General features: G+C 47.8%; 4 protein-coding genes and 1 pseudogene across 14 annotated transcripts; 3 read left to right on the forward strand and 2 right to left on the reverse strand.

The window, feature by feature from the left end:
* The first annotated feature begins 413 nt into the window (after positions 1 to 413).
* On the forward strand, positions 414 to 63,052 carry ASB18 (ankyrin repeat and SOCS box containing 18). Of its 2 annotated transcripts, XM_082630208.1 has the most exons (6): positions 414 to 638; positions 22,535 to 22,657; positions 26,370 to 26,637; positions 46,437 to 46,941; positions 61,987 to 62,100; positions 62,850 to 63,052. In XM_082630208.1, exons 1-6 carry the CDS (start codon positions 434 to 436, stop codon positions 63,033 to 63,035), a joined length of 1,401 nt encoding a protein of 466 aa, XP_082486334.1. In that variant the 5' UTR covers positions 414 to 433; the 3' UTR covers positions 63,036 to 63,052. The 2 variants fall into 2 exon arrangements, with proteins under 2 accessions (XP_082486334.1, XP_082486335.1); XM_082630209.1 differs by lacking the exon at positions 22,535 to 22,657.
* A 17,438-nt stretch (positions 63,053 to 80,490) lies between these two features.
* On the forward strand, positions 80,491 to 83,632 carry GBX2 (gastrulation brain homeobox 2). Of its 2 annotated transcripts, none has more exons than XM_082630210.1 (2): positions 80,491 to 81,402; positions 82,447 to 83,632. In XM_082630210.1, the coding sequence occupies exons 1-2, from the start codon at positions 80,880 to 80,882 to the stop codon at positions 82,968 to 82,970; spliced, it is 1,047 nt and encodes a 348-aa protein (XP_082486336.1). In that variant the 5' UTR covers positions 80,491 to 80,879; the 3' UTR covers positions 82,971 to 83,632. The 2 variants fall into 2 exon arrangements, with proteins under 2 accessions (XP_082486336.1, XP_082486337.1); XM_082630211.1 differs by having other exon boundaries at positions 80,491 to 81,457; positions 82,447 to 82,635.
* A 26,691-nt stretch (positions 83,633 to 110,323) lies between these two features.
* On the reverse strand, positions 110,324 to 684,619 carry AGAP1 (ArfGAP with GTPase domain, ankyrin repeat and PH domain 1). 6 transcript variants are annotated; one of them, XM_082631238.1, is made up of 19 exons: positions 684,411 to 684,619; positions 491,746 to 491,804; positions 484,514 to 484,601; positions 461,202 to 461,287; positions 456,662 to 456,803; positions 451,509 to 451,643; positions 408,071 to 408,198; positions 406,244 to 406,399; positions 398,823 to 398,915; positions 323,555 to 323,659; positions 300,109 to 300,277; positions 278,367 to 278,525; positions 244,070 to 244,231; positions 203,612 to 203,686; positions 188,961 to 189,115; positions 185,916 to 186,006; positions 182,027 to 182,249; positions 120,771 to 121,026; positions 110,324 to 118,270 (listed from the first exon to the last, which is right to left on the reverse strand). In XM_082631238.1, exons 1-19 carry the CDS (start codon positions 684,571 to 684,573, stop codon positions 118,067 to 118,069), a joined length of 2,649 nt encoding a protein of 882 aa, XP_082487364.1. In that variant the 5' UTR covers positions 684,574 to 684,619; the 3' UTR covers positions 110,324 to 118,066. The 6 variants fall into 6 exon arrangements, with proteins under 6 accessions (XP_082487364.1, XP_082487366.1, XP_082487365.1 ...); XM_082631240.1 differs by lacking the exon at positions 278,367 to 278,525; XM_082631239.1 differs by lacking the exon at positions 203,612 to 203,686.
* Positions 532,843 to 533,359, forward strand: LOC309809443 (large ribosomal subunit protein eL21-like; annotated as a pseudogene). Its single transcript has one exon. The product of its transcript is annotated as a large ribosomal subunit protein eL21-like (transcript).
* A 362,609-nt stretch (positions 684,620 to 1,047,228) lies between the features above and the next one.
* On the reverse strand, positions 1,047,229 to 1,142,024 carry SH3BP4 (SH3 domain binding protein 4). 3 transcript variants are annotated; one of them, XM_082629897.1, is made up of 6 exons: positions 1,141,632 to 1,142,020; positions 1,085,156 to 1,085,234; positions 1,068,028 to 1,068,275; positions 1,060,598 to 1,062,957; positions 1,050,332 to 1,050,520; positions 1,047,229 to 1,049,290 (listed from the first exon to the last, which is right to left on the reverse strand). In XM_082629897.1, the coding sequence occupies exons 3-6, from the start codon at positions 1,068,143 to 1,068,145 to the stop codon at positions 1,049,066 to 1,049,068; spliced, it is 2,892 nt and encodes a 963-aa protein (XP_082486023.1). In that variant the 5' UTR covers positions 1,068,146 to 1,068,275; positions 1,085,156 to 1,085,234; positions 1,141,632 to 1,142,020; the 3' UTR covers positions 1,047,229 to 1,049,065. The 3 variants fall into 3 exon arrangements, with proteins under 3 accessions (XP_082486023.1, XP_082486022.1, XP_082486024.1); XM_082629896.1 differs by lacking the exon at positions 1,085,156 to 1,085,234; XM_082629898.1 differs by lacking the exons at positions 1,047,229 to 1,049,290; positions 1,050,332 to 1,050,520; positions 1,085,156 to 1,085,234 and adding an exon at positions 1,054,947 to 1,055,737 and having other exon boundaries at positions 1,141,632 to 1,142,024.
* Between the last annotated feature and the right edge of the window lie 11,409 nt (positions 1,142,025 to 1,153,433).

The raw sequence follows: 1,153,433 nt of genomic DNA on the forward strand, positions 1-1,153,433 counted from the left end.
AGGAGGAATACGTGGTGTAGAACGTTACAGTATGTTCCTTTCAACAGAACAGAGGTTGCAAGCCCAGGCTCCGGAAAAGGATTTTAAAGTTTCAGGACACAGTCACACTTTGATAAAAGAAGATGTTGATCAGCAGTGCCGACAAGAGATTTTTTTAAAAAAAACGCTGTCCCCTCGGCTTCTCCCACTCACAAACAGGTCTACTGCCCCCGTCTCTAGAATGATCCTTAAGTGAGGCCTTGGGGAGATTAATTCCCATCTCCCTGTGAGGAAGGGGGTGGGGAGGACAGCTGGCGGGCGGCCGTTCCCAGGGCTGTAACTGGAGCCACGTTTCTTCTATTTATAGACACGCCCGCAGCCCTCTCCGCCAGCTGCTGACTTTGGACTCAGTTAGGAAGAAGAGCAGTTTGGTCAACACACAAACGACATCACAATGTCCATCTCTGACTGCCTTCCCGATTACCCGGTCAACTCGGATTTCGTAAATAGATTGAAGCCAGCCCTGGAAGCCAGGGATGAGGTGAGAGTGAGGGATTTGATCTGCACTGAAGTTCGGCACGTGGACGCCCTGATAGAACTGGCCAACGACGACTGGATGAAGGACCCCTCGGCCCAGCTGCCCCCCGGGGTGCTCCTAGGTAACTGCGATGAATCCGCTGCTTTCCCATCGTGTGCACGGGGTCGGGGTGGGGAACATTCGGGGGTGGAAGGGCAAATGGTTGAAAAAGGCGAAAGATACGTGCCCAGCTGTATGATTCTTATTTATATACATACGCACATGCTGCATTTACTGTATATATACATGTACCTATTATATATCCATATATGGATACATAGTATATGTCATAGTATATATATATCATAGCATATACATATACACATATTTACTGTATTTACTATACAGTACATAGTAAATATATATATATACTATGTAAATATATACACAGTAAATATGTATATATATACTATGATATATAGATCTATACTATGATATACACTATATGTCTATATATATACACATACACACACGTATATATACACACAGTATGTTACATAGGCAACAATTAAAGTACAATACAAACAATTTAAAAAGAGAAAAATTAAACCGTGGCACCACCATCCGGGCCCAGCACCTCTTTTCATTTCTCCACTTTTCTCCCAGCTAGTCTATTTGCATGTGTAAATTTCCTCTACTTCTAACCGTGTGGTAGATAATAAGTTTGCGTTCTGTTCTGTTGAGTTAATACACCTAAAGTACTTACCATATTGCTACATGTCTTCTTACTTTCAGTCACCTATTGAGGTGATTAACGACACAATACTTAAACCCAATGCCTACAAGAGGGGGCCATGTGTTGACATGTTTACTGCTATCAGTAATGGTATAATTAGGGTCTTTATTAGCATTCATATACTTTGTTCTTATTCAGGGTTCTGTCCTTAGGATAAATTCTTAGGAGCTGTATTACTGGGACAAGGATAACAAATTTTCCAAATTGTTTTCTGAAAGGATTTCTATTCCTCCTGTAGTGAGTGTGTGTCACGTCACACCCTGAACATTATGGGTGGTTAATATTCATATTTAAATCTCCAATTTAGTAAGTGCGCTCTGGTCATTCTCCACTGCCTGCTCGCCCATCCTTTTATGTTTGTTTTTTAACATCTTGATTGGAATATAATTGCTTTACAATGGTGTGTTAGTTTCTGCTGTATAACAAAGTGAATCAGTTATACATATACATATGTCCCCCTATCCCCTCCCTCTTGCGTCTCCCTCCCACCCTCCCTATCCCACCCCTCTAGGTGATCACAAAGCACCAAGCCGATCTCCCTGTGCTATGCAGCTGCTTCCCACTAGCCATCCATTTTACATTTGGTAGTGTGTATATGTCCATGCCTCTCTCTCACTTCTTCCCAGCTTCCCCTTCCCCCCATCGTTTCTTTACTGCTCAGAACCAAGTCTTATCTGTAGGGTTTGGGTTTTCTTTGTAGACCTTTTTACGTGTGGATCCTTGTCTAGTCAGGTCCTTGGGCAATATCTCCTCATTTCTTCATACCTTTTTGGTCATTTTTTAGGTCTCCTTCACATAACATGTATATAATCCCGTCGTCATATTTGCTGAAAATGATTTCCCTGACCAGAGCTTAACTTTTCATTGCATCGTGCTAATTCTAGCTTGTCAGATGTGCCCTCCACAACGTTAGTCTTGACTCCTAAAGCATGTTCAGGGCTCCCCTCCCCCCACTAGACAGACTCCTTCCCAACACATGTGAGTGCATGCACACACGTGTTCCATTGCACACACAAGGCACAAACACACACGTGCACAAACACATGCTCACACATCCAGGAAGGACACCAAAAGGGAACGTGCCTGGGACATCGGTGCTGGCGAGTGGAGCTTTAATGTGATGGAGGCACAGACCAGAGACTGGGACTTCTAAGGGGGTGACCACCCCTCTAGTCCCCCGTGATGTGGGTGCACGCCCGGCGCTGCCTCTCACTGGTGGTGTAAACAAGCTGCAGAAGGCTTGAGGGAGAAACCAGCTCCTGCTTCTTCTTTTCCTTGGTTTTCCTAATATCTGGGGCCCCCATCAGGGTGACGGCCCAGGAGGCATGAGCCCAGAGAGCACCACACCTCTCTTCAGACCTTAGCCCTGCCTGGATGGGCGGGGGTCCTCACCAAGACAGCACCTGGTACACGCAACAATCCAGGAGCCTGCCCTGGGGTGCAGAGGGGACTTTGAAATCCTAAACTGCGCTTTGGCCAGGAGTGTTGAACTCTACATTTTGCATGTGCACTCCAGACCCACCCTGCCCCCTGCCCCCTGCCCAGTGCCTGCCCATGAGGTGCTCTTACGAACCACATCATCCTGGCCCATGCTCTCTGACCCCCACTGGGTGTAGCTAACACAAGGTGCTGCAAGGAGCGGGGAGGGGAGGGTATTTGCTCTGGGGACCCCTCCCTGCCAGATCATCGCTGTGATTTGGCTTCACCATTGGGCTGAAGGCTCAGCTCCTGGGTGGCACCTCCTACCTCCCTCCTTGCCCCTTCAGACACAGGGAGGGGGGCTCCCACGGTGGTCCTGGGGACCCCAGCTGGCTCCCCTAGCCCTCCCCGCCTTTGCTACGCCCTGGAGTTGCACCGTCTGCTTTCTGCTGGGATTCTGACTGGAGCAAGTGCCCGCTTATCACAGCCCCTTTTACAGACCCTTCCCAGCAGGTTGGGGATTTGTGTATTTGGAGCCCCTGAGTTAAAATATCATTTCTTGTCCTTTAACAACAGCCCTAATCTGTTCTTTAGATTCATTTATTAAATAGCATAAGTGTTTTCACAGTAGGACACGTCATCAGTGCTACACATTAATATAAATTACAGGTAACATCTTACTATTTTAAATGAACTACATGAAAAGCTAATGATGAGATAGTATTTTTCTTTCAGTATTAATAACATATTTTTTATTAATCCAAGATAAAAATCTAGTCTTTCCAACAAAAAATAAAATATCATTTCTTTTCACATTACTAATTGCCCTGCACCATCTTTACTGTCCCCACCACTTTACTAAACACTTGAAACCAGTGAAATCTGTGTTAAGAGTGTCCCGTTCCCTCCCACGAAGAACCTGTATGTTCTAAATCACATCCGTATCTACTTCTCCCTGTCGAATGGCGCAATTCAGAAGGGCAAGAACAGGTCAATGCTGCTGACATCTTGTCAGGACTTGGGCTTGTTCGGGTCGTTTTTGTTTCAGGATGATGGTAACTGAATGATTAAGCCTGTGACCTTAGGGCACATACTGTTACCAATGATTTTATTGCGGGAGAAGCAGGCTGGGCTTGAAACCGGGGTAGAGATGCAGCGCGCTCACACCTGCATTTGGGGGGGGCGCCTCTCTGGCTAACGTGAGAGTAGGATTTGAAGGAAACAAGAAAGGTTAGGAAACAAGATCTAGTTAGGAGGTGATTGAAAGCAGTCACCCAAGTGAGAGATGACAGGGTCTAAACCAAGAGAGTGGGGTAGACACAGAGATAAAGGCGAGAAATGACAAAGCTGAGAAATGCTGGGAAGGGGTTGGGGGTGAGTGGAGGACGGTGCCACCAATCCAGACAGAAATCAGGGGGCTCTGTGATTGTGACAGTGTTTGCGCCTTTGCTGTGAGCCTGGCAGTAACGAGGGGAGACTAGAAACAGGAATAACACACAGGACTGCCTCCCAGGAGTTCAGAGTCCAGCCTGTGTCATCACAGGTAGGCTATCAGGTGCCTCAAGTAGCCTTGGAGTGAGACACTCCAGAGGGAAGCTTGGACTCTGCCACCAATGAGCTGTGTGACCTCAGGGAAGTCACTTTCCCCTCTCTGAGCCAGTGCCTTTACTTATTAACTAGTTCATGAGATTCCATTAGTGATTCCCAAGCAGAGGTCCCTGAGCAAAGCTCCACGGGAGAGGTCCCTGGAGAACCACGCTGTCAGAGAATACGCAAGGGCAGGTTAAAGGCTCGCTATGGCTTCACCACCACCAGGGGGTCGGGTGGTTTGCAGATGCGCCTTGGGCAATGCTGGCTCAGATCATTGTTGACGTCCCTTCCATCTCCAGGCTTCTCTGAGGCCATGATCCCAAAGTCTCACTGTCTCAGCCTAAAATGGAGCGAGGCTTCCTTTTTCCTGAGTATGAGAGTGAATGGGCTCTTTCTCGAGGGGTAATTGTGAGTCATGGGGGAACAGCCCTGAGAGGAGCAAGAGCTGTTTGCATTCAGACATACACGTGGGGTCTTTAGAATGCGTGCAGAGGGGTCAGAACTTGTAGCAGCCCCTTGAAGGGAAGCCCACATTGGGAATGGATACTGGAATTTCAGTCCTCCTGAGGAGGAGGGTGAAGATGACAGGATGATGATGACCAAGGAGACCGGGCCGGGCCCGAGGGGCAGGGGCTGCAGGTGCCCACCCCGGCCAGGAGGAGGCAAGGCCAAAGGTCAGGCTGGAAAGGCTTTTCCGGGAAAGGGGAGGAAAAGTTGTCCATCCCAAGGGCAACGCTTGTTCAAAGAACGCTGAGCATTGTTCACAAGATGACAATTTGCAAAAATAAGAAGAAGAAAAGTAACAATTCTTTCTGCTTGTCAACATAAATATACAAGGACGTTGCTTCTCTCAGCGAGATCCCCGTGCTTGTGTGCGAGCTTATTACCCCCACCAAATAGGCAGAAAAAATAAGTATTATTTATTTCTGTGCAGCCTTGTCACATCACAATAAAAACATAGGGGAAAGAGGTACCAGCCAAGAAAATGGCAGGAATGACTTGCTCTGGAGAACCCCTCGGGTATACACGGGTCGCCTTAAGGAGGGCAGAGGGCAAAGGAACTGAAAAGTTCAGCCTCAGCAGATAATGGGTCAAAGTGCAGAATGTACCCTCCCTGCCTGGCCACGAGGCAGAAGAGTGGTCCTCAATCAGGATTCCCCTAAAGACGCAACTCACTTGTGCCTTTGTGAAGCCACCTGCTCTCCTGCAAAGGAGGCCTGGGACTGGGGCACAGCAATCTCTTTCATTCTCTCCCTGTGTGTGTGTGTGTGTGTGTGTGTGTAATGAGGGGAACAGAGCTGAGGCCCCAGCTCATCCACAATCTGCTCCCCCATCTTTCCCACCTACCCCCTCCCAACAAGAACCTTCCTGCCAGGAAGGTTATGCCCAAATCCCAGGGCGTGTCAGGACCTCCCCTGCCTCCTCGGTTCACCTAGGCCATGCCCTCCTTCCAGACCCCACACAAGAGGGCCCCCCTGCACACCCGACCCACAGACCCACAACCACTTCCCTCCACAAGAGCACAAAGCCCTCAGTCTCCATCAGTTTCCAAAACACACAGCCTCGCTGGGCTAATTTTTTTGCTTGATTTTTTGTTTGTTTTTGCGGTACGCGGGCCTCTCACTGTTGTGGCCTCTCCCGTTGCAGAGCACAGGCTCCGGACGCGCAGGCTCAGCGGCCATGGATCACAGGCCCAGCCGCTCTGCGGCATGTGGGATCTTCCCAGACCGGGGCACGAACCCATGTTCCCCGCATCGGCAGGCAGACTCTCAACCACTGTGCCACCAGGGAAGCCCCCTCACTGGGCTAATTTTTATACCCACTGAATATTTCATTCTCAAATATGGCCTCATCGAGATCAAGACCCTTGCCTGGTATCCGGAGCCTGGCTCAGGGGCTTAGCCCTGATAAGGGCTCAAACTCTGGGTGCCCTGGCTGCATGGGTTGGCCAAGCTCTTTTGCTAACATTCCCCCCAGGTGGACACAGACTGCGTTTCCACAGACATGACTCAGATGAGTCTTTCTGAAAAGAAAGATTCAATTCTACTTTCTGCTAAAGGCAAGTCTCTATTGTTGAATATTAGCAAGAGCGGCATTATTCATCCCCTCCTCTTCACAATGCCTGTCAGCCCACTAACCAGTGAGCACCCAGCAAGGGAGAAAGGATGGAGGGGGAAGGGTGGGGGGGTTGGTGAGATCCCGCTTGCCCCCCAAATGCATCAACTGTACAATTTGGTAACTGGCGTAATCAAACTACTTAAGAAACAACTGATTACTAATTGCTATTATTAAGGATGTCAGCATTCCATGATTTGGCTGCTGATATATTATATACAAGTCAAGATGCTACTTGAATTCTTGATTGAAATAGAAAACCAGAGGCATTGTGGTGTGTTTGGGGTAGTGGTATTTAAGCATCTGGAAGCAAGTTAAAGAAATACTAATTGGGTTTTTATTAAGAGATCTCACCCAGCAGCAAGTATAGGTGGGGAACGAGTGTGGGTGATCGTGGGATGGACATAGATAGACCCAGTGGGTCCGTTGGCAGAATTTAACCATTCATTCAACCAGCTTGACGCTGAGCGTGCTGTGCCATCCAAGGTGCACCTACTCCCTTCGTCCCTGTGTGCGGAGGGGAACATCACCCACGGAAAACCCAACAGCTGAATGTCGGTTAAGTAAGCACAACCCCTGCCTTGGAGCACTCACATTTGAACCAACGACAAGTGTGTGTACGTTGCTGGTGTAATGGATACAGCAAAAGATTAACGGTGAGGTGACCCTGGCTCTCCCACAGACCGAGTGGTCTTGAACCTTGAACCTGTGTGGTCAGTCCATCTCTATGAACCCTAATTTCCTCATTTAAAAATATGGGGGCTTCCCTGGTGGCGCAGCGGTTGAGGGTCCGCCTGCCAATGCGGGGGACGCGGGTTCGTGCCCCGGTCCGCGAGGGTCCCGCGTGCCATGGAGCAGCTGGGCCCGTGAGCCATGGCTGCTGAGCTTGCGCATCCGGAGCCTGTGCTCCACAACGGGAGAGGCCACAACAGTGAGAGGCCTGCGTACTGCAAAAAAAATAAAAAATAAAAAAATAAAAATATGGGATCAGTGGGGTCATCTCTCAGCGTGTTTCCAAAAGGGACGAACTAGGGTTGTAAGAACAACGACTTGTGTTTATGGAGATTAACAAAACCCCGTTGCCACAACACCTTCAGGTGTCGTGCACCCTGGCAGAGGCCTGTGTAGACTGGGTCCCAACCTCAAAGGAACGACTGGCTCCAGGCCAGATGGGCAGGGAGGGTATCGCCTGGTGGGAGGCTGGTTTCCGAGCTCGAATCACCAAAGACCAGCCGCCTTGCACAGGGCCAGCCTTGTTCTGATTGTTAGGAGACTAAGTCCACAGACCAGAGCTTGTTAGCACTGGAGCCAACCGCAAGTCGGGGCGAAGATGGAGGAATCACATGCAGTGAGCACTTCTCTTAGGTATGCGTTTCCCAAGGGCTATTGTCTTTCCCACTTTCCCGGCTGAGGAAAATGAGGCTCAGAGAGGGTGAGTTCCACACCTCAGATGCCACAGCCAGAGGAGGTAGAAATCCAGAACTCTTCCTGGTACTCCTTAATGCCTGTCATTGTCTTATGGCTGCATTTTACAGATGGGGACACCAAGGCTCACATGTGTTCCCTTACTGGGCAACAGCCAGTTAGGAGCAGCACACAAACCGGGTATGTTTTCTGACTTGTAGTCAAGGGTTCTTGACACATACCCACCCAGAGACGTGTGGCAGGAAGATCCATGAAAAATGTCCCTATTGAGGCTGTGACAACCGTTCGACTTTACATCAGACACACACACACACACACACAGACACACACACACACACACACCGTCAATAGCATGGAGTCCATCGCTTCAAATCATTCAAATAAGAGTATTAAGAAAAAACATGGATGAATGAACGGGGCACTCGGCTGCAGAATAAAAACAAAAATGGGGAGCAGGAGGTCGGTGATGACAGGGAAGGATGGGGAGGCAAGAGCTCTGCCGTCTCGGCTGCAGCCCTGATCAGAGCACGTGGGGGCAGGGAGACCCTGCTCGAAGCAAAATGAAATTAAACCTTTCTAAGTACTTATAAATCAGCACCTAATGACACCATCCCACCACCAGCCGGAGCATTGCTCTTATTACTTTGATTCACAAGCCAGGAAAAGATCCGGAATTATGCACAAATTATTGTCCCATCTTCTTAATTAACGCTGATTGCAAAATTCTTGCTAAAGTCCTTGCTAACAGACTCAATTATGCACTGCCTGAATTGATTCACCCAGATCAAGTGGAGTTTATTAGAAATACACTTTCCTACAATAACATCAGATTATCTTTGAATATAGTTAAATTATTTAGGAATAAAATGGCTCCAGCAGCAGCCTTGTTTTAGCTTCAGAAAAATATCTCCCACCACCTAGAATGAAGTTATTCCTTTGCTTTCTGCCAGACACACACCCTAGGCTCTTTTTCCCCAGGAGCAGGTTGAATTGCTGTGGTGAGATGAGATATATGCCTTCAAGCTAATGGTCCAGCTTCAAAGCATATGGACAGGAAGAAAAATCCAACAGGGTCAAGTCTCAGCTCCCCCAGTATGAACCGTCACTGCCTGAGGAACACAGTGAAATTGCAATTAGGCTAAATCAGGATATTTTCAGAATCAAAATTGAGAAACAGGCTAATAAAGACATAATGTATGCTGATGACATACTTCTATTAGCATCGCTCCCCAGCACACCGGAGAGTTTCAAAAGAACAAAAAGAAATGAGGATAAGAGGGAAGAGGCTTTTCTACCTTTCAAGGATGACGGTGGTTCCTGCAATGGTGCACTCTGCTGAGGATAAACATTCCAAAGAAACGAATTGGAAATGGCAAATGCACTACCTATAGCCTGGTACCAAATACCAAATTCAACAGCTGGATATTGAACAGGGTCTGGGCTTGTCCTAATCACCACACCCTGGCACATAGTAGGTGTGTAATAAATATTAACAGATCAAATAACATATGGAGGACACAAAATCTCCTCGGTTGGCCCTTGAAAGACGAACGTGTTCTTGACAGGCTGGGATGGAAAGGAAGTTATTCCAAACTGAGGGAGCAAAGGGAGCAGATGTGGAGCACACAGTCTGCACTCAGGGAAGTCGGACCTGGCTGGAAATAGGGTGTGTTAGTCAGGGGAGAGGGAGGAATATCTGGGCAAGTACTTTGAGACTGTACTGTATTGTGTGAGGCCACAAATCCTAGACATAGGCATTTACACTTATATGCAAAGGCAGTGAGAAGCCACTCAGCAATGGAATGAGATCATCTAATTTGGAAAAAAAATGAAAAACTCCTACATATGTAGGAAGGATAGAGGTGGAGAGACTGGTGCCAGGAGTCATGGCTAGCTGCACACACCCACTCCCCCTCCTCCTTTACCAATAAAGTCCCTATGACAACACCATGTGCCCAGCTGGAGAAAAAACAACATTTCCCCACCTCCCCTGAGGCCAGGGCTGGCCTTGTTCAAGTCAATAATGGACTGAACAGCAGATCAAAGATGATGGGAGAAAGAGTCAGTGAATTTGAAAACAGATCAATAGAGAGTATCCAGCCTGAAGAACAGAAAGTAAAACGATTGAAAATAAAATGAACAGGGACTGTGGGACAATATAGAAGTTCTGACACATTCAACTAATGTCCAAGAAAGAGGATGGAGCAGAAAAAATATTTAAAGAAATAATTACCAAACATTTCCCAAATTGGATGAAAGATATAAACTTACAGATTCAAGAAGTTTAGCAAACCCAAAGCAGGATAGGCATCACAGGAGAGAAATGTGTGCCTGGTATCTGGACACTGTTGGCTGCTGTTCAGTCAAAGTTGCCTTGAAAATAAAGAGCACGTTTCATTGCAGTGAAGGGAGGGGAAAAGGTATGCAGAGAAAAAGATGCAATAACAGTTTCCTATTTGGGGGTGCATGTAACTCTCCTTTTCACAAGCCTGCAGTCGTTCCCTACTGCCTACAGCAAAGGTCGGCAAACTATGACCCTAGGGCCGGCTACCTGTTTTTATAAATAAAGTTTTACTGGAACAGGGCCCTGCTCATTCATTTACAGTGTCCATAGCTGCTGTCATGCTACAATGGCAGAGCTGAGTAGTTGCCACAAAGACCATATAACATACAAAACGTAAAATATCTATCTGGCACTTTACAAAAAGGCTTGGCAACCCCTGTCCAACAATGTACAGTTCCAATTTCATAGCAGGTGTCCAAGAGTCCAAAAGATGTGCTGTGAACTAACCCACCCCACCATCTCTCCCACATCCTTCACCCACCCTGTACTCCAGGGACTCTGATCAATAAAGATGCTACTCATAGCTCAGTGGGGAGTAGGGGTTGCTCTGCAAAGTGTTTGCCATGAAAATTGACAGTAAACATTTAGAAACGTTGACAGAAATTTGACAATTAATATAATACCCACGTGTGTGATTACTGGACTTATAATTATGCCTTTTTTTCCATTTTATTCTTTCTTGTAATTAATTGTATTTTGAAAGAGAATCACTCTGTGACAAATTGGGACCAAAAAAAAAAAAAATCCTTGGTCCTTCACCTGATGTGGTTGAGAAACCCTGGTCCGAACCAGGCCTCAGTGACACCCCCAAGCCCTCTCTCTCCTCTTGGCCTTGGGGCAGGCCATCTCTGATCTCCTGTCTTCACGTGCCCACCCATCCTTCCAGGTGGCCCAGGAGCCTCGGGGTTCACAGTTGGGTGCCGTTTGCCTTGCAGGGTATTTGCTGGGGATGCACACCTTCGAGGGGGAGGGGAGAAAGAGGGATTGACCAGTGACCCAGGCCCCGCCATGCCTCGGCCAGCCCCAAGGGGAGCTTTGGAGCTTGATCCACGTATCACGGTTTTCCCACATGGGGTCACAGTGGCAGGACCTGTCTACCGGTACCCATCAGTCACTGGATCTGTCACTTCGAGAAGCGTATTCTGCAGTGAGACGCCTCTCTACCCAGAAGGAGCAGACAGCGGGGGCAACAAGTCCTCCCTAACAGTGGGGTCTGGGCAGCACACCTCTGTGTCCACCAAAGGTCTTGGGCTGCCGTGCACCTTGGCTCTGATCCCTCAGACCTGCTCTCTGCATCCTCCCCAGATCCCCGCTCTGCCTGCCTGATCGCTGCCTGGTCTCCCGAGCACCCACCTTCCAGACTGCACCCTGGGCCCCACCAACACAGCCCTGAGGCCAGGGACGCCTGCCTGCCTCTTGCTCAGCCCAGAATAATGGGACACTCATCCCCCACCACAGGCCAAGAGGAGGAGACATACACCCTCAGGGGTCAGGAGCCATCTTTTCCTTCAGTTCCCTGTGTGCTTAGCTCAGATGCCACCTTCGGAGAAAGCCTGTCCCACCCCTACTTCCTGTCACTCTGATACCTTACCTGATGCGTTCTCACCTTCACACCTGGAACCCTATCGATCAGTGATCTCACTCCACTTGTCAGCTAACAACTGCCTTGTCTGTCTCTCCCACAAAGTGTAACCCTCTTTAAAGGCAAGGATTTCTACTCTGAATCTCCATAGCCCTCTAGTACCTGAAAAATACCCCTTATGTGTACACTCCATACAGAATAATTCCAAATGGTATAGAAATTTACCCTTCCACCTGCAAACTCTGAAAATATCAGTTTCACTAAACACTTCCAAAACTTGATTTTTAAAAAATCTTTCACAATTGGATAGGCAAAAAAGATGTCTTCTTTTAACTTGCATTTCTAATGAGTAAAAATGGATGTTGTGTATATGTTTAGTGGTCATTTTTATTTCTTATCATGCCCTTTTCCTATTTTTCTGTTGGAAATTCAAAGTTCTCATTCTTTGCAAACCGAAACATAAGGACAATGAACTTTAAATGCATCAGACATCACTGGGCTCGCTGTGCTCTGTGCAGACTTGCAAAGTAACCAAAGGACTCCACCAGGAGCAACCCCCCTCCTCAACTACAGGACCAGTAAACTTCTCATTTCTAGAAGGGAAGTAAAGGATGATAGGGCATAACCATCGGACCAAACCAACTTCAGGAGAGAAGTATTTTGCTCCCTGTGTGAGATTCATAAAAAACAATCAGTCTGAACAGGCAATTTGTCTCAAGTGGCAGGAGCTGCAATTTTATCATGTAATTAAATCCCCATGACAGTTGTAAAGAAACTTCGTCACTTTATCAGGGAGAACTTCAATAAGATGCTTTCCAGCTCCATCACCAGAGTCTATAAGTGTCCTTCCAGGGCTGTTTACTCGTGGCTGTGCCTGCCGAGGTCCGGGCTGCCCCATCTCCCGCTCAGCCACAGAGGATGGCAGTGCTCAAGGGCACCTTTGCTTATGAGCTCCCGGAAAAGCCCTCCTGGGCCCTGATGAAAGCAGCACTTGACCTTTGGATGAGATGGCATTCGTAATGAGAAGTGACCGTGTTGCTTTGCAGGATCTGCACCAGGCTGGGTAGCGCTGTCAGGAAAATAAGTTAGCGAGGTGTTTTCCCAAGTATTGTACTCTTCCACATGATGGGAATGAGATTTCTCAATAATGTGAAATGAGTACAGACAATTTAATTCATTATTAATAGATACACTTGATCTGAGGAAGTAAAATGTTTTAATGTTTTGTTAAATGAGGTGTGCTGTGCTAACATTGTTATTTGGAGAGAAGGTTAGGATACGTTAATATTTTTGGATGTTAATGTCTGTGTGACTGACTCTGGTGAATGGGTGGGTGGGTGTGTCCTGGGCTCTTAAAAGCAGAGCCTTACATGCCAGTTCAGCTTATTATTTTTAAAAAATGTTTTAATTTTTTTGTGTGAATTGCTTCTTTCACTTATGTAGTATTTTCTTTTTTTTATTGAAGTATAGTTGATTTACAATGTTGTGTTAGTTTCAGGTGTACAGCACAGTGATTCAGTTATACATGTATATACATATTCTTTTTCAGATTCTTTTCCCATATAGGTTATTACAAAATATTGAGTATACATAGTTCCCTGTGCTATACAGTAGGTCCTTAGTGTTTATCAATTTTGTATGTAATAGTGTGTATATGTTAAGATTAAATTCCTCATTTATCCCTCACCCCACCTTTCCCCTTTGGTAACCGTAAGTTTGAAAAACTGTTGTAATTTTAAAAAACTACAGGGAGTAGGGATGAAGGAGGAGTGGGCTTTAGAAATTAAATAAGGAGAGTGAGGGTCAAAAAAGGTGTGAAAGTAAATCCGCGGTAAGACCTGGGGGCAGTGCCAGGCGGCGGGAACGTTGAATTTAGTCCGTCGGATTTAGTCCATGGCCATTTACAGAAACAATTCGGGTAGGAAGCAGAATATTGATCTGGATAACAGGATGCATTAGTTTGTTTGAGAAAGTAATCAGAATCTCATCATGTCCCCAAGGGGAATGACTTCCTGCCCTAGTGCGCCCATTTACTTGGACGCCTGACCCCAGAAGGAAGCTAGACATTTGCCCAATGGCCTAGGAAAGAATCCGCACAGTTGCCCTTTCCCAAAAGCACAAGGAAACTCTACCTCGTGGCCCAAACACATGGGCAGTCACGGCCCTGCATAACCAGCCTGACCCTGTGACAAACACACCAGCCCCACATTTCAGGCCCTGCTGGATTGTTCCAAAGAACATCACCAGAGCACATCCTCAGATGCTTCTGAGGAAAAGGAAATCATTCAATTCAATGGCAAGATGCAAAGATCCTGATATCACATGAAAATAATAATTACCATTTGAACATTACCATTTGTATATCTCATTATCATTTGAAGGTGGATTTTTTTTTTTTTTGCAAAAATTCCCTCTTGTTAGCTACCAACGCTATAAGACTTGGTATGGATAACCAGTTTTTGTTTCCCATGGGCAAAACATTATGCTTATAAGTCCCCAAAATATTCTTTACAAAAGTATATTCAGGACTTGAGGACACGGGAAGGGGGAAGGGTAAGCTGGGACGAAGTGAGAGAGTGGCATGGACATATGTACACTACCAAATGTAAAATAGAGAGCTAGTGGGAAGCAGCCGCATAGCACAGGGAGATCAACTCGGTGCTTTGTGACCACCTAGAGGGGTGGGACGGGGGGTGGGTGGGAGGGGAGACGCAAGAGGGAGGGGATATGGGGATATATGTATATGTATAACTGATTCACTTTGTTATACAGCAGCAACTAACACACCATTGTAAAGCAATTATACTCCAATAAAGATGTTAAAAAAAAAAAGTATATTCACATCCAGTGGACTACCTAGCAAGCTAGATAGAGAGATTTAGTCTGTTCACTGAATCATCCAGATAAAAGTTGGGTATCCTCTTCTGCTTGCATTTTTGTCTTCTCCGAAGTTCACTCCACATTCTGCAATAAAAGGCCTCAGCAATTAAATTTCTTTACAAATGAGGTTCCTCCATCAAATAGGTACCATCTGAAACTTCATCTGAAACACTAAAAGTATTAAACATATTGATGTGGAGAAAATTTTATTCATCAGAACCCCTCTCTTTCAAGAAGGGCACTGTATTTGTTCAGAAGAATTTCCTTGACCAGCTCCCTGAAGCTGAAGCTGAAACTAGCAAGGCCTGAGAATGTGTGGAGCCGCACTGAAAGGGAGAACAGGGAGGAAGATTTCAGCGTTTGCACCAGAGAGAGGGGAAGCAGAGATGGAGGAGATTCGTGGGACAAGCCTGTACAAACTGTGATAGACCCCTTCACATCCTCAGTATACTTACCAAACTCGCTAAGTAATATTGTTGGTTGGCTAACTTGAAAGCAAACCAACCAACCAAAAAAAAAAAAAAATTAAATGAGCTAACTTTGTGCCACAGGCAGGACAGAACACACACATTCGAGCAGACACAGAAGTGGGGAAACATGAGGAGGCAAAGCACAGGGGTGTTCAGGGTTCCAGGGAGGACTCGGGGTTACACAAAACCAAGGGTCCCAGTGAGTAAGGGAACTCAAACTGGCACAAGTTACTCTATACAGGCATGCTTTGCGGGTTTTAAAATAATGTCAAATAATTTGCTGCCCTTAGGCCACCTAAAGTTAGGTATAAACATCACCACATCCATAGCACGGCTACCTCTGAGCTTAAAAACAAGAAAGAGAAAATTCGGGGCTTCCCTGGTGGCACAGTGGTTGGGAGTCCGCCTGTCAATGTAGGGGACACGGGTTCAATCCCTGGTCTGGGAAGATCCCACGTGCCTCAGAGAAATGAAGCCCGTGCACCACAACTACTGAGCCTGCACTCTAGAGCTCTCGAGCCACAACTACTGAGCCCAAGTGCCTAGAGCCCATGCTCCGCAACAAGAGAAGCCACCACAATGAGAAGCCTGTGCACCACAACAAAAAGGAGACTCCTCTCGCCACAACTAGAGAAAGGCCCACGTGCAGCAACGAAGACCCAGCGCTGCCATAAATAAATAAATAAATAAATAAAATTTTTAAAAAAGAAAGAGAAACCTCTAGTGCCAGAAACGAGGGGACCCACGGCAGTGAGTGGCAATTTCAACCAAGTGATTCACGAGGACAACAGGATCCTATGGACCTGGGATGTTGGTTTCACCCACCAATTTGATACCCACTTGTCCACATGTTCACTCAAATCATCAGTAAGCATATTATACAGTATCAGGCTGGAAACAGATTCTGGTCTTCCCTTGTGAGCAATGGTTCTCAACCTTGGCTGCGTGTTAGAAGCACCTGGAAAGTTTCTAACCATCCTGATGCCCACGCTGTCCCCTCCAGCCCATTACATCAGAATCTCTCAGGCTGGGATCCAGGCATCAATGTTTTTAAAGCTCCTCAGTGATTCCACTCTACAGCCACTGCTTTATAGGCACCATGTATATTATTTCTCCAGTTCAAGCTTTTTAGCAATATTTTCCTAAACAAAGACCCATATTTTTCCATCTTCTCTAAAAGGTTTTCAACCTTCGATTATAGGTTGAAATATTCATACCTATGCCTACATCTCCTTGCATATTAATGAGATAACCAGGACACAAAAGAAAATTCTTTGAGTCCACCCTCACTTCTTCCTAGTAACCCACAGAGCTCCAAGTGCCCCCACTTCCTTTTCTACATATTCCCAACCAATCCTTTTCATGATCCATTTAGTCATCTTGCCCAGAACTGATGTCAATTCAGACTTGAAGAATCAAGTTCTTTTCCTATTTGAAAATAAAACTAGTCTTCTGGTCCTTCTTCTGTTTTGTCTCAGTTTCTCAAAGATTTTGACAATTGCGGAGCAACTTCATACACAAATTCACCCTTGGAAGAAACTGAGTTTTCATATGAACTGAAGTAGGCAGAGAAGATAAGACTTGAGTTACATCTTGAAGGCTATGCATTGCCTTTTAAACAAGCTGAGAAGGATGAGGATGATAAAAATGAGATACAAATGGCTTGATCCAAGCAAGGTTTTGATGGGCAGAATTGGTGTGCAGCAGGAAAGGAGGAGCCCAACCAAGAGAGCTGGGTGAGGAAACAGTGTTACTCACGTAACTAAAGGACATCGTTCAGCTGGTGGGAAGGAAGATAAAGAACTCCTGTGTGTTGGGGTCCTATGGTCACTGCTTTTTTCCGTGTGATCTTTTTTTATTGAGTTATGATTAACACACAATATTACATTAGTTTCAGGTGTATAACAGTGATTCGGTATCTTTATACATTATGAAATGTTCACCACAATAAGACCAGTTACCATGTGTCACCATAAAAAGTTGTTACAATATTATTGGCTATATTCCCTGTGTGTATTATTACATTCCCTTGACGTATTTATCATTTAGCTGGAAGTTTGTACCTCTTAGTCTCCCTTAGCTATTTTACCTGTCCCCTCAACCTCTCTCCCCTTTGGCAACCACCAGCTTATTCTCTGTATCTATGAGGCTGTTTCTGTTTTGTTTTGTTTTGTTTTTGGATTCCACATGTAAGTGAGATATTACAATATGTGTCTTTCTCTGTCTGACTTCTTTCACTTGGCATAATAGCCTCCAGGCCATCCAAGTTGCCACAAATAGCAAGATTTCATTCTTTTAATGGCTGACTAATATTCCATTGTATATACATACCACATCTTCTTTATCCATTCATCTCTGGATGAACACTTAAGTTCCTTCCATATCTTGACTGTTGTAAATAGTGCAGCAACGAACATAGAGGTACATATATCTTTTCTAATTAATGTGTTTTTTTTTCCTTCAGATAAATACCTAGAAGTGGAATTGCTGGATCATATGGTAGTTCTATTTTTAGCTCCATACAGTTTTCCATAGTGGCTGCACCAGTTTACATTCCCACCAACAGTGCATGAGGGTTCCCTTTTCTCCATGTACTCATTAACATTTGTTATTTGTGATCATTTTTGGTGATAGCCATTCTCACAAGTGTGAAGTGGTATCTCATGGTGGTTTTGATTTGAATTTCCCTGATGATTAATGATGTTGAGCATCTTTTCATGTGTCTGTTGGCCATCAGTATGTCTTCTTTGGAAAAATACCTGTTCAGGTCCCCTGCCCATATTTTAATTGGATTTTTGTTTTCTTGATATTGAGTTGTATGCATTTTTAATATATTTTGGATGTTAACTTCTTGCCAGACATATCATTGGCAAATATCTTCTTCCATTTAGTAGGTTGCCTTTTTGTTTTGTTGATGGTTTTTTTCACTGTGCAAAAGTTTTGTAGTTTGAATTGGTCCCATTTGTTTGTTTTTGCTTTTGTTACTCTTGCCTTAGGAGACATATCCAAAAAAAATATTGCTAAGACTGATGTCAAAGAGGTTACTGCCTATGTCTTCTTTTAGAAGTTTTATGGCTTCAAGTCATATTTAAGTCTTTAATCAATTTTGAGTTTATTTTTGCATATGGTGTAAGAGAGTGGTCCAGTTTCATTCTTCTCCATGTAGCTGTCCAGTTTTCCCAACATCATATATTGAAGAGATGTTTCTCCGTCATATATTCTTGCATCCTTTGTTGTAGATTCATTGACCATATGTGTTTGTTTCTGGGGTCTCTATTCTGTTCCACTGATCTATGTGTCTATTTTTGTGCCAGTACCATACTGTTTTAATTACTATAGTTTTGTAGTATAGTTTCAAGTCTGAGAGTGTGATATCTCCAGCTTTGTTCTCCTTCCTCAAGATTGCTTTGGCAGTTTGAGGTCTTTTGTGGTTCCATACAAATTTTAAGATTATTTTTTCTAGTTCTGTGGAAAATGTCATTGTTATTTTCATGTGGTTTGCATTGAATCTATAGATTGCTTTGGGTAGTAGAACATTTCAATGATATTGATTCTTCTAATCCATGAGCACCAAATGTCTCTCCATTTGTTTGTGTAACCTTCAATTCCTTTCCTCAATGCCTTACAGTTTTCTGAGTACAGGTCTTTTACCTCCTGAGGTAAGTTTATTCTTCCTGATGCGAATATTTTAATGGGATTGTTTTCTTCATTTCTCTTTCTGATAGTTCATTATTAGTGAATAGAGATGCAACAGATTTCTATATATTAATTTTGTATCCTGCAACTTTAGTGAATGCTTTTATTAGTTCTAGTATTTTTTTGGAAGAGTCTTTGGGCTTTCCTGTATATAGTATCATGTCATTTGCAAATAGTGACAGTTTTACTTCTTCCTTTCCAATTTGAATGCCTTTTATTTCTTTTCCTTGCTTAATTGCTGTGGCCAGAACTCTATGTGTTCCCTGAGAGTAAATGTGTTATATTTTTTGTCTCTGAATCCCCCAAACCTAATAGCACACCCTAGAACATAATATTACACAAATGATTATTGAATAAATAGGTGAATGAATGGGTTGATTTTCAGCCATTTGTGGGGGTTTTCTTGGTTTTGTTTTTATTTTGCTTGGCTTTTTTTTTAATGTAAGAGTCACACATACAGCTCTTCTTGTTCTTTAAAACAACAACTCTGCCATGCTGCCGTGTAGAACTAATCTTCATGTCCTACTCATGAAACCAATTCTGTCTACCGTAAGCTATTTTTAAAGCTCTCACAAAGAACCAAGTCTGTTTCTGGACTACTACCCCTACCCACTGAAATCAAGCTTGAGTATTTAGGGTGCTGTTGACAAATATAACACTTGGAAAGCTAAATTTAGCATAGAACACAGGGTGGAATGGCTCTTATCCCTGGACTCACCTCCAGGGTCCCACCCCTTTTAAAAATAGCCCATGACAACATGTATCAGGTACAAAAGAATGCTCCAGTTTAAAGTACAGGCTCCAGTTGGATCCTGGATTATAGTTGCATATGAAAAGTCTTCCAGAAATGTATCTAATTACAAGCTATCAGTCTGAGAAAATAACAGGGCAGAAAGGCTATGTTTAAAGAAATGAAATACCCAAAGAATTAATACTGTTACTGAAATGAATAGAGCAATGACAAAATATGGAAATGAAGAGGCAAGAGTAGATGACTTTATTCTAGTGGACGTTCCAGAAAGGAAATGGTCTCCGTAGTGTTGCTGTTTGTCATTCTCCGTATGCTCTTGTCTCTTGTGTCTGATAAAGGCTGCATGCTCCTTGCACACATGGTCTGCATAATCTTTACCACTGCATTTTCCATAGCACTCAGCAGTGTTCTGGGACACCCCCAGCCCCTAGACTGTCTTCACCAACGTGAGCCCTTCAGCCTTTGAGGCACTCTCAACACCACTTATCCGCTTGCACAAAGCATCACAGATGAGCAGAGGCTACACCTCTCCCATCCCAGCACCCTGCAGCTCCCTTCAGTAGAGAAGATGTGGGTTTTACCATTTGGGGGAAGCTCCAGACCTTGGGTCAGCCCGTGTAATACAGTTATGCCTGCAAATCAAGTCTATGATAAGGGTAAAGCATCTTTATTAAATCATAAGTGCATCCAATCTCCCCTCCACTCTTTACTGCAAGCCTTGCTAAGAAAGGTCAAGGGTATTCTGCTGGGTCCCCCTTTTGTGGAAAATCTCAATGAAAAGGGCAACCCAGGGGCCAGATTACTCTGAGAGATCCTGCTCAGGATTTAGAGGGACTTAGAGATAGGCATGGGGTGGTCAGGGGTCAGCTTTGGGCAGTGAATGAGAGTGAGAGAGAGGGACATGGGAAAAGAGGGTGCTTTCGAAGTCCAGCTCTGACTAAAGAGGTGCTGCCTCGTGAGCCCTAACCCCTGACATCAGGTCTTTTCTCCTGTTGTCTCTATGCTGTTTGAATGCAACACCACATAGCAATGGATCCCATGATCCCTGGGCTACCCGCTGGCACTGAGAGGATGGTGGCTACTGATATTCACACCTCCCTCCCCTGGAGCCTCTGTGCCTACCTCTCCTGGGCACATGCTCCACTCCCTTTGCTGGTCCAGGCAGGCAGTGCCCTCCCAACTCTCCTTCCTCCCTCTAGCCTCTGGTCACATTTTTTATTGTAAGTCACATAGACGTGGCACAGGATCCTGTTGGCCAACTGCACTGGCCCATCCCAGCTTCCTAGCAGGGGAAAAACAAGAATTGGAAAAAATATATGAGAATTGTGTTTTATCTATGTTATAAGGAAGAAGTGACCTTATTAATTTTTTAAAAAACTTTCCATTGAAGTATAGTTGATTTACAATGATTCAGGTATACAGCAAATTGACTCAGTTATATATATATATATATATATATATATATATATATATATGAATATATATATATTATTTTTCAGATTCTTTTCCATTATAGGTTATTACAAGATATTGAACATAGTTCCCCGTACTATAGTAGGTCCTTGTTGTTTATCTATTTTATATATAGTAGTGTGTATCTATTAATCCCAAATTCGCAATTTATCCCTCCCTCCCCCGCTTTCCCTTTTGGTAACCATAAGTTTATTTTCTATGTGTGTGAGTCTATTTCTGTTCTGTAAATAAGTTCATCTTTATCATTTTTTTAGATTCTACATATAAGTGATATCATATTTGTCTTTCTCTGTCTGACTTACTTCAGTATGATAATCTCTAGATCCATCTATGTTGCTGCAAATGACATTATTTCATTCTTTTTTATGGCTGAGTGATAGTCCATGATAGATAGATAGGTAGATAGATAGATAGACAGATAGATAGATAGATAGATAGATAGATAGATAGATAGATGATAGCTAGATCACATCTTCTTTATCCATTCATCTGTCGATGGACGTTTAGGTTGTTTCCATGTCTTGGCTATTGTAAATAGTGCTGCTATGAACATAGGGGTGCATGTATCTTTTCAAATTGGAGTTTTCATCTTTTCTGGATATACGCCCAGGAGTGAGATTGCTGGATCATATGGTAACTCTATTTTTAGACTTTATTAATTTTTAGACAATAAAATAAAGCCCTAGACTACAGTGTAGCAAGTAACTAGTAAGTTACTAATAAAGAACTGTTACCATCCGTTAAAAAAAAAAATTGTGGCATCTCTCATCTTCAGCAAGGGATGAGCATTTTTGGGATCATTTCTCAACAACTGGAAGAAACTCACAGGCCACCTGGGGCCCCAGATGATGCCTTTGGGAATCCCTGGTGTGTCCTACTATGGAGCCTCCCACCCGGGGACACTTGTGCAGAGCCTGGTCATTTGCAGTGTTCAGCTGGTCCTCCCTCACACAGCCTCGGGGCTGACACAGCCCTCAGAACACGCATCCATTCACCACTGGCCACAGCAGCTAAGAAAGTGGACGGGATGAAAACAAGAAGACACACTACAGAGCAGGAAAGAGAAGCCCTGCCTATTTTAGGTTGTCTGCCCTTGTCATGCGGAGAGCTGTTTGGAAGATATACAGATGTGCCTGTCTCTAGAGTTTACATCTATATAATCACAAGGGGGTGGCTGAGCTCTTTGGCATATTAGTGGTCACATGATGCTGGCCATATCAAGTAACCATTATCACATCAGAGCCCACAGGAGTTAAAAATACACCACCACCCGAGCCCCAGCTGGATGACAATTGAGTAATAACAATAGAAATAGCTCACACTCCATAAGACCATCTTTCCACTTCCTGGAGAACTTTTCTGAGATCATCGGCATTGCAATGAAGAGACAGCCAGAGCCAGTTAGAGGGAAACTTCAGATCTTTCAGAAGATGGGAAAAGAGCCTCAAGCAAGAGCTGGGTGGCCGGTGCTCGAGTACCATGCTGCCTTGGTCACAGGAGACCTGGACCGTCTTAAGCTCCTCATGGACCAGTTCTTCCAGGATGCCAACCTGGTGTTTGAGATCAAGAAGGATGAGATGGAGTGGCAGGTGAAATCCACGGCCACGTTTGGACCATCAGGTACCTTTGCTCCTTTAAAGCCCGGTTATTTATTTTTTTAAGGAGCTAACACACCTCTGAACATATAGCTTCAGTGTGTAGACTGCTCACACGGGTGCTGCATTTAACATACTCGAGCAAAAGACATCTAGAAGCCAAACTTTGCGTGCATGATTTTTAAGATGTAGTTTTTGTTTTGGTTTGGTTTGGTTTGGTTTTTTGCGGTACGCGGGCCTCTCACTGTTGTGGCCTCTCCCGTTGTGGAGCACAGGCTCCGGACGTGCAGCCTCAGTGGCCATGGCTCACGGGCCCAGCCGCTCCGCGGCATGTGGGATCTTCCCGGAACGGGGCACGAACCCGCGTCCCCTGCATCAGCAGGCGGACTCTCAACCACTGCGCCACCAGGGAAGCCCTAAGATGTAGTTTTTAGGTGAGAGAGGAGAGAGATCAAATTGGAAAGGCCAAGCTGTTGGTGAGAAGTGCCCTTCCCATGCAGGAGGTGCTTCTTGTCTTTAAAAAGAGCTTTGGTTTGAATGCTGATCTGCCAGAGCCTGGATCTGGCAGCCAGGGAGGCAGGAGATAAAGTATGCCTCTCTTTTGAGTGCGCCCGGAGCGGGCCCCTGGTGAGCAGCACTGGGCAAGTTTCCTCTGTGAATCCGTGAACACCATGGTTCCAGAGGGGAAGCTGGGACCCAGCCAGCATCGTGGAGGCAGAGCCCTCGGGAGACGCCCCTCCTGGAACCCAGAGGAGCCTGGGAAGGGGGAGGAGGGGGAGAAGCCAGAGGTCCTTAAGTTGTATATGTCTGCATTCTTGTTGCCTGGACACTGTCGCTTTGTGCCGGGCAGGCAAACATACCCCCAGGTAGAGAGAAGCCCCCTCGCCCCATCTGGGATGAACAGACTTTCTGACCATCAGGCTGCAGTGTGGCCCCCTTGGCTGGCACTCTGCATTGGGCACCCTTCCTCCAGTGCATCCCGATGCCACACGTTTACCAAGAGGGTTCATGTGTTGGAATCTGTGAGGATTTCAGACTCTGTGGTCAGTGGGCCAATGGCCAGTGCCCCGTGCCTCTGACTCGTGATCTCTGGCAGGCCAAGAATGAGGAACGGTGGTTGCCAAAGCACTGACCCAGTCTGTGTACACCTCACACAGGGAGAAGGGAATAAACCCAAACCCTGCCAAAGGGCTAAGCAGCTCAGAGCCACCAGCGAGGCGGCAGAGGCTGTGGGAAAGGCACACGCAGGTCTAGTCTGGGCCAAAACCCCTCCCAGCCAAAGGCATCCCAGAGCCTTTTTGGGTCTCCTCTCCCACACCTGTCCCAGATAGGGCACACATCTTCCTCCAGAGGGCTGTGTGACCATTCAACCAAGAATGCCAACTGCTTGAATGTTCGATTAACGTTTTTTTTAATCACATGCCTCACATCCCTGGACACACACACACTCAAATGTTGCATTGATAGATATTAATGTCAGTTCATGGTCTGAATCAAAGCCTCCTTCCTGTTTTCCCCCTCAATCTTTCCACCCCTCAGTTTGCTGTTTTTCTATGGCACATCTGTACGACAGGAGATTAGAGCATTGTGGCAGTGAAGGGACCTGAGATATTACCGAGCAAAAGGGCAGCCCTGGGAGTTAGTGCTGGCCTGAGGCCTTGGTGCAGGCTGGGAAGAGAGGATGGACACTTCTGGACTCTGTGCTCTTTCAGCTCAGCCACCTGAATTCTCCCAGCTGGTCCAGTAGCAGAAATGACCAAACCCGGGCTGAGAACAGTGGCCCCGCCACTGCCCTCGCTCATATGAGGACTTCCTGGTGGCCAATTCAGCTCCTCCTGAAGGGAGCCATGGGGAAGGGGATACACAGGTTCATAGTGGCTGGCTCCTGGGTACCACATCCACGATGGAGTGCTGGCCCCATCAAGCTCGCAGTGCCAGGAAAGCATTAGCATGGAAGAGCGGGTGTTTAGAGGGAGGTATCACATGGGGAGAAGCCTGTTTCTGTGTTCTTCCTGGTGGCAGACCCTGGACCAAGGGTGGGATTTACAGGAAGCTGATTGATGATTCAGGTTTACTGAATGAGAGAGCTGCCTTAGAATGGGATTCTCTGGAAGGCCTGATAGAAGCTCATCACCATCTCCAGGGACCTGGAGAAGGGGGCTGGCCCTAAGCTATGGCTGAGCTAAATGCCCAGCCAAGGCCCCTTCCCATCACTCCAGGGGAAGACTTGGGAATCTTGGGTGAGTGAACAGAGCTGCTGATGGTGGGAATTTAGCATGCCCCAGAAAATGGAGTACCCCCTTCCTTGACCCTCAGTAAGTAAACTTCCTATCTCAGGAAAATGAGTAGAATCACCAACCAGGAGCTGCCCCTACAAGAATGTAGGTCACTGTTATGGTCAAGGACCATATCCATCATCCCCCTCAAATCAGACCCAGTCTTCACTGGGCAGGGCAGCTCAAACCCATGCAGGCCCATGTCCGCAGGGCCTCCGGCCACCATCACCCACCACCAGGACGACAGGCCCCCTCTTCCCCCACCAAGCGTGCACGACCTCCAGGCTGGGCCTTGGGGACGCGGGGCGGGCTGGAACCGTGCGCTGCATGGAGGTACGTAATTACGAGTGGTCTTTCAAACTGCTCAGCATGGGTCCCGGGAAGGAGGTGGCCTGTGAAAAGGGTCTCCTCCACAGCTCATTACAGCCACAGTATCGATTCTTCCATCATTATCAGAAGGCATCCCTGCCATGTGAAATCCTGTCCCTTGAAGTGTATTCACCAGGGACAGCTTTCCCCCATTTCCAGGAGTGCACATGGCTGCTAACAACCTTCCACAGGCCTTTTGAAAGCCCAAAGTTTTCAGAGAAGTGAAATGTATAGTTCCTGCTCCATTCATCCCTCAAGAAAGAGCAACCCTACACACACACACACACACACACACACACACACACACACACACAAACCCTAAAGAGCGTAAAGGAACAAACCAGAATTGTGCTCAATGCAGACCACCACATCAAAAGGTGCTTCTGAAACCCGGCCACTTCCAAGACAACTAAACTTTCCGAGTCCTTTTCTCGAGCAACCTTGGTGATGGGGGTCAGTTTGTTTTGTCTGTTGTCTTCTCCTCTTAATGATAAAGGGGTAAATTTGGGGCTCGAAAAGAGAGGCCTTGGATTCCAGAAAAATCCACAGCTCACTTTCCTCCCTCAAGCCGCCCCTAATTCAGAGTCTGGAAAATGTGAATTCCTCACGTAAATTCTCCCACTGTCCACCCTGCTTGTTCAGCGTTTAACTCCTCAAATCTTACCCAAGCTACCCTCATATTTGGCAAAACCCTCGTGCTTCTCAATAACCGCCCACCCCAATCTCTCCTCTGTATTTCTTCTCTCCCTGCTTCTCCATCTCTGTCTTTCCAGTGTGTCTCTGCCCCGTGTGCTGTTACTCTCGTTCTCCCCTCTTCCTTCACTTCTTCCCCTTGCTACCTCTCTGCCCCTCTCTGTCAGGGCCCTTTCACCTCTACCCCCAGGCCTCCCTCCATCCCTCACCCGTGATCCAGTTGCGCCTCACTGGGTCTCTCTGTCCCGAACTCTGAGCATCTCTGTGTATCTCCCTACATGCCCACCTGGTACCTACTTCTAAGAGATGGTTTCACCCTATTTCAGTCTTAATGGACGCCGCTCCCCACCAGCGTCCCCCGACTCACCTGACCTCTCCCCACCTCCCCTCCACCCCCAGGCCTCTGGACCTTGGAGTACAAGCGCGAGCTCACTACGCCCCTGTGCATCGCCGCGGCCCGGGGCCACACGGCCTGCGTGCGCCACCTGCTCGGCCGCGGCGCGGACCCCGACGCCAGCCCCGGCGGCCGCGGCGCCCTGCACGAGGCCTGCCTGGGGGGCCACACGGCCTGCGCCCAGCTGCTGCTGCAGCACCGCGCCGACCCCGACCTGCTCAGCGCCGACGGCCTGGCGCCCCTGCACCTCTGCCGCACGGCAGCCTCGCTGGGGTAAGGAGCCGGGGCCCGGGCCACCCAACCGACCCTCGACCCCCGACCCCTGACCCTGCCCCCGGACGCCCTCAGCGCCCCGACCCCACTCAGACCCCGGACCAGGCCTGCGTCACCGCTCCAGGCCCCGCCCCCAAGCCCACCCCCCTCAGGCCCCGCCCCCAGACCCTCGGCCTCGGCCCCGCCCGCCGCCTGACCCCGCCCGGACCCGGACCCGGACCCAGACCCGGGAGCTCTCGGCCACGTCCGTCAGAGCCCCTCGGAGGCCGCCGGGCCCCCCGCCCCGGCCTCGGCCCCAGCCCGGGCCCCGCGCCGGTTTAATTAGCGCCTGATTGCGAGCGCGGGGGGGGCAGGCGCCACACGGAGGTAATGAGCCGGTGATCACCGGCCCGCAGACGCCGGCGCTGGAGAATGCTAAAAGGCCACTGGCGGGGTTGGAGGCTGAAAAATTAGGGTTTTTAATGATAATTTTATGCAGAATAATTGTCACAGTGTGACATAAATGGTTAGCTCCTCGGGCGGGGCTTCGGCGTCCCACAAGCCAGCCGAGCTGCGCCCGCATTTTCGGGGCCCACCCCCTCCCAGGTGCCGGGGTTCTGGAAGCTCTGCTGATGCCGGGTCCAGCCTCGCGGCTGTCCTTGCGGAGGGTCTGTCCCCTCGGGGTCCAGTAGGTCCTGGGAGAGACGGCGGGGGCCCACCGTGTCATTGCATAGGATTTCTGTTCCGGGGGCCCAGCTTGCGTTGTGTCATCTTGACATTTCTTTTAGTCCCTGTTCTTGGGATTAAAATTTCTTGGCCTTCTGTCTCTATGATGACGATTAAATAAAATCACCATGTCAAGCGCAGGCAGGCAGGACTACTGGGCTCTCAGGGACCAAGGCGGAGAGGCACCGCCTACCAATGTCACGTGGAGCAGGGACTCAGAAAGGCACGTGGACCACCAGGAGTCTTGAAGGAAAGTGACTGAAAACAATATATTTTTCAAAAGCAGCTTTACTGCGTTGTAATTGCATATAGTAAACTGCGCATGCTCAAAGTATACAATCTGATAAATTTGGACACAGGCGTGCACTCATGAAACCACCCCTATAATCAAGAGAGTGAACCCAGCCATCACCAGCAAAAGGTTCCCTTGCCCCATTGTAATCTCTCCCTCCCCCTCCTCCAATTTCCCACTGATCGGCTTTTGGTCACTATAGTTTAGTCTGAATTTACTAGAATTTTATGTGAATGGAATGTAATCTCTTTTGTCTGGCTTCTTTCATGCAGCAATATTACTTTAAGATTTGCTTTGAAGCATATATTATATTTTTTATTTTCATTTTATATTGGAGCGTAGTCGATTAACTGTGTGTGTTAGTTTCACGGGTACAGCAAAGTGATTCAGTTCAACATATACACGTATCTATTCTTTTTTTCAAATTCTTTTCCCATTTAGGTTATTACAGAATATTGAGCAGAGTTCCCTGTGCTATACAGTAGGTCCTTGTTGGTTATCTATTTTAAATATAACAGTGTGTACATGTCAATCCCAATACTTTGAGAGCTGTCATACTGTTGTGTGTATCCATAATTCACTCCTTTTCATTGCTGAGTGATATTCCAGGGTAGAGGATAACACAATGTATCTATCCACTCATATGTTGAAAGACACTTGATTGTTTCAGGCTTGGGGCTGTTACAAATAAAGTTGCTATGAACATTTGTGTACCAGCCTTTTTCTGGGTATATGCTTTCGTTTCTCCTGGATAAATATCTAGGCAGAGCTGTGTCACATGATATGATTAAATGATAATCTTTTAGGAAATGACCTTCCAAATTGGATCTACCATTTTACATTCCCACCAGCAATATATGAATGTCCTAGATGCTTCCCATCCTCACCAATACTTGGTATGGTCACTCTTTAGCTGTAGACATTCTTTAGGTACTTAGGAATATTCCATTGTAGTTTTGATTTGCATCTCCCTGATGACAAGTGATGTTGGTCATCTTCTCATGTACTTATTTGCCATCCATTTATCTTCTTTGGTGAAGTGCCTGTTCAAATCTTGTGCCCTTTTAAAATATTGGGTTTTTAAAAGGGCACAAGATATTGTTTTCTTCTTAAATTTTGAGATTTCTTTATATATTCTGGATACAAGTCCCTTGTCAGGCATGCGATTTATAAATATTATCTCTCAGTTTCTGGGTTATATTTTCTTTCCTTAAAAGTGTCTTTTGGAGAACAGAAGTTCTTGCTTTTGGTGGCATCCAGCTGATCATTTTTTTCTTTTAGGGATTGTGTTGGGTTATTTTATCTTAAAAAAAAAAAATCTTTGCCCAACCATGGCCACAAACATTTCCTCCTATGTTTTCCTCTAAAATTTTTAAAATAATTTTATATGTTACATTTAAGTCTGTGACCCATTTTGAGTTAATATCTGAATATGGTGTGAGGTATGGATTGAAGCTTTTTTTTCTCTGCATGTGGATATCCAGTTGTTCCAGCACCATTTGTCAAAAAGCCTTTCCTTTCTCCATGGATTTGCCTTTGCACTTCTGTTGAAAATCAACTGACTACATATGTATGGGTTTATTTCTGGCTCTCTTGTCAAGTACACACAAGACAGGGCAAGGCCTGACTGATTCAACTGGTAAAGATCCACAGAGCCACTCCTAGATTCGGACTTTTAACGCTTACATAAACAGTGAAAAGATGAATAGCCAGAAGTACCAATTCTGCACGGTCCTTGTCCCACACACCACAAAGGACAACACCCAAACAAAAGGGGCCAGAAAATGGCAATGTGAGTTGCAGGATACCCTGTTACAGAACACCCGAATCTAGACTTCAGGTGAGCGGTTTTACAGTCTGCAGCTCTATTCTGAGGGGGGCAAGACAGGAAGTCCCAAACCTCATCAGAACCCAGGAGGTGATGAGAAACGTCTCAGGACGGCCTCCCAGGGGCCGTAGGGAGGTGAGTGGACGATGGTCTTGTAGCAACTCCTTACAAGACTTTCATTCTGGAGGATCACAAGGCGCTCTGCCAAGACTTAGGTCAGCAGTGGTTCAAACTTTTGTTTGCATGGCCTGTGTGGATACATGCAAGTCGCGGGGGCTCCATGGCAGAGCCGTGGTTCTGTGTCTCTACTCTATTACATTGCTCTGTTGGTTTTTTTTTTTTTTTTTTTTTTTTGCGGTACGCGGGCCTCTCACTGCTGTGGCCTCTCCCGTTGCGGAGCACAGGCTCCAGACGTGCAGGCTCAGCGGCCATGGCTCACGGGCCCAGCTGCTCCGCAGCATGTGGGATCTTCCTGGACCGGGGCCCCCTGCATCGGCAGGCGGACTCTCAACCACTGCACCACCAGGGAAGCCCCTCTGTTGGTCTTTTTTGACACCAGTACCACATTGTATTGAATATTGTAACTCTGTAAGAAATCTTCAAGTCAGGTAGTATAAGTTCTCCAGCATCATTCTTCATTTTCGAAGTTGATTTGGCTGTTCTAGCCTCTTCGCATTTCCACATAAATTTTAAAATCAGTTTGTCAATTTCTACAAAAAGTGCTGCTGGGTTTTGACTGAGGTTAATGTAAATCTATAGATCAGTTTGGGGAGACTTGACTTAAAAATATTGAATCTTTCAACCCATGAATCCAATAAATCTCTCCATTTATTTAGATCTTTAGTTTCTTTCAGCTTTGTTTTATAGTTTTTAGTGTGCGGGGCTTGCACATATTTTGTCAGATATATCCCTAAGTATTTCATATTTTTGATGCTTTTGAAATGATATTTTTATTTAAATCTCTGTTGTGGTAGCTACTATATAAATTGATAAGAAGTTATTTTTGTATGTTAATTTGAAACCTGCAACCTTGCTAAGCTTACTAACTGTTCTAGCAGCCTATCATAAATTCCATAAGATTTCTATGTAGACAATCATGTCATCTGCAAATAAACAGAGTTTTACTTCTTTTCCAATCTGGATGCCTTGTAGTACTTTTTCTTGCTTTATTGCACTAGATAGAGCCTCCAGTGCAATGTTGAATAGAAGTAATGAGAGCAGACAACTTTCCTTATTTGTAATCTTAGAGGAATTAAATCTTTCACCATTAAGTATGATATTAGATGTAGATGACATTTTTTGGATTGAAAGAGTGCCTTTCTATCCCTACTCTGCTGAGAGTTTCTACTATGAATGGATATTGAATTTTCTAAATGCTTTTTCTGCATATATTGAGTTGATCATATGGTGTATTTTTTAGTCTGTTAATATAATTATTTACACTGATTGATTTTCAAATGTTAAACCAACCTTGCATTCTTCAGACCACAGTTTATAAATTGCTAGGTTTGATTTGCTGAAATTTTTTCAATCTGCATCTATGTTCATGAAAGGTATTGATTTGTAGTTTTTTCTTGTAATGTTTTTGTCTGGTTTTGATATATGAGTAATGCTGGCCTCAAAAATGAGTTGAGAAGTGTCCTCTTCTTGTCTATTTTCTGGAAGAGCTTGTGTAAAATTGTTATTATTTCTTCCTTAAATGTTTGGTAGAATTCATCTGTGAAGCTATCTTGGCCTGGAGTTTTCTTTATGAAAAGGTTTTTGGCTATGAATTCAATTTCTTTAATGGCTATAGTGCTATTCAGGATATTTCTCTCTTTTTGAGTGAGCTTTGATAGCTTGTATCTTTCAAGACATTTATCTCTTTCATTTAAGTTGTTAACTTTATTGTCATAAAGTTGTTCCCTATTATCCATTTAATAGCTGCAGAATCTGTAGAATCACCACTCTCATTCATGATACTGGAATTTGTGACTTTTATTCTTTTTTCCCTGTTCAGTCTTGTTTTGGGTTTTACTGATTTTCATTTTTGTTTTACTGTTTTATTTTTCATTGATTCTTTTTTTTTTTTTTTGTGGTACGCGGGCCTCTCACTGTTGTGGCCTCTCCCATTGTGGAGCACAGGCTCCAGACGCGCAGGCTCAGCGGCCATGGCTCACGGGCCCAGCCGCTCCGCGGCATGTGGGATCTTCCCGGACCGGGGCATGAACCCGTGTCCCCTGCATCGGCAGGTAGACTCTCAACCACTGTGCCACCAGGGAAGCCCCTTTCATTGATTCTTGATAGGATCTTTATTGTCCTCCTTTCTTTACTTACACTGAGTTTTATTTGTTCTTGTTCTTCTATTTTTTAAGATGGAAGCTGATGTCTTTGATGATTTTTATTTTCTAATATAGGCAGGCTTTCAGTATTATACATGTATCCTCTATGTACTACTTTAGCTGAATCCCACAAGTTTTAATATGTTAAAATTTCACTTTCAATCAGTTTTAAATATTTTCTAATTTCCCTTTAAATGTTTTCCTTTTGATTTTTTTCTTTGAAACATAGGCTGTATAAAAACGTGTTATTTAGTTTCCAAATATTTGGGTATTTTCCAGATATCTTTCTATTATTTATTTCTAATTTAATTCCATTATAGTGAGGGAACTTACTTTGTATCACTTTACTCCTTTGAAATTTATTGAGTCTAGTTTTATGATCCAAAATATATTCTATCTTGGTAAAATTTCCATGCACACCAGAAAAGAATGCATATTCTGCAGTTGTTGGGTGGTGTGTTCTATAAATGTCAATTAAGTCAAGTTGCTTAATAATGTTGGGTAAAACTCCTATATCCTTACTGATTTTCTGCCTACTTGTTTTACAGGTTATTTAAAGAGGAGTGTTGAAATCCTTGACTATAATCATGGATTTGTCTATTTCTCTTTGCAGTTCTATCAGTTTTGTTTCAAATATTTTGAAGCTCTATTATTAGTTACATAGATGTTTAGCATTGTTATTGCCTCTTGAAGAACTGACATCATTATTAAAAGATATTCTTTATCTCTGGTAATATTCTTTGCTCTAAAGTCTCCTTTGTCTGATATTAAAATATCCAGTCTGACATTAATATAGATTTCCTTTGATTAGTTAGCGTAGTATACCCTCTTCCATCTTCATTAGTTATCTGTTGCTGTGTAACAAATTACCACAAACTTAGAGACTTACTAAAACACCCATTTATTGTCTCATGGTTTCTGTGGGTAGAGCTTGGGTGTGGTTTCACTGGGTCCTCTACTGCAGAGTCTCTCATATGACTGCAATCAAGGTGTCAACAAGGGCTAGGGTCTCACCTGAAGGGTCACCTGGGGAAGAATCTGCTACAAAATTCATAGAGTTATAGGCAGAATTCAGTTCTTTGGGGCTGTTGGACTGAAGGTCTCAGTTCCTTGCTGACTATTGATTGAAGGCCATGCTCAGTTTGTGTCTTTATTTTTAAAGTGGATTTCTTGTAGGCAGGTTATAATTGAGTCTTTTTTAATCCAATCTGGTAGTATTTGCCTTTTAGTTGGGTGTTTAGATCATTTACATTTAATGAGATTTTTATATGATTATGTTCAAATCCAACATCCTGTTATTTCTTTCTATTCATCTCATCCATTCTTTGTTCCCTTTTCTTCTTTTTCTACTTTCTTCTATACTGAGTATTTTTCATGATTCAACTTAATCTCCCTTTTTGACTTATTATATATAACTTTTGGTTCTGTTATTTTAGTAGTTGCTTTAGGGTTTATAGTATACATCTTTACCACAGTCTGCCCTCAAGTTGTATTATACTACTTCATGTATAATATAAAAACCATATGACACTATACTTCCATTTCTCTCCTCCTGACCTTTGCACTATTGGTATCATAGATTTTACTTCTGTATATAAGTCCCACAATGCATTGTTATTATTTTTGTTCAAAGTCAATTATCTTTTAAATATATTGAAATAATAAGAAAAAAAAAGTTTTTATGTTTACCCATGTAGTTCCTATTTCCAATGCCCTTCATTCCTTTGTATAGACTGAAGATTCCATCTGGGATCATCTTCCTTCTGCTTGGAGAACTTTCTTTAATATTTCTTATAGTGAAGGTCTGCTGGGGATGAATCCTTTTGGAGTTTGTATGTTTGAAAAATTATTTATTTCACCTGAGTGTTTGAAAGGTACTTTTGTTGGGTAGAGAATTCTAGGTTGACAGGTTCTTTTTTTCCTTCGGTGTTTTACACTCATGGCTCCACTGTCATCTAACTTGAATTTTTATTTCTTTTTTTTAATAAATTTATTTATTTATTTTTATTTTTGACTGTGTTGGGTCTTCGTTTCTGTGCGAGGGCTTTCTCCAGTTGCAGCGAGTGGGGGCCACTCTTCATCGCGGTGCGCAGGCCTCTCACTGTCACGGCTTCTCCCGTTGTGGAGTGCAGGCTCCAGACATGCAGGCTCAGTAGTTGTGGCTCACGGGCTTAGTTGCTCCGCGGCATGTGGGATCTTCCCAGACCAGGGCTCGAACCCATGTCCCCTGCATTAGCAGGCAGATTCTTAACCACTGTGCCACCAGGGAAGCCCTAATTTGAATTTTTAATCTTTAAATCTTCTATCTATCTGATCTTTGTTCTTTTGTATATAGTGTCCTTTTTTTCTGGCTTTAATATTTTCTCCATATCACTGGTTTTAAGCAATTTGATCATGACGTGCTTTGATGTAGTTTTCTTCATGTTTCTTGTCCTTGAGATTTACTGACTTCTTGGATCTGTGGGTTTATACTTTCCATCAAATTTGGAAAATTGTAGGCAATTATCCCTTCACATATTTTCTGTATGATCCCCTCCTCTGCCTCAGGGACTCCAATTGCATATATGTTACACCACTTGAAGTTGTCCCACAGTTCACTAATGCTCTGGGTTTTTTTTTTTTTTTTTGCATTTTTTTCTTATGTAATTGAGTTACCTTTTGTTCTGAAATCCCTGATCTGCCATTAATCCCATCCAGTCTATTTTTCATCTCAGACATTATAATTTTCAACTTTAGAAGCCCAATCTTAGGTCTTTTTAAAATATCTTTCATGTCTTAACATGTTCAATCTTTCCTCTAGCTTCTCAGATATATGGAATACAGTTCTAATAACTATTTTAATGTTTCTATCAATTCTATCATCTGAGTATGAAGAACATTTTCTTTATTTTAACTTTGTTCATTTTGTAAATTTCAGATTCACATAAGGCATAGTTGTGAGAGATAAGATATGTAGATATAAGATTCAAAGTAGAAATGCTTATGAATATACTTCTCAATGATTTTTTAAAGCTGTAAATAAATAGCTATTCTGCATGGATACTAAATAAAGATTAACTTCTACTTCATTTTAACTTACAATTTCTATCCTTGAGTCATTTGGTAGATGATTTGCTGGTGTACAAAGTTGCCATCTGGTGACAAAATTATAGAAACCCCATCTATTTTTGAAAAGCACAGCTCTAAGTTCATCCAATAATGATTCCTTCCCTACAAGCATTCAATCGCAAGTTGTTCAACTCTACAAGGTGCTGGGGCTGCGCTGTGTTATACACAGTCTATCCCCACAAGATGCTTTTGGTTTCAAAGGAGAGGAAGGTAATTTACAGCAGTGTGCTAGACACTGAGCCAAGAATATGTAGAATCCACTATGTGCACGGAAGTTGAGAGTGTGGGCTGGTAAATTTCTACTGGAAATTTTCTAGGAGAGAAAGAGGCACCAGCTCTATTAAAGGACATAAGCCAATCAAATCAAAGCAAATGTCTTTCTATATACTAAGAAAACGGGCACAATTATTATTGATTGCACTCAGTTTTCATCACATTTTTATACCCTACAATTTTATATGTTACAAGTACATAGTTTGCTACATCTGAGGTCTGGGTTGGATCCCAATTCCAACACTTACTAGCTGTGCAAGCTTGGGTAAGTTATTTCATTTTTCTGTGTCTCGCTGTAATACTTGAGCCTACTATGTAGGGTGGTTATTATGAGAATTAAATTAGCTAATATAGGGCTTCCCTAGTGGCACAGTGGTTGAGCATCCACCTGCCAATGCAGGGGACACGTGTTCGTGCCCCGGTCCGGGAAGATCCCACATGCTGCGGAGCGGCTGGGCCCGTGAGCCATGGCCACTGAGCCTGTGCGTCCGGAGCCTGTGGTCCACTACGGGAGAGGCCACAACAGTGAGAGGCCCGCGTACCACAAAAAAAAAAAAAAAAAAAAAAAATTAGCTAATGTAGGAAAAATGTTTAGAAGAGCACCTTGCATATAGTTAAGAATTATGTAGGTGCTGACTGCAATTCCTGAGGCCTCTTGTGTAATCATTGTGTCTATCTTACGAGAATTGAAAAAACATTTCACTATTTTTAATTAATATGGGGTTTTTGGTTTCTTTTATCTCCATATTTGTTGGTCATCTATCATTTATTCCCAGTAATATCTCTAGTCAAGAACATACTCCCAATTATAACATATTCCTATGGAAAATATAACCCATTTGATGATATTGCATGTCTAGGAACACACCATGCTTCCCACCTGCCCAAGAAGGCATGTCTATATTTACTTTTCTCTTGTTCAAAATTAAGTTCTCTAAATGCAGTATGGTATCCTGGATTGGATCCTGGAACAGAACATGAACATTAGTGGGAAAAGTGGTGAAAGTCAAACAAAGTCAGTTAATAGTTTTGGACTGATGTTAATTTCTTAATGTGGGCAAAGGTACCATAATAATATAAGATGTGAACTTTAGAGGGAGCTGGATGAAGAGCATTTGGGAACTCTCCGCACTATCTTTGCAACTCTTCTGTAAATCTAAAATAATTTTAAAATAGAAGGAGTTTTAAAAACCAAGTTTTCTTCATACCTTGGGCTCCAATCTTCCACCTTAAAGTATTAGAAAAATATTGTTCTTTACTAAATGAGAATGTATCACCTACTCAGAACACAAAATATTGTGAAACCTGACAACAGCCCTTAAGACAAACCAACAAGCTTACATTTGGAGCTGAGGCATATGCAGACCATTCAAGCTACTCGGCTTATACACTGTGTGATAAAAACTAATTTCCTGGCTTCAGCTGGTTTTTCAGAAATCATTAATATCTAGCATATTGTTTAATAAAGAAAGACTTTTTAAATGTCTTTGTATTAAGATGGGGCTTTTACAATCTCTTTTCTTTTGTCTTTCTCTTCCTCCTTGTTCTTTTTCTTCTCATTTTCTCTTCTGCCTCCTTACGTCTCTCTACATGACTCTTTCTCCCTGGTGATTTCATCTGACAGTCTTGACTTATTTAAATCCAGGTTATTGGGGAAAAGTTTAAGATAAGCGATGAACACACCAGAAGTTCAGGCAGAACTATGCAACAGCTGACTTAGAATATCAATGATTTGATGGAAGATGCTGGCGGGTCCCCTTGAACACCTCTACAATAACATAGCCAACTACCTTGAAGGATAAAAGTTAACAGATGTCAGAGAGGGCCTGAGGTTTAGACTACGGCTTTTCAGCTCTGAAGAGTCCCCCTAAAGTTAGACTCCGAGGAGGTCTGGCTTCAAGTAGTATAAACATTATCACTTTGACAGGAAAGAGCTACTTTCTCCAGAATCTTTTATACATAGTAGATTTTAGGTCATCCTTAATTTTTTTACCTTACAGTAGAGAGGGGGTCGTTGACCTACATACAGAGCCACTTCATTTTCTTACTCTTGATGACAATGGTCTCCACACCTAGGGACCCAGTTCTGCTGCATCCCCTTTTAGTCAGCAATTCTCCATGGGTGCAGGACTTTAAAACCTTTGAGTCTCTGAGTTCCTGGGATTTAAAAAAAAAATTATCTGTGCTTCCTTCCAACCAGCAAGCTTCAGAATTCAGAATTCAACACACAAAAAGGGATATCGGAGCTTTAATCTAGGAGCCTTTTGAAGAGATTTTCCCAAAAAGAAAAGTTCCAGTAAAGTTACTTTCTTCACGTTAGTAGCCTGCATGCCAGCCTCGCCCTATTTATTATCAGATTCCTCTCCTTGACCTTTTTAAAATTCTGAGATAATTAAAATGAGAAAAGAATTAATAGAGTCCTGATTTTTTTTCTCATCTAAAGCTGTCTTGATTTAAACAAAAGTGAGGAGGATTTGCTTCCTTCACAAACATATTAGTTAAAAAGCATGCAAGTTTACTTCTTGGTCCCAGTTGTGTCAATTCAACTAAATAAAAATTCATTCGTAAGCCAGAATTGGACTTGTGGAAGCAGCTAATTATCTTGGGAGGAAAAAATTATTGAAGAAAATCATTGGACAATTCTTTTCTAACTCAGACCTGGCACATTGAAATCTGGGCAGAGAGAAATGAAGTATGACTCTTCCTGAGGAAAGAAAGGCACTCTCTGGTCAGGATTTGAACAGGGACAACTATTCTGAGTCCTCGCCCCAACCCCAAAAGCCTTTGCCTAATAACAGGAGGTTTGCTTGCATGAGGTTCCAGCTCATGAGCATCGATGTATATTCCACTAAATGGCCCACTCTCCACATCCCAGATGAGTGACTGATTGTTGTTCAAGTGGAGGGAAGAAAACATGGTCTGGTTCAACAGGACTTTGAGGCATCTCAAGGAATATTAAAGAACAAGGTGTCAGTTAGGGGCTACTCCCACTGGATGATTTGATATTTGTAGAAGAACTTCACTTTTTCTTTGTTTTTTTTCCTTTTCTGCCATGCGGCACATGGGATCTTAGTTCCCTGACCAGGGATCGAACTCGCATCCCTGCAGTGGAAGCACGGAGTCTTAACCACTGGACCACCAGGGAAGTCCAGAACTTCACATTCTGAGCACTTGCAAGTGTCTTATGTGCTATGATCCTCCCCGCAGGCCTTCAAGGCATGGTTATCCCCAGTTTACAGGTTAGAAACCTGAGGCTCACCAAGAGCTCATGTTTTGCCGTTAAAGTGGCACCCAGTGTAAACGGTCAGAGCCAAGTTAGAAAGCCAAGCGCCATAAGAGAGACGGATGTTGAAAGATAGCTTCTCCCTTGTTAACCTAATTTTTTCAAAAACTGCCAATAGTCAGAAAGTAGCTCTGCTCATCTCTAATCCCGACCTTTCAAACATGTTCTATCGTAGGTTTATCCTCCTTCCTCGCCACTTCTGGCATCTCAGGCAGATTACTCAGTTTTCTGGTCACTTGCCAAGTTCTATTGGAATACAGACAACTCGCTGTCAGGAATTAAAAGAGGTAATCCAGGCCAAATCAAACCTTCACCCTCTGGGCAAAATCCTTGATCAGACACCTCAGGAAAGATATACAAATGGCCAATAAGCAAATGGAAAGGTGCTCAACATCATTCGTCATCAGGGAAATGCAAATTAAAACCATGAGGAAATATGCTTTACGTTACACCCATTAGGGTGGCTAAAGTCAAGAAGACTGACAACACCAAACATGGGCAGGAATGTGGAGCAACTGAAACGTCATACACTGTTGTTAGGAGTGTATAATGATGTAATCACCTTGGAACACTGTCTGGCAGTTTCTTTTAATGCTGAATATACACCTACCAGCAATTCCACTTCTAGATATTTATCCAAAAGAAATGAGAACATATGTCCACAAGAAGACTTACATAAAAATGTTCATAGCAGCTTTATTCATAATAGCCAAAAAATGGAAACACCCAAATGCCCATCAGTATCAAAAGGAGAATGAATTTTTTCATTATGGTAAGTCCATACAATTAAATATGACTCAGAAATAAACCAGAATGAGTTACTCATGCATGCAACAATGCGAATGAGCGTCAAAGACATTCTGTTGAGCTAAAGAAGCCACACACAAAAAAGTAGAAAAGACAAAACATGGTGAGAGAACTCAGAACCATGGTTGCCTGTGGGAGTGATGACTGGCTGGTAGCAAACACAAAGGAAATTCTTGGAGAGATGAAAATATGCTACGTCTTGACTGGGATGTTGGTTACAAACATGTATTGCTTTGCCAATTTCTGCAGCTATACTTCTCAGACCTGTGCATTTCTCTGTAAATTTACCTGACTTAAAAAATACATAAATACATGCATATAAAACTGTTCTCTCATACGACTCCCAGCTCCCCCCAACCTTACCCTCATCCCTGCCTTAAAAGAGAGTCTTTTTTTTTTTAATTTATTTTTGGCTGTGTTGGGTCTTCGTTTCTGTGCGAGGGCTTTCTCTAGTTGTGGCGAGCGGGGGCCACTCTTCATCATGGTACATGGGCCTCTCACTATCGCGGCCTCTCTTGTTTTGGAGCACAGGCTCCAGACGCGCAGGCTCAGTAGCTGTGGCGCACGGGCTTAGTTGCTCCGTGGCATGTGGAATCTTCCAAGACCAGGGCTCGAACCTGTGTCCCCTGCATTGGCAGGCAGATTCTCAACCACTGCGCCACCAGGGAAGCCCAAGAATAGGGTCTTTTATTTCACTTTTCCTCCTCCTTCTCTTCCCCTCACTCTGATGCCTCTGGGTCTCCCTCTTCATCCAGTGTGCTGGGGCCAGGGGAGGAGAGAAAGGTTGCCCATTTCTTGTTGAGAAGGGGACACTAGTGAAGCTTCCAGAAAGTCAGACACTCCTTCAAGGGCAAGTGAAGCAAACAGTGGAGCTATAACTTCTCTAAGTTTGCTCCCTAAATCAGTCCTCCGTCCCCCAAAAGGCAGAATTTCACTCGCTGTCTGGGGAGAATTTGCCGAAAATATCATCAGCAGCCACAGCCATTCAACACTTCCGAAGCAAATTAAATGGCAGCTCTTGCTCCAAGGGAAAACGTAAGGATGGAAATGACCAGCAAATTTCTCTCTCCATCTCCCCACTACCTTTAAGGATTTGTCCATTCACATCAGACGTTTCAATTGTAAACATTTATGCTTGATCGTCTCACAGCTTAGCATCCCGGGAGAAAGGGAGGGAGAAGAAAATAGCAGAAAGGGGCAGGTGGCAGGTCCCCAAAGGAGAGGCTCAGCAGAAGGTCCAGGGAAACCAAGTGGAGCCGCTCCTCCATCAAAGTCAGGGCAGCGGCTTCCCCACCCTTCATTTGGAGCCAGCTGGGGAGTCAATCCACAGAGGGAGCCCCCTTTCAATGGAAAGCACAGCTGTGTTTTCCTCCCAGGTCTCTCCCCTCTGTCCCCTGCCTCCCCCCATTCCTGCCTTGCCCAGCATCCAGCCGATCTGCCTGCCCCCACCAGCGGACCCAGGCTTTGGGCTCCAGCCACCCCGCCCCGGGGACACGTCTCCAGCCCATCTGCCTCTGTGTCAACCCCGAGGAGGAAGAGCAGCATATAAATGGTGATTCAACAAGACTGGTTCATGACACCCATTACTTTCGCTGAGCACACTGCCTAGCGTGAAGCCCCTCCCGTCTGTCAGAAGGGATTCGGGCAGCAACCACGGGAAGAGGACAGTGAAGCGCAGTCGGGATTGTCCAAGGACTCTGGCGACTTCCAGCCATTGAAACCATTGCTCAGGAGACAGATGCTGAACACACCTGACAAAGGGCTTAGAAGCAATGTCTGTTTTCCCTCGAAAAAATTTAAGTAATCTTTGTGAATTTCGCCTTACGTGGAATAGTTCTTTGTCATTGTTGTCTTTCAGTACCATCGTTAGGTCGCTGACTTATTCTCTTAGCCAGCGGTAGCTGGGGTTCACATCCCAAGCAGCATGTTCTGGCCCTGGCATCACCGTCACATCCCAGGTCCCCGCCCTTGAGATCACTGCTGAACCCTCAAACACCACCTCTTCACTGAAAACCAGGGAGAATGAAATCTGTGGCGCAGAGTTGCCCACAGGACTGGACGAGCAGCAGGTTCCTGTTGTTTGTTGTTGTATAGCACGAGGTCCACGGGCCAGGCGACCTCCTTGGCCTTCTGCGGCCTTCAGTGTTCTATCAGTGAGTCTGTCCAGGAATCCTGTGGAGTGCTCAGAGAAGAGACCCTCCCCCTCGCCTTGACAGGCTGCTGGCGTACAGAGCATGGAGGAAATTCTCTACTTATGGAATGAGCCGATGAATGAAAAGTTTAGAGAGAACTTAGGGGAAATGCCTAGTACCATGCCTGGCTCATAGAAGGTGCTTAACAAATAGTACCAACGGGAAGAGCAGCTGGGCGGGTAGGGTGACTGAGGAGTAAGCCAGACAGAGCAGCCAGGGCCTCTGTTCTGCCACCTCTGGGCTGGATGGCCCTACGCAAATCACTGGTCTTCTTCTAAGCCTCAATTTCCCCCCCTGCAAACTCCACCTACAACACAGAGGTGTTGCAAGGACTAAAGATAACATTCTGCTAAAAATAAATAAAAAGACCATGTGCTGGGGAATGCACTGACCACCCAGCTCAGAACCAGAGGCTGTGAAATACCACTTTGGAGGGCTTTCTGCAACTAGACGGATGGTGAGGAGGGAAGCCGGAGAAGGAAAGCCTGGAGCTGGCTCTGTTTCATGGGGTGCAGGGCGGCTTGGCAGGTGGTGTGAAAGGGTAAGGAAGAGGTGAGCAGTGAGGAAGCCCGGGCTGAGGCACTCGGCACCTTTCTGCACCTGCGAGGCGAGTGGGAAAGCCAGCGCTTCGGGAAGATGCTGGAGGTGGCTGGGAGCGGTGTGCGGGACGTCGGCTCAGAGTCCCACTTCCTTCTTTAGAAATAAGTTAAAATGACATTCATTCAACAGCCCTTGATGGGTTCATCTCTATTAACTCCTGCCTTTTGGCTCAAGCTACTTTTTCTGTGGGCTGTCAACCTTGGGCCCCATAACAGCTTGTCACCTCGATCATTATCAAAGACGGGGATGAGGGATGGTGGTGGGGTGGGGAGTGTTTGCCCAAGTTGCTTCATATCTGAGGTTGTTCAGACAACACAGCATCTCCTTAATCTCGTAAGACAGAGACAAGTCATTCTGACATCGTCAGATGGGAACTTACCCTTGGTTCCCGATAGCGACTGTCCTACGCTGGCTCCAGGCCTTCCTTCTTGTGTCTATCAGGATAGCAGGAAACCTGATCGCAAAATCTCCCCTGGGAGGAAAGGGCTTGGCCAAAGCTGGATTTCCCACACAGTCCTGCAAAGCCTTGGGTGGTACTTTCCCCGCTGGGCCATCTCTTCCTTGACTGGAGACACTGACCCATACGAGGTCAGATCTTGCAGGTCCCCAAGACTTATCACTGCTCTGCTTAGCACTGAGGACCTTCCCCCACCCCCGCCCGCTCCTCTCGACTCACCTTCTCAGAGGCACTGCCATACGCGCTTTCCCAGATCGTTGCTTACGCCTGGACAGATCAATGGAAAATTTGAGAGCATTCTGGAAACCTGGAAAGCTGAGCTGACATTCTCAGAATCCAAGAGCTGCTGCTGTGGCAGTGGGGGATGGTTTTGTTATTAATAAGTAACCTCTGTTGTCCCTCCGTCAAATTGCGACTCTGATCCATTTTGGAAAATGGATTTGAAAATACAGACAGGCAAAAAGGAAATAAAAGCACCATCACCCCATCATCCAGAGGCAAACATGCTGGCTTGTGTATTTCTAGGCTTTCTTCATATGCATATACATACCTGCTCTTTTTTTTTAAATGGGAGTGTTCGATGCTGTTTTGTAACCCGATCTTCTCACAGGACCACTGCAAATAGTTTTCCATGTCATTAAACAGGTTCCCACAACTTCATTTTTAATGACTGCCCAGTGTGTGCCAGCAGCTATGTGCCCCAGTCAATTTGTTGTGTTGTTGTTTTCTCATGCCTGTGGTCTGCAACTTACATCATTATCTGCTCTAAGGAAGTGCCAAGGTTTAGCCCATTAGAAGCTCTCCATTAAAAATGAAAAGGGCATCTGCAGCCCTCCAGAGGGTGGGCCAGTGTCATTCTTCTGAAAGGTATCTTTGTTGCAAAGAGCAACCTGGCCATCAGCCTGTTAGGCTGTGGACGTGGAAAAGAGACCCACTTATATTTCCCAGTGGGCTTCTTCAGAGAGGTTGGGCTGCTTTAAAAAAAAAAAAAAAAAAGAGCAGAAGAAAATGTTTTGTAATTGTTGGTGAGTGCACACAGGCTCAGTGGCAAAATGAGACGGAACCCTTGATTTCTAACCTCCTGCTGCACTGTTCAAAATTCCTCCCAGAGAGGCAAGGAGGAAGCAGATCTGAAGCACTCTGATTGTCAAATTTGCATCCTCTCTTAGCTGGTTATTGTCCCAAAGGACATTTCACATCAAATTGTACTTGTTTGTAAAGATCTTTCACCCAAGACAGACCACTTCCCAAGACACTGCTGATATGGAGGCTAGAGAAATACAGAGAGAGGATTTAAAATATTGAGAGTCCCTGGGTAGAAATGTAAACAGATTTAAGAGCAGCAGCTTCCGGCCTGGAAACCCCCAAAGGATCCCGTTCAGAGCCCCACTCAGGCAAAGCACAGGACAAACAGCAGCTACACGAAGGAAAAATGGAGGCTGTTCATTAACGAAATGCATTTGTTCAACACGCTCCTAGGGAATACCAACAGTGGGCTAGCCCTGCCCTCGGCGCGGAGAAGCAGAGATAAATAAACCCCCATTTCTACACACCCAAGGCGCCAACCGTCTAAGAGAGGAATCAAACGTGCCAGCGAACATTTGAAACACAGTGTGATAAAGGCTGCGCCCAGACACTTAGGCACGAGGAACATGACAACACAGAAGTGGGACCCAGAGGAAGAGGAAGGAAAGATAGGATACGTCCTAAGAACCACACCTGGTCAGGTAGGATTGAAGCACAGGATGGAGCATCAGGAGCTGAAACTGGTGAGGCCCACAGAAGCTGGATCACGCGGTGTCCTGTGTCCCGGGGAAAGGAGCCTGGGCTTTCTTCAGCCGCCAGGAGGAGCCTTTGGGTTTTCAGCGGGCACAGGTCTTATGATTCGCACTGGAAAGGCTCTTTCTGGGTAGTATGGAGCTTGTTAGACTGGCACAGGGAACAAATGAAGAGACTGTCCTTAGCTTCAGGCAAAAAAGGATTGGGGGCCTCAAAAAAGGACAGGGACAACGGGATGGAGGGAGGAAGCAGTTCAAGTGATTATTCAAGAGATGGAATCGGCAGGGCTGAGTGGCCCACTGAAGAGGCGGTGGGGGACAGGGTGAAAGCGAAGAGTAAGTAACGCACAGAGCAAGACCCCCAAGGAAGCAGAAGAGGACTACACCTGGGACAAGAGGGTCAAGAGGGATCCCTTTCCTCAGACCTATGGAAGTAGGAGAGGGCAGTCATGTAGACGCAGATTCTAACAGGTACGGGGGCTGACTCAGTGGCACAAGGCGGGAAGGACGGCAGCTCCTGGGAGAACGTGCACGCTGCGTGAAGTAGGGGTAGATTGCTGAGAAGGAGGAGGGTAGAAATAGGATCTCTTGGGGACAGCGGTCAACATTTGGAACAGCCAGTAAAGGGCGAGGAAGGAGAAGCTGGTGCTCAGCCCTGGGAAGTATAAGCCAAAGGGCACTGAGGACCAGCTGAGCCCAGAGGCCAATCTCCATGAATGGTGTTCCCTCCAGCAGCACTCTGCAGCCAAGGGGGGAAGAGCGGGTGGGTGATGATTGGATTCCCAACTGAAAATGCGGCCAACAGACGCACGGGATGGCCACGTCCCCTCAACTCAAGGGAACTGAGGACGCCGAGAAGAGAGAGTGGAGGGCTGCCCAGGGAAGGAAGTGAAGCCAGGAAGGGCTGAGAAAGCCAGGGGCCGATGACCCAAGTCTCAACAGAGCAGCGATGAGGAGAGTACCAACAGGAGGGCTAGCTAGACGGACCAGAGCCTTACGCTGTGAAGTCAGCATGGTGGCGCGTCAGACTCCAAACGTGGAGTAAACACACTGATGGCAACGTCCAGGAGGTGACCCGGGAGTGGGGGGTTGAAGTGGGGCTGGTGTTCTGGCGGTGCCCATGAAGGACAAGGGCCAGCAGAATGGAGGAGGGTGGTGGGAGGGTCTATGAGACGGTCCTACTTTCAGGCTGGTCCAGGCTGAGTTCCCCACCAGTGTCTGAGGCCCCATTTCCAGCATGGGCCTGACCAGTCAGCAACGGCCACCTGGGCTTGGATTGAGGTGCCTGGAGTTCTCCCAGGTGGGGAAGAGGCTCTGAGGAAACTGCTCTCCTGGGAGAGGACAGTCTTGGGATCCACCTGATGGACCTGGAAGCAGCAGGAGACACCCACCTCTGGGGGAGACCACAGTGTCCCAAGGGAGCCTACAAACCCCAGGACACCACTGTGGGATTTAGCAACAGCCAAAATCCACAGTCTGTTCAAGGAGAGCTTGGCTGAAACCAAGATAGTCCCAGTTCGGCATGGTTGTGGGTTTCGCCCACGCATCCAGTCCTGTCTGAGGACACCCCAGTGCCATTCTGTGTCAGTGTCTTGAGGAATGATGGATAGATTCCATCCCAGGGAGTAAGGCAAGCCTTGCCTCACACCGTTGCCAAAGCGCAGGTACCTGCCGGCTGATAAAGAGCCCGACGGCCTAAGGGGCCCTCCTTAGAACCCTGACTCCCAGACCCTTCAACTGCCACCTGTGACAAAGAGCCCAGGAAATTCGTGTTTCCAGCACCGTCACCTGCAGCACATTACCTTCCAGCGTAGCACCAAGTAGTTACAAATTACAAGGTAAATGTTAACGCTGCTCGTGGGTTCTTAGGAAACGTTCCTAGCTGTTGCCACCATTTAGTAACCTGTACCCCCAGGTTTGCCTGAATCTCTTTTTTTGTTTTGTTTTTCCAGCTCAGTTTGAACTCCTATAGCCTGGGCACGGGAGATCTGGATTCCTGTCCTGGCTGTTTTAGGAGCCAACACCCCCGGTGGGGAGGGCGGGCGTCCGAAGCCCCGGAACCCGCAGGCAGGGCGTGCCGGGCTGGGGGAAACAGGGCGCCGGTGCCGGGGCGTCCGCCGGGCCCACCCGGTGACTGACCTTGGCCTCCCCGCAGGTGCGCACAAGCGTTGCTGCAGCACGGTGCCTCGGTGCAGCGCGCGGGCGGCGCGGGCCTGGACACGCCCCTGCACGTGGCGGCTCAGCACTGCTTGGACGAGCACGCGCGCCTCTACCTGGGCCGCGGGGCGCGCGCGGACGCGAGGAACGCCCGCGGCGAGACGGCCCTGAGCGCGGCGTGCGGCGCTGCGCGGCGGCCCGACGAGCACGCGCGCTGCCTGCGCCTGTGCGCGCTGCTGCTGCGGTGCGGCGCGGCGGCGGACGCGCGCGACGAGGACGAGCGCAGCCCGCTGCACAAGGCCTGCGGCCACGCGCACCACGGCTTGGCGCGCCTCCTGCTGCGGCACGGCGCCGACGCGGGCGCGCTGGACTACGGGGGTGCGTCGCCGCTGGCCCGAGTGCTGCACACGGCCGCCTGCGCCCCCGAGGCCGCGCCGCAGCGCACGCTGCAGGCGCTGCTCAACCACGGCTCCCCCACCGTGTGGCCCGACGCCTTCCCCAAGGTAAGAGGGGGTCGGGGACAGGCCACGAGGACTTTGCAGCGCAGGGACCCGGCCTGCCGCCGGGGGGCATGCAGCGCTTCTCAGGCTTTCAGGGGCCCGGAACCCCCCTGGAGACTGGTCCAGATGCAGATTCTGATCCCGCAGGAGGGGTGGCAGAGTCTGCATTTCTAGCAAGACTAGAGATGAGGGTGAGGTCTTGGAACCACACTTTGAGGAGCCAGGGCTGGGCAGCCCTTTCTAGAGTCACGAGAAAATGAAAAGGTTGGGGGGCCAACAAGCATACTCGAGTGAGACCTTGCAGAGTTGTCACCTGGGGACGCTAGGCACTTGTTTCTATGATGCCGTCACGGCTCAAAATATTTTGGCAGATTATCTTTTGGTTTAATTGGTGAACAATGAAATCAGTCTCTTGTCGCATCTGGTATTTGGCTTGAAATGAAATACCCAATGTGACCATCCACCTTATGAATAGGATTAGTGATAGCACTTCACAGATTTCTCTCACTCAGTCCTCACCACATGCCTGTGAAATACACCAGGCTCCTGGCATTCCCTTACCTGGATTTCAGTCAGCTGAAGTGCCCTGTTCAGGGTCAAGGCTGTGTTGGGACCTCAACCCCACTTTGCAGACTTGGCTCTGAGCTGCTTGTCGCCTTTCCACGTATCAGATCTACACTGAAATGATAAAGATGAAGAATAAACATTTCTTATCAGAGAAAATAAAGACAGAAAATGTTTCCAAAAGGAAAGTTTCCAAAATACTAGTTAAAATAAGCGATTGTCCTCCCCCGAAAGATTTCATTGAAGGGAGGGCATTCTATTCGATGTAAAATTGGCTGTGCTTAATTTAAAAATTATCCCAGATTCACCAGTCATATGCCAGAGACGTGTTTGGCCTGATAAGCTTTACACAAATAGCCTAAAAGCTGTTATCCTAAAAGGACAACAGCTAGATGGTCTAGATGGTCTGAAATAGTGAGATTCACACATTTCTTTCAAATGCTAACTTTGCATCCCAGATGCGTACAGAATAAAACTCTTGTCTCTCAAAACACAGGTGAGAAATGGAAAATCCACCCAGACAATTCCCTGGGTGTTTCCTTACTTGACAAACTTTATGACAAGTTTCTTATGCCAAGTCTGGCACCATCTTCGAGTCATCCTCTTGAGGCATTCTACTAATGCAGTGATTTCCATACCATGCGTGGACTCTTGAAAGGGAAGAAACGCCAGCCTTTTTGTATTCTATAACACTTCCCTTTTATATTCATGATTTACATTTAGACGTTTCCCAATATTAGCAGGCTTAGTTCATCTACTGATAAAATGGAAACCTACCACCCCTCCAATTCACACTGTGTGTGCCTTAAACCAAGATGCATCCTTCAACCCTTATGGTGTGAAACTGCATAAAGAATGAACAAGAAACAACAAAACAACAAAGAAAGAAACAAGACTTTACATGACGCCCAACAGTGAAAAACACCTGGGACAAATTCTTTTAAAGAAAAAAAAAAGTCAGTATATTTCAGTGGTGACCAGTAATAATCCTTTGTTAGCCTCGAAGACATTCGATTTTTAGAGATCTCTGTCCAGGTTTCAATGTCCGAGGTGCAGCCCCACAGGCATCATCCCGGGGGAAAGGACTTCTAGCACCTGAACTCTGTCTCCAAGGCTGTGGAATCACCCCACCTTGACCTAGAGATGCAGGGCAAAGCCCGGTGCCTCCCCTTTGGGCCTCCAGGGGCCCCATCCTGGGATATCCTCACGACATCCTTTGTCAGCCACACAGGAATGGAGCAGGTCAGTGGGGTGCGGGGTGGCTGTGGATTTGGGTCTTGGGACAGTTAGTTACAACGGGGACCAAGAGGCCACGAGAGGTGCTTGGCTTCTGAAGGTGATCATCAATCTCCCAGCAGTTCCACACCATTGCGGAAAGAACCGGAGTTTCTCTGAGAAATCTTAATACTTTGAGGCTTTCACAGAGCACAGTGCAGGGGACCTTCAGTCAAAGTTTGTTGAATGAGAGAAGGGGATTCCAGCAACCCCAGGGCACGGCGCTGCAGTTAAAATCTTTGGAAACAGGCCTCCAACGTCTTTGCGCTGAGGCCTGCCCACACCTCGGGGCGGGGGAGGTCCGCAGCCCCCTGCCCCCCGGCGCCCCCGGCTAGGAGCAGGTTGCGGGCAAGAGCGCGTTTACTACCAACCTGGACATCCTCCAAGCCAACGTACAGGTGCCTGTGAGGCTCTGGCCTCGCCCCAGGACAACCAGGGTGAACACTCTGGAAATGTGGCGTCAGCATCCAGGCCCCCTGCATGTGCTCCACCGGGAAAGGGGTCTAATCAGCACGCGGGACATCAAAGGGCAGACCCGACTCGCTCAGCAGCCCCCGTGGAGCGCGCAGCAAACACGCTGAAACGAGCCACAAAGATGCTCTGCAGGCAAGACTCAGCGCCATGGCGAGGCGTACACAGAGGCACCGGGGAATGTCACAGAGCACGCCGGCCGTGGGCAGCAGCCGTGCTTTAAATAGATGTAAAGAGACACCCACGGAGCTCAGAATTACTGAGGCAAAAGGTTTCGCAGCGAGCTTATGACATAAATCACAGTTCCCCGGTGCCCAGACAAAGGCACCAGCGCCGCAGCAGGCGGACTCAGAAGCATCCGTCGGAGCCGCGCGCACTGCGCTGCCGCGAACATCAAAGCGGTGTCACGGCTGGGAAAGCAAGCATGTGGACAATGCCAGGCCTTTCTACCCGGCTGACCGCTGCTTAACACCAGAGTCAGGTGGGGACGCGAGGGCAGGTGCAGGTGTGGTGTCAGGATGCAGCCAGGTTTGAATTCTGGAAGTTGCCGGGACGCAGGGGGCCGGCCTAGAGGAGAGCGGGCAGGAGGGCAGAGAAACGCACACACGAGGGTGGATCCAGACTAGCTGCCGCAAGTTGACTTTGTGGGTTGGATGCTTGGTCTGGGGTAAAGGCCTTTGCTCACGTTCCTCTCTCCTTCTGCCCGTCACCTGGGCAGTCATAAATAATTCACGCTTAGATTTGCCCAGGAGTTGGGGAAGTGCCAGGCCAACACCGGTGATGAAAGCTCTCCCCCACAGGCATCCCTTAAGCACTTATTCATTCAACAAACGTTTCTAGGGAGCGGCTGTGCTCCCGTGCTGGTGGTACAGTGTTGAACCGGAGCATGGGTATTTCCTGCCCTCATGGAGCTGCCAGTCAGGTGGGTGAGATGGCCTTGACTCAGATAACCACACACACCACTGTGAAATTGCTGTGATGTGAAAAGCTGCAAAGCCAAGGCCCTCCAGACCTTGAAGGTACCAAACGAGGGGCTAGACCTGGCTGAGCAGGGAGTCCGAGGCTCCCTCGAGGGCTTATAGAGTGATTCTGGATCTGAAGGCTGGAGACTTAGCTGTGTGAAGAGGGGAGGGGAAATCATTCCAGGCAGAAGGAACAGCAGGTGCAAAGGTCTTGGGGCAGGGCTTCCCTGGTGGCGCAGTGGTTGAGAGTCCGCCTGCCGATGCAGGGGACGCGGGTTCATGCCCCGGTCCGGGAAGATCCCACATGCCGCGGAGCGGCTGGGCCCGTGAGCCATGGCCGTTGAGCCTGCACGTCCGGAGCCTGTGCTCCACAATGGGAGAGGCCACAGCAGTGAGAGGCCCGCGTACCGCAAAAAAAAAAAAAAAAAAAAAAAAAAAGTCTTGGGGCAGAAGGAACTCTGCAATATGTTCAGGGGTTGGTGGGGGGAGAATGACACAGTAGCTGGAGGGGAAACAGCAAGAGCCGGGACCCCAGGCAGGGCCCTCGTTAAGAGTTTGCGCCTTTGTCTTAAGAACAATAGGAATCTATTACATCATCTTAAGCAGGACAGGTGACATAATCCAGTGAGAATTGGAGGGTGATTTCTCTGCTCAGGGGTAGAGAACATGCTCTCTTGGGGGCTGCTGGGAAGCCCCCGGCTGTCGTGCGGTCCAGGTGAGGGATGCAGGTAGCTGGAGCAAGGGGAAATGGGAGGTGGAGGGCGAGAATGACAGATTCTAGAAACATCTGCAAACCTCTGGTCTTGCCTCTCCTTCTGGGCATTGACCACGCTGCACATATGGACCTGAAGTTTTTGTTTTCTTTTTACCGAATTACGGAATTAGGTAACGTGACTTCACACTCCAATTTCCTAGGGTTTTCCGTGGGGGGAGCCTGGGGTAGCAGTCGTCAAAACCCAGGGCTCCCTTCCCTGCCTTTACACAGCAGTGCCTGCACGCTGCCCCATGGGAGGGGGGAGGTGAGCTATCAGCCGTAGCGCGCCTCCATTTTCCTTGCTTCTGTTTTATTTCTCCATCTACGTAGAAAGCGGTGTGCCCGTGTGATTCTTCCCCTTAATTTTCCTTCTGCCGCCTCATTAGCTGAAGAGAGTGTGCGCGGACCCTAATGCCATCAGTGTGTCAGAGTAACGTGGCAGCCGCTTCTCCACAGACAGCAAGGAGGCAGCGGAGATTTTTAAACTGTGTTGGCGTAAAAATAATGAAGGCAGCCAGCTGCCTGGCAAACATGAGGGGGGCACAGCGCGGAGGGGTTGGGAAGGGCCCGGGAGCCCCAGAGAGGTGGAACAGAGAAGAGACAGGAAATGAATTCCCAGAGACAGGCAATAAGACTTTGTCACAGTCCATGACCCAGGGAGGAGGGGCCTGCGGAAGGGGGAGCTCTTACTGAGGGAGGGCAGCTGTTCCTGGGGGCTAGGGCTTGAGGGGAGGGATGGGGATGTCCAGGTAGCATGCAGTCACTGGGAACCATTGAATATTTTGCAGACAAGTGAGAGGGCCAGTGGGAGGGTAGCTGGAGGGTCCAGGTTGGCCTGAGGAAAGTCTGAAGATGGAGGAATTGCCTAGGATACCATGTAAAGACAGACAAGACTAGATCTGGAGGAATCCACTGTGAACTGCTCTTTTCAATGGCATGGTTTCCTCCCAACACAGAAAAGGGGCCGATGGAATTCACTGTGCTCCCGGAAATGGCATGTTATTGGTGGCTGGTGTAAGCCAGAAATACCAGCATGTCAAGAGCACACGGTGGGGTGCGAGGCTGGGCTGGGAAGATGCACGCCTGCCTGGCTCTCCCTCTGCAGCTCAGCCTGCTGTGTTCATTCTCTCCTTCTCTAAAGCCCACTTAAGCCGGAGCTTGTGACAGTAATGGATTAGGGAAAAAACAAAATTGGGGTAGGGAGGGGACCAGAGATGATAAGAGTAATATGATCACCCATTTAAATGGGCAGCTGCTCCTGTCTCATGTTAAAATATCTGTGAAGGCATAGACAGGAGGAAGGAAGGATGGAAGGAAGAGGGGGAGGGGGAGAAAGCAAATCCACGGCACCAACAGGAAGAGCTCATGTCTGAGTCAGGAAGGGCTGATGCAGCTCTGCTGCACGGCCCTCAGTTTTCAGGCAATCAGGCAGACATTACAGACAAATAGTTCAAGTCCACCAGGCAGTAGGGGATGCTTGTGGAGGTGCAGTGCATCATGGGAGATGCAGTAAAGTGCAGAGGTGGAAACTGAGGAACCTGAGTTCCATAGCAACCTGCTACTTTGCTGGGGGGAGGGTGGGAGGAAGAGGCCTCCTGGTGGAGTACAGGTCACCAGGCTGGGCATCGCCCTCGCCAGCCTTCCTCCACTCTGCCCCTCCACCATCTCACAAGTGAACAGAGAATGGGACCATGGACTTCCCCTGCATGTTGACAGACCTCGTGTCTGGATCTCACCTTAATCAGAGATGAATACAGAAAACAATGAATGGATTCATTGTGGGGAAGGGCAGAAGAGAAAAATGAGATGGCATCCTGAGAGGAGAGACGAAATCCGTACCTCTCATCAAAAGATCCAGAAGAAAATCTGAAAACGTGTGTGCCCTGTGTGCCATCCTTTATGGGATGCAAGAAGATCTAGTCTTTAAATGCATAAAACCAGACAGGTTAAGCTGAGGAGTCAATAGAATGGCATGAAAAGGAAGATGGAGATAAATTTATACCAAGAAAGCAAGAGCACAGTGGTGGGTCAGATTACACATTAAAGGAAGTAAAAGGCAGAACTGATTCATTAAACAAATCAATGATGTAAGGGAGGGTGCTGTGCTGTTTGCATGTGCGCCCCCAGATCCAGTCCCTGCCGTCTCTGTGTTCTGCTCTGCGTCCTGATAGGGTACAGAGCCCCTTCAAGCTAACACAGAGCCCCATATCAGCTGGCTTCTGACTGGGTTCAGCCAAGGGAGGCACCATGGGAAATTGGAGGGAGAGGGGGGGAAAGCCAATGTATTTCTCCCCCTCTTCCTCCACCTTAGGTAGCTTCTACAGCAGCACATGCATCTCCATGGCTCCAATACCCCCAGGCGGCTCCTTCTCATAGTCACAGCCCCACCAGGCAGCCCCTGCCTGACTTGGTTCCAGCCTCCCTTGTATCTCTCACAACAAGAAGCACAGGCTTCAGGATTGGTGGTTTCTGAGTCTCAGTGACATCATCAAAGAACCCTTTTAAGTCAGCCTTGCCCTCAAAAATGGTCCTTCTCTTGGTCCCTAAATGGCTTCCAGCAACTGGGCCAACCAGCCTCCTATTCAGATCCAGCTGTTTTCTCTAGAAGCCCTGAGGAAGTCTTTCTTTGTGTTTTATTGGCCCCAATTGGCTTAAACCTGCCCTTCCCCAAACCATTAAATGCCACAGAGCAACTAAGCCCATGCGCCACAACTACTGAGCCTGTGCTGTAGAGCCCCCAAGCCACAACTACTAAGCCTGTGTGCCACACGACTGAAGCCCGCGTGCCTAGAGCCCATGCTCCCAACAAGAGAAGCCACCACAATGAGAAGCCTGCACACTGCAACGAAGAGTAGCCCCCACTTGCGGCAACTAGAGAAAGCCCACGCGCAGCAACAAAGACCCAACGCAGCCAAAAATAAAAATAAATAAAATAAATTTATTTAAAAAAAAGAACTTCTTAAGTGCAAAAGAAAAAACAAAGCCAAGAAACTAAAAAACAAATTGATGGTCGTAAAGGACAAAGAGCAGAGAGCCAATTCACAGATAAGTGATATTATTGAAGAACATACAACAATGGGTCCGAAATAATAAAGACATAATAGAAGAGAACTTAGCTGCACTAAAAAATCTTAACATAGAGAAGTTGAATGGATATTCTCTGCAAATCAGTGATGGGAGACACATACCTATATACATTCTAAAAAAAAATGTTCTAAAAAGGCTTGCAAAGTATCCAAGCAGAAAACAGGTTATTCATAAGGGAATAAAAATCAGGCTGGACTCAGATTTCTCTGCTGCAGTGTTATTGTAAGGCAATGAAATATCATCTACAGATTTTTAAAGAAAATGTTTGGATGCTAGAATTCTATTTTCAGCCAAGATAGCTTTCATTTTGATGGCAAAAGAAAGACACTTTTAGATATCAAGGACTCCTAAGACATGCCTTCCTAAATGCATTTTTTTAAAAGAAAAAAATACTTCCATTTACTGCATTATTCAACAAATATTTATTGAGCACCAGCACCAGCCATTTGCCAACAACATACTAGATGCTTAGGATACCTAATGAGTGAATAAATCAGGGGGAAAAAGTATTGCTTCCCTCATGGAGCTTACATTCTAATGGGGAAGACAGACGTTAAACCACAACCATAATAAATGAGCCAATAAAATGATAAGGGCTAGGGGAGAAGAAGCAAGACGGGAGACAGTGCGTTTTAAAGAGGGTAGTTAGGATGGGTGGTTTTTGAGTAGACTTGAGAGAGGTGAGGGAATCAGCTAAGCAGATGTCTAGGCAAAGAGCAGCCCAGCAGACAAGCCAAGAGTCTGTGGCCCCAAGGCTGGAGTGAGCCTGATCCACGTGGGGAACAATAAAGGAAGCAGTGTGGCTGAAGGTGGAGAGAACCAGTAGGACAGTAGCAGGAGATGAGGTGGGAGAGGTGGGGGAGGGACACACCCTGGGGGGGTCTCATAGGACATTGCAGTGACTTTGGCCATTGGAGTGGTTTGAGAAGAGGAGGGGTATGGCCTGACTAACATTTTATGAAGCTCCTTGTGGTCTCCATGTTGAGAACATACTTTAGGAGGAGCAGAATAGAAGTGGAGAGATGACTTAGGAGGTTGTGACCATAATCCACCTGAGGGATAACGGTGGCATGGACAAGGGAGGTGGTCTGGTTCTGGATATATTTTGAAGGTGGAGCCAACAGGATTTCTTGACAGATTGGCTGTGGGATATGAGAGAAGAGGGGTCAAAGATGACTCCAAGGCTTTTAGCCTGAGAGACTGAAGGGTGAGATGTGCCATCAACTGATATGGGGAAGCTTATGGGGAACGTAAGTCCCGGGCTGCGGGGGGGAGACTTGGGATTTATGTTTCCAATACGTTAGGTGTGAGATGGAGCCAGCCACAAGGAGATATCAAGTAAGCAGTTGGATATTCAAGCCTGGAATTTGGGAGGGAGGTTTCACTGACCTGGAGATATGCTTTTGAGGGCCGGTGGCATATGGATGGTATTTAAAGCCAGGAAGCTGAATGAGATCACAGGGAGGGAGAGTAAATAGAGAAGAGGAATGAGGACTAAATCCAAGGCCATTCCAGCAGGGAGAAGATGCAGAGATGAGAAAGTAGCAGAGGAAACTGAGAAGGAGCAGCAGTGAGGGAAGTGAAGGAGTAGAAGTGTGGCTTCCTGGAAGCCAAGAGAAGATCCTGTCACGTGGAGGACGTGATCAGCTGTGTCAGAAGTGTGGACACACTGCACAAGGCGAGGCAGGCCGGGACCACCGGATGCAGCCTGCTCATGGGCGCTCTTGGCAAGGGCGGATTGGGTGGAGTAGTGGAAACAAAAGGCCAGATGGGATGGGAGTACCCAGCTGACCAAGAGGTGATGGGAAAGACTGTCTCCGGAATGGGAAGCTCAATCTGCAGATTGTCTCAGGTCGACCTCTTAAATGTCTCTCAAAATCTTTCTTCTCTTTCCATCCTGGCTGCCACCAGCTGAGGTTAGGCCACCACCGTCTCTCCGCTAGATTGCAAAAATATCCTCGTAACTGGGCTGTCTGCCTCCAGTATGGCCCCATGAAACTCTTCTCAACACTGGAGCCATGGTGACATTTCTAAAATTAAAACCTGACCCTGTCACTCCTCCACTCATCATCCTTCAAGGCCTCCTGGGTGCCCTCAAAATAAGTCTAGCCTCCCTATCATGGCAGACAATGGTCTTCTAGATCTGACCCTGCTTTCCTCTCCAGTCCCAGTTCTCACTACTCCCCGTGTCAAACTCCATGCCACAGCCAATATTTTTTGTTCCTTTTCACCTCCCACGTTTGGTAAATGTTTTCTCCACCTAGAACATTTTGGACCTCAGAACTCTCCACACCTTTTGTAACTCCTACTCCATGTCTTAGCTTGAATGTCACTTCCTCCAGAAATCTTTCCTCGACCAACTCACCACCCCATGCAAATCTAGGTCTGAGTTAGTTGTCATTTTGAGCACCTGGTGATTCTCTCACCACAGTACTATGGCGCCTATACATTTATTTTTATTATTACTATTTACTACTACTTCTACTACTATTATATGAGACTGTATCATCTGGGACTGTAAAATTCTGTGAAGCCAAGGCTTGCCTTTGTTAGCACACAAACATAACACAATCTTTAATCTTTATATCTGAAAATATCTGTGGAATGAATGGCTTAAACAATCCAGTTGAAATAGAGACAACTTACATAATTGTCAGGCAGGTGGTAAAACTAAATGCAACTACCAAAAATTATTTCCCAAGGAGATAGATAGCATAAAATAAGATCTTGTACTAATTATAATCTGGAACATAAACTTCAGATGTTACTAAGGAGGGAGAAGAATTGGTTAAGAGAGGTGAGAGAAGGGATAATGGTAGATCTAGAGCACAAAAGATACTATTTTGATGTTTAGAGAATATAGGTTAATATTTTTTTATTCTGAAGGTAACCACTAGTAAAATTTTAAATAAGATATAGACTTCGAAAATATAAAAGATAGGGACTTCCCTGGTGGCACAGTGGTTAAGAATCCACCTGCCAGTGCAGGGGACATGGGTTCGATCCCTGGTCTGGGAAGATCCCCCATGCTGCAGAACAACTAAGCCCATGCACCACAACTACTGAGCCTGCACTCTAGAGCCCACGAGCCACAACTACTGAAGCCTGAGCGCCTAGAGCCTGTGCTCTGCAACAAGAGAAGCCACTGCAATGAGAAGCCCACGCAAGGCAACAAAGACCCAATGCAGCCCCCCCCAAAAAAATCTTTTTAAAATATATAGAAGATAGGGCTTCCCTGGTGGCGCAGTGGTTGCGAGTCCGCCTGCCGATGCAGGGGACACGGGTTCGTGCCCCGGTCTGGGAAGATCCCACATGCCGCGGAGCGGCTGGGCCCATGAGCCATGGTCACTGAGCCTGCGCATCCGGAGCCTGTGCTCCGCAACAGGAGAGGCCATAACAATGAGAGGCCACTGTACCGCAAAAATAAATAAAATAAAATAAAATAAAATATATAGAAGATAAATACAAAGAAAATACAAACCTGTATAATAGAAATCAGACAACAAAGGAAACAAGAAGCATAAAAAATCGTAAAGAATAAAATGATAGAAGTAAAACCAGATAGATTGTCTATAACAATAAATACAAATTTCTTAGGTTACCCTATTACCAGTAGAGACTCTCAAACACTTTAAAACAATGTGAAACAAAAGGTTAGAATTAAAGAGTGGGCAGAAGTAATTCTAGCAAAAACAAACTGAAAATAAAATGAGGGACTGATATCAATATGCAGTGTAGGAGAATCCCAGGGAAATACACAAAATGAGAAGAAAAGATTCACTTGACATTGATGAAGGATACAGTCCATAGTGAAGAGATAACCATTAAGAACCTTACATGCCAAAAAGAAATTATGTTAACATGGAGAAAGTAACTGAAAAATAATAATTCTAGATGATTTTAAATTCATATCTCAGTCTTTCCCATAGATAAAGTAGGGAAAAAAATTGTAGAAGCTTCAGATCATAAATGTGACATATACATGTTGAACTTTGAACCGTCAAACAGAATACAACTTCTAGTGCTTCAAAATCAGACATTATTTAAAGCCAGAATACAATACTCCAGAAAATTAATAGGAAAAGTTAATTTTTAAAAATAATTTATGGAGTTCCTTGGTGGCCTAGTGGTTAGGATTCCAGGCTTTCACTGCCGTGACCCGAGTTCAATCCTTGGTTGGGAAACTGAGATCCCGCAAGCTGCAAGGCGCAGTGTGGCCAAAAAAATTTTTTTAATTAACTTTTTGAAAATTTCATCGCACACTCCCAAATGAATACTGTGTCAGTAGTTATTTAATTGCAGACTGTTTAAGAAAGAAAGACAGTGACAACATTGTGCGTCAAAACTTATGGCTCTGACCACACCTCTGTTCAAAGGAAGATCCATAGCACTTGAAAAATTGCTTTATTGTGACTCAAGGGAAAACATATTGTCAAGTTAACTGAGCAGTCAATCCAAGGAGCTGAAAAGAGAAATGGAGAAAGGGATTAATAACGATAAAGGTAAAAAGTAATGGATTGGAATATTTTTAAAGAGAACTGATCAATGTAATCCGATAGCTGGTTTCCTGAGGAAAAAAAATTAAAATAGACAAAATTCCAGCAAGACTAAACATGAAAAAAAATTGCAAATACAATCATAGTGAATCTCAAATGAGACAGGGTGCTTATTCCTATATACAGTGGAGATACGCCCCCATCCAAATTTGTTCTCCACCTGCATGGACACATCTGCAAGGCTCCTGGCCCTTGCTTCCTGGGTTTCACCAGTGCAGTGTCCCAGAAGTGGGGGAGGAAGGAGAGTGTGGTCAGAGGATGTATCCACTTGCCGCCCTCTCAGCTTCAGGCTGGTTGTGTGTCCCCAGCCAAAGATCACCCACCCCATTCTCTCACCCTGCAGACCCAGGAGTGGAAATAGCTCTGCTGCCAGCTCTATATCAATGCACTGTTCCCTGTGGTTCCCCTGGCTAAATAAGCCCTGTATCAATAAACCCTCCTGGAATAATCCTGTATCGAGTATGCCATCTATTTCCTGTTAGAACTCTGACTGATACATATGAAATGCTAAATTTCTTTTCTTTTTCCAGGAAAATATAGGTGAACAAAATTGAGCCAAGAAGAAATCAAAACAAAATATGCCAGTAACCATGAAAGAAATTGAAAATATTAAATTATCACCTACAACTAAAGGCTAGGCTTAAAAGCTTCAAATGAAAGGTCCATCATGCTTTCTTATTTCCAATAATTATCTACTTTTCAAAATTTACCAGAGTATTAAAAAGATAGTTTTCTCAGATGGTTTTACTAAGTTAACATTAAGTGATATTAAAACCTGACAATAATAGCTCAAAAAGCTGAAACTGTAAACCAGATTTAGTTATCAAGAGAGCTGCAAAAATCTTAGCAAATTGAATCTGCCATTCTATTTGGAAGAATAGCCAAATAGAGTCTGTTTTATGAAGGCAAAAATGGGTTAATATTGGAAAAACTTTTTGTATCAACTTGGTTAGAAAAAGGCAAAAAAAAAATTAAATCCTAAAATTTGTAGTAACCTAGGAATGCAAAGATATTTCCTTAACTTAGAGTATTTATGTGAAACTAATACCCGAGATTATGATGAAATGTTAGAGACAATCCTATTAAAATTAGGACTAAGACGATGATGCCTGCTATCAGTTTTGCTATTTAACATAGAATTTTAACAGTCTAGCCAATGTAATAGGACAAGAAAAATAAGAAATATTAATATTGAGGAGGAGAAAATACCATTCTTTGCAAAAATGATTCCCTACCTGAAAAATAACCTCAATAAATAAAGTGTACTTATAAATCAATAGAAAAAATGAACACACTGTAGAAAAAATGAGCAAACGACATAATTTAGCAATTCACAAAAGAAGAAAGGCAAATGGTCAGCCCAAAGTAAACATTCCATATTGTACCTATCAGATTTAAATAATTAATGAGATGGTCTGGGTAGGAAGAAAGAGGCACTCTCATACTCAGTTCTTCAAAAAGTGTAACAACTTACTTATAATTTGACAGTATGTTTTAAAAGCCTTAAAACATACACACCCTTCGACCCTGCAGTTCTCCTTCCAGCAATGCAGTATGAGCAATCTAAATAACTATGGCTGGGGGCAGAAAGAGGGAGAATTGTGTTCACAGATGTTCATTGTTTATAATATCAAAAAATACTGAGGCAACTTATAGTAGTTAATTCATTGAATTCATTATGATGTGTTCATACACTATTTTATGGCCACTAAAAATGATGTTTAAATGCTCATCTATAATTTTTGAATTGTTCACAATCTATTTTGATAAAAAATAAATTTTCAAAATAATGTGCAAAGCACTAGCTCATTTTTGTTATATATATTAATTCCTTGTCTAAATGCATATAACCTTAGTATATACAAAATGTTGACAGTGGTTATCTCTGAACAAAGAAATGTGCAATTTTTAAATTTTGCTTTCCCGTGTCTTAAAGGGATGTTCAATCTGAAAGAAGCTAGGTAAGCTGTAAAGGGAGCAACCATATTGGGTGTGTTCAAGGAGCACCGGTGAGCATGATGCAGGCCAGGCTTGCCATTGGCTCTGACTGTTGTCCACTGTAGATATTTGGTGCCTGACCTTAGAAAAATTGCTTAACCTCAGTTTTCTCAACCAAGAAATAAAAAGAACAATTCTACAACACTTGGTAAATCCTAAACCTCACAAACAGAGAATAATGAAGTTGCCCTGCCCCTCCCCAAAATCAAATCTGAATTTGATCAAGCTTCTGAATCCAACTACTAATTTACAGAAAGCAGAGAAAGAGCGGCATCCCACAGGGATACAATCAGCAAAATCCCAACAGTGAGAAACTCTACAGGACAAATAACCTAGTTTCTTCAACAAATATATCAACATGAAACAAAAAAGAGAGACCTGAAAATATATCATATCAACCAATGTAAAGGTGTTGGTCTTATTTGAATTCTTATTCAAACAAACAAATGACTGTTTTTGATATAATGGCATTTAAGAGAAATTTGTGAATTTAAACATTGACTATATATTAGATGATACTAGGAAACTATTGTTAATTTCTCAGCTGTTACGGTGACACTGTGTTTGCATTTCTTCTAAACTTCCTTTAAGAGAAACACGAATATTTACGGATGAAATGATGATACACGGAATTTGCTTTAAAATAACATTAGAGAGGGGATCTGGAGGTATGGTTAGGGCAGGATTGGCCATGAACTGATGTGGGTACATGAGGGTTTACCCTACTATTCAGTCTACTTTGTGTACTTTCAAACTTCTTCACAACAACAACAAAAAAGTTTATTTTTTAAAAAGCAAGTACTGTTTCCATCTTTATAGTGAAGCTGATGGACTTGAACTGTAGACTTTGCAAATTAGAAAATAAACATTCTTTGCCAGTGGGGACTCTGAAAATAAAACGGAAAGGCCAAGTGGAGAAGAAATGCAACAGCAAAACAATTCTTCTCCCCCAGTTTCCCAACACATTAGAAAATCGAAGTAAGAAACTGGGAACACCATCCTTGGGCCAAATTCCCTCCCAGCAGAGCTTATTTCCTTTTCTCTGAGCAGCTCTCCAGAGCCAAAGGAGCCTGCCCAGCCATCAGCATATTCCTCCTGGGAACTTGAATGCATACCGCTTGGCCCAGACTTTTCATGATGATAAGACAGCGCCTTACAGAGCTCTGCCCTGTGCTTACCTGTGCACTAATACCTGGGGCCCTACAACGACCCTATTGTACTGTTACTGGGATTGCTACTGTTCCCTGGGAGGACAGGGAGGTCACACAGCCAGGAAGAGGCAGCAGTGGGATCCAAGCACACCCTCCTGTCTCCCCACCCTTTCCCACCTGGACCCAAAACCCAGCCCACCCAAGCTGTGCCTCCCACCATTTCCAACCAGGTGCTGAAGACCTGCGCGCCAGCCCCCGCTGTCCTCGAGGTTCTTTTCAACTCCTACCCTCAGCTCCGCGTGTCAGAGTCCTGGAAGGAGGTGATCCCTGAAGAAGTGTTTCAGGTGAGGAAGCTGCTCCTTCTTCCCCCGTTAGTACAAGACTGTTGTCTGTTTCTGTTCACCCACGTGTGGAGTTTTGCGCTAATACCCAGGTAAGTAGAAAACGTCTGGAGAAGGGAAGAGAAAGGCAAATTGGGGGCCTATCTGAGCGTGTCTGTTTTTCTTCTGGAGGCTCAGTAATCACACAGCCTGTGGTTTCTGATAGGGGTCCTGTGGGCTGCAAGGAACAGAAAACTGACCCACACGGGCTTAAGAAGCTCAGGGCTCCAGTAACCACTGTCCAGAGGAGGATGGGCCGTGGAGGTCCTGGACCCTGTGTGTCAGTTTCTTTCTCTGACAGCTTAAGATATGACCGAGTCAGCTGCTGGCACTGCATCCACACACAACAAAGTCCACAGGTGACTGTCAATTAAGACAGAACTTTTTTTTCTAGAAGCCTCTAGAAAATGTCTCCTCATGTTTCATTGACTTGAGTCCTGTGCAGATGACTGAACAACAAAGTGTGCTCTACAAAGGGGGTGGGCAGAGGGGAATTCTAGGAGGTTACCCATAGTATCTGAAATCACCCAAAGCAGACTTCCCTCTGACTGGGCAGGAGCTGCACTTTAGAAAAGTATCCCGACCCTCTCGGGGAGGGTTGTCCCGCACGAGTAGCCATGCGAGGATCACCTGTGCCGTCAGGGCTCTGTCTGGGAGAGAGACGTGTGTCGGTTCCATGTGCCCAGACTGACGTTCCCCCGCCTTCCTTTCAGATGCACCAGCCTTTCTACCAGTCCCTCTTTGCCTTGGCCTGCACCCCACGCTGTCTGCAGCATCTCTGCCGCTGTGCCATTCGGAAACTGTTCGGCAGAAAGTGCTTTTACCTCGTGCCCCAGTTGCCCTTGCCGAAGTCCCTGCAAAATTACCTTCTTCTGGAGCCAGAGGGGGTTTTGCACTGAAACCCAGAGATTTGGACCAAGACACTTGTGCTCTTCTGTGGAGGCTCCAGGGTTAGGAGGGGCCCTGGATGGGACTTGGCACCCACCCTGTGCACAGACCCCACCCAGCTTCAGGTTCACCTGGGCATGGAATGGGCAATAAAGGCCCTTTCTGCCTCTCAGCGTTGCTTGTAAGGACTGAAACTGTGAATATTATAGTACTTGTATCAGAAAGTACCTTTCAACGGAGGTTGAACTAAAAGGTATGCGTATTTTTCCAAGGTCTGTCTCCTGCCCACAATGCGTTGGCAGCATTCGAGCGGCACCCCGCCCCCCCAGCCTTCAGACCCTCTGCCCAAGGGGAACATCCTACCTTTCCTAGCGCTCAGCCCCTTGTAAAGACTGTCCCCCAAACATGACAGACGTACACGCTGAGAGAGGACACTTGCTTCCGTAACGAGAGCCCCCGCCCAGGAGCCCACTGGTGCTTCCCAGCGCATCACAGTCCAGAACCCCTAGAAGGACATCAGAGGGGTGGTGAGCCAGACATTCTGACCCTATGTGAGTCTTCTGTGCAACAGCCTTACCAAACGCCAGTGGATCCAGCTGTGGGGAACAGTCCAGGAAGCCAGATGCCAGGGACAGACACAGTTTCATGGAGGTTGCCATCAGCTCAGCCCGAGCATCCAGAATAGGAGATGCGTTCTTAAAGGTCTAGGGCTGTATTAACTGTGTCTTTTATTTTCTATATTCTGGCGCTTCGGCATCTGGGGCCTTTCGGACCCTGGAGGGACTGCCCCTCCCAGGGTTGGCCAACTCCTAGAGATTGTAAACAACATGCCCCCAGGCACCCTTTTCAAATACAACTTGACCAACCCAGAGTTCACTCCGTACCACCTCCCTGGAGCTCCAGCCACTGCCCCTCCAGAGCCAGTGACACACAACCAAGGCCAGCCCCTCTGCCCTGGAGCCCCCTGCAGTCATTCAGACTAGCCAGCCCTACGCCTGTGTATCCTGCCTCGCCTGTCCTTTCCATGGAAACCACAATAAAGGCTCCTGCCCATGTCCCCTCCCCCCACTTCCCGATCAACCCTGGTGCTTCCCCGTGTGGTGTGACCCTTCTCTTGGGAATGGTGACTAATAAACTATCTCTTCATTGATAACTGTCTCCCAATCTGTTCGCCTTACTAGACCTCACATTTTCTATCAAAAACCGTCTTTTAAAACAAGGACTCTTTATTTTCATCCTCTGAGGATAAGCAGTGGCCCCACTTTTTCCAGTTTGAGCCAGTGCAAGGTGCAGCTGGGACGAACCTCAGGAGGGCAGGCACGCCATCCCACTGTTTGCAGTGTGGAAGGGGGGGGTTCCACACCCCAGTAGATAACTGCCGTCTAAGGTGGGATGTTGTGTCTGTGAGTGAAGCCCACTGTGGAGGTGAAAAGAATGAGGGTGGGCGTCACGAAAGGAGTAGACCGGCTGAGCCTTGGATGGTCAGGTTTCAACACAGCGGGTCAGGCCGAGGGGGGGATAGGACAGCATTCTCCTTCAGCTGACCCACCCACATCCTGCCCTTTGAGACCTGCATCTCACCCAAACGACTCTGTAAACATGGTTCAAGATTCCACACACCCTCACCGCAGGCAGATGGCTCTCCCCAAGCCCCTCCCACGTAGACATTCTGGAGCTGACCCTGGATCAAAAGGAAAACTTGAACAAAGGCAGGGGTGCAGGGAAGTGCACACACCATGGAGGAACAGTGATTCGTCCGCCTGGAGGGGAGGGTCCCTATGCTTTGGCCACTGGAAGGAGGCCAGTCGGGAGGGTCTTGGCTTCCAGATCAAGGATTCTGAACTTCATTGCACAGGCCGTGGGGAGCCACAGAGCAGGTGAGCAGAGGTGACCCCAGTGAGACTCTAGGAAGTTCCTTCGTCCTGGAAAGGGATGCAGCACACCAGAGGGCGGGTAGGAACCCATGGTGACACCCCAGAGGTGGGGCTTCAGATCCAGGCTGCTGCACTGAGCAAGGAGAACAGTTACAGTTATCTAACCAATCGGCTGCAGTTTGCTCAGCTGGGAAGTGAAAGCGTGCGTACCTCTCTCACCGGGCTGGGACTCAGTGAGATAATTCGTGAGGGCAGCAGACTTCTCCAGTCTGAAGGGGTCTTGTTGAAATGCAGATTCTGACACTGGCGTCTGGGGCGGGGCCCCAGATTCTGTGGGTTGGCCAACTTTAACGTTGCTGACGAGCTTGGGTGACGCCCCTGCCCCTGGTTGGTCCTCTTGAGAGCAGAGTGCAAAGCCCTAGGCCCAGAGGCGGCCCAGAGAAGGAAAGCAATACATGGTTCCTTCTCTTATTATGATTGTTTGATTATTAGGAGAAGAAAATTGCTTAATATTGGGATAAAGATGGCAAAAATGGAAAAGCAAAGCAATGTTATTTATGAGATAAATGAGAAAGGCGGAAACAGTAAGAAATACAACCCCAGGGCTTCCCTGGTGGCGCAGTGGTTGAGAGTCCGCCTGACGATGCAGGGGACGCGGGTTCGTGCCCCGGTACGGGAGGATCCCGCATGCCGTGGAGCGGCTGGGCCCGTGAGCCTTGGCCGCTGAGCCTGCACATCCGGAGCCTGTGCTCCGCAACGGGAGAGGCCACAGCAGTGAGAGGCCCGCGTACCGCAAAAAAATAAAAAAATAAAAATAAATAAATAAATAAAAGAAATACAACCCCAGCAGCTACTAGGGAGCCCTGTCCTCACGGGATTTTGCAAATGAGAATCTGAGTGAGCCTGCTGCCTGACACAGCCTGTTCTTCAGCCTCCCCTCTCCGCCCCCCTCCTCCTTAGAAAACAGGTTGTATTTCTGAATGCACTAAATTTTAAATATGTTTTGGAGTCCCGGAACAAAGTAGAATTCTTTTAAAACACATTGACTTTAAATTTCTAAAAATCTGATGAATAATGACCAATTATTACATTTTCAAAAACATGTTTTTCCCCGAATTACAGCTTAAAAACAACAACATGATTCTCAGAGTGAGCCCCAGACATCTCCCCATAGCTGCCGAAATTCCACCACTGTGGAATTCTTATTCATTATTTCACCACCCCCCCAAGAATTTTCTTTTAAAAATCAGATGCTCCCAGGTAGAGCTAATCCATGAAGTTCCTTGGGGATAAACCATTCACTCATCCATTCAGTCATTTGTTCATTCCTTTAACCAACCCTGCCTGAGCCTGCTGGGGGTGGAGCCCAGGGCTTAGGGCTCAGGACCCACCAACAAGACAGGTTTCTAGTGGAGCTCACAGCCAAGCCAAGAAGGCCAACTTGTCAGCAAGGCTGTTGGAGAGGCTTGGGCACATCAGGGGAGGTGTGGAGAGAAAGGGCCACTTTCTCCACTTTCTCTCTGGCTTCACCTCTGCATCGAATGAGGGCCCCTGTTCCCAAGGCAGGTGACAGTGTGGGCACTTTGCAGCTTCCCTCACCAACACACTCATTAGGCAGTCACGTGACATCCCCGATGAGCACCCACTCCGCCCTCCCCTGCCGGCCAATACCATATGCAGTGGGTCCAGTACCTCCAGTATAGTAGCGCTCTTGGTCAACATGGACCCACGTGCAACAGAAACAGAGCAATGAACAGGGCCTCTAAAGATGTCAGGAAGTCCTTTACCCTGCCCCCAACTCAGGTACGTGACTGCTGCACAGAAAAATAGGAAATAAACTGGCACAAGAAATTAGTTCTGAATCAGCCGGATTCTAGAGGCTCCAGATGTGCTGAAAACGATTCCTGATGTATGATCATGAGTGCATGGGACAAAAATGGCAAGTGTGGTCGTTTGGGGGTTATATTAACCATCAAATGGGATGGAATTCATTCCTAGTTTTTCAGAATTTAATTACTGCTAGCAATTTGCTTTGTTAAGCAAAAAATAAAATAACTGAAAAAATTTGTAGTATTGATGACTGTCTAGCTCTGCCCTATGGGTCATGTGGCAGGAAGTTCTAAAATGAAAGGGACTTGCATAATTCCACATAGAAAAGAAAGAGGAGGAGGGGAGGAGAAGGACAAGACTAAGAGAAGGAGAGAGGAAGGAGGGAGCAAAGTAAGTTAGCTGAGAAAAACATCCAAAACCACATTCTGCTTTGCAGCTAGAGTTACCTTGTCTGTCTTCTTTTCCAGCGAACAAAACATACCCTGGTATTTCTTTTATTAAAGGGTAAAAGTGTTTTCCATTCTTAAACAGTTCATATTAAACATCATTATTTTTCTCTCTGAGTATATTACATAAACTCAATTCCATAAGACCTAAACTTTTTAAATTTTAAATTTAGTGTTGAATGATGCATTCACATGGTTCAAAATTCAGAAGGTAATAAAAGAGTAGATGATGTTTCTACTAAAAAGAAAAAAGATAGCAGAGGAATATTTTCCCTCAAACTTTGAGTATCTTTGACTATACAACTGTCATCTGACTACAGAAAATTCAAAAATACACACATGAGGTTCTCTGCCAACAATGGTCCTGAGAAGTTTCACCCCTTTCCATCCCGACCATACCCTGGACAGGATGAGATGTCCACAGCACAGCTAGATGGCCAGACACAACCCACAGCCCACAGGCAGGCAGGGCACGGACATGGCACGGTGTGATGTGTCATGTTTAAAATTCTGAAGGCGGCATTGGGCTTCTCTTATTAGTGTACTTAAAATCCATATAATTTTAAGTTACATGACAATCATCCATTCCACATGTTTTGAAGAAAATCAAAACCACTGACTGACTCTTTAGGAAGCATTTGCTAATCCCAGTAACTGTTTCAGTCTCCGAAATAACCCTTACGTTTTCATGTTGATGGGGCAGGCTGTTGAACTTTTGCAAAGAACACTTAACCCTCTACAAAAACGGTATAAAATACAGGCTTGGAGAATGAGCAGGTCTGCTCCAGTGACGGGTCCTGACGCGGACATCTGAGAGAGAGCTTAATCACTGCAATTGCGGATGTTATTAGTTTGCCAAGTGCTTTCCATCTTTTAAGGGCTGCCCAAGGACCAAGTGATAAACCAAGAATATTGCATCTTTTATTCCATTATTTCAAGAATAAATTATTCCTTAGTCAAATTTTCTATGTGCACTTGGGATATTCAGGAGTCCCAAAGTTTCAACTAGGATCAAGGTCGCGTCTTATTTTTCGCTTTCAGTCGGCTTTTCAAACTTTAGGGTTTGTCTTGAAATTGTCAGTACCGTTCTGATTTAAAACAAAAATTAATTTCATTAAATTGCTAAAAAATAAGCCTGAGTGAGGTCAATTCCTAGAGCCCAGCGGGAGGATTCCAGCGTTGAAACTTATTTTCATGGAGTCCTGCAGGTGGCGCCATAAGCAAATGGTCTTACCCGGCCCACCAACCGGCTCTCCCCAGAATCAGAAGACAACAAGATTTTAGCTCACATGCTAAAGGGGAAGAGAGTATAGGAAAACTATAGAATCGTGACATATCATATAGAATTATGTTGCTATAATTTTAAAAATCCGTAATTAAAATATTGATTATGGGTTTGCCTACTTCCTTTGTATTAAGTATGCGCGTTTTATAGGCAATGTGTTTATAAATAAATATAATTTTAAGTTGACTCTTTTACGATGCCATAATGACAGCCCAATCCTCATTTATGTGTTCAACGTGTTCTTTAACAAAATTATACATTCACCATTGCAATGTAACTAGCTGGGTTTTCAGCCTTCATCTAATCTTCCAGAATGGTATTTCTGCAGTCCTAACACTCTGCTTAATCACTCCAATAAAAAGAGTAGATTTCTTTGTAATGCAATTTGTAAGCAATAAACATGATTGAGAATGCAGTGTTTGCTGTCGACTATGTTTACTGCAGGGTTTTAATTCGGTGTGTAATTATTCATTTGGTAGGCACTTTTCCCATTCACGTATCTTTTCCCTGCTCTGAAAAAAGTTGGTAAGTTGGGAAAACATTGGGGAAACAGGATTTTCTAGTACTTTGTGCAAGCCGGAGTTTGATGCAGATGTCATGGAAAAAGAACATTTTTTTATCTGCTAAAAACAGGAGGTCGCATTAACTCCTAGTACAGACACATAAAAATGTGATTATGGGTTCTAAACAGAACGCAGTGGGCCCCTAGTTACCAACGAGATTTCTAGGAAGTGATGCATAAATTCTTCAAAAATGACACATTTCTCACGTTTCATTCCAATTAAATTACTGAGGCAGCTAACAGCGAGGAGCACAAAGTATGGGGGTAAAATGAGGGTTTTCTTCTTGTAACTGTATCTCTGCGAAAGTATATTTTTATGAGAAGCAGTTAATATTACGCTATTATTTTTCAACTGCGCCGGAAGGGATATCTTGAGGCTTTCTTGTCGAGAGCTCTCCCCGGAAGAGTCTGCTCCTTTGTTTCCTGGGTTTACTAATAAGAAGGGAGAATTGCTCCGCAGGCTACGGCCCCAACCCGGGTCTCTGGAGTGAAAGAGCCCAGCCTGAAAGGGGTTCCGGGTGTCAGTCCGCAGGGTCCCAGGGTCGGGCCCAGTAGCTGCCCACAGGCCTACGGCCGCGTCACTCAAATACGCCCGGAGCTCCACTTACAAACTGCGGCGCGGAGCCGGGGGTAAGGGATTGGGGGTCCGCACCCACCCGCGATCCGCTAACACACGGGGCGGGTCCTCCAGCGCCCGGCCCAGGTCTCCGGATCCTGAGTGCCCCGCGGCCGCGCGGGGGAGTTTCTCCGGGTGGGCCGAGAGGGGGATCTAATGGGGGGGGAAGACCTGCTAGGCCGTGACCCCCCTCCGGGCGAGCCTGGGGCCGTGAGGGTCCAGCCCAGCTCCCAGGGCGACGGGGCTCAGGGCTGCTCCTCCGCAAAGGAGGCCAGAGGAGCGCAAGGCCTCCCGGGGGGAGGCGGGAGGGGGCGTCGGAAGACAAAAGGATGTGAAGCTTTAAATTCAAAAAGATGTTTTTGAAAGCCTCGTCCTGGGGTTTGAAAGGCGCACCGAGGACAGCAGCAGAGCGATCCCAATCACAAATGCGATTTGAAGTCCTAATGAACTTGATTGCGTGAACATTTATAATCCCCCACGGCCCTAAATGAAATCAGATATAATCAGAAGATACAGGGAAGGGAGTGTTTACAGCCGACGCCGGGCGGCTGCGGGACGGGGAGATGCGGCCCCGGTATTGATGTCGAAAATGATGGATAACGCGGGAATGGCAAATATACTATTTGTCTAATGGCTCGGCAATTAAATTCCCCTGTAAATGACCCATGCCTCATTTCATCCTAATCTATGGAATTTTGATTGAATTCGTCAGCTCTAATTGAAAAATACTGCACTTTAATGTCTGCATTGCAGTTTCAGGACGAGAGTGGTTTTAATGAGACAGTGCCCCCCTGACCCGGGAATATTTGAGACTTTTACTCGGAATTTAAAGCCAGAAGATTGCTCAACTGAGCGCTGCGATATCCGCCCCTGTATCCACGTTCATCTATCTCCAGATGCGATTTAATACACGCACTTGGGGATAAATGCGCCCCCGACCCTCGCGCCCACGTGACAACCAAGGGGCGCCCCCTCCCGGAGATAAGAGTGGAGGGGGCTCGGGGCGGTGCAGTGGCGGGCCAGGGGAGGGGGCCTGTCCCCTTCCTCGCCCCGGTGCCCCGCCCCCGCCCCGCCGGCTCCAGGCCCTATCGCTGACCACTGCCTGCGACTTCCCGGGCCAAACTCAGGCATCCCCGCCCCCCAGGAGGCGGCCCAGCTGCCTGCGACCGGTGCACGGGAAGATGGGGCCGACTTCCGACGCGCTTTATATGCAAACGACGAGGCGAAGACATCCCTAAGAAATTAGCTACTTGCCGAAGCATATTTACTAGATTGAAATGAATTAAAAAGAGAGACATTTTAAGTCGTGCCAACGAGATAATTGGGCCACATTAAAACTGGAGATGTTTGCCCCTTTCCATAAAAAAAGCAAGCCGGGGGTGCGGTAAAAATCGCCCCCCACACCTGAAACGAGATCAGGCCCGGCTGCTCAGAGAACGGAAGTCTGGGAGTGCGAGGGAATAGTCCCGGCGGGGACCTTGACGCGGCGACCCTCCAGCCCGGCTCCCCAGCTCCGAGGGGCCGATCCCGACAGAGGCCCGCAGGGGGCGCCGTCGAGCCAGGGTCCTGCAGCGAGAGAGCGGAGTGCTGCCGAGCGGAGAGGGCGGGTCAGCCCTTGGTCCTTGGCTGGCAGCTCGCGTCCCGCCTCCCAGCTTCGTCCACCCGCAGCGTCTCCACGAAGTTCGAAACTCCAGCGCTGGGATCGGGATGGGGGCCCTGGGGAGATGGAGTCTGGGGGGAAGCAAGACGCCAAAGTGTTCAGGTTGCCCACCCCCTCCCCAAAGAGGAATGTATTTGAGCTTTGTTCGTTTAGCACATGAACACAGTTTACGGATATTTTATTTAAAGTAAAATAATCTGAAGTGACAGAGAAGTCATCTCCCTGGGCAGGCAGTGCCTAGCGCCCTTCTAATGCCAAACTTGGTGATGAGGGCCGACTGCAGAGGGACGCTCCGGGGCCGGCGACTGTCGGCGCCTCGGCCTCCGTTTGTGCAAAGAGAATGAAGCTGTGCCGACGCGGGGGTGGCGCTTCGGGACCTCTCTCCTCCCGGGGGAGGCCTCGTGTGTCGTTAAATACTGTACCGCATCCTGATCCATTGGTGGCCTGTGCTTTGTTTTCAGTGCTCAAGAGTCTTGAGATCAGAGGCTGCCTCAAATTGATACTCTCGCTCTGAGCGCACAGGCTTGCCGCCCTGGCTGCCCCGCGCCCACCCAGCGCCTGCAGCGCTCCGGGGCTGGCGGGCTTGCTTGCAATTTAGAGACCCTCCCGAGCATTCGCTCCGGGCCAGGCGCCCTGCCACCGCGTGCTACGCGATCTAGTTCAGACCACCCATGACATAAGCAATCTGTTAATTATCTGCGTTTTAGGGATACAGTCGGGCCGCTGGTGAGACACAGCCGGCATTCCCGCCCATTACGCGGATGGAAAAACTGAGGCCGCGGTGAGCTCAGCGGTGCACCCAGGCCCCTCAGGCCCAGGTGTCAGAGGGTTTCTTAATCCTTTCCACTTCTAGGCCCTGTTCAGGAGGAATCAAAGAACTAGGAGAACCTTACATGGATTTTAAAGAGAGACAATGTGGGTTTTCTATGATCACGTCCAAAATCTGATCGGATATCTTAAGGCCTTGCGCAATCATGCAAGTCTGATTTTTACCCCCTCATTTGTGACAAAGCCTTCTCTTGTAGCCTAGACGTTTAAAATAAGAAATTGGGACTTTTTCTTGTGCAGTTGTAGACATGAAAAAGGTAGACTCCCCGGCCCGTCTAATTCCGCGGAAGGGGAGCCCGCTTCCGTCCCCTTGGAACCGCAGAGCCGAAACAGGCCCTAAAGCCGATGCCATTATCCACATGACCCATAGGCGGCACTCTAGATCGCCGAGCGCTCCACACACCCAAGGTGCTTTCCACGCTAATAGTTTTGAAATTTCAGTCTTAAATAAAACTGTTTCCTGCCATTCTCTCATTAATTTATTAATAGATAATACTTTTTGACTTCTGTTTACAGATATTAAATAACCTTGTTAGATTATTAAAGTTAAAATGTCAATGTGAAATTTGCTTCCACAATAAATTATCCATTTCTTTACATGTTAAAGTATAAGTTTCCAAATAACTTACAATATACTGAACGAACTGAATTTTAAGGGTTTTGGGGGTAAGAATGAAGTTGAACTTTAAGAAGTGTCTCATCTCTTAAGTCTTCCTGGGTTTTCTTGTTTCGTTTTGTTTGCAGTTTAAGTGGGTCTGAGAGAAACTTGAGGACAGAGGGAAAATTATAACAACCAAGAGATGAGGTAGCCTCATATGCTCAGGAGGAGAGCTGAGGGGCAGACGGCCTGAAGGAGCCCACTCACTGAGCCTTCGCCTCTGCCCTGCTATGGAGTCTGTGACTGTCCTCAAGGGCTGCTCTGCTGTGGCCTGGTCAGAGCAGGCAAGGGACACCCAAGGGAGCCTTCAGAAGCAGCCTTGGAGCCCCTCTGCTGGGGTCAGTGGCAATGTCCCCTGCAGGTGGAAACCACCTCAGTACGGCTCTCCTCAGTACATGGGTGTGAAGGAGCTACGAGAATAACCTCCCCTCCCAGGGGCATCATCGTGCAGAATAAATACTACGTAGCGAGATATGAGCAGCCTTTCTTTAATGCTCTCTGCTCATCGTCCAGAAACAAAACACTCTTTCAACAAACCCACACACACAAGGGGCAACATGGTCCGTGCAAAATATTTTCATTTCCTACAAAACCCAGAAATGTCCCCTAGGGAGGTGTGGGGACAGCATTCTAAAGTTTTCTGGGTTTTTCCCACTGTGTCTCAAAGAACTGCACTCCTCATTCCCTCATTTTCCTGTCTGGTTATGTATGCTCAAGCAGGTTGGTCCCTAAATGAAAACACATGGGGAGGGGCAGTATTAAGGTCTGCTCTCTATCCTGGTTCTTGGTTCCTTCTTTCTCTAAAGTTTGGGGACTTCAGGCTGCACCCACAAGGGAGATACAATTGTTGGTAGCAAACTTATGCAAATTGAGCCTTCTGTATATTTTCAGATGATAAATGGAGGAAATTCAAAGAAATTCTTTTGCTTCGGAGGCCTAGGAGATCAGCATTTCCAATTATTTCTGCCATCACCACCAAGGAGGGGTTGTATATTGGGGGACACGAGGCGGCAGGTTTTAGAGGTTTGCTTAAAGACCTAAAAACAAGGATTCCCTCCTCCTGGTTCGATTCCAACCTTCTCAGGCAGTGACAGGAGCAATGAGGACGGTGGGTGTGTACGATCGAACCAGGGAACAGTGTGGATTGTCCCAGCTTGGCAAACACATACGCCCAGAAAGCTGGCTCACCCCCTTGTGGCCCATGACTTACACCCACCCTCAGGTCAGTGAGCAAAGGAGCCTGGGGAGGTGAGGGCTCAAAGAGTCTGAGTGTCGAGGAAGGGGGAATTGAATCCTGTGGCCAGCCTCTACTGACTGTCCTTTTCATGGGCTCTGGTTCTTGGTGGCTTTCAAGCCCCTCAAACAAGAGTCAAAGATCTACACAGGAATTTCCCTCCAATGTGGAATGGGTCCACCCCAGGGGTTTGGGGGTAAGCACTCTTCTCTTCCATGCTTCTGTAAGTTGGGGGCCCTATTATAAGTGAAGTGTTCCTGATTCCCTTTTCAAGTGGCTTCCACATCTACAGTTAGTTCCATTTAATGGTTGATTATAACAGAATGGTTCTCTCCCCACCTCCATCAGCCCACACGGTCTCCTGTCCTCCCATGGGAAACATCTGTCATTTAAGTCAATCCTCCCCCGAGAGTCAGAGCTGTCCTCTGGGAAAACCTCGTGGAACTGGGTTGGTCAGTTACAGGCATACCTACCCTTGAGGTTCCCAGGTTCGCTTATTGAGAAGCGAACTTTTTACAATGACCTTTCCCCCAGAAATCCACGGGAGGGATTCGTTAGGAGGAACAGAGGCCACCCCAATTCTCCCTCCACATTTAGCCAACATCTCTCCCCTCTGTTTACACCCAGTGCCCTGCCCTATCCGGTGACATCCTTTCTGGGTCACAGTTTCTTAATCGGAGGGGGCAGTAACCAGAGGAAATCCAGGCTCTGCTTTGCAAGCATCTCTGGAGAAAGGAGAAACGCAGTTCCGCCTGGGAGCACCTCTGCTTTTTATTCGGTCCCTGTAGAACTTGAAGTCGGAGCAGCGCCCTTGATTGCGGTGGCATTTGATCCGAACACACTCTTGCTCCCTCAAGTGTGGTTTCCAAAGGGTTAAATGGATGAACTCTAGGTAAACCTCGTCCTCTTTAACAGACAACACCCCGGCAGGGGGTCGGGGCCATCGAGGGGTGGCTGCTCGGCCGTGGTTTGCGAGGGCCCAGAGGCTCCAGTCTGAGTCCCTTGGCGGGCTCTCCCGGGCCACGCGGTCTCCTCCCGAGAGCTGGAAGCGGGGAGGGAGCACTGCTGAGCCCCGGCCATCGGTCACTTCCTACTTCCGCAACCACTGGACGCCGGCTGTGTCCGGCCCAGGACCGTCACAGTGTGTCCGGCGCCTTCCGGATAAGGCGGGCGGGATGGGACGGGAGGGGGACAGTAGCTGACCCGGGCATTCCAGGAGGGCTGCCAGTACGGCGGTTCCCAAGGCCCCCGGCTCAGGCTGGCGCACCCCCTCACCCCTCGGTGCCCTCTGCCCGCCTCCCGGGCCGCCGTTTACGCGGCCCCGGGATTAGCATCTCTGTGAAGTCCCGCAAACAATGCCCGCTGTGCGGGGAGATGAAAGTCGGGCGCCGGGTAGCGGGGCGCGTTTGAAGTCCCCGAAAGGTGGGGCCGCGGGAATCCGAGGGGGCAGATGCGTAGAGATAAAGGCAGGTGAGAAGTGCCGCGCGGCCCGCGCCTCCCTCCCCGGCGCTCCCGGGCCTGGGGTTAGTGAACTCGCGCGGCCTCCCAGACGCGCGGCCCGAGCCAGCCCCGCGGGAAGGATGCGGACGCTACTCCCCCGGCAGCCAGGCCCTCGCCCGAGGCCTCGGCCCCGCAACTACAGCCCTCGGGCCGGCTCCCGGCCTGGCCTCCGCCCGATGCTTCTTCCCCCCAGCTTGGGAGCTCCGGGGTGGACGGGCTCAGTCCCCGCTGAGGATCCGCTTTGCAGGGTCTGGGTGCTCCCGGGGCGATGCGTGGTGAGCGCGGGCGCGGGGCTTCCAGGACGAAGGTGTCAGGCGATCCAGTACCCCCAGTGGTCACGAACTCCCCACTCCAAGCTCCGGGGCTATTCTGAAAAGGAACTAGGACCCCTGCCTGCGCCCTTGGACGCCTGGACCCCGGCTCTGGAGCCGAGGCCCGCGTGGGGTGCGGGGGAACCTCGAGCTCCACGCGCTCGCAGCTGGCGTCTGGGTGCGCCGTCGGCGCGTCCGCGCCCGCAGTCTCGCGGCTCCCGGGAGGTGTAGGACCTCCCCGCCCTGGTCCCCAGATCCCACCAGGGCTCGGCTCGAGGGCCACGCGGCCGTGGCTCCACCCGTTCCTCCGCGCTGGGGTGGGGAGGGCAGCGCAGGTGTGAGGGTCACGTTTCCCCGACTGCAGTCCTGCGGGGAACAATTTCCAACTCCTCCGAGGAAATGCAAAAAAAAAAAAAATCTCTTCACGCTTCTGGTTTGCGGTTTTGTTTCTGCTATTTTGAGGGTGGGGGACAAAAAGCAAAACTTTCTACAGAAGAATGTCGCAGTACAGACGGTGCTGCGAAGTGTTTCTTCTTCAGGGCGCTTTAGAAAACCCCCTGGTCCTGCTTTCTGCACGGCCAAGGAGCAGAATAATGAAACCAAAGACTTTCATTTTATAAACCACTTGATCTTTGCTTGGGAAACTCTATTAATTGAATGGGTTTGCCTTTTTTGCCAGTCCCCTTTATCATTATTTATGGGCTTTAAATTGTTTAAAGTTCCCTTGACGTTCAATTTACAAGTTTGGGGACTTTTTTTGTTCTGCCTTTTGTCCTGGAGAAAGACATCGTGTTGGAAGTGCTTTGAAAAGCCAAACATGAGAGGTTGGCAATGAAAGGGAAGCGGGCGAGATCCCTTTTAATTCCGTTCTGTTGGTGAATGGCTCTTTTACATAATTGCAGGAGCTATTTCAAAGCCAGCCAAGGGCTGCCTTCACTTAGAACCACATGGAGTCTATTTTGGGCTTTCAGATTTAAAAAAAAAAAAATGGCTGAATAAAATAGTTAAAAAAGATGAGGCTTCAATGCTTTCTGCTACTTGCAAATTGGTGTGTCTGATGGGGAATTTTACACAAGCACCCCTTTGTAAGTGCATCTTGGGCTTGGGAGGGACTGCTCTGGGTTAGCTGGGTGTGAATCCCAATTGCCCTTCCATAAATAAAACCCATCCCAAGCTATTTCCCAACTATTGCCAGGAGCAAGAGCTGAGGCAATGACCTAATGATCAGGCCACTCAAAGTCCCTATAAATAAAAACAACATGGTTGCCCGAGAAACCGGCCTGTAGCCTGGGACTGGGCGGCGGGCCGGAACACCCGGGCTGCTAAGCCCGCGGGTTTCTCCGCACCCACGGAGACCTGGGGCTCCCACACGACCTTCTCTCCACGACCACCCGGGACCTCGAGCCTGGCGGCATCGTGGAAGCGCGCGGTTCGCGGTGCATCCTTCTCCGGGCTGGACTCGACAGGGCAACACAAGTTTGCTGCATGAATATTCATTTACTTGTGCATTGAGCATTTTACACTCAGCCTCCATACACCTGCGTGCAAAAGCTGACTCGGACAGCCCCGAAGCGTGGCGACAACTTAATTACCATCACATTTACTGACGTCTGATGTTTTAAGTGGCCTAATACGGTCATGACACCAGCTTGGCACCGGCCGAGGAAAGTGTCCAGGGGCTGGGCCAACTTCATCCCAACTGGAGTTTCCCCGGAAAAAAAAAAGTTCGCAGAAGTTAACTGGAGTTGGAGGACGCAAGATCTCCCTTCGGGTGCATCCTTCGCTCTTCCTCCTCGGAGGGAGGGGACAGGGGACACCTAAGGCAAAGTTGCAAAGGTCTGTGCCGGCTGGTTTTCCCGCGCAGCCTGGGCCGAGCTGAAACACCGAGAGCTCTACAGTTGGAGGGAGTTCCGAGCTAGGCAGGTCGGAATCCGAAGGATGGATAAGCGGTGTACCTGTCTCTCGCTGCCCAGAAATCTCTCCGAGGAGCAGTGGAAAAACTCTAAAGGCTTTTATTATCCACGGTCCCCTCGCTCTGAGTGCTTTGTAGGTAGCTCAGGTGCCCGAATGAATCTTGTTAATCACGGCGAAACACAAGGATCCTTTTATGAGGCGAACAGTCGTTTTCTAAGCAGTTAAGCATTAGATGAGAAAATATGACTGCACTGCACTTGAGAAAAAGCACACTAGTAAATAAAATTCATATTGATGAGAATTCTCTTAACTCCTTAACTAATAAAAGGAGATTCGTACTATAACCCCTGTAGTCAATACTTTCCACGGCAGTTTATGGGTGCAAATAATATGCCATCAAATTATTTCAAGTGTACCTATAATTCAGTGGACCTCAATCTCCTTGCTGAACTTTAAATGTGGAATTATCACCGAAATAATCAAAGGAACCTCTGTCCCTTGGAGGGTAATCAGGGGACGGAAGTCCCTAGAACAACATTTTTATGCCAAAATAGCAAAGTGGATGGCAAATCTGCTTAGGTAAAATGAGTAACAGCTTACACAGACATGCCACTGTCAAGCAGCGAAGGGACCCGGCTGTATCAACGTAAATCAAGCAGTCGAGCGTTTTTTTTTTCTTTAGTATTCAAAAAACAAGGTAACCCTGCCCAAGACGGTGTGACTGTAACTATCTCATAATGAGAGGGAGTATTTATTACACTCATAAAGAAACCAGACTTCTGCCCTGGGCTTCGATTTTTTTTTCTTTTCCTTTTCTTCTTGTGCTTCTTTTGCAGGAGTGGAGAAAGAGGGGTAGCGCTTACAGAGCCCACAGACGTCTCCTTCCCCGTGGATCCCAACGGGAATTTATTTCCCCTCACGCCGCCTAAGCCACCTCGGGGTCTGGGCGTGAAGGGAGTGGAGGCAATACAGGCAGCGTCCTAATGAATTCCTTTCAAACCGCCTGCGGCCGGAGCCATCTATTACTGCGGCCTGGAGTGGGGAAACGCGCTGGAGACGTCTTTGTCCTGGTGGGGGGGCGGGGGGAGGAGGCGAGGAGAGGGAGGGCGGCTGGCGGCGGAGACAGCGAGTTTTCTCAGCCCTCCGGGGCGCCGAGGATGCACCCTCCCCTCGCTCCTCCGGGGCCCGTTGGGTGGGCAGGGGGTCCCTGGCCAGACTCCTGGCTGAGGAGGTGGTCCGGGATTAAGACGTCCCCCAGGGGGCCTTCGGGTTAAAGCCAGAGAAAGAAGAAGAGCGAGAAAGAAGAGCTTCAAAGAATCAGGTCGATAAATTCATAAAGATCGATTTATCTTTATCTCCCAATTAAATGTGCTTGTAAGTGATACATAGCACACGTCCAACACGGGCCAACTCCCCAACCACTAGCTCCTTGGCGTGAGCTGATTTTTAATGACCGGCGTAACAGTGCTCCTCTCTCCTTTCCTCCCGAGTCCGGTGCTTGTCGGCCGTTCCGAGCGAACGTCTAGACCCGGGAAGTTGGAGCCGAGGTCCTGGAGGCGCGTGGGAGCCCCGCGCGCGCTGGCGCGCTTTGCACGGTCTGCCCTTGCCACGAAAGGATTCCATTTTAAAAGGGAATACAAGAGCTGAAAGTTTTGTTTTTATCATGGTGAAGGGGATAAGAACATTCCTAACACTCACCCCATCCCCGCCAATTCCCTTACTCCCAAATTCTGGGTTTTTACTATTGTCGAGACAGGGGAAACATCTTGAGGGAATCGGCTCCATCCTGCAGTAGGCAAAGGGGAACCGCGCACCCTCGAGTCCTCGCGCTGGAAACCTGGCGGCGGCGCCGGGGTGAGCGCTCCCTCCGTTCCCAACGTGCTTAATTAGCGCCTATTTACAAAACGCAGCTTTTATTTGCGCAAACATCATAAAGCTTTCATCAGGATAATCTCACGTTATACAAACTGGAGACACAGCAACTCCCCCCTTCCTCCCCGAGGATGGAGCAGATAAAGGACTCGCTTTATTATCATAATTATCGTGGCTGTTATTTTGGTGCGCAGGCAAAGTGTGTAAATAGGTGCGATGATTAAGAATGTCATGAAAAATGAGAAGGGATCGCTCACTGGAGGGCCCAGCTCGGGATGGGGACATCAGCAGCCTCCCCGCGGCGCCGGGAACGCGGGGGCGCCTCGAGCAACCCGGCGGGTTCCCTGCGGCGGGCAGGGGCTGCTAGCTCCCGGCCGGCGCCCTAGGGGCGGATCTGGAGGGGCAGGACCTTGCCCCCAACTCCGGGAACCTCTCCCGGACCCCGGGAGCAGCAGCAGCCCCCAGCAGGTTTGTTCCAAAGCATATACCAAAGAAATAAAACGCCCGCGGTTTAGACGCGGCCGTCGCTAGCCCCGAAAGCCGCCCTTGGAGGCGGCCTCGTTGAGGCTGCCGAGCCCCGAGTTTCGAGCCTAGGAGGTGCCAATGGCCCCTTTCAAGTTTTTGCGGCGCGGGCCAGGGGCACAAGCTCCGGCTCTCCGGGCCGCGCGCTGCGCTCGCGGCGTCCACAGCCTGCTCTCGGCCAGCCCTGGTGGAAGGGGCGGAGCCCCACTTTCGCCCCGCCCACTCCTGGCGCAGCCAATAAGCGGCGGCTCCCGGCCCCACGTGAGGGGAGCCCGGCCCGGCCGCAGGCAAAATGTGAATGAGAAAGAGGAGCGCGATTTAAAGGTGCTGGCGGCGCCCGCCGAAGACAAGTGCGCCAGCTTCGCGCGCTCCCCTGCGGCCCGCAGGAGGCGACCGACAGCCAGACAGACAGACGGACGCGCAGACGGCTGCGAGCCCGGGCCGAGGGCCGCGGAAGCGACGCGCGCGGGCTCCGACGGGCAAACGGCGGGCGGTAGCTCCGGAGAGCCCGCGGGGCCCGGGCGCCCGCGCCGCTCCGGGGCGCACGGCCTCACCCGCCCACCGCCCGCACCCGCTCCCGCCAGGCATGCAGCGGGCCCAGGACTGAGGGGGTATCTGCTCTCCGGGTCCCGCTCGGCCCCTGCCCGGTGCACCAAGCTGTGCTCCCGGCGCCTGGCGGGCTTCCCGGTGGCGGCGCGGCGCGGGGACTTTTCGCCTTTCGCGGGCCTCTCCCGAGCGCGTCTATGAGCGCAGCGTTCCCGCCGTCGCTGATGATGATGCAGCGCCCGCTGGGGAGTAGTACCGCCTTCAGCATAGACTCGCTGATCGGCAGCCCGCCGCAGCCCAGCCCCGGCCATTTCGTCTACACTGGCTACCCTATGTTCATGCCCTACCGGCCGGTGGTGCTGCCGCCGCCGCCGCCGCCGCCGCCCGCGCTGCCCCAGGCCGCGCTGCAGCCGGCGCTGCCGCCCGCGCACCCTCACCACCAGATCCCCAGCCTGCCCACCAGCTTCTGCTCCAGCTTGGCGCAGGGCATGGCGCTCACCTCCACGCTCATGGCCACGCTGCCCGGCGGCTTCTCCGCGTCTCCCCAGCACCAGGAGGCGGCGGCTGCCCGGAAGTTCGCGCCGCAGCCGCTGCCTGGCGGTGGCAACTTCGACAAGGCGGAGGCGCTGCAAGCCGACGCGGAGGATGGCAAAGGCTTCTTGGCCAAGGAGGGCTCGCTGCTTGCCTTCTCCGCGGCCGAGGCTGTGCAGGCGTCGCTCGGTGAGTCGGCGGCGCGCGCGACCCGGGCGGGAGGGCGCGGGGGCGCGCCAGCTCCGTGTTCCCGCGGGGACCGAGGGGGTGAGGCCGAGCCCCCGCTCGCCCCCCGCTCCGGATCCCCCGGCCTGAGGAGCCGGAGGATGCAGAGGAGCTGCGCGGCGGGGCCTCCGGAGGGCATTTAGAGCCACGCAACAAGCGCGGGGGCGGGGGGGCGGGGTGCGCATTCAGGGCCCCAGGCCAGCTGCTGCTCTAAGCGGCGAATTTAGCTGCTGGCGAGTTTGGCCGAGTCTTGCACTCCCCCATCTCCGGCGCTGTGACTTGGGATCCCGGGTAGGTTTCAGCCTTTAGGGGAGGGGGGTTGGGCTGCGCGTCTTTGCAGGGAGGGTGCCGAAGGGCGTCCAGACCTATTAAACCCTTTTACCGGGCTTGCTGCTTGCCTGGGAGAATCGGATTCCTAGGAGGCTGTGCGTCCGCATGTGTGTGCTGGGGTGTCCGGTGGGAACTTCTTCTAAAGCTACAAAACTTCCCTTTGACCAACATCATCTGTCTCAAAAACCGACATGGTCTGGGGTCTGCACCTCCCTGTGCACTCACCCTGGCTGCGATGAAATTGAAGTTCACAGAATTTTGGCGGCGGCGGCGGCGGCGGCGGTGGGGAGGGAGGTGGGCGGGCAGGATGAATCGTGAACTCCCCCTCAGTCCTCACCCAGCCCCCACCCCGGGGACAAAGAGGACGCTCTCTTGGGCCTCGGGCCTCCTGTTACTTCTGCCTTAAGCTGCGGGAGGCTGGGAGGTTGCAGAGGAGGCCTGGTGGCCCCTTGAGTGATGGTTCTGGGCAAAGGGCCGTCGCCTGTACTGTCTCCTCCTCTCCCTTGAGCTTTCTCACGCCCCCCCCCTCTCTACCCCTCAAAGGCCAGGAAATCACAATGTGTTAATGTCACAGAAAGACAATCCGCCAAGGGGGGAAAATGCCCGAGTGACGGTGGGAAAGGGAAAGGAAGGCCAGTGTGCGAAATGTAATAAAACGCCGTTTGGTTTTGCTTTCAGTCGGGGCTGTCAGAGGGCAAGGGAAAGACGAGTCAAAGGTGGAAGACGACCCGAAGGGCAAGGAGGAGAGTTTCTCGCTGGAGAGCGATCTGGACTACAGCTCGGATGACAATCTGACTGGCCAGGCGGCTCACAAGGAGGAAGACCCCGGCCACGCGTTGGAGGAGACCCCGCCGAGCGGCGGCGGCGCGGGCAGCACCACGTCCACGGGCAAGAACCGGCGGCGGCGGACTGCCTTCACCAGCGAGCAGCTCCTCGAGCTAGAGAAGGAGTTCCACTGCAAAAAGTACCTCTCGCTGACCGAGCGCTCACAGATCGCTCACGCCCTCAAACTCAGCGAGGTGCAGGTGAAAATCTGGTTCCAGAACCGCCGGGCCAAGTGGAAACGGGTGAAAGCCGGCAATGCCAATTCCAAGACAGGGGAGCCCTCCAGGAACCCCAAGATCGTTGTCCCCATCCCCGTCCACGTCAGCAGGTTCGCCATTAGAAGTCAGCATCAGCAGCTGGAGCAGGCCCGCCCCTGAGGGCCCAGGGAGGGCTAGGGCCTGGACCACCGTGGAGAAGCCACAGTGCCCGAGGGAACCCATAGTGGACTCCACCGTGTTTGAGGCAAAACTCAAAGTCACCCCCCAACTTTGGACATCCCAAGCAAATTGAGAGTATATTCATGAAACAGGCTTGAAAGACTGCTTTTGAAGGGGCTACAGCTACACCTGAAGACACACTAAATATTTATTATACTATCCTACTTTGTACATTAGATGTCTATATAGACTGGATCTCAGCTGCTGTATTTTGAAAGTTATAGGACCCAACTACCCAGTAATGTCCTCCAGCCACATTCCAGAAGAGAACAAAACCTCTGCTGTAACCTGCCACGCATAGCAGCCACTTTTCCATACTTTTCCAAAGGTAAACATCACATGCAGGAACAAACACTGGGGTCTCCGTTTATTTTTGTTTCTATTCTGGCTTTTTTAGTTGACTGAAATGCAGACATTTTGGGGCAGCCTGGAAATTTGCTTTGCTTTGATTTTGCCTGGCTTTCTTTCCTGGGGTTGCATATCCTATGAGCCATGTCTGAAGCACGTCTCCGTTGTGTTTAATTTATTTCAATGTAGCTTATTTTCGTATAAGTTATGACATTAAAACAATCTCAGTCTTGTGAATAATAAAAAGGAGAGAGAGAGGGAAAAGACCAATTCTTGGGTCTCATAAGTTTGTCCAGATTTGACTGTTTAGAGGGAACCGCCTGCCGGCCGGCGTGTGACCAGGCAGCTGGTCTGAGACCAGTACTGGATGAACACCCCGTGTCCAGGGCCTCCTCAAGCCGGCCGGACATGAGCCGCACAGCACCTCACCAGGTTTGAAATAGGCCAGCAAGAGCTCCAACTGGGTTATCAATTTGAGCAAACCTAATTTTCACCTTAGAAATCTAACATCTTCCCCTCTGCTCAGCCTAACCAGTACCTAGGAGGCTGGCAAACTTTGGCCAGAGGAGGTGGGCGCCGGAAGAGGGAAAGTGAGTGTGGGTATGGGTGGCTTTGCACAAACTCCTGATTCTCTAAATCGACGACAGCCGGGGAGGGAACGCGTTTCCTTACAAACATCCCGGACCCGAAAATAAGCGGTGCTCGCTCGCGGGGCAGGGCCGAGCACTCATAAATCAGCCTCCGGGCGTGATCTTCCGACGGGAGCAGAAACCCAACCAGCCGAGCTGGGCTTCCCGGCAGCGCTCAGCTCGGAGGCGGAGGCGGGCTGTGAACGCCCGCGGGCCGGGCACCTCCCTCTCCGGGCGGGGTCGGAGCGGGGCGGGACCGACCACCGCCCCACCCCGAGGAAAGCCGGCCAGTTGGGGGGCCGGTCCGCGGGGCTGGGGGTGAGAGCTGGGCACCTCCCCCTCCTGGGGTGGGGGGCGCGGCCAGCAGGGCGCGGGAGGGGCGTGTCCGGATTCCTAATCCCGCTCCCCGACCACTGCGGACCGCGTCCCCCGAGCCCGGCCAGTTCCGCGCGCTGCTCCTTTCCCGACACGAAGCGCCCGGCCGGACGCGAGCGGCCAGGCCTTCCGGAGATTGCCGCGGACAGGCCGCGGGTGACCCAGGGGCGCGGTGCCAGAGCCCTCGCGGCCACCAAACCAGCAGCCCGAAGAGCGAAGAGAAGCCGGCGGCTTCGCCAGCCTCAGTCTTCAGAATGGAGGCCGGGGAACGGATTGCGAAGTAGCCGCGCGCCTCACTCACCGCGCTTCTCGGTCCAAGAAGGCGAAATCCATCGCCGTGGGTCAATACTAATATTGACTTAATTTATACGGCTTACGACCCGTCACCTCTGCGCGGAGGAGGGGCATTGAGGACCGAGGTTTCAGCCCGAACTTAAGGCGCAAAGTGAGGGCCGGGCGCGACAGAGACACCGATTTCCGCCGCGTTCCCAAGATTTCCAAGGACAGAAGATGGCCCGGGCTTGGGTTTTGAGCACAGTGATACTGAGTGGCCGTTCCTCCGAGGGCCTCGGTCCGCTCTGCGGGGAGCGGAGAGCTGTGGAGGCTCCTTGCTGCCCCCCACCCAGCGCCCTGGGGCCTGAGGTGGGAGGTGCGCCCGGGCCGCTCCCTGCCCGGCGCACGGTCCCCAAGGCCCCGCCGCTCCGGCCGATGCCGCCGGTAGCCCGCCAGTGATCGCGCCCGGGTCGCCTGTTGGCGTCATCCGCTCGCGGCAGGTCCGCCCTGGCCACTGGCCGCCGCCGCCGCAGCAATGGAGGCCCGTGGAGACGCCGTCCCCGCCCCCCATACCCGGGCCTGTCCATCCCCAGGCCGGATATGTGCCCCTGGCAGAACGGCGGCCGGTGGCGCAGAGTCCGGGCCTGAGGATCTGGGGGGCTGCGGCCTCCGCGGCGGGGACGCCCCCACCTGGCGCTCCGGGTCTGGGGAAGGAACCCCGGGTGTTGAGAGCAGGGCACTCCCCGCAGATCCTGGCGTGCCCCCCATCCCATGTACCCTTGCACCATAACAGGTGTAACCCCTACCCACCTTCCCCAAAAGCCCATGGTAGGGATGGGAGACACAGAGTGGAGGGGCCCAAAGCCTTGGCTTCAAAAACCTTGGGGGGAAAGTGAAGCTCCCTAGGAAGGAGGGGGGTGCCTTCAGGGAGCCTCATGGTGGGGCTCAAGCTCCCAGGCCCACCCCAGCTGCGCTGGTCCTTGGCCTTTGGATGCAGGAGGAGTACAGGGCCTGGGGCTACCCTAGCCTGGTGGACACCGCGGCGCCGGCCACCGCTGGGCCCCCCTGCCCTCTCTGGGCTCCGTCTCCCTCCTCCCCAACCTCCGAACACCGGGCGGCCCTGAGAGCCCAGCGCGGAGGCCCAGGCCCGAGAGACAGGCCGAGGGGAGGAAGATAAACAAGCGGCGCTTGATGGCCGCTGTCATCATGGCCGTCATCATGGCTTTCATTTGGCTGCCTAATGAGTCACATCACAGGCAGAGAGAAAAATTGTCAATCGCCCGGGCCCTAATGAATTTTTTTGCAAATTGTAATCAAGCCAGGCCGTCTCAGCTGGCTGATTAATGAGACCCACGAGGCTCGGCCAGCACCTCAGCTTTTTATTCCATCCCGTCCTCTCTGCACTAAATTAACAGCAACTTGTCTGAGCTTCAAATTAACTCCCAATGATTAATTCTGATGGGGGGGCCTGAAGAATAGCTTGTTCTAATAGGCTCTGGCCTGAGATGCTGTTGGAAATTAATACACTTCCCCTTTGGCTGCCGGCTTTAATCCAAGGTTGGGTTTTGACATCACTATATTTGTTGTTACAATAAATCCCACTTACATCTGCAGATCAAATAATTACGCTTGGGAGCGCTGCGGACCTGCACCCACCCCCTCCCTGCGCTAGGGCTCTTGGAGCCTGTCTGCACCCTGCATCCACCAACCAGGGTAGGGATCCTGGGGGCCGGGGGTGGGGGGCGCGGAGGAATAGTCACCCAGCCCCAGCCCTAGCCCCTAGCCTCAGGGAGCTGGGTGCCCCTGGCCTTTGCAGAACTGAGGGTACTTTGAAAACCTGCAGCCACGTCTCCACGTTCTGGGGGCAGGGCCTTCTTAGATTGGTCTTGGGCCTTAAACAACCTCCTGCCCCTGCTCCCCGCTGGGGCTGGGAGAACCCCTCGGAGCACCAGGGCTTGGACTTTCCCACCCCAGCCCCGTGCTGGAATTTTTGAGACTCGGCACATGCTTCTGCACCCAGTTTTTGCCGCCCAGTCCTCATCCCCAGGGTGGTATTTCGCAGGGACTTTTCAGCTAAAGGGGGTGGGGTGAGGGGAGGTGGGGTGGCCCTCTAGGCCTCTCAAGACCGGGTTTGCCTGGCGGAACCATCCCGATTCTCCAGCTGTCTGCGCGCCGGCCAGCCCGTGCTAGGTGTGTAGCTGGCCGGAGCACCTGCATTCCACCCTTTCTCTCAGGGTCAGTGCCCGCTCAGTCTTGCGTCTGTTTGTTCGAGCTTAATTGGCTTAATCATTTCAGCTGTGTCTGGCAAGCCTAGAACAGGGCCTCCGGGCCGCTCCCTCCGGCCCCGGGCCTGTCCCAAGCAGAGCGGCGCTCCGTCCCCCTTGGCAGAGGGTTCTGCTGGGTGCACAGGAAGCTGGGAGGGACACTCTGGCGGCCTCAGGATCTGACCCACCGCCTGATTCTCGCCTCGGGGCCTTCTCAGCTCCCTGTGGCGGTCCCGAGTAGGGGTCTCTAGTGGTTAGAGCGCCGCGCATTCCGTGGCCTTGGCCGCAGAGTCGGTTGCCTTCTCTTGTCACCTGCAGGAGGCTTGGGTGACCACACGGCCTAGTGGCGTGCCCGTGCTCAGCCTCCCTGGCGAGGACGCTTTTGTGTATGTGCCCCTATTTCCGTCCCGGGAGACCCCAGGCCTCTGCCCAGGCATGCACAGCAGGAACAGGTGGTCCGCTTGGACCCTCTGATGTGCCAGGGCTTCCCACACAGCCAGGGCCCAGCGGGGCCTCTTTCTGCCAAAGCTGGGTGCCGGGCTCTGAGGTCTAGAGGGGAGCCGAGGTCTGGGGTCTACCGGAAAGGAGTTGCCGGGCAAAGGGAGGCAGTGTTAATCTTCATTTCGGCCCCTTATGGTGTAAACAGGAGAAATACGATCTTGGTAACCGAACATGAATGCAAATCACACTGTCAGAGTAATAAAGCACCTGAAACCCCGACACACAAAAGCAACACCATATGTATGAAGACAACCTGCATAAATTATAAATTACATCATAAAAATTGATTGCCGATTTGAACAGTTCAGAAGTGAGAGACCGAAGCTGACTTCCACCATCTCTGGCTTTGGGGAAAGGTCTGGGAGCACATTCCCTTCGATGGGCATCGGACCAGGGTAACTGGGCCCAGGGTCTCCTGCCAGCACTCTGGACCGATCTGCTTGCATCGGAGGTGGGGCGCGCACCGCCGGCTCTGCCCTGGGAGGAGAGGACAGGCCCGAAGCTCTGGAAGCCCTACGAAGTTCCGTGCAGGTGGGGCGAGAGGCGCCACAGGCACCGGGGCTGCTGCGCAACAAGGCCGGGTCTGGATTCCAAACACCGCCCCACCAGACCAAGGAATGCCGCCCCTCGACCCCAACCCTTCCAGCCGGCGCTCAGATGTCTAGCTCTGAGCCAAGGTTCCCTGCGAAGGTGTCCCTCCGCGCGGAGTCGGCTGTGTGATGAGCAAGGGTGTGTGTGTGGGTGGGTGTGTGAGCGCGCGGAGAGTCCTAGCATGTGTGTAGTTGTGCGATTCCCCTCTCACGTCTAAGCCCGCTTTGCCGAGTTTCTCGGAATTCCTGGATCGCGGAGAGCCGAGTCCGACCCCGCTGGAGGAGCCGAGACCCCGCTGGAGGAGCCGTTCGGGGGCGCGCACTGCACCTTCCCCCGCGGGAAGCCGGGCCTGCGCCTCGGAGCTTTACCTCCACTCCTGTCCCACCGCGTGGAGGCCCCCGGGTCTGGTCTCCGGCCTCCACCCCCCACCCTCTAGCGCACTCCGTCCCCTTTGACCTCTGAGCTCTCCGCACACACCCCTAACCTTTCTGATCTCTGGGATGACATCCTCCCCCCACCCCACCCCGGCCTTGGGGCTCTCCCGGGTCTGGACTCTGGGCTGCTCCCCTCCCCGCCCCGAGGTCCACCCCGCCTCCTCCTCTAGGAGCTCCCCCAGCACACACAGCTGGGGGGCCGGATCTACCGCCTCCTGCCGAGCAGACCCGGCCCGGAGCCGGGGCCACACACCGGACCAGGGAGAGGAAAATGAGGCCGGCGCAGCTCCGGCCAAAGCGCGGGGAGACCCTAGTTCTGCCCGAACCGTCGGCGAAACCCTAGGCCTCGAGGGAGAGAGGAAGGAGGTCGCGATCGGACCCCGCGGTTCCGAGGAGGCAGGGAGGCCGTTGGCCCGCGTGCGGCTCCCGGCCCCGCGCGACCTTGCCGGGGACAGGCTCCCGGGCCCGGAGTCCCAAGCTGGGGGCCCATTCAAAGGCGCGCCCGCGGCCGGAGAGCTGCCTAGGGCCCGGGTAGAAGCCCGGGGCAGAGCCCGGCCTGGGGGGCAGACGTCACGCTGGGAGCTCCACCCCCAGCCTTCATCTCTTTATTTCCCGCCACTGCATCCCGCGCCTTTGTCATGCCTGTCCCGCTCTGGTGTGGCCGCGCGTCCTCTTAAAGGGCTCGGCCCCCCAGCTCGGGCTCCTCGGCCGCCCGAATGACAAAAGCTGAAATGAGATTACACCGACCAGATCCCATTAAGTCGGCCCCCCGGCCCGCGCTCGGGCCGACTCAGATCCCTCAGCCCACCCGTCCCCCCTCTCCGCGCCCCCAGCCCGACTTCCGCAGACGCACCTGGCTCGGCGGCGGGGACCCTGCAGCAAGCTGAGCGCCTTGGGGGTTTGCAAGTGGCCGCCTGACCCCAGGGAGGGAGCGCGGCCCGGTCTCTGAATGACAAAAGCCCAGCCCGGCCACAGCACGGAAGGAAACCGAGAGGGGCTGCCCCCAGCCCAGCTTGGACTGGGCCTCCCTGGAGGCAGAGGCGGGGTGCAGCCCAGGCTGTCAGAACCCAGGCCGGGTTGTTCTGTATGGAAGTTTCTAGGGTGCCTCGCCCATAGGGCCAGCCAGGTAGCTGGGGCCTAAGGTGCACGTAGGAACAGGAAAGACACCACCACCCTGTACCCAGTGCTTTACCTGCCCACCCATCTCACAGTTACTGGGAACACAGCGGGAGGCTCCCTGTCTGCAGGTATAGCAGCCAGACTGAGGGAAGTGGCTCCAGTCAGGGTGTCGCTTGCAGTGGGTCCTGGATCACTCCAAAATCTGATCGCTCCATCCAAAAGCTTTGGGTGCTGAGGCCAAGGCCATTGGCACACACAGCAGCCCCCTGAGTCGGGGGCCAGGACTCAGGTACTGGCCTTTTGGGGCAAGGCTGGTGGTGGGGAAGGGCTGGTGAGTCAGAGCTTCGAGCACCCTTGTTGCTGCATATGGGATGGTAGGATGGGGCTGGAGATGCCTGGCCCTGTTTGAAGTTTCCCTTTTTCTTCAAATAAAGAGTCTGTCATCTTTAGATGAAATTCCAGAGACGGGGCGCAGAGCAGTGCAAAGACCACTGGAGGGACGTCACATCCGAATAGGAGCTCCCCTTAGCTAACCTTGACCAAACCACTTCCCCCATCTAAACCATTCTTCCTTCACATGATGACCTGGCACGAGGTTCCAAACTCCAAGATGTCTTGGTTTCTGGGGAGGTTTATGATGAAACACAGATGAAGTGCACGGTAACATCAGGGCCACAGCAGCAGCCCGTTTAGGGCCTCGGTGCACAGTTTTGAATGCAGACCACCCGGGTTCCCACGCTTGGGGGTTTCACTCTCCAACCAAAGCTGATGTGGGCAAAGGGCACTGGGCAGAGCAGGGGCACACAGGGAGCCAGGATTAGCCAATGTTTCCATTTGTATCCGAACAGAGGCAGGTTCCCCAGCTGAAGGCTGGACAGAAACAAGGGCTGCATGGACACTTCTGCCTCTGCAGGTCGTCCTCTGGGTTGGGGTCTGCTGTGTGACCTCAAGCTCCTCGGTGACAGCCCTTCCACCTGCCCAACCCAGGTTTGTCCTGACACAGCTGAGGCCATTGTTCAACCCTGTCCTTTGTGGAGATGGCCTGGAGTCCGCAGCACCCTCTTCGCTCACTTGGTAAACAGGCTTCAAGTCCTGCACCGGCACCTTCTGTCTTCAAGGGGCCCGAAGTCTGTGGGGAGGAGACAGCTGAATGGGCTGGGGACCACTGCAGCAGGAGACACCTCTTCAACCCATGAAGACTGTCGCAACTCGATTTTTCTCCGTGACACCAAATGACTTCAGTGATCCACATGTGCTGTCTGATCGGATCTGCTGTGACGTCTTAGCCCTGGAGTCGGGGGTCCCTGAGGCTGGCCTGGGGTGGAGGCAGGACTCCAGCTCTAACTTGTTCTTCTGCAGACAACCCGACAGAGGAGGTCTCAATGAATGTGTAAATTACAGATAACGACGTGAAGTCTCTTTTCAGAAGGGCCTGAATCATTCCTCATATTCGCAGAGTTCCTTCTTGGTACGGACACCCATCTCCCTCCAGAGGAGCCTGGTGGGATTATTTAGAAAACTGGCAAGAGCACGAGCACTGTGAAAACTAAGATAAGCATTTTAAATGCATTGTTGTCGCTGTGCTTAGGCAAAGAATCTCTGAGTTGGGTGAAATCTCGTCAGACTCGTCATTTGGTTTTCCAGTAACTTGGGGCACAGTGCCACCCACATGCAGAATGACCACAGACCTTCATGCGATCATTCAGAATATTTGTGTTACCAAAGCAACTATTTAACATACATGTATGTGATGATTACTTTGGGGCTTTAAACTATTGATCATTGAAAAACGTTTATCAATAGTTTTGAAGTGCATTTCCATTTTCCATGACTACGGCTGGAATTTTTCCCCACAATAATTTTCCTATTTCAGGATTTTGAAAGCTATAAATTGCCAGAAAAGAATGATAATTGCCCATCTTTAAATGAGAAATTGTTAATTTGGGATTTACAAAGGACTTTCCTTCATGAGTAAGTGAAGACAAATTTGTCTTTCTGCCTCATCTCTGGAGGCTGCCGTCTCCTTACAGCGCCACCTATAGGCAGGGCGTCTCTACTTGGTGTTTTTGGCATCGCTGGCAGGACAATTCTTTGGTATGGGGCTGTCCCGTGAATGTCAGAGATATGACCCAGTTAAATGACAGCCAAAAGTGCCCTCAAGGAGAACGCAGCTGTCTCCAGCTGAGAACACTTCTGCTAGGCATGGGGACCCGATGGGCACCTGGGTGCAATGCACATCTTTGGGCACTCGGTGCCAAAGGGGAAGACAGCTTCTTCCAGTGTGGGGAGACCAGTGTGCCCTGAAGCTCATGGCAAGACCCTCATCCCCAGCCAGCTTGGGCAAGAAAGGCGCACAGGGCAGAGGCTCCCGCGGTGAGGCTACCGGATGAACAGGCATTTATCAGGGTCTCTCCCCACACCCCAGTGACCACAGTGGGGCTGCTCCGGGCACCCAGGGCCACCAGTCAACAGAGCAGTGTTTGCATGACCAACTGCCTACAGCTCAGCACCCTGAGGGCTCACCTGGCTCCTCTGTTGAGATGCTCCCCGGGCTCTAGGGTTCCTGCTCCCCTCTAAGCCTCGTCCTGCTTCTGAAGCTGTGGGAGCGATCCTGCCCATTCGAGCTCAGTAGTCACAGCCAACCACAGCTGGCTCAGCTGCATGGGATCTCAGCACTCCGGGCACCCTGGCTGAGAGCTGACAATGAACACGGGCAGTTCCACCCCGTGGGAGTTCTCCCTTCCCAGGGCACTTCCCTTCTGCAGAGGTTGCCCAGCACTTACGTGGTTCAACATCCCATCCCTTGGGCTCAGGACCGGAATGGCCTCCAGTGTGTCTCAGGGGCACGAAGGCCTTCACAGGGGTCCACACTGGCAGCCTGGAGCTCTTGAGGGGACTCTGCTGACCTCACTCTCCACCTGGGCCTTTCGAATGTTTTCTCAAAATGAATGAATGAGAACAATAAATAATAATAATAATAGTTCTTCCCCCCTTACTACCCAGCCCCAGCCACTGGACTGCCAAAGAAATCGAGGGGTTTATAGACGAATTTGGAGATATTTAGCCAAGTCCCTGATGAGATCAGAGACCACAATTTTCAAGTAATTCAGTCCATTAAGTCTGTAGCCTGCCAGCATTCCAGAGCTTCCACTGCTTCAGCTGGAGGAATTCGATGATACTTTCAGGAAATGTTCTCAGTGACATTACTTCTTGGCAAGTCCACCTTGGTCTTGAAATAATGATTTAGTAATATGAGCTCATATCCCCTCCAGCCCCTCCAGCCCCTCCAGCCCAGACTAGGAGAGTTCCTCCTCCCCCCTTTCTCTCCTCTTCTCCCTTTAGCTCTGCTCAGACATGTCAGAGGGGACTGGAGTCCATGGGAGACCAGCGCGTGGTAGGGGGAGAGGACAGGGGTGGTAAGGATGTCCATGCTCCCCGAATTAACTGCTAACATCAAGGCAATCTCAATCAGAATTCCAGAAGAATAGTCTGAAATTTGACCAAACGATGCTAGAGTACATCTGGAAGATGGATGAACAGATGGATGTAGCTGGGGAATTTTTGTTTTGTAGTTTTATTCATTTATTTATTGAAATATAATGGATTTACAATATTGTGTTAGTTTCAGATGTACAGCAAAGTGATTTCGTTATATATATTTTTTCAGATCCTTTTCCTTTCTAGGTTATTACCAGATATTGAATATAGTTCCCTGTCCTATACGGTAGGTCCTTGTTGTTTATTTGTTTTTATATAGAGGAAAGTGTATCTGTTAATCCCATACTCCTAATTTATCCCCCCCTTTCCTCTTTGGTAACCATAAGTTTGTTTTCTATGTCTGTGAGTCTGTTTCTGTTTTGTAAATAAATTCATTTGTGTTACTTTTTAGGTTCCACATATAAATGATATCATATATTTGTCTTTCTCTGTCCGACTTACTTCACTCAGTATGATAGTCTCTAGGTCTATCCATGTTACTGCAAATGGCATTATTTCATTCCTTTTCTATGGCTGAGTAACATTCCATTACAGACACACACACACACACCACATCTTCTTTACCCATTTATGTCGATGGACATTTAGGTTGCTTTCATGTCTTGGCTATTGTAAATAGTGCTGAATTGAACACTGGGGTGCATGTAGCTTTTCAAATTAGAGTTTTCATCTTTTCCAGATATATGTCCAGGAGTGGGATTGCTGGATCACATGGTAACTCTACTTTTAGTTTTATAAGGAACATCCATACTGATAGCCATTCTGACCGGAGTGAGGTGATACCTCATGTAGTCTTTTTTTTTTTTTAAAGAGTTTCCACTTTATTTATTTATTTATCTATTTATTTATTCATTTATTTATTTTCAGCTGCACTGGGTCTTCGTTGCTATGCGCGGGCTTTCTCTAGTTGCGTCGAGCGGGGTCCACTCTTGTTGCCGTGCGTGGGCTTCTCACTGCCGTGGCTTCTCTTGCTGTGGAGCACGGGCTCTAGGTGTGCAGACTTCAGTAGTTGTGGCACACGGGCTCCGTAGTTGTGTGTTACGGGCTTAGTTGCTCCACGGCATGTGGGATCGTCCCGGACCAGGGTTCGAACCTGTGTCCCCTGCATTGGCAGGTGTATTCTTAACCACTGCGCCCCCAGGGAAATCCCCTCATTGTAGACTTGATTTGCATTTCTCTAATAATTAGCGAAGTTGAGCATCTTTTCCTGTGCCTCTTGGTACACGTGTGTCATCTTTGGAGAAATGTCTGTTTAGGTCTTCTGTAGCTGGGGAATTTTTAAAGAAAAGTGTAATGATGAGGGGCACTTCTTTGATAAGAACGCACATCTAATGTCCGTGGGTGATGGGCCCTCTTCTGAGCCCTATAGTCATTAATTAGTTGAATCCTCACAACAACCCTAAGAGCTAGGTATTGCATTTTACCATACTAAACTGTTGGTATTTGCTAGCATTTTTTTACCTACAAAGTGGCAATTTTGTATTATTGCCATCCACATTTTGCAGATGAGAAAACCAGGGCACAGAGAGGTTAAGTACTGTCCCAAGGTCACACAGCTAGCAACTGGTAGGTCCAGGATTTATACCCAGACAGGCTGTCTGCAGGAATATTGCTCATAAAATGATATGATGTGACTGATAGGTTACTCAGAATTAGACTCTAGAATATATGAAAATATAATCTATGATAAAGAAAGCTCCACAAATTTGTGGAAAAGGAAGAATAGTCGCATACATGGTATTTGGAAAAACTGGCTAATTAGGGGAAGAGACAACAGATCTTCACCTGCCACCTTTACCGCAGATCAATTACAGATGGATTAAAGAGTTCAATGCATAAAAGGAAACCTCTAAAACCTAGAAAAGAGGATTAGCTGAATAATTATCTGCCGAGTGGAGAGGACACAAGGAAAGAATAGCAAAGCTGTCTACATAAAAAAACCTGGAGCTCTTGTTCATTAAAAAGATCATAAAACAATTAAAAATACAAGGAACAACAGGGAAAAACACTTGTCAGAAACATGACAAGATGGATTAATACATTTCCATATAAAGAACTAGAATAAAAGGGAAAGGAAACTGAGAAAGAGCATAGATGGACAATTCATGGAAAGTGAAAAGCAAACTCATTGATTCCACAAACATTTATGGGGTACTTATTACTTGCCAGACACTGTTCTGGTCTTGAGAAGGAGCTTGCCTTCTATGCGGTGAGACGGGCATGAAATAAACCAATAATGCCAGGTGTTGTGAAGACAGGTAAGTGATAGGAAGGAGAATAAGCAGAGTAAGTAGACAGGGAGTGGGAGGTGCTGTTTTAGATGGAGGGTTGGGGACAACCTTGCTGATAAAGTGAGAGCTGGGTAGCTCCCTGAAAGAAGTAAAGGGCAAGAAATGCACAGGTCTGGGGGCAGAGCATCCCAGGCAGAGGGACAGCAATGAGACTAATGTTACCGGAGCAAACTGGCAAGGGGGAGAGTGATGGGATGATGGGGCCACAGAGGTAGCCACGCACTTGACCATGGAAAGCTTTGGAGGCTCTGGGAAGAACTTGGATTTTATTTTAACTGATACAGGAAGCCACAGAAAGTGTCAGAGTACAGGAGTGCATACTTTTTTCTTTAATTGCTAATAAACATATAAAACTGTTCAAAGAGATACAAATTAAAACCAAAATGAAGTACCAAGGTAATTCTTCAAATTAGCAAAGTTTATAATATAAAAATAATATAAGAATTTATAATATTAAAAAATTTGTAAAACCGGACAGTGATATGGTTCAGGGAGGTGGACACTCATCCATGGCTTGAGGAAGAACATCCATTCAATAAATAGTGATTGAAAAGGCACCATGATTCCAAAATGAAAAGACAACCTACAGAATGGGAGAAAATATTTGCAAACAATGTAACCAACAAGGGGTTAATTTCCAAAAACAGCTCATATAGCTGAATATTAAAAAAACAAACCAAACTGAATGAAAAAAAATGCAGAAGATCGAAAGAGACACGTCTCCAAAGAAGACATGCAGACAGCCAACAGGCACATGAAAAAATGCTCAACATCACTAATTATTGGAGAAATGCAAATCAAAACTACAATGAGGTATCACCTCACTCCGGTCAGAATGGCCATCATCAAAAAGTCTACAAATAATAAATGCTAGAGAGGGTGTGGAGAAAAGGGTACCCTCCTACACTTTTGGTAAGAATGTAAATTGGTGGAGCCACTAAGGAAAACAGTATGGAAGTTTCTTAAAAAACTAAAAATAGAATTGCCATATGATCCAGGCATCCCACTCCTTGGCATATATTTGGAGAAAACTAATTCAAAAAGATACATGCGGGGACTTCCCTGGTGGTCCAGTGGGTAAGCCTCTGTGCTCACAATGCAGGGGCCCTGAGTTTGATTCCTGATCAGGGTGCTAGATCCCACATGCATGCCTCAACTAAGAGTTTGAATGCCACAACTAAGACCTGGCGCAGGCAAAATAAATAAATAATAAATAAATAAGTAAATACTAAAAAAAAGGTACATGCACCCCAGTGTTCATAGCGGCACTATTTACAATAGCCAAGACATGGAAACAACCTAAATGTCCATCAACAGATGAATGGTAAAGAAGATGTTTTATGTATATATACACTCACACACACACACATGCACACACACACAATGGAATACTACTCAGCCATTAAAAAGAATGAAATAATGCCATTTGCAGCAACATGGATGGACCTAGAGATTATCTTACTAAGTGAAATAAGCCAGACAAAGACAAATATCATATGATCACTTATATGTGGAATCTTAAATATGATACAAATGAACTTATCTACGAATCAGAAATTGACCCACAGACATAGAAAACAAACTTATGGTTACCAAAGGTGAAAGCAGGGGGTGGGATAAATTAGGAGGTTGGGATTAACAGATACACACTGCTATATATAAAATAGATAAACATCAAGGACCTACTGTATGGCACAGGGAACTATACTCAATATTTTGTAATAAACTATAATGGAAAAGAGTGGGGAAAAGAATAGATATATATGTATATGTATAACTGAATCACTGTGCTGTACACCTGAAACTAATACAACATTGTAAATGAACTATACTTCAATTAATAACAAAAGAAAAGAAAACCACAAGCCAGATAGTCTTTGAGGGGCTGCAGAGGGGTAGCAAACAAGAGAAACAAGGGATCCATGCTCAGGAAGTAGGGCAAAATTTTCTCTCAGCCTATTTTAAATTTGTTAAACAATAAGCAATAACCATCATTATAGAAAACAAATAGGAAAACCATTATTACTACTTTTATTCAGCATTGTAACTAGTGGTCCTAACCAAAGCAATGAAATGAGAAAAACAAATAAAAGCCATAAGGATGAGAGGGGGAAACTAAAATCAAATTCATGAGAGACACATTTAAAAAAAACAAAATATAAGGTACTCAGGAAAAATTATAACATTTTCTTGAGAGACATTAAAGAACATCAGAATAAACAGAGAGAGTAACCACAGCTATGGATGAAAAGATTCAATGTCATAAATATGTCAGTTACTCCCAAATTGGGTTAGAAGATTCAGTGTATATAGAAAACAAACTTATGGTTATCAAAGGGGAAAGGGGGTCGGGGAGGGATAGATTAGGAGTTTGGGATTAGCAGATACAAACTACTATATATAAAGTAGATAATCAACAAGGTCCTACAGTATAGCACAGGGAATTATATTCAATATCTTGTTGTAAACCGTAATGGAAAAGAATATGAAAAATATATACACATAAAGAATATATATATATATATATATATATATTTGAATCACTTTGCTGTAAACCATAAACTAACATAACATTGTAAATCAACTGTACTTCAATTAAAAAAAAAGAAGTTTCAATGTGATTCTAATAAAAAACCAGGAGGGCTTTTGAAGAGCTTGAGTTAAGAATAATGATGGGGCTTCCCTGGTGGCGCAGTGGTTGAGAATCTGCCTGCCAGTGCAGGGGACACGGGTGCGAGCCCTGGTCTGGGAAGATCCCACATGCCGCAGAGCAGCTGGGCCCGTGAGCCACAACTACTGAGCCTGCGTGTCTGGAGCCTGTGCTCCGCAACAACAGAGGCCACGATAGTGAAAGGCCTGCACACCGTGATGAAGAGTGGCCCCCATTTGCCACAACTAGAGAAAGTCCACGCACAGAAACGAAGACCCAACACAGCCATAAATAAATAAATAAATAAATAAATAAATAAATAAATAAATAAATAAAAGAATAATGATGACGTACATGAAGAAGGAGATATGGTGAGAGGACATATCCTACAAGATATCAAGCCTTTTAAGGTTCCGGTTATTAGGGAAGTATAGTGTTGCCATGGGAATAGATAAATTGAACAGTGAAACAATTGAAAGCCTAGTACATATACCCCATGCATATATGGAAACTTGATTTATCACAGAGCTTTCAGTAAATAGTGCTGAAGCAATTAATGATCTCCAGAAAAAAAAGAAACTGGATGCTTCTCTCACATTACACACACACACACACAAGTTAATTATAAATAGATTAAAGATGTTGATGTAAAAGACAAAAATTTTAAATTCTTAGAAGCAAACATTCAAGTATTCTTTCTAAGGGAAAGGATTTCTTCAACAAGTTGCAAAATGCACTGTTCATCAAATGAGAGCATTTTTAAAAAGCCACAAACTAGAAGAAAATCTTTGCAAGGAATTTGTATAAAGAACAATAAAAAAATTGTTATGAATGAAAAAGAAACAGATTAATCAGTAAAAAAATAATAGAAAAAATATGAACAGGCATTTTGTAGATGAGCAACATGATTAACAAGTAAATTTAGGAGTAGGTGCTCAGGCTCACTGGTAATCAGAGGAATTTAATTAAGGCCTAAATGAAATACTATTCTACATCCATCAAATTGGCAAAAACTTAAAAATCTGACAATACCAAGTGGTAGCAAAGTTGTAGAGTACCTTAAACTCTCATACATAGTTGGGGGGAATGTAAATTTCTACAACTATGTTGGAAAACAATTTGCCTGTTACACTGTGAAGTCAAACACATGCATAGCCACATGGCAATGTTACTTTTAGGTATTGAAAAAGGGAATGACTAATGATCATCTAATAAACCTTTTGCAAGCACAGGCTCTGGACGCGCAGGCTCAGCGGCCATGGCTCACGGGCCCAGCTGCTCCACGGCATGTGGGATCTTCCCGGACCGGGGCATGAACCCACGTCCCCTGCATCGGCAGGCGGACTCTCAACCACTGCGCCACCAGGGAAGCCCAAATCTCCAGTTTTATAAAGCTCAGAAACAAAAACTAATGTGGTATGTACCTAAACTATTTTTTTGAAAAGCAAGGGAAAAATTGGCACAAAATTCAACATAATGGTTACCTCTGGGTGTAGAAACATCCAGGGAGCAGAATTACCCAGGGGGCATTGATGATTTTCTAGTTCTTAAAATGGGGTAGTGAGTTGCTTTATTATTCACTTTTATAGCTTACATATATGCCATCCTACTGTCACAGCTTAACCAATTAACCAATTAAAAATGTTCAATTTTTGTTTTGAAAATTTTCAAACATATGGAAAACAGCATCCAATATCCAGTTCATATTTGGATTTCCTCAATTGTTCAATTTGGTAGCTTTTTAAAAGACTAACATCCAGTCAAGAGTCATAAATTGCATTTGATTTTTATTAATTTTAGTCTCTCTTATTCTAGAATAATTCATTCTCTTTTTATGACATTGACTTTTTGAAGGCTTCAGGCGAACACTCTTATAGACTGTCCTCCTGTCTAGTTTTGTCAGAGTATTTTTTCCTATCCTCTTAATTCCTCTTGGTGATTAACCTGCTGGGGGTTGGGGGGTACTTCTAAGAAAAGAAAAACAGTGCATTTTATTATATAATGGTGTCACTTTTTTTTTTTTTTTTTTGTGGTACGCAGGCCTCTCACTGTTGTGGCCTCTCCCGTTGCGGAGCACAGGCTCCGGACGCGCAGGCTCAGCGGCCATGGCTCACGGGCCCAGCCGCTCCACGGCATGTGGGATCCTTCTGGACCGGGGCACGAACCTGCGTCTCCTGCATCGGCAGGCAGACCCCCAACCACTGCACCACCAGGGAAGCCCGGTGTCATATTTTTATGTAGTCAAATCTGTCCATTTTTTTAAACTTTGGGTTTTTTATCTTAATGAGGCAACCTTTTTCTAGCCCAAGATTATTAAACTATTCCATATTTTTCTAGTAGTTTTGTTTTTACATTTTGCTTAATTTAATTTAATTTAATTTAATTTAATTTGGCTGCATTGTGTCTTAGTTGCGGCATGCAGGCTCTTGATTGCAGCACAGGCTTCTCTCTACTTGTGGCAGCACGTAGGCTTCTCTCTAGTTTTGGAGTGAGGGTTTTTCTCTTTTGTTGTGGCACGTTGGCTCAGTAGTTATGGCACAGAGGCTTAGTTGCCCTGCGGCATGTGGGATCTTAGTTCCCCAACCAGGGATTGAACCCACGTCCCCTGCATTGGAAGGTGGATTCTTTACAACTGGACCACCAGGGAAGTCCCTACATTTTGCTTTAATCTATTTGGAATTTATTTTTGCATACGGTGGGGTAAGAGTCAAAGTATACTTGCCCCTGTTGTCTCCCCTGTTTATTAAATAGACTTTTCGCATTGATGTGACGTGCTACTTTTATCATATTCTAAATTCCCATACATCTATGATCCATTTTCTAGAACTTAGCTATAACTCTGATCTATTTGTTACTTTCTGCTCCAACACTGTATCACTTTAATTTCTGTAGTTATTTTGATATCTTTTATGGTAAGTTCTTCCTCATTGTGCTTCATTTTCAATTTTTTCTTAGCCAGTGTGTCACATTTTCTTTTCCAGAAGAATTTCAGAATCATCTCTCCAAGTTACTTTGAAAAATTCATTTGGAATTTAGATGGCAAATGCACTAAATTTATAGGATAAAGGGGTAACATCTTTACAATATTGAGTCTTATCATGTAGGATCATGACCTGCTTCTCTTGTTATTCAGATCTCTGCTGTCCTTTGGTAAAGATTTAGAATTTTCTTCATATAGGCTTCATGTATACCTTACATACGTTTATTCTTAGCTATTTAAAAATATTAGTTGCTATTATAAATGGGAACCTCTTTTTCTTTTTACATGAAAAATTGCTAGTTTGTTAATGGTGATGGTATTAGAATGCAATTGACTTTTTATGTGGGTTTTGCCTCTCCTTTTCAATACTTATACACCCTTTTTTTTCTTGTCTTATTGCACTGGCTCCACCCTCCACTCCAATATAATAATGAATAGTAGTGGCGATGATGTGCATATTCCATTTCTCCCTGATTTTAATGGAAATGCTTCCCTTTGTTTTTTTCTCTATCTCTGTGTCAGGTTCCAATTTAGCCTGTGTGCCTGTGCACACCCCCAAAAGCAGAGCTTAGATTACTCACTTTGGGCTGTAGTCGATCACATTTCAAGGGTGCTCAGGCCTTGGGTCAAACTCCAGCTTTGCCTCTTCACACAGTTGTATGGCCTCTGGCAGGTTCCCAACCTCTCTGGGACCCATTCTGCTCTCCTGTAAGAGGGAGACACTGATGTCTCTCTCTAGCAGGACAATTACAAAGCTCTCAGTGAGGGGAACGCTTATCCCATGCCAGCACCCACTCCCCTTCATGGCTACGCTCCCCTGGGGCAAGGACTGCACTTGAGATCATGGCAGCAAGCTCCTTGGGCCCTGTGGAGGGAGGCCTACTTGGAAAAGAAACATTTACAAAAAATAATCATAATGCGGGTTTCAATGCTGTCAGACAGGCCAGGTTTTTCTGGCTCCACTTTTCCTTGATGACCAGCTCCTCTTTCTCGCCCCTCAGATTCAGAAGTGTCCTGGGCAAACACATTGGCAGCTGAATCCACCATCATTGTTCATGATAAAAAATGTGACTAAATATATCATTAAAGTTGGTAACTCAAGAAGGTATGTTTCCCCTGGTGTGTCCCTAAGAATAGCAGTAACAAAGGGTGCATCACATGAAAATTAACTTGTTAAATTCAGTCTCCTTACTCAACCTCTTCTGGAAGCCTTCACTCTGCCCATGGGAGGCCTAGGCTCCAAAGTGGTGCAGGGTCCCTTATTCAGCATTTTCCATGCATATGTGACCACAGAGCAGACACTTTCTTTCAGGTGTGCGGTAAGTGCTTAGCAGTCGGGGGGAAAAAAAACCTCTGCTGTATAGTGTTTGCCAATTTCCTTGGTGTAAACACTCCAACCATGGCCAGTTTCAAGCTACCTATGGGATGTCACTGAGTACGGAGCTGGGAAGGGAGGCTCACAGTCAGCTCTCCGGAGCTGGGAAAAGCTGCTTCCAGCTCATCACTGCTCAGGGAGTGGAAATCCAACAGGCTCTCTGATCTTTAAGGGGGGGAATGGTGATGCACTTCCCTATGCCCAACAGGGGTCCCAGTTTTTTGTGTTCCCTTCCAGAAATTGTTTCTATGTGTGCATCAGTATATATAAATGGATAAAACAGTATGGAATCATATGTAGAATCACATTATTCTGCACCTTGTATTTTTTCACTTAATGTATTGTGGCCAGTTTTCCATAATCAGAACATATGAAAGGGCATGGATCTTGTCATCAGCTGCTCCACAGTCTCTTTAACCAGCTCCCCACTGCTGGACATTCCAGGGGTTTGCAGGCCTCTCCTGGAATGATGTTGTTCTCTGCAAGCACACATTTCCTAAGCCTCCCTCAAAGGACCTTGGGCAGCCTGGCCCAGCCCTGCCTGCTCTTCCATTGCAGACACCTGCTGAGTGGCTGAGAACTAACCCTCTTTTGGTATTAATGGCTAATAATAAACTAATCAGTGCCCTTCCTTGAGCACTGGGTACCTTCCCTCTTGCCCAGAGCTACAGACTTGCAAATGCATTCATCAAAGACAACCACCTGGTGCAATTGAGATGGAGGAAGACGTGGACACTCTTGGCATCTTGGAGCAGGAGGGGATCTCAGGGGCTGCCAACAGCTTTGTGGAATCCATCCCCATCTCTGGATTCCGCGTCCTTGGTGGAGCAGCCTGTCCTGAATCAGAGTGGCCAGCACAACTGTTTGCAGGCTCATGAGTACATCAGAACCTGTTCCAGGCTGGCCTCGACTGAGGCCTTTGAGCAGGGGACCAGGCACAGGAGGGCGGGCATCCCCATTGCCCCCTCTGTAGGGGCAGACAGTGCTTCTCGGTGCTTTTTGTTTGGACTGAACTGAAAGGGTGGCTGGAGTGGTGGGGAGAGGCCCCAACCTCAGGGCTGAACTAGTATGCCTCTGTCACCAGGGGGCCCAGGCCTGACATCTGCATTCCTGCATGGCTGTCCCTGTCAACTCTGGAAGACCAGGGTAGACATGTGGTCTAGACAGGCCCAGGTTTTCTGAGGGTGCCAGCCAAGGCCACGTGCCAGGAGCCAGTTCCATGGGGCTCAGAAGGGAATAAGTCTGAAAGCCAAGGAGACCCCCCCCGCCCCCTTAGGATGCCAAGGACCAATGCCCGGGGCTGCTGGGCAGAGTGGGAGATTAGTGGGGAGGGCACGGCGGCTGCTTTCAGCAGAGCTGGGGGTTCAGTGAGGAGGACTTCACGTGCATGCATAGCTGTCATGCAGGGGAGAAAAGTCAGGGGGACGGGTGATGGGGGTGGGGGTAGGTGGGAGCAAGGAAAGGTCTAGGGTTTTCCTTCTTGGCATGCCATGACGCCTCTGTGTTTCACTGAATGAATGAGGGACAGATGGGCCGTGTTCTGCTCTGGACCTGAGCTCTGGGGTGTGACTTGCTCAGAGCCTGGTGGTGCCAGATAAGCTGCCTGAGTCCGGGGGAAGGACATCTCTGTAAACACACACATACACACATGGGACATTTGGTTTGGGGGTCACATGCTACGTGTCTATGCACTGATCTGCAACTTGACTTTTTATTAACAGTATATCATGGACACCTTCTCCCATCAGTACCTATAGGTCTACTCTATTCTTTTTAATGGCTACTATTATTCTATTATATGGATATTCCATAATTTATGCATCATATGTTAAAAAGGACTTCCATCCTATTGTTTAATACATGGAATTGGTATGATTAGCTAGCCATTTGGAAGAAATAAAATTTTCACAAATGCAAGATGGATGAAAGGTTTAAATAAAGTACTGTAAAATAATAGAAGTGTACTAGAAGAGAAATTGAGTTTTGTGTAATTTGGGTGAGGAAGGACTTTCTAAGCATCACACAATGGGCAAGAATCATAAAAGTAAAGACTATTTGAGGACATAAATCTTAAAATTCTGTACATTAAAAAAAATCATAAAATTGGAAAGGAAATGAAACAATGAGAAAATTTTTTATATGTGTTATATAAAGGGTTAATATCCTCTAAGTTTACACATCATTAAGAAAAATGTAAATGCTCAGAAAGAAAAGTGAGCAAAGTATATTCAAGGGTAACAGCAACAAAATACAAATTGTTATTAAGCAAAAAATTTCAACCCCAATAGTGTTAAAATGCAGATAGACTAAGGGATCCTATTTTTTTGCCTTTCTCATTGGAAAAGAAAATGTTAGCACCATATCGGTAAAGTGCTGGGGACCAGGCAGCCACATTCCTGAGTGAGTGTTTAAATCATATGAGCCAATTTTTTTTTTTGACATGAAAAGTTGTTCATGCTCATTTAAGTTTAAAGAAGTAAGTTATCATGACAATTAAGGGCGCCGAGTGATTATTGATTGGATCTTGAATGAGAGGAAAATCAGCTATAGACATTATTGGGACAATTGAGGAGATTTGAATATGGGCTGCATATTATATCATATCAATGGAATTATCTTGGGAGTGATAATTGTCTTGTAGTTACGACAGAGAAAGTCCTTGTGCTTATTTATTTAAGGGTGAAAAATCATGATGTTGGTAATTTACTTTCAAATGGTTCAGCATCGTGTGTGTGTACATTATCATCTTTCTATTACCTATTTATCTATCGTCTATCTATCTAGCAACTATCTATCATCTATCATCTTTCTAATCTCTATATCTATCATCTATCTGATATCTATTATCTATCTATCTAACCTATTATCTATCTATCATCTATATAGAAATCACCAATGTGTTAAAATGTTAACAGTTGGTGAATACAAATGAGGTATCTCTGATGTTCAATGAAATATTTCTTCAACTTTTCTGTAGGCTTGAAAAATTTCAAAACAAACATCTGCAGGGAAGAGCGGCTGCAAAATAGTTTGAAGAATGTTATTTTTTAAAAGAAAAGTACATTTGTATTTTTTAGAAGGCTGAAAGGACATGCATTCAAATGCTAAGAGTGCCCATCTCTGAGGTGTTGGTAGTTGTTTATTTCACTTTCTTTCCTTATTTTAAAAACAGTTATAGTAGTAATAAATGTTCAGATGAATCAGAAAATTCGAATAAGCAGAGAACAAGTTAAAATCATGAATAATCTGAGAGCGAACTCCTGTTAAGATTTGCTGCATCATCTTCTGGAGCGTTTCTATACATATATACATATATGTAATTCTATGTATTTTTTCCCAGCCAAAATAGAACTCATGGTATACACACTGATAACTTGCTTTTTGCAAACTCTTACTCTGTGTTATAAACATCTTCTCATCTCCTGCAAACTGTTTATTGCTTGCATATGGATTAGAGGGGATTTTAATATTTGTATGGTGTTGCTTAATTTGATGTTCCAAATTTTCTGTGATATTAATGATGGTGATGATTTTTAATACTTACTATGCACTCATTAAGCACTGTTCTAAGAAATGTATTAACTTATTTAGCCTTCACAACCCTCCAATGTGAGTATTACCATTACACCCATTATACAGATGAGCACTCAGACTGTAATAGGGAAGAACTTTTGTATCTATTACAAGGTTGTTTTTTTTTTTTTTTTTGGCCACGCCGCACAGCTAGCGGGATCTTAGCTCCCCAACCAGAGATCGAACCTGGGCCCCAGCAGTGAAAGTGCCGAGTCCTAACCACTGGACCACCAGGGAATTCCCTCTATTACAAGTTCATCACTACAGGGACGTTGCCTAGAAGCTTGAATGATATATAATGGCCCATCTCTGGGAACCCTGCCTCCCAGGTAATGAGCATTAAGCTAAAATGCCTTTGTTTAGCTCACAGGAAACATGCTGACCAGGCCCACCTGTGAATGACTGCAGGAAGGAGGAAATGAACACATCCCCTCCAGAGTCTGCCTGGAACCAGGAGATGTTTGACTTTACTCCCTTCCCTTTAGTGTAAAAGAAGCCTGAATTCTAACTCAGGAAAGATCGTTCTTTGGGACACGAGTCCACCGTCTTCTCGGTCTGCTGGCTTTCCGAATAAAGTCTCTATTTCTTGCCCCAGCAACTCATCTCTCGATTTATTGGCCTGTCGTGTGGCGAGCAGTAAGAGCTTGGACTTGGTAACAAGAGGATCTAGGAAGCCCAGGCTGTCTGGTTGTACAGCCCACATCTTAATCCAATACACTGCTTTGGCAAGGAGCATGACAGTTTGTTGCTAAAAGGCAATATTTCATTTTCATACCAAACAGCTCAGGCACTGGGAGAAGCTGCAGCCAAGCTCTCTGAGAACTTGGCATCCAGGCCAACACCTTCTGTTCAAGGAAGTCATTTCCCTGAGTGTGGTTTGGCAAAGCCAAGATGAATGGGATGGAGCAACAGTGACCAAATTGCGGTGCATTTCGAAAGTCCACACAACCAGGGCACAGGTCCTGGGCTACTCTGTCCTCCCAGCCTCTCTCCAGCCTGCCTGGTGCAGAGTCACCTGGACAGATGGCACAGGAGTGGGCAGCCACTGGGGTGCCCGATCTGTTGAGCATTTAGCAAGAGAGGACCCTGCACACAAATGATCACTGGATCCTCAGCCAGGAGCAGTGCAGTGCCAAGTTCTCATCATTCCTGTTCGTGTGTGTGTGTGTGTGTGTGTGTGTGCACGTGTGGTATGTGTGGTGTGTGTGTGTGGTGTGTTATGTATGTGTGTGTGTGGTGTGTGTCATGCATGTGTGTGTGGTGTGTGTATGTGTGGGTCGTGTACCCTCCACAGTGCAGTAAACCAGGTTCTTTCTCTCCAGCTTGGAGCGCAGACAGACCTTGAGGCTGGAGCAGCGCTTGGTCAATACCACATGCAAATAAATAAGTGCTAATTGCCTGCAGTGTCTTTGGGTGTCAGGTGCGGTTATCGGACTGCGTTTATGGGCCAATTAGGCTCCTTACGGGACTCGATGGTGATAAATCGTGGCTTAGCGTCTCCGGGAATGTGCTAGGGCCGGCGGGGCGGTGGCACCCCATGCGGGCTTCTGGTTGTCCCTGCACGAGCGTGCTGGGACCCGTGGGGGGGCGCCCAGAAAGCCCCGCACATCAATGACCAACCCTGGCCCGGGACCACGGGCCAGGCTGAGGCTCCACCGAAGTGCCTGGGGACCTCTGGGGGGACCCGAACGCCTGGCGAAAGGGGCGAGGTGCTGAACGCCCAGCTGCGGGCCTCCCTCCGGACCCTTCCCCCTTCAGCCCGCTCAGAGTGACAACGAGGCTTGGTTTGCCGAAAAGCAGAACCCCCCAAAGAAAATGGTGCAGGGGAGAGGGATGAACTGGGAGTATGGGATTAACAGAACACACACTACCATATATAAAATAGATAAACAACACGGTCCTACGGTACAGCATGGCAACAGTATTCAATATCTTGTAATAAACCATAATAGAGAAGAATTATCAAAAAGAATATATGTATACTTTGCTGTACACCTAAAACTAACACAATATTGTAAATCAACTATACTTCAATAAAAACCCTTAGACTTTGTGTTTGTTCCCCGTATTTTGTTATTATAAAAACTGTAGCCATGAACATCTTTTACACAAATGTCGAAGTGCTCACATTACTCATTGGCCAGATTCCTAGACATTGAATTTATTCATGTAATTAACACATTTATGGAGCCCCCCACTGTGATGAAGGCTTGTCTAGGCCCTGGATTCCTGGGCCAGAGGGAAGATTTTCAGTGTCTTTGAACACAATTCCGTATCGCTGTGCAGAAATGCTGTTTTACTTCGTTTCCACCAACAGTGTGTTAGGGACAGTCCCACTGTAGCCTGGCCAGCACTGCATACGATCACTTAAAAAATCTTGGCTGTGGGCTTCCCTGGTGGCGCAGTGGTTGGGAGTCCGCCTGCCGATGCAGGGGACACGGGCTCGTGCCCCGGTCTGGGAGGATCCCACATGCCGCAGAGCGACTGGGACCGTGAGCCATGGCCGCTGAGCCTGTGTGTCTGGAGCCTGTGCTCCGCAATGGGAGAGGCCACACCACTGAGAGGCCCGCGTACCGCCAAGAAAAAAAAAAAAAATCTTGGCTGTAAAATAGGCACTCAGTCTCACTTTAGATACCTCACTGAGGCCACAGAACTTTCCGTGGCCTGGAAAGGTGAGTGATTCAGTTCCCCACCCTGGAGGCCGAGAAGCTGTGATCTCCCAGGAGGGAGATGGATGCTCTGACACTGAGTCAAGAGCGCTGGAGGGAAGGTGGGAGCGGTCAGGACGGGGTAGACCGGGACAGGCCAGGAGCCGCTGAGTAGCGGTGAGGCCGGGCCAACCCGCCGACCGGGCAGCTCTCTGGGGAGTCTGGGTGTTGACCGAAGGGTGTGTTTGGATGTTGGGGAAACTTACGGGCGGAGGGGCAGAGACCGAGGGCCGCCCACTCAACACCTGCTCCCCGCTCTTCCTTACCACCAGACCCCGCACCACTGCGCCCCCCTTGCAGCCCTGAATGACGCCACCTGGTCTGGCCAGCCGTGTGGCAGTGGTCACGAGCGGGGCTTCGAGGACAAAAGGGCCGTCTCGGCGGCCCTGCCCTTCTCCCCACCTGGAAAGCAGGCGCTGGATGTGGAACAGCCCTCTGCGGGGGCCAGGAGGTGATGGTTGACCAGGTGGCCGGGAGGAGGCTAGGTCCAGATGGCCTTCTGGAATTGTCCATGCAGCCCTGGTCTGCCTACCTCCAGGTGTCATCCCTTACTTAAAAGAACTGTTTTGTAAATCTCTTACCAAATAGATAACTAATATGCATGTGAATGCAACTGATTCCTCCAAAAAGCAATTTTCTTGGTCCTTTTTTGGCTTATTTACTAGAAGACAGGTCACCTTTTTTTTTTTTTTTTTGCGGTACGTGGGCCTCTCACTGTTGTGGCCTCTCCCATTGCAGAGCACAGGCTCCGGACGCACAGGCTCCGCGGCCATGGCTCACGGGCCCAGCCGCTCCGCGGCATGTGGGATCTTCCCGGACCGGGGCACGAACCCGTGTCCCCTGCATCGGCAGGCGGACTCTCAACCACTGAGCCACCAGGGAAGCCCATAGCAAAGATTTTTTTTTTTTTTTGACAGGTCACCTTTGTCATGGTTTGAATTTGGCCTGCTGGGGGTCATGTGACTGTGTGGCTGGGTGGCACGCTCCCTTCTGTGTTGCATGATTCACCAGACACTCTGTGGTACTGTAGGCTTCCCCACGCCACGGGGAAATCTCAACAGAAACTGTCAATACTAGCATGTCCTGTGATCACGCGGCTCTATCTTTACTGACATGGAAGACTGGGGGGTTGGAAAGCCATCCGTCTGTCTGTAGAGAGAAGAGTCTGGAAGGTGCTCCAATGACTAACTGTGGTGACGTCCGGGTGGTGGCATTTTGGGTCTTACCTTCTTTATACTTTTCTGAATTGGGGGATAAAGATAGAATGTTATTTTGCATGAGAACATTTTAATAATATTAGTAATAACACCGTCCTGGAATGGGTTTATTTTCTAGCCACTGCTGAGTCCTCATCACATATCTGGGGCACTGTGGGTCCAGTGCAAAGATACATCTGAAGCATCTGATGTATCAGAACTTCCGGGCCCAGGTGATCCCTGGCTGGAGGAACGAGGGCCTCTTGGAATTTCTTGTAAATAGGTCAGAAGAGCTGCTCCTTGTTTTTTTCCCTCTTGCCATGACTGTAGCACCTTGGGCCAGTGTGCTCATGCACGGGGCTGCCCGGGCCTAGCAGAATCCCTTCCGTAAGCACTGACCTGGGAATAGAAACCCAATTAATCATGACAAAAAATGCCTTCCCCTTCCCCCCAAAAAAAACCCAAGAAAAACCTCCACGGAAGCGGTGTAGACATATTTCCATTTCTTTATTAGAAAGAGGCCTCTACACTATAGCCACCTCTCTCCATTACTTTACACATTTTTCTTTTTCTTTGTCCCCTTAGAATACTGTACAGCTGACACAAAAAAATCCCAAGGCAGGAAAATACAAACTGGCATATTTAATCAAAACAAGATCATATGAAATAACAAGCCAAGTGAAATGTCTGTCAATGGTTTTAATTACAGTACAAACAATATAAATAAAGCATCATTGAGTCATTGTGAAACAAACTTGCTGAATGAGGTAATATAAAAACAACCAAAAAAAAAAAAAAAACCCCACCTCTGGATAAACCCCAGGCTACTCTTCCATCTTCTATACATGGCTATTTACAGAACAGAGAAATGTGCTAAAATGTGCCGAGGCGCGGCCTTCCCTATGCCCTCCTAGAAATGCCTCTCAGTCATCACCTTTGACCTGCTCAGGCTTCCCTTTCAGAAACACACCCAGTGGCAAGATGAGAACCCAGTTCCAAGTCAGGGACAGGAAGCCACACCCTCGGACTCACGTGGCGATGCCTGTGGCTGGTGCGGCCGAATTCTAGCCCTTCTCTGGGCCGCCAGCCCGGTCCTTCCGGGGCTTGGCAGAGCGCCTCTGATCAAGTGCACACGGCAGCCCCAGCACACGGGCACTCAAGCCAGGGCAGGGGCAGCAGCCCCAAGAATTTGATATATTTTAGACACAAAACTCAGTCGGAGGAGAGAAACCGTGCTGCTTTTGAAGGTTTGGAGAAGGCGTTATTTCTAAGACCAAGATGCGTGAACAGCCACAGAGCAGTTTCTAAGGGTACCTACCCGCTGCCTATCCACCACAGAACAGCTCTGACCCGCACTCAGGTCCACCAGTGCACTTGTAATCGTCCTGGTGAGAAAACTGCCGGGACCCAGTGGGTGGGACTGGGGGGCTGAGAGGTGCGTGTTGGGCTCACATGAGCAGTAAGAGCTAACTCCCTGGCTTGTCCCCAGCTCACGGCACCCTGGGTCCAGCCTCTGTCCTCCCCAGCGGGATGTACCTCTTCCCCAGGCGGCTCAGTCAGGTGCAGAGCTGAGTGCAGTGTCCCCAGCTGGGCTGCTCACCAAGGTCTTTGCACAAAGCCAGGCACTCTGGGTTTCTAACACAGGCATCGTTACAGGGGTGGGGAGACCTGGGACGTCCTTCACCCAGCCCGACACACCTTTAATTTCCAGGAGCCAGTTCTGAGTATGAGCTTCTAGGGGATGGGCAGAGTCTCCTTATTACAAGAGTATCTGAACCAGCTCAGGCATTAGCTTCCGGGCCGGTGTGGATGCCGTCCAGCACTAGGGAGACAGGGGCATAATCTGATTTAGGGGCAACTGTTCCCGACCTTGGGTGTGTTAAGGGGGTCTGCTCCATTCCAAAGCCTCTCCAGCCCTCTCACATCTTGTTTGGTTCCTTTCTTTCATCTGCATCTCAAAAGCTGAAGGTCATGGACCGCTCACCGGCACTGAAATCTGGATGAGTCCTAATTGCACTCGGACAGGCGAGAACCTCTCTTACGCCTTGATCACGACCCTCGGGGGTCCTTGCCACAGCCAGGCCCAACACAAGACAAGCCTCAAGCCCACCTCTCACTCATGCAGCCACCTTGCCTCTCCTTGCGCACAGCCAGCAACTGCTGGGAGCCGGGTGTCCCGCGGTGGCTGGAAGCCAGTGATCCTGTCCTTTTAATGGGGCAGGCTCATGCTGGTACACCTGCAGCCTTTAGAGCCACCTTGGGTCTCTGCTGGGCACGCCTGCCCCAACCCTGCCCTCTCCCCGGCACCGAAGGCCTTTTTCTGGATGGCTTGAGGGCCTCAGATAAGGACACTTTTACCAAAAAGGCGCAAACCCCCAAACCAAATGCTGTCAACAAAAACAACCCCTCATAAGTGAAATGCCTTAAGGAGAGGTTTTCAAGTTCATGGTCACTGCACCCTTGCTTTGGGGAGGGTGCTTGCTACACTGGTGAAACAGAAATACTTCTAAAATCTGGGCTTTAAAATAAAAAATCACAGATTAAAAACAGACTTTTTCGTTTTACAGAATCCCCTGCTGATGAAATGTCCTCTAATTTCAACTCAGACCCAAACTGAAAAAGCCAACTGGAAAAAAGTGTCAATCTATGTTTAAAAAGCAGCAGACATCCAAAATGAGACAGGGAATTTATTCATATTTTGTAAAAAAAATCTATTTTAGGACAGCATTTCTTTTCTAAGGGGGAGAAAATCTGTGGTTTGGGGATGATCACGTCTTAGGTGGTTGAACGTCCAACATGGAGGTGCTGACCCTCTGTGGCAACATTTCTGTCTCAGATGTCACAGCACCTTGGGTTCCAGTGACTACTTCCTGGCAGTGATGGAACTGAAAGTCTGAGCAGTGTTTCATCTACCCCAAGTGATTAGCCCAGCCGGCTTCTCTCGTCTGCATAACCGGAAGGAATCTGATGTCTTGACTGAAGCTGATTTAGAAACTTGACTGAACAAGGACTTGTCAGCATAGGGCACAGAGCAGGGCAGGAGCAGACCCTGCCTCAGCAGGCCAGGTGTGTATCCGGGCCCCTGCCCACACCTGGGGGCCCCGGCCTGGCCAGGGTGGAGCCCACCCCAAAGACCCACTGACCACAGGGCTTCCTGAGGACAGCCACTTGGGGAATCCAAAAAAGAAACACGTCTAAACCATGGCTAAAAGAGAAAAATGCAAGTCTCGACGCCAAAGGCCCTTATTTAGCTTTTTGGTGAAGGATGGGGGTGAAAATCACTCCAAGACACGACTTCACAGCGTGTGAAACCCACGTGTAAAGAGGCAGTTAGAAATAAATTATATTTCCTGGGAAGGAAAGATGTGTATCTTCAGCACGTTTCTATCTGAGTTCCTTCCTGATGGCTTTTCAGTTTGTTGGCTTGAAGGACATAAATACGGTCCAGGGGAGCTCCAGAAAAGTCGCAATGACCTTGCAGGGCACGTGACAGAGAGGATGTGAGCGGGTGGAAGCAGCCCGTCCACAGGTGACGGATTTGCTTTCCAATTATCTGTGCCATCTGAGCAGTTTTTGAGACCTGACCCTACTTTACTCACCGAGGACCTACATGGTGGCAAGGCTTCCGAGCCCCCCCGGTGGGAATGTGGATTGCCCCCCCCTTGCTTCCAGAACATTCTAAATGCAAAGAGAAAGGACTGGCGGGGTTGGAGCCACTGGGGCCCACGTCACCCGTGAGCACAGCTGAGGCCAGGGATTGGGCAGGAGCCAATGGCCACTCCCGAGGGGGAAGCTGGTACCACCAAGGGCAGGCCCAGGACAAGGTCACTGACCAGCCACAGCAGCTCAGTGAGGGACAGAGAGAGAGAGAGAGAGAGAGAGAAGGAGGCCCTGGAGCCTCAAGCCACACCCTGCCAGCCCAGGGTGCCTGCAAGAAGCTCTGGTTTTAAAGAGGAAGCAGGATAAGGACACTGAACGGGCCCCAAATACGAGCGTGCCCAGCGGCCTCTCAGTGCTGGAGGAGGCGTCCGAAGGACAGAGGCCTTGGGATCGACAACACAGCAGAGGGTGTGGGAGAGAGAAGGGTGGTCTCGGCCAGAAGCAGCGGGAGTGAAGGGCCTGAGGGGGACACTCACCCTTCCGTCCTCTAGAAAATCAAACTCAGACTCAGGCTGGAGGGCGCATGGCGGTGAGTGATGGGGAGGGGGCAGTGAGGGCTCATCCCCGGGGGAGGGGCTGCCCGGGAGGAGGGGTCCTCGGAGAGCCTCACTCCCACGGACGACAACGACGACGACGACGACGACGACGGGCTTAGCAGAGACAGAGGAGGGTCAGAACCTCGACGGGAGGGGCCGGCAAGCTGGCCGCCACTGACCCCCCAGGGCACTGGCTCGGGGCAGGTTTCCTGACTGGTGCTCTTGGCCCCGTCCTATCCACGTTCTGCTCTCCTGAGCATCCCATCCCTGGCTGGGCATCGGGCTGGCATTTATCACACTGGTCCAAACGTCACCACACCCTGCAAGGCCACAGGGTTTCACAGCTGAGGAAGGACCCTGGGCAGCTGGATGGGACGGCAAGGCCAGGTGAACCCAGGTCTGCTCGGCCCCAGGGCTGCCCATCTCGTTGGACTATTGTTCCCTAATGAAGTAGTGACAGCTCCTTTGCAAATGTGGGGAATGAGCCTGAATGTGTTCAGGTGGCACCAAACTGGGAGGCCCGGAGCTGATGCTGGAGGCCGAGGCTGGGTCTAAGAGGACCGCACCAGGCGGCACAAACCTCAGAGGAGGGGGCATAAGTGCACGGCCCTGCGCCGGTGCTACAAGGGCCATAGCCTGGGCCCGTGGCCCTGCAGGAAAGGTGCTGCTTTAAGGATTCCGGGCCAGAGTAATTCAGGAAGAGCTGCTCTCTCCTGCACCCGACAGCCCAGCGGTCAGCAAGCACCCGCTGCCCTCACCTGCTTTCTGGGATGATTCCACATAGGGTGGGCTTCCCGGGGGACAGGAAACTGTACCTGCTTATGGGACCAAAGACTCATGGCAGTAACGTCACTCACTCACCCTCGACTGCTCATCTCCTGGGAAGACCGGAGACAGAAGGCACCTGGGACCCTGGCTTGGTGAACCATCTGTCTGTCCACCTCAGTACTCGAGGTCCACCCATGCACTGTCAGAATCAAGGCTCCTTTCTCCGCAGGGTTCTCTTGGCCACAAGAGAAATCCAGAGAGGTCTGCAGTACACCAGCTCACCTGTGCAGGTGCCCTCACAAGTGGCTGCCTTATCACATGGCTTCCCCAGCCAGTGGGTTTCTCGTCAAGGAAAAATTTGAATTCTGAATAGAAAAGGTTACGTGGGTTCTGCAGTGGTGGCTTCCTGTGTCACTGTCATGTCCCTGAACTTACATGGAAATAAACTATGAAAACCAGACCCCCTTCCTCAACTGGTTATTTCTAACACTGGCCCCGGGTCCTTGCTTCTCTGGCCTTGGTGTTAGTAAGGCTTTAAGATGGGAATGAGAGCGTTGTCAGCAAAGAAAGGACTTCTAGTTTGACACTGACATACAAACAGACGAGCCACCGGTCACCTTTATTTTAAAAGAAAACCCTTAAAACCCACTACCGCCTTTTCTCTGTTGCCAAAACTCAGGGCTCGAGAAAGCAGGCTGCCCCCTGCAGCAGATCAATATCGCTAAAAATAGCAGGAGAGGGGTCGAGTTTTCTAAGAAGGAATCAATGAAGTCCCAGCGCTGGAGGGAGGGAAGGGAAGAAACCAGTCTAGCATTCAGGTCGTGAAGGGCTAAGTGAAAAAAGAAGTCATCTGGGAAAATATTATATTATAAACACGTATAATAATCTGTACACACCCATATACATCCCAAAGAGAAGCCTTACAAGGAACTCCGTTTCTTTTCAAAAGAAGGCTTCACTGTGATAAAGCATTCCTACAGTGGGAATTAACTACAATGAAATAATTTAAGAATTTCGTTTATACTCTATCTGCGTTCACTACATAATGTCTATGCTAACGGGGAGGCCAATGCGCGTGGCTGGATTAGAACAGTAATGCGTTCTTCAAAAACAGGAAGGACTTCCTTTTTTCCTCTATTCACATTTTAAGTAACCACACAGCGATGAAACAGAATTAAAAATCGGGTGGAGGGATTATGGACCTGTTGTCAAGGCTCCCAGGCTGGAGGCTTCCGCACCTGTTATCCTGGGAAACCGCCGAGTTCCACTGAGCTGCGTCAAGGTTAGAAATGCCCATGAAACACTGACCCAGGTAGAAACTGCGTAAAGCTTTATTTTTTCCCCACCTACTTTAATTTTTTTTAAAAAAGTGAAAGAAGAGGAAAAACTCTTACAAAATAGAAGGTTTAATATATGAGAGCAAGGAACTTCCCGGAGGCGGCAGAGTGAACGTGGTCCTATGTTTCTGTGCTACATCAGTCCCATGCCGTCCTTCAAGGTGACGCCCTCTCCCCCGTCATACTGCCAAAGGGCTCAAGGCACAGTTGCCCCCTCTCCTTTTTCACCTAAGGTGTCACGATCTGGTTTACTATGCTTGGCCACCACGTTGAAGGTGGCCGAAGTCTGAAGCAGCCAGAAACCATGACGACGGCCAATCGGGTGATGTACTAAAATGACGGGCCTGGCCGCCAGGCAAAAAAAAAAAAAAAAGTCTCAGGGCGTTTCATGAGTCAGTCTGTGCTCCCAAATTGGCAGCGGCGGTCAGGATGGACCTCTGCAAAGTGCCCGGGTCTGGGATTTGGAAAGTCAACCCAAGCGTTGCCACAGCCTGTTCCTCTGGGTGGGCAAAAGTAGGGTCAGAAGGAATCACACGCCTCTTTCCCCCTCTAATATGCTTTTATCCCCCCCTTTCTTGATTTTAATAAGCAAATTGTACCACCATCTTATTCTGATATGCTCCTTTTTAGAAGCTGTATATCACATTAATGGAAGTGTTTACTGCTGGGAATATTTCCCGTGTACAATGATCTGTAACCCTCTTATCTCAACTAGTTGCATATTATTAGTTCACATCCAGTTCAATTTATAAATTAACAGAGGTGCCATTTGTCTGTACAAAAATCAATGCATATTTATGAACTTCTTTTATTCAAATAGATTTTCAACACATCTCATCTAAAGACAGAATACAGAAGCCTGTGTGACTTGGGCAACGTGGCCCCAGAGTGACTGAGACCCAAGACACCCACCTCGGCAAAAAGACACAGACTATCTCTCAGGTTTGGGCAAAAATAGCCTTTTACGCATTTACTTAGTTCACTAAATGTGCTCAAAATGCTGCTGTTAGCTGAATTCGTGATTTCCTTTTGAACTTCCAAGTCACTCTTATTTATTTTTTCCATTTTGTTTTTGCGCCAAGGAGACTGCCGTCAAATAATACTCGGCAACTGATTTCCTCTCTTTGGACTGAAAAATTAAACAGATACTAAATTATGACAGTGAATTTAGAAAGGAGGGCTCCAAGGGCTTGAAAGAACATGTCTGGGATAATATGATGCTTCTAAGAGTATTGGAATCACATCGTGGCAATCATCAGAGCGTGCTGTGTAACTACCTCCTTGGCTAATATGCTTTCTCCTCGGTGATGACTAATCATGTTCTATTAAACAGCGGTAATGCTGGAAGAACTCAACTATACGAGTGTAATGAAGCCAGTATTCTCCCTGGACAGATTAGCTACAACTGATTTGACACATACCATCATAGGGGCTTCAAACCTGACAAACTTGGCTTGCTTCTGATTTATGCCGTCAAGCTCCTCGGAGAAGAGATGAAACCCAAGTGTTCCGTCTGGTGGAGGTGAAATGTACTGATGTGCTGACCTGCGCGTTAAGGGGAGCCGCCCCTTCTCCTGGCTAAGCGCCTCCCCTCACCCACGTCCCGTCCCTTGTGCCACCCTCTGTCTCCCGGCCACCGGAGGGACCAGGGTCCGGCGCCGTGTGCTACCATCAACAAACCCAGGCCCGCCAGTCGCTCCTGTGTGTTGATCAGGGGAGTTTATGCAAAGGAATCAATGCTCCAGCCTCCGGGCCTCCTCTTCGCCCCTTGAAGACCATCCAGGTTTTGTGATTTCGCTTGGCGTGAGGGGGTGGGGGGTGGAGGCGTGGGGGGTTGGCTGGGGACCACCAGGAGGAGTGAGGGGACGCGACGGGACTCACGTGGCGTGATCCCTGAGGGCACGTGGGAGGCTGCGGGCACCGCCGGTCCTCAGATGATGGTGGGCACCCTCCCGCCGCTGTTGTTCCGGTTATTGTTCTTCCTGGACAGGTTGGGGGTGGCCATGAGCACGAAGCGCTCGTCGGGGCAGCCGTACTGCAGCAGGACGTCGGTGCACTCCTGGCTGGAGGCCTGCCGCGCGTAGGCCAGCGCCGTGTTCCCGTGCGCGTCGCGGGCCATCACGTCCACCCCGTACTGCGGAGGCAACAGAACCGCGTTAGGGTCACGGGAGGGAGGGGACAGGGCGCTTTGTTCAACACCGCAGGCAGCTGGGGCAGATGCGGACCCCGGGACGCGCTACCAGGAACCCGCGGGGGACACCAGCATCCAGTGTCCCTGCCCCTGTCCCCCCTACCCCCGCCAGGTGTATTCTTTTCAGAAAAGAATGTGCTTTTTGCATCGAAAAGCCCCTCCCCTGTGCGACAGAAACGGACCAAGGATACCTCTAGTTTTGCTATTTCTATTTTGACTTTCCAATTATAAACACAAAAAACGATCACTCTTTCGATCTCAGAGGCGATTCATTTTCATTGTAGGAAATACATAGGTAATATATAAGAGCACAAGAAGAAAAAATCACGTATAATCTCGCTATTCAGAGATAATCTTGGTTAATCTTTTAGCGGATTTCCTTCTAATGGTTTTTCTTTGAATCTAAACGCATATATGAATAACTGAGATAAAACTTGCACAAATAATGTGTATCTTTTTTTTTTTTTTACTGAACTTGGTGCTCTGATAATTTTCTCAGATCATTAAAAGTTATTCAAAAGCATGACATATAACAGCCATATAATATTCCTCCGTATGAACATAACTCAGTTACTCTGTCCTCGGTAGCTACACATTGTTTTATTTTTTTTTAATTATTTTTTAAAATTTATTTATTTATTTATTTTGGCTGTGCCGGGTCTTCATTGTGGCATTCAGGATCTTTTTTTTTTTTTTTTTTTTTGGTTGTGGCATGAATGTGGGGATCGAATCCTGACCAGGGATTGAACTCAGGTCCCCTGCATTGGGAACGCAGAGTCTCACCCACTGGACCACCAGGAAGTCCCTACACTAGTGTTTTAAAGTTGTCATTGGTCTAAATAGTGCTGTGATGTACATCCTCATATTGAATCTTTCTCAGGATCTCTGATTGTCAGAGTGATGACTAGAAGGGGTAATATGAGATTAAATTACACAAATATTTTTAAGCTTCTGGATCTTGAGAAAGGGTGGACTGATGTCCACTTCTTCCACCACCATGGATGGGAGTCTCATCTCTCGTCTTCAGGAAGCATTAGCATTAAAGGAACTCTTGGCCAATTTGAGGGGGAAAGATGGCATGCAATTTGTTAATGGAACTAACTGTGTTCCCCCAGACTTTATATGTTGAAGTCCCAACATAGGAACTGTATTTGGAGGTAGGGCCTCTAAAGAGGTAACTAAGGTTAACTGAGGTCATATGGGTGGGGCCCTAATCGAATACGACCTGTGTCCTTATAAGAAGAGAAAAAGACAGCAGAGATGCATGTGCACACAGAGGAAAGGCCCTGTGAGGACACAGAGAGAAGTCTGCAAGCCGAGAGAGGCCTCAGGGAAAAAAGACCCTGTCCTCACCTTGACCTTGGACTTGGACTTCTGGCCTCCAGAACTGTGAGAAAATAAATTTCTGTTGTTTAACCCCCCGAGTCTGTAGTGTTTTGTCAGGGCAGCCCCAGCAGACTCATATGCAACTGCTAACATGAAGCTGAACACTGAGTGATTCTGATATCTGTGTATCTAATTCTCCCATCACACCCATCCCAAGAGTCAGGTAAAAATATGTAGAAACTGGCATCATTCTCAGCTGTGCTGGACAGACCCATCGCCTGCCCCTGGGGTTGGGAACAGAAGAGCCCCCAGCAGGTGAGCCACCTCTGGACAGTGTCCCCCTACTGGTGAGCACACACCTCCCCTCCCTACCCAGGACCCTCTCAATGGGCAGCTTTCTGCCACCCTTCGAATGGGGACCTGCCGTGGCCAAGGACCCCAAAGGCATGCAGGCAGCAGCCAGGCAGGGGGTGTGGGCTTCTCAGAAGCAGCTCCTGGTGGCACAGTCATTTTCTCCCTTTCTTCTCCCCATTCAAGCTGCATGGCAAATGCTTTAATAGAGATTAAAAAGATAACTTTCCCCAGTGGAAATTAATCGGAAGAGTCCAGAAGAAGCCCTTTGACAAACTCCGACCACATCAAAGCTCAAAGTCTAGGGTCCAGCATTTTTGTGTTATGTGAACGAAAAATCCAAAGGTGAGGCAACGGGAAAACCACATAAACCGTTCAGTTTATATCCTCTCTCTCCACCCCTTCCCCACCAAACGATGATGGGAGTCTTTTGTAAAAGCAACAAGAGGAACATCACCAACTATGCTTGACCCAAGGCAGGGGTCATCCCAAAGATGAACTTGGCAGAAATGCTAGCAAATGCTGTGCAAAGTGGACCACTGTGCCTGCGTAAGGAGACTTCATTCCTCCCTTTTAAACTGGTGCTCTGTGTGTGCCCTCACACAGGTGGGCTGAAAGGGAGCCCCCCACCCCAAATCCTAAATTCCCTATTACTAATGCTTCCCACTTCCAGGCGGGCAACAATAGCCTTCTCCCAGAATGATGCCCACGGAGCTAAGTGCCTGCCGCGACTCGGCTCCCCACCGAGGGCACATGGGTGACCTACCCAGATGAGGAGCTGGGCCAGGACCACATTGCCCTTCCGGCAGGCCAGGTGCAGTGCCGTGCGGCCGTCCCCCTCCCCGCAGGTCTCGTTCACTTCGTCCCGGGAGCCATGCGCCAGCAGCAAGATGACCATCCGCAGGTCCTCGTCGGCGGTGGCCCGCAGCAGGTGCTGGCCCAGGGACAGCTCCGTGCACGTCAGCGGGGCCAGGAAGAGCTTCTGCTCGTACTTGGCCCGGATCCACCTCTCCTTCTCTTCCCTGCAAGAGTCACCAGACAGGCGAGGTCACGATCGCGAGGGAGAACCGAGGCTGGCGCCCTCTGCCCAGCCACCACGTGTGTGTGGTGTGTGGTCCGGAGGTGTCCAGGAGGCGGTGACAAGTGCCTTCACCCGGCACCAGGAAGCCCCCCTCCGGGGAAAGGCTTCCCTACAGTGTACAAAGTGGGTCCCCACCAGGAGCACCACCTGGGCACCTGTTAGAGATGCAGGTTCTCAGGCCCCGTCCCAGCCCCCATAATCAGAACCCCTGGGATGTGTTTTAACCAGCCTTGCAGGGGATTCTGACACCCTAAGGTGTGAGAACCAGGGATCGGCCTTGAGCTCTCATGTGATTTCTTTTGCTTTTTGTGGCCCCAGAAGAATCACCCTGCTGCCCGGGGTCCCGCCCAACGCAGGATGGATGCCACAGGCCCGATCCACTTTAAGCAGCCACAGTCAGAGCCAGGATTACAGACCACTTGGCTGGAGTCCAAGGGGCAGGGTGGCCAGCGGGTTCTGCCACCTGGGGGCACCTCGAGGGCTTAGTCCTCAACCTCATTGGCCGGGGAGGGGGTGTGTGAGCTCGGGGGTCTTATACACACTCCTGTAGAAGAAAATGTTGCTACAGACCACATATGAAAAGGCAGCGAATCCAATGGGGAAAAGAGATGTAAGCGAAGCTCGTGACCCTGCTCGGCTTTGTTAGCTCTCGGGATACCTGGGGGAGCCTCGGTGAGGGTGTCAACAACTCCTTCAAGACAAAGAGCAGCCGGGTGGGTTTTCGAGGGGAAGTGGGCTGGGGCCCAGCCTAGGAGGCCAGGCAGGTGGCCCCCTGAGGCCAGAGCTGAGTTAGGGTGCAGAGGGCAGGAGGACATGGGAAGGGAAGGTGTGAGTCACTACGAGCATGGCAGCTGGTGCCCCTCCCCCAAGAGTGTAACACCAGGGGGTGGGGGTGATAACAGGCCCCCTCTCTGGGACCCAAAGAGGACAGGATGTTGCCTGAGACATCTGGAAGGAGGGCTGGGGAAGGGAGGGGGGGGCAGGATGGGAAGAGGAGCTGAAGAAAGAGAGAAGAAACCAACAGCAAGGGGTGTTTATATTGACCGGAAGGAGAAGACCCCGGGCCGTCTACTCGTGCACTTGGGCCGCTAATGGTGGACTGGGGTGTTGCCTCTTCTAATAAAGGTGAAAACCACTGAAAACAACTCAGTAATCCTCAAGGCTGCAGCACTGCTAGGGGGAAAAAAAGTGGGGGGGAAATGCAGAAGACAGAAGTGAGACTTCACATGTAGCTCTTGAAATGAGAGAGTCTGGGAACAGAATGGGGCCGGGGCCGGGAGGGGGGTAGGGGGAGTGGGGTGGGGGACCTTAGGCTGGACAGATGCTTTTTTTTTTTTTTTTTTTGATGTGGACAATTTTTTTAAAGTCTTCATTGAATTTGTTACAATATTGCTTCTGTTTTATGGCCGCGAGGCATGTGGGATCCTAGCTCCGTGACCAGGGATTGAACCTGCACCCCCTGCAGTGGAAGGCTAAGTCTTAACCACTGGACCGCCAGGGAAGTCGCCGGACGGATGCTCTTTGATGAGGCTGATGAAAGAAGAAACAGAAGCCCTAGAGATAAGAAGTGACTGTAATTACCCACAGAGACATACATATACACTGATCCACAATTGCCCTCTCCTAAAACTCAGCATTTTCTCCGGGGGAGTCAGGAGGGTACATAGCTACAAACCACACAGAGGAATCACCTGGGGCCTCCACTAGACTGGAGAAAGAAAACTCGTTACCCGTGACATTTTTCCTTTCCAAGTACAGAATAAAGGCCCTGTTTACACCTTTTACCCGTGTTTACATTGCTCCTAGTGATGTAGTGTCGGGTTAGCCCTAATCTGTTTCTAAATACTTAGGCAAACATTTTCTTCCAGGAGTAAATCTGGATTAGTTTTGCTTCACTTCCTGGTCCATACGAGGGACCCCCGAGTGACCCCCCGACCCTTTTCATTAGGCGATTTCCAGGACGAGCACGTGGCTGCAGCTGAGAACTCACACCAGCACCCGCAGCTCGGAGGCCGGCTGCACACCATCCCTTACTTGGGCCAAAATCCAAGCACAAAAGTGCCGGCAACACCTTGGAAATACCGGAAGAGGTGAAAGACAAAAAAAACCCAGGCCGGGCTGTGCTTTTCGTGCTATTTTAAAACCTTTTTTAAAATGTATTAAACATATGTTGATGCATTTCATAAATTGCCGAACAGCAAAACGTGAATTAAATGAAAAGGGACAGTAGTGGGGGAGATACAGCCAGATTTTCAAGTTCCAATCTGCTAATTCTCATTTCTTGGTGGGCATTAAAATCAGACCTCTTTTACTCTGCTCTGGTTGATTTTAATACTCACTGCCAAGTCATTCAGGGATAAACCAGAGGATGGAACATGGTAGCTATAGTCCTAACTGCAATTATTCCGTTTTCTTTTTAATATTCGAAGACCCCAGCCAAAGAACGAGGTCAGACCCCCCGAGCTTCTAGCTCCTCTGCCGTGGTCCTCTGCTGTGGTCTCTTGGGGAATGCCCCACCCCAAGCTCACCTGAATTCACTGAACTCGACATGTGTCTGAATGACGAGTGCATTTAAGCTGTTCTTTGCTTTTAAAAATCAGTGTCGTTCGCAATACGTAATAAAGGCAGGTCCAGGTTTCGTGGGGCTGAAAATACATACCATTTGGGGAGCCTTCTGTAAGAGGAAGACTCTGAGATTATGTATGTGAAATGAGCAACAGGGAGGTGGGCCCGGGGCTTGGGCTTCCTTGGCTTGGACCGGGGTGATGATTATTTGTAAGGGTTTCAGAACCTCCAACAACTCAAATACAGAAAACAGGTTTGATACTGGGAACCGTCCCCAAGCGATGCTGCAAGGAGACAAAAGCAGTGAAAGCCTCTAGGCAGCCTTCTCGCTGGGGTCCACCTTTCCCAGCCCCACGTCCACATGGCCCCTCACCTCCACCAAGGGCGCCCCCAGATCTGTTCAATGCATGGTTTTTATTATCTGACAGGACCACGGCTCTTCACCAAAACTTCTTGTGTTATTTAAAAATAAGCATTCGATGCTGGCTTCTGGGTCCTGCAGGACGGTGATGTTTCAGTGTTTTTTTTTTTTTTTTTTTTTTTTTCCAGACACCAGGAGGCCGGAGAGCAAAGGAAGGCAGACCACTGGGCCTCGAGTCTGTGTCCGACGTGCTGCTTCTCCACAGCTGAAATCCAACTGAAAGGAACAGGGGATTCAGGAATGTTTCCGTTTTGTGGGAGCTAATTCAGCAGCCCCCATGCGTGCATCAGCACTTAATATTAGTTACAGCCTATGTCCTGTGGTCATTGTCCACGCTAACAAACTCGGAGGAAAGCTTAATTCTGCATGCTTCCTGCAGTGGCCAGAGGGAGGGAAAAGAGAATCCACACTGAGCTCAAAGGCTGCGGTTTTCGGCCTTGGAGAGGCTGGCGTTTATGTGCTTGCTTTGTTCTTCTTTGTGGTGCAGACTTTTCCAACTTCAGTCACTTCCTGGGCCCTCGTTTCCTCACCTGGAAAACGGGCACAGTGACGTCTACAGCAGGCAAGGTGGTTTTGGAATTTGAAGTCACGTGTCCGGAGGATGTGCTGGCTGTACACAGTGGTCACCTGACAAAGGGCAGCCGTGGGTGTCGTGATGCTTGAAGAGAATAACACCTCTCAAGATTCGCACTGCGATCGCGCACACAAGCGCTCCCTATGGGGGTGTTGCGGGTGATGAGGTGGTGTTGGGGGCAGGGAGGTGGGGCCTGACACTCCCACTGGGTGGGCGAGGGGACCCTGGCCAGAGGCCTTGACAAATCCATGGGTGTCCTGTGGGGCTCCCCCTCCAGGGTGCAGAAGGACCTGAGACACTGGGGTGAGGACTGCTCAGCAAATTCAAACGACCCCATAGCTGTCAGGACCTCTGGGGCCAAGTCTGGTTGGATGGACCTCTGCCTGTGGCCTTGAGGCATCTAAAGCCTTCCTGGATGTTATGGACTGAACTGTGTCCCCCCCAGACTCATGTGCTGAAGCCCTACCCCACCCAATGTGTCTGTATTTGAAGACAGAGCATTTAGGAAGTAATCGAGCTTGACTGAGGTCACGGTCCTGCTCCGTATAAGAAGGGGAAGAGACAGCTGGGGGCTCTTTCTCCTCGTGCACAGAGGAGAGGACACAGCCGGTAGGTGGGTCTGCGGGCCAGGAAGAGGCCTCAACAGAAACCAACCCTGCCGACACCCTGACCTTGGACTTTCAGCCTCCGGAGCTGTGAGAAAATAAACTTCTATTATTTAACCCCTCCGTCTCCTCTACCCCCGTCTATGGTATTTTGTTATGGCAGCTGGTCTGATTAATACACTGGACAGCCACATGGCCCATTGTTTCCACTTGGCTTCCGTGCCGACAGTTACCATGTGAAAGATGGATACTCTGACAATGATTCCTCTTCTGCGAGAATATTCTGTCTAAAACCATTCACCCCAAGAAACCATCACGCCAAAGCACAGATACCCTAATGGTGACTCTGACGTCCCAATCTTGCTTCTGGGATTCCCGGCTTGTCTCGGCCCAGCCTTTCTTTTTCCCCGAGGAAGGCCAGTTCAAGAGCAGTGTAGCTGGCAGTAGATCACCTCACCTCATTCCAGTCCCCTGGAGGCCCGCTGCTCACAGCCTCCGTTAGCTAATGAGCTAAAAAATGAATTATTGGCACGGCCGGCCATCAGCAGAAAGGAGGAGGCCCCGCTCCTCATTTGAGCCCTGTGGTGATACACCTTTAAATAAATCAGCTGCACGGGACCAGGGAAAATGAGAGAACGGGCCACTAATCAGAAGAAAGACACCAACCCAATCCCCCCAAAGAGAAAGGCAAGATACAATCGAAGGCACAATAGTAAATATTTTCTCTCCTTCTCGCCTAAGATGAAACCCTTTCTAGGTAGCCTTCTATGCCCTCCGGGCCCAGGAAACTGCCTGATGTGTGAGCGTGGGGCCCAGGTCTCAGAAGCCGTGAGTCCAGGGTCCTGTGGGGTCTGCCAGGCTCAGCTGGTCTGCTAGGCCTGCAGCCTGACAGACGAGGCTTTGCCACACTTGACCTTGAGGGGTGTTGACTCGGCCAAGGCTCCACCAAAGGTGATCCCTGGGGCACACCTCACCTGCAACCCGCAGATTTAGTGTCTGCCAAATGGAATCAACTGCCAGCACCAGTAAATACTGCGAGGCCCCACTGAGGAGGTGCCGTCTCCAAGCCGCAGGAGCGTTTACTGTGATGGTGCTGCTGGTGACGGTGACGATGGTGACAACGGTGACCGGCTTTGTTGACGATTCCTGACCCCGGAACACCCGCCGTGTTCTTACAAGTGACCTACATGTCGAATGCTGAACAGCATGCATGTGTGATAGCAGAATTGTGGCCATATTTGGGGAAATCATGACATGAAGGAAAGGCTTCAGGAGAAGAGATGGGTCATTTTTGCGGCAAGCTTCAGAAGACGGGGAAAAAAAGGATGGAGTCTGGAATTGACGGACACGGCTTTTCCTTTTTTGAATTAGGACGGCCGGATGCCAAGACCTGAGGAATCCCACACCATCCAGGCCGATGGGGCTGTGGACGGACGCAGCCCCAGCTGGGGACTTGGGATCAGGCTCCCAGACGGCGCTGGGCTTCAAGACTGGCCTGTGGACCGGCTACAGCTCCTTTCTGGAGAAGGATGGATGTTGAGCTCTCCCAGCCCGTGGGGACCAGACGGAGAGGGCAGGAGGGCTTTCTAGTCCACGCGTGCCTGAATGTGAGTGAGGCTGGCTCTGGTCCCCTCCTGTCCACTGTGGTGCCAGCAACACCCGGGGCCTCTTAATATAAACCAGGTGATGCTCACACGTCAAGGACGGCTAACTCAGACCACAACAGCATCAAGGTTAGTGTCGAGAAGAGAAGATGAGGGGTCAGAAGTGAGCATTTACGTTTGCAGAAGAAAACGTGGGAGTTCAGGGCTGTGGGGAAGCAGAGCTTTATTCCCATCTCTGTGGCCACGACCCACATGTGGGCTGGACTGGGTTCCATCATGAGTCCCGAGGGCCAGTCCTGGGGCGAGGGCCGCTGTGCCAGGCGCTGGAAGACCACTGTGGTGCTCAGCTCTGGGGAAACACGGGGGTCAATGGCGAGCCAGGTGAGGTCTGCAGGCATCCAGCAGCCAAGGATGCCACTGGGGCAAAAAGACCAGCCACATGACAGCGCTGTACCAGATTACAGTGGGGACAAAGACAGCAGCCCGTTGTGAGGGTTTATCTGCCCTCAAGTAACTGAAGGGTGTCCCGGGAAGGGTTGGGTGTCCCTAGTACTTCAGCCTGCCTGCTATGGGGACCAGTGACTTCTTAGCCCAGTGAGCAGAAAAGCCGCAGCGGGATGCCTTGGCCATGTGAATCGACTAGGATGTTGTCCTCAACAATGTCTGCTGTTTTTTTGGAGGGGGATTTTTAGGTATTTTTTTGTTTTGTTTTTGTTTTTTAAATTTTTATTGGAGTCTAGCTGATTTACAATGTTGTGTTAGTTTCAGGTATACAGCACAGTGAATCCATTATGCATATACCCATATCCACTCTTTTTTCGATTCTTATCCCATATAGGTCATTACAGAGTACTGAGTGGAGTTCCCTGTGCTGTACAGCAGGTCCTTATTAGTTATCTGTTTTATATATAGCACTGTGTATATGTTAATCTTTGTTTGCAGTTTTATAGTAAACTTTAAGCCTTTCTCATCCTTCCTTGACCTTTATTTACCATTCGGCATGAGCCAGGCAACGGGCATGGAGTGATCAACCATGGACAGGTCACTGTTAAAATAGCTGGACTCTGTTACACACAGTAGGAAAAGCCCCACTTAAGAAAAGTGTTTCTTAAGTACTTCTGACGTGTTAGCCGCTGGGCTGAGTAATTATCTGGTTTCGTTCTGACAACACCTGGTGGGGTAGGTCCTTCCATCATTCCCCCACATCTCAGAAGGTGAAGACGGGCTTGCTGGGTCCCCGACCTGTGATGGCCAAGCGGCTGTCCCCGGTGGTCACCGCCTGAGCTCCTCCTCCGGGCTCTGCCACATCCCAAATAAGGAAACTTGATGCCATCTGGAAGGGCATCGCCTGGGTTGTGGGATTCCAGCTGAGTCCCCAGCACTCCGCCCGCCCGTTCTCTTCAATCACCTCACCACGTGGTGATGGGGCAAGTGTGAGTCACTTTGGAGAATCTAGAGCTGTACCACCCCGGGGGCAGCGTGAGCCACGCACAGGTGTTTAAGTTAATCCAGATAAAACAACAAGTCCCGCTACTCTAGGTAAAGTACTCAGTGGCGCCAGGGCTGGCGGCTGCCGTCTCGGGCAGTGCAGATGATCTAGTGAGTCTCTATGACTGGATGTAGAACTTCTCCATCCTGGCAGAGGATAGTGCTCACCTAGACGACCTGTCTAGACCAGCACTAGGGAGGGTTTTTCTCTCCCATAGTTTTTCTTACCAAAATTATTGGGGAATAACCATAAATGCAGAATGAAGAGAAAGGAAATCACCCACGTGTGTGTGGGAGACGGAGTGGAACGGAAGCCAATACAGATGCCAGCACTCAGGACAGCAGCCGGGTCCCGGGGGGCACCTGTCACCGCTGGTGGCCATGACGTCACTGGAGCACCACAAATGCGTGCTGTCAGTGAGGGGCTAAGGGCAGGGCGGGTCTCAAAGACCCTTTGGGAAAGCTGAGGCTGAGTTAGAGCCGCACACGACCCGGGCCACCCCCCTTAGAGAAACGCCGTCCTGATGTGGTCGGGGGCCCCTCCTCTGTCCACTGGAGGGCTGCAAGGATGCAGCCACACTCAGCTGCCACCAGCTGTGTTTGGGGTCTGGCAGGGAGGGCCCAGCAGGCGGCCAAGGGTAGCAAGGTTAATGCGCTGGATTCCCAGCAAAGACCATTTTAGCAAATAACCACAGAGCTTCTGATTGGCTTCCAGCACCGTTTTGTGGTCCCCAGGAGCAGACACGGGAGCCGTGGCCAGACGTTCCCTGGGTCCTCAAGGGGCCCATCATGGAGGCAGAATGGACAGTGTTTTGGGGTGACGTGTGGAGTGGTCAGCCTTCCCATCTCCACAGACGAGGCTTTCTCTGGCTCAGACCCTGGGCAGGCATGGCCTTTCCCCAAAGCCCCCTCAGTGTCAAGTCAAATGTGTCCATTTTGATGGGAGATCCTCCTCCCAAATGTTAGAAGGCCAAGAACTTTCGGGGTGCTTATCACCCTGCTCCTTCCAGGAACATCTTTTTTCTTTCCCCCTCACGGGGTGGGAAAGGATTTTTCCATAGTGACTTTATTTATTTATTTGGCCGCCCCGCGCGGCATGTGGGCTCTTACTTCCCTGACCAGGGATCGAACCCGCGCCCCCTGCACTGGAAGCATGGAGCCTTAACCACTGGACCACCAGGGAAGTCTCTCGACAGTGATTTGAAAGGAGATTTTGTAGCAAAGTGTACCGGAGTGGAGGAATGTCCTTTGGGGTGAGGAGAAACTGGAGGAGACCTGCACGGCTTTAAATGGTGACCCAAGAGGCCAGGAAGAGGAAAGAAAGCACTAGCTAGCAGCAAGGAATTTCCCAAGTGTCTTTCGGCCTCAAGCAAAACAGGAACTGGAAGGGGAGGCATGGTAGAGGGGGCTGGAACAATATGTTAGGAAAACAGAGGGGCTTCCTCTCTCTGCAGGGGAAGACCCCGGCCCACTGCGAGCCCCGGCACGCATGCTTTCTCCCCCGGCTGCGTTGCCAAGGGGGCCGGCCTCGGGATGGGGGAGGGCAGCCAACAAAGACTGATGGCCATTTATTCCTTAATTACCAGAAGCTTTTAAGAAACTGGCCACTGTAAATCCCACATGCAGAGAGCAGAAGGCAATGGACAAGGATTTATGCTCACGGGGCAAAGACAAAATAAATATCCTGCCTGACTTCGGATCAATATTATGAGTGTTTTTGCCAACCTGCAGGGTGCTTTATGAGCTCGGAGGAACAGAACAGGATCATTATTAATTAAATAAAGTCAACTGCATTAGGCTTATTACTTCGGAGAGTCACAGTTAAGTGTGCCAGGCAGCAGGGGTTGGGGGCGGGTGGGCAGATTTCAGTCCCGGCAGCCCAGGAGTGAGAGTCTGTGCTCAGGTGTAGGTCCCGCGCGAGCAGGCTCAGCCCGGCGCCGTCCCAGAAGGTGAGGGTAAGGGCTCTAGTCTCCCCCCAACACCTTAGTCCAAGGTCCAGGTGGAGGCCTGGGGCCCTCGTGGCTTTGTTGTCATGAGCACCAGGCATCTCCCAGCACCTGCCTGTTTGGAACCTGAGCGGGCTGAGTGGGAATATATCCCAGGATACAAGCAGTGACGCAAATGCAACATCATCCCTCTAAAGGTTTGAGGCACCCTAGGAGGATTCTGCTTCGGAACCTCAAAGCAGGAATAAAGGAGATGTCAGGCTGGGTCAGCGGCTCGCGCCGGCCTGGAAGTGAGGAGGCAGTAGATGAATTAATGCACAAAACCTGGCTCAAGTTCCACAACCTGTTAGGTGTCTGTGATGTGCTGGTGCTCGCAGGGAAAAAGAGACCTGGGCCTTTCGGGGAGCGTGGCTGCACTCATCCTCTCCACGACCTCGGTTTCCCCTCTGGAGAGGCTGGCTCTGAAGTTCAAGGCCCCCAGGAGCATCCGCTTGGGAGGTAAATGATGGATGGAAGGTGCTCGCTGGCCCCCCTGGGACTGGGTGAGCCCCGCACAGTCGGGCCAGACATCCCCCCCGCTTACCGGGTCTGTGCAACGGAATGCCTCCGCTGAGCTTTCCGTTTGGACAAAGAAAGCTGTGTATCACGCAGCACCCAGGGCAGCCACCCACTCATAGCTTTCAACCACCTTGTTTGGGAGCAGCTCCACCTCGGGCCACTCCCAGACGAGGCAGCGATGCAGCCGAGGGGCCTCTGCAGTGGATGCTGTCCTGCTGCGACCAGCACCGTGACCCACAGAGGTGGAATCACTGCCCCGGCAAGCGGCCCAGAGAGTCTCCCTCACCCACTGGCCTGCTGCAAGCGACCTGCACTGCTTTCTCAGGCCCCACTCATGGGAAATTCATTCCAGAATGAAAGAACCTGCTGCATTTATTTGCTGGTCCCTGGAATCGCAGCCCCCAGAGCCCACCCACGTCAACCCTGTAACTGTTCGCTCAGGAGGCGACCAGGTTAGAAAAGGTGGGTATGGGTCAAGGGAAGGCAGGGCGGGGGTGGAGGGCTGTCTTCCAGGTGCAATGGACAGAGCTGGGGGCAGTGGACAGGGAGCCCAGAGGCGGGTGCAAGCGGCAGGTGGAGTGGGGAGGAAGCAGAGTGGGGACACTGAGAGCCATTTCGAGAAAGTCTAACTCTTAAGGGAATCATTTTCAGAAGCAGGTTATGCCAGTAGAAAAAGGCAGAACATCAGATTGTTCCAGAAGCAGCTGAAATAGTTTCAACATTTTTTTCAATTTTTAAAATTTTCAATGTTTTTTATTTTCAATATTTTTATTGAAAATATTTTTTATTTTTAAGTTTTCACTATTTCCCCCTATTTTTCTAATCTATCGTAAAATAAGACAACAAGACATAGGAAGTTAAGGGGAAACATGGCCATAGCACTCCTCCCTCCACTCTCAGACTCTCTTCTTGTCTCTGCTTCCTTCTTGTCATTTCCACTCACAGACACAGCTCATCTCGTTGGAATGTTAGCACAGACACCTTTATTGTTATGTGCAAAGCTAGTCTGATAAACTAAGTTCGTGAGTTACTTTGCAAATTGAGTGTGTGTTTTTAAATAGTAACCCTAGCTAAGCTGCAGGAGCCACACACACACTGGATGTTTCTGTAGTTCAACATTAGAAAAAAGGCGGACAACTGTTTTAAAGCATAAATCCCGATAAATCTGTGCCAAGTGAGAGGCAGCCTGAGCCAGTCGAGTGAGCGGTCCTAGATTCTGCGTAATGTGGCATGAAACGGGACGCACCTCGGCGGCACGCGCGGCGGCCCTGTTGGTAGGACCCCCATCACAGAGAATTAAGTTCACCATAACAGTGGCTGATGGGATCGGCTTTGGAACATATCACATCATAAACAGATAAGGGAAGAGAAATGGCCCTTTTCCTCCACTTGGAATACTGTAAAATGGATATAAGCCTTTGCTGGGTGTGCACCAGTGCCCTTTAAACACCAGGGAGCAAAAACTCCACGGCTCTTCTTAAAAGAAAAATCGAGCGACAGGATGGAGTGGGGCAGAGGGCCAAGCATGACCTGGTGGCTGCTGGGTAAGTGGTCATTAAACACAGAGAGAGAGAGAGGGAGAGAGGGAGAGGGGGAGAGAGGGGAGAGAGGGAGAGAGGGAGAGAGGGAGAGAGGGAGAGGGGGAGAGAGGGGAGAGAGGGAGAGAGGGAGAGAGGGAGAGAGGGAGAGGGGGAGAGAGGGGAGAGAGGGGAGAGAGGGGAGAGAGGGGAGAGAGGGAGAGAGAGGGAGAGAGGGAGAGAGGGAGAGAGGGAGAGGGGGAGAGAGGGGAGAGAGGGGAGAGAGGGGAGAGAGGGGAGAGAGGGAGAGAGAGGGAGAGAGGGAGAGAGGGAGAGAGGGAGAGGGGGAGAGAGGGGAGAGAGGGGAGAGAGGGGAGAGAGGGAGAGAGAGGGAGACAGAGACAGAGAGAGAGACAGAGACACAGACAGAGAGAGAGAGAGACAGAGAGAGACAGATAGAGAGACAGAGAGAGGCTGTAGGTTATGGAGTGGTGACACATTTGGAAAGCAATGGAGAGTTCTGAGTAGGTTTCTAGTAAAAACTGCCAAGTGGCTTTAAGAACTACAGTCTTGGGTAATATTATTATTTTTTAAGACACAAGATGATTGATTTTAAACAATAAAGAATCATCTTAATGTAGATTTCCTCTTAATTTTTTCTGGGGGTGGGTGCACAGAGGGGATGGGAAGAATCACATGATTCCTCAATGGCAAAACGAACAAAACAATAAGCACAACAACAAAGCAGATTTTAAAAGAGGAAAAGCCTTCCAGAGGGTTTGCAAATGGGTAAGGGCATTTAAAACAAATTTGTTGCATGAGGGAAGGGATGTGGGAACAGATGTATATGTATGACTGATTCACTCTGTTATAAAGCAGAAACTAATTAAAAATAAATAAATAAATAAATAAAGATTGTGGCAGCCACAGGAAAAAATAAATAAAATAAAACAAATTTGCATGCTATCTTTTTTCAAAACATGAAAACACAGAAACATGCTGAAAGACGCTAATATGATTAGGGTCAGCTGGACCGACACATTCCTTACAGTGGGGATGACTTGCCAGCAGCCAGTCACACGGGCCAAGATGAATTCCATTCCAATGTAATGACAACTGAAGTTTTATTAGAGACCCTCTTAGAGAAAACCCAACAAGTGAAGAATGCTAGTTTTTCATTCTCAACTAATCTTAAATGTTAAAAATATTAGACCCAAATCTACACATCCACTAGGTAGTGTTTTTTTCTAAATTTGGTTGTGAAGGGGTGGGGCTGATCACAAGAATGATTCATCAGGAGTGTATACGTGAATTCTCTGGAGGAAGGAAAGCATTTACTATGAAAGAAGCTAAAGCTAAATTTTTTCCTTAAAATCACCAAACTTCTATCTAACGGGATCAGAAGGCAGAAACTGGTCAGATGTTTTATTTTCCACAATTGACACAGAGTTTAACTTGCCCAATGCCATTGTCTTTGATATTAAGACATTAAAACATTAATGGTGACACTCGAGTCTATCTGCACAGCTTTTTCCTGGAGAGGGAATCTTAGCACAGTGGCCTGAAGAAGACCTCAGGGGTTCACCAGCCCTATGCCGGCTTCATCTGGGTGCAAGCTCTGCAGCTGGACCCTGAGCTCAGAAGGGGCCTGTGCTTGGTATAATGGTCTAAGGGTGCTGTCTTGAAATTCCTGATAATTACTGGACAAGGGCTGCACAGTTTCATTCTCTACTGAGCCCCATAAATTCTCTAGCTGGCCCAGGACAGGCCAGTTGCTTTCAAGTATCAGTTGGTGGCAAAGCTGTCGCCAATCCACTGTAGTGAGGTTTCCATAAAGCTAGACTTTAAAAATTTTAAGGCAGGCCTTTTTCTGATGCTACATTCTTTCTGCCTTCTGGATGCTAACATGTCCTTTCACAAAATCATGGTGATAGTAAATGATTTATTTAATTTCCTAACTTGGCAAAGTTAAGAACCAGCTACTACCACATCTATCCCCTAAATATATTTTACAACCTGACGTAACTGGGAAGCTCCATCAGCCCAGTCCCTTTCTGCGGATGGTTTTGTCCAAGGCGGGACCACTCGCTGGGGCAGCCAGGAGACCAGGGCAAGTCTCTGCTCTCAAGCCCATGCTCTGGGCTTTCCAATCTGTCCTTGTGCATGAGGATGTTTGAGAGACTTTAAAAAGGCTTTTAGAAAAAAAAGCATTTCATCGAGACAGCCAACACTCCATTTTATATGTGTCAGAAATCCAGACCCTGGGAAAATAGTATGGAGGCGCCTCAAAAAACTAAACAGAATTACTGCAGGATCCAGCAATTCCAATTCTGGGTTTATAGCCAGAAGAACTAAAAGGGATATTTGCACACCTGTGTTCACGGCACTACTCACAATAGCCAAGAGATGCCACTCAAAGGTTCATCGACAGATGAACAAAATGTAGTCTATCTATGCAGTGGAATATTATTCAGCCTTAAAAATGAAGGGAATTCTGATACTGGCTGCAACATTTATGGACCTTGAGGACATGATGCTAAGTGAAATAAGTCAGTTGCACGTAAAAAAATATTGTATGATTCCTCTTACATGAGGCCCCGAGAGTAGTCAAATTCATAGCAGCGGAAGTTGGAAGGGTGGCTTTCAAGGACTCGGGGAGAGGGGATGGGAGTTCCTGTTTAACTGGGACAGAGTTTCAGTTTGGGGAGATGAAAAAGTTCTGGAGAGAATATGGTGCTGATGGCTGCATGACAATGTGAATGTACTCAATGCCACTGGACTGTACACTTAACATTGACGAAAACGGTACATTTGATGTTATATGTATTTTACTACAATTAAAGATAAAATCCAGAATCTGAATGCTCTCTTGTTCTCTCACACAGATACCACTGTGTGAGACTCTGACATCTCATGCCTGCCTTTTGATGGCTCATACTATTATACTCCAGGACCTCAAAAATAATATAACATTATTATTGCTAATATGTGGTCTGTGTTTGGTTTTCCCCAAATGATCCCCAAATGTCCTCTAGAGTTGAATTTTTCTTCCAATTCAGAAGTCAGTCAATGAGGATGTGATGCACTTGGTCACCCCATTTCTTTCATCTCCTCGAATCTAACACACAGTTCCCTCCCATTTTTGGTCTTTCATTATATTGACTGTTTCAAGGACTCCAAGCTATTTCTACGGTAGAAGGTCCCCCACTCTGTTTTGTCTGATTTGATTCAGGTCACATATCTCTGTTGCGAATACTACACAGGTGGCACGTTCTCCTCTGTCACATCAGGAGGTACAGACTGGGGGGTGGTCCCAAGGCCATGTCTGAGCACAGGGTTAAAGCAGGGCCCCTGGCCCTGTCCTCTCTCTGGAACCTTCTTCCTCTTAAAACTAACAAGTGATCTGGGGGCGGATACCTCGAGCTGGTGAATCTCCTGTTCCTCTAAGACCTTTTCCCCACAGGTGCTGTGGCATCACTTGATGATCGTTGATCAATTATTACATTCTCAGTTACAAGGCAGAGCTTTTCCAATTCTCTCATTCTTTCTGTTTATTAGTTGGCATCTTCTATAAAGAAGAGGTACCCCCCTGCCCCTTTCTGGAGTATCACTGTAGATTCTTAGACTTTAAAAAACTAAGTGTGTCATATAAACTATTATCAACATTATGCTTTTTGATTCTTAAATTGTTCCAGTTTGGCCAGTGGGAGCCCCTGTGCGCTGCCTGCTATTCTATCTGACGTGTCACCCTTACTCCCTGTCGGTCTCTTGCTTTCTGGCACAGCAGGATGTCCTAGGTCCATCCTACTTTCTCAGATCTGGAATAAGCCGTTTCCTTAAGGAGTCCTGATTCTTTTTTACGGAAGCCACCATTGATTTTGCTTTGTTTTTATAACTTAAAATTTGAGATAATTGTAGATTCACATGTAGTTAGAAGAAATACCAAGAGATCCCATGCACCCCTTACCTAGTGTCCCCCAATGGTAGCATACTGAAAAACTACAGCACAATATAACAATCAAGATATCTTGCTATCGATACAATCCAGGCATCGTGTTCAGATTTCCCATTTTACTTGCAGTTCATATTCGTGTGTATGGATTTAGTTCTATGCAATCTCATTAAAGGTAAGTTTCCGTATCTACCTCCACAGTCAAGGTAAGGAGCATCTCCCTTACAAGGGTCCCTCTGGTTGCCCTTTTATAACCATACCCACCTCCCTCCTGCCCATCCTCTGCATCTCTAACCCCCTGGCAACCACTCGTCTGTTCCGTTTCTATAATTTTGCCATTTCGAGAATGTTTTGTAAATGGAATCATGTGGCCTGTAGTCTTTGGGGATGGGCTTTATTCACTCAAAGTAATTCTCTGATGACCCATCCAAGCTGTCGTGTGTATCACTGCTCACTCCTTTGCATTGCTGAGTACCATTCCATGGCACGGATGTGTCCCAGCTGGCTTAACCGGACCACCCACTGAAGGACGTCTCCTATTCTGGGCTGTTACAAATAAAACTGTGCGAACATTCGTTAAAAGGTCTTTGTGTGGGCTTCCCTGGTGGCGCAGTGGTTGGGAGTCTGCCTGCCGATGCAGGGGACACGGGTTCATGCCCCAGTCTAGGAAGATCCCACATGCCGCGGAGCGGCTGGGCCCGTGAGCCATGGCCGCTGAGCCTGCGCGTCCGGAGCCTGTGCTCTGCAACAGGAGAGGCCACAACAGTGAGAGGCCCATGTACCACAAAAAAAAAAAAAAAAAAAAAAAGGTCTTTGTGTGAACATAAGCCTTCTTTCTCTGGGATGAATGCCATGGGGTACAGCTGCTGCCAGGTCATGTGGGACTTGTGTGTTTCGTTCTAGAAGAAATTGCCCACCTGTTTTCCAGAGTAGAAGAAATCAATTTTTCAAAACAAGAATTGATAAAAAGCAATTCCTTTATGAAAAAGGCACTGTGAGGGCCCTTATGATTTATTTTTAAAATTTTTTAGTTTTTTTGTGGTACGTGGGCCTCTAGCTGGTGTGGCCTCTCCCGTTGTGGAACACAGGCTCCGGACGCGCAGGCTCAGCAGCCGTGGCTCACGGGCCCAGCCGCTCCGCGGCATGTGGGATCTTTCCGGACCGGGATGCGAACTCGTGTCCCCTGCATCGGCAGGCAGACTCTCAACCACTGCGCCACCAGGGAAGCCCGGCCCTTATGATTTAGAGGGACGTGATATCCCTGCATCAGAACACGGTACCCTGGGGGCCCGGGGCCACTGCAGCCTCTGCCTTCATCCCCTCTGACACTCCTGGGCAGACTGAGGGGCACAGATTATCTTCAGGAATTTGATGGGACAGAAAACTGAGTAGAGACACGCCAATGTGGAGGGGGGTGTGTGTGGGTAGAAAGCACGGCTGAAGAGGTGGCACGCAGGGATCAAAAAGGGGGTTCACACGTACATCGACAAGCGAGGACTGAGTTTACACGGTGGTCAGTGAGAAAATGTGCAGCCCCGTCTCTGCTAGTTTCCAGTAGAAAAAAAGGGATGAAGACAACACAAGTCTGAACAACCGAGAGCACACTGCAGACGCGCCTCCTGCACACCGCCGTCCCCCGTGCTTGGCTCCAACGGGGGCCTCTGGCTCGCCTGGGAAAGCCGTGTCCACGTTTCCACACCTCTCTCCCGCCCCTTCCCAGTCTCTCCGGGGCACATTTGGAAATTATTTTAAAAGATAAAATGCCTCTAATCTGTTACCCATTAGAAGAAACATGTGAATATTATTTTCTAATTTGTGACTCCTGAGTGTGTGTCTCAAACACCAGAGAGAAGTAATTGAAATAATTATGTCTGATCCTGCATATTTCTATTATGCTCCCGAAATAAGAGGGTGTCCTCTTTGCGTGATACGCCCGGGGGTTGAAAGTATCCCTGAGAACATCAAAGCGCTGGACAAGAACGGCCACAAAACTGCAATTTCTACCCAGCCCGGCGGTGGCCTGAGCAGCTGGGGCCCTGGGGCAGGCGACGGCTGAGTGGAGAAGTGGGGGGCAGTGGGGCTTCCCGGTAAATACGGGCTCTTCCCTGCAACCCACTTGCCCCAAACTCCCCTACCCAAGTGACTCATTTGCTGCTGGAGACCTGCAGTGTGAGGCATATGCCTGATTTATAACATGAGCGGCGTGGATTTTTTTTCTTTTTAAACCCAGTTATAGTGCGACTTGAGTGACTAACTCCTGAAAATTGGTAATTTCTTGGTGGTTAACAGCAGAAGGTCCACCAATGAGAGGCGAGGCCCGCTAATAAATTTATAGGGCATTATATGCCAATTAGACCTCGTCAGCCATTCAAAAGGCAGGGACGCCAATCAGGTTATCATTCCACAAATGCACCCTTTATCACCGACACTCTTGCAATTCAATCCCCCTTTATATGTTTGAAAAGCAGCATATTAATGCTGACTGTACAGGAATCTGTAATTTTCAGACGGCCTTTCTGGTTATACCACCTCCCTTTTCTTCTATACTAACTCCTCTTTGTTCTCCAGCGGAAAACAAGGACTTGACATGAGCATGAAATCTACATGGAACAAGATTCATTCCAGACTCTGGGTTTCCCTACCAGACACGGGCCCTCAGGGGAACCTCAGGGTTTACTGGTATCACTATGTTATTATTTAGTCAGGCGCCACCTAGTCATATGCTAGCACACCCAAGGCCTAGTGGGCATTCGTCTCCACCTCGTGGTCACTGGACAGTACATCTGCTGGAACGCAGTCCTGGCAACTGGGGGACCAGGAGGCACAGAGGTAAATATGCTCTTTTCAGAACAGTGAGGAAACATGTAGACCTGCCCAGGGAAACAGCATGGAAGTTTGCTCTTTGCATTAAAGCAGGTGACTGGACTGACTTTAATTTTGTATGTTTTCTTTGAAGGAACAAAAAAATTCACAGAAGTGCACGCTCTCTGAGAAAAAGCCAGCTGTGTAGAAATGTACAAAGTGGACTTGGCTGCTGCTGCCCACATCACTGGTCTGCCTTGCACCCTCTCCTCCTGGACATTTCCTGCTCTGCACAGCACCCCAAGTACGGTCTCCACCCCTTCTTTTTCCATTCCCTCAAGTGATGAATGTCAGCTCCCTTCCACCTCTATACTTTGAAACATAGACTCCTTCCTCCCCTTACTTGAAGTGAGTTTTTTGAATCTGATTTGATTACCACTAACATCTAATGCCCTACGAAGCATCCATTCTTTCAAGAAATGTCAATCGAGCACTCACTAGGAGTGAGGTACCACACTATGTCAGGTTCTGGGCTACAGGTGAGTAGAGGCAGACAGATAAATAAATACATCACAACGGGAAAAGAACTACCTTTGTGGTATAGGCTGTGGTACGTGATTCACAGGAGCCAACACACTGCATAAGAGAGAGAATCAATGCGCTCTTCGTTTTCAACTACATGGCCAGCCCTGGATTTTTTTTTTTTTTTTTTTTTTTGCGGTACGAGGGCCTCTCACTGCTGCGGCCTCTCCCGTTGCGGAGCACAGCCTCCGGACACGCAGGCTCAGTGGCCGTGGCTCATGGGCCCAGCCGCTCTGCGGCATGTGGGATCTTCCCGGACCGGGGCACGAACCCGTGTCCCCTGCATCGGCAGGCGGACTCTCAACCACTGCGCCACCAGGGAAGCCCCAGCCCTGGATTTAGTTTACTAAATTTAAAGTGTAGCTAAACCCAGATGCAAAAGGAACCCTATTTCCTGCAGCTTAAGAACACAAAATGCATCAGTAAATATGAGAGCATCTACAATTGGTGGGCAGCCTGTCAATCACTCAAACAAATACTTAAGTTCACAGAGGCACCAAACTCACGATACACCTACCATCCACTAACCCAAGAGTAAAGGCAGCCTCTCGGGACACGCCAGCCCACTAACGTGTGTATCAGAAGCGGCTGGTGTTTCAAGGTGGTGTCACAGACAGTGGCGACACCAGGCCCAGACTCCACATGTGTCCTTGCTTAATGGGCCTTTTGGTTTTCCAGCAGAGCTGGAGTCAGAGACTCCTTCACAGCACTGTCCAAATAGACCTAATTCCCTGTATAGGAGATCAAAATATGCCGCTCAGGCAGAAGGCTTATTTTGAACTGAAGATATGTGAGAGTCAACAAATGCAGGAAAAGGCTTTCTCTGAGCTACCTGTATCTGCCTACAAACAGATCCTCCATAAAAAAGAGCTCAATGGCTGTAAATTCCCTCCCTGGGAGTTTCATCGACCAGGGAGGAGGGACTCTTACCCCAGGAGCAATGAGAAGTTGGCACCACACCCATACAAACTTTGTCACAAGCTATCACGGTTCTCATCTAGTCTCCTAAGGGCCCAGTGATCTTTCCTAGAAGTTGTTTGTTTTCTCATAAGCGGCTTTTCTCCTCTTCCCTTTCTGTTATGAAGACAGTTAGTATATAAGCTCTCAAATGTCACCATCCTTCTTTCTTGGATGCCCCCACACGTGTAAAATTAAAAATTAATAAATTTGTATGCCTTTTCTCTTGTCATTCTGTCTGTTGTCAATTTAATTCACAGGCCCCCAGGTACTGAACCTAAGAGGGTAGAGGAAATGTGTTATCTCCCCTGACAACACCTCCCCCCCACCCCCAACTGCTTGCAGAGGGTGACCAACATGGGTGAAGTCCAAAATGAAAGGACACTGGAGTAGCTTCCCACCTTTCTGGAAATGACAGTTAATGGAGGCTGAGGGTCTCTCTTGCTCCAGCGGGGAATCCTGCCCCATCAGAACATCAACAAACTGGACAACCAGCCCTTTCTGACCCGTCCCTCAGGCCAGGGGACATGGAGCGTGTCTCACGTGCCTTCTCTAACCCCGGCCAGGGCTTGGTGCTGATGTTTTATCTGACTTGCCATGAACAGTCTCTTGCCTTCTGTGAAGGCTGACCAGCCCTCGAGGTCTCTGCACACCTTCAAGCTTCTAGAAGGGGGATCTCCACCACACAAATGCCCCCTCCCCACAAAGATAGCTGGCCCCCACCTCCGGCCAGAGCCCATTCTGTCGTCCTGGATAATGGTTAATCAGTCTGGGTTCACTGAAGCCCACCTCCTCCCCTGATTTGGTCCTTCCTGGACAAAGAGGACGGCTATGTCTCTGTTGTCACCTAACAGAAGATGCCCCATAACTGCCTTAACAGACTCCCCACTGCACCACAGGTTCACAGAAGAAAGCCTTTACAGATGCCAGGTGACCATGCTCTCACGCCTGGGAGGATCCCTGTCCAGAACCTCAAACTGGTCCTGTCCCTACTGCCCACCCCCGGCCCCCATTTCAGCAGGAACCGTGGGGGGCAGGGCAGGCTCCGGGGAAGACGTGGGGTGGATTCCCGAGCAACGCCCAGGAGGATGTGTCGCCAGGTGAAAGGGCGACGCTCCAGAAGGGTGCCCTTCGCTCTCCGGGTGGTCTTCCTTGGAGGCGGTGTCGGGGTGCAGACTGACACTCCCACCTGGGCTCCCTCACACTCCCACTTCGCCCCTAAACAGCAACGAACGCCCCGTCCCCTGATGGGCTCCATAATGAGAAGCGCTGTCAATCACAGCTCCATTAGCCGGCACAGACTTTCACTTCCTGAAACAATTTATTGGATTCCCAGAAGCAAACGGGCCGTCTTCCTTTTCAGCTCTGTTTTTAGGGAGCTATTCAGAGGTGGGGGGGTGTCCCTTCTGGTCCTGCTGGGAGCCTTTGTTTCCTTCATTTACTCATGAAGACAGTTTCCTGAGTTTACCTACCTCCTCTGTCCTGGGTTTCCCGAGTATTTGCCAAAACTTTTCCCCCCACTGGTTCAGTGGCTACACAAAACCCACCAGCTGTTTCCAGCTACTGAACCAGGGAGGGAGCCATGAATTTTATTTGCAGATTTTTGGAGGGGGCAGGGCAGGGGGTGGGGGAGGGGAGAGGGGAGGCACATACTTGAAGAAATTAAACTCGGGCAAAGAAATAAAGAAACGAGGCTAAAGAATGGAAGGCAGGCGATGCGCCTAAGCTAGAACTCTGGGGTCCCGGCCCTCCCTCACTCCCTCATTTCCGACGAAGAATTCTATAAAGAATAAAGATGCCTTGAGCTGAAATTGTACCTTAAGAAGATTTACAATTTTTGGACCACGTTCACATGTACAAGATCTATGTTACGAGTGACAGAGTCTTACTGTGATAGAATTGCCAACTGTTTAAAAAACCTACATGACCTACAAGAAAAGTGCTGCCCAAAGGGTTTTGAAGGTCAGTGTCTCTCCCAGTTATGAGCAGAAAGAGAGGATTCAAAATTACATAAAATAATATTTTTCTTCTACTGCTCTTCTTAAAGAATTATATACACCTTGCAACTGCACTTGAGCCGGGAGGCCCTATCCTTGAAGCATAAATCAGTTAAACTTTTAACCTGGGAAAACAGGCTGAAGGAAGCAGTTATGTCTTGCCTCTGAGAATTGCACGTCAATAGTAAATCGGGGGGCGCGTGAGTGCCACTGAGATCCGATCAGGGTAGAATTATGCAGCCACGTAAGAAATAATATCTATTAGGCTAATGTAATCACTGAATATTTTACAGATGAATTAGAATTTAGAATCCAATTATTTCCAACATTTGGACTGTCAGAGCCTGTTTCTAAGCAGGAGGAAGAAAAAAAGGGCAGAGGGAGATGAGGGCAGGTTTTAAAGATGCAGTAACTGGGATGGACCCTCTCCTGCTCCAAGGCTGCCAGAAGAGCAGAGACATGACAACTGTGATCAGGGTTTTGGCCATCACCCCGCCCCACTGAGCCCAGTGAACCCAAGGCCAGGATTCGGGATTTGTTATCCCTGACGGACAGCCATTGTCCCTGCCGGGATCCCTCCTCCCAGGCTGGCACGCTTTCACAAAGGAAGCTGGCCGGGCCACATCCTGGGGTGGCCCCTGGAGCAGGACTGTTCTCCAGGCCTGGAAAACCACAGGGTGCCCTCGGGGGCCACTGCAGGGGCCTGGCCACGCCCAGGCCTGCCTACCCCTCTTCCAGCAGCATCCCCCCACCCCCCGCTCTCTTTAGAGCTGGGTTTCTTTTTATGGATGGTCAGGGAATGAGGCAGAGAGAAATGAGGAAAAGGAAGCAGCTCGAGTGAGCTCTGGGATCTACGTGAGCTGGTACGACCACCTGGGACAGGGTCTGTGGTTCCAGGTGTGGGGAAACAGGGGATGGGTGGAAACTGAGGCTCGGCTGTGAGGTCAGCACTAGAGCGGCAGCGATGGAAATGAGCAAACAAAATTCTTAAAATTGATATTGGAGTGATGAACCGATTTGTCTCAGAGATCAGAGTTGTTTTTTTGAATTCAGAGTTTTTAATTACTTAGATCCAAACAGAGGTTTCTCTAGAGGGAAATGACTGAAAAATAAATTTCTTTTTTTCTTTTGCCTGCTACTTTTTTTTTTTTAGGACAGAAATATGCAGGAGCCCTTTGCATCATAGCTGTTTGCATCATGGCTGTTTTGCAATGCTCAAGAATCTCCCATAGTCTCATAACAGAGTGGGAATGTTAGGGAAAAAAACCTCCACTTAGAATTCATTCCGGAATGATCCTTACAGTGTGAAATGAATGAACGGGCTGTGCATTTAAATTTTAATATGCCAGCGGGTCACGGGGCTGGCTGTCCAGACTGAATACGCTTGTTTAGGTTTATGGCAGCTGGTCAGACACCTCCTCTTCAGGAAGACACAACTAAAGCAAGTTACAGCCATTACCTGCTGGGACCTCCCAGTTGTACACCCCCGACGGGAGGGAAGTTTGGTGTTTACAGGCCACGGGCTTTTATGACGGGGGTGCTTCCTGCCCGGCTCAACAGACAGACAGGTCCAACCTACAGACTTTGTGAGTCCTGCACATTTTCTTCCACCTGGCATACAATGCATCCTTATTATCCCTTGAATTGCTGAGCTGGACCCCCCTGCTCCCTCTCAACTAGAACCTTTGTGTGCGTGCACGTGTGTGTGTGCATGCACACACACACACACATTTATCTCTGATTCATTTAATTGAGGGCAGGGCATTGGATAGGATCTCAGGCCTCAGAAGAGGCCTTCCTTGTTCTAGGATGATTTATTACAGCTCTTGAAAACACCTGTTCATCAGTTTATCCTTTTGTACAAGATCAGACTTAATATCCAGTTTCTTTAAAGTACTTATAAAAATCTTCCTATGTAATACATTAAGTTAAAAAACCCCCCACAAAATTATAAGAAAAGAAACTCTATTTCTCTGTTTAAGAGTAATTGTAAGAAAGCGTCCCAAACTGGGGTGATTATATCTCTATGTACGCATGCACACACACATACACACAATTATACGGAATTCCGGTGATTTCTTAGTAATGGGTATTCTCTGCTCAGCAAAGGTAAGCTGGTAATTGCTGAAAATAGTTTCTTCAAGGCAAAGCGTGTCTTCTTCTCTTCAAAGGAGAATCACCTGAAGCACTCAGGCATCCTTTGATGGGTGCAGACCAAAAAAGTCACTTCCTCATGACCAAACGAAAACAATCCTTTAACCTTTCCCTTAGGACAAAAGTCAGCCTCCAACGTCACACTATCAATGTGATAGGCCTAAACTCAGCTCCGCACACGTTATGGGGAATACACAGGCTGACTGAAAACCCAAGACGGAAGGCTCCCTGTCAGTCACCGCTTCCCGTAAATTCACCGAGTTGGCCGGTCTAGAAGGTGAGGCCTCCTTGCTTCTTTATTTACTTATTTAAAAATTTTTTATTTTATATTGGAGTATAGTTGATTAACAATGTTGGGTTAGTTTCAGGTGTATAGCAAAGTGATTCAGTTATACGTATACGTGTATCTATTCTTTTTCAAGTTCTTTTCCCGTTTAGGTTACTACAGAATATTGAGCAGAGTTCCCTGTGCTATACAGTAGGTCCTTGTTCGTTATCTATTTTAAATACAGCCGTGTGTACATGTCAATCCCAAACTCTCCCAATCTTTCCCCCCCCCCACACACCTGAACTTTACCATAAGTTCGTTCTCTGTGAGTCTGTTTCTGTTTTGTAAATAAGTTCATTTGTATCACTTATTTTAGATTCCCCAAGCGATGTCATAGGATATTTGTCTTTCTCTGTCTGACTTACTTCACTTAGTATGATAATTTCTAGGTCCACCCATTCTTGCTTCTTTAAACTTGGTAAGTCTCCTAATCCAATCACCACTGCAGGTAAGTTGTTTGCCCCTGATGGGCCTGGGGGGAATCATCTTCCTTTCTGGAGGGGATGGAGCAATGCTCCCCCAGCCCTCATCCACCTGGGTGCTTGGGAAAAGCTCTCCCTCCCTGAGAGATCACATGGGCAGCAGCCTCGAAGCAGGACCTGGTCTGTGAGCTACTGCAGCCGCATGCCTAATTAATGACCCTGCTGGTCGCAGCTGGAAGAGCTGAGCTGGGGGTGATTAATTAAATTAGCTGGCAGAGGAAATTACAGTGGAAAAGCCAAAGTTTGATTGCTCCATAATTAACCGCAGTGCAAATAATATCTGCATCTATAACTTCCAGCGATGAGATCAGAAGCCAATTGAATTTGGCACTGATTGAGGCTGGAAATATCCTGTGGTGAAAAATGATGGGTTTGTTCTAGAGGGAAAACTTACAGAAATGGACATCTAGCAAATGTGATCGGGGAAAAGGGCACCAGGGGAAACTGCAGGAAGGAAGCCTTACCTTTCAAGCTGCCTTTTTCCAACATTAAAACAACTCTTCTTTTTTCATATTTCTTTTGGATTAGTGACTAGGCGTGATAGCCTATATACCCTGTCTCTACATTTCAGATTTGATTCCCATGCCTGGAACCTATGTTAGGGTTCCATTTCCCTTCCTCGTTCCAGGGATTAAAACGCAATTCTCAAATAATTTCATAGACTGATATGAGGGGATCACTTTCATCTCCCCTAGAGAAGGAATACTCTATTTAGACCATCAAATGTGTGAGCTATTGCTGCTTTTCTGGATAACGACATTTTTTTCTTCTTTGTAACAATTTCATGTTCAAAATATGGTTTCATTAGCGATAGGATTCTACTTAAAAGAAAAAAAAAGTATTTTATACAGATAATTGCCCTGCAAAAAACTGCAGAACTTTAAGCAGACGGAAACATTACATCTTCCGCCATCCACATATTTTCACTAGCAAGTCGTTTCAAAGCAAAAGTCATGCATTTCTACAGGAAAAGCTCTCGCTAATGACTTGGTGGCTTTGGACTAGGAGGTGTGGCGTCTGCCTGGCAAGTGGTCAACATTTTACCCCAGTCTTGACACACAGAGAAGCTCTCAGTCAAATGGAGGGGACACTAGAGCTATAAAAATGTGACATACAGGGAGTTTGGGATTAGCGGATGCAAACTATTATATATAGGATGGATAAGCAACAAGGTTGCTACTGTATAGCACAGGGAAATATATTCAATATCCTGTGATAAATCATAATGGGAAGAGTATGGAAAAGAATATATATGTGTGTGTGTGTATATATATATATATATATATATATATATATATATCTGAGTCACTTTGCTGTGCACCTGAAACTAACACAACATTGTAAATCAACTATACTCCAATAAAATACATTTTAAAAATGTGACAGAATAGCAACGCCTTAAACGTCGTGTATGGTTCAGAAACGTATCCCTAGGAATTTCTCATTTGAGCTGCACAACAATCTAGTCGGTAGACAGGGCAAGTATTGTTATTCTCAGTTTTTTATTTAAGTGAGAAAGTTGAGGCTCTGGGTGGTCATTGATATGGCAGAGTTTGACCCAGCCTTCCTGCCCACAGCCCTCATTCTAGCCTAGGATCCCCCCTCCACCTCCTGACTGTACATGGTCTTCCTGCCAAGAGATGGCTCCATCCTCACCCCAGGTTGGGATGTGCCCACAAGCACCACACCTGGATGGAGAAAACCATGTAGGCAGGGCCAGGATTCGGGTGGGGGGTCGATGATGGGGCCACAATCTCTAAAGAGAAAAGGATAATGAGGAAGACAGATAAAAGCTCCCCAAAGCTGTCCATGTTCTAAGACCTGGAACCGGTGACTCTGGGACCCCACTGTGGCCGTATCACTGGGGGGCTGGAGTCAGAGAAGATGTGATGGCAGATGCAGAGGTCACAGTGATGCAGAGCTACGAGCCAGGGTAAGAGGGTAGCTTCCAGAAGCTGGAAAACGCAAGCAGATGGGCTCCCGTGGAGCCTCTAGAAGGAATGCAGACGTCTCCACCCATTTTGGACTTCTGACCCCCAGAACTGTAAGATAAGGAATTTGTATGACTTTAAGCCACTGAATTTGTGGTTGTTTGTTACAGGAGTGGTAGAAATCTAACATCCACACTGTCAGCAAGAGGACTGGGTGAAAGATGCACGAGGGGCCGCCGGCTGGTGTCCCGGCTGAGCTGGAGGGGGCCTGGCAGACAGAGGGCCCATCACACTGGACGCCCGGCAACCACGGCCCCTCGTGGCCACAGGGTCTCCAGGAAATCTTCTCTGCCGTCACAAACTGCTTTCCTATTTCCTCCCCAGCTGCCCCTCTGAGCCTGAGTCAGGAAGGTTCTGGACTCTCCAGATTCGAGGCTGGAGACTCGAGGGAAGGGGCCGTCTGCCCTGTCTTCCTTCCTCTCGCTGGGAAACGATTCTTCCTTGGTCTCTTGCATCTGCACGGCTTTCCAGCAGAGGCTCAACTGCCTCTGTGTTCGATTATCTTTCCAGGAGTGCCTGCAGGGCAAGCAGCCCTGGACCAGAGAGGCGGCCGTCACTTTCTGCTTTCTGCCCGTCACTGAAGTTTCGGGTTCCCTGAGTGTGGGGCTCCTCTACTGTCATGTAGCCCGCTGCGTGTGCGTATGTCACCTGGCCTCAACCGCATCACCCTGGAAACTGAGGGCCCTGCTACTGCTGCAGGTAAGAGCTTTTCTTTGTTTCTGACCCAGGAATCACATCATGAACCAGCTCCAAGGAACTGTGGCGGGCTAACTTGCCCATCAGGGAAAATTTCAGACCCATCAGTTTCACTCCCTGCTAATTCCAGCCTCGAATGTTGGTCTTCAGCAGCAGTGAAACACATGGTAGCGTGTCGTGGTGGGTCCCTCTTCCATGCCTCTGCACAGGCCGTCCCTCTCTCCATGGCATCCCTCTCCCTGGCCCGCCAACTTCCTGCCTGGTGCTCCCTTCTCTCCTTGATGAAGCCTCCCTTGGTTTCTCTGTTCCCCTCTTCTTGCGGCCGTCTGGCATGTATGACATTAACCAGCAGTTTTCAGCGTGTCTGTCTCCCCTCTAGGCAGTGAGACTCCGGAGGGCAGGCATGGTGTCCCCAGGCCAGGGTATGGGTTGGTGCTCTGTCTGGTGTCATCCCTCACGAGGACAGGACTGGAACCTCACTGCTCAAGCCCTGGGATCACCGTATTTGTCCAGACCTTCTGCTGGGACGAAGGCACAGCGGGTGGCGAGGAAAGGCAGGCAGTGGGTGTGGTCACTCATTTAACCACATGGGATGAGGGCTGCTCCGGGTGGAGAGAAAGGCATAAGCGAGGTCAACGACATGGTACAGGGCAGGAGCCTTTGTGGGGTGACCAGTCTGGCTCAAGTATAGGATTCCTATAGGGAGAAGGGGGCTGGAGGGCGGACTGGGTCCGGTGTGTGAAAGTACCAAGTCACAGGAGGCAGGTAGGGGACCGAAAATGTGAGGCCCATGTGATGTCAGGAAATACTGAAGGTGTTCAAGACGCCATTTGGTAGTAATACTTATCCAGGGAGACTATCCCTTAAAAGGCAAAGGGACCCAATAAAATGCAGCCTCCTCCCCCCGCCCCTGCCTGCAAGGACAGACAGCTGGTGGCTTCTGCTGGGATGAATTCTCCTGGCAATTGGAGCCAAGGCAGGTATGATGGCCAGTATCATGTGTCCACTTGTCCAGGCTGTGAAGCCCAGTGATTTAATCAAACACGTGTCTAGGTGTTGCTGTGAACGGTTAACATCATCTACAATCTGTTGCCTTTTTTTTAAACATCTTTATTGGAGTATAATTGCTTTACAATGGTGTGTTAGTTTCTGCTTTATAACAAAGTGAATCAGCTATACATATACATATATCCCCATATCTCCTCCCTCTTGCGACTCCCTCCCACCCTCCCTATCCCACCCCTCTAGGTGGTCACAAAGCACCGAGCTGATCTCCCTGTGCTATGCGGCTGCTTCCCACTAGCTATCTACCTTACGTTTGGTAGTGTATATATGTCCATGCCTCTCTCTCACTTCGTCCCAGCTTCCCCTTCCCCCTCCCCATGTCCTCAAGTCCATTCTCTGGTAGGTCTGCGTTGCTTTCAAGTGACGATTGCACTCAACAATGTGGGTGGACCACACCCAATCAGCTGAATGTCTTAGGAGGAGAAACCTGAGGTTTCCTGGAGGTATTCTGCCTCAAGACTGCGGTGCTGACTTCCATCTGAGTCTCCAGCCTCGGGCCTGCCCTACAGATTTCAGAGTTGCCAGCCCTCACTATCACATGAGCCAGTTCCTTACAATAAATCTTTCTCCCTGTACATGTGTCTGTGTGTGCGCACATGCGCGCACACACACACACGCACACACACGCAAAGTTGGTTCTGCTTCTCAGGAGAAACCTGGCTGATAGAGCAGGTTTCTGAGGAGAAAAGTGACCTGATCAAAGCAGTGCCATAGAATCATGAGCCTGGACTCAAGGACTGGCTTCAGGGGAGTGAGGAGGATGCGGTGAAGGATGGAGAGAAAGGCAGGATGCTTGGGGGGGAGGGGCGGGCAGAGGGCACCACTGTTCTGGAGAGCATTGAATTGACATTGACATGAATTAAATTCCTCAAAAAGTCTATAACGTTTGATCTAGTTAGGCTCCTTCTGGGGACCCAGCCTTAGAAAAGCATGAGTCATAAGTCCCTCAAAGATGTACACACAAAGATGCTCACTCCAGCCTTCTTTCACTATTTCATTACGAATGTTCCCTAAGTCCAAAGGTGAAGGACCAAATGATGGCTCAACTGTCAGATGAATTACTGTGACTCCGTTAAGAATGATGCTCTAAAAGAAATATGTAACGATGGATAGAGGATCATGATATACTGCTAGTATGGCGGTTCCTTAAAAAACTAAAAATAAAACTACTGTACGATCCTGCAAATCCCACTCCTGGGCATATATCTGGAGAAAACCATAATTTGAAAAGATACATGCACCCCAGTGTTCACTGCAGCACTATTTACAATAGCCAGGACATGGAAGCAACCTAAATTTCCATCGACAGAGGAATGGATGAAGGAATGGTATACATTTGGATATATACCAAGGTATACATGGTACACATATACAATGGAATATTACTCAGCCATGAAAAAGAATGAAATGCCATTTGCAGCAACATGGATGGACCTAGAGATTATTATACTAAGTGAAATAAGTCAGACACAGAAAGACAATTATCATATGATATAGCTTATATGTGGAATCTAAAAAGATGATACAAATGAACTTATTTACAAAATGGAAATGGACTCACAGACTTCGAAAAGAAACTGATGGTTACCAAAGGGGAAAGCGGGGCGGGTAGGGATACATTAGGAGTTTGGGATTAACATATACACACTACTATATATAAAATAGATAACCAACAAGGACCTACTATATAACAAAGGGAACTCTACTAAATATTCTGTAATAACTTATATGAGAGAAGAATCTGAAAAAGAATGGATATATGTATATGTATAACTGAACCATTTTGCTGTACACCTGAAACTAACACAACATTGCAAATCAGCTATACCCCGATATAAAATAAAAATTAAATAAGCTAAAAAGAAAAGAAAATATGTAACCACAGAAAGAGAATCATGATATGCTAGTGGTAGCCTAAAAAAGGCTTTACATTGTTTTTTTTTTTTTTGCGGTACGCGGGCCTCTCACTGTTGCGTCCTCTCCCGTTGCGGAGAACAGGCTCTGGACGTGCAGGCCCAGCGGCCATGGCTCACGGGCCCAGCCGCTCCGTGGCACGTGGGATTCTCCCGGACCGGGGCACGAACCCGTGTCTCCTGCATCGGCAGGTGGACTCTCAACCACCGCGCCACCAGGGAAGCCCTAAAATTGTTTTTTAAAGCATTGTTTCTTTTCAAAAATTTTGTATGGAAAGACTATATGTAATATATCAAACACTAACTGGGGGTGAAATCACAGATGTGTATACATAGATGCAAGTATAGTGTATGTATATATATATGCATATGTACATATTTTCAGTTCTCCGTGGGAGAGCTTCCCAAAATGTGGCCCTTGACCTTTAGAAGGTATTTCTTTGGGAAGGTTCTGTTAAGTAAGCCTGGGAAGCACTGCCCTTGCTCAGATGCCCACAGCACAGAGCCTGCACTCCTCACTGGAAGAAGCCACTGTTTGTTTACTTTGGTTCTCAAACACACCTCTGTTTCCAGAAACACCTGTCACCACTTGCTGGAATTAAAATTCACAGGAGTACGCTCTGGCTTTGACACAGCATCCTGGTTCCTACGCTGAGAAGGTTTGGCTGGCTTGTAGCCCATGTTTAATGGGCTCAGGAAAGAGATGTTCTCAAGACTTAAAAAACCCCACATAATAGTCTCCGGTTGCTGAAAACAATCTTCTGTTCATCTCCAGACCTTATTGAGAAGTACGTGTGAAGAAGCCCGTGACGGGATGGGAGGGTCCCAGTGGAGATCCAAGTCGCCCCATGGCTCCCGGAGGTCCGTGTGTGATGTCCCAGTACCGCCTGTGACCAACCTGCCCCTACTAGGCCTCCTTGGCCCCATGGCTGCTGCCGACCTGTTCTCACTGAGGCTTCCTCTGAATGGGTTTCTTCTCCAAATACATTTCGGATTCTGAACCGCTTGCCCTGGCACAGGATTTCAAATCTAAAACCACTGGTGGCATCTTCATGACATGCCAGGCCATTGGCACGGCTGTCCTCACTGTCAGAGGCCCCTCTTGGAACCTGTGGCACGTTGGACCATCTTGGAGTCTCGGGAGGAGTGATGAGGTTCCTCTGGGGCCCACAGGGGGACCTCAGGCCACCTCTGGTACCTGGAAGCCCCAGCAGGTTCCCTATTTACCAGAAAGGCTTTGGAAACCAAGGACTAGAGACAGCCCAGATTCCCTGGCCCTCATCCCAAGCTGGAATACCGTTCCCTCCGACAACTGGATCAGGAGACCCTTGGTGGCTTTGTGGGCCCCACTGATGTCGCCTCTTTTTCGTCCTATGTTTTCTTTAGCTTTCTTAATAAACTGGGAGCCCCCTGGGGTGGGGGAGGGCAGTACTAAGTCTTTTTTTTCCCCTAACAGCTTTACTGTGGTATAATTTACATACCATAGAATTCACCTATTTAAGCATACATTTCAACAATTTTTAGTAAACCTACAGAGCTTTGCAGCCATCACCACAATTCGGTGTTAGAACATTTTTATCGCCCACCAAAGCTTCCTCACATCCATTTACAATGAATCCCCATTCCACATCCAGGCCACCACGAATCTGCTTTCTTTCTCTACAGATCTGCCTTTTCTGTCTGGCTCTTTTCACTGAGGACTCCAGTCCTTATGTCCATTCCATAGATGACTGTTAAGTACACGAAAACAGGAATGGCAAATAAAAGACACATCTGAGAGAGGGCTTTGTGTTGAAGAAGTGTCTGGTCACTGTTCAACTAATTCAATGCATGTTTCATACCATTTCTACACGTCTGTTTTGGTTTGGAAAAACCTACTGTATTTAGGTGCTGGGTTTTATGTAGACTATTAGTAAGTACAAACGGACTCTTCTGATGTTTAAGATGAAATTGCTGAGTTTAAACCCTGAAAAGGAAGAACAGCGTACGCCATGCCAGATAAAAACTGATCATGAACTTCCCAGAGTCCACGATGTGAATTCGCCCTCAGTATCTTTATACATTAACCCGATGATGAAGTTGCCCATTCTGAAGAGACCGTTAGGGTGATTAAATGGAGGATGGGAGAAGTCTCTTTATAAGACGTCTTTATCTACACTCAGTCTAACTCACACCAAAGAAATGTCGAAACCTTTTGTGTGGATCGTAAGTGCGGAGGGAGAGGAGAGTCACAGACGGGGCTCCCTGGCGGACCTCTGCTCAACATCTCTTTGCAGAGGACACGGATGTTAGGATAAGTGACCTGCCCTGACATGGGGCTCAAACGGGTCAAGAACCTACAGTTTCTACTATGTTGAGCTGCTGACTCTCACGGTCGGCTGGTGCGCAAACACCAGTTTGGAAAGGACTAACGTGGTACCAGGGATGTCGGGACAGACGTCTAATGAAAACTGTCATTGGACCTTTAATGAGAAGGAGGGTCGGCTACTCTGAAGACTGTCTGAGGTCAAAAGTCAGGGGCTAGGGCTTCCCTGGTGGCGCAGTGGTTGAGAGTCCGCCTGCTGATGCAGGCGACACGGGTTCATGCCCCGGTCCAGGAAGATCCCACAAGCCGCGGAGCGGCTGGGCCCATGAGCCATGGCTGCTGAGCCTGTGCGTCCGGAGCCTGTGCTCCGCAACGGGAGAGGCCACAACAGTGAGAGGCCCGTGTACCGGAAAAAAAAAAAAAAAGTCAGGGGCTGTCTGCTCCTGGAGAAGGTCACAGCCTCCCCCACAGCCTCCTGCCCTCACCGAGTACAGCCCCGAGTTAGTTCTGGAAGCTGGCAGCTCTGATTCGTCTGGAAATGAGTCTGCGGATACGTGCACCCCCTGGCCAGTCTTGGGGCTGCAGGTCAGCGTTTGAGGAAAGGACTGGGGCATGAAGCAGATGGTGGTCGGGGGCAACCCGGCCAAAGGAGGAAAGCTCTGCCGGGCAGGAGAGGTGAAGCCACACAACTTCAAGTTCAGGCAGGTGGCCTTGACATACAAGGTCTCATTTTAGCCTGAGACACAGACTATGCTCACAAGGCTTGGGGATGGGCCGTTCACGCCTAAAGATCCCGCTGGAGGGTCCAGGGAACCAGTCCAGGTCCAGGGGGTGAGAGAGGACCCTAGGCCTTGGGAAGATGTTCAAGATGTAAGACATTTTGCCAAAACAAGGATGAGGGAGAAATCCAGGGGTATTTGGGCACAGCAAGACGAGATGCTGCACATCATTTACTGACCGGGCTGGGGGGCTGTCCCTGGAGAGGCTTTACACACTTCTGGAGCTCAGGTCAGACACACGAAGCACACATTCTCGCCTCCAGGGTACGGGCAAGGACACCAAGGTCCCGAGAGGCTGAAGGACTTGCCCAAAGTTGCACAGCTGGCGAGTGTGGGGGAGCCAGGCAGACTTCTCCGTAACACGGCACTGGACTGCTGCGACCGACAAAAGCAAGTGGCAAAGCCCGGGAGGACCCGATGGGGACAAGCAGAGAAACCAGAGCCAGTCTCTAAGCTTTGTTCTCTCATCTTTACCCGCTTGGCCTGCTCGCCAAGGTGCAGGCCGAATTCTCTCCCGAGGCCCCAAAAGGCCCATCTCCACAGGGTTCCAGGCACTTCCTCGCTGTTTCTTGGCCAGGTGTGGCCTTGTGAGTCACGTGCGCAGCTTCCTTCTGGCCGTGGACTCTTTGCTCCCCCCACCACCACCCTGAATCGGTGGGTGTCAGCCAGAGCTTCTGCACCCTGCTCCGTGCTCCAGCCACTCGGGGGACTTCTGAAATGCCTCTAAGCCCAACCTCACCTGCATCCAATCGTGAGCTCTGGGGGCAGGCTGGCGCCGGCGGTTTTAAGTGGCTCTAAGGAACAGCGGATGCTGAGGCGGTCCCAGAGCAGCAGCCCCGGCCTCACCTGGGAGCTTGTCAGGATTCCCCTGGCCTATCACAGGCCCCTCGAGTCAGAAACTCGGGGGCTGGGGCCCAGCCATCTGGGCTCTAACAAGCGCTGCAGGTGATGCCGATGCCTGCCCAGCCTGAGAACCACTGCTTTAGGGAGAGTTCCTTAACTCTGGCACAATGACATCTGGGTCTGGACACTTCTTCGCTGTGAGGGCTGTCTGTGCAGCAGCATCCCTGGCCTCTACCCACTGGACGCCAGTGACATCCCCCCACCCCAGGTTAAGACAACCTCAAATGTCTCCAGACGTTGCTAAATGTCCCCCGGGACTTGAGGACACGGGGAGGGGGAAGGGGAAGCTGGGACGAAGTGAGAGAGAGGCATGGACATATATACACTACCAAACGTAAGGTAGATAGATAGTGGGAAGCAGCCGCATAGCACAGGGAGATCAGCTCAGTGCTTTGTGTCCACCTAGAGGGGTGGGATAGGGAGGGTGGGAGACGCAAGAGGGAGGGGATATGGGGATATATGTATACGTACAGCTGATTCACTTTGTTATACAGCAGAAAATAACACACCATTGTAAAGCAATTATACTCCAATTAAAGATGTTTAAAAAAAATAAATAAATGTATGTCCCCCTGAGGGGCAGAATCAGCCCCAGGTGAGAGCCTCGCTCTAGGTAAGGCCCCAGCACACAGAGCAGGGGTTCCTGACCTGCGACACACAGTTTAACACCTGGGAGGAGCGGGTGGGGCTTTATAAGATGCCAGTGTCCAGGCTTGACTGGCAGAGTCTGGTTCCAGGGGCCTGGAGAGAGGCCGCAGACCCCCAGCGGATCTCACGTGTAGTCGGGGCCATGAAAAGGCCTGCAGGTGATTGTGAGGGAAAGCCACGTTTGTGGCCCAGATAAAAAAAGCATGATCTGCTCCACCTGCTGATGAAGAAAGACAAGTTCCAAAAGACGAAGTGCCTTCCTTGCTGTGACGGACCCTGGAATTGAGACCTGTTACTTAATAACCATTCCCAGGTTATTTTGTAAGTAAGACATTTACATGTGAGTATCCCTGTAAGGTCTTTGCAGGAGACTAACTTATAAAACCAAGAGCGTCATAATCTGACATCCCACCCCATCGCTGTTTTACAAGTCTAGAGGGCAAACACCACCTCTGTTCTGATGAGCTGTCCAGACCCATAAGCTTGAAAATGGTGGCCACTGGCCACATAGGACCACAGGACGCCTGAATTGGGCAAGTCTGAACGAAGGTGGGCTGTGTGAAACAAGAGACCAGGTTTCAAAGTCTTAGTATCAAAGAAGAATGTATCTATCTCATTAATACTTTTTTTTTTTTTTTTTGCAGTACACGGGCCTCTCACTGTTGTGGCCTCTCCCATTGTGGAGCACAGGCTCCAGACGCGCAGGCTCAGCGGCCATGGCTCACGGGCCCAGCCGCTCCGCGGCATGTGGGATCTTCCCGGACCAGGGCACGAACCCGCGTCCCCTGTATCGGCAGGCGGACTCTCAACCACTGCACCACCAGGGAAGCCCTCATTAATACTTTTAGATATTGATTACGATGTTGAAATAACAATTTAGAGATAATGGGTGAATTCATCGTATCTTTAAAATTACTTCCCAGGCTCTTTTGACTCTTTAAGATGCGGCTAATAGAATGTTTTTTTTTAAAACATCTTGGGAACTTTTAAATTATTTTGTTTGTTTTTGGCTGCGGTGCACAGCTTGTGTGATCTCAGTTCCCCCACCTGGGATTGAACCCGTGCCCTTGGCAGTGAAAGCATGGAGTCCTAACCACTGGATCGCCAGGGAATTCCCTAGAAAGTTTAAAATGATATACGTGGACCACATTATACTTCTGGACAGTGCTGGTGTAGACAGCGGTGAGGATGGGTGGGAAATTTGAGGAGAAAATGTGAGACTGCTCTCAAAGAGAAGAAGCTGTTTTCTGAGCAATGCAAGAGAAAAGGCCAGGTTAGGTGAGGTTCCTCTCTCCTGCAGGTCTGTGTTCAATGTGCTCCTGGAGGTGGGCAGGGACAGCCGTTTGAAGGAGAACCACTGTGACCATGAGCACTGGCACCTGTGGACAATTCTCAACCACTGGATAATTCCAAAATGCGGCTTGGCTTTTAAAGCTGAGAGAAACTCCCCCTTGGTGTGGCAGCCATGCACAGCTGGAGCATCCCAACCTGCTCTGCAGAGGAGGCTGCCAAGGGTTTTGAGAGGCCTCTGGAAAAGGAGGGGCAGCACAGAGACTCCAAGGCAAAGTTAGGAAACAACCCCTCCCCCCTGCATTCCTCGTCACCTTTTTCTTCTTTTATTAAAACTCTCACCTTTAATTAATCTCTTCCAGAGAAATAAGCCCAATCGGCCTCACTAAGCTGTTAAAAGTCAATGATCTTAGCATGGCACAGGGAGATCAGCTCGGTGCTTTGCGACCACCTAGAGAGGTGGGATAAGGAGGGTGGGAGGGAGAGGCAAGAGGGAGAGGATATGGGGATATACGTATGCATATAGCTGATTCACTCTGTTATACAGCAGAAGCTAGCACAACACCGTAAAGCAATTATACTCCAGTATAGGATGCTGGTCCTAACTACCAGGCCCACCGCCTCCCCTGGCAATCCAGCCTCAGGGAAGAAAAAGAGAACCACCAGGTCCTCTTACAAAAGAGGAAACTGAGGCCTGGGGAGGGCTTGTTTTAAGGCTGTGCGGCTCAAGTCCGAGTACTATGCCTCCTCCAACTTCAGTGCTTTTAGCACAGGGCCACAGGCAGCGGGTACCAGGGTGCAGACAAGGGTGCCCTTCGGGTGGCACCATCCGCCAGTCTCACTCTGTGTGAAAAGCACAGTCACGTGCATGCCATTCACACCAAGAACACAACCTGCTCCTTTAAAGGTTTCAATCTCATAGACATTGTATAAAAAATCTAACCACGATTTTAAAATGGTAGAAAATTAGAAAGTAAAGATAAGCAATAAGTAAGTCAAAACCCTATCCCCCAGAAAATAAAAAATAACAATTTGGGGTACATTCTAATTTATAAGATGCTTTTAACTTAATATACTGTAACCCCCTCTCTGGGTTACTGCGTTTTCAGCTGCATCATTTTTAGAGGTTTCAAAATATTTCAATGTATATACTATATACTGTAATCACCTATACATTTAATATTTTGTAAATAGATACATTATTCATATACTAAAGAAAATACGATTTATTTGATCATCTATTTTGGATTGATGCTTTATTTAAAAATTTTTGACTATTATGAACAACAATTCAGTGAGTGCTTTTTGCAATGAAATCTTTTCACACAGCCTTCAGTTTTTTTTTGTTTTTTGAGGTACACAGGCCTCTCCCTGTTGTGGCCTCTCCCGTTGCGGAGCACAGGCTCCGGACGCTCAGGCTCAGCGGCCATGGCTCATGGGCCCAGCTGCTCCGCGGCATGTGGGATCCTCCCGGACCGGTGCACGAACCCATGTCCCCTGCATCGGCAGGCGGACTCTCAACCACTGCGCCACCAGGGAAGCCCAGCCTTCAGTTTTTTTTTTTTTTTTTTTTTTTTGCTGTACGCGGGCCTCTCACTGTTGTGGCCTCTCCCGTTGCGGAGCACAGGCTCCGGACGCACAGGCCCAGCGGCCATGGCTCACGGGCCCAGCCGCTCCGCGGCATATGGGATCCTCCCAGACCGGGGCACGAACCCGTATCCCCTGCATCGGCAGGCGGACTCTCAACCACTGCGCCACCAGGGAGGCCCAGCCTTCAGTTTTTAAGGATAACTGTTAGGAGAAGAACTGCTGGGTCAAAAAGCATGTCCTCTCAGCTTCACATGTGAATTCTACCAAACATTCAAAGAAGACTTAATGCCTATTCTTTTCAAACTCTTCCAAAATATTGAAGAGAATGCTTCCTAACTCATTTTAGGAGGCCAATATTACCTGATACCAAAACCAGACAAAAACAATACACAAAAAGAAAATTACAGGCCAATATCTCTGATAAGTATAGGTGCAAAATCCTCAACAATCAGTGTGATGTGCCACATTAACAAAATGAAGGATAGAAATCCTATGATCCTCTCAATAGATGCAGAAAAACATGTGACAAAACTCAACACCGTTTTATGATAAAGTAAGTATAGAAGGAATGTACCGCAACATAAGAAAGCCCATGTATGACAAATCCACAGCTAACATCATACTCAATGGTGAAAAACTCAAAGCTATCTCTCTAAGATCAGGAACAAGACAAGGATGTCCATTCTCACCATTCTTTTTTTTCTTTTTTTTTGCGGTACGCGGGCCTCTCACTGTTGTGGCCTCTCCTGTTGCGGAGCACAGGCTCCGGACGCGCAGGCTCAGCGGCCAGGGCTCACGGGCCTAGCTTCTCTGTGGCATGTGGGATCTTCCTGGACCGGGGCACGAACCCGTGTCCCCTGCATTGGCAGGCAGACTCTCAACCACTGCACCACCAGGGAAGCCCTTTTCTCACCATTCTTATTCAAGTTAGTATTGGAAGTCCTAGCCAGAGCAATTAGGCAAGAAAAAGAAATAAAAGGCATTCAAAACAGAAAGGAAGAAATGAAACTGTCACTATTTGGGGATGACATGATTTTATATATAGAAAGCCCTAAAGACTCCACAAAAAAAAAACTATGAGAAATAATAAATGAATACAGTAAGTTGCAGGGTACAAAATCAATATACAAAAATATCTGCATTTCTATACACTAACAATGAACTAGCAGAAAGAGAAATTTAGAAAACAATCCTATTTACAATTGTAACAAAAATAATAAAATACCTAGGAATAAATTTAACCAAGGAGGTGAAAACATGTACACTGAAAACTGTAAGACACTGTTGAAAGAAACTAAAGAAAGCACAAAGAAATGGAAAGATATTCCGTGCTCATGGATTGGAAGAATTAATATTGTTAGCGTCCATATTACTTAAAGCAATCTAAAGACAATGCAATCTCTATCAAAATCCCAATGACATTTTTCACAGAATTAGAACAAAGAATCCTAAAACTTACATGGAACCACAAAAGACCCCAAATAGCCAAAGCAATACTGAGAAAAGAGGACAGAACTGGAGGTATCACACTCCCTGATTTCAAATTATATTACACAGCCATAGTAATCAATAGCATGGTATTGGCAGAAATAAGACACACAGATCAATGGAAAAGAATTGAGAGCCCAGAAATAAACCTAAACTTATATGGACAATTAATTTACGAAAAGGAACAAAGAACATACAGTGGAGGAAGGATATTCTCTTCAATAAATGGTGTTGAGAAAACTGGACAGCCAGATGCAAAAGAATTAAACTAGACCACTATCTCACACCATATACAAAAATCAATGCAAAATGGATTGAAGACTTGAACGTAAGACCTGAAACCATAAAATTCCTGGAAGAAAACATGGGTAGTATATTCTTTGACATCAGTCTTAGCGATATCTTTCTGGATATGTCTCCCCAGGCAAGGGAAACAAAAGCAAAAATAAACAAATGGGACCACATCAAACTAAAAACCTGCTCAGGGGCTTCCCTGGTGGCGCAGTGGTTGAGAATCTGCCTGCCAATGCAGGGGACATGGGTTCGAGCCCTGGTCTGGGAAGATCCCACAGGCCGCGGAGCAACTAGGCCCGTGAGCCACAACTACTGAGCCTGCGCGTCTGGAGCCTGTGCTCTGCAACAAGAGAGTCTGCGACAGTGAGAGGCCCGCGCACCGCGATGAGGAGTTGGCCCCCGCTCACCGCAACTAGAGAAAGCCCTCGCACAGAAACAAAGACCCAACACAGCCATAAATTAAATAAATAAATAAATAAATAATAAAAAAATAAAAACCTGCTCAGCAAAGGAAACCATCCACAAAACAAGACAACTTACCAAATGGGAGAAGATATTTGCAAATCATATAGCTGATAAGGGGTTAATACCCCAAATATATAAAGAAATCATACAACTCAACAACAACAACAAAACCGAACAACCTGATTTTAAAAAGGGCACAGGAGCTGAATAGACATTTTTCCAAAGAAGACACGCAGTTGGCCAACAGGTATATGAAAAAAATGTTCAACATCACTAATGACTAGGTAAACGCAAATCAAAACCATAGTAAGCTATCACCTCACACCTGTTAGAATGGCTATCATGAAACAGGCAAGAAATAACAAGTATTGTGGAGAAAAGGGAACCCTCATACACAGTTGGTGGGAATGTAAACTGGTATAGCCACTCTGGAAAACAGTATGGAGACTCCTCAAAAAACTAAGAATAGAACTACCATATGATTCAGCTATTCTACTGAATACTTCTGGGTATTTATACAAAGAATACAAAAATACTAATTCGAAAAGATATATGTACCCCTATGTTCACTGCAGCATTATTTACCATAGCCAAGGTATGGAAGCAACCTAAGTGCCCGCTGATGAATAAATGGATAAAGAAGATGTTATAAATACACACACACACAAACACACACACACAATGGATTATGACTTCGCCATAAAAAAGATGAAATCTTTCCACCTGAAACAACATGAATGGACCTTGAGGGTACTATGCTAAGTGAAATAAATCAGATTGAGAAAGACAAATACTACAGGATTTCACTCACATGTGGAATATATAAAGGAAAAGAAGAAACCAAACCAACCAAACCAAGCCAAACATGTAGATACAGAGAACAGAGTAATGGTTACCAGAGGGGAAGAAGCGGGAGGAGGTGAAACAGGTAAAGGGAGTCAACTGTTTGGTGATGGATGGAAACTTTCAGTGTCAAACACGCTGTAGTGTGCACAGAATTCAAAATATAATGTCAGATAAATTACGAGTTTGGGATTAACAGATACATATTACTATATATGAAATAAATAAATGACCTACTGTATAGCACAGGGAACTATATTCAATATCTTGTAATAACCTACAATGGAAAAGAATCTGAAAAAGTGTATATAAAAAAACAGAATCACTCTGCTGTACACCTGAAACTAGCACAACATTGTAAATTAACTATATTTCAATAAAAAATGGTTAAGAAAAATGAAATACAATGTGCTATACTTGAAACTTATATAATGTTATAAGCCAGTGGTACCTCAATTAAAAAAAAAAAAAGCTGTCCTTTTAAAGATGTCGTTTTTCATGCCATGTTCTTTCCAGGAAGGTTTTCCCAATATTTACTCTTACTGGCAGTGTTGGCAGGGGGAGGGAGGGGCTGAGGGCACACTTCCACGAAACCCTGGCCAACACGAAGCATCACTATTTTCGGAAACATAACTATCTTTTTTACCCATCAGATGTTGCACACTGATTGGCAGCTAACTATCTGACGCCAGTAAGAGTCACTCCATTTTATAGGAACGTACACGACATGCCCTTCTCTTTGCCAGACCAGCTAGCAGAAGACCGATGGCTGACCTTGAAAGTCCAGTGGCTGTGACTCGGAACACGGTGTAAAATACCCCAGGGATGGTCAATGTTCTTTGGCTTCTGTGACCACACATGAAAACCACTTGGGATTCCTGAGTCTTGCTTTGTATGTACAAAACATGAAGGTTGTAAAGGATGCAAAAGATGTCTAAGAGATAAGCCTGCTTGCCCAGAATCAAAGGAGAAATATCACTTCATTTTCTTCTTCAGATATGTGTCACTCATAGTCTTGGCCACAGAATTTAGCCCATAGTAACGTATATTATTTTACACTACATCGTAAGAAAATAATTGAATTGTCTTTCCAGAAACATCCTTCCTGTTTGTCCCAAAGGGGTTGGCACAGTACAAGTATTACTATAGATACTGATGACATTCTCTGATCACTCATTTGATTTAGGACCTTGTAGTCAATATGATGTGTGTACACTGTAATTTTTACATGAGCTTGTTGAACTTGACCCTAAAGTACGTGAACTTGTAGAAATTTTTCCCCGTTAAATGCTCGGTGATTTTTCCTTAGAAAAACTATAGATGACATTTATCTAGAACTCAGACCTTTATTTAGAAGATTAGGTACTCAGTATGGTGCCACACATACTGCTCATTCAATCCTCAAAATCATGCTACGAGGCAGGTACTACAATTATCCCTACTTCGCAGATGGGGTAACTGAGGTCAAACACAGAGGTCAAACAGCCCAGGATACACAGCAAGTCAGTGGCAAACTAAGATTTGACCCTGGTCAGTTGAACCTGAGCCTGAACTTGAATCTCAGCTTCGGAACCAGACCCACCTGGACACGTACGAAGCTTGATACATGCATCTGACATGGTACTGCGCTCTTAGTGATTAAAAAATTAAAAAAAAATTAAAAACCACCATTGATGAGAAACTATATTTCAGATATGCCTTTGAAAGAATAAAGCGTGCAAAAAAAAAATAACACTGATAGAACCCCAATCCTTTTCAATACATTTTTTGAGGGATAGATGTCAGCCACAAAAACAGTACATACCCCATAATGCTATTTATATAAATTTCTAGAAAAGGCAAAACTAATCTTGTCCTGATAGAGAGCAAATCCATGACCATTGCTTAACAGAGAGATTAACTGGAAGGGGTACGAGGCCACCTCCTGGGGTAAGAGAAATACACCAACAGGGGTGTGGGTTACACACGTGCACGTGGTTGTCAAAGCTGCTAGAACTCTTGGCTCCCTCAGATGTGCAATGCACTGTACGCAGAATACACCTTGATATAAATATTTTAAAATGACCCCTCCCGCCTTACTAAACCATCCAATAATTGTGAGATTTCATGCTTCATCTCAACAATCTCAAAAGGACACTTTGAATGAGTCTTTTGTCCATACTTGGACTGAGAATAAGATATTCAAGTGACTGGTATGGGCCTTGCACATTCAGGGCGTCCTGCAAGCCAAAGTATCCTGCAGTCTGTGCTTTAGTAAACGGATCTGCAAAGTGAGTGGCCTTTCCTGAGCTTGGGAAGGGTGGCCCTGTGATGACAGGGAAAGACAGTGTGGACCAGGAGTCAGGCCAGGGGAGCAGGGTTTTGCAGGATGCACGGGCAAGTCACACTGGGAAGCACAGTCACCAAGGTCACGAGCAGTGACGCTGACATCACTGGACACACACCGACGTGGGGTCATCCCGACCACGAGATAGCTACTCCATCAAATATCAGCAGAAGCACCCTGGGGAAAAGCCACGGTGACCCACAAGTTTGCCTTCGGTGACCAAAGGAGTGTCCCAGCAGATGAGGAGTTTGATGGACAGCACTAGGGCTGGGGAAGGCCACACTAAAGCCAGTGCTGGAACGTTGGTCCTCGGTCCCTCATTAAACAACCGCCCAGCTGGCCATCACAGGACTCTGGGACTCAGCATGTGGCAACTGTCAAAAGATCCCCCTTTTTAAAAGGACCAGGGAGATGGGCTGTTCCGGCAACAACTGGACCCCACTCCCTAGCCTTGGGAAACAGGATTTCACTGTAAATATGCACATGAAAAGTGTTGTTCCTGTTTTACGTACTCTGGCCCCCGTGGGGCTCCTTTCGATAATCACCCAAGTGTTGGCGGGCTGGCCAAACACCATCCCTGTTCTGCAGAGAGCCCGACAGAGTGTTAGCAACATGTCAGCAAAGCTTTCCAGGCTGCCTGTGAACAGATCGTTTAGGGGACCATCCTTTGATGACTGCTTCACAGCCAGATGAAACCCAGCGGCAGGGGGGAGTGTGTTTCAGAAATAAGGCTCGACCGGTGGGTGCAGGGGACCGAGCAGGCGCGACAATGGGGTGAGCGACACACAGGGAACCGCAGGCTCCTAGCTCAAAGCCAGTGGCTGTGTTCCTTGCCCTTGAATAAGTCATTCAGCCTCCCCCTGCACCACAATTTCCAAACCACGTGTGCAAACATCAGGGACAGAGTCCTTTTCAAACCTGTGTTGAAACCAGGGAGATTTTAGGAAGCCATGATAAAGTCGGATGTTCACGTCCGTCTCACCGGAGTGCATCCACCTCCAGGAGATGAACCGCCTGATTTCTGTCTGTAGAAAATCAGACTTGAGAAGCTGCTGCTGAGGCAAGGCCGCCCGCTGGGTTCCCCTTCTTCCCTCCACCTGCTCTGTGGCCAGGGGAGGATCTAAGTCCCTTGCCACCTCCCTGGGGCTTGACTCTCTGCCCACAGTCCTTGTTTCCTACATCACGTTCTTTGCCCACTTAGAGGGATGCACTGGATGAACACGGCTGGCTTTATCTGGCTTAGTAGGTTTAAGGTGAGGGTACTAGTCAGTGTCTGGAGGGACCTTGGTAGGTTTGGGAAGCTGCATAGTAGCATTTATAGAGGAGGGCAGGCGAGGCCCAGAGGTCAGGTTCCGTGCCAGCACAGTGGCAAGGACAGCTGTGCCGTCCGGTGGCCGCAGACCACACCCCTTAGCACCCGGTGCAGCACCACCTGCTCCCCAATGCCCTGGGGAGAGCGTCCTGGCAGCCCCCCAGCCAGCAGCCTCCTCATCTGCATGTGCCCCTCCCACGGCTCTGCACGGCCCCAGGCTACCTCCCCGGAGAGTCTCAGGGAGAAGGGCAGGGAGTTAATCCTGGGTGACCGTCAGACCTTGAGACTCATCTCTTAGCAGATGTGGCTCATTTGACAACGTGGCTGCAGGTTAAAGAGGGCAGAAAATGACTCTGGAGCGAGGCTTGGCTTTCACCTTGTCCTAGAACAACCCTCCTCTACCGGCTCCATCCACACCTGGGCCCTCGTGCCTCCCCTCGAGCTCGGACGATGACTTGGGAGCCACCACCCGTCCCGGTCCCGCTCTGCCCCCGTCGGGCGCTGCGGGGCAGGTGAGAGTTGCTGCTGGGCCACCGGAGGGGCCCACCTTCCCCAGGCCCCACCTCCCAATGCCTCCACCCTGCCCGGTGTGTGGGGAGACAGGGTCCAAGAGTGCTCCGGACAATGAGGTGGACTAGACTCACACCCGGGGGAAAGTAGGACACACCTTCCATCTTCCAAGTGACCAGGTCAGAGGCTGGAGTCAGGAGCAAGGCACGCAGAGAAGCGGGGCTGGAAGGACGGAGGAAGGCGCCTGGTCGGCCCTCATCTCGGCCTCCGCCCCTGCTGCAGCAGGAAGATGAGTCAGCGCCTCTGTGGGCTTCCCTTGCATCTTCTCATCTGAACGCGCAAGCATCTCAGGAAGCAGGCACTACTGCTCCCAGTTTACAGATGACAAGACTGAGGCCTGGCCATGGTCTGCTAACTTGCTGCTGGGGGCAGAGCGAAGACCAGAACCCAGCTTGGGCCATTTCCAGAGCTCCTGCCTTTGTCCTCTCCCGAGAGCTGCTGTCTGAAGCGTCCACCACAGACGGACGACGGACAAGAAAAGTCATTATGCTTATCTTGGTTTATCTTTAAAATAAACTTCCGAAAGCACCTTTCCTGACCTCCAGATACTTTAGGAGACTAACCTGATTAGGAATGGGTGTTCCTTAAGTGACAGCAACAGTACTGCTTGGGGCCTGGGAGTTTGCTCATCATCTTCCAGGAGCCTCTCCAGGATCATGAACCAGCCTCCGGGCTTTCTCTCTGCCTGTCTCCCTGCCTCTGTCCAGCGGGCTCGCTCCCAAGTCACCTGCTCACCAGGAGATTTTTTCCAAGTAAGGAGGCTGCTGTCAGGAAGAAAACCTTCCGCGCCTGGGTTACAAGCCTAAGCGAGATCAATATCTCCAGTAAGCACCACAAAATGCCTCCCTTTCCGGCTCTTTCCTCATACCAAGTGCTCAGAGGACTCTCCTCTCCCAAAACAGACATGGAGTCCAAGGCACAGGCAGGCTACAAACCTGACAAAGCCGACTAGTGATTCCTCACCTCGAGGAGGAAGGTGGGTATGACCAACACGCATCTGGGGAAATCAGAACTCAGTGTATCAAGATGGAGATTAAGGAGACTGACCAGTGGTCCCTCGGTGTTTGCTGAGCCTGAACAATAAACTAAAAATGTTGGCTGTCGTGTTTCTGGCCACCATTCTCCACCATGTTCAGAGGGCATCACGGTCCCCAAGCAGCTGAAAGAGGACAACGTGCCACATGGCAGGGGGTGGGCGTGGGAGAGGGTGAGGCCCCGCCCCAAGCTGATATGGATGGGAGGTGGCGGGGGGGGGAGGGGGGACAGGCACAGACACGCTGCCACCTAGTCATCCTGCATCCTGCTGAGCCCGATGGCAGCTGTACTGTGTCTCACTGTTGTCCAGTGTCACATGCAGTTCCCTTTGGTCATCGACCCCACAACAGCCCAGCAGCAAAGCACCGAGGCTCAGAGTGTGGGCTTCGGGGACAAACTCCCTGTCACCAAGTACCTGCTGTGTGACCTCTGTGTCCTCAGCTATAACACGGGGACAACAACTGCAGCTTTCCAAGGGGCTCCTGGAGACTTGGATGCCGCGTAAGAACCCAGCGGCTGCGCTCGGGGCCGTTAGGATGCCACGGGCTGCTATAATTCATGTGTGGGCCAGCGCTGGAGGGGCCGGCCGGCCCGCCCCCGGTGCTGCCAGAAGCAGGCAGGCAGCGGATGAGCTGGCACATTTGGTCTCTGCAGCACCGAGGGGCCACGTCCATCCTGGAGCTTGTGCTTTGCAGGGAGCATGGAGAACACCAGCCTCTTCCCATCTGCTAGGGATGCGCTCCTGCCACCCCGGGCGTTGGGGGCTCAGCTTGTCTCTGGCCTTGATGGCTTTAGTGTGATGGGTGTGAGAGGCCAAGGTCACCTTGCTTTGGGCCATAAGATCTCTAGCTGGAAAGGCCTCTCATAAGCCCCATGACCACGTAAGAGGCAGCGGCCTGCGCGGATCACCACGCATTTATGGTCATCACCGAACACGTGGGCCCAACTGGGGGCGTTTTAACTCTTCTGACCGCAGGACCTCACAGGTGTCACAGAGCATCCCAGGAGCTCCTGCATCGGACGTGTCTCTCCTTACCGCTTCTTGGCTCTTGGCCATCCTGGAAATAGGTTCCTAAACATAACGAGGATTGCATTCTAATCCTTCACCACTACCTCCCCATCACAGAGACTCATCTCCCCTCCACACTGACTTCACGCGGAAAGGGCACTCCGCTCTGTGACGTCAGAGTCTAGGGATAAACGCGTCCTCTCCTGATAGGGTGGAGGTCTCCTCTGTCAGGACTGCTGATGAAATTAAGTCCAGGTGCTGCCCCCCCTCACGTGGCACGGACACTGGTTCTTGTTCCACTGTGGAGAACGGGGTTGATCCCAGGGGATTAAAAACATCTCACACATGCTTTGTCAAGAAGAAACCTGGTCATTAGAAACCAAAACTGGCCACAGACACAACTGTAACAGAAGGATTGAGAATTTTAAAATCACAGGTAATTTTCTGCTGTCCCCACTGGATCAGAGCAGCCTCGATGGGATCGGAATCCTACTTTTACCTCCTCTGTCCCAGGGACACTGCTTCTGTAAACAGTGCTAGGACGCCCTACGCCAGACAGTTCTCCAGACGGTCTTCGGCCTGTTAAGTGAGTCTGGGTTGCACACAGCCGTACGGAGCTGTGCGTCCATCTTTTAACTGTGATGTCGTGTCATAATCTCTAAGTACTGACGTCAGCTCTGTTTTGTGTGTGGAGTCGTCCACTGGACAGACACTGCACGGAACCTTTGGCTGGCCACTTACTTTCACTTCCCTTTTATCTGCCATGCGGCATAGCCCCAACATTAGTTTCGGGAAACAAATAATTAAAAATACAAGCTCTCAGGCTTCCCTGGTGGTGCAGTGGTTGAGAGTCCGCCTGCCGATGCAGCGGATGCGGGTTCGTGCCCCGGTCCGGGAAGATCCCACATGCCGCGGAGCGGCTGGGCCCGTGAGCCATGGCCGCTGAGCCTGCGCATCTGGAGCCTGTGCTCCACAGCAGGAGAGGCCACAACAGTGAGAGGCCCGCGTACCGCAAAAAACAAACAAACAAACAAACAAACAAGCTCTCAAGTATTTATTGAGCCTCTATTACGGTTCCTCTGAAACTCTACAAATAGGTCATTATTCTTATTTTCATTTAACGCATCTGGAAAGGTGGAGTCTGACATTCTAGAATGAGAACGTATTCATCTTCCTTGATTTATCCATTCCACACCCCCAGGAGAAAACTCCGGGGAAAGTGACTGGATTCTTAGAGGCCTTTGCACAAGTTCTTTAAAAGACGCTAATGATCTCAGGAGGTGAGGGCTGTTTTGGGTCGTCTCTTCCTTGCTCCGTAGCAGGGGTGCTACTGGCATTCTGGGCAAAGCAATTCTCCCTTTTGTAGGACTGTCTGGGGCTTCAGGATCTCAGGCCCCTAGGACTAAATGAGAGTTATACCCTGCCCCCACCTTGGTCACTTCCAAATGCTTCCTGGGCTGAAAACCACCAGAGGGTTGAGAAGGGCTGGCACAAGGACCGTGGTCATTTGCGGACAGAATTCCAGGCTCACAAGCCATGCAGTCGACTTCTCTTTGGTGCCTCCAGGTGACCCGTGTGAGCTAAGTTCAGCCTGCTCTCAGGCACTGTGTGAGATTATAGGAGGCACCTTCCCTGTCTGGGGTCCTCTTCTCTGATCTAAAACACAGACGTCTCCTAATTTCACTAAGATCGTGAGGACCAGTGTGAAAACACATGGGGCAGCACGTGGAGGTCCTTGAGGAGAAAGTCACAGCTAAGTCACCATGGTTATGTGTTCGTCCTCAAGGGTCATTTGTATAAGACCGCGCACATTAGAGATGCTTTTCATGTGAGTCCCTAAGACTGAGTGATGTGCACTCCAGGTAATGTTTATCTTCCGGACCCCAGGTGGATGAAATTTTGTATCAGTTACAAATGACATTTAATTATTTGAAGCTTTAGTCCTGCCGCCACTGCTGTTCCCACGCTCCAGGGCCTCAAGCAATTTCTTGGAGAAATCGGGACTCTGAAGCTGGGAGAAGCTTGCTTTGTCCTGCTGGCTTGGGAGAGTACGCCCTGAAGCCCAGAGACCCTGCTCCAAAGCCACGACTGGACAGGCAAGGCTGGGCCTCGGCCATGCTTGACCACCTCCTCAAAGCCACAGAGCATAAACGGGTGCAATGTCCACCTTTATTAACACGAAATCAAACTGCCAGGATTTTACAGCTGAAATTACCTTTTGTTTGTTCTGCCTGTCATTTAAAGGCCTCGCCATCCACCCACTGGCCCAAGAAAGAAAACTAAGTATCCCCTTGGATGCCTGTCCTTCCCCAGGCCCCCAGCTGGGGTGAGCCCTGATGATGTTATGTCCCTGAGATCCCTTTGCTCCAAATGCCTCCTGAGGAAGGGCTGTGCAGCTGGCAGGACCCGGGTTGGATTCTGGTTCCTGCATTCACAGGCTGAGCTTCTCAGGCCAGTTTCCTTGTCTATTAAAGGGGGGAAAGACATCGGTTTGTCCTGTGGATTCCAGGAGCCAATGGCTGTGACATGCCTGGCCTCTCAAGGCTCTGGAAGGCCCTCATATCACTGATTATCACTGATTCCAACTCACCAATTCACCTGGACATGAGGCACCTCTTTCTATCTGGCCTCACCGTCCTTTGGTCTGCCCCCACAAGTGCAGGGGGTTTTGGCAGCAGTGCAAATCCTGCTCAGAGTCCTATGCTGGACGACCCCCTCCTGCAGCTCCCCCAGCCAGATGAGGGGCAGACATGCTGGCCAGGCCGACCTTCCCCCACCATCCGGGCTTCAGCCACCCTCGTGTGTTTCTGCCTCTTTGCCCAGAATGTTCCCTCTTTGTGGAATGCCCTGCCCCATCTGTGCTCCTTGGAAATTCCTTCTTCTTTTAAAAAAATTGACACAATTCATATACTTTTTCACATTTCCTACAATTCATGCTGTAAATGTGTATGCTTTGGTGGACTTTTAGTTTATTTACAAGATTGTAGAGCCATCGTCATCATGGAAATGCAGACAATTTTCATTACCTCCCCCCAAAAAAACTTGTACCCTTTAAGCAGTCACTGCCTGGACACCACTGCCCCTCATCCCCCAGCCCCTGGCAATCACTAATCTACCTTCCATCTCTACGGATGTGCCTACTCTGGCCACTCCATAGAGATGGAATAATACAATACGTGGTCTTCTGTGTCTGGCCTCTTTCACTTAGTGTAATGTTTGCAAGGTTCATCCAAGTTGCAGCATATATGGTACTTTATTGTGTTTTGTATCTGAATAACATTCCATTGTATGGATGTACCATCTTTTGTTTACCCATTCATCATTAAAATTTTTAATTTTATTTTATTGAAGCATAGTTGGTGTATATCCATCATTTGATGGACATTTGGTTTGTTTTCACTTTTTGGCTATTATGAATAATGCTGCTGTGAACACTCATGTACAAGTTTTGGCATGGACATGAGTTTTCATTTCTCTTAGGTATATACATAGAAGAGGAATTGCTTGGTCATACGGTGAGTCTATGTTTAACTTCTGGAGGAACTGCTAGACTGTTTTCCAAAGTGGCTGCATCAGTTAACATTCCCACCAGCAGTACATGAGGGTTCATATTTCTGTACATTCCCACCAACACCTGCCACCGACCTTCTTTTTTATTGTGGCCATTTAGTGAATGTGCAGTAGTATCTCAGTGTGGTTTGACTTGCATTTCCCTAATCAGTCATGATGTCTGGCATCTTTTCATGTGCTTATTGGGTATCTGTATATCTTCTTTAGAGAAATGTCTATTCCAATTCTTTGCGCGTTTTAAAACTGAGTTACTTGTCTTCTGTTGCTGAACTGTACACGTTCTTTATACATTCTGCATATTAGGCTCTTATTCGATATATGGTTTTCAAATATTTTCACTCATTCTCTGTTTTCAATTTCTTGATATTGTCCTTTGAAGCACTAAAATTTTTAATTTTGATGAAATCCAATTTATCTATTTTATCTATTTTCTTCTAAAAGTTTTATAGTTTTAGTTTTTACACTTAGGTCTTTGACTCATTTGGAGTTAGTTTTTGTATACGGCAGGAGACGGGGTCTAAGCTTCATTCTTTTGTATGTGGATATCTAGTTGTCTCAGCGCCACCTGTTGAAAGACTATTCTTTCCCCAATGAATTGTTGAAAATCAATTAACCACAGAGGGACGAGCTTATTTCAAGACTTTCAATTCTATACCACCAATCTATATGTCTATTCTTATGCCAATATCACAATCTTGGATTATTGTAGTTTTGTAGTAAGTTCTGAAATCAGGATATACGAGTGCTCCAGCTTTGTTATTCCTTTTCAAGATTGTTTTGCCTATCTGAAGGTCTTGTGAATTTCCATATAAACTGTAGGATCAGCTTGTCCATATATGCAAAAAAAAGCATCTGTAATTCTGAAAGGGATTGTGTTGAATCTATACATCATTTGGGGAGTGCTATCTTAGCAATATTAAGTCTTCTAATCCATGAACATGGATGTCTGGCCAATTATTCAGGTCTTCTTTAATTTCTCTCAAAGATGCTTTGTAGTTTTCAGTATATAGGTTGACTTTATTCTTGAGTATATTAATATTGTAAATGGAATTGTCCACTTCTCACGTATAGAAGTACAACTGAATTTTGTATATCCCTGAGGTCCTTTATTAGCTCTAATAGTTTACTTTGAATTCCTTTAGATTTTCTACATATAAGATCACATCATCTGCAAATATAATTTCACCTTCTTCCTTTCTAATCTGAATGCCTTTGGTTTCTTTCTCTTGCCTAATTCTCTGGCTCGAACTTCAATGATGAAGAAAAGTGGTGACAGTGGCTGTCCTTGTCTTGTTCCTGATCTTAAGTGGGGAGCTTTCAGTACTTTATCATTCAGTTTGATGTTAGCTGTGGGTTTTTCATAGACACCCTTTATTAGGTTGAGGAAGTGTCTTTTTATTCCTACTTTGCTATGTGTTTGTATCATGAAGGGGTATTGAATTCTGTCAAATGCGTTTTCTGCATCTCTTGAAATGAGTGTGTAGCATTTGTCCTTTATTCTATTAATGTGGTATATTACTTTGACAGATTTTTGTGGGTTGAACTAACCTTGCATTCCTGGGGAAAATGACATTTGATCACAGTATATAATCTTCTTGTAATGGGGGCAGACACAGAGATTGTTCTCTGTGTGTTGTAGCACCTTTGAGATGGCATATTGGATGTAGAGTACGGTAAAGAAAGAGGACAGACACCTGGGTCTTAAGAAATGAGGAATAAAGTCCAGGGACTTGGGCTAAGACAGGGAGAGGGACTCCAGGCGGGTTGTGGGCATTTGTGTATACTGCTTGGTGTAGACCACTGCTTCTCAAACTTTAATATGCGTAAGAATCACCTAGAGAGTTAAAACACATCGTTGGGCCCCACCACAGGGATACACTTGGAATGGAGTCCAAGAAGGTGCCTTGCTGATGCTGCAATAAACCACTCTACAAAGCAAAAATAAACCCGGGCCACATATGCCACATCAGCAGACCCTCCCCAGCACCTGAGAGCACACAGGCCACTTGCCTCTCTCACCGCCAGCATGCAGGACCCAGGCACAAAGCTGATTGAGTTTTCCAGATAAAGAGCCCAGGAAACTTCATAAATAGTATTTTCTTTTAGCATTAAATCTACATGATTAAGTGGGTGGACTAATGACTAGTTTCATCTTACAAATGAGAAAATGCCCTGGTTTTTAAAAATCAAAATCACAGAAGATGCTGGCTATGAAACCAGGACTAGAAATCCTCTGGCCTGCCTCCATATTTCATCATGCAGATAATAAATACGATTGTGAAGCTTTTGGAAATACAAACTAAATGTTTTCAACAGACAGTGTTGGGTCAGGGACGTGAACAGAAGGAGGTTCGGGCAGGAGAAGGATGTGGTTACGTGAAAAGCTGGGGCTCGAACCGTGTGATTACGTTGGCTGATCTGTATATTTAGGTCTCAGCACTGTTTTCCAGAGAAGCTCTAAGGATTAGCACTGACTGCAGAAAATTAAGACTTTAGAATCATGACTGATCATGATCAGGCTTGCTGTATAAATGCAAACTAAAATGAACGATGCTTTATTATCTTTAAGTTACCATGAACGAGGCTACTAGATTTTATAAGTGGAAAGACATTGTAGTTATGCTATTATACATAATAAATTCACACTAATAATATATAAACACCGACACACTAATGGCTGGTAGGAGTATGAGCTGGGGCCAAGGGGAGGAGAGGGAATGTATACTGGTAAACACAGTGGTACCTCTAGATGCCACAACTGACCATGGGATGTGGCCATAGGACGCTGAGCGGAAAAAGGACGGGAGCAGCAGAAGGACCAGGGCAGAGTGTCAGGAGTCAGGTCCTGGGTTCAAGTGATCCGCCCCTTAGTCCCGGGCAAACCTCGACAGGTGACTCCAGGACCCTGACCTCACGATCTTCTCACATGGGAAACGGGGGTCATCCCATGTTGCAGGATGGCTCCGTCCTAAGAAAAAGCACCCAGTACACTGTGAGCTCTGGACCCAGGTTGGTTCGCTTCTGCCTCGTCTTCATTGTTAGGAAGAAGAAAGCAGGACCCTCCTCAGAAGAGAGAAGGTTTCTGGTGCAAAATGATCAAAAGACCACTGAGAGAAATGACCTCCTGGAAAATGCTCTACTTTTGGAGGAATCAAAACAGAGGCAGTTGTTTTAGAGTATTTATAGGCCCCTGTTTAGAAGGGCTCCCATGATCTAGAATTCAAGTCTAACCGTTCGCCTCCACATTACATTGCTTCATCTACGGACGCAGCCTCAGAAGTGGTCAGGGCACCTACGAGAAACTGACGGGCAGATGACTCGCATTTTCAGCTGCCAATGATAATAAAAATTCTTAACAATAAAAAATTCCTTGATTGTCTCCATGGCTACATTTCAGAGAGTAAATGAGAGGGGTTTTCAACCCAAGACAGCTCTCTGGTCGCAAAGCTGGCTCCCACATTTGGTTTCCTGCAGGATCAAATAAAAGACAGGTTTGTGTGTGGCAGGAAGACGTAATAAACCAACAGCACTATTTCATCCGTCTTCTTCAAAGGCAACTGGAAGGAACAGTTATGCTGCAAAACGCGGATTGCATTTTACTTAACCTTACGGAGAATCTTGTTAGATCCGCCTTCTTATCATTAGGGCTAGTCTATCCTGAGAGCTTCATCGGAGAGTACTGCCGATGCACGGATTCCCTCCACGCTCCCTGCCTGCAGTGTACCAGGGGAACTGCTCTATCTGTTGTCAACCGTAATCTACAGGTATCATTTCTGAGGCAGTGTTAATGCACGGCTCATTTGTACATTTCCCTAACTGACTTAATATTGATAGTGGAATATTTCTGATCTGGGTGCAGAGCTCGGGTAAACCCAAGCATATTTAGCAACGTGCTAACGAGGACCATCCGGTCAAGGAAGGTGGCTGAGTTATGGCTCTCGGGGTCTGATTCCAGGTCGGCCTACTCCGAGAAGTCCCTAAAATATCTTAAGTCAAATCCGAGGTCCCCGAGCCGCTGCTGGGTTTGCAGAGCCGCGGCCGTGTGAACTTTATTGGCAGTAAATGTCGCTCCTGCACGCGGACGGCGTGCCTGCAAACCCAGGGCTCCTCGGAGCCTGCCACTGTCCCCGCTCACTCAGGACGCTGCCCCCGCCTGGACCCGAGGCCGGGAGGGTGGGCCCCGCTCTGGCGGCTGGGGCCAGGGCATGCCCGCTGACAGGCGCGCCACGATGACAGAAATGCACTCTGAGTTGCAATTAGTGGCAATGTCATTTTCGGGGGCTCCTGCCAATTAATTAAGCCTGTCAAACAGAAAAACCACAGCGCTCACATGATAATTTATATTGGAAGAGACGAGCCTCATGGAGCACGGCGGCTCCCTCTGCAAACAGAATTCTCCCTCCGAGCGTGGAAATACGTAAGAGAAAATAAATAAAATAAAACAACAACCACCACACAAAAGGGTGGATGGAGGGGAGGTGGAGACGGGGTCCTGCACGGGGAAGAAGAAAGTGAGGCTGTCCTTGTTATAACTGTTAACTCTGATCGCCAGAGTCGAAGACAGGCTGATTAAAACTCCAAACGAGCCCCCAGCTCCCTGAACCCTCTGCGTCCATCCGGGATGATAGAACCAGGAGTTTATTCATACCATTAAGCCCCAGAGAACTTAATTGAAAGAAGAGCACAGCCCGGACCTTGACAAGCGGGAGGTCACAGTAATTGCTGCCGGCCATATTTAACATTAAGATAATCAGGCCATTAATTACCCTTTGGATCATTAAATCAGCCAGTTGCAAAATGAAATTTCTGCCTCTATTACTCACTTGAGAGACCACAGGGGTGGCCTTTAATTTATCAGTGAGCTTGAGATACAAAGGCTGGGGCTGGGGGAGGGCAGGTGGGGAGGGGGCCAAGCGGTGGCAGAAGCAGCAGCGGCAGGGCATCAATCCGCCATGCTCGGTGATCCTGGCAAATTAACTAGGTAAGATAACCTCCGCTTCCAAAGGCAGAAGCTGGGGGTATGTAAATAGATGAGGGCAGACAGGGAGATCAGAGTCTGCACACCACTTAGCAGGATAATAAAGGAAATCATCCTTGATTATCAGTGCTAATTTGGACACTGCCGGTAGCTTGTTATGCGTGTTCTGAGTAGCATTTAATTAATTCAATTGCTTGTTAATGAGGGAAGTGACATGTGGGGAGCAGATGCCACCCAACTACAGATGGGTTCTGGTCATCACGGCAAAGTCCTTTTTTTTTTTTCCCCCTGCCCATTTTTTCTTTTTTTTTAAGGAAAGAAAATAGGAAAAGGTGTCAAGCATAGAGGAACACTCAAAAGAGACAAAACACTGACCTCAGCAGGGCCAAGAACTGTTGAAAAATAATAAGATGAGACAATCCTGGGACCGCGTGGGCCCTCATGTTCCCTGAGGCCACATTTGGATCACTGCATCTTTATGCCAGAAATTTGAGCCTGAGATTACTATATTGTGATCTTATGATCAAACCTAACGAGACAGAGACGTGGCCAAGTGGTGCTGCTTTTAATATCTCAGAGTTAGCGGTGGGGATCCAATTATTTTCAGTTTGGATACATTTCCCCTTTATCAATATCTCCATGTGCATAAATAAGATGAAAGTGGTGCTCGGAAATCAAAAGGACACGGAACTTGGATCACCGGGCAGACTCGCTCCGCCTGGAAGTGAGCAGCCCGTCTCTCCCACGCAGATTTCTGACGTCCGGCCCCCAATCTTCCTCCTGAAGTGACATCTTTTTAGAGGTTAAACACAAGAGGGGAGTTTAGGGGCACAGGTGAACTGACAAATAACGAAACCCAGAGAAAGGATGCTAAGAGAGGGAAGGGAACATACGCTAAATCAGCAAACTCGGTCCCCTTCCATGTGGGATCAAAGAGGTGACGGGTGATCTCAGTTGGGCCTAGAGCTTCTCCCAAGGGCTCTTTCATGGAATGGAGAACACAGCTCTCTACTTCCAGGTTCCTTTGATTTCCTAGACCAAACCAGCACGCCCCAAACCACCTTGTAAACAGGATACCTGCCCTGAAATGCAAATAGCAACTGGTCCCTGGGTCCCTAGCCTTCGACTCGGAGACACAAAGGTGGGACATGAAGAGAGAAAGCCGCACAGCCCAGCTGAGTTCGGCCTCTGCTAGGAGGAATGCGGTTCCAGAGAGCTCTGATCGGTCCTGGTGGGAAATTATTTTCCCTGCAGTCAATCGAAAAAGCTTCTGAGCGAAAGGGGGATGAGAATCAAGAAGAAGGACCTGCCTTAAGGGATGCAGACTGGCCCCGAAAACACCAGTGCGGGGCCGAGCGTGAGAGGATGCACAGAGAGGTCTGTTTGAGATGGCTTCACCGTGTGCTGGGAATTTCACTCACAAACACACGGGGAGTTCTGAGGCCCTGAGGATGCAACACCCCCCGACACGTGTATTCCAAGCCGACCAGTTTCCTCTTTCCCTCATTCACCCATTCGTTCACGCACTCCGGAAACATGCACCTGACTGTTTTAACATCTCTACCTCCGAGCTGTGTCCTGACGCTGGAACCAGAGCCCTGCCTGGTGGCTCCAGGCCCCGCATCCAACTCCACAGGACAACGTACTCTAAGATGCAACACGCCAGCTCACATGCTGACCGTCCTGCTGACAGCAAACTGCGCCTCCTTAAGGCCCTAACACCTAGTGCATTCTGTTACCGCTTCTCCCCTACTTCAGCAGCCCCATTTACAATCAATATTTTAAGTGTGTGCTTAAATGGTATCAATAGCAATTAGAGGGGGATTCTGATTCCACCCCAGAGGTAGTTAATTGTTATAGCATCGATCTTCTCTACCGGCTCCTTTCTCCAAATTAAACCTCCATTACAGAGGGGGATGAAGGGCATCCTCTCCCCTCCTGAGACAATAAATTTAATATCGAATGCACTGGAAAAAACTGGCATTGGTTGCAGCATCCATCCAAAAAGATTTTTTTTTTTCTTCCTGGGAGAAATTAAAAGAGGCTTTTCTTGACTAATGATTCCCCGGTTTAGGAATGGGAAGTCAATACGGCTTTGCCGCCGTCAGCTTCGATTGATCTCAAAGCTGTTCAAGTTTGAACGGCAGTTCTCAGGGCAGCTGAGAATCGCTGGAACCAATTACGTGCCGTCCAAAGCTGCCCTAATCAGGGGTGAAGGCCCAGCAGGCAGTTAGGGCAGACGGCTGGTCAGAGGAGCCTGTTTGGGTGACACCAATGCGAGGTGGCTTCAGTTGTTTCTTTGGAGAAGGATCTGTTGTGTTCTACTTCTCCATGGTCCTGAGTGCGTGTGTGTGTGTGTCTGTGTGCTGGGGGAGATATGGCACATTTCTAATTATATTCCATTGTCAGAATGAATCTTCTGAACAAGACAGAATGGATGGAGCTTCTCGGGAAAACAGCTGGGCCCTTTTTCAAAGAATTAGACTGGATATATTGCACTTGGCTTTTCCTCAGATAGAGATAAAATTTTATTAAAATATTTCTTTTTAGTATTACCTGAGGGCCACATTAGAGAACCGTCCAGCTCTCTGTGCTAGCGATCCCAGGTCCTGCAGAGAGAGTGAGGCAGGCTGGGTGGAGGGCGTGTCTTTCCTTGTCTTGGAGAGCCAGGAACCAGACTAGATATCCATTCTCACACTGCAGACTGAATTCCATGTGGACATTCCAGCCCAAACTTTGGGATTTTAATTCTGTTTGAGGAAACTGCAGGAGGTAGTGAAGGAGGTGGGGATCTGGATTGTTGTTTTACAATTGCACTGAGTGGTCTTTGAGTGTACCTGGGGCTTTGCCCACGTTCCACCAGGACCACAGCCTTCCAACTGACCTCCCTGCCTGTCTCTCCATCCTTTCCTAGGATGCTGCTGGCTGCCTCTAGCCCTCCTGGGAACAGGTGGAACGTATACGAACACAGAAAGAGATCCAACAACCCACCCTCTGCCCAGCCCCGAGAGTCGCTGTTAAAACAGCAGCCCGGCTCACCAGGCCTTTGCTCTGTTGTGGCCTTGCCCTTCCCCACTTCTCACTGTGCTCAGGGGTCCAGCTCCCCACGGGCCCTGAGGCGTCCACGTCCCCGTTTATGTGTAGGTCCCTCCCATCCTCCAGCACACACACTCCCCACGCCCCTAGGCCTCCACAGCACAGTTTAAAGTCAGCTCAGAGGACATTTCTCTTGGGCCTCCTGGAGCATCCCAAACCCCTCCCGTCTATGAACGCCACCGAGTCCTGGCATCCTCGGCTGCCCGAGAACATTCACCCATCACCGCAGACGTATGGTCACCACCTAGCAACCACTTCTTTTCTACGAGGAGGCACTCAATGAATATCTGCTGAATTTAATTAAAAATAAAACTCCCTGGGAGAATTACTAAAGCACAAAGGTATATTCAATTCTCAAACATGTTTATCTTCTTAGAGATGGACAGAACTTAGAAACCCCAAAGTTACCACTGGAAAGACGACGTAACCACATCACCCCACTGTGGGGATGTCACAGCAGTGACTCCGCTTGTGAGAAAGAGAGACTCAGATGTCTCTAAAGTGTAAAGATACGACGTGTATAACCCTACACAGAAGAGGAGGTTACATACTCAACAGCTTAATTCAAATGTACGAGTTAGAAGGATAAAATACCCTTACATACACCATCTTCACTTATGAAGATGAAATTATTATATAATATTTCCCAGTTAAAAAATTAACCTACGTCTTTGTTTGTAATCATTCTAAATGGTTTCTAATTGTGATAGATGGGAAAAGAACCAAACTTTTCTAATTCATGTATTAACAATAGTATACATGGTCCTTTTACACACAAACAGTAAAATGTATAAAGTTAATTTTTTCCCAACTTATTTTAATGTTTTCTGCATTCGCACGTTAAACTCAATCCGATTTCCAATCATTTTTCTTTTTCAGATCTAAATACCCTCAAGGAAACTATATGTATGAAAAAATAGACATTAAAACATGAATTAATCTTTTAAGAATGCTCCTAGTGGGCAACGCTGCGGATTTCTATATTAGGGTTAAACCAAAATTAAAACACTGTAGGAGTGTATCATTTCTTCACTCTGTAAGACAGCTGCCTGCATGTATATTACACAGCATAACTTATATACATATAAGTTTTATATATATATATAACATACATATATATAAGAGCTCACAGCGCCAACCTGCTCGATTTTAAACAGATGTACTTTGTGCACATTTCTTGCACCCCCGCCCCCATCCCCTCCCCACAGAGCACCTAATAGGAAGGGCAGGGTTAATGACACCAGCTTCATTCTCTCAAGTGAACCGAAGGGGGCACCACAAATCAGTTTTTAGTGTTGATGAAATGAAGCCCACCGAGTTTCCATGGTATTGGCGGTAGAAACCAACTTCTTACCCCTCGCATGTGGCCCGACCACAGACGGACACCTGGGTTTCCTTGTTGTCTGAGCCCCAGCAAAACAGACCCGTGCTGATGCTGGGAGACCTCTCCTCCCCCTTCACCTCTGCACACACCTGAGAAGCGAAGGCTGAGCCCATCCCGTGCCCCTGCTTCAGAGGCTGGGATGCCCCCCAGCTCCCCGAACAGCCGTGGAGACAGGACGGTCCATCCTGCCTCTGTGAAAGAGGCTTTCTCAGAAAACGTGCCATTTTACCACCTCTTAGGTACATTAAATATGCATGTGTACTAAAAAATGGCTTATAATTGCTGTAAATGAAAAATGAGAAACGGAATGGACTCAAAATAAATGCGTTTTTTACACTGGGTAACAATTAACATTAATGAGAAGCCACCATAAGTTACGCCACACTTGGCTGATTAAATGTGTTAGAAATACATTTCAGAAAATAAAATATATTTGGTTACTATCAACTCACTTAGTGGGGGTCGGGGCGAGAGGGGAACCAATGGAATAGATGCTTATTAAAGACATAAGAATAACAAAATTAAAGAATCCAAAATTCATAATTAGTGTTAACAGCCTAGCTTATGCCTATTAGGAGTGTATTAATTAAAGTGATCTATTCATAAGGTTAGAAGCTTAATACATTTCTAAGAGAGGGAGAGGAATCCCCAAAGTGTAAAAACAAGCGTAAAAAATTAAGGAGTTTGAATTATCCGTGTCTGAGGAAGAGCAATTTTTAATACCAATGTTTCTGTCCGGGGTGATCAGCTTCCCACTGGTTGCTGGGGCAGTTCCAGTGGTGGCTGTCATTAAGGTCATTTCTGATTGTTGAACTGCCTGCGGAATGCCCCGTAACCACACGCCTTCCCACATCCCTACCTCGTGGAGTCCAGCGAGGGCTTCGTCCGCCCCTGCGTGCTCTCCTCCCAGATGCTGTTGGCCAGCTCATTCCCAATGGACGACATCACCTTGATAAGCTCAATGGGCCAGTCATCAAGGTCCAGAGATCGGACTCGAGAAAGGTGGGTGCCAAGATTCCGGTGGATCCCTGAGCACTCAATGCACATGAGGGCTCCCAAGTTCAAACTGGCCCAGTTGGGATCTGTGGGAAGAGGAAAAGGGCGCCATATGCAATCAGACCGTCATTACTCATCCCAACTGTTCTTAGGCCTCAGGAACAAAATGGTTAATCAGACTTCCCACGCAACAGTCCCTCCTTAGAATCACATGGCTTGAAAATGCTCCCTGGCCGGTACTTGGAACTGTCTTAGGCATCTCAAAAGATGTGACGTGTTGGCGGCAACTTTCAAACAACTGGCTTTAACCATAGCCTTGGAAACAACTGAAAACATTGGTTTGGATAGAAAGATGCACTTTTGGATACTTCCACAGTGGCACTCCCCTTGAGCAGGCAGACATACATGGAAACAAAATCAGGCATGACTTGGCGCCTACTGTGGATGGCAGCTGATAGTGGGAAAGAGAAGGCGTGCTGAGGGACAGCTGGGTCATTCCCAAAGCTACCAGGTCCCACGTGACCACCTCTGCAACCACGGGCACATCGAAGTTTTTAGTGGCATGATGCGCACATTTGCAAATTTCAAAGATGAAAGAAAGGCACACTACAATGAAAAAGTGTGACTTTCAGTGATCTTATTTAAGGGCAACCACCAAAGCAACTCCCGTTTCTCCATCCTTCACTGCTGGCAAGATGGCGGACATGGTCCTTTGGTTAGGTTACTACCCAGGATGATCGACCCTGATTCTCTGAATAAATGGTAATGGGCTTTGGGCTGTGACACTGCACCAAGGGCACTGAATGAGTCCAGAGAACAGCACTGGGACCCCTGAGTGGGATCACTCCCTGTGTGAAACTGGCTGACATAGTCAGAAGACTGAGGATTCGGACCCAGGGCTGGCTTCATGCTAGAATCACCAGCTGATTTGCAAAGACGGGGCTGACCTTGACAGTCAATGGCTTTTACCACCGACAGAAGCAAATAAGGCTTACATCATCCAAGAATAATCAATATTTACCCCAGGTACACTTGAAGAGTCAACAAAAAACTAGGTAGCTGACATCATATTTATTTGGAATCACTCTGGAAATGGCCCATGACCAGGAGTGGCCTTATGCTCATTCAGCAGAAATCAGCCAGTCATTTACTTAATATCTAATACAAAGGCAGGAAGGTGGTGATAGAGACCATGATGGGGGGCACACAGGAAGAGGGGGTCTGTGACCTCAGAGGCCATCTGGTTGGGAAGAGGAAACAGATGCCCCAAATAATAATAACACATAAAAAACAAAACACCTTTGCCAATGTGTCATCTCTCATGTCCTTGACCTCAGCCCCTCGACCTTTCCCTTGTCCTCTGAGAAAACACAGCAGGGCAGCCAAAGGCTTAGTTTGAATCCTGCTACACAACTGGCTCTTATGATGACCTGGGATATATAACTTGACCCTTCAGACTCTTCATGTCACCCTATAAGTGGGACACACGGTAGCAACAACTATTACAGTGACAAGAATGGAAAGAGACAGTGCATGGTGGGACTGGGCACAGACCTGACAGATAACGTGCTTAGGAATGGGAGCTGAAGACCTCTTTTCTCTCCAGATCTGTCACACTTTGTCCCTGGATTCCTACTCAGGTGGCCACACTCTAAGCAAACTGGCCCCAGAGCCTCCCCCAACCTCCCTCTTCCACCTGCCCTCCCCACCTGGGCACTCGCCCACGCAACCCGGCTCTCAGAATGTTCTCTCGACCTCCAATTGGCCACGCACCACGAAGCTCAGGAGCCATGGAATCTTCCCATGAAAACAATCTTGTAGATGATGGTGGAAACCATTGCAGACGTTTCTCCTAATGGAGGTTCCGATATGTCTCCGATTTTGTGCTTTTAAAGATCTTACTTTAAAGGTTCCTGATAAAAACACACTTCAAACAACGACTTCTCTCTTATAACTTCATGTCATGACACATATTGAAAGTAACATTTAAAAATTCAAACAAAAGAAGATGCTTTAAAGAAGTCCCTCAAGAGCTTCCCTGGTGGTGTAATGGTTAAGAATCCACCTGCCAATGCACGGGACACAGGTTCCACCCCTGGTCTGGGAAGATCCCACATGCTGTGGAGCAACTAAGCCTGTGCGCCACAACTACTGAGCCTGTGCTCTAAAGCCTGAGAGCCACAACTACTGAGCCTGCACTCTGGAGCCCAAGAGCCACAACTACTGAAGCCCATGCGCCTAAAGCCCATGCTCCGCAACAAGAGAAGCCAACGCAATGAGAAGCCCGTGCACTGCAACGAAGAGCAGCCCCCACTCGCCGCAACCAGAGAAAGCCCGTGCGCAATGAAGACCCAACACAACCAACAATAAATAAATATAAAAAAAACGAAAAAAAAGTCCCTCAAGATACCTGAAGAGGAGACCCCTTCTTTCACCTGGAGGCCGCAGACATGGCCTTGCTGTCCTGCCCTTACCTGACCTGCCAACCAGTGGTCTCTCCCAGGTGGCTCTCCCCTTTTATCTGTGACAATCCTGAGTTCTTCCTGTTAGGCCACACAAATCCTACCTGGCCAGCTTCCTACCTGAGCAGCAGCTGCTCTTTTCCTGAACAAACCAGACCCATTCAGCTGTGCGTCCTGCTGCTTCCCTGACTCACAATGACTCCCTCCCCACCTGCTCCAATCCTGCCCATTTCCTGCACGAGGCCTGCTCTGAGTTGCTGTGTGCCCCTAACGGCCTTTCTCCATGGTCCCGGGCTTTGTGGCCACTGGGTCCAGGCTTCGCCCACTGGGCTCCAGGTTCGGGATGCCAGGGCCACCTTACACCCTAGCCTGGTGCTGGCATCTTTTATTTTGTTTCAACTGGACTCTAACAACAGCAAAAATATATGATTGGAAAAACTTTACAGAATGGGCCCAGCACTGTGCCAGGGCTGGAAGGTGAAGAATGGGAAGTCAGTCCTTAACTTCAAGGATATGAACTACAAAAGGACTTTCTCAAAGGGAACGTGGCATTATTCCCTGGACAACGGAAAGCATGGAGGAAAACTGGGTTGCTCCAAGGCACAAAGCATAATTATGAAGTCTGTCAGTTCAATCAAATGCTTTTAGTGTGTAGTGAATTCAAGATAAAATAAAAAGATACCATTTGATAGAAAAATCTAGAACATATGATTTTGAAATAAAGAAAACAAACCCCAGAAATCTCTGGGCAGGATTTAACCAACTGTACTCTATTTTTATGGAAAAAGCAAACAAACATATGATCGTTGATTAAGCCAAAGGCTGATTCCTGGATGTGGCACAGAATCTGGGCAGGTGGCCTAATCCCTGGCATCTGTGGTGTGACTGTGGCTCATGGGGATGCCTGAGGCATAAGCAAGACTTGTGATGAACCAGAATGGAAAAGAATACGAAGAAGAATATACACGGGTCTAGCTGAATCACTTTTCTGTATGGCAGAAATTAACACAACGTTGTAAATCAACTACAGTTTAATAAAATTAAAAAAAATCAAACAAACAAAAAAGAATTACAGTGCCATCAGAGAGGCATTTGTGTGAAGGGCACTGTGTTAAAGTCCAAACAAAAATATTTCAATTCCTTAAAAGCCATTAAATCATGTTATAAACCTTACATGCCAGATGACAGATGTGGGTTTGCTGCAACGCATGCTGTGTCAGACCACCCCATCTCCCTCTGCCGCGGGCCAAGCCCCCCCGCCACCCCCCCACCGTCCTGGCTCACACTTACTTTGGGTCTCGCAGTCCACACAGTGGGAGTTCCCTCGGATGTTCCGTATCGACTGCAAGGCCATGGCCTCACTCTGGCTGGTCAGTCGGGACTGGGCATACAGGGAGACATACAAATGCAAGAAATGAGAACTCCGAGAAAAAGGTATATACCTGCTAATAAAGCCTGGGAAACACCAAACAGATGGTGAGCGAACATAACACGAGGGCAATTTCAACAAGGGACTTCTCTTTAGATGTCTTTAGGATGGAGCCTAGCGGATGGAGAACGGATCGGCACCACCTGTTAAGACGCGTCAGATGAGAGACTCATGCCCTAAGACACATCTCGTGATTCCTCGTCAGGAGACCACACGTGTGTGTGGCTGGGGGTGTTTATGCTTCAATGTACACTTACTTGTCTTCTCTAAGCAAGTGAGAACAACACAAAGAAGGGAAAAGAGGAACATAAAAATGATAAACTATCGTGGTTAAGTTTTATTAACATTGTGATATCTATTCTTCTAGCCTTTTTTAAAAAAGCACATGTATACAGATAGATGTGCTTTAAAAAAAAAAAGCCAGTAGGGTGTACGTTGCTTCGGCATCTGCCTTTTTAGCCTAATGACATAGTGTCACCTCTCAATGCCATCACATAGTCCCTGGCATTATTTTATTTAATTTATTTCTGTTGTGATAGATATTCAGAAGTTTTGTTTTTCTATATGTTTAAATTTGATTTTGGAAGGTAGCTATTACCTATGCTACTGATTTTCAGTCTTTCAGCACCAAGACTCCTTAGGAACAGGGTCAGAGCAACTCTGGCATCATTTTACATGGCTGCATAATATTCCATTTGTAACTTAGTTACAAAGTTGTCTTTGATGGACAGTTAGACTGTTTCCAATTTTTATCTGCTATCAACAGTGCCGTGAATATGCTTATTGCCAACTCTTTGCACAAATGCGTGATTGTTGACTAAGGATGAATTCTTCAAAACAGGAGCACCAGATAAAAGGATGTACATGGTTTTAAGGCTTATGATGCATACATTTAATATAATGGCTACAGCCAAATAAATCCCAGAGGGCACTTAGAATAAGCTTGATTTTTGTGTAAAAATTATTCACAAATGGAACCATCTTATGTCAAATTGTTTGCTGTGAAACAATTGCTTACTACTTAATCACAAACTATAATTTATTAATTGCTACTGTCTGATTAGCATAATGCATCATTGGGGTTTTATTCCCTTTGGTTAGATGCCCAAATATTCAAAGTGTGTTTAACAATTTCTATTGGCATCTGGAGTGTGTGTGTGCACATACAGAGATGTGTCTGTCTGCCTCTGTCTACCTCTATAATCTCTAGGGCATATGTACGTATATGTATGTCTACTATTGCTCCCAATTCTGAATTATCCACGGGCAGCTAGAACACCTTACAGCCCATTCTCAACTGAGGCTGTATTTTCCCCTTCAGCTATTCCTTGTGGATATTATTTCCATGCTGTACACCGTCACACCTGTTCACCAAGCGCCCAAAGTGCCCAGTGAGTCCTTCTCTCACGGAGAACTCTGGCCTTTGATAGCACACATCTATCGAGAGAAAAGGGGCAGCATTTTAAGGCTGGTGTTTGCATCAGGCTAAGGTGACGCTGTCTGTTTTCACAGAGTAGAGAGCTGGGAGGCATCTGGCAAGGGCGTGAAACAGAAAAGGCCAGGGCCGTCCCCCACCTTCCTGAATCCGATGACCCGGCATACATTCAGGGTCTGACTTGGATATTGTGATTTTACGCAAAATTTGGAGATGCGTTTGTCTGTTCAGCCATACATGCCCTCCCAATGCCTGTTCTGAAACCGAGTTCCTGAGCTATGTGGGTGAAAGGTGTCCTCAGTCCCCATCGACAGGAGATGCGGAAGCATCCTGAGTTTGCTTCAGAAGCCACATCTGCAGCCATGACTCAGTAAAGCCAAGGTGCTCAGAAATGAAAGGCCCTGATTCTCCCCACTGTGAGTATAAAACATCTTTAAAAAAGAGAGGCAAATTACATTGTAATAATAATGACTGTGGTCTGGTTTACCCTGGCTAAAGAGGGTAATAAAATAAGACACTCCATCTTTTTGAAAGACAGACTCCCTTCTTAATGACAAAGCTGAACATAAATCATTGGCAGAAATTTCTTTAAATGGTTACAAATGAAATTGCAGGTTGGAAGGCAATGTCCTTTCTCCTGGTTTCTAGTTGTTCACAGTTTGAAAAATCAAAATGCTCTCCAAGACTTTAAAGTGTTCCAGAGAAGGGGTTAAAAATATCCAAGCATTAAAATAATGATTTTTGAAGGAATCCCTGATGGGAAAAGGGAAATGAGAAAAATGACCTTTGTATAAGGAATATCATTGGGCAGTAATTCAGAAAATGCAGGTTAAAGTCTGCTTTTCCTGGCTAAACAAATGCAGAAGAATTAACTCTAATTGAATAAACCCCATACCAGGCTTTATCAACAGAATTTAGAAAATGGACATTTCATCTTCCCTAAGTTCTTTGCATGCTCATATACGTGCATGCACTTTTCATCGAAGCCTGTACTAAGGGTCAGTTTTCTAACTTGACGTGGATTTGAATTTGAGACATTTATGAGAACGGAACAGTGCCTCCTCTTAAGTCTGCACTTCTTTTCCTGAGTGTATTCAGCCTAAAGCAAAAATCAATGCGGACAAAGAAGCCACAAGGGTCCAAAAGAGTCTATGATCTCCAATAAAAGGTCAATACTTTACATTTGGGATGAGTTGATAGAGCAAAGATTTAAAATGGGATATTCTGCCATCCGAACCTGGTTAAGCTAGGCTACTAATCTATGATACAGGACACATATCGACACAGTGGTTTTTTTTTATCTTTGCAATTATTTTGCTTTTTGCTCAGAAACATTTAAGAGTCTTGCCAATTGCACGTCTCCCCCGATGCTCTCCCCTCCCCCACCCAGTTCCGTTTCAGGATCAGCCGCTCTTGATTTTGGTGGTGGGGCCTTGTGGGGGGGGGCGCGGTAGGCTGCTCCGGATCTTACCTTATTCTTGCTGCTCTCGCACGACTGTAAGCTGGCGAGGATCTGGCTCTCGATGGCCTGGACCCACGCGTCTCGCTCCTCGTAGGTGGTGGCTTCAAAGTGCCACGTCTGGCCAGTGAGGGACACAATGATAAACTCAAAGTTTTCTTCTTGTTCTGAAACACAGAGTGGTGGGGATGAAGAGTTTAGCTTTCATGAGATCACGGCCCCTCTGCCAGCCCTCGGTCATGAAAGTGCCTTTGGGTTCAATCGCGCCTGCATGGGGCCGAGGCACACACAGGACCGGCCGCCCCGCAGCGGAGATCTGAATCTGCAGACCTCCAAACACTCCAGATTTGGTTCCTAAAGCCAGCATGGCTTAGCTAGGTTTCAATCAATGCTCAGGGGATGAGGAAAAATGAAAATCAGCGTGTGATGTCAGTGTCCCTGTGCTGGGCACAGATGAAGCAACTTAGGGACGTAATATTGTAACTCGTGGCCGGCTGCTGAAATTGACAGTGGGATGAAAATCAAGGGAATGCTGCTCATCTCAGGGTACAATTTAATTTCTTTATAAGCACCTGTGTGCCAATCCACAGATATACCGCGGCAGAGAGGGAGGCCTGAGGACGTCTGTCCTTTTAGGGCAGAAGACCAGCTACAGCGGGGAAGGTTTTCGTCTGGAGGAGCGAGTGAAATTCCAGGCGATTTGAAGGGGCCACTGTGTACCAGGAAGAGGGGTCCTTACGTTCAAATCCTGCTCCGCCACTTGGCATGTTGGAGTCTGGACAAGTTCTCAACCCGTGCTGGGTTCATTTCCTCACCCTTCAAATGGGAGGGGGAAAGCTGCGTTCTTCACTGGGTTTTCCACTGGCTAAATGATGAGCACTAGCTCAGGCCCACGCTGGGCGTGGGCCACGGAACACCCTCCGTGAGCGCTGGTGTTTGTCCTCTGTTCTGATCTACCCTCCTGCCTCTGCCACAGAATGAAAGGCAGAGGAGGGGCCACGTGCAGACAGCATAACCAGCCACAGGTAACCATGAAGACGTCTGGAGCTGACTTCTAGGCACCACCACGTCTCACGTGATCGGTAGTTTCCCATCACTTGTTGCTGAGCCGGCTGCATCATGAGCCCCTGGCGGGCAACTGTTACTAATAATGCGAATAACCTACTGCCCACCCAGCTGACCTCTGCGTTCGTCAATTACTTGTCACCCACGCTCGGCTTGCTCGCATCTGCACAAACCTCCACCTTGCACACTCTTGGGTCCTCCAGCCTGTGTCCCCAGCACTTCTCATGGCCCCTGACCTCTGGCCCCTGACCTCTGCAAGGCTCCGTGCTGCCGGGTGGGCCCCGCCCCTTCTCAAGGCCCTGCCTTACTGGGAGCCCTCGGCCTCCGATACAAGGATGCTCCCTCAGTCTCTGAAGCAACTGCAATCACCTCCAGATGCCCCCTCCTCCTCCCCTTTCGCCTCAGAAGAGAAGCAGCTCCCACTACTGTGGCTGAGAACCCCTCCCACCTGACCCCACTGATCTGGGCAGGTGGGGACAGGATGCTTGTCTTTGTCAAGCACACCCAGATCTGGGGAGCTGCTCCAACACCGACTGCCACAGACACAGGGCCATGCCACCTTCATGAAATCTTTATGTACCCTGACAACAACAGTATATCATGTTCGAGGTGACATGAGCATCGCTGCTGTTTTAGAATTCAACCTGCTGGCGGGCTGGGCCTCAATCTGTGGAACCTGTTCTCAACAGCACGTGAAGGAAGGTCAGGGACTCTCCTATCAGCGTGCCCAGCCTCACGGGGGGTAACGTTTCTCCAACAAGAGGGTCCACGGCCCCCATCAGCTTCTCAAAGCTCTGTGACTCTCCCTGCAGCTGTTAAAAGCTCCTGGGACGGGGGTGCATCGTGGGGCTGTGGAAAAGCAGGCGTGCAGCGCAGGCCCACCCCCCAAAAGGGGCCAAGCAGGGCGTCACGTGGAGCGGACCCGGGACAGCTCAGGGAAGGGGCTGAACGAGACGGTCCCGGTCCCCGAACGGGGAGAGGAGAAGGGCAGCTGAGATGCAACCGACACACGGAGACAGGAAATCTCTCTTTCAAGGACCAGAGTGGAATAAAGATATTTTCATATAAAAACCTGAAAGAATCAAGAGCCCTTCCCTAAAGGAACTGGTAAAAGACACACTTCAGAAGATTCTACAAAGGTTTGAACCAGATGGGTTAGGGAGCAAATGGATAAATATGTAAATACACCTAAATAAAAATTATATCAAACACTACCTTTCTTATCACGTCTAATCTGGGGAAGGTGCAAAATACTAGAGAAATGAAAGTGGACATGGCGACCCAGGAGTTAAAAAGCCCTAGGACTTTGCATTGTTCCATAGGGAGTTAAGAGCTAACTTTAGACTTTGGTAACCTAGGTACACAGGAGAAAATACCAGGGTTAACCTCTAAGAGAAAAGAAGTAGAATGTACAACTCCCTGACAAAGAAGAAGGAAAATTTAATTAAAAATATGATTAAAATCTTTTATCAAACTAGGAATAGAAGGGAATCCTCTTTCCATGGACAAAGAGTACGTATCCGAACCCATAGAACCATTCTTCTTAAGGATGAAATGTTAGAAGCAATCGTTTCACACCAGTTCAAGGGCTCTCAAGGCCAAAATGTTCGTGGTACCAGCCCTTGTTCAGCCCCGCTGGCCTGCGCAGTGAAACAAAACAGGGAAGTGACAGATCCGGAGATTGGAAAGATAAAAGACACCAAACGGTCATTCACAGATTACAAGATTGCTTACATAGGAAACCCCAAGGAATCTACAAATGTCGAGAAATAATAGTAGCAGTTGGTAAATGGGCAAGATTTAAGACCAATACAATAAAACGTTAATTGCATTTCTGTAATGAGGATCTAACAGAAATCACGTTTAAAATATAAATTCAGGGCTTCCCTGGTGGCGCAGTGGTTGAGAGTCCGCCTGCCGATGCAGGGGACACGGGTTCGTGCCCCGGTCCAGGAAGATCCCACATGCCGCGGAGCAGCTGGGCCCGTGAGCCATGGCCGTTGGGCCTGCGCGTCTGGAGCCTGTGCTCCTCAACGGGAGAGGCCACAACAGTGAGAGGCCCACGTACCGCAAAAACAAAACAAAACAAAACAAAACAAAACATATATATATATATATATATATATATATATATATAAATTCATTTCTCTCCATCTGTGAGGTAGGGAAAGAGAGATGCCAAGAAACGTGAGTAAGCCAAATAATTCCCTAAAAGTAACAACACAGAGGATGACTCGGAACCTGTAGTCTCTGGTAACAGGTGGTAAAGAGAAGACTCCACACTGCGTTCGACATGATGGATTAACCCAAGCACGTGAGTGGCCAGAGAGGTTTCATGCTTGTCTCTGGAAGATGAAACCCTGGCTGATCCACTAACGATAATGAAACACCAATAAGGCTCAAAAGAGCAAAAAGATGCAGGACATCCTGTGCCCCCAGCCTGGTGGAGAGCAGCTCATGAGAAAAGGTTGGGATTGGAAAGGCGAGCCCCGTGAACACAACTGGATGACCCTGGAAAGCACAGCCATGTTTCACATCCTAATTAAGAACCAACTGTGCAAGCACTCCATACTTGCTTCATCTGAGACAGTTTCCTTTTGAGAGGGGGAGGCCAGTGGGGTGACTGTCAATCTGGAAAGGCACACAATTATACGAATAATGAAGAGGGGAATCAGAACCTACAGTCCCAATACTTCGGTGACCAAGTCAGCTGCATCAATAAGCAGTGATGGCCGTGACCGTCTGTGTACGAGTTGTCTGCTTCTAAGGGCTTTGAAGCGTGCACATGTACTCAGGTACGTGTCAGGACTTGTGGTCAAGGCTCTTCTCGCTATAGTAGCTCACTATGCAGTGAAACACTGACTGAGTGTTCTTTTGCGAAATATTTATTGTTTTAACCGAAGGGCTTGGCCTAACCCTGGAGAGGCAGGAGATGCTCCTCTCCAGTCCTGTCCACGCAGGGTCCGGCAACAGCTCCCAAATAGAAAGGCCTCTGGTGGTGCCTTTGTTTCTGGGCTGGCCTCTCCCAGGTGCGCCACACTGAGGGGCTCCTTGCTGAACTGTGGATGCGAACCTCAGGGCTACCTGGAGGACAGGCGCCCAGCTCACCATGGAGCAGACAGGGAGGAGGAGGGGATGGAACCGCCCCCTAACACCATTTCAGTACAGAGGCAGCCCCACAGGGGTGCTACTCCAAGCCTTCGTTTGGATTTCAGGCCCCGATGAAGATGTCTTTATATGAAGCCGGTTAGCTAGGATTTCCCATTTCCTGAGTAAGGGATTAAAAGCTGGGCATGGAGTTTAGTTGTAATCACTCTATACCACCAGCATCAGTGGAATCCTGATGTTGATGCTTAAGTTTTCGTGTGATTCCCAGGGTACTGTCTGTATGTGGCTTTTTTTTTTTTTCTTTTTGAGGGAGGGTAACGTGTTAACACTTACAGATACAGTTAGAGTTTCAGAACGAAATTATACCTGCCTTATGACTTTCCTCTGCCTCCTAAGATCAAAAAAAAAAACAAAAAAACAAGGATTATAGAGAAGTTGCATTTTTAATCATGTTACATATGACTTCCATGAAGGACTACTTGTTTCTTTGTAATGAATCTACTGCATGGAATAATACAAATAAAAAAGAATACTACTGGGCTCCAAGTTCGTGTCAGAAAAAATGCTAAGGACTTCATAGGCATCATCTCATTTAGTTTGATTATTTTCCTCTCTTAAGGTGGCCAGCAGTGCTTTCTTTGTTTCTCAAAAATAAAACAGTAAAAAAAAAAGTTCTCCTAGGGTGTCCAGCAGGAGATGGATGGGTCTCCCCACTTCCCAGTGACTTTTTCTGTTCTTTTCCCTCACTCCTGATGTCAGAAGAGCAAGCTGGCAGGGTCTTTTAAAGGTAATTTCCCCAGAAATCCCTAACCAGCTTGTTACTAATGTCATATTTCTTTTTAACTGGTCACGTCTGGAGAATGCTAGGGGACATGATGCCATGCATGTGGCAGTCTAAGCTGGGGACATTCCAGCTTCCAGCTTCCTGCGTATCTGGCTCTGTGGCCAGTGGCTGGTCTGCACGGGAAGGAAGAATGGACCCAGCTACACCAGGACAATCAGAGCATGGGAGGCTCTTGGCCACTGATCTGTCCTAGTGGGGGGCACATCATCCAAACGTCCTACTCCAGGTTTTCTTATCTGAGCTGGGGTCGCAGAGCGCCCTCCCTCTTATCTTGGGACTGAACAAAACACAGCTCACAAGTTATCCACGGGAAGGAAAACCTCTGCTATCTAGGCCACTACCTGTGGACAGGTGAGAACACTGCTGACCAGCAGAGAGAAGCAGGGATGGGATGGACCCGATACCTGCCAGGTTCCTGGGTCCCTGCAGCCAGCCCAGCTGCCTGTCCTACAGTTGGATTGGATAAATGAACCCATTCTCCCTCCTTTTTTTTTTAACCTAAATCCCTTTACATTTCTATCACTTCCAAATCCAGTTCTAACTAATCCAGTGGAGAAAAGATCTATCCCTGATGGGAGCCTCCAAGCTGCTGCCTGGTCATCTTCTTGAATCAACACCTGGCAAATCTCTAGATTTAATCCTGGCTTATATTTCTGTATCATGGCACTAACTATGAACACTCATTAAGTAAATAGTACATCTGGGGACCTAAATATTACCCCTTCTTCTGTGTGGACACAACATTCACAAGCTCCTCCTCATGTTCAAACAAGAATTTCTATCAGATGATACAGCCCTATTCAAACCACCGGTGGACCAGAAGGATCCCATCACATTCTGAAGTGACACTGTGACGCTATTTTAGTATCAGCAACTAGATGAAAAAGTGATAAAAATAATAATTGGCAGTGGGGGGCCAATCAGTCAGAAAGACAGACGGGGCATTACTCTCCAATGTTACCCTCACTTGAAATGTGAAGAATGAGAGCTCAGAAGGTGAGGACGAACAGTGGCTACGTTTCAAGTGGTTTCGGTTCACTGACACAAACCGACTCTTTGTGACAATTACAGCAACTTATATTTAATTCATTCTGTAAAAAGAGAATTCAGGCTGTAGAAATTCCTGATGACATCTACGGTACAGGACGTTTCTTAGTTTTAGATACACAGGTGATCATCAAAATTCAATCCCCCAGATTCCCCCCATCATAAAAAATCAAAGCCCGCCACACCCAGAGCCCGAAAAGAAAGAACCGTGTTGTTTCCCAGTGTGACATTGCAGGGCTTAGGGGTTTAATAAAGTTCTGTGACTGGGCTCATAGGGATTTAAACAGTTTTCCGTGTTTAACGGTTGGCTGTGGAAAGGTCCACTATAATAGTATTTTAGCACCATGAACCTGTCGAAATCAACCTGCCCAATTATTCCAAACGACATTAATAACACCGGATATTACACTAATTGCGTCCAGTTTCTATGCAGACGAGGCCCCGTGGGGCTAATTTCGCCTCCTTAGGGGCAAGCAACTCAGCCATCAGACTGATTTCACAAGGAATCCCTCCTCATTACACAAGTCCGGGCTGTCAAACTTTTTTTTTTTTAAAGGTTAATGGGCCAATCAGTCATCAATTATTTTTGCGGAATCCTAGCAGGCAAAGGGTTAAAGGGCTAAACACAGCTGCAACTGATTTACATTGGGAGGTTGTTTTCAACAGGAGACATCTGATAAGGATGTCTTTTGGGGGACCGGGTGGAAGGGGAGAAAGACGGACAGATGCGTACCTCTGTCTTGAGGGGCAGGAGGTTTGGGACCAGAACCATTCGCCCTGTACCTCTGCAAAGGCCGAGGATCCGGACCCTTGTGCCCATGTGATGCACAACGGCTCAAAAATGCCTGCGAGATGCAGGGGTACTGTGTATGGTGATGCTGAAATTTGTTTCTCTTCTGAATTTACAAGAACCCAAAGTGTCTGCAGAGGTCACTCATCCCACTTTCTTCGTTGGCGGGACGAGGAATCTGGGTCCGCGTTCCTGGGCTCCCCTGCAAACCTGGAACCCAGACCCTGATGCCTGTTTCTGTCCATGAGGCTAAGTGTCCTTCCCGACACATTTAATGACAAACACATGATGAAAACCTGTTATTTAAATGGTGTGGACATGACAGTGTCCAGCAGGGAGGGGCCACATGCCCACTGGCAGAGGTGGCCAAAGGGTCCACCAAGCCCAGAGGCTTCTAGATGGTCATCATTTAAAAATGATCTGACCATCAAATAGCCAAGGCTCGCAGGGAAATCGCTGTCCTCTCCACCTGTGACTTCTGTTGTCACAGAATTGGGACTTTTGGTTTAGGGTACAGCACAGCACCCTGATGATGATTAACAGCAACTCAAACCACTGGTCAAGGGGCTTTTCCTCACTAACGAGTATTTGCAATGGGTTTCTCCCTGTTTCTGCCTGAATCTCCACATTCTCTTTTCTTCGTGTCCTTGGGGTCTTGGGCTCCCATTTTTGGGGTCCTCACTCTCGCTTTTGGGGCCCTTCCCACTCTGCTATCTACTAACTGGGGCTGAGCTGCCCATTTCACCCGGCTGGTCTCAGCTCTGTGGTCCATGGAGGCGTCAGCATGGACTGGGATGACAAAGGCATGCTGTCCCTCCCTTGCTTTCGCCAGGGAAGACCTTCATCACTGACCCCCCCCCCAAAGAGCCTGAGCAAGCCTCAGAATCCTTCCTAGCCCAGTTCTCCAGGTAGCCACTACCAGTTCATCTAAGTTGGAAACCGAGATGGGATGTGTTTGCTATTTTGCCCCCTCCCCAGGTCCCCCACTATCTACACCCTTCGAAATTAGCCAGCCTTGGTCAAACACAGCCCCAGGCTTTTATGCTAATTCTGAAGAGTCCTACAACTTGTAAAATACTTCAATATTTCTGCTTTCAAAGCATATATTAAATAAGCATGTGGTTTAGATATTTTGCCCAATTATGATGAAAACGACACACGTTTAAGATTTCAGCCCCAAACCCACCACAATATTGAAAGTCAGTTTTTATTCATTTTCGATTTTTCCTCCCATTTTTGTAAGAAAAGATAAATGTGAAGGATTTGCTCCAGGACCGTGCAGAACCAAGATCTATGGCAAAAAAATAAGTTAAAAAAATGCCCTCTTCCACTGGAGTTGTTCATTTTTAACAAAAAGAAAAAGAAATCATTATTTTTTGGTCTTTATAAACACACACAGGTCATGGTTCTTGGGTAAATATTTTTGCAAGCTCTCAACTTGGTAAATATCTTTGTTTAGCCCAGAGTCCAACGGAGGTGTTGTACTGGGGTTTAATTTAGGACAAGAGTAGAATTAATTTTGTGAAGAAGCAAGACCCAAGAGGGAGGTCACGAGTTAGGACTGTTTACTGCTAAATGTTATCACAGGAAGATCCTCATGAAAAACAAAGGAAGTTTTGATTTTCCAAACACATTAGACAGAGGTGGGAGGGCAGCTGGAGAACCAGGCAACACGAAAGCTGCTGCTTCCAGGACCATAGGGGGCCACGTGTTCCCTTAAATTAAGGAGAGTGTCTAAAATAAAACTCCTGAAAAAAATAAATGATTGGATCCCAAACTGAAAACCTCAGGAGGCAGAAGACGGATGTGTTAACGTGTTTTCTGGCACCCGCTCAGGCCCAGGCACCCCGGGAAAGCTCAAAGCCCAAGCTTTCGGTTCAGAAAGAGAAAAACTGGAGGCCCCTGTTGTAATTTACTTGGTTGCTCTATATGCTTACCATTTGTTACTCATTCTAACTTACATTCATCACTTTTCAGAGGTCCCCTGCTTTCCTAATCACAGGGACATGGGGCCCAGGGCCCTTCCTCTGCTCAGAGCCTGGGGTGGGAATGGGGAGACTTGGACTGGCAGGCTCCAGAGCCTTCCACGCTGCCTCCACCCCCAGCTCTTCTCTCTCGGTTGCGGCTCAGCACGTGGATGATTGTCAATCTCATCATTCTTTTAAAAGTTGAGGGCTGGAAATATCAGCAATCTTGCATCTCTCCCCAGAAAGTCACTCCTGGAGCTAGTGCTCAAAGGGTCTCTTTCCTAAATCTGAATTTATCTGCATGAGATCTTAACCTGTGCCAGTCATGGTTGACGAGTGCTGGCTTTGGCCGATCTTGCCCTGCCTGCATGGACACATTCCACAGGCCTAAAACCTGTGTGCTCCATGCACTGTGTTCTTGGAGATGGTTTTCCATGACGTAAGCACTTTTGACAGTTTCACAGCAACCACTGTGGTCACCCTCGCCGTGTGCCCAGCTCCCTGGTAAGGGCTTCGTCCGCTTCTCTCTCAATTTCTTCTTCAACTGTCATTCGAGGTAGGTTTTACGGTCTCTGTTTTGGAGAAAGAAAACTAAGCAGGGGAGGAGAGACCCAGCAACCCCAGTAATTCACACAGCTCGGCAGTGGCAGAGCTGGGATCGGATACAGGCACACTGGACTCAAAAACCCAATTTCTACATCTGACGGTTCTTTGGAGGATGAGAGCAAATGCAACTGGAAAGGGTAGTGAAAAATGTCTGGGAAAAAAGAAGTTTGATTTTTAAATCCCGTCTTGCATTTTCAGGGGCAACGTTTCCTGCCGAATCTCTGCTCCTCAGTACGTAAATGACACTCAAGCATCTGCATCTTCTTTGCCATAGAGACTCTCTGGCACTCCTGACAGCAGGAGCAGTGGTAGTGGCGACTGTGGGCACCGTGTTACCTGCCTCTGGAAAGATGGCCTCACTGACTGTCCCCAGTTTACAGATGGAGAGACTGAGGTAGAGAGCGGGCACAGGAATGACCTCAAGGGTAGAGCTAAGAAGCGGGGACGTGAGAACCAGACCAGTACCATCTGCTCAAGTCTGGGCTTGAAACCACTGTGCACACCGCTGCTCACAAACCCAAGGTTGCACAGCTTCTGATCAGGAACCAGGGTTTGACTGCAAGTATGTGAATGACTTAGGGTGAAGAAGAGCCCAGCCCGAGCGTGGAAGGCGGCCTCAGATGGTGGCCCCGCACAGGCTTGCAGGCACACGGGGCTTGGGGAAAGCTGCTGGGGTCTGGGGTGGGCACTGCCTTCGGACACTGCAGAGTCCTTCAGACGGACAGCGTGACTCGTCACACCAGCTCAGGCCTTCTTCCTCCACTGCGGTGACAGCCCTCTGCTGGGCGTCATGGTCCCGACGGGGATGTGTGCTCCACGCTCATTGCCAAGCCCTCATCCGGGCTTCAGTGGCAGCTCTGACCCGGACACTGAGCCCACATGCCACGGTCTCCACGTGCCAGTGTGCCTTCCCGGGGCTCCCGACTGCCCCCTCTGTGCCTTGGTTTCTCCTTTTGTAAAAGATCAAGGACACGACCTCTCTTAGGGGTTAAGTGGGGATCCACACGACAGGATGCCAGAAGTCTGAGTACTCAGCCCTGCAGCCCGTCATGACTCCGAGAGCCCTGAATCCAATGTAGTCTCGCACTCCACTAAACCCACAGGGCACCCAGGGCCTCGCTGGAACTCCCCCCTCACTCTGCATCAGGATCTCTGCCTGACCCCCCTGGGCTGGCTGTCAGCCCGTCCCCTCTATCTGCCTGGGGCCCAGCACTGGGTACCCACACTGTGGCAGGAACCCAAGACCTGGGCAGGCTTGCCACCGCCTCAGGGGGGATGGTGTGAGCGTCACCTGTAATTTAACTGGACTGGAATGAGGTGGACGCCTCCGATCTGTGACTGTGGACACCGGGGGGTGGAGAGAGCATCACGGAGCTAGGCCGGCCATGGGAAAGGCCTGCTCTCATTTGCTCATACAGAAGGGATGGTCTTGGCCATCTGGTGGAGGAAGGGGGTGCCAGCCCTGACCTGGGCCCGAGGGACGAACCATGCCCACCACGTGCGTGCTCCAAAAGGAGACTCGGGTTTCTCCATGGTGCGGCCGATTTGGCAACACTGTGTCCGGCACCTCTGAGTTCATCCATCTGGGCCACCACGCTGTGGCAGGGGACCCCAAACAGGCTTCACAGGCCTGTCTCTGGGGCAAGTTCCAGATCCAGGGACATGGACTCTATGAGCAGGGCTGAGTCGGGCCTCTGGGCCATACTGAACCCGGCTGGTACTTGGGTGACGCAGCCTGTTGGATGCATACAACGTGGGTGGGCCTGACACCCCAGGAAATGCCCCTCGTTCCCCAATACATCTCTTCTTTACCCATTTACGCTTCATCACATGCCTTCTTCTGCAGGAGCCAAGGAGAGCTGGAACACCCCGAAGAGTCCACTGTTGGCCCACCTCACAGTGGGTGATGGTCCACCTTGCCCCCAGCAGTGCAGGAGAGGAGAGGCCTGAGGACACGGCACTGAGTCTGTGGGATCCTTCCTGGGTGCTGCTGCTCACAGACCACCGGCCAGCCGCCCTGCCACGCGTCCTTCTACACGACATCCACCTTCTGCTCGGGTCTGAGAAAAATGTTTCCAACGGAGTTGAACATTCCCAAGTCCAGCCTCATCCACCCGATTTGATATACATTTTCCTCGTGGCTTAGGAGGCAGCTATGAATTGGAGAATCACAGCATAAATAAACTTTCCATGCAGTCTGCAGGCTTCCGAGATGGAAAAGTTAAAGCTGCATTCTTGTGGAAGGGACTTAAATTTCACCAACCCTGGAAAGAGCTGAATTGTTACAAAGTAACAAAGATTTTAAAATTAGGGCAGTACAATACATACAAATGAGGTTTCCAGCTTGGTTTCAGAGAAAATTAGCCCTAATGGACAAAAAAAAAGGGGAAGAGAAACATATTTTTGTTTGTTTTCTAATCCTGTCTATGTGCTTCCCTAATTAGTTCGGTTTAATTTGTTTTTATCACTCCTGACGCTCATCTTTGACCATTTCCATGAGCCCCCAGGAGTGGGTCCTGGAGCTGAGAGATCTGGGCATATGTCCTGCCTCCAGAAGATGCCAGCTACTCGTCCTGCAGAATATCGCTTGACTTGTTGAAACTCCAACTTCTCATCTGTAACGAAGTACCTACCTGGCAGTGAAGATTCAGTGAGATAGTGTAGCGCAGGGGCCAGAACGCTGAACATAAGAATAAAAGGGCTTTGGAGCAAGACCGTCAGGTCCATTTCTTGGTCCTACCTGTCTTTCACCAGCCTGAATCCTCGGGTGAGTCCCGTAACGTCTGGGCTGTTCTCTCTAGATCTGGACTGAGGGGCGTGGACACGCTTCTCGGACAGGGCCTGGCGCACAGCGGGCACCCTCCCCTCTCCTCCTCAAGTTCTAACTTCCTCTATAAGAAACTTTGGTGTCAACAATATTTTGTGGGTACCTCTGAACAGATTACTCAAGTGGACCAGTTTAAAAACTAGTCCATTTGGGGATGGGTATATTTAGTGGAACACTCAAGGTCTCAGGTTACGATAAAAGAATGTTCGGGATATGAATTTTCATAAAGGATGATTTTACAGACAGAGAAGATGTGATGACATCATATAGCAAAAGACCGGAAATCAGAAAGGCATTCTGATAATTTATTTTATATAATTATATGAATTCAGTACTATTATACTGAAAGCTGTATGAAATGAGACTGGATGCAAACAGACAATAATCTTGAAAGAAACCTAAAGTAAATGAAGAATGGTCATGTCGCTTAATTGAAGATTCATAAATGTAATTGAATGCCGAAGAGAAATGAAAGAAAATGTGAAGGAGACTAGTCATTATTTACTCCAATATCCTCAGGACTGCCTTGCGTACCTATTGGCCATTGACTAGGGACCCTGAGTGGGTAGTGTTATCCGTATTTACAGATTTCAGAGGGCAGAGAGCATCATGGTCCCTCCCCACCCAGGAGTGCTGGGCAGGGCAGTGTTGCAGGTTACCTGGTTGGTCAAGGCTGAGAAGTTTCCACTTCTGCAAACTGTCACACCTGTCGTGAGACACCTCCCTGCCAGCGTCTCCAGGAAGACTCCCATCAGCAAGTCTCAGGGGGGCTGTCTGCCTGCCTCCTCCTGCCCCCCCAGCTTTGTATATAACCACAGGTAAAACCAGACCTCACAAATATTTTTTAAAGGCCGAAAGTCAATAAACACATTTGTTGTGATAAATGTACACACATACAAAAGAAAAACATATCTGATAAGGACACAGGGAAGAGAAATGATTATGCACTAAGTTGAAACACTAACATTAAAAAATAGTGAATGAGAATATTTAACACCCTTTAAAAGACAACAAGACATAATACTGCATGTGACTGTTTCTAAAATTCTGTTCTTTTTCTGTCTCATTTTGTCTGTCTTGAACGAATGCTTTGAAAGAAAATACCAGGGGGTCAAGTTCCATTGGTACCTTAACAGACGACAGTTTCCTCTTGAGGAATGAAAAAAACAAATTATGATTAAAAACAGGTCTTTAACAAGCCATCGTGAAAATGTAGTTTTGTTTTCCGGATTCATTTTTTTTTTCTTCTGGCTGAGAGCAGGGCTTTCAGTGGCAAGACAGGAGTAATTGTGAAAGGAAGGAAAAAAGGATGGTGATATAAATCAGCAAAGGTTAATGACTGGGATGTGAAGGGGGGACTTGTTTACAGAAATAGTGTGCAATTTAAAATTTACAAGAGATTTAATGCCACTGCTTGGCAATTGCTAAAACCAACAGCCCAGAAAACAGTGACATTAAGAAAAATATTACAGTTATAATCATCCCCAAATAAGTCAATTAGTGTTAGGGCACGAGCTTGCGATTACTTGACCCATTTGGCTTGCACTTAAGTGAAAAAAAATGTCCCCCTATTATGCCGAGATCACTGGATTGTGACCTATTTTGCATCACACGTATTGTACGCCAGCCTCCCTCACAAGGGCTTGGGCTGATGGGGGTGGTTTTCCTTTGCTTGGCATCAAAATAATTCTGACCCTTGACATTTGTAATCATAAAAAAAAAAGGGCAATTTATAATTGTGTTGTTTCAAATGAAGGCAGGGGGGGAAAAATTCAATCTGCTATTACACAAAAGCAATGACGGCTGTCTTCGGTGAAAAAAGCAACGCAAGTCAATTTGTGAACTTTGGCACCAGACGACCTTTAGAAACACAACAATACACTGAATTTACAAGCAATAGCAGGCCATGCAAATGACCCGGGCCTGGCTGCCTCTGTATTAGAGCTGCAGAGAGCATTATGGAGACTGTTTCCACAAAACAAATTAAGACTGTTACTTAAATGTCACGGCACACTCTTGTATTTGGCTACAGATCATTACACCTGATACTAACACTTTTAAAAACTGTAATAACTTGGGAAATATTACATTGAGTGCCCACATGTATAAAGGAAAAGAAAAAGGAGAAGAAAATAGGTTTGTGGAGTAATTTAAACATCACTACTCTACGACTGCGAGGGAAAGGTCAAAATTTAAGTAAGCTGAAAGGAACATGAATGGCAAAATAAAACACACAAACAAAAAGATGGAAAGACCACGGGAATGACTGTGCAAACACAAGCAGGGTGCACGCGGCTTTGGGCGAATCGCATTTCCAGTTCCGTGCTGGAGCGGCGGGGAGGCGGGGAGGCGGGGAGGCGGGAGGCGGGAGGACCCGGCGTGGGGGGGGTGGCCGGGGGGCGGCGTTACCTTCGGTGTTGGCGCCGCTGTTGTGGATATTTCGCAGGCTACCAACACGGTTTAGTTTCCAGGCTTTGCGTTTGGCTGCATCCCGAGAGCAGATAGGGGAGAGGGGGAACAAGAGAGAAAACAAAAAGGAAAAGAAACAGATGAAAAGGGGAGAAAAGAAATGTCCAAGTAGCACGTGACGTCACCTCCGGCCTCCCGGCCGGGCCTCACCACCCCAAAGCGCAGAGGAACTCAGGAAGGGCAGAGGAAGGCCAAAAACGCATCCTTAGCTTTGCTCAGAACCAACAAACGCCCAGGCGAGGAAGCCCATGCACCCCTTTCGCCCTGCTGGGTTCCACACGTGGCTACTCAAGCCAGTGCAAAGCTCGTCTTTTCCCTGGGGCCTGGTAGCATCCTTTGAAGGAGCTACGAGGCCGGTCGCCATAAGCCCTCTGATTTGGCAAAACACTGGCAGCCTGTCAAGTCAAAAGGGACTCTAGTGATTAGCCGTTCCTGTGTATGCTACAGACGGCAGGTGTGCAACGCCCAGAGCTGTTAAAAAATGAAGCATTTTCTCCCCAGACGTATTTTGACCTGGACAGGAACCTACACTAGCAAAAGTCGACTACCGTCTTGCTGTGGTTGAAGGGTGGTCCATTCTCCTTCCTATGGGGAGGAGGCTGGAGGCTCGGAATGGAGGAACCCAAAGAGCACGTGCCTCCTTAAGCTCTCAGCTCACTGGAGACAGCGTCCGAGAGAAAAAGACAAATACCAAGTTACCCACAGAGCAGCCCTGGGTTCAGAAGTGAAGTGCGGGACAAGTTTAACACGGGCATGACACGCCCACGGCTGACACGGCGTGCTGTGACTAACAGGGGTGAGATGCCCCCTTCCCACCTCCACAGACCCTCTTCTTCACAGACACATCCTCACCACCTCCACCCTCCCAACCCCCGACTCAGGAATGCAGACACCTGTGGCCAAGAGGCTGCCTCCTGCCAGCCCTTCAGAGGAGACACATTGTAAAAAGCAGAGTTAAACAGGGTTTTGAGGAGCAAGTCTTCAGGCTAATGTGGCTAAAGATCCAGCCACAGATCCAAGGGCTGGACGGACAGCGTGGTCGGTGACGGCCACAGTCACCCACGCTCCCGAAGGGGCATGATTGGAGCATCTGTCTCTTCTGACTTCCACAGCCAGGAAGAGAAACTCGTCAAACCTTGCGCGCGGCTTTCGTTGGATAACCACTTGTTTAATGCAGGTAAGAAGCGCTCACCTGGCAAGGCAGGTGTGTGCATTTCCGCAGGTGTGTCTGAAGCTCACCGCAGAAAGCTAGGCTGACCCACTCGGTCACAGGCTGACCAAAAAACGAGGCATGCGCTGGCCAGTGGCCAGCTCTCTCACCCCGAAGCATTCCTGGCTTAGGACAGATTGGCTGTTCTTGCCTTTGGTAGCATTAAGGCCAAAAGACTCAATCTCAACTAGTACGGTGGAGGCTCTGGGGGGTGCCAAGGTCTGGGGGCCACAGAATGACTGGGGTGAGGACCAGGGCTTCACAAGGGGTTCTGCTGCTGGGGCGAATCTCAAGCACTTTGGTGCACACTGGATCGCTTTGGGGTGACAATATAAGATATACGCGAGAAATAGGAACACTGAAGGGAACCAACGCAATTCCGAAACCGTACTGTATAATCAGTACCGTTATTTTATGTTAATAAGAGTACAAACCAGCTGCGAGTTAGCCGTCACCTGATTCGAAATGAGAAAAAGTGAAGCTATAACTAAACAACTAACAATGACCTTGTGGCTTGAAAACCCAAATAATTTAATAAAAAATGTCTTGGGAATTTGGGGTTAGCAGATGCAAACTATTATATATAGCATAGATAAACAACGGGTCCTACTGTATAGCACAGGGAACTATATTCAGTAACCTGTGATAAACCATAATGGAAAAGAATATGAAAAAGAATGTATATATATGTGTAACTGAATCACTTTGCTGTACAGCAGAAATTAACGCAACATTGTTAAGTCAACTATATTTCAATAGAATAAATTAAAAAAAAAAAAGAAATGTCATCTCTAACCTAGTAAGGTTGGTGACTGAGACCCTTCGACAGTATACGCGTCTAAATTTAGTTTTCCATCAGTGGAGAAGTTTCCCTTATCTCTGTCTACATCCTTAAGGTATCTTATCTGTAAGGCTTCATCCCAGCTAACACCACACGTGGCAACGGGGGAGTTTCAGGTACACCCACTATTACAAATGTCATTCAAGACAAAGGAAACCGGTCACAGTTTTCGAGTCTTTACTTTGGAAATGTTCAGTGGATATTTACCGGGTTCCTCGTATAACTGAGACATTCACAGAATTAAGCGTGTGCTTAATTATTTCAATAGCCCGAGCTCTGGCGTCTCGGCCCATGTTTCACAAGTTCCAGAAAGTCGTAGCCACAGAGGCTGCACTCCTCAGTGGAAAAACTTACCTCTTTCTAAAGCATTTACATATAAATAGGCAGAATCTGGGCTGGGCACCTCTGTACAAGGGAGGGGAGCTCTGGTGCAGAAAACCTCTTTCCTGCCTGCTTTCCGCCTTGCATTTTTCATACCCCAGTCTCCCATTACCATATGGATATATAAGCAGGAAGTGAACTTGCAGCCAGGTTTTCTATTAACCTATTGATGAAATAATCAATTTTAATGTGTAAAATGTCACGCCTTTTTCTTCCTCTTAAACAAATGGACTTTTTCTGGCTGATACCAAGGTCCTGAGACGTGCATTTGTCTCCTGGGGCATTGATTGCTCTAAGTCCACTTGTTTAGAAGCTTCTCAATGGGAAAATACAATCATATTATCATCAATAAAATCTCTGGTTATGTGCAATGCTGCTGCCTGGATGCACCACTAAAGGAAATGAAGACACCGCACCAAACGGGCAGACCCAGGAATTACCCCACCTGCTGCCGCGGGCTGGATGCCTAGCTCCACTGACCAGCACACACCACGGCCGTCATGCTAGCAGCACCCCGTGACCGCAGGCCTTTGGAATAGACGGTGATTCTCTTTTTAAAAAATAAACTTTATTGTTTAGAGAAGTTTTAGGTTCACAGCAAAGGTGGATGAAAAGTACTGAGTTGCCATGTACCTGCTATCCACTCCCTACTCACCCCACACACAACCTCTCCCAATATCAACATCCCACACCAGAGTGGTACATTTCTTAGAATAAATGAACCTACACCGACGCATCATTATTTCCCAAAGTCCACAGTTTACATGAGGGTTTCCTGTTGGTGTTACTCTTTCTGTGGATTTGAACAAATGTATAGTGACATGTATCCACCATTATAGTATCATACAGAAGAGTTTCACTGCCCTAAAAATCTTCTGTGGTCTGGCAACCACTGATGTTTTCATCAGTTTTGCCTTTTCCAGAATGTCATATGGTTGGAATCATACAGTATGCAGCCTTTTCAGATTGGTTTTCTTCGCTTAGTCATAGGCATTTAACTTTCCTCCGTGTCTTTTTAATGGCTTGATAGCTCATTTCTTTTAGGCGCTGTATAACACTGCCCAAACTTGGAAGCAACCGAGACGTCCTTCAGTAGGTGAATGGATAAATAAACTGTGGTAATCTGGACGGTGATTCTTGAGGACTTCGTGTGGACTAGCTCAAATGACGAAATTTTCTGGATAATTTTTATTTTGATTAAAAAGTTTTGTTTTAAAAAATATTTCAGGAATATAGTTTCTTTCTTTTAAACAGAGATTAACTTACTTTGCTTTTCTCACTCATGTTATTTCTCATGAAACATTACTTCAATACAAGAATCTCCCCTGGTTTTGGACAAAAAGGCAGCAGACTGTGGGCATTCCATCAGTGTTTTCCATTCTGCTGTTCTGCTGATTGGATAAACAAGAGTCTCTTCTGTGAGCAAGTTGCCACGATGCCTTATATATAACTATTCAAATGGCATCATGTCTCAGCATCTTGTCCAGTGTTTGAGAACATGCATACACCTCTCAATGGACACAGAACCCCACAGCACGTAATCCCAGATCTAGTGCAAACTAACTGTCATTCCCAATGCAGATGGTGAGATGGGCCACTTCTCCCTGCAGCCTGCAAATTAAATGGAACTTTCTGAACCCCAGTCTGGGTTGGCAGAAACGTCTGCACACCCAAAAAAGGGAGCCTTTAGCAGGACAGTGTAGCATCCTCCCCATAATGGTGCCAAAACATGAACCGTGAACTTGGGTTAAACACCAGACTACTACATGAATATCACAGCAAGAGGCGGTACACGGGACACACAGCTGATGGTTGAGAATTAAAAACAGAGGAGGAGGTGAAACTCGTCATTAGGTTACTTGGAAGATATTTTCTTGGGATTAAAATTTCGCAAAAGGCAGGTGAAGACAGTACAGAGACTCATGCCCCACATGATAAGAAAACACAAAGTTTACCGCCCTATGGTAACAGTGGTATTGTCACTTCCCCTTAAAATTAATAAAGAGCCCTCTTGCATATGAACACTGAAGGTGTTATTAAAACCGAAATTTTAAGGCGATCTTTGAATTACAAAGGGAGGAAAAAGAGAGGTGACTTTGGTACTAACGGTGACCAGTATAGGAGCGTGTGCACTGGGGGATGTCACGTGACACTGTCCCCTCCTGAGCGCAGCCCTGAGGTCTACATTCTGCACTGATTAATTTTCTGGGGTAGTGGGCTACCAGATTGGCAGGTGGGTGGCTGTGACCCAGCTCATGCAGGTCCCAACTGCTGCCCGTCCTGAGTCGTACATCTAAAGAAGAAAAGCTGATATAAAGCTGAATTCACAGAACATTTCTCTAAGGTGTCTGGGAGTTATAAATGATGATTTTTGTGCTCGGATGACTGTATGAGGTATGGCACCATACACTCAACTCCTTGAAATTACTAACAGACAGTCACCATCTTTTCAAAGGAAACAGAGAGAAAGGGAAAATGTGCAAATTATGGCTTTTCTACTAAGAGTAGCTGGAATCATTTAGAGTTAACGACTCCCAATTATTACACACCGATTTATTTCTGGAAGCTACAGCTTTTCATACAAGTTCCTGTGATGATCATAAGGCATGTAAAATTTTATTTTAAAGGAAAATTCATTTTGCTTCTCTAAACAGCAACAACAAAATTTTAACTATGGCAAATGAATGTCTGAGAACTAATCACACAGAAGAACTCCAACATGAGAATCCTTTGACTAGCTCTTTATCAGTGGAATAAAAATATTCTGCAGTCTGTTGGCATGCTCAAACGAGCAGGGTTTTATCCTAAACTCTTCCTCCATCCTAGTACCAGGAGACCACAGACTTGTATTAATGCCCCCTCTGGTCTCCTTCTGACAGCGCTCTTTGTTGATTAGATAAATATTCCTCAGATAGCTGATTAAAAAATGATGCAGCCAGGAGCTGTGTGTCCGAGCCTTGTCAGCCATGTTGGATGCTCAAGTGCGCATGAATTGCATCCCTGGTGTGAACCGAGCAGGGCTGGCGAAATGCACGCTGCAGCCCTCAGAATCAATTACGAGAACTAATCGGACCTTTCTACCTAGGCAGAAGAAGGGGCTGGGTTGACGAGGGTGTGCCACTCATTTCTAAGACTGTCTTGTCTCAGCACGAAACAAATAACCCTCTCCATTCCTACCAGCGAGTGTAAACTTGTACCTCTTGGAGGAGTCACATGATAACCTCGTTTGATAGCACTGTTCCCTGTCCACATCGGATGTGTATTTATTTATTTGCAGAGATGCCATCAGTATAAATGCCACTTGTGCAGGGGGGACTGCATGGGCTCCTTGGAGCATTGCAGCCGGACTGTGGCACCAGGATGCTGGATAAAGACAGTCCCCCAGGAACCTCTGCAGGCAGGGTCGGATTCTGCTGTGGTTTTGTGTCCCTTCCACTTTAGTGCGCCTGGTGTCCCGCGATCTTTTGTCGGTGCAATTTCATTGTGAGGTTAGAGATTGGAGATTTCTTTTGTGCCGGCCATCTGAACATTCATGTGCTCAACAAGACTGGGTAAATGTTCTGTTCTTTTATAAAAAGGCAGTGGGTTTTTTTTTTTTCTTTTTTTTCCCATAAGATGCAACCCCGAAGATTCTTCCACTATGTGAACTCACTACTTTAGCTGTGAAGGGGCTTGACATAATGGTCGCTTCCTAGAGGCTACCACACAGAGAGGTAGTCATGTTGAAACGTCCATTAAAAGGGCCTTTGAGAGGATTAAACAAAACCTGAGGCCAAGCAAAATAGGACAAATGTGCAGGAAGCAAAATAACTTCATCCTTCCCCGTTTCCAGCAAGACGAGTGTTCTTTTCGTAATTTGAAGTCATAGGACACAAGACAAAATACCAAACCAAACAGAACTCCGAAATAAGGAATCGACCCTAATTAGACAATTTTAATTCCATTTCCAATAACTCATAACTGCTTTCTTAACAGCCAATACAATTTCTGTATCGGGGGCTTCTTTACAGCTCTTAGGATTTGAAAATTGCCGAGGGCTTCCACACAGTGGGCTAATGTAGACGCGCGCAGAAAACACCATTAACCCTGGAAAACATGGAAAATAAAAACGAAACAAAAACTCCAGGATACGCCATAAAACCAGAAGTTCCAATTAGGTGGAGCGTTAGTTTCCCTTTCGGCCTAGAAACATACTGAGTTGCAGAGCAAGGGTTCAAGTGTACCCAAAATTAACTGGGTATTTCAGTTTGACACCGAGAGTATAACTTTCAATAGGGACTGAAATAAAAAAAGTGACTTCAAGTAGAATATCCCCATTTTAGCTTTGGCACAATTCTCAGATGGAGATGAGAAATACATCAGTACATGATGGAAACTTCTTTCCATGTCTTCAGGGAGTAGCTACTCATTTTGAGAAGGGGAGGCTTTCGTGGGGCAGGGGGTGGCTTGTTAGGATGTTGAAATCGGGGCTCCCTGGCCTCTCGGCATCACTCTCTCTTGGGATGTGATAAGGGTGTGAGAACAGAGCCCACTCGTGACTGTTGGGTCCCCAGCATCACGAGGAACACTGCTTTTTTTTTTAGGCCTGGTTTCTTAGCGAACAGGGTAATGTATACCCTAATCCTTCCGTAGTATAGGGCTGAACACGTGGCATTCAAAATAGAAACAAAGGGCTTCCCTGGTGGCGCAGTGGTTGAGAGTCCGCCTGCCGATGCAGGGGACACAGGTTCGTGCCCCGGTCCGGGAAGATCCCACATGCCGCGGAACGGCTGGGCCCGTGAGCCATGGCCGCTGAGCCTGCGCATCCGGAGCCTGTGCTCCGCAACGGGAGAGGCCACAACAGTGAGAGGCCTCCGTACAGCAAAAAGAAAAAAAAAAAAAAAAAAAAAGAAAGAAACAAAAAGTAAATCAAATTCTCACGTAAGCAAAAAAAGTGAGGTTCAAATCAGTTTGTTCAAGCTGGATGATGTGTGTGAAGATCATCTTTTGTAAGATCTGTGAGCAACTGTGCTCACCCAGGCAAGCAGGGGCAGCGTCTGGGAGAGGTGGAGGGTCTCCCGACCTGTCCCCCTCTCGTGCCCTCTCTCTGAGGGCCGGCTGCTCTGAGAAGTGGTAGGCAGGCCCAAGGCTGGCAGTGCTGGGAGGGGAGGGCCGGCACACGGGGACCACCTTAGGCTTTCTGAGACTGAAATGAGTGATAATGGGAAACATTCGTCTTTTCTTTTTTCCTCTTTCCTTCCTTTTTCTTTTTCTTCTTCTCATTCTCCTCCAATAGAATACATGGCAGGCCTTTTTTCGATTTTTTTTTTAAAAAACACAACATCTTTCTCAGCAATTCTAGAAAAAAGTTTTTTAATAAAACTTCAAATTGCGCTATCACATTTCAAAGGCAATGACCAGTTAGAGTAACTAATCAAAGGCATAATGATTTAATGACTGCTGCTCGTGCTCCCTGGAAGGGCTGTAATTGAGGGGCTGTGATCACTGGACCACCAGCTTCAACAATGGCAGACATTGCATTTGATCTGCCATCTCTGTAGTTGACTTCCTACAACCACCAAGTGAAATGATACCCTTTGGGGTTATTCAGTCCATCATGTTCCCCCTGTGGCCATCTGAATCTGAGAAGACTGGTGAAAATATCTTCTAGAAAACATTTTTAACATTTTGCATTTAAAGAAGGACTTCACCGGAAATTCTCAATAGCATTCTGATTTGTGGCTTGAGAAATTCTGGAAGCCATAAGATCCTTGGTACTTACTGAGTCAATCAAGTACAAAGATCAGAGTAGGAAAACAAAAGAAGAATTCGAAACTTTTGATTCTTCTTGTTATTATGGAAATACATTCCTTTAAACACTAACAGATTTCTTCCCCCTAAAACTGCTTGACTATAACTTCACAACTTCTTAGTGTGCTCCTTGGTTATTGTGAATGATTAAACAATGTCGTATTATCCAAGGAGGGGCTGGAAAAGTACTGCAGTGCTGACACAACAAAATAACAAATGCCTCATTTCTTTCATTTAAAAATAATTTAAATACATTAACTTTATTCAGCTTCCAGCAGGAACACGTTAGATTACTTGAATATTATTGCAGAAGCAAAATTAATTTCATAGCAGTATAATATTAAGAATAAACCATGACTAATCTAACTACGCCTTCCATTTTCCTTTTAAATTTCTTATCCATATACATATGTAATTATCACACTTGTAAGTATAGCTCTGACAGACCTGTACTACTTTTGTATGTAAGGTGTTACAGTTACCAGAGTTTTCAAAACTATCCCTTTTAACAGTTGCATTGTGGAGTTAAAATATATCACAGTTGTAGCCATTCCTTACTGTTAAACATTTAGTGATTTCCAATTTTATGCTATTAAAGATACTATAATCTGTTTCACTTAATATAGGTACAGATAATTACATATAGAAATATTTATATATATGTGTATATACATGCTAGAATACACACATGTATTTCTTCTCTTTGCTAAGTCTGCTGAGAAGACCAAGAAGAAATGACATCTCAGTAGCAACAAGCATACCTAGACCCCAGATCTTGGTTTCTTATACCATTCTCCAATAAACAGAACCAGGGGTCCTTTGGAGAAATGGCTAATTCTAGGACTGAGACAGGAAACATGCAAGATGAGCCTGAAGCATCTTGTAGTTCTAGAAAGTAAAGAAGTGCTAAGACAAACAGGTAAACAAAACCCACCTTGATGGGGGTAAGGACAAGAGGGCACGGGAGCTAAGGGAAAGAGCTCCCGAGGGCTGGAGCTGGAACAATTTGAGCATGAAGAAAAACAAAGCAGTACTGGATTATAACCTCAAGTATAAAATAAATAGAGTCCATGCTCATATAAATGACTGAATAAATTAATAAATGGGGAGAAGAGGCAAAGCTTCCATGCAGAAAGAATTTCAAAGAGTTTACATAGGTGTCCCACCTAAAGGAGGTGGTACATAACTCTCCACTGCTTAACTGAAGGCTGTGCAGAGAGACCTCCCCGCAAAGCGGAGAGTGTGGAAGTGGGGATGGGGAAGGGAGAAACCCACAGTGGAGGAAACTGACAAACACAACCTCAAGCTAGGCGATCAAGGTCAACACTGACAGTCACAAGTCACGTTGATAGTGTGTACCCTCAATATGATGTGATGAAAAGGGCACTTTATCTCTGTGGTCTTCCTTCACCAAACCTATAACTCCAGACTGATCCTGAGAAAAATATCAGACACATCCCAACAGAGAGGCATGCTACCATATGCCTGACCAGTACTCCTCAGAATTGTCCAAGTCATCAAAGACAAGGGAAGCCTGAGAAAATGTCCCAGCCAAGGGCAGCCTAAGGAGATGTGAGGATTGCATGTCATGAGGCATCCAGGATGGGATCAGGATGGAACAGAGAGACGCATTAGGTAAAAACTAAGGAAATCTGAATAAAGTACAGACTTTAGTTAACATTTATATATCAGTATTGGTTCATTAATTGTAAGAAAGATATCATACTAATAAGTTCATTAATTATAAGAAATATATCATACTAATAAAAGATGTAAATAGGGAAAATTGTACGTGTGTGTGTGTGTGTGTGTGTGTGTGTATCTGTACTATCTCCTCAAATTTTCTGTACCTCTTACATTTTTCTAGAAAATAAAGTCTATTAAAAATACTATAATCAGCATCTTTGGGCAGGAATTTTTTGCCTCCCAATTATTATTTTTTTATTTTATTTTATTTTTTTTTTGGTATGCGGGCCTCTCACTGTTGTGGCCTCTCCCATTGTGGAGCACAGGCTCCAGATGCGCAGGCTCAGTGGCCATGGCTCACAGGCCCAGCCGCTCCGCGGCATGTGGGATCTTCCCGGACCGGGGCACTAACCCATGTCCCCTGCATCAGCAGGCGGACTCTCAACCACTGTGCCACCAGGGAAGCCCTCCCAATTATTTTAATTGTTTCCTTAGAATAAAATGCCAGGAGTAATATTACCAAATGAAGGGAATATTTTCTAACTTGGAATATGTACGGAGAGAACTATCTCATCACAATATATCATTTATTCTACTCACTAAATCCACTTTTACAAGCTAAAGACAATTTGAAATCTTAGTGTGGCATCAATATTACATGTCACATGTGCCACTGAAGCTCTTAACAACTTGAACGCCTACCCCAACTGGCAGTTGTGTGAAAAGATGTGCTATTTGATTTATGATTGTGAAGGTAGGTTTCAGAGTATGTTTGCTAACTAATATTCTTTAGAAGCAATAATATACCAATGCTGGTTCTTTGGGTTACTGTGCTGTCTCCTTGTATTTCATTTAGAATTGTTGACCTTTCAATTTTTTTCCCCTTTAGTGGATTACAATGTATATTTAATAAAAATGTACCACGTTTGAACAAGTTTCCAGCTAACTTCCAGGATTAGCTTTTAACAATTAAAAAATGAGCTTTGATCCACTGAGAAAAAAGTGTTTGTGCTCACGTTGAATTTAGATCTCAGCCTCTAATCAGCACATAAAATCGTCTTTTAAATAAATGTGACAGGGTTTAATAAAATTAAAGAGGAGAGTCATGCTAAGCTGGCTTCCTGAGATTCATCTGTGGTGACTTACCTATTCCGGGAAGGTCTGAACTTAAGAACGGCCTTAAGACTTTTGTCAGGAGACAAAATTAGCATCTTTTAAACGGGGATAAACAGTGATAGTTATATACGAAAAACAAGTTTCTAATCACTAGTGCATCCAGAAAATACGGTCCAAAATACATATGTTTTACTAGGACACTCGATATGAGGTGCTCTTCTCACCAATGCCCATTTCGTATATAAAAACCCCAAATAAACTGCAAGAAAAAGAAATACTAAACTGACTATGTCACAGAAGTACCGAGTTCAAGGCCTGATGGTTTTAAGGTTTTCAACCATCACTTTCATGAATGGATAGGGAACATATAAATCTGTACCATATATGTACGGTATTATATTATAGTATTATTTAGGTTAAAAAAAATCCCGTATTATTTAAACTTCTCTAATTCTTTGGGGGAGACAGTGATGTTTTACAGAGTGGGCAGGACATGTAAACTGCCAAGAAAAAAGCATCAGGACAACAATGCACCGCTCCCTTCAGGGAGGAGAACTGGCTGCAGGGTGTGTGTCTGGTCTCAGTGGGTTAATGACTGAATTTGATCAGTGTGGCGTCTACACTGCTTCCTTCCAGAAGTGCCAGGTGTGAGGTACGATGAACAGGTGGGGAGTGGGGTAGGAAAAGCTGGTGCTCAGGACTCTTGCCGCCCTAGCCGGCAGCAGTGCAGGGTGGTCGTGGGGTGACTGGGGCTCTGTGACAGGTCCCCTTGGCATCAGCTCCATCCCAGAGCTGCCATGAGGAGTAAAGCAGACAACACACCAAGAGGGGCAGAAAGTCTGTGGGCTCAAGACCACTCTACGTACACAGATGCATGGACAGAAAGTCTCAAACAGAAGGACACGAGGGAAGGCAACTCCGGTTGACCCTGTTATTTGACTGATTTTCTAATGAACTTCTGCATGAGTTCTGTGGACCTCCAACTCTCCTCTTTTTTTTTTTCAGTGAGCAAAGTAAAAGAAGGGCTGGAAATAGAGCAGGTGTCTTGAGGGTGTGCTTCCAATCCAGCCACTCTGCCCCTCCTACTCATACAGATTTCATTCTTAGGAAGCACAGTCATTAAAAAAACAATCTGAGGACATGCTGAACTCAAGGCAAGAAATAGTATAAATGGAGTGAAATGTGTTAATGAAATAGCTTTCCATAACTTTTGGTAAAGTTCAATAATTTTATGAAGTCCAGCCATGCAGCATGGCTCCTATGGCATCATCCATCTCCCTCTTTTTAATGTTTAAATGCCCCATCCAAGAGGTACAGAAGGATGCAATGGGTTCCATCCTTCAAAGGCCAAGAACCTCCAACGAAGAAAAACAGATGAAAGGCTTTCTTACCAAAAAAACTCTGTAACAACAGCTGATGACCCCGCCATAGGGGGTGCTGGTGACGCTATTTGTGAACATATTCTTTTCACATCTCTTTTGTCATAAAACTAGAATTTGAAGCAGTTTATGAAACATACAGTAGCTCTCTCACACACACAGGAGGGTTGGAGAGAGGAACTTCAACAGAAGACACTACTAGAATTAAAAGACCAGAACCTTTCATTTGAATGGACTTAGAAATTTTCAGATATCAAGAAGACAGGTTTTTTTACTACGTATCCTGGAGATGGCAATGGAGTAGCTGGAGCAGCTTAGAAGGTCTCAAAATGACATCTTCTTAAACAATAAACCAAACATTTTAACAGGCATCAATATATAATCAACCACTAACCATACAGTATCTGGACACAGGTGCTATGGGAATTGAAGGTGCAAGATATGGCCACAGCTCTCAAAAAAATGTACGACAGAGAAGAAAAAATACAGATGATTAATCTTAAGATAGTACAGAGATATTTCTGAAAGTTGTAGAAATACAGTTCAGAATGATTTCTGGAATTATAATATTTTATAAGTCCTTCATTAAGGCACTATGCATGTTGCTATGTACACACACACACACACACACACACACACACAAGCACACACTTCTCCATTGCTGGCCACGTAACACTCTACTAGAATCATCAAATAAGACCCCAGTGATATATAAATTCAGTGATGTTTCTCTTCTACTTTTAACTAGTGGTAGAACTATATTTTCTGATAAACTCAACTTGGGTGAAAAGGTAACAACAAATTGGCAGAGATCAACCTCTCCCAGCGGTCCCCAATTTTTTAAAAATATGCACTCCCTTCTGGATGACAATGATTCAGCGACATTCTAAAATGATTTTGCTTCCTGTCAATCACAATGTCAGTACACATACACTTCTGTCTATACAGAGGACACCTGGACTCAAGACCCCTGGCATCTCCAGAGGTCCTTTATCCGCAGGCTGGGAGCTATGGCTCCATCCTCTTTCCTCCCTCCAGATAAACTGGGTTTGATGACCAACAGGAAGTCCCAAAGGGGCAGCCGGAGAGTCGGCAGGGCTTGGCTCTCCAGCTCATGCTTCCATCCCTGACTTAGGGGCACGCAGGAGCAACATCACCTCTCTAATCAAGACGGTTGGCATTTAAAGGGCAAATAAAATTAAATAAAAGGCAGGGTGGGAGGTCAAAGAAAAATGCCCACCCAATGACTAGAAACCATGTCAAAGCGTAACTTTAAAAATCAGAAGACATACACCAGACACTTTACTGCTCTCCCTTCGTCAAGCTGCCATGACTGGCGAGTCTGGCAACCTTCCCGGGGAGAGCTGGGCATCAAAGGTGTCCTCACCTCCCGTGCAGATGCCGGGTGCCCGCTCAGCCAGCAGAAGCTCTGAGTGGTTAAATACGGATGAGTGAATGACAATGGCTGCTACTAATCGTTTATTGAATAATGAAACTGACACAACTGATAAAAGGTTTCAATCTGGAGAAAAATGATTGATCGTTTTTCAGTTTACTGGCACTGCCATTTGTGTGACAAACGGTTGGAAAGCCCCCAGTTAATCTCCGCACACCTCCAGCCTGAAAAGGCAGGTCCAGCCTGAGCATCAGGTAATCAGGAACAGCTAATACCACGGCTGTGCTGAGCCAGTGAGGGCTAAATACTGGTGTTTTATCAAGGCTGATCTCCGAATCAATTTGCACAATGGATTTTTCTTTTTCTTTTTTTTTTTGGCGATGGGTGAGGGAGAGAAGAGACAGAGAAAAGAAAGAGGTACAACAAGAAAGAAAGATAAGGCACAGCTAGAGAGAGCACGGTCCTAACACGGAGAAATGGAATTGTCAGTAGGATCAAAGCATAAATGACTTTGGATCGTCTCTGGATGGCAGATAGATTTTCTCCATGGCAAAGTCTGATCTGCGGCATCAAAGCGCCCTGTCAAGGTTGTTTGTCACCTGAGAGTGCAGGGCTGCTGTGCGCAGAATGTTCCTTCCACCCATGAGGAACAGAGGCTGTTTATTCTTTAGGTATATTTTGTTCTGTTTTTCTATGGGTGGGTTGCAAGTGGGGGGCAGTGTGGTTTTAAGGACATTAAAGATTTTATTTATATACAACACTCAGAAAAACACACTTATTTCTATGGTATTACATGTTGCGTCTTATTCTAATTTTGGTAAAAATCAAATCAATTCAACAGGCTCTTCCCCTGAGAAACTGACATAACGTGAAAACCAGAACAGCTTGGCGTTTTGAGCCCTCTTCTGCTGCTTGGTGCCTGTGTCATCAGACTGGGGGGAAAGTAATTAAATAAGATAATGCACAGTGTAATTAGTATAGAGTTGGCAGAGAATAAACAGTAAATATTAGCTATGATGGTGATGATGATGATCTACTTCTCAACTTTCAAAACAGAAAGGAACAAGCCTCTACTTATACTATTGTCATATCAATCGGTAAATTTAAGATGTACATAAGTGCAAGCACGACAAGATTTCAGTTACAGGAACAGAAATGAATTTGAGGTCCATCTTATAAATTACATCATCTCTATCGGCTATTCTACAGCATGAAAAAGTTGGGAAAGACTTCTAAATGTAACCAGGAATTTCAGGAATGCATAAAAACACAGGCAGGAAAAAAATGCTAAATGCAGTGGATTTCAAAGATAGGCATTCTCTAAGATGACCGTGTTTGCTGAGATGAGAAAATGAAACTAAAGGGTTATTAATTAGGACACATATGGAAAGTGTGTTATATAACTTCAGGTGATAGATAAAGGGTATTTTAACCCAAGCACCGAGTCCTGGAGGAATTAGAGGCTGTGGATCGACGTCTAGATGGAGACGCTGGGGAAGGCGTCTGTACTAGAAGCACCGCCTTGAGGGCCATGATAACCTTCCTTCCAAGGTTAAATAAGTTAAAGGAGGTGGGGGTTCTTTTCCTTTTTTTAAAATGGAGGGCTTCTCAGAGCCCTCAAGTTGCTAATGTACATCTAAAACTCCAAGACGGGGCTAGACTAAACAACACTCTGCAAACTTTTGTCTTTTAGAGCATCTTGTTGGATTCATGTTCCATAACACAAACTTTTGGAAAACACTGGTTTATATCACATAAAACCATCCTTATCCAAAAGAAATACTTCGGAAACCAATTAGTACCTCCAAGTGGGCCCTTCAAGGTGCTCTTCTTTTTCTACCTGGTGGGCGAGCATCCATGAGGTACACACCACGGACGTGCAAGGTGCTGGGCTTTCTGGGGACACGAGCACATAGGAGGTGTGTCTCCTGCCTTCTCGGGCTTTCCGTCTAGTGGAAGGGGCAAGACTAGCCCATGTGAAATGTTTCAAACCAAACATGTCACGGACACAATACAAGGCTGCCCTGTGGCAGAAAGTAATTGTCAACCGAACTGCGTACAGCAACATGAGTTGAGGAAAAGGTCATTGTGCCCCCTGCCCTCCCCCTTCCCCCCTCCTCCACCAAGGGTCAGCCTTTTTAGCTGTACAACCGTGAACTGTGGGCATTTTATACATCTTGCTGTCAGTGCCAAGGGAAAGAAACTCCACGTAGGAACTAGAGTGTCTAAGATGCAGAGTCTTTGGTAAAGTTTCATTTTCAGGCCATACACATGAAAATCCATGTCTTAAAATTAGGAAGTTTTTCTTCACCTTTAACAGTAACTTTTGCCACTATTTTACCAGGGACCTTCCATGACCTCGTCATGATGGTGGTCATGACAGTGCAGACATTTCTAGGTTTGCCTCTGTGGCCGGACAGGCTCCCCAGCCCTGGACGAACTGGAGGCAGACGGAGCATGGTTCACCCAGGAGATCCACCAGAAGGGGCCGGAAGAGCCCAATGAGTGGGACCCACTTCTGCGTGGCAACAGCTCTTACCCACCCCAAAGTGCACGGGGAGTGTGTACTCTCCCTGGTGCCCACCTGTGCTCACGGACCCACAGGTGGGTAGGACATTAGCGGGCGGGGTACTCTGGGTGAGCAGAAGAATCAGCTTAAAAATTTCATCCGTGCTACTTAATGGAATAACCTCTAGTGGTTACTGTCTACAACCTTCGAAAGAAAGACAAATATCGTATGCTATCACCTATATGTGGAATCTAAAAAAATGGCGCAAATGAACCTATTTACAAAACAGAAATAGAGTCACAGATGTAGAAAACAAACTTATGGTACCAAGGGGGAAAGGGGAGGGGAGGATAAATTGGGAGATTGGGATTAACATATACACACTACTATATATAAAATAGACAATCGACAAGGATCTACTGTATAGCACACGGAACTCAACTCAATACTCTGTAATGACCTATATGGGAAAAGGATCTAAAAAAGAGCAGATAGGGCTTCCCTGGTGGCGCAGTGGTTGAGGGTCCGCCTGCCGATGCAGGGGACACGGGTTCGTGCCCCGGTCTGGGGGGATCCCACATGCTGCGGAGCGGCTGGGTCCGTGGGCCATGGCCGCTGAGCCTGCGCGTCCAGAGCCTGTGCCCTGCAGCGGGAGAGGCCACAACAGTGAGAGGCCCGTGTACCGCGAAAAAAAAAAAATAATAATAAAAAAAATAAAAAAATAAAAAAAGAGCAGATATATGTATATGTATAACTGATTCACTTTGCTGTACAGCAGAAACTAACACAACATTGTAAATCAACTAGACTCCAATAAAAATTAAAAAAAAAACAATCACTGTGCTGTACACCTGAAACTAACACATTGTAAATTAACTATACTCCAATAAAATTTAAAAAATAGAAAAAATGAAACTTTGATTCATATGCTTAAAAACAAAAACAAACAAACAAAAAAAAGAAGAAAAGCACAATTTAATGAGTGATCCCTTAAGTCAAACCCAGTGTCCCTGGGCCTTTGTTAGGTGAGCCAGTATAATCTCCAAATTTACTGCGAGGAACTGGGTTCCCAAGAGTAATATTTTAATATGTATGAACTGAATCCCAAGACAGGAATTCGGGGCAGGCTCTGTCCTCCACATGCGCTCACGGACCCCTGACACAGTCCTAGGTGGCTCACTGTCCCAGCTTATGGCTGAGAGCTCCGGGGCAGGAAGGCACGAGGACCCGGCCCAGGCCATCGCCCCAGTAAGAGGTGGAGCTGGAATTCAACCCAAGATGGCCTGAGTTCCTGACCATCCCCCCAGCTGCCTGGGATCCTCACCTTCACCATCACAACCCCTTTTGGTGCTTGGCCGCCTGCCTGCCTGGATTGGCCATACACTGTGGGAAGAAACACACCAGGAGAGCAGAGTCTCACTGATAATTGAGGAAGAACAGGGCATCTGGGCACTCACAATGCTGGCTGTTTCGCTTTCATGGACAGCGAGATTCTAAGCATTTTTTAAAAGTTTGAATCTGTAGAGAATCTTTATACTTTTTTTCCCCGTGACTCACAATTCAAGAAGATATTAGAGGAGACCATCAGAGGTAAAAGGAACATTTTCCAAAGTCGGAGCAATGAGTAGAAATAAAACCCTTGCAAGAAATATTTCGGCAAAAGAGAAATTTCTTCTTCTTCATTAGAGTAAGGAATTGCAGAGTGAAATGCCTTAATTACCCATGAAGCAAGACAGCCTTATGTGATTGCCTTCGCTTTGAAAGCACTAGAAAGAATACCCGGTATTAGATGCTTGAGTCTTTTTCCAACGGTTAGAAAACTCCCAGTGCCATTCGCCAACCTCTGAAAGTAATCCTATGCAGAATAAAACTATTTAAAAACTTTAAAATATTTAATCTACTTTATCTTAAACTGTAAAAGTGACGTACGTAAAAAGGGATCCATTTTTCTTGAGCATCCCTCTGTATTTGGTGGTTCTCTGGACCACTTTTAAAAACAGTATGATTTTCTGATTCATAGTGCTGCTTGGAAAGAATAAATCCTGTAAATATGGGAATATAATTGTATGTGGGGAAAAAGCTAGAAGATATTGAAATTAAAGACTGGAGAAATAAGGAACGTATAACAATTCTTTTTTTTTTTTTGGCCATGCTGTGTGGCTTGTGGGATCTTAATTCCCCTACGAGGGACTGAACCGGGGCCCCGGTAGTTGAAAGAGCCGAGTCCCAACCACTGGACCGCCAGGGAATTCCCAACAATTCTTAAAATAAATAAAATATTTCCCCAGTTATTTTACCAGCAATTCCAACGTTGAGATCGAAGTAAAAGTCAGCTTGTTTAAAATGGTATGGTAGCACGTAAACATGCATACAAATCACTATATTGACTAGAGACAAGTGCTGAGTTTAATGAGGCCCCCGTAACTAGAGCGAGATCATGATTCCTTCGCCAGGAACACGCGGACCCCAGAGGGCCACCTGCCGCCAGCCTCGCCCCTGCGGGCTCTCTGCTCCCAGTCTCCTCGGGAGCCTTCCGGGCCCCTGTCCCCGAGAAAATAACCTGGTGGACCTGAGTCTTCTTCCTCTGTCTCATCTCATTCTACTGCTTGATCACAACCGGACGTATCATATATTTATTTACTCTCTGGGACGCATTTTCCACAATGGCAACAGCAGTATGGGGGTTCACAGGCTTTTCTAGAATCTTGCCACATTCCAGCAGGAGTGTGCCTGGAACCAGGACTTCGTGTTTCCCAGAGATGGACAGCGTGCGTCCTCCGAGGCGAGGACACAGGAGGAAACGTGGCTCCTGCAATGCTGGCCCACCGTGCTGGGAGGAGGCCTGGCCACGTGGAGGGGTCCCGTGGAGGTGTCTCGGCCGACGGCCAAGGTCCCCAGAGGCAGCACCGACAGTCTGACACGTGGTGACCGGCACTCCAGACGTTTCCAGCCCTGGATTTAGAGTCTTCTAGGGGAGGTCCCAGGCGCCGCAGAGCAGAGACAAGCCTTCCCGGCTGTTTCTGTCCTAACTCCTGAGCCACAGACGGCGGAGAAGCGTCTTAGGGGTTGCTGTGCTCCAGAGGGTGGACATTCCACCTGTCTGTCTACGTGGCCGGCTGCAGCAGTAGGTCATGTAGAGAGGGAGGGGCGGTGCTTTTCAAGGGGCAGGACTTGCCTTGAAAACAGCAGCTCCGATACGAATTCTGGTGTCTTGTTTCAGAAAACAGATAACGATATTTGAGCTTGTGTGTGTTTGAACTTTGGTTTAAACCAATAAAATTAGGAAAAATATAAAACCAGTATAACAGACGAGGGGTTCTAATGGTAGAGTGCCCGGGGCAGGATGATGACGTCAAGTCGCAAGAACGTCTCCTGGGGGCTGCCAGGCCCTGGCGCGTGACCCGCACTCTGCTGGGTCTGAACCTTTTGCTCGTGTTCATCCATGACACGATCCTAGCTGACCTTCACCTGGACCTCCGGTTCTCACTCCTGGCGCCCAGGCTCCCCGCAGGCCAGCTGAACCCAAGTCTCGGTTTCCAATCAGTGATGTAAACATTGTCCAGGGAGCTGGCTGGCCGGTGGCCCCTCCTCACGCTTTCCTCCTCCCCTGGACCACAGCGATCCTGTGGCTCTGCCACCCCTGGTGTTACCTCCGGAGACTTCCACTCTTGCAGGCCTTTCCTGCAGGGGCTGCCTGGCCTGCCAGCATCTTCATTCCTTCTCCCCATGACAGGGTCCTCCAGCGCCCCTGGCCTCTTGGTCTCCTGCACGCCCTCCTTTCTTCAGCTGCGACCCTCAGGCAGGCACACCCCTAACTGTCCTGCTCCAGTCCCTGACCCCCACGGCCTGCAGCTTCTGCACAGTCCACGCAGGGCCTCCTCGTCCTCGCACCGCCGTGCACAGGACCCTTTTCCAGGCCTTCTTCCCTGAACAACGCTCCCCCAGCCGAGCACATCCTCCCCTGACGGCCCACCTCTCCGTTACATGCGTCACTGCCGAGCTACCAGTGACCCTCCTGCTGTCATCACCCCCTCTTATCGTCTTCCCCTTCCCGCCACAGCAGCTGGGATGTCGTTTCAGAAATCGGGGCCTTAGAAAGTCCCCGGGGGGCCAAGGAGCTGGGGAAGCTGGCCTCGGGGAGGACCGCATACACATCATTCCCCCTCCTTCTGGACCACAAGCTCTCAGTCGGCAGGGCTGCCCCTAGCTGGTCTCTGGGTCTCAGAAGCAGCATGTAACAGCGTCCTCCGGGTAGCAAATGGCCAGTAAGTGTCTGTTATTAATCTGAATTAAAGATACTTAAATTCCAAGATCAAAGGAGGTTACTAGAGGTAACACATTATGAAGATCTGGTATTGCCTAAGTCTTGAGGCCAGTTTTTACTATTAAATATAACGATGATAATCTCACAACTTTATCTGAAGGATAAAGGAGCGGAGGCCTGAGGGGATTAAATTCTGAAGGACAGAAAAACCAAAAAACTCTACAACTGTAGAGGGAAACATGAAAACATGGCATTTGAAGTGATCTGACGCTTTCCTTAACAGACCGAAACCAAAGTTTGTAACAACATAAAATCAAAGAGGCACAAGAACTAGAGAATCATCACCACTCAGCCTGAAGTGGCCTTAAAAAAACTGAGATTAACCCACGCACATATGGTCACCTTATCTTTGATAAAGGAGGCAGGAATGTACAGTGGAGAAAGGACAGTCTCTTCAATAAGTGGTGCTGGGAAAACTGGACAGGGACATGTAAAAGTATGAGATTAGATCACTCCCTAACACCATACACAAAAATAAGCTCAAAATGGATTAAAGACCTAAATGTAAGGCCGGACACTATCAAACTCTTAGAGGAAAACATAGGCAGAACACTCTATGACATAAATCACAGCAAGATCCTTTTGGACCCACCTCCTAGAGAAATGGAAATAAAAACAAAGATAAACAAATGGGACCTAATGAAACTTCAAAGCTTTTGCACAGCAAAGGAAACCATAAACAAGACCAAAAGACAACCCTCAGAATGGGAGAAAATATTTGCAAATGACACAACTGACAAAGGATTAATCTCCAAAATTTATAAGCAGCTCATGCAGCTCAATAGCAAAAAAACAAACAACCCAATCCAAAAATGGGCAGAAGGCTTAAATAGGCATTTCTCCAAAGAAGATATACAGACTGCCAACAAACACATGAAAGAATGCTCAACATCATTAATCATTAGAGAAATGCAAATCAAAACTACAATGAGATATCATCTCACACCAGTCAGAATGGCCATCATCAAGAAATCTAGAAACAATAAATGCTGGAGAGGGTGTGGAGAAAAGGGAACACTCTTGCACTGCTGGTGGGAATGTGAATTGGTACAGCCGCTATGGAGAACGGTATGGAGGTTCCTTAAAAAACTACAAATAGAACTACCATATGACCCAGCAATCCCACTACTGGGCATATACCCTGAGAAAACCATAATTCAAAAAGAGACATGTACCAAAATGTTCATTGCAGCTCTATTCACAATAGCCCGGAGCTGGAAACAACCTAAGTGTCCATCATCGGATGAATGGATAAAGAAGATGTGGCACATATATACAATGGAATATTACTCAGCCATAAAAAGAAACGAAACTGAGCTATTTGTAATGAGGTGGATAGACCTAGAGTCTGTCATACAGAGTGAAGTAAGTCAGAAAGAGAAAGACAAATACCGTATGCTAACACATATATATGGAATTTAAGAAAAAAAAAAGTCATGAAGAACCTAGGGGTAAAACAGGAATAAAGACACAGACCTACTTGAGAATAGACTTGAGGATATGGGGAGGGGGAAGGGTAAGCTGTGACAAAGCGAAAGAGAGGCATGGACATATATACAGTACCAAACGTAAGGTAGATAGATAGTGGGAAGCAGCCGCATAGCACAGGGAGATCAGCTCGGTGCTTTGTGACCGCCTGGAGGGGTGGGATAGGGAGGGTGGGAGGGAGGGAGACGCAAGAGGGAAGGGATGTGGGAACAGATGTATATGTATGACTGATTCACTTTGTTATAAAGCAGAAACTAATAAAAAAAAAAACTGAGATTAGTACCAGGTATCTGAAATTGTCTGTTGGAAAATCCCCTGAATGGTGAGCATCACAGTGGTGACAGTGACATCCGATCTAGGGAATAAATACGCAATGACCACAGAGAAATGAGGGGCGACCAAAGGGGAGTGAATGCTAAGTCACCAATTCTGCAGCGAAACAGAGAAGCTAATTATGGCCCAAGGGAGGCTGGCGGAAAAAGAAAGAATAGTCTCTGGTCTTGAAGATTCCATTTGCCCACTGGGCCGCCCATTACTGGGAAGTTATAGAAAAAAATGCAAGTGTCCTAGAGATGATGGAAAAGCTGACCTCTGCAGGCAAACTGAAACAGGAGAGATGCCCGTGTGCCTCGACTACGTAACTACTGCTGCTCGGTAGAGAAGCCAGGCTGTCCAGAGAACACTGACCCTCGAGATTAGAGACCGGCTCCCAGTGGGGGAGAGCACGGCATGATGGGAAATTCCAGAGTACCTTAGGGAGTCTGCGACTGATCCATGGGGGCAGGGAAGGGGACCAACCGTCACTCACGTGCCAATGAAAGGAAGTCTTAACTCAAGGTACTTAGGATTTTTCAAAAAGAAGAACAGGAATGATTTAAAAACACATAAAAGTCATAGATTTCTGCAATTAAGAGGGAGCCAAAAAGTGGATTCACTCAATTGTAGGAGATTCTTCCACATCCTATTTTAGAGGAGGGAAAAAGGGAAGTCAGACATCAGTGTAAGAAGAGAAGAAACTTGGCAGTTCTTCAAAAAGCTACACAGACTCCTAGGTGTAGGTAGAAAAAAACCTGAAAAGAGACTCAAACAGATATTTGCATGCCAGTGTTCACTGCAGCATCACACAACAGCTGAAAGGCGTCCATCAGTACCTGAAGGGATACACAAAATGTGGTCTATCCACACACTGCAGTATTATCTGGCAATACAAAGGAATGACGGGCTTGCACAGGCTACAACGTGGATGAACCTTGAAAACATGACGCTAAGTGAAAGAAACCAGATGCAAAAGGACAAATATCATATGATTCCATTTACATGAAATGTCCAGAACAGGCAAGTCCACAGAGAGAGAAAGTAGATTAGTGGTTACCAGGGGCTACGGGAGGAGACAGGGAGTTATTGCTTAGTGGTTGTGGGGTTTCTATTTGGGGGGATGATAAAATTTTGGAACTAGCTATAGTGGCCATGGTTGCAGAGTACTGTGAATGTAATCAATGTGAATGACTTGTATGCTCAAAAATGGCAAGTTTTATGCCATATATTTCCCCCACACAAAAAAGTTCCAAAATAAAAAAAAGTAAGGAAAGAGAATAAGAAAGTAAGGGAGGAAAAAGACGACGACAGTGTGGATGGGAAAAGAGGAAATAAGAGAAGGGAGAAAAAAGCGAGAAAACTCTTGGATGGAGGAAGGAGAAAGAAAGAGAAAGAGTGAACTGAGGAAAGAGAAGCAAGAATGAGGGAAATGAGGGCTTCCCTGGTGGCGCAGTGGTTGAGAGTCCGCCTGTCGATGCAGGGGACACGGGTTCGTGCCCCGGTCCGGGAAGATCCCACATGCCGCGGAGCGGCTGGGCCCGTGAGCCATGGCTGCTGAGCCTGCGCGTCCGGAGCCTGTGCTCCGCAACGGGAGAGGCCACAACCGTGAGGGGCCCGCGTACCGCACAAAACAAAACAAAACAAAACAAAACAAAAGAATGAGGGAAATGAGAGGGGAGGGCAGCCCTGGAGGAGGAGCTGGAAGCAGAGGATGGGCCCCAGGGAAAGGTCCTGGAGTAGCCCTGCCCGACGGCCCCTCCTGATACCAGTCCAGAGTCCCCTGCAGTAGCCCCGGTCCTTCCTCGACACCTGAGCCTCTGCTCAGCTCCCACCTGCCTGTCCCCTGGGGTCACACCCGGCCCCGGCGTCCCAAGAGACCCGAGCCTCTGCCGGGGCGGCCTTCCCTTCCCAGCTTCCTCTGTGCAGACCACCTGATGGCCCTGCAGTGGCCAGCACCTCAACACGGACTACAGCACTATGGGATGTGCCCTCACATGTCACAGTGGGCTCGTCCACCTTTATTGTGTGGAGGAGTAATTCGAAAGACTTTAGGGGTTAGAAAAAAAATGACACCAAGAACTAGATTTGGCCCATAAATTAATGGTTTTCAGATCCTACCTTAGAATTCTTCAAGCAAAGAAACTTGGAAAAACATAGCTCTCCTGAGCGAACTAAGCTGATTTGTTGTGATCAGAAATAGAAGGTAGCAAGTTATTGATGATAACAACATATTCACCTCCAAAAGAAAACCAATGACCCTCCATGGACATTCTGGAACCACTCCTGGTTTGGAGGACGTGGTGGCCCAGGGGTGGCTCTGTTCTCCTCCATGAGGGCCTGTGATGGGGGTGTTTCTATGCTGTTCAAAGACAAACGGGGCCAAACCATGTCTGCATCCCTTGCCGGAGAGTAGAACAGGAGGGAGGCTGCGAACACCCGTCTCCGTGCTCGTGGAGAGACAACGATGATACAGGCTTCATTCACTGTTTACCAGCCGTTCAAGAAAAGGTCCCAGGCCACCCGCCACAATGGTGGCTCTTAACACAGGCATATCAATAGGTGACCATGGGCAGGTGAGTTCTCTCCCTCCATCAGGTCACGGCGGGCAGGTGAGTTCCCTCCCCGCTTCTCACTTCTGCTGTAGGAGTCTGATCCCACAGTGAGGCAAAAACTAACATTTGGGGAAGCGGTGGAAGAATTCAAGAAAGTAGCTGACTTAAATTGTTTACATTCTTTAATTAATCGGCCTTTTCAGGGTAATTACATGGTAATGACAGCACGTATTCTGCACTCAGTGATGAAACTGTATTTTCGAGTTACTGACTCTTTCTCTTTAAATGTGAGCACTGGACTCATCTGTTCAGGTAAAAGCACCAGGCTGTGAACAGGTCATCATAGTGGATGCCAGCTTTCTAAAATTCCTACCTTAAAACTTGAACCATTTGCTAACTGTGAATTTGATATTTTCCAACTGCCATAAAAATACATTTTGTCAGTCTATTGAAACATTGCCAGGGGTAAAACGACAAAAAATTTTAATGGCTTGAATATTAACTTACTATAATTAAGAAATATCCTTTTTGACAGCCTCTTGTACAATTCTTTGTTTTATATAAATTTAATCCTTAGGGAAAGTCCTAGATAAGCCAACATCTGAAGTGAGGGAGACCATTGAAAAGACACATATGAACTTTCAAAGGGAGGGGTGGTCGCTGTGGAGACTCAAGCAGGAGGTTCCTGTGAGGGTCACGAGAGGACACCCAGGGAGCGTTTAATTGCAGTGGTGATGTGTAGCAAGGGGTCAATAATTGGGCGCAATGATTGTTGCTAATAGATGGTCAACCTTGGTTTTCTGTTTTGTGATTTTCTCTTTTAAAGAAACATCACTAAATCTAAATTTTGATAGAAGATATTTTATTTTCATGACATCGAGAACAAAGAAATCCTCTGTGTGTGCGTGCGTGTGTGTGTGTGTGCATGCGTGTGTGTGTACACGTGCAGAACATGAAGTTAAGGATTCTGGTAGGTTCTCCTAGGGCTATTTAGTAACCATGCCTACAGTACACCTCGATTTTGCAGAAAGTCAACTGAAGTGGAAATCATTCCCTCCTGCAGAAAGCGACACCAATCCAAATGAAAACCAAGTCAAAGAACAAAGCTACCTACTTATTCAACTAAGAAGAGTCAAATCAGGTTATCGAGGTGCCCAGTGTGCAATGCGAGGGTTCCGTCCCCTACGTCCCCCCAATGACTGAGGCCACGGGGAGCACGAAACCCTTGGTGGATTCAAGATAGATTTCTGAAAACATCCCACACCCGATCGCTTACTTGGGCGTGGCCAATTCCTCACCTCGTACACAAAGCAGTAGAAAGAACGTTCACATTTTCCTAGCTGAAGACTCTGAGACAATCTACACACCAAGAACCTGAATTAAGAGTATGACATATGAGGAAGAAAAATCTTGGTTTACAACAGTTTTCTGCATATTATCATGTGCCTAACTGAGTGAGTTAGCTTCATAATGGGCAATGTCAGCGATCACGCTGGCAGGAAACAATCCCACCCTTTCAAGTATCACTAGTCTTCGAGACCAATAAGGGGAGGTACACAACCGGGGAAACGACGTGGTGACAATCCTTTGGGCACAGACAGCAGAGTTCACAAAACCCAGCCATGTCGACGTGCACTCCCCACAATTACTGAAGACAAGCCCGTCGCCTGCGGGAAGAATTCATTACCTCTTTTTTTTTTTTTTTTTTTTTTTTGTGGGCCTCTCACTGTTGTGGCCTCTCCCGTTGCAGAGCACAGGCTCCGGACGCGCAGGCTCAGCGGCCATGGCTCACAGGCCCAGCCGCTCAGCGGCATGTGGGATCTTCCCGGACCGGGGCACGAACCCGTGTCCCCTGCATCGGCAGGCGGACTCTCAACCACTGCGCCACCAGGGAAGCCCTCATTACCTCTTTTAACGCTTTTTGCCGAGACGGAAGCTAACCGACAGAGATCTTATCTCCCCGAAGCTCGAAGCCTCCTTAGGTGAATCCGGGAACCTGAACGCAGTGGCCCTGTAACTGAATCTGTCCTCCATGCTCAACACGTGTGCTCGGCGGCCAGTGCCGTGAAATACCTTCAATATTCTCAAACATGCTATCATTAAACAGAAATCAGACGGAAACAAGGGAAGCCTAAAAACTGACTAGGAGTTCGGATGCTCTACATGGCTAATACGTCCATTTTTCGCCTGAAACCCTCTCCAAATGCAGTTTTGCTATTAGGCAAAACCCAAAGAAAGGTAATCAATTCCAACTAAAAAGCACTTATCCTGGGAGGATGGCGTGCACAGCACTTCAAATCCCTGGCTGCCTGCCAAAATCCAGACAAGAGCCATCTATGTTTCTGACTAGGCGAGGAGCACAGGGGCCATGCATAATTGACTAGAAGATGGGCTAGAACTGTGGCCAATCAGTGTGTGATCAAAAACGCGTGGAATATTCAGCACCACTTGATTACATGGAGGCTCGTCCTCTCACTCTCCTCATGAAATCTCTTCAAGGTCCAGAGTACTGTAATAAGATCATTACTGTCAAGCGGTATGAATCGCAGGCAATGAGTCTTGGGATAGGAAGTCATACTTCACAAGCTCCCCTGGTCTCTCTCTCTCTCTCTCTTTTTTTTTTTTTTTGTATTTTACTGCATGCAGAGGCAGCAAGGCAACGAGGTGGCAGATAATGATCACATCACTGTGTGGCAACTAGAAAGGCACTTTTAAGAAAAAGCAGAGAGACATCAGCTTAAGAGAAACTAAAACATTTTCCCTTTGCTTTTTTCCCCCTTAAAAAAAATTAAATAGAATTAAACTGTGTGCGGTAGTTGCTTTCATGAACTCTGAGATAATGTCATTGAATTTAACCATTTGAGAGATTTTCATACAGCAGCAAAGCCCATTACCCCACAGACAAATGGCCAATTTTCTCCATGTCCCAAGTACAAAAGAAGCCTCGTTAGGTTGTGTGTGTATCTCAGTGGCGATGCCTGAAGTTTGCACCGTACCTGCTTCTTTCGTTGGTGATGACACCCTGGGTTTAATACCTGGGGCCTGTTATATGTCTGAGATGAGAAAGGGGTGGAGTTGAAAGGCAGGGGCGCATTAGCAAAGATTCCTAAATAAACGCACCAAGTTGATCTCGAGCCACACCCACTCTAGAGCGTCAATCATGCATCGCAGTAAAATGAGAGCACGCGCGGTGATCACACCTGGCAACAAGGTGCGGCAGACATCTGATCATATACTTAAATCAGCAAAGCAGGATTCCGGTGAATGACGGGGAGCTTAATCAAGAGCTCCCCTCCTCTCTCCAACTGTCCTGAAAAATACTCACTCCCCTTGTCCAAAAACCCACAAAGGATATCATCCTCACAACGAACTTAAAAGCTGGGCTCACTGCATCTGAGTTAAGGGCTCACTGCATCTGAGTTAAACATCCCTAAGTTCAAAAAAGTTAAGTGATGTTCCCCGCCTGTTCTCTAATCCTGCATTTTCTAATTGTCTGCAGAGTAGCTGAAGCAGTGATCCTCATCCTTTGTGGAATGTACAACACACACACACACACACACACACACACACACACACACATATGAGAAAAGCAATATTGTTTGTAAAGAAGCCACGTCACAACAAGGGTCCCGAGAAAAGAGGCTGAGATCAAAACTAGTAAAGGAATCACTGCTTCCAAGTTCTTAAGGGCAATGGTGGGGGGTGATGGGCACGCAGCCCCCCACCAGCTGTGACAAGGAAAAGCAGCACCAGGAGCCACAGGGCTGAACTGCGACCTGCAGAAGAGGTTCCTCTTCACACCCAAGCCGCTGACGGCCTTTCCAGGTGGACAGCACAGGTACAAGGCAAGCCACGCAGACTTCCAAGTCCTAGAGGCCTGATGTAGACCCCAAATTCACACTCACTTGCCCATCTCTGGCAAATTACTTAACGTCACCGAACTTTTGTCCTCATTTGTGAAAACAGAGATAACACCACCTCCCTGCCGGACACTATGGGTTGTATGAAGGATGTAATGAGGTAACACCTGTCTAAGAGCAGGCACTGAATCCTGGCTTCCTTCTTTGATACTTAAAGACCTATTCTAACAAGGGAGGCAAGACCCCGGGGAGGGAGGGGGCAGTGAACAGAACAGGCGTGATCTGCAGTGACCACATCCATGAAGCCCACAGATAGGAATAGAAAGTTATAAGCCTTTGTGAACCGAATGTTTGTGTCCTCCCAAAGTTCATCTGTTGAAGCCCTAACCCCCATGTGATGACACCTGGAGATGAGGACTTTGGGAGATAATTAGGGTTGGATGAAGTTGTGAGGGTGGGGCCCATAGGATGTGGTTAGTGGCCTTATAAGACAGACAGAGAGAGAGAGAGAGAGAGAGAGAGAGAGAGAGAGAGAGAGAGAGAGCTCTTTGTGCACTGAGGCCCCTCCTGGACCTTGGTCTGAGCAGATCACATCACACCCTGGGTCTCAGTTTCACAGCTCAATGAAGTGCCATCCAAAGACTCTGACAGCTCCACCATTTTGAGAACATCAAGAAAATGACTTTGAGAGATTATCTTGGAATCCCCTAAAAGTCAGCTGACTTGGGGTCTCCCCCGCCAGGCAGAATTCCAACCCCAGGATGCCTGGGGAGAAATGCCTGTCCTGAGTCCTCCTGATGGACATTGGAGGCTGTGGGTGGTTCATGCAGAAAAAGCAGCTCTAAGTTTAGGGCCAATAAAAGGAACTGGGGTCAGCCGCAGATCTCTACTTGTAGACAGCAAGCTTGAGAGCAGTTTGCATCTTTCAAAGGCGAGTCCACTCTTACGTACAGAAGGAGGCTGAGTATGTCTTGTTGCATCAGAAGTGTCTGCAGGGCCCTGGAGCTCCAAGCCACCTTATACCAAGATTTATCATGTGTTCACTTTTCATATTTTTTCCCTTTTTTGGAATAGCAGATATTTCATTCTGGAGCCTCCAACACCCAGGGTGCTGGGTCAAGGTCCCTTGGGCTCCCTGCACAGGCTGCTCAGGTGGCCACGGCTTATTTAGAGATCTGCTTTCTCCACCAGACAGTGGGCATGCTGAAGGCAGGGGCCACGTCAGTCACTTTTCCATCCAGTCCCAGGCATAGCTCTTGGCCTGCAGTAGGTGATTAACGCACTTTCATGGAACTGAATCTAACTCTTTAGTTTGCGTGTACTTAAAAAAAGGGACCAAAAAATCCTTCTCTTGTTGTCAGCTCATCATGATGGGAATCCTCTGTTCTGGCTTCTCCTACTGTGATCAACTCATCTTTGTTTATTTCCGACCCACAGACTTCCACAAAGGATCTGTGAGCACTGACAGCTTGTGTGTGTTTGTGTCAGAAGGACTGTACCCTGCAGGATGGCTTTTGAGTCAACTGTGCCCCGTCTAGGATGTCAATGTCTAGAGTAAACCCAGATCTACTCAATTTTAGCAAGTTCATTCTTGTGGAAGCTGGAGTTACAACCTGAGAACTCTCTTTGGAAAAATGATCTGGTTTGTGGGGAGTAGGCAAGTCCATCAGAATATCCAGTGTCTCCTATCACTTCCGCCTCAAGGGCGAAGAAACCCAGCCAACCTGGCTCCTCATCAAAGTTGCTGCATTTTAGGAATATCATCCAGGAAGATGTTCTAGTTCTTGGTTTTTCCCATTTGCTCTAATTAACTGCTCAGCTTATTGATTTAGAGGCACGTACCAACTAGTGTACTAACAAGGAAGTTCAATTAAGAAGTCCTTACTGTTAGAAGAAATTACTGTTGATTATGGAATTTTGATGGAATGGATGATGGAGACTTCTGATTTTCTTTCCTTTCACTGAAGGTAGCTGCCAAAATTGTAACAAGGGGTAGATAAGGAGTGCTGCTGAAATGTTCACAAATAGGAGATCCAAGAGTGACCCACAAGAGTCACACCTGACAGCTTTCATAATCTCCCCTAGCTTTCCCCTCTAGACACCTCCAAATAATACAAAATCACACGAATCACACGAGAAAGCCCCTGTGGACAAGAAGCAAGCCATGGTGGTAGCTCCTTGGCCATCATGGGTTTCTTGCCAGTCATGTGTGCACCATCCCATTTAACATGGAGTAACCAGCATGTTAACTGTGCCCAAAGAGAGAGGAAAGGTGAGAACATCCTGGTGATAAGACACTTAAATAACAAAACTGCCCTCCCAATCGTGCTGTGCAAAATCCCCAAATTACCACTGATGCCCCAAACTGCCCAACCCTCAACATGACTCAATGGTCACAGATGAACCCGAGCTTTGATACACCTGTAGACTGCTTTCTTGTAAAAATGAGTACGCAGGGGGCTTCCCTGGTGGCACAGTGGTTGAGAATCCACCAGCCAATGCAGGGGACACGGGTTTGAGCCCTGGTCCAGGAAGATCCCACATGCCGTGGAGCAACTAAGCCCGTGCGCCACAACTACTGAGCCTGTGCTCCAGAGCCCACGAGCCACAACTACTGAGCCCGCGTGCTGCAACTACTGAAGCCTGCGCTCCTAGAGCCTGTGCTCTGCAACAAGAGAAGCCACCACAATGAGAAGCTCGCGAACCACAAGGAAGAGTAGCCCCTGCTCGCCGCAATTAGAGAAAGCCGACGTGCAGCAACGAAGACCCAACTCAGACAAAAATAAATAAATAAATTTATTAAAAAAAAAAAAAAAGAGTATGCAGGGAAAATGTTATACAATGCTCCTGCGTAATAACTCTTCATTTCCTCTCCAAAGTCTTCCAAAATATCAACTAATTAATAAAATTTTTTTCAGAAGATAAAAGGTAACTGATCAATTAAAGCAACATCTGTTTTCTTAGCATCTAAGTGAAAACAAAACTTTGTTTTGTGACTAATTCAATCACTACCACTGGTGTTTCAGGTTGTTGTAAACAGAAGACATTTAATGAAAGAGTGATGCTTTTTGTGGCATTTTATTAAATAAGATAACCATTACGTATTAAATCTGCAGAATCTACAATTAAGTTCTACAACATGTTAGCTTTCCCTAACTTTTACAACTCAATGCTGTGCTGTCTTTCTTCTGGACCACCCATGCCTCTCTTAAATATTCTGCCTGAAATCCTAGGTACAGTCTCTGGTGCAAGTCTTATTCCCATATTAAGGCTATGAATGCCTTGGGGTGAGAGAGAAACTGAGTTTTATTTCTCTTGTCTCCCATGGAGCCAAACACACAGTGCTTCCTCTGTGCTTGTTGCTTAATATTTGATGAAAGAATAAAATGATTCACAAGGTCAGGTTCTTCTCTGAAAGAACGAAGGAAAACTAAGTCCTGTCTGGCCTCTGCAACTTGAAGTTAATGAAATTTGTAAACATGTTGGAGACCTCACCTCTGATGGTTTAGTGGGTACAGCTGTGATGGGCAATTTTTCTACTGTAATGGACAGAGGCCAGTTGTGACTTTTTCTCTACAGGATAGTATTTCAATATCTATCCAGGATCAACCATACAATGAGTCTATAAAGACCCAGAATGAACAACGAGGGCGTGGAGATGGGAAGGATAAAATAAATTTCCTTCTGAGACCTTTAGTAAAAAGCACCATGAACCCAAGGGGACCAAAAAAAAAAAAAACCTCACAAAAAACAAACAAGAAATACCCAACAACAACAACAGGATTTCTGCATACCCTCTTGTATAATCAGACTGGGTAAATCCAGACTGGCCCTGCATTTTTTTTTTTTTTTTTTTTTTTTTTTTTTTTTGCTGTACGCGGGCCTCTCACTTTTGTGGCCTCTCCCGTTGCGGAGCACAGGCTCCGGACGCACAGGCTCAGCGGCCATGGCTCACGGGCCCAGCCGCTCCGCGGCATATGGGATCCTCCCAGACCGGGGCACGAACCCGTATCCCCTGCATCGGCAGGCGGACTCTCAACCACTGCGCCACCAGGGAGGCCCCTGGCCCTGCATTTTTAAAGAAAGATCTTTGCTATACAACTTCTAGATGTGATGATCCATATAAAAGTCAGTGTCTTTACATGGAATCTGAGAAATATCAAGGAAGCCACTCTGCCTGCCCCACTCCTATATTCAAAAGCCGCTCCACACACCTCAAAGACTTGCTTTTTGCCTGGTGGAAAGAGTTTGAGGCAGAGAATCAAGAGACCGTTCTGTCACCTACCAGCAACCTGACCCTGGACAAGAAAGCCACTTAACCTCTCTCTACTTCTGCCTTCTCACTGGGGAAACAGGAAAATTAACACTTGATGCAAACTTGCATGAATGTTATAAAACTAACGAGAACCACCAGATTGGGGAACCACAGAACTGGGACCGCAGAGACCACGGGTACATTTCAGCCACAATCATCTCACTCCTGAACCCTGGATAAGAAGATACCCAGAAAGGAGGGTGATTCAAAGGCAATGCCAAAAGACAGCAAGTCATTAAAGATCTGCAAAATCCCCACTACTCAAGAGCTTTCCAGGCACACACCCTTCAGCTTGGCTCTGGCCATGAACCCAGGGCCCCTGGGGCTAGCATCCTTCTAGAACCCGGATTCCGCTACAGTGGTCCAACCAGTGCTGGACTTGCTACAGGGGACCAGGAACCTTGCCTCTCAGGGCAGCCCCAGCTCTTACAAAGTTTTCCTTTTAGTATCTGAACCAAAATCCACCTCCTTGAAACTTCCACCCATTGGTCCCAATGAAACCCATGAGGGCCACCCAGGATGATTTGGGACTCTCTTTCCATGGTTTGAACACAGTTAGGACGCCCCCATGCCTCTTGTGCTGTGTCACCATCTTCCTTACCGACACGTGGACTGACTTCTGTTGATCTACAATCATCACAGAGATCAGCACCCAGATCTGAACATACCCATTTTCTTAAATATAACTAATAATTCTGAGCAAATCAAATCCAATTTAAAATCAAGACTGTCACTGATATTTTAATATCCATTGTTCCCAACGGTCTATTAAATAAGAATACAAGTAGTATTCGGGATACAGAAGTTTTGTTAAAAAAGGTTAATACCACCTTCACATTTTTAATGGTAAGGCTGGAGGATGCTGGTTTCTAAGAAGCTTACCCTCAAAGTTAAACTCAACGGTGAAGTGCCCTATTTCTGACGTTCTTAATGAACAGTCGTTTACCCAGATAAAAACATCACAGAGGTGCATATCATTACAAACAGGGCCACAGAATTTGAAAAACTCTCACATATTTTTAGAGACTGTATGTATGGAAAGAACAGATCTAAACCTGGGGGAGCCTCCAGGTAGGTAGATAGGGGGCCAGATGCCCAGTGATGCAGAATGTGCTGGAGAAGTACATAGGGTCCTCCAGCAGTTAGCATGGCAGCCCTTCACCTGCCCGAAGACACACCTCAGGTCTCAGTCCTGGGCTAGGCACACACCCACCTGTCTGAGGCACTTCTGCTTTAAATGACATACGTCACCCACACTAGCTTGTACCTCTCAATTCTTCCACACCTACCTAAGGAGGGGGCTGGAATACTTTACAATACTGACTCTTTAAATGATAGTAATACTTATATATGAGCCCAGTGACCATGTTGGAACTCAAAATACTCATAAAGAAATTCTTCAGTTATAGTTTCTACTCCTATAATTCACTAGACTCATTCCATTCATTTTAATTTTTTAATTTATTTTTTTATACAGCAGGTTCTTATTAGTCATCCATTTTATACCCATCAGTATATACATGTCAATCCCAATCTCGCAATTCATCCCACCACCACCAAACCCTGCCCCCCCGTGGCTTTCCCCCCTTGGTGTCCATACGTTTGTTCTCTACATCTGTGTCTCAGTTTCTGCCCTGCAAACCGGTTCATCTGTACCATTTTTCTAGGTTCCACATATATAAGTTAACATACGATATTTGTTTTTCTCTTTTTGACTTACTTCACTCTGTATGACAGTCTCTAGATCCATCCATGTCTCAACAAATGACCCAATTTCATTCCCTCTTATGGCTGAGTAATATTCCATCGTATATATGTACCACATCTTTTTTTTATCCATTCTTCTGTCGATGGACACTTAGGTTGCTTCCATGACCTGGCTATTGTAAACAGTGGTGCCATGAACGTTGGGGTGCATGTGTCTTTTTGAATTATGGTTTTCTCTGGGTATATGCCCAGTAGTGGGATTGCCGGGTCATATAGTAATTCTATTTTTAGATTTTTAAGGAATCTCCATACTGTTCTCCATAGTGGCTGTTTCAATTTACATTCCTACCAACAGTGCAAGAGGGTTCCCTTTTCTCCACACCCTCTCCAGCATTCGTTGTTTGTAGATTTTCTGATGATGCCCATTCTAACTGGTGTGAAGTGATACCTCATTGTAGTTTTGAGTTGCATTTCTCTAATAATTAGCGATGTTGAGCAGCTTTTCATGTACTTCTTGGCCATCTGTATGTCTTCTTTGGAGAAATGTCTATTTAGGTCTTCTGCCCATTTTTGGATTGGTTTTTTTGTTTTTTTAATATTGAGCTGCATGAGCTGTTTATATATTTTGGAGATTAATCCTTTGTCCGTTGATTCATTTGTAAATAATGTCTCCCACTCTGAGAGAGTTGTCTTTTCATCTTGTTTATGGTTTCCTTTGCTGTGCAAAAGTTTTGAAGTTTCATTAGGTCCCATTTGTTTATTTTTGTTTTTATTTCCATTACTCTAGGAGGTGGATCAAAAAAGATCTTGCTGTGATTTATGTCAAAGAGTGTTCTTCCTATGTTTTCCTCTAAGAGTTTTATAGTGTCCAGTCTTTAGGTCTCTAATCCATTTTGAGTTTATTTTTGTGTATGGTGTTAGGGAGTGTTCTAATTTCATTCTTTTACATGTAGCTGTCCAGTTTTCCCAGCACCACTTATTGAAGAGATTGTCTTTTCTCCATTGTATATCCTTGCCTCCTTTGTCATAGATTAGTTGACCAGAGGTGCATGGGTTTATCTCTGGGCTTTCTATCTTGTTCCATTGATCTATGTTTCTGTTTTTGTGCCAGTACCATATTGTCTTGATTACTGTAGCTTTTTAGTATAGTCTGAAGTCAGGAAGTCTGATTCCTCCAGCTCTGTTTTTTTCCCTCAAGACTGCTTTGGCTATTCAGGGTCTTTTGTGTCTCCATGTTTTTTGTGTCTCCAAATTTTAAGATTTTTTTGTTCTAGTTCCATAAAAAATGCCATTGGTAATTTGATAGGGATTGCATTGAATCTGTAGATTGCTTTGGGTAGTATAGTCCTTTTCACAATATTGATTCTTCCAATCCAAGAACATGGTATATCTCTCCACGTGTTTGTATCATCTTTAATTTCTTTCATCAGTGTCATAGTTTTCTGCATACAGGTTTTTTGTCCATTCATTTTAAATTGTAAGTATAAGAAAATGATTGTTCTTAATTTAGCTGACAGCATTTTCTTTTTTAAAAAATTTATTTATTTATTTATTTATTTATTTATGGCTGCGTTGGGTCTTCGTTGCTGCACATGGGCTCTCTCTAGTTGTGGAGGCTACTCTTTGTTGTGGTGCACGGGCTTCTCATTGTGGTGGCTTCTCTTGTTTCAGAGCACAGGCTCTAGGCACACGGGCTTCAGTAGTTGTGGCTCGCGGGCTCTAGAGTGCAGGCTCGGTAGTTGTGGTGCACAGGCTTAGTTGTTCTGCCGCATGTGGGATCTTCCTGGACCAGGGATCGAACCTGTGTCCCCTGCGTTGGCAGGCAGATTCTTAACCTCTGCGCTACCAGGGAAGTCCCAAGGGGACAGCATTTTCTACCATTCTGTGTAGAACTACTGTTCTTCTGCAGAAAAGAACTACTAAAATCGAGTCTGATGAGGGCCAGGGCAGCGAGAAATTCATGGAAGGAAGATCCTTATTTCCATCAGGAGCATCAAGTATCCCCAGGTGGACAGAGAGTTTCTGGCTTTTCAGGCAGCATAAATACTGATGATACACTTTAGCCTTTAGTTTCTGAACAAAGATGCCACAAAGGTAAGGAATATCCAGTGCTAGAACCTCTGCGCTCAGCTAAGAGCCTGGGAGGGGCGTGGGGGCTCCCTTTCGGACTTGGCTGGGGGACGGCTCAGAAGTGCATCTGGGGAGCTCCGACCCCTCCCTCGGCGGGGTTCAGGCCAGGCCCTCGGGGGCCACGGTGGACAGAGGCTTCCGGTCTACTGTGCTGATGAAAGACCAGTGGACAGACGTGCCCAGGGGCTTGTGAGAGGCACCGTGAAAGGTGTGGGCAGCACACGGCTTCCGCCGGCTCACCTCCACCTGCCCTCCAACGCCCTCAGAGGCAGGCCTGGGTGGCGGCAGCAGTAGCTCTCACAGCCTTTGGCTTCTGGTCTGGTCAAGGAGGTGGCGGCACGAGACCAGAGACAGGGAGGAGAGTGAGGTTAGGCGCTTCCCCTGCGCTCCCTCATGCCCTGGGTCACTGGGGTGGCACATGTCCCTCGGTTGAAGGACACAGCTCCTGATGGAGACCTCCCCCAGACACCGCCCTCTCTGGGTCCTCATAACCGGCCCCTCCTTTCCCCGTCACCCCACTGGGAGTCTGCACCATCCCTATAGCTCCTCCCACACCCTGCCCACCCCTCTGCAGATAGTCCCTGTGGAAAATTCCCATCAACGACCCGGTTGAGGGTGCCATGTTTTTCCCAGGACCCTGACTGAAGTAGCTGAATTTTATTTTTCTTATACTCTAAAGAGATTTGAGTCTAGTCATCTGTTCCAGTGGGGTATGTCAAAAACTACACAATTCACCTACTTTATGGACACCATCTAGAGAACTTTTTGCATCTGCAATTGTGACTTTCCAGCACGAGGTCAAGCAAAAGAGAATACACTGGTAATAACAAGTCATAGTGCTTTGCAGGAAAGAGAAATATTTTTCTACAATTAAAGTTAAACAACCCTCTAAAAATATTCAATTAGCTTTCATTTCAAGAACAGAAGGCTTAGTTTTGATGGTTCCCACAGTACACTTTGATTAATAAGAGTTGCTAAGAGTACTAAAAAATATTGTATATCATTGAATCGAAAATGATCTCAATTGAACGATGCATTCTGACTTCAGAGATGCGAAAATGTGAAGAAAAAAAAATAGTGTGCCTTGGATACAATGCAATACAGCCTGTCTCCGAAAAATGACTCATTTATAGGTCGGTAGGTAACCTTTCCTCGGGAAAAATGATACGTTTTCTTTTTACAGAGAACTTGTCTTATTTTCTGTTGGAAAGACGTCACACTGTGGCATCACAGAGACAGTCCTCTTAACTACAAAGTGAGGCCCGGCTTCCTCTCTAATCATTAGCGTTGCACTTCTGAACCCACACAACCATCACTCATCGTTCACGCCTGAGATGCTGTTGTGGTTTCTAATTTGGGTGCTTCTTTGGTGGCCGGGAGTCTGTCTTTCTGTCTGCATCACTGCCTCAGCAGTAAGGCCCTTTAATGAAAGGGTCTGTGGTTGGTTTGGGGTTGAGGATCTGACTCAGCCTTGTCATAGGCTATTGCTTGGAGCACACAGTACAACCTCAGTAACTCAGGCGGTGGAAGACGGAAACATCTCAGGCGTCCAACAAGCTTACAGTCACTTGGCAAATTTTCTGCAAACTCACTGGATGACCGGGACGCTGATTTGAAACCGCAGCCCGATTAAACACGCAACCACTACTAATTTACTTTCAGGCTGTATCTTATTCACACAGCTTTCACTATGTCAGTAGGTGGGTGGGATGATTAGAATGTGTAAAATGTGTGTAATGTAGTGACTGGTGGACTTGATCACCAGTTTCTACCAAGTGGCAGACACTTCTGAAAAAAGTCATTGGTGGGAAACACATGACAGACACGGTAAGATATTTATCCGTGAAATGGGCATGAGGCCTTTCCATAGAGCAAATCTTACTCTTACCCTGGGTATGTGGGGCACAGGTTCCCCACCCTGCTGAGAGGCCATGCATCTTCCTGGCTTTACCTCAGTCCTTGTGTTGGTGGGGTGTGGCCATCTGTGCATGGCTAGGGGCTTTTTGCTGAAGTTGTTGGAAGGTGTCTCATCAATGCTCAGCATCTGTGGCTGATTTCTTTTCCAAAGGGGAAGGTCAGTGGTGTCTGGGTGGGTGCTTTGATCCATAATCATTATTTTTCACCACTGCTGATATAACAGAATCATCCTCATTTATCATAACAGGAGAGAATTGGTTTTTATTGGCTAAACTTGTTAGCAGGAAGCTACGGGAAGCAAACTGGTAAGAAATGTGGTGAAGAAGGGCTTTGAGACTCCTCCCTGCTGCCGTGAGAGCCCCAGCAGGTTCCCTGATGCTCTGAACCCCGGTCTCCTCATTATAAATGAAAATACCACCAACCAACTCACAGGATTACGGTAAATGACACAGAGCATAGGTACTGTAAACTCTGTTCCTTTCCTGCTAACATACACGTTGTAGGTCTACAGGCTCATCTTTGGATATTAGGAGGAAACAGGCACTTTCTTTAACACTGAAACTTACAGTCTGAACAAAAGAGTATTCAGAAACAGTGCGGCAGAAATAGAGAAAAAGGATATCAGTTATGAGGGTATTTCCAGCGTATATGGAATCTTTGTTGAAACCAGATTCTTTTACTACTATTGGTCTCACCAATAATTATTCATGTTATACCACCATGTTTTGGAATTTTAATTTTCCTCTGAAGTATCTGTTTAACTTGTTTATTGAAATTACATTAATTTCACCTCCCATAATGTGTGTGTACGTGTGCATGCGTGTGTATCTCCACTTGCATGCACGGAATAAAAAAACATAAGTCCATCAGAAGGGGCCGCTTCTGAAAGATCACATCGGGCCATCGCTGAGAATAAAACCTGACTTCAACAAGTCAAAGGAGAAGCAAGACAAACCGTGTCAGCGGGAATACTAATGCAGCTCACAAAACAAAAAGACTGACGGACACTAATAGAAGGGGCGTTTATCATCACATGTCGCTGAAAGTCAGAATCGGAGTGGCTGTCGTACTAGAGTGAAGTCTACCGGTGTCAGGGAAGATTCCTAAATTAGGAGGCGCCGATCTTTTTTTGGAGGAAGACAACATGGCACAGCTCGGTTGGAGGAGACACTTTTACCCCAGGTTGCCGGGGTCAGGGAAGACCAAACAACCTGACCACCTGTTATGAAGGGGACACCAGCGGTACCATCGACCAGGCAACAGTTGCCAGGAGGTAAGACTGCTGCTGTGGTTGAACAGTCTTGAGAATCAGTGAGCAAAGAGAGGGTCCCCTAGCACCACCTAGTTAACAAAAAGCACACGCACTGACCTGAGTTATTGTGCATTTGTGGTTCTGAGGATAAATGATTCCACACATGAGACAAAATCAAAATTAATTTTCAGAAACGCGGACTCTGGCCCTGAAGTCCCGGGAGGCCTTACCGTCAGCAGTGCCCGAGAGGCCATCGGCTTTGACGTTGCTGGTGCTTTTCTTCCTCCGATGCTTCTTTCTGTTGGCGTGAGGGGAGGGGGGCGGGTCGAGCTTGGGGCTGGCGGTGCTGGAGATGCTTGGGCTGGAGCACACGGAGTCACCGAGCCCCGTGTCTGCCACCGGACCGGAAAAGGCAAAAGAACGTAAAAGTCAACACTTAAGAAGGAGACTTCGCCAAAGTACTACAGCAACGCTCCTCCAGTGCCATATCAAGCTCTGCAAATAACACCTGGACTGGAGGCCCAGAGCATCCCGTGTTAAAGGCCATAGCGCCCCTGCAATTCAAAAGCAGGCTCTCCTTTTGGCATCATCCTTATGCTCCGGAGAATTTAAAGTTCTCTCTCTCTTTTTAGGCCAGTGCTTCTCCAACCTTTTTTTTAAAAATTTTTATTGGAGTCTAATTGATTTAAAATGTTGTTAGTTTCTGCTGTACAGCAAAGTGAATCAGTTATACACACACATATATACACTCTTTTTTAGATTCTTTTCCCATACAGGTCATTACAGAGTATTGAGTAGAGTTCCCTGTGCTAGACAGTAGGTCCTTATTAGTTATCTATTTTATATACAGTACTGTGTATATGTCAATCCCAATCTCCCAATTTATCCCTCCTCCCTTCCCCCCCCGATAACCATAGTTTGTTTTCTACATCTGTGACCCTATTTCTGTTTTGTAAATAAGCTCATTCGTACCATTTCTTTTTGATTCCACATATAAGCAGTATAAGCAGTATATTACGATACTTCTTTCTCTGTCTTACTTATAAAGTTCTCTATTTTGCATAATTGGAGTTCTGGAAAAGGAAAGCGGGAGGTGGGAAGCTTTTTGCTTATTTTCCTCTTCCCATAATTACTGTGATATATTGGGAATGAAGTAAAGACTCTTAGGAATACATATGAAAGTGTCATCTTAAATGGGGTTGATTCCATGTGTGCACAAGATAAAGGTATTCCTGATTCTCTGTCCTCTACCCCCAGCATTAAGTATGGCTGTATGTTAGTTTATTAGTAGTGAAAATCAGCATGCCACCTCCCTCTCTCACTGATGTCCAGCAATAGGGTTGGAAGTCCACAGTAGACCTGCCAATTTTTGATTCACAGAAGCTACTTACAAAATTTTAAAACCAGTGCACAAATGTGATCATTCACTGGAAGTGAAACTCTCAATTTATTATGTCTGTTTTTACTTTATCAGAGAGAACAGAATGCCATTCAAACACCTGAAACGAACATGGAATTCAACAGAACGGAAAAGTACCCAGAGAAAGTGATGGGGGAACACCATCCAAACGCCTCCAAAGTTCTAAGAATTCTGTATTTCATGATTCAGCATCTTTGTAACTCAAAAGACAGAACGTTCTGGGCGATATATTTCATTCATTCAACAAATATTTTTTGAGCACCTACTGTGGGCCAGCCACCTTTCCAGATGTATGGGATCCATCACCGAGAAAGACAGATAAAGGTTCCCGTCTGAGTGGCACCGACACAGTAGTGGGGCCACAACCCAGAGCTCATTATGAGGTGGTGAGAGCTGGAGAGGGAAAAGGAGGGCGCGAAGGGTGGACGCTGGGGAGGCTGCAACGTGGCGAGGGGGAGTTGCCATTTTAAGTGACAGGGTGGGTCTCACTGAGAAGGTGACACGTGAAGCAATAGTTGAAGATGGTAAAGGCGTGAGAAGGTGAATGTGCACCTGGGGGAGGAGGAAGTTGCCAGAACCTGGCCCGAAGACCAGGTGTGTGCACCTGGTGTGTTCCAGAAGCAGAGGGGGGTGCGAGTGGCCGGGGCCAGTGAGGATGGGAGACTCACAGCAAATGGCACTGGAGAGAGGAAGGGGCTGGGCCACTGTCTAGAACCCTGGCTTTTACTCTGGGGGAAATGGGGAGCCTGGCAGGATTTTGAACAGAAGGATGACATGATTTCAAATATAAAGATACTCGAAATCAAAATGAATTTAAAATCTTTTCATTTTCTGATGTTCTAGGACATTTTATCATGGACTGAGAACTGTCAAAGGACACAGCATCTTTTTAGTTACAAATATGGTTCCAGGAATGCCCTAGGATGCAACTTCCTGGTATCCTAAGACCAGCGATCCCTTCCCATCTCTGCACGGTCGGAAGGGTCAACCTTCTTTCCATATCCTCGTCACCTGTGGAGCAAAGGCCTCTGGGAGCCTGTCCTGGGAGGGGGGTGAAGGGTCAACCCACGGCTCCTGCAGGAGAACCTGCCTCAAGGAGTCCGGGGCTCCAGGTTGCATCTTTATCCACAAAGTGGCAGTTTCTTCTGCATTCTCTTTCTAACTTCCCACCTGCTCTCCACCGAAGCCACACTCACCCTGGGTCCGATCCTTACCCCCCAGGCCTGGACAGTACAGCTAACTGCAGGAGGGCTCTCTCCTGCTGGCTTGCCACCTTTTAAGTTGTCCCAGTCTTCCGCAATACGAATCTTCTAAAAGCGGCCATTCTTACATACATTTTTTTTTTTAAATACTAGATCCTACTGAATATCAGATGAAAGCTGTAGGCATCCCAGAAAAAGAAAAAAAAAAGACTAGTCTAGTTAATACTTGTGTGCAATTTCAGAAGGCCCAGAAGCTGCCTGATGTTGCTAAGGGGTCCAGGGACCCCAAGATCACTGGCTGATCCTAAAGCAACCCTTTCACATGTTAGTCAATGCTCAAACCTTACAGTGAATATTTTTGTACATTTCAAGTATTTGCGGCCCAGGTTTCAAAAATCTTCACCCTCTGACTGCATCCCCTCTGACTCTGAAGTGTTAAGAACCCATCCTGTGCCGGGTGTGGTGAAAGGCCACGGGGAAACAATGGTCCCAATGACCCTCCAATCGCGGAGGCAGATGAGGGGCGCAGGCAGAGACAGCTGCCCTCTGCTGCAGCAGGGCTGGCGTTTCATTATTTCACTCTGTCCCTCAGGTGTCCCCTCAATTCAATCACTATGTTCATTCCCAACTACGCCTCTTAATCCTTATGTCACAATCTCTCCCGAACTAACATTTCTCATCTCTGAACCCCTACCGATCCTAAAGCTGGGGCTTCCTGCCCTTGGCTGTCTGTCCATTATCTGGATGTAGCTGGCATGGTTGTTTCCCAGGGCAGCTAAGGGTGCTCACCCCCATACTGAGCCACCCGATGCTGGGCACGCAGTGGGTGCAGCATTATAACAGGGACACCTGGGTCCCTTCCATTATCCAGCAGTTCTTTAAGGTGGGTACCAATATCTCTTTTTAAGATGCTCAGAATATATACATAAGCTATACGGTCATATAACAGGCTTCCAGATATGTGAGGTGGCTCTATTTCTGGGTTTTCTATTCTTCTCCAATAATCTTTTCATCTACCTGTGTTCTATTAGCACATGGTCCTGGACGCTATGGCGCTTTAGTCACCTTCGTACCTCATAAGGTAGGGCAAGTCCCCACACTTTCTTATTCTTCACAAGTGTCTTGGCTCTTGTTGGCTGTTTTGAGCATACAACTTTGTGTATTCATCCAAATCAATGGAAAAGATATTCAACAAGGTGAGGTCAAGACAGAGCCTTGAATCTTCACTCACCAATCCACAACCAGAAGCTTTGTTGGGTGATCACTAAGTAGGACCTGGAGACATCATACTGTCTGTGCATCCAGCTCTGACACCTTTGAACTTGCCTATAAAGAATCTATGGAACAGCCTTGTCAAACACTTTGTTGAAAGCTAGGTGGGTCCCCAACTTACAGATATGTCTGCCAATTTAAAAACAAGAAAGGGAAATCCATTTAATACTTCTTTTCCTTAATGAACTATCTCTGTTCAATTAAATCACTGTTTCCTTTTCTATACGCACACAAAGCGCAGAAGTATTACCAATCTAATTCAGAATCCTACCTGGGCTGGATTTTAAACTCACTGGTTTAGGGCTCAGCATTCAGCATTTTGGAAACCAAAATGACAGGCGCCTGTTTCTAGGCATCTCCCCTCACCCCTTCCAACTGTAGGAAACGTGCCGCAAAGTAACTGACAGGGACACGGCAATCTCATTTCCAAGGTTTCTGAGTATCTTAGAATACGTGTAATTGAGGGGGAGATTCCTGACTCGCTTGAAGAAAGTAGCTAAGTGCCAATCTCAAGAAGGAACTACTTGCAAGTGATGACACCCACCTTCCCCTAAGGGACCGTCAGAGCCAAGCTCATCAGCATCCTTTACAGCCTTCCTTTTTGGGAGGGCATCCTCAACACCAGTGGTTCTATCCCCACATGGCTCCATATTTCCAGTAACCCTCTGGCTCACCACTGGGAACCCTCACCCAGCGACATCTGGCAACGTCTGGAGACATTCTTGGTTATCAGACCGAGCAGGGTCGGGGTGCCATAGGCATCGAGTGGGCACGAGCCTGAGATGCTGAAAAACACCCTACAACACACAGGACAGCCCTGCCGCAGAAAACCGTCCTGCCCCAAACGTCAGTAGTGAGAAACCTGTGGACTCGGAAGGGCTCTTCTATTCTTCTTCAACCTCTCAGACTCCTCCTCCAGAATCCCGTTCTGTGAGGGCTGGGGGCAATGTCCCTCACACCAGCGACCCTCCGGAAGGCTCCCTTTCCCTGGAGCTACCCTGGCTCTCCCCCGGGACACGTCTCCCCCTGCACCACAAAGCACGCAGGTGGGCGGGGCATCCTCCCAGCCCTGCACTGCTGCTCCAGACCACTCTTCCTCCCCGCCGAGTCCTGGCCCTTCTGAAGCCTGTGCCCTGGGATCCCGCTCGCTCCCCAAGACCCCAGGTCCCACCCCTTCACTGACCGTTTCAGGAGCAGCTCACCCACTGTGACCTGTGACCACGTCCGGCGCCTCCTGGGCACCCCCTCCAGCATCCTGGCCTCTGGGCCCCTCCCAGGTGACCTCGTGAAGCTCTTTCCTCCCCTCTGCTGCTGCACCCGCTGCTCTCCTGGTCTGGACCCGGGCCCGCCTGCTGCAGGAACCGGCCCCTCTGGGTTCTGTTCCGCGCCCCCCCCGCCCCCCATGCCCAATCTGCCCAGCTCACCTACACCGGGGCCACAGGTCCCATCTACCGGCCTCATCGGTCTTCACCGACTAACATCCGCCTCACGTTCCATTTCTCTCCCTCCCCGCGGGACGACATCACAGGCACTGCTCCTGCAGATTTCAGCCTCGACGCCCCCTGCCTCCACCTCTCCTGGCCAGAGCCCCCAGCATGATTGATGATTTCCACCCCTACCTGTGCCGCACCAGGACTCAGGCCCGGGATGGAAGAGAACAGCACCATGCCAACTGCTTCCTCTACTGTGTGGCCCCTTTATGGTGGTGGGGTAGGACAGGGGCCCAACCTCTGGCCTGTGCTTCAATCCACTGCATTCTGGGAGTAAATCCATCCCTCCTCCTCCAAGAGGCTCTATCACCCCTTCTCCACTCCCCTCAGACACCCTGCTCTCCATCCCATCCCCCTCGAGGACCCCCATTTTCATTTCACTGCAGGCAAAAAAACGAAACAATAAAAGCAGCAACCAGAAGAGGGCAGCCTCCTTCCTGTCCCCGGTCCCCATGGACTCCGGGCCTCCCTCGCCCCGCCCTGCTGCCAAGGCCGCCCCTCCCCCGTGAACTGGCTTCCACCCGGCAATTCGCACCCTCTCCTGCCTGCATTAAACGTGCTGCATCGCTGTATCATCTCAGTTCCTAACGAAACCCTCCCTTGACTCCAGGCCCTCACCCAGCCACCACCTGATTTCTGCTCCTCCTTAAAGCAAAGCCCCTGAGAGCTGTCCTCCTCCTGGCTGCCTGTACAAGGTGTCGCCTGCCCGCGTCTGACCCGCCAGCCCGACACGACCCTGCTGAGGCCCGGGTATCCCCACAGCCTCGTCCGTGGGCAGGTCCCAGTGGGATGGCGCCCGTCTCAGCAGCGCCCCACGTGGTTCCTGGCTCCCTCCCTGGCTGGGAAGCCGCAGCGAGGCCTTACAGTAGTTGGGTGGGAGGGAAACTAGGAAGCTGTGGGTCCTGGGATCCAAAGGAGGATGGCTGGGAGAGGCCCCCATCTGGCCGTCGCCCTCGGTCGCCTCCTGTCAACCCCTCCCCGCCTCCTTGGTGAGGTGGCCCTCACCACACGGTACACCCTGTCACCCGTGCCTTTGTCTTTTCGTTAACTGGACACCTTCTGAAGGCAGGAACGTCCTTCAAACCTCTTCACCAAGACAGAGACTGAAACGTCCTGGGGATGAATGATGCGGGTTCCAGGCATGTCTGTGGAACTGCGTTTTATAAAGAGTTGATTCTCTCTTGCAGAGGCTTTAACACAGGTGGATGGCACTGCTTTGGGTGTGTAACAGAGAATCACGTTTGCAACTTAGTTTTAAAAGTAGCCCCAAGCATGCTTCTGTGTCAAACCGCAGTCAGTTGGATAAGTTTCCAGCAGTCTGGAACCTACTTTCAGGTGAGCAACTAAGATGGTGAATAAAGTCTATTTACGCTGCCAAAGCATCTCCCTTAATAGACCCCTGCATTGACCACGCCCACCTCGTGGGCCCTCTGGGCTCTGGGGGCCAGCTCTGCCTAGACACCTGGGTCACGTCAGAGACTAGAGGGTGAAAATCACTGTCCCCGAGTTCATTCCAATGACTGAGAGGATGCCTATCTGACCAGAGGATGAAACGGGGGAATCAGATCTATGGCGAGCACACCAACTGCATGGATTTAAACGTATGTAAACAGAAGTGCCACCTGCACGCAGAGAGAAGTAAGGTGAGGAATCATCCTCATGTCCACTGTCACCAAGGTGAGCACAGGCAAGTTGGCCCCATGGCCTCCCTTGAGAAATAGGAATATGACTCTGGGACCGCTGCTCGGGCCACTAGGACTCAGAGTGAGAGTGAGAGAGCCAAGGTCAGGGGAGGGCCCAGGAGCGGGGCAGGGGGAGGGAGAACAGGAGAACATGAGTCCTGCCCTGGCCCCTGGAGGAAGGGAGGGAGGAGGGAGGTGAGCTTTCAGGACGACACGGGTTGCCATCTAGTAATAGAGCAATAATGATAATGATGAAATCAGGAAGCAGGACCCGCACTGCTAAGCCCCACAAATTCTTTCGCAGGCAAGGAGGAGCGTGAATAAAGTAAGGGATATGCACCAGTCCCTGGGAGACCAAGAAGCGTTTCCCGTCCATGGCCTGGTTTGCCGCTCACAGGGTCAAGGTACCGCCAAGAAAACCATCACTGATAGCTAGTGGGAAGCAGCCGCATAGCACAGGGAGATCAGATCGGTGCTTTGTGACCATCTAGAGGGGTGGGATAGGGAGGGTGGGAGGGAGACGCAAGAGGGAAGAGATATAGGAACATATGCATATGTATAACTGATTCACTTTGTTACAAAGCAGAAACTAACACACCATTGTGAAGCAATTATAATCCAATAAAGTTGTAAAAAAAAAAAAAAAAGAAAAGAAAACCATCATTGCCCGGATTCAGAGACTTTCCAGGTCCTCCTGCAGGTGAGGGAGGCTGGAGCCCTGAGCTCCTCCCTGCCTGTGTCAGTGCTCCACCACTGTGGACCGGGCCCTGGACACGTGCTCCTAACGTTTTCACTGGAGGAGGGAAAGTAGCCGCTATGAGGTCAGGCGTCCAGGTGGCCGGGCTAAGGGGATGGGCACAGAAGTCCCTGGAAAAACCAGATGCTCTGGGGTGGGGACAGTGGGAGCAGGCACAGTTCAGGGCTGGTCAGCTGGGCGAGGAAAGGCAGCTGCCCATGAACCAGGAGCACCCACTATGTGAGGGGACCTGCACCAGGGCCCAGAGGAGGAGGTCGGAGTGTGAGTCATGACAGAGGCCAGGGAGGGGCAGGGCCACGCGTGGTCAGGGAGGCCTGGAGGAGAGAGGGGCCCAGGCAGACCGTTCTCGAGGATGGGGGTCACGTCGAGGAAGCTCTTGTTTCTAGCTAACTGGGTCCTGAGTCCCAGTGCCGGTATATGAATGCCCGGCTGCTAGATCTGGAGAACTCCCTTCCAAGAGGAGTCATTTAAAATTTCCCTGGTTTAGGGTTTCCCTGGTGGCGCAGTGGTTGAGAGTCTGCCTGCCGATACAGGGGACGCAGGTTCGTGCCCCGATCCGGGAAGATCCCACATGCCGCGGAGCGGCTGGGCCCGTGAGCCATGGCTGTTGAGCCTGCGCGTCCAGAGCCTGTGCTCCGCAACGGGAGAGGCCACAACAGTGAGAGGCCCGCGTACCGCCAAAAAAAAAAAATTCCCCAGGTTTAAAATATGAGCAATCAAAACTCACTAGGCATCTATGCTGTGCTTTTCCATTTCCAACAGACTCCGCTTGCCTGACAAGGTATCCTTCAAACTGAAGAGGCCCCAAAAGCCCAGCCCCAGACACTGAAAACGAGCCCACAGAACGCAGTACAAATAACGCATCTTATTCTGTATCAACTACTGGGCATCGGGACAGACAGTACCGTCGACAGCCTTAAATACGGGAGGGCGCATGCAGAGAGCAGAGGGCGGGGGGACGCCGAAAGAAGAAAGCCAAGCCAAATTAAAAAAGGCAAGCGCCTCATGACGCCACCTCTAAACCGGCTTTGACGGAGGGACCGGAGCCCCAGAGACGAGACGCCGAGCCGGGATAGGCCGGTCCACTGCCGTCCCAAGCGCTCAATGCTGGCCATTAGTTCTTCCCAATCGGGCATCAATGTTCAACGCACACCCCAAAAAATATATAATACAAGCAATAATGATAACAATCTGCAGTCTCTCCGAGCTTCAGTACGTGAAGTATGAGTCAAAGAAGCAGTTTCACTTTTCACTCGGAGAGCTGACAAGCATGACTAGAGGGGGAATAAAATAACATTCCGTTCGCATAAATATCAAGCAGCCTGCTTGAGACTGATGGGCCAGGAATGTATTCTTAGCCATCATTCCGGCAGACAGGCCCAAGGACACTCATAACTTATTTTACAATCATTTAGTTTCAGCTCAAGTGGAAAACGTGACAACTTATCTCTGCTGACAAGATGCCATATCAAACCTTACAATTAACTCTCGTCCGATTATCTGCCCAACCGATCATTAGCTGGGCCATTTTTTGATGAACTGTTGCAGAGAGCATGCCTCGGTGATGGCCGTCAGTGCCAGGTGTGTGGATAGGTCTTCTGCTATCCCGGCTGATATTCAAACAGACCGGGCTCCATGCCTGTGATACCCATGGCCCTGCTTCTCCCAAGGGTCTCCAAATGTGTACGCCGGGGGAGGTGTCCTCCTGCACCTCGCTGGGAACGAGCGGGGCTTCCCTGCGACCGTATGACCGCAACAACTACGGGCGTTCCTACCGCCACTGCACGTCCAACGCACTTCCCCGATCCCCACTCTGGAGTTCGTTTCAGGGAGCTGTGGACCCTCTGGAGGGAGGTCTCCCTCCACTCTTCCATACTGGGCTTCATTTGGAGAGTGGACACCAAGAATTTGCTGCAGGGAGCCCGCCACACTATCTGGAGGAGCTGCCAGGGGTTCTGAGGGCAGGCTGGCTGTTATTTCCTGTGTGTTGATGAAAGATAGGAATTGCTTTAAAAATGCATGTTCACAAGAAGCCTGAATCTCTATTTAAAAAAAAAAAGGAAAAAAGGACCGACCATGAATGCATATTAGCTCTCCTCTCTCTCACTTTCACATAGTCCCTAAGTTACTCATCGGGCAGAATCAGGAACAATATATTACTAAAAATCTTTGTTTTTTGGTATTACAAGAATTCAAAATGATCAAAGGCAGGGCTATTTGTCGGTGCCGGGTTGGAGCGGAGGGAATCAATTGAGGGTTAAAACCTTCCAAAAACTCAAGATGAAGTCACTGTAGGAGCTAGTTAATTAAAACCTATTCCCTACAAGACAAAGCCGACAATATAAAGCTAATTTGGATCTTCACTAAGGGCTCTGTTCTTTCTGAAGCTCAGAGAGATGTGCGGGCTGGTAAATAAAGAACAGGCCACCTCTGCCATCCAAGGAAATCACAACATCCCGGCTGCTGTTAAAAGGTGAGTGTGAAGTGAAGTTCAAAACCTCACCCCTTCTCACAGTCCTTTTGACGGGAGCTTTCAACAGGAGGAGGTTTACTTGAATCCCCATCTCTGAAGATGTTTCAGAGCCCGGCATATTGTCCGGTTCCCTTTGCAGCTAGCGGCGCTCACACAGAGGTACACGGTGTCAGAGGAAGGGGCAGCGGGGACACTGCGGGGGGCCCAGGAAGATGACAGGTGTCGGGGAAAAGGGAGAGACAACACAGTGTTAGACTGAGTTACAAAAGTGGGAGGAAAGGAATACAATAGGAGGGGCCAGAATGGAGAGGAAACAGAGGGAGAAGTATTTCCTACCCGGGCTGCGTTCAGTTACATCCAGAGGTCTCTGTAAACGATGCTGAATACGTTGGAATTGGTCTTCATTTACATGAAGCCCTTACTTACTGAAACATGTTTCTAGGACAGCCTTAAAGAAAAAAAAAAAACAAACCCACAAATTCTGATCGCTAATTAGGGTACGGGGTTTCATTTTGAGGCAATGAAAAATGTTCTATGATTGACTGTGGCGATGGTTGCACATTTCTGTGAATATACTAAAAGTACTGAATTGTAGACTTTAAATGGATGAAGTTTATGTGCTGTGAGTTTTAGCTCAGTAAAGCTATTTTAAAACAAAAGAAAAGGGCGGAGGTCCATTGTGTTAAATGCTACAACGCAACCAAACAGGGAAGACAAAAGAAGGTAATGGAAGGTACTAGCAAGATGCAGGTTTGGTGTCAGAGCAGGGGGTCCAGGGGGACCTGAGGACACTCAGAAACTTAAGCTAAGGCCGTTCACAAGACTTAGGTCACAAAGTTGAGTGTGGGGACTGGATGTGGCTGCCTGGGCCTCCAGACAGCCACCAGGACCTGGTTCCAGGTCTCAGATAAAAGGTGGACCCTGGGATGTTCCGTCCTCCTCTGAGGGAGCCATCCCGGCCTCCCCCTTGTCCTGTGCAGTGAGCACACGTCCAAGGGCGGAGCAGCCCCACTGCTCTCAAGTTTCCTCACATCCTCCCCCTCCCTGAGCTATATCCGCCTCCCCTCTGGCCTCCTGGTGCGTGCCGTTTCCTTGCACCCAGAATCACCTTGTCACCCGTCCCTTCTTGCCCACTACGGCAGCCTCTGTAAGCATATCCTTGAGTCCCTTTAGTTTTGCCTCATGCTGGATGGTCAGCCTGTATTCATACCATCACCCGATCTGGGGACTGCGAGTCAGGATTTCATATTTCAGGGTCAAAAAATTAAATTGTTCTCTAGTTGATATTTAGCTGAATCAAGCGCACAAAGTTTAAATTAATCCAGTGTACTCTGAAAAAGTGTAAAGGCACTCTGAGCAGTACCGTTCGGTGGAAATAAAATCACTTCAAGGGATTCCTGCATCTCGTTTTACATAATCAGCCATAACCATTTCTCAAGTGGGGCGCTTACGGCTGCTAAATGACAAAGAGATTCTCTTTCACATGGGAGGCTCCACTGGCTGAGCAGGTTGGGGAAGGGCTGAGATGTCTAGAAGAAAACTCAATTAGATAGAGAAGTTAATTAAATGCATGATCCCTCTTTGCTAACGTAAATTTCCCATCTTTAGAAACTTAGCTGTTTCTATGAAAAGTCACCTGGAATCAAATTCCCAACTCCTGCACACGAAATGGTCCTGTCTAAGGCAGGAAAGGCCAGCTTCGGTTCTGCAAGTCCCCAGCGGGCTCTGTCCAGGGTCCTGAATATGTTCACTTGGTTCCTTCTTCCCAAGGTACAGAAATACAACAAAACAAGGCTGTTTCTTCATGACCCATCCCTGCTCTTAATCTACTGATATCATGTGGTTTGAAAAAGTAGAGCGATGGTGTCCCCAGATTTAAGAAAACCTGATATACGGATGCCCAGACTAAAACAGGAGGTCATTTGGTTGTGATATACCATCCCATTGCTCCAGGATCACATGTCAAAAAGGTAAATAATCTAAAGAGTAGAGTGTGCTTGAGTGTGCTTAACTATTTGCCTAATGCTTAATGGATTGAAAAATTCTGACCATAAATCAATACTTTTCATATATTTTCCATATTCGGAATTATTGCATAAGGGCAGTTTTCAAGGGATGGGCCCAAGGAAATGAGTATCTGTGGGGCTCTGGATACCTGATGCTAAACTGCTCCCAGAAGCTTTGTGCTCCCCCCACGGCAGTGTGCGAAGGCATCCAAACCATCAAGTCCCTGAAGCCGAGGAGCTGATTCACATTTCAGCTCCTACCCTGACCATTTCCTGATGAAGAAGTCCATGGTCCTCAAAATGGACAATATCAAGTGGCCCAAGAGGGATGCAGATGGGGGGCAGGGAGAGAACCCCAGGACGAGTTCCAGAGAAGGAACTAGCATAGCTGTGGAATCACAAAAGCAGTTCAAAATCCCACCTGGCTATGTGACTGGGTAGTTCATCTCTTTTGGCCTCAGTATCTCCACATGTAAAATGGGCAAAACAGCACTCCTGAACGCCTGCCCTTGGCCTGCCACACCCCGACCTCTCCTTCTCCATCCTGGCCAACACCAACTCCACCCTCCAGGTGTGCAGGCCAACGGCCCGGGTCCATCCTGACTCTTCTCCTCCTCTCACGTCCCACACCAATCCAAGAGGACACACCACCACACAGGGCTTGGACCCTGTGCTCAGTGTGGTACTGACCAACTGCCAGACAAATGGGTGGACAGACAGACCCACGCACCCCGTCAGGCTCTCTTCTAGAGCTGTTAACAATGGAAGTAAATAAGACAAAGCTCCTGTCCTAGATAGCTGATGTCCTAGTGAGGGGATATTATCAATAAACACACACTAGACACAGACTCACACATTAGAGGGATGATGACAGATGCTGAGTGGACGGGTAACCTAGGTGGGCGTGGAGGGTCACTGACATGCTTTTTGCCTCCTTTAATCCTGAAAACCATGTAAACATGGCCACAAAGGGCAATCAAGTTTTTTAAAACAATAGTCGTCCACAAATAACAACTGTTGGTGAGGACGTGGAGAAAAGGGAACCCTTCTACACTGTTGGTGGGCATGTAAATTGGTGCAGCCATTATGGAGGTTTCTCAAAAAACTAAAAATAGAACTACCATAGGAGCCAGCAATTCTAATCCTGGGTAGAATTTATTTAAAAAAAATAAACAAACAAAAGCCACTAATTCAAAAAGATACATGCATCCCAATGTTTACAGCAGCATTATTTACAATTGCCAAGATATGGAAGCAACCTAAGTGTCCATCAACAGATGAATGGATAAAGAAGGTGTGAGATATCTATCTACCTCTATCTATACATCTAGATTACCCACACAATGGAATACTACTCAGTCATAAAAAAGAATGAAAATTTGCCATCTGCAACAACATGGATGGCCTTGGAGGGTATTAGTGAAATAAGTCAGACAGAGAAAAACAAATACTGGTATCACTTATATGTGGAGTCTAAAAAAACTAACTAGTGAAGATAGTAAAAAAGAAACAGACTCACAGATATAGAGAACAAACTAGTGGTTACCAGTGGGGAGAGGAAAGGGGGGAGGGCAAGACAGGGGTAGGGGATTAAGAGGAACAAACCACTATGTATAAAATAAACTACAAGGGGGCTTCCCTGGTGGCGCAGTGGTTGAGAGTCCGCCTGCCGATGCAGGGGACACGGGTTCGTGCCCCGGTCCGGGAAGATCCCACATGCCGCGGAGCGGCTGGGCCCGTGAGCCATGGCCGCTGAGCCTGCGCGTCCGGAGCCTGTGTTCCGCAATGGGAGAGGCCACAACAGTGAGAGGCCCGCGTACCGCAAAAAATAAAAAATAAAAAAAATAAACTACAAGGGTATATTGTACAGCACAGGGAACACTGCCAATAGTCTGTAATAATTATAAATGAAATAAAACCGTTAAAAATTGTGAATCACTATGTTGTATACCTGAATCTTACCTAACATTGGACGTCAACTACACGTCAATTAAAAAAAAAGAAAAAATAATAATCATCCAATAAGTTGAAACTAAGGAATCTGAACACAGAACTGCAACACAAAAAACATACATTACTGGTACCAAAAGAAGATTATACATTTAGGGGGAAAAGTTCTGATAACTTTTTTTTTTTTGCGGTACGCGGGCCTCTCACTGTTGTGGCCTCTCCCGTTGCAGAGCACAGGCTCCGGACGCACAGGTTCAGCGGCCACGGCTCACGGGCCCAGCTGCTCCGCGGCATGTGGGATCTTCCCGGACCGGGGCACGAACCCGTGTCCCCTGCATCAGCAGGCGGACTCTCAACCACTGCGCCACCAGGGAAGCCCTCTGATAACTATTAGAGAGGACCTGGGATGTTCACTCTTAGACATCCCAAGATTAAAGCTGGACGAAGTTCACTGCCGCCAGCAGACAGCTCACGGATTCCTGCCGGGGTGGGAGCCCAGGGCCAGACGACCCTCCTCGTGAAGTCCTCCTGGCCCCTCTTCCCAGCTCCCACACAACACTGCACCCCTTTCATTGCCTTCTGAGTGCCGTGATTTGGTTCTGGGGGATGCTTCCCTTATTTGGTGGTGTCCCTCTGAGTTTTAACTTCTTTATGTATGCTTAGCAGCCAGTAGGCACCAAACACCAAAAACGGATGCTCAGTAAAAAGTCTTTCAAAAAAAAGAATTGCCAAAACACAAACTGCAGCGCACACACACAAACAAAAAAACAAAAAAATCCACAACAAACAAACAAAAAACCCATACATTTAAGGAAAGTCTTTGAATGCTGGAAGAAACAAAAATCCGTATATCTATCATTGTATATCTATGACCTAGAGGTTTTAGATATTATTTAAATGCCAGCTGAAAAATGTGCATTAAATATCCTCACAGTTTTGAACCCTTTGTAGAATAAATGATTACCCTATGGAGATGATAAATTGTATCTTCTTTTTAAAAAGATCTAGATTTCCCTTGGGCATCATCACGTGTAACACTATGTTATGTTTCAACTCAACGGATGTTTTTTTTTATTTTGGATGAAATCAAATGGTAATTTGCAAAGTCATAGAAATAGTATCTTCTCAACATTTAAAATGATACTTGAAAAACTTCTTGTTCTATGTCATCTCACTACTGTCTCCTAAACCGTGGGACAGGAGGTTTGATTGAGGTTCCCAAGCCTTTGTTGATGCTGGGTGGCACGCCAGTGAGAGATGGTATCAGGTGCCTCAAACGTCGGGCCGCTTGAAAGAGAGGCCCCACAAGTCTCAGAAACTCTATTCCTTTCCGTCACACCTGGGCCCTAACAATCGCCCCAGTCAGTGGATTGGAGGCTACTGAGCCGGACTCCCTCCCACCTTGAGCCACTAAGCCCACGGCGGAGCTTTGAAGGGTTGGGTTCCATTGGTAATCCCCCTTCAGCGGTCTTGCACAGAAAGCCCTGGAGCTGGAGCCGGGCAACTGGCAACCACTGGGGACCAAAGGTGACAAAGCTCCCCACTTGGACAAGCATGACCTTGACTACATATTCAGAGAGCGTTTGCACGTGTGCACACAGACACCAGCCCACAAATAACTACCCAACACCCGCTTTGTGGGAAGCACTGTTTTAGGTCCTGGGAAAATAGCTGGAAGATACTATGTGTTTAAAAAACCAGATACAATTAACAGTGCAAAAAACAAACAAATCCAATTGTAATTCTATACTGGATGTGTGGATGCAAGAGATACTCAGAATACATTTACCTAAATTTGCATCATGAGCTGCCTTGGTCACCTGTTTCATACCTGTATACCCTTCTAACAGCATAAACGTTTTTCATAAAAATCAGGGACAACAACTCCATAGTTAAATGTGAGGATTTGTCCTATGAAAATTTTTTTTGGAAAAGTGTGAGATGATTTAACTGCCACCGAAAAGAGGATATTTCTCTTTGCTGCTGTTTTAGAATTTTGCTAACCTGCTGCTGCTGGCTAATGACTGTGCTACATATTTTATGTAGATTCCAAGGCTGGGGTTAACCTCTAACTTCCTCTGCCTGAACACTAGATGTATTCAACTCACTCATGCCTCCAACTAGCGGCAGTTGAGGGCTGGGGCTGAATTCATTTGAATAAAGAACTTGAGACATTCAGGTCGTCTGTACTTTGAATTCTTGAATCAGTCTCGTGTGGTATTAAGAAGATGAGGCCAATGACCTTTCACTTCTGATTACACTATTAAAACAACTGTATTTAAAATACTGACCAGGTCACAAATACATATTAGGTAGGATGATAAAAGGTTCCCCAAGCCAGAGGGCAACTGAGTAGATCAGAGTGGGCTGTTTTGTTTCCACGCCAAACCTGTAGTTAAGATTTCTCCTTCTTTCGAAGGAGCCTGAGTGAGAGCTTCCTACATTTGGCAAGTTCTACATTCTGATGGTGCCCAAACTGCCCAGTCCATGCAGGGAGTGGCAGGCTAGCATGGTGCCATGCACCTGAAGCCCAAGATTCTGATCACCTAGGTTACAAGGATACTGCTGATTTTGTACTGGAATAAAATGAGTAACTCTCATGGACAGTACCCATGAGGAACCAAGGCTGCACATAATGGTCCTCAGATGAGCCACCTTGACTAGGGTGACAATCACCCTGCTTTGCCTGGTACAATCCCAGGTTATGCCTGTTTCCCAGCATAATTAGTAACATATGGTCACCACAACCTTAATCCCACTCTGCCATCATTTCTGAAAATGACAAAAAGAACCAAGTTCAAAGGAAATCTAATAATTATGGTTATTAAGCTTTGGGCAAGTAAGGTTTCCTGAAAGTCAAAAAGCCCCTCTAAAAACCTACCCTAAATTTGTGTGCTCTTTGCTATTGAATCTCATGATGATTTCATGTCAATCTCAAGTCAAAAAACCAAAACAAACAAACAAACAAACAAAAAACATGCCTGGGACTTGTAAATGCTGGAGAAGTTTGTTATGTGACAGATAATCATCTTAACTTGCCAGAAAATCTGTCGAATATTATACTTGGGATAGTTTTCCCTACCAATAACCCCACGGATGAAGACACCATGAATAATATCTCCATTCAAAACCACAGACCAAAAATCATTTCATTTCTGAAGTGGTGTTTAAAGTACAGCCTTTTTCAGCAGTTTAATAATACTGGCCCTTTTTCAATGGTTTAATAATATTGGCCAAATGAGTGACTCTTATTTTGTCTCTTCCATAAAAATGAGAAATCGGAGTGTAACCTCTAAAATTAACGACGGTGTTTAAAAACTAAGATTAAATTACTTCTGACGAAAAGTGATGAATAATTTAGCCTTCACTCCAGAACATTCTTTTTAAAAAAGAACTGACTTCATTTGTACTACTCTAATTTTATCCTTTTAACTTCTAGCACTGTCTTGGAATTTGGGCTTTGTCCTGGCAAAAGTAAAATAAAACGCAATAAAGTACAATAAAAAAGAAAGTGTTTGGAGATCCTGAGTTGGATCTACTTTGAGTTCAAAGCATTTTCCTTATCGTGGCTAAAAATTGTGTCAATATAGTTCAATCAGATACTAGGGTGGACCTTTGGGGAAACTGCTGTAAAATAAAATGAGAGATAAGATTGTGTTCCCAAACATAATAACTGACATTTTCCTCTTCTTCCTTGAGCAGAAACCCAGCCCCCCTGCGGCCGGCACCAGGGTCGGGGAAGGATGCGGCGCCCCAGCCGAGGAGTGGAATCGGCCACCTGCTATGCATCCAAGGACCGCTCATCCCCATTCTTCCCATTGCTGCCTCTTATCCCCTGGGGTGAGGTTAGAAGCAGTGACGCCCCACCAGCCTCCCCAACCAGGATGAGGCCTCCTTGCTGCCTCGGTGCCCCTGCCCCATTCCTCAGGAATACACGTCTTTGCCTCTTCTCTCCGTCCTTGCAGAAGGTTTCCGTCCATCCACAATTTTCTCTCGAACACACTCTCGCCAACTGTTCTTGCCCACACAGCCGGTGACGAGCACAGCCGAGGCTGGGACCGGGTGGCTTCTCCTGCTCTTCACTGGGATTCTGTCACTTGCGAGGGTGGAGGAAACTCCGGGAATCCGAGGGGGGAGGGATTTTAGGGTCCCCTGAGCACGAGACTGGAAAGGCCTTCCTCCACGTTCATCTAGGTCCCCTGGGGCTATAACCCCAGGGTCACCCCGTTTCCCGCAGCCTCAGACTGCAGCGCAGATGCGTCCCGACCCTGAGCAGCTTTAACTAGCCATCACCTCACTCTCTATATCCCAGCAGTGAAGGGCTCTTGGGAGCAGTTTTGTTGCTGTTTTTAGTGTCTTCTCTGATTTCCTGGCTCTGGCTCAGAAAAGGAAAAAAATAGGCGTTACGTATTTTCTTCCATGAAATTCAAGTTCGTTTTCTAATTCTGGATCTCAGGACACTTTTTCACAGGTGATGGCGTCTCTTCTGTCTTTTCCAGAGGAACCGAGTCTGACCTTTAGAACTACAGTTGCCTGAGTTCCTAGAACATCCCGCAGGCCGCGGGGTGCGGCTAGGGGGTGGGGTGCAGCATGGCCGGGCTCGCTCGGTTCTGCCAGGGTGTTTAGGTAGCTAGGACAGCTCAACGTGTTTTTGCCCTTATTTCATGAGGGTCAGTGGAAAATGGAGAAAAGAAGATGTTGATATTCGTGAAAAGAGCTCGGCACTTATAGGCTTTATATGCAAAATGGGCACAAGAATGGGATTCAGGAGGCACGCTCCAAGTGGCAAATCTATATAGCCTTGGATACTCAGGGGGTTTGAGCAGATCTGTTCTATTGTGAAGAAAGAGAACAAAATGATGACATGGAGACACAGTGCAGAAAACTAGGCTGAGATGAGGCATAATTAGGAATTGCACAGCATCTTCTAGCTCTTTCGCAAAGCTCAGCCCTGCCACCACTCTCTTCTGAAGTGTTACAGCCATTGTTCTTACAAATTCAACTTTTTTTTGGCTGTGCCGTGCCGTGCGGCTTGCAGGATCTTAGTTCCCTGACCGGGGATCGAACCCATGCCCCCTGCCAAGGGAAGTGCGGAGTCCTAACCACTGGACTACCAGGGAATTCCCACAAATTCAACTTTTTTTTTTTTTTTTTTTTTGCGGTACGCGGGCCTCTCACTGCTGTGGCCTCTCCCGTTGCGGAGCACAGGCTCCGGACGCGCAGGCTCAGTGGCCATGGCTCACGGGCCCAGCCGCTCCGCAGCATGTGGGATCCTCCTGGACCGGGGCACGAACCCGCGTCCCCTGCATCGGCAGGCGGATTCCCAACCACTGCGCCACCAGGGAAGCCCTCAACTTTAATACATGAAAGAAAATCAGTAACAAAATTATATACTTAAGTATCTGACTATATCTGACTTCACATCTGGAAAGTCTCAGGAAGAAGCCTATTTGTTCAAGCCGTGCTTGTGTGGGCAGGAGAAGGGGCCGGGCAGGACCGGGATTCAGAGCCTTGTTCTAGGTCCACGCAGATGAGAACATTCACTGACTATTAAACATTGCAATTTGCTCAATGCAACAAAATGAAATGCAATGAAACTGTGATTCATCCTACCATGGACACGTCATGCGTGTGAATAATTCCACTTACTGCCGGTACAACGTCTGCTTTCCGGGAGACAGGACAGGCTCTGCACAGCTTCCCCATGACTCTACCCAGTTGCTCTGAATTGAACTGGGTCTCCTGGTATCTCTGTAACTGTCTCCCCTGTGTGGCAAGCGGCAGCATGGGGGCAGGGACTCAGGCATCCTGACCTTGGCCTCTGTTTGCCCCACCAAGTCCCAGCTCCCCTCCTGCTCCCTGCCCCCAAAGCCTCAAATGCCCCCTCTCCTGCCTGCTCTGTTCTCCTTGGCTTTGCCAGTGCCGGTCAAGGACCACGCTCTTCTGATCAACTAAAGTTGCACACTGAATTATATTTGCTACTAACAAAGTGCACGTGGAAAGTCTCAAATGTTCATGGCTTCATTTGTGTTTTGTCTAACTACAGAATTCATACTTGAAATAACTTTAAGAAATTTTACATAAATAATAGGTATTCATTTCTGAAGGCTGAAAAGAGAACAAGGGAAAACAGTTAAGATCTCGTATAACTCCCTCACCCCACACTCCTTCCACCCAGGAGCCCTTGACACACACCCTGCCCAGCCCATCTACGCATAAAACACGTGATCCTGCCAGCTGTGTGACCTGGGGCCAGTTATTCAGACCCTCTAAGACTCAGTTTTCTCATTTAAAATGAGGATGAGAGCACTGCTACTCAGAACTGTAATAGATTTAATGAGCAATGTGTCTAAAGCACTAATCCAGGGCTACCGCAGGGCGAATAACATCGGTACATTATATAAGCCTGAGGGAAAGCTCACTGGGCACCCCGTTCTCAGCCCTGGGAACAGACAGGTGAACTAGATGGAGTCCTCGCCCTTAAGAAGCGTACATTCTAGTGGGGAAGATGACAGATGATAAAATCAACGAGTGAATTACGAAGGTTGGAAGGTGAGAGTGGTACGGAGGCAGCAAAGCAGGGAAGAGGGCTGTGGGCAATTTTAAGTTGGGAGACACAGAGGCCTCACGGACAAGGCGGTATCTGATGGGACATGAGGGCAGGGAGGCCATGAGTGCATGGGGAGAGGTTCCCCAGCTCGGCCCCAGAGTGGGTGGGACCACATGAGAGTGATGCTGAAGCCGGTTCACAGCACGGTGACACCTACTGTTTACATGAGTATCTTTCCAAGTTACTACACGGAAGGCAACATTTTCAGGGCTATGTGGCATCCCTTTGTGGGGCTTTACCGTAATTCATTTAACCAGCCCTCTGCTGCTCGTCACAGAGATGCTTTCCTATGCCTGAACTATTTTTAGATAGAGTAGAGAAACTTAACACATCTATAATTAAGGCCAGTTACGATGTAATCCAACTTTTGGAAATAAGTAAGAACACAGACATGTGCACTGGAAGGGGACACATCCCCCAAACTAAAAGATTAGGGTAGGAGTTTTTTTGTTTTAACAGCAAAAAGCTTCTCTGCATTTTAAATTTTTCTAAAATGTAACGTTTTATAATTAGGGAAAATGCAAAGTTATTACTGCAAAAAATGAAAGAAGGGATAAGGTAGTTAACCCACTTGCTAGAAGGAGGAAGAAAGGCTTCCTAGAGTAGGTTGAAGTATGCATAACTGCCACCAGTGGGATACTCTGTGTTTTAGCCCCATGACGGACGGATGTCACATCCATTGACTGGTGTCACTTTTTACACGAGTACATCTATCACCCAGGCTTCTAGAAATCAAAGGATTTAAAAAGTGAAAAACAGAGCATAATGAACACAGTGCTAAGGGAAAAAAATGAATATTGTTTGAAAGGACAAATAATTTCTTTAAAAAAAATTAACTGTCCAGGAACTCGTATTCACGTGATTTGATGGCTAACACTTTGGTTTACAGTTTTGCCAGCGCCCTGGGAAGACAGACGTGAATAAAAACCAGGTGTTGGGGCTTCCCTGGTGGCACAGTGGTTGACAGTCTGCCTGCCGATGCGGGGGACACGGGTTCGTGCCCCGGTCCGGGAAGATCCCACATGCCGCGGAGCGGCTGGGCCCGTGAGCCGTGGCTGCTGAGCCTGCATGTCCGGAGCCTATGCTCCGCAACGGGAGAGGCCACGACAGTGAGAGGCCCGCGTACCGCAAAAAAAAAAAAAACCAAAAAAAACACCAGGTGCTGGTTCAGGCACTAACCCGAACCTTGACTGCTTTAGATGGTATCATAGGATGATAATTCTTCCAGAATGGGTGGCCCGGATGGATGCTGCTGGCTTACAAATCTCATCTGGGGGCCTGAACTGCATGTCTTGCTGGCGCTACCCCTGCCTTCTGATTGATGGGGGCCTGATGGGCCCCCAGACTTCAATTTCCCTCTGTGCCCTCACCATAAAGGCGCCTTTGAAGGGAGACGGGGAGGTGGTGCTTCTGGGACATTTTGACATAGAAGGAAAACAGCCCTCAGACAGAGGATTTCTGAGGGCCGTTTTGGGGAGTGGAGATGCTTATTTCACTTTTTGCATCAGTGCAAAGCTTGATATGAAATGAACCGAGAGCCAACAGCTGGTTGCAAGGTGAGTTTTCCAATCTCGTAAAATTAAGCTTAAAATTTCAAAGTACATTTTTCTGTTTTCTAATTACGTGATACATAGAAAACATTTCCAAAGTAGCAATGCTTTATAATTTCAGAGTTCAGCTAGGGACTATACGCTTATAAACACTCTGAAATACAGAATGCCCATGTGAAAAGGTAACTGGTATATGGTTGCGATCTTGGCTAAATGCTGCAGAGAGCAACTCACATCAGAGCTGAGATCCTGAACTGCAATCAGATGGAGAGATCAGGTGTGGGAATTGTGTAACGTATTTATCAATAATATCAGGCTCCCCAATACTATATTTTAAATGTAATTATAATTATTTCCTTGTAAATAAGTACACATTTTAAGAGATTCTGACACAGACAAACATTTCCCTGCAAATGTAGTAAGATTTTAAAAATCCCACTGCAGAAATAATGTAGCAATTAAAATAGCATTTATAACAAAATATGTTTAAAATGTTTCTTCCTATAAAAGAGTAAAATTTTAAGTCATTTAAAATAACCATCTGTTTCCTCATGACATAAAATTTTTAGTATCATGTAATTAATATTAATATCACTTTCTGTTAATAACCTTATCTGTCAGATAATAAAGCAAAGATGTAAGGAAAGATATACTTATGGAAATAAGTTTAAGAATGCAAAACCAAAGTAATGTACAAGTACTAAAGGAGTAAATACACAGAGGGTTTGATGATGACCCTGATCTGTACAAAGCTACCTGTCAGCTGTATCTATCAATCATCTCTCACCCTACCTACCTACCTACCTACCTACCTATCTTATCCATCCATCCATCCATCCAACCACCCACCCCAATCTATCTCCCTATTTTTATCTCTATCTATCTATCTATCACCTATTACCCTATCTACCTACCTAATCGTATCTGTCCATTGGTCCATCCATCCATCCATCCACCCACAATCTCTCTCTATCCCTATCTATCTTTATCTATCTATGTCTATTAACTATCTATCTATCTATCATCTATCCACCTACGTATCTCCTTCTAACCATATTACAACCAATTGTATTTTTATAACCACTCCTCTGCTACCTTTACTTCCACTCCTTTCTTTCTTATCAGTATCTAAAAAATTTTAAGCCCTTTAGGTCTTTCCCTCTTTGTATGCGTTTGTAAATAATAGGAAGCAAGGGAAGGATGGAAAAAGATCTGACCAAAGTTTATTCTAATGACTGAAAAAGTCACCAGGGAGACAATATCACTGAAGTTCCTGAAGCTACTTGATTCCTAGGTTGAGGACTTGAGCAAAGCAGAGGAATAAAAAATGAATATTTTCCTGGCCCAAAAGTGATATAAAATCACAAGAAAAAGTCCTATATTGCTTAAAAATATACAACGTTATAAAATCAGATGGTTTACTGCTGCAAATACAAAAGCTCACTGAAAGTTTTCTTTCCAGTTGGAGAAGTGGCATATACATTTGATGAATCTTTTTATGCTACTCCACCTATAAGTCATTGGATGCGGGGCAGTAAATGATGCTTTCTATCTGTTAAAAATAATTACCCTAAAATTGAAAGTTTGCAACTAAAACTGCTGGGACCAAAAAACAACCAAACAAAAAAACTAAGTAACTGTAAAATTTTAGACTTCTGTATTTTAGGAAGCGTTAACAATTTACATTAATAACACGTTGTTGCACTGAGACCAATGAGAAATGATGTTACTAAAAATACCAGTGGGATGGGAAATGCAGGTTTCAGCGACAACTCTACTGGAGACTTCTAGGCTTCCAGGAGAATCAGGGGTTGCTGGGCTTGGACTACCTCCCTTTCTCCTAACCCACTTCTGCCTGGTCTTTACACACCAGATGATAACCCATTCTGACTCAGGAGTTGGCTTGTAAAAGTCACAATCACTGCTCCCTGAAATCATGATGGGGGCACTTGACTGCCCAGACTCAAGTCCAGACCTTTTGTGGATCCTTTTTCTCATCACCCTTCCTACCTTCATGCCTTGTCTCCAGCTAAGTCCCTTCATTACCCACCCCACGAAGCTCCCCAGACACATGCCCTTCCCAGCCTTCACACACACTCTTCCCTTCTCTGTCGTCAGAGAAGCCAAGAGAAGAGAGAGTTTCCAGCACGATGGAGCGGTCACTGGCCTCCCCATCGCTAAGAAGGAGATGGCGAAGGGAACCATGCTGTACCTGGGGTGGACAGCGTGGGTGGCCGGGCACTGGATGAGAGCAGTTGTCCGGGCAGTGCGGGAAGGGAGGACAGATCGGGACGGATCAAAGAGAAGAGGCACCTGGTGAGTAGCTGGAGACGCTGAGTGTAGACAGGAGTCCCAGGAGGGTGTATGGAGAAGAAGGCTGAGAAGGGGCTGGAAGGGCAGAGGGCCACGGAGCCAGGATGGGAGATGCCGGAGCAGGTCTGTCTGCTGAACGGAGGGACCCAACACCCGGGAGAATCTGACGGTACAGGAAGCAGACAGGGTAAGTGCAGAGGCAGAGTCCTTTGGAAGTGAGAGGTGATGGGTCCAGAGGTGGAAGGAGCGACACTGCACAAGGGCAGGGACCCCCCATCCCCTGGCCAGCAGGAAGCAGAGCAGAGGCTGCAGCTCCAGGTGCAGCTGGGGCGTGGGGTTGGGAAGGTGAGTATGCGCCTTCCCCTGTTTCACTGGTGAGACCTAAAGAGGGTCATCAGGTGCGGGAGAAAGTGAAAGATTCAAGAGGAAAATTTCTGAAAGAGTCATTTTGAATAATTATGCTATATCATATTACTTTATGCTACTTTGTGTCAAAATTGTCCCAATTCCTGTGCTATGCGGTAGGTCCTTATTAGTTATCCATTTTATATACAGTAGTGTGTATATGTCTACCCAATACTCTGTAATGACCTATATGGGAAAACAATCTAAAAAAAAGTGGATATGTGTATATGTAGAACTGATTCACTTCGCTGTACAGCAGGAAATAACACAACATTATACACCAACTACACTTCAATAAAGGTTAAAAAAAAATTGTCGGGCTTCCCTGGTGGCGCAGTGGTTGAGAGTCCGCCTGCCGATGCAGGGGACGTGGGTTCGTGCCCTGGTCCGGGAAGATCCCACATGCCGCGGAGCGGCTGGGCCCGTGAGCCATGGCCGCTGAGCCTGCACGTCTGGAGCCTGTGCTCTGCAACGGGAGAGGCCACAACAGAGAGAGGCCCGCGTACCGCAAAAAAAAAAAAAAAAAAAAAATTGTCACAATTCTTTCCTGTAACTTTGACCCACTGTTCTGAGTTCAATTCCCTGGACGTACACAGGGTAAGGCTCCTATTTGTTACCTTGACCGCCATTTGCACACAGTGTTCAACCCCGACCTCAGCTCCAGAAGAGTGGATCTCAATCCCAGCTTCACCTAACAAGCCCCCGGGGAACACCTGGTGCGCAAGCTCCACCCCAGGGCCAAAGAAGCCCATCTCCAGCTCTTGGCCCCAGGAGCTAGTACTTTTGAAAAGCACCCTCCAGAGCAGGACCAGGGATGCCCCTGCCCCAGAGGCCCCTCCCACTCCCAATTCCTCCATCCCTATCTCTGATGTGGGTTCCAGAGCCTTCTCTACATCCCCATCCACTGCTGTGAACAATCCCCATTTGCCAGTGTCCTTCTGGAAATGTGGTCCCACAAAAGAGACCTCTCCTTCTCTTAGGGCAGAGTAAGTCTCGATGGCATTTCGGCAGATGAGCTACACCCAGGTCAGCCTCGTCGAGGTAGGGTTCCCCATTCTACTCGTGCACAATTGGTTGGCTGAATCTGAATGCAGGATATTTATCTTAGTTTCACTTTGTTAGCCCTGACTCATTCTGTGGTCTCTGAATAGGGAGGATGCTGAGATTACGCCCGCCAATGTGTGTCGTTCGCGGGTCCTCAACACAGGCCGACGGTCAAGGCCACCCCGGGTCTCCCTCAGGCAGAGTTCTTGGGGCAGCTGAGCGTGGTGGTTCGAAGTACAGCACAGTGGAGGCTGAGACGCAGCCTGAGATGGAATCCAGCCTTGGCCATCAGCCTGCTGCTACCTGTTTCCTCATCTAAAATGGGGATGGCACTAGCCCTCCTCTTCCGGGTCCTCGTGCCTGACAGGCAGGGAGTGCTGGATGGATGTCATGTGACATCATCACTGGTAGTAGCAGCAGAACTGCCATGGGGCTGGTACAACCCCCGCCTTCTGCCTTGGGGGACCGTCTGGGAAGCTGAGTTGAAAGTCTCGCTGCGGACAAGGCACTGCTTGGGTTGGCTGTAGTCATTCTCTCATGAAAGCAAACAGCCTCCCTTTTCTTTGGGAAGGATTATCATTTAATTCACGGTGGAACACAGTAACGGTGGCTGCTAGGGTCCGTAAAACCCAAGTCTTCATTGTCCAGACCAGGGTTCCTGGACCTCTGCACTACTGACTTTGGACCAGATGGTCCTCTGTCGTGCGGAGCTGCCCTGTGCGCTGCAGGGGGTTCACAAGCTTCTCTGGCTTCACCCACTCGATTCCAGTAGCAAACCCCTCCAACCCCCTCGACTATGACAACTTAAACTGTCTCCAAACATTGCCAAATGTCCCCAGGGGAGGGACACACAAAATCACCCCTGGTTGAGAACCACTGGTCTAGATGAAGATACCGAGGGCCAGAGAGACCAAAAGAAATGGTCCAGGTACCAGAGCAACTGGCAACAGTATCCTGCTCTAACATCTGTTTAAAATGATTTCTAGGCATTTGCCAGGCAACAAGAGAATTGCTGGCCTGCAGGTATGCAATCTCCTGCTCCCGGTCTGATATTGGGGCAGCATTTCCCCTAGTCAGCACCTGCTGCTAGAAATAGCTGTTAGGAAGGAACTGAGGAGGCAAAGTACAAAGTAACAACGTTCTGATTGGGAGGAAAAAAATACACCTTTTACCCCCTGCGGCCAGATACCCTAGGAAGCTTCTGCTTTCTCCTTGGTCCCATGCAGAGAAAGGGAAGCAGGTTCTGCCTGCAGAAGGGAACTGGGGTCATCCCTTTAATTAGGCCGACGAGCCTGGTGGGGGGAACAGACCGCAGCGGCCGAGACCGGGCGTGCCCAGCTTTGAGATGAGAGCCCACGGGTCCTTTAATACTGAGCTTAGCTGAAGGTTGATGACAACCCCCAGGGAATGGTTTCTGAATGCCAGCCAAGATTTGGGAGAAGCAGGTGAGAAGGGCAAAGTGCAGCAGAAGTGAGAGAAGGGAAAATGTCTACCTTCCCTTAAAAAGCAAGCTCTATGAAAAGATAAACAATTTTTATGATACGTTGTTTTAATACTAAGAATTCATTTCTCCTTTAAAAAAAATAGCAGAGGGGAAAACTATAAGCTTTGGAATCAGAAAGACCTGGGTTTGAATTCTGGCTTTTAAGAGAGTGGTCTTAAGATTCTCGACCTTTTGGAACCTCACTTATGAAACAGGGATAATGATTCTCAGGAACTGGGCATTAGATGTCAAAGCTCCTGACACAGAGACGCAGCTGTACAAATTCAGACTCTAGGTAAGATGGCCAAACAGGCACATGAAAAGATGCTCAACATCGCTAATTATTAGAGAAATGCAAATCAAAACTACAATGAGGTATTAACCCACACGTCAGAATGCCCATCATCAAAAAATCTACAAACAATAAATGCTGGAGAGGGTGTGGAGAAAAGGGAACCCTCCTCCACTGCTGGTGGGAATGTAAATTGGTGCAGCCACTATGGGGAACAGTATGGAGATTCCTTAAAAAACTAAAAATACAGCTACCATACGGTAGCTGTATACGGTATGATCCTGCAATCCCACTCCTGGGCATATATCCAGAGAAAACTCTAATTTGAAAAGATAAATGCACCCCCAATGTTCATAGCAGCACTATTTACAATAGCCAAGACATGGAAGCAACCTAAATGTCCATTGACAGATGAATGGATAAAGATGTGGTATACATATAAATGGAATATTACTCAGTTATAAGAATGAAATAATACCATTTGAAAAAACATGGATGGACCTAGAAAATATCATACTAAGTGAAGTAAGTCAGATAAAGACAAATATCGTATGATATAACTTACAGGTGGAATCTGAAAAAATGCTACGACTGAATTTATTTAGAAAACAGACAGACTCACGGACATAGGAAACAAACTTATGGTTACCAAACAGGAAACAGGGGGTATAAATTAGGAATTTGGGATTAACAGATACATACTACTGTACATAAAATAGGTAACCAACAAGGACCTACTGTATAGCACGGGAAACTACATTCAGTATCTCGTAATAACCTATAATGGAAAACAATCCAAAAAATAATAGATATATATGTATAACTGAATCACTCTGCTGTACACCTGAAACTAACACAGTATTGTAAATCAACTATACTTGAATTAAAAAGGAAAAAAAAAAAAGGTGAGAGCTGCAGTGTCACACTACCGCCACCTGCTGGTCACATGATAAAATTGTTAGCATAGAATCCAAGAAGAGGAAAAAATGGTGCTCAAGCTGTAAAAATTAAAATTAATGAACTGACAGTAAACCTTCCCAGAACCCAAAGTTACAGCATGCTCTCTGTAATCTCAAATGCAGGCTGCCTGCCCCTCCTGGGGCTGGCTCTATGAGAAAGGAGAAACCAAAGGAAGTGCAGGACACAACGACCAGAGCTGAAACCTGTGTTTCTAACTTCTACCGTTAAAACAAGCCTTGTAAAAAAATGTCCATGATGACAAAAAATATTTAAAAGTTAGCAAAAATGCAAGTGCTTCAGATTCAAGATTGGCTGTCTAATAACCATAGATTCTGGTGGGAAGATCTGTGGTTAAATGGTTAGAAGGAAATTGGCACACACACACCTTCCATGTGGAAGAGTGAAAGATAGGTATGGTTTTTATACTTGAGGCTGACAAGGCTGGACGGTGGCCTGATGGGAGGCAGGTGGAAGTGAAATGTTCAAGAGTCATCTGAAGCAGTGCAGTACTGCTGGTGATGGACAGCCAGGGTGGCAGAAGATTAACTCTTGGAATGAAGCCATCAGAGATGGGGTGGAGCCATCAGAACAACCTGACAGTCAAGAGGAGCGGGGAGTTTGGCTGCCACAGCAACGGCCACCACTGAGACCCTCAGCCCACAGCTGCAAGTGGCAGGAGATGGTGTGGCAGGCTGCCAGGCTTGCCGAGACACGCAGGACCCCTCGCAGACAGATGCACAGGGTTCACGGCATTGGCTCGGGCCCTCATCACAGGTGGGATGCGCCCGAAAATGCATTTTGCCTCGGAGCAAGGTATGACAACCAAGCATACTACAAATGACCCCCCCAGGGGTCCCCTGCCACCCACAGTCATAGTAACTCTTGGCTAGCACTTTTAGAGAAAATTACCTATAGAGAAATGATTAATCAAAAAAAAAAAAAAATCACAGGCTCCCAATGAGATTGCAGAGAATTCTCAGCCAATAGTTGTTGAAGAGATAATTGTTCTGAATCTATCAATAAAGCTGAGCTGCCCCTTCATTGACTGCAAACACCAATTGCTTTCACCCAGGATTATAAGTTGGTGTTCACAGGCTCACCCTGCCATTACCGTGATAAACAGTTTAAACCACAACAGGGTCTGACATGTAGATCAATTCTGGGTCCATAAAGAATCTACACAAGAGGTTCCAGGACAGGAATTTACAGCCACCAGTTTTTATTCTCTCTTGCTGCAAAAATTACTTCTGTCAAACACTTAGGAGAGTGAGGAAAAATGTAAAAAAATTAATTTTTCATGTACTACTGGAACAGCCTTTTTCAACGCAGAAGCTCAAGATGAATATGTTTCTGCATTTAAAAAATTACGCTGAGCAGCACGTGGTGCTTAGTCGGAGTGGGACCCAATCCTCTGTGCTGCAAGCCGGCAGACAGCAATCTGAAACCCTGAGCTGAGCTGTCTGCATTTCCTCTAAGGGCAGATGCGGGTCTCACGTTAGCAACGCCAAATTATATTAGACATTTAATTTTAAACCTCAGGTACTTAAATGTAAAAGCTTACAGCAGTAATAGTCATAAAGCAGTGGGGCATTGCATTTCACAGAATGGATTCTTCTTTTTTCCCCCCTTAATTTAACCAGAACCTCCTGTTTTGTAGTTTCACACACCACAAAGTCATCTATCTAATTAGGAGTTGCTCACAGATGCTTAAAAGACAGAAACCCCCAGGGTACCTGTGCGTCTAAAGGGGAAGACTTTACAGAGTTCTCTGGAGCCAAAGTCTTAATTTAGTGTGGACAAGGGGGCAGAGAAAAATGGAAACCCAATGTTATGTATTATCATGTACAATAAAAATGTGGGACAATGGGAAGGCATATTCACCAACACATGGGCATTTGGATTCAAAAGCTGCTTACTTCTCCCTGTCCCTGCTGCTAGCACAGTGTAAGCTTTTTTATGACTCTGACATCCAAACCAGAGACTGGGGTGAGGGAGAGAAAATGATTTAAAAAAAAAAAAAAAAAAAAGAGGGTGGAGTTTGTATTTCACTGCGACGTAAAGAGAAAAAGCACGACAGAGAGCCCTTAATCATTGTTTGTTTCTTTGGTGATTATTTTCCAAGCATGGCAGGGAACGTGGATGCCCAAGTTGAGGTCTTGAAATCCATTCACAAATGTGTTTTCTTGAAGTCAGCCGTCAGATCCTGTGCCCTGATTTTATTAACAACTGCTCGGCGTCTGGCAGGATGGTACTAACGGGAGGAAAGCCAGGACATTACTCCAGCCTCAGGCAGACAGGGCTACTCCACATCCAGGTGGACCCGAATGGCCCAGGATTCTTGACAACGTGCACTATGATCCAGGAAGTCTTGCTGGAGCCTGGGACTATGCATTTCTAGGCAACTTGGCCCAGGGGCTGTCAGATACCAGTCAGTCTGTGGACCACACTGAGAAGCAAGGATTTCGAGCAATGGTTCTCAAACTTCAGCATGCAGCATCATTCCATGGAGGGTTTGCTGGCACAGAGGTTGCTGGGTCCCACCCCTGAGTTTCAGGTTCAGTGGGTCTGGGATGGGACTTACGAATCTGCATTTCTAACCAGTTCCCAGGGGACGCTGCTGCCATAGGTCTGGGAAGCATATCTTGAGAAGTGCTGACGTAGACTCTAAGGCCTAGAATCAGGCCACCTGGGTTCACATCCCAGCCTTACCAGGACGTGACTCTGGACAAGCAATATTGAACCCTTCTGTACCAGAGTCTCCCCACCTGAAAATGGAGCTAAGAGCAGTATCCACTCCACAGGGATCAAATGTGATGATCCATATGAAGCCCTCAATAAATATTAGCTCTTATTATCATTACTAGTGTTTCTCTTTTCAATCGTATCTTGGGTGTGACATACCATCCATCCTTAGAAAATAGAGGCATGAAGGAAGATCCCTGAGAAGCTATAGGAATCTTACTTCTGTACAACATTCTGTTGTCTCTCTGGATCTTTGCTATTTAAAATGTCAGCTGTAAGCCTTAAAATAAGATGCTAATTAATTTTGCAATTCTGACCCCTTAATACTCATCTCTCTTCTTCCTCTCTGTCCTCACTTTCCCGCATTCCAACTAATACCTTGCACTTCCTTGTGGCCCCTCGGCTGTTCCATGTTGCCCTTTCCTCCTCTTCAAGTCTCTGTCCAAACTGCCTTCGTGTTTAGAAAAACTTCCTCCTGTGGTTTTGCACACACACAATCCACCTGGTTCTTGAAATGTTGCTCAAGTTTCAGTCTCTTTGGGAAGTTTTCCTTGATTAACTCTCTACATCCTTAAACTACCTGCCCAATTTCACCCCGGGCTTTCTCCATCCACATCCCGCAGTAGGCTCGTACCAGGGCACAGACTGGTTTCTCATCTCCTGTGTTCACGGTTCAAGCTCTGAGGCACCAGGAAGCCTAGCTAGTCTTTCACAAACACACAGTGTCATAGAACAATGGACACCCGGGGCGTTGGCATGTGAGAAATCACTTTGTAAATTTAAAAACAGCGTTCACCCGTAGGCAACCTCAGTCGTACAGGTACTTTATAAATATGCCCGTACGGACCAATACGATCACCTTCCATGGGAAGAGGCTTCTCACCAAATCAAGGGTCTGGCGCTCACAAAGTCTCTGATGTGACGGTATGGAGGTGCCTTGGCCTACACACACATGACCAGATGCAAAGAGCTCTTGGGTAGAGGGAAAGTTAGCTAGGGAGTCTTTATCAAAGACATAATTATGCAGATGGAATATCTGTAGAGAGTGGATTTTAGGTTAATAGGCTGCTTCCATTGCTTTTTCTGGAGAAATATTCTGAGTGTGCGGAGGCAAAGACGTGGGGTGAGACTCTTGCTTAGGGACTTGTTCTTCTAACCCCCTCCCCAAATATAACCCCTATGGCACATAAGGAACAGAAGCTAGAGACCGCCGCCCTAATCAGGCTGTGGTGGTGACTCAGCAGTTCTCACTCACAGGAGGAAAGCTTTAGAAAGGGTGCTTCTGGGCAAGGCAGTGTGTGCACCAGGCCGGGAAGAGCCAGCTGATGACTCCTGCCCCCCTCAAACGTGGGAGCGCACCTTCTCAGAGGGTGCCAGAATGAACCCACTCAGACAGTAAGGGTAATGCTCGTCGAAAAACGGCTGCATTTCCAAGTATTTGATAATGCAATTAAGCATGTGAACTGCTTGCCCCCCTAAAAAGAAGTAACCATGGCAACCACAGCAGATGCTCAGTGACAGAAGCCACAGATGGACACTGCCCTACATACCTACTGACCACGCAAGGGAGAGAAGAACACACCCATTTAAGATTAGAACACAGAGGCCTGCAGAGGTAAGGCCGCCTGCCAAGGCCACCTGCTCGGCAGGTCGGGGGCCTCTGCCTGGAGCACGGACGTGTCTCCTGAGAAGGCCCGCACCAGGCCTGCCGGGGCACCTGATGACTATGAAGCACAGCTGTCGCGTTACAAGGGAATAAACTGTACGCGGTTAATTTATAATGACTTTAGCCTCTTCATTGAGCGTCTTAAGGTGCTGTCATGATTTCAGACGAAAGGTGGAACGCCCAGTCCCTGAAGAGGCTGGAGGTAGACGTTCGTTCTCTACCAAAGCATCCTGTTTTGTCTGAGGAAGGAGCCAGGAGCGTGCTGGGCACAGGGCAATGCCGTCCATATGCCCCAGGCCCGCGCCGCTATGGCACCCGCTGGAGCTGCCTTTCGAGACCTCACTCCTCCTCCTTGGTTTGGAGATGCCTTTTCTTTAAGGCCTCTGCTCGGCGGCGTCTGATGGGGGAGCATGGAGTAACTAGAAATAAGGATGATGTTTATCCAAAGCACACGTCCTGCTGCAGCAGCTGCTGGGTCTACAGGGAAGACCTGATGCTGAATCTTTTAATTAGGACAAATTATGCTAATATTACTCTAAAACCCTGTCTGAGAGATGACACACTACAGTGGGAATTCCTTTAAATACCGGTGAACAGGCCATAGACAAAATGCCACAGGCAAAGCATGTTGTGGTAAAGTGCAGCCTCAACGCTGCATAATTCACGCACTCACACATATGTCAAGATAGTTTCCAGTGTGCACATTTGTTTCCCTAGAAGCTGCCCATACTTTAAAAAAAAAAAAAAAAGGCAAGAGGGAAGACTCTCCCAAACTTAGATGATATACCAGGAATCTTGGAAAACGGATAAGGAGAATGAATTATGTGTTTTCCTTTGATGCAAAAACACCACAAAGCCTAACCACATAAAATGCACACTAATGATGGAAAGTGTAGGCCACATCATGTAGGGAAGTGTGATCAGGGGCATACCACCTGCAGTCGGGTCTCAGCCCTGCCTGCGGTCTCAGTTTCCAAATCTGTCAAGTGGGAATGAACATCTACCGCTCCCTGCACCAAAGAAGGACACGAGATGCTGTGGGTGAGACAGCCGATCAAGGCTAAAGCGCTCCACGGGTGGAAGGCGGGCCAGGCATCGTCGACAGGGTGGCCGCCCTCAGAGCAGAGCTCGGGGCGTCATGTCCAGCCCCTGGTTTACAACCGAGGACCGCGAGGTGGCCGCAGGTCCGTGGGGCTGTGCCCTCTCTTACCACTGCTGATGGCTGAGTTTGCAATGACCGTAGCCTCGCTCCACTGGTCGGCACTGGAGACAGAGTAGGACCGTTGCTGCATGCCGTCCGGTCGGCTGTTGAAGGAGCCCAGGCTGACGCCGCTCACCATCTGAGACCCAGGCGCACTAGTGACATTCCCTAGGAATAAACAAGTCAGGTGAACACCAGCGCGCACTGCACACCCGAACCGGCTCGAGTTAGTCTAGGGGCTTACGCGCCTGCACACTGTGGACCTGACACCGAGAGCAGCCGGCGTCCCGATACAGGGCAAGTGGAAGCATCACACGAAACAAGGTTCCAGAGGAAAACAGGCTGAAGCAGGTCTTATGGTGCTTGACAAAGGAACCCGATGCTTCAGATGGCTACACCCACCACAATCCAAGACAAAGATGCACACCACCACCGCCGCCATCTCTAGATGGAGTAGCGGTGAAGACAAAAGACCCACTTTTGGGAGAAGCGATATTCCTGGCAGGCCAGCGAGCCGGGCACTGAAGGAGCCCTGCTGCACCCACACATCAATGGAAATGAAATGATCACCAGTCGGGGGTCAACTGTCTGATGCCAAAGGACTACTTTCGCGGGGAAGATATACTTTATGATCAACACAAATCAAAGTTGCCAGATGCGACATAGGTGGAAACACAGACTCTTAAACCAGGTAAGTTGACTCTTAACCTTGAGAAGACTACACAGAGGAAAAATAACCTTAGCAACTTCACAGCACGCACATAGACTGCGATGAAAAATGGTTCCATTGTATACTTAATGATTTGAATCAGTTGCTCAACATCAAAATGAATTACGATCTGGTCACACCAATTTTAGACTCAAAAACATAATTAAGTGCCTTTCTCTAAAGCTCCGCCAATCATACCTTGCTGCCAGTGAGTTCGTTTGTTAGATCTGTAGGCAGATCTTCAAAGGTATTAAAGGTATTAGGTTTCTTTTTTTAAACGTTCCTCCCATTGTTTTAGTTTGGAACCAATTAAGTTCAAAATTGTTTTCATAGAAGGTTTTCATAGCACAAGATTTTAAATACACAGACCCTATTAGTAGTTCCCAAATCTGGCCAATTACCAGAATTACCCGTGGAGCTTTTTAAAAATAGAGGCTTCAAGAAATTCACATTTCGATTCAGGAGGTCTGGGGATAGAGCTTGAGGGGATACGCATTTTCAAAAGGACTTCGGTGATGCTGGTGAGCAGCCAGAGCTAGGAACCAGGGCTCTACCACAAACAAGGTCCTCACTGTAATCGCACAGAGCATCCGGAACTGACAAAATCGTCAAGGAAACACAAACGTGAGCAAATAGGACAAACAAGCGGTTAATGAAGAGGAAGAATTTTGCTTTGAAAAATATATTTCTACCTTAAAGAATGATGCCGATTTTATGCTGTTGTGGGAACTGGGTACATTTTGAATGTCGTAAAAGTAAGTATTCCTAGGCAGGTTTACCGGATTCCAGAAACAAAGCCAAAAGTACCACCTAAGAAAGGAAGAATGGGAGCAGATATATCTTCCTAAGTGCGGGCCTCATAGCAGAAGCAGCTGCACCGCCTAGGAGCATCTTCGAAATGCAGGCTCCCTGGCCTCACCCTCGCCCCTGCTTTTTAATAAGAGCCCCAGGTGACATGTGCACACGTGAAAATATGAGTGGGCTTGCAGGAGAGCTCCGATTGATTTAAAAACCAAACACTTAAACCAGAAAATAACCATGGACATGAAACAAAAACTACAACGAAAGCTCTTCCCTGCCGTGGACCACTGAGATCAAAGATGCTCCCAGGAAGTGCACTGGCCCTGGCTCCTCGGCTGAGCTGCAGAGGGTCTTGAGCCAGTTTCCCATCTCCCTCCTCACTCTGATGTTCTGATTTTAGGACCTGTCCGAGCCCTAAAAACGCGGAAACTCGTGCATCCTGAATGGCAGCGTCAGCCAGAGCTGGCGCCCGCTCCAGCACCGGCCCTCAGCAGCCTGGGTAGCAGGGCTAGGTGCGTAGCATCTCACAGGTACAGAGTAGCCAAGGCACAGACAGGCAGCACTAAGGAACACACCATACGCTCCTCCGGGTTTTCTCCAAGCGTCATCCATCATTTAGGGCGCCCTGGAGCTGTCTTCTGGGTGCGCTTCTCCTCGGCCAGATCCCTGTACAATAGGGCGCTGTAACAGCCGGACAGCATGCCCAGCAGCTGACCAGGCGTACCTGTTGGTCAGCATGGCAGGGTCTCCTCCTGACCCTGTGCTGACACCCGCGTCTGCCACCACCTTCTCCCCACACCTTCTATGCCCTGCTCCCTTCTGAGGAGGGCGCCTGTTGGGTTACCTCTGGCTCCTAGCTGGGCTGAACGAGGGGGAAGCACAGGAGTGTGAAGTGGAGATGTGCATCCCTGGCCTCCCTCCCTGAGCGGGCGCCCTGGGCTAGCTGTCCCTTCGCTGGAGGCTCGCCTGGGCCACCCCCGCCCTCCTTTCCCTTCGGGTCCGTGGTGGTCCTGGTGCCACTGTGCCAGCCCTGGTGCCTGTACTACCTCCCGGCTTCTCTCTGCCCACACCTCTGACCCTGTGCAAAGAAACCCTTCTGAGCAGGAGGGCGTGGGCCTCTGCCTTCCCTTCCCTGTGGGGACCCTGGTCCCGCACGCCCACCATTTAAGAGGGGTTCACAACTCCTCCTGAGGCTCTGAGGCCCCTTCCACTTTCACCACGTGAATTCATAAAAACGCTAACGTTAAGGGACTTCCCTGGTTGCGCAGGGGTTAAGAATCTACCTGCCAATGCAGGGGACACGGGTTCAAGCCCTGGTCCGGGAAGATCCCACATGCCACGGAGAAACTAAGCCTGTGTGCCACCACCACCGAGCCTGTGTGCCTAGAGCCCGTGAGCCACAACTACTGAGCCCGCGTGCCACAACTACTGAGCCTGTGCGCCTAGAGCCCGTGCTCTGCAACAAGAGAAGCCACCGCAATGAGAAGCACACGTACCGGAACTAAGAGTAGCCCCTGCTCGCCGCAACTAGAGAAAGCCCACGTGCAGCAACAGAGACCCAACGCAGCCAAAAATAAGTAAATAAATAAAGAAATAGATAAAAACTAATGTATAAAAAAAAGAGCTTTATTTTTTAAAAAAGCTAATATTTTTATGGTGGGTGGAAGGAAAAGGAAGCGATGGAAAGAGAATAGGAGAAAAAGCACAACGAGAAGCTGCATGTGGGCTGCGACCCCACTCTGAGCCGGGCCCCCTGAGCCCCCCTGCCCACGGGGACACCTACTGTTTGGTGAGCATGTCAGGGGGATGATTCCTCCCTCCCTTCAGCGCTCATCTGTACCCCTGACAAGTCATTATCAAGGATGGGATTTGTCCACAAAACCTCATTTCATACCACCTGTAGGCACACAAGGCCAAAACACCTGAAAAACCAAAAGTAAATTCACCATCCATCCGTCTTTGGGCAGATGAGTCCAGCAGTGCCCCTTTCCTTGTTCATTCTGTCTGGGGTGTGGCTCCGAGGACGACCAGCCCCAGACCCTCCTGACATACTCCAGTCAAAAGGTAGAGAGAATTATCTTAGTGCATCTAGCACTGACTACTTGGTGCCAAAGTCCGGGAATAAGTAGCCACAGGCACTCAGGACAGCCAAGTCCATCTGAACTCTGGGTCAGGGACGCAGGAAACATTCAAACAGAGACATCGGATAAAGAGGTAGTCTTAGGATGACAAGTTCTTCATCTTAAGGCCAAACGTCTACCAGGGAAAGAGTAGATTCCTTCAAATGTACAAGCTAATGAAAAACTATGTGATGATGCTGATCATACATCTGGTTTTTAAACTTCCAGCTGTTTGTCGAATGGAATTTTCAGCACATTAAGCTGCTGGTGGATTCACTCTGGGGTTTAGCTCCTGAGGGGCCCCCAAGGAACCAAACTGGGATCTCTGGGGTGAAGAAACTCCTGTCAAGGCTGTGTGGTCCTGGTGTCTGATTGCAGAATCCGTACAAGACCCAAAACAGCTGCATGGAATCATTCAGAAAGCCCACCCTGAGGGCCCTCCAGCTGGCGAGGGTCTTCTTATCCCAACCACACCCAATTCCCAATTGTCAGACTAAACAGAGACACCATGACACCATGACTGAATTTTGGCCAAATGAATGTGTGTACATGGACACATGGTTATAGAAGTAAAATTTTAAAACAGATCCATAATCTTGGGGCCTGGCGTCTGGGGTGAGCTCATAGATGTGTTTTTGCTTAGAGGGCAATGATTTCTTTTTTAAGTAGAATTAAGTTGGGAGTGTGCATCTAGAAGTCTGTGGTTTCTCACATTGCTTGAAAAATAAGAAGATGCGGCAGCCATGGGCCTATGTTTATGCTCAGAAACAGTTGGATGACTCCATGCCTTGAATCTGTCTGGCATGTCTTGAATTGTCTGAATCTACACCGCAAGAAGCCAGGGCCCACACCAGCCCTCCTGCCCCCACAACTTCACTCAATTACCTGCCTGCCTAGTTCCGATCTTTGGTGACCACGAGTTACAAAATCTTCCAAAAATATACAGAGGACGATTCTCATTTCAGAAGGAAAACATTCCTCATTTTCTCTCAAGAGAGTAAATCTCTTTTTTATACATGCCCATTTACTTTAATTTCAGTTAAAATGTTTCTGAAAATCAAATAATAAAACATCAACTAATTGTGACATAAGGAAACAAAAAAAATTATGAAGGGTAAGAAATATTGTTTCTGCCCTAAATATATATACACAAACAGGTGCTTGCCTGTAAATGTAAATGCATAAAGACACATGTTCCAACTCTGAAGCAAATCAGTGGTCCACAGACTTGGTCCTGACACTGTGAAAGTAGCCTTGCTGGCTTAATGTGGCTCATGACACATCTTGTCCCAAGCATGAGCAGTCTTGAGCCAGTGGTCATATTTTGAGGCCTTTCTACTTAACTTTGAGTAAATCCTTCAGTCAAAGCAAACAACTACCCTCCAACTGTTTCATGAATATCTTTAGTAACTATACAGAGTTAAAATCTAATGATAGTATTTTATGTCATAATTTCTGATGCTTATTTTCAAGGGCATGCACGCACACACACACCCAACAGAGGCTAGTGCGTAAGTTCATTTCTGTTCCTGAATGAACCGAACTAACTGGTCAAGTAATACTGACCTGTCCCTGCCCTACGTGTTAGCACTCAGGGAGTGTTAGCCACTTTTGAAAACAGCTCTAAGCATATAAGGAGGTGCTAAGTTTCAAATCACTTTCTCTCCTCTCAAAGTACTCAAGGGTGACCTCTCTCATCGAACAGCAATTCATTTCACACCAATAAGTTATTAATTAAGGCTGTGGATCTGGAGTTCTCACTTGTGACTTATCTGATTCCCTGAGAGCGAAGGGTCTTAAAATGAAGACCACCTGCGACCGAGTGATGCCTAAACACTGTTCTAAGGGCAGTCAGGGTCAGCCTGAAGTGAGGCAGAGGCCTCGGGGCCCGGTGATCAAGAGAAGAGCTGGGGATCTAAAGCCCACATGGCCCACAACGATCCACAGAAACACCTGGCTCGGGGCGGGGCGGCTGCCGTGTTGATTAGCTAATCACCGCAGGGGCACACGGTCTGAGAGGAGCCCTGCCCAACCAGGGCCCTGGTGATGCCCAGGGGAGAAAGACTGCTTCCTCTCCCAGCCAGCTGACCACCTAAACCGTATCTGTTTGCTGCAGAATTTCAAGAAAACAAGACAAGAGGCTGGGGTCTCTCCAACAGGGGGGACTCAGAACAGGGCTGGAACTTGCTATCTTTCAGGCATGTCTGTGTTTCTCTAGAGAGAAGAGATTCCACAAGCCAGACTGGGACGTCCCCTCCCCTGGAGCACAGGGGGCAGGTATAACAACTGGTTCTAGATCACTGAGCTCCGAGCAGACACAAGGCCTTAACAGGAGGCGGGTGGATGCTCGTCTCCCCGAGATGCGCACCAGGGCTGTGCCTGCCTGTGGGTGGGAAGGGCACTTTTCATCTTTCCTTCCCTTCTCTCCCCTCATATCCCCGTCTTCCACCCTCCCTGGGCCCGAGTTCTCCCAGGAGACCCCCTTCCTGCTGGGAGACAGGTCCACGGGTCCCTCATGGCACGGCACAGGGGGGTGGCAACTTTTTGTTCTGATGACCTTTTCAGGAATGTCTGTGCAGTGAACAGACTTGGATGATGGAGAGACCGTCTTCCTCCACAGGAGGGCAGATTTGTGTGTTGTCGGGATGATAACGTCACGTTCCAGGGCAAAGGCTGGGCAGGCGTGCCTGTACCCCATTATACAAGACTGGGGTTTCCTCAGCTCGGGGTTCCTCTCCTGTAATGGGATGCACTGTGTATGCTGGTGTCACCTGGCCCCGAGGGAACTGGTGCATGACACTGCTGAGACTCTGGCCACTGCTACTGCTGTGAGTAACAAGCTGTCATTTGTCCTAACCCAGGGGTCTCACCATCCAGGAAACAGGCAGGCTGGCTGAACTTGCAGGGAGGGTCAAATCGGACCCTGCACAGTCCTGGCCACCAGTTCTAACACCGACCTACTACATTTCCTTGTCTCACTGCATGGAACCCCTGCTGTGCCAGGCACGATGAGGAAGACAGTGCCTGGACAAGCCACCGTCTGGTCCAGAAGAAGGTCTGACAAGCCCACGAGTGGCCAAAATGCAGGGCAAGGAACACAAGAGCTGTGAGAAGGTCAAAGAGGCAGGATATCATGCCTGCTGGAAGCTTCAGGAGAAACTTCATGGAACACTGTGGATTTATTTTAGACTTTGGAATTGGCCCATCTCTGTAAATAATAATACGGAAAGAGGGGACACTACCTACCACTATCCCCCGACAACCCAAGCCTGATGTAAAGCTTTCACAGAACAGCCCAATTCGGTTTTTGTCTCTTAAAAGATTCCTCTTTTTTCTTTCACATCTCTCTGGATTAAAATCACACCAACATAAACAGATGAATGGATAAAGAAAATGTGGTGCACACACACACACACACACACACACACACACACACACACTGGAATATTACTCAGCCATACAAAAGAATCACATTTTGCCATTTGCAGCAACATGGATGGACTTGGAGGTCACTATGCTAGGTGAAATAAGTCAGACAGAGAAAGACAAACGCTATATGATATCACTCAATGTGGAATCTAAAAAATACAACAAATTAGTGAATACAACAAAAAAAAGAAGCAGACACACAGATATAGAGAACGAAGTAGCTGTCACCAGTGGGGAGAGGGGAGTAAGTGGTACAAACTATTAGGTATAAAATAAGCTACAAGAATATACTGTACAACACAGGGAATATAGCCAATATTTTATAGTAACCCTAAATGGAGTATAACCTTTAAGAATTGTGACTCACTATATTGTACACCTGTAACTTATACAATATTGTACAGCAACTATACTGCAATAAAAAAAATTAAAAATAAAAAAGGACAAAAAAATCATACAGACATGCAGAAACAATCCACCAGAACACATGTACAAGAATGTTCATGGCAGAATTATTGAGAATGGCTGAAACGTCCATCCATCCACCATGGGTATCTCATGGTAGATCCACACCAATAAGAATGAATGGCCTCTGACACGGGCCACAACAGGACAGACACCACAGACAGGATGTGGATCCGAAGAAGACAAACACGAGGGCTCCACTTGTCCTGGTCCCATACAACCATACGATGGGTCAAACCCAACAGGCAAAGCCCATCTATGGAGTGGGAAATGAGACGATGCTCACCCCCGTGTGTGTGTAGGGGAAGATGTGAACAGTGATGGGATGGGGCCCGGGGGCTTCCTGGGCTGCCGGCCACCTGCTGCGATTTGACTTATGTGCTGGTCACCCGTACACTTAGCTAGAACTTAGGATTTTGCACTTTGTAAGTGTATGTTAATCAATAAAATTTACCCCCCAACTCCCAAAAAACTCATTTGAATGATTTGTGAATGCAGAGGTCAGATCAGGAAGTATGAGAAGAAGTCACCAAGGAGCAAGGAGACAGTTTCACCGGTGTTACATCCCAAAGAGTGGCCCAGCCCTACGAAGCGTGGGATGCTGGCATCCAGAGGAAGCGAGGCACAAAAGGACCCATTTGCTATTGTCTCAGTATTTTTTTTTCCCAAACAGTATCTGCGTTATGATGACATACGTGGTCGACTTCCTGGCCCATTCTGAACACAGGAGAGTGTGTCCTCAAAGATCCCCTCTACTGATCAGCTGGCTGCTGGCCTTGCTGAGCAGGGGCGGGTGCATTAGGATGCTAATCCATGGAGCCCCACACCAGTGCCTTGATATGGAGATGTGTGTGCTCACTGGGCCAGCTGATTAGTGCAAGCTTCCATGTGTCAAAAGCGCCAGATTCTTCCCAAAGAATAATTTTAGCTTTGCTTACATCCCTAAAGTGTAAGAGTTGATTTGAAAAGGTACTTACCTCCACCATATGCTATTTTTCTTTAAACAATTTGCATTTCAAAGTGAATATGGCATTTATAGCTGCCTGATCTCACACGAGCATGAAAAAGATGCTGGTTTTCTATTGAAAGAGAATGTTTTCATCCACCAAATGACATCAAAGGGAGAATTCCTCTTTTAAGCTATAGGCTTATTACATTAAAAATAGCCTGTTCTGATTTTTTAAAACATACCCTGAAATAAGGCTTTTCATAGCATTTAAATAGAGATTCATCAACAATCTTTTTTTTTTTTTCTTAATACAGAATTCTGCTCACTGCACATCCTGATTTTGGTCTACCTTCAATAATGAGACTTGACCCTACCAAGGCTTCAACTAGGAAAACAATACTTGGCATTTGACTTATTGGTGAAACAGCCTGGAAAAGGGCAGAAATGCTTGGTGATGGTGATAATGAAGTTTTTCGTATACTGAGAGTGGAGGAGAGAAACCCAAAGAAGATGCTATGAGCACGTGAGTGTGAAAGAGACATTTACGTCCATTGTGGGACTTTGTAATTTTTTAAAAAAATCATAATTACAGAAATAGAATTGATAGGAACTGACTCTTCCCCTTGAAGGCCTCACCCTCTGAAATAGCGATTGCTCTTATAGGCCCTTTTTCATTCCTATGTGGCTTCAAATGTTATAAAAACTCAGAGTGCAAGGCTACCGTGCAAACCAACAACTACACCATGCCCTATCCCGAGTGCGGGGGGGAAAACCAGGTCTGCTGGAATCAGGACTGGACGACCGAGGCTCTTCTAATGGCCACATCACTTCAAACTAGGCCTTCGCCATCTGTTCCATCCTCTAATTATAAACCCAAAAATAATATAATTCACAACACTACCATAAAAAGTGAGATACAAATGATTTAAGTGCCTGTGAGGAGGGCCCATTCGCCGCAGTATTTGCATTGGAAATCTGCCCTCCTTTTGGCAACCAGGATTTCAGGCTAAGAGGATTTTTTTTTCCAAGGACACCTTCGGTAGCTTTTCTTAAAGATGCAGGCATTCAGGACTCCACATTATGTGATACTTGTTTTGTAAAAGCGTGCAATTCAACACATCTACTATTGAGATAGGAATCTTGTGTTTCTCAGAATGCTATGCATTTTTTTTTTTTGGTTATATGTTTTCTGCAGTATGCTTACCAGAGAAAAAAGGATGTACAGAGTCCAGACCCAGTGGTAATGACAAATGTAATTACAGTAAATGCAACACGGTGGCCATGCCCAGAATTGAAAATCCTGGAACTAGATAGTTCATGGTTATCTCCTAAACTGTAGAAATAGCTCATTTTATTCTGATTTCTCCCTGTTCTAATGATGATGTCATAGGGAAAAAATGGGAGTATGTTTTGTTCTATAAATTACTGAAACTTATTTTGCAAGGTTGTGCAGATACACAAATAATGTAAAATAGAAGTCTACCAAAATCCCATCTAATAGATCAACTCATTATTGAACATATACATATATTTTTCTTAATTATAACAATAGAAAAGATGTATTATTCTATAACACTTCTGTATTATGACTTCCCAGCCATTTCCCCATGTTGTTCCAAAACCTTCAAATAATTTCAGACAGGGCTTCCCTGGTGGTGCAGTGGTTGAGAGTCCGCCTGCCGATGCAGGGGACACGGGTTCGTGCCCCGGTCTGGGAAGATCCCACATGCCGCAGAGCGGCTGGGCCCGTGAGCCATGGCCGCTGAGCCCGTGCGTCTGGAGCCTGTGTTCCGCAACAGGAGAGGCCACAACAGTGAGAGGCCCGCATACCACAAAAATAAATAAATAATAAAAAAAAATAATAATAATTTCAGACATATAACATCTTACAGATTTAATGTAGATAACTTACACTGCCATTTTCCTACATCTGGATAGTTTTGATTGCTTGCAATTTCTCATCATTATAAACAATACTGCAAAGGACATCTTCTACTTTTAGACTTTTCCTTAGGCTGACATCCCAGAAGAGTTATTATTGGGTTAAACAGCATTAACATCTTTCTGACTCGTCATATATGTTATTAATTAATTTTCTTAATGACCCGTGGGCTAAAAGAAGATGGAACCTGGGCATCCTGAAAACAAGTCAGTTCAGAATTTGTAAAATGGATAGAACAGTAACAATGATGATAAAATGGAGATAATAATGATGATGATCATAATATGCCCCCTGTGGTTAATACAAGGACCAAATTACATAAAGCACTTCGTATACTGCAAAGCCTCTGAAGACAGTCGATGTCATTAATTTTGCCAACAGTGAGTTGTCCTTTTCTCTACAGTTTAATTTTTTAGCAAAAATGGTGATACTGCTAATTTTGTTTGACTTTAAGATCTAAGAAGTCTGGATATTTTACTCCTGTGTCTCTCGTGGCGGTGTCTCTTCGTGTGTAAACTGCTCGGACTGTTTGCCTCCTATCTGTGTTTTGGTGTCCTAGCCATTCATCACTTCACATGAGCCCAAACACTCATTCACCGATGGTGTTTCTTGAACACCTACTCCTGTATATGGACCAGTACAGCATTTAGCATTGGGACAACTTGGCGACAGTCTTCCCACTTTTAGTCTCCCCAAATTCCAAAGGTAATGCCAAAGTCATCAGAAGTAGAGTTCATAAAAGGAAAGACAGAAAGGAAAGAAATCATGTGCTTGGGACATAAGGCAAGCAATGGATGAATGAGATTACCTGACGGGCAAGGACAGGTGAGTTACAGTATCCATGGTCCTGCTTACATCCCATCTCTGGGATGCTGCTCCACCTTGGGGATGGATAGAATTTGGTGTTTGGTATAAATTAAGAAGAAAATATTAAGCACAATCAGAAGGTAAGTTCTGATATTTGGAAAGAGTTCAAATATTTATTGCAATGACAAAATCTGCTTTTTCCAGTTGGGTGGCCCAGCATTCATCACTGCAAAACGACACCTGCACTTCTCATCCTGCCCATTTATATCTATCTGCCTGAGGAACACTTGCTACTACGGATTCTAAAGCTGTCTATGGAGAGTGTCACCATAATGCTTACTTATGCTTATGCACATGATGCTTACACAATGCTTACTTACCTACAAGCCATTTCTTGGTACGGGTAACATGAACAAATTTATATGCAATACAGTTATAATGAGGTATGGTGACATTACACAAAAGGAGGCTAAAACTAAGGATTTTTTTAAGCGATAAAATATGAATATAGCACTCAAGTAATAATGTTTTCTAAAACAGAAAGTCCAAGATGCTCATATCATCTTCTCTCCTAGTTTCTTATTTGGTTCTATGCCCCCAACAACTTAATTCAATAGTTCAGGGCTTCCCTGGTGGCGCAGTGGTTGAGAGTCTGCCAGACGCAGGTTCGTGCCCTGGTCCGGGAAGATCCCACATGCCGCGGAGCGGCTGGGCCTGTGAGCCATGGCCACTGAGCCTGCGCATCCGGAGCCTGTGCTCCGCAGCGGGAGAGGCCACAACAGTGAGAGGCCCGCGTACCGCAAAAAAAAAAAAAAAAAAAAAAAAGTTCAGTTTCCTCCTTTGCCATGCATAATAGTCCTGTCTTTAAACTATTCTTTCTCCTCCATCTGATACCTCCAGTAGGTGTGTTTCGCACAAACTTCAGTGCGACTTGACAGCACCGCCTTGAGGGAGGTCTCCCCTGGCTCTCACGGAATTTTATAAGCCCTTTCAGGGAGGAGGCCACACAGCCCCACCCCCAGAAGTGCTCACTTGGACTTCTTCCTCCCCCATCCCGGCTTCATAGAACCATCTCTTAGGACTGAACAGAGAGAGCCTGTAGGGGGTGAGGGCACTGAGGAACTCCATGCTTGCAACTCTTAATGACGTGAAGGGGAGTGCTTGTTTGTGGGCCAGGATGTTCTGGGGTTTAACCACTCACTTGGAATATTCCAGAGGGAGAAGCGCAGTCTCTGTATGCGTGGTTTCTCCAAATGCCAGGCCACAAGGTTTGGAGCTGGTAAAACATCATGACGACTTGGAAAAGTTCTCCTCTGCCAATGTGGGAATGATTATGGAGCAAGTGGGCCAACCACAGACTTGACTCTAGCACAGAAAGGCTCTAACCCAAGGCCCTGGTCCCAGCCGAGGCCCCGGCCACCTACCTTGTTGAAGGCCTTTGGGTCAGTGAAAGCTGCCCTCTTTCCTAGAGCTTTCCCAATGCTGACCGTTTTCCCAATCTTGAAAGCATCATGTCAACAGCTGAAACGCTATCCTTCACTGAACACACACATTTTTGAGATGGGGGAAGAGTTTCTAAAGCAACTTTTATTTACTTATCGGGATATCTGTTCCCATAGAGATGTATGGCTCAGTATCTCCATCATCTTTCTATGTTTTTAACGGAAACCATCAAGGATTAACTTGCTTTTGTCAGTTCTTACAGAAAAGAACACTCCATTTAGAGTTCAAATGATTGAAGACAGTTTCCTTAAACTGGAAGGTATGGCTTTGATTTATATGTGAACTGTACCCCAATGATCTTGACCACGGAATGTTGAAATGGAGGAACTGTTATCTGAAAGCAAACAATACTTACTCTCAATATTTATCACTTACATCTCACATGATGGGCGATACTCAGGAATATTTACTTAATGCAAAAATAATTGCTAGGTCACGAAGCTAGGAGAGGATAACAAAGGAAGAGAAATAATGATCTACGCCTCAAAGAGTTTACAATTTAATGATGGAAACAATGTAGCACACATTTGCCTAAATCTCAGTGGGAGAAACATCTAAACACAGAAAAAACTAACAGTAAGAAGGCATTTCTCCTAAAAGCAGATGACAAAACTTATAAAGAATCAAATAATAACTTTAGAACCATTTCATTTCAGATGTCACCAACTTCTTCAAATTTTAGTCTTAGAGAAACCCCACAAAACGTTTTTAACCTAAAAATAATGAATTATTAATTAGCCATCAAAACCTACTCCAATAAAGCCTGGTTTATGGAAGCAGACATCATCACGTGATACTGGTTTTGGGGAGTATTCTCCAGCAAATTGATTCTCAACCAAGAAGGCGACCATCTGCAAGTGCTCCACCAAAGCTGCTAGAAGGGTGTTTGGCCAAAGCATCCAATTTATGTACCGGCGGATTCATGCTGTAAACAGAATCCAAAATGTGGGAAATAATCGGGTGACCAAGGGCTCTGATGTCCTAATGAGCCTGCAGCTCGACCCACCAGGAGGAGACTACTCATCTGGTGCACAGAACAGGTTCTACAGACTCCAGGGTTATGAAGATGTCTTCTAGACCATTTGAAACTAAACAAAGAAAAACTTTGTTTCTACAAGACAACCACGGATCTAGTTTTGATGCTGCATGTTGCGTTATTATTATTATTTTTTTAAATAGCTATTACCGCTGTAGCAGCAGCTTAGCGACTCAGCGTCTGCAGTGTGAGCAGTTTTGATAAACAGCCTCTGCGGGCCACACAACGGGGATAATGTATCCTTAAGTACCGCCAATGAGCTGCCATTCTGCACAGCCAATTACTTCTGTGCGTCTGTCACTCAAAGGAAAAATGACTGAGCCCATTAGATCAAACCTTTGTCACTGTTCCTAATGCACTCTTAGGCCTCATTAATCTCCGGGAGCAGCAACAGAGCTGCCGGGGTCTCATTGCCTCCCCCGACCAGGCCCACGTGAAGCCTCTCATCTCTCCCCCAAGTGTTCCGCGTTAATCAAGCTCTCCTTATTACCCCAGTCCCTGTCACGGCGGAGAGCGCGCTCCCTCTTAAATGCTCTCATTATGACCCATCTTTAGAGCCGGCTAAGTGGAAAAAAAAAAAAGAGAGAGGGAGAGAGGGAGAAAGAGGATGGGAGAGAAAGAGGAGAGGAAAAAGCAAGTCCGATCACATTAATATTCATGACACTAATTACTATTCTAGGTCACTGAATATTCATGCTATTAGTTGGGGTTTTTATGGGTTTGCTGGATGCCCTGATTACTGAAGTGTGGAGGGACACAGCATGGCTGAGACTTTCGATGTCCGCAGCGGTTCAATACTCAAAACACATTGTGATCCCTGCCCCCACCCCTGGAAAATCAGCCTCAACCCTCCAGACGGCTTTCATATTTTGAAACCGCTGGGGGCCTGAGTGGGGGGAGGTGGAGGACGACGCAGAAAGGTCTCCCCGTCTCACAGGTCTCAGCATCCATCTGGTTATAGGATAAAAACACACCCACAGCTGCAAATACCCAACAAAGACACACGTTAGGGATGAGAAGATAGCTGTCATCTAGGAAGCAAACGTCGCAACCAGGAGTTAGGGCGAACACAGGAATAAAGAGAGGATGGACACACAGACCCGGAGCAGAGCCCCCCACGGAGACCCAGGGAAGTCCTGAAGGGCGTTTCTCTGGCTGCCCAGCTCACTGCCGTCACGGGGGGAGCTGTGGGTTGCGGGGCATGGGTTTAATTGATTCTGACCCACTATGTCTACTCAAAGGCTAAATAAACACTTCACGGCATTTACCAAAATTAATTCAAAAACATCATTTCTCAACCCTCTTCCTTTCTTTTCTTCGCTAGTGACGAGCGCAACTATTATGATGCATTCCTGATACAGTTCTGAAGAGTCACCCCGGGTCAGGCTTTGGGGAGGCATGCAGTGTGTTATCCTTTCAAGGATGGGGGTAGGCACTGTTTTCCCATTTTCAAGATGAGGAAGCTGGGGTTTAGGTCCTAAGATGGGGAAGATGGGATTCAGTTTGGTGTTTCTGACTCCAAAGCCCCTACTGTTGGCCATTATGTTTTCCTGCTTTCTACTGAAATGTCAAAATACCTGTCAGAGCTGAACCAATCCTATATTCTGTCATATATGAATGTTATTCTACCAACCCAGCCAAAAACTTGTGTCAGAAAATATTTTTGGACATTTGACCCCCTTCTCTGGAAGCATCCCTGAAATGACAGTTGGGCAGACTCTAAAATGTGGTTTCCGACGGGTTCCCATTAGAATGGCAATGTAGGTTCCATGCTGAAAGAATGCAAATGGCAGATACTGCCCTGGGCATCTTCAGCAAGTGACCTTGGAGGAGGGGGAAGATGTGATGGGGAAAGTGGAATTTAACCAGGTCTGAATAAGGAAATACCTTCTGGATTCTTCTCCTCCTTCTCCTTCTTCTTCCTGAAGTAGATGCTTAAGTAATTTTTTCAGAAATCCATTGCGAGGGAAATGTTCTATATCCCTGCAAGTGATCTAAAAATATCTTCACACTTGATTGATAATAGTTTGGCTCTACATAAGCTTGTAGATTCAAAATTATTTGTTCTTGTAACAGATACAAGGTATTACTCCTGAGAAGGTCAAGGACTATCAGAGTTTTCTTCCTTGATAGGTAACCTCAGTCTTTCCTTATCTTGGATGCTTTTGGGGATTTGTCCATGTTTACAGAGCTTCCTCTCCCATCCAGTTTGATACTTGACTCTTCAGATGGGAAGACACTGGCATTTCCTTTGTCACCTCTAGCATATTTTCTTCTGTTATATTGCCAACAGTATCTTTTTTTTTTTTTTTTTTTTTTTTTTTTTTTTTTTTTTTTTTTTTTTTTTTTGCTGTACGCGGGCCTCTCACTGCTGTGGCCTCTCCCGTTGCGGAGCACAGGCTCCGGACACACAGGCTCCGCGGCCATGGCTCGCGGGCCCAGCCGCTCCGCGGCATGTGGGATCTTCCGGGATCGGGGCACGAACCCGTGTCCCCTGCATCGGCAGGCGGACTCTCAACCACTGCGCCACCAGGGAAGCCCGCCAACAGTATCTTTAAGCCAAGTTCTTTATAGTATGTAATCCATCTACTGAAATTTTTAGTTTTGCAAACTTTCTCCTTAATTTCCAAGAACTCTTTCTCCCCAGGTTTTTCATGTCATCTTTTGTTTGTTTGTTTCATTTTGGAATACAATAACCAACCTCTTAAATCTTCCTGATGATACTAGTTGTAATTTCCTCTTAAGTTCTCTTTCCCCAAATTATCACTCTCTTTCTTTCAAGATCAGTTGTCCTTTTGCTTATGTTGGTCTTTCGTATTTTGACTGTTGGTTTCCACAAACGTCTTGGTTGTCCACTCATGTTTATGAATAAGAGCAGGGCTGAACAGACTATGCAGCCCTGGGGCACGTGTGTGGCACGTGCGTGGCACGTGCTGACTGGTGGGCTCGTCTCTGACCAACAATACAAGCTCATGCGCGGGCTGGCACACCTCCATGACATGTCCCTCATGGTCAGAGCTGCCCTTCCTTGCCATTCATTTATGTTTCCCCGAGACTAGGCAGAGGTCTGAGTTTTCCAACCTGCTTCCTTCTCTTGCAAGCATGAGCATCCACATCAGGGTATCCTCCCCAGGCACGCTGCTTACTTTTCCAGTGGGGTTGGTGGTGGGGATGCCACTGGTCAACTCTTCCTGAACGTGTCCCTCAGCCTGCAGTGCCTGCGTCCCACAGGCGCCCAATGGAGCTGGTAGCCACCCCATCTTCACTGCAGCTCTTCTGCTCTGGCTAACTCGTGAGCCACAAAATGAGACCCAGGCTGGGTTATCAGTATGCAGGTATGCAGTATCAGGCACGACAATGTGTTTTTCCTCCTCTTCCCCAAGTTCCTGGCGAAACTCGGTATTAGGATCATCACATTTCTAGCAGTTTAATGTTTGAAAGGTAGTCAGCATTCCGATACTGGGAAACCACCCCCGATACTAGGAATAACATAAGACCACCATCTCCTGCAAGTAATTTTCTATCCAACTGCCCCTTTTAGACCCTTTAGCAATTATCACCAGCTTCAGTGGGCTTGCTTGTGTGTTTATCTTCTGATTCTTCCACCCCTCATTGGAGTGTAAGCCCTTGGAGGGAGGGCCCCCTGAATCTCCAGAGCATCATCAGGGCATGCAGCAGACTCAATAATGATGGTAAGTGAATGGTACAGGAGGCAAAGCAATAAGGTATCCAAATCATTAAACTGGTTGGGAGAAACTAAAAGTCAACATTGACATACAGTTAGGCATCATAATGTTTGAAACATGGAATGCATTATGACTGCACACTAGAAAACTAAGAGAAACATCTGGATAATTATTCCAACTAAGGAAGAGTTCAGTAAGATGGCTGGATATAAAAAATACAAAAATTAGGATCTTTCTTATTTCTTACCAATTAGATGATAGAATAGACAACCCCTTGCCCCACCAAATATCAGCTTCACATTTCACCAAAAATTATAAAGTAATAGAATGGATTAATAAGACACATACAGGATCTAAATGGAAAAAAGTGTTAAAACTTTACTGAGGGGTATATAATAAGTTTGAATAAACTGGGAAAGAATTGTGTTCTATGATAAACTCAATATAGTTAAGATGTCAGTTCCTCCACAATTAATTCATAGATTAACAGCAATGCCAGTTAGAGTCACAATGAGATTATTTTTAGGGGGGAAGAGAAAGGTTTCAAGTTATTCTGAAGTTTACTGGAAAAAATAAATGGTGGCAATAACCAAGAAACACTATAAAATAAAAGAGTAATATGAAACCATGTTATATGTTACATTACCAGATATAAATTGAGCCATGAATCTAAGACAATGTGGTAAATCCACACAATGCGGAGAAAGTAGGTCAATGGAATAAATTTTCAAGCCCAGAAACATAGCTAATTTGATTAAATGAGTTAGTTGTGCAAGAAAGGTGACACATAGAATCAACAGGAAAAGGAAATAACAAAGAGAGAAAGAACAATTAGTTATATATTTGAATAAAAAGTTTAACTAGATTTCCTATTATATATAATAGACCCAAACAAATTAAAGGTGGATTAGAGGTTAATTATAAAAAAGGGGAAAAGGAACAACAATAAAATTATAAAACTCTGAAATACATATATATGAATTATGATCTTATTTCAGAATTATTAAAGGCTTTCTAAGTATCTAAAGTAGAAACTACAGCAGTACAAGTCTTATGATTTGATTACATACTAAAGAGGGGGAAACTGTATGTAAATAAGACTATAAAATTCAAAAAGCAAATAGCAAACTGGAGAAATAGCTGCAAAATATATTACAAAGTGTTGTCATCCTTAATATACAAAGAGTTCTTACATGTCGATAAGCAAAAGACAAGCACCTAGTGCAACAATGGACAAAGGATACATCTACACAATTACAACACAAGAAATACACAAAACCCATAAATACACGAGCTGTTCAACCTCACTACTAACTGAAGAAATCCAAATAAACCAAACACGAGATATTTTTATTGCTTATAACACTAGTATAGGTTCTAAAAATGTGTAGAGGTGAAATGAGCACTCACTTTATGGACGGAAGGGTATTTTTATATAAAACCTTTCTAGAAATGAATTTGGAAATATGTATGGAGAATTTTGTAAGTGTTTATATCCATTGGCTGAGTCACTTTGCCTATGGACTTTTATGCTAAGACATTAATAAGTTACACACAAAGATTTCAGTACAAGTGTGTATCAGGTCTATGTGAATGAAAAAATGACTAGAAGGGAAGGCACATAACATTGATCTAATTCGAACGTGGAGACAGAAAACGAATAAAAAAGAAAAAAGCTAACAAGAAACAAAAGACGCCCAGTTAATCCAGAGGTCTAAAACAAAATGGCAGAATTCAAATGAGTTGAGAATGAAAAGATGAGGTTAAGTAGTGTGTTAAGTTCTTCAGCAAGTTAGCTCTAAAATAACTAATACCTATCTTTAGCTAAAAGTCCATCACTTAAAAGTAGCATCCAGTTACTTCAAATTAAATTTGCTGGGTTGGAATTCTTCATGTGAGAGAGTTCTATGAACAACAGGGTAGAGCTCTGGGTGATACCAGCCAAGGACGTTGCCCACAGGCTTAGCTGAGGGCACCACATCCCTGAGCACTGCTGTGACCATGAGGGACTTTCTTCCCCCCAGGTGGTGCTGTGCTCCTGCGGACATCGTATTCCCACTTCCAAGTCCCTACTTGTGATCCAAAGAAGATGAAACATCTACCAGGCTCCTTGAATGGGGATTTACCTAGCTTAGGGTTGAAAGGATGTGCTGTAATAAACCGACCATGGGTGTGACCATGGAAAAGGGATTTCCATCGTGACCCAAATCTTCCCATTCACCCAACAGCAAGAATCTTAAAGAGAAAGCAACCGGGCATTGAAAACTCAATCCCTAGCCGAGGCCCATGACATAACCTCCTCTGGGGATATGATAAAGTTCATATGGCATTTTGTATTTTCTATTTGTTAACAAACATTACATTTTCCCTTAGGACAGTAAGTGGCAGTTAAGCCCCAAAGAACACAAATCTCAAGATGACATTTCAAACTCCAAATCTTACATAGCCGACACTTCTTCCAATCATCAGGACTCTTCCCTCATCTTATGTGCCTGGCAAGTTCCCATCCTTTCTTCACACCCCACACAGGCATCCCTGAAGCCCTGAAGCCTTGCCCCACCTCATCACCCCTGGGCCTTCACACCTCTGAGCTGCTGCAGTGCGCTGGCTCTTCTGCTCATCTTTCCCACCTCCCAGAGGGTGAGATTCCAGAGGGTAGGGATTATGCCTCATTTTTCTGTACCCCCAGAGCTCAGGACAGTGACCGGCACACATTAGAAACGTCATACATGCTTGCTGACTTGAACAAATAAATGGATAGATGTGTCACAATGGTTAGAAGGGGAAGTGGAGGGTTGGTTATAGGGTGACTGCCTCGCATAGAAGTTCTGGAGGTCAGAGATTCTGGATCCACAGAACGCACAATTCCTGGCACAGAACAGGTGCTCAGCAAGTACTTTTTGAACAAATAAATACATTAATGAAGACATTAGCTTTTTATGCAGTATAGAAAAATATTTTTTTCTTGAGCACTTTTCTCTCTTCCCATCCCATGGAGTTAGCACACCATCTAGAAAAGGAAAACTCATGTATCACTTGGAAGGAAGGTCAGCAGGTCATGAGCCACATAAAGTAACCGTATCACCTTTCTAGAATGAACTAATGTCTCTGTTATCAGAAAAGGCCAGTTTTATTTTGATTAGTCACAACAGCTGATGTTTGTATTGTGCTTCATGAGTTTCCACAGCACCTGCCGTCACACCTCTGTGATGGGGGCAGGGCCAGGCAAGATCAGCCCAACGTAAAACATGGTTCAGTTACCTGCTCAACACCATGCAGCACCGGGCAGTAGAACCCAGGCTGCTGGACCCCAAATTCTGTCCCCTTTTTCTTACCCTCCTTTTGCCAAACAATGTCATTCACGCCATGGCACTGTGGGGTCAGCATCATTCCTCTTTAAAAACATTTAACATTTCAGAAAGGAAAAAAGGCAGAGCATCTTTAAGAAGCAGAGACATATGCTAGGAATGACTGCAGAACAGAAATCTATTTTGAGACGATCAGATGTAGGTTGGAGACCGGAAAGGAAACAACTGAAATCTGTGAAGGGATTTCATATGTTGGAGGAGTCTGAGTTTGTTGGTGGAAGACTTAAAGTGGTTCTTATCACCTCTTCTCTGATAATCGACCACGGGAAGGTAAAAGCCACAGCACAGTTTGCCACGACTCTTAAACGAAAACAAACCACGACACTCTGAATGGTTTGCATTGCACACCGAAGCCAGGAATTTCTCAACACATCTATTCTGAGAAAACACTAACTTTCTCTGATCCTGAACAAAAAACAAATTCTCCCTTAAAAGAGAATAAAGAAAAGCAAAATTGTGTGAAAGAATCACATAACAGTTACAAGAGAAAACTGAGAGAATGTGAACTTTATACAGGTCCAGGGGTTTCCTTTAAATCTTGCTCCAAATGGCTTTTACATTTTTCTAAACACAATCACTACAAATTAGTTAATACTAATCCTTGACACCTTAACAATGAGTTCATGTTTTTTTTAGAAGGCCCTTAAACCTCCATCATGTGTAAAACGTGACTTTCAACCGCCCAGCTCTGGGAAAGCCTAATGGTTTGTGCAGCTGTGACTCAAAGTGCCACAGTTTGCTTGTTGGCAGTCCAGGAACCCAAGGGTGTAGCGGAAACAATCATCCACAGAAGAGATGAGACTTGTAAACCTTGGTCTACAACCTTAATGGTCAAAATCTCCACTTACTCCAAAACCCTCAGCCCTGTCCTCCAGCCAGGACCACCCGTTGCTGCCATCGTGCTGGATTTCTTCAGCGTGTCAGCTGTCAGCTTACCTGAATTTGGTGAGATGTGCAAGCTGCTCATGTCCTTGGACAGACCGTTGGTTTTCGGGCTGGAGATGGGCGCGCAGGCTGATGTGGCTCGGGGGGGCCTCTTCCCTGGGACTTTCACAGTGGTTCTCAGAAGATCAATCTCTTTGCCATGAACATTCTGCATGTAATCCTGTTCAAAATGTTAAACATCCAAGAGAGATTAAAAGAAAGACCTTTTACAATCTAGGACAAGAGGTTCTATCAGACCTCCTGAGTTGTAATCCTATGACCCTTCCACGGGGGCAAGCGCTTAAACATAAGGCTTTGACCTGTCTTGTGCTGACGGCATCATCATTACACTGAAATCAGCTCTGCCTGTGTCCTGAACGCACCCAGGCCCTGGGAATACAGGACACACAGCCGATGCCTTCTGTCCAGGAGGAGGAGACAGCAGTACAGACCTGAAATCCTAGTTTGTGAGCTGCTGCATATCAGATGGTACATTAGGAACCTGGGCTCCTCCTGTCAGCTTTGGGGAAAATTCCATGGGGTAGGAGCTATTTTGTAACAGCCTTTTTGTCTCCGAGGGCAATATCATTAGACATCTAGGTAAGACTGAAGTTGTCTGGTGGGAACTCAGGTGAAAACTCTAAGGAAGAGGTCAAGCATTTTGTTCAGGAAGATGTCTGAGGGGGTCGGTGGTACGGTGCTGAAAAAACATGGAGGTCACAAGAGCGGGATGCTAAAAAAGAAAGCACGTTATTTGTACTCAAGCCTTATGTTTCTCCAAGTGATTCACTGTACTCAGAAAAAGTATCTTGCTTTTGTCTACACTTTGGAGGTGAATGACTAGCAGTTATCATGGAACTAAAGGGAAGTCTAGGTACACCGGGAATGCTTTGTGCCGTCACCTAATTCAATATGGAGGAAAACAATCCTTAAGAATCGGCTGTTGGGTGGGGAAAGAGAAGACAACTGAGAGCCAGAGTGAGGGGCCTCTTGACAAATTAGAGGAGTTATTGACCCTTTCATACATTTTTGGGGGGCAATGAATCCCCCTGTCTCTGCAGACATATCATTAAGCCAACATCACACATGAAGAAAGGATATAGTCTATCTAAATCACTCTTGGGTAAATAATATTTCAAGTGTTTTAAGACTAACCAGGAAATGAAATAAACAGATTCCTTCCTTGGCAGAACCTTGGTGGATTCCTTTTAGGATATAAAGGGAAAAAACCAATAAATTTGTATTGATTATAAACAATAAAGTTCACCTCAATCTAATTTTAGAAGAACTGCCAAACAATCTGGTGTGAGGCTGCAAGGGACCCAGGGAGTTTGGAGAAGCGAGCTGTTTCCTTGTAATTGCCAATCAACAGAGTCAACAGATACAGAGAGAGAACTAGATGAAGGTCTAGCAGCAAAGTGCACGGGTCAGAGGCCTCAGCCTGCAGGACGAGGAAAGTCAGTCCAGGTGTATGGCAGAAGCTTCAGAGGGCCCAGAAGGTGCTAGGGAAGCCAAGAGAAGGACTCTAGTGGCTTCTTTTAATTGCAAGACAATGTCCATATTCCATAAGGTGAAGGGGTTGAGAAGCAGTCACTGGTTTATCCACAAGTAGGAAGTTTGCTGATAGAAGTTATGGCACAAAAAAGAACTCAAAGTACTAGATTCCAACCCAGGGGGAAGAACCCACATATGGGTGGCTGGGACCGTATGGGACAGAGAGAACTGTCCTCTCTCCAGCATCTGTAGGAGGGAGGGCCAGCTCTGAGTGTCAGACCTCACCTGAAACCCAAGCAGTTGGACTTGTGGCCGCATGGGAGCCACCCCAGACTCAGGAAAGGGAGTGGGAGAATTCTCAACAGAGGAGGAAGGGCTGGAAGAGAAACTCCGTAACGTGAAGGCGGGCCTTGTGATGGAGATTACAGAACCCTGGAAGGTTCACCAAGCACCAGCCCAGGAGATGATAATGTAGCGTCCAGGGTGACTTCCTAAGGGCAGACCTCAAATGGCCAATTCTTAGCGCAGCGCTAAAGCTCAAAAAGCTGAGGCTAGAATCAGGAGGAACGTGGGACTGAAGACAAACAAAGGATCAGAAGCTGCACCAAGTAGGGGCAAATTCAGACCAGCTCCTCCAGGGAGGGGCGAGGCTGGGTCTTCCTCAGCAATGATAAACCTTCCAGAGAGAAGCACCTGCACCGGCACGTACGCTGTCAGCCGGGGAAGCCAGGATCAGAGGTGCTGATGCACCCTGGGCTGCCCAGCTGTGCATTTCACCTCCCAGGGCAGCTCAGGGAGGGACATCTGCCGGCGTCGGCCACGGGCATCTAGGAGGAGGGTCATCACAGGTTTGGAGAAGGGGGGAGCTGTGTCCAGCTGGGAACAGACTAAAGACTCCACTTGAAAGGCAAGATGCTTCGACGACCCCCACCCACCCCCTGCCGCAAATATAATCTACTATGAAAAAAGTTGTGGTTTTGAAAGGATGAGGACAAAGGATGGAAAGAAAGTTATTATCATTAAATTAGGCTAAAGGATAAAGCGGACTGAAAGAAATGTAGAAGTCTCATGACCAAGCTCATCACGAGGATGGCCAACAAAAAGCACACGGAAGAAGGAAGTGGCTTTTGGTTAGTACAGGACCAAGGGTCAAGGTTATTAAAAAAAAAAAAGGTTGTTCTTGAGCATCTTTCATTTACTTCCATTAACATTTACTCCAAATAGGCAAATCCAAGTTTCAAAACCAAAGTTAATGCTTGTAAATAATGAATTCCTTCTTGCGTAGTTACTCCTTTAAAAATATCAACTTGCTACAACTTTCTTCTTTAATGCCAATTCTTAACAAATTAAAATACAATAACAGGAGTGTAATTGAGCATTTATGGCTTATGGGCTCTAAAATGAGGCTAATCAGAGAGTGACTAAGCCTCAGCGTGGTCTCTTTTTTAATAGGCATGTTTTAACATACAATAACCAGGATATTTTATTTAAAATTATTACAGAAATGTACCAAGTGTTGGCTGTCTGGATTTGAACGCGGAGACAGAACCCATTTATCTTTGGCTCAGCATGGGCTGGGGGAATCTGTTTTCCTGCCTGAGTTAGGCATTGAAAGTGCAGAAGAACCAGTTCTTAAGAAAATCGGAATATAAGTCTGGCAATTCTTAAATTTCAAGCCACTAAAATTTATAAAAATGTTACAAGATCCATTTCCTAATCCATAAAAGTCTTTCAGAAACAGTTGGATACGTGAGTCTGAGGCTTCTAGCTTCTCCCAAGAGAAACAACGCTGAGTTTTCCATTTTTGAAAGAACTACCCTTTTCATCTCTCCCCAGCTTGGCACTTGAGGAATTAAAGCTACAACCACTAAACAATGTCGCCTCCTCAGAAGTGGGACGCGCAGCCTGATGGTCCGAGGTAGGGACCGTGCAGGGGGAAATAAAGCCAGCGAGCTTGATTTTGATATGCAAACGTTACAGATACAACCCCTCTCCGTGTTCCTTGCAGAAAATGCTGATCGAGGATAAAAGGGGAAAAAACCCTTTAACAAGGCATGAGGGTAATTCAAAGCCAAGTACTTTTAAACAGCACTTAACAAGTCCCCGGGGCCCACTCAAGAGCCAGGCCCCCCAGAGGTGCTATCTCCTGCCCCTCAACAGCTTGAAAAAGTAGTAATTGCAAACCCATTTGCATTTTTCTTCTCAAGTTGTCCGTGCTCATCTCGTGGATTATTTTTTGCAAGCAGGCGCCAGAGCAGAGGGACCCGTCCCCAGCCGCGTGGATGAAGCTCCATAACCGAGCACAGCGTCCCCCTGCCACCCCGCTCCTGCACCTTTGCCATCCCTTGTTTTTTACATTTTCCTCCTAATTATGTTGCATCTATTGCCGTACACTTAATTAGCTGCATTAATGTGATTTCTTTTCACATAGTCAAGCAATTAAGAGCTATGATTGAGTTTCATTCAATTAGCCTCAACAAACATGCTAATTGATGTCCCAGATGCAAATGAGGTGCAGTGAGAGGAACCTGCTAGCAATTGAGAGCCATGTCAGGGACCCACAGCTTTCAGCTTGCTGACGGAAGCACAGCTCAGTGTGGCTCCCACCATCGGCGGGGCTGCCTTGGGAGAGGGCGTGGAGTCCTGAGTGCCTCGGTGGGTGTACCAGATCCCTCCAGACTCGAGAATTAATGGGTTGGCTGCTGTAACAGTGTTGTCCTAAAATCTCACAGTTACCCATTACCAGGACTGGGAGGTCATCACTGGATGACACTCAGCTCCGGCAATTAGAGTGGTACCAAGTCCTCATCAAAATACCGCACGAAGCTCCTAAAAACACCCCCCCCGGAGTTCTCCCCAGACGGCCAAGGGAACGACGTGTGCGTCTCGTCTTGCCCATCCCAGAGCCCTCCGTGTGCGTGACGGCCTACAGTTCCCAGTAAATGGTGAGTTCATCTTAGTCAGCTCTGGGGCATTTGGCACTTGAAGTTAAGCTCAAAATACAGCAATCCATCAACAGTCCCTAAAAATACTCTTACTATATTGATTCTCACTGCCTCCCATCCCTTTGTTACCTTTGGCTGTCTGGTGAAAGATGGTTTGCTTCGTGTGTTCATAGGGTACCAAAAAGCAGTTAACAAGATCTTAAAGCTAAACCCAAAAGCATCAATGATGTGATTGGCATCTCAAGATTAGATCCTCAGAATAAAACACACAGCTTTGAAATGCAGTCAACATTGCTCCAGTTTTAGCATATACTTTTTTTTTTTTTTTTTTTTTCCTTTTTGCGGTATGCGGGCCTCTCACTGCTGTGGCCTCTCCTGTTGCGGAGCACAGGCTCCGGACACGCAGGCCCAGCGGCCGTGGCTCACGGGCCCAGCCGCTCCGCGGCATATGGGATCCTCCCAGACTGGGGCACGAACCAGCATCCCCTGCATCGGCAGGCGGACTCTCAACCACTGCGCCACCAGGGAGGCCCTAGCATATACTTTTTAAAGGTATTAAGATTCTTCATTCCCATAATTAAATGATGGAAAAGTTATAGAAATCTTTGTTCCAATTAGGTTTTCTCAATAAGCTCTGGTTTCTAACTGTACAAAAATGTTGAGAAATTTATTATTTTCTATTACTATCTAATATTTTGTCTAAGTGAGGTAACTGTTAGGACGTACTGATGCTTGCTTTGGTCTTTTTGTCACGGCTAATATAGTCACGTGTTTTCTCTTTGCATAATCTAAGTTCTGCAGTCCTCAAAGTGTGGTCCTCAGCGCCCTATCAGGGGCTTCATGAGTTCGACGCTATTTTCAAAACAATCCCAAGACATAGTTTGCTTTTTCCCTGTGTTGACATTTGCTTCGATGGTGCAAAAGCGATGTGGGTAATAAATACTGCTGACTCTTCAGCACGAATCAAGGCAATGGTAACCACGCTGTACTTTGTACACTGTCATTATTTTACTGATCGTCACGCTCTCTAAATACAAACAAAAAACCAAAAAAGTTTCACCTAAGGATGTTTTCTTTTTTTTGTTGTATTTCCTTTGTTTTTATTGGTCTGAACTTATTTTACATGAACACGTCAACATTTTAGTTTCCCGTAACTGTAAAGAAGAAAACAGAGGAACTGAAGAGAAAACTGAACCAGAGCTGGTGCTAAAAGAGCACTCACATCTCTTGCTGACCGAAGTATATTCACTGTTAAACCAAGAGCCTGAAAAAATGGCCACATTTTTTTCCCCAGGAATTTCCCTTCTAGGTAATAATTCTAAGGTTCAAAGATACGACAAAATTTAGTTCAAGAATTTTCACTGAAGTTATATAATGGTAAGACTAAGCAAGCGCCTAAATGCCCATTACAAATATTTTGAATTATGTGATAATGTACAGCCATTCAAAATCATATTTTGAAGAATACTGGCTAACTTTAGATAACAAAGTATGTTCTTAATAAATCAAGAAAAAAACCCCCCAAAAAACCTACTGATTTAAAAAATTCTAACCTTTGAGCTTTTAAATTTCCCAGGTGATGCCACGGCAAGTATACTTAAGTGTTTCTGCTGTGCCGTGAGGGCTGACCATCCTGCACAGGAAAGCCCTTCTCTGAGTGTTTCATTCACAAGCTGAATTCGCCACCTGTTTGCTGGGACAACACTTCTACTTGAAAGAATGACTATGTCAGACATTAACTATGGTTATTCGGTCTTGGGTATGTGGCAGATATTTTCTTGAAAAAGAACAAGTACTTTTCTTGTATTTGTACTGTAAGGAAAGCGGCAGACAGTATTTGTGGCCAGTGATAGAATCTGAGCTTTCCAGCAACAATGAGAATTTTGAAAACTTGTGTCTCTCACCATGACACCTTCCAAATACCTGGAGACTTTTCTGACAAGACTGGTGGTGATATTAAGGAATGTGATTTTGGGGTATTACTTGATGAGAAGTATCACCATTTGGAAATCTGCATACCTCAGTTAAGCTTTTTGAAATGACTGACACATGGTATGTCACATGCATGGATAAAAGATCATTCAAAGTGCAAGACAGGTCATTGGATTTAACGTAGCAGAGAAGGAAAATTTCACTGAATTCCTAAGCTTTAATAAACTGTCACATGTCAAGTTTTAGTGTAGTATCCAAGAAGAACATGCACAATGATCTGAAATGGCTATTAAAATACTCCTCAACCCTTTTCCACTGTTGGTGGAAATGTAAACTGGTGCTACCACTATGGTAAACAGTTCGGAGGTTCCTCCAAAAACTAAAAATAGAGTTGTCATATGATCCAGCAATCCCACTCCTAGGCATATATCCAGAAAAGACAAAAACTCTAATTCAAAAAGATACATGTACCTCAATGTTCACTGCAGCATTATTTACAATAGCCAAGACACAGAAGCAACCTAAATGTCCATCGACAGATGAATGGATAAAGAAGATGTGGTACATATATACAATGGAATACTACTCAGCCATAAAAAAGAATGAAATAATGCCATTTGCAGCCACACAGATGGACAGAGAAATTATCATAAGTGAAGTAAGTCAGACAGAGAAAGACAAATACCATATGATATCACTTATATGTGGAATCTAAAGTATGACACAAATGAACTTATCTACAAAACAGAAACAGACTCACAGACATAGAGAACGGACTTGTGGCTGCCAAGGGGGAGGGATGGATTGGGATTTGGGGGTTAGCAGATGCAAACCATTACATATAGGATGGATAAACAACAAGGTCATACTGTACAGCACAGGGAACTATATTCAATATCCTATAATAAACCATAAGGGAAAAGAATATGAAAAAGAATGTGTATGTATGTATAACTGAATCACTTTGCTGTACAGCAGAAAGTAACATAACATTGCAAATCAGCTATACTTCAATAAAATAAATTTTCAGAAAAGCACACTTAAAATAAAAAATACTCCTTCCTCTTCCAGCTAAATACCTCTGTGGGAGCTTCTTCACATACTTTAACCAAAACGACACGTCTCAACAGACTGAAGACAGAAGTAGAAATGATGGTCTAACTTTCTGAACTGAAATCAAAGAGCTTTGAAAAAATGGAGAACAATGCTACCCTGCTTATGATTTCCTGTTTTGGAAAGTATCTTTTTCATTAAAAAATGTTATTTATGGAATAATATGTAAAGGATAGGTTATTATTTTAAATGAATTATATGAATATTAAACGTTTTCTCAGTAATTTCTCCCATGATAAACATCAATAGATAGAATCCACAGAAACAAAAGCTCTTTCAGATTCTTCAGTTTTTAGGAAGGTAAAAGGGCCCTAAGGCCAAAAGGTTTGACACCCACTAGTCTAGCCTGATGTTCACAAAACAGCCAAGGGCTCTGTGTGTGTGATTTTATGCACACAGCTGGGGGAGGAGCATCACAGCCTGACCTGTGCAGATATTAGAAATGGTCTGCAGATATGTTTGTCTTCTCCTGGAGGAGAGGAAGAACTCAGTCTTCCCTATTTTCACTACACTTCATGAATGTGTCCAGGTTCAAGTGGAACAGTAGTTTATATAAATTCTGTTTTTAAAAACCCTTACTTCTGGGCTCAAAAAAAGGATGTAAGAGAAGCCATTGTCAGATGCACTGCTATTCCCAAACTCCACTTAATACTGTTTTCAAAGGAAACTCATCTATAAAGACATACATAATACCATCCCTTCAAAGAGACCAAGCAAACGCTTAAGTCCGACATGTATGAATAATAAACAATAGCCTCATATATAGTCACAGGCAGAGAGGAAAGTAATACCCTAAAAATACTATGAAAATAGTATCGTAAAACTATGAGAAATCTCCCGGCCACATCCTTTCCGATCACATCCCTCAAAGAAGACAATTTCTCCTTCTCTCCAAAGGATCACAGTTACAATAGCAAAGGCAGCAGGCAGCTTCAAAGAGAAAAACCTTATGAGAATCAGTTTGGTTTCCCAAAGACAGCCAACAGAATTCCACTGTTTCACTTCTGGAGCTGCTTCGGAAAGACCACTTGACCAGCGGATGTCAACGTGATCTGTGGCCACCGCAGGAAGCAGATACCTGGCAAATTGGATGTCAAATGGCGTCTGAGGCAAAGGCAACGCTTAGGACACCTGATTCTGAACCAAGGCTTTATTGGGCCTGGGTAACTACCTAAGAGGTGGTAACGGAAAAGGTTGGTGAAGCGTCATAAGGGATCCGAGGTGGCATCCTTCGCTTCCACAGGGAGCTCAACACCACCGAAGCAGGGCAAACCTCTCCAGTGCATGTGCTAAAAGCGCTGGCACCCAACACATGTGGGCTCAAGTCCAACATTAGCCCAGGGGGACTAGGTTAATATAATATAAATCAAAGTAGCAGAAAATTCTACGTTGAATTATGAATATACCTTTTGCTTCTTGATTGTATCTGTCTTGACTGACATAGTATATTGAGCTTTACACTGCAAGAAAGATTCTTCTTATTTTAGGTTAAATTGAGTATTACCCAGTTGTAACCCATGCGTGCTCAGACCTAGCCTATATGAAAGGAGTGTGTTGGATATGTATGCAGGTCTCTCCCAGAGGCAAGTATGAGTGAGAGTTCACAGCAATAAACTACAAGGAGCCATAGCCCCTTTCCTTGGCTCCACGACTCTTTTAATAATTGAATATGGCTTGAAACAACTGGACCAGTAGTTAGATCTTGGAAATTCTGAGTTATGTAGGAATGTTCACCATAATGATAATTAGCTCTATCTGAACCTCTTTAAAACTTCAGATTTCTTGGGATGAATTTGCTAGAACATGAAGCACTTAAAGAAACAGACTTTTAAAAAATGTTTATTTGTATATTTATTTAGTATCTGTGAGCTCTGTGAGGGCAGGGACAGTATCCCCAGCACCAAGCATCTGACACACAGTGACTTTTTTTTTTTTTTTTTTTTTTTTTTTGCGGTACGCAGGCCTCTCACTGTTGTGGCCTCTCCCGTTACGGAGCACAGGCTCCGGACGCGCAGGCTCAGCGGCCATGGCTCATGGGCCCAGCCGCTCCGCGGCATGTGGGATCTTCCCGGACCAGGGCACGAACCTGTGTCCCCTGCATCGGCAGGCGGACTCTCAACCACTGCGCCACCAGGGAAGCCCCACACAGTGACTTTTTACTGAAGAAATGAAGAAGTAGGATTTACACACTCGGGAAAGCAACTCAGACACTGCAAAGGAATGGGAAGGAGTAAAAGCATAGGGACCCCACTTAAAGGAGTGTCAGAAGGAAGGGATGGCGACAAGAGATTTCCCAGAGGGAAGAAACAGATTTTTAAGACAGAAGAATAGCACACACGTCTGTCTTCAGAGGACACTAATGATCGCTAAGCCTCTTCTTCTACCATTTGGCCCAACATAGGACAGAAAAATTCCCACTTCAGTTTTTGCCCATCACAAAATTCAGGTACTTCTTCTAATTTCAAAACTTTCACTAGGCCTGTCTGGAAGTCTCATTGTTTATTTTTTTTCCTGATGCATTGCTTTTTTAGGAGTGATTCTGTTTTCCTAACGCTACTTACTGCCCGCCAAGGTGGTTTACAGTAGTACGATCGGATTCATTTCAAATGAATAGCCGTCAGTTCACTGATTAACACAGTTTTCTGGTTTCCTAAACCAAGGATGGATGTCCACAGAAAACAAAGTTAGCCTCCTCCGGGCCAGAGGATGGCCTCAGAGTGAGAGTGCCTGGGAGCCTCTGCCTGTTAGGAGTTGTGGGCTTGGGCCATGCTATTTAACCAGTCTGGGTCCCGATTTCCAAATCTTGAAAAATAAGGGTGTTAATAGTTCTTGCCTCATGAGATTGTCATCCCGATGAACTGAGACAATACACAAAGAGCTTGAAAGAATGCCAAAGCCCTTAAGAAATGTTGGCTGTTACTGCTCTTGTCCAATAAAAATACTGAAATACTTGCCCTCTGATTTTATGTGGGCATTTCCCAAAGTGCGGGCAGCATCCCCACTGGGGGTGGCCATTCTGACAGGATAAGCCACGGGGGTGACCTGCAAAGCTAGTTTTCACTTCACAGCATAGGAAAAACAAAAAACAAAAAACAGTCCTCTGCAAAAGCGTGACATTTTCTACATTTTTCTTCTTCTTTTTCTCCCCCCTCCTCCTTTTTCTTTTCTTTTTCTTTTTCTTTTTTTTTGGTGGGGGAGGCATGTACAGGGTAGGCAGACATTTTTATTGCAAAATGCCGTCTGGAAAAGATGCAAAACAAAATTGCTAAAATGCAAGGGAGAAAAATAAGGGAGAAAAACAAAAGGCCCCCTTCCCTTTGCTTATTGAGTCCAAAGGCATAACAGGCAGCATCCTGCAGCAAATGGGAAACTACACTAATTTTAAAGCCATAAAACGCTATCAAGTTCCCTGCGGGGCAGGACTACACTGAAGCTCGTGGCACCTAAATAAGATATGGTTCATTTACTTCGCAGCTTAGCCTAATGTAATCATCAGCGGAGTTTTAGCCTAGAGTTGTAACAGGCAAACAGCCGCTGCGGCAGAGACGGTACTCCCAGCCATCGGCGGGGCCGCGGCTACATGGCTGTTGATTAGAAGATTTTTCAGTTTTGACAAGCACTTAATGAACATCAATCGCACCTTGATTGGTTTCCATCTGGGGCCACAGGCACACCTGAGAAGAAGCAGGTCTCTCCATCTCCACCTCTCCTTCCTTCCCAACACTGTAGCAACCAGCCGGCAACCAGGTTAGAACCGGAGAAGCACACACTTACAAAGTCGAATAATGAAATTCCATTTCTTGGCAGCAGGGAAAAAGAACACTCCCGCACTGTCCCCCACGTCCGATCTCTCCCACTGAGAGTTCTCCGGAGCGACTTGCCGTCAGTGAAGAAAACGGACGGGTTTGATTTATTTACCTTTCACAAGAATTTCCGGCCACAATTAGTAACCCTCAAAAGGCCCGAAATGGAAAACCAAGTGATACAGATTGGGTACAAGGATGAAGCATCATGCTGCGTACTGATAAGACAATATTCCAAGGACTCCTCTGGAAGTTTTACTCAGATCCACAGCTACATGGTTAACTCTGTACAGTTATAAAAACATATATATACTTTTTTTTTTTTGGAAAAGCAAGAAGGCAGAAGAATTTTTCAATGTAGAAAAAAATTTAAGTTAGGTAGGGTCTAGGCTACCTGGTCGTTTAATTTCTATACAGATATGAAGACTTTATTTGTCTGATCTCACCCTACTTATGGTCACTCTGTTCTCAACATCAAGACGTGTACTACGGTGAGCCTGCATTTTGGGCATTTTAACCATCAATCTAAACACTTTCAAAGCCCAAGGGCTATCTAAAATAAACAAGGAATTCCTCAGGGCAGAAAGAAGAGTTTGATAAAGATTCTAACATTTTTGTGTACGTGTAATAAGTATGAGTTTTTCAGTAGTCATTTTTTTCTAACAAAAGTTGTAGCTATTCCCTGAAAATATTTATACTACTGTGGCGGTATCATTCCATGGGTTTGAAATCATTGATATACGGGAGAAATAATTTATCATGCTATCTGAAACTCGTTGGATGAATGCCAAAAATATTTCCCAGGTCACCTAAAGAGCAGAGAGGGACAGCCTCCCTCACCTTTGGAGGGCACTTGGCAAACACAGAGAGAGCCCATGGCCCATGTGGGCAGGGCTGGGTGGGTGTTTGCATGCCACATGGGTTCCAGACCATCATTCAGGTTATTAAACCTCCAGAACCCACCATGTTCATGACTGGGCCTAGCGAATTTCTCTGTGGTATCTCTCATCCAGGGCCCTCGTTAATGCTAGGCATCTTTAAATTTAGCCATTCTCAGTAGTTCTCCCACACTGTAGTTTTCACATTAAAACCTTAAGCTCCAAAGAGGTATTTGTACACCTATGTTCACAGCAGCATCATTCACAATAGTTAAGAGGAGGAAACAGCCCAAGTGTCCATCCAACAAATGGATACACAGAATATGGTATGTATACCTGGAACTGGTACCAGGACCCCGATGGACATCAAAACCCACAGATGCTCGAGTCCCTTATATAAGATGGCACAGTATTTGCATATAACCTACACATATCCTCCTGTATACTTTGAATCAGCTCTAGATTGCTTATAATGCCCAATACGATGTAAATGCTATATAAACAGCTGCTGGCATGCGATAAATTCAAATTTTGTTTTTTTGGAACTCTCTGGAATTTTTTTCCCGAATATTTTCGATCTGCAGTTGGTTGAATCCCTGGACTGTATATATCCAATGGTATTGTATGTATATACAATAGAATATTATTCAGCCTTAAAAAGGAAGGAAATGCTACAACACAGATGAACCTTCAAGACAGGATGCTAAGTGAAATAAGCCAGTCACAGGAAGATAAATACTACATGATTCCACTCCTGTGAGGTACTCAGAATAGTCAAATTCATAGAAACAGAAGGTAGAAGGGTGGCTGCCAGGGGCTGGAGGAGCAGGAATTCAGATTTAGTGTTTAATGGGGACAGAGTTTCAGTTTTGCAAAATGAAAAAGTATCGGAAACAGATGGTGGTGATGGTTGCACAACACTGAATGGCCTTATCACTCCTGAACTATCTGCTTAAAAATGGTGAAGATGGGGCTTCCCTGGTGGCGCAGTGGTTGAGAGTCCACCTGCCGATGCAGGGGACACGGGTTAGTGCCCCGGTCCGGGAAGATCCCACATGCCGCGGAGCAGCTGGGCCCGAGAGCCATGGCCGCTGAGCCTGCACGTCTGGAGCCTGTGCTCCGCAACAGGAGAGGCCACAAGAGTGAGAGGCCTGCGTACCCGCATCCCCTCCCCGCAAAAAAAGGTGAAGATGGCAAATTTTATGTGATGTGTGTTTTACTACAAATAGAACAAAACAAAACCAAAAAAAAAAATCTCAAACTCCTGTCCAACCTCGGTGACCTTTTCTTTATTCTGCAGAAATGGAGCCTGGAAGTGACTGTGACACTTTTCTGTGGCTTAAAAACATCACATGGCGGCTTCCTTTCCCACAGTTTCAGAACTGCAGGCCTACAGATGTGAGGACAGGCCACGCGTACGGCTGATCGTGCCAGCATTCTTCCATTCCTTTGACAAAACAGTACTGGCTCAATGTGAAGGAAACACTGGCAACAGGACCCAAGATGTCTCTGGCTCTGAGGAGCTCCCAGTTTTGGGGGAGAATCGGGGCCATGAAATAAGGCAAGAGAACAGGGAAATGAGCCAGAGGGTAAGGTGCGGGCACACAGCAGCGGTGCCCACACAGGCCTAGCAGGGGAGGAGGCTTCCGGGAGGAAGTGACATGTAAGACACCACCAGTAGGGGGCAGGAAAGAATACTGCTGGTGGCAGCGACTGCATCTGTTAGGACCTGGAGCCCCCAGAACACGGCCAATGCCAGGAACTAAAAGAAAACCAGAGATGTGGAGGAGGGATGGCGGGAGACTGAGGGAGCAGGTGAGGCCCGGAGGGGCCTGCTAGGGAGCAAGGACACCGGCTGAAGTGAAGCAGGAATCCTCTCCGCACAGAACGTCTAAAAGACACACATGCAGGGACGGAAATCAACGTGTGACGTGAATTACAAGTGACGGATCATGGGGAGACTTGCTCTTCTCTGCACTGTGCGTGGACAGGTTTCGGGAAACGCGATGGGCAGGTACACTCTAGGAGAACCGAGCAGACGTGCAGTTCTGAAAGTTCAGGACAGGTAGGGGTTGGGAAGTCGTCTCTCTAGCTGTGACCTCTGAGGTCTTCCTGATGAATTCCCAGGGACTGCGGTGGAGAAAGAGAGGCCAGCAGAGCAATCACCTTGAAAGGGGCTTCCTGATTCCAGGGAGCCACCCAGTCCCAGGTCTCCACAGGGGCACCTCCAGGCTGCCACGGCAGGGATGGGGCCATGCCAGGAGCCGAAACCACAAATAAGGGGGCCCGGTCCATGGCTGCTTCTGTCCACCTGCAACCAGAAGGTATCGACTCGTTGTGGGGGAAGCTGATGGAACGCCTCGGAAATCAAGGAAGGAAGGAACTGTAAGACGGAAGGAGGTAATGAAGTTTGGGAGGCCACAGAGATGCAACACACCTTGATCTCATTCTGTAGATAAAACACACTGAATGAAGTTCCGCCCAGAGCCATGTGTGTATAAACATAAGAGCCTACGCTCCTACGCTGACTACAGAGGGGTGTATTCAGAATACACTCTCCCATCAAGCGCCTGCTGTAAGCTGCCTTGGTTCCTGCCCTGGAAAAGGCAGAGCATTCAGTACGCCTTGAGGTGGACAAATCAACACCTCCAGATCCTTGAGGTGATTCCCGCAACACTGGCTTGAAAGGCCAGGTCTGCCCTGAAACTGATCCATTTGGATAAAGGGCCTGTGGTTGCTTCTGGGGAAGCAGAGAACGCTGGAGACTGAAGGACGTGAGCCTCTGGCCCATCCTTGACAAAGCGCCGCACACAGGGCTTATCCCTTCAGGCCCCGAAGCAGGAGACACACTTGGGATTTTCGGTGCTTCTCGGAGCTGACTCCTGCCATCTGAGAAATTTGCAGAAACACCTGTCACAGTCTAATGTACTTGTTGCGGTCCGATGTACCGTTTACAAACCCTTTCCCACTTGTCTGAAACAGGCAGTGAGACTAGAGAACAGAAGTGCTCATTTGTTGCCATAAAGCCCCAGACCTTTGCTCCCTGATACCTACATATTTTCCTAACCTACCTTTACATGGATTGTTCTGGGTACCAGTACTGTTCTAAGATTTTATGGCATCCGTATAATGCCGCTTGTGTGTGTGTTCTCTTCCGACCCCGACGTAAGCTAATGTATTCTTAGGGAGGCCTAGTTGTGCAATGTGGGTGGCTTTCTCCATCCCAGTCTCACCAGAAGTTTTAAAGCAGAGCCAGGATCGCCAAGGACAGGTTTGGAGCCCAGGGCGCCTAGGAGCAAAGACTTGACATGAAGCTCCAGAGCAGCCGTGCTCCCTGCCATGTGGCCCCTACATACGGGCCTGTGTGCTGAGCCCATGCTAGCCCTGGGCAGACGGGACACTGGGCACGGTCCTTGCCCTTGGTGAGGCTACACTAGACGAAGCGGTACAGACGCGAGAGGCGCCAGGACAGGTGGGCAGCCTGGGAACCAGGTGCCTCCCGTGGACAAAGGGCATGAAGGTCCACCTGCATGACGAGCATCCGACCAGAAACACAAGAAGCCAGGCTGGAGAGGAACGTACAGACCGAGGACAGCTTCCGGCACCGCGGCTTATACAGGGGTAGCAAGATCCCGTAATCATTCATCACAGAATGATGCAGGTTGACTGCCGCGGTGTGACACAGCCAGGACATGCCAGACAGCATCTTCTCAGAAAGAAAGGGAGGCCTGACTTCTCTCTCAGGGTTATCAGTCATTCCATGACTCAAAGCTTCTACATCTGGAAATCTGGGCTTGGAATCTGTCTGTCTAGCCCTGTAGCCTGGCTTCTGCAATGTTCCGGGGAAAACAAGGGAGAGGTTTTCTGAGTGTAACTCAATTCACCACCTCAAGAGATGGGGGTCTCCCTTCACAGGTGTGCAGCAGGCAGAAGGGACTGATTCTTAGTGAATCTTCAATCCTCAAGTAAAACTTACCCATTTTATGTGAGGATTGTGTTATTTTATTTTTTACTTTTTTTTATTTTTGGCTGCACCTTGCAGCTTGTGGGATCATAGTTCCCTGACCAGGGATTGAACACGGGCCTTCGGCAGTGAAAGCGGAAGAGTCCTAACAACTGGACTGCCAGGGAATTCCCAGGATTGTTACTTTAAATGACAGTTACCAGCAGTGGGTACAGGCAAGAGTTGTTCTTACAACAAAAGTTATCTTCCTTTTTATCTTTAACTATTTCTTTTGAGAAGCATACTTACTTAGGAAAGCATCTCACATCTTTTTGTTATTTTGGCATCAGTATCAGTAAACAAGTGGATTTTTCTGCCTGATTTTGAAACTAGAAACATACTGAAATCAGCATTCTGATGACAATTCAGAGTTCAAGTCCATGGGGAAAAAACAAGGAAATGTCAGCAACCTGCAGAATCCAAGGCTTTGTGGAGCTGGAGGGTCTAAGGCACTTGATTAGGAATGAATGTCCTGTAAGAAGGAAAAGTCCAGTTCTGCAGGGCAGGGAGAAATGATACCACCCCAGCTGCTGCTATAACTCAGGCAACATACAGAATGGGAAAGAAATCCAGGAGGGAGGATTTCGAAAGTGTAAGCAACTCAAGCACATGTCAGCCAGGTGGGCTGTCCACACCTGCCACGTGTGCTCAGGAGGAAGCTGGGAGAACCTTCCTGGTCCGGGCACCATAAAGTCCTTGGCTTGACCTGCAGCCAAGAGAGAACTCTTACAAGTCCACTTAGGAATCCCCCCCCCCCAACCTTTCTCAGCAGGAATTTCAGCTGCGCCCTCGACGGCAGCTCCTTCGACACAGAAGATGAATGGGTGGCGATGCTGAACTGTGCGGCCCCGAGGTCCAAGTTCTTTCTCATTATCCTCTCCATTTTTCTATCAAGGTGCTCTCACATTCAAGTCCATAGAAAGGGAATCCAAGGCTCTCGGAACAGGCTGCGTTTCACCCACCCAGACTAGGAACCAGCAAAGTGTCACAAAACCTCGGGACACTAAGACGTGTCTCCCCCCAAAAAGTTAAGCAGGTAGGGCTTTTTAAAGGTCTTACAGGTGTACAATTTTCTCCGAGGATCAAAAAAATATAGACCACGGAGCAGCAGCAGCAGAAGTCAACAGCTTGCTTTTCATTTATTTATTTATTTTTAAAATGTGTTTATTTTTATTTATCTATTTTTGGCTGTGTTGGGTCTTCGTCGCTGCACGCAGGCTTTTCTCTAGTTGCGGCGAGTGGGGGCTACTCTTCTTTGCGGTGCGTGTGCTTTTCATGGCAGTGGCTTCTCTTGTTGTGGAGCACAGGCTCTAGAGCGCAGGGTCAGTAGTTGTGGCACGTGGGTTCAGTTGCTCCGCGGCATGTGGGATCTTCCTGGACCAGGACTGGAACCTGTGTCCCCTGCACTGGCAGGTGAATTCTTAACAACTGTGCCACCAGGGAAGCCCAACAGCTTGCTTTTTACTATTTCAGTCTTATTTACATATTTAGGGCTGTCTTTGCAAAATGCCACGTGGAGATGAAAGAGCAGTTAAGCTGGTCAGTCCTGAAGCATGGGTGACCAACTTCTCCCAGTTGCGTGGGACTTCCCAGGTTTTAGCACTGGACGTCCTGCATCCTAGGAAAACCAGGGCAGTCGGATACTCTACAAAGCCAAAGCAGCTTCGTTATCTTGGTTGAGTTTTCCATGTGTTATCTAAACTGCGTTCTAGGTTTTATTTAATTTAATAACAGCATCTTGAGAAAGAAAGGCGAATCAAATCAACTGGCTTGTCTTCTGAGCCCGGGTCTTCATCTTACCATGAAACTGACTCCACCCAGCAACTCCAAACTTGGAATGGGGGGTGTCCTTAGAAGTCCAACTGACTCTGTGAGCCTCCATTTGCTAGGGGTTCCTGGTGACAATTTCAGACGCACACACTCTTAAGAGTCTGAAGTGAACTTGAGAAGACAATAACACCAAGCATCCCCTTGCAGTTAAAGGATTCCTTCTCTGGATTTCCAGAGCAGACGCTGTGCAGCCAGTTTCTCGATGTCTACCTTAAAATGCACACTGAGAAGGAATGAAGCCTGACTGTATGCAGAAGGGTAGGATGTGTGAGCTGAAGCTTCACAGGCGAGTTCCACCTTCTGAAAAGGCGGCGGCCCAGGTCCACCACAGACCAGGCGCTGATGCACTCAGTTACAGAGACAATGCCCTGGACCTGTGGGTTCCTTCAGTCTTCCCCCGCCGGCTGCTCTGCTCAGCTCTTCTGGCCCTGCCATCAGACCCCATGGCTATCCTTCCCCAGTGCGAGAACCACCAATCTTTAGGTTGAAATCCACCATCACTTCTTCCTCCTGTGCCTGCATCTCCTCCTCTCTACCTACAATGAAGGAGGGAGGGGGGCCCCATGAGCCCAAGCCAGCCACTGCCGACAGCCCCTGAGCCTCTGGGGAAGAGCGGAAGGAAGCAGGCCAGGAGGGGTAGCAGTGGGCGAAGGGTGGGGTTGAGACTTCACGGACCACAGCGTGAGTAAATCTGGGGTCCAGAGGCATCGCTGACATCAACTTGTAGGGAACTTTCTCCGTCTAGGGGGGATCAATGTTTGGCCCACTTTCTCTCTGATTTCCAGACGATCACTTCCTACGATCTGGCCACACACAGGCGATTCTATTCCACTGCCTGGAGAGGGCCTCTCCTCCCTAAGAGAACTGTTTAAGGTTTTCAACAACAGGGAACATGCCTAGGGTGAAAAAGCTTCCTTCAATGATGTCTATCTGCGGTACAGGGAAGGCTTAGGGACACCTGTGCTACAGAAATGGCAGAATGAAGCCAAGCCGTGTGTCAGGGGGACCGAGGGTTTTGGGCTCCTAAACAATCTGTGGAGGAGCTGAGATGAGGCTTGGGGTGAAAAACAGAAAGACACATCCGGGATGATGCCATCGAACTGCGCCGACTTTGAAGGCCTGGGAAGAAGATGTGGCTGTGAAAGGATGTGCCAGAAGGAAAGGGAAATCTGAAGCTCTGGTGATCAGTGGGAAGTGATGTCCTGGGGACACCACCCAAGGTCCCTTTCTATTAATCTTGTGCATGTGAGCTCTGAGGGGGACAGGCCATCCAGGGGGACCAGCGTCAGATTCCCTGGCAGCGGACCCATTCCAAGCACTCAGTGAACTTGGTCTCACACCAACCCCACTGCCGGCTGCAAAGCTGAGGCCCCCCAGTTTCATGACTGACAGCCTGTTTCTGAAGCCACAGTTTCTGACAAGCCAGAGCATGTCATCCTGCTAGGATTCCACAAGCTGGGCACACAGCTGGGGCCACACACTGACTGTTTATTTTGTCCAAAAGGCTGGGTCTGTTTTCTACCCCACCAACGCGTGCGAGACATCTGCTGGGATTGAAACTTGTGGTTCGGGTCCAAAGGATGATCTTTACATAAACACTGCCACAGACACCTATGTAATAAGGAAACCGGATCTGTTTCCCTGAAGAATAGAAATGACTTCTTCTGGGAGATCTTTTTTTAAAGAGCATCCAACGAAGACAAAAAAATACAAGAGTCGTGTGGGTATTTTTTTTTTTTTTTAAAGGAAGTGGTCAGTCTCCTGCTTCCACAGCGCCCAAAGTAAGTTAAAGGTAGAGCCCAGTGCTGCTGGAGCATCCTGTCCAAGAAAACATCTGAGAAAACCAGCATCGTTGGCAGCCCAGGGGAGCTGAGGGGGTGATACGGCAAGGCTGGGGAAGGAGAGGCTTGTGGGGCAGCTCTGTCCAGCAGCATATTCTGTACCTTCTCATAAACTCTTGGCCTTGCCTGCCTGTCGGTCCAGGAGCACTGGTCAGGGTGGTCATCTGGGAGTTTAAATTGGCTAGCTCACAAAGGAGCTGTCTAGATTAGCCCCTGCAAAGGGGGCCCAGCCTTACAGACCACGTTCTCTGATGCAGGCAACACTCTGAAGGTGACACACTTTGACTGCAATAGAACAATTCAGGGCCCTCACCACGCTGGCCTATTTCCCCACGAGCTTGATTCAGTCGTTTACTCTTGCTCCAGTCCTCCTTGTGTGCGAGACCCCGCCAAGATACTTGGGTTCAACAGGACACCACGTCGAAGGTGACTCGTGATAGAGTCAGGGTCCAGCTTGATGGAGTCTGTGTGCCGTGCATGTGTGCACAGGAAATAAATGCCCGTCCCACCAAGAGGAGAGCCACATGGCAACAGGTAAATGCTGGTTTTGAAGGGGCCGCTGAATGATACACATCTGATGCAACTCAAGCCTACTGCTCTCAGATGCCCAACCCCACCCCCTTACAGGCGCATGACCTTACTGGAATCCCACCCTCCAAAAAGCATGCCAGTTTCCTTTTTGGTAAATAAATTACCTCATCGTCAAAAGTTACGAGGATACACAGGAGCTGGCACAGTTATTCCACGAAGGACAAACACCATCTTTGTAGAAAACTATCTGAAAATGTCAGACTGTTTAGCCAAGTCCTTTTCCTTGGCTCCCTGGAGAGGAACAGGCTGTAGGCGCTGCTACTTGACATCAGTGCAGGTCCCCTGCTCCATGGCCAGTATGAGGGTGATGACCGACAGTACTGAAACCCAAAGCCACCAACCTGGGCAAGATTTCCCCAACATTTAACCACTTAGGTCCTCAGCACAAGTGGCCAATGAGCTTAGCGGTCTCTCTGCCATAATACATCTTGGAGATAACCCAGGGAGTGAGTGATACAGCGTGACCAGTGTTTGAGACCATTTGGTTCTATCACCTTTTGAAATTTTCCAGACTCAAATAATGGGGCCATTCTCCATGATGCAGAACTCTGGGACTTGAGTTAGCAACACATCTGCATGCTCTCAAATTTCTTATTAAGGGAAGTCAGGATTCTGCCCTTGGACGTCCCCTTGAATACCTCCTCCCATCTGGAACCAAAGAATGCCAGTCTAACTCACCTGCTGGGGCTCTGTAGCTCCCAATAACGTCGACTAGAACAGATCCATTCCAGGCACCTGCCAGAGAATATACCTGAAACTCACTGCCCTCTAAACCTTCACCCAAAGCTCAGCTGTACAGACAAAATCAGTGAAGGATTACAAGGAAGGTCATGCCATCCCGTCATGCTCTAGTAATTCAAATCCACTTCTAGATTAAGCCACCCCCTTACGGAACTGTGTACCTGCATCAATAATTCCAGTTCCCAAGAGACTGGCATTAACTGAAATGCACTTTAAAATGACATTGGCTCTTGCTTGCCCTACAATTACATAACAAAGCCCCACTGTGCTCCTTTTCTGGATTCCAATAATATCCATGCATACATAGGAAAAAAAAAAAAAGATGGCATTGAGGACCATCACAAGAAGCAGACCGTGTGGGAGAATGTTTGAAGAACCGATGGTGATTATATCACCAAGCGGTTGAGATGAAAAGTAAGTGGGCATCAGCCCTCCTACAGGAATGTTCCAGTACCATCTTTTGTTGTTATCATCTTTCCCCCTTGCCAAGAAGGAGCAAATGCCCCTCTGACGGCACCTGAACTTAGCAGGTGAGCGTAAGGTGACTTAAGATGCATCGTCAATCAGATATGACTTTTTTTTACTTCCCAGCAAGAAGATGGTGACTGCACGTCTCCCTCTAAGTAACATAAAGCAAATGGGTCAATAATGAGGCTTTGCTGTCTGATGGGGTCTTTGGAAGAACTACGCCAGGGAAAAGGGGCAGCCTCCTTGTTGATGGAGCAGCTTTGTGGAGAGAACCCCAAAGACCTGGAGGGGGACAGGACTGTCACAGGCAGGTCTCATGGGATGGTATTAAGTCTCTGATTTGGAGGTCACTGGAGAAGCAGCCTGACTCCACTCCCCAAATAACCCCAAATAAATCAAGCACAAAGGAATTTCCTCTGTAAAAGAAGGAGTGTATATCACAAAAGTCTACTTAATGGTGAAGCATGAGAAGCATTCCATCAACAGGAGAAACACACCAGAGACACCTAAAGAAACACATGCTTTTTAACACGGTTCAGAAAGGTGAAGCCACTGCTGTAAGGCAAGAGGGAAAAGGGCAATTCACCCCAGCAAGCAAATTACACAGCGAGGGTACCATTTGTTACCCATCCTACTGGAAAGGTTTTTTAAAAAGGGAAATGTTCCTGAGAGTGCAGGGGAAAAAGCCACAGGAGATGAACTGATACCGTCTTTCCAGGAATGTGGCACTACATGCCCAAAGCCCATAAAAGCATACACTGTTCAACTCAGGAAGGCTATGGCTAGGAATCTGCGGGAAATGGATGAGGACACCGAAGTGTCAAAAGAGGACACTGATTAGAGTTACTGACAACAGCAAAAATCATTCAAAATGTAAATTTACTTGCCAAATGTCTGTTCTGGAGATACTGTTAAGTCAGTTAGGGCACATGTGCAGAATGAATGTTATGTAACTATTTATAATGGTGGTATACATTTGCTGACATGGGAAGGTGCCTATGATCTTGCATCGTCTAGGAGAGCAGGCCACATGCCATGTGCACAGGGGGACTGCATGCTTGTGGAAGGAAAAAGCACAGAGTGTAGAAATGGCTGGGAATATACACCCCAAAATGTGAGCAGTCACGTTTTCCAGTGGGTATTTGGGGATTTTCATCTTCTTCAGTATGTTTATTTCTAACTTCTTGCCAATCACTGTGCAATTTTTTTAAAGTCTTTAAAATGAAAAGCTTAACACTGTGATATAATCAAACAACCAGCTAATACTATATATTCTAATCTACGCATTTGTCTACAACAAGGCAGATAAACATCACGCAGGATTCATGGAATGCGTTGTTCTGGAATAGTCATTACACCCCGTCTTCAGGTTTTACCAAAGCTTTCTAAAAGAGCTCACCGTGGGTGGAATGTCTACATTTCCCCCAGTGATGAAATTAATTGCCTTTTAATCTATCTTATAAAAATCACCAGCATAAGAGATTTTATTACACAGAGAAAACGAACTTGCCTCGCAAACTGGTATGTGTTCTTATCGGACAATAAAAACTGACTCATGAATTGCATTTAATTCTTGTTTTTGTTCTCAGCTGCTCGAGCTGACCCTGGGTTCCCTAGTCTAGATTTTCAGACAGATCTCTTTTTCTCCTCCTTTCTCTTTTACTACTTGCTCCTGTCTTTTTACTCTCACTTAAAATTTTTACTCTCATTTAAATACTACTTTAACCTCTAACAGAGCTGAAAGGCTTGACTGTGCTGGGACCCCCTCTGCCCCTCACAGCCCAACACCTGCTAATTTCTCTGAAGGAGCAATACTCACATGTAAACTTGGATGATAGGTCAGCACACCATTGTCACACAGGGTGACGTATTTCTTTTTCCATTCTTTGTTCAGTGATTTGCCACTTCGCTTCAGCAGCATGCCCTGTAAGGAAAAAGGAGGCAGGCAGAAATTAATAAATATAAATTATAAAGTCCTGTGTCCATTTTTTAAAAAAAGAGTAGGCACAGAGGTAATTTTTAAATTGTTAAACTTTCATTTTCTCTATGCCATCTTAAAATGGAAATGACACATTTTTAGCTTGGTAATTTGATTTTCTCCTTTCTTTTTCATACAACGTATTTATATCAACCAATTTCCTTTCGTGTATGTGTGTGTAGAACTTAACTTTATGACATTAATGAGTGCTAAGATATGCCATTGGTTCAATAAATATAATACAAGCCATCCTGATGTGCTACATTCATACCTTTTCTTATAACTAAGTTATAAGCACATGGAGCCCCTAAAGGTATTAAAAAGGAACCTACATTTCCTTTTCTAAAAATAAGACGGTAATCGGGCTTCCCTGGTGGCGCAGTGGTTGAGAGTCTGCCTGCCGATGCAGGGGACAAGGGTTCGTGCCCCGGTCCAGGAAGATCCCACATGCCGCGGAGCGGCTAGGCCCGTGAGCCATGGCCGCTGAGCCTGCGCGTCCGGAGCCTGTGCTCCGCAACGGGAGAGGCCACAACAGTGAGAGGCCTGCGTACCGCAAAAAAAAAAAAAAAAAAAAAAAAAAAGACAGTAATCATATTTTTACCTTATGATATTTACAAATAAGAACATTTTTTATAGTTTTTCATTTCAGATCTTTATTTATTAAAAATGAAATTCCAGGGCTTCCCTGGTGGCGCAGTGGTTGAGAGTCCGCCTGCTGATGCAGGGGGCGCGGGTTCGTGCCCCGGTCCAGGAAGATCCCACATGCCACGGAGCGGCTGGGCCCGTGAGCCATGGCCGCTGAGCCTGTGCGTCTGGAGCCTGTGCCCCGCGATGGGAGAGGCCACCACCGCAGGGAGAGGCCCGCGTACCGCAAAAAAAAAAAAAAAAGAAATTCCATTTGCAAACTTAGCAACGGCATTTAATAGAGGAACTGTGTATAATTTACTTTAACCTATTTTTAATGAAATCACATTACGGCTTCTTGAAAACCATTCAAAACTTGAAACCAACACACTTCTGAAGTATATTTAATCCAGTCTTCCTTAGATGACTGAGGAGAATTTATTCTTGTTTTAACTACCAATTCCCAGCAAACCTTCTGCCTTGTTTGTAGGTTCTCCTGAGTTAAGAAAACCGAAGGCAGCCCTGAGCTCTGCCAGGCCCAACACCTTGACTTTGCACTTTCTCTTTCCCTTTTGGGGCTTCGCGCCTTCCTTACTCAGTCAATTTCAACTTGAGCTTTCATATCTGGATTCGTCTAACTCCTGTTCACAGAAAAGAAGGAAAACAGAAGAACCTCCTTCCTTGCTCTTCCTCTTGCTGCCCATTTATAAACCTACATGATGATAATTATGACTGAGAAAGCATAAGACTAATGCTAGTGAATTCACCCAGATCGAGGCAGAAAGAAAGTTGTAAGTTTGAAATAGAATCCGACACCTCAAAGAAGCAGAGGCATCCTGAGTCCCCTTGGGAATTTTTACCAGCCTCCATCCGCCTCCTGATTCTATTGATCAGGAACCAAAATACAAGAAAAAAATCAAGTAAGCATTTTTTATGCAATAGAATTAAGTTCCAATTAATTACCAATATTGTGACATTATTTTTACACCAAATGTTACACATATAATGGATTATGAACCAACTCGGAACTCTGACCACAAATGTTTATTGTCGCTGAAAGAAAATATTTCAAAGTTTGAGGCAACCCACAAAGTAAACCTTTGGAAAAGCATTTCTTTCCAAGTTCTTCAAGAAAGCATGTGACATAAAGCTGCAGACCTTGATTTCTCGGAATCTCAACCAATATAAACCAAACATGGCACTGAAACCAACAAAGGGAAGCAGGCCCAGAGGAAAATTTTACTTACATACCAAGGCGACACAAGTTCCAGGACATCGTAAGAACCAGTGGGAGAGGGGTGGTCGCCATTGGTGACAATGAATTAGTGACAATGAAAAAGCAACACTTAAAATCATGAAATGTCCCTCCCTGGTGGGATTTCTAAGATATTAAAACTTAGCCTAACAGAATGTGACACAAGTTCTCCTGCAGGCTCACATTTTCCCACCACCATCCATTTTAGCTGGAATTCCAACAATACCAGGGTTTGGGGTTACTATGTGTCACTGGTGGCTGAGAGCCGCCCTGGGCCTCAGAAAGCTTTTCCTCCAGCCTCAAACGAAATGCAGGCCGCAGGTCACACCCCAGGGCTCCGTGCAGATGGACATACAGAAGTCTTTCAGCTAGCACGTGGGCACTTTCAAGAGCAAATCCTACAATCCCCGGTGAAAGGTATAAAGACTTATTTCTTAAGGGAATAAAGGGAAAACTTATCAGGAGGCCACGTGAAGAGACGACGTCATAGTTTTCTGGGAAATTAAATTAGGCCAATTTGTTTGGTCGTAGGAAAACGTAATGTCTTGTTGGAAAAAAAAAATCCAAATCTTGACAATCTTAAGTAAATTCCGTGGTTCACCTCGCAGGATTATCTCTGATTACATTACTATTCAAATGCTGCAACATTCAGCAGACCTGAACACCCTGGTGGCCTAGGAGCCATATTTCTGCCCTTCAGCCTTGGCCCCACCTGGGTTTATTATCCCACCCCTCACAGAGCCCACCCCACCAAGACTGCAGTAGAGACTGAACCGATTGGCTGCCTGGCTCCCTACGTCACGCTGCATGCAAGATGGGGTCGCCCAGCTGCTGGTCTGGGCAGAGCAGGACCAGGGAAGGTGCACTTTTCTTTCAGTGGCTTGAGCGCTAGCAGGTGCTGATGCGTTTCTAAGTGTCGTCATTTTTCTCTCTCTCACTCGCTCCCCGTAAGCAGCAGGGCAGGGGTAGCAGAGTTATGACGGCTCCCTCGTTACAGACGTGTACTCTGACCAGAGGTAAGGGAGTTCGTTAGTGATGGGAAGTGACAGGACCAGCCACCGTGCCCTCTTCATTCCTGCCATTATACTGGGCTGCTGAGTTCTGGCCTGTGGGCAATGACCACAATGGTCAAACCGACCAGTGTCCCCACCACTGCCTGGCCTACAGCCTCGAAGCACCAGCTCCCTCCTCCCAGAGCACAAAACCCAAACGTGGGGAGCGGCGGGTCACCCAGGATCCTGGAGGCACCTCCAGTCTGGTTCCTCTCTTGAGAGGGCACTGAGAATCCAGGATTGCAAGGGAATATAAAATACCAGTAGCATTTGGTCTGGTATTTTACATTCACGCAGTGAAAGAACAGATAAGCACCATTCTAACATGAACAAATTCAAATCTGTTCCTGAAAATACACTGTATACGGATCCAGAGGAAGGGGTTTCTGTTTGCTAAATCTTAAGAGTACGCTGAAAATGCCCTAAACTCTGAGTGTCCTGGAGAGAGGGGAGACCAGGATGAGGATTTATGGAAGCAAATCTCCAGCTTACTAAAAGATTCCAGGAAGCTGGGGGTCAGGCTGTTGCAAGTGGAGAAGGCCAGACCTCTTGATGGGGTGGAGAAGGTCAATGAGGCACAGAGGAGCCAACGGTCCAGGAATGGCGCCCCGGACTGAGCAGGGAACGCAGGGTCCGCATCTGCGTTTCCAGATTTCCTGATGACCCAAGAGAAGAAGAAAAACTGGAGCTTTATGTGACGGCTCCTTACTTTAGAATGTCAGCAACAGATTACACACCATCTGTGCGTAATTCAGGCCAAACCCAACACGTCTGCAGGCCAGACGCAGGCACCTCTGTGTCTGTGACCTCCGGCTAAGAGTTAGCAGAAGGCGGTAGCGGGGTCCGGAACAAGGTGCTGGACCTCCCACGGCTGGGCCACATGGGACCTCCATCCTATCACCCAGACAACAGCCATCCACAGGCTTGCATTTCCTGGAAGGGGAGTCCCAGGAAAGCCCAGGGCTGTGGATTAATGCCCACAGCTCTGGATGTCAGGGTCCACTTCTGCACTTACGTGTGTGGACCTTTAGAAAAGGTCAGCCAAAACACTAGGAGAAACCAGCAAACTGTGTGGTCTCTCCATAAATAATAAAAAGAGCCCCATCCTGAAAAACATGATGAAACACGAGGTCTTTGGTGAGTCAAGGGCGTGGGAGGCAGCAAAGCAGGATGAACTTTTGTAATCAGAGGTTCAACTGAACTTCAAATGAGGAGACTCAGGAAACAGCTTCTGTGGATTAAAGATGTGTTTCCTTTTGCTTTCTTTCTATTTTTTTTCTTAAATTAATTCTGAACCCTGATTTTTATTTTTTTTTGCGGTACGCGGGCCTCTCACTGTTGTGACCTCTCCCGTTGCGGAGCACAGGCTCCGGACGCGCAGGCTCAGTGGCCATGGCTCACGGGCCCAGCCGCTCCGCGGCATGTGGGATCTTCCCGGACCAGGGCACGAACCCGTGTCCCCCGCATCGGCAGGTGGACTCTCAACCACTGCGCCACCAGGGAAGTCCCCTGAACCCTGATTTTTAGAGAGTATTTGCATCAAGTGGGAATCACAGAATTTCAGAATCCCAAGAGACTCTGGAAGTCAAACCATTCCATCCTGAATCTGCTAGACCAATATTTATGGTTGATCCCTGCCCGGGGTCACCCTGCTCAAGAATCCCTGGGGGTACAGTGAACCCATGGGCCTGGACCCCTAGAGCTGCCTGAGCAGGGCTCCGCTGCCCTCCGGGAGGCAAGCCTGGTCTGTAACTCAGGAGTGCAGCCTGCCCCCAGCATGCCCTTCTTTTGAGGGACCAAGGACAGTTGCCACAAAGGCCCAATGAGATGTCACAGAGCTACGTAGCCAAGCCCCTTCTTAGCCCCAGACTCCTCCCAAAGCGAAAGGTTCCAACGCTCTGACACAGTGGGACTCTCCTCTTGAGCACAGGCAGTGTCCCGCAAAGTGCTGAAGGGAGAGCACCCACCACCTCCCGTTAGGACAAACGTCTACCGATGAAGCAGGATGCTCTAACATGCTAGCAACCCCTCACTGCAGGCTGAGCCCCTACACTGGATCCCCCATGCTTCTGCCATCCCAGACTTACACCATTTCTACTCTAACTACCAGGAAAATGGAAAACCCTAAAAATAGTTCATTTTAAACGTTTGAAGGACACGAAGCCCTGATCCCACAAGCTAGAAGATGACAGAGGCCGGAGGCGCTCTGCCAGAGACTCACGGGCGGGCAGCTCCCATCAGCGAGTGTAAATGGCCCTTCTGATTCTAAGTCTCTTTGATTCTGTGTGACCCAGGGCAAGAGCGCGTGGCAGAATGTCAAAATGTATACTTGGTCTATCTTTCAGATGCCACTTTTGTACATGTAAAAACGATTTCCTGCTTAAGATGGTTTCTTGTGGACCAGCTATCCCAGTGTAGACGTCAATTACAGTTAATGCTTTATTTGAACTTCGTATGGCTTATGCATCTGTCTTAAATATTTTTTATTTCAAAACAGTATCGGGCTCATTGTGAGCCAGACGCTGCTCTAAGGGCCTTACAAGTAAGGATTAACTCACTGAAAGCTTGTGACGACCTGACGGTAATTACTATGACTATCCCCATTTTACAGATGAGGCCACTGAGGCACAGAGCGGCTATGTAACTTGCCCAACTCACACAGCCAGCTTGGTCGCTGGTTTCAAGACAGCTTCCAATGCACCAGGCTTCGTGGCATTTGTGTCCCTGTGTAAATCACCCCACACTGACTCAGGGGTGCCTGAGACTCACTTTAACCAACAGCAGCAGCTGCAGTGATGGTACCCACACGGGGTTTAAACCTTGAGAAATCCTGGCAGCTTCCGCTCTGGGGAGCTCCGGCCAAGAGGCCGTGCTGTGCTCTGTCCACAGTCCTGAACCACAGGCTTCTGAGCAATAATAATAGCTTTTTTCAAATCATTAGGGTTTGGGGTAGAGTATTAGGCAAAAATAGACTAGAAAAGCAGAACTAGCATCCTGCGTTGCTGTAACAAAAATCAAAAACACATGTAACTGGCTTGGAACCAGGCAGCTGGCTGAGGCTGGCAGGGACTGAACAGCTGGAAGGACCGTGCTCCCTGAGGTTGGAGAAAGGGATCCGACTTGTGTGCTGGCAGGACGGACAGTTAGCAGACCTGCTCCCTGTGGGAACATGCAGCACAGCCAGGATGCGCAGTGAACCCCTGGATGGACGTGGCTAAGATTTCCTAGCGGAATGCCAAACAGGCTAACTGCTCTGATGAGTCTGGGAGGAGGGAGAGGAGATCAAGGTAGTTTTCAAGCAGAATTAGAAAAAATATTTCTGATTTAAAAACCTTACTGGACCAGACCACGAGAAAAACTGTTTCTCAATCCCAGCTTCGCCTGCAGTAGAAAACTCTGAGAGTAAGAACTGGCCTCAGAACAAAGATCGAATCCAGGGAATGGCAGGAGATGTGATCTCAGACCCCACCAAGAGTGTGGCAGTCAGACCCCCTTCTTGAGAACTCAGAAAGATTTAAGCTACCCCCTTCCCATTATCAGAAGACGTGTGGATCAGAGACAGGAACCTGTGGACTGGCTTTTGCCTAATGGACAAAACTTGTAATTTGATACAAAGGACACTCACAAGGTTTTTAAAGGAATTACACCACTTTGGACTAAAAAGCACAGAGGGGACTTCCCTGGTGGCGCAGTGGTTAAGAATCTGCCTGCCAATGCAGGTGACTCGGGTTCAAACCCTGGTCCGGGAAGATCCCACATGCCACAGAGCAACTAAGCCCGCGCTCCACAACTACTGAGCCTGCGCTCTAGAGCCCGTGAGCCACAACTACTGAGCCCGCGTGCCACAACTACTGAAGCCCGTGCACCTAGAGCCTGTGCTCCGCAACAAAGAGAAGCCACGGCAATGAGAAACCCGAGCACCGCAACCAAGAGTAGCCCCTGCTCGCCGCAACTACAGAAAGCCCAGGCACAGCAACGAAGACCCAACACAGCCATTAAATAAATAAATAAATAAATAAACTCATTAAAAAATAAAATAAAATAAAATAAAAAGCACAGAGAAGTTTCAAAATGAAAAGAGGCCCTGGGCTTTCAACCCAAGTACAGGCTGAGAAAGCTACATAGCTGTGAACACAGGCCATTTCTTATGGAGAAGGAAGGGTGACTCAGACGGCAGAGCCCAGGGCCAAGGAGGAGGCCCCTGGGAGCAGAACACACCTGTGCTGTGGACCAGTAACATCTACAGCTGTCCTGTCCCGCTCCTCCTGTCTGGAATAAGGAACCTGCTGTGGCTCTCCTGTGCTGGTGTCAGCGCCGAGTGCGTGCGTGCGTGCGTGCATGTTTATGTGTATGATAACTGGTCCCTTGAGTACCTGGTCTTCAGAGGGAAAGGTCACATCCCAGGAGCCTCATCTACATGTGCACCTGATGTAGATGACAGCCTGAGCCAGATGCCATGATAGAATGAGACTTGGTGAACCTGGGGACAGGGTGAAGGTATTTTGCACGTGGGCGGGCAGATTGAAGTAGCTAGTCTCCGAAGATGACCCTCAAACACTCAGCTCACTGTCATCCCAGGCCCTCAGACTCAATTTAACTAATAGAATGTGGTGGGAATGATGCTATTGTTCTGGCCGAAGTCTTAAGAAGGCCTGGAAGCTCCTGTTTTTGTGCCCTTGGGCGCCCTAGCATCCTTGTAAGAAATTGGACCACTTTTCTAGGGAGACAGTGAGAAGGGAGAGACCCTGAGACTACATGGAGGAGAATCGGGGTCTCGGATACACGATGGTCGTCGACCTGCTGGCATCAACCCCCAGCCGTAGGAGCCACGTCTGCTGAGGCACCAGATGTGACTGAAGAAATCATCTTGTATGCCCCAGCCCTAGAAGGCATTTTGTGGAGCAGAAACGAGCTGTCCCCAACATCCCTGCTCCAAATTCCTGACCCATAGAGCCATGAGCAATAATAAAATGGTTACTGTTTTAAACCACTATGATTTGGGTTAATTACCAGCAACATATAACCAATGCAGTGGGGCGAGCCGGGAGCGATAGTCTATACTCATAACCAGAAGCTACACCACCTTCCTGTGAAGCATTTCACCCTCCAGACCAATTCAAAGCTTTAACATCTTTTACTAGTTTGCATAGTAAGAAATGTAAGGGCTTTGTGACATCTCAAATATTCCTCTTCTCTTACTTAGAAATGGCAAACGTTGATCTAATTGCCACCACCTCATTCATTTACTGATGCATCAGAAAGACTGATTTTTAATGCTCTACAACCAAAACATCAGATTCTAGGCAGGCATTTCTTGCTTTTTTGGCTCAGGGAACTTTTTCTATGGTGGAGCAAAGAGTAGAATTGTCTTTTGGCTGCAATCTCTTTATTAGTCATGTGTATACTCTGCGTAGTCCCAAGCGGTCATTGAAAGCCAAAAGCAATGTTAAGTGTACAAGCTTTAAATAACTTACAAAGTTAATGTAATGAATGTAAGTGCTATCTGAAATCCATCACTCAGTGCCCGCTGCAGCCCCAAGCTGTGATAAAACACCACTCATAAATTTATATTAAAACTCTGTTCGATAGCAATTATTTACCAACAAAGATTTACTGATTGCATTAGAGGCTGGGGGTCTAAAGCAGGCAAATCAGTCTTTGTTTTGAGTTGCAGGGACCATTGGCGTTGGCGTCTGTGAGCACAGAGATCATCACGACACCGGAGGAACATTTAACAGCCAGGGTCCTACGAGGCAACGGAGGACCAGCCAGCTGCAGGCTGCGCCACGGAAAGATCAGACCATCGACAGACACATCCACGAAGCACTGATCTTTGCTCTGAGGCAGCATTTCTCATCTGCTTTAACAGCCACTGGAGGCCATGCATGCATCTGACTGAAAGCAAGGGAGAGGCCATGTGTGATTCAGCAGTGATATAAATTGAATTATCCTGCTGCACTTGAGGGGGTGCCAATAGCTTCCTAATTACCAAGTTTAAAAAGACGATAGTTTTTCCAGGGTTTGAAATCATCCACACAAGTTCAGAAATGTTTAGTATTTCTGCTTCTAAAAAAGAAGTGTGGTTTGAGTCCTTCTTTGGTTCTACAATGAACACTTGTTAAGGGTGCCTCGGGGACTTTATGATTCGCATTCTTAGTAATTTTGAGTAGATTCTCATGATAGCAGTTAAAGGTTTTCTATGGAATTTCTAAAATGTCGCAGAGAAAAGCTGGCATCTTTACCTGAGATCCAAAGAGTAAGATCACCAATCATTCAATTTTCACACTTGCATTTAGTACTTTTATTCCCATCAAGATTTTTCCTGTAACATGTATTATACTTGTGGTTTACTTATATTTTGTTGACTTAAAGAAAAAAAATAAACTAGGAAAGGGCATTTGGGTGAGTGGTACATTTCATCATTAGAAATTGGGGAAGCACAGGAGTCGAACGACCATACAAGGGACAGGGACATTCTTCTCCCCTGTCAGGGGCTCCTGCAGAAGCCCCTCCAGCTGGGCATCACTCCCTGCTGTGTCTCCCCCGATAGCCCACTCTTCCAGAACGGAACTTCTCTCTCCATCCTATTCCTGCTCTCTCATTAGGCTAAGCTGTCCCTTGCAGATAACAAATATACACTTTACCAAGAGCATGCCTGGACCCAAAGGAGTGGAAATTCATGCACAGAAGTGTCTGTTGCAGGAGGTGAAGTCTGTGCCCGCCTCCCCTCACATCCTTCCATCACTTACACGTGGGACCGAGACGACATCAGCAAACTCCCCATTAGGAGCGTTGGACGTATAATCCTGAGCGCTGGGCTCATCCCCATTTTAACAGGAATCTCAACGCCAGTGCACCCTACAGAGACTGTGAGCGCTGGGAATCCTGCAGCACTGGGGCTGGCAAAGTCTGGCCTGTGGGCCGAATCCGATCTTCTGCCTCTTTTTGTAAATAAAATTTCATTGGAACGCAGCCATGTCCATTCTTACATAGGGCTGCTTTCACCCAGTACAGCTCAAGAGTTGCAGGAAAGACCGTGTGACTTGCAAAGCGTAAAATACTAGCTATATGGACCTTAAAAGGAGAAGGTTGCTGAGCCCTGCTATAGGATATGGAACCATGAAGAAGCAATTGGCAGCCACTGACTTAATTTACTTTATTTTTTAAAATAAATTTATTTATTTTATTTATTTATTTTTGGCTGCGTTGGGTCTTCATTGCTGCACGCGGGCTTTCTCTAGTTGTGGTGAGCGGGGGCTACTCTTCGTCGTGGTGTGTGGGCTTCTCACTGCGGTGGCTTCTTTCGTTGAGGAGCACGGGCTCTAGGCACACAGGCTCAGTAGCTGTGGCTCACTGGCTCTACAGCGCGGGCTCAGTAGTTGTGGCTCGCGGGCTCTAGAGCGCAGGCTCAGTAGTTGTGGTGCGCGGGCTTAGTTGCTCCACGGCATGTGGGATCTTCCTGGACCAGGGCTCAAACCTGTGTCCCCTGCACTGGCAGGTGGATTCTTAACCACTTCACCACCAGGGAAGTCCCAACTGACTTAATTTAAAGTTGGCAAATTCTGCTCTTTTCCCCCAAGTTCCCATCTTGCATCCTCCCCTTACTCCTGCTGAAGACCCTCTTACACTCTAGCACTCTATGGAAGCTGGGCTCTGGGCTTCCATAACCTCTGCTGAAACAAGCATCACCTGGACCCTTAGAATAATGGTTGTTCTGGGCTGAATTATATTCCCCCTAAATTTTTATTGTGAAGTCCTAATCCCCAGGACCTCAGAATGTGACTGCATTTGGAGATACAGGGCCTTTAAAGAACCTATGGCTAATGAGGCCTTTAGGATGGGCCCTAACCCAGAATGACTGATGTCCTTATAGGAAGAGATTCAGACACAGACACACATGAAGGGAAGATGATGTGAAGACACAGGGAGAAGATGGCCAACCACAAACCAAGGCACGAGGCCTCCAAAGAAGGACATCACCTTGATCTCAGACTTCCAGGCTTCAGGACTGTGAGAAAATAAATGCCTGGGTTTTTTTTGTTTTGTTTTGTTTTTTAGCGGTACGCGGGCCTCTCACTGTTGTGGCCTCTCCCGTTGTGGAGCACAGGCTCTGGACGCGCAGGCTCAGTGGCCATGGCTCACGGGCCCAGCCGCTCCGTGGCATGTGGGATCTTCCCGGACCGGGGCACGAACCCGTGTCCCCTGCATCGGCAGGCAGACTCTCAACCACTGCGCCACCAGGGAAGCCCTAACTGCCTGTTTTTAAGGCTCCCAGTCTGTGGAACTGTAACCGAGCAGGACCCTATGGGGCCTTCCCGGGACAGATGCCCTCCCGCCCCACATGTCCTCCACCTGTCCCTTGTCTGTAGAAAAACTTTAATAAAAGTTTTGAATAAATTTAATCAGAGAAGTGAGAAAATGCAGGAAGAAAACAGTCAAGCAAGACAAAGTAATAGTTTAGCCATTAAACAAAGTCAAGGACCTTTAGTTCCTCCTCAAAGGCTACAGATAATATTCTAAGTCTTATCCCTTGAGCTGTTTTGCAGATACTGAAACCCACACCAGGTGGGAGAAGTTAACTGAATGCTGCCTACCAGCACACAGACCCCAGACGGGCTGGAACCAGAAGGTCAACGATGTTGACTCCCGATGACCTCACCACCAACCAATCAGAAGAGTGTCCGTGAGCTGATCACACACCCTCCAACCCCCCTCCCTCACCCCGTCTTTAAAAACCTGTCCCTGGAAGCCAACGGGGAAGTCAGGCCGTTTGAGCACGAGCTGCCTGGACCCCGTGCTTGGTGCCCTGCAATAAACACTGCCCTTCCGTTCACCACAACCCGGCGCCAGGAGACTGGCTTGACTGCGGGCAAGGGGACCCAAGTTTGGTTCTGGAACAGTACTTTGTTACGGCAGCCCTGAAAGACTAGTTCAATGGTGCACAAACAGGTTGTAAGCTGCTGTAGGACAGAGAAATGGTCTCATCCACTGGCACCCAGCACAGCAGGTAGTACAGCCCGGACCTCACCACGAATGCCCTGCAGGTCCCCACGTCACACAGCATCTTCAGCTCTCAACTCCCTGCTCGCTCGAGTCTCACTTTTCCTCCCCAGTAGGACGTGTTCCCTGAGTATCCATCAGGCACCTCAAATACAGCACACCCCAACAGACTGGGAATTCTGGGGCGCCAGCTCTGTCGGAGCTGGCATGCGGCGAGTCCTAAATAATCACCCCAATTTACAGATGTGCCTGGTTCTAAACTATCTCCCCAAATCCGGAATGTCTCCAAATAGCAGAGCAATCCATCGAAAACCTAAAACCAAAAACAAAAAAGCAGGGAGGGTGTAACGACCCGCCCCTCAATTACAAGGCCATCGAATCACATCGGGATGAGGGACCCACCTATTATAGGTTTAACAGGAAAAAGCAAGTGGGACAAAAATGACAAGACTATACACCGTGGATCAAAACAGCTTGTGGTTCTAGACGTAGAAAAATACTCTTAAGTAAAAGAAGAAAGTCAGTATAACAACCGTTCATTATATGCAAGAAGATAATTTTTATTAAATGGTCTCCCCAGATGCTCCTCAAACAGAAAAATACTAGCAAATTCATACACGTGAGGCTTGGCTGTCAGTGTTGGTAAAAGGAGACGGACCAATTCGACCAGGACCTGCAAGCTCTGCCACGACTCCACCATTTTAACTTTCCACCTAGTTTAGAGTGTTTCCATAGAAACAGCAGGAAGCCCCTCTTAGCTGAGCTCTTTTTTTGGAATAGTAATATCTGCATCCCTAGCCCCCCATCCAGAGGATCTATTACACCACAAATGGAAGCTTCGCTCCAGCCTGTGGAGGGAGTTGGGGGACGAGGCCAAGGGACCAGTGAGGATTCTGGATCTCTAAGCAGCTTTCTGTCATTCTGCCAGGTTGTAGGGTACAAAGGGTTCCACTTTAATTGAGCTGTCAGCATCTCCGGCAATCCTATAAAGCCTCGATTATGCACGGCGGGGTTAGTGACACACTTGTTATTGTGGTTGCCCTATTTGCGAAACCCAAGCCTGCACCACGCGCGGGTCAGCTCACCCGCGCGACCTTCCTGTCATTAGCCGCGTCGATTTCTACCTCACCGCTGAGAAAATCACAGGGCGCGGCTTCAAAGCGCCGGCCGGGACTGGATTCGACCAGGAGCTAATCACCCACAAATCCAGCTCAAATGGCAATAATTGGCTAAACTGCTCCCCTCTCCAGAGCTCAGCAGTAATTTGGGATAATAAAGAAAAGAATTATTCAGCCAACTGCCCCGGAATGGATGCTTTGTGACCGACACACTTCACATTTTAATAATGATGGACACGGAATCCAATTTAATTTCATGTCAACTGAATAACGAGACGGAGAACAATGATGGGGAAGGGAAAAAAGTTTGTTGGTTTTTTTCCCCCTTTTTAGAAAAGCACGTTAACCCTGAGGAACGCTGAAGAGATGTGAACTTCCCGTTAGGTCTGGCTGAATTATGAAGTCCCAACAAGAACCAAATGAATTCTAAACAGGGGTGGAAAAACAAAACAATGAGGCTGCTATATATTGGGATAATTTAGAACAACAACCAAAAACACTCCCCTCATCGAACGAAAAGAAAGGAAATGAAGAAGAAACCATTCCCACCAGGATGGACAGATCCTTCTTGATTTTTCTAGTTAATATCATCTCTTGATCACTTCGTTTGTCTTCCCTCTTACCTTGCCTCTTTCTGCCACCAGGGTTGCGGCAGCTGGGATGAGAGCTCTGCCCTAACGGCAGCCTGGTGACACGGCTGCGGTCACCCCGCAACACTGACTGCCGTCCGGGGGCCCAGCGGGCGCGCGGCGGAGCAGGGCTGCTCCATCATCATCCCAGTCCTGACCTGTCCTCCCACCCAGACCGCCCCTGGAGGCGAGAACCACAAACAAAACCTGCGGGCTGGAGATGGACTCCACTCGCTCGGAGCCGGTGAGACTTCTTTTACTAAAGAAAATCAAACTGAATTCAATCCCCCGCCTCGGAAGCCAGGACACCCCGGCGTCCAGCCGGGTGACAGCGTGAGGCCGAGGATGGAGGGGCCCCTTTGTGCGATGGGGGGCATTGCCCCAAGTACAAACTGTGGGGCGACACATGCGAACGTGTGTGTGCAAACGTGGCAGAGAGGAATTCCTGGACAAGCAACAATAAAAAACCTGCGGCTGCTTCTTTATTCAAGCAAATGATCCCTAAATCCAGTCATCAGCCCCCATACGATACCCACCAGGGCGACTGTTAGCATGCGTGTGAGCAGGGTATGTGTGGGACATGGAGGTTACCTGGTGTGAGACATCAGGTGAGCTATGAGTAGATTTTACATCTCCACCAGCTAAGTATTAGTCTTCTGCAGGGGAGATGCGTCTTTTCTCCCCTAACCGACACTTCTAAACGTGTCCTCCTTGGGATACACTCATTTCTCGCTTCCTTCTCGTTTCTCTCCTACCTGTCTGCCAACTGCCCGCCCACCTGCTTCAGATGCTGCCCCCACTGAGACCTGGTTTCTTTCCAGGTTACACTCTGCCCCTAGAAAGTCACCCGCAGCTGTGGACAGCTCTCCCAGGGCCCCCCAGGTAGCTCCTTCCCACCGTGTTCAGGCTCCCCGTCACGCCCAGACCGGGCAGCACTGCCAAACTGGTGAGAGTTGTCACCAACCGTGGCACCCCTGCCCCCGCCTCTCTCACCTCCTCAGCTGGCGTCTCCTAGTCAGCTTAAGTCCCCCCAGCTCTGGGCCTGCTATGCCCAGCGGAGTCACCACGAGCCCCAGGTGACAAGTGAGGACTCCACCTGTCCTCAGCTCTGAGGCTTGCTGTAGGTGTAAACCAAAACCACACACCAGATTTTGAAGGCTTAGCAGGAAAAAAGGGCAACTTTTTAAATTGGTTACATGCTGACATGATTTAAATTGGGATAGACTCAGTTAAACAAATCATTATTAAATTTCATTTCACTTTGTTCTTATTTACTCTTTCTAATATGAATACCAAAAGAGGGGTGCGACTGTATCTGTGGTTCACATTCTGTTTCTATCTGACACTGCTGCCTACCCAGATCACATCTGATCCCCCGTCGGGCTCGTGGGCTTCTGTAGCAGCAGCTTAACCAGGGGAGAGACCATTCTCATCTTGCTCATTTTTGTTTCCTATAGCCTGGCACACAACAAGTGCCCAAAAAAATGCTGTTGGACAAATGAACACATAACTGTATGACATAACCATCGCCGTGAATGGTAAAAGGTTTCATGGAGATTAAATAATTGTGCAAGGTAATATGGCCAGTGAGGAGGAAAACCCAAACTTGCATCCACATTGTCTGTAGGGCTCCAATCCTCTTATGGTAACCATGTGCCTTGCACTACACAGCAAAGGTGATTAGAAATAGCACGCTCGTAAGGAGATCTCATCAGACACCAAATCAGCACAAATCGTCCTCCTGTACACATGGTAAGTGTGAACTGCTACTTTGGATACAGGGATGCATAAAGAAGAACACCACGCGGGGCCTGCCCCTCTGGATTCTTCTATTTTGGAAATTAAGATGTGGGCACACGCAGAGGAAGGCAATTCAAACCTGGATTAGAGTTTCTACTGGAGAAATCAAAGGAGGGAAGGATTACTCACTTTGCTCCTGGTTAAGAAAGGAAGAAGGTTTGTGCAAACAGCCATGTTTCGCTTTTAAGCCGAGACTTAAACCAGGGGTGGCAGCCACTTGGCGGGCGGGCTCCCACGTCGCCACCCTCTACGGCACTTGTAAGGGCGAGCCTTGAGCTTTCTCAACACAGCCCTCCAGGCAGGCTCTACTGTGGATGAGAACCAGCACAGAACAGGAATCCACAGCCGTCCCGCCCCTGATACTGCTAAGCTCTGGTCTCCAGAAACATTCGACATGCGATCTTTTTATGAGCAGCACAACTGTTTCCTTCCATGACTATCTTCTATCCCAACGATGAGGATGATTGCTACGACCACTGTTACTACTACTTAATTTCTTGGAAACTGAATACTGTTGTGAACTGATTAGAAAATAAAAGAGACAAAGACAGAGACAGAGAGAGAGAGACAGAGAGAGACTGCGTTTCTGGAAAACCAAAGTGAATCTAGTCAGTGCCATGTCCTGGGGCTGTGTGTCTACTCAGAGTTATCACTGAGCGCCCAGGACGGCAGGGTCTCTATAAGCTAGTGGGTTAGTTTCCATTTCAGACCATTACCTGCCAGGTGCTCAGTTACTAGGTTAGTCTGGCTGAAGGGGGCACCCCTGCTCTCAGTCTTTGCCTAAAGGAGTGAGTTCAAACAAAGATACCCAAGACTCCCAGGACAGGGTGCAAAATGATTCTCTTCCACCCAAATGGTCTTGTTGTCTTACATCTAAGATGCCAGGTGGAACTTTTCTACAGATTCCAGTGTCTTCCCCATCAGTTTCATTGGAGGAAATGTCAGATTGCTGAAAACTGTCATCGAACGGATATATGTGCTTACAAGTGTAAATACGCATAAAGAAGGTAAAGGGCCATCCCTAGAACTACTCCCTTGGTGAGCAGGAACTAGCAGGCCCACCCATCCACCAGCCGCCCACCAGGGTCACCAGTGGGTCCTTTCGCAGACAGCAGTCAGCTCACGTGTCTGAACACACCTGGAACCAAGGGGAGGGAAGACAGCCGTCAGCGTGCAGAGCCCCGAATTGCAGGCAGGGGCTACCCTGCTGAATACACACAATGCATGTGGGTGACAGAGGTGATGGTGACTGCGGGGCAGCTCGGATGTGCTTCTTTTCTACCAAACAGCCTCTACCAACGTGTTCTGTGCTCCAGCTTAGAGGCTGTTGCCGTCAACGAGAAACGTGCTCCCTAATTATGGAGTAAAATCGAGTGGCGTCCGTCACACCTTACTGATATAAAAATTCTGGATAAAATTCTCAGCAGTCATGAAAAATGTGCTTAAGGAAATGTCCACATAAAAAAGACTAGACCTTATTTCACGCCAAAGTCCTCAAATACCAAAATTTAAAACATAAAAGAGGATGAAGTCATGTTCAACCAATCCTCTGATGCATCACATTAGAAAAAAAATGACTCCAATGGTCTCACTCTAGAAGTTGATTGTTAATCAGGACAATTTAATGATGAAACACTGCAAGTATTGTGTCAGCAAGTTAAAAATGGCCTTGTTTCAATACAAGAATCACTCGGTATATACTATATATAAAGTGTTGTATTTCATGCCCCATTTACTGTAACACATTAGTGGGTTCAATCATCAAGTAACAACTGTTTCCTTGCCGGGCTCAGATATTGGGATGGGGGGTGGTGGTCTGTAGTGGGAGAAGAGCCCCTGTAGGCTCGGAGGGCTGTAGGCACGTAGAGAGATTTGGTTCTGTTCATTTTATGGGCCCTTCAACAATATTAAATAATTGCACATCTAGATTTTAGCAAATAATACAGTCTTAGTGAATGCTTATTTTTTTAAACGCCAACTAACTGAAACACTATTTGACATGTTGTTCTTCACTGAATTATTTAAGATTACTCAGAAAGAAGACTAGATAGCAGAGCCTTCCTGCAATGATTTGATTGATTCACTTCACTATTAAAATGTCAGAGAGAAAAAACAGACTGCAAGAACTCTCTGCAAAGCAAAAAGCTGTAGAATCTTTAAATATGAACTGTTTGCAAACTCCAGTCACTTCTTATGTTAAAAAAAATCCAAAATTGAGACTAAGACAGGATATTTCACAAATTGGATTCTCTTTGGTTTAACACTGTCCTAGATACTATTCCTATTTATCTATGATGTGAGAGTAGAAGGTATATGGGGAGACAGTGGCGACTGGAAACCTATGTGATCAGAAAAGCTCACTCGTATATTGAATCCATAAACTATCTCCTTGGGGGAAAAAAAAAAAGAACAGCCACCATGGTTTCAGGTCGGTTAAGAGGTTTACAGGAAATGCCGGGCATTCACATAATGACTTTCAACAGAGCACAGATCTGTATTTTCCTTTTTACCTTGACTGCCAGGATGCTCAGAGATGTTACATTTTTCTGAGTAGGTTTTCTGGTAAGTGCCTTTTCCTTTGGTGCCTGGCACTTAACTTTTTATAGTTTTCACAAGGGTCTGCGTTTCTTTTAGTGTAAGATAAAGTTGAAAGAAGGAGAAGAAGAAAAACACTTGAGAGGAAGGTTTAGCCCCCAAACTCAGGCCATAAGAAAGCAGTTAAGAGACTGGTTTGGGAGGGAAAGGGAGCCCGTGTGGTTGGTGATCGCAGCCTAATTCTCCTTCAAGAGGCACCCAGTGGCAGTCACACAACCTCTGCTCGGTGGTGTACGCCTGGGCCCCCAGGCAGGACCCGAGCTGCCCTCGAACCTGAGCTGTTTGTTACTTCCTGCTGCCGAACAGAGGCTCGGAGCCAGGGCTGAGGCATCTCGGTCTGTGAACAGCTTTCAGTGCTGTGAGGGGCAGGCCAACGGCTCTCCAGACAATAGTTCAGAACGTGTTCAGCAAAGCTTGATTGTTTGCCTTCAAAGGCTGAAATTTGTTCTACAGATAAAAGTAATGCCTTCAGGGAAAATAACTCTAAGGCATTCCTGACAAATTCAAGTCCCTCTGAGCATCAGGCTACTATTGTGCTAAGGTACAGTCAGCTATGAAATACAGTTAGAAAAGGAAAGCCAGAACTTAAAAAAAAAAAAAAAAAAAAAAAACTGCCCAGGAAAAACAAGGAAGTAGAAGGCGTGATGCTACTTGGTTGTTTCTATCTGAAAGCTGGCAGACCCAAGAACGTACACATTGATAGAGGTAACATGCTCCCATGTTGAAAGGGGAGGGAACAAAAAAAAAGAGATGTTTGTAGATTTTAAGATGCGGGCTCTAATAGGACAAGTAAGAGCTATTCTTCCTCAAGGACAGAGAATGGTTCTCTAGCCTTGGCAAGTATTTCCTCCCATTTAACTTCTTTTAAAACTTCTCATGGGTGGAGAGGGAGTTAATAAAAGAAACAATATGTATAAGAAAATGCAAGGTGCCCAGACTACGGCTAATAGAATTTGATGCTGGCTTTAATTTTAATGAAGAAAGTTGCCAGTAGCAACAAAACTGTCAGCAGCCGCCGAGGACCATTAATAAAGACAGAGATGACATTAGTGCCCGGCATCAGTACAAAAGGTTCCCCTCGCTCCATGCTGTGCTAAATTGGCTGCCCAATTTTTCTTAAGTGTCCATTCTATTTAGAAGACAATTTATTAATTTTTGCCATTTATTGTCAGTTGACAGGCCATCATTTTGTAGCCCGAATTTTAGATGAAAACTAATTGAAAAGACTGGCAGTATTTATGAGGGGCATTATTTGTCAATTACAGCGGCAAATACTCCTTGCTACCACCGATTTTGATGCCCCAGCTCCCTCGGTGTGAGGACTGGTATGGCTGGCATTAAAATATGAGGGAGTCTCTCCCAGCTCATCAGCTCATCAATTTCACAGGCACGGAGGGAAACCACCTTCATGTTATAGGGACCTTTCATGGTAGATGGATATGTTATAACTTTTGACAAAGGGGAAGTACACAGCAAGTACTGAGAACAGATAATTGTGCACACAAAATGTAATTCACTGCGAAATAATTCATATTCATTACTTTTTATCATCTCTGGGTAAGAGTCATCATAACGACTTAAACAGTCTGCTTTATTAATTTTATACATTTTAAAATAATTTCCTCTAAGTTACTATATTTCAAACAAATCCAAGTAGATGTATTTGCTCTGCCTGTCGATTTTCCAACTTGAAGGCTCAAATGTCTTTTTTTTTCAAAAAACACTAAGCCTTATCCTCCTTTATAAGGAAAACTGCTTTTACTCAGTCAAAACCCCTCCAGAACCTTGCAGCTAAAATGTTTGATAAATATCTATCTCTGAAGATGTTATGTTCCTATGCTACAGTATTATCTTTTCATGTTTTAACTAATGTTTCCAAAACCCTGGATACAATGTGAAGAAGCACTGAACAGTAATTTGCTTACCAACTAAAGAAAAGTTAAATGAGTTTTAATTTTATGTGCCCAACTTAAGTTTCTTTTCTGTAGTAATGTTGATGGTGGAATTTGTTAAAGATTGCTATATTGCCTGAATTGTGTTCCATTTGAATTTATACAAAGTTAAAGGTTTTAGCAATTAAGCTAAGCATTTTCCCCAAACGGCAATACTAAATTAAATGACGTACATGGTGCCTTGCCAATTACCCAGTCCTCTGCCAGAAAAACGAAAATTCCCTGGGATCACCCAGGCAGCCACACGGAGGGTAGCTATGCTCACCTAAAACATTCAAACGCTTAAACAAAAAACATGGCACAGATCAAAAGAGATATTTCAGGATGAACTTCAGTAAACTTCTGGGTCCTTCAGTGCTTCTAACTGGAAAACCTTTCTTTGTACCCAATAAATTCCCAAGTGACTTCTGTGCTGAATTCTTGGAAATCAGTTACAGGCATACATAGAAAATGCTTGTATCGGTCTTTCCTTATCAGTAACTGACTGTGTATTTGCTGCCATCCCAAAGCTGACCAGCGGGCAGAGGGGAGCTCGTCTGTCACTCAGGTATGGTGCACACATGCAAAGAGGGACGACACGTGTGTGACACGCAAGCCATGTTTTCGTGCGCATCCACTTTTGTAGTTTCTGGTTTTAAAGTAATGGCTGTGGGACTTCCCTGGTGGCGCAGCGGTTAAGAATCCACCTGCCAGTGCAGGGGACATGGGTTCCAGCCCTGGTCCGTGAAGATCCCACATGCTGCGGAGCAACCTGTGTGCCACAAGTGCTGAGCCTGTGCTCTAGAGCCCGCGAGCCAGAGCTACTGCTTCCCGTGCACCTAGAGCCCGTGCTCCGCAAGTGAAGCCATCGCAACGAGAAGCCCGCGCACTGCAATGAAAGAGTAGCTCCCGCTCGCCACAGCTAGAGAAAGCCCGCATGCAGCAGCAAAGATCCAGCATAGCCATAAATAAATAAGTAAGTAAGTAAGTATATATATATATATATATATGTGAAAAAAGTAATGTCTGCGACCAGGGTGGTGTGTTCCTCAATGGACGTGCCATGAGCAACCCAGGAGGGTCGGGGACGGGAGAGGGGAGGGACCACGTCTGAGGTCCCCTTGTGATGCTCAGGGAAGGCTCCGAAGACCAGCATCCCAGGGAGGCAGTGCCTCTGCACTGAGCTGTTGACTGCTGATGCAGCATCTGAGTGGGCTCCAATGAGGGCGCTCTCTGGAGGGCTCGTTCCCACGCAAGCAACTCTGGGCCCATTACGCGGGGTGTGATTTGAGTCTGTGTGTCTCTCTGCGTGTCTACAGCAGGGTGCCCTCGAACACCGATGATGGCCAACCAGGCTACACTGTCGGGACCAAGCGGCTTCCCAGATACCACACGGCATCAGCCGACCCTTACTTAGGAGACGTCTTTGGGGTTTAGCCTCAAACAGGCAGCAATGTCTGAAGTAGTTTATCTTCTGGTTTCATTGAGAAATAATGGACATACGTCACTGTGTAAGTTTAAGACGTACAGCATCGTGGTTTAATTTATATATATTGTGAAATGATTCCCACAGTAGGTTCAGCTAACATCCGTCTTCTCATATACATACAATAAAAAGAAAAGGACAAAAAGAAGGAAAGGGGGGGGAAGAAAGCTTTTCTTTGTGATGAGCGCTCTTAGGGTCACTCTCTTCACCTTCCTATACACCACAGAGCAGTGGTGACTGCAGCCATCATGCTGTTCCTTACAACCCTAGTACTTGCTTATCCTGTTAACTTATTAACTGGAAGTTTGTACCTTTTGACCACCTCCCTCCAGCTCCCCGAGCCCCTACTGTTCCCCTTTGGTAACCACAAATCTGATCTCCTTTTGTATGAGTCTGGTTTTTTGTTTTGTTTTGTGTTCTTTAGATTCCACATATAGAGACGTGTTGGAATTTAATGGCAACCCTGGCAGGGATACTTATTGGTGACCCTCCTGCACTCACCCCTATTCTCATTTCGGCCGGTGTACGTGGGGTGCCCTTGGTCAGGGTCACTGCCTTGCTGGTGCACACTGTGTCCCTGACTCATGGGGGCTGGGTCAGAATTGGACTGGCATCTGGTCCACGTGAGCAGCACCTGGGGGGTCTTCTGTTTGAGGCTACTGCTGGCTTAGACGTGGTATCCACAGGAGGGCCCGGGCTTCAGCACACGGAGCACGAGAACGCGCAGGGCCTGAACCCAAAGAGGTCAGAGCCGGGAGATGCTCCCTGGTGCCATAGTTTGGGGTTGCCCCTCTGCTTCCTGGCTGGCACCAGGTGAGGTGACTTTTCTCACACACACACCCCAAATCATTGTGGGTGAGCCACCAAGGATGGGGACAAACCTAAGGGAAAGAGCCACAGCCTCAGCAACGCTAGATTAAGATGCAAATTTTAAATATCTTCAGTACTTCTGAGACAAGACTGGTCTTCTGGGAATGCAGCAGCCTCTGTGCCTCCAGAGGAGGCCAGAGGGACCCCGAAGTGTCCCTCCTCCCTACCCAGATGCCTGGTCCTCCACGTACGAACAGGCCTCCCAGTTTCCAGCATCGTGGAGGCAAGAGAAGGAGGTCTGGGTTGATGTGTCCAGACAATATAAAATCTCAAAAGCTCAGGGAATGAGTCTAAAGGACAAGAAGACAGATACTCTATTGCTATTTAAACCTGGAATCACTCCATTTTGAATTTAGTATAAGTCAACTTTTAAAACTTCAGAAATATATCCAAGATAAAATAAGCTTAGAGTTAGGGTTTAATAAACCTGAACAATGATAAACCTGTAACTGACTTAATAACTAGATCTAGAAATTTTGATGATGTTTAAATAAAGGAGAGCAAAGAGAACTTAAGATTCCAGGTGGCATTTCCTTTTGAATAAACATACTAGTGATTTTGAAATGCCTTCCACACTACCACAAACCCCCTGATCCAGCCTCATCACCATTTTCCATAGACTTTTGCTGACAGTCACCCCTCTGGCCAGACTTTCCTTTCCATTCCAGCCCTAACGCACAGCAGCTCACGTGTCAGCAGGGCCAGAGTCTACGTGATACACCTGAGAATATGGTTTGTTGAACATCACAAAAGAAGGACTTCATCTTTTCTTCCTTTCAACTTTTTCTGCTTTTCTTTTCTTTCACAAAACTAGGTAAAGATCCATTAGTCATCCTAGTTTAAAATAAATGATGTTGAAATTTCAGAAGTAACAGAGAGAGAAGAACTGAAAGCTTTCCCTCTGAAGCATCCTCTCGAGATGAACAGGATACCGGCTCCAAAACCAAGGAAGACTAAACAACTGTTTCTCGTAATTTGCTCTATTAACTTCTTTGCAAAAAAAAAAAATAATAATAATAAAGTAAAGCGGGGGAGAGGGGTATTAGCCATTTTTGAAACCCTACATCGAGACTATCTGCCATGCACCCACTCAGGGGGACAACCCACAGCTTAACGGATGACGCAAGTAAAGCTTAGGCAGGTTAAGAAACTTCCTCAAATCATGACTAACAGGTGGAAGTGTAGGCACTAGGTGATGGGTTGGCCTGGACTCAAAGCCCCTGTGCCCTCCACCTCTCCAGGCCCTGAGCTAACTCCCCGCCTGGGGAGTCTGTCTGTGGCTACGACTGACCGCATCTCAATGAGCTGTTGGAACAGCAGTTGAGGTCGGGCTGAGGAACCGCTTGGCTCTTCCTCTCTGAGGAAGGGCAGGGTAAGGGGGCGGGGGAACAGGGGGAGGACGCACTCGCCCTCTCTGCCTCTGGCCACGTGGTCTGCCGACGGGGCCGGGATGCACGCTTCAGCTGGAAGCCGAGAAGGAACGTTGTCTCCTCCATGCAATGTTTTCCGTCTGTTGACCTTGATCAAGAACTGGGCCTGAACTGTCTCAGCTGTGACAGAAGGTGACAGAAGGCTTGATCATAGGATCATACGGATTTTTGTGGGTTTCATACTCGGTTTGTTGCACGTGACCCCAGGAATTCTGGAAGGGAAGGGAAGGCTGGCTGGGTGGAGCGTCTGCTCCACAGGGCACTTCCACTTCCTCCAGCTGAGTAATCTGGATTTCACAACTGGGTCTCAATCGTCCTATGAACCTATGCATACGATTCCTTTTTTCTGCCCCCAAAGAAAGCCCAGAACTGGAATATTTACCATACGTACTTGCTTCATGAAAAAAACTGGAGTCATTAGGTACGGCTCAATTACAGCATCTAGTATTTCTGTACTGGAAGGTGATGAAGATAATCAGCATTTACTAGGAATTTTTGTTAATAACGTCATTTCCCAAATTGATTCTGAGAGCAGTCGATGTTTATTTCTAACCTAACCCAAAGCAAACATTGTCTCTCCCATCACAATACACCAGACTGTGGGTTTCTCATTTTACTCCCCCCGAAATGAACTCGTTTGTTCTATAAATTTCCGCACTTGTAAATGCACTTATCATACTTTACTCCCTACATGAGGTTGAATAATATATATGGTCTGATTAACTTTTCATTAACATTCAAAATCATTATTCAGTCCTATTGCCTGGTAAAACATTCTGGCTTTTGAGGCCCCCAAATAATTACCAGAGGGTCTTGGAAAGTGATACCTAGTCTTGCTAACAAAGGAAAACAAAATCGTCTCCTAGACTACCTAAAATAGATAGCAACTGCAGATGGAAAGAAAGATCACATCCTCTTATTCACCATATCCCTGGGGTACTGAGAGATTTATCTGTACCTGCCTGGGGCTTAATTAGAAAAAAAACAACTAACATCACAAGGAAGTTGACATTACAAGTCCAGGATTTTTCTAATTCAGTATCGGAAGCAGTAAGAAAGGCACAACCTTGTTCCTTAAAAAACTCCTCCGCTAACTCACGCGGATCACAAGATTTCTAATCTTTAAACAGAGAAGGGGCAAGGTTTCCCCCCCATACAGTCTGTAAAATGCAGACTTGACACAATCTTTGATTTTAATGCCTTACATTTGCACTGTTTATTGCTTGTCCTCCGAACATGTAAAGCTCCAATAAATGGAGGGAGAAATGAAGAAGCAGCAAGGTGCTCAAGGAAAGAGGAAACGCTCATTGATTTCCCTCCTTTGTGGAGCGAATCGCCCGGCTGTAGAAATTAAGGGGTATTGTGTAAGATGCCCAACTTTCTGGAGGAGCGATCCATCTCCCCACCTCTACCTTCTGTAACCTCTTTGTTGGAAGATGTCAAAGGTCTATCAGAGATGCACTGAAGTCGGGACCCACAGAAGCAGCCTGGGAGCTATCAGGCCGATCTGGAGTCCACCTCTGTGTTCACTCCCACCGCTAATTCATCATGGCCCGGACAGCTGGGCTGATTGCGGGCCTCCTAGCACAAAGCAGGGCCGGCTGACCACCCCTGGGCCCTGGCCGGGCAAGGGGAGGGCTGCTGGCTCGGGCTCCAGCGGCCCTAGATAAGTGCTGGCTGTCAGTGCAAGGACAAAGAAGGGCAGGCCCTGGGGAGAGAAAAGAGATAAAAAAAAAATTCCTCACAACTGCTTTATCTGATGAGGGTTATGGCTAATTAATTATAAACTCAATTACCTAACCCTTACTTCAGCAGTCTCTATTCATTAAGAGATAAAACTTGACTGACGGCTAACTGTCCCTCGCACACATACCCACATGGCAGGCTTGCTTTCATTTATATTCGCCAACACCCCACTTCCTAGAAAGATCTCCGAAGGCAGCTATACCCGTCAGGTGCCTGTCACGAGCTGGCCCGGTTCGGGTCCCCCCGCTTTCCAGCCCTGGCCCCCTCTGCCGCTCTCCTCTCCCATGCTGGGCCCCGCACTGAGCGGAAACACCCAGACCCCAGACAACAGACATTATGGGCACGCGCCTGTCTCTGCTGCATTTGACGGGGTCCTTTAATTTGGGTGTAAAACTGGGGAATGGGCTGCAGGGCGGTTTTTCCTCTTTCCGAGTAAACCTCCCCAGCCAGGAAAAGGGAAGCGAGGGCCAGGCAGGCGCTTCATATTTTTACATGTCAATTTCCACTCCCCCCCGAAATTCTGGACAGGCCTGACCTTCTTTTCAGCAGCTCACACCTCATTTCAGAGCCCGCAGCGGCTCACAGGCCCGCTTCATCAATAGGCTCTATTCAGCGAAGGTTGTTAATCTCTTTCACCCTCTCCGCTTTGCCCACTTTAATGTATTTTCATGTCTATAAGTTCTTTTAATAAGCTGGGAGGGTCTGGGAGAGAAATACTTCAGGTTTCCTTACTGCTTGTCGCCAAAATTACCTCCGGTGCTCCGCGGACGAGATGAGTGAGTCGCGCATCCAAACACCAGGCTCTCTTTCTTTTCTTCGCAGGAGGCGACCGGAACCCCCAGCTTTCAGGCTGGTGAGCGGTCAGGACGCGCTTCCCATCCCCCTCTTCCTCATTCACATGCTCCTGCACTTGGACCTTCCGGCGGCCTCCTGGGTGTTCACGGTGACCACGGGTGACACGTGGCTGCAGAGCCCCACGCCCTGCCCTGGGCAGCCTGGCCTCGGCTGCAAGTGCTCCGAGGTGGGGAGACCGAGGGCTGCTGCTGGCAGGGCAACGCCACGTGCAGACAGCGCACCCCGCCTGAAAAGTCCCCCCAGCCAGCGTGGTCCCCTCACACCCCGCCACGGCCCCTCCTGGTGCATGGGGCGAGAGTAGAGTTTACGGGAAGGCGCGGAGCTTCCTCTGCCTTCCCCTCGAGCAGGCCCTGCCTCGGGTGTTCACCTCTGCGTGTCCTCCAAGCCCAAACTGCAAGCTCACGGAGCCTCTCCTCCTCTCGCCGTGAGAGCAGGGGAGCCCCGGTGGAGGCTCACACACGGTCAGGACCGACGGGCTGATGGGCGCTGAGCGCCGCTGGCGCCAGCATTCCAGGCTGGGCTGGAGCTCAGAGATCCCAGGGAGGCCGGCTGGTGGGCCCAAGGCTGACCAGCCGGGAGGACACGTAGAGGCCGGGTCTCCTGGACGCGGGAGGGCCCTGTGAAGGCCGACACAGCGCACACTCTGCCCGGGAGCCCCCCATCGGGTGCGGCGGGGAGGGAGCACTGTGCATGGAGACGGAGGCTGTACCGAGCGGGGAGACCCGGAGTCAGGGACATCCCGGGCAGGGCCCCTGCCCACAGCAGGCAATGGTCCCCGCAGACGGACACAGACCTGCAAGCTCACAGATCCCCTGGGATGGGCTTGGCGGGAGTGGGCTGTGGGGCAGCCATGGAGCTCCCCGACCTCGCTGTACAGCTGTCACCTCTCCAGGTCCACGACGGTACAACACCCATCGCGCAGAGACAGCGAGAACACAAAGGGTGATCGTGAACACGAATGCTCTTTGCGAAGCAGATATTTTTTTCAGGAATACACAGCAGCTATTCCAAGTCGCCCCAAAGTGTTTCTCGTCAAAGGCCTCCCTGCCAGCAGCCTCAGGTAAAGGAACGCCTCACCATCACTTTCCAGCATGGGCTCTGAACGAAAGCTGCTAGAATAATGTCACTGCAGCGAGCGAGTGCTGATCTGTGACCTCGAGGTCACAGGGGCCGGCGCCCGAGGAAGCCGGGTGATTATTTTTAGAGCTTGAGAAACGTCATGAACTTTTAAAGTAAGATAGGAAGAGGGACGGCAGTTAATAACTGTGGCTATTGACAGCTCCATCGTATTTAAATAAAGCAGAACTTCCCACGGCTGTGTTTGAATTCTGTCTCTACAGCGTGGAACGTGTGGTTCTTTCTCCGTGAGTCTCCACTCCTCTGGCTCCTGTGCAGCATCTGTTTTCTTCTTGGTCACACTATTCACCCGCCCAGGCTTGCTGCCATCTCTGCATTGTAAAGAGCTGCTGCTGCCGGCAGTGGCCCAGGGGCCAGGATGGGGGGGTGGGCGGGAGAGGAGGCAGGTGTATGGGCCCTGCGGGTGAGGGCTGGGATGCGGCGAAGCCTGGGTCTTCTCAGAGCATTCGCACGTCTTACTTCCTTTCCAGTCCGCATCCTCGGGGATCCTTCCTTTCCGTTAGCATCCTCCCTGCATGCTAACGGGGAAGAGCAGCAAAGGAGACCGAGGTGGAGAAGCCAAGGGGGCGGGGCAAGACAGGTGAGCCTGGAAAGGTAGAGGTTGCATCTCAAGGAGAGAGACGGCCCGTGTGCCACGTGCAAGAGGGATACGGGCACATCGGGTGCCAAGAACACATCTTCCCACCCAGGAGCAGAGGGTGTGGGGCGTGAACCAAGAAGTATGGAAAAACCCTGTGTCCTGGGGAAAGGTGAGGCGAGGGGCCAGGTGGGGCCGGAAACTCCAAGCCCGATAGGTTGTTACGGGGCACCTGCATGGGGCGGCTCCCCCACCCCGGCATCCTCAGAGCAGGAGGACGTCCTCAGGATGCACTCGGGAAACCTCTCCCAGCCACACGCTGTGAAGCTGCTACCCGCCTGGGACGTGATGCAAACCCACACCATGGACCAGCACGAGAGGAAAGACCACTGATGGAAAACTCAGTGTCCGCATGTTTACGTCACCACCACCACGCCAACAGAGGAATCACTCTGAAATGTGGTGATGATGAATACTTGGAGAGACGTTCAAAAAAACCAGTGAATTACAGTCATATGTGTAGTCATAATTGGGCCTTGTTGGCCAATAGAAGGAAGACATTTGCAACTTTTCCCAGGAAATTATATTCTAAATCCTTCACGAGGTGGACCTCATCCTTTTTTTCTGAGAAAACTTCATGGCGGTCTTTAGTATTCACTGGCGTAATTAGGACTGCAGTTAATTTCATTAAATTCTCTTGCTGCTAAATGAAGCAGATTATGAGACATCTTTTATTGCAAGGCGTGAAATTACAGCCTGTCAGCTGCCAATGGTGGGGTGAAACTAATGAATTACAGGGTAAATAACACCAGAATTAACCAGCCAATTTAACATAGCGCCACACAGCAAAGTCATTTTACTCAGAGCTTTAAGAAGTAACATGGCCAGGACACCTCTGAAGCACACGTATGAACAGGGAGCCTGCCCATTCGGACCCCAAACACTAAGAGGGCAGTGAGGGGCAAAGAGAAAGTAGCCATGGATATGACTCTCAAACAGTGGAAAAGTATTAAGAGCCCAAATGGGAGAAACTCTCCCGAATATTCATGAGCTGGGGAAAAAGTTAAAGAAAAGAATTATCGAGGTGCAACTGTGTGTTTCTCACTCACTCTATTTATTAAAAGGATCAGGAAAACTTCATCTGTGTACTGTGTGGAATGGTTACGTTTGGACACACCAAACAGGAGATTTGGGAAATACTTAGGAACTTTGAAACGATCAATAGTACCTGATACATGAATTACATGATCGGTATTAGTCTTGTGACTAACGATCTCATCGTGAACATCACAATTAATGGATTATTATGTTCATCATGAATTATTTCCCCTTTTGCTAGGTCCAAATATTTGTTGAGATAATATTTTTTTTCCTTTTTTTAAAAAGAAACCCAACATCTGATATGGCAAGGGCAGTATAACAGCTCCCAGTATTAGAAGGAAGCTGTCTGCCTAAGAGTATGACTGTATCCACAACTGATGCACCAAGTGAAGACTCTGTCTCGGGTGTTGTTCTGAGAGGAGAGGGGTGGCAAGCAATATGGTGACAGGGCTGTTCCCGGAAGAGCTCAATGCCGCTGGGCAATTCTGATAGGTGAGCAGTCACATGCAGGTCTTAGAGGAAGGACCAGAAATTGATGTTAAAGGTTTTAAAGCCCCCGCCCTGATGTACTGACCAGGCTATGAAACTATAGGACCTTATAATCCTGGAGTGGAAAGTAACTTTAAAGGCCACCTGGTAAAGTCCAATTTCTCATTTTGATGATGTAAAATGTTTGTTATGTTGGGAACGAGATAACTTCATGGGGATTCTGCCCTCCTCAGGAGAAGAGACAGAAAGTAGAGCCCTGGGGAGGCACGGCTCAGGCTGCAGCTTCAGACGAGACACAGAGGTCAGGTGCAGCGGTGTGTGACGGTCCCTGTCTCAGCAAACGAACCCAGAAAGGCACGTGTCAGGATCTAGGAACATCACTGGAAGGGTAGGGACCATCTCTTTGGGGATGCTGAACACACTGCTTAAGTTAAGACTACTCAAAAAGAGTGCAAGTTTTTGTTTGATAAAAGGACCGGTTAAATGAGTTCAGTTAGAACAGTTTGACTCACTTCAACGCTGTTCTACCTTTTCAAAGATGTAAGTTTCTATGCAGAATGAACTTCAAGCTAAATAATCTATGAAGAGGTTCACTTTACTTATGAATTTAACCCAGAGTATGTAGATTGTGCAACAAAAATCATTATTTTCACTGGGAATCGTTTTTCTTTTGGACAAAATAAAAAGCAAGAGTGATGTGAATGGAAACAGGATTCGGAATCTGAGGAGGGTGTGTACAAGGCCAGAATGGCCACACTCCAGAGGAAAAGAAGATGATCCAGGGTTTTTCAGTGCCAGTTTCCTTTCTAAAGCATTGCTTTTTTTTTTTTTTTAATGGAATTATCTTTTCTTCCTCAGTTTCCGATGCTGTTAACAAACCACCGTCCTTACAGGCTCCTATTCTCAAAACCTAAAGTCTCACGAGACGCTCCCTTCCACGCTAGACTGGAGACTCCACTGGGCCCTGGGCGCTGGTCAGGCTGTGTGTCCCACCCCCTCCCCAGCACCCCCTGCCTTTGCATCAGCCTCCAACCGTCTTGTTCAACATGTTCAACCTGGGACGTGTCAACCCCTCTGCAGTTTTTAACTTCGTGGGATGAGGAGAGGGGAAGGCCACAGCCCTTCTGAGAACCGCGGCACCTCTTCTGAGAAGGCGCTCTTACAAACTCTTCCATCCCACTCGGTTTCCAGGGGTCTATGCATTTACCAACGGCTTTCTTCAAAATCTCTTTGTCCTCTGAGTCCTAGATCTAAATTCCCAACTCTCCAGTACACCGTTTAACAGGATGCCTCTTAAACTCACCAACTTCTGCAAAGAAACACACCTACACACATAATCTCAATAAAACATGGCGATGGAAAGTAGCTTTGAGCGAATAGTGAAATGAAAATTTATAGAAAAGAGGAGGTGGAATTTAGCTTGACAGACTCAGGGTGCCAGGGGTCCCCCCAAGCCACCTCCTGGCTTACGACTCATTACGAAGACTCATTTCTTACAGCAAAAGGACACAAATCACAATCAGCAAAGGGAAAAGGCCCCTGGGGTGAAGTCCAGGGGAGACCAGGCCTGCAAGGGGCCCCTCCCAGCACAGCCACACAGGACACACTCAGTTCCTGCCCCCGTGTTGTGACAACATGTGTGAAGTGCTGTCCACCAGGGACGCTCATCGGAGGCTCAGCACTCAGGGCTGGTCCTGCAGGCACCCTCTGCCTGGCACAGACCCAGATTCCAGACTCCCTGGAGAGAGCAGGGGCTCGGCACAAACCATCCTGGTTGCACAGAGAGTGCAGGCGCACAGAGCTGCTCTCATCGGTCCAGGGAATGCGGGCACCCGCCCCCCGAAATCCAAGTTCCCAGACCAGCCAAGGGCCACCCCGTCAGCCATCAGGCCTGCACGGGATCTCTCTCCTGCACAGCCGGCCGGGAGAACGGCAGGTGGGCAGGCGAGGGCATTCTGGTGGCGGGAGGCCTGGGTACAGGAGCACCAGGGCCGAGCCAAGGCCACGGGGCAGGCTCCTGAGGGGGCACAGACCGGACATTTGACAAGACCAGGCAGAGTCCCCGGATCCTGACTCGGGGGACTCTGCAAATGTCACTGAGATAGACATGCACACACAGGTGCTCAGGAAAGGAGGAAAGAGAGGAAGATCCCTTGTAGATTAGCAGGACCGGAGGTAGCCAGCAGGGGCCTGACAAGAGGCCCGAGGAAGCCCAGGCCCGGGGCTGACCAGCCCCTGAGCTGGCCCCACGTGCCGTTCTTCTTTTAAGGAGTGTCGGGCACGGCAGGAATTTCTGCATCGTCGTCTGTAACCACCTGCATTCACGGAAGCGGCACAGTGTCTCACTTGCCTCTGGTGCCCCTGAAGTCATCATAAAGGTGGTCTGACTCAGGAGGCGGCTGGGGGTCTGGGGGTCGCCCTGCACTCCCTTGACCCCTTCTGAGATGCTGGGGCATCCCAGCTGTTGGTCACCCCTGAGGCTCTTGGGACTGAGCTTTGGTCCAGGGCACGTTTCTGTTCCCGTTTAGGTGGCCCACCTGGCCTAACGCAGGGCCCGTGACCTGGAAGCTGCCTTTTCAGCTATTGAAAAACAGAGCCCAGTGGGCAGGCTGTGTCCTGCTAGGTCCTGGGGACCCCCTCTGACAGTAAGTTGTAACTGCTGAATCACTGTCTGGGGGGGGGGGGGCGTGGAAAAGACATAATCCATCATCAGTACCCAGTGTGACAAGCACCACGATGCTCCTGTGCAGAAGGCCGTGGGAAGAAAGCCAAGAAGGCTTCTGAGGGCTGGCGGCGCTGACACCAGACTTGGGCCAGCAGGATGAGCCAGGTGGAGGCGCGATGGCCGATAAACGCTGTGTGCAAAGGCACAGCAGTCAGGTGGCACCTATGCCTGGGGACACGGGTGGTGGGCATGGCTCAGATGGACAGAAGCTGGAACGGGAGGACAGAGACGGGCCGAGCCGGACCTGTAACACTGCCGAGATGGCTGAGCTTCTAGGGAAGCCTGGGAGAGGGTCTGAAGGAGAGACCCACCCTGGCGGCTTAGGGGGCCATTTCCAGCCTACAGATACCTTCACATCAGCCCCTGTGAGTGCGTAATGTTTTCTGAAATAAGTTGCCAGCATTTAAGAATGACAAGATTTGATACGCAAACCCAGATCCCTGGCTTCCTTTAAAAACTAGGGCCATCTGGGAACATGGGGGCCACAGAGTAAGAGGGACGTGGATGTGAGTGCCGGCTGCCCCGTGGTGGGAGCTGCTTTCATGTGAATCAAACTCAACCAGCTCCCCGTCCCAGGATGCACTCATCACAGGTGCCCGCTTGGCCACTGTGATGCACTGGTGTTTGTAATTCCTGCACTAAGCATTTTTATTCATTTGGCCACAGGCAACCCAAGTCCACACCAACCACTGACATCCTGGGGTCAGGCGGAAAGGTCCCACCAGGAGCTGGATTTATGAGACCAAACAGATCCCAAGGGGTACAGATCCTGGGAGAGGGGGGAGATCTCTAAAAATAGAGATCTCTGATTCAGGGCAGAGTGCCAAGAGCTGGAAGCCCAAGAGGATGCTATTTACGGGGTAAGACAAAGCGGGAGGAGATGCCGCAGAGACAGGACACCCAGAGGTTCCGAGAGGAGGGAAGCGAGGCATGGGAACCCCAGAGAAGAGAGTGTCACGTGGGAAGGAGCTCCGACAGCATCACTCCCTGGAGAGAAGTCAGGGCATTGCTTCTGTGGACATGGGAATGTCACTCACTGGCCCCGGGAAATACAGTCCCACTAGGAGAGGGGCCCGATCCAGAAGCACCGAGCAGGTAAGCAGAGGAGGCTGAAGCGCTGGTGGGGCACAGGAGCAACCCTAAAACGTCTTTTAGGAGAGGAAGGGAGAGCGTCCAGTGGGGGTGGGGAAGTGTGGATGCAGGACTGATCCCAACAAGGAGCGGGGAGCTGACTGGTGCCGGGAGCCCGGGGTGGTGGTGGTGGGGGGTGGTGGTGGGGAAGAGCCTGGGGCATCACCAGAGACCAGACAGGTTCACGCGGCCTTGAAGGGAGAGCAGGACAACAAGCCTTTTCACTCCGTTTTGAAGACCCATGTCCTTAATTTTACATAAAATTTTACATGAGATAAAAACACATTCCATTTACAGAACTGGTTGGGTAGGAAAACATGAATCCCCAGGGAGGCTTGCTGGGGGTGGGTCCCTCTGGGCATTTCCTGGAGGATCCTTTCTAAGAAAAATGTCTTTCAATTCATAGGAATACAAAAGATTGTAGAATACAAAATATTTTGATCACTGCCAACTAAACTGAAAGGCAGTGATCAAAATATTTTTAAAACGTCTACGGTAGATAAAGTAAACAACGTGTCTCTTTGTTAGCACTTTAAGATCTAGCAGGAGAGCTGGTACCCACCATACTTCCAAAGAGCGGGAGTGTAAGCCACTCATCACATTATCTGTGACAACTGCCACGTGAGGTGTAACAGCCACAGTGTCTGTGGGTGACAGAGTCCGGGCTCCGCTATCGCTACTGTGGGTTGGTGTCTTGACTCACGTTTCCGGGAAATGCCAAATCTCGGTGGACGTTAGTAGAAATAAAGATGAATTTTCCCCACCCACATTCTTGGATCCTCGAATTCTACCTGCAGAGCCCGTTAAGAACTCTTGCTGGAGAGCGTCTACTCTGGGCTCGGGAACTAAGCCGTGACTCTGGACCAAGCCACTTGCTGGCTGCAGTGGCTCGTGCGTTGGCATGACCTCCTCGATCTGGAACGTGTGGTCCTTGTTCTTGATCTAAGACATGGAGGATGGGAGGGAGGCCCACACCAGGAGAACATGGAGGGGGGAACTTCGGGGGGAGCGCACGCCACACGGCAGCGCCTCGTACAAGGCGGGAAGGCAGGACTGTCATCTTGGAGTGGCGACCACAGATTTCTTTTCTTTTTTTTCTTTTTTTTTTGCGGTATGCGGGCCTCTCACTGTTGTGGCGTCTCCCATTGTGGAGCACAGGCTCCGGACGCGCAGGCTCAGCGGCCATGGCTCACAGGCCCAGCCACTCTGCGGCATGTGGGATCTTCCCAGACCGGGGCACGAACCCGTATCCCCTGCATTGGCAGGCGGACTCTCAACCACTGCGCCACCAGGGAAGCCCTTATTTTCTTTTTTTTGCGGTACGCGGGCCTCTCACTGTTGTGGCCTCTCCCATTGTGGAGCACAGGCTCCGGACGCACAGGCTCAGCGGCCATGGCTCACGGGCCTAGCCGCTCTGCGGCATGTGGGATCTTCCCAGACCGGGGCACGAACCCGTGTCTCCTGCATCGGCAGGTGGACTCTCAACCACTGCGCCACCAGGGAAGCCCCACAGATTTCTTTTAAATATGGGGACGTCTGCTAATTCAGTGCCTGAAGTTCTTTAACTCCCTGATGAGTATAGGTTAAGACTCCACAAGTAATAATGGAAGTGGCACCCAGAGCTTTTGAGGGAGAGAGTGGTGGGCATATGGGTGAGGAAACAGGAAATCGTGGGAAAACGACACCAGGATGAGGCTGTGAGGAAGATGCATGCTTGAAATAATTTCTTCTTTCAGCAAAAGCAGAAGGGAACAGAATCTCAGAACCACCTGGAAGGAACTGGCCATCAGGAAGGTCAATGCGTTCATAACGCAAAGCCAAATCACCACGCCTGGCACGTGGCAAGTGCTGGATGAACACTGGGAATTGTTTGTAAGTTGCGAAATGATAAGCAAGTAACTATTTTTAAAATAAATGTATGTCTAGTCAAAAGTTTCCTAAGAAGTGAGACTGCTGGTAACTTCTGAACAGGAACTCACAGCAGTACGTTATTCCATCTTTACTGTTACACATTAATCAGTAACTTAGACCTAGTTTCCTCCTTTCCATCATGGTCAGGCTTGCTGAAGTGTTGTCTACACTCGCTGTCCCCCAAACGGAAGGATACTTTTTAGTCCATTTCCTATTTGATCTCCTTTAAAAAGCCACACCCTCTTCTCCCTCGGACGGCGCAGTCTCCTAGTTCTTCTCCTGTTGCTCTGGTCCTGTTTCTCAGTTTTCTCCATGGGCTTGTCTTCATGTGCCCGTTCTTGTAACATTCATGTTCCTCAGAGGCCACCCCAGCCCCTCGATCCCATTCTGTGCAATTCATTGATCTCATGCACTCTTCTGTCTTCAATTGCCATTTCTGTATTAATGATCCCCAAATATACATCTTCCACCCAGGTTTCCCTGATCTAGGGAAACATCCACCAGTTGGCTTGCTTTGGGTAGTCCACAGGCTCCTCAAACCCAGGGCGTCCAAAATGACACTCACTGTGTTCTGTGGTCCATCCTCCTGTTCTGCTTCTCACCTTGTGAGCGGACCAACTTGTATGAAGTTGACCAAGCCAGAAATCTCAGCATCATTCCTTCTTCCTCTGTCTCTCTCATCCTCTACATCTAGCCAACCAATCAGCACTGCCCATTCTACTTCCATAAAATCTCCCAGACACATCCTTTTCTCCCCATTCCTGTAGCCACAACCTGCCTGAGCCCACCCGGCTCTCGCTCGGATCACTGCTCTACCCACCTTCTGTCAGAGCCCCTGGTCCCTCCGATCAGCCTCCATTTCTGCAGCTAGAATGACAATGCTGTAAGTACATACTTGAATACCACTAGTAAAACCTGGACCAATGGATGTGGAGTTTTAACCCATCACATGGCAAAGCTTCCAAAGGGGGTATTTAGAAAGGAAGACAGAGAAAGAGGCCTAAAGACAGGATGGTTCCAACTCTTTCTGGGCACAGGTGAAAACACGGCAGGGAACGCAGTGTTTTCTCTCTACACATGTCACTGTGCTAAGTCTCGAAGCCACTGCTTTCCTTAAATAGCATCACAATGGTTGAAGCCATCAGAACCAGTGCCACTGGACAGTGGCTGATTGTCCTGAAAGACGGACCGTCAACAGGTGTGTGGCCTCTGAGGAATCCACTCGGTGCTTACCCTATGGTAGGCCCAGGAGCAGAAAAACTACAGCCTTGGGCTGCAAGGAGATGGTGAGTTCCCCAAAGATCACAGTATGATCTGATTAGGAACATTCCTCTCAAACGTTTCGAGTAAACAGCTAATATACTCTTAGCTGGAAAATTATTTTGCTCATCAATTATTTCAGATTTTAATTTTCCCCTTTTCTGGTTATATTGCCTCCCCTCATTGACTTTCTCATTTTAAAAAGAAGTTCATAATTCTTTCTAAGTTCCTCTCATCCTGTGCTGGTGACATCTATTTCTGAGTGGAAATCAAGCTACAAGAATGTCTTTCAAATGACGATCATCTGCAAATAAGGAACCATTTCATGTGTGAAAAAAGCACAACAACCCCTTTCCTAGGACTCCGGGACAGGAGGCGGCAGCGGCCTCCTTCGTCTTTGCCTTGGGTTTCCCTAGAGTAGTGGTTCTTCATGGGGTGGAAGCGAAATCGCTGGGAAAACTGGTTTGAAACAAACCTCCCTTCCCCGGGAGCCCATTCACAAGGCCTAGGGTCTGGCTCCTCCGACACGGTTTTGCTGGGTTTGTGTAAAAGCCTTCCAGGTGACTCTGATGAACAATCTTTGAGAATCACCTAGAGAATATCACCAGACTCAACCCAGACCAAATGAATCTGGATCTCCGCGGAAGGAGTGTACGTGAGCATCTATATGTGTGCAGAGACGTGAACAGATGTACCTGCGAGACTGAAAACCACTGGTGCAGGGGCTTTTTTGGAGTCCCTTATGCAATATGTAAGTGGAAAAGAAGTGCCTTGTGTTCTCATTCGACACTTTATTTCAAACCCCTCCTTTTGTTTGTAAGCTTTTTCTACAAAAGATTGCTTCAAACTAAATGCAGACAAGTTCCTGGGGAGAGAAAAACCATGTTCCTGTCTTCTGATGTCTAGACCTTGGTCACATTAAATACCCAACATGGTTAATTTGCTAAATACGGAAACATCAACAGTGTGTCTCAAATAAATACCTTGTTCATCGAGGGTAGCTTAAAGAATGGCTTTATATCTTAAACAATTCCTGATTGGCAAAATTTAACCGCAAGTCTTAGAAATTTTCACTTTAAGTCCAAAAAAATTGCGTTCACTTCTAATTTGTGCTTAAAAAAAAGTCTTCAATCAGTTAGATTCCAAAAAAGCCTTCCTGTTCACTAAATATCATCTATGGGAAACACAAGATGAGGATGCAGTAGATAAAATGTTCCCTTCTGGTCCCCTGGCCCTCCGTGCCACGGCACCCAGCAGAGTGTGGTACATCCGGGACCTCCTGAGATAATCCTGGCTCTCCTGCTGGGGGTAAGTCCCCAGAGTATAGACTGTCTCTCGTTCAAATCACTTTCCTTTTTATAACTAATGATGGTGGCCAACATGTACATGGGTTAGCAAAGGCCACCTGAGATGATCTGTAGTCAATTTGATCATTTCCTAATATTCTGGAGCAAACTATCTTGAATTCATTACGTTTTCTAAACACTTATTCATGGGCAAAATTGCAAGAAAGAATGAATACTTCAGAAAGCCCAGCTCCTATTCTTCCTCCTACTATACAAAGGGTTAGAGCAAAGAACGTCATTTTTTAATGCAAATAATATCTTTTTCATTTTTTCTTTCTTTTTTTTTTTTTGTGGTACGCAGGCCTCTCACCGTTGTGGCCTCTCCCGTTGAGGAGCACAGGCTCCGGACGCGCAGGCTCAGCGGCCATGGCTCACAGGCCCAGCCGCTCTGCGGCATGCGGGATCCTCCCAGACCGGGGCACGAACCCGTGTCCTCTGCATCGGCAGGTGGACCCTCAACCACTGCGCCACCAGGGAAGCCCTATCTTTTTCATTTTTAGTAAAATTATTTTGAAGGGCAAATATTCACCAATGGCAGGCTGGTTACGATCAACAGTGCCGTTTAACGACATCTGTCGGATGGTTCAGCTGTCGATTAAACGCGCTCAACAAACATTACAGGTTTGTGAGATAACTGTCACTCCATCCTGACACTTATGCTTGGACCCTCCACCTACCATGTTTATGTTCGTTTCACCTTTTTCCCTTTATCTGAAATTACGAGCAATAAACTTATTGATGAGAAAGGAGAATCTCCTCCCATATGTAATTACCATGGTCTAATAAAGCTGAATAGATGGTGTCTCCATATATATTTACTTTTACGTGAATGCAGACGTGGCGATGGCAGTCACGGTACTTCCTGAGCTGTTGATTAGGTGCTGCCTGCTTTACAGAGGCCATCTAGTGTCCTCTTCATCCACCCAGCAACTCTGGAAGAGGGTTGTTCTACCAACCCTATTCTACAGGTGAGGTTACCTGAGGTTCGGAGAGAGGGTTGGGTGTTTGCCTGAGGTGCACAGCTGGTAAGTAGGGTTTCATTCCAAAGCTGGGATCTTTGCACCTTCCAGAAGGTCCTGTCCCTGAACATCTGTGTCACAGCTCGTGCCAACGTTGTGCATTGTGATACTTGATATTAAATGTTCCATCTCAGTATCTAACACTTACTAGTACATTTTTATTTTAATGTAAGGCTGTTATCATATTTAACCTGAGCTATTCTCAAAACCCTTGAACACACTACCCCTCTGCCTGCCCAATCCACGACCTCCAGTTTATACCAGCATCTGAGATCTGGGCAGAGGAAACCACGAAAACCAACGTTCGCTGGTGCAACACTTCTCTTCCCTTCTTTTTGTGCTCATGTTGCTCTCGGCTTGGTTCCATTTCTCTGTCCCTTAGCTCTAACCACGGAGGCCGCGTTAGAGAAAACCACAAGGGAGCTGTTAGGATGCAAACAGGCCCGTCTTATCAGCGAGGCAGGGGGCTGCCTTCATCATCTCTCTGCAAAGTCAATGAGCCCTGAGCTTCTGGAATCACCCATCTTAACCCGTTAATTTTAAATGCGTGCTCTTAAAAACAGGATGCACATCACCATGGTTTGAAATCTGAGACTCCCAGAGGAGAGAAAGTGTGATGGACAACAGGTTTCGTCTCTCTGGCCAAGGCCTTGCTGTATGCTGGCTGGAACTGAAGCATGACCTAAGGGCCAGAGTTTTGTGGCAGCCCCGGTATTCCCACAGGGACTGGACGTGGTCCCCACAGGACCACTTCTTTGGCTCTTCTCCCCAGTCAGGTCCCTAACCACTTCCTCGGGTCACCATCACAGCACTCTGGGCCGCCTGCTGCAGGGCTCTAATTTGACTATTACTCTTTGGATATGGCTTTTGATCACCGTACCTTTACTAAAGAATTAAGGTAACAGGAAATTTACGACAATATTTATGGCATCAAAAGTTTGCTTCATTCAGAAACCAGCTGAAGGGCTTTAGCTGCTTGCTGTTCAGTTTACTCTTTTGATTGCTTTGCTACTATGTAAATCAATTTGTTAATGTTCCTTACAAAATGCATGAGCCAGTTATACTGACAAACACACAAAGCTCATTCGTAATTAGCAGTTAATTAGTAAGAAGGAACAGATGCTGTTAGAGTTTCAGCAGGCGAACAGGTTCTGTAAACAATGCTTATAAATCTAAATGAATTTATTAACCACAATGCAACTGTCAACATTTTGTTGGCAACCATACAAAATATGGCGGAATCCCCAAAATGTCTTTGCAATGTATTAATAATCACGGTGACAGCCAGGGCCTTTCCAGCCACCGGCTGGCTGTTCTCAGCCACCTCCTTTGTCTTCCTGAGACACGGTGGCTTAGTCATTCCTTCTTACCTTAATCTTCTATACATACTGGTTAGTAACAACGTTTAATGTGATGCAAACTTTCTACAACTGTGGCCTGGTTTGGACGCTCCAGCAGGGCTAGAAGTCAAGGGACTCAGAATCCTCCGGGAACTCAACGACCATCGGGAGAGCCACATATGCACTACTCCCCACTCCCACAAGAAGAAGCTGATATGATGTGCCAGGCAATTTAATAAAGGGCCATGGGGGTGGGCAGAGGTGGGCCTGGGATAAATATGGAAGGTTTCAAAAGAGAGGGGCTGCCTGGGCAGCATCTTAAGGATGAGAAGTTTAAAAACCAGATAAGGTTGGGGCTTCCCTGGTGGCGCAGTGGTTGAGAGTCCGCCTGCCGATGCAGGGGACGCGGGTTCATGCCCCGGTCCGGGAAGATCCCACATGCCGCGGAGCAGCTGGGCCCGGGAGCCATGGCCGCTGAGCCTGTGCGTCCGGAGCCTGTGCTCCGTAACGGGAGAGGCCACAACACTGAGAGGCCCGTGTACCGCAAAGAAAACAAAACAAAACAAAACAAAAAACAGATAAGGTTGGTAAAAGAGCAAACAGGCTACAGGCTGAAGAACCTCCCTGTGGAACATGGGGAGACGCCAGACATGCTATATTTGGAAACCCGCAAAAGTTTATGGGGTGGTGGGAGCTCCGGGGAGGCTGTAGGAAACCAGATCGGCACCGGGTGGTAGAGGAGGGCTCCTGCCCTGCCACGGGCTTTGGCCATCTTGGTACAGGCAGTGGGGAGCCATGGAAGATTCTAAGCTAAGTGGTGACAGAATCTAATTGGCATTGTCTGAAAGCAACCTTTGGCCTCAGTGTAGGTCAGGGATGGACGGGGAACAGGCTGGGGTGGGCACTGGCATGCAATCCAGGAGAGCAGGGGAGGGCGGGGCAAGGAGGTGGGGTGGGCGTGAGAAGCAGGCAGGGGTGACACCAGCTTTTTAGGCAGTCTCTTGCCCGCCTAGTTTCTGAAAGTCATCACCATTCACCGTAATTAACGAATCACATGTTCCCGTGATATTACACACACGATGCTGGAAGGGCTGCGACTCTGCCCCGCTTGCCTGGAGCAATCCCGACGGGCTCCCGCACGGTGGTCCCTGCAGCCAACCCTCCGCATCCTGCCCAGGTCCCGGGGATGGAGCCTCCCCTCCCACCAGCCTTCTCGCCAGCTGCCCATCTGCTTCAGAGCTGTTCTGTCTTGGGTGACCTTTTATTTAAATGGCATTTTCCCGTCCTCTCGTGGGGACCTCCTTCATAATAGTCTGCTAAATGAATAACTGGCGAGCACAAATGAGAACTCCAGCAGACAGGGCCCCCCCGCCCCCCTCGCTTGACATTCCAGATAAAACATTTTCTCAAGGCAGACACAGAATGTGTGAACTAAGAGCTGGAACGACGGGCTCGGCCTCGGAGACATGTGGGAACTCTGCCCTCCTGGTGCTCGTGGATGCGGCAGCACTAAGCAAGGTCACACCCTCCACGGCTAGTCTGCAGCTGCTCCAACGGGGCCGAGGCAGAAGTCAGGGCAGGACTGGCCTTGACGTGCAAATACCTCCCTGGACCGGCCGGGGCCCTTCACACTGACAGGCCAACACTGGCCAAGGGGCCGATGCTACCAGGATGGTGTCTTGAAAAAATGTGTGTCATGTCAAGCAGCAGGTCAGGAAATCACTGTAATGGGTTGTAACCGCACGTGTCAAAAAAACAGGACAGAAGGGAGTAGGCTGGAGTGCAATGCACTTAATAAGTATTACTTCACAGAACTCAGATTTCAGTTAGGCATATATATGCACATACACACACACACTGCATCCCAGGGTGAGATACATTTCCTACTCTGTGAATTCTGAAACATGTCGCAACAGCTGGTAAAAGGTCTGTGGTGACTTTTGCAGCAATCACAACATATAAATGTGGCCAAAGTGAGCTTATGTAGTCAATTGCTCTAATTATATTCTGGAGAGTTAAATGCACATGAATGTGTAACGTGAGGAACAAGTGCCGCTGAGGCCTCGGACAGGAACTCGCGTGAAAAAGCAAAGGGACGAGTTTAAAAACCAGCCCCTCCAAAGCCTTAACCTGCAGGCATCAGCAGGGTCTTGCTCCCCTGGCCCCTGGGCTGGGCCTTCACGGGACCTGCAGGGCATAGGCTGCTGCCTTCCTAGATAAGGCCGCTCTCTCCTCTGCCTGGACACCCCTGAGAGCTCAGCCACCAGCCTCTGGAGACCAGGTTTTCAGGGCCTCTACCCAAACACGATCCTTTCAGCTGAGCTTCAGAGACCCCAGAAGGCCACAGTCATAGGGACTGGGTCCCGGCCATGACCCAGAGTAACCAGTGACCAGAAGACCCTGTGGTCAGATCATGCCCCAGCTTCACACAGCCCTGTCCTCCTGGCCACTCCCACAGTGTGAGCTGGCAGGGATGGCCCCTGGGCACCCTTGTGGCAAGTGACATCACCTCTGTGCAGACCCCTCGAGTTTCTCTCCAACTCAGGACTCTGCAAGGACCACACAACAATCTAAGTAAATTGGCAACAGCGCCCAGCCCATAGCAGGCTCTCCACAACCATCGGCTATTAAATCTAGTAGTGTCTTACGTTCTCCATGGAACGTTCTCACCCCAAGAGAAACCAACAGCCTTCCCTGACAGCTGGCGCCTCCAACCCATCCCTTCGGGACAGAAGGAAGGATGGAGCAGCACAAGCTTTACTCCCCAGAGCCACGCGCAAACCATTCCTCTCCACCGTCTATAAGAGCCCCTCCTTCTGAAGGAGCTCTCCTGCCTGACCTTAAAGCTCAGTTCGAAACCCGCAGAAAGGGACTTGATGGGGTGCAGCACGGACAGATCCCGTCCTGAGACACTGAAGTTTGCCTAATTTGGTAACGGTGGCGTTCAGATCAGTAGAGAACAGATAAGCTCAACTGACGAAAGAGCTTAACTACCTGGAAGAATCAAATAGCAAAACAGTTTAAGGACGAAGTTGTAGGAGGGCCTGGGAGGAGAGAAGACCTTTAAAGCATAATTAACAAAGGAGGCAACACAAGATGAATAAGACTCTACACCAGAATTTTTAGAAATCTTCTCAAGGTCAAAAATTACTGCAAATAAAGCTGAAGTCAAAAGATAAATAAGGAACACACGTATATAACATAACGTATATAAAAGCAAAGGGCTTGGGCTTCCCTGGTGGCGCAGTGGTTGAGAGTCCGCCTGCTGATGCAGGGGACACGGGTTCGTGCCCCGGTCCGGGAAGATCCCACATGCCGCGGAGCGGCTGGGCCCGTGAGCCATGGCCGCTGAGCCTGTGCGTCCGGAGCCTGTGCTCCGCAATGGGAGAGGCCACGGCAGTGAGAGGCCCACGTACCGCAAAAAAAAAAAAAAAAAGCAAAGGGCTAACATGCTTAATAAATAATGAGGATTAACAGGCCAATGCTGAAGATACCAACAGAAAAACGAGCCAACACTTAAACAGGTCCTTCACACAAAACAAGTAGCCAATAAATGTGTTTTTAAAAACTGGTAATAAATAAAGACAATAAATAAAGACTGTTTTTAAAACAGTAGGGTGCAATTCTAACACAGAAAACTCATTAAGATTAAGAAACACACATATATATGTATGTGTACACACACACACACAAATACCCAAATGCAGATGAAAGTATGTAGAAATAGAACTTGTAAAAGAGTGAATTCATGTATTTTTTCTACAGAAAACTTCGGAAATATCTATCTAAAGCCTTAAAATTCCTATGCCCTTTGACTAAGCAAATGTTAGAAACATACACTAGGGAAGTCAGGAAGAATCGGCATAAAGGAGATCTGGCTCCCTGGCTGTCACTGCAACCCTTCCGTCCTCCAATAATAGGAGGCAGGGGTTCAAATGGATCCACTCAGACTGCCTCAAAGATGCCTCCGAGGCTCAAAGCCTGGAACCCAGACCAGGTTCCAAATGCCTTCCCTATACAGTGTGATGTACACTCAAAGACACATTGTTACTGTTTCATTCATTCATTCAAGAAACATTTATTGAGCACCTATTATGATATTAACTGTAACCAAGAGTCACGACTTCTTCTGTCGTGGAACCCAAGGCAGGTGAGGCCAACCTGCTCCAGGGAGGACCAGGGTGACAGGGATGGAAGCAAGGGGGACCTCAGGGAGGGGGGTGGGCAGCTTAGAAGAGGGCTCCACACATAGTGAACCTGAACCGGAGTCTGAAAAAATGTGGGTTACCACATGGGTCACGGCACCACGGGTGACTTTTCTCCTTGTCCTCGTATATTTTCTAATTTTACTACAACGAGCATGTGTTACTTTACTTTTGTTCTGTAGTTTACAAAACAATTCCACCCAGGCGCCATCCTGCCCCCACCCCTGTCTGGCCACCTGTGGCTTCTCCCCGTCCCCAGGCATCCTGGGCTTCCTTTCAGCTGCAGCTCTGCCAGGCAACCACCCATGTCCCAGCGCCTCCTTCCTGGCTTCCCCCTACCCTTCAAGCCTCACGCTCCACTCCTGCCCACCCCCTGGCCTGGGCTGCAGGCTGAGGGTCCTCCTGCAGCACTGCTCCAGTCCACAATTCCTCCACCCAACAGCCTGCTTGCTGACCACCCTTGGGTCCTGCAGCAAGCCTTCTACCTCCCTCCAAGGACACCTGCTGTCTGGCTTCCTTGTTCTCTTCTGCTGCATCCGCCAGCCCATCAGCCCTTCCAGCCTCCCTTCCTTGTGAGTCTGTGCCTCAGGAGTCAGATGTGACGTGGTGTCGGAGCAAAGGAAACCCTGCCTTGTGGGGAGGAGGAGGTTCCCATTCTATGACCACAAAGGAGGTGGGAGAGCCAGCTTCTTCCTGGCAACTGATCAACACCATTAGCTGGCCGCCCACCTACCCCTTTATCCAGGGGGTAGATATCCTCCCTCAAGGCTCAGTGGGTCCACACCCGGTTACTCCAGGCAATAAACACAGAAGCCAACAGGCAATTGATTACTCCCCCAGCTGTTAATTACAGATGTTGACACTGACACAGGACAGGGAGAATTATTACACTGTCCTGAATGCTTATTATTCTTATTAATTGGAATTAAGTTTAGAATGTCTACACTATATAACTTAAAAAATGTTTCACCCATTCTAAATTTAATACGGTGTATAAAGTACTTGGAAAAATTATATATGCTCCTGAGCAATTATGTAATCAAGAGTTGATGATTTTGAGGATGCATTACATTCAGTGTATAATGGTTGAAAAGTAAGCAATAATTCTACTAAACTGCAAAGAAAATGCTAATCAAACACTGCAGGCAAACCAAACAAGCCCAAGATTGAAATGAAAGGGCACATCAATAATGACGGCAGGGAAGACTAAAGGATAATTATTAGAAGTGGAAGGAGGAACGATCAAGAGAATGAGAAGGCAAGACATAGACTGGGAAAAATTAATTTTGAAAGACATATCTGATAAAGGAATGTTATCCAAAACGTACAAAGGACTCTTAAACATCAACAATGATAAACAAACGACCCAACTGAAATATGAGAAGATCTGAACAGACACTTCACCAAAGATCTACAAATGGCCAATAAGCACATGAAAAGATGCTCAGCATCACAGGCCATTGAGGAATAGCAAATTAAAACAACGACATACCACGAACACACCTACTAGAAGAGCCAAAATCAGAAACACCGACATCATCAAAAGCTGGCAAGGATGTGAAGCAACGGGAACTCACATTCACTGCTGGTGGCAATGCAAAATGATACATCTGCTTTGGAAAACAGTCTGTCATTTTCTCATGAAACTAAAAATATTCTTACCATACAATCTAGCAATCCCACTCCTTGGCATTTACACGAGTAGAAAACTTGTGTCCATACCAAAATCTGCACACAAAATGTTTACAGCAGCTTTGTTCAAAATGCCAAAACTTGGGCTTCCCTGGTGGCGCAGCGGTTGAGAGTCCGCCCACCGATGCAGGGGACACGGGTTCGTGCCCCGGTCCGGGAAGATCCCACATGCCGCGGAGCAGCTGGGCTCGTGGGCCATGGCTGCTGAACCTGCACGTCCGGAGCCTGTGCTCTGCAACGGGAGAGGCCACAACAGTGAGAGGCCCACGTACCGCAAAAAAAAAAAAAAAAAAAAAAAAAAAAAAGCCAAAACTTGAAAGTAACCAAGGCGTCCTTCAATTGATGAAAGGACAAACTGTGTTACATCCAGACAATGCAATACTATTCAGTACTAAAAAGAAATGCGCTAACAAACAATGAAAAGACATGGAGAAACCTTAGATGCATATTACTAAGTGAAAGTAGCAAATCTAAGAAGACCAGATACTGCATGATTCCAACTATACGACGTTCTGGAAAAGGCAAAAGTATAGAGACAATAAAAAATTCAATGGTTGCCAGTGGTGGGGGGAAGGAGGGATGAACAGGCAGAGCACAGAGGATTTTTAGGGCAGGGAACCTATATGCCGTGATACTGTAATAATGGATACGTGTCAGTGAATATCTGCCCAAACCCAGGGGATGTGCAACCTCCAGAGTGAAGGGTAACGGTAAACCATGGACTCTGGGTGGTAATGGTGTGCCGGTGCAGGTGTACTGGTTAGAGCCAATGCACCGCTGTGGTTCGGGCTGTCGTGAAGGAGGCTGTGCACGTGTGGGTAGAGGTTATGGTGGAACTTTCTGCTTAATTTTGCTGGGAACCAAAAACTGCCCTAAAAAGTTAAATCTACTAATGAAGAAGAAGAGGAAGAGGAGGAGGAGGTGAAGGAAGAGGAGAAGAAGAATGAAATGCTCATGACCACTCAAATGAAAGTCCCGGGTGTGGATCACCGACAGCTCTAACCTCCAGGGAGAGCACCCAGGAGGTGCCAGCGCAGCCCTGAGTCCCACAGGCCATGCTCCTTCCACGGGGCATCCTGTAAATGCATGAAATGCCAGCCTCCCAGAACTGCTCCAGAACTCACCCATGGGGATGCAACTCCCATGGGCGTCCCATCAAGAGTCCCCGTGCCTACTTAGTTGTGGACAACTGACAATTGAGCTTTTACTGGTTAACCGCTGGACTCACCGAAGGGTGTAACTGAGACGACTGTGACTGTGAATAGCATCCGGTGTAAGATAAATGATTTTTAAAATTCCAAGGAAGAAACGTGTTGTAAACACCTTTTCCAACCTGCTGCCAGGTAAGTCGTCTGGGAGCGGCTTGTTAGCGCTGCGGCTTCGCACGCTTGGGGCCAGCAGACCTTCCCGGGCTGGCCTGGGCACCTCTGCCCCCTTACAGCACAGCTTCTCCCCAAAATGAACCCTGACTCCCTCTGACTCCCAAGGTATCTGACAAAGAATGTCCAGCATGCAACGGCTATCCTGAGGGAATTACATTCTTCTTCTTTTTTTTTTTAATTTTTATTTATTTTTTGGCCGCACCTCATGGCTTGTGGGATCTTAGTTGCCCGACCAGGGATTGAACCCGGGCCCGTGGCAGTGAAAGTGCCAAGTCTTTACCACTGGGCCACCAGGGAATTCCCTTTTTAAAAATTGAAGTATAGTTGCTTTACAATGTTGTGTTAGTTTCAGCTGTACAGCAAAGCAATTCAGTGATATATATATACTCTTTTTCAGCTTCCTTTCCCTTATAGATTATTACAAGATAGTGAATATAGTTCCCTGTGCTATACAGCAGGTCCTTGTTAGTTATCTGTTTCATACTTAGTAGTGTGTATATGTTAATCTTTACCAGCGGCTTTCTGAATTCTCCAATGTTCATCGAAATGAACACCTTGAGGGAGAAACATTGAGTAGATCTGACCACTTGGATGCCCTTACAATTAGAACACTCCCTGGGCTTCCCTGCCCTGGAGGGAAGGCAACTGCAATGCTCACTGGTGATGAACAGCACGGCTTTCCTCACAAAATTTCCAAAGTGCAAAGAAAAATGCAATCTACTAAATAATTAAGTAGCCTTGTTCAACACAACTAATTCACTGAGCACACCGATCCTCCATGGCCACAAGACGGCCGACGGCAGTCCCGTCTCCTGGTGTCATGGAGGAATTCCCCGGAGCCCAGTCCCCCCTCGTCCACACCTTCCTCCTGTGGGCCTCCTCCTCTGTCCTCACCCTCTTTCCTGGGTCGCATCACAACGGCCTTGCACTGGGAACTACTCCTCAGGCCCCCTGCCTCTGTCAAGATGGAAAGCAGCGCAGCTGCCATCGGGCTCTGCTGTCCATGGTCCTGACCCCAAGCTTCTTCCTACTGTTTCCAGAGGAAGTATCCAGGTACCTGTCACCACAGACTGCTGGTCGTTTCCTGAACCCCCTCCTCCCCCCCACCCCACCCCAACCATTCCCCGTGCTCCCGCTGCCCTCGCCGGTTCCTGCAGAGGGATGTGTCACCTCGCTCCTCCTGGGAGAGCGTGTCTGGCTTTGTCAGCACTTGCCACACACTCAAGCTTTCTGCCCACCACCCTGCAAACGCCTCAGGGCCCCAAGGGAGCCTCTTGTCCACCTGCACAGCCCAGTGCAGAGGGTACCCACCAACTCCAGGACGGATGTCGCCATCACGACAGAGGCAGACCAAACCCTCGTGCAGTTGGAAGGATTTCCCGCAACGAAAAAGATGCAGAAATATAGATAGCATGAAAAATGAAAAAGCATTTATCATCAACATTAAGAAAAAAATTGTGTGGCCCAGCATGTCCTCAAATGGTCACCCAGTGATACCCAGTGACCTCCAAGGAACGCATGGACAGTCTTGGAACACACCCTGGGAAACGGTAGGCAAGGCGAGCTCCCAGAATTCTCTCCTTGACCTTCTAGTCTTGGGGAACAGGCTCTCAAAGTGAACATGTGCCCGAATTCTCCCCCAGACTGTCCTTTAGACTTCCGACCCCAAAAGCTTATATTCTAAGGTTATACACACTCCACCCCATGGGGCAACTCCTCATTGGCTCTCACAGGTTCTTCCAGAACAAACACGACCCTAGGGAAGCCCCACAGAAAGTTTAAGTCTCAGTGTTCACCATTCCCAAGCTGTGTGACACTGAACATGGGACTTAACTTCTCTGAGCATTTATTCTGTCTAAAATGGGGATTACTCTGTTATCCCCACAATAAGACTGTAAGAATTGAACTTTTTCATTCAATAGATATTTATTGAGAGCTTACTTGCTCTAGGGGCTTGGGACAGACCAGTGGCCAAAGAGGTTATTTAAAAAAAAATGTCCTGGGCTTCCTTGGTGGCGCAGTGGTTGAGGATCCGCCTGCCGATGCAGGGGACATGGGTTCGTGCCCTGGTCCAGAAAGATCCCACATGCCGTGGAGCGGCTGGGCCCGTGAGCCATGGCCGCTGAGCCTGTGCGTCCGGAGCCTGTGCTCCGCAACAGGAGAGGCCACAACAGTGAGAGGCCCGCGTACGGGGGGAAAAAAAATGTCCTAACCTCAAGGCATTTACTTCTATGGGCTGACACCCGGGGTGGGGGTTGGGGTAAGTCTGGCACACAGTGACACCCAGCCTGGGCTAGCTCTTATTTCACTAATCTCAAAATATTTCCCCTTCTGGCAAATCTTGTGCCAAGAACGTCCCTGCCCACTATTTCCTAGAAACCTGACAACAGACGAGAAAACACTTGTTCCCAGAAATGTAAAATTTGCTATCCATACTCACCTTTCTTTGGGATACTTATCCTAATTCTGTCAAAACACACCATCTTTCTGTGTAAATACAGCCTTGGGTGATCAGTACCCAAGGTGGCCTGGGTAAGCCTCAGGCACTGGGAGGTCTCCTGCACGGAGCAGGAATCCTGCAAGACTACTTGCTCCAAAACTCTGGCATTTTCTTTCTTTCTTTTTTTTTTTTTAACATCTTTATTGGAGTATAATTGCTTTACAATGGTGTGTTAGTTTCTGCTTTATAACAAAGTGAATCAGTTATACATATACATATGTTCCCATATTCCTTCCTTCTTGCGTCTCCCTCCCTCCCACCCTCCCTATCCCAGCCCTCTAGGTGGTCACAAAGCACTGAGCTGATCTCCCTGTGCTAAAGGACTGCTTCCCACTAGCTATCTATTTTACGTTTGGTAGTGTATATATGTCCATGGCACTCTCTCACTTCGTCCCAGCTTACCCTTCCCCCTCCCCATATCCTCAAGTCCATTGTCTAGTAGGTCTGCATCTTTATTACCATCTTGCCCTTAGGTTCTTCATGACCCTTTTTTTTCCTTTCCTTAGATTCCATATGTATGTGTTAGCATACGGTATTTGTTTTTCTCTTTCTGACTTACTTCACTCTGCATGACAGACTCTAGGTCCATCCACCTCACTACAAATAACTCAATTTCGTTTCTTTTTATGGCTGAATAATATTCCATTGTACATATGTGCCACATATTCTTTATCCATTCATCTGTCAGTAGACACTTAGGTTGCTTCCATGTCCTGGCTATTGTAAATAGAGCTTCAGTGAACATTGTGGTACATGACTCTTTTTCAATTACGGTTTTCTCAGGGTATATACCCAGTAGTGGGGTTGCTGGGTCATGTGGTAGTTCTATTTTTAGTTTTTAAAGGAACCTCCATACTGTTTTCCATAGTGGCTGTATCAATTTACATTCCGATCAACAGTGCAAGAAGATTCCCTTTTCTCCACACCCTCTCCAGCATTTATTGTTTGTAGATTTTATTGATGATGGCCATTCTGACTGGTGTGAGATGATATCTCATTGTAGTTTTGATTTGCATTTCTCTAATGATTAATGATGTCGAGCATTCTTTCATGTGTAATCTCCAAAATTTACAAGCAGCTCATGCAGCTCAATAACAAAAAAACAAACAACCCAATCCAAAAATGGGCAGAAGACCTAAACAGACATTTCTCCAAAGAAGATATATAGATTGCCTCTGGCATTTTCAATTTCTGGAAGCTTCTATGGGGGGGCCTCAACCCCCGTAGATACTAGCAACACCCCCAGCTGGGCCTCTGCATTTGGCGTGGGATACAGCCCCCCTGCCATCTGCGAGGATTACCCTGACAGATCTTTGAATGCAAACAAACAATTTTTAAGGGGAATCCTCCATGGCAAACGTTGGAAGTGCAATCCAACCCCTCTCACGTGATTTAGTGATGAATCTTGTTCTCAGAGCCGGCAGCCGGCACTCACTTCGCAGCTCACAGGCAGTGGGGGGAGGGGTCAGGGAGGGGCTCAGCACTCCAGCCACACCACTCTCCCCCTTCCTTCAGGGGCCACTGCAAATTATCCTGGCAGCCCACAGAACTTTTAAACATCATTGATAAGGCTCATTAATGTATCAAAATGTCACCTACTCAATGTGAACCATTAAAAAGTATGCACACAAGTATTAGTAGAAATAGTCATGGAAGTGCAGAAACATCATGGAGAAATTATTCATCACCTTGGAGCTTCAGTGCCAGCACTGACTGCCTGCTCCAGAGCCCTGAGCCTGGTATGGCAGGGGATGCACCCTACGCTCTCAACCCAAGGCCCTCGGATCAGAGCCCTGGTAAACCCCTGGGTTTGCAAAGCCTTGACGTACATTTGAAACCACGGCACGAGGAAGGTCAGCCCTTGGTGGAAAACCAATTTCATTCAAACACTTGGGAGACACAAAATCAACAACTTAACTGATAAATAATAGAAAACATTCAAACACAAGATATGTTTATGGAGCAGAAGGTAAAAGTCACATACATTTTTCAAATAAAATGTTTACAGCTGTGTCCTTCTAATCCCTCAGGGGGAGGTGTTTTCTCTTCTCCGCATTGTGGGGAGAAACACAAGCCAAGACTGCAGACCTGCCCAGGGCTGTAAACTTCCTCTCCTCCCAAAACCGCCTCAGGGTCGGTGATGGGATTTGGTTCTAAATTCTCCAGCAAGGAAACCACCGTGCAGGTCATCTGAAAACTGAAGGCAGATTGATCTAACTCAATCAACGTTAGTAGTAATGATGGAGGGGGCTATAAAACCATTGCTTCTGGGGTTGTTAAGCTAAATGTTGGTGTTTTTGAATCAATCCATAGAGAAAAGCGATGGGTCCCCTCCAAAAGAACTTTTGTGAAGTACCTTTCAGGAGAGCTAGTTCTGTGAGAAAACACTTTAAGGTATGAGGAATGGAGAAATGGAGATGGAATCAGAAATGATACAACCCAAGTGCATGACGATGAGGCTTGAACCCAAGCTTTCCTGTATCCTTGGTCAGATTCCACATCTGCCCAAGAACTATCTCTGAGCAGGCCAGAGGCTGGGCCTTATCGGATCCCTGCTAAACCATATTAATGAGGAAAATGCCAGCAATCCCATCTGGGGGTAGCTAGAAGGAATCTATCAGCGTGAAGAGCACACAGAGTGTCCCTTCTCTGCATACTGCAGCCAAAACTAGCCAGGCAGCTGTTTCACCCAGGGGCTGGGTACCATGTGAGCCTAAGTTAGCTCGCGTGCCTCCTCTGTTCCTTGTGCACCCAAAGTCGGGATGGCTTTGAAAAGCCTGATTAAACGTTACTTTTTACTGTATATACTGACCAACATGCAAACATCGTTAGATTGGTAAGTGAGTAATTGTGCCAAACTTGTAAAGAATTTGTTCTAGCCAGAACTTTATACTTTTCAATAGATGCAATGCTAAGTGCAAACATCTTCTGCTTTTCCTAACTGAAAATAAAATATTACATTTTTAAGAGTAGGCATTGAAATAAACACCAACTGCCCTAAACTAGGCAAAGCATAATGACATTTATACGTGTAGGTGATCGTAGGGGAGGGCAAAAGAAGAAAATAACCTAAAATTAATGTAATGATATATATTTTTTAAAAAGTCTTTTATGTTACTTTTCAGGCCATAAGCACAGCCAGCAAGATGTAAAAATCATATTCTTGGGCTTCCCTGGTGGCGCAGTGGTTAAGAATCCACCTGCCAATGCAGGGGACACAAGTTCGAGCCCTGGTCCGGGAAGATCCCACATGCTGTGGATTAACTAAGCCCGTGTGCCACACCTACTGAGCCTGCGCTCTAGAGCCCACGAGCCACAACTACTGAGCCCACGTGCCACAACTACTGAAGCCCGTGCACCTAGAGCCTGTGCTCCGCAACAAGAGAAGCCACTGCAATGAGAAGCCGGTGCACCGCGACGAAGAGTAGCCCCCGCTTGTCACAACTAGAGAAAGCCTGTGCGCAGTGACAAAGACCCAACACAGCCAAAAATAAATAAATAAAATAAATAAATTTATATATATATATATAAAATAAGTATTCTTTGCAATGAAGCTGAGGCCTCCGTGCTGGCAGCTGTCCAAAGGGCAGTCAGTGCTTCTTTCAAAAATCCAAAAGGACAACAGTTCTTGCCCCCTTCACAGAAGCAGCACAAATATATACATCAATCCCAATGTCGCTCCCAGTCTGTCAACAAGCAGGCAGGGAGGAGGCCACCACAGCAAGGGAAGCCAGACCCCAGAGAGGCTCCCTCTGCCAACCTAGGTTCACGGTGCTCTTCTCAGATCCACGCTCAATTTCAACGCAGAGAAACAGGTCTCATTTTCTTCCAATATCATTTCTAGGAGCAATTTGCACTTGTCTACAAATGGTGTTTTGTATGGTTATTCTTGCTGAATTGCAAACAATAAGGAAAGACTTTCATAAATCAAGTCTGCTGACTCTCTTCCTCTCTTGATAATAAAAAGAGGGTTTCCATTAGGAGAAAAAAAAAAATCAGGGAAGCCTCCCTCCAACACGGGACACAAAAACATGCTTCTCTTTTGCTGAGATGATCCAGTCCCATGAACGCCCGGGTTACTGTGATGAGTAGACATCAAAAAACAATATGCCTGTTGCGTTGAAGGCAGTTTCTTTTTGTTGTTGTTGTTCTGCAAATATGAATGTGGGCAGTCTGATGTAAGGACATATCTGATCTAACTGAGAAAAATATTTTTATTGCTCTGAGAATAGTCACTATTAAGTGAATGCAACAACAAAAAGAGGGAAAAAAAAAAAGCATGCAGACCCGAGGGAATTACCAAATCAATTAACAAGTAATTCAGGAACTAATTTCTATATTGCCTCTTAGCACAAAATTGTATCTTTAATTTCTCCTGCAATAAGCGTCTCTAGGATGATCCTAACGTACACTGCCGCTGTCAATGAGTTTACAAGGATCTCTTTTTGATTGGCTCTACATTATTTCTTCACAGTTCAATGCTACTGTAGCCAAGTGCTCTGAAATATTTAATTATACTGGTAGCTACCAGTTACCAATTTGCAAGACCCACAGTGAGTACAGTACATTTTAAAGAACTAGTAATCAACTAATTAAAACCACAGTGAATTCCAGATACTCCAATTACAAACAACTGCTGTGGAATACACTTAGAGGCTGAAGGGGAAGGAGATCTTGCAGAAGGTCTGGCTGTACCGTGGAGCGCGAGCAGCACTGGGGCTATTAGGAAAACACATCTGCACTAGTCCCTGGGTGTTGTCCTGGGCCTGGGTTTTTAATATCACATGGGAAGCCCAGTGGCAGATGAGGGCATTCAGTGTGAAGACCACAGGTTTTGGAAAGAGGCAGATTTGGGTTTGAACCTTGTCTCTGCCTCTTACTGGTTTTATGAACCTATGTACGCTGAGCCTTGGCTTTCTCATCTGTAAAATGTAAAGAGTAACAGCACACAGCCTCCCAGGGCTGCTGGGAGATCAGTGAGCCTGCTGAATAAATGCATTAAAAAAAAGCTTCGCGGGCGGAGACTGCGGGTGGCGGAGGGGGAAAGCTTCGGGCCGCGAAGGAGAGCGCAGCAACGGGGGTGCGGAGGGCAAAGCGGAGAGATTCCCGCACAGAAGATCAGTGCCGACCGGCACTCACCAGCCCGAGAGGCTCGTCTGCTCACCCGCCGGGGCGGGCGGGGCTGGGAGCTGAGGCTCGGGCTTCGGTCAGAGCGCAGGGAGAGGACTGGGGTTGGCGGCGTGAACACAGCCTACAGGGGGTTAGTGCACCACGGCTGGCCGGGAGGGAGTCCGGGGAAATGTCTGGACTTGCCAAAGAGGCAAGAGACTTTTTCTTCCCTCTTTGTTTCCTGGTGCGCGAGAAGAGGGGATTAAGAGCGCCACTTAAAGGAGCTCCAGAGACGAGCGCGAGCCGCGGCTAACAGCACGGACCCCAGAGACGGGCATGAGACGCTAAGGCTGCTGCTGCTGCCACCAAGAAGCCCGTATGCGAGCACAGGTCACTGTCCACACCTACCCTCCCAGGAGCCTGTGCAGCCCGCCACTGCCAGGGTCCCGGGATCCAGGGACAACTTCCCCGGGAGAGCGCACGGCGCGCCTCGGGCTGGTGCAACGTCACGCCGTCCTCTGCCGCCGCAGGATCGCCCCGCACTCCGTACCCCTCCCTCCCCCCGGCCTGAGTGAGCCAGAGCCCCTGAAATAGCTGCTCCTTTAACCCCGTCCTGTCTGAGCGAAGAACAAACGCCCTCAGGCAACCTACACGCAGAGGCGGGGCCGAATCCAAAGCTGAGCCCCGGGAGCTGTGCGAACAAAGAAGAGAAAAGGGAATCTCTCCCAGCAGCCTCGGGAGCAGCGGATTAAATCTCCACAATCAACTTGATGTACCTGCATCTGTAGAATACCTGAATAGACAATGAATCTGCCCAAATTGAGGAGGTGGACTTTGGGAGCAAGATTTATTATTTTTTCCCCTTTTCCTCTTTTTGTGACTGTGTATGTGTATGCTTCTGTGTGAGATTTTGTCTGTATAGCTTTGCTTTCAGCATTTGTCCTAGGGTTCTATCCGTCCGTTTTTTGTTTTTGTTCTTTTTTTGCTTTTTAAAAAAATTTTCTTAATTATTTTTTTATTTTAATAACTTTATTTTACCTTACTTTATTTTATTTTCTTTTATCCTCTTTTTCTTCCTTTCTCTTTCTTTTTCTTTTCTTTGTTACTGTCTTCCTTTGTTCCTTTCTTCCTTCCTTTCTTTCTTTCTTTCTTTCTTCCTTTCTTTCTACTTTTTCTCCCTTTTATTCTGAGCTGTGTGAATGAAAGGCTCTTGGTGCTGCAGCCAGGAGTCAGTGCTGTGCCTCTGAGGTGGGAGAGCCAACTTCAGGACACTGGTCCACAAGAGACCTCCCAGCTCCACGTAATATTCAATGGCGAAAATCTCCCAGAGATCTCCATCTCAACACCAGCACCCAGCTTCATTCAACGACCAGCAAGCTACAATGCTGGACACCCTATGCTAAACAACTAGCAAAACAGGAACACAACCACACTCATTAGCAGAGAGGCTGCCTAAAATCATAGTAAGTCCACAGACACCCCAAAACACACCACCAGACGTGGACCTGCCCACCAGAAAGACAAGATCCAGTCTCATCCACCAGAACACAGGCACTAGTCCCCTCCACCAGGAAGCCTACACAACCCACTGAACCAACTTTAGCCACTGGGGACAGACACCAAAAACAACGGGAACTACGAACCTGCAGCGTGAGAAAAGGAGACCCCAAACACAGTAAGATAAGCAAAATGAGAAGACAGAAAAACACACAGCAGATGAAGGAGCGAGGTAAAAACCCACCAGACCTAACAAATGAAGAGGAAATAGGCAGTCTACCTGAAAAACAATTCAGAATGATAGTAAAGATAATCCAAAATCTTGGAAATAGAATGGAGAAAATGCAAGAAACAGTTAACAAGGACCTAGAAGAACTAAAAATGAAACAAGCAACTATGAACAACACAATAAATGAAATTAAAAATACTCTAGAAGGGATCAGTAGCAGAATAACTGAGGCAGAAGAACGGATAAGTGACTGGGAAAATAAAATAGTGGAAATAACTACTGCAGAGCAGCATAAAGAAAAAAGAATGAAAAGAACTGAGGACAGTCTCAGAGACCTCTGGGACAACATCAAACTCACCAACATTCAAATTATAGGGGTCCCAGAAGAAGAAGAGAAAAAGAAAGGGACTGAGAAAATATTTGAAGAGATTATAATTGAAAACTTCCCTAATATGGGAAAGGAAATAGTTAATCAAGTCCAGGAAGCACAGAGAGTCCCATACAGGATAAATCCAAGGATAAACACACCACGACACATACTAATCAAACTTTCAAAAATTAAATACAAAGAAAACATATTAAAAGCAGCAAGGGAAAAACAACAAATAACACACAAGGGAATCCCCATAAGGTTAACAGCTGATCTTTCAGCAGAAACTCTGCAAGCCAGAAGGGACTGGCAGGAAATACTTAAAAGTGATGAAGGAGAAAAACCTGCAACCAAGATTACTCTACCCAGCAAGGATCTCATTCAGATTTGATGGAGAAATTAAAACCTTTACAGACAAGCAAAAGCTGAGAGAGTTCAGCACCAACAAACCAGCTTTACAACAAATGCTAAAGGAACTTCTCTAGGCAAGAAACACAACAGAAGGAAAAGACCTACAATAACGAATCCAAAACAATTAAGAAAATGGTAATAGGAACATACATATTGATAATTACCTTAAATGTAAATAGACTAAATGCTCCCACCAAAAGACACAGATTGGCTGAATGGATACAAAAACAAGACCCATATATATGCTGTCTACAAGAGACCCACTTCAGACCTAGAGACACATACAGACTGAAAGTAAGGAGATGGAAAAAGATATTCCATGCAAATAGAAATCAAAAGAAAGCTGGAGTAGCAATTCTCATATCAGACAAAATAGACTTTAAAATAAAGACTATTAGAAGAGACAAAGAAGGACACTACATAATGATCAAGGGATCGATCCAAGAAGAAGATATAACAATTGTAAATATTTATGTACCCAACATAGGAGCACCTCAATACATAAGGCAAATACTAACAGCCATAAAAGGGGAAATTGACAGTAACACATTCACAGTAGGGGAATTTAACACCCCACTTTCACCAATGGACAGATCATCCAAAATGAAAATAAATAAGGAAACACAAGCTTTAAATGATACATTAAACAAGATGGACTTAATTGATACTTATAGGGCATTCCATCCAAAAACAACAGAATAAACATTTTTCTCAAGTGCTCATGGAACATTCTCCAGGATAGATCATATCTTGGGTCACAAATCAAGCCTTGGTAAATTTAAGAAAATTGAAATTGTATCAAGTATCTTTTCCGACCACAATGCTATGAGACTAGATATCAATTACAGGAAAAGAGCTGTAAAAAATACAAACACATGGAGGCTAAACAATACACTACATAATAACGAAGTGATCACTGAAGAAATCAAAGAGGAAATCAAAAAATATCTAGAAACAAATGACAATGGAGACACGATGACCCCAAACCTATGGGATGCAGCAAAAGCAGTTCTAAGAGGGAAGTTTATAGCAATACAATCCTACCTTAAGAAACAGGAAACATCTCGAGTAAACAACCTAACCTTGCATCTAAAGCAATTAGAGAAAGAAGAACAAAAAACCCCCAAGTTAGCAGAAGGAAAGAAATCATAAAGATCAGATCAGAAATAAATGAAAAAGAAATGAAGGAAGTTATAGCAAAGATCAGTAAAACTAAAAGCTGGTTCTTTGAGAAGATAAACAAAATTGATAAATCATTAGCCAGACTCATCAAGAAAAAAAGGGAGAAGACTCAAATCAATAGAATTAGAAATGAAAAAGGAGAAGTAACAACTGACACTGCAGAAATATAAAAGATCATGAGAGATTACTACAAGCAACTCTATGACAATAAAATGGACAACCTGGAAGAAATGGACAAATTCTTAGAAATGCACCACATGCCAAGACTGAATCAGGAAGAAACAGAAAATATGAACAGATGAATCACAAGCACTGAAATTGAAAATGTGATTTAAAACCTTCTAACAAACAAAAGCCCAGGACCAGACGGATTCACAGGCGAATTCTATCAAACATTTAGAGAAGAGCTAACACCTATCCTTCTCAAACTCTTCCAAAATATAGCAGAGGGAGGAACACTCCCAAAATCATTCTACAAGGCCACCATCACCCTGTTACCAAAACCAGACAAGGATGTCACAAAGAAAGAAAACTACAGGCCAATATCACTGATGAACGTAGCTGCAAAAATCCTCAACAAAATGCTAGCAAACAGAATCCAACAGCACATTAAAAGGATCATACACCATGATCAAGTGGGGTTTATTCCAGGAATGCAAGGATTCTTCAATATACGCAAATCAATCAATGTGAAACACCATATTAACAAATTGAAGGAGAAAAGCCATATGGTCATCTCAATAGATGCAGAGAAAGCTTTCAACAAAATTCAACACCCGTTTATGATAAAAACCCTCCAGAAAGTAGGCATAGAGGGAACTTTCCTCAACATAATAAAGGCCATGTATGACAAACCCACAGTCAACATTGTCCTCAGTGGTGAAAAACTGAAAGCATTTCCACTAACATCAGGAACAAGACAAGGTTGCCCACTCTCAACACTCTTATTCAACATAGTTTTGGAAGTTTTAGCCACAGCAATCAGAGAAGAAAAGGAAATAAAAGGAATCGAAATAGAAAAAGAAGTAAAGCTGTCACTGCTGGCAGATGACATGATACTATACATAGAGAATCCTAAAGATGCTACCAGAAGACTACTAGACCTAATCAATGAATTTGGTAAAGTAGCAGGATACAAAATTAATGCACAGAAATCTCTTGCATTCCTATACACTAATGATGAAACGTCTGAAAGTGAAATCAATAAAACACTCCCATTTATCACTGCAACAAAAAGAATAAAATATCTAGGAACAAACCTACCTAAGGAGACAAAAGACCTGTATGCAGAAAATTATAAGACACTTACGAAAGAAATTAAGGATGATACAAATAGATGGAAAGATATACCATGTTCCTGGATTGGAAGAATCAACATTGTGAAAATGACTCTACTACCCAGAGCAATCTACAGATTCAATGCAATCCCTATCAAACTACCACTGGCATTTTTCACAGAGATAGAACAAAACATTTCACAATTTGTATGGAAACACAAAAGACCCCGAATAGCCAAAGCAATCTTGAGAACGAAAAACGGAGCTGGAGGAATCAGGCTCCCAGACTTCAGACTATACTACAAAGCTACAGTAATCAAGACAGTATGGTACTGGCACAAAAACAGAAAGATAGATCAATGGAACAGGATAGAAAGCCCAGAGATAAACCCACGCACATATGGTCACCTTATCTTTGATAAAGGAGGCAGGAATGTACAGTGGAGAAAAGACAGCCTCTTCAATAAGCGGTGCTGGGAAAATTGGACAGGTACATGTAAAAGTATGAGATTAGATCACTCCCTAACACCATACACAAAAATAAGCTCAAAATGGATTAAAGACCTAAATGTACGGCCAGAAACTATCAAACTTTTAGAGGAAAACATAGGCAGAACACTCTATGACATAAATCACAGCAAGATCCTTTTTGAACCACCTCCTAGAGAAATGGAAATAAAAACAAAAATAAACAAATGGGACTTAATGAAACTTCAAAGCTTTTGCACAGCAAAGGAAACCATAAACAAGACCAAAAGATAACCCTCAGAATGGGAGAAAATATTTGCAAATGAAGCAACTGACAAAGGATTAATCTCCAAAATTTACAAGCAGCTCATGCAGCTCAATAACAAAAAAACAAACAACCCAATCCAAAAATGGGCAGAAGACCTAAATAGACATTTCTCCAAAGAAGATATACAGACTGCCAACAAACACATGAAAGAATGCTCAACATCATTAATCATTAGAGAAATGCAAATCAAAACTACAATGAGATATCATCTCACACCAGTCAGAATGGCCATCATCCAAAAATCTAGAAACAATAAATGCTGCAGAGGATGTGGAGAAAAGGGAATCCTCTTGCACTGCTGGTGGGAATGTGAATTGGTACAGCCACTATGGAGAACGGTATGGAGGTTCCTTAAAAGACTAAAAATAGAACTACCATATGACCCAGCAATCCCACTACTGGGCGTATACCTTGAGAAAACCATAATTCAAAAAGAGTCATGTACCAAAATGTTCATTGCAGCTCTATTTACAATAGCCAGGAGATGGAAACAACCTAAGTGTCCATCATCGGATGAATGGATAAAGATGATGTGGCACATATATACAATGGAATATTACTCAGCCATAAAAAGAAATGAAATTGAGCTATTTGTAATGAGGTGGATGGACCTAGAGTCTGTCATACAAAGTAAGTCAGAAAGAGAAAGACAAATACCGTATGCTAACACATATATATGGAATTTAAGAAAAAAAAATGTCATGAAGAACCTAGGGGTAAGACAGGAATAAAGACACAGAGCTACTAGAGAATGGACTTGAGGATATGGGGAGGGGGAAGGGTAAGCTGTGACAAAGTGAGAGAGTGGCATGGACATATGTACAGTACCAAACGTAAAATAGATAGCTAGTGGGAAGCAGCCGCATAGCCCAGGGAGATCAGCTCGGTGCTTTGTGACCACCTAGAGGGGTGGGATAGGGAGCGTGGGAGGGAGGGAGACGCAAGAGGGAAGAGATATGGGAACATATGTATATGTGTAACTGATTCACTTTGTTATAAAGCAGAAACTAACACACCATTGTAAAGCAATATACTCCAGTAAAGATTAAAAAATATATATATATATATATATATTGGGTTGGCCAAAAAGTTCGTTCGATTAGTGAATACGTTGTTCAATAAAGTTCCTAGTGAAAATGAAAAAATAACCAAAAAAAGTTAAACATTTTAAAGTTCTCGGGCTTCCCTGGTGGCACAGTGGTTGAGAGTCCGCCTGCTGATGCAGGGGACACGGGCTCGTGCCCTGGTCAGGGAAAATCCCACATGCCGCGGAGCGGCTGGGCCCGTGAGCCATGGCCGCTGAGCCTGCGCGTCCGGAGCCTGTGCTCCGCAACGGGAGAGGCCACAACAGTGAGAGGCCCGCGTACCGCAAAAAAATAAATAAATAAATAAAATATAAAAAAATTTTAAACTTCCCCTTTAATCCCACACCAATTTACTTGTTTGTGTTCCTATTTGTCCACTTTGAAACCGAATGTACATATATTTTCATGTGCTTATTATAAATAGTTTCATGCTTTCACTTAGTATTTTCTAACACTTCTCACAGCTCTAAAGAGCCTTCAAATTGACCATTTTAGAGGCTTTATATCCTACTACTGGTTAGTTGATAATCACTAATTTAATTTCTTGGTTGTTGGACATGTGTAGTTCCTGGAATTTTAGTATTATAAATAAACTTGCTATGAACATTTTTGTACACTTAAGATATTGTCCCTTTCTCCGAGTAAATTATCCCCTTGAGATGAATTTCTAGGAGAAAGGGAGAAAGATTACTGGGACAAAGTGAATATGTTTTTTTATGTCCTTTATATACTGCTAGATTATCCTCCAAGAGGGCCGGGCCAATTTTTAGTAACACAGCAATGCATTTCTAAAACTCTGTTTTTCCCTAATTTTTGCTAAGAGTAGGATTTTATCATGTTTTATTATTAATAATTATAAACCTAAGTATAAAATTATTTCTCATTGTTTTAAATTTCTAACAGTTTAGGTATGAGCAAAGAAAACCCAAATGTCCATCCATGTTTATTTCCTTCTTGTGTTTCTTCATTTCCAAATCATCCCTTGTATGTTACTCATATCCCCAGTAGTTTGTTAGTGTAGTTGGCATATTTATATATTTCCATAAAATTCTTTTTTATGCATATTAAAAACAATATAAATTATTTTTCTGCAGAAAAACTTCTTAATGATAAACATATTCTTCTTTGGGGGACAAATTACAATCACAAAGGCTATGGTTGATGTAGGTTGAATAATGGGGTAAAAATCTGGCAATTATGAAAACAGTCAAGTGTTACTAAAATTTGCTGGTTTGACATGAAACAATTTTTATAAACAAAATTACATAATGAAGACACCTATTTAGGGACTTCCCTGGTGGGACAGTGGCTAAGAATCCACCTGCCAATGCAGGGGACATGGGTTCAAGCCCTGGTCTGGGAAGATCCCACATGCTGCGAAGCAACTAAGCCCGTGCGCCACAAACTACTGAGCCTACGTGCCACAACTACTGAAGCTCGCATGCCTAGAGCCCGTGCTCCGCAACAAGAGAAGCCACGACAATGAAAAGCCCGTGCACCGCAACGAAGAGCAGGCCCCGCTCGCCGCAACTAGAGAAAGCCCGCGCGCAGCAAAGAAGACCCAACACAGCCAAAAATAAATAAAATAAAATAAATTAATTAAAAATAAGAAAACTATTTAGACGCAATTTCTTCTGTAGTAAAGAAGTTTTAGAAGAAACTACTTTTCTAAAATCATTTTGGTCATTGACAAAGGTTTTACTCTTTGAGGATTAAAAGATGTACCTCTTGTGTTTCACCTAAATAGAGTATTCTATGTACACAAATCAGACTTCAGAGAATGTTGGATTAAAAATTATTCTGGGGCCTCCCTGGTGGCGCAGTGGTTGAGAGTCTGTCTGCCAATGCAGGGGACACGGGTTCGTGCCCTGGTCCGGGAAGATCCCACATGCCACGGAGCGGCTGGGCCTGTGAGCCATGGCCGCTGAGCCTGCGCGTCCGGAGCCTGTGCTCCGCAACGGGAGAGGTCACAACAGTGAGAGGCCCTCGTACCGCAAAAAAAAAAAAAAAAAAAAAAAAAAAATTATTCGTATCATAAAACATAACAACGTAGAGTATGACTTCTCCAATGTAACATATTCTTTAAAAGAAACATAATATTGTTTTGGGGGAAAGAAAAACATTTCACACTATTGACCTATTCCATCTACCATATATACTTGCCTACCTACTCGCCCTGCCCTGTGGACACTCCGGAGAGACACACTGTCCAAAGAGGCAACGCCCCTCCCCTCCCCACCCTCCCCCCAAAGCACGTGGGAGTGGAGGGCATGAAGGATGCACGTATCCATGCATCTGGGAAGACGGAGGCAAGATCCCAAGGCCTGATGAGGTGTCAGGGGAGGGTGGCGAGAAGACAGCACATCTCCTTGGGGACAAGGTACGCTTTCCTGGAACAGAAGGCACGTGACATGGGCCCTGAGGACAGGAAGACTGTGACAAACACAGACTACAGGGACCAACCGAAGCTGGGAGCCCTGTGTGCGCGAGGAGGGAAGGGAAGGAGCCCGGAGGCAGGGGCCCCTGACCCCCGGGCCATGGACGGGCACCAGCCCACAGCCTGTTAGGAACCGGACCGCAAAGCAGGAGGTGAGCGACGGGCGAGCAGGTGAGGCTTCATCTGCCGCTCCCCATCGCTCGCATGACCGCCTGTACCACCTCCCTCATTCCCGTCCGTGGGAAAACTGTCTTCCACGAAACCGCTCCCTGGTGCCGAAAAGGTTGGGGACCGCTGTCCTAGAGGACTGCCGGGTGTGAATTCCAGTGCTGCCACTTACAGCTGTGTAACCTGGTCTGTGTGACCTGACCTTCCTAAGCCTCGGGCTCCTCATCGGTCGCCGGCAGTAAGTTGTGTCTGAGGCTGGTGGAGAATTAAGTGAGGTCATGTGACTAAAGCACCTAATATAGTAACCGATGCACAACAAGCACCCAGGGGGATTGCCTGCGTTCTTACAATAAACTGAACACAACAGCCATCTGGTCAACTGTGATGACTTTCTAAGTAGATGGAAATGTCACGAGCACACATAGTGGGGTGCGGGTCTGAGGAACTTGGGAAGGTGCTAAGTTGTTGAAAGTATTTTTTAAAATTGAAGTAGAGTTGCTTTACTATGTTGGGTTAGTTTCAGGAGCACAGCAGTGATTCAGTTACACACACACACACACACACACAGAATATGTAATATATATAGATATTCTCGTGCTGATTCTTTTCCCTTACAGGGTTATTCCACAATATTGAGTATAATTCCCTGTGCTAATAAGTAGGTCCTTGTCGGTTATCTCTTTTATATATAATAGTATCTGTTAATCCCAACCTCCTAATTTATCCCTCCCCCTGCTTTCCCCTTTTGTAACCAAAGGTTTGTTTTCTATGTCTGGGGGTCTGCTTCTGTTTTGTGAATAAGTTCATTTGTATCTTTTTTTGTTTTGGGGGGGTCAGATTCCATATATAGGTGATATTTTTAAATGTTTCTATTTCACCAGTCTATAAACATAACTATAATCTTAAGTGCTTTATAGAAAATGTTTAACTGCGAACAGATTTCTTAAACCTACAAATCCTTCCACGCCTGTTTTATAATATTTCAGCAAATTTCAACGTATTTCATTACGGCTGTCAGCTTTGGTACCAAGGGTTTGAAAACGTGGCCATCGGTACCTCCATTAAAAAATAAATTCCCTGGGGCTTCCCTGGTGGCACAGTGGTTGGGAATCCGCCTGCCTATGCAGGGGACACGGGTTCGTGCCCCGGTCCGGGAAGATCCCACATGCCACGGAGCAGCTAGGCCCGTGAGTCATGGCCGCTGAGCCTGCGCGTCTGGAGCCTGTGCTCCGCAGCGGGAGAGGCCGTGACGGTGAGAGGCCCATGCAAAAAAAATTAAAAAAAAAAAAATCCCTGAGTGAGATGCAGGAAGGCAAATATGTTTTTGCTGCTCACATCTAGCAGATAAAATGTTGCTGTCTGATGACCTTCCTGAGAAGGGGACGGTGAGGACATCTGAGGACGTATCCTTCTTCACAATTTCTGGGGCCAAAGACTCTGGAGTGAGCAACCGGTGGAGCCAAGTCATGAGAAGGGAGCCTGAGTGAGAAGCCAGGGCCCCGTGCTGAGCTGGGCCCCCTCCTCCAGTTTTTGGAAAAGTGTCCAGTCAAGTAGCCAAATGTCTCCATGTCCACTATTGCTGTTTTTACACAAAACATGACATTTAAAAAAAACTGAAGTATAGTTGATTTACAGTGTTTCAGGTATATAGCAAAGTGATTCAGTTATATATATATATGTATTTTTTTTCGTTTTCACATTCTTTTACATTATTACAAGATACTGAATATACTTCCCTGTGCTATACAGTAGGTCTTTGTTGGTTATCTGTTTTATATATAGTAGTGTGTATCTGTTAATCCCAAACTGCTAATTTATCCCTTCCCCCTCTTTCCCCTTTGGTAACCATAAGTTTGTTTTCTGTGTCTGTGAGTCTATTTCTGTTTTGTAAGTAAGTTCATTTGTATCATTTTTTTTTTAGATTCCACATATAAGTGATATCATGATATTTGTCTCTCTCTTTCTGACTTACTTCGCTTAGTACGATAACCTCTAGGTCCATCCATGTTGCTGCAAATGGCATTATTTCATTCTTTTTTTCAGGCTGAATAGTATTCTATTGTACACACATACCACATCTTCTTTATCCACTCATCAGTTGATGGACGCAAAACATGACATTCTGACAGCCCATATGATTCTTCCTTCCAGAAAGTGAGGTGCTCACTTCTTTCAAACTTTATATTCACAAAGAACGAAATCCAAGCTAGCCTTAACAGTCATAAAATGCACTGCCTAGAGAGGGAGCTACAGGCTTAGTAGAAGGAAGTATTCCTACAACAGTCTTACTTCAAATGATAAGTTTACTGCAACTTAGGAGAATTTAAGTTCAAATGCTTAAATCAGAATATTTCATATACCACGTGTTTCCTAACTAGTACATGGAGGCTCCTAAAAAAGGTTCTTCCGATTCTCAGACGTACGGACAGGAATAAAGTGGCCTCACCTTGTAATCTTAGGGAGGCCTAAGGCAGAAGAACGTGTAGATGGAGAGATCGTTTCAGATGGCTCCTAGGGTCACACAGACTGGAGCTGTCCCAGTACTGCTACTAACTAGCTGTGTGCTACGGGCTGAACTGTGTCTCCCCAAAATTCACAGGGTGAAGCTATAAGCCCCAGTATGACCTTATTTAAAGATAGGGACTTTAAAGAGGTTATTATTAACTGTGGTCATAAGGGTGGGGCCCAAATCCAATACGACTGGTGTCCTTATAAGACGTGGAAGACTCAGCAGGCCAGGAAGAGAGTCCTCACCAGAAATCAATTGTGCTGGCACCTTGATCTTGGACTTCTGGTCTCCAGAGCTGTGAGAAATAAACTTCTGTGGTTTAAGCCCCCCAGGCTGTGGCACTTTGTGATGGCAGCCCTAGCAGACGTACACAGTGTGATGCCAGGCAGGTTACTGAGCCTCACCTTTCTCATCTGTGAAATGGGCGCCATCATATTTACTACTTCATGGTTCAAAGGGATGACACTGTGAAGCTCTGGCACAGTTCCTGGCACTCAGCAAACAGCCAGTCAGCGTCGTTCACCACTAGTACTCTGACGGATTATAATCGCCCAGTGTCATAAACACTATGGGGATAGAGCAGCAAGGGGGAGGAAACCCTCTGATCAGGAAGAACAGCAGCCACAGGCCCTCTGAGAAGTAAAGGCTGCTCTGGCCGGCCCTCAGGGACACAGCCTGCAGGCGCTCTGCCCCGGGGGAGCCTGGAGCCCTGAGCTCCACGCACTCAGGAGTCTCCCACCCTCATGCTGCCACTCCGTGGGGACGAGTCATGACTCCCCACAGCCGAGGCAGAGAAACTGATACCAACACCCCTCCGCAGGGCAGTCAGAGCCCTCGGCAACGGGACACCCCGGCCGTTCCAGCTTCCCCTCCTCACACCCCCTCCTCCTCTCTGCTCTGCTCATATCCTGCCCCCGCTGCCTCTGACGACTGCCTGCTCATACCTCCAAGTCCAGAGGGATTGACCCCTCTGGTCCTCACCCTCACCTTCCCAGCCCAGTGGAATCCACCGTTCCTCCAGGGGTACAGGGCCCTTTCAACACACCTCCACTGCAACGCCCACCCACCAGTACTGGAGGGCAGGGGTAGGGGCCTCCCTGAAAGTCTGAGGCCAGCCTGGGTGGCAGGCATCTATCTTCTGTCTCCCCAAGCCCCTGACAGAGTCCCCAGGGTGTGTCCACACAGGATGAGTGTATGACAGTTACAAGCCAACTGAGTCTGGTAAGAAATAATGCCAAAACCAAGTATCTTATTGATTCATCCACAAGCTTGGAGAAAATTAGCTTTGAGCAACTTCCCTCTATTTGTATGTGAGTTTATCTTTCTGAGCCCAAAGGGAATTGGGTTTTCATCACCACTGTTGAACTTCAGGTGAAATGACTCACTAAATCAGGTATCACCCCAGCTCCTGGATTATGGATACACAGAGGACACACTCAGTCGTAAAACTAACTTCCACTCTTGGAAATAACATTATGTTTGCAGGCTAGTTTACAGTGTATAAAGTGCTTCATTGTATATTACTTTGTCAGTCGTAAAACGAACTTCCACTCTTGGAAATAACATTATGTTCGCAGGCTAGTTTGCAGTGTATAACGTGCTTCATTGTATATTACTTTGTATCACCCTCCTGCAGCCCTCCTGACCAAGGGAAGGATTAGGTTAAATTGCTCTGCAGATTTATATTTAAATTATGGATTTTGTATTTCAGTCATGTCATTTATTTCAGCATTTGGAGCATTTTGTACAGACCATACTGCCATCCACCTACATTGGCCAAAGTGTCAGGGGGTCTGCCCTACTTATCAAAGACGGATGATGGTAAATTCCAACGCAGGCGTCCAGATATTCCAAAGTGTGCCAAGAGTGCCAATGACACTATGGTATCTGGAGTCAAATGAAACGCGTGTATGCCCCCACCTGACCTATTAAATTAATAATCGTAATTGGCTGAGTCTGGCGTGAACCAGGTCGAATGCAATCCTCGTAGGGCCCTGTGCACCCAAGTGAGGTAAATTAGCTTTCAGAGCACCGGGTCTGTGTCAGTAAATTACCTGCTTCTGGGGAGCTTGCTGGGCCCCCGTGGGTGCCGCACAGAGCTGATTTGCCACATGGGTGAGCAGAGCCTTCTCAGAATGCTGGTGCTCACGGGCCCCTCTGTGGTCACGGAGTAAACAGGATCCCTTGTGGACACGGAGCCATGGGGTGAGCTCTCCCCGCATCCTGGGACGAGGGCACAGCCGTCCCTTTCTCTCCCTGCCAGTCCTTCTAAAGTTTCGGCCTGGTCACCAATCTTGTTTCCTCCAGGAAAGCAGACGATGGCTGGGTGGCCGACCACCCGGCTGTGAACAGTGTCAAACTTTCCGGAGATGCTGAGTGAGCAGCATCGGGCGGCTTTTTTCCTGCGGATGCCACACCATCCACCCACCTCCCCACTCCCGGGTCGACCCCAGGTACCAGACCACGCAGGTCAGCGCCTGCAACAGACTGGCCGAGGGGATTCACTGCAGAGGATCCTTTCACTTAACTGACAATTGCTGCTTTCTACTCAACTGAGAATCCAACACATGTATGGCTTCAAAACGGCTCACAGGTGACGGCAGAGTGCTGGGGACAGTGCCACCCAGGCCGCTCTGCCTCTGATGCCCTGGGAGGGGCTTTCCTGTGGCTTCAGTGGCTGCAGAAAAGGCCCTGCTGTCACGGGCTGGCTGTCTGCCCCAGAGGTGGCCAAAGTCCACCAGGGTTCAAGGTCAAAGTTAAGACCTTAAAAAAAGTCACATGAAACCAACAAGACCCTACTGTATAGCACAGGGAATTCTACTCAACACTCTGTGATGACCTACAGGAGAAAAGAATCTAAAAAAGAATGAATATATGTATATGTATAACTGAATCCCTTTGCTGTCCACCCGACATGAACACAACACTGTAAATCAACTCGACTCCAATAAAATTTAAAAAATAAAATCAATAAAATAAAATGCTTCCAACCACTCAGGTGAAAAAATAAAAAAGTCACACGAAGACACTTTGTGTTTGGTGTTTCCCTGGAGCATCCCAGAATTAAACAGCTGAGCCGGGTCTACAGCAGCACCTCAGGCCCAAGTTCCGAGAAGGTGTGCATGGGCTGGACCAGGCAGAGGAAGAGCCAAACGGAACGGGTGGCCCCTGAGTGCCCGTCACAGCTCGGGTCCCCGCACACACCTCTCTGCCTGCGTTTCTTCAAGGTCAACGGAGACTTGTGTCTCTCAAAATAGCAACCAGTGGACGAAATACATAGAAAACTTCTGAAATCAGGAAGCAAGCGGATGCAGTGCTTTGCCCGTGAATCTCTAAAAGCTGGCTGTGAGTCCTGCCAGCACTGAAATCTTTAAGAAACAAGCCACCAGCCAAGCGGCACCCCAGCCGTGCCTGACAGGCCCGTGCGGGCCCTGCTGAGGGGGTCCACGGGGACAGTGAGGGGTCTTCGTTGCGGCCGGATTTACAGGCAGGCCCTCATGCTCTTCTGGAATCTCCCCTGCTGCCTAACCGGGAATGCCCACCCCTTAGGGCCCAGCCGTGAACGTGGGATGGGTGTTAACAGCCGGATAAACACCATCAGTCTGTCTGAAGGGGGGAAGACCCCCAGACAGAAGCATAATAAAGCAGACAGTAGTTTTCACTCTTTTTCATTCTTGGAAATCCCACGAAACAACATTTAGGGAGGCGTTTGCTTGTTTCTTGTTTGTCCTCACAAATAAAATATACATACAGGTATTTTCAATTGTGTAAGGAAGACAAGATAAACTGACCAAGATTTAAAAATTTCAAACGTTAACACTCTAGTGTCAGTTACTAGGTGTGAGGCGAGGAGGCCCTGAGGTCTGTTTTCCCGGTGGCGTGAACGCCAGGGGCAGGACAAGGCCGGGAAGGGAGAGGCCAGGCTGAGGCTGAGTATCTGGACCATAATATAGAGATGAAAAAATGCGGAAGGGAAAGAAAAAAGGAAGAGCACACAGCTGCCGTCCCCCAAACAGACCTCCCATCTGCCACCCACGATTTGCATGTCACCTTCTCCGGGCTCATTTGTACTTCATTAACTGCCAGTGACTTAACAAGATTTATGCAAATGACACCATAGGAGCTCCCCAACTCCCACCGCCATCAAGCGATTATGCATGTGCAACTCTCCACAGCAGTGAAAAATTAATACGTGACAAGCCCACTCGCTGCCGAGCCGGGCCTCTGGCCTTTTCTTTTTCTTGCTTTGCTTTTTAATTTTTATTCGAACAGACCTTTTGAGGAGGAGGAGGAGGAGGAGGAAGGAGATGGAGATGCAGCAGCAGAAGCAGAATTCTTTGAACCCAATCTGCACTAAGACCTCAGAAGGGACGAAAAGGCAAGGTGGGCCCAGGTCCACCTCAGGAAATGAAGTTACTTTGCAGAAAATAAGTCATATCCTTGACGAGGAGGCTTTCGCTGGGGAAGGAGGGAAGAGATGACCACTGCCCGCCGTGCACGGGCAGCTCCCACGCTGGGGGAAGAAGCCTCTGTCTCACAACGAACGGACGAGCTGTAACGCGTGAGGCAAACAAGGTTAAAATAACCCACCGGCACGTTTGATCTGTAAACACACGAGTCAGGCGCAGAGCGTGTTGCAGACGGCCTCACCCGTGCCCTAAACCGCCCCAGACAAGACTCCTGTGCGGAGGGGAAGACAGACCCTGTGATGATCACAAATCCTGGACCGTCCCAAAGCCACCCCCAGCCCAGCCCCACCGGGGGTCCCTGAGGTTCAGGGCAACTTCTCTGTTGTTAGGCAAAGGGCCCATGAGCTGGGGTTCAGGGCCCCCACACACAGACCAAGTCCTGAACGCGGGCTGAGTGTGGAGACGAGTGCTCGGATGCTGGTGGGAAGGGGGGGCTATCGGGACAGGATGAAGGGACCCCGTGCAGCCCCGGACAGATGCGCGAGGACCCGTGTCCCTGGAGAAGCGCGTTGCCGCAGGCCCATCTCAGAAGGTTCCTCTCCACAAGCAGGAGGTATTTCTGTCTGAGGTCAGGGGTCACATGTTTAACTTAAAACACGTAACTCTGCTTCTTAAGCTTTCTGAAGGCTTTTCGCCAACAGGCAGTGTATGGCACACGGGCGTGGGGATACGGAGGCTGGGGTCCAAATCCTGGACCCTCGGCTTCTGAAGATGCCTGGTCTGGAAAGCCTGCCCTACGTGGGTTTAATTTAAAAATAAGGATAACACAGCTACCTGAACCGCGCAATGTTGAGGGTTCAGTGATATGCTAGATGAAAACAGCATAACGAATACTAAGCAGTCACTTAGTTGTTCCAGTTCTGCAGTGTCTAGAACATTCCGGCAGGTGCTTCTCCACTGGGTTCCGTCCTCTGTAATCCTCTTGCTTCATCTCTACCGGTTGAAGTCATCACTGGGAGGGTTAGGAATTTAGACATCCTCTAATGGTCTCGGTTCCTTTATAAAAATACAGATAAATCTGTATGGCAGCGTGCAAACCCACATCAGTGCGTGTGACCCACAGCAAGGCTCCGACGACAGTGTCCTGAGCAAGACTGATCTGAAAATCCGGTTTTGTGGGAATCTAAAAATTCTCTCTGGCATCTCCACATCCCAGTGTCCCAAGGGACTTGGTATCGTCCAAAGCCCATTTCACAGATGAGGAGTCTGAGGCCGGGCGCAGAGTCCAGGGGACTCGGACAGGCCAGGTGAGGTCTCCGGGAGGCGTCTGCTCTGTGGCCACATGTTTGGGGCAGCTATGAGGGACACAAGCTACGTGAACTGCCTGTGTCACGATTCTCCAGAAAACCAGACCGTGATGTAGAGTTTGACTGGATTATTTGGAACATACACAACCGATAGCTTCCAAGGAGTGGATAATACAAACTTTACGCTGCACGGTCGAGCCCCATCGGCATCCATACTGAAAGCCTCGCCTGTAAGGCGAGCGCCTCCGCAGAGGAGCCTGGGGGTCTGCCCGGCTGGCGTGGAGGCCAATGCTCCCACCTGAACCCACAGGACACGTGACTTAAGGCAACAACAGTCTAGTACTGAGTTCTAATATTCCCAAAAGGAAATGTCCCAGGACCAATATTTTAAGTGAGAGGAAAAGAGTTGAATGCTTTTTCTAATTCTAGTTGAAACAGCATCAACAGAATGAAAACTACACATTAAAATTACCTTATGTGGAGAGTTAGGTTTATAAATAAATGCACAAAGAATAAGCAACTGTGTGCTTGCATCTCTACAGCAAAGAAGTTGTTTAAGAGCCTTCAAAAACACACTCACAGACATAGAGAACAGACTTGTGGTTGCCATGGGGGACGGGGATGGGAGAGGGATGGATTGGGAGTTTGGGGTCAGCAGATGCCAACTATTATATATAGGATGGATAAACAACAACAACAGGTCCTACTGTATAGCACAGGGAACAATACTCAAAATCCTGTGATAAACCATAATGGAAAAGAATATGAAAGAGAATACATATAGGTATAACTGAATCACTGTGCTGTACAGCAGAAATTAAACACAGCATTGTAAGTCAACTATACTTCAATAAAAAATTTTTTTTAAATGCAAAAGTCAAAAAAAAAAAAAAGGGGGAGAACAGCAAAGAGGAGGCAAGAGGACTTTCCTTGGTGGGTCTCCATGCCAGCCCACACACTGGCTGCTCAGTGTCTGAACAGGTCTTATGAAAACCTCGTGGACTTCCTGCTCTGGTCTCGCCTGTGACGCTGGGGCCTGATCCACCCTGTCCCTCCCCACACGTCCGTGCAGAAATTGCCCGGCCCCCAGCTAAAGCTGTATTCCTACTGTTTCAAACGGATTAAACTAAACTGTGGATAGACTCCAGCCCTTTTCAAGGGTGGTCAGTGCCAACACGAGTTCCTACAGGATTGGTGAAACTATCTAAGTACCCGGAGAAGAGGCAAAGCTGTTATCCTGCCCACAGATTCCTCCTCCTCTGAAGCAGAATGCACTCTAAATCAACTGGCCTTCTTTAACAAACTAAAAGATGGCATTTCCAGAAGCCATGGTGCCGGGCTGAACACTTATTTTTATTTTCCTGGGAACTACCGCAGCCAAATAGGTCCGATGAATTCCCGTTTTACTTGAGACATAAAGTAATTTGGTACCCGGCTTCTGGGCTAATGAAAAACGATTCCAGGCTAGCAGCATAGGCCAAAACAAATGCCTGCATTCGAGTCCTGTTGTGTAATGAGGAAGTTTAATTAAGGCCCCGCATTACAGCTGTAAATGTTCCCTTATATAATAAGGTCTAAATGAAACTGAACCTAATCAAAGTTACAATTCCTTCATTAGCAAATTACAAACAAGAGCGCACAGCTGACACACCGGCTATGATTATCACAACTAATTGCCTCGTTGTTACAAACCAGCCTGAAACAGTGTTCAGATGTCCGTCTGCGACCGCAAATTAGGGCCACGTCGGGCTACTCCTGTGATCACAAGGGGCTCTTGTATGGCGATCTGATTTACCCCAGTCGACTGGCGGCCAGCGGCCCAATCAAAGCCGAGCTACAAAGGCAGCCTTTGAAGCCAGTGCAGCCTCCAAACACACTCCATATGCAGGCGGGCAGACTGCACTTCATTAGATCTGTTGTCACATTTCCCTCTTCTTATTCTAATGATCCTATTTTAATACACACAGGAACCTCTTCTAATCGATGTCAAGTGAGTGACTTCTACATTCATCAACAGAGCACATCAAACAAACCTTGGCGCACGAACCAGCATCACAGCGAGCAGAGAGCCGGGGTGTGTCCCCGGCTACAGGGACAGGAAGGGGGAAGCAGCTTACCTGTTTAATTGGGATGGCTCGACCGCTCCCGATGCTGTCCGCCCGGCTCTCCAGGCCTTTTTTCTCTTTGTCTGGGTCACTCCCTTTCCGAGACTGCAAAGTAAAAATAAAGTTAGCATTTGGGGAAGGGCTGCGGTTCACAGATCGTGGAGGTGAGCCCCCACCTGCACGGTTTCTGCAAAACACACGCCCAGAAGCCCTGGATGAGCCATGTGTGTACCCACGTGCGCACACACAACCCAGGAGCAGCCCGCTGGGGCGTCCATCTCCACCGAGCCATGACGTTACAGGGAGTTTTCTAAACTTTTCTTCCTACTTTTCCACTGCAAAATTATCTTTTAATTCTTTTGTAAAGAGTTCAAAATTCAATTACTAGAAACCAACGGACCATACAGGAAAGTAACGCCCAACGGGAAAACACATTCTAAAGCTGCAGTTAATCCAGCTGATGAGGAGAGGATTCCTCGCTGCTTGTTTGGGAAACCTATGACATAAATGTATATATTTAATTAACATCTGAAGGATTTAAAAAATTCTATTAACGTTTCAGCTGTGCAATTCAAAGGGACACCCTTAATTTGTATCAAGGTGCCATTAATGTTCCTTTTGATTGCTTCTGGATAGCTAGAAAAGAGCAAATTCAAAGTTAAAACTAGTTTGAGATACCACAAAAAATAACAAAGGGAAAAAAGTTGAAAATACCTTTTGGGGCAAAACATCAGTACTCTGGGGAAAAATGAGTGGCTTTGTTTGCCAAGTTCCTGAACAGTTTCCCTGGCCGTACTGCTGATGTACGTGCGCTGCCCGGGAGCGGGCAATCGGCAGGGACGGCGGCAGTGGTCACCCCAGTTCGGAAGCCACAACTCCAGCACACGGTGACTTGGGGACGCTGAAGGAGCACCACAGCTAAGTCTCCATCTCTTGGTGGCGTGAGGAAGTGTGAGCACAATGATTTTCTGACAGATTTATTTTATTATGAGAGAAAGATCTGAGATTCGTCCTCCTTAATAACCGTGCTGACAAGTGACAACTCCACTCCATTACTTTTCAATGGGAACATTACTCACGCAATATTGAAAATGGAGAAACATTTTCATGTGCTTTTCAAATCTGGGATGATATATGAAATGAACAGCCTTTGTGGTGTCCAGGGCGGCAGTGAGAAGCTAATGAAATCCAGTTTTAAAGGGTGTGAGATGGAGTCGCTGATTTTTTTTTTTTTTTTTTAATATTAAAGGGAGCGATGTCGTAGGGCATAAGGGAGAAAAGTCCCCATGACGTAAACCGGGATCTGGGACTGCAAGGGGCACAAGGACTCCTTAGAAGACAGGCTTCTTCGATGATGCTAAGAAGCCGACATTTATTTACTGAACACCTACTAAGTGCCAGGCCCCGTGTGCTTTTTTTCTTCAGGATGCTAGAAGCCTGGAATGAAGTACCAGGAAACGAAACAGGCAACCAATAGAAAGTTGCAGAAGAACATAAAACATGACGTTTAACCTTTGGGCTAGGAAAGAAATAGAGATCTATCAATTCCTTGTCGTGAGTTTTAAGAGTTGCGGGCTCACTTTTCTCTTTAATTAATAATCTGTGGTAAGAGGTACGTAACAGCCTTAAATTCCCTTTTCCCTACATCTCAGTTCACAAGAAAGCTGGAATTTGAGGTTACTATTTGTAAAATGAGATTCAAAGCTCATGGCGATGACTTTTAAAATTGTTTTAAATCAACAGAGACCATTAATGGTACTTTCAGAATTCTATGAATGCTAAATTTCTAAATCTGGAAATCTATCTTCATTATTCTCTATTAACCAGAATAATTAACAAAACAAACATTAAAAAAATTAACATCTTCCTCAAGGCAGCACATCTGTCCTCACAGCCACTCTGTCGTCAGAGCAGAATTTCCAGATTCCACACGAAGCAGGATTATGAACTAATAAGCTCCATGTTTGATCACACTCCCTGAGATGAAGGAGGCTGAAACTGATGTAAGACTTCACTGCCAAAATGCAACAGAAATTCCCTACGGCTCCAACACGTTGGTGGAGAGAGTCATAAAACTAAAATTTCAAGACAGACCAGTGGTTATTTGTTAGACAAAAGGGTTTGCTGTATCGCTGTCTTACAGTGACTTTTGGTACGACAGGCTGTGATATACATCATAAAACTGAAATCCAACAACGAAACTAAAACAAACCCATTGGACATAAGACACTGCAGCATGTACAAATTCCCAGTAAGGTCTCCTGATGTTCCTGCCAACTCCGAGACTACATCACCCACGTCCTTACGTTCCAGCTGAAATGGCTCCGTGAAATCATCAGAGCCGAAGTCTCTCTGGGTACCGCTGCCTGGGTCAGGAGTGAGTGTGCAACGCATCCAGCCTGACACACAACCAGAAGCCTAACGGGAGTTTATCACACCCATCACAGAAGGTCGGGGGGAGCCAGAAGTGGGACCGCGTAGCCTCTGCAAACAGCGAACGCAGAGGAAAGAAAGGCTAGGATAACTCTCATTACCATCTCCTTCTTTAGAGGAATGGTTAACTTTCCCCCAGGTGATAAAAGCAGCCGTGAAGGGGCACCCCATCAGCTGCCTGCTTCCAAGGACAGGTCGCATTGCTGACAGGAGCCCTCACGATTAAACAGAAACCTGCTTTCCCCTTTTTAACTGATGAGTAAGTCGAAGGCTGCTGGAACACGTATAATAGGATCCACGCTCCCCTTCTCTACAGAAGACAAAATACCATTCAAACAGGTCTATTTAGACTATCAATTTTGCTGCCTTATTTTTACAGAGCGTCTCTATGAGCTGGGCTATGCCTTTTTCACAATCTTAGGTTACTGGGTATGCTTGGCTCTGTTTCGGGGTGTCGGCATTATATGGTAAGCTTTAAAAAATACCATGTAAGGGACACCAGGATTATAAGGCTTGAAAACAGGCAAAGCAACGTACAATTGTGGACACGTACTAGAATGAGTTTAAGACACGGATACAGATAATAGACACCAAATCCAAGTGAATGCCGATCCCTGGACCAGGGGTCAGGGGGATGTATTCTGGAGGGGCACAGTTTACCTGTGACTGTGTTATTTCTAGAAGAAGTAACCGCTGCAGTGGCAGAAAAATGCTCGTATTTGCTGAGTTGCACGGTGAGTACATGCATGTTTTTTTTTTAAATTCCTATAGGCTTGAAAATATTTCCTAATAAAACATTTGAACCCCATGTAAATTAGGGCCATGATTACTAAACTAATCATCCTAAGTGCCAATATTACAGAACCAGGAAGTGAATGGAGATAGCCTTTGAATATTTCTTTTCTCAAAACAATGATTTTTTTCTCAAAGAAATAAGCAAGATAGGATATAACTTAGCTTTTTTATCAGTGAAGTACCGTTCCTACCGCCAATATAACACATAATTTGCTACTACAGGAGAGACTTTTTAAAGTCTGTACTATTTTGTAAAAGGTGCGTGTGATTTATTTTTGCTTAAGATTTTTGCTTATTTCTGCACATGTGTATATGCCAACAGAAACATCTGGGACTGAAGAATGTTAGCCCAGAGTGGTACGTTTACAGGTCATCAGATCCGAAGTTTATACAATTCATAAGCACGTTATTTGAAAAATGGTGTGTGTACTACTTAATTAACTCTGGCCTCTTTATGAGGGTCTAATAAACAAGGAGGACAATGCTCCCTCATCTGGGCTTTACTGTCCCAGCCTGCGTGGATTTTTATTCACTAGGATTGTTTGGCATATGGTACTGCTGTCCTCCTAATACACGCTTTTCAATAAACACACTTTTGCCAATTTAAGCCAGTAGCTACCAATAATTGCCAGGGATGAAGAGTCTATGAAATTTTACATATTTAAGAATAGATGCAAACCGGTAACAAGGAGAATTTAGTTTCCTAAGTGGCTACAATTTCAAAATTAATTTGCTTCTTGTCATTCCTTGGATGACACTGACATCTAGTGGAGTTGACACTTCTAAGATCTTCAACCTACAACAACCACCCGGCACCACCACCATCACCATCATCGTCTTGTTCAATGTCAAACCCAGTCATGACGAAGATACAGGATCTCAGCCGTCTTTTCCTTGAACGCCGTGATGCAAACCCACCATGAGGTTAGCTTCTTCCATGACCTGATTCCTGTTCCCGCTCATGACAGCCGAGCAGCCGGATTCGATTTCTAAAAGGGTGTATTTACTCTCAGACCATTTTCCAGCACTTAAAGAGATCAAGCACTGATCCTGCACAGGGTCACAGGCAGGCCCCCGCATCACTAGCTATGTTAATTATGACATAACAAATGAGGATTTTCCGCCATCACAAGGATGAATTCTTATTGGCTCCGGCACTGCCCCACCCGGCCTGGACAGCTGCTCCCCTGGCCTCTGCCCAGGTGCTTGGACGCGGCAGTGGTGCGTACGTGTGCGCCGCTCCAGCAGCGGGGAGAGTGCCCCCTCGCTCCAGTCTCCGCTCTCCTCCTGGAAGGCAGAGCCCCCTGATCTCTAATCCGCTTCCTCTTGAACGTGGGTTAGCTCCCATAACACTATCCCTGATAGAAAACAGAACCCAGCGGCGCAGACAGCAGAGGGGAAGGGAACGTTTATTATCCGAGTTACCGTTCCTTTGCTTCTTCCTGCCTTAAACTTGTCTCCTTTGTCAGTTACCCAGTGGGCAGGGTCCGGGACACTATTTTCCGGCACATTCCAGCCCCAGGGCTGCCCTTATAAAGGGTGGGGATGGGCACGGGTCAGAGCAGCCCCATTTTAAAGAGACTTCCTGGTTCTCACCTCTCACCTTGAACAGAAACCAAAGCCAGTGACCAGGAAAGGTGACCCTTGGAAGGTGTCGTGAGCCTGGGTGTTCCCTCTTCCTGCCACACCCTAGAAGGAGCAGCAAAGATACAGAAGGTACTCTGGTCCACGTTCAAGAGCCCCCGCCCCTCCCCGCTACGCTGGTGTCCTGCTCACGGCCCAGTCTCTCTGCATCTTCGGCAATGGGCTTCTCAGGTCCACTGACCCACGAGTCAGTGCACAGCCTGTTCTGTGAGGTGACACTTTCTCAACTGACAGACCCCACCTGGGCGTACAGAAGTGTTACAGGTGTTGGATAAGCCAGAAGTGCTGCTTAGGTGACTGCTGTTATTCTCGGTATGTTTGAAGAAATGCCACAGTAAAGCATCTTATTCATGTACAGATTTACGCATATCAGATATTCACCTGTATTTCGCAGGCACCTAATTACCTCCCTCCCAATCTATTACACAGCCCTACAACTACTTTCTTTTTTTTTTTTTAAATTTATTTATTTTTGGCTGTGTTGGGTCTTCATTGCCACGCGCGGGCTGTCTCTAGTTGCGGCGAGCGGGGGCTACTCTTTGTTGCGGTGCGCGAGCTTCTCATCGTGGTGGCTTCTCTTGTTGCGGAGCACGGGCTCTTGGTGGGCGGGCTTCAGCAGTTGTGGCTCACAGGCTCTCGAGCACAGGCTCAGCAGCTGTGGCGCACGGGCTTAGCTGCTCCACGGCATGTGGGATCTTCCCGGACCAGGGCTCAAACCCGTGTTCCCTGCATTGGCATGCGGGTTCTTACCCACTGCACCACCAGGGAAGCCCTCTACAGCTACTTTTGCTTATGCATTAAGAGAAATCATTCCATAACATTAGTGGTGGTGAGATAAAAATGAAAGCCAGGCCACAAAGGCTCTTCGCCCCTACAGGGAATCTTCTTAGCAGCCTCACCACAACGACTGTTGTTTCCAGCTCAGAGAGATTAAGTAAGTTGCCCAAGGTCAAACAGCTGCTGGCAGAGTGCAGGACAGGGTCTGAGCCTGTCTGATCCTCACTCTGGCCCTCCAATAGCAGCATCTGCCAGAACTCACAGGGCACAGGGCAAAGAGCAAAGGGAAGGGGAGAGTTGTGAGGAGGGGGTGTTCGCTGTTGGCAATAGACCTTGGCACTACAGACTTATCTGATGGGAAAACTGTTATGAACGTGGTGGGAAAGGGACAGGGGATCTATCGTACTTGGTAGCCTCGTTCACCATCAAGAACGCCATCTTCAGGGAATCCCCTGGCAGTCCAGTGGTTAGGACTCAATGCTTTCACTGCCGAGGGCCCGGGTTCAGTCCCTGGTTGGGGAGCTAAGATCCCACAAGCCTCGCAGTGCCGCCAAGGGGAAAAAAAAAAAGAAAAAGGAAGAAAGAACGCCATCTCCAAGCAAGGGCAGTGGGTCAGATAAGAGACTTGCGGCCACCCCTGCAGAATCTTCCTTCAGTTTAAGCCAGGAAATACTGAACTTCTTTGCCTCTAAGTCAGCAATAATCAACCAAGAGGAGAAGTCAAATGGTTTACAACAGGGCACCCTGACACTGGTGGCCGGAGACCTCTTTGTCGTGGGGCTGGCCTGTGCATCGCAGGATGTTTAGCAGCTCCATGGTTGCTACGCAGACTAGATGTCTGCAGGACCACACCCACTCCCACCCCCGAGCTGAGACAATTCAAACTTTCTCCAGAAATGGCCGAATTTCTGGGAGTGCAAAACCGCCTGGTTGAGAACCCCTGCCTTGAAAGCATACACTTGTAATGCACAGACCTAGTCCCAGGAGGGAAAGTGTTCTTCTCAAATCAAATGACTCCAGTCACACGGCAGTAGCAGCTCTGCCTGGAGCTCTGTGGCCCCGAGTTCTGGGCTCCACTGCAAAGCCTTCCATGATTGATTGGTAATGTCTGCTGCGTGTAAGGGAAGGGACAAGGCAACAGCACTTTTGTGTCCTCTGTAGTTCAGCGGTTCTCTGCATCCCAACTGCCCAGGGAACTTCTAAAGACTACACACGCCTGGGCCCCACACACAGATTCTGAGTTCGTAAACCTGAGCCCTGAGAGCTGATGTAGAGTTTTCAAATGCTCTGCAGATGGTTCTCAAGAAAAGTCCAAGTGGACTGGCTTCTGTCTGTGAGCTGCTAAAGACCCTGAGATAAGTCCTCGGTGCTCCAGCCTGAGGAGAAGGGGGTCTGTGCACTGACATGGCTTTAGACACCTCATCTGAAAGGCCTGATGCACACGTTTGGGGAATGCTGGCAGAGTCTGTCACCTCCATGTATCTCATGTGACAAGTCTTTAGCTAGAGACCAAGAAAGTCACAGGATAACAGAGACCTTTACACAAACCCCTTGCTCTTCATTTCTGACACATGTCAGGACTCCCTGCAACTGAGAAACTTTGCTCAACATCTGCATCTTGGCATCCTATAATTTTCTGAGACTTCCACAGAACTCAGCACTCTTCTCGTTCATTTGGTTTGGATGCTACACCTGTCGCTGAGCCACCTGGCGGCCAGAGGACCGCTAGGTGAGCAGGAACCATGCTCCGATTCCCCACCCTCGCCCCCCGGGGGGACACTCACGGTGAAGAGGTTGGACCGGCGCTTGGACTGCTTGCGGACGGGCGTGGGCGTGTTGGCCGCGGGCGGTACGTCGATACGCAGCTCCTTTTGGCTGGTGCTCGGCGTGGACGGGACAGAGGAGGAATAGTCGCTCAGACTCCCGCCTCCGTTACTTGTCTGTAATGATTGAAAGCCAAGGTTTTGTTAGGACACGCTCCAGGAGCCTAACCCGCCACCTGCGTGGGGTCATAACCCACAAGCCAGCAAGTTGCATGGAGGTGCGGCCCGGCCAGTGGCATCAGCATCAAGCAGGCACAGTTTCATCCTAGAACAGACCGATCAGCTCAGCATCATTTTGTCTAAGAAAAGTGACTTAAGACAGAGTGAAGTCTCTTTCGTTTCATCTTATACACTACCAAATATAAAATAGATAGCTAGTGGGAAGCAGCTGCATAGCACAGGGAGATCAGCTCAGTGCTTTGTGACCACCTACAGGGGTGGGATAGGGAGGGTGGGAGGGAGACGCAAGAGGGAGGAGATACGGGGATATATGTATATGTATAGCTGATTCACTTTGTTATAAAGCAGAAACTAATACACCATTGTAAAGCAATTATACTCCAATAAAGATATTAAAAAATCTGAGCGTTAAAATGTCATTATTTTCTACTTCCTCTGAAAAGGGAAGGGGTTGGTTGAACTAAGTGGTTTCTACAGTCCCTTCACTGCTCCAGATTAGAAGGAGAAAGAGTGCGATTTTGCCCAGTAGAACCAAAACTCACATTTTGAAAACGACCTTTTGAAGGGATAAATTGGGAGAATGGGACTGACATATACACACTACTATATATAAAAATAGATAACTAATACGAACCTACTGTCTAGCACAGGGAACTCTTCTCAGTATTCTGTAATGACCTATATGGGAAAAGAATCTAAAAAAGAGTGGATATATGTATATGTGTAACTGATTCACTTTACTGTACACCTGAAACTAACACAACATTGTAAATCAACTAGACTCCAATAAAAATTCATTTAAAAAAATAAAAAGAAGAAGAAAATGACCTCTTGGAAATGTGAAAGCTTCTGGAAGATACTTCAAGATTCAGAGAGAATTACAGATGCCTAGAGTGGGATTTAACATCCTTGAGCGTGCCTTCACAGGACCCCACTGTAAACGCACTTCCTGACTCTTCAAGCTACCAAAAGCACGATACCAAACCTTCTCGCTCCATCTCTTTAAAGAGTGTCAGTATAACACCCGCCTAAGAAATGTTAACCGAAGACACACGGTCAGGCAAAAATAAGCCAACAGTTCCTTACTGGGTTTTTGGTTAGGTTCTTCAAAGTGACAATTATATTGTTTATTCCCAAGTAAACAGCAAAATGTTGCAATGGAAAGATACTAGTTTCCATAGGGCCTAAGGGAGACGGGAATTATAACTGAGGGCTGCTACCATATTGAAGCATATTGTAGGATTAGCCACTGAGATTCACCCACAGCTGCCCAACCTACAAGCAGACATGAATGAGGACCACCGTGGGGTCATTTAAATCAACAGCAGAGATGGTAGTGCACACCCCGCACCTCAACTCCAGCCAGCATGCCTCATAACACAGGCAGCGTGAAGATGGGGAATATTAAAGAATGATTCCCATAAAAACCACTTGGCCACAGCAGTTTCTGAAGGAGATGTTAAGTCAATTACCAACATGCTGTTATTTATAAAGTTGAAAAGAAAAAAAAAAAATCACCTTGGAGCCGGCTGAGAACACTATTGGGCAGGTGTGTCCTCCTGGGTTCTGACCCGCTTTGCAGTCCAACCTCTCACGGGCCCAACATACCTGGCTGATGTGCACAGCAGACACCTGTGCCGAACAGACAGATGAGTGGCTCGGAGAGTTGGGGAGGGACTTGCAGGGCCCGATGGACAGCTGCTGCTTCTTCCTCGTGGCAACAATCTTCTGGGCAACTAGTGGACAGGAAGACAGAAGAAGTCTACGTGAGGCTGGTTTCCAAACAGAGAGAATGTGGCAGAGACCGAGGGCTGTCTCCGGCATCCACTATTCCTTTCATCCGCGGTAACAGAATTCCTGAGTTTTAGTTGGGCACAGGACTACCAGAATAGATATGACATTTCCTGGAGCTTCCTCCGGTCCATCCCCTTGCACCCCAGCTAAATGTGGCCATGCAAGCAAGCTCTGGCCAATGGGATGGCAGCAGGAGGGTCACATGGCGGCATCCAGGAAACATCCTTGAGAGAGCTGCCCCGGCCCATTTCTTCCTTATGTCTTTTTCCTTCTTGCTGTGTAAAAAGCACATATGTTGGCTGTAGCTCTGGAAGCGATCTTGCAGAAGGAAGCCACACTTGGTGGGACACAAGCCCCTTCTAGGGGCTAGGCCTCTGGCTCGGCAGCCTTGTGCAAACCTCAGACGCTTTATATGTAAAACACAAAAATACACACCTATCCTGTTTAAATTATTCTAATAATAGGACTTTCCCCCCAGTTACTTGCAGCAGAAATAATCCTAAATAAGACAGGGTAATTTAAACCAAACCCTTTGGAAAATCAAAAATCTGTTTTTTTGCATAGCCTAAAGAATTACTCTTAACTCTACAGGCTACTGCACAGAATTATATTCAAGGACATGTAATTATGTCAAAGACTTTTTTTATTTAAATATATGGCTATACACATTGGGAGTTTATCTTAATCAATACAAATCTAAATTCAACCAGCCATAACTTCTCTTGGCAAATAGGCTGGCTGATAAAGCATATTGGATTTAACTGGAAAGGAAGTCAACGATTAGAAAACTCTTCCTACACCAATAGGTGTCACTACAGGAGAATAACTACAGCTTTTATTTGAATAGATGCGTGCCTCTGGGGAATAGCTGTAATTAAGTTCAGTGATATTCAATCCTTATGTTTGTCCAGATAGGTTGCTGATTTAAAAAATACCCACGCAAAGGAAACACACCACTGTCCCCAGCAACAGCTTATGTTATAGAAGGAGCACACACAGTGTCCTCAGATAATTTCTTTTCCAAATGAACATAATTTTTATAAGGAACTGGTTTGTCCACAGCTTATGGCTTTCATGTAAATGAATGATAGTATAAATATGATTAAGTGAAAATGCAATATATAAAAAATGGCTCACAGAGATGAAGAAGCAGCTTCATTAGTTACATCCCACCTCCGATAGGCCTCTTATCATCCTGAAAGGATGATATCAATTAATTTATCTTCCCGTAGTGTATTGATCATAAGCTTCATCAGCTAATCACGTTTAAATTACAGAGGAATATCGCAACACTTTGTCATTTCAAAACCATTGGCGTATCGATCTGGGGTCTTTGAAGACGCACATTAGAATATTTTAAAAATCATTATGTGAACTCAAAACTAAAACCTAAGATCAGATTCCAACAGCCGCAAAACGTGTGTCTTACAGGTGAACTGAAATCCCCAAACCAAAAGCAAATTAACTTAAAATCATGATTGTTTGGGGGACTGCCAATTTACTTCTATTTTTTTCTTTTTTTTTTTTCTGAAAAAGAGCAAAAAGTTGTTTTTGTGTTCAACTACTCCTGGCCTCAGAGTCACTATTCAGTTGGATGACCATACTGACTTTCACCTTAAATCTCATAGAAAAAACAAATGTCAGAATTAAACAGGGCAAAGCTGCTGGGAGAACTTCATAGACATTTTCTATAAGTGTTTTCTACTCTAAGGGGAAATTTGAGAAACTTTCTAAGACAAGTCAAATATGTTATTAAAATCCTCATTTTATGAAACTCCAAATGCAAATCAATGTTCCCTCCTTCCCACGTGGAGGCTAGAAAGAGCAAGTTCATGGGCAGAGAGAACCTTTTCCCAATAAACCCTCTCACAGAACAGGGCTGTGCAAAGCGTGAACCACACGTTAAGTACTACGGTTCTTCTGTCCACTGAATTATTGCTTGGCCACATTTATTTTTAAAAAAAACGAAGTCACAACTGCTAATAACTGGTAGCATGCTTTTAAATTTAACTAGAACCTTCAACCCTATTTTCTGTATTTCTCCATAATTTTTATGTCTACACACACATGGAAGAAAGGAAATGAGTTACAAATATTTTGTTCTGAAATACATAGACTGCTTTAGGAGTTACAGGCTCACCCATAAAAGTGGGGGACACTTAATAAAGAACAACGGAAGTATCTGACTTAAGAAGGAAAAGGAGGGGCTTCCCTGGTGGCGCAGTGGTTGAGAGTCCGCCTGCCGATGCAGGGGACACAGGTTCATGCCCCGGTCCGGGAAGATCCCACGTGCCGCGGAGCGGCTGGGCCCGTGAGCCATGGCCGCTGAGCCTGCGCGTCCGGAGCCTGTGCTCAACAACGGGAGAGGCCACAACAGTGAGAGGCCCGCGTACCGCAAAATAAATAAATAAATAACTTAAAAAAAAAAAAGAAGGAAAAGGAGATAAGGGGACTGTTTTGTAAGGCTGGGCCACCATCTCCTCCACAGTGAAAAGCCCCCGGCCCACTGCGGGCCACAGGGCTGGGCTGAGCTGTGTGAGTGGAAGGGCCCCCCGCCCCAATAACAACTCAAGGGAAACGGGATGCCAGGGGCAGGGAGGCACTGTTCTCTTATAACTATAATCATCAACTTTTCCTGATATTTGGAACATTTAAATGTCAGGAGACTTAGAACATGAATATTACTTACACGCCAGATTACACTGGCTGGGAAATTTTTATAATCACTGAGTTTTTGTCTGCATTGGATCATTCCACAAATGAATACATCACGTATTTTATATAAATACATGCAATGCACGAATGAGAAAACAGAAACACAATCACTTGAGATTACTTAAAAGAATCTGGACTCTTTATCATCGAGGTGTGATGTTTTTCCTATTTTGGTGACTTGCTTTCCTATAAAGTTGCCCGAGGCGCTAAGCCTAAGTCTGAAACGCTGTCGTTGGCAGAGACGGAAAATGTCTGCTCTTTTACCAGACACCCCACCAATTTCATTAACCTGATATGGCAATACTAGTACTTGGTGTCATTTTAAAAGTCACTTCCTAGATGTAACGTGCACGATAAATGCACAATAGTTAACACAGCTGTAGGTTATACATGGAAGTTGTTAGGGGCATAAACCCTAGGAGTTCTCATCAAAGGTAAAGAACTTCTATTTCTTTAATTTTGTATCTATTTTACATAGATATTTTATTATATCTCAGTAAAACTGGAAGGCAAAAAATGTTCAAATACCTTCAAGTATAAATGAATGAATAATGTATATCACTCCCTCCACAAGTTTGAAATTTTATTTGGGTAATAGATAAAACATACCCTTTAAGGAGCCCCTTCAACCATATCTATAATTACACTGTAGAAACTTCAAAACCAAGCAAGCAAATTGCTGGTGTCTGGGAGAGGCACGAGGGGCTCCTGGGGGCTGGCAGTGGCCCCTTCCTGACCTGGGTGATGACTCTGAGATCATTCTTTTTTAGCCGTACCCTTAAGTATACTTTCATAAACGTATTTCCATTCTTCAACTAGAAAGAAGTTTATTTACAAACTTAAGCAACAAGAAAAGCGAGTTATACATTCACTTTCCCCACAGATTTTAAATTCTCTATTGGATACACGATAAATGGCACCTTTTAATTAGTGTGTGAAAATAAGACTCTCAGACAGCTCACAAATAAGACCTCATTAAATCCTGGCCTAATGCCCGATTGCTGCTTCTGCTTTCTTTCTCCAATCTTTGCACTAAAGGAGGAGCAGAAAGAACGAATCTGGTCACACCAAGGGAGTCAGGCCCACCTCTCACCAGGTAACTAGGGGCATCCTCCTCCCCTCCCTCTCCCCACTCTTCTTTGTCCCTTACATCTGAACGATGGGCCAGCGGTCTGCACTTCCTGTCTACTGAGTCATTTAATCCTCGCGGTTGAGGAAAACAAGGCAGAGGGGGGACCGGCGGCAGAACAGGGGTTCAGACACTCCGTGGGCCCCGTGATGGCTCCAAACACTGCTGCCTGGCAAGGAAGCACCCCCCACACCAGACTCTACGGCTCCCAGGACAGGGACTGTGTACCCTTTGGCCCTGTCCCGTCACAGACTCTCCCTTGCTCTGCTGACCACTGCAACCCGGCTTCCGCCTCCATCCCCTTGGCTGGACCTGCCATTGCCAAGGTCGCTGGTGACCAACTGGAGGCCAGGCCGCATCCTTCTTGGCCTCTGGGCTGCCCTAGGCACCGCGGATGGTTCCTCCTCCCAGGACGCTGACTCTCCTGGGTGTCCTGCCCCGGCTGGAACCTCTTTCTCAGCCTCCTTCACCGGTTCTCTGAATGTGGGTGCTTCTAGGCTTCCTTCTTTGGCCCTTTTCTCTCCATGCCTATGGCTCCCAAATCTATATGCAGCCTTGCTCTGTGCCCTTCCTGCTTCTAGAACCATGTATCCAATAACCGACGCCACACCTGCCCTTGGATGCACCTCAGTGTCCACGTGGCCCAACCTGGGCCTCGCCTCTAACTCTGTACAGAGGAGCCAGAATAGATCGATTCTGCCACCAGAACTTCTCTTCAGTTCACCCTCACTGCCAGTGCCCTGACCCAAACCTCATCTGCCCGTGGCTGGTTTCTGAAGCAGCTTCCAAAGCTGTCCTCTCCTCACTGCCACCCAAGGGACACACTGCAGGGCGACCTCCGCAAAGGTGACTCTCACGGGCCTTGTCCCGCTCAAAGTTCTGCAAACGCTCCCGTCACCAGACAGATGTCAGAACCAAAATTTCTCAGCAAAATGGGGCTCTTTCACGCTTGGGAGGGGTGGATTCTCCACTCCTGTTGTTACTTCCCTTGGATCCCGGCTCCCATGACCCAGACACTCCTGGCCTCTTCCCAAGCCCTGCAGTGAAGGTCCAACCCACTGACAAGTCACTTAGGTGATGGCCGGCTGTCCTTTCTCCATCCCTTCGGTCTGGGGCTCCCGCGCTGCCTGGAACCATATGGGCAAGTCTGTCTGATTCTGGTTCCCACAGAAGGAAGCCCAGATAAGCTTCATTTCCCAGGACAACTTTACCAATAAAAACTAGTCATCCGATCTTCCAGGGTCTTATTCCTTAACTGGTTCCGGACCCCAGGGAGGACAAGGGTCCCTGCCCAACAGGACACGGCCCCCCTCCAGCCTCGTTGCCGGCCCCCGGGCTCACTGCCCACTTCCGAGCCGGACAGAACCCACTGCAGGTGCCAGAACGTGTGCTCTCTGAATCCTGTTACACAAGTTGCCACCACGGCCCAGACACGCTTCCCCTTCTCTTCACGGCCAATTCCTTCTCAGAGTCCGTATCTCGAGCATCACTTCTCCTAGGCAAGCCTTCCTCTCTAACCATCAGCTTCCTCTGTGGAGACCCTGCAGCCCAACTACCAAAGTGCTAACACAACCAGCTCCGTGTTTCACCCAGGCCTTGACTGAGAACCACTGCACATTTACACACACACATACGCACACACGCACACATATGTGCACAGTCAGGGCCGGGCTGAAGAGCTGCAATTCTACTTTTCAGCCCTGAATCCCTAGTGCCTGGTGCATAGGCATTGTGCAATAAGCGATTATGTAACAATCCCAAACCAGACACGTCATCATTCACATCAGGTCCTGGCCTCCTGATCTCTACTTACAGGACGAGGCCCCAGGAAGGGGGTGTCTATGACACTCCTCTTGCGTGGTACCACCTGGCATCGGTAACGTCCACAATTAAGCACTTAAATTAAGCTTTTTAAAATTTCATGAACGATTATGACATTCTTGGTAAAGTCCAATGAGTGTTAGTAATTTAATCAGCACGCTATCTTCTCTGGTTTAAATGATTTACTTGAATTAAGTCAATTAACAGAAACGTCTGAAGAGCCACCTATGGGCCCAGAGAAGGAAGGGGAGGCAGGGGAGGAGGCATGTGACCTGGTCTCTAGCCTCACACAGCTCCCAAGCCAGGAGCAAGGCCCGCTGCGTCCCACATCCATAGCTCCAAGGTCTCACCAGAGACGGGACCACCGAGAGCTGCTCAAGTGCTCCGCTGGGTGGTCCCTGCAGCCCCATCCTTTCTTCACGCCTTAGTTACTCGGCTCCTACGACCCCACCTTCTCCCTGTGCAGGTCCTGGAGGAGCAGAGGCTTCTCCATCAGGCAGCAAACTGGCTGCCCTTTCACGTCCCTCCCTTTTGCCCCAGTTCACTGAGGCAGAGGAGGCTCAACCCATCAACCAGCTTTGTAATGATCTGCTTTTGAACGTTCCGCATCATGACGCCCCATACAACATCAGCTTCCGCTACGTGAGCCCTGCTGTATGAGCAGCACGGCCCCTTCTGGAAGGAGCAGAGCTGAGCCCCACGTCCTCGGGCTGCGCTGGAGAGCGGGTGACTCTGGGGCCTGGGGAGAAGTGGGGTCCGCAGCTCAGGATGGCACTGTGGAGGCATGCACACTTGACTGACGCCGTAGGGTCCCAGCTAGATGCCAAATAGAAACCTGGTGTGAATCAAGCCAAATCTGAGGAAGAGGATGATCCTTCAGCTACTAGGAAAAGCTGTATGTAGCCCATTGGGGCCAATATGGGGTGGGAGTTCTGCGTAAACAATGTTAGATAGGAATTTAAGTATGAATGATACATCTATTACAGTAATGTTTTAAATGTTCATAATAGACACACTTAATGAAAATCAACTAGCATGAGGCACTAAGTTGCTCCACAAAAATAGTTTACAAGCACAATCTGAGGGTGGGGGGGTTCATGCCATTGTTCTATTTCTAGTTTAGGTGCTACCACCCCAATGTAACATCAACTGTCTTTGCATCTTTGCATTGACAGGCTCTTCCATTAGAACCTTGGAGGGCTTACCAGGCAAATCCCCATAAAAAACGAAAACCACCAGGGATTGTAAATTTTCCAGTAACAAATAAAAGGTCCCCTAATGTCTCAACTCAGTTTTAAATTACAGTTGAGTGATCCTTAAACTACCTTGTTAATTAAGTAGAAATTAATTACCAAATTATCTATGTAGTTCTGAATTTGTGACTTAGGAATGAAAAAAAGTTTGAAGTGGAATTTTTCTCAAAGTTAATGAACGTTAGAGGGGGTGTAGTCTGTGTTGTTGGTAATCCTATACCCACCTCCTAGATTTGTTTTCAAATGACGTTTTGGGAATAGAGGAAGCTATGCCAGAAAAACCATTAAAATGAAAAAGAGAGAGGGAGGCGGGGAGTGGGGAGAGGGGTCTTCTCGAAGGCCTCTTGGGTTGTGTGATGCTTAGTGACAGTTAGTGAACCACAGGGACCCCCACCCCTGCCTGGCCCACACACCTGTGGAGATCCTGCCAAACTGAGCCGCCAATTGGAAAATACAGTCAGCTCACGTTCCAAGACAATGGGCCAATTCCACGGACCTCCACGTGACTCTGGAAATGCTAGACAGGATGCTTCATTTACCTTCCTAGGGTCAACATGTAGTTGACATTCAACCAGCACTCACCAAGTGGGTCAATGAATGAACAGACGGATCAACAATGGGGACGGGGTAAGGACATGAGGAGAAGCAGGAGTGGAGAAGCAGCTGGATACACATGTTTAAGGATCCCATAGGCAAAGTGTGGATCGTATCCTTAAGGCAACAGGGAGTCGTCAAAGCTATTCACGGGCCAGTGACGAGCTCCAGGCGTTGGAAGGACACCTGGTCTGTGTGGTTTGCAAGATGCAGGTGATCTCTACCTGGACAGTGGAAAAAGCAAGCATGGGGGGCGGGGGGGTGGGGGGTGTGTGCAGTGGGGGGGGGGATTTGGGGGACTGTGACGGAGCGGCCGTAGTCTATACGCAGGACCCCGGCTCTCTGATATTCTGTTTTGAGACCCTCGTGTCTCAGACTGCTGCTACTCTACCCTTACACATGATTAATATTTTCAAGGGGTATAGAACTCTAGGCTGATTACACGTCATTTGACGATTCAAAGCTACCAAAAGGAGTTATTCTAAGGGTATATGAGCTCACTGATGTAGTGTTAGCTAAACCCCCATAGTTTAAAAACTTTCAAAGCAGATTTGGACGTTTAACCTGTTCTAAGTTACAGTTCCAAAATCTGAGCATGCAGATCTTCCTCAGAAAGACAGGCCGCGCCTCTTCTTTAACGTGCGTTAGATCTTCCTGTCGGCACGGTGACCCGCAAGGAGAAACTCATCATCTTTGTTCTGGCAAAGCTTTCATCTTTTTTGCCACTACCTTTAAAATCACCCAACTGCTCTCTCCCAAGCCGACTTGTCCCCTTCCAAACCATCCTTCGCATGGACACGTTTATCGTTCTAAAAACAGGCCTGGCTTGACCACTTCCACGTTTCATCAAGACAAACTATAAACCATCAGAATAGTTTCCTAATTATAACAAATATTATTAAGGAAAGAAACACACCCTGTAACTGAACAGGTCATAAAATGAATTTAGGGGTGCATGAAAAGGAAACACTCTCCCATGCATTTGTTTTTTGGTTCCTTGTCAGTGAAAACCTAATGAGAAGCTCTGCCAAAACCCCTGTGCCCTTACCTTGTGTACCTGAGCACAAAATATGACATTTCTATTATATTTTTTAAAAAACCCTCTAGGTCAAGACAGGCCATGGTTAAAAAGCCAAATTCTCTTTAATTTCTTCTAGCGAAGCTTTCCAGTTTTCCATGAAGTAGTGAAATCCGAATTCTTAATCTGGGATCCCGTTCTTGCCTGTATTCTTTTTATCTCATTGTATTAAAACAAATTTATCTTCATTTATGTCGCAATTACCTATTAGGGTTGTTAATTTGCTGGAAATGAAGCTATTGTTTAATTGCTCCTATTAATTGGGGGATTTAAATGCCGACTGTAATAAACAGTTACCTTCAGGATGGAGCAAAGTCACGGCTGCTGACATTAATTTCACAATGAGTGGAAATTTCTCCCATGTCCCAGGCAGCTGGATTTCCCTTTTCCTCCCAGAGAAAGTACAAGAGTTTTTAAACATAAAATGTTTAAAACTCATGCTGAAATAAACACAGTCTATTCAATGTGTTTTATACGTGTACCTAATTCTGATGTAAAGTTATTCTTTGTGGCAGGAGAACATCAAATCATCCTGCCAGAAACCCACATCCCTTTTTCATGCGTTTCTTCACAGCACAATTTTCTCTTAAAACCAAGTCCCAAAGTGGAGTTGCCAACGGGAAGCTCTGGGTCCCAGCGGCCCCAGATGGTTGGGCTGGCGGGCACCAGGCACTAGGACACTAACCACCTGCTGGGGTTCTAGGCCTCCGAAGGACACAGGGTTCCTGCGTCCACACCCAGAGGATTTTGGACATTCACTGCTCTCAAAATAAATAAGTTTCAACGTATCCCGACACCATATTGTCAAAGGTCCTTCAGCTGGTTTTGCCTGCGGCCTGTCTGGACGTGACATTTCTAGGGCTGGATTCTGCTTCAGTCAGCATTTCTCCGCTAGAAGGGAGGGAGGCATTCCAATCAGCACTGCCTGGAGTGCCCTCAGGGATGGCATCGCAGGCTCCAGTGGCCCTGTGCACCATCAGGACGCCCAGCAGATGGTCAGTTCCAGACCTTCTGATGTTACCTGCAGACACTGAGGGATCCTCCAGCCCCTCTCCCCTCCCTCCCCTCGTGCCGCCTGGTCCTCCCTCAGCACCGCCCACATTGCTGTGCCTTCTCCAGCCTGCTGACCCCACCAGCACCCTCATCTAAGACCTTCACCACATCATCTCTCCATCACCGTGCAGACTCCAGGTTTTCCTCTCTGAGTGTAGAGGAAAGAACATGATACTACCCAGCATCTGGCACAAATCCGATGCCTGGTGGACGCCTGGAGAATCAGGGCCCCACTCAGGGATGGGCTCATTCTCCGGACAAGTCTGAGGCACCGAGCGCACACTTGTGCCAGTGCTGCTTGGATCCAGGGGGGCCTCCAGGGTCTCCAAACGGAAATGAGCACCACAGACCTGAGCGGTGACTCTCAGAAGGGCTAATGGGGGGGAAGAGACATGTGGGCTCCGCCCCTCCTTCCCCTGCCTCCCCTTGGGCACAGGTGAGACCAGGATGACACCTGCCAGGCGTGCATGAGCCAGAGGGTGCAGCATTGATGCCAGTGACCCAGGCTGGTCCCAGGACACTCTCAGTCCTGCCACGAGTCTGCCCTCTTAAGTTTAATACGTGGAGTCGGCTTTTCCCTTCCATGGGTCAGGGGCAGCATCTTCCCTCTGCTCTCTGGCATCCCTCACTCACGATCTATTCCTTCATCACAGCTTGGAGCAGCTAGTATGTGCCAGGCAACTTGTCAGATGCAAGAGACGGTGGGGTCCACACCGGCCTGCCGGCCACACCACTGAGGAACCAGGGACCAGGAGGCCTTACACGCTTGCGGTGAGAGCCCTCTTCAGAAGAGATGGTCACGCAGCCTCCATGACTTCTTTTTTTTTTTTTTTTTTGTGGTACGCGGGCCTCTCACTGTTGTGGCCTCTCCCGTTGCGGAGCACAGGCTCCGGACGCGCAGGCTCAGCGGCCATGGCTCACAGGCCCAGCCGCTCCGCGGCATGTGGGACCTTCCCGGACCGGGGCACGAACCCATGTCCCCTGCATCGGTGGGCGGACTCTCAACCACTGTGCCACCAGGGAATCCCATAACTTCTTTTACTAAGGTCTCAAGAAGCAGCACTTGGCAATCTTAGCGGAGAACCCACAAACCTCTCACTCCACGCCAGTGTTTCAGGTTCAGCACCTGCCTCCTTCCTCAACAAGTGTGTCAGGTACAGGACCAGATGCGGGGCTTTAACAGCGCCCTGAAGAGAGGTGTGTATTTGTGACATCAAAGTGGGGATAATTTTCAAGAGGGAAATATTGATGAATTGTGAATATACTACATAGACACTGAGGAATCATTAAAAGCAAGAAAAATTTGGGGAAAGGGGGATTGGGGAGGGATAAATTAGGAGTTTGGGATTAATAGATACACACTCCTATATAACAGATAACCAACAAGGACCTACTGTATATACAGCACAGGGAACTCTACTTGATATTTTGTAATAACATACAAGGACAGAGCATCTGAAGAAGACTATATATGCATAACTGAATTGCTGTGCTGTATACCTGAAACTAACACTATATTGTAAATCAACTATATTTCAATTTTTTTTTTTAATTTTAAAAAAGCAGGAAAAATTTGGAAGCATGACCAGGAGCACAAAGCACATCAAAGTGTCCTGCCTGAGGAACCGGCAGTGATCAGCACTGGATATGGGCAGGCCCTGATGAAAACCGTGGTGTGTACGCAGCCGCAGAAGCAGCAGCAAAGGGTGCACGTGTGCCCGCTGGCTCAGTCCTGAGCCAGGAGAAGATGAGGAGTCTGAGAATGTACAAGTCAGGAGCAGTGAGGGGGCTGCTGCTGGCCGTGGGCTCTGACCATCAGCAAAGGGAGATTCCAGGAGGCGGGAGCTGGTACCTCTGACAGGTGCGGAGACCTGGACAGGGGCTGGAATGCCACTGGTCACCCTGACCCTAGAGCTTTACTCTGATGTGCTGCATAAGATTACAAGACTGAGTACCACCTACTCAATGCTCACTGAGCATTCATTACTATGACTCCGCTCAATGAATAATCAATTAATACAAGTCAGCAGGGTTTAAAAGCAGGGGACGTAGCTTAGGTTAATTGCAAATGTAGAAAGATGTGCCGAAAGCATAAATTAAAGATCTTTCAAAGAGCGAAGCTTTCCGGACTGGGGCACTGTGATATTCTCACCAAAACCCAGGTGAACACAGAGCTGCACCTAGACTTGGACTAGAAAACATTCCAAATGCTACAATTAAACCCAGTGCAAATCTGTTTGAGGCCAAGAGATGATTAACTTTCTCTCTCCCTTATTCTCAAGTTGGATGCAAATCAGTGTCTTTCAAGACAAGGCAAGTGAAGATCCCAATAAATTGGCAATACAATTTAGATGGCAGACAAGGATCTAAAAGATAAATGGCTTAAACAAAGAGGGGGAAAAAATGAACCTGTCACTTCTTCTCAACTCATCATGCTGTCTCGCGGAGAAAGTTGATGATTTCGGAGCAGAGATGTTTCTGACACCCACTGATGGTGCCGGCGCACCCTGGATGCTTTCATCTGAAGCTCGTCACCATTTTTTCTGCACCAGGAAGGCTACAGGGCTCACCTTTTAGATCCCCTATTTTTTTTAAAAGGCCAAATTCCTGGTCACAAAATAGACTAACACAGTTACGAGTCAAGTGAAAGAAACACCCAGGATAAATGCAGATAAATGTAGTGATACCGGAAGAACACAATCCATGACAAAGACAGAAGTGACGCAGGAAAAAGGTGACTGCGATAAGGATTTTAACACACGATAAAAGAGAAGATACCAAAAGAAATGATAAAATCACAAAATGATTATTCAAGCTAAAGAAATTGCATGAAAATTTAAGATGAGGAGATGAAGATAAACGAGGAACAGGAGATGAAAAGGGTCCAAAATAAGAAAATATATGAGACAGAAAGGCCATAAGTAGATTTTTAAATCGGGAACCTTGAGACAAATACAGTTAAGTACAATCATTGGTTTTCTCTTTAATAAATTAATATAGTTTGGTTAATATTGCCTTAACCAAATCTGGAAGGTCTACTTTGCTTCCTATGTTAAGAGACACACGCTCACAGAAAAAAAAAGGGAGTTTTAGAAACTTCTTTCATCTCCCCATTTGTCACAAACACATTCTCCTACAGATATCTTTTAACTTTCAAGAAAAATGGACTTCTCTATCACAACTGAAGCTGTTTTCCTATTTCCGGGAATAATTATCCTTACAACAATCTCCATTAAAAAAGACATTTTCTTCTTAAAGTGGGGAAGAAGACGTCTTGGTTGGAACCTGAGAAAATTATTCCTCTCTCCCCGGCTCTGTTAATAACAAGCCAGCCGCCGTGCTCCTTTCATGAAATGCCTTGGAGGAAGTGACAGTGACACACAGGTTGAATTATACAATGTATTGTGATGCAATTAGAAAGAAGGATGAGGCGACAAAACAGATTTCCACTTGGTCTTCAACAGGGCTGTGCGCACTGAGTCACTTGAGGCTCTGCCCACCAACCATCAATTATTATCACTTACCCAGCACCACCACCCAGAAGCCTACCCTCTCCAATACACACAATTCCTGTGGGTAAGTCTGGCCTTTTGTGATACTTCAGCGATATGAGGCATTTAAATTATATGAATTCGAGGGCCCAAGTAAAGAAATGATATATGATTCCATAGAATTAATATAGCGCCCTAAATAGATAACTAATAGACCCTACTGTACAGCACAGGGAACTCTACTCAATACTCTGTAACAGCCTTTATGGGAAAAGAATCTAAAAAAGAGTGAAGATATGTGTATGTATCACTGATTCACTTTGCTGTACACCTGAAACTAATACAACGTTGTAAATCAACTAGACTCCAATAAAATTTTTTTTAATTTAAGAAATTTAAAAAACAGCATCCTAGATCATTCTTTTCCATAGATCATGGTTACTGAAGAGTTAAGTACACAGTGTAGAGCAACTTTTGGCAAGTTTTTTTTCTTCAACAAAAAATTAAGTGTATCAATTGCCACTGTAATTACTCACGGCACCACAGGTAATTAAAAGGGCTCTAAATCTAATTTTATTTACATTTAGAAGACCTGAGGTCATCGCCATCAAGATTTCACTTTTGTGACTAATCATGTTTAAGTATTAATTAGAGTTCGGCAGAGGATATTGACTGATTTCTGAATTTGTAATCTGCTGTGATTCAGAAACTGTGAGGAAGTCAAACTATCCCTACCTGTTACTGCCAGTTTCTAGGAATTATTGAAATTCTTGCAAGAATCATGCATGCATTTTAATTCTGGAAAGCCTCATTTCAAAAAAAAAAAAAAAAAAAGAGCTCACAGTAATACTGCACATTCTCCCTGTGAGAAAGTACTTCACATTAAATTCAGTGCATCTGGACCCATCTTACTGCAAAATACCGACAACGGTATTTTAAATGAAATAACAATTGTTTTTCTTTCCCCCTAAATTTTATAACGCAAATTTATAACCGTGGACAAAAAATGGAAAGAAACGTAGCATGCACACCCATGTCCATACCACCTAGATTTTATAATTGTAGATGTTGCTCTACTTGGCTTATTACATACGCACCATCCATCCATCTTATTTTTTGATGCATTTCAAATATGGGGCAGACATCAGTGCTCTTTACCGCTACACTCTTCAGCATGTGCATAATTAACTGTCATGTATTAACCGTTTAAGGTTCCTTTTCTTGAGATTGAAGGTACATACTGTGAAATGCAAACATCTCAGCTGTACCATCCCATGAAATGACAAAAGTCACGTGACTCAAATCACTGTGAAGCTTCAGAAGGTTTGTGCCCCTTCCCCAAACCCACTCCCACCAGCCCCTCTCACTCTCAAAACCACTCTTCTGATTTTTTTAACTGCAGATTAGTTTTGCCTGTTGTAGACCTTCATATAAAAGAAATCATTCATTTACTATGAATGCCTCTGTTCACTCGATATCCTGTTTTGTGGATACATCCATAATAACAAGTTTTCAAACTAACTTCATCACTGCCACACTGAATACCAGAATCCTCATTACAAAGTCTTCATCTCCTCCCAGTGAAACACAGCAGGTCCCCACGAGAAGATGGCGATCTCCTACCGTAAAGAAAGTAACACCTAATTACCATGAACTTCTCTGTTCCTGCCAAGAATGAAAAAGGAACAAACTGTCCATATTTTTTGAACATACTTCTAAATTTATCTGACCTGGGGTATATGTGTCAGCTGTAGGTAAGAGGTCATAATGACTCTTTAGACCATAAGTTCAAAACTCTTTCTACACATGGGAGTCTTCCTTTAATCCACCCTAAGAAAATATCCCTCATTAACAAAAACTGAGGAATGTTATCCTTGGTGACATCACAGTTCAAACTCACTGAGAAAAATGGCATTAAAAAACAAAATCCACAGTGGACACTTTGAAAACAAGTCACAGAATCTCAGACTAGATTCTCACACCTCCACCTACACACAGCAGCAGGTCACAGAAAGTTATCATCTGTATTCGAACAGTTTAAAAACTCAACAACAACATAAAAACATCAGTTCACAGCACTTACAGCTGAAGACAGTGGCCTCTTACCCGATGCCTATTCCATTGCTGCAGGATGCCCAGCGACTCTTAAGAACATGGGCAAAAATCACAGTGCAACTTCAACACGTTATCTTAACACGTTATCTTAATGTCGGAAACTGTAAAAATGAAACACACAATCATGCTACTTCAGCACCCTTCCAGGGTGATACTTACAAAGAAAGAAGAAACTGATTGTGAGTTTTATGAAGTTATTCAAAGAAAGAAGATTATTCTTCCACTGATACTGCTACATGTGACATTTTATCTACTAACGATATGTATGTTTACATATCAATATAAACTTTTCTAATAAAGCTTCTGGGAATTCATCTTCAGAAAAAGAAACCCAACATGAATACATGAAAAGGACTCAAATGTGTGCTAATTAATAACCCAAATCATTATCTATCACAAGAATTAGAGAAAGTAATTTGAAACGAACGCTCTCTCTTCACTGCCGACACCCCAAATCCATCTGTGGCTGAGACACAGGAGTAAAAGGCAAATGACAGCCCAGGAAATTTAACATACTAACTAAGGACATTGTCAAAAAAAGTTCAGAAAACACAGGGGGGCTTCCCTGGTGGCGCAGTGGTTAAGAATCTGCCTACCAATGCAAGGGACACGGGTTCGAGCCCTGGCCCGGGAAGATCCCACATGCTGCGGAGCAACTAAGCCCGTGCGCCGCAACTACTGAGCCTGAGCTCTAGAGCCCGCAAGCCACAACTATTGAGCTCACGTGCCACAACTTCTGAAGCCTGTGCGCCTAGAGCCCGTGCTCCGAAACAAGAGAAGCCACGACAATGAGAAGCCCACTCGCTGCAACAAAGAGTAGCTCCCGCTCGCCGCAACTAGAGAAAACCCGCGCGCAGCAACAAAGACCCAACACAGCCAAAAATAAATAAATAAATAAATAAATTTATATATATATATAAAAAAGAAGAAAATGCGGGGATTTATTTTCTTCCTCCAAACAAAAATTATATAAATGCTACAAGATGATAAAGATATCTGTCTTTAAAACAGATTTCTCTTTTGATGGGCAAATATACAAACATGAGGGAGATAAAATGTATCGGAGCTAAAGTTCTCCTTCAAGTGTATTACCAATCCACCCAACAATGGCTGGGACTTCAGGCCCATGTAGGAGAAGACGATGCCTTCCATGCTCTACACCTTGAACTGCAGCCTCTGCCCCGGGTGGGGTGGGGCACCCTGCCCATCTCCGTCCTTGCTTCTCCCTGGCTGAGGCTGGCCCCTCAGTGAAGAGCTAGTCCTGCTATCCGGTCAGAGGCCTTAAACCAAATCCACAAACACCAGCGGGCAAACAGTGGATAGTCAGAGGAATCCCACTGTGTCACTGGGTCTACAGGGTAAGAAGAGTGTCACAGCTGCCAGGAGTCACGGCTTTAAGCCTCTGGATCCCACAAAAGGAATTCAGGAACTCCTTACAAACTAGAGGCATTCCACCAGAGAAAAAGACATCTGATGAGAAGACTCGTTTACATCCCCCAAAGCAAACCGGTAATGGGAAGACTCCCGTGTGTATTTTCCCAAACAGCTTCAGCTGGCTGTGCAGCAGCTCAGAGGCACACTGGGTCCTACCTGGGTACGACAGCTTCCTGGCACCTGAAGACTGTTAACAAGACAGGAATTCACAAGTGTCCCCTGAAAAGATGTCTGGGCTCGGAAAGCCTGATTTAGCCTCCAATAAAGACTCGACTCTTCATTTGTGACTTTCTGGCCTTTATTAAGCATTTAACTGTCATAACGTCTATAGTTCAGCATAGAAAAGGCATCATAGGGCGTTTATTATAAATCCTGCAAAACATATAAGGCCCCTTTGCACTTTAATCATTTGCTAACAGTTACAATAAGATTGTATTAAAAATTTAAACTGCCCTACTTAAGCCATTTACCTTCAAACGTCCATTTCCAGGGAATGAATCCAAGGGATATGAATGTCGAACCCTAGCTCAGATTTATTGCACCAAAGAATATTTCTACTGATACAGCTCTGATGAGTGAAGTCTAATGATTGTAGTTTTATTACTTTTTAAGCACTTAATGGGAAAATTTAGACATTTTCACGAGACTGAGCTTCAACAAGAATGGTACATTTAAAAAGTGACAGGCTGGGAAAGGTCTATGAGATTACTTTAGACATACCCAGATGAAACACAATCGGTGGGAATTTTAAGGCAGCATCTAATGTCACAGGCTTGCCTCTGACATTATTGGTTTGGTTCTCCCCATCAACATCTTAAATAGTCCAGGGAATATTTAGCCAAGAGTAAACATAGAGAATTTTATTATTCTACACATAAACTTCTAAGGCCATTTAAAAAACTCCACAGTATTTAATATTTTCCCCCACACTTACAACCACTTACCATAGGGAGGTTACAGAACAAATACCATAATTATCTCCATGTAATTACCCAAGCCCCGGTAAGGAGCAACTGTTTCCATCACCAACCAGACTGTCAGCGGGAAAAATTATCTTTAAAATGTTCAGAAGCAAATCAGAAAGTTTCCTTTTACTTGAAGTGATCCCCCCCACCCCATTTAAACCCACAGCTGTGATTCCCTCAGCTTTCAATTAATGCCAAGGCAGTAATCCTATCAATCACCAAGGACTATAAATTTCTTATCTTTCTCATTAGCTACACCAAGGCACAGCTTAAATATAAACATACCTTGCCACCAGACTGTAAATCACTCGGCACCAGCGACTCTACCCACGGTCAGAAGGCGCAGGATTGACTGCAGCAAATCCGTCGTGCACCCGCTACACTGAAGCTGATTTACACTTCTCCAAAAAAACAGAAAACTACCGAGATTCACACCGACACCACCTCTCTTTGAGTTTGCTTATTTGGCTTAAAACTGGTAATGACCTGTCTTTATTAGTATTACTAAGTTTTATGCACAAAATCCAATTTTCTGTGGAAATATATTTTTTGCTGCATGTGCCAGTAATATCTTGTGTGGTTACCTGTAGCTATTAATTTTTCCAGCTCTAAATTCTTCAACTTATTTTTAAAGCTGTAAAAAAAAAAAATCAACCATCTTCTTGAAATAAAAGTGGGAACAACTATATCTAGAGGAGTGGCAGGCCCAGGGTGGGGCAGCCCCTCCAGAAGACTCGCCACCTCCTTTTTCAGGTAACTTTTGGGGTTGACATGTTGATACCAATATTCTGAGCCTCATGTGAACAGTTTTATCAGATGTTCTCTAGTGAAACTATGCGGTCCAGTCCCTTAACAAAAATTCAGGCTACCTAAGTATTTTTCCACCAGGTGTAAACTTTATAAACTGTGTCCACTCGGTGGACCTGGTGGCGATTTCGCCCACTGGTGTCACAAAGCTGCGCAAGGACTCGGAACCTTGGGCTGCGCTGTTTCAGGAGCTGACCGTGCTTCGGCCGTGAGCTTCCAGTTTCCCATCACATCCACTTTATGCCTAATTTAATTAATTGTATCTTTCAAATTAAAATGGATGGGGCACATTAACTCACCACCTTCAGTCTGCAAAGCGCAGAGGTTGATTATCTCCTCTGAAGGAAACCGCGGACAGGCGGCTCTGGCCGTGGCAGTACTGCCATCTAGCGGCCCCTGCTGTCATTGACCCGACCTTCCAGAGCGGCTTGGGCTCTGGGGCTGAAAATATTTCTGAGCATCTCAGGAACTGCTGGGTTCTGACATATGCTAGGGCACCCAAATACGCTATTTAAAGAGCTTCTGGAGAATAAACTGTGATGAGAAATACTTACTTCATAGGGTACGGCAAGTAGACGCCATTAGTCACAAATGGCTTTCAGATTACAAACATCTAAGACTTGAAGCAAAAAGCCCAAACCTCAAAATCAAAAATAAACAGGTAACTTTGACGGTTTTGAAAGGTATCTCAGTAAAGCTGTTACTTAAAGGAAAAAACAACTCATCAATGCTTCTATTAGGATTTCATTTTTCAAGTCCTCTAATGAGGATTTCTCAAGTTCCTGAGGATTCTTTGCTTCTTTGCTCATGACTCCATTGAGATTTTTGGTACATACTTATCGATCAAATTACAAAGGCAGTAAGTGCAACAGGGAGGACTGTGGGTGATGGAGCTGGACTGCCTGGGCTCCCATCTCAGCTCTGCAACTGATGACCCAGATCACCGGCAGGTGACCTGGCCATCCTGTGCCTGCTTCCGTCTCTGTATACGCCTCATGGGAGGGGGGTTTGAGGAATAAGTCATTTGATGAACAGGAAGCACAGGAAACGTGCCAGCCTCGTGCAGAGGGACCACAGGGTGTGGGTGATGTTGAAGAGGGGCTGGGACGCTGACTGGTCTGGGCGCCGCCTCTGCTCTCTTGGGAGTTTACAGTCCAGGTGAGGGGCACGGCTGTCAGACAGACCATCACCATTAAGCCTGTGGAGCCCTTATTCTTTGTCAGGACCTGATCTGATCATTGCACCATGACTGACTCACAGCAGACAACTGTCACCTGTTCACTGAGAGACCTGGCACCTTGCCCCAGGTACGGGGGCAGCAGAGAGGCAGCCGCCTGACTTCAGGGCTCCGATCTGAAGACTGAACTTGGGAGGAGAGAGGGACTTTGAGGACAAAGAAGCAAGGAGGGCATCTGGTGGAAGAGACAGGAGCACGGGGCAGGTAGGGGGAGGGTGTGGGTGCTGAGAGGTGCAGGGGGTGAGGGGGACACAGGAGTCAGGAGGGTCTCAGGACTCACAGACTGGGGCGGGTCCACCCCAAGCAGAGCGGGGAGTCTCGGAAAGGGATTAGGAGGTGCTGCTAAGACCTGAATTTAAAAATCACAGGCAGAAGGACCGGAGGGGGAAAGGGGGGACTTTGGAGCCTACGAAGTGGAAAGCGCAGAGAGGGGCCCAGTGGAAAGGGCAGGGGCTTGGGCCAGGGCACTGCTGGTGGTGATCACACAAGGTAAGTGACCAGAGAACCAGCCAGTGACACCAACAGAACCTGGTGAAGCACACATGGAAAGGAAAGCAGAGAGGGGGATCAGAATGGCCCCAGCTGTCCAGCCCCTGTAACAGGATAGATGCGCTGGGACTCCAGGATCAAAGGGGTAGGTGCGGAGCCTGCGTGCCCCTCCATACCCAAGAGGAGCTGTCCCGCAGACAGCTGACGGGGACAGCTCTCAGAGAAGGGCTCTCCGCTGGCAGAGAGCTGAACTCTGCTTAAGCAAGCAGAGATCTCAGGTCAGAGGGGACAGGGCGAGGAGGAAAAGCAAGGCCAGCACAGAGCCAGGAGGGTCACCGAATGAGCCCCCAACCCTCAGCAAAAAAAAAAAAAAAAAAAAAATCCATTTTATTAAGAACATGTTCATGCGGAAGCATACTGAAAAGTATACTGAATAGTACAAGCAACACCTTGTAAACCCACTGCCTACGTGCAACAAATGCAAACATTTTACTCTATTTGTCTTATTTCTGTGTTCATTAGCTGAACCAATTAAGTAGCAGATTATCATTTCCCTTCAGCCCTAAATACTTAGAACACGTTCCTTGTTGAACAAGGACATTTTCCCACACAGCCATCGGAGACCCACAGGAGAGTGTGAGTCTGTGTCCGTGTGCAGGGGGCTTGGGGACGCTCAGATGACTTGCTGAAGAACATCAGTCCCCAGGATCAGGGGGATGAGACGTGCCTGGAGGTGGGTGCAGGGGCAGGGGCATCATCCTTTGCACTAACAGAGGGCAAAGAGCTCAAACAACCAGGGCACCGGGGAGGCTGCAGGTGGACAGAGGGAGCTCCCATTTGTCTCCAAGACAAATAGGAAAACAGACAACGGGACGGGGGACAGAACTCTTCAGCACTGTACTTTTCTCACGTTTGTCCCACTCTTGCTCATTGCATCCCTCCAGCTCGCAAGAGCCCAGTGAATCTCTTCTGTCTTGACTTCGTTTCTCTACAGGATCCAGCCCGTCCTCCCCAGTGAGCAGACCCCCATAGGATATGTGACACCCATAGGCTCACACAGGTGAGCCGAGAGCTCACCTAGGCTGGGGCCCAGGCTCGGCAAATGGGCGCAGAGACAAGCAGAGCCGCATCTCCTCCTGCTCTGACACTGCTCCCCGCTCGAGGCAGAAGGCAGAGAGGGGGGCGAGGAGAGGGGCTACGAGCTGGGTGTCCACGTCTGAGGGACCAGAGGACTCTGCTCAGTGGAGGGCATTCCAGGCCAGGGCAAGGGCGTGGCAGCTCAGCGTACCTGGGCCACAGGTGTGCAAAGGGAGGGACGGGACAGGAGGTGGGTGTCTGTCAGCCCCGAGGGAGGGTCCTCTGCTTCTCACTCCTGCCGAACTCCCACCCGGGGGGGTGGCTGGGGGGGGCACACGGGGCGCCCTTCATAACCCACAGGGAGCTGCTGCCTGAGTGAATGCAGGTCAGCAGCGGCAGGAGGTGCTGGGCCAGCAGTCAGGGATCTGGGCCGCCCTCACTGCCATCCACCCTGCCCGCTGGTCTTCAGGCTGGGAAACGCCTCCTGAGAGGGGCTCAAAGCCACAACCAAGTTTGGAAACCTCCGTGGTAGTTGCCAGGGAGCCATCAAAGGCTTCTGAGCAGAAAAGAATCACGTCTGAGCTCCATTCTAGGCAAGGGCATGGAAGACAGTGCAACACAGAGGCTGAGAGCAGGCTCACTGTCTGGCTTCAGAAAGGAGGATGCTGGCCAGCAGTGTGGGTGACGGCGGGACCTCTGAGAGGGCAGGTGGGGAGAGGCCGGAGGGCTGGACGCAAGGCCATGCCCGCCTGGCGTTCACATCCAGCCCCCTTAGTCATTCAAGCACAATTATGGGAAGTCACTGTACGCTGGACACTGTGACCACCGTGTTGACTCAGATCCACTTCCTGTCCTCGTAGAACTTAAGGTAAAATCATTTCTAAAGAGGGTCTCACATCTAGTACGTGTTCAGAACAAAACAAAACAAAGCACAGTCTCCTCAGCTGTACGATGCCCCGTGTCTATGCTTTCCTATGAAACAGAAAACACTGTAGGAGAACCATTCACGGATAGAAATCAGCAGATGCACAGGGTGGTCCCAGGCGCGGGGAAACGTACAAGCTTAAAGGAGCCAGCAGGCTGCCTCCACGTTACATGGTTCCTTGAAAAACTCGTCACAAATTCTTAAAACTCGTTTCCAACATTTTTCTGTCTCTGAAATACTTCCAGGAGACTAATTGCTTGATTAATTTCATGGACATAGAACTTAAGACAAAGTAAAGGCTCTCCCCCCACCCCAAGAGCCCAGAGCAAACTCAGAACAGCAAAGTACGGGCAGCAAGTTAGAGCATGAGCAGGAACACGCTGGGCAAACCCTTGTCTCGGGGGAAGGACTGCGACACTTCTCAGCCTCACAGAACAGTAAGCACTGACTGTAAGCTGATGGGGAACCCAGGCTGCTGACGGAGGAATACACAGGTCTGTTAAGGTTCCATGGAGACTCGCCGTGAAGATGCTTTTTTTTTTTTTTTTTTTTTTTTTTTGCGGTACACGGGCCTCTCACTGTCGTGGCCTCTCCCGTTGCGGAGCACAGGCTCCAGACACGCAGGCTCAGCAGCCATGGCTCATGGACCCAGCCGCTCCGCGGCATGTGGGATCTTCCTGGACCGGGGCACGAACCCGCGTCCCCTGCATCGGCAGGCAGACTCTCAACCACTGCACCACCAGGGAAGCCCTGCTCTTCTTGTTTCAATGGGAAGAATGCCATTACATCCATGACTGCGGAGAACAGCTTTGATTTTTCTCCTGGTAAAATCTTATCTCTGCTGGTATAAAATGCTCTCAAGGCAGTTATTTCAGCCATTGGGGCTCAAATGAAGGCAACATCAATGCAAATCTTCTCCCACTGAGGGCAACCCTCCCCACTACTTGGTGCCCCACGGTGGGCGATTACAGTTTGGGAGCTGGCCCATCTCTGTCATCACTGGTCCGTGCGCGGACACCGGGCATGGCTTGGGGCTTCCACAGCACGCTCTGACCCTCTTCCTTTGCCCCACGAGGCTGCTGGCCGACTACACAGCCTCCAACGCCCTGTCCAGCACTGCATTCTACCTGCCGTCTTATGTTTATCACAACTACTCGAACTTCCCCTTGACTGTTCCCAGAATTGACAGGAAGGGAATCCTTTCCAGGAAAAATCGAATTCGAATCTCAGAAGGAAATTCTAAATCTTCCCTACTGACGTGTACATTTGAACGGTACCCTTATCAAGGTGCAGGTGGCCTTGTTTTTGTGGCCCAGGGACAAGCCCAGGGCACCTGAGCGAATGGAGGGATGAATGGACCAGCCCTCGATTCAGAGCATCTCATTAGGGTTTCCCTCCCGCTGCCCACGCCTCTCTCTCATCTTCTCTTTCCCAAGATGAAAAACGGTAATTACTTTAGAACCATCTGTTTCCTGAGACTTCACCGAAAATACCAAAATAAGTTCATTCGAAAGCTCTGATTGGAACCCAAGCACCGCCATAAAGATAAAGCTTGCTGGAGCAAAGGTAATTGGGAGGCACCTGACAACTATTTTAATTACTGCATTTACACCGGGCTCCACTTCCAGCCCTGGCGTTATTTCCACTTTAAATGCTACATTTCTCAATCGCTGCTCGCTTTATGATCAGCAATTTTTTAGGCTGTGCACACGAAGGTGGTGATTTTTTATTCGCATTTTCCCATCGCCTACTCGTCATGCCCAAATCCACGCTGATGTGGGAGAGTTTTGAGGCGATGTTTTGAGGGGAGCACGAGGTCCTGCAGACACTGTCCTTTCTGAAAACAGGAGAGACGTGTGTCCACGTCTCAGCCGTACCATTTACACTTCAGTTACAGGCCCTCCGTCTGCAGACACCTGTCTCCTCATCCAAAAAAGGAGGTAACGGTACCAAGGATCCTTAAAAACAGTTGTGGATGTGGTGTTGTTTCGTGGATTTTCCAGCCATGGGTTCTTAATTAGACATATGCCACATTCAGGGGCGGGGGATGTCTGTAACATCCTGACAAAAGGTATCTATTATTTGAATTTTCTTTTCAAAACTTAACACAAAGAAGCTCAAAGGTCTGGATGTTTAATTGCAGAATATATCAGAATGGGCAAGACTAAGAAATTTAGTTTTTGTTCAGGTAGTAACTAGTGACTATGTACTATCTCTTGATGCCATTTTTGCTAAGGATCCTAGAAAAAAAGAGAGATTGGCAGAAATGACCAGCAGGTGGGACAAAGAGGGAGTCATCTTAAGCAGAAAGAAAGAACTCTGCAGTGAATTTCGGTAATATTTTCAAGAAGGAATTCATTTTTTTAGGTGTGAGGACAAGAAAGGCAACCAGGGGGACTCAGTTAATTAGTAGATACACTGTGGTTACCCAGAGAGACGCCCCTCCCCCTGCCACCACACCCCTTTAATAGGGGAGAATGTGACTAACCAAACAATTCACTTAACAGGTCCTCAAGAACCGTTCTTTAATGAATGAGTCGGTGTTATTTAAAAGAACTAAAATTTATGGTGAGTTAATGTGTGTCCAGAACACAGAAGGGGAGAGGTTGTTACAGGAGACGCAGTGCATTTTGGCTTACATCCAGATGGAACTGGACAAAGCTGTCTCAACACCTTTCCTGGACGGGTGAGGCACAAGCGCCAACCCCAGAAGGGCTTTGAGACCTCCCTGAGGGCAGAGAGGGACCAGCTCGCATCTCTGGGAGGCCTTCCGCTACTTCTACGTTAGGTAGATATTCTTTTTCAAAATCCTCCGAGCTAGCCACAGATACATTTCAGTTATTTTGGTCGCCCCCTACAGGGAAGCAATAATGGGAATAATGTCCCCACTCCACAGGTGGGTAAGTTGAGGAAGTGAGATGCTGAATTGTCATGTACGGCGGGAAGATGAAGATGGAGCCCAGAGTTCTGTGGTCCAGCCCAGCATCCATCCCCGGGCCACCCAGGGGTGATGGTTTCTTGGTAATTGACTCAGGAACATCTGAGATTATGATTCACTATCTGTCGAATTCCCAAGCCTATCGGCAGGTAGCGATTCAATATAGCTGTCTTTACGGGATTAAGCAGGAAGTTCGTCGAGAGCAGTCGGAGTTTCTCAGTGTCTCATGTCATTAGCCATGGCTCAGCCTGTCTCATCATTAGCAAAGTTATAAGAAACATCTGGGCTTTTAGATGTTCCATTTACTTCACACACCTTCTAAATAGAATAGTCCAGTAATTCCACCGGAGTTCTGTGGTGTTTTCTAAACCCTGGATGAATTGCTTTAATTCTCATCACACTTATTTTGAAACAGGTAGAAGGGCTGCTGAACAATAAAATACAAAATGTAATAAAGCTAAAAAAGGAAAATATTCTGAACCCTGGACTCACACTCATACTTTTCTAATCGTCTAAGAACTCCCAAATCAGCTGCACAGTTCTAAGCATGCCTTTTCCTGTTCTGAAAAGGCTAGTTGGGACATACCAACTGCTAGGCACTGCTAAGGCTGAACGTGTAGCATCTGGCTAGGACCCACTGTGGCTGGTCAGTGTCACGTGGACCTGAGGTTACTGTGCCACCTCCAGGCGACGGACAAGAATCCAGTGTCACGCAGTGAGCGTGCTGATGTACACACACTGCACTCAATAAACGCTGATGGAGGTCAACAGGGACCAATGCCAATGGTGGGTCTCGGCACCATTTCTCACAGCCGCCTGGCAGAAGTACCAATGCAGCTTCTTGTGCATCGACTCCATCAGCTGAATCAATGGAATGCATTTGGGCTGTGGACTGAACAGAGAGAAGATGCAGGGGCCGAGGACGGGATCTCAGTACATTCCCTCGACGAAAGAGGCTGGGGAGAGGTGGAGGGAGGGTCGCTGCTCCAGGAGGGGTGGCAGGTGTCACAGAAGGGAAGGTCAACAGGTGAGGGAGGGATGAGCACTGGAAGTGGCCACTGGATTTAGGCAAGAAGGTCACTAGCGAGTCGGTGAGAGACGGAAGGGTGGAGTGGGGTAAGGAGTGGGAAGCGAGAATTAAGGAAAGCAGCCCTGATCTCGGGGGCCGGAACTGCTGGAAAACGCCAGCAGCCTGACCACCCGGCCCCGGCCTGAGCCTGCTCAGACCCCTGCAGGCTGGGATCACTCCCCTGGGAAGACCAGACAGCAAACCAGAGCTCTCTGCTGCCTCTGGTCACCGGTGAGCACACGGTCACCCGCTCCACCCATCAGAGTCCCGCCTTCTCGTCCTCAACCCCACTTAAAGCCACTCCTGTCCTCGCACACTGTTCACAGCCCCACGTCCTCCTGGCTGTAGAAGGCCGTGTCGCATGCACAGGCTTCTGGTGGTGCCTCTGCTTCTGGGTGTGCACGTGCCCGGTGGGTGTCTGAGCCCCGGGCATCTCCCTCAGGCCCCTTTCCCAGGCTCCTGCATCACCACGGCAGGCACAGCTGAGACAAGGACTTTCCTCCTGCCTTCTCGAGTCACCCGGCCCCTTTCTGTCTGCAGAGCTTCCTAGGGCTTGCCCTAGCACATCCCCACAGAACAGACGGCTTGGAATCGGCAGAAACATGTTCTCTCACAGTTCTGGAGGCCAAGAGTCCAACATCTGTATTGCTTGGCTGAAATCAAGGTGCTGGCAGGGCTGTGCTCTCTCCAGAGGCTCCAGGGAGAACCTGTTTCTTGCTTCCCCAGCTACTGGTGGCCGCTGGCGTTCCTTGGCTTGTGGCTGCATCACTCCGCCTTCAACGCCCTCCGCTCCATCCTCACGTGTCACCTCCCCTGCACATGCACTCAAATCCATGCCTCCCCCTTACAAGGATAAATGCAACTGCTTTCAGGGCCCAACCAGAACATCCACGAGCCCCATCTGAAGATACTTAACCACACCTGTAAAACCCTTTTTGCCTCTTAAGGTATATCTACAGGTTCCAGGGATTAGTACGTGCAAATCTTCGGGGGGACCATTCTTCCGCCAACCACACCATCTCAGGCTGTGACTCAGAGATTCCTCAGCTTTGGAACCTGTCACTTCAAGCGCCATTTTCCTAACACTGATGAGGGAAGTCCACCAAAGGCATACTTTTTCCCCACATCCACCAGCTTTTCTAATTAGTTTTAATAAAATTCTGAAATGACCACTTGTCCTTCAATTTAAGCTTTTTATTTTTTTTTAAGAAAGATTTGTATTTGGAAAAATGAATACATGAGATTTAGGAATGGATCTTTATAAAATGTGGCATAGTTTTGGTCATTTGCCAGAAAGAAAGGGGTCCATAAAATAAGCCTATCTGGTCCTTTATAATTTTTGTCCAATGTATTTAATGGTATTGATTCCTTTATTTCCCAAGAGGAATCTACACACCAAAGAGACAGACTCTCTTCGTCCAGTCTACCTACCTGGAGGCCCATTTGTAACCACAGTTCACTGGTGATCAGAGATGCAGGAGGGGGGCCCTGACAGGCTAATGTCTCGTGCACACAGGCTGTGGGAGATTCAGCTGCCCACCCGGACCTCCCTCCCGCCCCCGCAATCACCTCTCCTAGGCAGGGCTGGGAATGTCACAGATGATGGTGCCTGATCTAAATGGTCAGAACCTAAGATGCTGTGAGCAGGAGGGGGGCACTCGAGATATTTAGGGAAAGGATCTAGAGAAGGTGAGTCTCCAGACCAGCCTTCTGTCTCCAGGGTTGGTGAATCCAGGCTGGCAGATGCCAGCATAGAAAGGAATGCTGTGAGGTCATAAAGACACAGTGGAAATTAAACAACGTAGAAACTATTCCCAGGTCATTTAAAAGCAGGTTATTAACAAGGATATAGAATAAAATGCCAATTTTGTTTTAAAAGTACTGAACGACTAGACTGACTAGGTGGACATACAATAAAATGTTTATCACGAGGCGGTGGTATCACAGGTGATTTTAATTGGCTTCGTTAACAGTTTTCTGTGTTTTCACAAACAAGTGTTATCCTAATTGGAACAACACGAACGTTTAAATATACAGAAACGGGTAACACATGAAATGTACATGTGTATTTTCTAGGAAACGGATGTGAACCAGGACTCTGAAAAGCAAAACTCCATGGAAAGGGTGCAGCCGAGGGACACATGCCCGCCCCCAGTGCAGGACTCACTCAGGGAGCCTGGGCTTCGTGCACCCTGACCATCAGCAAAACTAAGAACAATGAGCTCCACTTCCCCACTGTTACCTGGCTAGGTGGGCGGGGGCAGCTGCACCTGAGCCCTACTCATGGGATGACTGGCTCTTTTCCACTCTCCCTCCTTATTTTAAAAGCCATCATATTTATAGCAAGTTAATGACGTTATTACGCTGAATGATTTCCTCTATCATCTCATTTCTTCAACGGCCTCCTAACTGTCCCTGTAGCACACAATAGTGTGACCTGCCTAACTAACTGCATTTCTCTAGGGACCATTTAGGGAGAAAGGGCAGGAGACAAAGGAGGGAGACGCCCTTGCACAACCAAGGACGCGTACTCCCAAAGGGTCCCGAGGAGGGAGACGCCCGGGAAAGCAAGGTGTCCAGGAAAGGAGCCCCTGCTCAGTTTCGGATCTGATTTTACGGGCATTTTCACCCACATTTATCTTGAATTACTTGATTCATCAGGATATTAGTTGAGGATATTCCGTCATCAGGGATGTATTTATGAGATCACTGTTCTTCAAACTGTCCTCTAGCAGCGGCTTTTCTTCTTCCAGAAGAACTTCATCAGGCAACGCCAAGGTAAGATTCAGCCGGCTGCTCTGGCTGAGCTGGAGCCTGGCCCCCTGTAGCCCCCGCTCAGAATACGAGGGTTCCCAGGACACTGTCAACCGCCCGCCGACCCTCGAGCGTGTGTGCATCCCCAGCTCACTACGGAGCCAGGCTCACTTTGTGCAGGGCCTGTGGACCCACCCTGGTGCCTTGTGAGTGGTTTAATGCAGAAAGTGTGTACTGAATTCAGTGGAAATACCTGCAACTTGGGCCACTGCCCCACCTCCACACGCCCTCCCTCGAATGCTCTCATTTGCAGGGGCTGGTAAAACAGTCTCTGGCTCTAAAAGAAAGTCTGTGAAAGCTGCCCTCCCGGGGCTTCCCTGGTGGTGCAGTGGTTGAGAGTCTGCCCGCTAATGCAGGGGACACGGGTTCGAGCCCTGGTCTGGGAGGATCCCACATGCCGCGGAGCAACTAAGCCCGTGAGCCGCAACTACTGAGCCTGCGCGTCTGGAGCCTGTGCTCCGCAACGGGAGAGGCCACGATAGTGAGAGGCCCGTGCACTGCGATGAAGAGTGGCCCCCACTTGCCACAACTAGAGAAAGCCCTCGCACAGAAACGAAGACCCAACACGGCCATAAATAAATAAATAAATTTTTTAAAAAAAAGCTGCCCTCCCAGAGGGGGCTCTTATGCCTCATTTGGATGAATTTACCCCACTTCTACCTAACTTCTCTTCTTGCTCAAAATATTCTGCCCTGTTCCCACTATTCCAAGGACTGAAAATTGTAGAACTCTCCAAATTATATTTTCTTATAAATTCTAAACACTCCATTAGTAAATAACCTATAAAAAATCTATATAGAAGACGCTGTGGCTTGATATACTTCTCACTGGAAGTACCAAACGTGTAATTAGTCCCATTTTCCAAATAAAGAAGTTGAAATTTTTCTGAGCTGAGATGCTACAGTGTCTAATGGAAATTATGCAGTAGGATAAAATAAAGGGTGAAAGCAAAATACAAATAAATGGAAAATAAAAGGGAGAAGCTATCCACCTTAGGGGGAAAAGAACTAACAGAACAAGACAAAACAAAAGAAAACAAAACACCACCATCTCAAGAAACTAAAAGATGCGCCCAAGGCAAATGCAGTCTCTATCAGAGACTCTTTTCTCTCCTGCGTGCCCCCAGCCCACTGCTGGTCCACAGAAGAGGCAACAACTGCCAGTTCTCCGGAAGGGTCCTCAACACTTCAGGTGCCTATAAACCAACCATTCGGCACCTGACCACTCTCGGTAATGGTGCTCACCTGTGCAGAAAAGAACATCTGTGTTTCCCCAAACTGATCCACCCTGTCCCTTCTGCCCGGGAATGTCAGTCTGACTGTCGTCTGTCTCATCACTAACTACCGGGCAGCATGAAGAGCCCACAGTCTCCCCCAAACAGGGAGAGGCAACAGCTGGGCAGGGAAGCTGATGGCTGGGGCTCCACCACAGACACCTGCTTGGCCCAGGAGCTGGTGAGAGAGCGGCCTGTGCTCCACCTGCCTTCCCATCAAGGGTGCAGACCCTAAAGTGGGGAGCCTGGGCTGTCACTCAGGCCGACAGAACTCTTGGTGGCTTCTGTTGAAAGAGAATGGCAGACTAAATAAATCCATTTATTATACTGTATTAAAAAATAAGCATATCGTTTGCCAAACGTTCGTTGATTCTCCTCTAAAGTTACACGAGAGGCAAAATTAGGAAAAGGGGATCTGGGTCCCTTTAACCACAGACTACATCATTTCATCTTTTAAAATTTTATTCTCCTCCCCATTCCAATGAGTGAATGAAACTTTACTTCTGCATTCGTGCACTGCTGATCCAGTAACTTCACACACTTTATGGAGTGTATCTTATTACAGGTCTAAATGGCCTCTTAAACCAGTGTGTTAGTTTTATTGCGTCTGTATTCCGCACAGTGACAGCAAAAGTTAAAAATATGTGAGAATCATCCTTACGAGCGCTTCCGATGCCCCCTAGTGGCATCTTACTAAATTACAAAATTGAGTACTTTCCTTTTGCTACATTTTCATTGAATCTCAGAGATCCTGTCACAGATCTCATTCTATTACCCACATATTCTATCACATAAAGAAAACTGTCTGTGTGAACGTGTTTTTATTAGACAGCTTATCTGAAATATTATAATTTATAATTACAGCACTGCATCTAAGCCAAGATCCCTCACTGGTGAAATGGCCTACACTGTATTGAAAATAATGACCGCTTAAAGGAGCATTTCCGTTCACTACCAGGTTTAAAATGTAATGAGTATAACATTTTCAGGACAGAAGTAGAACTGTGCAGGCAAGAGACGCAGATCAAACTTCCAGCTTCTGCTTTGCTACTAAGCTTCCTCCCTGGCGGAACCGGCCCCAGGGGCCCTGCCTGCTCGTCGGTAAAGCGAGCGGTTGAGCGGGACAGCGTCTCAGGTCCTTCTGGACGTGAAATTCTACAAGCCCGCAGGTCAGGCAAGAAATGAATTTAAATGCAGAAGACACCTGGGCATTTCATTTAATATTGAAATCCTGGTGCGTGGATGGGAGTTCTCCCTAACATCTAGGCGACTGCACTGGCGCTCAGTATTCTTTCCTTTGGTTTACACACCAAGTTAAATATGAGGGAGTTTCCCGAAGTGCCAAAGTCCGCAGACAAAACATTCCTCCTTGAACTATGGCTGCACGTGGAGCACAGCTGGCCAGGGTCGGGTGGCAGCGCCCCCTGCAGACAGAGACACGCACAAGGGAAAGAGCCGCACAGCCCTCTAAGGGGGTGGCACCTGGGGCCGGGTGACACGGTAGCTGGCCAGACGACTCCCGATGAGCACACCTTAGGTTCTCTTTTCTTTTAGGGCTGACTGCTGTTTAGTAATCACATATTTAAGTACAGGCTTGCAGGTCCCTCGTGCGCCCACTGAAGGGCGTGTGACTGAACACGGCAGCAGCTGGGGGACCTGCAGAGACAGAAAATCAGGCAGCACCACCCTTGCTGCCGGCGGCTGACACAGGTGCCCAGGACACGGTGTGGAAAGAGCACATGCTTACCTTTGCTCTCTTCCGTGTTCACAGCAGTGACTCGTGTGGGTTCGCAAACGTGGACATTTCAGACACTTGATAAGGAAATAAGAGTTTTCTGTTCCCCCAAAGGGAGGATGTGCGTCGAGCATCTGGGAAACATGGGTCGAGATGAAGTTCCAAGCCCAACCCCAGGAGGAGGACCCAAAACGGTAGCCCAGGGACCTGCCCCGCGGCTGCCCTGCTCTGAAGCCCCGTCCCTGGAAGGAAATGAGGGGCAGGTCCAAACCCAAGGACCTGGGTGTTCCCTCTGCTTCCCTCAGAAGTCACTCCACACCGGGGGTCTGTCTCCATGGTGACAAAGGCAGCGCTGGTGAGAAAGTTTGAGGGAGCACTGCACTTCCGACCTCCAGCTGCTGAAGTCACAGCTCTGCACGGGTCTGGGGACCGGGCTCTGGGCCCGGCTGCCCTCTGGGGAGCTGGGCGCTCAGAGAACCCACCTGGTACACCTGAGAGGGCATGTCTGTGAGAACAGCAAGGACCCCCTGCTCCCCACGTGTCATCCCAGCCAAGAAACTGGCTGCTACCTCCTAACAAATAAGCTTCTTCTTCTTATTATTATTAAGGGACAGACCTACTGAAAGTAATATTTGGAAAAAACTAGAAGTTATGATTATTTTGTCTATAAACAATAAGCGCTTTTAAAATGAAAATATCCACGGTGGCCAGAGTGCAGAAAAAGGACACCTGACGGAGGAAACCTGAGTTGATACAGACTCCCCAGAAGGTTAAGGCTATCAAACCACAAGGACCAAAAGCTTTAAAGCTATGCAAGTCGCCGACCAGCAGTCTCAAGTCTGGAGGTGTGTCCTAAAGAAATGATAAAGGATGGAGATGCAGCTTTAGGCAAAGAGCCAACCACTGAAGCATTAATTCTAAAACAATAAATAAATGGAGGGAGGGGGTCACAAAATGTCTAATAGAGGACTGGGTCAAAAAGTTGTCACAGTCACTCAACGAATGCAGTGCAAAAATTAGAAACTATTTTGTAGAAAAAGTACTTTTGTGAAAAAGGTTGTAAAACATCAGAATGCCCGAGCATCCATTTTTTCAAACATGTGGGCATCCATGTACACCTCCCTTCCCAGGCCTTAATGATAATAGCCAGTGGGTGGTGGTCTTCCTGGTGGTATTTATTTCCATATTTCATAACCTTTAAAAATCATCTCTCTCTTTTCTTTGGCAAGTCTCACAAAACCCAACTTACTCATCAAAGTTTTTACATCCGTGTCTCTTGTAGACAAATTTACAATCCACTTTTCACAGTTTACTTTTCCCCAAATCAGGGATGATCACTGATAGAGGTGTTAATGCATCATTCTCCTCTTCACAAAACTTCCAGTGGCTCTGCACTAAATACACAAACTAGCTCCAGGCTCCAGAGCCCGGTCTTTGGGGGGGCCACCATCTGCTCCAAGCCTGGCTCCCCCACTCACTCTTGGAGCCAGTGTCTGGCCAGGTTCACCTGGCAAGCAGCATGTAAAAAACACCCAAGTCCAGGGACTTCCCTGGCGGCACAGTGGTTAAGAATCCGCCTGCTAATGCAGGGGACATGGGTTCGAGCCCTGGTCCGGGAAGATCCCACATGCTGTGGAGCAACTAAGCCTGTGCACCACAACTGCTGAGCCTGCGTGCCACAACTACTGAAGCCCATATGCCTAGAGCCTGTGCTCAGCAACGAGAGGCCACCACGATGAGAAGCCCATGCACCACAACAAAGAGTAACCCCTGCTCGCCATAGAGAAAGCCCATGCATAGCAACGAAGACCCAATGCAGCCAAAAAAATAGATTAAATAAAATAAATAAATTAAAAAAAAAAAAAAAAAAAAAAACACCCAAGTCCACAGAGAGAAGCTATGCTTTCTCGTATCAAAGCATCTCACAACTAACTAAAAGTCAACCTCCTTTGAGGATTACTTTTGTCTTTCACGAACTGAACCAATTTGGTGCTGCTAACCTAGTGGGTAGTGGGCAGTTCCTCAATGAGTATAGGTTACTCAAAATCTGGCTATGTCAGAAAACAGACTTGTGGTTGCCAAGGGGGAGGGCAGTGGGGGGAGGGACAGAGTGGGAAGTTGGGATTAGCAGATGTGAGCTATTATATACAGAATCGATAAACAGCAAGGTCCTTCTGTATAGCACAGGGAACTATATTCAATATCCTGTGATAAACCATAATGGAAAAGAATATAAAGAAAAGTGTGTGTGTGTATACATATACATATAACTGAATATATATATATATATAACTGAATACATATATAACTGAATATATATATAACTGAATCACTTTGCAGAAATTAAACAACACTGTAAATCAGCTATACTTCAATAAAAAAAAAATCTGGCTATGTCCATGCTCTATAAGGGAAAAAATGTTATAAAATAAATAGAAGACTTCAAAATAACTTGGAAACATCAGCTACAGATCGTAACAACTTCTGACTATCCTAGTTAAGTGACATCTTCATATTCTTTTGATCAGAGATTCTGTGGAGGGTTAAATAGGTCAAAAAATACATCACCGTTTAATCATCTTAAAAACATTAGAAAGAGCAGAATGCCGTGGCATTATGAACTGATTAGGAACAAAAATAAAAGCCATCTGTATGCATTAATGATACATCAAGCTAATTCAAGCTGGCTAAAGTCATTAAGAGGAATCCTGGGGCAAAACACAGCTCTGATGCCACAGTGCGGCAAAGTATTAAAAGAACCATTTTCTATGGCATTGATAAAATTAATTCTCTGAGCAAAAGATAGGCTCTTAACATGAAAATCAAAACACAGCACATATACTAATAGTGTGTTTAATGGCCTCGTGTTGGTAGTGTGAGAGTTAACTCAGGCATTTCTGTGCACGTACACGAACACTGGGACCCACTCAATGCTCCCAAGAGAAGCACAGCATGACAAGTCCAGACTCAGGGTAAGAAACTGCCAGAAAAGACCCAAGCCTCTATCAACACAACATTCCACGGCACCATGAGATAAAAGATGGCTTACTGTCTCTCGCTGTTTATAATAGCATCAACCTTGATAAAGATTTTCAGATGACTTCTATGTTATTTTTTAAAAGAATTAAAATGCCTCTCCTTGTAATGGTTCCTTCTACTCATATCAGAAACTAGTTTAAGAATTATCATTTCACACCTGATTCCGTATTGTTAAGGCCAGTAGCTGCAGTCTGTGGAGTATGAACCACACTGATAATTTAGAAATTCCCCCCTACCTAAAAATTGTCCTTTTGGATAAGTGATTTTAAGCAAATCAGTCAATGTTCCAAGGAGATAATTCCTCTTTAAAAGGAATTATCAGTGGACCTCTGGGTCCACTGAACATGATGGGAGATAAATTCTTAAAAAGGGCAACTTCTAGGCAAAGAGACTCCAAATAAGGAACGAGCTGATTTCATACCGGTGACAATAATCACGTTTTAAAACACTTGAGTTATTCAAGGGTCATCACCTCTTAGCCCCGGACTGCTCGGTGCAGCCCAGTCACCGGTCCCACCTTGATACATTCCCTACCTGTTCACCGTGTTTGGAAGATCTGGTTAGAGATCACGTGCCAGACGCACCGGGCTCACCTGGAACACATGTGTGGAAAACTTCCCACCCCTAAGAACTTTTGAGCTCAAAGATTTTTTTCTAAGAACAGTAAAGTAACTCAAAAGTTCTTCTGTTTTTCTTTTGTTTTTGTTACCTCTGGGAATACAGTTTACTATACCAAGTGTTGCTATTTTACTTCTGGCATTCATTCATTACTTCGATGTGTGATTTAACCCTGTTACAGAGAAAGCTTCCCTGGTTAAGAAATTCACTGCATTTGAAAATGCATATATAAGCGGTACTGACAATGTCATGTTTCATAAAAATAGTTACTATAAATCATTTACACACTTTCTCACCCAAACGTACATGAGGGTTACAGCGCAAGGAAAACCACCTCCCCGAGCCTACATATCCTTAATCACTCCACACCCCCTCCACTCACAGGCTCAATCAAAAGTCTACTTAGTGCTCGGGATATTTTCAGTTTGGTGAGAGATGATCCACGACGGGCCAGGTACGGCTCTTTTGGAAACAACTTGCAGATTCTGATTTCCAGGGAATGAGACCATGTTAAAAGCTACCAGGCAGTGACAGCCAAAGACACCTGCGGTTAACGATGACATCAGGGCAGCCGCAAAACCAGGGTCAAGACCGCCTTGTAAGACTTAACCAGTTAACTTGAGAGGAACCTGATGACTGTTTTCCTTCGCTTTTGACCCCCACCTTAGCATCACCACGTGAGTGCTACGTAAGACTTAGGGAGGTAACTTTTTTCACGTCATCCCTCTTCTAGGGAAGTTTTAAACTAGTAAACCCCTTTAAAAAGTGTTATTTAAGCAGCTGAACCTTTTTTGCCCCATCCTAATACACACTAACCAACCATCTGTCCCAGGAAGTCCTGCACATACAACTTTCCACTGCAAAGAGGGCAGTGAGAGTGGGTGGGGTAGGTGTGGGCACAGTGACAGTGATGGGCACAGAGGTGAAGTGAAAACAAAATGGACACGCGGGCCTGACACCAGCCATACGATGTGACTTCAGGAAGCCAACCCCTCAGAGAATGTGCCTCCCAACTACAAATCAGGCCTCGTAAGATCTACTGCCTTACATCATAAGCCTTTAAACTGCAATATAAACATTAGCCATTATTACAAATGATAAAAAAGTACATATTGGGCTTCCCTGGTGGCGCAGTGGTTGAGAGTCCGCCTGCTGATGCGGGGGACACGGGTTCGTGTCCCAGTCTGGGAAGATCCCACATGCCACGGAGCAGCTGGGCCTGTGAGCCATGGCCGCTGAGCCTGCGCGTCCGGAGCCTGTGCTCCGCAACGGGAGAGGCCACAACAGTGAGAGGCCCGTGTACCGCAAAAAAAAAAAAAAAAAAAAAAAAAAAAGTACATATTAACAGATACTTAATGACACTTAATGACTTAATTAGTTCACCTTTTCGATATATATTAAATGCCAGATGGACACACATGGCTTGCTTTTGAACATGAAAAATCTTATTTTTGAAAGTACTCTTTTGGAAAAGAAAACATATATATATATATATATATATATATACACATATATATAAAAAACAGTAAATTGGCTCCAATCTAATCTCTAACATAATAAAAAAAAGGAGAAAAACAACACTACAAATAACAAAATAGGCCACGCTGTCGGTGAAAATTAAGCTGGTTCCAGGAAAGAATGGAATAGGCCCGACACATCCGTCAACAGGAAGAACAGAAGACTGTGATGTAAGAAAGACAAAACGGTGCCAGATGATGCCACACTGGGGAGAAAAGCCCAGAAGATTGCTTACACTTACTGATGCCCTAACACATGCAATTAGGTTGCACAAACTGGGCTCATTAATACAGCTACCCTTGTACTGGACACTCCTGTAATTAGGGCCAAGCAGCTGCAGACGTTTCATGTGAAAGGGGATTCTCTGTACATCAGGGTTTCAGTCTTTGGAAGCAAAGGCTGGAAAGCAAACTGAGGCCGTGTGCGGTACCACAGGACCCTGGGCAGGTCTGCAATCTCTCGGGGCTCAGGCCTCGGCAGGAGGGAGCTGACCCCCCGCAGGCGTGAAACCCAAGTAGAACAGCTTCTACAAAAGCGCTTTCCAGAATGTTGACTGCAGCACAAATCTGAAGAGCTGGGGTGGGATGAATTGGGAGATTGGGATTGACATATATACACGACCATCTGTGTAAAACAGACAGCTAAGGGGAGCCTACTGTATAGCACAGGGAACTCAGCTGGGTGCTCTGTGGTGACCCAGATGGGTGGGATGGGGAGGCGGGGTGGGGGGGAGGGAGGTCCAAGAGGGAGGGGATATAGGGATGTATGTATACATATAGCTGATTCACTTCATTGTACAGCAGAAACTAACATAACACTGTAAAGCAACTATACCCCAATTAAAAAGAAAAAAAAAAGAAAGAAAGAGCTGGGTGATGGTGTCAAAAGACTGACATGAATCTTCCTAGGATGGGGACTGCTATAGATAAACGTCCACCCCCAGGACAACTGGAGGAGAAGCCTCAGTAAGCAGAAGGTCTAGCAATAGGCAGACAGAGACCTTCAGATGCTATTATTGCCCAGCTTTTCCAACCACATGTACCTAAAACTAAATTGTTTCTTTTAATATAAATAAAGCAGATCCATCCTAGAACAAAAGGTCTCCCACATGAGATGACTGAACTATCCTTGACAAACAACCCAGTGACAAAATCCAGCAGCCTTGGGGAGAATTAAGCAGGATGGCAATCTGCAATTTATCTACATCTTGGTCTATATGGATCTTGAGCGGGTCCACCAATTATTCTCAGAGCAAAATTTTGCAGGTAGGTTTCCTACTGTTCAATGAATACAAGCTTAAGAAGTTAAACCTTTAGTGGGGAGTATGCCTTAATGTGTATAATAAGATGCTTTGAATTAGGATTTAACAAATGACTACAACTTCAGAATGTATGAGCAAGAATATTAAATTCTGCGTACAACTGATGCTGGGAGGAATAACAGAACATCCTATATATAAGACAATACTGTTTACGATTCATATAAATCTACATCAACTCATTCTGGGGGCAGGGGAGGGAGCGAGGGGGGAGGGAAGGAGGGAGGGGAAGGGCATCAAGCAGCTTAGATAAGGGAAAGACAAAACGGTGTTCTGTACCACCAGCTGGTTCTACTTCGCATTCTGTATAAAGGGAAGCCACTCTTCTTTAAGTATCAGAGATCTTGAAAATATGCAAGCCAGATGCCATGATTTAAAAATTATAAAATATACCGCCCAAACCTTAGAGGTCCATCAGCTCTCTTCCACAAAACGCCAAAACAAACAAAAAAACGGATCCTCCCTCATCCCTAGGCTAAGATAACTGTTCTGTGACACAAATCACTATGCTTATCACATGTCCATTACACACCACTGTCACGCTCGGCAAGACAAGCTACAAACACGGACACCCGATATAAGATGAGATATTTAAAAGCATTCAAAGAGTGACTAAAATCCACAATTTCCAAAACCCAACTGCAGGAAACTAAAATCATGGCTGCTCTATCGTGAAGATTTTCTTGCTCCCAAGATGGCGCGTCCTCCAAGGGGCACTTTCACTACCCACACCAATGACTTTTCACTACCTTTAAGCCCTGCTTGGTCTTCTGAGGGAAGAATTCACTTTTGTCGTTAAGTGGTGTTTATTTTAGGTTATCACTGAACGTCTCGCTTGAAAACTCCCACCAGCAACACCACCTTCCTTTACCTGCCCAGAGGCTGAACTAGAACGCCATGAAAGACATGCTCACTGCAAGGGCTCTGGCCACTCAGACCTGGTTCCCTTTATAGAAAGTGACACTTTTCTTTTTTAAAAAAAAGAAAAAAAATTACAGCACCAGAGAAACGATACCTGCCGAGAATGAACTTTATTTGCTGCAATCCTGTTTCTGCATGTATCCAGGCCCTAATCTGGACAAATGACCAGGGACTTTCAAAAATTGAATGCCAAACACAGAAATCACTGTAATATTAAAAAATACAACAGCCTGCAGTTCCTCTCCCAGACATGGCCAGGGGCAAACAAAGCAGCACAGAATGGGACTGAGAGACATGGGGTGGGCCCCGTAGGGCCCTTCTGGGAATCCAGACAAACAGATGGGTAACCAGGCCCCAAGCCAGATTCAGCTGCCCAGATTAAGTAAAAAGCAATGAGTGTATTAATTCTCAAAAGGTGAATCTGACTTACAGGAACCCCCTGTGCAGGCCAGATCATTCTGCTCCACAAGCTACACAAACTAAGAAGCAGAGAGTGACCCCAGGCTGTCGAGCAGGGGCGACGGAAAGCACCCTAGTCCGGCACGACCTCTTCTCCACCCCCAGGCAAGATGTCGCCTGCATTTCTGGGTGACTGTTCTAAGTTTATCTTCCCTGCTGGACTTTCACTTCACCAAGACAGGGGCCCTGACTGTGCTTCCAGGCATGAGGAAGACTGGTGCTCAACTAAGGGAATGAATGAACAAACGCAACAACCAACCTACTTCGCTTCCTCCTGATACCGAGAAGCTAACAGAGAACCTCCCTCCTGAATCACCTTCCAGGAGATATGTGACTACACCAGCAAAACCATCCTGTTTGTCCATTATTTTCACATTCTGTCTTCTGTTTTAGGACAGTTAAAGAAGCAAAGACTAAGGTCCCTGGTCTCTTACAAAGTAGAGCTGGGCAGACAGCTGATCGGGAGCTCGGCCTGCAAGAGCAGGTGGAGGTCGGAGCTGGGGTAACACACCAGGTCTGGATGCTTCTTTGATCGATAAGCTAATGGTTACACAGAAGTCACAGGCTTTTTAAAAAATTTTTCTACCATGCAAAGATATAAAAAGTACACAAATAAAAGTAAGCCCTAGGGCATAGAGAAAGCCCTGAAGTCAACATAGAAATCCAGATAAACTGAGTCCGTGAGTGGGCAGTGAACCTGTGCAGTGAAAGTGTACCCTGCCCGCAGCCTGCCCCGGGTATGTGGGCAGGACCCAGATGCTCTGTTTTAATGACAAAATGGTTAAGGCTCTAGGCTCCCCGCTCCCAAGACTGGGGTCCAATCCACGCGAGTACCTTTGGTCAAGGTACGTGACTTTTCTGAGCCATGAGTTCTTTAGCTATAAACCTTCCAAGTTTTTTTGTTTTTTTTTTCTTTTCTTCCCTTGAAGATTAAAATGGATGGTTATTGCTAATGATTTCCAAGTACTGAGTACCTTCCCCATTCGGTTAACCACTACTTTTACCACTAACAATTCAAGAGTTTACGATTAACACATAAAAATGTTTACCATCTAATTACCACATGAAATATACAGAGTAACCACAATTTTATTTTAGAAACTTAACCTTCATGTAAATAAAAATATTTTAAGAATAAAATCACAACAGTCACAGAAGTTGCGGGATCATGGATGTTATTCCCTTTGCAGACTTTGTACAATCCAAACGCTCAACGGGAATGGATCGCTTCTAAAATAATAACAAAATGTTCTGGAAATCTCACAAGCCTGTGAAAACTCACACTTCAAGTGTAATATGGTCCACCAGTGGAATCACTGAGGAGTTGTCACAGCAAGGAAACGCTGGTATTTTAACCAATGACTTTGGAAAGGCCCTTCCTCAGGGTCCCCTTGCCAGCTTCCAGCTTGAGGATGACAGAGAAGTGCCCCCAGCACACTGGCGCCTGCCTCGGATCCTCTGGATGCTGGGCAGGGAAGCTCCATAACTTGTCATCCCTGAGTACTAGTTAGTTTACTATGTATAAGAGGAGTTCATTTATTTATGGGAAGTTCACATTTGCAAACCTCCAACGTACAAGGAAAGCAATCACTGTGGAGAAGAAACTCATCCATGCAACTAAATGCCGATCCTCTACGTCAGGGATGGGCAGACTTTCTGTAAAAGGCCACAGCGTATCTCAGGCTTTCTTGGCCAAAAGGTCCCGCTGGAACCACTCAACTCTGCGGCAACACCCAAGAGCAGCCCAGCCCACCCCTCGCGCAGCCTGTAAACAGAAAAGTCTGTTTATAGAAACAGGCTGTTGGCCAGATTTGGCCCCTGGGCCCTAGTTTGGAGACCTTTCATCTGTTAATACTCCACTTTAACCATCACCGGGGTTTCCACTATTCGGAGCAAACGGCGACCTCGCCCACTGGAGCCCACCCCTCGGGAGAGCCCCACAGGCTTCCTTGCGTCATTCTTCACAGTGTCACTAACGTGCAAGGAGCTGCAGATACTGCACGGCTTTCCGGTGGGGTCTGCTCCCCAGCACGGGTGGGCAGGGCCCAAGGAGGCCCACGTAAATGTGCGGTAAAGGACAAAGGGGACGCAGAGCCCTGGGGGCTGGGGGCTGTTCTCGGTAGACTCCTAAGCTGGGAGAGGTGGTAAGGAATGTGACATATAGGGACTAAATAGGATAAATGTGATGAAAAATAGAAAAGGCTGATAATTATCTGGGAGGCGGATAAGAGGAAAGAGACAGCAAGCTTAGAAAAGGAACTGGCTGCTAAGGAAAGTGGAAGAAAATGCAAAGTTAAAAAATGGACACAATCTTTTAAATTTAATAAAATGGTGAGAGTGTGGAATTCCTATAATTTCCTCTGAAAGCTCGTTTGGACATTTAAAAAAAAAAGCATAACCTGCCCCGTTTGGGGAAGTGCTGGGAGCACCCCATCATTACTACTCTTCCTGGCATTAACAGTCTACCCAGGGCAAGGCCTCCACGACCCCAGGAGCAAGGGCAGTCTCCAAGGAGACCAAGCCTGGCTGCCCGGCTCAGCCCCCAACAAGCCCCCGCACAGAGCTGGGGATGCAGAGGTAGGTCTAAACCAGATTAACCCAGAAGAGGAGGGGGCCTAGGATTTATTCCCCATGACTCCGATCAGAAACAGAACCCTCTGCCGGGAGCATCCTTCTCCCGGGTCTTTGACGCTAACCTACCCCAGACCCTCCCCGACCCCGCTAGACCAGAGACCACCTTCCCTGCTACAGACCCTCCCCCCACCTCCCGCTCATCCCCACCTGCTCTGTCCCCCGCCCTCCCGGCCTGAGGTCTGCCACCACAGCTGTGTACGGGGGGGGGGGGGGGGGGGGGGTAACCTCTGCTCCGCCAGGAGAATTTCCCGCCTGAGGGGTGGCTGTCCTGGAGGTGAGGGGTCAAGAAGGAGGCAAAGACACAATTCCCAAATGCTGGCGCTCACTCCCAGCCACCGGTCCTCAGGCGTAGTTACTTCTGGCCAAACGTGACTCTCTCTCCTTTCTGCTTACTCTCCTCCAAACCTAACATGAAATATTTAAACCTTTTTTTTTAAAATGAGGCTGAATAAAGAATGAGCATCTACAGTGAAGCAGAAATGATGCGTGTGTCTGTCTGACACGTCCTGTGCGTAAATAACCATTTGAGAAATGCTTCATCCTGTGCACAAAGAGGTCACCAATGGTACACACAGGACTGTTTGTTTTAGGGTGGATGCTCAGTGCATCCCCTGAACACGACCCGGGTCCGAGGGCCCCCTCCTTGTAGGGAGCGCTCAGGGTCACGTCATCCGCGTGGACCAGTGACTGGTGTGAGGTGAATGGATGCTGCATGCACAGCATGAGTATTTACCGTCCTGGAAGACCCTCTCCACATTCAGCCCGTACGTGGCGCACGTCTCGTAGTACGTGCACCTCTTGAGGTCGCTGGAGAGCTTCCGCGCCCTGGCGTCGTCGATGACCCGCGGGTTGGTGGAGCTGATGGCATCTGCAACAGACAGACAAGAAGCGGCGACATGGTGACCACGAGTGGCCTGGGGACGTCCCGCCACTCACGGCCCCCAGGAGCTCAACACCTGCCCCACGCTCAGCACCGCTGGGATTCGTTTCAGGACCTGGAGTTTTCACAACATCGTTCATCCCCAAAACCATCATCCCAGACGCCACAATGATCAGGTGCTTCAGAGGGTCCTGCTTCTGAATATGAAATTAAAAAGAATGTCCCCAAAGACCAGAAGGAAAGGGTAAGAGTGAAATGTGGCTCCAGAGGAAAATGCTTTAACAAGGAAAACCACACGGTTGCTATGTGCGGTGACCTTCTCGGCACACGGCACCCGGTAAACGCACGCCCTCCATCTGCCCGCTGGACACAGGCTCACGGAGCCCTGTTGGGTGCCTGGCCCAGTTCTAGGCACAGGGATGCCCCCCCAGGAAACAAGAGGGACGAAAATCTGTGCTCCCACAGAGGGGACATTAGGTCAGCTGGGGAGGGAGGCAGAAAATAAGTAAGACAGAAATGAGGAAGGATGATGGGTGTAGGATGGGATGTAGGGTAGGAGCTGGGTCACAGGGCAGGCTTCGGAGAAGCCACACCTGCAGCAGGTGGCGGGTGGGGGAGGGTGCCTGGGGCAGGGGCCGGCAGAGCGCCTAGCGTTTAAGGGGGACCCAAGGCCGAGGCAGGAGTGGGAGGGGGCCTGGGGCACAGGAGGGGGTGTCGCAGACTAGTGTGTGAACCACGTTGGCTCTTAACAGGTGGCTCGGGTCGGGGACCTCCCTGGTGGTCCAGTGGTTAAGACTTCGCCTTCCAAGGCACGGGGTGTGGGTTCGATCCCTGGTTGGGGAGCTGAGATCCCACATGCTTCGGGGCCAAAAAAACCCAGAACATAAAATAGAAGCAATATTGTAACAAATTCAATAGAGACTTTAAAAGTGGTCCACATCAAAAAAAAACAAAAGATGACTCAGCTGGGAGACACCCCTCACTTCCTTCACGACCTGTGTACAGATGGGGGCATCTGAGCTGCGAAACACATGTCAGGCACAAGCCACTAGTCTCCTAATAAAAAGAAACGCAGCCCTTTTTTTTCAGCTCGGCATCCACGAGGCCCCCTCCTCCTCCCCATTTATTCTGTTACTACTGAGTAACTGGGGGACAGCCACACGCCCCGCACACAGGACCAGAGGACGGGCTGAGACGTTCGGCCGGCGTGCTACCCTGTGACAACACACACTTTACAGGGCTGCTCCTGAGGTGGAATTTTCCCCGAGGGCATGCAAGCTCCTGAGTTACAGGAAACACTCAACATCTCTTTAACTAAAAACCTGCCAATGGGATTTTCTGTACTAGTTCAGGGAAAAGCAGTAGAAGTCACACAAGACAGTGACAACCTTTTAAATGTTTGCTGTTGCACAGGAAGTGCCTGAGGCACTCAAATTTCTGGAAGTAGTAAACAAAAGGGACATCTTGAGGGAATAATTTATTGATTTTTTTCCCCTCTTTCTCTTTTCCTTACTCCCTATTTTTTCTTTTTTTCCTAGTCCCATGGAATAGGTTTAACCTATAGTTCTGAATTACTCCTAGAGAAACTAACTATGATTCAGGACCCTTCCCCCGACAATGACTGGAGCCACCTCAAATAGATGTTCCAGAACATTCCCTGGAAGGGCCTGTTAGAGGGATTTCTTCAAACAGTATCTCGTCCTGTCTTCTTATCTTACAGAATAAAAAATTTGACTTGGATTTCATAATATTTAAGGAAAAGAAGTTTTTTTTTAAGGTGTAAACATCTTTTAAGAAAATAATAGAAAAAAAGTTAGAAACCCAGAATTTTCCAGTGCTTTGGTATAAACTAGAAAATACATGCCAGAGCATGAATCCAGCTTCAGATTTATCCTGACCCCGTAATCCCCCAGGCCCTCCTTCTCATCTCAGCTTCCTTCCAAGATACGTTGTCACGTGTCAGAAACAGACCCTACACTTGAATGCTCTTCTAGTCTTATTTTTCATTCCTCTTGTGACTCTGCATCTTTTTAAAGCTCGGGCTTCGCTCTCCAATCAATGTGGTCTTCAAGTCTTTAAAACAGATGTTTAAGAGACATCACACCATCACCTTGTCCTCTTAGGAACATCCTCCAGCTCCCCGTTGGTACCCGGGAGAGAACACGTCCTCCCACCTCTGGGTAAGGCCCCACACCCCACGTACCCTTCAGGAATTATCTTAATTCTTGTTTATCTTCTCCATCCCAGAATCTCCTACCTCGAGGCCACCAGCCCCGACCAGCTGGGAGGGAAATCTGAGATCCCCTCAGCCATTGTCTCTGGCACGCCACGCAGCCTGTACAGCAGCAGAATAAGCGTGGCTTCACAGAAAGTGAAACGAGCTAATGGTACCTAAGGGTGGAACCTTCCAGAAGCCCACACTCACTCCACCTTCCTGCCATGGGGGCTTCTAGGGTGCTCTGGGAATTAGAGGTCTGGTTGATGACTAAGAGGAGCCCTCAGGTGAGGACCGTCCCTAATTGATAACATTCCTGTCCTGCTCCTTTGGGACATGGCTTTGCTGAAGTCCAAACAGGTCTCACAAATGAATATGAGGGGACAGTGAACAAGCCCTCCATCAGTGTTCCCAGGGGCTTGCTGGGTGCAAGCTCCCAGGTGTACCTTGCAGGTACATGGCCCCCAGTCGACAGACGCTTATAAAACTAGAGGGAGTAAAAGGGGGTCGGTTCCTGCACATCAGGGCTTCCCCCAGAGCCTCTGTGGAGCCATCCCCAGGCCTCCCTGAGACACAGACCATCCACCATCCTGGTGGGAGGTGAAGATGTGCCTTCCTTCAGCCGGGGCGGGAGACACAGAGGCTGCACTTATCTCCAAGGTCAGGAGCAGGGAGAGATATGCATCTGCAATCCCAGCAGGACCTCAGGAAAGCTGGCCACATGTGGAAATATCAGGAACAAAAGCAACCACGCACTTGACACTGGTGTGTCCACGGATGCCCCCGCTGCCTTACGGGATTTCCTCCCTTCAAGGCCTGGTAGCGTCAAGGTCAACAGCAGCCTGGACGGAGTGATGCGGGGTTTGCACAGCCCCGTGCAGGGACCCCAGACTCGCCACCCCTACTACCCAAAACACTGCTGTGTAGGAAAGACAACAAACTGATCAAATTACCTTTCTGGCCTGGATTGAAAACCTACCTGCCCTTTATCCCGGTGAGTCCACCGCAGAAAGGCATTCTGCACCCTGAACACAGATCCCCTGAACCCAGGCGGCTGGTAAGGAGCCACCCATACAGACCCTGCTTTGGCTCAGAAATGCCCTCGGTAGGCCTGCAGGAAGAGGCGCTTACTGGAAATTAACTGGCTCGATGTCGATTTCAAGGCAGCTTGAAGCGAGGTCTGCTTTAGACGAGCTGCCCACTATAAAATATGACGTATTAAGAATTTTCAGGAGGCCAACTCAAATATGCCAATTCTGTACGTCCTAACAAGAACCAAGGGCTTTTTACTGGCGTGCCTTGTCTCCAAGTGACCACTAGAGGGTGCTTTGGGCATAAAAAACCTCTCACGTCCCATGTTGGTCTAAATCCACCTCTGCTCTGAAGGTTTCAGGTTTGTGAGACTGCTGGCCACGACATATATGCTATAAGAAAAAAAAAAAAAAAGAAAAAAGAAGAGGGATTTCCCTGGTGGCACAGTGGTTAAAAATCCACCTGCCAACGCAAGGGACACGGGTTCGAGCCCTGGGCCGGGAAGACCCCACATGCTGCAGAGCAACTTAAGCCCATGCATCATAACTACTGAGCCTGCGCTCTAGAGCCCACAAGCCACAACTACTGAGCCCATGCGCCTAGAGCCTGTGATCCACAACAAGAGAAGCCACCACACCGCAACGAAGAGTAGCCCCAGCTCACTGCAACTAGAGAAAGCCCGCGCACAGAAACAAAGACCCGATGCAGCCAAAAAAAAAGGGGTGTGGGGATTGGCAATGAAGTTCTCGCCATGAAAACCCAACCCTCACATTTTACATCTAGCACCCTGAGCAGATGACTTTAGTTTATTCCACACTTTTTTCTCCCAGCACACATACCCACTCCACGATTCAGGCTTATCCTGCCAAGGCAGCAGATTACCCCGCCAGAGCTCTCAGTTTTATTAGATCTGGTGCCACGCACACAGCTAATTGTTCTTGCTTGTTTGACACAGCTGGTTTCTTATTTGGAAAAGTCTTACATCAGGGCATGCAAGGGCAGACCAGATGTGCTCACTCTAAAGGAATTAACAAAAACAGAACCTGCACCAAAAAATGAAAGGAAAATCCAGTATTTCTTGACATGATTATATTTTTTAAGTTCCCCATTTTTCTGACAAAGCAGTTTTAAAGTTAACCTTCATCTGACTTTTAAAAACATTCCGAACGACCCCTTAGTTAAGTCCCCAATGGCAGGTACCAGCACATCAATGAATCTATGATCAAGGGCATAGTAAGTGATGTCGTTTTACTAAAAGACCAAGTTTTAAGTGACCTAGAAAAAAAACACAAAACCTACCCACATGGTAAGATTCTATGCTTTCTAAGGGATCTGCTACAAATGAGATACAGATCATAAGACATTAAGAAATAGAGCAGAATAAAACAAAACTCTGCATTATACCAGAAATCAGTATTAAAGGTGCAAAGGTTAACATAAATAACCTTTTAGGGCACTTATATATTCTTTTGTAACAGAGAGAATTAAGATATCCTAATATAGAAATTCAAGCACTTGGGGGTGTAGGGGGGGTGTTTTGTTTTGAAGTTGCCAAGTGATTTCTCCACTGAATCAAATCAGGAAGCGTGACAGTTTCAATTTCATGGATGCTCACTGTAAAAAGGGAGCCTTCAGTAGGAAATTACTGCTTCTTTAAACCGTTTCCAAACCCCTCCACTCTGAAAACACAGGCCAGGAATCACTTACTGCTCAACTGCTGGAGCCACAGAAGCACAACCTGCCCTCGGGCACCACTCACCCTGGGTTCCCACCAGGACCAGCGGAATCTCACTCGTGTTCCGGTAGTTGGCCATCCGGCTGTAGTAGTGGTAGACCGTCTGGAAACTTATCTCATCCTCCAAGCTGAAGACAAATATAACAGCGTCCACCCACATGGCAAACTGCGGAGAAAAGAAAGGCAGGTGAGCAGGAGGAATAGAGCGAGGAGCTCACAGAGAGAAAGGGAAGGAGCAGCAGCAGGTCACCTTCATGAACACAGGACGAAAGGCCGGCAGACACCCCCCGCCCCCAGCCGGGCCACGTCCGATGTCTGCTGTAGCGTGCCGCTGGGGCATCACGAACGCCCTTCTCATCCTCGCACAACACGCCTGTGATGGCCCTCAGCCCCTTTCCACCCGGGCCACGCTGTCTCCAAAGTAAAACCAGACATTCTTCCCCAAGGGAGTGTCTACCCTCTGGCCCGACTCGGCCAATGGAAGGCAAACCCCGCGCACAGCAGAGCCGACCTGGAGACAGGCACGGAGGGCGACCCTGCAGCTTCCTGTTTCACCCTAAACGCCCCACAGAGGCTGCCTAGGAAGCCGTGCTGGACCCCTGAGATGGGGCTCTTCCTCTGGGTGCCCAAGGCTCGGAAATCCTCCACCTCCAGGGCCAACTACTCCGTCAACACGAGAGGCCTTCGTATTGTAAAGATCAGCCCTCACTGATTAATTCCAGCACCCTTCGAGGAAATTACGACTCACTGCCGGAGAAATTAACAAAACCAATGAACAAAATGAGCAAAACTTAGGGGAAAAAAATTAAAACCCCACAAAGGCCTGACTCTTGTCATTTTATTCTCACTTTACTTGCATCCAGCTGAACTCACATCAGATCTTCTCTCTGGCAAATAACCACACCCTCAAGCACACGTTATCTCGTGGAACACCCATAACCATCTTGTAAAGCTGGAGCCAAGAGAGGAGAGGGTCCTGGAAGCTCAGGAGCTTCCCAGGGCCCCCAGGGTCACAGAGGTGGCGCTGAGGAAGAGACTAGCGCCACAGACCCTTCTCTTTGATGAAAGACCCAAGTGAAAATGGAAAAAAAAAAAAAATGTCCCACATGCTTTCTCTAAAAGAACCTGCAGCTCCCATGAAAGTTCTGATGGTCAAGGGATCAGCTCTAATATGTTCGGTGAAATTTTTAGTTGGTTAAGCTCTGACTTCCACATATAAATGAAAAGTGTATTCAGTTACAAATGGAGATTTTAGGCAACAAAATGTAAATAAACCTGAAGTTCAAACGATAAATATGAAATTAAATGAGAAAGAGAACTTGGGGCCAGTAGCCTTGGGACTGACTGGCTGATGCCTCCTGAGGGCCCAGGACTCAGGCTGACACGGCATCTCCTTCTCCCCTTCTCTGCCTTGAGATGTGTTTTCCTTTCTCTTCCCAAGAATCGGGGAGAAGTCAGCTTCCCCACGCCCACGAGCACCTTATGAATGCTTGTGGTCCCTGGGACCAGCCCGCACCTCCCAAGACTGACAACCAGCTGACCCTCCGTGCAGAGGAAATGCAAACCAGGCCACATCCTCTCAAGGGTGCATCCTGAGAGCCCCAGGGCCTAGTGAGCAGTGGGCACCCCACAGATGTCCCCCATCCACCCCAGTGGCTTCTCCACCAACTGCAAAAAAAAAAAAAAAAACCCAAAAAACCAGTTAACTGGCAGTTTTTTCACACCACCTAATAGGACACTAGTAGCCACAAAATCCTGCAACTTCACTCATGAAGGTGTCATTACCTTCGTAGACTATATGACATGATCTGCAATAGTGGAAACAAACATCATGCTCACACGTGCCTAGGAGTGGTGCCTTGAAAACAGTTCTTTTCCTTGAATGTCTGAGTATACTCGGCCTAGTTTTGAAAGGCTCCATTTGACATCCCCTCAAAGCAGGAATCTGCACTTTAACCAGGGTAAGCTTCTAGCCTAATGATGCTTCTGCGGGAAGTATGTGCTAGAATAAGGGACTGGTCCCCAGGGAAATTCACGGCCAGAGGCCAAGACAGAGACTTCCTGGGAGCCTAGTTCTCCCCCAGCGGGGCGGGGGTGTGGGCCGGCCACCTCAGCCCGTGCCCTGATGTCATGAGATCTCAGGGCGTCAGCATCCTTGGTGACGGGAACGCTCAGAGCATCGTCCCCCAGGGTCATCTCGAGGATTAAGTGAGCTGCATCACTCAGGGAAGGTGGCGGGGCAGGGGGCTCACCCAATGTTACCGATTCACAATATGTGTGCTTTTCAGACACGAGAAGAAACTCACAAGACGGGTTGCATTATTGCTCACAGCCCTTCAGTTTTTTTGTTTTATTCTTAAAAGCAATTCTTTAATTAATCAGGGACTAAAAGGAAGGAAAATGTTTCTGCATCGAATGACATCACATGTCCTAAGCATCTGAGGCTACGGAAAAGATGTATTCCATAGGAATACATGCTTTCTAGAGGAAAGATGTTTCTCAGAGGATACATACCACTGGAGAGGAAAACCCCTGGGATTTTTAATGTCACCGTCTGGGGATGTGGGGAACACTGGGCCTGAGCTTCGTAATAAGACAACCACCCCCCCAAGATACTTTCATTAAAAAGTCAACCCCAACAGCAATCATGGCTGATAAAAACTTCAGGGTGGGGCAGTGCTCCGAGCCCCTAATTCCTCGGGCTGGAGTTCCCTCTCCAGTGTGGGCCTGGGGCTCCTTGGGAGACTGGTCTCACTGTGGTTAAACTCTGGCCCAGGGCAGCCTGCTCAGTGCTCCACGACTGGCGTCAGGGGAAGCGCCGTGTCTCTGCAGCCCTGCGCCCCCCAGCATCCATCCCTGGCAGCATCCCTGGACAGCAGCGCCTCTGAAGCCACTACACCAGCTCCAACATGCGCTTCTGTACTTCTCTCAACTTTCTTCTTAGATTCTTTATGTCAGAGCTAAGATGTGCTCTTTAAGTGTGAGATTGTCCCTGGTCACTCCAAAACATTTACGAGCTAGAAAAGCGGAAAATCGCCCCCAGGTGACACCCACACTTTACCTACTTCATTCTCCTATTTCCAGCTGCCTCGGAGGGAACCCTTGTGATAGCAGGACAGACATCCCACGGGCAAAGGACAACTTAGAAAAAGTGATTTAGCTTTTAGCACCATCATGAACCTCCTAGGACAGTGTCAGACGTCACACCCTGTGCTGCTTAAGTATAAAGTAACAGACGTGCGCTGAACCCGAGCTCTCACAGCTACGTAACCTACTTTTTTTCATGTTTAACATGTCTTCAGTGTTTCCTTACTCTCATCATCGACTATGCCGTTTTAGCAAAGCTAAAAAAAATCTTTTCCACACTTTAACTAACGTCTTTGCTATCAGAACATACCTTATGGACTGCTTTGTTTCACAGTTTGACAGCACTTTTCTTTTAAATACTGGTATAGCTTATAATCAGTGGCATTTTAGACTCACTGAAACATGGTAAATCCACGCCATTTTTCTGTAGAGCTGCATACACCTACCTCAGTGTATGGAGTTCTAGAACTTTAACAACCTCCATATTCAACATCGTTCACTTAAATCACCAATAATCCTGTGTCGCACTTCACCAAAGGGTAAGTTCAAGGAAGAACGCCGGAGAAAATTTTTAATATTAAGTTCGCATTAATGGGTCTTGACTATGACTAGCTCTTGGTTCCTTCAAAGTGTTCAGCTAGTAAATTATATAAGTACAGTAATAAACTGGAGAGTAAGTAAACCAAAGAAAAAGGTTTTCCATACTCATGCTGTTTTTTTTTTTCTCCACAACACCCATTTTTCAAGGAACTTTCAAAGAAATCACACCGTGCTGCATCCTGGTTTGTGGTGGAGAATGATCCGGGCTGAGAAGCCTGGTGGGCAGCCTGGCAGTAGTGCTCAGATTTCCAAATCCCATCCGACTTTCTAAATGACTGTACTGCTCTAGAGATCAAACACTTACAGGATAAAAGGAGAAAAAAAGGGCTATAGACACTTCCAGATGTCAATTCAGCTGAGCTGACAAATCAGTGAAGATTCTGCTCTTCCTTCCTTCTTAAAAAACGCAAAGTGGGGCTTCCCTGGTGGCGCAGCGGTTGAGGGTCCGCCTGCATCCGCCTGCACAAACACGGGTTCGTGCCCCGGTCCAGGAAGATCCCACATGCCGCGGAGCGGCTGGGCCCGTGAGCCATGGCCACTGAGCCTGCGCGTCCGGAGCCTGTGCTCCGCAACAGGAGAGGCCACAGCAGTGAGAGGCCCGCGTACCGCAAAAAAAAAAAACAAAAAACAAAACAAAACGCAAAGTGAAAATCAGCCACACAGTCCAAACTTCCCTCTATGTTTCTGTCTGAAGGAACAACAGAATTAGTCCCTCATGGATGAGAAAAACCTCAGTCACAGAAAGCATTTTCCCGGGGCCTCTCTCTCACCTTTTCTTGTATGCACCTGACCGACTTCTTAGAAACACCTGTGGAGTCAGACCCTGACCAAGGAGGCACAGGTGAAAGCTGGTCACCAGTGTGCGTGCAGTACTCACCTGGGCCTCTGGAGGGCCCCCTTCATCTCTGATGAGCAGCAGATAGCTCTGTCCGTCAACAACAATCTCTTTCTTGAATCTGCCACCTGCCACACACACAAAAGATCTTGTTACCCGGGAAAGACAGAGCGAGGGGAGGGCAAACAGACGTGGGCTTCGCTTGTGGAAAAATACACCCTAGGCTGTGGCCCTGGGGGCAGCCCTGAGTGTTTAGTAGGAGGGGGCTGCGGCTCCGCCTCCAGGGACCCCTGGACTTTAAAAGAACTACTGAACTCAGATTCAAATCTCCATCCTTAAGAACCCGTGTTCCTTTCTAGTTAGAATACACAGCCTCCATGCAATGCCAGGATCACTCGTGGCTGAGAAGCGTGGGATTTTAATGCAGGCTTTGTGTGTAAATTCAGGAATTCTCTCTCCCTGGGAACACGCTGATACCGAGTCCAGAAACAGAGAGCACGGAAATTGTTCTCTCGTTGGGTTCGCAAAACCGAAACGAATTGTATCTGCTGAACAGGGGCCTGGTCGCCAGCACGTTGACAAATTCAAGGGCTGAGAATCTGTATTCTCCTCAAGAGAAACCCAGTTCTTGGAAGGAAAACATAGAACAGCATGGGGATGGTGTTTCCGTGGTCACAGTTCACAGGGAAGGGAAGGGTGCTCAACTACTACACACGGGTTAGACACAAACTACTGGATGGCAGCTCCGCACAGGTGGAGACACAGCAGAGCAGCTGGCGGACGGAGAGCGTTAGAGACCACGCTGGGTTAGCGAGAGACCACCAGGGGCCCCGCCGGAACGCTGGGGGCACGGCGGTGGCCACGTGAAGGCGGCAGGGGCTGACCCCTCCCACGCCCAGGTGCCTCAAGCATCTCCCCTCAGCGCCCCGGATCGGACTGCCAGGCCTCCCCTGGGCAGCGGGAAATACTTCCACTTCTGGGTCCCTCTGCCACGCCCTCTGCCACCTCCGGAGACAAACGACCTTCCCACGCTCTGGGCTCTGGGCCTGCCGCAGTCACCCCTCACTGGGCTTCGGAACTCGTGGTCTCGAGAGGAACACGCCAGCACCGGCGCTCATTTCAGCTCCTCGGCACAGAGGCCTTCCAGAGTCACCAGCTAACCCCCGAATAACTGAAAGCCAGCGAACCTCGCTGGTGAAGCTTCCCCACCGGCCCCAGAGGCTGGGTGCCGGCCCCCTGCCCCCCGAAGTCACACCTAGCTCTCCGCCACAGTGGCCCCCCGACGACGCGGACCTTCCCTCCGAGAGTCCGGGGTTTGGGCCATCCCAGCGCCCGAGAAGCAGAAACTAGACTCCCCGTCCCAAACCACCCCACCTCACCACACCCCTAATAAGTGTCTGCAAGTGGGCTTCTGCCACGTGAGGCTGGGGCGGCCCGCGGGGAGGTCGCCTCTGCAAGCGAGCACGCATGCGCACGTGGCCGCTCCCGCCCCGCATTCGCCCCCACCCCCACCCCGCCCCGGGCACCCCGTCACAGGCAAGATGCACGTGCTTAAAGAGCACAACTTCAAAAACCGAAGAAAACTTTCCAACTTTAAAACGGAGGAACTCTCATTTTGACCCACCTCATCGCCGACACCGAAAAAGGAGGGCAGAGTCCGTGGAGAACGGACGGAAGGAAACACATCTGATGGCCGGGGGGGGGTGGGGGACAGAGCGCATGCGCGCTGGACCAGACGTGCTGAGGCCCGCTCTGCACCTGCGCATCTGGCTGTAGGAGGACCCGCAGTGATTCACGGTCCCTGTGCCCCGCAGCTCCCCAAACGAGCCCTGACCCCCAGCATCTGAGCGTACGGAGGCCAGCCCTGGTCTGATGAACTCAGGTTCGACCTCCACGAGCCTTCACAGCTGCCCTGGGCACGCTGGTCTCACACGGCCAATTCCTCACTAGTCCGCGTGGTCTCCAGAGCAGGAGGGGAGCTCCCGCAGTACCAGCACCCCTCCGCTGCCAGCCGCCTCCCCCCATCTCCCTGGGGAGCAGGCACCCGGTGGGCGTCACCATCCAGCTCTCCGTGGATGACGCCCGCTGATGGCCCTGCTCCTCCCCTGGGTCTCTATGCCCTCGTGTGTCTCACAGGGTACGCGCTTGTTGGATGCATTTCACATCTATTCGTTCATTCACTTTCTTTCACATCTTTTTGTACAGTCACGATCCCAAGTTACGTGTCCAGATAGTTGAATCACAATATTCAAGTTAAGAAAGGTTTGCAGAGTTCTTTCTGCTCCTCTGCCTTGACAGGCAGAGGCCTCTGGACCTAATTTTCATCAGCTCTAAAAGGAGGGGTGATTCTCTCCTCCATCCTTAAGGCCCCTTCCAATTCTAAAATCACTTTTCATTTCCCCCCTAAGATATGTAATCAGTATGTCTCTTCAATGTTTTACAATTGCAAATATTAGACACTTGCAATGACTTCTGTGTTTTCTCTGGTGTTATACATACATCAGGAAACAAAAATGAAACACTCAAATGTATTTGCCATGAACCCAAAGGTTTGATTAGATAAAATTCAGCCCGGTGTTTTAAGCACCCAGATTGTGAAAAAGTAAGACTATGATTAATAAAGTTATATATAAAAAATAAACTCCTACTGCAGATAGATTGTCAGCAGGCTCAACGGGAACACAGACCACTGGGCACTGGAGAAACACAGCCCAGCAGGTAAATAAAATTAGACTTTAAAATCCGTTTTCTGGGCTTCCCTGGTGGCGCAGTGGTTGAGAGTCCGCCCGCCGACGCAGGGGACACGGGTTCGTGCCCCGGTCCGGGAGGATCCCACATGCCGTGGAGCAGCTGGGCCCGTAAGCCAAGGCCGCTGAGCCTGCGCGTCCGGAGCCTGTGCTCCGCAATGGGAGAGGCCACAACAGTGAGAGGCCCAAGTACCGCAAAAAAGAAAAAAAAAAAAAAAATCCATTTTCTACAGTTCACTTTAGAGACACAAAGGGAAAAAGCCTTGGGATGAAGGTGGGGGTGGTACCAAGCTGGTCTATACTCACCAGGGGCCACCTCTCTCATTATCTGAAATTCAAAACTGCCATCCATCCCAGCCATTAGATCTTTTCCTACCGAAATATTAGAGCATACTACCAAACTCTACATCCAACTTCATTTCTCATGCACATTTTTAAATGCCTATTTATAATCCTATTTCCAATTACAGTCATCCCTCACACTCCACAGGAGACTAGTTCCAAAATCCCTTATATAAAATGGTGCAGTATTTTCACATAACCTACACACATCCTCCCGTATACTTTAAATCATCTCCAGATTACTTATAATATCTCGTACAGTGTAAATATCACATAAATAGCTATACGTTCGACATAACTGTTACATAAATAGCTGCCAGCATGAGACAAATTCAAGTTTTGTTTTTTGAAACTTCCTGTAATTTTTTTTTTTTTTTTGAGTGTTTCAGATCCATGGCTGAACAAATCTGTGGATACAGAGGGCTAGCAGGTCTGTTTAACCGAGCTTTGTATTCCTAGCATTTAATGCACAGCCTGGCCTGCGGCCCACGCTATAAACTTGTTACATGAATAATCGTCAACCATCTCTGACTGCCAAATACTATTACATAACATTAAATTACCTGAGGGGTAGGTTTTACTTTTAGAAAGTGTACCCAAATCTGACCCCTGTACTGGGAACCATCAACATGCCCTTGGCTCAGCCCACCTGTGCATATGTGTGCAGTGTCCCCCACACAGCTGCCTACCCACCGAGTACACAGGGGTACAAGGGCTCTGTACCTGTGATGACATCTCCATGAGAAGGGAAAACGGAGGTCCCTCCTGCACTTAAGTCTGTTCCTTCCAAAGATGCCGTGAGGTCAGCAGAGGTAGACAGCACCACATTAAGTATGCAGCAAACAGGTAGAGATAGGTGAGCAGAACCAAGTTCATCTCTGGGCTTTGATGTTCTTAACTGAGTTTCGCTGGACAGTAGAAGAAGTGTTTGCATCTCATTTGAGCACACAGAGGGGACATTCTTCTTGTCTGAACTCAACCTCACATGCAATTTATTAAATTTCTGGTTCACCCAAAGCCTAGTTTTCAGAGTTTCCAGAAAACTGCCCTGGGAAACTCTGTTTGCCCTTGAGCTTGCCTTCTTAAGCGAGTCAAGGTCTTAATTTCTTCCAAAAATGAGTAAAAGATGGACCTGAATATACCTATCAAGAACAGGGATGCTGGATGTATTGTGAATAGCACACCAGGAAGAAAAGGTCAGTTGTTTTGTTCCTTTAATATCTTGAAAAAAGAATCAAGGGGGCCCCTTATAATCAACTGGTAACCAATCACTATCAAGGTTTCAAGGTTACTCCCCTGAGTCCTGATCTCATGCTGGGGGAACCAGTTTTGAATTTGGGATGCTGGCATAGGTAAAAATAACTGGGTTCCCTCTACTCTTTAAACTCAAGCTAGGTAGGATGGACCTACAATGGAGCCCTATTAAATATAAGGGCTGTCTACACTGAAGGAGGTATAACCATCTCATCTGGGTTGGCATTTCTGCTTTAAGGGGGAAAAAAAGAAAATCAAATTTTCCTTTTCTCAAAAAAAAAAAAAATCTTGTTGGGAGTAAACACTGCAACAGATGTTTGACATTTCTGTCTTTTTGGCTAATTGGACTAAAAGATATTAACATATCATTAACAGCTCTCCAGGCAACAGCAAGCCTTATATTACTTTACAAAGCACTTCTCTTCCCACATCATGTCCATTATTCCTCACAGCATCTTATGATGCAAATATCATCATCAACATCCACATCTAACTGGGGTGGAAAAGAAGTTCAGACACTAACCAAACTCCCCCCAGCCAGCAGGCATGAGACCCAATCCCAGAAGTGCTGACTGATTCTCACCTCTGCCCTCTTCCCTGTGGATTTCTGCTGAGACAGTTCATGGCACACAGTGTCCACAAACGAGCTTGGAATCTTTCGTGTAATTTCCTAGTACCCACAGGGCGACACCAAGAATGCAGGGCAGTGGGGCTGAGGATGTCTTTTCCTAACTCCACTCACAGCTCTGGAAGGGAACTATCTTCAGTTCCAAATGATAATCATCCCTGTGCTTAGGAAACTAAAAAGAAATAGACCTGCCTACCACTTTGTGTAATAGGGAAGAACCTTTTGTATTGTATTACAAGTTAATCATTAAAGGGATGTTGCCTATAAGCTTAAATGATACATAATGGCCCATCTCTGGGAACCCTGCCTCCCAGGTAACGTTTGTTTAGTTCACAGGAAACATCCTGACCAGGCCCACCTGTGAATGGCTGCAGGAAAGGAAGAAATGAACACATCCCCTCCGGAGGCTGATGGGAACCAGTAAGTGTTTGACTTTACTCCCTCCCCTTCTAGTATAAAAGGAGCCTGAATTCTAACTCAGGCAAGATGGTTCTTTGGGACCCGAGTCCAGCATCTTCTCGGTTTGCTGGCTTTCTGAATAAAGTCGCTCTTCCTTGCCCCAGCAACTCATCTCTCGATTATTGGCCTGTTGTGTGGTGAGCGGTACGAGCTTGGACTCGGTAACATGTTTCATTTTTTTTTCCTGCTGATTTCCATCTTTACTTTTCCACGCATAAGCAAAGGATGAATATCATTCTTGAGTTTAAAACTGCATTTGTGGAGCACGCTATTTCCCTTTTCCATAAGAAAGAGGAGGGGGGGGCATTATTCCAGCATCTGATCAGACAAAGTCAAGCCGCTAAGACCCTCCCCACAGCTGCAAGCTGGCCTCACATCTTATCACCCTCATGAGGCCCCAGCTCAGGAGCACCTGATTTTCCCGGAGGAATGGTTTAGAGATTCTTGTCATTTGTACCATTTGCCTAAAATTTTCTTCTTACTTAGCCCCAGAACAAATGTCTGTAAATGTTGTTGTTCCCTAATTATTTAGGACTGGCGGGATGACAGGAATACACTGGAGACAACTATGAATATTTTCATTTCTCCCGGGACAATATGAAAAATCTGATCATGCATGTGCCAGAAAGGCTTTAAACTTAATTTTGCTTTTTTAACTTTGATCAAAATACTAAAGTCAGGTACCTATTACTGAGGTTTTGGAGAAGTTTCATATCATGACATTTAAAAGGGATTTTGGATCCCATATTATTTTTACACTGGGGAAGAAAAGTTTTATTGGTTACATATCTGTTTACAAAATTTAACCAAATCAGACTTAATTTCCCCTGCCAAGTTTTAAAAGACTTACACTGTTTAAAAAAGGGGAGGGCAGGGACTACTATAAAAATGTACTAACACTAAGGATCTAATTAATGCCTGGCGATTGGTAAGTTCACGGGTGAAATGCTCATGCTTATGACTTGAGGTGAAATGGGATTTAACGCACAGGCCACAGTCTTTAACAACTTCATTTCACCCAGACCTGAGTAAAACAAAGAAGGAAGACTGAGATAGAAGTCAAAGTTCCAGGGTAAGACGAAAGACTTGAACTTTGCTATAACCAAATTTCCTTTCTTCCATATCTAATAAAATCGGGGGGGGGGGGGAGTAAAAGCCAGATAAAAAGTTCACCATCCACCAAGAAAAGAAGCAAAGCTTTACATAACCAACCTCGAAAACACTGGCCTTAAGAATAAAAAGGAGGACTCCAGAGCTGGGTGGAGAGCGGCTCCTGATCCCCAAGGGAGGAGGGATGCTCAGGAAGGGGCAGCATGGCCTTTGTGCCCTGTCCCCTGACGGTTAGGAGGTTCCCAAATGAGCAGCCGCCAGGGCTCTCTGCAGGCAAAGTGCCTGCGATACCCAGACTTTAAGGAGGGGCCCCTGCAGGGAGTGACAGTATAACACAACCCCCTCCCAGCCCCCGCAGAGGCAGGGGACCTGACGCAAGGCATCCAGCAAATTCCTACGGAGTGCAGCTCACCTCTGTCTGGAGGAGATGCCCTCAGAGGACAAAGGGACTCGTTACAGTGCGATTCTCAGGGAAAGTAACATCCAGCCTCAGCCTTCTGTGCCCAGCGCTTCCCTGCAGGGGACCGGGGGTGTGACGGAAGTCTGGGAAATGGGAACTCGGGCAGACTGGGCCATCCCTCTGGGCCAGGGATGTCTCCTCTAGCCTGTGTCCTGCCACAGGAAACCAGATGGCAGGGGGCTCCCCACACCCCATACCTGACCCAGGATGAGTGGCCAGCCTATGTGAACGGCCTGAGCAGTGCATGTATCCCTGCACTTGACTACAGTCAAGACAGCGCCAATCTCAGCAAAGGGGAGGATAAAGCTAAAGAAATGGTAAGACTATCATGCAAAGATAGGGCAAGGGGAAAAAAGCAGGGAGGGATTGCGGGAGTTCCCTGGTGGCCTAGTGGTTAGGACTCCGGGCTTTCACTGCCACGGCCCGGGGTTCAGTTCCTGGTTGGAGAAATGAAACCCTGAAAGCCGTGCAGTGCAGCCAAAATAAAAGGGGAGGCGGGTTGCAAGGGAGCCTGCAAAATCCAAAGAGCCGACGGAGGAGAAAACAAAACTCAAAAAGCAGAAGGAAATCCCTTCTTAACACTTCCCTCCCTAATGCCACTTAACAAGACAAGACATTTAACAAGACAAGAACTCCAGGGAGAAGAAACCGAAACAATGAGGGAAGAAATGGAAACCTCTAGAACTGAGGACCAAACCAACATTTTGGAACTAACGAATACAATGTGAAAAAGTAAGGGAGAGAAGAAACACCGCTCAAAGCTGAAATTCTGACATGGAGGAATGGCTTGAAATAAACTCTGTCAAGATGAAAAAGACAGAAGTTAATTGACAGGAAGACAAATGAAACTAACAAAAGGATAAATGGCACCTCTGACAATGAATCCCCAACAAAAGGGCTCAAAGACTATTCAGAGATAAAATACAGAGGCATTTTCTTGAAATGCAAGATATGAACTTGCAGATCAAAACAGCACATGATCTTCCAAGAGAAACAGACAGCCTCGCAATGTCACTTTAAGGATGGGGCAACCAAGGCCCTCGTGAAAAGCTGCCATGCCAGCCAAGATGGGGGCTCTTACCCCACAGCAGGGTTCAAGGTGCACCCCCAGGAGCACTCTCCAGAGCCACTTCAGGGGTTTGGAAAATGGCCAATGTAATAAGCATTTTTTACATATGTACAACTGGTTTTGAAACGGTTGTCACAATGACAACCAACCTGCACTGGGAAGTATGTTACACACTCACCCAGAGACCAAGATGGTGGCTCTGGCTGCATCAGGTAACCTGGGCAGAGGCAGAACCCACCTGCTGGGATACTGGGAAAGTCGCAGCCTCGCCCTGGCCTTTTAAAAATCTCATCCTGCATCTGTTTGCGCCTGAAAATCATGAAGACTGCACAAGCAAGCAACCTGCTTTGGGACATGTCCCACCTTCCGTGAAGGACAAGCCGGGCACACATGCGGTGACCGTTTTTTGTGTGATGCAAGTAATTTAAGCAACAACAAGGAAACAGTTAACCAGCTGGCTCTTGGCGGTGTCACAGTGCGTTCAGTGCTGACCATGGCCCAGGGGGGCTCCTACCTGAACACTTCTATGGAATGAGAGTCACTGCTTTCATTGATTCAACCTGGAATTTCAAGAGTCCTACTATTCCTACTACTTCAACACTTCTGGATGTATTTAATGGGAGAGTACCTTGAAATGGCGAATAAGGTGAATATATATATATATACATTTATATATATATATATATTTAAGTGTCACCTGTGTAGCTCAGGTTTTCTTGACATCAAGCAAATAAAATCAAAAATTAATTGGATGAAAAGGCAGATATAAAACTGAAACAGGAGCCCCTTAAGCCCTATTCTGTGATCATAAAATAGCTTTATTGCTGTCTCTGATAAGCAATGAGTCAGAAATTTATAAACTAGAACTTGTACAAGTTTTATTAACAGAACACCATGATGTATCAGAGATCTACTTAAAACATTTTGTAAAGATGGTATTGCTGCTCAAAAAAGAAACTGGAAAATTAATGTTTGGGGAAGTGGTTTGTTGCCCAATAGTTAAATTCAATTTCCTTACATCTTAACTTCCAAGAACTTTGAGAAAAAGGTAAATCAGCAGCTTAACACATGAAACCCATTAAGAGTTCTCTCTTCCAAGTGCTCTCTTCTCGCGACTAAAATAAACACAGAAACCCTGGGAAGGTGGAGGCTGGTTGACCTGGACCAATCTCCAATCATCAACGTCCAGGGACAGGCCCAATTCCACTTTCATAAAGTTTTATTAGCTTTTCCCCTGCAAAAAAACACTAAAAATGGCTGTAAAATAGGATTAACCCAACAAAATGTTCTCTGTAATCACAGCAGCAGAACCTCAGATACTGCAAAGAATAAAACATGCCCTGCGATATCAGCAACCCCAGAAGGCACGCAGGTCCTGGAGCCCAAAGCATTCTTTTTCTTGTGAAGATGTCCACGGGCTCTGTGGTGGACAGGGAAGCCTGGACGTCGCTGTCCTCAGCTCACACTCTAGGTGTGATGCAGCTCACGCTCCAGGTATGATGCTGGCGCCTGGGCCCGCAGCCTGTTCCCTTGGGCTCAGAGCCCCAGGCCCATTCAGGCTGCCCTGGCTCCACACACTCAGACTTTCCTGCAAAGCTGTCTTTGAAAGTTAGGACCTACCCTGCCCCCCACCCTCAAAGTTCACATACTGTCCTCCACTGAACTCAGTACTTTCCCCAATAACTCAGCAGCTGTTCCAAGGGACAGGCAGCCTGCAGGGGCCGGCACGGCCCAGCACGCAGGAGACCTGGTGACCCGAGGTCCCGCTGAGGCCCCTGAACGTGGATGCTGAGCCGTCAGGTGGGCTGTGGCCCTTTCAGGACAGCAGAGTGTGTGTATCCAGGCAGGGGGAGTGCAGTGCAGAGGAACGGGCTTGAAGCCACCCGCCAAGGGTCTGCCTCTGAGCTGGGCGACCCTGTGAGGCTTCAGTAGCGGCTGGTGCCTCAGCTCCCTTGTGTGAAAACTCAACGGACACCACCACCTGCCTCTGTAGCCACAGCAAAGGTGAGCGGGAGCTGATCTGTGTCAGCTGTCAGGCTCCCGAAACACTACCTGTGTCCCCTGAACACCAACTAAGCTCTGCTATGTTACACTGGCGACTTTGTCTGGGGACTTGCACATTGAGGGAGAGTCTCAGAGTGAAATTCAAGGACAAGGAAGGGGCTTCCCTGGTGGCGCAGTGGTTGAGAGTCCGCCCGCCAATGCAGGGGACACGGGTTCATGCCCCGGTCCGGGAAGATCCCACATGCCGCGGAGCAGCTGGGCCCGTGAGCCATGGCCGCTGAGCCTGCGCATCCGGAGCCTGTGCTCTGCAACGGGAGAGGCCACAACAGTGAGAGGCCCGCGTACCGCCAAAAACAAAAAAACAAAAAAACGACAAGGAAGAATCAAGACCACAGTAAGCAGAGAATGAAAGAAAGGTGTGTGTCTCACGCTCAAATTCCCATATGAAAACCAGGATTCTCCTTAACACTCTGCCACAATTCCAGGTACTCTGGGAGACCCAGGGTAATAATTATTTTTCCCAAGTCTAAAGAGCTCACGAGATAGCAAGTTCTGGATGGTGCTACTCATACTGCCCCAGGGAGAAGATTTTATGAGTCCCAGTAACCGTCTCAATATTTATCCAAGTGTACGGTGTGTTTCTAATCTCAGATGGGGACTTCCATGCAAGCAGTAGAGGAACACAGGGGAATATATCTGATTTACACTCCACCTGTGACACAGTTTGGCTCTTACTAGTATGTGGCAAGGGTTCTCCCCCTGTGTTTGCCGTTCTCCATTTCTCTGTTAGCTCCCTACACTGGGGCAATAAAACCCTGGTCTTCAGAAGCACCACTCAGCAAGCATTTAGCAAAGCCCATTATGGCGAATAATAAGCACAGTGCTGGTGCCAGGAACAGAGTGAACAGGACAGAATCTCTAACTGTCAAGGGCAGCGGGAGGAAATGGGAACTGACCAGGAGAGCCAGCTGGGTGGGGTATGGGAGGGGATCAGGCACCAGGTACAGACACAGCCTGTGCCCCCTGGAACCCACTGGGAACCCACTGAGCGGATGGGGTGGGGGGGCATGGTTTTCAGTCAGCCCCCTGAAGGAGGAAATAGCCACATAATGATGGGCCCCACCCTATAAAATCTAATATACGGGTCCACCTTGGAGCTACTGTGGGTTCAGTTCCAGACCACCGCAATAAAGCAGGTATCACAATAAAACGAGTCACGGGAATGTTGGGGATTCCCAGTGCATGTAAGTTATGTTTATACTCTACTGTAGTAGTCTGTTAAGCAGCATTATGTCTAAAAAACATACATACCTTAATTTCAAAATACTGCTAAAAAGTGCTGACCATCATCTGAGCCTTCATCAAGTCACAACCTTTCTGCTGGTAGAGAGTTTGAAATATTTCAAGCATTATCCAAATGTAACACAGAGACGTGAGGTGAGCAAGTGCTGTTGGGAAAAATGGCGCCGACAGACTCACTCGATACGGGGTTGCCACAAACCTTCCATTTGTTTAAAAAAACAAACAAACTGCAATATCTGGGAAGTGCCAATAAAATGAGGTATGCCTGTGTGACCAAAGAAGTAAGCTGTTTGTTGGAAATGTTCCAATACCCACTGTGGTGGCTGTACGTGAACATTCCAGCATCTACTGCCGTCTCTGAAATAGTTTGGTGGTAAATGGAATATTAGTCGTGCACATACTTGTTTCCCTGGGGGGAAATGTACTTAAGGTTATTTGTTTGTTTTATTTTTAGTATTCTGCACATTTATTTTAAGCATAAAAAGGGATGAATTACAAAAAGTACTGCAGATTCAGGAGAAAGAGCCCAGCTGCTCACCTGGCGTCTTTAAATGAGGCCAAATCCCACCAGCCAGGGCCTGGGACGAGTCCAGGGGCAGTAGCCTCAGAAAAGTGGGTGTGGAGGCGAGCTGGCCAGCACCCGACAGCACCTTGGTGGGTTGCTCAGCTACCAGCACACGGGCAGATGGTCTCGTAGTCCCTCAGATTTCACTGCTCTCAACTCGTGTTCCCCATGTGAAAATAACTTGTTATTAAAAAAAATGGTCGTGTCAACTCTGTTTTTGAATATGCAGTTCTAGAACTGGACATGTAAAAGTACTGGCTTTAGAACTGTCTGTTCACACACAATTCTCTGAATATAAATCAGGTGTTTGTTTCAAGAAACTACAACAGGATGGTGGTTGTGAGGTTAGACCCTATGGAGAAAGCCAGAAATCCTCCGCATTTTAATACCTGATGTGTTGACACTGCAGGGCAGGGTCACAAACCATCACGGCGAAGGGCCACCAGACAGTGGCCTTGCGGGCAGTAGCCTTGTTTCGGGGTCGGGGGGGAGGGGTTGTTTTTGTTTATTTATTTTTACAGATCTTTAAAAATGCAACAATCCTTCTCAGCTCACGAGCAGCAACAGCACAGGGAGGGGGTGACGGCTGTGGGAGAGCCATCTTCCCTTTGATATTTCTTCTGGGGACACGTCACTTTTTTTTTTTTAATTTATTTTATTTTTATTTTTGGCTGCGTTGGATCTTCGTTGCTGCGCGCAGGCTTTCTCTAGTTGTGGCGAGCGGGGGCTACTCTTCGTTGCGGTGCGCGGGCTTCTCATTGCGGTGGCTTCTCTTGTTGCGGAGCACGGGCTCTAGGCGCGTGGGCTTCAGTAGTTGTGGCTCGCGGGCTCTGAGCGCAGGCTCAGTAGCTGTGACACACGGGCTTAGTTGCTCCACGGCATGTGGGATCTTCCTGGACCAGGGCTCGAACCTGTGTCCCCTGCATTGGCAGGCGGATTCTCAACCACTGCGCCCCCAGGGAAGTTGGGGACACATCACTTATGGTTTGGACTGTCCTCTTCCATTTCCGGGGGTGGGGGGAGAGGTGGAGGATCACTCTCTGTAACTGTCTCATTCCCATGGAAACAGTGTCAGGACTTTAACAGCAGGACTCCAGGGGGCTCTGTCTCCAGGTCACTGTGCCCATCCTAGAGGGTGATCTGGTCTCTGAGAAGAACAGCACCCTGTGAGCTGGACACCACCAAGACCTGGAGCAAAGCCCACCATCCAGGGCTGGCAGGAGACAGACTGCCCTGGGGTGGGGTGTGAGTATGTGTGAGCGTGTGTGTTTGTGTGTGTGTGTGTGTGTTTGTCTCCCTCTCAGGCAGATTCGGAACCTGCCCAGCCCAGGAAGCCCCTGCATCTGCATCTTGGAACACACTTAGCTTACACCTGTACTGCCAGGCTCCTGCCCGAACGGAAGGCGGGCCAGGGCACATCCTACAGCCAGTGCTTCGTGGGACTAATAAGCTGCCGCCCCTCCTGAAGGGGCAGCAGAGGGTCCAGTGGTAAGTGGTCCCCGCGGCTCATTCCCACCGTTATGTGTTAGCCCCAAGGTCCAGAGGTTGTGTGAGGACTCCTTCCATCTGCCCTGCTGTGTCCCTCTCCAAAGCCAGCGCCTGTGTAATGACTGCTGGGAGCCCAGGGGCCCGGCCCCCAACTCCCTTCAGAATCCTTCTACGCACGAGGGCAATGGGAGATGCACACGCTGGCAGCCTGGTCCACCTGGAGATCAGGCGGTCACACCCCGTGTAACTGACAGTCCCTGCACACAACCTCCCTCTTGGTTCAGCCTCACCCGCTCCCCTCCGCTGCATGGAAGGAGTTGAGGACACACTGCCACCTGGTTTCTGTCACCAAGCCCCGCCCCCTCCACACACACCCTTCACACTTTCAACATACTTGTCCCACCCAAGTTGCCCTCAAAGAGCAAGGCTGCTCTCTTCTTTTGTTTGTGGTGTTGCCATTTTGTAAAAGAAGCAAAACGGTAAGAAATAGGACTCAGAAAAGGATGGCGTGCTGGCCACACATGCTGCCCCTTGGGCCACATGGACAGAACCGAGCAGCTTCCAGACACAAGACAGGGGTGACCATCTGCTACACTCAGAATCCTTCCTGAACCAAGATCCTCCCAACACAGGACACCCAGGAAGCCACTACGATGGGTAAAAGACTACACTGTGAGTTGCATGTGGTTTCCACTTCTGGCCTGGGTCAATCATCAAAGAATTGATTCAGTCAAACCATTTCAGTCACGTTGAACTGTCACCTTCTGTAGATAATCGGCAGCTGTACATGGCATGCACGCAGGTGCGCGCGCACATACGCACACGGGGGCCTGTCCCAGCCCCTCAGGTCTTGGGCCCACGATGCCCCAGCTCTCAGGCTGGGGGTCCCTGAGTCCTGCATGAAGAGGTGACGTGGAGGGGAGAGTCTGCCTTCATCACACTACACACCCTCCTCATGTAATTCTTTTTTTTGGCACTTGGCCTATTTTGCTCCTGGTATTTTGCCTTCTGCTGCCTTATCTCCACGTCCTGGCCCAGGGAGTTGACCATGGCCCCAGTGAAAATCTGCCCTTAGAGTTCTAACATCCAGCAAGCGTGATCTACCAGCGTCATCCTACAGGAGGTACGTCGTCTTTACACGGCAATCCTGTCTCGCAGCAGCCGTGACTGGAAGGTGGGCTCCACGCTGTCACATCCGTCCCCGTCCCCCTCTGGAACGTAAGCCTGTCCCCCTGACCCGCTGCCCCGCATCTGATGGTGCTGCCTGCCCCCCTTTCTTTCTCCTCTGCCCGCCCCGAGGCTGGCCTCAGCCAGCATTTCTTCCTTTCTGTACAAACTTCCACAGAGAACCTCTCAACCTGTGGTCAGACTCCCTCGGTCAAGGACCGGTTATGAGTCTCTGATCTCGCCCTTCCCTGGGACCAATAAAATGGGGTGGGAGGGTGGGAGAGAAGTGAGCTTGTAAAAGGCAGAGATTTGCGAAAGGAAGCACAGAGGTGAGAGCAAGCAGGACCTGGCCCTTCTGGTCTCCGGGGCACCCTGTTCCCACTGGGCAAACTGAGTGGAAAAGGTCTGTTCATCAGGGAAGAGATCTGCATTACAAAGCCTCCCACTGGTTAAAACTTAAGAGTCTGCGACCCAAGCAATGCCATTCAGAGGTGTCTCTAAGTCTTCCCTTGGAGCTATTGAGAAAAACATCCAACTCTGCCTCCCCATGAGATGTGACTTTTGAAGACCATGCAGTCCTGAGGCCACCAGAACTGCCTGCCGCCAAGTGGGGAGACCCAAGCAATGGGAGAGGCAGGTTCCTCCCTAGCTCACGTGGATCAGGTGATCAGGGGCTTTCTCAAGCTACACACCTATCCCCGGAGCTGCTCCAGGTACATAAGTTAATGAATTCCCCCTTTCTACTGAAGCTCAGTGAAGCTGGTCATCTCTCCCTTGCAAACAAGGGATTCGACACTACGACAATGAACATGAACCAGATCAGAGCAGGCAGCTGCCTGGGTGAATGATGGACTGGTTGGCGGCCACTTGGTTCCCTGGATCCAGAGCCGCTGCCAGCAAGACGACAAAGTCAAGGCCCAAGGTCATGGGCAGGTGTAGCAACGGACCAAGGAGAAAACACCTGGTGGCAATTCAGCTTTGACAGATCCAAGGACTATTTTCTAATGTGCAATTAAGTCATGCACTTAAAGGTCTAAAAAACCATCTTGGGGCTTAAAATTTCTCTAGAAAAAATAACTTCTAATTTCAAAGGTGAAAAACTTTCTAGACCCCAGTCTCCTTTTTCCTATTAAAGAAATGGTTCTGTCCTGAGGCGTCTTAGGAAAGACGCGGTTGTGTTCCCAGCATGCACGCTACTATTTTGGGGTCTCTGTCAGTCAAGTGACATGAAGAAAGATATGTGGGCTACCCTGGGGGCCCGGGGACACTTCCCGGCAGAAGCCAGCATGCAAAGCTGCTCAGCTGACCAGGTGTAAATCACCACCGTGAATTACAGTTATTCATCCAGAAGCTTCTTTTCCCCTCTGGAACACACACACTGACCACAGGTGCCATGTCCAGCCCTCAGTAGGCCCTCAGTTTCCCGGTGAATTAATTAGAAACATACGGGACAGTGTGTTCTGAGGCCCAAACAACCAATTCAAAAATACATTTTGTCCTGCCAATTTTGTCAATGCCAAAAACATAAGCTCCTTACTCTAATTTTACAGCTCTCTTTTTCTTATTTAAAATGAAGTAGAACATCCTTCTCTTTAATGATTTCTTTGAAGTTCTAGTGATTATTTTAGTATCCTTTGCCTATTTTAAAGGCACTATATCACCTGATCCCTCAATATGGCCTTCCATGTGAGGGAACAGAGTTGGCAGACGGTTACACAGATCAAGACGAGGACAAGAATCGATGATATTTCTATAGTTAGAGACTGAGTTGTTAGCATCTGAAATAATTAAAGAAGATGGCTGAACTGATCTCTGCTTTATCTATTAAGCCAAGCTACCAGTGGGCTCCTAATTTTAAGGCTTCAGATAATCCTCATTAAAAACTTACCATGTCCTTATAATCGCTTGGTTGCAAGTAACATGGTAAAGTTACGTTGAAACATTTAACTGGCTAGAGTTCAGAACTACTCAAACTTTATTAGTGTTTACATATTTTGTTCATTGGAACACTAAACAGCACCCAAGAACGTGTTTAGAAATAAGCCGAACATCTGCTGAGCAGGGGTAGCTCACAAAAATGTTTTTTAAGTTTATTTGATTTGGAAAGGGTTTGTGGAGCTGACAGTTGAAATGCATTTCACATGTGCCAGAAAATAAGGCTGGTATTTACCACATGGCTTGTTTCTAAGAAACGAAGTAAACATTCATTTTTAAAAAATGACTTCAGATACCCATGCTCCTGAGGAGGCTTTTAACTGCCCTGACGATAGACACATCTGCTGGGAAACAAGTCCAGGCGCAGTCCTCAAGGGAAGCAGCAAGATGACCAGAGGGATGTCCAGCTCACAGTGACCTGATGGCCAGCAGCCCCCGCTCCTGGAGGAAGTGACCACTAGAACTGCAGCCGGTGTGCGACGTCCCGGCCAGGAACGGGCAGGGCACAGTGGTAACCCCAGCGCCAGTCACCCTCGGGGGGCCCCCTCGGATCGGAAACTCCGGAGACAAGGCTAAGATGGGGCTGTCTCGTCCATCACAGCGGCCACCGTGCTCTGAGGCCACGTCCAACCAGAGAAGCTCGTGACCCTGCACCGCAGCCCAGACAGAGTCCCCACCGCCCGGGTGCAAGAAAGACCTCACAGAACTCGGCCCCATCCTAGAAGCCCTGTGGGGATGGTGGGCCAGGTTAAAGTCCATCCTTCTTTCTAGTTTCCAAGGGGCCCGAGTAGGTCCCAGGCATCTCATACAGCGCTCTACTGTCGTGACCTGAGCTGTGCTTAGAGCTGTGCTTAAAGCTGTTAGAATAACCGCACTGGTGAGGAGAGACAGTGCCTCAGGCATCTTCGAGCCAGGCCTGAGCTGGTCAAGGAACAGGACGCCTGGGGCACGAGCAGCCGGGATCGTGACCTCGAGCCTGGTGGACACGAAGTCCTGAAGCCACACCTGTGAGAACAGCCCAGGAGGCAGGGCTGCCCACCTGAAGCAGAAGATGCAGGAACAAAGGGGCGGGACCCTTATTTACAAGGTACGCGTCCCTGAGCCCTCTCTCCGTGCCAGGGGCTAACGCAGCCTTCTGCACGCTTACACTCATATTCAGTCCCTACAATGACTGGGGAGCAGGGAGCAGTAAGCTGAAATCCAGGAGGATGGGTAACTCGCCCAAGGCCACAACGACAGTAAGTGGCTATGCCAGGCTGGGAACCCGGGTTTCAACCACAGGCAAGTGCGGGCCTGACGCGCGGGTGAGGCGGTGCCGTCGCAGCCCTCGTGCTGGCACGTCCCCCATTACCAGGCTCGTGGCCGGAACCTGCTGGCTGCCGGCCTAGATTCGGGGCTGCCATGGCCTCGGAGCTTTTTTACCCAAAAATGTGAATTGGTGAAGAACCTACAGGAAGCTGGAGTCATTCACTGAAGGAATGAGCCTCTGATGGATTCAGCTCCTGAGGACCTGGGAACGACAGGGTCAGCCGCCCCCGAGTCACACCAGGCTGAGGCCCCGCTCTGCAGCAGGTGGCGAACCCACCTGTGTCACACCTGGATGAGCACTTACTCCAGATTCCAACAAAGGGAAGCTCTCAGACAGCGTGACAACAACCCGGCACTTTCCACCCATTTGGTGGCCCTAAGTCCTTGAAAAATTAGCCAAGAGCAGTCAACTTTATCATCACAGGAAGGTCGGTCTCTGGACGTCCTTAAAGTTGTTTCCACCAACCTTAACACCAGCTACTTAGCCTGCTGGGCGCTTTAGTGCGTCTTAGGGCTAGAGGCTCCTTCCCCTCCTCACCGCCAGGAGAGCAGCTGCTGGGCAGCAGCCTTTCTGGGCCCCAGGTCCCCTGCGTGGCCCACGGTGGGAGGCACAAGGGGAGGGGCACAGAGGGAGATGTAGCGGGGCAAGGGCTCAGCAACGGCTCAGCTCTGAAGCTCAGAGCTCTCGGGGACACCACCGTGTCCTGGTCTGCAAGGGAACGTGTCTCAGGTGGCTCACGTTTCCAGCAAATTCCTACATAATACTGGGCAGCCCTGGTTTTCTTTCCTTTTCTTTCTTATTTTGAAGGAAGAGAGCGAAAAACTGCGGCAGGCCCATGGTGTCTGTGCGGGGGAAGGCAGGGTGCACAGCAGACATCAAGCACACAAACGCATGAGATGGAAACTCAAATTACACGCCCAGATCCTCACTCACTGTCCTAATTAGCAGCCACTAATAGGGCGCTGAGTGGCAGAGGAATAATTTCCTCCCCATTCTTTCCAACAGAAGTGAGTGACAGCTGTGAAATTCCATCAGAGGTGTGAAGGTCACATGTACACTAACCTAATCTTTGTGACATTCTGGGAGACCAGCCATGAGCATGGCCAGTGAGGTCTGGGGCAGCTAATCGCCCTTCTTGTCAGCAAGAAGTAACGGGGCAACTTCAACAGGTCTGAGTGCAGCTTCTGTTTCAACACCAGATGTGTAATATACACATACTATTACGGGTTAAATTCTGTTCCCTAAAAATGTGTTCCCGTCTGAACCCCCAGTACCTGTGGGCCTAAATCCAGAGACGAGTGTCTTCATGAGATGAGGGAAACCTGGACACAGACACAGGGAGAAGGCCCTGTGACGACACGGCAGAGACTGGAATGATGCGTAAGCCCAGGAACACCAAGGGCTGCCGGTCACCAGGAACGTGGATTCTCCCACATTCCCTCCGGAAGGAGCCAACCTGTCAGCAACTTGATCTCAGACTCCTGGCCTCTGGAGCCGTGAGAATACATCTCCATTGTTTCAAGCCACCCAGTTTGTGGTAATATGTCATGCAGCCCTAGGACTCGGATACACACGTGTATCTCACGCACACGCACAATTAAAAGGGCATTTGCCTGCACAAAAATTTTACTCTTTGGATTATTTTCATGGACTTACAGGCTCCCTATTGGGTTACCCACTTTTGCACTGTTAATCCACTAATTAAAAAACACACATAATATTTAAATCCATTCCCTCATTTCAGTTGTATCTTTAAAATAATCTAAATTGTACGAGTCAGCTGCCTTTGCCACAAGGATAAAGTACCAACCCAAATGTTCCACACACTTAAAGTACAACAGGTGTCGTCCTCTGAGAGGTGATGAAACCTGCACTCTGGCAAAGGTTGGGGACCTGAAAACAGAAGGCCCTGACCACCTTCACCCTCCCAGCAATCTAAAGATCTCCACCACAGGTCAGAGTAACACTAAAGGATATTTACACATTAATTAAAGCAAAAGAAGAGCCTGTGCAGACGGGAGAAGGGCAGGGAAGCTCCAAAGAGCTGTGTGCACAGACAGAGCCCCCAGGAACACGCCTCCCGTGTAAAGCCGCGGCCCTGTATGGGGAAGGCAGTGGATCACTCCAGCCACTGTAAGAGGAAAGGGGAATAAGGCTGCAGGTAATAGTAACAGCAAGAAAATGGAGAGGTCTCACAGCTCACCCGGAGTCCAAACCTCTCGGCCGGGCGACCATGACATACACCTTCAGCTGTGTCCTACCCTGACCCTTGGCTACGAAAGTAGCTGCAGGTGGTACTGAGCTGTAATCGGCTTCATCAACCTCCCGCACACCCCAGAGAGGATCCCCTTTGCTCTGATGGTCTCCATAAACCTGGGTGATGACACAGAACGCTGCAGCTCCAGAACATTCTCTGTGGAAAGCTTCTCAGTGGAGCAAGCAAGGGTAATCGACGGATGTTAATGCCGCCGGCAAGGACTGAAATCACTTTGCAGCTACAGGCTCTGTGACCGGGGGCAGGGACTTCTGTGTGCCGAGACGATGAGAAAGCAAGGCTTTTCTCATTCATTTCCTTTTGGAAACAACAAGTTATGGTTCCCTCCTGCTGCCACGTGGGACTCGCTCCAGTACGTGGACAGACCGTGGGAAGCGAAGACACGGCCACCTGCCTGGTTCCAGGGAAACAGGGAGTCATGGGGACTGAAGGCTTCCAGGCACCAGGCGGCACCTGCTCACCATTCTTCCAGGTCCTGGAGGACCTGACGCACGTCCCCTGGGGGGACCTCTCTACGCTCCTGGCAACGTCAAGGAACAATCCGCTGACCTCTCAAACGGTGAGAGGACAGGTGGCCAGGTGGCAGGGCCAGCTCCTGAAGGGCGCGAGCAAAGATCTTGGACAATCTTTCCCCTGACCCAGGAGCCCTTGGGCACAGACCCCACTGAGGGGTGAGATGTTTCCACTTTGCAGATGAAAGAAGGGACGTCCCGTTAGCGAACTCGAGAAGGCATCCACCCTGTAAAATAATGTATTCTGGGGGGCTTCCCTGGTGGCGCAGTGGTTGAGAGTCTGCCTGCTAATGCAGGGGACACGGGTTCGAGCCCTGGTCTGGAAAGATCCCACATGCCACGGAGCGGCTGGGCCCGTGAGCCACAACTACTGAGCCTGCGCGTCTGGAGCCTGTGCTCCGCAACAAGAGGGGCCGCGACAGTGAGAGGCCCGCGCACCGCGATGAAGAGTGGTCCCTGCTTGCCACAACTAGAGAAAGCCCTCGCGCAGAAACAAAGACCCAATACAGCAAAAATAAATTAATTAAATTAATAAACTCCTACCCCCAACATCTTCTTTAAAAAATAATAATAATAATAATAATGTATTCTGAAAATCGTATGATACCATGAAACTCACGGAGTAAAATGGGTTACCTGAAAAGTGGAAGAAGTCGGGCTCTTACAGATCACATTTAGGTCTCCCCACTGGGTACAGTTTTTACCTTTGATGTGCAAACGTTCAAGAGAAAGGCTTTTGTGTTCATCAAAATATAAGGGCCCGCTACAAAGAAATCACAGTCAGGGCCAGATGCGATGGCATAAACTGAGCGCCCAAAGGGAAATGGCAAAAGCCACAATAAGAACAAAACAGCACCACACGGGGAAGGGGAAGGCGGCCCCAGGCGGGAGAACCGGGGACCCGCACCAACCACGCCAGACGTCGAACGGAGCACAGGAGAATCCAGCTTGTGGCAGCAAAACCAGGGCCCAGACCACGAAACCTCCAGGGACCCCCGACCAAGGGGTCCCCTCAACTGAAATCCTGAGCGTTCCAGGGGCACACAGGCAGATTTACTTGAGGAGGTGATCCTCTCACTTGCAGTCCAGCTAATTAGTCCATCAGCAGCTGGTGTCATCAATCTACACAATTGCTAGACCCGAGGAATAAGTAGAACCTCCAAGAAAAAGGCTCTAAAAACCTCTCGGGGGGCTTCCCTGGTGGCGCAGTGGTTGCGAGTCCGCCTGCCGATGCAGGGGACACGGGTTCGTGCCCCGGTCCGGGAAGATCCCACACGCCGCGGAGCGGCTAGGCCCGTGAGCCATGGCCACTGAGCCTGCACATCCGGAGCCTGTGCTCCGCAACGGGAGAGGCCACAGCAGTGAGAGGCCCGCGTACCGCAAAAAAAAAAAACAAAACCTCTCGGATATAATCAAAATGACTATGGCTAAAACCCACAGTCAGACACAAAGGCACAAATACACAAGTACAACCCAGGTACGGATTCCAGGAAAGAAGACGGCCAACTTTCTCACCTCTCTAAAGCACGCGATTTTCTAGCATCTGTATCCATTTTTCCCACATCTGAGCCTTCACTTCTAATCTCCCTTAAACCATCATTTCAATACAGATAACGAAAAAAGTAGGCCTTTCCCTCATGTGACCACCACGAGACTTTTATGGTGGGATTGCAAAATTCTGCAAAGTCATGGCAGAGCCCCAAGCACAGAATGCCACAGAATTCCATCTCCCACACTTTACTGAACGGTTACACAGTATCCAGGACAAGAGTTAAATACTAGAACAGGTGTTACAGGAAACATGTGAAGCTACTGAGGACTACTGCTAAAAAGACAACTAAGGGACAAAACAGGGCGAAATGTTTAACTTAAAATAAAAGAAAAGGAATAAATGAAACAAAATAGGATGATACACAGGACGAGGAGGGAAGGGAAGACTACAGTACAGAGTTGTGTCTCTCCTCGCTCTTCAAACAAGACAAGCGCTGCCATGAAGAAAATGTATAGTTACCTGCATCCATATCTGCAAAGAATGGAACAGCCAGTAAGAAAAAGAAGGAACCAGAAATTCAGTGTCTCAGAGTTGGATTTTAAAAGGTTACATGGAGAGAAAATATAATTTAGAAAACTGTGTGTGTACACTCTACCTGGATTTGGGGACACGGGAGCTAAGTGGTTTCCTAGCATTACTACCATCATTTTATTTAAAGCAAAAAACAAAATATGGATATGTTAACTGAAGAAGTAAAAGCCTCATGGCAAAAGAAATAGCTTATTCTCGTGCAACGTGATTATTAAATGTTTAGAATACAATACAAGGGGGAAAACATACTCAAACATATGGTGGTGGTCATCTGAAAGGCTCGGATCTATGACTAAGGAACAGTACACACAAATTAGGTATAAACTCAAGATCCAGATCAGAGAAACGTCCAAGCAGTAATAGTTAAAGGAGTGACACTGGATTCACATTTGAAGGGGCGGAACTATTCGGTACGAAATACATCCAACAGCATTTCGTGGTTTGACTCTATTTGCTCCAAATGCCGAGATGGTTAGCGAAAAATACTACAGAAGAAGCAACATGCCTACGGATTTTTACTGCTTGGTATGTTATTATTACTTTTCTTAACATGGGATACATCACAGTAATGATTTAGAATATGCTAACAAAAAATTCAGAAAACTAAGCTCTCTAGAGGTGGAGACTGTGTGACACACAGCATACCTTCGGGAGACTCCTCCTGGACGTATGTGCCGGTCAGATAGCGATGCACCAGGGCCGACTTGCCACTGGCCAAATTACCCACGATGCCCTGAAACACAGAAATGGACAGTCACTAAGGAGTAGTCAGTATATCATGCTATTCAGCAACCTGCAAATAGAGAGGTTAATAAAATGGACAGCAGTCCTAAACACCATCATGACCAAACATCAGCGGGATGGCTGAAAATGGGCTAGTTAAATCCTTCTGCTGGAGAAGAAGGGATTCCAACACCTTCAGTTAAGATGTCACGTTTTATCAGCCTCTACAGCCTGAAGAATCAACATGGTTGGAACACACGCTGAATCCCATGAGTGCTGGTTACATCGGGAAGGTGTACAGTGAGTCAGCCACCAACATGTATTGTGGACCCTCGCAACACGCAACAAGGGGCTTCCCTGGTGGCGCAGAGGTTGAGAGTCCGCCTGCCGATGCAGGGGACACGGGTTCGTGCCCCGGTCCGGGAAGAGCCCACATGCCGCGGAGCGGCTGGGCCCATGAGCCATGGCCGCTGAACCTGCGCGTCCGGAGCCTGTGCTCCGCAACGGGAGAGGCCACAGCAGTGAGAGGCCCGCGTACCACACACACACACACAAAAAAACCGCTCAACAAGGTACGAGGTTAAATGGGGCACAGTGGCAGTACAGAGCCACAAGGGGATTAGGAGGACGTTCTGGTGCATTCCGTCACGACTCTGGGGTAGGATTTGGAGCCGGGTGAGACTAGCTGAAAAAGAGCCACACCAGAAAAGCACAGTGCCGGGGAAGGACCCGAGGGGAGAAAACTGGACCAAGGCGGGGAAGAGGAGGAGAGCCGGCCTGCATCTCTGGACACGGGGTCCACACTGCAGGACAGGGCAGGGACCCACGGTCAAGGCGGCAAAGGTGTTCATGCTGGATGGAAACCAGGTCAGCATGATGTGAGGGCCACTGTACCAGCAAGCAGGAACTCACAGTCACCAGCGGGCAAGGCTGGCTTCACCCTGCCTTCTTCAGAGAAAGCTCCCTTGTTAACACAGCTGACACACATGGACTCAGGTGGCTGTCCCTGGGGAGGTGGCTGTCCCTGGGGAGGCCCTCCCTCTGCTCGGGATCTCACTCCCCCACCCTCTACCTTCTATGCAAAGACTCTTCTGCATTTTAATCTTTTCCTCCCCCGCTAGAACTTTCCCCTCTGCATTTAAGCATGATCCAATCAATTGTCTCTTGAGGAAAAGCAGGAAGAGAGACCCGCCCTGGACACAGGTCCCGGCCTACGAAGAGCCTGCCTCCCTCTCGCCCACTCTCTGACCCTCCCCACCCCCAGCCTGCTGTTTTTTTTTTTTTTTTTTTTTTTTTTTTTTTTTTTTTTTTTTTGCTGTACGCGGGCCTCTCACTGCTGTGGCCTCTCCCGTTGCGGAGCACAGGCTCCGGACACACAGGCTCCGTGGCCATGGCTCGCGGGCCCAGCCGCTCCGCGGCATGTGGGATCTTCCGGGATCGGGGCACGAACCCGTGTCCCCTGCATCGGCAGGCGGACTCTCAACCACTGCGCCACCAGGGAAGCCCCAGCCTGCTGTTTTGACCCTATGGCTACAAGGACACTGCTCGAGGTCACCGAGGACTTCTGTTTCTAAATCCCCTGGCCCTCCCCTTGCTGCATCACCGGAAGCTGTAGAGGAGATTCTCTTTCTTCAAACTTCCCGCTCTGGGCTTCCTCTTCAAATTACCCCCAGCCCACGCTGGCTCCTTCCCTAGACCTCCTAGATTCCCTAGATCCTGGATTCTAAGTACCACCCCCCCTCCAACCAAGGGAGCCAGGCTACATCCCACCTACTCCCAGTAAGCTACGGATACCCACTCTCATTCTCCAGCCCCACCCCCTCTCCAGGTAAACCCATACACACCTACACTGGTACTGAAACCTCAGCATGTCCAGACCTTACTGTTTTCTCCCCAGTCCGCTCGTCCTGTGATCACATCACCACCGAGACTCGCAAGCCAGACACCTGGACGCCGTCTCCAATTCCCACCCCGCCCAGATGTGCTTTTGAGGGTCTCCACACACACACACACACACCCGCCACGGGGCAGGCTGTGCGTCCGTCCACTGGATCCTGGGAGAGCCTTTAGCTTATCTCCCTGCCTGAGAGCTCCCCATCTTCGCCCAGAGAATACCAGAGATTCTTTAAAATTGACACTGCAAAGATGAGACTCCCTCATTTCACAACTCCCGGGAAGCCTCCCACTGCCTGCAGGCCAGAGTCCAAGTATTTCACGAACAGACAACAAAGTGTCTCCCTCCAAATCCTCACGATCAATTCTGCTGTAGGCACCCAGGTCCGGCAGGGACCACACGGACATATCACTCACCTGGGCACCCCTCCCTTCACCTGAAGAGAGTTTTGGGTGGTTTCCCTGCTTCTCTACACACCCAGAACACTTTCCACTGTGACTGCTGATGCTCTTGACACCACCCCCCGGTACGCTCAGGTCCCCGAAGACCCAGAACTATGTCTCTGATGCTGGCAAGGACACCTCTCTGAATGCCTAGACTCGGCACTGTCTCCGGCCCCAGTAAAGTGCCGGTAAATATGGGATGGATGGATGGATGGAATGGGGGGTGGGGGGTGTGCTTGGTTGGCTGGATAAATGGGTAATGGTGCCACTAATGAGAAGAACAAACATAAACGCAAACAAATTTGCCACGAGATTGTGGAAAGTAAGTTAAAACCTGATCTAAAACCCTGAACCATCCTGTCCCTCCCACCATCACGGTCCTTTCGTCCTCAGCTTCCCACTCCCTGCTTCGTCCCCAATATGCCAGGGACCAAACACCATCCTAGCAGGCCTTGCAGACTCCAGACGCCTAGATCGTTCCACATCAATCGCTGCCCGAAATAATACTCCTACTCATGGGTCAGCAATCAGTTCAGATGTCACCTCCTCTGAGAAGCCTTCCTAATGCCACAGCCTCAACCAGTGCCTCTCCCCAAAGCTCCCTTAGTCCTCTCCTCCTAACGCTACCTTGCCACTTAGCCCTTTGTTTCCCCAACATCGGTATGTGGGTCTGACTCTCTCCAGTGCTGACAAGGGACTGGATCTCGTTTCTGTCTGGTTCTCTACCCACAGCACTGCCCACGGCGGACTCCTAGCAACACTGGGTGAATGAATGAATGAATGACACTAACGCCAGCGGGTAGAAACGAGATGCTTCATTACTACAGCTCCAAGCCCCAGACTATGTGGACGGATCCTAAATAAAATGGTTTCCCTTCCTGATTTGACTTATGTCTTCCCTTTGCTTTGGGCCTCTATAATCTGAGAATTTCTACCTGTTAATTATTCTTTTGCTCAAGGGCACCTGCTGTTTGTCAGCTTCACACTGAGAAAATCCGAAACAGTATGCCGCAGAATTGAATTTTTAATTAAGATTAGGCTTTTTCTTTCCCAAGGAGGAAAATGTTCAAAATCACTGTTCAGTCTGTGCTTTCTGTGTGCGGCAATATTCCTTCCTTCTTACATGTCAATGATTTGCTAAGAATTAACTCACCCCTTATAAGGATCCAGTCACTCGATCCCAGGGGTTGGGGGGGGGAGGTGTTTTATTTGGATTGAATAGCCATCTCATACACCTTCTTATGTTTGCACACTGTGGGCTTATTTTAATTTGAAACGCTGGCAGAAACTAACAGCCAGCTGTGAGGAGGAAATACAGTAAGGGATGAAAATGCTCTTTAAGCTGTAAAGCTGCACTGGGATCCATGAACTGCTACTGGATACAAACTAGAGAGAATGGAATCAGGCCACTCTGGGTCTACAGGCTCGGGGAAAAGCAAGGTAACACGGGAAAAGGTGTCCTGAACATTACAGATCTGTGTATTTTGGTGGAGACACGTCAGCACACGGGCCCGGCATCCTCTGGGCAGTGCTGTGAACAGTCACATCACACGAAGTGTATTTCTAAACTGAGTTCTCTACTGTCCCACACTTCACCACTTACCAGCTATACACGTGGTTTGCTGAAAATAAAATCGAGGCTTTTGGTAAAAATCCCAGTTGAGAATTCAATGAAAACGCACAAATAGGATGTGACAGGTTGCTGACAGACGCCCACCTCTACAGGCCAGAGATCTATGGCGTGGTTTCCTTTCCGCCCAGAGGTAAGTGGTCAGCACGTGCTGCCTGGCACACGTCTGCAGGGACCCGAGTGTGGACCCAAAGCAACTGGCCCCCATCACACAACCTCAGGAAGCATATAGCATGGCACTGCCACTCTTGAAAAGAACGCAAACATTGGGGAATTCCCTGGAGGTCCAGTGGTTAGGACTCCTTGCTTTCACTGCCGAGGGGCCGGGTTCAATCCCTGGTCAGGGAACTAAGATCCCACAAGCCATGTGGTGGGCCAAAAAAAAAAAAAAAAAAAGAAAGAAAAGAAAGCAAACATTGACATTTTTTCTCTGACAGATTCCAGATGGTTTATGGCCCAACATTACATAAAGAGTCCATTTGAGGCTTGCTATTATGTCACTGAATTGCGTTTCTGAAAGAGTCAGGGGTTCCGAGGGTGCTGACCTAAGGGACCACCTGTCCCGGTTGCTGTACCCAGGCAGGACACAATCGCAGCCCTGTGGATACACAGAGGCTGCCCCGAACAAAGGAGCATTTCTGTAGACGCTGGGAACGCCTTAGCACATAAGGGATCTGCTGAGGAGGCCACGCTGCCTGCTGCACCACCCCCAGCAGGAGGATGCCCGGCCCAGAGCAGAGCTGGCCGTCCTGCTGGGGTCTGGGCCGACCCCACACGGGTCGGGAGCAGGGCGCCTCCCCCAGAAGAACTGCAGAATCCTCCCCGTTTACCTATCCGTGAGATGGAGTCCACCCCTTCTGTGAATTCAAGCCAACTTTATGCGAGTTCTGCTTTAGGATCATAAATCCACACCACCGGTTAACACAAGCACCCCTTCACCTCCAAGCATTGATTCCAGAAAACTCCATGCTTTTGAAATACCAGCAGAGAACAGGTTTTGGTAGCAGGCGTCCTCAGTCATGGGCTGCTATGCAGGCTCTGGTAGAACCCTCACCACCTGTAACTCCCCAGACTGGGTCTAAACCATGGGCCTTGACACCCTTCAACTTTAAACTTCAGTGCCTCGGGCTTCCCTGGTGGCGCAGTGGTTGAGAGTCCGCCTGCCGATGCAGGGGACACGGGTTCGTGCCCCGGTCCGGGAAGATCCCACATGCCGCGGAGCGGCTGGGCCCGTGAGCCATGGCCGCTGAGCCTGCGTGTCCGGAGCCTGTGCTCCGCAACGGGAGAGGCCACAGCAGTGAGAGGCCCGCATGCCACAAAAAATAAATTAATTAATTTAAAAACTTCAGCTCCTCCCTTGCACTGGCCACACTTCAGATGCTCTACAGCCACACAGGGCCCATGGGTGCCACCCTGAAGACAGAGAACACTTCCACGTTGCAGAAAGTTCTGCCGGCAGAGCTGATGCGGAAGCAAACTCCAGGTTCAAATCCCGGCTCCCGTCTCACTAACCAGGGCTCCTGGGGCACGTTCTTAACACCTGAGGCTCTGCCCCTGATGCCTGTGGAGTGGGGACAACGGCACGACCGGCTCAGGACTCAAGGTGGTGACGCCATCCAGGAGGTACCCCACGTCATCATCAGAACGCTGTTCCCCTTGCTTTACTCCGACGGCAGGACCCCAACCTTTGGCTGGCTCGAGAGGCTGCCTCGGAAACTGGGAAACCTCCCTGGAAACCTCCAAGCAGCATCCTTGGCCACGCGGCCGCCACCGCTGATGTCGCTTCCTGACCGTGTCCCGCGGGATTCGCTCTGTTCCGGGGACGGCGTCAGAGAGCACAGGGGACAGAGTGGCACTGTCCCGGGGCTGGGCTTGCAGAACCCGCGCTTCTGGAACAGCCCCGGAACCGTGGGCCCCTTTGCCTCCCCCCGAGGGGCGGAGGAGCCACCGAGAAAGGTCAGACCCGGTGGGAGGAAGAAGCGGGGATGAGAGGGCAGGGGGCCTGGCCTGGACACCTGGCAGTGGCAGCGGGGACACATATCAGATGCTCTCGGGCCTGGGGGGATGTCAGAGGACCTGCCCACGAACCCTCTCTTCAGGCCTTCAGTTTCAAAACCTGTTCTTCCCGGTGACACTGGAAGTCACAGACACTCTTGTCCTTGCTCCATCTCCTTGTCTCGGAGCGGAGAGGCCAGAAGGGGCCTGTCCCCCGCCGGGTCCACCCGCGAAGCACCGCAGGTGGCTGGGGCCCCGGGAAGGGCATCCGAGGGCCTCTGGGGTCACCGGGCAGACAGGCTGGAACTGCTAACAAACCCTGGGGTGTCAGAGAAGGGGCACATGGGGGGACAACGTGCCGAGGCTGAGGGGCCAGGTGGGCCGAGCAGAGCAGGTCCAGGGCCTGGACAGGATGAGCTGATCTGCTATCACCACGGTCAGAGTCTGTCACGTGAGAAGTTTAAGACACACACACACACACACACACACACACACACACGTCCTCCAGACACCGCGTATTTCATAACAATGTGATTATCTAACAGTTCTAGCTGTCCTTTCTTCCACCCCCAAGTGCGGGGGGCGGGTGAAGTGGGGAGAGGCTCAGAGGTGTGGCTGTAACGGATCCAAGTCATTTTTTATTTAAGTCAATTTAAATAGTGTCACTGAAAGAGTACTTGAAGTTCACAATAAAAACAAAACTTTAAATTTTACGCTACTCCTCTGTAACACAGTACACAGTCACATTTTCTCTGTGATGAATTATAATTACATCTTGATGACTCGCTACAGAGACTTTCCATGACATCCTGCAAAAGACTAATAAGCTGTGTGCGTGTGTGCACGTGTGCGCGTGTGCGCGAGACAGAGTCTCTCTCTCACACACTCAGATACGAGAGACAGTGGCGGGTGGACCCAGCCCTGCACACAAGGCCACCTGCCTGGCCGTCTGTCATGACCGTCACAGGTGCCCTCCAGACTCCAGCCCTAACCTCAGCCTCCCCTGGCCCCTCCCCAGGACACAGCAGAACACGGCCCACCTCTGGGCCCCAGGGAATGAGACCCCTCACGCCCACCGGGATGCGGGCTTGGGGCGCTCACAGGTCACACCTCGCCTCTTCCTGAGCCCCCCTCCAAGCCCCCCTCCTGCAGGTGAGGAATGACCACGCCCAAGGCCAGAGCAAACACTCACCACTTTGAGCTCTGGGACAGATCGACTTAATGTCCATTCCTGGCTGTTCACAAAGGCATCTGTAAAACAGGAGGGTAAAAGGAAGTGAGATGCTGCAACTTATCAAAGTGCAAGGTCAAGATGCCCCCAAGGTGCCAGTTTTCAAACGGGAAGGACACCGAAGACGGTCCAGCCCACCCCTAGCATCACTTCCACCCAGAGAAGCTGAGATGTGCCTGGTTCACACGGCTGTTCCGATTCCAGTTGGTCTCCTGCCTCCGCTCCAACAACTCCAAAGTCCTGCTCCAGCCCCGTAGGCCCCACCCTGCCCACAGGCGTTAAGACCCTCCAGATCCCGAATGTGGGCAAGTGTGAGGATGAAGGAAGCTCCTGGCTGTCCTGGAAATGACCCTGTAGCCAGTGAACTCTGGGCCTTTTGGTTTTTCACTAAAATACTCACTTGCCTGAACCCCCCCCCCACCCCGCCCAGTAAAGTTATGGTAGGTGATGGTTGGAAAATCCAAGTGTTTACGACACTATGGTTTTGAAGAAGACTTTCGAGCTGGAGTTTTGATCCTCAGAAACATATTAGACACTGAAGATCCAGTCAGAACACCTTGGGATGTGTCAGAAAGTCAAGGGGGAGGACTTCCCTGGTGGCGCAGTGGTTAAGAATCTGCCTGCCAATGCAGGGGACACAGGTTCAAGCCCTGGTCCGGGAAGATCCCACATGCTGTGGAGCAACTAAGCCTGTGCGCCACAACTAACGAGCCTGCACTCTACAGCCCGTGAGCCACAACTACTGAGCCCACGTGCCACAACTACTGAGCCTGTGCTCTAGAGCAAGCCACAACTACTGAGCCCACGTGCCACAACTACTGAGCCTGTGCTCGAGAGCTGCGAGCTACAACTACTGAAGCCCATGCACCTAGAACCCGTGCTCCGCAACAAGAGAAGCCACCGCAATGAGAAGCCCGCGCACCGCGACGAAGAGTAGCCCCCGCTTGCCGCAACTAGAGAACGCCCGCGCACAGCAACGAAGACCCAACACAGCCAATAAATAAATAAATAAACAAACAAAGTTATTTTTTAAAAAAAGAAAGCGCACTGTTGCTGTGCTTGTAACAACCCAAGGCTGGTTACGTACATTTGGATACGTCCACATAATGAAGGCTAAGTCGCCAACAAAATGTTTAAAGCCCCAACGTACCAAAGTGCAGCCATCCCAAAGCTACAGGGTTGTGTGTGTGTGTGTGTAAAATACACACACAAGCTTGTCCATGCTGAGAACACTTCTGGCAGGATAAAAAACTTCACAGCTGCTGATCTAGGGTTAGGGAACCAGGCGGCCTGGGGACAAGGTAATGAAGAGATTTTCTTCTCATTGTCACCTTTTGGTAACTTCCACATTCTCTACCATCTGGCATGAAAAAAAGAATTCAATAATATAGTTTTTAATAACCTTAATAGGAAAACAAAGAGAGTCAAGTGGGAATTAAAATGAGCTCCATTCACTAATGCACAGCTGATATTTAAGCACATACCACCAAAGATTATGTTTCTCACAACAAGTATCACATATTCATTATAAATTAAGCAGGGGTCCATTAAAGAAAGACGTGTAATTATATAAACACTGCAACCATGCGTGTGGTGCCTTTTTACTTGTAAACATATCTTCCCTCGAATGGAATAAATTTGTTTGTGGCAACTAGCTTAATAAAATCAATGCCTGATCTACCTGACCAGATTAATAAAATTAATGCTTGACTTAACTGACCAGAAAAACACATCTTCAATTTTAAAAGATTTACTTTAAAAATGTTCGTCGCCTCCATCATTGCCCGGTCAGGACTGAATTCTGCCTCCCAAGAAGCTAAATGAAAAATAACAAAAGATGCAGCAGAAGTCGTACACACCAGATACTCCTTCACGCTACTCCTCTATGGATCGGGACCCTTCTGTGGGCTGGACTCCCTAAGTGGGAGTTACAGGGATGACAGTGCAGCCCCTCTGGAAGAGTTCATCGCGGGGTGAGCAGGGTGGGGACCATGGCGACCAGACCAGCCGGCTGCCCTATTTAAGTCCCACGGTGCAGCAATCCTTAAAGGATAAACACCCATGCGTCGGGGGCACACACCCAGCAGCCTGTGCGTGTGTGCGTGTATGGGAACGCGTGTATGGGAAAGCGTGTGCACGTGCACATGTGTTCTCAGAGCAGCTAGAACCAAAAGTCACGGAAGATGTGTCTCATTTCAGAAGAGGCCATTCTGCGCTCCACTCAATTCCCCCACTTAAGAGTAGAATAATCTTAAGAAAACACATTCCCATGCGCTTTTGAAATGCTACTGGACTTGAATTTAGAATAAAACACACCCGGTGACCGCTGACTGACTGCTTTAAGCCTGTCGGGGACATTGAAGCCCCTTGAGCTGTCGTCCCTGGGGGCCAGCATGCTGGGCGTCCTCTGTAATGACCCAATAGAGTTTAGGAAAAGAAGCCGTTAATCATTTCTTATCATTAACATGGCTCCACTTCAGATTACATTTTATCTTTTCAATTTAAATCATAATAGTGAAAAGAAATTCTCAAAGAACACCAAGATTAGGGAACCTGAAGTAACAGGGAACTTTTATCAGGAGTGAAAAACCCAGACTATTAGCTTCTTCAGAAAAGAAATCTGAAGGCAGTTGGAGAAAGAAAGTGACCACCCTCCCCCCCCCACCCCCCCACAAAAAGCAGACTCAGGGACGGGGCCTAAGGACACAAGGAGAAGTTATCAGGACAGAGCAGGAAACCAAAACTGCTCAGCACTCGGGGGGAACTGTTATGAATTTTAAGCAGAAATTCTCAGCCTAGTTATTCTGAGTTGACGACCGACCAAAACGTGAAATTAAAGGAAAAGACACCAACCCCCCGCTGTCTCACTGGTGTGCCCACAGGTCACACGCATGGCGTATTATTTTAGGACTTAAGAAAGGGAATTCTAAATAGTTAAATGTGGATGCCAGTAGAATTCATTCCTAGCTTAGCCCTATATTAAGATAAAGTCCAGCGAAGCTCAGAACGTGAAAATGCACTGTATCCCCACACAATGCACACTTTTTAAAAATAAATTTATTTTATTTATTTTTATTTTTGGCTGCGTTGGGTCTTTGTTGCTGTGCACAGTATTTCTCTAGTTGTGGCACACAGGCTTCTCGTTGCTGTGGCTTCTCCTGTCATGGAGCACAGGCTCTAGGCGCACAGGCTTCAGTAGTTGCAGCACGCGGGCTCAGTAGTTGTGGCTCGTGGGCTCTGGAGCACAGGCTCAGTAATTGTGGCACACGGGCTTAGTTGCTCCGCAGCATGTGGGATCTTCCCGGACCAGGGCTCGAACCCGTGACCCCTGCATTGGCAGGCGGATTCTTAACCACTGTGCCACCAGGGAAGCCCACAATGCACACTCTTATGATGCTGAGCAAAGAGGAAGCTGCCAGACCTACACTTTCAAAGGCAAAGGTGCTTGGGGTTTGGACAATTCGTGCTGAGCCCCAAGAAAAATGAAATTCAAACCATCTGGGTCATCCATTTATGGCGTCCTCAGCAGTTTCTTTGCTTTTACGATTCTGGTGAGTGATGACGGGGCAGGCTGTGCACGTGGCGGGGGGGGGGGGGGCGGGCAGGGGGATAAGGGGAATCTCTGTACCTCCCTCTCAATTTTGTTATAAACCTAAACTATTCTGAAAAAATAAGGTCTCAAAAAATGTAAACAAATATATGTGTATATATACAAACACACGCATATATTTAATATACATGCACATACACACAGACACACAATGAAATAAAGTGCCGAGTCCGGACCCCACCCTGCAGTGACGAGTAAAGCGGAAGACAGCTGAGACAATGTATTTACAACACCACACCGTATTTATTCCTGTCTTGGTCCTAACACTGCTGACCACGCGGGTCACTGAGTGATAAACGTGTTTACACACAGCAGTGTTGGAGAGCCAGCTCCTGGTGCTGCCCGGCCCAGGGGAGCCCTGAGAGCTGCGGGCAGCCCGGGGAAGAGGGCTGGACTCCTGCAGATTCCACCCAGCCTCCACCCAGCGGCCGTCTTGACAAAAGGAACCACACACCGTGCACCTGGACCACCAGGGTGTGGTCAGCTCTCCTTAGCATCCCGGAGACACCCCCCCCCCACCCCACTCTTACTCCAAGCGGAGGGTGTGACTCGGGGCTTTCTTAGGAAATCTGAAAGCGTGATGCCAGGCGGAAAGCAGCGATTATACAAACACCAGGAGAAACCCTTCTTTGGGCCAGTTCCGCCCCCTCCAAGTAGACCTCCTTCCTCGTCCCCACTGGCTGCTGTTTGTTTCCCATGCCCACGGGGCACCCCTGCACCCGCATCAATCTGGTTTCGTCCTACTGAGGAGCAGGGTTGGCCCAGCTGGGCCTGCTGACCTGCAGGGTGAGGGCAAGCGGACAGCCTTCCACGGAGGGGCGCAGACAACCTGGAGCTGGAAATAAAAGCCACATGGCAGAGGAAGGAGCCTGGACCTTGCAGCGGCCCCCGATCCTGGCCGGCCTAGGGGCCCCTCACCGCACCCCATACACCCCAACACACTGGCGTGCACCCTGCTGTCCCTGAAACAGCCTGAACCCTCTTCCAGAGGACACACACAGATCAACCCTTGACGGGGCTCAGGAAAGCATCTTAAGTTGCTTGCCTCCAGAATCCCAAAGTCCTTTCCCGGTTCTTTTGAAGGAGACACAGTTACAAAGGATGCGGGCTTATTTCAGAGAACAGCCTCTCTCCCCAGCAGCAAAGCTGCTTTTCTGAGCCACTGGAGAGAAGCAAAGACGCAGCGAGGCCTTCTTTCCGGAACCTCCCTTTCCAGGACCACCTTCAGCCCCACCCTGGCTGCTCTCGGTGACAGGAACAAGACCCTGGACCCCAAAGAATGCAAACAGCTCCTGACACCGACAGATAGGAGAACAGGCCTAAGACCATCGGGGCAGGAGCTGCAGAAACAAACAAAACACAAATCCAATAACAAAGCTACTCGGCTGTTTATTTTTATTTTCACTCCCAGGAGAACTGTGTCCTTTCCCTTGCCCGGACTTTCTTAAAATTCATCCTGACTACAAACTCCCTTCAATCTCCGCTTGCTAAGAACACTGAGGGACTCAGCTCTGGTCTGTTTTCAAAATTATTCATATGCAGAACCACACATTTAACCAGGAAATGTAAGGCCCTCATTTTACTGCACACACAATAGGCGCTCTGACTCGAAAGGCTTACTCGAAAGCCCTTGAAAGCCCTAATCGCTCCCTTTTTTAACAACCCCCTCAGACAAGAGAGAGAACAAATGGGGTGGGGGTGGGGGAGGGCAGGGACCTGATTCCCAGCTGCTTAATTAGCAACTTGCTGCCCATGGGGGATCACGGACAAATCACCTAATTCCTAAATGCTAGGAACACAGGTGAAGAAATGGTCCAGCGAATAGACAAAATCATAGTGATTTTACACTGGGTACAAAGCCCCCCCTGTTTTCCCCTTGGTGCTACTGTATTATTTTGTGAAAGCACCAACTCTTCCACTCTCTTGACTTGATGTATCAAAAGCCAAAAATTCAAGTCTTAAAACTGATAGGATTTTGCAAAGTAGCCAAAAAAAAAAAAAAAAAGTACTTCTTGTCCTTCAGCGTTTTCCTCCAATACCTCGGAGTTTATTTAATTGCAGGGCATGAAGATGGCTACAGACTACATTAACCTCTGGGTTCCAGCAATAACCAGGAACCCTGGGTTAAGATCTACCAGGGAAATTACCCCTTCATTACGTCCATTTCCACTGAGCCTGGACCAAGCAGTTACACTCTGACATTCAGAAAAGCATCAAAGCTGTGGCTGGACTTCCTTCTTGTGCACTTCATGTCAAAAATGAGCAACATGTGAGAATAAACACAGCAATCTCCTGGCGTAATAGTACACCTCGATGAAAATCATTGATTATGAAGGACAATCTTAGCAGCCTATCTGGTAGGGGGACTAAAATCCTAATAAAAAGGGATGTGTTTTATTTTCTCCTTGTCTTCCTGCCCTGAACAAGAGAGTGAAAGACTTTTCAGGAGCACGGAAATCAGAATGAATAAAAAGCATAAGTCTTCTTTACAAAATCAAAACAAATCTCTTTTGCAATACAGGCAAACGATGCCATTTTCCCATCACAATTAATTTGGTTTGGAGACAAATGATTTCAGTAATTACAAACAAACACACACCTCAGAAGGAAAACTGCCCTCAGTACGCATGACTTTACCAATGTCTATGCAAAGAGGATCAACCCTGCACAGGCCCGGATGAATGAAGCGCAGAGAGAAAACAGAAGAGAGAGGCTCAGCGACATTTATGACTGAGCTTGTGATACTGATGACCATCCCCTGAGCACTGCTGTGACCCAGGCTCACTTGATGCCACAGCAGCGTGGGGACAGGCTCTCACTGCTGCGGGCTGCCCGGTGCTGCTGGAGAGGGGCGGTCCCTTGTGAAAGGTCAGGCCAGCAAATCCCTCCCTCTTCACCTGCTGTGTCCCCCCCCCCACCGCCCCACCTTGCCCCAGACTCACCTGGGACACCTGGCAAAGCTGGTAACAGGTGAATGTCAGCCGGGACCCATCCTACCCGAACTTCAGAGTCTGTATCGCTAACCAGCTCTCTCTGGATTTCTTTACTCCCTCCGCTTTCCAAACTTTGCTAAGCAGATGTGGCCAATGTAAAATTCCAACGTCAGGGATTCACACCGTGGACTGTGGGAGCCCTGCTTCTCCCACCTGGCCCCAGCTGTCCTCATGTCCAGGACCCCAGGGGAGCACAGGGAGCTCGGCATGGGAAGCCTGAAGCCACAGGCTGACGGTGGCCTCCACCTTCTTGGGTGACCTTCCGAGTCTCTCTGACACTGCGTTTCCTCACCGGTAGAGTGGAAGTCCTTCCCCTCCACTCGAAGACATGATGTAACCCCTCTGCTAGCAAAGGGCCCAATCCCCACAGTGGAAGCCCTCCTACGGCCTTTGGGGGTGTGATCAAGGAGCAAAGCTGCTGGCACCCCACTGCCTGGGTCCCGCAGCCTCTGGGGGGGACACAGGCCACCTAAGTGCGCCACCACCTGTGCTGGGACCACAGCTGAGCCTGAAATAGCACGGGGGCCGAAAAGGCCTCATCAAGCCATCAAGCCACCAGTTATTAGCTATCGGCATTCAAAGCAAGCCATGAACTCTAAAGTGAGTAAAACCCGCTAAAAGGTGCTGCCGGTTAGTTTCGATCCCAGGCCAATTTATATTACATCGAACCTCCTGGAATTGTCATTTTGTCGGTCAAAAGTGGCTGAGTAGCAATTTCATGTGGTTCACGCTATAGCACGTGAGAATGCGAGAGGAAAAAAAATGTATCCATGTGGCAGGATGACTCATATATAGCAGAAATTCTGCAGGGCTCTGAAAGAATCCTGAATTCACTGTCTCTCAGCAAAAAACAAAAGAATCAAAGGAACGCAACAAGGGGGCAATGGTAAACCAAGAGATCTCTCAATGCACTTGAACTGAGACCATAAAGCCCCACGTCCTGGGCCCCCATCTTGGCAGCAGGAGAACCTGGCTAAGGACCAGGGAAGGGCCAGCGTCGCTCCTGCTGAGGCCCCCGTCTCCACAGCTGTGTCCTTCCTCGGGGTCTTTCGCGATCGGCTCCCAGCGCTCCTCGCTAGACAAGGGCCCTCGTCTTCAAGTACACTAACCCAGCCCCCCTCTGGCTCCTGGGCTCACTCCCCAGCAGAGCTACGGGCTCATTTCTTCCTCCAAATTCTCACGCAGAAGCACAGCACGTGGCCACGATTAGACCGTTACGGTCTCTCCTTCCCCCACAATCCCGTTTGGATCCAGTGGCCACGGATACAGGTTCCAAACAAACCTCCCGAAATTATATTTAAGGGTTAAAAAAAGGACCCTGAGGGCTTCCTGGTGGCTCAGTGGTTGAGACTCTGCCTGCCCATGCAGGGGACACGGGTTCGTGCCCCGGTCCGGGAAGATCCCACGTGCCGCGGAGCGCCTGGGCCCGTGAGCCATGGCCGCTGAGCCTGCGCGTCCGGAGCCTGTGCTCCGCAATGGGAGAGGCCACAACAGTGAGAGGCCCGCGTACCGCTAAAAAAACAAAAGACCCTGAAATCGCAGGTGACTTTTTAAAACCACATATTATCTCCGGGATTGAGATGTTTGTTTGAAACCTTAAATTTCACAAGAAGGTTTTTTTAATATTCTTTTTAGCAACAGAAAAGTGAAATAGCATTTATTTTTACTTTAAAGCATTCAGGATCCCAAAATATAAAGGGAAACAACAATGGGAAAAAGGAAGCACAGCCACCGAGAACAGAAGCACTGGAGGAGACCAGGGCTCCCATTCGGCCTCGTTGCCGTGCTGAGACCGGAAACGCATGTCCCTAATAAAATAAGATATCCATTTCGACGCAGCAGGAAAGAGCCACACTGCAAACTGGTTAATACATTAATACACTGATGACTCTCAAATGGAGGGTTTAACAGAAGCTCACTGGCACAGTTTTCCATGGGATGGTTTAATTTCTTATTTGAAAATCCCTGAGTCTCTCTAAGAAATGGAATAAACCATAAACCCTTGGGATACAAGATTCCTTCCAGGCTTCCCTGGAAGTTCAGGTTGCTTTCCAGTGACCTCAAAGACCCAGAAACCAGTCTCCCACCCACACGTTCCCTGACAGCATCCAACCCCTACTCCTAAGGTCCTCCCAGGGCAGGGTGACGCACGCCAGGCCACCAAGACGCCACCATCACAGACACGACCAAGGGCTTGCGATCCCAAGCATCTTCCTTCCCCTGAGCCCTGATGTGACTCAGAATCCTTCTCCAGGAGACCAGCCTCTAAGGGGATGAACGCCCAAGGCAAACGATGCCTGCGCCCAGATGAGGTCCAGGGGAGGTGCGAGCTTCTAACTTCTCAGAGGATGGCTGATTCCCTTCCCGGCATCTCCCCCAATGGCGTTCCTACATGCTTCATAAAGCACCTTGTTCCAGAGCTCTCTGAGAACACCACTGCTGTGCTGGGTGTGTGAAAAACGGCTTGAAAGATTCGTGTCTGAGGATAAGGAGAGTAGAGGGTGTGAGGATTTGAGAATGGAGAGGAAGAAAACGCTCCTTTCCTCCTTCAAATATGAAAACTGATGCCTCTCTACAGCCCAGAGGGGGAGCAGGACCACCTATAAAGGACCCTTCTGTGCAGCCCTGACAGCTCTGTGTTTTGTATTTCCTTCAGAAGGACGAGCATTTCATTAGCTGACGCCGCTCCAGAGTATTTTATTCACAAACAACACAACAATCCAAAAAGCTGCGCAACCTGATTCCATCTGATTTCTGTTCCACTGTCATAAATCCAGGGCGATAGTGGGTTTCGCGGCAGATGTCTTTCTAGAGCAGGCTTTGGATCCCCGAGCAGGATAACCCTATGGTCCTCACTCTGGTTAACGCAAGAGACATCATGTAAGCATTTCCACGCAAACAGACAACAGGCTGGTGTCCAAGCTCAAGTTAGGGGTCTTCTATCAACACCAAAGTCCCTAAAAGAACCACTATCGGGGGAATGTAAATTGGTGCAGCCACTTTGGAGAAAAGTACGGAGGTTCCTCAAAAAACTAAAAATAGCATTACCACAGGACCCAGCAATCCCACTCCTGGGCGTATACCCAGACAAAACTATAATTCGAGACGACACATGCGCCCCTATGATCATAGCAATGCTAATATGTACAATAGCCAAGACAGGAAGACAGTCTAAGTGTCCGTCAACAGGTGAGTGGGTAAAGACGATGTGGTGTGTGTGTATGTAAACACACACACACACAATGGAATACTACTCAGCCATCAAAAAGAATGCCGTTGGCAGCAACATGCATGGGCCTAGACATCATACTAAGCAAAGTGCCAATAAGTCAGAAAGAGAAAGACCAATACCATATGATATCATTTATAAGTGGAATCTAAAATATGACACAAATGAACGTATCTATGAAACAGAAACAGACTCACAGACAGAGAACAGACTGCGGTTGATGGGCGGGGGGATGGTTGCAGGCGGAAGGAATGGGAGTTTGGGATTAGCAGATGCACACTATTATACACATGTGTAGGATGGATAAACAACAACGTCCTACTGTAGAGCACAGGAAACTCTATTCAATATTCTGTGACAAACCATATGGAAAAGAATATGAAAAAGAATATATATACCACATAGGAAATGTTCCACCTGGACTTTATGAGGACTTACAGCTGAGCCCTGGGTAAGAGCTTCTGTAAGTGGGAAGATTAACAAGAAGTTTTAAGTGATGGCTGGTGTGATTAATAACTGTGAAACAGTAACACTGGCTCCCACACTAGGGTCCTGAGACAAGGACCCTCAGAACATATGGAGCCCCACCACTAAAATGTCCCCTCATGGCCAAGGACACACAGCCTCCTGGCACATCTAAGCAGCGGCAAAAATGTTGTCATTTCAGACCAAAGTCAGAATCCTACATTTTTAAAAGATTTTAAATTGTAAACAGACTTTAAGGAGTCTTTAAAACATTTTAACGCCTACAATGAAACTGCCGAGTCTTCGAAAATGAAAATGTTTAAATAAGGACGTTTTATGAAAAGGTATGAGTCAGAAATTGCCAGAAAAAATAAAATCAGCACGTTAAATTCACAGCCATTTTTATGAGATAGGTTACAACTGTTTTTCTTATTGAAGTTTGAGTCAACACATGAATTAAAAGGTAATTTAAAAAAATATATTTATTATTTATTTTGGCCGCACTGCATCTTCGTTGCGGCATGCGGCATCTAGCTCCCTGACGAGGGATCGAACCCGGGGCCCCTGCATTGGGAGCGCGCAGTCTCACCCACTGGGCCGCCAGGGACGCCCCAAAAGGTAATCATTACTATGCAGCTTAGATGCCGCTGGTGGGCAACAACAACTTTATGTGTGAAAGTTAAGACAAAGCTGAAAGAAGAAATGTTTCCTGGTTAAAATAAATCCTGGAAAAAACCAGAGATGGCTTAGATATTGACAATTCATAGGCTGCACTTCTGTCGGTCCTGTGCTGGATATAACTGAGCCCAACAGTTTTAATTTCATAAAGAATTGCAAACTGTCAGTAATATTTTTTACTTCTTGGTGCAATCAATGTTTATAATAAGGGATGGCTTGGTAACAGATGACAATGAATCCAGAAGATGACTACAGAATGAGCAGGCAGAATTAACTCTTTCCCTACTGCCCCTGAATTTTGTCTAAAAAGCCTGTAAGGTTGGTGGACGACTGGAGGCCGCGTGGCCAGCGAGGCCCAGGACCACACAAGCCCCGCAGCAGGGGCAAAAGGCACAGAGCCCGCTCTGCGTCGGTTATCACGGCCTGCCCATCGCAGGCAGAGAATCAGCATTCCATGCAGGACGGCAGGCCTCACAGGGGTGCGTGGCATGGATGTGCTCAGCCACTTCTGAGCTGCTTCATGAGGACTAACCGCGTGGGACGGGAGACAGTAACCAGCACTCCTCCAGCTGGAGGAGGGAACCCCTGCTTCCAGGAAGCAAGTCAGTTAGCCTCTTCGGGCCCCCATCCCTTCCCCTGTAAGACACGAGGGCTGCATCTGGTCCCTTTGGCCCTCACGTCCTAGAATCTTCTCTTCCAGGAACTCCTTCCACGCAGACCCACAGCGGGCTGGTGCTTAGGGCAGGCCCAGCCTCTCTCAATTTAATGGGCCTGCGCTGACCAAAAGGGAGGTTTCAGAGACCCTGGTTTCACGACATGGCCTCATAATGGCCTTCGGCTAATATAACCCTTGACTTAACATCGCTAAAAGCAAATCAAAACAAAAAGAGCTGGGATATTTCTCTTTATAAGGTGGAAACAGGGCTCATCTTGAGTTAACATGAATGATTTTTCCCACAAATAGGTCTGCAGCCCTTGCACAGGAAATGGGTGGTGATTTCACGGTGCCACTACCAATTCTGTGGCTGCGTTACAAGATTAAAATAAATACTGCCCATTAGGTTGTAATGTCCAGCAAATCTAATCACGATCTTGGTAGAAGGTCCGTTGAGTCAGCGGACAAACACAGATCGATGTCTCCTCCCTGGGGGCCCGGTCCAGGGCCTCCTGTCTGAGAGACGAGGATGCAGACTGCCGAGTGCAGAGATGAAGGCCCACCTCCATCATCACACCTGTGTGTCCACCGTGCACTTGAGGACCTGCACGGCGTCTGGGCCCCTCTGTCACTGACATTGAGGGTCAGTCATGAGCAGTGGATGAAAAATTGGAAAACAGAGCAAGTGTGCCAACTCCCTCTGCACTGGTCAGGGCAGTGCCCGTGGCTGTACTGTGGATCCTGGCAACCCCGCCCCACACGCATGCACCATCTCGGCCCTCCTCTGTTCTCAGCACAGAAGAATTTACAGTGGTTACACAGAAAAGGATCAAAACCTGAAGTCCACGATAGAGGGGCTGGCGACGGTCACACCCGTCATCTGCACCCGGCCTGACAATGCTGCCCAGCATCTGTGCAAGACCTACCTCAGTCCCCTGCTTGAGAAGCTCCTTGGGAAGACAGCCACCACCCTGCTCCTCTCCTCTGCTTCCCGGGCTGGGTGCCCAGCGGTCCTGTCACACACGTGCACCTGTGGGGCTCGCCACCCACTCTTATCTCTCTCCCCAGCAAGGCGCCCCACTGCACCTCACCCTGCGCCCTGATCAGCTCCAATTCACACGGAACAGGCACGGCTGTAACGGTATGTAGGCTCGGGTGCAGACTGCACAAAACACAAAATCTGCCTTTGCGTGGAAAAGCCCCAGGGCAGATGACGTGCGATACGCTGAGCACAGAGACGGGGTCACGGGACGTGTCACCTCAGCCCGCAGTTGGGCACCAGGTAATTAATGAGTGAGCTCGGCAGCACAAAAACAACCGCAAGGAAGGTTGTCTGGAATGACGGCCGCTGCTGTGAGGTCAGTTGCGTTATCTCTAGGAGGAAGAGGCAGGGGGATCTTTCCTCTTTTACTGATTTTGGTCCTGTTTTAATTCTTCACCATGGGCAGGTATTAGCTTTGTAATGAGAAAAGGTAGTAGAGGTACTTTCCTCATAAAGGACTGGTTCCTTTTTACGCTTCTAACAACCAGAGGAGCATGAGGTGAGTCACCCACGTGGTCATCCAGGTAGCACAGGAGGAAGCCTTTAAAGGTCAGCCTCACTATCTAAGCATCGAACTAGGGAGGAAACACAAGGAGATGTTCCCCATTATTTCCAGACTTCTCAGTCCTCAGACTGTGACTGTCAGAGATCCTTAGGTGGTTCTGAAGTTACGAGGTCCATTCAGTAGTAAAAGAATGGACATGGAATTCTACGTGTATGTATGTATATTCATTCCCCAACTCTGGGGGGGCTGCCCGTCATCCCCGCCCATCACACCGTGCAAAGCCATGGTGGAAGCTCAGCCTGCACGGGGAGGCCTGTGTCAACGCCACACAGGTTAAATGGGCAGGAAGGAATCTGAGTCCTCACGCATCCCGGCCGTTCATCCTCTACATCTGAGCTGTGTTTGCTTTCTAATTACACACGGCCTCTCGGGAGGGAAGGAGTCCCATGTGGACACAAACAAGGCAGATGTGCAGTCACAGCAGGACACCTCGCCAGAGGGCCGGAGAAGATGCTGAGCAAGGTGAAGAGGAACAAACGCCCCTGTGAAGCCAGAAGATGCACAGAAAGGAGCTTCCGGATACTTCTATTCCTTATTCTTTACGTCACTAAACTTAAAGCTAAGCAGATGGTTGCCTTCTAGAATCAGACATGATTTCTGTTACTTTCTATGAAACATTCATGATACGTTCTGCAAAATTAGTAGGCATCCAAACTGTCTTGTTTTCCAAATAGAAAAGCCATTACTTCCCAACTGCTGGGGAGCAACTCACAGGATCTACTACTACTTCACAGGGATCTAGATTATTTCTGGCAGAGACAGAATTTTCTGCGTGTGAAGAAAAGCTAAAGTAAGATCAGTTCTCAGTTCACTCTTCTATTTAATTTCTACATCCTCCTTTAAGACAGCAAGTACAACTGATTCTGATGTCTTTTTCTTTTTTTAATTTTTGGCTGCATTGGGTCTTTGTTGCTACGTGTGGGTTTTCTCTAGTTGCGGTGGGCGGGGGCTACTCTTCATTGCAGTGCGCGGGCTTCTCATTGCGGTGGCTTCTCTTGTTGCAGAGCAGGGGCTCTAGGCGCGCGGGCTTCAGTAGTTGTGGCACATGGGCTCAGTAGTTGTGGCTCACAGGCTCTAGGGTGCAGGCTCAGCAGTTGTGGCGCACGGGCTCAGTAGTTGTGGCTCAAGGGCTCTAGAGCGCAGGCTTACTAGTTGTGGCGCACGGGCTTAGTTGCTCCGCGGCATGTGGGATCTTCCCGGACCAGGGCTCGAACCCGTGTCCCTTGCATTGGCAGGAGGATTCTTAACCACTGCACCACCAGGGAAGTCCTCTGATGCCCTTTTAACAAGCGTTTCTGACAAAACCTTTACGTGACCATGGAGGGCGGGCCCGGCCCTCCCTCCAGCCCCGGGGTCTTGGCCATGGGGAGTGTTGGTGGCTGACTGCCTCCTGATCCTGATGCAGTGGCTGAAGAGAGCAGCGTAACCCAAGTACCCAGCCCCTGGACGGCTGACCATGGACGGGTACCAGGCATAAAGGCCTGGCCCGCTTACCTGACTTGGACAACTCTGGGAACTGTCCCAGCTCCAAAGTCCCTGCCCTGCCCACCTCCTCAGGGTGCCCGAACCCCGTGGGGGGACTGCTCTGCAGCTGGACCTCCCCCACGGTGGGCGCCAAGAGCACACAGGCCTCAGGGGATGCTGATGCTGCCCGTCTTCTGGAGGCTGCTTCCCTGAGGAGCTGGCCTCCAGCAAGGGCCTTACGCAACAGCAACGGCCGCAGAGCGTGACGGAGTGCCCACCAGGAAGGCCCCCAGATCATGGAGCCAGACCTGGGGAGCATTTTCTGACGCTCCGCCGACCGTGCTGGGTCACAGGTGCCTCTCTGCTCGTGGCGCCCCGCCAGTCCCGACCCGGCCGCCCACTCCGGGGCATACCGTGCACTCATCTCGGGAGCCGGGCAGCACCAAGGACCGGGGAGTGCCCACGACCAACTCCAACCTGACCCCGCCCTCAGAAAGCCTCGGTCTAGGGCAGAAGACCAATGAGCCCACAGACAGGTCTGGAAGGCCAGCCCGTGATGCCAGCAGGATGTACAGGGACCCAGGAAAGGGACGGAGGGGAGGAGGTCCGAGGCAGGCAGTCAGGAAGGGGGCTCGGAGGTGCTGGCATTTAAGCCTGGGGCCTGGAGGGCAGGGAGCAGCCAGGGGAAGAGCAGGCGGGCGGGGGAGGGGGGACGCCTGAGGAAGGGGAGGGGGTGCGGAAGCAGGACGGAGAGCGGCTCGATCCTGGGGTGGAGGACAGAGTGCGGGTCTTCTCCTCGTGGGAGAGAAGTCGCCTGGCCTCTAAGGGTGCGAAGATGATACAGGAGTCATCCTTTCTGGCTGGTGTGAGGCCCGCTGGGAAGGGCTGGCGGCCAGGCCCCTCCTGCTCTCTGCGGGCCCAGGCGGTGGAGGTCTGGGAGGAGGACAGCAGACGAGCGGGGAGAGGAGGGGGGAAGGGGAGGACGAGGTAGTGCTCCCAGGACCGCGGAGGGACCAGACGCGGGAGGGGAAGGACAGGTGCCCGGCTGGAGGGGAGGAGGGAAGGTGGGGGCCACGTGCTGAGGTGGGAGAGGGGCCGGGGGCACCTCCGTGGAGACGTCCACACCTACTGCGCACGAGGGGCCCATTCCAGGTGGGTGCCTGCCAGGAAGCCCCTTCTGTGTGTGGCTCTGGCTACATAAAACATCTTCTACAGATATTCAAGATCCAACTCACTGTGCATGTTTGGGGTCTGAACTTAATTCTGTTTGAGTTACATCCTCTCAAGACAGCTGTATAATTTTTGCAAAGGGATCTATCTTGCAACTAGCTAACCAACTAGCTATCGTGATGGTGCTCATTTCTTTGAAAGGCTTCACGATGCACCGCGTAGTTGGCTCCTAGGAAATTTACTTTTGCATCCCTGCCTTGCCTTCCAGCGCCTTGGACGTCATCAGCCACTATTTCCAAGCTTGGCCAGCGTTGCATCCCAGCGGTGGAGGGGGCCGCATGATGGAGGCCACACTGAGGAGGAAGGCAGAGGCAGGTCCCCAGAGCATGAAGCCCCCCCAGGCTCTCTGCCCCTGGGGCCCCTGCAGATGTGAACCCACAGCAAGAGGTAAATTTCACTGAGGGTTCTCCTGGCGTCTGCTTTGCAGTACTCGCCAACACGTGACCTTACTGTGGTCACATCCACAAGTAACAGCGGTTATGTGATCATTTTCGACCCAGCGCTGCTCTGTGGCGAGGGAAGGCACAGAAGGAGGTGAATCAAAGCCAGTCACAGACTCGCTAGAGCCCCACCTGGATGCTGGCACGTCTCAAGTCATTACCTTGAGGCCATAAGCAGACTCCGAAGATGTGTCAAATTTACTTTTGCTTATTGCAGTGGAAACGTGTACAGTTTCCCACCTCTGGGAGTACGTCACTGGCAAGCACAGGCTTTCAAAAGGCCCAACCTCTCCCCTCCCTTGATGAGCAGTGGCCGCCCGCAGAGACACTGGCCTTGCCCACAAAAAACAGGACACCCAGCACCTAGCACCCAGAGCCCAGGTCCCTCAGAAGGGGGCAGACATCCCTGGGCCCTGCCTGACCTAGGGAACAGAATCTGGAGGGAGGGGTAGAACCTTCCAGTAAACAGCTCCCACCCCAGCGCTCTGGCACTCTCACCGGAGAGCTCTGAGATCCCCAGCTCACCGCTTAATCAGAGAAAACCCGTCAGTGGGCGGCTTCCAAGAAGACTCCTGGCGTATTTTAAATAGCCACAAATCCACGCTAAACCCTAGGCCCAGACTCCAAGTGTTTACACGGCTGGATTTAGAACTCTGAAAATAAAACCATTGATTTGGACTTCTCAAAACCAATCCTCAAACTGGACTGGAGGGGGAAAAAAATCATGAGCAAAGAAAAAACACAACGACTTCATCCAAAGATACAGCAAGAGCAAGCAAAATCCAAGACCAGCGCACCCACCCAAGCTGACCTGGGTCCACCTCATGGGGAGGCCGTGTCTCTGCCAGAGGAGCCCCAGCATCTGGTTGCCACCAAGCATGGCCCCTGGAGCAGCAGGGCCGTGTCAGTCTCAGCATCTGCAAAGGCTGAGGTGCTCACCCTGCCCGTCCTTCTAGTCAAGGGATGAAGAATAAACTGTGCCTGGGGACTTACTTCCCTGGCGGTCCAGTGGTTAGGACTCCGCGCTTCCACTGCAGGGGGCAATCAATCCCTGGTCAAGGAACTAAGATCCCCCAAGCTGCATGGCACGGCCAAAAAAAAATAAAAAATAAGAAAGTAAGAACAAACCACGTCCCTTCCTGGTTATCACTTTTCTTCTGAACTAAAACCTGTGCCGAAACGTTTCAAACGCTCCAGTTGGAGGTCTGCCTCTCTGCAGCTAGATGTGACCTAGAGCGCCAGGCCTCCGGGCAGAGGGGGAGGGAGGCTGGGGTGTCTGAAGCCTCAGGAGCCCACCTGGGCCTGTCCTTTCAACAGCCAGGGCTTTCACCTTTAGAAGGGTGGGGTGGAGCCGGGGTCAGAGTCCCTGCAGCTCTAACTTTCCAGGGTCCTTTGTTTCAGAAATGTGTACTGAAGTCCTCTGAGCAGTAAATGGGAAGCCACTGCACTGGCCCCAAGCAAGGGGCAGGAAGTAAGTCCCCCTCCTTGTCCAAGGAAGAGATAAGAGGCGCACCTTTGGACCCATCGGTGACTGGAAAAAAGGGACACTACTGCGTAGTGAGACCCGGGGCTCGTGGTCCCTGTGCGCTAACTACAGTCTCACTTCATCAGACATACGTATGCAGCTGTTAGATACCTCTACCATCAGATAAAATCGGTCCAGGGAAAACAGTAAATAGAGGAAACATTGTTTAAAACATTGTCAGCACCACTAAACATCCTCAAGGGCTTAACACAGCCTGGAAAGCAAACTCTCCAGCCTGAGTGCACTCCCAGCCTGGGGTGCAAGCCACGAGCTCACTGCCCACAGGCGTGGACACAATCAGCCTCAGCCCGGCCAGCCAAGACTTCACAGGTGTGAACACACACATACACACACACTTGCAAGCAAATCTACCACCATCCCAGCTCTGAAAGGCAGAAACCGCAGGGGAATCCAGGGAAACATTCCTGACCTTTCATGACTTGGGTTGAGATGCAGGAGGCAAGGTAGGGAAGATCCCCGTTCCAGGCCTGCCAGATGGAGGCCGGCCAGAAATCACATCTTGGAAATAAATGACAATGAAAGCGGGGAGGCCAGGAGAACAACAGCCCTGAGACCATGGGAACCTGCAGAGGCCAAGACCGCAGCCCCACGCCATCCCTGCCCCATGGCTGACAGACCTGCACACGTGCTCTGCCTGCCCCTCTCTGCGTGGTCCCCAAACGTAAGCTCTGGGGCTGCACGGAGCCCCACTGCAGTCGCTAAACCCCGCCCGTTAACGAAGTCGCCCGGTACTGTGTCAGCGTCTCTCTAAGAGCCTAAGAATGTGACAAGCTCTGGCCCTGCCACCCATGGGGCGCGCGCAGTGACAGCGAGGACACGGCAGCCTCACTTTTCCCACCACTCCCATTCCAGCTCCCACAGCCCCCAGGCCATCTCCTGGCGGCAGGGATGTTAGAGGTAAGAGCAGGTCGCAAGTGGACCAACTGACAGCGGGAGTCTGGGAGCCCCGGACCGACAGGGGGTCTCGGGCTCCTCCTCAACCTCCCCATCCATCTCTGTAGGCAGCTCCGCAGAGGTCTCTCCATAGATAATCCATCAGCCCTACTGTTGTGCGGTTTCTGGAACAAGCCGAGCACTCCCAACAGGGCCCAGCCTGGAAAACATTACGTAGGTGTGGCTGTCACTCTTAATTGCCTTATTGTGACAACAAAACAGCCTAAAAATAAGCATAATCGGTCTGTTCCTCAAAGAGCACAGTCTGGTGGCAGGAGCTCCAGACTGCGGGGCAGGGAGGGGATCTAGGATGGACCCGCTGTCCCCCTCGCTGCTCCCGAGACCCCAAAGCTCGGTCCCCTCCACTGCCAGATGCCAGGCACCACTGGACGGCCCCGCCCCTTGAAATAAATCACGGTTTCTATTTCAGCCGCAGCTACCCCTGTCCTGGCCATAAAACGGGCACGGGCCGTCACACACAGGCAGGACAGAAACCTCAACGTAAGGAGAAATTCCAATTCACCCGAAACCAGAAACAACACAACAGACCCTTGCAGGGCCCGGGGGCGTAAGGTGATGCGAGCTGATCCTCCTGAGCGCAGCCTGCATCTTCAGGGCACGCTGAGGGCCCAGGGAGCGGCAGAAAAGTCCAGATCCAGATGTGTGTTTGAAGCAGAGGGTCCGGCGATGTGAAAGACAACTGAGCTGTTGGGCCCTCGCTGACCCCTAGAGCTGGAGAATGAAGGGACGCCTCTGGGACAGGCAAAGCGCTCCCCCCGCCGCACACCCAGGACCTCACACAGCAACAGGCACTCTGCGACCCGACACCTGAAACCTCCTACAGACACCGCGACCAGCCACAGACCCGGAGGACGGGACACAGCCCACAACTGACTGTCCCAGGACACAGGTCAGAGGAGAGATCCAGGGGACATCCTACCACAGAGAGCCTAAACTCTTGGGCATGTGAGCTTCCCCTGAAGAGATGCTGAATGCCGAAATCCTCCTGCCTTCCCTCAAATCTGTTAATATCCCAGATGAATCTCTGGCCATGCCCTGGGAAGGAAGGGAACATTCCCGTTTATTTTGGAAACAGAAGAACTGAAGAGCTGACAGGTCACCTAAACAAACAATTTGAGTTTCAAAGGCTGATTGCCACATATAAAGGGATTTTATCTGCAAGTTTTATCGAATTGTAACTGACATGCACCAAGTACATCTAACTTTGGAAACTCACCTGAAATGGAGTGTCAGCTGGTATCTAAGGTGAAGGACCTTTCTAGGATTTGCTTGGCATTAGACGCACAAATCATATTACCATCCCAAAGGCACGCCTGCTACAAATAAAATCCAGGCTTCAGAGGCCACCGGGGAGGAAATTCCTGGGCATAAAAGGTGCTGGTTAACACCTGCCACCCAGGAAGCCCAGACTGAAAGGGCGACCTGGCCTGATGGAACCTGAGGCTTTAATCTCCTTCCCAGGGATGGATATCTCTCTAAAGACTTTAAAGAAAAGGAAAAATGCCACAAAAATCTCCTGCCGTGTGGAAAACTAACTGCCTCAGAAATGCACACTTGTTTGATAGCAAATACCTGGATTCCTCTGCTGAGAACAGTGTGCACTTTCAGAGCTGGGGTTCATCCCTTCCCTGCTTCCCTGGACAGAGGCTGTTACAGCCCCCATCTACCTGACCTTTAACCTGCAGGTCTTAGGGACAACCCCATAAATAATAATGTCGTGGGATTCATCAGGATGGACGGGACGGGGAACTGGGGAAGGAGGTTATTTGGGAAGCTTTCCTCTGAGCCGGAATTTGGAAGTGGCATTTGAAGCTGTCCGTCAGGGGCTGTGTCCAAACCTCCTGTAGGTGTTGTACGTACGCAGGCATCCTCCGCAAAGGGGTATAAGTGGAGTGCAGGCCTCAGCGTGGGCATCTCTCAATCCCAGCTTCTTGGCCTACCTAATACGTTACTTGTTAATTTCAAAAATTTTTTAACTAATTTAAATATTAAATACTAAATGTATTATTTTGTAATTTATAAAACGTATATTTGTATAATGTATGAATATTAAACAAAGTAAATATGAAATTTTAACCAACATTTAAAAAATATGTATTTCGGAGAGATGAAAGAGGCAAGTACATTTCAAACCAAACAAAACGAAACAAAAACAATCAATGGAACCCCAAATCGTATCCTCTTTCACCCCAAATCCTATCCTCTTTCCAAGGGGTCATTATTTTTTACCCATGCCACCTTAAACAGAAGAAATTATTTTTCATTTTAAAGGAGAGTAAGATTTCTCACATACACAGCACCCAGCTCTCCCCACTGGCCAGCGTGGCAGCGCGTCCTTCGGAACAGTTCCTGTCATTGGGGGAGGGGGCGCGGGGCACCACCAAGCAGGCAGCAGCTGCCAAGGGGGTGGGGGATACACATGGTGCCCTGCTGCCCTGAGCCTACAGGGTGGCACACACTCACTCTCGCCCCTCACCACCAGCCCAGGTCCAGTGCTGTTATCAATCCCTATCTTCCAGACGAGGAAACCGAGGTACAGAGAGCTTAGAGAACACGCTCAAGGACACACAGCCAGAAAACGGCAAAACCAGGCGTCTGGCTCCAGAGGCCTCGTTCTCAGCCAACAAGCCGCACGTGCCCCGTGACCAGTTTGAAAGGGCCTCACAACACACCTATTACTATCCCGGTACGAAAACACAAGCAAACAAAAAATAGCCGAGTAGCATCACAGTATAAAGTACGCACAGTCTCAGACCCTCTGCCAGACGCAACGTGATGTATACGTCGGTGGAAAACAACACATTTCCCCAATACTCTAATTCTGAACCGATTCCTCTGTTAATGATCTACTCCTAAAAGTCAATAACCCACCAGAGCTGTAGGGCGTGGTATTCTTTAGGCGCTGGTCGATATTAACGGCAGATGTAAAAATTACGGTAACTGTATTACATTTCTAGGTGCTACATAGAATTCAACATTTCCTCCTGTCTCATAAACCTGAGATCTCAGTTTAAGGATGGGCGGGGGCAAAGCTAAAAGCCCTGTACAAAGACAAGCTCCCTCCCAAGTGGCTCTGCGTGTGTCTGGCTGTCTTGGGAAAAGTGGATGCACAAGGCAGTTAGCTCAAGTGGGGCGGAACTGAGCTGAGGACAAAAGCACCAGGCTTGAAATAACTCCCTTCCACTGCCATGCACGCATGCTACTCCCGGGGAGGGACACAGGACAGTCGTGGTGGGTGAAAAAGGGGCGAAAATTCTCAAAGAGGTGAGCATCTTGACCAGGTGAAACGGGATGGGACAGCAGCCCCCGGGCACGAGTCATCTCATCTGGTGCCCGCGGCCCGGCGTCAGCCCAGGCGCACAGATGGGAAAGCCCGCCCGGAGCAGTCCAGCAGGTGCTAGGGGGGTAATTCCGAGCAGAGCCTCCGGGGGCCCACAGTCGCTCTTCCCACCGGGCCATGAGCTTTTCCTGATGCGGCCTGAACAGGACAATCTGCAGAAGAACTGTCAGAGCAAACATTCCAGCCAGGGTGAAGCTCCGGCCACGGGGACTCGGACTGGGATGCTACTTGAAGATGCGCTGCACGCGTCGGAAGCAAGCCAAATGGATGTCACCTGCTCCCGGGCAGAGACAAGGCCCCGGGAAAGGCCAGGCTTCCCACCTCAGGAGGCCACCTGGGTCCCTTTCACTGGCACGCAGAGAGCCAGAGGACAGGCCTGGGGGCGTCACACATCAAGGGCCACATGGACATCCCGGAGGGTGCATCCCAGGTCGCAGCTTCCAGAAAGGGCTACCATGCCCTTGACCCTCGAGACACCTGTACCCGTGCAGACCCTCACTCCACCCCACCTTCACTGGGTTCAGGCCCAACGCGCCTCCCACCGCTAGATCAGAGCCTCACAGCCCGCCCAAAGCCGCTCAGTTTCTTCACATCTGAGCCTCTTTCCAACAACAGAGCAGACTTTCTCAATCTCCCATGAGCATACACTGAATTAGCACTCTTCAGTCTTGGGGCGGGGTGGGGGTGGGGGGCGTCCCAAGAGGAAGCCCCATCATGGGCCCAGCTCCCTGCACTCTGACCTGTCCCATGTGAACCCCAAGTGCCTCTCACCAGGGTTACCTGCTGGCACGAATGATGAACAGCTTTTATGACATGATCTTATACTGTCGAGCCTCAGTGCTTTCATCCAAAGCAGTAGTACTTGATGTACAAAAGAGTGGAAATACCAGCCTGACAGCAACACAGGTCCAAAGACACCATCTGTATCATGGTGTTAAGAAAACTTGAGTATTTGAAGATAATATGGAATGCTCCAAATGATCTTGATTACACTCCACCCCACTGAACAAACAATATGTTGTATCAGTGCTCATTACTCTGAAGGCTGTAAGTCATTGCCAAGAGGAGGATCAATCACTGTTTAGTAAAATAGGAAGACGGGGGCTTCCCTGGTGGCACAGTGGTTGGGAGTCCGCCTGCCGATGCAGGGGACACGGGTTCGTGCCCTGATCTGGGAAGATCCCACATGCCGCGGAGCGGCTGGGCCCATGAGCTATGGCCGCTGAGCCTGCGCGTCCGGAGCCTGTGCTCTGCGACGGGAGAGGCCACAGCAGTGAGAGGCTAGTGTACCGCAAAAAAAAAAAAAAAAAAAAATAGGAAGACGGCTTCTTCTAGGGATGCAGACAACTCTGGTTTCCAGGCAACACGCTCTCCAGGAGGAAAGCACAAGCAGGGATCTCGAAAGGCAGGTTGAGGACGCAGCACTCGGAATAGCTCTCGGAAATAAACACATATTTGGCTCGGATCAGGAATGAAATGAATCCACGTGCTACTAATGGAGTTAACTCTTCTGGTTACAGGAATCAAGAGGGGAAAAAAGATTAAGCCCAAGGGGGAATAAAAAAAAAAAAAGACCACCGTGCTCTCCCACTTATAAACTGAAGGTACAATGGTCAACAATTTAAAAAGAGGTAGTTAACTGGGAGATAACTAGAAAATACAGGGTGAAGTAGTGAAAACAAAATACAAGGTTAATTCATACTTGTGGCTTTGGAAATGCATTTGCCCCACCTGGGCCAGCTTACATGTGAGAGCAACCGTAAATCCAAGCACATCCACATATTTCATATGTTCTATCTTTGGGTCTTTTGTAAAACATACTACAGGCAATCATTCTAAAGCAAAGCTATTCATTCTGGCCTTCCTGAGAAACAGCCACTGGGATTCTAAACACCTACTTAAATAACGAGGCAGATGGGGCTCAGGGCAGTGAAATGACTTCTCTGGGCACCTTGCGCCCAAGTTTGCGGCCAAGACGAAACCTATTCCACTGACTCTGGACGCCGCGCCTTCTCCACGTGGCAAGTTAAAAAAGTCTCCCACGATAAACAGAACATTCCTTCCTGCCACCATCATCGACTTACTCACATACCTGAAATCAGTTTTCAAGGCAAGAACGCTGAGAGAAAGCAAAAAAGAAAGAAGCACAGGCTGCGAGAGAATCAGATTAAGATCACGCTGGGACATCACCCACCACCTTGAAGGCAGAAGGACAAGCGGCTTCAGTACCATGAGGGGCTTGATGGCCCGACATGAGCCCAGGAAGCACAAGCTGCGGCGGCAGCTGCAGAGTGGCCATGGGGCAGGGGGGACGGGACAGATCATTTCCCCTAAGTCTCAGGTGAGCCAGCTGAATAAAGCAGCAGTCACAGTACAGCCAGGTTTGGGGGGCCAGGGGGAGCCGTGGAGCAGGTAGGAGATCAGTACAAGAAAATTACAGACAAATATACCTCTCTTCCTGTAAGTTTGGGAGAAAGCTGCTTCTTGAGAGACCAGGTACAAAAATCACCAAAATCCTAGATCCTGAAAGGACTCTTGACCTTAAAAACTAATATGGGACTTGAAGACCACCAATTCTAAGCCCCAGACAACGAACACGGCACCCCTTCCAACATTCCCTGACTAGCCTGTGCTTGGAAGCCTCCTGTGACCGGGAACACTTCACACAGGGAAGCGGCCCACCCCTCAGGTGAGAGCTGGCTTGTGAGAAGCGCCTGCCTACCTAGTTCTGAGCCAACCTCGTCCTAACGCATTGCACTCTCCGTGCTGACTACTGCGTCCTTCTTATGGCTGCTCCTCAAAACCAGGAGACAAGTCTCCACGCTTCCAGGCTTCCCTTGCAAATTAAAATTCCCCAAGTGTCTTCAAATGAACTTGGCTTCCAGAGACTTCCAGGAGCCAGATCAGGCAAATAGATTAGGCGTCTTCTGTTAAATGCAAGAGAGGCCAGATTCTCAGAAGGTTGGCATTCTAGTCTGGCAAGTAAAACAACCAGAAAAAATAAGATATTCAGGTATCTGGGAGTTATGGATGAGCGGTGGGCGCCACGGAGACAGCCTGCCTTGCTGCGTCCAGCCCTCCACCAGTGACCAGGCCAGGGTCTAAGGGAGCGGGACTTAAGTTGCAGGAAAGCAAGTTACAGGTGTGCATCCCTAAGTCCCAAATCTTGTTACACACAGTTCACAGATCAACTGGTTTTTCCATTGTTTTAGAGCCCTTGCTAATTGGAGCAGGAAGGTACAAGATGGATCAACACGCACTGTCCCGACCCCAACCCCATCAACTGAAAAAGTGACATCTGAGTAATTCTGGTCTGTGTGAGAACGAGGGAGGGCAGGAGCTGCATCAGAGAGCCTGGGGGCATTGTTTCCCGGGTCAATTCTCAAGTGTCTGTCTGACGGTCAGCAGCACGGCTGAAAGAAGTCCTTGCGATGACAGGCACAGGGGCCACAGGGAACACAACTGCCCTTTGACAAGCATCTCAAACAGAAGAATATCCACGCACACATGCATTTGTATTCCACTGGTACCCAAAGGCAGCCCTCGAAATAAAGGGAGTGGTCCTAAGTGCCAACCAAATGAAGGTCACGCTAAGTCAGGCAAAACCTTGCACCTGACAAACACACCTGACACAGACCCAGTGCTTCGTAACTATCCTCAACAAAGGACAATATAAGAAAGTAAGCTGGGCTTCCCTGGTGGTGCAGTGGTTGGGGGTCTGCCTGCCGATGCAGGAGACGCAGGTTCGTGCCCCGGTCCAGAAGGATCCCACATGCCGTGGAGCGGCTGGGCCCGTGAGCCATGGCCGCTGAGCCTGCGCGTCCAGAGCCTGTGCTCCACAACGGGAGAGGCCACAACAGTGAGAGGCCCGCGTACCACAAAAAAAAAAAAAAAAGAAAGCAAGTAACCCTCTTTTTCCCTTTCACTCCCCCAAGTGAAGTGTGCCTCTTCAAATTATCTTCATTTGTTAGATAAGGAGAAGCCAAATGATCCCTTCCCAAGCCTCTGACTGGTACGCCCTGGTAATGAAGGAGGGAACAGAGTCCCATCCTCCAACCTATGGAGCTTATTTCTTTGTAAGCTTTCTGAATCTTCAGATCCATGAGTGATGTTAGAATTGAAAACAAACGTGAAAATGAAATGAACAAGAGATTATGAGAAAACAAAGGGTCAAGATGCATCTTTGAATTTAAACCAGCCAAATAAATAGATGTGTGCTAAGATTTTTTAAATTACAGAAGCACCTACAGGTTTCTCTTAAGTAAATGAATGGGAGAAAAGAAAACTAACAAATGTGAATGCCTTCATCAATGGAAATGTATGAGAAACAGAACGCCTAAGGCTGTAACCTACAAACAAGTAAATATCATCACCACACCACACTGGACTCTAATCTGAGCTGAACAAAACCTAGACCAAAACGATGGTGGGCAGATGGTACTTTCTCTCAAAATGATGCAAAGACAATAATCGCCCTTCTTTTTGCTAATCTGTTGACCTTAATACCAATTCTGTTCATGACCTGGGGATATAACTGCAGCTTGCAGCTGTACATGCTTTATCTCAATGGTTGCCCTAATAAAAACCTTTTCTTTTGCATTATTTTACTCATTGTCAGCATTTCAAATAAATATAATTTTTCAAATAATTACAGAAAATAACAATAGCCTAAAGGCAATTTCCCATCATAAACAAAAACCTCATGCCAAAAAAAGAAAAGAAAAGGAAAAAAAAAACCTCCTGAAAACCATAACATCCTTTTTAATGGCTGACAGTGGCATTAGTCATATAGATCTGGTGAACACGAATAATTTTTTTAGGAGTTAACTCTGAAAATCCCAACCAACTTGCTGGTGGAGAATCTCCTCTTTTCTACCTGGTAAACTCCACTGATCCTGCAAGACCCAAATCATTTTCTCTCTCTGTGAGGCCTTCATTCACGCCTTCCCCTCTTCAAGGACATTTGCTGCCCTTTTTGTGCCCCCCCCCGCAGTCATCTCAATTCCTCCCACAAACACCTATTGCAAGTCTATGTGCCAAGCACAGTGCTCTTAATTCTACAAAAGGAAGAGGAAGAGGACGCCCAGGAGGGACTCACTGTCTATTAGAACTGGCAGACACGCAAACAAGGTTACTGTTACACTTTAGGATTAGTGCTCCGATGGAGAAATAGTCATACCTTCCCCTAAGTATCCCATGAAGTTGTGACTCACGGGAACCTCTCCATCTCCCCCCACAGGCTACTGACCTTGGGAGTCAGGTGCCCTAGTAAGCCCTAGCTCTCCGCTCCACCGCAGATTACGCCACAGAAACGCAAACGTTTGTGAATGCAACAGAACAACAAAAAGACTGAAAATACAAACAGTGGTGCCAGTGCTTTACAGTTGGGTCTTATTCTTCCCAACAGAAGTACTTGATTGAATAACCGACCAGATGGCTGCAGTGGACCTATGTTAAAACTGAAGGATTTCTTTAGCAGATGTACTTTTGAACATCCCTTTGGGGGCAGGATATTCCAAGCCCAGGCAAGCCCAGATCACGAAAGATGCTAATAGGTGACTATGCTGTAACGTGGGCTCCAACTCAAGAAAATAAATGTGGCAAGACACAGCCTAAGCCTCCCGTGCCTGCTTCGAGGGTCTCTGGCTAACCAGCGCAGCTCTGTCTGTACCCCAAGTGGGCTGCTCCGTCTCCAGGAAAACAATTCAACCTTACGACTAAAACGATGCGGATTTTCCTAAATTGCTACCTAGAGTCATTTATTAAAAAACAAAAACAAAACAAATGAAAAAAAACAACATACACAAGTGAACTTCAAAACACTGAGTATGTAATTGGTTCAAAATGTCTCAGGGCTTCCCTAGGGCTTCCCTGGTGGCACAGTGGTTGAGAGTCCGCCTGCCGATGCAGGGGACACGGGTTCGTGCCCCGGTCCGGGAGGATCCCACATGCCGTGGAGCGGCTGGGCCCGTGAGCCATGGCCGCTGAGCCTGCGCGTCCGGAGCCTGTGCTCCACAACGGGAGAGGCCACAACAGTGAGAGGCCCGCGTACCGCAAAAAAAAAAAAAAGTCTCAAATGAAAAACTTTAAGTTACATCCTTTCTTTAAAACCCTGTATGTCCTTCTCAGCAACAAATCAAGTTCAAAAATAAAAATGCATCAAGTTATTTCAGTCATTTCATTTCACTGTTGCTTCCCCTCTTACTGAAAGTTTTTTTTTTTTTTTTTTACTATAAACAGTCTATCACCCTACACAAATTGAGTGATACAAATCAACGGAATCAAAAATTAAAGAACAAAGCCACTCATCAAAATGTGCCGTCAAAAATCAGCTGTAAATCAGTAATTTAAAGAGCTAACCTCAGTCTGGGCTATCAATGAATTTATTGCTGTAATCAGTCCTCCCAGACAGCAACAGAACACCCTGAAAACACGTGCGGCCCTAGACTGGCACTGCCGGCAGCTGGTTCCAAGGATGCCGGCAGCTGGTTCCATCCATCAGCAGGCTGGCCAGGATGCAGAGGGCCCTCGCCAGAGAGTGACACCCTACAGTGTCATAAATCATTTATTATGTGATCTTTCGCTGTATTACATGATAGTTGTGTCAACAGACTCTGCCCTAATACACGCGTATCAGATGACAGGAAACTGCCCTTGATCTGACATATGGACTCTCTGAAATGTTCTAGGGCTTCCGCGATATTGATAGTTACAAAGCTGACAGAGAGCAGCCACCCTGGAAGCTGGGAGGCAACTGTTACACATCACGGTGGGGGGAGAAAGCGGAAGAGCCTCAACAGACCAATAGGGATTAAAAAGTACGAGAGAATCATCCAACAACAACAGGAGCTTTTAATTCTTTCATCCTAATGCCTTGAATTAAGATTATAAGAAAACCATAGCTATGTGATGTGTGAGCCTGTGTGCGTTCTTAAAATAAGACTCTAACCATCTTGCAAAGGTACCTTGCCTAAGCAAATTAACTCTAAGAGGCCAAGTAAATAATAATAATTAATTCGGTAGTCTTTTAAAGTTATTTTCCTATAGTCAGTTCAAACTTTTAACAGCTGAAGGAGTGTAACAAAAGGAAAATTTGCCTGATGACAAATCTCCTCTAAGGTCCTTTATACCTGAAAGGATGTCAAATTTTGATACAAAGTGGCTGAGATTTAAAACTAGTGACTGCTCCTCCTAATATATATAGATCACATTACAGGTCTGCAACGGCTAACCTGTAACTCTGAAATCCAAACAGGTCTGAAAATGGAAGCTTTGTTCACAAATGTTTAGCAGCCTCCTGGTGACAGGGCATATGTATCATACCGAGTGTGAATATCTCCGGCTTTGCTGCATTTTGCTAGTGTCTGATTACAGGGTGTTGCCTGACCTCATGGCCCGTGTGCAGCCACACACACCACTTTACCTTCCTAAAATCCAAATTTTCTAAGTCCTGAAAATCCACCTGGCCCCATGGTTTAAGGCTCTGGGGACCTTCGCTCTATGGACATTCGCAGGGAGATTGAGCCTGGGTTCCACTGTATCTGAATGTTACCTGAGAGAATTTTACCCTAAATTCAAAACTTCATTTAAATAGCACGTAAAGGGCCTCCCTGGTGGCGCAGTGGTTGAGAGTCCGCCTGCCGATGCAGGGGATACGGGTTCGTGCCCCGGTCTGGGAGGATCCCATGTGCCGCGGAGCGGCTGGGCCCGTGAGCCATGGCCGCTGGGCCTGCGCGTCCGGAGCCTGTGCTCCGCAGCGGGAGAGGCCACAACAGTGAGAGGCCCGCATACCGCAAAAAAAAAAGAAAAAATAAAAAAATAAATAGCACGTAAAATTTGCATAATCTGTGTCATAGGAAGCAGATATATAAAAAGTAGAAAAGTATGATAAAAATGAGAAGACCCAAAAGCTGTGGGGTGCACCTTTTACTTGCAATAGATACAGGCCTTACAAAAATCCTGAGAACGCTGACATTTCAGGTATTTTAGCCAAAGGCAGGTGAAGGAGGTAGTTTTGTGAGTACCTAGAACTTTGAAGTAAGGCCCCAGAGTTCCAACTGTGTATGCTGTAACCTAGTTCGCTAACATTTGGTTTTTCTACACAACCCACAGTGCTGTTATTCTCAGATGAAGGTAATTCCACCCAGAAAAGGAATGGCCACAGGGACAAAGCAACCAAGCAGTATTTTAATTATTACTCTTGTTATTATCTTGTACTGCCCTAGAGGGAAAAATTCCCATACACTTCACACCTTTACTACTCCAAATCTACTATCAATCCATTTGACAGGAAAGAAAACACCCAAACCCCAAAGCTTTTAACTTGTATCAATAGCCACCACAATGAAACACATTCTAAGTGCTGTCTGGGCCGGCTCCCTCCCCCTCCCGCTGAGGTCCCCCTCCCCCTCCCCCTCCCGCTGAGGTGTACCTGCCTGGAACCCAGGCAGCTAATGACTATTTTCTACAAAGCCCCTGAGAACAAAGATGCAAGCCTGCCATTAGAGGAAGAACCAGCTGCCTGCATGTCTGAACTTCCAGCGAACACAAGCGATGGCAGTGGTAGCTCCATACAAACCAAGTGTCTCAACAAAATAACTCACATCATTTTTTAGTATTTTAAGGGCACGTGGGAAGGGGTTGAGATAATGGTTGGAGTCAAACACGGTGCTTTCTACAGTATTCCAAGGCAGGTTAAAACAAAAGATGTGTGCAGCAAGTTAAACTAATGCAAGCCGGACAACAGGTAACTTGATGCTGCTATACAGCCTCCCTAATCAAAAAATTCAGATTTTAACAGTACTTGCACGTCTGACTGCTTGGTTTCAAATATTTTCTATCATATCCTGAGGCTCAAAGGGAGTGTATTAGAACATGACATCATCTGTCTTCAGTTTACCTTAAAAGTAACTTCAGTGAGGGCAGTGGTTTCTTTGTATTGGCTGGTTTTAATATACGCCCTCGGCAGTCAGCTAACCTGTGAAGCTCACTAAGGAGGAATACGCTCTCTGGGGCTGGTGGGTTAGCAGTTGAAAAGCTCTGATGAAAAGCCCACATTGCAGTGCTTCAACTGTCTCCATCCCGATCAGAAGCAGGGTTCTGGTAATTAGCAGAAGGGACGTTACTAACGATTTTTCTGTGGTGAAATGCCCAGGGGACAATATACTTAGGCATCCCCCTCACACCCCTCCCCACAAGAAGGACGCAACAATCTAGCCTAACCCCCTGCCCCCAGCCTCTTTAGGGCGATGCCCAGGCAGCACGTAGAGAGTTGTGCTGTTTCTGGAGGATTCTGACCCCCAAACAACTACCAGAAGGTCAGCTGATACTTGCAAGAGAATATTACCACATCTGCCTCCAGAACCTTCCCTGTTGGAGGTCCAGAGAACTGAGCAGAGAGTAGAGAACGGAGATTTCAGGATCAGCTGCGGGGCTGTGGTTTTCCCTGCCCGTGTGCTGTAATACGTTCCTAGGAAACAAGTCCTGGCCCAGACGAGCTCTCACCATAGGATGCCACTTGGCAGGGAGGCTGTGGGCACAGACCCAGCTCTGACCACTGGAGTGAACCCTCTCTACCAAAGGGTGAGAGCTGCCAAAGCAGCGAGGCCACATCACAGCACTCACAGATGGTAGTGCCTACAGGGAGACCAGGCTTGGGGGCGGAAGTAGAAATTAACCAAGATGAACACCGCCTCTCCTGGCCACGCAGCACCACCTGCGTGGCAGCTTCCGGGACCAAGCCCCAGCTCCCTGCTGCATCCCACAGGTATCCCAGCCGGCAAGCGCGCGGTGCAGCACGAGCTCACGGGCCCGCTTATGGAGAACTGGCTGCGCCAGCATCTGTGGGAGAAAGGCACCGCTTGGCAAGGTGATGTCTCCCTAGACGGGCTCACAGTGGCTAAAGTGACAGACCCTGAAAGGCACCAGCACACGCAGCTGGGAGCAGGGGCAGTCCAGAACTTCCAGAGCTGCGGTATGACTGGGGAAAAACCGCAGTACCGGAGTTCAATTCCAGCACGGCCACTCGCCGGCTGCTGACCTGGGAGGGCAGGTCCTTTAGCCGTTCCCAAGTCCCGGAGTGTTCTGCCAGGCAGGCCGCTGCGGGGCCCCCGGCCGGTTCCCACCACTGCCCTCCCCTGCCCGGCCGCGCTGCCCACCTCTGCGCGGGGACCCGTCGATGCTCTCGGCGCTGGACGAGTGCGCGTCGGCCGGGGCCCGCCGCAGGCTGCTGAAGTAGCCGCGCGGCCGCGAGGCGCCGCTCCGCGGGGAGGGACCACCGCCGGTCGCGCCGTCCCTGCGCGCGAAGATGCCACTGAAGAAGCGCAGCAGCCGGTGCTCCAACGCCGCGCCGGAGCCCGCGGCCGCCGCCCGCGCGCGCTCCAGCCGCTGCAGGTCGCTGTTGTCCAGCGTGCGGTTCTTGCTCTTGCTGCGCTCCCAGCGCTCCAGGTCCGAGAGCGCGTCGTTCTTGCTGAGCACCTCGCCCACGTCCAGGGTGTTGCGCTTCTCCGAGGCGGGCTGCCCGGAGGCCGCGGGCTCCAGGGCGGCCCCGGGGTCGGCCACGGCCTCGCCGCCCGGAGCCCAGGCCAGGCTCCCGGAGCTGCTGTGGCGCCTCCCGCGGCCCAGGGCCCGGCCCCGCGGCGCCTCGGGCCCGCTCCAGTGCCTGAAGCTGAGGCTGCGCCGCAAGGGCGCGGCTCGAGCCCCCTCCACGTCGGGACTGCCGGGAGCGGGCGAGCCGGTCCCCTCCTCCACTGCCGGGGGGCTGCCGGCGAGGGCCGTGGGCTCCGGGCCGCGTGCGCACGGCCGGAGCCGCCCGAGCTCCAGCTGCCCAGTGCTGCGGGTGCGGAAGGTGCGGAAGTCCCAGGCGCGAGGCCGGCGGCCCTCGGGGTCCTCAGCGCACGCCACCTCCTCCGCCTCCTCCACTAGCCGCCCGGGCGCGTCCGGGGAGCGCGCGGGCCGGGGCCTCCGGGCCGGGCGCGGGTCGGGGCCGCCGGGGCCCGGCGCGCCTAGCTGCTCCTTCCTGACCATGGTCACGGAGATGCGGTAGACGGTCTTCTTGGGGGGCGTCCCGCGCGGCATCGCGTCCGCGGGCGGAGACGCGGGTTCGCCGCTGTCGTCCAGCAGGTACATGTCTCCCGGGACCGCGGCCGCCGCGCCGCCCGCCGGGGCTCCGCCGCATCCAGCGCGCCGCGGGCCGGGCCGCACGGTCGGGGCGGTCGCCGCGCGCGGTGGCGGGGAGGGCGGGCGCGCCCGGACAGGGTCCACGCCCCCCGCTCGCCGCGAGGGCCGCGCTCAAGCTGCGGGAACGGCGCCCCTGGCGCCCGCCGGCCCGTGCACCGCGCGGCCCGAGTGCGGGGGTCCGGGACCGGGGCGCCGAGCCATGGGCCGGCGGGGCCGGGCGGGCGGGCGGTCAGGCGTGGGGACTGTGTCGCCGGCAGGTGCGGTCGCGGCGCGCAAGGCCCGGGGCGGGCGGCGGCGCCCGCGGCTTCATTGTCTACGGCGCGGGGCCCGCTCTCATCCTCGGGCCTTTTCTACACAGTTCGGCGGCTCCGCAGCCTCTGCCACTCCGTGGGTTCGGGACACGCGGGCAGCTGCGCCGGCCACGGGCGAGGGTCTGGCGGGCGGCGGTTTAAAATGGAAATGCGCGCCGGAGCGGGGCGGGGCGGGCAGGGGCAGACGGGCAGGGACCGCGGGCCGCGCGCCCAGCCCGGCTGCCGAGTCCCGGGAGCGCGGCGGCGGTGGCGGCGGGCGCGCGGCTCGGCGGCCAGGCCTAAGCGCCGGGATGGATCGCCGCCGCCGCGCGGACCGGAGCCTCCGGGGGATTGGCGGGGCGTAGTGGGGGAGGAGCAGGGGGGGCCTTGCGCCTGCCTGAACCGACACTCCGGGGCTTGGCTTGCAAAAGCAAACAGAATATGGAGCATCTCTCACCTGCTGAGGGTTTATAGGAAGAAGCTCTCCTAATCAAGGAGCTTTTAAGGAGCGACTCAAAAGGCTTGTTTTCAAAAGCAAGGTATCTTAGGTACTTGTTGCCCTAACTACGGAGGAGCAAGTGCACCCCCAGGAAGGAGAGAAAAAAGAAGGGCCCAGGAAGGCAGCATCCGGCGATGGGGGTGCGGTTCACACCAGTGCCCTCCAAGTGAAGGACCGCGCAGTTTCACTCCTAGAATAATATTTTGGAGTCTTTTTCCACCGGGTGGGGAAAAACTCCTGACAGGCAGGCATTTGCTGTCTTGGATAACAGGCCAGAGAATACAGTGGCTAAGAGCAGAAGAAAGAAGGCTGCCTGTCCCAGCCCTGCTTGTCCATTTCCTTCCTAGAGGGCTCAGTTTTTACACCTGTCAAGTGGGGATGGAAAAGAAATACAAAAACAAAAACCCAGTACCTAAACTCTGAGCATTCTTGGGAGGAATGAATTAGCTGAGACTATGTGCAGGCATTCTGTGTAAGTGCTAAATACTTACCATTAGTATTTTTTTTTAATCAACAGGTTGTTTTTGTTTTTAAATATTGATTTATTTATTTTGGCTGCACTGGGTCTTAGTTGCAGCATGCAGGATCTTTTAGATGCGCATGTGGGATCTAGTTCCCCAACCAGGGATCGAAGCTGGGCCCCCTGCACTGGGAGCGCAGAGTCTTGGCCGCTGGACCACCAGGGAAGTTTACCATTAATATTTAGTGTTGATTTTTCTCCCATCATTTTCCCACCAGCTACACCTTGGCACTGTAGATACTGGTTCTTCATGTTATCTGACGCAGCACTATATTCACAGGTACTTGATCAACACATTAGTTCTTCATGCTGTCCTGAACATAGATCTCTCTGTTTAAAAGCTTCAGAAGGAAAATGTGGTAAAGACAACGTCCACTCATCAAACCGGATGCTTTTACACAGCCTTCTCTAGGCCTGGAAATGCCAAAGACTGAGAGGCTGTTGCTAGGAAAAGTGCTCGAGGCCAGGCCAGGTGTGACTCTGGGATTAGACAGCTGTTCGCAAGTGCTGATTTCCCTTCTTTAATCTCTTAACAAGTAATTATGGGGCAACTACTGTGTTTATGGCACTGAAAAGGATAGAAGATGAATCGCGAGGTCTCTTACAAAGGAGGTTATAACCTAGGAAATCTGGATTTTACCTCAGAGTGAAATGAAACATTTGGATTTGATGAAATAAACCTAAAGTTGGTTGAGTTTATTTTTATTTTTTATTTTTTTTTTGCTGTACGCGGGCCTCTCACTGCTGTGGCCTCTCCCCTTGCGGAGCACAGGCTCCGGACGTGCAGGCTCAGCGGCCATGGCTCACGAGCCCAGCCGCTCCGCGGCATGTGGGATCTTCCCAGACCGGGGCACGAACCCGTATCCCCTGCATCGGCAGGCGGACTCTCAACCACTGCGCCACCAGGGAGGCCCGAGTTTATTTTTAAAAAGATGCTTTGTGGCATAGAGGATTTTTAGGGCAGTGAAAATGCCCTGTATGATATAATAATGATGGATACGTGTCACTACACATTTGTCCAAACCTATAGAATGTGCAGCACTAAACGTGAACCCTAATGCAAATGATGGACTTCGGGTGAGGGTGACGCGTCAGTGTAGGTTCATCAGTTGTAACAAATGTACCACTCTGGCGGGGTATGTTGATGGTCCGGGATGCTCTGCATGGACTGGGGGGTGGGGCGGGGGGGAGGATGTGGGAATTCTCTGTACCTTCTTTTCAGTATTGCTATGAACTAAAAACTACTCTAAAAAATAAGGATTATTTATTTTATTTTATTTATTTTTTTTTTTTTGCGGTACGCAGGCCTCTCACTGCTGTGGCCTCTCCCGTTGCGGAGCACAGGCTCCGGACACACAGGCTCAGCAGCCATGGCTCACGGGCCCAGCCGCTCCGCGGCATGTGGGATCTTCCTGGACTGGGGCACGAATCCACGTCCCCTGCACCAGCAAGCAGACTCTCAACCACTGCGCCACCAGGGAAGCCCAGGATTATTTTTTTTTAAGTACTTTAAAACACATTTGACCACCCTCAGTGGCTCTACCTGGACACAAAATTGCCACTGTCACAGGCTCACAAGCTCCATCCACCTGCCCTTGGCGCTAAAGGATTCAGGAATGTGTCTCTCACATGTCCTCACTGCAAAGATGGGGACCCCAGGACAGATCAGTCTTACCTTTTGAGTTTCAATAAAAAGCCCCCTTTGATAAGACACACAGATCACCAAATTCTAGAGCTAGAGCCAGGCAGTAATCATCTATCAGAATGAGGTTTCTAGAACCCATAGGTTAGGGGAATGTGAAGGCTCAGAGAGGGTGTGTGCTTTCCCCAAGGCTATATACAGCTCATGGCTGAGAGCTAAACCTGGGGTCACACTGCCTGTGCCCATTTCCATGCTTCAACGTCATTTCTTTTGTCAGCGTTCTGCTTTGTGGACATCAGAGAGAGAAACAAATGTGTGACTATTACTGCATTTGACACTAATTGAACACAAATGATATCTCAGCAAGTTTTCACTTATTCATTTTTCCATTTGTTCATTTATTCGTCAAATATATATATTGAGCATCTACTGTGGCACTCAGCAGTGAGAAGGCAGAGTCTCTCTGTCCTCTGAGAATTCACAAACCTGTGAAAGACGCTGCAGTTCTCAAGGCCAAGTGACGTAACATACAAAGACAGGAGGATGAAAGGGTGGTACAGGGCAGTGCCCAGCATGGTCTGACGGACGAGCACCCAAAGAGACAGTAAAAAGCCTCCAATTTTACAGCTGTAGAGACTTGAAGGTCCACCAGGTCTATAAGCAGATCAGCAATGCAGAGAGGCCAGGATCTCTGTTAGGACCAGAATCCAAGGCCCTATAACTTAGCCTGGCATCCATTCTCACTAGTAGTTGAGACCATGGCAACTTCCAAACACTGAGATGAATTTTAATATGAAATCAACTGCCCCATAAGATATAAAATAGATCTTGTTATCGTGGGCATTCACAGAGCCCAAGGCGGGGAAACAGCATTTCTTTAGAACTCAAATATTGAACTGTTAGGGTCCTTCCAATCACTCCGCGGCTGTCTGGAATCCAGCCCGGGTTTTGCACTTTGCCGCCTGAGGATGCAGGCTGCAGAGTAGACGATTCCATTCTATCCACCTTAGAGAACTTGGAATCTTAGATGACACTGAACGAGGAGACCTCTTTCTGCTATAGCCGGTGTTGCTCACTATCTTTCAGCGCTTTCTGCCTCACAAGTAGCACCCATTTTCCATACCAATTGTAACGATTCCGTGTGAGGCCTGATCATCTGCACTGAAAAACCTGGGAGAATGGCCTCTCCCTACTGCCCTGGATACATGGGCTCTTCCGATGCAAAGAAGACAGAGAGAGGCTCAGACAGAACCTGCCCCTCCAAAATAGAAATCCTTTCTCACAGCCAGACCTGCCTTTGAAAAATAAAAATAATCATACTATATGTGTTCAGGTGGGTATGACCGCTTTATCTTACTGTTGCTTTTTAAATTAGCCCTGCTAGACCATTACTTCTTGAATTCTTCCATGCCATGGAGTATATCTGTATCACCATTTTAGCTTTAAAAGAAAAAAAAAAGAACGGAAGACTGTAGTCGATCTCACTGCCACATCAAAACCGAGCAGCCGGCAGGCAAGCAGGCAAAGCCTTGGCACTGCAGAGATGCCAATGTCAGAAAGGGAAGGACCACATGGGGGGTCCAGGAGAGGGGGCCAGCCCTACCTACGCCCCCATTCATCACCTCGGCAGCTGGCTTCCCTCCCCCAGTCCCAAGTTTATGAGATCCTTTGGCCACCCTCCCACGATTTCCCTGTCCCGGGCCATTTCTAGCTGCCCATAAATTAAACATCCTGCGTAAAAATACTACTTTGCAAGCTTTCCTAGAGCTGATCAGCCTTGTTTAAAGGAAACCCCTGGTAGTCAGCAGAGCCATCTGTTCCGCAAGCTGACTTTCCAACCAGCAGAACTTGCCAGCCAGTCCTCACATTTACAGTATCCTGGCAGAACCACATCTGTGGGCAACACAAACCTGCAACCCGCTGACCGTGCCCTGGCCTCTGCACGCACCCCAGGAGCCATCAAAGGATCCCTCCCCCTGTCACGGGACACGTGACAGCCTCTTTTCTGGCAGCAGGTTGACTGACAGATACAAATAGGAAGCAAAGAAAGACATGTATGTTTTCCTAACAATTTCATGTTTTACCTTTTGGCAGAAGACTCCAGTCAGATCCTTGCAGGAGGAAGGGTTTCTGATCTAAGATCTACTGTGATGCTCAGCTTCTGCAATTACCCTGCCTGGGCTGAACTCATTAGGGGCCCCATTTTCCCTTATTTTATAAACTGCAGGTTCAAGTGGAACTCAAGTGAGAGGCCCTTGAGTCACAGAAGGACAAGGCACGTGATCAGTCCCTGGGGCAAGGGCATTCAGCAGAAGAAAGACCACAGGGGGCCTCTGAGCACCTACATCTTACCGGCATTCTTCCTCGAGGACCGACAGCAATGCATTCACTGCCAGCCTAACAACGGGACCGCGTGATGTGTACGAATGCACAGACATCACAAGGCAGCGCCTGTGCTCCACACACTTCGGTTTTAACAGGAAGCCCCAAGGTGCAGCCTCAACAGGCAAGACAGCCACACTCCAGGCGTGAGAGTGGGGAAACCAGGTCAGCGACTACTGATCACAACTGAACTTGGTGTGACCTTAGAAGAAAGGGTTTTCTCAATCCATTGCCCGTCCGAAGGCATCCTCAGATCTGAGAATCAGGCAGTTTTGTCCCCATGGAAGCCAGACAGCTGGGTGCCCCTACAGGTGGGCCGGGGCAGAGGAGGGGCCGGAGACCCACGCAAGCACCCTAGGCGGTAGCTCAAGTCCAGCTCAGTATCCTGCCAGCAAAGGTTTCTGTGGGGGGCCCTCCTGCGGATTCCAGGTGACAGGTGATCGATACAAGATGCTGGCGCTCGGCACCACACCTGCGCAGGGCAGCAGCGTGGGCACTCACACTTGACTTGCAGACTATTTCACGTCGAAGGTGAATCAGGAACAAACACCCTGACAGTCCGTGGACCTCTGACAGCGGGGGTTGACAAGTGTCACAAATAATCACCAACCAGAAGAAAGTGTTACATGTGATAAGAAGAAGGCAGGGAAGAGGAAGGCAGAAGATTATTATTTCTACCTGAAACACTCAAAAAAAAAATAGGTTTCCGAAAGGGAAGCGGTATCTGGCCTTCATCCAGAGCAGGGTGTGTCCACCGCAGCACTCTGGGCGTTCTGGGCTGGACCATTCTTGGTGGGGCGCCGTCTGTGCATCATAGAGTGTTCAGTTAGCAGCATCGCTGGCCTCTGCCCACTAGATGCTTGGAGCACCCCTCCCCGCCGTCGGCAGATACTGGCAAATGTCTCCTGAAGGCAAAATGCCTCGGGCGGGTCCAAAGGCACAGGCGAGACACACCCACGTGAAAAGGGGACTAGGGGTTCCCGTCTTCCCAGCTTTTCATTTTACCATTTTATTAATTCAGCCAGTCCTGCCTGACTCTGTTTGTAGTAATGGAAAGCTCCAGACACTCTAAAAAAAGAGAAACAATGATTTCCTGTAGCCCTTCCCAAAATCCAAAGAATAGCAGGAGTTACAGGAGGCCACTACTGGTCCTCACTCTGTGACAGACACGTCATCAGTTACAATTAGTTTAAATGAATAAGTATCATGGATGTGATTAAAACGCTGGAAAGGAAAAAAGTGAAGTTTTGCCTACCTTAATTATTTAAAATCCAAAGCAATGTTTTATTATTTTTAATCAGAAAATGTCCTAAGCAAGATGCTTGGAGGCTTGGACCCAGGAGTGCCTTCCAGCACTGCCCAGGTGTGGACAGAGTACCTGAGGGCACGTGGGATCTCAGCTCCCGCCACGAGCCCCTGCAGGGACTTGTGCACAGGCCTGACGGGCCACAGACCAAGGGCTGGAGGTACTCTGTCACACGGTCCGCTCCTGCACTAGCTCAGGGTGACATCACTCCATCCTTTGCAAATGGGAACCGCTGTTTAAATTACAGCAAGCTAGAGCTGGAAGAAATTTTCATTTGACCCATTTCACAGATACAGCAGCTGACTCCACGGGAAGCCACCTGCCCAAGGCCAAAGGGGGGGGCAGAGGAGAGGGCCCTCCACACAGCTGGATCAGGAGCCCCTAGGAAACCTCAGAGCCACTTCAGCAGCCCAGTGAGGAGCAGTCTTGATTTCAAAAGTATGCCCCCTGTCAGTTACGAATAGATTCTCACTCCCAAATACAGGAATGTGTCAGAAACATCTTCGTGGTCTTCCTTGCTAAGTGTCAGGCAAAAGTGACTTAAGATGCTGATAGAATGAAAGACAAGCCTACTCCCTGTCACTTTATGGAAACAAATGCCGACACCCCATGGGGTGACAACCAGAGCAGCTCCCACCCTACGGTCACCCTTGCGATGCCAGACGCTGCGCTGCAGCCGGGGCTCCCCGCAAGGATGCTCCCCTTTTCCGGCCTCCAGTTCTCTGTGGCAGTTCAGCTGATGAGTCAGAAGGATTTAATCAAGGGCAACACACAACTTTGCACCTGTCCCCTGAACAGCTGCAAAGAAGCTCTGGAATTTGTGTGGAGAAAACCCAAGAAACTCCTACAGATTACCTAATCCTCCCAGCCTTCGAGTGCATGAGGGGCCGAGGGGCCGGGCTGATCTGGTAACGTTTTCCTCTGCAGGATCCACCAGAAGGGATTCCCCTAACAGTAACATCTGCCCGATCGTCGACAATCAAAACCCAGGGAAGAGCCTTTCGGCCGGAACTGCCATCGGAACTGCCATCTTCCAGTAATTCGCCAAAATGACCAACACAAAGGGAAAGAGGAGGGGCACCGGCTACATGTTCTCTAGGCCTTTTAGAAAACATGGATTTGTTCCTTTGGCCACATACATGCGAATCTACAAGAAAGGTGATGTTGTAGCTATCGAGGGAACGGGCACTGTTCAGAAAGGAATGCTCCACAAATGTTACCGTGGCAAAACTGGGAGAGTCTACAGTATTACCCAGCATGCTGTTGGCATCACTGTAAACAAACAAGGGCAAGATTCTTGCCAAGAGAATTAATGTGCATATCGAGCATATTAAACACTCTAAGAGCCAAGACAGCTTCCTGAAACGGGTGAAGGAAAATGATCAGGAAAAGAAGGAAGCCAAAGAGAAAGGTCCTTGGGTTCAACTGAAGCGCCAGCCTGCTCCACCCAGAGAAGCACACTTCATGAGAACCAATGGAAAAGAGCCTGAACTGTTGGAGCCCATTCCCTATGAATTCATGGCATGATGGGTGTAAAGAAAATAAAAGACCTGGACTATTAAAAAAAAAAAAAAAAAAAAAAAAAAACAACACAGGGAAGAGTCTGATACGGACCCTCCTAATAGCCTCTGGAGTAAAAACAAAATACCAGGAGCTGTCAAAGAGCAGCCACCTAAGTGTGTGTGACAACAGCTGGACGTTTACCAGGCTGGTCTTTAGATCCACGACCCCAAAGATTCGTAAAATCCAGAACTTCTGTGGAACTAAAACTCGAGGACACAAATAATGCCATGGGAATTATTATCCGCACTGTTAACATAGCTCACCATCAAGAAAAACCTGTTTGAACAAGAGTTATCACGACTACATCCTGTGTGGGATCTGGCTGCAGAGATATCTGGAAATCTTTCATCTGTGCCCAGGGGACTTGAAGGTTTGATATATTTTTCTCTAAGTGCTGAAAACAGCATGTGAAGATGCCTGTCCGAAGCCCAAATCCCCGCTCTGCCCCAAATCCGCAGTGGGAGACATGTGACCAGCCTCCTGCCTTCGTTAGCCAATGTGTCACCAGCTCCGTGGTCCCCAGGCTCGGAGGATAAACGCTCCACGGCGGCTGATGGCAGCAGCCAGCCCCTTGGTGGTTACAATTTGCATTAGAGCTCTGGGGACAGAAGACAAGTGGGTCGCCGGGATGAGTTCTGACACAATAAGATGGAATAGAACATCTATGTCTTCTCCTCATCTGCTTGCCACACACTGGTCATCAGCACCCAGTGCCCAATGAGTAGGGGCGAGGGGTGAGGGGTTCCTGGAGCAGGAAGGTGGGAGGGCAGGGGGGCGCAGGGGAAAGGCAAGGCTGGGTCTCTAGCCCAGACAACTAGGGCAGCTCTGAGCTTCTTCACCTCGTTATGATGTTGTCCTACGCTTGCCTCCTTTCAAAGATCACCACCAGGACTTCCCTGGTGGCGCAGTAGTTGGGAGTCCGCCTGCCGATGCAGGGGACGCGGGTTCGTGCCCCGGTCCGGGAAGATCCCACATGCCGCGGAGCGGCTGGGCCCGTGAGCCATGGCCGCTGAGCCTGCGCGTCCGGAGCCTGTGCTCCGCAACAGGAGAAGCCACGACAGTGAGAGGCCCGCGTACCGCAAAAAAAAAAAAAAAAAAAAAATCACCACCAACCCCAGGACCTTCCATGAAAAAAGATGGACTGAGGGGGGAATGATACATAAATCAGCCACGGCCAAACAATCCACAGGACTCAAAATCTTCACTGACTCTCCCCTCCAGCGTCATCGCTGTCCCCCAGGGAGTGTTGCTAGCACTTCTGTGATCTGCCTGGCAGTGAACCAGCACAAGACTTTCCAAATTTGGAAAAGGAGGTGCATGACGCCTAACCTGCCAGCTCTGGGCGCCACTGTGGGTGTATCTAGGGCAGCCTGAAAAGCCTCTAAACTACAAAGTCATATAAACCACCTAAGACATGACTAGTTGGCTCCGCAACAAGTGACGTGCAGAGCTGGGATTCAGGTGCCATCCCTGCGTCCCTCTTCTCCTGTCACTGTCATAGCCACTCCACCCCAAGGGGGGCGGCCGGGAGAACCAGGTCACACACACCTGCCTCCTCAGCCCCAGTGGCCTTGTCCTTCTCTGGCTTCCAGAGGCTCCTCCCACAGCCACGCCCAGAGCTAGCGCTGTCCTACCATCCTCGTCTCCAACAGCCGTTCTCTGCCCACAGCCCTCCATGCCGGCCAGCCTCTCCTTCCAGAACTGCACCAAAGCGGTTATTTTAATGGGTCCTCTCCTTCCCAATCCTTCAGATCCTTCTGTATCCGGCAAAGGCCAAGAGACATCTCATTGTCTACACCAGCCACGACCCTCCCAGTCCCTGGTGCCTCGGAGACCCCTGCTCCTGCGCTCCCCACAAAGGTGCGTCCGTCCAAACTCCACCCCACTGGACCGACGCTGCTCACAACGTGTCCACGGCCCAGCAGCACGTGGCACCCACCCAACCCTCTGCATCTCCTGGAGGCTCTCGTGCAAGCTCAAGCATGGAGGCACCGGGCCCACTGCAGATGCTCGCACAGCAGGAAGGGCTAGGTGCCAGCATCCTGCAGCCCTGGGCTCCCACCCACCCTCCCCATTCCAACTTTCCGGGCTGACCGCCTTCCCTGAGAACGCCAGGGCACCAGGCCCTCTTAGGAAGACTTCAGGCCAGCGTTCAGAGCAGCCTCACTCTCGAGCCTCACAACCACACCCACGTCTCCCGCTCAGAGTTGGCAAACGGACCCTGTACCATCCATCACAATCGTGTCCTCTCCTTCGGCCAGGCCAGCCCATGAAAATGCTTAATTATCTCCCAGTTAATAAGAAACAGAAACAAGAGCCTCTCCTCCATCTGCGTGCCCTTGGCCTCTGCCAATGTCCTCCCAACTCTCCTTCCTCCCTCCATTTCCCCATCCTCTTCATCCTCCACCGGATTCCCAGAGCAGGCGGGCCTGGCTGCCCCACGGCCCGGCTCAGCCCACTCTCGGGCAACCATCCTTTCTGCTGTGATCGGACTTTTAGGGCACAATTCCGCTGAGACCCCCAGAGACTCGTGTCACCTGCAGAGGAAGTTGCCCACTCCTGCACTGGTGCCCCAGGCCCCAGACAGCCCCCACTCGCCCCTGCAGTATACAGCCACCGGGGTGCCGGACTCCAAGGCCAGAATGGTGCAAACCACGTGTGACTTCGGGCAAGTGACCTAGAGTCTCTGCACCCAGTCTCACTTATGCAGTAAGGTGATAACCACAGGGCAGATGTGACAACCAAATGTTATGACGTCTGTGAAGCACCGGCCCCGGTGCTTAGAGCAAATGTGTGTCGTCTGCATCCCAAGAGTCTTCCCTGTAACCCATCAAACTGCTTCCTAGTCCTGACTCGCCCCCCAACCCAGTCTCACCACTGCCTCCTGCTGGGGCTACAGGATCAGCTAACTCCTCTCATCACTGGGGTCCGGGCTCAGGTGTCTGTGTGTGGCCTCCCCGTCACACACACCTGTGCACACCCCTTCTGGGTATCGATCACCCTGCTCTGACCTGACATTTGCCATTTACATAACCACCTCCCCCAGAAGATGAGGGTTCTTGACACGGGGCCACCAACTTTACCTCTAAACCCCAGCCCTTATCAGCATTCTGCTTAAGAAATGCTGCCTAACGGTTCACTTGATCAACCCAGGCGGCTGATCCAAGCTGAGTCCCGGAGGGGAGCAGTAGTGCCTTGGTCGGTCATCTTACAGATAACGGCAGAGGTCAGCTGACTTGCTGGCCCCGCCCCCCTCTGGGATGCCCCAGTTTATACCGCTACACCGCAGGGCCACCCAACCCCCTCAGAGTTTATCTACAAAGTCTCCAGCGGTTAGGGAAAGACACGGCGAAGACGGTGATTCATTTCTTCCCCTGGCCACAGAAAGCCTCAGCTGCAGCTGATCTTGGGTGGCTGCCCCCTGAGCAAAGGTGCCTCTCCCTTGGTGGAAAACAGGCAAACATGATGGGGGGGGCGAGTTCCCAGAGCCTGATTGCCTGAGGGGAGTCCCCCGCCCAGCAGAAGCTTCATTTTAGGGAGGGGAGTGCTGGTCAGAGGGCAGACAGTCTGGAGCCTCGAGAAGGGCTTCCCTGGAGGGATCCCCTGGTAGGGCTGCTCCTTCCCCACCCACCCCTCGGGCCTGGGCCACACCCACTATGCAAAAGGAGGCGGGTGGGGATTCGCCCAGGGGTCCCCAGCCATCGCAGGATGGGGGTGGTCAGCGGGGATTCAGCATACAGGGGCTACCTGCGGAGCACTGGGCCCTTCCTGAGATAGAAGGAAATGCAGGCTATTGAGCCAGGTGCTTAGAACACCCTCGAAGAAATACAACACCTGAAATAACTTAGAACTCTTTAAAGGGAGGCTACTAATGGGACCTCCCCCAGAGTTAATGCAAGGATCCAAAGGCTCTGAGCACCTGGCGCTTCAGAAGTTCTCAAAGTAACAGTTTTCCGGCTTCCCTGGTGGCGCAGTGGTTGAGAGTCCGCCTGCCGATGCAGGGGACACGGGTTCGTGCCCTGGTCCGGGAAGATCCCACATGCCGCGGAGCGGCTGGGCCCGTGAGCCTTGGGCGCTGAGCCTGCGCGTCCGAAGCCTGTGCTCCGCGACGGGAGAGGCCACAGCAGTGAGAGGCCCGTGTACCGAAAAAAAAAAATAATAATAATGGTTTTCCTCACTTTTCAGAGGGCACATTCAGGGAAGCCGTCAGGAGCTGTGGAGGACCCACAGGGATGGCCACTCTGCAAATACCACATCGCTGCACCCAAACCGTCCGAGAATCTCCAGAGACGCGACAGCCGTCACTGGAAATCTCTGGGCACAAATAACGGTGACCTCGGCAGCAGAATGTTCATGCAAAAGGCCTCTTTCCCAGGAAGACTACTCTATGGAATTACAAGTTCACACCCAAGGAAATTCAATACTTGAGATGGCCATCCACGAAAACCACCAGCACACACCCCTCCCCTGGAACTTGCCAGCGTTCACAGGCTGTCATCAAGCAAAGGGATGAACCTGGTCCTGCAGCCTGCTCACGCCACCTCCCCCAGGCTGTCGTGCAGGGGCCTGGCGCACTTCCTGCGGCCAGGCCAGGGCCGGGTCTCACTCGTGGCCAAGAAGGAAGGGCCGCGGTGTGGCCATTCTTTGCAAGCCACGCACGCAACACACTTCCAGTTTACCCACTCCCTTCCAGACAAGATGTAAAAAGGTATTTTACATCGATCGAAGATTCCCAGTTCCAAAGCCTAGTGTGTGCGGCTCCGTCCTCCCAGAGGTTTAACCTTTGAGGCTTCGAAGACACCAGGCCACCAGCAGGGCAGGCAGGGCGGGCAGGCCCACCCCCAAGGAGCCCGCTCCCCATCACCCTCCTGCAGCCCAGGCCTCCCCTCGGGGGGCCTGCAGTCTCAGCCAGAGCAGCCCTGGGCTCCTCTTGCCCAAGTGGCCAAGGCCAAGGCTGGAGGAGGGCAGGCCACGGCCAGGCTCAGCCAGAGGCCCTTCACAGACGCTTTGACACAGTTCATCCATTTTATTCCCCCAATGCCCCGATGAGGTAGGCACTGTTCTTATCCCTAATTTTACAGACTTGGAAAGTAACTCGCAGAGAGGTTGAAAAGGTGCCCTGGATCTCATTCCAGGTGTGCCCTGACCCGACACCCTCCCCAAAGCACCGACGGCACCCAAGGGGCGAGGCCGAGCCCACAGAGGGAGGCTGGACTGGAAGTCAGGGTGGGGAGACAGGGTGAGAGCGCTTTGTGGAAGAGAGTCAGGGAACTTCATCTGGCTGTTGCGGGTGGTGCTGGGTAAAGAGGTAACAGACTTCGGAAGCAGGTAGGCAGAGGAAGTGATACACACACACACAGACACACCCCTCACCCAGCTCCATGCATGGGAAACTGAGAGTTCAAGGCAGCCTGGGGTAAAACAGGCTCCCATTTCACTTGAATCTCTAGGGACAAGGTACCAGTCCAGGGATCAAGATTATCCCCAGATCCCTCCCTCAGGGCTGAGCAAAGCCCTAGGCTCCCTCCTCTTCCCCATACAAGCTTTGAGAGGGCTTCAGCCTCCAGCCAGATTCCAGGGCAACCCTCCCAGGAAAACCTAATGGCCCCAAGTCACCAACCCACTGCCCAGTCTACCTGCTGAGCCCACCTCCTCCTGGAGAGCCCCCTCCGGCCCCCCTGAAACCTGCCCCCTGCCCCCCGCCCTGTGTGCCCCCAGGGCCCTGTCACCCCTCATCCTGGCCCCTGACCTCGACCCTGGAAGGCAGCAAGGAAGTCTGTCAATTGCAGTCCTCCCTTCCCGAAAGAGGAAGTACTCACTTACGAAGCCATAAAATCTTAGCATCAGACATACTCCGCATACAATTAGATCAGGACCACGGCGTGGGCATCAGGAAAACTGCCCATCCCCCAGGGGATCCAGACCTTTCGTGGTTCTGTCAACACAGCTCTTCCAAGGGTTGTATTAGCAGTGTTATTTCTAAAGCAAAATCTCATCATTTCTAGTAACAGAAGAGATTTATTTTGCTAATAGAAAACGGTGTGCACAGAGAAGCAGAAAGGCTTTCCAAAAGGGTTAAAAGTGTAAAGGAAAATGTCCATAAATGATTAATTGCCTACCAAGGTTTTAATGACCTTGATGACCAAGACCAACAGTCTAACGTTCATAATGGCGTCTGAAACATCACTGCACTTGTCTGCTTGGGCCTCTGTCACAAAGTATCACAGACTCAGGGGCTTAAACCGCAGGAATCGTGTCTTCTCGCAGCTCTGGAGGTTAAGAGTCTAAAGTCAAGGTGTCGGCAGGACTGAGTTCCCCCTCCATGGCTTGTAGGTGGTGTTTTCTCCCTGGGTCTCCACTTCCGCTTCTCTCTGTGCCTGTGTCCCTATCTCCTCTTGTAACACAGGACACCCATCTTATCAGATGAGGGTCCATCTTAGTTCCCTTATTTTAACTTAATAACCTCTTTAAAGGCCCTGTCTCCAAATTCAGTCATATTCTGAGGTACTGGGGGTTAGGGCTTCACAGCTCATGGCATCATCCAGATGGCATCATGGTTTAACCAATAACAACAACAATTCTTAAAGGAAGGGGTGCATTCAATATCTAATAGTCCCACTGGATTTACAAAAGGCATTTTTTGCAGTAAAAACTCAAAGCAAGACCGACATCAACAAGGTGCTGCCGTGCTCAGCTCAGCTCCCAAGCTCCCCAGGCCCCAACGGGAGTAACAGTCACTAGCTGGTGAAACTCAGGACAGAGAGAAACAGCTTTTTCCGGAGGAAGCCGAGTCTCACCCCCACACCCCCAGGCTCACTGCCATCCTCTCGGGGAAACTAGGAAAATTCATAGCACACGTGTGGGCTGGGATCCGTCCTGACTCTCGTTTCTACCTTGTCATGGACGTTACTGGATTTCATTTAAAACCAGGCGTGTCTTGCTCAAATATTAAACCAAAACCCATGTGTACGGTCAGCAGTTTCAACTAAAGACCCCTGGCACAGAGCAGAATGCAATGCTTCTCCCTTTCCTTTGTAGCTCTTATGTTCAAGACTGCGTTGTCCACTAGGCATAAAGCAAGATTTTAGGCTTAAAAGTCAGTTCTTCCTTTATTTTATGTTATTTTTTTTTTGCAGTACGCGGGCCCCTCACTGCTGTGGCCTCTCCCGTTGCGGAGCACAGGCTCCGGACGCGCAGGCCCAGCGGCCATGGCTCACGGGCCCAGCCGCTCCGCGGCACGTGGGATCCCCCCGGACAGGGGCACGAACCCGTGTCCGCTGCATCGGCAGGCGGACTCTCAACCACTGCGCCACCAGGGGAGCCCTCAGTTCTTTCTTTTTTTAAAGGAGCCCTAAGAACAAGCACATGAGGACTGTCCGGCCAAAAAGGTGTGTCACGTTCAAACCTGAGCCTCTGCAGTGGTAGTAAGGCACCAGGATAAATGAGAGCAATATTCTCTCCCGCCTGGTGTCCCCATCAGCCATCAGCAGCAGGCATGACCTACCCCCAAGGCCAGTGGGAATGGGCTGTGGTCTGGCGGTAAATGACGACTCCTGTGTCCTCACAGGGAAGGGGACATGCAGTGGACGGCCTTCCCAGACAAGACACTTTCTTCCCTTGTCTGATTGAGCCTGTGCAGCCCTGCTAGTTACTTACTGGAAGGCTGAGAGCCCCAACTGCCTTGCCTCTCTCTGCACTGCCCGCTCTGATCCAACAGAGGTTCGCCCACAGCATGCAGGACAGAGTCTCACTGGGGGGATAAAAAGGAGCCTGGAAATCTCCACTGAACAAATTCAAACATGAATAAATCATACTTTCTGGAAAAAAAAAATATATATATGGTTAAGTTAGATTAGTTCCCACAGAGTAAGGAATTCTGCTCCAAGGCGACCCATAGAGCACCAGGGGAACCACCTGCTTCTCTCCAAGGTAACTGCTCCACTCAGGGTGCGGCTCACACACAGCCTGGCTTGAGAAACACTTTGTTATTAGTTGATCCGATAAAAGCACTCAGCAGGGTCTGCTCTCTCCATCTGCTTTCACTTTGGAAGTTGAGGGTAGGGAGCGTAACACTGGTGAAATAAAGGGATGAGGATCAAAAGTAAAGTGAGGTGAGCCTGGGATGCTTCTGGACACCTAATTAATTCCATGTTCTCAATTCCAGCATGAATTAATTTTTAAAGCATATGTATGTCTGCTTTTAAATCTATGCTGAGCTTGGGTGGAATGCACAAATGTTTCTGTTATCACAGAATTCAAAAAACAAACAAACAAACAAAAACAACCTGGGGATCACCCTGGGTACAGTAATTAATATTCTTTACGCATGAAAGAGCTCTGTTTGAATATATGATTCAATCAGAAAGTCATTTTCTTTCCAAGTTTGCTGGGTTTCCTGTATGAATGCAAATCATAGTGACAAAGACACAACATAAAGACTGAAAACTGCACTGCCTGCTCCTTATAATGTTTAAATTTGGTCCAGATAGAGCCATGAGAAGCAACTCAGAGAATCTGACAGAGTACGTTGGATATTCTTATTCTCATTTTCTTGAGACTATTTGCCTTCATGAAAATAACGCAGAGACCCATGATGGAGCCTTTTCAGTTGAAATTACCATCAAGCACTGTCACGTGGGACGAGAAGAGACAGTCTAAAAAGTCCTGCGGGTTAGGACTGGAGCACGTCAACTTTAGGGCTGGCCAAGGGGGACCACTGACTACCAATATCTAGTTCCTGTCACTTGAAATGTGTCACTGTCCTGGGATCACTTCATCTCCACTAAACCCATACGTGGACGTCTGTGGATGACCTTGGACTGGGTGAACCACTCTTTACTCTGGTCTCTACCTTCGGACAGTGATGCTGTGCCCATTAGATTTTCTCTGGTCATCATTCAACAGCACTATCCGTGATGCAGAATATTGTGCCCTTTTTTGATCTGTCATATATCAAAATATTCAATTGGAAAGTCTGTTTCCTTCATCTTGCTATTGTTGTTACATAGCTAAGCAGCCCCAGCTGTCCAGGAAATACCACCGCAATGAACACATTTTTGGGCAAAGAAGAATGAACGGAGGTTCTTGACAACCATTCCCCCGGCTACAAAGAGGCCAGGAAAACAAGAGCCCACGTTACATGAAATACACAGTTATGAATAAAATCTCTCTGCTGCCTTTTATCACCTCATCACAGGCCAGACTGAAATAAGCAGCTGGAGAACACTGATCACAATCTCCTCTCAGTACCGGTAAGATGTTTCTTCTGGTTCTTTATCTGTATTTTCTAAACTTGACATGTATTGCTTTTAATAAGAAAGGCTATTTTTAATGTTTAAACTTGGACCGAGGCTGGCTTTCAATAATTTTGTCTATGCTCTGAGCAAGACAATGACTTTAAAACCTACCTTTACGTCTCTCTCCTCAAGCCGACCACCTTTAAATCCTGAATGTTTCCCCTTTAGTACTTAATCCATCCGATAATAAACAAAGTTGGGACAAATCAGGCAGAAGAGAGCAGTGAACCTATGCCACTATTCTGTACGTAGCAAAGCAAGAGGGGGCCCCCGCACAATGGCTGGGTACCATTTCCGCCTTTCAAGAGGAGGAAACAGGCTTTGGGAGGTCAAGGACTTGCCCCAGGCCAGACAGCTAAGGAGGGATGACGGTTAAGGGATTCCTGGCGAGGTCAGCTGGCTACAAAGCCAGGACCTTTTCCCTCCTGGTGCTGTGCTGCCTGCCCACCCTGGCTGATCACTGGAAGAACAGGTATTGCTATCTTTTACACTTTTGTTTATCCCCAGCGCTGAGCCCTCTTCCCCAAGGTTTCAGCAATGTCTGTGCAATAAAGTTTTGAAATCTCCTGTGTTCACAGGCATAGCCCTCCTCCAGCTGTCCCCTTAAGGTGTAATCAATGTCGTCACCCCACAGACATGTGACCAGGGAATTTGCTTAGGGCAGTTCCTCAAGGGTGAGTGAACCAACAGGGAGAGGGTAGGAGAAGAGTCTCCAGAAGTAGGAACCCAGCAGGTGGGTGGGCAGAACCTCAGTGGGTGGTGGACAGAGGCTGGAGCGCGACCAGGTGGCCTCGGTGGGGTCCCCTGATACACCTGGAAGCCAGGCCCAGCCACCCGGGGTCGGGTCGCCTGCTCCAGAGGGGCACACTTGCAGCATCCCTCCCTACGCCTTCGGAAAGGCTGTCAGCTAGTCTCCTGCCCGGTCCACGTGTGTCTTCAAATGAAGGCAGGCCGACCCTTCTGGTATGATCCACGGTTGGCGTCATCCTGTATTTCTCCCTCAGTAAAAGAACCATTACAAAACTGAGTTCAAAAACCAGAAAGGTGCCCCAAACCCTAAGCATTTCCTACTAGAAGACACTTTGTGTAATGTAAGGCTAATTTGCATCAAGAGAAGACATTACTTGCCTTACCCCTTCCATCCCTGTAGGCTACTTTATATCCTTTTTGGAACACGACAGGGTAGAAATACATATTACTCCATCAATTGTTGTGAAAATCTCTTAATTTCTTTAGCTTAGATTCCTAGAAGCATAAGTCCTGGGTCAAAGTGTACAAACCATTTATCCATTCACATTTCCAAACTGCTTTCTAGAAAGGGTAAATTATTTCGACTGCCCCGTCATTATTTGGGGGTCTCAGTGTTGCCCTCTCCCTACCCACCCGACAGACAGGCTTCTTTGGGCCACCGTCCAGCCCATCCCCACAACACGGCCACAGGACTGGATACCTCTGTGTCACTGTCACCACTGGTTTTAATCTTCACTTGTTTGCTCAAACAATGGCATCTCAGATTAACTGGGTTTCGTTCTTTTACCTACAGGAATCTTCATGTTCATCTGTGTGAGCTCTTTAAACACCAGGAACAGCCACTTGTCTGTAACATTCAGCGCAAGTATGTTTTCCGTAACGTGTCAAAATGGAGATCAGAGTACATCAAAAAAGATTTTCAACAATACTGCTACGCAGACATCAGAGCATAGTTTTCTCGATGGTGCCAGATCTCCCCCCCCCCGTTGGCACTGCCCACAGAGTGGCAGCCCATCTTGTCTCTATATTGGCTGGTCTTAAGGCTGCCAACAGTCACAGAGACTGGGGTTCTTCTGAGGAGCTAGCTCTTCCCACAAAACATCCCTTGATAAGTCTTTCTAGACTTTTAGCCACAGTTGAAGCTAAACTCACAGGTCTGTAATTTGCAGAAACCACATTTTTGTTTTCTACTCTGAAAACGGGTACCTTTTTCACGTTGAATTTTCTGTGCCCTATTTGCCAGGTATTCTTCAGAACAGCAGGGTGGTAGGGGGAGGGTAATCTCACTTACAAGAATCCCCCGGACCTCAGAAGTTATGCAAGCCGTAGCACAAGTGTCCAGTTTTACGTCCTTTCTTCTCTGCTGTGTCCCCAGTGCCTAGAACTGCCATGGAGAACAACTAACGCATAACGGATGGAGGGAGTGGGGGAGGGGAGTGAATGAATAAACCCACAAACCCACCCAGCTCCCAGAGCAGCAAGGGGCTCTCTCACACTCTCTTCACTCCTCCTAGGTCTGATCAATGCTTACTTTCATCTTCTCCATCCAAAGCTCACTCTCCAATCAAAAACACATTTTTCTGATTGTCCACCAACAATGGTCATCGAGTTTGATTTACTGAATTCTGTTGCCTCGGCAACTCCATATAGTAACTCGAGCTAGAAATTAAAAAGCCACTACTTTGATGTAAAAGGCACTCCAGCGTAAATGATAACAGAAGCCAGCTCCTGATCTAAACAAAGAGCTGAAGTGCTTCTAATTGATTTCACCTCCATCAACCTCATGACACCTAGGCACAGCCCAGATCCTTAAATTAGTGACACCTGATACACTGCATATTCCATCGCGCCCTTTAAAATCCAATGCTCCCTGCTTGGCGTGTGGTCCCCGGACCAGCAGCGTCGACAGAGAATGTGGCACAAGTGTTTAGAAATGCAGACTCTCAGGCCTCACCCCAGACCTTCTAAATCAGAATCTCTGGGGGTGGAGCCCAGGAATCTGTCTCAAGAAGATTGCTTCTTAAGCATCTCTAGTCAAGTGTGCAACGCGCTGCTCCAGGACACAGAGGGCTGATGTCCTTTCTGACATTTCTGATGTAACAGCCCATTTTAGATAAACACTTTAGCAAATGTCTTAAAACGACTGATTTAGTAAAACGCCAGATGTTCTATTTCCCCACCCTTTCTTATTTCCCCTGAATTCTGGAAGAACGGTACGACATGGAAGGATCATTAAAGTAACACATTTTAAAAAGACATATAACAAGCATGAAAGGCTTTTAAAGCATGACAAAGTCAATGATGGAATAATGGAAAACTTAAAAATCTCCTGGAAGTAGAGGCAGAACTGCACCCAAAATGTCTCTAGGACTTATTCTGTAATAGGAAAATAAACATCTCCTGTAGCCCCACTCCCTACTTTAGAGGAAACTGCCCGTCCCCTCCGCCCGACAAAGTCCTCTGGGTCCTGGAGCTCTCTGCCCAGTGACCACACCCACCTCCCTCCTGGGGCCTGCCTCCTCCAGGGAGCCCCCTGCCCATCCCTAAACAGCAGCACAACTAAATTCCAGTGCATGTCAACGGTTTTTAAATGAGCTTTCTGGAAATGTCTAACCACCCTCCTTTGGGACCCTCACGAAGTCACACCGTTCTGAGTCCTCCAAGATCCAGTCAGAGGAGCCACTGTCCTGACGGCACCAGCAGGGTGACCACGGTTGGACCAACGATAACCCTGATGAAAGTTAACGTGCAGGCGCTCAAAGCACCACGGGCACCTGGGCGTGCGCATTTTAGATCTGATCACTGCCCCCATCAACTTCTGGAGGTGGATACCATTATCCCTCTCCTTTTTCTAAATAAAGGGCTAGAGACTTGGAGGGGAATCAGTCACACAGCAAGCAGTGTGCAGGAAGGGAAGGCGCAGAAATCTGAACCCAGTTCAATCTGATTCCAAAACGCTTGCTCCTGATTTCAGAGGTGGGGAAACAGTAGGAGGGGCGGAGGGCGTTCTGCGGGGAGCTGCCTGGACCAACCCATCCTTCCCCACTATGGCTCTAGCGCAGGGTGCGGGAGGGGTGCCCTGCTTCTCACATCCTGGGAACCGAGCCCCACAGCTGCAGTTCTGCGGTGGCCTCTGGTCCTGTCTTCATATGGCGTTAACTTTATGGCAACAGCAACTACAACATGGCATCACCCTGAAGAGGAGGAACGGTTTTTCAGGCTGTGTCTGGATGCACCGCGGACACGGAAACCCTCTCTCCAGGGAGAGAACCACGCAGGCGGGGTACCCTTGCTGCTGACCTCCTGGAACCTCTGACTTCAGGCACTTTAACTGAGGCAAGTTGGACATTGTCGCCTGCAGACTCCTCATGGGTTCTCATTACACAGTTCTCCATATGAAGTGGGATGGAGCTGGCCCGTCCGTGGCCCATCAGAGGCCCAGATGCAGGGCCAGTGCGTCGTCACAATTTCACGACCCACCCTCAACCTACGGGCTGAAGGTCAAAAAAGAAACCAAAGCTCACTGCCCTGGGGGGCACAGGAGGCAGAGGCGCAGGAGGCCGGGGGCAACCAGGCAGCTGCGGGAAGACAGAAAGAAGAGATGGAGGTGGCACTGTGCCCCCCGGATGGACACACCACCCATGGCCAAAGCTTCTCAACACAGGACCACAACCGTGCAGGGCTTTCTAAGAATAAAGGGGGGTGAGGTTCAAGAGAAGAAGGCGCTTGTGCTAATCTCAGTCACCCCAGTACTCTTGACCTTCTTGTATGGTTGTGTTTGGGGGTGGGGATGGGGAGGCTGCATTAACTAAAGGATTTAATTTTTCTGAATGGCAACCATCTGCTCTAATCCAAACTGATGGGGAAGCAGTGGCTGTGTGGTCCATGATGCAGACAAGGAGGGGGAACTCCCAGGTCCCACCTGGGCCCCCCTGAACTGGTCAGCCATGAGCCTGGACCATAAAGTGATGATGAGACTAAAACTTTCATGCAAGTTCATTCCAGACGTCAAATTCTACCATTTTTTAAAAAACTTTATTGAAATAGAGTTTATTTACAGTGTTCTGTTAATTTCTGCTGTAAAGTGATTCAGTTATACATATATACACATTCCTTTTTAATATTCTTTTCCATTATGTTTTATCACAGGATATTGAATATAGTTCCCTGTGCTATACAGTAGGCCTTCGTTTTTATCTCTTCTATATATACTAGTTTGCATCTGCTAACCCCAAACTCCCAATCTTTCCCTCCCCCAAATTCTACCAGGTTAACATCAGGATTCCTTTCGTAGGCCACTACAAGTGATTCCTCAGCTGAAAACCTCGATAAAGTTCACAGGCCTCTGTCTGATCTGAAATATTCAGGTTACTCAGGTGCCCTCAGGTAAACATTTTTCTCCCTCCTGCTCAGCAAATCACTGAAATACGCTAAGGGTAGACCCGTGATCAATTGTCAAGATGATAAACTCATCTGCGTGCAGTTGTGACCTAACATTTAACTAGCATCTTAAAAAGCAAACAGAAAGCCACCCTCTGTGTCACTGGGCACTCTTCACTGTCAGGACACAGACCCCCGAGTCGACTTTCCAAAACGAGGATGACCTTGCTCCCCTGACCTCCTTCACGCTGGCTACATCTACCTTCCTGAGCAACTCCAGCCCACCTTTTCTTTTATGTACAGTTGATTGTTTTTCTGCTTTAATGCTACTTTCTTGCCCTAGGGCAGTACACAGGTCTAAGATCAGGAGCCCCCAATCTGGATGGTGTTGCCCCCTTTACACTTAAATGTGTTCTACAAAAGCCATTCTTAAAAGAGAGCAAAGCTGATGAACTACCAGAACTATTTCTGTGTACAAGTCAGCACATCAAGCACTGGGCTCTCCATCAAGAGCTCACGGTGTACCAGGGGACAGGACTCCAGCCAGCGGGCCTCACGGCCACAGTCCACTGTGCTGTATTTCGGTCATGTCTCAAATCCCAGAGCCTGTTTAGCCAACTTCTCAGAGATTGTCTCCTGGTCTGAGTGCCTGACTCCGCTTTGCCTCGTGCTTATTCAATGTGGACTTTTGAATGATTCCCTCCACATGCAGAGGCTATTGTTGATCTCCCGCCCAGGGGATTAAGAGTCTGCAAGTGAACTGTTTATCCCAGGGCAGAGAATAAGGACGAGCTACTCTCAGGTAAACGGGGCCTCGGACTTCGCTGGTGGCGCAGTGGTTAAGAATCCGCCTGCCAATGCAGGGGACACGGGTTTGAGCCCTGGTCTGGGAAGATCCCACATGCTGCGGAGCAACTAAGCCCATGCGCTACAAATACTGAGCCTGCACTCTAGAGCCCGTGAGCCACAACTACTGAGCCCGCATGCCACAACTACTGAAGCCCGTGTGCCTAGAGCCTGTGAGCCACAACTACTGAGCCTGCATGCCACAACTACTGAAGCCCACGCGCCTAGAGCCCGTCCTCCGCAACAGGAGAAGCCACCACAGTGAGGAGCCCGCGCACCGCAACGAAGAGTAGCCCCTGCTCGCCACAAGTAGAGGAAGCCCACGTGCAGCAACGAAGACCCAACGCAGCCAAAACAAAAAAAGGGGGGGCCTCCCCTGTGGTTTCACGGGGTCGACTCCCTGGAAACGCCTGTGTGAGCACCAGCAAGTACAAGAGAGAAACATCAACAAGAATGCTCCCAGGGAGTCCCCAGGGGCGGACGGACACGGACACACACACACACACACACACACACACACACAGTGAACACGCCATGTGACAGTGACGGGACAGAGAGAGGAGGCGCTGCCATCGGGCTGTGCTCCCCTCCGGCTCCTCCTCCAGATTATCTAACGAGGAAGAAATCTGACTGCTCTTCCAGACTTTCTTCTCCCAGCCTCCCATCCTGCTTCCAAGGAGGCCATCCAGGGCTTCTCAACCACCTGCAGCGGAAACAGCGCGGAGAATCCCAAGACGTCTGCAAGGCTGACTTTGCATGGTCAGAAAGCTGCCCGTTTCCAGAACGGGAAGGCTGCCCTGAAATCTGGCAGCCCGCTTTGTGGCTCGGGGAGCCCCCTTCCCGCTGGTCCCAGGCCTCCTCCACCACGGGGGCACCAGACAAGGGCAACACACACCACGGGGCTCTGTCACCTGCTTCCTTTGATTAGATCATCCGTTTCTCTCCGAGGAAGATCCCAGGATGTGCAAGACCCAAATGCACGTGCTGGCTCAGATACTGGGGACCCCATAAAGAGACGGCATGATTGGGGCGGGGCGGGAACGAGTCGTTCTTGACAGAGTCTATTTCTGAGTTATGTTCCAACAGCGAACTTGTCAACTGCTGGCTTCCTATCCAAAGAAAAGGAAATAGAATTGTGCTCAGACCAATACGCAAGATAATGTGATCTCCAGGGCCCCGCAGATGGATAAGGTAAAATTGCTAAGCGCTCCCCAGAGGAGATGCTGTGGGTCTTACTGGGCAACGCTGAACAAGGAGACATCCATCTGTGTCACACAGAGAGGGTTTCCAGTTCCTTCCACTCCCCCGTTCACTACGATCACTCCCCCCTGACAAACACAATTAAAAGAAACGTTAAAGGTCATGAAAGGGGAAAGCCCTTCCAAGAAAGCATGTATTCCCCGGCCTCCCCCTCCCCAGCAGGGCGGCAACAGGAGGAAGATGGCTGTTGCTATGGTCCAGTACAACTCTGTGTCTTTCCCAATCCTCCTGAGGCAATCTGCTGCGAAAACGGATCCCAAGTCACTTTTTCTCCATCTAAAAGCAAGAATTAGCCTGCACTTCCTCCTTAACAGAGCCTTCTGCCACCACGTGACTTCCTGAGCCCAAAGGAGCCTGTGGCCGGAGGCCCGCTTCACCTCACCTCCCAGCCTACCGCCTTCGCGGGTGGGTCTGTCTTTGGACAGCTGTTAGGACACAGGGAGGGAGCAGGGAGGGGGCCTGCGGGGACCGTCCCTGCAGAGAAGTGCAGAAGGCCCCTTGCCACCTCTGGTCCAGGCCATCAATGCCTGCGGCCATAGCCCGAGGGCCCAGGAACGTTGGGGGGTGGGGGAGCGTGCAGAAGCCTCCAGCCTCACGTTTCTTTGGAAATGCTCCCCACTGAACGCCCCAGACCTCAGTGATGAAAGAAATGCACACTTGAGCATCAATCCCGTTGTACATGCAACGAGCCAGTGGGACTTCGGAGATGAACCCTTGGTAGGAGGAAGGCTGAGCTGAGCGGGTGAAGGGCACACAAACTGAGGATGGGGGCCCTTTGGGGCGACCCCCTGGGAATTATCGGAAAACCACAGGACCACGTGTCACCTCAGCCCCAGGAAGCCACGTGGGGACTTCAGGCTGAGCAGAGACTCAGGGTGCCAGGAGATGACGGAAGAAATAGCTGATCAATAGCAAACAACCTAATGCTCACTGAAAAGGGATCAAGACAAACAGATACATAGACAGACAGATGAAGGCATGTTTGAGAGAATCTTGTGCCACTGTCGAAAGGTTAACGGTAAAGGCCGAGCAGCACTGTAGAAAAGCTGGTGACCATTTCTACGCAGCGTTATCCTAAGGTCTTCTCTGCACACAGAAGAACAAGGATGGAGGAGGACATGGGAAAATGAACACAGGTCACCTGTTGGGTTGGTGACCTCAGACCGGGGCAATTGTCCTTTTAATGATTATCTCCTACAGTGCAGTAACAACATCGCTTGCGTGTTCTTTACGTTTAGAGACGATGTCACTGAAAGTCGGGGGAGAGAAGCAACGCTCTGGACGGAGACAAAGTAGCAGGTTTTGAGCAGGACCAGCCGGCAGCCACGTGGGCAAGAAAGGAACCCACGGCGCCCTGTGGTGCCCAGAGGAACAGGGTGCGACCAGCTCCGAGGCTCCAACTCCTTGACATTTACCAAAGTGCCGCTTGAATCGCAGCCTTGGAATGCACAGGCAGGCCTTCGACATGCACACAACACAAAAGGCATTTCTTTTCTAATTACAAGTTTCCCTAAAACACAACCAAGACCTATTTAAAAAAAAGAATTCCACATTCTGGGGACATTCACATATTTCTGTAGAGTTGTATTTGCCTGAACTGTATCTGTAAGATTAAAGAGTATTTTTTTAAAGTTCAAAACTCCCATTATACATTATTTCTGGGATTGTGTAGGTCTGCACATGTGTAACTGGCTGGTGAGCAAGGACACGATTTGCATGATTGATGGGAAATACCCTCCAATCATAACCTGATTTTTTTCCGGGGGGGCCCATTGTCAGCTCAGGCGTCAGGCTGGTCATTACAAAAAGGCCGAGTTGGAGACATCGTTCTGGGGCAAGAAAACACTCAGAAGTATAGCCTATTCCTAACCCACCTCAATCTAGCTCAACAGATCAGGATTCTTCTCTCCCATTTTTCCAGTCCACCAAACATCTGACAGCTCTCCTTCAAGGGGAAAGAACAGACCTGCCTCCCTGCCCGGTCAGGCAGGCTTCCCAAGGTGCTGTTCAAAGGGTTTGCCCGCCACTGTTCTTTAGAATTTGCCCCCAAGACATTCTTAAAAGATGACAGGGGAGTAAAAATGGTGGCAGGTAAGAGAACATACCAATGAGTTAAAGATGCTGGCCTGTCCCATTCATGGCTTCTGCTGCATGCATTCCCAATCAGACAGTTTAATTACAGACCTTAGCTGTTTATGGACCAGAAGTGTCAGGAAACAACCAGGAAATGCAACTCTGTACTGGTCTCTCATTAAGCTGAGCCTGTCTGTCTACCAGCGGGGGAAATGGTTCTTTGGAGTTTTAGGATTTCTTTGCTTCTGAGTTCTGAGATGGGAACACGTGATTTGGGAGGTAATGCACAGTTCATTCTTTTTCTGGAAGATAATGCTTCTGCCCTGTGTCAGGCTGGCCTCTCTTGACCCTTGATCTCTTGAGGGGAGGGACAGCACCTTCCCTCCTGGTCTGGGGCCAAAATGGCCACTAGGGATCATTTTTAACTGCATGATAAACCAGCCAGAATCCTGGGAGATGGGCCAGCTTGAATCTTAAACAGAGGCAGGAAATGTTACAGCATCTTTGGCTCTCAGAGCACTATGTCTCTGTCCACCTGGGAATCCAGTCCCTGACTGACGAGGCTCTCCACATCCAATCACCTCCGGGTCGGGGGATGATCTCTGCAGTGAATGATGCTGTGAGTACCCCTCAGGAGGGAAGGGGTTAAGTGCCTGTGAATTAGGCTGCCCTGGGCGCTGACAACCACCTCCCAAGGGGACACCAAAAACCCAGTGGAGATCCTCACATCAAGGAAAAGTAGAAGTCTTTTTGAGCAACTGTGGATCTCTGAACCCTGTGACGGACAAATCACAACTAGAAAGATGCCAATTTCCCCAAAGGAAAACTGTCTATTCCTGACGACACTATCAACTCCTGGGTCCCTTAAGACCTCAAAAATAATCCTAAAAGGAAGTTCCAGAACAGTTTCACTGGCCCTTAAAGTGTTTTTCACAGCTCTGAGAAGCAGAACTGGATGGCACAGACACACGGGGTGGAACACGCTGCTTTTGGTTTGACAGACAAGGGTGCAGCAAGCCACAGCTCCCTTTCATATCCTTCCGCAAACAAAATGCACCTCCTGTGTGCCCAGAAACACAGCAGATTGCCCCGCCAGTAAAGGCCGGGGGAGTATGGAGAGGATACAAGGGGAAGCCCCGCCCCCCTGAGGTCATCCCTGATGTTTCTGCATCTGCCCTGAGCTTCCCCTCACCCCCCAGCAGCTGCTGAGCAACAGCTCCGGCTGGAGAAATAAACTGGCCTCTCAGCCTCCTCCTCTTCTGCCCACCCCGGAAACCCTGGGATTCCCCAGGTTTCTCTCCCAGGCCACACAGTCACCCTGGATGAGTTCATCCGCCCCCGTGGCCTGCTCTCCACCTCTGGATGACCTTCAGATGGATGCGCCCTGCTCAGATCAGAGTTTGAGGGTCGTTGGCCCTGCAGCCTTTCCTACAAGCCCACTCAACTGTTCCATAGAAGCTTCACACGCACCAACGGCGTGGCCACCACGGAACTCATCCCATCCCTCCCCCAAACTCAGAGACACAGTGATCCACCCAAGCCCCCAAGCCCCACGCCCACCCTCAGCCTTGCCTCTGCCAAATCCAGTCAAGCATCAAGTCCTGGTCAGGCTCCTCTGGGGTCTCTCCCGACTCTCCCTTTCCCTCCGTCCCCACCGCCGTCTCTGGGCCAGTGGTTCTCAGCGGGCAGTTTCCTCCACAAGGAGCGTCTGCTTAGGCCTGTCTGGAGACGGTTCTGGTTGTCACAGCTGGAAAGGGGAGCCACTGGCCTCTAACGGGTGGAGGGCCCAGGGAGGCTGCTGCCCATCCCACAATGCACAGGACGGCCCCCGCTCAAGGCGTCAGTACGGCTGAAGGTGAAAGTCCCGGTCGTAGGTCCACACCACCCCTCTCCTGGATTCTACCAGCTTCCCCACTGGACTCCCCTCTTCCAGTCCCTGCTTTCCCAGCCCATGCGCCACAGGGAAGCCAGAGCAATCTCTCTCTCCGGGACACACATGACCACAGCCGTATGCTCCCCCAATCCTGGAAAGCAAAGCCAATGACTTGGAATCTCCCCACTCACAGACAGCTGCCATTAACACCATGGTGTTTTTCTTTCTGGTCATTTATCTGGGCATATTATATAGATTTTTTTAAATCAAAAAAATATACATTTTTTTGTTTTACAAAACTGAGATAGTATTCAACCTACTATTTTGTAACAGTTTTTAACTTAATGACATTTCCCCACGTCATTTTGATGTTTATCTTTAATTTGACCATTCACAACTTTGTCGTGGAACACACTCCAGCTTTCTTCACTCTGTGAGTCAAATGTTACGAGACACCTCAGGTGCAGTGCACGGGGTAAGACGAAGACATGGCGCCTCCAGGGGCTCCCACTCCCAGAGCTGCCGCCGTGACAGTGCCACGCTCGCCTTTCACGGTCACATCTTGGGGCCAAACAACATCATCAGGTCTAACTTCCTATTTTACAGCCAAGAACACTGTAGCCCAGTGACGCAGGGGGGTCGGCCCCCAGGCCGTGGAGCTGGTCTGTGACACACCAACCAGCATCCTGGCTGCCCATCCATGGCACTTCCTCTTCCTTCTGGAAAGGGCTGAAACGCACTGCTCTCTGGCCTGGAGGGTCTGTCGCCACGTTCCTCCCAAAGATAATTACAGTTTGAGATCCCATGAGATGCTGGGAAACTTATGACCCTACAAGGCAGGTCTTACCTTCGTTTTACAGATAAAGAAACCAAGATCAAGAGCAAATGGCCCACACCACGTGCTGAATCACACAGTGAGTTGGTGGTATTTTAGTTTCCTAGTGCTGCTGTGTTGAAGCTATTAGGCTGGGTGCCTTAAGCAACAGAAATGTGTGGTCGCACAGTCCTGGGGGCTAGAAGTCCAACAAAGTATCTGCAGGGAAGGTTTCTTCTGAGGCCGTGAGGGAGAACCTGACCCAGGCCTCTCCCCTGTTTCTGGGGTTTGCCGGCCGTCACTGGTGCTCCTTGGCTTGTGGATCTCTGCCTTCCTCTTCCCAGGGTATGGTACACATTCATCTCCCAATTCCCCATTTTTTATAAGGACACTAGGCATATTGGATTAGGACCCACCCTATCCCACTATGACCTCATCGTAACCAATTACATCTGCAATGATCTCATTTCCAAATAAGACCATATTCTGAGGCGCTGGGGCGGGGGGGGGTACTTCAACACATGGATTCTGGAGGGGACACAATTCAACCCCTAACAAGTGGTGATACAAGGATTCAGTCAGGCTGACTCACCTCCAAGCCAGTGGGGTCCTGGGAAAGCTGGCGTGGAGGGTCCCAGAGGACGGGCCGTCTAGGGGTGGGCGCTCCAGACTCTGGAAGGGGAAGGCTTGGTTCTGGACAAAGCCTCTTCCACCGCCAGCACTGACCCAGAGGGCTGGACACCCGCATCCCTTCGCAAAGTCATGACTATTCCCCAAATTGGAGAGCTTGACCCTCACGTTCCTTCTCTGAGTCCAGCAACCATAGAAACTCAGCAGGGGTGTGTTTATTCTTTAGAACGGTCACCCCCAAAAAGCACAGTGCACAGGATGCCCCGCTGTATCACTGCACATGGCCAAAGCCCTGGAAAGGCGCCCCAAGGTAAAAAGACCCAAAGAACTTGCTTGAAGAAAAGGACAACTGAGCTGGATGAAAATTCAGGGTCCCCGCATTCTCCAGAACCCTTTTCTCGGTAAGATGGGATCTCAAAGCACTGAAAGGAAAACACCAGTCCTACACAGGACAATGCTGTTCGCCCCACACCTCCTGGGATGCTGCTCCCTGGGGCGTGGCTTTGGCGATGGGGGTGGGAAAGCTCTGGAAAAGGCCTCACGGATAGCACTGACACTGACTCTAGAAAAGTCACTCATCTAACTGATTCTTCCTAAAATGAAAGCAAAGCGCATCCCTGCTTCTGTGTTCTTATTTCTCAGAGACTGAACCCACTGTTGCCAAACCATTTAAAATAATCTCAGGAAGTGGAAGTTTCTGAATGATGGGTGAAAGAATTAATCCATTTTCCATACCTAGAGATTCTACCAAGCTTTCAGAGTAAGCTGAATACCAGAAAGATGAAGGGCAAAACCTATCAGACAGAGAAAAGGGGGAAACGGAGGAAACACCTGCATCTCAGGGGGCTTGGCAGTGAGCACAGCATGGTAACAGAGCTCACCTCCTTCCCCATATGACCTTGCATGGGTTTCTCATTCCCATTTCCAGAGGGGGCAGCGGAGGCTCAGAAAGGTTGGAGGCCTTACCCACCGCCATGCAGCCAGGCTATAGGGTTAGGATTCAAACTCAGGACACCTGCTGCGTATACCACAGGTGCTTCCTGACCACAGGTCCCGGGGCAGAAGCCCGTGCAAGATTCCTCATCAGGGAAGAAACGTTCACGCTGTCTGAGGGGAAGCTGGTCCTGGACTTGAGGTCCCAGAAAATCCACGCAGACCTGACAACATAGAGCCAGCCATCGTGTCGACACTTCAGAGGGATTCAGGGGAGGGGGTGGGGCGGACAGGGGACCACTTCTCCATCCACTCGTCATCCCACGAAAGGTATGGTGCCCCCAACCACGAGCCAAAAGAGAGCCTCCCTCTGAAAATTCAATGCTCTTTTCAACACACTGAAAAGATTTTATTTTGACCAAAATAAAAACCAGTGTTCTCAGGTTCAACAGCACAATTAAAGTGAGAACGGGGAGAAATCTGATGAAGAAACAGCCACAAAAACACAGGATCAAGCCTCGCTGGTACTGGGATGCTGACAACTGCAAATGCAGCAGAGAAGGTTCCGTGAAGCCCCTGGAAGGCTCAGCCTTTCCTTGACCGTCCTCCGTGTCTTGGACACACAGCTGGCCCACAGCACAAGTGGTGGAACTGATTAGAGACGGGTTTAATTCACGGCTTGAGCGACTCGGTTTTGACACAAGAAATAACTTTCTGATGGACAGTTTCTCGGCTCCAGTTCCCGTGAGAAGCTGTAAACAAGCGTCTTCTGGTGGCATGAGTCCTGTCTGAGGGATGCCCGAGGGGACCTTCCAAAGCCAGGGCTCTCCGCTGTTTTACACAGTGCCACACACAGGGGCTGTAATTATTACAAAGACCCTGCTGCTGCTTGCATGGAAGACTGCTAAGGACGTGCAAACGAAATGTAAGCATACATCAGTGCTACCTTGTGTACACACAGAGCTCTCAAAAGCACAAGTTTCATCTAGCGATGTGCCAGTGCGAACTCATACCGTAAGTTACTCCCAGGACCCCAAGGAGAACTTCAAGAGAGAGACACAATTGTGGAAAAATCAAGTGAAAAGCCCCAGCCTTTGTCTTAAAGCCGCAGCTGCTTTTTTCAGCCCCAGTAGTGTTCAGCCCCTGTGCACAGGTCCCCCATCCAAGGCCTGGAGAAAATCGGGGCACCCAGCTGCAGCTTTTGTGGGAGAGGCTCAAGCAAAGCAGAACTCAGAAGCCCACCAAACCCGCCCAGAGGGAGGGGTAAGACTGCCCACTGGGCTTCTGACTTTTTTTTTTTTTTTTTTTTTTTTGTAGTACGTGGGCCTCTCCCGTTGTGGAGCACAAGCTCCAGACGCGCAGGCTCAGCGGCCATGGCTCATGGGCCCAGCCGCTCCGCGGCATGTGGGATCTTCCCGGACCGGGGCACGAACCCGTGTCCCCTGCATCGGCAGGCGGACTCTCAACCACTGCGCCACCAGGGAAGCGCTGGGCTTCTGATTTTTAAGGAAACAGAGATACCCTCCTACACATTAGTTAGGCAGGTCTGCCAACACAACTGTCTGTGTTTTCCAGCAACTAAACTCCTGCACCTTACTCTAAAACAATGATGCCTGTCCAAACAGGAAAATCAAAGCGACAGCACGTGTTATAAACCTCCAGTGACGTGCCATCGGGCACCCCGAAAGGAAGGCTGAGCAGATGAACAGGCAACAGCTGGCTATTGTGCCTCGTGATTAAAGCGGTGGGCGCTGTTTTTCAGCAGACACATGACCACCTAAACAGCAGGAGAGAAGACAGAGCCTTGATCCCCAGACAAGCCAGGTGGAACCAGAAAAACAGAAGCATCCGGAGGTTCCCGTTCGCAGCCGAGACCTGCACAGGCCTGCTGATTTCAGCTCAGAAAACCAGCCGTGTAGAACTCAGCCATCAACAGATGGTCACCGGACAGCCCCAGGTGTATCTCGGATCTGAGAGCTCACCAAAGCCTGTACCGTGGCTGCAATTGTCGTGGAGATGGCAAAGCAAAGGGTCCCTGGAGGGGAACAATTCGCCCAGCCATGCAGCGGCCTGTGGGGACTCGGCCACAGCCAGGCAGTCTCCTGGGACCTCTACTCAGGAGGGGAGCGCTGAAGTCAGAAAGACCGCTTGTAAATTCACCTTGAGACACTGAATTGCTGGAGCAGGTAACCTCTTGGGTCTCGCAGACAACACATTCTCACCTTGTGTATTAATTAGGATCATGTGGCCACATATGACTGAAAACCCCAATAACAGCGGCTTAAAGCAGACAGAAGGGTAGGCCCCTCGCATATTAATGAGGTGTCCAGGTGGGCGGTCCCAGGTGCGGCTGGGGGGCCCCATAAACCTGGACCCCTTCCAATTCCAACATGGCCGTCATCCCTCCTCCTTGGGATGATCAGAGAGGAAGGGGCAACGGGACCCGCCCTTGTAAGGAGGGCATCCAGAAGCTGTCACACAACGCCCCCAGCTGCATCTCAGGGGAGTAGCCATCCCCAACAGCAAGAGGGGCCGCGTGGGTCTTCATTCTGGGCAGCCAGAGGAGGACCAGTACCAACGACCAGATGCACTGAATTAGCATTTCCCACCTGCCACAGCTCTTTCTAAGCATTTTTCCACGCATCCCTCATTGAATTTTCACTGGCAACCATGTTGCATAGATATCACTACCCCCCTTTTTCAAGGCACACAGGGGCTCTAACTTCTTACACGGAAGTCCAGCCCATGGAAGCTGGCTCTGGAAGGCTTACGGTGCACCCTGGGAAGAAGCAGAATGGTCAAGAAAAGTCCTTTAGGAGGGGTGGTCCGTGAGCCCAGGGAACTCTGGCAGGAAGGCAGGCCAGTCGCAGCAGGTACACCATGGTTTGGTCCTTGGGCACATGGCCCCTCTCGATCAACGGTGCCTGGCCAGCCAGGGCAGCCTGCCCCACCCCCCTTACCCGGCACCTCCCTGGCGACTGCCCGAGCCCGGCTGGTCACAGGTGGCCAATCCATCATCCTTCCCTGCGTCAACCCCACGCTCCATGCGTGGTTTTTTCAGTTCAACCCTCCTAAAGCACCCTTTCCAAGTGTCCTGGGGACACCCTTTCATTGCCTTCCAGGATCTGACAGCATCAGAATCAAGTTGGCTAGGATTTCCCTGGTGGCGCAGTGGTTAAGAATCCGCCTGCCAATGCAGGGGACGTGGGTTCAAGCCCTGGTCCGGGAAGATCCCACGTGCCGCGGAGCAACTAAGCCCGTGCGCCATAACTACTGAGCCTGCGCTCTAGAGCCCACGTGCCACAACTACTAAACCCGCGTGCCTAGAGCCACGGCCCGCAACGAGAAGTCACCGCAGTGAGAAGCCCGCGCACGGCGACGAAGAGTAGCCCCCGCTCGCCGCAACTAGAGAAAGTCGCAGGCAGCCACAAAAGGCCCGACACAGCCCAAAATAAATAAATAAATAAACAAATGTATTTATTAAAAAAAAAAAGAATCAAGTTGGCTATTTACACATTAGACCAAAAACAGAGCCTTCTCAGCGAGGAACCCCGATGACATCGACAGCGCCCCCTCTGAGGATTCCCCCTTGGGAGTCGCCCTGGGATCCAGGCGTTGCCAACACATTTGCATGAGAAGGAGCTAGACGGTGGGCCCTGTCAAAATATTTCGTGACGGGCCAGAGACGAGTTTGATGACACGATGCGCAGTTACCAGGGAATGTGTTCACAACATGTCTCCACAATCTGCCGGCTCTCAGAGGCGGGCTCTTTGTTTTGATGGGGCTGCGCGCGGGCTGTCACTCAGGTTCGTACATTATGCAAGCCCGGCGGCAAGCTGGGGCAGCACGCAGGCCTGGGTTCAAATAATTAGGAGGAGGACCAAGCGTGGAGGAGGCAGGGCTGAGTGTTGCCATGGCGACGGCAGGGACCGCAGCCATGTTCTGATGAAGCACAGATGCCTCCACCAGAGCTGCTGGGTTGTCAGACAGCATCAATGCCGTGAAGAAGCAGAATCACTTAACAGTGAAAACCGAAGCCTGATGCAGCCCACTGCTCCCCCCAGACATGCACCTCATTCTCTGACAGGCACAGTGTACACAGAACACGGATGTGCTGTGCTAGGACACGACATGGGAGATGCTTAGGCTGTAAGGCTCCAAAATCCCATCTCAAACATCTCATGAAAAAGAACGTACAGAAAAACGTTTAGCAGAAATTCCACCAAAACATTAACAATGATGTGTAACAGATTTTCAAAACAATAACTTTCCTTTCAATGTGTTTTGTTTGGCATAAAATCTTCCTACATTGCTCTACTTTGAAGTTCTGTATCCATGTATGACTATTCTAATAGAAAACAATGCAATATTCCATATACAGTGATGAAATGGTTAATATCTGCTTCAGAAGTACTTTTGACTAATAAGGCTTCATAAAAATCCCAAGTAATAGTCATTTCCTGCCTTCAGTGAAGTCTGTTCACATCAGGTTATCAGTGGTGGTCCCTACGCTGGACGTTTGGTCCCCATCCTGGAGATGCTCCTCCCATGTGTCTGTCCTGTTCTTCTCCTGGTCTCGAGTGTCTGGCTATGGCCACAGCATCCTAACCGGCCCGCCTTCATCCCGCTCCCGGAGCCTGATGAGGCCACATCTCACTGAAGAAGCCCTTCAGGGCCTGCCCACCTTCCCAGCACACCTGATCTCCATCTTCCCCGCTCTTCCAGGCCTCTGGGCACGTGTACCTGGCTCACCCACCCCTCTGCCCAGACCACACCTCCAGGCTTCCCTTCTGCCAAGCCCATCCCCAGAAACCCAGCAAAGAGCTCCTCCTTTCCAGCCCCACCTCATCCCCGGGGGCTTCCCGCCCGGTGTCCCTGTCCAGTCCCCGGGCTCCTCCACGGGGACACCAGGCACAAGGTCACAGCCATGGTCTGTCTTCATGTCTTCTGCTCCAAAAGCAACTCCGCTACAGTGAAAGGCTCAGAAGTGACACCTCGGCAATGCCCAGTGGGTGCTTTCCTCCATCTGCTCTGAATGACCTTCCCCAGAGCAGTCCGAGCCCCTGACTCACCGGGGGTCTTACGCTCCCCTCTCCTCCCACCAGACTTGCTCTGGAGGACACTCGCCCGGCAAGTGAGTGGGACTTTGGCCGTCTTCCCCTGTGGGTCAAGGACACGGTGCCCACTCGGGTCACCCCTCCCTTCTTTTCCAGCAAACATGTCCTCCCTTTCCTAAGTTCACCTTTCCTCCCCCAATCAAGAACATTCCAGGACATGTTTTCTAGTTCTGACTCCATCCTCATCACCCTTTGGCCAGAGCTCAAAATTAACATTCAAACCACTGAGAAAAATCGCCCCCTTTCAGACAATCAGACCCACCATTCTCCCCACCGGTAACACACCTTTCTCCCGAATATAGAGCCGGCCCTGACCCCAGCCACACAGACTCCTGTGATCCCCTCCCGCTGCCTCAGCTGGGCTCTCCAGTGCCCGAGGCTTGCCTGCATCATACCTTGTCCAAGGAGCCATGGCACAACTCACCCCATGCTCACTGCCGCTACAGAGGCGTCATCTCAGAGCCCGAGATGTGATTCTCTGTAGGGCATCCTGAAGCAGTTCAGGTCTGGGAAGAGTTTACTGCCACAGATGCAGGTGTCAAGGTTATGGAGCACAAGAGAGCCACACCCCAAGTCCCAACCCAGCACGTGCAGCAAGTCTGGAGAGCCCTCCCGTGAAACGCTCACCCCCACCACGAGCTGAGAGGCCGTGGCTGAACTCCCCTGGCAGGATCTGAATCCCCTCAGCCTTACACACACACACACACACGTGCGTGCAACTCACTTTTCAGCTCACACACAGAAAAAAATTTTTCGTATTTAAAAATGTTTAAGTTTAAAGAAATATGCAAACATTTAACTATGAAACAATAAATTCTAAATGGAATATTCTACAGCAGGTAAAATGAAAGAACCAGAACGATATGTATGAACACACTTCTTTTTCATGCACACGGCAGAAGGATACCTTCAGCGTGTGTTACCCTGTGGGTTCTTACACACACGGCACACCACTTACTAAGGACACATGCTCAAGTCACAGTCAAAAGAGACGTAAACGGGACTTCCCTGGCGGTCCAGTGGTTAGGACTCCGTGCCTTCACTGCCAAGGGCCCGGGTTCAATCCCTGGTCACGGAACTAAGATCCCACAAGCCGAGTGGCGCAGCCGAAAAATATTTTACAAATTAAATAAAGAGATGTGGATGGAAAGACACAAACCACGTCAACACAGTCAAGGAGGTGGTGCTGGTGCGCCTCCCAACTGTGTTTTGTTTCACACACACACAAATAAACACACAACCACACCCCACATAAAAAAAGCACACGTTAGATTTTTAACGCAAGGAGGTATATAATCACATCCACCAAGGTCTTCCCTGTGGATTTCAGAATTTGAACCATTTAATACTTTCAATGATTAGGGTACAAGGTTCTTTCAACCATTATGAAGTTTCTTTTCAGCAAAGAGTCACTTGGGACGGCGGCTGCAGAGCTGGTATCTGGCCACCAGCTCCAGAGCAGTTGGCCACGGTTCCGTGTTCTTCTGTAATTAGCAGTGACAGATTCCCCTTGAGGCCCCACTTCTGGACACACTGGTGTGATCTAACTCATCCATGAGGCAAGCTCACACTGGAATTATCTTTAAAACGGAAATATTCCTCTTGGGTACTATACATTATTAAATCTGACCTTTTTTCATATTACAAATACTAAGTGCTTCATAAAAACTGAAAACACTACAATACCCAAGAAAAATCTGAGGTAGAAAGTAATAACCTGGGGTGGCAGAGAGCAGGAGCGTGTCATTCATTCAGAGAAAAATGGCTAAAGTAAGGGGAGGGGTGAAGAGCGAAAAGTCAAGGAATACACCCCAAATGTGTCACTGGGAGGCTTCCAGAAGTGCATGTTCGGCACGGGCCTCCAGCACCCTAACCTGTCACTCACGCCCAGCCTTGCTGGAAGAACCACAGAACCTGCAGCTGGCCTGGAGCACAAGGCTGGGGACGCACCGGCACAGGGGAGGGAACAGGAAAGATACTGAGACAAGGTCCTGACCCAGGACGGCTCAGGTCACCCTGAACCCTTGAAGCAGCAACTCTCAAAGCCACCATGTGCAGAACAAGTGAAGTCTGATAACCCGCTATTTCCAAATGAACTAATTTTCTGTTCCCAAAACATGTTTTGCTAATGTTTACCCGAGTTGGCATGAAGCAACGCAAATTTGGCTGTGTAGGCTGCCGCCCATAGATTTCTGTGCTGTGCGCAGCATTCCACATCAACAAGCAGAGGTCAGCCTACAGAACACAGATAAATCCCCAAAACAGTCCGTCAATTCGGATGCACTGTTTTTGCAGCTGCATTTAAAGTTCCAAAGGAAAGGAAAGGCCCATTTATGTAAAAATTTCGTAGCTGTGGCAGCCTGGAGAACATCAGGCAATCAACAGGAAAATGAGCTCAACCCTAGAATATACTTGGATGCAAACTGATGAGCACTGCAGTTGACCCCCTATTCTATTCCTCTCCCCACTCCCTCCAGGGTGCAGGTGGGTCCGAGGGTGCGAGATGCCTTGAAAGCCAGGGGGAGGTTTTGGCCAGAGAGGGTCACATCTGACTTGGGTTTGAGGGCTCCCCTAGGCTGCTATGAGAAGGAACATTCCAGCGCTAACTAGAAGGCCGCAGCAGTGACCCACCAAGTGATGCTGCTGCCCAGGAGGGACCAGGGTGCCAGCAGCTGACACCCAGAAGGTGAGGAATCTCAGCACGGGGCACGGGAGGGCTTCAGGTGTGCCCAGGAAGGTCTCCAGGGAGCCAAGGGCAGGTGCCGCAAAGGCCCGCCGGGGGATAAGCCACTACTGTGAAAACAACCTGGTTCTCCTCCAGACGTGTAGCCAAAGGCAACCAGCCCAGCTGATGCCGAGGCTCAGGAAAACCGAGTCCTGCACAGATGCAGGCTGCACATCCTGGACAAAGCGCACAGCAAGGCAGACGGGGGCCCTCCGCACGATGCAGCAGGAACCACCCGCGTGTCGGAGCGCTGAAAGCAGTGGACATGTCAGCCAAGGGCACAGTGAGCAAAGTCCCAGGAATAAGTCCCTACATTCAGTGTCTTGTTTCTTATTGCCGCTGTAACGAATTCACCACAACTTAGTGGCTTAAAACAATACCTATTCCGTATCTCACGGCCAAAATCAAAATCAAGGTGTCGGCAGAGCTGGGCTCTTTCTGGAGGCCCTTTGCCCTTTCCCACTTCTAGAGACGGCCCTTAGTTTTTGGATCACGTCTCCATGGGTCCAACTCCTGTATCTGTCTTCACCTCGTCTTCACCTCTTCTGTGACTCTGACCCTCCTGCCCCCTCTTGCAAAAACCCTTGTAATTACATTGGGTCCACCTGGATAATCCAAGATAATCTCCCATTGACTGGACCTTAATTTAATCACTCCTGCAAAAGCCCTTTTACCATGGAGAGTCACATATCCACAGGATTCAGGGATTAGGAGGTAAACACCTTTGGGGGCCATTATTCCATCTCCCAGATTTACTTTCCCAGATTTTCTGTTGTTTTTTGTTTTTGTTTTTTGGGCGAGGATTAGATGAGATTACATACGCTAGTTAACCAAAGCTTGATAAAAATTTAAATATTACTATCAAAAGCTTACTAATAATAGTAACACTATTAAAATTAAAAACCTTCTAATTTTAAGCTTTTATTGTCCATTGTCTAAATACAAGCTTCATGATGGATCTTATTAATGAAAAAAAGATAAGGCCTTGTTCGTCTGTAAATCCCTACTTCGAAGCTTGTTCATTTGTGCTTGAATTGTGTCTGAAAACTTCTGTATTAATGTAAAATGGGTCTGTAGAAAAGGAGAAGCTAGAAAAGAAACAAACTGCAGGAAGCCAATTAAACCAGACAGATCAGGGCTGAAATGGCAAGAAGAGAAACCAGGTGCCCAATTACAGATTGCACTGGCTGGGCAGGGTAAGTGTGGAGCCCACAAAAGCCAAATGCTCCTGAAAATCACACACAGAAACGTACTGGAGGGCTTCCCTGGTGGCGCAGTGGTTGAGAGTCCGCCTGCCGATGCAGGGGACACGGGTTCGTGCCCCGATCCCGGAAGATCCCACATGCCGCAGAGCGGCTGGGCCCGCGAGCCATGGCCGCGGAGCCTGTGTGTCCGGAGCCTGTGCTCCGCAACGGGAGAGGCCACAGCAGTGAGAGGCCCGCGTACAGCAAAAAAAAAAAAAAAAAAAAAAAAAAAAAAAAAAAAAAGAAACGTACTGGAATTTTTCAGCCCCTGTGGTTCAGTAATGACGAGGGAGAAATTATTAGCATCTCATGAACTTGGAGCTCTGGGTCCCAAGCAGAGCACAGTCAAAAGTCACAGTTATGGAGGTGCCTTCAAGATGTCGGAGGAGTGAGACGTGGAGATCACCTTCCTCCCCACAGATACATTAGAAATACATCTACATGTGGAACTCCTACAGAACACCCACTGAACGCTGGCAGAAGACCTCAGACCTCCCAAAAGGCAAGAAACTCCCCACGTACCTGGGTAGGGCAAAAGAAAAAAGAATAAACAGAGACAAAAGGATAGGGCCGGGGCCTGCACCAGTGGGAGGGAACCGTGAAGGAGGAAAGGTTTCCACACACTAGGAGCCCCTTCGTGGGCGGAGACTGCGGGGGGCGGAGGGGGGAAGCTTCGGAGCGGCGGAGGAGAGCACAGCCACAGGGGTGCGGAGGGCAAAGCGGAGAGATTCCCGCACAGAGGATCAGTGCCGACCGCCACTCACCAGCCCGAGAGGCGTGTCTGCTCACCCGCCGGGGCGGGCGGGGCTGGGAGCTGAGGCTCAGGCTTCGGTTGGACTGGGGTTGGACTGGGGTTGGCGGCGTGAACACAGCCTGCAGGGGGTTACTGCGCCACAGCTGGCCGGGAGGGAGTCCGGGAAAAGTCTGGAGCTGCCGAAGAGGCAAGAGACCATTGTTTCAGGGTGCATGAGGAGAGGGGATTCAGAGCGCCGCCTAAACGAGCTCCAGAGATGGGAACGAGCCGCGGCCATCAGTGCAGACTCCAGAGACGGGCATGAGACGCTAAGGCCGCTGCTGCCGCCACCAAGAAGCCTGTGTGCGAGCGCAGGTCACTCTCCACACCTCCCCTCCCGGGAGCCTGTGCTGCCCGCCACTGCCACGGTCCCGGGCTCCACGGACCACGTCCCCGGGAGAACGCACGGGCGCGCCTCGTGCTGACGCAACGTCACGCCGGCCTCCGCCCGACGCACGCTCGCCCCGCCTCCGTGCCCCTCCCTCCCCCAGCCTGAGTGAGCCAGAGCCCCCGAATCAGCGGCTCCTTTAACCCCGTCCTGTCTGAGCGAAGAACAGACGTCCTCCGGCGACCTACACGCAGAGACGGGGCCAAATCCAAAGCTGAACCCCGGGATCTGTGAGAATAAAGAAGAGAAAGGGAAGTCTCTCCCAGCAGCCTCAGAGGCAGCGGATTAAATCTCCACAATCAACGTCATGTGCCCTGCATCTGTGGAATACCTGAATAGACAACGAATCAGCCCAAAATTGAGGCGGTGGACTTTGGGAGCAACTGTAGACTTGGGGTTTGCTTTCTGCAACTCATTTGTTTCTGATTTTATGTATATCTTAGTTTAGTATTTAGAGCTTATTATCATTGGTAGATTTGTTTATTGATTTGGTTGCTCTCTTCCTTTTTTTAAATCTATATATACATATATTTTTTTCTTTTTCTCTTTTTGTGAGTGTGTATGTGTATGCTTCTTTGTGTGAATTTGTCTGTATAGCTTTGCTTTTGCCATTTGTCCTACGGTTCTGTCTGTCTGTTCTTTTTTTTTTTTTTTCTTTTAGTATAGTTTTTAGCACCTGTTATCATTGGTGGATTGGTTTTTTGGTTCGGTTGCTTTCTTCTCTCTCTCTCTTTTTTTATTATTTTTTATTTTTTTATTTTAATAACTTTATTTCTTTACTTACTTATTTTTCTTTCTTTATTCTATCTTTTTCTTCCTCCCTTTTCTTCCAAGCCATGAGGCTTACACCGTCTTGGTGCTCTGGCCAGGTGTCAGGCATTGAGTCTCTGACGTGGGAGACCTCAGTTCAGGACACTGGCCCACCAGAGACCTCCCAGCCCCACGTAATATCAAATGGAGAAAGTCCTCCCAGAGATCTCCATCTCAACGCTAAGACCCAGCTCCACTCGACGACCAACAAGCTGCAGTGCTGGACACCCCATGCCAAACAACTAGCAAGACAGGAACACAACCCCACCCATTAGCAGAAAGGCTGCCTAAAATCATAATAAGGTCATAGACACCCCAAAACACACCACCGGATGCAGTCCTGCCCACCAGAAAGACAAGACCCAGCCTCATCCACCAGAACACAGGCACCAGTCCTGTCCACCAGTTAGGCTACACAACTCACTGAACCAACCCTAGCCACTGGGGGCAGACACCAAAAACAATGGGAAGTACGAACCTGCAGCCTGCGAAAAGGAGACCCCAAACACAGTAAAAGCAAAATGAGAGGAGAGAAATACGCAGCAGATGAAGGAGCAAGGAAAAAACCCACCAAACCAAACAAGTGAAGAGGAAATACTCAGTCTACCTGAAAAAGAATTCAGAGTAATGCTAGTAAAGATGATCCAAAATCTTGGAAACAGAATGGAGAAAATACAAGAAACGTTTAACAAGGACCTAGAAGAACTAAAGAACAAACAAACAATGATGAACAACACAATAAATGAAATTAAAAATTCTTTACAAGGAATCAATAGTAGAATAACAGAGGCAGAAGAACAGATAAGTGAGCTGGAAGATAAAATAGTGGAAATAAGTACCGCAGAGCAGAATAAAGAAAAAAGAATGGAGGACAGTCTCAGGAGACCTCTGGGACAACATTAAATGGACCAACATTCAAATGATAGGGGCCCCAGAAGAAGAATAGAAAAAGAAAGGGACTGAGAAAATATTTGTGTGGATTATAGTTGAAAACTTCCCTAATATGGGAAAGGAAGTAGTCAGTCAAGTCCAGGAAGCACAGAGTGTCCAATACAGGATAAATCCAAAGAGAAACATGACAAGACTCATATTAATCAGACTATCAAAAATTAAATACAAAGAAAAAATATTGAAAGCAGCAAGGGAAAAGCAACAAATAACATACAAGGGAATCCCCGTAAGGTTAATAGCTGATCTTTCAGCAGAAACTCTGCAAGCCAGAAGGGAGTGGCAGGACATATTTAAAGTGATGAAAGGGAAAAACCAACAACGAGGATTACTCTACCCAGCAAGGATCACATTTAGATACGATGGAGAAACCTTTACAAACAAGCAAAAGCTAAGAGAATTCAGCACCGCCAAACCAGCTTTACAACAAATGCTAAAGGAACTTCTCTAGGCAGGAAGCATGAGAGAAGGAAAAGACCTACAATAACAAACCCAAAACAATTAAGAAAATGGTAATAGGACCATACATATCGATAATTACCTTAAATGTAAATGGATTAAATGCTCCAACCAAAAGACACAGACTGGATGAATGGATACAAAAAGAATGCCCTACAAGTGGGTCCCCTGTAGACAGTATACATGCCATCTACAAGAGACCCACTTCAGACATAGGGACACATACAGACTGAAAGTGAGGGGATGGAAAAAGATATTCCATGAAAATGGAAATCAAAAGAAAGCTGGAGTAGCAATTCCCATATGAGACAAAATAGACTTTAAAATACAGACTATTAGAAGAGACAAAGAAGGAGTCTACATAATGATCACGGGATCAATCCAAGAAGAAGACAAAACAATTGTAAATATTTATGCACCCAACACAGAAGCACCTCAATACATAAGGCAAATGCTAACAGCCATAAAAGGGGAAATCGACAGAAAAACAATAATAGTAGGGGAGTTTAACACCCCTCTTTCCCCAATGGACAGATCATCCAAAATGAAAATAAATAAGGAAACACAAGCTTTAAATGACACATTAAACAAGATGGACTTAATTGATATTTATAGGACATTCCATCCAAAAACAACAGAATACACTTTCTTCTCAAGTGCTCATGGAACGTTCTCCAGGATAGATCATATCTGGGGTCACAAATCAAGCCTTGCTAAATTTAAGAAAACTGAAATTGTATCAGGTATCTTTTCCAACCACAACGCTATGAGGCTACATGTCAATTATAAGGAAAAATCTGTAAAAAATACAAACACATGTAGGCTGAACAATACACTACTAAATAACCAAAAGATCGCTGATGATTTCAAAGAGGAAATCAAAAAATACCTAGAAACGAATGACAATGAAAACACAATGACCCAAAACCTATGGGATGCAGCAAAAGCAGTTCTAAGAGGGAAGTTTATAGCAATGCCATCCTGCCCCAAGAAACATCTCAAATAAACAACCTAAACATACACCTAAAGCAATTAGAGAAAAAAGAACAAAAAACCCCCAAAGTTAGCAGAAGGAAAGAAATCATAAAGATCAAATCAGAAATAAAAAGAAATGAAGGAAACGACAGCAAAGGTCAATAAAACTAAAGGCTGGTTCTTTGAGAAGATAAACAAAACTGATAAACCATTAGCTAGACTCATCAAGAAAAAAAGGGAGAAGACTCAAATCAATAGAATTAGAAATGAAAAAGGAGAAGTAACAACTGACACTGCAGAAATACAAAGGATCATGAGAGATTACTACAAGCAACTATATGCCAATAAAATGGACAACCTGGAAGAAATGGACAAATTCTTAGAAAAGCACAACCTTCTGAGTCTGAACCAGGAAGAAATAGAAGATATAAACAGACCAATCACAAGCACTGAAATTGAAACTGTAATTTAAGATCTTCCAACAAACAAAAGCCCAGGACCAGATGGCTTCACGGGTGAATTCTATCAAACATTTAGAGAAGACCTAACACCTATCCTTCTCAAACTCTTCCAAAATATAGCAGAGGTAGGAACACTCCCAAACTCATTCTACGAGGCCACCATCACCCTGATACCAAAACCAGACAAAGATGTCACAAAGAAAGAAAACTACAGACCAATATCACTGATGAACATAGAGGCAAAAATCCTCAACAAAATACTAGCAAACAGAATCCAACAGCACATTTAAAGGATCATACACCATGACCAAGTGGGGTTTATCCCAGAAATGCAAGGATTCTTCAATATATGCAAATCAATCAATGTGATAAACCACATTAACAAACTGAAGGATAAAAACCATATGATCATCTCAACAGATGCACAAAAAGCTTTCGACAAAATTCAACACCCATTTATGATAAAAACTCTCCAGAAAGTAGGCATAGAGAGGACTTACCTCAACATAATAAAGGCCATATATGACAAACCCACAGCCAACATCGTCCTCAATGGTGAAAAACTGAAACCATTTCCACTAAGATCAGGAGCAAGACAAAGTTGCCCACTCTCACTACTATTATTCAACATAGTTTTGGAAGTTTTAGCCACAGAATCAGAGAAGAAAAAGAAATAAAAGGAATCCAAATCGGAAAAGAAGAAGTAAGGCTGTCACTGTTTGCAGATGACATGATACTATACATAGAGAATCCTAAAGATGCCACCAGAAAACTACTAGAGCTAATCAATGAATCTTGTAAAGTAGCAGGATACAAAATTAATGCACAGAAATATCTTGCATTCCTATACATTAATGATGAAAAATCTGAAAGAGAAATTGAAGAAACACTCCCATTTTCCACTGCAACAAAAAGAATAAAATACCTAGGAATAAACCTACCTAAGGAGACAAAAGACCTGTATGCAGAAAACTATAAGACACTGATGAAAGAAATTAAAGATGATACGAACAGATGGAGAGATATACCATGTTCTTGGACTGGAAGAATCAACACTGTAAAAATGACTATACTACCCAAAGCAATCTACAGATTCAATGCAATCCCTATCAAACTACCAATGGCATTTTTCACAGAACTAGAACAAAAAATTTCACAATTTGTATGGAAACACAAAAGACCCTGACTAGCCAAAGCAATCTTGAGAACGAAAAATGGAGCTGGAGGAATCAGGCTCCCTGACTTCAGACTATACTACAAAGCTACAGTAATCAAGACAGTATGGTACTGGCACAAAAGCAGAAATATAGATCAATGGAACAGGATAGAAAGCCCAGAGATAAACCCATGCACATATGGTCACCTTATCTTTGATAAAGAAGACAAGACTATACAATGGAGAAAAGCCAGCCTCTTTAATAAGTGGTGCTGGGAAAACTGGACAGCTACATGTAAAAGAATGAAATTAGAACACTTCCTAACACCATACACAAAAATAAACTCAAAATGAATTAAAGACCTAAATGTAAGGCCAGACACTATAAAATTCCTAGAGGAAAACACAGGCAGAACACTCCATGACATAAATCACAGCAAGATCCTTTTTGACCCACCTCCTAGAAAAATGGAAATAAAAACAAAAATAAACAAATGTGACCTAATGAAACTTAAAAGCTTTTGCATAGCAAAGGAAACCATAAACAAAGACGAAAAGATAACCCTCAGAATGGGAGAAAATTTTTGCAAATGAAGCAACTGACAAAGGATTAATCTCTAGAATATACAAGCAACTCAGTATCAAAAAAACAAACAACCCAATCCAAAAATGGGCAGAAGACGTAAATAGACATTTCTCCAAAGAAGATACACAGATTGCCAACAAACACATGAAAGGATGCTCAACGTCACTAATCATTAGAGAAATGCAAATCAAAACTACAATGAGGTATCACCTCACACCAGTCAGAATGGCCATCATCAAAAAATCTACAAACAATAAATGCTGGAGAGGGTGTGGAGAAAAGGGAACCCTCTTGCACTGTCGGTGGGAATGTAAATTGATACAGCCACTATGGAGAACAGTATGGAGGTTCCTTAAAAAACTAAAAATAGAACTACCATACGACCCAGCAATCCCACTACTGGGCATGTACCCTAAGAAAACCATAATTCAAAAGGAGTCATGTACCACAATGTTCACTGAAGCTCTATTTACAATAGCCAGGATGTGGAAGCAACCTAAGTGTCCATCGACAGATGAATGGGTAAAGAAGATGTGGCACATATATACAACGGAATATTACTCAGCCATAAAAAGAAATGAAATTGAGTTATTTGTAGTGAGGTGGGTGGGCCCAGAGTCTGTCATACAGAGTGAAGTAAGTCAGAAAGAGAAAAACAAATACTGTATGCTAACACATATATATGGAATCTAAATATATATATATATATATATGTGTGTGTATGTATATATATATATATATGGTTCTGAAAAACCTAGGGGCAGGACAGGAATAAAGACGCTGACATAGAGAATGGACTTGAGGACACGGGGAGGGGGAAGGGTAAGCTGTGACAAAGCGAGAGAGCGGCATGGACATATATACACTACCAAATGTAAAATAGATAGCTAGTGGGAAGCAGCCACATAGCACAGGGAGATCAGCTAGGTGCTTTGCTCCCACCTGGAGGGGTGGGATAGGGAGGGTGGAAGGGAGACGCAAGAGGGAGGGGATATGGGGAATATGTATATGTATAGCTGATTCACTTTGTTATACAGCAGAAACTAATACACCATTGTAAAGCAATTATACTCCAATAAAGGTGTTAAAAAAATTCAAGGAAAGAAAAGTCAGTTACTAATGGACATAACGGGTTACAAATCACAACCACAGTAATGGTAAAAAGGGAGTAGAAACTGCGTGCATCAAAAACTGAATTTTGCAACCCCACAAAAGGTGTACGTGTGCTTAGAGACATGAATCTTCCCAATGCTGATTTTCTCAAAATTAGACGAGTCACATGCACTCGGGTGATTCTTCATGAAATGTTGGTTACTTAACTCATTTAAGTCTCCCTGCTCCCAACCCACATCACCACAAAGACTCCGGTTCTCAAATCACTGTCTTAGTGTTTAAATTTAAAAGTGAGTTTATGCATAGCCTAAAATTAGTCACTGTATTCACTTACTTAGTAAAACAAATCTGATTTCAGGAAGTTTAAAAAAAAAGCAGCTCGAAGGTAAAATATGTTTCTACCCAATCCTTTACCCAGGTCCCAGATTAGAGATTATAACTCAAAAGTAAACGTTCTTCACAACATCAAAAGCAGTAGCAGCAGAAGCCACACTCCTGATTTGGGGTTTAATTATTTTAACCACTATCCTACCTTCCTCTTAAACCCTAGCCTTTCAAAAATGTTTGCACGTAAAGAGTAACTTTCTGTGTTTTGGGGAGAGCAAAGTCTAATTCTCTGGACATTTTAACCTAGTTTTTAAAAATTATTATTTTGATATCTCTTTCTCATCTCTTCACATATATTTGGTCTGTGTTTCAAGAATGTTTTTTCCTATATTACAATTAATCCTTAAAATTATAAAGTTACAGTCCCTGGCAAGGCCACTGCAGCATGCCAAAAATGAAAGCAAATGTTTCCCTTCTTTACTGCAAATTCATAAAATGTGAGCCCTGCCCAATCCCTGGGGAACTGGTATGACTTTGACTTTTTAACTCATCTGAAGTTAAAAAAAAAAAAAATTAAAGATTCACATTCATTCGTTTTACAAGCATCTCTAGGGAAGTTAATAATGGCATTTAAAAATTACACAATATATCCCCCTCACTTCAAAGATGCAACAAAAAAGGCATCTTTCCCAAGCTTTTATTAAGCTGAAAAGTGTTTTTTTTAATTATTATGTTCAGAATTTTTTTTTTACTATTCATTTTTGTAAATTTTTTCAGGGAAAAAAACATTTATTAAAGGTCCACTCCATGCAAGGCACCCAGTGACGTCAAGTTGACCACAGCTGGGCAGGGTGAGACCCCAAGTGCGGCCAGAAGCCATAAACCTGTGAGGTTTTCCATACACTCACATGAGTGCTTCATTTACTGGGCCAAACTGGCAGAAAGGTTAAGGGTTGTTAGGCAGAGTGGAATTGCTAGGTCAAAGGCCACATACCTTTTTAAGGCTTTTATTACGTTTTGTCACATTTTTTTTTCCCCAAAGGGCTATCCCAATTTACATTCCTTCCTCTCATGTCGAATGGAAATACTATGGGTCTGAAGTCCCCCTCGAAATTCATAGGTTGAAGTCTACCCCCCACCAAGGTGATGGTATCAGGAGGTGGGGCCTTTGGAAGGTGATTGGTCATGAGGGTGGAGCCCTCATGAATGGGATTAGTGCTCTTTTAAGAGAGATCCCAGAGAGCTACCCTGTCCCCTCCAGCCACATGAGGATATAGCGAGAATTCAGGGACCTGTTAGAAGGCCTTCACCTGACCATGCTGGCACCCTGATCTCAGACTTCCACCCTCCAGAAATATGAGCTATAAATTTCTCTTGTTTATAAGCCACCCAGTGCGGGGTAGTTTGTTACAGCAGCTGGAACGGACTAAGGCAGGACCCGATTTCCATACACCTTTGCTAATATGGGGTCTTTGTTTTCAATACTCTACTTAACTAGGTGAAAAAGTCAACTCATCATTTTAATTGTTCTTTAATTAACAAAGCTAAATGTGTTTACTATTATTTGCCCCTTCATTTCTTTTTATGAACCTGTGTCTGCTTCTTTTGTTGGGGAATTTCCTGTTCTTTTTGTTTTATAATATTCTTTACATATGGAAGATAATCCTTTGCCATACATTGTGAATATTTTCCCAGTTTTTTATTTGCCTTCATATTTGCTTAAAGTGTTTGTGATGTTCAGAAGTTGTTCACTTGTTGTTCAGATGTTGTCAAGGCAAATCTCTTTTTTTTATTTTCTGCCTTTGATGGCCATCCCAAGAATAAATGACTTTCAAGATTTGTTTTGGAGGAAAGGATTCTGTCTTTGGAATGGCTATAGGCAAAAAGAGAAAAACAGTAATTTGACCTAGTTTCATAATAACCCAGCTCCCCAAGAGGGACAGAATGCATAGTTACACTGTGAAGTCAGGAGACCAGAAGAGAGCTGACCCCACTGCCTTAAAATACTTGCTCTTGGCATAAAAAGTAGGCTACAATGGAGAGGAGAGTAATGCCAAACTTACATCTGACCCACGCTTACAGATAAATTCAGGCAAAATGTAATAAATTCTCTGCCTAGAAACACTAGAGAGATAATGCTTTGAAAAAATATCTCGGGCTGTGAGTAAAGAATGGGATCGTTCCAATTTTAGGTCATTTTAGATCATTCCAATTTTAACAATATTGGCAAACTCCTCAGTGGGGCCAGTTAGGAGAGTATGAGGCACAGTGGAAAGATGGATGCTGTGCTCAGATGTCCTGTGAAGTCTGGTTCTCTGACTCCCAGTCACTTGACTCTGGGTGATGAAGCAAAGCCAGGGACATGGCTCTCCACGGCCCGGACCCTGGAGGTGACAACGCCCACCTCTGACCACATGAGGAAGCAGAGGGCATCACCCTCTTGCACTCTTCACCGAAGAGCTACCTACCCTCACTTTCATTTTATGAGCAGAAAAACGATCCAACAGAGAAAGCACTCGGCTGGCATAGAACCTTCTGTGGGCACACGACCCACAGGCAGAGGTTCGTTGGCTGCGGGTGTTTGGAAGAACTGAAAGCCTTGTAAGAACATCACATATGGCACGTGCTCCAAGCAGAGAGCATGTCTGAGCTAAACAATTAAGAGTATTCCCAAGAGGCAAAGAAAATGGGAAAAGACAGCACCCAACGTCTGGTTCTATTTCACACAAAGTCCTCACAGTACATACGTACCGCGGGAGCTGCTCCAGCCTCTTCCCAAACCACGTGGCCACTGGTGTCTGGCCCTCTGCCTGGCACATCCCACACCCCACACCAGGTTGCAGGGGGGTGGAGGGTGGGGTCTGGGGAGGACATTGCTAGGGACCCTCAATGCTCCCAATGTAAGTGAAACTGCCAAAGATTTTACACCAGAAACCTCTGACGACTTCCCAGGCTTTATAAAGAACAACCCCCTAACCCTGCCCCACGCATCCTGCATTCCCTCACCACTGAGCCACAAGAGCCTTCTTCCATGTATTCCTCAAATACGCCCCTCCCGCACAGGGCCTTTGCACACGCTGTCTCCCTCCTCCTGAAAGAAGTGCACTCCCGTCCCCACTGAGACTGAAGAGGAGCGGCAGCTCATTAAGCTGGGTCACCGCCCTCCTCAGAGGCCCTCCTCTGACCCCGCTGCTGGCCTGTGTGCCCCAGCACTGCCCCCCTCTCCGAGCAGCACTGACCTCACTGAACTGTATGGTTATGGGGGTGACCCTGGCCAACCTCACCTTCCCTTCTAGGCTCCAAGTGCCGGAGGCCAAAGACCATGCTTGCCTTGGCTCACCGGCACCAACAGGAGGCCAAGCACACTCACAGATGCTCAATAAATATTTGACGAATGAATAAAATGGACAGACACGAATGCAGAAAATTTAGGGGCTTCCGTGATCATTTAGCAGAACATACATGTGTGTCCGTGTATGTGTGTGCATATATTAAATATATATACATATATTTTTAATTGTAAGAAGAAAATCATACCAAAGATTCTGACACATCCCTACATTCTGAAATGACAGAGAAGTCTTCCAGGCCACTGCTGGCCAGGTGTCACCCCCATTCCCTACGCAGCAGATGGGTGAGGACGCCCCGTGGCCCACGCTGCGTTGCAATATGCTAATTCGCAGTTAATTACAGCCTCTGCTAGGAACTGTAGGTGGAGTGGCAGGTTCTACAGGGAGGGCTGCACCAATTAGGCGCGCTCACAAAGGAATATTTTAAAATAATTACCAGTTTATTTTAAAGGCTTCCTTTAATTTATCAGATCACCTGGAGTAAAAAGCAATAAAGTGGTTCTATTTACCTGTGATATAGTTTCCCCTTTTTTCCTTTTCCTTACAATTTCTAGCAGCTTTTTTCCCCTGCCAAAGGGAACACCCATGGGTAAGAACAGTGTGGAGCTAAAAATTCTCTCCCTAACCTTTATCTTTTTCAAGGGAATAGAGTGTTCTCTTAGTTCCTGAATCCACGGTTTCTATTCAAATAGATGTAATACTTGTCACTAACAGAAGCTGAAAGGTTTGGGGGACAGGGCTTCTGACACATGCATTACATGTAAACCAGTTTAGATGACAAGACAGAACCTGTTTTATTGTAAAATAAGTTGCCAAATTAAGGTACTTATATCCCTAAGGCCATCTGCCTCAAAACCGCATGTGAAGAGTATTAAATGTAAAATTATTCCAGTGTAACTTATATTTATTTGCTCCCCTTGGGCAACAGAGTGTCCATGGACCTGCCCATCAGTAAGAACACCCCCAGCCACCAGGAGAGAGCAGGACACCTGAGAGACGAAAGGGCACCAAGACAACCAAGCTAAGAGTCTCGCATGGAGGCAGAAGCTAGAATCTCGGGAGGCTGGCATCCACGCCCACAAGAGCACAGCACTGGCCTGCAGGACGGGCAGCCACAGGCATACCTGGGGGAGAATCACCCAGCCTGGCTCTCTGGTCATCGCACAGAGAACGGCCACCACACCCCCAACAACCCTGGATGCGCTGCTGAGGCGCCCGATCTCTGTCCCACCTGAACATGACCCTTCTTACACTAACTTCGTGGATTCGTAGGTTCTCAAGGGTCAGAGCAAAACCCACACAAGGCCTTGCTCCTTTCCCTCGGCACCTGAGTACGACCGGCTATTAAGTGTGTTATTTGTCAGTCTGAATAAGCACAGAGGCAAAGACCAATCCATAAATCATCTGGAGGGGTCTGGGCACTCATGGCATTGCCCCTGAGATCTCATTACTGAGGGCAGGAGCCCCGGCTGGCTTCAATTATTTCCTGCAGCTATGGCCCTTTGATTATGCCCGTGAGTTATATGCAGTGAAGGTGCATCTGGGCCTCGCTTTAAACAGGCTCTGTCCAGAGGCACCAGCTCGCGGCAAGTGAAGGGTGCAATCAATTAACAAGCGCTCTGAAGCCTCACCAGATGAGAGGAAATAAATGCCGGGATTCAATCTGTATAGCCCTCCCTGCCAGCAACAAATCCGCCCCACAGGCACTCAAGCAGCAGACTACAGGCTTCACTGAGAAAAGGGAAAGTCTCAAACAATAAGCAATTGGGAAAACAAAATCCTGAAACAGCGCTCGAATTATGATTACAATTAGAAAATAAAGCATGTCTGATTGTTCTCCAGTGAGACCGCAGGCTGCAGACCAGAATAATTTTACATAATTATCAACATCACCATTGACAGAGGACTTTCCAGAAAGGAGTCATGCTGTGCCTGGGTCCCTGACCAGTGGCCTAAGATGTGGTTTCAGTCCCAGAACGACGTACCCAGTGACCACGTGGTCTGAAACTGGGACAGAAGATGGAAGCACTTCTTTGTCTGAAATGTAAACATATTTATGTGGAAACTCCTACAAAGGTATAAAATTCTGACCATATTTACAATTGATGAATGCTCTTTAAAGAAATGAAGACCTTTACGGCAAACCTAAATTTTAGCAGAAACTCAAGACTGTATTTTTTTTTTTTTTTTTTTTTTTTTTTTTGGCAGTACGCGGGCCTCTCACTGTTGTGGCCTCTCCCGTTGCGGAACACAGGCTCCGGACGCGCAGGCTCAGCGGCCATGGCTCACGGGCCCAGCCGCTCCGCGGCACGTGGGATCTTCCCAGACCGGGGCACGAACCCGAGTCCCCTGCATCGGCAGGCGGACTCTCAACCACTGCGCCACCAGGGAAGCCCCTCAAGACTGTACTTTTTACTCTACCTGGAATGGACATACCCAGCTGTTCTTTACAACTGGCTCGATCTCCTGCTTATCAACGAGGAGACCCAACCCAACAGACTCGGACTCCTGTTCAAAGACACACAAGAGAGGGATTCTCTGATTACACCTGAGTCCGTATCTGAGGGCTGAGCATCCCAGTTATCTACACGGTGTTATCACCCAGGTGTGCAGCTCCTGGCAAACAAAAAGGAAGGCGCTCTCAGCACGCAGGCAAAGCATGTCCATGACTGGTTTTCATAATCTGGAAGAATATCATGTCGGAGGAAGACAGGCCTCCTGACTCTCAAGCAGTGTCAGGTAACAGTGGGGTGTGATACTGCCAGCCGGCTTCAAGCTGAAACCCTTCCTCTTGCTGAGGTCAGCACCGCGACAAACCTGAAGAGCTGATGGCCCACGTCGCCACGAGAGTCTGCATGCATAGAAAGCCCTAGATTCACGGTTCAAAAGCACTCACCCTCCTGTTAACAGTGCTCACACTGGCCCGCAGGAAGGAGATGCTCAGTTATCCTAAGGTGGTCAGCCAGTCACCTCCTGTCCCAGCCCAATGACTGGACCTCGAGCAACCAGCCGGCGGGTCTCCACTTACCCATCTGTGAGGCAAGAAGCCTGGAGCCGCACCTCCAACCCTGCTGCAGCAAACACTTCCACCCCTCCCAAGGCACTTCCCAGCCCCCTTGCGGTTGTGGGACCACCTACCAATCCTGGCCAGTGAGCTGGGAGCAAAAGTGACCTGTGCAACTTCTGAGCATCTAACTGCAAAGGCGAGACCCTCCGCCAGAGCTCTCTTCCCCAGCACAGAACCAGGAATGTTCCAAACGTGAACCGCTCCATCAGCCTGGGACCCCGAGGGACCAGATGCACAGAAGCCCCTCTGGCTGGCCTCGGCGCACACGCAGATCCGGGGTGAGAGCGGGAAGCAGCCCTGGGCTGCCAGAAGCTCAGCTGAGGCTGCGTGGTACCACCGCACAGCCCAGCCCCACCCTACCGACACCCCTCCCATGCGCCTTTCCTCCACTGCCCTTACCAGCCCCTAGCCTCTATTTATTCTGATTTCTCTAAATCTCAAATAACGTTATCCCAGCCAGCCCCCTTGGGCTTCGGGCTCCCTCCCCAGCGCTCCCTCCCCCGCTGTCTTCATTCCCCCACCCCCAACACCTCTAGGTTCCCTTCTCCCACTGGGGACACAACTCCACTGCTTTCTCCCAAGCACCACTGGTCACTCCAACTCCACCCTTTTCTTTTCCTCTCCTATGTTCCCACAGCTTGTCTTACTAAAATCAGGGCCCCAGAAAAAGTGCTCAGAGAGCTGCATCACAGCACCTGGCCGCAAACTCTCCCCACACAGCAAGACAGAAAACCACCAAAAATAAGACCAAAAACAGGAGGAAAGGAAACCACAAAGCCCTTGGTAATAAGCATCCTTCAAAATGACAAAGCTCTGTGCAAAATTATTTCTATGCAGAACTTAACCACTGCTTCCCCTTTCTATGGTCTCTTAAGTTTGCTCTTTTATTTCTATTATTCCATCTTTATTACTATTATTATTACCACCTGCTGCCTCCAGGGGGCCCAGGGCCTGGCCGCCCCCCACTCTGAGCATCCCCAGTGCCCTGGCCTGAGACGGCTCCACCTTCCAAGGACCACACCCCACAGGATCCTTGCCAAGGCCTCTCAGCTGGGAACTCTGACCAGCAGGGCTCTTTCCAGAGCCAGATTACAAGGGGGAAAAAAACACACGCCTTGGAATTTTACAGAAGACAGCCAGCCAGCTCTGATTCCAGCAGTCTGCAGTGCTGCGGGCCAGAGCTCCTTCTCTGTGAGAATAAGAAGGGACCACGACGGGGACCAGGCAGAGGAGTAACCCCGAGACTCAACGAGGGGCCGTTCCAGGGAAGTCAGCTGTGAAGCCAAAAATCCCAGCAAGCAAAACTAAGAGCTCCACAGTCTTCACTCAGGAGACTAAACCTCCACTCCCCCCGCCCACCCTCTAAACGGGGCATCCTGCAAAGTACAGGGCCCACAGGTCATCGGCTGCCCTGCGGCTGGGACACAGCGGGCACTCGCGGATGCGTTTCTAAGTCGGGCTCAACAGATCTGGCTGCATTTTTTTGTCTAACATATTTTCAAAAGAACAATATTTGTTTTGGTGGAACCCAACATCTAGATATTATCTCTCTTTTAAAAATTCTAAAACACTCACAAAACCTCGAAGAATGTTCCCACCACAGTGTCAGGGCTGGGAATCCAAGCCTCCAGCAGCCAGCAGCCTCCTCTCTGCCACCCCGTCACCAGGAAGATGACCGGAGCTGCAGCTTCACAGACCTCCAGGGAGATGCCAGTCCATCCCCCGCAGTGGGAAGGGGGCCTCACAAGGTTCAGGGTCCAGCCCCTTCAGGTGACAGGCAAAGCAAAGGCTAAGAGAGGGGCCCCGAGTCACACTCGATCCGCCCAATAGGGAAAAGCCAGGCTTGCGGGCTGCCAGCCAGTCCCCCCAAGGCCCAGAATGCCTTCCTCCTGCCCTGGGCTCCGTGTGTCCTCTTATTCCTGCAGAGAGCACTGAAGGGAGACCAATACAATTCCATTTAACAGTAGCTAAATTTCCAAATAATTAGCTGGATTTCATTAGCATAAACCACGCTTTGGTCCTTCTATAAAACCTCCCGTTTCCCACCTAGGATCCTCCCCTGCATGGTTTGGGGACAGCCTGGGGTCGGGGAGAGATGGCTCTGGCCTTAGAGACATGGGAACTCACTTTGGTCCCAACTCTGTTACTTGGGAACCTGGGAAAAGTCCCTTATCCACCTGACCTTGTTTTCCCATCCAGAGGATGTAAACAAGAACTAAATACCCTAACCTTTCCACCTCCCTGCCTCGCTGGGCAAATGAGACAATGTGTGTGAAATGGGTTTATAAACAACGATAATTTATAAGAAATGCTGCTGCTTGCTTTGAAACTCCATGGCATCAGTAAGTGCTTCTGCCTTTATTCTCCTAGAATTGGTTTGTGATTCCTTCGGCCATATGCAAGATTCGCCGTGATGCCCAATTATCTTTTCCAGGAAAAGGCTCATTATGGGTGTGATACTGGAGATTCAGAACACAAGCCCTGCTGACGGTTTAATCGAAGCAGGACTTGGTCTCTGAATTGCGGAGAGCTACCTTCCCATCAGTCATGCTGTCTTACCACCCCTCCCCAAATCCACTAGAGGATGGATGGCCCAAGGGTGAATTACGTTCATCTTGTGCAAACCAGTTTTGCTTTCATTAAAAACTGACACATCGGGGGGCTTCCCTGGTGGTCCAATGGTTAAGGCTCCGCACTCCTACTGCAGGGGGCAGGGGTTCGATCCCTGTTTGGGGAACTAAGGTCCCGCATACTGAGTGGGGTGCAGTCAAAAAAAATTTTTCTTTTCAATAAATAAATAAACTGACACATCAGTTCTCAGCAATCTAGCTCGGACTGTGACAGAGAACACAGTTCTCTCTCGCCTGCCCCCTGCAGCAGATTCACCAAGAGGTTGAAAAAGGCCATTCGTGGGGCAGCTGCACACACATCTGGACAGTTAATGCCAAGCGTGACAGACGCCAAGTAAGTGACTGGCGCTTCACACCTACGAGAGGCCTGGAAAACACCCGATCTTGGTAATCAATGATCAATATTTACTAGTGTCCAAAGACGACTTCTCTGCAGACATACAAGCATAGCTGCTTTACTGTTTTCATTATAAAATGCATGCTTATCAGAGGAAGTCTAGAAAATCCTTAAAAGTGGGAAGAAAAAAAATCGGAGTTCCAGCAGGCAAGTACCTCTTCGTGCCTGCAGTGTTTTGGTGGAGCTCCATAAACCACCAGACTGAAGCTTCAGGAGGTCGGGGAGGTGGCCGTTACCATGGTAACACAAGGCCGTGGACGGTGGGTGTGGCTTCCTGTGCACTCCTCAGGTCTGTGGCTGCAACGCTATAGAGTCATTGACTAATTGCTGGTTGAGAAGAAATGTTACACAACAAAAATGTGCTGACTGGGCACAGCCGGCAATTTTTAGAAAGCAGCATCTTCGGAGGCTCCCAATTTCTGATGCAGGATAAGTCTAAAAATTTTTAATTTTTGTAAATGTGCTTACATTTCTTAAATGCTGCCTTTCTTATGTCTTCCCTTAGGGTGTCTTCATTTCTAGTATTTCACCTGTTACACATCCACACTGCACTTGGCAACACAGCAAAGAGAAAATAACTAACAGTGATAAAAACAATTATGATGCCAAAGATGTAGTGCTAAGTGATAAGCATAAAAAGTTTCCAACCAGACGCTAGAATTAGATCGCAAGTGGCAAATACCATCAGGTATTAGCTGTACAGCCCTGGGACTTTGCCCGTCGGTAAAATGAGGATAATAGTAATGATATTAATGAAGATGATGGACATGAAATGCACAGCACAGGACACAGAAAGCACTCAATGTTAGCCTCACTTATTCACTTTTATTATGACTATTATTGAATATTATTGGCCAGAAAAGAAATATGCATGTGCAAGCTGAAACCAAAAAAATGATGGCATAAAGTGTAAAGTGACAAGCAATATTCCCTTTATATGTGCCCGTTGGAGAAGGAATGATAAATGTGAACTAAAAACATGTTTTTAATTCTATTCCTGATGCCAAGTTATAGCTGGAGGTTGCCTCAATTCTGAGGGCAATGATCGTATTTATCTTAAAAGAAAAACAAAATGAACAAATGAATTGCATGGCCAGAGAGCTCTTAACAAGATCTCCCTGTTATGCAACAATTTTCTTCATCTAAATTCTGAGGTAAGGGATCTATTCATAGTAAGCTTTCCAAAAGCAACAGAAAATTCAACATGGGGAATGAGCACTGACAAAGGGCCTTCACCTCCTGAGTGCCAGGACACGGGAGGGCCAGAGCGTGTGTGCAGACGTGTGGGGCTACACAAAGCCATCTCTGACCTACAGTGGGAAACCTGCTCGATGTGCCCCTTTCTGATGCAGTGGGATAAAAGTAAACTAATTCACTAACTATTGAGATTTCTAGTGAAATATTTCCCCACAAAATATTTCATCCCCAAAACATTTACAAGCAGGGCTTTGCAGATAAGGGAAAATACTTCACACACGTGGTAAGACAGATATTTTTTACTTCTTCTTAAAAAAAAAAAGAAATTGCTGAAAGTTTCATACTCACAGAACCTAACATGTTTTGCTTTGGTTTTTTTGCGGTACGCGGGCCTCTCACTGTTGTGGCCTCTCCCGTTGTGGAGCACAGGCTCTGGACGCGCAGGCTCAGCGGCCATGGCTCACGGGCCCAGCCGCTCCGCGGCATGTGGGATCTTCCCGGACCGGGGCACGAACCCGTGTCCCCTGCATCGGCAGGCGGACTCTCAACCACTGCACCATCAGGGAAGACCAACATGTTTTTTTATACACAGGAGAAGAGGTATCTAACAAAAACTTACATACCTCCCACCGAGCACCAAAATTGCAAATATTTATTCTACATCAAGTCTTTCAACCAATACGGACCGAACACTACAACGACTCCTTTCTCATCTTAGTGTTCGGGCCCACAGAGACAAAGACCCCAGTCCTCGGGAACTCGAGTCCAGTGGCGGTGGGACACACGAGAAACAAGCATGACGAGAGCACCGGACAGTGACCGTGCAGGACAACAGAAGAGGGGGGGCTGCGGGCAGGAGGGAAGCCCAGCGCTGAACCGCTGGGAGGCTGAGGTCTCAGCAAGGGCTTGAAGGGCTTGAAGGGCTTGAAGTGAAAAACCCACAAGGAAGGGCCCTCCCGGCAGAGGCATGGCCACAGCCCTGAGGTCAGCGCATGGGAGGAAGAGGGTGGCCTGGCTGGAGCCGAGGGAGCCAGGAGGTCGGGGAAGAGCGGAGGCCGGAGCAGGGCTGGCAAACCTCTCCTGCCAGGCACCGGAGAGTAAACAGTTTAGGTTTTTCGGGCCAGGAGATTATCGAGGGTGTCACAAAGGTCTGTGTCTCGAGGACTCAACTTTGCCGACATCTGAAGGCAGCCGCGGAAGGTGTGTAAGCAAACTGGTGTGGCTGGGAGTTAGACGCGGAAATGTCAATTTCATAGGCCTTTCACAGGTCGCAAAGTATTTACCTTTTGATTTCCCCCCCCAAGCACTTTATAACCATCAAAACCATTCTTAGCTTAAGAGCAGGCGCAGGACGGACTGGCTCCTGGGACTTGGCAAAGGGCCACTCTGCAAGTGCAAAGCTCTGCAGTAACATGACCGACTTGGGTTTTAACAGTCACCTAGAAGCTCTTGGGAACGGCCCCCTGCAGGAGGGGCAAAAGCGAGGGGACCAGCGCATGGGCAGTGTGACAACCCTGGAGTGAGGGAGTGGCAGGACTCCTCCCGTGCCCAGGGTGCAACCGGGGATCCCAGCTTGACCGGAAATGGGGGATGGTGAGAAGAAGAGAGGCACTGTGGATTATCCTGGGTTTGGGGCCTGAACAACTCACTGGGATAATGAAGTGACCACCAGCTGAGATGGGCCAGGCTGCAGACGGGACACAGGACAAGGGGCCAGGGAGGGGGAGCTTCAGACCCGGGGGAGAGGAAGCCAACGCACCTTCCCTATTAGGAGCAGCCCATGGTCCAGCACTGGGAGACGTCAGTATTCACAACCGGGGGTAAAGAGAGGCTGTGAGTCGCCTCACGTTAGGTCACCAAGTCTGGCTTTGCTGCCAAATGAGTTACAGAGTGTTTCCATTCTCGTGGCTTTCTGATACGAGACAAAGGACTTGAACCTTTATTTGCTGAATAAATACCTAAATGACTACAAAGGCGGGTGAGGGGGGCTCCCTGAAGGCTATTTATATGCCTCTGAAGTTGGCAACCTGAGGTTTACTGTGGCTGCAATTTGTGCCTATTCGTCCTTAAAGTCTGGAAGAATTTTCAAACCTCTGCTAGAAACAGGAACTGGCCTGAATCAGTTACACAGACTGAATTCCTCATGTCCGTGCCCCATCGTGACCTCTGCTGCTTCCGTGTCCTGGATCCAGGCACTGCCTGCCCCCACCCCCAGCCCCCGGAATATCCTAGAGAGCCAGGCAGACCATTCTCATCTGGGGGGAAAAGCCCCTCACCGGTCTGCGCCAAGCCTGCCCAGCCAGTGGGTGGCCACGTGGAACAAGTGACGTCCAAAAGGGATCCCATGAGAGTGATGCTTGCAAGAGGCCCTCTAGTTTCTCTCTTTTTCTGCCCAGCTTTATTGAGATATAATTGACAGATAACATACGTAAGTTTAGTGTTTACAACAGGGTGATTTGATACACATATATACTGTAGAACCATGACCACAGGAGGTGTTGACACCCCCCATCACATACTTACCTTTTTTGTGCAGTGGGAACATTTGAGATCTGCTCTCAACAACTTTCAAGCACGTAATACAGTACTGTTCAGTCACCATACCACACATCAGACCCCAGAACTTACTCAGCTAATCACTAGCAGTCTGGACCCTTTCACCAACATCTCCCCATCCCGCCCCGGGCAACCACCAGTCCGTTCTGTTTCCACGAGTTTGCCTTTTTTTGATTCCACATGTAAGTGAGACCATACAGTATTTGTCTTTGGTTTATTTCAATTAGCACAATGCCCTCAAGGTTCATCCATGTTTTCACAAAAGGCAGGATTTCCTTCTTTTTATGGCTGAATAATATATTCTATTGTGTATATACCACATCTTCTTTACCCATTCATCCATCCATGGACACTTACGGTGTTTCCACGTCCCGGCTCTTGTGAATAATGCTGCAATGAATGTCGGGGTGTAGCTATCTCTTCTAGACACTGTTTTCATTTCCTTTGGATATATGCCCAGAAATGGGATTGTCAGATCACATGATGTTTCTATTTGTAATTTTTTCAGGAGTCTCTATATTGTTTTCTGTAGTCGCTGTACCAATTCTCACCCCCACCGACAGTGCAGCACGAGCCTGACCTTTTCTCCACATCCTCTCCAACCTCATTTTGGTAAGAAGCCATTCGAACAGGTGGAGATAACATCTCATTGTGGTTTCCCTGATGATCAGTGATGTTGAGCATCTTTTCATGTGCCTCTTGGCCATTGGTATGTCTTCTTTGGAAAAAGTCTATTCAAGTCCTTCGCCCATTTTGTAATCAGATTGCTTGTTTTTTTTGCAGGTTTCTGGTTTAGGACTGGTGAAGGGGCTCTCAGAACCATTTCCAGAAGGCTCCGTGGGCACGTGAGCAGTGGCGGAAGCCTTGAAGTCATGTGCAGTTTTCCAAAGCTGAGTAAGCACTTTGTGCACATCCTGACTTGGTGGGGAATTTCTTTTTCAATTTATTTTTGTAGCCATGGAATAAAGCCTCACGTGACCTTGTCATTTCCCACACGTGGAGAAAGCGTCACCAATCACCACCCTTCACGCCTGGCTGATTAATTACAGCACACACCCCCAAGGTCCTCTACAGTTCACTCTGCACTGCCCGCTTCCCTGCCCTCCCCCGAGTACGGGGCCCCAGGAAAAAGGCAGAGACTGCCTCCCCAGCGTCCTCACCCTCAGCTCCACCTTCTCTGTCATCTGATTCCTCCTGGGCAAAACTGGGGCAGGAAGAACGAAAACACACAGCCACAGCCTGTCACACACAGTGTGACGCACTCCAGCTCGCACTCCCCTGGTGGCTAAAGATACACACCTGCAAGGCTCTCTCGGCACCCAAGGAAGGGACCAGCTGCAGTAAATTGGAGTGCCCTCTGGGAGCAGCCAGCAGTTCCCATTCTGGCTTCAAGTAAGTCCTCCAGGAGTAAAAACAGGGGAAGCATGTCACACTGACTTGGTAGACCACCCAAAGGCCTCCGGGGAAACGCATTTCACCTGCTGCGAAGAAAACAAAGGGCTCATCTGTGTGCACCACCAGGCAGGGATGGATTGACCAAAGGAAACCGGCCACTCTCAGCACCAACCAAATACTTAAAGCAGCTGAGCTCCTCCACAGCCCTGAGCACTTACATCAGTGACTGAAGACTTCGTTTTTTCACAGGCTTTTTTTTTTTTTTTTTTGCGGTACGCGGGCCTCTCACTGTTGTGGCCTCTCCCGTTGCGGAGCACAGGCTCCGGAGGCGCAGGCTCAGCGGCCATGGCTCACGGGCCCACCCGCTGCAATGCATGTGGGATCTTCCCGGACAGGGGCACGAACTCGTGTCCCCTGCATCGGCAGGCGGACTCTCAACCACTGCGCCACCAGGGAAGCCCTCACAGGCTTTTTAAATAAAGGTATTACTCCAGTGCCCACAGCAAGTTAAGAAGGAAATGGGGCCCCAGCTCACCTCTCTGCCCACAAACGAGACATAAGCAACCCGCCCCCCGCCTCCCTGGGGACTTGAGGGTCCTCCGGCGAGTCTCGCGCTGGACCACCAGCCCTGCCTGCCTTAAGCATCCCACAATTCCACAGCTCTCTGCTCCCTGACGTGAGGCAGAGGGCTCCAATGTCACCTCTGCCATGGTGACCCCCTCCCAAGGCCCCCACCATCCTGCCTGGGCTTCTGACGTCACTAGTCAGGGTTTCACCTGTGTCAGGTACTAGGTGTTCACACACAAGGCCTCTCTGACTGCCAAATCCACATTTCCTATAACTTTAAAACGCAATGCCCTCGTGATGCCTTGCTGGACCTTAACAGGTGATGCATAGAGAGTGGAGGCTGATTAATCAACACTGGACAGCACCTGGACAGGGTTTCCCCAAAGGTCATCAGCAGGCTTGGTCCCGGCAACTTGCAGGGGTTATGCGTTTTGATTCAAGTATTGAAAAATTATCTTAAAAAACTAAAGACTTTGGGGCTTCCCTGGTGGCGCAGTGGTTGAGAGTCCGCCTGCCGCTGCAGGGGACGTGGGTTTGTGCCCCGGTCCGGGAAGATCCCACAGGCCGCGGAGCGGCTGGGACCATGAGCCATGGCCGCTGAGCCTGCGCGTCCGGCGCCTGTGCTCCGCAACGGGAGAGGCCACAACAGTGACAGGCCCGCGTACCGCAAAAAGAAAAAAACAAAAAAAAAAACTAAAGACTGCCGTGAGTCCAACAGAGGTAGCTGGGGAACCAGGATGTCCCCCAGCCTAAGGAGGGCCATACAGCAAATGCACGGAACCTGTGCCACCCCGGTGATTGCAAAAGTCACACCAGGGGGGCGAGTGATTTACAGCAGAAGTGCCCCATCTGTAACAGACTCACAGATAGACAGAACCAACTGGTGGTTACCAATGGGGGGATGGAGGGGGAGGGGCAGGATAGGAGTGGGCGATTAAGAGGTACAGACTACTAGGTAATAAAATAAATAAGCTACAAGGATATATTGTACAGCACAGGAAAATACAGCCATTATTGTATAACAACTTTAAATGGAGTATAATCTATCTGTTGATTCACTATGTTGTACACCTGAAACTAAGTCAACTATACCTCAATAAAAAAATAAAATATTAAGTATGTTCATACAAAAAAGCACCCCAACTGATTCATTAAGAGGTTCCTTCTCATGTCAGTCACTGCATTTGATTTAGAAATTTTGAACTTACAGTTGGATTATCCAGGAGTGATGAGAACAAGAAGGTAAAAACTATTAGTTTTGCGTACATTGTAAAGTAACCATAAAGAAACGGCACGAGCCAGCTGTGGGCTGTGAAGCACGGGAATATTTCCTTTGCTGTCGTGCATGATTCAGAGCTGAGACACTGCTCAGGGTTCGGGGCTCTGGTCCCAGGAGACACAATAACCATCCCACAAGAAGGAAAGGAAGAGGGAACAGCAGCGAGCCAATGGGTGCCGGCTGGGTGGCTGAGGTGTGCCCTGGTGTCTCCTCTTAATAAGGAAACAAATCCCATCACCTCAAAGGCCAGCACAGTGGAGATTAGGGCTTCCACATGGGGGGGGGAGCACAAGTCTGTCCCTAGCACTGACCTTAGATAACATTAGTTCTCTGGTCTCCAGGGCTGGGGTGGATGAGGAGGAAGGGTTAGAGTTGATCTCCAAGGCTTCCCGGAGATCTAAAATTCTGCTGATTCTCAAAATTGATTTAACAATCAATATCCACTTACACAGTCCCATCACATACAGCCCCACAAGACACAGCACCCCTGAGAGCCAGGACCCTCAGAGTCTTCCCAGCCTCACTTGCCTCCCCGAGACCAGCAGAGGTGCTGCGGAAATGAGAGGAAAGGCTGTGTTTCTGGGTAGTTTCCATGGAATCACGGCATCACTCTCCTGTCGAGAGCACTGCAAGCTATCAGGACAACCACTGTATTTACACAAGCACATCCAAGAACATAACCTGCTACAGGCATGAGAAACGCCTGACACGCAGTGTATGGCGTATGCAAAGCAGCATGCCCTTGTTTCCTTCTGGAGAGAGAACATTCTGACCCTGTGGTTCTCTATAATGTTGTAATAACCCACGCTAGTTTATGTTGATTTATTCTTAAATGGCTCTTAGTAAGGCAAATTAATGCACACATTTTTCTTACTTTCCAAAGACAGAGACGTTCTAAAATAGACTTCCCCACTTCATGCTGCTTTCAATAGCTAGTTCTTGTTCATTTCATGTAAACCATCAACTATAAATACCTCAGCTGTATCTGCAGGGGATTTATTAGTGAGCTCGGTTTAGCGAGGGATTTACACCAACAGGAAGTGGCAGGACGGTCACTCCCCTCTGTTTACACGTCTCACTCCCTCCATCTACCGGTGGCTGCTGAAAATGAGTCCTAAAAAAGTCCAGGCTTCAATGTTTCAATAATGGACACTAACAAATCTGTATAGCCTTGCTCCACCTGACTTATAAAGAACAGCATGATTTCAGGCGCTCTACTTAGTTGACAAAATTGAAACCATATGAGCAGGCGAATTACGGCAAGCGTGGACCAGTATGTAATTAAGTAAGGTGAATTCTAGACTTCAGGGACACGGACGTTATGAGACTGTACCTCAGTGTTTCGGTTGGATTTGGGGTGCCCGGGGTTGCTATCACCGTTTCTGGCCGACCAGAGGCCACGCTTCCCCGGGAAGCCTGCTTTTCTAAGGGTCAGCTCTAAGAAGCAGTGATGGGCCCCAGCAGCTGTTTTTACGGCATCCTAACCATGTCGGCTGGCTCCCCAACAGATCCTTGGTTTTCCAGCCACTTCCCCTGGATGCTGGGCTTCACTTTTCACTCCTTGACTGGGGCACTTATGCAAGGCTGCCTCCACACTCTCTGAGACCCCTTTTCTGGGGAAATGTGAGCGAGTTCTTTAGGCGTGAAATAGACCCCTCTGGGCCCCACACCTGTCCCATCTGGCCCATCCCCACATCCCAGGCTCTCAGACAAACAGACAGCCCTCTTCCTCCTCATCAGTGCCAACTGGGGGGTCCCGACTCCAGCCACCTCCTCTGGATAGGCTGAGATTAAATTTCCTTAAAAATTATTTCAATGTCTTTGTAACTGTGTTGATATCATTAAAAAAAAAAAAAAGTCTGGAAAACTACATATCCTATTCCCAGTCCTTTAAAATAACAAGACTGCTCATGGAATGCCGATTGTGGTGCCCAGCACACAGACGTGCTCCACATGAAGGAAGGACAGGACAAAGTAAGCTGGACAGGATCATATAATCATTTTAAAAGCTGGAACAGCAGAGAGACCAGAAAGCTACTCCTGTGTTTATGAAGCAGAAGGACAGGCGAAAGAGACCACTGCTGATTCCAGTTTTCTTTTTCAGGTTTAATAATAAAAATACTATTTAAATAGAAAACAAATCAAAATGCAATTTTGCTACGAAGAACAGACAGTATTAGAATGCATTTAATCACCAGAAGGGGGCAGTGTCTTCAAGACTACGTAAGTCCTTACCTTGCCTCAAGTCAGCTCAAACACTGAAAGCCCACGAGACTAAAAATACACCAGGTTTCCGTTTAAATATCTCACTCTCCACTTCCTTTATATCACTTAAAAAAAAAAATTATTACATGTGAACCTACAATTAAAATAAAATTTTAATTAACATAACATAGTTATGATATATTATAAATTAATGCAGATATTGGTTCATCCTTTTCCTTTCATAGCTGTGGTGCTCTCTTACATTACATGAATACACATCTTTTGAAAATCTCAAAGCCACAGCTAATTCTGATGTACCCTGCAATCTGAGGGTGGCTGACATCAATAATCAGGACGGAACTACGGACCCACAACTTGTCCACCGTCATTTCCCGCCATCTCACACATGGCCAGATAAAGAGGGCCTTAAGCAGGATGGCGTCACCTCAGGCTTGTTCCAGAAGCTCAGCCGGCCCTTGAGGCCACCCTCCTGGCCATAGTCCCAACACCCACCATCTGATCATCACTGACTGCAGCGCTCAGACACCCTCTCTTTACGTGGAGCCAAAACGTCTATTCCTGGGATCCCGACATTCGTGGGAGCCTTGCAAGGAGCAGTTACACCCACCCCGCCTTCTATTTCCCAATGCCTCCTCTTGTCTCCAGGAAAAGAGGAGCTTCAACCCTGAGAGGGCATGGCTTTCCCGCCACTACCACCCTGAACAACCTCAGCCAGACTCCATGTTCCACGCACGTGTGGCCCACAGTGGACGCTCTGGCTTCCCTCTGTCTCAACTCTGCTACGATAACTGGTGTCAAGTCCGTCCCAGGCGTGTCCCACTGTGAACAAGGAGGCCTGCTTGGAATTACTGATCACACCTGCAGGGAGGAGGGCCTGAGACGTTCCCTGGAGCACCCTCTGCCAGTCTGTGCCACCAGCCACGAATCTCCCCGTGGTCCTAGTTCCAAAACTGCCAGCCTGGAAGCAGCTTCTTCTGGAGCCCAGCCCCCAGAACACTGCAAGACGGGGTCTCGTCCAAAGGAAAGGTCCCCTAACTCGGTCATCACTGGGCTCCTTCTATACGCCCTGGTTTGTCTCCTGGTCCTCAAGAGCATGGTGTCCAGAGCAAAGCCCACGTCCCAGCGGTCTGAGCTGTCGGGGACAAACACCTCCTCCATCTGGGGGGGGGATGACAGGCACAGATCCCGGCCGCCTCACCAACCCCACTGGACATAGCTCCCCGTCCAGCTGGGCCTGGACCTCTCAGAATCGGAGCTGCCTCAATTTCCTCCCATCTCAGACTTGAGGGAAACATACACAGCAAATGGGGCACACTAGCTCTTTGGGGACCACATCCCACTAAGAAAAAGAGTGACTGACTCTCTGAACCCAAACCCATCGGCCTTTAGGACACATCCCACCAAGGGCTGCCGGGTTCCAGACTCAACGCCAAGACGTCACGTTATTTCCTGCTCAATTCCATCGCATCGAATCAATTCATTCCTATCGCTGTGTATGGAATTTTTAAAAATGTCTCTGATCCCATCAGATTCGATGGGCAGGTTTCTTTACCCTTGGATTCGATGGACTGGCTGTGGCTGAGGGTGCCATCGGGGACTTTGCTGGGCGTGACCTTAGGGGAAGCCCACCTCTGCTTGATCACTGTCCCAGCATCGCCTCCCAGTGAGCCAGGAGGCCGTGCGGGGCGGGGAGCACTCTGCCACGCTAGCATCCACTGGCGGCCCCTTGCAGAGGGCCTGCCCCTTTCTTTGCATCTCATTCCCAAAATAACAGGTAAGGTCCTTCTTCTAAGATCCTTTTGTATTCTTGGCTGGGCTCAGCTTTTCTGACACTCCTCTCCCAGCTCATCCCTCGTGCTTATCCACCACCAACCTCATGCCCATCTTCACACCCAACCTGGACGCCAGGCAGCTTGGCCTCCGTGCCCATCATTAGTATGTGCAAACACCCATACCCCTGGGAGACGTGGCATCGGACAGAGCAGGAAGGATGTGCACCGAAGGGTTAATGATATTCATCTTTGTGGAGAGAAATTATGGTTGCTTTCTATTCATGTTTTTATAATAAGAAAAATTAGAACTACTTTTTAAAATCCAAACCTTAAAAAAGTTCCCACTGAGTAAAAATTGGGATAGATGGTAACAGTGACAGAAAAGGAAAGATACTTCCTAATCCTTCCCAAACCTTCTCCTAAGGGATCTCGCCTCTTCCTCTCTCTGGACTCTTTGGAATTCTGTGTCCCTTTACCCGGACCGTCCCCACCTGTGCCCTCCTTCTCCCTCCTGGCAACACGTGACGACACAAACCCTAAGATGACCATCACTTCCTCTGATCATCTTCACTCCAGAATAATTTAAAATATAAAGACAGTCATCCCAAAGAGAAAATGACACCTGTAGCTGGCAAGGCCCTCCTTCCCCGTTGAAGAACCAGGAGTTACATGTGAAAAGTTCAGGTGGAGGGAAAATTCAAAAATCAGACACCGAAAGAAAGATATCTCTCAAAGCATAAGGGTACCTGGCAACCTTTCTTGAGGGCTGGACCCAAGCAGGACCAGGGAAGGGCATTTCCAGAACTCCTGGAGAGAGGAGTGCTTGGAAACTGTGGCAGAGTTATTACTACAGACTGAATGTCTGTGTCCCCCCCAAATTCATATGTTGAAACCTAACCCCTAAGGTGATAGTATTTGGAGGCAGGACCTTTGGGAGGCCATTAGGTCATGAGGGTGGAGCCCTCATGAAAGGGATTAGTGCCCTTATAAAAGGGACCCCAGAGGCTCCCTGGCCCCTTCTGCCACATGAGGACACAGTGAGCACACAGCCATCTATGAACAAGGAAGCAGACCCTCACCGACACCAAATCGACACCAAATCTGCTGGTGCCTTGATCTTGGACTTTCAGCCTCCAGGAGTCTGAGAAATGGTTGTTTGCTGCTTAAGCCCCCCCCAGTGTATGGCCCTTTTGTTACAGCGGTCTTGACTGACTAATGCAGGTATATTCCAAGTAAAGGAAACACAGGTGTATTTCAATATGGAAACAAATAAGTAAGCACAAGCATGAAGAACAGCAGAAATCCAAACTGCTGATAACCTTAGGGGCCAGTTAAAATTCTGAAGTAAGCTCGGAAAACAAGCCATTTGAGACCCTCCTCTGCTGGAAGAGTCTTTAAGGAGTCCCATCCGTAACAACAATCTCCAGTATATTCTATAAAGGGAGCCCACCTGTAGTCACAGAGCCTAGGGATAAATTTTAGTCATGACATTTACGGCATTCTCTATCTGTAATTTACACTAATAATCTCCAAGTAAAGAAGGATTTAAAAGGAACAGAAAAAGTAATCACTTGTGTGTCTCTGTGAACTTAAGGAAATCCAAAAATCTTCCCAAAAAGGAACTCAGGAGTGTGAATGAATAGAGTATAACTTCTTAACAACCGTCTCTGGGAGACTGTTAATAGCTCTACTAAAAGCCAAGTATTACTTTAAATCAGGATTTTACTATGTGGAGGGGTTAAGTGTTGGAGGCCACACCTGACCAGGTGTGTCAGCAGTAGTGAGTCAGGGGTTCTAAAGAGGTTTGCCCATCTCAGCACCGAGGACAAGCGCCAGGGTGAGGGGTGGAACTGACTTTAAATATAGAAGAGGGGGAGTGGGAGGGAGGTTGATTGTAGAGTCCTGGAAGAAGGAGAAGGAACCATAGTTTTCCCTTCATTCTAAGGTACTTTATCCATAACGAATTCTGAGAACTACCCTTCCCTGTGACAATTTTCATTGAGCAGTGGTTGAACAAAATCCTCCAAGTAAACTGAAAGTTCCTAATACCCAGCAAATGACGGAGCTTCAGTTCCTGGGAGGCTGTGGGAGAGCAGCAGGACTTGGTGTTTACCCCTGGCTCCCCACCTCCAGGGTGGCAGCTCCACTCACCACCACCCCTGCCTCAAGCACCCCTCCAGTAAAACAGACTCTTGGGCAACAAAGGAAACAGTATCTTTCCAATCCTTCCAATTACGTCAGGCTCCCACTGAGCTCAGAAGTCAAGTCACACCTACGATTATTAGAGGGAAAATGCAGAACTCAAAGAAAGGTGTCTTCTCCAATTTTCTTTCACTCTCCAGCTGTCTGTAGCTCCATCCGCTTTTTAAAAGACAAGACTCAGTCCTCCTTTGATCAGAAACTCTTTTCTACTTTTCCACCTGCTGGTCCCTAGTAGAAAGCTCTCCACGTAAGGAGGAGATAAGAGGTATCTGTGTTATTAACAAGTGAAATACAAGTGATTCGATTATTGCAGCCATGTTTATATCTGGGTAAGACCTCCTCCCTATAAATGGTTCAAAAATTATTCAATTCAAGGCTTTGACTGGTCCATTCAACTAAGGATTTAGCGAGCAGTTCATCATTAACCTGCAAAAGAATGAACTAACAACAGAGTCAGTGAAACTGTCTGTCTGCATGGGACTGAAAACCGCCACCCTGGTAATTTTTTTTTCTTTTTTTTGCGGTACGCAGGCCCCTCACTGTTGTGGCCTCTCCCTTTGCGGAGCACAGGCTCCGGACGCACAGGCCCAGCGGCCATGGCTCACGGGCCCAGCCACTCCACGGCATGTGGGATCTTCCCGGACCGGGGCACGAACCCGTTTCCCCTGCATCGGCAGGCGGACTCTCAACCACTGCACCATCAGGGAAGCCCCCTGGTAATTTTTTGAGTCTTGATAGGGTTGCCAGTTACACGCGTGAGTTCTCCTGGTGGAAAGTCTCAAGCTCAATTACACTCCAGTGAAACGTGCCCAAGAAAGCCGCCACGTGTGCACCATCCCCTGACCCACTGTCCAGCACCCAGAGTCCAGCACCCAGCGTATCCTGCTGTACCCAAAACACCCTTCCGAAGTGAGTCTGCAAGAGGTAAGCATGGGTGGTCCGCCAGTGGTGAGTGCAGTGGCTCCTGTCTCTCCCAGATTATATACCCTGCGGGCAGCCTGAGGGCTCAGCCACCCCAACTCGTGGGTGTGTGTGTGTGTGTGTGTGTGTGAGTGTGCACGTGCGCGCGTACACATGAGTGAACCCACACCATAGTGTTGAGTCACACTGAGTCGACTAAAGTCCTTATACCTACTGTTTATCTAGGAGGCGTTTCTTTTCAGCCACGCTTCCCCCACCTGTACCTGACTAGCTGATCAGCCAAACTCCTGCACCTCTTCCTTGCCCCTGCCCACATCTAATCCACAGTCAGAACCTGTCTCAACACGCCCCTCGGTGCCAGCTGCAAGCTTAAAGGATTCCTCCAGCTGGTTTTGGTTTGCATAAATCCGGGCTGCAAGCGGCCCCAGCTCTTAACCACTCCCCCTGCCGTCTCAAGATACGCTCCAACTAAACAGAAACGACCAGACTGGCTTTATTTGGGGGTCTGCACAAAACAAGGAGCTGACCCCACAGCAGAAATTAAGACGATGGTGGATGCCAATGGGTGAAAACCTGGTGTGCGACAGATCTGAATGTACCTGTTGCTTTTAACTTCTAGTTTTTAGGAAGGAAAAAATATATTTAGTTAAAATGGACTCACACTTCTGTGGGATTCTTTTTTTTTTTGGCCGCACTGTGAGGTATGTGGGATCTCTTAGTTCCCTGACGTGGGATGGAACCCGTGCCCCCAGCAGTGGAAGCACACAGTTTTAACCACTGGAAGTCCCTGTGGGATCTTTTTAAGCCTCTCCTCCAAACCTCCCATTCACCCCGAGCCTCCACGGGATGGCTGGTGCCACCTCCCTCCTTCCACAGACTGGACGTCAGCATGACCCCGCTCTGCCCTTTTCTTGGCAGACAACTACTGGCCTGAGATAAAGTCACAGGTCCAAAGACATTCCTTTGGCAAGATGGCCATGGCTGTGGTCTTCTAACAGTGATGCCCAGTCTGAGGTGGCCTGCCTGAACTTGTCCCTTTCAAAGCTGCCCCAGGGGCTTCCCTGGTGGTGCAGTGGTTGAGAGTCCACCTGCCGATGCAGGGGACATGGGTTCGTGCCCCAGTCCGGAAAGATCCCACATGCCACGGAGCGTCTGGGCCCGTGAGCCATGGCCGCTGAGCCTGAGCGTCCAGAGCCTGTGCTCCGCAATGGGAGAGGACGCAACAGTGAGAGGCCCGCGTAGAGCTAAATAAATAAATAATTTTTAAAAGCTGCCCCAGGACCTTGGCTTTGGCCTTTCACCTCTACGAATCAGGGAGAAATGAGGATTATTCTGGAAAATGCACATGTGGGTCTGGAGATGGCCAGTTAACTAGGGAATCATTTCAACCTTAAAACACAGGGGCACCCGGCAGGTTCAGAGCCAAATCCTACCAACAGTTTTAAATGAATGGAAAGCTCTTTTAAACATTTTCCCCAATTCCAGAAACACATTTCATCAAAAAAGTTCTGTAAATTCTCGCCAAAGCTGCTGCCCGGGGTCATTAGTGTTAGAAAGGAAAGTCAGGACCCGGCACAGTACGCTGTGATTCCCGGGAAGCTGGGAGCAAGGGCGCTGACCCCAAACTCTGGTGATGGCGAGACGGGCTGAGGCCCCAGGCTCCCAAGTTCTGACGGATTCTGGGCTCCCCTGGGCCATGACCCCAGCTGCAGAATCCTTGAAGCCCGATCCATGCTTTTGTTATAAATCACAGCTGAGAAACATTTACACATCCTTCGAAAAGGGTACTGCTCTTCAATGTGAGAAGCCCAAATTTTGGCGTCCCTTTGATCTCAAGGTTGCCACTGGAACCTGACCCCGTGATTATGCGCACGACCCGGTGACCCAACAGCAGAGGGCCCTGTCAGTGCAGTGAGGGGCCCCCACTTCTAAGGGGACACCGTGTGGTTCTCAATGGTTCGCCACTGGCATTTGGGGGCGAGACAGTTCTACACAGGGCAGGCCTGTCCAGCACACTGGGAATGAGTAGCAGTCCTGGCCTTAGGGCACTAAAGGCCATGGTGTGATCATCAAAACTGCCACCACACATTGTCACACTGCCGCTGGGAGCAGCACCGCCCAGCTGAGAGTGGAAAGGCCAGCATATTCATAGGTCTGCCAAGGTCAGGCCCAACCTGGGGCCAGAATGGGTTGAAACCACAAACAGGAACCCCAGGGCCACATCTGGGGGCCAGATGTCTCTTCTCCTACGGGGCTGGTACCCCCACGACATCCCCTCTTGACTCCGCAAGCCTTTCTCCAGCATCACTCCCATCACAATCGTGTGCTGTCTGCTGCAGTAACATCTTCCCTGGATGGGACAAAGAGCTCACATCCCTTAAAGGCTGCTGTAATCCGTCAGGTTCTTTCTTGAAGGCCTTAAAGATCTCCCTGGGGGCTTCCCTGGTGGCGCCATGGTTGAGAGTCCGCCTGCCGATGCAGGGGACACGGGTTCGTGCCCCGGTCCGGGAAGATCCCACATGCCGCGGAGCGGCTAGGCCCGTGAGCCATGGCTGCTGAGCCTGCGCGTCCAGAGCCTGTGCTCCGCAACAGGAGAGGCCACAACAGTGAGAGGCCCGCGTACCCCCCCCCAAAAAAAAGATCTCCCTGGGTAAACACGCAACAATAAAACCTTCCTGCTTGCTATTCAAATAACCACATTCCACAGTTTTCTTCTTACACATTTCAAGCTTTGCCATCAACCGTTGTCATTTTTCAGGATGTCCCTGTGTTTGTAGGATATCCATGGTAACATCACTAAGTTTTCTTTTTTCCTTTTAAATAGCTTCCATTAATATTTCCATCAGTTTCACACTCAGTCCATTAAAAACAGAATATAGACAATCATCCTACTTTATGATCAAATTCTGTATAAATCTGGGGTCACAAAACAAGCTTTAAGACTCAGCATCTTGACACACAGTGTATAACTTCCAAGTGCCAATCTCTTTGAGCATCAGTTTCTTTTTTTTGTTTGTTTTTCATTTGTCAATTATTTTATACCTACAGAAAGGCATGCCAAGTACACGTATAATCTCTTCAAAACTTAATAATATATGAAGGGAAAAAAGATAACCAAGGGCTATCATGATATATAACCACCCTCCTCCAAATATATACACTGATTTAATGAAATGATGCCTGGAACATAGGCACAAAATAGACAATAAGTATGTATAGAATACCTTGAAGAAAATGTCACAACACTGTAAATCAACTATCCTCCAATAAAAAATTTTTTAAAAAGAAATAAAAATAACCCTGCTCACAAAACTAAAAAAAAAAAAATTTTAAATAAAGAACCATTAGGATGGAAGGTGAGCATTTCATTATATGCATCAGTTTCTTGCTAAGAAAACCTCACTCCATACCTCACGCAGTTATAATAAGGACCAGATAATGTAACAAGCTCTGCAAAAGTGTTGGGAAGTCATAAGGCAAGGGCAGCGGTTAGTACTTGTTATTCCCCATCATCATGGCGGGGCTGCATCATTACTGGATAAAATCTAGAGCATCTTATACCCACTGCTCAGAAGCAGAGAAAGCACCTCTCACACAGAGCCTGATTCAAAGGTTCTCACTTGATTTTTTTTTTCTTCCACCAGGTAGCTGAGCTGTCACTGTTGGGTATTTATCGAAGTGCCACAGTTAAAATACAAGGGGCCAAAGAAGCGAAAACAAAGTAAACACAAAATGATAGCTATCATCAATTAATTAACTGATCCTAGATAACGACTCTGGAACGATTCCTGTACTTGAGGATGCCCTAAACTCAGGCACACAAGAACCTCTTCTTTAGAGCAAGTGTCACTTATTCCAGGAGTGAAGGCACCCTTGGGATCACTTGGTGCTGCCTCGAGGGAACTCCCAGAAAGTGGGAAAGTACACCTGCCAACCCCCCTCTGCCCAGCACCTACAGAGAAGTCACTGCCACCTAGAGGGAGATGAAAGAAAATAAGGAAGCACCCTAGGATGGTTAATTTTATGTGTCACCGTCTCTGAGCCACAGCGCTCAGCTATCTGATCAGACATTCTTCTGGATATTTCTATGAAGGTGCTTTTTGGATGAGAAACATTTAAATTGGTAGACACTGAGTAGAACAGACTGCCCACTATAGTGGGGATGGGCCTCATTCCATCAGTTGAAGGCCTTCAGAAAAAAAGACGGACATCCTCCAAATAAGAAGAATTCTGCCAACAGATGGCCTTTAGACTTGAGATGGAACATCAACTGTCCCCTTCATATTTTGGGCTTATACCTCCATAATTATGGAAGTCAATTCCCTAACATAAATCTCTACCTCAGTTAAAAAATAAAAAAAAATTTTTTAAAAAGGAGGAAACAGGCAAGCGGCCAGCATTTCCACATTCTCAACAGTAATAAGAAACACAATGGGGGAAAGTTTAGAGGTTCCTCAAAAAGTTGAACACAGAATGACCATATGACCCAACAAGGCAGTTTCTAAGTGCATCTCCCAAAGAAATGAAAACCAGTAACTTGAGTAAATACATATACACACATGTACTAGAAGCAGCACCCTTCACAAGAGCCGAAGGTGGGGACAGCCCAAGTGTCCGCCAACCGATGAGTGGACAGACTGTGGTTAGAGTCCAGCAAAGCAATACCATTACCCAGCTTTTAAAAAGACTGCTGGGGCCTCCCTGGTGGCGCAGTGGTTGAGAGTCCGCCTGCCGATGCAGGGGATACGGGTTCGTGCCCCGGTCTGGGAGGATCCCATATGCCGCGGAGTGGCTGGGCCCGTGAGCCATGGCCGCTGGGCCTGCGCATCCGGAGCCTGTGCTCCGCAACGGGAGAGGCCACAACAGTGAGAGGCCCGCGTACCGCAAAAAAAAAAAAAAAAAAAAAAAAAAAAAAAAAAGACTGCTGACACGGTACCTCAGGGATGGACCTCAAGAACATCTGAGCGCAAGAAGGCAGACATGGAAGTCCGCAGTGTCCAACTCCATTTATTTGAAATGTCCAGAATAGGTAAATCCACAGAGACAGAAGCCGACTGGTGGTTGCCAAGGACCTGGTGGGGGGCAGGGGGGCGGATGGGGAGTGACTGCTAAGGGGACAGGGTTCCCTCCTGGGGCAATGCAACTGTTTTGGAACTAGACTGAGGTGGCGGTCGCACAACACTGAGAAGGTACTGAATGCCACTGAAGTGTTCATGTTAAAATGGTTAATTTTTCATTACGGGTGTGTTACATCCCTCAATCACTAAAAGCAAGGACCACAAAAATGGCAACAACAAAAGGGCCGGGCCGGTTCACCCGCTGGGAGCCTGACCCAAGGCTGTACTGAGTCCCAAGAAGACTCTTGTGCCCGAGGAAGATGCCTGTAAAAGGAAAAGGTCTGAGACCACAGGGCACAGGGAGATGAAGGTCATCTGACCAGGAAGCAAAGGGATCGCCTGGAAACCTTCAAGTACTGACCAGGGCTCCTTCAGGACAGCAGCCTGACGGCCCCAAAATGCTCCCTGTCTGACCTCACGGTGAGACCATCAGGGGCTCCCAAGATGCCTCCCACAAGGAGAAAAGGGGCCCGGCTCCCAGAAGCCGGCTGGTCATAGCAGAGGAAACCTTTCGCTTCTGATCTCCTAGCTGGACAGACTCTGCCCCAGTGCACCCTTACCTAAAAGTTGTAATTTGGCCAAAAAGCCGTGAAAATGGGCACCCACTGTAACAAGAGTTAAGGAAACGATCATTTTGTTTCCTGATTTTCTTTCCAAGATTACTAAACTGGGTACCTTTTAACTTTAGCCAGTGATAATGAAACCCTCAATTCTTCTAAGACTTAGACTATCAAAGAAAAGGAAACAATTTTAAGATATAGGTTTGTATATCTAGATAGATACAGATGCCTAATATGCATGATTTATATGATAGACAGGTAGACAGGAATACACTAGAGATGTATAATTTTGACCCTAAAAACTGAAAAACTATCAAGCTTTAACACAAATATTTAAATAGTGCACTGATTTTTTTTTAATTCTGGTGAAAATATACACATAACATAAAATTCACCATCCTACACATGTTTAACCACGGAATTCAGTGGCGTTAGGAACATTCACTATCACTTTAAAGGTCTCCATCACGTCCCTGGCTTCTCACAAAGATACCCTGGAGTAGTAAGGCAAGCAGGTCCCTGGGCCCCAGGCCCAGCTCCAGACTCCACTGCCATCACACTCGGGCCCTGGGAGCCCAGTCCAGACGCAGGTGACCTGCCTCTCAGCAGGGGCGGTCCTGATGGAGTCACCACCGCAGCCGGCCCCTGGGATGGTCTCTGTGAACACCGTCCCGCCTAGGCAACAGCCCTGTTCACACCAGGCCCGGCTTGGGTTTTTTCAATCAGCACAAAAGGCAATCTATCAGGTCAGAGCCCACAGACATGAGGCTTTTGTGCAGCGCTGACAGAGGGTGACATTTCAGGAACGGCCAGCCCGCCCTCCCTCCCAGAGGAGGGGCAGACGAGACCGTGTTGAAGGCACTTTTTGTTTATGGCTCAATCAGCTGAGCCATCATAGGGTGACGACACACACTCGCTGCTCGGGGGACACTCAGGATGCTCGGAGAGAATGGTCACATAAATAACCGGGACCGGGGCCGGGGCCACACAGCAGTGCTCTGGGCCGCACGGAATCTGGGCCACCACTGACCCTGGGCCACCACTGACCCCAGCAAGCGACACGAGAGCATCTGATGACTTCCAAACACACAAAGGACTCAGTTCCACGCAGGCACTCAGCTAGAGGCAGCGTCCATTCCAGCCAAGGCTCTGGGCAGAGGGTCAAGACGCCGGATTAAATCAAAACTGGCCAGGGGAGGCCACCAGACACACGCAGCTACCGAGCACTTGAAATGAGGCTGGTCCAACTGAGATGCGCCAATGGGTGAACAACGCGCCGCAATCCAAAGGCTTACAACCAAAAAGGATGATATCTACCCCCCTAATAAATCCGATATATTGCAGATGGGAAGGACGGGACTTTGGATGTGCTGGATTAGACACAATGTGTTAATGTCTCAGTAAAATGAATTCCACCTGCTCCTTTTTCCTTTTTTTTAATGTGGCTACTTGAGAATTTTTAAGGACTCGTGGCTCACATTCTATTTCTACTGGACAGAGCTGCTAAGGGACCTCAAGAAAGACCCAGATTTCATGACAATATAAATTCTTCCCTTGGGGAAGATGCAGAAGTGGAGTTTGGCATGCAGGGTACGGGTGGGAGATGCAGATCTGTGGAAGGAAGGGAGAAGCAGGACCCGCGGGGAGCCCTGCAGCATGTGCAGCCTGTCGGTATCATCAGGATGGGCCCAAACGGCCAGACCATCAGGCCAGGCAGACCACTGGAAGAGGGCCCAGAGGGATGTGCCCTTACGTGGGCCTCTCCTTCTGCAGGGGCTACAGCCGGTGATGCTCCCTGCAGCTGGGCAGCAGTCCCCCCCAGGAGGGGCCCCCAGCACCCAGCATCCATCTCCTCTGTCCTCCACCTGCCCGTCTGCAGTACTCACGCCAGCCGCCACCACACAGCATGACCACCGGTGAACATGGCAAAGATGAACACCACGAAGTTCCTCAAAGCAGATGCTGGGTCAGCTCATTAAAATCAGGCAACGCTTCCAGGTCACGCAGAGACCAAATGCTCACTGAGCACTCAGGGTACCACCTCCCAGCTCCCAGACAGCAGCTTCATAAGAAAAGCCTGGAGAATGAAATGAGTATGGTGCTTGATGGACTGCACAGACTCACGGCACAGAGGTGAATGGACAAAGCCCAAACCCTCCTTCTGCCCTTTGTCTGTGGGGAACCTGAGGCCCTATGTCACGCAATATACTGAGTGTCAGCAGCACCGTGACCCTGGCCTCTGGGTCTCCAGCCTGGTGCTCTGCCTGCAGGTCCCCAGATGTTTTGTTCTTGCCACCTGATGCCAACTGCTATTCCCAAAGCAGCTTTCCAGCTCAACTCCTGGGTGGCAAGCTTGTCACTTGAATGTCTCAAGTCACTGTTCCTCCACAAGGGCCCCAGAGGCAAGATCATGCTGCACCCCCCAATTCCAGGTCAGACTCTTGGGATGGCGCTGCTGCAGGAAGAACTCAGTATTTCCAGATAAGATGGGTCTTGGTCAGCTCTGGCTGCTGTAACAACACGCCACAGACTGGGTGGCTTAAACAAGAGATGCTTATTTTCACAGTTCTTTTTTTTTGATGTGGACCATTTTTAAAGTCTTTGTTGAATTTGTTACAATACTGCTTCTGTTTTATGTTTTGGTCTTTTGGCCACAAGGCATGTGGAATCTTAGCTCCCCGACCAGGGATTGAACCCACACCCCCTGCCTTGGAAGGCGAAGTCTTAACCACTGGACTGCCAGGGAAGTCCCCTATTTTCACAGTTCTTGAGGTTGGGAAGCCCTAGATCAAGGCACCAGGCAATCTGGTTTCTGATGAGAGCTGCTTCCTAGCTTGTGGAAGGATGTTTTCATGCTGTGTCCTCAAAAGATGGAGAGAGAGGTCTCTCTGGTATCTCTTCTTATAAGGGCACTAATCCCATCATGGGGGCCCCACCCTCATGACCCCATCTAAACCTAATCACCTCCCAAGACCCCACCTCCTAATACCATCACACTGGGGTTTGGGGCTTCAACATGTGGATTTGGGGAGGACACAGTCCATAGCAGGGTACACCAAAACTTTGTCATTAGTTGACCTTCATGGCTACAGAAGAAGAGAAACTTCTCTTCTGCTAAATCCTCAAATTTCCTCTACCTGGCTCAAAATCATGTTTGGTTCTTCTAGCCAGGATCTGTCAGTTGAAAGTGGCAGGTGAGTGTCAGGAAACTGGCCATGGACATTCACACCCATCTCTCTGCCTCCTCAAGCTACATCCTCACTGAGGGCCGAGTGGACCGCCTCCACCACTCTGCACCCTCAGCCCCACAGGTCCCTCTGCCTGCAGATTGCTGAGCGCAGCCATCCCCTGGTCCCATGCCGCAGCCTGGCCCGTCTGCGCCTGTTTCCCTGGGTGCTCGGTTGGAACTTCTACCTCTGGTGGACAATGAGCTTGGGATTAACAGATACACACTACTATACATAAAATAGATAACCAAGAAGGCCTTACTGTATAGCACAGGGAATTACACTCAATATTTTGTAATAACGTATAAGGGAGAAGAATCTAAACAAGAATATATAACTGAATCACTCTGCTAAACGCCAGAAACTAACACAACATTGTAAAGCAACTGCACTTCAATTTAAAAAAAAAAAAAAAACCCTATATATTCAGTGTGATCACAACAATGTACAAAAAAAAAATCTGTGGGGACTTCCCTGGTGGCACAGTGGTTAAGAATCCGCCTGCCAATGCAGGGGACACGGGTTCAAGCCCTGGTCCAGGAAGATCCCACATGCCGCGGAGCACCTGGGCCCTTGCTCCACAACTACTGAGCCTGTGGTCTAGAGCCCGTGCACCACAACTACTGAGCCTGTGTGCCACAACTACTGAGCCTGCATGCCTAGAGCCCGTGCTCCACAACAAAGAAGCCACCGCAATGAGGAGCCCACGCACCACAACAAAGAGTAGCCCCCGCTCGCCACATCTAGAGAAATGCTGTGTGCATCAACGAAGACCCAACGCAGCCAAAAATAAATAAATAAATAAAATTTATTTTTTTTAAAAAATCTGTGAATGAAAAAAAGAAAAATATTCTTTTCAGGGAACACTGTTTTACAAGACTGGAAATCAAGAAGGAAAATGATGTGGCTTCAGCTTTATGAGACGCTTTAGAGAACACCCCTCCTGTACCAATAGGAACAAAGTGGACAGTCACCTAAGATGCGGGGTTAAATGGCATCCCCAAATCTAGAAAGGAGGACAGATCCACATATACTGCGTTCTCCTGGACTGGTCAAGGTGTCAAGGAATTTACAGGAAGCCATCCCTTAATTTATTGACGCTATTAAATAATAAATACACACATATGTAAAATGTATTGAAAACCTTCTGAAATTCAAACTGCCACATGAGCACCATTTGACCCTGTTGACCTTACTCACGTGCCCTGTTTCTTTCCTACGTTACATGTAGGACGCCGGGAAATGAGTTTGCTGCCACCACGAAGATGGCATGTGAGCCAGCAGGGGCACTGCAGCTGGCTGGGAGCAGGGGCAGGCTGTGTGGCCCGGACCAGTCATCCAGCTGCTGGGGGTCAGCCTCTCTGCTGCCAAGCATGGGGGTGAGTCTCCCCAGGGTCCCGTGACTCTAACAGGAGGGTTTCACCGGACCCAGGGGTCAGACGGAGGCACAAACCTGATGTGCTGATTCTGAGTCTGTGGCTCGTTCTGCTCTGGGACCTTTGGTATCATTAACTGAGACGTCTGCCATCCACACAACAGTTCTGACCCCAAACGTGCGGGGTTTTTCCACACCAACACTGATTCTCCAATTCCTCGGACAGCACTTGGCGTCCCGAGATTCAAGTGAGTTCTGACGCCACCCAGAATTAGCGTCAGACCCCACAGGTTAAGGGGCTGGTCCCACAAGGTCGCCCCCACCTCAGGTGCCGACGAGAATCAATCAGATGCCTCCTATCCTTCTGAACGACCAGCTATAAACTGGGGATTCCCACCTCCCCTCCTTAGGTGTGATAATTTGCTAAAATGGTTCACAGAACTTCGGAACAGTTTACTTAACAGTTTATTATAAACAGCCAGACAGAAGACATGTGTCAGCAAGTCATGGGGAAGGGTGCAGGGGCTTCCGTGCCCTCCCCAAGGGCGCCACCCTCCCAGTACCTGGAGGTGTTTGTTCCCTGTTCAGGAGTTCTTACAGAGATTAATCCCCAGCTTCTCTTCCCTTCCCGGAGGTCGGGGACGGGGCGGGGGGGGGGGGGATGAAAGCTCCACCTCTATTTACTTGGTCTGTCTGGTGACCACCCCATCCCGAGGCTATGCAGGGCCTCACACTGTGAGCAGAGCAAGGGGGGAGGATGCCGGGAGTCCAGAGGGCGGGGGAGCCCCAGCTGGGGCAGGGTGGTGCTGCCCAGGGGCGGGACCCCAACTGCCCGGAGAACCAGCCCGGCCTGCAGGAACCAGGGACTCAGGCCCTAGGGTCTGATCACACTTCCTCACAGCAGATGGTGCGACAGCGGCCGGACACCTGCAGGGGAGGCCTCGGGTCAAGGTCCCCGTAGGAGCTCCAGGACAGCAGCCGTGGGGGGGCGGGGGGGGGGCAGGCACTCAGTGCAATTCCAGTGAATGTCCTGGAATTGTGCACGTGTAAGAAGCTGGGTCACACCGCACGGTCTCAGGAGCAGGCGGCTGAAGGGCCAGCTGACCCAGAGAGGATAAGGCAGACCGCGGAGGAGCTCTCAGCAATGCTAAGAGGTTGTTAATGCCTCTTCACTGCAGTTGTCCAGCAAAATGCAGTGAAGTTCAGGGCTTCCCTGGTGGTGCAGTGGTTGGGAGTCCGCCTGCCGATGCAGGGGACGCGGGTTCGTGCCCCGGTCCGGGAAGATCCCACATGCCGCGGAGCGGATGGGCCCGTGAGCCATGGCCGCTGGGCCTGCGCGTCCGGAGCCTGTGCTCCGCAACGGGAGAGGCCACAGCAGTGAGAGGCCCGCGTACCGCAAAAAAAAAAAAAAAAAATGCAGTGAAGCCCAGACCCAAATAGAGGCTGAGTCCAGGCCAGTGCCAGAGCAGACAGCAGACCATGGACTGGGACTCCAGGACTGGGGGGGGCGGGGGGGTCACTTTCCCTGACTGAGCACCTACTCCACTGTCGGGCCCTGTTGGCCTCTCTCCTTAAGCCAATCTATCCTTCTGTCTTCCGGAAGAGCTGTCTTTAAAACAAAGATTCACAATTTCCCTATCAAACAAAAGGGTTTTCCAAGTAAAATACATATCGGAAAAGGGCCTGGGAAATGCGTTTCTATACAAGGAGGCACAGATGGCCAACATTTTAACCATCACCACAGGCAGTGGACCACAGTGATGGAAATGTCCCTCATCTGCATGGTCCAGCATGGGAGCCGCCAGCAACACGTGGCCACTGGACACTAAAAACGTGACTAATGCGACTGAGGAACTGAAATTCTCATTTAAATTTAAATAGTCACTTGTGGCTCACAGCTATCACACTGGAGGGTACAGAGCTAGATAATACAGACATTATATTTAAAGTATTTTATCGTGAATAGGAAGACACCTGAGGTTCCCTGAGTAATACTACTTCCTAGACACTGTCCTAACCTACATGCATCATCATGTCCTACATGCATCATCACACTTAATCCTGATAAAAGTGTTATCAGAGGGTTGCCATCATCCCCACTTTACAGATGAAGAAACAGTCTCAATGAAGCTGGACTCTACAATAAATAATCTTTGGACTTAAAAGAATCATGGGGGCTTCCCTGGTGGCACAGTGGTTGAGAGTCCGCCTGCCGATGCAGGGGACGCGGGTTCGTGCCCCGGTCCGGGAAGATCCCACATGCCGCGGAGCGGCTGGGCCCATGAGCCATGGCCGCTGGGCCTGCGCGTCCAGAGCCTGTGCTCCGCAGCGGGAGAGGCCACAACAGTGAGAGGCCCGCGTACCGCAAAAAAAAAAAAAAAAAAAAAAAACTAGTGTCTAATACATTGGCCGAACATCAGCACTTAATATTCAGTGGCCATAAAACCACCACCAAACTCACCTAGAAAGGAGTCAAAACATTTTCAATTAGTGACTCACTTCTTTCTCAAAGTCTTTGAAAAGCAAGACAGGAATGAGAGGGTGTGCGTACACATTATGTGCTTCCCATGTTAAAAGGGTCCCAAGTTTATTTGTAAGTCTTCATCCCCTTTTTAAGAAGGGACTTTTTTTCTTTTTTAAATTTTTTTTATTTATTTATTTTTGGCTGCGTTGGGTCTTCGTTGCTGCACACAGGCTTTTCTCTAGTGTGGCGAGCGGGGGCTACTCTTCATTGCAGGGTGCAGGCTTCTCATTGCGGGGGCTTCTCTTGTTGCGGAGCACAGACTCTAGGTGTGTGGGCTTCAGTAGTTGTGGTGCACGGGCTCAGTAGTTGTGGCTCATGGGCTCTAGAGCGCAGGCTCAGTAGTTGTGGCACACGGGCCTAGTTGCTCTGTGGCATGTGGGATCTTCCCGGACCAGGAATTGAACCCATGTCCCCTGCGTTGGCAGGCAGATTCTTAACCACTAAGCCCAAGGGAAGCCCCAAGAAGGGAGTCTCTTATACACTGTAAGATAAAGATCTGGCTTTGACATTCCTTTTGGCCAGCAGGAAGGAAACCAGCCTTAACAAAGCTGCTCTTGCCTCTGAAGGAAGGTCTCATCCCCTCCCAAGCCCCAGACACACAGGGCTTCCCAACGGGGTTGGTACGTGGTGACAGCTGCCCGCAGGAGGCTGGTGTGCTTCCCCACCAGCGCGAGCGGCCCCGGTCCTGCTCCAGGAAGAATACACACATCATAGTCACTGCTCGTCAGGCTCAGCCCAGCAAGTAAAGCAAAGGCTGGTGGAAGGACAGCCTGGAGCTCATCCTGGACAAAGTGAAAAGTAGTTCCCTCCTTAAAAAGCAAAACACTGAAAGAAACAGAGAGGAGGGAAAGCGGAAAAGCACCAAGAAAGGCAGGCGTAAAAGAGACACGTTCTCTAATATTTTTAATCGTGGGCCACTCACCCTATTTCTTCACTTAGATTTTCAATGCTGGTTATAATGTTTAATTCCATAAACATTCTAAACTTATACCTTGTTTTTTATTAAGGAGGTAAAGAGAGCACCAATCTGAGAAACGACAGCTTCCACTTCTGGGTACTGATTAGCAATGGGAATTTCGGGCCCAGGTGGGATGAGGAATAAATACGACACATGGGTCAGTCTCTGAACAAACAGGCTCCAAGACGAGACCCCACTTCCCAGGTCCAGTGAGGCCGAGAAGGGCCGAGCCAAGGTGAGACCACAGACACTCCCGCTACGTGGGCCCAAGCCCTCGGCTGCCCCCCATTTCCTGAATTACCTGAATCTGAGCACCGGGTTTGCTCACAGACTGTTCTCACCTGTGTGCGGGCAGAACCCTGGGCTCAGAAGCATCAGGGTCTCTTTCCATTTCGCCCTTTACTGCATGGGGCCCCTCAACATTTGAGCCTGTTCCCCCATCTGTCAAACTGAATAACAAAGCCCACTCTGGACGGTCGCTGTGCGGGTTGAATGAGAATACACGTAAAGGGCTGCTTGGCCCCAGACAGGCATCCACAAGTGGTCATGTCACTGCACTAAGATCCCTTCTGATGGTGTGCGGTGGACTCAGTTAGCAGGCCCACAAAGACGTCCACTTCCTAGTGCCCTGAATCTGTGGATACGTCGCCTCACAGGGCAAAGGGGACTTTGCAGCTGTGATGAAGTATCTTGAGCGTAGCCCGGATTAGGCACTGGGCTCAGGGCGGTCACAGGGTCCTTATACGAGGGAAGCAAGCGAGTAGAGTCAGACAGGGCAATGGGACGACGGAGCAGCGGGACAAAGAAAGAGACGGGACGATGCCCGGCTGGCTCCGATGTCAGAGGAAGGGGCCAGGAGCCAAGGAAAGCGGGCCAACATCCACCCCACACACACTTACTGGTGCCACCACATCTCAGGGCTGGGAGCTTTAGGATGTGCCTTGACCTTCCCGATAAACCTCAGCTTCCGCCTCAGAAAAAAACAAGGCGAACTCTGTTCCGATGGGTTGTGCATCTACTCAACAAGAGAACAAGCGTAAATGCTTAGCAGAGCCCGGGGCAGTGCAGACAGCCAGCCAACAGCAGCTCTGGATTCATAAACATGGAACTCTGCTTCCATCTGTAAGCACCCTGCTGCCCTCAGACTAGCTGGCAGGACTTCTCAAGACCCAGTCAGGGACGAATTCCACATTGGCCTCAGTCTGACAGCTTCTGCCTGCGGGTAGCCCCTTTCAGGATGCCATGCAGGGGTCCTGATGGCACCAGAGCCATCACAAAGTCAACAGGCAATCCCCACAGAGGGCACCAGAGATGGAAGGGCACCAGCAATATCACCCACCCAACACTCTCTGGGACAACCGCCCTGAGGGCATCCACCCAGCAAGTGGCTAGCTCCACAGCTACCTTCTGGAAATTTCTCAGCTGTGACCCACAGCTTCCTATCCCCACCCCTGATCTCTAGGTGAGCGTTTAGACAGGTAGCAGCCCCACCAAATGGTACCTGCTGGGAAGAAGGTTGGTGATGTACCTCTGCAAGCACGGCGCTGAGAGCTCCCAGCTGTTGCCCGGCAGACCCCTGACCTGCAGACACACGGCTCAGGTACAGCGAGCATGGTCCCCGCCAGCGGAGAGGCCCGGGCAGAGAAGGGACACAGGAGGAGAGCACAGTCCCAGCAAAGGTGCGGACGTGGCAAGAGGATGAGACCCCTCACAGGGTCAGGCGGCTGGAGGGAGGGCAGGAGGAGGGCAGGGCTTGGAGATAAAGACGAAAATGCCAACAGGCAGATGGTCAGCCTCAGCAGTGCCCAGTGCCGGCCTCTCAGCCGGGGAGAGGGTCGCTGGGCTTGAGAAGGGATCACTGGGGAGGGAGGCCATGGCTCGGGCTTCTCTTGGGACAGACAGGTTCTCTCCCAGAAAACAGACTGTTTCCCGGCCTTTTCTCAGGATCTCCACTTCCAAATGTCCTTCCAGCTCAACTGTGACAAGAAAGAAGAGAGGGGGGGCTTCCCTGGTGGCGCAGTGGTTGAGAGTCCGCCTGCCGAGGCAGGGGACACGGGTTCCTGCCCCGGTCCGGGAAGATCCCCACATGCCGCGGAGCGGCTGGGCCCGTGAGCCATGGCCGCTGAGCCTGCACGTCCGGAGCCTGTGCTCCGCAACGGGAGAGGCCACAACAGTGAAAGGCCCGCGTACCGCAAAAAAATAAAAAATAAATTAAAAAAAGAAAGAAGAGAGGCCGGGGACTTCCCTGGTGGTCCAGTGGTTAAGACTCTGATCTTCCAATGCAGGGGGTGTGAGTTCGTTCCCTGGTGTTGGTTCCCTGGTTCCCACATGCCTCCCCGCCAGAAAACCAAAACATAAAAAAAAAAAAAACAGAAGCAATATTGTAACAAATTCAATAAAGACTTTAAAAAAAAAGAAAGAAAGAAGAGAGGCCAAGATGCCAGCCCACACATCAAGCTCTGCCTACAGCTGCCCGCTGGCCTGGGGTGGGAGTGGGCCCCTCCTTAGGGGGATGGACCAGGGCAAGAGGCCCACGTGGCCCCTGAAGCCAGGCTCGGGCCTGTACTGGGCTGAAGAACGCCCCTCCAATTCACACACACCCGGAAGACACACACAGGGAAGGAGGTCGTGTGATGACAGAGGCAGAGACCCGAGTGATGCAGTTACAAGCCAGGGGCCGCTAAGGACTGCCAGCAGACCCAGAAGCTGGAAGAGGCAGGAAGGACCCTCCCCCAGGGTCCCTGGAGGGAGCACGGTCCTCTGACACCTGACTTTAGACTCTGGCTCTCAGAATTCTGAGAACAGATTTCTGTTGCTTTAAGCCACCCAGGTTGTGGTCCTTCATTCTGGCAGCCACAGGAAGCTAACACAGAGCCCGTCAGGCAGGGACTTCTAGGTCCACACACACTGGACCCAAAACGCTTCCTGCCTCATCTGTGTCCACTCATGTCTCCCTCCAACAGACTCTCCCGCGTGCCGGCTGGGTCCAGTTGGACCCCATAAATATGAGACACGGAGACGAAGCACCTTCTCTCACACTTAGAACCTGCCCTCCACTTCATACAGTGAAGAGGTCGTCCAAAGTCATCGAATGGCACCCTCGCGAATGTGCATTTCCTTGTTTATAAATGTTTATCTCAAAAGAAAAGACAACTGGAAACCAATCTCAAACTTGAGTTAATAACAGAGGATATGCATGTAGCAGCAGTTAGAGGGAGATGTACTGAAGTCTGCAATTGACTCTGAAACGCCTCCGACAAACGAAACAATGGAGGATGGACAAATGTGATCAAGCAAGCACAGCTACATGCTAACTGCAGAATCCAAGTCGTGGGTATACAACTACTCACTGTCAAATCCTTTCCGCCCTTCTATACATTTGAAATTTTTCATAATAAAATACTGTAAGAAAGAGTACAGTGGCAAGACATCCTTTGAAACTTTCTGGAAATCAGTGACATGAGAAGCTTTGCATAGATACACTTCACAATGGCCTTTTAGGAACCTTTTCATCACAAATAACAAAGCAAAGTGCATCTTCCTAACAGCACTGGAATACATGAACATCTGGTGGGTTCCTCCCACATGTCACATGGTCAGTCAAGTAGCTGCTACACTGTGAAAGAGGGCACTAAAAAGATGAACCTTTGAAAAGCACCCCCTTAATGCCCTTAAAACAGATACCGCAAAGCTAAGCGGGGCTCCTCCACATTGGTTTACGATGCCGGCAAGGGGCCCAGAGCTCCACGGGGAGGGAGCTAGTGCCAGGACCCGGGTGATGAGGATCCAGACTGACACCTGGCCCCAGGTCTGGCTCACAGCCAGCAGGCCCTCGATGTGTTAAATGGATGAGTGATGCCAAAACCCAATGTTTAGGAGAAGCACCTGAAGGCATCCTCACAGGCACCGATACTTCCGCAGAACGTGCAGAAAGCTGGTCTCGGGTATTTGGCCTGAGAAACCGGATTAAAATCCTTCCCCCATGTGAGGACACCGGGAGGCCTCCTTGGCCCACTGCACGGCAGACAAGATCGATGTCTGTGGAAGGTCATGCTCAGCCACAGTAGCAGCACCCCCCCTCCCCCACCCCCCACCCCCAGAGTCTGACTGCTCGAAAGCAAGGCTCAAGCCTGCAATTTACACCTGGTTCCCCAGTCCAAGGAAAGCATTCTATGATGTCACGTCTTGGTCGTTAGTAGCTTGACCACTTTAAGATTCGATGGATAGAGGCCAGGGTCATGATCATAAAAAGGTTTTAAAAGGTTATGTGGGGACTTCCCTGGTGGCGCAGTGGTTGAGAATCCGCCTGTCAGTGCAGGGGACACGGGTTCGAGCCCTGGTGCGGGAAGATCCTACATGCCGCGGAGCAGCTAAGCCCATGAGCCACAACTACTGAAGCCCGTGCACCTAGAGCCCGTGCTCCGCAATGAGAGAAGCCACCGCAATGAGAAGCCCCTGCACCGCAACGAAGAGTAGCCCCCACTCGCCGCAACTAGAGAAAGCCCGCGTGTAGCAACGAAGACCCAACGCAGCCAAAAATAAATAAATTAAATTAAATTAAAATTAAAAAAAAAAAAGGTTACGTGGGCTGAGAAAATGTGCAGGATGAAAGGTAAGTGCCAAGAGGAGGCCCTTCTGACTTCTCCGGAGACCACTTCCCCCAGTGGAGATGCAGAGACCAGCAGCAGCAACACACCACCTTCTATCCGTGGAGAGGGTCCTGGGGCCACACAGAGCCTGGGTTTGGGAACCAGAGACCCATACGGACCAACTTCTCATTACGGTCACGTGACCTGTAGCAAGCTTCCCCACCTGCCCAGCCTCAGTTTCCTTATCTGTAACAGACGGATGATACCACCCACTTCATAGGGATTTCGACAAGAATTAAATCAAATAACACTCTTGAGAAGCTGGCACAGAGCCTACCACCTCTGAGACACTCAAGAAATGCTAGTTTCCTTCTCTCTCTCTTGCAGGGGCCCCTTCCCAAGCCCCAGCAAAGTTAATTAGGATCAAGAAAATACGTCAAGTTCCTAGAATTTACCCAGAAATCAAAGAAAATCACCCTACCAAGAAAAGGATGATAATTTATTATAACAATCCAAGTCCCCCAGGGCTGTAATCTATAAAGAGAGAGTTCTAAAACTACAACTTCCTGTCCGATTGTAAAAATAGAACAGTGTTTGTCAAAGATCCTGGCTCCAATTAATGCATTCATTTTCTCCACAGAAGGAATCAAAGCCTCTCAGTGTGTACCCAGGCAGAGGAAACTGGGGACCGACAAGGAGGCTCGGGAAGCTTCTCGGGGCCACTGCCATCGTCTGGGTAAGAGTGAAAGCAGGGTGACTGAAGCCACAGCCCCATGGATGAGGGTCCCAAGGCAGAGTCCAGAGGATGGGTGGGGCAAGACACCCCCAGAACCAGAAGAGAAGGGGCAGGACGGACAGAAAGACTCGCCATCCCTAGGGGCTGGGGACACGGAACGGGCCTAGAGCCTAGAAGTGTGATCAAGGCCAGGTGTGGTCTGGGGGCACAGCTGAGGGCTGGGAGGAGACCCTACAGCATATCCAGTCCCACACCAGGCACGGGGTGCAGACGCCTTCTGTAACCTGCACGGCACCCCAGGACGTAAAGACGTGCACCGCAGCCCCCCACGTTACAGATAAAGAAGCAGGGTAGCTGACTTACCCAAGGTCACCCATGTCAAAGGGGCAGGGCCAGGACTACAGCCGGGGCAGCCTGCTAGTTTTACAACAGAAGCTACAGGGCAGGAGGGTTTCCAGAAAAAGACCAAAAGAGAACCCCTGGGTCTGGCAATTAGAAGGCCACTGGAAAGCTCCAGGCACAGGGAGAGAAGTCCACGGCCAGGGATTCAGGAGGGAATTGGGGACTTGGGGGCTCAGGGGGTGGAGGGGTCATGGGGCCAATGCCACTCAAGAACACACACTCCACCACATGCCGCGGAGCGGCTGGGCCCGTGAGCCATAGCCGCTGAGCCTGCGCGTACGGGAGGGGTCACAGCAGTGAGCGGCCCACATACTGCAAAAAAAAAAAAAAAAAGAACACACACTCCAAAACGCACAGGAGAGGCCACGTCCTCGGCCGTCCCCATGGTCAGGGTTCGGCACTGCCCTAAAAGACCTGCATCTCTTCCTCATTCCTCAACCCCACAGTGGCAAATACGCACCCATACCCTATAATCACTTGATTACAGACATAATATGTTATGATTTGACTACACTGCCGGATTATTACAGTGTGAGAAAATACAGAAACTCGGGCTTCCCTGGTGGCGCAGTGGTTGAGAGTCCGCCTACCGATGCAGGGGACGTGGGTTCGTGCCCCAGTCCGGGAAGATCCCACATGCCACGAAGCGGCTGGGCCCGTGAGCCATGGCCGCTGAGCCTGTGCGTCCAGGGCCTGTGCTCCACAACGGGAGAGGCCACAGCAGTAAGAGGCCCGCATACCTCAAAAAAAAAAAAAAAAAAGAAAATACAGGAACTGTTTCCATTATGCCTAACGTAACAGATGAATAAAGGGATCACTTTCAATCATGGTGAATGGCCTCAAAAGCTGATTTCCTTTAAGATTGTTTGAGATCGTCTCTGATGTGCAAAAACATTAAAACTAACACAAACCAATCTCTAAGCTCACAGATTTTGTCACCATTTGTTGGGAGTTTTGTGTGTCTGCTCATCACAACAATGTCACAGAACTAGCTAGTTTGTTTGGACAAAAACCACAAGCTGGTCCATGGAAGAGCCATATGTGTGAAAATTTAAAGCCTTGGTGGTGCAGTGGTTAAGAATCCACCTGCCAGTGCAGGCGACACGGCTTCGATCCCTGGTCCAGGAAGATCCCACATTTCACAGAGTAACTAAGCCCATGCGCCACAACTACTGAGCCCGCGCGGCACAACTACTGAAGCCCACAGGCCTAGAGCCCGTGCTCCGCAACAAGAGATGACACCGCAATGAGAAGCCCGTACACCACAACGAAGAGTAGTCCCCGCTCACCACAGCTAGAGAAAGTCCGCGTGCAGCAACAAAGACCCAATGCAGCCAAAAATAAATTAAGAAAAAAGAAAAAGTTTAAAGCCTTGTGTTTTATGAAATAGGATAAAAGTCAAGCTCAGAGGACATAAAAGAAGTTGCATTTCAGCCTGGACTGGCAGGCAGCCCCTTCCTCTGCAAACAGAAGCAGCTTAGGTTCAAACCTGTCAACAGTTTTTAAATCAAAGGCCTTAGTTTCTGCCTAATCACTAAGTCAATTACAGTTCTAATCTGAAAAAGGCATTTAATGGGCCTTTATTTAAGTTCACAGATATTTTCCCCAAATACTGAATTAGCAATTTAATCCTCTTATATCCTCACCAGACAGGCAGATGGCAAGAGCCTCAGGAACACTGCCCGGGGCCGGGACAAGGGTCAAGGTTGGCCTAGGAGGGACCAGACCCTCTGCTCGCACTCCCAGGTCAGCAGCCAGAGGAAACACCAGATAAGGGGGTACCCGGCTGCACACCTGGATCAATTGCTGGGAGTTGAGAACAGCCCTAACATGTCAGGGAAACCCTCTAGCTATCCCCCCACCCCAAATCAGGGGAAGAGGATCTGTAAGCCCTCCCATTCTTCCCCCCTCCATACCCCGGCAGCCTCCCAACCTCCAGGGTTTCTCAAAGTCACTTGTTTGTTGATAGTTTTGAATTCAAGACACAAAGAAGTAACATTGGAAATGGTGGCTAGGTCCCCAGCCAGCTTACGAGGCCTCTCTGGCTAGAAAGGAAGATGAAATACGTTGTCCACACAAAGAAAACTGACCAGAAAGCAGAGCCAGGGTAAGACGATGACCTGACAACACAAGGGCTCCACATGTGGACGGGCCGTCCTGCAGTGTCCAGTCCCGGGACAGCCCACCTTGGTCGCCTCTCCCCTCCAGGGGCTTCTCCACAGAGTCCAGATATCACACTTGGAGGAGGCACTCAAGTCCTTTGTGCTGAGTCTGATCAATATTTTTTATGACTTTTCCAACAAAACAGGAGGAACTCTGACAGGGCACTGCAGGGGCAGGGGGCATGCATCCAGCAGTGACCTGAGCTTCCTGGAACATCACTTGGTCCAGCAGAGCAGGGGTCCCCAACCCCCAGGCCATGGACCGATACCAGTCCGCGGTCTGTTAGGAACTGGCTCGCACAGCAGGAGGTGAGCGGCAGGCCAGCGAGCGAAGCTTCATCTGTATTTACAGCCGCTCCCCATCGCTCGCATTACCTCCTGAGCACCGCCTCCTGTCAGCATTATGAGTTGTATAATTATTTCACTATATATTACAATGTAATAATAATAGAAATAAAGTGTGCAATAAACGTAATGCACTTGAATCATCCCAAAACCATCCCCCCTTCCCCAGTCCATGGAAAAACTGCCTTCCACGAAACCGGTCCCTGGTACCAGAAAGGCTGGGGACCACTGCAGTAGAGAATGTAACACCTAAAGTTTACAACCTCTGAAAAGGTAAGTTTATTCATTTCCTGTTGCTACTGCAAGTAACTGTCACAAACATTAAAGGACTTCCCTGGTGGCGCAGTGGTTAAGAACCCGCCTGCTGATGCAGGGGACACGAGTTCGAGCCCTCGTCCAGAAAGATCCGACATGCCGCAGAGCAACTAAGCCCGTGCGCCACAACTACTGAGCCCGTGCTCTAGAGCCCGTGAACCATAACTACTGAGCCCGCAAGCCACAACTACTGAGCCTGTGTGCCACAATTACTGAAACCCACACGCCTAGAGCCCATGCTCTACGAGGAGCCAATGCAATGAGAAGCCCACGCACCGCAACGAAGAGTAGCCCCCCGCTCACCACAACTAGGGAGAAGCCCACGCTGTGCAGCAACGAAGACCCAATGCAGCCAAAAGTAAAAAATAAATAAATAAATGAATAGATTTAAAACAACAGTAATTGACTACCTTACCGTTCTGGAGGTCACAGTCTGACCTGGGTCTCACGGGGCTAAAATCAAGGCCCCAGGGAAGAATCCCCTCCTTGCCTTTTCCAGAAGCTTTCAGAATCCACCCTCATTCTTTGGCTCGTGGTCCCTTCTCCCGCATCAGAGCCAGAGACGATGTGACCCTTCTGTCATGGTCACACCTCCCTCTATGACTCTCCTCCTCTGCCTCCCTCTTTTACTTTTAAGTACCCCTGTGATTATGTTGGGTCTACCAGGTAATCCAGAATAAGCCCCCATCTCAAAGTTGTTAATCAAGCCTACAAAGTCCCTTTTGCCATATAAGGTAATATAATCACAGGTTCTGGGGATCATGGCACAGATATCTCTGGGGGTCATTTTCCTGCCTACCACAGTGGGGGGAAAGATGAAAGGAGAAAGCACATTAATTCTTATGCTTAACAAGCTTCTCAACACACGTTCCAGAGTGGTCCCTGGAGCACTGCTTGTAACTGGGGACAATGGGGAACACACCAAGAAGCGCCGAACGGGGGTCTAGTTAAATGAGTGATGGCGCAAAGCCATTCCATGGAACATAGAGGTCCAAACACGCTGATGTGGAGAGATGTCCAAATATACCGTGAAGGGGAAAAAAAGCAAACTGCAGGACAGTATTTAGGGGATTCCATTTTTCTTTGAAACAATGAAGCATTAGCACAAAAATTAACTCAAAATAGATCAAAGACCAACATGTAAGAGTCAGAGCCATACAACTCCTGGAGGAAAACACAGGAGTAAATATTCATGGCCTTCGATTAGATTAGGCAGCTATTTCTTAAATATGACACCAAAGCCCCGCACGAGGTGCGCTCTCTGCAGCGCCTCACCACCTGCCAGAGAGATGGCCACCAAGACCCAAGACCACCAGCACTCAGCTCCCTGGACAATTTCCAAACAGTCTCAGGACACTCAAATCACCCCCATCGTCATATCCTCATAAATTCTAAGCTGGCAAATACTTTATTTTTTTTTAAAAGCCTTCTATGAAATGTGTAATGAACTCTTTTCCCCTAATTACAAACAGACCTGTCTGAGGCTATGGTAATGCATTCACAGAGCTCAATTCTGCGTACGCTGTACTTCACCCCCCAGTACCTTGGGGCTCCTCGTAAAATCAATCTGGAAAGTTATCTTTCTGGCTGAGAGTGTAATCATACTATTATAAACTACAGCACTTGACAGTTGCTGCATCTTTCTAATCAAACCTTCCGACGCTGCGTCCTTTGTGAGGAATGGGGCCCTGATCCCATCATAACATTGTTCCTCTGGGAAATGCAGACAAGGCTTCCTGGAACTCAGGGTGAGGGAAAGCGGACTGGACTCTCTGGGGCCCTTCTGCTTCTGACCGCTAGGACTGGAGGGTAGCTGGGATCAAGTAGAGAGAAAGGAAGTGGATGGAGATGGGAAAACATTCTGGAAGGGCTCTGAGTATTTTCTAGGACTTGAGAGGTCAGATTTCAACACATCTGGTTTTCCTGGTCACACGCTATTCTTAGAATCCATCACATGCATCAGAGGTACCAGGAGACAGGGCCACCGAGATGCAGACACACAGAGAGGCCCCCAAGGGGCAAAAGCCAGTCAGACATGGACAACGGCAGACACGAGGAGAAGGTGCCAGAAAGGATTTTCAGAGGAGGGAAGTGGCTCAAAATACAGGGGAAACAGGTGACTAATGTCATTTGAGGGAAATATGCGACGAGGACAACAGAGAGTTAAATAAGAAATAAATCATGAGGGCTTCCCTGGTGGCACAGTGGTTGAGAGTCCGCCTGCCGATGCAGGGGACGCGGGTTTGTGCCCCGGTCCGGGAGGATCCCACATGCTGCGGAGCGGCTGGGCCCGTGAGCTATGGTCGCTGAGCCTGCACGTCCGGAGCCTGTGCTCCGCAACGGGAGAGGCCACAGCAGCGAGAGGCCCGCGTACCGCAAAGAATAAAAAAGAAATAAATCATGAAATGGGGGAGACAAGGCAACCTGCGTCCAAAAGAGCCAAACACTCGGGGCTCCCCACCCAGGGGAGGAGACTGTGGGCAGTCCTATGGCATCAGTGCACACACACACTCACACAGAGACACATGCATAGAGGGAGACAGAGACACACAGACAAGCATGCATGTACACACACAACAGACAGACACACAGGCACACATACACAGACAACAGACACACAGAGGCATGCATGCACACACAGGCTCACACACACAGGTGTGCACTTGCACACAAAGACACAGACACACAGGCTCACACAAACACAAAGACACACACAGAGACAGAGACACACAGACACAGACAAGCATGCATGCGCACAAAGAGACAGACACACAACACAGAGACACACATACTTAGACACAGGCGTGCACACACACACACACAAACAGACACATACACAGACACACAGGCACGTGCGCACACACAGGCATGCACTTGCACACAAAGACACAGACACACATAGACACATAGGCTCACAGGCACACAGGCACACACAGGCTCACACACACACAGGCCCATGAGGATCTGAACAATGTCCATGAAGGTGCATGCTTACCTTGTCCCCCACCCCACCCCGAGTACAGAGCGACACCCTTTCTCAGGCAGGGGGACCTCATCCCTGCACAAGGCAGCCCTGGTGGATGGTACTCCTCCCACTTACAGACGGGGCCTGAGGCTCCGGTGGGCTGAACACCAGGGCCCGGGTCAGAAAAAGAGGAGAAGCTGGAACTCAGCCCGGGCACATCCTCCTCTACACCCGCTACAGCCCCTGCTCTCAGTCCAAACCTACCACTTTATGAACAGGTGAGCGAACCTGTCCAGAACCAAAACGCCACCCACATGAGGCAGGGCTGGAGGAAGCACCGGTGTGGACCTCAAGTGTGCAAGAGTTCAGTGCAACTCACACACGCCTCCGCAGCAGAGCTAAGCGGTCGCTGTCATGCATGGGACGAGACACACAGGCGGGAGCCGCTCCGGGCTCAGGTGCTCTGGGTGGGCTCTGGTCCCACCAACGGCACTGTGGCCCAGGACAAGGTCAGGGAACCTCTGTGCTTCCCCTTCTCGTCTGAACAGCAAAGCAAGTTCTAGTTACAGGATGGTGGAAGGATTAAGTGGGTTCCTTTGGCTTAAGCACTCAAGAGCTCTTGGCACAGAGAAAAAGGCAACGAAAGTTCATCCACATCACTGCCACCAGCATCATCAACTCTCGTTTTCCACGGCTCATTAATTCTCAAAAGCCAGCATCTTTGGAGCTTCCCTGGTGGCACGGTGGTTAAGAATCTGCCTGCCAATGCAGGGGACACGGGTTCGAGCCCTGGTCCGGGAAGATCCCACGTGCCGCGGAGCAACGAAGCCCGTGCACCACAACTACTGAGCCTGGGCTCTAGAGCCCGCGAGCCATAACTGAAACCCACGCGCCTAGAGGCCGTGCTCCACAACAAGAGAAGCCACTGTAATGAGAAGCCCGCGCACCGCAACGAAGAGTAGCCCCCGCTCGCCACAACTAGAGAAAGCCCGCGCGCAGCAATGACGCCCCAACGGAGCCAAAATAAGTTAAATAAATAAATAAATTGTTTTATTTATTTATTTATTTTTTAAAGCCAGCTCTTTGGAGTGAGTTCAGACTCCACTCCTTTCACCAAATCAAAATCACCCCAAGCCTCTGCCCAGCGCCGCTGTCTTGCTGCGTTGTTTGCCAGCACCCGTAGCACTGATCCTCCCGAGGGGAGGAACCGAGCAAGGCTTTCCAGCCCTAAAAGAACATCAGCACACTGCAAGGAACAGCTCTGAAGAGCAAAGACGTTTGTGAACCACAGGGAAGGAGTGAGGGCCTGGGAGGCTTCGGGCAAACCCGTGGTGGCTGGCTCGGTTGCCCACCCTTCCCTCCCATCCCCGGTCTCTCTCCGGCACCCACTGTGAAAGCCTGCAGGAAGCAGACCCGGTTGGCAAGGCAACAGACCCACAGTCTCCAGCATCCTTCCCAGACCACACCACAGACCCCGGGTCCCTGCCGGTTGGGAAACCTGGGATGGCCCTTTGGGCTTCCACCCCCAATCTCCAGAAAGCCCTGGGGCCACAACGGTACCTGCTAAATACTTGAGTCCTCGGAAAACAATCAAGCCCGGCTCCAAAATAATACAACATAGTTCAAACCTGACTTCTACATTCCCCCGGAAAAAAGCAAAAGATCGCCTGTGCCTGTGTCCAAAACAAACGTACACACACACAGTCCCATGGGGTAAGTGCACATGGACACTGGTCTCCCTCTCACAATGAGGCCACCGCTCAATACACAACCAAAAGGATTTCTACACTCCTGACCTCACACCTTGGTAGAGAAAAAGTTAAATGCAGCTTACGGCACTTTCTAAGGCAGCTGGGTAGATGAACACACGTTGGTTTGGATGGATGTACACATATTAGTTTATTCCCATGTGCACACGCGGAGGCAGGGGACACACACAGAGAACAGAGTTCCCACTGCAGTCTGCAGGAGGCTCCAGACGCCCTCCCTGCCCAGCTGCGGGTCACTCACGGGCCCTGACACCCGGGCCACTCTGAGCACCGTAAGGGTGAAGGTTCAGGCATTCGTGGCATCTCCACTGACACTCTTCTTCAGGCTGTGCACCCCAGATTCCCACGTGGCTCACCTACGGGACGGGGAGGGCTGGGGGCTGCCCCCGGGCATCATTCCATCCTGGAAGGCCTTGGTGTGGGCAGCTGGGACAAGCCTGGCTTGGGCCATGGGGCAGGGTCCTCCTATCTTGTCTGTGGCCACCGGAGCAATGGCTGAGTCCTAGAAGGCAGGTGCAGGCCAAGGACAAAGGGCCTTGGGGGGGTCACAGGTCTGTTCCTGAAATGGGGCCAGTGGGCAGTAGAAGCCATGACACCAAGCTCACCAGGAGGCAGCTCCAAGCAACCGGGGGCCACCTCCGCTGCTGGTCAGGCGACAGGCACGGCCAGGCTGGTGACCACCGTGTACACACCCCCTTCCGGCTCAGTGCCGCCGTGCCTCCTCCCTGAGCGAGGCTGCAGCCGTCCCCCGCTCTCCCCGGAGGCTCCTCCAAGGAGCAGCTCCCGCTCACAGCCCGCAGAGCAACTCAAGGACAGCGGCAGGCAGGCCTGGGAGGCCTGCTTTCCAGTCTGAGTGGCCCAGCCTAGCCAGACACGGCCCAGAGGAGGTGTCCCAAAACCCCAAGCAACCTCCTGGCCAAACCCGCAGCGGTCACTGGCCGGCCTCAGACCAACGGCATGCCACCCACCACGTAGCTTTTAACCTCAGTGACTCGGATACGGGCAGCGACCCCCAGGCCTCTTCTGCTGAGCACCTCGGCCAAGCACGGCCTCCACTAAGGTGTGAATCACACAGCGAGGCCGCCTAGAGCAAAGCCGAGTTCACATGTGTGCTCTGGGGCAACGTCCTCCTATCTTACCGAAAGCAACCTGACGAAAGGACACGAGGGCTGAACCACCGGTGAACACGGCGGCCTCTTCCTGTTGTGTACTTGGTGGGCGTGAGGGGCTGCTCCCTGCACAAGTTTCCTTTGCTTGCAGCAGCGAGGTCCAAGCCCCCGCCAGCCCCGGATGCTGCCCTAACACACGTGCACCCTCCTGACAGGTGCAGGACGTCTACAGATGAGCATCTCCCTGTGCCCGCGGCTGGCCGGGCATCAGACACTGCGCTGGGGATGGGCTTCACTCAGAGACTGGAAATGGAGAACAATGGGACGGGCACAAGTGAACAGGGAGCCCCCTCCTTGGTTCTCAGCTGAGCAGGCCCACCACACTTGCAGGACGGCCCACGGAGCAGGACCGCAGGCTCTCCGCATCACAGAGGGACGGGGACGGCTAGAAGGGTGGCATTGCAGAGCAGGCAAACCTCCGGCATCTTTAAGAAGCAACACTTTCCTCACTAACCCAGATTCCTAAGAAAATGATCCATCTGGAGAGAAGACCCACAGAGCCGCAGTAGCTCTGCCTAGAGGTACCAGGACCCTGGGGCCCTCCATCCCATCCTACCTCGCCAGGGCTGCCCAGGGTTCCAGGATGCTGAGAACCCAACTGCTCACACCCATGCCAGGAAACCACCGTCCCACACCTCTGTACGATTCTATTGGCTGGAGAGAAAGACTGTTTGACAGACTCAAAAAACATTTCCAAATGGCATCAAGGCTCTCACAAGGCCCTCCAACTTACAGGTGTGTAAATGGAAGTCTCTTCCCTCCCTGACCAAAGCTGGAGGCCGCCCTGGTGATGCCCCAAGCAGTCCGGGCGCAGGAGGCCCAGGGTCAGGCAGGGCCTCTGGTTAAAAGGCTACGGGAAGGGCAGCTGGGTCCTGGTCTTCGTTTCTTACCAGGAAAGCTCCAAGTGCTCCCCAGGTCCCCTAGAGATGGTGGCCAGCTCCCAGCTAGGGCTGGAACCCAGAGCCCTGGTCCCAGGCAAACTTCCCACATGAGAAATCCAAATAAATCATGAGGCGCAGCTAAGCAGGCCACGCGCTCTGCTACAGCACAGACTCCACCGGGCAGAGCCAGGCTAATTAAAACAAGATGCTCAAGATCAGGGCTCCCAATTACCTGCCACATTAACGCGCTGCCTTATAGACTCCCTCCTCCTCGTCCCCAAAGCCTACCTTCAATAAATCTTTCTATTTCTGAAGATCACGCTCCCCGGAGCCCTGCCACAAGTCTCCTGCAGAGACTCCAACTCCACCTTCATTACAAATAAGCTCCCCTGCATTTCCGGGCAGAGGTGACTTGGTGGAGGAAACTCTTTGAACACCCAGTAACAGGCCCTGGAGCTGTGACCGCAGCTCGGGGCCCCACCAGCTGGGGTGGGGAGTGGAGGACACAGCGGCTCTCGGATCCCTAAGCTGAGGTTCTTTCACACGTCAGTCAAAGCTCAGTTAAGCCACTTTCAAGGGGAACTACCACTTCCACTGCAGAGGACAAAGAGTGCCACTCAGGAATGTCACACGTGCTTACGGGCGCCCTGAGTGGCTCCCACCCACACCTGCCAGAGGCCCTGCCCTTCTTGGCTCAGTCCAAACCCAAGGCCCCGCGAGGTGGCTGCCCAACCGCCCTGCTGTGGCTCCAGATGGAAACTGTTAACTGGCGTCTTCGGGGACCAGGCACCAATTCACACACAGACTCACTGCCACCAAATGCCAACCAACAGGGCAGGGAGATGTGCTGAAACACCAAGACTCAACCTGCCCTCTTCATACAGACGATGATGACGGTGACAATGACTGGAGTAGCAGCGACCTCTTACTAAGCACTAACCATGTGCCGGTGTCCTGGAATCTGTTTTTGTTAACTCATCCTAACAACAATGCAAGACAGGCATTAATGCTACCTGTGGAGAAAATAGAACCGGGGCACAACTAGGAGGTCATCAGACTCACACCCAGATACAGACTGTGTGCGTGTCTGTGTGTGTGCGCACACGTGTGCATCAGAGGTTAGGACCAAGGTAGGCACGGCCTCTCTGCACTAGCTGGGCCCACGGCCAAGGCCCCCACTGCTCAGGTGAGAGGATACAGCTTATCACACTCACCCGCGGACACTAGAGTCTGCAGCTGGGTTCCTGAAACTCAGCTCTCTGGACGGCAGACGCTGCTCTCACCTGGTTCTTCCACACCTCTATGAACCCTCCGATCTCTGAATTTGACCCTCTCTGCATCCACAGCAGCCCTGCATACTTCGGCCACACCTGTCTGCGGACCTCCGACAGGTGCGTGCACCTGCCCACCACCCCCCGCAGGTGGAGGAGCTACGCCCACCGTCGTGTCCCCACTTCCCGGCGAGTGGGAGCTGCTCCTCTGACATCTTCAGGGAGTGAAGGAGAGATGGAAGAATTCCACCCCTTCCGGAAAGTCCAGTCCCCGGGGTTCTGGACTTTCTCCAAACAGCCAATGCTTCTACTTGACCAAGCAACTCAGCTGGTCTTCCTGGCCTCCACCAAGGCAGGAGTTAAACCTGCACTGAAATCCCACGTGCACCGTAAGCACACCAGGGAAGCGTTCCAAACCTGGTTTCCTTCACTATTTTCACTTATAATAAAATGTCCCTTGATAGAATTTCTTGGCGCCAACTTCCCTCTCCTCCCTGCAGTAACTGTGTTTCTCGATGCCAGCAATGTGCAGAATTGAAAGTGTGTCTGAGGAGACCCCTCCAGGTGAACGTGGCAGAGGGGAGATCGAACGGCATCGAGACGATGCTCAAACTCATCCGTTTAACGCTTCTCCCAAGTCCTGCTGAAGGGGCTGGCGGGGACCCGACTGAAACCATCTGTATCTTAACTCCACACCAGAGGTCTTCAAGGGACTCTGCGAACTTCCTCTGTCTTCTTTAGAGAGTTTGGAGAGACGTGACAGAAGCCCCGCCCCCCAGCCTCCTCCTCCGTCAGGCTCCTCCCCCTTCACCCTGAGCCGAAGGGCGGCAGCGGGTGCAGCGGTGGGCACCGCCGGAAGTGTGGCGGCATCGCCGGAAGTATGGCGGCATCGCCGGAAGTGTGGCGGCACACCGCTCTCTGCTCTCCTGCACAGAGCACACCCCGCTTCACCTCCCAGACCTGCCAGGCCGGGGAAGGACAGAAGTCAGCCCCTTTGCACGTCCCAGAGAAGACTTCCGGCTTGTCCCTCTTTCTTTAAAGGTGCCCCACTCACAAACCCTCAGCACACGCCGGCCAAGTACATGCCTGGGAAAGAAAACGATTCAACCGGTCTCATAAAGGGGCCTGAGAATCTGCCCAGGTCCTCCCTCCTCACCTGCTCAGAATCAACTCGGAAGATCCAGGGGCCTGGAAATCCCATTCCCAGAAGACAGACAAGCAGGCAAAAGGGAATCGACCATAGCCTGAGAGTGAGACACAAAGACAGGGCCGACCTTTCCCAGGTGATCTCACCTGTGTGGAGGTGGGTCTCACGTGATGCTTCCTTGCTCCCTCCCTTCCCCACAGACCAAGCATCAGCTGCCGCATCCCGTCCCGCTGAGCCCCCCACCTCTCTCCTCTGAGGTCAATTCACTTTTTTTTTTCTTTTTTTCCGGTACGCGGGCCTCTCACTGCTGTGGCCTCTCCCGTTGCGGAGCACAGGCTCCGGACGCGCAGGATCAGAGGCCATGGCTCACGGGCCCAGCCGCTCCGCGGCATGTGGGATCTTCCCGGACCGGGGCACGAACCCGCGTCCCCTGCATCGGCAGGCGGACTCTCAACCACTGCGCCACCAGGGAAGCCCCAGTTCTCGCTTGAGAGACGCTGTTTTATCAGCAGACCACGAGCTCACTCTTCAGCCGCAGGAAGGATGGAGGCTCCCACCACCCTGGGCTCGGCAGCTGCAGGGCCCGCTTCTTGGGTTGAGGACGTAAGAGGCTCCGACCCGAGTCCCCGCCGACCGTCAACACCACCAAGGCAAACACCTGCCCACGGCGGCCAGACGGGAGCCCGTGGCACTTCCTGGGTCAGCAGGTCGGGGGCTCCGAGAACTGGCATTCCTGGCAGCTGCTGGTGGCGTCAGTGCTGTCAAGGATCGGCACTTGGGGCGAAGAAGGAAGGGCTGGACCACGAACTGAGGAGCCCCCCTGCCCGCAGAGCTGGCCTCTGTGGGAGGAATGGCCGGGAGAAGCCCCCCCACCCCCCCACCCCCGAGCAGCAAAGGGTTTCAATTTTATAAAGAGCTCCTCAGGCGAAGGCGGGGAAAGGATCCCGGAGGAGAGTCCAGCTGCGGGGCTGGAACTGGGGACAGGCCCCCAAGTGCCCAGGGCCGCCGCCTGCAGCCCCGTGAGCAGTAAAGCCTCGGGCCACCTGTGGGTTCAGAGTCTGCGGTCCCGATGCGGGCCCTGCCCATCCCCTCTCAGCACTCTACCCCGGACGGGGACGTGCACCACATCTCTAAAGCACCAACCCTACCAGCCCTCCCTAAAATCCACCCAGCCTCATAAGGACAAATACTAGGACGTGTATCATTTTAAACAGCGGCGACCACCAAAGAGCGAGCTGAGTCCACAGACCCGAGGACCAACCCTCGCGGAGGCCCAGACACCTGACCTGCGGCCACCAGAGGACCCAGGGCCTCTCCTTGCCCTCCCCCTGGGACGCACCTGTCCCCAACTCTCTCCAGCAGCTCTTCCTCCATGACAGCTGGGGGCCACCGAGTGGCCACAGGAACATCTCAGGTGAGCACTGCCTGCAGCGGGCAAGCCTGAAAGCTGGGTAACGAGAGGCAGGGGTGCCATCACCACCAGATCAGGGTGACTTTCTGGCAACCGAGCCCATCACAGACCTGTAACATCAGGTGTCTGGCAAGTCACTCTGCACAAAGGCTGCTGGAGTGGCTCCAGGACAAGCCCAGGAGGGACCCTGGGAGGGTGACTGTCCCTCTTGCTGGTGGCGGCTCCCAGCGGCCAGGAATCCCTGTGAGGAGGCCCCAGGCCGTGCAGAAGGAGCTACTGGCTCCTGGGCCCACAACGGCCTCCCTGGGGCGGTGCCCGCTGGTACAGGTGACACCACACCCGCGGGGTGATGGCACCAAGAACCAGAGGGCACAGCAGGGCTGCACTGCCCACCTTCCTGTCTCCTTCCACATCCACAAAACAGAAGGATGACCGATGAGCGGGGCTGACCAGAGCCCCCTAAACTGTAATGTGTCCCTGTCACGCGGGGATCCAAATGCACGTACGACTCGGGTACATGCCTGGACTTCTGACGTGCTCCCGGGGGACGCTGTCTTCCAGTCACTCAGCGATGTGCCGCCCATACTTCCTGCCTTGCGTCTCGAATTAACAATTCTTAGTGGTTTAAACGGTTCTCCTCTATAGACCGAAACCGCCATGGGCACTCATAAAACACATGGGTGCTCAGATATATCAATACTCTTCATGTTATTCACCAGGTGCTAAAATGCAAACACTATTACCCTCATTTTAAAAAATTAGATTGCGGGGCTTCCCTGGTGGCGCAGTGGTTGAGAGTCCGCCTGCTGATGCAGGGGACACGGGTTCGTGCCCCGGTCTGGGAAGATCCCACATGCCGCAGAGCCCGTGTCTTCTGGGCCCGTGAGCCATGGCTGTTGAGCCTGCGCGTCCGGAGCCTGTGCTCCGCAACAGGAGAGGCCACAACAGTGAGAGGCCCGCGTACCGCAAAAAAAAAAATTAGATTGTGGAAAAGGGCTTAAAAAAAAAAAAAAAAACTAACTAATCCAAGGGAACAAAAGTGGACCATGAGGCCCACGGAAGATTAACAGGCAAGTACAACTTGAAAGAAGAAAGCTAGGACAGGTGGGCCGAGCTAAAAATAGCAGCTGGATGCAGAGCGGTGCTCTCTGCTGGTGAGGGTCCTGCATCTCCTCCAAACGCCCACGCAGCTCTCCAAACACAGGGGTCCTCCGAGAGCGGCAGGCTGGTGCAGTCTGCAAACCTGGACTCCGTCCTTCCAGAGGGAGGCAATGCGATGTCAACCCCTGGGACATACCGGGGGCTGCCCTCACTGACTCTCCCTGTTCCTCCCAGCTCGATTACCTACGGGAGCCTCTTCTAGTCCGCATTCCATACATTCTAAGGGTCTGGAGAACCCCACTGATCTAGCACCCCATCCTCCAAAACTGTGAGGGACACGATACCAGAGGAAAAGGAAGCCTGAAGCTATTTAGTCACCTGCGTGAGCTCCCAGGACTAGGGGCTGCTTCTCCAGAGCGAGCAGGTCACCGTTCCTGCACAAGCCCCAGTGCCTGGACCCTGGACCACCACCCAAGCAGGACATTTCTCGCCAGGGCAGGGTGGAGGCACGTCTGTAAAAGGCCAGATGCAAAAGCAGCCAGAGGCAAGGCACAAACAGAAGACTGTGGCTGTTCCAATAAAACTTTATTAACAAAAACAGGGGGCGGTGGCCTGGATTTGGCCCTCGGGCTACAGTTTTCTGACCCCTGTTCCAGACCTCCCCCACCTTTCATCAAACACATGGATAATTCCATAGTGAAGTGCAAGCACCTTCACGTGCACGGACACATACATAAAGAACACAAGCAGCGTCCCCGTTGAACAGCTCAGGCTTTGCTGCCAAATGAGCATCGCAGACCTAGGAGCTTCTGGATTTCCCAATTCCAGGTAAGGGGCTGTGGGCCTTTATGTACCCCAGTGTTTCTGGAAGTAAGTTGGGGGGAGGTGAGAGAGGATGAAACAAAAAGGAGAAAATGAGCCCACGACGTGCCATCTTTCAGCGCATCTCAGCACACGGATCCCACTACTGGAACATCCTCACGGATTTGGGAAGACTGCACATCCCAGGGCCCCGGGCACACCAGGTTAGCGTGTCACCTTCCCTCGAAGGCAAACCGCAGTCCATCGGCTGAGTACTGAATTAATGCCTGAAGCGCTGGACTTCGCTCTGGAACTAACAGGAACCTTAGAGCAATCGCTCTGATTGTCTTCTTGCTCTAAAACAGACATAACTATTTCTCATGACACCTGGGCAGGACTGGCAGCCAGAGGCTAACCTCCCGAGGCTTGGATCACAAGTATTAACTGCACCTGTTACCACTGCACACGCATTTTCACAAGACCACCGTCCGCCGGAATTTCACTGGGCTCTTCTCTTGTCGACGCGCAGACACTGAGCACCTGCCGGCTGTCTCCACTCCCAAGTTCACCGCCACCCCCGCAAGTCCAGCCTCTCACAGGGACAAGGTGAATGAAATAAGGCCACCCCACAGTCTAAAGGACTCACACAAGCTAGGATGCGGTTATCTGGGAGGTGGACGTCATGGGGACTTGAGTGTTTCCTGGAAGAGACGTACTCCTTTCCACGTGGAACACGCGAGATGCATGTCCATCGTGACGTCACTCCACACAAGCCCCAGGCTGAATCTGGGAGGCTGGTGGGGAAGGGGAGAGAGGCGTGAATCACATGAAGGCAGGCCACAGGGACGCCAGCAAACAGGAACACTGAAGGCCCACTCCCCCTCCCATCAGACGTGCTCCCCTAGGGCTTGCTAATCTCTGTGTTAATGGATTTCATGGCACCCACGGGTTTGGCCCGTGCCAGGCTGGAAGTGTGGCCTCTAACGCCTTGTGGTCTCATTCATCTCCGTGTAGTTTTCCTAGGGTGGCAGATGGAACATGTTGCAAGAATGTGACTTGTGTCTCTTATTATGTTAGAGATGTTCTGAGCAGTAAAGCAGTGTTCATATACCCACGACCAGGAGGGGCAAGGGAGCTCAAGGCTGCTCTGTCAAGCTATGGGAGTTTGGAAAGCCACGAGAAGAATCAATACGGCAACATGTTACTACTGCCTGGAGCTTTGTTCAGGCGTTGGGAAGCAAAAGATACATAAGATATGAGGGCAAAGGTTTGCTGAAAGATTTCTCAAAGCCTTCTGAATCACAAGAGGAGCGTGTAACTCTGGCAGCGGGGGTACCACGTGGCTAAGCCACGTGCTTGGGGCCCGATCTCCACGGGCACCACTGCCATCACCGCTGCGCTCTGAGGAGAAGCGCAGCATCTCTCTGAGGTGCATCTTACACCACCATCCTCAAACCTGTGTCTTCTGTTACACAGTCAAAGGTGTCTTTTTTTGCTGACGCGGCTCACCTCTGCACAGCTCTCTGGGCAACAGAGCAGGTCCATACGGACCATGCGTCGAGTACCACAGATAGCCTGCTTCCTCGCCCTGCTTCCACAAACTGCTTGCGTCTCGTCAACCTTCTTTAATCTGATTCAAGATTCACAGCAGCATATAAATAAAATCTTTTCACTCTGTCACAGAAGCAACTGAAGACCACAGAGGTAAAGCCGCATTCAAGGCACGGAGGAGCACGTGAGGTCTCGGACCAGCAGTTCCTTGTCCGGGTCCACACAAGGGCACCCACGTGTGCTGGACTGAAGGACTGGTGGTGAAATCAGACAAGCCATCGCCGGCACCCCCAAGGACCCCCCCCATCACCCCCAATACCCACCCCTAAGCCCCCACCCCATCTTTGGCATCATCACCATCAGCTGGGAAATAACCTGATTCTTGGCTGGGAACCAGAGTCATCTTGGAAGGAGTCCAGCCCTGTTTCTCAACAGAGATCCGGGGCAGATGCGCTGATCCCAGGCATGGTTCTGGAGCCAGAATTCCTTCTCTTGCTAGGCTGCCAGGAAGCACCAGGAGTTCCAACCTGGCTAATTTACAACCAGGCTCCTTCTAGACTGCAACCTCCACGTTTCTTGTCTCCTCTGCCCCTGAAAATCAAGACCCTGAAGAAGCAGGATGATCCCACTGGGGGTGGAGGGCCTGCTGGGCACTCAGCCGTGGGCTTCCCTGCAGCTCCACTCTCGGCTCAGATGAGGGACATTCACATACGAGGCAAAAAACCGCCTGAGCTCTAGGGGCACAGCCCAGATTGGTCTGGCCTGCTGTGGTGACGGCTGTTCCCATGTCCCTGAAATTCTGCCCTCTGACCCCCTCCATCGCAGACAGACCATTACAGTCCAGTGTGGAAAACTGCTCCCCATGTAAGGCAAAGCCTGGGCCAAATCTTGCAGAATGAGGAGGTCCCAGCCAAGGCCTTGGGGGTGGGGAGGTAGACAGTCCAGCAGAGAGGACCCCGTGCACAAGGGCCTGCAGGTGAGAATCTCATGTGGTACAGAGAGCTTCTTAATTCAGTTTTCAGTATTACCTGTCCTAAAACACCTTTCTAGATTTTTTTTTTCCCTAATCGCTCTCCCCCATGAAACTTCAATAGCAGAGGTATACCATACACCTGTTTACATCCTGTGGCCCACCAAAACCACCGTCATATCTAGGATTTTTTTTTTCTCCTCTCAAGAACCAATTTTCACCACCACTGAGAATGCACTGTATAAAGGGATTACAAGCGGCTTGGGCTGTTGAAGAAACAAGCACGGATCCTGCTCTGCCAGCGGGTGGATGCCTACCATCTGTGGCCCACCCTGTCCCCCAGGGCCGGGGCGTCCCCTTCTGGGCCCTGCCTGCCCCACCTGTATTGGAGCCTCGACCGCTCTCACGCTCTGTATCCAACAAGTACTCAGTAAGCGCCAACCAACACTTGGTGCTTCGGCAGGTAACAGGGTGTGTAAAAGGTGGTTCTGGTCCCTAGCGCCGTGAGGGCCAGGAGAGGTACACAGGGTCCAGTCTACCCATCACAAAGCAACATCCAACGGGGCCAGAATAAGAGGGTGTCACTACTGAAGACAGAAGAGCTGGAGCCACCGGGCATAGCTCCCTGGAGGGGCACCGGAGCTGCTGTGTGTTGGGTTCCACAAGCAGAATCTGCAGGGGACAACTCCAGCTAACCACAGTGACACGGCCTCCCCACAGCCAACGAGCCGAACGTCTGCAGGACGTAAATGGCTTCAGGAGGCAGTTACTGAGGTCGACCAAATCTGACCATGAGTTAGAAGCAGAAAATTCCACCTACTATTTCCCCCGCTTCATCAGCGGCAATTGCAAGACACCCAGGTAGGTTTCAGCTCAGTCTCAGATTTCCTCCAAGTAAACCTCGTTTCCTTCACTGGCCCTCCAGAACTGTAGCTGGGACGGATGCATGGTTTCCTTGAAACGCACAACCTTTGAATAATCACCCCTTCCTTTCAAAAGCAAAATGCTCACGCTCAGCTGTTCGGGTATATTGAGTTGTGTCTCACCAACAGCATTCTGGAACACTTACACTACTTTCAACAGGACAAGGGAGTGAGAGTCAAGATGATTTTCACCAACAGCCCTATTATTAACAAGCCCTTTGAACCTAGGTGGGTCATTCGGATCAGCTTTTGGGAGTGTCCACGTTGCTGAGAACACAGCGTCTCATTTTCCCCGGCAGAGGATGATCTAAACAACAAAATGGCGAAAACCAGGGTAAGGGAGAGGAGACTGAGAAAACAGGCTGTGAAAGACACATCCGTATGTTGGAATGACTGCTCATCTCACTAGAATATGTGTTTAACTCAAGCCAAAATTTTAAAACTATCAAAAACCTCCACCCACAGACTACAGGACCACTGAGAAGAAGGTAACGTGACCCTGGGCCAGTCTTAATGAGGAAGAAACAAAGGAATTCTGAAACCTGACACAAAAGGTTCCCGAGAGTCAACATTCCAGCAGGAAGGCTTTTCCTGGTTAATCAACTAGAAATTCGAGTTTGACAGCTATGGGGACGGGTGTCCAGCAGGCTTCTGCACTTCCAACCGGCCAGGCACACACTGTCCCACCCTGAGGGTGTCAGGTCGCCAGGCACACACTGTCCCACCCTGAGGGTGTCAGGCAACAGACCCTCGCACATCTGGGTTACTTCGCTGTAACTAACAGGGGAAGAGGCTCAGGTGATCGGCCCCCATGCTTTGAGAGCCTGACTTGCGGTGAATGAGGCCTGTTTTCAGCCCCACTGACTGTGAGAAGGATCCTGTTTCTACCTCAGAAAGGCTGGTCACGCCCCAGAGAGCATTCTTCTTTCTAAAACTTATGTAACAGAAACTAAACACACACCCATCCAGAGGGGGAAAGCCAATCCCTGTGACTCGGGGACCTTGTAAGCGATTCCAGGGGGCACAAATCTCCCACTGTTCTTGCAGAGCTTTCACAAAGGCAAACTGCAGCATCCTCTGTGTCTCTGCTGGCTTTGCTCTCTCCTGCCCCAACGCCTGACGGACCACTGCTTGGACCACTGGATGGGAGATCTCTTGCCACTCACTTCCATCAAGTTCCTGAAACCAGTGAAACTCACATCTGAGTGATCAGTCATCACTCATCAAGATGGCCACTCACATGTTTTGTGAAGCATCTGTGCACCTTCAAGGTTAGCCTTATAAAACTGTCTCCCCCCTGGGTCACTCTGTATTCAAACATGCCTCCTAGAAGGGAGGGAGAGAGAGGTGGCGGAACAGCCAGCACCCGAGGACCAGGGCATGGCCTAAGCCAGCCGAATTCAGGCCACGGCAGTGCCAGGGTGCGGGCGGCACATGTAGGCGCCGCTGTAAAAAAGGCTGCCAAGCCCCCGGCGGGATGTCGTCTTAGATGCGGCCTGTGATTTCCCCCGAGGTCATGCATTCAGAGGGCACATGCTACCACTGGACGCCGCAAAGAACACCTGCTGGGCCAGGCAGGGCTCCGAGCGGCCGAGGCTCCTGCACACGTGTAAGGCCAAGCTCACCACGGGGCTCTCGGCTGTGGTCACGGCCGCGATTATTCTGTAGCTGCACGAGGGACTGGAAGAGCCCAAGAGGCTCTTGTCATAGGATCACTCTCCGCTCTCAAGGGCAGAGCCATGAAGCTTCCACGAAGAAAGTTCCTGCTCTTCCCAGGAGTGTCTACCCTCCTGAAGAGTGCTCAAGAAGCTGCTAGAAAAAGGTGCAGAAAATGGAATCACTACCTTCTTTTGCTCAATCCATTCAGAAACAGCATGTCAAATTTACCATCTAGGGCTTCCCTGGTGGCGCAGTGGTTGAGAGTCCACCTGCCGATGCAGGGGACATGGGTTCGTGCCCCGGTCTGGGAGGATCCCACATGCCGCGGACCGGCTGGGCCAGTGAGCCATGGCCACTGAGCCTGCGCGTCCGGAGCCTGTGCTCCGCAACGGGAGAGACCACAACAGTGAGAGGCCCGCGTACCGCAAAAAAAAAAAAAAAAATTTACCATCTAACCCCACCAAGGAGAAAGCCGCACCCCTGAGGGAGTCAGGGTACCTGCCGTAGAAGAAGGTGCTGGCGCTCCGACCCCAACGCCCGGTCAGAGGCTGGCCCTGCCTTCCTTCCGGGTGACCATGTCTGGGTTCTTCCCTGTCGTGACAGGGTCTGCACCCTCTGGAGGTGGTCACAGTTAACAGACATACTTTGTTTTTAGACCAGGGAAAATGACCTTTCCAAGCACCAATGCTCCAGGCAAGGCAAAGCTGGGGGGCACTGCAGACTTGAAGGATGAAGAGATCTTTGCGGGAGAGGTTAAACTTCAAAGGGAAAGCAACAGGGCAGCCCAGGGTCAGGCTTCCTGCTGCAGAGTATGGTTTCATCCCAGCCCCCCAGCCTGCAGGGCATAGTTGCAGGCCAGACAGCCCCCTGCCCTGGAGCTCAGTCCAGCAGCATCCTTCCTCCAGCCTCTCCCCTGGATGCTCTGACAGTCTCCCAGTGAAGAGGCAAAGCTAGTAATTCCTACCATACAAAATGACGGACCACCTACCAAAATTCCAGACTCGAATTTAACAATCTCCCACTAAGCATGCTCCGCAGGACTGGAAACTTCATAGCAATGAAGCAGATACCTTGTGTCCTGAAGACTGGCTACATCCTAACCGGAGGTACTTCTTCCTGATGCTTCAGCACTTGCCCCTACTCGGTCCCATCCCCAATCAGAACCTTCCAGTGACACTGAGCTCCTTTAGGTGGAGCCACAGCCAGCCTTCCTCCTCAGGGCCCAGCCTGTCCCTGAGAGCTGCCTGGGGAAGGTGACTGATCCAGCCCATCACACTGGGTGGCAGCCACATTGCCCAGGGAAGGACAGTGCCTCGACTTGCCCAATGGGTCCTGAAGAAGAGCCAGCACATGGGTGTACAGGGAGCACTCGATCAGAACACGCCCAAGTCCTGAAAATGAGCGACAAAATCCCAGCTGCAATTTGGTCCTCCTGGCAGTTCAGTTCATGCAGGTGAAAGTAAAATGCAGACAATTTTCTTAAAAGCCCCTGGGAGATGAGTGGGCAAGTGAGGGTTGTGAATAAGGCCAGCACAGGAGACTGGCACTGGGTTAATGTCCTATGGTCAGTGGATACTGAGGAGGTACAAGTGGCAGTATCTGATGCTGAAGTGTCAGGACGCCTGCAATGCAGTTGCAGGAAAACAAAAACAAAACAAAACACAAAACAAAACCAAAAAAAAAAATTTATGTATACATAAGTAAAGCAAATGTGGCAAACTTTTTAAAAAGTCTCAGAGAAATCCAACTTTCTTTTTAAGATCATCTACATGTAAAATATATATAGTTTCATAAGCACTTTTTAAAAATCTGAGTGGACACATCAAACTCATGTATTAGTATCAGATGGGTGATGAGAATTTATGGAATTTTTTCCTGGTAGTGTTTTGTTTTGTTTTTTTAAACAGAGAACGGGTATTATCAGAAAGAAAATGAGATTTTATTTTTTGGTGATGGAGGCTGGGAGTTGATGGGCTCTTTTGATCTGATAGAGAAAGTGCTGCCTGAAACCACAGGAGGAAACAAACTCCACTGATTGCTTCCTTTTCATCTCAGGAGTCACTTCCACTCCCACGTGTGCAGACAAGGAAAGGCTCCCTGAGGCCAAGGTCGAGACCCCAACCCTGGCCCTGGCCCTTGTGCTCAGGATGGGTCCCTGCTCTTGGGCTTCTAACACCAGACCTCCGGCTTTTGGCAGTCAGCCTACAGGAACCCACTCTTTGAACTGCGCTTTGCTCCCTGGGTCCTTGCTCTAAAGATTTGTTGCAATAAATGAAAGTGAAAGATACACAAACAGTTCCAGCCTGAAGAGCAACACCCCTGCTTCCACAAAGAGTATCAGCTTCACTCCTGAAACAGTGATCATTCACCATCTGGGCCCTTATCCATTTAAAAAAATGTCACATGACATTCAGTGTCAGCAGGACAAAATGATGCAGCCATTAGAAAGAATAAGACAGAACCACAATGGTGGCCACACCTTGTAATTCTTCATAGGAATTCTATACAGCAGTGAAAATGAAAGCACCAGAGCTATGTGAGTTATCATGACTCAGTAACCAAAATCACGTGTAGCCAAGAAAAGCAAGTCAGAGAATCACATACAGGTAAATTATATTTACATAAGGTTGACAAAAACAGGCAAAACCAAGCAATACGTATTTTAGGGAGAGATATATTAAATGACAAAACCATAAGTGAAAGAAATGGAACAACAAAAAGAAAATTTAGGATAGTAGTTACCTGGGGAGAGGGGGAGGGGAACACGGGGGTCTGCAAAGGTTTTTGTAAAATGGTTCTTCAGCTGGATAGAGAATGCAGGCATTCATCTTATTGTTCCCTAACCTGTACCTACTGCTTGTGTTCACTGTCGTTTGTGTGAGACAAATCCACGTGACCTGCTGCAAGACTGTGTCCAACAGTAATTTGTCAGATAAAATAAATGTGCTTCACTGTTACAGAGCAAGATATCCATACTTATGTAAGACGAGAAAGCTTCTTGAATAGTGCAAAGAAATTAACCACAATTACTTTTGATATTTATACTCCTTTTTCCCCCCACTGTGAGCAAGTATTACTTTATTTTTATTTATTTGTTTGTTTATTTTTGGCTGCGCTGGGTCTTCATTGCTGTGTACAGGCTTTCTCTAGTTGCGGCGAGCGGGGGCTACTCTTCGTTGCGGTGCGCGGGCTTCTCACTGCGGTGGCTTCTCTTGCTGCGGAACGCGCGCTCTAGGCACACGGGCTTCAATAGTTGTGACGCAGAGGCCTCAGCAGTTGTGGCTCAGGAGCTCTAGAGCGCAGGCTCAGTAGTTGTGGCTCATGGGCTCTAGAGCACAGGCTCAATAGTTGTGGCACACGGGCTTAGTTGCTCCGCGGCATGTGGGATCTTCCCAAACCAGGGCTCGAACCCGTGTCCCCTGCATTGGCAGGTGGATTCTTAACCACTGCGCCACCAGGGAAGTCCTACAAGTACTACTTTATTAAGAAATAAATTCTCTTCAAGTCTAGGTCTATCTAGCCTTTGCTCAAGCAACTGAGCGACCAAATAGAGAACCATGCTGGGTAGAAATTAGCTACAAACATCCTTCCAAATCCGCAACTTGTGTATTCTATGCCCCAAGGATCGGAAGCCCTTTTCTCCCATAAGGCTGTGCACCGGCCCTGAGGGCCTCCTCCTGTCTTTTACACTGTGAGGCCCGAACTGGATAAACACGCGACCTTTGCAGGTAACGCCATATCCTCCTGTGCTTTTTTCCCTTCATCATGGTCTCCTCTTCAAAGATCTGTTCACTCTCCTTCTCAGACACCTGTGAGGTTCTGCAGAGATTTTCTCCAGTCTCTTCCCCTCCAAAGAAAGCACACCCAGGAGGGTAAGTACAGGGGTTCCCCGGTCCTTAAAAGCATCGTTTCTTGTACTTTTCTGATAACCAGGCTCTTTCTTCTTTTTGATCTTACTCAATGAAAACGACATTCTCTCAAAAAGGATAGAGAAAAGGGTTGAAAAGGAGGCCAATGGGAAGTGTCCTCACCTGCGTCCATTCGTCCCCTGCCTGCTCCTCTCTCCAGGGACCCTTGGGGAGGAAGCAGGATACGGGTGGCTCTCTGGGCAGCACTGGTGTCCACAGTCCCCTGGGCCTGACTCAAGACCAGGAGGACCAAAGTGGATCTCCAGTGCAGGCACGAGGTGCTTCCTTGGCCCAGACTGAAAGTTCTTAACTTCTTACGCCCAAAACCCTAGTGGGTCAGAAGTCTACATTTCCCTGTCTGCCCCGCAGTCTTTGTTCATATGTGCTCCCATACGCCCCCCATGGGCACCCAGCACTCACACGCTCCCCACGCGGACGCTGCTGCAATCACGCGCTGAAACACCTTTCATCGAAGCTTCTCTTCTCAGAGACAAATGACCAGGGGGAGGAGGACTCAACATGAGACAGACCTCAGTGGCCTTTGCCCCACAGTGTGGTACCTCCAACAGGGCCACCTCACACCTCCGTCTCCCCCCTCCCACCTGATGGGGAAAACGGGACGGAGGGTGGACAGGAAAATTACAAAAGTAGGTTCGACACAAAAAATAACCACTCAGGCTTCCCTGATGGCTCAGTGGTTAAGAATCCGCCTGCCGATGCAGGGGACGCGGGTTTGATCCCTGGTCCAGGAAGATCCCACATGCTGTGGAGCAACTAAGCCCGTGCGCCACAACTGCTGAGCCTGCGCTCTAGAGCCTGCAAGCCACAACTACTGAAGCCCGCGCGCCTAGAGCCCGTGCTCCGCAACAAGAGAAGCCACCGCAATGAGAAGCCCGCGCACCGCAACGAAGAGTAGCCCGTGCTCACCGCAACTAGGAAAGCCCGCGCGCAGCAACGAAGACCCAACACAGCCAAAAATAAATAAAATAAAATAAATTAATTAAATTTTAAAAAGGCCACTCATCGTCAAGGACCAAGCATGGCATCCTGAGAAGGACCGAGAGTCGGAGGCAGGAGACCAGCGTCCTTCAATTTAATTGAGCCAGAAACCCCTCCCCAGGTAGCCCTGGGCAGGGACAAGAGCCATCCTCACATCTCAGGAGTGTGGGGTTACTTTAGAAAAGCCCCCAATAGATCAGCTACCCGGCACATTTTAAGACTCCAAAGCATTGTCTGTGCCCTGCAGTCTCCGCGCTAGCCTCTTTAAGCAGAAACAACACAATGCATCATAAAATTTCAGCCCCAGAAGAAACATCCCTAACACTTTCTCCAAGGAGAAGCTGTGCAAAGCCTAAGTTATTAAATGCGCTTGGAAGTTTGCACACCAACTGCTGCAGTGCTGCATGGGGTCTTCCAGACCAAGGGAGGTCAGGACTTTCGATCAGGAAAAGGCAAGCGTACGTGCCGGTTCACTGTGCTTTTTCATACTATCTGAAAGCTTGCACATAAGAAAGTAGCTGCTGCTTCTCTGTGAACAATAAATAAATGATTAAAAACTCACACTTTGGGACTTCCCTGGTGGCTCATTAGTTAAGAATCCGCCTGCCAATGCAGGTGACACGGGTTCGAGCCCTGGTCCGGGAAGATCCCACATGTTGCGGAGCAACTAAACTAAGCCCGTGTGCCACAACTACTGAGCCTGTGCACCTAGGGCCCGTGCTCTGCAACAAGAGAAGCCACTGCCATGAGAAGCCCGCACACCGTAATGAAGAGTAGCCCCCGCTCGCCACAACTAGAGAAAGCCCACACGCAGCAACGAAGACCCAATGCAGCCAAAATTTTTTAAATTAAATTAAGAAAAAAAAAGGGTAAGGCTCTTTGAAAAAATTTTAAAAAATAAAACTCACACTTCAGAAAGTGGTTGATGAGACCCAACCAAGTTTTTCTTTCTGCCTCCCACCAGGAAAAAAAAAAAAGGTTTAAAACGCTATAATAAAATAACAGCAGGTTCAAAAATCAGTTTCCAGTGACTTTAAATGGCGTTAAAATGCTATAATAAAGTAAGTTGAAAAAACATCTTTCCTCTTATTTTTTCTTTATGGTAATCTGACTCTCCCCCACTGGTATTCCTTGTTCTGCTCTGGAATACTAAATCCTACCTTGGAAAACACACTTCAAAAGTGTCCTCCACAAGGCAAACTCATCCAAAGGAGGGAACGCTGATGAGAAGGTGGGAAAGGAAGCCCTACGCGGAGGGCTGATGGCCTGAGATGCTTCAGTCTGGACCAAGGAGGCAGAGGGTAGCTCCCGCTGAAGGAGGGACCACCAGGTGATAATCTGCTCCAGGCACTCCACAGGGACCCAGCAAGGGGCACAGAAACCTGTGCAGAGAGAACTTTCCAGAGAACGGGACCCCTGGGCTCAGGAGCAATGCCCCAGCCTCTGTGCAGCAGTGAGCAAGTGTACACACCAATCTGGTCCCTGCGCTGGAAATTCAGATTTTACATCGTAAGTCAGGAACACCCAGTCTGCGCCACCATAAACACTCAAAGGCTCCAAAGAAGCCTATAACCCTGTTTTCTTTTCAACAACATCAAAATATGGGTTAGGCTTTATAGTTTTCTCTGAATTTCTCCTGGGAGGCAGGGTATAAGCTGAGATTTAGCTTTTATCTCGAATGTGCAACAATTTGGACTATCGGGCGTATTAGCAGCTGCAGAAAATATGAATTAAGAGCTAACCTGAAGCCACTTAGTGTGGCTGGTGTAATATATTAGAAAAAGTCTTCAAGCCTGCTCTTCAGGGGAAAGCATGCTGGTTTTTCCGATGACAGATGCACAAAATTTTTAATGTGGCTGACTTAATGCCACGCAGGAAAAAAAGGAGGGCAAGAGAAAAACAACAAAAAAAAAGTGATTTCCAGCAGCAAGTCCCCGGATCACTCGGTGACTTTGGCCTTAAAACATCCATGAGCCGCAGTCAATGGTATCTCAATTGCTGAGATAATTATTGGACTGGATTCAGAATTCAATAATATGGACGTGAAAGCTCCTACAGGCCAGCACTGTTCACACTAGAGGTGATAATTACACTCAACGTGGCAGTGTCCGCATGGAAAGCTGCGGGCTCCTCGGATTTCTCCTACTTCACCCGCGGCCGGCAGTGGGGGAGCAGACACTCAAACCTAGGCTGTGCGGTCACGGCACTGCTACCCTCTCCCTGGGGCCCAGCAGCTGCCAGAGTCCATCCTCTCCCTGCTACCGCTCGGCCCACACAGGGCCCCCTTCGTCTGGTCCGCGTTGCTTCTCTGAGCTCTCAGCCCTCTCCCCTGCCTCCCTCTGTTCCTAAAGCCTCAGGGCCCCTCCCAGCTCAGGGCTCCGCCCAGAAGCTCAGTCCGTCCCACCCGGACCTCTCCATCCACGCGTGCGCCCTGATCCAGGGCTGCGGGCAGCTGCCCCTCTCGGCCAGGCCTTCCACGAGGCCACTACGCTTTCAACACCCCCCATCCCACATACACACACTCACACCCCTTCCGTGCTGTATGCTTTTCCTTGTCCTAATTACTGGCTGTACATTTTACTAGTACTTTATGGAGCTTTGTTTGTTTGTATGCTCCATCCACCCCAAAAATATTAGCTCCAGGAAGGTGAGTTCGCACCTGTTTGTTCACTGTTGATGCCCCAACGCCTGCAACTGGACACAGTTTAAACACTTCGGTGTGAGACTCCAGTGAGAGCCCTCCTCTCCGGGGGACCTGGTTCCCACACACGGGGTGCCGGGCCCTGCACGCAATAAGCACCAAGGTACTCAGGGTGGGGACAGGCAGGACTGGACACAGTGTCCTGTCTGAGGGATGTGCGCCCACACCCGTACACACTCTCATGTGCACACATGTGCGTGCACATACACCGGGCTCCGTGTGTCTGTGCTGTAAGCAAACGAGAAGGGGCCACAAAGAAGGCAGACATCCCCTCCCCGTAAGGAGGAAAGGGAGATGGTTTTCATGGGAAACTGAACAGCTGATCTGTCCTTGATGTGTTATTAAGCTTTCCACTAATGGAAATAGAGATTATTCTTAATGGAAAAAAAAAAAAGTCAAAGCCAGGGGAAATGCAAGGCGCTGTTAGCATTACAAGAGTTAAAATTAAAAGGTGGGGCTCATTGGAAGACAAGTGAGTAACAGGGAGGAAGCAAAGGTCTGAGTCCTACAGGACAAGCCAGAAAGGCCTCTGCGGCCAAACCCTGGAGAGCTCAAGGTAGCGCAGCCAGGGTCCTGGGCTCCAAACGCGTGCTGCCCCCGTGGAGGAGGTTCCAGAAAGCCAACCTCTGGCCGGCAGGGATGTGCAGAGCCAGGCACCACATGTCCTCCCAGCAAACCTGCCTCCAGACCCAACCCTCTGAGCTCACCAGGGGCACACTGGCTCACTTACACACTTAGGCGTGAACATGCAAGCTTGTTCAAGGCTGCCAAAAACCTTTTCTTCTGGAACGAAAGAGCCAGCCCGGAAGAGCCGGGCACGTGAAAGGGCCGCAGCTCCGAGCCAGAGAGGACGCACAGCCCGGCCCGGGGTCCTTAAGGACACTTTCACCACGACTTCCTACCCGCCGCGGAGAACACAGAGACGGGAGGATAAAGAGAAGAGGCGGCGTTTCAAGTGTTCAAGGTGCTGTTTCCATCCAAGATGCTATTCTGAGATCCACTCATCCCGCAGGGGAGGGGCAGTCAAGTTCTCATTTCAGTTGCAGTGAGGACATAAGGAGGGTGGACAGTGGCGACCTCCGCACCCTCTTCAATGAACTTGCTCGGCACACACAGCCCTTCCTTTCGGAGGCTGGCACGCGCGTGTGCGCACGGACCATCCGGGCAGCGCTGGAGGCACCGGACCCTCCCCACACTCCTGCCAGCGCCGGCCCGGCTCTCCTGGAAAACCCTTGGCAGAAAGCCGTTCCTGTCAACAGCTGGTCTCTTGACATGCAAGCCCGAATTCCAGCACAGGAGAACCAGGCACTGGGCCGAAGGCATTTGCAGGATAAAGCACCCCTGGGCGACAGCTGCGGGCTGGCGTTGGCTCCCTGCTGTCACGTTCCTGGGCTTCGCTGCCCTTATTTTGTAGAAAAGGTCAATACTATAACGGAGAACTCATCTAAGGAACCGCAAACAGGGCAGAATGAGCTTAAAACAAGATGCTTTGGCAATCTGAGAGAGAAAGAGACGAAGACAGCAGCCTGCCACCATCCCTGGGCATTGATGTGTGCAGGGGGCTGCTGGGAGCACTTCCACCAATCACTGTACTTGAATTTCCAGACGCTGCTCTAAGGAGGTACCACCGCTACCCCTGGTGTTTCGAGATGAGGAAACCGAGGCACAGGGCATCCCTGAGGTTTAAGGAAACAATCTGCAGAGGGCATGTGTTATGATTAAATGGAATAACATAATGCACACAGGAATGTGTGTATATCAATAAGCTTCTCGTTTGATTACATTTCGAACATTCATCAAAAAAGGTAAATAAATGGCCCTGAGGCTGACATGGGTTATGGAGACAAAAACAGTACAATCAAGAGCCATTAAAAAAAAATTTTTTTTTTTAAAGAGCCAATGGGAGAGGGCTGCGGGGCAGATCAGTCCCCACACTAGAGAAAAATCCCAAAGCTGACTTTGTGCCAGCCTCCCAGTGCCATTCTCCCAGCATTCCTTTTCATTAAAGCAAAAGACAGAAGAACAAAGACCAAAAAAATATAATAAAGCCTACCTGATGATTTTAAAAACTGGAGCAGGATGCCTGCCATGTGTTTAATCTCAGCCAGAGCGTAATTTTGCTCAGCATTCCAAGCAAAATCTCTGTTGTGATGCTTAGCACAAAGTGCCACCTTGGGCTTCCCTGGTGGCGCAGTGGTTGAGAGTCCGCCTGCCGATGCAGGGGACACGGGTTCGTGCCCCAGTCCGGGAAGATCTCACGTGCCGCAGAGCGGCTGGGCCCGTGAGCCATGGCCGCTGAGCCTGCGCGTCCAGAGCCTGTGCTCTGCAACGGGAGAGGCCACAGCAGTGAGAGGTTCGCGTACCGCAAAAAAATAAAAAAATAAAAAAAAATAAAAAATGCCACCTAGTTTCTAATTATCTGACATGCTTCTATACAATGGTAATAACAATGAGTAACGGATGTACACACTTCCCTAAGACCGTTCTCCACTTGTCTGATCCAGAAAAATTAGTTGTTAAGATTTCTTACATAATTTCCTATTAAAATCCACTTGATTTCCTGCCTGCCACAAACATTTGGATCTTCATTAGTTCTAAAAGGAAGAAAGTCAAAACCTCTCTCATCAGAATGCGACTGACTGTGGTTTTTAACGAACTTGATCGTTTCTGATATTTAATGGACTATACTAGATTGAAAAGTAATTCTTTCAAAGCAAAGACATCCAAAGTAGGGCTGTAACTCCCCGCTTCTGATGCTCATTAACTGCGCATGGTGTGTCCCATCTCCCTTCACTCTCCTTACACTGGCGCCTCACAAACAGTTTTTGTCTGGCTTTGTTCTCCTTTCCACCGTCAGTAGCCACAGATGGCTCCCTTCTTTTCTCTTTCCTCCCGTCACCACCATGACGAGTGCGAAGCACTGATGATACAACTACATCACGGAAAGCAACACCCGTGTCTGCCAACGTACAGAAGCGGCTCTGAATGGAGGGGAGACCCCGCCATCCACAGTTCACGCTGAGGACCACGGCCCCCCGTCCACTCACCAGCACCAGGAGGGAGCAGGCCGGCACACGCCCCGCCACCCGCAGACAGGCAGGGGACGGGGGTCAACTGCGGCAGGGGCTCTGGGGTTTCTTTTCATCTGTTTTAAATTAATTTTTGTCAGTTTTTAGTTGATGCACTCAAAAAGGTTTTGGTTTTTTTTTTGTTTTTTTTTTTGCGGTACGCGGGCCTCTCACTGCCGTGGCCTCTCCCATTGCGGAGCACAGGCTCCGGACGTGCAGGCTCAGCGGCCATGGCTCACGGGCCCAGCCGCTCCGCGGCATGTGGGATCTTCCCAGACCGGGGCACGAACCCGTGTCCACTGCATCGGCAGGCGGACTCCCAACCACTGCGCCACCAGGGAAGCCCTTTTTTTTTTTTTTTAAATCTACTTTGGGATGAGTCAATTCCAATACATCCACATACTTAAATATCATGCAGCCATGAAAAAGATCGCTGATGAAAAGGCGAGGACACGGGAAAAGTGTCATTGTAACAAAGACTCAGCAGGAAAACACTGGACACACCATTGCTTAGGTGACACTTACCAACCCTCATAAAACACCAAGGTGGGAAAAAGAGAAAACCTCCCCAGAGTAACAGCAGTTGCCTCCAGATGGAACAATCACAGGCAATTTTTCTTCTTCTTTATCGTTTCCACATTCTCTACATTGAGCATATAACCTGTTCATAATCAGAAAAAGGGTTGATTCATTCCCTGCAAATTCTCCTCTTTGTGATCAACTCTACCTTTTCTGTTTTCTCTTTTTCCTGTTGGAAAGTCTAAAACCCAGACAAGCATCCGTCGGGTGAACAATCTAATGAAGGTATCACTTCTCAGGGTCGGGGCTCCTGCTTACCTAGAGGTAAAGGTGGGCAGAGAACCAGGGCCTCCCAGTAACCTTGTCCCACCACGAGGACCCATGCACAATTCATTACGCATCTCAAGGCAGAAACTGGCAGGTGACGTGAAGAGGGTCAGTCACAAGCTATGGGACTTGAGAAGAGAAGACCGTCTAGGAGATGAGGACACACAGCCCCTGGCGAGGCTACAAGGATAACTGGTGTTCCTGCAGGAGTGGAGGAGGGAACAGGAGCAGGTCCAGCCACAAGGAAGCTGTGGAGAGGCGAGCAAGAAGGCCTCTTCACGGGCTTCCCTGGTGGCGCAGTGGCTGAGAGCCCACCTGCTGATGCAGGGGACACGGGTTCGTGCCCCGGTCCGGGAAGATCCCACATGCCGCGGAGCGGCTGGGCCCGTGAGCCATGGCCGCTGAGCCTGCGCATCCGGAGCCTGTGATCCGCAACAGGAGAGGCCACAGCGGTGAGAGGCCCTCGTACAGCAAAAAAAAAAAAAACAAGAAGGCCTCTTCACGCCGCCAAGCAGGAGGCGAGGCCACCTGCAAGAGGAACACTGCCTCCCCAGCAAAAAGGGGAAACCCCAGTTGGTGCAGGACAGCCAGAGGCGTCAGTCTGGACAACGAGGGTAAGCTGGGACTCCAAAATCAGCCTCTTCGTGCTGAGTCTAGGTTTGTGGTACACGTGCGTTCACAGGTCGCGACGGTTGCCCAGAATCGGTACTCGTTTGCTAACTGTACTTCCTAAACTGAAGTGGAAGTCGGGAGAGAGAGCCAGAAAGCCTGACATTCCACAGTGCCCTCCCGTCCTCCCCCCGCCACCCCGTGTGAACAGCGGAGCCCAGTGATGACAGGTGTGGCTCGTCTGCATGGCAGGAGAAGAACTGCCTGCAGGAACGTTGGCCCTGATGAGAAACAGACCCAGGGGACTGCGGTGGGCAGAAACGTGCCTCCGCCCAAAGATGCCCACATCCTAATCCTCAAATCCTGAGACTATGTCACCTTACATGGCAAAAGGGACTTTGCAGATGTGATTACGTTAAGGTTCTTAAAATAGGGGAACTGGGCTTCCCTGGTGGTGCAGTGGTTGGGAGTCCGCCTGCCGATGCAGGGGACACGGGTTCGTGCCCCGGTCCGGGAGGATCCCACATGCTGCGGAGCGGCTGGGCCCGTGAGCCATGGCCGCTGAGCCTGCGCGTCCGGAGCCTGTGCTCCGCAACGGGAGAGGTCACAGCAGTGAGGGGCCCGTGTACCGCAAAAAAAAAAAAAAGAAAAATAGGGGAACTATTTTGGATTATACAGATGAGCCCAATATCATCATCAGGGTCCTGAGAATTCGGAAGAGGGAAGCACAAGAAAGAGAAAACAAGATGTGAGGATGGACGGAGCGATCAGAGAGAGATTTGAAGATTTTACACAGCTGGCTTCGAGGACGGAGGAATGGACCACCAGCCAAAGAGTGCACGGAGCCCGCAGAAGCTGGAAAAGGCCAGGGGATGAATTCTTCCCTAGAGCCTCCAGAAGGAGCACGGCCCTGCCAACACCTTAATTTTAGGACTTCTGACCTCTGGAACTATAAGAGAATAAATCTATGTTGATTTAAGCCACTAAGTTTGGGGTGACTTGTTACAGCAGCGACAGGAAACTAATACCGGACCAAGGTCACAAGGGACCCTGTGAAAGTCCTTGCAACTACTTGCTACACGGAGTAAAGCACAATCTACGGGGATATTACGTTTGTCTTACAGCAAAGCAGTAGCATGTGGAAGACCTCAGTAATGAAGCCTGAGACACCGACGCTGAGAACTGGCCGCACTCACTCCAGACAGCTTAGTAACCTGGCAACAATTTGACCCCTAATGGCATCTTCTGGATGTAACTGCATCTTCTAGATGTAACTGCATCTTTTGGACCCCCCTGGTAGGGGGTAGCACGACAGTGGGGAATCACAGGCACTTTATAACTCACATCCTTTCTTCGACACAATCTTCAAGGCTTCCAGCTCTGTCCACTTCAGAGATAAATGGTGAACGTCTTGACAAAGACAAGACGCATGAGACGGCAGGCTGCCCGGCCTCCTCTTCTTGGTACTTGGGGGCTGATGCTCACCTCCCCAGCCCTACTTGACTCCAACACCACACACCTTAGAGTAAGGATGCAACACACCTCACCCTAACCTTCCGAGTCCTAGAGAACAGGGATTCTTGAAACCCATCTCATTACCCAACGAGGCGCACACAGCCTCCACCCAGCCCAGTCACTGCCCCATCGCAGCTCCGGGCCCTCCTCCAACTGCTCAGGTGGGCAGCCAGGGGCCAGAGATCCGCCTGCCCAGCTTCCCTTCTCTCCCCCACTGCTCAACCTCTACTCTGGATACTGCTGACAGCCCTGACTCACAGGTCAGGCTGAGGGGATGAAATGCATGGCGGTCCTGAAGAAGATTCATGTGCCAACGTGTGCACCTCACACAGGGGATCCCAGGTGGGGACAGGTTAGTACAATGATGAGAATAACCTGAATGCAGAGGTTCATTGCTCCCTTCCGGCTCTCAGACATGGCGAGCTGAACTCTTTTGGCCCGCGCTCTCAAGCATTTTGTACCAGCTCCCTGGAGCTGCCCAGTCTGATGCCAGCTGTGCATGTCTGTCCCGTGTCCCACGGATACCATGTGCAATGGATACCATGGGCTCTGGAGTCAGGCACACCTGGATACCAAGCCTGATTTCTCCATTGACCACCTGTAGGACCTTACATGACATTCATATTCTCTGAGTCTCTTAATCCCTACCTGCCACAATAACAGGGATTTTGTAGATTATTATAACAGGTAGCCAATGCACATAAAATTCTTGACATGCAGTTGATGCCCACTAAATTGTAGGTATTACAACCACCAGCCCAGAGCAAGCTCCAGCACACGGTACAGAAATCAGAGTTCCCTGGAGAGGACTTACAACAATTGCTTCCCACAACATAAAAGGACCAGGGCTCTAACTATGACAAGGCAGCAAAGGGGCTTTCTCACAGTGCAGCAGAAATCTGACCAGGCAGCAGAGCGAGGGCCTGGAGCCACTCCCCACACAGAGTTACAGTCCCAAGAGAGGGGACTTGGAAACCATCGGCACTGCAGACAAGGAAGGAACGAGAAAAACACAGTAGAACAATCAAGTAACCGACAGCCAAACTGTGATCAAAACTATTCATCGCACACAAGGATGCGTGCACACACCGAAGCTCACAAAGGATGGAAACACGTGTTCTTCCAAAGTTCCTGCAAGAAGTAAGCTGGGCAAAGACACTTTGTTGAGAAGCCAATCTTTCACCGACCACATGACAATGACAGTCTCAGCCGTCTCTCCCTAGGCAACTCCCACACACTTTGCTTTTACTTTCCCCAGAGTTTTGGGAACTTCTCCATCCCACTCTCTAGTTCCAGACCTGAAATGAAAAGTCCATAATCAATATCCTTATGAAGCCTAAGGAGTCACAAATAGCGGTGGAAGGTGGGGATGACCCGTGTGTGCAGGCGGCAGTCTGTCCCAAGGGCCTGCTGGGTGAAAGGACAGACTTGGTCCTGCAGCTGGGCTAGGAAAGGCCACCCCATTCCACCCCTTCCCTCTGGAGTGCGATGCCCAAGTGTGGGGTGGGGAAGGGAGGGTCCATTCTCCTCATGGGAGGATAAACGGGAACAAACTTTCTGGAATCAGTGCAATAATACATTACTTTTATTTGGGGAAAAAAAACAACTTTGATAGAACAATTACCCATCTAGGATGACATCACAAAGAAATAATGCTCAGTGCTGTTATTATGAAAACATCCTTTACTGCATTGTTTAGAACAGCAAAAACTCAGAAGCACCTTAAATGCCCAACAGAGTGTGGCTAATTCTGAAACATCCATTCACTTGCAAGAACAATACACATGCAATTTGGTAGAGATGCTCTAGTTATATCACCAGATATTAAAAACAGGGTGTGAGGATCTGAGCACCATAAGAGCCTCTGTTCTAAGATGTGAGAGGAAGCAAGCAAAGACCATCTGAAACTCATATGAAAAAACCTAAACACTACATCTTTTTTTTTTTTTTTTTTTTTCTTTTTGCGGTATGCGGGCCTCTCACTGTTGTGGCCTCTCCCGTTGCGGAGCACAGGCTCCGGACGCGCAGGCTCAGCGGCCATGGCTCACGGGCCCAGCCGCTCCGCGGCATATGGGATCCTCCCAGACCGGGGCACGAACCCGTATCCCCTGCATCGGCAGGCGGACTCTCAACCACTGCGCCACCAGGGAGGCCAACACTACATCTTGAAATGCTCGGTTATGGGCTTTTTTTTCCCCATCTCTACTTTGAATAATCCTACAATGAACACAAATGACAAATGTTTAAGCAGTCTGTTTAATAGTCTGTTTAAAAATAACTGGATGGGACTTTCCCTGGTGGCGTAGTGGTTAAGAATCCGCCTGCCAATGCAGGGGACACAGGTTCGATCCCTGGTCCGGGAAGATCCCACATGCCGAAGAGCAACTAAGCCTGTGCGCCACGACTACTGAGCCTGCGCTCTAGAGCCTGCGAGCCACAGCTACTGAGCCCACGTGCCACAACTACCGAAGCCCACACATCTAGAGCCCTGCTCTGCAACAAGAGAAACCACTGCAATAAGGGAAGCCACCGCAATGAGAAGCCCGGGCACTGGAATGAAGAGTAGCCCCCGCAAGCCACAACTAGAGAAAGCCTGTGTACAGCAATGAAGACCCAACACAGCCAAAAATAAATAAATAAATAAATAAATTTTCATAAATTATATTAAAAAAACGGGATGCCTGTTTTTCAGGCATTCTCCCCACTTATTAATAATTTCTTGACTTGGGTCAGTTTAAATACATCCCAGGCCACACCTCCACACTGAGAATCACGTCTAGCCAGTGGCTTGACAACATGGATTCTCCTCCTAAAATCACACATCACCCCCCATTTCTGGTTTCCTGGGGATTTTGCAATCTCCCATTCCATACGGATTCCTACTGATCACTGTTGCCATGAACAAAACACTAAGTTGATACAGAAGAATTACTACTTTACTTTCGCTTGATACAGTTTCATGGAAGACTCGAAGCCTGACAGTATTTCCATTTCAGAAGAAAAACAAGACTACCACCACCATCCCAAAAGTACGGAGAGAAATGCTTCCCAAAACAATCCACTCTATCAGTTCCACAGTTTCATTCCCTCAGTAGAAGTTTGCCTGTACAGTTTTGGGATAAATGCTACAAGAATTCACCCACATTCACTTACAATTTGCAAGGAAACGTGTTCCACTAATTTTTAGGTTTATTACACATCATCACTATTCTCAACCTAAAGAAGCAACAAGTGCCTCCAATTTCCAACCTCAGGATGGTGGTGAACTTTCTCACACAGTCCCTGTAGTTCACGTCCTCATCTGCATCTCCTTTTGATTTTAATTTATGCACAACAATCTTGTCAAGCTCCTACTCCTTCTAAATGTATGCTTTGTTAAGGTTTTTCTTTTCGTCTCCAAATAATTCATTCCTTGTTACCATAACTTATTCACAGGAGGCTCTTTTTTTTTTTTAATGTAAATCGTTTTCTATCACAGGATTACAAGGGTGATATTCCACATTTTCAAATGATTTTCTTGCTGCAAAAATAAAAATCTAACTCATGGTCTCCAAGTAAACAGAGATGAATCATAAGGCAACAGCCATGCCCAAGCCTTCCCCTGGGAGGAGACAGGCCAGGACATCTGTGTTACACCGAAGGTCTTCCCACGGGGCTGCACTGTGGACGCCTGTCACAGCTGGTCCTCAGGTTTGCATCGACCGGGACAACCCAGCTATGCCTCTGGATCCATGTGGCTAAGTGGCCTTGACTTTGAAAAACAGCCATCGGACAGAACTCCCACGCAGCTTGCCCACTTTATAAACTAGTCTTCTCTCTTGCAATGGAGACATTTGCCGAAGACCACATCAATACCTCCAGTTTCAAAGGGGACCCTGACATAAAATAGAAATTTAACATTCAACAGTGACCACCCCAAAAAAGGGGGTAAAGTCCATTAAAGTGATCAATCTCAATGTTCTCTGATAAATTTCATACCTGCCTTATCTCATCACCTTAAGAAATTTAACCCTGAAACTTTAAAATGACATTCACATTGTGCAGATTCAGGAGGAATACCTGATACATTTTCAAGCTTTCTTTCTTTTTTTTTTTAATGGAAACTCCTATTTTGCAATGGAGACATTTTACCTAGAATTTGTACACAGAATTAGTTTATCTGGAATTTAATACATAGTTAGCCAGCAATATCCAAGAATCAATCCAAAGAGATGCAGGATCCCTAGAGCTCCTCCCTCGATCATCCTGGAGCCCAGATGTGCCCAGTGAGGTCGATAAGGGTGGTATGTTGCCCACCATCTGCTTCTCTTGGATGTACACCCCCCACACCAAACCCCCCAGTCAGTGAGCAGGGCCTTGTTGGGCAGGCTCTCCAGTACAACCTTCTGTTTCCCCGCTTTGTGTGATAAGAACATTTCCTGGAAGGGAGGGGTGAGGGCTGTACAGCCAGCTCGTCCTTTGGGGGAAGGCCCCGGGCATATGGCGGGAGGATGGGGGTCACACTGACTCGCGGGCAGGACCACGGAGGCCCCGTCCTCTGACAAGAGATTGCGGGCAGCCGTCCACCTGCATCCTCTCCTCTCCAGATCCTCAGCTCAAAGCCTCCAGACCTGCCTCCACCCCTTTCCACCACCCCTGGAGCCCGCATACAAAGTATACCGGAGTTGCTAAGCCACCCTGTACCGTTAAGGTTACATCTTGGGCCTGAGCCATCCCCCGCCTCACCCTGGCGTGACACGCTCACTCCCTCTGAGCAGGACTTCTAATCAGAACCAACATCCGTGGGTGTCGTTGGGATCAGGGTCGGCCCCCCTAGCCACGGGGAGCCAAGTTCAGCCAGCTGTCACGTGACAGTGGTGCCCCCCCCGCCCCGCCCACTGTCATGACCATTTTACGGTTGTAACTAGGAACACAGATTAAGCAGCATCTACACCATCCCAGGCGCTGTGCTCAGCGCTGGCGTGAATCAACCCTTTGGACACTCAGCACAGAACTCAGAGGAAATGGGCAGCATCGTCCCCACTGGACACCGGTGGCGTGGAGCTCAATGCCACCAGCTGCCGAGGTCACAGGGAGGTCCAAGCGGCGCTCAGACCAAGGCTGTCTGGCCACTGGCCAGCCCCTCCCCATCCACCCACACGGTTCCTCCTCCATAAGCATCCAGTCTGGCCAGCTCTGCCCCTGGGTACACACTTGCTGTTTCATCCCTGGACGCCATAAAACACTTCTCACAGCTTATCTTGGTGAAGGTGACCAGGGCTGGGGCAGGTGCTCGGCAGATGGCTCCCACCCTTGAGTGGAAACCAGGACCCCGCTCCCAGGAGCCAGCGCCCAGCGAGGCGCCATCCACACCAGCCTGGGTCTCGTCCTAGGTACTGAGGAACCCGGCGTGGAGGAAACCGCTGCCTTCCCCTGAAATGTACCAGCAATCGCCATGCCCCAGAGGCAGGCAGAGACTAGACCTGCACCGGAAAAGAAACGCTTCCTTCCGAAGAGCTTTGCAACAACCTGGAAAGAATGAATGACAAAATCACAAGATCTGGGCTTCCCTGGTGGCGCAGTGGTTGAGAGTCCGCCTGCCGATGCAGGGGACACGGGTTCGCGCCCTGGTCCGGGAAGATCCCACATGCCGCGGAGCGCCTGAGCCCGTGAGCCATGGCCACTGAGCCTGCATGTCCAGAGCCTGTGCTCCGCAACGGGAGAGGCCACAACAGTGAGAGGCCCACGTACCGCAAAAAAAAAAAAAAAAAAATCACAAGATCTCCATTTTGCAACCTCTTAGCATAAACAGATCCGGAAGATGACGATTAGGCACTGCTCACATCAAAGAAAGACAACTCAAAGGTCCATCCCATGATGAAGCCCGGCCTCCACCCAGGAAGTCGTCTGGCCAAACAAAACCAGAACTGGAGTCAACACAAGCCTCCACAACCACTAATTTACAGGAAAACACAGAGGCGGCATGTTAAATAATTCTAAGGGGATGTGGTCCCAAAAAATCCAGACCAAGAAGTGCCACAGGGCGCACCAGTTCTGTTAACAAATCTATTCCACAGGAAGCGAAGGAAGACGGCTGTGGAACCCATACGTTGGAGGGGACTCAGGGGAAGCATCAACCCCCTGCACAGCGTGGGCATTATTTGGATCCCGGTTCAAACAAACTGAAAAAAATAAAATTACGATACTCCTGAGACAACTGGAAATTTGGACACCAACTGTGTATGTGACGATATTAAGAAATGGTTCATTTTTTAAGTATGATAATGGTGATGTGGTCACGTGCACTTTTTTTTTTTTAAGAGTTCTCTTTTGGAGATGGACACTGAAATATTTATGGATGAAATGACAGGATGTCTTGGACTTGCTTCAAAATAATACCGGTGGGTGGCAGGGTGTCTAAAGGAAGTAAGATCAGCCACGGGTTGGTAGTTACTGAAGCTGGCTGATGGGTATCTGGGAGGTGATTATGCTATTCTATATACATATTCTATATGCTATTCTATATACATTTTACGTGTTTGAATTGCTCTGTTTGAGAAAGCAATACTTAACTCAAAAAGTTCAAGCCTGGACTTTTCTTCTACCTTCACTGACTATGCACACCCAACATATATACACATGAAAACACACACACGTACACACAATTCTCTACTTTCTATGCATACATTAGACCTTCTCCTTAAGGAGGGAAATGAATGATCATTCCACTCTGAGTCTCAAGTTTCCACATCTGTAAGTCGAGAATTACATCTACGTCTCAGAGTCACTTGAGGATTAAACCGATTAATAAATATAAGCTGATTGACATAATTCACGTCACACAGCCTGCAAACTGCTATCGCTAACAGTACCAGTTTCAAACGTGCCAAGGTGGTTTGCTCTGACAATTCTCCTGGCGGGGGCCTTCTGTCGCTATGACTTCAAGGAGGATCAAGGGCAGAGGGGCAAGACGCACTAAGGGAGCGATGTCAGCGTCACCGGCCTGGAAATGAGGTGACCTAAGGATCACGTTACTGATGGCTATGCCCCCGTCCCTCTGGTTTAAGACGCAGAAAATCATATTACCTTGAGGATTTAAAAGTGAATAACCATTCTTTTTTCCCTCGTCTCTCTGGCCTACAGCAGGGGACACCAGCTGCAGCTCCGCTCCGCGCCACTCCCCAAGGCTACTGCGCACAGCTGACAAGCACTGGCCTGCAACTGCCGGCCTGGCTCCCATGTCAGGACACCGGGGGATCAAAGTCAATTCCAGGAAGCCAACGCGGGGAGGAGCGTAACACAAAACATCTTGAAAGACACCACTTAGGGGGTATGGGGTTTGGGCTGACAGCCAATTTTATTTCTGTCACCTTTAAAATTCTTTACCAAAACCCTTTCTTAAAAGCATTCAAAGACAACAGATGAAAGAATCATCGAAGTCGTGAGACTGTCCGAAGCTGGGTTCGGAGACGCATGGTATGACTCGATGCGTCGTTGTTCTTGCTTGGACTGAGTGCCGGAGCTACAGAAAGAACTGAACGTGGCAGGAGGGAAGCGGCAGGACCGTGGTCTTCAGGCAAAGGGAAGAGAGTCGGCCTCTCGCTCTCTTCTGGACAACGTTTCTGGGCCAAGCTCGTGGGACGGGCTGCTGGGCTCATTCCTGCTCTGCGCCCCTGGGGGCCCAGGCCTGGCTGGGCTTGGATCCTCTCACCTGCCCCTGGGGCAATAACCCAAACGGGGGGAGGCATCCCTGCACTGAAGTCTCACTGCGAACAATCACTTCTGCTTTTCATTACGCTTCTTTCTTTAAACAAATTTTTATTTTTTTATCATCTGTTTTATATTTTTAAAAAACTGCTTGCATCTAAACATACTCTTCTACATTTTTTATAAAACAGTAACCTCATGGCTATTATTTTTTTCCCGTACAAATTAGTCTCTGCAACCGCAATTAAGATAAAAGTATAATAAACATATAAAATACAGATATGCTAAATATAATTAAATATAATGTAAATAAAAATATTAATAAAGACGTAAAGATATTATACGTTATAATAAAGACAAAAAATAAATAGTTCATCTCAGGTTCAGAAAGTCACTGTTCCCTGGTTCCATTCACTTTGGAAGTCAAGGGCGGGCTGCCCCCCATACCTGCAGTAGCGGAGACGGCTGTGCAGTCAGAGCCCTCATCTGAGTGGGTGATGAAGAAATGCTCAGGTACCACATACGGGTGATATGGGGGAGGCCGGGGAAGGGAACGACCCTGTTATGGACTGAACCACATCCCTCCACCCCCCAAATTCCTATGTTGAAGCCCTAACCCCCAATGCGGCTGTAAACAGGGCCTTTAAGGAGGTAAATAAGGTCAAATGAGGTCCTAAGGGTGGGGCCCTAATCCAATAGGACTGGTGTCCTTACAAGAAAAGAGACCCCAGAGATGTGCACACAGAAAGGCCACATGAGGACACAGGGAAAAGGTGTCCATCCGCAAGCCAAGGAGAGAGGCCGCAGGAGAAACCAACCCTGACCACACCTTGATCTCGCACTCCAGCCTCACAACTGTGAGAGAATAAATGTCTGTTTCTTAAGCTCCCTGGTCTGTGACAGTCTGTTACCCTGCAGACGGACACAGACACCAAGCCCTTCCAATAGGCCACCATGTCCCCAGCCAGTCAGATCTTACCCTGCAGGACCAAGGATGCTTCTGCCGGCAACATTAAGGAGGGTGAATCCCACTGTGGAGACCCAGCTGGGGGAGGACCACCCTCCACACAGTGTACCCTCCCAAGCTGAGCATCCACCCGCCGACCCTCAGGACATGGAGAAGATCTGAAGTCTCCTGAGAAGGGCGAATGAATGTACATCCACTCAAGAGACCTCGGGCTGAGCAGAGGGTGGGGAGGGGAGAGTCAGCGGGAAGAGCAGCCAAGGGTACCAGGTGCTGACACTCACTTCCTCCAAGTAAAGCAGGAGGAAACTGAGGGTCAGAATCCAAACGGCTTCCCCAAAAGCACACAGCTAGGAAGAGCAGGACCAGACATCATTCAGACACTCTCCTTAGACACTACAGTATATGCCCCACAATCAATAGTTACTATGATGGAGTAAAAGCAGAAAATGCCAGGAGGGAGGCTCAAATAAAATGTGCCCGGGTATGAGAGAAGGCAAGGGCACAGCATTTCCGTTTTATTCCCAGGCTCGGTGAGCAGAGTAGAACAGTCAGGAAAGGCATTCCTCTCTCGAGCAGAGCGTTCTGGGGTGTTTATTGCTGCCAGGCATGCGTGCAGCTGGGGTGCCTGTGCCCCGAGGGACGAAGGCCGGGAGAGGAAGGAAGCCCAGGCCAGGCGAGTATGTGCCTACGGGAACCACCTGGTCTGCGGGAGGAGTGGCAAAGTCCTGGGGCAAGAGGGAGGGGGGGAGCTGGAGCCGGAGCACTGAGGAAGCCCAGCCATCTGTCACCATCCGAAGCCCACAGGCAGCCCAGCGACTTCTCCCTGCACCTAGCAGGCCCTCGAGCCACATGGCTCAGCTACCCCGGCTCTGAAAACTATCTCACTTCAGTGAACACTTAAAAGGCAGCGCTGTCCTCTGGCATTTTCCCAGCTCCCTGGATGTTTAATGTCCAGCCTTTACATTTGCAAGGAGGAATTTAGAATGTCTGAAGCTGCTTACCAGTTGACACATGGTGTTTGCACATCTTAAAGAAAACTCACCAATGAACCCATCCCATTCTCTTTGAAATACTGCAAAATATCCAACCATAACCAGACTTTTTCATGAAGAATCATAAGGACGCAGTGGACTTGGGCAGATGCAGGAAATCATGCTCCAGACTCAGGATGAGCATCTCACTGCTGACGGGACAGCCCACGGGTCTTCCCCACCACGATGCACCGGCGCTGGACCTGCCAGCTGGGCATCCATGCCCCCAGCTTTTGGAGACAGCTCCTCCACTAGCCTTTGAGGACCTGCCCCTCTTCTTCTCTACCACCCTCCTGGCACCATCAATCAAGGTGGCCAAGAGGTGGCTGATTCCCTCTGGCAACAGGAAGCCCAAGTGGTGGCCCAAGAAAGAAGTGCGGTTCCCCAAAGACACAGGGGTCTTGGACCCCTCAGCGGCCCTGGTTCAGCCCATCGCCAGGCCTGGTTCTCAGACTGGCCTCCCATGCTCAGGACAGCCCCCCACATCCTTCTGGTAAATTCATCCGCTGGAATTTGCTAGAATGGGATTCCGATGTTTTCAACCATGGACCCAAACAGACCAATTTATCATGCTCCCCAGCTTAAAAGGTAAGCAAGTTCTGGCTATTCTAAGAGGCAAAGGCCACTTGCTGAGGGCAAAGATTGCCTGAATTTAGGAACTTTTTTTAGTGCCCTAAGTTCTGAAGGCCATTCCCAAAATGGCAGCCACAGTAACCTCAAAGTCCTGGGTACCCGGCCTCACGGACCGGTTACTATAGCCTCGGGCCTCTTCTCTGGGTATTTCAGTCCTTGGGTCTGTGTTCATCAGGTGTGTTCCCTGTCGCTACATACATACGGCCTCATTCCAGGGAAGATGCCTTCAGGAGCTTGGTCCTCCCCTCTCACGCGGTCAAGCTCCATGGAGCTCTCACCACACAGTGGGTCCTGCGTGGGATCCTGGGGTCTGGTCCCACGACCACAGTCCCTAAGCACCTGGAGCCTGAGCCTGCACTTGGGAGAGACTGGGGGGCTGGGGGTGGGGACACAATCAGAGCTGGGGGCACAGGCTGCCCGCCTGGCGTCTCAGCCATGAGACGTCTGTATGACCTCCAGGGAGCAGTGACACTTGAGCTGAGTAGTGAGGACGTCAGCTGGGTTAAGAAAAGAGGGGCACGCCTGCCTGGGGGCAGGAGCTGGACCACCAGAGGCCTTGGTGGAGCCCGAGGTGACAGGTGACCCCCAGGGAGCTGTCTGCAGAGGAGGCGCCTGCAGGGAGGGGCAAGACCACGCAGGCCCATTGCCAAGGGCCCTGGATGCTAAGAGAAGCAATTCCATTTTCATTTCTTTATTTACCCCATGACTTGTTCTAAAAAGGCTAAGGGGGTGAGGCCAGGAATTTCGACTTCACTCTGAAAGCCCTGGTGAGCCATTAAAGGCTTTTAAGCAGGGCAAGGCCTGGCCAGATTTGTTTTGGAATCTATTTATGGGTTAGCTAAGCTGTCAAACACGAATTACCACATCAACGTCCTCGGACATCTGAGCGCAGAAGCAGAGACGTGCCTGCACACACCGAGGGAGGCTGGTGAGGATCGCCGGTGCCTGATCACGTAAATATAAATACGTGTTTATTACACACTCAACCAAAGATGCGGGGACACCACACAACCTGTGAAGCTGATCATAAAACATCTCAGCGGCATCCTACGGGTGATCACACTGTGAAAACTTGAAAAGCTATAAAATCTTTATTTATATGAAGAGCTCAGCAATTCTCAAGCAGGTTTGATGTGGGGGATTGCATGTTGCTAGGCCTCCTGGCTTTTTAACTAAGAAAGGCCTGTGAAAGGGGGCAAGCTCACGGGCATCCCGTGACAGCAAACCACACCACCGATGCTTCCTGAGCCCGCTGGGTAGGACGCTGGGTCCTCCACCCACCAACGAGGCACGTGCCCACAGGGCCTGTCCACATTCCAGATTCAGGTCACTCACCGCTCCTCACGTTGTGACACCAGGATTGGGAGACCTGGAGCAGTGGTCCCCGAAGTCCAGTGCCCCACCCAGCAGCAGCAGGGGCAGCCCCTGGGAACCTGTCAGGGAGGCGGCACCCAGGCCCCGCCCCGGACCTCCTGGCTCAGAGCCTCTGGGGCGCACCCGGTGCTCACACGCTGTCCGGGTGACTCTGAGAACCTCTGCTCTACAGCCAGGCCCACGGGTGGGCCCGCCAGCCTGGACAGGTGTATGGGAAGGGAAGCCACGCCTTACAAACCCGCGGTGACAACACAGCAGCTCTCGAACGGAGTGATGGGGACACAGGCGGAAGAAAACAACACACGCTATGCCGTCAGATTTCGTGATCTCAACCCTTTACAACAGTTTGGTATCAAAGAGAAGCTAGGGAAGCCACGTTTGAACTAGAAAAGCATAAACAGGCCTAAGAAAACTGCAAAACAGACTTGAAGGGAAGTGACCTGACAGGGCCTGACCTGAGGAATGACCTTGAGGAATGACCCTGAGTGGACCAGGAGGGCCTGACTCCAAGCACCACTGTGGACAAGAACCCCAACTCTGCAGAGGGGACCGGACCAGCCAGGAACCCCTCGCTCTTATGAACACACAGTGCACTTTTTATAACATCCCAAGCACTAATATTTCACGAATAATATATTCGTGAACGTTAATGTCCTGGCAAGGGAGACAAAGGGCAGATTCTCTGACTGGTGCAGAAGTCAGTTGGCCCTCGAGGGGACACCGGGGCTGCTGAGCAGTGGCAGGACCCCAGAGAGGTCAGGGTCTACTTCCAGTTCAGAGGTCAAGGTCTGCTTTCAGTTCAGAGGTCAGGGTCTACTTCCAGTTCAGAGGTCAAGGTCTGCTTTCAGCTCAGAGGTCAGGGTCTACTTCTAGTTCAGAGGTCTCCAACCAGCAGTGGGCACACAGCACGTCCTTCCTAACAGAGAAAGTGAGGCAGGAATGGGGAAGGAAATAGAGGGGTTATTTTTTTAGTCCTGTGTCAAAAAAAAACAGTGTTTCCCATCCTTGCTATTATCCCCCAAAAGCAAAAAAAAAAAAAAAAAAAAAAAAAAGAATAAATAAGCGAACTCCCAAGCAGATAAAAGTCAGCTGTGCAGTACTTTGCTGATGTGGCAAGAAGTGACAGCTGACGTGGACAAGGGCTGTCATCTCCCCGACACACACTGAGCCCCACCATGAACACGTCTGTGAAAAGCTTTGTAGGAGCAAAATCCGTGATTTGAGGCAAGTACACAAGAGTTTTCTCCCCACCCTGTAAGTAAAAGAACTGCCAAGGGAATGCTCCAGAATGTGGAGTTGTCAAAAAGATTTAAGTATGAAAGTTTCCAGGAGGTTTACTCTTGGCCAGAGAACAAGTGAGTAATTTCCCTGAGCCAAGCAAAGGTTAATAATCAAAGAAGTTCGTTAAGACAGCCCTGAGCTCACGCAGTTAGCCGTAAAGCGCTGGGTGGAATTTGCCGACTCAAGCAATTGGAGGAGGGACAGGAGAGAAAGTCACATCCTCACCCAGGAGCCAGTTTCCTAGAAGCCTTAGAGGAGAAGGTGCTGGCTGAGTCTCACACAGCCCCCGCCCACCTTGAGACGCTGGGTCGGACCCAGGCGACAAGGCCAGCCTCCCTCACTGAGAAGTGCTTGATCCCTGAGAACACATGGGTCCATTACCCAACAGGTAATGCCACTGGTTCCCACCTGAAAAAGCAACGTGTGCCAGGCCTACCCTTGGTCAGCGCAGAGCTCTGCACTGCAGATCAGAGGCTGGCAGGGTCCACGGAAGTCCGGCTGGCGGTCTTCAGCCCAGCACTGTTGTGATTCTGGGCCACCCTGTGCAACATCCCTGGTCCCCACTCACCAGATGCCACCAACACCTGCCTCCCCAAAGCTGGGACAACCAAAACTTTCTCTAGACACTGCCAAATGTCCTCTGGGGGCAAAATGTGCCCCCTCTCTTTGTTAAGAACCACAGATCTTAGCCAAACACCTGGATTGACAAGGAGCGAAAATGACGTCAGGGGGGTCACAAAGTGCAAGATACCTGCCAACCCATGAGACAAAGATGGCAAATCCTCTCTTTCAAGGACAGGTGCTGTCCTCAAACAGCCTGCTGAACTTACGCGCAGAGCAAAGACGCTCAGACTCCTGGTGGGAGGGAAAAATCCAACAACCAATCTGGAAAACAGTTTGGCAGTTTTCTAAAAAGTTGACTATACACCCACCACATCTCCCAGCCACTCCTTACTAGATATTTACTCAAGAGAAACAAAAGCGCGTGCCGATAGGAAGAACAGTACGTGAGTGTTCACAGCAGATTATTTGTAAAAGCCAAACCCTGGAAATGAGTCAATCCATATCCAACAACAGGATAAGCTGTGGGGAGCACATACAATGGAATACGACTCAGCGGTAAAAAAGAGCAAGCGACTGATACACACAACGACTTGTGTGAATCTCAAAATCCTGACACTGAGCAAATGAAGCCAGATGAAGAAAGGGTCCATTACTACGTGATTCCGCTTCTGTTAAATTCTAGTAAATGCAAACTAATCCACAGGGACAGGAGATCAGTGCGAGCGGATGGGGGTGAGGGGATGGGTCACAGGGGGCAACGCCTGAAGAGATGAACACGTCCGACAGCGTGATTGTGGTTTCGGGGTGGCCCATCAAAACTCATCAAACTGTAAAGTTTCAATGTGTGCAGTTTCTCTTGCAGAAATTATAAGTCTATAAAGTGGTAGAATAAAATAAAGTAAGTGCAGAAAGGGCACGGCAGCTGTAAAATTCACCGAGAATAACTGTTCCGTCCCATGGGGGGTGGGGGGCCGTCACACGACCTTACAGGTAAGTCCTGCCTAAGCAGGTGGGGACTGCTCAGGTGGGAACTCTCGGCTAGCAGCGCTGCACCCCCTCCCCCAACACTGCTACGATGGATGCCGGGGGATGGGCGCACAGCCACCACCTACACTTCCCACTCCTTCCCCATCACCCAGGGGCCCATCGCCCCTCCCCGGCCTGGGGCAGGTACAGCGGTCGGCCCCCTGCACAGATGGGGACTAAGCCCCGCCTAAAGGCGAGTCCGGTCTGGCACAGAACAAGAAAGCAGACCCTCACCAAATGCCCTTGGCAGGAATGTTGTGGACAGAGCGCTAGACGGGCATCAGAGAACTGCCAGCCTGACAAAGCCAACTACAGGACAAGCCTGGGTGAGCCTCACCCCTCTCCGTCCCCAGAGCCACCCTCTGAAAGAGGGACGGTGCCGTCTGAGCCGCCCGAACACCCCTGCGGTGGAAAGCAAACCCTGCGCTGAGCCCCACGCGGAAGTCCGGCCCTGCTCCCCCATGAAGCCAGCATCGGAGCCGAGCACAGGACTCGGCCACTGCCGGCCCTGGCACCTGGCTCGGCATGACCTCACGTCAATCATGTTGACTTTCAGGGCAGCAATTTCTCTATAATGTGCTAATTATAGCTCAGAGGAAAAGTAACTTCTATTTATACGTGTCTCAAATGAACTGCTTGCCAGCATCTTTATTATTAAGATGTCACATAGGGGCTTCCCTGGTAGCGCAGTGGTTGAGAGTCCGCCTGCCGATGCAGGGGACACGGGTTCGTGCCCCGGTCCGGGAAGATCCCACATGCCGAGGAGTGGCTGGGCCCGTGAGCCATGGCCGCTGAGCCTGCGCATCCGGAGCCTGCGCTCTGCAACGGGAGAGGTCGCGACAGTGAGAGGCCTGTGCACTGCGATGAAGAGTGGCCCCCGCTCGCCGCAACTGGAGAAAGCCCTCGCGCAGAAACGAAGACCCAACACAGCCATCCATCCATCCATAAATAAATAAATTAATTAATTAAATTTTTTTAAAAAAGATGTCACATAATTCGAGTGCCTTAAATTTCATAGCTATAGTTTCAACCGCCTGGAATAAAGGTGTCACAGATGTTCTGAACTCAGGTGAATTTTCAAAGCCACGCTGTCTGGAATCTCTCCCTCCTCCCAGACTGGGAACCTGTCACCGCAGGCCACCAGCTTGTGCCACGTGTCCTTGCCGTGCAGTCAAAACCGCCAGCCAGCATCCCGACGCCACCAATCACAGCAACGGAGGAAAAGCAAGCTAGCAGCTGTGATTTTCCTGGTGACCACGGTGAGTAAAAGACACCTACAGGAGGAGCACAGAGCACAGAGAACTCCTCATCCCCTCTGCAGACCCTGGGAGGATCTGAGAGGTCTCCTTTCTGGATCATTAAAAATGTCATGAAGAACCCAGGGGTAAGACGGGAATAAAGACACAGACCTACCAGAGAATGGACTTGAGGATACGGGGAGAGGGAAGGGTAAGCTGGGACCAAGTGAGAGAGTGGCATGGACATATATACACTACCAAATGTAAGATAGATAGCTAGTGGGAAGCAGCCGCATAGCACAGGGAGATCAGCTCAGTGCTTTGTGTCCACCTAGAGGGGTGGGATAAGGTGGGAGGGAGGGAGACGCAAGAGGAAGGGGAGATGGGGATATATGTATATGTATAGCTGATTCACTTTGTTATAAAGTAGAAACTAACACACCACTGTAAGGCAATTATATTCCAATAAAGACGTAAAAAAATAAATAAGTAAATAATTTTTTAAAATTTTTTTAAAATGCAGAAAGGTAGGTGGGAGGGGGAGGAAGGGGGGTTAGTGTGTGAGTCCTGAGTTCGAATCCAGACTCAGCCACCTCCAGGTGTGGGCAGATTTGGGCAAAGCTCTCAACGCTAGGCCTCAAGCTCCCGGCCCGCAAAAGGAGGGTTCTACCACCTCTGTCCTGGGGTGACCAAGTAAAATGACACAAAGCATGCTAAGCCCTTAACACAGGGCGGGGTCCCCCACGCAATAAACAGTTGGTGCTATTACGGATTTTATTAAGGGAGGAAAAGGGAAGAAACCAGGAGTGTGTTCATGAAATGTTTAATAGAAATTTCTGGAATCTGGAGCAGGAACAGCTGTCAGGGATGCCTCCAAGCGACGGTGTCACTTACAAGGCAAACCCGCGCCCGGCGGCCGCTGGGGCAGAGCTGCACCCCAGGTCCATAGGCCGAGCCAGACTCCTCTGCCAGGGCACCCGGCCACTCACCCACTGCCTCGTGCTGGCCTCCCCCCACCGTCCTCGCGGTGCAGGGCATTTTTAAGTGGCTACTCATGTCCTCTGTTCCCCCAAACTAATTCACAACTGAAGTCTGAAAGGGAACCACTGCGGGAGGCAGAGGCTGGGACTCCTTAGCCAGCTGGCCTGGGAGCGAGCCTGGCCCACGGGACCAGCCGTCACCAGCCAGCGGCTCCCACGTGACAGGTCCCGAACAGCTGCCTCGCTCGGGGCTTTCCAGGTACAGAAGCTCGGCACAGAGAAAGGTCCACACGTGATGGCAAAATAATCCCCCGATGAAAGAGCAGGAAGTTCTGAAGCAGGGCTCGGCTCCAAAGGGTGGGCCCAGAGCAAGTGTGGCCTGGCTGCTGGGGGGCTTTAGGGAGAAGAATCAGCAAGATGCTGCTGCAGCTCCAGCTCCCTTCAAGCTCATAAAAAAAGACTGGAACCTAAAGAGTAGAGATCGTAACGCACAGAGAAAAGAGCAAGAAAACGTACTGGGCAGATGGCTGCGGTCTCTGTCCACTGTGCCTTGTCCACTCGGTCCCTTGTCCACCACCAGGCCCCATGTCCCCCCTCTTTGCAGTGTCGGTAGAGGACAGAAGGCAGCATGGATCCGGGTGGAGGAAAACACGAGTCAGTGCTGGGCCTTCACTGCTGGCTTCAGGTCTCGGTGGTCCTGCTCGTGTGGACACAGCTTCTCACAGCGCCTTACCAAGAACGGTCTCGGTGACATCACATTTTGAAACCAAGAGAGAAACTCTTGGCCAAATAAACTCAAGTTTCTGATTAAAATTTTTGTTTTTGTGTCCAGAAAGCCCCAAAAAGGCAATCTCAAAGTCATCACTCTTTAAGTCATGTTTTATTTCAATACTGGAACCCAGGCTTAACAAACTCCAGGAGCTGAATCTAACAGGAGTTATGTAACGACAGCCAAGGTAACAGGAGCCATGGAAAGTGGATATTCCACACACAAGTTACTGGAAAAGTTCACTGCAATTAGCTTTGCACAGTATCTTCCTACAGAATTCTCAGACAGGAGTTGTTTAAGAATCAACACACGGTTGCAGCAGGATGGAGGCTCCTGTCCCCTATGGCTACAAGACTCGAACCCCAACCAAGACAGTCCATGCATCTCTCCATCCCTCACCTGCTAACGAGTATTGTCAAGGCTGACGGGACAGCTCTAGGGATAAAACAGAACAAGACAACGTGCTCCCGCCCTCTCGGGAAAAGACACCCTAACACATCCACGCCAACATCCACGTTCACAAGTGTCATTATAAATCGCATTACATTTCCATGAGAGAGACAGCAGGGGATGGGGGGACACCAACAGGGAGCCCGGCTCCAGGGGTGACCGAGGTGACTTCCCTGGGTCCCTGGGGTGTAAGGTAAGGCCCCAAGAACAAGTGGCTTTTTGATACTTAAAGAGAGTCAAGGGGGACTTCCCTGGCGGTCCAGTGGTTAGGACTCCGAGCTTCCACTTCAGGGGACACGGGTTCAGTCCCTGGCTGGGGAATTAAGATCCCACATGCCTTGCGGCCATTAAAAAAAAATAAAGAAAGAAAAGAGAGTCAAGCCTTAAGGAGAATTTTGGTTGCCTGTTGTTGAGATAGACAAGCAAGACATCTGAAATCCTTCCACCATGAAAACGCACGGAGGCTGGGGCATTCCTTTTTTTTGTTTTTTAATTTATTTTATTAAAGTATAGTTGATTTACAATGTTGTGTTAATTTCTACTGCAGAGCAAAGTGATTCAGTTACACATATATACATTCTTTTTCATATTCTTTTCCATTATGGTTTATCATAGGATACTGAGTATAATTCTTTGTGCTATACACTAGGACCTTGTTGTTTATCCATCCTATATATAACAGTTTGCATCTGCTAACCCCAAACTCCCAATCCATCCCTCCCCTGCCCCTGCCAGGCAACGACAAGTCTGTTCCCTATGTCTGTGAGTCTGTTTCATAGATAAGTTCATTCGTGTAAGTGATAGCATTATGGTATTTGTCTTTCTCTGTCTGACTTACTTCACTTAGTATGATTATCTCTAAGTCCATCCATGTTGCTGCAAATGGTATTATTTCATTCCTTTTTTATGGTTGAGTAGTATTCCACTGTGTATATGTACCACATCTTCTTTATCCATTCACCTGTTGATATACATTTGGGTTTGTTCCCATGTCTCGGCTACTGTAAATAATGCTGCTGTGAACATTGGGTATCTTTTCAAATTATAGTTCTGTCCAGATAGGAGTGGGACTGCTGGATCATGTGGCAACTCTATTTGTAGTTTTCTGAGGAACCTCCATACTGTTCTCCATAGTGCTGCACCAATTTACATTCCCACCAACAGTGGAGGAGGGTTCCCTTTTCCGGCAGCATTCTTTTTTAACTAAACTGTTAGAACGAGAGAATCCCTGTCCCATCAGCAGGTGACATGTTCGAAAGTTAAGCTTTCCCCACTTTGTGGGGAGAGGTGGTCACTGTAAGCAAGATAGAGGAGAGCATGGGAGGAAGGGATGGACACTCAGAGCCGCCCAGAAGCTCAATCCCTAGTCGAGTGACAAGAGGTGACAACTGAAATGTATTTTGCCATAAGTGCCCCTCAGCTAAAAGCCAGCCTGGACTTTGAAGAGATAATCATGACGAAGTGGAAGTTAAAACCCAGGGCTCGGGCTTCCCTGGTGGCGCAGTGGTTGGGAGTCCGTCCGCCGATGCAGGGGAGGCAGGTTCGTGCCCCGGTCCGGGAGGATCCCACATGCCGCGGAGCGGCTGGGCCCGTGAGCCATGGCCGCTGAGCCTGCGCGTCCGGAGCCTGTGCTCCGCAACGGGAGAGGCCACAGCAGTGAGAGGCCCGCGTACCGCAAAAACAAACAAAAAAAAAAACAGGGCTCTGGCTGGATATTTTAGACTCACAGGCTCACCAAATGGAAATTTGGTTCAGAAGCAAAGGCAGGGCTGTGAGCTAAGATGGCTTGAAGGCTCGAGTCCGGGGAGAAAAAAGTCTGACCTGCCAGCATAACCTGGGTGCAGCCCGGAGACGCACCCTGTGACGTGCAGACAACAGCTCGGAGCCGTGGAGAAGACACTGAGAGACCATACAGGGGAAGGAATCTGCTGATTCAGTCCCCCTGAAAAGCTGCATGGTCAAAGGCCAGCTCTGGGCAGGATGTGGAGGGAGCTGCAGGGGGTCGATTGAGGAGGAGGCTGCGGACTAATAGCCCTTTGTGAAATCACTGCTGGCTCAAGGACAACCCAGAAGACATGCCCCATATGGGCCCAGTCTGGGGAACAGGAATTTGGGCCTAATCAGGTTCTGTAATTAACACTGTAGTTAACGCTGCTGAGACAGGAATCACACTATAATTTGGCTCCCAGTTCAGCCCAGGATGCTCCCTAAACTCATCAACTGGAGAGGTGAATGAGAGCTGACCTAGACACCTAGCATATAGGCCATACACACACACGGGCTCGATAACCACACCTGCAGCATTTACCATGTGCTCACCGCGATGACAATGATACAGCACCGCCAGGATTACAGAGTTCCACATCTGTTTTTCCTATCTCTGGCTAAGTCTGGGGAACCAGGGCATAGTGGAGATGTTGGAGATTATTATCACGGACAGGGTTCCTTCTGCAGACCCCTGCACACTCTCAGATGTCATAACAAGGCCTTCAACGTGTGTGCACCTGTTACACAAGGCACACGAGGGCTAGATCATCCACGTACTACATGGATTACATACACACATACAATATGTTTTCTTCCCTTTTTGGCTATTACTCTACTGAGTGAAATTTCACTCTTGGGTTTGTTGAGGGAAAGAAGACTGTGGGTGGAAGAACTGAACACAATGCCCTGGGACAATCTGGCTTCCTCTGACCAAGTCTTCTCCTGCCCACCCTCCCCATCCCCTCCTCCACCACTACCAGACCAGGTCGGTTCAGGGACTGAGGGGCAATGGATGGGACAGTGGCAGTCACTTTGGAGACTGGAGGAACCTTGAGCTCAATCAAAGTTCAACACCATGGATTCTAGACTCTGAAACTGAGGCCGAAAGGGGCATAATGTGTTTCCCAAGGGTTCCATAGCAAGTCACTGAGGCAGGGGCCTGTCTTGGCTCCCCCAGCTAGGGTTGCCTGTCCCCCTACAAGTCACATAGAGTCATCAGATCCTCCACGACATCATTCTGCTTCCAGGAAGTGATCATGGTGTAAACATGATCCAACAAGGAAATGCCTGTGCTCCATATCAATACATGGATTATTCCTAAAACCAAAGTCCTGGACAAAGAGGATGGCATGCCACCCCATCAACCAAAACCACCAAGGCCCAAAGTAGGGTTGCCCTCCCAAACACACACATGCTCAGCCATAGAATTCAAGTCAGAGCTCAATTCAAAGTGTCCCTTTGGGTTCAAGGTTGAACTGTATCGAGATTAACAACACACACTACTATATATAAAATAGATAATCAACAAGGACCTACCGTATAGCACAGAGAACTCTACTCAATATTTTGTAATAACCTATGAGGGAAAAGAATCTGAAAAAGAATATATATATTCAGTTATATATAATACACATATATTCAGTTATATATATATATAACTGAATCACTTTGCTGTCCACCTGAAACTAACGCAACATTGTAAATCAACTATGCTTCAATAAAATAAAATACAAAAATAAATTTTTAATTTTTTAAAATTTTATTGAAGCATAGTTGATTTTACAAATTTTTTTTGAAAAAGATTAACAACAAAAACTGTCCTTCTGAAGCACAAGTTAAACCAACTTCCCCTGCAGCAGGAGACACTTCACATTCAATCAACACTTAATAAGCACCCTGTCCCTGCTGTGCCTGCACTGCACCTGGAATCTGACACCATGACACCCAGATGGTATGGTTTCCAGAAATCCTTTGGATTCCATGTCAACATGGAGCCAGCCTGGGAAAACCCTGCATTCTATTAAAAATGCCTGCTGAATTATCATCCTCTGGATGGAGAGATATACAAAACATTAACTAGCGGAGAAGCAAAGCAATGGGTATACAAGAGTTCACTCTGAACGTTCTTTCAACTCTTCCATCTTTGAAATTTTTCATCACAATATGTTGAGTAAAAGAGATTCTCCTCAACCTGTAGACAATGTTCATCTCTTTTAATTGCAAAATATCTTGCTCACACAAATCCCAGACCCTAGGCTGTGGGACACAGAGACCCAGAGGGGGTGCCTGCACTCCACCCAGGGGGGGTGAGGGCTCCGTGGACTCAGGTGAGGGGTCTCCCTTGCCACGCCCCACACTACACAAAGCGCCCAGATGTCTATACCAAAGAGTGGAGCGGGGTCCCGTCTTCCCGGATGAGGAAGACTGCACCGCGCTGAGATTCTTTTATGTCCAAGCAGGTGACCTGGAAACTGAAAATCCCAGAAGTGCACCCCTTCAACCTGCATCCCCTCAGAAGTTGAAGCTGGGATTCTAGAAGAAACACAGGCTCTGGCGTCTGAGTCTGGAATTCTGAGCCACTTCAGAAAAAGCAACACTGCCACAAAGTCCAGACCCAGCTCGCCATCCGGGCAGGGTCCCCGAGACGCACAGACAGAAGCACAAGAGCCAACTGCCCATGATCTGAGCGCCTACCACTCCCCCCCACCCCACAATTCTCCTGCCAAGCAAGGAGTTGAGGGAAAGAGTTTGGAGCTTCGGAGGTTTTTTTGCGGGGCGGGGGAGAACTCTAGATTTAAAGATCAAGCAGGAAGAGATAGATATATAATTTTTTTATGCCCCAGCATAAGATGACCAGAAGAGCAAGCCCAAATTGAGAAACCTGGGTAAAACTGAAATTATTCAAGTGAAAAAAAAAAAAATAGAAACACACTTCTTTGTGTGAAGACAGTGAGATTTCTTTGGGCAGAGATGAGAGTTTTCAAAGGCTTCCTTCGGAAGCGAGATGTCAAGATGCCCAGTCAGCGATCCCCTGCCCCAAATGGCATTAGCTCCCCATCTTCTGGGGCTCAAACAGCTCTTCCTGCAGGAGCTCCTGGGCTCCCCAGGGCACCCCCTCCAGCCCTCCCAGCCCACTGCACCCCTGGCCCGAAGCCTGTGCCTGCGCTGACCTACACAAGCAAGCAGCCTGTTTGCCTCTGCGTTCCCAGCATGTGGCTCTACAAGTCTACGGATTAAAAACATAAAGTGAAAAATTAAGTACACACCTAATAGACAGATACGGCATAGCTACAGAGACAGAGACAGAGAGGGAGGCTCAGACACAGAAGAGATTTAGGCACCAGTCCAGCACCATGGGACACGTGCTCTGGGGCAGGCACAGGTGGCCAGGAGACGACCCGGCTGGATGAGCAGAACCGCAGGGCCACCAAAGTCCAGGCTCAATCATACACGTCCCCCTGCGGACTGATTCAGCTCCTGGACAGCAATGCACGCTAGCTTCACTCTTAAGAGGTTGCCGTGCCCCTCAGACACCCAGTTAAGTTTCTGCAGGGGAGGAAGTGGTTGCCGTACATCCCAGATGCCTGCCCCTCAGCCTGGATGACAGACAGGGGTGACTCGTGAATCTATACATCCGAGCCCACCCTGCAGGGGCAGGGTCCTCCCACCACAAATCCCAGGTAACCGCCCTGCTGTGGCTGAGCACCCCTCCAGCCCAAACCTGAGGGCTTCCAGGGCATCTAGAGGTGGAATCCCCCCACACGGCCCCACTCCTGCATTCCCTGGGTCAAACTTCGCTCCTTCCTCCTGCCCCCTCCACCTGAGACTCACAGGCAACGTCAGGCCTGCACCTGCACCCTTGGGGGCCCATCTCTGTTCCCCTGCTCCCTTGCCCAGGCCCCCACCTCCCCTTGCAACAGCCCAGTTTTGTGGGGTTTTTAAATTTTTTTAAATTAATTTATTTATTTATGGCTGTGTTGGTCTTCGTTGCTGCACGCAGACCTTCTCTAGTTGCAGCGAGCGGGGGCTACTCTTCATCGTCATGGGGCATGGGCTTCTCACTGCAGTAGCTTCTCTTGTTGCAGGGCACTGGCTCTAGGCATGCGGGCTTCAGTAGTTGCAGTGCATGGGCTCAGTAGTTGTGGTTCGCAGGCTCTAGAGCACTGGCTCAGTAGTTGTGGCATGTGGGCTCAGGAGTTGTGGCTCGTGGGTTCCGTAGTTGTGGCTCACAGGCTCTAGAGCACAGGCTCAGTAGTTGTGGCACGCGAGCTCAGTAGTTGCGGCTCATGGGCTCTAGAGTGCAGGCTCAGTAGTTGTGGCTCGTGGGCTCTAAGCACGTGGGCTTCAGTAGTTGTGGCACACAGGCTCTAGAGCGTAGGCTCAGTAGTTGTGGCATGCGAGCTCAGTAGTTGTGGCTCATGGGCTCTAGAGTGCAGGCTCAGTAGTTGTGGCTCGTGGGCTCTAGGCACGTGGGCTTCAGTAGTTGTGGCACACGGGCTCTAGAGCGCAGGCTCAGTAGTTGTGGTGCACGGGCTTAGTTGCTCTGCGGCATGTGGGATCTTCCTGGACCAGGGCTCGAACCCGTGTCCCCTGCACTGGCAGGCGGATTCTTAACCACTGCGCCACCAGGGAAGCCCGACAGCCCAGTTATGAACCCTCCCTGCCACTCCCCACCACCACCGGCCGCCACCACCATTTCTATCCTGCCTGGTAACAGCTGAGCATCATGGCACAACCTTTTCCAAATGGAAATCCATAATCTGTCATTTCCACGGCCCAATAATAAAAGCGCTCCAGCATGCTCTCTGGGGCTCACCGGGCTCTTCTCCATCCTCTGGCCTCTCCTCCCCAGGTCCCCGCAGGCTGCAGAGAATGGGTTCTGGATGCTCCACTCCTATTACCCGCCGGCCCGGAAAGCCTCCACTGCCTGATTCCCACCCAGCTTCCAAGTCCAGTTAATCCCACTCCCCTCCCCTGCATCACACCACCTGCTTATCCCAGTCTGGACCAGTGTGGCCTCCTGGGCTAGGTCCGACTGCGCTGGGAGAGAGGCTCCAAGCCCACACGTCTGCCTGTACCCCCAGATGCAAAGAGAGTGCTTTGCCCACTGTCGGTGCTCGATAAAATCTGGTAGATTCTCACGCTGGCCACTTCCCATACTAAACAAAGTGAGGGTAAACCCGGCCGTCCCAACCCCCATCCCTCGAAATAAATATTTGCGTTTGTACAGCCACTGTTCACACAGGCACACACCCCTCTCTCTCTCAGGCCCTCGGGTCCTTACCAGCTTCCCGGGTTTGGCCTCGTGAGCGTGGCCTTTGTGGAGGGGGATGGGCGGCTCCCAGGACACAGCGGGAGGAACAAAGAAAATAACCCCTTGAGAGTAACAGAGAGTTAGCAACACTTCGCTGATCTTTTTCCCTTTTGTGTCTCCGCATAATTGCTACGAACAACAGAGACTGAAGAGCGCTAATATGTAACCATTAAGACCACGGATCAGTTTGGACGAGGAGTACAGAAGGAGTTTGCCTTCCGGTGCCAACAGAGACGCACAGGTCACCTAACACCGGGCGCCGAGGTGTGAGATAGACTCGGGGCTGGTCTGGGCTCAGCCAGGAGGACCCCCACTGACCACGGATGTCGGGCAGGAGCCAGGGAGAGCCGTGGGGACCCCGTTCCAGTCCCGGGGGAATCGCGCCATCCACAGTTTCGAGGAAGACACTTCCTGGTGAAGGATTTCACTCTCACAGCTCCACTTACAAAGCTATACTTATTCCACTAACAGGGAATGAAGAGCCTATAGAATATCCAAAGCTAAAAACCTAATGTCTACGACAGTGCCGGAAGCGTATTAAGCACTTGACTGTTTGTTTCTGGACCAACAGCTGGAAGGAAGGAGAAGCGGAGGACGGAGGCAGCAAGCAGCCCCCATCCTGAGTGTCTGCAATGAACCCTGAACAGCAAGGAAAGGTCTCCAGACGGGGGCCACCGACGGAGCGGGTTCCGGAGCAGCCGCGCTGACCTGCGAGAAGGGCTAACGGGACGCAGCGCTCGGCTCCCCGGCGTGCACCCCCCAACAGGAACGGGGACACGTGGGCACCAAAGGCACGGCAGCCCTATTCCCAGCAGCCCCGAACGTGAAACCACCCAAATGCCCGTCGTCGGCAGAACAGGTAAGTAAACAGAGGCAACCACCTCCAACCACATGCAACACAGAAGATGAGTCTCGCCCGGCGCTAGCCAACTCAGGTTTTTTGATCTGGATGCTGGATGTACCCATGTGGTCAGTGTGCGAAAACGCCCTCCCTTATGACCTGGGCATCCCTGTGGATCTATGCTTTATGCCAAAAAAAAAAAAGAGCTCAAAAAAAACTAGGGCGTTTGAAGTGGTCTCAATCCCAAACTCCTAATAGTAACATATGGAAAATCAGAGATCCAGGCTTGATCGTCGAAGCTAAAACTGAAACAACTGTTTGTCTGTCTGAAATCAGGTTCACCGGCCTGACCTGACAGGAGCGGTGTCAGGACAGAAGACTGAGTCACTGCTCACAGCAGCACCCAGGTCTTTGGAAACCACAGCAAAGGGTAGGCAGGCAGGCCCACAGAAGTCCCCTCCCTGGAAAACACACCGGTTCTCCCCTCTCAGATAAGGACAACTGGAAACACAAACAGCAGGCTCTCAGGGCAATCCACTCTCTCCAGATCCACTTCTATTTCATGACAAAAGGGAGCCAGTAGCTACCACCTCTGTAAGACCCAATCTTGCTGACGGCCACCATCTGCCCTCACACAGAGACTATGAAGGAATAAAAACTCTTTCAGGAAACTAAGGTGGGTCTTGTTTTGCTGTAGGTACTCACGAAAAAAATTTTTTCTGTCGTATGCTCAGTACTGCTGGTAGACTATGTCCATATCACCTAAAACTCACTGAATGAAAACTAAATTCACTGCCTGAAGATACTGTTCCCTCTTGAAGACTATCATCTGAGGATCCGGTGATAGTAGCTTCGTGTGCTAAGCTGGAAAGGGACACGGTTCCCTCTGCAAGAGCCTGCTGGATGTTGACGTTTCTAAGACCAAGCATAAATGGTTTGTGAACATGGCCGGTAATTATTTGGAATTCTTCTCCCAGAACCATGAAAAGTGTTTCCCACCCTTTAAAAAAAAAAAAAAAAAAAAGCAGCTTCTAACCAGGATGCTAATGACAACCAGACGGCATAGGCAGTTCTTGAAGATTACACAGTCGTTTGTGTAGAAACACTGCACAAATACTCCCAACACTGCAGCCCAAAACAAGACAGTCCGCATCAAACAGCGGGAGAAGTGTGAAATTTGCAAAGGAGCCCCTGGTTAAACAAAAACACCAGTCTGTTCGCAGAGCTCAGGGTGGCCACCTGTTCAGGGCCGGTGGCGAGTTCTGATTAGCAGAGTGGGAGAAACAGTATCAGAGCGATGACAGCCCCTGCTCGGGCCCTGGGCCCAACCCTCCAGCCTATATTTAGTCTGCTCTTTGTGGAAGTGTCCCAACCTCGCACACAGACAAGCTCTTTGGCTGGTTGCTCAAAGGGTCCAGTAACAAATCTCTTCTGCTGGGGCAGGTACCTTCTCTCCTTCCCTCCCTGGCCGCCACATGCAACCAAGGCAGCCCCTCCCGCCTGGGTCAGTTGTGAGCAGAGAGCACAGGGAGGTGAAGGGATGGGGCCCACTGCGAAGCCAGCCCTGCCCCCGGATGGGTCATCACCGCGACCCGGTGCGCCCGCTTCCCACACCACAGGATGGGAGTCAACGTCCCCCTCAGCCTCAGAGGCCCGCGGCTCCCGGAAGGACGGGGCTCAGGGCAGCACACACCGGGCCTGGTGCTCAGAACCCAAGGAAAATCACAGATGCTGCAGAGATGAGAGATGAACATCTGCAGAGTACATTTTCCTTCTCAGAGAAAGGTACTTAACAAAGGGTAGGAATTATGTGGCTAAGCACCAGATCAGAACCCCCAACCCTGGATTTTAAAAATAACTAAGCCTGATCCGCTTTGCCAAACTCAATCACTTAGGCAAAGGCCTCAAAGAATCTGGAGTGTTGGGCGGGGGGGCGGGGGGGGGGTGACACGGGTTTGCTGGAACGCGAAGAAACAAGAGACGGGACCAAATCGGTAGTTCAAACAAGCCAGAGCCAGACGCACCAACTGTAAACACCTGCAGGGTACACAGGAAAAAAAGGATGCAAAGTAAGAGATTTTAGTCTTAACAAAATAAAAAGTCAGTTTGAGACCAAAAAAAAAAAAAAAAACCACCACCACCAGAGATGGTAGTAACAGGGCTCCAGGTTCTGCTGTGAAGGTTCCTGGAGCTGCCGGGGCTGCTTCTCCCTTCCGGGTCACTTCCACCAGGCTCCCCACACAGCCTTGTTAAGCTGCTAATAACATACAGCTCTCCTGTTTAGAAACGCTCTTTTAGCTGCACAACAAAAACAAAACGTATCACCTGCCAAATTATCATAACAAGTGAATACCGAAGAACCCCACTTAAACACACAGGAGACTATGCTAAAGATCAACAACCGCGGAGACACAGGAAGGGAAGTCCACAGAACCCTGGACTGGGATTTACAGTCTCCCTCCCTAAGGGATGCCCTTGGCAACGTCCACCACCCACCAGCCACGCTCCTTGCAGGGCACTCAGCATCAGCACCATGGAAGCCCATTCAAACCTGGGCTTCAGGGCCTCCTGCACTGTGTTTAAGCTGTGTCACCAGAAGCAATGCCCTGGGCTCTTGGCCCCCGCCTGTCACCCACAGGGAAGGACAAGAGGACGCCCCTCCGCTGACGGAAAGCACTGCACAGAGCCCTGACCCAGGGAAGATAGATGCCCAGTCCACCGCCGGAGCTCCCTCCCCTCTCGGGCCATGCTTCTCAAAGTGCCATCCCTGGACTGACAACACCAGCGTCCTCTGGAAACTTGTCGAAGGCACATTCTCAGGCCTGCTCCAAACCTACAGAACTAGAAACTCTGGGGCAGGGCCAGCACCCTGTTTTCCCAAGCCCTCCATGTGATTCCACTGCGCGCTTAACTTGGAGGACCAAGGCTCTCAACGTTCCACTGAAGATACTACGTTACGTCAGCCACCCCGCCTGTCACTCATCCATCCCTATCAATGGAATCGATTCTGGGTCTGAAATTCACTTCCACCCAGAAGGAAGAAACACACCACCCTTTTGCCAAGAGCCAGGTTGAAAAAGTGGCTAGGATTAAGCAAGCACATCTTTTTCTTCCCCCACATGCACTAAAGAAAACTTCATTTCCACCCAAACACCACACGGCATTTGGTTTCCACCCAGGCTAATCCACCAGACCCAAGAAATACCCCGGCCCTGACACCCGTGCTCTGGTGACAACTATCAAAACACCATCACTTCTGCCAGAGGCTCAACATTGTTCAGATCACCAGCGAGGAACAAGAGGACCCAAACGCCAGAGAAAACACGAGCCCCCCTGACAAGCCACCCGCTCCACAAACAATTCCCGGGAGTCCTCCAAGGGCCAGACGCGACGCTCTGCATCACCGCAGAGATAGAACACAAGCACGGCCCGATTTTCCTCGGAGGGCCCCCAGTCCTTGCTGGGAGCTGGGGCCTGGGACAGACAGGGAAGATGCTGACTTCAAAGGGACGCCCAGGATCTGCAAGGGTCGGAGACCGTTAAGGTATGAAATTTAACCTGGAAGTGACGCACCGCCCCCCGAGAATTATTTTGAAGGAGGAGACTGTGACACTCATATCAATAACGAAAAGGCCCCATATTTACAACTTGTATTAAGCCTGAAAGATTACGAACATAGTCAAGCGTGTCCAGGAAGGGTTGTGCTCCTTCCCGGCAGGAAGGGATTTGTTCCTTAAACACACACACCTGCCCCAACCAGATTAAATAAATTCTTACAGGCAAACAAACTCTTACAGAAGTTTTGCCGAGCTAAGCAACCACACAGAGAACGTAGGACTTTCAGTAAGTGGTAGCACCCGCAACCCCTTCCTGTCTTGGGTTAAGGAGACACATGCTTGGGATGGTTTGTACACCCAGCCTGTGGGAACTATGAATAACCAAGAGCTTCATTCCTAGCTCAGAAAGGGCTAGAGCGACAGCGATGAGGCTGACCAGCCCAGCCCATCTCTTTCCAGCAAGTTTCCTACCCTTTCTGGGCCTCCAAGGTGGCATCTGTGTCATGGGATCATCACAGGATGGACTGAGATGATGCAGGTCAAGCACTTGGCACTCTGCTGTACACAGGGGCTCAACAGAGCTGCTGCATCGTGGGATGAAAGGGGCTCCCTGCCCCATCTTCCCAGGTTCCCCAAATGCTGGGGCTCAGCCCTTCAATGCCCCTGTGTAAGTGCCCTGACCAGGGGTGGCAGGCAGAGTTCTCTTGCCGAGGACTGGGCCACTGTGACCTCTCCAAGCCCTCCCAGGAAGCCACGCAAACCACCGGCGGGGCCAGTGGGGAACTCGGTTCCCCGCTCCCCGAGCAGCTGCTTGGTGAGTGTGGAGGCATGAATGCTGCTTAGGGGCTCGACCACGGCCCGGCTGAGTGAGCTGGCCGGCTTATCATTTGCATCACGGTTCTGCGGCAGGCAAGCTGAATTACAAGGTGCAATGGCTAACAGAGGCTTTACCTGTACTAGAAGAACAAACTTTATTTAACAGGAAAGGCAGCTGACTCATTCACCTCAACCCCATCAACCCCAGGTGGGCTTTTTAAAGGAGAACTGGAGGGGGGACCCTAGGCAAGATGCTTGCTCACCCAGGAGGCAGGCTGGTCCCGTTCATTTCCAGGCATGGAGAACACCCAGGGTGCTGGCCACACCCCTGGGGGACAGCCCAGAAATCTGACCAGGTCAATCTGAAAACAACAGGCAATGCTTCCTTAAACTCCAGAGATTGGAGGAAAAAAATAAATCTCTCAAAGTCCGAAGTAAAGATATGAAAAAAACACTTTTCTTTTTTTTTTTTTTTTTTTTTTTTTGGCAAGGTGATGTTTTAAACAGGACTGAGAACTAAATCACATTCCCCATGCCTTCAAACAGGTTCACAGACCCATTCAGATTTGGGGATCTTGGTGAGCTCTTTCAACTAAAATATATACAATTCGGCCCATCGTTAAGAGATTTTCCAGTCCAGACCCTCTTAGAATCACTTTGAAATAAGCATTAGCCGAAACATCCTCCCCTTTGACAAGCCCACTCCTCACTCCAACAGCCAACAGTTCTTGAAAGACTCTGGAAAACAGGGAAACTTTAAGTACATTATGGCACAAATGCTGGAATATTACGCCGATGTGAAAAATCGTATCTTTGAAATTGTTTCATAACGTTGAAAAGTGCTCACTTTATGCTAATCAGGTAGTTTTGTAAGTAGGACTCCAACTTTGCTTAGGTACACACAGAGGCAGGAAAAAAGCCTAGCTGCATCTCCTCTAAAATGCAGGCATTTTCTGTTTGTTGAGACAAGCGATGTTTAAACCATTTGTTATGACATGCATATACTTTCCTGATTTGAAACGGTCTTGTTTTAAAATTCAGAGAGGTTTACATTTTGCTACCGTACCACCCTCACCTGAAAGGTTCACAGGCAGGGGCAGGTCTGCGTGCGTTTCTCAGAGGTACTGTGATCCTCTGGGCGCACACTCAGCTACAGCGCGGAGTTAAATGCGTCTGTGGTCTCCGTACCCCACGGCAATGCTCTCCTGCTCGGTGTGAGTGAAGAACCCATATCCTACACAATTGCACAAAGCTGCTTCTGCATGCTTCTCTCCTCACAGGAAAAATGTCATCCTGCCACAATTGAGCAATCTTCTCAATTTCCAAAATATCAATGATGTAGATATAAATCACAACCGTATCTTAAAACTGGTAGTGTGTGAGAACATTTCATTATAACAAATGAACTTATATTTCCTTAGGAGGGGCAGTGGAAGGTGCTTTGGGGGGCTGCAGACCTAGGTTCAAAGGATCCTTTGGTTCAGACCCGACTTTGACCTCAGTCAGACGTTCAGGAGGTCATGATCCTTCCCTGAATGAAGCTGGCCCACATTCTCTCACAGGGTTGGTACAGCCCCACATCAAGCTTATGAATGCAAGAGCATGCTTGCTAAAGTTCTATACGAGTAAAAAGGGGTATCGTTGTTAATAATAATGCAAAGAACAGAATCATATTTGAATGGTTCTTAAGCCTCATTAAATTAACCACAGCCCTGACACAATATAAACATTCCTTTTTCTAACAAAAAAATAATAGCATTGCCCAAGTCCCAAGCAGGATTCATCACTGATTCTGTGTCTTATTAATGATAACAAGATTTCCAGCCAAGAAGGGGCCTAAAGTCTGACATAGTACAGGTAGACAGCAAGCTACCAGAAACCACCATCCAGGAACCACACAATGTTTGGGGTTTTTTAGAAAAGAAAAGAAAAATGAAACCACATCCTCTTGCTAGAAAGTCAAAATGCTTTGCGGGGGGTGCCCGAGACCCCAGAACTGGGCTTCGCGATGGGGAATGAAAACGAGGCGGCATGAATCACACTCAGCTAGAGGTCTCTGCACAGAGACTAGGTGCCCTCAGCCAGGTGCTTTCAGTGCTAGTCACCAGCTTTCAAAGTGTTTCATCAGACTCCTATGGATGCTGCCAGAGAGCTGCGGAGAGACAGCGGAAACAGGCACAGGAGCCCTTCACTTGGGTGGCCACGGAGCCAGAGCCCCGGCTCTGGAGGGACGTTTCTGCAAGCTCACCCAGCATCAGCAGCTGTGTGCCGGTCCCGCGGCCTCCCGCGAGTCTTGTCAGAGCCACACTGCAGCCTCTGCCTCTCGAGGAATCTGGAAGCATCTTAAATTGCCAACAGGGCGGCCAGGTGCTCTGAGAGCCAGGCCCACATAAGGCTGGAGCACTGTTCAGATCCTCCCCGGAATTAGCAAGTCCCCTATGGAAACAGGCGGCCAATCAGCAGCCTGGCTGGGATGCTGTTCAAGTCCATAGGGCTGCCAAATGCCAAAAGGAGCAGCACCACCACATCCACCTTCACCTAACCGGTCAAGCGTCAAACCAAGACACTCTGGGGTGCGCAGTTCAGGCCGCACGCACGGGGCCAAAGCAACGCTCTCCTGAGGCCAGTGCCCCCTCACCTGCAGATGGAAGGGAGCCGGGCGACGCCTGCGGCTAGCCGACACACTCCTGCCAGGCCTTAGAACCTTCTCAGTGTTCCTCAACTGTGGCCAGAGTGGCTTTTGGTTAGGACAGTTCTATATTATGGACAACCCACCCGTCAGTTCTTTTACCATCATTGACCAATGGCAGTGAGGAGGGAAGCAAGGGAACAAACCGGAAGCCGAAGAGCAGAGAAATAAGAGCCATGGTAAACCCGAGAAAACACAGGCCCAGGAGAGGCAAAATTCGCCTGAACGGCTCCGGAGGATCACTGCCTCGCCTGACTCGCAGGACGGTTGGTGGCCTCCAGTTCCAGGTGTGTGAAAGTGAGACACCCCCCCACCAGGGAGGGTTCTTCTGATGCGACCCAGGACTTCTGGTAGAAAACACGCCATAGAGGAAGCCAGCTTCTGCACAGGGGCAGGTGGACCAGCACCGGGAAACGATGCAGCCTGCTGCGGGGGCTGGCTCTCCGCTCCGGCTAAGGTCAGCTCTCTCCACTGTGCCCCCGAAATGGCCAAAGACACCAAAGGGGTTGGCCCTGCCCGCCTAAGCACGCCAGAGCCTCGCCCCCAGCAGCAACACTTCTCAAAAGACCTCTTCAACGTCCAGCAAGACGCTCGGCCCCAGCCTGGTAACCTGTCGCGGTCCGGTGGCGCCAACCCCTCCGGCTGCCCCGGGGCTTGGGCTGGGCCGGGTCACTCGGGCGGCCCAGGACGCGGCCACACGGAGCCACTTTCTCACCGGAGACTCTACTGCCCATTAGCACATTATCGCCGGCGATCCATCTTCCCTGGCAGAGCTGGCGCGCGCTCGCCCGGCCCTCAGCCTCCCCCTCCGCTCTCGCCCGGCCTTGCGGAGTGAGACGCACCGCAGTGACCACTCGGCGGGGCAGCCGCGTGCCACGGCCCGGCGCGTGTGTACACACGCACGCACACACACGCGCGCGCCCCGCGCCTTCCACAAGCCCCGCGGCGGCCCGGCCCTCACCTTCGATGGCGATGACGTGCTCCCGGATCTGATTCTGCAGCACCGGCTCCTCCACGCGCTCCAGCAGCTCGTAGATGGAGTAGATGTTGGGGTGGACCGACTCGAAGCGCTGGATCTCGGCCCGGATGGCAGCCGAGTTGGCCAGCTGCTGCTGGTAGTTCATGGTGCAGGCACCGCGCCCGGAGCCGCGCGCCCCCCGCCGCCGCCGCCGCCCCGCGCCCCGGGGCCCGCGGGCCGCCGAGCCCGGGGCGCCGCAGCCCCCGGGGAGCCGGGCCCGCCGGCGGCGGGCGGAGGAGGCGCGAGAAGAAAGGAGCGGGCGGAGCAGGCGCGGGGCCGGCCCGCCGACTCAGTTCATGGCCGGGACGCGCGGCCGGCAGGCGGGCGAGCGAGAGGGCCCCGGCACCCCGGGTCAGCGGGCCCCCATGGAGCGCCGCGGCGGGCGCGGCCGGCCCCGGAGGAGGCTCGCTCGGGCGCCTTCCTGCGCCGCAGCCGCCTTCCACCCCTAGGCGCTGCCCCGCCGAGCAGCCATTAAAGCCCAGGCAGCCGCCGCGCTCTGAGCGCCGGGGCCGAGGGCCGGCCCCCGGGCAGCGGCCGCGCCGCTCGGGGAGCCCGGCCGCGGCGTGGGTCCGCGCGCTGCGTGCTGCGCCGCCCGGCGCGCCGGGGCCCCCGCGCCGAGCCCGCCGTGCGCCGCCCGCCGAGCCGGGACCGAGCCGCAGGCGCCTTGCAAGCCCCGGAGCCCGCGCCGAGCGCAACCCGCCGCCTGCCCGGCCAGCCCCCTCCCTGGCACGCAGGGCTCCGGCCCACGTCGGCCCCGCCTCCGCCCTCGCCCCGCCCCGCCCGCCCGCCCGCGCCCTTGCCGCTCGCCGCTCGCGGCCCGCCGCCCGCCGCCGCTGCGTCCTCCCCGGCGCTTCCCAGCGCGCCGGATCCCGGTGAATTGCGCCAGGCTCCGCCCCGCGCCTGCCCCTAGGCTTCCTGGGACTTGTAGTCCGCGCCGCGCCGCGTCGGCGCCCCGCCGGGACCGCGGGGAGGAGGCGCGCATGACCCCCGGGGCCCGCGTGCGGCCGGGGCCCCGAGGGCGAGGGGCCGGGCTGACAGGCTCGCAGACCCGCGACGCGGCCGGGTCCCTGCCCCAGCCTCTCCACGAGTCTTTGCGCTGCCCCGCGGCTGTCCCGCCGTCTCGGGACCCGGGAGGCGGTGCGCGACCCCGCCCGCGTTTTTGTTTGTTTCTGAGCGGCTGCTTAGAGGAGCCTCTGCGACTCGCCGTGTCCCCCGACCGCACTTTGTTGCCTCCCCTCCCCCCAGCCCCAGTTTTCACTTGCTGTCTCCTTTTGCGAAAGTGACACGAGTGCTTACTCTAAATAAACTAAATTTCTTCCCGAAGGCGAAGAGTCTCCTTAGCCGTGGTGGCGTGTGTATTCACACTCCAGGAGTGAAGTTTAGACGGGGACACGAGGTGCTGTGAAATACCACGGAGGCTCCCTAGGCATCTTTTTCCTTTAAAATTTAAAAAAAAAAAAAAAAGCAAACTGAGATGTGGGTCCCCAGCCTGTTCACCCACCTCAGTCCCCGCGTAAGCTCAGCGCCCGGGACCCCGCGGAGCCTGACCGCACTGCTGCAGTGGGCCCAGCGCGCGCAGAAGGCTAATCCCGCAGGTTCGAGGCAAACCGGATAGTTGCAGATGTGCTGAGCACCGGCGCCAAGTTTGTGCGCACTGGCCTGGTCCCTGCCCCCGGCCATCCAAGTGACCTTTTGGAAACGCGGGTCCGCTGCCCTGGCATCCCTGATCAAAGCCAGCTGAGCCTTCACCTGGTTCATGTGCAGCCTGCGTGTGGCTTACTCACCCTGGTATCCAGCCTCCTTGGCTTACACTCTTTGGGCTCACAGTTCCCCCAGACAAATGTGCCCACCACCTCAGCACTCGGAGCCCTTGCTCATGCCTTCCTCCCTATCCCCAATCCCAGCAGGGTCCCTGATGCCTGAGGTAGAGTTCGAGGCTCCTCTGTGATATGCCTCTGGCTTTGCTCTCATCCTACCTAAGTGGAGTAACTGAGATGCCGACAATGTGCCCTCATCTTACTTAACGTCTCAGCAGTCCTTGGTCGCTCCCCTCCTTGAACCCTTCTCCTGGCTGCTGGGATAACATGATCTCCAGGCTTTCCCACTACCTTCCCGGCTTCTCAGTCCCGTTTGTGATCCCCTCTTACTCCTTTAACCTTTAAATATGGAGAGCCGCTGGGGCTCATCTCCGGGTCTCTTTTCTATAAGCAGGGAATCTCTGTCTTTTGGGTGTGAATATCATATACAGGTGAATGAACCTCAAATTCATATCTCTAGCCCAGACCCCAACCCTAAATCGCAAATTCATATCCAACCACTTCCTCAGCATCTCTTGGATGCCCGCTGACAACTGAAATCTAACGTCTCAAACTGAACTCTTGTTATGCCCTCCTTCTGCTCCTCCTGAAATCTTCTCTGTTCCAGTTACGGGCAACTTCAGGCCTCCCTTTGCTCAGGTCAACAGCCATCCTTGATGCCTCTCTCCCCCGTACCCCAGACAGTGTCACCTCTACCTCCCCAAGATCCAGAATCTCCCAGCTTCTCACCACCTCACTGCCACCAACCTGCTAAATTCGTGATCATCTTGCCTCTGGGTTATTGCTAGGAAACTGATCTAGCAATTGATCTCCTTGCTTCTTATCTTGTGCCCTTACAGTCTGTTCTCAGGAAGGCAGCCCTGGTGACCCTTATAAAACCCAAGTTAGGTCATGTTAAGCCTCTGCTCAAAACCCTCCCATGACTCCTGTCCCATTCAGAGTAAAATCCAGCTCTTTACTGTGGTCTCTAAAGCCATACTAGAGCCTATCAAGAGCTGTGCGGGGTGTGATGGTTCCCCCTACTTGTAAACTAACAAGGTAGCCTCCCAAAGACACGAGACTCCTGGGTCAGAAACAAAGGACTTTATTATTCATAGCAATAGTAGCTGGTAGTTAAAGGAGCCCCAGTTCCCAGAGGGCCAAGAGGTCAAGATGCACATATAGTGGACTGACCTATAGGAGAGGAACCCTGAGCTTAGAGAACCCCAATCTTTTATATGGGCAGTAAGCATTCTGCCCTATAACTGTGACAGGAAACCCTATCTTCATCTTCCAAGGCTGATGGCTCTACAAAAGTTCTTGAAAAGAAAGTTCAGAAGAAAGGCGGTCAAAGCCACAACTACTGAGCCCGTGTGCCACAACTACTGAAGCCCGTGCACTCTAGGGCCTGCGTGCCGCGACTACTGAGCCCACATACTGCAACTACTGAAGCCCGCATGCCTAGAGCCCATGCTCCGCAACAAGAGAAGCCACCGCAATGAGAAGCCCGTGCACTGCAACAAAGAGTAGCCCCTGCTCGCTGCAACTAGAGAAAGCCCGTGAGCAGCAATGAAGACCCAACACAGCCAAAAAAAAATTTTTTAAAGAACAAAGGCAGTCCCTGCCTCTTCACTCAGACATGCAGAAGTGCAAGAGACCTAGGGAGGGTTATCTCCCCCAGCTCCTTGGTACACCTCCCACCACAGCATCTGTCTTTCTGCCCCATTCTCCCTTCTTTAGCCACGCTGCCTGGCCTCCTTGCTGTTCCTTAAATATACCCGGCACACACCCGACTCATGTATTTGCACATGGTGTTTCCTCCGTCAGGAATGCTCTTCCCCCAGCAATTTCAGCAGCTCCATCATTTCCTTCACACATTACTCCAAAGCCACCTTCTCCGTGAGGCCTCTTCTGACATCCTGTCTAAAATGGCATCCCTCCTCACCAACACTTCACTTCCTTCCTTGCTGTGGCAGGAGAAATCACGGCCCCCAAACATGCCCACATCCTAATCCCTGAAACCTATAACTATATTATCTTACATGGCAAAGGGGCTTTGCAGATGCAATGAAGTCAATGTTGTTGAGATGAGATTATCCTGGACTCTCTGGATGGGTCCAATGTAATCACAAGGGGTCTTATAAGAGGGGAGGCATCAGGGTCAGAGTCAGAGAAGGAGCTATGAGGATAGATGCAGGGATGAGAGGGAGAGAGAGAAGTTGGAAGATGCTACACCGCTGGCTTTGAAGATAGACGGATGGGACCATGAGCCAAAGAGAACAGGTGGCCTTTAGAAGCTGGAAAAGGCAAGAAAATGGATTCTCTCCTAAAGGTTCCAGAAGGAATCCAGTCCTATCAACTCATTTCTGATTTGTGACCTCCAGAACTATAAGATAATAAATTTGTGTTGTTTACACCACTATGTTTGTGCTAATTTGTTACAACAACAATAGGAAGTTAATATACTTGCTTAAGTTTTTTCTTAGCACTCATCCCCATCTTATACAGTACATACTTTACTTAGTTATCTTGGGTGTTTTCTGTGTCCCAACCAGAATATAAACTCTATGAGGGCCAGGATTTCCGTCTGCTTTATTCCTTGTTCTAGCTCCAGCACCTATAAGTGCCTGACACATAGTAGGTGCCCAATAAATGCTTATCAAATTAATGGCTTCCCCCATTAAATTGTAATTTCCATGAAGACAAGGACCATCTCTCTTCTGCACAGTCCTTGGTCACTGTAGGGGCAATGAATATACAACAAGTTAACTGATGAAAAATAGTAAATATCTCTCCTAAGGTAAGGGCTCCCCTCCCATCATACCAGGCACATAGTAGGTGTTCAATAAATATTAGCTGAATTGAAATGAAAGTTAGTTTTTCTAGTGACATGAGACCCAGTGGCATTTACAAGGAGGTTACTGGAGATTCATCTTATATGAATACAGCCAAGAATTCGGGCCAATTTTGATATGATAGTCCTTCCAGGGACTTTAATTTGTGAGTGAAAACTACTATGAGAGCAAGCTGGCTCTCAAAGTAGTGAATTTCTCCTGTCACCAGAAGTATCAAGGAAAAGCCTGATAACCATCCTGTTCATTCATTTGTTCATTGTCTCATTTATTCATTCAACAGACCTTCTTTGATCACCTACTGTGTCCTAGACAGGGTGCTACATTCTAGAAATAGAAAGACGAAAAAGATGATGCCTGCCGTTAGAGAGCCTCCATTCCAGGGGACTATCGGTGGAAGAGGCATTGCTTTTGGGGTTCAGTTTCTGAATCCAACTCAGAGATTGTGAACAGAGAGTGAGAATAGTTATAAATGAAGGTGGCCGTGAAGCTCCCCTCCCCAACACACACACACATATGAACACAGGGTTTACACACTCAAACATTCAGGGACTGAGTTACAGTTGGATGAATAATTCTGGTCATGTCTAAGTAAATGCGTAAATTTAGGGCATTTCTGCTAGTGCCTAACCATATACCTTTACGTTCTCCTGAAATGAAGCAGTGTGAGTTGTGTCCTCCAGAGGAAAAACTTTACTGTCATAACTTTAAACATCAAAATGCTCCCCATCCCCCAAACGTGCACAGGTGCCCTTACACATAGCTACATAGCTCTTCCACCTAAATTATCTCTAAGAAGTGATTTAGAAAATTTATAAAACATTCTGTGTCTCTGGATTCCTATGTGCTTTACCTATTTACCTGAGCTTGAATTGATTTCATTAGATTACTTTGCACGCTTGGTTGGGAAGCTCTGAGATTTTTATTTGACATGTGTGTAGACTGTAATATGACAGAGGTTGCCTCATCTCGTGGGGTCATCTGAAGAGAGCAGAGGGTCATTGTGGGGAACTAGCATCTCACAAAGGCTTTGGGCTCCAGATGGAGGTGGGGAGGGGCCACATGGGGCAGGAGAGGAGAGCAGAGACCAGGAAGAGGGGTAATTCAGAAAGGGCCAAGATAAAATTGCCTTATCTTGCATTTTGCTCTCTGGGGAAATGACTCTGGGGTGAGGACCAGAACACACACAAAGTGTGTTGGCATTTTTGCAGTTTGAGCTCTAGGCTGATCCAGATTGGGCTCTGGGGGGCCACGCCTCTCTACTCCATGTAGCTCTCATTCCCCTCCTGGCACCACAAGACTTCAGGAGCCACGTGCGTCTCTTAGTGATTGGGAAAGTCCAGGAGAACAAGCCCCATTGGGCAAGCTCATTTCAAACCTCTGCACTCTTCACATTTGCTGACATCCCCATGGCCAAAGCAGGTCACAGGACTGTGCCCAGAATCAGGGGAGGGAAGAACACCCCACCCACCATGAGAGGACCCTGCAGAGTTATGTGGCCAAGGTGTGGCTGTATAATCCGACTGCTGGAAGGTAGTGCAGAGCTGGCTATTAGTCCAGTGGAACACGCCATCCTTGGCCATGTAATCGAGCCCTTTAGCTGAAATTGTGTTCTTCATTCAGTTGTTTGGCCCAGGGAAGAAAGCAGTGACATCTCACAGGGCAGTTGTGAACATCTGAATAAGGTATGTGGGCAAACGCTTTGTCAACTGCAGGTATTATCCCAGCAATGGAACAGGAGTTCTATAAGCCTCAGTTTACTTTTCTGTAAAAGATAGATTATAACACCTAAAACATTGGATGATTATTGCTATCAGAGCTATAGTCAACTTTCCCAAGTTCACAAGGCCATAGTAAGCAAATAATCCAGATCTGATTTACTCCACTTCTCTAGGGGAAGAAATAGAGGGACAGCTTCCACCTTTTCTGTACGTGTAACTTTCCCAGCCATCGAGTGCAGCAGAAGCAGTGATGCAGGATTTCTGAGGATGGTTCATATAAAGCAATATACCTCCTACTGGTCTTATCTTTCTCACTCCTCCTCCACTCTTTTCACTGGCCCTTGGCCACCATGTTGTGAGGAAGCCCAAGCCACATGGAGAGGCTACAAGATCGTGTGAATACAAGATCCTTCAGATGATTCCAGCTCCCAAGCTTCAAGTCTTCCAGCTGAGGCCCATGTAAGGTAACGTGAGACAACCTGTTCTCTCCGGGCCTTGTCTGAATTCTGGACTCATCGAAACTCTGAGAGATAATAAACGATTCTCGTTGTTTTAAGCCTCTAAATTTGAGAGTGACTTGTTCTACAGGAATAGACACTAATGGAGAGGGGATCCTTGAACCTGTGAAAATGTATGAGAGAATCATGATTCGTATGTGAGAATATATGACATTTTTGTTTCTTGGTTCATCATTTGTTGACATTTGCCCTGAATAAGGGCCCCCTTGAGAGAGAATCCAGTTCCCACACCAGCTCTGCTTGTCCTCTCCAGGCAGCCCTTATCGGGTGCCCATGGCTCACTTTCTGAAACAGAGTCATTGGGTTTCTGCTGCTACCATCAACAACACAAATGTGTTATCCTGTAGTTCTATAGGTCAGAAGTCTGACACGGGTCTCATCAGGCTAAAATCAAGGCATCAACATCACGGTCCTTTCTGTAAGCTCTGCAGAGCATCTGTCTCCTTGTCTTTTCCAGCTTCTTGAGGCTGCCTTCACTCCCTGGCCTGTGGCCCCCTCCTCCATCAATTTCATGGCCAGCAAAGGTGAGTTGAGTTGTTCTCATGTCACATCACTCCGACCCCCTCCTTTGCCTCCTCCCACTTGTCAGAACCTTTGTGATTCTATTGATCCCACGTGATAATCCAGGCTCACTTCCCCATTTCAAGATCATATGATTAATAACTTTAATTCCAGCTGCAACCTTAATTCCCCTTTGCCATGTAAGGTAACATATCCACAGGTTCCAGGCATTAGGACCTAGACATCATTCTGGTGTGGAGGGGGGACATTATTCTGCCTATAACACATTAACAGATGCTGCCAGTGTTCAGTAGGCACTTGTTGTTTACTATTTGGGGTTGTCAAGTGTAATAGTAGTTGCATTTGAACCTACCTATGCGTAACTAGAAGGGTTTTCAAAAGAAATGTTGGGTTCCCAGAATCAGCCTTGGACCCACCCACACTCATACCCCTCAGTACCAGGTAGCCTTTGAAACTCATGAGATTTGTGTATCCTGATAAGTCACCTGCTACTAACACGCTCAGAATCCCCCCGTAGGCCCCCACAGCTCCTGAGGAAAAGGGATGGAAAGCAGAAACACAGATGAACACAGTCTTTAAAGGCTTCATTTCTTTTGCACTTACATTTTTAGGTCAGTCAGTGCTTATTTGCAGGATTAAAAGAATATCTTCCTAATATGCAGAGTAAACAAAATGAGCAGAAGTACTATTTAGCTCAAGGTGATTTAAAAAAGATTTTCATGGGACTTCCCTGGTGGCACAGTGGTTAAGAATCCGCCTGCCAATGCAGGGGACACGGGTTCGAGCCCTGGTCTGGGAAAATCCCACATGCCGTGGAGCAACTAAGCCCGAGCACCACAACTACTGAGCCTGCACTCTAGAGCCCACGAGCCACAGCTACTGAGCCCACGTGCTACAACTACTGAAGCCCACACACCTAGAGCCCGTGCTCCACAACAAGAAAAGCCACCACAATGAGAAACCCGCGCACCGCAAGGAAGAGTAGCCCCCGCTCACCACAACTAGAGAAAGCCCGCGCGCAGCAACGGAGACCCAAGTAGCCAAAAATAAATAAGTAAATTTATTTTAAAAAAAAGATTTCCATGTTTCTGGGCTATCCTTAAAATTAATAATGGATGCTATATGATTTTATCAAGATTTTCAAAATCCCACTGAAAATGCAAAATGTCTCCTGTATGAAATCCAAGTTTTATTTCTCCAACTGTCACTAAAATGGGAGTGCGGTTCTTGAGGGCTCTTAGAAAGCTTGGAGCAACAGAAAGTGGGACGGGGTAAGTCAGAGTTCAGGGCAGATGGGAGCAAATTGAAGCTGAACCCTGAATGCTACTTTTCTGGAAAGTGTCTTGGTTCTGCCATGTGGAGCTCTCACTCCTGACCTTTCCCCTCGAACCCCCCTTTCTCTGGAGGCCAGTTGCTCCTCTCTTCACAGTCCCAGTTGTCCTGAATCACCAGGAAGGAATTCGCCCCAAACCACGACACTTTATGAGACTGACTTTACTCCTTTGGATAAAGGTCTGGGGACACACACACACACACACACACAATCACCATATTTTCCTAAATTAAGGAGAAATTGTTATTCAGAGATGCATTCTATGGGTCATGATTCTTCAAGAGGTTGCGAAACCAATCTTACCAACAAATAGAATAGAATAGAACAGAATAGAACAAATAGAATAGAATATCAGTGCATTATAGGTAGTGGGGGTGAGTGCTGTCTAAAGGTAACAGTTGTTCTGTGAAACTTTTGTTGTTTTTGTGAAGACAGCAAGGAAGTACTACTTCTCAAAGGACAAACATATAAGCAAACCTCTCACCACCCCCACCCCTGCCTTCTCTCTGGGTGTCTTTGCTAAGCATAACTCTTTTGCAATTTCCACGTTGTATCTGATTCCCATGGCTCCTGCAACAAATTACCACAAACTTACTGGCTGAAAACAACACCTATTTATTATCTCAGTTCTGGAAGACAGAAGCCTGAAATGGGTCTCATGCGGCTAAAATCAAGGTGTCCATAGGCCTGCACTCCTTTTGGAGGCTCCAGGGGAGAATCTGTTTGCGTGGCTTTTCTAGCATCTGGAGGCTGCCTACAGTCCTCGGTGCATGGCCACCTCTTCCATCTTCAAAGCCAGCATCATAGCATCTTCAAATTTCTCTCCCACCCTCCTGCCTCCCTCTTTAAAGGACCTTGTGATTACTTTGAGTCCACTGATGATCCAGGACAATCTCTCCATCTCAAGATCTTTATTTTAATCACATCTGCAAAATCCCTTTTGCCATGTAAGGTAGCGTTTTCACAGATTCCAGCGTTAGGACACAGACATCTTTGGGGGCCTTGATTCTGCCTTCCACTGATGCTGACAGTACGATGGAAACAGACACGGGCTTTGCATATTTCAGTGAAATGTATCATGGGCTGTCCCTCGGATATATCCACATCAACACATGCTTAGTGACCAGCCTCCCAAAAAAACAAAAACAAAGAACCCAGCCTCTCTGTGGGAAATTAAAGCACTGAGCGCTCTTCTCATTTTTATCTAAAATTTAATTTAATATTCTAAAAGTCATTCAATAAAATACATAGGACTTTGAAGGAAACCAGTTATACTGAATTAGAATTATCAAGGTAGTTAACAGTTTATGATATAGGCATATATGTGCTTCTTTATTAATATATTAATTAACAAGATGTAGCAGCCAGTCTACTAATAGAACTTTGAACTGCTGATAAACCTAAACAATATTTTAAGGAATTTGTAACATTTGTGATAGGAAAGAATCTGATTTCTCTCAGTGACAAAGTCTCAGATACTGCTGATACTTCTGTGATTTATTATTTATATCTATAGTGGAAGGAAATACCACATTTTAATTAAAGCTTAGTGGAATTAAAGATGTAAATGCTTCCTCATCCAAGCTCACAGACCCCTCTGTTTAAGGCCAGGACAAAGTGGGCAAGACAAGGTCCCCAGCCTAGGCAGAGGCTTGGGGTCTCCTAAGGCAAGTCTTTTTTTTTTTTTTTTCATTGTGGTAAAATACACATAACATAAAAATGTACCTTGGTACCAATTTTAAGTACACAATTCAGTAGTGCTAAGTATATTCACATTGTTATGTATTCACTCTCCGGAACTCTTTTCAAATTGCTAAACTGAAACAATATATCCATTAAACAACAACTTCCCCTCCCCCCTTCCCCCCAGCCCCTGACAACTACCATTCTACCCTTTGTCTCTGTGAATCTGACTATTCTAGGTGTCTCCTATAAGTGGGATAGTGCAGTTCTTTATCTTTCTGTGACTGGCTTATTGCACTTAGCATAATGTTTTCAAAGCTTATCCATGTTGCAACATGTGTCAGAATTTCCTTCCTTTTTAAGGCAGAATGATATGCATGTATGTGTGTATGTGTGTATATATGTGTATGTGTGTATGTTTCTTTATCCATTCATCCACTGACTGACGTTTGGGTTGCTTCCATCTTTTGGTTATTGTGAATAGTGTTGTTATGAACATGGGTGTGCAAATATCTCTTGGAGACCCTGCTTTCCATTCTTCGGGGTATATACCCAGATGTGGGATTGTTGGACAGGGCAAGTCCTTTTGATGGCTGTCAGAGGGAAACAACTCTACCAGGATCAGTCTTCTTCCAGACCAGGGTTCCCGCTCCTAAGATTTGTGCTGGAGAGAAGTAGTTAGAAATCTGGTCTCAGGTTGTCACAGAATCAACACTCCGGAAGAGACCTCAGAGTCCGTTTCGTGTACCAGTGAAAAAACTGAGGCCCCGGGCTTCCCTGGTGGCGCAGCGGTTGAGAGTCCACCTGCTGATGCAGGGGACACGGGTTCCTGCCCCAGTCCGGGAGGATCCCACATGCCGCGGAGCGGCTGGGCTCGTGAGCCATGGCCGCTGAGCCTGCGCGTCCGGAGCCTGTGCTCCGCAGTGGGAGAGGCCACAACAGTGAGAGGCCCACGTACCGCAAAAAAAAAAAAACAAAAAACAAAAAACAAAAAACTGAGGCCCCCGTGGGTGCAGTTACTTCCTGTACTACTTGTTAAAAACCAACTCAGGAGTGGAACTGACCCTGTGAAAGTTACCAATTCCTGAGCCCACAAAGGGTGGGTATCAGCATGGCTAAGCCTCAGGCAGCCAGAGCAGAGGGAGGTGCCGGCTCCAGCACAGAAATTCCACTGCTTTAGTGGAAATGCCCTTCCCCTTGCCTGATAGGAATACAGCCACACAAGGACTGTTTCCCTAGAATTTCCCCATGGAGCCAGCCACTGTTTCTTTTTCTCTTTTCCAAATGAGGACAAAAGGCAAAGATGCCTTATTCTCCTAGCAACCTGCTCAAGCCCTCTTCTGCGTGTGCCATGAAAACTCTGTTCCGAGTTCACGTCAGCTCCTGGGGGTGTGAAAATGCAGCACACCAACCTTGGATTTGCAGCAGTTTTTAAAGTGGATGTTTAGAGAGACACAAGCTAACACAATTCTGTAAATCATTCCTCCTTGTATCAAGTGCAAAATGCATAATAATTCTGAATGTACGAATCCTTCTCTCATATAATGGAAGATTAATTTCCTTCTACACATCCTGTGAGCTGATTAAAAAGCTGGTTTTATACATATAGTTTTGGCTGATGAACAAATTAGACATTGAGAAATCAGATGCAAATGAGTAGTTTACAGACACTTTTGAAATTATATAATCTTCTCCCAGATCATATGAAAACCAAGTAACTGACTTAGAAAGGATCTGTTGAGGTGTCTGAAAGGAGGGTTTCTGTAACGTTTACCAACTATTTTTTTCTAATCATAATTGCCATATATTTTTGCAAACATCTTTGCACCTGTGCTTTGTATCTGTTTGTTTTATAGATTATTTGTTACAAAACTTTCGGGGGGGAGGTTATTAAACTTTAGGATTTAATACCTTTGGTAAACTTCCTTTTGCTGCACCCTCTGAAAGTACACAAAACAACAGCACCCCAAAAGGACTGCTTTTCTGTTCTTCAATTTTCACTTGGTGTCCAAATACAGATTCAATTTAAATATTTATAGAAAGGTCGCTAAATCCTTGGCTGGGCACCTGTTGACACCATCTTATTTAACCTTCTAAGACATCACAGGGCAGCTAATGCTGTGTACCCAAGAGGCCCGAGGGTCAGGGAGGAGGTGACGGGCCCAAGGCTACAACCAGACTCGACACACCCAGAGGGTAAAGCCCAGTTTTCTGAGTGTGAGCACACCTGTTTCCCTTCTAACCACAGTGAATCTCTAATTTTAAAAACACAAGGGAGGAATTCCCTGGCGGTCCAGTGGTTAGGTCTCCACGCTTTCACTGCCGAGGGCCTGTGTTCGATCCCTGATTGGGGACCTAAGATCCCACAAGCCATGCGGTGCGGCCAAATTAAAAAACAAAAACAAACAAAGAAAACCCACAAGGGAATGTGTGATCACAGAGGCATTTTCTGTGATATGGAAGATGAGCTTATTACCAAACAGATCTAGATCAGTGTGCATGGTTTCTGTGGAATGGAAGAGCATTTTCCCTGCCTTAACTTCAGTCTCTCCTGTTCTCACCAGGCTCTGTGTTTTGACTGTCATTCGATGCTTTGCTAAGCTGGGACCCACATGTTGCCTGACAATAATCCCTTCCTGTGTGTCACACTCTGCCCAGGGTGTGAGTCTGCCCTGTAGAGGAGGCCCTGGCATGTGCCCGGCTGGGATCCAGGGCACACTTGGCATCCAGCATGCTGGCCAGCTTTCTGCATGTATCCCAGGAATGTAAGACTGCCTTTGGAAAAGGAACAGCAGCGGTGTTAGGACTTGCCTCCTCTTCTTAGGATGGTGGTCATCCGATTGTGCTCCATGGAACCCCCTAAGGAAGCCGGCTCGCTGTGAGGTTGGGATGTGAGGGCATGGGGTTCTCCCTCACCCCCAACACTGGCTCCCTTTACATAAAGCTTCACTTTTATCTTATTAACATGCAAGTTTCCCCATTAGATTCACTTTGGGGCAGGGGTGTTATTTAAGAAACAAGACACATCAGTACAAGATGTCCAAAAACTTTCTAGGTACTTAAATACTTCCTAGACCCATGACATTTCTGCATGATCATCTGTAGGCCTTATCTACTTGGGGTGTTTTTGTTCTACAGGACATGGAAGACGGGGCACAGGGATGATGTGGGCAGAGGGGAAATTTGCTTTCCTGCCCAAAACCCCCCTCCGGTTCTATTATATTTTCCTTCCCTCCTTCCCTTCACCAAGAGTGGAGAGCCGGTGACGGAACACCAGGTTAGGGGTTGGCAAAAGAGAACCAGCAGGCCAGATGGCCTATGAGGTAAGAACCATTGTCACATTTTATTTAAAAAGTCAAAAGAAGACTATTTTTATAACATTTGGAAGTAAATAAAATTCACTTTCACACCACAGAGTTGAGTCGTTAGGACAGAGACCTGAGGCCTGCAAAGCCTAAAACACTTACTGTTGGGCCCATTGCAGAAAGAGTTTGCTGACCCCTGCGCAAGTTTCAGAGGGTCCTGCCTGGTTTTAGGGGGGCTTCCGAAAGGTGTTGCCTTAACAGCAGACTTTTTTTTTTCCTAATCGAAAAAACATTTTAATCATCTGATCTCACTGACCTTTCTCATGCTTGAAGAAAATCTGAAAAAATGTTGTTTGCACAACTACCTTCTAACCTACGCAGATGAGTCAACAGCAGACCTCTAGGCGTAACAGAGCAGGGGAAATCCTGGGGAAAAGTCAGAGAGCCCTTAATCTGGACTCCCTTGTAGCTACAGCTCTTCTGTGGGCGACCTCTGAATACATAATGGAGGAGTAGCACAGTGAATACAGAGCCTTTCTTTTGACGCCCATGGGACCGAGTGCATAGGGACTTTATGAATATGCAAAGAGTACACACCAAGCTTTGGAAACTCTTCTCTCAATTTCACTGGTTATGTTTTACCAACCAAGTCTTTGAAGCAGTTATGAAACCAAGACACACCTTACTGAGTATCACACAAAGCTGGACAGAGCTTGGTGGGTGGCCTGGAAGGAGAATAATTTGGTGCCTATCAAACCAATATTCACTGAGTATCTAATGTACATAGATGTGAAGCTAGGCTGTTCTAGGAATGTAAAGAGAAAGGTGTCTTGGGGCAGCTCAAGCCAGCCCTGGTCCCCGTTCTCCACGGCAGTTCAGCTCTGCCCCAAACCTGCATCACTCATTCACAGAACCAAAGTTCTGGAGGAAACCACCCTCCCTACAGTGCGGTGTGGTGATCATCTTTGGGCTTCTCATCTCAGTCCAGTTGGATTGCTTCAGAAGCAGACTCTGAGAGGATTCAAGGGCAAGGAGCTGATCTGGGAGGTGATCCCAGGAATCCCCAGAAGGGGTGCTGGGAAGTAAGATAAGGAAAGGGAGGAAGCCAGCTTAGGGTGTGCTCCTGAGAAGGGTGTTGCTGTAGGGCAATGGGGGCTCCTTTTCCCAGGTCCTCTAGAAGACTGCATGGGGTCACCCCAAAGTGGTCCTTGTTCCCCACAGGTGAGGAAGCCAAGGTATTTACCCACCAATTCATTCATGAAGGGCTGTCTTCTGAGGCATCAGTTCCCTGACATTTCAAACCTAGCACATTCTGTGGTCAAAGAGATCTCAGGTTCCCACAGGGAAAATCCACGTGTGGGTTTGGGAGGCAAGCCTCGGGCATAGGGAAAGGTACAAGCCGTGGTCCCCACATCCTTCTCCACACACTGTGCACTCCCTGAGAGCATTCTGGGAGGCGTGCATCCTCCAGCTCTTCTCTCTTGCAGGGGTGCTTTGTGTCCCTGGCTGTCTGCTGCTCTAAGGGGCCACACAGCTGGCCCATCCTCCATCCATCTCTGGGGCAAGGGGATGGAGAAGAGAGTCTCATAACTGGGGGGCGGGGGGCGCTGGGGAAGAGGAAGGAATAGGGATGAGCCTCTGCTGGGCATGGGGGCTGTGGGGCTTCCCTGTCACAGCCCCCCATCTTCCTGTCACCTGGAGTAAAAGACTTCCTCTCCTGGGCTTCCGCTTCCTTGCTTGAAAAATATCAGATGGACCAGAGGACCTGTAGGCCGGCACTTCTCAAACTTCAATATACACACAAATCACCTGGGGTCTTATTAAAACTGCAGGTCCTGATTCAGCAGATCTTAGGTAAAGCCTGAGATTCTGCATTTACAAGTTCCAGGTGGAGCTGTTGGTCTCATCTGCTGGTCTCATAAGGTATAGTCAGGATATATTATACCTGGTCCATCAAAAATCTCTGGTTAACCAGGATGGTATGGGAATGGGGTCTTACAATTTCATAGCTGTTAATGGAAACATTTTTTGTGGTTGCTCTTCTGATCCTTGCTATTAAACTTCTCTCTAAAATATTTTAGATCACAGACCTGTTTAAGGAAGCCCATACTATTTGTAAAAACCAAGCAGTTTCTAGAAGTTTCTTAGAAATGAATGCAATCCCTTTGTATTTCCCTCAAAAAGCTAATTTCCCTGGGACTCCAAACGGCCTGCTTGTGCCGTTATCCCACTTATCAACCACCTGGTTATTAGAAGCACAAAGTCACCGCCAGGCTTATAGGATGAAATATCCTAAGTGGGGTGTGGTAGGTGTTCTATCCAATTCTTTCCCCCAGACCTAGAGTAGAATCTCACAGTCTTTGGCTTCTGGCAGCAATTCTGGCACCAGGCAATTCACCCACCTGTGCCTTGCCGGCAGTCTGGACCACGTGCGGGCTCACTCTCTTCCTGGAAGTGATGACCAGCCTTGTGCTTGTGATGTCACCATGCCAGAACCATGCACAGCACCTCCAGATGGCTCTTCATTATGGATGAGAAAACAGAGGCTTAAAGCTAGTCTCAAGTCACCCAGAAAACAATGGCAGATGAAGCAGTAGGAGAAAATATCTGGTCCAGAGCCCTCTCTCAGAACCACTCAATCTAAGCACAGATAGAACGTGCATACACCAGTCCACTTAATTCAAATTCTGGCTACTGTTAACTAAATGACTTAGGTGAATTCATTACCATATTTGGGTCTTAGTTTTCTCATCTATAAAATGGAGCCACTAAAACACCTACTGCACACGGTATTATGATTATGTTTCTGGGAATCTTATTAGTAACACCTGCAATCTTATTAGTAACATCAGTTACTAATGTAATTTACACACATGCAATTATAATGTTTAATGCCCTTTTACATTTCTTCTCAAACTCAAAGTATGTCTAACTGACTTAGGTTAAATGTGCCCTCTAAAATCTTATTTTATTTTTTAAAATATATCCATGCATAGGCTATATTGGGGTTAGCATAAAATGGGACCAGTCAACCAGCCAATAAATGTTTACAGAACACCTACTCTGTGCAAGGCGGTCAGCGTAATGGAGATTTGGGACACCATGGTAAATAAAAGAGACTCACTTCCTTCTCAGAGCTGTCAGTGTAGATGGAGGTAAGCAAATACTTTCTCATCACTAATTAACTAATTCCAAGTGTGTGCTCCAGAGGACTTGAGGTGAGTTGCTCTTTACATCAGCTTCAGTGACTTCTTCAGCCCAGGTATCTAGGCCAGATTTCATTTTCTTTTCCCTCAGGTTTATGTGTTGATTACCCTGTAGCACCTGAACTTCCCTTTGACCTTGACCTTCTGGAGAAAGATGACCTGAAGGTCTAGTCATGAGGAGCAGAATCTGCTCAAGTTTTGGCGAATGACTGGGTTGTTTGTTTTGAAGAAAGGAAGTAAATGTTTGCAGAAGAATAGAGTTGAAAAGCGTTGGATGATAGAAGGTGATTCCAGGCTCTGTGGGAAGAGATGGGGAGAGTGAGAGGCTCAGCAATAGGTACACTGGTCTAAAACCTAGAGAGAAAATTAACATGACTAATGCGGAAACTGCATTAAGTTTTACTATATGACATGCATTTTTTCCCCCTATGTGGCATTCTTTCCTTTCCATGGAAATCAGTAAATTCTGCATTACTTGCACATGTGTTGGATCCAGATGTGGATTTCTTTTGGATGGAGGGGGTGTTGAGACTGGGTGGGGGAGCATGCAGCATCACTCAGGGTTCTCCCACAGGTACAGGTGTGTGTGGAGGGGTAGGAGCAAGGGTCCTAGTGTTGCACTGAAATTAGCTCATACAGCCTCATGCAGCAGTTCTGGGTTGGGGGGCAGAAGAACCCCTATGGCCAAAATGTTGATCCCCAAGGGGTTGTCCAGGGCTGACTGGCCAGGAGGTATGGAGGGTCCCGCAGAGGACAATATGAGGCAAAGGGCACGTTTGCAGCACACTTTTCCATCTTGCCTGGAAAGGAACAACCCAGCTTGTGTGATATGTTTTATCGTGGTGATGGAGGGGAGGGGATGGGGACTGAACTGGGCGGAGTCTGGAAAAGCTGATGCAACATGAACTAATCTTTGTGAAGCTGACTCCTTTGAGTTCAGCCTGAGCTCTTGTATCACCTGTCTCCAAGATGCTGGAGCTGTCTGGGGGCCAAAAATGCTTTTAGAGATCCTCTAACCAAATAAACCTGTCTTCATGATGCTATCCCAGGATCCCATGGAAGCCGGGAAGGTCCTGGTGGTGGTATCAGATCAACCTAAAGTCCGAAAAGATTGGAGATGGGAGAACCTGAGAGCGGATTGCTGAGTGTCAGGTTCAGTCTGGAATGTAGAAACCTCATTCCCAATTCGCTTCAGCTGAGCTCATATCCAGTGCTCATCTATCACAAACAAAGCAGGTTGGAATCAGTTTCCAGGTTTCAGTATGGAAATCTAGCCTTCCCTGTCCCTCTGTTTTGTTGACTGTCCCCAAAACTCTGTTAAAGGTGCAGAGCTCTTGTTTTCTTCTCACACATGACACTCGGGATTTTCTCCAGAGAAAGGGTTGGTGTGGTCATGTATCCTCAGATGGAGCTGGGCTCAAATGGTCCAGGAATTTCCCTAGTGGGCAAGGCTGATGCTACAGACCGAATTGTGTCACCCAAAATTTATGTGTTGAAGCCCTAACCCCCAGTGTGACTGTATTTGTAGATAGGATTTTTAGGAGGCTTAAGGTTGAATGAAGTCATAAGGGTGGGATCCTAATCCGATAGGATTGGTGGTCTTATAAGAAGAGGGAGGGAGCTCTGTATCTCCACTATGTGAGGACAGAAAAAAGTGGCCATCAACAAGCCAAGAAAAGAGCTCTCACTGGAACTCAATTGTGCTGGCACTCTGATCTTGGACTTCCAGCCTCTAAAACTGTGAGAAATGAGTTTCTATTTTTTAGGCCACCCAGTCTATGGTATTTTGTTATAGGAGCCCCAGCTGACTAAGACAGCTACTGTGTTCCTGGCTTTGTGGCTCCATCCCTGTCTAGCAACTTATAGGCACTGAATACTGTTATATCCCATCTGGAAAGCAATGTGGCAACACGTTGCAAAATGTTATGTCTTTGGTCTTATCATTTCAGTCCTGAGTATTTTTAGGAAGTAATTTAACAGGAGGAAAAAACTGTATACATTGAAGGGGTTCATTGGAGTGGTGTCTTTCAGGTTATCAAATCAAAGTATCCCACAATGTGGACTAGGCAACAATAGAACAGGGTGTCAACTTGGGCAACATAGATGTAGAAGATACATTTTATATTATATGGTTTAAAAAGGAAAAATGATACATTTTGTGTAGGTTTTAATTAGAAATGTGAAACATATGTGTCTATGTGAAGGAAGAGAGAAAGGGAATATGTCAACATCGAATGAGTTAATTTAGGGCAGTGGGATGTTAGGGAATTTGAAAAATTTAGACATTTTCCCTTATTGACGTTTCATTTTTTCTACAGAGAACAAAACAAGGCTTATACTTATCAGCTTCCACCCTCGGCACTGCCTCCCCCCAGCCTGCTTGTCCCCTCGAGACTGAGTTTCCAGAACCACAGGAGGCCTTCCATGCCATTCCCGGGGCTCTGTTTTATAATAGAACACCCACTTGTCACAGGAACTGTGTCCTCCTCTCTGTGTAAACTGTCACCGCCGTCCCCGACAGCCTCCTTTGCATCTTGCCATTAACCTCACACCTGGGCTCACCTCTGGTTAATCGAAAAACCTCCGTGAAGCCAGAAGCCAAGACCAACTTCACTTTTCCACAGCTTTACAATGGCCGGCCGTTTCTCTCACTGGGATGTCACATGATTTGCCCTTGATGACAAAATCCCCTGGAACCAGATCCTTCTCTGAGTCAGAGCTGGATCCTCTTGCTGAGTATCTGGTAGCTTGAGTCAGGTGATACCTAGCCTGGCGTTTTGACACTGAGCCCTCAGGACCGGGTGCTCCTGCTTTCAATGTGCGCTGGGGCTGAGTTTCATCTTGCAGCCCCCAAACTCGCCCTAGTCCCTTTGTCTACGTGACTTGGGTAACTATGGTCCTTTTGGAATTGAATTTAGGTAGGAAGTGATGAGTATTTTCCACTTATCAATTTTTCCACCTTTATCAATTTTTGAAACTATTTCCTTTCTAATGTAAACAAATGAATGCAAATGGTAAAACAAAACAGACAGCCACAAAAAGGTCAAAAGAGAAAAATAAAACTATGCCCCATCTGCTAGTTCCGCTCTTTGGGAGTAATTATTAGCAGATTCTTGTGTACCCTATGTCTATGCATATTTGCATATATGCAGCATCTATATGTATACTCTGCATATCGTAAAAAAAACAAAACAAAACAAAATCAGGATCGTACCATGCACTGTCCTAGTGTTACATTTTCACTTAATTATACTGACATATCTTGGCATCTTTATCAGCACATTTAATAGGCCATTTGATAGATATTGAGGTTGTTTGTTTTGCTGTAATAAATAATGCTGCAAGTAACCATTTTGTGCACATAACTTTGTGCACATTTTCAAGTTTATTTGTAGGGTACATTCTTAATGATGGAAATACTGGGTCAAAGGTAATGTGCATTTTAAATTTAGATTTCTACTGACAAACTGCCTCCAAAGAGGTTGCTCTAGTTTATTCTTCTACCGACAATGTATGAACCCACTAGATTTTTCCACACTCTAGCTCATGATATGCACACAAACTTTTAAATTTTTGCCAATTAATAGTTGAAAAGTGGCCTCTTCCATTATTTAATGATGGTATCATCATTATTTAATTTGCATTTCTTTCATTATGAGTGAGGTTAAACATATTTTCATATATTTATTGACCATTTATATCTTCGGTTCTATAAGATGCCTGGCCCCTGGCATATTTTTCTGTTGGGTATTTGTCATTCTCTTATTATTTTATTAAGCAAATTAGCTCTTTATCTGCTTATGGGTTATAAACCTTTCCCTAATTTTTCGCTAATGTTGGTTATGGGATTATTTTTCATACAGAAAACATTTAAAATTTTTTCTTAGCGATTGGAGCCACTTTTCTCTGGTCTCCAGGTTTTGGGGTTGTTTTTAGATAACTCTTCTTCTTCCTTTTTTTTTGGCTGCACTGTGCAGCATGTGAGATATTAGTTCCCCAACCAGGGATTGAACCCTTGCCCCCTGCATTGGAAATGCGGAGACTTAACCACTGGACTGCCAGGGAATTTCCTGATTTCAAGATTATAAAACTTGTGTTTATTTTTCTTCTAGTGCTTTAATAGGTTTACATTTAAACACTTGAACCATTTAGAGCAGCCTTGTTCAACAGAACTTTCTAGGATGATTAATATGGTCTGTGTTGTCCAATGGTAGTCACTAACCCCATAGGGTTCTTCAGCGCTTGGAATGTGGCTAATATGATCAAATAAATGAGTATTTACTCTTATTTAATTTTAATTAACTTATATTTAAATAGCCACACATGGCCAGTGGCTACTGTATTGCAAACCACATACCCAGAATTTATTTTGGTGTTAAGATTGCAGGAAGGATCACTTCCCCTCACCTCCTGGATGCCTAACCAGGTGTCCCAATGTCATCTGCTGAACCTATGTTTTCCCCTTGATTTAAAATGTCACCGTTATCATATGCTCAATTCCTGTGTGCACTTGCACCTATTTTTGGACACTCTGCTTGGCTCCATTGATTACACAGAACCTTTATATCTGCAAAGAGCTTTTAGAAAGCTTCTCTAGTTACAGTATCTCAGAGCATCAGGATTACTTAACAGAAGCATCTATTCGTTAGCCTTTGCATAGAAGATGGCAATTCATTCCCACATTTTTCAGTCCCATTCTATTTTTGACTATAATACTTAACATTTAATGTCTAAACTAACAGTGATGGTGGAGAACAGGGGAAAAGTAGTCAAAGGATTGACATGTGAGATTTTAAGAACTAAAATGCACATGCACATGAACACACACACACACACACACACACATTTTCCAAAGATTTTTGGGGAGCCAGCTCAAGGCAAATGAGGATGTAGGTGAGCGTTGGCTTCAGCACCTTTAGCTATACATTTCTGGTCCCTCTCATCCCAAACAGCAGTTATTCCTTGTCCATCCTGAGCCTCTCACAAAGCTCTTGGTCATGACAGTTGTCCAAACATTGGCTCTTTTGTCGCACTCGAGGTATCAGCTCTTTGGACAGGCTGTTCCCTGATTGACTTATTGCAAGTTTCCTCAGCTCCTTCCCCAGGGGTCCACCCCACAGCCTCTTACAGTCAAGGTTCCCTTGACCTTGAAGGTCACCCTCTTGGGTGGGTTCCCATAAAGTCAGTTCTATCAGGCTATCTTTTCAGCATCCCCTTGGCCCAGAGGAAACTCATGCATTTTTACCACATCCGTGTTGGGGTCTGTGCTATTGTATGACTGCCCTCTCTCCCAGGGGGTCCAGTCAGGTCCCCACCCTTGGAGCCTCCAGTGGGGAGCGGGCTCCAGTGTTCCCAAGTGCCCCCCTCCCTCTAAGCTTCAGCTCAGGCAGCAGGATGGCAGTGAGTTTCTGCATCTCAGCTGCCATTCAGGTGGGAGAAAGACACGGGCACCAACAGTCTCTAAGGAGGGGTCTCTTGGAGCCTTTGGGGGTTGGAGGGGAGTCATGGGAAACACCTTAGCCCCTCCCCCACCCCACGGGCTGGCTCTGCTCTGTTGCCACCCATGATCTCCGATAAGCTCTAGTTTGTGCTGAGATAGCCTGCCAGTAGAGCCTGCTTGGTCAACTCAGGATTAAGTCCCGTGCGGATGTGTCTTGAGGCTCTATATTAGAACCTGAAGTTATTTACTGCCTACTGTCCTCGGGAATGGGACCTTCCCCGAAATTCTAAGACAGCACAGAAAGAAACATCATATGTATGGCGCGTAGCCCCTCTTGCCACTGCTTTGAACCTTCTCTAATTTCCTTTCCCCTCTCCCTCTCAACTTTTTTTTTTTTTTTTTTTCTTTTTTTTCTTTTTGCGGTATGCGGGCCTCTCACTGTTGTGGCCTCTCCCGTTGCGGAGCACAGGCTCCGGACGCGCAGGCCCAGCGGCCATGGCTCACGGGCCCAGCCGCTCCGCGGCATATGGGATCCTCCCAGACCGGGGCACGAACCCGCATCCCCTGCATCGGCAGGCGGACTCTCAACCACTGCACCACCAGGGAGGCCCCCTCTCAACCTTTTAACACACCCTAAGTCTTTTCTCAGAGCTCCTAAGATTATTTTATTTTTAATTTAAAAAATGTTAATACAATTTTTAAAGGTTGCTTTTCATTTTCAGTTATTACAAAATATTGGCTATATTCCCCATGTTGTACAATACATCCTGGAGCCCAACTTACACCTAATAGTTTGTACCTCCCACTCCCCCATCCCTATACCCCCCCAAGATGGTAACCGCTAGATTGTTCTCTATATCTGTGAGTCTGCTTCTTTTCTGTTGCCTTCACTAGTTTGTTGTAGCTTTTAGATTCCACATATAAGTGCCATCATACAGTATGTGTCTTAAGATTATTTTAGAACAAAGTACCAGGACAATGGTAAAATAAAAAGAGAAATTAAAAAGGGTTGGGGACTTTCCTGGTGACCCAGGGGTTAGGAATCTGCCTGCCAATGCAGGGGACATGGGTTTGAGCCCTGGTCTGGGAAGATCCCATATGTTGCGGAGCAAATAAGCCTGCGAGCCACAACTACTGAGCTCGTGCGCCACAACTACTGAAGTCGGTGTGCCTAGAGCCCATGCTCCACAACAAGAGAAGCCACTGCAACAAGAAGCCCGCACACCACAATAAAGAGTAGCCCCCGCTCTCTGCAACTAGAGAAAGCCCGCGTGCAGCAACAAAGACCCAATGCAACCAGAAATAAATAAATAAATACATACATACATACACACATACATACATGTTAAAAAAATAAAAAAAGTTGGCAGGCACTAATATCTATTATAAAGTCCTTTTGCTTAGTATGATAATCTCTAGCTGCATCCATGTTGCTGCAAATGGCATTATTTTGTTCTTTTTTACGGCTGAGTAGTAGTCCATTGTATATATGTACCACATCTTCTTTATCCATTCATCGGTTGATGGACATTTAGGTTGTTTCCACATCTTGGCTATTGTGAATAGTGCTGCCGTGAACATAGGGGCGCATGTGTCTTTTTGAATTAGAGTTTTGTCTGGATATATACCCAGGAGTGGGATTGCTGGATCATATAGTAATTCTATTTTTAGTTTTCTAAGGAACCTCCCATACTGTTTTCCATAGTGGCTATACCAACTTGCATTCCCACCAACACTTTGGTGTACAGCAGAATTAACACAACATTGTAAATCAACTATACTTCAATTAAAAAATAAATAAATAAAGTTCTTTCATTTTTTGGTGTTACTGGGGAGCCTTTCTCCCTCTCTGGCAGAATTATCCTCCATTCCAGTTCCCCAGCGAGCACATGACAGCAGGCATCCTACCAGGCTGGAGCTGCAGCTGGGTGGGGGCCAACCCAGGGAATCAGGTACAGCAGAGATGCCCGGCAGCACTTAGCACAGCTACAGGGGCTCCCCATGGGAACAGGCAGAAATTATGCTGTGTTCAGTTAAGAGGACTCTAATTAATAAGAAATTTAAAGAAGACCAATTTGTGCTCCACAGTGCACAAATTCCGCAGACCCGTGGCTATTTAGGGACCACACAGCCATAATGGGCCTAATTGTCCTTTATTGAAGAACAGCAGAGCACAGTTAAGAGGCAGAAAAGGGGCTTTGGGAAATAGGTATCATCGGGTTCCACATTCATTTTCTTCAATTGCTTCTGAGCAGAGAGATTTTCCTCACCAATGAAAAGCAAAGGCTTATTTTCCTCTGTGCCAATACTGAATTTTGGAAATCAGGTTGGAGGGCTTTTGGTCTTGGGTTTAAGTACCAGTCATCTATAGCCGAAGGCTGATGGCTTCGTCAATGCTGGAACACCAGAGCGTGGCTGCATTTGTATTCAGTTCTCTAAATCCATGTGTTTCAGGAATTTCTCTCAAGTGGAGCAATTGTTTTGTATTGATAACAATCTCCCAACTGAGCAGAGGCAGGAGGACAGAAGCAGGTCAGGAGATGTGGATTCTAATCCTGGTTCTGGGCGCACCTCTGAACCCCTTCGTGTTAGTTTCCTGGGGCTGCTGAAACACGGCACCACACACTGGGTGGCTTGAGGCGACAGAAATTCATTCTCTCATAGCTCTGGAGGTAGAAGTCCCAAATCAAAGGTTTCAGCAGTGTTGGTCCCTTCTGGAGGCTCAGAGGTCAGCTCTGTGCCTCTCTCTTAGCTCTGCCAGCATCCGTGGCATTGCTTGTTTTGTGGCGTTGTCACTCCATCTCTGCCTCAGTCGACACATGGCCTTCTCCTTGTGTGTGTGTCTGTGTCTCTTGCCCGCTTCTTATGAGGACTCCAGTCATATCGGATTAAGGGTCTACCCTACTCTAGGATAACCTCAACTTAGCTTACATCTTAATTACATCTGCAAAGACCTTATTTCAAAATAAAGTCACATTCATGGGTACCTGGGGTTAGGACTTCAGCCTATTTTTTGAGAGGGCACAATTAAACCCACAGCACCCTCTAACCCCGGCTTCCACTGTTTGAATATTTGCTTCCTCTGTCATGAGGCAGATCTCTGGTGCTAGGTGTGGCTCGGCCATCTTTCCTGGTCACAAACAGCTAGGCTGTGCCCAACTAGGTCTTCCGCAGGGCTCCTGAGGAGCATTCCTGGGCCCCCCAGGGACTGTGATCAGGGTTATTCATTTGGTTGCAAAAACCCCAAGCTGATGCATACAAAACAAATGCAGAATGTCACAATTAGTAATTGAAACCAGTAAGATCTTTTTTTAATCTCTTCTCCACAAATCTCAAATTCTTTCCGCCGCTGCTCTCTGGTCCAGTGGAGTTATGGTACTTGTTCCCTTGACATGTTTCTTTCCTTCTGAGATCTGCGATGAACTTCCCTGAAAGCACACGCTTGCCAGGTTTCTTCTGCATTCTGGCCCCTTTAATTCTGGGGCTTTGTCACCAACACCTGCTGTTTCCGGTGCTAACAGGCCAACGGTTTTGCTCTTATCTTTGCTCCCCGGCAGTGTGTCTCTCTCTGGGCTGTGTCCCTAGATACGGTGTAATTTTCACCAGTGTTTATGGAACATTCCGTCTATCCTATCTCCTCTGTCTGGCTTTCATCGTGTTCAGTTTGGGAACTTCCGATTGGCCAGTTTGTGGTCAGGGCGGCAGATGTGACCCAAGAGCCACACAAAGGCCAATAACTTGTCCTCCATGGTCACTTCTTCACTCCTTTTGCAAAACTGGCTCCCACTCTTCTGACCTTGTCAACTTCCTCCGATGGCTGGGCTGTGTATATAGTTGGGAATTCCTGATGTTGATATCCTTGTTGGCCTTTTCCAGAGGACATGCTGCTGCTAGCATCCTGCCTGGAGTTGTTGGAAGAAAGGGGTCTCAGCATCCATGAGGCAAACACATGCTTAACCTCCCTGTCTTCGGTGGAGGGCCCTGCCCTCGATGGAGCCTGGCACCCTGTCCAGAGGCCATTGCCTTCCCTCTCTCCAGAGGGTCTACTTCCAGGCTTTGCAGGGGGTGGGAAGGGGCATTTCTTCTGCTGAGAGGAGGGGTTACCTGAACTCTCGCTCAGCTCTGCCTGGTTTAGCTCTACGCCACCCCTCACTAACCCCAATTCCTAGACTTTGGGGGGACTCTGTTCCTTGGTTCTTAGCATCCTCAGTGTCTGCTTAAGGTTCTTAGCTGCCAGGTTATTTGTACTCTTTGCTCTGCTTGCCGAATTTCAGACCTCATTGCTGTTGTTTACTCTCCCATTTTTCTTATCTGTATGTCTTTAAAAAAAGCCATTGAGGGGCCTCCCTGGTGGCGCAGTGGTTGAGAGTCCGCCTGCCGATGCAGGGGATACGGGTTCGTGCCCCGGTCTGGGAGGATCCCATATGCCGCGGAGCGGCTGGGCCCGTGAGCCATGGCCGCTGGGCCTGCGCGTCCGGAGCCTGTGCTCCGCAACGGGAGAGGCCACGACAGTGAGAGGCCCGCATACCGCAAAAAAAAAAAAAAAAAAAAAAAAAAAAAAAAAAGCCATTGACTGTTATATGACTCTATTGTAATATACTTAATTAGTCAACTATTGTTTTGGATATTCATATCGTTTCCATTTTCTGTTATTATAAAGAAGCTGCGTTGAACAGCCTTATGCATATCTGTTTATACAGCACATAATAAATTCTTATAAGAGAAATTGCTGGATACATACACATATACACACACATTTACTATATATGGCACATATGTATCAAGACTTGTGAGTACATATACTCATATACATCATACTCACATATATATACTCATATATACACTCATGAACTTATATGTGAATGTATGTTTGTATAGACTCATGCATACTTAATGAGTTTATCATGTTCATATGTATTTTATATGCATAATATATTGTCAACATGGTTTTGTCCACATGTGCTTTTCATTTATATATATATATGTATTTATTTTATTTTTTTTTGAAGTATAGTTGATTCACAATGTGGTGTTAGTTTCAGGTGTACAGCAAAGTGATTCTTTTCAGATTCTTTTCCACTACAGGTTATTATAAGATACTGAATACAGTTCCCGGCGCTATACAGTAAGTCCTTGTTGTTTATCTATTTTATATGCAGTAATATGTATCTGTTAATCTCATATTCCTGTTTTATCCCTCCCCCCACCTTTCCCCTTTGGTAACAGTAAGTCCCATTTGCTTTTCTTTCATTGACTTCAGGGTTTTGGGGTCAAATTGCTTGGGCTCAAGTCTCACCTCTCCCGTTGCTGGTCAGCCTCTCTGTGCCTCTATGCGTGAAGATAGAGCGTCTCCTCCCTGAGGCTGTACACTCAGTACAACAATACCGAATATTCCTGTAATGTCCTGGCGCAGAGCCTGGTGCCCAGCCAGCCCTCAGGAAGGGTCAGCAATGTTTGCTTTCAGGGTCAACAAGCGGCACTCCCCTCCCACCCGATTTCGGAATAATAATAAACTAAGACAAAACAATCAGCAGATAGAGACCTCGATAGCACCTTTGTCACTGACAAGACCAGGCTCAGGAATGGCCTGCTGGCTCCCAGCCTGCAGGGAGCAAGTGTGCAGCTGACAGGCCTCGCCCTGTCCCGCCTCGAGCTGGGCTGGGTGGGGGGATGGGAAGACAGACTCTCAAGGGCATAGAAGACGTCAGGCAAGTTGCTTCAGGGTGGCTCCTGGCACTGAGGGCTGGTGCATCGCCAGGCCGGCCTTGCTCCCCTGCTGGGTATGTGGGGCGGTGGGAGGTCTGGTGGGTTCTGGGAAAGCCCCTCCTCTAGAGAGCCAGAGGGGTTCTCCCAGGTGACTGTGCTCTTTAGCTGCCCAGCTCACCTGTTGGGCCAATGGACTACCGAGGCCAAGCCCCATCTCAGGGGAGGGGACCAGCAGTCTGTCAGGGCAGGTCAGCTCCCACCCTCGCAGGATGCTCCTCCTACACCAGGCACTGGTCTTTCATGGATCCTCTTAGGAACTTAGATGGCAGTACAGACTCCGCCCCCGAATAGCTCAGAAATCAGCTGAGTTAAATCAACTCAAGGTCACTTTTCTCCCAAGGCCACACAGTCAGATCTAGCCCTGTGTTCAACATCGCCTATCAGAGGTCCTGCACTGGGATCAGATGACATCCTAAAGATACTCCAAAAGTTAACAGGTGGTAATAAGTTACCCCCTATGTAAATATAGACCCTCTCTTCATTAAGAAGTTCCTGGGGATAAAATAAAGCCAGAAGACTAAATCCTCTTACAAGCTCAACTTCAAAGAAGTAGAAGTCCAATGGAATCAAAGTTGGAATTAAATATTTTGCCCTTGTGAGTTAAAAATCAAAGACATTAAAGACCAAAAATCAAGCTCCCAGCTTCTAATTCCTCCTTCTCAGCCAGGGACATTCTTGCCGGGATGATGGGCAGACCCCCAGACAGGCAGCTGGGGGTCTCTTCCATTGGAAAGGCCAGTGTTGCCAGCCTGGCCACATAGGATGGTCAACTGGTGCATTCATTTCCTGGGGCTGCTGTAACCAAGTGCCACAAATTGAGGGGCTTAAAACAGCAGGCCTTTATTCTCTCACAGCTTTGGTGGCTAGAACCTCGAAATCAAGATGCTGTCAGGGTTGGTTCCTTCTGGAGGCTCTGAGGGAGAAACCATCCCATGCTTTCTGCCAGCTTCTGGTGGCTGCTGGAAATCCTTGTCATTCCTCAGCTGTGGGTTCATCCCTCCAACCTCTGCTTCTGTCTTCACAGCGACTTCTCTGCATTTCTATGTGCCCTTTCTGTCTCTTATACAAAGACACTCTCATTGGATGTAATGCCCCCCGACCCCATGCAATCCAGTGTGCTCCCATCTTGATTGCAAACTAATTACATCTGCAAAGACCCTAGTTCCAGATGAGGCCACATGCTGAGGTTCTGGCTAGACCTGTAGAGTGTGTACAACCCACAGCGCCCAGGCCGAATCCCACAGCTGTTACCTCAGGGCCTCTGGGGTGGAGCCAGGCGCCAGTCCTTCATCAAGGCTCCCCAGGTCATTCTGATGTGCAGCCAGGGCTGAGACTCACTGAGGTCTAAAGAAGTAGAGGGAGTCTCTTTTAAAGAGGCCAAGTGTTAAGAGAGCATGCATGTCACACTCACCACCTTAGCAAGGCAGGCCAGTGCTTAGCCTTGCAGGGACCCGGGGCACGTGAACAAAGGGTGGGGATGGAGAGAGCCTTGTTCTCACCGCACCCCTCACCCAGGCTCCTTGACCTCTGAGTTACACTCAACTGAAAGAAATCTGCCGTCCAGACATTATTTATTATTTATTTGAAGTCTAGTTGATTTACAGTGTTGTGTTAGTTTCTGGTGTACAGCAAAGTGATTCAGTTATACATATATATATTATCTGCAGACTTTTTCGTGTTTTTTTGTTTTTTTTGTGGTATGCGGACCTCTCACTGCCATGGCCTCTCCCGCTGTGGAGCACAGGCTCCGGACACGCAGGCTCAGCGGCCATGGCTCATGGGCCCAGCCGCTCCGCGACATGTGGGATCTTCCCGGACCGGGGCACGAATCCGTGTCCCCTGCATCGGCAGGCGGACTCTCAACCACTGCGCCACCAGGGAGGCCCGCCCCTGCAGACTTTTTGATGATGGCCATTCTGACCGGTGTGAGGTGATACCTCATTGTAGTTTTGAGTTGCATTTCTCTAATGATTAGCGTTGCTGAGCATCTTTCACGCACCCGTTAACCATCTGTACGCATCGAGACATTGTGACGGTGTGTGTTCATCTCATCTGGGGACAACGTCCCTGTATACGTTAGACAGGGCCGCCTTCTTGCAGAGCTTTGCCATTTACAGTTTAAGGCCCATTCCTGGGTCTTGTTTGCAGTCTCTTCCCCATTCTGCATGAGGAAACCTCTGGTTCTGGTACCTTGGTTCTTCGAGCGCTTGCTTTGCTGCTCCACTGAGAACGCCCCCTTTGTGGGCCGGCCCCCCAGTGGGTTTCCCTCCGCGGTCCTCTTCCTCCTGAGGCCCCCTTGAGTTTCCAGCAGCTGAAGCTACTTTCTGAACGGCTCCCTCTCCTGTCCCACACACTTTTGGTTAGAACCATATCCCAATCTGAGTGCCTTCTCTCCTAATTCCTCGTGGCTTTTGTACTAAGATATTTCTCCACCCTCTGCCTTGTGAGACTACCGAGTGAGCCAAAGGAAATAAGAAGGTTCTAGGTCTGCGACAACTATCCACTGTTCAAAGAGTTCTCATCTCCTTATGACTCCGTTCCTGAGTGGGTCATTCCACCCGGGAGGACATCCTTCCCTGAGGACGAGTATTTCAGCCAGGCTGGACTTGGTCTAATTACTGTCCTCCTGGCTCAGGGCATCTTGGCTGTACCTTTTCACAGAACTCTTGTTCCTGAGCTTGTTCTCACAGGGCAGGATGCACTGGTCCCACCTCGACTGTGTCACCTTGAAATGTGTCTAAGGAGGCTGCTTCGAGGGTTTCATGCTGGTCTGGGTGACCTTCTCTAGAATCTGTTCAGATTTTCTGTAACCACTTGGAATATCCATCCAACGTTAATTGTAGTTTGCAGTTGCTCTCACCACAGACACTGACGCTCTGGATGCCTCAGAAGGAGGTCCTCCCAGCAGAAGTCCTGAGATGGCAGAGCTGTCAGATTTTATTGGACTCCACTGTTTCTGACCTGTTAACAACCAAGATCACATTAACAACATCCCCCTATTATTTCCCTGTTAGACCTGGGGTGCATCTCCTTTCCTGTTTATAATGTCTTTCCTGGCCCTGAGATCTCAGTTATTCCTCCTGTACTGTTTTGGGTGTTGCTAAAATCCCACCCTTTCTCCTGTCTCTTAAAGAAATCTCTCTCTCTCCAGTTGAATCCTCCCCGTCTGCCTTATTTTATTTTTACTTTTCCTGTTCTGACTCTAAGCCTAAAACATTTTTGTTTGTTTAACGTCACTCTGATTTCGCCTCGATTTTCTGAGCAAATGTGATTCTTAGAGGCGTGGGTCTTTCTAGATTTTGGATTTGCAACAATTTCATTGAGTTGATTCTCTGCCTTCACCAAAAATGACAGCATTTGTTTCAGAAGAGATCCTTCTTTCTTTTTATTTACTACTGAAAAATCTACCACCTCCTGAAGGTGAGTCAGTTTGGTCCTCTGAAGTCAAAAGCCAGGGTCAGAACTTTCATAATGAACATGTCTAGAGCCAGCTTGAGAGCCTATGGGGACCCCTGTGCTTAAAGCTTAGTTCCTCCAGCCTTTTCCTTGGCCGTGTGTGCAGAACGAAATCTGGTGGCCAGTCTATTGCTGTCTGTCTCCCCAGGTTTAGCACCCACGTTCTAGAGGTACAACTAACTCTCTGCCAAAAATGCAGAGCTCAGCTGCCTTCCAGTTTAAAAGCAGACCATGTTCTGCCCACCAAGGTCAAGGTCAAGGTCAAGGAGGGTCTCCTTCAGCCTCAGCCTCACCTGGGGTACTGGTGCGCATATTTAAATGTCAGCTGTGTCTGCACAGGTCAAGGTCAAGCCGTGGCAGCTGGCACGCCACGGCCACCCACACAGCTCATATTTGGCTAAAGCATCTGCTTGGTTCCCAGCAGCACACGCCGTCGCTAAGGCCTGGGCTCTGTGTCCTCCATTTACTGCCCGGGATGGCTATGGCCGTCCCAGGCTGGGAGCATCTGCTAAGGTGTGGGTAGCCTGGGCGGGGTCAAGGTCAGGGCTGCTGCTCTTCCTTTTGAAAAACAGAAGTGTCCAAAGCTGCAGTGGCTCAGCAAGGACAAATCTCACTTGAAACAGTCTTAAATCTGCTTGAAATTGTCAATATCCAAAAACTCTTCGAGTCCTGTCTTCACAAAAGCTTCATCTACCCTGTGTCTTGGAAAACCTCCTCAGGTCTGATTCTGGACTGGGAAAGCTTGGGGCCGGGAGGAGTAAACCAGAACGTCTACTCTCTGATGGCATGAGGAGTATGGGCTGGCCGAACACGCCTGCTCTCTTTCCCCGACTGTCCAATCAGGTCACTGACCCCAGCTCCCTCGGGAAAAGTAAGAGGTAGGACAAGGAACCAGAGTGTTTACGGAAAATTCCTCTTGTGGAAACGAGCGTAAATGCTATTATTATCCTATTAGTAAGTAGGAGGAACCCCCTACCTTTTGGAGTATTAGCACTATTTGGGTGTCATCACCAAGAAGTCTTTGGTTAGCTTGAATAATACAGTAGGCCTCACATCACATGGCCACGTAAACCCTGGGATTTCAGTCACTCTTACTGAAGTGTTTACCAAACTATATGCGACTCTTCCACCTGAAATGCAATTAGTTGCTGTGGACTAGTACAGCTCCAAAGTCAGTAAGTGTAATTTTAGAAATAAAATGCAGCATAATACATGAATCTTAATTTATCTGAATCTTGGCCAGTCATAACATTTGGAGGACTGACAATTGTAATTCGATCACTTTAATTCTCTTCCGTACCCTTGGCTTTATGATCAAAACACATGACAAAGGTGATTTACTTATTCCCATTGGAGCCTGAGGCCCTACATCTATTTTAAGTTATGGCACTAGAGGAGAAGCTTAAATGATATGAACCCCTGAGGGGTGTCTATGAGACCCCAGGGCTACAGGATGGACCAGAGGTTTCTGGAGGATTGGTCTTGCTTTCATTTCCATGATTCAGGTAGCCTTGCCCACGTTTTTACCTAGAAAAGGCTAAAATGAACACTGTGGTGTTGAATTGGGATCAGAGGTATCAGTATAAACTCATGATTTTATAGAGACAAAGAAATACCGATGTGTGTATCAGATGGGTTACTAGGCATATACATATACATACATGTCTTAGTTTTGTCTCTGAGGAGCCTAGAAGCAATGATACCCCAGTAACAACGAGCACACCTGCTGCCCGGATCCTGGTTTCTAAACAGCATTCTCCAGAAATAGGAATCAGGGGAAACTGGTTGATCCAGTGCCGGGGCAGGAAAAATACAAGATGAAACTTGTGGTGACAAAATAAAAAAATAAGGAAATGCTCAGGTAAAGGTGGCAGCTTATCAAAGCAATACAAAAGTCAACATGAAGGAAGCCCACGTGGCCAAAGCTGAAACATTTGATCAACAAAATAGGTGATGATAGTGTTGAATTTTAACATATAGCATAAAATTAAAAGCCATAATGAGTTCAGACTGGTCTAAATAAATAACTGAATAAACAAGTAAGTAATAGGGGAGAAGAGACAGCTCTTTCTCAAAATAGAATTTCAATTGCTAAGTAAACACAAAAAGAGAGAAATAGAGAATAATCATTAAGCAAACACCTCAGTAATAATTGTCGCAGACTAGATCCACCAATGCTAAAATTAGTGGGAGAAAGTTTGAGAAGTAGGGTTTGCATAGTCCCAAAGTATCTGTCTCAAGATTCTTATCCACTACTGAGAAAAGAAAGCGTGACTTTACAATGGAGAAACCCAGCAGACACCAACTTAACCAAATTATTGAGGTAAGTGTCACAGTTAACAACACGTCTTGACATCATGAACCTCTTGATAAGATGCACTGAAAGGATATGATGTCATTTTTGCCATATTCTTGCTCCAATCATGAATAAACATTGGCCAAACCTTAACTGAGGAACAGCCTACAAAATAACCAATCACTGTTCTCCCAAGCGTCAAGGTAATGAAAGATGGGGAAAGACTAAGGATCTGTCATAGACTGGAAGAAACTAGTGAGACCCAACAACGAAATGCAATGTGGGATCCTGGACAGGAGTTGGGAACAGAAAAAGGATGTTCGAGGAAAAATCGCCAGATTCTGATAAGGTCTGCAGTTCAGTTAATAATATCATGGCAATGTTAATTTCCTGTTCTTGATTAAACTGTGGTTGTGTTACCATGAGCTGGAAGCAGGGTATACTACTTCTACAACGTTTTTTATGTCTAATGTTAATTCAAAATATAGAGTTTAAAGAGAGACGTTTTCTTGCCCCATGATTTTACGCAGGGATAGATCCAGATTTTGTGGATCTGAAGCTTGTACAATTTGTGCCCGAAGCTTGTACAATTTTGGAGGGCCTCATGAAGAAGAATACAAAATTATGAATATAAAGTTAGGCACAAAATTAGTATTTATTTATAAAGAGTAAAGAAAGTGCAGTAGGCTTTTGATTACACATAATTTGGTAATTGAGTTGCTCTCATGCTACAAATTACAGAAAAATATTTTTGATGAGAACCTTGTTGGCTTAGGCCGTTTTACTGATACATGGCAATTTTGCATGTCGTTTCGTCTAGAACCCTCAGACTTTGTAAGGACAAAAGGTGTCAGATATGGGAACACAAGATCCAAAATTTGGGGTGGGTAAAATACGTATTTTTATACACAGAAATGCTTACCGTTTGTATTACTGCTGCAGGTTAAGACAACTTTCATAGAAAGGTCTAAGTTCTATTTACACAATTCCCATGGATAAAGAGAAAAATACAGTCTATTTATAGCTGTATGTGCAGGATTATAGGTATATTCCTGTTGGGAGAGAACTTCTGCTTTAGTTGGGCATCGATAAGAACTGAATCCTCAGCTTATAATTTTATATATGTAATGATTGGAAGGATTTCCCACAGTCTAGATACTGGCTTCTTACTTTAAACTTATTTTTGTTCCTCTCTGCACATACTTGTGATGCTGGGAACCGAAGGATACCTTCATGTCACAGAGGGGCCAGCAACACATCAGAGCATCCTGGAGCGGGTGATAGCGTTATCCCTGGCAGCCATTCCTATGCTGAGTTGGCTGGAAATACCGTAAACTATGTACAGATAAATATATCCATTAAGCCCCCACTGAATGTTATCACCAAGGCAACTTCCTCTCAGTCAGATCCCCAAACTGCCCAGTCCACTCCAGTGCCATGGATGTGAGAAACTGACAGAGAAGAACAAGAGTGGAGAAAGAGAGAGAGATCGTAACAAACTGCTGTTAAAACATCTTACTTTTGCAGCTTTCAAAAACATATATGACTGTGTCCATGCATTACGCGGCCCCTCCCAGCACCTTGGAAGGGCTCCTGCAAGCCAATGGCTCCAAAGTGTAGAGCTCACTGGCTTCACACTGAGTCAGCCTCTGGCTACCCTTCTCAGGGGAAAACTGAACATTTCCTGAAGCTATGGCTTTCTCCCACTTTGTATTACTGATTTCCAAACTAGCCCCTTGCAGGCATTTGTCCAGCAAGCCTTTCCTGTCTCTGTTTCCCATGTTCCTCCTTTCTAGTCCAACATAATGGGGTCGCCTTTGACTTTTTCACATCCTGTTCTCCTCTTTAAGACGCCACAAACAAGAATCTCTTCCCGGAGGAAGCTGGAGAGATGGGGAAGATGAGCACGATCCTGCGCTATGATCACTTGTCTCTGTTTTGCACTGACAGTTGGGTTTCTATTATAACCATCATTTATTAATGGCGGCTAGGTTGCATGCAGTACCAGGTGATTCCTGTGCATTATCTCACAAGACTCCATGACTCCAGGAGGTGGGCTGGGCAGTTTGGGGATCTGACTGAGAGGAAGTTGCCTTGGTGATAACATTCAGTGGGGGCTTAATGGATATATTTATCTGTACATAGTTTACGGTATTTCCAGCCAACTCAGCATAGGAATGGCTGCCAGGGATAACGCTATCACCCGCTGCAGGACTCTCTGATGTGTTGCTGGCCCCTCTGTGACATGAAGGTATCCTTCGGTTCCCAGCATCACAAGTATGTGCAGAGTGGAGCAAGATACTCCAATTCCTCAGCTGTGGTAGGGCATGAACAATGATCATCAAAAGTGGACTTGGTCACAGGGATAAAGCAGGGTCCCAGAGGCATAAGCCCTTTAGTTGAGGGGGAATTTGGGGAGAGTCCTGGGGGAGGGGTGGGAAGAGTTGACATGGAGAGGGTTCAGGCAAAGAGATGAGGACAGTGGCGATTCACCAGCTGGTACAGGACTAGGTCAGCATTTTATGGCCCTCCTGGTTCCAATAGCTGAATACCAGCCCTGGCGGTAGGAAATGATATTGTCCTTATTTTGCTGAGGAGAGAAAGAGGTTGAGAGAGGTCGAGTAACCTGCTCAAGCTCACACAGTGGTAGCTGGTGGAGGAAGGAGTCCATACCTGGTCTCTTAACCAATGGCTTCAGAGCCTCTAAATGAAGGGTCTCCATCCTCTGGTCACTGTCATTTAGTCTATCGCTTCATGTTGCTGTATGTGGACCTACGTGCAGCCAGAATGGTTAAGTCCACATCTTAAAGGAGCTGAAAGACACTGAGAGTCTCCCACTGGGAACCACCTGGGCCCAGGAGCTGGCGTGTGGCACCTGGGAGGGTCTTTCTCACCAGAGGGATGCGCCCCACAACCCCTCAACCTCTGGGTCACTGAAGTCCAAACTGGACTTTGAAAAATTGTTAAAAAGAAAAAAAAAAACAAGAAACAGGTCTTCCCTCGTGGCGCAGTGGTTAAGAATCTGCCTGCAAATGCAGGGGACGCGGGTTTGAGCCCTGGTCCGGGAAGATCCCACATGCCGCGGAGCAACTAAGCCCGTGCGCCACAACTACTGAGCCTGCGCTCTAGAGCTCGCGTGCCACGACTACTGAGCCCACGTGCTGCAGCTACTGAAGCCCACCCATGTAGAGCCTGTGCTCTGCAACAAGAGAAGCCATAGGAACAAGAAGCCCACGCACTGCAATGAAGTGTAGCCCCTGCTCGCCGCAACTAGAGAAAGCCCGCGTGCAGCAACAAAGACCCAACACAGCCAGTAAATAAATAAATATGTTAAAAAAAAACAAACAAGAAAAAACAAGAAACAAACTGTAGATATGTCAAGAAGAGCCTGACAAAATGAGCAAGGGAGCCTCTTACACATGCTGCCACTTAGTAGGAGAACGTCTTCCCCCAAAGCCTCATCAACACTGGTAATCTTCTAACCATTCAGTCTCTGGCAATCAGGGCCGTGGGAGATGGAACCACATTGTTGTTGTTGTTTTTTCCTGCAATGTTGTTTTGAGTTGCATTTGTTTGGGAGTGAGGTTGAATACTTTTAGAGTAAATGTTTAGGAAGACAATTTGTTTATCAAAACTCTAAATGTCTGTACTCTTTTACACGTGAATTTTACTTACAGAAATGTATGGTTTATTCTTGCAAAGGTTTCTAATAATAATATTCAATAATTACTGAGTGTTTATAACATGCCAGGCACTGTTCTAACTGCTTTCCATTATTACCTCTTTTCATCATTACAACAACCTCTTGGGAAGTAGAATTTTTATTCCCATTATACAAATGAAAAGATTGAGATAGAGTTGAATGATCCTGCCCACAAGAAACAAAGTTAACTTTGGGTGAAGTAGAAAAGAGTAGCTTTATTGCTTTGCCAGGTAAAGGGAACCACAGCAGACTGATGCCCTCAGAACTGTATGTCACACCCAGCCTGTGAGGAGTCTTGTCGTCCAGGGGTGGGTTGCTAATAAGGATCAGGGTGCCCTGCAGGGCCCGCATCCCTTCAATCCAGAGATCCTCTGGTATCAGGTGATGATGGGCAAATTGACCTTCTCTGGAATGAAGAGAGCTTCATCAAGTAGTTAACATCTTCCGTTTGGTGGGGTTTTAGTTCTGGTTTCCGGACTCAATGAAGCTCAGGCTCTTGATGTCTTATCGCAGAAAGAATTCAGTGAGAGACAAAGTGATAGGTAAGAAGTGGATTTATTTAGAGAGAAACACACTCCACAGACAGAGTGTGGGCCATCTCAGAAGGTGAGAAAAGGCTCACAAAGCTAACTTATCACAACACTGTATGTAACTGTAACATCTAGAAATAACTCATATAGCTATCAATTTGGGAACCAGCTACATAAATTGTAGAACAGCCATTCAGTGGAATACTGAACAGCTGCTTGGAAGAACACCATAGATGCTTACTTGTTTACTGATAAGGGAAGATGTCTAAGATCTATGTCTATATCTACATCTATCTATATATATGGTAAAAAATCAAGTGGCAAAATAGTATCAGCCCACTTAGATAGAAAAAAAAAGTATCTATTATAAATGTATTCATGTATGGGTCTGCTTCTCTACGTACAGACATTATCTGTAAGGATGTGTAAGAAACCTCTACAAGATAATTAACCTACTTATGGTTTCTTATGGAGCCTAAGTGCTGGGAGGGAGGGTGGAAGCCTTATTTTTAACTTTATCCATTTCTATAGAGTTTGATTTAAAAAAACAAAAACCATGGGTATGCATTACTTTAGAAATTTAAAAAAACAATAAAATTATGTTTTAAATGGGTATAGTGGGCTTTCTCTCATAGTGCTGTTTTAAGAATGAAATAGGATGACAGTGAAAGAGCCCAGCTGTGCGAGCTTAAAGGTGGGGCTCGGTGAACATTCATTCTGAATCTAATCCAACACCTGGCACAGGGCACATGGGATGTCATTCTTGCTTGAAGAGTGGGATTCACAGGCCAGCCTTGAATGGAAAGGCTCAGTGCTGTGCTTTGAGCAAGGACCCGGATTGCTTGAAACCTAAGTTTCTTCTTAGTGAGAATAACATGAGAAAAGTAACATCTGGCTGGTATAAGTCAGGACTGTTACAAGGATAAGCATGTTACAGAGAAAATAACCATGGGAATTGGCCTCGAGAGCTGGGTTAGCATCTGAGCGCTGCCCCGCACAGGTGTGAGCCTGTGCAGACTATGGGAGTCTCGGGTTGCTGTGAAGATCGATTAGATAAGGCATCAAGGGAAAGGCTTTTATAAACTGTAAAACACTATTCATACACTTTGTTTCATGTATGTAAAAGTAGTGTGAGAAACAAACCCTTCAACCCCCAAATATTAGTCATCAAGAACAAAACAAAATGAAATAAATTCAGAGGGAGCCCACAGAATGTAGTCAATTTAATCCTTTAAAAAAAACCTCTTTAGAGCTTCCCTGGTGGCGCAGTGGTTGAGAGTCTGCCTGCCAATGCGGGGGACACGGGTTCGAGCCTTGGTCTGGGAGGATCCCTCATGCCGTGGAGCAACTGGGCCTGTGAGCCACAACTACTGAGCCTGCGCATCTGGAGCCTGGGTCCCGCAACAAGAGATCCCGCGATAGTGAGAGGCCCGCGCACCGCGATGGAGAGTGGCCCCCGCTTGCCGCAACTAGAGAAAGCCCTCGCACAGAAATGAAGACCCAACACAGCCTAAATAAATAAATTTAAAAAAAATCCTTCCTTCTATTTTAAAAGCAAAAAACAAACAAAAAACTTCTTTATTCTTTTTAAAAAAGGAATAAAGGTGGGGGGAGGTCCAGGTTCTGTTTATGATGTAGAAACGTGGGAAGAGCCGTGCTCCCCCAGCAAGAAAGAAGAACATCCAGCCTGAAGTCTAGGGAAAGACACGGGGCTCCAGGAAGGCACGGGACCAGAGCACCTGTTCTGGTCCGAGCAGGGAGAGGATGGGCCGACCCACAGCAGGGGGAAAGACGGCAACCCAAAGTTTCACCTCATTGTCAAAGACTCCACGTGGGCCCTTCTGAGCGTGGAATCCCGGAGCTGCGGACACAAGGGGAGCCACACCTGCTCATGGTCTTTCTGCACGGACCTGGCTGATGGGAAAGATGGGAGGGGGCGGGAGGGAGGAGGAACCTCCGCTGGTGTCAGGGAGGGGCAGCCCGTCAGGACCTTCTCACACAGGAAGCCGGAGCCCAAGCTTTTCGGGGAAACAAACCCGTTGCCCTGCAGAGCTCAGGTCAACATATATATATATGTATATATATATATATATATATATTTTTTTTTTTTTTTTGCGGTACGCGGGCCTCTCACTGTTGTGGCCTCTCCCGTTGCGGAGCACAGGCTCCGGACGCGCAGGCTCAGCGGCCACGGCTCAGGGGTCCAGCCGCTCCGCGGCATGTGGGATCTTCCCGGCCCGGGGCACGAACCCGTGTCCCCTGCATCGGCAGGCGGACTCTCAACCACTGCGCCACCAGGGAAGCCCAACACCTATTTTGTTGGAGGAAGGGAACAGAAAAGAAACCATCCTGGACCCAGAACATAAGATATCTTCTCCAGGGAGAGGTAGGGAGGATCAGAACCCAGGGAGTCAGGCCTGCCGGAGACTGAGGATGAACCACGACACCCGAGGACAATGCCTCTCCCTCCCAGGCTCGAAAGCATGATGAACAAAGAACAGGGTCTCCACTGGCGGGTGGGGTCCGGGGCACTGGAAAAAGGAGAGATCTTCCCAACTCGTTTTTAAAATACAGATAGGTGCTACATTTATATCGAACCGTTTAAATACTGTCCTCTTTCACTTCTAGAATTCTGGTGTGGTAAATCATGTTTTACTTTTAATTAAGCATTGGTAATGGAGTATCTGGTCATAGTAGGAAATCATTCTGTAATTGAGTTTTGTACTCAGTGCATATGGATCATTCCTCACCTGTAATGTGCTCCAAATGCAGCTTCCTTTTCCAGATACCTTGATGCAGAATAAAGTGTTTCATCATTAGATGTAAAAACAGGGCTTCCCTGGTGGCGCAGTGGGCTTCCCTGGTGGCGCAGTGGTTGAGAGTCCGCCTGCCGATGCAGGGGACACGGGTTCGTGCCCCGATCCCGGAGGATCCCACATGCCGCGGGGCGGCTGGGCCCGCGAGCCATGGCCGCGGAGCCTGTGTGTCCGGAGCCTGTGCTCCGCAACGGGAGAGGCCACAGCAGTGAGAGGCCCGCGTACAGCAAAAAACAAACAAACAAACAAACAAACAAACAAACAAACAAAACCCCTCTCGGTTGGCAGGAAAAGCTCAATGTTGAGATTCGAACAGGAACCCAGAAAGACACTCTGGCGACCCAGGGTTTGGGGTCTGGGAGGAGGGGTGGAGGAAAGCAACCTGGGTCTTTGCTTATCTGGTGCTGCTGTGGTCCAGCCTGGGCTGCCATGTGCATCCTCCTGTCGGCTCTCCCGGGCACAGGTGAGTGTTTGGCTGTAGGCCACTCGCTTCTCAGTTCTCAAGGCTCCTGCTTGCCCTCTTCCAGCCCCGATTCTGCCCTGGGCCACATGCTCACAGCCTCCTCTGTGGGGCCTCCTCTCCTGACAGGCAGCCCTCTCCGGTGGGACCCTTGCTGCCAGATAGGATGAACAGAAATAATTTAACTGAACTTTTAAGTATTTTTAGAATATTACTTTATTCTTACAGAAATGTTTGTGTCTCCCAATTTTTCATAAAACTGATTTGCTTTTCTCCCTAAATATGAAAGCAATCAATGTACATTGTCAGAAATGTGGAAAGTCTGGAAAGGAGAGAAGGGGAAAGTTCAGACCCAAACTTCTTAGTCTAAGAGCTCATGTCTAGCATTTTGGCTTCAGTCTGCACTTCCCACTTTCTGTTGCTGCCTCTGCAACCAGCCAGGGGCTGCCTTCCGCGTCAAACACACCTCTGTGCCTGTGCTGATGCTAAGCCCTCCCTACCAAAGGGCTTTAAACTTGCCACCAAAATACAGCAAGCATTCCGGTTTACACTTTCTCCAAACTCTAACGTCTGTCTCTCTCTACATATATATGCTTATGTAACTCGAATGTACTATTTTGACTAAAGCTTTTGATAGAAAAGCTCAGCCAAGCATCCCTTTCCCAACAGGAATAGAGGCGACAGACTTTGATATTTCAAACCCCTCCGGGAAGAAAGAGGATGGCAGTGCCAGCGTCAAACCGCATGTCGGAAGTGAAACAGCTTTCTGCAAACAGAATTTCTTTGTGGAAATTAGAACAGGGGTCCAATGACTTTGAACCTTAGTTTCTTTCTTCCTTCCTTCCTTCCTTCCTTCCAATGTTTATTTATGTATTTATTTTGGCTGCACTGGGTCTTAGTAGTGGCACAAGAGACCTTCCCTGTGGCATGTGGGATCCTTTTTTAGTTGCGGCATGGGGGATCTAGTTCCCCGACCAGGGATCGAACCTGGGCCCCCTGCATTGGGAGCGAGGAATCCTACCCACTGGACCACCAGGGAAGTCCCTTTTTTCTTTTTTAAATGACAAGTTGGAAGGGAAAAGACCTTTGCTAGGCTTCTTTCTCTTTTTTACCTTCTGCCATCATTATGTCACTCAGGGCTTGGCCACCTGTGCCAGGAGGGCCACATGGTATGAAAGGTGACTCTAGTGGGCTCTGAGGATGGGCACAGATGGGTTTGAAGCACAGCCCAGGCTACTGGGCACAAAGCTCATTCTCCACCTTAGCTGCTGCCTGAGCCTGAAAAAAAGAGAGAGAATGAGATTTCCCAACAGGTCAGACGTGCTCTACCTTCAAAGGAGACAGGTTTCTTTCTCCCTCCTGCTTGTTTGTACCTGGGGGGTCAGACTTTCTTTCCTCTCTTCATTTTCCCCTTACCTTGAAACCTAAAGACTTAAAAAAAGTTTACTGTTATTATTATTTAAATAACACTGGATCCTTCCTGACCACCTAACAGAGGTCGTGAACAGCTCTTATTGTTTTTTCTTTACTTTTACAAGTCAGTTCTTTTCAAAAAGAAAAGTTAACATAGAGTTTTCCAGGTAATAGGGCTACAAGGAAATAGATGTCAGTGCTAATTTCTAACCTATACATTGAAACATTTCCCAAATTCTGTTCTATAGAACACTGGCAGGTGTTCATGGCTATTCCATGGTCAGAGCATCCTGTGATTTAAAATATGTGATAAAAGGATTTATGAATATTGGTGATTCACGTAGAATAGATATTAGCATTTTAAAGCCTTCTTTAAGTTTTGCCATAAAGAAGTCTGTTTAAAATTACTAAACCTAGAGTTTTTAAAGCTTATTTGACTCTGGAAAAATTTTCTTTAAGAATTCTCAATCAATTTGAAAAAATCTGAATTGTATTGAATAAGTAAAAATAATACTGGACTTCCCTGGTGGCGCATTGGTTAAGAATCAGCCTGCCAATGCTGGGGACATGGGTTTGAGTGCTGGTCCGGGAAGATCCCACATGCCACGGAGCAACTAAGCCTGTGAGCCACAACTACTGAGCCTGCGCTCTAGAGCCCATGAGCCACAACTACTGAAGCCTGTGTGCCTAGAGCCCGTGCTCCGCAACAAGAGAAGCCCTGCAATGAGAAGCCCGTGCACTGCAACGAAGAGTAGCCCCCGCTGGCTACAATGGGAAAAAAGCACGTGTGCACCAACGAAGACCCAATGCAGCCAAAAATAAATAAATAAAAAAATAAAAATAATATTATTTTTAACTGGGCCTCCTGCTTCACAAGCAGTATAAACGTAAACTTGAGTTCTTGCTGCAAGAAGAAATTCCGAGCTTCTATTCAAAATCTTCCTAATGGCTTCCCTCTTCTAATGTGCCATTTGTCTTTTGGACCCTAGATAGCTCGTTTCTTTGTTCATTCATTCATTCATTCATTCATCAATGTGATTGTACTTAGGGAATCCAAAATATTTTCCCTTAGGGTCTCTGCTTTTATGAACCTATAATCTAGAGATGAAGGACATGACCAATGGCTCCACTGAAGGACAGAGTAATATGAATAATATTGATTAATCAATTAATTAACCTAATAATTAAATAGATATTTACTGAGTGCCTACGATGGACACTCAACACACAGATGGAGGCACTGGAGGAACATCTGTGAACAAATAAAATCCTTGCTCGGGGAACTAGTACTCTCTTTGGGGAGACACACAGTAAACAAACGCTGGCATGTCAGATGGTGACAGGTGTTACAGAGGTAAGGTAGGCAAGGGACAGGGAGTCCCAGGTGGGGAGGGTGTGAGGCTTGGGGTGGTCAGAAAAGGCTTCACTGAGAGGTGACATTTTGATCAAAGATGCAAAAGGAGGTGAGGAAGGAGTTTTTTGCTTTCCTGGGGAAGAACATGCAGGCAAAAGAAAGAGCTGGTGCAATGGTGGGGCAGGAGAAGCCCTGGGTAAGCAATTTCTTTTCATTGATTAGAATTCTGTCTTTAAGAATAGTCATGCAAGTGTTTAAAGAGAGTTATTCTGTCCTTTCCTGGTTCCTTACAAGTTCTCACAGTCATTTTCCATTCGAATGAGGCTTCACCCATCCCAGATTATACTTCCCTAAGAAACACTCCTGGTTCTTTCAGTGTCTCCTTTCAAACCTCTTTCCTAGAACTGGGATGGATGTGGTCTGACCACACCAAACACTGTTACCTGCCTTGATATGACACAGTACTCCAGTTTTTATAGCCCAAGATGATACTTGGATACAAGGCAGCCATGTCCTTGAGTTTGTGGTCAACTTCTCCAACATGAGTTGCTAAATCACATTCATCCATCTTCTACCCATGCAGATGACTTTAAAACTCACAGCTGGACATAGCTGATGACACAGATCTGAGAAGGATAATTTGATCGACTGATTAGAGATTCAATGTTATCCCAATAAGCTAGAATAATGGGTGAAACTAACAGAGATAAATCTAAGAGAGATTAAAATCCCATGTTAAGGTCAAAGCAGATCTTCTGGTTCCTGATTAAAACACTGTGTTTCAATGAGTCGATTTACTCTACTTGGACGTCTTGAATCTTCTGTTCTAATTGCATGTGCAGCCTGAAGAAAATGCCATAGCACTAGGTCTTTGGTTAAGGATTGTTTCCCTTCCTACCATGACAAAAATAGTGATTGACCGTGGACTTTGCACATGTATTTGTGTGTGTGTGTGTGTTTGTAGACTAAGGCATCTTTTATCAGGGCTTTTCCATTCCTAATGTTCCAATGGAAAGACTCAACAGAAGGACAATAACTTCACCAGATCCCAGCTGTCGGTGCCTCATGTTGGCCAGGAGTGCATATTAGTTATCAATTGCATCATAACAAGTTATCACAAACTGAGTGGCTTAAAACGACCCACATTTATTAACTCACAGCTTCTGTGGGTCAGGAATTCTGGCATGACTTGGGAAGGAGGTTCTCTGCTTAGATTCTCACAGGCTGCAATCAACATGTCAGCTGGGCTGTGTTTTCATCTGAAGACTTGACTGGTGAAGAACCCACTTCCAAGCTCATTCGAGTTGTTGGCATAATTCATTTCTTGTGGTTGTAGGACTGAGGGCCCTGGCCTTTTGCTGTCAGCTTGAGGCTGTGCTCAACTCCTAGAGACCACGTGAAGTTCCCTACAATGTGGGTTTTCACAGTGTGGCCAACCCCTAATCAGAGCTTCTAGCTCTGGTTTGCTTATGGAGTCTTATATAATGTAATATAATCATGGGGTAACATCCCATCACCTTTACCACATCCTGTTGGTTAGAAGTAGGTCACAGATGCTACCCACAGTCAATCAGAAGAAGCTACATGAAGGTGCCACACCAGGAAGCTGAGGTCATGGAGGTCATCTTAGGGTCAGTCCACCACAGGGCATATCCCCCGGAGGCCAGCTCACACGGGATGTTGAGAAACTCATGTCTCTGAAACAGCCCACCCAAGTATATGGAGAATCTCTCTCCTATAAACTTACTGAGAACAGGGACCCATGCTCTATACACTTCTGTATCTCCAAGTTTCAGCTTAGCACCAGACATGTAGTTTGTACTCAATAAAATGTTTATGGAAGTGAATTATACAGAATAAAGTTGACTTGCATTGCAGAGTATTGAAATAACTGGCAAAGGTGAACTGCTCTGACAAACCCTGGCGGTGATGATGAAAATCAGGTGTGTGCCTGAGGACCCAAGAGGGTACAAAATAACATTTGAAATGGAAAGAGAAGCGATATATGATTATAGAAAATTTAGTGTGCTTCCTGAAAAATTTAAGATCGTATTAAAGAGTTATTTGTGAGGCAGTCATTAGCAGCCAGCAGGCATCCACTTCACAGGTCATGGTGTTCTCACAACAAGCCTTTTGCTGGTAGGGGGATTGGAGGAGCAGCTGGGTAGGTCGTGGAATCCAGGGTCGTCTCCGGGAGGTTCCTAAAATCTTCATAATATCACTGGGGTGAGAAGCTCACGATGTGTTCTGGATTACGATTCATACATACAGCTGTTGAAAAACTATACCCACAGGATGTTGATGAATTGACCAATGTCAACATAAAGAATGGTTTCCTAGGGCTTCCCTGGTGGTGCAGTGGTTGAGAATCTGCCTGCCAATGCAGGGGACATGGGTTCGAGCCCTGGTCTGGGAAGATCCCACATGCCGCGGAGCAGCTAGCCCCGTGAGCCACAATTACTGAGCCTGCGTGTCTGGAGCCTGTGCTCCGCAACAGGAGAGGCCGCGATAGTGAGAGGCCCGCGCACCGCGATGAGGAATGGCCCCCACTTGCTGCAACTAGAGAAAGCCCTCGCACAGAGACGAAGACCCAACACAGCCATAAATAAATAAATAAATTTTTAAAAAAAGCAAAAGAAATCTGAATGAAGTATGGTCTTAAAAAAAAAAAAAGAATAAATAGCCTTTAAAAAAAAAAAAAAAAGAATGGTTTCCTATAAGTGCTTCACCTCATCTTGGTCAACAGTTAAAAAGCCCGAAGCCCCTTACTCATTTGCAGTGATCTACTCCTCTTTGGGGACTTTTGTCCTAGACACAGTCCTTAGCTCAGATTAGCCATGGAACTGGCTTTGCATACTGTTCCCTTCTTGGCCATCATGAATGCCAAGGTGGCCTGTCTCCCAAGTTGCATCATGTCCACAGCACTCATGGGCTCTTCCTTGTTGCTCAGCCTGTTATTAGCCAGTTCTTCTTATAACCTTGGCTGCCTTCTTAGTAAGGAACTTGTTATTAAAGCTAGCTAAGGTGTTTTCCAATCCCACTCTGGGCATATATCCAGACAAATCTATAATTCGAAAAGATACATGCACCCTTATGTTCATAGCAGCACTATTCACAATAGCCAAGATGTGGAAAGAACCTAAATGTCCATCGACAGATTAATCAATAAAGAAGACACAATAAATATAAATATATATATATATGTATCTACATACACACACGCATGCATGTGTGCACACAATGGAATATTACTCAGCCATAAAAAAGAATGAAATAATGCCATTTGCAGCAACATGGATGGATCTAGAGATTAACATACAAAGTGAAGTAAGTCAGAAAGAGAAAGACAAATACCATATGATATCACTTATATGTGGAGTCTAAAATATGGCACAAATGAACTTATCTATGAAACAGAGACAGACTCACAGACATAGAGAACAGACTTGTGGTTGCCAAGGGGGAGAGGGAGTAGGGGAGGGATGGATTGGGAGTTTGGGGTTAGCAGATGCAAACTATTACATATAGAATGGATAAACAACAAGGTCCTCCTGTATAGCACAGGGAACTATATTCAATGTAGTGTGATAGACCATAATGGAAAAGAATATGAAAAAGAATGTATATATATGTACAACTGAATCACTTTGCTGTACAGCAGAAATTAACACAACTTTGTAAATCAACTATACTTCAATAAAATAAATTTTAAAATAGCTAAGATGTTTTCAGAGACTCTGCTTTTAGCCATCCAGTGGACACCAAGGTCTTCCATATGTTTCACACCACAGTTTGCTTTCATAACAGATTCTTTGATGTGGGGTGATTTAGGTGTAGGGTGGAATCACATACCTCCTCTGAAAGGCCACACTTCCTCTCAATTAGGATGGCTCCCGGGTGTGTTTCTGCTGCCTGGGTCAGTCTTCTCCTTCACTCCTTCCTTCCCCAGATTAGTTTCCCCTCCTCTGTAGGTACATCTCAGGGGTCCCAATTCTGCCTAATTTAGCCAACAGGGTTAAATGAAAGCTCAGCTCCCCTTGGGATAGAAAATGAGAATTCTTAATTAAATCTTGGAATATTTAGGTCTGAACCTCAACCTTTTTTAACAATTCCAAAATTATTTCCCCTGTAACATTTAAACCTGCAAAAAGGTCATGAATGTACAAGGAAGCATTTTAAAGTCACACTGGACATTATGTTCTGAGCCATGATTTAGATTTTCTTTTAAAAATAAATTTACTTATTTATTTATTTTTGGCTGCGTTGGGTCTTCGTTGCTGCATGTGTTGCTGCGCATGGGCTTTCTCTAGTTGCGGCGAGCAGGGGCTCCTCCTCGTTGCGGTGCATGGGCTTCTCATTGCGGTGGCCTCTCTTGTTGCGGAACATGGGCTCTAGGCATGTGGGCTTCAGTAACTGTGGCACGTGGTCTCAGTAGTTGTGGCTCGCGGGTTCTAGAGCCCAGGCTCAGTAGTTGTGGTGCTCGGGCTTAGTTGCTCCACGGCATGTGGGGTGTTCCCAGACCAGGGCTCCAACCCATGTCCCCTGCATTGGTAGGCGGATTCTTAACTACAGCACCCACCACCAGGGAAGTCCCCATGATTTGGATTTTAATTAGGAGTAGGATACACAGTTAAGGAATGTCCCTTCTAACTTTGGAAGTTATGTTTATATGTCTCAGGAAAGTCTTTGGGAGTGGTGGGCAGGTTGTACTTTTCTCAGTTGTGTTCTCTACCAGGGGAGAGAGCCTGCCTCTTTGGGTCCAGCCCCATCCTGTGAAGTCGGAGTGTTTTTCTTGGCAAAGACCAGCTTCTGTGCCCCTAACCACGTGGTCTTTCCCTTGGGCCCCTTCCAACAGGATGGAGTGGGCACATGGTGCCAGAAGACCCAGAAACAGGCGGCAAGCTGAGTGCAGAGTGGAAAACTACCTTACATCCTGACATCCACCAGACAGCTGCCCTCCACGCAGTGGGCCTGAGCAACGCACAGGAAGAAAACCTGCTCACGTTCCCATCACGGAACAGGGTGGGTTCGTTCTCACACTTGCGTTGTCTATATTTAGGCTTTTCCTTCATTGAGGGAAACACCTGCAGGTCACCCACACTCTATCTCAAGGTGCTGATCGTTTTTCCTCCAAAAATCAACGTCTAGGGGTTGATATGCTACAATGACGCAAAAAGAGTCCAATACTTGCAACCACTGAAATATGTTAAAGGAGGATCCTGGAGGAGTCGTGCTTGGGAGTTGGCAGGTGAGCACATTATTTCTTACTGAATATAAGCTTGTTTTGAAAATTTTGTATTTATCATATAAGTAATATATGTTCATTGCTGAGCTATCAGAAGATACAGATACACCAGAAGAGAAAGTGAGAAAAATACTTGTAACCCCAGAGGTAACCACACTTAAGGATTTGTTGTGCACCCTTTCAGAATGTTCTCTATGCTTAGTATGAATCAATCATACATAGTATTTTGTAACCTGCTTTTTTACTTATTATACAACATGAATAACTTTCCACATCGATGAATTAATTTCTGCAACTACAGTTCTGGTTTCAGTTCCAATGTGTGTATTCCCCCCCTCCCCACATACATCCAAGCAATTCTGGGATACGGGGTGGAGGGTCCTACAGTTTAACTCAATTCTGACTATTTACCTGGAGATAACGTCAGATCCCATAGGTTGAGGGCTCCATCCCACAAGGCTGCCCCCCTCCCCCTACTTCAGATGCCAATCATAAGTCCAGGTTGATAGTTACCTGTGCTTCTGGCCTGCTGGCTATAGAGCAGAGGTTCAATTAATTTGCAGGAGCAGCTCACAGAATTCAGGGTAACATTCTACTTACTAGATGACTGGTTTATTATAAAAGGATATAACTCAGGAACAGCCAGATGGAAGAGATGCATAGGACAAGGTATGGGGAAAGGACACAGAGTTTCTGTGCTTTCTGAATAAGCCACTCTCCCCAGAATCCATGTGTTTACCAACACGGAAGCTCTCTGAACCCTGTCTGTTGGTTTTTGTGAGAGCTTCCATTACACAGGCATGATGGATTAAATCATTGGCTATTGGTGACTAATCTCAAACCCCTCTCTCCCTGTCCTGGAGGTTAGGAAGTGGGGCTGAAAGTTCCAACCCTCTAATCACATGGTTGGCTCCCCTGGCAACCAGCCCCCATCCTTAGGAGACTTAGGGGTTTTCTCAAAGTCACTCATTAACATAACACAAAAGGCACCTTTAATACGCTCCTTACAGGAAATTCCAAGAGTTTCAGGTGCTCTGTGCCAGGAACAGGACCCAAGTCCAAATATATATATTTCTTATTATAAATCACAATATCACACTGCAGTATAATTTTTAATGGTTGCATATTACTTTATCAAATGAATATACTATAATTTTTTGATTGGTCCCTTAATTCTTTAATAGCTAAGTAGCTTCTAGTCTCTCACAACTATTCCTGTAACAAAAGTTGTGTACGTTCATCGTTTTTAGTTTGTTTTGTATCTTGGTGCACAGAACTGGATCGTGCATTACCTCCAGCTCAGGACACTCTATCTTCATTCATCCACAAAAATATTTCATATTATTTTATTTTCTTCTTCACCCAAGTCTCACTCCATTTTTTTCCCTTATAGATTCTACTTTTGAATATTTTATGTGTGTCCTTCTGATCTATTTTCTAGACTTCGATTTATACATATATGTAATTTGGTGAAGCATTTATTGCTTTATGTGTTTTAAAGTTGGCACTTCTTAATTTTCATTCAGCATTACATATTGAGCTTTTCTTTCCTTGATGTAGGTAGCTTCTGTTCCTCCTTTTCCCAGGTAGAGAGTACTCAGTCATGGGCATCCACTGTTATGTATCTGTTCATCCCTGATGCTGGACTTTTAGGTTATTCCCAACTCTATGCCGTTATAAACAACACTGCATATGTGTCTTTTAGTGAAAGTTTCTCTCAAGTATATGTCCTGGAGTGGGACTTCTGGGGTGATATCATATGCAGAGTAATTTTCACTAAATATTTTCAACTTATTCTGCCAAAGAGCTTTGCCAGTTTATACTTCTACTAATGGTGTGTGAGGATTCTCATCTCCCCCAGTATTATCTCCTTTTAAAATTTGGGCCAGTCTGGTAGATGCAAATGACAATTTTTATTGATTGAATTATGATTATTAACAAGGCTATTTCAGTCTATGTTTTTTAGCTGTTTGATTTTTTCCCCCAATATGAGAATAAGCTATTCATAGCATTTTCTATTTTTCCATATATATACATATATATTTCCATATACATATTTCCTTAATATAAAAACTTAGAGTTTTTTTGGATTACATATGCTGAAGTATCATCTTCCAGTCAGTTATTTGCTGATTAACTTTATCTCTGAATTGAAATCTTTGCCTTTCAATTGGCTTTAAACCATTAATTTTCCCTTTTATGGCTTTATCTTTCAGAATCTTAAGTAAGAAATCATTTCTTACCTCAATATAACAAAGAAATCATTTCTCACCCCTTCTTAATTAACTATTTCCTTAGGGTATATTATTTAGAAATGGTATTTTTGGGATAATGAATGTACATCATACATCAGAACTCTTTGGTTATAAGTGAAAGAAATTTAGCTCAAATCAGCACAATGCAAAAAAAAAAAAAAAAAAGGAAATAAATTGGCTCATTTAACTGAGAAGTCAAAGTTGTGGGGGTGGTTTCAGGAACAGCTGGATCCAAGGCTTCAAATAATATAATCAGGGCACTGACTTTGGCTCTTTTTATTGTTGCCCTGCTTTGCCCTGTCTGGGCTTGATTTTCAAGTGAGAATTCCCAGTGTGGTGTCAAAAAGGAATAATGTCCACTCTTGGCTAATAATGTCCATAGAGACTGCAACTGTGTCTTCCCTGATAGTCCTGGGAAAAGTTCTGAGGGAGGCTTTGCATTGTGGCTTGAGTCTCATACCATCCTTGCGAGTGAGGAGAAATGACTTTGATTTGAAGTCCCATGAAAGTCCCCCAGAGAAGAATAGTGGTTTCCCAGAAAAGGACCTGCTGGACAGCTAAACATGTGTTCATATTTTTAATTTTTATATTTTGATAGTACTGATTCCAGAATGGTTGCTACTTCCCCCAGCAGATAAGCTGGCCCCACGGCAGAGTCCCCTCAGCCTCAGGCAACTGAACGTATCCTCCCAGCTCCCTCCATTTGTCTAGGTCAGTCTTCCTGGGCATCAGGGTCCATCAGGGAAGGTCCATCTCTCCTGTCTTTGCAGGAGATTCATGGTGGTGGCTGCTCTTTCTTGCGCCGGCAGCTTCTCCCTTCCACACACCCTGCCCCTCTGCGTCACACAGAGAAAGGGGGGCTGCTTTTGTGCCAAGTCAGCTGCCCCCAATCACCTAAGGTGGTGTCTAGGCAGCCGGGCTCCCCAGACCACTGTGCTCTCCCCTGGTCCAACCCTCTTTGTTCAGGAATCCCTTGGAACTAACAGAAATCCAGACATGGTGGAGGAGGGTGCCTCCATCCAGGGTCCTGGGGGAGCTGGACAGGACCAGTCATCACCCAGGAGTTCTGGGCTCAGCCCTGCTGATCTGTGCTGTGACTTAGGGTTGGTTTAGCTTCCGGGTCATACGGCCAATTCTGGGGGAGTAAGCTGAAGGTTCTGGGGGCAAAGGCGGGGGCAGACTGTAAACGTAGCTTGATGGATCACTTGTAAGTATTTAGGCCTGTGGTTTGGGGCCCTCCATTTCCACATGTGCGTTCACTCCTGGGTACAAGAGATGCCTGATTTTCCACCTCCCCCCAATCCCCTGTCTCTGTCTGACTGGACAGACTTGAGACACCAGCTCCAGCCTCCATTGTGGTCTGTAGGTTATCATGTGCGAAGAGAGAAAACATGGGCAGGGGCCAGCCCTGTGGCTGTCTGAGGGCCTGGACTGTAACTTCTGGGTGGAGAAACAGGAGGGCAGAGGTGCCTGGGAGAGAGCACCCGCTGGAGACCTGGTCCATCCTCCTCCTTGGGGCAGAGAAGATGGCCTTCAGGTGAGACAGAAAATGGGCGCCCACCAGGTTACCTAAGGTCAGGTCACGAGCTGGGTGATGGGTATCTGGAATGGACTTGAGATGCCTGAAGAGACCTCACAGAAAACCATTTGCTTGCTCTGCTGGGTGAGAGACAGGCGAGGCACAGGGAGAGATCAAGGTTGCCACCATCGTGGAGGCGGACCAGATGTGAGTCCTCTGTGTGGTCCTGATGTGGAAGGAAGCGTGGGTACCACAGTGATTCTCAAAGGATGCTTTGTGAACCCTGGCTGCTGAGGTCCCCTACTGGGCCTCACATGGATGCCCAGAGGCAGGTTACTTTTTCTATCTTGTGGACTGAGGTGCACAATAACCAAGGACTTGCATGTTACTTATGACCCAGGGCTGTTACTAATAGTTATCAACAGCTTCTAAAATGGAGTACTTCATAAACTACAATTGATGTGTTATTAGCATGTGCCAAGATTCATTTAGTTGGCTTCTGGGAAAACTGGCTGCTGTGGGGAGTTAGACATTTCCACCAAGCCTGTGTACATGTGCATTATCAAGATTCTTATTTGGGGGCAGGTTGTTTCATTTTTTTTTTCCTTTTTATCAGTTATCTGATTTTCATGTTATCTTCAATTTAGGTGTAGTGATTAATCTTAGCGATTAAAAATCGACTTTATTAAGGTGTAATTTACATACATACTTTATTAATGTGTAATTTGCATCCATTTTCAGTGTGCAAGTTGATGAATTTTGACATGTATTACCCATAAAACCACCATCCCAAACAACATATAGAATATTTCCAGCACTCCAGAAAGTTCCATTGTACCCTTTGCAGTCATTATCCACCCTCACCCCTCCAGGTAATTGCTCATCTGATGTCCATCACCACTGATTAGTTTTAGCTGCTCTAGATTTCAGATAAATGGAAACAGCCAGCATGTATTCTGATGTATCTGACTTTCTCTCAGCATACCTGTGATATGATTTGTGTTGCTTATTAGAATTTTATCCTTTCTCATTGCAGTTATAGCTATTCTCACTTTCTAATTATACATTCCAGCTATTTGACCTTTCTCCTAATACATTTAGAAAGTTGTGGGCTGTTCGGCTGTTCGGTTATTCCTTCTGTGTAGTGGTATATATTTCCTCAGGAATTCTTTTTCAGCCTGGAAGCGTTTCAATCATTTTAAACAGGCATGCATTCTAATACATGTGAATTATCCCTACCCCCATTGCTAAGCTGGATGTGGTAATATACGGTGAGTATTCACAAATTTGTGATGTTTCAATACTTTGCACTTACTCACAAGGTATGTGTACTAAAATCTCTCGGTTGGTTTTAGTTCATAGACCATTATTTTATAATGGAAAGTCATGCGTAAAAGCACGTATTCTTCTCTTGTTTGTTAACGATAGTGACTCACTCTCCTCTTTCACTTTTCCTATACAGGTGGAAACCCTGGAGGAATAGCTGTCACTCTCCATTTGAGCACTGCACCCTTTCTGAGCCATCAAGAGCCTACACATGGTGAGAGCTGAGTGTGGCCTGAGCCCCTGTCACACCAACATCCCCCCAACCTTCCCCTCCCTGTGGCCTCTGATCATTTGTTCTCTTACCTCAGAAGGCACCTGGTACCTAGAGGTGTGGTTTTCATATTAAGGGTCATGACCCTCTGGGAGTCAAGTGATCAATTTGAAGGGTTTTAATTTGCATTTAAAAAATGAGATAGAATAGAGAAAATTACATAGTGCATTGTACTAAGTAAGAGCAACATTTTATGAAACTCTTGTTTCATTTGTGTATGTTCGTGTGTGTGTTTGTGTGTACATAGGTGTGTAAGTGTGTGTTTGTATATGTGTGAATGTGTGTACATAATGGGTCACCATGGAAAATGTATTTTTTATTGCATGGACAAAAATGATGTTTGAGAAGCACTCGTCTGTAAGAGACCCAGAATCTCTACCTTCCTCTTGTGCTGAGGTGACTGTGGCTGCAGAGGTGGGTGTCGATGTGTCTGCAGGAGAGCTCCCTGAGGTCACTCTGCCCCTCCTTCGGGATGTTCCGGCTGCCCCTCCCTGCTCCTCAGGACAGCGGCAGGCAGGCTGGTTGCCACCTATCCTGCTCTGGTGGGTCCAGTCCGTTTTAAGCCTGCTGCACCCACTTTGACCCAGACCCCATCACCACAGCCCTTCCCCCAAGGATACAGCCACAGCTCTTCTTCCAAGACTCTGTGGTCTCCACTCTTGGTTGGCGGCTGCCACAGCTTCTCTCGTTCAGCTCCAGCTGGCTGCTCTGGGTTGCTGCTGATTCTGGTGAGCTCAATCCAGCTGAGCATTTTTAGAGGTTGGGGACCCTGGGGCCTGGACCAGATTGGGTGAGAGCTACGCAGTGGTGGCCCAGGTGGTACCCCTGCAGGGACCACTGACTGAGGAGGGAAGGCACCAGGAGTGGGATTAGGCAGGGAGGGGGCAAGGCTCAGATGGGACGAGTCGCCAGGTTGACTTTGGGAGAGTTTAGTGTAAGTTTGGTGTGACAGCAAGTCAGCTCAGGACGGACAAAGATGGACTCTGTGAATGGGCGGGGGGTGTCAGGGGACAGCCCCAGGGACCAGGTAATCTGGCCGCTGCCCCAAATCCTCCTCCACTCAAAGTCAGTCCGCTTGTTTCTCCAAGTGTCCTACCCAGGCCTTGCTGGGAGGTGCCAGTCTCCTGCTGGTTGTTCAGACTTGGAGTATTTTTTTTTCTTTTCCATTATGGTTTACCACGGAATACTGCATATATTTCCCTGTGCTATACAGTAGGACCTTGATGTTTATCCAGGCTGTATATAATAGTTTGCATCTGCTGACCCCAAACTCCCAGTCCCTCCCTCCCCCACCCCCTCCCCCTTGGCAACCACAAGTCTGTTCTCTATGTCTGTGAGTCTGTTTCTGTTTTGTATATAGGTTCATTTGTGTCATATTTTAGATTCCACATATAAGTGATATCATATAATATTTGTCTTATTCTAACTTCACTTAGTATGGTAATCTCTAGGTCCATCCATGCTGTTGCAAATGGCATTATTTCATTCCTTTTTATGGCTGAGTAGTATCCCATTGTATATATGTACCACATCTTTATCCATTCACCTGTCAATGGACATTTAGGTTGTTTCCATGTCTTGGCTATTGTGAATATTGCTGCAATGAAAATAGGAATGCATGTACCTTTTCTTTCTTTCCTTTTTTCCTCCTTCCTTCCTTTCTTTTTTTTTTTTTTTTTTTTTTTTTTTGCGGTACGCAGGCCTCTCACTCTTGTGGCCTCTCCCCTTGCGGAGCACAGGCTCCAGACGCGCAGGCTCAGCGGCCATGGCTCACGGGCCTAGCTGGTCCGCGGCATGTGGGATCTTCCCGGACCGGGACATGAACCCGTATCCCCTGCATCGGCAGGCAGACTCTCAACCACTGAGCCACCAGGGAAGCCCTTTCTTTCTTTCTTTCTTTCTTTCTTTCTTTCTTTCTTTATTGGTAGAGATGTCTCTTAAGTCCCTTTTAATCTATAGGATCCTCCTCCATATTTTTTTCTTTTTCTCTTTCTTCTTTATTGTGGTAAAATTCACATAATATCAAATTTACTATTTTAAACATTTTAAAGTGTACAATTCAGAGAGGCATTTAATACATTCAAAAAGTTGTGCAACCATCACCACTAAAAAGTTCCAGGACATTTCATCGCCCCAAAAGGAAATCCTTACCCATTAAGCAGTCACTCCTATCCCCCTACTCCCCAGGTCTTGGCAAACACTAATCTGTTTTGTGTCTTTCTGAAGATGCCTTTTCTGGATATATCCTATTAATGAAATCAAACAACATGTGGTCTTTTGTGTCTGGCTGTATCTTTTCAAATTATAGTTTTGTCCGGATATATGCCCAGGAGTGGGATTGCTGGATCATATGGCAACTCTATTTTTAGTTTTTGAGGAACCTCCATACTGTTTTCCAGACTGGCTGTACCAATTTACACTCCCACCAATAGCGTAGGAGGGCTCCCCTTTCAGACTTGGAGTATCTTAACCTAAATTCAGGTGTTAAATCAAATTAATGCAGGTGTTAAATTAAATTTAACTGGAGCTCCAAATTCTTCTTGAAGACCCTCTGCATGCAACTTAGGGCTCCCTATGCAAATGTGGCTTCAGGACATCCCAGAGCCCCCAGATCGGACCCCAAAGGAGAGCCCCAACTTTTACCCAAACCATGACTGAGCATTCAGTGGGAGGCCCTGCACACAGGCCAGCACTGGTGCACAGATTTTGTGTTCTAGGGGTTCAGGGCCCCATCCTGCTCTGCAGACCTGGAACTCCATCCTGCAGGTGAAACATGGGCTCTGCCACGGGTCTGCAGGAGAATCCTTCCTGCCTTCCACTAATAAATGCACTTTATTTGGATACATGCTTTCTTCCTCTTCAAAACCATATGCCCTTTTGAGGCTAGAGATAACATATCTTCATTTTTTATTGCTCATCACAGCCGGGGACTTGCACACAGTAGGTGCTGGTTGAGTACTTGTTCACTGGAGCTGGAAAGCCCAAGTAAAATGTTCTCCCTTCCCACAAAGGACTGACTGTTCCTTTCTCTTTATGAATCTCCATCAAGAGCTACACCATACTCTTCCCCACGAAGCACGAGTCTGTGTCAGCTCTGGATCTTCTGATGCAGCAAAAGCATTTTCTCTCTCTCTCTCTCTCTCTCTTTTTTTTTTTTTTTTTAAATAACTGCACCTCCTGTTCTGATACTTGCCTTCTTAATGGGAAAGAGCTCCCATGTGTACATGAATTCCTTGCTGGAGAGGTGGGTGTGGGTATTGGGTGGAGCAGGGGGAGGGATGAGGTGTTAAAACACCACATGGTCGAGAAAAATGGTACACAGGAACCGGTTTGCAGGGCAGAAATAGAGACACAGACGTAGAGAGCAAACGTATGGACACCGAGGGGGGAAGTGCGGGGATGGTGGAGGTGGGATGAATTGGGAGATTGGGATTGACATATACACACTAACATAAATAAAATAGATAACTAACAAGAACCTGCTGTATAAAAAAAATAAATAAAATAAAATCCAAAAAACCACAAAACACCATAGAAACAGGCTGTATTGAAATAATTGAAGGGCAAGGGTGGCAGCTGTGTCTTCCCATTTAATTAAGTGACTAGGACACTTATTGGCTAAACAGAGCTTCGTGCAGTGGATGCCCCAGCTGGGCCAGCTACAGTCGAAAGTACAAGAAGCATGAGCGCTGGAACACTGAGGGCAGCCTGGTTGTGCCTGACCACTGCCACTCTCCTGTGCCCTGTGATGCAGGGGACGGTGCAAGTGGCCAGGAGGCCACTGGGGGTGGGGGAAGGGCAATAGCCTGGAATTCAGGGGACCAGGTGGTACCCCTCACCCCAGCTTAGCCTCTAACTTGCTCAGTGACCTCGGCAGGTCACGTCACATCTTTGCAATTCAACATCTTCACCTATAAATGGGTTGAAGGAGTGACCCCAGAGGTTCATTTCCTCGCTGACATTTTGGGTCTGTGATTTCCTTTGGGCTCTAGCTTGCTCTGGTTGAGAGGGCAGAACAGCGAAGGAACAAGACAGACTCTGAAGTTAGGCACGGTTGGTGGAGGCTTGGGCGTGACTGAGGTCAGCGGGCATTAGTGACACTGTCTTGACACAGCATGTATGTGCAAGTGCAGGTCTGGCCGGTCCCCCAGTGCTCTAAAATTCTCAAGCCATCAGGGTGCTTAATTATATCGTTTTTCCAGTTTTCCACTAACGTAGCTATTGAGGACATTTATGAAAATCTCCTCCTGTGCAAGTAATTAGGCCAAAGGCTTTTCTATTGAGGTTCAGTATTGCACATCTCACATACAAGCACATCTCCTAAAAGCAACTGCGCCTTGGAAAAGTCACATGTAAACTCTGTGTGGCCTGATGAAGTTGCTTGCTATCAAAGTGGAGCCAAACAATAATGTAGGTTCAATGTGGGCAAATAATGTCATTCACACTCAGACAATATGTAGGGCCTGTGGGAAAAGATTTTGCATCTATAGCCTCAAAGAGGACGCTTAGATCCACCATCCTCTTTCCCACCTAATGTTTAAATTTTCTTTACAAGGAGTGGTCTAAGCTGGTGTTCAGCTCAACATTTCTTGGACTTGCTGGGCAGCAAACAGACTCACCAGGGAAACATTTCTTTAAGACACTCAAAAAATTATACTGCTTGGAAAAATACACGTCCCCAATTAGAAAATCATATAATATTTTTAAAAATAAATTTATTTATTTAATTTATTTATTTTTGGCTGTGTTGTGTCTTCATTGCGCGCGTGGGCTTTCTCTAGTTGCGGTGAGCGGGGGCTACTCTTCGTTGTGGTGCACGGGCTTCTCACTGCAGTGGCTTGTCTCATTGCGGAGCACGGGCTCTAGGCGCGCGGGCTTCAGTAGTTGTGGCACGTGGGCTCAGTAGTTGTGGCTTCCGGGCTCTAGAGCGCAGGCTCAGTAGTTGTTGGGCTTCGTTGCTCTGCAGCATGTGGGATCTTCCTGGACCAGGGATCAAACCCATGTCCCCTGCACTGGCAGGCAGATTCTTAACCACTGTGCCACCAGGGAAGTCCCCAAAATCAATCTAATATTTTGGATGTTAGTTTGAAGTTGAAAAATAACAAAAGGAAGACTACTGAATGTTGCAGTATTCTTCCATGTAAATAAGGACAAGCACAGTGCTTCACACAGAATAAGAGCTTGAAAACGTGCTAGAGGGCATGTGTTTTCCCTAGAAAGTTAGAGGACCTGGGAGGCTCCAGAAGCAAGGAGTTAATTGTGAAAATGTGAAATTAATTCACTGAGTACTGTGGTCGCAGAAGTCTCTACCATACGGTACATGGGTTTCTTCGAAAATAACTGACAAAAGCTGATAAAGTATTTATAAAGAGAAATAGGTTGGGTTTTTTTTGTTTTGTTTTTTGTTTTTTACACAACTGCAATGACTTTCTTCAAGAGTAATGCCAAGAAGTTAATACTTTTGTGTATATCTTGTCTTAGCCTGGGCTACCATCACAGAATACCATAGACTGAGTGGTTTTAAACAACAGAAATGTATTTTCTTACAGTTCTGGAGGCTGGAAGTCCAAGGTCAAGGTGCCAGCAAGGTAAGTTTCCAAATACCATCCCGTTGCGGGGTGGGGTGGGGGGTGTTAGGGCTTCAACATATGAATTTGGGAGGGGGACCCAAGCATTCAGTTTATAACACTTATTATATATATGTACTCTTGTATACTTATTTACTCAAAAGATATACACCTTTTAGACTGTTGCCCTGAGGGCCAGCAGCCAGGAAAGTCAGGGATACCCAGCCAGCGCCGGGGCTGCCCAAGAGGAGATGAGTGGCACCAAAGGGACACAGAGCCCAGTAGGGAGCCTGCCCTGGCTTGGGCGTGCATATTGGTGGGCCCTGCTCCATGACCAGCTCTGTGGGGACTCAGCCTTACCCCCCAGCCCTGCTCAGCACACCTGGGGTGGGAGGGGGGGTCGGTGGTATTGGTTAGAAAGTGCTCTTTCCGTGTGTCCATGAGTTGACTGCAGATGAGAAAAGTCACACAAACCGTGAGAGGGTCGTGGGGAAGGCTGGTGCAGCCATCTAGGAGGTCTCTGACAATCACATTTAACCAAACAAAGCCACAGATGGTGGAGTAGCAGGAATTCCGAGAGGCTGTTTCTCACCACTGGATATCCTGCTCCTTTCCATGTGGATTCTGCTAAGTTTTACTCGCCTCCCAGCCCCCAGATACTTGGCAAGCTTAGGCCCGGCTCACGTGTCAATTTCTCTTTGGGGAAAAGTGATCCCCACCCCATCCCCACCTTTAACCATCCGAATCTCCATCCTTGGCTCAGGGACCAACTTCTCCATGACCACACAGCACACAGTCCCTGTGCCGTCTGAAACATCGCGCAGATTCCTCGGGTATCAACACAGAGATTTTGAGGTCTCTAAGGTTGGGGAAAATACAATCAGATCCTTCTTTGAACTTGCCCAGCTGCTGAGAACCAGGCTAGGAGGAGGTGCAGGAATGTTTGCTGATTGCATCAGGCCCTCAGATCTTAGCTCTTGCCAAAAAACAGAGCAAAGGCAGTTGGAAAGTTCTTCCCTAGACCTGGGGGGCATTTTGTCATCGTCATGAAACATCAGTTATGAAATTCATGACGACGTGCAACTGAGAAACTGTCCCCAGTCAAGTATCAGGAGAAAGAGAAAGGGACCAAAGTTTATTAAGTGACAACCGAGTGACAGCAGGTCCTTTTTTTTTTTTTTTTTTTTTTTGGCTGCATTGGGTCTCTGCTGCTGTGCGCAGTCTTTCTCTAGTTGTGGCAAGCGGGGGCTACTCTGCATTGCGATACGCAGGCCTGTCATTGCGGTGGCTTCTCTTGTTGTAGAGCATGGGCTCTAGGCATGCGGGCTTCAGTAGTTGTGGCACACGGGCCCAGTTGCTCTGTGGCATGTGGGATCTGCCCGGACCAGGGATTGAACCTGTGTCCCCTGCATTGGCAGGTGGACGCTTATCCACTGCGCCACCAGGGAAGTCCCAGATTCTTTTCATATTATTGAATTTAATTTTCACGATAAGCCTATGAATTAGGTATTTGTGTTCCAGTAGTACAGATGAGGAAGCTGAGCCTTGTGGAGATTATGTAATCTGCCCAAAGCCACACAATTAACAAGTGATAGCATAGGGAATAAAATTTGGGTTTGTCTGATTTCTAAGTCTATGCTTTTTCCTATATCAAGGAACCTTCCAAAACATTGTGCATATATAAGTATATTGGTCATGGTAAATTTCAGATGAAAACATCCTCTTTAATATCAGGGATTAGGGACTTCCCTGGTGGTCCAGTGGTTAAGACTCCGTACTTCCACTGCAGGGGTCACGGGTTCGATCCCTGGTCGGGGAACTAAGATCCCTGCATGCTGCACTGTGTGGCCAAAAAAAACCAAACAAACAAAAAGTCAGGGTTAAATACATTCATGGGTCCTCAGAGCTTCTCCCTTTGACAATGTAGGGGGTCTTTGCCCAGCTCGACAGCTGTGACCAACACCTATGTCCTTTCTGGATCTGGCAATATTTTACCTGTTTACCTGAATCTGAAGTGATATCCCTCACCTCCTTCATGTCCCTTCTTAGGTCAAGAAGTCAGGCATTTATTGAGCTGTGAGGAGGAATTTTAAAAAAGAAAGAGGGCTTCCCTGGTGGCGCAGTGGTTGAGAGTCCGCCTGCCCATGCAGGGGACACGGGTTCGTGCCCCGGTCCGGGAAGATCCCACATGCCGTGGAGCGGCTGGGCCCGTGAGCCATGGCCGCTGGGCCTGTGCGTCTGGAGCCTGTGCTCCGCAACGGGAGAGGCCACAACAGTGAGAGGCCCGCGTACCGCCAAAAAAAAAAAAAAAAAGGAAAGAAAGAGCACATGAAACAATGCTCACTGGCATAAATCATCAGGGAAGTAAAAAAAACCCACAATGAGATAGCACTTCATACTCAGTAGAATAGCTATAATCAAAGGTAGAAAATAGTAAGTGCTGGCAAGTACATGGAGAAATTAGAACCATATATTCTATGGTTGGTGGGAATGTAAAATAGTGCATCCACTTTGGAAAATAGTCAGGCAGTTTCTGAAAATGTTAGACAAGAGGAACTGTATGACCCAGCAATTCATAGATACATACCCAAGAGAAATAAAAACACATGTCCACACCAACACTTGTATGTGAGTGTTCATAGAAATATTAGAAATATTATTCATAATAGCCCCAAAGTGAAAATAACCTAAATGTCCATCAATGGATGAATGGATAAACAAATGTGGTTTATTCATACAGTGGAATATCATTTAACATAAAAAGGAATGAGAACAGCTTCAGGCTACAACATGGGTGAACTCGGAAAACATTATGCTAAGTGAAACAAGCTAGTCTTAAGAGACCACATACTGTATAATATTATTTATATGAAAAGTCCAAAATAGGCAAACAGGCAGGCAGTAGATTAGTGGTTTCCAGGGACTGGAAAGGAGGAGGAGGGAGAGACTGCTAGTGAATACAGAATGTCTTCTTGAGGTGACGGAATATTTAAAAATTACATAATGGGGATGGTTGTCAACATTGTGAATGTACTAAAAACCATTGAATTGTACACTTAAATAGGTGAATTATATGGTATGTGGATTATATTTCAATAAATCTGTTATTAAACAAACAAGAAGGATGGTAGGAAGGAAGGAAGAAAGAAAAAGAAAGAAAGAGAGAAAGAAAGAAAGAAAGAAAGAGAGAGAGAGAGAAAGGTATTTACTTCCTGTCCTGATAGGACGTGGGGTCTGGTTCGTTCAGGGACCCTGCCTCCTCGAAGTGTTTTGAATCCTTCGAGGGCCTTCCTAACAGCACGCCTTTATTCCTCCTTCTCCCCTTCCTGGAATGCCCCTCCCTCTCCTGTCTGCTGGGCAGACCTACTATTCCACCATCAGGGCCCGCTTCCCCACATGCACTCTTCCCTGTGGTTTTCCCAGATCAGCTGGCAGCTTGCCTTACCCTTTTCTCTGTGCCCAAAGACTGTGCTCCTTTTGGACGTGTCACGTGGTATCGTGGTTCCTGGCTACCCATCCATCTTCCTGGTGACCCTGATGACCCTCCTGGGGGGCCAAGACACTGTCCTATCTCTCTATGAGTACCCAGCAGCTGGCACAGGGCCTGGCAGACAGCAGGGGTGAGGTAGATGCTTGTGGAGTGAAGAGCACATGCCCACACAAACACCTTCCAGAAACACACATCCCTGGGGAAAAGCCAAGGCAAAGTTCCCTGAATTTCTCTTCAGCCAATTTCCTCCTTCCTGTGAAATTTCAGGCACGTGATCAGGTGTATGTGTTCTCACTGTGGTTAAAAAAACAACAAGCCAGGTTTGAAATTTAGGAAACTGGAGGCTCCGCTACTTAGGGCTGAGAAAGACTGGCAGATTCTCTAGAATTTCAGAGTGCCAAAAAGTTAAAGGCAATTACCTTAAAAATAGCAACTTACGTTGTGCTACCAACATATTTTGCCATGTATACAATAAACCAAATTGATTTAATTTAATAATTTGTTTGCCAATTCTGAGAAAGCTTGGTCAGAATAGTAAATAATTTCAAGGAAGATAAATAATTGCTGCTTAGCTGCCAAATGAATCTGTTCAAAATTTAGATGAATTCTTTATAGGTTCTTGAAAATATTGATAGAAAGTTCTGGTTCCTAACTGATCAATGCTGGTCTTTCTCAATTACAGCTTGTATTACTTAGGAATTTTGGTTGCAAAGCCCAGAAAGGCATGTGAGCTGCTTAAATAAGAAGGGAAATTCATCTTAAAGGCATAGGGAGCCTCTGTGAACCCAAAGCCTGGAGGCTACTGAGTTTCAGGATGGAATGGAACCAGGCCCGAGAGCTCGTTGGGACCCTCAGGGAGACCACTCCCAAGGGCTCTGTTTTCTTTGTCCCTTGGTTTCTTTGAAGGGCCATCTCAGCGTCCTATTCAACACAGGTCAAAATGACGCCCCAACAGCTCCATGTTGGCCTTGGCTCCACTCAACACAAGAGTCAGGCTGACCTGGAAAGTCTCACTTCCAAATTATATATACATTAGATGTAATCTCGGTAAATTTCAGATTAAAAGCATCGCCTTTAATACCAGGAGTTCAGTACGCTAATGGGTTCTCAGAGTCTTCTCCCCACACAAAGATCTCTTTCTTGGCTTGGGTCAGCTCCCCAGCGTCATGATGTATGAACCCGGATGCTCCCGGGGGGCCATGCAGATGGGCAAAGTCGGGGAAAGCTGGTCCCAGCAGAGGAAGGGGCTGCTGAGCAATCAGTAGGGTCCTCAGCACAACCCACAACCACACTGGAATTTGCCTAAATTTTGCCCTTTTCCACTCAGTTCTGTTTCCTTAAGAATGCCATTTAGTTTCCCTAACACTTTATAAATTTTTGCATTGCAATATGGATTATTTTATAGGCAACCCTTGGACGAGTTGAGTTTCCATGAAGATAATTTGGAGGCACGGGGCTCTCCCTAGTGGTGGGAAACAGTGGGCGGGGCTCAGGGAATGAGGAAGGGGTGTTGGACCTCAGACCTCCTGACGACATCCAAAGTTGGCCTGCATTCCCCGCGGTGGATTGATGTTGGAATCAGAAGTCTGGTGGGATATCTTGTCAACAAGACAGGAGACGGAAGAGCTTTGACTGCTTCCGTGCATGTCTAGGGCTGGTTCCCTGCAACCCGGGGCTTAAGCGGTCATGAGACACAGACCACACCCGTGAGGGATCACGAACCCTGTTATCCTGCTGGGCGGAGCCTGAGGGAGGTAAGACTTTGCTACCTAGAGATTGAGGATGGAAGACTGATGGGCCAGGGAGTCCAGGCCCCCGGCCTTCAGCTGGTCCAGAAATGACAGTCATGGCAGGATGGGGGGCTGGATGGGGGGCGGTGTTGCATAAGAGGAGCGGACTGACAAATCTTTACAGCCTTTTAGGTCCCGAAGCCAATGGGATCCCGAGATAGGCCTGGGACTCAGCAGGGAACTTGCATCTGAATCAGGACAGCTGGGTGAGTTTCTGCTTAGTCATGGCTGAAGCGGGTGGGCAGGGGTACCCTGAGAGAGTAAAGAACAACCCTGGTCCCTTCCCACTGGTAGAGCTGAGGCTCCTTTTTTCCCTACCAGGATTGGCTCAGAGCTGGGGGTGTGCGGTGGGGCTGGGCTGGCAGTGACAAGGTGATTGGGGAGGGGGTCCCACTTGGAGTGGCAGGAACACTCAGATCCAGGGTCTGAAGACCTGAGGTCTCACAAGAGCTCTTTCCTTGGCAGCCGCTGATCTCGAGGAGTTACCCACCTCTGAGCGTGCTTCCTTGCCTTTAAAATGGGAAGAATGGCAACTCCCTGTGAGACTTACATAAGATCACATACCTCAAGCCCCTGGCACCTAGCACTTGGCATGTGGTACAAGCTTAATCAGCATGGATGCCTTGCCCTTTGGCTTCTTTGTGATGCTGAGCAAACTATCCATCTCCTTGTCTCATAAAAGGGGATAACAACATCTTCCCTTTTACTTCACTGGGACAGTAGCCGGTACACATTCAGGTCCCTGGGCTGTGACTGTTAGTGATTATCCAACATTCCTCTTCTCTACCATTCCCAGTCCCCTTTGAAGTTAGGTTGTGACTGGGTTCCAGCTCACAGCACGTGGATAGAAGTTGTGTGAGCCACTTCCAAGCCTGACTGTAAGAATATCCTCCCAGATTCTCCAGTTCTCTCTTCCCCTGCCACAATGACCTTGGAAGCCGGAGAAGTAAGTGGGCTCCCCAGTCTACACTGTGAGAAATCAACCTTGATTGAGGGCTTCTTTGTTCTTGCAGCATAGCTGAGACTATCCTGACAAATTCAGGCACTGTGGAATTCCTCAAGTTTTATCTACTGCTACCCCCACCCAGCCCCCTTCCCCCCAAATAAGACATTATCGACAAAAAAATGAAGACTTTAAACCCTTCATATAACATTTCATTGACATGACCTTGAAGTGCTGATGGCCAATATCAAAAGGGTCAGTTTTCATTGTACGGTCAGCTTGGCCTTCAGACAATGCTGAAGTGGCTTCTTGCTTACCGAGTAAATGTGTCATATACATTTGTGCAGCATCCTAACTTTCAGTGGGTATGTTTTCTACAATTTAATGTTCCAGGCTAGAGAGTTGCTTTATACTACTCTTTATATTATAAAATTAATACCTGCTTATAGTAAAAAAGAAATTCAGAGCACAGACAGGCATCACCTGAAAAGTAGAAGTTACTTTCCCCTCTTAAACACAGTCCTGTCCCTGAGCTAGTTTTTCTCATAGGACTTCTCTTTAAGTATAAGCACTTAAAAACAATCACAATCAGAATTCTCCTACATATGTTCTTCAACAATTTGCCTTTTAAGTTTGAAAGTAGATTTTGAACATCTTTACATGAAGCTCTATCTTAATAAATGACAACATAATATTCCATCATGTGAATATACTGTAATTTATTTGAACATTGATATGGTTTTCAGAATATTTCAGTTGCAAATCAGGCATCCATGTTTACATTTTTGCACATTTGTGGGAGCTTCTCTGCAGGATAAATTTCTGGAAGGAGAATTTCTGAGTCAAAGGGTATGTGCTTTAGAAATGCTAAGAGATTTTGCTGAATTGTGCTTCTAGAATGCAACACCAATTTACACTCCCAAGAAGGGTACATCAGTGCAATTTTTGTATTCATTCATGCATGCATGCACTCAGTCAATCAACCAATTAATCAATCACTCAGTCAACAAAATATTTATTGAGTTGTCTTTTACGTGTCAGGTGGTCTGTGGGTACCATGTTGAGAGAAACAGAGGCGACCCCTGCTCTAATGGGGGTGACAGTGTCATGGGGAGATAGATGTAAATTATTTCATTTGCTTGGGTAAATGTGATAAGAATAAGGTGTGGGGACCATGAAAGCACAGAGAAGCTGGAAACCTCTATTTTGTGGGCGTCAACTTACACTGCTTGCAAGAATGACCATCTGGCACATGATATTTAAACCTCTCAAAAGCTAACCAAAAAAACCTCTCTGTGGTCTGTGTTTCTTCCTGTTTTGCTGTGGTTCGTATTATTTCCCTCTGTTCTGTATCACTAGGCAAAATTTAGCCTTCCATTTTTCTATATATCTTTTATTAAATGGGACTAACTGTTGATAAATTGTATTCCCTTTTTTTGTAAATCATTGTGCCTTTATCTTTGTATAATGTTTAGACTTTGGCTTTTTTTCAAAAGATTTAACAGATTTTAATAGTAGTAAAACGTACAGAACATTAAATGTACCATCTGAAACATTTTTAAGTGTACAGTTCAGTAATGTTAAATATATTCACATAGATTTCCAGAACTCTTTCATCTTCCCAAACTGAACCTCTGTACCCATTAACCAACAGCATTCCACTCCCTTTCCCCCAGCTCCTGGCCCGGGCCATTCTACTTTCTGTCTTTGAATTTAACTCCTCTATTGCCTCATATAAGTGGAATCATACAGTATTTGCTTTTTGTGACTGGCTTTTACCACTTAGCAGAACGTACTCAAGGTTCATCCATGTTGTAGCCTGTGACAGGGTTTCTGTACTCTTCAAGGCTTCATAATATTCCATTGTATTGATATACTACCTTTTGTTTACCTATTCATTGTTAGTGGACACTGGGTTGTTTCTACCTTCTGGCTATTGTGAATAATGCTGTTGTGAACATGGGTGTACAAATATCACTCAGAGACCCTGCTTTCAGTTCTTTTGGGTGTATACCCAGAATTGGGTTTCCTGGATCATACAGTAAATTCTGTTAATTTTTTGAGGAAACACCATGCTCTTTTCCACAGTGGCTGTACCATTGTACATTCCCACCAACAGAGCACAAGGGTTCCACTTTCACCACATCCTCACCAACATTTGCTCTTTTTTCTGTTTTTCTTTGATAGTAGCCATCCTGATGGGTGTGAGCGGGTAGCTCATGGTGGCTTTGATTTGCATTTCCCTACTGATTGGTGATGTTCAGCGTCTTTTCACGTGTTTCTTGGCCATTAGTATATCTTCTTTGGAGAAAGGTCTATTCAAGACTTTTATCCATTTAAAAAAGCTGGTTGTCTTTTGTTTTTCTTCCATTTTACGATAAGAACATGCAAAAGTGAGTAAGGTGACTTTTGAAAGATGCCTTTGAAGCTTCTATTCTGAAATGATAGTCTCAACTCCTGGCCCCGGGCAACATTCTCAAACTAAGGAACAGTCATTTCTTCTCTTCAAAGTTCCAGGAGTTCAACACCCACAGAGTTGTTTGCAGTGCACCTGCCTTAGGCCAGAAGGGCCTTGTGTTTCTCCAAGAACTATATGGACGGCACCTCCTGCACTGTCTCTTCCTGGTGGGGAGGGGACTCCTGACGAAATGCTCTCCAATCTTGGGTCTCAACAGAGCCCCTCACAACCCGGCTCCCCAGGGTCACCTGGCGGCCTCTGATGGACCTTGACCTGCACCTGCTCCTCTCCACATCCCCTTTCCTGTTTTTCTTCCCCTCCGTCTCTCCACAGCTGTGTTTGTCCTCGTGGGTCCTTGGAGGAGACTTCAGGTCCTTCAGATTCTATAGACTGAGATATTTGCAAGGCAAACAACCCTTCTTCATATAGATACTGGTCGACTGTCAGAGCATAACTTTAAGTCAGTGAGTTATAGGCCAACAAGGTTTCTGTTCTTAAGAAAGTGGTCTTCGCAGTGTTAAAAAGCCAAATCCAGGGGCTTCCTTGGTGGCGCAGTGGTTGAGAGTCCGCCTGCCGATGCGGGGCACACGGGTTCGAGCCCCGGTCTGGGAAGATCCCACATGCCGCGGAGCGGCTGGGCCCGTGAGTCGTGGCTGCTGAGCCTGCGCGTCCGGAGCCTGTGCTCCGCAACGGGAGAGGCCACAGCAGTGAGAGGCCCGCGTACCGCAAAAAAGGAAAAAAAAAAGCCAAATCCAGCTGAGTAAATTTGAAGGTCTAATCGGCCTTATTAGGTGATTCATGAATCAGCCAGCCTCCCATCTAGCAACTCTTGTAGAAGGGCACTCCCAGGGGTGGTATAAAGTGGAAGGTTTTTATAGGAAGAAGGATGGGGCAAGGGAGGATTAGCAAAGAAAAGAAAGGACTGGTTTTAGGCCAGGATGTCTTCTTTTTGGGGGGAAAGGAACGCAAGGGTTTTATCATGCAGGTTGCCTGTTCTTCCAGGGGGTGAGGGCGGGGTTGGGGTGGGATGTGGAGAGTCAAAGAGAAGGCCCAAGTGACAGGTGACTTCTTTGGTGCTGAGCAGAAAATTCCAGGCTGGTTGATTAAGATCCCATTTCTGATGATCTTCCAATTTACTTGGTTGGATTTTTTTTTTTTAATCACTGGAATAGATTAGGTATTAAATCTATGTTTGATATCATGGGCTTTAGCACAAGGGATGCCATTTTAGGTCTGTGCTTTTTCTCTCTAATACCAGGAAGGCGGGTTGGGAAGGGGCTCCCACATAAGATTTCATTTAAAGGAAGTGCTCCACTGGTTTAAAAAAGGAAAGAAGGAAGAGAAAGAAGGAGAGCGAGAGAGGAAGAAAGGGAGGGAAGGACAGACGCAATAAGAAGGGATGTTTGAAAACCATCCCTCTAGGTCAGTATCAGGGGTCCAGCTAGGAGGGTGGTGACTCAGGACCACTTGTGGGGAGGCTAGTGTTTGCTGCATTTGGGGGCACTGCTTTTTCCTTCTGGAGACTGGGATAAATAATTTGTGCAACATTTCAAGTCTCTCATCTAGGCTCTTCCTTCCTGGCAGTGATGAGCTCTGCGTGTTTAGGAGTCCAACACTGGTGTCCACACAGTTTCAGCAGAAACACACTGTTGTGTTTCGGGCCCAGGGAGGATGCACTAGCCGCCCCAGCTCTGCCCCCCAGAGAGTAATGAGTCACCAGCCCATCCTGCTTCTGGTCACATGAAACCCCCCCCATGTGCATCGAGGACCATGGCTCCGTCTCACGCTGCCATGACTTGCAGAAAAGGCAACAAAACCCAGAGAGTTTGTGCGAAGTTGTGTGTGATTTCATATCCACACTTCAGCCCCCTCGAACATGAGGGCAGTTAGAAGAGGCCTTTTAGCAGGCCTCTCAGATAAGGAATTCTGCATATTACTTTAAAATGTTTAGAGTTGGTAATAAACATCTGGTTATTAAGAGTCATAAGATAATTTGGGGGTGGGTAAGAGGGGAGAACTGGAAAAGATTTCTATTTTTGGTTAATATCTATCTGTATTCTTTACTACCTGAAATTTTTATAATAAGCATATACAGAGTATTTCTTTTTTAATATGAAACCACATGTGAATAAAGCCTTAAACACGATATAGGTATTTGGAAGATTATTTTCATCTAGAGAAGGAATCTACAATTTCAGGACTGTAATGCATGTTGGAAACAGTGAAATTGAATGTCTTAAGTCATGAGTTGATAACCCGTTCTGGCTGTGCTGGGGGCAGGCTGCAGAGTAAATACTGCTTCCTCTCTGCTCTTCTCATAATAATACATTATATTTAAACTGTGCTTTCGAGACTCACCGGACTTAATATACTTCAAATGAACCCCGTGACTTCGGGAGGAACAGATTTTTTCCCCTCATTTTATAGGTGAGGGAACTGAAGTCCAAAGAGATCCAGTGACTTGCGAGCCCCAAGATATAAAATGGATGTCAGAGTCGGGAGCTGAGATGTAAAAATGCTATTTATCCTCTTCCATACCAGGGATTGACAAACTCTTCCACCTGCTCCAACAAGAGCAGGCCTGCTTTCATTAACTTTGTATATTAGAATCTGTACTTTGTCTAAACATTTGTTTCTCAGGCCACTTCTTTGCCTCTGCTCTTCCCTTGGGGCCCTTCATAGTATTGAACTCTGGGCAAATGGTACCCTAAGTGTGCAGTTTATTTTTATTTTTATTTTAAAGGCAAAGTTTTTTTATTTTATTTTATTTTATTTTATTTTATTTCAGGCTGCACTGGGTCTTTGTTGCTGCGCACAGGCTTTCTCTAGTTGCAGTGAGCAGGGGCTACTCTTTGTTGCGGTGCGTGGGCTTCTCATTGCGGTGGCTTCTCTCGTTGTGGAGCACGGGCTCTAGGCATGTGGGCTTCAGTAGTTGTGGTGCACGGGCTTAGTTGCTCTGCGGCATGTGGGATCTTCCCGGACCAGGGCTCGAAACTGTGTCCCCTGAATTGGCAGGTGGGTTGCTAACCACTGCACCACCAGGGAAGCCCGAGTGTGCAGTTTACAATCACAGGGCTGCCTCTCCCGCAGGGCATTTGCGCTGAGGAGAGTTTCGATATAGTTAGCAATACACCCTATCGTATATTTAAAATTGTCTAAGGGGGTAAATCTTATGCTAAGTGTCTAATAATAAGTAATAACACTAATAATAATAGTGTCCCCTCCCCCACAACTAATGTGCACTGCAACCTGCAAATGTGACCTTATTTGCAAGTAGGGTCTTGTAGATGTGATCAAGCTATAAAATGAGGTTATCTTGGATTAGGATGGACCCCAAATCCACTATGACTGTTATCCTTATAAGAAGAGGAAAATTTGGACACAAACAGGAGACAAAGCCACATAAAGACAGGGATTGGAGTGACACAGCTACAGGCCAGGAAACAGAAGAGGCAAGGAAGGATTTTCCCCAAGAGCCTTTGGAGAGAGCCTGGCCCTGCTGACACCTTGATCTTGGACTTCCATCCTCCAGAGCTGCGAGTGAATAAATTTCTGTTGTTGTAAGTCACTTGGTTTGTGGTAATTTGTTACAGCAGGCACAGGAAACGAATTTACAAACTGTCTTTTTTTTTAATGAAAAATTGCCAAGTGGGTAATTTGAAGGGGGACTTGTAGCTGTTCCTAATGACAAAATGCTCCTTGAAGGTTTTGAGATTGGTACATTCTTTTAGTATATTTTATATTTTTATATATCTACCCACCGCCCTTGCAAATGCTCTCAGGGACCACAGCATGCATTTCATTTTGTGTAATATTATTTGTTTACTTGTCCCTTCTTCTCAATCTTGGAATCTTCAAAGTCTAGCAAAGAGTTTGATCAAGAATTTATTCTTTTTTCTTTTTTTTTCTTTTAGCATGATCCATGGTTTATGAACACATTACTCTCACACGTCTGGGTGACAAGTTTGACCCAAGAATTCATTCTTAATAACATTTCTTGAATGAATGAATGAATGAATGAATATAGGAATGTAGCCTTTTTCTTTCTTGTGAGAAATCTCTGATAATTTATGCATTATTTCAATCGTGTCTATATCCATATAGGATAAATAACCTCTAATACTGACTTATTTCAGATATGGAGAATGGCAGTTAGGACGCTTAGCTTTTCTAAAGATAGAGGCCAGACCCCAAAACATATACACTTCCCCAGTGCTAATTAATATGACATTCTGCCAGATCAGACCTCTCCCAGTTAGAAAGAGAACAGCTCTGGAGTGTTTTAGGGTGTACATGGGGTCGATATAACTTATTTTTCTTTCCAACTTTAATTACATACGGTTAAACCCTCACTCAGGTTTGAAAAGCAGCTTTGCTGTGTTCAGGTATAGAAGATTCCAGCTCATCTTTTTTTGTGAGGTAGCTTCTGAGTAACCACATTATCTTTGTCCTTTACATTAGTTCATTTCAGCCTTTATACCTGACACTATCACACAGTTTATTGGATCGGGCAAACTTCCTCAGATTCTTTCAACCTAGTCTGTGCTTTCCTGAGTCTCATTCTGACCTATTCTCACTGAATAAAATTTCTAGTGGATAGAAAGTTGAAATTCAGGGGAAAGGGAATGTTTATTGCATAGGAAAGAAAGGAGAACAACTACAAACCAACCTAGAATGCAAGCATTCTGGTAGTAAGTACCTTACTTAAAAATAAGGGAAGTCACTTTCTAGTTTTGACACCGAAAAATACTTTTGTTACTTATAGTCCCTGAAAGTAACTTAGACTCTGTTTAAAAACAGCAAGAACAACAACAACAGACCAACCTTCTTTAATAATGTTTGTTGAGAGATTTTCCTTGGAGGGGGTGGGTTGGGGCCTGGGGAGTCGTGCCAGCTGGGAATTTTTATTTTCATATCTGTATATTGCTTGAGTTTTCTAAAGCAAGTTTGTATGACTTTTGTGATCAGAAAAAGCAATAAAGAGAAATTATTTCCTTGAGGGTAGAACTGTTGGGAAGGAATGAGGACTTTAAAAAACAATTTCTGGAAAGCCTTATACAATTTCAGGTAAGCTTCTGTTGCTAGGGAGTTGCTAAGGAATGTCAAGACTCTAATGGAAATCTACTAGCAGTGATCAATGGGAGAAAGGAAATGCCCTATTCCTCTGATGGGTAGGAGAGCATTCTTTTCTGCTGATTAGAAGAGATCCAGGCTCAGTTCATTGTTACCGTACCAGGAGAGAATGTCTACTTTGCCTTCTGGAGAGCCAGTGAGAGGGGTTAGTGCTGATGGAGATGGGAAGTAAACCAGGAGCCACATGGGGACACCTGTGACACAGAACTTGGCCCGATACAGACACTCAGGTATTGTTAAGTCTCACCACCAAAATGGAAAAACTGTTGGGGGATGACTTTCGATAAAAATGGCAAAGGAGGGCTTCCCTGGTGGCGCAGTGGTTGAGAGTCCGCCTGCCGATGCAGGGGATACGGGTTTGTGCCCCGGTCCGGGAAGATCCCACGTGCCGCGGAGCGGCTGGGCCTGTGAGCCATGGCCGCTGAGCCTGCGTGTCCGGAGCCTGTGCTCCGCAACGGGAGAGGCCACAACAGTGAGAGGCCCGCGTACCGCAAAAAAAAAAAAAAAAAAAAAAATAAGAGTGTAGACTTCAGCATGAGATCAGGGTCATAAGAAAGTCAGGGTGAATGCCATGATCATCTTAGCGTGCCCACAGCTTTTCTTTTTTGGCTGGTGCCTACTGCCTGTTGAGATGAGCAGATTTAATGGGAAAATACAAGGAGGGCATGCTTCCAGTGGTCCTTAATCTGGACTCTTGGACTGGCTTCATGGAAAGACTCCGTGGGAACCTCCTAAAATTGTTTGCAATATTTTGTAGATGTATCCATTGTATTTTTTTCCTGTTCTCCTCTGGCCTCCACCTCCTGGTTGTTACTCCCGTGAGATCTTGTACATGCCAAGGCAGTAGCCTCCAAATGCCTCAAAGCTAAGTTTCTTCGTGTGTCAAGAGTGGAACTGCGTTCAAGACAAAGGTGAGAAGAGGGGCCTTTTCCCCAGTTCAGTGCCACACTTTGTCACGTGGTCCCTCAATGCTCTATTGTGTCCAGAGGCTCATGTGTTTCTTTTATAAAAGCAATTCCACTAGCTCCCAGCCCAAGCTCTCTAAATATAGAGCCTCCAACCTAGTTCAAGGCACAGGGGTTGCAGAAGAGAACAGAAGCACTATTATTCTTCCTTCTCTTTTATCTGCTCTGTTGACCCTTCTCCCCAATCCAAAGTCTTCCCAATTACCGTATAGTGATAACTCTGTGGATTAGTTTCCTATTGCTGCTGTAACAAATGATCACAAACTCAGTGGCTTAAAGCAACATACACTTTTTTATCTTACAGTTCTAGAGGTCAGAGGTCCAAAATAGGTTTCACTGGGGGACGTCCCTCATTGTCCATTGGTTAAGACTTTGCTTTTCCAATGCAGGGGTGTGGGTTCCATCCCTGGTCAGGGAGCTAAGATCCCACATGCCTTGTAGCTAAAAAACCAAAACACAAAACAGAAGCAATATTGTAACAAATTCAATAAAGACTTTAAAAATGGTCCACATCAAAAAACAAACAAACAAACAAAAAACCAAACTCTCAAAATGGGTCTCACAGGCTAAATTCAAAGCGTTGGCAGGACTGCGTTCCTTCTGAAGGTTCTAGGGGAAAATCTGTTTTCTTGCCTTTTCCGGTTCTTGGAGGCAGCTGGCATTCCTTGCCTTGTGTCCTCTTCCATACTCAAAGCCAGTGATGTCCAATGGCATACTTCTCACTTCACATCACTTCACATCACATCACTCTGACCCTGACTCTAGGGCCTCCCTCTTTCACAGTTATGGGTCCTTGTGATTACATTGGACCTACTCAGATAATCCAGGATAATCTCCCTACTCGAAGGTCAGCTGAAGAACAATCTTAACTCACCTTTGCCAGGTAGCATACAGTATTCCCAGATTCCTAGGGAGATGTTATTCTGCACAAGTCTAGATGCAAGTAATCCAGGTGGAATGCCCTATTGTCTACACTAGGAATTTGGTCTCCCCTTACTCAACCAATGTTCCCTGTTATGGTCATAGCTGTTCCTGTTATTATTATATAACATGTGTGCTTGTAGGGGACACCTATCATTTTGTCCGTCTGCCTCTCTCCGGGTGACAGCACTTCCCTTCCAGCATCGAGTGGGGCTCAGTCTCTAGATCCAGAGGTCAGGGCCAAGAGCTAACAAGCACTGACTTGAAGACTGAGTCTCGTATGAGAGCCTGACCCAAGCCAGGCCATTCAGCATCCCTCCCTAGACTCTTCTCCCCACACCCAAGGAAATCTGTCTCTGACAGTGGGAGACCTAAGATGTCAAACCCGATAGGTGCTGGCCACCATCTTTCCAGCCACGTGGGGAGAGCAGCCTGGGGTGGGTGTGGGTGGGAATGAGGCTGGGAGGCAGAGAGGGGCTGAGACGAGAGAAGAGTGGGAAAGACAGACAGCATCTGAGTCCTGTTTCCGTGGTTTCAGCTGCACCCCGACTTTTCCAGGCTTGGGTTGGCCAACCCCTCCTGCCATTACCCAAGCTATCAGTCTTCCCGTATTTCTCCCTTTTGCCTAAGCTAGTAGGTTTTTGTAGCTAACAAGTGAAATAATCTTCAGTAATACCATTTATATGTAGAAATAAAGACTAAGTGTGTAAAAAGAACTATAGTTGATAAATAAGATGTCTGGTAAAGGGAGGAGGAAAAAAACTGCAATGGAGAAGACATTTTGTGTGTGAAAAAACAAAAGAATAAGGAAGACATGAAGAATCCAAGCAGAGGCAGTGCTTGGATGGGTAAGTGAGTGCCTGCCTTTCCAGGTCTTTGAGCAGAGGCTCAGGGAGAGACCATTTTGTACCTCTGGCAAAGTTGGACTATGATGTTTCAGGTCATTTGTGTATCTGAGATTCTGACAAAGATACTCTAATAATGTAGTTTTCTGTCTCTCTCTACTACGAGTTTCACCCTCCAGCTTGCAATTTATGTAGATGGATTCCAAACCTAGATGAAAATCACAAAACAGAGGGGAAGAAAACTGCATTAGATAGCAATGATCTACTGGGTTGTCCTTAATGTGACTTCAGAAGATCCTTATTCTGGGACCTGTCCCCCAAATTGAGAAAGGTTTTGGAAGATGAAGCTGTCCCGTGTGAGAGTAGATACCAAGAGTTTTGTTATCTCAATGGCCGTCTTCAGAATCATACAGCTGGAGAGGAGAGAGTTAAAGTCCCCAAATGAGAGAAATCAAGTAATTCATTGAACAGCACGGTAGGATGGGGGTTGGGTGTAGGCGAGCTTAGCGAAGGCTCAGAGTTTTTATTACAGGGCTGGAAGGGAGGAGCAGGAGGCTGGTGACCACAGGAAGGATGGACTCAGGAGTTTTACCCCAGCTTGAAGCAGGGCTGGTAGAGATGGGGCAGGAGGGGATCCCTTCCAGGTTTTGCATTCACATGGTCCTCTAGCTAGTGGAGTTCATTGGCCAAGACTTTGTGGAAGTCTTCAATACCTTATCAAGTGACCTTCAGGTTCCCCTGCAAAGAATGGACTTTTCCTAAGTCCATTACTGGTTAGTGTCTGACCTCACAAGGGTGCTTTGTGGTGGGAAGGTGTGGGAGTGGAGGTTGGGTTGGTGGGTGAGGCAGTGCTCTAGGTGACAGTGTGACAGGACAAAGCGGTGTGAAGATCTGGCTGAGGGACAGGGTAGCAAACCATATAGCTACAAACACCTTGCCTGAAAGCAGTCTGGCAGAGAACAACTCGGTCAGCATGACCGCTGGGCTGCGACAACAGTTTTGTCAAATACAAGTCCACAATAGTTTGAGTGTTGGTAGTTTTGGGGCACCACAAAGATGGTTTTGCAAGTTTTAGGTCAATTTTCCCCCCAGATTTCTTTCATCATTCTGTTGACTTAACATTTCGAATTTATTTCCGGAAGATTTTTCTTAACCAGGTTAACTGGAGTTGAGGAACACAGGTGCCCTAGACCTTTTGCTCCAAGGAGTGGTCGCTTCTGAAACCAGGGAGAGGATGTGGTCAAATTCCAGAGTTAGGACAGGAGTGGGAGTCTGAGAGCTAGAAAAAGAGGATGGAGTGAGGATGTTGGAATGGGAGTGGACACAGAGGGGGCCATCAGAACCTGAAACTAATGACCAAGAGAAACCTCAGAGCAGAGGCCATCACAGACTTGGTCCAAAGGTTATAGGGTCATGGTGAAATATTTCCAAAACCATGGTTTTTGGAGGCCATAAATTCCTTCCCATGGGGGTGTCCCTGAGTAATAAGATGGTGGAGAGAGTGCCTGACAATATCCAAATCCCGGGCTGGTGCAGGCTCCCAGAGATGGCATCTACCCTCTTTCCACTTCTTGGAAGAAAGTCAGGGGCTGATGGGAGGCCTTGAAACCAAAGAGAATCTACCAGCAGAAATGTCATGCAGATAGGAGGAGCTGGCAGTGGCCACGCTGCCCATAATGACATCCTCTCCTGCAAGAGAAACATCCATCCTCCCACTTAACTAACGGCTTGCAGGACCTTCCGCTCTGGAGATCAGCTACTGCTATAGCCTAAGCCATCTGAGAGCCTGTCGGCGCACTTGGAGATGGCCCTTCTTCGGATGTTTTATAGCCTTTTGATTTTATTTAATATGATTCTATGAATTCTAAGTAAACTCGTTCATCACGCCTTCTCTGGGTTTTGTGATCTGTGCAAACACATCACAGATCCTCTGCAAATACCTTCTCATTGAAACCTGAGGACCAGAGCTTGTAGAATAGTGAACGTCTCACAAGAGTGTTTTTTTGTTTTTGTTTTTTTTGGCTGTGTTGGGTCTTTGTTGCTGCATGCGGGCTTTCTCTAGTTGCGGCGAGTGGCGGCTACTCTTCGTTGTGGTGCATGGGCTTCTCATTGCGGTGGCTTCTCTTGCTGTGGAGCTCTAGGCACGTGAGCTTCAGTAGTTGTGGCACGCAGGCTTAGTTGCTCCGTGGCATGTGGGATCATCCCAGACCAAGGCTTGAACCCATGTCCCCTGCATTGGCAGGCGGATTCTTAACCACTGAGCCACCAGGGAAGCCCACAAGAGTGTTTTTTAATTAAAAAAGTAAAACACACACATCACAAATGTAGACAGCGCTAAAGGAGAGAAAACAAAGCTAAAATTCTTCATCCTACCCCAGGAGTTCAATTTTCCTTCCCAGCAGGGCTCCTGTCATTTCCCAGGGGGATATACCATTGCATTCCAGAAATTTCCATGCATGTACCCACTTTTGAATCAACAGCCAACCTTTTTTTTTTAACATCTTTATTGGAGTATAATTGCTTTGCAATGGTGTGTTAGTTTCTGTTTTATAACAAAGTGAATCAGCTATACATCTACATATATCCCTATATCTCCTCCGTCTTGCATCTCCTTCCCACCCTCCCTATCCCACCCCTCTAGGTGGTCACAAAGCACCGAGCTGATCTCCCTGTGCTATGCGGCTGCTTCCCACTAGCTATCTATTTTACATTTGGTAGTGTATATATAAGTCCATGCCACTCTCTCACTTCGTCCCAGCTTACCCTTCCCCCTCCCCGTGTCATCAAATCCATTCTCTATGCCTGCATCTTTATTCCTGTCCTGCTCCTAGGTTCTTCAGAACCATTTTTTTTTTTTTTTTTAGATTCCGTATATATGTGTTAGCATACGGTATTTGTTTTTCTCTTTCTGACTTACTTCACTCTGTATGACAGACTCTAGGTCCATCCACCTCGCTACAAATAACTCAATTTCGTTTCTTTTTATGGCTGAGTAATATTCCATTGTATATATGTGCCATATCTTCTTTATCCATTCATCTGTTGACGGACAGTTAGGTTCAACGGCCAACATTTTTCAATCAGTTATTATTATTTTTCTCCAGTGACTCGACCTCGGAACCTGGCCGTGGCACCAAGGGAGGGGTGAAGACCTCCCTGCTCAGTGACAAGAAGGAAATGTCCCAGTGGCATGAGTCCAGAAGGTGACCACTAGCCAGGGCAGCAGCTCTGAGCCAAGGGCCCAGGGGTTCACAACTGAGAACGTCATCCAACAGTAGAAAGCTGGCATCGGTGACGCTCTCCAAGAGCATCACTGTATTTATCTTTCTTGCCGATGGCTGTCTCTTTCTGTTCAAAGGTATTATTAGATTATCCTCCAGATTGAAATAGTGTTATGCTGGGGACCGTCGGATTCCTCCACTGCCATCTCTGGGACACGACCAGGGCGGCTTCGTTTCATAACCTCTCCCCGGCGAGGCACGGGGGGAATACTAACCCAGTCCTTATTCTTTGCAAACCTCCTCCTCGAGTGCACATTGGTAACTGTCTCATCAGTGAATTTATAGATTGTAAGGAGAGAAGGCTTTCGTGAGGGCACAGCTTACTTCATGAAGCGTCGCTATTTCTATGACAGCTGTCCACGGAAAGATGAAAATCCTGAGGACGTTTGAACAGTCGTACCCCGTCACCAACCCATCAAAGAAATCAGGCCAGACCAAATGCCACAATGTGCTCTGATCTGTTGATTTTCTTCTTAACTCTGTGGATATCCACTTTGAATTATGTGTACCAAGGGAAACCCGGTTGATATATTTATACTTAGGGGTGCCTAGAAAGCCTCATCTTCACAGTATTTCATATATTTACAGAAAACAAACATATGGCGTCGTGGTGTGTTGGATATAAATTATATATATATATATATTTCTATTTTTTATGTCTATATCTCAAACCATAGCTGATTAAAGTTGAAATAGATGATAGAGATCATCCTTTAACTCATAGATTTCGGTTCTACGGTTCATTTTAAGGTGAGAAAAACAAAGACGTGGAGAAAGTAAATGTCTTGCTCAAAGACGCAGAGCTATTTGGTGACAGAGCCAGGCCAGAAACAGGACGGCTGGTTAGCCTTGGTTCCCTGCCCTGCCCCCACCCCAGCAGGGTCCATTCTCTGCTTTTCTCTTCTCTCTTTGTCCCTGGAGACTAACCCCCATAGTTGCATTTCCTGAGCTCCCTTGCCAGCTGGCTTCTGTTTGGATTTGACCATTGGGCGGCACTGGCATTAGATGAGGGGGCAGAGAGAGAGAGAAGCTGGGGTATTCCTCCCACCCGCTCCCTGTTTTGACATCTTGTCTCTGGTTGTAGCTCTGACCCATCACGATGACAGCTCCCTCCTGTATGGTTCCAGCTGCCACCTGTGTGCAGTCACCCCTTTGGCCCTAGGGATGGCATGCTGTCCTCTGTGGCAAGTCTCTGGCTTCCCCAGCATCGCTTGTGTGGTCCCCCAGCCCTGCCCACACCAGAGTCTTTCCATTTGAACTGTGTTTCCTGCCAGGTCCCTGATGGACACACCAGGTGTCCTGGACCCCCATCCAGGTTTTTCTTACTTCCCCATGTTGACTTGTGTGGGTATCTCTGCAATAAACTCCTATTACAGTGCTTGGCACACTAGTCTTAGCAAACATTTGTGGGAGGGTTGAACGAATGCACGCACACACTTTAATCAATGCCTGTGAAAAAATTAGAAATTCTGACAGATGGAATGTTGTCTAATATTTGAGCAAAATGTATTCATTTTGAAGTTTCCCTAAAACTGGAAACTAATGTTGATGAGCAAAAGCGTTGACATATGCGTGCACCAAGAAAGCATAAATTTTGTCCAAGGAAAAACACTATGACTTAAGAGAGACGTAACCTGATTGGGGCACTAAGCTAGGGAAGCACGGCTGGCAGGTGGCGTGTATATGTGAAGCAAATCAGAAACTGCCGTCTGAGCAGGGCTTCCCATAAGCCACAGCGGGAGGTAGTCCATGAGGGTTTTAGAAATCTTCTCAGGCAGATCCCCGAACTGGAAAACGCAAGGAAGCGGATGCTTTTGTGAAGACTCCAGAAGGATCGCCGCCCTGCTGAGCCCTTGATTTTAGCCTTGGCCCTCCAGAACTGCGAGATAGTAAATGTGTGTTGCCTAAAGCCACCGAGTTTGTAGTAACTTGTTACAGCAATGCTGTGAACCAAATGGCATCCCCACCCAAATTCACATCTTGAAGCCCTAACCCCCAGTGCGACTGTATTTGGAGACAGAATCTTTGGGAGGTAATTTAGGTTAAATGAGATCACAAGGGTGGGGCCCTGGTCCAGTAGGATGTGCCATTATGAGAAAAGACACCAGATTGTGCACGCTTTCTCTCTCTCCTTGCACCCTCAGAGGAAAGGCTTTTTGAAGAACGTGGCCATGTGCAAATCAGGAAGAGGGCTCTCACCAGGAATCCAACCCTGCTGGACCTTAATCTGGGATTTCCAGCCTCTAGAACTACGAGAAATACATTTCTGTTATTTAAGCCACCCAACCTGTTGTATTTTATTACAGCAGCCCTAGCAAACTAATGCAGTTATACAGTATAGGTCAGAAAAGCCGAGGTCTTTCCCAAGTTCTGTGGATCACTCATGGGCTATGGGATCATGGGTGGTCACATATCACCTCTGCACCTCAGTTTGTTCACCTTTAGGTGTATGTGTGTGTGTGCACGCGTGTGTGTTTTTAATTAAAGAAATTATTTTTGGCCGCGCCGTGCGGCTTGCAGGATCTTAGTTCCCCGACCAGGGATTGAACCTGCACCCTCGGCAGTGAGAGCATGGAGTCCTAACCACTGGGCCACCAGGGAATTCCTTCTCCACCTTTAAAATGGAGTTAACACTATGGACACTTGAACACTTCATCAGAAAGTTCTAAGGTTCTAATGCAATAAGTAAGCACTCTTTTAAAATTGTACAGTGTTAGATAGCGGTAGAGGGCAATATTTTTATAAGCTAGAGGCTTGAGAGGTGGTGTGTTATACTGAACATGGGGACACCCAAGACCCCAGGTAGATGGAGGGCATGGATGTTTGTGATGATGAAACCAGAGCTGCCATCTCTAGACACCAATCTTAAAGTCATGCTTTATAGAAGTCCTTAAAAAATGACTTTGGAACCTGGCTATCTGAAGGGAGATTTGGCTTTTTAAGACAATTAGTGCAGTCAAAGGACCCTGATTAGGAGAGCATTAACCATAAATCACAGTAGTTTTGCCTTGGCTTATGGGGTAACTAGAAAATTGAAGGGCAACACAATGGTCAAAGTCCTACAGGAACTCCAAAGCAGGTAATGATAGAGGCACAGGTCAAGAAGAGAAGAAGCTCTCCAGGGATCAGAGGATTGCACCTTTAAGGTTGAGAGAGTCTTCTATGAGGATGGGGCCCTAGGACCTTCATAAGAGGCCTGGCTGGTTAAAACAGTGTGGAATTGGTGTGAAAACAGACAAATAGACTAAAGGAACAGAATGGACTGAAGGAAAGAAATAAAGAGCTCAGAGACAGGTGTAGGTATATGTGCAAACCTAATATACGATAAAGGTGGCATCATAAATCACTGGGGAAAGACGGGCTGCTTTGTAAATGATGTTGGGGAAACTGGCCAACTAAATGGAGAAAAATGAAATCAGATTACCACCCAGCATCACATACAAAGGTGGAAACCACTTGGACCTAAATGTGAAAGGAAAATTAAAATGTTAATTGAGTGGTGTGTGTGTGTGTGTGTGTGTCCATCCTTGTGACTCAGGGAGGGGAAGGACTTCTTAAACAAACTTCTTCAATATCGCAAGCCATAAGGCAAAACAAAACAAAGCAAACTTGATGTGATTATATCAAACTAAGGATTTTATCTTTCATTGTTCAGAAAGTACAGTGAACTCTTACCAGTCAATAATAAAAAGATAATTAGCCTAATTGAAAAATGGACAAAGGATCTGAATAGACATTTCTTCAGAGAAGATATACAAGTGACTGATAAGCACCTGAAAAGATGCTGAACATCATTAGCAATTAAGGAAATGCAAATCAAATCACAATGAGCTACTACTCCATCCCCCTGAGGACGGCTGTAATCAAAAGACGGTTGTAACAAGTGTGGGTGAGAATGTGGGGAAACGGGAATCATCATGTGTTGCTGGTGGGAATGTAAAATGGTGCAGCCCCTTTGGAAAACAGTTAAATGTTTTCCTGAAAATGTGAAACATAGAATTACCATATGACCCCACTCTTAGGTATATTCCCAAGAGAAATCAAAACACACGTCCACACAAAAATTGGTATACATCAATGTTTGTAGTAGCCAATAAGTAAAAACAACCCAAATGTCCATCACCCAATGAATGGATAAACGAAATATGGTATATCCATACCACAGAATGCTACTCTGTAGTAAAGGGTGAATCACTAATACGTACTGCAACACAAATGAACCTTGAAAACATTAGGCCAAGTGAAAGAAGCCAGTCCCTAAAGACCACGTAGCGTATGACTCCACTTACATGAAATGTCCAGAAGAAGCAGATCTACTCAGACAGAAAGAGATCAGTGGTTGCTTAGAGCTGGTGTGCTTGGAGGGGTAGGTAGTGAGGAGGGACTGCCTGCAGGTGGGTATGCGGCTTCTTTTGGGGACAACAGAAATGTAATTAAATTGACTGTGGTGGGGCTCCCCTGGTGGCGCAGTGGTTAAAAATCCACCTGCCAATTCAGGGGACATGGGTTTGAGCCCTGGTCCAGGAAGATCCCACATGCCACGGAGCAACTAAGCCCGTGTGCCACAGCTACTGAGCCTGTGCTCTAGAGTCCACGAGCCACAACTACTGGGCCAAGTGCCGCAAGTACTGAGGCCTGTGCGCCTAGAGCCCATGCTCTGCAACAAGAGAAGCCACCGCAATGAGAAACCCGTGTACCACAACGAAGAGTAGCCCCGGCTCAACACAACTAGAGAAAGCCCGCGTGCAGCAATGAAGACCCAATGCAGCCCAAAATAAAATTAATTAATTAAAAAAAATTTGACTGTGGTGATGGTTGCTCAACTGTGTGAATGTCCTGAAAACCAGTGAACTGTACACCTTAATTGGTGAATTGCACTGTATGTGATTTATATCTCAGTTAAGTTGTTTTAAAAGTATACCATCAAGTTAATAAAAATATATAAACATGAAAGAAGACACATCTGTAATAACTAAAACTGAATAGGAAATGATATTTAGGATAAATGAGGAAATACTGCAAATCAGTAAGAAGAAGATATGAATGGGCAATTTACAGAAGAGGAAACTCAAAGAGTAACCATCATACGAAGAGACACTCGGACTCCTTCGTAAAAAGAGAAATGCAGGGCTTCCCTGGTGGCACAGTGGTTGAGAGTCCGCCTGCCGATGCAGGTGACACGGGTTCGTGCCCCGGTCCGGGAAGATCCCACATGCCGTGGAGCGGCTGGGCCCGTGAGCCATGGCCACTGAGCCTGCGCGTCCGGAACCTGTGCTCCGCAATGGGAGAGGCCACAACAGTGAGAGGCCCGCGTAACACACAAAAAAAGAGAAATGCAAATTAAAACCACAGTGAGACCTTACTTTAAATCTATTAGACTGGCAAAAATCAGAATATTAGAAGCTGGCTATTGCTAATGCTGGGAGGGGTATGGGATGTGGGAACTCTTGTGCACTGGTGGAGGGAGTGGAGGTGAGTATGTGCATTGGGGGAGCCACATCTGGCAGAGTTCAACTGATGAGCACAACGGTCTTCATCAATCACTGCTGCTGGGTACCACTCCCCACACCCCTTGGCTATGTCCTTATGGACAAGCAGGAGATCGGTGGCAGTGCGTGTGGGGCAGGGGGAGATGAAGCCAACTGCAATGCCCATCACTGGGAGTGGAGAGGTGGAATGTGGCACACACACACGCCATGGAGGTCTGTGCAGGACTTAAAAATGATGGAGGAGATGCTTGCTCAGCAGCATGGATGCATCTTAAGCACAGTGAAAAATTTAAGAAGCAGCTATGCAAGGCAACCTTATTTACAGAAGTCAAAAATACAGGCACACACCAAGAAATAGGCTCTTTTTTAAAGGATTCATCTAAATTAAACAATGTCTACACCTACCCATTGGCATGGGAGCCTTATGGGGGTGGTTGAAACAGGAGTGTAAAATGCAACAAAGTCAATAAATAAAATGAGGGGAGGGAGATAAGCTTAAAAATAATTTATGAGCTTCTGTTCTCCCCACTTCCCAGAAAAAGCAACCTGCGAACTTGTTCTGACCCTGTGTAGACTCTAATTTTAATGGACTCAAGTGGCCCCTCTGGAACTCTTTTCACAGTGCAGGTTCCTGGGCCAGAGCTTCAGGGCTTCCTTTTTGATTGGTTTGGGGTGGGAACCAGGATTCTGAATGAACAGCCTCACTCTGTGATTCTGACAGAGGTGGCCTGTGGTCCGCTTGAGGAACCGGGCAGGATAGATCTCACCTCCCCTGGCTCGGATGATTCCTCTCCTTGCCAAGTGCTGTGGGGTTTGGCCTCCGTTGGGCCTGTGGATTCTCAGTCACTCTTGCCCCACTGGGATCTGCCATCTGCTCTGTGCCGATCACATAGCTGGCCTGGTCCTCGCTCTGGCTTTGCCCAGTGGATGTGGCTCTGGCCCCCGATGGATTGCCTCATGGGCTTTCATGATGGCTATCACCCCAGCTTAGTAGCCACAGCTCCTGTGGCCCCATCCCCAGGAGCCAAGACAGGGTGACACTTCTGGTCTCCATTGCAGGTGAGGACACGTCATGTGGGCCTGGCGTGAGAGCCACCATGGGCCCAGAGAGCTCTAGGAGCCCCTCTGCCCACAGCAGACACTGTGCGGTTTGCATGGCCAGTGGGGGAAAGTACAGACGGGGGCTCTTCCGTCCGGGTGGCACATACCATCCTGGCAGAAAAGCAACGGCCATCATGTGGTCAGACAGCCACAGAGCCATTAAGAGGGCAGAAGGGAACTCACAGAGCAGAAATGAAATGTTCCTTCTCAGAGCTGCCAGGCCAGATGACGTGCCCTTAACAGTCACCACTGTCTTTTTGAGGATCGGAGCTGCATCATCACGTCCCGGAACCCGGCCCCATCACCCACAGAAACAGAGGCCTTTTCTTTCACAGGCTGGTGACTTCATTACACATTCCAGGACTGTGGGGGGCACGGGAAGGCTCTCTTCCGCCAGGCCTGGGACAAAGGCTGGGAAAGCAGGGGAAGGCGCACGGGGCTGGCTCCGGCTGAGATGAGACAAGAAGAGCGGGTGGGAGAGGGTGAGCCCACGTCCAGAGCCCTGACGGCCACACAAAACCCCCTCTGTGTGTGGGTATCAGCAGAGCGGGGGTCGGTTTCCTCTCACACCTCCCTAGGGAGGAGGTGGAGCCAGCAAAGGGCAGGTAGTGAGGGGTGAGAGCAGAGGCCCAGGAGTCGGCAGCGCGGGGTGTGCCCTGGTGGGGGCCAGAGTGTACATGGATGCGTCCCCGAAGCTCCCGGGGACGCTTCTACTGTAACTGGAGACCGCGATGTTCACCTCCTAGGACGACTATAGCATCCAATTATAAAGTAAAAGTTAAGAGTCAGCAAACTCTTCCAGAACACTCTACCATGGGTCAGACAATTAGATCTTTTTAAAAAAAATTTTACTGAAGTATAGTTGATTTACAATGTTGTGTTAATTTCTGCTGTACAGCAAAGTGATTCAGTTATGCATATATATTCTTTTTCATATTCTTTTCTATTATGGTTTATCACAGGATATTGAATATAGTTCCCTGTGCTATACAGTAGGATTTTGTTGTTTATCCATCCTGTATATAATAGTTTGCATCTGCTAATCCCAAACTGCCAGTGCTTCCTTCCCTGCCCGCTCCCCCTCCCCTGGCAACCACAAGTCTCTTCTCTATGTCTGTGACAGACAATTAGATCCTAACATTGGTGAATACAGTGCCACAACAGTTTACACAGCAAGTGTTCGGATTTCATTCTGACAACCATGATGTGGGTACCATCAGCCCATTTTACAGATGAAGAAATCGAAACCCACATAGTTCAGGTAACATGTTCACAAAGTCGCATTACTTGGCAGATCCTTTATCTCCAAATTTAATGATCCTTCCCCTGCGTCAACAATGACCCTTCTCTGTTCTATGTCCCAACTGTTTACCCAGCTGGAAATTCCGCCCCTTCCGGAGAACTCCATCTAGCCCTGGCCCCAACATGAAAGCAATTCCTTCTCAGATCACTGTCTGGTGACAGCCCAACCCTCAGCCTGGCGTGGCCTCCTCCTCCCTCCCTCTCCCCGGGGCAGACAGTCACCTTTCTTCCTGGCTGTGGTTCCTCTTTGTGACCTGTCACTCCACAGAGGGCCTGATTTGAAATGGTCTGAATGTCCTATGATGTAGACCCAGCGCCGTCCCACCCATGTTCAGCAGGTGTCCAACCCTGGCTGTGGGATTCAACCAGCAGCTGTGCCTTCGTGCAGCCTGCATCCTCAGAGGACAAATGCTAGCCTGTCCTCACCCTGGGGGCGCCTCAGGGACTTTCCCTGGCACGTGGCAGGATGTGGGTTTCGGGACAGCAACTCTGGGCTCCTGGCCTTCTTTCTGACTTCAACAGGATGTGTCTTGCAGAGATCCACGTGGTAGAGTTCCAGCCCCTCATCAAGAGTTGGGGCCCTTTTCTTTATTAACTAAATAGCTGAGTGTATGTTGGTCACTGTGGAACAGGGATTGACCGACAGAAGGACATCACAGACACAGTCAATAGAAGAGGACACGGGAGCCAGGTATCGACGTAAGACAGGAGATAACCTGGTATGTGTTATCCAGAAGCCCAGAGTTGCATGCACTGAGCTGGGCACCGGGCTGACCCCACCCACGAGGAGTGAGGGTTCTGCCAGGTGTGAGAAGCCACCGGCACCTGGAGCACATCAGAGCAACTCCACGTGTGGGGTAGCTTTTGTCATTAAAGAACTTTACATTCTCTCCCTGGGTCTGTTGGCACCTTTAGCCCATCATCTTCAGTCATCATCTTACATCAGTCATTGGCCACAGCAAGGTAAAGGAGGGGACGAGGGAGTGTCAGCAGCATGGCGCGGTAACCAAGCATGGAGGTGGAGTCCATGATGCATCAGAGGAGATCTGGTGAATCCTGGTCCTGATACATCCGGTGTGAACTTCGTCCAGTTCACTTTGTTTCTCTAGACAACAGATCTCTTATTGTGAATGAGTGTATTCACTTCCTACTGCTCCTTGTATCAGTCAGGGTTCTCCAGATACACAGATCAAGAGGATGTATGTTGTGTATGTGTATGCATGTGTGTGTGTGTGTGTATGCAAGTGTGCATGCATGTATTGTATGTATAAACATATGCAAAGAGATTTATCATAAGAAATCGGCTCACATCATTGTGGAGGCTGACAAGTCCCCAAATCTGCCATGGGCAGGCTGGAGACCTAGAGCTGATAGTGTGGTTCTAGTCTCAAGCCTGACATTCTTGAGACCCATGAAAAGCCAGTGTTTCAGTTTGAGTTCAAAGGCAGGAAAAAAACCCAATGTCCCATCTCAAAGGCAGTCAGGCAGCAGGAATCTCCCCTTACTCATGGAGGGGTCAGACTTTTTGCTCTGCTCAGACCTTTAACTGATTGCATGGGATTCACCCACATTAAAGATGGCAGTTGCTTTACTCACTTTACTGATTCGAATGTTAATCTCATCCAGAAACAGAGACACACTCAGAATGTTTGACCAGATGTTTGGGACCTTTGGCACATCACAGTGACTTTACCTAAGAAATATGCTTTATACTGCAATTACACTCATCAGCTTTCTAGCAAGTTATGAATATCACACAAAAGTCAAAGACTGAAACCCTAGGTTTGTTTTTGGTCCTAAGATAACTCAGTACAGGTTTCTAGAACAGATGGATTTGAGAAAATATTTGACTCCAGAGTGCTTCTCCTGTGTTAACCATCCAAGACCTTATTCTGACGTGAAAGTTAAGGGTGGGATGGATATTGGAAACTCCAAATTTCTAACGTGGAGAGCAGGAGCCAAATGGGAGAAAATGGGCAGAAATTCTGCCCATAGTTATGAGAAAACAAACATTGTAGTCAACCAAACAACATACCAACCAACCAACCACTTACCAACCACTAACCTATCAACCAGCCACCTACCAACCAACCACCAACCAACCAACTTACCACCTACCAACCACCACCGATCAACCAACCACTGGCCAACCAACCAACCAACCACTGGCCAACCAACCAACCAACCAACCGCCAACCAATCAACCAACCAACCAACAAACCAGCATAACCAAAGCTGTTGCTTGATCCCCTAATCAATAATCTGTTTTATTCTTTTTCAAATTGTGTTCTACAGACTATATAATTCTCAAGCATTTGGGAAGTTTGCTAAAGACAAAGAATGCTCAGCCCCACCTCATCCCTGTTGAATCATAATTGCTGAGTGTGGTGCCTAGGAATTTGGATTTTTAGTAAGTTTCCCAAGTGATTCTGATAAATGCTAGCTTGAGAACTCTTGCCTAGTGTATGCTGAGTATACCTAGAGCTTTGATGTACTACAGGCATGAGATTTTTTTTGGACCTTGACCTTCACATTTTGAAATTAGTGGATTCACTTTTATATCACAAAAAAAAGACTTAGTCCTCTCTTCCCACTTCATTATTCACTAACTCAAAGAGGAAACTGGGACAAAAAGAGATGCATTTGAGTGGCTGCCATGATTTCTCCCAAGAACATGTTGGCAGGTGTAAAATTCCAGAATGAATCAATCCTACATATGGGTTGTATCTCTGGCTAGTTTTGATTAACTACATGTCTGAGTGCTGCTCTGTTTAGACTCTTCAACATTCTGGTTATATTTTATTCCTTAGAATCAAGATGCTGTCAAGATATTGATTTGGGTATTTGGGGGGCATAAGCTTTATTTTATGTTGTCAAGGACCCCAACCCCTGGGTGATGGAAGAATATTATGAAAATATTTATTCTTTCACATACTTTAAAATCTTCATATTTATTTTGAAAAAAAATTTGAAAATTTTAGAAATATTTACTCAGTTTTTTACTACCTAGAATTGACAACTGTTAATATTTTGACACAACTTTCCCCCTGATTTTTAATTTAAAAATGAAACCATTACAGATGTAGCTAATGTCCTTGAACCTGTCAGGTTGGTCCTCTTGCCACTTTAATTCTATATCCTTCTCATTCTCCCCAAAGCCAACTCCTCTCATGAGCTTGGTACATATTCCTGTGTTCCATTTAAGAATAATGTAAATATATATGTGTATATAAATAATGTAAATATATATGTGTATATATGTTTGTGTGTTTTAAAACACTTTACACATAAATGGCACATCTTATCATTCTGTATCTTGTCTTTTTCACTCGATTTTAAGTTTTTGAATCTATGCATATTGCCATATATGAATTTAGTGCATCTCTTTTTTTTTTTTTGTGATACGCGGGCCTCTCACTGTTGTGGCCTCTCCCGTTGCGGAACACAGGCTCCGGACGCGCAGGCTCAGCGGCCATGGCTCACGGGCCCAGCCACTCCACGGCATGTGGGATCCTCCCGGACCGGGGCACAAACCCGTGTCCCCTGCATCGGCAGGCAGACTCTCAACCACTGCGCCACCAGGGAAGCCCTATAATACTTTTTGATGAGTAACTCAAAGCCCATGCCTATAGATTAGAGACAATTTATAAGATGAATAGTTTAGACTTGTTAAGAGAGTATTTCGGTATAAAGTGATGGATCCTCACCAGTAAAAATATTCAAACTCTACAGATTGGGATGAAGTAAAAAGTAAAAACCTCCATGCTCTTCAACCCATTCCTATAGCTCATGGACCATGTGATTTATCATCTATAAAGGGACACTCAAGAGAGGGAAAGTATCACATCTCAGGATAAGTGCTAGGGGCCACTGCCCCGGGGCAGCTGCTGGGAATAAAGTGTGGGATGTGTGCATTATCCCAGGCTTCTTCTGTGTCGAGCTCATAACTGTGTTCTGAAACTTAACAACATATTAAGGACATCTTTCCATGCCAGCATATAATGATTTACTTCATTTTTTCTTCATTATTTTGTACTTTGAAAAATTTCGAGCTTACAGAAAAATGATAAAAATAAGGCAATGCGTTTCTATATTCCCATTACACAGTTTGCCAACATTTTGTTAACATTTTGCCATATTTGCTCCGTCTCTGTATCTCTCTCTATGTATGTAATGATTGGTATTATTGCAGAGACATTTGGGAGTGAGCAGGGGACATCATCATCTTTACCACTAAATTCTTCAGGTGTATCTCTGGAGAACAAGGACATTCCCTTACCCATGTAATGTACACATCATTCTCAGGGAATTTAACATCCATATAATACCACTGTCTAATATACAGTCCGTATTCAAATTCCACCAGTTGCCCTCATCATGTCCTTAATTGCAATTTATTTTTTTCTGATTCAGGATCCTACAGAGGGTCACACATTTCGTTTGCTTGTCACGTCTCTAAATTTTTAAATCTGCAAATGTAGCTCATCCTTCTCCGTTTTTCATGACACTGAGATGAAACATATAGGCTGGTTGTTTGTAGAATGTCCCTCAATTTGAGTTTGTCTGATCGTTCCTCATTATTATGGTCAGGTCACTCACTTTTGGAAGAAACACTGGGAAAGTGATGCTGTGTTCTACTCTGTGCATCCCACCAGGAAGCTCCTGATGTTAGCTTCTTTCAGCCTCATTCCTTTTAACAACTGCATGATAATTACATTCCATCGTGTGGATGGAATGTAATTACTCCAACCCTCCCTCTATGGATGAGCTTTTAGGTTGTTCTGGTGTTTGGCTAATGAAAGGAATGCTGCAAAGAACTTGACAAGGAGTGTTTTAAATGTTAGAATAATTAGAGTGAATGTGATCAAGAAGAGAGAGAAGAAAGAACAATGGAGGACAGTGTTTTAATTTGAGTAGATCTAGGTATGAAGCTTGAAGGAAGGACGGTTTGGCTCATGTAGGGAGCGGGATGTGATGGTAAAAGACAAGGTCACTTTGGTTGCAGGAGAGAGAGGATGTGTTGGAGGGGCAGGGCGATAACTTCAGAGTCTGTTCAAATAGCCCAGGGAGGGCTTCCCCGGTGGCGCAGTGGTTGAGAGTCCGCCTGCTGATGCAGGGGACACGGGTTCGTGCCCCTGTCCGGGAGGATCCCACGTGCCATGGAGCGGCTGGGCCCGTGAGCCATGGCCACTGAGCCTGCGTGTCCGGAGCCTGTGCTCTGCAACGGGAGAGGCCACAACAGTGAGCGGCCCGCATACCGCAAAAAAAAAAAAAAAAAAAAAAAAAACCTTCAGGACACAGGATTCAATTGACATTGTGAAGTGGCGGGGGAGAGGGAGAACTGGCTGTCTTTCAGATTTCTGGTTCAGGCACCTGGGTGGAAGGTGATACCCTTAACTGAAATAAGGTTTTCAAGAAAAAGAACAGCTCAGAATGGGAGAAAATGATGTGTTCAGATTTTTAAAAAGCTATTTATATGGTAAAATATCAAATATATACAAACTCACAGAGTAGGGTAATGAACCCCAGTGTACCCATTACCCAACTACAACAATGACCAGTTATGGCCAGTATAGCATCATCTGTAGCCCCATCCACCTCCCACTCCCATATTATTTTGAAATAAATCCCAGACATCATATCCCATCATTCATTAGTAGTTCAGGATGCCTCTCTATAAGATAAAGAATTAAAAAAATTCAACATACCATTATTACAACAAAAAAATTAACAAGAATTTCTTAATATGATCAGTCAGCCAGTGATCAAATTTCTAATTGTCTCCTAATTTTTTCTTCTTGTTTCTTAGAATCAGGACCAACATAAGATCCAATTATTATGATTGAATACTGTGTCTCTCAGATCTGTTTTTATTTATATGTTCTCTCTCTGTCCTTCCTAATTTCCATGTTGGAAAATTAGGTTTTGTCACATAGTCTCCTGTGGTCTGGATTGTGCTGACTGCTTCCTTATGGTATCTTTTACATGTTCTTCTATCCTCTGTATTTCCCATAAATTAATTGGTAGTTGGGTCAAGATTTGACCAAATCTGAGTTCAATTTTTTTTTTTTTGCTGTACGCGGGCCTCTCACTGTTGTGGCCTCTCCCATTGCGGAGCACAGGCTCTGGACGTGCAGGCTCCGGACGCGCAGGCTCAGCGGCCGTGGCTCATGGGCCCAGCCGCTCCACAGCATGTGTGATCCTCCCGGACCAGGGCACGAACCCACGTCCCCTGCATCGGCAGGCAGACTCTCAACCACTGTGCCACCAGGGAAGCCCTGAGTTCAATTTTTTTTGGCAAGAATACTTTATAGGTGATGGTGTGGTCTTCCATCAGGAGACATATAATGCCCAATTGCCTTTGTGTGTGTGTGTGTGTGTGTGTGATGTTAATAGCTGTTACTGATCAATGTCTAGTTAACCCAGACAACCTGCTTCCAAATTCCTGACCCTCTGAAACTATGTGAGAAAATACATGTTCGTTGTTATTCTAAGCCATTCAGTTTTGGGAGGATTTGTTATGCAGTGACAGAAAACAAATACAGAAATGTTGAATCAATATTAGGAGACCCATTAGTATAATTCACCACACGAATAGAGATAAGGATAAAAACTTAAAAAGTCGTCTCCAAAGATACAAAAAAACCCAAAAAAGAAAGCATTTGTCAAAAGACAATACTCATTCAATAAAATAAGACCTGATGAATACTTTCTTATTATGCTAATTTATATATATATATATACATATATACACATACATATATATTTTATGCCTCCAAACTAGCACTTTACTTAATCAGGAAACACTTGAGGATTTCCCAATAAATGGAGCAAGTATGCCCACTATTTTCACTATGATTTAAGAATGTGCCGGAATTATGAACCCCTGCATTTGACAAGGGAACGCAATAAAAAGCATTAGTACTGGAAGGAAAAACTAAAACTACCTTTATTTGTAAGTGATATGCTCATGTATCTGGAAAACCCAAGTAAATGATGAAAAAGCTATTAAAAAATAGAACTTAGAGAAGTTTCCAGTTATGAAGTTAATGTATAAAATAAAGGGAAATAATAAAATATCTAGAATAAACTCAAGAAATGCCTTACACCTGCTTAAAGAAAGCTATGAAACCCTCTTGAGAAACACAGAAGTAGAACTTAAATACATGGAAAGACGTATATGTGTTTGGATAGAAACCTCAACAACTTAAAGATGAAAATTTTACATATTAATTTACACATGTAATGTAATCCTAATAAAAATATCCACACATTTTCCCACCTGGAATTAGACTAGTTGATTATAAAGTTCATTGGGAAGAACAATCAAACAAAAATAGTTAAGAAAACCCTGAGCATGATTATTTCATCTTAGTGATGTTTTTCTTAAGTGTCTGTGGATTTGAGAAGCCAGGTAGAAATGTGCAGCTGGGAATTTGATATGCAAGGCTGAGCAAGGAAGTCCCCGATGACCTGTACGGGTAGGATAAAACCAGGAGGGCGCCTGGCCTTTCTCTGGAGAGAGTGGATGGGCTTTTCCAGGAAGGGCATATGGAATGGGTTGAGGACCCAGGAAAACTAGAATTTGAGGCGGCTGTAGGTGAGTGGGCCCGTGATGAGGGCGAGGTCGGGGAGAGGGAGAGTGAAGCAAGGGAGGAAACACCAGGGATGAAGGAAGAGGACCACGGACGAAGATGCCGCAGAAACCAAGAGTGTGCAGAGCTCCCACGAGGAGGCAATGAGGCCAAGCAGCTGAGATCCTGGAAACAACTGAACATTCCATCTGGGTCTGACAGGCAGGAATCCATTCGTGACTGGTATGCACCAAGTGGAGGTGTGACTGAGATCACCAGCCATAATGACTTCCAGTCGATCTCGGAGAGACAGCCGTCAGCGGTCCTGAAGAGAGGTCTTCGTTCTCTGCCTAGCAATTGAACCTGGGTAGCCTGGATGAAAACCAGGAATCCTAGCCCCTACACTACCAGGGGCTAAAGGCTAGGAACAAAGTGGCCCTGGCTCTTTCCCCCTGTTTGAAAGCAAGAATGTTTCAAGGAGGCAAAAACTGTAAGAACAGGTACAAAATTTTTTATTAGAGACTCTGCACAGCAAGTGGAAGAGCACACAGAGAAACAGTTTATTTATTTAAGTCAGAAGCTGGGCAGAAAAACACACCCGGAGAGGAGGGTGGGCGTCCTGAATGAGCGCAATAAAGAGGCGATTTAAATCCCTTATACAGGACAGTTCTTCCGGGTCTTTGTTTACATTTGACCAATCATCTGGTTTCTTTTTTCACACCTGACCTGTCCTAGGACCCTGCCCAACATGTGTGTACAAATTTTGCTAAGATGGATTCCACCGCAGAGGCCTGTGGGTATGTCTGCACTTATTATGGGGTGTAGCCCCCTCCCTTTTTGACCCCCAAGAAGACTTCCTGCGCATGTGCAGAGAGAGAAGTTTTCTTTGACCTCAGGAGGGGTCCTCTTATCTCTTTACTTCAGCAGAACTCAGCTTCTGCCACTAGCTTTGTCCTTGGAGTGTCTGGGTGAGAACAAAGCGTCAGTGTTATTCCACTTGACAAACACCAGCTGTCCGGCCCAGGGGCCCATCTATCTCCTACCTCACAACGTCTTGGTGACTTTTCTCCTGGACCTTGCCCTGTGGCTGCGCGCATGTAGCGTCTAGGTACATAATTGCAAATAAAGGTCTTTGTACTAAGCTTAGTGTTCTGTAATCTTTTTCCACTCCGCAGTGTATTGTGAAAGTCATCTTTCGAAGTTTGACAATAAAAACTTGGTGGAAGTGGACGAAATCCGACAGATTCATTCATTCATTTAAATATTTAATGAATGCCTCCCATATGTCAGGCATTAATCTGGATGCTTGGGACATAACGGTGAACAAAACATTCAAAGATCCCTCTCTTATGGAGCTTCCATTCTGGACAGACAATAAACCGTAAACATAATGAATAGGTAAATATGTAGAAGGCGGTAAGTGCTATATGGAATAAAGAGTAGGCAGGGGAAGGGGGATTGGGAGAGAGGGGCTGGATGAGCGGGTGGCAGTTGGCAGTTTTAGGAGCAGTGATGGCCGGGACTCATGAAAAGTTGGGATGTGAGCAGAGCCTGGAAGGCAGTGGGGCGCAGGGTGGTGCAATTCACAGAGAAAGGTAATTCACATGGGCAGTTTACATGGAGGCAGGTGGGACAGGGGAGGGCTGGGGCATAAAATGATAATATTTCTACATGTGGAGTCCAGGTACCCGGTAGACATCAGAAAAGGAGATATCCTACAGGGAGTTCAGTGTGTGGGTCTAGAGCTCACAAGAGATGTTGATCTTGAGGAAATGTTTGGGAAATTTTGATGAGGATGTGTAGAGCGATGGCTTCCAAACTTGAGCAGGCTTGGCTCCAGCTCCAGAATTTCCGATTCAGTAGGTGTGGGGTGGGGCCTGAGGAACGGCAAGCCCCCAGTTGATGCTGCCGGTCCAGGGAGCACACTATGAGAACAACTGAGGTAGAACAAAGGAAGCTGAGCTTGGAATTCTTAGAAAAAAAGGGAAATGGGTGAAGAGGGCCTTCAAAGAGGAATAGTAGGGGCAGGGGGTAAAGCAGCAAGAGCAGGTCCCCAAATCCAAGTGGGGAGATCTCCAGGAAATGGGAGGGGGCGGCGGAGTTCAATACCCTGACAGATGGAGCAGAGACGTGTTGGCTAAATACGGTCATCAGAGACCTTCATGAAAGCTCTTTTAGTGGTTTGGGATTTGCAAATGGAAAGGAATGAATTCTCATTTAAGGAGTGAAGGAGAGGCTGCTCCCATAACTGGGGGCATGAGGTTAGATATGAAACAAGAACTCTTTCTATATTTCATTATATTTTCTTGGTTACTGCTTTGACCTGAATGGTGAGGAAACTTTTGCAAGACATCATTACAGAAGGAAAAAAAGATGTCTACTACACGCTGATTGACGTAAGCATGTGTTCTTTTTTTTTTTTTTTTTTTTTTTTGTGCGGTACGCGGGCCTCTCACTGTTGTGGCCTCTCCCGTTGTGGAGCACAGGCTCCGGACGCGCAGGCTCAGCGGCCATGGCGCACGGGCCCAGCCTCTCTGCGGCATGTGGGATCCTCCCGGACCGGGGCTCGAACCCGTGTGCCCTGCATTGGCAGGCGGACTCCCAACCACTGCGCCACCAGGGAAGCCCCGTGTGTTCTTTTTTTTTTTTTTTTTTCTTTTTGCTGTATGCGGGCCTCTCACTGTTGTGGCCTCTCCCGTTGCGGAGCACAGGCTCCGGACGCGCAGGCCCAGCGGCCATGGCTCACGGGACCAGCCGCTCCGCGGCATATGGGATCCTCCCAGACCGGGGCACGAACCCGTATCCCCTGCATCGGCAGGCGGACTCTCAACCACTGCGCCACCAGGGAGGCCCCCCGTGTGTTCTTTAATGGTAATTGTTGTAGTTGTTACAGGCGACATTTGATTTGAACCTATCCGTAAAGTAGGAGAAAGTTTCTCATATTTGTAGGATGATTCCTGTGAGCAACTATTGCTTCTTACATAGTGACAAAAAATTTATTGCACTAAAAATGGCTCTTTAAGAGTAGATTCAATCAGTATTTCATTATGATATATACTGAGAGAACATAAAATATAGGACAACATAGCAGAAGCTGTTAAATACACATCAGTTTAAAATATCGTTTAGTAATGAGATACTGTCATCCAAAGCAGAAATCATAAAGCAAAATATTAGTAGCTTTTACTTAGCAAAAGAAGACGTTAGAATCCCCAAACACACCACACTGAAAAATAAAAGATGAACAACAATTAAAAGAATTTTAAATATATATTGCATATATGTACTGAAAAGTCAGTATCTTTATAATATTAAAATTATTCGAAATCAGTTTCTTTTACAAACACTGCAATAGACAAATGATCAAAAGACAAGAAAAAATTTCAAATGAAGAATGAAAAATTGCCAATAAATATTTTAAAAAGGACCTCTTCGTTAATATTCTTAGGAATAGAAATGAAAGCAATAATCAAATTTTCACCTTTCAAAAGGACACAGGTTAAGAAAAGAAAATGTTAAATCCCAGTATTCTCACTGGGCAGTTGTATGTTGTGGAATTTTCCTGAGCAGAATATTATTTTTAATTCTGCAAGATTGCAATATGTTTAGAATAGGAAAAAATCAGGAGCAACCGAAATGTGTAACAATAGGAGGTGGATTTTATAACTTGTGGAGTAGACTGTAACCCTGAAAAATGATGGTATAGGAGAAAATCACTTGGCTTGGTAAGTGACCCCTCTCTTTATCTGTTGGTTTAGTTTGTCCAGGACGCAGCTCTACAGGACGTGTGGCAGCCCCCTTGGACTTCCAGGCAGGTAGCCTCTCCTTTGCTGAGCTCCGATGGAACTTTGGTGATCATTTCAATGGAGACCTGTTCACTGTGTATGGCAATGATTTATGCATATTTCTGTCATTTGTAATTGACAAGGAGCTCTTCCATTGCAAGGATTGGGTCTTAGTAATTTCTCATTAATTCCCTCCCTCACCCCCACCACACCGAGCACAGCACCCAGCCCACGGAAGGTACTCAGGACATGCTGAAGAAAAGAGGACAGTGGTGATACTGCAGTTTTCTAGCAAGGCCAGAGGGCACAGAGCAGGGAAGCCAGGATCCGTAGGATGGCCAGTGTTCAGACTTGACTGAGATCAGAATCAGCTGGGATGCTTCCAAAAGAAATGATTCCCCGGTTTCAAGTCATGCAACATATGAGTTTGGAAATCAGCATTTTAAACTCCTTTGCAGGTGAGGACGCCACTGCTGCACCAGTTCAGGGACCAGAGCTGCCTCTGGGAAGCCCTGGGCAGAGCAGGGGCTGCGTGGAGCTGGCTGGAGATGCAGGAGGCCAAAGGAAGAACGTGCAGGTGTGTCGGGTGCAGGAGGGGGTTCAGGTGAGCTGTTTGATCCCTGTGACTCTGGGAAGAGGGTTTTGAGAGAGGCAGGAGTGTGGAAGCCAGATTGGATTTCTGCTAGAGACGATAAGTTGAGGGGGCATCCATCCATCCTGGTGGAGAAGTGTGGGTGAGACAGAGGAAACTGCTTTGTCAACAAGTTTGGAAGCGACAGGACCCAGAGTCGGGGCCACAGACGGGGTGAGCAGGGCCAAGAGGACCTGCCTGGTGGCACTGACATCATACCCACGTCTCATACCTCCCGGAGACCAGCTGTCCCTACCACGCCATGCTCTGGGACTGCTTTTTGCCTCTGGGTTTCATGTAAGCACCAATTATAAGGATAGCAATTGCATACTTACTGCCGTTGCAACAGAATCTCTGAATAATTATCTTTACTTTACGTGATTATGTTGATCCAGTGCCACAGGTGCATCGAATATAATCTAACAATTTGCTGTTGTGGAAGGTGAGTCACTTACGGTGGTATCGGTCCCCGTCCTAGGGGCGGCGCCACCTTGCAGGACATCTGTGGCTGGGGCACCCGCTTTTGCGGAAGTGCAGTGACTGGGGAGGGTGAGGGCCCATAGCTTTCACTGAGTCTGAGGGATTTGTTGAACTCTTGAAATATGGTGTGTTTACAGTCTTGGGAGGAGAGAGGCCATTTCTGTTCATTTGGGCTCATGTCAAAGAAACAGCCCTGTGCCCCTGAGCTGGGGTCAGGCTGAGCCCAGAGTGTGGCAAGGACACCCATGCCAGAAGGTGGGTTTTTTCTGGCGTCCTGGGGTCTCCCTCTCTGGGGAGAGCAGTACTGTGACACTCAGACAGCAGTCTCCAGGAGGACAAGGTCTTTTGACCCTGAATCAAGTTCAAGTTCTACAGTGCGCCATTAAAATTGTATCTGCTCTGGTGAAAGTTTGCTCTAGACGCCCTCCTTTTCTCTTTGTTCTGCTCCTTGCCCTACCCAGGAGCCAGGCCGGACAACAGCTGCTCCCTGACTGTGCTCTTCCTCCCCTGACTCTATCCTGCCCACGCAGGTCCTTGCGAGCCACTCCTTATTTCCGACATTCACGGTCCTTCACCGCCCAAGCCAAATGTCATCATCTCCTTCAAGTCAACTTCCTGCATCCCAGTCACTGAATGGAACCTTCGCTTCCCTTCCTCCAAGCCCTATTGCATCCTGTCTGTTCCTCTTTCACATCTCACCCCATTCTGCCAGGAGTAGCGGGGCTGCCCTGGTTTGGGGTGACCTCTCCTGCCATAGGGATGTTACCTTCCTCTTTGGGGGCAGCACCTCTTCTACAGTGGCTGGTGCATACAGTAGGGGCCTGTGGATGTTTGCCCAAGACCTGATGGGAAAAGAAACTGCCATTGTAAGATGCCAGCATAGGGCAATGAAGAGGAAGGAGGAGATGTGGCCTTGCGTAAGACTGTCTTCTCTAAAGGAAAGTTTGGAAAAGCTCCCTATTTTTACCAGGCTAATTACGAGCCCTCATGGACTTGGTTCCAGGTCTCCTGCCCTTGAGCACTGCCTACTTGTGAAAGGAGCTAGATTTTATTTCCCTTTTTTATTTAAACTTGAGTACAGAGGCAAGTAGTTCATTTTAAACGATTCACACTTATATCGGCCTCCCTCTGCTTCCCAATGGTGATGACTCTTGAAAATGTGATAATTTGTTTTGCTTGGAGCCCACATTTTGAGCTCGGGGTGTGTTTAAACCGCGATTTTGGTGCCCTTCACAGTAACACTGTCTTCCTTGCTGGTGAAATGAGCAAGGACCTATGTTGGTGAAATTCATTTTCTCTTGCTTCAATGAAAATTCTTACAGATTGAGTTTGCTGCTCCTTTTCTTTGCAAAAACTGAAACCTACAGCTGATGACGAAGCCTTAAAAATAAACCTACTACAGAGCTTCGAAAATTGATACAGTACTTGCCGACTTACCCGTGGCTATTGACACATGTTCTTCCCTGTGGTGCTAGCTAGCTTTTTCCCGAGGTGTTTTCTCTGACGTGTGATAAACATGATTTCCTCATTTACTCTCCTTACTCCAAGCCACTTCATAAACAGTAAATGCATAAGAATTCCAGCCCATTATCAACACAACAGCCCTCTTGGCCCACCTCACCTTCCGGCAGAGGTACAAAGAGGCCAGTGGTCCCCAGGGGACCTGCTTCTTTCCTCTCTGACCACATCCTTGCTGAGACACCTCGGTGGCTTTTATGACAACAGCCAGCACCCACGTGCCTCCACGCTTGTTGTGGTCCTGTTACCAGCACTTCAAGCTGAGATGCAGACGTCTTTAGGTCCCTCTGTAATCTCCTCCTCTGCCCACGTCCCCCACCCCGACACCGTAGGAAGAGCAGAACGTAGGCATGGGATGCTAAGCTTCAGCGTTTTCAGAGCTAACATAGGCCAAAGCCTTTTTATAGGTGAGGAGACTCAAATGTGATGCTTTTGAGCATTAAAGCACATGATCTAGTTTAAGTTGAAAAGAGATTGCAGGGGAGAGAGCAGAGAGAGAGCACCGCTGGGCATGTGCTGGCCTGGGACAGGTAACGGAGCTTTGGGCTGTTATGTTGGCGGTAGGGATGAGGGTGGTTGTATTCTGGATATATTCTGAGGGTGGAGCCAACACGATTTGCTGATGGATTGAATGAGAGGAGTGAGAGAAGGGAGGAGAGTCAAGAAGGAGGTCATTGCTTTGGCCTGCTCAGTACTGGATGGGTTTGCCCCTCACTGCTCGGGGCTGTGCTGATGGGGGATGGGCTCTGTGCGAACAGAGCCCAAAGAAAAGTGCCGCTTGCACGCTTCTGTCTGAGGCGCTTATAAGGCATCCAAGTAGAGATGAGGAGTAGGCCACCCAGGGATGAGACGGGGGCAGGACGAAGGCATTTAGGGGTCACTTGGCCTTTGGCAATGGTAGGTCATTGGTGACCTTGACTAGGTGGATTTGATGGAATGGAGTGAGGAGTGAATGGAGGATGAGGACCTGAAGGTACCTGTGTGGACAAGTCTTTTCAAGAGCTTTGCTACCAAGAGCAATGAAGTAATTGGGCGTGTTTGGACAATTTTTGAGATCTTGGTTTCTGCCCCTGCCTGGCCGGCTGCCCGTTTCCTCCGGTGACCCATATGGCACACGCCCATGGAAACCTGACCCAGGGCAGGTGTTCATGTGCATCCTTGGACTTAAATGAGTGCCTCGTTAAAGCTGACACAGCGGCGGTAATGATGCCCCGTGTCACGATTCAAAACCCCTGACTAAAAATAACAACACTGCGAGCCCTTACCCAGCACTTTGCCAGCTAATTAGCTCATCCGTGCCCCTTAGTGTTTGATTTATGTATCTCCTCCCTCAGCGAGGCAAGATCCCAGGTGAGGAAACGCTGCGGTGCTGGTAAAGTGCACAGGGCGGGCAGAGCCCTGGGTCTGCGGAGCCAGGTCCAGCCCTCCGCCCCCTACCTGCTATCCCTGTGCTGTTCCTGGCTGGGTGGTCGGGAAGCTGTCCTTACAGGGGGAGCAAGAAGGTGCCCGGACAGGAGCGAGGGTGTAGCCGGAGCAGAAGAGGCATGAGGAAGGCCGGTTCGGGGGAGCCCAGGTGGATGCCTGCGTGGGAGCGTGCGTGGCTCCCCCAGCCCCGCCCCCGGTCCTTCCCCACGCCAGCCATCACTCTCCAGGGAGACCAAATGGTCTCCCCGCTTCGTGCCTTCAGTCTCTCTTCCATCCTGTTCCAAAACAAGGTGTTCTGAAGGACGTTTTGGGTGGATCCTCCAGGACCGGGCTGGGAAGGGGGCAGCTGTGAATGCTGGGTGCACCGGAGGGGAGGTGGTGGTGACCCCAAGTGCTCAGGGTCAACCTCCGCTCGAGCAGCCTGGCCAATTCCCGGCCCACGGGGCTGTGATTTAAGAGGAAAATGCTGCTGCTTCCGTTTAGCCAAGACCCTACTGCTCTCACTGGACAGGTCGATGGCTGATGGACAGCAAGAAAAGAGGACATTTGTGGAAGAAAGTGGCCATGGTCCCACCCTTCTGCAGGAACTCTTCCCTGAGTTAGAGGGAACTTCACTATTATTATCTGCCCAGGTACGTAATTAACACTAAATAATTACAGTCCTACTCGCCTTGAAGATAAAGTTGAGAAATCCTCCTGTTGCAAGGGAAGAGGGACCTCTGCCTCTCCTTGTGTTGTTCAGGAGTCTTGGGGTTCCTTTGCTGAGCAGCCAGCTCTGCTTTGAAAGCTTCTTGGGGAGGGAAGCGGGCGAATCTCAGCTGTCTGAGCCGACCCTGGTTTTGGCTGCCAGCGCTGGACCTGGTGTCACAGACCCCTGCCCAGTTCGTAGGTCCAGTGTGCTTTACTGTACCCTCCTGGGCTCCGCCTCGGGCTGGGGTGGGGCATCTCCCAGCATCGCTCTTCCCTGCCAGGCAACCTTCCCTCCTGGACCCCTTCCCCACAGTGACACACCCCTCGCCGGTCCCTTGGATCCTTTTCCCGACCATGAGCCTCAGGTGGTACTAACAGAGGCCCTTAGGAGACCCCTGGAGTATACAATTTCACCTTCCAGTGGGACAAATGAGCCTAACAGATCAGGAACACTGCTCCTGAGCAAGTAATGTCAAGCTTGCTGCGCTTTTTCAGATTATGTGCTGTAGATCCTAACTGAGGTCAGATAAGTACATCCCAGAAATAGGTGCTTCAAGGAGGAAAATTTATTTAGACATCCTGCTTTCCTCCCTCTCCGCCTCCCCTCCCCCACTGCCTTTCTTTTTTCTTTTTATATGGATGTTTCCATGGACAGGTTATGAAGAAACTTATCTTTTGCATCCCGAAGAGGGAAGAAGGAAGTGAAAACTAGACTTTTACTATGGTTTTGTGACTTCCGTTCCAGGATGTGGATAGAGAACTTCAGAACCTCCTCCGCCCGTGGGCTGGAAGGGACCCTCGTGATCCCCGCAGGCCTCACTGAGTGGTGACCCCTGCGGCTCTCTGGGACATCCTCTGGGTCTCAGGCCGCTCCAGCGTTGAAGGTCTCCATCTTCAGGGAGAGGTCAGGGTGGTGTGGCAGCTTCTGGACCGAGCGTGAAGTTGCACTTGACAGGAGATGGCGGGCAGAGAAAATCCTTTACGTGGCTTCTGTCTGTGGTGTCCAAAAGGTCTGTTTCACTGAAATCAGCACCGTCAATGTGATTGGGGCTCCAGAGAGGGGGCGGCTCCTGGTCGTGCAGATGCTGTGACAGGCGACTGTCCAGTGTGTCAGGGAGAAAAGGCTCAGGTCTCAGGACCTTTCAAACCACCAGAGAGGGTCCTGCCGCCCCTTGCCCAAGGCCCTGGCTAGTTAATGACAGTATTTCCATGGTATAAGGGAGGCCACTCAAGTGATTCTTCCCAAGACAGTGAAGTCACTCCCAGGTGGCCCAGGTGGCTGCTGTCCCCAAGTCAGAGAAGCAGCTGGCGGTGCTAACGGCAGACCGCTTGCTGATCATTGTAAAATCCCCTCCCCCAACCAGCCCCCCACCCCCCCAAAAAAGAAAGACAGTGGAGAGCGGAATACTGTTAGACCCTACAGCTGGCTGACGATGTGGCAGAGACAAACCATTCAAACGGCAGATCCTTGGCCTCTAAAGACAAAGAGTTTTTTACTAAATAGTGGAAATACAATTGCAAGCTCTGTGACCACATAGGTGGGTGTTTTCCAACGTGTAGTATTTAATGCTTATTACGCTCTCTCGCTCCCAAGGTAATTTTCTTGCCTGTGAAAAACAGTCTGTGATTAAGACACGAAGGTGATTCAGTCGGTGACTGATGAGATTGCTGCCCGTCCTGCTCTCATCAACCCTTCCCCAGACATTAACTCCGATCTTGAGGGTTACTGACCCGGAAAGGGAGCCGGCCTTCTCCTCGGCTGCTTCCCACGCCTTGGAAATTCTGCACGTGGCTTTCACACTGCATCTTGGCTGCTAAGTGATTGTGTTCTCTGTATGTTGGCAAAGCACTTCTCAAAGTAGGTCTTGTGGAACACTGATTCTGTAGGTGTTCACGAACAGAATGGAAAAATACTATTATTTGGGAAATGCTGGGTTAGACAGGTCTTCTCATTACATGACCAGGGTCCTTAACTATGTGTAAATGTGTGTCTTCGAAGGAGGGAGGACGCTTATTTGACTAAGGAACTCTTTTGGTGGAGAACACCCCCTGGGACTCATATTCTTAGGAACATATTTGTGGAAATGGTGCCATAAAAGGAATTATTAACACTTAGCTATCCTCCAGACCAGTGTTGTCCAATACCCGGTAATATGAGCCACGTTTGTCATTTTAATTTTCCAGTAGCCACATTAAAAACTAAAAGCAAACAGGCAGGGACTTCCCTTGTGGTACAGTAGTTAAGAATCCGCCTGCCAATACAGGAGACACGGGTTTGAGCCCTGGTCCGGGAAGATCCCACACGCCACAGAGCAACTAAGCCCATGAGCCACAACTACTGAGCCCACGCGCCACAACTACTGAAGCCCACATGCCTAGAGCCCGTGCTCCACAACAAGAGAAGCCACCTCAATGAGAAGCCCACACACCTCAACGAAGAGTAGCTCCCTCTCGCCACAACTAGAGAAAGCCCGCGTGCAGCAATGAAGACCCTATGCAGCCAAAATTAAATAAATAAATGTATATTTTTAAAAAAGTAAACAGGCGACATTCTGCTATTGATTCCTTCCAGTGTATTTTTCATTCGGTTATTGTGTTGTTCACCTCTGTTTGTTTGCTCTTTAGTGTTTCTAGGTCTTTGTTAAACATTTCTTGTTATCTTCTCGATCTGTGCCTCCATTTCTTTTTCTGAGATCTTGGATCCTCTTTACTATCATTAATCTGAATTCTTTTTCAGGGAGATTAAACAGAGGAAATTAATTTTAATACTGTATTACATAAATTATATTAAGTAGTATATTCTATTAAGTATTATAAAATATATGTAATACACGTACAATTATATGTTACATATGTCACTTGTATCAAAAATATGATTATTTCAAAGGTGATCAATATAAGAGTATAAATACTTACATTCTTTTTTTCCTACCAAGTCATTGAAATCTGGTATGTATTAGACACTTGCAGCACACCTCAGAGTGGCCACCCACAGGGTTATTGGCTGCCATATTGGTCAGAGCATCTCCAGCCCAACCCTTGCCCTGTGCACCCCATTCAACAGCCTATCAAAGAGCATGCAGACTTGGTGAGACCCCTTTAGAGGTACAGGGATGGGGATTCGTTGCCAGTAGGGCTTAGGTTATGTTGGTTTTCAGCACATTCTTCACCCGTCTGCCTAACGCCCCACTAGGATCTGGGAAATCTGCCACGAGGAAACATTTTTCTTTTTCTTTTTTTTAGAGCAGGTTTCTGCTCAGAATCTGATCTCCTATCCCAGCTGGGGAGGGCGATCAGATAAGCCAGAAGGAAACCTCGGTATAAATGTCCCCTTGACATTGGGGTCTGGAGTCTGGAGCTTCCAACCCTCGGTGACATTCCCCCTTAGCCGCTTGTTCACTGCATCTCCCTCCAGAGACAAGGCCCCCCAGAGTCTCAGCCCCTCCCTCCTCACTTGTTGAGTCCATCATGAGAGAAGAGTAAGGTCAACATGATCCATGTCCTTCAGCTACCAGGAGGCCTTATCCTGGTTCTGTGATCCTGGAAGTGTGTCTCCCTCTGACCTCACCTGAACCTTCCACTTCTGTGTCTGCTTTTGATGTTCTCAACGGCAGACAAGCCTCTCTGAGGAGGTTGGAACAGAACTTGGGGGCCCAGTGTGTTACTTGTAGGACACCTCCTTCTACCTTTCAGTTCTTATTGAACCCAAGTTGCTTCTTGGTGGATAACTTGCCTCTATTCACCGTGTCTTAGGTGCCCAATAGCATGCTAAGTGCCCAACAGGAATTAATTTAATTTAGTCTACAACAAAGTTTGGAGGTAAATGCTACTGCTCCTCTCGAGTTGCGGATAAAGTCACTAAGACTTAGAGAGAGGCCGAGGATGTGGGCCAGGCTGCCAGCTGGGCAGTGGGGGAGAGGTGCAGTCCCGTTGTCTGACTCTGGATGCCAAGCTGAATCCACTCTCCCCTCTAACTGCTCCCAGCATCTCTTTATCTTATCTCAGCCTCAGGGGCACATGGGCTGGGGCTCAGGCCTCTTGCAAAAGGCAAGCCTTTGAGTGCTTGAAACCCACCAACAGGCTTTTCCTCTCCTGCACAGTAGTTTTCACCTCTTTATTTGGGGAGAGGAAAATAACACGAAGAACAGACTGTGGACAACTGATTTCCCCTGCCCATAATTTCTTTAAAACTGACATCTATAGCCACTGTGTCTAGAACCTCGTTCTACACAGAAGCCCTTTCCTTTCCATGCTGTGGTGAGCACTTCTCTCGCTTCTGGCCCCAAGGCAGCTGTGGTGTCCCCTGGATGGAAGTGTGTGTCTTGAGCAGGTGCCTAGGCAAGCGGCTGGCACTGTACACTCATTCTCTGGTAGAGGTGACTGAGGACTCATTACTCTCAAGGGCACAAATGTCTTGACCCAAGATGCAGGGGAATAGCCATCTTGTCTCCACAAAGAGTCTTGTACTGGAGCCAGAGTCAAGAGTCATCCAAATATCTCCTATGCTGGCCAAGAACAACTCCCAAAGGGCAGCAGAAAGGGTTGCCTATGTTCCCAGCCAGGGGGTCCTGGGTCAGGCAGTTGCATCAGCAGACCTGTCCTTCTGACCCCTTTGTCCAAGCAGCTGAGGCTTTGGGAGAACAAGAATCTCATCTCACTTAAAATAATGGTAGCAAATGCACCTGGTTTTACATAATCATTTTTCCTCATCATTACCTTTGACATTTCCCTAAAGCAGCAGTTCTGAATATGTCCCTGGACCGGCACCATCAGCATCACCTGGGAGCTGGATAGATATTCATGTTCTCAGACCCCACCCCAGACCCACCAAACCAGAAACTCTGGGGGTGGGACCAGTAACTGTGTCTGAACGAGCCTTCAACAATGGCGCTGTCCCTTGTGGCAGCCTCTTGTGTCACAGCGTTCATCAACACTTCAAATGTGGCTGGTAAGATGCACTTTGATTTTGCAACCTGATATGAAAAAAAAAGTATGCCAAATACTACATTACTTTTTTTATATTAATGGCTTATTGAAATTATAATATTTTGGATATGAGTTAACTAAAATACATTGTGGAAATTAATCTCACCTGCTTCCTTTTCCTTTTTTTAGTGTCATCCTAAAAAATTTAAAATCACCTAAGTGGGTGGCTCTGACCCACACTGAAGTAAGAGAATGGTTGTCCTCAAGCTTAGGGCTTAGAGGAACTTTAGAGATACCAGGCATCGTTCATAGCAGAGGACAGACACGTGCCACAGGCCAGGGAAATGAAATGGACTTGGTTACCTATTAGGAATAGTGGTAGAGGGGATGGGAACCTGAACTTTTGACTTTATATCCTTTGGTATTTGCTTTTTGTTATTATACTCTTTTTTTTTTTTCTTTTTGTGATACGCGGGCCTCTCACTGCTGTGGCCTCTCCCGTTGCAGAGCACAGGCTCCGGACGCGCAGGCTCAGCGGCCATGGCTCACGGGCCCAGACGCTCCGCGGCATGTGGGATCTTCCCGGACCGGGCACGAACCCGTGTCCCCTGCATCAGCAGGCGGACTCTCAACCACTGCACCACCAGGGAAGCCCCTATTATACTCTTACAAAACTAAACAAAACTAACCCAAACTAAACAAATACCCACCTCCTCAACACCAAATAGACAAACAAAATGCCCCCAAAACCTAGTTAACAAAAAAACCCAAGAAGAATTGAGGCAAAAGATTGGAGATGTGGGGACGGGGATTTGTAGTACTTTATTGAAAGCGGGGAGGAGGGAAAGAAACATAGTCTTATCACCGCTGATGCAAAGGGCGGATGCTATAGATTCCACAGACACAGATGCCTGCAGATGCAAATAGGACACTCCAGCTATGCAAATTGGTCCTATTTCTTAAAATAAACGTCTTTGGTCCCTACATGAAAACAATGCAACTTTGGATGGTCTGATCCTTCCTTTCAAGCACAGTAGCCCTGAGCATCTTCATTGCAGAATCTTATAAAACGGCTTCCCCAGGAAGCAGAAGTTAGGATGAGTAGGAGAGGAAGGGTCTCGTAGGTTTTCGGGCTGCAGACTCGTGGCATTTGGTTGTCGTTTCAGCTGAGCTCACGCCAGGGGATGACTATTAGCTGAAAAGCCGTGGCAGAGCTGAGCGGCCTGGTTGACTGTGTTGACGGCAGAGCACGTGGTGAAGGTCTTGTGCTGCCCCTGCATCTCCAGGGTCTGGTGGTCGACAAAGCAGGTTCAGATCGTAGGAACGGGAGGGTCACAGGAAGGAGCTCTCTGTTACAAAGCTTAAAAGAAGTTTTTATTGTTTTGTGCTTTTAAATTTTTTTGCAGTTTTGCTTGAAGTAAATGAGAAGGAGGGTTAACTGAGTGCATGCACGCTTAAGGGCAGAAAGTACTGTCAGGCACGATTTGGGAATAAGGAAATGGGTGGGATCCTGATGCAGAAGGAAGCAGTACATAACTGAGGTGGTCGTTCCACTGCTAGCTGATTTTCTCTTTCAGAGCCACAGATTTCAAGAGCGAGCCCTTCAAGCTTTGGAAGGAAAAAAATCCAGACTTCTCATATCCGTGAACGTGCTTGGTGTACACATCCACCCAAGTTCTGAATGGAGATGCTGAAGACCACACAGTCCAGGGACAGCCTGATTTTCTCTTGACTGTTGCCTTTTAGAATTCATTTTTAAAAAACCTACGGCAATATTATGTTTTCAAAGAAGAGCAGCTAACACTAACACAACATTGTAAAACAATTATAGTCCAACAAAGATGTTAAAAAAAAAAGAAAAGAAAAACAGATGGGCTGAAACAGTAACAGTAAGTCAGATCCTTTTAGGTTTGAGGTTTTGTCTCTCCTAAGCCTGGTAGTGGGACAGCTAAGCTGAGCCTGTAATACTGAAGGGTCTTCTATATTTGTGTTGTCCAAAACCATATGTATTAGTCAGGGTTTTCCAGAAAAGCAGAACCAATAGGATGTGTACATACAGAGAGAATTATTTTAAGGAATTGACTCATGGATTATGGAGGCTAAGTCCAAAATCTACAGGGCGGGCCATCAGGCTAAAGACCCAGAAGAGAGCTGATGTCGTAGTTCAAGTTCAGAGGTCGTCTGCTGCAGAATTCCCTCTTGCTCCAGAGAGATTGGTCTTTTTGTTCTATTCAGGCCTTCAACTGATTGGACGAGGCCCACCCACATGGGGACGGCAATCTGTGCTACTCAAGGTCCACCAGCTTAAATGTAAATATCACCCCACAACCCCTTATAGAAACATCCACTTATCTGGGCACCCCACGGCCCAGCCAAGTTGACACATAGAATCAAACATCACATCGTATAACCTGGTCTGTCACAAGAGGGGCTTTGCACACAATGTCTTATTTAATCCCTTTATGTTTGAGGAAAGGGAGTCTTGGAACATTTAAGTCATTTGCCCAAGTGCCCTCAGCCTGGACCCCCCAAGGCCAGTGCCCTCTCCACCTGGGGTGGTGGCCTCTAGTGCCTAGCCCAGTTCTCCTGGCAGATGTGGCACGTCTGTGGAGGAGGTTCCCAGCTTTGCTTCTGAGCAGGGCTGAGGGCTTGCACTGCAGAAGGAAACTCCTGGGAGTCTTCTCCCCCTTTTCAGAAAGCATGACGTCAAAGGATCGTGCTTTTCCAGCTGTAAGCCTTTTTATACGTTAGGTTAGTTAAAGCTTGGTGCCTGCCTCTGCTTTTCTGTGGGTGGGTGCTAATGGGCTGTGTAGCCCATCCCACAGAAGTGAGCCTGCCATGGCAGCAGATGGAACCAGAAAGCCTCCTCTTCTGGAGCTGGACGGAACCCCTGTCCACTGCCTCCTGGGCAAGTACCTCATTCTCCTCACCCCAAAAAATCCCCCCTTCAGAGGGCTGTCGGGAAGAGTCTGTGCCTCACTCTACATGTTCCCAGCTCGGTCTGGGTCCCATCCACGTCCACACCTGCCTCGCTTTCTGGCCCGGGGGCCCACACTGGCTAACGGTTGGGAGCCAGGTGATAAGAAACTCCTGCAGCCACCAGTCATCCTGGTTCCTCGTGCTGTGCAGCAGGCAAGACCTGACACTCCTCTCCCTGTGTCCGTGCCACCAGCTGCTGGCCTCCCAGCCCTGGGCTCTCCTGTTGCCACTGAGGTGCAAGACCCCACAGGACCTGAGATATGCCCAGGCCAGCACGACCTGGTGAAAGCCTAGAGCTGAGGAATGGGGCAGAAAGTTGCCGGAGGTGGGGGTATTAGGATGGGTTTCCTACCTAGGATCCGAGTGTGGAGGTGACTCTGAGAGAATCCTTCAGAGCTGGCTTCTAGCAGGAATGGAGTCCTGGGCACTTAACCAGCAGAGATGAGTGAAGGTAAACTCAGTGATGGTTATTGTGGTCAGCGGGAGGCGCTGAGCCTCGGGGATCTGTTGATGATGACTAGATGGATGATGCTTTTCTCGGGGGAGAATGAGATGGACAGCCAACTAGGGTGTTGCTTGATTTCTATGATCAAAAGCTGTGGGTTGACATGTGTCCCCCAGAAAGCTACATGGAAATCCGAACTCCCTGTGTGGTCATCTTTGAAAGTGATCTTCTTGGAAATAGGGTCTTTGCACAGATAATGAAGTTAAGATGAATCTGTACTGGATCAGGGTGGACCCTAAATGCAATGACTGGTGTCGTTATAAGAAGAGGAGATTTAGACACAGGGGTGACATGCTCACAGGGAAGAAGCCCATCTCACAACCGAGCCAGAGATTGGAGGGATGCAGCCACAAGTCAAGGCCCACCAACAACCACCAGAAGCTAGGGCGAAGCAGGAAAGGTTCTCCCTTAGGGCCTGCGGAGGGACCGTGGCCCTGCTGATATCTTGATTTTGAACTTCATAGCTTTGAGAGAACACGTTTCTGTTGTTTTGAGCCACCCGGCTTGTGGGGATGGTCCCAGCGGACCTGGGAGCTGATATGAGACTTAAGAACCAGTGAGCAGGAGGCTGCTGTCTGCAGCCACGGAGGAAAAGTGTGCCCCTTGTGTAGTTTCCAAATCTGAGTGAGCTCATGGTGAGCTCACCCTGTTGTTGTTTCCCCACCCCTGATGTATAACCGGGCTTTGGAGCCGGCAGACCTCACACCCATTTCCTAGACATGGAGTAAAAGTCATGGTGGTAGAAGGGGTCTCGGGGAAGCAGCTAGGAGTCAGCTGATGTGCCCCTGCAGTGTGGGCAAGCTGCAGTACTCGGGGGAGGTCGCTGCCAGCCTGGCCGAGGGGCCTGCTGTGGTGGCCATTTAGGTCCCTCGTGCCACTGGCAGGTAAGACTCCCCAGCGCTTGCCTTTTTCCTGCATCACTGGCCTCTTTCTTCTTCTCCTGCGTTGTGGCCATGTGCACAATGCCACAGGCCACTCAACCCCACATGTGTGCAACGGGATGTGCAGGGGAGGGGTTGCCCCGGGCAAATCCCTCCATGGGAAGTGGGGTCCGTAGAGACACTGTCCTCTCGTCCCCAACCTGGACAGGCCTTGTTTTGGGAAAGCCTCAAACCACATGGAATGAACTTGGGAAAGGCCTTGGCCTGAGGTAGCCTGGGGTCAGCTCCCTTCCCCACTACATCCTTGCTTTGACTCTGTGCAGATTGCCTGACCCCTCTGAGTCTCATGGCTGTAATTTCCTGACAGTGCCACCCCACAGGGTGGTAGAGGGGACCATCTGGGAGGCTTACAAGGTCTGCACGTAATGGGCACAAACGTGATTCTTTTTCTTTTCCCTCAGGAATTCCCCAGTCTACCAAACAGGAAATGTTGAGTCCCCTTGTCACTTCCCTTGCTGACATATTATTAGCCCTTTAAGGCAATACCACAGAAAAATATTACATTAAAATAAATTTGTCCCATGTATTTGGAATTAGGACTCTTATTAGCAAAGTTTCAGTCTTTTAAACACCCCTTTGTACCACCTGTGACCAGTGAGAGAGCCCTGGTCAATCTTTTTACCATCTTGATGTCCTGCTGTTTTCCTGGGTCTGAGTCAGACCTGCCTCGTATAAGGTGTAGTGGAAAGGGGTCAATGACTCATTGAGTCAGAGATACAAGTTTGAATGAAGAAGCTTCTGGTAGCTGACTGCATGCTCTCAGTGGGCTGGATCTCTCCAGCATATACTCTCCCACTCTGTATCTCGGGTGGTGTTGCAAAAACCTGAATGATGTTGAAGGAGACTACATGTAGGACCTCGCTACAGCTTCTCTGTAAGAGAGACCCTAACTTTTGGAAAACAAATGTCATGGAAGATAAGCTTGTAATAGGGAAAGACAAATCTGACTCCATATTAGATCTGCTTCTTTTACTTTAACCTTTGTATTCTGTGTTGCCTACAGCCTGAAATATACAGGAGAGCCCATTCGCAAGGCTCTGACCTTTAAGGGTATAACACTCTTCCATTCATAGAGAGACAAAACTTGCAGAACAGAGAATAACATTTGTCTTGGAGGTTTACAGGAACAATGTGACCTGACCTACGTGGACAGCTGCAAGAACAAAGGATGCTGACACCAAGAAGTCCGCAACAACCAACAATGCCCATCCTTCACCTTGAATTTAAAAACACTTTGCTGAAACCCTTTGGGGAGTTCGGGATTTTTTTGGGCATGAGCCACCCTTTCTCCTTGCATGGCCCTGCAGTAAACCTTTCTCTGCTCCAAACTGCAGCATTTCTGTTTGGCCTCACTGTGTGTCGGGCATACAAACTTGTATTCGGTAACAAATTCATTATATAAAGCTTACTGGAGACATGGCACTGCTACCAAAGACACCAAAGGAAATCATTTCCTTTTGTGTCTCTACTCATGTGACTTTCTATGGCTGGCAAAATCAAGAGACAAAAACCTAACACACACAACCCACAAACCTTTAAAAAAGTCCTCAAACCACCAGCCTGCGGTGTAACCCTTAGTGTCTGAACCATGGGCCTGAGCTGCTGAAATGGCAGCAAGAGGAACGGAGCAGAAATAATTTCCACAATCAAAGGCTCGCTTAATGTTTTACTATATTATTTACAGCTTGAGAAGACAGGAGCCTTCACAAAGAGCTACCCTTTGACCATATAAGGCAGTTTGAATGTAAAAATCACCTCTGACTTTATATCTGTTTTAATTTAGATTTCCATTTATTAAGGAAGTAATAACACACTCCAAAAAATTAAGCTTGACATCTGATTAAAATGTCCAACCAATTTCTTTACCCATTAGTCTGTGTAAGATGTGAGGCTAAATTTTTAGGAATCCTTGAAAGAATTTCATTGGTCAGCTTTCATTACCTTTTTCCTTTTAATACCCTCCAGGTACCAATCTCAGAAAGTCTTTGTGTTCTGGTAGCAGAATCATTTCTAGTTCCAACACTAGAGGAGATGATGAGGAAGCTGATGAGGTAGACGTTCTGTATAAAAATTTAGTGCAGTCGTGAGGCTAGGTTAAAAAAACCCTGCCTAAGGTTGGCCAGCCTCTCATTTATTCCCTCACAGTAACCTCTGCTTTTCCAATGTCATAGCATCAGGATAGAAGGGAAGAGAATACAGGTAAGTAATGCTGCCGACTACACCTTCAGCAAATATAGTATTGTTTGAATTTTTCCCCAGGGATAGCGAAGGATTTGCCTTTTTTCTCCATACATCCGGCTTCATCTCTTTGGACCAAAGTTTCTCACCTTCAGCACTATTGACATTTTGGGCTGAGTCCTTCTTTGCTGGGGGGCTGTCCCATGCATTGTGGGAGGTTTAGCGACATCCCTGGCCTCTACCCGCCCACTAGGTGCACCCACGAGTAGCACTCCCTAGGCCCAGTGGAGATAATAGAAAATGTCTCCAGACGCTGCCACATGTGTCAAGTGTTCTTAGTGGGGCCAGGGGAATTCAGACCTCATACTTTGTCTGTAAGGCTCGCAGTGCGCTTGGAGGACACCCTCCCTTACTTTTCCCTGAGAGTGAGTAGGTTTCAAGGTCAATTAGGCCAATCCAATTGTTCCCTTTTTGCAGGATTTACAACAGAGAAGTGGGGGAAAGAAGGAACAAGGACAAAAGGAGGGTGTGCCTAATTCTCCTTTCTGCTGCATTGGAAGGGGTAATAAGGGATTGCTGGAACTCTTCTCAGAGAAGCAGTCCTCAATCTTCCTGGGCTAAAAGGTCAGAGTAAAGCCAGGGGTGGAGAGGGAGTTGGGGGGAAGAAGAAAAAGGGGGCTGTGTTTTATCTCATGTCTGTAGCCCTCACACAGTGCCTGGCACTCGGTGGGTACGCAGAGATTGGTCCATCCACAGAGCCTGAGCATAAATTCCATCCCGAGCTCTTCACACTCAGCAGCAGTGGTGTCTGTCCTGACCACTCATAGTGGTGTCCATCCTCATTCACAAGCAGAGAGACTCAAGAATTTCCAGTCCTGGGCAAAAACCACCCAGCGAGTATCATGTCTTTTTGTATAACTTGATAGGTATGTTCCATTTTTACCACATTCCTTCCCACTTACTGACATTTTTGTAATTCTATTTAGTATTAATCACTAACTGGCCGATAGATTTCTTCTGAAGTTATCTTTTGTGATGTCAATAATTGGCTGGCTGGCTAAAATTGTAATAAGAAAGAACAAATCTGACTTCATACTGGATCTGTTTCTTTTACTTTAACCTTCGTATTCTATTGCTTTTTCTACAAGTTAAGAATGTTGCCTAGAGACAGAAATATACAGAATAGTCCATTCTCAAGGCTCTGACCTTTAAGGGTATAACACTTTTCCATTCATATAGAGATAAAAAGCAGAACAGAGAATAACATTTGTCTTGTTGGAGGTTTATAGGAACATCATGACCTGACCTATGTGGGCAGCTGTAAGAACAAAGGATTCCGACACCAAGAAGTTTGCAATAACCAACCACACTCCTCCCCTTTTAGTATAAAAGAAGCCTGAATTCTAACTTGGGTGAGAGGTTCTTTGGGACACTGGTCCACCACATTCTTGGTTTGCTGGCTTTCTGAATAAAGTCGCTATTTCTTGCCCCAGCAACTCGTCTCTCAATTTATTGACCTGTCATGTGGTGAGCAGTATGAGCTTGGGTTCTGTAACAAAATGAAGAACTTGCTTGTCCGTCCCCAGGGCCTCACTGAGTACAGACTGGGCACTTTTCCTTGTGGTACCACAGCTCTGGATATCGATTGGACATGCAAATTTAGGTGAGTAGACTGTAACGGCCACTTCTGTAGTGAGGTGATGCTCTGAGCATTTAAAACATTTGACATAGTGCCTAATTGTTTTTTGTACATATGTGGCAATACCCGACTCAAAGAGGATGAAAATCCCAGAGCACAACATGTTCGAATGTACTATGTTGTGAGTAAATAGAATATATCCACATAACAGGGCTCAGAATGCAGCTTCCTGCTCTAGGCCAGCTGTGAGTGTGTTGAGGTTTATCCTGAAGCTGAGAGTCTTGAATTTACATCTTCAGTCCTGACCTCTCTCTGGAATTCCAGACTTCCAACTTGACTTTCCCACTTGGATGCCCAACAGAGTTTCCAACCTATTATGTTTAAAACTGACTTCCTGATGCATGCGGTCCCCTGACCTGCCTGCCAGCATCCTTCCGTCTCTGGTGACGGCAATTTCAGGCTTCCAGTAACTCCTGCCAGAAAATTTGGAAACCTTCTTCATTCCTCTCTTTCTGTTTTTCCCCACATCAAAACCACAAAGAAGTCTTATTAGCACTGGACTGGCTTTGGAATTTATCCAGAGACTGATCACCTACCAGCACCCCTTTGCTACAGCCCAGTTTTACATTACTGTTATCGTTCCCCTGTTACTGAGCTGGCCTCCCTGTTCCCATTCCTGTGCCCTGTCTCCTCTCTGACCCCAATCTTTTCTCAACACAGGGTGATCCTTTTAAAATTAAATTAAATCAGGTCACTCCTCTGCTCAAAACTAATCGCACAGAGATGTTTTCCCTTCTCATTATAATAGAAACCATAACTCTCACGATGGCCTCAGGCCAACATATGTGCCCCCTCCTGCTTTCCATTACCTCCTGGCCTCATCAGCCACCATCCTCCCCATCACTCATGGCCACCTGGGGTGCCTTACTATTCCTCGGCCATGCCAGGTCCTTTCATCCCAGGGCTCTGTGCTTGTTCCCTCTGCCTGGGATGCTCACACCCAAATAACCCCATGTTAGGACCCTCCCTGCCATTCTTTGCTCAAAGAGCATCTTTTCAGTTTGGTCCACTCTGGCCACCCTATTGACACCTGAACCTTCCCCCCTCATTCCGAGACCTCCAATCCCTTACCTGCCTCACTTCCCCCTTTTTCTGTAGCACTCACTCCCTGTCTCCTCACTGGCCATAGCCTCGATTCATGGTCTGCTGCTCCAGCTGGAATGTGATCTTCATCTCTTTTGCCCCCTGATGCATATGACAGCACCCAGCACAGGGTCTGGTACCCAACAGGCTCTCAAAGGGTATTGGTTACATGAATGTACATGATGGAATTAATCTCTCATTTCTTCAGTTCCCATGTTATCTTCTTCTTTATAGTTTTGGAAGCAGTCTCCCATCTGCTCTATTGGGCTACTGTTTGCTTTTTGCAACTTACCATCTACTGTTGACTGTCACTGGTAAGTGAAAATCTTCTGACCATGAAGGTCTCCTTTTGATTCGAGGTGGCTCAAGACAGCTTTGATTGTAAGGGTGTAAAGTCTTTCCAAATCACACTGAGAATATAGTAGAGTTTTAAAAAAATTGTTCTACTTGCAGCAACTCTTTTACTGGACTTAACTTTGATTGACTTGATCGTCCCTTTGGAACTGGCCAGTCTCTTAATATGCTCAGTGATTGTTTTCTCTCTATTGACACTTGTTGGGGATTACTGGATGAGATGGGCCCCATCAGAAACTGTTCAGGTCACTGCTTTCATCTTTTAGTCACTGTCAAGAGGGAAAGGGACTGGTTGTATTTCACCTTGACTGTTTAAACAACCCAGCATTTTTTCTAAGGGAAGGGCAGCTCTACTGCTGGGAGTCTGCCCTCCCAGCCGGCTGAGGCTTGCCTCCCCCAGCAGCGCTTGGTGGGGTCCCCTCTGCTGTGTCTCTGCTCTCTTCCGAGGGTCACCCCTACCTCTTGCAGCCGGGGAGCAGGCTCTCAGGTTAGCTATGGGGCTGAATCAATGGGTCCTCCGTTTGCCATCTTTTCACCTTCAACCATCCATCCATCCTTATTCCGCCCTACTCAGGTCCAAATGATTTGTGTGGTTTTCTTTTTTTTTAATTTTTTTTTTTTTGCGGTACACGGGCCTCTCACTGTTGTGGCTTCTCCTGTTGCGGAGCACAGGCTCCGGACGCGCAAGCTCAGTGGCCATGGCTCACGGGCCCAGCCGCTCCGTGGCATGTGGAATCCTCCCGGACCGGGGCACGAACCCGTGTCCCCTGCATCGGCAGGCGGACTCTCAACCACTGCGCCACCAGGGAAGCCCGATTTGTGTGGTTTTCTAGGATAACCGTGTGTGTGTGTGTGTGTGTGTGTGTGTGTGTGAGAGAGAGAGAGACCTCCTGCAGACTCCCTCACCCCACGTTTTGCACAAAGGCAGGTGAGTGTCCTCCCCCTGCCCCGCCCATCCCCCACCCCCTCGCCCTTCCTCATTCACTCTCAGGTGTGCTGTGAGCTGCACAATCTTCTCGACTTTCCGGGGAAGCATTTGCGAGCCCTTTGCATTCCCAGCAGTGTGGTGGTCTGCCTTCTGTTATGCTGGTGGGTGGGAGAAGATAAGTGAGAGGGTGATGACTTCTTGATCCTGCATCTCACGTTGCTCAGTAACCTCCCTGCGTACGTTGTGTGACATGCGTTGCAGGGTGGTCAGGAGAGTAACACTGTCTCTACACTTGGAAACCTCGATCAGGTTGGCACAGAAGGTAGGTCTTGCTGAAGTTGTCAGCCGTGTTCAGGTCCCATCCTCTCAGCTCCTTCCCTGGCAATTGACTGAGTTTCCTGGCCCCTCTTCTTGACATCATCCCTTCCCGTTGCCCCTGTGACAATGTGTAGCCTTGTCATCTCCAACTGCTTGGACTATCGCATGCTTCCTAAGCATTTGTGTCCCCATAGTCCCATCCTTAATCCTCTGTGCTCTCTCTTTATTCCCTTCCCTGGACCCTTCATTCACCTTTGTGTTTCTACCATCACTGGAGTCCACATCCATCAGTGGATTCCGTGCGAAGGGGAATGGTTTTTCTACCTTCTTATTCTACAATTCCCTCTGCGTGGTGCCCTTCCACCCCAAATCTTTAAAACCTAAAGGGCTCAGCTCATCCCCCTTCTACCTCTCTGCCATTTCCCTTTAGTTCCATGTCTTCTCGAATCCCTTTCCATTGGTACATCCTTCCCTCCTTTTTGATCTTCCTGCTGTGGCTGTGGTTTAGATGCTCAGTGCTTCTCTCCTGGGCAATTACATTTTTTTTTAACCCACCTAACTGCCCGTGCTCTGGCCACCCTCCACTGTAACCTACACACCAAGACTTCAGTTTGATCTCCCTAAACCACAGCTCGGATCATGTCATTTTCTCTGCTTAAAAATTTCTTGCTGGGAAAATGAAATTCAGGTTTCCTGGCTCAATAGGGGTACCCTGAGGGTTTGTCCTTTCACGCCCACTGAGGGTGTCCTGCTCCACACACATTGTCTCCTGACAAACTGGGAGTTAGCAGTTCATGGATGTGCTCAGCACATCTCCACACTGCTCAGCATCCCCTCTGTCTGGGATGCCTGATGCCCTAACTTTGCATGTCTCCATCCTGTGTCCCCATACCTGTACCCAAATTGCCCGGCTGCAGTGGTCTCTACCGCTTCTCAATTCACCTAGGGCTTCTTAACACTTACCCCACGCTTCCTTTGTTCCAGGTATTTATATACACGCCTTTCTGCCCCAAAGCCTGCTTCTTCACTGGTTGTATTTATGTACAAAGTGCATTACACAGTGCAGGACGCATAGAAATATTTATCCGATGAACAATGGTCAAATAACTGCTACGGGGCACCCCCCTTGACATTCGTGGGGATAGTGTCTTGAGACCTTCGAGTGGTTAAGAGCTGTAGTTACAAGCACGGAGTTTACAGTGAGGCAGGTTTGGGTTTAGGTACCAGTTGTGTCTCTAGCTATGTGGTCCTGCAAGAGTTACTTAACCTCTCTGAGAGTCAGCTCCCTAAAAATAACAACCCACACAGACCTTTTGAGAGATGAGGTGCGCAGGCCCTCAGCCCAGCATTTGGCATGTAACAAGTGCTCAGTAAATGCCAACTGTCAATATTACTGTCTTTTGCTTCCATCCAAACACAAAACCAGTAAAAGGCAGGTGACCCTTCAGACCTGCATCCAGTGATGGACAGAGAAAGAGGTGGAGCTGAGAAGCCAGTGCTGGGCAGGTGGCCAGGTTTCCACACATGCTTTTCAGGGTGTCCCTGTCCTCCCCTGTATGACCAATTATTCACAAACTTTGGACTTTTGCAGCCCCACAGGAGTATCTGAAATTGGGTAGAAATTAGGTCCAGGCTGTGCATGAATGGCAGTGTCTCCCTGGGGAGCAAAGCAACTTCTTTTTTAAAAAAGAAATTCTTTTTTTAAAAAAAAATTCTTCTTTTTAAAAAAAATTTCTTCTTTTTTAAAAAAAGAAGAATGTTTTAAAAAAATGTTTAATGTTTAAATGTTTAATGTTTAAATGTTTTTAAAAAAATTCTTTTTAAAAGAAATTTTTATTGAAGTATAGTTGATTTACAATTTTGCATTAATTTCTGCTTATAGCAAAGTGACTCAGATATATATATATATATATATATATATTCTTTTCCATTATGGTTTATCCCAGGATATTGGATATAGTTCCCTGTGCTATACAGTAACACCTTGTTTATTCATTCTATATATAATAGTTTGCATCTGCTAACCCCAAACTCCCAATCCATCCCTCCCCACCTCCTTGACAGCCACAAGTCTGTTCTCTATGTCTGTGAGTCTATTGCTGTTTTGTAGATAGGTTCATTTGTTTCATATTTTAGACTCCATGTATAAGTGGTATCATATGGTATTTGTCTTTCTCTTTCTGACTTACTTCACTTAGTGTGATAATCTCTAGTTGCATCCATGTTCTCAGCACCCATTCTGATCTCCCTGAGAGCCCTGCCAGGCTGGAGCTGCTAACACATGCCACATGACTTCAAGCTCACGTCTAACTTGTTTGGTTTAGCGGTCTTCTGATGACCTACACTAGATCACTAGGGGCCGAGGCCAGCTCTGGAGACTTCTTTCTCTTCTGCATTTATCTACCATACAACAGTCTCTTCATAGGTGTCACCCTTCTAAGAAAAAGGAGAAACATTGCTCTCCTAGGACGAGGCATTGTTTTATCAATAATATCACAATAAATCATAGTAGGCTTCGGTCATGGCACTAAAGCAAGAAATGTGTGTTCTTTGATCTTATTTTTAGATGCTCATAAATGCAGCTCCATCCCTAATAAAAAGAGAGACATTTCCTTTAAATCAAGTTCATAATGACTGTTTAGAATCAGTAAAACACTATTAGCTGAAATGACCAATCTCTTTCTCAAACCCTAATGCATCTCTTTTCTTGTTCTTGGGCAAGCCATGCAGAGTCCATTGATGAGATTGGTTTTTTTCTTATTTGTATTTCACACAGTGTTTTAGCTGGTCCTTTGGAAGCTGAATGACAGTCACTTTGGAGCTCCCTGGCTGGGGTCTCTGAGTCACAGAACCTGGTCAAGTATGAAAGAGTGGGGACTCGTTACCCTCAAGGACACAACATGTATCAGGTTTTTGAAAAATCAATGGAAGAGTGAGGATTTGTTGGAGAGAGACTGAAACTTGGTGACAAAGTCTAGGGTTAGGGAGACAGCTAGAAGGTTGGGGGCTGGCCTTAAGTTCCGAGGGGACATTTCGACATTGGTCACTGTCCTGTAGGTTACTTGTGAAGAGTTCTGTGTGAGCGTGGAAGTGCCGTGGTTGGGAAGCTGCAGTGCAGATGCAGAAATATCACTGCTCCTGCTCCAGCCGGTGGCCCTGGCGATGACAAACACCCTGGAGAGGGTTACCAGTAAGACCATGTCCTTGATGGGGAGCCAGGAGGTGGGAGGAGTATTCTGAGAGGGTATGGAGATGTTGGGGTATAGGTTTTCAAAGGAATGAAGGTTCCAGAAGGCAGAGCAGAAAGGTCCTGAAGGAGGAGGATGGCTGGGGGAGCGAGAGCAGAGAAGAAAGGGAATGGGGACTCTGGGGCAGAGCTGGCTGGAGATGCTGGCATTGGGATGATAGCAGCCAATGTGAGAGGTGTTGTGTGACAAGCTGCCTTGAGGATTAACAGGGTACAGGCATGAATTGGTTCATTGAGCATGTTTTTTCCTGAAACTTGGATGAAATGAAAATTTAAAGGTGGGGAAATGAAAGAGGCGGTGTTGTATGACCTGGGTGTATCCGTTAGTCCTGACAAGGCAGAGATGGTGCATGCAGGTTGGGTCATTCAAGGAGACTTTGATAAGGGGCTACTTGCAAAGGTGAGAGAAAGATGTAGGGAAAGTGCCAGGGGCAGTGCACCATCCTGGGGCTGGTGCCAGTTGGGTGTTCTCTCTCCCACGCCTGAGGGACAGGACAGCAGTGGGCCTGGACTGCTTCTCTAAGCTCCAATCTTGGGTCATCGAAGGTAGGCAGCCTGCCAATGGTGATTCCATCCAAGGGAGCAGGGGGAATGCCCTCACCTCACTCTGTTCCTCCTCCCCACCTCCTGCCTGGTCTCCCCATGGCTCAGCCCGCCAAAGTCCAGAAGCCAGGAGGGGGTCCACACTGGCCAGCCTCCTGGGGCAGAGGGTGGCTCAAGGAAAGGTGGAGAATGGATCGGGGGGAGCAAACTGGGGCTGAGGTGGTCGAAGTAGATGCTGGGCTATTTTGGGATGACCATCATGGACCCTCCTGGGCCACTTCCTTGGATATTTTGCCCAGGGACAGCTCTGCTTTTTCTTTCTTGGAGGAGCCCCAGATAAACAGGTGGCCATCAACCCTGCTTACACTTGCGTGCTCTCCATCGCTCTGCCTGGCGGGGAAGCTGGAGTGACATGACACTCAAAGTGAAGCGTGATGCCCACCTGCCCCCCGTCCCATGGCACCGCCTTCCACCCTCTGCTGTCAGCAGAGTTAGCAAAGGGCCTGCTGCCCGCAGGATATGGAGCGCATCCATTTCTCCATTCCTGGACTTTCCTTCACAAAGGTCTTCTAAACGTGGGCCTCAGGAGACACATCCAACAGGAAAACCAAAGCTTGTTTGGAAAAGAGAAATTCTGCACTTGCCCTTTGACCCACAGGAAGGTCCGTGGGAAGAGAACGTCTGATGTTCACAGCTGCCTCGACGTGGCCCAGTTGGGAGATTCCTCCCCGGAAAGGAGAGGAGCTTCTCACTGGGAAGGGAGCTCTTCTGACATTTCAAAACCTGGTGCATTTATAGAAATTGATGGGAAATTTTGAACTTTAATCTGCCCTTAACCGTATTCGCTGATGTTGCTCAGAAGTGTATTGATTGGATAATTTCTATTTCCAGAAAAGAAAAACTCACCTTTGAGTTAGGTCTGAGCTGTGAAAATGACCTTCAGAAGGAATACTTGAAAACCATGGGAAAACCTGGCCAATATGGTGTTAGGGAGACATTTGATTCTCAGCCATTGTTCTGCTTCCCTGGATGCTGTTGACTTCATGTGTAACACACACAACACGAACACACAACCACACACATGCACACACCTCACCACTAGCAGTCCACGTACAACACACCCACAGTACCCCACGTACGCACATGCCATCTGCCTCACACACAACCCACAACGCATACATCCATGACGCACACACACTGCGCAGCACGTACAGCCACCCCCGCCCCCCGCCTCCCTCTTCTCCCTGAAATCAGGCCGCCCGACAGGAAATTAGAGTTTCAACATCTTTTCTCCTAGAGAAAAGACGATGGCGGAGGAAGCTGTCTGAGCTACCAAAGATCATAAACCCACAGGCGCTTTGTGCTGCCCTAACGAGATGCTCCGTTTTGACAGCTCACGTATGAATCGGTGCTGCCTATGCTGAAGTTCAGGGGTGCCTCTGACCCTCACGCCTTCCTCGGGTTCAGCAGCTGAGTGTGTGTCGGGGTGCGAGTGTGAGTTTGTGAGTGAAAGGGTGTGAATGTGTGGGCATGAGAGTGTGTGCACGCCTGCTTGTGTGAGTGTGTGTGTTTGTGTGAGTGTGTGGCTGGATGAAGGGGGCGGCAGAAACAGGAATCACACGTGTGGGAACACAGTTGAGTTCAGTCAGCTTCATGAATGATTTAGGTAAACTCTGGTTTCCAGGAATATGATTGAGTCAATTGCCGCAATCCACTTTCCCTTTGACAGTCTGGGTTTAAAAGCTCAGAAGCACTGTGATATCAAATTTCCAGATTTAGAATCTCCCTGCACCCTCCAGCCCAAACCAAGCTCTTTCCTGTGCAGACTCTTCGTTGCTGTATCCTGCGAGTGGAAACCACAAAGCCCCAGCTATAAATCGTCTGGTAGATACGGGTATCTGGCAACTCTGGAAACTTCCAGTCACTGAGGCTGGGAGCTTTCAGTGGGAAGAGCAGGGAGGTTACTGCCCACTCCCCCCCACGGCCCCCCCAGGAGGCTCTTTCTTCCCCTGGTGTGATGGGCTTAAGAGATGGCTCCTCCAGTCATCCTGGCTCATAGGAGCAGGGTGGTACCCAGGAGAAACATAGAGGAAGCTTCTTATCAGTGATTCCCAAACTGGGTTAGCTTCAGCATCATCTGAGAGCTTATTTACAAAGCACATTGCCTGAGCCACTTCCAAGATGTGCTAACTCAGAATTTCCAGAAGTGGGCCCCAGCAAGGGTATTTCCAAACCGCTCCCCAAGAGAGAGCAAGACAAACACTAATCTCTCTTGAGTGTTCTCTGTGGTTTAACCCAGCTTACCAAGAGAGGAAAGCAGGGGTTTTGGAGCAGGAACTCCATCTTGAAAGATGGGCTTTGCCTGGCTTATGCCTTGTTACATCGTTTTTGGTGTGAGATGCTTCCTTCCACTCTTTGTCTAGTCACTCCTGCCCATTCTTTAGGTCTCAGTTTTTACTTTGCCACCTTCTCTCATCCCACAACCTGGATCAGGTGTCCCTTCTGTTTGGTCCCATGGCAGTCTGCCATTTTTTTTGGGGGGGTGCGGTTTGCAGTACGCAGGCCTCTCACTGTTGTGGCCTCTCCCGTTGTGGAGCACAGGCTCTGGACGCGCAGGCTGAGTGGCCATGGCTCACGGGCCCAGCCGCTCCATGGCATGTGGGATCTTCCCGGACCGGGGCACGAACCCATGTCCCCTGCATCGGCAGGTGGACTCTCAACCACTGTGCCACCAGAGAAGCCTTTTTTAAAAATCATAGTTTCTAACCCTCTGAGTTGTTATTTCTTGTTAAGTTATCCATGGCTGTCATCAGACAATAAGAGGGTAAGGATAATATTTTGTTTGCATTATTTGCTTAGACCTGGCAGAGAGGTGCTCAATGAAGATTTTCCTGGGGGGGGGCGTGTAAATCTCCAAGTACAGAGCACTAGAAAGGAGGTGGATGCATAGGCACAAGGCAGGACAGGAAACATGATTGACACCTGAAAGGCTTCCCTCATTTCCAGGCTTTGACCAACAATAGCATCATTGCAACCTGTATCAGTCAGCTATTTCCATAATAATGCTGTGTCATAAACCATCCAGAACCCACACGCTTAGAGCAATAACCATTTACTCTCACCCTCAAGGGTTCACTGCAATGCGGCTGGGCTTCTTTTCAAGCTGAACTCAGGTCATGGCTGCCTGGGGCATGTTCTTCTCCTGGCAGAGATCAGAAGATTCCAGAGACCAAGCCAGACTATGGAAGGATGTTCACAACTTCTGCTTGCACATCCACTAAAATTTCACTGGCCAAAGGAAATCACATGACCAAGCTCAATATCAATGAGACAGGGTGGTATATTCTATCCACAGCATGAAGGGAAAGAATGAACATTTTCTGAACAACAATTCAAACTATCAAATAACTTAATTCTACTATCTTCAGATTTTGATCATTTCTTGCTAAGGAGGGATAACAATAACAATATTTAACATTTGTTGAGTCCTTATTAAATGTCAGCCATAGTTCTGTAGACACTTTCTCATATAATGCCCATAAAAATCCCACGTAGTATGTACAATGTGTGTGCGACCTGCCTGAATCACACAGCTGGAAGAAGCAGGGTATGAACTAGGCACTTCCAGTGTCCAACTCATAACACTACTTGAGTCTTCCGCCTCTTTCATTTTCAAGCCTGAGTTTGGGTAAATGTTTAATTTGTTGCCAGTGCTTTAACCTTGGTACAAATAATCTAAGTGAGATTATGGAGGGAAAGATGGAGAAAGCGGTTCTGAGGTGGAAGCTGGGGGAGTTGCAGAAGCACAGACAAAGCTCAAAGCCAAAGCCAAGTTCTCCCATTACATTACCTGGTCTTGAGCTAACCCAGAATTAACATGCATATTTTCAAAACAACTGGTGGCCAATTACTGAGAACATAGGATGTGACAGATGGCAGGTACCAGGACGTTTATTCCAACCTCCTTGTTTTACAGATGAGGAATTGGAGCCTGAGTGAGGGGAAGTAACTTGCCCAGGACATATGGCTCGTAAATGACAGATCTAGATAAAAACTAGATTTGTGATTCCAAGTGGAGTGCCCCGTTTTCCTGCTTGCTCTGTGGGAGCCATGAAGGTGGTGTTGGGTACCGCTGGCCTGGGTGGGTTTTCTGATTAACTGATCCTGACAGAACATGCAACTGATTCTACAGAAGCAGTCAAAGCATTTGCATAGTGACGTCCAACAAAGCAAATAGACTGAAGTTTTCAATGTACAGCTACTTGCTTGGCATCCTGTAGGCACTGCCTGGATGAGTTTTACTCAACAGGCAGCCACCTGGCACTTGTACATTCTCACAAATGATTTAGTGGCAGTGATGTAAATATTAACTGTCAGTTGATGTGTTTTATTTTATTTAACTGTAAAGAAATGCAAAACGAATTGAATGATAAGTTTAGAGAGGCAAAATTGCCTAGAAATTGGGTTTAGTGTCAATATTTTTACATATTTAATATTTGTTCTTCTCAACAGCCAACTAAGAGTGAGATTGTTGGGTTGGCTGTAGTTGTGGTTAATAATGGCAGAGGGGGATCAGGGCAAGTAAAGGGAAGAAGTATGCAAAGTTCTACACACTTGTACCATTCACTTCCATACCTCAGGGGTAGAGGGTTTTTATTTTTACCCCCTTCTAGCCCTCAGTGGTTCTTCTCTTGTGCTCTGTAGGAGATAGGGCTTACTGTCCTTCTCCCAGAGGTTCAAGACTTTTGTTCCCAGTGGCATAGGGTCCAAGTGGGGCTACGCGTCTTTCCTGCATCTGTACCTGCTCCCTTCCTCCAGGCCTGTACCACTGAGGAAGCTATTTTCTGTCTCCTCCCCAACCCATGACCATTCTTGTAAGCATTTGCAGAAGTCTGTGGAAAAGAGCCTCCAAGTGGGTGCAAACTCCCCTGGTGTCTGCTGAGGTTCTACGCTCTTGTGCAAGCCCAGTTTTCAACATTTTGTAGTTCCTTAGAATTGTAGCTGAATTCTTCTTACCTACGTATATGATCTCAGCATCTCCTCCTCTCATGCTGTGCTACAGGTGAGCAGATGTCTGCACCTTGCCTTGGAGCTACCTTCATTTCTTTGGACTTCAGGATACTTCATTGCCCTGCACCCCCAGGTCGCTGATAGATCAAACTATGTTATGAGTTTGTAATGTATCCGCTTTCTCTCATCATTTCGGTAGGAATAATGTTTTTTCCAGCTTTCTACATCCCAGATGAAAGCGGAACACCACATTTTCCCCTTTGTTCAACTTTAGTCTTCCTTTGGGATTTTCTTCTAAATATTTCTGAAAAAAAAAAATCTTGATTTCTTCCCAAATTTGATGCTGGCATTTATGGAGCTGCCAGAAGCAGCTTCTGTTTTACAAGTCCTCTGAGTCTCTGTGCTGAAGAGAAGGCTTAGTAATTGGATTTAATTTTAATTTTTAAATTTATAGCACATTCAACCTTGTGATTAAAGGCTTCAGAATGATCCTAAATTTCTTTGAAGCCCATCGACTTGACCTATTTTATCGCCTCATTGTGATGAGGTCTGTTTAACAAGCATCTGAAATTGTCCTCCTCCGGGCCATTCCCCATATCATCCAAAACAGCCCTTCTTTTCTTTTCTAAATATGTTCCGGAAATACAGATATTCAGGGAAACCTAGACCAAAATGAACTGCCCAGAAATCGCCATCCAGTGAGGCCTCGTCGACCTGGCTGTTCCTGAATTCCAAAGCTATGGCTCATGTTCTTTAAGAGGAAATTGCTTCTCCTTGCAATTTTCTCTGTGTGATGTTTTCTCTGTTGTTACAGCACAGGTTACTTCACTGCATCTTCAGCTGGCTGTCAAGAGGGGAACAGTGCCCGGCTGCTCTTGTGTGCTTACGGCAGGCTCACATCCTCTGATCCTCTCATTAACAGAACCTTTTATGTGTCTCAATAAAGTCTCAATTGAATGGCCACAGGAGTCATTTCCAGGACTGACTCTTTAGGGTGGCAATTAATTTATGGTTAATTAACTTTGGTGTTAAGCTTAGTCTTGGCAACGATGCTTGAAGTTTAAAGAGGGAAAGAAAGGGAGAGAAGGAGGCCCAACTTGGGCAAATAACAATAACAGAGCTGGAGGACTCACAAAGGTAAATAAGAAGAATTCATGCAGGTGTATTTTGTATCACGACTTCTTCGTGAGGATGCTTCATTTAGATTAATGCCCACAGTTAGAATAAAGTGGCAAAACAAGCTTCTTTTGTTTGACTAAGGGTATTGCCTTTAATTAGCAGTTTTTTAAGAGCCAAGCAGAGCTCTTCATCAGGGAGGGAGACTCATTAATAACACCATTCATTATCCTAGGGTTTCCTCCCCGAAGGTGGCGGTGGGCTTTGCCGTATAAGAATTCTCATTGGAATGGCTGGCTCGTGCAGACCCCACAATGGTCTAGTAGTTCTGGACCTGGGATGCGGTACAGGGCACAGAGGAGAATCTGCAGATCTCACCTCCAGCTCTAGCAGGGTACAGAGGGAATGAAGCCAGCCGAGGAGTTGATGGACGACAGCTAAGCCAATGAAGACTTGGAAGTCCCCAGACTGCAATGTCCCTTCACTCCCTCATCTGACATTAGTGGTAAATGAGGAGCTCACAGTATGAATGTCTTAGGTATAGGTTGGAAAACTATAGCCAGGGGCCAAATCTGGCCCACCACCAGATTTTATAAATAAAGTTTTATTGGAACACAGCTATGCCCATTTGCTTAGTGTTGTTTACGGCTACTGTCATGCTGTGATGGCAGAGTTGAGTTATCATGACAGAGACTGTACAGCCTGCAAAGAAAAAGTCTGCCAGTTCCTGTCCTCCGTCACTGAAGTGCCAAAACATGGTGATGCTCTGAGGTGGAGATCCACCCAGAATGCACTGCATATGTTACCTCTGTCTTTAAGATGAGAATACAAGGACAATAATTTGACTTTGCAATAAAATGGCAGCCACTGGCCATTCAGTGTAGGGAAGCATCTTCACCCCACCTGGAGTCCAGGGGATATCATTGTGTGCTGTTTCCAATGATAATCTTAAGCCCTCAAGAGAATGATTTTGTCTTTTTTGCCTTGTTTTAGTATTTTTTTCTTACTGTCAGCTATGAGCATTGATTCTCATAGCTGTCATTTACAGCTGCCTATAAATGTCCTAACCTTTCTGTTAGGTGGTAAATCTGATACTGCTGACCACAGAGCTTGAAAAAAATAAAGAAAATGAGCCTATGGGAATCATGTCCAAAGTAAGTGGGAAGTGGCTGCTTCTAATTTATGTATGCTGGGGTCCCCAGGGAGGGCTGATCTGTCAGTTCTCTCACTGGCTGGTATTGATGGAGGGAGACTCTGCTTTTGTCTCTGTTCTCACTGTCTAGTGTGGGAGCTGGTCACTTACCTGTCCCCCCGAAGAGTGTTTGCCTGCAGACTCTGGAGCAGGCTCTGACAGAGTGGAGCCCGGGTCCTACCTGAGCATGTGACTGGGGCACCTGACCTCACTGGGAAGGCTTCCGTGGGGAAGGAGGAAGTGCCCTGAGGAGGAGGCTGGGGTCGACCTGGGGAGACATCTGCGAGGTCCTGAGGGGGAGAGGGCATGGCGGCCGCATGGCTGGGACTGCAGTGAGAGCCCCAGGAGGCGAGGGGGGGTCCTGTAGACCGTGGAGGGGAGTTGGAAACCCTTGAATGATCTTGAGGTGGTGGGCAGGGAGAATGATAAGATTCAATTTGCCTTTCTCCAGGAAGGGCCAGGCGTAGGAAGGAGCCCAGATAGGACCCCGAAGTTTCGGGGAGAGCACTTAGATTCTCGAAGGCCCCGAGACCAGGTCTGTGGCGGGGGAGGCACCTCCCTGGTCACATGACCTTTCTCACCAGCACCCAGAGGCCAGAGAAGCCGCTGGGAAAGTATTGAGCCTCCATTCTGGTCCCAAATGGGTAAAACAAAAAAGTACCAAATGTCTGAGACACACCCCTGCCCCTCCCCCCATCCCCATCCCCAGAACTCCTTTGACTAGGAGACTCTCATGCTGGACCAGCTACGTGAGCGCTAGGCAGGACTCAAGTAGGGGCCCAGATGTCCAGAGGGACCTAATTCCTCCCAGGGACCTAATTCCTCCCAGTCCACAGACACAGCCCCTCCCCATTAGCTTCCTTCAGGCCCGACGGAATTTTTAAATCATTTCTGCTTTTGAAAAGCAAACAGTCACCATCTCTAGATTGCATTAGTTTTGTTGCCTTTCCAAGAACATAGGCGATAAGATAGCAGAGTACTTGAGCATCGCCGTCTGGCCACCTGGACAGCCCCATAAATGGCCCAATCTTGGCTCATTTACTAACGTCCTGGGTCTGGCTTTCAATTTTGCATCGTCACAAACTCTATTTTGTCAGTGTCCCAAGGCTGAGGTTTCCCTTAGGCTGCAGATCTGCCTGTCTCTCCAAGGCTGGTGCCCGTGTCTACCTGGAGCTGTAGTCACTGGGCACAGATGCTTGTAGGTGTGCTCACTGATGTGATGTACACACGCATGGAACACGTCTGCCAGATTTCAGAGAAATGTGCCTGTGAAGTAAATGCTGGAGCCAGCCTGACCTCAAGAAAAGTCACGGAAAAGGTGGTTTCCTGGGAGCCCAGAGTCAGTACAAAGGAAGCTGTTTGATATCAGGAAGGTGGCTTGAGTCACTGCCACTCAGAGGTGACCTTGCCAGACGAGTTATTATGGTCTGAGCTAGTGCAAGCTTAGCCTCTGCAGTGATAGTGTTTTGCTCAGTCTGCTGTAAAAAAAGTACTACAGATCCAGGGGCTCACACAACCAACATTTATTTTCTCACGATTCTGGAGGCTGGAAGTCCAAGATAAAGGTATCAGCAGGGTTGGTTTCTTCTGAGGTCTCTCTCCTTGGCTTGTAGATGGCTGTCTTCTCCCTGTGTTTTCACATGGCCTTTCTTTTGTGCGTGTCTGTGTCCTAATCTCCTCTTCTTAGAAGGACGCCAGTCATCTTGGACTAGGTCCCACCCTAATGACCTCATTTTAACTTAATTTCCTGCTTAAAGACCCCATCTCCATATACTCATTCTGAGATACTGGGGGTTAGGACTTCAACATAGGAGTTTTGAGGGGGCAAAATTTAGCCCATAACATGGTCAAATCTAGGACACCAACAAAGTTTGCTTCTAAGAGTCTCTATTTTTTTTTTTTTTTTTTTGCGGTACGCGGGCCTCTCACTGTTGTGGCCTCTCCCATTGTGGAGCACAGGCTCCGGACGCGCAGGCTCAGCGGCCATGGCTCACGGGCCCAGCCGCTCTGCGGCACGTGGGATCCTCCCGGAACGGGGCACAAACTCGTGTCCCCTGCATCGGCAGGCAGACTCTCAACCACTGCACCGCCAGGGAAGCCCTAAGAGTCTCTATTTTTAAAAAAATGTTGATTGCCATGACCGACCCACCGTTACAGGCTATGATACACTTGAGCATATTTCTGCTCATGACATGCCAATTACAACGACCCCCTGCCTTCCTGGGGTTTCTCTTGGTTGGTCTTTTGAACGTCCTCAGACTTTTCTGTCCCACATTAGCAACCTGTCAGTTGGTTCCCACAGATGGCTACTCACACCCATTAGGTGAGAGCTTTACTCCTTAAGCTGGGAGAGAGGCTTTAAGCACAGGTTCTCTGTGGGTACCTTTCTCCCCTCCCGTAGCCACCCACCACACACTGCTAACAGGTGTGACTATATTACCAGTAAATAAGACAAAAAATGTAAAGAATGATTGGACTAGGGCCATGGAAACCACAGGGAGAGAAGTCTGAACAAAGAAAACATCTCCTTCTGTGGATGACACAGTGTTGGAAGAAATCCAAAAATATCTTGACAGCCTGGAGCAATGCACTGAGTCTAATGAGATGAAGTCTCAGTTGGGATAATTGTGCAGTCTGGTACTTGCATTAAGACAATTCAGCTGTAACACAAAAGGTGGAGGAGAGGGGGCATCACAGCAGGGACATGATGCAGAGACTTTGGTTGACAGTGAGTTTGCTCTGTGCCTCAGCTCCCAGAGCCAGTGCGAGCTTAGCCCCTGTGATGATTCTGTTTTCTTTAAATGAGGGAGGAAATAGTCTCATTTTTCTTGGAAGAGGTCAGATTACTCCATGGTCAATTCTTTTAGATGTGACCACCATGCTTTAAAGGGGTGACAGCAAAATAGAATAATGGTTCTTGAAACTGAGTCCTGGGGAAAGGATGAGGAGACAGACGGTGTTAAAGAGAGAGGACCTGGGACAGGACGAGCACGCTGGACAGATTAGAGTATTTGCAAGGCGGCCAGATCCAAGGTAGATGGGACTCACTCTGTGTGGATTCAACATGAAGACCACTGGGTAGAAATTCACGGGGAATTTTGTTATTTACCAGTATAGTATCTAACAGATACATCAGAGTTTGGAGATATTTAAGCAGAAACTGGGCTTGGAGAGAAACTTGGAAGAGCTGTGGTAGAAGAGATTCAATTATTGAGAATAAGAGCAAAAGCATAGTTAAAAAAATAGAAAACAATGTGGACAAAATAAATCCAAAGTATGTCAATAATTACAACAAATATGAATGCATGAGTGCAACCATTAGAAGATGTATAATCCAAATTGTATCTGGTTTACAAGAGTAAAACATAAGCCGACACAAAAAGTTTGAAATTAAAGAGGTAGAAAAAGATATACCACATGAGGCCTTCCCTGGTGGCGCAGTGGTTGAGAGTCTGCCTGCCGACGCAGGGGACGTGGGTTCGTGCCCCGGTCCGGGAAGATCCCACATGCCGCGGAGCGTCTGGGCCCGTGAGCCATGGCCACTGAGCCTGCGCATCCGGAGCCTGTGCTCTGCAGTGGGAGAGGCCACAACAGTGAGAGGCCCACATACCGCAAAAAAAAAAAAAAAGAGATATACCAGATAAAATTAACGGAAAGAAAGCTAGTTGCTTGCAGCTAGAAAGTAGCAATATTAATATAAACAAATATGTACAGTTCAAGGTTACATTTATTTCTCTATTTCAATTCTCTTTATGGCCTTTGTCATTACCTGCTATTTTCTCTCCCCCTCCACTCCATGCTAGACTGTAAATTCCATGAGAACAGGGACCGTGTTTATTCTGTTCATTGCATCTTGAACATTTCTTGGACCACGGAAATACTCAATGCAGGTTTGTCGAATGAAATAATGACTCCAAAGACTTTTCTTTTTCTCTTTCGAGTACTGACATTCCAGGTGGAAGGCATGTGAATGGGCCTTCGTTCTGTCTGGTTAACTATTGCTGCAGCCAAACTATCTCAACACTTAGTGGCTTAAAACACCAACTTATTATCTACCGTGGTTCTGTGGATTGGCTGGGCTCACCTGAGCAGTTCTTTCTTTTTTTCTTTTTTTTTTTTTTTGCAGTACGCGGGCCTCTCACTGTTGTGGCCTCTCCCGTTGCGGAGCACAGGCTCCGGATGCGCAGGCTCAGCGGCCATGGCCCATGGGCCCAGCCACTCCGCGGCATATGGGATCTTCCCGGACCGGGGCACAAAACCGTGTCCCCCGCATCGGCAGGCAGACTCTCAACCACTGCACCACCAGGGAAGCCCACCTGAGCAGCTCTTGTATGGGTTCTTTCACGCAGCTGTGGTCTGCATGGCTGGGGATGGAATTATTTAAAGGCTCAACTTATACCAGACATCCAAGATGGTGCACTCGCATGCCTGGCGGTGGATGCAGGTTCTCAGCTGGGAGTTCATTTGGGGCTGTTGACCAGAGCCTCCATGTACAGCCTCTTCCTGTGGCTTGGGCTTCTCACAGCCAGGTGGCTGGAATCCATCAGCAAGTGTTGTAAGAGACGGGAAGTGGAGGATGCCAGTCTCTTAAGGCCTGAGCCCAGAGAATGACACAGTGCCACTTTGTCACAATCTATTGGGCAAACAGTCATGGAGCCCACTTAGATGTAAAAGTAGGGACATAGATCTCCTTTTCATTCCCCTTGTCAATGGGAGAAGTGTCCAAAAATTTGTGGTCATCTCTAATCTACCACAGACCTTCAAACGAGGGAAACTGTTCTATCTCTACAAATGACAGTACTTGACAGATATGATTTGCTGAGTCTGAGGCATCTCTTTTCCCAGGGAGGGAAAATTCCATCATGGAAAGAGAAGAGTCCTGTTCTGGAATCTCTGCAGCATGTGTGGGTTGGACCCAAGACCCTTTTCCAGTGCCAGCATTCTTGGATGGAAACCTCAGTGACAGACCAGGGGGAAGTCATCATGTTTCAGTTAAACCTCAGAGGGTTGTGGGTTTCATGGAGGGAAAGAAATTGAGGTCTGCCACTAAGAATTACTCACTTCCTCCTTTCCCACTTCACACCAGCTAAGCACTTTTGTCTAGAGCTGTGCGTCTGGAACTGGAGGCCAGGAACAGTGCTCTAAGCAACACAACATCCGTCTTGGAGACTGTAATACCTCAGAGAGGTGTGAATGCGTTGTGTGAACACTGACACTGATTTGGTAAAATGTAACAATGGGCTTTCAATGTTTCTGTTTATGATTCATTTTTAGATATTGGACCCATTTTAGAAATTGCTGCTCAATTTCTCTTGCTTTCTTACCTCCCCTCAGAATTACTAGCAACGTGTCCTTAGGCAAGTTACTTGACATCTTTGTGCCTTATTCTCTCATCTGAAAAGAAAAGACTAATACTCATGTATACTTCATAGGGTCATCGTGGGGATTAAATGAGCTGATACAACATGCTGGGCTCTCCTTTAAGACTTTACAAGACAGGGCTCAATAAATTCTAACTATTGTAATTTTTCTTTTATCACAAAATTTAATGACTGCATAATAATCCACTTTACAAATGTTCTATAAATTATTTTACCCATCTATGAATTTTGTGCTTGTTTCTTTGCCACTGTAAAAATGACATTATGAATATCTTTATGGGTAAATCTTTGTGCCTACCACTTAGATAACATTCCTAGAAGTGGAATTTTTGGAGCACATTTTTTTTTAACTGAATAATGCAGCTAAATAAAGTTCAAATAGTCAAGTGAGTGGGTGTTTGAGTTCTATAGGATTTTGGCATCTCAGTGTTCACAGAACCATATATTCATCACTATCTACAAAACAGAACCATACTGTGATTCCCAGTGATACCCAGATCCACCCTGGACACCCACGGCCCCTCTAACTCTGCAGGGAATCATCAGACTTTCTCACTTCCTATTTTCCAAAATAAGTATTTTTTTTTTCTGTATTCAGTTCCTTTTCCAAGCAGCCCTTTACTCCATTCATCCACAACGTAGCCTGGCATTGAAATTACACCAAATTAATTGATTGATCAACCGAACACAATGTTAGTATTTTTAAATGGTCTTTAAATGTAATGAATTTTTCATTCTGATGGGGAAGAAGAGCTGTATGTATCAGTTATAAATGGGAGAAGAGTACATGTTCTTCACAGAATCAATCCCTACGATGTCTCACATAATCAGCGTATGTAAGATTTCACACAGATCTCCTTGATTTCACATTTGTTGAGCAGTTTCCATGATCTGGCTCCGGAAGTAGTCTGGCCCCTTACGTGATCTCCTCCCACCTAAGGCAATACCACTTGCCTCTTTATCCATCTATAAGGATTTCCTTTCTCTATCTGGAGATCTCTCCTCCTCATGGCCTTTTTAAAAAAATTGTTTTACTTTTTATTTTTTGGCTGCTTAGGGTCTTCGTTGCTGCGTGTGGGCTCTCTCTAGTTGTGGCGAGCAGGGGCTACTCTTTGTTGCAGCATGCCGGCTTCTCACTGAGGTGGCTTCTCTTGTTGCAGAGCATGGATTCTAGGGTGCACGGGCTTCAGTAGTTGTGGCGCATGGGCTCAGTAGTTGTGGCGCATGGGCCCAGTTGTTCCATGACATGTGGGATCTTCCTGGACCAGGGCTTGAACCCCTGTCCCCTGAATTGGCAGGCGGATTCTTAACCACTGTGCCACCAAGGAAGTCCTCCTCATGACCTTTTCATTCACTGTTTTCTCTGCTTGGAATGGGCTCTCTAGTTCTTCCATACCCAGCTCATTCTCGTCTTTCTGGATTCAGCCCAAATGTCACCTCCTCAGAGAGGCCCTCCCTGACTACTCCCTATAGCAGCCCCTCCACAGCCCCTGTGGGGTCACTCTGCTTCTCATAAAGTATATGAAGGAAATAATCTGAAACTATCTTGTTTTATGTCATCTTCTCCAATAGGTTGTAGGCTCACAATGGCAGGGATGCGTCTGTCTTTTTTATGGCTGTCTCCCATGGGAATGAGCATTGATGGAGTGAATGGATGTGTACAGGTGAGTTGCTGTGGAATATGGTGCTGTAAAGATACCTATGCTAGTTTCCTATGGCTGCTGTAACAAGTTACAGCAAACGGCGTGGCTTCAAACAACACAAATTTATTATTCTATAACGCTGGAGATCAGAAGTCTGAAAACGGGTCTTATGGCAGAGTTGTGTTCTGTCTGGGGGCTGAAGGATGGAATCCTCTCCTCTTCCAGCTCATGGCCCGCTTCCAGCAGGAGCATCACTGGACCTGCGTCTGTTGTCACCCTAACATGAAATCCACAATACGGTTAGTTCTTTCACGTCTATCGCTCTTCTTTCCCCACCTCTCATCCTAATCAGGCTTTTCCTTCTGTGGGGAGTGGAGAGAGGCTGGGTTATTGTGCAGAAATGTCAGTGGTCTCTATTAAGTCCCCGCTGTCCCCAGCAGCTATTCTCTGCTGACTTTCCACAATGCCAAATACATTTTCCCTGGAAGCCAGCTAGCTGTGGATTTTCCTTTCCAGAGATCCAGCGGTCCTCTGAGCAGGGGAGCAGCCATCTGGGCTTTCAATCAGTTTTCAGGCTTCGTTGATGCCTCCACTTGCCTGGGATTGTTGATCAATGGGAACCCCAGGGGAAGGCTAGGCAGTGGGGTTACCTGCCCAGCCTGATGGAGTTCCTTCTTCTCCACTGCCTTAACTCGGGATGGCTGTCCCAGGCTGAGCTGCCCATCTCTATGTGCGTGATTTAAACAGCAACAAGAAAGAAAGATTACCATATGCCTAGGTTACAGTTTATGTCACAAATGACAAAATATATCATTGATAGCTTTGAGGACATGAAGCCCAACAAGAAAAGCAGTAGAAAAATGTGCTTGTTTATGGAAAAGTTACAATAACAAAGAGCTGGTAATGGTTGCCTTGCCAAGTACAGCGGGTTGAAGGGCCAATATTTCTATTTCTTTTCTTCATAAACTTTACCACTTTCAACATACAATGTAATTTACTTCTTTTTTTCTTCCCCTCCTCCCCTCTCCTCCCCCTCCCCCTCTCCTCCCCCTCCCCCTCCCCTTCCCCTTCCCTTTCCTCTTCCTCTCCTTCTCCTTCTACTATCATAAATGCAAGCTCCCTAAAGCCAGGGATTTCTCCCTCAAGGATTTATCCCAAGCACTTAGAGGAGTGGATGGTATATGGTGGTTACTCAGTAAATATTTGTGGAATGAATAAATGTTGGTGGGTGAGTTTCTCAGAAACCATCACGTGACATTGATTCAAAGGCAATGAAGCCCTTACTGCCTTTCTGATCCTATAAAGGTGTGGCTTGTTCCAGAATGAAGTGAGACAGGAATACAAGGAAATAAATCTGCAGAGGAGTCCTCATTAAGAAATTACATCAAACACAACTTTATACAATTAGTTACTCTATTGCACGGATCAACTGATCTATCTTCTTATAAAGAAGGTCTTCTACTGTGCAGTGGGCAATATGCAATCTATAGTTCCTCAGATTTGGCATTCAGGGTTCCTTTCTACATAGTTATCATTGTTCTCATAGGAAGAATCCTTTAGTTACTGTAATAGTTTTTCAGTGATAAAATCAGACAGCACCTAACTTTGACATCTTATAATTGGCTCAGAAGTGAAACTCTTCTGTTGGGTCTAATCTTAACTCTTCCATGGAGTTTTGACTTTCAATAACAATATTTAAAAATTCTAGTAGTTGATTTCTCTTTTCAAGCCTATCCTTTTTTATTTCTAATCTTTTGCTCTTTTCCTATGATTTCGACTCCTCTTGCTGTTTGTAGGTTCTGTTGTCTGATGTGGGATATTTAATGCTCATCTCCTGAGCTTCCATCAAAGTCTAGTGCTTTATTATTTTTTTGATTTCAAGTTCATTTCCAGTGTTTTTTCTTTTTTTTTTCCTCAGTTGAATCCGTGGGATTTTCTGTTTAACTCTACCAGTGCCTCAGCTGCGTTATTGCCCCTGTATGATATTTTTTGTTTTTTCCCACTATCTTCTCAGCTTGGAGGGTCCTCTAACTAGGGAATCAAATGGCAAAGCCGCAGCAGGCAAAGGAAGGTGTTTTTCCCACCCAGAGTCCAGTGAGTTATCTACTTCTTGTCTTTTCCTTGGGCTGGCTGGCACATTTTTTTCCAGCCACCACATTAAAAGCTGTGACTTTAGACGTGGATCTCAGTCTCCTGAGATTTTACTCCTGCAAAACTTGTCCTTAGCTTCCTTTGTGTTACCCCACACTCTGGCTCCTGTGTGGGGCAGCCCACACGCCTACATGGCTTCTAGCTTATGCATCATCATTTTTCATTTTAGTTATATTTCCCCATATTTCTAGTGGAAGGGTTTTCACATTCGTTTTGTCAACAGTCTTACAAGAAACTAAAATCCCTTTAGTTTACTTCCCACCACCATCTCCCTCTCTCTGAACGCAGTAAAACCGGGGAAGGTGAGGTGTGGGTCTTAACGGAATCTTTTTTCTTATTGTTGATGCTGTTGTAGTGTCTGAAGCCTTGACCTTCTTGTTTTGTGGTCACATACTCTTGTCTACAGCAGTGATCCTCAGCTGGGGCTTCTTTTGCCCCCCTCCTGCAGGGGACAATTGGCAATGTCTGCAGACCTTTTTCGTACAATGACTGGAGGCTGCTCCTGGCATCTAGTGAGTAGAGTCCAGGGAGGCTGCTAAACATCGTATGATGCCCAGGACTGCCCTCACAACAAAGAGGGATCTGACCCCAAAGGCTAACAGTGTTGTGGTGGAGAGCCCCTGTCCTATAGGGATGGCACTTTCTTAATTAAATATCAGTGATCACTGCGTGGTTATTCTCTGCTCCATCCCTCCCTGCCCATTCTACAACCTTCTCTGCTCTGTGACCAGGAAGCTTGCTCCTCGAGTCTGCACTGTCTGTCTACCTTGTCCGCTGGTTTCCCACTGGCTTTGGCGTTTGGGAAGCAGTAGCTGACAGTTGGAGCAGAGAGAGGGATCTGGGTAGATCTTTGCCTCTCTGCCTTTCTCTGTCAGCAGCTGTATCCCTGCATGATTCCTCTTCCTTGCAGGCAGCCGTCTCCATGGCTGTCACTCTTACTGGGATCTTGTTGGGCCATTTCCACACCTTTGACCTTGGGTGGTGACGGCAATGGCAATGCCCACCCCTGCTGGGCTCTGGGAGCCTCAGCATCCTCTGTGTGTCTGCTTACCCTGCCCACAGCTCTTCATTCATTACTCTTAAACCATCTGACTTGGATACTGTGTCCTGCCAGGATGCTGGCTGGTACAGCCGCTGTGATTTCCTTAACTGTCGGGCATGATGACCTCATTCAATGCACCAGATTGTCTTTCATCTCTATCCTGCATCCCTGCTCCATTAGGTCTGTGTGGGCCCATCACCTATACGGTGACCGCTGTCTCCTTACAATGTAGTGATATAGTGGCATCTCTCAGCCAAGAGGCCTTGAGCAGGGTTCTATTTATATGACAAGCTAGGGAGATGGAGCTGAAAGCAAACATGATTTGACTCTTCGGGGTTGGCGGCCAGATGCTGAGTTAGGGATGCCTTCCTTTACTTGATTCTAAATCATATATAATTAGATATGTACACTGCTCCATGCAGGTGTTTCCCATGTTATGTTCTCCCTTTTCTTCTCGTTCCTTTCTGGGAATCCTGCTTCCTTCTAAAGGCTTGAGCTTTTTTTTTTTTTTTTTTGCAGTACGCGGGCCTCTCATGCTGTGGCCTCTCCTGTTGCAGAGTACAGGCCCCGGGTGCTCTGGCTCAGCGGCCATGGCTCACGGGTCCAGCCGCTCCGTGGCATGTGGGATCTTCCCAGACCGGGGCACGAACCCGTGTCCCCTGCATCGGTAGGCGGACTCTCAACCACTGTGCCACCAGGGAAGCCCAAGGCTTGGGCTTTATACGCTGCCCCTCTGTGAGCGTGACTGAGCTTTCAAAATCTACCTCTCCTGGAAGCCTGACATTCAGCTAGAGAAGAGCCGCGCTCTTATCCCAAATTTCTCTTGGAGGGTAGTTTTGTATTTCTTTGACTCAGAGCTTTTTGGGACCTCATGAGTGTAGCCCTGAGCTACAAATTCAGAAGAATTTGAAACCAGAAGGCTGGGCAATTTCCGTATTCTGAAAGGTTCATGCTGATTTTTTTTTAAAACATCTTTATTGGAGTATAATTGCTTTACAATGGTGTGTTAGTTTCTGCTTTATAACAAACTGAATCAGCTATACATATACATATAGCCTCATATCTCCTCCCGTTTGTGTCCCCCTCCCACCCTCCCTATCCCACCCCTCTAGGTGGTCACAAAGCACTGAGCTGATCTCCCTGTGCTATGCGGCTCCTTCCCACTAGCTCTCTATTTTACATTAGGTAGTGTATATATGTCCATGCCACTCTCTCACTTCGTCCCAGCTTACCCCTCTCCCTCCCCGTGTCCTCAAGTCCATTCTCTACATCTGTGTCTTTATTCCTGTCCTGCCCCTAGGTTTTTCAGAACCAATTTTTTTTTTTTTAGATTCCATATATATGTGTTAGCGTATTTGTATTTGTTTTTCTCTTTCTGACTTACTTCACTCTGTATGACAGACTCTAGGTCCATCCGCCTCACTACAAATAACTCAATTTCATTTCCTTTTATGGCTGAGTAATATTCCATTGTATATATATGTCACATCTTCTTTATCCATTCTTCTGTCGATGGACACTTAGGTTGCTTCCATGTCCTGGCTATTGTAAATAGAGCTGCAGTGAACATTGTGGTACGTGACTCTTTTTGAATTATGGTTTTCTCAGGGTATATGCCCAGTAGTGGGATTGCTGGGTCATATGGTAGTTCTATTTTTAGTTTTGTTAGGAACCTCCATACTGTTCTCCATAGTGGCTGTATCAATTTACATTCCCACCGACAGTGCAAGAGGGTTCCCTTTTCTCCATACCCTCTCCAGCATTTATTGTTTGTAGATATTTTGATGATGGCCATTCTGACTGGTGTGAGGTGATACCTCATTGTAGTTTTCATCTGCATTTCTCTAATGATTAGTGAAGTTGAGCATCCTTTCATGTGTTTGCTGGCAATCTGTGTATCTCCTTTGGAGAAATGTCTATTTAGGTCTTCTGCCCATTTTTGGATTGGGTTGTTTGTTTTTTTACTGAGCTGCATGAGCTGCTTGTAAATTTTGGAGATTAATCCTTTGTCAGTTTCTTCATTTGCAAAAATTTTCTCCCATTCTGAGGGCTGTCTTTTCATCTTGTTTATGGTTTCCTTTGCTGTGCAAAAGCTTTTAAGTTTCATTAGGTCCCATTTGTTTATTTTTGTTTTTATTTCCATTCCTCTAGGAGGTGGGTCAAAAAGGATCTTGCTGTGATTTATGTCATAAAGTGTTCTGCCTATGTTTTCCTCTATGAATTTTATAGTGTCTGGCTTACATTTAGGTCTTTAATCCATTTTGAGTTTATTTTTGTGTATCGTGTTAGGGAGTGTTCTAATTTCATTCTTTTACATGTAGCTGTCCAGTTTTCCCAGCACCACTTATTGAAGAGGCTGTCTTTTCTCCATTGTATATTCTTGCCTCCTTTATTAAAAATAAGGTGACCATATGTGTGTGGGTTTATCTCTGGGCTTTCTAACCTTTTCCATTGATCTATATTTCTGTTTTTCTGCCAGTACCATACTGTCTTGATTACTGTAGCTTTGTAGTATAGTCTGATACTATACTACAAAGTATATTGGAAGCCTGATTCCTCCAGCTCCGTTTTTCTTTCTCAAATTTGCTTTGGCTAGTCGAGGTCTTTTGTGTTTCCATACAAATTGTGCAATTTTTTGTCCTAGTTCTGTGAAAAATACCATTGGTAGTTTGATAGGGATTGCATTGAATCTGTAGATTGCTTTGGGTAGTATAGTCATTTTCACAATGTTGATTCTCCCAATCCAAGAACATGGTATATCTCTCCATCTGGTCGTATTATCTTTAATTTCTTTCATCAGTGTCTTATAGTTTTCTGCATACAGGCCTTTTGTCTCCTTAGGTAGGTTTATTCCTAGGTATTTTATTCTTTTTGTTGCAATGGTAAATGGGAGTGTTTCCTTAATTTCTCTTTCAGATTTTTCATCATTAGTGTATAGGAATGCAAGAGATTTCTATGCGTTAATTTTGTATCCTGCTAGTCTACCAGATTCATTGATTAGCTCTAGTAGTTTTCTGGTAGCATCTTTAGGATTCTCTATGTATAGTATCATGTCATCTGCAAACACTGACAGCTTTACTTCTTCTTTTCCTATTCGGATTCCTTTTATTTCTTTTTCTTCTGTGATTGCTGTGGCTAAAACTTCTGAAACTATGTTGAATAATAGTAGTGAGAGTGGGCAACCTTGTCTTGCTCCTGATCTTAGTGGAAATGGTTTCAATTTTTCACCATTGAGAGCAATGTTGGCTGTGGGTTTGTCATATATGGCCTTTATTATGTTGAGGTACGTTTCCCTATCCCTACTTTCTGGAGAGTTTTTATCATAAATAGGTGTTGAATTTTGTCAAAAGCTTTTTGTGCATCTATTGAGATGATCATATGGTTTTTATCCTTCAATTTGTTAATGTGATTTATCACATTGATTTGCGTATATTGAAGAATCCTTGCATTCCTGGGATAAACCCCACTTGGTCATGGTGTATGATCCTTTTAATGTGCTTTTGGATTCTGTTTGCTAGTATTTTGTTGAGGATTTTTGCGTCTATGCTCATCAGTGATATTCGCCTGTAGTTTTCTTTTTGTATGACATTTTGTCTGCTTTTGGTATCAGGGTGATGGTGGCCTTGTAGAATGAGTTTGGGAGTGTTCCTCCCTCTGCTATATTTTGGAAGAGTTTGAGAAGGATGGGTGTTAGCTCTTCTCTAAATGTTTGATAGAATTCACCTGTGAAGCCATCTGGTCCTGGGCTTTTGTTTGTTGGAAGACTTTTAATCACAGTCTCAATTTCAGTGCTTGTGATTGGTCTGTTCATATTTTCTATTTCTTCCTGATTCAGTCTTGGCAGGTTGTGCATTTCTAAGAATTTGTCCATTTCTTCCAGGTTGTCCATTTTATTGGCATAGAGTAGCTTGTAGTAATCTCTCATGATCTTTTGTATTTCTGCAGTGTCAGTTGTTACTTCTCCTGTTTCATTTCTAATTCTATTGATTTGAGCCTTCTGCTTTTTTTTCTTGATGAGTCTGGCTAATGGTTTATCAACTTTGTTTATCTTCTCAAAGAACCAGCTTTTAGTTTTATTGATCTTTGCTATTGTTCCCTTCATTTCTTTTTCATTTATTTCTGATCTGATTTTTATGATCTCTTTCCTTCTGCTAACGTTAGGGCTTTTTTATTCTTCTTTCTCTAATTGCTTTAGGTGTAAGGTTAGGTTGTTTATCTGAGATTTTTTTTGTTTCTTGAGGTAGGATTGTATTGCTATAAACTTCCCTCTTAGAACTGCTTTTGCTGCATCACATAGGTTTGGGTCATCGTGTTTTCATTGTCATTTCTTTCTAGGTATATCTTTATTTCCTCTTTTATTTCTTCAGTGATCTCTTGGTTATTTAGTAGTGTATTGTTTAGCCTACATGTGTTTGTATTTTTTACAGATTTTTTCCTGTAATTGATATGTAGTCTCATAGTGTTGTGGTCAGAAAAAATACTTGATACAATTTCAATTTTCTGAAATTTACCAAGCCTTGATCTGTGACCCAAGATATGAACTATCCCAGAGAATGTCCCATGAGCACTTTAAAAGAAAGTGTATTCTGTTTTTTTTGGAAGGAATGTCATATAAATATCAATTAAGTCCATCTTGTTTAATATGTCATTTAAAGCTTGTGTTTCCTTATTCATTTTCATTTTGGATGATCTGTCCATTGGTGAAAGTGGGGTGTTAAAGTCCCCTACTATTATTGTGTTACTGTCTACTTCCTCTTTTATGGCTGTTACCATTTGCCTTTTGTATGGAGGTGCTCCTATGTTGGGTGCATAAATATTTACAATTGTTATATCTTCTTCTTGGATTTATCCCTTGATCATTATGTAGTGTCCTTATTGTCTCTTGTAATAGTCTTCATTTTAAAGTCTCTTTTGTCTGATATGAGAATTGCTACTCCAGCTTTCTTTGATTTCCTTTGCATGGAGTATCATTTTCCATCCCCTCACTTTCAGTCTGTATGTGTCCCTAGGTCTGAAGTGGGTCTCTTGTTGACAGTATATATATGGGTCTTGTTTTTGTATCCATTCAGCCAGTCTATGTCTTTTGGTGGGAGCACTGAATCCATTTACATTTAAGGTAGTTATTGATATGTATGTTACTATTACCATTTTCTTAATTGTTTGGGGATTGCTATCGAAGGTCTTTTCCTTCTCTTGTTTTTCCTGCCTAGAGAAGTTCCTTTAGCATTTGTTGTAAAGCTGGTGTGGTGGTGCTGAATTCACTTAGCTTTTTCTTGTCTGTAAAGGTTTTAATTTCTCCATCAAATCTGAATGAGATCCTTGCTGGGTAGAGTAATCTTGGTTGTAGCTTTTTCCCTTTCATCACTTTAAATATGTTCTGCCACTCCCTTCTGGCTTGCAGAGTTTCTGCTGAAAGATCAGCTGTTAACCTTATGGGGATTCTCTTGTATGTTATTTGTTTTTCCCTTGCTGCTTTTAATATTTTTTCTTTGTGTTTAATTTTTGATAATTTGATTAATATGTGTCTTGGTGTGTTTCTCCTTGGATTTATCCTGTATCTGACTCTCTGTGCTTCCTGGACTTGATTGACTATTTCCTTTCCCATATTAGGGAAGTTTTCAACTACAGTCTCTTCAAATATTTTCTCAGTCCTTTTCTTTTTCTCTTCTTCTTCTGGGACCCCTATAATTCGAATGTTGGTGCATTTAATGTTGTCCCAGAGGTCTCTGAGACTGTCCTTAATTCTTTTCATTCTTTTTTCTTTATTCTGCTCTACAGTAGTTATTTCCCCTATTTTATTTTCCAGGTCACTTGTCTGTTCTTCTGCCTCAGTTATTCTGCTATTGATTCCTTCTAGAGAATGTTTAATTTCATTTCTTGTGTTGTTCATCATTGTTTGTTTGTTCTTTAGTTCTTCTAGGTCCTTGCTAAACTTTTGTTGTATTTTCTCCATTCTATTTTGAAGATTTTGGATCATCTTTACTCTCATTACTCTGAATTCTTTTTTAGGTAGACTGCCTATTTCCTCTCCATTTATTTGGTCTGGTGGATTTTTACCTTGCTCCTTCATCTGCTCTGTGTTTCTCTGTCTTCTCATTTTGCTTAACTTACTGTGTTTGGGGTCTCCTTTTCCCAGGCTGCAGGTTTGTAGTTCCTGTTGTTTTTGGTGTTTGCCTCCAGTGGCTAAGGTTTGTTCAGTGGGTTGTGTAGGCTTCTTGGTGGTGGGGACTTGTGCCTGTGTTCTGGTGGATGAGGCTGGATCTTGTCTTTTTGGTGGGAAGGACCGCATCTGGTGGTGTGTTTTGGGGTGTTTGTGACCTTATTATGATTTTAGGTGGCCTCTCTGCTAATGAGTGAGGTTGTGTTCCTGTCTTGCTAGTTGTATGGCATAGGGTGTCCAGCACTGTAGCTTGCTGGTCGTTGAGTGGAGCTGGGTCTTAACGTTGAGATGGAGATCTCTGGGAGAGCTTTTGCCATTTGATATTACATGTGGCAGGAGGTCTCTTGTTGACCAGTGTCCTGAACGTGGTTCTCCCACCTCAGAGGAACAGGCCTGACACCTGGCCAGAGCACCAAGATTGTGTCAGCCACATGGCTCAGAAGAAAAGGGAGAAAAAGGGAAAGAAAGAAAAGAAAAGGAAGTTATTAAAATAAAAAATTTTAAAAATTATTAAAAATAAAAAAATTAAAAAGTGATAAAGAAAAAAAAGAAAGAAAGAAAGAAAGAAGAGAGCAACAAAATGAAAAACAAATCCACCAATGATAACTAGCACTAAAATCTATGCTGGAAAAAAAAAAAGAAATGGACAGACAAAACCGTAGGACAAATGGTAAAAAGAAATTTATACAGAAAAAATCACACAAAGAAGCATATACATACACACTTACAAAAAGAGAAAAAGGAAAAAAAATCTATCTATCTATCTATCTATCTATCTAAAAGGAAGGGAGCAACCAAATCAATAAGCAAATCTACCAATGATAATAAGCTCTAAATACTAAACTGAGATAAACATAAAACCAAAAACAAATTAGATGCAGAAAGCAAACCCCAAGTCTACAGTTGCTCCCAAAGTCCGCCGCCTCAATTTTGGGCTGATTCATTGTCTATTCAGGTATTTTACAGATGCAGTGTACATCAGGTTGATTGTGGGGATTTAATCTGCTGCTCCTGAGGCTGATGGGAGAGATTTCCCTTTCTCTTCTTTATTCTCACAGCTCCCAGGGTTCAGCTTTGGGTTTGGTCCCACCTCTGCGTGTAGGTCGCCTGAAGGCGTTTGTTCTTCGCTCAGACAGGATGGGGTTAAAGGAGCAGTTGATTAGGGGGCTCTGGATCACTCAGGCCAGGGGGACGGAGGGGCACGGAAAGCAGGGCGATCCAGAGGTGGCAGAGGCTGGCATGATGTTGTACCAGCCTGGGGCATGACCTGTGTTCTCCCGGGGAAGTTGTCCATGGATCCCGGGACCCTGGCAGTGGCGGGCTGCACAGGCTCCCGGGAGGGGAGGTGTGGATAGTGACCTGTGCTTGCACACAGGTTTCTTGGTGGTGGCAGCAGCGGCCTTAGCATTTCATGCCTGTCTCTGGGGTCTGCACTGATTGCTGTGGCTCACGCCTATCTCTGGAGCTCGTTTAGGCGGCGCTCTGAATCCCCTCTCCTCACGCACCTGTTGGGAAGTCTGAGGTCTTCTGCCAGCGTTCAGTAGGTGTTCTGTAGGAGTTGTTCCACATGTAGATGTATTTCTGATGTATTTGTGGGGAGGAAGGTGATCTCCACGTCTTACTCCCCCGTCATCTTGAAGGTCTCCTCCATGCTGATTTTTAAAGAGCTCTGGGCAAGGAGCCCAGTGCATTTGCAGGAGAGACTGAGGTCCTCTCTGGGTGTGACCTGGAGATGTTGCAGAGCGGTTCCTCCACTTCCTCTGCAGCAGGCACCCTGCCCATCCTGATATTTACAAAGAGGAGCCACGGAACAATGACATAAGACCCAGGAGGAGAGGGGCACTTTCCAGGCACCCCTCCATGATAGGCAGGTGCTGAACAAGCACAGTGGATCCCCAGAGAAGCTTAGGACCTGAGCATCTGGGTGGAGAGGAAATGAGCATCTCTGCTCACTCCCATGTGTTTTAGGCCCCCATAGTGACTGCTTTAGCCACAGTGTTTGAACAATATTCCATCATTATTCCACTAGACAAAAATAGAGCCAATACCTGGAGGTGCTGGGGATTGAACCCAGAGCCTCATACATGCAAAGCATGTGCTCTATCACTGAGCTACACTCCCTCCTAACTAGCCACCATGAACCAAAGGCTTGTGGACGTGCATTGTCCTGTCCTACCCCATGGAGACTAATCAAGTTTTGCTCATTTGGAGGTTTCTGGGCCACCTTATGTCTCTTCTCCACAGCTGTCTATGGAGGGTGTGGGCTGATTCTCCTGGGGGTCAGGGTTAGGCTGTGGTTGACAGCAGTTTTGTGTCCAAGGGATCCCAGTTCCTACAGGAGAATTGTGAAGCCTGGGCAGGCAGTGTGTAGGGTAGACGGCACCTGGTAGGTGCCTTAAGAGACATGGAGTTGGGCTGAGGGCAGCTTCAAGAGGACAGCAGGACTCTTGGGTCTTCCCCATGCCCTGGGGGAACCATTGATCCATGCAGGGCACCGATGTGCTGACTCCTTGGTGCTGGGGGGACTGGATAGCTCCCCAACCTCCAGCAGAAGACAGAACCCCTGAACTATGGGTGGAGGCTGGGATGAGTGTAGCCTGGGAAAAAGCTGCACTTCTGAAAGCTTACAGGGCTCTTTTTTTTTTTTTTTTTTTTGAATTTGTTTGTGATATTTCAAACACTTTACTTCCAAGTAATCAAACTTCTTTGCATAGAAGAAACAAAATAATAGAAGCCAACAGATGAACAGAGAGATGAGGTGGTAGGTTATGCTTAGAGAATATTTGTTTTCTAATGTTAGCTCAGATTAATCCATGAACTATTTTATGTATTGTCACCAAAGAGAAGGAATAATACAAGAAGCTTACAATGACCTGCAACCAGCAGTATGTCTGCATCTCCATTTCATTGAGGCCTCTTTGTTATCAACTAATGAGACGTTTTCTCTCATGAAACTTGGCATATTCCTATTAATTGCTTCCTATGTCCAGGTACTAAGAGGTAGGTTTCTTTTTGGGGGGGGGTATAATTGATTTACAATGTTGTGTTAGTTTCAAGTGTACAGCAAAGTGAATCTTTATACAAATACATATTTGGAAGGCTCTTTAAGGCACTGGCTCCCTGGACATAAGTCTGCACCAGTGGGTAGTGATCTACCAGAAAGTGAAGGGCCAGTGATTTGGGAGACAGTGTCCTTCTGGTCCTCACTAGCCACTAGCCCCTGAGGCTGAGGGCTGGTGCACCCTGTAAGGCGCCCACCTTTCCTCAAATCTTCATCTGTTTCCCTTACTTTCTTGGAATCTCAGGTTTCAATGACCTTAGTCTTAAATTGCCTCTGGGGTGTGTTGCATTATTTCATTGAAATTTAATGATTTTGATTATATGGTCCTGCTTATTTCACTTAACTTCTATTTGTTTTTAATTAATAAGTTTTAGAGGGAGGGAGACGCAAGAGGGAAGAGATATGGGAACATATGTATATGTATAACTGATTCACTTTGTTATAAAGCAGAAACTAACACACCATTGTAAAGCAATTATACTCCAATAAAGATGTTTTTTTAAAAAGTTTTAGAATTTCTGTTCTTTTCTGTAAAATGGTTCTACTTTTAATTTTTAATAATTTCTTTTGCTTTATAATTTTTAACATCAATTTTTGTTTTAAAAATTAATTTCTAAAAAGTTTAAAAATAATTTTTAACTTTTAAAATTGCCTTTTAGTAATCATTTCATGATCTATATAAATCAAATCATTATGCTGTACACCTTAAACTTACACAGTGTTGCATGCCCATGCCCATTATACCTCAAGAAACCTAGAAGACAAAAATTGCCTTTTAGTTTGTTACATTAATCTTTAGAAGATTTCCTTTTGATTCTTATCACATGGTAGATTTACTATTTTTACATTGGCCAGTAAAATATTTACATTGCATTTTACTCCCTTGCCCTTTAATACTTAATGACAAAACTTTTCATCTTCTTTTATACTTTTACTTTTTAAATCAGTTTTTATTTTCGTTCTCTTTAGTGTCCTTTTACATCTTTTCAAAGTATTAGATATTGTAGATAACCCTCAAAAATCTCATGTTTTTGAGCAGACCTGCTTCACCGTTTGTAAAAATTCCTGGTCTACAAGTTTGCAGGCACGTGTGTTGCTACAAAAGAGCAGGGACGTGTGTTGAAGAGTGAGAGAAAAGCCACGCCATAAACAGCAGGCTGTGCTGACTTTTGCTGCATGACAATGAACTTACCACAGACCTAACAGCTTAAAACAGCACTCAGTTATCAGCTCCTAGTTCTGTAGATCAGAGGCCTGGGAGAGGCATGGCTGGGTCCTCGGCTCAGGGTCTTATAAGGCTGGAATCAAGATGCCCCTGGGGCTGTGTTCCTCTCTGGAGGTCCTGGAGAAGAATCCACCTCTAGGATCACTCAGTTTGTTGGCTGAATTTAGTTCCTTGTGGTTGTAGGACTGAGGTTCCCATTTCCTTGATGTTCGATTCCTCCTCCTGGAAGCTGCCTCTATCCCTCCTCAGATGTCCCCTCTCTGTCTTCAAAGCCAACCACAAATCTCTCTCATGAAAGAAACCCCGGGCTTCCCTGGTGGCTCAGTGGTTGAGAGTCCGCCTGCCAATGCAGGGGACACGGGTTCGTGAGGATCCCACATGCTGCGGAGCGGCTGGGCCCGTGAGCGATGGCCACTGAGCCTGAGTGTCCGGAGCCTGTGCTCCGCAGTGGGGGACGCCACAGCAGTGAGGGGCCTGCGTACCGCAAAAAAAAAAAAAGAAACCCCATACCTCATTATCAGTCACTCCCCATTTTGCCTCAGTTCCAACTAATCACCTCTCTGTTTCTACAAATTTGCCTATTCTGGACTTTTCATACAAATGGAATTATTCAAGATGTGGTCTTTTGTGATTGGTTTCCTTCAGTTAGCATAACAAGGTTCACTCACACTGTAGTATGTGTCAGTACTTCATTCCTTTTTGTGACTGAATTGTATGGATATACCACATTTTGTTAATCCATTCATGAGTTGATGGACATTTGAGTTGTTTCTACTTTGTGGCTCTTATAAGTAATGCTGCTATGAACATCTGTGTACAAGTTTTTGTGTGGACATATGTTTGCATTTCTCTTAGGTATACACTTAGGAATGGAATTGCTGAATCAAATGATAACTCTATGTTGAACTTTATGAGAAATTGCCAACTGTTTTCATGGCAACTGCACCATTTTATATTCTTTTCAACAACGTATGAGGGTTTCAATTTCTCCACGTCTTTACCAACAGTTGTTATTATCTGTCTTTTTTGATTATAGCCTTTAGTGGATGTGAAGTGGTATCTCATTTTTGATATGCTTTTTCTTAATGATTAATGGTATTTTTCATGTGCTTATTGGTCATTTGTATATCTTCTGCAGAGAATTGTCTATTCAAATTCTTTGTCCACTTAAAAAATTGAGTTTTCTTTTTACTGAGCTATAACATTTCTTTATATGTTTTGGATATTAGACCCTTATCAGGTATTTGATTTGCAGATATTTTCTCCTATTCTGTGGGCTGTCTTTTCTCTTTCTTGAGAGGGTCCTTTGAAGCATGCACATTTTAAATTTTGATGAAGTCCAATTTATCTGTTTTTTTTCCTTTGGTTTCTTTTGCTTTTGGTGTTCTATCTGAGAAGACTCAGGCTAATTGAAAGTCACACAGATTTACTCTTATACTTTCTTCTATGAGTTTTATAGTTTTAGCTCTTACCTTTAAGTCTGTGATTCATTTTGAGTTCATTTTTGTATATGTTATGAGATAGGAGTCTGAATTCATTTTTTGCATGTAGATATCCAGTGGTCCTATCACCATTTGTAGAAAAGACCACTCTTTACCTATTGCGTTGTCTTGGTACCCTTGTCAAAAATCAATGGACCATAGATGTATGAAACTTTTCTGGATTCTCATTTCTAATCTATTGATCTTTACGTCTATCTTTATGCCAATACTAGTTTGATTACTATCACTTTGCAGTAAGTTTTGAAAGTGGGATGTGTGAGTCCTCCAACTTTGTCCTTATTTTAAAAAATTGTTTTGGCTCTTCTGGATCCTTACATTTCCTTATGAATTTTAGGATCCATTTGTTTATTTCTGTGAGAAATAAAGTTGGGATTTTGATAAGGATTGCACTGAATTTGTAGGTCATTTGGGGGCGTATTTCCATCTAAACAGCATTAAGTCTTCCAATCCATGAAGACAGGATGTCTTTCTATTTAACTTCTTGCAGTGATGTTTTATAGTTTTCAGTACTCAAGTCTTACACTTCTTTTCCTGAGCATTTTATTATTTTTTTGACGCTATTGTAAAGGGGATTTCTTCCATAACATCATTTTGGAATTGTTAGTGTAGAGAAAAATAATTGATTTTTTAAAATATCAATCTTGTATCCTGAAACTTTGTGAGCTCATTTATTAGTTCTCAAAGTTCCTTAGGATTTTCTGTATATAACATCATATCATCTACAAAAAAAAGGTAATTTTACTTCTTCTTTTTCAATCAGTATAAATTTTATTTCTTTTTCTTGCCTAATTGCCCTGGCTAGAACCTCCAGTACAATGCTGAATAGAAGTGGTGAGAGGGTCATCCTTGTCTTGTTCCTGATGTTAGGGAGGAATTTTTCTTTCCTTCATTATTTAGTGTGATGTTAGTAATATGTTTTAGAAAACGCTCTTATGTTATTTTTTATGAGACTTTGAAATATTTACAGATGAAATGAGGTGATACTTTGGATTTACTTTAAAATAATCCAGCAAAAAGAGAATGGAGGGTATACATGCTTTTAAAGGGGAATAGACATATGTTGATAATTATTGAAGCTAGGTGATGAAAACAAAAGGGTTCATTATGTTGTCAGCTCTAATCTTGTGTGCTTGAAAATTTACATAATAAACTTTAAAAAAAAGTCCTCATTTTTACTCAGTCCTCAGATCCCTGTAGATCATTGGTTGAGGGCTCTAGGATGGGATAGAGCCTCATCTGGGTTTAATTACAAGCAACATGATGTAACACGTGTGCATCTCTAGGTCAAATGCAGGAAGAACATCTTCGGCTAGAATATACTGTCACTGTGTCTCAGCACAGGTCTGGCTCCTTTTGAAGACCAGGGTGCATGTATGATTGGGCCCTGGATGAGTGAAGCGTCATGGAAAGGGACCATCTTAGTCCATTTTCCCTGGATACAAGCTCTGGGTGGGGCAAAGTTTCCAGCCCCAGTAGTTACTTGGGTGGTAATCCTAGGAAACCTAGTGGAAAATGGAGAAGAGAGATGGGGAAGGGAGGAAACCCAACAAAGAATGCCTTATTAAGCTAATTACCACCTGTGACACTGGACCTTAAACCGCTAAGGAACTTTAGGTGAAAACACAGAACAGGCGTCCCACTCCTCCCAAACTAGGCGCTGGGGAATTTTCACACTGGCTCTGCCTTTTGTTGAGAGTTGCTCCCTGGGATCTTTAATTCTCCGGCATAAAGCCCTCCGGCAAGGAGATGCAGCTGCTGGGGTTGAAAGTGGGGTGGGCAGACCTTCACTACAATGATGAGGCTCAAGGGCATGGTGGGCAGGGGGTGGGTGTGTGTGGGGGGGCAGTGATGGCACCTGCCACGGTGAAATTTCTACCTGACGGTATATTTACCTTCAATGTGTTTTCACCATCGTTCTGTCCTGCAATTAACCTTGGATGTCACTTAAGCCTTCACCCAGAAATCCACCTCTTTCCCAGGAAATGGACTACAGAGTCGTCTTATTAGCCGCTTAATTCAACCTCACCTTTTCATTCAAGGTCATCCCATAGATTCCCAGAGAAGCGATATTGAAACTGAAAGAAAACTGAGACGCAGTCTTTCGAGCTGTCTCAGACATTTATTATGCAATTTGAGTCAGCGAAAGATACCAGTAGTGACTCACGTTTTCAAGGCTAAGTGGAAGACTATCTCTGATACAACCTCTGGCTTCAGCCATACTACCTGCTGGGAAATTGGATCTCCCACACCTCCATCTTCTTGGGCTCTCCAGCAGCCTCAGAAAGCAATTAGGAACCATGTGTCTGGTTCTCCTGGCAGCCGAGAGATGACCCAGCCCCATGGTATGTGGATAAATATGTAACAACTAGCTCTATGGGAAAAAAACCCAAAGCCTGAATTTTTAAACATTTGCCCATTTCCGTGGTGTAAATGTTCCCACCGCAGCTGACTTCAAGCTACCAAGGGTTTAACAACTGGCTTGCAAAATTCCTGAAGGTTTACTAATTGGCTTTTGTGAGCTGTTACAAACTGGCTCCAGCACACCACGGTCACAGAGGAATACTCCTCTCCCGGACCCCTGTGCTTCAAGCCAGTCTTGGCGAATCTTGCCAGCAGCTTCAACAGCATGAATGGTACCAGCCCTGATGGGACCAATAGGAAAGAAGTGGCTGACCCACACCCCTCTGCTAAGGGAACCAGACTGAAACCGAGCAGGACCCTACGGGGCCTTCCCAGGGCAGACACCACCCCTCCCCGCCCCCCGGCAATGTCCTCAGCCAGCCTCTTATCTGTAGGAAAACTTCAGCCAAAGGATAAATTTAAATCAGAGAAATGAGAAAATGAAAAAGCAAAGAAAAATAGTCAAACAAGACAAAATAGTAATAGTTTAGCCATTAAACAAATTCAAGGGCATTTATTTCCTCCTCAAGGGCTATAGATAATATTCTGAGCCATATCTTTTGAGCTGTTTTGCAGATACTGAAACCTCCACCAGGTAGAAGAAGTTAACTACATGATGGCCGGACTGTAGCCATGACCTAAGCTGCTCCATCGGTTTTCACACAATTCTGAAAACAGGCGTCAAAGAAGTGGGAACAAACTAGCTCTGGAGCTGAAGATTAACTGTACTTAAAACAATCAAGATGACTCTGATCAGACCACCACATGACCAATTTCAAGATGATTGTCTGAGCTAACTGGGCTGTTCTGCACGTAGCCCCCTCCCTATATACACCTGAAACTCCCCTTTAAAAGCTCTTGCCCTCTGATTGACAGTGGGGAATTGGCTTTTGGACCTGTGTCTGCCTTTTCCCCAGGTTGCTGGCCTCCTGGATAAAGCAATCTTTCCTTTCCTTCTAAAACTTGTCTCTCGAATACTGGCTTTCAGGTGGTGAGCAGCTGAACCTGAGTTTGGTAGGAAGACCTCACAGCAGTCATGCACAGACCTTTGGCAGTTCTGAAAACCAAGGGAAGATGATAGATGTTGAGCCTTGGAAAGATGGCTGTTACTGACCAGCAAAGGCAACAATGCAGAAGTCCACAGCTGTAGGGACAGCCTTCACCAGGCTAAAGGGAGAGGTTATCATGGAGATTGCTCTGCATTTGCTCTTGGAGTTTACAGAGTCCCAGCCGTCTCTGTCTCGGTCAGCACACCCTGAGAGAAGTGATGGCGCTTTGCTTTGCTAACATAAACTTCACTTGAGTTTCGTAATCATACAGTCACTCTTCATGAATTCCTTCTGCTTTCTTTAATAGAAGCCAAAGTTAATTTTTGAGTAATGGACAGAGCCCATTGTTTGGCAGGACATCTAACAGAGTTAAAGAGAAGTGCCCATTTGCACGGGAGAGTGGGCTTTTGTACCCAAGGAGACAGGAAGTACAGACTCTGGAAAACTTCACGTTCAACCTAATTTACTATAGGGTTACAGTTAACTTAGTTGGCTAATTATATTTAAATTACTTGACTAATTTTCTAAATTGGTGTTTTGCTAGAACTCCAGGAAAATGTGGAGTGAGGGGGAAAACTGGGTTAGGAGATAGTATTTTAAAAATACCTAAACTTAGGATAATTTGAGAAATAATTTTTGGAGCATCTCCAGAAAAATTTTGTAATTAAAGAGCATGGCAGGGCTTCCCTGGTGGCGCAGTGGTTGAGAGTCTGCCTGCCGATGCAGGGGACACGGGTTCGTGCCCCAGTCCGGGAAGATCCCACATGCCGCGGAGCGGCTGGGCCCGTGAGCCATGGTCTCTGAGCCTGCGCATCCGGAGCCTGTGCTCCGCAACGGGAGAGGCCACCACAGTGAGAGGCCCGCGTACCGCAATAAATAAATAAATAAATAAAAGAGCGTGGCATTTTGTTTGAGCCTAAGTTTTTGATGAAATGAACACACAGTACTTGCACTACAAGACAGTATTTGTCCGTCGTGCTACATTGACAGGTCAGAGGATTACGTGTCTCTTTTAAAAGCTAAAAGAAGTTTCCATTGGACATAAGATCCTTTAAAGCTTCCTAGTTCTGGGCTGAGGAAAGATGGCCTCGGCTAACAAAGCTGATGTTTCCTTCTGCTGTTTCCTACTGCAGAGCTGGGAGCTTCCTCTTTTTTTTTTTTTTTTTTTTAAATTAATTAATTAATTTATTTATTTTTGGCTGCGTTGGGTCTTCGTTGCTGCACGCGGGCTTTCTCTAGTTGTAGCAAGCGGGAGCTACTCTTCGTTGCGGTGCGCGGGCTTCTCATTGCGGTGGCTTCTCTTGCAGTGGAGCACGGGTTCTAGGTGTTCAGGCTTCAGTAGTTGCACCTCACGGGCTCTAGGGCGTAGGCTCAGTAGCTGTGGCGCACAGGCTTAGTTGCTCCGCGTCATGTGGGATCTTCACAGGCCAGGGATCAAAACCGTGTCCCCTGCATTGGCAGGCGGATTCTTAACCACTGCGCCACCAGGGAAGTCCCAGAGATTCCTCTTTTATTAGCAAGTTTCCACACTAGGAATGAGCACATATTTTTGTTCATTTTTTGTCTGTGATATAATATCTCAGTGCTTCAGGCTGGAACAAAACAATTAAAGAGAAGGAAAGAAATCCTCCTCACTTCTCCTACAAAAAATCCCTGGTGATGATGGTGCGGATGTTGCTATCAAAGGACCCATGGATAAAAGATACTGTATGTAAATATTGCCTGGGAGAACTTCCTTAAATTGATCTATTTTAAAGTTGATTTTTTTTTTTTTTGTTTGTTTTTTTGTTTTTTTGTGGTACGCGGGCCTCTCACTGCTGTGGCCTCTCCCGTTGCGGAGCACAGGCTCCGGACGCGCAGGCTCAGCGGCCCTGGCTCACGGGCCCAGCTGCTCCGCGGCATGTGGGATCCTTCCGGACCGGGGCACGAACCCGTGTCCCCTGCATCGGCAGGCGGACTCTCAACCACTGTGCCACCAGGGAAGCCCTAAAGTTGATTTTTAATGCATAAAATATCTTTTGAAAACAGTCTCTCTTGCACATGTATCCCGCTTTATCAATTGCTGCTAACAAATGACACTTACCAGGGATGATTAGACACAATTAAAATCTGCTCTTGAAAGCTCTCCAATTTGCCCTCAAATATATGTTTACTGGTTTCACCAGACAATTGAGAGGGAGAGAGAGATTGAGATTCACGGAAGGTTTGGAAGAGTGGTCTGCTGGGGTCATCTTTAGGCAAAGGATTTTGGCCCTGCCCTGTAGTTAGATGCTCATGGCAGCAGGTGTGAGAAAGCCTGGCATGGTGGCATCGATTTCTTCGAAAATCAGATTCTGCTCCCCAAAGTGTCTCACTCTCTCTCTCTCTCTCTCTCTCCCTCCCTCCCTCCCTCTCTCTCTCCCTGTCCTGTCTGGAGCAGGCTGGCAGGTGTGGGCTTGGGGAAAAGGTGTCAAAGGAAGAGTGATGGGATGCAGGGGAGGACAGGAGGTGGGAAATGAGGTTTCTGCTTGTCCTCACCCTGGACTGGCCCCGGCTGCCTCTGTTTGCCACCTGGACCCCAGCACCAGCCTGTAACCCGTCTCCCTGCTGCCATGCTTGCCTATTCCAATCATTTCCCACCCAGCCCAGCTGCCAGAGGGGACTGAAAATGGACATCTTCCCATGTCACTGGCCTTCCCGAGGGCCGTCTCTCTGTGCCTGGCTGAGTCCCGGCGTGGTGTCTCCTCCTATCCTCCTACTTCATCTCATAACACTTCCTTTTCTCAGTGCTTTACATGAGCACTCCTCAGAGCACTCCTTTACATGTGCTTATTTCTTCTCGCTGCTCGGATGGTCCATGCCTTTTACTCTGGAATGTTCTTCACTTTCTCTCCCAGCGGCTGCCTCTCTCCGTCCATCAGATCTCAGCCTCAATCCCGTGCCCTTGGAGAGACTCCCCAGCTGGGTTTCCCCTGGAACTACTTCCTAGGATCCTCCACTTTAGTTCCTTGTTTCCTTCCACTTGTATTATTTCATTGTGAGTCTGTCTCCTGTGGTCACTCTTGCTCTCATGTTACAGTTGAAGAAAGATTTGGGGCTCGCCCAGGCTTATTATTTACCGAGTGATACAGTCAGGCCTCCAGTGGGACAGGCTTGGGTGTTTCCCGCTCTACCTAACACACTGAGTTTGAGGGAAGTGTGCAAGCTCAAATGCAGGTCAGGCTGTATGAAGGGTGGGGATCCAGACTTCAGATCCATCTCTCTAGAAGCTGTGGTTGCATCTGAGGGAGTTAATGGGAACACTAGGGGAGAGAAGATGCAGACTGGGCAAGGTTCCAAAGTTTCTTGGGCTCCTGGTCCACCTTTCACAATTCTTCAAGATGTGATGTATCTGGGTTGGCCCTTGTCTCCTCCACAGGCTTGCCTGGTAGCTTGGGTTCTCAGTGAGCCCCCTGCCTCTGGCCCTGGCCTGCAGAATGAAGTATCTGTGGATGGGATGAAATCGGAAGAAAACCAAGGTAGGATCAGTTTTCGCTCTTTCCAGAAAATAGCCATTTGAGATCTTTCTTGGCTTACAGATCACCTTGAGAATCTGAGGAAAGCTAAGAGCATCATAGAGAAATACACATCCATTTTCATACATAACATTAGTAACATCTTGGTTCCCCTATCACCATCCAGAGGTCCCCTGGGGGTCAAAGATGCCAGATTAAGAACATCCACCCTAGAAGGTCTTTTCCAGTGAGATTGGAGAAGGCTATGTCTGGACACTTTCTTGATTGGAGTTCCCAAGTGTGTCAAAAAGAGAAATTGTAAACTGCCTTAAGTCTGAAGCACCTTCACTTTCTACAGCAGAGTTCAGAGTGGTATTGAACATGTGCTCCCATTTTTAGGAGAATGCCATTTGGCTGATCACCAAGAGAGGGTGCCGGCGGTCAGGGGTACAGGGTGGACATCAGCTCACGTGTGTGCTGGGACAGTAACTGGGACAGTATAAACTGCACGATCCGCTCAGTGTGAAAGAAGTGTCAAGAACACCCTACTGCTGCCAGTTTTGGAGTGAACCCTTTGAGTTTGTTCTTTTCACCTACTTTGTGAATTCCTTCATTCCATGCCTCACGACCTTTGCCAAATTTCTGCTTCCGGTGAGAGCAATGAGCTGGGGGAAGACCAATGAGCCCAGATGGCAGAGCTCTTTCCTTGGGGCCATCTGGTTGTCATCACAGGCAAAGGTACTACTTTCAAGAGGTATTTAGACCTCTGTTTTCCAGAGAGTGCCTATTACATGGTCTATATAGGGATGCCCTGATAAGAGAAGTTTGGGGTGAATGAAGCCTCTTTTAAGATAGTTATATAAACATACCTATTCATAAATAAGGGGTTGGAGGAACTCAGGTTGGTGATTGTAGGACCTGAGGAGGAGGAGAAAAGGAGAGAGGAGTTTTTTTTAAAAAATATTTATTTATTTATTTTGTTGCACTGGGTCTTAGTTGCAGCAGGCAGGCTCCTAAGTTGTGGCTCGCCAGCTCCTCAATTGTGGCACGTGGGCTCCTTAGTTGTGGCATGTGAACTCTTAGTTGCAGCATGCATGTGGGATCTAGTTCCCTGACCAGGGATGGAACACGGGCCCCCTGCATTGGGAGCGTGGAGTCTTATCCACTGTGCCACCAGGGAAGTCCTGAGAGAGGAGTTCTTTTCACCCAGCACAATCCCCACCCATTCTGGGGAACTTCGCTCATCTATCTTTTATTCTGTTTCTTGCTCTCCATGGGAGTTGCCATAGTCCTGCATGGCCCCACCTGCTGGCTTCAGTGGACAACTGACTCAACTTGGGAAAAGTGCTTTGTGAGGTTTGGATTTGGAACAGAAGGAAAGAAGCCAGTCTTCTTCAGGTGCCTGAAGTTGAGACCTGCCGCTGTGGCTCCTGCCATGTGGACTAGAGAAGTGAGGTGGGCTGGGGAGGGAGATGAGAGATGGAGAGACACTCCGACATTCCCCCGAGATTCACTTTTTCCCTGAAGTCTGGATGGATTTTTACTACTGAGTTCTTAAGAAACCCCAGGATTTAAAACGTACATCCCCCTTTTTTGCTTCTATGACTTTGAGTCGGGTTTCTGTTGTTTGAAACCCCAAGAATTCTCACCGTTGAAACCTCAAGAGGTTCAGGGTTAGGTCTGTCCAGGGCATAACTCCAGCACAAAGGAAGGGGACACTGTTCAGTCAGGGCACATGGCAGAGGCACAGGTCTCTGAACCATTGAGGGTGGGACGGAAAGCTTAGAGACGGGATGTCACAGAGGGTGCAGAAGTCCAGGAATGGGTTGGCCATCTTGCCTAAAAAGTACGTTGGGAGAACGAATCTCAGGAGTCTAGCCAATGTGGGGAGCCTCAGCCCAAAGCACAGCTTTCCAGTGTTTCTCTTTTGGTAGAAGAGTGTCTGATTAGACACATTCCCTTTGTGAATCAAGGTGTCCTTGTGTGATCTTCATAAAAGGAATCACATGGTAATACAGAAAGAATGAACATAAAACAATTGGCTAAAACGTCTCCAATGAGTGCCATTTGGGTTCATGGAGTTAGTTAATGATTCAATAGTAGAACTAGACGTTGATGATCTTTAAAAATTTTTTTTTATTTTTAAAATTTTATTTATTATTATTTTTTAATTTATTTTTTGGCTGCGTTGGGTCTTTTTTTTTTTTTTTTTCATTTTCACCAAGTTTTATTGAACAGTGTATTCATTAACTGTATGAACTTTCTGGCCAACCCAATACAGTAGCCAAGACATGGAAACAACCTCAGTGTTTTTTTGTGGATAAATGGATGAAGAAAATGGGGTGCATACAACCTGCTATTATTCAGCCATGATAAAGAAGGAAATCTGGCTACTTGTGACCACATGGGTGGATTTGGGGGGCATTAAGCTAAATGAAATGTCAGACAGAGAAAGATAAATACTTTAGGATCTCATATGTGAAATCTAAAATACTGAACTCATGATAGAAAGAATGGAATGATGGTTGCTAGAGCTGGGGGTTGGAGGTGAGGAAAATGAGTGAAGATGATCAAAAGATAAAAACTTCTAGTTATAAGATAAGTGAGTAACGGTGATGTCATGTACAGCTTGGTCACTGCAGTTAACAATACCGTATTTTATGTTCGAAAGTTGCTAAGAGAGTAGATCTTGAAAGTTCTCATCACAAAAATAAAATTTGTAATTATGTGAATTAAGGTTAACTAAACTTATCGTGGTCGTCATTTCACACTATATATATATATCAATCATCACATTGTACACCTTGGACAGATACAATATTATATATCAATTCAATCTCAATAAAACTGGAAGAATCTCATTTATATTTTGGCATAAATATATCAAATTGGGTTTCCTGACAAGATGGACAATAACTACAGATAAAGGGAAATAAGATGTTGCTGTTGCTGTTGTCTGCTTTTCCGGAGCGCAAGACACTAAAAAGGGGGGAGGGGAGTATGGGCTTGCAAATGCTGCTCCACGGGCCCTAATGCTGTGATACAGACATTTAGTCCAGATCTGAAAGAGAACTTGAGTCATTTCAACCAATCTGCAAAACAGTCGTGTTCAAACGTGAAGAGATGAAGAGATATCAGTAAATTCTTTTTCACACTGCAAGAAATCTGCCTTCAGCTTTCAGCAAAACCTCAGTTTTGGGGTTATGAGGGTAACAGTTCTTAAGCAAGCAGCACAATGCTTCCACCAGTGCTTTCTCCCTACGATGAATAAGTTTTCAGTCTCCCCACCAGTGCTCATCCCTTCTCCCCTTAATGTCTTGGCCAAAATTCAACCATCAGCCCAGAAAACTCTTTCCCAGTTTCATTGCCTGTACATGACCACGTTATTTCAATCACCTTGGCACATTTATATTACCTACTTCCTAAGTTAGGTATTATATATATGAGATTTTAAATAAAAGAATGCCTGTAAAGTACTTAATGCTCAACTCCTAGCACAATATCAATATTCCGTAACTGCTGACTAGCATTATTATTATATCATTTACATTAAAACTGATCTGTACTTTCTTTCACACACCCATGTTCTTTGTCCCCAACTGGGGTAAAGGAAATAAATGAACATATATTGATTATCTACAGTAAGAGTATAGAATGCAGTGTAGGCTATAGAATTAGTGGTGTTCAAGACTGAAACTGACCTGGATTTGAATTCCAGACCTCTCACTTACTTAAGACTTTACGACGCCTCAGTTCCCTTACCGATAATTAGAGATAATAGACATTTCAGGGACCACGGTAAGGATTAAAAATATTATAATGTTTGGATCCAGAAAGGGCATTCATTACCTCATTTAATGTAAACTCTTAGATAATCTGATTGAGTTTTGAGAATCTGATAACGGCTCTGCATCCTTTTGCTAAAAATAATTAGATAGGTAGATAACTATTCATAGCATTTTGCATAGAATTCCAGGGCTTTGCTAATACGAAAATCAATCAAAGGTTTTAGTTGGCACAAAGAACTCAGAGAAATTGTTATGGGGCAAGAATTAGAATTCTTCTTGAAATACAGACTATCATCCTGGAGAAGAAAGGACAACATTTTAATGTGGTTAAATTTGGGTCAAAACTATGCACTTCCTTAATGGTGTTTCTACCAGCTCTTGATTTGACTGGGATTGAAATTTCTGACATTACTGTCCCCATCACAGACTTGAAAACCTGGCAGACAATCAAGTGCAACCTACAGTTAAAGGTCGCTCATCTAAAAACATGGGTATGTTACTACCATTCTGACAAGAGCGTTATGAAGATTAAGAAAAAGCACAAATAAACTCTCCTAACACCTGACAGCCAAGTAATACATCTTTCAGCTCTTTCAATTCTTTTTCCTGCTTACCTGACTTATTTCCTTCCCTGCTCTGAGTTCTCACTGTGTTTCATGTCCCACAATGCTGAAGTCATTGTAATGCTTTTACTCAGCAATCTCATTTAACATTTAGCATAGTAAATAAGAAAGCCTAAGAAGTGACTGAGGTAAACTGTCATTATTGCATCATTCTGATAACCTGATTTGTCCAGAAATGTAACTCTGTGATTCTCCTTTACTTCCAGTTGCTCACCATTCATGGGCACAAATTGAGTGTATATCAGATATATTAAATTCCTGGAAAATTATCTGTGGTGTGATTTGGGGTTCTATTTGTGTACTACAGCTTTCCTAAAACTAAACTATTATCATTTCTACCCCTCTTCTGTCTGAAAATCCTCAAAACATAAGTTCTAATTAATAGTTATACTAGTTGGCATTATAGTCGTTCTTTTTTGCTTTTTCTCTGATTGTAAGTCTCTTCTGACTCTTAAGTCAATCAAATGGGTTCTCTACATATGAGGAAGCTCAGAGAGGAAAATAGGATGAGTAGGGTAAGAAGACATTCACACATAGAATTAGTGGAAGCCTTACCAGTAACAAAACTAGTGAAATTAGAGCTAATTAATTAGCAGCCAGGAAAATTTCATTATGTGTTGTTATTAACTGGTCAACTAGGGTAACTAGGCTTACAAACAATAGAAAGCAAAGAGTAGAAAATCTATTGTTTCTGCCAGCTTCTCCTGCTTGTTATCAGCGCAATTTTCTCCTAGTTCATGAAACAATAACAGTTTGGTATTAGAATTTAAATGCCATCAATATAAGATATGGAGATATGTGAAGCCTACTACACTTTCTTCGTAAACTAGTACTATAGCATCATAAATTCCACAGTAGAATGATTCAGTTGAAAGACAAAATTCATGCAGAGTACACTATTTGTTTAAACTTCAAAAAAATCAAAAAAGATTGCTATATCTTGTTAGATATGTTATGAGCCCAAAGATATGTTATGAATCCCAAAGCCAGCCAGGCTATCCCTCTGCATTTCTTTGTCCTAACACAGGCTTTTGTCCACCAGCATCCCCGTCGGCCCCTATACAGAAGAGAACACCGTCTGTTCATCAAGAGCCCCACGCCGCAGAGTTAGAGCTCAACGATGAAGCTGGAGGAGAGGCAGGGATCTCCCAGTTGTGTCCGGCCTGGTGGGATTCTAGAGAAGCTATTTCTTTAGGAAGCGTCCCTTTCTTCAGACAGACTGGGGCATTTCCAGTGGCTGGCCACAGTGCCCCGAAAAGGTGGACTCAGATGGACTTGGGCATCAAGGAAGGTTCTGTGGGGGGCTCACGGGCTGTTCTTCCGTGTTTCGAACATACAAATCAAGGTGGGGGCAGGCCACCACTAGTGCAGGGCCGACCAGAAGGCACGTCAACAAAGTGTCCCCTCCCTAACCCCTGCAGCCCCTTCTACAAAAGGAAGACCAAAAGGAAGATGTCCAGGGAAGCCTCATCTACAAGGTGGAGGAGCAACATTCCTCGGTGCAAGTGTCCTGGCCGCGGCTGCAGCGGGAGGACCACACCATGCCACCCCCTGGCTGGGTGTCATGATGAAATTTGGACATTATACCAGAAGCCAAAGGGTCACTCCACCAAACCCTTAAGAAAAGGATGAGGGACGAAGCATGTGTGCCCTCGAAGCCCCAATCTTCTGGTGCTCCAGTCTTCAAAACTTACACAAGCTGCCTCTTACATGTCTCCTTTAGTTGTCACCTTGGGACAAGAACCTCTGAGCACCTGACCCATTCCTCTTCTAGAAGCGGCTATTGAAATAGTTGGGGGTCTTTCTTACTTTCTTCTTCTTCTTTTTTTTTTAACCTCCAAGGAAAAGTTCTTCAAAAGTGACTTCCCTCACCCTTGGCTGTGGGTCATGCGCGTGGTCTCCGGCTTTCGGTCTGGCCCTAGGGCCAAGCACAGGAGAGCTTGAGTCTCCCTCGACAGACTTGGGCAGTCATCTGGTCCGGGAGCCAAGAGTTATGATTAGCATCCGAGCTTGGCCTGGACGCTGGGGAGAAGAGCCTGAAATCCCCAGCCGGGGAGTAAGCAGGGAGCCTGCGATCCGGCGCTTTGAAGTTTTCCCCGGAGCAGAGTCGAGGCGGCGAGGAGGAGCGACGGGAGGTGGGGTGGGTGGGGAGAGGTGTGCGGGGTTGGAGGAAAGTGGGGTGGCGACGTTGGCGATGGGAGAAGGGCCCGGGCCGGGGAAGCGCGGCGAACAGCAAAGTTTGCCGTCCCCCGCTGCCCGCAACCCGCTCGCGGCGCCGCGCTCGCTCGCCTCCCTCGACGTCTGCTGCCAGCCGGCTGCTGCGTTGGGTCTTTGTTGCTGCACGCAGGCTTTCTCTAGTCGTGGTGAGCGGGAGCTACTCTTCGATGCAGTGCACGGGCTTCTCATTGCAGTGACCTCTCTTGTTGCGGGGCACGGGCTCTAGACACGTGGGCTTCAGTAGTTGCAACACGCGGGCTCAGTAGTTGTGGTACGTGGGCTTAGTTGCTCCGCGGCATGTGGGATCTTCCTAGACCAGGGCTAGAGCCCATGTCTCCTGCATTGGCAGGTGGATTCTTAACCACTGTGCCACCAGGGAAGTTCCCACAAGGTTATCTGAATGAGACCAAGGAGAGGTGTAATCTTATCATGCCTGATCTTCAGGGGAAGCTGGCAGCTCAGTATATCCTCATTTTTTCCCCCCTCCTCCAAAGAGACACCTTCATCTTGGAAATATAAAAGTTAAGAGCTGGAGAGACAGGTCATATGGGTTCTTTAGCAAGGATGCTGGAGTGGATTTCGCTTGTTCCACAACCCCCCCCCCCGAAACTGTACATAAATGTTTTTTATTAACTACTTATTGGGAGAAGGTCCATGGCTTTCATCAAGTAGCTCCAGGACTTGCAACCTCAAACTGGTTAAGATCTACCATCCAACTGACTTGTACATGGAAAGACTGAAGCCCAGGGAGAGGAGAGTTTTGGTAATGGTCCTGTGGGTAGGTGATAGCAAAGCCCGGATGAGGAATGAAATCTCCAATGTTCCAGACTGCTCTCTCCCCATTATTGTGCTTTGTAAAGAACCTGTCGTAGGTTCCCAAAGAAACTTAATTTGCTTCAGAGAAATGTGATGGCTGTAAGCCGTGCACTCCTTAACAGGGAATTAATTAGTAAATAAGAGCTTTCCAGTTTCCAGAATGGAAGAGGTTATTATAATATTTCTGGTTATGACTTTGTATTAAAAAAATTTAGTTCACCAATGTTCTCAAAGATCTGTGTAAATATTAACTCCTTAATCTTCTTATTGACTCCACATGACAGATTTTGTTGTTGTTTTTGCGGTACGCGGGCCTCTCACTGCTGTGGCCTCTCCCGTTGTGGAGCACAGGCTCCGGACGCACAGGCCCAGCGGCCATGGCTCACAGGCCCAGCCGCTCTGCGGCATGTGGGATCTTCCCGGACCGGGGCACGAACCCGTGTCTCTGCATCAGCAGGCAGACTCTCAACCACTGCACCACCAGGGAAGCCCCAGGATTTTTTTTTTTTTTAACTTGAGCATTACACTTCTACTTTCATTAGATTTAAGGCATCTTAAGAGTAAAAACTCATAAAGCAAAACAAAATACCTAGAAATAAATCAGAAAATTTATCTAACACAAGGAAAAGGATCTCAGGTGAATCATTTTCTACAACTGGGTGCTGAATTTGGCATTAACATTCCTGGTTACAAAGGCAAAAAGGAAACATAGCTTCCATTCTTCATGCAGGTACCCAAGACAGACTAGTATTATTTCCATTTTGCTATAGAAGAAACACAGGGATTTATCTAACATACGTTCTTAAGCAAATGATTTGGCATTTCTCCCTTGGTTTGCCTGTTTATAGAACCAAGGTATTGATAGTAATGGGTAATGCCCCCTTCCCAGGGAAAGCAAGATGGATATTAATGAAATTTTAAGTGGCTTCACCAACCCAATGCCATGTAGACAAGCCTTCCAGAAAGGTGAGGGGAAGTGGGGAAATTTGTTTTCATGGTAATAGTGATTAGTTTCAACAGCTCATATTGTTTCCATCTTTCCAGAGTCTCCTGCAGAAACCATCCCTCATCTAACCTCATTTCCTCATGAACTCAGCTCCATTCGTGTGCCCTCTCTTTGAGCTTTGCCTCTTGTTATGGAAGATGACTCTCACCAATGCCTCCATCTCCTGTTCTGATGCTGGAGTGCCAGGTCCCCATACCACAAACCTACCATGTGTCAGTCATGGCACTGGAAGACGATGCAGGGTGTCTCATAAAAACTCCATGAGGAAATAATTTAATAGCCATGTTGCTGATCAGGGAATTGATACCCAACTACTCCCTGATTTCCTTTCATCTGCTTTCCATTCTTGTGACTTTACCTCTTTCAAGGTCACCAATGACTATAAAGTATCATGGGAAAAGTGACAAACTGGTCAATTATTTTTTTTTAAATAAATTTATTTATTTATTTTTGGGAGTGTTGGGTCTTCATTTCTGTGCGAGGGCTTTCTCTAGTTGTGGCGAGCGGGGGCCACTCTTCATCACTCTGCACAGGCCTCTCACTGTTGTGGCCTCTCTTGTTGCGGAGCACAGGCTCCAGACGTGCAGGCTCAGTAGTTGTGGCTCACGGGCTCTAGAGCACAGGCTCAGTAGTTGTGGCTCACGGGCCTAGTTGCTCCACAGCATGTGGATCTTCCCAGACCAGGGCTCGAACCCGTGTCCCCTGCATCGGCAGGCGGATTCTCAACCACTGTGTCACCAGGGAAGCCCAATTTTTATAAAATACTTTTTTTAGTGAATATGAAAGTAAGACAGCTATTTGAAAACATACGAAAAACATAAGAAGAATACAGACAATTATGAAAATACCTGTAATTGCACGAGAGGTGCAGTAGCCCTCGAGGTGTGTTGCTTTAATCTTTCTTCAAGAAAAAGCCTTGCCATTCAGTTGCAAGCAGTGCAGTTAGCTGTGCCCTTGGGACCTGCCTCAGTGTTGGAGACAAGGCCACTGTCTTCTTGGGTGGCCCCTCGCCAATGATAGAGCAAGAATATTAGCACCTGGTAATTCCTGCTCAATATAGGACTCTTCTGATGGGCAGTTCTCACTCCAGAGCTCCCTGAGGGTTGGCAGAGGCCAGAAGACTCTGGAGTATCAAGTTCCATGTTCCACTGGAAGGTCTGGGGATGCGCTGTTCACCAAGGCCATCAGGAATGTGCTGGTGAGAGGACCACCAGCATCACTAAGAAGTTCAAGGGAGGCTCTCCCACTTTGTTCCCCCACCCCCACCCCAGCATGCCCTCTCTCCTGAGCCTTCCAAACCCTTCTTCTACCATCTGCCATGACAATTCAGGCACGTCTGCATTGTTCCATGTGGGCCATTGGTTTCTCCTTGTAGCCACCCTAGTCTAGGGCTGAGAGTAGGAGAGGCTGTCTTAGAACCTTGGCCCACTGATAGTGATTTTTATGGATATTGGAGGCCCTAAGGCAATAGAATCCATGGGCCAGCACCTGACCACCAGAAACCAGATGGTCTTAATGATCAAAACATCCAGCAAAGTTGGGGTGGTAGCAAGGGGCATGACTAGCAAAGAGCTGTGAATATATTTAATAAAACATGGTATCCCAGGGGAAAAATGGACGGGTCTCCAACAATGGTATGTTTCATTTATAAAATCAAAAGGAAGCAAGAATGAATGAGCAGGAGGCTGACGGTGGTCATTCCAAGGAAAAGTCACAGACTCTTGCTCAGGTCCAGTCAAAGTCTGCCTTAATCAAGAAGATGTGGTACATATATACAATGGAATACTACTCAGCCATAAAAAAGAATGAAATAATGTCACCTGCAGCAGCATGGATGGACCTAGATATTATCATACTAAATGAAGTAAGTCAGAAAGAGAAAGACAAGTACCATAATGTCCCACTTATATGTGGAATCTAAAGTATAACACAAATGAACTTATCTAGGAAAGAGAAATAGGCTCACAAACATAGAGAACAGACTTGTGGTTGCCAAGGGGGAGGAGAAGGCAGGGAGGGATGGAGTGGGAGCTTGGGGTTAGCAGATGCAAACTAGTATATACAGGATGGATAAATAACAAGGTCCTACTGTATAGCACAGGGAACTATATTCACCATCCTGTGATAAATCGTAATGGAAAAGAATATAAAAAAGAATGCATATATATGTATAATTGAGTCACTTTGCTGTACAGTAGAAATTAACACAATGTTGTAAATCAACTATACTTCAATAAAAAACAACAAAAAAAGTCCACCTTAGAACGTGTCAGGTAGTTTGGTGAATCTTGTGATTGACGCATTTCATAGTTGGAAGAACCGCCATATTGTTTCACTGGATCCCAGAATGAGAGCTACCATAGTGGGGATGGTTAAGCGCAAGCCCCTGAATCTACCTCCTCCCCCACCCCAACCCCAAGGTAACAAATAAAATAATATCACAGACTGTGAGGGAAGGGGGAGTAGGGGCTATTAATGTGCCATCAAAGACCTGTAATGCAGAGGGCTGGTCCTCGTCATAATCCCATTTAATTTGCCAGTCTGGCTCTTGCAGAAACAAGGAGGATCTGGAGAGTAGCTCTAGACTACTCCAACGTCATCCAAGTGGTAGCCCCATTGCAGCTGCTGCACTGGACGAGGTATCGTTGCTAGCATATGTTCATACAGCCTTGGGACATGTTATACAATCACTGATTTGGTAATGTGCTCTTTTCTATCTCAGTCAGGAAAGAGCGACAGAAACCATTCATATTCGCCTGTTATGGACAACAACATGCATTCATAGTTTTTCCCATGAGTTGTATTGACTCTCCTGACCTCTATCATAGTATGGGTTAAAAAAGGCTTTGGACCATTTGGACATCCTGCAGAACATCACATGAATCCATGACATGGATGACATGTAATGACGAGCAAGATGCTGGAGGCCTTGGTAAGTGAGACGCATGTGCTACAGGGGTGGCAGGTAAATACTAGGGAGATTCAGGGGGCTGTGACTTCAGTATAGGTTTTAGGGATTCAGTTGTTGGGGGCACATCTGGAATTCCCTCCAAAGTAGAAGACGGTTGACTACATCCTGCATTCTTTTCTAAATAAAAGAAAGAACAACACCTGGAAAGCTTCTGTTTCTGGAGGTGGCATATTCCACACCTAAAAACCTTGCTTTGGTCTGTGTACTGGGTGACACGGAAGGGCTGCCCTTTGAGGGGCCTCAGAGTAGCAAACGGATCTTCTGCCATCTCCATCATCTCCACGCTTTAGAAGTGCCTGAGTCACCAGCGTGGAATCCCGTACAACACGGCATTAACACAAAGGAAGCGGGGGAGGGAGCCCATGAGCATGAGATCTTTTGGTGTGTTACACATCCCACCTTCCAGAAACTGTCAGCCCAAAAAAGTGCTGAAATGGACTGCGAGGCACAACTGAGATGCCAGCTCAGAGGCAATAATCTGAGGATGGGGTGCAATAGGTGCCCTGAGTCAGACTGTGACCCCATAGTAAGAAGACTGCATCCTGGAACCAAGAGAGGAAGCAGGAGTGCCCTCCCTTACCCTGATTTCCAGTGACCCACTGGGGACTGGGTGGTCCCTGTCCTTACATCTCTGGGGTCCTCAGGATAAGATGTTCTGGCCCCTGGATGGGGCTCGCTCTTGACAGGCACTGCATCTAACTACAGTCTTGCCTACTGCTTTGAACTCCTTGTGTCCAGAGGCCAGCAAGCAAGAGGACTCTTTATCTTGGCAGGAGGGGCGGACCCGGCCACACCGGGGGAGGTGGGTCGCTGTGACACCACAGGCGAGGGAGCGACCTGCAAGGGACACAGGTGGTTCACCTGGACACCCCTTGGTGTTTCCTTGGAGGAAAAAAATCTCATTTTTTATCAAACTAACTTCTGGAAGAATTAAAGAGTCAAAGAAATCAAATCTAGGGCTTCCCTGGTGGCGCAGTGGTTGGGAGTCCGCCTGCCGATGCAGGGGAAGCGGGTTCGTGCCCCGGTCTGGGGGGATCCCACATGCCGCGGAGAGGCTGGGCCCGTGAGCCACGGCCGCTGGGCCTGTGCGTCCGGAGCCTGTGCTCCGCGGCGGGAGAGGCCGCGGCAGTGAGAGGCCCACATACCGCAAAAAAAAAAAAAAAAAAAAAAAAAAAAAAAGAAATCAAATCTAAAAAAGCTGTAAGAAATTAAAATTGAATACTGTAGAGAAGAAAGGCCTTTCTAAACTTAAAAGTGATTAAAGAAGCCAGCATATCTGCATAAATAAAATTGGAAAATAATGAATGTTAAAAAAAAAGCAAAAATCAAAAGTCAAACAGTAGATTGGGGGAGAATAGTTCTAACAGACACCAAACATTTGTTTTCTGATGTTGGGACTGTGGATATTTTCTGGTTTCCATGTTTTCTCCAGTGTGGTTATGTAACTCTTCCACGAAGTATATATATTCATTTTAAAAAGAGAGGAAGAAAACCACAGCGTTTTTTCTTTTTCTGAAACAAACAAAACTGTCAAACTGGCAGTTTAAGTATTGAGGTAAAGAAAACTCTGCAGAACATTAAATTGAAAAATCTGTTTGGACACTACGTCCAAACAATATTAATACTGAATTAAAACACAAATTTCCAGTTCTGAATTACTTTACTTTCTACAGTGCAGATGGAAAACACGTTGTGTACGGTTCCCTTCTCCTCTGAAAAGCATGTGAAGAAAATCCTGGATGGAGATGCAGGCACACAAACATTTTAGGAAACTAAACACGGGATTAGAATCCTCATAGCCTTTTAGCTAAACAGATGGTAACCAGTGACTAGACAAGAAAGTGGGAATTTTGGTTTGACAATTGAACCAAAACAAAACCCCCATTCCTCCTCACAAGGACAGTGCATCTGGTTTTCAGACACAAAGTGAAAGAGTGGGAACCTACGCTTTCCTTTTCTCTTTGCCGCAAATCTGTTTTCCCAGTGCTAACAACTGAGTTAAGTCATTCTGCGAGAGTGGCTCATTAATTGAATTCCCTACTAGGCTGACTTCAGGACCCGGGAAGCCCAGAGCTGGGGTTAGCAGCGGGGGTGCTTACAGTTGCCGTGATTAAAATGATGGAGTCAGACCTGGAAGAATGTTATTACTCTCCTTAGAGTCACTCAGAGGCAGGAAGGCTCTCCATCCGGTGCTCAGCCCAGGACTGTCTCGATATGTTTCATTTGAACAGGGACAAGGAACATCCAATGTAATCAACATGCTGCAATTCACAGGAGACCCTTGTACGCAGGGACTCAAAGCCTGTTCTTTGGGAATTAGGATTGCGTGCTTTTTGAAGAGGCAAGGCAGTTGGTGCTAATGAATCCCAGCGGCTATTTCCAAGGAGGGGAATAGTCTGGGGACAGCTTAAAGCACCACCGACCCACTATCTTGCAGGAGAGGCGCTTTCCTCTGTGTCAGGTTGTCCTTTAAGGCAGTAAAGCAGTTCTACTAGTGTGGTAGCTCCTGGCTAAGCACACCCCTGCAGCTCCCTGAGATGTGTACTGGGTGTCCGATTTGATACGGCTAACAGTGGTGCCGCGGAAGGGAATCGGACTGCCCAGGGATCAGATAAATCTCTTGTTCTCCGATCAGCCATCAGACCTAAGCTCTATCCCAATTTGGGTTTTCACAGTGGACGAGCCCTCTTGGTCTGTCAGCTGCTCTGTGAGTCATCTTCTCTCTCGTGAGGTTAGCCAGTGTTCCTGTACCATCCCTACAACGATAAACTGTTATCAAGTCACTGGTCACATCCTAAGTAAGTATTTTTTATCATGGTCACCAAATGGTGATTTTTCCCAATTTCATGATTCCTTTTACATGTATTAATTGACATTTTACTCTAAGGAGGAGATTTTTTTCTTCCCCCCTTTGTTTGTGTCTGTCAGTGTTTTATTACTATTTGTTTTGGTGCTTAGACGGTCCCAGATTTGGCTATGGGAGTGCCTTCAAGATGGTCCCACATCCTTCCTAAAGCAGTCCTTATCTTCAGACACAACAAGATGTTCCAGGTTGTTTTACAAGATCTTTACAAGACCTGGTTTCGAGTCTTTTCCATCTTCAGACCCCAAACCAGCTGTCATTCTAAGAAGCTCTGGTTCTTTGTACCAAGATCTGAGTGATAGGTTTGCTCATTACCACTTGGTTGCTTTTGGGCCCTCTTTAGCAGACAGAGCAAAATAAATATATCAGTATTTATCTACTTATCCAGCCATCATCTATCTATCATGTATCTATCTATCTACCTATCATCTACCCACCTACACACCCATCCATCTATATCTATTATCTATCTATCTATCTATCATCTATCTATCTACCCACCTACACACCCATCCATCTATATCTATCATCTGTCATCTATCTATCTATCTATCTATCTATCATCCAGTGTTCACACTGATACCTGCAGTATGTCACTTCAGGGTTTACCCTAACTTTCCTTCTTTCCGTATTTTTAATTTCCTTCTCAGATAATGAGAAATCTGGCTCCCATGATCCACTATATGTGTACGTATTTCTTCAGTGCCAGAATATACAAAGTAGTTTCAAAAGTGCTAACACGTACTACTGAGAAAAACACATCTTACAGCTAGAGTTCAATGTTTGTTGACTGTTCTTTCCGTCTCTGGACCAAGGATGTGGAGTACTGAAATGTTATTTAGGCTTGTTCCCCTTCCTCACCCTTCAGTGTGGTTGAGTTATTCACCTGAAATCATATAATAATTTAGTTCATTTGTAACTCAAGTTCTGTCTGTACTTGACTGTTACTTTTCTTGTTCTCATTCGTATTGATTTTAAGTATATGGAACATTAACGAGGTCCCAAAAGTCAGAGCTAACTCATAGGTATACACCCTTCCTCATCCTTTTCACCCTGTTCATTGGAGGTAACCAATGCCATTAATTTCTGGTTTTTCCTTCTTGTGTCTCTTTTTGCACAAATGAGCAGAAACATGTACATTTTCTTATTCTTCCTTTTTTCCTACACAGAAGGTAGTGTACTTTAGTCCTCTTGTGCACTTCTTCTTTTCTTTTTTTAACTTAATGTCTCCCGGAAATCCTTCCACATGATTTTACGGGGATCTTTGTCATGCTTTTGTATAGCTGTGTAGTACGCTACCATGTGGATGTATCATAGTTTACATCTACTCTCTTAGGTGCGGGTGTCTGGATTGTTTCTAATTACAAACAGTGCTGCGATGAATAACCTTGTCTTCATAGAGCAGATTGCTCGATTAAAAGGTAAACATCTGTATGTCCTTCTGTTAGAGACTCTGCCAAATTCTCCTCCATAAGGATTCTATCAATATTAATTTACATTCTCACCAGCCACATAGGAGAGAGCCAGTTTCCTCATTGTTTCACCAACTGAATGTGTTGTTATTCTTTTGAATTTTGTCAATCTGGTAGGTGAGAAATGAAATCTCAGTGTAGTTTTAGTTTACATTTCTCTGACGAGTGAGGTTGAAAACATTTTCCTGTTTTTGGCCATTTTTATAGCTTTGTGTAAGTTGTCTTCCCGTGTCTTTTGTCCCTTTTTCTATCAGGTTTTTGATCACTTTCCTCTCAATTTTTAAGAATTCTTTATATTAGAGATATTACCCTTTGCCCCTGCTGTATGTTGTGAGTATATCCCCAATTGTCATTTGTCTTTTAGTTTTATTTATGATGATTTTTTTCTGTACAAAAGATTAAAAAAATTTTTTTGGCTGAGTTGGGTCTTCGTTGCTGTGTGCGGGCTTCTCATTGCGGTGGCTTCTCTTGTTGTGGAGCACAGGCTCTAGGCGCGCGGGCTTCAGTAGCTGTGGCTCGCAGGCTCTAGAGTGCAGGCTCAGTGGTTGTGGTGCATTGGCTTAGTTGCTCCGCCGCATGTGGGATCTTCCCAGACCAGGGATCAAACCTGTGTCCCCTGCATTGGCAGGTGGATTCTTAACCACTGCGCTACCAGGGAAGTCCTGTACAAAAGTTTTCAAAAATATTTATGGAGTCAAGTTTATCACTCTTTAGTTTTATTGCTTTTCCATTTTGTGCCATAGCTACAAAGCCTTTTCCTTCACTAAGGTTAAAGAGAATTAATCTATGTTTACTTATAGTATGTACATGGCTTCATGTTTTTACATTTAGATACACTTGGAGTCTATGCTGGCATATGGTGTAAGGCTTGTATCTGATTTTATCTTTTCCCAATAGTTACTTAGTTGTCCTAGCACCATTTATTAAAAAGTTCATCTTTGCTCAGGCAATTTGAAATACTAACTTTACCATATACTAAATTCCCATACATACTTGGGTCTATTTCTGGACTTTTTATGCAATTCCACCTGTCTGTCTATCTATTTGTGACCTAGTACTACAGTGCTTTACTTACAGAGGCCTTAGAGGATGTTCTCACATCTGGAGAGCAAGACCTTATCATAGATTTTTGTCCCTGTGTTTTCCTAGCTATTCTTGCATGTTTAATTTTCCACATGGACATCAGGGTCAACTTTTCCAGCTTCATAAAACTGCTGGTTGATATTTTATTAAAGCTTTGATTAATTTATAAATTAATGTGGGGAGAGCTGAGATCTTAATGACATTGAATCATCCTATTGGAATCCCATCTTCCTGCCTGCTTTCTCAGGTACTCTGGGTGCCACCGTGTTAACTGGGTCCTTGGAAAGCAGGTGCTGCCACAGAATTAGGAGTGGGAGAGGTTAATTGGACGGTAATGTTTGTAAAAGTAACTAAAAATAGTGATATGATTATATTGGTTGCAGGGAAGCGGGGGTGTTGATAGAATGAGATATGTCATAACAGACAGCCAACAGAAAATGAAAAGTTGATAAATCAGAACTGAATGGTATACAGAGAGTATTTAGACATGCAGGATAACCATCAGAAAAAAAGAACAAAAAGTTAAATGGTGTTGCCTTTGGCGCGAGTTGGAGAGAAAAAGTGGAGCAGGAATTTATTGCCTTTTGCTATAATCTTTTTGAATATTTTGATCTGTTAAAACCATGAGCAGGTTTTATCTTGTTAAACAACAAACCAGTTAAAGATACAAATTTCTACACAGATCAATAATGATCAAAAATAAGCCCTTAATAGTTAACTCCTTATGGCCTCAGTGATAGCATGGCTGGAGCTGATGTCTAAAGATGCAAGGAAAAAGCAAGCACTGAAAATTGAGGGTGAATGAAGGAAATGGTTAATTCGGAAGCTGGTTTAAGTGCCAGGAATAAAATTTATTCCATGCATCAGTGTTCTGAAGTGAGAGGGGGATTTGTCAGCCCACATCAGCTGGCTTCTTAATTACATCCTTGCCGATCCAAGACCCATGGCGGCGTCAATCACGCTTAACTATGAAGTCATCCCCAGCACAAAAAAGGCATTATTTAACTAGCATCTTTCATTTGTGGCGGCTCTTCCTAGAGTTGTCAGTGGACAAAACAACCAGTTAAAGGGAGGAAAAAAACAAACCCCAGTTTTTCCAACAGCTGTTTTTCCCTTAATTGTTTTGCTTATTATTTTTGAAGCTGATGGGCTATTTTGATGTCAGGTACCTGTGGTCTCAGAATCCCTAAAGGCCTGAAGTCAAGCGGTGTCACTGGAGCTGGGCAGCTGCGGCTGGCACTGTGGGAATCACATGCTCCCAGCTGGGGTGGCAACAATCAAGCAGGCTCAGACGTAACGCAGGAAGACACCGTGCCGGCCACAAGGGCCATTTAATAACCATCTTCCTTCCTGCTAGTGTCGATCTTTTTACAATTGACTCCAGGGAGAATTGGCATCTGCAAGTTCATGCTGAGTGGAGGGTGCTGATTAGTTGAACATACCCATCTATATATTCCAAATATGTCCGATAGATTGATTTCAAGTGCCAGCATCAATCAATTTTGCAGGACCTCCTGGAGTGCAGTTTGAAAAGGATTTAGCTTATTTTACTTCACATAATTATGGGTTCATCCATGTCGTTGCGAATGCCGGGACTTTCTTCTTTTTATTTTGTGTTTTTAATAAAAGTTGTATATGTTTAGAGTGTACAACATGGTGATTGGTACACATATACTATTGACGATTACTAGGGTCAAGGTAATTAACACATCGTCTCATCACATTAGTGTGTGTCATGAGGGCACCTGAAATCTGCTCTCTCAGAAAATTTCCAGTATTCAAGACTGTATTACTAACTAGTCATTATGCTGTACACGAGGGCTCTAGATATATTCATCCTTCATGACTGCACCTTTGAGCCCTTTCACCAAGGATTTCCTTCTTTTTTAAGGCTGATATTTAATATTCCACTGTAGGAAGGGTTTTTTTTGTGTGTGTGTGTGTGTGTTATGTGGGCCTCTCACTGCCGTGGCCTCTCCCGTTGCAGAGCACAGGCTCCGGACGCGCAGGCCCAGCGGCCATGGCTCACGGGCCCAGCTGCTCCGCAGCATGTGGGATCTTCCCGGACCGGGGCACGAACCCGTGTCCCCTGCATCGGCAGGCGGACTCTCAACCACTGCACCACCAGGGAAGCCCGGAAGGGATTTTTATATTAAGAAAAGGTACAGTCCAAAAGCATTTGTCATAGAAACTTTTATGTACCGAACACAGCTACCTAATATAGAAAGTGCATGAGAATTAAAAAGAGGACCTGATCAAATTATTCTGGAAGATAGCACATCACTCTCATGATTTGACAGATCGAATAGAAAAAAAATAATGCGGACATTTGAATGATACCGTTACCAAGCACACGGATACATAATGTACTTTAATGTTAATTCTATCAAATGTTACTGAACACCTGCTTTTTGGTCTATACCAGGAAATTAACAATGAATAAGACAAACATTTCTGGTTCTCAAGGGTCTCCATTAGGTAAGCTGGCTGTGCAGGTCAGATCTGCTTCCCAGGGCTGGCGCCTCTAAGATGTGAGGGCACATGGAAATAGAGTTTGGGGTGCTAATGGCCAGGGCTCACTACCTAATATTCAGGATCTCATGCCAAATGAAAAACCAGGGCCCTCTTGCTCACAAAGGAAGGGAAAAGCTTTTCCCTTCTGCGTTCTCTCTACCTGCTGTGGTGTTTTTTATTTACTATTTAATGTCTGAGAGGGGAGGCTGAGGAAGTAAGTGCAGACACTCCCCAGTGCCTGGGCCCTGCCCCTGACTCAGTGCATGGGGTGTACCAGCTACCCTTCCCGTGCCCATGCCCACGTCCCCAGGAGTGTCTGCAGGGGTGGAAGGAGGAGGTGCTGAGAGATTTTTGGGGGATAAGTTAGGGAGGTGAGTGGCGCTCACTTCACTGTCCCAGTGGACTGTACCCATAAAACACAAATTCAAAGATAAAATTATTAGGAATTTTAACTCAATGACCACAGAAAATTAAACCCCAGGCGAGACCCCCTTCCGAGGGCACGTCTTTGTGTGATTCCATGCCCATGAAGGCAGCACTGCTATAGTTTCTATAGTAGAGGCAGGCAGGGGAGAAGGGGGAGGGAATGGATGGCAGGAGGGCAGACCCATGGTCACTGCCACCTTGTCATGTGTGAGGTGTGCTCCATCTCTCTGAAATTTTATCGGCCCGGCAAACTGCTGAGTTAGTGACTGGTACTAACTCAAACCTTAACGACCCAAGCCATGTGGGCAACATCTGAAAAGACAGTGCTAGCCATGCCTTAACGTTAGCCTGATATTTTCGGGCTTACTTGTTTCATTTGGAAATAAAACTGAAGGGTAGTTTTGCCTCGACTATTTAACGGGAAATGTGAATATCAGCAGAGTTGACCCTTCCTATTCTATGCCGTATTTGGAAGTCTTTTGCATCATCAAAAATGTATTACTGCCCATCTAAAAAGTATTTTTAAGGTAATATGAATGTATGTTAATAAGTCTTTTTGAAGTCCCCAAGTATCACTTGGGCTTTCTAATTCAGTCCACACCAAGTCTTTGTTCCCATGATTCCTGTGATTCTAGTATTCTAGGATGTTTTGTTTTTCATTTTTCTTTTCCTATCACTGTATCCTCAATACCTGGAACAGAGCCTGGAACATAGTGTTGACAAATATTTGTTGAATGACTGCATAAATTTGTTCAGAATTATTACTCAGGTTTTATAAGGTAACTTATATTCCTTAAAAGTAAAATCAAAATAGAAGAGCTGACACCCCATTAGTCAATTTATTCCAAATTCTTAAAAGGGTTTTTCTTCCCCCTGTTGTTTTGTAATAAATGGAAATAATTTATTTTTCAATTTGTTTAAACATGGAATTTATTAGGACTTCTCATTGATTTCAATTCTGGATTGGGATGAAAAAATTACTTTTAACAGTAGAATTATGAAAAGAGGTCAAGTTAGCATCTGAGACACTTGGTCTGAAAGTCCTGGTTTGGATTAAAGCTGAGAGCTAGAGGTTGGAACCAGAGTCTATAACCCATGTACCTCTACTCTAGCGCCCAAACTGCCCTTCTTTGGGACAGTGGCTAGCACGGAAGAACTCTGGCCATTTGCCCTTCCAGCATGTGGTCAGAGATAAATATGAATAAGAGAAGGAGCTCTATTGTTAAACCTAGAGGTCTATCTACTAGGCAAAAGGCAAAGAATGCCACTGTAACCAGTATGTCCAGTTTGCACAAGCTTAGGGTACAAAATCCCCCTTATAGTGAACCCCCTAATACCATGCCAAGGCTCTCCTGTCCCTGGTGTGGCTAAGAAAGGGATCTTTCATCCTGAGGTCAGGTCTAGTGCTTCTGGACCTGCATCAATAGAACAGGGATTCAAGTCCTCCCTGACTCCTGGCCAGGATGCCAGTTATCCCAGACGGGCCCTATATCTCTTCATGTCCCTTGGAGGTCATGCACTTGAAGATGAGTGAGCCTGGAATGGAGTCACTGCACCTGGGATGGAGAGACACCCATGGTTACCATAGAGTGAGGAGGAGAGGGTTCCATTGGGTGCTCTCTGGTCAAGACTATGTTGACAGGGGGACAAGGGAGCTCAAGAGACTAGAAAGGGTCCTGAAGCAAGATGGCTCTGATACCAAAAAGTGTTGGAGCCCGAGGTAAAGTACTTGTCCTTCCCACCTTGGCTAGCCAGGAAGCATGTGCACATCACCCCACAGAGAGGAATTTCAGCCCCTCGGCTCTTCCTGGAACCCCTTGCTGTGGTCAGTGAAGGCAAAGTCCAGGAGTCACTTCCTCCAGAAATTCAGGATGTCAGCAGAGTCATGTTCTGGGCTGTGACCACTGCTCCAGCCTCTGCTGTCATGGGTCCCTATGGATTTCCTTAGATTGCAGGGAATCTTCTAGACCAGGTGGGTAGGCAAATTTGTCTTCTCTCAGCACTATGCCCAGATAAGATTACATCAAGCCTTAAATGATCTGGCCCTAAATATTAAAACTGATCTTTCTCTCCCTCTCAGATTCTTGTGTAGATGGGCTCATCCAAGAGGCAAATGCCAAGGTAGGATTAGACGTGCAAAGGATTCATTGTGGGGAAACGCTTGTGAAGGGGCCAGGAGGAAGCAGGGAGACTCTGTGGACCATTATGAAGATCTGACCCCTGGAAGGAGAGAAGGAAGGAAGGAGGGTAGGGTGGGAAGTCTCAGATTGCAGTGCCATTCCAAGAATGGTTTGGCCAGGCTGATGGGGAGTCTTTGAGCCCAAAGTCACCAGCTGTAAAGAGTTGAATATCTGCCCAGGTATGGGCTTGAGCTAATACCTTCCCCCAGTGCTCAGGCCTTGACTGGGAGCAGCTTGCAGCCAGTGTGGCCTCTATGGGGACATGATGGTGGATCCATCTGGGGCCTTCAGTCAACTACTCTCCCTGTGGCTGGAGATCTTAGCAGCTTATTTCTATGGCTGCCACAGCTCTCATTGCTCTTTCTTGCATCCTTGTCTTGGACAGAACCATCCTAGTCCAAAGGGCAAGTTTTAAGAACTTGGAAACTTACAGGTTCTTTGTAAATAGATACAATTTTGGTGGCTGTGATTCAGATGACCCATGATGATTTCTACCTCCTAATATTCACACCCTTGTGTAATTCCATCCCCTTGAGTGTGGGCTGGACCTAGTGACTTACATATAACCAATAGAATATGGCTAAAAGGATGGGGTGTCACTTTTGTGATTAGCTGATTAGCTTACAAGAGACTGTAACTTCTGTCTTGCTAACAGACTTGCTCTATTATACTCTCCCTTGCTGGCTTCGATGAAGATCCATAGGAGAGACCTATGTGGTGAGGATCTCAGGGCTACCTCTATCCAACAGTCACCAAGATACTGAGACCCTCAGTCCAACAACCTGCAAGGAACTAATTCCTGACAGCAACTATGTGAGCATGGAAGGGGATCCTTCCCCAGTTGAGCCTTCAGACGAGACCCCAGCCTTGGCCAACACCTTGACTGCAGCCTTGTAAGACCCTGATCAGAGGACTCAGCTAAGCTGTGCCCAGACTCCTGGCCCAGAGATGCTCTGAGATAATAATTATATGTTGTTTTGAGCTGCTAAATTTATGACAATTTGTTACACGGTATGGATAACAAATAGAGGGGCTTATCCCATCTTTGACCAAGAGCATCTAAACCCTGAATTCCCTGGATATGTTGGGGGAAGTTATCAGATCCCTTCCAGGTTAAAAGTGTGAGGCCCAGCCCTGATTCTAACACGCGTTTTTTATTTTACAGAACTGGGTTAATCATTGGCTATACAAGTAAGTATGCAAAATACATATCCTTGTTATCATGCTGGAGTTCTAGGAACCAATGCAAAATTCAATCAGGAGTAAATCCTGCTAAGACTCTGTTAATCAGTCATGCTTGGCACATGTTCACCTAAGGAAGAGAGCCCCCTCCACATGGCAAGCGTGCAGAGAAGCAGCAAAGGCAATGTTTGTCAGCAAAGCTGAAGAATAAAGCCAGCTAGACACTTAGAGATCTCTGAGCAAAAGAGGCTCACAGTGTCTAGACAATTCTTTGCCATGGCTTTATCCCAAGGATACTTCTGTCTAGAAAATGATTCATCCTTTTTCTGAAATGTATACATTCCTCAGAAAAAGGTGGCTTCCCAAAGATCTTTTAGAGATGAAAACACTACAATTTTCATGAAACATCCCAGATAAAAAAAAACCTGTAACCCAATTTCTAAAAATAACTTGATATCAACATCATAACTGTCATCTCAAAAGTTTTCATCCTTAGCAGGAATAAAAAAGGGCAAAAAAAAAAAAAGTGAGTTCAGAACGCCAAATTTTGATTCTAGAAAAAGGTGTCAGTGTTGAATGTGTATGTGGTAAAAGTTGCACACAAGTGGAATTATGAGTGTTGTATAATGCACTGACACTTCACGGCAGAGACATCCACAAAAAATTACACTTTCGGGACTTCCCTGGTGGTCCAGTGGTTAAGACTCCACGCTCCCAATGCAGGGGTCCGGGTTCGATCCCTGGTCGGGGAACTGGATCCCGCCTGCTGCAACTGAAAAAAAAAAAGATCCTGCATGCTACAATGAGGATCCCACGTGCCGCAACTAGGACCTGGGGCAGCCAGGTGAATAAATAAATAAATATCTGGAAAAAAAAGCACTACGCTTTCTTTTCTAAAGAATTTTTTAAGTAGCCCCATGTTTCTTTCTTGCATGTAGAAAAAGACTCAGGAGTGACTGTGGTCCTTTCCTGTGCTTGCATTGAATGGTCTCGCTTATCCATGCATGCTCTATGGGTGCTTTTCTTTATGCAAGAGGTCTGTAAGGAACTGGATCCTTGTCTACAAGTCCAAGAGGGAAGCAGAGGCAGATGTGAGAGTGTTTAAGAACCCCTGTGAAAATCTAAAGGGAGCGGTAGGCGCTCTTCCCAGAAAAAGGCACACCCACGCAGGCACACACTTTGCAATGAATTTTGAAAACGTGTTCTTGGTGCCAGTGAACTGCAGGGTCTATGGACCTCAAGGACAGGAAAACCCCCCGTTAGGGAAAGTCTTGCCTCTGGCTCATGCCCACTTTCTAGGGTGGTTCTTTTGGGCCCTTGGGCTTTTCACAGAAGTCCATGAAGACCCCAGGAACATTTTGTTAGGTTTTATTTTGTGGAGTAGCTTCGGGGCTGAACGACCACAGACTGGCCTGCGTGTGGTTTGTCAAGAGTGTGAGAGGTATGGGGAGGGGGAAGGGTAAGCTGTGACAAAGTGAGAGAGTGGCATGGACATAATACACTACCAGACGTAAAATAGATAGCTAGTGGGAAGCAGCCGCATAGCACAGGGAGATCAGCTCGGTGCTTTGTGACCACCTAGAGGGGTGGGATAGGGAGGGTGGGAGGGAGGGAGATGCAAGAGGGAGGGGATATGAGGATATATGTATATGTATAACTGATTCACTTTGTTATAAAGCAGAAACTAACACACCATTGTAAAGCAATTATACTCCAATAAAGATGTAAAAAAAAAAAAAAAAAAGAGTGCGAGAGGACAGGCCCCAGGTTTTCCCAGGTACTACCCCGCCTCCCACACTCCTTCCCTGCCTGCCTGCCAACCTGCTTTCTCATTCATTTATTATGCAGGTCCGCCTAGAGAGAGAAAATGCTCTGATATTCATTACATTATATTGTTCATTTAATAACTCACCATCATTGTAAATTAATAAATTGACATTATGACTGCACAGATTACCTACTGTGAGCCTGACTGATTTTCAAAATCTTTAAGAAATTAATATATTTCATATTTTAGAACAAATTTAGATTTACATAAAAATCAAACAGATGTATGGAGAGATCCCACATCCTCCTTCCCCCCTCGGAGTTTCCTCTATTAAGTAACATCTTGCATTAGTGTGTATTTTTGTTACAATTAATGAACCACTATTGATACACAATTATTAATTAATGTCCATAGTTTGCATTACGGCTTACTTTTTGTGTTGTACAATTGTATGGGTTTTGACAAATGCATAATGTCAGTGTCCACTGATACAGTATCATTCAGATAGTTCTGCTGTCCCCAGATACCCTATGCTTCCCCCCGTACCCCTGGCACCTTCTGATTTTTTTACTGTCTCTGTAGTTTTGCCTGTTCCAGAATGTCATATAGTTGGAATCATACAATATGTAGATTTTTCAGACTGCCTTCCTTTACTAAGAAATGTGTATTTAAGGTTCCTTCATCTCCTTCTGTGACTTGTTAGTACGTTTCTTTTTATTGCTTAATAATATTCCATTGTCTGAATGGACTACAGTTAATTTACCTGTTAACCTATTAAAAGGACATTTTGCCAAGTTTTGGCAATTAGGAATAAAACTGTTATAGACATCCATGTGTAGGTTTTTGTGTGGGCGTAAGTTTTCAACTCCTTTGAATAAGTACCAAGGATTCAAGCAACTGCTGAATCATATGGTAAAAATATGTTCAGTTTTATTACGAACCACCAAACTGTCTTCCAAAGTGGTTGTATCATTTTGCATTCCCAGCAGCAATGAATGAGAGTTCCTGTTGCTCCCCATCCTCACCAACATTTGGTTTTATCAGGTTTTTGGACTGTAGTCATTCTAATAAGTATGTAGTGGTATCTCATTGTTTGTTTTAATTTGCAATTTCCTAATGACATATGATGTTTAGCATAATTTCATGTGCTTATTTGATATCTATTTATCTTTTTGGTGAGTTATCTGTTGAGATCTTTTGCCCATTTTTAAATTGTTTTTTTTCCCCCTTATTGTTAAGTTTTAAAAGTTCTTTGTATATTTTGGATACCAGTCCTTTATCAGATATGTGTTTTGCAAAGATTTTCTGCGAGGCTGTGCCTTGTATTTTCATTCTCTTAACAGAGCAGAAGTTTTTAATTTTAATGAAGTCCATTATCAGTTTTTTCATGGATCATGTATTTGGTGTTGTTCTGCAAACCCATGGTCACTTAGATTTCCTCCTATGTCGTGTTCTAGACGTTTGATAGTTTTGCATTTTAAATTTAGGTCTATGATCCATTTTGGTGCAAGGTCTGTGTCTAAATTCACTCTTTTGCATATGATGCTCAGTTGTTCCTGCAGCATTTGTTGAAAAGACTATCTTTGCTCCAATGAATTGCCTTTGCTCCTTGGTGAGATCAGTGGATAATGTTTATGTGGGTCTATTTCTGGGTTCTCTATTCTGTTCTATTGATCTATTTGTCTATTTTTCACCAATACCACACTTTCTGGATAACTGTAGCTTTACAGTCAAAAGATATCAGTCCTCCAACTTTGTTCTTTTTCAGTGTCATGTTTGTTGTTCTGGGTCTTTTGAATTTCTGTATAAACTTTAGAATCAGTTTGTCAATATCCACAAAAATATGCTGTTTCTCATCAAAATCTTGCCCATCCATTGTTGAGTTTTGTTGGATCCAATCTTTACATGATGATTGCAAAATGATGGCTTTTCAGTCCAGCTCTCTCCACAGCTACCAGCTGGGTCTCAGCACTTTCCTGTGAGCAAGAGCCCTCTCACCTTGTCTAATCTCTGTCTCTCTGTCTTTGTTTGTAGTTGATTTACAATGTTATATTATTTTCAGGTGTACAACATAATGATTCAAAATTTTTATAGATTTTACTCCCATTTGAAGTTATAAAATATCAGCTATATTCCCTGTGCTGTACAGGGAATATATTCCCTGTAGCTTATTTATTTTATACATAGTAGTTTGTTCCTCTTAATCTCCTACTCCTATCTTGCCCCCCCACTTTCTTCTCCCACTGGTAGCCACTAGTTTGTTCTCTATATCTGTGAGTCTGCTTCTTTTTTGTTATATTCACTAGTTTGTTGTATTTTTGGATTCCACATATAAATGATATCATACAGTATTCATCTTTTTTTGTCTGATTTATTTCACTAAGCATAATACCCTCCAGGTCCATGCAAGTTGTTGCAAATAGCAAATTTTCATTCTTTTTTATGGTTGAGTAATAATATTCTATTCCATATATATATATATATATATATATATACACCACATCTTCTTTATTCATCCATTGATGGCACTTAGGTTGATTCCATATCTTGGCTATGGTAAATGCTGCTATGAACATTGGGGTGCATGTATCTTTTCAAGTTAGTGTTTTTGTTTTCTTTAGCTATCTACCCAGGAGTGGAATTGCTGAATCATATGATAATTCTATTTTTAGTTTTTTAAGGAAACTCCTTACTGTTTTCCATGGTGGTTGCACCAATTTACATTTCCATCAGCAGCATACAAGTGTTCCATATAGTAAGTCTTGAAATCAGGAAGTGTTATTCCTCTAACATTGTTCTTTTTCAAAGTTGTTTTGGATATTCTAGGTCCTTTTCATTTCCATTAGAATTTTAGAATAAGCTTGACAATTTCTACTAAAAATTCTCCTGGGATTTTGATGGGGATTGCACTGAAACTATAGAATAATTGAAGGAAAATTGTCATCTTAACAATATCGAGTCATAAATCCATAAATCCAGCCATAAGTGAGGTGTAGCTCTTCATTTATTTAGGTTCTCTTTAATTCTTGGCAATATTTGTAGCTTAGTGTATTCAGGTGTTGTTACTTCTTTTGACTAATTTATTGAAGTATTCATATTTTTCATGCTACTGCAAACTGGTAATTTAAATTTCAGATTATTTTGTTCTGGTATATAGACATACAACAGATTTTCTGGTATATTCTTCTTGTACCCTGATACTTTGCTAAATCACTTATTAGTTTATTAGTTTTGCTCAGTCGCTTATTAGTTGCTCCTCTGTAAATTCCCTAGGAACCTCAAGAGATAGGAGTGGTGAGAGTACACATCCCTGTCTTTTTCCTGATCTTAGAAGGAAGACATTCGGTTTTACCACTTAGTATTATATTAGCATTGGCTTTACATAGATGCTCTTTATCAGATTGAGAAAGTACCCTTCTAGTCCTGGTTTGCTATGAGTTGGACTTTTCAGTGTCTATTGAAATGATAAAGTGGATTTTCTTTTTTAATCTGTTACTATGGCAAATATATGGATTAATTTTTAAATTTTAACTTAACCTTGCTTTGTCAGGAAGTGTATTGATCATAATGTATTATACTTTTTATGTGTTTTTGGCTTCTATTTGCTAAAATTTTGTTTTGAATTTTTGCATTTATGTTTATGAGGGATACTGTTATATAGTTATCTTGTCTTCTAATGTCTTAGATTTTGGTATTGGAGTAACATTTGTTTCATAGAAAGAGTTCAAAAGTGTTCTCTCCTTGTCAATTTTCTGGAAGAGTTTGTTTAGGATTAATATGATTTCTTCCTTAAGTACAATATTTGGTAGATTTTACCAGTAAAGTCATCAAGGCTGGAGATTTTCTTTGTGGGAAGATTTTAAAATACAAATTCAGTGTCTTTAATGGATATAGGATTATTCAGGTTATTTCTTTCTTCTTGAGTGAACTTTGACAGTCTGCGTCTTTCAAGGAATTTTCCCATTTCACCTAAGTTGTCGATTTTATAGGCATAAAGTTCATGATATTTCCTTATCATGCTTTTTATATCTGTAGAATCTGTAGTGGTGCCGCCTCAGTCATAACTAGTATTGATAAATTGTGGTTTTTTCTTTTCTTTTTTCCTGAGAAATTTACCCAGAGGTTTGCCAATTTTATTGATATTCTCAAAGAACCAGCTTTGGTTTCATTGACTTTCTCTAAATTTTTTTCTGTTTTGTATTTTTAGTTTCTTAAGGTGGAAGCTAAGGTCACTGATTTGAGAACTTTCGTCTTTTCTAATACTGGTGTTTAGTGCTGTAAATTTCCCTGCAAATACTTCCTCCCCTCCCATTTTAACGTCTGCCAGAAATCTTTCCATATCAGTCCATAGAGCTCTTCCTCATTCTTTTTAAATTTGTTTTTTCCACACTTTTAAAAAATAAACTTTTAATTTTAAGGTAGTGTAGATTTATCAAAAAATTACGATAGTACAGAGAGTTTCCATAGACCCCACACCCAGTTTCCCCTATTATTAACATTTTACATTAGAATGGCACATTTGTTAAAATTAATGAACCAATATTTATACATACTTTGCTATTAACTAAGGTACATATTTTATTTAAATTTCCTTAGTTTTTACCTTTTTCTCTTCCAGGATCCCCTGTAGGATATCATATTGCATTTACTTATATGTCTTCTTAGGATCCCTTGACGGTGACCTTGACAGTTTTGAGGCGTATTGGCCAGGTATTTTATGGAAAGTCCCTCACTTGGTATTTTTCTGATATTTTTCTCATGGCTAGACTGGGGTTATGAAGGTTTGGAAGGAAACTACAGAGATAAAGTGCCATTCTTTTCACATCAAATCAAGGGTACATTTCATCAACACAACTTATTATTGATGATATTAACCTTGATCACCTGTTTGAGGTAGTGTTTGTCAGGTTTCTCCATTGTCAAATTATTCTCTCCCCCCACACCTTTTTTTTTTTTTGCGGTATGCGGGCCTCTCACTGTTGTGACCTCTCTCGTTGTGGAGCACAGGCTCTGGACGCGCAGGCTCAGTGGCCATGGCTCACGGACCCAGCCGCTCCGCGGCATGTGGGATCTTCCCAGACCAGGGCACGAACCCGCGTCCGCTGCATCGGCAGGTGGACTCTCAACCACTGTGCCACCAGGGAAGCCCCATCTTCCTTCTTTTAATACTGTGCTCTTCAGAAGGAAATCACCATGCACAGGCCATACTTAAGGAGTGAGGGGTTATGGGCCCCTACTCCTCATTCAGATCATTTATTTATACCAGTATGGACTCATGGATATTTATTTTATACTTGAGTTATATAATCCAATACTACCCTAAGTACTACTGTATTTTATTGCTCAAATTTTTCCAGCTTTGGTCACTGGGAGCTTTTTCAGTTGACCCCTATGTTTCTTTGATATATCCAAAACATCTTGGTTTTGTTTTGTTTTGTTTTTTAAGTATTTCATTACTTTCTGGCAATATAAGATGTTCCAGGTTTGTTTTGTATATTTCCTGCTTTAGTACTAGAATCAGCCATTTCTCCAAGGAGTGCTTGTTCCTTTTATTGGAGAATGGTATTAGAAGCCAAGATTTGGGGAATAACTGTAATCATTCTACTGGAGTGTCATGCTTCTAAGCTCTCTCAGCTGACAAAGCAAGGAAATATATGCATGTACCTCTTTCTTTTCACAGCTGCATTGTATTCCATTGTATGTATGTGCCAGAGTTTACTGAGCCAACTTCCTTGATTCAGTAGATTTCCTTGCTTGGGTATTTTGGTAGTTTCCAATATCTTACAATTATAAGCAATGTTTCAATGAACAACCTTGTGCATTTGTATTTTTATATTGTTGGAGATAAATTAACATAATTTCCTAATATCTTTAGGATAAATTCCTAGAGATTGCTGGGTCTAAGGGCAAATGAATAGGTAGATTTTTTGCATATTGCCAAATTCCTTTTCATAAGGGTCACACCATGTTTGCGTTCCCATCAGCAATGTATGAGAATATCTGTTTCCTACAACCTTGCCAACAGAGTATATTGTCAAACTTGTGAATTTTTGCCAGTCTGATGGCCACTAAATTCCCATGGAAGAATTTAGGCTTTCTAGACTAACAAGCTGACAGCAATGAGCTATGACAAAGGAATCCAAAGGCTAGGGAATGGGGTACAGAAAATGCCTCTCATGGGTTCCATTCTTCTGAAATTTTAAGAATAATGCATAAATAATCTCATTTTGCATGTACACAAAGGAAAACAAAGATTTTGAACAATGACTCACAGGCCCAGAGAAAAACTGCCTCTTAGTAAATGTACTACAACCATGTGGCAACTTGTGATAGCACGTTCCTTGTGGTTGCCTGTAACCAAAATCTAACTTCCTCCAAGATGCTTTGTTTATGTGGCTGTCCACTGAGGTTCCAGTGGTGTCATGGCCACCCATACTTTTTGTTCTGTGACTTCTCTGGCATGCCAGGTTATGTACAGTGCCCTCTAGAACTCAGTACTCTCTGGCCAACCCACATCATTTCCATCACCCAGGATTTTTAACATGAAGCAAAGAATCCAGAGACACCAGGAAGAAGTTTTCCTAGTACATATCCAGCTGTATAAAAATCATGAAAGAAATGTCATCTTAATTAGTTTACTATTGTCACAAAAGAAGAAAATGCTGTAAAAAAAATAATGTCTATCACTGGTATTTCATGTCAGTTTACTTTTTCAAATCATGCCCACAGTCTCATCTGAGGATCCTTTTGTCTACCTTTAGTGAGGTAGGTGGCATGGCAGGCACTCTTTTTTTCCACTATATGGTTGAGGAAGAGCTGGTACAGATAGAGTAGGAGTCTCTGACCCAGACAACTCAGTCAATGAGAGAGCCAGGGAGACATGCTCTCCTAGCCCTTCCTCCACCATACCATGCAAGGCAACTCGGCAGGAGCTGGAGTTTAGTTACAAAATAAAACCAGGGGTCACACATGGAGTCTTCTCTCAGTGGAATGTCAGCCAAGCCATAGAACCTCTTTGGTCTCAGTTTATTTTTCAAAGAAGGAGAAGATACAGATTCTAGGATTCTATCAAATGTGGTCCCAGGCTCACATATACAGGGGAATATAATCATTCTTATTCTACCATACTATTCATTCATTCATTCAATAAATGTTGACAGTCAAAACTGGACTACAAGTCAATGGCATGGTTGTGTAGACCCACACTGGATGTTGTGAAGGTGCACTTCCATCAGGCCCAATAGCATGAGATAAACTACCTATGCACTTGGTACCACACCCTCCAGATTCTACTTTAGCAGATATAGAATTATTCAAACCATAAGCAAAACTCCCAATAGTTTGTTTTTCAGTTCTCTGGTTTACTTTCTTGGGTTTACCTTACTGGGTTTACCTGTCCCTACAAAGAGATTTTCACTTCCAAGCTGAATTTTTCTCTTTTTAGTTTAATATTTTTTCTTACTCTTTCTAAAGGAGAAGCAAGATGTTGTGTAGTTTTAAAAGTTGACTGTATTTGACCGTGAAAGCAGAATGGATTATTGAAGGGCTCTGTGGTGAAATAAAACATCAGTTTAATTGGGAGAGTGAGACATTTTGCAGATTATGAGAACCCCAGGATTGAAGAGGTCCTCTGCTGTCCTCTAGAACAAAATTCCACTGGATGCATGAATCATCATTCCCTTTACTAGATCATAACGGTGAGTTTTTTGTAAATGCCATTGGAAAGACCAGGTGGTCATTCAACTGGTGCCTCCATTTAGCAATTACCAAAATTGAATTCATATTTGCGAGAACAAGAAGGCTGCAGCCCTTCCAAGTGGAACATTTAAAAAGAAATGTATTGAAGTAATGAAGCTCTTATGCATCCAGGCAGAATGGACGTATTAAAAGGTGGCAATAAGGTGGAATACATCACAAGGAGTAATGAGAGTCTGAGGGTGGGCAACCCTTCATGTACAGTTCATCTCATTGGTTAAGGGCAGAGGAGAAACTGTGCTATTTATAAAATGATAATTTGATTTTTCTCAAAGTCTTCTGTCCACTTAAATAAATGGTAAACAAAGCAGGAGGATGGAGAAAATAGGGTAAAAATGAAAAATAATTACAGTTGAAATGAAATTTTAAAGTAATTTTAGCCAGTTGGTAAAAAAATCTCTTTTGTCAATTTATAAAAGCAAAAGAGTGGATGGACATAAATAATGATGATAAATATAAATCTGCTAAGTAAAAATATGTTAATGATGGGAATATATTTAGCCAAGAGAAGAAGAAAAAACTGAAAACCTAGAAAAGTCACCTTAAAAATAGTAGCTGAGAAATGGAAACGTGGAAAAACAACCAGAAGATATCACTGTAATCCTTCAGTGCCTTCTGAATAGGCAAGAAATTTTAGTATCAAGCGTTTTGTAACAAGACATTAAAATAATGCCTGAATTTTCCTCTTTAGACTAAGAATATAAAAGTAGGTTTCCTCCCATAATAAAGTATAGCAACTTCCCTCTGAGCTCCACAATTCTGGACCAGAAACCTCAACGAAGCTGATGTGGTCCTTGGTTACCGGGAGGTCTGGAGGAGAGACAGTGCCATAGCAACCTGGTATTGTTGCAATGAGCACTCGCATCTCTTGGTGGAAGTTCAAGGCTGGGGCTCCCATCTGGGGATGCAGAGAAAGGCTCAAAGGGAAGGGAACTTCCATTACCTGAGCTCCTACTATGTACCTCACTGTGCGGGACACTTCAGCCACGTTATGTCATTTAATCCTTCCCTGTGCCCTGAGGGACTGTGATCATCACCTACATTTGGAAGATATGGGATTTAGGGTTCAGGGAGATTAATTTGCTTACGGATATGCCATTAGAAAGCAACATAACCAGTATTTGAAGGCGTGGTAGAGAACGACACCATATCTGTTATGGGCTGAGTAGTGGCCCTTTCTCCCCAACCCCCCACAAATTCATATGTTGAAGTTCTAACCCCCAGGACCTCAGAATGTGACTGTATTTGGAGATAGGGTCGTTCCGATGCTAATTAATCTGACTGGTGTCTTTATAAGATGAGGAAATTTAGACACACAGAGAGACACCAGGGATGCATGCACAGAGGAAAGGCCATGTACGGACACAGCAAGAAGGTGGCCATCTGCAAGCCAAGGAGAGAGGCCTCAAAAGAAACCAAACCTGCTGACACCTTAAGCTTGGACTAATAGCCTCTGAACTGTTTGGTTACATTAAAGCTCTGAGATTTGGAATGTGTTCTTGCATAATTGAGAATATTTTTAATGTTAAATTGAAATAAAAAATGTGGATTCCACAGAATAAGACAAATCTACCTGGATTAGCAAACACGTGTCTTTGTCATGATGTTATTTGGACACAGAGATGATAAAGGGGAAGAGACTGCACAGTCCTGATGTAGAGAGGGAGGGAGTGCCTGGGGTGGGGAAGGGAGGAGTTTCTATGAGAAAAGTAGTTGGGATCAGGGAACAGGGAGTCAGCTGGGAGTAAGAGGGATGCATCAATCTGCTGGTGTGAGAGAGCTCTGGCCATCATGCCTTCCTGCCAACGGGATGGAACCGGAATGAACACACCTGTCCTGCTTGCCTTTGCTGCATGGAAGGACCCCAGACCCCGAAGGGCATGGAGTTTAGAGAATCCTGGGCAATCTTGACAGCTGTCTCTCCCTGCCATCAGTGAAGAGGGATGAGTCCCCTCAGAGAGAGTCAAGATGGGGGCTGGCAGATGCGAATGTCAGCATTGGAGGTTAGCCTCGGTTTTGAAGCATTAGAGCAAGACCCCAGAACACAGAAGAATTATGCATTTAATGAATTGTAGGTCTCTGTTTGTACTAAGACTGTGTACCCTGACTTAAAATGAGATGAAGTGAGACTGTTTAGAGCTCCTGAGTCTCATAAGAAATGTGAGCTGATGACCCTGATTGCTGCTGGTAGGATTCAGCCAGCCGACCAGCCAGATCTGTGTTTCCCTGCCTTGGTGTGGATATGGATGAAAGTCTGTTATCCCATAGGCATAAGCGTGGAATATGGTTTCAATAATGATGGTGGGTGGTGGGCTGCCCTGAGTCACCCTAAAGCATCCCTTCACTTATTAAGCAGATGGTAATTGATTGTTTACTGTGGTACATGCTGGGGCTTCAGCAGAGAGCAAGACAGCAAGGGAGACAGTAACATGGGATGTGAAGGGACGCTTGCAATTGTGAAATCTGTTTGTAGTAGGATGAGAACACAGAATTACTTTTTTGGGAGAAAACTGCTCTTTGTTTAGGCAAAGAACCAAAACAGCCTTGAAAGGTGATGGTCCCCTGCTTAGCCTCGCTGGGAGAGGTTTAGACTGAAAAGGGTGAAAACCTCCTGCATTTGTGGAGACTGGGGTTCACAGGCAGGGGGAGTGGTGCCAGGAAGGAGGGAAGAGGAGGAGCTGGGAAGGGGAGGTCGCCCCAGTAACACAGCGGGACCTGGTCTGGTGAAGACGGAAGGATCTGGGGCGTGTTCGGATGTAGTCTCCCATTTGAAGACTTTCTGCCTGTCTCAAATGTTTCTAGCTCCCCGAGTCTTGTGTTGGTGGTGCTTTGGGGGGACAGAGGTGAGGGTGGTGGAGAGTCACAGAATGTCAGGTGGCCAGTAATGTGATGAGGACCGTCTACATGGACTCAGGTGGCACGTGGAAATCTCCTGCTCAGCCCAGATATCCTGCAGTCAGGTGACCCTTCATGGGGTCCTTTGGGAAGGACTGGGACTTGAGCCAATTTGGATATTACAAGAGGGCACAAACCCCGTCTCAACCTGGAGAGAAGGGGTTTCTGAGACATTAAAGCCACCACTTGGCATAGCTACAGTGGCATGGTGACCTCAGGGAAGAGACGTGGTGCTGGGAACATGCTGGTGGGAAGCTGGGGACAGGGGATGCTTGCAGATGGTGGTGAGCAGGATGCAGAGGGTACAGGGGAAGGTTAGGAGGATGAAAGACACAGGTGTCGAGTGAGGGGCAGGAAATGACAGGACACTGTAGGATGAAGGGTGGAATAAGGCAGAGGGGGGCGGGACGCGGGGAGCTCCAGGCTGTTTGAGAGGCTGCAGTGGGAGGAATTGGTCCCTCCATCTCCTGCCCCTCAGTTGGGGTGGGGAAGGCGCCAGTGGGACCCCTGTCCCCACAGCTGCAGCCTCCCCCTGCTCAGGTGGTCGATGTGCGTGGTTTACACTCTAGACTATGGTTCTTTTTCACCAGTGGCCCCAGGAGATTCCCGACAGCTCCCGAGTGGAGGGCCGGGTGTGGAGGGAGGTCCTAGCTGCTTCTCCTGACTCTGAGGGTTGGCGTCAGGACTGATGTTCCCTTGGGCTTATCTTACCTGCCGATGGGCACTGATAAACCAGGAAATGGATGTTGGCACTCTCTTCCTCGTGCCAGGCAGGCACTAGGCTAGTCCTCCCAACAGCTTGTCAGGTGGACATGGCCCATCTTACAAGTCAGGAAAAGGGGGCCAGCGTGGTTGCAAACACTCACACAGGTGGCCAGAACAGAGTGCAGCCAAGACTGGGGTCTGCTAGGCTGCAGTGTGTCTTCCCATGCCCTCTCCTTTGCCAGCCCATTCTGTGCCCATCTCCTGCCTCTGCACAGGGGTCCCAAAGCTCTGCTTGTTGGTGTCTTGGTTTCCTTTACCTGGTGTCCATCCCAGCTCCTTAGAGCTGGTGAATTCACCCCCAGTTAAAATGTGTCTTTCTGTTCTATTCTCTGCAGCACCTGGGCTAGGGGTGGTGATGGGGACAGGCTGGTACACTTGGAAGAGCTCAGTCCACAAGGAGTGGGCAGGGTTCCGGGAAAGCCATGAGGCTGGGGGCAGGGACTGGTCCTGAGAACTGGCTGTGGCGTTAGGAGAGACCGTCTATCAGCAAAGGGGGACACCACCTGGTGTCACAGGTGGTGAAAGGGGGTGGCAGCCACACCACCCCACAGCCCAGCAAGGCGGGGCCGAGGAGACTGACTCCCTGGCCCTCCTCGCCTCCTGCCCTTTGAGCTCCTGCCAGCACCTCCCATTGGCTAAACCCACCAGCCCGTGGAGGCCCAACCCGTGTTCCCCGCTGGAGCACAGGGTCCACTGGAGCCAGTGGGGCTGGACCTGCAGGCCTGAGAGCACCAGCTTCAAGGCCACACCATCAAGCCAATTATTTTACAGCTTTAATTAGGTTCCAAAGTTAATCATGCATTTCATTCTAACTTGCTACAGATTCTTAATCACAGCCTTAGGAGCGTTATAAATTTAATACTCTTTCTGGATATTTAAGGATTTCATAAAAGCACCCTATTATATCCTGAGGGTTCCTCCTGAAATTTTCTCTTCCTACGGCATGTAACCCTCTGAGCTTTGGAAGGTTCTGGTGGTAGTTACGCTAACTTGCTTTGGTACGTTACCTCTCTTGTCCAGTCTGTCCAATAGAAATGCGACGTGAACCTCAAATGGGGGCCACATATGTAATTCAAAATTTATTGGTAGCCACATTAAAACTGTTGTAACCTTGTATGCTTTTGGGGTCCAACAGGGTTGGATTCTAATCCTGGCTCTGTCATCTCTGAGCTGTGTGATCTTGGGCAGGTCACTTAACCTCTCTGAGTTTCAGTGTCTTAGTCTGTAAAGTACACAAAACGTACCTACTCTTTATGGGTTTTGTGATATTTAACTGAGTTAATGTACCTAAAATGCCACCACGTAGTTTGAACTCAGCAAGGGGTGGGTATTGCTCTACATTGTTGAGAAGCATGTAGAGAATAAAAAAGGAAACGTGTAGATTAGACCCGCTGCTTGCATCTTCTGAAGAGCACAGATCCTCCAGGTCAAAACAATGACGTCAGATGGCCTCTGCAGATGAGAAAAAGTCTTCGGTTTAAAAGTGACGGGGCCATTTGAGAGAGACGGCCCTCGACTCTGATAGATGGCCTGTCTCATGACAGCTCTCGGGGGTGGGGTAGCGGTTAGAAACAGGAGCTGCCAAGTTCTGAGGCGCCGGATCTAGAGGCTCCTGTATCAGAGAGACAAGCCCGGAGGATGTCACAGCGGAAACCAGGAGAGAAAGTTGCAGGGAATATGAGTCAGAGTGAAGCAGGGTAGACCGCCGTCTGTTCTTCAGGCTTGTGGGCCCTGAAATCAGGAAACACCCGCTGCCTTCCTGAGCCCACCCTGACTGCACTGGAGAGTCAGGATATTGATTTTCTTTTTTAATCACTTATGCCATATGCCTGTTGTTTAAAAATTAAAGGACAATCACCTCTGGGGGGCGGGAATCAATCATCACTTATAAGGAGAAACCTCTTTCATATGATTTTAATGACAGAGGTAAAGAAACCGTTTATCCTCCTGCTTTTCAAAATAAGAAAAGCAGACGTGCAACTTGGTTGGAAAAGCATGACGTATAGTGAACTAAATTTTGCAGCCTGATGTTATGAATGGGTAAAAGAGAGAAGGGGGACTGTGGGGAAAAAAAGAGGAAAAATGTAAAAATATGAAGAGAAAGAATCATAAAGACCAGCTAATCTAATCCAGTGAATTCCAATTTGTCCAGCCTTCAGGTGCAAATAAGGGTGTTTTCCTTGTTTTTAATCCAAGTGACAGAAATCCAGCTGAAACTGACTTAAGAAACATATTGTTTTAACATTAATTAATTTATTGACGCATAATTGATATACAATGTTGTGTTAGTTTCTGCCGTACAGCAAAGTGTTCAGTTATACATACATATATTCTTTTTCATTATGGTTTATTACAAGATATTGAGTATATTGGGTTGGCCAAAAAGCTCGTTCGGGTTTTTCCATAATATCTCACAGAAAACCCCGATCGAACTTTTTGGCCAGCCCAATAGTTCCCTGTGCTATACAGTAGGACCTTGTTTTTTATTTATTTGATATATAGTAGTTTGTGTGGTTACCAGAGGGGAAAGGGGTATAAATTAAGAAACATTCTTTTAAATGTGTGTACTGGGGAGTCTAAGGGTTAAGTGACCTTGCTGTGGGCTGGGCCGGGTTCCCCTCTCCCTCTCGATGGCTCCGTTTTACGCTGTCATGGCCTCATTCCCAGGCAGGAGGTGGCTGATAGTCACGCTAGGCTCACAATGTCCTTGCCGTGCTATCCAGACAAAGCAGGGGTGGCATTCCTTCCTGTTTGCAGCCCTTTCTGCCCCCTGGGCTGATGACTGGGGCAGGAGGGGAACCGGGGGTCCTCTGATGAGCCCCTGTGGTCAGACGCCAGTCTCCAGGCTGGCAAATCTACGTTCTTGGAAACCCGTGGTTAGACTAAGGGGGAAGGAGGGGCGGCCACCGAAAGAGAGGGAAGATGGGGGCGGGGCTTCTCTCCCAGCCCGCAGCTCTGAGGCCCCTCCCCCAATCCCTTAGGGTCCCCAGAGTTCAGTTTGAAAACCATCTTACACCTTCCCTCCTAACTCCTCCCCCCATAAATTTTGCAATAATGAGACTGTGGCCAAAGAGGAGATACAAAACACAGCCGATCATTATTTGTGGATTCATATTTGGGGATTTGCCTACTTGTTAACATTTGTTTGTAACCCCCAGGTCAATGCTCAGGGTGCTTTTGGGGGCCTTTGCAGACATGCACAGAGCCTTGGAAAATGTGAGTCACTCAGCTGCCCTGTTCCCAGACCAGGTGGCACCAGCAGCTCTGCCTTCTTGTCTCCTACTCACACTGGGAACACGGTTCCCTTTTACATTCTCTTTAGTGCCATGCTGTTCCCACTGGGTGCTTTTTCTTGGTGATTTTGCTGTTTAAAGTGGCCCCCTATGCATTCGGCTGAAGTGCTGTCTAGTGTCCTCAGCTCAGGAATGCTGTGATGTGCCTTATGGAGAAAATTCAAGTGTTAGGTAAGCTTTGTTCAGGCCTGAGTTATAGAGCTGTTGGCCGTGACTTTAATGTTAATGAATGAATCAACAGTATATTAAAGAAGATGTCTTTAACACACAGAAAACAAGGTCATACATTGATTGGTTGACCAGAAGTGTGCGTGAACCGAACTCTGTATTTTCCCTACAAGCAGTGGTTCAGTGCCACTGGTTGCGTGTCCGCGGCGACGTTAGAGTCCACCACCATCCCTCTAAGCTGGAAGAGGGGCACCGAGGAAGCCGGTCCACCGCTTCCCTGCTCCACTCTATGTAATGAGGGGGCAGAGATGCAGAGGGGAAGGAGGCAGAGAAACCATGATGGGGCGATGAGGAAGAGAAAACAGCAAATACATGAGAAGGACCGAAGGGAAGGAAGAGAAGTGAACATCTGTAGTTCAAAGTCTCTCCACAGCTACACTGGGTGTGTCGCACTGGACAGGTACAAAGGCTTTGGACATGAGCACAGGGATTGTGTATGTGATGAGATTTTCATCAGCTCCAAATACTGTAACTAAGGCTTGTCTAAAAGTGTATAAACCCAGGCCACAAATTTCAACAGAGACTTGAACTTAATGAGAAACTTCCCATGATTTACACAAATGCTTTCAGCCTGTGAAGACTTTGGTGGGCAACATCACCTGGTTTAGGAAATAAGGGAGGTGAGAAAATGTAATTATAAAACACAAAATTTAACTAAATATGTACTTGGTGTCTATCTTTTAAAAAAAATTCTGAGTCTGTTTAACAAAAGGGACAAGGAATTTTCCTATATGATGTTGAGGTTTGCATTCATTAATACTTATCTTCCAGGGAGAGGGGGTTAGTAAACTGAGCCGTGTAGGAATATCATAGAAACTGCATTTGTTACAATGCTTGATGTGAAAAACTGCTCTTAGTGACTTCCAGTTGTAAATTACATGTGTCACAGGAGGGTGAATTTACTCACCAGGCTGTGGTGTGATTAAATCACCGACTTTACCTTCCCCGATCCTATCACATTTAACCCACCAATGCATCAAACCTTGCAGGAAAGCCTCCTCCTTGTGAAAGTTATTTTGACAAGTAAATAAGTGAGTGATATAGACAGATTAATACCGAAATATAATTTACATTTTCAAGGCACTTTTCTTTCACACATATTTCATCCAGTTCTCTGCTCTTTGAAACTTTGATTCCAAAGTTTGAATTTCAGTATCTTAGAAAGTGTCCTTTTTTTTTTAAAGATGTTTTTTTTGATGTGGACCATTTTTTAAAAGTCTTTATTGAATTTGTTACAATATTGCTTCTGTTTTATGTTTTGTTTTTTAAGGGGCGAGGCATGTGGCATCTTAGCTCCACCAGCAGGGATTGAACCCTCACCCCCTGCATTCGAGGGCAAAGTCTTAACCACCGGACCGCCAGGGAAGTCCCAGAGAGTGTTCTTTCTTGACCCCAAGAACATTGTGTGGTTTTATTTTCAAACTTCACAAAGTTTGTTTTAAAGATAAAATTTCATTCATTTCACTTTCTCAAGGAGTTCTGCAAGAGTTGAATACGTATGAATGAAAAATTTAGGAGTTTAAAAACTGTCCCACAGCCTTAGCATTATCTAGTAATTGGATGTATTTGCAGTTCCCTATTTGCATCCACAGGCTGTTCACATCTTAACCGTGGTTGCTGTTGGGTTCGTCTTTGGTGATTTCATGCTTGCCTTTGGGTTATATCTGGAACTAGCCTCTCGTCCAATTCATCAGCCCCTTTTCCAAAGCAAATCTTGGCGTTCTTGTACGTTGGCCTTAGACTGACGAGCACCTGGAAAAATGCTTCTGTTGCTGGGTTAAGTGTTAAGGGCAGGGTTACAGGATAGCTTCTGGCATCACCCGCAGCCCACGCGTGCATGTGTAAGCCTGGAGGGAGCATCCTTGCCAGCATTGCCTGCTGATGACTCGGGGGATGGGTTTTCCCTTTATCTACTTTTTTTCGGCATCGTCAGTAACCCCTGCCTCTTCTCCTGGCCTCTGTCTTCCCCTCCTGTGGGCTTCTGCTTGGGCTTCTGTCCACACCGTAAGTGGAGCCCTGAGAGGGGTGGGCCCGCCTGTCTTACTGGTGGCTGTCCCTCTCCTTGGGGCCGGCACCTTGACACCGGCAGGCTCAGCTCTCCCAAGGCTGCTGCAGCTCTGCCTTGTTTTTGAGCATCACCCACTCGCTTCCCAGCCAGATGCCATGCCCACATGGGTGCACCCCTGCAGGGGCCCCATCACCTCTCAGAACACTCCAGAACCCTCAGAACTCTGGCCTTATTCTTCCTAACTGATCCTTCTTCAGGCCTTTGCCCAAAAGGGTGAGAACAGTGTGAAATGAGAGCTGCTGAAGGAGGCCCTGGCTTATCCTGTGATGGTAGGGATGGTTTCCCTGAAGAAGCAGCCCTGGAGCCCTGGCTCCAGCTTTAGTTAATTGATTTTCTTAAAAAAATCATCTTGGGGGCTTCCCTGGTGGCGCAGTGGTTGAGAGTCTGCCTGCCGATGCAGGGGACACGGGTTCGTGCCCCGGTCCGGGAGGATCCCACATGCCGCGGAGCGGCTGGGCCCGTGAGCCATGGCCGCTGAGCCTGCGCGTCCGGAGCCTCTGCTCCGCAACGGGAGAGGCCGCAACAGTGAGAGGCCCGCGTACGGCAAAAAAAAAAAGAAAAAAAAATCAACTTTGTCTGGACATTTTCAAAAATACGCAAATATAAAGAGAAGAATGTAATAATCACCACATACCTGTCACGTAGCTTCAACAATTATCACCATTTTGCCGAACTTGTTTTGTGTCCAGCATTGTTTTCTGGACTCAATTTAAATAGTTATCCATGGGACTTTTCGGTTTAGGATCTGTCTCTGTGGATGCTCCCAGGGTCCCATCTTGACCTCTGCTGTCCCAGTGTGCCATGCCCGGCCTGTGGGACGTCTCAGAAATCTGCCCCCGCAGGCCCCTCTGGATGCCCCACTGTATCGCCTCATTGGAGGGGTTTCTAAGGGTAAGTGTCCGGCACTCCCTTACCAGCCTTGTCTAATCCCAAAGGTTCCCTGTGAGGGAAGCAGCAATGTTGGTCCCAGCAATGTGTCTCTCTGGCCTCACTATCGGGGCTGTTTTAACAGAAACTTCAATTTGCAGGGTTCTTTCTTAAAAAAGCCAAAGGCTAATTAATGATCAGCATTCAGATCCTGTCTTAGGAGCGTGAACTAGTTATTAAGGAATAAACACTGAAGAAATTCCTCTGCAAAAACTGGGGAGAAAAGAAAGTTCAGTGATGTGAATCCAAGTCATTACCTGAGGATTACTGTCCGAATTGGCAATGGGTCCCTCTGCCACCGGCTGTTTCTCATCTAGTTTACAGTATGAATACTAATTTGGGGGCAGAATTGAACAAATAAAAATGAAAATTACTAACTTGCTAGTGATGCAAAATCCAATGAATTTTGCCTTTGATTTGGTTATTGAAGACCACACGAATGCTGTGTGACAACTCCCCAGCACACACGCAGGCTCGGTGGCATCTTTTTCCCATGTGTGCGGGGTCACCTTGGGGTCAGCAAGGTGGACCTGGTAACCTTGGTGATGCTCACTCACAGAAAGGGGTGGGCCGGCTGACAGTGAGTGGGGCTGGCCGCCAATGAGCAGGGCTGGCCGTGGTTTGGGAGATGGAGGCAGTTTGGCTGCAATGCATGTACCTCTCATCCTCCAGCAAAATGTCCCAGACAGGTTCTCATAACAATGGCACAAGGGCAAAGAGCAAGGGGAGATGGGCACAGCATCCTGAGGTCTAGTTTGAAACTGGGATTCTGCCACTTCCATCCATTCTGTTGGCGAAAACAAGTCACAGGCCCAAGACCGACGTCAGAAGGCAGGGCTGGTGACCCCCCCTCTTGGTAGGAGCGAGAACACTGCAAAGGTGCCTGAAAAAGGCAGGGTGGGTGAAGAATTGGGCCCATACAGTGCCATCAATTTACCAGAACTGGTGCCTTTTAAAGTCAGCTTCAGACTTGAAAGATGATTTTAGTCCGTGGGAAAATAGCTGGGGCTTTCTTTTAATGTTGAAAAGAGGGCATTGACTTTGAAGTCCAGCAGTTTGAGTTCATATCCGGGGTCACCCAGCTCCTGGCTGGGTTTCCTTATATACATCACAGACTTTCAGAGTCTGGGTCCACATCTCTGAAGCGGGGTAGCTATCTCCTCTTCATCGTGCAAGTGTAGGGTCCAAAGCACACAGAAGGGTGCTCGGCAGTGGCTGTTACATGCTGTGGGTGTGAAGAAGTCTCTCTCCACACAACATTCCTGCTAGTCCAGGCAGGGAGAGTGATTATAACCCAAAACAGATTCAGAATATAAACAGGAAAAATACAGCTTATCATAGAATACCGCGTAATCCCTAGATACAAATAAGTGATTTAAATGGCATCTCTGCTTCTTCATTTCTCCTCCTTACTGTCTGGAGTGTCCTGTGTCCTTTCCCAGGGCAAGTCCTCCTCTTAGGTCAAAGTGTCTGTGCCCCATCCTGGAAGAAGCGGAAAACAATCCCATGGGTTGTAAAGGCTGGATCCCTGCCCTCTGATTACATCATCATTTCTGCCCATCACCTGGCTGAGCTGACCCCTTGGAGAGAAAGCAGGGCTTACACGGTGGCAGGAAAGGGACTTTGGAAGAAAGAGGGGAGAGTGTGTCGCCTTCAGAAGAGACGTGCATGATGCTGGTAGCTTCAGGCAAAGGTGGTCTTCCACTAGGGTCACACAGCTGCCCATTGGACTGTATCAAGATGCTGCTGGCTTGGCACTCTGGGGAAGAGGCTATGCTTCATGATGGGCACGATGTGGGGACCAGGCCATGTGCAAGGGGGAGGACCACTGGGGTTAAACACCCTCAGAGGCTGCCCAGGGGGTACACTTTTGAACAGATAGGACAGAGAGCCCAAAGCACACAGACTCCGAGCCACAGACACCTGCAGGAGAAAGTGAAGAAGAGTACACGGGGGTCAGAGGCCAGGAAGTGTCTCCTGGGGACAGGCCAGGAGCTTTCCCTTATCACCGGCTTGGATCCCACTGTTGGAAGGAGCACTCAGCCCAGGAGAGGCTGGAGGGGGGTGAGGTAGGGTATCAGGCGCTGACGGACAGCCCAGCTCCCAGGAGGAGAGGGCCTTCCAGTTGGTGGAGCACGGGATCTAAGGAGCCCACTGCAGGGCTCAGTGTCAGTGAGCCTGGACCAGACAATGTACAGCCCAGATGCATTTTATAAAAACTTAATTATGGAAGCTTTTGAGATAATACAATATAAAATTTTGAATCTCACTTGACCTTATGCACAAAATTTGATATAAAGACCCCTTCTTTAAATTATTCTTATGAGAAAATTAGTCTTAAATAACGCAAAACCTTCCAAAAATCCACCTTTTGCCTAAAATGCGACTTCCCCATGTTCCAGAGGTTCAGAGTCCGGGAAGCAGCAGCCGCCTCAGGCCTTCAGGGCAGTACTGGAGTCCTTCAGGGTGGGGCTCAAGGAGGCTCCCAAACTTGGACTGAGCTGCCTTCCAAGCAGGCATATTTTCCTTAGGCCCTGATTTATGGGATTGTGAAATTTTGTACAGTTAAATTCTAAATAGTCTTCACTTTCTAATCACGTTCTTTTTAAACTGCCCACTCCCATGTAGAGCAATGATAAGAAACAATAACTTGCATAAGCACCAAGCTTTACAGTCTTCAGAGCTTGTTCACATCCTCCAGCCAGGATCTGGGTACCTTACAAGGGCTTCTGGATGCTACATTGGTACCCACTGAATGCTGAATGAATGAACGAATGAATGAGTGAACTCATTATCCTATGTGACACTGGACACATCCCTGTGATACATATTGTATTATTCAAGGTTCTCCAGAGAAACAGAACCAACGGGTGTATGTATGTGTATGTGTGTGTGTAGATGGCTCCCACAATTATGGAGTCTGAGAAGTCCCCAGATCTGTCGTTGGCAAGCTGAGGAACCCAGGACACCCAGTGATGTAGCTCCAGTCCAAGCCTGAAGGCCTGAGAACCAGGAGAGCTGATGGCGTACATTCCAGTCTGAAGGCAGGAAGGAACTGATGTCCCAGCTCAGGGCAGTGAGGCAGGAGGCGTTTCCTCTTACTCCTGGACGTGGCTGCCTTTCTGTTCCATTCAGGCCATCGGTAGGTTGGGTGAGACCCACCCACATTGGGGAGGGCCATCTGCTTCACTCAGTCTACCGATTCAAAGTATTAATTTCATCCAGAAACACATCTTCACAGACACATCCTGCATAATGTTTGACTAAATGTCTGGGTACCCTGTGGCCCAGTTAAGTTGACACATACAATCAACCATCACACATATATTTTATAAATGCATACATTGCCTGCATTTACCTTCTCTTCCAACAGAGTTAATTTCTTTGATCTGGGATGGTATAGTTGCCTTTAGCTTATTTAGTACCAAGAAAGAAGTTCCAGGAAACAAATACACAAAACTTTCACCTATTTTTAGTTTGCACAAAATTTACTCCAGATTTATCTTTTCAATGAAAAGATGCCAAGATCAAATGTTTTCTAGGAGTTGGGAGGCTTGTAATAGTGTGCTGTACGCTTTCTGCCATAGAACAAAAGAACAAGTGGGCGAGCTGGCGTCAATCTGGCCAGGGTTTCAGCATCTAAATGAATCTTTGCGGACCTGTTTTTCCTGATATTTCATTAGCTTCTCATGGAAGACTCTGTGGTCCTGTCGCTGACCCATCCTTCACCTTCTCCCTGAGCTGTATCTGAGTCTCCCCTGAGAACACACAGTTGCGCTCTGTGTACGACCCTTAGAATGGGCTGCGTGACTCAGACATCAGCCAAACGGATCATTGTTTCAACTAGGACAGTGACCGTAAGGCATTCCTCAGATGGGGAGGTAACACCTGGCCACCCCCGTGTTGGTGTCCAGGCAACATCAGGTTACAGTGAATGATGTGACAGCTGTCTTAAATTTCTTGGTTCTAGCTCAGAGATGGGTGGGTTCGGTGGGGGAAGCACAAAGATGAAGATAAATAAATAAATATAAAGGGGAAATCTGAATAACCAGGGCTCAGGAAGGTTCAGAACAGGGATAGATTTATGACCTCAACATAGAGAGTTTGCGACGATTCATTCCAGTGCTCGTATTTCACCATGGACAAACTCAGTTTCACTCTTTGTGGGTCTTCTACCCAGCTACCTTCTGGCTACTTTCTCTGAATCTTGGTTCTAATCCTGAGAAATAGAGGATCTGACTCAGTCTAAACACGAACCAGTCTTCTTAAGGTTATGTGTGTTCAGTTTCGTACAATCATCTCTGGCCCAGGGGAGTCACATGACACCAAGATGGTTCCCCAGCCTTGATTATGATGGGGCTGTGGACAGGACCAGTTCCAGTAGAAGGGCCATGGGCAGGGCTGACATGCCAACACAATCTTTTTGCTTAATCCAAGTGTGCTTTCGTATTTGATCGTGAGAACTGACTGAAACTTCCAGGAATTGTGTGAGCCAGTTAAACACAGTCATGATTAAAATTTAAATTGTACAAATTTTCAATAAAACAAAATATAAATACTAATTACTTTACTACGTTTTGCTATTATCTATGCCTAATAATATTTATTATCTATCTCAGTGATAGATACTGTCAAATAGTGTGTTACCATGATGCGTCTCTACCCAGCTGCACATTTAGTGATGTCAGGTTGGCCATCAGGAGTATTTACACCATGGAAATTGACAAGTGCGACATACTAGGGCTTAATTTACTGTGGTGTTAATTGTCTAGACTTAAGAAATTGATAGAGAAATGTTAATAATGCAAATTAGATTTGAAACTGGGAATGTCTTTAGCCACCATATTATGAATAGCACAAAAAAATTGAGGAAATTTCTTCCAGTGTTTAAAAGTATTGTCTGATTCAGCAAAAGTGACTCACACCATTGATGAACAAGTTTCAACACACAACTTTGGTGTTTCATTTTTGTCTTTTTTAATCAATTTTTTATTGTTATACAATTTTTACAGGTTATACTCCGTTTACAGTTATTATAAAATATTGTCTCTATTCCCCGTGTTGTACAGTACCTCCTTGTAGCCCATCTTACACCCAGTAGTTTGTACCTTCCACCCCCCCCACCACTATATTGCCCCTCCTCCTCACTGGTAACCATTAGTTTCTTCTCTGCATCTGTGAGTCTGCTTCTTTTTTGTATATTCACTAGTTTGTTGTATTTTTTAGATTCCATATATAAGTGATATCGTATAGTATTTGTCTTTCTCTGACTTATTTCACTTAGCATAATGCCCTCCAAATCCATCCTTGTTGCTGCAAATGGCAAAATGTCGTTCTTTTTTATGGTTGAGTAGTATTCCATTGTCTGTGTGTGTGTATGTATGTGTGTGTGTGTACATATCTACACACCACATCAAGGAAAATATCAAACAACATTTGTCTCACAACTACACTTATTTGTCAGTTGCAACCATAGGTTGGCTGTGGATACAAGAGTCTACCAAAAATCAAAAAAATCATTGTGTCAGAGTCAACTGGCTACATAGAATTTACAGCAAAGAGTACGGTATATTTTAGAATTTGTAAATTGTATGTTACACATCCTTTATATCAGTAAAACTTATAATAACCATATATACACGTATATACACATATTCCCTTTTTTGAGGGTGGGAAGCCCATTGATAAACATTTGCCCGCACCCAGATAGTCTTGCTCCTCCCACAGGACAGCTCATGGGTGAGGGGAGCACAGGAGGGAGCTGTGGCGTAGGTATCTGGAAAGAGCAGAAGAGGCTGAGTGGGAGCTGCTTCTCCTGCAGGAGGGGATGATGCAGCCAAGAGTCCACGAATCCCCTGAGATGGTGGGATTCACATTCCCGCCCCAGATGGTACTGATGACCATGGGTGATAGAGCAGCAGGGACAGCCAACCAGCCAAGAGGGGACATCAACTCAACAACTGGGTAAGAATCCCTCTTCCTCCTCCACATGCCAACACCATGGAGGGAGTGAGGTGGTGTTGCATTCCCCTCCTCAGATCCAGACAGATAGTGCCTGGGTGCAAACGTTTGCTCAAGGGAAGGGAGGAGATATAAATCACACCAGAGATGGAGGCTTTAGACTGGACTGAGTTTCATTTGTTTGTTTGGGTCCTCTGTCTTTTCTTCTTGGTAAGCCTGGCCAAAGGTTTGTTGATTTTGTCTATCTTTCAAAACCAGGTCTTGGTTTTATTGATTTTTTCCTATTTTTAAAAAATCTCTTTATTTCTTCTCTGATCTTTATTATTTCCTTCCTTCTGCTGGCTTTAGGTTTTGTTTGTTCTTCTTTTTCTAATTCTTCTAGGTGGTAAGTTATGTTGTTTACTTGAGATTTTTCTTGTTTTTTGAGGAAAGCCTCTATCGCTATAAACTTCCCTCTTACAACTGCTTTGCTGCATCCCATAGCTTTTGTAAGGTTGTGTTTTCATTGTCATTTGTCTCGAGGTATTTTTTTGTTTCCTCTTTGATTTCATCGTTGACCCATTGGTTTTTTAGTAGCATGCTGTTTAGTCTCCACGTAATTGTTTTTTTCTCCTTTCTCTTTCTGTGGTTGACTTCTAGTTTCATGCCATTGTGGTCAGAAAAGATGCTTGAAATAATTCCTATCCTATTAAATTTGTTGAGGTTTTAGACTTGACTAAGTTTTAAAACCCAAAAGTAACTGGAAAGCTCTGGATTCTGTTTAATGCATTATTAAGGAATGAAAAGGAAGATCCAACAACGTACAGTTCAAGCTGTTGATGAAAGAAGAAATATCTATATTTCTATCTCAAAGAGTTACAACTGATCACTGAAGAACCTGGCTGGACTTGTCCTGAGTAACTTTTAATTTTATTATATGTGGAGTGACACATTCTCCTCTTTTCTTTGCTAAAAACTCAGAGCCAAATCAGTGACCACCTTTGCCAACTCAAAGGAAGTGATGGTATTTCTTTAATGCAATAATCTGTATTATCTTCCTGTACATATTTTCCAATGGCTCTCACTTCCTCAATTATTTATTCTTTTTTTTCAGAAGAATCAAAATCTCTTATTTTTATTCTAAGACTTAATAATTCAATTGTGCTTTTCTTTCCCCAAAAACGGATATAAACAATGATTGCAATAGTTAAATAAGGACTTTTCCATTTAAAAATCTTGAAAAAAAATTTTTTTAATTTACTTATTTTTATTTATTAAATTTTTAAAAAGTTAAATGTAGTTAATTTACAATGTTGTGTTAGTTTCAAGTGTACAGCAAACTGATTCAGTTATTACATATAAATATATTCTCTTTCAGATTCTTTTCCATTGTAGGTTATTACAAGATATTGAGTATAGTTCTTTGTGCTATTCAGTAGGTCCTTGTTGTTTACCTATTTTATATATAGTAATATGTATACATTAACCCTAAACTCCTAATTTATCACACCCCCCTCCTGCTACCCCTTTTGGTAACCATGTTTGTTTTCTATGTCTGTGCCTAAGTATTTATTCTTATCATTTGTATCAGAAGTAGTCAACAATGAAATCAAAGAGGAAACAAAAATTGCCTCAATTTTTAGGAAGATGAATACTGGGAATAAGTGAAAAATTGCACTACTAAAGTAAGTTATGACTATGGTGTTGGGAATTGTGAAGGAAGAATAAAAGACCCTGACCACGGGACATGATGGAAGTGGAAGCTTATGGTTTTTGACATTTGAGGAATCCAGCTACAAGCTCAGATTGTGTTGATACTGTGAGGGCTTTGGTTTCTCATTTCATTCCTTTTTGGTTTTTAACCTCACAGTAAGACAGCCGAGTTAATTACACTTCTCAGTTCAGGACACTTTTCTGCTACTGATCCGTGCAAGGTGCCTCTTCTATTATCCTTTTGTCCCATTCTGAATTCCTCATTTCCATCTTCCTTGCAGCAACTATTTTAATGTATTTAATGTCTATCTTCTTGTTCATATGTGTATTAGTTTGATAGGACCCCTGTGACAAAGCACCACAGATTGGGTGGCTTAAACAATAGAATTTATTTTCTCACAGTTCTTGAGGCTAGAAGCCCAAGATCAAGATGTTGGCAGAGTTGGTATCTTCTGAGGCCTCCTCTCCTGGGCTTGGAGATGTCTGTCTCCTTGCTTTATCTTCACATGGTCTTTCCTCTGTGCATATCTGTGTCCTAACCTCTTCTTCTTATAAGGACACCAGTCAGTTAAATTAGGGCCCACACTAATGACTTCATTTTTAACATAATTACTTCCTTAAAGACCTTATCTCTATAACCAATCAGATTTTGAGGTACTAGGGGTTAGGGCTTCAACATATAGATTCTAGGAGGACACAATTTAAGCCATAACAATATGAATTCCTGAAAAATTTGTATTTTTGTTTTCAGTGCATTTCTTTTTTTAGTACAGTTGAACATCTGTTCATGTTTTTATAGTCCTGTATTTTATTGCATTTTCTCTCCCATGAAATGTCTTTCTACCTTTATTCCCTTCTGCTCTTCAGTCGTTGATCTTTTTTCAGATTGACTTGTTGTAGATTTGTTAGAGCTATTTTAAACATGTATTCTATATACTCCATTGTCTGCATGTTGATTTCAAATATCTTCCTCCAGTCTGTTGCAAACATCATAAGTGTGTAGCTGAATGAAAATTTCCCCATGTTTATTGAGGTATAATTGAGAAATAAAAATTGTATACAGTCAAAGTGTGTGACTTGATGTTTTGATATACATATATATGATGAAATGATCACAATACAGCTGATTAACAAATCCATCACCTCACATATTTACCAATTTTGCGTGTGTTTGTGGTGAGAACACTTAAGATCTATTCTCTTAGTAAATTTCAAGAATACAATACATTATTGTTAACTGTGGTCACCATGCTGCACATTAAGTCTCTGGAGCTTATTTTGCGTGACTAAAACTTTGTACCCCTTGACCAACATCCTCCACACCCCCACCCCCAAGCCCAAGCAACCACCATGCTACTCTCTGCTTCATAAGTTCGACTATTATTATTAGATTCTACATACAGGTGACATCATGCCAATGAATTTTTATGAAGTAAACACAGTCACATGATAAGCACCAGATCAGGAAGTAGAAGGTTTCCTGGCCCCCTCTGTGGATCCCCACAATTGCTATTCTCTTCTTTTTCCCCAAAGGTAACTGCTATCCTGATTTCCAATGTCAATTGATTAGTGTGGCTATTTTTGCATTTCATGTAAATGAAATCATACACTATGACTTTTTTTGTGTCTGGCTCCTTTTAGTCAACAATATGTGCCTGAGAATCATTCACTTTGATGCATGTAGATTAGTTTGTTATCATTTCTGTATACTAGTTCATTGTATTGTTATATCACAATTTGGGTTGTTACCAGTCTGTGACAATTACAAATAACACTGCTATGGAGATTCTTGAGCAGGTCCGTTTGTGTTCATATATATGCATTTTGTTGGGTATATATCTAGAAGTAAAAGTGCTGGATATGTTTAGTATTCTTAATACAGCCAAATAGATTTCCAAAGTGGTCATAGAATTGATATTTCTTGCCAGCAATAAATGAAAGTTCCTATCACTTTACATCTTGCCATGTCTAGTTTAGCCAGTGTCTTTAACTTTACCCATTCTGGTAGGTATCCAGTGATATCTCACTGTGGTTTTGTTTTTTTTTTGGTACGCGGGCCTCTCACTGTTGTGACCTCTCCCGTTGCAGAGCACAGGCTCTGGACACGCAGGCTCAGTGGTCATGGCTCACGGGCCCAGCTGCTCCACGGCACGTGAGATCTTCCCGGACCGGGGCACAAACCCGTGTCCCCTGCATCCGCAGGCGGACTATCAACCACTGTGCCACCAGGGAAACCCCTCACTGTGGTTTTAATTGCACTTCCCTGATGACTAATGAGGATGAAAACCTATTTGTGTTTATTGGTCACTTGGATAATTTCTTTTGTGAAGTGCTTGTTGAAATTCTTGTCATTTCTTATTAATTTGTAAGAATGTTGTATATTTTCTGGATATAAGCTCTTTGTCAGTTATACATGTTGCAAATATTTTATCTCATTCTGTGGTTTGCTTTCTTTAAAATTTTTTGAATTTATTTATTTTTTTATTTATGGCTGCATTGGGTCTTCTTTGCTGCGCATGGGCTTTTCTCTAGTTGTGGCGAGCGGGGTCTACCCTTCGTTGCGGTGTGTGGGCTTCTCATTGCAGTGTCTCCTCTTGTTGCGGAGCATGGGCTCTAGGCACGTGGGCTTCAGTAGTTGTGGCTCGCAGGCTCAGTAGTTGTGGCTCTAAGGCTCTAGAGCACAGGCTCAGTAGTTGTGGTGCATGGGCTTAGTTGCTCCGTGGCATGGGGGATCTTCCTGGACCAGGGCTCGAACCCATGTCCCCTGCACTGGCAGGCAGATTCTCAACCACTGTGCCACCAGGGAAGCCCTGTGGTTTGCTTTTTAAATCTCATAATGATGTATTTTGTTGAACAGAAGTTCCTAATTATAACACAGTATAATTTATCAGTCTTTTCCTTTATGATTATTGCTTATTGGGTTCTGTTTAATAAATTTTTGCAATCTCAAGATCATGAAGATATTCTGTGTTTTCTTCTAGAAGTTTTATTTCTTATCTTTCACATTTAGAGCTACAATCCTTGAGACTGAAGTTAGAGTGTAGGAATGGAGATTCATTACGCTCCATATGAATATCTAGCTGATCCAGCACATTTAGTGAAAAGACCACAATTTTCCTATTTATCTGCAGTACTATCTTTCCCATAAATCAAGTATTTTTTATGTGTGAGTCTGCTTTTGGATTCTCTATTTGGTTCCATTGTTCCATCTATATTTTCTCTATTTGTCCCAATACCAGTAAGTAGAGTTTATCTTCCAACTTTGTCCTTAATTCTAAGGATTATTTTGCCTATTTTTTGCCCTTTATATTTACATATATATTTAAGAATACACTTGCCAATTTACACACACACACACACACACACACACACACACACTGTTAGACTTTGCAGTGGGTGAGATGGCATTGAATCTATAGATCAATTTGAAATAAACCAACATCATTATAATATGGAGACTTTCAATACATGAACATGGTCTATCTCCATTTATTTAGTTTTTTATTAAATTTTTCTCATTAATATTCAGTAGTTTTCCTTATAAAGGGCTTGCATGTCTTTGATAAGATCCATTCCTAGGTATTTGATAATTTTTGTTGTTACTAAAATGTTTTAAAATTTAATTTTCTAGTTGATTATTGTTGATATGAAGAGATAAAATAGGGTTTTAAATATTGACCTTTTATCCAGTGACTTTGATAAATTTGCTTATTAATTCTAATATTTAATCTATCTTTTCTTATTAACATCATGTTGTCAGCAAGTAATGACAGTTTTATACCTTCCTTTCGAACCCTTACGTCTTTTTGTCCCCTTGATTTATCACACTGTTAGAACCTCCAGTGTGATGCTTAGAAGAGGTGCCGGTGGGCATCTTTGTCTTGTTTCTGGTCTAGAGAAAACAATTCAACAATTCACATTTAACCACCAAGTTTAGAAGGGTTTCTTGTATTTCTTTTCTTTTCTATTTTTTCTTAATGTATCAAATTAAGGAGGGTCCCTTTACTCTCAGGTTGATGCCAACTTTTAACATGAATGAATGTTGAATTTTGTCAGATGCTTCTGCTATACCTACTGAGATGCTCATATGATTATGCACCTGTGTTCTGTGTATGTGATGTAGAGAATTGCTATGGAAGGTAGATCTTGTACCCAAAAGCTTGGAGAATAATCATTTTTTTACTCTTAATACTTTGTCTGTGGAGTCCATTAGTTTCTCTGGGTAGAAAATTGTTCAGTCTGTAAATGATGAGTTTTTAAATCTCTTTCTCTTTAATTCTTATCTTTGCTTTATCCCCTTCATTATTGGTCAGACCTCTGTCAGTGTCTTCAACAGTACCTGTAATAATGGGCATTCTTGTCTTATTACCAATCTTGAAAGGAATGTGTCTAAAGTTTCTCCAACAGGATGATAAGACTGACTGCAAGTTATCAAGTTATGGAAGTTCATTTCTTCTTCCAGTTTGCTGAGAACTTCTTTTTTTTTTTAATGAATAGGTATTGAGCATTACTAAATACTTTTTCTATATCAGTTGAGATATCCCAGGCTTTTTTTCTTCTTTGATCTATTATTGTTCTACGTTATTATCTGAAACTAATTCTGCGACTATATTGCATGACTGAGTATGGCAGCTTTCTACCTTTCTTTTTTTTAAAATTAATTAACTAATTAATTTTTGGCTGCATTGGGTCTTTGTTGCTGCAAGCGGGCTTTCTCTAGTTGCGGCGAGCAGGGGCTACTCTTCTTTGTGGTGCGCTGGCTTCTCACTGCGGTGGCTTCTCTTTGTTGTGGAGCACGGGCTCTAGGCTCGAGGGCTTCAGTAGTTGTGGCGCACGGGCTCAGTAGTGTGGCTTGCGGGCTCTAGAGCACAGGCTCTAGAGCACAGGCTCAGTAGCTGTGGTGCATGGGCTTAGTTGTTCTGTGGCATGTGGGATCTTCCCGGACCAGGGATTGAACCAGTGTCCCCTGCATTGGCAGGTGGATTCTTAACCACTGCGCCACCAGGGAAGTCCCTCTTTCTTCAATAAAGATGTAGCTGTGTGATTTGATTAAGTGGCCCAAACTGTTTTTATTTTATTTCTTTTCCAAGATTGTAACATTAAGCTTGTGTTTAGAAGTGGGCTCTTTAGGATTATAGTCCAACCAAGGTAAAATGCTCTTGACCTAAATGGGAGGGAAGTCTAAAAAGGAGGGGATATCTGTATGTGTGTGGCTGATTCATTTTGTTGTGCAGTGGAAGCTAACACAGCATTGTAAAGCAACCATACTCCAATAAAAATTAATAAAAAAATTAAAAAATAAAAAAGTCCATGAAAGTTCAAAAAAAAAAAAGATAAAATGCTCTTGAAATCCTCTTAACTATATATAGTCATTTTTGAAAAGCTGCGTCATGTCTCCGTATTCCAGGATATTTTAGCAATTGTACTCACTCTTGATATGGAAGAAAGGGGATGCAGAGAAAAAAAATTGAGGCATAATTAGGAGTGCCGTGAAATGTCAGCTCGGCTTTCCTTTCTCATGCTGGTGCTTCCAAAGATAAACCCCTGGAGTCAGCTTTTGTGTTCATTTCTAGTTTATCTGAACCTGTTTTATGAGCCACTTCTCCAAAAGGCCTTTGGGTCTCCTTGGGCATTGTAATCAGATCATAGATTAAGCTCATCAGCTGTAGGGATGGAAGATGCTGGCACTACTTGTCCATGAGGACCATCACATGGCATCCTGTCTTCACAGCAGCACAAACCATGGCTGAGATGGTGGCTGGAACAACTTGGCTGCAGCCGGAGACCATCCCAGTAGAAGCTAGAAGTAAGTTTGTGGCTTCTGAGATGTTTTAAATCTTCTACAAGACTAAATTTAATCTTCGGCATAATAAGAAAAAGAAACACTTAAGCTCTCTGTTTAGTTTTTCGTAAATAAATGTCATTTCTTTTTGTCATTTGTCTGTTTTCAAAGCCAAGCGTATAGTTCTTGGGATGTCATTCTATTGAACTCCGCTCCCACTTTTGGTTACCTTTGTTGCAAAGTGTCATAAATACTGAGATACATTATTACATAAACTGAGGGCTGACGGGTCACCCCATTTGTCTCTCGGAAATGAGCGTGTTTTGTGACCGTGGGAACAGCCTGTTCTCTGGAGAGACATCTTCCACTTCCGGTGAGGGATCAGTCTCTGTCTCAGTTATAAAGGAAAGAATCTCCTCTCCCCCGCTCCCACGTTTGGCAGGAAGCCTTCTTCTGTCACATTTGTTCCTGCTGCGGTTTTTGTGGTTTTACTCAAAGAGGGCAGAAATGTTCAGCCATCCCGGTTTCCTCTTTATCCGAAGGCCCACTATTATCTCCTTGTGGACTGACATTGTGTAAAACTTGCCTCTGAAAAGCATTCTGGGTTGTAAAATGTCTACGTACACGTCTGGAAACATCCTTCTGTAACGTCTGCTGTCAAACACCAGGAAAACTTGCTGTTGGTTCCATTGGTGTGATTTCTGTGCTTCTTCTCATCACCCGTGGGGGTCCAGACAGCCTCGGTGGTTGACTGAGGGGGTCCTGCCGGGGACCTGGGCTGGGGGCCTGTTGAGAAATCCCCCTACGTGGGACAACATTGGGGTACTGGCTGCATCCCTTCCTAATTCACTGAAGGCCTGGCCACATGACGTCGTTTTTCAGGCCCTTGACTCCATCCATAGCAGGAAATCAGACTAGATGATCTCTAAGGCGGCTCTCAGCTCTCAATTTTTAATTTCATTTCTTCTCACCACCGTTGCTTTTATTTCTTGGGGGATGCACTGAACTGTTGACGAAGCGTGTTCTCTTTACTGAGTCTCTGTGACAAACAGGCACCTCGTGCCGTTTCCAAAGTGAGACACCAGGGCTCTGGGAAGTGGAGTCCAAGTCACAGCAGCGCGTCCCATCTAAACCCTTCTCTCCAGACGCCATTTTGATAAGGTCCCAAGAAAATTCCATGAGCGCGTTCTTCAGTTTGGCGGAGTAACTCTTCCAGGTGTAGACGTGGTTTCTCCTCCCCCGCCTTTCTTTAGTCCCGCTGCCCATTCAGGCTGAAGGCAGCTGTGGAGTGGCCAGGCCTCTGACCAGGCTTGGGCTGGATTTCCGGACACCTGTTTCCAATGCCCTTGGTAGTGATGGAAGTTGAGGGTAGGTGTCGTAAAGGACATGAAGTGACACCGTTTACCTCTAGGGAAAAGCAGAGATAGGATTGTCTGGGGGTGATTCTAAGAGACGGAGGAGGGACCGAGGTCCCCAGGCTCTGCCGGCCAGGAGGGGCAGGCTGGGCTCCACGTCAGTGTGGCCCACACGTGGCTGACTTCAGAGGGAGGGTGGGTAGGGGATGCTGGGCTTGAGGGTGCATGGAAGGCACCGCAGGCCTGGGGCAGTTACTGGACATACTGAGGATGATGGATAGGACCTGCCCTTGACCCCTGCTGCAGTCTCCCACCCTCCCCTTTGTGTGGCCCCCATGCTGTTACTTTTAGGAAATAAAAGTGATTTTTCTTATTATTTGTTTATTTAATTGAAGTATAGTTGATTTACAATGTTGTGTTCGTTTCTGCTGTACAGTAACGTGAATCAGTTATACATATACATATATCCACTCTTTTTTTAGATCCTTTTCCCATATAGGTCATTACAGAGTACTGAGTAGAGTTCCCTGCGCTACACAGTAGGTCCTTGTTTATCTATTTTATATATAATAGTGTGTATATGTAAATTCCAGCCTCCTAATTTATCCCTACCCGCTTTTCCCCTTTGGTAACCATAAGTTTGTTTTCTATGTCCGTGAGTCTGCTTCTGTTTCATACACAAGTTCATTTGTATCTTTTTTTTTTTTTTTTAGATTCCACATATAAGTGATATCATATGATATTTGTCTTTCTCTGTCTGGCTTAAAAGTGTTTTTTCTTGCACACCTGAATGTGTGGCCTGCAATTCATTCCTCCCACAGTAATTTCCAGCAGGCTGAAGTGCTTTTCACATGTTTATTTTAGTGAAGGCCGTGGAAAGTTCTGAGGCCAGTAAGTGCAGGGATAGTCAGGGGAGTGTGTGAGCCACAGGGACTGCAGTGAAGCCCGGGGGACAAGGGGACCAGGGGGGAGGAGGGAGACACTCAGGAAGGTAAGAGAACAGGGGAAATCCAGTGCTCTTGTAGAAGGTGGGTTAGGACAGTAGAACCCAAAGGTGGCCTAATAGGAGACACGAGCTGCTTTCAGAGGAGTTCCTGCAAGTTTCTTGCTGCCCAAGGGCCTGGAAGAAACTCTCAACATGAGCAAGACCAGGAGGGTGGAGAAACCCCTGCATGAGAAGGGGTCCGTGGTCTCGGATGCAGTTTATTTGAGGCTGGTGTGTGGACAGAAGGCTGTGCGTGGGGGATAGAGCGTGGACACTGAAGCCAGCCTGTCTGGGACCAAACAGCTTCTCCCTCTCACCAGGGGCTTCTCACTTCCCTGGAGCTCAGTTTTCTCACTTCTTGAAAGGGGGTGATGATTCACGGTCATGACGGTTAATTGTGTTTGTTAACCTGGTTGGTTCACAGTGCCCAGATATTTGGTCAAATGTTATTCTAGGTGTTTCTTGTGTGTGTGTGTGGGGGGGGTGTTTTCTTTTGGTGAGGTTTACGTTTCAGTTGGTGGGCTTTGAGGAAAGCAGATGCCCCCCCATCATGTGGGTGGGCCACACCCAATCAGCTGAAGGCCTCAAAGACCAGAGACTGATGTCCTTCAAGCAGTAGGGAGTTCTGCCAGCAGACGGCCTTTAGACTTGAATTGCAGCTCTTCCCTGAGTCGGCCTGCCGGAACTACCCCCTCAGATTGCAGGCTCACTAAGCCTCCACAGTCATGTGAGCCAATTACTTAAAATAAATCTCTTTATATATACACACGTACACATCCTGTTGGCTCTGTTTATCTGGAGAACCCTGCCTAACATGGTAGTTTTACTCACCCCTGGAGTATTGTGAGCTCTCTCTGGGGATGCCCAGGTGAAGGGTAGGGGGATGGACCAGAGTAAGCTCAGTATACTCAAAATAATCCCTTAAAAAGCAAAGGCATAGGTTGGGGGTTGCCGGGGGTTGGGGAGCCATTGTTTCATGGGTACAGAGTTTCCTTTTTTTGTTGTTGTTTTTTTTTTTGCGGTACGCGGGCCTCTCACTGTTGTGGCCTCTCCCGTTGTGGAGCACAGGCTCTGGACGTGCAGGCTCAGCGGCCATGGCTCACAGGCCCAGCCTCTCCGCGGCATGTGGGATCTTCCCGGACCGGGGCACGAACCCGTGTCCCCCCAATCGGCAGGCGGACCCTCAACCACTGTGCCACCAGGGAAGCCCCCAGAGTTTTCTTTTGGGGTGACGAAAATGTTTTGGAACTAGATAGAGGTCGTGGTTTCACAACATTGGGAATGGACTAAATGCCACTGAATAGTTCACTTCTAAATGGTTAGCCGTATGTTATGTGAATTGCACCCCAACATAAATAAAAAATATTCAATCTTTCAGGAAAAACAAAAGAAAACAATTGCCTACTTTAAAAAAAGTCAAAACCCTAGCCAAGTATAGTTTATGTCAGAAAAAACCTATTTGTGTTAACACTTGTCATGGTTGAATTGTGTCTTCCTGAAAGATGTTCAAGTCCCAGTCCCCAGTACCTGTGAATGCGACCTTATTTGGAAGTAAGGTTTTTGTGGATGATCAAGTTGAGGCCATTAGATGGCCCGAATGATGTCTGGTGTCCTTATAAAATGGGGAAATGTGGACCCAGAGAGAGACGTACACAAAGGGAAGACAATGTGAAGACACGGGAAAAACACATCTACAAGCCTAGGACACCTGAGGTCACGAGAAGCTACGAGAGAGGCCTGGAGCACACTGTTCCCCACCGCTTTCAGAAGGAGCCAACCTTGCCGACACTTGGACTCTGGCCTCCGGACTGTGAGACAACACATTTCTGTTGTTAAGCTGAGGTGATTTGTTAGGGTGGCCCCAGGACACTGACACAGCACTGGTGCCCCTTTTATTTTTTTTTAAACTTTATTGAAGCATAGTTGATTGACAATGTTGTGTTTAGTTTCTGCTGTACAACAAAGTGACTCAGTTATACATATTCTTTTTCAGATTCTTTTCCATTATGGTTTATCACAGGATATTCAATACAGTTCCCTGTGCTATACAGTAGGACCTTGTTGTTTATCCATCCTATATATACTAGTTTGCATCTGCTAACCCCAAACTCCCAATCCCTCCCTCCCCCATACCCCCTATTTCTTGGCAACTACAAGTCTGTTCTCTATATCTGTGAGTCTGTTTTTGTTTCATAGACATGTTTATTTGTTGTATTTTAAATTCCACATATAAATTATATCATATGGTATTTGTCTTTCTCTTTCTGACTTATTTCGCTTTGTATGATAATCTCTAGGTCCATCCATGTTGCTGCAAATGGCATTTTTTTCATTCTTTTTAGTGGCTGAGTAATATTCCATTCTGGTGCTCTCTCAATGCCTATGTTGGCCACCATGCAAGACCTGATGCTCCCAACAGACTCCACTTCCAGGAGGATGGAGAGATGTGAGATCTTCCCACCCTGTTGTGGGCTGCATGTAGGGACCTGCTTCTGGCCAGTAGGATATAAAAGGTGATGGAGGTCATTTTCATAATTAAGTTACATAAAACAGTGACTTCTGTGTTCTGCTGGCAGAGTATCCCCCTTCCTGCTTGCACAGTGGGATGGAGCCGGCCATCCTGTTGGAGAGCCAGTGAGGAACTACATCCTCCCAACAGCTATGTGTGCTTGGGAGCCAAGCACTCCCCTGTCTACCACTCTCAGCTGCTAACACCTCCGTGACACCTTGATTTCAGCCTGTTGGAAACCCTGAGCAGAGGCTGCAGAAAAGCTGTGTTCAGACTTTTGATCCACAGAAACCATGAGATGGAGTGTTTAAACCACTAAGTTTTGAGGTAACTTGTTACACAGCACTGGAGATTGAATACGTAATCCTGAGAGCTTATTGATTTTCCTCTGAGTATGTTTTAGACCAATTTTCCATCCCTAAAATCTACAGGGTTCTCTAATTCCCACCAATCTGTCACTCTCATCTAGGAGCCTGCCTGGATCTCAAACCTCTCTCTCCACTCCTGGGTACCTCCCCGCCTTGCCAGTCATAATAAAGCAAGACACAGTGGTGTCCCATGCAAGTAAAAGACACTGAGGGCCAGAACTCATAAAAGAAGCACAAAATATTAGAACGAGAAGGAATTAAAGCTCCTCTAGTCCCACTTGATCACTGAGTAAAGAGACACAAAAACAGGAAAAATGGACTTTCCCCATGTCCAAGCTAGCTGGGAGCAGTGCTGGTGTACAACGTCAGGTTTCTGGATTCTTGACCGGTCTGCTTTTAGTTGCTGTGTAGAAAACTAAGAAGCCTTTGTCAGAGCAAGGGCCAGATTTAGAATGCTTATGTGGGCAGGGCAGGGGGCGGTGGATTGGGCAGGGGTGGCAATCTGGACCAAGGCTCCTAGGAGAGAACTTGTCCCGGACTCTGCTCGTTTAATGTTCTATTAGATGGAGGAACACTAAACAACCGTATCAAAGAATGAGGCCATCGCTTGCATCCACATTTCCTTGACACGCTGCTTGTTCAAGGGAATGGAACTCAGAGAATTGCGTTCAACCACCCAAAGACTCATCATTGCAAGTGGCAGCATTTTTTCCATCCACAATATCTGCAGCTTCATTTGTTTTATGGCTTTTATCGAACATTCCTAAGGTTTGCCACAAAACTCAACTCAACATGGATTTTGCGTCCTTTTTACTGAGATCCTAACATATCAGATGGACAGATGTTTGGTGAGAAGCAGAAGAAAAGACTGAATGCAGGTGGCCTAAGTCTCCCCTTAATCTAGGATGCTAGTATTAGAAACTGAATATTAAAAATTAAATAAGCTTGCAATACCTGTGTACTTTGGTCTTAGAGATCTTATCAGTAAAAGCCCAGTTTAGTTCACTTTTAGTTTTTTGACTGTAAACCAGGGAAGCGCTTAACAATTCTCATAATTTTGAAAGATTCTTGAGACGCGGCAACTTCGCCAGCCTGTGAAGCCAGTTCGTACCACCCTGCACAAATGCCGAAATGAAAATGCCTTCAAGCCCCACCCGCCCATTCATTCATTTGTTCATTCAAAAAATATTTACTGAGTAGAGAAGATAGATGCAACGGTGCACACGATCAGACAAGCTTTCTGGCCTCATGCACTTGCAGTTGAGTTGGGAAGACAGACATTAATAAAGTAATCAAACCACACTACAGTGTCCTGCAGGGAAGGCCCCACTCAGGGACTGGTGCTTGGACTGGACCATGACAGGTGAGAAGGAGTTAGGCAGGCAGACTGCAAAGGGAAGAGTGTTCCTGGCAGAGGGAGGAGCATGTGCAAAGGCCCTGTGGAAGCAGAGGACAGAGTAAGCATGTGAGGATGAGAGGCGGCTGTTTTCCTAGAGAGTAAACGGGGTGTGTCCGGACACAAAGCTGGGATGAAGGAGGGCCCTGTTAGGAAGTTTTGTACAGCTCTCTGGTTGGAAGCAGCAGGCTTAACACGTGCACTGAGTAGCCCTTCTTCCTGAAATACCCCCGAAACAATAACAAAGGGGTTTAAAAAAAGGGGCTATCAGCTTACACAGATAGCATGAAAGAAGAGAGAACTGTGCCAAGGAAGCAAGGGAGCAATCTGACTCACACCGTGGTCCCCAGAGGCTCAGGGCAAGGTCTTCATAAGGGTGCTCAGACCCCAGGCTTCTTCCCCACTTGAATCCTGACACCTCCCTGTGGAAGGAGACCGGGAGAACCTACTCTAGGGACACTGCCCACCAGCGGTGAACACTTCCTGTTCATCTTAGCATCCAACCTCTTAGAGAACAAATGCTAAGGTTCCCCAAAGATGTGGCCCAGGTGATCTCCTGACAGTGACCCCTATAGTGAACCACAGCTGGCACCCCCTCTGCCCCGCAGCTTCCAGTCCACTTTTTAGGGCCTGGCTCTCAGATATAAACAGATAGCCAGGGATTTTCAGACAGCCCGGGGAAACAGCTGTTTGGCATCTGGGTGCTTTAAACAAAGGCAGTGCCTGGCGCCACCCTCAGAAAGTTTAACTTACTTGTCCTGGGATGGGGTCTAGACAACGTTTGCTGTTCGTTTCTTTGTGCTTTTTGTTATTGCTGTTGATGGGTTGCCTTCAAAATCTCCAAGTGATTCAATGTTCAGGTGGGATGGAGAACAGCTGGTAGAGTCCCTTGAAAGAGCAGAATTAGGAGTCGGAACACCTGGATTTGAGCTCTCATCCCATCAGTTAGCAGCCGTGTAGATATATATGTGTGTGTACGTGCACGCCCACAGGTATGTGTGTATGTGTGCATGGGCACATGTGTGTGTACATGTTTGTATATGTGCATGTATACACGTATACGCCTGTGTATGTATACACACACGTGGATGAGGACATCAAAATCACCAGAGGGTTTGCAGAAACACAGAATCCTGGGCTGCACTCCCGGAGGTGAAGATGTGGAAGGGAGAGGTGGAGCAAAGAGTCTGCACCTTTAACAAATTTTCAAATGATGCTGATGATGCTGGTCCAGAGACCACCCTTCGGGAACTGCTGAATTAGGGTCTTGTGGGCTGGTTGTGAGTTCAGACCCAGAACTGCTGAATTCAAGCCCTGGCTTTCCCGTTTACTAGCTGTGCGGTCTTAGGAATATTACTTCACTTCCCTCCTCTTCAGTTCCTGAATCTATAAAATCGACATCTTAATGCACATACCCCTCTCAAGGTGCTGTCCTGAGGTGAGAGGGTTACCCAGTACTGGAAACTTCAGAGGGAGGGTGGGCACAGAAACCAAACTGACACGTGCCACTGCTTTGAGAAGGACAAATTGTGAGCCACTTTGTTACTGACCCCGAAGAGCTGGAGCAATCTCAGGATTGCACTTATGCGCTTTTTTTTTTTTTTTTGCGGTATGCGGGCCTCTTACTGTTGCGGCCTCTCCCGTTGCGGAGCACAGGCTCCGGACGCACAGGCTCAGCGGCCATGGCTCACGGGCCCAGCCGCTCCACGGCATGTGGGATCTTCCCGGACCGGGGCACAAACCCGTGTCCCCTGCATTGGCAGGCAGACTCTCAACCACTGCGCCACCAGGGAAGCCCCATTCTTACCACTTTTTGTTTCAGTTTTATATATGAAATTGATATGCTGTATATAGTTGTCTTTTTTCACTTACCATTACCTCATGAGCAATTTCTCATGCCATTGAAAACATGCACTTTGATGATGGCTGCTTAAAGGGATGCATTACCATTTTTCAATCATTTCCCCCTTTAAGTTATTTCCATTGTTTCCGATTTCTGCTTTTATCAATAAAGCTGAAATAACCTTGAGTTTAAAGCTTTGACCGTATCTCTGTATCATATTGATTCACTGATATTTGTTGTGATTGGCTTTGTAGCCTGATATGTGGTCAATTTTTGTATGAGTTCGTGAGTGTTTGAAAAATGATCTGTAATTGTTGGATGAGGGATTTTGTAAATATACATTAGACCAAATGTGCTAATTGTGTCATTCAATCTGTCTGTACATGGGTTAAATTTATATGCTTGATACCAATACTTCATAGAGTTGTGTTAATATATTCTATGTGGAAACAAAAAAAAAGCTTTGACTTCATCTCTGATTGAGTCCCATTGACAGATTCCTGGAGGTGGAGTTAGACAAAGATTGTAAATATTCTCAAGGCTCTTGTAGCATCTTAACCTAATCACTTTTCATTATAAAAACACACCAGTTTATAATCGCATGTTCTGTGTGTGAGAAAGCCCCTTCCCCTCAACTGTCCCCTCCTGCACCAACCACTACACACAGTGTCTGAAACATCTTGCTAATTGTCTGCTGCCGTCGAGGAAATGGCACAGACGTCCACACCAGGGAAGCCCAAGGTCCAGGACCAACTCTTGCTCTGCTGCCCAAAATCTGCAAGTCCCTTAACCTTTCGGAGGCTGAGAGCTTCGTTCTCTTGATAAGCACTTTAACCATCAGGCAAAAAATGCAGATGGAAGGGAGATTTAAGTTAAGTCTGGTTGCAGTGAGCCTGTCCGGACCTGGTTAACTCCTTGCAGGGATGGTCCTTCCTGGGTTCCACGGACACTTGGAGAGCATGAGTAGACTCTGGGGGGTCCAGGACCCAATGGCAAAATCTTGAATGCTGCCTTTGTAAAATATAGTTTGTGGTACAGGATAAAAATATTTTCTCTCCACATAATGTTAAATGGTTAAGATGCTGTGCGTAGTAAAGCATGACACACAGGAACAGTAGGAACATGCCTGGAACAGGGGCCGAGGCCACTGCGCCATGTGAGAAGTTCCCCCCCACACATCTCTTCTTTTCACCACGATCCTGTGAGCACTGGCACCCACTAGAGGTCCAGAGGAGGGAGGAGGGTACCACGTCCTCGGTCAGGGTGTGCTGGGGCTGAGATGGGGGCCCAGGCAGCCTGGCTCCAGAGACAACTTTGCCCTCTCACAACATCCAGACTATTTTCCACTGAGTGAGGATGAAGATCTTCCCTTCCCGATTTTACTTTCACTGTAACAGTGACGTCATACTGTTCTGTGTGTGGTGAGATGTTGGCCGTGGAAGCATGAACCCGCTGAAGTTTCAGTGTCAGGGCAACCGGCACCAGCTCTGGCTGATTTAGCAGAGCAAAAGAATTGGGCAGCTCCCAGGACTAGGCTGGGAAACGGGCAGCAGAAGGGAGGTTTGGGCCCTTGATGTGGGGCTGCAGCCGGGGTCCATCTCTACGACAAGGGTCTGCCTCTCTGCTTCCTGTGCCACCAACTCTCAATTAAAGGAGGTGGTGCACATCTGATTGGTGGAGCCTGGTTACATGACCAGGCCCTAACTGCAAGGGATGCTGGGAAAGAGGGGATCTGTTGGCACCTCTGGTTTGGCTTTGTATCAAGATTCAAGAGTTGGGGTGTTCCCAAACCACAGATACGGGTTTTGGATTCTGTGCAACCCAAAGCAAATGACAGGTATCTACTTTCCTAGAAAAATTGAAGACCACTTTATGTCTGTCCATCCTTAAACCACATCAGAGAGTGGGATCTGAAATATTCGGGAGGATATAAACTAACTCTCCAATGATCCATAAATGAGACAGAGAAAAATGGGGTGTGAAAGTAAATGGTGGGCGTTTCTTTCCAACTCTGAATTCTGTGGTGACATGTGGGTAGCTGGAAATCAGCCATGGGGGACGTACTGACAGCACGGACTTTGAGAAACACTTTTTACCCAAGCAGCTGGTTTGTTAAACACTGGAAAGGTCCCTCCTCTCTGCCCTCTATAAGCCTGCTGAAATCACCCCAAGAACTCATGTTCACCTACATCCCCTTCAACTAATTCCTTTCCTTTCCCTCGCATCTCCTTGATGGAGTTTATTTTATTTATTTATTTTTTTTGCGGTACGCGGGCTTCTCACTGCTGTGGCCTCTCCCGTTGCGGAGCACAGGCTCCGGACGCGCAGGCTCAGCGGCCATGGCGCACGGACCCAGCCGCTCCGCGGCACGTGGGATCCTCCCAGACCGGGGAACGAACCCGTGTCCCCTGCATCGGCAGGCGGACTCTCAACCACTGCGCCACCAGGGAAGCCCCTTGATGGAGTTTAGTTGGGTCCTGCCTTCAAGTTCAGAAATGACTTAACTTCTCTACCCCCTTAAGGATGTAGATCAGTTAGTATCTCATTTGTAATAGGAACATCCAGATCCATTTTAAAGCAGACTCCAGTTTTCTAAATAGCTGCCAATTTGCCCCAAAGTCCCAACTACCGTTTCAGACACAATGAGCATCACCACAGGGGTTAAAAATTATATTGGGGGTAAAACGTTTAGTATTTTAGGAGGCAAGTGTTTGGGAAAGTAGTTCACAGTGAAAAGGCTTTGCAGTTTTGATCATCCTCAGAGCTCAGATAACAGATCTGTAAGTGAGGGAGGCGGGGGATGGGAGGTGTCAAAATGGGGGAGAAAATAATGCTCAAATCTTTTGGATCAAGGACCATTTCATTGCTCATTCATGCTAGTTGTGGTTTCTAGCCTGAATTGCTTCACATTTAGAGTGGAAAGAAAAGAGAACCATTCTGAATGGACCTCCAGCGAGAATCTCGGGTGAGGCGCCTGTACCCACCCAGGCCCCTGCAAAAGGCTTCCTTTTTTCTATGGAGACTTCATTGTCTCATGGGAGTTGATTGCACAACAGGGAATATTTTCCTAAATATGTCTTCAGAACATTTTGCAAAATAGCCTCTGGCTGGGTTTTGACAGACACTGGCTGTTTCTTTGGGGTATTTGAGTGTCCAGCTGCCTTTGAGAGTCCTCACTGTCTTTGCGAATGCTTGAACCCAACTGAAAGATGCCAATGGTCACCAGGGAACCGAAGTCTTCTACCATACACACCACAGTCTAGATTTCATAGCGGTGGCAGCTGGTTGGCTACTGGATTTCCCCTTCATGACTATTGAACGCTTAATTGCTCTACAATTAAAATGTAATTATACTGTCAAAGAATAATTCCACAGTTACTCTAGCATAGTGATTTACAAAACGGAAAACATATTTTTAAAAGAATTCCGAAAGTTCCTCTCCACACGGCTTGCTAAGCCCTTTCATAATTGGTGCCTTTCTGGGCATCTCTCCAGAAGCTTCTCAGCTGTCACATTTTTAAGGTCAACGGTACAAATATTAGCTTATCATTTACTCAGGGCTTCTGAAAACATGATATTAGTTATCTGGAGTGATTTAATTATTGCTTTGTTTGGAAATAGATAATAAATTCCTAGTGCTTCTGAGACATTGCACATTCCAGGAGATCTAAACCTTGTCATAATTTCTTAAGGATGAAGAATGACCAACTCTCCCTTGAGGCTCTGAAGAAAGAAAAACTAGGAAGAAAGAAAGGCATTTAGAAGGAAGGAAGGAAGGAAGGCGGGAAAGAGGGAGGGAAGGAGGGAAAGATCTCTGCTCTCCAGGCTCCAGGGTCAGGTTGAGATCCTCCCGGGGGGAAGGTTGCCCTCTCTCTTTGCCCCCGTCCTGTCTTCCCTGCTTCCCCTCTCCCCATTCCAGCCTTCAGTCTCCTCCCTTTTTTCCTTTATTGTACATTTCTCCCTTCCTTCCATCTTTGTCTCCTATTAACCCTGATGGGGCAGGGGAGATGCTGGGCTAAGTTGGTAGCTGCCTCATGTTTCTGGGTGCCTAGTAATGCCCCGGAACACAGAATGCTTCTCATGATTAGCATCCTGTGATGCTGACATCTTGGGAAGAGTTGCTGTCCAATGCAGACAGCAAGGGGTCTGCTGTAGCACACAAAGTCTGAGTGTGCTGAGCTCATGCTGCCCAGGGTTTGGGCAAAGCTGGCCCTCCTAGAGGTCAGGCCTTGCTCCCCTGTCACCTGCGACCCTGTCCCAGAGTGAGGACTGAAAGAAGAGCCATATAAGGGGGCAGTGACTGTATTTCCATGGTCTGGTGTCATTGTTGTTTTAAGATAAAGTGTGCCTTCCCAGAAAATTAAATAACAATAATAACGACTTAGAGAATCATTAAAACAGAATTTACATTCTTGTGTTCTGGTTGTGCATTCGGTACAAGTGAAAAACAAACAAAAAGTCAAGCAAGGGCTCCCCTGGTGGCGCAGTGGTTGAGAGTCCGCCTGCCGATGCAGGGGACACGGGTTTGTGTCCCAGTCCGGGAAGATCCCACATGCCGTGGAGCAGCTGGGCCCGTGAGCCATGGCCACTGAGCCTGCGCGTCCGGAGCCTGTGCTCCGCAATGGGAGAGGCCACAATAGTGAGAGGCCCGTGTATCGCAAAAAAAAAAAAAAAAAAAATTCAAGCAAACAAACAGGGAAAGCCCTGCAGGCCAGCTGGTTCTCCACATCCCGGGTAGATATTGCCTCCATCATGGCCTCACACCCCAACCTCCACCCCAGACCTATGGCTCCAACCAGGCTCAGCTTCAGGTCTCTGCCTAGGGTATTTGAAATCAGATCATTCTCGAACACTCAGCGCTGAATGATTAGTTATGTGTAATTGAAACTTTGCTTCATTCATATCACAAATCGGGGGGGAGGGAGTTTGGTTTACTAAGTTGCATAAGCCAAGGGCAGTGCCATCTGAGCACCTATTTCTCTTTCATAATTATCATTTCTTAAGTGTTAGGTATCTGCATTTTTGTGCTATAGGGAAAAGAGGATGATTGGTTTTGAAGTTCTTTGCTGTGATGAATTATGTGCGTTGATGGAATTGACTTAGTCCAATCTATTTGTTACAACCTTCAATACTCCTTATCACCAAAGTGCCATTTAAAAAGTCTCCATTGATCAGCTTGGTGCTTTGTGACCACCTAGAGGGGTGGGATAGGGAGGGTGGGAGGGAGGGAGACGCAAGAGGGAAGAGATATGGGAACATAGGTATATGTATAACTGATTCACTTTGTTATGAAGCAGAAACTAGCACACCATTGTGAAGCAATTATTCTCCAATAAAGATGTAAAAAAAAAAGGCTCCATTGAATAATTTAATAACACTGGATCGTATGTTATATATGAAAGTGTTAAGAGAGTTCTCATCACAAGGAAAATACTTTTTTTTCCATTTCTTTAATGTTGTATCTATACAAGGTGATGGATGTCCACTAAACTTCTTGTGGTCATCATTTCATGAGGTGTGTATGTTAATACCATGCTGTTTCAAATTTGTACGTGTAAGTTAAATTCAAAAACATAGTGTTATGATTGAATTTTAAGCAAAACGCAGAGCTGGGTCTGAGAACCCCTAAAACGGGTGCTGAAGGGAACTGGGTCCTCAGAGCATCAGGAAAGGCAGCAGCAGGCGTGGTACTGCAATGACTTTGATGGCTTTAGCTAATGCTCCCATGTTTGCTAGGTAAGTGTGTTATCCAATTTAATCCTCAGATAACCCTGCAGCGTGGGTGCCATTACCCATGAGGAAGGCACCAAGAAAGCCGAGGTGTCTTGCCCAAGGTGAGTACAGAGTCAATGTTTCAATCCGGTGGTCTGACCCTAGAGTTTGCAGGCATTACCTCTCCGTCTCTGCGCGTCCCCTCGGTTCCTCTCTAGTTTGTGAATTTAAGTGGTTAATTCAAGTAAATCTGTATACAGAGTCCCCAGAACTCAACAAACCTTTCTGGGGCACCCACCATCTTAGGAAGAATTCCTCCTGTACTCAAGGCATTCACTATATAGAACTTCAAATTGCCCAAGGTTGACTTTTACTGTGGCCACTTTCTAGAGTCTCTAAAGCCCAGAGGAGACCAAACAAACAAAACCCTGCAGGCAACCTAAGTGAGAACATCACTGGTCTAGAAATTGCTCTGGGGGGTGAACAGCCAAAACCACCTACAGCTGGAGATCAGACAGGGGTGGCCTGGATCGGACACTTGAGCAAAGGCTGCATAGTCTGGACACGCTGCTGTGTTAGACCAGTTCTGCCACCCTGTCATTTGACTAGCTTACGGGCACTGGCTTTTATCACTGGGCTGGCCAGCTTGCCTCTTGTCTATCCATGTCCACTCACCAAAGAGATGTGGTGCTTCTAAAAAAAAAGAATGCTCATTTGGTGCTGCGACAGTGAAACAAAATACCTTGTGAGTTTTAGCTTTTGCCTGTTTCTTCATCGAAGCAGTTCAGCGGGCTGGCATCAACTAAAGGTTGTTAATAACATGGTGCGTCCATCTAGTCAACCTCAGACTCTGGAAGGAAATCTGCAGTGAAGGCCCTGTGATGGGGATCAGAGCTCTCCAGGGTTCGTGGCAAACATCCAATGAGAGGCAGCCTCACAGCATGGCTCTGCTTCAAACCACAGAATTGTTCTCTGGCTTCTTGAACACAAAACAAACCCAAACAGAATAATGTATTTTTCCCTTAAGGTGGAACATAGATATTCTTGCAAACGGAATCTCCATGAATTTAAGGAGGTAGGACTTTAAACCAAGTTGGTCCTAGGTAAACATTTTAGGGGTTATTCAGGCTTTTAGGGGCAGTAGATGTTTCTGGGTCAAATGGAAATTGACTGCGCTGTCTGAAGCCAAAAGAGCATCAGTAGAAGTGGCAGGGATCGCAGCTCCAGTAACAAAGTTGTGCAAGACTTCCAGGGATGGAGGACAAAATGCATTGAACTTCAGAGCCTGATCCTGTTTTTTTGTCGATTTCTGTCCACTTAACCTCTCTGAATTCCGTTCTTATCTCTAAAATGGGAATAACAATACCTACCCACTTTGCAGTGTATTTTAAAAATTTTTTTAAATTAATTAATTTAATTAATTTATTTTTAGCTGTGTTGCTGCGCGCGGGCTTTCTCTAGTTGTGGTGAGCAGGGGCTACTCTTCATTGCAGTGTGCGGGCTCCTCATTGCGGTGGCTTCTCTTGTTGCAGAGTATGGGCTCTAGGTGCGCAGGCTTCAGTAGTTGTGGCACACAGGCTCAGTAGTTGCGGCTCACGGGCTCTAGAGCACAGGCTCTTTAGTTGTGGCGCATGGGCTTAGTTGCTCCATGACATGTGGGATCTTCCTGGACCAGGGTTGGAACCCGTGTCCCCTGCATTGGCGGGTGGATTCTTAACCACTGCGCCACCAGGGAAGCCCTGTAGTGTATTTTGATACTGAAAAATGATCGGTAAGAAAAACTCAGCTGGGTCAGATATGTAAATGGCTGGAATACAGAATGCTTTAAGGACTTCATCAATACAACAAAAGATTTATACCCCTACACATAGCTCTTAAAGACAAATAAGAAAAACACAAATAACCCAATAGGAAAATGGGCAATGAATATGAACAAGCAATTTACATGAGAAATACAAATGGCCATTAAATTTAGGGAAATGTTCAAACTTACTAGCAATGAAAGAAATGCAAATTAAAGTAATGAAATATTTTTTTCTGCCATATTGGACACATAAGAAAGTGATCACACCTAGTTCAGTGAGAGCATGGGAAGCAGGCAGCTCTACACCCAGTGTGATTGTGTGGATTGGGATAAGATTTTCAAAGAGCGATTTAAAATTACATACCAAAATTTTGAGTTGCTCATCCTTTGATATGAGAATTTCACTTCTAGGAATTTAACATTAAGGAATGCTAGCATAAGTGCCTAAAAGTATATATAAGTATATTTTTAAAAGATGATGTCAGGAGGGGAAAATAACCCCTGTTATTATCTCTCACCAAATCCTGTGACATATCAAACTTCAAATATGGATGCTTAGGAACTCAGGACCAGGAACTGTGTTGAAATTTCTTCCCTATTGAGATAGGTTAAACTTTATTCAGCAAGGCAACATGTGAATTATAGCTTAACTTGAAGTCACTTTGAAAATACCCAACTGTGGTTGCATTTTTAATCTTTACAGTAAATTTTGGGGGATGAAGTAGAACAAGTCTTGCCAAGAGTAGAAATTTGTGTCTGGGTACAAAGTAGACCTTGCTCGTTTTGCTACAGTGACCCCATCATTTAAGACATTGTAAACTAATACCTTGGAAGAGTTCATGAGCTCCATGAAATGGCTGGACTACATTCAGAGAAAAGATATTGGCTGAATTTCTGAGAACAACAGTGAAATTACTGAGCCAACGAATTTCTGTGCCTATGTGTGGTTTGGTCAAATTTAGTGGTTAAAAAGATGCCACTAGAGGCTACTTCACTCCACAAAATGCTCTGTAAATAAAGAAAAGTAACACAGCTCTCTTGTCCTTATCTACATACTCCATAAAAATGCTTCAGAATGTGTAAAGTCATGGACGAGTTTGATGCACAAACAGCATAGTGCTGAAATATGTAAAAGTGCAAAGCATTGGAATTGCCAGGAGAAATGATCAAAACAATAATTATGGAAGACATTAATGCACCAACTCAGAACGTGCCAGAAGGAAACAAGAAATAAGGAAAGACAAGGATTTGCACATTGCAATTAACATGTTTAATAGACACATATTGAATTGTGTACCTTACAACTAGAGACAAAGCTTTTAAAACAAAAACATGGAATATCTAAAAAATGTGGTTATACGTAGGCTAAAGAAAAACTTGATTACATCCTCCAAAGTAGAAATTACAGAGGTCACACTATTTAACCAAAATATTTTAAATCCAGAAACAGTCCACAGATGAATAAGAAAAAATAAATTTTAAGTACTGGGACATTTTGAAAGCATTCTTTCAAATAGTTTTGAGTCAAAGAGCAAATCTTGTAGTGAGGTGGATGGACCTAGAGTCTGTCATACAGAGTGAAGTAAGTCAGAAAGAGAAAAACAAATACCGTATGCTAACACATATATATGGAATATAAAAAAAAATGCTTCTGAAGAACCTAGGGGCAGGACAGGAATAAAGACACAGATGTAGAGAATCGACTTGAGGACACGGGGAGGGGGCAGGGTAAGCTAGGACGAAGGGAGAGAGTGGCATGGACATATGTACGCTACCAAATGTAAAATAGATAGCTAGTGGGAAGCAGCCACATAGCACAGGGAGATCAGCCGCATAGCTTGGTGCCTTGTGACCACCTAGAGGGGTGGGATAGGGAGGGTAGGAGGGAGACGCAAGAGGAAGGAGATACGGGGATATATGTATATATATAGCTGATTCACTTCATTATACAGCAGCAACTAACACACCATTGTAAAGCAATTATACTCCAATAAAGATGTTTAAAAAAAGAGCAAATCAATTATTGTCAAGGTAATTTACAAATGATTTAGAAATTAATATTAATGATAAAATACAATCAAACCTGTAGTATGTTGTCAATTCAAATTCATAACTTTACAAACCTTTACTATTGGAAAAGAAAGATTTTTAAAGATTTAACTAAGTAACTTACCTGACAATAAAAATAAGCAAAAATGCAGGTACTGATCATGATAAAAAACATGATAAATTAGAAGTAAAATTGTAGAAATAATAAAGTCAAGATGCTGTTCCTTGAAAAGATTTTAAAAAACAGAGAAGCTTTCAGGAAATACAATCAAAGGAAAAAAAAGAAAGAAATTAAGACCTGTAGTATTTGGAACTAAGAAGAGAATATAATTACAGAGATAAAACAACTAAAGCTTTTAAGATAAAGAACATTTTTTTTCCTTAGAAGAAGTGTTCTTAATACTGACATATAAGTAAATGTTCGTCAACAGGATAAAGCAAATGTGCTACAACCATTCTATTGAATATTATGCTGCCATGAAAAATAAGGAGACAGGTTTTATGTACTAACATGGAAAAATCAGAACTGTGTATAGAGAATGCTTTAATTTGTGTAAAAAAAGGAAGTATAAATTTTGTCTTTACTTCTATCTACATTATAAATCTCTAGAAGAATGTATCAGACATTGATAACATTGGATATATACTTGGGTATCCCACATGGTAGGAACTGATCAGATGGGGAACAGAGGAAGGATGGAGATTTTTATCATGTACACTTTTATACCTTCTGATCTTCAAAACTTGTGACTTTACTACACTTTCAGCAAATTAACTAAATAAGATAATACTGTGAACATAATTTAAGCTAATAAATTTAGGAATCTGGATGTGGTTAATGTCTTTCCAATATATTATAAGTTGCCAAAATTGATCAAAGAAAGATATCAAACCTAAACAGGCCAGACATCTCAACCTCGTCTAGTGACTCATCTTTCTTACCCACTGCCTTCACCTTACAGACAAAGTCATGGAAGATCTCTCTTGGAAGACTTTTTCAAAGCTGTCCCTTCATCTTTCTTTACCTCCTTCCACGGCTCTGGGCTGTGCTGTGGACCAGCCCTCTGACCAGGCTTCCTGCCTCGGCTGCTCACCCCGTCGTTGTCTGGCAAAACTGCTAAGACCACCAGCTTAGACAGTGAAAAGGGGTGGGGGGGGAGTTGCCACCTGGCCTCTGTCACTTAGCAGGCCTCACGATTCTGAGTTTATGTTACCTTCCTGAGCCCCCATTCGTCATCTGGAAATTGGGAATAATGATTAGAGCATCTCCATTACAGGACTACTCTGAAGGTCACATGAAAGAACAAGGGTGATGTGCTTAGCAGAGAGCATATCCTGCACCCAATAAATGTTCATTCTTCCTGGTAACACACTTGACTCTTCTCATGGCCGGCACGGCGCTGCACCACTCAGCTCTGCCTTCTAGAAGAGTTTGTTCTCCCAGTGGCCTCCACCTGTGGCTCCTTCGGTGCTCACCTCGGTTGTTGAGTCAAAGTCATTCTTCTCAGGGAGGTCCCAGACAGTGACTGCACACAGCGGAGGCATGGCCGTGCCCACCAGCAAAGCCTCATTTCGTGGGCAGCCCTGAGGGTGGGCAGGGGCTCTGTCAGTTCTGTCCCCCAGCACGACAGCTCCCCTGCCCTCTATTTCCCTTTCACAGATGTCTCTCCCCAGTACTTCCCTTGTTCTGCTCACTCTGCCTCGGCGTCTGCTTCTGGAAGAACCCAACCTGCAGGCTTGTCAGTTCAGTCTACCAGACCCCTTGCAGCTAAAAGATAAAGTCCACACTCACAGCTTTGGTCTCTATGCCTCAAAGGCCATTCCCTCATTTCTTCATCCTACAAATTCTACACATCCTTCTGGAGAAATATTTCTTACTAAGTCTTCCCTGAGGTATCCAGACAGCCACGTCCCCTCCAAGCCCTCAGTTCTCCCCATCCTTTGTAGGCTCACCTGGAGTGACAGGCAAAACCTGGAACTGACATGGGCAAAGGGATCCCTAACCCATCACTCTGGGGTAAACGCGACAGCAATAATTTGCCTTAATTTCCCTGGTGTTGTCTACCTCCTCAGTAACAAGGATGGGATTGTTGACTTTAAATTAGAAGTTTCATATGCAAATCAAAACTAGAATGAGGTATCAGCTCACACTGGTCAGAGCGGCCACATACGGATGTTCCTCAAAAAACTAAAAAGAGTGTTACCATATGATCCAGCAATCCCACTCCTGGGCAGGCATTTGGACAAAACTATAATTTGAAAAGATACATGCACCACTACGTTCATAGTAACACTATTCACAGCAGCCAAGACATGGAAGCAACTTAAGTGTCCATCAGCAGATGAATGGGTAAAGGTGTGGTACACCTATACAATGGAATACTACTCAGTCATAAAAAAGAATGAAATAATGCCATTTGCAGCAACATGGATGGACCTAGAGATTATCTTACTAAGCAAAGTAAGTCATAAAGAAAAAGAAAAATGCCATATGATACCACTTATATGTGGAATCTAAAATATGACACAAATGAACTTATCTACGAAATAGAAACAGACTCACAGGCATAGAGAACAGACTTGTGGTTGCCAAGCAAGAGGGGGTGTGGGAGAAGGATGGATTGGGAGTTTGGGGTCAGCAGATACAAACTATTATATACAGGTATAACTGACTCACTTTGCTGTACACCAAAAAGAAACACAGCATTGTAAATCAACTCGACTCCAATAAAATAAATTTAAATAAATAAGAAGTTTCACGAGATAGATTTTTCTCCTCTTCTTTTAATAGAATTATCCACTGAATAGAATTATAAGTTTAACACTCAATATATTTACCCATGTGATTCTAAGAAATGCAACGCCCCAGGTCCCTGAAATGCTCACTTCTGCTAGGGCCGGTGGGCCATGTGCATTTTCACATAAGGCTATGATTTTTTAAAAATCTGAAATGCATCTAATTCCCCTATATAAATCTTAGTAATTATGTTCACAGAGTCATCATACACAGCTCAAGGGGAAGGGTGGGAATCCTCACCTCACACCTGTGTCCAGGCTGCCACTTCCAGGCTGATTAACACAGCCAAATGCTGGGAGGACGCTTGGGTCACCGGAGTGTGAACCTCTGAGGGAGGATCAGATGATAAAGTTTGAATGCAGAAATCAATCTGAACTCTGGGCCATGGCTTTAGCTGGGTGATTTATGTGTTCCCTTTGATCAGCTCTCTTTACACAGACCTCTGAACTCAGAGGAGGGTGAGAAAGGTGTGAGATTATTGGAGTCCCCCCTGCGTGTGCCAGTGTTCTCTCCCAGGACAAGGAGATGCACTAACACCCCTTTCCAGGGTTCTTCAGAGAGTGATGGATGAGACAATGGCATTAAAGGTGGAAAGGGTGGATTAGACGCACAGGATTTGAGAACTGGCTGAATATTAAACATTGGGTAGCCCAGTCTCCTGAGATTGTAGGTGAGGAGACTGAAGCCCAGAGAGGGGAAGAGATTTCCTAGCTAGTTTTTGGAAGAGTAAGTCTTAGGACCCCTGTCTCCAAACTTCTTTTCATTCCTTAGCCTCCCATCACTCTCTGCCTCATTAATGAGACTTGGAGTGATAATTATCATAGCTGGCGCTTACGGACTACCCCATGCCAAACACTTTCCATTCATTATCCTAATTAATTCCACCAACAACCCTATGAAGCTGGTACTATAATCACCCTTTTATAGATGAAGAAACCCAGGCTCAGAGAGTTTGGAAACTTGCCCACGCTTATGCAGCTAGTAAGTAGTGATGAAAGATTGGGATCCAGCGGTACCACTCAGAATGCCGTCCGTGGCCATTACCCAATCAGGCCTCTGCCTGGGAGAATCTATACCACCCTCAGTCCTCAGCACTTATGGGAAGTGTATTTCGTTTTCCAGACAGGTATCATTTGTGCGGTAGTTGTATTTATGCATAGAAATAAGAACAAACGTATTACGTCTCTAAATAATGCATTTTAAAAAATGAGTGTTACTAAATGTATCTTTTTCTAAATGTATTTTCCTTTTACATGCATAGTTTCACTAGTTTTATGAGCCAGGAAGGAAAATAGAAGTAAAGCAGATCCACGTACGCTAAGCACGTATGTGATTGCCCTCCTTTCTGCCCCCTCTTAAAAACATCTAACTTGTTCCTTCCTCAAAATATTTATGCTTTAGTTAAAATGGCCTAAGGCAAAGTTCATTTTCATGGGAATCACTCCTCACTGATCTCCGATTCTAGGTAGTTGCTATAGTTACACCTGAATTAAGCAAGATACATGATATAATAACTTTGTAATGTAGGACTTCTCCCTGGAAGGTGCACATGTTTCCCCCATCTGTTGGGCAAGTTGTAAGGCTTTTCAGGCTCTGGCTCCCAAATCGACTTCAAATGTTGACTATTTTAATAAACAAAAGAAAAGCAGGGGTTAGGGGTGGGGGGGGGCTGGTGTCAAAGGGAAAATTGGAAGGTCATTGTAGTGATCAGTTCTTCCGTGTGAAAAAAAAGTCACTCCTTAACAAAATCTACAAATTAGTCACGTAAGTAGCAGCAACAAAAATTTCTGCCAAGGCTGAGGTAGGAGGGCCTTTTCCACGGGGTACAACTTGGCAGTGCCCTAAGAGGCATGTTTATGGTTTACATTTCTTTCATGGTCTCATGTAAGGACAAGACCAGAGATAATTTTTAATTCCACAGAGAGAGCAGTCAGAAGAACAGCAACAAAGTGCTATGTTAAAATAAATGTCCATTGACCTTGTTTAATCAGAATAGGAAATAATTACATGGACGATGTTGAAATATAAAAATTAAAAAGGAAGATTTCTTGGATATTGAAAAATGTTATCTGTAAGTTAGAATCAAAGATACAGCTGTTTTTCTTTTATGCTTAGTATATATTTGTATTGTTTAATAAATAGTCAACTATAGATGTATTTGGAATATGTATGTTCTAAATTCCTGTTCTAAATATGTTTTGGGAAATTCTTAGGGGATTTTTCCTGAAAGCCATTGAGACTGTGAGTCTGGATCTTGGACTATCCCCTCCCCTGTAGCTTTTCCTTTCTACTCAGAAAACAGGGGAGACCAGGGGACGAGCATTTAGGAACATCTCTCTGCCCCAGCTCCCTGTGGGGTCATCTTCAGGACACCCCTGCAAGGCATCTTCCTGATGTTTGCTCAAAACCAGGAAGTCAAACTTCCTGATTTGCCCGACTACAGGGCTAGAATTCAGCCCTGGGAGCTGGCAGACAGAGCCCACCACCTACTCCGGGGACTTGTGCCTTTCCTCCTAAGGAACTTAAAGGTGACCTCAAGGTCACTTTGGTGCCGGCTCTCATCCTGCTGTCATTGTAACGCAAACATGAAAACATTTTAGGAGAGAAGAGAATAATAATCCAGGGCCTCTGCCACATGTTGGCTGATGAGCCAGACTTTTAACTTTCTGTTCCCTTTACTTTTGTAACATTTTCCTTTTGTTTTCCCCCAATTTCCTAATCCTTATGTGACCGTTAATCTTTCTATCAAAAGGTTAAAATAATGTTGTTGTTGTCGTTACCTACAGATTGTTTTGAAACGTACCCAAACTCCACTGTCCCTTCAAGCTGTGGTCACACCCCCATGAGAGCTCTGTCAATATAACTGGTAAATAAGAGGCACATGAAAAGATGCTCAACATCACCAATTATTAGAGAAATGCTAATCAAAACTACAATGAGGTATCACCTCACACCAGTCAGAATGGCCATCACCAAAAAATCTACAAACCATAAATGCTGGAGAGGGTGTGGAGAAAAGGGAACCCTCTTGCACTGTTGATGGAAATGTAAACTGGTACAGTCCCTACGGAGAACAGTATGGAGGTTCCTTAAAAAACTAAAGATAGAACTACCATATGACCCAGCAATCCCACTACTGGGCATATAGCCAGAGAAAACCATGGTTTGAAAGGATACATGCACCCCAATGTTCATTGCAGCACTGTTTACAATAGCCAGGACATGGAAATGACCTAAGTGTCCATTTACAGATGAATAGATAAAGAAGATGTGGTACATATATACAATGGAATATTACTCAGCCATTAAAAAGAATGAAATAATGCCATTTACAGCAACATGGATGGACCTGGAGATTATCATATTAAGTGAAGTAAGTCAAACAGAGAAAGACAAATATCATATGATATCTCTTATATGCAGAATCTAAAAAAAAATGATAAAAATGAACTTATTTACAAAACAGAAACAGACTCACAGACTTAGAAAACAAACGTATGGTTACCAAAGGGGAAAGCCGGGAGGAGGGATAAATTGGGAGTTTGAGATTGACATATACACACTATTATATACAAAATAGATAATCAAGAGGGACCTATTATGTAGCACAGGGAACTCTGCTCAATATTCTGTAACAACCTAAATAGGAAAAGAATTTGTAAAAGAATACATACATGTATATGTATAACTGAATTACTTTGCTGTACACCTGAAACTAACACAACATTGTTAATCAACTATACTCCAATATAAAATTTTTAAAAATATTAGTTGGTAATTGATAACAAGGAGTCTGGACCCCCTTGTTCGACCCTGATCAAGTGGTTTTCTCTCTTCATTATGTGTTACCCAAGTGGACAACATTATTAATAGAACATAAATCCCATTTCTTGAGTTGGTGTTTCTCTTTAAACTGAATCCAACCCTTTTAGGGAGCAAAGATGCATCTGTGTCTTTGAATTGTCAGCCCAGTGACAGGGTTTTACTTCCCAAAGTACCTAAGCACAAGCTTGGTCAGCTCATCAGGATGAAACCACTTCGTGGTGCTGGACCTCCCCGCTGTCCCTCGGGGAACTTGCTGGCCATGGTGGGCGGGGCTGAGGTGGACGTCATTTGTTGAGTCCTACCTCATGGCTGGGGACTGGGTACCAATTTAGATACAAGCTCCTTCCAGGTAATTATTTCCAAAGTTTTACACACAAAAGTAGTGATGTTCTAGAACAGACTTGGGTGGTTTTCAATTCCTCTTTCATTGGTTTGGTTGCCAATGGCATTTCCAACAAAATTGGGGAAGAGGTCACGTGTGTCCTTTGACCTGCTCGCCTCCTGTCTCCTATCCCCTGCTCTCTCTGTCCACTCAAGATGCCCAACCGCCAACCCCCCTCACACCTGCCTTCTCATGCCCTAAGCAATCCATCCCTCTCTTGACCACTTACCTCCAAGCACAGACCGAATTAAAATTCCCTAGCTTAGGGTCTATGTGGAAAATAGTTAAAGGGCTTCGCAATAGCAAGTAGAAGAAAGAGCAGCAGCCCTCTCTCCTTGGTGGGGAGATTTGCAAACTTACTCTAAAGAAATTTCAAAGGAAAGCAATGGGTGCTGAAATGTCCTAGGACTTTGGAAGAACCATCATACCCAAGGCCTGTGGGTCACTTGTGGCTCCAGAGAGCTGATGGGAGGGAAAGGGATTTGGGAGGTGGCCTCTGGCTCCTGCTCTGGGCACAAGTCCTCCATCTGAGCAGTGGATGGCACTTGGAGCGAAGCTGTGGGGTCTACCCATGCCAAGGGGGCAGAGGAAAATGAGGGCTGGTGGTGACCTTGGGTCCAATGATTGTGCAAGTGGGATCTGTCACGTGAACAAAGGTGAACAGCTCTGCAACATGAGAATTTTGGATAATGACCTACAGGGGGGCTGCAGGGGTACAGGAGGACAAACGTTGCCAACCAGGTCTCTGCCCACGTGTCCTTAGTCACAGCAGGCCACTTGCTCAAGCCCACTCAGCTCGGAGGGGGCACCCTGCATCCAAGGGGAGCCAGACAGGGAGAGGGAGGAAGAGCTGTGAGCCACCACCACGATCCACCCTCGCTCCAGCCTTCGAGAGAGGTCTGCTCACTGCCCCCAGCTTGGCTTGTGGGCCCAGCCCTGCCTGAACCTCCGGGAGGAGAGAGGTCCAGGAAGGGACAGTTCTTACCACGTGAGCAGGACGAGGCACTGAGCAGATCTGAGGCGGAGGTTCTGTGAAGCGTCTGAGTCAGAGGAAGTGGATGTTGGAAAAGGTCCTGGTGTTTCAAGTCTGGTAAAGTGGGAGGGGGGTATGGAGAGAGTCTCTTCCAGGACGCAGAGCCAGCGGTGAATCCTGGTGGTCCCGCTTCCCATTGCTGTAGGTACACGGAGATGAAGAGCCGCAGGGCACTTGGGAGGCAGTTACATCCTTCGGGAGATTGTAGCACGAAAAGCTACCAGCGCTACTGGTGAAATGAGGAAGAATGAATCAGTGGAGAAGCCAGGAATTATAGGTATCAAGTGCCAGAACAATCTGAAAGGTAGGCACTGTTATCTCTGTTGTCCAGAAAAGGGGCGCTGGAGAAATTCTATGACTTGCCCAAGAAAAGCTTGTTCTTTCTCTTTCCCATTGGGTCTGCCCAAGTCAGGCAGAGATGCAGGAAAAGAGAGAGAAGCATCTAAATAATCCAGATGACAAGACATATTTTTTTTCCTGTAGAAAAATGTATAACCGTGGTCAAAGAGTTTCTATTTTCTGCAAGTATGATGATGTCATACCTGCTCCATGACAAACAGAAGCACAAATGGGAAGCACAGTCACAAAGAATGCACTCGCAGAGAGAAGCAGAAGGGCATGTTCCAGCCCAAATGGGGACCTGGGCAGAGCCTAGAACGGACCTTGAATTCTCAGCTCTCCATCTGGAGGTCGGTCTGCTGTGGAGTTGGTTTCAGCAGTTAGTTCTTACCTGGAGCCTGTCCAGCGCATCTAAAAATCCTGAGGCACCGCCCCAACCCCCTGGACTCTTTCCCATAGCAAGGCTGTTTTGGTAGCAGTCGCATCTTCAAAGGACCCGGACGCGTTCCAAGAGAGAATGCTTTTCTCCACGCACGGTGTCCTTAATCGGGATATTTTCAGAGGTGTATTCACCCTCCTCTGTACCCAGGCTTCTGTGATCTCCTGGGGAAAAATACCAAATCCGTGACTACAATTTCCATAGTGTGCCCTTTGATCTTCTGAATGATCCTCTCCTTCGAAATAGGCCACTCCGCCTAAGTTCTTTATTCTTAACCTTTTACAAAATGAAAGTGTTCTCCAAGCTTCAGAAATTTTTGAAGTGGATATAATATACATTTGAAAAAACAAGCCGTCCTTTCTCATCTCCAGCCTAAGTGGCTGGGCTTGCACACGCCAGGGTTTCCACGGGGGCTGAGGGGCAGCTGTGAGAGCCGAGGCTTAATGGGTCTGGTAATAAATGGGGCTGCGAAATCAGATATTCATCCTCCAGACTGTCCGTGAGTACTTAGTGTTATTCTTCCAGACCTGCAATTTACTCAGCAGGAAGAAGGATGGGACAGCTGAGTTAGCTGGAATTTCAGGGGGCGGGAGGGGGAGAGGGGTCCCTCCATCTAGTTTCTTCTCTGGTCCTGCCACAGCCTAGCACAGACCCCATTCTATTCAAATAGGCCAAGGAGGATTGATTTTAAAAGCAGAACTTTTCATTTTGAGGCAATCGGGACATTTGAATATGAAATGGTATTGGATGATATCAAGAAATTATTTATTATTTTAGGTGTTAATAGCTTTATGATTATGTAAGAAAATGCCCATATTTTTAAAGAAATGCACACTGAAGAGGGTAAGAGAGAAGTGATATGATATCTGGAATTCGCTTAAGAATATTTCAGGAAGAAGGAAGGAAGGAAGAAAGGAAGGAAGGAAGACAGATAAATGATGTGGCAATTTCTTGATAATATTTGAATACAGGTGATGGGTATATGGGACCTTTGTGGACATAAATTGGAGATGTTTGATCATTTTCATGGTACAAACAAACAGGCTTTCAATACCCCTAAACTTTAACAACAAGATATATCAGCTTTAAGAATGAGGTGAGCAGAGAGTAACAAGAAATAGGGACTTAGGATAAACATTTAAAACATCAAAGATCATTGCTATAACAACGAAGAGGAAAATCTGTGCCCTGAAAGAAATTGATTTCATTGAACAAAGGAAAATTTTATAAAGGGGTAGTTTTCTATTTTTAAAGAGACGAAAAAATAAGTTATCTTTTAAATAAAAATATGAGGCTGGAAAAGGAGAATAAGGCATATAATAAACCAAATCCACCATTGTTGGAAAAAATATTTTTTTAAATGGCATTTCAGAAAGTTAAACCAACATTATGGAAAACAAATAACCTCAAGGGCAGAGATCATAGTAAAATCTAGTAAAATAATCAGAAAATGATGAGCTTTAAGTTTTCATCCCCTCTGCGTTTAATCAAATTTACCTAATTGTGAGTTTATATAATTTAATTTAAAATCATGCCCATGTTTAACAACCAGCTTCCAGAATCCCTAAAATTTTAACAATAGACTCTTTCTAGCCAGTACAAGCTTGAAAGCACTGAGACCCTTGACACCAGCACAGCAGCCTTCTGCTGCAGCCAGCCCCACAGAATGGCCCAAGAGAGAGAAAACAGTAGTCCCATACGTGCCGTGATGGAGGCTGGGGTCCCAGGGGTATGGGGGATACGTGTTAACAGAGAGAGAGGACAAAGCAAAAAGCAGAGGGGTTTTTATGCTACACCCCATTAAGGACTTGGGAAGGGAGTTCACGGTCAGGAAGGGATATACTCCAGACCAGCCCTCCCAAGACGCCCTTGACCACCCCCCTTGGTGTGAAGACAGTTAGAAATTTCTGTTCACACCTGTAGGGGGCACTTGGCCATCACTGAAGTTTGCTGGGGAGGTTTCCCAGAGGAGGGATGGGGTGGGACGAAATGACCCTGTAGGCAGATAGACAAGGGGCCAAACACCTGGGCTAAGGGCTGAGTGGGGATCACGGCCAGACCACAGGGGAGACACCAGGGAGGGCTGAGATGGCCCCGGGTCAGTACAGAGCCGCTGGGCCATGAGGAGGATGAGAGAGGACCACCGGCTGTGCCAGCAGAGACTTGGGCAGCAGCAGGTGGCAGAACATCCAGAGACAAAGGCAGACCAAGCACACCTGAGGATCCCGGCAAATGCACACCAAGGGGCAGCGGGGCCTGGGCTGCCCTGCCCCCCAAGGCCACAGGATCATTTACATCCCCTTCTCCGCAGACCTTCTTGCAGGGGATCCAGGAGAGAGGCTATCTGAGGACTAAGTGACACGACAGAGACTCAGCTGTCTCAGGAGACTGGCTAGATTATTGGATCAAAAGACGTTTATTCGATTAGACAGAAGTATCATTTTTTTCCCTGCTTCCCAGTTCCCAGTGAGTTCCAAATCTACAAAGGAAATCTGGTTTCCCTATTTTCTCACTCTAGTACATGTAAATTCGTAACCCCATGGTAGAATCTTTGTTGGGGGCTTGGAAATTCTCTATAAAAACCAATCCAGTATCTATTTACAGTTGCATTTGGATTAAACAGCTGATCATTCTGGAAGGATTTCTGGTGAGGGTTTCAGGTGGGGAAACTGGGGAGCCAGAAGTGCAGAGGGGCTGGGTCTGGGGAGGGTGTGAACTTGCAGGGCACTGACAGCTCAGCTTCCCTGTCCTCCAGAGGCTCCCAGTTCTGGGGGACACAGACCCACCCAACCCCGGGCTGGTGACAATGAGGACTGTGCACATGGGGTGGGCGAAAGTCAGCTAGGTCCCACTGCAGGGATTCAGAACACCAATCAGCATCCCTGGGGCCACGTCTGCGGGTTGACCAATGCTGACTGCAAGCACTCAATGAAGTTCATCTGTCTCCCCACTGTGTTTCTGAGGGGGGCCATTGAGGAACCCCTTGGCTGATTATCTGGAAACTTCCTTCTCTCTCCTTTCATTTCCATGGTAGCTTCAGGTCCCAAACCCAGGGAATAGTTTTAGATTTCCACTCTCTTCAAGGTACGTAGGGGTCTTAGGACCACCAAACCATGGCTCAGTTCCTGCTTCCACCCCAGGGAAAGCTCACATCACACCCGGGCTGCCTGCTCAGGGGGCATGGAAAGGCCTGAGCTTCCTGGAGCCAAGGAGGCATTTACCATCCAGGGCTTGTTGACTTGCTTTGAGAATACTTGGAAAGAAATGTTCTCACATTTGGCCATTTAATGAGTGTATTTATTTACTCTGAGTTTTTACAGGAAGTGAAAATCCCTCATCTTGAAAATCATATGTGGACTTAAAGAATTGCTACATTAGGATTTTCAATCTGTTTTGTGTTTTATACCAAGCAGGGTTTGGTCAATAGCCACCTGTTTTTAATGCATCCTTCATCTGGTCCCCATGGAGCTCCCCTGGTGGGAAGGAATGCCTGTCCACCCACGGCCCAGGCAGGCCATCACCAGCTTCCTGCGAAGAAAAGAAGAGCCTCAGAAGTTTTCCAAAGCCAAGATGTCACATCTGTTTGGCATTCATTCCCTTCAAACGGAATTCCCAGGAAAGAGAGTTCTGTAGACCCTGTTCGCTGACTCTGGTTTTTTGAAACTGTCCTGGGAAAGAGGCTCCAGAATGTGTCTAATGGGGTCTCTGCTGATGACCGCCTGAATGCTCTCCTCGCCAGCCGTGCCCGTCTAGGGCCGTGTGTCCATTCACCTTCCCCTCAGACCTCACCAGATGCTGCGTGTCCCCACTGATCACCACCTTCTCAGTCTGTGTCCCGCCTGGGCAGATCTTCACTGAAAAGACACCAGAATCGGTCCCTGTCTCACCCTCAATGTGAAATATGCACTTCTTCCAAATGTCCGCCCGACATTCAGAGTCTATGTGACTCCCTCTTTACGTTTAAACAAGAGAAAATTTTTTTGTCCCTTTGTCCGTTCCCCCTAGAGCCAGAATGGTGTCTCATTTTGGAGATCCTCAATGGAGATCAAATACAGGGCAAAATGTTGTAAGTTTTTTCTTTTTTCCCTGGACCCAGATTGATTCACAGACTCTCCTGGTTGAGATAGAGGTCATTTCAGTGGATGTATCTTTGAAGACAGCTGGGTTTATGGCAGATGGATATGAATTATGGCTGATACCTCTGAGTAAAGTCTATTTCCCATTAGGGCCCCATTTAAGAAGTCACACACTTTAGTGGACCTTGGGCTTTAATTTACACAAGAGGAAGGATGCTGTGCTGACCCACCTGTCTATAAACCAGTCTGTAGGTTCTGGATTATGACCTGAAAAGTTAGGACCAGAATATCATGCTCTACCTGATGCATAGTTGTGGGGTGTGGTCATTCCCATGCAGTGAGGAGAGAGCTCTGTTTGAGTTATTATTAGCTAAAATGGGAAAACACAGGATGATAAGGAAAAGATAAACCATGGAATGGGAGAAGTGTTTTCAAGATATATATCTGACCAAAGACTCATATGTAGAAAATATAAAGCTCTCTCCCATGTTGATAAGAAAACCCAGTAGAAAATGGGCAAAAGACATGACCAAGTATTTGACAAAAGAGGTTCTTCAAATGGCCAAAGCATATAGGACAAGGGGCTCAATCTCATCAGTCATCAGGGAAACACAACATAAAACCACCAAAAGATGTTACTTGATCTAAAGTGTGTTCTCTTGATGACCTACATGTTGGTTATATGTGTGTGTGTGAAAATGCAATCATCTGTTCACTTACTGTTTGTGCATCTTTCTGTATGTGAGTTATACTGTAATGAAACTTTAATGAAAAGTTTACTAAAAATGAAAATAACAGAATATTGAAGAGGGGCTTGTTGGGATTTAGGGTGCTAACTAGTTACAAGCCCTAAATTCCCTATGAGTTAAGAACCTACTGAGAAATAAGACAGAAGAGCCATAGGAGATTGAGTTTTAAAATCAGCAAAAGAGATTATGTTTGTCTGTTTAAGAGGTAAACTTATATTGAAGGGTTCAATGTGGATTTATGGCCCCAAATTATGGCTACTTGTCCACTTCTTTCTCAAGCCAGCCCACGGGCTGACTCACATGGAGGAGTTTTGGGGTTTGCAGAGCAGGAAGACACTACCATATGGACATTGGGTCCCCTGCCTGGGGATAGAGAGGGGCATCCTGACCTATACCTGACCCCAGTGTGCTTACTGCAGCAGAAGGGAGCCGAACAGCCTCTGATTGGCCACTGGGCTTGGTCTCTCCCCAGTGTGACCACAGAGAAGTCTTGGGAGATGGGAGTGAATTGGGATGAGGAAGGAGGACAGTAGAGGTTCTCCCAGATTTTCTCTTCCTGCGGACAGAACTGGGAGTTCCTTCGCACAGTGGTTGACTGGGCTATTCCCAACATTCTACCCCCTGAGCATGAGGTGGGATTGCACTTCCCCAGCACGTTCAAGGCTAGTGTGGCCAAGTGACTGTCTCAGGACAAGGAGACATGAGTGGTTTGGGCATGAATCCCGAGGGATGCCTTTAAGAGTGAATGGATCACTAGCAGCACTATTTACAATAGCCAAGGCATGGAAGTAAACTAAATGTCCATCGACAGATGAATGGATAAAGATGTGGTACATCTATACAATGGAATACTACTCAGCCATAAAAATTAATGAAATAATGCCATTTGCAGCAACATGGATGGACCTGGAGATTATCATACTAAGTGAAGTTAGTTAGACAGAGAAAGACAAATATCATATGATATCACTTATATGTGGAATCTAAAATATGACACAAATGAACTTATCTATGAAGCAGAAACAGACTCACAGACATAGGGAACAGACCTGTGGCTGCCAAGGGAGGAGGGGTGTGGGAGGGATGAACTGGGAGTTTGGGGTCAGCAGATGCAAACTATTATATAGAGAATGGATAAACAGCAAGGTCCTACTGTATAGCACAGGAAACAATATTCAATACCCTGTGATAAACGATAATGGAAAAGAATATGAAAAAGTATATATATAACTGAATCACTTTGTTGTACAGCAGAAATTAACACATTGTAAATCAACTATACTTCGATAAAATAAATTTAAAAAAGAAAAGAGTGAATGAATCACCAGGTAACAGAAAATATCTCACTCAGTGGGGTCCCCTCCATTCTCATGGGCCCCTACAACAGAGCAAGGTACAACAGAGCAACCGGTGACCTGTGAGGGTCATGGAGAGTAAGCCAGACACAAACGTTTTTTGTTTCAAGCCTCTGAGATTTTTTTTGTTATTGCAGTGTAACCCAACCCATACTGACCAATACATCTCCCTTCTGTGCAGATGTGAGGGGTGAAGGAATAATATTTACCCTGCATTTTGTACTCTCAGCCATTGGACTGTACAATCAGGCTATGGTCTACCAGGGCTTTGTGGCTGGACCCTTCAGAGGAGAAGAGCCTAATCTATCAGGGCCCTCTCATCTTCAGGAGGCCTCTCCCTAATTTCAACCACTGCTCCTGTGTGTATCCTCCAGGGGACCCAGGGAGTGCCTGTGAGCCTTCAGCTCTTCCCCAGGATGGTTCTGAAATGGTACAGAACAGTACATTAATCAAATTTGCCTCATGACACATTGCGCCCAAGGCTGAAAATATACTCTCTATGCCAATAACTGTCTTAAATTATGTCCAGCAAGATGTACTATACAGCTCACCAGGGGCTTCACAATGTGATTAGAAGACAGCACCAGGACTGCATCGAGATACTTCAGAAATGCAGAGCTGGCAACGTCTCCAAAGGCCATCTAGAGATTTGTGTGTCTGAAGGAAAGAAGGCAGACAGAGGGAATGTGAAAGAAAACTCTTCTTGTTTTTGCTCTTGCCAGAAGATTTTGTGTCATGTGTCCATAACCATAACTTAACAGTTCTGCACTCCTTTGAGAAAAAACTCCCAGCAAGAATATGGTAAGTTGGACTATGGATCTCAGTCCTTTACCCGCCCTCTGTAAAGGATTCCACGTCCAGACTTTGCAGTGCCAACTGGTTGAATACATGGAAGATAATCTATGTCCCCTGTGGATTTAGAGTTTTGCCTCATGACTTGCTTTTGTTGGCCAATGGAATGTTAGCAAACAAGATGCTAACAGAGGCCTCAAGAGTGCCAGCGTGGTTTAGTCTGGCTTCTTGTGCTTCTGCCAGAAAAGGGAAGTGCCTTGCCAGCCACTGTTCTGAGGAGAATGAGAAGATGCATTGAGCAGACCTGAGCCAAGTCCAGCAGAGCCACAGTGCACATGAACCCATGGAGAAGAAATAAAAATTGAGATTCTGGGCTTGTTTGTTAACCAGCAATAGCTGTCTGATACAAAGGCAAAAAGCCAAGCACCCGTGTTTCCTCAGTCAAAGAGTAATATCTTGAGATATCCTGTCTTCTTGCAAAATTTAGGGAGTTTAATGATGACACTCCAATCGCCAGGTCTTAGATTTGGGTTCCTTTTTGCACATTCTAAGTACAGAAAGATTTTCAATATCTACTTCCCTTTGAGTCCTGAGCTCCTACTTGGGTGCTGCCTTAAGTGTGGACTGTTTAGTGATAGTGTCTTGGCGGCCTGGGCTGTTACCACTGCCTCTTGCTGTGGAATTGCTCCAGCCAGTGAAATCTAACTCCTAGAGGTTCATCCTCTCTCCTTCTCAGCACTTACTTCTGCAGCAGAATTGCCCTCAGCAGATTCCTGAATATCAGCTGTCGTTGCTTTTGCAGTGCCCCCGTGGCCTGGTGGGACCAATGCTTCTGCTGTCTGCTCTCCCCCAAACCTAGCTTTGCTCAACACTAACTCTGCAGACCCGGGGCCAGGGTGGGAGCGGGCAGGGTCTAGACTTCTCTCCCTTTTTCGTTCCATCGCATCCTGAAACGTCTCTCACTGCCATTTTAGGTCTCGCTGTGTCTGTGTCATCCCTTCCCACACTCAGATGTTCCAGATGAAGTCTCATGGGAGGATTATTTTGCCCTTTAGATTTATGTTAATGTCATTCAACTTTACTTCCTCTTCCTTTTCCCATATGGGTCTTTACGCAATTCCAATTGTTTGTTTAAAAAGGCCTACTGTGTCTTGTGGGTAAAAGTCATCTGATTTCCAAAATCCAAAATCATAATTAGTACATTTCTGGATCAGAGTGGATGTGAAGAAGTCACAAAACTACTGGATAAACCTGCTTTGACCTCAGATGAAAGTCAGAGAAGATGGAGAGGAACATACGAAAATTCTCTGAGTAAAAACACTGAGCTGGCTATGAAACCAGAGAAAACCAATCAAAGCACCTGCCTGCTGCTGTCTGCACAGCCCATGCTGGCAGCTGTGCCTGGCTGGGGCCCCAAGCACCCTTTCTAGTTCCTGCTTCGGCACAGTGGGGCCCGGGTGAGTCAGGTCAAGGTGACTACAGAGATGCAGGCAGGCCTCATCCTCAAGTCCTTGCTGGCTCCTCACCAGCCCCAGCCCTGTCCCTCTGCACATGGAGCTTCCTAAGGCATAAAGGTGTAAAGGCCCCTGCTCAGCCCCAGCCCAGAGCTCCCCTCTCTCCATATGAGAATTCTCACCGCCAGATACCAGTCCATTCCAGCCATCTCTCCAATATAGCTCACTCCCAAATCCCAAGCCATTTCAAGGTCAGACACAGGATTCGGACATCTGGATGTAATAAATCAGCTTTTGTACTGGAAAAGCTGGACTGGAGACCTGAGTTGGGATCTGGGGCCACAGTGCAGCTTCCTATGCCCTCAGCCCTCCATCAGCATCTCGAGATAATGGTGCAAGGAAAGGTTTGGCTCTGCGGAGCAGACCAGCTTACCCAGGACCCCTAGAAGGCAAGATGGAGCCTGAGACCAGTGTGCTGAGCACGGGGAGGCAGGAACACAGGGGGAGATGACTTTACAGGCACCGAAAAGGAGGGGAGAGGAGAATGCCTGGCAAGGCTGGGCTTCCCCTGCAGGCTCCCCCCTCCTCTCATATCACCTGGAGAGAAGAGCATTGCTTGATGGAATTAGCTAAGATGAGGTCACCCTGGAGTAAGGTTGGCCCTTCATCCAATGTGGCTATGTCCTTATAAGAAGAGACAGAGAGGAACACAGGGAGAACACCTGGTGATGACAGAGGCAGAGATGGGAGTGATGAGTCTACAAGCCAACAACGCTAAGGATGGTGGGCAACACCAGAAACTAAGAGAAAGGCATGGAACACGTTCTCCCCTAGAGCCTTTAGGCGGAGCACGGTCCTGCCAACATTTTGATTTCAGACTTCTGGTCTCCAGATCTGTGAGAGAATACATTTTTGTTGTTTTAAACCACATGGTTTTTGATGGTTTGTTACAGCAGCCCTGGGAAACTAAGACACATATCTCAACACTTCAATGGTTAAAACCCATTTAACTGGAGTTTAGTTCATGCCCATTCAGGAAGATATTGAAAAAGAAAGAAGAGAATGAAGAGGAGGAGATAGTGGAGGGGGAGGAGGGAAGATGGGACTTGCCCAATGGGACATTTGTATGTGCCCTAAAGCAGTCACTAGAAGAAGATTACGTTGCTCTAGGAACAGGGTGGAGAGTTCTCACACACACACACACACACACACACACCTGTGCATATTTAGACACTGAGGGTGTGAAAGAAGGTCACAGTTGTCCCAGGCTGGACAGTGGGCTGCAGCTGCCTGGATGATCCTCCTGCTGCTTCACTTGTTGGCTTGATGTATTTGCAAGTCACTTAATGCCTGTATCTTCAGATTCTTCTTCTATAGGATGGAAGTTATAAGAATATCTGTAGTGAAAGTTGGCCATGTGAATTAATGAGATACTCAGATAAAGTTCTTAGCACTGTGTCCAGCACATAATAAGCATACAATTCATGTAACTATTTTTGCTGAATTATCATCAGATATTAACTGTGGTGGCGGGAAAATAATAGACATGGGCACACAATTTATATCAAGGAAACATATAAGAATATAATATTTGATAAAAGTGGCATTTTAAATCAATAAAGAAGGGAAGAGTTGTTCAAAAACTGCTTGGGGAAAATCAATGATTTGGAATTTTGAAACAATTTATACTTCAAACTCCATGTTAAAATAGATTCTAGAATGATTCAAAAGTTGACTATGAAAACTCAAAGAAATCCTTATTTCTTGAGATTAAAATGTTGAAAAAAAAGGAAGAAAAGTAGGTAAATTTGACTACATAAAAATATCTGTATAAAAAACTGAAAAGAAAATCCTAAATTGAAGAATATATCTTGGACAGAGTTGACAAGCAAATAGCTAGTGATTACATTAAAGTTTCGTATAAATCAATGAAATAACATGAAGGTACCTACTGTGGGTAAAACACATGAAGAATTTTATGGTGATCATAGAAATGTACCTCTCAGATCTGCAACCGTGGGGAGAGTAATTGACCAGGACTGGCTCTGAAATCCATCACTACAGTTGCACTGAGGCCACACTTCCCGAGGGATGCTCCCAACCAGGCACTAGGGCAGCAGGCTACTCTTGGGGGATGTGGGGCTCCTCTAAGGCAACGTTGACCCTTGTACTCCTCCAGACCACGCTGCAGTGGAGGACATCTCCCCCAAACCTCCCTCCCTCCCTCCTTCCTTCCTTCCCTCCCTCCCTCCCTCCCTCCCTCTCTCCCTCCTTTTCTCCTCCCTTCCTTCCTTCCTTCCTTCCTTCCTTCCTTCCTTCCATCCTTCCCTCTCTCCCTCCCTCTCTCCTTCCCTCCTTCTTCCCTCCCTCCTTTCCTCCCTCCCTCCTTCCTTCCTTCCTTCCCTCCCTCCCTCCCTCTCTCCCTCCTTTTCTCCTCCCTTCCTTCCTTCCATCCCTCCCTCCCTCCTTCCCTCCTTCCTTCCTTCTTCCCCCTTCTCCCTCACACATGGTCAAACCATCACGTCCTCCAGCTCCCCATCTCCCTCCCAGTTCTCCTCACAGGACAGTGCCCTACTGACTCTCTGGCAAAGTTAATCCTGTGTTGGCGTCCACTTCTCAGAAGATGCAGATTAACAAATGTATAAAAATGATCACTGACTGAACAACATCTAGAAAAAATGTTCAGCCAACATAGTATTCAAAGACCTCATTCAAGTTGTAATAAATAAATATCAAGATGAATTTTTTTTCCATTTAACTATACTGCTCTAAGTAGGCCTTTTTCAAGGAGCGAAGCTTATATTGCTGGGTGAAGCACAAAATGATTCAGTTGTTGCAGAATAAATGAGCCCTGTGTAGCAAGAATCTTAAAAAAGATTATACTTTTGACCCTGGAATTTTATTTTGAGGAAACTCTTAAGCAATATCAACACTTGTAAATAGGCACTAAAAATATTCAACATTGGTTCATTCATCTTAAAGAAAATAAGCAGTCATTTAACTTAATGCTGGCAATAAAATGGAAACTGATTCTAGAATGATGCTCAGAGAGGAAGTGATGGAGGCATGTTGCTTCAATCTCCTGTCAAGAAAGAACATGCCCTGGGGCTTAGGATGCAGCGAGTGGGTAGCCTCCAGCTCTTCACAACCACAGGGTCAACTCCAGCTTTGGAGCTGAGACCAGGCCCTTCCCAGGCTCTGGGGCCTGGGCACATCTGCCCACGCAGAGATCCCCTAGCTGGAAGTCTTTCCTCTGGTCCCTTCCGAGTCGCCCAAGATTTTCTCGGGTCTGCCTTGCTCATGGAGTCCCTCCTTGCCCAATCCGTGTCCTCCCTGCTCTCCTTCATAGTTGTCACACCTCCGTCATGATCCTCAATCTTGTCTCTTCCCCCTTTGTCTCCACTGGACACTTCTAATGGGTACCTTTGGTTTGAGAACTCTCCATCTGCTGGCCAGATCTCTGGTGGAGCTTCACTGTGGTCTGGGACCCTTCCTGCCCAGCCCTCCGAGCTTTTCTCTCTCCATCTCAGGTGGCAGGCATGCAGGAGCAGAAGGCTCTCCCTGCGCCTCCTGTTCATGCCCCTTCATCCTCATGGTGATTCCTCTGAACTCTCCTGCATGTCCAATCCCATCTCGGCATCTGCTCCTCAAAGGACCTGCGTGAGCACACCATCCTTCCAAACAACTCAACTGGGAGACTTTTACTTCCCTTCCCTGCAAGTCAGAGCTCTACAGGGTTTCTGGTTTTCCAAGAGGATGTTGTGCTGCTGGGGCTCCGTGACGTAAAGTACCAGCAACAGCTGCCTCCAGAGCTCTGTGAACTCCAAACACAGGCATCAGAAGGTAAAAGAGGAGTCACCATCTTGGCAGGGGTCATCAGTTTCAGTCATCAAGAGGGGCCAGATGGGCCAGTTGCAGTCTCCCTCAGAAGGAGAGGCCCACTGGACTCCTAGCAATGCAACTCCTGGTGATGCATGGAGAGCTGGATGACCGGGGAGTAAGGGGGGGCTAGTGGTGGTCTTGGAAAAGCACTGCTGGATCTCCCTGCAAAAGAGGACTTGCCAGTCCACTGCAAGGGTGCAGGGGGCTGCCACCCTCCACCTTGAAGCAACTTCAGACCCCACCTTAGCCTCTGGAAGAGGCCACATTCCTCCAGGGCTGCCCTAGACAGTGACCGAGCACAGCAGATACTGAGACTGGGATGTTTCTGCCCAGTGTGGGAACGCCTCCTGCTTGGTGGCTGAGACCTTGTCAGAGCTGCATTGTGGTCTGAAGGCTCTCCCTGCCTAGTTCCACTTCTTCCTTCATTCATCTTTCAAGGGTGTTAATTCCCAGTAATCCTCTTGTATTACTAACTCCATGTCAGCATCTGCCCTTTAGAGGACCCAACCCACACTTTAAATAAAACAAAGTTTGAATAAATAGATGCATGAATTAAATTAGCAAACCAGGACTTCCCTGGTGGCACAGTGGTTAAGAATCCACCTGCCAATGCAGGGGACACGGGTTCGAGCTCTGGTCCAGGAAGATTCCACATGCCACGGAGCAACTAAGCCCGTGTGCCGCAACTACTGTGCCTGCACTGTAGAGCCCACAGGCCCAACTACTGAAGCCCATGTTCCACAACAAGAGAAGCCACCACAATGAGAAGACTGCACACCGCAACGCAGAGCAGCCCCTGCTCGCCGCAAGTAGAGAAAGCCCGTGCACAGCAATGAAGACCCAAAGCAGCCATAAATAAATAAATAAATAAATAATGAATTAGCAAACCAAAGACAACCACCAAAATAGAAATAGTGTTTGTCTTTGAGAGATTCTTTGAAGCAAATAAGATATTTGTCAAATTTTTCATGGAGAAAACAAACAGTAAACTTTATTTTTAAATAATACTAGCTAACATTTATTGAGTATCTACTATGTATCAGGCTTTATACCAGATGCTTCATATGTATTATCCCATTTAATTTTCACATCATCCTTATGAAGCAGGTACTATTATTATTCCCATTTTACAGATTGGAAAACAAAGGTTTAGGAAGGTTCAATAACTTATCCAAGGCCACAGACCTGTAAAGTAGTAGAGATTTGGATGCCTGTGTGCGTGACTTCTGACTTGCTTTCCTGAGCTCCATGCTCCATGAATGTCCATCACACCTGCCCCTCCATCCTTATTGACACATCTTCCTGTTGCTGGATAGTGAGCATTTTAGGCTCTGTGGGCCACATATGGTCTCTGTCATCTAGTCTTCCTTTTTGTTTGTACACACTTAAAAAAACATTTAAAAACAAATAAACATTCATAGCTTTTGGGCTGTACAAAAGCAGGCTGGGGGCCAGATTTGGCCCATGGTCCATAGTTTTCCAACCTCTGATTTAGCTTATTTTTAAAATTTTTATTTATTAAGCCATAGTTGATTTACAATATTGTGTTAGTTTCAGCTGTATAGCTTCAGATTCTTTCCCATCATAGGTTATTACAAGATATTGAATATAGTTCCATGTGCTATAGAGTAAATCCTTGTTGTTTATCTATTTTATATACAGTAGTGTGTATATGTTAATCCTGTATTCCTAATTTATCCCTCCCCCTCTTTCCCCTTTGGTAACTATAAGTTTGTTTTCTATGTCTGTGAGTCTGCTTCTGTTATGTAAATAAGTTGATTTGTATTATTTTTTTAGATTCCACATGTAAGTGATATCATATAATATTTGTCTTTCTCTGACTGACTTACTTCACTTAGTATGACAATTTCTAGGTCTATGCATGTTGCTGCAAATGGCAATATTTCATTATTTTTTATGGCTGAGTAATATTCTAGTGTGTGTGTGTGTGTGTGTCTAATATCTTCTTTGACCATCTATGAATAGTGAGTGCTGCTATGAACATTGGTGTGTAGATTATTTTTTAAATAATCAGACTTTGTAAATGAATTTTATTTATTTATTTACTTACTTATTTAACCTCATCCTAAGCAGTAGTATCTGTGAAGATTTGAAAGAATCAGGAAGAATTAACACAGCGGTGCCCAATCCACAGCATTAACTTGGAAAGGAAATAGTATTTCTAAAAGAGCCTTGGCCTCTTGGGCTGCTCTGGTTCGATGTGCAGTGTATGTTGTCTGGGGATTACTGTTGGGACTTGCCCAAGGAAGCTAAGCAGCTTGACTGGACGATCCCTGGCTTGGTGGGGTGGAGATGGGCCACCCAGGGATCAGAGAGGGCCACCTAGAGCGGCAAAGAGCCCACTTTTCAAGTTCATCGTTTTCTTTTCCCTTTTTAAAAAAGATATTTATTTATTTATTTAGGATTCTTTGTTGCAGCATGCAGACTCAGTTGCAGCATGCATGCAGGATCTAGCTCCCTGACCAGGGATCTGACCAGGGATCAAACCTGGGCCCCCTGCATTGGGAGCTTGGAGTCTTAACCACTGGACCACCAGGGCAGTCCCTTCTTTTCCCTTTAAAAGGACTAAAACCAATTACAGTGACATTCTCATGGAGCTGATATGACAATACGAATGCCTGTTTGTTTTTTAAACAGCTTTATTGAGATATAATTCACATACCATATAATCCACCCATTTAAAGCATACAATTCAATGCTTTGGGGTATATTGCATTATCAAGTTTTTATACATATATCATATCATACATATATCATAGAATTTGTCACTTTAATCACTTTAAGTGATTAAAGTGTACAGTTTGGTAGCATTAAGTACACTTACAATGCTATGCAACCATCATCACTAACTATTTCTAAAACTTTTTCATCATCCAAAACAGGAACTCTATATCCATTAAGCAATAACTCTCCATTCCCTTCTCCCCCAATCCCTGGCAACATTTAATCTACATTCTGTCTCTTTGAATTTGCCTATTCTAGGTACTGCATATAATGGAATCATACAATAGATGGTCCTTTGTGGCTGGTTTCTTTCACTTAGCATGATGTTTTCAAGTTTCATCCACGTTGTAGCATGTATCAGTACTTCACACCTTTTCATCGATGAATAATATTCCATTGTATGTATATACAACGTTTTGCTTATTGGTCCATCTGTTAATGAAAGAAATATTTGTTTTTAAAAATGCTATGAGAGATTACTATCATGAGATTTAATCAGTGAATTTGATGAGCTGAACTGGGCTACTCTATTGTCCACATCTTTCTGTGTTTCCTGAGACAGGAAATCAGTTCCCCTGTTTGCCTATTCATAGATCATTTATTTAGTGGTAATCCCACTAAATAAGAGAGAGAGGACTTCCCTGGTGGCGCAGTTGTTAAGAACCTGACTGCCAATGCAGGAGACATGGGTGTGAGCCCTGGTCCAAGAAGATCCCACATGCTGCAGAGCAACTAAGCCCGTGCGTCCCAACTATTGAGCCTTTGCTCTAGAGCCCGTGAGCTACAACTACTGAGCCCACAAGCCACAACTACTGAAGCCTGTGATCCTAGAGCCCATGCTCTGCAACAAGAGAAGCCACCGCAATGAGAAGCCCGCGCACCACAACGAAGAGTAGCCCCCACTCACCGCAACTAGAGAAAGCCCGCGCACAGCAATGAACAACCAACGCAGCCAAAAATAAAAATAAATAAATGAAAATAAGAGTGAGATCTCAACACATATATACTATCACAAAGAAAGAGGGATGTTGTCGAGAGCCCTTGCACAAGAAGTTCTGGAAATGACCATTAAATGCAGGGTACCTGAGGATGGGGCTCTGTAATCAATGGACTTGATGGGTCAGAAATGTGAAAGTCAGGTACACCACCCAGGGCTGGCGGGTGACCGGGTGATCAGGAGATGTCCTGCAGCAAAGCCCAGAAGGGGTCAAGCACGAGGGTATGTAGCAGCAGGAATCTGGACAAAGGGAGCCATTGAGGTCCTGGGATGATTAACCTTGTGTGTCAGCTTGGCTTGGCTAGAGTGCCCAGCTGTTTGGTTAAACTCTAATCCAGATGTTGCCATGAGGGTATTTTGTAGACGTGAGTAACATTTAACAATCAGTAAGGTTTAAGCAAAGGAGATGGTGGGCCTCATCCCATCAGGTGAAGATCTTTAAGAGAAAACTCAAGGATAGAAACCCTGCTACAGTCTCCAGCCTGTCCACCTGCCCCGTGGATTTCAGACTTGCCAGCCTGACAATCATGCAGCCAATTCCTTAAAATAAGTTTCTCTCTATCCATCCTTTATACACACCTCTGGAGAACCTTGACTCATACACGTGCACACAGGTAAATATTCCTGGGAAAACAAGTCAGGGAGCTCAGGGCAGGGGAGCAAGCTCACGGACGCACCTGGAGGCCAAGGGAAGAACTTGGTGCTGGGAACGAGCCGGAAGCTCAGGTGACTTGACCCAGAGTGTCCTTCTCCCCTTGCCCAGGAGCCAGGCCAGCAGTAGCCCTTGGGGAGCTCGTGCTCCACTGGTGTGGGGAACAGCAACCCAGTAGGGACACGCGTAAAACACCATTCCCGGCCGTGAAGAAGGAAAGCATGCAGGGAAGGACGGAGTGACCTGCTGGGGCCGTTTGAGGCAGGCTAGCGGGGAACGTGACAGCTGACCAGAACAGGGAAAAGCAGGAAAGGGTCCCGCAGGGGTTCTGGTGGGGGGCGGGAATCCCTCAGGGGAGGGGCAGAAAGGCAGCCCTGATGCGGGAGGAGGTTTGGTCGGAGAATGGGCATGTGTGGCCAAAGCAGGGAAGCAGCAGAGGCTGGGGGGGGCGTCCGGAGGCCCCGGGGCCGTGAGGGGGGGTCGGTCCTATTCTGTGTGCGGTGGGAAATAGTACAGCCTTTGTGCAGCAAAATGGCGCTTGTGGGAATTCTGCTGTAGGCATGGGGTGGAGGGGAAGAAAGGGGTTGCAGCCCCCCACTGAGGGGCCGGGGCCCTACGTTCGGTGGACATGGCTGGGGGAGGGCTCAGATCCGGGGGGACAGTCTCCGCGGGGGGCAGAGACATGGAGCGACGGGCGCCTAGGGCATCGGTGACTGGGGTGGAAAGGTTGGGACAGGAGCAGCTGGGGGGCAGCCAGATTCTCCAAGACACGAAGGGGAGGGGAGAGAGGCCAAAGGAAAGAGCAGTAGGATTCGAGAGCCCCGCTTCGCTTCAAACCAGGGCAGAGCGTTCTCAGGACGATCTTTGACTTCGTCCTGATAGGATGAGACCCCGCGAATGGGAAGAAGCTACGACGTGGAGCGCACGTCTGTTTCGTTCACGGGGTTGAAACACGCCTCCCGATTCTCCCGTTGCTCTTTATATCTCACGATACAGACGTCAATCGGTGGAATAGAATCCAGGAGGAAGCATCCCCCACCAAACGCACGCCCACCCCCCTTCTCCCTGGGCAGAGTTCAAGGAGGGATTCCCACTTCAATTCCCAGATCTCAGATAAAAAGGATTCCGTGTTAGCCTATGATTTCCTGCAGTGAGTTCAAAGCCCCTCGCAGACCTGGAGATGATGAATATCCCGGAAGAACAGCTCATCATGGACACCATACTGTCAACGAAAACAAAGTTGACCCTGTGCGTGTAAGCGACCTCCCTGTACCTTGGGTGAATCCATGGCAGACAGCAGAGGCAAAGCATGTGCCGCCTGGGTGACAACGTGGCTCTCACCATCTCCTGTGCTTCTCCTCTTAAGAAAACACCAGTGGTCTAATGTGGGGTCTTCTTTCCAAACATCGTCCCTCCTTCACCCCCAAACCCTGGGAGTTTGGGCCAGTTCACTCCATAAGCCTTCTCACATGATGTTCCTTAGGGCTGCTGGTCCAGGTTGCAGCCAGCAGTACCTTTGGACACTGGTGCATATCACTTTGAGCCCTGGGTCCCATTTCACTTCATCACGTGTCAAGGGATGCTTGATCTACATGGTAAGTTCAGCAGCAGACGCTCAACAGCACAGAAATACTGGTGACCCCAAGTCATAGGGACCAGCTACGTAAATTGCAGGGCTCAGCGCAAAATGAAAATACAGGGCTTCTTGTTCAGAATTTTAAGCATTTCAAGGTGGTGAGCACACAGCGTTAAACCAGTGTAGTCCCTTCTGAGCATGGGGCCTGGTGCACTGCAGGGATCACCTGCCCATGAAGCTGGGCCTGGGAGTTGAGTCATTCAGAGTAATCGGAAAGCAACGCTTCTCCAGCAAAGCAGACCAAGATGAAGGCAGATGAAGTGCCCGTGGTTGAGGAAAGGGAAAGACAAGTTCAGCTCCAACTCTGTGTCCTGACTCTGGCTTTTTGGGAGAACCACTTCCGTCAAATTGAACTTCTAGCCTCTGGTTACAGCATTTGTTTATGACATTAGTATTTATACGTCATGTACACATGCCCTTTTCAGAGAGAGAGAGAGAAAAGGGGATGCGTACTAGGTGGGGATGTTAGTGCCATGGTCTTTACCTTTATTCCAGGTCCTGATCCAGAGCTGACCAGCTGGTGAAATGAACTTGCATTCAGAGCTCGGCCCCTCCATCTCAGTTGCCTTAGTGACTGCACAGTAGGAAGAGAAGCAGGTTATTTTCAATTACTCGTGCTAATCCAGCCGAGGATTAAAATCTATTAAAAATCTAGGAATTTGTAATAGAAAATCTGGGTTACATCTGGGTCCTTCACTCTGAAAATGCCCAGACCCACTCTGCTGCTTTTCTGTTACCAATCCTGACAGTGACTTGCTTTGCAAATTTATTCTCCCAAAGGGGGCTTAGACTTTGGACAGAAGGAGTCAGTGCCTGGGTGGTACCCAAGTCCATGGCCACTTCTCCCTAAACTGCCAGCTCCCAGGGTGGTGGTCCCTGTGTCCTGGCTGCTGCCTGTCTCCTCACCTTCCTGTGGCAGGTGTCTGCTGATGGGCTGGCACTTCAAAAGTATCCATCTGGACAACCACGTGGGTGAAATGCACCTGGCAAAGCTATGCAGGAGGCTGGCCCTGAAGCAGGATGTTTGTACCCAAAGGTGCCACTTGCATCTGGTTTCACCTGTCGGCTGTGAAACCCAGGTTTGAGGTAGAGAGAGGAAGTTTGTTATAATCAAGTACCACGCAAGCTTTGACCATGGTGAATGCTCAGTGGGGATGTGTGGGGTGAAATGTGGATAACAAGGCTCCATCGCTATGTTGAACCAAGTCAAAGGCCACGTGCGATATACCAGCCCGAGAGACACCGAGGCTGGGAGGGCTGGGGGTCCTCAGGTGGAGGCAGGTCAGTGCTGCTGCATTTCACATGTATCCTTCATCCATATAAAATACCACCATATTCTGATGGGCACCCTTCTTAGGAACGGGTTGATGTGCAGTTATGAATTGATTTTAGCTCTTGGGGGGAGTTTTGAAAGGGTTATTTGAAATATTAATGAAATATTTTTCAAAAACCTTCGTGAGGTCTCAGCAATGACTCTCACAGTGGTGATGATATGCAGCTGTCCTCTCATTAAAAATGCACATGAAAGGATGCTATTTTTTTAATGATTTGCCATGCCTCTGAATCATGTTCTGTCCTCTGCACTTTGATGCAAACGTTTAGGTGGGAGTGTCATGGGAACCAGACCTTCTGATCTGGCTCAGAGGCGGGATGGGGGGTTCGTTTGCTGGCGTCCCTGGAGGCTCTGCCCTGTGTTAGGGCTGGCATTCATGGTGTGAGAAAGAATTCTTAATCAGTAGAAACTGGCGGGAAAAGTAACAGTTCTATGTTAATGTAAAGAAAACGAACACCTTCATTATCCTGTTTCATTTTTTACTTTAGGAAAACCTAGCTAAATCATCAAGCCTATCATCCACTATCTGTGGGGCACAGGAATTCACACCCCAGAAATGGATGCCAACCTTGGCTCGAAGGGAAGCCTTTACCAAGAGTGGTCGGGACCTTCCAAAACTTCAATCCCCAGCTCTGAACTCTCAATTTCAGGCCAGTTTCAGGCCAATTTGATGAAAGAATTATAAGAGAAGACCCATAACAAACATTAGGGATATTGGTAATAAACTGGGAAGATAAGAGGGAATAAAAAACTAATCTTGGGGTAGCAAAGAGGAGGCTTTGGGTACTTCTGGAAAAGGGGGTTGGCCCAGGTGTCAGAACACCTGAATCTTGTCCCCCTGGGCCACTTCCCTAAACCACTCACCTAATAGCTGAAGGCTTGGTGTTTCCTTTTCTTGTATCTGAAAGAGCAACAGGAACCCCCATCTCATCTGGCCCACTTCACAGGGTTTAAAAGATGCAAATAAAAAAACAGGATGTGAATATGATTAACAAAAGAAGATGCACAAATTAATTATCGATATGCTTGAGGACAAGATGGTGAACAATTCCATGACCAGATTAGGAGGGCGGGGAGGGCCGACTGTCCAGATGAGAGAGGCAGGAGACTGGGCCCAACGGGGGTGGGGTCCCATGTTAGCCAGGAGCACAGGGCTAGCAGGGTGATGGAGGGGAGGATGCTGCCCTGCCCATCATGGGACACCTCCCCTGCAGGTGTCTACCTGCAGCCCCAATGGAATTCCCTATGTTCCCACGACGGTTGGCTTCAAAGGCTGCAGGATGGAACAAGGATGGTGGTAGCACAGACTCAAGGGAGAGGTAGAGAAGCAGGAAGAAGCAGGATTGGGAATTCGCTGACAGCTTTTGGCTCTCCCTGGCCCAGAAGAGGGTCAGACCCAGAGGCAAGGGGTGGGAACCATGGTGACAACTGGGTTGATTCATCCAGATGTTGGTAAAGGGCGCCAGCCAGGGCCGAATGAGGAGTCTCGCACAGACGCACGTTAAATTTATACAGATGCCCTGGCAGAGGGGACCACCCTCCGCCCCGCCCCCTGGGGCTCCGGAGCAGACACTGTGGAAGACAGCGTGTGGGGGGGTATTCCCAGAGCTAAACATAGTCTCACCATACAATCCAGCAATTGGTCCCCAAGATATTTACTCAAATGAGTTGAAATTTTGCACTCCCATGAAAACCTGCCCATGGATGTTTATAGTAGCTCTATTCATAATTGCCTAAATGTGGAAGCAGCCTTGATGTCCTTCAATAGATGAATGGATAAACAATACATCAAGACAGTGGAAATTCAGTGAAAAGTAAATGAGCTATGAAGCCGTGGAAAGACATGGAGGAGACAAATTCACGTTGCTAAATGGAATAAGCCAGATTTAAAAGTCTCCATGCTGTGTGATTCCAATGTGATTCCATATGACATTCTGGAAAAGGCAAGACTGCAGAGACTGGGAAAAGCTCAGTGGCAGCAGGGGCTGGAGTAGGATGAGGGATACATAGGTGGAGCACAGAGGACTTTCAGGGCAGTGAAATGATTCCGGATGATACTGTGATGGTGGCTACGTGACATTATCCATTTGGCAAAACCCAAATGGATGCACAATACCAGGAATGAACCCTAAGGTAAACTATGGGCTTTATTGAGTTAATAATCATAATGTACTAATACTGGTTCATCAATTGTAACAAACGTACCTCACTAATGTGAGATGTTACTAATAGGGGAAACTGTGTGTGTGTGTGTGTGTGTGTGTGTGCGCGCGTGTGTAGGGGTGAGGGTTATATGGGAACTCTGTACTTTTGGCTCAATTTCTCTATCAACCTAAAACTTGTCTAAAAAATACAGTACACTAATTAAAAAAGTTTTCAATCTCATCTCAGTCGTGATCATGGGGAAAATGAGAACGTTAGTGAATTTCCTTATACTTGTTTGTCTTTTTCTTCCAGTTTTGTGGCTTGATTTCATTTGGAGGGTGGGAGGAGGGTGCCATGATCATTTGTTCGTGTTAAAGGCCTCCAAAGATGAATGAGCACATCCATCTCCGGCCCAGGGGAAGTGGAATGGTCTTTCTCTGCATATAGTAATGGCATGTGTGATGTGGAAGCCTCCAGCAAGAGCTTTTCTGCAGTATGGCATGTTATTACCAGAATATAGTCATGGCAGGTGCATTTCTCCCTCTGAGTAATGAAAACCCTTGTTCTCTAGTAATTTGGAAGGGCGGGAATGAGGAGGTGATGGGAAGGCTCGCCCCGCTGTCAGATCCTAATCCATGACATCACCAAGCTTCCACCTCGGTCAGCGAAAGGAGCTATTGGTACAGAACCGTCTTTGCTATACATTGAGTCTGAGGGGGCCAAGGCCTGACAAGCCGTCTGTGCGCCCCACCTCTCTTTAAGGGACCATTTTTATCCCCATGAAGACAAGTTTAGTGGGAACCTCAACAGTAGTCACCGTAAAGTGGTCCACAGATGTCAAGAAGGTCCCAGACCCACAAGTGAGGGGGGTCCTCCTTGGGGACGGGGAGTGAGGCCATGGCAGGAACACTGGTCTCCCGCATCCTCCACTTCTGAGTTTCCTGCATCTGCCTGTCTCCCTCACTTTAAAAAAATTATAGTGAAATAAACATAACATAAAATTTACCATCCTAACCATTTTTAAGGGCACGGTTCGGGGGCATTAAGGACCTTCACATTGTTGTTCCAGCACCACCCTCATCCGTCCACAGTTTTCATCTTCCAAAACTGAAACTCTGTCCCCATGAAACACTAAATCCCCATTCCTTCCTCCCCCCAGTTCCTGGCCACCACCATTCTGCTTTTGTCTCTAGGAATTTGTCTACTTTAAATACCTCACATAAGTAAAATCCTACAGTATTTGTCCCATTTCACTTAGCATAATGTCCTCCAGGCTCATCCGTGTTGTAGCACGTCAGAATTTCTGTCCTCTGAAAGCTGAAAAATAGCCCGCTGTACCTATATACCACAATCTGTGTACCCATTCATCCATTAACGGACCTTCTACTTTTGCGCATTGTAAATAATGCTGCTGTGAACGTGGGGGTACAGTTACCCCTTTTAAGTCCATGCTTTTGATTCTTTTGAGTATATATCTGGAAGTAAAATTGCTGGATCACGTGGTAGTTCTCTGTTCAATTTTCTGAGAAACCTCCATCCTGTCTGCCATAGCGGCTGCACCCTTTTACATTTCCACCAACGGTGCACTAGGTTCCAATTTCTCCACATCCTCGCCAACATGTGTAAATTTCTGTTTTTTTGATAGTAGCCATCCTGGTGGGTGTGAGCTGGTATCTCACTGTAGTTCTGATTTGCATTTCCCTAATGGTTAGTGATGTTGAGCTCAGCTTTTCCTGTGCTTATTGGCCGTCTGTATACCTTCTTTGTACCTCCCTCACTTTCAAAACTAGGAGCGGGTGGGATCCTGGGGGGTCATCACCAAGCTGCTTCTCCCTGTCACTATGATTGCTGTGTGTCAGGCCTTTTCTGGGCCCCTGGGGTTTTGATCCTCAGCTTCATACCCTCTGCTTACCAACCTGACTTCCAAATTAGACAGCAGCTCCGTTTTCTGCATCTTTATCCTGTAACTCTATACCACATCACTTTCCAGCCTAGTTTTCTGTCTCTTCTTTCTGCATATTCTTTTCAGTCGGGGATGTTCTGAGTCCATGATGCTGGAAGAAACAGTTTTCTCTGCGGCTCCTTTGAAGTGTCATCCCACACCTTTGTTTGTGTGGCATCTTCACTCAAAATCTTCCCCTGTCTCCACCTGCACTCTGGTCCTCACTCCCAGACCAGCAGAAAGAAAAACCACGGGAAGACCTAGCTAGTTTCCTCTCATTAACACCAATTAGGAAGGTGGAATCCCACAGCGAAGGTAACCTGAGGAGCATGCCCTTTTTCTCTTTTCACTGTGCACTCTTATCTCTGCATTTTTCTTCTTGGAGAATAAATGTCTACCTGCCAGCCACACCCCCACCGCAGTAAACATCCAAGTTCAAATGTGTTTAATACTCAGCTCCTAAACTTAGTGCTTCTAAATTCAGCTAAATCCAAATGCTGCATTCTTGTTCTTCTCGTGGAATTCAGGAATTACACTTAGAGCAACTTTGCATGGACAGGAAATTTCTTCTAAATGCTAAACACTTAGAAACATCGCTCATAGACGAGCTGTAAGCTATCTTCACTAAAAAAAAAAAAAAAAAAAAAAAAATCAATGGGACCAATACCTGCCTTGCAGGGTCATTGTAAAGATGAAAAGAAATCATGAATTTAAAGTGTCTGGCATATTAGTAGCATCTCGATAAGTACTTTTAATGCCAATCAGATTTTATATCATGACTCTGCAAATAATCCCTAAAATTGAATAACACACTCCAGTTTAATGGGGCTTTCTCAAGCTTTGCCTTACTCAATTCTCGTAGCAACCATGTGAGACAGTCACCGGGCCACTAGGAAGAAGGCTGATTGCAAATCATCTTGTGGTTAGAAATATTTCCATGCCGAGCAGTGTCTATCAATACAACTTTAAGCTCTTCAAGCTGTGTTCTCTCTTTTCCCAGAGACTATGAATGGTGTAGCCTGAGTGAGCCTTTCTGATTTACTCGTGGCCAAAGGCAACAACTCTTGATATCGTTATCTTCCAATTATTCATCCATGTCCTAGCAGAGCTGGTTTTTGTTAGTTTGGAATTTTGTTTTGTTTTGCTGCCCTTTTCCTCCTCCTTTGTCTCCTTCTCTTCAGCAATAATAATTTCTACTCAAAGCTCGCCTTTTCTATCTACTTACATCATCTCCTAAGGACACGGAGAAGAACTGAGTTAACTGACCTATAGTGCAAATTTAGGCAGTTTATCCTTTCTCGAGAGAGAGAACAGGAAGATCTGTTTGACCACATGACATTCACTCACCTTTGGGATTCCTGGGGGAATACTTCTGGACAAATAGTCAACCCTCACTTGATATCCATGGGGATTGGCTCCAGGATCCCCTTGGATACCAAAATTCACAGATGCTCAAACACCTTTTATAAAATGGCAATGTATTTGCATATAACCTATGCACATCCGCCCATATACTTTATCATCTCTAGATTACTTATTATACCTAATACAATGTACACGCTGTGTGAATAGCTGCTGGTGTACGACAAATTCAAGTGTTGCTGTTTGGAACTTTCTGGAATTTAAAAAAATATTTTTGATCATCGGTGAATACACAGATGCAGAACCTGTGGATACAGAAGCGTGATCATATGAGGAAGGTGAATCTTTACATCAAGAGTCTGCAGTAGATACAGATGCTACTAGAAAACTACAAGATGTTTTGGTCAAGATTGGAAGTGGATGACCTTTCCAATCCTGGAGTAAGCACAGCCCGGGCTGGAGTCAGGGTGACAAGGCCCATCCTCACTTCTGCAGGAAGAAATCTGCAGGCACCTGGAAGCCCTGCAGAACTCTTTGGATGATTTCTGACCTCAGATGACCACCACATGGAAAAGTAGATGTATAATCCTTTCTTTGCCAGGACAGATAAGGGAAGGATGCAAGGCTTGTCAGAGGTGACCTCACTGCCTTGTGGACAAAGGAAATGATGCAACGTGGATTTGACTCAAAGAGACTTGGAACAGTCTGGAATCCTTTGACGGAATGGAAACCTCAACTAGCAAAGTGAACTCGTGGAAACTTCATATCTATTGCTTACAGATACTTTTAAATTCATGGTTTTCAGCTCATTGGCTTCAAAACCAGACACTGACACCAAACGTCAGGGACTGTTTCACAATTTCAGCTTCTTTTCCAAGACCAACAGCTGTAGCCTTTTCATCCAAAGTCACCTCTGAGCAGGCGAGTGCCACTGCTGGCCCCTTAAAAGACAGAGGTGAGATGTTACAAAGGTTTGTGTTTGGCTTTTCTTGTTATGGTTTTTCCATGTTTTTTATTTTCTTAACATCTTTATTGGAGTATACTTGCTTTACAATGGTTAGTTGCTGCTGTATAACAAAGTGAATCAGCTATACATATACATATATCCCCATACCTCCTCCCTCTTGTGTCTCCCTCCCACCCTCCCTATCCCACCCCTCTAGGTGGTCACAAAGCACCGAGCTGATCTCCCTGTGCTATGTGGCTGTTTCCCACTAGCTATCTGTTTTACATTTGGTAGTGTGTGTATATGTCCATGTCCATGTTTTTTAAAGGCAATCAAGCGCACACATGGAGTCCAGAAAGACTACAACACAGTCTTTCACTTTACGCATGAGCTGCTTTCCCCTAATCCTACATAGTGCACAGCTGGGTGGGTCCCGACTCATCTTGCGCTTCCCCCAGCAGGCTCCAATCCTTTGATCCTGGCTCTCTGCGGGCTCCACGTGGTCAACTCTCTCAGCTCAGGGAGGAAGAGTAGGCTCCCAATGGACTTTTGCTCCTCTCCCCATGCCCTCCACCCAGGGCTCTGGGTCCTCATCTCAGCACCCCTCCCCCTAAAGTTCATTCTGTCCTTCCCTTTTCCTTCAGGTCACAAGTTACTACTTGTTACACTTATTAACACTGTAGGCTCTCCTCTGGGAACTGATGACAGTCCATCCTTCCAAACATCAGCTAAATGTTTAAAGCCACATTTCTGTTAAGTAGCTTGCAATTCTTTGTAGGGAAGGAAGGCACAGCTTGTCCAGACAGTGTGGACAATTTAGCTGTGATAATTTTTAGGGGGCAGGAGAGTAGACGGCTTGCAGGACAAGGTCCCTAAAATTAGACCTAGACCCTTTCTCCCACCTGGATCTATCTACACATATCCTGAGTAATACCAGGACTAGGGGGTGATTTGTCACTCTAATTACCCTGTGACCCCAATGAGTTATGAAACACTAATCTAAAACCTTTACAAAGCAGACATTTTTTCTATCTTTTCATTCGGGAATACTACGTCTTGTCATTCATATTAACCAAGGAGAAGTGGGTATGTCTAGAACTCTAGGACTCTTCTTTGATGTTTGGATATTAAACCAACCTTGCATTCCTGAGATCCAGCTCACTAGGTCATGGTGAATAATCCCTTTTACATGTTGCTGAACTCAGTTCGTTAGTATTTTGTTGAGGATTTTTGTATCTATATTCACAAGGAATATTGGCCTGTAGTTTTCCACTTGTGAGGTCTTCTTCTGGTTTTGAGATCAGGGTAATACCATCCTTAGAGACTGAGTTGAGATCTGCTTTGACTCTTGCTCCCACAGCCAATTTTAATTCAGCAGCTAGAGTAATGTTTTCAGTGTAAACCAAGTCACATCATGTCTGACTCCCATCTCCAATGGCTGCCCATCCCATTTACTAGCCTGACCATTTGCCAGGGCCCCCAATGCCTAGACCCCTGCCTGCTTCTTGACCTTTATCTCCTGCCACCTTTTCCCTTGCTCCTTTTCCTGCAGTCACACTGGTCTTTCCAAAGTTCTTCCAATCCACCATGCTACGTTCCACCTAAGTGCCTTTCTCCTGCCTATTTCCTCTGCCTGGAATGCCATGAATGGCTCCTTTGCATCACGCAGGTCTCTGTCCAAGCATCACTTTCTTAAAGGCCTTCTCTGAAGGGTTCACCTGACATAACGTCTATTCCATGGTCACTTTCTGCCCATTACTCTGCTTAATTTTTTTTTTTTTTTTTTTTGCGGTACGCAAGCCTCTCACTGCTGTGGCCTCTCCTGTTGAGGAGCACAGGCTCCGGACACGCAGGCTCAGCAGCCATGGCTCACGGGCCCAGCCGCTCCGCGGCATGTGGGATCTTCCCGGACCGGGGCACGAACCCGTGTCCCCTGCATCGGCAGGTGGACTGTCAACCACTGCGCCAGCAGGGAAGCCCACTCTGCTTAATTTTTTAAAAGCACTTATCATTTGAAATCAGTTTATTTGTTCACTTATATATGGCTTATCTCCCCTACTATTATGTAAATTCCATGAAGGTGAGGATTTTGTCCTGTTGAACTATCAGTTCCTAAGTCTGTGAGGGATGCTTAGTACAAGCTCAGTAAATGTTTGTTGGATACATGCATAAAATAGACAAATATTTCTGTACAAAGATATTCATTACAGCATTATTTATCATGGTAACACATTTAACAATACATAAATGCCCAACAGGCGAGGAATAGTCAAATCAGGGATAGTGTATCCATAGGATGGAACATTATGTGGTCATTTAAAGTGGTGTTTAAAAAACTTCAAAGACACGGGGAAATGTGCGTGATATAATGTTACACCAAAAAAATCAGGTTATACCTCTCTATACAGTTTAGCCTAATTATATTTTATGTTGTAAATATATATTTATAAAAAGAAATGTGAAAATAAAGGGAAAAACAGAAAAAACAGTGACAGTCTCTGAGTGGTGCATTATGGACAATTTCAACGTTTTCTTTATACTCTTTTGTATGTTCTAAAATTTCTCTGACATGCGTGCATTATTCTAATAACAAAATATTTTTAAAATTATGACTAATATGATATATTGGGAGAATAAAAATTTTCAAGTGGGAAGACATACCATCTCTCCTGAGTTGAAGTATTTCCCTGTAATAATCTTTTAAGTAGAAGTTTCTAAAATGAATCTGAATATGTGGTGGATTAGTGGCTTCCTGTGTGCTTTTTTCACCCTGCTTGATTGAAGCAAGGAGGTCCAGGAGATGGTCTGGTTTGTTCTTTTATAATGCAAATTGGTTCTTTTTACAAAGGTCCACCTAGCCCTTCTCCCCTTCAGATTCTAACTCCAGAGACGAGACCTTGTTCCATGCACGTAGCTTTCTATCCCCTGCAGAATCTACCCAGCACTCTGCACCCCGCCCCTCACTAACGATGATGGTAAAGCCAAGTACAGACCTACCCTCACCGGCCTTGCTCTGTAGCCTCAACTTGCTCAGAACGGAGATGGCAAATGGCCTTCCTGTTAGATCTCAGAGCCTGAGGAGTCCCCCAATACATGTTCCTGTGCTTTACCTGCAGCAAAATCTTCTGTATGTAGGATGCCAAGGAACCATGCTAAGGGCCCTGCCTGCTCTCAGGGAAAAGAGGGAGCCCTCTCAGCACAGGGCTGGTCATAAAAGAATATCTAAGAAGGCTCTGCCCCTTGTGTACAGACCCTTCCCCTTCCGCTTCCCTTCCCCAGTGCCTGAAGCGTCTCTCCAATTCCAGACTTGCTCTTTCTTTCAACGTGCCCAGTGCCCACGGATGCCATGGAAACAGCTGCCGCAGTGGTCAGGGAGGCTGGTTGGAGCTTCCGCTCTGCGGAATGATTCATCTCTTAAGAAAGAACGATGCACTCTCCTGTGGAAAGGCCCCATCCCTGCACCGGGGGCCAAGCTGACCTGCACAGGATCCCTCCGACTGCTGATGTCATCACTGTGCTGCAGAGAACAGCAACCTGTCTGCACTATTTTGAAGACATGGGAACGTTCAAAGGTTTTTGCTTAAGACACAGGCTCAAGCTGAGTTCCTAAGGCTGTGTTTATACAGAAGCTGAAGCGTTCCATAGACTGATGAAGACTGTGTGCAAGCTTTCTTTTTCACCTGCCGGAATGTTTTCCTCCATGACAATTACCAGGCCTCTGGAATCTCTTAAGAGTTTAAGGAATTCCAGGAAGGAACCAAGCATCCAGAAATACCCTGGAAGCAGCCGAAGGATGCAGAACAAAATCCTTATCGGCATCAGAAAGGACTAGGGAGCCATTCAAGGAACTCTGGCTGTTCCCAGACAGGAGAGGGGATTTTTAATTTTTTTTTAATTAAAAAAATGTTTATTTTATATTGGAGTATAGTTGATTAACAATGCTGTGTTAGGGCTTCCCTGGTGGCTCAGTGGTTGAGAATCTGCCTGCTAATGCAGGGAACACGGGTTCGAGCCCTGGTCTGGGAAGATCCCACATGCCATGGGGCAACTGGGACCGTGAGCCACAATTACTGAGCCTGCGGGTCTGCAGCCTGTGCTCCGCAACAAGAGAGGCCGCGATAATGAGAGGCCCGCGCACCGCGATGAGAGTGGCCCCCGCTCGCCACAACTAGAGAAAGCCCTCGCACAGGAACAAAGACCCAACACAGCAAAAATAAATAAATAAATAAATAAACTGCAAAAAAACCAAAAACCAAAAACAATGCTGTGTTAGTTTCAGGTGTACAGCAAAGTGATTCAGTTATACATATACATGTATCTATTCTTTTTCAAATTCTTTTCCCATCTAGGTTATTACAGAGTACTGAGCAGAGTTCCTTATGCTACACAGTAGGTGCTTGTTGGTAGAGGGGATTTTTAAATGTTTTCTTCTCAGACTCCCTTCTTAAATTGCCTGTAAAATTAAATTAGCCAAGACATTTTCTCTTAAATGAGTAAAATGGGCTGACATTAGTAACAATCGCTAACATGGAGCACTTTTTACACCAGACATTGTGTAGACATATGGCCCCATCTTGCTCAGAGTAAAAGCCCAAGTCTTCCATTGGATCTAAAGGCCGCAGGTGACCACCCCCTCCCCGGTACCCCTCCATCTCCTCCCTCGTCCTAGCTCCTGCCCATTCCTCTCCAGCTCCTGGTCTCCACGGTCCTCCTCCTCAGGGCCTTTGCACTTGCCCTTGTCTCAGCCTGCATGTCCCCTTCCCAGACTCTATGCACAGAGCTCCCACTAGGGTCCTCCCTATGGATGCCTATTCATTGCACAGTGGTCCTTGGTCTCCGTGCATAAAATCTCCTCCTGCCCCAGCACCACCTTTACCTCCAGCCCTACCTGGTGGTTCTCCGTAGCATTTGTTATCACCTGGCACACTCGTGATTTCAGTCTTGCTTTGTTTTCTCCTAGGAGGATGTATACCCTGGGAAGGTGAGGTTTTGAGCAAGCTCCCCAGGTGACCTTCACGGCACTTGGAAGGAGAGCTGGTCATTGCCCCACCTGCTCAGGGGGACCTGGGCCCCGAGCTGGCTGGCATCACAATGCAGGAGGATGCTCCACAGTCTGCCTCGTTATGAAACAGGAAAGTGCAGAAGAAGACATAGCAGTGTCCGGTGGGGACCAGGTGTCAGAAGGTCCCCTATACTCCTTAGAACCTAGCAAACAGGGGCCTGGACTCTCCAAGCTGCACAGCTCCATGCTCCATCCTCCCATCAGACCTCACCTAGCGTTCAACCTTCAGATTTTTCTGACCACCTCAGACCTAAGCAGAACCTCCGTGGTAGTGATGGGGGGGGGGTTGGTGTTGGACACTGCATCACAATCCTTATGACAGGGCCTATTTGGGAAGCACGGTTCCTCTGCTGAAGGCATAGCATGAAATACTTCCTCTGCCTATTTTTAGTGACCCTGACCTCTGCAGTCCCATTAGACTAGGGACAGGCATGTGGCCCAAGGACAGGAAACCTGCATCAGTCCAGCACCCTACCGTGTAGCTTCACACAGAAAGGGCCCAACTGGGAAAACAGGTTGTTACCCTGTCCATTCAGAATGCCTTTTTCCAGGAATGCACACGGAGAGAAATCAGCTGAGTCATGTTAATGCAATGTGGTTGGGATGAGCGGATACGGCCTTGTGAGGAACCCTCCCCCCGAGCTCTTGGTCAATTAGCAGTTCAGCTGCTGGACCCTTAAAACTCTCATTCGGAGCTTAACACAGTTCAGTCTCTTGGCAAAATGGCCCCATGTTCAAGATCCTTGCCATTCTTATTTCCAAGGTTTTCCTTACTTCTTCTGATGTAACCTAAATGAGTCTCTGCCACCAGGAGAAGATCTTTCCCTTTTGACAGATGAGAAAGCTGAGGTTCAGACTGGTTGAGTGACGGGCCTAACGTCATAAGCATAGGCTGATTGCGAAGCTCAGCGGGGACTGCCACCCTGAAGACAGCAACACCCAGAATGGTGACCACTGGCGGGGAGGGCAAAGGGGAGAGTAGGGCAGAGGCTGCTGACCTTCCGTGGTAAATCGTATTCCCGACCCGAGACCAGGAGGAGGGTCCGTGCCTGAGCTCCCCACCACCCTGGCTGGACTGAGGTCTGCTCTAATAAGGGGGCTTCTCCTCTGAAGCTGCTTCCTGGCTGCAGTGCCCACCACAGCCGCGTGGGGGCGCTGAAGGGGCCTTCTGCGTAGCCCCTGGCAATGACAGCGGCCGTCTGGTGCTACAGCTGCTGAGAAGGAATTTGCTTGTTGCTCTCTAGTGATCAAAAGTGGAGAAGGCAGCCCCCTGGCTGAGATTGTGGATGGGGGCCCAGGCATTGGCTCCTCCAAGAAGGCTGAGGGGAGAGAGCTGGTTTTGATGCCTCCATTCCTCTTGCAGCTCTGACTTCAATGGCCATTTGTGGTTCATGCACTCAGATCTCCAGGATCTTTTTAGAATTATTCATCCACGGCAACTTTCCCCCGGGGTTTGGCAAGAGTCGCTTGATGTGACTTTTAATCACATTCTTAGCTGTTGAACAGGCTCCAGCTACATAGAGAGTGGGAAGTGATTCCTGGGATTTCTGACACCCAGCCCTGAGGGCTTGTCTTGGGGGCCAGTTTCGATCAATTGCTTGAATATCCTGCCCCATGTGGGAGAGCCAGTTCAGAAGGAAAGAAACATCTGCCCTTTCCATCTGTCATGTGCAAGATGTTTGTTTGCCCTGACGAATGGCTCACCTTGGGCCCTGGGTATTTGTTTCTAATTCTCCTCCTCGGATTGAACCTGTTTTAGAAAACAGATTATGTGCAATATTGCAGAAGTTCACTTTTGTTCCAATAAACCAAAGTATTAAATCTAAAGTGATAACCTTTAAAAGATCCAATACCCTTGGGAAAATGAAGTTGCTGCATACGGCTCTGAAGCCTTGAGAATTTGCCTTCCGAGGCCTTTGGGGATCAAGTGACAGCATTTTTCTCATCTCAAGTCTCAGATCTTTAGGACAGAGGCAAAGGGATGTGACTAAGACAGATGACTGTGGATCACTTTTAAATTCATAAAAATGAACACCGAATTTCCACTTCCTTTAGCTAAATTGAGTTTTCCCACTGGGGAGCACACCACGAATTGGTTGCATGGGGCTGCAATAAGTAGCAGAGCTTGGCCTGGCCCACCAGGGTAGGAGGCCTGCGGTGCTCAGCCCTCGAGTCCACCAAGCCCAGGACTTCCTGCAGAAGCACAGGGGCCGAGCAGGAGCATGGTGCCAAGGCAGTCCTCACTCTCCCTTCAAGTGCCAGGCACAAGCTGCCGAATGAAAGACAGAGGACCCGTGAGCAGTGGGGCTCTGTGCTCTGATGCACATGAATATCTTGGGAATGAGCTGCTCTTTCCACATTTGCCTACCAGTCCTCTCTTGGCTGTGGTATCAAGGGCAGCATAAGATAGTTGCCCAGCCAAGAAGTCCAATAGCCTGGAAGGTAGGATTCACTGGCTTTCTACATCCCCACCATCATCCCCGTTATCATCACCACCACCATCATCATTACAACCATCACCATCATCATCCCCACCAGCATCACCATCACCGTCATCATCACCATCATCACCATTATCATCAACATCATCATCATCATCATCCCCATTATCATCCCCATTATCATCCCCATTATCATCACCACCATCATCATCATTACAACCATCACTATCATCATCCCCACCAGCATCACCATCATCATCACTATCATCATCGTCATCATCATCGTCACACCCATCACCATGGTCACCACCACCACCATCATAATCATCCTCACCACCATCATGGTCCATCACAGTTACAGTCATCGTCCTCACTGGCACCCCTTACTTTCATGCCAATGTAGAGAGCGTTGTCCAATATCAAAATCTAATTTCATCTTTGTAACACCCTGTAGGTGAACACAGCAGAGACAGTTATGGCATTTCCCAGGAGGGGGGCTAAAACTCAGAGTGATGAACATATGTGCCTTTCTCACTCTAAACCTCAAAGAACTTTACCCAGGGTGTGACTCTTGAGCTAACATTAGGAAGTGTTTGTCAGGCAGAAGGTGGGAAAAGAGTGTGTGGTGTATGGTGTGTGATGTGTGTGTAATGTGTATGTGTGTGACGGTCTGTGAGTGTGTGTGGTACGTGTGTACGAGAATAAGCACGTGAGAGTGTGCAGTGTATGTAGCATGTGCGTGGAAGTGTGTAAGTGTGGTGTGAATGTGGGGTGTGTGTGTGTGGGGGGTGTGGGGGGTGTGTGTGTGTCCCAAGCAAAGGGAAGAGGGGAAAGCCTGAAGCAAAGCTCCCGGATGACTTCCGTTCCTGCCAGCTCCTCTTTCTGAAGTGTCATCTGATGGTGTCGCATCCTCCTCACGCCCTGTTGCAGTCTCTGCTTCCAGGCAGGGCAGAGTCTGGGCCCACCCAGCCTGCGCCCCTCCTCCTTTAAAGCCTCTGTAACGCCCGCTCCCTGAGCCACTCTAAACCCTGCACGGGCAGTCCTCTCTGTGAATGTCACCTCCTGCTTCCTCTAGACTGCCTACAGACCGCTTCACCCACTGCTGGGTGTCCTCCTCCACGGGGCATGGCCTCAGTCCCTGCCCTGAGCCCGGCCACAGCTGGTGCCAGTTCTGTTCCGAGTGTGACCTCCTCATGTGCCCGGGCCCCTCGGCCTGAGCCTCCCTGGCTGCCGGGTTCCCAAGGTCGGGCACGTGGGGGCCAGCTGGTCAGTAGTGGCGGCCTTTGCATGGTGGCTGAGGGCCACCCTGGGAAAGCCTCACGTTGTTCCCTCTGCTGGGGTCAGACTCATGTCCACTGATGGGGCAAAGGGCCAGGCTTCTCTTCAGGGCCCTGAGGGCGGAAGGAGGCCAGAAGGGCCGGTGGGGAGAGACTCCCTCGGAAGCGGGGGAGCAGGACCCAGTAACCAAATCGAGGTTGTCAGCGGGAGAGGGATTCTGAGAACAGCATCCTGGATGCGGACCCACCATGACGGTCTCTCCCTGGAGGAGGAGGGCAGCAAGTGACACTGGAGGGCTGTGTCCGTGCTCTCACCGGAGCTGCCCTGACATGGCACCTCATGCTGGAGGCTGAAACAACAGAAACGTCTCATCTCACAGCCTGCAGTCTGCAAGTCCAAGATCACAGGGTCACCAGGGTTGGTTTCTTCCTGGGGATGTGAGGAAGGAACTGTTCCTGCCTCTCTCCTCGGCTTGTGAACTGCAGTCTTCTCCCTGTGCATCTTCACACCGCCTTCCTTCTGTGCAAGTCTGCCTCTGAGTTCAAATCCTCCCTTTTTATAAGGACACCAGTCATATTGGCTTAGGTCCAACTTGCTCTAGTATGACCTCATCTTAACTAATGCCATTGGCAAGGACCGTATCTCCAGATAAAGTCACATGGCAATTTGCAAAACAATATATAAGGCGAGCTTGCTCAGTGAAGGCAGGTTACATGCAGTGGGGTTTTTTAACAAGCTGTAAGAAGAGCTTAGGAATTTCTTCTAGTCACCAGTTTCTGTTAACCCTGTAGGGCACAGTTTCAGCTGTGGGATGGGGTGACAAGGTCAAAGAGTGAGGCCATAATTTATTTTTCTGGGAACAAGTGTTGGAAAATCATGGGAAGTAAGATCAGTGTACGTGGTCTACTCCTATAGATCAAGGATCTGCCAGTTTTTCCTGTAAGAACCAGATGGTAAAAATTTCAGGCTCTGTGAGCCACACGTGGTCTCTGTCAAAACTATTCAACTCTGCTGTTGTGGTGTGAAAACAGCTGTAGAAATACACAGAGGAATGAGTGGGGATGTGTTCCAATAAAACTTTATTGATGGGTGTTGAGATTTGATTTTCATATAATTCTCACATGTCATGAAATATTATTGTTCTTTTGACTTTTTTCCCCAACTGTTTTAGTCCATTTGGGCTGGCATAACAGAATACCATAGACTGGGAGGCTTATAAACAACAGCAATTTATTTCTCACAGTTCTGGAGGCTGGAAGTCCAAGGTCAAGGTGTCTGCAGATTCAGTGTCTGGTGAGACACTGCTTCCTGGTTCATGGACGGCTGTCTTCTCCCTGTAACATGGCTCTTTTTTTTCCTCCCAATTTTATGGAGATATAATTGACATATAACTTTGTATTAGTTTAAGGTGCACAATATAATGATTTGATACATTTATATATTGTAAAATGATCGCCACAATTTAGTTAACATCTATCACCTCACATAATTACAATTTTTTTTCTTGTGATGAGAACCTTTAAGTTTTCAAACACACAATACAGTATTGTTAACCATGCTGTCCATTACATCCCCTGACGGCCAGGCTGGAGGCCTCTCCTGGGAGCACACCCTATGTGCCTGTGTGTGTCTGAAATAAAGCCTGAAACGTCTTTGTAACAAAATGTGCACAATTTAGCTCAGTTTACTTAATAGACATTTAGTAATAATTCAAGCATGAGATAAAGCAAATACTCGGAATATTGTGCAAACCAGCTTGTCAATCTGTGCAAAATATGCTCAAATAATGCTTTTGTGCTTTTTAAATAATACCAGTAACAAATGTTTTCTGCAGAAGAATAAAAATAAGCTGACAGAGGGCTCAGGCCCCCTGGGGGTCGGGCAGCTTGTCCTAAGGCCCCGCTCCGGAGGCTGGCCCAGCTGCTCTCCCCCCTGCCCCCATGAGGAGCGGCTATCTGATGCTGACCCCTCCAGCCTCTCATGGACCACTACGTTCATGATTCCTGCTCCTGAGGGGCTGTGATGTGATCAAGACACAGCCCCCCCGCCCCTGCATGGCTGGACTGTCTGGACTGCGATTTTATGTGGACCTTGGCCTTCAGAACGTATATCTCTTGTCTTTTGTAATTTGTCCTGATATCCCAGGGCTAGTATTCTTCTGGCCACCCTCCCTGAGTGTCATCCAGGAAACACCAGCCTCTCCTGTTGTTTCTGTCGCCTCCCAGATAGGAGGTCAGGGATCTCTTCCTCCTTCGCCTGGCCTGGCCAACCCCGCTTCACTCGGGGCTTCAGGGAAGACCCTGCCCAGGGCCTTGCCGGAGTAAAGATGCTTGGTTTTGAAGCTCTGGGTGGAGTCCAGTCTAGAATTCTCCATTCTTTCATTGCATTTGGATGAGAAACTGCCCTTGAAACCAGTAATATCCCCTAAAGGGACTACACCTCGGGGCTCTGGTGAGAGAATTTATTCCAATCCCAAAGTTCAGCAGGGCTCCGGAAACCAGCTCTGATGGAGGCAGGAAGCTTGGTGTACAGTAGACGTTTTGAAAATCCGGAGGACAGTTCAAGGGCACTGGCACCTCAAGGGGAGGGGGGCGGGGCAAAGATCTCACCCCCGTTACCACTTTGCTCAGGGCGGTGCAGGCCATGGGGCAGTGACCTTCTGTCTGCATCTTTCCTCCCTCCCATCAGCCAGCTGGTTGGTACTTAAAATCCTAAGACCCTCCAGGAAAATGAAAACATTCAGCCTCCACCCTCTCATCTTCTCTCCTGTTCTCCCATCTCCACCTCTTGAGGTAGAATCCCCTCCTCACAAAGAGGTGTGGACAGAGAGTGGGAAAGCAGAGAGGGAGGTGGCTACAGATGAGCTGGATGCCTCTGGCCCTCCCGCCTCCATGCCCCCCTCCACTTCCTCATCGCTCATTCGTGGTTCAGCGCCAGAGGAGAAGTCATCTGTGGGTGCAGGCTTGGTCCTGGGCTCTCCTCTCAGTATTTTTGTAGTGGTGGTTGAATTTGCCAAGAAAGGACACCTTTCTTAGGATAATCAACACTTGGAGGGAAAAAACCATCATACTCTGGTTGTGTGTCTTTGGAATTCAGGCTTAGAATCAGCAAGGGTTGCTGAGTACTCCCACTGCTAGATGCCCTCTGTCCATCTGTCTCTCCTCCCCCTCCCTCCCTCCTCCCTCCCCTCCCCCTTCTCTCTCTAGCTTTTCTGTCTCCTCCCCAACTGCCCACCTCCCCCCCACCCCCCGCCACAGTGCTGTTTCATCCAGTCCCCATATATGGGCTTCGGCTCAGGACAGCATCTTCCGCCTGGGCCGCTGCCTGGACCATCACTCACAAGCCGCACACTGTTCATGAAGAAGGAAGTTATTTCACGTGCTCCCTGTTGCCAAGGCAACCACTTCCTTAGGATCCAAAACATTAATACCTCTCTCCCTTGCATCTGTTTTCTGGTCAGATTTTTTCCTGCAGTGACATCTAGTGACGGCAGGGAAAACACCCCATGATTTATGCCCGGCCTTGGTGGCTGTAGAGCAGGAGAGTGCAGATGACCCTCCAGGCGCTGACACGCCTGCCCTGCCTGGCATGGGGCTCCTCCAGCCCCTCACCTCCCTGGGAGCCTGTGTCCTGAGACCTAAGGGCACACGCCTCTGACATTTCAACGTGAGTTCAGTAGCTGCTTCAGGCTATGGATTCTCAGCATAATAGCATTTAAAATGTGCTTCTGCACTTCTTTAGCTGGTGTATGGTAACCTTGGCATGGCCATGCACATATTTCTATTTTGTGACTTATTCCAGATCTGAGGGTGCCTTTTTCTGGCGTCCAGCAGGAATCTGGACTTCCTCTTTCAGGTGTCAATCACTGCTGCTCGAGGGGTGCAGACAGACCTGCCCATCAAGCAAAGGACACTGGCATGTATGGTCACTTGACACGTAACTCATGATGGTGATGCAACACTTCATTAGTCAGCCCCCACCAGTGACCTTGAGCAGGGACATGTGGGGACACAACACAGACAGAATCTTCCCCACAGGCCAGGTGCCTCCCATCTCAGGAGGAACGGCCCAATCATTTCTCATGGGAACCCAGGAGGCGTGGTCACCAGCCCAGAAGAAACTCAGGACCTGGAAGGCCCTTCTGTTTCCGGGAGACCGTTTCCCTGGGTCAGCCTGTTTCTACCATTGTCTGCCACGTGGGAGGTTCCACCAATGGCCAGAGTCTTCACACGTCCTGGTATTCTCACCCTTGGCAGGATGACTCTGCTGCTTGTCCCATCAAGAGGTGGGGTTAGCTAACTTCCCACTGAGTTGAAAACCGCTGAGCACTGGGTAAACAAGACAAAACAACCCAGACATGTGAAGAGCTGGGGGAAAGATCATTCCAGGCTCAAGGGACGTTTGTTGATGAGAAGGATGGAGGTGGGAAAGGGCTCAGCAAAAAGTGCTGGATGAGGGCAAGGATGCCACTGAAAGTTCTGACAGACTTTAGACAGGCAGAGTGATGTGATCCAACCTAGGTTTGTAAAATATCCCTCTGGATACGTGTACGGAGTGGACTAGAGAGGAGAGAGGAATTCGTCGCTGTGGTCCAGATGAGCGAGGTGGTGCTTGGACTAGGTGAGTGTCGGCAGAGACGGGGAGAACAAAAGAGATTCCAGATCTGCTGTGAAGTGGAACCTGCATCCCAGGTAGTGAACTGCATGAACAGCATCCCACGGTAATGAACTGGAGGTAGATGCAGCACTGACTGGTCTGGTGGGTGTGCAGGAAGTTGTTGAGATACTAGGTGACAGCTGGAGTGAACAAGTGGGTGGTGGTGCGACTTGCTGGGATGGGGAAGGCCAGGGAAGGAGCAGGTGGGAAGTAGGAAAAGAGAAGAGGTGGGTTTTGCTGCACAAAGCTGGAGGTGCCTCTGAAATGAAACGGAAATGGAAATATCCAGAGGGTAGCATCAGATATTCAATTGGATACATGATCTTGGAACTCAGAGGGAAGTCATGGACCGGAGATGTAAATTCGGGGATCATTAACATATAAATGGTTTTGAAAGATGAGTGCAAGTTATCAAATTAACATATTCATGTGGCTTGAATTTGTACTCTTTCGAATATTATGACCCAGGCTGTACCCATCAGGTTCTAGCAGGCAGACAGCATCCTCAAATTAGGACAATTTGATAAAGATTTAATGAATGTGGTCGACTGTGTAATGGCCCCTAAAAATATCAGATCCTCATCCCTGGAACCTGTAAATGTTCCCTTAGATGGCAAAGACTCCGCAGATGTGATGAGGGGTCGTGAGATAGGGAGATTATCCTAGATTGTGCCGGTGGCCCCTGAATGCAATCACAAGCATCCTTGCAAGAGAGAGGTGGAGAGGGCTTTGACTACAGACAAAGGAGAAGGAACGTGATCCTGGAGGGAGAGATTGGATTTGCGTGGCCAAAAGCCTGGGAATGCCAGCGGCCACCAGAAGCTGGAAGTAGAAAGGGATGCATTCTTCCCTGAAGCGATACTGACATTGGACTTCTGACCTCTGGAATTGTGAAAGTCTTGTTTTAAGCTACTAAGTTTGTGGTAATTTGTTTCTGCAGCAATAGGAAACTAATACAGTGGAGTAACTATTTACACAGGTTTGGATCCCATGCAGGGAAATAATAAGGCTCAGAGTGGTACCCTGGGGCCAGTAACAACATCCTTAGGCCTTGTGGGAGGAGGGGAGGGAGCAGCTACCAGACCTTGGAAGAAGAAGGAGGAATACAGAGACCTGCCCTGAGAGGAGCAGTGACAGCCAGCCAGAGGGGACCTGCAGAAAGGGCTCTGGGGGAATAAATACCTCAACCTCCCCCTCCAACATCCTGCTGGGGCTCCGCATTGACCAAACCCCCTAGCCAGAGCGCCAGGTTGATGCCTTCATATAGGCAGCCTCCTGGAGCCCAAGGCAGGGGGAGATGGGAGGAGGGGACCTGGGAGGTGGGAGGGAGGCCGAAGGGAGCAATCCAGCTCCCGCCACGCCTTGGGGGAGGGATGGTGGCAATTGGCTGATACATGGTAAAGGGCACGATAAGAAAACTTTCTAGAGATGTGAAGCATTTCTATGGCAGATTTTATTCTGAGGTCACTGGAAAACATCAGTCCAGTTTTTTATTAGAAAAGTTAGTTATTTGTTTTTATGAAATTTCATAGAATTAATAAAGTGCTACCAAGAGACGTGAAACAGCGGAACTTCGCCTGATTATTCGCATGTCCTTGGGACCCTTTTGTCACATCACAGCTTTCCCTCACTCAAATATCATATAATATCACTCCTATGTGGAATCTAGAAAAATGATACAGATGAACTTATTTGCAAAGCAGAAATAGAGACACAGATGTAGAGAACAAAGGTATGGACACCAAGGGGGGTAGGGGTGGGTGGGATGAACTGGGAGGTTGGGATTGACATATATACACTACTATGTATGAAACAGATAACTCATGAGAACCTACCGTCTAGCACAGGGAACTCTACTCACTGCTCTGTGGTGACCTAAATGGGAAGGAAATCCAAAAAAGAGGGGATATAGGTATAGGTATGGCTGATTCACTTTGCTGTACAGGAGAAACTAACACAACACTGTAAAGTAACTATACTCCAATAAAAATTAATTTAAAAAAAATACCAGCCAGCAGGCATGTGCTGCTAAAGCTCCACACAAAGCTCTCCCCACTCCCTCCGTGATAACCCATCACCTCCGCAGGGTGTGAACTTAATGACCTCACTAAAGACGCAAGGAGTTAGGGGCCAGCAAGCAACGCACCATGTAGCCTTCTGACGTCCCATCCGCTCCCACCTGCCCTCCACTCTCCACTAGGGTACTGTGATATTGTGATTTATGATAAGAAATATGTGTTTGGTCCCTAAGCCTTTTCTAGTTCAGAGCACATAATACCCTTGGGATTTCCTAAGTGATGAGTGACCAAGGTGTCTTTTATTATGTTGATGAGGTGATTTGGGGGGCACCTAAAATGGGGGCTGGTTGCCAGGAGAACCAACCATGTGATTAGAGGGTTGGAACTTTTGCTCCCATCCCCCACAAGAGGAGAGAGGCTAGAGGTTGAATCAGTGGCCAGTGGCGGATGATTTCGTCAGTCATGCCTGTATAATGAAGCCTCCGTAAAAACCCAAAGAGACAGGGTTCAGAGAGCTTCCAGGTTGGTGAACACGTGGAAATCTGGGGAGAGTGGGGACCCAGAGAGGGCATGGAAGCTCTGTGTCCCTTTCCCATGCCTCGTCCTGTGCAGCTCTTCCATCTGGCTGTTCCAGAGTTGTATCCCATTATAATAAACTGCTAATCTAGTAAGTGAAATCTAGTAAGTGAAATGTTTCCCTGAGTTCAGAGCCCCTGCAGGAGGTTGAATGAACCCAGTGACAGAGTCCTTGGAACCCCTCATCTCTAGCTGGTTGGTCAAAAGCACAGGTAACAACCTGGACGATTGGCATCTGAAGTAGGGGGTGGGGACGGAGCCCTTACCTTGTGGGATCTGATATCATCTCCAGGTAGAGAGGGTCAGAATCAAGCTGACCTGTATGACACCCCGCTGGGGTCTGAGAATCGCCCGGTGGTGTAGAACCTGACCCACACATGCTAATGGGGTACGGAATCCTTGGCTTGATGAATGCCCCAAGCCAGACACCATCCAAGAAATGTAAACATCTTCACAAGGAATAGGGTCACTTGCTACAGGAAACCCTTGCTGGTTAAACTGGCTGACATCAGTAAAGAAAAGTAGGTAAGGGAAAGGCAAGAAATTGAGCGGCTGAAAGATTTCCCACAAGACAGCCGATGAACTCTCTGTGTATGTGCACGTGTTTGTGTTTATGGTCTGTGTGTTTGTGTGTGTGTGTGTGTGTATTTGTGCGTAGGTATTCGTGTATGTGTGTGTGCTTCAGTGATCGTGGGGTAAAACATCTGTTTCCTCCCTTGTGCCTCACCTGGTAGATAATTGGTCCTTAGATCGCTGTGTTGAAAAGGATCCTGAAACAGCACCCGGGAAAAGGGAATGTGGTGGGCATGGGGTGAGAAATGCCAGCGAGCCAGCCCCACGTCCTGAAGCAAAAGACAGAGGTGGGTTTGGGGGGAACGAAGCTCCTACGCCTGACCATCAGCCCCCAAGCTCAAGGAGGATTTGCACTATTCATGCAACTATTAACTTTTATCTTTTTTTTTAATAGTTCCCTGTGCTATATACAGTAGGACCTTGTTGTTTATTCATCCTATGTAAAAGAGTTTACATCTGCTAATCCTAAACCCCCAATCCCTCCCTCCCCCATCCCCTTCTATTTTTATTGTTGATGAATTTACACATTGTATCAATTCAAAGATTTAGGTTGGTTAATTGGATTTAGTCCAAAAACTGGATTTGGATTTCTAATCAGTGGGAAAAAAATCTTCAAGCTCTTTTATTGAAAGCTAGACGGAGAGTTTCTGTAAGAAAAGGAAACCTTTTGCAAATGCATTTGGAATCTTTTCACCAGCTGCTCTCTGACTTTGTCTCTATCTTGGTCTCAGATAAGCTCATCCCCAGGAGTCAAGGAGACCAGTGTTCTCAGCTTCCTTTGTGAAAACTCACACAAATAGCTCTCTACTCAGGTACCCAAGAGATGCAGAAACTCAGAAGATGCGCAGACCTGTATGTTAGAATCAAGGCCCACCTTAACCTCTGTGGGAGATACTGAGAACAAGTATTTCCCCAGAATCATTCTTTCCGAAACATTCCAGAGGACTCCAAAAAAAATGACCCACCCAAATCAGGAGTCCACCTGATTTTCTCCACCAGAAGAGTGAGATAGGAGATGTAGGTGTCAGGCACATGGCCAAAGGACTGTACGGGAAAGGGGCACTCTTTAGCATAAATGTTTAAGAAAATGCCAGAATCTCAGCCTTTCCTTCCCTCTGAGAGCCAGTCAGTGGTGTAATAAGCCATCAGTGGCTTACCAGATCACAGGAGCTGATTGCTAAAGTTTGAGGAAATTTGAGAGCCAGCTGTTAAACACAGCTATTATTAAAAATCAAAGTAGATAAACTTAGAAATAAATTATATTAAAAAAGAAGTAACACATACTCAAAACTCGTCCCTTCCTGCTTATTTTACTATTCTCAATGCTTTTGAGGCTATTTACATCTATTGTGCCATACGGCAGAAATCCCACGTAACGATCACGGTTACTGTGCATTTCTTCCCAACTCTGAATTTAGTGATATCCTGTTAGTAGTTTGAAATTGGCCAAGGTGGAAATATTTACACCCTGGAAATCAGTAGATGATGATCAGGGCTTTTTTTCCTCCGGGAGCTGGTTGGTTAACATCTACCAGCACACCACTGCTCGTATTCCTTGCTACACAGATGGGCATGAGAAAATGGATGGGATGATGTGATCCCTGTAGCCCAGGCAGGGGAAAGATGCAGAAGAGAAACACACACACAAACACACACACACACACACACACACACACACACGCTACTGGCTGGAGGAAGCCCTTTGAAATAGACGGCTTGCACCAGGTTCTCACTGGGTGACCTCAGTGCCTGCCCTTCCTGGCTGCAGTGGAGAAGTCATTACTGGGCACAGAGATGGGGCCCAGATGACACCATCCTGGGGAGTAGCCATCACAGATTCTTTCTCCCAAGAAGCCCAAGCCCTCCATCTGCAGTGAGCTCTGCCTGGCAGATGCTCCACCAGGTAGTAGGGACCTAGGATGGTGGGAACAGGATCCAAAGAGGCGGTGTGTGTGCCTGCCTGTCTGTGCCCCAGAAAAGGGCTCTCCAAGTGAGACCTGGGTCTAGAAATAAACCTGCATGCTGAGCCGAGGACTAGTTTTAGCTGCTAACAAAGATACACGAGGCTGGGAAGAAACAGTGGCAGAAGCAATTTTCTGGAATGAAGTGGGATGGAGCTTTGAGATTGGTGGGCATCTGACTTCAAATCCTGACATGGAAGAAACACAGGGAGGCAGAAACCCAGAACAGAATCCAACTGGAGGAACCAGCAGGTGCTCTTGGAGAGATATGCCCTTGGACCTGCTAGTGAGTGTAGAATTGAGTCAGAAAGGGAGACCCCTAAAGTGCTAAGATTAGAAAGAGCAGAAGCTGGGGGCATTCGACAATGGCTATTTGATCTAAAGTTTAGCATCTGTGACCCAGCAGCTCCTCATACAGGTTCGCTCACACAGATGTTTGCAAAGGTGAGAAAGAGCCGCAACCTAAATGAACATCCGTTAGGACCCCATATATCCATGGAAAGGAAAACTCAGCAATCGTGGAAAGAACATTCTAGATTTGTAACTCTAAACTTGGAGAAATGTCTACAATGTGGATTTAATAAGCTAGAGAAAGAGAAATTAGTGGGGAGAGAGCAGGTATATATGCATAGAAGATGCCAGGAATGAAAAATACCCAACTGGTATCAGTGGAAAGTTTTAGGATGTAAGGCTGGGGAGATGATTTTCATGTCTGTTTCATACATTTTTGTATGGTATGTGTATTGTCTTTGCTTAAAAAAAAAAAGAATTAAAGAGTGGGAAATGATGCCTGGTGTTCACACACCCATCATAGTTCCTTCCAAGTGCTGGCCCGGGAGGGGTCAAGGCTGCACCCTGTGCTCGGCCCATGGCCTCTCTCTCTAACCAATGATCAGCTAACTTGCTGCTTCTTTAACCAGGGCTCAGGGTTCTGGAAATAAAGCCCAGTCTGTTATAGGTCAGCTCTCAGTGGCTTCAAACCAAAACAATTGCAATCAGACTGGAAGGAGTTAGGGAGAGAATAGAACCTGGAGAGAACTAAAGAGAACCACTGCCTTATTGTTTTACCTGGTTCGGGCCTGCTCAGAGACTAAAGATCTTCCAGACTGCAGTTTTCTAACTTAGAAATTATCTATGAATTCAATTATAAATTAAAACAGGTCAGCAAGAGCATTCCGGCCTTGAATATTATTTATCCAGTACAGCAAAGTTAACCATCCAGCTAGCTAAATAAACAAGCATAAAGAGAAAAACAATAGAATTGTTCTTCTCCAGAACCGTGGAGGCAAATGGGTTAATTTATATGCCCATATATACCATTACAGTACACTTAAATGAACAGAGAGGGTAGAGGAATTAATAGAAAATTCAAACACCAGGAAGTGTTCCCATAGAAAACGTTCAACATCCCTAGTAATTAAAGAAATGTCAATTAAAATCACACCTGACTGCACTTGGGAAGACCAAGGAAAAGGGAATTACCTTGTATTTTCTTTTATTGAACGCCTATTATGTGCCAGGCAGAACCCATGGTATTTCGTGTATGTTATCATATTTGGTCCTCCGATAGTTCTGTCAGGTGGACATTATTGTTCTCTTTAGCAAATGAAGAAATCAAGAATTAGGGAGGTTAAGCCCAAGAACACATACTAGGAAGTAGGAAAACATTTGTCCTAAATCCCTATTCTCCATTTCCACATACATTTCTCAGATAAGTAGTAAAATATTAACTCAAGAAAATCAACATAGTTGATCTCCACCTCTGCAAACCCCTTGCATCTAGAAGCTTATCCAAATATGGCCCAAGCTTGTCATCTCAGGACAGATGGAAGAATACACAGATACAAGAAAAGTAGCAAGGATCTAAGGGCTGGAGGCGTGAACTAAACGCAAGACAAAGCTTCTCCTGTAAATGAACAAAATCCTATCCTCCCAAGAGGCAGCTATTATTATTCACTATTGGCCTCACTTCAGTCTTCAAGATTTAAAGTTTTGTGGGTTTAACGATGGAGATTATGTAACTTCATTCTGTTCCCTATTGTTATGATACGTTTGGCTTATTTGTGGATGAATTCATGAAATGAGGTTGAATGTGTCACACGGGCAAAACGTTCTGGAAAACACAGTATAGCTAAGAAGAACTAGAAAGGTGAGACTGCTGAGAATGGAAACTCACAAACAAATTTGGATAATATTTTATTTACGGTTTCAATAGGGAGTGCCAGATCCAGATGGTGGATTGAACACTTGGTTTATCCATCTTCCTCCCCAAATTCATTTAATGACAGAAGAGATATTTAAATAACAGAAGCGTTTAAAATGTAGTGGTGAGTACAAAGGGGTTTACTATATTATTTTCTCTTCTTTCATGTATGTTGAGAAATTACATACTAAAAGGTAAAGAGAAGTAGGGGGAGGAGCTCTTAGCAATGCTGGAAAACACATGAGAAATTATTTAAAATCTATGAATCTTATACAGTAGATAGGATGGAAGTAAGAAAAGCTTAGTCAGAACTGAAACAGCTCACAGCCCAACGGAGGTGCAGAAAAAGTAAACGGACTACTTTTTCAGAAACTTCCCAAAGTCAGGGGGCAGGCTGGGCCTGGGCCTCGGTGGCCAGGTTCCAGAAGAGCCCCAGGCCTCTGCTGTAAGACTGTGCCCTCATCAGAGCATCAGCTGAGGCCCTGTCTCCGGCAGCTTCAGTCCACATCAGCAAGGAGGGGTAAAAAGCCAAGAGTCTTCACACAGCAGTGAGATCCTCTCATTCCCTGTCTCTTAAAGTGTCATCCTTGTATCAGCAGCATCAACAGCCTCTGGGAACCTGTTAGAAATGCAAATTCCCAGGCTCCACCCCAAATCCTCTGAATCAGAGACTCAGCAGGTGAGGCCTAGCAAGCTGTGCTTCAACACTTCCTCCAAGTGATTCTGATACACGCTCACATACTCTGCTCCCAGGCTAACTTCTATCTTTCTTTCTCCACCAAAGAGAATCTGCAGTCCACTAGCCAATTCCCCATCCACACAAACTACAGAAAGGCCCCCCTACTGGCTAATATTCACCTCCTTGCAGCTATGGACGAGCCACCCCCAAATCATGCAGCCAAACATGGCCCTCCGGGAACATACACGACTAGAGAATTGAAACTGACTTCATTTTTACGAAAGATGCTCACGATAGTTATTGATATTGATAAATCTAGAGCTTCATCGATACATACAAAGCCACATACAAGGATTATAGGACTTTGGAAGAAAATCAAGTGCCTGAAAGTGGCAAGCATAGCATATGGCTTGCAAGAAACATGGTTAAGACAAGAAAGAGAAAGAAGTCCTTTAAAAGCCTAATTAATAACCTCAGAGAGTTTTGAGAATCAACCGTACATTCATTAAACAAGAACAGGCTGCTATGAAAATGATCAATTAGACGTAAAAGACAGTTCCTAAGAATTAAAAATAATAAAACAACAAAAGCTAATAACATGGAAACAAGAACCTCAGTGGAAGAATTGGATTATGAAATGGATGTAGCTGAAACACAAATTCGTGTTTTAGAATTCAGCACATAAAGCACAGTTACAAAGAGAACAATGTTCTGGAAAAATTTCGCCAGCTCTGCAGTTAGAGGCCAAAGGAGGACTTTCCTATTTGACTTTAGATACTCCCTGTTGTTTTAATTGTCTACAATGAGCATTTCAGAAAAGCAATAAGCATAAATTTGAATTGTAGCAACCCGTTTATGAAAGTTGTATGTGTGTGTTTGTACAAGACCATGTTTAAAGGATGGTTACCAGAACGTTTACAGCTCTTTTCTCTAGGTGGTGGGATTTCATACTTTGTGTCTGCTTCGATAAATATGTACTATTCTTACAGTAAACTGAAACTCATCCAGTGAAGATTATCTGGTTTACAGATGACTGGCCACATGACATCAGGAACTGGAAGACAGCCTCGCTTCCACAGGCTTGCGAGTGAATGCTGTGCTGGCTTTTGAGTTGGGAGTTGATTGAGCCAAGGGGTCTAGAGAAGGCGCTCTAATGGAAGCTTGATAGGGATGCCTCGAGGCCCTTGGCAGATGAGAGATGAACACCCTGCAGGACTCTGCTTCATCATAACCACAGCTCATGCACAACTCAATGCTGATTATCGTTTGGGTTTTATTATGATTTTATGCCATCTGTAATCTCTTTGCCCTCAATGACCTTCAGTTTCTAAAGAATTACCAGTTACCTCATTGCTTTTGTCACAAACTACCCCCAAACTTAGTGGCTTAAAAAAGCAGTCATGCATTACTGCTTACAAACCCATAGTTTGCCTGCTCAGGCTCAGCTGGGCTTGTGCGTACATCTGCGAGCTGGCTGGAGGCTAGGTGGTCTAGGATGGTCTCAGCTAAGAAGATGTGGCTCTGTTCCATATGGCGGGTCATCCTCCAGCTGGTTAGCCTGGGCTTGTTCTCATGGTGGAGGCAGGGGTCCAAGTGAGAGAGCAGAAGGAGCACAAAACATCTTGAAGCCTTTGGTTCAGATGCTTCCACCACGTTCATTGGCTAAAGCAAGTCAGAGGCCAATCTACATTCAAGGGAAGCAGAAAATGTACTCCAGCTCTTGATGGAAAAAGTGCAAAATCCCATGATTATGGGAAAGAGTGGAAAAGTGGGGCCATGTTTGCATTCAATCCATGAAAGTCAATTAGGTAACCCTGCTGGTGTGGCCCACACTCTCTGCAAAAGGGTATAGAACAGAGCATAAATACTCACACCATGGGGCCTTTTGCGAATTGCATTTTGCCATTCAGGTAGTTCTGGTGTAATAGAGTTAAATCGTGATGGGTGTCCGAGATCCCCTTTCTGTCCCGTTCAGTGTTGCTCCCGTTTTCTATCCCATCTGTCTTCTTCCCCCAGCCCTCTCCCTGGGGAGCCTCTCACAAGACCATGGAGACTGTGGTTTCCCAGAGTGAGACCTCAGGGTCCTCCCCAAGGACGGGCTTGTCATGCCATTCTGACTCTTCCTGCAGAGCATCTGGATACACACACATTTCCCCTCAGTTATACCGATCACCTTTCACCTCTCATAAGATGACTTCATTGCTTTATTGCCCTAAATGACTTTTTCCACCGAAGGTGAAGGAGAGAAAGGAACAGTGGAGTGAAGGGGGAAGGGAAGACCCATTCCACCGAGTTAACACACAAAAAAAGAGCTCTTTTTATTTAAGGATGAAAAGAAAGCAGATGATAGATGGAGGAGCCTTTTTGGAAGTGTTGAATCACTTCCACAAAGCCATTCCAGCAAATTCTCCCAGTGTTAAGAATCTGGCCATGTTTATGGGCGGTCAGCTGCAGATGTGCCCTCTTTCTCCTGGAAAAGAAAAAGCAAGTGCATCTTCTTCTTCAACCACTGTGTCAGGGAAACAATGGTACCCATCGGTTCCGTTGGTTCTCTTCTGAGCCAAATGATGATGTCATTGAGGCGTCTGATTTTCCCCCTACATAAAAGAAGATTAACGGCTAAAACCACAAGAGGGACTATTGTTTTGCCAGCTTTGTCCAAATCTGCAGTTAAAATACTTTCTTTCACAAAATGCAACATTGCCCCAGAGGTAACAAAAGCCCCTTCTTAAGTGATGCGACTTCCCTTCCCTGAGAAAGACCACACACAGGGGACTGAGCCATGTCCCAGATTGTCCCAGGTCCAGATGCCTCACCATTAGCCCCAGCTGCTGGGAAAGCAGAACCTCATATGGAAAAGCCAAGGTGAAACAAACCCATTTGGACCATGGTCAGAAAAAATTTCAATTTGTCAAATCCAGGGGCCTTTATGGATGCTGGAACCTGAAACTTAAGAGGGTAAAGGCTGACCTCAACCCACACCATATCAGCTGGACTTCATGCTCTTTTTTCAAAAAGCGATGAATGAAGAGACCATCTGAAAAGCAACATATAAGCTTATTTCTGAGATAGTGATTCCAACCTGCTTATTATATGTTACCTGTCATGGCGCCCCTGGCATTTCCCCAGCTATGAGCAGAGTTCCCCCTCAATTCCAACGGGGTCCTGGGGTCTTGCAGCTGTTTACAGAAATTTGCCAAGGCTGGGAGGGCAGTGGGTCCCCGTGGGTGGCTTCCCCACATGGACAGCCAGCTGCTCCGACAATAACTTCTCCAGGCTGTTGGGCAATCTGGTTCTTGGGCAGCTTCAAACCTTAGTTCTGCAAAGTGAACACAGGATGGGATGGTTCCTCTTTTAACTAGACTTGGCAAGGATGTTGATGTTTCCATCAACAACAGTGAGAAAACCTACCCATGGCTTTAAAGAACACCTTTCGTCCAAATCAATGAAGAAGTTTCGAATCTGAAACTCCAGGTCTTGAATTCTATACCCACGCTGTCTGGTAGAATTTTCTGGGATAATGGATATATTCCATGTCTGGGCTATCCCATATGGTAGTCACTAGTCACGTGTGGCTATTGAGCACTTGTAAAGTGGCTACTGCAACTGAGGACCTGACTTGAAAATTTTATTTAATTTTAATGAGTTTAAAAGTGAATGGCGGGGCCTCCCTGGTGGCGCAGTGGTTGAGAGTCCGCCTGCCGATGCAGGGGATACGGGTTCGTGCCCCGGTCTGGGAGGATCCCATGTGCCGCGGAGCGGCTGGGCCCGTGAGCCATGGCCGCTGAGCCTGTGCGTCCGGAGCCTGTGCTCCGCAACGGGAGAGGCCACAACAGTGAGAGGCCCGCGTACAGCAAAAAAAAAAAAAAAAAAGTGAATGGCCACACGTGTCATCTCTACAGTTTTACAGTCCTGCAGCTCCTTATAAAGTTTAACAGACACTTAACATATGACCCAGCAATTCTACTCAAGAGTATTTATCCCAGAGAAATGAAAACATATGAACACACAGAGAATTTTATTCAAATGTTTGTAGCAGCTTTATTCGTAATAGCTAAAAACTCAGTATCTATCAAGTGATGAGTGGAAAATCAATTGTGGTCTGGCCACAGAGTGGATACCACCCAGAGGTAAAAAGGAACACATTTCTGATACACAGCAACATTACACTAAGTGAAAGAAGCCAAACTGAATAACTGTATGATTCCATGTATCTAGAAGAGGCAAAACTTCAGTAACATAGAGCAGGTCAGAGGCTGCTTGGAGGTGGAGGCTGGGAGACATGAGGCGAGAGGGGCTGCCAGGAGGCACCAGGGGTTCTTCCAGGGACGGAAACATTCTATGTCATGACCGTAGCTGTGGTACCATGACCCTATACAGTTGTCACAAAACTCACTGAACTGTGCACTTAAAATTGGTGTTGTATTTTACATAAATGATATGCCCAGAAAGCTGGTTTTTAAAAAATCCATGTAGCTTTTTAAAAGGAAAATTATGAAATTTATTCCCTACAGGTTTCTTGCTTATTTATCTACTTAGATGGCAGAACACACCAGAGGCTACTTCAAGCCCGCTGGTGAATTTACAGGCTCCTGGCTCTCTCCAGTCCATGATGTGAAAGAATACGAATGCTTTTCAAGAACACAACTTAACACACTGGAAATCATAGTGTGCCCCATGAATGTGACAGTGAAGTCAGGCAAACACCAGGCACGACGGCTTCACCAGCTGCCTTTGCATTGTTTGAATTGGAACGCTTGACGCTCAGGGTAGACCCAACACCAGGGCTACAGAAAGTGCCCTCTGGGAAACTGCCATCCCTGGCTGGACCACAAGGCAGAGACCGGTCCATGAGCTAGTACCCAGACCAACCCTGCTTCTCCAGGGCAGGGACGAACCTGTTCTGCTTGGAACGCTCACAGCACCCAGCATCCTGAAGTCAGAGAGGACCGGTTTTCATTAAGAGGAAGGACCTCCCTTTGGGGGATGGGGTTGAATGCACCAGATTCCTGGAAGGCACATTCTTTTTTTTTCTTTTTTTTTTTTTTTTTTTTTGTGGTACGCAGGCCTCTCACTGCTGTGGCCTCTCCCGTTGCGGAGCACAGGTTCCGGACGCACAGGCTCAGCGGCCATGGCTCACGGGCCCAGCCGCTCCGCGGCATGTGGGATCCTCCCGGACCGGGGCCCGAACCCGTATCCCCTGCATCGGCAGGCGGACTCTCAACCACTGCGCCACCAGGGAGGCCCTGGAAGGCACATTCTTAGCTGAGGGTACACTAGATGTGCTGGACATCAGCTGTGAGGATACGGGAAACCAGGCGCTCCCAAGAGCCTTGCTCTGAGTCGCCCCTCACTGGGCTCGGCAGGATAGGTACCGAGCACAAGCAGGATGCTAACCCCAGCCCCCAGCAGCTGCATGCCAGTGGAATGAGCACTCCTCACACCCACAGTTACTTTCTAACCTGAAGTCTTCTCCTGCCAGGAAGTGTCTTCACAGAAGCCACACTCCGGGTAGAAGTTTTGGGTCACAGGGGCTTCTAAGGGTATAGAAAGTGAAGGAGGGAATGTCCAGTAAGAGTGGAAGAATTGAACAAATGCGTTCACCCCTTCCCCCTGTTCCCCACTGAAACCTCACTGAAATGATAGGAAGGTTTTTTAATTTTGTCTTTTGTTCCATTTGTTCTTTAATCATCAGCCTCCAAGGGCAAAGAGAACAGAAGACGATAGTAAAAAAGGATAGACTTGAAACCAAACTGAACTAGCCAAAAAGAATGGGGATCCTAAATCAGCAGCCGAGAAAAGCAAGCCGAGCTGGGCTGGAACGCAGAGCTGGGGCGCTCAGGACCATGGCACCCGGGACTCTGGGAAGGGTGAGGGGGTGGGTAGAAAGATGCCCCGATCTCCTTCCCTTGTCTCCACAGCTGGGTGACCTCTCCTCCCTCCTGGCAGAAGGTTGGTCTCTGGAGGGCAGAACGGATGCTGGGAGAAGCAGCATCTCCCCGGGTGAGGGGCACCGTCTGAAGGCACCAGGAGACTCAGTGGACACCCACTCCACTTCTCCCATGAGGCTTCCAGAACCTCGGGCTTTCAGCCTCCAGGAACAAGATTGTTGGAGTCTGAGAATCTGAACCAACAAAGAAAGCAGTTCCCCAAACTGAACGGCTCACAAAGACACACCCTCCACACCCATAGCAAATCCACGTTTCCCAGGCTCTGTCCACCTACGCAGAAGATCCAGCCAGCTTTTTAGAATATGCAGAAGCAGAAAGTTTAAAAACACAAAGTTATCAAAAATTTCAAGAGCATTAAAGAGCTATTTCTACCATGAAGCAAAAAGACGATGTTTCAAAAATAATTTTAGAAAAGTAATGTAGGAGAACAACAGAGTTCTTAGAATTAAAAAAAAAAAGATAGTAGAAATTTAACGCTGCATAAAAAGTTTGAAGTGAAAGTTGAAAAAAATTTCCAGAAAGAAAAGAGATGGAAGTCAAGAGGAAATAAGATAAAATTTGAAAACTGACCCCAAAGGTGCAACATCCAAATACTGGGAGTCCAGCAGAGAGACCAGAAGGACGACAGGAGGGAACATCGGGGTCCAGAAAGGAAGGATATGAGTTTCTAAGTGGGAAGAGAGGCCAGCGCCCAGCATGATGGAAACGGAAAACTCCCTCCATGGTAGATGGTCACAAAATTTCAGAACACCCTGGGCCAAAATAACCCCGTACAGTTTTCAGAAGGCAGATAGTTTTCTGACAGAGGGTCCAGAAGCAGAACACCTTTCGGACACGTCAAAGGCAACACTGGGAGCTGGCAGACAACAGGACAATGTCCTTCCCGAAACTGAGGGAGGGTGATTTCCAGCCTAGAATTCCATAGCCATCAGTCTGAGGAGAGAAAAAGACATTTTCAGATATGAAGATCTCAGGAAAATTGTTTTCTAGTCATCTTTTTTCAGGACACTGACTAAGATGTGCTCCATGGACCTGAGGGAGGAAAGCAAGCAAGAGGGGTGCAGAATCCAGGGAGGTCCCCTGGGAGAGTGGGACAATGAGTCACAGTGGAGGGAGGTCCTGGAGGCAGCTCTGCGGGGTCCAGAGGACAACCCAAGGGGGCAAGTGGAGGTTCCCCAACATCAGCAAGGGAGTGGAGGGAGAGGACAGCCATGCAGTCTGGGAAGTTTGGGGTAAATTCGTGTCAACAGCGTCAGAAACCAGGCAAAGAAAAACCAAGAGCATCATTGACTCCAAGAAAATCCGCGAGATGTAGAAAAGGAGAGGTCAGCATTGTATACCATAGGCTTAGCTGGCGCATCAGTCAAGGGTTTCCAGAGAAAGAGAGCTAGTAGGACAAGAGTTATCCTTTATGTGTACATAAATAAACAAACAAATCTTATTTATTTACAGAAATTGGCTTATGTAATTGTGGGGTTGGTAAGACAACTCTGAAGGGCAGACCAGAAGTCTGGAAGCTCTGGGAGCTCATGCTGCAGCCCTGAGGTAGAATGTCTTCTTCTGCAGGATAACCTCAGTGTTGCTCCTAAGGCCTTTCACCTGATTAGACCAGACCCACCCACATCATTGACCGTAATCTCCTTTACTTAAAGGCAACTGATTGTAGATGGTGTTTACCTCTGTAGCAACACCTGCGTTACAAAATACAAAATACCTTCACTGCATCACCTACGTTAGTGTTTGATTAGATAACTGGGTACTACCACCTGGCCAAGTTGACACAAAACTCGCCATCACAGCTGGGAACTGCATTTACAAATTGATATTGATGTACACACCAGCTACCAGATCTCACTGAAGTTACTATATCACCTAATTGGGAAGGTGGAGAGCAGGATATGGCACGTGTGTGCTGTGGAGTCAAAGTTGTGGAATGGACCCAAGTCCTCAACCACTGTGGACGAGGGTCCCTGTTAACTGCCAGGCGGTGAATCCCGAGCCCACAGTGATCTCAGATGTGGAGGCAGCTACTGAAAGAATCAGGTGACGCTGGCGAAGGTGGCTGTCCCTGGGAAACAGGAAATGGGGGGGACCAGGGGAGAGGGCCTCCGTTGTATGTAACGAGCCTCGTAGGGCAGGTGCACCTTTCAAACTGGAGGCGCGAGAGACTTTGATAATATAACAATGGAATGTTAAATGAGAAAAAATGAACTAAATGAAAACAATTAACCATGAAACATGACCTAGGCCCTAGCCCCAGTTCTTCCAGATCTGAGCGTGAGTTAACCTTCTCTGCATTTTGCTGTTGAGAGTGATTTGCAGGCACGGTGAGCTCTCGGTGCTCCCTGTAGGTTGGAGGCAGCGGGCACTGCCCAGGCTCACACCTCCAGGCACACCCCCCACACACACACCAGCTCTGAGCCATGCCTGGGCGAGTCGTAATCGCTCAGGGTGAGAAGGCTGAGCCTCCTGGCAGATGCTAAAGGCCTTTGAGACGCGCCTCGTGTGTGTGCACTCCGAGGGCTGCCCGTGAGGCCCTGCTTTGATAAGAAAGAGCAGAACCTCCCTGTATGATGACTGGGCATCCCACTTACGTGTCTCCTTTTATTTTCCATTCTCTCTGAGCCGTGACCAGTGGGGCCCTGGCACGACCTCTCCGTTTGGCGGGCATCCTCCACCTGGGCGGGGGCCTTAGTTCCCACAGAAAAACTCAGAGGTCTGTACTAGATTTTCCCATATATCCCTTCAGGAGGAACCCAGACGCTGCCCCATCGCTGCACTATTGTTTCTGGACTGCCTTCCCTTTGTTTCTGCGTCCCGTCACTCCTCTCACTAGTAACTATTTGAATCTGCCCTTTGGAACTCAGGAAGGTCTAGGAGGCTGAACTTGTTCCCTACAAGCAAGAAATGTGGGACACGGAAAGGCTTTTGTACTTGGGAGGGCCCCCCAAGGTCCTGCTCGGTTTCGACATGATGTGTGCAAGAGAGCTCAAGCCTCCAGGGGGGCAGGAGGTGAAGCTCACCGTCTGGTTTTCTCCGTGACTTTGGATGCAGGGACTTCAGAGAGAAATGGAAAGTAGGCACAGCGGGGGCTGGGGGGTGGCATCTGGGGAAAGCTGTAAAGGTGTGGAACAGCACGACAGCGGGGGGAGGGGGGCGGACGCGAGTGTGTGACCGCGAGAGGCCCCGAGTGCTCCCAGGGCTCAGAGACCACGGATTGCTGTGCTGGTGTGAATTCCTGCAGCTCACTCAGGGGTCGAAGCATCAACGTGAGAAACGGGGTTGACAGAGGGCAGCAGCCTGTGATGTGAGCCGGCCAAGGACAGGCAGGCTGCAGAGCCGGGTCCCTGCGGTAGAGGGATGGTGAGCTCTGGGGCTGGACGGGCTCACGGGCAAGAGTCTGGAATCCGCGTGTAGCCAGGAGGATGCCCATCTCCCACGTCCCCACCTCCAGTGCCCTTGGCGGGCTTTGGAAGAAGAGAGCCCCTCTACTAGAGAGAGCAGAGGGAGGTGCTGGACCCCGGAAGGGTGAGTCCAGGCGAGGAGGTGGGGAGCCTCTGGGGGGGGTTGTTCATCGCGCTGGACGTGGCCCCAGGCAGCGGAGGGAGGCTGAGCACTGAAGAGACAGCTGGGGCAGCTTGCGGGGGGTGGTCTTCAGGAGAGGAGAGGGGGCTGCGATGGGGACGGCCGGGAGGAAGATGGGACCAGGCACGTTGGGACGATCCGGAGGGAGGTTTTGAGAAGGCAGACCCAGGTGTGGAAGACGCCCCAGACGGAGCCTGGGTCTTGGTACCTGGATGTACAAAGGTGTTGCAGGAAGGGGGACCCCTGCCAGGGCCCGAGAGCGGGCTCCTGTCTAACCCTCGGAAATGAATTATCTGAGGAGACACACTTGCTAACAGAGCAAGAGACTTTATTGGGAAGGGGCGCCCTGGCAGAGAGCAGGAGGGTGAGGGGACCCAGGAGGACTCCTCTGTCACGTGGCTCGCGGTCTCAGGTTTGATGGTGATGGGGTTGGTGTCCGGGTTGTCTCTGGCCAACCATTCTGACTCAGGGTCCTTCCTGGTGGCACACGCATTGCTCAGCCAAGACGGATTCCAGCGAGAAGGATTCCGGGAGGTTGGGAGGACATGTGGACTGCGTCTCCTCTCTCCTTTTTTTTTTTTTTTTTTTGCGGTACACGGGCCTCTCACTGTTGTGGCCTCTCCCGTTGCGGAGCACAGGCTCCAGACGCGCAAGCTCAGCAGCCATGGCTACAGGCCCAGCCGCTCCGCGGCACGTGGGATCTTCCCGGACCGGGGCACGAACCCGTGTCCCCTGCATCGGCAGGCGGACTCTCAACCACTGCGCCACCAGGGAAGCCCTCTGATGACATCTTGATTTTAGCTCAGTGAAGTCCATGCAGACTTCTGGCCACCTGAACTATAAGATAACACATCTGAGTTGTTTTAAGCCACTAAATTTATGATCACATGTTAGGATAGCAATAGGAAACTGACACAAGCCCGTGTATCATTACAAAATATTACATCCGAAAAGTAAAGAGCCTCTGAATGTATCCTGAACTCAAACTTAAGGTAGATCGAGTTTCCTCTCGGGTCCACTACTGGTGCCTTATCCAGACTCCAAGCCAATAAGAATATTCCAGACTCTTGAAACTGGTCACAGCCTTAGTGAAGGCATGGTGGCTTAAATGCGAGGCCTTCAGTCCAGCTCGCTTGCTGTGCTGGGCGGTCAGAAGGACCCAGGGCCCATGGAGACCCACCCATCCATGACTGGGGCCCTGGGCGTCCAGCTGTGTCCGTGGTCTGGCCAGGCTGCTCTGACCCTGCCCACTGCACACGGGTCTTTGCTCCCGGCTCTGCCTGCTGGCCCTCCACACATCCGCAGGTTCTGGGGATTCCGTCGAGACATCTTTGGGGAGCTTTAATCTGTCTATCACGGGGTTCTAGTGCCATTTTTGAAGAAGAATAACTTTGCTTCGCTTAAAAAAATGTTCTATTTCCCTGTCTCCCGAACTAGAACAATTTATTCCAGTGTACATTTAGATTTAGTCCCAAAGAAATTCGATATGCAAATAATTACTAGTTATTAGGGTAATTTTTTATTTGGATTTTCGGGGAGTTAGGAGGACTTTGGGGAGGCTTGAACAAAGCTGGGCTTTTGGTAGGTGTGGACACCTGGCCTGGGGTCTCCGGGGAGGGAGGTGCACTTGCCTGGAAGCTTCAGGAAGAGTTTTCCAGACTGGTTTTTGGAAAAAGCAGGCTTCCTTGCCAGCATTCCTTCTCTGGTACCGGATCTCATCCTGCAGGTAGGGCTTCTGTTTGTTGATTTGTTTATTTCTACCAAGTGGGTGGCACATTCCCCAGGCAGTGGGTGGGTTGAGAGCAGGCAGTAAGACAGGGCATCTGAAGCGTGTTGAAAAGAATAATAAAACTAAAAGTCGGTCTTGTTTTTATTATCACCACTTGCCAGCAGTCCTGAGCAATGTCAGTGATAAAAATACGCCTATACGAATCTTTTTTCGGTCTAAGTTGTAGACAAATGCAGCAGTCACTGTTTCAATAACATCTGGGTAAGCTTCAAAGGAGCGCATTTATGATGACTCATACCCTAATAGATACTGTATTCTAGGAGGAGTTAATTAATCAGGAGCTAATTCAGGGAACTCCTGGCTATGCAGACAGAATTTCACAGGCTCACTTTGGGTGCCAGTTGGGTCTCCGACTCTGGGGCTACACATTCTGTCTTTACCAGGAAGTTTGAAACAGATCATGGCAGCAGAGAAAAACAGAGATGAAGAGCCAGGCTCCAGTTCCTTCACTTCACTCTTGCTTATTTTAGTTCATACCATTGACTATTTACTGGAATCTGAAAATGAAATGTATCCTTTTGCCACTATTAATTGTGTCAAAACTAGAGTACATCAAGAAAATAAACTTTACCAAAATGTTGTGATTTAGTAGTTGCCTCAATTGTTGCTTTTGTAGATGTTTCAGTTTTATTAAAAATCCACATATTGGTTATTGGACAATGATCTACATAAAATGTTATATGAGACTGTAACCAAAGGATTGTTGACTTGAAACAAATAGACTGCCAGGTGTTTCTCCAGCAAGGATGGGTTTACTTGGGGTCTGCAGAGAATTGCAATTTGGGTTTGAGGTCTGCGAGCCACATGCAAGTCCCCATATGGCAAGGGAAGGAGACCACTTTTATAGAGGGGAAAAAGGAAGTGGGGAAGGGGGTTGTAAACAAAGAGTCCTGGCTTTTCATTGGCTGAGCCCTTGCCAGGGAAGAAGAGGAGGCTTTCTCCTTCCTGTTGGGCTCTTCTGTCATCACAGGGCATGTGAGCGCCCCCTACTGGTCTCCTGGATCTATTTAATTGAGGTTTCTGTTTATTAATTTATTTATTTATTTATTTATTTTTGGTATGCGGGCCTCTCACTGCTGTGGCCTCTTCCGTTACGGAGCACAGGCTCCGGATGCACAGGCCCAGCGGCCATGGCTCACGGGCCCAGCCGCTCCGTGGCATGCGGGATTCTCCCGGACCGGGGCACGAAACCACGTCCCCTGCATCGGCAGGCGGACTCTCAACCACTGCGCCACCAGGGAAGCCCTATTAATTTTTTTTTACAGAATCAAAAGTTTAAACTGTCACATACATTTAAAAACTGTTGAAAAAAACCATGCTTATTTCCTTTTCTGTACCATAACATTTCTTTTGTTTTTATTTATTTATTTTTAATATTTATTTATTTGGCTGCACTGGGTCTTAGTTGCGGCATGCGGGATCTTTCGTTGCAGCAGCGTGGGCTTCTCTCTAGTCGTGGCGCATGGGCTCCAGAGCACGTGGTCTCAGTAGTTGCGGCGCATGGGCTTAGTTGCCCCACAGCATGTGGGATCTTAGCTCCCCTACCAGGGATCGAACCCATGTCCCCTGCATTGGAAGGTGGATTCTTAACCACTGGACCACCAGAAAAATCTCTGTTTTTATTTTTTCCTGGTACAATTTTATCTATGAAATTCAATAAGAGAAAATTGTCACTGGTTAGGTTTCTTTTCTGGCCATTATTATTGTGTGTTCCATTTTGTAATTTTATGAAAAATAATTTTGTTGCATAAAAAGGGGTGTGTTGAAACACAGACACTCTGGGGGTCAGACCTGGTGGGTACACCATGTGACTGCCCTACGTCAATGTCCCCATTAGTCCACGACCTTTGGGGTTAGAACGCTTACGCCCTCTGTGGGTGGGAGAGAAACAGGTCTGAAAACACTAGCTCATCAGCTGTCCTCTCAAGTAACAAAGCATTTGATGGACTCAGTGTGGTTGCCTTACTACTTTATAGAGTCAGGCATCCTGTCTCCTGCTAATATATGAACTTGGGGCTCCGGAGCTGCAGGGTTGCTCCAATTATCCTCATAAGGGTGGAATTACTCCCATGGAAAAGGGGGCCTGAGACCCCACTCACCTCTAATTCAGGCTCAAAAATATTGAAGAATGCATGAGAGCCTGGATTGGCCTTCCTGGGATGGATTGAAGGAAAGGACCCCAGGGTTCCTGGGAGACAATCCACCACGAAAAAGAGGAGGAGTTGGAACTGTGAGCATTGAAGGTTTTGGCTGACGGAGTGGAAGCTGGCTCTGAGCGCTCTGGCTGGTCAATAAGGGCCACCATTTTGATGCAGCACCCACCTGGTGCCATGGAGCCTGGTGGAAGAGGCTCGCCCACCTGTGAACTGGAAGGAGTTGTTACACTTGGGGCCCAGGCAGTTTTTTGTGGGACACCCCAATTCCGTATTCTCCTTTGGAGGCACCAGCACTCTCTGGATACAAAGGGGATGGTCTTCTCCACGGTGAGGGGAGCAGGCAGCTGTGGGACCGCTCAGAGGAACTGATTCGTGGACTTGTACAAGCAACTGTAAGCTTATTTGGGAATATTTGAACAGGGAAATATTCAGAAAAGTTTGGATCCATTTCAGAAGTGCTAGTTGGAGCCATTCTAGTCTGGGCATAAATGTCAGTGTGACCTCATTTGTATTCCAGGCTGGCAAAGCCTGCAGCAAAGCACAAGTCACAAATTGTGAAGCCAAACCCCTGAAGCAATGGAGTCTCAGTAACCTTACCCACCACGGGGCTCAGCGGCTCATAGGAACTAATTAATTCAGCCATTCGCACTCAACTTCTAGAGAAATTGTTATGTGTCCAGACCCTGGGCTATATTTAAGCTGTAAACATGCTTGCTTTTTCAAAAGCGTCAAGAGATACAGCTGCACCCTCAAAAAAGTCAGCAGGAAGATTGCTCTCTGGCGACAGGTTTTTGAGAGATCAGAAGTGGAGGAGGTACAAGAGGGAGAAGAGACAAAAAAGAGTGAGCCAAAGCCAGGGAGAGAGCAGGCTGACCATCAAATAAACAAACATGGAAACGTGGTTGCAGGGTTTGGGGATGAAAGAAAGAGGGAAGAGCCACTGAAAGGTACCTCTAGACCATAGCCCGGGCTGGACCCCAGGTTGTTAGGACAGGGCTTTGGAGGCACAGCTGCATCCCTGGGACCCCAGGGCATCCCCGTCTGCTGTGGTGTCAGTGGTTCCCAGCAGAGGCTGGACCTCCCTCTATGATCTCTCTGGCTCCCCACCACCCCTGCTGCAGTCTCAGCCTCTCGTCCTCCCCACGGTGACCCCCTCCCTCACCAAAAGAGGAAATTGTCTCCGTTCAACCTCTTCATCCATCTTCTGGCGGTCAGGGCCAACGGTTTCCCAACCCTTCCTGCTCAGTCCTTAATCTCTGGCCTGTTCCTGTGTCCCTGGGCAGCAGGCAGACAGAGCTGATCTGCGGTAGAAAGGAGGCTGCCCTTGGAGGGGCACCCAGGGGACCTTTAAAGCAGCCCTGGAAGGAAACGGAAGTCCCCAACAAACTGTAGACCATGGTTTGAATTTAAGCCACAGCAGCAAGAACAGTTAATGAAAGTTATTAGCAAAACGAGTGTCCAGTGATCAACACAATCAGTCATGAAGGAATTGAATGCTGAACCTAATTTAAAGTCCTAACGAATATGACAAATAACTAGTGATATCTGTCACTGGCATCATCTGTAAAGATTCTGGTTTTGCTTACTAAATATACTCTTTTTTGGATCAATTTTCTTTATTGAAGTACAGTTGATTTACAATGTTGTGTTCATTTCTGCTGTACAGCAAAGTGATTCAGTTATATATATACGTGTGTGTGTGTATATATATACATTCTTTTTAAAAAATATTCTTTTCCATTATGGTTTATCATAGGGTATTGAATATAGTTCTCTGGGCTCTTTAATCATGTTCAGACCTGGGAGGAACAAACCCAAAAAAATACGTCTCTTTAAAGAAAAAAAATGCCCAGTCCCCAAGGCACAGAATAGCTGAGGGCCTGCAATGACCTCTGACGTTGTGTGGACACTAGTCATCTCAGCCCTGGAATCTCCAATGAACTGGGCTCCCCAGATACTCTCCCCTCCTAAGGGAAATTATAGTCGGAGGAAAAGAGAAGAGAGAGAAGGGAAGAAAATGACTCCTGTGGGCTCCGGGGAGATGTAGGAGGCTCTCAAATCACTCAGTGCTTGGTTTTAGATTTCCTGCGGGCAGGAAGCTGTTTTGAGCATTTCACGACTTAAATATGGAAAGCAGTCACTAAATTTTATTTTTATGTCTAGGGAAATTGCTCTATTACCAATAACCAATCAGCACCCCAGACATATAGGTAGTGCTCTACGGAAACAGATGAGCTGTGCATCGTCCCACCTGAGCCCTTGTTACGGAACAGGCAGATCGGAAGGAGTCGGAAAGCTCCAGTTGGCTTTAGACCTTTAAAAATACCAGTCCTGGGCTTCCCTGGTGGCGCAGTGGTTGAGAGTCCGCCTGCCGATGCAGGGGATGTGGGTTCGTGCCCCGGTCCAGGAGAATCCCACATGCCGTGGAGCGGCTGGGCCCGTGAGCCATGGCCGCTGAGCCTGCGCGTCCGGAGCCTGTGGTCTGCAACGGGAGAGGCCACAACAGTGAGAGGCCTGCGTACCCACCCCAAAAAAAAAAAAATACCAGTCCTACATTAAAAAATGGACCTGTCCTCAAATCATCCTTATTTTTAAGGAAAGCATTACTAGGCCCACATCATCTCACACACCGTGATAAAATTCGTAGCTGTGAATCTTATTGAGGGGGTGGCTTGCAGTAAAAAGAACACCCATGTCATCTTGTTCCTGGCAATCTTCAGCTGGATGACCGTGGCAGATTCTGTTTTTCGAAAATGGCCCCAACAGTGTCTCTCATTCCACTGGGTCTGTGGTGTGAGTTTGTCCCACCCCAGCAAGAAGAAGGGCTAAGTCCCCTCTCCTGAAATCTGGGCTAATCTTTGTGACTGGTTGGCCAGTAGAATGTGGTAGAAAGATGCTCTGGAACCTTTGAGGCCAGGTCTAGAAGACTAGGAGCTTCAGGCAGGCTCACTGCTGGAGTCTCCCTCTAAGAACCCAACCTCCAAGCTGCTGGAGGGGCCATGTCAGCACTCTGGTCAGGGCCCAGACAAGCTCCCAGGACACAGCTACAGGAGTGCGCCATCTTGACGGCCAGCCCAGTGGGCCTTCAGGTGGCCACAGCCCCACCTGACATGTGATTGCGACCTCAGCTAACTCACAGAGCCATGAGAAATAATAATAAACCCTTGTTTTAAGCCACTGCGTTTTGAAGTGGCTTGCTATGGGGGAATAGATAATGGGAATAGCAATTTGGGGCAACTCCCTCAACTTTTCAGATTTGTTTTTGCATCTGTTAAAAAGAGAAAGAAAGTGCTCTTCTGGACTGGCGGATACTTAAGGCTTTTGTGACGATCAAAAAAAAACAGTGTTTTAAGATCTTTAAAGTACTTTATTACTGCTTCTGTCTCTCTATCGCTTCTTCCTTTTATTACTTTTAATTTTATTCATATTGCTTATTTTTTCTATTTAAAAAATCCCTGCTCTGATTGCAAGAATAATACAAGTTTACCATAAAAATTTGTCAGGTAAGCAAAAGCTGTAGGAAAATATTATAATTACCAATAATCCTTTCACAGAGCTAGAACTACTGTTGACATTTTAGAATATTTACCAACAATCTTTTCTATAGGTATACTAATATTCCCACGAATACCATGCAATAGAAGCCCTCTATTCTAATAGTTACAATGATTAATTAGTTGGTTAATCAAAAAACTAAAAGTAGGAAATCACTTTAAAATACATAATACATATTACTTTATTTTGTTGTTATTTAAAACTTATAATGGGGACTTCCCTGGTGGCACAGTGGTTAAGAATCCACCTGCCAATGCAGGGGACACAGGTTTGATCCCTGGTCCAGGAAGATCCCACATGCCACAGAACAACTAAGCCAGTCGTGTGCCACAACTACTGAGCCTGCACTCTAGAGCCCACGAGCCACAACTACTGAAGCCCGTGCGCCCAGACCCCGTGCTCCGCAACGAGAAGCCACTGCAATGAGAAGCCTGCGCACTGTAACGAAGAGTAGCCCCCGCTTGCTGCAACTAGAGAAAGCCCATGCGCAGCAACGAAGACCCAACCCATCCAAAAATAAATAAAAATTTTAAAAAATAAAATAAAACCTATAACAAATAAAAAAAGAAAATTTTTTTTTTTTTTTTTTGAGGTACGCGGGCCTCTCACTGTTGTGGCATCTCCCATTGTGGAGCACAGGCTCCGGACGCGCAGGCTCAGCGGCCATGGCTCACGGGCCCAGCTGCTCCGCGGCATGTGGGATCTTCCCGGACCGGGGCACGAACCCGTGTCCCCTGCATCGGCAGGCGGACTCTCAACCACTGCGCCACCAGGGAAGCCCAAGAAAATATTTTAAAGTGATGCCTTGGCTCTGACTGGAAGTTTGAGTCACTTTTCTACATAAACCATACCAGTGATGCATTCATTATGATGGTTCATTTTGTTTTCTGTGAAGTCAAATAAGTCCTTAAGGATGCCCTTAAAAAATCTAAGTGCATGGGAGGCAAGAATTCTACCATTGAACCAGTGGCATGGACTTATATATACTACAAAATATAAAATAGATAGCTAGTGGGAAGCAGCTGCATAGCACAGGGAGATCAGGCTGGTGCCTTGTGACCACCTAGAGGGGTGGGATAGGGAGGGTGGGAGGGAGACGATATGGGGATATATGTATATGTAGAGCTGATTCACTTTGTTATAAAGCAAAAACTAACACACCATTGTAAAGCAATTATACTCCAATAAAGATGTTTAAAAAAAAATCTAAGTGCAGAACACTTTTACTCTTTTTTCCCCAGACTTTAAAATGATCTCACTAGTACCTCTTCACTGAATTCCACATGCAGGCAGACCTCATTTTATTGCTCTTCAATTTATTGTGCTCCACAGATGTTGAATTTTTTACAAATTGAAGGTTTGTGGCAACCCTGTGTCAAGCAAGTCTATTTGCGCCATTTTTCCAACAGTATACTTTTTAAATTAAGGTATGTGCATTGGTTTTCTAGACATAATGCTATTGCACACTTAATAGACTATACTGTAGTGAAAATGTAACTTTTATATGAACTGAAAAACAAAAAAAATGGTGTGACTTACTTTATTGCCATATTTGCTTTACTTGGTGGTCTTGAACTGAACCTGCAATATCTCCATGGTATGCCTGTTATTTTTAAATAAATCATTTTTGTTTGTCTTTCGAAAGGATTCATCTTCGATTTCACAGAAACATTATTTCAGTAGTCATATTTCATTTGTTTATTGTAATTAAGCACCTTTAAGTGCTTAATTACAATAACAACTACAACAGACAAAAACAGATTTGGGAACAAATAAAATGCATTGGTCAAATTTAATTAGAAGACCTGAACAACACAATTACTAAGCTGGAAATCTACCCCCCAATACTAGAGAAAACACGTTATTTTCAAGTGCCTATAAAATATCTGCAAAAACATTGAACATGCTTTCGACAAAAAAAAAAAAAAAAAGAAAAGGATAAAAAAAAGTCCTAGTAAATTCCATAATGGAATACATTTTGAAATAAGTAACAAAACCTAAAAAGAAAAAAAAAAATCCCATGTGATCAGAAAGTAAACAATACGTTTGTAAATATATAAAGATTTGGATTAAAGATAAGCATCCTGAAGATTATCTCAAAAGAGTCAGAAAACTCTTTTTTGTAAAATCCAACACTTATTTATGATTAATCTTCTTAGCAAACCAGGAAATATAGAGAATTCTGCAACCTACAGCAAATATCTTACTCCATGGACACATTTTAGACACAATAGCTTTAAAAAATAGATCGGAATATTGCTGTCCATTATTGTATAAAGAAATATTGGTGGTACAGATACATAAGGCAATTATAAACAATAAGTTGTGTGAGAATTGGAAGGGATGATACAAACCTGCATCATCTGCAGATGATGTGATTTTACTGACAGAGACTGTCTCCTTGACCAGACGTTAGTCAGGCTCCTCTGAGCCCTCTCCTGGACTAGACCTCACCCTGGGCCTTTAAGAATGGCAAACTCTCATCAAAATGATTTTAACTCTGCCTACCAGCCTCTAGGGGAGCATAGGAGCTTAACTTCAGTAATCACCAGTTAGCAGAGATATGGCCTAATCTCACTGACCAACTTCCCTGCCCACTTTTTATAATTTTCGGCTTCCCTTCTCTTCTCACACCCCCACTGATTCCTCCTCCCTTCTCCTTTGTTCTCCCTTTAAAATGCCCAGTCACCTCTGCACAGGTCAGAGTTGAGCTCAGCTCTGTTCTGAAGCCTCTCTCCCCTAGGGCAGTAGTCTAAGTAAAATCTAATTTGCTAATTTTAATGAGTCTGGGGAGTAATTTGACTCTCTATATTTAAAAAACCAAACATAACTGACTACTTAGAAATAATGAGTTTAGAAATATTTCTAGATGCCAGAGCAAATTATAAAAATTCAATAGTGTTTTCCTACATGGATAAAATACAACTAGAAAATATCATTGAAAATAAAATACAATTCACAATAGTAACAAAACTATACTATATTAAAGAATTTCCTTGTACATAAAAAATCTATGAAAGAAAAAAATATTTTGAAAGAATATATAAGAAAATTGAAACCAAAAATGTAAAACTGTTCTTTATATGAGATGACTTAACATTATAAAGATATCAATTCTCCCCAAATTCTTCTATAAATTCTAAGCAATTACATTAAAATTTTCAGATAGATTTAAAAAAATTTGATTCCTCTTATTCATTTACAATACATTTCATAATATATGGAAGAATAAAGATTCACAATAGCTAAGGAAAACTTGACAGACATATCTTACCAAATTAGCACAAAGACATTGTACGTAATACAACAGTGGGATAGGATGCTGTTTCTGGTCAGATAGTGGCTAATGGGACACAGAGATATCATAGTTTCCCTTAACTTGAGAACACGATGCAGGATAAAGATGGCATCAAGGGGAAAAACAGATTGTTTAGTAGATAGTGTTGGGTGAACTGGCTCATTATGGAGAGAAAAACAACACTGGATCTTACATAATAGCCTCGATAAAGACACATCCCAGATGGATTAAAGACCCAAACGTAGGAGAGATTATAAAGTCAAGCGGAAGTATATGGGAAAACATGCAAGTTCAGCCAAGGTAGAACAATAGGAATCAGTTACCTTCCCATTTTAAAGAACTAAAAAAAGAACAAAATATATGAAACCATGGTTCAAACACTGGACCACACACGACAGAGAACAATAACCCCTGAGAACGGGGAAACAAACGAGGAACCCTTATGATTACCCCAGCGTGGTGCCTGGCGAGAGTGTGCAGACAGCGGTGCAGGGTTGTGAAACTCAGGCTGAGCCCTGAGCTTGATCCCTAAGTTGAGGGGATGGAGCAGCACCTCCCAGCCATCCCACTCTTGGGTATTTACCCAAGAAAAATACATATGTATCCACACACAAACTTATATACAAGACTTACACAAAGTATAAGTATTATTTATAATAACATAAATTTTAAACTATAAAAATGCTACAGGGCTTCCCTGGTGGTGCAGTGGTTGAAAGTCCGTCTGCCGATGCAGGGGATGCGGGTTCGTGCCCTGGTCCGGGAAGATCCCACATGCCACGGAGCAGCTGGACCCGTGAGCCATGGCCGCTGAACCTGAGCATCCGGAGCCTGTGCTCCGCAACGGGAGAGGCCACAACAGTGAGAGGCCCACGTACCGCAAAAAAAAAAAAAAAGCTACAAATTATTATTATTTATGATAATCTGAAACTTGAAACAACCGAAATGTCAAATATTAAGTAAATAGATAACCAAAATTGTAGTATATCTATAGGATGGAATACCACTCACTAATTGAAAAAGGAACAAACTAACACACAACATGGATGAATTGCAACATAATTACACTGAATGAAACAAGCCAGACAAAAAAAGGAGTACATACTAACGGTTCATACTTAAAGAAAATTCTGGAAAATTCAAAATAATCTATAGTGACAGAAAACAAATCAGTGATTTTTGGGGATGAGGGACACGAAGGGATGTATTACCCAGGGTCATGAGAAAACTTCTGAGGGTAGAGTTAACAGGTTCATTATCTTCAATGTGATCATTAAATAGGTGCATATATTTCTAAATTTATCAGATTATACACTGTAAATATGTACAGTTTATTATAATCAATCATACCTTAATCAACCTAGTTTTTAAAAAAGCAAGGAAACAAGGGGGGCTCTGGACCAATGCAAATGAAAGTACTTCTTAAAGAAAGCCAAACTGTACGGAAGAAAAGTAAGATTTGATTATATCAGAATTAAAAGTCTATGTTCACTAACATACCATATAGGAAATGTCAACAGACAGATGAGAGATTAGTTAAAGATATTGGCAACATCTATAATGATAAGGAAGCAATATCATGAAATTACAATCTTGCTGATTCTGCGACACAAGAAGCCCAATGGAAAAATGGGCATAAATGTGAACAAGCAATTCATAGAAGTCCTTGTGGGATTTTTTTTTTTTATTCAAACAGAAAGTCACAAAAACTATAATCATCCTCATCAGTTCACTCAGTCCCATGTAATTAATTTTTTTTTCATCTTGATCTTTTGTTAGCACTTTTATGAAGTCATCAGTTTTCCATTAGAGTTCTGAAGATGCTTATTCATTCAGCTCAACAGTATAGTCAGTTACCAGGAGACATTTCTTGAGGCTTCAGTTTGTCACCTCTAAAACAAATCCATCAGACAAAATGATTCATTCACTAGGAGTATAATGGTAAAAAATAGTGTTTCACTAGATTTTCTGTTTATTTATTTTGTTTCCCTAATTAAAATATTTACCTACAATATGGCTAAAACAGCAGATTTTTTAGCTTTGGCTGAAATTACATCAAGCTAAAGTGCTATTTAATTTATGCTGATCAGCTCAGATGGATGGGTTATATGTGTAAAATTGGCTTCTAAAGGTAAAAGCATAATTTATTAATATATGAAATTTGGGGACGTAAAATATCTTTCAAAAGACGTCTTTTTATTTGTATAATGTCACTAAAGCATTTAGATTGAAAAGCCACCTGCACCATCATGAAAAGGGAGGAAAAGGAAGACCAAGGTCATATTTCAAACATGGAACCAATGGAGATGAAATGATACTTTGGGGGGTGAAAATTCTGGAAATAAACAGACCAGATTTTCCTTCCTAGCCCTTTTCCATTATGCTACAGTGGATTCAGGAAAAGATTACAATTATTACAATCTGTTTATTTCCACCAGGGGGAAGTATAGTATTGCATATAAAGTGAAATATTTTAACAAGTGGGGTAATGCGATAGCTATGCCCCAAGGCGCCAAAAGAAGGTAAGGAAGCAATAATTCTAAGACAAAGAGAATGGATCTTTCTTGCTTAATTCTTGTACCATGCAGGAAGGATTAGAGAAACTCTCGTGGAGAGATTCAATAAACTTTGTCCTGCTTCCTCAGAAAAAAATCATTGTATGCTATAACTTTGAAAAAAAATATTGCTCTAAACCTCACCTTTGTATTACCTCTTTCTAATGTATACACATCTTTTCCAAGTAATAGCAACTTCAACTTTTATCAAGGCTAACTGACCTGGTAGAAGAGTTGAATGATAATAACTGTGGATTTTTTAAATGAGTTTAAATAATTTAGGATTTACTAAGCACTGGTCCTTGAGGGAAGCTGTAAAAAGGGTAGCTTTGCAGAAGGCTAAAGGCTAAAGTAGCTGGTACTGCAGGCGAGCAAAGGAGGGAGAGGGAGAACTGCAGAGTGTTTGAGACAGATTCAGGAAGGCTCCAGAGCCTGTGCTCATCGTCCAGGAGGATGGGCAGAGGACGGCTGAAGGCGGGGGGTGTCGAGAGCAGCAGGCCTGGGGGAAGGCGAGCTCCAGGCAGGACAATGGCCTGAGAGGCCTGGAGAGGTGGGTCTGAGTGCCAGGCCAAGGATGAAGATGTGGCCAGATGTGGCCTGGGGACAGTGGCATTAGGGCAGGTGGGAGAGGACTGTGTACAGTGTTTCTGAATCTCATACGAGAGAGCCAGGTTCAGGCAACACTTTCTCAAGTTCACATCTCTGATCAAGTAGAAAGAAAATCTCACACACTACTATATATAAGATAGATAACCAACAAGGACCACTGTACAGCACAGGGAACTATACTCAATATTTTGTAATAACCTATCATGGAAAAGAATCTGAAATATACATATGTGTGTGTGTGTGTACATATATATGTAACTGAATCACTGTGCTGTTCACCTGAAACTAACACAACATTGTAAATCAACTATACTTCAATGAAAAACAAAACAAACTAAGATCTCACATAAAGGAATTCTCAAAAACAGGTCATGAATGATTATTCAGCTGGTTTTCTCTGCCTGGTGAAATAGGCAGATGTCTCAGTGACCCACAGGGGCCTTCCCACCTCCCAGGGTGATACGAAGTAGTTCTAAGGAAAGAATTTAGAGGGAAAATGTTTCACACACTCCAGCAAGGGTTGCAAACATTCCTTTTCTTCCTTTCTCTTTGCTTTCCATCTCTTCAGAGCCCCAAACGTCTCCAATACGACCCCCTTTGCCTTTTCATCTCTTCTTCCATCCCCATCTTTCAGTCCCTTATTATATGAGTCATCTTAGCCTTTCTACTTTCTTTCACGTTTCTTTCCTCTATAACCATTACCAGATTGTCAACAGCCAAGATCTTGAATCTGACTCAAGGCAAGTTTATCACCTGCCATGTTGCCAACACTATTTATATTTTGCATTGCCTTTGCCTGATGATATGATATTTTAAATATAAGGCTTCACCTACCTCAATACCATTTCTATTTTTTCCACCCTCACCCCTCATATTTTGCAGTGGCCTCTACTGAAACGACAGCAAAGCAGACAATAGCACGGCTTTGGCTTTCTTCATAGCCCTTGATCACCGCCAACTTCTGTTTCAAGGACATGCATTTTCTCGTGTGTTTATCAGAACACACGAGACTGGGACCACAACGGCTTGATGGCTCACACGACGTTCCAACAGGAGATAATAACAGCATTAAAGCTCTGACACAGTGATGGCTCATACACGTTCAGATGCAAATGAGCAGCAACGTGGTCCACGTAATTTTTTTAAGACGATGGATAGAAATTTCTGTTGACAGTTAAAATGCCCCCGTCATATGATAATCGCCTGGAGACAGTTTAGAATTCACTCTGTTTGCCAGCTTTGGCATTACAGTATGCAATTCTCAATGATATATATATTTTTAAGTTTGGGGAGGATCCATCTCATTTGGAGTGAGATTTGATACATTTTTTCTATATCCATGATTTTTTTTTATAGCCATGATTTTTGCTTCACATAATCCAAACACCTGAAACAACACCACATGGAATGGCTTTTCCTTTGCAGCATGAGGTGGTGGAAGCAGGTGGGAGTGTGCTGCATGAAGCCTAAAGAAGCCCGGAAACCCGTCCCAGCAGTGACCCGCAACGGGTAGGGGCAGGGAGGCTTGGGCTCTGCCCAAGTAGTGTAGAGCGATGGAACACAGAGAAGACCAGCAGGGGGCGCAGAGGAGCAGAGGCCGCATCCTGGCCTCCTGCCATCCTCCCATGCTGGCAGCGGGGCCAGTGGATGGTCTGGGGGGATGCTGGGGGCCATCTCTCTCCATCACCTCCCTGCCCAAGGATGTCTGCATTTCACACCAGCCAGGATTACTGCCTCCCCAGCAGAGGGAGTGGGTGGGAATAAACTGAGCAAGCTGGAGAACTCTGAGCCTCTTCGCTCAAGTACAGTCTCACCAGCCAGGAATCCAGAGAGGGAGCGCTCTGTTGTGCTCTGACAGTATTCGTAGCAGGGGAGCCTACCTTCCTCCCCCGTGAGGAGGTGCCTGGGGAGGTGAGGACTGGAGAGTAACTAGGATCAAGCTGGGGGCAGGCATCTTCCTGTGGAGGAAACAGAGCTCACTGACGTGAAGAGAGAGAGACACTGAGAAAATACAGGGAATTGGCTCACACAACGGTGAGCGCCGGCCTGTCTGCAATCCTCAGGACAGGCTGGCAGGCTAGAAACTCTCGCAAGAGTAGATGTTGCAGCTCAAGTCCAGACAGTCTGGAGACAGAATTCCTTCTTTTTCAGGGAACCTTAGGCTTTTCTCTTAAGGCCTCAACTGATTGGACAGGCCCATCCACATTATGGAGAGTGATCCGCTTTCCTCAAAGTCCACTGATTAAAAGACTAATCACATCTAAAAAAATACCTTCACGGCAACATCTAGATGAGTGTTTGACCAAACATCTGGGCACCATAGCCAAGCCAAGTTGACACACACAAAATCAACCACCATGCCAAGCATATCAGTTTTTGATACTTTTAAGTTTAATGTCACCTATTTGGTGTCTGAGTTTTCACACTTTTCAGGTCTGGGGGGAAATGAGTAAAGGATTTGGAAATGACCAGGCAGAGTAGTGGGATGAGCTTGCTTCCAGCTGCAGCCTCCTGGTATGTTTCTCAGATTTCTATTTCAAGAGAGTGTACAGGATCCATTTGCATTTTTATCCTGCACACCATAAACACTCTGCCACCTCCAGGGAATGAAAGGCCAGTCTTGGTTTTATTAAGATCACAAATCTATGCTGGCAGCCTAGGCTGAAACGTTAGCTTCACCCTGAAATGCCTTTCTATTAAGAAGCTGGGAATGTGACTTCTGGGACAGAGGCTGCCCTGTGATTAACAAAGAGTTTCAGCCTCTGAGCGCTCACTTTGGGGCTCTTGTGTCCAGGAAACACATGCTTTGTAAGGCTTGGGTTATCATTTCACATTTGTGTCACTCCTGCTGGCTAGAACTCTTCCCTGGAAATCTGAGGACCTCATTTCACTGGAGGGTCCATTGGATGACACTTACTTCTCCACTTAAAAGTATATTGACCACAGTGAAGGAAGGAAAGCTTTATAAGAAAATATAAAAACCTACTACTGTGCATCTTTTAGGATGGCCAAAATCTGGAACGCTGACACCACCAAACTGGCGAGGATGTGGAGCAACAGGAACTCCCAAACATGGCTGGTGGCAATGCAAAAGGGCACAGCCACTTTGGAAGACAGTTTGGCAGTTTCTTACAAAACAGAACATACTTTAACCATACAATTCAGCGATCGTGCTCCTTAGTCTTTTCTCAAAGCAGCTGAAAACTCCTTATGTCCACATAAAAACCCTGCACATGGATGCATATAGCAACTTTATTCATAATTGCCAAAACTTGGAAGCAACCAAGATGTCCTTCAGTAGGTGAGTGAATAAATCAATTATGGTGCATCCAAACAATGGAATATTATTCATCACTAAGAAGAAGTGAGCTATTGAGACATGAAAAGACACAGAGGAAACTTAAATGCACGTCACTAAGTGAAAGAAGCCAATCTGAAAAGGCTCCATATGCTGTGTGATTCCAACAATATGACATTCTGGAAAGGGCTCGACTACAGAAGCAGTAAAAAGATCATAGGATCAGGGGCCATGGCCTCTTCTCTTCAGTGCTCTAGCCCAGCATCACTGCTGAGCCTCATAAAAAATACCTTTTGATGAATGAAAGAATGAACAAATGTGTGAATTAGCAACAAGTAATTTTTTAAAATACTGTAGACACTATATAGAAAATAAGTAAACAATAAGGCCCTACTGTACAGCACAAGAAACTCTACTCAATATCTTGTAATAATCTATAAGAGAAAAGAATCTAAAAAAGAATATATATATATATATATATATATATGGAATCACTTTGCTGTATACTTGAAACTAACACAACATTGTAACTATACTTCAATTCGAAAAATACTATGGAATTTACCAACCTAACCATTTTTAAGTGTGCAATTCAGTGGGATTAAGCACATTCCCACCGTTGTGCAGCCGTCACCACCATCCATCTCCGGAGCTCTCTTCATCTTGCAGAACTGAGGCTCTGAACCCCACCCCCTGCAACCACTGCTCTACTTTCTGTCTCTATGAATTTGACCCCTCTAGGGGTTTCACAGACGTGGGATCATACAGTGTTGTTCTTTGGGGAAGGCTTATTTCACTTGTAATGTCCTCAAGGTTCACCCACGTTGTAGCATGTGTTAGGATTTCTTTCTTTTTAAGGCTGCATGATATTCCACTGTTTCTACCTTTTGGCTGTTGTGAGTAATGCTGCCATGAACATGGCTGGCTGTACAACTATCTCTTTGAGACTCTGCTTTCAATTCTTTTGGGTATATGCCCGGACATGAAATTGCTGGAGCGTATGGTAATTCTATTTTGAATTTTTTTGAGGAACTGGCATACTGTTTTGTAGCAAGTGGTTTTGAATGAAAAGTATTTCATAAATGGGTGTTTCCCTGCAAAGCTAGACCTCAAGAGTCCTTCATGGAAGGAACCAAGTTCTTGGTCCAGGGTAGGAAGCCTGGGGCCCAAGGACCCGGCACTACTCGCCCAGACTAAAGGCAGAATCAAGCAGCATCTTTACCTGAGAATTAGATGGGTGGGATCTTTGTACCCTTGACTTTTTTTTTTTTTTTTTAGTTTCTGCTTTATAACAAAGTGAATCAGCTATACATATACATGTGTTCCCATATCCCTTCCCTCTTGCGTCTCCCTCCCTCCCACCCTCCCTATCCCACCCCTCCAGGCGGTCACAAAGCACCGAGCTGATCTCCCTGTGCTATGCGGCTGCTTCCCACTAGCTATCTACCTTACGTTTGGTAGTGTATATATGTCCATGCCTCTCTCTCGCTTTGTCACAGCTTACCCTTCCCCCTCCCCATATCCTCAAGTCCATTCTCAAGTAGGTCTGTGTCTTTATTCCTGTTTCGTACCCTTGACTTTAAAAGGGCCAAAGACCAACTGAAAAAGGTGGGCTTCCAGGGCCGGCAGGTGGCGCTCACTCTCCAGCCAGAGGCTCCTTCCGGGAGGCTGACCACCTCGGGTCCAGGAGAACTCCTCCCAGCCCAGAAGTGGGGAGCATTGATGAGTGAAACGGGGGAAAGCGGGGGAGGGGGTCACTTTCCACATTATTAACTTGTCAAAATCCTTGCTGCACTTCACCCCCAACAGGCTGCTCAACCATCCAGGAAACTCCCAGCAGCATATTTTAAGGTGGGGGCCTCACCAGACCTGTCTCTCTTCTGCACCCAAACATCGGCTGCTCCAGAGACAGAGATCAGCCAGAGATCACCAGTGTGAGCCCCCTGCCCAGGTCCCTTGAAAGATTTGCAGAAGACAGAACTTTAAAGAACTCCATTTTAATTGGAAGGCAGGGCTGCCTCTAGGGCTAGTTCTTGATGTGGGGTTCCAAGGCTAGACCCAAACGGTGCCCCTTTCTAGGCAGATGATCCAAGAGAGCGTCACACCAGAAGGCCCCCTCAGGTGATGTGAAAGGGCCCGGGCATGGATTGGGGTCTGCAGAGGGTCCCCCACAGACAGACAGGCAGTGGGGACCATAGGAGTGATGATAAGCCGCCATGAGCGAACGGCTCTACACGGCCCGCACTGCACCCAGAACGTGTCTCCTGGGGGGTCTCACACAGCCTCCTGCTACTATCACCCCAATTTACATGTGCGGTCACCAGGCTTCAAGAAGCTTAAGGACCTGGTTAGATGGCCCAGGTGGAATCCAAGCCCATCCTCTTAACAATTAATGCTCTCCATGTGGAGAGAGCCATGACACGGGCTGTGCCAATAGCGGCAGCCAGCCCCCAGGCACAAGAAAACGAGAACTCAGCTCGGGCTATAAAATGCTGATGGGAAGCCACCCATAATCAGTCTCCACCCGCTTCCTCTCACCAAATAAATTCCAGTCTGAACTAGAAACAACTAGAAATAGCTAGAGACAGGCTGCAAATCCAGCATCAAGAAAGTCACCCTGCCAACCAAGTCCACCCCTGGAACCTCAGTCCTCCCCTCGTGGAAGTTCTGTGGTCACCACTGGGCAGCAGTGGGGCTGGACCTGTCCCTGGAGTGACAAGCGGCCGTGTGACACTGTAAAGTCACACTCCCTACTGCTCACCCCACACGGATATAAGTATAAACCTCCGCGCATGTGTGATGCACACACGTGCATCCTCACAGCAAATTTCCAGGAACACTGACAACAAATACTCACAAACCCACAGGCTGAGATACCGCCATTGATCCTATTAGCCAGAAATCAGCATCCAGCCCGGCTGAGAGTCTCCCGAGGTCGGAAGCAGGGGGCAACAAGGCCAGGTGCCTTTCTGGAGGCTCCGGATAAATGAGCTGCCAACCCACTCAAGGATGGACGGATGCAGTCCCTTGCTGGGTGGAGGTCCCTGCTTCCTTGCTGGCTGTCAGCCAGGGGCCAGTCTGTCCCTCAGAGGCTGCCCACATTCCTTCTCGTGCTTTCCGGGCGGCTTCCCTGCCAGTAACAGGGATGGACCTCCCATCACACTCCACCTGGCCCTGCTTCCTCTTCTGTGGCATCTTCTGCCTCGGAGAAAATTCTCTGCTCTTAAGGACTCGTGTGATTAGATGGGACCTGCCCGTATAATGGAGGATAATCTCCCTATTTTAAGGGGCGTCACTCTAATCACTTCTGCAAAGTCCCCGTTGCCATGTCATGTAATATAGTCACTGATACAAGGGATTAGAGTGTGGACATCTTTTGGGGGAAAGTGGATTCTGCCCCCAGTGGGTTTGGAGCAAGATTTTATGGACCTCACTGATTTGAGATGATAAAAATATTTTTCCAGGTTGAACATGACCTGTAAGACTCCCCCACTTTTCAAGTCTTTTCTTCAAAGAGATTCTAGTATTCGTGGTTGCCTCCAGGGAGGGAGGATGGGGTGGTCAGAGAGAAGCAAGGCAGGCGACCTCCTTTCTCTGTTTTCTCTTTTGTATTTTATGACTTATTCCACAGCACTTTATCACCTGTTTAAAAAATGTTTGTTTGTTTTTAAATTTTTTTTATTGGAGCATAATTACTTTACAACGTTGCATTAGTTTCTGCTGTACAGTAAGTGAATCAGCTGTCTGTATACCAATATCCACTCCCGCGGGGACCTCCCTCCCACCCACCCCCATCCCACCCATCTGGGTCGTCACAGAGCACCGCGCTGTGAGCTTCCTGTGCTTTATAGCAGGTTCCTGCTAGCTATCTGCTTTACACATGGTAGCGTATACATGTCAATCCTCATCTCTCAATTCGTCCCACCCTGCCCTTCCCGCCCTGTGTCCACACGTCCATTCTCTATGTCTACGTCTCTATTCCTGTCCTGCAAATAGGTTCATCTCTACCAGTTTTCTAGATTCCACATAGATGCATTAATATATGATATCTGTTGTTCTCTTTCTGGCTTATTTCACTCTGTATGACAGACTCGAGGTTCACCCGCATCACTACAAATGACCCCAAAATTGTTTTTTTTTAAATTCCACCTTCTGCATGGCTATGATTCATTTCTCATTATCAGTGATGCCCCCTCCCCCAGAGAATACACCCCCCCAAATGTGACCACTATTTGGAGTTGAAAGTTGTTGGCTTTCATAAAAATTGCAGCCTCTCGTGTAGGAGGAGGAACTGTTTAATTATTTCATAACCATTAGGATACTGACTCTTAAATTTATTTTAAAAATCTTACGGAATTTGTTGAAAGTGCAAATTCCTAGACTTCATTTAGGAGCCCTGGAGGTTCTGACACAGGTGGTCCATGGACCCCACTTTTAGAAATGTTACTTGGATGAGGTTTTCACCCCTCATCCCAACGAGCTGTGAGACTGGACAAAGGCTTCATGTCTTTGCATCTCCAGGACTCAGTTGCCTCACCTGAAATATTGGGGTTAAAATACAGTTGCTGCCTGAGAACAAGGGGATGGGCTCCAGATGCAGAGCACAGGGTCCCGGCACTACCAGTCTGTGGTGAGTCAACACAACATATGCCGTCTGTGGGGACAAAGACACCCAGGATAGGGATCCTTCACAGGAGGGTTAAAGAAAGAATGAGTTAGTAAGTGACTCACAAGTTCAGTAGCAGAATTATCAGGCAGCGGTTCATTGTAGAAAACTTCTTTGGAAAAACAATTAGTAAGAAAGGAAGAGAGGGAGAAAGAATAGCAACCACACTAGATTGTGATGATTCAGGTACAGAAACCGTAAGAGCCAGGGCTTTGCTTCTCTGTGCAGTGTCCCTGGGCATCAGTGTGGTGTTGGGGATTTTAGCCACGGAGCTGGGAGAAGCTGGTCAGCCTGTGAGCGCTCCTCTGGGGCCGCATCCTATGCCCAGAATCCCGAAGCAGCCCTGGAAGCCAGGCACATAGACTGTTCCCTTTGAAGTGAGTTTTCCCAGGATGCCATCTTCCTTTTCCATAGATAAGCGTTTACATCCTCCCTGTCCCCATGCCTTAAATAGAAACCCTTATCAACAAAGTCCAAACTTCAGCTCTGTTGACTCAAACATGATCCCCCGTCTCTGAGGGCCAAGGAGAGAGCTGGACTAGGTCCCATATTTATGTGACTCGGTTTAAAGTAACTTGAAATGCCCTGATTAGATCTTCTCCCCGTTTATCAGTCTAGTGTAAAACAAAATAAAGATGGGGGAAAAAACAACCCCCAAGAGAAGGCCAGCTTGAGACCCTTCTCTGCACAATAATTTCCTCTTCAAGAGAAATGCCTGCCTGAAAACTGCCAGATGAAGCACATGTTACCAGACAGAAGGATTCAGCCCTTGGCATCCTCGGAAAAACATGAATTCAGGTGTCAATTCCTCCAAGGACAGATGTGTGTCCCCCAATTCCTCACACCCGGAGAAGGCTCTGTTGTCAGAGCACTGTCTTCTGACGGGAGCTCCCGCTCCCCTGATTATCCTGGCCTTTCTCTCTAGGACCCTCAGTCTCTTTCTAATCAGAAGAGGTGGGAGGGCAGATTGGTAGGAGTTTTAGAAGCAATTTCCCTCCTTTTTTCCTTCGCAGACTCCATTTCTTTAAATGCAGAAATCAGCATTTAAGAGGTGGAAGGCAGGGCTTCCCTGGTGGCGCAGTGGTTGTGAGTCCGCCTGCCGATGCAGGGGACACGGGTTCGTGTCCTGGTCCGGGAAGATCCCACATGTTGCAGAGCAGCTGGGCCCATGAGCCATGGCCGCTGAGCCTGCACGTCCGGAGCCTGTGCTCCGCAACAGGGGAGGCCACAACAGTGAGAGGCCCGCATACCGCAAAAAAAAAAAGAGGTGGAAGACAGTTTCTTAGTAGGTTGCTGGGAACTCTTGCCCTGCATCTCTGGGCAGTGTTACTCTTTATGGTGGACTGATGTTTCTCAGGATGCCGGGAATTAAGTCCATTGATTCAAAAGTGGTATCTTTGCCCCATAAATAGCATTTATGGACAGTCTCAGTTGGGTAAGAGTTGTGAGTCTGCTGTGCTGCAGGGGGAGAGAATAAAGCATTCCTGGATGTTGGACAAGGAAGGGCCCGGATGATGCTGGAGGGACCTTGGAAACTCGTTAGCTCATTGTCCCCAAGGATCCTTTGGTCATGGTCCTTCTTTTATTTATTTATTTATTTATTTATTTATTTATTTTTTGCGGTATGCGGGCCTCTCACTGCTGCGGCCTCTCCCGTTGTGGAGCACAGGCTCCGGACGCGCAGGCCCAGCGGCCATGGCTCAAGGGCCTAGCCGCTCTGCAGCACGTGGGATCTTCCCAGACCGGGGCATGAACCCGTGTCCCCTGCATCGGCAGGCGGACTCTCAACCACTGCGCCACCAGGGAAGCCCGGTCCTTCTTTTAAAAAGAACCTCTGCTGGACAAACGTTCTTATTAAGTAGTAATTATGTGCCTGTTTTCAATGACTCAGTTACACAGATGAAGGGCATAATAAGATAACCAGTGTTAGATCAGAGTTGCTGGGAGTCCAGCCCCAAACAACAAACGTCAGGTTTAAACTGGAACGTCTTTGTTTCTCTCATGTGAACCCCACGGGCTGCCCCACTGCCCCTCACCTCCGTGTGGAGGGTCAGGAGGGGCAAGAAACATCTCCCACTTGCAGCTGCCCTCAGGGTTCCTGCCCTGTCCCACCTTGGACCCTGCCTGTGTCACACCTGCTCGTTGCCCGGAAGTCCAGGGTGGCCTCCTTGAGGGCGACACGCCCACACTTCCCAGCAAGGACAGCCCACGGCGTGCGGTGCGTGGAAGGAGCGAGTGGCTGGGATGAACGCGTGCCTGGCGCCCGGCTCGCCACAGACCCTTTGTTCTCTAACTGTCCCACCACTGCTCCTGGGCTGTGCCTGATAACAGACGGGGCGCTTGTCATGACTCTACCACCGGGAGACACTCCAACCTGTGATTCTAAGGATCACAGAGTGATCTAAGGATCAAAGAGTGATTCTAAGGATCACTCTTCCCAACGTCCAGGAAAAATAAGTTTCGCCCTGACGGAGGAGTCTAAGGAACCTCCTCCTTTCTTCCGCCTCTAAGGCACGCCTCTTCTGAGGCTGTCAATGCTCTTCCCTTCCTTAGGGCACATCGCCCCTGCCTCTGGGGCTGGAATCCGCCTAGATCAGTTCCCCTCCCTTCGGCTGTGCGTCTGGACACGATTGTGATCACCCAGGACAGGCCATTTCCAGAGTCTGAGTACCTGACCTAGGAAGCCATGCGGTACTTGTGCACTGCGGAGCCCCTCGGCTGGCTGGGGGCCTCCCAGCCTGGTCTCCTGGGGGGTTACCAGCCCCTCAACCTCCCTCCGCTTTCCTTGTCTTCTGTGGGCAGCTATAGAAATACACACACACTCCCCACATATGTATACGCACAGAGACCACACATATGTACACACAGCTACATACCTACCCTACATATGTACCCACATATAACCACACACCCCACGTATGTACACAGACATAACCATACACACTCCTCACATATGTACACACACATAACCACATACACCACATAGGTACACAGCTATACACACAGACCACACATAGGTTACACACAGAGACCACACATATGTACACACACATCACACCTGCACCACACATACATACGCACATAACTACATACCTGCCCCACATGTGTACACACACAACTACATACCTACCCGTCATATGTACACACCCAACTACACACACCACAATATACACACACACAACTACCCACACAGACCACACATATATACACACAAACCACACGTATGTACACACATAGACCACACATATGTACACACACAACTGTATACCTATCCTACATATGTACACACATATAACCACACACACTCCTCACATATGTACACAACTATACACACAGACCACACACAGGTTACACACAGAGACCACACGTATGTACACACACATCACCACCTGCCCCACATGTGTACACACACAACTACATACCTACCCGACATATGCACACACATGTAACTACATACCTACCTGACATATGTACACACAACTTCACACACCACACATATATACACACAGAGACCACACATATGTACACACAGACCACACATAACTACATACATACCCCACATATATACATACATATAACTATACACACACCCCACGTATGTATACACACATAACCACACACATGTACAATCCATGTACACATATACACATGCACACTCACACATGTATACACACACACACACACCTCTCAGAAGAACAGTAACTCTCAGAGGTAGTACAGTCTAATGTTCCTTTGAAGGAAGAGAATACGTTTCTGAAGGCAGCATGCACTACAGTTCTCTCCCCACAGAGGTGGTGGTCTGCACCCCTGCACACGGTCTTGCTCAGCCTTTTCTCTTCCTCAGCCTCTGACCACATGGGAAGACCCACCTTGCACGAGGGTCATTGCCTTCTCAACAGCAGCCCCTTTTCCCTACTCACCCTCTCAAATACACAAAGCTCAGTGGAAGCTTTGGCAGGATGGGCTTCGCTTTACATGGGGCTGAGTCAATGCTCGGGAACCACAACAGCTCTTCACAACACTGACAATCGGTCTCTTTCCAACACTATTTTGTTTGTGGAGCCCGCGTTCCCAGGTTGGAAATCACTGCTTGAGCCCAATGCCTTCCTTGGACAAATGGGAGAAAGAAGGTTCAGAGAGGCACAGCAATTTTCTTGGGGTTGCACAGCAAGCCAGGGGCAATGAAGATAGCTTATCAGTAATGGGTTGGGACTGCCACCCCCTGAACTACATCCCATGATTTGGTAAAGCTCTCTGATCCCCACTGAAGAGTAACAACTTCTTACCATCGCTCAACAGAGGGGGTTACTCGGGAACTTCGTTCCTTTTCAATGATAAGTACTCCTCCCAGGGACAGTCCCCAGGACCCAGGCCAAGCTGTTTTAAGCTGCTAAGCACAGAACGATCGTGGTTCCTACAAAATCACAGGAGCTTCCCGCCCATCCCCCCCCCCCGGCTTCCTGCTGCTGCACAGCCACACACACAGCTGGGCCTCGGTCCACGCTGCCCCTGCACCTGGACGCCCTCCCCAGGGGTCTGTGTGGCTACGACTTCACTTCTCTCAGCCTTTGTCCCAATTCCATCTCATGAGAGAGGCCTTCCTGGACCACCCTTTCTAGAACACAGGCTCAGGAGGGCAGGGGATTGGGTGTGTTTGTTCACTGCTGTAACCCCAGCATCCCATGCATGAGCTGCCCGGTGGAGGTGCTTAATACACGATCGCTGAACGGATGAACCATCCTATCAGGAAGACAAGGCAGCCTTATTGCATATTTTATAGACGAGAAAAATGAGACCCAAAGAGGTTATGCAGCTTGTCCGAGGCCCCTACTTGGTCACCTGTCAGGGCCAGGCGGTGGATGCACAGGTGTGGAAAGGGGCACACGCATGTGTAAGGAAGGGGACCCTCTGGGCTCTTGGCTTAGCTGGTGGGAACGGACAAACAAAAGACAGGCTGGAAACTTGGACGAGGCCTCGTAATTTGGACTTTTAAATAACCAGAGGAGCTGGCTGCAGCCAGGGTTTAAGCAGGTGAGTGAATGTTCACAGGAATAACTTTTACAATTGAAAGAGACAGGCTAGGGGATTATTGACAGAGTGTTTTAAAGCAAGAAGAAAACTTAGGGAGCAATTAGCCTCATTTCCTCATTTAATAAGGTGTAAAATTGGCACCAGAAGTAATAAACTTACTGGTCCAAGTTAGCCTGCCAGTAAAGAAAGGGCCAGAACCAAGGTTTTTTTTTTTAAAACTCTCAACACGGTGCTGTTCGTTTTATATGATGCATTGAGATTGTTCAAGCTTTTAATCCAACACCAGCGATTCTCTGTTCTGTGATAGATGCATACAATTCTTTCAAAGAACTCTTACTGAGATAAATTGTGCTGGCTTTCTGAATGTGATCTGTATTCTTTCTCTACTGTCATGTAAGAAACTGGCCCCCACTCGGCAGCTCAAAGCAGCCTGTTTCTTATCTCGTAGTTTCCGTGATGGCGGTTGGCTGGGTTCTCTGCTCAAGGTCTCACCAGGCTGAACTCAGGGTATGGCCACAGGGGCTGACAGTCTCAGGGTGCTCTTCCAAGCTCTCCTGGTTGTTGGGAGAGCCCCGTACCAGCCGCCTATAGCCCCGAGGCCCCGGTTTTCTCGCTGACTGTCAGCTCCTGGAACCTCCCCCAGGTCCTTGCCATGTGGCTCACAGCTGTTTGCTTCTCACAGTGGTTTGCTTCTTCCAGGAGGTGGGGAGCCTTAGAGAAGGTCACACAATCACCTTGTCATGTAATATAACCACGCATCCATCCTCTCCCCCATCCTCACACATCCACCGGGAGGGGGTGTCAGTGAAAAACAACGTTCTCTGCCGTATCAGTAAAGGATGCTGCAGCCATTACGCCATCACATTACAGCCATCCCAACGGCAAGCCCCGAGGGAGCTCAGGTTGGAAACAGGATGCCTGCTCTCAAGGCATCAGCCACTGCAGCCATCCCTATCCATCGCACCCTGGGGAGACTCAGGATGAGAAAGCTCAGGATACTGGCCCCAGATAGCTGAGCTGCATATCAAAGGAATGATTTCCAGGAGCCCAGAGTTTTTCACCCTCTCATACAAAGAAAAGCACTAAATTCCTTAACTTGAGATATCTGGTCTTTTGTTTTTGTTTTTTTTAAAATTTATTTATTTAATTTATTTTTAAATTTTTGGCTGCATTGGGTCTCCGTTGCTGCACGCAGGCTTTTCTCTAGTTGCAGCGAGTGGGGGCCACTCTTCCCTGCGGTTCGTGGGCCTCTCATTGCGATAGCCTCTCTTGTTGCGGAGCATGGGCTCCAGGAGCATGGGCTACAGGCACACGGGCTTCAGTAGCTGTGGCTTGTGGCTCCAGAGCGCATGTGGTTGCTCTGCAGCATATGGGATCCTCCCGGACCAGAGCTCGAACCCGTGTCTCCTGCACTGGCAGGTGGACTCCCAACCACTGTGCCACCAGGAAAGTCCCTGGTTTTCTTTAACTAACAGTAATCTTTTGATGTTCCTACACCTGGTCTTTGTTGCAAAAACTATAGCTCCTGGCTTCTCTTTGGAGCAGTCCCTCAGAGCTATGAGAGGCTGTGTCCTGGGCTTAAGTCCTCAGTTTTGTCTGCCAAATAAAACATAATTCTCAGCTTTCATGTTGTGCATTTTGTTTCAGTAGACCGGGGTTATACCCAGGACTACCCCAGGGGGGCTGGAATCTTGCAGGCACCCTAAAATCCTGCTATAACACAACTGATGTAACTGCTCTCCTTCTGTGGCATTTCATCAGGATTCTTTTTAGTTCATTTCCTACCTGATTTCTGAGAAAAACTTCTGCCGGCAAATCGATGAAAACCTCCAAGTCGACCTTTGCAACAATTTAACAACATTTCATGGGGATGTTAATGCTGAGCTGTCTTTGAACCTCAGTACATTTACTCCCCACCAGAAATGGCATGTTTGGAATGTGATTTTGTTTTATATCATCCGTATCCCCAGCTGCTGCACCAGCGCAGGTATCTATCTCTCAGGGCTGCTCAAAACTTTAACTTTCAAAACCCATTTCTACCACATTTGCCAGAGCCCCTGCCCCTCTGTGAGTCTCTGAGTTGTCCTGCCCGCTTCTGGGGGCCCCTCCTCCCCAGACTGACCTCTAGCCTCCTTCCCTGGTGGAGGCCTCACCGGGAAGGGAGATGGGGAGAATGAAAGAGCCTCTGAAAACTTCTTTGTTCTCTTTGATGTTTTGGAAATTCCATGATGAAGGAATACAAAGTTCTTTTGTTTCTAGGGCACTTAATTAATGAAGAATCACCAAGAGGCAGAACTGAAGGATTAAACCAACAAATCCCAAATCTAGGAAGCAGATGCCTGGGCAACCTATTTATTTATTCAGCCTTTGTGCTGTTTGTGACTGCATTCCATAAACGCTCTTACAAGAGGGGAAATCCTCCACCAAGAGGGTTTCATACAAGAGAGGGAAAGAAGAGTCTGCCCTCCTGTCCGTCCCGGCTTCCGAGATGTTCCTTTGATGCCAACTCCCTGACTCTGGGTCCCTACCTTCAGCTGATGACCCAGCTTGTCACAGCAAACGCCCCTGAGAATAACGCAGCTTGTAAACAACTACAGTGGCTTCTGTTTGTGTTTGTCTCTAAGAAGAAACTGTATTTCTCTATTAAAGTGGTTATTCTACCATAAACTATTCCAGCTAAAATTATTTTAACGGAGTATTAAGTAATGATTTTAGAAAGTTTAAGGAATTGTGGGGAGCAGCCATTATAAATCCCTAAAAGAATGGTTTTTAGGGCTTCCCTGGTGGCGCAGTGGTTGAGAGTCCACCTGCCGATGCAGGAGACACGGGTTCGTGCCCCGGTCCGCGAGGATCCCACATGCCACGGAGCGGCTGGGCCCGTGAGCCATGGCCGCTGAGCCTGCGCGTCCAGAGCCTGTGCTCCGCAACGGGAGAGGCCACAACAGTGAGAGGCCCGCGTACCGCAAAAAAAAAAAAAAAAAAAAGATTTTTATTGCGCAGTTCTGGATTGATAATAAAATCAAACTCTGATTCTCAGAATGCTTTCTGATTTGATGCTCTGGTTAATTTAATTTTCAGGTGACATAAAAGCCAGTCTAAATATTTGTTTCAGTGCTGTTGTTGAACAAGTTCATAAAATGTGATGGTTGGAAAACGTAGACACTCCCCTTTTGGAAAAGAAAAGGTGGTTAATTCTCTTGCATTCCAAGTTTATTGGACTGAATAGGAGCCCTTTAAGGACTTTTGTGATTAGCTACGTTTTAGGATGTCTGCCCAGCTCAGAAGGACCGCTTTACACTGTCCTACCCTGGTGAGCTCTGGCCGTGCTTGTGGAAATGACCTTGGCCTCTGGTCACGTGGAGCAGGCATCCGCCCAGGAGACCCAGGCAGAACCTTTTCCCTGGGAATTCGGGACTAGGATCAATAGCAAGAGGTCAGTTTCTCCAAGCAGCAGTGATAACCCATGAACTTGGGAGCTGACACAGCCATTTTCTATAGAAAGTCCACCGTATGAACTAAGGAACAGAGAAAGCCGGTCTGTTAGGGAAGAAGATTGAAATAAAGGTGAATGTTGGAGAGTGTGTTCACCCTGGACCCAGCTCCAGCTCTTCCTGAGGCCCAGCTGCATTTCTGCCTCTACCTTCCATGGTCCCCTTTCTAGCCTTCCAGGAAATTGACCATTTCCACTGAAGCTCATTCCTGTTACCTGATGTTACGGATGTTACCAGCATCCCAAAGAAAGAGAACCCAGTCCCTGAGGCCGTCATGCTGACCGCTAGTCCCCTGGGGGGCTGGGTTTAGCTCCTCTTTCCCGTCCTCTGTTTTCTTCTGGTTCCACCATCTCCCACCATCCAGGCATGAAACTGGGATGTCGCCTTCAACGTCTCCCTCTGTCCCAGAGCCAATCAGATGCCAGGACCCATGGATTCCTCCTCTCTCCATCTGTCCCTGTGCCGACTTCAAAATTTTTTTTTTAGTTTGAGATAATTGCATACTCATATGCAGTTGCAAGAAATAAGAAAGAGAGATCTTGTAAACCTTTTACCCATTTCCCCAAAGGTAGCGCCTTGCATAACTATAGTATAATATGGCACTGATACAGCGACACAGAGGAGAAGACCATGGGAAGACCAGGCAGAGGTTGGAGTGATGCTTCCAGAAGCCAAGGAAGCTGTGGCCACCTGAAGCTGGAAGAGACTAGGATTCTCCCCGAGACCTTTCAGAAGGAGCACAGCCCTGCTGACACCTCGATTGCAGACTTCTGCCCACCAGAACCAGGAGAGAACAAGTGTCTGCTGCCTTAAGCCACCTGATTGTGCTGGTTTGTCACAGGAGTCCTAGGAAACGGATGCTAACTTCACTCAGCGTTCCTCACTTGTGAAATGCGCTGTGTGTGTGCTTGATCCCGTGCAATTTTATTTCGTGTGTAGATTCGTGTGACCACCGTGACAAGACAAAGAAAAATCAAAGAAAAATCCCATCCCAAGGATCCCTTGTGCTGCCCTGTCATAGCCAAAGCCACTTCCCTCCATTCACCCACCCCGGTCCCTGACAATCACTCATCTGTTCTCATCTCCATAATTGTGTGCTGTAAGGAACGCAATATATATGGACTCACACAGCATATAACCTTTGAGACTGGCTTCTTCCACTCAGCGTGGTTCCCTTGGGATCTTTCCAAGTTGTGTGGGTACCAATGGTTGGGTCCTCTTTATTGCTGAGTAGGATTCCAGGGTATGGACGTGTCACCGCTTTTTAACCATTCACCTGTGAGGGACATTCTGGTTGTTCCCAGTTTGGGGGTATTACGAATAAATCGACAATGAACATTTATGTAATCATGAGTGTGAAAAGAAGGTTTCGTTTCTCTGGGATAAATGCCCAAGAGTGCAATGGCCGGGTCATACGGTGAGTGCATGCGGAGTTTTGTAAACAGCTGCCCACGCTCTTTCCCAGGGTGGCCGTATCATTTTACATTCCCACCAGCCACATGTGAGTGACCTGGTTTCCTCTCACCCTCATCAGCATTTGGTGCTATTATTATTTTTTGTTTTAGCCATTCTGATAAGCGTTTTTGTCTCCTAACTCATTGTGGTTTCAGTCTGCATCTTTCTGGCTAATGGTGTTGAGTGTCTTTTTATGTGTTTATTTGCCACCTGTATGTCCTCGACTGTGAAATGTCTGTTCATTGTCTTTTGCCCATTTTCCAGTTGGATTGTTTATCTTGTTACTAATGAGTTTTGAGAGTTCTTTATTTATTCTAGATGCAAGTCCTTTGTCAGATATGTGGTTTGCAAATCTTTTCTCCCAGTCCATAGCTTGTCTTTTCAATCTCTTAACAGGGTCTTTTGCAAAGCAAAAGTTTTAAATTTTTATGAGGTCCAATTTATCACTTTTTCCTTTTATAGATTGTGCATTTGATGTCAAGGCTAAGATCTCTGCCCATCTCTAGATCCTGAAGACTTTCTCCTAGGTTTTTTCTAAAAATTTTTTTTTTCTTTCTTAGATTTTATTTTCATTGAAGTATAGTTAATTTACAATGTTGTGTTAGTTTCAAGTGTACAGCAAAGTGATTCAGTTATATATATATATATATATATATATATATATATATATATATATATATATATATATATATTCTTTTTCTGACTCTTTTCCCTTACAGGTTATTATAAGATATTGAGTATAGTTCCCTGTACCATACTGTAGGTCCTGTTGCTTATCTATTTTATATATAGTAGTATGTATATGTTAATCCCAAACCCCTAATTTATCTCCCCGCTTCCCCTTTGGTAACCATAAGTTTGTTTTCTATGTCTGTGAGTCTATCTGTTTTGTAAATAAGTTCATTTGTATTATTTCTTTTAGATTCCCCATATAAGCAATATCATAGTATATTTGTCTTTCTCTGACTGACTTACTTCACTTAATGTGATAATCTCTAGGTCCATCCATGTTGCTAAAATGTTTTAAATTTTACATGTAAGTCCATGATCCACTTTGAGTTAATTATATAAGATGTTAGGTTTAGGGAGAGGTTTATCGGGGTTTTTGGTTTTCATGTCCACAGTTGCTCTGTGCTAACTTTTAATAATTGGTCCCTGTTAGTGTTCCTTTTGTATTTCACTCCCATAAAAACCCCTTGCTCTGTGTGTGATGGGGAGGATCAGGAGGGTGGAAGGTGGGATGAAGGGATGGGAAGGGGAAAAGAGGAGGGAAAAAAGGGGTGACTGGCTGGTCATGGTTAAGGCATTCTTGAATCAAATGACACAACATTCTAACCCTAATTCCTGCCTGCCACTGCCCTGCCCACTTAGGGTGCTGTGAGTATAAATTGAGGGCATGTATGAGAAACGAACTTATAACCATACAGCCCTTAGCAGACCTGGAGTTCTTTTTGTTGTGAGTCCCCTGTGTGGTTAGTCAGTGTTATAATGGAACCCCACCGGGTCACTTACAATCCTCCCGTATTTATAAAGCACACTTCTCCTAAAGTGCTTCATATACTATCTGCCTTTGAGCTCATAGATATTTATTCATTTTCAGTCAAAAATATTGAGGCTATTACTCACCCATCCATTTATTAAACGAGCATGTATTGAACATTTTATTTGTGCTTACAGTGAAAATAAGAGGGAAAATAGACACAGGAAGCAAGTAAAAAGACAGATATTTATAAAAAGAATTGGAAATGTTAAAAAAATGATTCTTCAGTGATCACAGACCCTGAGTTTCAAGGGCGAGTGAGCAAAGCCTCCGGGGCTGCAGAGCTGGCCACACAAGCAGGTGCCCCTGGGGGGCTCTGACTTCGGTGAATTCTCTGTACTTGGTTTTCAGTTCTAGTTTCCAGAAACCTGATTCTGTTACTGCCCTGAGAGTGGTTCTATCTCATAAGGACAGATACAAGTTAACTAGACTCACAGAGACTGATGTATAAACCTGAAACTGCTTTCTCTGTCAATCATAGGGGATGGGATTGTTGAAGGGGTGGCATGTCTCAACTTACAAGGCTCATTCTTCCGCAGGCTGGTCGCCAGGGCAGCTGGATGACAGACGCTGCTCTGTCCAGATAGAACTGAAGCCAGGCCGGTCTGGGGGTGTGGAAGGTCTCTCACCCACTCCTGGGCAGTGAACCGAGAATGCTTAGCCAAGCTCCCCTCACCCCTGGCGGGGCTGGCGGGGCCCTGCCCATGTTTGAGACCAGATTTCTATGCCTGATCAACAGCTTTCTTCCTCTGACACGGCCTGATACAATTCATCAGGTTTCTGTTGCTTAACTTAAAATCTGGTCTGCCAGCTGGCACTTGACGTATCTCCCAGCTCATCCTCCTCCCGATTTGGGTGATCCTCCAAGTTGGCTGCCTCAGTGGCTGGTGATGTCCAGTGTACGGAATTGACCAGCTCGACCCCTGGTTTTTAGGAAACCGTGTCAGCGCAGCCCTGAGTTCTGGCTACAGATTGACACACAGGGTTTCTATTACATTGGGATAGGCTTTTCAAAATGAAAAATTGAGACTTTGGAGGGAGAAAGCTGTGTGCTCTATAACAGCACTTTTTCTTCTCTTTTTCACTGCCATGTGTGGACCTCTAGGGATTCATCCGTATGCCTCGTTCCAAAGCAGCAGCTCATCAGCAAGAAGAGATACACGGGCTGAGAAAGAACAAGCACAGGGGTCCAGACAGACAGGAGGGCCAGCCCGCTCTGGAGGTGCCAATATGTTACCTGGCGAACACTTTTCCTTGTTTATGTCAAATCACTCTGGCGCCGGACAGCTGAAGAATTCCGGCCATTAACCCCAAATCCCGATAGGATGGTTCCTAGGAAGGCTTCACACTGCAAGGAAACTCACATCTGATGAACGATCACTTTCTGCCAGAGACAGGCATCACCTCCAGCCTGGCTGCAGTTGTATGTGCAGAGAAGGAGGCATTTTCAAATACTCTTTCAAAAACTTATTTCACTCAGTTTATAAGCGCCCCAGAGGGCAGACAAAAGTATCCATCACATGCGAGAAAGTAGGGCACTGTGACTAAATAAAAGATTGCCCAAGGTCACTCTGCGGCTGGGACTAGAGCCTGAGCATCGGGGCCCACTCTCCTCGGGGTGACCCGGGGAAGGCCCTGCATGTTCTCAGACTGCCTGACCTTGACCTGACGTGCAGGGCAACAGCAGAAGCAATGTAATTTGCCTTGTCTACATGGCCTTCCTGCTGGTTGGAAAATGTTTGCTGGGGGGTGTGAACAGGAGCTGGGGTGGGGTAGGGTGTTGGTGGACACCATCAAAAGTCTGTGTCTTGGGAGTTCCCTGGTGGCACAGTGGTTCAGACTCTGTGCTCCCAATGCAGGGAGCCCGGGTTCGATCCCTGGTCAGGGAACTAGATCCCACATCATGCCGCAACTAAGAGTTCGCATGCCACAACTAAGGGGCCCGCCTGCCGCAACTGAGACCCAGTGCAAACAAATAAATTAAAAAAAAAAAGTCTGTGTCTTTGCAAAGTTATTAAACTTGTGAAATTTGCACAGTGTCCAGCAGATATATACTGAGATTTGGTCCCTCTTCTGCCAACACGGGGTCCTAAGAAAACCTAAAAAATGGGAATGGGGATTCTAAACGGGACTGGAGAAAGTCAGCCAAGGATCCTCAGGGTGGAGTCTTCACGTCCTCCTTCTGGGGCAAATGGGCCAGGGGCCTGTGGCCGCTCCCTTACCCTTCTTGGGCCTTGAGTGGAGGGTTTAGAGTTGACTCCAAGCCCTCAGTGGCACCCGCAGACCCAGTTTTCTGTGTATTTGAGCTCTGGGCTTCTTTGCCGCGTGGCTTTCCTGGTGTTGTGTGTGGGGAGGGCTGCCATCTGCCCCTGTGCCCGTTTTCAAGGACTCTTAGGATGGGAAAATCAGTGATGCAATCCTCCCAACTCCGACCCGCATGCCTTCTGTGGACCCACGCCTGAGCCCTCACACACACAGAGCTGTTGTGCACGTGACGAATCACACTTGCCCGTGTATATGGGGGTGGGGTGGGGGGAGCAGGATGTCACCAGGAGGTGCAGGAGGCCAGTTCAGTTCATGCTTAGAAGCTTCTGATCCCTGGGCCTTGCTGTCCTTGTCCTTTCTTGGCCAGCCTGAGGGTGGGCACCAGCTGCCTGCAAATCTGAGCTACAGAGAAAGCACCTCTTCTGTGACCTGTAGGAGGCTGTGTCAGGGATGAAAGATAAAATAGCTTTCAACTTTCCCCAACTTTTTGTATTGAAAATTTTCTAACTTACGGCAAAGTTGAAAGAATAATCTTGACATTGATTCATCACTTAACATTTGGCCTCATTTGTTCTCTCCCTGTATGTGTGTATATATACAGACATTATTTTGCATATATCTTATGTATGTATATGTACACGTACGTATATCTGTATGAACTTGAACTATTTGATATTTAGAAGTTGCAGGTATCCTGATGCTTCACTCGTAAATATTGGGTTGGCCAAAAAGTTCGTTTGGGATTTTCGTAAGATGTTATGAAAACCCAAACGAGCTTTTTGGCCAACCCAAACTAAAAATAAAGACATTATCTTTTATCTCCATTTATACTACTGTTGCACGTAAGAAGTTTAACTTTAATATAATAATACTATCTAATATTCAATCCATATTCAAATTGTCCCAATTATGTCCTTTATAGATTGTTTTAAAATCCACGATTCAATCAAGAATCATGAATTATATTCAGTTGTCATGGCTCTTTCATCTTCTCTAATCTAAAGCAGCCCACTGTTTTCTTGTCTTTCATGAATGATATTTTCAAAGAGTCCAGGCTGGGCTCTGTTTTTTCCCTAGTGTCCCATAATTTGGGACATTGTTTTCTCATGATAGATTTGAGGATGGACGTTTTCAGCAGGAATACCACATGGATGAGGTGTGTGGACAAGTGCACCCCATCAGGAGACACACGAGATGAACATGCGTTTGTCCCGTTGTTGGAGATGTTAAATTACCATTTAAAAATATAGCTTATCCGGGCTTCCCTGGTGGCGCAGTGGTTGAGAGTCCGCCTGCCGATGCAGGGGACACGGGTTCGTGCCCCGGTCCGGGAGGATCCCGCATGCCGTGAAGCGGCTGGGCCCGTGGGCCATGGCTGCTGAGCCTGCGCGTCCGGAGCCTGTGCTCCGCAACGGGAGAGGCCACAACAGTGAGAGGCCTGCGTACCGCAAAAAAAAAAAAAAAAAAAAAAAAAAAAAAAAATATATATATATATATATATATATATATATATATGTAGCTTATCCTTTAGTAAGTAGTCTGTGAAGTGAAGTGACATTTTGAGATGATGTGAATATCCTGTTCCTCAAAAGCCTTCTACCTAATGGTTTAAGCATCAGTTAGGATCCTCACCTGAACAGGTTAGTACATCAGTGGCTCTAAAACGGTGCTTTTTCTAATTCTATTGTTTCTTCTCTATTAATAATTAACTGGCTTTATTCCTTAAAGAAGACCTGTTCCTTCACCACTTTTTAAAGGTATTATTTTGGATTCATGAGTACTCTTCTAAAAAATTCAATGTGTTACAATCAAAAATCTGTTTGCACCCAAATCATTCCAAATTTGTACAGTGAGAGGCCCTTCACGTCAGCTATTTCCATGTGCCCTCATACGTCTTTGGACACTTCCTTCTTTCTGACATTGTAAGACATTTTGGACTGACCTTGTACTTTCTCTGCTCCGGGTCTGGAGTCTAATTTTTCCCTTTGGTGGAGAAAAGTGTTTAGAAACCAAGATCTGGGTACTAGGTGTGCTCCCTGCAGCTGTGTCATTGTTTCCTTATCTCTTCAATGGAAAAAGACTCAAAATATATATTAAAAAAAAATCATGTGCTCATACTGATGGTGACTTTACCTCCAATGCAATGTCAGAGGGTTTGTCCTCACATTCCCACACCTCATATTAGTTTATCTCCCAACACAGCAAGAATCCTTGTTTCAAGAATCCTTGTTTTCCGACTTCTCTGGTGGTGCAGTGGTTAAGAATCTGCCTGCCAACGCAGGGGACACAGGTTTCAGCCCTGGTCCGGGAAGATCCCACGTGCCGCGGAGCAACTAAGCCCATGCGCCACGACTACTGAGCCTGCACTCGGAAGACCGAGAGCCACAACTACTGAGCCCACATGCCACAACTACTGAAGCCCATGTGCCTAGAGCCTGTGCTCCACAACAAGAGAAGCCACCGCAGTGAGAAGCCCGTGCACCACAGCGAAGAGTAGCCCTCGCTTGCCGCAACTAGAGAAAGCCCGCGCACAGCACTGAAGACCCAGTGCAGCCAAAAATATATAAATAAATTTATTAAAAAAAAAAGAATCCTTGTTTCTGACATTTATATATTAACTCATGTGCCCAGTCCTAGAATACATGCAAAATAGTTTTGTAATTACTACCCCAATATCACTACTGAAAACAAACTTATTAAGTAAATTCCAACTTTTTTGTGGTTCTTTTGTCCTTAAAATATATCCCACTGGAGGGTCCATAGTCAGAGAAAACTTTTCAAAAGTTACTTGAATTCACTGTTTTTTTAAATGTGGTTATGATATCAATTTGATCTATAGTTAGACTCATCTATTTCTGCTTGTAGTCAATTGTATTTGATCCCAATAACAAAAGCCCAGAAAAATAGAGTCACTTTATATAAAACATGTATACAGCACCATGACAATGAAAGATATTATTCAGGAATTTAAAATTAATTTCAAGTAAACAGAAGATATTTCTCAAGAGATTTGGTAACATAAGGTTGACCAGACTTAGAGGATGTATTTTTCCATCACTGCTCTTTTGAGCTATCTTTGGAGGTGTAGGGACACTTTCTAAATAGTCACACAATAAACAAGGGCAAAGATGAATTTGAGATGCAGGAGTAAACCCTAAAAGATGATCATGGACCAACCAAGAAAGGAAAAATAGTGTCTGCTGAAGGAATACAGAAGCACCTAGTAATCTCAATGGATGCAAAATTAAATTAAATTAAATTAAATTAAATAAACCCTAGTATGCACTGGATATTAAGACTTACCAGACATTTTTTTTTTTTTTGGACTGGTAAATAAGGTATAGAAGTAACTGACAAGATAAGGTCACAGTGAGGATGGTCTGGATGAAACATCAGTGTTTTGGGTCATTTTTTCCACTGATGTAATATGTTGTTGCATTGTTTCTGCTGGAGATGCTGCTGCCTTTCGATTTACAAATTGTTTTGACCAAAATTTGGCAGCTCAGTGACTACTTTACATCTTTATTTTCCCAAAGTGTAATACATAATATTAATTAAAATTTCGATTCTCATGTGATTCATAAATTCCATAATTTTTAAACTTTGTGATACAAATAACGCCGACCTCCCCAAGGAGCTACTGCACATACAACAATAAAATTAAAATGTCAGATGTGAGTGAAATATGCTTTTCTGCCTTAATAAATAACTGAATACATGCATACTGTGAATTCAAATACATTCCCCTGTGCCTCTTCAAGTTACCTAGCAAGATGGTGATTCATCATCCCGGGTTTCCCTGGAAACCATTGATAAGATTTCAAAACACTTCAAAACAGTATAACCCTTCTCTTGAGATGTTTCCTTGCTTGCCTAGGAAACCTGTCTCTTATTTTGACTCAGGAGTGGACGGAATGGAGATTCTTATGCCAGGAGCAAGATGGTTTCTGAAAATTCCTGAGAGGAGGGTCAGCCCCGAGCATGAGGATCCACAGATGTTTCCACCTCTCCACCCACTGGATTTAGTCCACCGCCCTCCTGTTAGGAGCCCTCACGTCCAGGATGATAGGGCTGTGGGAGATCTCTGCCCCGAAGACCACAGCCCTCATTCCTCACCATCCTCCCGCACAGCTGGAGGTGTCAACTTTTGGGAAACGTGGAGGTGATGCAGTGTGTAGCATCGTGGGTCCCTCTTCTAGGTTTCTTGCTGTTACCCAGATAATTCATAGAAACCAAGCCTGGAAAAGCACGTCCCACCCTCTCCTCCTCCTCCAGCCCAGAAGCTGTGGTGGTAGGCAAAGGTCTGGGGGAGGGGGGGTGTCAATCAGAGCCTCCCCTGTCTCTTCCAGCCAAGGTCCGAGGTCCGGTCTGTGCTCCCAGCTCCCCAGGGAGCAGAGGGAGTGCAGCACCAAGGTCAAGGTCAGCCTCTCCCCCTGGTCTCATCAGAAGGTGCCTCAGGGCTCCAGGGGGCTGCAGGGTGCGCGGGGGGGGGGGCATGGCGAGTGTCCCGTGGGGATGAAGACAAGGAGGTAAGTGGAGGGAACTGTGTGGAGACCCGACTGGCCGTGTGTGGCCAGGAGTGGGCATGACTGGGCAGTGGGCCAGGACGGGCTGAGAGCAGAAGGAGAGGAGTCCAGCCGCCACTGGTGAGAGGCTCCGTGGGGGAGGGGAGGGAGAGGAAGCCCAAAAGGAATGTTCCAGAAGGAGTTGGAAGCATCAGTTTCCAGCCACAGGGTGAAGAACCTCCTTACAAACACATAAATCCCCTTTTTAGAGAAAGCACGATAATTTTCAGGAAAGTAAAACTGTGTCACTCAGGCTCAATTTTGTTTTTTGTTTTTTGGGCTTTTTTTAAAGATTTTTTTTTTTCTTTTTGATGTGGACCCTTTTTAAAGTCTTTACTGAATTTGTTACAATATTGCTTCTGTTTTATGTCTTGGCTTTTTGACAACGAGGCAGGTGTCATCTCAGCTCCCCAACCAGGGATCGAACCTGCATCCCCTGCATTGGAACGTGAAGTCCCAACCACTGGACCGCCAGGGAAGTCCCTCAGGCTCAATTTTGAGTGATGAGTTTGACTCAGGGTGAGGCCTGATTCCTGGCCGCCCCAGCCCTGTCAGAGGAAGCACCGGGCCCCCGGTGTCTGGGAGGGCAGAGGAGGGTTTGGGGAGCCTGGCTGCCCCCGGGCACACAAGGTGACCAGACACCACTGAGTCCTTGGGAGATGGGGGCGGGGTAGGTAGGGGACCTGGAGACCCTGCGTGCGGGACACAGCATCTGCACGAAGCCTGAGGTCATATGAACCGTTTCTTACCCTCGAGAAGGAAGGAAGACACCCCCGGGAGCAGCGTGATGGAAGAGTTGAAGGTCCAGTGTCTGGAGCTCAGGGTTCTGAAGGGGGAGATACAGGTGGGCCCCAGCAGGTACAGGGAGCCTTGGGGTCCCTCTGCAGACAGCTGGGGGAGCCCACAAACCTGGCGGTGGCTTAACGGCAGCTGAATGTGTCCTCCTTGGAAAAGTGGGAGATCTTCCTTTCCCCAGGAGAATGGGAATACAGGCTGGATTTGGAGGAACCGCAGGCAGGTGGAGGACATAGCTTGTGTGTGGGGCTTTTCACATCCCTGCAGGTGCGGCCAAGCCTGCTGTGTGCCCGCAGGCCGGTGTGTAAGGGAGCCGCGAGGTCTCAGTTCACACCTGGCACCACGCTCCCCTGATGGAGGACCACATCTTGTCAGGTGGGGACGGGCTCCTTCGCAGGCGGCTCTGCTGCTTGGGAAGGAGAGTGAGGCTGCTCCCCCGGCTCCAGGTCACACTCCCTCTCACCTCCTCAAGGATGTCAGTCCTGAATCTCCCTTGATCCTGCATCCTCCGTGTTTCCAGCTACTGGGTGATTCCCATTAGCAAATAAACTAAAAACAAGCACACACAAAACCACCTGGGGACCTTACCTGCTCCTCTGGCTGCTCCCTTGTTTTCTTCTCCCCTTCTCTGCCCAGCCTCTTGAAAGAGCTGCTTTTTACACCTTCTCTCCTCCCATATCCATAGTCTCCTTCTGTGCTCTGTTGGGCCTCATGGACACAGAATCAGATTCATCACAGTCCTTGATTCCTGGTCTACCCTCATGGTCGATCCATGGCTGACCCACATTTGTTTATTTACTTACTAGTTATTGTTAAGCACCTTTGAACTCACCACCCAAAATGAAAGCTGGCACATTGACAATGACCTACATGTCACCACATGGTTTTTCTACACCTGCCAATCCTCCTGGCTTCTGCCACCGGAAGCTGATCATCACCCTGAACCCTGGGTGCGTCTTTCCCCGGCTTTCCTTTCTGTATAGTTTTATCACCTTGCTGGGTAATAATGAAGAGGTCTTCTCTCCCACTGAATGGCTTGAGGTTGTTCCCACATCTTTGCTAAGGCCCTAGGGCCGCAATGAACATTCCTGTAAAAGCTTCCTGTTGTATGCGAGCACCGTCTCCAGGGTTTGTCTCTCTTCTTTTTAAATTACTTTATCCAGAACTATTTTCAGTGCACACATATATGTCTTCCTCAGGAAATGCACACAACAGCATGTCCTGTTTCTACTGTCCTCATGTAAAGTTGTCACAAAGTCCACTGCATGGATGTGGCCCTTTACCTGCCACCTTCCTTATTGTTTGACTCATGGCTGATGCAAAAGATTCCACCATGAGCGTACTGATGGCATAACTTCCTTTGAACTCAGAATCTTTGAATCCAGGATCTTCTGGAGGCTTCTTCACGCACATGTCTGGTGCTTGGCCTGGGGTGATTTGAAGGCTGATGTTTGACCAGAGCTCTTCTCATGGCCTCCCATGTAGCTTGGGCTTCCTGCAAGCATGGTGGCCTCATAGGACCCCTTACATGGCAGTCAGGATTTCAAGAGCAAATGTTCCAGAGAAATGGCAAAAAGTAGGTGGTCCCTTCTGTCCCGCTTCAGACATCACACAGCATCACTTGGCCATACTCTGCTGGGTGAAGCAGTCACAGTCCTTGTAGCTTCAAGGGGAGGGTGCAGAGAATGCACATCTGGATGGGAGGAGTGGGTTGGTGCCATTTTTAAACTACAGACAACAAGGGAAGGAAGCTCAGTCTGAAAGAAAGGGCAGCTCAGCTGTTCTGAGAGTTCCAGGAGAGAGCACGGTGGGCTGGAGGTGGGGTGGTGGGAGCCCAGCCTGGGGAACTCTGAAGACTTGGTGCCTTGGTCACGTTCTCCCAGAACCTGAGAGCTGGGCAGCTCCACAGCGCCCTTAATCCAGCCACACAGGGAGAAGGACCGACTGTCCAGACTCAAAATTGCCGAGGGGTCCACGCCTCATGCTCTTCAAGTGTCTTCCCCACTGTTGTTCGGGCTTGGCAGCTGCTCCCTGAGTAAGATAAAATGAGTTGAGATTTAACTGGAATAAATCCATTCTAATGAGAAAGAAGAGAATCGGACAACTCTAGTAAAAGAGTGTTTGGGATCCACTGGCTTTTTGGCTGGAGAGAAGGAAGCAGGCTGGGGAGCTGGCAGAGGGGAAACAGACTGAGGAAGGGGGTGGCCAGAGGCCTCAATGGGGCCATGGGGTCAGGAGCTGAGTGGGAACTGATAGTTTCTTCATTGTGAAAATGGGAAGCAACACCTCTACATCACTTTTCCAAAGACAAAATAAGCATCTATGTGAATGATTAGTAAGAGAATCCCATGTCCTTCATTTTGCTGTTTCTAAGGTGTGAATAATTTCCCCTTGGGGGCCTTTTTGAGAGAGGGGTCTGGGACCCAGGGCTACTCAGGGACCATATCCTGCCTTCACAGCACTCCAGACTCAACCGTTATCCCCCTCTGTGCTCCGTGGATGTGTAAATGTTACCGCTGCCATGGTCACTAGCTGGAGTCCATCCCTGTGCCCCTCACCATTCCACGGGGGACTCTGTATTGAAATCCCCTCAAACCAGTAGATGACAAAAACTGGTAAAAAACAAAAGACACCAAATTCCAAAACATGTCCTTGATCAGGACCTGTAGCTCAAGAGAGTTTCTTGTGGCAGGGAACGGAAACGCCTGCCTTGTAGCTGTTCTACACGCTCCCCGTGGGTGAGGGGTGGGTGTAGCAGCAGTCACAACAGTGTTTCTCAGGTCTTTCTTTCCTACAAAGTCCCACGGGGGATTTTCAACATTTTTCACAAAGACACCTGGATTACTAAGAAGGTTTTTTACATTGTTATCCTTTTAAAAAATCTTTTGGTAGCAGTGCCTCATAGCTCTGAGAATACCGACCACATTGCTCTATGTCACTGTTTAGTGGGGACAGGGTTCCCGAGGCCCAGACTAACTTGTGCTCATCCCAAGAGTCAGGCAGATTTAGGCATGTCTCTGTGGCCTCTGGGCTGATGTCACCAAGGTCACGTTTGTTGAGAGCCTTTGGAGCTTCCTGGGAGATAAGTCATCTGAAGGGGAAGGAGACGGAAAGAGCAGAGGGTGACCCAAAGCCAACTCGGGAGGGGAGGGGTCATTGTGATCCAGGACAGTGTCTATTCCACAAACTGCCCATGGTCCAGCCCATACAGACTCATGACTCTGTCTTAGAAAGAGGATCTAGAAATTAAGAAGTGAGTTAGGAATGAACAGACTTAATGTTCCACTAAACTTCTCCCATTCTGCAGTGTGGACCATGACAGAGACAGGATGTAGAATTGGTGGCTTTGCAGACTGTCCATCAGTGAGCTGGAATCAGGGGCTGACACCTCATACCTACCCATGGCTCAGAATGTGCAGACAATTCCTAGGAGCTGTGCATGGAATGGTTTCTGCATCAAGCAGTTCAAAGGGCTTGAGGAGAAGGGCAAGACAAGGAGTAGACCAGAGATGATCAAGACCCAGCAAGGAGACCTGGCAAGGAGGTAGGGAGATGAATTGTGGAGGAATCCCTTGACTTGAAAAATAAGCAACAAATAACATCAACCAACTAAAACAGATGGCTCTCATTTCTCGGCTATCAAATTGGCAAAGATAATTTAAAATGATCATTCCAAGGGCCAGCTAAAACCATTAGGTGAAGAGTTGACAGGCTGACAACAGCTGATGCCTTTCATCTATCTTAATGTTGTCAAAAGTGGGGCAGCTAGACATCGTGTACCCCCTGAAGCTCTGCAATAGGAAGGCCACAGACCCACCTGAGAAGTACTATTGTTGATAGATTGAACCTGAACCCAGTCAAGCCTTTAGACCTAACTGCCCATTCACAATAAATGTGAAGTTGAAGAGATTTAAATGATGCCCCAATGCGTCAGCCAGCCAAAGCCAGAAGTGAGACATTCTGTTGGACAAGTGACCTGGAAAATGATCAGATTGTTTCTAAGAAATAACTGGCATGGAAAAACCAGAAGAGGAGGTAAACTGTTAAGATTACAAAAGAATTAAGAGTCATGTTATCCGAAAGCAATGAGTAGAGCAAATGAACCATAAAGGCACTTCTGAGACAATCAGGAAAATTAAAGGTAGATTGGTTATCAGGCAATATAAGGAAATGATTGCTAATCTTTTGGGTGTAATAATGGTATTATGTGTGTGTGTTTAGCCTTGATCAATTATTTGTTAGAGATGAACACTGGAGTATATATGAGTGGAAGTATATGCTATCTGAGATTTGTTTTCAATACTCCAGATGTTTTTTTAAAAAGCTTTAAGAGGTTAAATGAAACACAAAGAGTAGAATTTGGGTAAAGGTTGACATGAGTGATGAGCACCGGGAGTTCATCATACTCTTTTCTATACTTTTGTGTATGTTTGAGATATTTTCACATTAAAAGATAAAAAGAAATTAGTTCCTCTGGATTGGCAAAGGTATGGAGAATTTTTTATTTCAGATGTGTATTATCCAGCTTATCAGTTTCCTTTGGTTTTATCTTCTATTTCTCTCTTCATTATGTTCTTATTTTCCTTAAAATTCTTAAGCATATTTATAACAACTGTTTTAAAGTCCTTCTCTGCTAATTCCATCATTTCTTCATCATCTACAACATTTCTGGGTCTGTCTCTATGACTGATCTTTATCATGGTGATGTGTCACATTTTTTTACACCTTTGCATGTAGTAAATTTTGGACATTGTGACTATTGCATTATTGAATGTCCAGTTTTTTTGGGGGGGTTTCTTTGGTCTTCCTTTAAATAGTATTGCAGGGTTTTTGGCAGTCTGTTAAATTATTTTTGAATCAGATTGATATTTTTGAGTCTTGCTGTTAAGTTTTTAATGACAGGTTTAGAGTAGCCTTTACTGTTGGGCTAGTTTTATCTATGACTAATGCATGACCTTTCTGAGTTCTTTTCTGAATGCCCTGTACCTTCTGTGAGTTCTCTCCACTTGACTGGTTGGAACTGTGTGAGGTCTGGAAATGGTTAACCTTACAAACCCCTTAATAGTTGTTTCCCTGACCTTGGAGAGCTGGTCCTATGCAGGCACATTATGATTTTCACCCAGAGACTCAAGGGCACGGAAGGAGGCCTCGCAAAGAGCATTTTTTTCTGTGTAGCTCGTTCTACTCCAGTACTCTGTTCTACAGATTCTGGCCTCCTTGGCCTCTCTGAACTCCAATCCCTGATGCTCAAGTCAGCGAGATCTTTACGACCTGCTTGGATTCCTTCTCCCTGTGCTGTGGTCCAGAAAGTGCCTCCCGGTGGAAATCTGGGGCCATGGTGGCATTCACCTCATTTGTTTTCCTTCTCTCAAAATCCTGCACTGACACACTGACATTGGTCCAGTGTCTGAAAACTGCTGTTTCCTGTATTTTGTCCAGTTTTCTCGTTGTTTATGGTAGGTAGGCAAGTTCAGAGCTGGTTACACCTCCTGGCTAGAAACAAGAGTCCAACTTTATCATTTCTTTTAAAAAAGTCATATAACCAGTCTAGAAGCTTCTTCTACAAAATGAACCGAGACAGAAATGAGATCTAGACAAAAATAGAATCAGTGTTTTATGTCCAATATGAGGGACACTGAAGGGAAGAAGTGACCATGACTCATTATTTCTTCATGTGCTATCTTTACAGGAAGAAAAAAAAAAGTGGACAAAACAAAACAATAAACCAGAATAGGAGAGGGAATCAGTTCCTATATGCCTGAAAGACTTTTAAAGAATTTCATCCTTAGAATGAATAATGAACATGCTCACTGGTTAAAAACAAAACCAAAAATAGAAACAGACGTATCCTTTGCTCCCCAGCCACTGTCCAACAGCAAGTCCAGAAGACTTGGTCTACTACCCACATATAATAGTATCTGGATTCAATACATTGCAAAATTGCATTGATCTCCATGGCAGGCACAGAGGGCTTCGAATTTCCAACAACAGTGCTTGAGTATAGAGGTGTTGGTACAAAACCACTTTTATTAAGAGTGTGAATTCAAAACAAATGAACCTGTTTGAGAGCAGTCAACAACAAGGGAGGATGAGCAGTGAAATCCCCACTCATTTTCTCTTTAGGAAACTCCCCACCCTCCTCTCTCTCTCTCTCTCTCTCTCTCTCTCAAGCGCTCAGGTGCAGGGCAAAGCAGGCTTCTCTAAGTGCTGGGTGAGCGGTTGGCCTGGTGGAGATCACATCTGATCTTCCAGGGTGGAAGTGGTTTTCTAGAATGTGGTTCAGGCCAGCCAGGGGGATACGAGCTAGCCACAGCCACTCATGTTCGCAGATGCAGCTGTATCTCCAACATTCTGAGCTGACCTCCTCATGGACTTCCACTTGTAACACAAAGAATCAAGCATTTCCCCTGATGTGAGGTTCAGGTTGACTTTGCAGAATTCAGGCATCATTTTGTCTTTCTTCATTTAACACTGGATGTGTATGGATAGCTCAGGAGGAAAAAGCAGCAATGGAAAATATTTGTTTTGCACAGCAAAAGGCTGGTAAGTGCAGTTAAAATTCCTAAGTTTTTCCAGAAGACTAAAAGGAACTTCAGCTGAGCTCCTGTTGGTCTATGGCAGCCCTCTATTTTGATGAAGTTGAGCTGTAAAGTCACAGGCAATGGTATTCAAACCAGACGCCTGTAGGCAATTTTCAGAAACGTACCATACATTCAGATCTCTGGGTATAAAATTATTTTTATAAAACGTGATGGCAGTTTTGTTCCTTTAAGCAACTCTAGGCACGACAGACGATGCTGCTTGAAAGCGACATTAAAAATGGTGCAGGAGCCGCAAGGAGGTTGGCCGAGTTCTCCAAAGGAAGGAAATTCGTGCTCTCCGGCTGGCAGTGGCTGGCTGGCTGCCTTTGGATATAATCAAAGCACGCAGCCAAATTAATTCTGTGTTCAGTTCCAATTCTGAGCTCTGTAGGGGCTGTCAGACCAGACCATCCATGCGGAAATTCGGGTGGCTCAGCAATGTGACCCCCGCCCCCGACCACCCCCCCGCCCCGCCCCGTCCCGTCCCCAGCAGCCCTCTCCCCTTCCCTTCCTTTCTTCCCCCACACGTGTTTATTGTGCAGCCAGGGGTGCACTGGGGAACAGAGCCCCGAGTCTCCTGGGGGTGCAGACGTCAAGGAAACAATCATGTTAGAGAAGGTGTAATTACAAAGTGAGATCAGTTCTCTGGAGGAAAGGGTCATGGGTCTACCAAAGGAAACAACCAAGGCCAGGGATGGAAGAGCATCCCTAGGACACGCTGGGGAAGAAGCTCCCTGGGGGCGGGGCAGGAAGGAGACGATGGAGAGAGAGCTGTCTCCAAGGAGGGGACCCCACGCATGCCAAGGAGGCGTCAGGGAACCGAGAGCAGCTCCCAGATGGGATTTTTCAGGTCTCAAATGTGATCCTCTGTTCATCTTGTCCCCGAAGAGTTCTCTGCTAAGGTATGGCACTGTATGGCCTGACAATACGTTACTTTGGTCCTCCTGAGTCTGTCCAGATGAGGAAATTCTGGCTGTCTCTCATCGGAGAGACCGGAGCACCTTGAGGAGGAGCCGTGCCAGGCACCCAGCACATGCTCGTGGGCTGACTTCAGCCATGGCACTTAGAGCGCCTACATTTTTTCCCGGGTATCTCTTTAGTTTTGTATGCAGCTCCCACCGGGACATTTTAAAGATTCACAAGCTGTCGTAGAATGCTTCGAAATACTCTTAAAGAATCAGACTACATGAAATCCACCTCTATAAAAATATTTTAGAGCCGTGATAAACAAAGAATATTTATGTTAAAGAAACAGGGATTTAAATTTATCCTCAGAAACTAAATGAAAGGACTGACATTTCCCAAAATTACAGCTTTTGAATCACCTTACAGTTATTCCTTTGGGTGTAGAGAAAATATAAATCAAAGGTACTTTGGAAGACTTAAAAAATACCATCTTGTGTAACCATGAAAGAGAAGCTATGAATTCGTTCTCAAATAATCTCTCTAAAAGGCTGAGCAAGTATCCATGGATTTTGAGTTTTCTCTTTTGGAAACAAAGAAAATCTTATTCTTTTTTCTTAAGCTGTGGGTACTTCTGTAAGGATATTACACTCGGTATTTTTTCCCTCATGTATTATATTTTGATCCAGACAAATCTACCATGTTCAGAACAACTATTATATAGTCATAAACAGGAGGGAAAATTTGAACACTATATTTTCCAGTAGCATCTCTTTAAAATACAAGGTTTTCAAATTAAAACTTCAGAGTTAATGTAAAGAAAATGGAAGTTTCACAAGGGAGAGAATGCTTTTAAGTTTATATTCATACTTAGTTTCTGGTGAAATGCTACCATTAATTAGTGGGTGCTTGGCCTTTGGAGAAACACCACATTGCAAAAATTTCTTAACAAAACGTCCCCCAAAACAGAGAGAGAGATGGGCAGTGGTAGGTGTGATCCCAGGAGGCTGGCTGTCATCCTGTGTGGAGAAAGCTTTTAGTTAGCATTTGAGGCATCATCACAATAATAATGTCAGTATTATTTCCTTAAACTCAAATTCTATGGCACTGTCTGAACAGTCACTCTCTGTACATTTAAACACCCGTTTGGTCATTTGGTCCAAGACCTACATCTCATCACTTCCAGCACCCACTTTTCTTCCATCAAAATTCTTCGCGGGTGACCCACATCATTGCCGGCCCCAACCCCAGGCCTCGGGTCCTAGTTCGGAGAAATCCACCCTTGTTATATGGTATCTGGTGGTGTCTAGGAAAAGAGCTCAGAGAAAAAGCTTCCTTGTTTTGTTTTTTTCACAGTGAAGAATGTGAGCCAGGCTCATGGCATTTTTTGTTGATAACAGAGGTGCCCTGGAGAGTCTGCGCAGAATTGGAACTTTGGCTGAATCAGGCACAGGTGGCTGCTTCATTTATTCTTTTCTTGTAGGTCATTTTTTTTTTTTTTTTGCGGTACGTGGGCTTCTCACTGTTGCGGCCTCTCCCGTTGCGGAGCACAGGCTCCGGACGCGCAGGCTCAGCGGCCATGGCTCACGGGCCCAGCCGCTCCGCGGCATGTGGGATCTTTCCGGACTGGGGCACGAACCCGCGTCCCCTGCATTGGCAGGCAGACTCTCAACCACTGCGCCACCAGGGAAGCCCTGTAGGTCATTTTTATTAAAATGTATTTTCCATTAAACTTATAAACTTAACTCACTAAACTCACAAACCTTCAACTTAGACAGTGCTGTACGTCAATTATATCTCAATAAAACTGAAAAAGAAATGCAGTTTGCTTCCATCAGGAATTTTTCATCACGTCCCAAGCTGTGTCATGCACTTTTGTTGGAGTTACACTGGAATAGTTTAAAATTATATGATATTCAGCTTTGACTCTAATGGCATTAATGGATGCAGGTCTGTAAGTTACAGCCCCAGGCTGTACTTTCACAATGAAGGTATTAGGCCAGTTTTCAGGCCCAACTGACCGAATAATCCATGCTTGCTGCTTCACGGTGCAGGCATAGGTCCAGACACACGTGCTCCCGTGCATATGTACGGGCTCCACTTGAGGTCGTGCAATCGGCACTGGTCCCTATTCCTGCATCCTAACAGGATTTCTAGCTGGTTTATGGTTACACGACAACCAATTAGTGAACAGAATGCTCCCCGCACCAGGCTCCCTTATAGCTGGGTGGGGGGCTGTTTGAGTATGCGATAATGAAACACAAAGGAATTCTACTGAGTGCAGTTGCCAGGAAGGTTCTTGTTTCCCTTGTGAGAAAAAGATAGACAACTGGCAGATCCCATACCCTTTGCCCTCTCCCCCTCTTGTTGACTGGAAAATGGACCTGGTACCCAGAGAGGCAGCATGAAGCCACAGCCTAAGGATGGCTGTGAAGGGAGATGAAAGTCTAGTTCCCTGAGCTTGTGCATCAGCCCTGGACGGTGCACTCAGCCTGGGAACTGGTCAAGTTAGAAAAATAAACCCCTTCTTCGGCACAGCCGCTTTCGGCCAGGTTTCAGCTGCATTCAGCCGAAAGTGGTCCCGGCAGACGGATAGAATGATGCATGTCATGTATGTGATATGCGCGAGACGCAGTTGCTGCAAACATCCGGGAAGGGTGTGCCCTGGGCGTGGGTGGCCTTCATTTGACCAAGGCCAGTACCTATGAGTCCGGCTCATACTCATTAATGCTCTGCATACGAGAGTCTTTGAAACGGACATCGCCTTTTTTTCACAGCCGCTAGGCTAGTGGTTGTTGAACTTCGGGGGTCATGAACCTGTGTGAGAATCTAAAAAAAAAAAAACTCCAGACATCCTCCTCGGAGGATACACAGACCAAAGTAAAGAAGAAATAAGCGCACCATTTGAGGGTTTCAGAGAACTTCCTAAAACCCATCCAGGGGTGCTGGCTGCAAATGTTCTGTTCTGTTCAATCAGTTTTTGTTTGTTTGTTTGTTTGTTTTTTGCAGTACGCAGGCCTCTCACTGTTGTGGCCTCTCCTGTTGCAGAGCACAGGCTCCGGACACACAGGCTCAGGCTCAGCAGCCATGGCTCACGGGCCCAGCCACTCTGCGGCACGTGGGAGCCTCCCAGACCGGCGCACGAACCCGCGTCCCCTGCATTGGCAGGCGGACTCTCAACCACTGCGCCACCAGGGAAGCCCCTGTTCAATCAGTTCTGATGATCCCTCTCTAAAGGTTCACTGTGCTAATTAACAGGCTGCTAATTAGGTACTTGTTTGATTTTTAATTTTGCAAATTGGGGTATTCGTTTTATTCCTTGGATACTTACTAATTCTAAATTATTCTCATTTCATAAATCATTATCTATAGCAAAAAAAAAAATCACTAGTACAGAGTAGGAAATCAAACGGCACAAAAACATATACAACGAAAACTGAGCTCTTCCCCCAAAGGCAGGACTGCAGGCCCTAGCAACCCCATGACGGAGCTTCTTGGGTGTCATTCCAGGAATGTTTTGTGGGTAACTTCCATAAATGGGAGATTTTAGAGTCACTGCTCTATTTTGTTTTTCACTTAGTATATCTTGGAGATCCTTTCACACCACTTATTACAGATCTGCCTATTCCTGTTAATGGTTGAACAGCATCCCATTGTGTACGCGTACTGTGATTTATTTAACCACCTCAGTGTTAATGGACATTTCTGTTGAGGCAGATTTTAAAATCACTCTTGGTTCAGCAGGCTCTGTGCTGTCTCCATGCCAGCCATTGAAATATGTGGAGAGAATACAAACTAATTACATCTGCTTAACCAAAGGAAATTAAAAACAAAAAGCCTGTTACAACCCCCTCCCCACTTTTCATCATCTCCACGTAGAACATTCTGAAGTCAGAAATACAATTTTTGCTCTTTACCACTTTCAGTTATGCAAGTCCCTGTTTCCTCCTCTTGCTGGGGTTTTGGACTCACAGGAAAACATCACCTGGGTATGGTAGGAATGGGGTTCAGCACAGACCTTGGAGCCAGACTGCCTGGGTTTGAATCTCAGCTCCACACTTTGTAGCTATGTGACCTTGGGAAAGTTACTTAACCTCTCTGTGCCTTACTTTCTCATCTGTAAATGTGGGTAATAATTTTACCGGTTGCACAGGGGTGTCAAGAGGATCAAATGAGTTAAAATCTCTAAAGTTCTTAGGACTGTGACACACAGAGAAAGCGCTAAGTGTTGGCTGTTACTTGTCTAGGTGGCTGTGGAATAAAACTGAGGGGTCAGTGGCTTCTGCAGTGGTGGTACTGCCCACGGTAAGGAATGCCTGGAGGCTGTCTCAGAAGCCTCCTTGACCTCTGGCGCAGAGGCCCACATGTGTGCTTGCACACTTGTGCACACACAAGTACACCCCGCACACACCGCCCAGGCCCATCTGAGGTCTGTTGAGCCAGGGATGGTGTGCAGGAGGGAGGGACTTCTGCAAAGTCCTCCTGGGGACCAGCATTAACCAAATGAGAGACTGTACGTCTGCCTGCACGGTGCCTCCCATGGGGACAGGAAGCAGCTGGAAATCCCTACAGCTCTGGACTTTAGCCCCTGAATGCAGAACATGGGGTAAGGCCCAAACCCCGGCCTGGCCTGGGGAGCACAGTGTCCAGCGGGGATAAACATCACTACCGCTGATGAATAGGAGGCCTGAGAAGGCCCAGGACAGAGGGAGGCGGGCCCATGGCTGAGCACTGGCCCATTTATTCCTCCCATCAGGGACAGTCCAACAAGCCCTAGAGACATCGTTCGTATCAGAGAAGCCTCCCTGAAAATAACTGCCTGGATTTTAATTAAGGTTCAGAAGGAGGTGACTGAAAAGTGGGCCAGTGAGGAGAAGCCAGGACGCCCAAGAGAGGAATCTGGAGCCAAAGCTGGGAAATATTTAGAAATCACAAAACGAAATCCATACCCATCCCCTCCTACTCAGAAATCATTTACATTTCTTTTCTGTCTAGTGTTTTACCATAAAATGAAAAACTGAGCTTGTCCTCATGCTTCAGAGCACCCAAGAATCAGATGGAAAGTTTGGTAAAATACAGATTTCCTGTACAGGTCCCACAGCATCTGACTCAAAAGCCCTGGGAAGTCTTGGAATCTGCATTTTTAATACAGATGAAAATGCCAGCTGGAGAGTCCTATTCAGGTGGTCCGTGGATCACACATAAAAAATCAGGCCAGGGCTTCCCTGGTGGCGCAGTGGTTGAGAGTCCGCCTGCCGATGCAGGGGACACGGGTTCGTGCCCCGGTCCGGGAAGATCCCACATGCCGCGGAGCGGCTGGGCCCGTGAGCCATGGCCGCTGAGCTTGCGCGTCCGGAGCCTGTGCTCCGCAACAGGAGAGGCCACAACAGTGAGAGGCCCACGTACCACAAAAAAAAAAAAAAAAAAAAAAAAAATCAGGCCAGTGGTCACAGCAATTACGTTTTTTAAAATGGCCTTAAATAGTGGAGTTATTTCATTTTCTCAAGATTACCAAGCTGGTACCCACTTCACTTCCTCCCAGAGTTGTGGATCCAAACCTATGGGAATCCCGAATAATTAAGGATATTTTAGCTAGAGCTCTGCTCTGATCTGATTGACTTGCAAAATACCCAAATGAGAGTAAATATTATAAACCTTTGAATAATGTATATATTTTGAAGGCATTGTGAGAATAATTATACTAATAAACCACCTTGTTTGAAGTGAAATATATGAGTACTGTGCAAAGTTCTTTCTTTCAGGGATAGAGGGCTGCCTGATACATCAAAGGTATCCAATCATACTTCCAGCAGAATTTTGGAATATATCACGTCACAAACAGAACATGGAGTCGCTTTTACTTGGGTATGAATTTCGGAATGCAAAACCAATTTATTCTTGTTTTGATAGTTTGAGATACACTGTGCATGGCATCGTGACACCAGCCACCAGGACATCTCTATGCATTTTCCACAAAGCTAATATTTGAAAAATGATCACTGTCGCCCAGGTCCTGGGAAAAATACATAAACCTCCAAGGTCTGTGTAAATTATTTCTAACTAGGTCAAGTGCCCTGAGTCCCTCAATACACATTCAGCACCTTTTCTGTCTTTAATTTCTCAACTCATCTACCACATAGAAAACGTGATAATTAGAAATATGTAAAGGTGTTTTGAAAAATGACTTGCAGAACTGGAATATGATTTTCCAAATTATTTTAACCCATAATTGTTTTCCTATTAATTCCCCAGTTGCACAAAGAATACACCTTCATACAGCACTTCCGTATACACACAGGAGGTTGCATTTGTACATTTCAATCTCACATGTCATTAAGCAGACTTGTCAGCGAGGATTTTACTATAAATCCTTCATTCTGCAGATGTTGATTCTAACCAGGCTCAGGGTCAAAAATGAAAGTGACTCAGTTCCCCAGACCCTTTCTCTTCTAGGCAAGGACGGCCCTGTGATTCCTTAGAGTTGCCAGGCAACCACCCTGCCTGCTTTACTCAGGTGACTGTCCAGGGAGGCCTGTGACACCAGGACAGCTCACCTGAAGCTGCAGGTGTTGGCCTTGTGTACCCACGCCTGCTATTCTCACCTAGGTGTGATCATCCACACCTTGGGTGTGAACTGATTTTGTACTTGGAGTGTAGAAAAATATGCTGCTGTGTGAAAAATAAAGCAAACACTTTTTTTTTTTTTTGCCCTAAAGTGTGAGCTTCAGCTGAGCTGAACATATGTAACGTTATAGTGGAAAGACAGTGAACTAAAACAAGTAGAGATAGAACTTTCTAGAATAAAATCCAAAATGGACTTGCCACAAAACTGACATTTGTTTGATTTTTAAACATCATTACAATTACACACAAACCTGTTCAGGCACTTGGTACTTGGCCTCCATCCTCTCAAGAGAATTGGTCAGCAGTGGTCATGGGGAAGTTGTTTATTCAACAAGCCATTCATCCAAGAATGTACTGAGTGTGAGTGTGCGTTGCCACAAGAGCAAAGAGCCATGGAAACAGATAGTTCAGCTTGTATCTCCCTTATTTGTCCAACGATCCGAGTCGTGAGGGATACACGGGTGTCTGTCATCAGCCAACATTGTACTTTGCCAAGAAAGGCATTAAAACAACTACGACAATTTACTATCTTTATCAGTTGCCAAAATAAAGGACACGTTAGCACGAAAAAGGCTTAATCTCAGGATCAGGGAGCGTTATCTGCTTTATGTAAATCTGGCTTTCATGAAAGCCCTCCGTGCACTGTCCTTATTCCTCTTATTTTGGGGGGACAGGTGGAAGCTTAGCAGGGCCAACAAGAACCTGTGTGCCAGCGTCTGGGAGACACCCCTTCGTTGGCCCGCAAGGGTGGGAGTTACGGGCATGGGTTTCTAGTTCACAAGGACCATGCTGGTGGCCTGTGGAGGATGAGCTCGAGGGTGGGGCTGGAGTTGCAGGTACAGGGAGAGGTGATGGTGGCCAGGACCAAAGTGGAGCCCCGGAGAGAGAGGAGAGGAAATGAGACGGGGCAGCCCAGAAGCCTTAGAGGTCCATGGGATGGCACGGGTGTTGGGAGGGGAAGCCCCGAGGAGGAGGTCCGCTCAGGTTTCCACACTGTCTGCTCCAGCTTCTCACTGGCTTTTTTGGTCTAAAATATCTCAGTGATGCCTTCCATTCTTCTGTTTGGAGCCTGAGTCCTAGAACTGCTCCCCCCGACGGCCACGTCCTCCACAGCTTCCCTCCCCGACCACGATGCTTAACCAACCCCTCCCCACTTCCCAGTGAAGCCGTTCGTCAATGCCTGGGACCCCCAGTCCTGACCCGCCGTGTTCTCAGAGGACCCTCTTGGCCTCGCTGTTGCTGCGCAATCAAAAGCCACACCGAGTCCATCTCCGCCGTCCGTCACCCACACCCTCCGGCCCCTGACATCCAGGTCAGTGCAGGGGCTTTGGGACCCCGGGCTTCTCCTCGGCTAATCTGACCAACACCTCCTGTCCGAGTCTGTCACCTCCTCACCCCAATCCCCAAAGCCTTCCCTTCCCTCTGGGTCTAACCTGGCATCAAGCCTGCTCACGACCCTTCGTAGAGCAGCGTAAACCCCAGCGCCTCTGAACCCCTCACTTGTCCCCAAACCTGGCCTCATCAGAGGCCTTCCAGGCCGTCCGGATCTACACCCGCTCCTTGCCCTAAGGTCACGGTTTTCTCAGTATCCCTCATAGCACTTAACCTCCACCTGCCCTCACACTGAACATGGATCTAGTTTACCGGCTGTTTCCCCACTAGCGCGTGGGCTCCATGGAGACAAGGATTACACCCCCAGGGCCTGGGACAGTGCCGGGCAAACAGAAGGTACTCGATCAGCATCTCTTAGTAACCCCCTTCCCCTGCCTTTCCAGAATCTTCTCAGGATTTCCCCTCCACCTTGGGGTTTCTTCTCAGAACCCCCAAATATACAACCACACTCTCATTCAAAGCCCCGTCACCCAACAGGCTCCCCCCTCCCTGGAATTCTTTCTTGGTCCACTCTCATGACACTGCCTCCATCTCCCTTGAGTTTTGAATATTTGCCCCTGCTCTGGGTTACAAACTCCTGGAAGCCCAGGAACTGACTCTTCTCCCTTGATGGGTCGCCCTTGAGCCTCGGCGTGCCCATGACGGCACCCAGACCACATATACCGATGAGTAGCCAGCTGGCTCTTCTGCCAAGCTGCCTGCATCCCGCTGAGGTCTACGCTGCTCCCTCAGTTTTGGTGGTTCTTTTGCTGTCCCCAAAATGAAAATTGCCTTGAAAATTGTACCATATACATATGACATGAATATAGATATTCTTGTATCGATAAAAAGCAAACCAGTTGAAATAGAAAGTTGAGAAAAATGACTTGAGATCTTTAAAAAGTCATAGAGACAACCAGCTAATTTCTTCCAGTTTTTCTTCTCCCCTGTTACGTACGCTATTGGTTCAGAGAAGCAAAGCTTTAAAAAGACGATTCTTGCCAACCTGGAGCAGAAAATGTTAATACGAGCAATTCAAACAACAGGTATAGCAAATCTTGGTGATTCACTTTCCTTAGGAGAAGCTTTTTTTTTTTTTTTTTTAATAAGGGAAAAAATTGTATCTTTATTTTCATGAACTTTTAACTGAACATTAGCATTTCCTTCAAGTATGCATGGAGGCAACAAACCTCTATAATATTAGAAATTCCTGTGATTTTGTAAACAACTTCTAAATCTCAGATATTTTTATGCCCATTAATGTTTTTGCAGCTATTGAAATCCTCATCACTACGTGGAGCTTATGGGGGGATACGAGACCTGCTACTAGGCAGTGTTATTTGGTGCATAAAGAAGCACATCGCAATTTTTAAAAATCTTTGGGTAACTGTATGTAAGAATAATTGCTTTCATTTGTGATCCCAGGTCACGAATGCACATTACTTGATGCACTTATGTGATTCTGAGGTGTCTACAGACTTCATCAAACTGTCAAGGGGGTCATGGCACAAAAAGAGTTAAGAGCCCTGAATCTCACTCCCTAGTTTTCATAACCAGACCCTGGGGGTGCAGGGAACTGGAGCTATAACCTTTTTCTTTCACATTAAAAAAACTGTGGTAAAATGAATATAAATTTACCATCTTCCTGATTTTTTTTTTTTTTTCCAGTACGCGGGCCTCTCACTGTTGTGGCCTCTCCCGTTGCAGAGCACGGGCTCCGGATGCGCAGGCTCAGCGGCCATGGCTCACGGGCCCAGCCTCTCCACGGCATGTGGGATCCTCCCAGACTGGGGCACGAACCCGTGTCTCCTGCATCGGCAGGCGGACTCTCAACCACTGTGCCACCAGGGAAGCCCCATCTTCCTGATTTTTAAGTGGTTCCCTAAGTTCAGCAGCGTCAAGCACACGCATATTGCCGTGTAACCCACCAAGGATGAGCTCTCGGGTGGAAATGACTGGGTCTTAAAAAAGGAAAACTTGTTTTACATGTTCTTTGTACCTCAATAAAGCTAAAATTCCAAAAACAAACCCAAAAGGGAAAACTTTGGCTAAGTGCAAATATTTTAAATACTCCTGATTTTAGGGAAATGGTCACAAAATAGTAATGCCCAGCGTGCACACACATCCTGCCAGAGATCTGTGAGGGCATGGTGGAGACACCCGTCTAACCCTGACCCACAGCCGGGTTGTCAATGAAACTGCCCCGGCTCTGGCTTTGGGCATTTGCTTCTCAAGCAATGGCTTTCACACCGTTTCCTGCTTCTGATGTGGCACGGCTGGGGGTGGACAGAGCTGGGCGTTGGCCACTGGGCCAGCTGGGCCTGTTCGCTTTCCCTGAGTCTCAGGGTTTCCATTTGTGAAACCCAGGTGGTCCAGGGGGTTAAACAGAACCAACCTTTCGTAGAGCACAGGCGCTAAGCAAAGCCCGGGCACTTGGCATTCCCTTTTACCCCAACATTCAGGTTACTTGACTATTTAGGATGAGATCATTTCAATCTATTCTATGTAAAACTCAATTTTATTACAGCAAAAACCAAGGTCCAAATATACGTTGCCCTTGTGCCAGGAAATGAATCATTAGGGCGTGTCACTGCTCTTGGTGTACACTCCACTGAGTTCCATCCTTGCCATGCTTTTCCCTTTGAACTCTTTTTATTTTTTAAAACATTTATTTGGCCGTGCCAGGTCTTAGTCGAAGCACGCGGACTGCCCAGGGATTGAACCCGGGGCCCCCTGCATTGGGAACGCGGAGTCTTAACCACTGGACCACCAGGGAACTCCCTGAATTCTTTTAAAAATATGAGCTGGGTTTGATGCCTTCACTGCTGGACAAGATTCACTTATTTTTAACACTGGTTGTAAACCCAGCACGAGGCCCATTCTACCCACTCCAATAGCCAAAGTCATCCACATTCTGAGATGCATTCTTATGGCAGAGGTATGGGTAGTTCCCTCATGCAACACACATTTATTGCACAAAGCTCTGGGGACTCGGAGACGAGTTTAGACACGGTCACTGCCCCAAGGAGCTCAGTGTGGCTGATGAAGGAAGGACAGGTGTTTCACCTCAAGAAGAGCCCAGGCAAAAGCAGGGAGCTCTGAGAAGGGGAGATAGTCAAGGGAGTTCTGCAATCGCGGGTGGGGAAACCCAGAGCTGACTGCACAATGGCACGAGGTGCGTCTCTGGATCTTCCTTTGTATCCCGCGGAGGGGGGAGGAGCCTGGGCAGGTGGACTAGGTGAGAGGGTGCTGGAGTAGCTTGGCCATAAAGAGGAATGAGAGCAAAGGCACGAGGCAGAGGTCATTAAGTGCAGGTATGGCAGTAGGAATGGCTGGAAGACCAACTCTGGGCTGCGGGGATCTGCCGACCAGACCCCTGGAGGGGAGGGTCCCAGGACGAAAACTGGGCTTGGCGGCTGTGGCCAGGTGACCGGAGACTACCTGAGGGTGGGGTCTTGGTGACCACAAAGTAAACGATTTGGTGCATGCCCCGTTTGATGTGACTGCTCGACAGTCAGGCGAAGACCGAGGCAGGAATTGACCATGCGCAAAATTGCCCTTTTCTTTGGGAAATCAGAGAACAGCTTTTTTCAACGAAGTCTTTCTTCTGAATATGTGGTCCTCAAAAACACCTACAAATACCATAACTTTATATGCCAATTATTACCATTATCAATATCAAAATCAACATCAATAAAGAACTGGAGGGCTTCCCTGGTGGTGCAGTGGTTGAGAGTCCGCCTGCCGATGCAGGGGACACGGGTTCGTGCCCCGGTCCGGGAAGATCCCATGTGCCGCGGAGCAGCTGGGCCCGTGAGCCATGGCCGCTGAGCCTGCGCGTCCGGAGCCTGTGCTCCGCAACGGGAGAGGCCACGACAGTGAGAGGCCCGCGTACCGCAAAAAAAAAAAAAAAAAAAAAAAAAAAGAACTGGAAAATTTAACCAAGCTTCTTGGAGTAGCCTAGAGAATATTCAGTAAAAGTAGAAAAGTCGTTCATGTTCAGACTAGTAGTGCCCAATTCTGGACGTGCGCAAGCCAAGGAAAACTAGCGTGACTGAGTTCTCCTCGTCTTTACCTGACATCATCCAGGTGTGAGAGGGATGTTTCCCTTTTAAGAGCAAACCCGTCACCCCTCCAGCTTTTCTGTTTACAGCAGTAATCTGGGAATACGGAACCTGAGATTAAAGCGATGCCGGCCGCCGTAACTCCACAGCCTCCGGGGCCTGGATGTAAACTCTGGTTGCTGCAAGGAAAGCCTTCAAAGGGGTCATTCGGGGACCTGGGCTTTGCTGCCTGACTCTTCCTCACCTTTAGGTCCCTGGAATTCCTTCTGTTCAATTGGGACAGTGGAGGGGTGCCCGGAAGGTTCTCTGGGACCGGCCTGATGGCGCCTGTATCACCAACAGTCACGTGCCACTCGCTGAGTCACTCGGCCACACTTACTTGCCAGGGAAGTTGGAAAACACTTGAGCTGTTTGCTCAGGAAGAAAGTAGGTTTGGTGACCTAGCCAGTTCCATCTGAAGTAGTTTCCCCTTTTAAAGATTTACCTTCCTCTGCCCCTCTGACTTTTGCATTAACCTGGGCAGAGACCTCCAGAGAGATCCAGCTGGATTCCTTCCCTACCTTTCCCCAAGCAAGCCACATGCAAAGGCCTGGGAGAAGGAGGTGGGGCTGTGAGTTGAACTCTGTCCTTCAAGATGGGTTGGAGGTCCCATCCCTCCAAGCTGTGAACGTGACCTTATTTGGAGAGTGTCTTTGTAGAAGTAATCAAGCTAAGATGAGGTCACACTCAATTCAGGTGGGCCCTCATCCATGACCGGGGTCCTTAAGAAAGGAGAGGTTTGGATGCAGACACAGGGCAGACGGCCAAGCGATGCCTTGATCTTGGACTTCTGGCCATCAGAACCTCAAGAAAATAAATGTTATTTTACGCCACCCGGTAGGGGGCACTTAATCCAGAGACAACAGCTCTGGATTAAAACCTCCACTTCTGCCACTAGCCGTGCAAGTCAGTCAGCTGCAAAATGGGTGTCAGGATACGGCTGGCGGGGCTGGAACTGAGAAGCACGGAGGGTACAGGTGCACCCTGAGGTTCTTGCTTGTACAACACGCCCCAGGCCCGTGGTGGGGAGGGGGTGAGCCTTTTGCGGTCCCTGTACTCTCTCTCTCTCAATGCTGCAGACACCCTGTTCCCCAGGTCTGGCCTGGCCTCGGGCTCACGGGTGCCTACTCAGCCTTTGGCCTTGGATTAAAGTTACTTCTCAAGGGGGCTCTCCTTAGCCCCACTCCTCCCTACCACCTGCAGGTGGGGCTGGTCTCCATCAGTTGCCCCCCTACCCTCATCCTGTTCTCTCCCTGGGCTTGGTTCGGAGGGCTTGGTGAGCGCAGGGCCCATGGGAGTCTGGCTTGTTGTAACCTGATGAAGATGCCCAGCACTCAGAAATGGCTCGGCCCTCAGCTGTGTATTGTGGGTTTGGGATTGGCCAATTCCAGGTACACAGGACCAAGAGAAAGGAAAGCTATCCACTTGCACCCTTTGGGTGCTCTAGGCAACACTGATTCCCATTAGTTAGCTGATGACTGAGATCCCTATACTCCAAGAACAATTAAATCAATAGCAAGAAAACAGATACCCACTAAACCAACGGTCACACTGTCACCTAGGGGAGACCGGGTTGGGACGGAGCCACTGTTCTATGCACAGATACTTACACTAGGTTTTGTGTTTTATTAAAAGTCTGGGTGCGTACAGAAAAAAAAAAACCACACACACTTATGTTAAAATATCCAAAGAAAATTTACTGCAACTTTCGTAGAATTGAATTTGTGCTACAAGACATGTTGCATAGGAAACTATTTAAAGCCCCTGAGGAAAAATCTCAATATTTAAGGTGCGACTGGTTTTGTTTCTTCTTTGGGGAAGAGTGAGAGACGCTCTCTGGGAAGACTGAAGGCGGAGAGTGAAGAACCAGTATGTCAGGTGATTTCACGTGATGATTTGGGGGAATTGTGTATCTTGGTTCTTGCAGCATAAAACATATAGTGTTTTTTTTTTTTATTGTTGTTGTTGTTTTCTAGTCAGCTGGTCTTCCGTATTTGAATCAATAGATATATAAGAATGTTTTAGCCCAATAAAGGATTTACATTGATTATACTAAGTAATCAGCATGTTTCCAGAAAGCAGATTTAGAGAATGAGATGCCAGAACCCCAGATGGCCCAGCATCACTCATGTAAGCACAGCGCATATCCTGGCCCCTTCCTGGCGATCAGCTCTATTGATCTGCCAGGATTTCTTCCTCCCTGTCCCTCACTCTCTTCCGAGATGCATCCACAACGCAATTGTAGAATTCAGCCCAGCAAGTTGATCTCCAACCATCAAGGTTATCAATGCAACAGTCCGCCAAGTCCCAGATTTTATGTGGGGAACATTTTCAGATGATATTCATCCTGCTCAGAAAATCTTCATATTGTTTTAAAAAAAGAGATTTCCCTATGCTATTTATTTCCAAGGAGAGATGGGCACACCGGGAGGGGAGATGGGTTACATTTTAAGTGGAATGAAGTAGAGAATTTGGCAAATGGCAGCAGGCACCTCTGGACGTCAGCGTAGGGTGTGCTTGCGGTGATGTTTTCTTCGTGCCCAGAGGAGAGGCTTCGAGCTCCGCAGCAAGCACTCCCCTGTCCCCGGGGAGAAGCAGGACCTCTCAGAGCTGCAGGGGCCACCTCTCTCCAAATGGTGTAGTTCTCTTGCAGGATTAAGGGCGCACAGGCAGAGGCCGTCGAGAATGCCACCTGCCCACCGCCTTCTCATCTCAAGTGCACCCAATCGCTCCTGTTGGATTTCATTCTTCCTGCTAAAGCTCAAAAAAGCTTCCCCTGTGCTGTGGCCATTCCTTTACTGCAACGCGAGGCCAAGGTACAGAAGGTAATAAAAATCACAGGGAATCGCAGGACTAGGACAGCCTCAGAAAGAATCGGCACGGACCACACTCATTTACTGAAACACGACGTTTCCTATTTGATTTCTCTCTTTTTTTTTTTTTACAAGTACAGAGGCAAAAAGGTCCAACATCTGAACGAGTGTCTTTCCGTGCTAAGTGTTGAAATGCAAAGAGAATCCGGCAATCAGAAATGCCCCCATGACCCTTAAATACATATATACATCTGTAACATAATTTAAAAAGGTCTTTATAGAACATAAAAACCTCAACAGCATCTGCCCCTATGAAGTGTTTTCTTTTTTTGTTTGTTTTTTTACCTTTATGGTCCATTAAAAAATTAGATACCACCTTTCTCGTACACGCCCCCCATACTTTAAAAAAAAGTTATTTAAATTTAAATTTATACTTAACAAATAGAAAGCTATTTGATTGGCAACAACCTGCAGTAGAAATTCCCTTCAGGTCTCCCCCGTGACAGAGGAGGCGGGTGGAACATCGCATGTGCTCGGTCCTGGGTGTGGATCCAGCCAGGAGGGACCCTGGGTCTGTCTGAGCTGACCTTCCCTCCCTCCCCAGCTCTACGTGCCCGCCTGGGCATCCGGAGCAGACAGAGGGCACACGCCCTGGAGCGGCCCTCCGGGAGGGCATCAGGAGGTCAGAGACCCGTTCAAATCACAAAGTCGTCGTGGTCCACGGGACTGAAAGCAGCCGCTCGCAGGATGTCCAGGGAGTTGACCATGATCAGGGTCCCTGTGAGGTGTTTCCAGCGCTTGGTGATGGGGTTTTTCATCTTATCCAGGCCGGTGTGCAGCTCCTGGATGACATCCCGGTAGCTGTCCCCGATCTGGTGGCTCCAGGTGAGTAGAAAGTCGTACGCGGGCTTCCACATGGCCTGGGTAGTGGAGTTGTCCAAAACCAAAAGAGAGAGAAAAGATTAGGGGACACTGAGAGACTGGGTCCTAGAACCTCTCCTAGTACCAGCATCTCTGTTCATCACTGATGCTACTTTTTTTTTTTTTTTTTTTGCGGTACGCGGGCTTCTCACTGTTGTGGCCTCTCCCGTTGCGGAGCACAGGCTCCGGACGCGCAGGCTCAGCAGCCATGGCTCACGGGTCCAGCCGCTCCGCGGCATGTGGGATCTTCCCAGACCGAGGCACGAACCCGTGTCCCCTGCATCGGCAGGTGGACTCTCAACCACTGCGCCACCAGGGAAGCCCCACTGATGCTACTTTTTAAAGAGTGAAATGAACCCAAAGAAGCCGCCTCCGTCATGGGCCAGCACATTACAGAAGGAAGAACACACCTTGTGTGAGAGCAGGTGTACAGTACCAAGTAGCGACCGAACAAAGAGAAAGGATTCCTCTTTCCTTCCAACGTCCCGTAGCACTTTCCATTTATTTAGAAACTCATCACATCCATAAAGGATGCCCTTATTCTTGGGACTTCGGCTTCCGAGGTCTCGCAAGCCTGACTGTCTTTCCAGAAACTTAAAGTGACCACCACAAGACAAGTGAGAAAACAAAGACTCCCTGAGCAGGAACCCAACCAGCCTTGGCCAAAGCTGACAACATACCAGGTATGCATTTCACACCGTGCAGGGCAGAGCCCCAACCAGAACTGATCACAAAGGGCTCCGTCAAGCATCATTGGGTGGAAGGTAATTTAAGATCAGGATCAGGGACGGATGGGGCAGTTGCGAGGATGCTGTTCCAACGTCCCACTTGATGGGAGAGTGGCCTTGCCGCCGCCAGGGCCCGGGCTCACAAAACTAAGGATCGCGAGAAGGATGAGACTTGCTCCCGCTCGGCGAGAGCCTGCTACGTGCCAAGCACTTGCCTTCACGTTTTACCTACGTGGTCCTCGTAACAACGCTCTACAGTAGACATCATCATCACTGCATTTTACAGGTGGAGGGGAGGGCAGCCCCACTCACCTCGCTGTCCACCACGCCATTCCTGTCCCGGTGAGGAGACTCGTATGCGTCCATCTGCTGCTTGGACACCTTGGCGAGCTTCTCGGCCAGCTCCCTCCAGCGCTGGGCCACCTCGACCGCCGTGGTCAGAAGCACGAAGTCCTGGATGAGTCTGACCACCAGGCCCTGGCAGTCCATCTTCAGTAAGGCCTAAGGAGGAGGGAGCAGGCGTGAGGCAGGACACAGGGCAGGCTCTGGTTTCACGGGAGGCCTGCACCGCACAGACCACGAGCCGGTACCCTCACCGCTGCCAGGCCTGAGCGCCGGCACTGCCGGGACTCCCAGGTGCAGGCAAAGCCACGATCTGTGGGAGGTACTGGGTCCCCCGCCCACAAATTCTCGTCCTCCTGGAAACTCCCAACGTGACCGAATGTCAAAGTAGGGATCTTTGCAGATGTAATTAGCTAACCTGAGGCCCCACTGGACTAGGGTGGGTCCCTCATCCGATGACTGGTGTCCTCATAAAGAGAGAAACAGACATGCAGAGACAGAGATTAGTAGACCACGTAAAGATGGAGGCAGACACGGGGTGATGCAGCCACGTCACTGGAGCCACCAGGAGCTGGGAGCGGGGCACAGGCCAGACCCCCTCAGAGTCTCCGGGAGGAGCCAGCACTGCTGACACCTTCAGACCTGTCACAGGATAAACCCCTGTGGCTCGGAGCCTCCCAGCCTGCGGTACTGTGTTGTGGCAGCCCCAGGACGCTGACAGGCAGGATGCGTGGGATGACAGCTGTTCATCTGTTCCCTCCCTGACCGGGGCACCTGGAGAGGTGATGCCCTTTGCCCAGCCAGCCAGCTCGGCATGGTCTGGGGCTCAGAGCAGGACAAGCTGATGTCAGCAGGTGGGGAGCCCTAAGGGGCAAAAGAGGGCTCAGATCCAGGCCTCTCGGGTTCTGGAGACACACGAAGGCCTCGCGTGGAGGGGAGGCTAACAGGACCATCAAGGAAGTCTCCAGAATTGATGGGACTGTTCCCTTGACAAAGCTGCGAGAGCCGTCTAGTGTCTCTAGGATGGGGATCACTAACTATGGAGGGACAGGGGCTCAGGAGGGAAACAAACGCCCGTCAGCCGGGAAGGAGGCAATGGGCAGAGCCTTGCCCAAGTCCCGGCTCGGCCCGAACAGCACAGGGCCACCTTGGACTCGACCCCCCATCCAGGAAAGGGGCTGGTCAGTCAGGAGGGCTTCCAACACAGGGCCCCACGTCCTGTGGGTTCTGTGCGGCCCCAGGCTGGATGCTGTGTCACATGAGCGTTTCTGGCTCAAGGCAAAAAAGCCACATCAGGAGCGCAAACCCGCAGCCCTCCTGTCCGCACGCATCACCCCAAGCTGCGAGCTACACGGACGGCTGCTGGGTGTCGGGCTGCGGGTCCGGTGAGAGCCGGTACAGTGAGTGTGCAGCTTTGGGTGTCCAGGATGGAGCCCCAGGCAGGGGGAGAAGGCGCGGTGAGGACCAGGCTCTCATCTGTGGAGCCTCTGCTGTCCAGCACATCCTCGGACTACAGCCTGACACCTGCAGAAGCGACGGGGTCTGAGACCCCCTTGGGTCCCCGGACATCGAGGATGCGACCAAAGAGATGCTGCTACCAGTCACCGGGCCCGGCCTTCTTTCTGTCCCTCTACGCTCTGTCCAAGCACCTGACGTCACTTCAAGGCTCCGAAGAGAAAGTGTTAAAAACAGCAACTGACCAACCAGCCAGCCCCTCCCCAGCTGAGCCAAACACCCGCTCACGCGCTCCCTTCAAACATTTCGTGAAGACGCAGGCGGCCTGGCATCTGTGCAGGATCAATCTGCGGGGCTGCTACTTGAAAGAACGCAGCTATTTTTGAGTATTCTCACCTACGTTTTATGTTTATTTGGGGGGAACTTAACAAATGAAGAAATGGTGACTTTTGGGGGAGTCCCTGAATGCAGAGGCTGATGCCCCAGCATCTCAATCTTTGCCTTTAAGACATAAGATCAATCTGAGGCTGTCCTGGGTCCAAGGGGGCTATAAAGGTGGGAAGGCAGAAGGGAGCTTGAGGACCACGTGGTCCTTTTCTGATTTTTATTTTTGATTTTAAATAAACTACCTTCACTGAGTATTTCCAGTGAGCTGGGTGCAGGGTGCATCTACCTCTCAGAACCCCCATGAAGGGAAGCCAAGCTCACCCCAATTTGCAGGTAAAATCAGAGGGAAAGGGAGGGGCTCTCATATCTGGTGAGTGTCAGAGCCGGTCTGGCCTCCAGGCAGCCTGTCCCCAGCTGTTACCCACCGTGTGGGTTGCACGGTGTCTGTTTTATAGACCCCGTAGATGCTGGGGGGCTTGTCCAGGGTCCCACAGCTCGAGGGCACAGAAGTGGAGGCAGGTCCAGATTTCCCGGTGCTCAGGCCAATGGCCTTTCCAACTGCGTGGGCACCACGTGATATCAGGAACTGAGCACGAGGCTTCATCTCAACGATTTACAGATTTCAGAAAATGGTCTCTGACCTTTGGTATCTTCAAGTGAAATTGTTTGAAAAAACTTAAATGTTTACTAGATTTGTGCTGCAGAAGATGTGAAGAGTATACAGGGATGTGTTTATGGTACGGGGGAGACGTGTGATAAATTGGTAGAATTCTGGATTTAAATTCTTTTGCTTGAATAAAAAACAACAACAAGGTCCTACTGTATAGCACAGGGAACTATATTCAATATCCTGTGATAAACCATCATGGAAAAGAAGATGAAAAACAATGTATATATATGCATAACTGAGCCCTTTTGCTGTACAGCAGAAATTAACACAACAATGTAATTCAACTCTACTTAAATAAAATAAAATAAATTAAAAAAAAAAAAGTTGGGCTTCCCTGGTGGCGCAGTGGTTTAGAGTCCGCCTGCCGATGCAGGGGACACAGGTTCGTGCCCCGGTCCGGGAAGATCCCACATGCCGCGGAGCGGCTGGGCCCGTGAGCCATGGCCGCTGAGCCTGCGCGTCCGGAGCCTGTGCTCCGCAACGGGAGAGGCCACAGCAGTGAGAGGCCTGCGTACTGCAAAAAGGGGGAAAAAAAAAAAAAGGAAAAAAAATTCTTTTGGCGTGGTGTGGTTTGAGCCCAGACACACAGGAGAGGCAGGGTGCCCTCCAGCCACGCCTGGTGTCCTGAGAAGGCGTCTGGCCAACCTCCCGTGACAGTGGTCCCACCCAGGCTTCCTCAGTGTCCCAGCAGTGTCTGTGTGCTCAGTTAGCAGGCTCCGCAGGTGGCCTTGTTTTCCAGGTAACAGAACACTTCAGAGTCACCTGCTTCTGATTCGGGTATCCCTGGCGGAGGCGATCAAAGCTGCTCTCTCCCAGGACACTGGGTGCAGGCACAAAGGTCCTGAGAAACTCAAACCCTCTCTCTGGCCCCGAGCGGTCACAGCTGGGGCACAGCGCTGCCCACACCACCGCCAAGGGGTAGTAGCTCATGCATTTTTTTTTTTTCTGAATGGCACATTTTGGGTGCCCACCAAGTCTCAGCAATAGAACATTTCTCAGTGGCAGGGATATGGTGCTGGAACCTTTTCCCTGTAGCATCCTCCTTAATTTCTGCACACACACCAGTATACACAGGTGATACAGAAATAAAGCACAAGGCTGGTTCCAGCTGGACTCTCACGAGCTGGAGTGACCCATGACTTAAGTCAGGGTGGCCAAATCTGTCCCAAGAGCAAGACAGGACCTATTTTTGGCTTTGCGGGCGTGGCATCTCTGCCTCAGCCACTCGACTCTGCCAGTGGGGCGTGAGAACAGCACGACAACACTTGAACGAGTGGGCAGGGCTGCGTTCCAGTAAAATTTCATTTACAAAAGCAGGTGGCCCGCGGGCCAGTGTGTCAATCCCTGTTTGAAGAGACAGTTTTATGAAAATACAACAAAACATCACCCTGCTGTATGTTCACTTCACCCCAGTCGTGCTCCCATTCCTGAGATGCTGGAACACCAGAAGGGCAGTCCCCATGGCAACCCTGCTCCTCCCTGTATTAGCAGCCTTGGGCTGTGGGATCACCTGGCAGGAAGCCCCCAGGAACCTCCCTAAGTGCACAGCAGGGAGTTAACTGTGTCCTCTTCTGGGGGATAAAGAGATTTTGCTCCTGATTCAGAGAATCCCCCCATGCCATCCTCTCCAGCCCTAGCTCTCCCCGATCTCAACATCCCCCCTTATTTTCATTAGTTTTCAAGGTTCTCGGTGTTGATTTCACCCCACACCTCACTCCTAAAGCAACCATCCACCTTGACTTATATCCTACAGTAACTTTCCCTTTTTCAGAGAAACTTCTCCGAGAGCCCAGAGCATCCTTCCTTCCTTCCTTCCTTCCTTCCTTCCCTCTCTCCCTCCCGGCTGGCCAGGAGGACAGACACTGTGCCTCTCGTAATCCCCCGAGTTGGGAATAATCTCTTACACTGAAAGCGTGTTGTTGAACGAAAATACTTGCAGTTCTCAGAGAGCTGGGTTCCTCAGGGTTCTGTCTGCCACCCTCCACACACACACACACACACACACACACACACACACACACACGAGATGGCCATCACCCAAATCCACACAGTTCTACAGCACGAGGCAAATCCTTCTCTCTACTCGGTGCTGAGTGCTGTCATCAAGTCCTGGTACAAACACAGAGCAGTGTCTTCTGCTTGGGCTTTCGACCTCACTCAGAAAACCCTTCCCCAAACCCACAAACTGTATCAGAAGCAACATTAATGCCCTAGAAACAGAGGAACATACTCTGTCGTTTCTTGCCTTCATGAAACAAAAAAGACACCGACATCGAAACCCCAGTCTCAGAGAGGTGAGGAGAGTGTATACACACCAGCAGGGCTATTCAGTCTGGTCACTCCAGCAGGGCTGTTAAGGCATTCCCTGTCATTCTCAGGCCTTGCATGCTCCGAAGTGACACCCACTGCCACGCGCCAACGCTGGCTCCTCCTGTCTCTGGAGGGCTCCTACAGGTCGCAGAATGTTGTCACGGAACGAACAGGGACAAGCGTGCAGAGCCACGGGGCCGGGACCTGGCTCAGAGCAGCGTTGGTAATGGTGAGACCAGGCACCACTGCCCTACCAGAGACCGAGGACCAGGGCACCTGCCCAGCTGGGGGGCCCGCAGGCTCCACGCAGACACAGAGCCGCCTGTACGTGCTCTCCAGGCGTGTACAGAATGCAGAATATGGACAGCGCAGGGCAAACTCAGGGGACTGAGGAACATCCGCAGTGTCTACACTGTAGACCACTAACACAGGCCGCCTCTGGGAGACGGGCTGGGGGCCTTCTGCTGCTGCTCCTCAGGACTGGCAAACAGCAAAGCAAAAAGCAGTATCTGCTGTTTTTACAAATAGAGAAGTCAATGAGGATGATCTTCATTCTGGAAAAAAGCAAAACCTGGGGTGAGCCACGGCACTGGGGCAGACGCCAGGACCCCAGAGGCTCTGACGGTCAGCACTGATGTGCACGTGGCCTGGGAACTGCCCCTCTTGGCCACGCTGCAACCCAGACCCTGGGCCATCGGCCATCCAATCCCCACCTGCCAGGGCAGGATGGAAAAACACCCAGGGCTACTGCACAGGGCGCCCTCCTGCTAAGGTCGGCCAGGTCTGAAGGCAGATGTGGGTAAAAGCCAAGGAATCCAGGCACAAGTGTGTGAGGGGCTCCCCGCCTCATAGCACTTCTGTTTGACCTGTAATTTTCATCTCTGACCTCTGCTAAAAATGACCCGCCCACTCACTGCCTTAACAAAAGAAGAATCCAGGGATGTGTGTGAAAATTAGATCCTCCACTGCCAGGTGTCCTGGTATTCTGAAAGAATGATACTCAGAGGGTGAGGGGGGGGAGGGGGAGACTGGCTGTCACCTGAGTGGCTCTTGAGACTAGAAGGCAGCAAAGAGTAACACACCTGGATCCCCAAGGAGAAGGACACACCTGGATCCCCAAGGAGCAGGGACACACCTGGATCCCCAAGGTGCAGGGACACACCTGGATCCCCAAGGAGCAGGACACACCTGGATCCCCAAGGAGCAGGACACACCTGGATCCACCTGGCTCCCCTTCACGTCCCCTAAAACACTTAACAGCCCCCTCCCCAATGCCCACAGAATAAAGCACAAGCATTATCCAGCCCAGGTGGCTGCGTGCTTCCCTCCCATCCCGCCATGTACCATCATCTTGATTCAACCCAGCCTCCGGCCTCTCCCAGCCTCTGGTTCGACCCCATCCCATTCCTCTGCACCCTTGGCCCTTGCCCATACTGTACTGTCAACCCGACAGCCCCTCCCTGTTGGATGGGATTCTGCACATCCCTCCCTGAGTCAGGGGGGATGTTTGCCTTTCCCTGGTCCACCCATGCCAAGGGGATCTTTTCTTCGGGGCCCATTATGAGTCTGTCTTGCACTCCGGTGGTTGTTCACTCGGCATCTCCCTCCGGGGAAGGCCCGGCACCCAGCATCCCCACTAAGCACACAGGAGGCACCCAAGAAATGTTGAATGAGTATGGAGCGCAAACACCTGCCCCTGGCTGTCCGTGATGGCTCTTCTGAGCTCTGTTAGAAGCTGCAGCCATATACCCGCCACCCGTTCTCGCTGGCCTGTTTTTGACAACAGAATCTGACTTCAAAAGCTCTTCAGATAGGTGGTGCCCATTCCAACCCACAAGTCCCCCCAGCTAAGAGATCTCCAGGGGTTCATTCAATGACCTCTAATGCCCGGGGGCTCTGGGAGCTCTGTCCACTCTGGCCACTCTCTTTGGGGTGAGCCCAGCATCATGCCTCCCCCCATTTTCACTATAGTCGGGGGAGGGGCATCCTCGGTGTTGGATGGCCATCCTCTGTCACAGACATGCATGGCTTCTACTGGAGAGCTGGGCGGACCAGGCACAGAGGGGCATTTTCCACGGTGGTCACACCATGCGGGTGAGCAAGGGCAGCAGAGGCACAGCAGGAGGTCATACAGTTACATAAGATGCCTCTGGACCAGCTCTGAGATTGAAAATATGCGCTAAAACAACAGGAAGTGGGGACAGAACCAGAGAACAGAAACACATCTGACCTCACGAGACTGTGTCCAGATCAGATTCTTAGCCTGCATCCATTCACTCATTCACTCATTCATTCACTCATCAACTATCTGGTTGTTTCCTATGTGCCAGCGTCCCTTCCCTCGTGGAGTTCGTATCCAGTTAGGGTAATGACAAGAACCATGAATACAAGTAAACAAGACCATTTCAGATTCGAGAAAGCACTGTGAAGACAATGATACAACAACACAGAGGGTCAGTGACCCAGAGACACAAGGTTGCTTTATCCAGGGTTGCAGGAAAGGTCTGACAAGAGGACATTTGAGCTGGAATCTGAAGGACGATAAAAAGCCACGACGTGAAACTGGGGGAAGAGAATTCCAGGCAGAGGGAACAGCATGTGCAAAGGCCTGGGGCAGGGCAGCTGGGTGTGTCCAAGATACAGAGAAAAGGTCAGAGTGGCCGGTGTGCAGGGGCAGGTAGGGGCCCCCGGGCTGTGTTAGGCGGGGCTGGGTCTTACAGGGCCTGTGGGGAACAGGAAGGGGCTGGACCTCATGCTGAGGGCAGTGGAGGGATGGAAAACTCAGTTCTTGATTCTTTTTTCCTTCCCATCTCCCCGCAAATTTACCATCCAAAACCTTCACCACTTCTAATTCATTCAATCACTGCTTCCAAACCAAGGAGCCATACTAAGCAGAAAACTACCTTCAAAATGAGAGGGGTGGGGAAGAGGTGGTCTGGCTGCAACAGGGTTGGAGCGGGGGTGGGTTAGATCGGTGGCTGAGGCCCCAGGAAGCCTGAGTGCTCAGTGGTTTGTGCTGCAACAGGGCTGGAGTGGGGGCGGGTTAGATCAGTAGCTCAGGCCACAGGAAGCCTGACTGCTCAGTGGTTTGTGCTGCGACAGGGCTGGAGTGGGGGTGGGTTAGATCAGTGGCTGAGGCCCCAGGAAGCCTGACTGCTCACTGGTTTGTTACGTCCCTGGAAATAAAACACCTGGTTTCCAGTGACTCCTGAGACATGCTGGGATAAATCAGCTTGTGGTTTCTAGAAGTCTGGCCAACCATTCAAATCTGCCAGCCCACAAGATGAAGAGATAGGAGAGGAGCGGGGGAAATGCTGCAAAACCAGTTTCACTTCTGAACCGCAAATCTAACCTGTCTCAGGGCCGTGTTCCTGCCAAGGTCAAGGTTCATTTCCTCCTCTCTGGGAGTGCTGGTGGCTGTGGGCCTGGCAGGGGCGGGGGGGGGGGCAGGGAGAGGGTCTTGGACGCACTCAGACCCCCGTCCTCACACACACTAACCCAAGGAAGCCACCTGAAAAACCTGCTCTCAGAGAAAGTTCTCCAAGTTGAATAAAAAAAGATGAAAAGAAATGAGGAGGAAATGGATGTGAGAGCCACCCCTGTCCAGGGCGGGACGAGGCCGCTTAGGTTGATGCATCCTGCACCTCTGCCGGTTCCAGGTGAGCATTTTCTAGTTGTGAAGAAGGAACGGTCAATACCCCTTATGTTCCACGAATGCACGTCATTCCACCACTGACGGAGGATCCCAGTTGGACGCTCATCCTGGCCCACTGTGCGAGGTCCATCCACGAGGGCACCGGGCAGCTCGGGCTGGAAGCAAGCTCCGGGAATTGATCTCACAGGTGGGCCGGCGAGGCGAGCCACTGAAGGGAGGGTCCTGGGTCCCAGCTGTGCAGGAGCCCCATCCAGCGCAGGGAGAGCTTCCTCTGATGCCCATCCCCACCCCCGCCTCCCCTCTCCCCGTTGCCATGACAGCCGGCTTCCTCCTCCCCCACCCAACTGAAGCTGCCATCAGCGACCCATCAGCGATGGATGCCCCCAACGACCCCCTGGATGCCACCTCCAATTCCCGTCTCTCTCCTCCGGGCAATGTCAGGTTCTCACCTTGCTCCACGCATCTGGCACTTTCTAGTATCTTGGGGCCACCGACAAGGGGTCTTTCTTCATGCCCCGATCCCTTGCCGGACTGCAATGCATACTCCCTGCAGCAGAGGCCATGCCACCGTGGACCGTATCCCTTCTGTCCCCCCAGCCCCATGGGGCAGCCCAGGACGTGCATGCAATGATGACCCTCAGCTGTACACCTCCGTCCACGCGTGCATCCTCGCTCACGCAGACACGCCTGGCCCATCCGTTCCAACAGGCATTCGCTCAGGATGGCAAGTGCTGGGGGGAAGCAGGGGAGTTGAAGCAGCAGAAATTCAGGGGCGCTGGGAGTCACACCTCACAGAGAAGAGGAGGCGAAAAGGACTGTGTGGGGTCGGCGGAACACGAGAGAAAAGCCTGTGACCGAGGTCTGGGGGTTTCCCGTGGGAACAAAAACCAGGGGCGTGTCCACATCATGAGGACCAGGAAGAGACCCGAGTCGGCTTCTATCACAGAAAGAAGTCGACAGAGAATGTCCGGCACAGATCTGACTAGGGATGCCCAGAGGACATTAGGCTTCTCCCAGGTAACTCCTCCAAGGCCACCACAACCGAACCGGCAGTTACAGTGGACTACCTGTGGGCGGCATGACCAGCGCAGAGCACAAGCCTGTTGGAGGCTGTGATCGGGTCCAGACAGCTTCCCATTTGGCTTGCGGGCCGGCTGTGCCCAGCAGTGGGACTCCCCACTCTTTACTTCTTAGGGTCCAAGTTCCCAGTTGTGCTGGCAAAACAGAGGCCGTCCTCACCCCAACTCAAACACACGCAAGAAGGAGGAAGAGGAAATGACACAGAGAGAGGGGAGAACCTTCAAGTAAGGCCTGGAGAGAAAAATTCACAACAAGATAAAGTCAGACTTTGGTGTGGTGGTTCATCAAACTTTCGAGTCACAGATCCCGCTGGGAATCTGATGAAAGGATGGATCTTGTCCCAAGAGATCTAAACAGGGGCGGGTGGCGCACAGGGCCCCCCTTGCGTCCCTGACCACGCAGGCAGAGATGCATTCCGGACCTCCAGAGGAGCTCACAAATTCAGCAGGAAGAGACCTGAATGACCCTCGCCGCAGTGGCTTCGAGTTGTCTGGGGGCCCCTACCGGTCCCACGTCAATGCCTATCCCCAGGTGTGTGTGAGTTTCTGGGAGCAGAATGGGGGCGCAGACACCGGTCCACTGACTCCAGACACCACACCCGTTCCCACACGTGCAAGGTAAAGGCTGAGGCTGGACCAAGTCCCATCCACCACGAATCCAAGCCCCACCGGGCACTTACCATCATAAGCTCCTTCTGGAAGGATTTCCGGTCTTTGTTCTCCGTGCTGTTGCAGTCCTCCTTCAGCTTCTCCAGGACGGATGCCACCCGCTCGGGCTCGCTGTCCAGCTCGGCCCGGCAGAAGAAGGTGAGCGGCAGGTTCCCGTAGCCCAGGGCGTCGGCGAAGGAGCGCCAGCTGCTGATGTTCTCCATGAGTAGCGTGCGGACGGAGGCGTAGATGTAGGTGAGGAACTTGCACGGGCGCAGGATCTGCTCCAGCAGCACCGACGTGCTCAGCTCGGGCCCAGAGAGGAGGCTGGGCCGCGCCTTGCCCACCACCAGCACGTTCTTGGCGTGCACGAGGCCGACCCTGCCCTGGTGGTAGCCGATGTACCACTCCTTGGTCCACAGCTGCCCCTTCAGCCGGATCTTCTCCTCGCTGAGCAGGGCGATGGCGTCGCCCTTCTTGTACTCCAGCAGGTAGTGGTTCTTGCTCTGCCGCACCACCGTCTTGAGTAACTTGCCGAACTTGAGGCTGGACACAGGGCGGTCCTGAAAAGTCGGGTACTTGGTGGTGGCAGCGAACGGGGACAGGATGATCTTCCCCACCTCGTTCTTCTTGAGGAACCGTCTCTGCCCAGATGGCTTGATGGCACTTTTCGGGGGTGGCTGTGGGGTCTGGACGCAAAACTGGGTCAGGATGGCCTCCTGGTCGTCTTTCACCTGGACCCGCAAGGTGAAGTCGGAGAGCTCGCTGGCGCTGTGGCAGCTGATGGAGAAGATGAGGCGGCTCACCTTGCCCAGCTTCACCTGGAAGCCTCTCACGGCCTTGGCCTGCTCGCTGGCTTTGACCTCGTAGTTGGTCATGTTGGAAAACATGCAGACTCGGAGATCCTGGGGCCTGGACAAGACGAACTGGTGCTTGCCCCAGAGCTGCAGTGCCACTGGGGCCGGGCTAGGGGCCTGGCGGGTGACCTCGCTGACCAGTAGGGTCTTGGGGGCACAATCATGCCCGAAAATGGTCACCACCGTCTTGAAGGATGGGTGGATGTGTTTGGGGCCGTAGAGACCCACGGTGACTTTTTTATTGATGAAGTCCCAGACCGTGGAAGGGTAGAGGATGTTCGGACCGTGGGCAACAATGGCCAGGTACATACAGGGCTCCAGGTTGTCCAGCTGGACCTGGACCGTGTCCCCATAGCTGTAGGTGTGCGGGATGGGGACGTAGGGCCCCTCCTTTGAGTCGCTCCTCAGGCACTGGAGGCCCACTGTGCTTTTGCTGAAAATGTCACTTTTCACCTCAGCTGAAACCTTCATCTCCAAGACAATGTGGGTTTTCACCTCTAAGGTGCTCAGCTTCACCTCCAGCACCGGGCTGATGCAGCTGCACCTGTCGCTGTTGAGCTCCAGCGGGGGGTCCAGCAGAGCCTTCATGGAGATCTGCTGCGTCTCCCCTGGAGCCACGTGGCCTTCGGGCACGTGGATGCTGATGTTGGTGTCGGGAAGCTGCACGGCGCCCCCCGAACTCTCCAGCTTGCACACGATGTTCGTCTCCACCGCTTGGGTCTGGCCCCAGCCGGGACTTTGGCCCAGCAAGTCCAGGTCGTGGCAAGACCGGGCCAGCTTCCGGTGGCTCAGCCAGGCAGCCCGGAAGTCCTCCCGGCTCTGGAATTGCTCGGGGGCTGGCGATTTCAAGCCCGTGAAAAACCCCGAGGATGCGGGAGTGTCAGACTTGGCTTGGAGGACGGAGAGTTCCGAGAGGCTGTAGGAACGCTTGCTCCGGAAGAAAGGGTTGTCCCGCCTGACCGTCGGCTCCACGTGAAGGCGGCTGGTGGCCGGCAGCTCGTCGAAGATGTTGCCGGCACTGTTGGTCGTCGCTGAGCTGGACTCGGTGAATGAAGATGTGCCCGTATCAAAGAGGAGCAAGTCCACGGTGCTTTGGGGAGTCGGTAGGTCCACGCTGGGCATCGCTGGCACATTCCCATTGAGAAATGGGTTTGTTTGGACACCGTTCCAGAAAGGATTATTACTGTAGGTTTTGCTTGACTCCCTCCTGTCATCTGTCCATTCTCCGAGCAAATCTAACTCCTTGGCTACTTCGTCCGGGCTGTCTGGAAGATTGTCGATCATCCCGCTGTCACTTAAGGTGGAGTTCCGGTAGTTTAAGGGCTGCACGTAAGAGGAAGGGATGTAGCCCATCTCCGTGGTGTTGTGTGCGTACCACCACTCCCCGCCTGACGTATCCAGGACGTAGAGGTGGTCGCCCTTGGAGAACTTGAGGGTGGTGAAGTTGGTTGGGCAGTAGTCCTTGATTGCGATCACTTCCTTTGCATTTCCAAAGGGCGTGGGATTGTCTGCGAGCAAGGCACTGGGAGAAGGCACTGTGGAAAACACAAAGAACAGGAGGTGAGGGCGGGCCCTCAGGGCAAGGCAGAGCATCGTCAAAGCCAGGGAGAAGAGAGGTCTGGAAAACCATCACCCCCCACAGGGAGAGACCAGCCCGGCAAGTAAACAACAGAAACAAACCAAAGTAAAATCCTGTGGGCGATTCACCTGGCTGACAGCCTAAATCGAGCGTTGTCTCTCCAGATTCCATCACATTCCAACGCACAGTCTGAGTCAGGTGGAAAGGCCACAGTCTCTCCACCATCCACAGAAACATGAATCAGCATAATGGAATTATCAATATGTCCCAGGTTTTAAACATCTCATTTTGACCCAACTTTTCTTTTTGTTACTAACTTACCGGGACTGCTGCTAGGTCGAAGAGAAACTGAATGTGATTTACTTAGAAAACACAGTGATGCTGAGTTCAGTGACCCACTGCATGTAACCAGGGACTGGAAAAGACCTGCAACAGAATCTCTCGGTGTCTAAGAGCTGATTCCATGTCCTGCCTTCAGCATAAAATACATAAACCAAGGGGAAGGTTCCCTTGACTATCAGGCCCGTTTCCTGGTTTCCAAGTTGAACCCATTCTTCATCAAACTGTTTATATGAAATAAGATTTTTGAGGTTGGTCTCTTTCAACCTCTTTTTTTTTTTTTTTTTTTTTTTTTTTTGCGGTATGCGGGCCTCTCACTGTTGTGGCCTCTCCCGTTGCGGAGCACAGGCTCCGGACGCGCAGGCCCAGCGGCCATGGCTCACGGGCCCAGCCGCTCCGCGGCATGTGGGATCTTCCCGGACCGGCACGAACCCGTGTCCCCTGCATCGGCAGGTGGACTCCCAACCACTGCGCCACCAGGGAAGCCCTCTTTCAAACTCTTTTAAAGGATCATTCAGAACAACATGGAAATGGTCTCTCTGTTATCCCTTGAAAATCAAAGGTTTAGGTCTGGTCGTAATTCACATTCTTTTTGAACAACTCTTTAAGCAATCTGAAAAATCTCAACACTTTAAACAGCGACTCAAGCTAATTTATGGTTCTTGGCGTTCAACTGCGTGTTACCAAGGTAGACAGCAATTGGAACAGCAAAAAAAAAAAAAAAAAAAAAAAAAAAGTCATCTAAACAAGTAGGGTGTGTTTTGAAAAATAACAGATAATTAGAAACCAGTGTTTTCTCTCTCTCCCATACATAACAAAGTACATATACTCAGAGGATGAAGAACCTTCTTTCTGATGGAAATAAGCCCATATATTTCTCTCCAACCCCCCCATCCCAACTGTCCCTTGTTTTATGGAGTTTGCTGCCTTCCTGAAGCAAACAAATGAAAGTAAACTTTTTTTAGTTGCTTATGTAAACAAGCAAAGAAAGGACTACATTTTTAGCGGAACTATACCTACATCTTGTCTAATATATGATTAAGTCAACAGACATCCTATTCTACCAAACTGGCTCCACCCCCCCAAAAAAAATCATCTGCCAGTTTCCCTTTCCTTTAAAAGGAAATAGTGAGGGGACTTCCCTGGCGGTCCAGTGGTTAAGACTTCGCCTTCTAATGCAGGGGTTGTGCATTTGATCCCTGGTCGGGGAGCTAAGATCCCACACACACACAAAAAACCCAAAACATAAAACAGAAGCAATACTGTAACAAATTCAATAAAAACTTAAAAAAATAAAAAAGTCCACATTAAAAAAAAAAACCTTTAAAAATAAATAAATAAAAGGAAATAATGAAAATTAAATTGCATGTCCTCAGCAAAGTCTCAGGCAATAAAGTAGGAAGTTTCTATTTATTTACACTAACTAAATTACAGAGATATGCTTATTAGCAGGGTATGAACCTGGGCCTCGAAGGCTGTCACCTACCACCCTGTCTGGGGTGTCGGGGAGAAGCTGGTACTGGGATCACCAGACCTGGGATTTGAATCTACACCCTTAGCAGTGGTGTGATCTCCGGAGCCCGACATTCTTCACGATGGATGAACCACCTTCCCTCGATGGGCTCCGGTGAGGATTAAGCAAGATGATGGTGATGAAGTGATTAGCACAATGATGCTTAGTACAAGGTAAAGACTCACAAAATGTTATGTTTAAATAGACATCTCCGGCCCCCTCCTAATTTAATTTTTCTCCATAGCATTTATCATTAACCAATATAAAATGTACCATACATATTTATGTTGGTTTTGTCGGAGAGGGCTCCATTGCCCCTCTAGGGTGTAAGCTCTGTTAGTCTATGTTTTGCTCGCAGTGGTGTCCTTGGAACAGGGCCTGTGTCACATAGCAGGTGCCCAATAAACATCCGTGGAATGAATGCTCATCCTGTAAGCTTACAACAGAGACATCATATCCATGTTATTGGGACAAGGTGTTGTCCAAAGGCTAAGTTAGAATCCCCCTGGGCTGTGCCCTTCTGCTATAAAATCACACCAGAGAGCAATCACTTAACACTGAAGGGGGGCAGTGAATAAAAACAGCCAAGTCAAAGATAATGGCTTCGAGGGGAGGTGGAGGAAGGCAGATGGGTCAGCTGGGGTCAGGGGATAATATAAGATTTTCCCTCCCACTTTGTTTTCCAGTCACAGGCTCCAGTTTCCTTGACACATCTAATGAAAATGTCACATAACAATTAAAACCAAGTGAAAATCAAAGAAAGCTGGCCAGCTACTAAAATCTTGTTAGAATTCCTCAGAAGTTATATTCCTGTTATGTTCCTCCAGAATAATTCCCTTACAGTAATATTTTTTAAATTAAAAACCAAAGCTGTTAGGCAGGCTGTGTACATAACCTGAGAAAACGTATCAGTGCAAATGATCACTTTAGTCTTCTTACCAGACTGGAGAATAAAAATGGTTTTACTCAAAATTCTAAGCACTCTCCTTAGGAGAGGAGCAGTAATAGATATTTCACTCAAGGATGAGGCTTGTCTGATGGGAGACGGCGCCCCTTCCTGTTGGGCCCCCGTGGAAGTGGACCGCGGTGTGAACTCCCTTCCAAGACCGGCCCTCTATCAGACAAGGGCCACAGACACCTGGGGTGTACACAAGGCTGGGGCTTCCATCCAATCAAATGCAGGAAAATCCGTATCGAATTCCATCTTAATGAATTCTGGAGAGTGTTGCCAGATTCCCAGGTACCTTGATTTTAATACAAGAAAAATATCCCTGGGTGTCAGGAGGTTCAGTTCACTGAATAATACATTTCCTACCCTCTGCCTCAGTTCTTATGCAGGAAAAACATTCATTAGGGCAGAAGATTCTGCAGCAGATATTCTGTCTGGAATAGATTCCCACCTTGAAGCCGATCTTACCATCGGCATGTGTGGGGGGCAGCTGGGCCGAAATGCTGCCTGGGCCACAGCCTGCGCCTCGGGAGTGGAGTCAGGGGGTCTCTCTCCTCCCCCGACCCCCCAAACTAACCAGCCCCTCCTCACATCCCCAGCTGTCTCGCCTGCCTTCCTCCCCCAGCTGCAGTGTTCTTTTAGGAATAACAGCTCCTCCCAGATCAGCATTATCATCATCATCATCTTTTAAAATTCAGCTCTCTGCCCCTCGTTTCAAAATCCCAGCCCAGGGCTTCCCTGGTGGCGCAGTGGTTGAAAGTCCGCCTGCCGATGCAGGGGACATGGGTTCGTGTCCCGGTCCGGGAGGATCCCACGTGCCGTGTTGTGGCTGGGCCCGTGAGCCATGGCCGCTGAGCCTCCGCGTCCGGAGCCTGTGCTCCGCCACGGGAGAGGCCACAACAGTGAGAGGCCCACGTACAGCAAAAAAAAAAAAAAAAAAATCCCAGCCCAAACTGCATGACTTGAGCTCCCAGTTTCCCGCTTCAACCATGACTAGCTGGGTTACAAAGTGAGAAAACAATGCCCATTACCAGACTATGAAAAACAAATGGCGTGATTATTTATAGCAACACCCAATAGGTCCGCTGTTCTTATTAATAAAACCTCATAACTCCCTTGCTAGTCTTCTCTTTAAAAGAACATTTTAAGCAATGCTCAGGGCCACAAGCGTAAAGGACAGACAGGAAGAAGAGGAAGTTGAGGGTAACTGGAAGAGAGAAGAAGAAAGGCAGAAACAGGCACGTTACGATTTTAGTATATCGGGGTCGTGCATCATGATTTTATCTGGGAGGTGGCAGATTAGTTCCAGAAATATTTATTTAGCACCGATTTTGTGCCAGGGGCTAACGATACAAAGGTAAAGCGAAAGCTCTTGCTGTTGAGCTGTCTGTGGGCAGCGCAATGGATCATTTCAACAGAATTCGGTAAACGTGGTGGGAAAGTCAACTGACGGTGGTGATGGTGATGAGGACGATGAAGCACAAGATGCCAGGAAGCTCACGGGAGACACTGACCATGGCCAGTGAGGGCAGGATGGACTCCAGAAGGAAAATGACGCACTGGCATCCACCTCGGTGTCCAAAAGATAGGCTTTATCACCAGCCCAGTTTTACGTGGCTGTTAGGGAAACCCTGGGGCCACCTCTAAACCAGGGGTTGGCAAACTCTGGCCCCCGGGCCAAATTCAGCCGGCCGTTTCTGTGAAGTTCTGCTGGAACACAGCCACGCCCATTTGTTTTCTCTCTTCCGTGACTGCTTTCTCATTACAATCTTGGAGTTAAACAGCTGTGACAGAGGCCGTAAGGCCTACACAGATTCAAGTATTCACTCTCTGACCTTCTGCAGAGAAAGCGTGCTGACCCCTGTCTCCGGCCCCCCTTTTAGTCTCCAGTGGCTCTCAGGACCTCATCAACTTAGTACACTGTCCTTCCCCCTACTTTTGTACACCACCAAGCTCTTACCTTAATGTCACCAAAACACATGAATAGAGAAACATATTCTGCATTAAGAAGAAGTTTCATTACAAAGAGGAAAATTCAAAACAACCTCCCAACCCATCAAAACAAAACAAGTGGCTATTGTTCCAGGGCTGAATTCATAACATGATGAAGTTTAGAGAGCTAAGATTTAATGATCTGAACGTGAACTTGGCAGCCTGTAAGTAGAAGAGTCCTTGGGTCTTAGAGCTCTTGCAAACCCCAGCCAGTGCCGTTCCCAGGAGCTCACCTTTGACATCATTAAAGCTTGTTTCTGAAAACCCTTCACTCAGGTCAATCAAGGTCCCCTCGGACTTGCACCGCGGGAGGCCGCTGGAGTTGGCAGCTCGGATGCGCTGAGCTGCCATCTTGAAACTCTCTTGCCGGGTGAATGGCTAAGGTTTCATATTTCCCCTCCAGTTATTCCAGCAATTGCTGAAGCTTCTGTCTCAGGCAACCATGCTGCGCTACGGCATCAGCTCTGCAATGTGCTTCTTCCTGTGAGCAGGGGAAGAAAGGAATTTCCCTTGAGCAAGTGAAACACGGTTAAAGAGTAAACTGATGGCAAGTGGGAACCCTCTTTCCCCCAGAGGCCGTGTCACTTTTCCTGGCCCAAGGGAGCAGAGTGGGGCTCACTCCCCGGATTCTATGCCCACTTCATGCCCGTCTCATCTGTCCTCGTGCTGCACACAGCCCGGGCAGTGTTCCCTATCCTGCTGTTTGCACTCCCTCTTCCTGGGGCACAATGAGACTTGTGAGATCTGCTTGAGCACCTGGCCGGCCCATTCATTACAGTCAAAGAGGAGGACAAAACAGGATCTGTCCACACCGCGAGTCCCAGGGTTCAGGGAAGGGGAACTAAATCTTCTTCTGCCCAGAAAGTGGCCGGTCCCATCGTAGGAACAGCCACCGCTGTGATTCCAGCCCCGGGCAGGCAGCACTTGGCATCGCTGCAGTGGGTGTGAGGGGGCGGCTCCCTGCCCACACGCTCCCTAAGTCCCCCCTGGACCCCAGATAAACAAACACAAATAAGACACACGTGGCCACTTGTGGATATAAGGTATAGGAATACACAACACTCACTTACTTCTATTTGTGACTCATGCATCAGCACTCACAAACATACCAGTTATTTGAAGGAAGGGGTGAAGCACCTGGATGGTTTCCCCAGTTGAGTGGGATCCCAGGTTACTTCCATGCCTGCCCTGGGAGGTTACAACAGATGTGACCACGCGCTCGGACTCCCTTTCCCGCCCCCGGGCTCCTCTCTGCAGAGAACTGTGCACGGAGCTGGGCCTCCAGGAGAGGACAGCAGTGACCCAGCTGGAGGCACGAGGCAGCTGTGGCCAGGAAGTGCTGCCGGGCTTTGTCTCCCGGTCCCCACGCAGTTGCATGGCTCCTCCGCACCCAGGGTCCACCCTCCAGCCAGGGACACCGGCCCCCGCCCATCAGCCGCGGTGGCCGCACGGTTCTGTCCACACAGGCTGTGTCAGAGCCGAACCAGAGACCTGGTCACCGGGCTGTCACGGCTCTGCCCCGACCAGGCAGCCTGTGGCCGCGTGTGGAGCTGTTTACTGAGTCGAGAGAACGTGAAAATACTTCGGATCCAAAAGATGAAGCCTCGTTTCCTGGTGGGAATCAACGCAGAGGATAAAATGGGATTCGTGGGCGGGTGGGCGGGGAGGAGAGCTTTATGATGGTTTCGAGCCCGCAGTCTGTGTGTGACGGGCTGTCACATTAATGACAATTCCTACCTGAGATTCTGGGTCTGACCGGGCCTCTTGGGAGGCGGCAGGTGGACACAGGGGAAGGAGCTGGGAGGCGGCGGCGGTTACGGCCAGGGGATGCGGTTACGGCCAGGGGATGCGGTTAGCTGCGGGATCTGACGGCCCCCCCACCCCAGGCCAGGCTGCTCCCGGGACTGGGACTGAGAGATACGCCCAGAGAGGGGACCACCCTTCCTGCTGCACATCCTCCAGGCCCCCCATCCCACAGGCTCCTGCTCAGGACACGGGAACCCCAGCAGCGGTGCGCGCCAGGACAAAGGACGCCAGGGCTTTCCCAGGGCAGCTCATCCTGACCACGCTTCGAGAGATGGAGTGAAAGAGGCCCCGGCCCTGGCCCCCACCGCCCTTGGGAGTATCACCGAGTCCCACTCACTACGGAGCATCTAGTGGAGGGTTTTAAAAGAAGCCGAGACGGGCACAATCTCGAGGCCTTACTGCACAGCCCTGCTCCCAAGGACCCCAAGGCCTGCTGTACCAGTGAGGCTCCGCAGAACCGGGCCAGCTGCCCAGAGGAGGTGAGGTGCGCCTGGGTTCTAAGCGGGATGGGCGGGGGGAATAGCCAGGCAGAGCAGGGCACGCAGGCCTGGAGGACACGGCGGGCTGAGCACTGCAGAAGCTGGAGGACAGGGGCCAGAACGTGACGGCCAAGGGTCTAGCCTCGGCCCTGGACGCTACGGGAAGCCACAGAAGGCTTCTGATAGAGAAACTTTGGCTGCTGATGACATAAATGGAAGCAGCAATGCCGTTTTGTCTTTCAAAACTCCTGGCACAGTTTAGGAGAAGCTGCTGAGAGAGCTGGTGGAGGGGAGAGACACAGGTGGACATGGCAACGGAGAGGGGATGTCCAGACGAGCCCCAGCCCGCCTCAAAGCCCCGCACAGACGGCCACGGCCTCAACAGAGGAGCTGAAGTCCGGATGGGGTGGATTTTACCCAGGGCTGGGAGAGTGATAGCCGAGAACTCAGCTGAGGCCCCTACAGAACACTGGGACAGCTTGCCAAGAGCGGCCAAGAAAAGCGGAAATTAACATTTAAGAGCGATTGGATTCCTGCCGCCCCTGCCAAGAAGGCAGGAGGGCCGGGGGCAGTGGGGGGAGGGGCGCGGAAAGCAGGGCCTCAGAGCTGGGCAGGGAGAACAGAGCACAGACCACCACTGGGACTCTGGGAGACAGTTCCTTGTTTCTGTTTTCTCATTGATGGGGGATACAATGATTACCCTGAGCCACTGTGTGTTAGCAGCTACATAAAGAGATGTGCAGTCCTTTTAAAACACAGATACACGCACTGAGCTTGCCATTCAAGGAAGGTGGAAGCCACTAACTGCGCGGCCCTGACAATGTCGCCACTTACCAGCCAGGGACTGAAGTCTGAGTCTGATTCCCGGACCACCAGAAGCCTCGTTCACAGGAGCTTCAATGCGCCCATTCACTCTCTCTTCCTCGGGACCAGGACCCTTTTGTCCTGTGATGCTCAATGCCCCGTGGGCAGCCCAGAATGGCAACTTTTCCCAGGGGCAGGGGGAGACCGTCCTTGGACCCAGTCCTGACATCCACCAATACATGTGCAGAGAGTGCAGACACCAACCTTGGCCTCAGGCATGTTATTTTACAGCAGAGAAAGACAGGCAGGCAGCCTGGCTGGGCCACGCCTGGGGGGCTTGCCCCTCCTGGCACCTCCTGGAGCCGACACCCTCAGGGTGAGGGCTCAGGGCTGAGGCTCTCTGTCTCCGCTTCCTCCAGACCCCAGCGTGGAGAGACCCCTGCAGGGACCCGCCTGCCGGAGGCGAAGCTACAAGGTGCTGTCAGCTTCCTGCCCTGCTTAACAGAGCTCACCACACCTTTGCGGCTGCCTGTGGCAGTCAGATCCCTGAATACTCCCTCCCTGGTGCAATCCATATGTGACCTTAATTTTCTCAAAGGTCCCTCCTGCAGCTCAAAATCCTCCAGGTGTGACTTGCTTTTAAAGGTGGACCTCCCACCCTGGCACTCAGAGCCCTCCACTGCTAGGCTCACCTGGGCACCCAGATTTATCACTTACCTCCACCCCCATGTGAACCAGGGACACACTTCTCAAGCATGTGTGTTTCACCTTCCGCTCCCTGGAGCTCGCTGCCCTCACCTGTGGCACCAGGAAAACCGTCTTCTCTCCCCCCACCCTCTTTCTGCTCCACCCTCCTCCCCACAGCCCTGCAAGCTCCTGGTTGACTCAATGTGCTGACCTCAGCTCTGGAGCCTCAAATTCAAGTGGCCCAAGTTCAAGGCCACGTCACTTGAATTAACCCCTGCTTTATTAGAAAATAATGTGGGAAACTGAGTTATTTGTAGTGAGGTGGATGGACCCAGAGTCTGTCATACAGAGTGAAGTAAGTCAGAAAGAGAAAAACAAATACCATATGCTAACACACATATATGGAATCTAAAAAAAAAAAATGGTTCTGAAGAACCTAGGGGCAGGACGGGAATAAAGACGCAGACGTAGAGAATGGACTTGAGGACACGGGGACGGGGGAGGGGTAAGCTGGTACGAAGTGAGAGAGTGGCATGGACATATATACACTACCAAATGTAAAATAGAGAGCTAGTGGGAAGCAGCCGCATAGCACAGGGAGATCAGCTGGGTGCTCTGTGACCACCTAGAGGGGTGGGATAGGGAGGGTGGGAGGGAGACCCAAGAGGGAGGAGATATGGGGATATATGTATATGTATAGCTGATTCACTTTGTTATAAAGCAGAAACTAACACACCATTGTAAAGCAATTATACTCCAATAAAGATGTTAAAAAAAGAAAAGAAAAGAACGTGGGGGTAGATGACCTGATGCTCTGATCTGCTTTATAATGAGCTCACAAAGGTTCACTAACACTGCATTTCACTGCATGTTATACTAGTATATATTACTATACGCTATGCTATTTTTTCTATTTTTAACCATTTCTCTATTTTCTTATTTAATTTTTATTATTACTTTCATTATTAATTATTTTTACCATTTTCTTAGTTATGTACATATTTCAAAATGTCCACAACAAAACATTTTTTAAAATTAGGAAAGTAATACTAGGAAATCTTCATCACCTGCCTTTCCACGAGGGACGTGTCAGGAATGAAGGTGTGTGTGTCTGTGTGTGTCTTCTTTTGACTGGGAAAAACTCTAAGGAGCCCTAAATCCAAATGCCCAGGCGGTCTGAGCCCCCTCACAGCACAAGTGGATGTGGTTGGGTTCCCACTTACTGACAAGTGACCCTTGAACGCCAGATTCAATCACCGAGGGCTCCCCTTTAGGACTGGTGGGCATCCGGCACCTCCCAGGTCCAAACCCAACTTGGGGTTTGCACCAAACCTCCTCCCCAACTTCACCATCTCAGCCAACAGGTGAAGGGCTCACTCAGCCAGCCCCAAAGCCCATGTCCCTCCCCAGCGGCCCCTCCCTTAACCCCTCTCTGTGGAGGGTGTGCACTGCGTGTGGGCACGCCACCCCACGCCACCACGGGCAGCTCCGGCTGAGCTCCCCTCAGCACCTCCACGCCACTGTCACCTCTCAACTCACTAATCAGCTCCCTTCCACCAGGTCTAACGCGTCCAGCTCTGTCTGCCCTCCCACAGTCCACCCCTCAATTAGCAGTCAGGACTTTAAAAAAGTCAGTCGGGACTCTGTTCAAAACCCTCCAAAGCTCCTTAGGTCTTCGTGCTTACAGTGCCCTCAAGGCCAGCATCCTGGGTCCTGCTGGTTCTTTGGGCCCATTTCTTGAAGTTCTCTCCCTCCCACTGCAGGGCCTTTGCACATGCTGTTCCTGCATCCTGGGAGGCCCCTGCCTATTATTCGCCAGACTGGATCCCTCACTGCATTCAGGTGTCTGCAACAGCAACATCCCTCAGCCCACCCTCTTCCCCTACTTTCCTTTTTAACACTAGACATATCCTGTGCTCTTCGCTTTCTAGCCTGATTTCTCCAAGAGAATGTAAGCTCTCCGAGGCCACGGGACTCAGCCTGTTTCCTTGCTCCCTACAGAGCAGGCTTTCAAACATGAATGAGCAAATGAACTCCATTTAAATAAAGAGTACAGCTTTGGAGCTATGTGGTAGGTATCCCTGGGATAATCTCCTTGAAAGAGCCCAAATCCCCCAAGAGTGTCAAATGCCCCCCCAGATGGCTGATGTGACTTAATTATACTCAGCAGGCTAAATTTAGGAATCTTACCCTTTTTTGGAAATCCAAGTTATACATTTCTGAAACACTGATGGGTTAGCTGCGTGGGCACCTGGGATGTACCTGGGCAGCTTGGCCTACAAGTTCGGCCACCCTCCACTAGGGTCTGGACTTCACCCACGGGCCCCGGGAGCCATCACCTCTCTGGGACAGCCTTTAGCTGCATACGCACTCCTGGTCAGGGCGGCCGGCACTGGACCTCAGGACATCTCAGAAGGGTAGGCTGTGGTAGCCCCTGCATCCCCCACCCCCGAAACCACGCCTCGACTTGGGAAGCCTCCGCTCCCCCCTTCACCTCCACATGGTAGGAGTCAGGTCTAAGAAGTCAGGAAGGGACATTAAAGCTTTACTAATGACTGAGTCACAGCTAATGAGGTTTTCTTATCTTTAGTATAAAGGCCAATTCACTTAGAGAGGAAAGAGCCTGCTGCCAGTGCCTCCCTGCTAACTACGGGGCTGGCCTCTGAACAGACGACACCGTTGTACAAGGACAGACTTATTTACAGATTCCGGTGGCAAACTCGCGACCCCGCACACAGCCCCTCCGCTACCCCTGTGGATCTGCCACTCCCCAGATCCTAGAATCCCAGAATATTCTTGTGGGGGCCTGTATGCCAACGCTCTGCCCGAGGAACAATTAAAAAACAAACCAACCAAGAAAAATAACGGAACACGAGCATCTGCAGGATGGAGAACACCCTGGTCAGGACCCCAGCGTGTGCACGGCCAAGCGCCAGGTCCTCCGGGTGGCCCAGACCCAGGAAGGTGCCGAAGGAAGGCGCTGGGCCTGGACCCCTCCCGCAGGAGGGCATCGGGCATCGGGCATCGAGACTGCCTTTGGCTCCTCCCTGGAGAATTCTGTTCGTGCCTTAAGATGACTCATTCTCCACATTTGACTTTAATTTCTGGAGTAGGAGTATCATGTTGATTTCATCAGATTTCCTCCGGGTTAAAAAGAAAGCATGAGTTTCGACCGGCTCTGAGGGTTGTCAGTCACCAGGCTCTGTGGACAGACACTCCATCCCATTTGTCCCCGCCTCACTCTCTCCCCAAGAAGGAACATGTTCCCAAGGATGAAAGTAATCCAGAGATACCCTCCCTCCCAAGCTGATCTGCTTCCTGTGAGCAACTGACCGAAACCCAACGCCCTGGGCTCCCAACCCGACGGGCCGCCGCGGAGAAGCCGACATGCCCGGTCAGGCTGCAGGGATGGACCAGGGACATCTGGTTTCACACCCCCCCAGGTCGAGGAAGAGCCCGTGAGGAAGGCGAGCTGGTGGTGACCCAGCGGGGTGACAGTGAGCCTGTCTGCGCGCCTGTAGACGTCTACGACATCCTTTTCCCTCCAAAGCAAACTGCCCTGGAGGGAGGCCCATCCCACAGACTCCAAACAGCGCCCCAGCTCCCCCCGCCTCCTGATCTTTGACCCGACCGGTCTGGGCAACGGCCCAAGTGGAAAGGCAAAACGTGACTGGTGTCCCCTTTCCAGGCTCTCCTCTCTTGGCAGGGAAGGCACAGGCTCCGGTTTCGAGACCACGGTCCTACACAGTGAAACTCGAACCTTCCCTTCGCGGTGGCGGGACACTTCCTCCCACCTACAGGAGCCTGATCTCCAGAACCCTTCTGTATCCACCTGGAGCGGAGTCGAAAGCGCTGCCCGGTGGCCTGGAGGAGGGCTGCCTCCTCTGGGGGGAAAGCACATGGCCCCATCGGAGAGAGGGGACCACAGGGAATCAGCTGGTCGTTCCAGCGTCTGGAATGTATTTCACTTTGGTTCAACAGTGACCTCAATTTATGAGCAGCAGCAGCAGCAGCTATCGGAGGCCCCCAGCCGGCCATCTGGGCAGAGTGATGAGGTTCGCGGGCAGAATCATGTGTCCTGGTCCCCGAGCACCTCCCGAGCAGGGGACCACACTGCCTAGGTGAGCAGCCCACGAGAGCTGCACCTACTTCTAGGAACAAGGCTCTTGTGTGCAGGCGCTGGGCTGGCAACGTGCACACGTTCAAGGCCTTCTCTGTCCACCCAAAGCTGGTGACTCAAGCTCAACACCCCCTCAGGCTCTACGGGGTGCATGGGAGGGGACACCGCAGTTGTGGGTGCCCGCTTCTCACTTGCTGCTTTTATGGTGTAAAGTGTGATCGTTGGAGAGAGCTGGCCCAATGACTCGGGGTGTTTTCACCAGCCAGTGACAAAGTAAGAAAATCAGAGTCTGGAGAATCACGGGTTGTGGGCAAGGGTCAGGGAGGGGAAGGGGTGGCCAAGCCCCTCTCCACCGCCTCTGCGGCGCCTGAGCCTCTTACGCCCTGGCCTCTTGTCTCCAGCCTACTAGATGCCCAGCTGCGAGACTGCGCTTCAGGGTGGGCTGGACCAATCCCATCATTTTCTTGGGTAAAAACAACAATCTCAGACTTCCCTGGTGGCACAGTGGTTAAGAATCCGCCTGCCAATTCAGGGGACATGGTTCAATCCCTGGTCCGGGAATATCCCACATGCCGCGGAGCAAATAAGTCTGCGAGCCACAACTACTAAGCCTGCGAGCCACAACTCCTGAGCCCACGTGCCACAACTACTGAAGCTCACGCGCCTAGAGCCTTTGCTCCGCAACAAGAGAAGCCACTGCAATGAGAAGCCTGTGCACTGCAACAAAGAGTGGCCCCTGCTCGCCGCAACTAGAGAAAGCCCGCGCACAGCAACGAAGACCCAAAGCAGCCAAAAATAAAATAAAATAAAAAATAAATAAATTTAAAAAACAAAACAACAACAATCTCAGCCTCTTCAGAGCCTCCTACAGTCTGTAGAAGTCAATCCAAACCTGGCTTGTCTTTCCAGACCCTCCTTGCACTAACTCACCCTCCATGTCCACGTCAAACTCTCATTTGGATGCCCTGAGCTCTCCAAGCACAGCGACTGTTTCTTTCACTCGGCTCCAAACACCCCCCAGCCATCCCCCGACCTTAAGCCTCCATCTCTCTCTGCACCCCACTGACTTGAAGACCCAACAGTGCCCCCAGTTTCTGCTACATTAGAACCTACCCATTTGACAGGGACCCCCGTCAAACAGTGCGTTTGCAGATGGAATCCTACCTCTTCTCTGAGCTCTCTGGGGACTCATCCGTCATCTTCTCTGGGCACTTAACTGCTTGCATTCTGGGCATCACAGCTGTGATTCTGCACGTGATTTCTTAGTTCCCTAACAACTACCCTCGTTTCCTCGAAAGCCAACTGCATACCTGGCTCCTCTGTAATCCTCCAGCACTAAGCACAGTGCCTGGCCCAAGCTGGTGTGTGGTGCCACCTGTTGAAAGGACAAATGCTCCACCCAAACATTTATCCAGCACCACCGTGCAGCGGGGACCACCAAAGACACAAGTGGATGGAGACCTGGTCCTTTCCCTCAACTGCTGATCATTTAGTTGGAATGACAACGTGTATGAAACTGACCCCAAGAGGAGGGGGACGGGTGATGTCTCCACCACACCTTCCGGGCCTGCTCGGGACCTTCCGGGCCTGCACGGACCTTCTGGGCCTGCATGGGACTGGAAGCCCAGACACCTTGGTTTGCCCAACACACCGTGTGTGCTATGTGGAGGCCTTCCAGTCACATGTCCTCCCGCCCCATCACCCTGCTGCTGACAATGGCAAGGAGTTCAAAGACGACCCGACACGTGCATGTCAAGTGCTCCCCAAGCATGGGGTTTAGGAGGTCTGGTGGGGTGGGGTCAGCCTCCCCGAGTCACATGGGAAGAGTTGCAGCAGACAGGCTGGGGAGTAAAATCTTGTGATCAGCCCAGACTAGAAAAACTTCCCCACTCTGGTCCCCAGCCAGCGACTAGAAAGAAAAAGCACGATTATCTCTGCAGATGTTACAAAGGACATGAGAAGAGAGGCCCATTCACTTGACGGGCTGGTTGGGGGTAGACTCAGATTCCTGACCCCCATTTGATGAGTTCAACAAAACTGCAAAACATAAGCACTGGAAGGCCTTGTGGTTTCCAAACATGAACCATTGATCTACTGTCTTCCTTAAAAAAAAAAAAAAAAAAATCAAATTACTGGGCTTCCCTGGTGGTCCAGTGGTTAAGACTCTGTGCTCCCAATGCAGGGGGCCTGGGTTCGATCCCTGGTCAGGGAACTAGATCCCGCATGCCAGAACTAAGACCCGGAGCAGCCAAATAAATAAATAAATGTTTTTAAAAATCAAATTATTTAATATTTCTCTTTAAACCAACCTACTTCAACAATGTAAGTTTATTCAAGAAAGTTATTTTAAAGGCAGCTTTCTATGTCTTTAAAAAGGAAGCTTCTATCCTTTACAAAGAAAGGTCTTCCTTAGATATACTGATAAATCTTTTCTAGTATATATTAACTTAAAACATTTTTTTAAAGTTCATCTTAGCTACCATTCTGGGAAACACAAAGTAGCTGGTGCCACTCATTTTACAGGTGAGGAAACTGAGGGTCTTTTGGTTTTTATTGAAAGGGGTTTTCCCCGGGGTTCATTTCTGAGACTCAGATAAAAATGCCAGATTCAGACAAGCTAGCTTGCCTGGGGAGGCAGCTCCTAATGCTTCATGATGCCCCCAAATCTACTGATGGGTTCTCCTTAATGATAGATGTGCCACATCTGAGGCTCAAGTTCAAGTTGAAGTGAAGACGGGGGAGGAGGCAAGAGTTGCAGAGACCAAAGTGGTAGGGGGGTGGGGGGCGGGTGATGAGCAGGGTGAGAACATGCCCCAGGCAGAGACCAGAGCCACGCCCACCAGACGGCACCACTGAAAACAACCAGCAAATACAGTGAGAGCCTGTCGATGGGCCCCCAGAGCTGGGGAAGAGACGGCTACATGCGGCCCAACTCCTGAGGACCGAGGTGAGGTCAGTGCTCAGCTGACTGGTTCACTGCTGTGTCTCAGCCAGACCCGCCCCCGGATGGAAGAACTGTTTCAGTTTTATCCACCCACTTATCGAGGATCTGGCATCTAGCCCAGTAAGCAACCAATGAAACTCATGGAACGAAGAAATTTCTTTACAGAAGTTCTACCATGTCCACGAATGACGAATGGAGATATCCCGGGCAATAAACCAATCACTGATCTATACACTTCATCAATATTTATTACGGGAAGTAGAGAGGACAGGATTCTTATTCTGTCTCCCACCCCACTGCCCCTCAAACTATCTGTCCTTAGGGAATCAAAGATGTAGGTGAAGTGACTTACGTACAGCACGGTTTACAGTGATCCAGGAGGGGTTTCCACCTCCAGGACGGGTTACGTAGCTGTTAAAATTTGTTGTCTAATACTCAACAGAATGGAAAACCCATACAACAGAACGCTGAGGAAAATGAAATCCACAAACTTCACAATAAAACTCATTCCACTTTGTTCTTAGAAATGTATATTTACTAGAAAAAAGAAGAGTAATTTTCACACCAAATGCTGACAGCAACCACGTCCAGGTATGGCAATCGTATGGATCATTTTGTTCTTTATTTTTCCTAAGTTTTCTACTTTTTGTAATTAAAAAAAAAACCACATTTTATAAAATAAACTTCCAGTCTCCTTCCCAAACACCATGATTCCAGCAGGTTCTTTGCAGCCTTGCAAGGTCATTTTCTGAGCGTGTATAACAGTATGCCATCTGTGGGGTTAATTCCTAACACTTTCAAACACTTGACTGAGCACCTAGAACGACGTATTAATCCCAGTGGATCTAAATCCAGCCTTCCCAATTCCAGCTCCATGACTTGGGGAAAGTCATTTTCCCAATAACTGAAAAAAATGCATCCCTATTCCTCCTGGCCTCATGATTCTACTAACTAGGAAACAGAGGATACGTGATTGTGATATTGTGATTTATAGTATATAATATATATATTAAATAAATAAATAAATATATTATATATATGTATATGTGTGTATATATATATGTGTGTGTGTGTGTGTGTGTGTGTATATATATATATATATAGGTCTGTGTTCTATTTCTGGCACAGAGCTCCTAAAACCCTGGGGGATTTCTTAAGCAAATAGAGCAGTAAAGGTGTCTTTTGTTATGTTAATGAGGTAACTTTGGGGCCGCCCCCAGGTAACCTAAAGATGGGGGCTTTCAGTCCTGCCTTCTGACTTCTGCGGAGGGGAGAGAGGCTGCACAGTTGCATAAATTACAGATGGCCAATGATTTAATCAATCATGTCTGTATAATGAGCCCCCGGTAAAAGCCCAAGGCTGGAGTTCTGAACGCTTCTGGGCTGGTGAACACACGGAGATTTGGGGAGAGGATGCTAGGAGAGGGCATGGAAGCTCCGCGCTCTTTCTCCATACCTTGCCTTACGTGTCTCTCCCATCTGGCTGTTCCAGAGTTATACCTTGTTATACTAAACCTGTAATCTAATTAGTAAAATGTTTGACTTCTGTGAGCTGCTCTAGCAAATTAATCAAACCCAAGGAGGGAGGGTCACGGCAAGCTCCAATCTACAGCCAGTTGGTCAGAAGCACAAGTGACAACCTGGACTTGTCATGGGCGTCTGAAGTGGGGAGGTGGGGGAGAGTCTTGTGGGACTGAGCCCTCAACCTGTGGGGCCAGACTTCATCTCCAGGCAGACAGTGTCCGAATTGAGCTGACCGGCTGGACACCCAGCCGGTGTCTGAGGATTGGAAGCTGTTTTTGGCAGGAGAAAGCCCTTTGCAGGAAAGAGCTCTCTGCAGGAGGCCCCTCTGTCCTGTCACTAACCTTAAACCAGGTGCCCCCATGCACTACTCACCTCTGGCCCTAGCACACCTTTCAAATCTTTTGATCACGAAATCCTCTGCCTAACCTGTTGGTTCCTTCCGTAGATGGAAGAAGTGGAAATGAAGAATAAGTAATTAACAGAAGATGAGATCTCTTCCCTAGCTCCCCCTTCAGTAATTTCGCCAACAGACTGAACAAAATAGTGTCTAAAGATAGACCACGAGGAGTTGACAAGCCTGTACACAAGCCTGCACACAGTGGGGGATGGCCACAGCACTGACCCTCCCTACCTCAGTGATTAACTGAGATGACTTCCCTGTTTCCCTTCAAAAGCTTTCATGGCTAAGCAGAATCTCTGGAGGTGGTTTTTTGGGGGACGCGGAGTCCACCATCTCCCCAGATGGCCAGCATTCCGATTAAGGGCATCTTTCCTTTCTACCAACACTTGTGAGCACTGATGCGGCGAGCAGCGGGACCTGATTCAATAACAGAATCATTCCCGATGGAAAGTCATCACCAAAGCTCCGACCAGCGGGGCTTGTTTTCAGGTCTGAGGAGGGGGAGCCCCCTGACCTGCTGCTCACCGAAGGCTCCCAACTTTCCGCTACTATAAACGGCAGGGTGGTTGGTGGCCATCTTTACCCCTAATCTTCCTCTGAATTTTGGATTATTTTCTTAAGATGACTTTCCAGTAGAGGACGAAGTATTGCCAAATACTTTCCTGGAAAGCTGCAGACATTTATCCTCGTGACAGCACTGGGGGTCCGTTTTCACCCTTCCGCCAGCAATTTGAGAAAACCTTCCCTAATATGACAACTGGGCAACGAAATACCAAGTTTAAATTCACATTCCTTTGACCACGGGTCAGAAACTTTCAAATATGGACTACGTCTTATTTCTTATTTCCTGCTTCGTGACTATCATTTTGCATCCTCTGCTTGATTCGAGTCTGAAATTTAATATCAGTTTCAAATATCTTCCCCACTGTTGCTCACCCACACCCATCCATTTGCTAACTTTAGGTAGAGTTCTCTGACCCTATCAATCCTTCCTTTGTAATTTCACCCTGAAGCACAGAAAAGGCTCCCCTAATGAAAAATGTGATAAACATTTCACATCTATTTTCCTCTATTTAAAAAAAAATGGTGTGTGGACTGACCTCAATGTACAAAGAATTTATTTTGCTGCTCAGCAAGGAACTTTACAAAAGTAATTAGCAAACAGCTAAGCGATTACTCCTTTATCAGTTCCCGGACAATCTGTCCCCTCCGTGATGTCACCTTAATGCTTTTTAAATGTGTATAGACACCAGGGTTTGAATCTGGCCAATTCCATGTCATAAGTCTGCCTATTTTTGAAACAACACCAGCCCTTATGTAACTCTGGGAGCTTTACCAAGTTTGGCCATCTGGAAGGACCAGCCCCCAAGAACCGTTCTATTTCAAAGTCTCCTATCAGTTATTTGAACCTGTTTTTTCCCTCCAAATGAACTTCAAAGTAATTAAGTAATATGTCTTCCCACCTCTTCATTCCTTCAGAAAAGTTACCCCAGTTGGTTTTTGTTTTTGTTGGCACGGCAATGTTAAGAACTGACTTTTTTTTTTTTGCAGTACGCGGGCCTCTCACTGTTGTGGCCTCTCCCGTCGCGGGGCACAGGCTCCGGACGCGCAGGCTCAGCGGCCATGGCTCACGGGCCCAGCCGCTCCGCGGCACGTGGGATCTTCCCGGACCGGGGCACGAACCCGTGTCCCCTGCATCGGCAGGCGGACTCTCAACCACTGCGCCACCAGGGAAGCCCCCGGAACTGACATCTTTATACTATTTTATTTTTTCCTCCAGAAATATGGTGGGTCTCTCTTTATTTAAACATGAGTGCCAGGACAGTGTATAGGGACTGGCACACTCTTCCTGTAAAGGGGCGGAGTGTAAATTAAGCTCTGGGGACCATACGGACTCTGTCAAAACCCCTCAAATCCAGGCAGTTCCACAAGTCCAAGCAATTCCACCTCCGAAGTATGTGGATCTGACCTCTTCTCTCTGCTCTCTGCTTCCAGCTAAGCACCTCGTCTCTCTCTGGACTCACCTCAGCAGCCTCCCACCTGGTCTCCCTGCTCCTCCGGCCCCCAAAACACACCACGAAACCATTCTCCTTAGAGCAGCTGGGCCCCTCAGCAAAGTCAGTCTCTCCAGGGGCATTTCCCTGCAGTCACAATAAATCGAACCTCCTCATTGGGACTACGTGACTGTGGCCCACCTGCTCTTCCACGGCCTCGTTTCCTTCTTGTGCGCTCAGTTTCTGAATTTAACTCATTTCTGTCCCAGGGCCCTTGCACCGGCAGTTCCCTCTGGCTGGCAAGCTCTGTCCTGCAAACTTCACTTCTGACAACTCGTGCCACTCAGGTTGACTCAGGTCAACGTCACACATCAGAAAAAACCCACCTGACCACTCACCAACGTAGCCGTGCTCAGTCTTACCTCTGTGCCTCGCTGTCCCCAAGTGCAAGAGGACCATAGAGAGAGCTTGCGCATGGGAATCACGTGTTGTCACACACAGGGCACAGGGGCCCCCGGGCACGGTACACACCCCCACAGAGTTTGTGGTCATGCTGTTTACACTGACCCAGTTCACGCATAAGCCCTGTACTTTTCACCAAGTTCGAGACACACCTCTTTTTTTCCCACACACCACCACGGTCTGGAACGCTATGAGTTTCACTGGAGCAAAGAACTAAACTTCCTTAGCTCATAGGTGCTTTACTAAATGAGGTAGTATAATTTCTTTATTAACCACTAATCACTTCATAAATTCTATCTCCATTGCTAGTGACTACAACTGTGGGTTGTGGGTAGTGAAAGTTTAGTATCACTGTACCTTATTTCCATTTGCTTGAACTATTTAAGGCCCGACCAAGGGGTTCAGGTCAAGCACTTAAGCAAGCATCTTTTGGCTAAAACTTAAAAGCCACCAGGCTGGGGAGAGGATGGCACTGAGAAGTCACATATGCTCACATTTTTCTAATACCCTCTTGTTATGAGTTGAACTGTGTTCCCCCGCAAAGGATGCTGAAGTCCTGCAAATACAACCTTATTTGGAAACAGGGTCTTTGCGGATGACCACATTCAGATAAAGTGCTACGGGTGGGCCCTCCTCCAATATGACAGGTGTCCTCACAAAATGGGGAAATGCGGGCACAGAGTGAAGGTGACGTGGAGACAGGGAGAAGGCGGCCGTCTGCAAGCCAAGGAGAGAGGCCCGGGACAGCTTCTCCCTCACGGCCTCAGAAGGAGCCAGCCCTACCGACACCTCAATCCCGGACTTCAGGCCTCCAGAGCCATGACAGAATGAATTTCGGTTGTGTTGAGTAACCCAGTTTGTGGCAGTTTGTTCTGGCGGTCTCAGGAAAGTCACACACCCTCCTAGGGGTATGGACACAGACTCGGCTTCTCAGACCTTCACTCTCCTTGGCTGGCGTGGCCTCCTGCCCCCAGCGAGCTTCTCCCCCACTTCCTCTCTTTCTGTCACATCTAACACAAATGGAACTCCACGAAGCAAATGAAAGCCAAGACCCCAAAACAGAGTCCCGGCCTCTGCAAAGTGTGGTCTTGCCTCCACACTTTCAGAACATTCTCTCCTAAGATCCCAAACTACCAGGCCATCGCCCGACTGCCAGTCACCTCACATTCCTGACGGCTGAGTCTGATGCTGGAGGCAATCGGACCTTTATATCCCGAGTGTTACTGTGGAAAATCTTGCTAAGTCACCGCAAGCGCCCCGCAGAGGCATTTCTCGGTGGCAACGAAATAAGTCGGGGTGTGCAACAAGCTACTCTCACCAAGATTCCGGAGCTCTCCGAACCCTTCGACTCACTGAGAACACACTGGAACCATTAGAAAATAGGAGGCCAGTGTCCCCTAAGCTGGGGGGAGAACCGGGGACAGCCCCCCGCCCCGGGCTCCACCACAGGGGCTCCGAGGCCACGAGGTCAGGTTCCTTCTGAGGGGGCCCAACCAGTCTGCAGCAGGACATGCACAAAAGGAACAAACATTTAGTAACACGGAAAGACACCCAACGTAGTCTCAGCGCAGAGGCAAAACCCTGACAGAAATTTCCAGCCGCTGGTAGAAGCTGAGTGGGAAAGCAGCTGAGGGCGACAGATAAGGCTGCAGGGGGCACTCGGGCTCCCCAGGGACACGGAGACGGAGGGGGCAGGAGAGCACAGCTCCGGATACAACGGAGATTCGATGGGGCCCGCTGTCCGGAAGGAGAAAGCCCGGCTGAGGGAGTGACAGGCCAGCGGGGAGGGCAGAGGCCTGCAGGCCACACAGCCTGCTGATGGGCATTTAGGGGTTAATACGTCTTCTGGCACAAGCCGAATCCCACCTTCCCTCATTCCTCGACTTACAATAATACTGGGAAAACACCAGGGAGGAAAAGGCTGCTTTGGAAACATTTGCTGTGAGCGGACACAAGCTCACCCTCTCCCCGCAGGCCAACCGTCTCTACAGCCTAGAGGATAAGCCGTTCCTTTCACCACAAAGGGGAGACATGGCAGGTTTGCACGCTCAGCACCTTGCCTCCAGCCCGGACGTGGAAAGGCCCAGCTCTGTTCCCCGAGGTCCTGCTTGGCCTTCTAGCGCGGCCCTTGGTCTCCTCACCTGATCCTTTATCACCGGCGTCTTCCTCCTCCTCCTCCTCCTCGCCTGTAGGTGGGACTAAATTAAGGCTGACAGCATCCTATAAAGAAGGAAACACAGGGCTTTGGAGCCAGATCGGAGTGTGACCGGCAGCTCCAGCTGTGTGCTCTTGGACAAGTGACTTAACCTCTCTGAGCGTCTATTTGTATCACGTGCAGCAGGAAGATAGTAAAATCTGGCTCACCAGGTGAGCGCATAGGAGGCGCTCAGTAAGGACCATTCCTTGTCATCGTGCCTGGAGATGAACGCCCGTTGGCCCAGCACTGATGTCCCCAGTGATGCACCAGGGACTCAAACCAACTTACAAAGTCTCCTGCAAACCACAAAGTCTCTGCATTTTCACTTGGAGGCGTTGGCATTTACTCAAAACCCAGGTCACCACCTGCTCACCTTCGATGACTTCCCCTTCATACCTTATGCAACCCCTCAGATGGGCGTAACTTCCTAGGGCCTCCACTTCCTCATCTGTAACTTCGGGAAAATTACGCTCTTGACCTCTTCAGAGTGTGTGGATAAAATCTGCTGGTTCATGCCACGTGCTTAGGGAAGAGCCAGCACACAGCTCTCCCCAAGGCAGGGCTTCCTGCTCTTGGCGCCAGAAACACTTTGGATGGGACCATGCTCTGTGGGTACCGCCCTGCCCACTGCAGGATACCTGGCAGCACCCCTGGCCTCCACCCGCCAAAAGCTGGGGGCATCCCCACCCCCAGACAACCCAAATGTCCCCAGGCACTGCCAAGTGTCCCCCAATATCACCCATCTGATGCCCACTGTCCTCGGTGAGGGCTGTTCTTATTAATGTTATTTATCCTCTTCCTTTACCTTTAAGTCTGAGCCGGGCTGGTGTGTTGCCACCTCTTCTCTCTGGCTCCCTTCCTTCCATTTCCAATCTCCACCTCCCACGCTCCACCCCATAGCCACGCCTGGCACCCCTGCACCCCAAAGGGCTCTTCTTAACAGTTTCCCCACCCTGGATGCCAATGCCAACCACCTGGAGAGGCTTTCGAATAATACAGCCCCACCCTGGAGATTCAGCAGTATTTTTAATAAGCTCTTCCGTAATTCTAATGCACACACAGGGCAGAGAATCACTGTGCAGCCCGGACTCACTCACCGGCCACCAAAGAACCTACAACAGTCCTTTCACTTAGAACCCAGGCCCCATTGCCTCAACTTCAAATAGTGGTCTGAGGTCCCCACCGACCTCTTGGAAAAAAGCCCACTTGTTCAACCCCCTGCTTCATGCCCACCCAACCCCCAGCTACAAGGGTCCCAATAGCCAGCTAACAGGTCCCCTCCCCAAGTTCAGCACACTCAGCTGGGCATGCTACTCACCTTACCGGGAAGGTTCCCTCTGGCTCCTCTAACCCTGGCCAAACCCATCTACCCTTCAACAAATCCTCCCCAGAACGGCTCTGCTGTCAGTGATCCCACACCCCGACCCATCACAAAACCACCCAAGGGCAGTTTCTGGGTCTTACACACAAGGTCCTGGGTCAACACACCCAGGGAACTAAAGTCCTGGAGGCAAGTTCTGCAGACTACACAAAGCACAGACACAGGGACTCTCCAGATGGATGACTCATCCCCCACAAGGCACAAGCCCGCAATGCGGGTGACGTAAGCTCTGTGAATCCATGGGCCACTGTGCCCTAAAAGGCATTTGACCTTGAAGGGATCAACATGTGTGTGTTTTTTTAAAATTAATTAATTAATTAATTAATTTGTTTTTGGCTGTGTTGGGTCTTCGTTTCTGCGCGAGGGCTTTCTCTAGTTGCGGCAAGCGGGGGCCACTCCTCATCGCAGTGCACGGACCTCTCACTGTGGTGGCCTCTCCTGCTGCGGAGCACAGGCTCCAGACACGCAGGCTCAGTAATTGTGGCTCACGGGCCTAGTTGCTCCGTGGCATGTGGGATGTTCCCAGACCAGGGCTCGAACCCGTGTCCCCTGCATTGGCAGGCAGATTCTCAACCACTGCGCCACCAGGGAAGCCCTCCACATGTGTTTTAACAGGGAGGTGACGGCTGGGGGCCAGACAGAGGGCCTAGTACAGAGCAGCCTGATGTGGCCTCAGGAATCCCAGGACCTCTTCACGGCCTTCCACCCCAATGCCTGGTGTCGTTGTCGCTGCCTCCAGAACAGATGCAACTGCACCTCGCTGGGCGTTGAGTCTGAACTGAAGCAGATCACAGGAATACCAAGCACCCGGGAGAACTTCCGGTATCAGGAGGGTCCTGGGAGCACGCAAGGTTTTATTTGTAGACGCAGGACACAGTCTTCAAAGAAAATCTCTGCAGAAACCTTGAGCCAGAACTAGGTACATACGAAGCAGCTCCGTCAGAAGGGTGGAAAGGGGAGGCGTGAGGACAGGTCTGGGGAGGAGACGGGTCCACCCGCTAGCCCACCTGCTGCTTGCCCAGCCCCATCACTTCCTACCCCAGATGGAGGAATCATCCACTGACCATCCACCTGCATGAAGCGCAGCATGAACACTTTACATGCACCAGACATAGCCATTCCACCCCAGGCACACGCACCCAAGGGAAAAGGAAGTGGATGTCCACAGAAGGGCTCGCGTACAGATGTTTGGACTGGATTCATTTTTCATAATGGCCCCAAACTGGAAATAACCGTGACATCCAGCAACAGGAGAAAATAAACCAATGGCGGCACATTCATACGGCACCACTGATAGGAAATACACATCCACGCCACACCGAGGCGGGCCAGGGGCATGAAGCTGAACACGGAAGCCAAACCCAGGAGCACGTGTCTTATAGGATGTATGAGAACAGGCAGGTGGACCCTCAGACGTCAGCAAGAGTGGATGGCGGGAGGAGGCTGGGCCAGATGGGGAGGGGCACAGGGAGCCACTGGGTGAGGGTGACACCGCTTGAAGGAGTGTGGGTGACGCAGGCGTCAAACCTCAAGGATGCATGACGTACGAAAGTGCAATGATGACATGACACGGCTTTCAGAGTATAAAGAAGCACAAAGAAGCAACTGAAGCAGAAACGTGGGGTTTCTGCCTGCAGTTAGGGAGCTAATCACAGAGCTGGGCTGAGAACCAGGCCTCCGGGGAGCCTCCACCGACTGGAGGGTTTCACTGTGCCAGATGGAATTATCTGGCATCACCTGCAGCCGATGCCCCGAGCCTGGCCCCCATGTGCCCACACGCACCAGGGTCTTCGATGATTGGCTTCCCAACCACGCAGACAAAGGCCTACCTGACCGCCCCTCTCCCTCCCCCTCCCCACGAGGCCGCTCCAAGTCCCCAGGGGCCCCCGGGATGTGCTGTGCTGGCTAACACCTCGCCAAGGTGCCCTGGGGTCAGCGAGGCCTCGGATGGGCTGGTTCCCAAGCTGCTGTAACAAATCACCCCAAATGCGGTGGCTTAAAACAAAGAAACCGTTCTCTCCCGGCTCTGGATGCTAGAGGTCTGAAGTCAAGGTCTCTGCAGGCCCTGCTCCCAAAAGCTCGGGAAGAATATGATCCAGGCCGCTCTCCTGGCTTGTGGTGTCATGGGCAAGCCTTGTCTTTCCTTGGCTTGCAGATGCCCCCAAATCTGCCTCCATCTCACGTGGCCTTCTTCCCTGTGTCTCCACGTGGCTGTCTTCTGAGGACACCAGTCATGGGATTAGGGTCCACTCACCTTGACTAAGCCAGTTACATCTGCAAAGGCCCTATTTCCACATAAGGTCACATTCCGAGGTGCCAGTAGACGTGACCTTCTGGGGACACGACAGCACCTTGGACATGGAGTAACAAGGGAAGGCAGGTCGGGGGAAGGCCAGGCAAGAGGCAGGCGGCGGGCTGGTTCCTGCCCAGAGCAGCCCCGCGGGGACTTCAGCCCAGCCAGCCGGGCAGGTGAGACCTGAGCCCTTGTGAGAGTGGCCTGGGACTTTGTGGGACGCTGGCTGGGAGTTAAGGGAACGTCCCTCTTGTCTAGTGAAGTGGTCACATGCCCAGTTAGACGCAGAGGCGTCAACCCCTTTGGGGCCTTCTTTACCTAAGACATGCACGTAAGGGAATCCGGTAACAATACGGGTGAAAACTTGGCAAGTAACTCAGGTTTCACCCTCAGCTCCAGTTAAAAGAACTTCACGGAGCACGTTTTTAACTGCTACGCTTCTCACCGGGGCAGACAGAGCCTACTCTGATGACAGACTGGCTGGCGAAGATGCTGGGTCAGTCGCTGCATCAGTCACTAAACTTTGCTGTACCACGGCGGCCCGCGGGACCCGTGGGCAGGTGCAGGGATGTTCTCGTCTCCTGTGCGCCCATGCTAGGGCAAACGGGGAGCTGCCAGAGTCTGAGGGACGTCCCAAGTCCTTCAAGCAATAGGCTGCCCTCTGCCAACACCACATCTGTGGTCACCGGCCCTGGCACCCCGGGCTCCCCTACAACAGGACCTAATTGCGTGACTGTAACTGCTCATTTAATTGTGTGTCTCTCCAACCAGGCTGTGAGCTCGAGATCAGCAAGGACCTCCAGCATCCCTGGCACACAGCAACAATCTCTCAATGAGTAGCACTTACACCAACCAAGGGCTTACAGGTTGCTCCAATCTCACAGTATATGAAGGGGGCGGCTTCTCCAAAGCAAGACTTCTTATGTTCATAGCCTTCTTCACGTCTGTCCTGAAAACCTGAAGGTTATCAGAAGTGGAGTCCTTTTTTTTTTTTTTTTTTTGCGGTACGCGGGCCTCTCACTGTTGTGGCCTCTCCCGGTGCGGAGCACAGGCTCCGGACGCGCGCAGGCTCAGCGGCCATGGCTCACGGGCCTAGTTGCTCCACGGCATGTGGGATCTTCCCGGACCGGGGCACGAACCCATGTCCCCTGCATCGGCAGGCGGACTCTCAACCACTGCGCCACCAGGGAAGCCGAGTGGAGTCCTCTTTAATTTAAGTCACTAACTACAGGGGTAATGAGCAATTATCATGCACCTTGTTAGCTGCTACAAGAACACAAAGAAAAGCAAGACCATCCTGCTCTTAGCAGGCTCGCGGAAATGATGAAGACACAGACATGAACTACGACAGAAACCAGAATACAGGTAAAACAGCCAACCACATCCACTGCTGTCAGCTGAATGGTGTCCCCCCAAAAAAAGATATGCTCGAATCCTAAATCACAGACAGGCCCTAAATCAATCACGGGTGTCCCTATAAGACGCTAGGATACAGAGACACAGACACACAGAGAGAAGATGGCCACATGACGACGAAGACAGAGATGGAAGTGATGCAGCTCAAGCCAGAGGGCGTCAAGATGGTGGGTGAACGACCAGAGCTGGAAGGAGGCAAGGAGGAGTCCTCCTTGAGCCCTCAGAGGGGACATGGCCCTGCAGACATCTTGACTTCAGACTTGCAGCCTCCAGATTTGAGAGGATCCATTTCTGTTATTCAAAGCCATGCAGTTTATGGTCATTTGTTATGCAGCCCTGGGAAACTACAGGTAGACCTCCGAGATAACACAGGCTCAGTTCCAGACTACTGCAATAAAGCACATATCAAGATAAAGCGAGTCACATGAATCTTTTGGTTTCCTGGTGCATAGAAAAGTTACTCTACACCCTGTACTATAGTCTATTGACTGTGCAACAGCATTGTCTAAAAAATGTGCAGGGGCTTCCCTGGTGGCGTAGTGGTTAGGAATCCGCCTGCCAACGCAGGGGACATGGGTTCAAGCCCTGGTTCGGGAAGACCCACATGCCGCGGAGCAACTAAGCCCGTGCGCCACAACTACTGAGCCTGCGCTCTAGAGCCCGCGCGGCACAACTACTGAAGCCCGTGCGCCTAGAGCCCATGCTCCGCTACAGGAGGAGCCAACGCAATGAGAAGCCCGCGCACCTCAACGAAGAGCAGCCCCTGCTCGCCACAACGAGAGAAAGCCCGCACAGCAACGAAGACCCAACGCAGCCAAAAATAAAATAAATAGAATACATTTATTAAAAAATAAAAATAAATTAAAAATGTGCAGGCCTTTATTAAAAAATACTTTATTGCTAAAAAATGGTAACCATCATCTGAGCCTTCAGTGAATTGTCTTTTTGCCATAGTCACATCAAAGATCACTGATCATGGATCCCCAGCACAAATATAATAGTTATTATGTGAAATAGTTAAATAAATATTTATTTTAAAAAGTAAAAAAAAGTTTGAAATAGTTGAAGAATTACTGAAACGTGACTCAGAGACACAAAGTGAGGAACTCTTGCTGGAAAAAAGAAGCCAACAGACTTGCTCGATGTGCAGTCACCACAAACCTTCAATTTGTTAAAAAAAAAAAAAAAAGTATCTGCGAAGTGCAATAAAACGAGGTGTGCCTGTCGCCCCGCCCTACCCCCACAGCATTTGTTGGTCGTGTGTCAGGCACTATTGTAAGTGCTTCTTAGAATCAGGCACTGATTTACACGTCACAGCCACCCCATGACACAGACGGTTGATCATTCCCTCCAACGACAGTCGAGAGAACCGAGGTGCAGAGAAGCTAGGTCACGGGTCCAAGGTTTCCCAGCTGGGCGGCTGCAGGGCCTGCTGCGTGAGCCCGAGGCTGGTGTGAGCCCAGCACAAAGACGGCAGGGTTGGAGCCGCTCCTTTCTAGACCATTCCGAGACCCCCAGCTGCTCCTCCCCTGTCCGCTGGGCCAACCGCAGCCCGGCTCCTGGAGACCAGAGCAGGACAGTCTAAGTGTCTGCTCTGTGGTTTTGTTCTGTTTTGTAATCAATGCATAAATTAACAAATCTGGCGTGAAACCACTCCCTGATTTTCTGCAGAGCCTCTGCTACGAGTCTGTACCAGGCAGAGATGAAATGGAATCCAACCGACCCGACAGGTTTCCTGCGGGGAGGGTGAGTTCACCAGAGGCCCTGGAATCCAGGTCCCTGGCCTTTTGATAATCAGCTAATTTCCTTCCAGTTCTGAGGGTGACACAGAAGAGGCGCTGGGCCAGGGAGAAAGTGTGACCTGGTGCCAGAGGGCAGTCGGAGAAGCTTTCCTTTCGCCTCCAACTAAAAAGTGCTCAAGGATGATTATTTTATACAGAGAGTAAGAAAAAGGATCAGGGGAAGAAAAAAATTACCCACAGTAGAAAGGGGCTCCTCCTCAACCGTTCCCGTCCTCTGCTTTGTTTTGTCACCATTCATACCCAGCCGTCTAGCGGATTCTTAGCGGCATCTTCTCCCTGCTGCCGCCCCTCCCCCATCCTTCCTCCTCCTCCTGGTCCGCAGGAAGGCTGTGCCCTCTGTCATCTGTGTCACCGGGCGGTACCGGGGCTCCCTCTCCTACAGAACCGGCAGCTGGCTAGAGCCCAGGGCTCCTCGCTGGCTGGCGCTGGTGCCTTTCTGCACGGCCCCTGAGCTGCTGCTCCCCTCCCCCGAGGCGGCTCCTGCCCCAAGCCTTGGACACACTGTTCCCACTGGGGTTGGTGATGAGGCCACCGGAGCCCCAGGTCCTGAGGGCGTTTTCCTGCGTGCGTCTCACCGGGCGGCTTTCTAACCACTGACCTCTCCATGGCCTCCCAGGGTGACGGCCCTCTCCTTCCTCTCTGAGCTGGCCCTTGAGACCTGTCTTGCAGGTGTCTTCCCAGCACCTGCATGGCTGGTCCTTCCCCTTCCCTCTGAGATTTCCCCTCCTCTGTCTGCCTTCAAGTGTCCAATGGCCCACGGCCATCCTTGCCCTTCTGCTTTTGTCACTTGGAGCATTCTCCTTAGGGGGCCTAGCCATCCCAGGGAACAGGGCGGAGATGGGACCACCTAGTCTCTGCTGATGCCCAAAGCCTGGTCTGCCTGGCAGCCCTGTCTCTGCAGCACCTCCCACACGCCCTCAGGATGGCGACCTCAGGGCCAGCATGCCTGGCTCATCTTCCCCCACCCGAGCCTGCCCCATTTCCTGCATCCCCATTCCAACAAAAGCACCATCCACCTCCCCCGAACCAGTCCGTTCTCTAGTTGAAACAGGAAATTTTTTTTCTGGAAAGCATCGTTTCTCAACTTTGGCACTACTGACATTTGGGGCCGGATCATGTTTTGCTGTGGGACCCGTCCTGTGCACTGCAGATGGCCAGCAGCACACCTGCCTCCACCCCCTAGATGCCAACAGCTGCCCCCAACCTCAGCTGTGACAAGCAAAAATGTCTCCAGACGCTGCCAATGTCCCCTGAGGACACCACTGCTGCAAAGGGCCAGACGGGGAAGATCGCGGGCTTCGTGGGCCCCTTGGCCTCAACTCCAGCCACTCAGCACTGCCTCTGAAAGGCAAAGACGGCCACAGTGAGTGTGCATGGCTGGGTCCCAATAAAACCTGATTTACAAAAGCAGGGTGCATGCAGGATTTGGTCCTGAGGCCACACCCCACTGGCCCCTACTCCGGGCATCACCTGCTCTCTGGCCAGCTCCGCTCCCCATCCCCTCCGTGCCTTCTCTGGGGGCACTACCCATGCCTCACCTGGACACCCACGTCCTTCAAACTGCCTGCCATCTGGACCCCCTACTCAATTTCTCAGGTACGAGGCCACCCTGACCCCACAAAAACAGAAATCATTTGAATCCTAACTAGGAAGATAACACCGTTTATCTTGGGCCAGGCCCTGTGCTACAGGCTTTACCAACTAAGTTAAATCTCCAAAGCGGATCCAGTGAGTAGAGATAACGAAGCAGATGTGGAGAACCAACTTGTCCTAGGACACACAGATACCGCGTGGACCCCACACCTTCATCCTACCTGGATCCCACATGGACGATTCACTGTTGTCACTGCCCGACCCCCCGGAGCCCTCCTCCACCATCTCCTGTCTCGGCTCTTCTGGGTCCATGGGCAGGGCCATGGGACCGAGGGGTGGCGCTGGAGGCCTGCGGCAGCACAGACCAACACTCGCATCCTGGGACGGGTTCACGCCCTCCTGGGGACCCGGGCCCAGCAGAAATCCAGGCCGGCAGCCCCGGGCAGCATCTCAGAGTGAGACCCATGGTTCAGAGCATCCGGTGGTCCTGGCTGCCTCGGTCCGGCTGGTTTCCTTTCTGGAAGGTTTTTGTATTACACTTAAAAATCATTAAAAACGAAAAAGAATATACTTTGTTTCCCATAAAAATGCTAACCCAGAGGTTTCTGGTAGATCTATTCTTTATCAAAACCTAGGAATGTCAGGTACAATACCCCCGAAGCAGCAAGTAGCCCTTATGAGGTTTTCTGAACATGCCCAAGCCCAGAGGAAAAGAAAAAAGAAAGGAAACGAAGCAGCAGCTCCTTATGGGAACAAAGCAGGAAGGAGGGGGGGCGAGCCTGAGCCCCCCTCCCACATGCCGTCCTTTCTCTGTTTTGCGCCCCCCGCAGGAAGAGAGAGCAGGCTCCCAGCACGGCTTCCCAGTACAGAGAGGGCAGCTCTCTCGGGTGCCCCCGCTCGGCCAGCCCAGGACAGGATTAGGGTCGGAGCCAGAGGGCTGGAGCTGGACAGCGGCAGGGGCTCTACCTGCTCCCCACCCACCTGGAGGTCAAAACCCCTCCCTCGCAGGATACAGGCTCCTGGGCCCACCTTGAGGTTCTCACTGGGTAGGGACAGACAGGCTGAGCTGTCACTCAGATGAGCACTATTTGAGTGGAGTTTAGTAAAGGGACAATGACAGCAAGGTGGGGGGTTGCAGGAATGCCCGGGGTAGTGACAGCAGGGGGTGGTGGAGGGGGGGGAAGGTACTGGGATCCGGGGAGTCAGGGAAGGGCTGCTCCAACCTCCCCCGCCTTTCTACTGGAGGCAAGGGAGCCCACCTGATTTCAGATGAACCCCCGGGCCAACACCCGCATTCCCCCGCAGGCGTGGAAAGCGCACGAGGGGCGGCCCCAAGGCAGCCACCGCAGACGAGGCCCAGGAGGCTGCTTTCTCGCAGCAAAGCCTCCCTGCGGTCCTGATGCGAGCGACCGAGGGGCCACATCCGGAGAGGCGCCTGGCCTGGGCCTGCTGTTGACGCCCCTCACTCAGTGAGCAGCGTTTCCCGGCACTGCCGCGTTAGCTCACAGATGGGTGAATCCACAGGGGAGAGCACCAGACCTGCCACCGCAGGACAGTGACCCAAGCCAGTCCACGCCAAGGGTGACTTCAAGTCCAGGGCGAGCCCTGGCTCTTGGAGATCTGTAAGATGCCAGGGACAGGCGTGCAGGCGGAGGGACAGGGCTGGTGGGGGCAGGGAGCTGGAGTCTAAAACTAGGGGTCTCGACAAGAACTTGGAAATGAAAGAAGATGGCTCTTTTTTTTTTTTTTTTTGCGGTACGCGGGCCTCTCACTGCTGTGGCCTCTCCCGTTGTGGAGCACAGGCTCCGGACGCGCAGGCCCAGCGGCCATGGCTCACGGGCCCAGCCGCTCCGCGGCACGTGGGATCCTCCCAGACCGGGGAACGAACCCGTGTCCCCTGCATCGGCAGGCGGACTCCCAACCACTGCGCCACCAGGGAAGCCCGAAGACGGCTCTCTTAAAGTTAAGTCAGAACATCACAGTATGATGAGTCCTAGCAGCACTATTCACAGCAGCCCAAAGGCAGAAACAACCCGAGCATCCAGTGACGGATGAACGGACCCACACAGCGGGGTCCCCCCATACGGTGAATATCACTCAGCACGAAAAGGAAGGACATTCTGACACACGCTGCAATGTGGGTGAACCTTGAACACACTACGATAAATGGAAGAAGACAGTCACAAAAAGTCACGTATTGTACAGTTCCGCTTACAAGAAATACCCAGAAGAGGCAAACCAAGAGAGACAGAAAGCAGGTCAGTGGCTGCCAGTAGCTGGGAAAGGGAGGGATGCCCCGTGGCTGCTCCCAGGTCTCCTGTTGGGTTGGTAAAAGGCTTTGGAACGAGAGGTGGTGGTGGTACAACTTCGTGAATATACTAAGTATCACCACATCGGGACACCTGAAAATGTGCCCATCAGAAACCCAATTCAGGCTAAAACGTGTGCGTGCACAGAGCATAGTCTGAAAAGATACCTTTACTTAAAAAACTGTATACGTTGAGATATATTTTTGTTATAATCGGGGTAAACTACTAAAGAATGGAGAAAAAAAAACCTACATGTAGTCAGGAGGGAGGCTGGTCCAGCAAAGGGAAGAAGCCGTAACAGGAGGAATCAAGGCGAACTGCACCCCAGTTACGGCCAGGAGGCAGCCGCTGGTCAAGGGTGCTGACCCAGAGCCCCCAAGCACTGTGGTCCCACTAACGCAAGGCATCCCCAGTAGGGACAGGTGCGAGGAATCGGGGAGTGGTGGTGGGGGGTTAGGACTCTAAACACGCAACTCAAACTCGCTAAGCAAAGACGGGACCTGACTGGGGCGGCCAAAGCAAGCTGCAGGAGGACAGGATGGGGGCCTGGAGCCACCTGGATGCAGAGACTCAGGCCTCCCAGCCTGCAGGCCCTCGTCCTCACCCCTGTGGGTTCACCTTCATTACACCAGATCCACTTCTCCACCACGATGCGGGAGCGAACTGTGAAGGCACCACCCTCCCCTAACTGCAGCCCCCATCCCCATTCTGCAGAAGAGCAAACTAAGGCACCACTGAGGGCCGGTGGGCAGAGCCACACAGCTTTAGTGACTGAGATGTGCACGCGGACAGGCTTGTTTCAGAGTCCAGGCCACATCCTGTGGCCAGGATCCCATCAACCGGAGCTTAGTGAGATTCACTCTGAAGTTCACTCTTGAGTGGTACCCTGAAGAATATCTACCAAAACTCAGCATCCCGAGGAGGGCAAACTATTTCCTAGCGACATATGAAAACCTGCCTCGTGACAAATATTTATGCCTAAGCAGACGGAGGCCTGGTTCTCAAGTTACATTAAGTCCATTGGAAATCTAGAGATCCCTGGGGTGTCCTCTGATGGAGCCTGATGGTCTGGGCCTTGGCCCATGGAACACAATCTTTATCAGTAACAGGTGTGTCCCCGTGGGGCTTATGGACCTCTAGCTGTCAGTCCATTTAGAGGGTCAAGACCCCAAAATGATACGTACAACTTTACAGGTATAGCTGATTTTCTAAAGGGAAAGCCCATAGCCCTTATCAGAGTCCTCAAATGATTTTTGCCCTCAAAAATCCTGACTTGGAGGAAGACCTAAGACCGGCTTGGAGATAAGGTGACCGGGAGATAAGCCCCTGTTGGGTCTGACTGAGGGCCTGAAGGTCTGCCCTTGACCAAGAGTGTTCAGCCCAAGCCCAGATGAAACTCTTCTTTCCTTTATCTGGTTATTATTTCTGTTGCTTTTTGTTCAGTCCCAATATTTGCTCCTTTACAGAATGGGGAGGACCTGGCTTATGAAAATCACCTTTGGACTGTAGCTGACCTGGGCTTGCTCTAATACCTGAAAATCAGAGATGCTGTGCAGGTGGTCGACAGGGGCAACTAAGCCCGCGCGTGCCGCAACTACTGAGCCCTCGAGCCACCTCCTCACTCTCCTGGGAGTTTCACTGCCCGATCCAGGCACACCCCCAGCCTGGACACCCCATGGCCCCATCCCCTCCGATGGGTCAGCAACAGATACCACGTATAGGTAAACCAACCCACTGTCTGCCTACCGACCCAGCAATTGAGGACCAGCTCAAAAGGGTCATTGGGGCCCAACCCACTTCTAAGAGCAGGGAGCTGAGAAAGTCAAAAGTGGCCCAGGGGCACGTCCTGCACAGGACTGCTGGGCCTTGGCTGGTGGCCATTCCTAGGCCAGGTGCACACTGGCTGAGCAGCAGAGGCTGGGTGACAGGGGAACATGCAATTCGATTCTTGAAGAGCAGTTTCACTTCTTAAATCCCAGTTGCCAGGTCTTCTGTGATCTGGGGGATTGATCTCTGGATCCTTCCAACAATCCTCCCACTTTTTCTCTTGAGCAAGTTTGAGTGCATATTCGATTCCTTTTTATCTCTGAGAACCTTCTGAGACTGGCTCCATCTTTACAGATGAGGAAACCGAGGACCAAGGAAATTAATTTATGCAAAATGCTTATGTGCTCCTAACTGAAATTTGTCTCTGCTTGGAAAAGACCAACGCGATAAGCTCTCTGCATAGACATTTTTCTGACCCAAGAATGAAATACAGCCACTCTGTCCTTCCTAAATTGCAGTCAGCCCAGTCAACTTTAAATAATGAACAAAAGGGGAAAACTCCAGCCAGAGATAGGGAAACTGGGGTTTTCTGATTAGATTGGGAAGTTCTTTGTAGTCTAAGCAGGTCTCAGCGAGACTGGAAGGCTCTGGGAATAAACAACGGTGGAATCTTTCTTTGTCTCACCTCTTTTATCTCCAGAGCCTCAAGTATGTTAAAAATGTCTCAGCGGTCCTCATGACACGCCTGCTTTAAGAAGGGTGAAAAGGCAGGCTGGTGATGAGACTGAAACACAAGGCCTGTAGGGATGCAGATGCCCTTTCTGGGGGAGCACGTGGGTTTCTCACCCACCCGCATTCTCCAGGCTTCACTCCGTGGCGCCTGACCTCACAGTCAACTGCAGCCTTTATTTAATGCGGCAGCACTTACGTGAGGCTTATCCATACAGAGGTTCTGAAGGAGGCTGAGCACTGCCTTACATTCAGGCGATGCGGGGCCGGGTCCCCATCCCCGCAGTGGATCGCCTGCCGACCCCTGTGATGTCAGACCTCACCTCCAGAGGGGCCCTGCAGGCCTGGGATGCCAGCCTTGGTTGCTCTGTCCTGAGGACACCTGAAAGCCAGGATCTCCCTTACATACAGACTGGCCCCCAATTCAAACCTCAAAAGTAAACCAATTAGTGGTGGCCAGGGCATGAGGACAGGGGGCAATGGTAGTAGTTACTTAATGGGGAGGGCCGTCTTCTTCTGGGGTGATGAAAATGTTCTGAGACCAGAGACAGGTGGTGGTCACACAACACTGTGAATGCACTAAATGCCAATCAATCTGTACCCCCCCCCCTTTTTTTTTTTTGCAGTACGCGGGCCTCTCACTGTTGTGGCCTCTCCCGTTGCGGAGCACAAGGCTCCGGACGCGCAGACTCAGCGGCCATGGCTCACGGGACCAGCCGCTCCGTGGCATGTGGGATCCTCCCGGACCGGGGCACGAACCCGTGTCCCCTGCATCGGCAGGCGGACTCTCAACCACTGCGCCACCAGGGAAGCCCTGTACCCTTTTAAATGGTTAACTGAATGCTATGTGAAATTCACATCAAAAAAACAAAACAAACTCACACAATCAGAAAATGTGGAGATCCCCGATCTGAAAAGTAACCCCTGCAGAGCGAGAATTTGTCAGTGACTGTACACGTGGTCCAGACGGTGCCTGGCCAGAGTCCCCGGACAGGAAGAATGGACAAGTCCAGGCAGCTGGACAGCACCAGCCTTTGAGATCATCCAGCTCACTTCCTAACTGTATCCTGTTTTAAGTAAATTTACAGTTCTAAGAGAAAAACTTTAATTCCATCTGTTTATTTTTGCTCTAAAAATTACCTACGTGGCTCACGTTTGTGACTCACAGTGGACAGCTACTGGCCGGAGTGGGACTCGGGGATACTGGCCCACGTAGCTCGTGTGTCCTCCCAATAAGGAAGGATGGCTTGGGGCACACAAACGGGCTTATTAATAACTCTCTGAACTTGAACTTGAGTGAGGCACTCTCTGAGCCTCACTTCTTGTCTGTAAAATGGGCAGGACGTATGGAGTGTTCCTGGGCTGGAGGAGATACGACAGAGGAGGGTGAGCGGAGGCTGGAGCTCCCGCTTCCTCGGCCACTGGCAGGGTCACGGGAACCAGCCTTGACCTCCGTCTCCCCACAGAGCTCCTCCTTGGCTGGCACACCCCCCAAGGAGCTGTCGGGCCAAGCTGTTACTTGCCGGTTACACTGGTCCTTCCCAGGGTCCTTCACAGGCATCTTTCCTTCTCCCTCACCTGGTCCATCACACCTTGAAGAGCAGCATCCACCAGCCCTTCAATAAACTATTCCTGACAGTGATAACAGAGGTGGAATTACATTCACATCACAAAATTAGGCACCAGCCAAACCCTGGGAAGTTCTGCCTCACGATGAACTTGAGATAAATCAGATCTTGAATATTAAGAAGCAAAGAGGAAACACTGCATGTATGTTTCTGGAGGAAAAAAAGCCACAAAAATCGGCCAGATGTCAAGATCCCATTTTGGCCACAGCCAGTGGGTGGTCTCTTTAAATGCTGGGAGACACATGCCCACTCCCCTAAATTCCGCACAGGGCCCATCTGTCATCTCCAAGGCAAGCAGAGGCGATCCTCCAGACTCCCAGGAACCCCTAATGACAAGAGGAGAACAGCGGGCGCTGCTTCAGCTCATCTTGAGATGGAAGGCTGTCCATCTCAACCTCCTGTTTCCTCTTCCCAGAAGTCCTGCTGCCCCGGGTATCCTGGTTCAGTGCCGGAAAAAGCAAACCACATGAATGACACCGAGGGAAGTGCCAGAGCCAGAGAGGGGTCCCAGGCGGGGCCCCACTGACCTCCTTTTCTGCTTTGCTCAGGAGGGGGTCTGCACCAGACCCCCAATTCAAACACAGAGGTAGGATCCTGCGGGGGTCAGGCAGAGAGCCCTGCCACACCACCGCTGGCATCTATCACGTTTATCTACAGAAAAGAACCCAGCTGCATACTTGCTTGCTGGACTTCAGAAACCCCAGCATTCAGGCCAATGCCAGTCCAAAAGAATGTGAGGAATGTGGATGCCTTTCACTGGGGCTTGCTGATGGCTGCTTCCTGGGCAGAAATATTTTAAGTCTCTAAGACCTCAGCAGGGTGAGGATTAACCCTGGGACCAGAACACTCCTGAATTCCTCACTCACCATTAAAAGCCCCCGGGTCATAACCTGCAAATGTCCTCAAACATTCTTTCGGTCCTAAAGCACAGGCTGATACTGGAAAACAGAGAAATGTGATATAAAAGCTGGGGAGGGAAGAAAGTTGAACCAAAGCCAATCATCTTCCCCCAGGTGAACAGAAGGCACACATGATGTAAAGAATAACCTTCACTAATTCAAGCACTTTATTTGGAACGGCTTTTATTATTCAGACCTGACCCTGAAAGGAAGCAGCCTCTGAGCTGTTCCGTCTCAACTCCCCTCTTCACCCCGGTCTGCAAATGACCCCTTTAACTTATACCCACTCCTTTCACCTGGAGAGGAAAGTCTCATTTTTTTAAAACACATGAAGTCTGCACCATATTATGTAGATGATCTTCCTCAACTGATTTTACAAAAGATGGTTTTTCCTACTAGTATTGCCAGCCGCAGGAATAAAGATCAAGAACAGCCGAGAAGGGGCTTCCCTGGTGGCGCAGTGGTTGAGCGTCCGCCTGCCGATGCAGGGGACACGGGTTCGTGCCCCGGTCCGGGAAGATCCCACATGCCGCGGAGCGGCTGGGCCCGTGAGCCATGGTCGCTGAGCCTGCGCGTCCGGAGCCTGTGCTCCGCGACGGGAGAGGCCACAGCAGTGAGAGGCCCGCGTACCACAAAAAAAATTAAAAAAAACAAAAAAACAGACGAGAAAGTATCCGAGGACATTCTACCCGGCCACCCTTACTCTCCCTTCTGCTGGGAGTTGCCGGATGCCTCCCATTCTTACTCCTGAACACGGGCTAACGCTTCCTGTTAACATTTCCTGCCATCGCACTCCTTCCCAGGACTAGCCTCTCCCAGACCCACACTGCCAAACGCGTCGCACCTCGTCACTGGTGGCCATTGTTCAGGAAACTCAGAACCTCTTAGGTTTCAAGAATAACTCCTTTGTGTAAACACACAGGACAGCCAACCTGGGCTCCGTCCCCCGGCTGTTCGGGGGAGGAGGACAAGCTGCCCGGCTGGTTTCTGGGGAGAGCGAGAACGTTCCATCGGTGGCCACAGAGAGGGACGTGGCGGAGGTAAACAGAAACCAGGGGCTGTTCTGGGAACTCGCCGGTGCCAGACATCTGACCTTCCCACGTGGGGACACGGAGAGCTGACGAGGATGTGAAGACAGGGCTGCAGAGCCGGGAAGGGCCGAGAAAGGTCATGGGGAAGCGACCTCTCCCTCCCGAGAGGCTCTGTGGGCATGCGGGGCCCGTCTCCCAACACGGGTCTGTGCCTCTCGGTCACGACACAGCTGCCTCTACGCGGCAGGCCCCAGTCCGGCTGCTCATCAGATGCCCTGTCTGCAGCACTCACATGCAAGGGCCCCCCAGCTCTCTGACGTCAGACGACCAGGACCCGGCCTTCTGTCCAGAGGAGGAAGATGCTACCAGACAAAAGGGGGAAACGTGACTAAGATTCAGAGTCTCATTCAGCTGAAGAACTCATTTCCACCTCTTCCCTCCAAGACTGTTCCACGCCAAGAGCAGATTATGTTCTAAACTGCATTTATCGGGAAGGTGAGGACAGCGGTGGATCGCTGGGATGCGGCACAGGGACCCCTTTACATCCCCGCTGCTGGGAGTGTGCCAGCTTCCTAGAACTGCCTCCTGTAAAGAGGTATCCTCCCCCAGATCACGGCCCCGCCCTGGGGCAGCTACAAAGGGGTGAAAGGATGCCCGCCACCCCTCTCCCAACCTGGACGAGTGGCAAGTGCAGTCCCAGGGCCGGAGTGTCTGTGGGGTCTCCAAGGGCTTCCCTCTGCCCCCAACCCCTGGTCCCTTCCAAGGGGGCCGACCCCAAGAGGGCGTCACAGTAAACCTGCATGGTGACCTGTGTCACCATTGTCTTCTGGGAGCCCAGCCTGCCACAAGGGCTTTTTTTGCTTGTGTCTCCCCGATGCTGCACCGTCTTCCCTCACCTGCTGTTATTTCTGCTGCAGAGACGGGCAGTGTTGGCTCAACAGAATAATCAGCTGAACCCAAAAGATGTATTCCTGATGCCTTCCCAGCAGTGGGGTTTCCTCCTCACTTGCTGGTCATTTAGGAGGTGGGTACTAACAAGTAACCATGGAGGCCATGTCTGTGACAGATTCCTTAAACAAGGATGGTGACGGATGGTGGAACTGAAGGTACCACCACCGCATGGCAGCCCCCCGTCACCCTGATGTTCTGGACGGCAGTAACAGAGCTGCTCCGAGCTTTACAGAAAGCCTGCGCCTGGCCAGACTGTGAAACAGGAGGAAATTTCATCCTGGATACCTTCCCTAAATCATTGTCCTCGCAGGAACAGACAGCCCAGAACAGACCCTCAGCTACGTAAATGATTCACATGCAATTACAAGGAGCATCACCAGAGGGCAAGGATTATCCCCTGAGATGCCGGGGCAGCTGGCCGGTCTTCAGAACATCGTTTCCCCTTGGGGCTTCCACGGTTCATTGAATTCCAGATGTACAGAAAGCCCAGAGGGAGGGAGAGGGAGGCACGAAAGGAAATCAACTAGAAGCAAAGAGAAAATCCGGCAGGTGTACAGTTAACTCTCGAGGTAGAGACAGACCGAAGCGCACAAGCAACGTATGAAACCACAAAGGCAAAAGCAAAAACTCCAGTGAAATCGATGAATGCTACGAAAATGGCACCAACGACCGAGGAAATATATTCAAATGTGACAAAAGGTTTAGATCCTGAGAAGATGAGAAAATGCAGGGATCAGGGAGAATGTTCAGGACCCAGAGGCCGCTGTCCACCCATCACGCGGATTTTGGATGCGTCAGCCACGCTGCTCTCGGGTCCAAGGACCTCGGGGTATCATCAGATGGCTCGCAGTACCCCAAAGACTGTCAAGACAGAGCAGGTGGGAACCTTGTTGTATTAAGGGGGTGGAGGCACTGAAAAGACCCGGGGCAAGTGAAACATTGCAGAGGTGGCCTCTCAGAAGTGGGCTTATGGTGTTTGGCTGCTTTTTCAGACTTCTCTAATCTTTCCACTTTGTTCTATGGTGAGAATAGTATGCATTTATTGTATTCTTTTTCGTTTTCAAGTCACTATACCAGCCTAAAAACTTGGATGTCTCCTTTCCTTTATAAACCCCAAAGCCCCCGTATCTAGGCTGGGGGATGGGACTTTCTACCCTACATCCCGATCAGGGGCCCACACTGCTGGGCTTCTGACCCCTGCACGGGCCCATCTGCAGGCCCTTCTGGAAGGGCAAGAAGTGGCTGGGGGCTGGCGAGGCCACGGGATCTCCCTGCAAAGAGCATCTCCGTGCAGCTAACGGCCTTGGCCTCTGGCATCCACGTCACTGCTCACGCTAAAGCCCATCTCCCAGACACAGAGTGACTGTACACTCTGCGGAACCAGAGCAGACCGCCACCAGGTCTTTCTGAAGAGAGAAGTATGTTTCCCCTCTCAGTCCATTTGCAGCATCCTCATTCACTGCGGCTTTAGGCGCCGGGCCGCTCAGCACTTGGGGCAAGGGCCTAGGGAGCCACTGGGCTTTTCTCTTGTCTACTCCAGCAGGCTCCTGGGTACAGAGCTTCTGTTTACAGCCCAACGGCCCTGAAACTGAGCTCTGTTCCCTCAAATGGACCCTGGCAGGTTCCTGGATGGGCCATGGGCAGGTACAAGTGCACACCTGGAGCGCTCTACCCAGTTGGTGTTCATAGCTCTGGCCGTGAACATTCATGCCGATGAGATCCAGGGTGGGGGGGGGGATTAGGTGAACAGGACCAGCCGGCCCCTTTCCACCTCCCCAGCTCCAGGCTCTACCTCTCTGGAAGCCCCAGGTTTCTACACAAAGACCAGCTTTCCTGACAGGAGAGGGGTCTGGTCCTTCGCTCAAAGAGGGAGCCGCCAGACACCAGGGGGCCCATCAGTCCCCATGGCCCCCAAAAGAAAACATGGGACTTAGTGTATGTGGACCAAGTTAGCCCAAAGCTCTGGAGTGTAGCACATGCCTAATTCCCTGATTTTCTGGTTTGTCTCCAGACACATCAGTGGTTTTATTAGCCGAAGTTTGGGGGAAATCTCCAAGAACCAAAGAGCTGTAAAAAGCAACGCTGAGAAGACTGTTGTCTTCCAGAGCCTCCAAGCATGACTACAGTCCAGTGAGAACAGCATTGAGGGCGCCCTCACGTATCACTTAGTAGCTGTTTTAGCGGCAGCTTACAATCTCAGGTGACGATGTAGCTAGAGTTAATCCTACCTGAGGAAATCTGGAAAGCTCGGTAGGTAAACTTAGAGGTTCAAGAAACTTAGACAGTAGACTCTATTCCAACAAAGACAGAGATGACGGCCCTGTCTTCAATTCTCACCCCAGGACAGGCCCCAACAAGACACTCAGCCATTCTCTCCACTTGCCCTATGTCATGAATCAAATTATGCCCCCCAGCCCATGCCTATGTTGAAGCCCTAACCCCCAGACCCTCAGAATGTGACACTATTTGGAGAAAGGGTCTTTATAGAGGTAATCAAGTTATAATGCGGTCATTAGGGTGACTCTAAACCCAATATGACTGGTGTCTTTACAAAGGGGGAAATTTGGAGGCAGATACACACACAGGGAAAACTCCACATAAAGATGAAGGCAGGGGTCAGGGTGATGCTTCTACAAGCCAAGGGTTGCCAGCAAACCACCAGAAGCCGGAGGGAGGCCTGGGACAGCTTCTCTGGGACAGCTTCAGAAGGAACCAACCCTGCGGACACTCAGTCTTAGAGTTCCAGCCTCCAGAACTGTGAGGCAATAAATTTCCGCTGTTTAAGCCCCCCAGCTTGTGGTCCTTTGTTACAGCACCCTGGCAAACTAATACAACCTATCTGCAAAATGGGATTAGGAATTCTCACCATGCTGCCTGTCTTCAGAGCTGAAAGTGACAGATTCAAAAATGCTCTGTAACCTCAGATCCACCTCGACCTACAGCTTGGCCTGTGTTAACCCCACAAGAGCCGTCCGTGCTGCAGGACCAAGCCTCTCGGGGCAGGACCTACATGGTCCTTTGATGTCACTGAACACCCACACCTGTGTGCTTTGTTCTTACAACCCCAGTATGTGCTCAGTGGCCCTATATCCACGCAGACGCACAACACAGTTCTTCAAAGCTGGAGGGGAAGCGTTTCCAGGGTGGTTTTGGGGAGACTGGAAAACCAGGGAGCTTTTTCCTTAGGTTTCCAACCGTCACGATGGAGACAGACGGATCCACCAGCCAAAGGATCCTTTACATCCAGCATCTGACAAGAGCTAGACTGGGATCTCTCCACAGCAGGGCTAGGTTCTCACCCACCCTTGACCCACCACACGTGGAAACACCAAAGTAGCAGCGCTAAAGCGCAAAGCAGAGCCAAACCCAGCCCGACACGTGTCTCTGCCCGTGAATGAAGAATAGTTTTCAACAGTTGGAGGAGAAAATCAAAAGACTATTTCATGACATAAAAATTATACGAAATTCAGGTCGCAGTGTCCAGAAATATAATTTTATTGAAAACAGGCACACCCGTCGTTACTTTACGGTTTGTCTGTGGTTCTTTTGTGTGTCAAAAGTAGCTGCCTCAGAGACCTGAGGGGCCACAAAGCCGAAATACTTACTGCCTGGCCTTTTACAGTAGAAGTATGCCGACCCCTGCTCTACACCAGCCCTACACAGGCCACGGGGCAGAGGGCCAGGCCGGGATAGGCTCAAGCCACAGAGAAGTGGGCAGCACCCACGGCGGGTGCATAGCCGAATGGCCGAGGGCTGGCCAGGTAGCAGGTGGGATCTGAGACGGCAAGAGGGAAGGGAAGGCAAACAATGGGAGGTGTGGCTCCAAACGGAAACAGGAATGGCCCGAAGGTAAACTTCATCCACTGGAAACTGTTTCCTGGAGCTGGCTCCAACCTCCAGTGAGGAGGGTTCCCGGCCCCAAGCCCTGAGCGCAGGTTAGCACCATTGTAGCGCTATGGGATGCTCAAGGCATTGCAAGGGATGCTCAGGGCACATCGGGGTCCTGTGGCCTGGCCGTGGACTTCACCCTTGGTTTTTCATTGTTTATGGAAGAAACTACAAGGCAACCAATTGACAAAACTGAGAAAAATCACGCTTCAGCAGACTGACCTTTGTATTTAATGCTAACAAAATAAACACTTGTAAAACTGTTCACTGGAACAGTATTTAGGTACGTGGTGGGTGATGCAGCCAAGTGAAATCGTGCCTGATCTATGGGGCAGAATCTTCTTACACAGAATACGGAACTGGTTCACCTACCTCTCCTAAAATTTCACAACATTTCAAATGGTATAGATGGTGCAGTAAGGAATACCCTTTCCTCTCTCGTGTATGAAACCAATATTGAATGTGAAGCACAAAAGGGGTATTACTGAGACACACATCAACCAGACGCCCACAGCGGTTTCACCCTGTACATCTGTGGGTTCCCACCTGGTGCCTGACATGGTATCAAGTGGGTGGTTTAGTTCATTGTGCGTGGCCAGCGTTTCTGAGCATCCTTCCTCCCTGGCAGGGCGGGGAAGAGGGTGGACGCGCCTGTGTGTGACCTGTGCCCACTGTCTCTCAGGTATGTGGGCGCCCACACCTGTGGCCAGAAGGCTGCCGTCTCCTCCTTTAGGCTTCTGCTCCCACTGGATGGAGCTGGTGGGGCTTGTTATGGACATTTTAATGGATTTAATTATCACATAAATAATTATGTGAGATGAGCAGTTTCCAGGACTGGTCAGGTGGAATATTTTGTAAAAGACTCGATAATAGGGAATCGCTTAAAAACAGGCTGGTAAACTAGACCACGTTAAACATTTAAGGAAAAAACAATAAAACTCCAGAAGAACTCTGGACTCAGACAGCTTTGCTAGCCTTTGTGTTGTCACCTGACTTTAAATGGGGAATCAAGAGGATGTACTAGGCTGTGGTCCATGCCAGACACAGCCATGAAACTCACACTCAGAGAAAGACCTTCACCCCATATAGGAAGACTGGAAGATCCACGGACACTGGCTTTTTCCATTAAAAAAAAAAAAAAAATTCTATTTCTTCCAGGCTTAGACTAACTTTTTCTACTCACTGACCAATGACTTAGGGACTTTTACAATCTGACCCGGGTCACAGTTCTGGGCTCCCAGCGGGGCTGGAGGCTTAAATCCAATGTCTTGATGATCACCACGTAAAAGCTGGTGAGGGAGTGCTGCTGGGGGAAGTCCTAGGTTTTTTTTGGGGGGGCGGTTCGCGGGCCTCTCACTTTTGTAGCCTCTCCCGTTGTGGAGCACAGACTCCGGACGCACAGGCTCAGCGGCCATGGCTCACGGGCCCAGCCGCTCCGCAGCATGTGGGATCTTCCCGGGCCGGGGCACGAACCTGTGTCCCCTGCATCGGCAGGGGGACTCTCAACCACTGCGCCACCAGGGAAGCCCGGTTTTTTTGTTTTTTTATTTTTGTTTTTAACATCTTTATTGGAGTATAATTGCTTTACAACAGTGTGTTAGTTTCTGCTTTATAACAAAGTGAATCAGTTATACGTATACATATGTTCCCGCATCTCTTCCCTCTTGCGTCTCCCTCCCTCCCACCCTCCCTATCCCACCCCTCCAGGCGGGCACCGAGCTGATCTCCCTGTGCTATGCGGCTGCTTCCCACTAGCTATCTACCTTACGTTTGGTAGTGTATATATGTCCATGCCACTCTTTCGCTTTGTCACAGCTTACCCTTCCCCCTCCCCATATCCTCAAGTCCATTCTCTAGTAGGTCTGTGTCTTTATTCCTGTCTTACCCCTAGGTTCTTCATGACATTTTTTTTTCTTAGATTCCATATATATGTGTTTGATTCTGACCGTAACCTCCTACTTTGAATAATTGGGGAGCCGGCGCCAGCCCGGGGCTGGGTGTGGGAGCTACCACCTGAAGGAAGGCAGCCTGGAAACGGAGGCTTCTGAGATGGTCCCTAGTCAGACCTGTGGGCTCACAGGTCAGCGCCACCCTTCACTGGCCTGACGACCTTTGCTCCATGACCTAAGTTGACTCTGGGCCTTGGCTTCCTCAAGTGTAAAAGGGCTCTCATATCACGCGAGAGATTACTCTTTTCTCTCTTTTTTCCCACTTTATCATCTTTTTTCTCCATGTCACATGAGAGTATACACTTTCCTTCTTTCCTACTAGCCTATGGACCACCCTGAGGGCAGGGACCCTGCCTTTCTCTTCTTTGAAACATAAAAGTCCAGAGATTTAAGCCAAAAACATAGTGCAAAACTCGCAAAATGCTTATGGCATAAATGGCTGAGAACTTAACTTCTTACATGTGAATAAAGCAGTGGTTCTCAACCACGGGCACGTATCAGACTCACCTAGAGGGTTTGTTCAAACCCAGACTGCCGGTCTCCACCGGCCGAGGCCTGAGCCGGGTCTGAGAATATACATTTCTAACTTGCACCCAGGTGAGGCTGGTGCAGCTGGTCCCTCGACCACACTGTGAAAACCACTGATATCATGCACGGTAGCTGACAAGGTGCTTCTCCATCTGGCCTCCTGGTGGTTGGAGGTGGGCAAGGCCGGCATCACCGCGTCCTTTTCAGCAGACGAGGGAACTGAGGTTCATCAAGGGTTTCAGTGACTGTCTGAGGTCAAGAAATGGGAAGCTGGGGTCATAACCCCCGGTGCAGAGCAGCCCCCTTGACCTTGATGAACAGACTAACAGTCAAGTGCAGAGAAAACAAAGGCAGAAAAAGGAGACTGCAGGGACTTCCCTGGCAGTCCAGCAGTTACGACTCTGTGCTTTCCATGTAGGAGGCGCGGGTTCGATCCCTGATCAGGGAACTAGGATCCCACATGTCACGTGGCTTGGCCAAAAAATAAAATAAAGAAAATATTAAAAAAGCAAAAGACAAAGCAGGCTGCAGTCAGACCAGCTGTCTCCATGGGAGGGTATAAAATGCCGGCCTGGGTTCCCACATTGAACGGCCTTCCTTCTTTCCTTCTTCCAAGACAGCAATTATAACCACACACCCCCTTCCCAAGTCTACTAAAGTAGGAAGAAGTGCAATATCCTGCCTGATGTTTATGAGCCACAGGAAGGGAGTTTCTGTGCCAGTCCCGGGAGATGGCACAGAGCAAAGAGCCTCCCGACAAACATAGAAGAGGCTGAAAATCCTGGGACAAGTCAGTGGTGGAAGCTCAGACTCCGTTGGAACAGGGCCGCAAATCCCAGCTCGGCCCCTGAACGTGGGACCCCGGGATGTGTACCCTTGCTCCTCGGTGCCGGGTGGGGCGGGGAATTACCCGGCCTTGTGTGAGTGGCAGCCTCGGCCCCTGCACACATGGCGTCCAGCGCTGGTCCCTTTCTGCCAGAATCCCAACAGCTACCTCCTTCCTCAAAGCTGCCCTCCTGCTGGCTCACCCCTCCTGACCTCGGGGAGAGCTGGGGCAGAGCTGTCGCGATGAGGACCACCCACCCTCTGACCTCTTGGATTCTTCTTCCTGGGGACCTTCACCCGGGCAACCTCTCACCTTAGCAACTGTGAAAGAGGCAGGAGGGGGTAAACACAGCTGGAGCCACCCTAGCGGACCTTTCCAGCTGACCCAAATTCCCCTCCACGCCCGACTCACCCAGAAAAAGGCCCCCGAGAGGCCCCTTCCCCGCTGAGCTTTGCAAAGAGGGCTCATTTCAGTTCCATAAACCTAGCCAAAGTGGTGGAGAAAGGGCGGAATACCTACTCTATAAGAGCATCGAATGATGTGTAATTCGTTAATCTGCTACGTAGTGCAATATCACAGACCACCCCCTACTTTTAGAAAACAAGTCCTACTCTCAAAGACATGTAGAAACTGGGTCAGAAACAGAATCACTGCAACAAACATTTTCTGAAGCCCAAGACCTGATTCTGGTTATAAGAGGACCATTCCGTATTTTTATTTTTTTCCCCCAAAGTAAATCCTCAGTTTCTTAATCACTTCTTTGAGATAAGCACAATGCTATCCAGAAATACAAGGTGGTCCCCAACCTCAGAATATCCTTTTTTTTTTTTTTTTTGGCGGTACGCGGGCCTCTCACTGCCGTGGCCTCTCCCGTTGCGCAGCACAGGCTCCGGACGCGCAGGCTCAGCGGCCATGGCTCATGGGCCCAGCCGCTCTGCGGCATGTGGGATCCTCCCGGACCGGGGCACGAACCCGCGTCCCCTACATCAGCAGGCGGACTCTCAACCACTGCGCCACCAGGGAAGCCCGGAATATCCTACTTTTTGAACGACTTTTTAAAAAAATGCAATCTTCCCCAAAAAAGTTTAAAACAAAAAAAGCCAACCTGAAGAAGCCATTTCAATGGCCGGCTGTCCACTGGAGTGGTGGGCATTTGGGCAGATGCTTGCATTAGTGGACACAGGGTTGGATGACCACACTTTCCCACCACCAGCAAGGCTGGGCAAAGGGCACAGCTCCATGGAGTCATTTCTCTCCGATCCCCCAGCTCCTAACTATAGGCTGGAACGAGTGAGCAAGTGTGGAATCAGGTCCTGGTCAGAACCCTCCAGCCCAGGTAGTTATTATGCGACATGAAAGGTGGGTTGTGTTTACCGTCCCTCACTCCCCGCCAGAGCCACCTGAAGCTCTATGATGAATCTCTCCTCCCACTGACTGCTCTGCATATGTACTTATTCTTACCTTCGTCACAAGCAACCACCAGTTAGGTGTAAAAGGATAACACAACTTTAAACACAGTTCAGGCTCTCCTGGCTGGTGCTCATTTGGCTTTGAGGGACATGAGGTTAGTGTCAACAGATCCCTCTGTCATCTCCCAAATCCTCACTCCGGCTCTGTTCCTTGCAAACTACAGAGGGATGGACATCAATACAACATGTGGGCCCTGCACTCTAGAGTGGAAGTTTAAGAGAAAGCAGGTACCTAAATAAAAGACAAGGCTGAAAACAGAAGATGCCAGGACATAAAGCTGCTGGTGTGAGTACAGAACTAGGTGGAGAGAGAACCCCTGGATGGAGAAGGGGTTCCTGGGACACGGAGAGGGTACCACCTGGGCTGACCAGGCTCCAAACAGGTATCAAGAGAGGATGCTACACACAGGGGTCAAAAGTCCTTCTGCGGGTGAGGTGCTCGGTACCTCTGGGTCCCCATCACTCCCCACACACATCTGAAATTTCTCCAATGATCGTCTGAACACCGTTTGCTTTGCTGGTGACTGACAGTCGTGAGGACAGACCTTGGTGGCTGTCTCAGCTCTCGCAGGACGGGGCTGAAATACCTGCTTTTCTCACGATCCACAGGGGAACAGTCAAGTCTGGATTTCGTGGAGGCCACACCGTACTGGATTTGTGTGCAATCAGTTACCCCCTTGCTGTGCTGTCAAGATACCCTCCAAATGGGCGGCTACAACCCCTCCACAGCAGCCAGGCCCACAGCCCTCACTCAGCCTGCAGGGACATACTCCCCAGGACAGCCCCTGTCCTCCAGAGGGACGATGCTAAGGTTCCTCAGGAGGGTCCCCAGCAGTCACGGGGACCACGAGCTCAGCAGTAACTCGCCCTGCACTTGCTTCCCCGACTTCCTCATGTCGTCCTCCTGTGTCCCATTCCTGCTTCTGGGGACCACCTCTCCCCAGAATACCAATCCCCAAGTCCTTGCCTCAGGCTCTGCATTCGAGGGTCCCAAACGAGAACAGACGGCAAATTTCAAGCTGGCACTAGGCCACTGGGGGCCTTCTGGTCAAGACACAAGCCCAGCTGAGTGATGTGCGTGCACATTCCTGGTCATTTCTGGTCAGAGCCGGTGGGCTATTTTGTACTGTTAGAAATTCCCGATTTAGAAAGCCAAGGAAGTATTTGGTTCCATTAATAAGATACACTTACAACTCAGCTAAAACTGGAGAAAAGCAAAGGGTATTTATATCCCGACTGACATTTTTACATTAAAAACGTATAAAGGCACTGCGGCTCACTCAGGTCCAGGCTGGAGGCCATGAGAGTTCATGGTTCCCAAGGAACTTCTGACTCTAAGCTGGGCCTGTATCCCGGTTCAGGCCCCGTGGTCCCTGCCCACGGTCAGCAGGGAAGCCCACCCCCACCTTCTGAAAGCATCATGAGTTAGGACCTTCGGTCACCTACACCTAGGGCTCTGCTCGAATGGCACCTCCTCCAATCCCCAGGCTTCTGTGTTACTTTCCTAGGCTGCTGTTACCAACTGCCACAAACTCGGTGGCTTAAGACCAATTTATTCTTACAGTCTGGAGGCCAGAAATCTGAAACCAGTTTCACTGGGCAAAAGTCAAGGTATTGCTGGGTCTGGTGCCTTGTGGAGGCTCTAAAAGGAGAATCCGTTTCCCTGCTGGCATCCTAGCAGCCACCTGGATTCCCAGCGTGTGGCCCCTTCCTCCATCTTCAAAGCCCAGCACCCTGCCCTGTCTCCATCATCACATGGCCTTCTGCTCGTAATCACATCTCCCTCTGCCTCTCTCATAAAATGACACTGGTCATTACATTACATTCAGGGCCCCTCTGGACATGTGGGGTAATCTCTCCGTCTCAAGATCCTTAAATTATCCCACCTGCCAAGTCCTTTTTGCCATCTAAAGTCACATGCACAGGTTCCGGGAATTAGCATGTGACTATCCCTGGGGGGCCATTATTCAGCCTACTACACACCCTCTCAAAACAACACAGCTTTTCCGCCCATGCCTCCACCTGGCTTCAGGGATCACTCCCAACATTCTTTTGTTTATCATCTGTTTATTTCCTTTCTCTTCCACCAGAGAAAATGCTCCTTGAAGGCAAGGACTCCATGCTGTACATCCGGAACCGCCTGGAACACAGCACGCACTGAGTAAATTACTACAGAATCCCCTCAAGGAATCAGCATCTGTATCTTTCATAAGCTCATCTGTAGGGTCCATGGGCAGGAATCCACCCTCCTGACTCAATGTTGCATCCCAGTCCCTGCACGAAGCACAAGGTAAGATGCTCTTAGCACCTGTTGCCTGAACATAAAAGAAAAGTCCCCCCAGGTACCTGTGATCTGCATCCCAGTTTGGGAGCAAATGATCAGCTACCTCCCGGATGGTCCCAGCTGCACCTACACCATCCATACCCCGGCTCCCTCACCTTCAGCGATTATTCCCCACCCATGAACACAAAGTGCCCTTCTCCCTCCTGCCACCACCCCACCTGGGGGCCAGGCTTCTCTGCCCCAGCTTAAGCTCTCCCCAGCTTGGCCCCATCCCACCAGCCTCCTTAGCACCCACTGCCAATTCCCTTCACTCCGGCCAGATCAGCCACCCACCAGAAAACTCCTACACACACATCCCACCTCCTCCTTCAAGGCCCAGTGGCTAGCCAGGGCTCCCACAAAGAGACCTGTGACTCCAGGTCTTGGTGACACGCATGCCACCTCCCCCCGTTAAGGGACGGCACTTCTGGGCAGTCCGGTGCAGGAGAGCTTGTGATGCCTCTGGTTCCCTGGGTGTGAGCCTCTGAGGAGCACTTCTGTTCTCCAGGGAAGATGACGCTCCATTTCTCCTGTGCCCTCCAGCCTCTGGGCTTCGAGTGACAAAGCAGGACGACTCTGATGTTTATGAGCTACTCGAGCCGTCCAGCACGCCCTCCATCCATAAAATGGGTGCAGCATGATCCATGACCGCCTGACCGCAAGCTTTACCCCAGCAGGTGAGAGCGACCGGCCCAGCGCCGGCACGAAGAAGTGTCCAAACACAAAAGGGACAACCCTGGAAAAGCCACAGGTGCCACCAGCCAGCCAAGAGCAGGCGACATCCCTCCTCATCTGGGAGAGACCAAGACAGACCAAGACCGAGGACCACAAAGTATCACCGGGGGTGAGGGGGTGTGTTAGGGCCTCCAGATAAAATCCAGGACACCCAGTTAAATTTGAATTTCAGATACACAACAAATAATTTTATTACTCTAAGTATGTCCCAAATAGTCAAACATACTGGGATGTAGTACATTCTTACTTGCCAAACCTGGAGGAAGGGGGGTGCGAGGGTGGGCCCCCAGGCTGTGCCAGTCAGAGGGGGTCCCCCAAAAAAGTCCAGCCTCAGGGGGAGAGGTGGGAGGTGGCCCCCCTGGGAGGGGGCAGGGTGAGCCAAGCCCCCATGGGTCCAGGTCCGCTCCTTCCAGAATTCACTGACAAAGAGATGCACTCCACGGTATCAACTTCCCATTAAAGAGCTTTCTCAAAAAAGAAAACCTTTCTTGCTGGCTATAAAAAGGAGTCGTTTCAAGAATATTTTTTCATGCCAGCATAATTCTACAAGAATCCACAAACAAAGCCGTGATTCTGACAACAAAGATTGCCATGGAAACGGATCACCTCCATCCAGAAAATCATGACTTCACCTCACATTCCACCAGAAACCGACCCCAGATTGTTACCAGAAGAATCCTTGTGCAAACAAACACCAGCCAACTGCGGCTGAATGGCAGGAAGTGTAGCCGCTTTTTCTAATTTTAACTTCCTCCAGGAATGCATTCGTTCTAAACACACTGGGCCCAGGCTCCCCAGACCCCGCATTCCTTTAGTAAAACACCCACCTCCAGGGGCCACAGTGAAATGCAGATTTAAAGCTGCAGGGCCGGGAGGAGTGCACCCCGTGCCCGCCCGAGGTCCAGTGCTGACTCAGATTTTCTCCAAAAATGACTAAGAGACTAAAGCAAGCAAATTGAGCAGGAAAGCACTCCCAGACCAGAGGGTGAGCCAAGAGGGGAACAGAAAGTGAGAGACGCCCTGCGAAGGCAGCAACAAATAATTACAATACGTGGGACCTAATCTCGCAGGCACGATGCCTTGGCCAAGACCAAGGACCCATGGGCCAGAACTGGAAACGCCTGGAAAACAGTTCTGCAAATTACTGCCCAGGACAGGATTTGGGAAGTGACTTGCTGGATTTCTAAAGCCCGGGTGGGCAAGTAAACTGGGAGGCAATATTTGCAATGCTCACAGCCAAGAAAGGCTTATTTTCCAGAAAATTCAAAGAACTACAATACGGTAAGAAAAATAGGAAAAACCATGAAAACGATCTTCAGATCAGAAGAAACTGGAGCAGCCAATAAACATTAGTTTATGGCTGATAATGAAGAAAGCGTAAATTAAAAGCCCTCTCACCTCCATCAGACCTCCTCCCAAAATGAACAGTCAGACAACATCAGGGATGGAGGGATGGTGAGGATGTGGAACATGAATGACCCGGAATGTGGTTGGTGGGACGTGAAGGGGACACCCTCCATCCCACAGACAGATTTGTCCCATAGATGGGTATAGAGATGCTATGCTGAAAAGGCGACTTGTAACAGCAAAGTGCTGAAAAGAGCTCTGATCCCCAAGAGCAGAAGGAATAAGGAAACTGAGGTCTAGTACACATGGAAAACCGTGTCAGAGAACTGCAGCTGTGGACCTCAAGAACACATGAGCCAGAAGGGAACACTCAGAAGGCTGTCTATCGGTTACCTAGTGCTGGGTAACAAAAGAGCACAAACAGGAATCCAGGTGTGACTTAGCTGGGTCCTTTGCTTCAGGCTGCAGTCAATGCCTAGGGCCGGGCTGGGGTCTCACTGAAGGCTCGACTGGGGAAGGCTCTCCTCCTACACTCCCATGCTTCATGGCGGCACTCGGTCCCTGGCTGGCTGTTGGACTGAGGGCCTCAGCTCCTTGCCATGTGGGACCCTCTATATGGAAGCTTGCTTCGCCAAAGCTAGCCAGAGAGAAAGTCCGTTCTCAAGAAGGACGTTACAATCTTATGTAGCCTGTTCGTGGCAGGGACACCCATCACTTTGGACAAATTCCATCAGTCAGAAGCAGGTTGCTAGGCTGGCCACATCCCAGGGAGGATGACACAAGGCTGTGAATGCCTGCAGGTGGGGATTACGGGGGCCACATTAGGGATGGCCAGCCACAGACAGATAGCGTGTGGTTCCATTTACATAAATGAGAAGACGTGAAAAACAAATGATATTGCTTAAGGAGACGATGCTGTACAACTATAAATAGCAAGGGAATGACAACCACAAAATTCCTGAGGGACTACTTTGAACATCTATGGCATATTAGATAAAACACATTCGGAAGGGGGCAGGTGAGAGGGCGCTGGGATTGGGGAGGGGCAACAGAACTTCAAAGTCAAGGGTAAAGTTCCACTTCTTGGCCTTGGTAGAGGCTATACCAGTCTATACGAGTGTTCACTGTTTCTGCAATTTGCTATTCATCCCAGATATTTAAGTTTTATTTGTACCTATTCAAGATTTAGGGGCTTGGCCCCTGATACCCCACGGAATAGAAGGGACAAGCACTGCAGGGCTGGGGATCGAGCCACTGCTTCCCGTTCACCTCGCCCTGCAGAGAAACAGACCAGCTGTGACCTGAAGTAGGGCCCCACCTAGAAATCCTCCTCCCGAACCAAACTCACAGGCCTCCAGCTTCACCTGGAAGCCGTGTCCTCCTGGGCTGGATTACAGACTCTCAGAATTCGCCCCACCTCTTCCCGCTCACTCCCCTGCAATTCAAGGCTCAGGTCCCAGACGCTGCTGAGCTGGGCTCTTCATTAATCCAGGGCTCCCCCACCCAGGGCCCTGAAGTGCCCTGTGATTGTGGGGTTTGTCCCTCTTCAGGCAGCAGAAAACAAGAACCTTCCGTTGCTGGAAGTTGGGAGTGACCCAGACCACATCCTGTTTGGCTGCGGCATGGACTCAATCATGGCAATATCATGGAACAAAAGAACTTTCTACGTGGGCTGATGGGCGAGACTGCAGCCTGCAGCAGGGAAGGAGCCCAGCCAGAGAGCAGCGCACAGGGTGACCCTGTCCGGTGAGCACACACGGCCAAGTAAGTGCACGCCAGCTGGGCCTGGGAGGTCGTGAGGTGCAGGGAAAGGGTATCTGGTCCCTGCTGCCCACGGACGGAAAGCAGACTGTGCGGGGAGCCCTGCCCTTTGCCCGCCCCCTACACCCCCGGACACAGCGGGCTCTCAAATACTTGTTGAATGAATGAGTGACAAAGCGCTTTCCAGATGGCGTGAGGAAGGGAGGTGAAGCTGCTCTTGGCCGTGAGAGCAAAGCCCCTGAGGACCATGGCAAGGCGGCCACACTGCTCCTGGGGCTCCTGTCCCACAGCGGCAGAGGCACAGGGAACATTCAGTACCGAAAAATCAGGCTCTCTGTAGAAAATCCTCCACAAGCTGCACAACCTGCTTGCACTGAAGAGCTGAAAAGACCAGAAAAGGTGTTTTCACAGCACACCCGAAGCATGTAAGGAATCTGAAGGAGTTTCTTCCAGGAAGGGCTGGGGAATGTGGTGGTATTAACTCAAACTACTGTGAGAGTCTCAGTCGGGGACGAGATCGGCACACCTGAGTTTGGGAAGCAAAGAGTGGTGAAGAGAGAACCTTCGGGAAAGCCCAGACAGCAAGGAAGAGGCCTCTGGTGGGGTCAGAACACCAAAGCAGCCATCCCGGCTCTATGTCCATCACGTACGTCAGCCTCTGGACCCAGCGCTCGTCTGAGAGATGGGGGACCCCAGAAGTTCCCAGGACCCGGAGCTCACCCAGTGCAGGGACGCTAAGCTCCGGTTTGATGCTCGTCCATGTAAACACATCGGCTGGGAAACCCCACCTGAGCAGGTGCCGGGCTGGGTGGGTTGCCCGGGGTCCAGGAGCGCAGCTCCCATCCTCCTCCCACCAGTGGGGACTCAAACAAGGAGCAGACCTGCCCTCATCTCTAAAAAGGTACAAAAGGGACTTCCCTGGAGGTCCGCACTTCCACTGCAGGGAGCACGATTTTGATCCCTGATCAGGGAACTCAGATCCCTCGTGCTGCACGGCATGGCCCCCCCCCCAAAAAAATTAATTAAAATAAATAAATAAAAAGGCACAAAAACAGCATCCAAATGGACATCCAACTCGCAGGCTGCTGTGGGGAGTGAATGGTACATGTGAAGCGCTTAGAACAGCTCCGGGTCCTCGGTCGACACTACATAGGTGCTCGCGGTTTTACTCTCCGATGAGGGACCACGTGTGTACACAAGGGCTGCCCAGGACGGCTGCCAACTCTCCTGCTCTCCCACCTGCCACCCCCTTGTCGCTTGCCAGCTCAATCTCATCCCTGTACTCACGTTCAGGCTTACCTCCCGATTTATCCACCTGAAAAAATTTCAGTCCCAGCCCCCATGGAGAAGCATGAGCCCCACTCCTTGCAGAAGTCACCCCCCACCAGCCCAGACTGAGCCTCTGCAACTCAAGAGTGCGGCCCCCACGCCGGCCACCTCCTCCCTGTCACTAGGGAGCTGGTCAGGAACGCCGCTGTCCCGGGCAATTCCTGGGCACATAAGATTGGCCGGAGGACGGCAGGTCCAGCTGGAGATGGACATTTGTCCCCATGCCGTCCTGGAGCTCGGTCCTCTAGGAAAGCCTTCTGGCCTAAGAAGATTACAAGCTCCAGTGAAGGGGCCCTGTGCCCGCATGCGTGTGTATGCGTGTGTATGTGCGTTCAGTGACTTTCCCGGTGCTGGGCGTGTAACAGCGCTCACTCCCTGAGCCCTGACTCACCGCATCAGCAGAGAATACCTAAAGGAGCAGATACCTCGATGCAGCCGTGCAGACTTTCATCAGCCATCTTCGGAGCAGAGACAGTCTCACCAGCTCATGCCATTTTCCGTGCATCAACCCCTGAGCTGCTAACAGGATGAGCACGACCCTCGGTCACCACCGCAACTCCCACCGCCAGCCTAATGCTCCACGTTCTGAATTTGAGAGCAGTTGATAAACAGGCCCATTGTCCCCGCTGCTCTGCTGCCTTTCTCAAGTTCACCTGGCAGAGATGACCTGTGTTTGTGTTTGGAAGTCGGCTGCCTCGCTGGCTGGGAGAGCAGCTCACTGTTCAAAGTCTGGTCCAGGAGAGAACAAAGAACACGCTGGCCGGAAGAGACAGGCCATGGCCTGACCTGGAGGGGGCTGGGTACCACGTTTGGCAGAAAAGGCAGCTACTAGCCCGGGTGTGGAGGCCTGGGCTTCTCCCTGGCAGGGGGCGGCCGGTACCACTGGCCGGCACTGCAGGGCGCCCTCCGGACACCAGCTGCGGTCACTGCACAAAGCAGATGCAAGAGCAGAGGCCCATTCCTGGCCTGAGAGCCGTACCATGGAATCCCTGCCACCCACTGGCCTTCCCTGCCGCTCTTCTCTTTTCTAAAATAAACTTTCTTTCAGAATAGGTTTAGATTTATAGAAACGATAGCACAGGGCATTCCCATATGCCAAACAACACCTAACTTCCCAATGATTAACTCGTGCACTAGGACAGCCCGTTCGCCGACGAATGAGGATGACACGTTATTACGATCTAAAGCCCGTTCTTTGTTCAGATTCCCTTAGTTTCTCCCTGATGTCCTTCTTCTGCTCCAGGATCCCATCCAAGTACCACATGACATTCAGCCCTGTCTCCTGAGGCTCCTCTGGGCTGTGACAATTCCAAAGACGCTCTCTGTTTTCAACGACCTTGACAGTTTTGAGCAGGACCAGGCAGGTAGTTTGTAGGTGCCCCTCAGCTGGAATGTGTCTGATGTTTTTCTCATGGTGAGACTAGGTTTGTGGATTCAGGGGAGGAAGCGGGCAGAGGTGAAGTACCCTCATCACACCGTATCAAGGGCACGTACCGTCAACAGGACTTAATACGGATGATGCTGACCTTGGTTACCTGGCCTGGCCTCTGTGAACCCCCTTCTCCAGGTCCCTCCCTCCTTCTCCGCTGAAAGATCCCCCTACATCCATTGCCAGCCAGAAGGGCCAAAAATACAAGCTTTTCTATTTATTATAAAACAAGCAACAGAAGTGCTCAGCCCAAGCGCAAGAGAACAAAAGCCTAGCATGGCTGCAGGAAGCTCTATGTAAAGGCCTCTCAACCACACACACACTGCCCTCCACTCTCCTAAGGATTTAAGTTGGCGACTCAGAACTTTCAGTTGACTGTAACATCAACAGGAAGTCACAACCTGAGAGGCTGGATAAATAAATAGAGGTGAAAACCTGGCCTGTATTTATAAAAAAAGCCATTTCCAGGAGAAGGGCCCAAATACCACCTGTCCTGTTTGGGCCTTTATATGTACCTGGCCAGGTGACCTGGGGGGCCGCCCTGCACAGATGGATGGATTACCTGATGAAGTCCCTCAAGTCTGTGGGTGTCCTTCAGAGGGGTCACTGGATGAGAGCTGGGCCCCGAACTCTAGGAGACGCCGGCATGTATGGGGACATACACTGTCCCTGACACTGAACTCTGCCCCAGACCCCTGTGCTCTGGAGTCATCAATCAGTCCAGAGAATTGCTCAGCGTCTGTGTGCGACCTGGAAACTTTGGGTGGAGGATCCCCGAGGATGAGACGGGAGGAAAGAAACACATCCTCTTTTAGGTCCTTTCTGGAAGAGAAGCAGCAAAGTGGCTGGGGGGTGGGGAGGGAAGAGAGAAGGCTCCAAGACAAACCACTCTTGTTCGATTTTTGACCCTCAAAGTTTGGGGGAAACTTCTTGATGCCTCGGTTTCCCCAAACGCTGAATGAAGAGGTTCACAGTGCCTGCTACCTAGGTAGGATTCTAGAACCAGGCATGAGCCTCCAGGCAAGGGAAGGTGAAAGCTGGTTACAGGATGGAATTCAGGCCCTGGATGGAAGGGGCCCCAAGCTCGGGGGCAGCAGGATGTCTGCGTTCAGGTCTGCCACGGTGGCCTTGGCATGTGACTGAACTTCCCCAGGGAAGTTTTTCCAACTGTGAAAGGGACAAGGGGCAGCAGCTGCGGGCAGAGGGCTCAGTACTGCGCTGCCCCAGCGCTCACAGGCTGGAAGGATTCCTGTTGGGGAAAACAGCTCAACCCAAACCAAGCTCCTTTCTCCCGAAGAGCTCTCCAAAACAGAGCTGCTGGACAGTGGCAGGCACGTCCAGCTCTGCACCAAGCCAATCCCAAGAAATCACCGCACCCCCAGCCAACACACACCCATGTCCCTGCCCTGTCTCCCCGGGGTGCCAGGCAGCTACCAGCTGGGCTGAGATGTGAGCCAGGCACACGCCACGCGCGCCTGTAATCGGGGTTAAGTTTTACGATTATCCCCATCACTAATTGCCACATGCCTCGGGCAGCAGGCCTGAGCGGTTAAGGGTGAGCTGCATGCCCCAGAGTGGGCACATAGACTGGCTCAGAGCCACCTAATTCCTGCCCCTCCTCCCACCCAGCGGCCAAAAGCAACCCAATACCTGTCAGTGAACAGGGAAGCCGGTGGGGCGGGGGGTACAGAGAAGCCGGAGCAGCTGTGCTGGGCACGAACCCCTCACTCTCTCTGAGCTAAGGAAGTTGGTCCATGCAACGAGGGAACGGAGCTCCAGCCTCGCGGAGCAGCTGAAGGGCCAGCCCATCAAGGCGGGAGCCTCAGGGCCTAGTGGAGCTAAAGATTCCAGAGGCTTCTGGGCTCCCAGCGGGCCTGGCAAACCCAGAGTTGCATTTCAGGTTAACTGTTAGCCAAGGGCTGTGAGTCCACAGGGCCGCCCACCCTCCCCGCCCCCACACTGCACATTTTAGGGGGCAGCAAAGGATCCAGTTCACGCCTCTCCCGAATCTCCAACTGACCTTCCCCCAGGTGAGGAGCTGACCCACTGAGGCAAGTGAAAACATTCCTTCTCGAAGGTTCCAAACCACACCTACTAAAGTGGACGCAGGAAATACACTTCGAGATGGGCTCGCACTCCGTGTGGGCAGTGCGAGCTACAGCCCCCAAATTCAGGCTTCAGAAAAAGGAGGGGGTCTCTGGGAAGCGTCCAGCTGAAGGGGCGAGGCAGCCTCCCTGTCCCAGAGGGTGTGTAACGTGCATTTCTTCCCCGGAAGCTGGAATCACTTTCAGCCTGGTGCCACCGCAGAACAGGCAGTGAGGAGATAGCTGCTTGCTGGCTCCATTTCGGAACAGAGCCCTGAAACTACCAACCTGCAGCGTGAAGGTGCTTCTCCTGCCGGAGGACGCCTGCTACAATTCCACCTTAGGCAGCGAGGCTGGGAGGGAGATGTCCAAACTGGAATGCACAGGAGTGGGTGAGCTACTGCTTTCAATCAATGCAGGGGTCGTGAAGAAGTGCTGACATCACCTCCTCAGACCACGGCACTCAACTCGTCCCAGGGATGGCTAAGGAGCCGCATGGCATGGGTGACATCGGTGTGGCCAAAGAACGCTGTTCCGCACAGCTGCCGAGTGAAAAAAGCAGGCTGCAGGAGTGAGCACGAATGACCCCGTTTTTAACACCACATCCATGTGACAGTGATGGGGTGACAGGCAGTCAGATGACTTTTCATTTCTTCTGCAAGCTGTATTTTCTAAATCTGTGATAAGCATGGATTACTTGTAAAGAAACAGAGAAGACAACCGACGGCCCCTCTTTAGAGGCACTGGGTGGCTTCAATTCTTACATTTCAAGTCTACAGGGTGACAGTCGTGTTTTACAGGTGTCATTCATCACAACGCACTTGAACTATATCGACTCTTTAAACAACCCGCAAAGGGGAAAGTGGCTTTCTGGGATGAATGTGGGGAAGAGGGGGGGTGGGAGTGGGGGTGTGCCCACTTTTCACAAGGAACTCCCCCTTCTAAATGGTCTAATCAGAAATAAGCTCCCCCAGCACATGTACGTGGGAGAATCCCTCAAAATCTACATCAATTCACTTGAGTTTTCATTTTTACCACAAGTACCTATAAAGAAAAAGGCTCCTCAAAAACACTTTAAAGAAAATCTAACTAAATACTGTTTAAAAAGGGCAGGCTAAGCCAATAAGCGTATGAAAAGATGCTCAGTACCACTAATCTTTAGAGAATGCAAAGCAAAACCATGGGCTGTCACTTCACACCCCTTAGGCTGGCTACGGGCAAAAAACAGAAACTGACAAGTGTGGACGAGAATGGAAAAACTGGAACCCTTGTGCGGCGTTGGTAGGAATGTAAACTGGTATAATCGCCGTGGAAAACGGTATGGAGGATCCTCAAAAAGTTAAACATAGGGCTTCCCTAGTGGCGCAGTGGTTGAGAGTCCGCCTGCCAATGCGGGGGACACGGGTTCGTGCCCCGGTCCGGGAAGATCCCACATGCCGCGGAGCGGCTGGGCCCGTGAGCCATGGCCGCTGAGCCTGCGCGTCCAGAGCCTGTGCTCCGCAACAGGAGAGGCCACAACAGGGAGAGGCCCGCGTACCGAAAAAAAAAAAAAAAAGTTTAACATAAAACTATCCTATGATAAAGTAACCCCACCTCTGGGTATCTATCCAAAGGAAGTGAAAGCAGCATCTCAAAGAGATATTTGCCCATCCACATTCATAGTAGCATCATTCACAATGGCCAAGAGGTACAAAACAAATGTCCAAGAACAGAGGGATGGATAAACAAATTGTGGTCTCTCCACATAACAGACTCTTTCAGCCTTAAGAAGGAAGACAGTTGTCACGTGCTACAACCTGGATGAACCCTGAGAACATTATAAGTGAAATAAACACCAGTCACAAAAAGACAAATACTATATGATTCCACTCATATGGGCCGTGTAAAAGAGTCAAATTCACAGAAACAGAAACTAGCACGGTGGTTAGTTATCAGGTGGTGCTAGGGGAGATGGGGAAATGGGGAAAAGTTTAATGGGTAAGTTTCAGTTTTCCAAGAGGAAAAAGTTTTAAAGACCTGTTGTACCACCATGTGAATACAATTTACACTACTCAACTGTACACTTTAAAGAATGGTTAGGATGGTAAATTTTTTACTAGGTTTTTTTTTTTTTTAAACCACAATTCAAAATAAATAAAATTTTTAAAAAGAGAAGGAGGGGGCTTCCCTGGTGGCGCAATGGTTGAGCGTCTGCCTGCCGATGCAGGGGACACGGGCGGTCCGGGAAGATCCCACATGCCGCGGAGCGGCTGGGCCCGTGAGCCATGGCCGCTGAGCCTGCGTGTCCGGAGCCTGTGCTCTGCAACGGGAGAGGCCACAGCAGTGAGAGGCCCTCGTACCGCAAAAAAAAAAAAAAAAAGAGAGGGAGGTCCTATACAGTAGCCTATTTTCTTTTCTTCACGTAGTTTCTGGAATTTGAGTCTGGCAACGCCCTGCAGCAACACACATCTAACTCCTTTCCACTGGGGCCTGGTGCCCCACAAGATAGGTCTAAAGCAGTTTTAAAAAGTCTCCTTGCCAATCGCTTTACGAGGCAAAAAGTGATCCTGATCCCTAAAGCTAACAAACCAAAAAGGAAACTATACCTAAGCCCCACTTGGGAATACAGACTCGGAAACCTGAGCGATACAGGTCGGCAGAAGAATCCACAACACAATGGAATTAGCCCGAGGAAGGTTGTTAAAAGCAGAGACACAGCCTGCTCCAGTGGGGAAGAGTGACTCACTTCTCACTTGCCAGGTGTCGGTAATATTTGGAATTGTTACAAAAGCACTCTATTCTGACAATAAAACAAGTTAATAAGCACAGAGACATTTTTGAAAAACCATCATCTAAGGAATGATGCCATTCAAGACATGGGTTCCAATGGGGGGTCACTCTAAGCTGGGCATAGAGTCACCTAGGATGCTTTTAAAACGAAGGATGCAAGGGGCCCAGCCCAAGGCCAACTGACTCTAAGGGAGGGACCTGAGCAACCTTCATTGGTGAATGTGATGCTCGGAGAACGAGAGAAGCCCAGCTGAGGTACAGAGATTCACCAAGACCCCCCTAAGTTCAGGAGGAAAGGAGGGATGGCATCCAGGCCAGTCCTCAGTACCAATGATTGCGACTTTTGTGACCAACGTAGATGGAGCTAACACAGGAAGACATTAGGGGTTACAGTGAGTGAGAGAGAGAGAGAGAGAGAGAGAGAGAGAGTGTGTGTGTGTGTGTGTGTGTGTGTGACATTTAGCCTGAAGGCCTGAGGAGAAGGGTCCACACGCATCAGGTTGGGGACCACTGTGGCATCTCAGGGACCAGTGGGCAGCTGCAGAGACGGGCAGGCCAGACAGAAAGCTCGAAGGCCGGCCTGCCAGACCCAATGCTGTGCTTAAAAGGTCAGGCTTACTCTGTGAAACCAGGAAGGCCTTGGAGTGTGCAGGTCAGGAAGAAACACGATCAGCTTGTGTGGTCTCAGTTCTTGGCAAAGGGCAAAGATCATGGCTGAACCGTGTCCAGCATGCTGGAGCCGCCAGGCGTGTCTGCTGAGGGAACCAAGGAATGAGCAGCAAGAACGGGAGGGGGTCGGCCTCCCAGGCAAAGGCAGGTCACAGAGCCACACCAGGCACAACTGAGGCCAGCACCCAGTGCCATGTGACCACGGGATCCCACGGAAACCCACAGTCCACGTGACAACACACAACCTCCCAGACACACAGAAGCGACCGAGCGCTGGGGAGGGGGCCCCGAAAGTCTACAGGCCAGACTCTGACTGCACCTCAGTCATTCCCAGATCCAAGTGTTACACACACAAAATCAAACCACACTCAAGACTGCAAACCCCAACTGATTAGAGAACCAGAGAACTCGGCAGCGTCACCGATGCAACATCACAGGAGGAAAACGGCGCCTGTGGACCCTGGGAAGAGGGGACCTGGGGGAGGAAGCCTGGCTGAAACGCTCACTTTGTCCGGGGAGCAGCAGACCCGAGTCCTGACACGGCTCTCAACACGCACCAAGCACTTACAGCAGGAATTTCTCCCTTTCAATGAATGTAACTAAGCCACCGGCCACGGGTCTGCCTTCCAAACCACAGTCAGCAAGAGGACACGAGAAGCAAGCCCTTCAAGGAACAGGGCAGCGATGCAACCAGGCGTATGAGTTAGTACAGCAAACGTGAATCATCCAGGAGGGGGCTCTAACCCAGAGAGGAGAAGCACTTGTCTCTGCGTGAAACACACCTGAAAATGACCCAGAAGGGGAGACAGTAAAGCAGTATAAGAAAAGGTAAAATTCAGGCCACAAACACTGAATACACACACAAGAGCATTTTTTGATTGACAAAATGGTGAAGCGATCAAAAGATCCAATTATGCTGAAAGAACAACTAACATGTACGAAGGAGAAGCTGCTAGAGTTGATCCAGAGAACTTGACAAAACGGCAGTCACGTCGGGAAACAGGAGCCCGACCCTCTAATCTGACAGCGCAGCGGACAGAGCATCATCTGGTTACAACATGAAACATAACATAATCAACGAGCATAATTTAAATGATCCACATCCACCTCCACGTCCTGGAGAAAATGCAAAGGCCGTGTGGGTATCCAAGGAACATTCGCAAACACTCAGAAGCATTCTTGAAACCCCCAAAACTCTCCAAATTAGAAAACGGTATGGGACAGCCCCTGGGCCCAGTACAGTCAAACCAGAAGTTAACTAGAAAGTAAGAGGGAGGAAAAGGGAAAATAGACAAGGAAAAAAATTAAATACTTAAACAAATAACTCTTGGGATAAAGAGGATATTAAAATAGAAACGAGAGATGCCTTAGAAAACAACAAGGACGGCATTGGGGTCCACCTGGCGCCAGGCACTCAGGTGCCTCTCCAGAGTACCCCATCATGGAAACACCACTGTAAACCCACCCACCCCACGGCCCACCAATGGTTCTACTGATGTTGCTACTTCCAAACATTCCCCCATGAATTCAAGCGGCCAAAGAGGCAAGACCTGGAACCTTTCATCAGTCATCACTGTGGTCACCAAGTTAACCGGGCTCCCAGATCCCTTGGTGGACCAAAGCCCACCTTTCCTCCCGTCAGCTGTGGATGGATGGGTCTCAGAGGACCAGATGGCCGCCCTCGCTTGATGGAGGGAAGTCCAGTGGGGCTCCTCCATGGCTGGCAGGCAGGAAAACCGGAGGCACCGTGACAGTAAGCAGGGAGCTTCCCATACTGCACTAATTCTTAGTTGAACATGTCATGGCTAATCAGAAAAGCACCATAAAACAGAGTTACCTGAGTACAAGCTCTTTGGGTACAAAGATTTACCTCTAAAACATTTACCACGCAGAGTCATGAAGACACCTTGACCGAGTGTCTGGCACAGGGCCTGATGGGTGCAGATCTTGATAAACGACAGCTCTGAAGGAGGCAGGAGAGGACTGGGCCACAGCAGGAGGGCTCACATGTGTGCCAAGTGTGACAGTGCAGTGGGTGGGGGTGTGTGTGAGATTGAGACCCCCTCCTTCCTGCCCAGCTCCCCCGCCTCCCCCACCCAGCATTAAGGTCTCTCTCCTGTGCTCAAGCCTTGGCTCCGGCTGGGGGTCGGGAATCGTCCCCGTCAGACGAGCCACCTGGCCGTTACCTGCCCATCCTCATCTCACCTGAGACCTCACGTTCCCTGACCCGTCCCCCACCGCCCTGCCCCCGGCCTGGTTCCCATAAGCACCTTGTTGGCCCCAGGATTTCCCTGCCTGGGGGAGACCTGGCCCCCGGTGCGCGGCAGAACAGGTGAAAGTTGATGGCTCAGACCCAAATCCTGGCTTCTGCACTCGTGGGTCAGACAAGTCCCTTCCCCTTTGGCGCCCTAGCTTCCCTGTGATCCAGATATGCTAAGAGTCCCTCCCATCATAGGATGGAAAGATGAATAGTTCAGAGGTAAGATGCTGAAGACGTTGGCTGGCATACGGCAAATGCTGCTGGTGTCCTAATTATTACCACCATCACGAGCACAGCATAAAGGTGCTGTGCAAGAACGCCAGACGAGGACCCGACGTAAACACAGTTTGGTAGCAAAGTGGGATTACATGTGTTTTTTACGACTCCTATTATCAAGGACAATGTTAGCTTCGTTAAGGAGAGCACGTATGCTTTCTCCACAGACAGGCAATGTTTACATTAGTTTGATACAGGCACTGTCTGCCATCAATGAAAAGAACTATGTCCGAAGTTTCTGAGTATCCTTGTAATTCAAAGGAAGATAAGAGAGTCAAGGCACAGGCATCCTCAAATGCAGGATGTGAGAAAGAGTCGATATAACATTAAAAACAAGATACCGCTGTCTAAGACGGGCTCACAGGGGCCAGAAGTGGGAGGCGTGTCGCAGCGCTGATCTGACAGGTGCTCGTGAATGAATACCCTCCAGGGCAACGTCTGGTTTTGTGTCATTTTCAATGCACTTAATCCTCCCACTCCAATAGTCCACGTATCCACAATGGGGCAGCTGCACGTAAGGCCTGGCATTCATGTTTTGGGTAAATAACCCCTTTGGTTAACATCCAGGCATAAAGACCACATAGAAGTTTACTCCCTGGTATATTCCGATACTCGCTGTGTCCATGGACACAATAACTGTCCTCTTGGTTTCAGTTTCATCATCGGTAAGATGTGAGCAATGCCACCTACCCCTCTGCGTTTTGGGAGGATCTCACGTGTAAATGAGAGGACCTGGTACACTGACTGCCTGTAGGTGTTTTACAAATATTAGCCACCATTCCTCCTTTTTCTCTCCAAAACATGTTAAATTTACAGTTTACTTTGTTTTGTTAAAGACAACGGAGGGGGTTGCGGTTGGGCGGGAGATGACAGCCCCAGACCTGCCCACCAATTTTCACACCCAAACCACTGTTATTTCTGTTCACTCCCTTCCAGCCCTGCGTGCAAGCTCTACAGAGCTGCCTATCTGCAATTCCCAGCAGTAAAACCTGAAGGCAAAGGACAACCGCAAACAACCTGACATATTCAAAGTCACACATGCTCAAGTTTTCCCCTAATTTACAATCATCTGCTAAGCCATAACGGCACTTTGTCCTGAAAGCCTGACTCACCTGTTACTCTCAGGCTGCCAACACCGGATCCCCAAGGGAATCACTGCTATTCTTTCCATTTTCCTGCTCATCAAAATAACGCCGCTTCTTTCCAGAATAATAATGACCCTCCATTTAGCAAGCAGCCAACTTCTTGACAATTTCACTAATGACAGAAAAAGCGGTGTTTATGACATCATTTTCCAGCTTTCACTTCTGTCCCTTTTAACCTTGATAAAGTCACGGTCTTACCCCGAGCAAGTTGAGGGCAGCTGGTTGTCCGACTGGAACAGAAGGCTGGAATGAAGTTTTTCCCCAGAAGTAGACACAGGATTAGCCAGGTTAATGTGGGTTAAACACAGAAATCCTCCAGAAGGCCAGCAAAGCTCCGACTCTGCAGCGACCAACCCAAGTGGGGTAGAGAAGGGGGAGGTCAGGAGGGGAATGACTGCCCGGCCTGGTGAGTTTTGCAACCTGACAAGGAAAACCAGGACTCGCCCTGCCTGGGCTCCCGAGCCGTGTCCTGGGGGGACAGCCATGCTCAGAGACCACCAGGGACTCAAGTGACCAGGGCAAGGTGCTCTGATCAGTCTCACTGGGTCCCTCTGATGTTTTATCTGGAAAATCTCCACATCTTCATCAGTACCTTTTCCTTTCTGGAATATAAGATGCTGGGACTCTTGTAATGACCCGACAGTTGGCTCAGTTTCTTCTAAGCATCATTTTGGGTAAGAAGCGTAACACTTAAAAGTGAACAGGGTGGTCATTTAATCAATCGAATGATTCTATGAGACTCTCACAACAGGTCAGGAGGGAGAGGTGCCCCATGTGGGTCACAGAGTGGGGAGCCAGGAGCCCCAGGAGGGGAACCCAAGGCGGCTGCGGGGCATCAGGGCTGTGAGACGGAGGCACGGTCATCAGCTTACCTCCCGGGCCCCTTGCAAGTCAGGCTCACACGTGTAATCGTCTTCCTGGTGGCCTGAGATAAAAGTTCAAAGCTGACTGAAGCCCAGAAGGACCTGCCCTTCCAGCCACCTGCCACCTGCCTCTCGCATCCCCACCAGGTGCTCCCAGAAAGCCGGCACCCCTATCAGTTCCTGGCACTCACTCAACCACCCGCTGCCCCCAAGCGGGCACCACCCAATTCCTTCCAGTCCCCCAACTTAGTAGGGCTTCTTTGGGGAGCCAGTCCCAAACCCCAGCACACCCGTGGAACCTTGACCTCCTCTCCTGGGGCACTGGTGGCCGATTCCCTGCACAGAGGCTGTCCCTGGTGGTCTCTCCATCCCCCCAATCCCCCACCCCCCATCTGGCACACACTGGATTCGGAGTGAGGGAGGGAATGAATGAGTTCAAGTCAAACACGAGCTAACAAGGGGGCGGGGAGGGGCTAGGGCAACGTCCCAGAGAGTTACAAGAGGGCCCGGCTCTCAAGCCCCCCAAAACTCCATGAGGTGGACCTGGCGCCCAGAACAAACAGCCAGCATGAAAGGACAGCCCGAAAAGTGCTACCTCATCTAACACTAGTCGACAATGACTCACGGATACCTTGGAGCCAAGACAGAGGAGGCAGCCAGGCCCCCTGCAAAACCACACTCAGGACACAGGCCAACAAATATTCCGCCCATAACTCAGCTTCCCTCTCCTGCCAGAATGAAGAAGTCCTGTGACACCAGACCACAGCTAGAGATCAAAATTACAGCCTCACCATCAGTGGAAGGTATTAAGTACTTTCTCCTCTTACTGAACCCAAAGGTCTCAAAAATGAAGTCTGTGTCATCACCGTGTGCCAGATCAAACTGCAGCTCATCAAGGGACGCAGCTCCACGAATCACTCAACGCCCATAGTGACAGGACCCTGGGGAGCTTGAAGTGACAGTTGTTGAAGCTGAATGCATGGAAATCAGACTCGTCCCCTTCTGGGAAGGAGTGAGCCCTGAAGACGTCCACCAGAGACATCTCCTAGGTTTTAGGACACTCGGTTTCCCCCATATGTTACTGTTTCTGAAACTGGAATGTATGTGCTCTCCCTAAAACTGAGATGTGCACTTCCAACCCCTGCCCGCAAAGCTCACAATGCAGAGAACATTAGCACTCTTTTTTTTTTTTTTTTTTTAATTTGGTGATGCTGGGTCTTAGTTGCGGCTCGAGGGCTCCTTAGTCGCAGCTTGAGGGCTCCTTTGTTGTGGCATGCAAACTCTTAGTTGTGGCACGTGTGTGGGATCTAGTTACCTGACCAGGGATCGAACCTGGGCCCTCTGCATTGGAAGTGCAGAGTCTTTTTTTTTTTTTTTTTTTTTTTTTGGCGGTACGCAGGCCTCTCACTGTTGTGGCCTCTCCCGTTGCGGAGCACAGGCTCCGGACCCGCAGGCTCAGCAGCCATGGCTCACGGGCCCAGCCGCTCTGCGGCATGTGGGATCTTCCCGGACGGGGGCACGAACCCGTGTCCCCTGCATCGGCAGGCAGACTCTCAACCACTGCGCCACCAGGGAAGCCCGGAAGTGCAGAGTCTTAACCACTGGACCACCTTAGCACTCTTGATGATCAGAAATCAATTCCCCCCAAAGGAGTCCCAGCAAGGCTAAGACTGGTCTCAAAGTTCACCAAGTCTTATTCAAAGTACTTAAAACCTTCCACTGATGGAACTTTCCTGAATATCACACTACCTTTGGACATGCTTTTCTGAGCAGAAATTATACGGTTCACTCAACCATTAATATAGTTAAAAGCTTTTTATACATTTTAAGGATAGAAGAATAAAACTCATTGGAAGAAGACACTTACATGTACTGAAAGATGTTCACTGCAGTGCTGTTTATAATTTCAAAGTCACTAGAAACTGTCCATGAATGCAGACTTGTTAAAGAGGGTGCATCCCCGAACAAATGCGACGCAAAGTACAGGATGCAAACCTGTCCTTATTGATCTGGAGATATGTCAACAATTTTCAATAAAAAGCATAATGTTCATTCAACAATGAATGACTGATTGAAGGATTACTACACATCAGGTATCTAGTGAACTAAAAACAAGTTCCCACTCCACCATCCTATTTTGTTTCGAAGAGTCTAGATTTACATGTGAAAATACCTGAAAGACACAAAAATGCCCAGAGCAGTTACCATGAGTGGCAGAGTTCCACTGATGAACCTTTTTTCTCCTTTTGCATTTTCTAAGGTTTCTAAGATGAACATACGATTACTTAAGTAGCTGCGGGAGGGTGGCGGGGGGACTTAAGCAGACAGGGTTTTTTAAAGAAAAGAATGAAAAATCACAGCAAACTCTTTCCCTCTTCCCATAACAATTCATATATCTAGAAAGGACATATGTTGAACACAAGATGCTTCACCTCCCTCCCCCACCCCCCAAGGTAGCTAGGGCAGGTAAGGCCTTCTTGCAAAGAGGCACAGAGGCCTCCAGCCACTGGCTGCTGGTCCCCTCAGCCTACCAGCCAGGGCCATTCTGGATCCCAGGTCTCGGACTGGGGTGCCACTTGCTGACTCCAGCCCTCTCCTCACTTGTCACCTTCCAGTCCGTGAAAACTTATTTCAGCTATTTCTGTTCCCTGACGATGCCTTGGGTACAAAAAACAGCGCTTAGAAGAACACGATGGATGGTTAGTCACTTAATTCTTGAATCACCTATAATGAATTTCAGTTGTGCAAATCATGTTACTTCATATTTGGTTGACGGAAAAGAAAGCGCCATTTACAGAAGACTCCAACATGGGCCTGAAATGTGACCAAAATTTGAAATTTTGGTTTCCTAATCCAGCACATAAAAGTGAAACAGCCAAATGGCTGCCAACCGGCACAAAACCAGAATAGAGCTGTCCTCCTGAAAAGGTCGTAAACACTGATTTCTGAAGTCACAAGGGGGAAAACCCCACAACTTCTGCAAGAGGATATCTGGGACAGGATGATGGGGAGGAAAAGTGAGACCAGACCATAGTAGGCGACGGCTTTTACACCATCACTCCCGCCACCTCAGGCTGCCGAGTGGCCCTGGATCACAGGCCCTGACCCAGTCCTTTACATGAATTATTTATATGTGCTATCAATACACCAGCTCCAACCATTATTCCCAGTTAAGTTCAAACACGGACCTTCATTTTCTACTTCTGTAAGGGACATATACAAATATTTGACACCACTTGTCAAAACGATGATTCTTAGGGTAATTTTAAAATGCTTAAAGGTACCTGCATTTTTCAGATATTCCATTTACAGATGGTCCCTGACTTACATCTCTTGACTTTACGAGGGTGTGAAAGCAATAGGCATTCAGTAGAAATAGTACTTCTAATTTTGAATTTTGCTCTTTTCTGGAGCTAGCGTATGTGGGTTTGATGCTTTCCCATGATGCTGCGCAGGGCAGGGAGTGACCACCAGGGCCAGGAACGGACACACTGAAAACTATTCTGCACCCAGACAATCATTCTGTTTTTCACTTTCAGTACAATATTCAATCAATGACATGAGATATTCAAAACTCGATTACCCAACAGGCTTTGTGTTCGATGATTCTGCCCAACTGTCGGCTACTCTAAGCGTCTGGAGAAGGTTTAAGTTAGAGAAGGCTAAACTATGGTGTTGGGTAGTTTAGGTGTAATTAAATGCACTTTCAACTGACGATAGTTTCAGCGTACGATGGATTTACCGGGACACGACCCCATCCTAAGTTGAGAAAGAGCTGTATTTCTCTGTACCTGAAAGCTATAAAAATTAAAATCCTTTCCAAAAGGGCAACGGCATGAACGGGTAAACAAAGGCGGGAAGCCGGACTCAATGAAACGGTAAAGGGCAGAGCTGCGAGGGGGCCACTGGACAGCGTTTACAAGTCAGCGGATCATTATTCATAGAAATTACTTCTATCCTCTAGCGCAATTCTTAGCTGTGAAGAGGTCTAAGAGGGCTCTCAGCGTTGCTGCTGTGCGGTTACTGGGTAAGGCGCCGCCCTCGGTCTTCATCCTGGCTGGTCCCACTTCGTTCCCGGAATGTGCTGTCTGTGCGGCGAGGATGCAGAGATAACAATGCAGCCCCATATGCCTGGCAGAGCCCCGCCCAGGGGGACAACGGACAGGTGAGGAAGCAGCGGTCAGCTCCTGGCCTGGGCAGTCAGAAAAGGCTTCCATGAGGAGCCTCAGGGAGCTGGGACTTAGGGGCAAATGAGGCCCCCAGCCAACCCCCAGAAAAAGCTGGTGAAAAGGCATGGGGGGGAGGGAGCCTTCTAACCAGTTCCTCCTGATGACAACCGCTCACACCCACCTCCTTCCCTCACAGCCCACGGGGCCGCTCACACCCCCTCACTGGACCCTCCATCGCTCGTGCTGGTCCTAACACCCTGTCAGCCCCCGACCAGGCTTCCGCAGCCCAGAGCATCCCAGGCCCTCTGACACCACTCTGGGTCCTTCCTGCCTTGATATCCTCAAAAGACAGTCCTTTTTCTTTTATCACTAACTCAGCGGCCTATGCCCCTTGTCCTTGGTTTTCTAGAAGCTTCCCCACTACCACAGTCACATGGTTCTAACAAGCCAAACCCAGTGGCCCCTAGACTTCCGGGTGTTACTTCTCTGATGATTCATAACCCAGAACTGTCCTGTTTGCACGGGGCTCCCAATCCCCTTCCTCCACACCCCAACCTTCTCCTCGGCTTCAGGGACACACGGTACACATTCTCCCACCTCCAGCTGCTTCTGTCCTCCGCCCCCTTGGCCTTCCCGCCCCATCTTCAGGGGGTGACTGAGAAGCATGCTCCCAGGCCCACTCCACACTCAAGGCTGCAGTGAGCTCTTCCACGATCACGGGTTCGACTCTAAGGAAGTGAGGCCCGAGCCAGCCCTCTCTCACACGGGTGACCCCTGACCAGCAGGGCAGACCCTGCGTGTGTACAACCCAAGGGTGAGGCCTCCTTAAGTCTGCACCTGAGGGCCTGGCTGGCCCCTTCCTGCTCACAAGCCTGGCTCAGAAGTTCAGTGACACTCCCCTTCCCACGTGCTTGCTGCCTCTCAAGGAAGCTCTTACATTTTAAATAATTGGACTGCTAATTATGACAGAGAAAAAGTGATCAGCTTACGTGAGCAACCAAGTTGAGACTCTTAAAGAGCCCTCCAGCCATTGAGCTCCTCCTTTCTTCACTTGGATGGTCCTGGGAAGCGCCTCTAGACACCGGCTCTCTGCTGCAACATCCGAGGTCAGCTCACCAAACCCACCCAAGGAGCCGTCTCCCCAAGGAGCGATCTCTCACTTCATCCTGACCCCTTCCTCCACGAAGACCCATCTCCGTTCCAGACCAGCAGAAGCAACCAAGGCAAAACAATGTCGTCCGCCACCATGGAGGGCCACTGGAGTCAGACTGGCGACTGGCAACTGGGAACATGTGGGCCCTTCCTCCGCTCCGAGGCTTCTGCTGGCAAACCTTCCCTCACCCCACACGGAAAACGTTCAACTCCTTGGCCTCAAATACAGGGTCTACCATGCCTAATCCCAAACCACACCTCTAATTTTCTTTTTCTTTTTTTTTTTTTTTTTGCTGTACGCGGGCCTCTCACTGTTGTGGCCTCTCCCATTGCAGAGCACAGGCTCCGGACGCGCAGGCTCAGCGGCCATGGCTCACGGGCCCAGCCACTCCGCGGCATGTGGGATCTTCCCGGACCGGGGCATGAACCCATGTCCCCTGCATCGGCAGGCGGACTCTCAACCACTGTGCCACCAGGGAAGCCCTCTAATTTTCTTCTTACACAAATTCCCTACATCAGTGGAGTTCAACCCTGGATACACACAGAAAGCCGATTCCACTGGGCAGCTTTTAAAATCCCCCAGGTGACTTTAACGTGGAGTCTGAGTTTTGAAGCACTCTACTCTTGCTGGCCAAACTAGCTACTCAATGACATCCAAATCCTCTCCGTACATACAGCTCCTGGGCAGCCGCGGTCCAAGCAGAAGCCAGGCAACCATTTCATCCATTCTACAAGGGGGGCTGTGCTGGTGAGCTCAGTGCAATGAAAGGCAAGCTGCAGCCCACTCTAACTGGCTACACAGATTGTCAAATACTTAGTAATATTGCCAAACCCAACTGGGAGCTTGAAATCAGCCATGATTTCATGGTGGGAGGATTTACACCAGGGCAGTTGACAGATGCTACCATCAAGATGCTTTGTTTTTTTTCCTGGGAGCAGGTTGACCAGCACACTTAGGGCTCAGGGACCTGCAACATGGAAAAAGCCAGGAAAGGGAACATGTGAATTCCTTCCAGGCCTACAGAGCTTAGGAGGCTTCCCTGTTTCATAAGAATAGGGCAGGGTTTTCCTCAGTGAAGCAGACTGGGAGAACAGGGAAGGGGAGAGAGATGAGAGGGAGATTTAGTAAGAATATGGAACCACAAAAATCCTTTCACGGAAAGGATTCTTTTCAATTTGTTCAGAAGAGCTGGGCTACCAGGCATCAGCTCTGAGAGTTCCCTGAAGACCCAGCTTTGATGGAGCAGATAGAAATAATCTCATTAGTATATCCTTTATTTGATTGTAAAGTGGAAGGTGGACCCTTATCTTACATTTACTTAACAGCCTTCCCATAATCTTAATCTTATTCTAGTGACCTCATCTGCCCAGAATACCCTCTTTTCATGGTACAAGGACAAACTTCAGAGCAGATTCTGAGTTGTCCCACCTCCAAAATCGCTATCTTCCAAATACATCAAACTTTATCTTGCAAACCGGGGGCAAGGGCACGGCTCCCGGGGAGCAAAGGTGCAAACGGGTTGCTTTCCATTTAGACAATGAAGATTCCTAGGGTTTTAAAGATTTCATCACCTTTTTTTGGTCATTGTGTAAGGGAGGCAGGCACTCTGCTATCTCCATGCCTGTGTCTTCATGCTCCCGAAGTTGTGACCTGTTTCTTTCGTTCTGGCACACTGGGAGCTGTGATGAAGAGCTCTGGGCCCAGGCAGGTCTAGATTCAAATCAAGCACTTACTGGGACGAGCAGATTGGAGCAACTATTTCAATTCTAGCTTCCCTGTAAAATGGAACCCCTCGCTGTTTTTGCAAGGATAATAGTGTGCACACCGGGGCTTCCCTGGTGACGCAGTGGTTGAGAGTCCGCCTGCTGATGCAGGGGACACGGGTTCGTGCCCCGGTCCGGGAGGATCCCACATGCCGCAGAGCGGCTGGGCCCGTGAGCCATGGCCGCTGAGCCTGCGCGTCCAGAGCCTGTGCTCCGCAATGGGAGAGGCCACAACAGTGAGAGGCCCGCGTACCGCAAAAAAAAAAAAAAAAAAAAAAAAGTGTGCACACCAGACCTGGTCTGTCACAAACCCTCAGCAAGCGATGCCCATTAAAAAACACCCCGAATCTCGACTTAAATTAGTTGAACTCAGGACACCATTCTATTCCCACAAGTCCATATTTTCTTACTGAAGGTCTGGGAAGCTATTTTCTACACCTGGTGGATGGGAAGCAGTGAGGCACGATAAGGAATTTCACCCTTCCTAGAAACACATCACACACCCTGCTTCTAAAATACCTTCGGCGTTCTCTTGCCTTCTAAAGGCTGAACACCACGACATCCTTTCCCCTGAGACGCTGATCCTCATGGCATCAGACATGCAGTCCAATAACACACGATGCCCTCAGGGCCCACGGAGAAGCAGGCTTGGGCTCCCCGGAAGACCCTGAGTAAGTAGCTGGATGGTTCCCTTGTGTGTGAGGGCTGGCTGAACTGCTTTTTTTGTTACTCTCCAGGGTGTGATGGGAGAACCTGGGGCTTCTATTGCGCAAACAGCTGGGGAGGCGGGAGACCCAGCTCGCTGGAAGCTGAGTGCAACACTGGATGGCCCCCGGGCTCCCCTCCGGGCCACGCAGTCTCGGTGAAGTCTAGTTAGCTGCACGGTGACCCTTCCCAGTTCCTGGTTATCACGCAGTGACCTCAGGGCAAAGAAGTCCTAGTGCCCATCTCCGGGGCCTTAGGAAATATCCCAGGGGCCTGAATCCAATTCTCAGAAGAAAAACTGCAACGTGGCCCAATTCAGGTGTCCAATTTGAAAATAACAAAGCTAAGGGAAACCCACGTGGATGGAGCATGGCCCACTGGCTGAACAACGGCTTCTCCTCAGTTGAGTATCGGGCAGGCACATGGCTGGTTCCTCAAACACGGAGCCATGGAGGTTTGCCCCGAGCATGGGGTGAGGTCAGCCAGGGCCGAGCACAGCGGTTAACTCCTAACCTTGTTTGGGCCAAGGGCTCCCCTTAAGAAGCTGAGGGAAGCCAGCTGGCCTCCTCCCCGGGAAGAAGGAAGCGCACACACCCTCCCACACTTCACAGGCCTGAGTGCCAGGATTTTAACTCAGGAGTGGCCTCCCAGAACCCGGGGCGCAAACCCCATTTACGTTAGCAAATCTTATCCTCACACTAGAACCATTAGAATAAGAAAAAGGTCCGTTGAAGCAGCCGGCAGGAAAACAATTCCAGGCTGCTGGGTAACCAGAAATCCAGTTAGCAAACAGCAGCAGAGAAGAAAATCCAGGAAGACTCCCCCCTTCCTCCCTACACGGAGAAAATTCGGGGCACAGTACTAAGAGCCGATGAGCCCCGGAATGACACTTATCAGCAACTTGTTCAGACCATTTTCTGGGTCCCCCCTGTGTCTGGGCTGTGGTCAGCTACTAGACATTGGGCAGAACAAAGTGCTGGTGGGAGCGACAATAAAAAAAAATGAAACTATCAAGTGACAAACTGGAGCCCTCTAGACCTGCTAAAGAAAGAGGAGCTTCCTTCACGGCTGCTTTGCAAGGGGAACAAAAGGCAACCTGTGTGGCACCTCCGGCTTTCGGTATCAGACGTTAACAAATGATATGAGTTTCTCCCAATTGTTTAAAAAGCCCTGTAAAGCACGATGCCAGAGGCTTGGGACAACAGGAAAAAAATTAAAGCTCACAGAAGCTCCTCAGGCACGGCAGATCTGAGCTAGTCATTGTTCATTTCGTAAACAAGAGAGCCATAAAACAAATGTCTAGGAAGCCAGGGTTGTTCACAGCCTGAGCCCTTCTCCCAGAACTAACTGTTCCCTCTTGGATCAGCAGGCCTCGGCATTCTGGATGGCCGGGCATCAGGCTGTGAATCCTGGGTCCCGTCTTAACGTCAAAGCCCCCTTACACTCTCCACATCTGCCCACGTGCAGAAAGCAGACAGGGAAGGTGGATTGGGGAGTTCTGTCTCCTTCCAAGCCCCCAATTTTCTGAGGGGCTTAGCCTGGGCCGACTGTACTGAGCAGGGAACCAGGAACCTTCTCCAGACCCCACCAGTCACTCCTGGCGCCCGTTTCCTGGTCAGGATGGCCAAGTAGGAGATAGACTGTTTTATCTGATGACGAAAGCAAGGGACACCCCCAGCCCCGCAAAGTACAGTCCCTGTCCACCCAAGGGTGTCAAAACGCTTTGCAAACCACCCATTAACTTTTATGGTGCTCTGAGCAGCAGATTGAGAATCATTACCTTCATTTTTTCAAGGCAAGGAACCAAAACCACAGCCAATCCAGTCTGAGCTAGTGGTCTAGCTGACTGCTGGCTTCTCTCTCCACCTCTAGCCTACAGAAGGCATGGAGAACATCACACACTGGAAAGGGGACTCAGCCTGAGAAGGGAGCCTGGCCAACACACCCAAACTTTGGTGCTCGGAGACAAACCCATTTAGAAGGGTGGGAAGGGGAGAGTTGCACAAAGGGATTGCTTTCATTTAGTCAAGAGAGGCTCCACTGGTAAACTTATCGATTAGATTGGCGAGCCTGTGAAATGTGAATATCAAAGAGAGTAAATACTGAGGCCGGTAGGGACTGTGGGATCAGTGATGGTTTGTTTTACTGTTTATACTTCTGATTTCTACCCAGAGAATATATTGCTTTTGTGATCGGAACAAAAGTTATGCGAACTTCTTACTACTGACAAAGCACACGGTACCGATCTGCTGCACTAACTTGGAAAGAATAAGCACGGATAAAATCCAGCCCGGCGTTCCGTTTTTAAATCTCATTGACCGGTGAGGCTCCACCGGCCTCTCCGCACGCAGGAAGCCCGGCCGCCGTCCCGCTGCGCCCCCCTGGCGGCACCGCCGGCCGCCCAACACCCCGGGGAAGGGCCAGCGCGGCCTGGTCCCACTGGCTGCACGACCGGCCCCGGGCTAGGAGTCGTCGCACTCCAAGGCTGGGATCCTACAGACCACCAATCCGCACCGCGGAGCGGGCTTCCCGGGAAACACCACTCAGCAACGTGCGTCTCTGCCGGCCGTCCCCACCCGCCCGCCGCCGGCGCTGTCACCTCGCGGCTGCTCGGTTCCCGGACGGCCAAGCCAGAAATCGGGGTTTTCATTTCCATCCTAAAATGAAAGGTCTCCGAAGAAGTTGAAATATGCATTGTCACCAAGTTTAACCCGGGACCGCGCGCCCTTCCCTCCTCCCCAGGGCCGCGCCAGAGGAAGCCCCGGCCCTTCCAGCCCTCGGAGCGCCCAAGCCCCCCGAGCCGAGCGCTCCGAGGACGCGTCCGGTCGCCGAGGCGGGCCACCCTTCAGGGCCGGCCTCGGGAAGCGCTAGGGCCAGGGGAGGGGATCCCCGGGCGCACGCGGGGGCCATGAGTGCCGCTCCGGGCCCGGTACCCCGGCTCGTCCGCCTGCGCCGGGGTGACTGGGTCCCCCAGGAGCACGAGGGGCGCGAGAGGCTTCCCGAAGACGTCCGGCGCTAGCCGCGCCCGGGCACCCCGGAGCCCCAAACTCAGGCGGCGGGGGAACGAGCGGCGCCCGCGAGGCGTGCAAACCCGCCGAACCCCAGCAGGCGCCGCGGGAGAGAGGCTGGGCGCGGGGCTGGAGCGGCCCGCAGGGGACGGCCCGGGGTACAGCCTGCCTACCTGGCTCGCATTGCGTCCCACGGGTTCCTGCGGCTCTCCTCGCAGTCTGAGAGCTCTCCCGGCCGGCGGCGCGCGCGGATCCGCGGGAACCACCGCACGGCGGCGGCAGCGGCGAAGGGCCGGGACAGCCGAGAGTGCCCCGAGCGCTTGGCCCCCGCCTCCGCGGGCGGAGGGTGGTCCCCGCGCCGGGGCGGGGCCGCGGGGGCGGGGGCGGGGGCGGGGCGCGCGAGACCAGGACCAGGGAGCCGGCTGCAGGGGTGGTCTCCCGACCCGGGCGGGGTCCAGGGGGCGGGGGTTCGGAGGCGGGGCCGCGGGAGAGGGGTGGTCCTGCGCCGGCGCTGGGCCTTGGGCGGCGGGGGCAGAGTCTGAGCCGAGCCCCCTGGGGAGACTGGGGTGGGAGGAAAACCTGGAGAAGGAGGTGACGGGTCCTAGCCTGGGCCTCCGGGAGGCAGGGGCGGAGTGTGGACTAGCAGGGGGCGGGGCAAGCACAGAGGGGGCGGGGTCTAGAAGGCGGTCGAAAGGCGGGGCGGGGTGTGAATAATTAGTGGGCGAGGCTATAGTGGAGGGGCGGGGCCTATCTGAAGCCGCCGGGGGGAGGGCGGGGGGAGGGGTGGAAAAGTAGGGGGTGGGGCCGAGCCTTTGTCGCCTGGAGGCTGGGGGAGGGGCAAGCCGCGGCGGCCGGTAGGCGGGGGTGGGGTGGGGTCCTCGGGGGCGGGGCGAGGGCGGAGGGGCGTGGCCAAGCCGCGGCGCGCGGGGAGTCCGGGAGGGGGAGCGCGCGCAGGCTGGGACTGGCGCCGCGTCTCCCCGAGCCCTGGCGGGGATCCGGCCTCGGCGTCTCCTCCTCTTCCTCCTTTAGGCGGCGGCCAGGGAGCGAGGTCCAGGCGGCCGGGCGCCCCCGGGATCGTGGTCCTTGATACCGAGCAAATCTAGAAGTGGCTGTTGCAACGCGACATTTTGGCAGCGCTCATAAGCCCCTGGCATCTCCATCCTCCCACTCCTTCTCTGGGAGCCCCAAGCGGAGACCCCTGGGTGAGGTTTGGACCCGCAAGCTGGCGTTGACCAGGCCGCGGACGGTGGCTCCTAATTCTCAAAATCTTTCTTAACAGCCCACTTGTCTAGGACCGTGGAAAAAAAGCAGGTGTGAGACTGCGGACCAGCGCAAAGTTTAAGAAGTAAGCACTAGAAAAAGGCAGTCGCATCGAGAATTACAAAGAACTTCCTGCTAAGCAGATCGCAAATGGAATACATAGCGTCTAGCCATTTACACTTTCAATGGCCGGTACACCGCTGGGTCACCAGCGCCTAGAACATGCCTGGCACGGAGCAGGTACTCAATAAATGCTCTGTGAATGAACGCACGACTTACCGTGTGGCAAGCACTTTCCATGGACTGGAACATTTAATCCTCAAGAAATCCCACACTTGGCTACCCTCCTTAGTCCATTTCACGCATGAGTAGCCTGAACCTTGGAGAATTAATTTGACAGCAACAAACTGGTAGAACCAGAATTTGACCCGAGGCCACTCCAGAAGTTGGGCTCTAACCACTTAGGGGACCACCAACTACCCTACTGCAGGCCTGGAAGGCCCCTGCAACGCAGAAACCAGAAGGAAGCACAGGTCTTTAGCGGGAGAAACGCTAACATTTGCTGTTCCGTGGCCAGAACTAGACACTCCTTGAGTCATTCCTCACCATTACCTAGCAAAGCCAAGAGTATTACTATTCCCGTTTTGTAGGTGACTTTAGACCTATGCACTGTCATGATCCCTTGGGGCATGAGTCTACATTTAAACCCAGTATTTTCTGGATCCCAAGCCCTTGCAGCTCCTTTGGTCCTGGAGACCTCCCTTTACCTCAGGGATCTGGTTTTCTCCCACCTCAACTTGAAGTCTGTGTTGAATTTTCAGAAGGAGACACAGGAAGATAGAGACATGGATCTGGAAGGGTGGAGACTGGTGTTCTGATTTGGGTGTCATCTATGTGTTAGGACAATTGAATTTTCGAAAATGGATACAGTTAGCCCTAAAATATATGTTGCAGATTTCAAAAGAAAGCAGTCACCCTGAAAGGACAGGTAGAAAAGCCTCAGAGAGGAGGAGGGTGTCTAGGGCGTGTGAGGGCCCAGGATGTCCTTAGTGGTATAAGAACACGTTTGGAGCACTAACCTGGGAGCCAGGCTGCTGGGCTTGAATCTCTGTGACTGGGGTTCCTAAATGAGAATGAAAATTCAGTGGAGCATGTAAAGTGCGTAGCAGAGGGCCCGGCACAGAGTAGCATTCGTTATGCTTTAGCTACTGTCATTACTGCTTTTCCCAATGACTAATAGCCTTACTGTGTAAAAATGCCTGTAAAGCACTGAACAAGACAGGCCAGTAGCAAATGGACAAAGGGTATGAAAAGACAATTCCCAGAAGCACACAAATGGCCCAACGCATGGAAAAGCTCGCAGCCACGCTGAGGAAGGGAGCAAGGGCAAAACACAAAAACAATCAAATAAGAAAGTCAAGGTCCAGTCTGGGAAAAGCTGAGTTCACTGATCAGTGAGGGGGGAAGAGGTGTTAAAATGCACAAAGAATGAATTGCGGTAGAAATGCAAGGTACAGTGCAAATAAGCAAAGCGCCTGCTCCGTTCACCTTGAGGGACAAAGAGCATGTCTCATGGTGTCCACAGCTGTACCAACCCAGTACTTGGTATCATGGTGCCATGAGCATCTTCAAACCAGCTGGCATCCTTCGAGAGGATGAATTTATGGAAGTCAGAATGTTTTTTTGTTTGTTTGTTTGTTTTTTGGGGTTTTTTGTTTTGTTTTTTGTGGTACGCGGACCTCTCACTGTTGTGGCCTCTCCCGTTGCAAAGCACAGGCTCCGGACATGCAGGCTCAGCGGCTATGGCTCACGGGCCCAGCCGCTCCGCGGCATGTGGGATCTTCCCAGACCGGGGCACGAACCTGTGTCCCCCACATTGGCAGGCGGACTCTCAACCACTGCGCCACCAGGAAAGCCCTGGCAGTCAGAATGTTTAAAGAGAGTTGCGAAAAAGACATGAACAGATTCTCCTGTACTCTTATGGCTGAAGCTCTTGGATTTGAGGCAGGAATGAGCCGGAGAGACAGTGTCCCATGGCCAGGGGTAAGTTGTTCTGTCCTTGGCGTTCTGGAAGGCAGGGAGGTCTCAGGATGCCGCTCCTGTTAACTTTATGCTTTCTCATCCTGCCAGTTTTTCCTACTTGCCCTTCCAAAGGCAAAAGAAAAGAAAAAAACATGAACCATACTTAACATTCAGTGACTCAGTAAGCGTATCTAGTGGAGACACATTCAGCAAAATCGATAACTTGGTTTTTTAAGTACAGAAATAATCCATGTTTGTTTCAAAGGATTCAAATGATTAGAGGAGTAGGGTAACAAGTAGGCATCGACCCCCAATTTCATACCCTTTCCCACAGTTAACAGAGTATTGTGTCCACCCAGAAACTTTTCTTAAGCATTTACATATACGTTAGCATGTGTGTATGTATATATGATACATGTGTGTGATGTGGATGTGTGTACATATACATATATGAATACACACACGCACAAATAAATAGAGTACTGAAATCAAACTGCCCAGGGTCGAATGCCAGCCCCACCACTTAATGGCTGGGTGTTTTCTCATCTTGAGATGGGCCCAGTACTTGCAAGGATTAAATGAAATATTTTGTGCAAATTGCTCAGCGTAGAGCATACAGCATTTATAAATATAATCTATTGTTATCATGTATACACACACACACTTACAAGTTATTCTTTCATTCCTGGTTTTATATCAGCGGTACGTAGACGTACCGTTTTGCAAGCCACCTTAGTTCCCAAGGAGCTGACCTCATTACCCTGAGGGAAAAGTGCTGATGAGAGAGTCCAAGAAAATGACCTTCAGACTTCACAAAATGACTTCACCGGCCAAATTTCTCCAGGAGTGTGGGCTCCTCTATGATGGCATGTACTCAGTGTATCGGAGAAAATGCCGTTTTAGGAAGTCTCCTGTGTGTAGGAAAGTGAAATGCACAGGGAGTTAGGGGAGGCTGGAGTGGATTTGGGCCGTCAGCATGGCAGCGCTTTTATTTAAGGCAGCGGTGGTGTGAGCTTAATCCACACCAACCATCACCACCAAAGATTCATTCCCGGGGCTTCCCTAAGTACCTGCAGGGCTGCCAGAAACAGCAGCTGAAACAAGAATAACTCCTAAGGGATATATACTGCCCTGAACGCTACCAAAACCTGCTAATGTTGTAGCATTCTGGCCACCTGTAAAAATATTCTTCACATTAGGAAGTAACTACCCAGAAATCCCAGGTGGGCTCATGGTGAAAGTATCTTTCTATGTACAAGGGCATTCTCATCAAGGAGACCAAAAGAATAATGTTCTTTTGGTGAAGTGAAGTCAGTAAAGACCCAATGTCCACGTCGTGGGGAAAAGAGAATAAAAAGATGCAAAACACAGCTAAGGGAGAAAAGATGAGCATAAGGCATAAGGTACTTTTCCAGTGGAATCTATATCATCAGTGTGGCCGAATGGAATTTCAAATTTGCTGTCTCTGACTCAGAATGTGAAGAGGGGGTCCTTGGGAAAACCCTAGCCTGGCTGAGTACCCTCTGTGGATTTCAGGTGAGGGAGAAGATGCTCCCGGCATGAGCCATGAGCCTCAAGAGTGACAGTTGTGCACTTGAGAAATATTTATTGAACACCTGTGTGCTAGGCCCTGGGCTCAGCCCTGAGAACAGGAGGTTGGGCGAGACAGCATTGGCTCTGCTCTCGTGGTGCTGAGAGTCCAGTGGTGGTTTGAGACAGAAGGAGAGGGACAAGCCTGTGGGTGGCACATGCTCTAAAGGAAATCACCTGAGCCAAGAGATAAAGAGACACCTGACTTAGGTAGGACAGCTAGAGAGGGCCCTCAGGGGAGGGGACATCAGACCCAAAGTGAAAGTAATCAGGGAGGGGCACGCCTGGCAGAGAGAACAGCATATGCAAAGACTTGGAGGTGTGGATGGAAAAAAATGGCACAACGTAAAGGTTGAGCATTATGTTTTATTTGGCAGACATTCCGAGGACTTCAAGCCCAGGACACAGCATCTCAGATAACGCTAAGAAACTGTTCTGAAGAGGCAAGGGCGGTGGAGGAAGCCAGGATATATAGGAGTTTTTGCAACAAAGACCAGGTAGCCGGAACATCAAAAGATTACTGTTAATAAAGGAAAACCAGGTATCTCAAGTTAAGGAGCGTAGCGCTTTTTTAACGTATGGGAAGATGCAAGGGTCTGGGCTCACTGAAATCATTCCTTTGATGTGCACCTCAGCTATCTGGGGCCAGCATCCTGTGCTCTCTTATCCTGAGTCTCCTCAGGTGCACCATGCGTGGGGTGGGTGGCTGCAGCCTGATGATTCGATGGGGGGGGAGCATCCTGCCTCCATTCAGAGTTCCCTTGGGGCTCACCATCCGGGCTGCTTTAATGTGATGGCTTGATGGCTGCAACGTCCTTTGTTTACTGGTACGGCAGGCAATATTTTAGTTCACAGAGGCTAGAAAAAGCTTCATGCCCTTCTGGAACTGCCATGACAGCAGTGCAGTTGGAAAGAAAGAATGAGGTGGAGAACCATGAGAGGTGTCGGTGGAGAGGTTCACAGGTGCTGGGCCCCCAAAGCCCAGTGACTGTGCAGGGATGCGGGGAATCAAGGGGCGTTCAGATGCTGCTCCATCCTCAGCTGCTCCCCCACTCAGCTCAGAATTCAACAAGTCTTGAGCTGCAAGAGAGTCTCTGTTTGGTCAGAAAATGTTGGGTGACCTATTTGCCGTTCTCGGAAGCCTCTATCCTTCCCACCCTAAAATGCTGTGACACTGAGCCCTCCATCCTGCTGGGTGTCCTTAATTAATTCATACACACGGGGGCATGACTAGGATGTCACAGGTGCATGTACAGAATCCAGAAGGGAGATAGACAAAAAAGTCAGCTGAAAGGAGTTCTGTGGCTTTCCGGAAACTTCTAGAAATACTCCTAAATAAATATTCATTTCCTTCCTCACTTATTCAGTTACTCATTTAACAAATATGTCTAGAATTCTTATTATATAGCAGGCAGTGTGCTAGGAGCCCAGGATAAGAACATAAGTACAACCTAGATCCTTTTATCTAAGAATCAGACAGCCGTGGGAACAAGAAATTACTCTGTAGGGTGTTAAGTAGTCAATTAGGTGTCAGGGTGCACACAGGACAGCCACCTGACCCAGCCTGGACGCAGGTGGGGGTGGACATCCTCAGGGCTGGATTGCAAAGGGCAAGTATAATTTGTCTTAGGCTTAGAAGCCGGGAAGAGGGGCAGAGTCCCAAGCAGAACCTGCTCTGAGAAGGAAACAAGCTGCTTACTGGGTGTCGTGCCAGGTGGGATGTGTGACCCCAGGGATGCTGTGGCTGGACAGGCAAGCTAGCTCCAACCCTGGGGTGTCCTGCACAGCACAGAACCCCAATTGCATAAGGCTGTCCTCACCACAGTGAATATTTCAATGTCAAACTATGAGAGTTTAACAAAATTCAGTCAGTTTGAGAATTTAAGGGTGAGGTCAGTTTGGAAATTGCAAGCGGTGCTTAGGAAGCAGCATGAAGAGCAGAAAAGTCTGCCTGGAGGTCTGAGATTTGCCTGGACTTGTTCCTATTGTGTGCACATGGCTTTCCATGTGGCCAGGGGCATGCTGCTTTCTTCTTTTTCAAAAAAATCAGTTCCTACTGGTCATATCAGCATGGGTTTAAATTAGGCTTAAATATGGGTTCAAATTGGGATTAGAATTTTCCAGAACCAGTGAAAACTGTTGCACTGCTGCCGTAGGGAGTGCTGATTCCTTTTCACAGTGCCCTTGAAGTAAAACATGTAGTCCACTGCTTTCTGTTCAGGAGTCCGTTGGGAAAGACCCTGGGGTGGATTTCAAATATGTCAGCATGGCGGGAAGGAGAGCCTTAGAATCCTTGGAATCCTAGGTGTCTAAAACCTTCCGGGGGAAGTCATTGTTTATAAGAATTCATTGTTTGTAAGAAAAAGAGAATTACACTGGAAAATAGTACCTCGGTCCAAAACCCACCATGTCTTTCATAAAACTCAACTATCAACATAAATTTTTCAATTTTTATAGAGCATGAATGGCCACAAGCAGCGTTAGACTCTCTTCCTAATGACAGAATTGATGTGGACACAGATTCCTTAGCAAAGTTTTTCTTCTGTTTTGCTGTTATGTCTTCTGGTGGAGTGGGTTTTTCTATGTATAAGATTTTAAGAAGAACATTCTTCTCCTTCCCTCACTCCCTCCCTCCTTTCCTTCCTTCTTCTTTCCTTTCTCTTTTTCTCTTCTGTGATAAGAAGCTTTTCTTCACATTGTACCCATCTTAGGCACATTTTTGTTTTCATAGTCTTTTTGGGGGTCAGAGAGAAAAATGGACTTGAGGTGACTATTTAAATAGCTTGTTTCTCACTGGATAGAGATAAAGTTCTGGTCATCATGTGGTTTTTAACCCTTCAAAAGTTAACAACAACCATTTGAACTACTGGCTTCTAGTGTGTGCTTGGATTATCTTATCTACCATCTAAACCCCCTCAGTTTCTTTCAGGGAATCATACTCTCATATGTGTGCTTCTAGTAGGGCTCACCCCACCCCCAGCTCCAGGCCCTGCCAATCAGAACTTCCAAATCTGGGGTTTCCCTGGTGGAGCAGTGGTTGAGAATCTGCCTGCCAATGCAGGGGACACGAGTTCGAGCCCTGGTCCAGGAAGATCCCACATGCCGCAGAGTGACCAAGCCCGCAAGCCACAACTACTGAGCGTGTGTGCTGCAACTACTGAAGCCTGTGCGCCTAGAGCCCGTGCTCCACAGCAAGAGAAGCCACCACAATGAGAAGCCGGCACACCAAAACGAAGAGTAGCCCCCACTCGCCACAACTAGGGAAAGCCCACGTGCAGCAACGAAGACCCAACACAGCCCAAAATAAAAAAATAAAATAAAAAAAAGAACCTCCAAATCTTAGGTATGGACACAGAACAAGTCAGCCAACAGGACATAAATCTGTCACTTTTTCTGGAAGCGTGGCCCTGGGATGTAGAGGTTTTCAGGTAATAAAGATGGTAATAATTGCCACAGTGTATCAGTCCTGGCAGGGGCCTTGTACCAGCACCTTAGGTGGGTGACTGTGCTCAGTCCCCACAGCAGCCCTAGAAGGTGGGCATAATCCTCATCGTCCCCACTCTGAAGTTATGGAAACTATTTTCAGGGTACCCAGGATTTGTCCTAATCATGTATGATAGGACACGCAGATGCAGAAGTGACAAAGACAAAGAAGCCTATCCTACACACAGTTCCCTAGAAACAGGAGACGTGGCACACAGGGCCACATGGAGAGGCACCAGGCTTTGGTGGGAGGCAGAGGGAGTAGGGGGCTGTGGGCAAGAAAGCTGTACTGTGCTTTCCAAGGAAGGAATGGGCACGGCAGGGTAAGCAGGTTTGGACTGGCTATTTTGAATAATTGCAGCAGGTTCTGGGGCATAGGAGCTGCCCCTAGCTGTCTGCTATCTGGCCCTAGTGTGATTAAGGCAGGTGGATAATAGCCTGGAATGTGAGGGCCTAATAAATGAGGTGGTTGTGTGTGAACTCTGGACTGGTTGCTTTGCATCTGAAAAGCATGCTTCAGGGCAGGTTGTTTACTCTGTCGTTGAGGAATTGGCCCCAGGTGTCAAAGTACCACATGGTTAATCCAGAAACAGAGACTCAGAGAATTTGAATGACTCAGCTAAGAATAGACACAGACTTTGGGTCTGCCCCACTCTAAAATCTGAGATTCCAGCCACTGATGAGTGCACGGGCCCTATTTCTCCAGTCCACTTGGCATCAAGGGGAGGTCATGCTCACTGGGCATCCACAACAGTCTCAGTCTTTTTTTTTTTTTTTTTTTTTTTTTTTGTGGTACGCGGGCCTCTCACTGTTGTGGCCTCTCCCATTGCGAAGCACAGGCTCCGGATGCGCAGGCCCAGTGGCCATGGCTCACGGGCCCAGCCGCTCCGCGGCATGTGGGATCTTCCCGGACCGGGGCAAGAACCCACGTCCCCTGCATCAGCGGGTGGACTCTCAACCACTGCTCCACCAGGGAAGCCCTCAGTCTTGACTTCATGATTCATTCTTCCCCAGCCACCAGCAGACCTTACTGCTTATCTGAACGTCCTGGAAGTGAGTCCGGAAGTTGTCAGGCAGACCTTCCCTCTAGTCAGCAGCAAGTCAAGTGTCCTCGGAACCACTACACAGGAGGAGAGGATGGTGCTGGGAGGTGGCCTGCTCTGGGCTTGGCCCTGGGGTGACCCCCACCCGGGCTCCAGTGCCTCCCTTTGAGCTGATTGTTCAGCGTATCAGCCTGAGGGCCTTCAGCCACTGTCCCCCAGACAAGGCCAAATTAGGGTTAGGAGAGGGCAGAGAGCAAGTGGCAGTTGATCTGCCCTCTCTCCAGATAACCAGGTATGTTCAGAGAGAACCGTCAGGAGACAGCAATCAGATAGATTCTCTGTCCAGATGCACTTAGAAAGAGGGCCCATGGGGCTTTTTTGTTTCCACTCTGAGCATCAGAATCTAAACTTTCAGAGATGGGGGAGGGGAGCCATCTGTTTCTAGAGTCGAATATATTAGAGATTCTTTTAGACAGCAGCAAAAGCACTTGCTCTTGAAGTATGGATCAAGAACTGTCACATGTTACAAATGTATAACTATATACTGCACACAAAATAAGATGCCCAGGTGTCTGGTACCCATTTCTGGTTCTTCCTCCTAGAGGCCAGGGTGTGGCCTTAAGGGAGCAGGATGCTGGTTCCTTGGTTGTTTCTTAGTTCTTTGCGGAGCTGATCTATTTCATCCGCACTAGGACCCTGTGGCTAGGTCCTTGTTACTGCAGCTCTCAGATGAGGCCTCTTAGGCCCAGGTGACTGGCACTCTGTTTACACACTTGCTCAGAATACCAGCTCTGGATTCCAAGTCTTTATCAGTTGTTTCCATGGGAAGCTCCTCCTGACATTTATTCTGCTCTGCACCGTGCAGGTGGACCACTTAGCCTGAGCTTGGGGACTCTCTGATCCCCTCACCTCTGGGTCTAGCTTCACAGGTAGCTGCAAAAAGAGTCAAAGGCATAGATGACCTCCATCATCATAGGATCCCAAGCATGCTTTCCAAGGCAGCTCTTCCCCAAGAAACACTGAGTCAAATTTAACTCACAGTTCTTGAGTGCTTCTAGCATGCCAGATGTTATGCTACATGCCTGACCTCATATTATTTTCATTTTTACAAAAGTCATTCTAAATGATTAAATACGTGCTCAAGATCACACATAGCTAGAAAGTGGCACAGCAGAGACTTGAACCCAGGTCTGTTTAACATCAGATGTTCTTCACCAGCCACTGTTGCACCTGCTACTACTTCCTAGCAAGTGAGGCCTGTAGTCCTAGGTGTGCCCACCGCTGCCTCTGTGACCATGAACTTTTCCTCTCTAAGTTTGGGTCAAATAAGCAGATGGCCCAGACCGTCTCTGAAGTCCCCTCAAGCTCCAAGACTGTAGCTCCATTTATTCACTTAACAAATATTGAAGAGCCATATGGGCTGAATTGTGTCCCCCTTGCACCATATTCCCATGTTGTAGCCCTAACTGACTGTATTTGGTGACAGAGGCTTTAGGGAGTTAATTAAGGTTAAATGAGGTCATGAGGGTGGGGCCCTAATCTAAGAGGATTGGTGTCCTTATAAGAGGAGGAAGAGACACCAGAGAGCTCTCCCTTTCCAAGCCAAGGAAAGGCCATATGAAGACACAGTGAGAAGGTGGCCATCTGCAAGCCAGGAAGAGAGCTCTCACAAGAAACCAAATTTTCCAGCACCTTGATCTTGGACTTCCAACCTCCAGAACTGTGAAAAAATAAACACCTCTTATTGAAGCAACCCAGTCTTTGATATTTTGCATGACAGCCCAGCGGATTAATAGAAGAGCTTTTTATGTGCCAGGCATTGTTGTAACCATGGGGAATATAGCCGGGGGTATGCACTCACAGCATTAAAAATCTGGTAGAAGAAACAAACAATAAGTAACTACATTAAAAAGTCTAGGTTGCTTGTTTTTCTTTCTCCTTTCCCCAAACATGACAACCATTGCAAAAGAAGATCATCAATGGTTCAGAGGGAAGAAAGAACAGTTCAGAACAAGGGGTGGCTACCATCAACAGGGGTGCCCTGGGCTGCAGGTAAGCCCCCATCAGGGGCTGGACACACCTGGAAAGGTGTGATGGAAAGAAGGGAGATCTTCCTTCAGGCTTATTTTTCATGCTCATGTGTCTCCCAAAGGATTTAGACAGTTTATGATAAATAATATATAGGCCATAAAGCCATTAAAAGGAAAATAAATGTTTAAGAGCCTTGAAATATTATTTAAAGATGGAACTAGTTTTTCCCCTAGCAAAACTTGACTGATCACAGTGCCTGCAATTGAGTCTAGAATTGAACTCTGAGCTCCCTGGCAACCAAAGAGAAGGGAAAACCCAGGAAACCATGAATAAGTAAGTTATCTATTAACAAGAACTTTATGACTTCATCCAGAGAGACCAACTGTTTTTACATCTAATGTGCAGATATATATTTTTTCTCTCTCTCAATGTACTTAGAAACTTCTTTGTTTCCAGGTTGTGAAATTTCTTGAGCTCTCTCTTGATGTTTTTCATCTATTCTGGTTTGTGATGGATAATTTAACAGCCCTTTCAATCTGGAAACAC

This window comes from Mesoplodon mirus, assembly GCF_964341445.2.
Source record: "Mesoplodon mirus genome assembly, chromosome: 8".
Lineage (NCBI taxonomy): Eukaryota > Metazoa > Chordata > Mammalia > Artiodactyla > Ziphiidae > Mesoplodon > Mesoplodon mirus.

Bases quoted from the DNA above. Each gene is read 5' to 3' on its own strand.
- GBX2 (XM_082630210.1), top strand. From the start codon at position 80,880: ATGAGCGCAGCGTTCCCGCCGTCGCTGATGATGATGCAGCGCCCGCTG. The intron at 81,403-82,446 runs GTGAGTCGGCGG...TTTTGCTTTCAG, and splicing joins GGCTGTGCAGGCGTCGCTCG to TCGGGGCTGTCAGAGGGCAA.
- SH3BP4 (XM_082629896.1), bottom strand. From the start codon at position 1,068,145: ATGGCAGCTCAGCGCATCCGAGCTGCCAACTCCAGCGGCCTCCCGCGG. The intron at 1,062,958-1,068,027 runs GTGAGCTCCTGG...TGTTTTCCACAG, and splicing joins AAGCTTTAATGATGTCAAAG to TGCCTTCTCCCAGTGCCTTG. The intron at 1,050,521-1,060,597 runs GTAAGTGCCCGG...CCTCCTCCTTAG, and splicing joins TCCAGAAGGAGCTTATGATG to GCCTTACTGAAGATGGACTG.
- AGAP1 (XM_082631238.1), bottom strand. From the start codon at position 684,573: ATGAACTACCAGCAGCAGCTGGCCAACTCGGCTGCCATCCGGGCCGAG. The intron at 398,916-406,243 runs GTGAGTGTCCCC...TTTACTTTGCAG, and splicing joins GCCGGTCCAACCTCTTCACC to TCTCGGAAAGGGAGTGACCC. The intron at 182,250-185,915 runs GTAAGTGTGAGC...CTCTTCCCACAG, and splicing joins TGTGGACTGCGAGACCCAAA to ATCCCAACTGGGCCAGTTTG.
- ASB18 (XM_082630208.1), top strand. From the start codon at position 434: ATGTCCATCTCTGACTGCCTTCCCGATTACCCGGTCAACTCGGATTTC. The intron at 46,942-61,986 runs GTAAGAGGGGGT...ATTTCCAACCAG, and splicing joins GGCCCGACGCCTTCCCCAAG to GTGCTGAAGACCTGCGCGCC. The intron at 62,101-62,849 runs GTGAGGAAGCTG...CCTTCCTTTCAG, and splicing joins TCCCTGAAGAAGTGTTTCAG to ATGCACCAGCCTTTCTACCA.